The sequence below is a fragment of the Hemitrygon akajei genome, chromosome 3, assembly GCF_048418815.1.
Source record: "Hemitrygon akajei chromosome 3, sHemAka1.3, whole genome shotgun sequence".
Taxonomy (NCBI): Eukaryota; Metazoa; Chordata; class Chondrichthyes; order Myliobatiformes; family Dasyatidae; genus Hemitrygon; species Hemitrygon akajei.
Genome location: NC_133126.1, coordinates 20,229,686 through 21,383,118, shown reverse-complemented (window position 1 = coordinate 21,383,118; position 1,153,433 = coordinate 20,229,686). Strand labels below are relative to the sequence as shown.

At 43.1% G+C, this 1,153,433-nt stretch overlaps 4 protein-coding genes and 1 non-coding gene across 8 annotated transcripts; 3 read left to right on the top strand and 2 right to left on the bottom strand.

Annotated features, from left to right (window-relative positions):
• Positions 1–342,902: 342,902 nt before the first annotated feature.
• On the bottom strand, positions 342,903–1,024,675 carry adck1 (aarF domain containing kinase 1). 4 transcript variants are annotated; one of them, XM_073039303.1, is made up of 11 exons: positions 1,024,604–1,024,675; positions 1,002,215–1,002,376; positions 999,894–999,977; positions 833,235–833,438; positions 736,164–736,322; positions 673,109–673,267; positions 669,713–669,829; positions 556,183–556,332; positions 532,841–533,038; positions 350,482–350,675; positions 342,903–344,875 (listed from the first exon to the last, which is right to left on the bottom strand). In XM_073039303.1, exons 2-11 carry the CDS (start codon positions 1,002,341–1,002,343, stop codon positions 344,707–344,709), a joined length of 1,563 nt encoding a protein of 520 aa, XP_072895404.1. In that variant the 5' UTR covers positions 1,002,344–1,002,376; positions 1,024,604–1,024,675; the 3' UTR covers positions 342,903–344,706. The 4 variants fall into 4 exon arrangements, with proteins under 4 accessions (XP_072895404.1, XP_072895405.1, XP_072895406.1 ...); XM_073039304.1 differs by lacking the exon at positions 532,841–533,038; XM_073039305.1 differs by lacking the exon at positions 833,235–833,438.
• LOC140725821 (U6 spliceosomal RNA) lies at positions 920,911–921,019 on the top strand. The gene has a single exon (XR_012098473.1). It is a non-coding gene; the product is annotated as a U6 spliceosomal RNA (small nuclear RNA).
• Positions 1,024,676–1,025,103: 428 nt separating the features above from the next.
• snw1 (SNW domain containing 1) lies at positions 1,025,104–1,056,114 on the top strand. The gene is made up of 14 exons (XM_073039300.1): positions 1,025,104–1,025,195; positions 1,031,259–1,031,412; positions 1,033,761–1,033,922; positions 1,034,192–1,034,287; positions 1,036,501–1,036,607; positions 1,040,735–1,040,839; positions 1,042,440–1,042,509; positions 1,044,907–1,044,972; positions 1,046,744–1,046,860; positions 1,046,987–1,047,128; positions 1,049,773–1,049,869; positions 1,053,644–1,053,761; positions 1,054,676–1,054,839; positions 1,055,292–1,056,114. Exons 1-14 carry the CDS (start codon positions 1,025,182–1,025,184, stop codon positions 1,055,491–1,055,493), a joined length of 1,614 nt encoding a protein of 537 aa, XP_072895401.1. The 5' UTR covers positions 1,025,104–1,025,181; the 3' UTR covers positions 1,055,494–1,056,114.
• Positions 1,055,718–1,067,609, bottom strand: slirp (SRA stem-loop interacting RNA binding protein). The gene is made up of 4 exons (XM_073039302.1): positions 1,067,477–1,067,609; positions 1,066,162–1,066,220; positions 1,056,806–1,056,913; positions 1,055,718–1,055,862 (listed from the first exon to the last, which is right to left on the bottom strand). Exons 1-4 carry the CDS (start codon positions 1,067,544–1,067,546, stop codon positions 1,055,791–1,055,793), a joined length of 309 nt encoding a protein of 102 aa, XP_072895403.1. The 5' UTR covers positions 1,067,547–1,067,609; the 3' UTR covers positions 1,055,718–1,055,790.
• Positions 1,067,610–1,067,763: 154 nt separating this feature from the next.
• On the top strand, positions 1,067,764–1,118,907 carry alkbh1 (alkB homolog 1, histone H2A dioxygenase). The gene is made up of 6 exons (XM_073039301.1): positions 1,067,764–1,067,896; positions 1,092,175–1,092,283; positions 1,097,259–1,097,421; positions 1,111,290–1,111,380; positions 1,115,299–1,115,492; positions 1,118,103–1,118,907. The coding sequence occupies exons 1-6, from the start codon at positions 1,067,768–1,067,770 to the stop codon at positions 1,118,482–1,118,484; spliced, it is 1,068 nt and encodes a 355-aa protein (XP_072895402.1). The 5' UTR covers positions 1,067,764–1,067,767; the 3' UTR covers positions 1,118,485–1,118,907.
• Positions 1,118,908–1,153,433: the final 34,526 nt, after the last annotated feature.

The window sequence follows — 1,153,433 nt, the reverse complement described above, 5'->3', positions numbered from 1 at the left end:
GATTGGTCCTATTCTCTTACATCTTATCCCCTTACTCTTCACATAAGACACACACTCAATGTCTTAGGAATAGCTTCTTCCCTTCCACCATCAGATTTCTGAATAGTCCATGAACTATAAATACTACCTTATAATTTTGCTCTCTTTTTGCACTGTTGAAATATTTTTATATATTTCTTTTTGTAACTTATAGTAATTTATTTATGTTTTCACTGTACTGTGTCACGAACAACCAAGTTCCCAACATATTGAATTGAATTGACTTTATTACTTACATCCTTCATATATGGGGAGTAAAATCTTTACATTACGACTCCGTCTAAATGTGCAATTGCAATTTGTAGTCATTTATAATAAATTATATGTTTTATTTTATATTTATGTTATTTAAAGATACAGCACAGTAACAGGTTCTTCCAGCCCAATGAGCCCATGCTGCCCAATCGTACCCATGTGACTAGTTAACCTACCAACCCATACATCTTTGGAGTGTGGGAGGAAAACCAGCTACATGGTGGAAATCCACATGGCCACAGGGAGAAGGTACAGACTTCCTATCGACAGCGGAGGGAATTGTACTCGCTTCACTGGCACTGTCATAGCGCTTCCCCCTTCTTTCTCAGTACTGAGAGTACTAGAGGTCATAAGTTTAGGGTGAAAGGTGATCTACTTAAGAGTAACCTGAGGGGCATCTTCTTCACTCAGAGGGTGGTGTGAATTTCCAGCAGTGGATGCAGGTTCACTTGTAATATTTAAGAGAAGTTTGTGTTGGTACATGGAGGGGAAGTTGCTTGGAGGGATATGGTCTGGGTGCATGGAGATGGGACGAAGCAAGAAATCAGGCTGGTGTGGACGAGGTGACCCATGGGCCTGATTCGGTGCCACAGTGCTCTACAACTCTATGACTCTATGACCTTCTGAAGAGCTGAAAACAGGCCAGAACTGTGTGAGGTGATATATTTTAATGGTGAAGAACAAGGGAGAAGACCAATGGTGGCATTCTACGCTCTGTTCTAGTAATATATGCTTCTTGAAGTTTGTTTCTGAAACTCCGTGGACCTCAGCAGAATTAGATTTCTAAAGAAGAACTTCACGTGCCTACCTCACTGTGAGAAGCATTTACAGATACAACAGAATACAAGTGGTTACCTCACCACGTGCGAGACTGCACATCTTTGAAAAGGGTGCTTGAAAATAAAGAACTTGACATGCTTTTGCACAAAACTTCAAAGATTGTAGAGTACAACAACACAGAACCAGGTGTAGCGGACTGGGTTGATCAGACCCAAAAGACCCAAACAACTTGAGTGTCCAGGAAACATGGTAAATAAGTTCCCGGTGTGCTAAACGAGCGGTTTACCTGGAACCAGAAGCGACACTGGTGAACAGGTTATGCACACTCATACACGCTCTTGACGGGCTGAAGTTCCCAAGTAAACTGTGGTCGAGCTGAAGCCATTCTGTAAATCTGCAGATAATAGGATAGTTCTAGAGCCTTTACCCACACAAGGTTGTCTTTGTTAAAGAACAAACATAACAAAGTGCCCACGCACAACAAATTAACTTAAGCCTAATTTATTATCATAAAATAGAAAACACATGTAAACTACATAAAATACTAAATAATAGTTAGCTTCAAAGATTTCTGCAAAGATCTCAGGACTCGCAATTCTTAGTCTCCACGTGATTGTTGCTGGCTTTGGGGAGCTTGATTGCCACAATTGTTGCAAGAACTCCGAATTCCAACTCGTGAAATCACTTTGGGTTTCCTAGGCACTGATGATGATTCTCCCGGTCTAGGTGATGTCCCAAGAACCGAGTGAAAAGTACCCCAATAAATAGGGAGTTCCACAGGCATAGGGAGACACACGGAGACAGACAAACATTTTGATCTTTTGTTCTTATACCAGTTACTGAGCATAGTTTCTTTAGGAGTTCCATAAGCATTGACAGACATGCAGAAACAGATGAGCTCTTTAGTCTTTTGTTTTCATTCTACTGGTGCCTGAGGCCAAGGAAGACTCCAGCTGCTATCAACAAACATTAGACATTAACAAACCTACAGTACTTAACTTGTACAGACACCCTACATGCTGTGAGCTCACAAGGAGTTAAAGTGTCACTTGGAGTTGTTCAGGTTTTTGTCCAATTTTTACAAAATTTAATACACCACAACTCACCAGGCCTTCTGCCTCAGCACAACCATGCCAACACCTAAGTATATAAATCCAATTCCCATTAGTTTTCTATGCCTTGGATGAAGGATGAAAAGATTGATTTGGGGGCTAGGGTGGGAGACGGTGGTCAAACAATGAACAGGGAAGGTAACAACGAGTTTAAAAGCAGGATGAGTGAAGAAGGGTAAAGGAAGAAAGAATGATTTCAGTGTTTGAAGATCAGTAGCTGGAGGACACGAATTCCTTCCTATCACTTCAAAAAAATGCACTCTTAAATTTGACATTTCCATCCTACCTTCGCCTCTCGTAACTTTATGTCAGGTCTCCAGTCAGCTTTTGAAGCTCCAGACAAAACAATCGAATTGCGTCCAAACTCTCCTTATACATAGCACTCCCTAATCCAGGCAATTTCCTGTTCTACATCAGATTGCAGATGCTGGAATCTAGAGCAGAAAACAAACTGCAGAAATAACTCAGTGTTCAGGCAGCATCTGTGGAGAAATCCGATTAGAAATTGAGGCCTTTCATCCCGACTTCACACCTGTACAGATTAACCTCTAGCTGCCATTTTTCAGGCCGAAATCTCCAACTGATCTGCTGTATATCCTTCAAAGGTTCTTTGAAGACCTTCCTTGTTGCCCATGTATCAATCAATGTTCATGTCATAAGACCATAAGATATAGGGACGGAATTAGGCCATTTGGCCAATCAAGTCTGCTCTGCCACTTTATCACGGTTGATCCATATTCCCTCTCGGCTCCAATCTCCTGCCATTCTCCCGTTTCTCTTCATGCCCTAACTAATCAAGAATCTATCAACCTCTGCCAATGACTTGGCCTTCACAGCCAGCTGTGGGAACAAATTCCATAGATTCACCACTCTCTGGCTAATGAATGCCTCCTTACCTCTGTTCTAAAGGGATGTTCCTCCATTCTGAGGCTGTTTCCTCTGGTCTTATATTCCCCCACCACAGGTAATGTTCTCTCCACATCCACTCCATTGAGGCCTTTCAAAATTTGATAGGTTTCAATGAGATCACCCCTCATTATTCTGAATTCCAGTGAGTACAGGCCCAGTGCCATCAAACGCTCCTAAAATGACAATCCCAGAATCAGTTTTGTGAACGTCCTTTGAACCCTCTCCAGTTTCAGTACATCCTTTCTAAGATAAGGGGCCCGAACCTGTTCACAATACTCCAAGTGAGGCCTCCCCAGCACTTTATAAAGATTCAACATTGCATCCTACACTTTTAATTCTTCAACCGAAGTGCCTGACCATACACTTCCCGACACTGTATTCCATCTGCCATTTCTTTGCTCATCTACAAACTTACTAATCTGACCATCTATATTTTCATCCAGGTGGTTTATAATGATCACAAATTGTGTTGCCTGCAATGACCCTTGCAGACCACCAATCCAGCACCCCTCCAGCACTGCCCTCTGTTTCACAGCACTGAACTGCTGCTACAGAACTACAATTTCACAACATATATTTGTGATATTAAACATATTTCTGATTCTGTATCCACCATGGATCAATGTGATTTGGCCTACCTTAACTCATGGATGATAGAATATTGAAGGGGTAGGTATGAGGGAAGGGTTAGTTTGATCTTGGAGCAAGTTAAAAAGTTGCCACAACATTGTGGATGAAAGGGCCTGCACTGTACTGTGCTGTAATGTACTACATTTTATGTTATAAGACTTCAGAAATAAGCCTCATGTAATGTTTCCCCCAGTAGGGATGTTTAGAACCAGAGGTCAACATCTCAAATTAAGGGGTCTATCTTAAAGAATCTTGGCAAATGATTTACTGGTATCCACACAGACAACATCCACAACCCTATCTTCTTTATTTGTACAACTTCGTAAGAGTGACTCCCAGGAATGAAAGGGTTAATGTATGAGGGGCATTCAATAGCTCTGGGCCTGTACTCACTGGAGTTTAGAAGAATGAGAAGGGGAATCTCACTGAACCCTACCAAAAGTTGAAAAGCCTAGATCGACTGGACCTACAGAGGGAGGTTCCAGTTGTGGGAGAGTCAAGGACCTGATGTACCATCAATAACTCTCGGAGACATGAGTTAAGGTAGGCTTTTAATGGCTGGAAGAAAGCACCATCAGCAGCAAGCGACCACCACACAACAACCTGGAGACTGAGGGAGGAGCAGTGCCTCCAATTGCTTTTATACAGGGATCTGTGGGAGGAGCCATGTTCTGTGGGAGGAGCCACAGGAGCAGTCAGCGGTGGGGTGGGGGGGGGGGGCGTGTCCAGACAGGTATATGTAGTTCACCACAGGACCAGAGGGCACAGTCTCAAAAATAGAAAGATGTTTCTTTAGAACAGAGATGAGGGGGGACTTTCTTTAGCCAGGGGGTGGCAAATCTGTTGAAGTCACTGGCCCAAACAGCTGTGGAGGCCAAGACATTGGGTATTTTTACAGTGGAGTTTGATAGATTCCTGATTAGTAAGGATGTCAAAGATTACGGGGAGAAGGCAGGAGAATGGGGTTGAAAGGGAAAATAAATCAGCCATGATCAAATGGCGCAGCAAACTCCATGGGCCAAATGGCCTAATTCTGCTCCTTTGTCTTACGATCGTATGGACTCAATAATGGTGAGCATTAGATTACTGGATTGTCATAAAGAACATATACTTTGGGCCTATATGTGACTCCTGACCCATCAATGTAGCTGAATCTTTTCTACGCTCTAATGAGATGTTCAGTTCGAGGTGCAATTAATGATAGACAATAGCTGCCAACTCTGACCCTAATGTAAACATTCTGTGAATGGATATACAAAATACCAATAGTGTGTCCCCAACAATCACTTGCTTCTGAATGTACCACAGTCACTGTAGAGATACTATGGACAAAGGCTTTTTGCAACTAAACATCCCAAAACTCTGGTGACACATTAAGCTTATTAGATTTTGAAGTAAGTTGGATTTAATTTTCAAGGTAAATTGACAAGCGCAGTCCTATTCAAGGTCATATCGGTCCAAAATTAGACAGTGAGCTGTAAGCTCCTCACAAGTTTCTCATTTGGACAGCTATCAGAGACTAGTAATTGGGGTGTGCGATTAGTTGAGTTCTGTGCAGATAGCAAATTAGTTTAGGAGGCCACACAACCTGATCTCATCATTTTCATTAATGTCCTCAGACTGGATAAATAAGATAAACCTTCTATTGATTAATTGCAGATGGAGTAACGAAGAGACATTGGAGGACATTAGAGACCAAAAATTGAATGTCACTCACTATTTAACATTTAGGACCAACTTCATCAGTAGTCTGTCCAAAAATACGTCTCTTGAGCAGGTTAAAGAAACACTTAAGACTATTCTTGCTTCTCTACAGCAGGCTTATCAAAACTCATTATTTCATCCCATTAAAAGTGAAATGGATAATTTCATTGATAGCACATAGAATAATCATCCCCAGCTCTGCACTATGTGCAAATTGCTGGAGGAGCTCAGCAGGTCAGTCAGCTTCTGTGAGGAGAAATGAACAGTCGACGTTTTGGACTGAGACTCTTTATCAGGAAGGGTCCTTGCATTCCTGTTGGAGTCATGGCCCAAAATATTGACTGTTTATTTTCCTCCATAGATGCTAACTATTGCATGGATGTTGCTCAAGATTTCAAGCATCTCTGTATCCTGTCCATGTACTAATTGGCCATTAATTTCAACAGATGTACTGTAGTTTTGTAATTAACTGTGTGGAGACCATCCTTCTCTGCCTAAAAGTGTCCACCAACATAACCAGAGTAACTCTGTCTTACCTCCTATGGGCATAATGCCTGTCCTTAAGAGTGCACAGGGGAGCTTCTCAATGGCATTTTGCTTTCAATATTGTAGCAGTGACTTCACGACAGATGTACCACATTGGACATTAAACACTGTGGGATATCCTGAGGATGTGCAAGGTGCTAATGAGATGCAAATCTTTTCTTCTATAAAATAAAGATGAGGATCTCACAGCAAGATGCATAAAAAGACACAAAAATCATGGAGCACAACAGCACAGAAACAGGCCCTCTGGCCCATTTTGTTTCTGCGGACATGGTTTCCTGTCTAATCCTATCTACATGTGCCCTCCATACCCCTCTCATTCATGTACATATCTAAACTTCTCTTAAATGTTCAAACTGAACCAACTTCCACTGGGAGCTCATTCCACATTCACACCAGCCTCTGAATGAAGAACAACTTCCTCTTAAATAGTTCACCTTTCATCCTAACTCTATGACCTCTAGTTCTGGTCTCATCGAACCTGAGCTGTAAAATGCCTGCCTGTACTTATCACTATAAGATCACCTCTCAGTCTTCTGCACTCCAGGGAATTAGAAGGACTAAATATTTAGGGTGGTTGATAGTAGTTTTAACGGGAGGATGAGGATTAGAATTCCGCCCAGAGGATCAAGAAACCCATTAATTCATTGTATGAAAAGTTGTTAGAAACAGAGTCTGTCTACACAATTAAAAACCACTTGGACGTATTGTTATAAAGCTGAAAATACAGAGTTACAAATGCCAGGGGAGCTCAGCAAGTCGAGCAGCAGCTGAGGCCAGAGAAACATATAAGATTATTAAGGGATTGGACAAGATAGAGGCAGGAATTATGTTCCAGATGCTGGGAGAGTCCAGTACCAGAGGGCATGGTTTAAGAATAAGGGGTAGGACATTTAGGAGGGAGTTGAGGAAAAACTTCTTCTCCCAGAGAGTTGTGGGGGTGTGGAATGCACTGCCTCGGAAGGCAGTGGAGGCCAATTCTCTGGATGCTTTCAAGAAGGAGCTAGATAGGTATCTTATGGATAGGGGAATCAAGGGATATGGGGACAAGGCAGGAACCGGGTATTGTTAGTAGATGATCAGCCATGATCTCAGAATGGTGGTGCAGGCTCGAAGGGCCGAATGGTCTACTTCTGCACCTATTGTCTATTGAAACAAGTTGACGGTTTGCGTCAATGATCCTCAGAAGTGGGGTAAGAGTGTCAGCTTCTACAGCAGAGCTGGAAGAAGAAGCAAGGTCTATATGGATATAGGCTAAGAAAGCCTGGATTCAGATTCAGATTTATTTATCACGTGTATGTCGAACATACAGTGAAAAGCATCATTTGCATTCACAACTAACTCACCCGAGGATATGTCGGGAGCAGCCCACACGCGTAGCCTCACACTTCTGTGCCAACGTAACATATGCACAAGATTCTGCAGAACAACACCAGACTAGGGCTGAGGTATAGGGATGTGGGGGAGTTGGAGGTCAGGCCGGAGTCTTGGTCTCCGATCCGTATTTGAAGGCCGGTAATGTGGAGGTGGAATGAAGGACCTCGATGGTTGGATTTTGGGCTAGCAGACCAGTGAGGGCAAGGGCCGGTGGCCCCACCAGGTTAGTGAGTCAGCGATGGTTTCCAGGATCAGAGTTCCATGCGAGCAGGAGGCACGGTGACAGTGCCTCCCGAGGTACGTGAATCCAGGAGATCAGAGTTCAAGACCTAGTACAAGGCATTCTCATTCTGAGTCCTCATTCATTAGTATCAGGAGGCCTGAAGTCGATACCAAAGATCAAAGCCTGAAAAGTTATTCGGAAGTCCAGAAGTCGAGGTTCGATGGCTGTGCACACAATTTATTTATTTATTTAGAGATACAGTGTGGAACAGGCTCTTCCAGCCCACCAAATTGTGCCAATCAACCACCCATTGAGTCCCAGGACAAGGTAGTGCAGTGGAGATACACCTCTACCTAAGGAGGTGTAAGGCGCCTCTTCCCTCCTCTAGGCTGCGGGTCACTCTTGGGCAAGGTGTAGCACCTACTTAGCCCCCTGGTCAGAAGCACATGGAGCTAATGGTGGGTGGTCTTATGAGCAGCTGGTGCATATCACAAGTCCTGGTTATGTGATCACTGATGCCAGGCGGACAATCTCTGAAGAGTATTGATAATGACTGGGATCACCCATCTTGTACAGACACAGCCCAGAAGAAGGTAATGGCAAACCACTTCTGTAGAAAATTTTGCCAATAACAATCTTGGTCATGGGACCATGATCGTCCATGTCATATGACACGGCACATAATGATGATGAAGAAACACAGGACAATTTACAATGACCAATTAATCTACTAACTGGTACATCTTTGGACTGTGGGATGAATCCGGAGCACCCTGAGGAAACCCAAGCACACATGGGAAGAAAGTACGAAGTTTCTTATAGAGGGCGCTGGGACTGAACACTGAACCTGACGTCCTGAGCTGTAATAGCATTGCGCTAACTGCTACTTACCTTACCATGGCGATAGCATACCGGTTAGCGAATCCACGAGTCTGCTGGAGATTGGAGGGAGAAGGCTGAAGACAGCCCATCCTGGGGTTAGAGGATGGTGTATGTGTGTGGCTGTGTAAGCATTGGTAGGGAGGTTCAGGGCTTGTTTTGTTGTTTTCATTGTTGTTCTGCCAAGCATTACGGGCATTTTATGTTGGCACCGGAATGCTTGTAGGTTGCCACCAGCACATCCATAGGTGTGTTGGTTGTTAGTACAAATGAAAGCTTTCATTGTATGTTTCAATGTGCATATGATAAATACATAAATCTCAATCTGAATCTGAATGCAAAAGCAGGGAGGCAGAAGATATTGGAACTCTGGAATTATGCACAGAAAACTGGATATCTCATGGGGCAGGCAGCACCCGTGGAAGAAGATGGACGGTGAATATTCAGGGTTGAGACTTGAAACTCTTCATCTGGACTGGAAAGAAAGAAGAAGATAGTCAGTATAAAAAAGAAGGGGGTGGGGTATGGGGTTGTTGAAGCAAGAGCTGGTGGGAGGTAAGTGGATCCAGGTAAGGGTGAAGACAGGTAGATGAGGAGGAAGGAGCGTGGGAATGATGTAAGTAGCCTGAATGTGAGGTGATAGGTGGAAGTGACAAAGAGCTGGAGAAAATGGAATCTGACAGGAGAGGCCAGTGGAACATGGAATAAAGGGAATAGAGGACAGTAGACTGTGGAATAACAGTAAGGAGGTAAGAAGGGGAACTGGAAGGAAGAACATGTGGATTATGGATGGATGGAGAGGGCAGGGAAAGATGCAAAAAGCAGAGCAGGAAGAAATGCTTGGCAAGTCATTACCTGTCAAAGTATCTTCCCTGTAACTCAGGTCCTCAAGTCCCAAAGATATAAATCTTCCATGTTTTAAATTATTCTGCTCATTTGGGAGTGATGTTTAATTCATTAAAGAAAAGAACTGACAAAGCCAAAAGGTTTCCAGCTCAGCCTGTCTGCTCCATTGTACAGCAAATACTCTGGCCAATAGTTAATTTATTAAGGAAATCTGATTATTGCTGATGGATTTTTTGTCACTATGTGAGTGTGAGGTAAAATTGACCTTCATTATGCTGACTGACAGAAACTGTCTGATTTTATTGAATGATAGAAAAGGCTCTGAGGGAGATCAGGTGCATTCCTGCTCCTTTCCCATGTCTCCCTGTTGAAAGTATCTTTACTGGTTGTATCAATGTCTGGTATGACAATTCAAACGCACATGAGTTGGCTGACAATGTCATCTGCTCTGTTCTGAGTAACACTCCAGAATATTTAACATCCACTTAGTCTGGTGTCCCAGATAAATGATTTACATCCAACAGTGCAGCATTCCCAGCTCCCTGTTGGTGAAGGATCCATCAAGATTAACTCATGTTCTGTCTTGTTGTTTAAAAGTCATGATTTCTAGCCCATGGGAAATGAAGAGCCTGATGGCTCACCAGAACCATATAATCATAAAGTCATAGTCACAACAGCACATAAACAGGCCATTCAGCCCATCTATTGATGATCCAATGTTGGAGTAGGCTCAATGGTCTAATGCTACTCCTGTGCCTTATGGTTTTATAGTCTGGGCCAAACTGTTATTCTACCTAGTGCATTGACCTGTATCTGAACCATACCCACCCCCCCCCCATTGCCCTCTCATCCATTTATTTATCCAAATTTCTCCTGAGACTGAAATCGAACCCGCATCCACCACAAATCGCTCCACACTCTCACCACCCTCTAAGTGAAGAGGTTCCCACTCATTTTCCCTGCTTGCATTTACTTTGTCTATACCCCTCATAATTTTCTCTACCTCCATCAAATCTCTCCTCGTTCTCCTTTGCTGCAGGGAATAATGTCCTAACCTATTCAACCTTTCCCTAAAGGTCGGGTCCTCAAGACCTTGCAACATCCATGTACATTTTTTCTGCACTGTTTCAATCTTATTAACATCTTTCCTGTAGGGAGGTGACCAGAACTGCACACAATATTCCAAATGAAGTCTTACCAATGTCTTATATAACTTCTACACAGCATCCTAACTCCTGTACTCAGAAATTTGATTTATAAAAGCCAATGTGTATAAGCAAATTAATGGTCCTATTTGCCTGTGATGCCACTTTCAAGGAATTATGAAGAGATCACTGAGAATAAGATACCAAGCTTTTCTATTTCAGGTCAAGCAATTTTGATCATATAGTAGGGAGGTAGATACATGTTGCTCTGGGGAGGAAGATGGAGTAGAACATTCAGCCCTCGTGCCTGCTCTGCCATTCAGTAAGAAGAAAGACTCGTCCCCACACAAATCCCACATCTCTTGATCCTTTTAATATCTGAAAATCTACTTCTCTCTCTCTCTCTCTCTCTCTCTCTCTCTCAGCAGATGAGTCTCCTTGGGTAGAGAATGCCAAGCATTCACTACCACTTGGATGCAGACATTTTTTCTCATGCCCTGTATGGGTGACCCCTTATTTTTGAGATGCTGACCGCTGGTTCTAAACAACCTAGCTGAAACCTCATAGTACAGGCCCTATGGTCCATGATGTTGTGCTGTCCTTTAAACTTACTCTAAAAGCAACCTAACCCTGCCCTAACACATAGCCCTCCATTTTTCTATCATCCATGTGCCTAGAGTTTCTTAAAGTCCGTAATGTACCTGTCTTTTCTACTACCCTGGCAGAGCGTTGCACACATTCAACACTCTCTGTGTGAAAACCGTACCTCTGACATCCCCCTCTAAACCTTCCTCAAATCACCTTAAAATTATGTTCCCTTGCAGTAGCCCTGGTGTTCCTCAACTTTTTTATGCCATGGACTGCGTCCGTAGAAGCCAAGTTGGAAACCCCAGCGTTAGCCATATGACATCAAAACATTCTGTGATATTGCAACTTTCAGCATGAATGGAATCAGTGAACTGTCTCCCCTTCCTACATCCACACTGATATGCATTGACAGTGGTCAGACTCAGCAGGATGAAAGCAGTGTTCTGAAACAAGAGGGCCCACTGTCAGTAGACACGATGCTTGGAACTGTTACATTACTGGTGGCAGCTACCATCTCAAGCAAGGCCCTGGGCTAAATCTGCTTTGCGGTGGGGGGGGGGGGGGCGGGGGAGCGAGTTCCTTATGGGTTATAAGGTTGCGAGGAGTGGTGAGATTCCACAGGAAGATTTATCTTTGGGATGCAGCAGATTTCTCACTCCCCACCCCACACAGTGGCTCACCCATCTACTGCCTCACATTTCAGATTCAGAATCACAATCAGGTTTAATATCACCGGCATATGCCGTGAAATTTGTTGACTTTGTGGCACCAGTACAATGCAATACATGATAACAGAGAGAAAAGAACTGTGTATTACAGTAAGTGTATATATTGTGGTGAACTACATATACCTGTCTGGACACGCCCCCCCAATGACTGCTCCTGTGGCTCCTCCCACAGACCCCGGTATAAAGGCGATTGAGGTCTGAGCCCGACCTCTCAGTCTCCAGGATGTAGTATGGTGGTCAACTACTGCTTGTTCTTTCTTCCAGTCAATAAAAGCCTATATCTCGTCTTTACGTCTCAGAGAGAGTTATTGATGGTGCATCATATATATATATATTAAATAGTTAAATAAGAGTGCAACAGTAGAAATAAGAAAGTAGTGAGGTAGTGTTCAGGAGTTCAAAGTCCATTCAGAAATCTGATAGTAGACAGAAGGTCTGCCAAAGGGTTTCAGCCCGAAATGTCGACTGTACTCTTTTCCTAGATGCTGCCTGGCCTGTTGAGTTCCTCCAGCATTTTCTGTGTGTTGCTTGGATTTCCAGCATCTGCAGATTTTCTCTTGTTTGCAGAGGAGAAGAAGCTGTTGCTGAATTGTTGACCTAGGTTCAATCCTGACCTCAGGTGCTGTCTGCATGGAGTTTGCATGATCCCCATGAAATGATGGGTTTCCTCAGGGCGTTTCAGTTTCATACCAGGAATTCCCGGGTTGTCAGCATAACAAGCTGTTTTGAATTGCCCTAACAGCATAAATGGGTGATAGGATCCAGAGGGAACTGCCGGGAATATAAATGGGTGATAGGATCCAGAGGGAACTGCCGGGAATATAAATGGGTGATAGGATCCAGAGGGAACTGTGGGGAATATAAATGGGTGATAGGATCCGGAGGGAACTGTGGGGAATATAAATGGGTGATAGGATCCAGAGGGAACTGTGGGGAATATAAATGGGTGATAGGATCCAGAGGGAACTGCCGGGAATATAAATGGGTGATAGGATCCAGAGGGAACTGTGGGGAATATAAATGGGTGATAGGATCCGGAGGGAACTGTGGGGAATATAAATGGGTGATAGGATCCAGAGGGAACTGTGGGGAATATAAATGGGTGATAGGATCCAGAGGGAACTGCCGGGAATATAAATGGGTGATAGGATCCGGAGGGAACTGTGGGGAATATAAATGGGTGATAGGATCCAGAGGGAACTGTGGGGAATATAAATGGGTGATAGGATCCAGAGGGAACTGTGGGGAATATAAATGGGTGATAGGATCCAGAGGGAACTGTGGGGAATATAAATGGATGATAGGATCCAGAGGGAACTGCTGGGAATATATGTATTTAGTGAAGGATTAGTATAAAATAATGCTGTAACGTTCCTTGCTGAAGGGACTCAGCCCGAAACGTCGACTGTGCTCTTTTCCATAGATGCTGCTGGGCCTGGTGAGTTCCTCCAGCACTTTGCTTGGATTTCCTGCATCTGCAGATTTTCTCTTGATTGTGATGAGGTGAGTGGGTGTCCAGGAAGGGGTAGCACTGCTGGTGAAGGGGCAGGTCATGTCCATTCTGAGGTAGTTCACTCACCTTTGATCCCCACAGGACACTCACCTCCCACCTGTGGCTCCAAGTAGCTGTTTGCATGTGACATTAACCTCACCCTGGTACACTGCTTTGATAAGCAGGCTAAACCAGATAAGGTGAGGTGGCCCCATACCCCCATGAGATAGGGACACGCCTGTCCTAGCACATGAAGTCAGCTCTGGCGGACTGGGTGGATGAGATCTACAGTGAGATCCAACGGCCAGGAAGGCGTTACTGCAATGCTCCACGGAGAACGAAAGGCATAAGAAGGCATATAAGATGACACGATCATCCACTACAACCAAGGAAGGCCCCAGTTTGTGACACTTGCTCGTACTTCTGAGATCAACAGAGTGGAACTACCCCAGTGCAATGACCTTTCCACTTTACAAACTCTTTTACGCAGGTTTCCTGTCATTGTTGGACACAATGGACAACCACCACCATGACAGTCAGTACATACTCAGGGGAGACGAGGGCCTGTCCATGCTCTTTTAATCTCTTGAAGTCTATGACTCCATAGCCCTCCATCGGGTCCATGGGAACAGTTGTAAAGAAAGGCAAAGTTGAGTTTGTTGTCATATGCATAAGAAAATGCAGGGCCAATGAAAAAATACCTTGCAGCAGCTTCACAGATATGGAACATAAGATAAGCAACATATAAATACATAAATACATTAATTATACACAGTTAGAAAGAAAATAATTAGAACAAAAAAAAACATTAATGTTAGTGCAAAGTGTTTCACAGTGTTGCCAAACTGATGATTCAGATTTCAGTGGATGGTTCAAGTACCAAATGGTTGAAGAGAAGTAGTTAGTAGTTACTGTCTGTTACACTGTTGGCATTTAGGGCAGCAATGAAGGTCCTCCGTCTCTTGCAGTTTCTGTATTTTTGACCAGTCGGGGTTGCTAGCCCTGAGCTGAACCTCCGAACCTGGAGGACTGGAGGACCACATATAAGATTATTAAGGGATTGGACAAGAAGGAAATATGTTCCAGATGCTGGGAGAGTCCAGTACCAGAGGGCATGGTTTGAGAATAAGGGGTAGGTCATTTAGGACAGAGTTAAGGAAAAACTTCTTCTCCCAGAGAGTTGTGGGGGTGTGGAATGCACTGCCTCGGAAGGCAGTGGAGGCCAATTCTCTGGATGCTTTCAAGAAGGAGCTAGATAGGTATCTTATGGATAGGGGAATCAAGGGATATGGGGACAAGGCAGGAACCGGGTATTGATAGTAGATGATCAGCCATGATCTCAGAATGGCGGTGCAGGCTCGAAGGGCTGAATGGTCTACTTCTGCACCTATTGTCTATTGTCACTCTTCGTCTGGCCTCGACGCTTTGACCTGTTCAGAATGGGCGACCCTAACAAGAGTCAAAGCACAAGGCTCTGACTCTAGCCAACATAGCTCTCCAGGCCTTCGAGGCACACAAGCCTCCAAACCCTACGACAAGTTTCTGGTCCTCTTGGAGCCAAATGGAAGTAGCTGCTCTTGAACCTGGTGGTGTGGGACTTCTTAACCATATAACCATATAACAATTACATCACGGAAACAGGCCATCTCGGCCATCCTAGTCCGTGCCAAATGCTTACTCTCACCTAGTCCCACCGACCTGCACTCAGCCCATAACCCTCCATTCCTTTCCTGTCCATATACCTATCCAATTTTACTTTAAATGACAATATCGAACCTGCCTCTACCACTTCTACTGGAAGCTCGTTCCACACAGCTACCACTCTCTGAGTAAAGAAGTTCCCCCTCGTGTTACCCCTAAAATTTTGCCCCCTAACTCTCAACTCATGTCCTCCTGCCAATAGCTACTGTGAGAAGACGGCATGGACCAGATAGCTGGGGATCTTTGATGGTGGCTGCTGCTTTCTCGAAGTTACCACAGACGGAGGGGAGGTGATGTATTGGACAAAGTCCATTACTCTGTGCTACATCTTACATTCCTGCACATTGGAATTGCTGTACCGGACCATGACACAACCAGTCAGGGTATCTTCTACAGGGCATGACTGAAGAGAAGAAGGAAGACATCCCACTTCTCTCAGAGTCTGTGTTGTCACTCAATAAAATTAGACAATTTTATCAGTCATAAAACCATAGTCATAAGACATAGCAGCAGAATTAGGTCATTCGTCCCACTGAGTCTGCTCCACCCATTCATCAAAAATTATTTATTATCCTTCTCAGTCCCATTCACCTGCCTTCACCCCACAACTTTCATTGCCCTTACTCATCAAGAATATATCAACCTTCACTTTAAATACCCCTGCGACTTGTCCTCCACAGATATATATGGCAATAAATTCCAGATTCACCACCTTCTGGAGATGCCTCCTTATCCCTTATAAAGGGATCTTTGTATTCTGAGGCAGTGCCCTCTGGTCCTGGACTCTCCCACTATAGGAAACATCATCTCCACTTCCACTCTATTTAGGTCTTTCAATATTTGATAGGCTTCAATGAGATCCCCTCTCATTCTTCTATACTCCAGCAAGTGTAGACCCAGAGTCATCATACAGTCCTCTTGTGTTAACCCTTTCAATCCTGGGTCAGTCACCATAACGAAAGTCAATTTGATCTCACACTTAAATAGTGATGAAAAAAAGCAAAATTCCATCAGCAATTAACAAAATTCCTTAGTAAAGTGATCATTGGCCAGAGGATATAAAATGGAGTAGGCAGTCTGAAGTGGACATCTTCAATCTTTTTCAGTTCTTTTTCTCGAATAATATAAAACATAGCAGATATATATTAATGACTAACTTTATTTATATTTTGACAGATAATTAAATGAAGGTTTGAATGATATATAGTGATTGATAAATTGTCTCCCTCCAAAGTTCTAATTTGGTATCCTGAAAATTCAAATCAATAGCAACAAGAAATGATTATCAATAATTGCTTTTGTCTGTTGAAGTGACAAAGAAATAGAAATCAAATTCTGATAAAGCTAAATAGAATCATGGACAAAGTCCTGTCTTGTCCAATCTCTGTACTATTAGAATCCCAGAGCTATTGATTGGAGTCTTGAATATGCTCCATGATAGAGCACTCTATTTTCTCTTACTTTAAGGAGGTTGTGAATATATATGGTGTGTTGGCTTTTATTAGCCAGGTGATTGAGTACAAGAGCTGAGAATTAATGTTCCAGCTCTATAAAACTCTGGTCAGACCACACTTGGAGTATTCTCTTTAGTTCTGGTCACCACATTATAGGAATAGGTGCAGGACAGGGTGCAGAGGAGATTTACCAGGATGCTGCTTGGATTAAAGAGCATGTCTTATGAAAATAGAACGAGTGACCCAGTGCCATTTTGCCAAAGCAGAAATGGTTTATACAAGAGGGCATATACCTCAGGTGTTTTGAAGAGGTGTCAGAGGTACGTTTTTTACACAGAAAGTGGCAGGTCTGGTGAACACGCTGCTAGGGATGGAGGTAAAGGCAGATACATTCAGGACATTTGAGAGTCACCTAGATAGATACATGGATGATAAAAAAAATGGAGAGCTAAGTTGGACAGGAAATGTTAGGTTGATCCTAGAGTAGGTTAAAAGATCAGCATAAGATTGTGGGCTGAAGGACCTGTAATATTCTACATTCTATGTTCTTTGTGTGTTATCCCTAAGGATTGAGGGTGACTTGCATCTGCTCTGATCTTGTGGGTTCTGTGGTGGCTGAGGAGGTGGGTGTGCAGCCCCAGGTTTCTTCTACAGCTGGGACTGACGGAGCAGAGAGTGGGCAGTTCATAATAGGAGGGGGTGATGTGTTACTTCCAGAGGGCTTCTCTGTGCATCTGCTTCACCACCTCAGGATTCTCAATACTTTCCCAGATGCTCCCTCCATCGTAGGTGGTCATGGCTCAGGGATTTCCGATCTCAAGGAGGGACTAATAACAAGTATTAAGCTCCAGAGTTTTGTATCTGTTTGATTGTAACCAACAAATGAACAACAATGAGCGTACAATACCTTTGAAAAATTGACAGTGTGTACATTTAAACAACACTTTGATTATGAATTTTGTGCCAAGGTTGCTCTGCTAGAGTGAAGATATGGACATTTACAAGGATTTTAGTAAAGCCTTTGATGGGGTCCCATGTGGAAGATTGGTTCTAAAGGTTAGGGCTCATGAGATCCAGGGCAAGATGGCAAACTGGATCCAAATTAGTTTGGAATTAGGGGACGGTGGGTGATGGTAGGAAATTGTTTTTTGCAATTGGATGCCAAGAACCGGTGTTGTTTCTAAATAACTGGGATATGAACATGGGAGCCACAATCAGTAAATTTGTGAACGGAGCAAAGAGTTACGGTGGTGTGGAAGGTAGATGAAGGCTAAAGTGAGATAACAATGTGTTAGAAAATATCGATGTGGGCTGAGAAATCAATGTGTCAGAAAATATCAATGTGGGCTGTAGACCGCTGTGAGGTGATGCATTTTGGGATCACTAATGCAGCAGGGACATTCACCATGAATGGTAGAGTCTTGAGGAATGCTGAGGTACAGAGGAACATCTTCAAGCTCCTTGAAGATGGCAACACAAGTTGACAATGTGGTTTGGAAGGCATATGAGATATTGGCCTTCATTAGTTGGGCCATTGAATGCAAAAAGATTATTCTCCAACTTTATATAAATCAGACCTCAGCTGGAGTACTGGGTATAGTTCTGATCAGCGTGCTATAGGAAGGATGTGACATTGTTGGGGATGATACTGAAGAGATTCACCAGGATGTTGACTGGGATGGAGCGCCTCAGTTGTCAGCAGAGATTGGAGAATTTGGATTTGTTTTCCCCAGAGCAGAGGTGGTTAAGAGGGGACATAAGTAGGAGTATAGACAGATAAGCTACAAGAAACCTTTCACCTCTCGGAGGCAAATAAAACCAGAATATATCACAAGAGATTCTGCAGATACCGGAAATCCAGAGCGACACACACTATATCAATAGGCCAGGCAGCATCTATGGAAATGAATAAACAAAAACTAAATCTTTAGCCCAAAACATTGACTATTTATTCATTTCCATAGATGCAAATCACAACAGAGAAATGGAGGGCTATGTAGGAGGGAAGGATTAGATTAATTTTCAAGTAGGCTAAAAGACTATAAAACCATAAAATATAGGAGCAGAATTAGGCACTTGGCCCATCGAGTTTTCTCCACCATTTCATCATGGCTGATCTATTTCCCTCTTAGCCCCAGGCTCCTGCTTTCTCCCCGTATCCCTTCATGCCCCGACTGATCAAGAATCTATCAATCTCTGCCTTAAAAATACCCAATGTCTTGGCATCCACAGCCACCTGTGGCAACAAATTTCACAGATTCACCGCTTTCTGGCTAAAGAAATCCTTCCTCATCTCAGTAAAAGGTCACCATCGTGGATCGAAGGGCCCGTACTTTGCTGAGGTGTTCTGTGTTGGCTGTTGGGATTAGTATAGAGAGGTGCCCACTGACCGATGTGAAGGTGATGGGCCAAGGGGCCTGTTTTCATGCTGTAATGTACACGTGCTATGCTTTTATGATTTAGTAATTCACTCTTTTGAAATTATTAATTATCATTCATGTGCATTTGATCCTCTGAATTTCCTAAAAATACATGGCTTAAGAATTTTTAATGAAGATTATTTTGCAGTAAGACATTAGAAAGAAATGCTGTGCTGTTACAAATGTGAAGGCCATTCCCATAATCACTGCCTAGTGGAAAACTGGTGAACGAGTCAGAACCCAGAGCAACAATATTGCATTAGAAACAAATCAAAAATCATGATATAGCCTTTGCAAAATGATTACAGATCTCCATGGAGATGCAAGGGGAAATATCAGACTGCTGCCAAAGCTAATGACTGCAACAAGTCCATTGAGTAGATGAGATGAAAATGGAAAGAGACTTGTTCAAGAGGGAAGATTTTAAAGGGAGGTGAAGCAATTGGAGAAGGCTGGTTTGTAAACTCTGCACAAAGATTGACAGGTTCAACACTTACAATATATTGGTTTGGTGCCAAGCACTGCACTTGTGTTCATAAACACAGGAGATTCTGCAGATGCTGGAAATCATGAGTAACATGCACAAAATGCTGGAGGCAGTTAGCAGATCAGGCAGCATCTAGAGAGGGGAATGAGCAGTCGATATTTCAGGTCGAGACCCTTCATCAGGGCTGAAAGAAAGGAAGAACAGAAAGATCGGAGGGTGGGAGGGGAAGGAGATTACAAACTGGCAGGTGATAAGTGAGACCAGGTGACGGGGAAGGAGTGATTGGGTGTGAACTGAGAATCTGGGAGGTGATAGGTAGAAGAGATAAAGTGTTGTAGAAGAAGGAATCTGACAGGAGAGGACAATGTACTATTAGATTCCATTTTTATTTAGCCCTTTACTTCTTCCACTTATCACCTTTCCGCTTCACCCTCCCACCCACTACCCACCTTTCCCTCACCTGGTCTCACCTATCATCAGCAAGCTTGTACTACTTTTCCTCCCCCACCCCATCTTCTTACTCTGACTTCTGCCCCCCTTCCTTTCCTATCCTGGTAAAGAGTTTTGGCCTGAAATGCTGCTTATTCTCCTCCTTATATGCTGCCTGACCTTCTGAGTTCCTCCACCATTATCTGTGTAGTGTGTGAGTGTGTGAGAGTGTGTGTGTGTGTGTGTGAAAGAGTGTGTGTGTGTGTGTGTGTGTGTGAGAGTGTGTGTGTGAGTGAGTGTGTGTGCATGTGTGTGTGTGAGAGAGTGTGTGAGTGTGTATGTGTGTGTGTGAGTGTGTATGTGTATGTGTGAGTGTGTGTGTGTGGGTGTGAGAGAGTGTGTGAGTGTGTGTGTGTGTGGGTGTGAGTGTGTGTGTGTGTGAGTGAGAGTGTGTGTGTGTGTGAGAGTGTGTGTGTGTGGGTGTGAGTGTGTGTGTGAGTGAGAGTGTGTGTGTGTGAGTGAGTGTGTGTGCATGTGTGTGTGTGTGAGTGTGTGTGAGAGAGTGTGTGAGTGTGTATGTGTGTGTGTGAGTGAGTATGTGTGAGTGTGTGTGTGTGGGTGTGAGAGAGTGTGTGTGTGTGTGTGTGTGTGAGAGTGAGTATGTGTGAGTGTGTGTGTGTGGGTGTGAGAGAGTGTGTGTGTGTATGTGTGTGTGTGAGTGAGTATGTGTGAGTGTGTGTGTGTGGGTGTGAGAGAGTGTGTGTGTGTGTGTGTGTGTGTGTGTGTGTGTGTGTGTGTGTGTGTGTGTGTGTGTGTGTGTGTGTGTGTGTGTGTGTGAACACAGAAGCGCATACACAGAATCAGAATCAGGTTTATTATCACCGGCATGTGGCGTGAAATTTGTTAACTTAGCAGCAGCAGCAGTTCTATGCAATACGTAATCTAGCAGGGGGAAAAAATAATAAATAAAATAAAAATAACAATAATAAATTAACAAATAAATCAATTACATATATTGAATAGATTTAAAAAACATGGTAAAACAGAAATACTATATATTTTTTTAAAAAGTGAGGCAGTGTCCAAAGATTCAATGTCCATGTAGGAATCAGATGGCAGGGGGGAAGAAGCTGTTTCTGAATCGCTGAGTTTGTGCCTTCAGGCTTCTGTACCTCCTACCTGATGGTAACAGTGAGAAACGGGCATGCCCTGGGTCCTGGAGAACCTTAATAATGGACACTGCCTTTCTGGGAAACCACTCCCAAAAGGTGTCCTGGGTACTTTGTAGGCTGGTACCCAAGATGGAGCTGACTAGATTTACAACCTTCTGCAGCTTCTTTCGGTCCTGTGCAGTAGCCCCTCCATACCAGACAGTGATGTAGCCCGTCAGAATGCTCTCCACAGTACAAATATAGAAGTTTTTGAGTGCACTTTTTTGACGTGCCAAATCTCTTCAAACTCCTAATAAAGAATAGCTGCTAAACACAAAATACACTGCAGATGCCGTGGTCAAATAAACACGTACAAACAAGCTGGATGAACTCAGCAGGTCAGGCAGCATCCGTTGAAAGGAGCAGTCAATGTTTCAGGCCGAGACCCTTCGTCAGGACATTTCTTCGTCAGCAAATTTATAGATGATATTTGAGCTATGCCTAGCCATACAGTCATGTGTGTATACAGAGAGTAGAGCAGTGGGCTAAGCACACACTCCTGAGGTGTGCCAGTGTTGATTGTCAGCTGGGAGGATGTGTTATCACCAATCCCCACAGATCGTTGGCTTCTGGTTAGGAAGTCGAGGATCCAATTGCAGAGAGAGCTATAGAGGCCCAGGTTTTGCAACTTCTCAATCAGGATTGTGGGCATGCAAGTGTGTGAATCTGCAGGGTGAGTGTGTGTTTGTATGCATGAGTGCATCTATATATATTTGTGTCTGTGGTTGCAGCTGTGTGCATGTGACTGTATGCGGATTTGAGTGTGCAGTTGTCTGCATTCTGCCTGTTTTTGTGTGTATATTCACTGAAGTGTGGATGGCTGTGAAGATATATTTGCAGGTATGCTTCTGACTCTGTGTCTTTGCAAGTATGTGTAAATGTACATGCATGCGTTTCTATTTTAATCAGCATTTGCAGAAGGTAAATGTTTATGACAATACCTCTACTTCATTATATACTTTCATTATATGTCATTGTGAAAACTTACACTGTGGAACCCTGTTAAAATGTTTTGGAAAACATATTACCGGATGCTATTTCAATTCTAACAGGTGAGACCATATAAAAACACTTCTGCATTAAAACTTGATCTAGCCTTAGTTAATAGACATTCCAAGGTGTTTGAATGGAGTATTTTAGTCTATCACGCAGGAATGACATGGTCTGAAAGCCTGTAAGGAAGTTTATTGAGTTTCATGCTTCACAAAGCTCTCAAGCCAATAGAATCTGCATTAAACATCAGCCGCATGCCTTGGAAATGACCAGATTTTATTGATACTTCATTCTGCCAAAGTAGAGTCTGCAGATCATTGTGAGTCGGAACCCAATGTCTGAGGGCGTGAGTTCAAATCCACTTCATTCTGGGGGTGGGAGGCCTGTCCTGGGGTTAAAGGACTGTGTATGTGAGTGGGAGGGAGGGAGGGAGAGAGTGGGGCTTGTTGTACTGTTGTTGTTTTGTTGCTTGTTGTGTTCTGTGTTGTTGCGCTCGATGTGGTTCTGTGTGCACGTCATGTTGGCACTGGAATGTGTGTGGCGAGACTTGCAGGCTGCCCCTAGCACACACTGGATGTCTTGTCTGTTAACATAATGTCACACAAAACACTCTGGTTTCCTTCGCTGTCTAGGGAAGACACTCCCTGGTCCCTGAGATTGAGACGGCTCGTCTCACCCAAACCCCCATTTGTGTGGATGCTGTGCCATTTGCTACCCTGTTACAAATCAGTGCCACGAAATAACAGACAGTGCACTGCATACGATTAAAGGAATTCTATTTATGAATCTTAACTAAAGGGTTAGTAAAGAATAACAGAAAGAAAAGGGCCCATTCTAATTAAACAATCAAACCTGCACAAGTTGGAGCTCGCCTTGAACTTCCCTGTCACTTGGACACTGGGTCCTCGGAGCATGAACGCCCACACCACCTTCCGAATGTCGCTCGCAATCCATCTCGAACAAACGGGTCTCCCACTGGATTGTACGGTGTGACCGGTTCTCCCCAGCATCTTCTCTCTTCATCTCTTCTCGAACAAAAGCCCAAGACCAACCTTATTGTCCCTCACCAGGAAAAACTCATGCTAATTGGATGGCACACGTTCCACATCATCTTCAACAAGGCTGAAAACAGAGCTGCTAAATGACAGTATAGCAGTAAAGACGTGAACCAGGGCATTACACACATTTCATTGCATGTTTTCATGCACACATGACAAATAGACTTGAGTATTGAATCTTGAATGTTGACTTTAACCTTAAAATAGCCCGGGAGAAAATAACAGAAAACATTTTAGGAAGAGTCGAGGGCTCTGATAGTTGAGACCCCCGTGCGGAAATGTTTGCTTCCGTATTCAGTTGTTCACCAAACGACCGCTCACATTAACAGTTCTGCATCGAGGCTGTAAGTCACTCTGCACAGAAACAGGCTGTTTGAGTTCCACCCCTTCCCCATCATGACTTTAAATATCCTCCTACACACAGTAGTGTAGTGGTAAGCCCTGGGCTTTACAGTGCCTGTGACCTCTAATCTATTCCTGCCTCTGTCTGTGAAGAGACTATACGTTCTCCCCGTGACCCCATGCACTTCCTCTTGGTGCTCCGGTTTCCTCCCACATTTCAAAGACATATGGATTAGTATGTTGTGGGTATGATATATGTCGCCAAAAGCACGGAGATATTTGTGGGCTGTTCCCAGCCCAATCCTTGCTGGTTTTATTTGCTATAAATGACACGTTTCACTACATGTTTTGATGTGCATGTGAGATATAAAACTACTCTCTATTTTTTTCATCTTTTTCTTTATTTACTAGCTCTATTCTACACCTTGCTACCTCTGGACGATGTGCGTGCGCGTGCAGGCGTTTCTTAAATTGTCCCATCGCTTGGTCAATTTGGTGCATTGTTTCCACTTTCGATGAGTTGCCTTCTTCCACACAAGGCATTAATTTAAAATAAAACAAAACTATAGTGCAAACTCAGTCAGTGGAGGGAGAAACACAAGACCATGGGGAACAGATACAGGAGGAGTCCATTTGGCCCACTGTGCCTGCTCTCCCATTTAATCAGAATATGGCTGATCTTTTGCCTCAGTGCCACTTCTCTTCATTAACCCTATATCCCCCGAGTGCCATATTGTTTAAAAATCTATTCATTAAATACCTTTTATTGTAAGAATCCTTTGATGAAAGGTCATTAGTATGACACATTAACTCCAGTTTCTTCCTCTACAGATGCTGCCTGATCTGTTAAGTATTTATGCCATTTTCTATTTTTATCCCAGATTTCAAGTGGCTACACTGATTTAGTTTTCTGACAATTTTAAACCTTGGTCCCGATTTTCAGTAGCTTTACTTTAGTTCATCTCTGCAATCCACACTCCTTTTATTGCTCCAGCCCCAGACTCTTGTGTATTGGTGGGATAGCAAGCAGGCAGCTCAGTCTTTCTGAAGGAGTTCCCTTCCTATAACTCCTTTGCCCATCTGGCCAACATTACTGGCAAACTCTTCCATCTCTGGGTTATTCAGTTTCTATCTGCTTCCATCCATGAATTGCCATTGGATTTTTCCACATCAAATAATATATATAAATGCCAATTGTGAAAATATAGAACTTTGACACACACAGTTTGGTGAAAAGAATAAGGAAAACTAATGTGGACTAAATGATGGAGTGTGCTGGAACAGAGGACCTGTTCATACACGTGGATAAATCTGGAAAATGATGAGGCATGTTGAGAGATGGCTCATAAGAATCAGAATTGGATTTATTATCACTGACATGTCAGGAAATTTAAAAACACGAGGAAATCTGCAGATGCTGGAAATTCAAGCAACACACACAAAATGCTGGTGGTACGCAGCAGGCCAGGCAGCGTCTATAGGAAGAAGCACTGTCGACATTTTGGGCCGAGACCTTTTGTCAGGACTAACTGAAAGAGAAGATGGTAAGAGAATTGAAAGTAGGAGGGGGAGGGGGGAAATCCGAAATGATAGGAGAAGACAGGAGTGGGTGGGGTGAAGCTGAGAGTCAGAAAGGTGATTGGCAAAAGGGACACTCAGGTTGGAGGAACAACACCTTATATTCCGTCTGGGTAGCCTCCAACCTGATGGCATGAACATTGATTTCTCTAACTTCCGTTAATGTCCCTCCTCCCCTTCTTACCCCATCCCTGATTTTTTTATTTTCCCTCCCCTCCTTTTTTTACTCACTGCTCATCACTCTTTCCCTGTTCTCCATCTCCCTCTGGTGCTCTCCTCCCCCTTTCTTTCTCCCTAGGCCTCCCGTCCCATGATCCTTTCCCTTCTCTAGCTCTGTATCCCTTTTGCCAATCACCTTTCCAGCTCTTAACTTCACCCCACCCCCTCCTGACTTCTCCTATCATTTCGGATTTTCCCCTCCCCCTCCTACTTTCAAATCTCTTACTATCTTTTCTTTCAGTTAGTCCTGACGAAGGGTCTCAGCCCAAAACGTCAACAGCGCTTCTCCCTATAGATGCTGCCTGGCCTGCTGTATTCCACCAGCATTTTGTGTGTGTTGTCAGGAAATTTGTTGTTTTGCCACAGCAGTACAATACTTGCTTTAGCCTATTATCCCTACTGGGGCATAGTCCACCGACAGCAGCTCGCCAAGGTCCTCTGTCCTGGGCAAGTCGTTCTAGCCATCTCAGGTGTGGCCCATTTTCTCCTTCCTTTCCCAGGGATGAGGCATTTCAAGCTCCTGTTGGCATTTCTGTAGCTTCTCGGCTTTCCTGGATTGGGGTGGCTCCAGGCCAAGCCTTCCATTTGTAGCCAGGCTTGGGCCGGCCCATGGCAATATATAAGACATTAAAAAAAACTCAAAAACCAGTGGCATGGATCTAAGATGCAGGGCAAAATACACATGTAACGCCCTGGTTCACATCTTTACTTTTATGCCATTGGTATTTCATGTAGCCACTCTGTAAGAGATGCTGTTCTGTTTTCAGCCTGTTTGTGTTATTGTTGAAGATAAGGGATGATGTGGAATGTGTGTCATCCAATTAGTAGGAGGTTTTCTTGGTGAGGGACAATAAGGTTGGGCTTGAGGTTTTCTTTTGTTCGAGAGGAGATGAAGAGAGAAATTCAAGATGAGTTCCAACTTGTGCACATTTGACTGTTTAATTAGAATGGGCCTGTTTTTTTTTGTTATTCTTTACTAATCCTTCAGTTAAGATTCATAATTATAATTCCCTTTATCATATACAGTATACTGTCTGTTATTTCGTCAGCTCCATCTTGGGTAATAGCCTACAAAGTACCCAGGACATCTTCAAGGAGCAGTGTCTCAGAAAGGCAGCGTCCATTATTAAGGTCCTCCAGCACCCAGGACATGCCCTTTTCTCACTGTTACCATCAGGTAGGAGGTACAGAAGCCTGAAGGCACACACTCAGCAAGTCAGGAACAGCTTCTTCCCCTCTGCCATCCAATTTCTATGTGGTCATTGAAGCCTTGGGCACTACCTCACTTTTTAAAATATACAATATTTCTCTTTTTTTTGCACATTCTTAATCAATTCAATATACATATACTGTAATTGATGTACTTATTTATTTATTTTTTATTTTAGTTATTTATTTTTCTCTTCTGTGTTATGTATTGCATTGAACTGCTGCCGCTAAGTTAACAAATTTCACGTCACATGCCGGTGATAATAAACCTGATTCTGATTAATTTGTAACGGGAGCAAATGACACAGCATCCACACAAACCGGGGTTTGGGGTGGGATCGAGCTCACCTCAATCTCACAAGTCTGGCGGGGCCGGAGATTGTCTTCCCTAGACTAACGCAGTCAACGTAACCAGGGTGTTTCACACAAGAGGAAAAATGTTCCCCGTTACTCAGTGAGCAGATGTGATCTAGAATTCACTCCCTGCAGCGGAGGAGGAAACGTGATCAATTGGCGTCTGCACATTGGGAATTTGACAGGCAGATGTCAGAGGGTGCAGGTGCCCGAACCTGGAGCAACATACAAACTGCTGGAGGAACATAGTGAGTAGGCCATATCTGTGGAGGTGGGGGGAGGTAAGCGTTAATGATCAGAGTCGAAACCTTGCATCTGAGATGTCAGAGGATAGCTTACAGGAGATAAGCTGATGGGTTGACCTATCAGTGGTGTTTCTGAACTATAGGACCTCCTTCTCTGCATAACAAATTCTAGGGTTCGGTGGGCTCCTAACCAGTGCACTCCAGCTTAACTTGACGAAGCTGAAACCAAGGATTCCTCCATATGCACTCACTTACTGTATGATACCGCAATTTAGGGTGATTGAGTCTCCTTTGAAGAGCATTAGAAATGTTTATATTTAAGCCTGCAAATTATTTTGCTGGAACAGTGAGCAATTTATGTAAAGAGAGGGAAATTTATCCAACAGACTAAAAGGGTGAAGTTGATTTATGCTTACATTGAGGCAAGGATGTGAGAATCACTTTGTCTAAACATTGATGATCTAAGGAATTGTGTTGAAGCAATTTTTAAGTAGCCTATGAGAAGTCCTATCTTAATGTACAGCACAGATCTATGTTTTCAAAGACATTACTGAAAAATGCATCCTTTTAGTCAACATGAATTATAGAGTTAGGGACTGCAGTCCAAGATTGTGAAATGTATTTTATTTAACACACACAAAATGCTGGAGGAGATCAGCAGATCAGGCAGAATTTCTGGAGGGAATATTTTGGGCCGAAACCCTTCATCAAGACTGGGTAGGAAGAGGGTTGAGACAGCATAAGAAGTGGGTGGGAGGGGAAGAAGTACAAGTTGGTAGGTGATGGATGAGACTGGATGAGAAGGGTGTCTGTGGGTGGGGAGCTGGAGGGTGGTGGGCTTAAGAGGTAAAAGACTGAAGAAGGAACCTGACAGGAGAGGACAGTGGACCATGTAAGAAAGAGAAGGAGGCGAGGAACTGAAAGGAGGTGATGGACAGGTGAGGAGAAGAGAGGGGCTGAGAGGGTAACCAGCATGGGGAATGGGAAGGGGGGAGAGATTACTGGAAGATGGAGAAATCAATGTTCATGCCGGCATGTAGGAGGCTACCCATATAGAATATGAGGTCTTTTGGCCACGACATGGCAGTAGAGGACGCCATAGACAGACAGGTCAGAATGAGAATGGGAAGTCAAATTGAAATGGATCCTGCCTTTTGTGGTGGACAGAGCGAAGGTGGTCAACGAAGCAGTCCCAAAATGTGCGTCAGGTCTCACTGATGTAATGAGGCCACACCAGGAGCACCAGATACAATATATGACCCCCATAGACTTGCGGGTGAAGTTATGTAATGTTTACTGGAACAGCAGAACAAAAAAATACATTTTCACAAATAGACTGAGTATTGCAGTTTGAGATGACCAATTAGATGACAGAAATGGAAGTCTCAAATAAAACAGTCGGGCTTCTAGAGGAATCAGCCTTTGCTCATTGATTCTAAGCTGTCCACTTCCCACTGCCTCAAGAAAGCAGCCAATGTCATCGAAGACCTCTCTCTACCCAGTCACCCTCTCTTCTGCCCCCTCCAAAATACAAAGGCTTGAGAGAATGAACCACCAAGCTCAAGGATCAAGCTTCTACCTTGAATCTGAATCAGGTTTATGATCACTGATATGTGTTGTGAAATTTGTTGCTTTTTGACAGCAGTACAGTGCAAGATATAAGAATTTGCTGCCAGTTACAAAACTAAATAAACACTGTATTGCAAAAGAGGAATAGTGTTTAAATAGGTCTTTTAGACAGTTCTCTTTATGATAAAGATGAATTGTTGTTTGCCTGAAGAAGCTAAATATCTGCAGAACATCTAGCTGGAATAAGTCAAGGACAGTGGACGTATAAGCAAACATCTGTTCTCACCATGTTGTGGAAGAAATCAGAATCAGGTTTAGTATCAGTCTTATATGGCATGATATTTGTTGCTTTGCAGCACCAGTATGGTGCAAACACATAACATTATGATAAATTACAAAATAAATAGATAGTGCAAAAAAAGGCGCATGAACAAGTTAGCATTCATTTTTTCTAGACTATTTTCAGATCTAATGATGGAGAGGAAGGAGTTGTTGCTATCCACTGAGTGTGGGTCTTCAGGCTCCTGTACCTCCTCCACAATGGTAGTAATGAGGAGAGGGTATGTCCCAGATGGAGAGGATCCTTAGTGGTGGATGCAGCCTTCTCGAGGTATCATCTTTTGGAGGTATGCTAGATGGTGGAGAGTGCTGTGCTCATTATGGAACTGGCTGAGTCTAGAGTCCTCTACAGCATTTTGCCAGTTACCATGTACTATTTTCTGTGATGCTGTTCCAATGCTGGGTATGAGTATTTGGACAATGCTCCTGTGATGATTAAGAGTGGATAATGGATCAAATTTCTCTCCAATAAATCAATCATTTATTTTGAGATATAGCATGGTAACATGCCATTCCAGTCTAATAAGTCAGCGCTGCAAAATTATACCATCTTACCAAGTAACTTCCTAGCCCGTAAGACTTTGGAATGTATTTGGAAAGTGGAGCAGCCGGAGGAAATCTAAATGGTTACAGAGAGAATGTCCAAACTCTTTACAGACAGCACCAGAACTGAACCTGGGTTGCTGGCACTGTAACAGTGTTACACTAACCACTACGCTACCGGGCGACCCTTCAGATTAAATTTATCAAGTTAGTTGCACATCATTAGCTAACAGGTCTTTGAAGAGTAAGGATTTCAGATTGTACACTGTATACACTCTCTCATATTAGATGGAACCATTTGAACCATCAATAAATCCATGTTGGCTTTTGATCCATCAGAAGAATTGCATCAGTTCATGAAGGTGACGCCCACCTGCCACAGAATGAGGAGGATTGCGATGGAGATTCCTTCCCCAGTACTTGGCTGCCTTCGGCTCTGTCATTTGGCATAAGCATGCTCACTGAGATCGGTGCCCATTCTGAACTGCCAAGTGTAACAAGGGCAGTCACATGAAGCTATCAGCCGGTTGCACATTTTCCCCCAGCTTTTATCCAAACTGGCTGACAAAGCTGAAACATTGAATGTGATTCTCTGTAAAGCAACGCTGAAAGGAATTAAGCAGAATGAAAAAGTGGGCAACGTTTCTTAAAGGTGAATGTCAGTCTGAGCGATTGCTGTAAAATCTCGTACAGCACACCAGTGAAGTCACAGATTAATTTTTCCTATCTATCTGGAGTCACATTGCCTGGAGCTTGTCAAAGGATTGTCATTTGAGCTCTCCTGAGAAATAAAGGCTAAGAGCAATATGTCCACCAGTGTGTGGGTGACATTAAAGAGATTGGAGTTGGCACTCTTCCTGCTCCTGGACACTAATGCAAGGGCAATGTCCTACAATCATCATCTTATGAAGGCTGAGCAATATATTCCTAACACTATTCATTTGCCAACAATGTAGAAGGAGACCATTTGGCCCATTTATTCTATAATAGCTCTCAGGGTATTCCCACTCACCCTTTTATTTCCCTCTCAGTTCTTTCATAAGACCATCAGACATAGGAGCAGAATTAGGCTGCCTCACCCTTCAAGTCTGCTCTGCCATTCGATCATGGCTGATTTATTTACCCTCTGAACCCCATTCTCCTGCCTTCTCCCCGTAACCTTTGATGCCAATACTAATCAAGAGCCTATCAACCTCCACTTCAAATATACTCAATAAATTGGCCCCATAGGCCTCTGTGGCAATGAACTCCACAGATGCGCCGCCCTCTGGCTGAAGAAATTTCTCCTCTCCTTTCTCAGATTTGAGTGTGATAAGTTACATTTAAAAGAAGAGCAGTATCACTTTAACTGTCAGCGCACTGTTGATGTAAAGATTAATTATTCAGCCTCAGCACTGGGTGGTCATGTCCTCAAGGCTGTAAGCCACCATGAATGCTGTACTTCTGGGAACTTTTGACCCCAATGTTGTCAAAATTCTTCTTCTTTATAATAGCCCCCTTTTTCCTGCCTCTGGGCTCTCTTGACCCAATTCATTTCTGTATTCAGAACATCCCTGGCAAAGCAAGATTTTATTGTCCGTCTCTAACTGAGCATGAAATAGTGGCTGGTTTGCCCTTTGCAGAGGGCAGTCCCGAGCCAGCCATACCAGTGCATACAGAACCACAAAATACCAGAGTGGGTGAGGGTGGCAGGCTATGGATCTACACAAAACTAATCTGCAAGTGACATTCTAGATCTAATTGGGGGTGATCAGCACGGCTGGTCAACAGTACGATGGTGCCATTAAATGACGACTTCTTGTGTGCAGCTCTGATGGGAGTCATCTAAAATTCATGTTGAGGAGTACTACTGCTGAAATCCACAGTCAAAGTCAGGTGCTGTAATTCAGAAAGCAGCATCATTTAAAAACATCTATCGATACTCAAAATCAATGAACCTTGGACAGCAGATTCGGCTCGCAAGTGCAGTTCCCCTTTAAGAAAGTGGAAGTGGGGATGACGCGCTAGTCTACAGGTACGATTGAAATGCAGAGGCTTTAGAATTCCACTCCTGAGTATCATGCTGGCAAAGCTACAGTCTCTGGAAAATAAAATTGAAGACCGAGAGCAAGATTGCTGTACCAGAGGGACATCAGGGAATGCTGTGTATTGTGCTTTACGGAAACATGGCTCACACTGGCAATTTTGGGCAGAGCACTACAGCCTGATGGCTTCACCATTCTCTGCAAAGACAGGACAGCTCAGTCTTTTAAAGGCAGAGGAGGTGGAGTATGCTTTATGATTAACTCATTGTAGTGCACACACGTGGGGGTTCTGTATCAGTCCTGCTCACCCGACCTGGACCATCTAGAGGTCAAATGTCACCCACCTTACCTGCTGAGAAATTATTCCACCATCATCTTGGTAGCAGTGTACACTCCACCTCAGGCCAATGTCAAGCAGTTTTGGAGAAGCTGAGCAATGGAATCAGCAGTCAAGAAACTGCACACCCTGATTCCTTCTCTATCATCGCAGGCGATTTCAACCAGGGAAGCTTGAATAAGTCTCTGAATACCTACCACCAGCGTATCTGTGGAACCGGACGAGCAACACACTTGACCACTTACCAAGAACGCTTACCATGCCATCCCACACTTTGGAATGTCCAATCATCTGGCTGTACTTCTACATCCAGGGTTTATGCAGAGAATAAACACCACAGCGCCAGCGGTGAGGACCAAGAGGTAGTGGTCAAGGGAGGTAGAGGAGTGCTCACAGGACTGCTTTGAGCTGGTGGACTGGACAAAATTCAGGAATTCATCTTTGAGTTTGAATGAATATACCACAGCTGTCACTGACTTCATCAAGACCTGTGTGGATGTGTGGGTGTCTTTGAGAAAATACCAGACATCACCCAAGCCAAAAGCCATGGATGAACCAAGAGATCCGTAGTCTGCTGAGGGCTAGATCTGTGACATTCAAGACTGGTGATCCAGAATTATACAAGAAGTCTAGGTATGACCTACAGAAGTCTATTTTAAGGGCAAAAAGAATCAGTTCCACTTGAGGTTAGGGACGGAATCAGATGAGCATCAGCTCTGGCAGGGTTTGCAGTATATTACTTCCTACAAAGAGAAACCTAACACTATGAATGGTTGTGTTGCTTCACTCCCAGATGAGCTCAATGTCTTTTATGTTCACTTTAAAAGAGAGAGTAAAACACCATCTGTGCGAATCTCTGCAGCACCTGCTGTGTCTGTGATCTCCGTCTCAGAGGCCGACATCAGAACATCATTCAAGAGGCTGAACTATTGTAAGTCATCAGGCCATGTTGGTGTCTCTGGAAGGGCCCTGAAAACCTATGCCAACCAGCTGGTGAGAGTGTTCAAGGACATCGCCAATCTCTCACTGCTACAGTCGGAGGTTCCCACCTGCTTCAAAAGGGCGACAATCATACCAGTCCTGAAGAAGAGCAGGGTGACCTGCCTCAATGATTATCGCACAGTGGTGCTCACATCTACTGTGATGAAGTGCTTTGAGAGGTTAGTCATGGCTAGAATCAACTCCTGCCTAGGCAAGGTCCTGGATCCATTCCAATTCACCTATTGCCACAATAGATCTACAGCAGATGCAATCTCACTGGCTTCTCACTCAGATCACCTAGACAATAGTAATACCTACACCAGGCTACTGTTTATTGACTCCAGCTCAGCATTCAACACAATCATGCCCTCAGTTCTGATCAACAAGCTCTAAAACCTGGGCCTCTGTACCTCCCTCCGGAACTGGATCCTTGACTTCCTCACCGCGAGACCACAGTCTGTGGAGGTTGGAAATAACATCTGTTCCTTGCTGACAATCAACACTGGTGCACCTCAGGGATGTGTGCTTAGCCCACTGCTCTACTGTCTCTACTTCCATGATTGTGTGGCCAGGCAGAGCTCAAATGCTATCTATAAAGTTACTGGCAACAAACTATTGTTGGCAGAATTGCAGATGGTGATGAAGAGTGAGATAAATCATTTGGTTAATTGGTGTTGCAACAACAACTTTGCACTCAATGTCAGTAAGACCAAGGAATTGATTGTGGACTTCAGGAAGGGGAAGTCAAGGGAACACACACGTATCCTCGTTGAAGGATCAGAAGTGGAAAGGGTGTTAAGGTTCAAGTTCCTGGATGTCAACATCTCTGAGGATCTATCCTGGGCCCAACATATTGATGCAATTACAAAGAAGGCACAACAGTATGCTGAATTTCATTAGGAATTTGAGGAGAATTAGTGTGTCACCAAAGACACTCGCTATTTTCTACAGATGTACCATGGAGAGCATTCTAATTGTATTGCCATCTGGTATGGAGGGGCCACTGCACAGGATTGGAAAAAGCTGTAGAAAATTGTAAATGCATCCAGCTCCATCATCGGCACTAGCCTCCCCAACATCCAGACACCTTCGGAAGGGCAGGTGTCATCTATCATTAAGGACCCTCATCACTCATGACGTCCCCTGTTCGCATTTGCTACCATCAAGGAGGAGGTACAGGAGCTGGAAAGCACACACTCAACTTCTCAACTCTTTCCCTCCGCCATCAGATTTCTGAATGGACATAGAACCCATGAACACTACACACTATTTTCCCCTCTCTTTTTGTACTACTTATCATTATAATTTATAGTTTTATTCTTGTGTTTTGCACTGTACTGCTGCTGCAAAAACCACAAATTTCACAACATATACCTGTGATATCAAACCTGAATTCTGATTCTGATTCTCTGTTCATGGGAAATAGTGTCTCACTGAGCGTAACTGAGTTTTTTTTATAAGAGATGACCAAGAGGATTGAGCAATACACACACGAAGTGCTGGGGAAACTCAGCAGGTCTGGCACCTCCGAGGGTGAGGAATCAGCAGTTGGCATTTCAGGGCAAGACCCTTCATCGTGACTGGAAGGAAGAAGGCATTCTGACATTCCAGTCCATTCACTCCCCTATTGCCGTAATGAAGCATGAGCATAGATTTCTCTAATTTCAGTAATTACTTCCTTCTCCACCCCATTCCCTTTTTCCGTTCCCTGTTCTGGTTATCCTCTCATATTGTCTCTTTTCTTCACTTACCCATCATTTCCATCTGGTTATCCTCCTCCTTCTGTTTCTTCCACGGTCCACTCTTCTCTCCAAACAGATGCCTTCTTCTTCAGCCCTTTATCTCCTCCACCTATCCCTTCTCAGCTTCTTACTTCCTCCCCCACCCTCGCCATTCCCCTCGATGGTCTCACCTATCACCTGAGAAATTGTGCTCCTTCCCCTATCCCCTTCTTCTTAGGGTCATAATCAGGGAGTCATATAGCACTAAGCACAAAAAACAAGCTCTTTGGCCCATATAATCTGTGCCAAGCCTTTGATCTGCCTATTCCCATCGTCCTGCACCCAGACCATAGGCCTCACTAACCCTACCATCCACATACTTATCCAAATTTCTCTTAAATGTTGAAATCAACCCTGCATCCATCACTTCCACTGGTAGCTCATTCTACCCTCTCACCACCCTTTGAGTGGAGAAGTTCCTCCTCATGTTCCCCTTAAATATTTCACCTTTCACCCTTAACTCATGACCTCTAGCTGTGGTCCCAGCCAACCTCAGTGGAAAAAGTGTGGTGCTATTTATTTTATCTATACCCCTCATAATTTTGTAAACCGCTATCAAATCTCCCCTTAATCTTCTACATTCTAAGGAATAAAATCCTAACCTATTCAATCTTTCCCTATAATTCAGGTCCTCAAGTCCCGGCAATGTCCTTGTAAATTTTATCTACACTTTTTCAATCTTATTTTCATCTTTCCTGTCGGTAGATGACCAAAACTGGACACATATTCAACATCACTTATGCCTTGTACAATTTCAACATAATATCCCAACTCCTAAACTCAATACTTTGATTTATGAAGGCCAATATGCCAATAGCTTTCTACCTGCGACCCTATCTACTTGTGACACCACTTTCAAGGAATTATAGATCTGTATTTCCAGATCCTTCAGCTCTACTGCACTCTTCAGTGCCCTACTGGTCACCGTGTAAAACCTACCCTGGTTGGTCCTCCTAAAGCCCACCACCTATCATTTGGTTCCATCCACCATTTTTCAGCCCATTTCACCAGCTGGTCTAGATCCTTCTGCAAGCTTTGATAGTCTTCCTCGTTGTCTATTACTCCTTAATCCTGGTGTCATCTGAAAATTTGTTGATACAGTGTACTACATTATCATCTAGATCATTGAGATAGATGACAAATAACAAAGGACCCAGCACAGATCCTTGCAGCACACCACTAGACGCAGGCCTCCAGTCAGAGAGGTAAACATCTTTAACTTCTCTCTGGATTCTTTTGTGAAGCCTATGTTTAATACAATTTACTGCCTCATTTTGAATGCCAAGTGTCGTAAACTATGTATACCTGTCAGGACATGCCCCTCTGCTGACTGCTCCTGTGCCTCCTCCCACAGACCCCTGTATAAAGGCAATTGGGGCACTGCTCCTCCCTCAGTCTTCAAGATGTTGTGCTCCCTTTTGCTGTTAATAAAAGCCTATCGTTCACTTCCAGTCTTCGAGAGTTATTGATGGTGCATCACCAAGTGACTGAACTTTCTTGACTAACCTCCCATGCAGAACCTTGTCAAAGGCCTTGCTAAAGTCCATGGAGACAACATCCCTCCCACTCCCCCCCCCCCTTTAATCCTCCCTGCTCTATAAAGTCCAAAACAACGGAACACTGGGCTGACAGTCCTGCCTCTCCTGCACCAGGTCTCACTAATGGCTACAATGTCTTACCCTGACTTCTGCCGCTTTCTTCCCAGTGCAGATGAAGGGAACAGGCCCTTCAGCCTACTTTGTTGTGCTGACCTTTTAACCTGCTCTAAGGTCAATCTAATCCTATATATCCTATATCAATCCTATATAGTCCTCCATTTTTCTATCATCCACCAGCCTATCTAAGAGCCTTTCAAACATCTCAATCTGACTTGACTACCACCCCTGACGTGCCCCCTCCCCCACTCTCTGTGAAAGAAGGACCTCAGACATCTCACTTATATTTTCTTCCATTCTCCTCGTATTAGTTCCTCCTGCCTGGGAAAAGAACAGTCTCTAGCTATCCACTTGATCTATGCCTCTTATCGTTTTGTACACCCCTATAAAGTCACCTCTCATCCTCCTTTGGTCCAAAGCAAAAAAGCCCTAACATGCTCAACCTGCCCTCATTAGGCACGCTCTCTAATCCAGCCAGCATCCTGGTGAATCTCCTTTGCACCCTCTCAAAATTTTCCTCATCCTTCCTATAATGAGGCGACCAGAGCTGAACACAGTATTCCGAGTCACTAAACTCTGGTCCACAAGGAGATCTGAATTAGAGAGACACAGAAATGTCAAATGACCGTGAAGCTGGAGGCAATTACAGGGACTGCGATGGATGAGGCAAGCAGATGCTTTGAAAAGCATTATTTAAACATTGAGGCATTGATTAATTGGAGCCCGTGTAGAGTTAACACAGGGGTAATAGGTAAATGGAACAGAGATCCATAGATTTTTATATCAAGACAGAGATTTATAGACCTCAACAGAATGAAAGAGCTTGTGCAAGAAAGTGGGGCTGTAGTAATAGATCAGCTATGACCTTATTGAACAGAGGAACAGGCACTCAAATCATAGATTCATTGTCATTCAGTACAGAAGCAGACCCTTTGGCTCAACGTGACCTTGTCATTTACACTAATCCTACATCTTGTTTATCCTGTTTTATTCTTACCCTCCTTCCCATCAACCCCCTCCAGGTACCTCCACTCACCAGGCCAATGGGATTTGGCAGAATAGCAGATCGGCACTGACTGGATGGGCTGAAGGGCCTATTTCTGTGCTGTAGTGCTCTACGACCCTACAACGAGGAAGAATTCGTAATGGTCAATTAACCGAACAACCAGTTCAGCTTTGGGTTGTGGGAGGAAATTGGCACACATTTATGAAATCTGTGTGATCACAGATCTGTGTGAACATGCAAACACCACATAGACAGCAACCAAGGTCAGGACTGAACCAGCGCAGAGAGGCTGTGGCTCTATTGGCCGTGCTTATTAGCTTCCTGCAGCTTCTATGCCTTGTATTTTATTCTAATGTATGAAACAGCACACAAGCAGCAGAACTTTGGCTGAGCGCAGCAATACAGAGCAACCTGCCGTCATCCACCATTCTGTTTGTATGATATCCCCACAAAATTCCACAGCAAAGACAATGACAGCAAAAACTGGAAATTTAAAATAAAAAAAAAACAGAGGACTCTGTGGAGAAACACACAGAAAGTGCTGGAGGAACTCAGCAGGGCTGATAACATGTATAGAGAGGAATAAACAGTCAACATTTCAAGCGGAGACCCTTCATCAGGATTCTGCGGGGAGGAAAATAAAGGCAACATTTCAGGTCACCAACATTTGAACAGAGCTGATGACAGGTCATTAGCATGAAGCATTGAATTGGCTTCTTTCTCTCAGAGCCCTAAGTATTTCCATTTCAGAGTTCCTCCATCAGTTTTTGGACTAGTGTCTGAGAACTGGGAGGAATATGACAGCATAGCAGGAGTAGCCCACACTAAAGTAGGATCCAACACACGAGGAAACTTTTTCCCATCACAATCCTCGCTTTTAACTCCACGGTAGAGCAAACTTCCTTTTCTTCTCTCCTCGCCTGCCTATCGCCTCCTCCAGTACTCCTAACACTTTCCCCCATCTTCTTATTCTGGCTTTTTCCCACTGAGTGTAGTTGTTAGCATAACTCTATTACACAGCCAGCTGCCCAGGTTCAATTCCATCATTGTCTGCGAGGAGTTTGTACGTTTTCCTGTTTCCTCCAGCTGCTCCGTTTCCTCTCTCATTCCAAAGACATATGGGTTAGAAGGTTAACTGGGCAGCATGGGATTGTTGGGGTGGAAGGGTCTGTTACTATGCTGTATCTCTAAATAAAATTTAAAAATAATAAAGAATGTCTGTACTAATGATAGCGCCATAAAAACCCATCTGGCTCACTGATGTTCTTACCCATTCAGGCATGGGACTCCAAACATGCCAGTGGTTGACACATACCTGTCCTCTGAATGACCCAGAATGCCAGTTGGTTCAAAGGGTTATTAAGGATGTGCTGGCATTGCAAGCAGTATCAACATCCCACAAAAGAATAAATAAAGACAATTCGTGTTGCTGTGACTACTTTTCAACAGGTGGGTAGAGTTAAGATCATCGTTGGTGTTTCTAAAAGAAAATATGATTGGGGTAGTAACTAAAGGTAGTCTAAGATGAGGTGAGTTCTCTTACGGCTGGAAGCAAAGGCTTTCTTGGCAATGTAACAACATGCTGTAGATGAAGGGGGAAAGCAAACTCTGTAGAATTTTGGTTGAATGTAAACTGTGCTCTTTGCCTTGTTAAGTTCACTCACTTCAACTCTGAATTGATTCCACAACCTACAGAACAACTATCAAGGATTCAATAACTCATGTTCTCACTTTTATTTATTTATTAATTTATTTATAATTTTTTTAATAAAATGTCCTTTTCTGCACATTGGTTGCTTCTCTATCTTTGTTTATGTAGGGCTTTTCGTCAATTCAATTGTATGTATCTTTTAAGACAAGATTCAGCAGATGCTGAAAATCCAGAGTAACACACACAAAATGCTAGATGAACTCAGCAGATCAGACAGCATCTATGGAAAAGAATAAACAGTGAACGTTCCCTGATAAAACATCAGCTGTTTTTGGTAGGTGCTGCCTGGCCTGTTGAGTTCCACCAGCATTTTGTATGTGATATTTATTTCTTTATTTTCCTGTAAATGCTGGCAAGAAAATGAATTTCAAGGTAGTATATGGTGACATATGCAGTATGTAGTTTGATAATAAATTTACAATACATTGACATTCAATGGGAATCCCTTTTTAGAGGTGAAGTGAGTAATGTAGGTTGTCTGTGGGAGAAAGAATTAATAGGTGGAAGGTGGAAAGACTCAATGGCCATTTGCATTAGTCTTGGTTCCTATCAGGGATGTGGCTCAACCACTGTATATTATAGATAAGGAGCACACAACTTTCACAATACTCCGTGTGGTCTGATCAGTACCTTATAAAGCCTCAGCATTACATTCGTGCTTTTATATTCTAGTCCTCCTGAAATGAATGCTAACATTTGCCTTTCTTACAATCAACTCAGCCTGCAAGTTAACCTTTAGGGAGTCTTGCATAAGGACTCCCAAGACCCTTTGCATCTCTGATAGCTGAATTTTCTCCCCATTCAGAAAATAATCTATGCTGTTATTCCTTTTACCAAACTTTATACACTTACCTATACAATAATCCCCTGATCTGTCTAAGTTCTTCTGCAGACTCCCTGCTTCCTCAACATTCATTTGTCATGTGTACATCAAAACATACAATGAAAGGCTTCATCTTCATCAATGACAAAGTCCACTTGCCAGGGAACAGCCCCCAACTATTGTCATGCTCACAAAGCCAACATAGCATGCCAACTTATGAACCCTATCTCTATCCTGTACAACTTTGGAACGTGGGACGAAGCTGCAGCACCCAGAGGAAAGCCTCACAGACATGGGGAGAACGTACAAACTCCTTACAGGCAGCAGCTAATATCAAAACCCGACTTACAGCTAGTGCACTCTAAACCAGTTCCCTAATCGCTGTGTTAGCTTTTGTAAGTAGCTTGTTATAGCTTTTATAAACATTGGCTGTTAATTTCCATGGTTGCTGCCTAACCTGCTGAGTTCCTCCAGCATTTTATGTATGTTGCCTTGGATTTCCAGCAGCTACAGAATTTCTTGCGTTTATAAGTAGTTTTAAGGCATGTTTACACATCTTAATCGACATATTTTGAGACAAGACAGGCTTATTCTACATATGATTGTAGTAACTGGAACTGTGACTGGCCAAGCCTGGCAGATATCCAAGTGGGAATCTCCAGGAAATGTCAACTGTTTGTGTTTGAATAGGTGCCACCCATAGAGAAGGGAAAGTCGGAGAGAATGGAGAAGATGTGGTGAACAGCTGCTGCACCAGTTGGCTCATAGAGAAAATGGACTCTACTGGTGCCCCTCCAGAGTCCTGGTGAATGCACCATCTTGAGTCGCATCTGGAAAGTCACCTGATGATTGACTCTATCACTGTAATAGTAACAGGTAGCAGCAGCTGTCCCACCTGCCACTGCATCTTGCAACTATCTGTCTGCCCATTTACTAACTCTGACTATCTCCCTATGACCACATTTATCTCTCCTTCACATAGAAAACAGCATAGGAACAGGACCCTCAGCCCACAATGCCTGTGCTAAAAATGATGCTGAATGAGACTAAATTACTAAGTTCAAGGTTTAAAGTAAATTTCGTATCAAAGTAGGTATATGTCACCATATAAGGTGTCAAAATGGTTGTCGTGATGCATCTAGTGTGGTAGTGTTGTAGGTAGTGCTTGTTGCTCTCACTTTCAGCTTCCACCGCTGGCTGGCAGTCTTGCAAGAAGGAGAGCTGAATGTGTAAGTCTCTCTGCCAGTACACAGCCCCTCCAACAGTAAGCCTCATGTAGTGCCTCCTCACTGGCAACACATGGGCACTGAACTCCTTTCAGAGTCAGGCTGAACCACAGAGGACGGGGAGGTGGTCTAACCCCTGTACACGTAGCACACATATGGGCGTGCCTCCCTTAAACTTCAGAATCAGAATCAGGTTTATTATCGGATAAATGTCATGAAATTTATTGTTTCGGCAGCAGTACAGTGCAATACATAAAAAATTACTATAAACTACAATAAATAAATGAATATTGCAAAAGAGGAATAGTGAGGTGGTGTGCACGGGTTTAATGTCCATTCAGAAATCTGATGGTAGAGGGGAAAAAGACGGTTCTTAAATCTTTGAGTGTGGCTTTCCAGGCTCCCGTATCTTGTCCATGATGGTGGTAAGGAGAAGAGGCATAACCCGGCTGGTGAGCTTTTTGAAGATGACAGAAGGGGAATACACTCAGTGGTCTGTAAACGCAAATATTAATCACCCAATCATTTGGCAGAAACTCAGTGCATTAAAGCATGCAGACGTGGTCAAAAGGTTCAGTTGTTGTTCAGACCAAACACCAGAATGGGGAAGAAATGTGATCTAAGTGATTGATGGAGAACGACTGTTGGTGCCAGACGGGGTGGTTTGAGTATCTTCGAAGCTGCTGATCTCCTAGAATTTTCACACACAACACTCTCTAGAGCAGGGTCCCCAACTTGGGGTCTATGGACCGCTCGGTCAATGGTAAGGATCCACGCAATAAGAAAAAGTTGGGAACCCCTGCCTAAGAGTTTACAGGAAATGGTGTGGGAGTGAAAAAAAATCTAGCGAGCAGAAGTTCTGTGGGCAAAAATGCCTTGTCAATGGAGGAGAAAGGTCAGAGTGGTTACTCTGATAACCATGCATCGCAACAGTGATGTGCAAAAGAGCATCTTTCAATACACAAGATGTTGAACCTTGAAGTAGATGGAATCCAGCAGCAGAAGACCACACCAGACTCCAGTCCTGTCCTAACGAAGTGGCCACTGAGTGTATAATTCAACTATGTAGGCACAGCTCAGTTCCTTAAAGTTGTTGTAGCCGGGGGTTGGCAGTAAGCAGGGATAAGCTGCACTGATTTATTAAATGCTCCACATGGTGTGCATCGCAAATAACCTCTGACAACCAAGTCCAGCTCCTGGCCTTCAGCTGTGGCTTAGCTACTAAGTACTGCAGAACTATATCTATGACAAGAGAAAGGGCAGGAGAAGTGGGTTACCTTAAAACCAGTGACTTCTGCCTGATGGAGCTGGTGGTTGGCAGCTCACTTAGGAGAAGGAAAACTCTAATCTCAGACTTCCGCTGAGTTACGACTATACCCACTCATGGGGAAGGCGTCAGGAGTAAACCCGCAAAGAACAAGACAGCGCTGGAGTTCCTCAGGCAGTCTCCAATGTTGTGTTCAACACTGACTGGCAACTCCGACGCCACTGGTACTGAACTATGTCAGCCTCTGCCATTCCTTTGGATCCATCAGCTTCCAGGAGGTGGTGGGGGTGGGTGGGGGGTGGTTTGCAACATGGCAGCAGCTTGCTCTCCCTGTCATACTGCCCTTGTTTGCAAATCATGTAGACAGCTGGGATGCAACATTCATGGTCAACCCCGACCAACACAGGGACTCTATTGACACTGCTCAGCACATCAAGGTCTTGTGGGTCCTTGACTTACCCTTTTCATTTTAAATGCGTGTGTGTCCTCGGATTTGAAACTCTCCTATCTTCTCTACCTATCTGTCAGCTGCGTCTCTATCTTCTCTGCCCTGCCTGTCTCTTTACTAACCAGTTCTGCCCACTAGTCTGTTGATCCACCTACTTAAAGACTATTTATCTTTACAAATGTACAGATCAAACCTGCGGTGGGGAAAGGCCTGTTTGAAGAGGATTGATTACATTCTGGCAGTGCAGAAACCGGGCAATGCCTGTGTTGCTGCCCTTTATTTATTTATGTATTTAGTGAAAACATGAGTTACACTGTGACTGATCGATGTACTGGGCGAGAGCAGCAGTCGGGAGCCTTCAGCTGGGGCCTCTACAACATTGCCGGCAGTCTTCATACAGTGACGGCTGCTATCAACCAAGATGAATAATTTTATTTTTTCACCCAGAAGGAAAATTAATCAGCCCAGACTACACTTCAAACCTACCTCGGCGGCTTTTCGGATCTCTTGTGTCGAGGTATAGCCAAGAATTACACCAATCACAAAAATATTTTGGACTATACTATAGTTTAGGGACTAAGATAAAACTCTCCTCACCATGGTAAACATTTACAAGGAGCGCTGTCATAAGAAAGTGACATCCATCATCAAGGACCCCACCATCCAGGCCACTCTCTCTCTCGCTACTACCATAAGGCAGAAGGTACAGGAGCCTAAGGTCCCACACCACCAGGTTCAGGAACAATTATACCTGACAATCATCATGTTCCTGAAACAGCGTGGATAATTTTACTCATCTCAGAACTGAACTGATTCCACAACCTACAGACTCAATTTCAAGGACTCGTGTTCTGAATATTATTTCTTTTTATTTGCGCAATTTGTCTTCTTTTGCACATTGGTTTTCATCAGTCTTTACTTATATATAGTTTTTTCATAAATTCTATTGTATTTCAATATTTCCTTGTAAAAATAAATCTCAAGGCAATATATGGAGACATATACGTACATGGTTAATAAATTAACTTTGACATTGACTTTGAAGACGATAAAGGCAGCTTTAATGGTTTGCATCCTTTTAAGTGCCAACAATCACTGGGAAGATTTCCTACACTTTACTTACTTGACTGAAGGGAACAATATTCATGATTGTGTTAACCATATTTACTTTGTTTTCATTAGGCAAAATGAATTAGGAGTTCAAATGCGTATTGACATTGCTCATGATATAATTTGTCATTTCAAATATAATGAGCTTGCCTACTGTCCATTTGTTATTTTTCCAATAACTTCTCCAGACAATTAGATGGGCGCAGAGGAACAAAGAAAAAGGCAAATGAGCAGCAAGGTCTTGTACTGATATTCAAATTTAATTTAACAATATTCATACCCAGACGTTGATTAATTTGTCAAAGTTGAAAGTTAAGAAGCAGGAAAGATAAACAGTTCAAGGTTCAAGCTCTGACATTTATCGAGATTCCAGTCACAAGCTGAGGAGAGCATGGTGTGGAGAAGATAATGGATGTACAGCTAAGTCTCTGCCCCGTGTCTGCAGCTCAATGACACAGATGTCGGTATGTCGCCTGTCGGATGGGCAGAGAGTGGGCAAGAGCCTCCCAATCAATGAGTTGTCAGCGGGTTCTGGAGTTGGAGTTCTGTGCAGGCAGGAGGAGTCATAGAGTCACAGAACACTGCTGCGTAGAAACAGGCCCATCGGCCCATCTAGTCCATGCCGAACTCTTTATCTGCCTTGTCCCATCGGCAGTCACCTGGACCATAGCCCTACGTACGCCTCCCATCCATGTGCCGATCCAAATTTCTCTTAAATCTTGAAATGTAACCTACATACACGGCCTCCACTGGCAGCTCATTCCACTAGTTCTAGTCTCACACAACCTCATTGGAAAAAGCCTGTTTGCAGTTACCCTATCTATACCCTCATGATTTTGTGTACCTCTACCAAATCTCCCCTCATTCTTCTACGCGCTAGGGAATAAAGTCCTGACCTATTCAACCTTTCCTTGCAACTCACATCATCAGATCCTGGCAAGATCCTTGCAAATATTCTCTGCACTTTTTCACTTATTGATATTTTTTCTGTAGGTAGGTGACAAAACTGCATACAGTACTCCAAATTAGGCCTCAGCACATCTCGTATACAGCTTCAACATAAAATGTCTACTCCTTGATTCAGTACTTTGATCAATGAAGGAAATTGTGCAAAAATTTTCATTGCAACCTTATCTACATGCACCGCCACTTTCAAGGAAGTATGGATCTGAGGTCCCAGATCCATTTGTTCTACCACACTCCTCGGTGCCCTACTACTCACCGTGTAAGTCCTACCCTAGCTTGTCCTCCCAAAGTGCAACATCTCACACCTGTCTGCATTAAACTCCATTTGCCATTTTTACAGCTGATCCAGGCCCTGCTACAAGCTTTGATAGACTTCCTTATTGTCCAACTAAACACCCAAACTTGATGTCATCTGCAAATTTGCTGATCTAGTTAACCACATTATCATCCAGATCATTGATATAGATGATAGACAACAAACGGACCCAACACCGACCCCTGCAGCACACCACTCGTCACCGGCCTCCAGTCAGAGAGGCAACCATCTACTACCACACTCTGGCTTTTTCCACAAAGCCAATGTCTAATCCAGTTTTCTACCTCATCATGAATGCGAAGCAACTGAACCTTTCTGACCATCCTCCCATTTCAAAGGCCTTGCTAAAGTCCATGTAGTCTTGCCTTCATCACCTTTTCTGGAAATTTCCTTGAAAAACTCTATAAAATTGGTTAAGCAAGCATGAAGCTATGTTGACCGTCCCTAATCAGTCTGTCCAAGGACTTATATATCTGATCCCTTAGAATACCTTCCAACAACTTGCCACTACTGATGTCAGGCTTACAGCCTATAATTTCCTGACTTATTCTTAGAGCCTTTCTTGAAAAACGAAACATACATTAAGTATTGTCCAGTCTCCTGTCTCCTCACCCGTGGCTAAGGATGTTTTAAATAGCTCTGCTAGGGCCCCTACAATTTCCACATTAGCCTCCTATAGGATCTCGGGGAATATCTTGTCAAGCCCTAGGGATTTATCCACACTAATGTTCCTCAAGACAACAACATGTCCTCTGTAACCTGTATAGGGTCCATGTAGTTAATGCCATACTACTGCATGGCTTTACTTCTATAGATTCTGTTTCTGTCTCCCAAGTAAATACAGATGGAAAAATCCATGCAACATCTTCCCCATCTCTTCAGCTCCATGCACAGATGACCACTCTACTAATTTTGTCCTTTGCAATCCTTTTGCTCTTAATAAATATGTAGAACAGCTTAGGATTCTCCTTCACCTTGTCTGCTAGAGCAGCTTCATGATTATTTTAGCCTTCTAAATTTCTTTCTTAAGTGTCCTCTTGCATTTCTTATGCTCCTCAAGTACCTTATTTGCTCCATCCTGCCTGTACCAGCAATGCACCCCCTTTCTTTTTCTTAATCAGAGCCTCAATATATCTTGCAAACTAAGGTTCCCTAAACCTATTATCCTTGCTTTTTATTCTGACATGAACATACAAACTCGGCACCCTCAAAAATTTCATTTTTGAATGATCCCACTAACCAAATACACCTTTGCCAGAAAACAGCCTGTCACAAGCCACACTTGTCAGATCCTTTCTGAAACTACCTATATTGATCTTTCTCTAGTTTAGAATCTCAACCCAAGGACCAGACCAAACCTTCTCTTGAAACAAATAGCATTATGATCACTAGATGCAAAGTGTTCTTCTAAACAAACATTTGTCACCTTCCCTGTCTCATTCTTAATAGGAGATCGAGTATCACACTCTCTCTATGTATAGTTTAAGGAAATATTTCTGAATAATGTAGAAAACATAGAAAATCAACAACACAATACAGACTCTTCAGCCCACAAAACTGTGCCGAACATGTCCTTACCTTAGAAATTACCTAGGGTTACCCATAGCCCTCTATTTTTCTGAGCTCCATGTACCTGTCCAGGAGTCTCTTGAAAGACCCTATTGTATCTGCCTCCACCACCATCGCCAGCAGCCAATACCACGCACTCACCACTCTCTGCCCCTGACATATCCTCTGTACTTACTTCCAAGCACCTTAAAACTGTGCCCTCTCGTGCTAGCCATTTCAGCCCTGGGAAAAGCCTCTGACTGTCCACATGATCAATGCCTCTCATTATCTTATACACCTCTATCAGGTCACCTCTCATCCTCCGTCACTCCAAGGAGAAAAGGCCGAGGTCTCTCAACCTATTCTCATAAGGCATGCTCCCCAAACCAGGCAACATCCTTGTAAATCTCCTCTGCACCCTTTCTATGGCTTCCACATTCTTCCTGTAGTGAGGCGACCAGAATTGATCACAGTACTCCAAGTGGGGTCTGACCAGGGTCCGATATAACTGCAACATTACCTCAGCTCCTAAACTCAATCCACGATTGATAAAAGCCAATGCATCATAGCTTTCTTAACTACAGAGCCAACCTGCGCAGCAGCTTTGAGTGTCCTATGGACTCGGACCCCAAGATCCCTCTGATCCACATTGCCAAGTGTCTTACCATTAATAATCAATTAATTAATTGACAAATTATCTCATCCAGGCCCCTTACAGTGTGGGAATCCCAGTCAATATGTGGAACGTTAAAATCACCAACAATCACAACCTTATGTTTCCTACAACAGTCTGCAATCTCTACAAATTTACTCCTCTATATCCTGCAGAGTGATCTGTAATATAATCCCATTAATGTGGTCGTCCCTTTCTTATTCCTCAGTTCTACCCATAAAGCCTCACAGGATGCAGTCTGGCCTGATAAGCACTACCAAGACATTTTCCCTAACTAGTAAAGACACCTCTCCCTATTTAATCCCTCCTGCTCTATTGTGTCTAAAACAGTAGAGCCCCACAATGCTGAGCTGCCAATCCAGCCTCTCCTACAACCAAATCTCACTAATGGCTACAATGTCATAATCCCATGAGCCGATCCATGCCCTGAGCTCATTCGCCTTTCTTACAATACTCCTTGCATTGAAATATACACAGCTCAGATTGTTATCCCACCATGCTCAACATTTTGATTCCTGACTTTGTATGTAGGCTTAACAACATCTTTCCCCACAACTATTCCACTATCTGCTCTGGTGCTCTAGTTTAAAACTCCATCCTACCACTCATGCAGCACTAGCAAATTTCAGCAAGGATATTATCACCTTCCAGTTCAGTTGCAAACTGCCCCTTCTATACAGATCCCACTTTCTCTGAAAGAAAGCCCAATGATCCAAAATTCTGAAGCTTTCCCTCCTACATCATCCTCTTAAGCCCCACATTAAACTGTATAATCTTCCTATTTCTGGCTGCACTAGCACGTGGCACAGGTAGCAATCCAGAAATCACAACTTTGAAAGTCCTGTCCTTTCACATAGCACCTAACTCCCAGAATTCTCTTTGGAAGACTTCTATATCCTTCCTACCCATGTCATTGGTACCAATGTTGACCACACCTCTGGCTGATAACCCTTTCCACTTAAAAATGCTGTGGACTTGATCCAAGCTGTCCTTCAACCTGGCACACAGGAGGCAGCGTACCTTCTGGGAATCTTGTCCGTGGGACCTCCAGAACCAACGTTCCCCTAAACATTGAATCCCCTGTCAGCACAGCTCACCTCCTCCCCATTTTCCTTCTGAGCCACAGGGCTGGACTCAGTGTCAGAGACCCAACTGCAGTGGCTTTCATCTGCAAGGTCTTCCCCACACACCTCCTCCCCGCCCGGTCCCCAACAGAATCCAAAGCACAATGCCTGTTGTTGAAGGGAAGGGCCACAAGGGGACTCTGCACTGGCTGTCAATCCCCTTTCCCCCTCCTCATGATCATTCAGTTGCACGTGTACTTTTTAAAATAATATTCATTGATAGGATGTGGGCATTGCCAACTAAGCCAGCATTTATTGGTCATCCTTAGTTGCCCTTGAGAAGGTGGTGATGAGCTGCCTTCTTGAACTGCTGCAGTCCTGGAGGTCTAGGTACACCCACAGTGCTATTAGGGAGGGAATTTCATGATTTTGACTGAAGTTTGGGTGTAGCTACCTCCCCGTGCATCCTGTTGATCAACCCCTCAGTCATCTGAATGATCCAAAGTTCATACAGTTGCAATGAACCCCTGGGTTTGCAAATCGTGAGAATGGAGTTGCGACCTAGTGTTCAGGTTGTCACCATCAGCAATTCCGGGTTTCGAGACTTGGTGATCAGTGACCTTCATGTCTTTCGATTGATGCTGAGGATCGAGGTCCGAGGACAAAATGGAAGTCCAGAAGTCGAGGCTCATTGGCCAGAGCCAATCCTTTGACCCACTTCAACTCCACTGGGGAGGTTGAAGCTCTGTTTCTGTGGACCCAAGCCTGCTTCCTCTGGAGGCCTAACCTCAGGTTAAAGGTCTGCGTGAGTGCACAGGAGGAAGGCAGGAACAGGACTTGTTTTCACCGTTGTTTGTTCCTTGCTGTGTTCTGCGTTGTTCTGCCAAGCATTGTGGGCATAAGACTATAAGACGTAGGAGCAAAATTAGGCCATTTGGCCCATTGAGTCTGCTCTGCCATTCAATCATGGCTGATGCTTTTTTATTTCCTCCTCAGCCCCACATCCCAGCCTTCTTCCTGTAAACTTTGAGGCTGTGTGCAATCAAGAACCCACCAAGCTCTGCCATAAGTACACCCAATGACCTGGCCTGTGGTAATAAATTCCACAAATTCACCACCCTCTGGCTAAAGAAATTTCTGCGCACCTCTGTTTTAAACGGACTCTCCTGTCATCCTGAGGCTGTGCCCTCTTGTTCTAGACTCCCCCACCACGGGAAACATCTTTTCCACATCTACCCTGTTAAGGCCTTTCAACATTCAAAGGTTATCAATGAGATCACCTCCTCCTCCTTCTTCTCAACTCCAGCTACCTTCCTTTTGATTACTGCTAAAAAGGAGTCTGTGAGTGGCCTATTGCTGTGGCTGACGGGTAGGCCTTTGTGCTTGTATGGTGCCTCTCTCTTTGTTGACAAGGGAAGATGTTATTATGGCTCTGTGTTATGGATTGGACATCTGGACTTATGGACTGTGAACTTTCTCACACTTATGGTTTTTAATTTCTATGTTCTTTGCCTATTCCTTTCTCTTTTGTTGTGCGAGGGGAGGGGCTCAATATTTTTGTTCCACTTTGTGTGGAGGGAGGGGGGTTTGGAGATTAATGATCGGGATGACATTCTTCTTTGTGTGGGGGTGGGTTAGGTGTTTCTCGTTGAATGACTTTCATGTTCTTTCTTTATTTCATGGCTATCTGGAGAAGATCTCAGAGTTGATCATAAATGAACCTTTGAACCTTTGACATGTCTTCAAATCAGAATAAATGCGCCACGGTTGTCACTGACTTCATTAAGACCTGTGTGGATGATAGTTTGCCGTCGAGAACATAGTGGACGGACCCAAACCAAAAGCCTTTGATGAATCAGGAGATTCATACTCTGCTAAGGGCTAGACTTGTGGTGTTCAGGACCGATGATTCAGAACTACAGCATACAAGAAATCGAGGCCCAGCCTTCAGAAAGCTATTTTAGGAGCAAAAAAGCAACAAATCTGATTGAGGTTAGAGATGGAATTGGATGCACATCAGCTCTGGCAGGGTTCGCAGGCCATTAGTTCTTAGGAAATGAAAACTGACATTATGAATTTCTGTGATGCTTTACTAACAGATGAGTTCAATTCCTTTTATGCACCCTTTGCAAGGGAGAACAAAATGACACCTTTGCAAATCTCTGCAGTATCTGGTGACCCTGTGAGCTCTGTCTCGGAGGCTGACATCAGAACATCTTTTAAGATGGTGAACCCTAGCAAGAAATCAGGCCTTGATGATGTACCTGGTAGGGCTCTGAAGACCTGTGCTAACCAACTGGCGAGAGTGTTTGAGATCTTCATCCTCTCACTGCTGCAGTCAGAGGTTCCCACTTCACAATCATATCAGTGCCCAAGAGGGCAGAAAATAGGGAATGAGGTAAAAAGCTGAAAAACAAGACCCCAGGCTAGTAATCCCTGGATCGCTGCCTGTGCCATGCACCATTGTGGGAAAGAGCAAGATGGGTAAGAGCAGATGAATGCATTTCTGAGGAATTAGTGCAGAGGACAGGGTTTCAGATTTCTGGATCACTTGCATTATTCTTGTGAAATTATGACCTGCATAAAAAGGATGGATTACCTCTGAACTGGAGGGGGTAGGTTTGCTCGAGCTGTAGGGAGGGTTTAAACTAATTTGACAAGGGGGTGGGAACAAGAAGAGTAGAGCTGAGGATGAGGCAGATGGTGTAAAACAAATGCAGAGTATAGTGAGACTGTCAGGAAGGACAAATAGATGATAGGGCAAAATTCCAGTCAGTGGAATGAGATGAAGTGTAACATGGGGGCAATACAGGACTGAAGACGTTAGATTTGAATGCACGCAATATATGGAATAAGATAAATAATCTTGTAACACGTTTAGAGATTGTGGGCATCACTGGCTCATGGCTGAAAGAAAATCATAGTTGAAAAAGGTAGGCAAAGGGGGTGTTGTAGCTCTGTTGGTAAAAAAAAATTAAATCAAATCCTGAGAAAGAGGTTACATAGCATCAAAAGATGTAGAATCCTTCTGGGTGGAGTTAAGTAACTGCAAGGGTAAAAAGACCTTGATGGGAAATATATACACGCCTCCAAATAGTAGCCAGGAAGTGGGGTTCAAATTACAATGGGAGATAGGAAAGATGTAAGACGGGCAGATTTTCAGTAGTAATTGGGAATTTCATTATGTAGCTACATTAAGCAGATCAGGTCAGTGCTATCAATCCCAAAAGAGGGAATTTGCAGAATACCTACGAGATGGCTTTTTGTGTAGCTTGTGGTTGAACCCAGTAGGCAAAAGGCAATTCTGGAATGGTTGTTGAACAATGAACCAGATTTGATTAGGGGGCTTAAGGTAAAGGAACCCTTTGGATGCAGTGATCACAATATGATAGAATTCACCCGGCAGTTTCAGAGGGAGAAGATAAATTTCAGGTGTATCAGTATCACAGTGGAGTAAAGGGAGTTACAGAGGCATGAGAGAGGAGCTGGCCAAAGTTGATTGGAAGGGGACACTAACAGTGATGACCTCAGGACAACAATGGCTGAAGTTCTGGGGACAATTCCAAAGGCACAGGATAGATACATCCCAAAGGTGGCTTAACAATATAAGAACGTATGATATCACAGGAAAGATACTAGCATAAACAGAATATTGGCTGACTTGCAGAAGGCAAACGGTGGGAATAAAGAATCAAAGGACATCCATTTAGATCAGCGATGAAGAGGAATTTCTTTAACCAGAGAGTTGTGAACCCATGGAATTCATTGCCACTGGCGGCTGTGGAGGCCAAGTCATTGAGAATACTTAAAGTGGAGTATGTTCTTCGTTAGTAGGGGCATCAATGTCAATGATTACAGGGAAAAGTCCGAGAATGGGATTGAGAGGGACAATAAATAAGCCATGATTGAATGGCAGAGCAGACTCTATGGGCTGAAGGGCCTTATTTTGCTCTTATTTTTTATATGCTTATGGTCTTAAGAGCAGGGTGGGCTGCCTCAACAACTACCACCCATGGCACTCTCATCTACTGTGAAGAAGTGCTTTGAAAGTTTGGTCATGGATAGCATCAACTCCTGCCAAAACAAGACTGGACCCGTCATCGTCAGATTTGGCCTACAGCGATTGCAATCTCACTGGACAACCATAATACCTGCTGTACATCAGGCTGCAGTTTATTGACTGACTTAGCATTCAACACAACCAAACCTTCAGTTCTAATCTCTGACATATGCTGTGAAATGTATTGTTCAGATAAAATAGAATAATTGTGCGAAAGAGGAATCTTGAGGTAGTGCTCGTGGGTTCATGGACCACTCAAAAATCTGATGATGGAGGGGAAGAGGCTTTTCCTAAGTTGCTGCTGCCCTGCAAGATGGCGCCAGAGAGTGGTGTGCCGCTCCAAAGGAAATTATCAAATGCTCCCATTCGGAACTACTACAGCTGAAGTCCACAGTCACCAATGCACCAATGGTTCCTTAAGGTTGTTATAGCCAAGGGTGGTAACGGGGAGAAGCTCCCACTATCTATTAAATGCTCCCAGCGGCGTGTGACACAAAAAACCTCTGACAACCAAGTCCAGCTCCTGGCCTTCACGTGTGGTTTAGCTACTAAGCTTGGTGAACCAGCAGGAGAAGGGGCAAAAGGTGGGGGGGGGCGGCTACTGGTGCCGTGAAACCAGTCACTTCAGGCAGACAGGGATCGTCAGCAGTGGTTGACTGTTCATCTAGCAGAAGGAAAACTCTGATGTCCAACCACTCCTTTGCGGCTATACCCACTCATGTGGAAGGCTTCAGGAGTAAACCCCGAGGGAAAAATCCAGAGCAGTCCTATGTTGAGTTCAACACTGACTGGCAACACTGTGACACTGCTGGTGCCAAGCTCTGCCATTTCTTTGGGTTCATCAGATGCATGGAGAGGGGAGCTTGCCACATGGACTTGCACTCCATATTGTCCTGTCCTGGCTTCCATATCTAGACAGCTAGGACACAATATCGATGGTCGACCCTGACCGACGGTGACCTCTCAGAGTGGGGCCCAGTGGATACTGAAGAACAGAGGGACCTTGGTGTGTAAGTTAAATGTACCCAAAAGGTCGCACAAAAGATGTCAACTCAGGTGAAGAGGGCATATGGAATTCTTGCCTTCATTAGCCAGGGCAAAGAATATAATAGCAGGGAGGTCATGGTGCAACTTATTGGTTCAGCCACAGCCAATGAACTGGATTCTGACAGCTTGCACTCATTCATGAATCACACGTTATTTACTCATCAACAGATCAGCCCCTGCCACAGAATTGTTCTGAGGTTACAGTTCAAAATTGTCCATTTTATACAGTTATAGCTGTCATACTCAGAGGATTTATGATTTGTAAAAGATTATTGAATTACACAAGATTATAAACTACAGAGGTTTTCCAAGCACAGGTAAAATTCTCATGAACAGAAGAACACACCTACGCATTGCAGATGAACAAGATGTCCATCACAGAAACTGAATATTGAGGAATGAATTTTAGGTCTTCTTTCTGTCATTCTCCTTGTCATCCCTAGAAAACCCCAATGTTTTCTAACATTTATACTGCTTTGCCACTAGTTGACATTGTGATGGTTTCTTCAGATACCTTTACTGGGTCAAAGTAATTCACACAGATGGTCTGAAAGCTTCAGGCCACAGAGATCCCAGGCACCCAAAGCAAATCCTCTGAATGCTTAATCTCACAAATATCCCAGCTACTGATTTTGATATCCCACCATGTTTGATGTGCGAACTGACAAAGTCAGTCTGGTCTGCAAACTTATTTTCACTCAGTCACAATGGTTCAAGTAACATAACCCCATTGTATTACATTGAATGAACATGTCTTCATTGTTTACAAGAAGAAGCAGAGCAAGGAATATTGGTTAGAAGTTTACCTTCATCAAAAACAACTCTGACCCTTTTGAAAGGTCATGCTGCTTTGAAAGAAATATTACTAATAATTCTCTTGGGCCCTGGAAAGTGTATATCCATCACAGTGGAGGCAAGTTTTCTTGCAACCTTTAGTTAACTAAAGGAACACAAATCAGTAAGGCATAGAAGTGTTGGAAAATAGATGTGGGTTAGTATGGACATGATGGGCCAAATGGCCTGTTTCTATGATGCATGAGTTCAAGACTCTAAGCACATTTGAACAGAGACTAATGAAGAAGGGCTAATGGATTTCTTCCCAAGCAGCTGGCATGACTTAATGGGCAGAAAGGCCTTTTTCTCTGCATTAGTGAAGAAGTGAATCTCAAGAGTGGGATTAAGCCGTATAATCTTCCATTTACACACTTATACTTTGTCTCATTTATCTAGCCTGCTGTGTTCCCTTTATTAGCTGATGACAATGAACATAAACCATTGTGACCTAGTTGTTCAGAATAAGTGTCCTGTTTAAGGGTAAAAGAGAAGTACTTTACAATTTCCCCAAGGTATTCTGCAGGTAAATCAGTAAACAGAGATATATTAAAAGTAAGATGATGCCCCTGAGACGCAGAACTGTCAATTTGCAATTGATGATTGAACAATGGTAGAAGTATTTAATTATATCTAATTTCAGCATCTGCTGCACTTTGATGGCATTTAATTAGTGCTTTATCTTTCAGTTAAACAGTGGAGAACAGAATGCCTTGCATTTATATAACCTTTCATGGCCACAGCATCTTCCAAAGCATATTGTTATTTGTTTAGATTCTTAGATTGCCTTTATTTGTCATGTACATCGAAACATCGAAACATAAAGTGAAATGCATCGTTTTTGTGTCAGAATCAGGTTGAATATCATTGAGGTAATGTTTATGGGTTCAATATCCATTCAGAAATCTGATGGCACAGAGGAAGAAGCTGCTCCTGAGACACTGAGTAGCAACGAGAACAGAGCATTTCCTGGTTGATGGGGGTCCTGAACGATGGAGGCCGCCTTTTTCAGGCATTGCTCCTGGCTAGAGCCCATGATGGAGCTGTCCAAGTTCACAACTTTTTACAGCTTCTTTCGATCTTGTGCTGTAGTCCCCTTTCCCCCACCCTCCCATACTAGACAGTGATATAGCCAGTTAGAATGGTCTCAAGGGTAATCTGTAGAAATTATCAAGTGTCTTTGGTGTCGTACCAAATATCTCCAAACTCCTTATGAAATATAGTTGCTCTCGTGCCTTCTTTGTAATTGCATCAATATGTTGGGCTCAGAATAGATCCTCAGAGACATTGACACCCTGCAACTTGAAACTGCTCAGTCTTTCCGCTTCTGATCACTCTGTGAGGACTGGCATCATCTTACCTGTTCCACAGTCAGTTTTGGTCTTCTTGACGTTGAGTGCAAGTTTGTTGCTGTGTCATCACTCAACTAGCTGATATATCTCGCTCCTGTACGCCTTCTTGTCACCATCTGAAATCCTGCCAACAATAGTTGTGTCATCAGCAAATTTATAGATGGCATTTGAGCTGTACCAAGCCACACAGTCGTGGGTGCAGAAAGAGTAGAGACGTGGGCTAAGCACACATCAATGACTAACACTATCCGAGGATGTGCTGGGAGCACCTCACGAGTATCGCCATGTTTCTGGCACGAATATCGCATGCCCACAATGTACTAATCCTAACTCAAATATCTTCAGAATGGAGAAGAAAACCAGAGCGCTCCAAGGAAACACTCTCGGTCATGGTGAGAACGTACAAACTTCTTGTATCCAGTGGTAGGAATCGAAGCCTGATCGTTGATCGCTTGTGTTGTAAAGTGGTTGTGCTAACCGCCGGCTGTCTGAAGCACAGCTTCTGCTGTATTGTCTGAATAGCAGCAACCGAATCCCGCGCACCAAACACCATCAAGTCCACAACATCTCTCAGTGCCATCCCAGCTCCCGCCCCCCCCCCCTTTATTTCATGGGGAGGCGCGGTAGTGTAGTGGTTAATGCAAGTGCTTTACAGCATCACCAATCGGGTTTCATTCCCCGTAGCTGTCTGTGAGGATTTTGTACGCTCTTCACGTGACCACGTGGGTTTCCTCCCACTCCTCTGGTTTCCTCCCACATTCCAAAGACTTGCAGTTAGGAAAAGGAATAGTGAGTTGTGGGTATGATATGTTGGTGCTGGAAGCATGACTTTCCCCAGCACAATCCTTGCTGATTTGATTTGAGGCAATTGATGCATTTCACTGCATGTGACAAATAAAGCTAATCTCTATAAAAATATCCCCCCTTCCCGGGAGCCCACTCTCTCTCACATGCTCATCAACTTTGCCCTGATTCTACACTAGAAATGATTTACAGTGGCCAGTTTGTCCACTAGTGTGGTTTGTGGTGCAGAAGGGAAACAGAACACAAGACTCTATCACAGGCAAATCCCTCTCCAGCATCGACAAGGAGTGCTGCCACAAGAAAGCAGCATCCATCATCAAGAACCCTCACCATCCAGACCATGCTCTCTTCTCGCTGCTGCCGTTGGGAAGGAGGTACAAGAGTCTTAAGTCCCACACCACCAGGTTCAGGAACAGTTATTATCCTTAAATCATCAGGCTCCTGAACCAGCGTGGATAACTTCACTCACCTCAACAATGAATTGATTCCACAACCTTTCCACTTTCAAGGACTCTTCAACTCATGTTCTGGGTATTATTCATTTATTTTTTCAGCTTGTCTTCTTTTACACATTGGTAGTTTGTCCGTCTGTGTTTATTTATAGTGTTTTTCATCATTTTTTGGGGGCGGCATGGTAGTGAATGGTTAGCACAACGTTTTACATTACAGGTGACCCGGGGTTCCATTCCTGATGCTGCCTGTAAGGAGTTTGTATGTTCTACACCTGACCACATGGGTTTCCTCTGAGAGCTCCAGTTTCCTCCCACAGTCCAAAGACATACCAAATGGTAGTTTAACTGATGATTGTAAATTGTCCCGTGATTAGGCTGGGGTTAAATCAATGGATTGCTATCCAGTGTGACTCAAAGGGTCAGAAGGCATGCTTCACACTGTACCTTAATAAAAAATAAATAAATAAATTCTCATATATTTCTTTACTTCATGTAAACGCTTGCAAGAAAATGAATCTCAGGATAACATATGGTGACGTTTATGTACTTTCACAATAAATCTACTTTGACACTTTGGGGGAGCCTGTGGGTCATAGTAAGATATACAAACTTGACACAGTCATTGCCTGAGGTCAACATGGAATCTAAGCCTCTGGAGCAGTGAGAAAACACCTCTGTTAAGAGAGGATGTTTCCTATGGTGGGAGAGTCTGAGACCAGAAAACACAGACTCAGAATTGAGGAATGTCCTTTTAGATCAGAGATGAGGAGGAATGTCTTCAGCCAGAGAATGGTGAAGCTGTGGAATTCTTTGCCACGTGCAGCTGCGAAGGCCATGTCTTTATGTATATTTAAGGCAGAGGCTGATAGCTTCTTGATTGGTCAGGGCATGAAGGAATCTGGGGAGAAGGCAGATTGGAGCTGAGATAGAAAATGGATCAGTCATATAACCATATAACAATTACAGCACAGAAACAGGCCATCTCGGCTCTTCTAGTCCATGCTGAATGCTTACACTCACCTAGTCCCACTGACCTGCACTCAGCCCATAACCTTCCATTCCTTTCCTGTCCATATACCTATCCAATTTTTCTTTTTATGCTGAATGCTTTTATGTCATGATGAAAAGGTGGAGCGGACTCAGAATCAGAATCAGGCTTATTATCACCGACATGTGTCATGAAATTTGTTAACTACTCGATGGGCCAAATGGTCTAATTCTGCTCTCAAAGCTACAAACTTGGGATATCCCTTGGGATATGGGAGGAAACCTGAGCACCTCGAGAAAATCCACATGGTCACGGGGCAAACACTACACAGATAGCACCCGAGGTCAGGGTTGAGCCTGGGGTGCTGGAGTTGTAGAAAAGATTAGCTTTATCTGTCACGTGTACTTTGAAACACGCAGTGCGATGTGTCATTTGTGTCAAATCTAATCAGTGAAGGTTGTGGGGGTGGAGCGGCAGACCACAAGTGTCAACATAACAAACCCACAACTTAATAAACCTAAGCTTTTGGGACGTGGGAGGGAATTGTAACGGCCGGAGGAAACCCATGGGACAAACATACACGCTCCTCACAAACAGCAGCAGGGATCGAACCCTGATCACACAGCTGGCGCTGTAAAGTGCTGCGCCAACCGCTGCTCCACCATGACACCAGCGACTCTGCCAATAGTGCCTGTCAGCTCCCCAGGATGCCCATCACATGATGGAGCCTCAGCAATGACATGGGGCACCGTAGACAGCGAACACTGCCCTCACCTCAGCATCGGAAGGTGACAGGAAAGAGCCCAGAATGAATCATTAACGTAATACAGTCCAGGGTAAGTCTCTTGTTGATTGCATTGTGCTGAAATAAGCAGGGTCATGTATTTGAGTGACTGGGTCATTTTACCTTGAGATTCATTTTTGATTCAGAACAAGAAGGCAGTGGGAGAGCACCTAAGGATTTCCAGCAGGAAGACATTTTGAGTTCTCGGGGGAAGAGAGAGGCCAGACTGCGCAGGCGCATGACGTCAGCCAGTTGAGCGCGAATAGTTTAAAAAGAAGGCAGCCATATCCAGCGGGCAGCGGAGTGAGAGGCAGCAGAGTGAAAGGGCTTTGGCTCAACATGCTTCGGCGGTAACGAGACTAGGTGTGGTGAACGACATATACTTGTCTGGACACGTCCCCTGCTGACTGCTCCTGTGGCTCCTCCCACAGACCCCGGTATAAAGGCGATTGAGGCCTGAGCCCGGCCTCTCAGTCTCCAGGATGTAGTATGGTGGTCACTCACTGCTTGTTCCTTCTTCCAGTCAATAAAAGCCGATATCTCGCCTTTACGTCTCAGAGAGAGTTATTGATGGTGCATCACTAGGTGAGGCAGTTGTTGATTGCAAAAGGAGGTAGTATGTTTTCTGTGGTCGGTGTCAGATGTGGGAGGTCCTGGAGTCTCCCGGTGTCCCGGACGGCCACATCTGCACCCGGTGCATCGAGATGCAGCTCCTAAGGGACCGTGTTGGGGAACTGGAGCTGCAGCTCGATGACCTTCGTCTGGTCAGGGAGAGTGAGGAGGTGATAGAGAGGAGTTACAGGCAGGTGGTCACTCCGGGGCCATGGGGGACAGAGAAATGGGTCACAGTCAGGAGAGGGAAGGGGAAGAGTCAGGTTCTAGAGAGTACCCTTGTGGCTGTACCCCTTGACAATAAGTACTCCTGTTTGAGTACTGTTGGGGGGGACAGCCTACCTGGGGGAAGCGACAGTGGCTGTGCCTCTGGCACAGAGTCTGGCCCTGTGGCTCAGAAGGGTAGGGAAAGGAAGAGGAAGGCAGTAGTGATAGGAGACTCTATAGTTAGGGGGTCAGACTGGCGATTCTGTGGACGCAGGAAAGAAACTCGGATGGTAGTTTGCCTTCCAGGTGCCAGGGTCCGGGATGTTTCTGATCGCGACCAAGATATCCTGCGGTGGGAGGGAGAACAGCCAGAGGTCCTGGTACATATTGGTACCAATGACATAGGTAGGAAAAGGGAAGAGGTCCTGAAAGAAGACTACAGGGAGTTAGGAAGGAAGTTGAAAAGCAGGACCTCAAAGGTAGTAATCTCGGGATTACTGCCTGTACCACGCGACAGTGAGAATAGGAATAGAATGAGGTGGAGGATAAATGCGTGGCTGAGGGATTGGAGCAGGGGGCAGGAATTCAGATTTCTGGATCATTGGGACCTCTTCTGGGGCAGGTGTGACCTGTACAAAAAGGATGGGTTGCACTTGAATTCCAGGGGGACCAATATCCTGGCAGGCAGGTTTGATAGAGCTGTTGGGGAGGGTTTAAACTAGTTTGGCAGGGGGGGTGGGAATCAGAATGTGAGTGCAGGGATTAAGGTAGAAGGACAAGAGCATGATGCTAAGAGTTCTGAGTTGATGAGGAAGAACAGGCAGGGGACAGAACATAATTGTAGCCAGTTAAAGGGGTTGAAATTTGTCTATTTCAATGCTAGGAGTATTAGGAACAAGGAGGATGAACTTAGAGCATGGATTAGTACGTGGAACTATGATGTTGTGGCCGTTACTGAAACTTGGTTGGAGGAAGAGCAGGATTGGATGATGCAGGTCCCGGGATTCAGGTGTTTTAAAAGGAATAGGATGGGAGGTAGAAAGGGGGGGGGGGGAGTGGAGAGGGTGCAGAGGAGATTTACCAGGATGATGCCTGGTTTGTAGAGCAAGTCATATGAAGCAAGGTTAGCAGAGCTGGGACTTTTCTCTTTGGAGCGTAGAAGAATGAGAGGGGACTTGAAAGAGATCTACAAGATTTTGAGAGGCATAGATAGGGTGGATAGTCAGCACCTGTTTCCCAGGGCACCAATAGCAAACACCAGAGGGCATATGTACAAAATTAAGGGAGGGAAGTTTAGGGGAAACATCAGGGGTAAGTTTTTTTTTAAAACAGAGGGTTGTGAGTGCCTGGAATGACTTGCCAGGGATGGTAGTGGAAGCTAAAACATTAGGGGTATTTAAGAGCCTCTTGGACAGGCACATGGATGAAAGAGGCACATGGAGGGTTATGGGGTAGTGTGGGTTTAGTACTGTTTTTTAAGGATTATATGGGTCGGCACAACATGGAGGGCTGAAGGGCCTGTACTGTGCTGTAGTGTTCTATGGTGATCATAAGAACCAGCACCAGGGGTAGTCCATTCAGCCCCTTGTTTATTCAATCTGTGATGATATTGAGCATACCCATTTGAGAGGACTCAAAACTTTAAGCTCCAGATGATATAAAAATCTACAAGTATCCTCACCTTGGGGAGATTGTACTGTACCAATGCACACTTCGAGGATTAATTTACTTCACCAGTTTATTCTCTTCCTGGAGGGAGTCTAGCTGTAAACAGTCTCCATTTCAGTGGTGTGCCTCCCATTCCCAGCAACAAAGAGATAGTTCCAACTAATGAACCAAATTAAACACAGTTTATTTTTAAGTGAGATGTGTTTAATTCTGAGAAGTTATACAGTTATAAATTATAAAGTTATAAGATTTATAACTTACAAAGGATTTCAAAACACAAGTACAATTCTTACCAGCTGGAAAGACCTACCAATGGGCTGCAAACGTGCCATCACAGAAACTGAGGCTAAGGGACGGATTCTGTGTCTTCTCTCTGTCACGACCAACCCCAGCTGCCTTCTATCATTTATACTGTTTTTCTATTAATTGGCATCAACTGTGTGTGATGTTTCTTAACTATATTTATCAGGCCAGACTGATCAAATGTTTAACTAGGCCAATGAAGACCCAGTTGTTTCTCTTTATAAGTCACGAGAGTGAGCAAAGTGAACTGGCTTAAAGCTCAGAGGCTGGTGGGTAAACTGTCCTTGTAAGTACTCATCACTCCTCCCTCTAAGTGGATGTTGGATTTCTTGACAGAAAGATCCCAGTCAGTCCGAGTTGGCAGAAATACCTCGTGCTGAGCACTGGTGCTCCCTAGGGCTATGTGCTCAGCCCCTCTGCTATTCACACTGCTGACTCATGACTGCACCGCCAGATTCAGCTCAAACCACATCATCAAGTTCACTGGTGACGACAGCGGTCGGCTTCACCGGCAACAGTGATGAGTCAGCATACAGAGAGGCTTGCCAAGATGTGTGAGAACAACAACCTAACAAGACAAAAGACAAAAGAGATGATTAGACTTCAGGAAGGTGCAGCTCGACCACTCTCCACCGAACATCAGTGGCTCTGCCACAGTGAGAGTGAAGAGCACAAAGTTCTGTGGACAACCTAACCTGGACTCACAGCACCTCCTCATCAGCAACACACACTAAATGCTGGCAGAAATCAGCAGGTCAGGCAGCATTTCAGCCTGAGACCCTTCTTCAGGACTGAGAGGGAAGAGGGGAGATGCCTGAATTAGAAAATGGAGGGAGGGGAAAAGGCTAGCTAGAAGGTGATAGATGAAGCCAGGTGGGTGGCAAAGGTCAAGGACTGGAGACAAAATAATTTGATTGGAGAGGTGAGTGAAAAGAAGTAAAAGGTCAGAGTGGGGAATATGGGGGGTGGGGGAGGATTTTTTTTTACCAGAAGGAGATATCTATATTCATGCCATCAGGTTACTGCCCTCTGAAGTGGTCAAACTCATCACACTGCTGAAAAATAATCAAGGAAGAACATTACACACTGGTCCAGTCAAAAAACTCCATTGATTGACTGCACTAATAAAAAGAGCTTCATGGCCAAATATGTTCTCCACACGACTCCCTCCCACCTCATGTCTGTTCACTCAACCACCATAACCTTCTAACAATGGGACCACACCTTGAACATCATTAGTTTCTCTTTCCACAGATGCTGCCTGACCTTCTGAGGGTTTCTGTCCATGTTTTGGTTTAGTTCTGGGTTTTCATCATCTGCATAATTTTATTCTCAAACCCCTCCTCCTATCCTCCAGGCTGTTCCCAGTAGCTCCGGGTACCACGGTCCGCAGGGCCATGGTTGAGGAATAGGGTTTGGTGAACCAGTCTCTCCACTGAAACATCTTGTTCTGAACTTTGAGTGAACCACATAGATTAAACAAACTAATAAATATGTGAACATTGAGTAATTGAGTATTGTATTTGTCAGTGAACAGGAACTGCCTGTGCTGTTAAAACTGAAACATCCCCTCCACATCAACAGTGATCTCATCCATTCCTTTGACATTCTTGATGAGAAAACAACACTGATCATCATTTTCCTAACATAAGACTGTAAGATCATAAGATACAGGAACTGAATTAGGCCATTCGGCCCATTGAGTCTACTCTGCCATTTCATCAAGGCTAATCCATTTCCCTCTCCGCCCCAATCTCCTGCCTTCTCCCCATATCCCTTTGTGCCCTGACTAATGAAGAATCTATCAACTTCTACCTTAAGTATACCCAGTGACTTGACCTCCACAACCTCCTGTGGCAAAAATTCCACAAATTCGCCACTCTCTGCCTAAAGAAATTCCTCCTCATCTCCTTTCTTATCCTTTTATCCTGAGCTGTGTCCTCAGGTCTTAGATTTCCCCACCATGGGAAATTTCCTCTCCAAATCTACTCTATCGAGGCCTTTCAACATTCGATAGTTTTCAATGAGATCCCTCCTCATTCTTCTGAATTCCAATGAGTACAGGCCCAGAGCCATCAAACGCTCCTCATATGATAAGCTATTCAATCTTGGAATCATTTTCATGAACCTCTTTTGAACCCTCTCCTATGTAAACACATCTTTTCTTAGATAAAGGGCCCAAAACTGCTCCATGATACTCCAAATGACACATCACCAGTGCCTTATGAACCCTGACCATTATATCCTTGCTTCTATATTCTAATCCTCTCAAACATATGGTGTGCCATAGGAGAAGAAAGCAGTTGGGAAGCTCCTGAAGTCGTCAAAATAAAATTTATTATCAAAGTACATATATGTTACCATATACTACCTTGAGATTCATTTTCTTGCAGGCATTTATAAGAAAATAAAGAAATACAATAGAATTTACAAAAAGCTATACATAAACATAGGCTGACCATCTACCAATGTGCAAAAGAAGACAAACTGCAAATACAAAGTAATACTGAGCACATGAGTTGTAAAGAATTCTTGAAAGTGAGTTCATAGGTTGTAGAATCATTTCAGAGTTGAGGTGAATGAAGTAATCCACTCTGGTTCAGGAGCCTTATGGTTGAAGGGTAATAACTGTTTCTGAACTGCTATTACTCTGTAACCTTTTCTCTCCCAGGTAACCCTCTGCTTACCCAGCTCCCCACAATCTTGATACTTCCCCTAGTCCAACTATTTTACCTCTTTTCATCTATTCTGCAATCCCAATTCACACTCAGTGTTCCTGTTTTATTTCTTTTCATGTCTCACTTACCCCACATCCCTGTGGCCTCAGCAACCTGATGCCGTGCCACAGACTTGACTCTGACCGCCTGCCTACCCTACTCCATCATCCAGCCTTCACCCACCCAAGAGTACCACGGTAGCGTAGCAGTTAGCACGATGCAATTACATCTCGGGGCATCGGAGTTCGGAGTTCAATTTGATATCATCTGTAAGGAGTCTGTACGTCCTCTCCATGGAATGTGTGGGTTTTCTCCGGGTCTTCCCACAGTCCAAAGATGCACTGAGTAGTTGGTTAATTGGTCATTGTAAATTGCCCTGTGATTAGGCTCAGGTTAAAATGGGGGTTGCTGGGCAGTACAGCTGAAGAGCCAAAAGGGCTGTAAAGTAAATAAAAACTCAAGGTCTCTTTTCTCTCTGAATGCTCCCATGGTTCCAACTATCTTGAACCACACCACAACCCCATCTCTCCTTATCCAGCAATTTTGTGTTTCTTGCTTATAAGAAAGCAGCATCCACCATCAAGGACTCCCATCATCCAAGACACACTCTTTTCTCGCTACTACCATTGGGCAGGAGGTACAGGAGCCTTAAGTCCCACACCACCAAGTTCAGGAACATTTATTACCCAACAACAATCAGGCTCTTGAACTGGTGTGGATAACTTCACCCTCCTCAACACTGAACTGATTATATGACCTTCAGACTCAATTCCAAGGACTCTCTACAACTCATGATCTCAGTATTTTAAGTTTGTCTTTGCATATTGGTTGTTTGTCTTTGTCGGTTTATGCATAATTTTCATAATTTTTATTGAATTTCTTTTTCTTCCTGTTAATGTCTCTAAAGAAATGAATTTCAAGGTAGATCATATACAGTATATGAAATTGGATAATAAATTCACTTTGAACTTTGAACCTGGTGGTCTGGGGAGGACCTATACTTCCTCTCTGAAGGTAGTAGCGAGATCTACATTGGTCTTGGAAATTCTGAAGGTTGTGTAGGTTGTTCCTCTTCCTTTAAGGCTGGAAAGCAAGATCCTACCAATTCCCCAATAGACCTGGTTTCTCATTGTGCTTCCAATTCAGATTTTGTTGGAATATAGTAAAATCTTATTATATTACATAACCTGGGGTGCTACTTGTGTTGAGTTTTCATGTTCTTCCTGTAATGCCATGGGTTTCTTCCCAGTTCTTTGGTTTCCTCCCACATTCCAATGAAATACCAGCTAGTAGGTTAACTGGCTGTAGTTAAAGCACACTTGTAATATTGCATTTAGCTTTGGTCATGTCGCTACAGCAAGGTTGTGAAAGCTTTAGTGATGGAGCAGAGAGGATTTAACAGGATTCTGCCTGGATTAGAGAGCATTCTTGAGGTTGAGCGAGCGAGGGCATTTCTCTATTGAGTGAAGGAGGATGAGAGGTGACTGGATAGAGGTGAACAACATGATGGAGTGAGCGGATATCTGGAGACTTTTTACCAGGGCGGGAATGTCTAATACAAGTGGGCATAACTTTTGAGGTGACTGGAGGGAAGTACAGGGGCATATCAGAAGTGCTTTTTTCACTCAGAGTGCTGTGAGTGCTTGGAATATGCTGCCAGGGGTAATGGAGGAGGCAGATACAATAGGGGCATTTAAGAGACTCCTTGATAGGCACATGGATGATAGAATAAAAGTGGACTATGTGGGAGGGAAGGGTTAGATTGATGTTAGAGTAGGTTAAAAGGTCAGGACAACATTGTGAGCCTGCGCTGTGCGGTAATGTTCTATGTTCTGTATTCTATTTTCTTTAATCCATGCTCTATGATCTAAATTGCTTCTAGTGTGTAGGTGGGTGACTGAATCTGGGAGGGGGGGAGTTAGTGAAAATTTGTGATGAATAAATGGTAGCAGTGTAAATGTACTGTGTGTTTGAAGGCTGGCATGAATGTGATGGGCTGAACGACTGTGCTGAAGTCTAATTCCTTTACAGCAAAAGCTGGAGTTCAACTGTTATTACCAAAGCAGGCGTGAGTCTGAAAACGTGAGCCTGTCAGCTGAAAAGACTCCCCACTGTTTGCATCTGTCAGGCTTTTAGCCTCTACAGTGCATTTTAATTATACTGAAGTGCTGGAATGAGATTCTGGGAGCTGGAGGGAGGCTGATTGCCTCTTAATGTGGTGAGATCCACACATTGACCTATAACATGTCACCCAGGCCTGCTTTTTCCTGCACTGTGGGTGCCCTTGTGCCCTGTTTACACCAGGTGTTCTGAGAACGATGGGCAACCTTCCCACATGATTTGTTGGATTGTGTTAACATAAGATCTGGAATATGAACAATGGATGCAGACAGTGAAAGAGGTGAACTGTATGGAAAATATCACTGCAAGTTTACAACTGACTCTTACTTGAAAAGACAGAACTCTGTTATAGTGTACCTGGCACAGTGAAAGGCCCATACAGGGGCTTGGTAAAATGGAGGACTTGAGTTGGTTTACTGAGGACTGTGATTTTATTTAAAATAGATGTAAATCTACATTGAGGGGTGATGTAGAGTATGCAGATCATGTGTATGTTTGTATGTAATTGTATGTACGTGCGCTCTGTTTCTTCTTTCTCTTGCTCCTACTCTCTTCCACCTCTGGTATTGTTAAGATAGCTATTTACCATCGTGCAGTGAACTGTGGACTGATAGCCGATGCTTGTTTGCAGATATGTGTTTGTTCAATAAAGTTCAAAAAAAAAGATCTGGACTATTATAGCACAGTAGAGGCCCTTCGGCTCAATATTGTGGTGACCATTGAACCTAAACTGAGATCAATCTAACCCTTTCCTCCAACGTGACCCTCCATTTTTCATTCATCCATGTGTTAATCTAGCAGCATTTAAATGACTCTAATGTATCTGCTCCCAACACCGCCCAAGACATGGTGTTACACACACCCACCACCTTCTCTGTAAACAGCTTACCTCCGACATTCCCCCCATCCCTTCCTCCAATCACATTAAAATTATATCCCCTCATATTAGCCATTGACACCCTGGGAACAAGTCTCTGGCTATCCATTCGATCTATGCTTTTATCTTATACACATCTATCAAGTCACCTCTCATCCTCCTTCACTCCAAAGAGATAAGCCCGAGCTTGTTCAACCTATCTTCACACGCCATGCCCTCTAGTCCAGACAGCAACCCAGTATACCTCCTATAGACCTTTTCTAGAGCTTCCACAGCCATCACTAGAAAGAGGCCAGGTCACTCCTGGCTGTGGGAAGTTGCTGTGAACATAAATGGCTGCCATGTTCCAGCATCACTTCAGTGACTGAACTTTCCTGGCCGTGACATTCCTCGGCAAGGCTGAGAGAACTCCATGGGCTGCTTCCCAGTAGGGCCAAACATGAACCACCTTGAGCATGGATGTGACAGTCCCATCGTCGGCTAGACAGTGGGTCGATACTGAAAATCAGAGCCTGAAGACCAATGGAAGTCCGTAAGCTGAAGCCTGGAGTTGGGGGACAGTCCATGTGTGCGCGTGGGTGGGAGGGAGGAACAGGCTTGTTCTGCTGGTGTTGGCATGTTGCTTGTCGTGTTCTGTGGTCCCCTGCCAAGCATTGTTGGCATGCTGTGCTGCTGCCAGAATATGTGTTAATATTTGCTGCTGGCCCCAGCACACCTTTAGGTGTGTTGGTGCTTAACACAAATGATGTATGCTTCGATGTACATGTGATAAATAAATCCGAATCTGATCTCGAGACCATTCTGATGGAGATGGAAGGCGTTGACGAGCAGGAGCATGGGTAGTTAGATCTTTCATAGTATAGCAAGGTGGGCAGATGATGTTGTACGTTTCCATAGCTCGATGGGCTGAATAGCCTCAACTGTGCATCTACTTGTCTGCATTTTCTGCCTAACCTAGTGGATTATGCAGCGGACTGCTGACAAGCCTTTCTACCTCCACCACCGACTCAGGAAATGAACTCCACACCTCTCACACCCCCCTCTGCATTTCAGCTGAAACAATTCCCCCTCACCTGATCCTCAAGTCATCACATTAGTTGTCACATGCACAGTAGTCTTGCAGTTAGTGCAACGTTCAGAAGATTGGGGTTCAATTCCCGCCACTGACTGCAAGGAATTTGTGCATTCTCCCTGTGACCACTTGGGCTCCCTCTCGCATTCCAAGGACATACAAGTTAGTAAATTGTGGGCATGCTTTATTAGCACCAAATGTGTGGTGATGTTTGTGATCTGCCCCCAGCACACCTTGCTGATCTGATCTGAGTCCAAGTGACCTGTTTCACTCTATGTTTTGATGTACATGTGACAAATGAAGCTAATCTTTATCTTTGGCATTCAGGAAGTGAGCTGTGCCGTCTCTCACTACCCCCGCCACTCTGCACTTTGGCTGAAACAGCTTTCCCACAACTCACCCTCAAGTGGTTCTGTTTGTTGTCATGTGCGCAGGTATGGCCAGGTACAAATGCAGTGACAACTTTGCTTGCAGCAGCATCAACAGTGGAACTTATGTTCAGACCACACACAGAACCTAAATCATAGATAAATTAATCAAGACAGTCAGGTGTCACAGTAGCGTGGCAGTTAGCATGATGCTATTATAGCTCAGGATGTTCTGGTGTTCGGAGTTCGATTCCGGCCCTGACTGTGAAACAAGTGGGTTTTCCCCGGTTTCCTCCCACAGACATACTCGGTAGGTTAATTGGTCATTGTAGATCGTCACGTGATTAGGTTAGGGTTATCCAGGGTTGTGGGGTTGCTGGGCGACGTGGCTCAAAAGGCTCAGTGCTGTGTCACAAGGTGTGTGACCTGGAGACAGGGCGCGAGCCCGTGATCGACTCCATTTCTCACCCACCTCGCTGCGTAAAGCCTCGGGGAAGATTAAAGTCATCGAGGACGAGAGCAGAAGGTGAGCAGGCGTTCAGCGCCGTGTACCTGAGGGTGACCGATCTCGGTAGCTGCTGCCAGAGGAAGGTCCCTGGACGTGACAGTCTCTCTCTCTCTCTCTCCTTCTTGTCTTCTGATCCCAGAGGTCTCAGAGGTTCAATGGTCTCTCTGTCTCCCTCTTGCTTGATGCTGCCAGAGTCCTGGGTCTTGGGTAGGATTTAATCGGTGCAGTTTGTGGGTTGGATTCCGTAGTTCGCGTTATGATGTGCTTTTGGTTTCCGGTCTCTCCTTTTTTGTTGTTATTTTGTGCGACTTTGATCAGGGCAGACTGGCTCTATGGCCTGAAGTTGACGAACAACACAGAACTAGATTGAACTGAACTGAGCTGAACGGAATATGCCTGGATTAGTTTGATGATTTGTGGTTTGGTGTTTTATATTCTGTGGGGTTTCCTCTTTTTCTTGCTATTTGCATGATTTGTTCTTTGTTTTGCATGTTGTGGGGTTTGATATTTTTCCTTAAAAGGGTTCCATAGTTTTCTTTCTTTACTTCATGACTGTGGGAAGATGAATCTCGGGGTTGTATACTGCATGTAGGCTTTGATAATAAATGTACTTTGAATCTTGAAAGATATCCGTGTAAAAAAGAAAAACATGATCTGAAAGAAATCATCTTTCTACCACACATTAAATCCAAACACAAGAGATTCGGCAATGCTGGAAATCCAGAGCAACGCATACAAAATGTTAGAGGAACTCAGCAGGTCAGGCAGCATCTATGGAGAGGAATAAAGAGTGGTTGTTTCAGGCTGAGAACCTTCATCAGGACTGGAAATGAAAAGGGAAGACACCAGAATAAGAAAGGAAGGAGAAGGGGAATGAATACAATCTGGCAGGTGATAGGTGAGAGCAGGTGAGGGGAAAGGTGGTTGGGTAGGGGCAGGGGGGAGGAATACATTAGATCTAAATTCCTTGCTTATTCCTCCAAGAGGACCACAGCCTTGTGTGATTTGGAGGTTTGCTTGCCTCAATGACCCAGGGAGCTATGTTGGCTGGAGTCAGGGCTTTATGCTTTGGCTCTTGGTAGGGTCACCCATGCCAAATAGGTCAAAGGGTAGAGGTCAGACTAAGAGTGGTCCACCAGTCCTCCAGGTTGCTAGACCTGACTGGTAAAGCAAAATTGCTATGGAAATAGCAACAAAGAACCCTTCTACGTATGAGTGCAACAGTTTTCTTGAGTTACCAGCTGGTACTTGAATGACAGTAGTGAAAACCAAGAGGAAGCTATTGACATGACGAAGGAAGCCCTGAACATCCAAAAAATGGAGGATATTCATCACTGCCCTGAATTCCACCATAATGAACAGCAAGTAAGTGCCAGCCTATTGTCCTCTTTTCTAATACGTCTTTTTGATCCACTCTATCACACAATATCCCTCAGTCATGGAAATTAAAGATGTTGTAAGTGATTTCAACTCTGGGTTACAGTAAATAATATGAGGCAGAGACAGTCCAGCTCAAGGGTCTCCCCTCGAAGCACCGACTGTCATTTACCCTCCTCACACCTACTGAGTTCTTCCAGCACTTTTTTCGCTCAGTAATGAGTGTCTGTAACATGCTACTGAAATAAGTCTGTTCCTTCTCTTCACTTTCAACCCATAATTTCTTAGTACTATTGGTATTAGTAACGGTTTATGATTGTCACGTGCACCTAGGTACAATGGAAAGCTTGTCTTGCATTCTATTCATACAGATCAGACACTGGAAGATTCAGCAGGGTGTTGCCTAGATTGGAGGACATTGGAATCGGTTTATTCTTGTCACGTGTCCCAGGATACAGTGGAAATCTTGTCTTGCATACTGTTCATAAGGATCAGGATATTACATAGTAAACTGAGGTAGAACAAGGCAAAGTAAGAGTAACAAAAATAATAATGAGAGGAGGCATAGACTGAGTCGACAGCCAGAGACATTTTCCCAAGGTGGAAATAACTAACACAAGGGGACATTATTTTAAGGTGATTGGAGGAAAGTATAGGGGCGATCTTGAAGAAAAGTTTTCTTACCCAGAGGGTGGTAGGTGCATAGAATGACTGCCAGGAGTGGTAATAATGGCAGATACATTACAGACATTTAAGAAGCTCATTCAAAGACACATTGATCATAGAAAAGTGGAGGGCTATGTAGGAGCAAAGGGTTAGATTGATCTTAGAGTAGGTTAAAAGTTTGGCACAATATTGAGGGTCTAAGGCTCTAATGTACTCTAATGTTCTATTTTTTATATTCTATTAGCAATGAAGAATGAAGTGAAACAGCTACACAGAAGATATAGTGCAGGTAAACATTAAAGTGCAAGATTATAACAAGGTAGATTCCATCTCAAGAGTCTGATAACTGTGCGGCAGAAGCTGTCCTTGAGCCTGGTGGTACATCATTTCAGGCTTTTGTATCTTCTACTCAATGGGAGAAGGGAGAAGAGAGAATGTCCAGGGCATTATCTTTGATACTGCTTGCTTCTTTACTGAAGCAGCAAAAATTATCGACAGAGTCCATGGACTGGTGGTGCCAGTACCTCTGTATTTTTGTGTGTTTCCCCCCCAGCCGTCATTCTGTGTTTCTGTATTGCCATGTGCTCTTGTTTGTTTTCATGCCCCATGTGCTCCTGTTCCTGTCCCTGCTCCTGCTCTACTCCAGCCCCTGTATCACTGATTACTCCGCCCCTCACTTGTTTCCCATTATTACCTGTATTGCTGCCACCTGTGTCTCATTCTGTTTTTGCACATTTTTGAATAATCTATTCAATGTACGTAATTGATTTACTTGTTGTGTTTTATTTTATTTATTATTATTATCTTTTCTCTCTTTGCTAGATTATGTATGGAATTGAACTGCTGCTAAGCTAACACATTTCACATCACATGCCAGTGATAATAAACCTGATTCTGATTCTGATTGTGCTCCACCTATCATCTGCCTCTCTCTTTTTTGCTCAGTGTATTTTAGTCCTTTGTTTTCACCTGTGTTTTGCCAGATTGTGCCAGTGAATTTTCCTGAGCCTTTCCAGCATTCATACCTAAACTCTGTCCCTCTGAATATTGACCCCACCTGTTTATCTTGTTGTTCGGGTTTTTGACTCTGCAGGTTTCCTGATTCTGATTTTTGGATTTCTCTGGATTTTTTGACGTCCGCCTGACTTTTGCCGCTGACTTTGTTTGCACCTTGGGATTTGTTACTCAATAAATATCACAGTGTGCACTATACTGAGTCTGCGATTGGGTCCCTGCTCCAGCGGCCTGACAGGAGGATGGTTTCCACTGCGTGCTGAACTGCCTCCACAACCCTCTGTAGTTTCTTGTGGTCACATACAGAGCAGCTGCCATAACAAGCTGAAAAGCATCCAGATAGGATGCTTTCTATGGGGAGGTTTTGGATGTTGGAGAGGACATGATGTCTGAAGCTGTGATCCCAGCCGCCCATTGTTTGGACACACGTGTGAAGTATCACCACAGGGCCAGAGACCGTGGGTGGAGTTGCATACTTTGTTTTTATTTGCACTGTTTTCTTCTTTTGGCCACAGGTTGTTTGTCAGTCTTTTTATGTATAGTTTTCTGTTATCCTCTATCTATTTCTATTTCTCCTGTAAATACTTGCAAGGAAATGAATGTCAAGCTGGTATACGGCAGCATATGTTGTATGGACTTTGATAACAAATTTTACTTTGATTTTATCTCGGACAGTTTGGAGAGAGCCTCCAAGAGAGAAAAGGAAGAAATAAGGAAGTATAAAAGTGTCATAGGGGTTATCGCATCTAAACATATTGTGATGTTCTGCGTGGGGGTGTGGTCGACAGCCCGCCCCTGCATTTCTAATGAACAGTACTGTTTATTGTTCTTGAGTTAAAATGCTTTTGTGGGATTATATAACCATATAACAATCACAGCACAGAAACAGGCCATCTCGGCCCTTCTAGTCTGTGCCAAACGCTTACTCTCACTTAGTCCCACTGACCTGCACTCAGCCCATAACCCTCCATTTCTTTCCTGCCCGTATACCTATCCAATTTATCTTTAAATGACAATATCAAACCTGCCTCTACCACTTCTACTGGAAGCTCATTCCACACAGCTACCACTCTCTGAGTTAAGAAGTTCCCCCTTGTGTTACCCCTAAACTTTTGCCCCCTAACTCTCAACTCATGTCCTCTTGTTTGAATCTCCCCTACTCTCAATGGAAAAAGCCTATCAACATCAACTCTACCTATCCCCCTCATAATTTTAAATACCTCTATCAAGTCCCCCCTCAACCTTCTACACTCCAAAGAGTAAAGACCTAACTTGTTCAACCTTTCTCTGTAACTTAGGTGCTGAAACCCAGGTATGATTCTAGTAAATCACCTCTGTACTCTCTCTATTTTGTTGACATCAAAATCATTATGGTGGGAAGTTCCAGTTCATTTATTGTTACATTTTAGCTCGGGTTATATAGTTAATTGCCTGTGTTTCTGTGGGTCACCCTAACTGTAACCAGGGTATGTGATGGTCACCTCCCCCGTCGGTGTGGTTGGGTCGGTGTGACTGGTTGGGTTCACTGAATCAATGAAAGACCGCACCAACTTGGGCGCTCAACTAGTGTGCAAAAGACAGCAAACTGCTCAAGTTCAAACAGAAAGAAATAATAAATAAATAAATAAGCAATAAATCTCAAGAACATGAGATGAAGAGTCATTGAAAATGAGTCCATAACTTGTGGGAGCAGTTTAGTGACGAAGCAAGTGAAGTTGAGTGATGTTACCCCCTTTGGTTTAAGAGCCTGATGGTTGAGGGGTAATAACTTCCTGAACCTTGTATATGCATCATTGGTCTGAAGCAAACAAGATGCTTGAGGAATTTAATGGGTCAGGTAGCATCTACAGAAGAAAATGTATGGTTGAAAGTTTCAGATTAACCCTACACCTGCATCTCTTCAGGGCCCCTTTGTCTTAGACCCTTTACCCATTTCATTCCACAGGCACTTCCAGGACTGCAGAGTTCTTCCAGAATTTTGTATCTTGCTCCAGATACCAGAATCCGTGGTCCCCAGTGCCTACAATATTGGTCTCTGTATTTAAGGAAGGATATTAATGTGTTTGGGGCAGTACAGTAAAAGTGTGTATAACTAATATCTGTAATAGGTGTGTTGTGTTATGAAGGAAGTTGTACAGGCCACAGTTTTCACGGCATCTTGAAAAGAGTGGAACACAAGATCTTTCCTCATGTAAGAATACTAAGGGTTGCTGTTTAAAATAGAGGGTCACTTATTTAAGTCCGGTATGAGGGAAAATTTCTCACAAAGGATAGCAAGTCTTTGGAATTTTTTTTTTCCTTTAAGAATGTTCGAAGCAGGGACATCATGTCCAGTCTACACCTTGAGAAGATCCACTATTGAATCTTCAATTCGGACACGAAGTTCCAAAAGGTGTGGGGACCCTTTCTTGAATATTTTCAAAATTCCCAGCCAGACTAAAGATCTATTCTCTCTCCCTTTCCTTAGTACATAAATCCCTGACCTCCAGCATTTTCCGGTAAAACTCTTCGGAGTCAAATTTGTTAACATGAAATAGCCTATGTATTAGAAAAATACACCTTCTCTACATCAATGCAGGTCTGTAGGGGCAAAAGTTCTGTTTAACCCTTTTTGCCAATGCATTGATGGCTTGGAGTTGGGGACTGGGAGGAGTGGGGTGATAATCAAAGCATGATTGTACTACGGGTGCATCTCCTTCATAAATGTGATTCTCTTTATTAAAAAACAATAAAAACATTGTTTTAAAAAAAGAATGTTGGAAGCAGAGTCTCAATATCTTTAAGGCAGGGACCTACTTCAAAAGTTGGAGACAAAAATTGCTGCAGGCTAACTGAAATTGGGTTGATAATCAATCTATTTAATAGATCAACGATGATCTAATTTAATAGAAGAGCAGATTAAATGGGCAGAATGTACACTTGTGTGACTAAACGTTTTCAAAGATGGTGCTGAATCCATGAATCTCTCTTGAGGAATTGTAAAGCTGTGTGTTAAATTCAACAAACCGTGGTAGGCAGTTGTACAGATCAGTCCTCTGTGTATATCTGTGGTCTGCTTGCATGTCATATAGGTAAAGACTGACAAGAAAGTTGTGCTGCTGGCGTTGATATCAATGTAGTTGACCTTTTGTTTCAGCTTCAGTCTTTCAGCCCTGGATAAAAAATTACGTTTACATCCTCTCACATGCTTTGTAGTCAATTTATTGTTGAAAGAGGAAAAAAAACAAAAGAAAGTCAAAGTATTTCTTAAAGCACCAGGCAGAGTATCCCATGTCGACATTAATCTCAGCCAACAATGCACGCAAGGAAACCATGTGCAAGATTTATAATTTTAATGAAAAAATGAGAAATTGAAACAGGAGAGGCCATTTGGCCCCTCGGTGCTTGTTCTACAGTTCAGTAAGATCATAGCTAATCTTTAATCTTTGCCCCACTTTCCAGCACTAACACCAAACTTCATGGATATGGAAAAGTCTATCACTGTACTCGGGATCTGAATGTTTACAGCTCACTTGGGTAGAGACTCCCAAAGACTTGCTCCTCTCTGGGTGAAGAAATTTCTTCTTATTTCAGCACTGAATAGCTCAGCCCTTATTCTGAGACCCAGACTCCTGGTTTGTACATCATTGTATGCTGATAAGGTACAGGATTAAAAACTGTTTTGCATGCAATCTGTATAGATTTTTCAAATTTAAATACTTCAGTGTAATACAAAGGAAAAGGCAATAACAGAATAATTAAAAAATTTACAGTGTTTAGATTTAGAAAAGTAGAATAATTATTATAGACAGTGGCCACACTACTAGGTAGCTCCTGTGCCTCATAAAGTGGCCACAGAATATATGTTTATGGTCTTCTACTGCTGAAGCTCACCCTCTTCAAGGTTCAATGTGTTGTGTATTCAGAGATGCTCTTATGCACACCACTGTTGTAACACATGGTTACTTTAGTTACTGTCACCTACCGGTCAACTTAAATCAGTCTGGCCATTCTCCTCTGTCCTCTCCCATAACAAGGGATTTTTGCCAACAGAACTGCCACTCACTATTCACTGTAAACTCTAGACACTCTTGTGCTTGAAAATCCCAGGAGATCAGCAGTTTCTGAAATACTGAATCCACCTTCTGAAAATCCAAGTACACAACATTAACTCATTTTCCTTTGTCTATCCTGTTCGTTATTTCTTCAAAGTATTCCAACAGATGCATCAGGCAAGATTTTCCCTTGAGGAAACCATGCTGACTTTGGCCTATTTTATCATGTGCCTCCAAGTACCCTAAAACCTCATCCTTAATCATCAACTCCATTTTTTTCCCAGCCACTGAGGTCAGACTGACTGGCCTATAGTTTACTTTCTTCTGTCTTCTTGAAGAGTGGCATTACATTTGCAATTTTCCAGTCTTCCAAAATCATTCTAGAATTCTTGAATGATCATTACTAATGCCTCCACGACCTCTTCAGCCACCTCTTTCAGAATCCTGGGGTGTACACTAGGTACATCCAGGTGACATATCTACCCTTAGAACTTTGTTTCCCAAGAACCTTCTCCCGAGTAATGGTAACTTCATGCACTTCATGACCCCTGACACCTGGAACTTTCACCATACTGCTAGTGTCTTCCACAGCGAAGACTGATGCAAAATACTTATTAAGTTTGTCCACCATTTCCTTGTTCCCCATTACTACTTCTCCAGCGTTGTTTCCCAGTGGTCCAATATCTACTGTCATCTCTCTTTTTCACTTTATGTATTTGAAGAAACATTTCATATCCTCTTTAATATTATTGGCTAGCTTACTTCCATATTCCTTCTTTACCTTCTTCATGACCTTATTAGTTACCGTCTGTGGTATTTAAAAGTTTTTCAATTCCCGAACTTCCCACTAATCTTTGCTTTATTATATGCCCTCTCTTTGGCTTTTATGTTGGCTTTGACTTCCCCTGTTTAGCATGGTTGTGTCATCTTGTCTTTAGAATACTTCTTCTCCTTTGGGATGTAAATATCCTGCACCTTCTGAATTCCAAGAATTCCAGCAATTTCTGCTCTGTCATTGACCCTGCCAGTGCTCTATTCCAATCAATTGTGACCAACTCATCTCTCATGCTTCTGTAATTTGCTTTGCTCCACTGTAATACTGATACATCTGACTCTAGCATCTCAAATTCAAGGGCGAAATCACTTTCCCCTCCGGGTTCTTTTACCTTAAGCTGTCTAATCCATTCTGGTTCATTGCACAACACCCAATCCAGCATAGCTGATCCCCTAGTGGGCTCAACCATGAGCTGCTCTAAAAAGCCATCTCACAGGCACTCTAGAAATTCCCCCTCTTGGAATCCAGCACCAACCTGATTTTCCCAATCTACCTGCATATTGAAATCCTCCATGACTATTATAACATTGCCTTTTTGGCATGCATTTTCTATCTCCCATTGTATCTTGTAGACCACATCCTTACTGCTGCTTGGGATCTGTGTGTAATTCCCATCCAGATCTCGTTACCCTTGCCGTTCCTTAGCTCTATCCACAGCTATTCAACACCTTCCAATCCTAGAGGAATTATGTCAGGAGTGGGATTCAAATTCACACCTCCAGGTGAGGCTGTGACCAGCTCTTTAGACCACTTGGCCATCATAGACTACTGTATTGACTAAGTGGAGCAAGTTGTCTTGTATTAAAACCTTCTTGCAATAAAGGTCTCTGTATTTATACATTTAACCTCATGTACAAACCAAGAATCCAAATCCCTCTGAACAACACCAACTCCTTGCAAATAATCCACATTATATTCCATCTAACATATCTTCATCCATTCAGTTAACATTCTGACATCCTTTCACCCTTAACCTATGACCTCTAGTTCAACCTCTAGATCAGCCAGCTTGGATATATTATACTTGGTCCTCCCATTCACCTCGATCAATCGCAGCTGCACCATATTTTGTGCTGTCATGTGTTCCCTGTATTCTAGGGACCAGAATTGTGTTGAATACACTGGTAGTGGCCTAACTAGTGCTTTGTACAATTTCTTCATGGTCTCTGAGGCCACTTTTCCAGTTAGCCTCATCCCACCCCACTCCCTCAATCACTCACTACTTTTAAAACCACTTTTTACACAGTGAAAGGTAGGGCACTGAGGATTGTGGTGGAACAAAGGGTTCTGGAAATACAGGTCCATAATTCATTGAAAGTGGCATCACTGATAGCGTCATGAAGAAAACTTCTGTCATGCTGGCCTTCATAAATCAAAGTATTGAATACAGGAGATGAGATGTTATGTTAAAGTTGCATAAGATGTGTGTGAGGCATAATTTAGAGTATTGTGTGCAGTCTTAATCACCTACCTACAGGAAAGATGTAAACAAGGTTGAAAGACTGCAGAGAAAATTTACAAGGTTGTTTCTGGGTCTGAAGAACCTGAGTTAAAAGGAAAGATTAAATAGGGCAGGACTTTGTTCTCCAGAATGTAGAAGATTGAGAGGAGATTTGATGGAGGTATGCAATATTATGAGGGGTACAGACAAGGTAAATGCAAGCAGGCTTCTCCCACTGAGATTGGACAGGGCTACAACTAGAGGTCATGGGTTAAGGGTGAAAGGTGAAAAGTTTAAGGGGAACATGAGGGGAAACTTCTTCACTCAGAGGGTAGTGAGAATGTGGAATGAGCTGCCCACACAAGTGGTGTACGCAAGCTCGATTTCAACGTTTAAGAGAAGTTTGGATAGATACATGAACGGTAGGGGTAGGAAGGACTATAGTCGCGGTGCAGATCAATGGGAGTAGGCTGTTTAAATGGTTCAGCATGGACTAGATGGGCCAAAGGGCATGTTGTGGTACTGTACTCTTCTACTACTCTATGAATTTATAATGCTGTTTACATTATAAATACATGCTGGTATTCATGTATTTATGCACATTTTATTCCATGTCTATACTCTAACCTTTAACTTTATAGTTATGCTATATATAATTCATTATTCTTTATAATTGCTGAATGTTTATATTTTTGTTGCATGTCATGCCAACACATCAAAGCAAGCTCTTAATACAGGTAAATGCATATGGTGAATAAAGTTGATTCTTGATCACTGGGCAGGGTGCACTGTGACTATCTCAAAAGTATTGAAGGGTTTGGAGGTAAGATGGTATTTTGGACTTAGCCACTTTGATCGTGTCCGTTTTGGACAGATGGCACACAGCAGGTTAAGCAAGGCTTCCACAGTCAGTGTCCTCCTCAGGCTGGGAGGGAAGGAAAGGACAGGTCATGTTTATACCAGCTAATTGTCTCACACAACAGAGGGAGCCTCAGGTATCATCACATTTCATGGAACCTGGCCTGAATTTAACTTTTGAACGTTAAGGTCAGCAGCTTAACCAGTGGCCAACTTGGTTTGGGTAAGGTAGCGCAGAGGTAATATTACTCGATTTGCACTCTAATACTGCACTCAAATCCCAGCAAGCGGCCTTTATTTAAATTAGTCTGACTTCCTGGCACAGCAAAAGGCCATTGTCCCATTCTGCCTTGTAGAGCGATCCATAAGACACACGAACAGAATTAAGCCATTCAACCCACTGAGTCCACCATGGGTGATTAATTATCCCTCTCCGGCCTTTTCCCCATAACCTTTGACACCCTTACTAATCAAGAAACTGTCAACCTCTTCTTTAACTACCCAAATGACTTGGCCTCCACAGCTGTCTGTGGCAACGAATTCCAAAGATTCATCACCCTCTGGCTAAAGAAATTCCTCCTCACCTCTGTTCTAAAGAGGCATCCTTCTATCTGATACTGTGGCCACTGGTCCTTGACTCTCACACTATAAACATCCTCTACACATCTGTTCTACTGTATCTAGGTCTTTCAATATTTGATATATAATATCATTCTTCTAAACTCCAGCAACTACGGAACCATCAAATGTTCCTCATATGTTAACCCTTTCATTCCCGGAATCCTTCGCATGAACCTCCCTTGAACCCTCACTTCCACACTAAGGGGCCCAAAGCTCCTCACAATCCTCCAAATACCATCTGACCAATACCTTATAAAGCCTCAGCATTACATCCTTGCTTTTATTTTCTAGTCCTCTAGAAATGAATACTAACATTGCATTTGCCTTCCTTAACACTGACTTAACCTCCAAGTTAACCTTTAGGTAATCCTGCACCTCTGAATTTTCTCCCCATTTAGAAAATAATCTATGCCTTTATTCCAAAGTGCATGACCACATACTTTCCCACACTATATTCCATCTGTTAATTCATTAGCCATTCTCTCAACAGGGGGGATTTCCTGGTGGCCAGTCATTTAAATTCCAATTCTCATTCCCATTCTGACTTGTTCTTCCCTACTTCCACAACGAGGCTACCATCGGGTTGGAGGAGCAACCCCACATATTCCGTTTGGATAGCTTCCAAACTGACAACATGATCATCAATTTCTGCCATTTCTGGTCAGCTGTTCCCCTCCTCTCTTCCTTCTCTTTTTTTTTCTTTTCTTATTTTGGATCTCCTCTTACCCCTTCCCTTCTCCTCACCTGCCTATCACCTCCCTCTGGTGCCCCTCCTCCTCTTCATTCTCCCATGGTCCACTCTCCTTTCCTTTCTAGATTCCTTCTTAATCAGTCCTCTACCTTTTCCACCTACCACATCCCGAATTCTCACTTCATCACACCTCCCCCATTTGGCTTCACCTATCACCTGCCAGATTGTACTTCTTCCCCCTCCCCACCTTCTTATTCTTGCCTCTTCTGTCTTCCTTTCCGACCTGAAGCATGGACTCTTTATTCCTCTCCATAGATGCTGCCTGACCTGTTGAGTTCCTCCAGCATTTTGTGTGTGTGTTACATTTACCTTTGTCCTTTTTACCAAGCCCATCCATAATCTTAAAGGTAGATCACTTTTTATGCTTTCTCTTCTCAAGTGGAAGGAGGTCCCGTCTGTTTCTCCTTTCTTGACATCTAAATCCTCACACTTCTAAATCCTCACTCTCTCCAGCCTCTCTCTATATCCTTTTCATAATGTGAACAGCACATTATGTTCTTGCATTCACACCCACATAATGTAAATGAACCTTTGAAAAGAAATTATACTTTAAATTACCAAGACGGGATTCTGAATATGCCGGAAATCCAGAGTAACACACACAAGATGCCAGAGGAGCTCTTCTTCTTTCTTTTCCAGTACTGATGTAGGGTCTCGGCCCAAAATGTCGACAGTTTATTTCTCTCCATAGATGCACCCTGACTGTTGAGTTCCTCCAGCACTTTACGTGTATTACTCTTTAAATCTTTCAGTGCGTCATGAAGCACAGCAGATCCAATGAAGTATGAAGGCAACATAAATTAAAGTTTAAAAGATTATCTTCAGAGTCAAGATTCAAGACTGCTTAATGTCATTCCCAGTACACAAGTGTAATGGAGAACAAAATCATTGTTACTTCGCTTCTGATACAGCACAAAAAACACTATAAGATAAAGAACACAATAACTACAAATGCACAAAATAGTTTATATGCATAGATTGTATGTATGTCCATAATAGTGACACTCAGCACAGAAGTGTTTGTACATAAGGTGACTGACAGGAAATGATAAAGTAGTGGTGGTAGGGGAGTGGAGGGGTGGGTTAGTGGGTGGAGGTGTTGATCAGTCTTAATGTTTGGGGAAAGTAATTATTTTTGAGTCTGGTGGCGCTGGTTTGTGCTATGAAGCCTCCTCCCTGATGAAAGTTCAGCCTCATCAGAAAGTTCTTGCACCATGAGAGGTTGTAGGAGATGTGTGCTCAAAGGAATTGGTAACTGTTCACCTCTGGTCCAAGAGCCTGACGTTTGAAGGATAATAACTGTTCCTGAACTTGGTGGTGAGGGTCCTGAGGCTCCTGTACCTCCTTCCTGAAAGCTTGGCCTCGTTGCTGGGAGTCCGTGACAATAGATGCTGCTTTCTGTGTCAATGCTCCATGTAGATGCACCTACTTTAACTGTCAAAACATGGAAGAAACTTCACAAACTCCCACAGCCCACAGTGTAGACGGGCTTTACCCATGATGGACTAGGCTATATCCACTATATTTTGTAAGATTTTCCATTCAAAGGCATTGATGTTTTCACATCAGGTGTGATGCTATCAGTCAATAAACTCTCCACCACACAGATATAGAAGTTTGACGGAAGTTTTAGATGTCACACCAAACCTACACAAATTTCTAAGGAAGTAGAGGCACTACTGTGCTTTCTTCGCAATTGCACTTATATGCTGGGCCCAGGATAGATCCTCTGAAATTATAACATCAAGGAATTTAAAGTTCCTGATCCACTCCACCTCTGATCCCCTAATGAGGACTGCCTCATGGACCTCTAATTTCCCCCTCCTGGTCAATAATCATCTCCTTGGTCTTGATGAGATTGAATGAAAGGTTGTTGCTGTAGCTCCAATCAACCAGATTTTCAGTCCCCCTCCTTTATGCAGAATCATCACCACCTTTGATTCAGCCAACGGCAGTGGTGTCATCAGCAAACTTAAATATGGAATTGGAGCTGAGCTTAGCCTCACAGTCATAAATGTAAAGCAAATGGAGCAGGAGGCAAAACACATTGCCAGGTGGTGCCCCTGTGCTGATGAATCTTGTTATTGCCAATCCAAACTGATTGGGGTCTGCAAGTGAGGAAATTGAGAATCCAGTTGCAGAAGGAGGTATGGAGGCAAGTTCTTGAAGCTTATTAATTGAGGTGCAATAGTTTTGAATGCCAAGCCATACTTGATAAAGAACATATTGGTGTATGCATCTTTGCTGGCCAGATGTTTAAAGCAGGTGGATACCTCAGACTGCTGAAGTGAGAGGTTGAAGATATTGGTGAACACTCCAACTAGTTGATCAGCACAGGTCTTTATTACTTGGCCAAGTCCCCTGTATGGGCCAGATGCTTTCTATGGGTTCACCCTCCTGAAGGATTTCCCAACTTGCAGTCTAGGTATGGAACAGTAGCCATTCCTAAAAGTAGTATAACAGTGATCTAGCAAGATGGGACCCCTGATGCTGCAGATTAAATGCTGATGATAATTGTGCAGAGATTTCTTCAAAGAAGCCTGATTGAAGTCCCCAGCTATGATTTGAAATGCATCAGGCTGAGCTGTTTCCCGTTCAGTGATGGTAGTATTCAATACCTTGAGTGCCTGATTAACTTTGGCTTTTGGTGGTACGTAAACTGCAGTCAGGATCACAGATGAGAACTCTCTTGGTAAGTAGAATGGTTGGCACATAATCGTTAGATGTTCCTGGTTGTGGGAACAAGAGAGCAATAAGACCAAAGTCCGCTGTGTACGAGCACCCAGAAAGTTTATCACGAACCATAGATCCCACCTTTCGATTTATCCAAATCAGTAGTCCAGTCCATCCAGCTTATCGAGAAGCTCTCAGTTCTGATCACTGAATCCAGCATGTTTGGAAAGAGCCATGTCTCCGTGAAACACAGAATGCAGCAACTCTTCATTTCCCTCCAATACAATTTTGCCCTAAGGTGCTCAATCTTGTTCTCCAGCAACTGTACACTTGCTAGCAAGATGCTGAGTCGAGGAACTTTCTTTGCTTGGCATTTCAACCTGGCTTGGAGTCTTGCTGTCCTCTCTCTCTCTTACAGCACGATTATGTATGCACCATCTTCTGTTTAAAGGTGCCGTACCTATATGCTTGAGAATTAAGTTCACTGAGTCCTTCAGAAGATCATGAAATCGCTAGTTCATTAAGATAGTTCAAAATTATGTTTCTTCAAGGGAAATTATAGGTTGCAGATTGCAGTGAGTGTAATTCAGAAGAGGTATATTTAGAAGTTTTATAAGCAGCCCACAACAGATTGCCATGATTCACTGGCACCTTCTTGGCTTTATGACATAAGTGTTCTTGCTTTCTAGGTGTGTTAAGGCTTGGTGCATGACAGGTTCTGTCAGTAAACATATTGGTGAGTGTCCAATGTGTCAGGAATTGAGCTTTTGATATGTTCCATTACAAGCCATTCAAAGCACATCATGAGGATTGGTGTTAGTGCCACCAGGCGGCAGCTGATTAGTTCTAAATGTATAGAGTTCTTTGGTACAGGGATGAAGGGGGCTGACTTGAAGCATGTGGGATAGCAGCCTGGATGAGCAAAATGCTGAAGATGTCTGAGAAGATGTCAATGAGCTGGTGTGCACATTCCCTGAGTACTCATTCTGGGATGTCGTCTAACACGTGCTCGCTTGTATGTCATATACACATCGAAACATGCAGAAGCACTCACAAAATGCTGGAGGAACTCAGCAAGTTAGACAACATCTGTGGAGAGGACCGAGAAGTGTGTTGTTTCTGTCAATGTCCAACGCAGTCCGAGAATGTGCTGGGGGCAGTCCGCAAGAGTCACCATGCTTCTGGTGTCAACATGGCATGCCCACAACTCACTAAGCCTAACCCGTACATCTTTCTCGAATGCTGGAGGAAACTAGAGCACACAAGGGAAACCCACATGGTTACAGGGAGAGCATACAAATGCCTTGCAGACAATGGCAGGAATTGAAAACTGATCACTGGTGCTATGAAGCATTGTTCTAATTGGTTGGGTTGAGTTGTTCTCCGTTCTTGGTGATTTACTTGCAAACGTTTCGTCACCATACGAGGAGACATTATCAGTGCGCTGTTGACTTATGGTACGTCCTATGAATGCTTGGCCTTTATATAGTTATCAGTCAGCTGATTGCTCATGATGGAAACTCAATTGTGATGTAGGGAAGGGGGTCTTGTCGTTAATTGGTTGCGTGGCAAACTGTGTATGTTGTGGTCGGGAATTTTGCCCACATTGGCTTATAAATAGGATTAGGGTCTGCAAACAAGAAAAAATCTGCCGATACTGAAAATCCAAACAAAGCACACAAAATACTGGAGAAACTCAGCAGGCCAGGCAGCCTTTATAGGAAAGAGTACAGTTGACATTTCAGGCCAAGACTCTTCAGCAGAACACATGTCTACACATCGGCATCTACCCGTCCGTTTACAGAACTGTTTGTGGAAAACCGTGCTTCTAGGAATTTGCTTCCATGCCGCATGTTTGCTTGCGTCATGACTTTCATTGATGCCCGTCGAATTGGTTCCCCTCTCAATCTCCACGGGTAGAGACTAGGGAGAGTTGGTCATGCCACTTCACAGCCAGCTGATGCTCATGGCTCCTTTTGAAATAGCTTTCTCGCAGTCTGGCCGACGTAATGTTTGCTGCAGTCTCCACATTGGACTTTAGACCACATTGTGCTAATTGCTGTGCTACTGTGGCTCCCTGCTTCAAAAGAGCTTTAACAGAGGCTGGTAAAAATAATCAAATTGCCATTGGTAATGCTCAGCAATGCATTATTTTTATATGTTATGCAGCTGTTGATCTCTGTAGACGGTGGCTGACTGGTTTATTTAAATCAAATTAAATCTTTGTGTCCAAGGACAACAATGAAACCTTGCTATTTGGAAAAATCAATTACAATTTTGACCAAGCAAGTTGTTAATAATAAAGAAGTTTCAAATCCCAGAAGTTACACAATTGAGAGTGAAACGGGGCTGAGGAACAGGTTACCCACAACACTCACAGTACAGATGATGCTGACACGATTAAGGAACTCTGGTTTACTTGCTTACTTTTATTGCTTACATAATTTGTTCTTTTCTGCACATTGGGTGTTTGATGGCCTTCAATTGGGTTTCTTTGTTTTGTGACTGCCTGTAAGAAGATGAATTTCAAGGTTGTATATAGTATACATATTTTGAACTTTGAACTTCTAGGGAGAGAAAATTTTCAGGTAAAAGCAAGTGCCTGTGGCATAAATGCCAGACCACAATCTGTGTGGATTGGTAATAATATCTCCACCTCGCTGATGATCAGCACTGGTGCACCTCAGGGATGTGTGTTTAGCCCAATGCTCGATTCTCCCTATACCTATTACCGTGTGGCTAGGCACAGCTCAAAAGCCAACTATAAATTTGCTGATGATACAGCTACTGTTGGTAGAATCTCAGATGGTGATGAAAAGCCGTACAGGAGCGAGATATACCAGCTAGCTGAAAGGTGTCGCAAAAACAACCTTGCACTCGACGTCAATAAGAGCAAAGAACTGATTGTGGATTTCAGAAAGGATAAGATGAGGGAACACAAACCCATCCTCGTAGAGGGATCAGAAGTGGAGAGAGTGAGCATTTTCAATGTACTGGGTGTTAGTATCTGAGGATCTAACCTGGTCCCAACCCATCAATGCAGCTGTAAAGAAGGCATGCCAGCTGCTATATTTCTTTAGGAGTTTGAGGAGCTTCGGATTGTCACCTAAAACACTCGAAAGTATCTACAGATGTACCATGGAGAACAATCTGACTAGCTGCATGTCTGTCCAATATGGGTGGGGGTGGGAGGGAGGCTACTGCACAGGATCAAAAGAAGCTACAGAAAGTTGTAAAATCAGTCAGTTCCATCTTGTATACTGGCCTCCATTGTATCCAAGGATTGGTGTCTCAGAAAGGCAGCGTCCATTATGAAGGACCCCCATCACCGAGGATGTGCCCTCTTCTCACTGTTACCATCAAGAAGGAGGTACAGAAGCCTGAAAGCACACACTCACCAATTGAGGAACAGCTTCTTCCCCTCGGCCATCTGATTCCTAATTGGACATTGAACACATGAATACCTCATTTTTTTAATATTATTTCTGTTTTGGCACTATTCTTAATTTAACTGTTTAATATATATATATATATATATATACTTATTGTAATTGATCTACTTATTTTTTCTACAAACTTTGTATATTATCATGTATTTCATTGTACTGTTGCCTCTAATTTAACAAGTTTCACTACATCTGACAGTGATATTAAACCTGATTCTGATTCTGAAATGGGTATAAACCTAGTGAAACTTTTCAAATCTTGGTAACACTTTGGGATGAAAAACTGTATAACAACAATTAAAATTGATTGGAATGGAACAGTAGAAGGTAGGATAGGAACTGTTTGGGATAAAGATGGTGATAAATGCCTAGAGATGCAGGACAAGCCATGCATATTAATGGACCTTTGTATGGTTGTTTACTAAAGAAGAGGATGTCAATGAAAATAGTGATGGATATTGTTTTAGAAATTAGAATCAGGGATCTAGGTTTCAGAGGTTTGGGTTAATTAAGCTGAGTTGGAATGGATTTGCAAAATGTATACTATCAACGAGAAAGCAAAGTGAATTTTTTGATTGCACAACGGAGAAGTCCCTCCAGGCACTTATCCCTGCAAGCATCCTGTGTGCTCCACCAGCCCATACACCTCCTCCCTCGTCTCCATCTAGAGCCCCAAACAGTCCTGCCAGGCGAGGCAACATTTCACCTGCAAATTTGTTGGGGGCTGTCTTTCATGTTTGGTGCTCCTAATGTGGCCTGTTCTACATTGGCGAGATCCGTTGTAAATTTGGGAACCAGTTCGTCAAGCACCTTTGGCAACATCTGCCCCGAGAGGGACTTCTGGTGGCCAAACATTTTAATTACGATTCCAGTTCCCATTCTGATGAGTCGATCTATAGCCTCCTCTTGTCCCAAGATGAAGCCACCCTCAGGGTGGATGAACAACACTTAAGAGACTTTTAGATTGGTACTTAGATGAAAGAAAAATGGAGGGAAATGTTAGATTGATCTTGGATAAGTTAAAAGGTCAGCACAGCATCATGGGCCAAGGGACTGTCCTGTTCTGTACTGTTCTGCGTTCTATGGATCTCCTGCTACAGGTGCATGGTCTTGATGCAGGGGCTCAATTCAAAATATCATCAAATGGAAGGGTTTCTCTCAGCTTAGATAAGATAGGCTTCAGGAGAGAAAGCAGTGAGCTGTAGTAAATGGTTGATTCAAGAGTGATAGGAAAAGAGTGTTCCTCAAAGGTTTGATGCTGGAGTCGATGATGCTGTCATCTACCTGCTGAACAGAGCCTACTCCCATCTGGATAAGCAGGGCAGCACTGTGACGATCATGTTTCTTGATTTCTCAAGTGCCTTCAATACCATACAGCCCTCATTGCTGGGGGAAAAGCTCCATTCGATGCAGGTTGGCACTTCCATTGTATCCTGGATAATGGACTACCTGACTGGCAGACCACAGTTTGTGCGGTCTCAGAGCCGTGTGTCAGACATGCTACAGGCAGCACTGGGGCCCCACAGGGGACTGTATTGGCTCTCCTCCTGTTTACCCTGTATACCTCGGACTTTAGATACAACACTGAGTCATGTCATCTTCAGAAATTCTCTGTTGACTCAGCAATAGTTGGGTGTTTAAAGGGAGGAAAGGAGGATGAATGTCAAATGGTGCAAGCCGAATCATCTGCAGCTCAGCATCAGTAAGACAAAGGAGATGGTGATGGACTTTAGAAAGACTAAGTCTGCACTGCTCCCTGGTGAGGATGTGGATGTGGTGAGGACTTACAAGTACCAAGGAGTGCACTTGGATGACAGAATTTAGTGGAGTACCTCCTCACAGAATTGAGAGGCTGTGTACAAGAAGGGCCAGAGTCACCTTTACTTCCTGAGGAGAGTGATGTCCTTTGGAGTATGCAGGCCTCTCCATCACACGTTCTACCAGTCTGTTATCGCCAGTACTATCTTCCATGCGGTGGTGTGCTGGGGCAATGGCATCAACACGGGTGATGCCAACAGGCTCAATAAACTGATTAGAAAGGCTGGCCCTGTTATAGAAGTCAAACTGGACACAGTGGAGACTGTGGTAGAACAAAGGACCCTGAGGAAAATGCTGGCAATTCTTGGACAATGTTTCTCACCCTCTGCATGCCACCTTGGCTGAACAGAGGAACACTTTTAGTAATAGACTAAGACAACCGGGCTGCTATAGAGCGCTATATGAGGTCATTCTTACCCTTGACCATTAGGCTCTATAATGAGTCAACCTATAGCCAGGAAAGTGATGACCCCCTCCTGTTAGACTGTTAGAGGTAAATTATTTTTTATTCTTTCTTACTTCTAATATTTGTATATTTGTAAATCTGTGCACTTGTAATGCTACTCTGACACTCTAATTTCCTTTGGGATCAGTAAAATATCTACAACTATACAGTATCTATCTAGTTCTGCAGTCTCCGGAGAATGTAAAATCGGGGTCAGAGATACTGGGATTCAAGTGCCTCGACCCTTGAATGCAGCAAGACAGACTGAGAGAGTGGTTGATCCAAACCACTGCAGATGCTGGGGATCTGAGTCAAAAGTAATAAGTGGGAAAAGTGCTCAGTAGGACACACAGCATCTGTGGGGAGAAAAACAGAATCCTTCATCAAATCAGAAAAGTGAGCAAACAAGTGTATTTTAAATTACAGAGTGGGAGGGTCATAGATAGTCATTGGGAGAGCAGATGGGATCTTCACTTGCATTCATAGAGGAATGTCTACAAAAATAGAAAAGTTATCCTGAGCTTTTATATAACTGGTTGGGCCACAACTGAACTTTTGCATACAGCTCTGCTGACCATACTTCTGAACACAGATTATATTTTTTGGAGAAGGGATATAAGGACAATATGAGCAAGTATGTCTTTTATATAGAAAACAGTAATTCACTAACTATGATGGTGGTTATAGTGGAGGCAGCCAACAATTTCAATAAAAAATTAGGGATGAAAATGAACTTGAGGACTACAGTGATAGATTGGGGGAGTGCATCTGACTGGATTTTTCTACGTGAATTTGATGGGCCAAGTGATCTCCTTCTGTGCTGTAATGACTGTGTGATTTGTAAAAGCTTAGGGCACATAATTACATTTTGAAGGTTTGTATCCAGTGTTGCTTATTCACCTAAGGGAGATGCCCAACATGAATCCATCTTAACAAGGCTAATCGAGCAGTGCAATGTATCTCAAGGGCATTTAATTATAACTAAAACAAGTTATTCCAACTTTGTGTAGAAGTTTGGTGGAACTATATTTAGAACAGTCTGTGCAGAATGTAACTTACAGCAGGATGTTGATAAGATAGAGAATGTACAATTTGGAAATAGGCTATTCAGCCCATTTGGACCATACTAGTGATTAAGCTCCATTAAGTCTACTTGCCAATCATTCTCATCTCCACCAGCAATAACTGTTCAATTGGTTCTCCTATTCATGTTTCTCTCTTCCACTGAAATGTATTGGCCTCAGCCTAATCCCTGCTGTCTAATTAAGACATTTATCCCTGTCCAATTAGTTTGAGAGGACTTCAACTTTGCTCTTCCCCACAGTCGTGGGCATTACTCCATCAAACCTTTACTTTGCTTTAACAGCCAACACTAAGCAACCCTTTCAGCTCCCTTTTAGTTCAGGATAGTAAGCTCTTGGTAGGGAACAGTGAATTCTTGATTCTGTAGCACAGCGGAGAGAGATGGTGTGTTGAGCACGTAGCAGAGAGATGAGGGAGGCCTCTAGAGTGTTGGTACCAGGCTGCAAAGATGTGTAACAGGCTCAAACAGCCCAAGCCACAAACTGCAGGCTAAAGTGATCTATAGTGAACTCATGCCCAGTTACTAGACTAGCAACAGCTTTGTAAAACTCCAGGATGGAAACTTGCCATTGTATACTGTATTTATAAAGTAAAAGTGGAATTGCACACAACTCACTTAAAACATAGGTGCTGAAGCTTGACTCTACAGAAGGATTATCTTACTCCAGGATCCAGGATTCACCATTGGTTAATGTCATTTCCAGTGTTATTCCAGATCCAATGTAGCACAAAAAAAACACATAATCAGATAAAGAACACAATAAATATAAGTACATGATGGCATCTGTTAGTCTCACAAAACCATGGATCTGCGCCTGGAAAGCCATCTCCAGTGTGCAGGCCTGGGCAAGGTTGTATTGAAGACCAGCAGTTGCCCATGCAGCAAGTCTCCCCTCTCCACGCCACCGATGTTGTCCAAGGGAAGGGCAAGGGCTGATACAGCTTGGCACCGGTGTCATCGCAGGAGTTGCCAGAGCGAGATTGAAGGCAACGTCGGATTGCCTTAGGGACTCCAGCTCCGGATTTGTCCTTAAGGTTTACTCCCGAAGCCTTTCCCATAAGTGGGTATGGCCGCAAGGCAGCGGAGGTTTGAAATCAGAGTTTTCCCTCTCTTAGATGGACTGCCTTCCCAGGCTGATGAGCTCCATCTACCCGATGTATTTAAGTACATAAGATAGCTTATGTATACAGATTGATTCATTCATTCATTATGTGCCATGTTGTATGATGTGGGTGATGATGGTCCTTGACCATGACTGTTTTTGGCAAATTTTTCTACAGAAATGGTTTCTTCTGGACAAACAGGTGACCCCATCTATTATCAATTCTCTTCCGAGATTGCCTGCCTGGCGTCAGTGGTCACATAACCAGGACTTGTGATATGGACCGGTTGCTCATAGGACCAACCACCACCTGCTTCCCGGCTTCACGTGACCCTGATCAGGGGGCTGCACCTTGCTCAAGGGTGGCCTGCAGGCTGGCGGAGTGAATGTATGCCTCACACTTCCTTTGGTAGAGATGTACCTCCACCCCGTCACACACATGGATTGATGATATGGCCATAAAGTGACTCAAGGCACAGGAGTGATTCTGCAGCCTGTAAATAAGGTGACTGACATGAAATGACCAAGTAATGGTATGGAGGGTGTGTGGGGGGGGGGGGGGGGTGGGCTAATGGTGCTGATCACCATTACTGCTTGGGGAAAGTAACATGCAGGGCAGAGATAGTGGGGGAAGAAGTAGATAAGAAGTAATAAAAGAATTATGAAAACTTTGGATCGGGGAGCACACATTCGGCTTGTAATAAAGAGGTTTATACTTCTTCCCTGATGGTAGTAATGAGAAGCCATGCCCTGGATGGTAAGGGTGCTTAATAATGGATGTCCCTTTCCTGTGATGCCACGTTTTGGAGATGTCCTTGATGATGGGAAGGGCTGAGTCCACAGCCCTCTGTAGCCCGTCACAATCTTGTGCATTGGAGCCTCCAGACGAGGCGGAGATGCAACCAGTTAGAATGCTCTGCGCCGTGGATCTGTAGAAATTTGCTGGAGTCTTTGTTGACATATCAAATCTCCTCAAACTCCTAAGCAAGTGTAGCCACTGACAAGCCTTCCTCATGATTGCATTATACGTTGGGCCCAGGATAGATCCTCTGAGATGTGATGTTCAGGATCTATTTTGAGACTCAACACGTCATGGTTATAGCCATTTCTTTTAATAATTTGTGTACCTACATCATCAGCACTCACAACACTAATCTTGAGTATTTGGGGCCCCAGAAGCTTTGTGAATTATTTTTCTCAGCCAAGGTTTTGAACATTTAGAGGTGTTACAATGGTTATAAAGGTGTTACCCTTTGTAAATGTGTAATTCAGTGGAGCCTTGTGTTAGACTTAAAATTTCAAGAAAACAATGTCATTATAGCTATTGAAATTGTTTTTTTATGGTCTGCTGTTATTTTTGTTCTCAAAGATATGAAAACCTGATGTACTTTAAGTTCAGGGAGATTCTACTGAGAGGGTCTCCAAGAACGTGATGGACACTCACTATCCAGGGCCCAAGAGTCTCATTGTTAACCTCAGCTTTCTCACACAGCAGCATGACCTTTCCAAAGGGTCAGAGTTGTTTTTGACCAAGTTAAACTTATAACCAATGCTCCTTGCTCAGCTTCTTGTTGAAACCAAGTAAACAATGCAGTCTTGTGCAAAAGACAATGGGGTTATGTTAACTGGCTTGCATCGACCCCAGACAGCACTGGCAAAGTTACTTGCGCCATTTTGACTGAGTTCAAGGAAGGTTGAAGACAAGACTGATTTTGTCACTTAGCACATCAAACATCAATCAATAGTTGGGATATTTGTGTACTCAGAGAGTCAGCACTCACAGCGTTAATTCTGGGTGTCTGAGATCTCCATCCCCAGAAGCTTTTAGAACATCTGCGCAATTATTTTGACCCAGCAAAGGCACCAGAATAAAAGACATCACATGCAGATAATGTCAACTAGTAGCAAAGCAGTATAAATATTAGAAAACATTGGAGATTACTTAGAAAGACAAGGAGAATGACAGAAAGACTAGGAATGACAGAAAAAAGAAATGGAATTCATTCCTCAACTTTCAGTTCCTGCAATGGATGTCTTGTTCATCTGCAACTCATGGATATGTTCTTTTAGTTCATAATAATTTTATGTGTTTGAAAATCCTCTTTAGTTCATAAATCTTCTGTAATTCAGTTAATATTTCATACATCAGAAATCCTCCGTGTTAAAAACTATTCATCAAAATTTCAACATGTGTCATTAAAATAAAATAAACTGTGTTTAAATTACTTAATTAGCTGGAATCTCCTCCTTAATAGGGAAGGGGAACCTAACACTTCAATGGTAGGTATTGGCAGCTAGAGACTAGACAGGGAAGTAAGCTAGTCCTTGAAGAGCAGGATGATGCAGTACAACCTCCCTCTAGTGAGGCTATATGTAGAATACTCAACAATATTTTACCTGACATGCTAAATCTATGATCTCTAGTCCTAGTCTCATTCAACCTGCATGCATTCATCCTACTTTTACCCTTCATAATTTAGTATAGCTCCATAAGATCTCACAGGCATTTAGACAAGCATGTGAATGTGAGGGAAATGGAAGGATACGGACATTGTGTAGGCAGAAGGGGTTAGCTTTGTTGGCCATATGATTACTAATTTAATTCGTTCAGCTCAACATTGTGGGCTGCTGGGCTGTTCCTGTGCTGTACTGTTCTATGTTCAACCATTCCCTATAACTCAGATTCTTAAGTCTCAGCAATATCCTTGTACATTTTCCTTACACTCCTTCAACCTTTCTTGGAGGCTTGGATGACCAAAAGTCAACTACAAGCCTCCATTTGGAGTGACACATAAACCAGATCAGATTAGGACAGCAAACTTCTTTCCTTGAAAGACAGAATTAACTAGGCAAATCTTTATGTTCAGATGTATCTAATTACCTATATTTAATTTCCCCAGCTGCTGAAGAAGGGTACGAACTCCCTTTTCTTGATCAAGAGCCAGGACATACATGCCCATTATTCTACATGTGTGAGTATAAGAGGGTTCAGTCATTATCAAAAGGCACACAACACCAGAAGTCTTTCAATATGCTGAATTTCCACTCCTAACCCCAAATTAAGAGCAGTTCAGGATGAACAGATTATATAATTGCAGAGTTGCATTGCTAATTGAATTTTACATAAATAAGCTTAATTGAACTTTTTTACCATAGTGCTACTCCGTAAAAAAAAATCTACTATTCCACCCACACGCTGCTTTCTACACAGGGTTAAACCATTACACAAGTTACTCTAGGAAGATTCTAATTTTAATTTTTATTAGAAAGCTAGTCTTGGAACCATGTGCCTCCTGTGGTTAAAATTTCTGTAGTTAATTAATCACTACCCTTGGCCCAAAGGATGGTTTGGTAGCACAATACATTACAGTGCAAGATGTAAGATCGGGTTTCAATTGCCGCCACTGTCTGTAAGGAGTTTGTACTTTCTCCCTGGTTCCCTCCCACATTCCAAACATGCACAGGGTGGGTGATGCACCATCATTAACTCTCACTGAGACGTAAAGGCGAGGTATCGGCTTTTATTGACTGGAAGAAGGAACAAGCAGTGAGTGACCACCATACTACATCCTGGAGATTGAGAGGCCGGGCTCAGACCTCAATCGCCTTTATACCGGGGTCTGTGGGAGGAGCCACAGGAGCAGTCAGCAGGGGGCGTGTCCAGACAGGTATATGTAGTTCACCACATTCACCTCCCTTTGTTTTAAAAGAGAGTCCCCATGGGGCGAAGTTTCTTACAAGTATATTTACAGGTTAAGTCTATCAGGTGGTCGAATCTGTCGCTGCGATCTACGTAGCACCGGCTGTGATTGCACAGATGCCGGTGGTGATGATTGCACAGGTGCCGGTGGTGATTGCACAGGTGCAGGTGGTGATGATTGCACAGGTGCCGGTGGTTGTGATTGCACAGGTGCCGGTGGTGGTGATTGCACAGATGCCGGAGGTGGTGATTGCACAGGTGCCGGTGGTGGTGATTGCACAGATGCCGGAGGTGGTGATTGCACAGGTGCCGGTGGTGATTGCACAGGTGCTGGTGGTGATTGCACAGGTGCTGGTGGTGGTGATTGCACAGGTGCCGGTGGTGATTGCACAGGTGCTGGTGGTGATTGCACAGGTGCCGGTGGTGATTGCACAGGTGCCGGTGGTGGTGATTGCACAGGTGCCGGTGGTGATTGCACAGGTGCTGGTGGTGGTGATTGCACAGGTGCCGGTGGTGATTGCACAGGTGCTGGTGGTGATTGCACAGGTGCTGGTGGTGGTGATTGCACAGGTGCCGGTGGTGATTGCACAGGTGCCGGTGGTGGTGATTGCACAGGTGCTGGTGGTGGTGATTGCACAGATGCCGGAGGTGGTGATTGCACAGGTGCCGGTGGTGGTGATTGCACAGGTGCCGGTGGTGATTGCACAGGTGCCGGTGGTGGTGATTGCACAGGTGCCGGTGGTGATTGCACAGGTGCCGGTGGTGGTGATTGCACAGGTGCCGGTGGTAGTGATTGCACAGGTGCCGGTGGTGGTGATTGCACAGGTGCCGGTGGTGATTGCACCGGAGACGGAGGTTGTGCTGGTTCCGGCCTAACTGGAGGTGTCAGCCCACTAGGCGTCAGTGATCCCTCACGCATGTGCGAGGCGCCTGGTATATATGCGTACGAGACGCCCGGTATAGGAGTGTCGTGAGGTGTCTGTGTAGGGCTTGGTGTGCGCGGTGTCACCTCGGGTACAGGGTTCATAGTTACCGTGGAGTGTTCGGGGTAGTGGTCTGCTTCTCCTGCGGGCGCCAGGTTGCGGACAGAGACCGTGTCCTCCCGCCCATCAGGTAAGACCACGTAGGCATATTAGGGGTTCGCATGTAGAAGGTGAACCCTCTCGACCAGCGGGGAGTATTTATTACTCCTCACCTGTTTCCGGAGCAGCACTGGCCCTGGGAACATCAGCCAAACTGGCAGGGTGGTCCCAGTGGCAGACTTCCTGGGAAAAGAGAATAGGCGCTCGTGAGGGGTGGCATTGGTGGACGTACATGACAGGGAGCGGATAGAGTGGAGTGCCTCAGGGAGGACCTCCTGCCATCGAGAGACCGGCAACCCTTTTGACTTAAGGGCTAAAAGTGTGGCCTTCCACACTGTGGCATTCTCCCTCTCCACCTGTCCATTTCCCCGGGGATTGTAACTCGTGGTCCGACTAGTAGCAATGCCCCTAGCTAGCAGGTACCGGCGCAGCTCGTCACTCATAAAGGAGGACCCTCTATCACTGTGGATATAGCAGGGATATCCGAACAGAGTGAAGAGCTGGCGCAGGGCTTTTATGACGGACGTGGTAGTGGTGTCGGGGCAGGGAATGGCAAAGGGGAACCGTGAGTACTCGTCGATAATATTGAGAAAATAGACATTGCGGTCGGCGGAGGGAAGGGGGCCCTTAAAATCAACACTCAGTTGCTCAAAAGGGTGGGTGGCCTTGACAAGTTGCGCCTTTTCAGGATGGTAGAAGTGCGGTTTGCACTCAGCGCAGACTTGGCAGTCCCTGGTCATCGTCCTGATGTCCTCCAGGGAGTACAGCAGGTTCCGGGCTTTCACGAAATGGTAAAATCGGGTGACCCCCGGATGGCAAAGATGTGCATGGAGGGCGTATAGTTGGTCGAGCTGCGCGCTGGCACACGCTCCCCGGGATAGGCCATTGGGGGCTCATTGAGCCTTCCAGGCCGGTACAGGATATCATAGTTGTAGGTGGAGAGTTCTATTCTCCACCACAAATTTGGTTGCTGAACATGAACACAACTGAGCGCTGGTCGGTCAGCAAGGTGAACCTTTTGCCGGCGAGATAGTGCCTCCAGTGCCTAATAACTTCCACTATGGCCTGGGCTTCTTTCTCCACCATGGAGTGCCGAATTTCAGAGCCTTGAAGGGTATGAGAAAAGAATGCTACTGACCTGCCTGCCTGATTGAGGGTAGCGGCAAGCGCGAAATCGGAGGCGTCACCCTCTACTTGGAAGGGAATGGTCTCATCCACCGCATGCATCATTGCTTTGGCAATGTCCCCTTTAATGCAGCTGAAGGCCGCACAGGCCTCGGCACAGAGGGGAAAAGTGGTAGACTTGACCAGGGGGCGGGCCTTGTCTGCGTAATGGGGGACCCATTTGGCGTAATAGGAAAAGAAGCTCAGGCACCGTCTGAGGGCTTTGAGAGTGGTGGGAAGAGGGAGTTCTAACAGGGGGCGCATACGGTCGGGATCAGGGCCAATGACCCCGTTCTCCACGACATACCCAAGGATAGCGAGTCGGGTGGTTCCGAACACACACTTGTCCCTGTTATAAGTAAGGTTCAGGGCTTTGGCCACTTGGAAAAATCATTGGAGGTTGGCGTTGTGATCCGACCAGTCGTGACCACAGATAGTGATGTTATCCAGATAGGGAAATGTGGCCTTCAGTTGGCACTGGTCCACCATCCGGTCCATTTCCTTCTGGAAGACCGAGACACCATTTGTGACACTGAAGGGGACGCGCAGGAAGTGATAGAGCCTGCCGCCCGCCTCGAAGGCGGTGTAGGGACAGTCCTCTGGGCGGATGGGGAGCTGGTGATAAGCGGATTTCAGATCTATTGTCGAGTACACCTTGTACTGAGCTATCTGGTTGACCATATCCGCGATGCGGGGTAGGGAGTACGCGTCAAGCTGCGTGAACCTATTGATGGTCTGGCTATAGTCCACGACCATCCTATTTTTCTGCCCAGTCTGAACAACAACCACCTGGGCCCTACAAGGACTTGTGCTTGGCTCAATGATCCCCTCCCTGAGCAGCTGCTGCACCTCTGACTGAATGAAGGCCCTGTCTCCCGCGCTGTACCTCCTGCTTTTAGTTGCCACAGGTTTACAGTCGGGGGTCAGGTTGGCGAACAGCGGTGGGGGAGGGATCTTGAGGGTGGAGAAGCTGCAAGTGGTGTCAGTAACGCAGCTGTTGGCATGGTGCTGGGTGGGATGTGTGGTTCGGTGTGTGTGTGTGGTCAGTAGCGGGGTATATGGCAAAGTCCCACAAAACTGAGGATTCCTGACAGTGAGTGGTGGGAGGGGCCCGTCATATGCCATAGTCACACTTTCGAGGTGGCTCTGGAAGTCCAGCCCTAATAGCACAGGTGCGCACAGTTGAGGCATGACCAGTAGCGCAAAGTTCCGATATTCTGTGCCCTGCACCACCAATGTCGCTAAACAACCCACCCAGATGTCTGTGGAATACGACCCAGAAGCCAAGGTGACCCTCTGGCTTACCGGCTGTGTCACGAGTCCGCTGCGTTGCACTGTGTCCGGGTCAATAAAACTCTCAGTGCTGCCCGTGTCAAACAGGCAGCTAGTCCTGTGCCCCTCCACCAGGATGTCCATCATTGACCTTGCAAGCTGGTGTGGGGCGCTTTGGTCGAGGGTTACGGTGGCCAGAATTGAACTGCCGTCTTGGTGCCCGGTAAGAACCGGTGGGTAGGGGGCAGGGCATATTGGCGCCGACAAAGATGGCCGCCCCATCCGGGCATGCAAGATGGCGGCCCCCATTCCTCGCACAAGGTGGGCAGGCAAGATGGCGGCCCCCATGCCTCACACGCAGCGCTGCCCGACCCCGCTCGTGGTTTAGACTTACAGACCTTGGCGAAATGGCCCTTCTTCCCGCAGCTGGAGCAGGTCGCTTCTCGGGCTGGGCAGTGTTTTCAGGGGTGCTTTTCGAGTCCGCAGAAGTAACACTGTGTGGGCTTTCGACTGGCCACAGCTGTGGTTGGGTTCAAGGAGTTCGTGGAATCGCGACTGGCAGCAGTGTTGGTGAATTCGCTCGCGGGAACTGGCGGCGGCGGGGTCTGAGGTGTCCACGGAACCGGCGGGGAATCGCGCGGCTGGACAGCGTCAGCATTGTGCAGCGCAGCCTCTAGCGTGTCGGCCGTCTCGATCGCCGAGCGTAAGGTAAGATCGGCATTTTTCAGCAGCCGCTGACGCACATACACTGACCTGATTCCTGTAACAAAGGCGTCTTGTACCAAGAGTTCTGCATGCTGTTCCGCCGTGAGCGTTTTGCAGTCACAAGTTCGGACGAGTGTCTGTAGGGCTTGGAGAAACTGGGCACACGACTCTGCAGGCTGCTGCCGTCGCGTAGCTAAACGATGTCTTGCGTAGACGGTGTTCACCGGCCACAGGTACTGTCTTTTGAGGACGTCCAGTGCCCCTTCGTAGGTTGGCAGGCCCCTGATAAGTGAGTAAACTTTTGGGGTGACCCTCGAGAGGAGAATTCGGTGCATAACAGCGGGTTCAGTTGCACAAACCTCCTCCAGGTATGATTGGAAGCATGCAAGCCAGAGTTCAAAGGCAAGAGCTGCTTCAGGGTCTTGGGGGTCCAAATCCAATCTTTCCGGACGTAAAACGCTCTCCATGTTTTCAAACTTCCAGTCAATAAAATTGATGCACCAAATATAACTCTCTGAGACGTAAAGGCGAGATATCGGCTTTTATTGACTGGAAGAAGGAACAAGCTGTGGTTGACCACCATACTACATCCTGGAGATTGAGAGGCCGGGCTCAGACCTCAATCGCCTTTATACCGGGGTCTGTGGGAGGAGCCACAGGAGCAGTCAGCAGGGGGCGTGTCCAGACAGGTATATGTAGTTCACCACAGTGGGGTTAGTAAGTTGTGGGCATGTTATGTTGGCACTGGAAGCATGGTGACATTTGTGGGCTGCCCACAGCACGAAGCTTACCGATTTGATTTGACGCAATACAACGCATTACACTGTATGCTTAAGTGTTTATGTGACCAATAACGCTAATCAAATCTTTCATCTTTACAAGTAAGTCACTTAGAACTTCAAATTAATGGACCAAACGTGCTATTAATGGAATAACCTGAATATAGAATAAACGTCTCAAAATCATTTACTGGCTAATATTCCAAACACTGCATCAATTTCCCACCCAAGTCCACCAGCAGTAAATTTAAGAGCTGTCTCACCATGTTTAACGAGCAACTTTTCTGGATCACTTGAGAAGCATGGCAAACAGTTTACACTGTAAGCACAGTTACTGACCTTGCTTTAGCTTGGGACGGTGCAGTAATGTAGTGATTAGCGCCAGCATCAGGGTTCAATTCCTGCTGCTGTCAAGAGTTTGTACATTCTACCCATAACCCCGTGTGTTGCCTCTGTGTGCTCTGGTGTCCTCCCACATTACAAAGACGCATGGGTTAGGGCTGGTGAGTCATGGGCACGCTGTTTTGGTGATGGAAATGTGGCAACACTTGTAGGCTGCCACCAGCACATCCTCGCTGATTTGATTTGATGTAAATGACACACTTCACCCCTCCACAGCCCCCGACCACCATTACTTTATCAATTCCTATAAGTCACCTTACATACCGAAACTCCTATGCCTAGCCTGAGAAGATACCATGGGCATCCACTGCAACTAAGGAAGACCCTAGTTTGTGATGCTTGTACCACTGGACTCAGACTTCTGAGATCCAGAGATTCGAACTGCCTCAGTACAATTCCTTCTCCACTTCATAAAATCTTTCCCACATAGGTTCACTGTCATCATTGAACGTGATGGACAACCACCTGTGCCAAGCGTCACTTTACGGACATACAATCAATCTATGTATATAAGCTATCTTATGTATTTATATTTGATGTGATTTGTTTTCTTATTCTGTTCTTTGTCTTATTGTATTTCAGCAGAATGATAAGGGGGAAGAGGGGAAGGAATATAAGAGGGGTAGGTGATAGGTGAGACCAAGTGGGTGGGTGAGGAGGATGGATGGAATATTGCTGGCTGGTGTTAAGTGATCAGTTTTGGGGCCCTTATCTAAGAACAGGTGGCACAGTAGCATTGTGGTTAGCACAACGCTTTCCAGTACAGGTGACCTGGGTTCAATTCCCACTGCTGTCTGTATGGACTTCATATGTTCTCTGCGTGACTGCGTAAGATTTATCTGGGTGATCCAGTTTCCTCCCACAATCCAAAGACGTACCGGTTGGTAGGTTAATTGGTCATTGTAAATCGTCCAATGATTATGCTATGATTAAATTGGGGGATTGCTAAGTAGTGTGGCTCAAAGCCGGAAGGGCCTACCTCACACTGTATCTCAAATAATCAATCAATAAATAAATGTGTTGTCAATCGAGAGAGTCCAGAGGAGGTACTAGAATGATTTTGGAAATTAAAGGTCTAACTTATGAAGAGCATTTGATAGCTCTGGGCCTGTACTCGCTAGAGTTTAGAAGAATGAGGTAGGATCTCATTAAGATCTATCAAATATTGAAAGGCCTAGATAGAGTGGGTGTGGAGAGAATGTTTCCTGTAGTGGGGGGAGTCTGAGACCAGTGGGCATAGCCTCAGAATAGAATGACATCCATTTAGAACAGAGATGAGGAGAAATTTCTTCAGCCAGAGGGTGGTGAATCTGTGGAATCCATTGTCACGGATGGCTGTGGAGGCCAAGTCATTGAGTATATTTAAAGCGGAGGTTATTAGGTTATTGATTAGTTAGGAAATCAAAGGGTACGGGGAGAAGACTGGAGAATACATGACTCCACCGTAGAGAGAGAGTTAAGTGTACCAAATTCCTGGGAAGTTCACATCATGGATGACCTCACCTAGGCACTTCATATCACCTCCCTGAACAAAGAAGGCACAGCAGTTCCTAAGGAGATTGAGGCAAGCTCTCCCCACCCCATCCCCCATTTTTACTGCATTTTGCAGGAGCACCATTGGGAACAGCTGAGCACCAGCGAGGAAGTCCCTGCAAAGAACTGTGAGAACAGCTGAGAGGATCACAGGGCTCTCCCCACCATCCTTCAGGGACAGCTGCATCCACGTATTATCAAAGGTCACAGCCATCCATCCAGCATCCCCTTTGACTTTCTACCATCAGGTAGGACACTATGATGCACAAAAACAACAATGCTCAAGACGAGAAACGGTTTCTTCCCTCAGGTCATTCAGCTTCTGAAACTCCCTGCCACATCGTATTCAGTGTTACTGGTTAATCTGTTCTGTATCTGACAATATTTAATTTATGCACTTTACTTTGTTATTTATGTGTGTTTCATCTGTAGATTCTGAATCAGAAGCAGATTGAATATCTCCAGCTTTTGTCATGAAATGTGTTAATTTTGCAGTAGAAATACAATTCAAGTCATGATTAATATATAAAAAAGAATTACAGTACATAGATATTATACTAAGTGTTAAATTAAGATAAGTAGTGCAGAAACAGAAATGTTAAAAAAGTAGTGAGGTAGTGTTCTTGAATTCAATGTTCATTCAGAAATCAGATGGCAGAGGAGAAGACACTGTTCCTGAATCTCCGAGTGTATGCCTTTAAGCTTCTGTACTTCCTTCTTGATGGTAGCATTGAGAAGAGGGCAGGTACTGGGCCCTTGGTGATGGAAGCCAGTTTTCTGAGGTACTGCTCCTTGGATATTAAGGAGGCTAGTACTCATGATTGAGATGACTAATTTTACAACTCTCTGCATCTTACTACAATCCGAGGCAGTATCTCCCCCATACCAGGTGGTGATGCATCCAGTCAGAATGCTCTCCACGGTATATCTGTAGAAGTTTTTGAGTATTTTCAGGGACAACCCAAACCTCCTCAACTCCTGATGTAATACAGCTGCTGTCTTGCCTTCTTTATAACTGCATCGTTATGTTGGGACCAAGTTAGATCCTCAGAGATACTGACACCAGGAACTTGAAATTCCTCACTCTCTCCACTTCTGATCCCTCTATGAGGATTGGTTTCTGTTGCCTCATCTTACCCTTTCTTAGGTCCACAATCAACTCTTTGGTCTCACTGACGTTCAGTGGCAGGTGGTTGCCGTGACACCACTCAACTAGCTGGTATATCTTGCTCTTGCATGCTCTCTTGTCTCGATTTGAGATTCTGCCAACAATGACTGAATCAGAAGCAAATTTAGAGATGACATTAGATATGTGCCAAGGCACACAGCCATGGGTGTAGTGAGAGTAAAGCAGTGGGCTAAGCACACACCCCTGAGGTGCGCCAGTGTTGATCATCAGTGAAGAGAAGATGTTATTACAAATCTCCACTGATTGTGCTCTTCCAGTTAGGAAGTCAAGGATCCTATTGCAGAAGGAGGTACAGAAGGTTTGGTAGCTTTTTGATCAGGGCTGTAAGTGTTGTTTGACATCTTCAAGGAGCAGTGCCTCAGAAAAGCAGCTTCCATCATCAAGGACCCCCACCACCCAGGGCATTCCCTCTTCTCGTTGTTACCATCAGGAAGGAGGCATAGGAGCATGAAGACACGCCCTCAGTGATTCAAGAACAGCTTTGTCCTCTCTGCCATCTGATTTCTGATTGGACATTAAACCCATGAACACTACCTCACTATTTTTTAAAATGTCTGTTTCTGCACTATTTACCTTATTTTAACTACATCATGGTGGAGCTAAATAATGAGCTATAGTCAATGAATAGCATCCTTACCTTCATAAGTTGTCATGTGTGTTATATGTACTACTGCACTTTACATCTTGGTTTGGAGAATGGTCTCATTTCTATATACATTATATGGTTATATGCATTATATTCATGTATATAGATAAATGGCAATAAACTTGACTTGAATTTGTTTCAGAGGGAAAACAAACCAGCCATGATGGAACGGTGGAGCAGACTCAATGGGCCTAATGGCTTAATTCTGCTCCGATGTCTTATAGAGATCAGGTTAGAGGAGAGGAGGGTGGGCGGGGTGGGTGTTGAAGTAAGAAGCTCAGAAGTGATAGGTGGAAGAAGTAAAGGGTTGAAGAAGAAGGAATCTGACAGGTCAGATCTGTGGGCAATGGTTAAACAAAGAGGAGGAAGCCACCAGAGAGAGGTGCTGGGCAGGTGAGGAGAAGAAAAGGGATAAGAGGGGAACTAGAATGGGGAATAGAAAAAAAGAGAAAGGGATGGGGGAGAAATTATCAGAAATCAATGAAATTGATGTTCATGCTGTCAGGTTGGAGACTACCCAGACAGAATACGTGGAGTTGATCCTCCACCCTGAGTTTGGTCTCATCATGGACCAACATGTCAGAATGGGAATGGGAAGTCGAATTGAAATGGATGGCCACCGAGAAATTCCACCTTTTGTGGCGGATAGAACAAAGGTGCTCAACGGAGTGAAAGATAGAAAGAATTTTAAAACACATTGATTTTCTGTCACAGTTTTTGGAGCACACACATAAAAAAACTCAGATTGCTTGTGATAGTCCTGATGGCTTACAATAGCCTGGTCTTTGAAGGTAAACCAGAAATGTGGACATTAGAAGCTTGCATGTCCTGAAAGGGCTCTGTGTTCTTTGTGGTAGCTTTAGTCAGGAAGAAGCTACAGGTAGGGTGTCACAGGGTGAAAGAAGGCTTAATGAGTTAATAGAGGCCGAGGGCAAGTTGGAACACCACAGACAAAATTAAATTGCTATTGCTTTTATTTTTAGCGGTAACATAGCCCCTGTCATTCAGAAGAAGGGTCTTGGCCCGAAATACCATCTGTTTATTCATTTCCATAAATGCTGCCTAACCTATTGATTTCCTCCAGCATCTTGTGTGTGTTGCTTTGGATTTCCAGCATCTGCAGAATCTCTGGTGTTCAGAAGATGTTTCTTTCTGTGGCATTTGAATGAAGGTACTAATCTGTTAATTTTAGCTTTTGTTCGGGTGGTATCTTGAGAACCATTAAACGATGGTCTACTCATTATTACAAATGTCAGGGGAAGAGAGCCGTCAGCTTATTTTAGACTATCATTTTAAGGTAAGCTGTGCGTTGATGACAAATAAAACCAGTGCAGCTATTAGTTAAACAGGCGCTCAGGTGTCAGCATACAGCTCTGCTCAAAGACTTTCATTGAAATAGTGGCTTTCTGAAGAGCGCAAATCAAATACACATTTCAATGGAACATTTGGAGATTCACCTGTGAAAGAATGTAGCTATCAATGCTTACCTGAATGTCTGCTGTTTCCCATTGATATCAGGCAGGTCCCCCTGATAACAGATGGGACCCCTGTGGCAATGCACAGCATATTATCCTCGTTTAGGCTTTGCAGGATTAGACTTTCAATAATACGGATCAATAAGTATCACTTTCACAAGTCTCAAACAACCAGGTGTTTTTTTAATGCAGTTCAATAACTGTAACAAAAGGACATGAAAATGACTTAATCTTTTCAAAGTCTTTCCATGAGCACGTGACATGACTGCCAAATCATTAGGATCAGAATCAGATTCTGATTTATTATCACTGACAAATGATGTGAAATTTGCTTTTTTTTGTCACTGCTGTGCAATGTAAAGATTGAAAAACCTATAAATTACAAAGAAAAGTAACAAGGAACACAGTGCATTCAAGCTGATTTATAGATTTACACATATTTACATTTACATTTCCTATTGTGACAGGGGATTACAAGATTTGCTATTCATAATTTTTCTGCCCATGTACCATACTCCTAACTTTGTGCAATCATAAAATTCATATCAATAAAAGCTGAAATAAATGCCTAAAATATATATCAATTGAGAGAAAATAAAATCCAGATTCTGCCGAGTCTATCCACATTGAACACGGAAAGTTAAAACTGCATCAACAAACTCGGTTAATGTCCTCCAGTTGCCAATTTATCCGGGATTGCAACCTGAATGAATTCAGGCCAATATATAGTTTGATTTAATTGACACTGTTCTAAAAATAAATTTTAGGCCCTTCAGCAAACACTTTCTTCCCTATGATTGAGCAAGTGGCTTTTGAGGAGCAGTTTGGGATGTGATCTTCCTGACATGCTTGAAATATTTTGTACAGTCAGTTTTGCAGGATGGTAGAGGGTTAAGGCAGCAAAGGAAGAAATTCACCTTGCCGGGTAGGGGTGAGGAAAGAACGCCTCTTTATTTCACCGACTTTGCAATTGAGAGAAGGAATTGGTATTTGTGGGCAGCTTCATGCTACTGTTGTGTCAGAGGCTGGGGGATAGGAAAGATTGGCTCCACTTTATCCTCCTTGTGACCTCATTCCAAATTTCATTACCCATGAAGATGTTCACCCCACGAAAGCCCAGGTCTCTTATTATGGTAACAATACAGACCACTTATTCCTAAACTAAAGTTTCATCAAGGCACTTGAAGAGTGAGAAGCTCTTTCACACTACAGTCGTTTTCTTGTAGCTTGGCATGTTCTAATGCTGAAGAACGTAGGACACAGGAGCAGAAGTAAGTTCTGTATATTCTGTGGAGTGTAGAGAATGAGGGGTGGCCTTATTGAAGTGTTATTGTTAACTTGGCTTACAAGCTGTTGAGAAGACAGCTGTTTAATGTTTCATTGGAGGGACAGAGCAGGTACCCCCCATCCCCCCCCCACAACCACACTCGACCCTCTAGGACTGCGCCAGAAAATATCAACCAAGATTTCATTATCAGACATCTGGGAGACTCATCCTTAACCATCTCACTCAGAGGTGAGAACAGTCCTGTTGAGCCTAAGTTGGCATTGTTAACTTCCTTTGGAACATAGAAACGTCGATTATGTTATTGTTCGTGTAGCTTAACTCTCATATGCTGGCTTGCAATTTTACATAATGACCTATAGAAACTGCACTGTGGTGGACAGGAAGACTCTACAAAGCGTTGTCCAAATGCCCAAAGCAACAATGACACCAGCCTACGTGCCTTCAAGGGCACATAGAGAAAAAGGGCAGAATTGGAATCAGGTTTAACGTCACTGGCTTAGGTCATGACATTTGTTGTTATGAAGCAGTAGTACAAGACAATACATAATAATAAAAATCTGTAAAATGCAGTAAAAAGTGTATCTCAAATTAAATTAAATTAAATAAGTGGTAAAAACAGAGAAAAAATAGTAGTGAGGGAGTGTTCATGGGTTCAATGTCCATTTAGAAATCTGTTGGTAAAGGGGAAGAAACTATTCCTGAATTGTGTTATGTGTGCCTTCAGATTCCTGTACCACCTCCCTGAGGTAGCAATGTCAAAGTGATAGATGCCGCCTCGTTGAGGCATCGCTCCTTGAGGATGTCCTGGATACTGGGGAAGCTAGTGCCCATGATGGAGCTGACTGAGTTTTTATTTAACGAGATACAGCACGGCGTAGGCCCTTCTTGCCCTTCGAGTCTTGCCACCCAGCAACCCCCTGATTTAATTCTACCCTAATCACGGGTCAATTTAACAATGACCAATTAATCTACCAATGACCAAGTATGTCTTTGGACTGGGGAGAAAACCGGAGCACCCGGAGGAAACCCACGCAGTCACAGAGAGAACGTACAAATTCCTTACAGGCAGCAGTGGAAATTGAACCCAGGTCGCCCTTACTGTAGAACCACTATGTTAATGTACAACTTTCTGCAGATTATTCTGATCCTGGCCCCTCCATAACAGACGGTGATGCAAACAGTAAGAATGCTCTCCACGGTACATTTGTAGAAATTTGCAAGTGTCTTTGGTGACATATCAAATCTCCTCAAACTCCTAATGAAATATAGCTGCTGTCAGTCACCTAATGTACGGACACTGGCACTCCTGTGCCGAGGATCACTTTATGGACATAAATCAACCTATCTTTATAAATTATCTTGTGTATTTATAAACGACCATAAGACCATAAGATATAGGATCAGAAGTAGGCAATTTGGCTCATCGAGTCTGCTCCACCATTCAATCATGGGCTGATCCAATTCTTCCAGTCATCCCCACTCCCCTGTCTTCTCCCCATACCCTTTGATGCCCTGGCTAATCAAGAACCTGTCTATCTCTGCCTTAACTGCACCCAGTGACTTGGCCTCCACAGCCGCTCATGGCAGCAAATTCCACAGATTTACCACACTCTGACTAAAGTAATTTCACCGCATCTCTGTTCTAAATGGACATCCTTCAATCCTGAAGTCGTGCCCTCTTGTCCTAGACTCCCCTACCATGGGAAATAACTTTGCCATATCTAATCTGTTCAGGCCTTTTAACATTAGGAATGTTTCTATGAGATCCCCCCCCCCCCCCCATTCTCCTGAACTCCAGGGGATACAACCCAGGAGTTGCCAGACTTTCCTCATATGGTAACCCATTCATTTTTGGAATAATTCTCCTGAATCTTCTCTGAACCTTCTCCAATGTCAGTAAATCCTTTCTAAAATTGAGTCCAAAACTGTACACAATACTCCAAGTGTGGTCTCACAAGTGCCTTATAGAGCCTCAACATCACATCCCTGCTCTTATATTCTATACCTCTAGAAATGAATGCCAACATTGCATTCACCTTCTTCACCACCGACTCAACCTGGAGGTTAACCTTTAGGACCTGCATAAGGACATGCAAGTCCCTTTGCATATCTACATTTTGAATTCTCTCCCCATCTAAATAATAGTCTGCCCGTTTATTTCTTCCACCAAAGTTTCCAACATGGTATTTCATTTGCTACTTCTTTGCCCATTCCCCTAAACTATCTAAGTCTCTCTACAGGCTCTCTGTTTCCTCAACACTACCCGCTCCTTCACCTTTCTTTGTATCATTGGTAAATTTAGACACAAATCCATTAATCCCATCGTCCAAATCATTGACATACATCATAAAAAGCATCGGTCCCAACACTGATCCCTGTGGAAATCCACTGATAACTGGCTGCCAGCAGAATAGGATCCCTTTATTCTCACTCTCTGTTTTCTACTGACCAGCCAGTGCTCCACCCATGCTAGTAACTTCCCTGTAATACCATGGGCTCTTATCTTGCTAAGCAGCATCATGTGCGGTACCTTGTCAAAGGCCTTCTGAAGATCCAAGTACACCACATCTACTGCATCTCCTTTGTCTACCCTGCTTGTAATTTCCTCAAAAAATTGCAGTAGTTTAGTCAGGCGGGATTTTCCTTTCAGGAAACGATGCAGCTTTTGGCCTATCTTGTCATGTGCCTCAAGGAACTCCATAATCTCATCCCTAACAATCGATTCCAACAACTTCTCAACCAGTGATGTCAAGCTAACAGGTCTATGATTTCCTATCTGCTGCCTCCCACCCTTTTTAAATAGCGGAGTAACATTTGCAAATTTCCAGTCATCTGGTACAATTTGATTCTTGAAAGATCATTGTTAATTCCTCCACAATCTCTCCAGCTACTTCCTTCAGAACCCGAGGGTGCATTCCATCAGGTCCAGGAGATTTTTCAACCTCAGACCATTAAGCTTCCTGAGCACCTTCTCAGTCGTAATATTCACTGCACAAACTTCACTTCCCTGACAGGCTTGAATGTCCGATATACTGTAGATATCTTCCACTGTGAAGACTAATGCAAAATACGCTTTCAATTCCTCTGCCATCTCTGCATCTCTCATTACAATATCTCCAGCATCATTTTCTATTGGTCCTATATCTACCGTCAACTCTTTTTTACCCTTTGTATACTTAAAAAAGCTTTTAGTATCTTCTTTGATATGTCACCAGCTTCCTTTCATAATTCATCTTTTCCTTCTTAATGACCTTCTTAGTGTAATCCACGCTTCGCTTAGTGACTTAATATAGGGGCTAATAACTCCCTGCTCGGCCAAACTTAGGAAATCTCATTTGGATGGATGCTGCGCAATGTGTCCCCTGTTACAAATCAGTGCCCCAAAATAACAAACGGTACACAATATGCAATTAAATGATTAAGCTTTATAACTCTTACTTTGACTATATGGTTAGTAGAGAAACAAAATATGAAAGAAAAAGGGCCCAAATCTTATTAAACAGTCTGTGCACAAAGTTGGAGCTCACTCAGCAGTCCTTCTTCCACCATCGGTCTTCTCTGAGCGTCCCGACCTTCGGTCCCCATTCCAAGTCCACCCCGTCCGGCAAGCTACCAAATCTCTCCATTTGCATCTTCTCTCTTCATCTCTCTCTCTCCCTCTGGCAAAAGCCCGTGAAATCAACTGCTTCCAGAATCACAAGAGAGGGCAAAAAAATCCTGATTGGCTAACATGCATCCACAGTCCTGTTATCTCCAGCCATAACCCAAACATTCCTGCTACAGAGAAACCATTACTCCAGCAGTGAACATTACAAAAAAACCATTAAATTAGCAGTGAACCCTTACAGCGCATTACATTAGTTTCCTTCTGCAATTTTTTAAAAGCTTCTCAATCCTCTATCTTCCCACTAACCTTGGCTTCTTTTGCTTTTACTTTGGCTCTGACTTCACTTGTCAGCCATGGTAGTGTCTTTCTTCCATTTGAAATTTTTTTATTATTTGGAATAATTCTGTCTTGCACTTCCCTTGTTTTTCGCAGAAACTCCAGCCATTGCTGCTCTGCAGTTGTTCCTGCAAATGTCCCTTTCCAGTCAACCTTGACCAGTTCCCCTCTCATGCCATTGTAATTTCCTCTATTCCACTGAAATACCAACACATTGGAATTTAGTTTCTCCTTATCAAATTTCAAAATGAACTCGATCATATTGTGACCACTGTTCCCTAAGGGTTCCTTAACCTTAAGCTCTATTATCACCTCCGGATCATTGCACAACACCAAATCCAGCACAGCTGATCCCCTAGTTGACTCAACAACAAGCTGTTCTAAAAAGCCATCCCTTAGAGTAGACATTCTACAAATTCTCTCTCTTGAGGTCCAGTACTGGCCTGGTTTTCCCAATCCACTTTTATGTTAAAATCCCCAACGGTTATCGTGACATTGCCCTTCCAACACATATTTTCTATCTCCTGCTGAAGTTTGTAATCCACATCCCAGCTGCTGTTTGAAGGCCTGTATACAACTGCCATTAGGGTCTTTTACCCTTGCCATTTCTTAACTCAACCCATAGAGACTCTACACCTTCCAATCCTATGTCATCCCTTTCTAATGATTTAATATTATCTCTTATACACAGGGCCACACCACCCTCTGTGCCTACTAACTGACCTTTCTGATATACCATATATCCTTGAGTGTTCAGCTCCCAACGGCAGCCATCCTGCAGCCAAGTTTCAGAGATGGCCACAATGGCAAACTTGCCAATCTGTAGCTGAATTTCAAGATAGTCCATTTTATTTCTTATGCTACACACATTCAAATACAACACTCAGTCCAGTATTTGTTGCTTTATTTTGTTTTTTATTATTGTGTTCTTTATCTTATTGTGTGTTTATTTTCTGCTACACTGGATCCGGAGTAACAATTATTTCATTTTCCTTCAAACTTGTTTACTGGAAATGATAATAAATATTCTTCTTGAATCTATATATATATATGTATGTATGAAATTTTTGAGTGACTCTTTCAGGAATCACAGTACAGTTGCTTCTAAATTTTTCTAGAAGCCTCTTAGTTTTGTTAGCCTGTTGTATCTGGTTATTTTACAAGGTAAAAACTAAGCAAGGAATTTTTGTTTATTTCAAGTCTGTGTATGAAAGACCTTGACTAATTTTCTTTCCCTCCATTGTTCTCTCCGCTCCTCTTTCTCGTCCATTTTCTGCTCTTGTAACATTGAATAAAATGATCATATGGAATATTTTTAAGCATCACTCGTGACTTCCAAAGAACATTTGGATCACAAAAGCATCAGGAGCCAACAATTCCATTAAAATCAGGCCACAAAGCGAGTGCAGCTGGGTTGGCCAATTGGCACATTTTAATTCAAAGTTCAAAGTTCAAGGTTCAAAATAAATTATATAAAGTACATATACTGCATGTCACCATATACATCCCTGAGATTCATTTTCTTGCAGGCATTTACAGTAAATACAATAACACAATAATAAAAGCAAAATAATGATAAATAAATAAATAAATAGATAGATAGATAGATAGATAGATAGATAGATAGATAGATAGATAAATAAATAGATAGATAAATAGATGAATGAATGAATGAATGAATAAGCAATAAATATCGAGAACATGAGATGAAGGGTCTTGAAAGTGAGCCCATAGGTTGTGGGATCAGTTCAGTGATGAGGTGAGTGAAGAATGCCACTGGTTCAAGAGCCTGGTGGTTGACTGGTAATAACTGTTCCTGATCCTGGTGGTGTGAGGCTCCTGTACCTCTTTCCTAATGGCAGCAGCGAGAACAGAATACGGCCTGGATGGTGGGGGCCTCTTTCCTCAATAGTGCGACATGTAGATGTGTTCTATGTTACCCCTGAAAGACTAGGTCGTACCCACTACTTTTTGGATTTTCCATTCAAGGACATAGGTGTTGCCATACCAGGCCATGATGCAACCAGTCAATATACTCACTGCCACACATCTGTAGAAGTTTGTCAAAGTTTTAGATGATATGCCAAGACTTTGCAAACTTCTAAGAAAGTAGAGGCGCTGCTATGCTTTTTTCATAATAGCTTTTAAGAGATGCTTGATAGGCACATGCATCTAATAAAGATGGAGGGATCTGGACTTGGTGTAGGCAGGAAGGATTAGTGTTTGGGTGTTCTTGATTTGCTTATTAGCTGGTTCTGCACAACATTGTGGGCCAAATGGCCTGTTCTTGTGCTGTACTGTTCTATGTTCTATGCATGTGCTGGATCCGGGAAAGGTCCTCTGAAATGATAACACCAAGAAATTTAAAATTGCTAACCCTCTCCACCTCTGTTCACCTGATGAGGACTGGCTCATGGACCTCCGATTTCCTCATCCTGTAGTCTACAATCAGCTCCTTGGTCTTGCTGACATTGAGTGAGAGGTTGTTGTGGCACCACTCAGCCTGGTTTTCAATCTCACCTCCTGTATCCTGATTCATCACCACCTTTGATTCGGCCCTCAACAGTGGTGTCATCAGCAAACTTGAATGTGTGGCATTGGAATTGTGCTTTGCCTCACAGTCATAAGTGTAAAGCAAGTAGAGCAGGGGCTAAGCACATAACTTTGTGGTGCACCTGTGCTGAAAGAGATTGTGGAGGAGATGTTGCCAATCTCAACTGATGATGTCTGCATTTATTTCCCATCATTCATTGCCCCTTAGATGCTGACTCTGGGCCACTTCCTGGAACTTCTATATTTCCTTGTGGAGAAGGTACCACCCCATCTCCACCAGGTAAAACTGGTATGTGTTGTATTCATTCTGAATTACTGTCCCAGTTCAAAATTTGAGAATCAAATTTGACTTATGCACATCAGAAAATATAGTGAAATGTGTCCAACCAACAACCAGTCTGATGTGATTGGGTGGTGGGGGGGGTGGGGGGGGGTCACTGGACTATCTTGAGTCATGTGATCAAACAGAATGGAAACAATCCCTTTGTTGCACTTATCCACACTAATCCCTATTTATTCCAACCAGATTCCCATCAATTCCTCCCCACCCCCCAGACCTGCATTCCGGGGGCAACTTACAATAATCGGCCAATTCACGTATCTGTGTTTGGATATGAGAGGAAACCAGGCAGAGGAGTGCATACGAACTCCACATAGATGACACCCTAAGTCAGGATTGAACGTGTATCACTATGAGGGAGCAGGTGTAGAACCATAGAATTACAAAGCGTGGAAACAAGTCCATTGGCCCAACTCACCCATGGTGCCTAGTGGAGTTAGTCCCCTTTGCCTGTATTTGGCTGATTGCCCTCTAAGCCTTTCTTAATTGGGTGCCACAGTAGCATAACAGTTAGTGCAACCAGATTACAGCTCAGGGCATCAGAGTTTGGAGTTCAATTCTGATGTCATCTATAAGGAGGCTGTACGTCTTCCCTGTGGAATGTGTGGGTTTTCTCCGGGTTCTCCAGCATCCTCCTGTCTGGTGAAGGAAAGAATTCCACACACCATCTTTGCCACCCCGTCTACCTGTGTCAATATGCTCATCGAACTATGCATTAGTACTCCGAGATCTCTGTTGTATAGCACTCCCCAGAAATCTGTTCTACAAGCAGTGTCACTGTCCTGGTTCTAGGAGGCGGTAAGGAGTCAACACTTTGCAGTTGGTCATTTATCATCTGAACTAGGTAAGGACAAAAAGATTCCCTTCCCTAAATTTTGTTACTTACTGCAAAACATAGCACAGTTCAGGCCCTTTGATCCATGGTGTAATGCTGTCCCTTTAACCTACTCCAAGATCAATCTAACCCTTCCCCTCCACTACATAGCCCTCCATTTTTTCATCCAGGTGCCTACCTTAAATGTCCCTAATGTATCTGCCTCTTCTGCCATCTCAGCACTGTGTACCACATGCCTACCATTCTCTGTGTGAAAAACCTGCCTCTGACAAACCCCCTATACTTTCCTCCAAACACCTGGAAGTTAAGACCCCTCGTCTTATCTGGGAAAACGTCAGTGGATGCCCACTGCATTATCTTGTATCTTGTTCTCTAAATACCTTGAACACTTCTATCAACTCACCACTATTAATCAGCATGGGGAAGATTGCTGGAAATCCAAATCAACACACACAAAATGCTGGAGGAACTTAGCAGGCCAAAGAGTATTTATAGAAAAGAGTAAGCAGTGGACGTTTCAGGCAAAGACTTAGCAATATTCCTCCTTGATTCCAAAGAGAAAAACCCTTGTCTGCTCAACCTATTTTCATAAGACATGCTGTCTAGTCCAGGAAGCATCCTGGCAAATCTCCTCTGCACCCTCTCTAAAGCTTCTACATCCCTCCTAAATTATGTCCCCTTGTATTAGACATTAAGTTATGACAGTTTGGTTTGTTTCATGAGATTTATTTAATTAGCTAAATTTAAATCCTTCAGCAGCCACCATAGGGATTTGAGCTAATGCTTACAGTTCACAGTCAGCTTCAAGTTCAGTGATGTAATCAGCAACTGTATATGCAAAGAGGTGGGTGAACAGCAAGCTATTCAGAGCACCAGCCTGGGGGTTGAAACTTGTTTGAAACTCCAGCTCAAGTTATCACAGGCTGCAGTATTTCCAGCTTTTAATTCTTCATAGTGCTGTCCTTCGTGGTTTGATCTTTATCAAGTGGTTAGCTCTCCTCTCTGCTGATATTCATTCTGCATGTTTTAGCTTTGATATTCTTGGTTTACTTTGGTCCTTGTTTATAGTGTTGCAAAGCAAATTATACCCGGTCGATTTGATCTCAGAGGTCATGTTTAACTTTCATTGACGATCAAGGTGTCCAGAATTCTGCTCAGATACTTCTGTGGCTCTTCTGATGTTCTGAAAAATTAGACACAGACTGACATTTAAGCTTCTGTTCAGATGATAGAGTTGTTAGGAGCTCTGCTTATTTTGGATCTGTGCATAAAATCATGCAATCTGCTTGAGCTTGCTTTGTTGGCACCGATCAGGAAAGAGAAATACTGCAGCTGCAGGAAATCTGAAATAAAACAAGACTGCTTGAAGTACTCAGTGTCGGGGGGAAAAGTATTAATGTTTCATCTCAAAAAGTCAAAGTGAAATTTATTATCAATGTGAGCATATTAGCATATGCCGGCTTGAGATTATGTTTCTTACCGGCATTTCCAGGAAAATAAATATAATTCATAAAACTACACAGTACATAACAAAAATTGGCAAATAGGCAATATGCAAAAGACAAATTACACAAATAGAAAATAAATATTATAGAGAACATGGAAAGTATTTGAAGGTGATCTGTAGGTCATGGTGACTGTAGTTGTCCACGTTGGTTCAGGATCTCTAAGGGTTATCGTTAGAAAAAAAAAGTTCTCAGAAAAGGTTATTGAATATAAAACACTTGCTCTGTTTCTGTACACAACGCTGGAAGAACTCAGCAGGTCAGGCAGCATCCGTGAGAAAAGAGGAGCCAACATTTCGGGCTGAGACCCTTCATCAGGAAGGGTTTTTTGTGACTTGCTCTGTTTCTATTGTTGTTTGACCTGTTGTATACTTTTGGCACTAGAATTTGTTTAATATTATGCTAACGAAATGAGTAGCCAAATGTTCCAAATGCTAGGATGAAAGTAAATGAGCATCCAGCTGCAGTCCATCACATGCTGTAGGGACTAGCCATTCAAGAAACATCAGTACTTCCCACAGGATTGGAAGTTCAGTAGATTCCGGTTAACTGGGCCATCTGTTAACCAGGGCAGCCACTTATCTAGGGCAAGTCTAAAGAACAAAAACTAAATGAGAAAATAGTCAGGATTCACTTCATTTATTCAGGACACTTTGCCACCTAACTGGGAAACTTTATCCATGCTAGTATCTTTCCTATAATACAATGTGCTCTTAACTTCTTAAGCAGCCTTATGTGCGGCATCTTGTCAAAGGCCTTCTTAAAATCCAAGTACACAACATCCAGCTATCTTCCTTTGTCTATTCTGTTTGTTATTTCTTCAAAGAATTCCAACAGTTTTGCCAGCAAGATTTTCCCCTGAGGAAACTTACCGGATACCTTACCTCACTCAAGCCTGATCTTTCCTAAATCTGATGAGCCAAGCCACCCTAAACACTGGTACACTCTCAACAATGGCCATTCCACTTGCATTGTTCTAATTTGCTTTTTCTAATGAATCCCGCTCAGTGACTGGTTGCAGTCCAACTTCAAAAAACTGCGGCAAAGTTCTGCCTTTTTAATCCTGAGTGTGGTCCTCAGGAAAAGGCTGCTCTCTTCATGTGCTCCCACTGGATGATTGGTCACAGTCCAGCCTCCTACTTCAATACTACAATCAGTGAGAAACTATGAAGAATTTGAAGGTATTGGCAATCATCTTGAATGTTACAATGAAAATGAAGATTTGGAGATGCATTCTCCAAAAGCATTGTATGAAAACAGTCCATGGGGTGGCATGGTAGCGTAATGGTTAGCACAACACTTTACAGTACAGGAGGCCCAGGTTCTTTTCCTCCCGCTGCCTGTGAGGAGTTTGTACGTTCTCCCCATGATCGCATGGGTTTTCTCCAGGTGCTCCGGTTTCCTCCCACAGCCCAAAGACGTAACAGTTGGCAGGTTAACTGATCATTTTAAATTGTCCCATAATTAGGCTAGGGTTAAATCAGGGGATTGCTGGAAATAGTTAATCTTTTTATACCTTTTCTGCATGAAACTTCGGTTAATTGGGGCAGCCGCATAATTGGGCCAAAATGTACTGGTCCCAATGTCTCCTAAATAACTGGATCCCACTGTACTTGGATTTGAATGGTTGTCCTTACTACCATGTTAAAGGGTGATGAATCAGGCATGACTGTGCACAATCTACATCAGGGCATTGCACGTTTCTCCAGTGTCGGATGTCCACCTAACAGTGTCACTATTTGCATCACATTCCCTTTCAATGGAGATTTCCTTCGTGATCAGACTAGCCCAAGGAACACATTGTTCTGTTTTGCTGTGCTTATCATTATCAAAAGTATTAGTTCCCAAAGTGGGCAATACCGCCCCTTCTTAGGGGCAGTGTGAGTTTCTAATGGGGTAAAAAGATAAAGGGGGTGGAGGAGGGAGCACTTGGTAGCAACGAGGGCAGCTGTGGGTATACAGGCTTAATTTAAGAAATAATTTATTTATTAGAAGCATGTGATCCTCAGTGCCTCACAATTGATTACAATGTTCACATAATCACCTCATCTCTTGTTAACCCAGCGTTGTTGTGGACTTTGCTCAATGTGCATTATAGTTGTTGAATAGTAATTTGACACTTCTGTATTTGGCACATTGTTAGTAATCTGGACTGTTATTTCTGAACCCAGCCTGTGCATTATTGCTGTTCACTACCTTAGTACTGTGTTGGCCAGTGCAATTCCCATAGTCTAATAATCCAGTGACACAATTCCTGTGAACTAGGATATGGCATTCGATAGGGTAAAAGTCAGAATCTACCCTATTGTATGGTCTTGACCCACGTTTCTCTAGCCCGTGGCCCAACCGAGATATCACTGCCCCACTTTATGTACGATCAGTCAGAGTCAGGTTTTGCCTGAGCTATGATGATATCTTAACTTTCCCCTTTATTGATCGCAGTGCTTGAGGGTGGACTTAAACAATCGGTGTTTGACCATGGTTGTTAATCCATAACGAAAATGGCAGAAGCAGGCCACATGAAAAAGGAGCATAGACACTATAGTGTGGAATACCTGAAATATGGATTTATACCAGAACCAAGCAAACAACAACAGTGTCTGTTGTGTGAAAAAGTGTTTTTTTTTAAATGAGGCAATGAAACCATCCAGGATTCTTGAACATTTGAGGAGAATACACTCTGATAAAGCAAACAGGAACTTGTTTATTTTCAGTCACTTTGTGAAAACTTTCAAAAATGGAAAACACTTTAAAGCATATTTGCCAGCACTTCGCAACAAAACAGTGATGGTTTAAGTGCTTCACACAACATTTCATTGCTCATAACTAAATCTGGAAAGACCCATACAACTGGAGAAGATCTGATTCTGAAAGTTCTGAGTACAGTTTTGCATAAGTCCCCAGACCAAATAACTTAAAGCGATTCCACTCAGTGAAAGCTCTTTTTGAAGATGAATAGGTGAAATGTCTGAGAATGAAGAAGACACATTGTGCAATATAGTTAGGACAAATGAATTTCCTCTTCAATTGGATGAGTCAACTTTGCCAGGCAACAAATCTTTGCTTTTTGGTTATATTTGCTTCACAGAAGATGAAAACATAGTTCAAAGTCAAAGCAGTCATCTCCACCTTCCTGTCCAAGTTAACCCTATTTAAGTACAATATTGACCTTTTCCAATTTCTGATCCTCTCTGAGTTTGGAAAAGGAAGAAATAATACCAGATGTTGATCTTCAAGGATACTGTGCTGCTTAAAAACAAGTCAAAGAGATTTCTGGATCTTCTTTTGATCCGACTTCCACATTGGGTAATAAATCAATTCCTGAACACAAGGAATGAACAAGAAGGATGGACAAAGAGCTGATCTCGCTGCAAAATGATGTTGAAGTGAAGTTGAGGTATCCATCCTCTCCTTATAACCCAAACCTGCCAGTCCCCATAACATCCTTGTGAAACTTTTCTGCACCCTTTCAAATTTAATAAACTGCTCCCAATAGCTGGTCACCTAGAACTTTACACAGTACTCTAAGTGCGGTCTCACCAATGATCTGTACAGAGCAACAGGATGCCCCAGTTTAACACCTTAATTCTTGGAGAAACAAACCACTGTAGAGACTGAAGAAACAAACTACCTGCTGAAGGAATTCTGGGTTCAAGCAGCAGCTTTAATGCGTTTGACAGCTCTGGGCCTGTACTCACTGGAGTTTAGAAGAATGTGTGAAGGACCTCATTGAAACCAGCTGAATATTGAAAGGTCTAGGGAGAGCGGCCACAGAATGTTTCCATAAATGGTAGAGTCTAGGGCTGGAGGGCACAGCCTCACAATACAACAGAGATGAGGAGGTATTTCTTTAACCAGATGCCACAGTAGCATAATGGTCAGCACAGCATCCTAATTGGGGCGTTGGAGTTTGGAGTTCAATTCCAGTCCACTCTGCAAAGGGTTTGTACATTCTCCCTGTGATCACATGGGTTTTCTCCAGGTGCTCTGGTTTCCTCCCACGTCCAAAGATGCACCAGTTAGCAGATTAACTGGTCATTGTAAATTGTTCTGTGATTAGGCTAGGATTAAATATAGATGGGTTGCTGGGCAGTGCAGCTCGTTGTGCCAGAAGAGCCTGTTCTGTGCTGTATCTCTAAATGGAAATAGACAGCTGTGGAGGCCAAGTCATTGGATAAATTTAAAGTGGAGATTGATAGGTTCTTAATTAGTAAGGGCTTCAATGGTTATTGGGAATGGCCTCGGCAGGGAAAATAAATCAGCAATGATCAAATGGTGGAGCATGGTGATGGGCTGAATGGCCCATTTCTGCTCCATTGTTGTATGGTCTTATCTGTGAGAGGAAAAGAATTGTCTACATTTCAGGTTGAAAGACTGCACCAGGGCATTAATCCTTAACACCTGCAGACCTCATCACGAGTCAGCCAAGGGAGCTCAGATGGCTCATTACAACCCCTCATGTTCTCCTTTGTAGAACCACCTGCAACATTCATAACACAAAATGTACTGGAGGTCTGACAGATCCCTATAACTGTTTCTAGAGCTTTGCAGCTCTCCCTGAAGATATACTTATTTCTCATCTCCATTTGTATTTTCACCTTCTTCACTTAGCAGATTCCAGCAATGTGTGTTCCTGTTTATCACTCTCCCACAGCTGTCTCCACCCTCAACCATCCCCCTCCTCCCCCCCCATGTTACATCTGCCTTTCCTTTTCTCTCCCTCCCTCCATCCATCATCCCCCTGTCTCTGTCCCTTACGTCCGCCATTCCCCTCACTTATCTCATTGCATTTGCCTGTCTTCCTTCCCTTGGTCCACCAATCACCTTGAACTCTTGTCCCACCACTCCTCCTTCTCTTTGCACTGGCTATGTCCTTTATCTGCTTTCTGTCCAGATACAGGGTTTCAATCCATAACATTGACGATTCCTTTCCACCCTAACAGATGTTGCTTGACCTGCTGAGTCCCTCCAGCGTGTTGTCTGGATTCCAGATTCTGTGGTCTCTTGTGTCTTCAATTATCTTTACATTGGTTGAGTGACAAAGGATTCCCAACAACAGAAGATTTTTCCCAGTGATAGAGTCAAACAGCATGAAAATCAGGCTCTTCAACCTAACATATTGATGCCAACCAAGATGATCACCAAAGGTGGTCCCATTTGACTCCACTTGTCCCATATTACTCCAAACATTTCCTATCCATTGACCTGTCCTGCTGTCTTTTAAATGTTGTTATTGTACCTGCCTCGACTGCTTCAACTAGTAGCTCATTCCATATTACAGATAATACTTCAAGTTCAAAAGTTGCCCCTCAGGTTCTTACTAAATGGGCATAGATAACGTGGACAGCCAGAAACCTTTTCCCAGGGTGGAAATGGCTAATGTGAGGGGCAAAACTTAAAAGTGCTTGCAGGAAAGTATAGGGGTAGAGGGGTGACATATATGGTGTTTCACACAGAGTGTGGCATGAAACATACTGCCAGGGGTGGTTGTAGAGGCAGATATATTGGGAACATTTAATGAGACTTTCAGATGGGCGCATGGATGATCGGAAAATGGAGGGCTATGTTGGAGGGAAGGGTTAAATTAATCTTAGAGTAGGCTAAATTTTGGCACAGCATTGTGGGCTGAAGGGCTTGTCAACATCATCATTATGAGCCATATCGTATGATGTAGGCGATCATGGTCTTTCCATGAACATGATTGTTCTTGGCAAATTTTTCAATGTAACTGGTTTGCCATTGCCTTCTTCTGAGCAGTGACTTCAGAAGACAGGTGACCCCAGCCATTATCAATACTCTTCAGAGATAGTCTGCCTGGTGTCAATGGTCACATAACCAGGACTTGTGATATGCACCAGCTGCTCATACAACCATCCACCTCCTGCTCCCACTGCTTCACATGACCCTGATCAGAGGCGGCTAAGCAGGTGCTACACCTTGCCCAAGGATGACCTGCAGGCTAGAGGAGTAAAGAAGCACCTTACATCTCCTTTGGTAGAGATGCGTCTCCACCCCACCACCCATGAAGGGCCTGTGCTGCGTTGTGATGTTCTATGTCCTAAATCTCTCTCCTCTCACCTTAAACCTATGCCCTCTGGTTGTTCATCCTCCAAGCCTGGGAAAAAGATTACACCTCTTAAAGATCATCCCTCAGTCTCTTCTTACAACATATTTTATACATCACAACCTCCCCACCCCCAGTGTGAAGTACCTCACTTCTTACTGATACCTCTTTGGTAAGGACTTCCAGTTCCTTTTGAATGCACCTGGTAGCTTTCTGTCTCTCCCCTGGCAGCCACAGTGTGTGCGTTGCTGTCATCTGCCTATCATGACAATCTATTTTAAGGGGTGGCACCCTTCACAGACTGTTGCACAGCTATTTGTCAGAAGCTGCACTCAAGTAGAGGCGGGTTGCAATAGGAACTGCACAGGTCCTACTTTACTCTATAGTACGGGAGGTACCAATGCATGATGTTCTCCTAAGGGGCTGTCTATTGGTAGGTCCTTAGAGGCCAATCCAGAATCCACATATCTGGTATATTAGGGTAGATTCCCTTATTGGAGAATACCGGTGCATGACTTCGTTTAATTTGAGGAGACTGATGTGTGAGCAACCACCTTGACAGATCCAGTCCTAGACAGATCAGGGTCAAAATCTAGTGGCATGGATTGCAAGACAACTGGGCAGCATTCTTCACTGCAGCAGCCTTCCTCCGCCTTCACTGTCACCGTCATCAACTTCTGCGAGCTCCACCATTGAGGTCTCAGTTGGATTGCTCTTGACTGGAACCTTCCCCTCATCCTTACCACCACAGATGACCATACCTGAAGATGACTAAACTCCAAGCAGCATTGCTGTCGGGATCGCAGGAAGTCAAAGGTCTCTCCACTGTGAAAAGTTGATGATTCTTGAAGAAGCAAATGACACCGTTATGGTTTCTAATGTCATTTTTGGCATTTTCATATTTTGGGGAAGTGGCATACTATCATGGATGTTCTTCTTCTTCTTCTATTCCAGCACCAGCACCTGGGTTCATTTACGTGTTTTGAAAGGGGTTTGTATGTTCTCCCTGTGACTGCGTGGGTTTCCTCCGAGTGCTCCAGTTTCCTTCCCCATTCCAAAGTTTAGTAGGTTACATTGGTGAAATTAGGCAGCATAGGCTCGTGGGTCAGAAGGGCCTGTTACTATGCTGTATCTCCAAATAAAAATTTAAAAAATAAAACAATTCATTCAGATAGGTGGCCAATGAAATTACAACCATGAAAGCACCATCTATTCCAAATGGAATATATTTTTGAAGTTGGGCTTTTAGGGTATTACATCTCAATACTTGGTGGGATAACAGCACAATGGATTAATCGCTGGCTGAATGACTCAGCCCAGGATTATTGATCTCACTCAGTCATTTCACGTACTCACAAATGAAAAGCTAAAATCCAGCAAACAGAGTCATGGAGCATTACAGCATGAAGCAGTCCATATCGACCTGCTATTCCACTGAGCCCTGTCCAAAGTTCAAAGTAAATTTATTATCAATGTGTACCATACACAACCCTGAGAGTCATTTTCCTGCAGGCACCCAAAGGAAGGAAAAAGAAATACAATAGAATCCAGAAAAAAACAAAGACCGACAAATTGGATCAGCAAATCTGCTGACGATACAAAGACTGGAGGTGTAGTGCACAGTGAGGAAGGTTTTCAAAGCTTGCAGAGGGATTTGGACCAGCTGGGGAAAATGGGCTGAAAAATGGCAGATGGAGTTTAATACAGACAAGTGTGAGGTATTGCACTTTGGAAGGACAAACCAAGGTTGAACATGCAAGGTAAATGGTAGGGCACTGAGGAGTGCAGTAGAACAGAGCGATCTGGGGATACAGATACAAAATTCCCTAGAAGTGGCAACACAGGTAGATAGGATCATAAAGAGAGCTTTTGGTACATTGGCCTTTATAAATCAAAGTATTGAGTATAAGAGTTGGAATGTTATGGTGAGGCTGAATTTGGAGCATTGTATGCAGTTTTGGTCACCGAATTACAGGAAGGATATTATTAAGGTTGAAAGAGTGCAGGGAAGGTTTATAAGGATGTTGCCGGGACTTGAGAAACTGAGTTACAGAGAAAGGTTGAATAGGTTAGGACTTCATTCCATGGAGCATAGAAGAATGAGGGGAGATTTGATAGAAGTATATAAAATTATGATAGGTATAGACAGAGTGAATGCAAACAGGCTTTTTCCACTGAGGCCAGGGGGAGAAAAAATCCAGAGGATATGGGTTAAGGGTGAAGGGGGAAATGTTTAAAGGGAACATTAGTGGGGGCTTCTTCACAGAGAGTGGTGAGAGTGTGGAATGAGCTGCCAGATGAAGTGGTAAATGTGGGCACACTTTTAACATTTAAGAAAAACTTGGACAGGTACATGGATGAGAGGGGTTTGGAGGGATATGGTCCAGGTGCAGGTCAGTGGGACTAGGCAGAAAAATGGTTCAGCACAGCCAAGAAGGGCCAAAAGGCCTGTTTCTGTGCTGTAATGTTCTATGGTTCTATGGTTCTATTTGATGTGCAAAAGAGGACAGGTCTTGCAAATAATAAAACTTACTTACTGTTCATTATGCCACTGGCATTTAGGGCAGCAATGAAGTTCCTCCATCTCTAGCAGTGTTTAGGGCTTCTTCCATCATGTCAGTAGCTTCCTCTTGGTTGCACTACTGTCAGTCATGCAAGTCCCTGGTGAAGACTCAGGGATACCATCACACTCAGATGTAGAAGGAATTTTCATTGCTGTTTCCATAACAATTTTGTTTTACCAGTCAGGGTTGTTAGCCCTGAGCTGATCACCTGAACCTGGAGGACCAGTGGACCACTCTTAGTCTGGCCCCTACCCTTTGACCTGTTTGGCATGGGTGACCCCACCAAGAGCCAATTCTCAAAGCCCTGACTCCAGCCAACATAGCCCTCCGGATCATTGAGTTACGCAAGCCTCCAAACCATAGCAAGGTTGTGGTCCTCTTGGAGTGAAATAATAAAAAGTAAACAAGTAATACTGAGAACATGAGCTGCAGAGCCCCCAGAAGTGAGTCTTTTGCCTGCGAGTCAGTTCAGCGATGAGGTGAGGGAAGCTGGTCTAGGAGCACAATGGCTGCAAGTTAACAATTGCACCTGAAGATGTTTGTATGGGACCCAAGACTCCTACACCTTCTGCTCGATGTCAATAGCAAGAAAAGAGGGAGCTGGACCTGGACCAAAGCTCAGGTGGTGGGTCTCATCAGCAAGAACGACGAGTCAGCTTACAGAGAGGAGGTGCAGCGGCTAACGGACTGGTGCAGAGCCAACAACCTGTCTCTTAATGTGAACAAAACATAAGAGATGGTTGTTAACTTCAGGAGGGCACGGAGCGACCACTCCCCACTGAACATCGACGGCTCCTCAGTAGAGATCATTAAGAGCACCAAATTTCTTGGCGTTCACCTGGCAGAGAATCTCACCTGGTCCCTCAACACCAGCTCCATAGCTAAGAAAGCCCAGCAGCGTCTCTACTTTCTGCGAAGGCTGAGGAAAGTCCATCTCCCACCCCCATCTTCACCACATTCTACAGGGGTTGTATTAAGAGCATCCTGAGCAGCTGCATCACTGCCTGGTTCAGAAATTGCACCATCTTGGATCGCAAGACCCTGCAGTGGATAGTGAGGTCAGCTGAGAAGATCATCAGGGTCTCTCTTTCCACCATCACGGACATTTACACTACACGCTGCATCCGCAAAGGAAACAGCATTATGAAGGACCCCATGCACCCCTCATACAATCTCTTCTCCCTCCTGCCTTCTGGGAAAAGGCTCCGAAGCATTTGGGCTCTCATGACCAGACTATGTAACAGTTTCTACCCCCAAGCTATCAGACTCCTCAATACCCAGAGCCTGGACTGACACCTTGCCCTTTTGTCCTGTTTATTATTTATTGTAATGCCTGCACTGTTTTTGTGTATTTTATGCAGTCCTGTGTAGGTCTGTAGTCTAGTGTATCTTTGTGTTGTTTTTTTCACGTAGTTCAGTCTAGTTTTTGTACTGTGTCATGTCACACTATGGTCCTGAAAAACATTGTCTCATTTTTACTATGTACTGTACCAGCAGTTATGGTCGAAATGACAATAAAAGTGACTTGACTTGACTTGACCAGAGAGGTGGTGAAGAAGTATTTTGGCACTTTGACCTTCATCAGTCAGAGCACTGAATATAGAAGTGGGAGGTTATGATGGCGTAGCTGCTGAGCGGTGAAGCCAGTTCAATTTTGGTAACACTGCATAAAGAAGGGTGTTATTAAACTGAAAAGAGTGCAGGAGAGTGTTACAATAATGTTGCTAGGAATCGGGGGACTAAATTATAGGGAGGGGATGGACAGGTTAGGACATAACTTGAAATTGAGTGGTGATCCTCTCGAGCTATAAGGCAGGTCAAGAGAAATGGTGAGGGGGAATTCAGACTAATGCAGAGTATTATCAAAGTTCAAGGTCAAAGTAAATTTATTATCAAAGTATGTGTATAGTATGTCAGCATGTACTACCTCATTGTCTTACAGGCTTTCACAGTAGAACAAAGAAATACAATAAAATCAATGAAAAACTACACACAAAGACTGAATAACGAACAGCCAATGTGCAAGAGAAGACATTCTATGTTCAAATGCAAAATTAACAATAAGTAAATAATAGATAGACAAGTAAATAAATAAATACATACATACATACAGTGGATAGATAGATAAATATTGAGAACATGAGTTGAAGAGTCAAAATTGAACATTAATCAATATCGTTTCTTTAAACATTTGACGCTCACACAGGCTAAAGGTATGGTGATAGCACCTTGATGTCACAGTCCTAGATTGTGGTAGGAGGCTTTGGTTCTGAGAGATCAGGGTGGAGGTGTAAGGAATATAGGAAGTAACATGTGGAATCAGCAGGTTGCTTGGAAGGCAGATTAGCCTATGTTACAGAGGCAGAGCAAATTCAAGATGGTGCAAAACGGCGGTTCCTTTGCTTCCATCTTCGAAACAGTTCTATTTCTATCTCTGATATCTCTTTTTATCTTTTTCCAGGTTCTTTTGGAGACCCTGACCTGAAGTTACACTCAGATTTTGGTTCTCTGCAGGAATGGGACCCGCTCTCAGGGTCTCACGACCGGCCGCTTTTTGATATGCCAAGGACGTGGCCTGGAACACTAGCGCGTCTTCAGGGTGCTGGATTTTTCTGGCTCTGGAGACGGATTGGTTCAAGGCCGGTGCCCCTGACTGAGACGTTGTGGGAGAACACAGAACATCGGGAGTAGTGGGTTAGCTGCTGTGGTCTGTGTGTCCGGAGACCTGAATTGTTCTCTGGGAAAACTGATGAAAAAATAGAGTCTGCGTTTTGTACAGTTTGGAAGTTTGAGAGGTGATCTTGTTGAAGTAGAAAAGGATGTCTGTTTGTCTTTGTGAGGGATCTAGAACTGGGGAAGAAACCTTCAGCAGAATGAGCTCACCACTTACGACTGTCATGAGGACGAGTTCCTTCTCTCACTGACTGTAAATCTTTGGAATTCTCTTGCCTGGAGAGCTGATGAGAGGGAGATAGTAAGATAGACATTTTTTTCTACCTTTATGGGATGTAGGTATTGACTGATCAGGTAAGTGATCAGAAGGAGCACAGAACAAAGCTCACATCATGAATTTACTGAGTGGTGGAGCAGTTAGTGCAGCTGAATGGCCATTGTCCATTTTTAAATGCTCTAACTTAAGAGTTCAATGCACTTTTGAAATTTGTATCGGTCGGCTTTAGAAACAGTATTCAATGCATGTGTTAAGAAGAGGAAGAGAGACACAAATGCACACGCACACAGGCAGATGCATAAAGTCCTACAAGCACACATACACACACAGACATGTACACACTCTCACATATATACACATGCATACACATAGACACAAGTGCACATACACACCTATGCACATGCACAGAGACACGTGGACACCAAACACACATCTCAGACATTCACCTCACATACACTAGAGTAAATGAACATAGAAGTATGTGAGTACGCATGCATGCATATTATCAATCACACACATTCTTTCACATGAACACACATACACACTCCCACATTCGCACACAAATACTGTATGCATGCACATTGACTGATTTATACACTCCCCATCAGAAATGTATGACTGTTCAACAAAAGTGAATGGACATTTGTCCCTCCACCTCGTTTCACTCAACAGTAACCTGATGAGAACACTGCAGAGAAAGCACTATTGTGAATAGAACAGAGCACAGGAGTTCTTCCCCTGCCCCAACCCTTCCCAAAATGTTTCTCTTCACTAATACCCATTCTGTTATTAAAGAGAACTGCTGGAATATTTTGTTTTAAGAGAGATTAGCCTTTGGAGAGTTAATGGATTAGATAAATATTTGTGCAGATAATTCTGTTGCATGTACTGACATTCAGAATTACAGGAGATATTTGCAGAGCAATTTCTGCTCAAAGCTTGCTCAGCTGATGCTGGGAGAAAACAGAAGCATAAGAAGATAAGAACATAAGATTAAGAGGAGGCCATCTGCCTTTTTTGAGGCAGCTCCACCATTCGGCTGACCTTCTACCTCAGCTCAAGCTTCATTCCCTCTTCTGAATGAACCCAAGGACTGAGTCTGCACATCTGGAGACATCCAGAGGTGGGGGCCAGGCACCGTACACTGATTCACGGCCTGGTAACTGGAGAATGGCATATTTATTTCCACTCATTGCTCTTTGTCTGATAATCATCTTCATAGAACTTATCATAGAACATAAAACACACAAATTGGAACATACAACATAGACGTGAAAGAGAAGAAGAATGCAAGAGAAGATATCCAGTTGACTGGGACCCTGCAGAAACTAATGGCCAGTACGACATCCAACAAAAGAGTGTAGTATTGATGATAGAACTCTTGACAGTGAAGGGGATCGGAGGGATCTTGGGGTCTGTGTCCATGGGACACTCAGAGCTCAGGACACTCAGGTTGATTGTGTAGTTGAGAAGCCATATGGTGCATTGGCCTTCATCAGCCATGGGATTGAGTTCAAGAGCCGAGAGGTAATGTTACAGCTGTATATGACCCTGGTCAGACCCCACATGGAGTACTGTGTTCAGTTCTGGTCACCTCACTACAGGAATGGATGTGGAAACCATAGAAAGGGTGCAGAGGAGATATACAAGGATGTTGCCTGAATTGGAAGGCATACCTTACAAGAATAGGTTGAGTGAACTTGGCTTTTTCTCCTTGGAGTGACGGAGGATGAGAGGTAACCTGATAGAGGGGTATAAGATGATGAGAGGCATTGATAGTGTGGATAGTCAGAGGCTTTTTTCCAGTGCCAAAATAGCTAACATGAGAGGACACAGTTTTAAGGTACTTGGAATTAGGTACAGAGGGGATGTCAGGGGTAAGTTTTTTACGCAGAGATGGTGAGGGCGTGGAATGGGCTGCTGGCAGCGGTGGTGGAGGCGGATACGATAGGGTCTTTTAAGAGACTCCTGGATAGGTACATGCAGCTTAGAAAAATAGAGCGCTATGGGTAAACCGAGGTAATTTCTACAGTAAGTACATATTCAGCACACCATTGTGAGCTGAAGGGCCTGTATTGTGCTGTAAGTTTTCTATGTTTCTACGTTTCAATCAATCAGAGCAATATTAACGCGAGCACTCGGCAGAAACAACGCTCAATTGTGCATTGATGATATCATCTTGATTGGTGATGGAACATTTGCAACTGAACCTCCAGGCTCGGTGAATAACCCTACAAACACAGAACATAGAACACAGAGCAGTATAGTACAATGACTCAGGTCGTGTATGGTGTTCTCCTAAGGGGCTGTCCATTGATGGGTCCCCAGCTGGCTGATCCGGGATCTACACATTCTGGGGCAGTGTGGGCATGAGTAAGTAGAGGTTGAGTCCTTTGGTTCTCTACAGCACAGTGGATGTCATTCTCATGTAGGAAGCTCACTTTTGGACAGATGGTGCATCTATTGAGACCAATGTCTTCTCAGTTTTTAGAGCACAAAATATGCAACATAGAACATAAAGCAGTACAGTACCGTAACCATGCAAAGTTGTGCCAAATTAATTAAATGAATGACTCATTATTAATCTAATTCCTCTTCCCCACACATTGACTATATTCCTCCTTTTCTGCATATTCATGTGCCTTTCTAAGAATCCCTTAAATATTCCTATGTTATTTGCCAACAGCTCCACCCCAGCAATGCACTGATGGTTCCCACCACTCTCTATATGAAAAACTTACCTCGCACATCTCCTTTATACTTTCCACCCCTCACCTTAAATAAGTGCCCATTGGTCTTAGGCAGTTCAATCCTGAGAAAAAGATACTGGCTGTCTACGCCTTACATAATCATATAAACCTCTATGTACTGTGGGTTCACCAAGAAGGTGCGGAGGAGGATGGAAGGGACAGTGTCGAGGTTCATCCCCAGCAGCTGCGTAACAGAGGACTCTCTGATCTACGGGCTGTTCCCGGGGACGCACACCGAGACCAACATCCGGTGCTGCTGGCAGATCATCAACTCGGTGGAAGACGCTCTTTGGTCGGCCTGAAACTTGATGGTCTACCAGCACACGGAGATGTCCGTGGGGGAATGCTGCCGACTGGCACATTCTCGGCTGCAGGAGTACATGCTGAGGGACGCACTCAAACTCGGTGCAGCCACCGCAAGGGCCCGGTGGGGAAGGACCACAGTCTAGGGTTCTTCTCCCATGGGAGTTGAGGGGTAGGGGGTTGGGGTGTATACCCCGGAACAAGTGCATGTAAGTATGAAGTAACAGAGTGCCACCTGGGTGGCAAAAGTGTGGGAATGTAAAGACTGTAATGGAAACATTTGTAAAGGACTGAGAGTCATGGAATGGTTTATTGTACATAATTTTATTTTTGAATAAAGTATATTTTGTTTAATAAAAAAAATAAACCTCTATTTACTCTAACATTTCAGACTAACCTCCTGTGGTGGAATGTTATCAACAGCCTCTGAACACAAAATGAAGTCCACCCACTAGTTTCCCACATCGATTCTTCCAGTGCCATCCTTAAAAAGCTCTGAAGGATTAGTCAAGCATGACTTCCTTTTCATAAATCCATGGTGACTTTGTTCAATCCTACTCTGTTCTAGGTATTCTGTTATGACGTCCTTCATTCTAGCTTCCGGAACTAACATATTCAGGTTCAGATTTATTTATTAATGCACTCTTTACGTTAACAACCAACACACGCAAGGCTAGGAGCAGCCTACAAATGTTGCCACTGACTCTGACGCCAACATATCGTGCCCATAATGGTTAGCAGAACAACACCAGCAGCAGAACAAATCACGGTCCTTTCCTACCCTGCCACACGCCTCCCACTCAAACACATAGACAGGCCTCCAACCCATGACAGGCCACCGCCAGGCCTCCAGTCCTTGGCCCTGGGCTCTCATACTCGCAGATATCAGGCCTGCAGCCTCCAGTCCCTGGCCCAGACTTCCATCCTGGTCTCTGGCCACTGGACAAGCTGACCCACGAACTTCGACTGTTGGTCCTCCAACCCCAGACTCACTGAGCTCCAGATTTCGACTTACGGCTTTGCCTCCCTGTACTTCACTGACCTCTGGGTCACAGCTTTCTGCTTTTACCTCTCCCTCTGCACAGTCACGTTTGCTACCTTCCAATCTGTTGGAACCATTGCTGAATCGGTAGAATTTTACAATAACCAAAGCATTCAATCTCTGAAAAGGCACCTCTTTCAAACTTCTCAGATGAAGATCATTGGATCTATCAGCTTTCATCAACACCACATTCTCTTGTAGTATGTTTTCCACTCACTTCCTCCTGTTCTTCATCTTCTCTGGACATTTGCTTCTTTAATATGGCAGATATTCTTATATGCCTTCCGTAAAGACATATGTGTTTAATTTTCCTAGACAATTATGTCTTTGTGGAAAATATTTATTTAATATCTTACTCATTTTTCTACTGCTTGTTATAATTTCTCGTGCTTCTGTCTGTAAGGGACTCAAATATGGCCATGCTATTTTCCATTCCTTCAATAGAGCTCCTGCCTCACGGTGCCAGAGACTGGCATTGAGTGTCACTGGTATGGAGTGTGCACACTCTCCTTGTGACTCCGGGTACTCTTATTTTCTACCTCATCCCACGGTTAGTCAGTTAACATGGTCCAAGGTATAGCCTGGGTTTTTCAGGTCAGTTCAAAAACCTGATGACAGCATTGAACATGCTTTTGTATGAGGTAGGAACTCCTATACCTCCTGCTTGATGATAGCATCAAGGAGAAGGAGAGGTCACTGATACTGCCCTGAGGACGACCGGATTCCTCGCCAACGTTGCCGACTGACGCACTGCGGTGATCAAAACATTGAGACAGTGTCAGAGGCCTCTGCACTCAGGCAATCTTCCTCTCTCTCTCTCAACAGTCAGAGGCAGTCTTCTGATTGTTGAGGCAGAGGGACTCAAACAAGCCACCCTGCAGACTGTAACGTAGAAACACTGAGCTGTTGGCCTCCCCTCTTTCCGTGGCAGGAGCGATATCTCTCCCCCTTTCCTTAGTGAGAGAGAGGGCCTGCTGAGATGGTGAAGTGTTGGGATGGATGGTAGTTTCTGATGGTAATAGATTATGGTCTCTGAGGGCTTGCTACCGCTTGCATGGTGGGTGCTAGGGGAGCTGTTTCTCTTTACTGAAGCAAGGGGGGAGGAGGATTGGGAGGGTTGATGCTTTGCTGCTCCTTGTGCATGGGAGGGGGAGGAGGGTTTTGGGGTTCTAACGTTTTTCTGTCATTCCCTCTTTGGATTTTTTTTCTCTTTGTTTCGTGGATGTCTGTGAAGAGTAAGAATTTCAGGATATATACTGTATACATCTCTGACATTAAATTGAACCATTGAACCATTGATAGTTTACTGCTATGTTTTCTAACTCCGAAACTAATAGAAAGATAAATGCGGGAGCCAGGAAATGGGTCTGCTTAGTTTTGCTTTAGTGAGACATGACATGGTGGCGTGATGACTTATGCCATTCACATACTTCTTACACATAACCCTTAATTAATTATGAAAACAACAAAGAATACTTAGTGAAACAATATATTTACAATATTACTCAAATATTACTGAAATAATAAATAGACTACACTCCTCGCTGCTTAGCTATAAACTCCAATTCAATACAGAATGTATCACAACTTAAATATGTAACATATTTCTCTCTAGTCATCTTATATACCCAGTATACTATGTAATACAACTACTATATAAACGTTCACAGCAGAGTAAATTTCAAATTGTTCCATTCAGGCCCAAATATTTAATCGGTGTGGAGGATTTCTTACTCTTCTGGATTAAAGTCTTTCCTGACAAGCTTGGGTGACTCTGCTTGCTAGGTGAGACTTGTGGCTGTGAAACAATCTCAGGATATGAGGCCTCTGCGTGGTGGTTGTAGGAAATGACTGTGGGACTGCAGGAAGTGCCTCAGACACTCTGGACACCTTTCTTCTCTAACAATTGACTCTGCTCTCCACGTTGCAGCTACATCCACGACTACCAAGAAATTTGTGTCCATAAATGGCCTGTCAAAATCCACATGAATTTTCTGCCAAGGCAATGCAGGCTTTTCTCAGGGATGGAGAGGTCCTGCCCTTGGCATCCTCTAGACTTGTGAGCATCCCAAACAGTGCATGGCAAGCCGCTCGATCTGCTATTTAACCCAGGCTACCAAAGCTTTGAGCCAGTGATTTCATCTTAACCATGCCTAGATGATCAGCTTGTAGCTCCTCCAACACTTCAGCTCTCAGCTTAGATGGTAAAACAACTTTCAATTTCCATATAAGGTAACCCCTGTCAAGGGCAAATTCATTCCAGCTCTGGTAAAAGAATGGGGGAACTGCAATTTCTGTTGCTCATTCCAGCCATCGTGGGCGGCCATGTAGATCTGAAACAGTGTGGGTTCTTTTCTGCTTTCCCTTTGGATCATCTGCGCTGTGATAAGGAAACTTTCGACGTATTAGGAAGAATACGTCAAGAGGAGTGTCCGCTTTGTCAAAATTCTCAGGTATTTCCTTTTCCAACGTTAAATGGGATAATCCATCAGCATTTCCATGGTTAGTTATCCTCCTCAATTCAATCTTGTGTTCTCCAAAAACTGAGCCCACCTCTGCATTTATGTTGCTGCTGTTAGTGGAACACCCTTCTGTGGATTGAAAATGGACACCCGTGGTTGATCAGTAATGAGGGTAAACTCTCTCCCATAGAGATACTGTTGAAAAGTTTTACACCCCAAATTAAACTCAAGGCTTCACTGTCAATCTGTCTATAACTTTTCTCTGCAGCGGCAAGGAAATGTGATGCAAAAGCTATGGGGCATTTACTTCCATCATTCGTAAGATGTGACAAAAATGCAGCTAGACCGTAAGGTGCAGCATCACAAGAAAGCTTCACAGGACAATGTGGATCATAATGTGTGAGTACAGTGTCTGATGTCACCATTTCCATAAGGCCATAAGATATAGGAGCAGAATTAGGCCATTTGGCCCATCAAGTCTGCTCCACCATTTCATCATGGCTGATCCCTTTGTCCTCTCAACCCCAATCTCCTACCTTCTTCCCATATCTCTTCATGTCCTGACCAATCAAGAAGTTATCAACCTCTGCCTTAACCATACATAAAGACTTGCTTCCCATGACAAAAAATTCCACAGATTCACCACTCTCTGGCTAAATAACTTCCTCTTCTTCTACATTTTAAGAGGACACCCCTCTATTCTGAGGCTGAGCCCTGCAGTCTTAGACTCTCCCACCATATGAAACATTCTCTTTACATCCACTCTATCAAATCCTTTCACTATTCGATAAGTTCAATGAGGTCATCCTTCATTCTTCTGAATTGTAGTGAATACAGGCCCAGAGCCGTCAATTGCTATTCATATGACAAGCTATTCAATCCTGTGAATCTTCTTTCAACCCTCTCCAGTTTTAGCACATCTTTTCAAAGTTAAGGGGCTCAAAACTGCTCACAATACTCTAAGTGAGGCCTCCCCAGAGCTTTATAAAACCTCAACATTACATCCTTGCTTTGAAATTCTAGTCCCCTTGAAATGAATGCTAACATTGCATTTGCCTTCCTCACCACAGACTCAACCTGCAAACTTTGCAACAAAGCCACCAATTCCTTCATCCAAATCGTTGACATATGTAACACGCTGTGAGGTTTCACTGCTAATGAAATGGCTTCTCTGTAATGTTCCACTGCTGAGGTAATGGTTTCTCTGTAGCAACAATGTTTGGGTTATGACTGGAGATAACAGGGCATGCTAGCCAATGAGCAGGATGTTGTTCTTGTGTGCCTGGGAGCCGGGAATTTGCAGTCTTTTGCCAGGGAGAGATGAGAAGAGAAGACGCGAATGGAGAGAGTTGGTAGATCTCAGACGGAGTGGATTTGGAATGAAGGTCTGAGGTCAGCGACGATCGGAGGAGGTCAATGGTGGACGAACGGCCTCATCAGTGAGCTCCAACGTTTGCACATTAGACTGTTTCATGAGAATGGGCCCTTTTTCTTTTTTTGTGTTCTTTATTGACCATATAGTCAAATTAAGAATTAAAAAGCTCAATCATTTAATCGCATATTGTGTACTGTTTGTTATTTTGTGGTACTGATTTGTAACAGGGGACACATCGCACAGCATCCACCCAAACGAGATTTCTTAAGTTTGGCTGGACCAGGGGGCTATCATCCCTTATATTAAGCTACAACCCGAAGCAAGAGTTACACATATAGTGTAAACAGAATCAGTCCCAACACCGACCCCTGTGGAACACCACTTATCACCGGCAGCCAACCAGCAAAGGCTCCCTTTATTCCCACTCTTATCCTCCAGCCAAGCAGCCGCAGCTTTATTTCCTTTTTCTTTTGGAAAGCCACCTCACACTGCTTTGTCCATTGCAATTTCTTCCCGATCTGTAGTAATGCGTTCAAGGTGTGGAGCACAGTAGCCAGGTTTGGCAAGAACCTATCATAGGAATCAACAAATCCCAAAAAGGACCACAACTGTGATATGTTCATTAACCATGGGGCATCCACCACTGCTTGAAAGTGTAATCCTTGAGCATCAATGGTGTGACCACAGTAATTGATGCTTGGTTTAAAGTATTCACACTTGCTGTGTCGTGATTTGAAACCATAACCTTCTAATCTTTTTAGCACCGCATTGAGATTCTAGAGATGTTCCTTACCATTGTCACTGATGACCATCAAGTCAAGTCAAGTCAACTTTTATTGTCATTTCAACCATAACTGCTGGTACAGTGCATAGTAAAAATGAGACAATATTTTTCAGGACCATGGTTTACATGACACAGTACAAAAAACTAGATTGAACTATGTAATAAAAAAAAACAGAGAAAGCTATACTAGACTACAGACCTACACTGGACTGCATAAAATACACAAAAACAGTGCAGGCATTGCAATAAATAATAAACAGGACAGTAGGGCAAGGTGTCAGTCCAGGCTTCAGGTATTGAGGAGTCTGATAGCTTGGGGGAAGAAACTGTTACATAGTCTGGTCGTGAGAGCCTGAATGCTTCGGAGCCTTTTCCCAGAAGGCAGGAGGGAGAAGAGATTATATGAGGGGTGCATGGGGTCCTTCATAATGCTGTTTCCTTTGTGGATGCAGCGTGTAGTGTAAATGTCCGTGATGGCGGGAAGAGAGACCCCAATGATCTTCTCAGCTGACCTCACTATTCACTGCAGAGTCTTGCGATCCGAGTGGTGCAATTTCCGAACCAGGCAGTGATACAGCTGCTCAGGATGCTCTCAATACATCCTCTGTAGAATGTGGTGAGGATGGGGGGTGGGGGGGGTGGGAGATGGACTTTCCTCAGCCTTCGCAGAAAGTAGAGACACTGCTGGGCTTTCTTTGCTATGGAGCTGGTGTTGAGGGACCTGGTGAGATTCTCCATCAGGTGAACACCAAGAAATTTGGTGCTCTTTACGATCTCTACCGAGGAGCAGTCGATGTTCAGTGGGGAGTGGTCGCTCCGTGTCCTCCTGAAGTCAACAACCATCTCTTTAATTTTGTTCACATTAAGAGACAGGTTGTTGGCTCTGCACCAGTCCGTTAGCCGCTGCACCTCCTCTCTGTAAGCAGACTCGTCGTTCTTGCTGATGAGACCCACCACGGTCGTGTCATCGGCGAACTTGATGACATGGCTCGAGCTGTGTGTTGCAGCACAGTCATGGGCCAGCAGAGTGAACAGCAGTGGACTGAGCACGCAACCCTGGGGAGCCCCCGTGCTCGGTGTGATGGTGTTGGAGATGCTGCTCCTGATCCAGACTGACTGAGGTCTCCCAGTCAGGAAGTCTAGGATCCAGTTGCAGAGGGGGGTTTTCAGGCCCAATAGGCTCAACTTTCCAATCAGTTTCTGATTGGAAATGATGTCATCTCACTGAGTACCTGGGTAGCCTTGCAGCATTTGGCCCTTAGCTTTCTGCCAGAGTGCAGGTGCAGATGCTACTCAGAAATATGCCTATTAAAGTGATAAAGCTATTTGTGTGTGTTTACAGTGAGAAACACTTTGGACTCTTCTTCAATCTCCATCTGTAGGTAGGTCTCAGCTGAGTCCACTTGCTGAAATGTTTTCCTCCAGGAAGGTTTGCTAAGGTATCCTCTATCCTAGGCAGCGGGTTTTGACTTCACCACATCCTACAGGGGTTGTATTGAGAGCTTCCTGAGCAGCTGCATCACTGCCTGGTTCAGAAATTGCACCGTCTCGGATCGCAAGACCCTGCAGCGGATAGTGAGGTCAGCTGCGAAGATCATCCGGGTCTCTCTTCCCGCCATTACGAACATTTACACTACACACTGCATCCTCAAAGCAAACAGCATCATGAAGGACTCTATGCATCCCTCATTCGGGCTCTCACGACCAGTCTGTGTAACAGTTTCTTCCCCTAAGCTATCAGACTCCTCAATACCCAGAGCCTGGACTGACATCTTACTGTCCTATTGTCTTGTTTATTATTTATTGTAATGCCTGCACTGTTTTGTGCACTTTATGCAGTCCTGGGTAGGTCTGTAGTCTAGTGTAGTCTTTTTTCTGTGTTGTTTTTTATGTGGTTCAGTCTAGTTTTTGTACTGTTTCATGTAACACCATGGTCCTGAAAAAACGTTGTCTCATTTTTACTATGTACTGTATCAGTAGTTATGGTTGAAACAATAACAAAAGTGACTTGACTTGACCTACTCTGTACTGGGTTGAAGGTGACCTTAAAATCACTGCACATCTTGACAGACTCATCCTTCTTGGCTGCTGGGACCATTGGCATTGCCCAATCAACCCTAGAAAGAATTCCTTCAGCTTCCATGTGATTCAGCTCACTGGCTACTTTATCATGGATGGTGTAAGGAACTGCCTGCCTTTTACCAATGTCGCTGCTGCACATGGATATCTCATTCCCAAATTGTTGCAGGTTTTTCCCCTAATAATTTTGGACTTCAGGACATTGCAGGCTGACCACACCTCACTGTACATAAATGGCTCCTCCGCAGAGTGCACATAATAGGTGATGTCATCTGGTCCCTGAACACCAGCAAAGAGTGCACAGCAGCGTGTCCACTTCTGAGGAGATTGAGGTGAGTGAGGCTCCCATCCACCCCCATTCTAACCAATTATTACAGAAGCACCATTGGGGGTGTCCTGACCAGTTCCATCTCCATCAGCGAATTGCGAAGCAACAGACCGCAAGACCCTGCAATGGATTGTGAGGACTGCTGAAAGAATCATTGGGATCTGTACTCCATCTACCATGATATTTATCAGGACCACTGCGTATGCAGAGCTTTAACATGGTCAGTGATCTTACTCCCATCCGTCCAAACATCTCTCTGAACCCGCCCCCCCCCCCCCACCACCACCATCAGGCAGGAGGTACCATAGCATTAGGACAAGGACTGTTAGGATAAAAAACTGCTCTCACCCCCCTCGCCCCCCCAGGCCATGAGACTACTGAGCTCCCTACCACCTCACAGGTCTCAGCACCTATGGAGTGCCAGTAGCACGATACTGTTTACAATTTGAGTTGTGTTGTAAATGCATCTCATTATTTATTAATTTATATGTGGTAATATTACTTCATGTGTTGTGTGTGCACCTTGGTGAAGAGGAACATTGCTTTGTGAGACGGTATACATATATTGAGTTGAATGATAATAAAACTGAAACTGTCTATTTCCATCAGTTTCTCCACTCCCGTTAGCCTCTCATTCTCTCGTCTCTCACTGTCTGTAGTTGCCTAGGTTCACTGCCTCTGCACTCACTGATGTCCCCCTCTTCAGGCTTACTCTCTGGTCTCCCGTTTGCTGCTGTTGACCCGGTCAGCAACAGATCCAAAAGCTATTTATTTAAAATCCTGAGGTTCTGCTTAAATAGACTCCAGTTAATAGATATGTGTTACAAAAGGTTTGACTTTCTGTCCCATGATACCAGCTGGAAAACATTCTGTGTGTATGTTTGTGTGATTATGTCTGCAGTAGAAGAGAATAATCCAACTGAGAATATCTCTTCAATACCCATTGGCACAGAATGACCCATGGCTTGCACCACTATAAATCCTGCAGATAATGCTAAATAGCCTTTGAACTAACTCCCTGCTTGAATTTGGTGGTGTATTAGCTAGCAGCATGTCGAGGTTGGTGAAGATGAGAGTTCACCAGACAACACCTACTGGACGAGAGTGTCCAGCTGGGTACTGTTATGACCCCAGCCCCCTCCTTTGTGAGAATCGCAAGAGAGAGAGAGAAGCCTTAAGGTTTGGAATGTGGTCTGGCCTCTCAGCCAGACAAAAGCCATGGACATAGCCATTGTCTCTTGGAGACACCTTTGTGAAATGGGGACTGGACTACGTGCAAACCATCAGGGCAACGTGGGCTGGGTGATGGGGAAAGATTGCCACACCCCACCCTGATTGACAGCTACAACCCTGCAAGTCCCGATAAAAAGGTGGGCTGCCGAGGCGGCCCCTCAGTCGCACCAAGGAGACACACGAAGAAGACACGATAGCGCTTCCCGTCGGAGCGGGAAGCCATTTTGAAGGAAGCCACGTGCGTTAGACTCCGGATCGGGAGTCTGTGGCTGAAACCAAAGGAAAACCGTTTTAACTAACAACCGGGATTTGCTTCGCAAAGACGACGGGCAAGTGTTCCTTTCTCTCACCAATCCTCTCTCTCCAACACGTGAAATGCCAGCGGTTCCCAAATGGAAAAGCCCTGCAGATTTCTGAGTGACTTTTATATTCCATTGGACTCAGTATTATCCCCTAGACAACGATAGAGCTTATTTCTGATTGATTATTACTATACCTGTGCTTTAGATTGAGTATTGACGACGTATATGATCTGAATGTTTTGTATTAACCATACGTTTGTGCCCCTTTATAAATAAAAAACATTTGAAAATAGTACCATCAGACTTCAGCGGACCTCTCTATCTTTGCTGGTAAGTCACCCGGTTACTGGGAACGTAACAGTACCGAGCCAGTTTGGGGAATGGAGTTCTCACCCCTTATCCTGAGTGAGACTGTAGCCTTCGATTTTCCAATGTGCTGTGGGTAACATAGAGGAATGTTGTGGGTTATAACAGAACATTGATAGGATGCAGAGCTGGGAAGAAGCAAGGGAGTTCAATATGGAAAAGTGTGGTGATTCACTTTGGAAGGTTGATTTTGAAGGCATAATACAGGGAATGAAAGGGTTAACGTATAAAGAGCGTTTGATAGTCCTGGGTTTGTGCATGCCGATGTTTAGAAGAATAAGGGGGATCTCATCAAAACCTATTGAACATTAAAAGGCCTAGATGGAGTGGATGTGGAGTGGGGAGCTAGGGCCAGAGGGCACAGCCTCAGAATAGAAGGACCTCAATCTAGAACAGAGATGAGGAGGAATGTCTTTAGCCAGATGGTGATGAATCTGTAGAACTCATTGCCATAGATGGCTCCTGAGGCCAAGTCATTGGATATATTTAAAGCAAAGGTTGATAAGTTCTTATCAATTGGAATGATGAAATGGTGGAGTGGACATGATGGCCTAATTCTGCTCCTATGTCTTATGGTCCTATGTTCTTATTCCCCCCTCGCATACTATTCTCCAATCACCTTAAAATTATACCCCCTGGTATTGGCCATTTCCTCCCTGGGAAAAAGTCTCTGCCTATCCACTCGATCTATGCCTCTTCACCTCGTCACCTCGCATCCTCATTCAATAGGTCAATAAGTACATTTAATGTCAGTGAAATGTATACAATATACATCCTGATATTATTTTTCTTCACAAACATCCACGAAAACAGAGGAGCGCCCCAAAGAATGAATGACAAATAAAATGTTAGAACCCCAAAGCCCCCCAGCTCCTCCCTCCCACACACAAGCAGTAGCAAGGCAACGAGTACCCTCACCACCCCCACCAGCAAGAAAGCATCAGCACCCTCCACCAACCATGCTACAAAAACACAGACTTGCAGTACCCCAAAAACTATTCATTCTCCCAGTAATTCAACATACCACAGGCTCTCTCTCTCTCTCGCCCTAATAAGGGAAAAAAGGTGACCCGGTTCACAGCGAGAGGGGAGACATATCAAACAAACCGCTGATTTACAATGTTAAAAATCTGTTGCATTGCCAAACAGTCGTAGCTCTCCAGACGCGCAACCCCCCGGCAGCTAACACACTGCTCCCGATGTTCCACGTTCTCCCGTGATGCTTCAGTCAGGGGCACTGGCCGAGAACCAGCACGTCCCCAGAGCCACGAAATTCCAGATCCCTGAAGGCACGCTAGTCTTCCAGGTCGTTTCCTTGGGATATCAAAAAGTGGCCTGTCACGAGGCCCTGACAGCATGTCTCAATCCCACAAAGAACTAAATCCAGAGTGTCACTCCAGGTCAGGGTCTTCAAATGAACCTTGAAGAGGGAAGAAAAGAGATATCAAAGAAAGAAATAGAGCTGTTTCCAAAGATGCAAGCAAAGGAGTCGCCGTTAGGCGCCATCTTGACTTCGCTCTGCCTCCAGCATTCTTGTAGCGCATCTATTAGGACAAAGAACTTAGAATTTTTTGGGGGGGGGCTCCACAAATAAAATTAAATTATTTTCATGCTAAAAAGCTGTCATTTAAAAGTGTTCACTTTGTGTCATGTTGTTGATATTACCTGCAAAAAAAATGTAGGTGTCGATTCCTGATCTCAGATTCGCAGATTCTACTATTTGCCTGTCTCATTTTGTTTTTTCAGTCGTGCACGAGGATTTGCAAATGAGCGGTAGGCATGACACAGATAACAAAAGCAGATGGAGGCAAAAAAATAGTGAAGGTTTAATTATAGTAATTATCAATAGCAGCAGGAGGACAGACTATGCAAAGCTAAGGACGCCTCAGAGAAAGGAAAATAAAACGAGACCAAAGTAAAAGCAAATTTTACCTCCTCGACAGTAATTTTGCAGTCTGGAAATCTAACACCTTCAGCTTTCAGGAAGATGGATTAGACAGTGTCGTGTAGTCTGAACATGGTTTTTTCTGCTTTTCTTTCCATTTCGTTTATGTGTTTTGACAGTATTTTATTGCATTGATTTAGCAAATGCAAATAATAGATTGAAGTATAACCCCATTGTTAGAAAACAGCTTATCCTCTGTCTTGCTGTTCAAAAAACCTGGTCATTAGCCTGTTGCCTGAGATACACAAGCAGTTCCAGTTGACTTACCTCAGTAGATTCTAGGCAGGTATAATTACCTCTCTTTGCCTACTTGAAATGCTGCTCTTAAAGAGACAGTCCACGTAAACCATTGCTGCTGTACACCAGATCCCAAACAGCCCTCAAGAAACACTTCCAGGCTAATTTTAAATTAAAAGCTCCATTGTTAAAACCAGACGTTGATTAGAACCAGTTGAGGTATGCTAATGGAACGACACAAGCAAATCCAATATAGGTTTACACTGTATAATGTGGTGACAAACAAACCTCATACCACTGTGTGCTACATTCTAAGCCTTCTTCTCTTTGGGCAGCACTGTGGCTATTAGATAAAATAGAAGAGGAGGAATTTCTTTAGCCAGAAGAAATTTGTGGAATTCATTGCCACAGACAGTTGTAGAGGCTTGGTCATTGAGTATATTAAAAACAGAGATTGATAGGCTCCTGATTAGTAAGGGCATCAAAGGGTATGGGGAGAAAGCAAGAGAATGGGGTTGAGTGGGATAGTAAAGCAGACATGGTTGAATAGCAGAGCAGACTCAATGGGCAAAATGGCCTAATTCTGCTCCTATTTCTTGTGGTCTTATGGTTTTCAGTCCCCCTGCTGGAGCCACCAACTCCATCCCTCTATGTTTGCAACAATCTGAGGTTGAAACATTATTTATCAACTCCTAGCTGACCTTCTGACCACAAGTTCAGCTCATCGTGCCCATTACCTGCTTCTACACCTGACCCGCTGACCACCCCAACCTCAGCACAGCTGCTGTTGGTGCTCTGTAAACCTGACCTATTCTGTTGTTTGACCTGCCTTAGAGTCAGAGAGTCAAAGAACATTACTGCACAGAAGCAGGCCCTTTGGCCCATCCAGCCCATGCCGTACTTCATTCCGCCTAATCTCATCACCCTATACCCAGGACACAGCCCTCCATCCTCCTCCTACCCATGTACTTATGCAAACTTTTCTTAAAAGTTGCAAACAAACCCAGGTTCAAAACTTCTGCAGGCAGCTCGTTCTACACTTGCACTACCATCTAAGTGAAAAACTTCCCTCCTGTTTCCCCTTAAACATTTCACCTTTCACCCTCAAACCACGACCTTTAAATCTAGTCTCATCCAACCTCAGTGGAGAAAGCCTTCTTGTATTTACCCTAGCTATACTCCTCATAACTTTGTCAAATTTTGTCAAATTTCCTCAAATCTTTTTTTCACCTGAGTTTCTTTTTGACCCTGCTGCTTATTTTCTACTTGACCCTGGTCTTACTGGCCTCTATATGCTCACAGTTAAGCAATGCCTTGATTTAAATTTTTATCACTTCTTTTCATATCCATCCATCTCCAGGACTGTCTCTATCACTGGAAGCTCCGCTAGTCCTCTGACATGCCAGGAAACTGCACTTCACCTCCCCCCGTCGGCCCTCAGGATCACCCCTGGTTTCATGTTCAGGTTTGTGTATCACATGAACATGGAATCAAACAGTGAAATATATTGTTTACGTTAACAACCAACACGCACAAAGATATGCTGGGGGCAGCCAGCAAGTGATGCCACACAGTCTGGCACCAACATAACACGTCCATGGTGCTCGACAGAGCAACACAGAACACAACAAACAACAAATCAATAATAGTACTACAAGCCGCTTTGCTCACTCCCACTCGGCCTCCCATCCACCCACTCACACGGACAGTCCTCCAAACCCAAGACAAGCCTCCATTCTCCAGGCTTCAGCCTTCAGGCTTCAACTTCCAGACTTCCGATCAACCTCTGGGCTGCGATCTTCAGTATCGACCCCTGAGGAGCTGGTTACAGGATCCTGAACTCCAGCCTCACTGACTGACCGACCCCCGAGCCTCCTTCTGCTTCCTTCACACATGGACACCTGACCTCGGGACCCCTCGATCTGGGGCAGTCCGACATCCACAGATGTCCTCTGTCACCCATCAATGCCGCTGGCCTTCACATGCAGAGCACAGAACAGAGGCCTGACCTCTTACTACCCACATCTCTGTCCCTAAGCCCTGACCTGACCTCTAATTCCTTCAAATCCCTGTCCCTAAACCCTAACCTGACCTCTACCTCTGCACATCTCTGTCCCTAAGCCCTGAACTGACCTCTAATTCCTTCAAATCCCAGTCCCTAAATCCTAACATGACCTCTAACTCCCCCACTTCCCCATCCCCAAACCCAAAGCTGATCTCTAATTCTCACATATCTCTGTTCCTAAGCCCTGACATGACCCTCACATACCTCTCTATCCCCACAAACTTAAAAAGCAACTGAGTCTGAGCCATAGTCCCAATTGGAGACCGCAGCGTGGTGTCACCTTGACTAAATTCTGAGACTTTCCTTCATGTGCTGGACTTTGAACACTGGACTCTCCTTTTAGCTCTCCCCATCTCCCTTTCGTCCTTTAAAACCCATCTCCCTGACCGTGGCTTCTCCTCATGTTCCTGATCCTGTGATATGAACACTGCTCCGGGGAAGCATTGTGCTTCACTTTACCACATTAACGTGGACCACAAAGCAGTATTGATAACAGAGGCTGGGAACGTAACCTAAATTCAAGTGGGTGTGGCTTGGGCCGGCGTTTTACCTTAGGGTGGGTGTCTGCGGAACTCGTGACAACTTCTTATACCGTTGGACCTGGACTTATGAGGAATAAGTCATAAGTCATAACCCAGTGGAATGGGTTTTCCACTTTAAAAGGTCTCCCTCATCGGTTTCTACTGTCATTGCTGGATATGACAGAAAACCAATCAATATTGGCTTAGCAGGAGGCTCCAATCCTACACAGAAGCATGGACCGGGATTCAGTTCAGCGCCCCATCTGTAGACTGACACCTTTGAAAGGAGGACACTCCCGTAATACTGCGCTGGCAATTGGCAATCTCCCAAAGGTTTACTTAACCTGCAAACATCTTAGCACATCTGCTTGCTGTAGGTTTTATCCGCCAGAAAAGTCGCCAACTAGTACTTGGCCAAGCAGCACGCTTCACATACACAGCCCTGGATGTTAGCTTAATTCTTGAAAATAACAGTGCATTGCAGGGGGGTTAAAACACAAGCCACCCTGATGGCTTGAATGCAGCTTTTACAGTTATTAATCACACACAACGTTCGCAAATTGTCCCACGCAATAACGCTGGCTGGGGTTCAGCCAACTGCGACAAGTACAGGAGCTTTAGAGGTCACTCAGAATCCCTCAGCCCAATGGCCTGATTATTCTGTCGAGAAGGAGCAATGACTTCTCCCGGATTGATGGAAGGGACACGGTTGACTGGTGCTGCAGAGGCCAAAGGGGTTTCAGATTCTGAGCAATGCCTTCAGTAATTCAGTTGAAACGGGATATGTTTTACTTATTGATTTATTGATCTATCTATCAATGAACAATGAACCATTCCATGTACACTATTTCACTATTTTTGATCTTTTTTTGCACTACTTATTTAATTTAATTTGTACATATACTGTATTGTGGCACTGGGGGTGGGGGCATGGTTGACAGCCCGCCCCAGCATTCCTAGTGACCAGCGCTATTTATTGTTCTTGTGTTAAAATGCTTTTGTGGGTTTATGGTGGGATCGTCAGGTAATTTATTATTACATTTTAGCTTGGATTTTAGTTATTTACTTGTGTATTTGTGGGCCACCCTGTTTGTAACTGGAGTATTTTTTAATTACCTCCCCCCCGTCTGTATGTGACTGAGCTGTTCTCTCCCCGGGTCATAGCGCCCGGTCTGTTTCTGTGCTTATCACAATAAAAGCAGTTGTTGAGTTAAACGAGCTTCCTCATCCATCATCATGGAGCAAATGCTCGCCAAATTGGTGTCAGGAGTGGGATTATAAACTGACAACAAGATTAGATAGATAGATAGATAGATAGATAGATAGATAGATAGATAGATACTTTATTCATCCCCATGGGGAAATTCAACTTTTTTCCAATGTCCCATACACTTGTTGTAGCAAAACTAATTACATACAATACTTAACTCAGTAAAAAAAAAATGTGATATGCATCTAAATCACCATCTCAAAAAGCATTACTAATAGCTTTAAAAAGTTCTTAAGTCCTGGCGGTAGAATTGTAAAGCCTAATGGCATTGGGGAGTATTGACCTCTTCATCCTGTCTGAGGAGCATTGCATCGATAGTAACCTGTCGCTGAAACTGCTTCTCTGTCTCAGGATGGTGCTATGTAGAGGATGTTCAGAGTTATCCATAATTGACCGTAGCCTACTCAGCGCCCTTCGCTCAGCTACCGATGTTAAACTCTCCAGTACTTTGCCCACGACAGAGCCCGCCTTCCTTACCAGCTTATTAAGACATGAGGCGTCCCTCTTCTTAATGCTTCCTCCCCAACACGCCACCACAAAGAAGAGGGCGCTCTCCACAACTGACCTATAGAACATCTTCAGCATCTCACTACAGACATTGAATGACGCCAACCTTCTTAGGAAGTACATTCGACTCTGTGCCTTCCTGCACAAGGCATCTGTGTTGGCAGTCCAGTCTAGCTTCTCGTCTAACTGTACTCCCAGATACTTGTAGGTCTTAACCTGCTCCACACATTCTTCATTAATGATCACTGGCTCCATATGAGGCCTAGATCTCCTAAAGTCCACTACCATCTCCTTGGTCTTGGTGATATTGAGACGCAGGTAGTTTGAGTTGCACCATATCACAAAGTCCTGTATCAGTTTCCTATACTCCTCCTCCTGTCCATTCCTGACACACCCCACTATGGCCGTGTCATCAGTGAACTTCTGCACATGGCAGGACTCTGAGTTATATTGGAAGTCTGATGTGTACAGGGTGAACAGGACCGGAGAGAGTACAGTTCCCTGCGGCGCCCCTGTGCTGCTGACCACCGTGTCAGACCTACAGTCTCCCAACCGCACATACTGAGGTCTATCTGTCAAGTAGTCCACTATCCAATCCACCATGTGAGAGTCTACTCCCATCTCCGTTAGTTTGTGCCTTAAGATCTTGGGCTGGATGGTGTTAAAGGCACTAGAGAAGTCAAGGAATGTAATCCTCACAGCACAACTGACCCCCTCTAGGTGAGAGAGTGATTTGTGCAGCAAATACGTGATAGCATCCTCCACTCCCACCTTCTCCTTATACGCAAACTGAAGAGATTGAAGAGCTATGACATCGTTTGGAGCATCTTAAGATGAGGGACTGAACAGCTTGCCTTGCCCCGCATCCCTGGCCGGGCTCCCAAAGACGGGGCGCTGACCCAGAGGGAGAACCCGGGAACCGAGTATCGTGCCTTCACAGGGAATCCCGACGGGGTGGGCGTACCCAGTCTCCCCAACCCGGGAGAAGCAGTGGGGCATATCACCCACCCCCCTCATGACCCTCACAGTGGAGTCCAAGAAGGCGTAGTCATGCGCGGATGGGCAAGATGGCAGGCACGACCGATGCCACTAGAGCAAGAGGAAGACCGGTGGGCCTCAGCAAATCACTCCGTAAGGTCCACCCTGAAGCTTCCAGATACAACGGTACCGGCCGCCTGCAGCCTTACCTGGCACAGGTAAAACTAGCCGCACCGAGACGGTAGTGCACTTTGCCCTGGCACTGGAAGGAGATGCCCTGCAGGACCCTCCTCAACCTAACACTGGGCCCTTGTAGCTGTGCATTATGGACCGGGCAGCAGACAACACCATGCAGGAGAAACCCTGGGGCCGCTTGCAGCGGATCTCTGCCACTGTGCTCAACAAGGCCACCCCAGTTCCCTCCAGCGGCTCAGGGAGAGCTTGCCCGCCACGCCTTTGTAAAGGCACTGACTCCGGAACGCCTTCAGTGGCATGTTCGCCTGACATCACTAGCCGAGGTGCTGGCGGAGGCAAGGAGGGCATCAGATGCTGTGCATTGGTGGACACGGAGTCAACCATCACCATCATCTGTCTGGATGTCCTTCCCAACACGGACCAGCCACCCCTGCCTGGGTGGGCAACGATGGCAGTCCAGCTCGTTGCGGTCTCCGGCGACTGTGCAGCGATGAGAGGAAAGAGGTGGGTGTGCACTGAAGTGGGGAGGACGAGGTGTTGCCATCTGTCATCCGGTTCTCCTATATCACTGGCCTGGACCTGCTGTCCCGCTGGGGAGCCGTGTGGGCAACACTCTATGTGGCTCTCCAGCAGGGCAGTTCCGGGAAGCGGAGCATCAACCACCACTGGTCTCACAGTGGTCCGCCATAGTGCAGCCCACCCTGCAGTGGCCTAACGCAACACAGAGCACGTGCCGTAACCTGTGACGGAGCGATGCACACCATCACCAGTCACCCCAGTGCAGCTCACCGTGCCCGTCATCAGCAACTGCATCGATGCAGCATGACGACATCAGCAGCGTTACCGTGCCACCCTCCAGCAAGACCGTCAATAGACAATAGGTCCAGGAGTAGGCCATTCGGCCCTTCAAGCCAGCACTGCCATTCAATGTGATCATGGCTGATCATCCACAATCAGTACCCCGTTCCTGCCTTCTCCCCATATCCCTTGACTCTGCTATCTTTAAGAGCTCTATCTAACTCTTTCTTGAAAGCATCCAGAGAATTGGCCTCCACTGCCTTCTGGGGCAGAGCATTCCATAGATCCACAACTCTCTGGGTGAAAATTTTTTTCCTCAACTCCATTCCAAATGGCCTACCCCTTATTCTTAAACTGTGGCCTGTGGTTCTGGACTCCCCCAATATCAGGAACATGTTTCCTGCCTCTAGCGTGTCCAATCCCTTAATAATCTTATATGTTTCAATCAGATCCCCTCTCATCCTTCTAAATTCCAGTGTATACAAGCCCAGTCGCTCCAATCTTTCCACATATGACAGTCACGCCATCCTGGGAATTAACCTTGTGAACCTTCGCTGCACTCCCTCAATAGCAAGAATGTCCTTCCTCAAATTTGGAGACCAAAACTGAACACAATACTCCAGGTGGGGTCTCACCAGAGCCCTGTACAACTGCAGAAGGACCTCTTTACTCCTATACTCAACTCCAGGCAGTGAGAGGGCTGTGACAATGGAGCAGCAAGGGCTTGGATCAGGACCAGTGGCAGCAGCTGAAAGACTTCCTAGGCCAGCATCTCGATGTCTTCGCAACCAGGGACGAGGACTCCAGGTGCACGGGGCTTGCCCAACACTACATTAACACCGGGAATGCCCGGTCCATCCACCTGCAGCCCCATCGCTGGCCTTTGCCAAATGCCAGGCAGCAGAGCGGCGGATCAAAGAAATGGCAGAGGCTGTCATCATCGAGCCCTCCAACAACCCATGGGCAGTCCCACCGATGTTCGTCAGGAAGAAAGATGAGTCATGCCGGTTCTGGGTAGACTACTGCCATCTCAACGCCGCGACCCTGAAATGATGATGCCCGGAACTGTATCACAGGTTTGACCTCACTGGCAGGTCGAACTGGCCCCAGAGGCCCGGCCCAGGACTGCCTTCACCATTGGTCAAGGGCTGTGGTGTTTCCGGGTAATGCCGTTAGGCCTGTGTGACACCCCAGCGTCATTCGAGAGGCTGATGGAGAGGGTGCTGGCTCACGTTCCATGGAGTCACCTCTTTGGACGATCTCCTGGCACATGCCGCCGATTATGATGATGCTCCGTGGAACCTGGAAGAGGTCTTCGCCGCCATCCGCCAGGCGAATCTGTGCCTCAACCCCACAAAAGGCAGCCTGCCGTGCCACCAGACAAAGTTCCTGGGGCATTTGGTGAGTGCAGAAGGAGCGGTGATGGACCCTGAGACGGTTGCAATGGTCAGGGAATGACCCACCCACCCCGTGATGCCTCCGAGCTCTGCACCTTCCTGGGGTTGGCATCATACCAGCGCCAGTTCATTGACTTCGCCACCATTGCCAGTCCCCTGCACCAGCTCACAGAGGAGGGGAGGCCCTTCACCCGGATGGACCCCTGCACTGCCACCTTCGACCAGTTATGAGCTGTGCTTACCCAGGCCCCATTGTTGGCGCACCATGATCCATCACACACCTTCATTGTTGACACAGACCCCAGCAACAGGAAGCTCAGCAGAGGAGGGGACCAAGGAGAACCCATTGTGGTGTATTTCACCTGTACTGAACAGAACGATTGTGTCACCCACTGGGAGCTCTTGGCCGTGGTCCAGGCCCCTTGCCATGTCAGCTCTTACCCCTTCCGCCGAAGGTTCCTGCTTCACGCGGACCACACATCTCTGTTGAACTTCCACAGACCCGAGGGGCAGCTGGTATGGTGGCTGGAGGCTCTTGATTTCGAGGTACAGCGACGCACTGTGGGCGCAACAGCAACGCTGACGCCCTCTCTCGCTGCCCTTGTGAGGCTTCCGAGTGTAGCTACTGCCGCCACCTCAGGGAGCAGAGCCGAGGGCGAGCGGTGGAGATGGTGCTCCGAGTGACAGCTGGCAGCGACCTCCCCACCCTGGGCCACCAGCAGCTGGCAGCGAGCAGGTGAGCGATCCCGCACTGGCCCGGGTGATGGGATGGCAAAGCGTGGCAAGGCGGGAGGTCTCCACATGGATCCAGAGGCCGAAGCACTACATTCTCGGCGAGCCATGCTGGAAGTGCACGACGGGTTTTTGTTCCAACGGTAGCAGCTGCCCGACGGCGACAGACATCTCCTGCAGCCATAGTCCTGTGGCCGGTGCACGGGCTGATGGGGGCCGGCCATTTTGGGGTTGCAAAAATGTTGGGCAGGCTGTGCAAAGCCTTCTACGGGTCTGGGCGCAGGCAGGGTGTGGAGCTGTTCCTGCACTGCTGTGACGCTTGCACATCCCAGAAGGGGCCAGACCGCCAGTCTAGCGTGCAAATGTGGCACTACATGGTGGCCACCCCAGTGGTGGGCGTAGCGGTGGACATCATGGGCCCCTTCCCCCACACTGACACCGAGAACTGCTACGTCCTCGTGCCTCGTGCAGGAAGGCACAGAGTCGACTGTACTTCCTTAGAAGGTTGGCGTCATTCAATGTCTGTAGTGAGATGCTGAAGATGTTCTATAGGTCAGTTGTGGAGAGCGCCCTCTTCTTTGTGGTGGCGTGTTGGGGAGGAAGCATTAAGAAGAGGGACGCCTCACGTCTTAATAAGCTGGTAAGGAAGGCGGGCTCTGTCGTGGGCAAAGTGCTGGAGAGTTTAACATCGGTAGCTGAGCGAAGGGCGCTGAGTAGGCTACGGTCAATTATGGAAAACTCTGAACATCCTCTACATAGCACCATCCAGAGACAGAGAAGCAGTTTCAGCGACAGGTTACTATCGATGCAATGCTCCTCAGACAGGATGAAGAGGTCAATACTCCCCAATGCCATTAGGCTTTACAATTCAACCGCCAGGACTTAAGAACTTTTTAAAAGCTATTATTAATGCTTTTTGAGATAGTGATTTAGATGCATATCATATTTTTTACTGAGTTAAGTATTGTATGTAATTAGTTTTGCTACAACAAGTGTATGGGACATTGGAAAAAAGTTGAATTTCCCCATGGGGATGAATAAAGTATCTATCTATCTATCTGTGGATTATTTCAAGAAGTGGCCAGAGGCGTATGCAGGCCCAGACCACTGCACCCCCATCACTGCTGTGGGACTCACGGAGGAGCTTTGCTGCCACTTCAGCACCCCTGAGTGACTCCACAGCAACCGGGGTTCTCCAAACGTGGACCGCCCGCCTCACCCGCAAAGTGATTGGCTGGTGGAGCACTTTGACCTCACGCTGGCTACGCAGCCTGCCATACTCGCCAGCCAACACCAGTGAGACTGGGATCGCTACCCACCCCTAGTATTGTGAGCGTACCGGACTGCAGTTCAGGAGAGCACCACACGTACGCAGGCTGTGCTCGTGTTCGGTGGGAGCTGCACGCACTGGTGAACCAGGTGTCTGGATCCCTCCCAAGCCAGCGACACCTGTAGGCTGTTCACAATGTGGCTCGGCAGAACCAAAGCACAACCAGCAGCTCTCAAAAATGAGCTTATGGTGCCCGCAGCCGGGGACACGACTTTACTGGGGTGACCAGTACAGGTCTACTGCCCATCTGGAAGATGAGACTATCCCCCAGACTGGGAAGTCACTGGACGGGGCTGGGAGTGTCACAACCACGGATTCGGCAGTGCATCAGATTCAGCAAAGGCGCTCAAGAATATGCACGTGTCAGCTAATTATTATTTCATTGTGATAGTATTTAACTCCATTCATTCTGTCGCAGTACTTGTCGAGACTTGGACACAGCAGCACTTTGCTGTCTGCCTGCATTCGGCCTTGCCTGAGAAACTGGACTGTCGAGTCAACTGATCCTGAAGACTAGGGGTATTTGTTTTATTCTTAGTTGTTCTTTTCAGCCGCACTGTAGGCTCCGTTTTCCATTTTAGTGTTTTAGTTAATGGCCCTCTTTGGCCTAGCATTTATTGTTTTGTTTTCCCTTTAACGCTGTTCACATTAAAGTCTGTGAACTATCGACCCGCTTCAGTGTCTCACTCCGCACTTGGGCCATGTCCGAGCCTGGTGACAGTAAGTCTCGCCCACGCAAAGATGGACCCAGCTGAGAGAGATCAGCTGACCTTGGCCATGAAATTCATTGGTCAGAGTGATTCGTTGAGGCAACAATGTTCTGTTGAATTCTTATGTATGAACTCTTGTTTCTATCTCCAGCTTGACAGAAGGACCTTGCCAAGTAATGGACCCAGCAAAGTTTGAACAGTGATGTTTTGACATTGGTGGCTTGAGGAGAGGGTGCCTTTATTCTGAGTGCATGTCCTGACTCTGCATTCCGAGAGTCCTGAGTCTACATACCGAGCTTCTCTATTAAGAGTATTTTTAACCCCTTGTTGAAAGTCATAGTACAGACTGGGAAATATGAAATTTCATGTAGCAAATTAAACAGATCTACAGAGAACCAGCTAGCTAGCTACAGAAACCTGACTATGCTGTCTTGATCTGTAAAATTGAGAGTATATCCTAATTCCCTCTGGAAAAGTTGTGAAAACTAAAACACAGTGAACAAGATTTGAAAAGGTTCCTTCTCTAGGTTTCAAGGTTTCCCAAGGACCTTTCTCTATGTTCCCAAGGGTTTTATTTTTCCAATTGTTCCTAAGGCTTATTCAATGTTTTGAGGATTTTTCAATGTCCTCCCCATCTTGAGGGCTCCCAAGTCTCCCTCTTGGCCTTGCCAGAGGATCCTTGATCTCACTCGAGGATCCCTGGTCTCTCAGTCTGTTGGGGTTTCCAGGTCTCAGTCTCTCTGGATCCCCAAGTCTCCCTGCCTCCCAAGTTCCCTATGTCTGTCCCTCAAATTCCTTAGGTCTCTTGAGTCATCCTTAGATCTCCAGTTTTCAGGTTTTCCTGGGTGGTCAGGTGCCAGCTATTGGGACAACACTATGGGTGTTGTCATGTAGTGACCACTGCAGGCCTCTGCAGGGCATCAGAGAGCTTTTGGGCTCCAAGGGTTTTAGAGCACCTGAACTGGTTAATTGTTGCTTAACAGTTAATAATGGTTTTAGAGTTTCTTATGTTTTTCTCGAGCGACTCGCTCTTTGCAATGTGGTTTCCTGGTCTTTCTGTTTAAGTTTATTTTGGTAAGTCCAGATTCCGTGTCAGTTTTATCCTTGAAGTAGATGCCGGATTAGCTCCAATCAGAGGGTCTTATTTTGGGAATGATTTGTCTCACGGTGTCACTTGGTCGAGCTACCTCTGTCTAAGCTCTTGCTTCTGTCTCTACATGGAAGACTTTGGCACTGATATTGGCAGTGCACACCATGGCACGTATCTACCAGCGTCACTGGGGGACATCTTGGACGAGTCCCTCATTTGGGACTTCCAGCAGACACAGGTCTGTGGTGCCTCGGGAGCTGAGCCTAGAGAGGGGGCCCCTGTCACAACCACAGATTGGGCAGCACATCAGATTCAGCAATTGTGCTCATGAATATGCCCGTGTCAGCTAATTATTATTTCATTGTGATAGTATTTAACTCTATTCATTCTGTCGCAGTATTTGTTGAGACTCGGATGTAGCTACGCTTCGTTATCTCCATTCCAGCTTGCCTGAGAAATAGGACTGTCCAGTCAACTGATTCTGAAGACCAGCGGTATTCGTTTTATTTTTACTTATTCTTTTCAGCCACAGTGTAGGCTTCGTTTTCCATTTGAGAATTCTAGTTAATGGCCCTCTTTGGCCTAGTGTTTATTGTTTTGTTTTCCCTTTAACGCTGTTGCATTAAAGTCTGTGAACCCGCTTCAGTGTCTTGCACCCTGCACTTGGGCCATGTCCGAGCCTGGTGACAGGGAAAGGTTCTCAACCACGTCTCTGATGTGATATATCAGGTGTGGTTGCCTGAGCAGCGCCAAAACCGGCTGGCACCAGGTTTCCCCTTGGCCGGCACCGACCCAGAAGGGTTGAAGGAAGGAAGCGATACGCTTGGTGCTCTGTCTCTTGCCTCACTGAACAGTGCGTCCCCTAGGAGGGAGCTACACACACCTCCCAGCGCCATAGGTGGCAGCATCCATCACAACCAGGACTCTCGGACTTTGTCGTGGACTCTGGGGATGGCAGACCCCTTTGGTGGGGGCGTTGTGGCGCTCAGGGGTGGGGGGCGTGGTCAAAAGCCCACCCAGCATTCCTAATGGCCACCACTGTTTATTGTTCTCCTGTTAAAATGCTTTTGTGGGATTATGGTGGGATGTTCAAGTTTATTCATTGTTACGTTTTAGCTTGGGTGATACATTTATTTCCTTCTGTGTTTGTGGGTTACCCTGACTGTAACCAGGGGGTGCAATCATCACCTCCCCCGTCTGTATGTGACGGAGTGAGTTCTCACCCCGGGTCATCACGCCCAAGCTGTTTTTGTGTTTATCACAATAAAAACAGTTGTTGAGTTAGATGAACTTCCTCGTCTGTCATCATAAACTGTATTTTTATGTATTGCAATGCGCTACTACCGCAAAGCAACGAAATTCACAACATTCCAACAGTGACACATCCCCATCTCTTTTGCCTCCCTCCCTGTCCTTTCTGAAACATCTAAAGCCTGGCACTCTAAGTAACCATTCCTGCCCCTGAATCATCCAAGTCTCTGTAATGGCCACAATATCATAGCTCCAAGTACTGATCCACACTCCAAGCTCAGCTGCTTTGTTCATGATGCTTCTTGCATTAAAATAGACACATCTCAAACCATCGATCTAAGCTTATCCCTTCTTTATCACCTGCCTATCCTCCCTTTTGCTGTTCACCTTCCCACTTCATGATACTGTGGACATCCCGGACCCTGGCACCTGGGAGACAAACTACCATCCGTGTTTCTTTCCTGCATCCACGGAATCACCTGTCTGACCCGCTAACTATAGAGTCCCCTATTACTGCTGCCTCCTTCCTTTCCCTACCCTTCTGAGCCACAGGGCCGGACTCCGTTGTTTTCCCCAGGTACGCTAACCACTACACTCCCATTCCCCCCCGCCCCCCAGAAGGGATCAATGAACACAGGAAATATTAAAAGAGAATATCCATCAAACCTCTCTGGCTTTAACTGTCAGTCCTCTGTCGACCATTTCTCTCATGGGAGACTCCCTGGCCAAACCTGGTCCCACTCTTTCCTTATGTAGTCAGCTTGTTCTCAGGACCATTCAGTCGCAGTAGTGCACCATTCTGGTCAGTGAATGGTCAATTCACTTTTGCAACACAAACACGCACAAAATGCTGGAGGAACTCGGCATGTCAGGCAACATCTTTGGAGCTGTTGACATTTCAGGCTAAGACCCTTCTTCAGGAAGGGGTAGATGCCAAAATAAGATAGTGGGGGAGGGGAAGGTGAACAAGCTAGAAGGTGATAGGTGAAGACAGGTGGCTGGGGCAGGGAGTATAAAGAAACTGGGAAGTGATAGGTTGGAGTATTGGTTAATGTGGGGATTTCATGCTTTCAGTTTGTTGAATGTTGTCTACTTATGCATGAAGAATAACTTCCGTTTCTTTGTTTTAAAGGCTTAGAATAACACATTAATGTCGTCAATTTGTATCTCAATATTGTGACAACAGGAACAAGAGATTTTCTGAAATGGTTTAAAGAGTAAATTGCTTGCCTGTTTCGAGTGTGTATACATAGTGAGAGAGCGAGAGATTGGATCAATGTGTTAATGAGTCGGGGGCCCCTGCCCAGCAGTTTTTTCACTTTTCCTTCACTCTTTGAAAAACATTTGGAATTTTTTCATGGAGGTAGTTAACTGTTTATTTTAAGTTTTGCAGGTAGATAGCACTTGCAGCAGGTTATAAAGGAAGAACAGTACAAGTAAGGATTTTAGTTTGTCCTGTCTGTGTTTTGATTTGTGTTTCTTTATTTGTTTTCCATGGAATTGAATTTAGGGAAACTCGGATTCCATACTGGCCAGCAGTAACCCAGGTTGAGAATGAAGTTTGTGCATTTCTATTCCCAAGATGAGATGCCCACGTTTCTGAGAGAAATGGACATTCAGGAAAATCACTCACTAGTGGACAGTTAAATTTGGAATTATGAATTTGACATTTTATGAAGATTGGAACATTTGGGGAGCTATCCTAAGAGTTGCTTTTACTAACAAGACTTTTTTTATAGAACATGTTTACCTCACCACTGCTGGATGTTTGAATTAAAAGGACTTGGTTAGTCAGCCCTGACACTGAAAGTTTGAGATGTAGCTGTAAAGGGTACCAAAGTTTCTACCTCCCTTGCAGATAATCTTTGTATTACTGGAGAACTGCATGGGCATCAGAAAATGATAGCAAATTATCACAAAGGACCATTTGTATCAAATAATAATGGAGGAGGTAGAATGATATCAGAAAGCAGTATCTAAGAACAAAGATACAAAGGAAAAAGAAAAACCCTATTTTAATTTTTTTGTAAATGGGTCTTCATCAGTACAGGATGGTGAGAGGAAAGCCAACTGTGGGATATATTCAAGGGTAAAAGAATATAGTCACAAAGGCGAAAACTCATATCAAGTATCCCAAAGGTAATAATAGTCAGTTTTTAGTTCCAGATGGTGCACAGCCCTTTGGTAAAAACTACAGTTCTGTGGGATAACACTCATGTGAATGTAAGTGAGGCAGATTCACTCGAGATATCTATTGGGGAGATTACAGTCAAGTATTTTTCAAAGGATGCTTCGATCATTACTGTATACAGGAGAACATTGTACGGGGAAAGTAGGGTGCAAAGGTTTCACAATATTTGTAAATATCATTAAGTAACCAACCAATACATGCTGCTGTTGTGATTGGTACTGCGAAAGGAATAGATTTATCAAGATGTCATCAAAGGAGACTACTGGTCTTGCCTGGAAGAAATGACAAAGCAAAAACTTACAAAATATGGTTTCAGTACTTATGAAAGTTATTCATTGTCTATTTGGTCTGTGAATAATCAGTCTTTCTTACAATATACATTCGTGGGACAGACATACTATAGAGTAACAATGGCTACGAGTTATACAAGGGATGGAAACAATGTCCTTGGAAAATAACCGTGTTGCCATAGGGAATGTAACTTTACATCTGGCCATTGGAGGACGAACTTTGTCCCAACCAGCAGGAAACACAGTAATGAAGGAGAACTTCAAGATCCAACGCATTGATGCAGATCGATATCTGTGGGATTATGTTGTTACTGAGTTGCCACCAATTCCGCACTTGACTGCAGACTGGACACGTGTTGTAGAGGAAGCAAGAGTGACAATCCAGAAATGGACTAAACACACTAAAGTATTTAAAACACATGCTGGTAAGGCAAATGAAATAAGGGGTGACTCAAGCTTTTGGAGTATGTTTTGGAATTGGGGAACAAATATTCAAAGGTGTCCGTGGGTGAGAACAGTATCACATGCTGCTGTAATACTAATTTTATGTACCCTGATAATTATATTGCTTATTGTGTATCAAATGAGAAGGTGGAAGGTTGAAATAATTCAGAAATTAGAGGATAACAATTTCATGAAACAGCAGAGATGATTGTCAGTATAGAGTAAATCTTAATATTATTTATATAATGTAAGTTTGCACACCTACTGAAATTCCAAGGCAGTCCTATGGGCAGTCAACTGAATGAGAGATGAAAGGAGGATAATGATCCTAAGAGGTTGGGGGGGAACAGAAACCATAGAACAATCTGGTAATGCCCCACCCCTCTCCTTCACCACTCCCTATTCCCATTTCCCCCTCACAATATTACCCCGATTTTCAATCTCCCTCATATATCCTGATTCATCACCACCTTTGAGTCGGCCTAAGGCTTTGCTGTCATCAGCAAATTTAAATATGGCATTGGAGCTGTGATTAGCCCTTCAGTCATAAGCGAGTAGAGCAGGGGGCTAAGCACACCGCCTGTTGATAGAGATGTTGTTGCCAATCTGAACTGACGAGGTCTGCAAGTGAGGAAATCAAGGATCCAATTGCACAAGGAGGTATTGAGGCCAAGGTCTTGAAGCTTATTGATTAGTTTTGTGGGTATGATGGGGTTGAATGCTGAGCTATAGTCAATAAATCGCATTCTGATGTAAGCACCTTTGCTGTCCAGATGCTTCAGGGTTGAGTGAAGAGCCAATGAAGTGGCAACTGCTGTGGATCTGTTATGATTGTTGGCAAATTGGAGTGGATCCAATTTGCTTCTCAGGCAGGAGTTGATATGTTTCATCACCAAACTCTTAAGGCACTTCATCACAGTAGATGTAAGTGCTCCTGGGCGATAGTCATTGAAGCAGGATACCACGTCCCTCTCAGGCACCAGTATAATTGAAGCCTGCTTGAAGCACGTGGGTACCTCAGACTGCAAAAGCAAGATATGGCTGAGCACTCCCAGCCATTTGTTCACACATCCCTGTCTTTTCCCGACCTAGAACTTAATGATATTCAGGAATATTGGAACTATAACCTGCATTGAACATACTGATGAATTGTTGAATCTAAGAGGAAGTAAAGAGAGAGTAGTTGAATGTTGGATTAGTGTAAATGGGAGTTTATTACTTTGGTGGGCTGAAGGGTCAGTTTTGGTGTTCTATCTCTCTGTGACTCTAATAACAGCTTCCATTTATATTGTACCTGTACAATAGCAAAGCTGTCCTAAAACAGAAATAAACCACAAAGGAATTATTAGGGCAGATAAGCAATAACCTATTGAAAGGAGCATGTATTAAGGAACATTTTAGAGATAAAGAAAAAGATTAGCTTTATTTGTCACATGTACAGTACATCAACACATTGAAACATACCATGAAATGCATCCTTTGCGTCAATGACCAACACAGTCTGGGAGTGCGCTGGGGACAGCTTGCAAGTGTCACAATGATTCTGCCAACATAGCATGCCCACAATTTACTAACCTTAACCGTATGTCTGTAAGATAATGAATGAAGCCAGAGCACCCAGAGGAAACCCACGTGATCATGGGGAGAACGTACAAACAGCGACAGGAATCGAACCCCAATCACTGATCGCTGGCACTGTAAAGGCATTACGCTAACCACTGCCGATTTAAGAGAATAAAGAGAGGCAGAGATCTGGAGAGCTAGAGAGCTGTTCCTGAACTTATGCCATGACCCCCTTGACTGTCACACTAAAAACAAACTGCCTTAATTCAAGATGCGAGAAATGGAAGAGAGCCTGTATCCCTGGAGCTTGAATGGATGGAGGAGGTTACAGAAAGAGGAAGGAATGAAATCACAGAAAGACATGAAAACAAATTTTAAATGAATGTGTTACTCAGCCAGTGTAGGTCATAAGTCATGGAGAACTACAGCACAGAAATAGGCCCTTCGACCCATTTAGTTCATACTAAACTATTAATCTTGTTATGTTTTGTAACTTCAAAACATTAAATGAATTCAAAGACACGTGAGTCCAAAATGTGAACCTAACCATGGGTTTCCTTTAGCGAGGCATGCATGTATCAAGTAGTAGCATGATAACTTATTTTTACATATAACCCATAATGAAATAGAGCCGTAGAGAAGTACATTACAGAAACAGGCCCTTCAGCCCATCTAGTCTATGCCAAAACCACTTAAACTGCCTACTCCCAGCGATCTGCACCGGGACCATAGCCCTCCATAGTCCCTACCGTCCATGTACCTATCTGAACTTCTCTTAAATACAGGTAGTCCCCAAGTTACGAACGTCCGACTTATGGACAACTCATGCTTACAAACCAAGGAAGGAGAACGCCGTCCGCCATTTTAAGTCGTTGCCGTTGACACTATGTTGAGTGTTTAACTTTGTATTTGCCTTAAATTCTTCTTAGTAAGATTCACCCTGACACCCCCCCCCCCCCCCCCCACTGTTGCGGTCGGCTGGTGGCGCAGTGAGATCAGCGCCGGCCTTGAGAACGGAGGTTCCCGAGTTCGATCCAGTGACAGACCACTCCCATGCCGGGTTGATGTTGATCCAGTGACTCCCATTCCATCCGTGCCAGGTTGATGTCGAGCGCGCAACTCGACCTCGTAAAAATAACACTGCCACCTCCAGTTTAAATTCCCACAGGGAATGTTGTGGAGGGTCAAATACAGTACCCAAACCCAGCACAGCCCCACTTGTCCCATTTAACCTGTCTCAGTGCGGTGGCCCTTAGGACCAAGCGGAGCTCGGGACCCGGCGCAGCTCAGGACCCGCCACCCACAGTGTTCCTGTTCCATTGACGGGAAGCGATCGCGAGTAAAGATAAAGTGGAAATAATAAAGCATTTGGAGAGAGGTGAAATGCCATCGGTCATTGGAAAAGCATTAGGCTACAGTCGTTCAACGATCTGAACAATCTTAAAGGATAACAGATGAAGTGAGAATAATGGAGCGTGTGAAAGGCCCTGCCCCGATGAAAGCTACAATTATTACTAAACAACGCAGTGGTTCAATTATTGGAATACATACATTTCTTAAGTGTTTTATATGCATAGAAAGGTAAAATATGTACTATATACTAAGACAAATGTTTGACTAACTGACACTAAAAAATAATTATAATAATAATGATGTACTTGTTCCTACTTACGTACAAATCCGACTTAAAGGTGGACTCAGGAATGGAACTTGTACGTAACCCAGGGTCTGCCTGTATTGAAATCAAGCTCACATGTACCACTTGTACTGGGAGCTAATTCCACACTCCCACAACTCTCTGAGTGAAGTTTCCCCTTACTTTCCCCTTAAACTTTTCATCTTTCACCCTTAACCCATGACCTCTGGTTGTGGTCCCAGACAACCTCACTGGAAAATGCCTGCTTGCATTTACCCTATTTATATCCCTCATTATTTGTATACACAGTATCTGTCAGATCTCCTCTCAACCTTCTACATTCTAAGGAGTAAAGTCCTAAATTATTCACTTTCCTTATAACTCAGGTACTCCAGACTCAGCAACATCCTTGTAAATTTTCTCTGCACTCTTTCACCTTGTTTATATCTTTCCTGTAGGTAGTGACCAAAACTGCACACAGTACTCTAAATCAGGCCTTGCCAATATCTTATACAACTTCAACATAACATTCCAACTTCTGTCCTCAATACATTGATTTATGAAGGCCAATGAGCCAAAGGCTTTCTTTACAACCCTATCTACCTGTGACACCACTTTCAATGAATTATGGACCCGTATTCCCAGATCCCTTTGTTCTACCACACTCCTCAGTGCCCTACCGTTCACTGTGTAAGACCCTAAACTGGTCGGGCCCTACCAAAGTGCAACACCTCACTCGTGTCTGCATTAAATTCCATCTGTCATTTTGCAGACCATTTTCCAGCTGGTCCAGATCCCTCTGCAAGTAATGATAGCCATCCTCACTGTCCACCACACCCCCAGTCTTGGTGTCATCTGCAAATTTGCTGATCCAGTTAACCAGATTATCATCCAGATCATTGATATAGATGCCAAACAACAAAAGACCAACACTGATCCCTGTGGCACTCCAGTAGTCAAAGGCCTCCAGTTAGAGAGACAACCCTCCACTACCACTCACTGGCTTCTCCCACAAAGCCAATATCTAATCCAATTTACCACCTCATCTTGAATGCAGAGTAATTTAAATTATTTAAACAAATAAGAATACTTAATCAACTTACTTATACACAAATTTACTGAAATGTTATTGAAATCTTAAATACACAGCAAACCTGCCTAGTCTCATTCACCTGCTCCCAGACCATTGCTGTCCATCCCACTCATGTGCCTACCCAAATTCCTCTTAAATATTGAAATCGATGCTGCACCCACCACTGACGTTGGGAGCTTATTCCGTTCTCTTACCTCCCTCTGAGTAAAAAGGCACCCTGGGTACATCCCTTAAACACTCTCAACCTATGACTTCTAGTTCTAGACTCCCCCAGCCTCAGTGGAAAAAGCCTATTTGCATTTACCATATCTATACCCCACATAATTTTGTATACCCCTAACAAATCTCCCCTTAATCTACTATGTTCTAGGGAATAAAGTCCTAAACTATTCAACATTTTCATATAACTCATGTCCTCAAGTCTCAGCAACATTCTTGTAAATTTTCTCTACACTCTCTCGACCTTATTTACATCCTTACTGTAGGTACGTAAACTGTTATAATATTCCAAACTAAGTCTTTTATATAATTACAACATAGCATCCCAATTCCTGTCCTCAATACATTGATTTATGAAGGCCAATGTGCCAAAAGGTTTCTTTACCATCCTATCTATCTTTGATGCCACTTTCAAGAAATTATAGATCTGTATTCCCAGATCCCTCTGTTCTACTACACTGTTCAGTACCCTATAGCTCAGTATGTAAGACTACTCAAACCAAAAGCCATGGATGAACCAGGAGGTACATCATCTACTGAAGGCTAGGTCTGTGGCATTCAAGTCTGGTGACCCAGGTCTGTACCAGAAAACCCGCTATGATCTGTAAAGAGCAGATCAAGGGCAAAGAGACCATTTTGAATGAGGTTGGATGCACCACAACTCTGACAGGGTTTGCAAGACATTACCTCCTACAAAGTGAAACCTAATAGCATGAACAGCAGCGATGCTTCAATACCAGATGAACTCAATGTCTTCTATGCCCACTTTGAAAGGGAGAATATAACTACAGCTGTGAAGATCCCTGCTGCACCTGATTACACTGTGATCTCTGTCTCAGAGGCTGATGTTAGGCTGTCTTTAAAGAGAGTGAACCCTCGCAAGGCGGAAGGTCCCAATGGAGTACCTGGTAAGGCTCTGAAAACCTGTGCCACCCAACTAGTGGGAATACTCAAGGACATTTTCAACCTCTCACTGCTGAGAGTGGAAGTTCCCACTTGCTTCAAGAAGGCAACAATTATACCAGTGCCTATGAAGAATAATGTGAGCTGCCTTAATGACTATCACCCGGTAGCACTCACATCGAGAGTGATGAAATGCTTTGAGAGGTTGGTCATGTTTGACTAAACTCCTGCCTCGGCAAGGAGCTGGACCCATTGCAATTTGCCTATCACCATAATAGGTCAACGGCAGATGCAATCTCAATGGCTCTTCACACGGCCTTAGACCACCTGGACAACACAAACACCTACGTCAGGATGCTGTTCATCGACTATAGCTCAGCATTTAACACCATCATCCCCACAATCCTGATTGAGAAGTTACAGAACCTGGGCCTCTGTACCTCCCTCTGCAATTAGATCTTCGACTTCCTAACCAGAAGACTACAATCTCTGTGGATTTGTGATAATATTTCTTCCTCGCTGATGATCAACACTAGTACACCTCAGGAGTGTGTGCTTAACCCACTGCTCTACTCTCTCTATGCCCATGACTGTGTGGCTAGGCCTAGCTCAAATACCATCTATAAATTTACTGATGATACAACCACTGTTGGTAGAATCTCAGACAGAGATGGGAGGGTGTACGGGAGTGAGATATGTCAGCCAGTGAAGTAGTATCACAGCAACAACCTGGCACTCAATGTCAGTAAAACGAAAGAGCTGATTGTGGACTTCAGGAAGGGTAAGACGAAGGAAGACATACCAATCCTCACAGAGGGAACAGAAGTGGAGAGTGTGAGTAGTTTCACATTCCAGGGTGTCAAGATCTCTGAGGATCTAATTTACTCCCAACATATTGTTGCAGTTATAAAAAAGGCAAGACAGCGATTATACTTCATTTGGAGTTTGAAGAGATTTGTCATGTCAACAAATACACTCAAAAATTTCTATAGATGTACCATGAGGAGCATTCTGACAGACTGCAACACTGTCTGGTATGGAGGGGCTTCTGCACAGGGCCAAAACAAGCTGCAGAAGTTTGTGAATCTAGTCAGCTCCATCTTGGGTACTAGCCTACCAAGTACCCAGGACATCTTCAGGGAGCGGTGTCTCAGAAAGGCAGCATCCATTATTATGGACCTCCAGCACCCAGGGTATGCCCTTTTCTCACTGTTACCAGAAAACAACCTGTCCCAATCCACAACTTGGCAGATCTTTTCTGATACCATCATAATTGTTTTTTCTCCAACTTAGAATCTCAACCTGAACACCAGACCTATCCTTTTCTATAATTGCCTTGATACTAATAGCTTAATGATCACGAGATGTATGGCCAAGTGGTTAAGGCGTTGGTCTAGTGATCTGAAGGTCGCTAGTTTGAGCCTCAGCTGAGGCAGCATGTTGTGTCCTTGAGCAAGGCACTTAACCACACATTGCTCTGCGATGACACCGGTGCCAAGCTGTATCAGCCCTTGCCCTTCCCTTGAACAACATCGGTGGCATGGAGAGGGGAGACTTGCTGCATGGGCAACTGCCGGTCTCCCATACAACCTTGCCCAGGCCTGCTCCCTGGAAACTTTCCAAGGTGCAAATCCATGGTTTCCTGAGACTAACAGATGCCTATAATGATCACGAGATGCAAAGTGTTCTCTACAAACTTGTCACTTGCCCTGACTCAGTCCCTAATAGGAGATCTAGTATTGCACTGTTTTTACTTGGGACTTCTATGTACTGATTAAGGAAACTTTCCTGAACACATTTAACAAACTTTTTACCATCCAGCCCTTTTACAGTATGAGACTCCAGTCAGTATGTGGAAAGTTAAAATCAACTACTATAACAATCTTATATTTCTTGCAACAGTCTGAGATCTCTTTCCAAATTTGCTCCTCTAAGTCACGCAGACTGTTGGATGGTCTATATAATCCCATTAATGTAGTCATACCTTTCTTATTCCTCAGTACTACCCATTAAATCTCACTAGACGGGTTCTCTGATCTGTCCTGACTGACTACTGTCATGACATTTTCCCTGACTAGTAATACCACCCTGCCCGTTTAATCCCTCCCACTCTATCACATGTAAAACAGCAGAATTCTGGAACATTGAGCTGCCAGGCCTGACCTTCCCGCAACCAAGTCTCACCAATGGCTACCATGTTATAATTCCAGGTGCTGATCCATTCTCCACTTCCATCTGCCTTTCCTACAATACTTTTTGCACTGAAATACAAACAGTTCAAAGCATTAGTCCCACCGCGCTTGACCTTTCCGTTTCTGACTTTGTTTGTAGGCTTTACAACATCTTTAGGACAAAGTACACAGTCAACGTTTCACACCAAGACCCTTCACCAGTCCTAATGAAGGGTCTCAGCCCAAAGCATCAACTGTTTACTCTTTTCCGTAGATGCAGCCTGGCCTGCTGAGTTCCTCCAGCATTTTGTGCGTGTTGTTCTGGATTTCCAGTATCTGCAGATTTTCTCGGATTTACATTATTATCCGCAACACCTCCACCGTCTGTTCTGGCACTTTGGTTCCGATTCCCCTGCAACTTTATTTTAACCAACCCATCCCCACCCCGTTCAGGGTTAGAAAACCTTCCCACGAGGATATTAGTCCTCCTCCAGTTCAGGTGCAAACCATCCCTCCTGTACAGTCCCACCTTCCCTGGAGAGTCCAGTGATCCAAAAATCTGAAGTCCTTCCTCCTGCACCATCTCCTTGGCCACATGTTAAACTGGGTGATCTTCCTATTTCAGGCCTCACTAACACAGGTAGCAGGTAGCGATCCTGAGCTGAGGCACCTAACTCCCCGAACTCATTTTGCTGGACCTCATCACCCCACCAACACAATCATTGGTACCTACAAAGACCACAACCTTTGGTTGCTCAGCCTCCCACCTAAGAATGCTGTGGGCTCGATTCAAAATGTCCCTGACCCTGGCACCAGGGAGGCAACAAACCATCAGAGAATCTTATCCTCATCCACTGAGATCAAGTCAGAAGCCACATTGCATAATGACCCACAGCTGACTGTCTCAAAGATCTGTTCACAGCAGGTCAGGCAGCATCCATGGAGAGGAATAAACAGTCGATATTTCAGGCTGAGGCCCTTCATCAGGACTGGAAAGAAAGGGGGAAGAAGCCAATGTATTTTCCCTCTCAGATGCTGCCTGATCAGCTGAGGTTTTGCAGCATTGTGTTTGTGTGTGTTTCACTCCGTATTTCCAGCATCTGCAGAATGTCTTGTGTTTATGAACGTCTGATGCCTGTTACATCTGTGGAGCCTAATTTAACAACAGATACTGTGGTAAGTGGCTGGTAAACTCGGATGCATGAGAAGGTCTCGGCTGCTTGGCAGAAGCTGCAATTTCAGGCACAGAGGCAGAGCAAAGAGGCGGCTTAAGGTAGGAGACTTAAAAAAAACGTAAACAAAGAGATGGACAGGATTGATTTTTAAAGGTTTCCTGGTCTCTGACTGGAGGTGGCTTCTGTGATTATAGAGAAGATGTGTCCCTGGAGTTAGGAATCTCTGCCAAGATTCACACAGCAGCTTTTTGGACTCCTAAATGATCTTTTCCCACTGCATCAGACTGTCTGTTTCACAAACGCACTTAGAGTGAATTTCAAATGGCTGGCAGTCCTACACTCTGTAATTACATCATCACACTGACACCGAGAAACAACTTGTCACTTTTAACATCTCTCTGAGCTATCAGACAAGTGCTTTTGACCTTTAATGGCAGAAAACAATGTCACAGAGTCATAAAGAGCTGTAGCACAGAAACAGGCCCTTTGGCCCATCTAGTCCATGCCGAACTATTATTCTGACTTGTCCTATCAACTCACATGTGGACCAAAGCCCTCCATACCCCTCCAATCCATGTACTTACCCAAACTTCTATTAAACGCTACAATCGAACCTACATCGACCATTTCTACTGGCAGCTCATTCCACACTCTGAATGAAATTCCCCCTCATGTTCCCCCTAAGCATTTCACCTTTCACCCTTAACCCATGACCTCTATTTCTACTCTCACTCAAACTCAGTGGAAAAAGCCTGCTTGCATTTAACTTATCTATACCCCTCATAATTCTGCATACCTCTACCAAATCTCCCCTCTTTCTCCTGCACTCTAGGAAATAAAGTCTTAACCTATTCAACCTTTCCCTCTAGCTAAGCTCATGACTCAGCAACATCCTTGTAATGTGAATTTAGTGTCTTAACACATCGATCCCCCTACAGAGCCACCTAGATCCCCGGAGCCCTCCAAAGACATTCCGTACGTTTGATGCGTGAACACTCTAAATTCACATTACAAGGACGTTGCCAAGTCCAGTAGACTTTAGCTATAGGGAGAGTTTGAATAGATTAAGATTTATTGCATAGAATGGGGGAGGGGGAGACTGGGAGTAAAGGTTTTGGGTTAAGGGTGAAAGGTGAAATATTTCACACCTGATACTTACCTTCTTTGAGGGCTGTGGGGTCAGGGTGGCTCTGTAGGGGGAGCAATACGGCATTTCTGCAGCTGAAACTGTAAGGCTGTGAGTTCAAGCCCCACTCCACAGATGAAAACTTCATTGACGGTGATACTACGTCTTGGAAATGATGCCTGGGACTTGCAGTTGGACAAATAAGATCTCCTGGCATTACTTTGTCTCGAGTAACCCGGCATATATTTACCGAGCAGCATAACAAACACTAGTAATGATAGCATTCTGACTGACAGAACCATGGCTTGGTATTAAAACTCCAGTGCCCTGGAACACAGGTTCAGAGATTAGTGGGCTCAGCCAGGTTCACCACAAGTACAGCTCTCTTCACCACTGAGGGCATCTACAAGAGGTGATCTCTCAGGAGGGCAACGTCCATCATTTGTGATCGCCACCATCTTGGTCATGCTGTTGTCGGACATAATGTACAGGAGCCTGAAGACCCAGGCCTCAAGGTCAAACAGCTTCTTCCCCACTGCCAGCAGGTTCCAGACCTGAGTTGAGAAAACATAATTCTACCTCCAACTATATTTCCCTCAATGTCACTCGTGTCATCATAAAACATCAAAGATAGAACAGTACAGCACAGGGCAGGCATTTTGGCCCGTATGTTATGCTGACCTTTTAACCTCTCCAAAATCAATCTTATACTTTCCTTTCACATAGTCCTCCATATTTTCTTTCTTCCATGTACCCAGTCCCTTAAGTCTCTTAAATGCCCTTAATATATCAGTCTCTCCCATCAACCCTAGCAACACATTCCATGCATCTACCACTCTGTGTAAAAAATCTATATATATATATATCATGCTTAGCTTTGTGTACACTGTTGTGTAAATTATATATAATTTATAGTAATTTAAGCTTTTTCAATTTATGTTTGTAATATTTTGTGCTGCTGCTGCAAGTTTTATTAAATTATTTACCGTAGATTCCGGACTACAAAGCGCACCTGATTAATAGCCGCTGGCTCTAATTTTAGAAATAAAATCTATTTTATAAATGTACAGGCCGCACCGGATTTTAGGCCGCACCGAATTTCCGGCGGAACGGATTTTCGGCGCACTGGATTTCCGGCGGACCGGATTTTCGGCGCACTGGATTTTCGGCGGACCGGATTTTCGGCCGCTTGTAATATGAGATATTTACACAGAAAGATATTACACGTGTTGGGCTTCAAATTCTGCCCTGTGTTCGTTTTGGAAGAGAGACAACCAACACCGGATTACAGTGCAGCGTTGCTTTATTGCAGAACGCGTTTTGCCTTCCCCTTACATTCTGCTCTTATTTATACTCCTTTTTCCCCCAAACCAAACCCTCGCTACACATATTTGGTAAGGCTAAACTTTGTTATACCTACCGGTATTTGGTAACATCGGACACTTGTGTCCTTATTGGCCCGATACCATTCACACACGAGTTTTACTGTTTTTTTGTTTACTGAATCGCTAGCAGTTTCGGTGCAGCGGAATCCTCAGTTTCGCTCCCTCCCTCCCTTGTACTGCTGTCTAATATCACGTGAGCCATTCCTGACCTGAAGCGGCAGTCCCAAATTAAATCTCCACCGTCTCACCATCGATTCATGTATGCCAAGATTACGCGCAGCAGCTCGATTTCCTTGTTCAACCGCCAGATTGATTGCCTTTAACTTAAAAGCTGCATCATACGCTTTTCTTCGAGTGTTTTCCATGTTGATGAGGGTGAGTACAAATGGCTGATTTACAATAATTTGTGAAGTGCGCTTGATTTATCGTACAATTTCATTGGACCTCTGTGAACTACTCATCAATTTTATTGGTCTACTGTTACGAGGCAAAATGTTTTGGCGGCATGGGAAAAAACCTTATATTAGCCGCACCTTATTATAAGCCGCTATGTTCAATGCTGTTCAAAGCATGGGAAAAAAGTAGCGGCTTATAATCCGACATCTACGGTATATCCTTGCCATGTACTGTATGTAAAGCACAATTAACGTAAACTTTTTATTTGTCATTTTTGGGAGCTTACTACGCAGATTGAGTAAGGATTCTGGAAATGGACCATAGGCTGTAAAGTATTTGAAGTAGCCTGGATATAGTTTGAAGGTAAAGGTTCAGCTTTCTTTGTCAAGTGTACTTTGAAATATACAGTTACCCTCCCCTCCACAACACCCCCCAACCCCATAGCCACTACTTTATCATTTCCTGTCAGAGTCACCTTATGTACAAACACTCGTGCCTAGCGTCACTTTATGGACATACTGTTGTAACGTGAGCAAAGTCACCAGAGAGTCTTTGAAGTTGGTGTTTTATTAAACAAAATGAGACATTCTCAGAGAGAGAGGCCTGCTTGACCTAATATTACATGACATTTTATTTGCTTAGCAGCAGGACAACTCTATAGTTACAATGTCTCTACAATGCTTCATAAGAAATAGGAGCAGGAGTCGGCCATCTGGCCCATCGAGCCTGCTCCACCATTCAATAAGGCCATGGCTGATCTGCCCATGGACTCATCTCAACGTACCTGCCTTTTCTCCATAACCATTAATGCCTTTGAATTACATATAATTTTCACACTTCCTTTTTCACACCCACACTCTAGACTCCCTAAATGAATATTAATCAGCATTGTCTGGTTTTCAATTAACTGGTGTCCATAGCTCTAGGAAACTATTGCCTGGGGCTCCATTTTAAACTTAATCTGCAGTTCCCCTTCAGCTCTAAAGATTGATTGCTGAAGTTAATATTTGGTATAGACCCTAACTCCAGAATATGCCCTATCACATACAATTAATCTATGTATGCTGTCGATCTCTCTTATGTATTTACATTTGTGTCTTTTAATTATTGTGCTTTTTTATTATTGTGTTCTTTATCATACTGTGTTTTTTGTAGTGCATCAGTTCCACAGGAACAATTATTTTGTTTTTCTTTTCATTTTTGTACTGGAAATGACATTAAACAATCTTGAGTCTTGAAATGAATTGTTGGCATCAAATCAAATCAATTAGCGTGGTGTTGAGCAGCCCATGAGTGTTGTCACACGGCTGGTGTTAACACAATACACTCAATTCACTAACTCCAACTGTGTGTCTTTGAAATGTGGGAGGAACCCAGAGCATCCGGAGAAAATCCACCTGGTCACCGGGAGACTGTACAAATTCTTTACAGACAGCAATGAAGATGGAACCCTGATCTCAGAGCTGGCACTGTAAGGTGTTGTGCTAACCGCCACACTACTGTAATGCGCAGGAAGAGATGTGGCAGCTGCTGCTTGATGCACCATCAATAACTCTCGGAGACGGGAGGCGAGATATCGGCTTTTATTGGCTGGAAGAAAGAACAAGTAGCAATTGACCACCATACTACATCCTGGAGACTGAGAGGTCGGGCTCAGGCCTCAATCGCCTTTATACCGGGGTCCGTGGGAGGAGCCACAGGAGCAGTCAGCAGGGGTGGGGGGCGCGTCCAGACAGGTATATGTAGTTCACCACACTGTTACACGTGCCTCTTGGACTGGAAAGTGGAACAGGAGCCCCAGCAAACTTTGTTGCAATCCTGAGACTGAAACATAGGGGGCTTGGTGTAAACAAGAGTTTTGCTGCCTGGATTTTGGAAGCAAAATGCCGTTGCTTGGTTCATGCAAGCGAAGGCCCAGTTCGCTCTGCGAGAAATCTCCGCCGACAACACTAAATATTTCTCTGTGATAGCGTCACTCAGCAACTCCATGGCTGTGAGAGTGGTGAGTCTACTAGAACACCCGCTTGAACACGATAAATGCCGATCGCTGAAAACTCACCTTTTACAGATTTTGGTCTGAGCATGCCAAACAGTTGCTCTCCTTGCCCGTTTTCAGTAATACCATATACCATATAACAATTACAACACTGAAACAGGCCATCTCGGCCCTTCTCGTCCATGCCGAAAACTTACTCTCAAAGTAATGGTTAGCCTTCAGAGCTAACGGGCCACGTGCTGTCTCTCCTGGGAAATCACCATCCTTGTTTTATTTTTAAAGATCTCCTCATGCAGCAAATGCCTGATCAAGTTCTTATAGCATTTGCTAATGCACCTGTGATGGGCTATAGGGAGCTTGCTAAAATGGCTGATAGGCTACACTACCATTCCTCTTCCTTTCTCTACCTCAATAAACCCGGTCAGCATTGACCTCATGGCTGCGAAACAGACGACGCCAGGCCTGTACTTTTACCACACTTGCTTTGATAGGAACTCTAGCAAGTGCTGACCGCCTTGCAGCTTCAACAATGCCAGCGCATTGGGACATCAGAGATCGTGAACACCGTGGGTTCCAGCTGCCAGGGTTGTTTACTGTTTATTACAGGCACCCTTTCAGTCTACACACATGGGCATGGCCTGGCAGGCTAGCTGTGGGAATATGGTGCTCGACCCCATGTTTTGTGACTGTAGTGGAGAATGTGGGCTTGGTGAACAAAACAAAGAACATAGAATAGTACAACACAGTACAGGCCCTTCAGCCCACAATATTGTGCCGACCCTTAAACGCTGCCTCCCATATAACCCTCCACCTTAAATTCCTCCATATGCCTGTCTAGTAGTCTCTTAAATTTCACTAGTGTATCTGCCTCCACCACTGACTCAGGCAGTGAATTCCACACACTAACCACTCTGAGTGAAAAACCTTCCTCGAATATCCCCCTTGAACTTTCCACTCCTTACCTTAAAGCAGGGGTGTCAAACTCATTTTAGGTCACGGGCCGGATTGAGCAAAATGCAGCTTCATGCGGGCCGGATCAGTCAGACGCTTGCGAACGCAGCTTTCGTTGCCTCTGTTTTTTCAGCCTGCTCTCATGTGTCTCAGTCTCTGCTATAACTACAAAGTGTTTCACTTTACAAATTCCGTTTCTTATGAAGAAGACTGCCGAGCAAGACTGCCGAATAAACACTAAAAACCCTGCAAACCTGGTACCTGAATAAACTCAGCATTAGCCATATCATACGCCATAGGCGCTTCGATTACTGGGGCCAGCTTTAATAGTAATTAGATATTATCTCGCGGGCCAAAGATAATTCCACCGCGGGCCGGATTTGGCCCGCGGGCCTTGAGTTTGACATATATGCCTTAAAGCCATGTCCTTTTGTATTGAGCAGTGGTGCCCTGGGGAAGAGGCGCTGGCTGTCTACTCTATCTATTCCTCTTAATATCTTGTACACCTCTATCATATCTCCTCTCATCCTCCTTCGCTCTAGAGATTAAAGTCCTAACTCCCTTAATCTCTGATCATAATGCATACTCTCTAAACCAGGCAGCGTCCTGGTAAATCTCCTCTGTACCCTTTCCAATGCTTCCACATCCTTCCTATAGTGAGACGACCAGAAGACTGGGAATTCACCCAGCAGTCGAGTAACCTGACATGCAGTGGTGCATGGACTTGACACAGTGCTCACTGGAGGAGCAGAGAAATGGCATCCACAAGACACAGTTCTTAAGATTGACTAATGCTCCTTGGGCACACAAAAAAATCTGCACCAAGCAGAGGTCTAGCCACTTTAACCAGGACGAAGTCCCATGTGTAACGTCCCCCGCAGAAGCAGAAGTTCATCCTCCATGTCCCGTAAGTCTGGACCTTGCTGCTGTTAGCGGCCTCCAACGAGGTTTTGTCTAACTTTGCCTTCTCATCATTAGGCAATGCTGGCAGCACACTCACTCGAGCGCCCGTGTCACACCAGAAAGGTCGCCCAGAAAAGGCTGAGTTTACCAACGTGGAAAGTCTCGGAATTGTAAACCGGTTGAGTAGCCCTTGTTATGATCCCAGCCCCCTCCTTCTTGAGAATCGCAAGATCGCTATTAATTCGGGTCTTGGACCCAGGAAATGAGAGAGAATCCTCAGCAAAGACAAAGCAACGGATTTGGCCATTGTTTCTTGGAGACACCTTTGTGGATTGCGATCCTATACTACGTGCCAGCTCTCAGGGCTACGTGCACACCCTCGGGCAATGTGGGTGGGGATTGCATCACCCCACCCTGATTGACATCTACAACCCTGCAAGTCAAGATAAAAGAGGGGCTGCAGGGGGCAGTCCCCTAGCGACACACCAGAAGGAGACACCATCGCTCATCGCTCCCGTGATAACGGGAAGCTATTCGGAAGCCACGTGTGGTCCGTTTCCCCTGGCCTGGGGAACGGGTGGCTGATAACACCGAAAAGGACTTCGAACTAACAATGGGGAACCCACGTTCCCGATTCAACGGTTTGCGTCCTAAAAGACTGGGCAAGTTTCTTTTCTCACCGAAAATCTCTCTCTCTCTCTCTCTCCAACACGTGAAACCCAGCGGTCCCCAAAAGGCTAAAAGCCTGCATGAACTGGAGAGACTTTTATATTTCCATCGGACAATATTTTTACCCCTAGACAGACGACAGAGCTATTTCTTATTGATGATTATTACTATACCCGCGCTTTAGATTGAGTATTGACGACGTATATTATCTGAATGTTTGTATTAACCTTACTTTTGTGCCCCTTTATAAATAAAAACGTTTAAAAATAGTACCATCAGACTTCAACGGACCTCTCTATCTTTGCTGGTAAGTGACCCAGTTACGGGGTTCGTAACACCCCTCTATATGGTCACTCCATATGGACCCTAAGTCCGATGGTGACTGTAGCCCATGTGGTGATTACCGTGCCTTAAAGAGGCTACCACCCCCAAGCATTATGCAGTCCAGCAAATTCAAGACTTTTTGGCACATTTAGCTGGAAAGTTAATTTTTTCGAAAGTCGGTCTAGTTAAGGGCTACCATGAGATGCCTGTGTGCTGGAGGACATTCCCAAAATAGGTGTGATAACACCGTTTGGCATTTTTGCGTTTCTGTGCATGCTGTTTGGACTGAAAAATGCAGCACAGGCTTTCCAACAACTAACGGACTCTGTTTTAAAAGACAGATATTCTCTTTGTTTACCTGGATGACATACTTGTTGCCAATGCATCCAAATCTGAACGCGTATTCATCTCCGCACACTTTTCAAGCACATAAGCCAACACGGGTTGATAATTAATGCTGCTAAATGCCATTTTGGGTTGTCAACCATCGACTTTCCTGGTCATCACATCTCCGCAGAAGATGTGAAACCCCTCCCATCAAAGGTAGCTGCTATTATCGATTTCCAACTGTCCCACACTACCAAAAGGAGAACTACAGGAGTTGTTAGGCAGAAGGAATTTCTATCACCGCTTTATTGCACAGATTGCTGAAATTACACTCCCCCTATATAGGGCACTTAAAGGCGATACCCCTAACCACGTGCTCGACTGGTCAGCAGACATGACCAGGGCATTTAATGATCCCAAACAAGTTCTTTCCAACGGGACCCTACTGGCACACCCGCTCCCCTGTGCACCTATAGCCATCACTACTGACCCGTCAGACTCTGCTGTGGGCGCTGTGCACGAGCACTTGGTCGGAGGCGTGTGGCAGCCACTCGCCTTCTTCAGCCGGCAGCTCCATCCCCCCGAAAGGAAGTTCAGCACATTTGACCTTGAGCTTCTCGGTCTCTATCTGGCTGTCTGCCATTTTCACTTTCTTCTTCCAGAGAGTCACTTTTACAGAGCGTTCATTGACCACAATCCTTTCATGCACACAATGGCCTAAATATCAGACCTTCGGTCTGCACAGCAGCAATGCCACTCAGAGTTCACCGTCAATATACAAGATATCAAGGGGAAAAGTAATGCCATGGCTGATTGCCCCTCATGGCCATCCACTGAGGCCATACACATAGGGGTTGTCTATGCCGGCATGGCAGCCAACCAAGCTACTGACCCAGAGGTCCAGACATAATGAACAGCAGTCATGGGTCTGTGGTTGGCTCTTACTAATTTTCAGGGAATGGGGTTTCTCTCCAGTGCGATCTCAACCGGTCACTCATTACCCCATCATGCCCGTAAACTGGAGACGGCCGGTTTTCAACTCAAAACGATGCTCCTCACATTCAGGCCTCACAGAATCTGGTTGTACTAAAGTTTGTTTGGCACGGCCTCAGAAAGGAGGTGTGTGATTGGGCTGGAGCCGGTGTCGAGTGCCAGCAGACTAAAATGAACGGTCATGTTCAGGCGCTATTGGCACTTTGAGGTCCCTGAGCGACAGTTTGACCATGTCAACGTGGACCTTGATGGTCCTCATCTCCCCTCCCATGATTTCCTGCACCTTCTTACCATGGTGGAACATACCACCAGATGGCTGGAGGTCATCCCACAATAGTCAACAGCAGCCGCAGACATGGCTTGGGTGTTCATCAGCACCCGGGCTGCTTTGCTCGACACCTCATCTGATACTTCCTCTGACCGTAGCCCCCAGATCAGACCTCTGGGCTGTGATGGCCCAGAACCTAAGCGTTAAGATACATCACACCACGGTATATCACCCGTAGTCCAATGGCCTATGCGAGCAGTTTTACCGCTCCCCAAGCGCTTCCCTGACGGACGAGTGTTGGCATGTTTGGCTCCTATGGGTGCTGCTGGGGTTCAGAACAGCTCCAAAGGAGGACCTGCAGTCATCCAGGGCTGAGTTGGTACATGGGTAGCTCTTTTGAGTGCCAGGGGATTTCATTCTTGCCACCACGACTGCCTGGTTGGCTCTCAACAGCATTCCACCCTCCTCAGTAAATTCAATTCTTTTTCACCTATTCCTACCTCCCATCATACCATACAGTATTCCTGGGTTCCTGTTGACGGACATTCTGTCTCGTCTGTTTTCTTCCAGCATTATGCACGCCAACATCCCCTTCGGCACCCTTACAATGGCCTATTGCTCATTTTGGAATGGGGAGTAAGACTTATATCATAGATAGGTGGGGTAAACCTGAAAGTCATTTTGGCAGATCACTTTAAACCGGCCCACCAGTATTTGAAGTATTCTGCGGCCATGCCCCTGGTGTCGCAGCATGACCATGAGCGTGTCAACGCACTTCCGGATGAGGAGCCAGAGGCACCTGTGGTTCCTCCATCCATGGAACACAGGCCCCGAGTCGGGCAACTCATCCAAGCTCCAGACAGGCTCAACATGCCAATTTTGGTGAATTCTTGGGGGGGCGGGGGGCCTGTGTAAGGTAACCTAATTGGGAGAAATGTACCTAATTCACAACCACCAACATTGAGTTGGGGTTTCGCTTTAAGAAGCTGGTCTGATGATGCGATTACTTAAAAGGTTTTTTAGAGGGCGTGTGCTTTTGTTTCTCTTGATGTGGGGAGGGGTTGACATTTTTTCTTTTAATTACCTCTATTTATTTTCTCAATTTCATGGCTATTTGAAGAAGATGAATCTCAGAGTTGTATTCTGCATGCATACTTTGATCATAAAACAAACCTTTGACCTTTTGAACCATTAGGGGATGTGGTTGCTAGCACCGTGCCCAACCCTGCTCCTTTCACTTGAGACTTTCCATGGCAGGGTGAATACTGGAGTAGCAAACACAAAATGCTGGAGGAACTCAGCAGGTCAGACGGCATCTATGGAGAGAAATACATACAGTAGTTGACATTTCAAGCCAAAACCTTTTACCAGGACTGGTCATCATAATCATATGAACAGTAGGCCATTTAGCCCATCATGCCTGTTGTTCTGGGACTCAGGAGTTACTGGAAGGCCAGTATTTATTGCCCATGTATAACTACCCAAGAGGGGGAAATCACATTCTTCTGGTGAAGTTATCACAAAGTTGTTGGGTTGGTAATTCTAGAGTTTGCACCGTTGAAGTCTTCTTTAGATTTGTTAAACATAGTACACAGAATACTACAGCACAGTACAGGTCCTTCAACCCATGATGTGCCAATCTTTTAACCTACCCTAAAATCAATCTGAACCTTCCCTCCAACATAGCTCTCTATTTTTCTATCATCTGTGTGCCTATCTAAAACTTTCTTAAATATTCCTGATGTATGTGCCTAACAGGTTGTTCCATATACACACCACTCTATGTAAAGAACCTACTGCTCACACGAGACAACAAGACATGGGAGCTGAACTAGGTCATTCGAACCTCAAGTTCACTCCACCGTTCCATCTTTGCTGATTTATCTCCTCCATACTTTCCTCCAATCACTTCAAAATTATGACCTATAGCATTAGCCATTTCTGCCCTAGGAAAAATCACTGGCTGTCCACTCTAACTATGCCTCTTATCATCTTGTACACCCCTATCGTCACCTTGCATTCTCTTTCACTCGAAAGAGGAAAGCCCTATCTCACTCAATCTATCCTCAGAAGACATGCCCTCTAACCCAGGCAGCATCCTGGTAAATCTTTTACCACAGGACCATAGGACAAAGGAGCAGAAGTCGGCCATTCGGCCCATCGAGTCTGCTCCACCTTTTCATCATGAGTTGATTCAATCTCCCCTTTAGTCCCATTCCCCCACCTTCTCACCATAACCTTTGATGCCCTGACTACTCAGATACCTATCAATCTCTGCCTTAAATACACCCAATGACTTGGCCTCCACTGCTGCCCGTGGCAACAAATTCCACAGATTCACCATGCTCTGGCTAAAAAAATTTCTTTGCATTTCTGTTCTGAAAGGGCGCCCTGCAATCCTCAAGTCATGTCCTCTCATAATAGACTCTCCCACCATGGGAAACAACTTTGCCACATCCACACTGTCCATGCCTTTCAACATTCAAAATGTTTCTATGAGGTTCCCCCTCATTCTTCCAAACTCCAAGGAGTACAGTCCAAGAGCAGTCAAACATTCCTCATATGTTAACCCTCTCATTCCTGGAATCATTCCAGTGAATCTTCTCTGAACCCTCTCCAATGTCAGTGATGCACCATCAATAACTCACTCTGAGACGTAAAGGCGAGATATCGGCTTTTATTGACTGGAAGAAGGAACAAGCAGTGGTTGACCACCATACTACATCCTGGAGACTGAGAGGCCGGGCTCAGGCCTCAATCGCCTTTATACTGGGGTCTGTGGGAGGAGCCACAGGAGCAGTCATCAGGGGGGGCGTGTCCAGACAGGTATATGTAGTTCACCACAGTCAGCACATCCTTTCTTAAATAAGGAGCCCAAAACTGCACACAGTATTCCAAGTGAGGCCTTACCAGTGCCTTATAGAGCCTCAGCATCACATCCCTGCTCCTATACTCTATTCTTCTAGAAATGAATGTCAACATTGCATTCACCTTCTTCACCACCGACTCAACCTTAAGGGTATCCTGCATGAGGACTCCCAAGTCCCGTTGCATCTCAGATCTTTGAATTCTCTCTCTATTTAAATAATAGTCTGCCCGTTTATTTCTTCTACCAAAGTACATGACCATACACTTTCCGACATTGTAATTCATTTGCCACTTCTTTGCCCATTCCCCCAATCTATCCAAGTCTCTCTGCAGAGTCTCTGTTTCCTCAGCACTACCGGCCCCTCCACCTATCTTTGTATCATCAGCAGACTTAGCCACAAAGCCATCTATTCTATAATCCAAATCGTTGATCTACAACGTAAAAAGAAGCAGCCCCAACACGGACCCCTGTGGAACACCACTGGTAACCGGCAGCCAACCAGAATGGGATCCCTTTATTCCCACTCTCTGTTTCCTGCCAATCAACCAAAGCTCTATCCACGTATGTAACTTTCCCGTAATTCCATGGGCTCTTATCTTGTTTAGCAGCCTCATGTGCAGCACCTTATCAGAGGCCTTCTGAAAATCCAAATACACAACATCCGCTGCATCTCTCTTGTCTAGCCTACTTGTAATTTCCTCAAAAAATTGCACTAGGTTTGTCAGGTAGGATTTTCCTTTAAGGAAACCATGCAGAGTTCTGCCCATCTTGTCATACGCCTCCAGGTACTCCGTAACCTCATCCTTGACAATCGACTCCAACAACTTCCCAACCACCAATATCAAGCTAACAGGTCTATAATTTCCCTTTTGCTTCCTTGCCCCCTTCTTAAATAGCGGAGTGACATTTGCAATCTTCCAGTCCTCCGGAACCAGGCCAGAATCTATCGACTTTTGAAAGATCATTGCTAATGCCTCCGCAATCTCCACTGCTACTTCCTTCAGAACACGAGGGTGCATTCCATCTGGTCCAGGAGATTTATCTACCCTTAGAGTATTCAGCTTCCTGAGTACTTTCTCTGTCGTAATTGTGACTGTGCATATTTCTCTTCCCTGACACCCTTGAATGTCTGGTATATTGCTGATGTCTTCCTCAGTGAAGACTGATGCAAAATATTCGTTCAGTTCCTCCACCAACTTCTTATGTCCCATTACAATTTCTCCAGCATCATTTTCTATCGGTCCTATATCTACTCTCACCTGTCTTTTACTCTTTATATACTTGAAAAAGCTTTTAGTATCCTCTGATATTATTTGCTAGCTTCCTTTCATAGTTCATCTTTTCCCTCTTAATGACCTTCTTAGTTTCCTTTTGTAAGCTTTTAAAAACTTCCCAATCCTCTGTCTTCCCACTAATTTTTGCTTCCTTGTATGCCCTCTGCTTTGCTTTTATTTTGGCTTTGATTTCTCGTCAGCCACAGTTGCATCCTTTTTCCATTCGAAAATTTCTTCTTCTTTGGAATATATCTGCTTGCACCTTCCTCATTTCTCGCATAAACTCCAGCCACTGCTGCTCTGCTGTCCTTCCCGCTAGTGTCCCTTTCCAGTCAGCCTTGGCCAGTTCCTCTCTCATGCCACTGTAATTTCCTTTACTCCACTGAAATACCAACCCATCAGATTTCAGCTTCTCTTTCTCAAATTTCACAATGCACTCAATCATGTTGTGATCACTGCCTCCTAAGGGTTCCTTCACTTCCATCTCTTTAATCACCTCTGGTTCATTGCACAATACCAAATCCAGTTGCAGCCGATCCCCTAGTGGGCTCAACAACAAGCTGTTCTAAGAAGCCATCTTGTAGACATTCTACAGATTCTCTCTCTTGAGATCCAGTGCCGACCTGATTTTCCCAATCCACTCACATGTTAAAATCCCCTACAATTATCATAACACTGCCCTTTCGGCAAGCCTTTTCTATTTCTCCACCCTGAAGTGTTAACTTCCTTTCAGATCTCAATATTTATTTGACCTCTTCGTTGCACTTGTGGACTTTCTCTTGTATTTACCCTTTTCATTCTCAATATTTTACTGACTGGACTTTGGCCACTGTTTAAATTCTATGAAAGCTCTTGATAGTTCATCCTTCTCCCAGGGATCCTTCAGATTCGACAAGCCCAGGCTGTCCTGGGCTAGCTTAGAATTTACTTTGTACATCTGGACAATATCTGCTCATTATTAGCATTGCTAATAGCTTGTGCTGATAATTCAAAAAGGCAAAACATTATCTTGGGGTTGTCTATGTGATTCACTTGCCTAATCCGCCCTAGATTAAAGGAGCAGACATTCAAATCCATTCAAAACTTTTGCAAAGACACTGCAATAAGAAGATCAAGCATGTCATCAGAAATACTCCTCAGTGTTGACAGGCATTACAGAAGTTTTAGGACAATTTGGAGAAGGACGTCTTAGAATCGGAGCAGGAGTGAGGCGGGAGCCATTTTGATTTTTTCTTCTTCTCATCGGAGTTGAGAGGCGGGACTGCGCAGGCATGTGACGTCGAGCAGTGAAGCGGGGAAGATTTAAAAGGAACACAGCCTTATACAGCAGGCAGCGTAGTTTGCGGGCAGCGGAGTGAGCTGGGAGCAGAGTGAAGGCTTAAGGGCTTTGGCTCAACGGGCTTAGGTGGAAACGGGCAAGGCAAGATAGGTTTAGGTTTCAGTTTTTCCTGTTATTTGAGAAAAGGGGAAGTATGAGTGTGAGGGTAGCTTGTTGTTCTCGTTGTCGGATGTGGGAGGTCCTGGAGTCTCCTAGCCTCCCGGACGTCCATATCTGCGCCAGATTAGCTGAGCTGCAGCTCCTAAGGGACCGTGTTAGGGAACTGGAGCTGCAGCTCGATGACCTTCGTCTGGTCAGGGAGAGTGAGGAGTTGATAGAGAGGAGTTACAGGCAGGTGGTCACATCAGGGCCACAGGAGGCAGACAGGTGGGTCACGGTTAGGAGAGGGAAGGGGAAGAGTCAGGTACTCGAGAGTACCCCAGTGGCTGTACCCCTTGACAATAAGTACTCCTGTTTAAGTACTGTTGGGGGGGGGGGGGGAACAACCTACCTGGGGGAAGCAACAGGGCCGTGCCGTCCAGTGGAAGGAAGAGGAAGGAATTAGTAATAGGGGACTCGATAGTTAGGGGGTCAGACAGGCAATTCTGTGGATGCAGTCAGAAGACCCGGATGGTAGTTTGCCTCCCTGGTGCTAGGGTCCGGGATGTTTCTGATTGCCTCCAAGATAACCTGAAGTGGGAGGGTGAGGAGCCAGAGGTTGTGGTACATATAGGTACCAATGACATAGGTAGGAAAAGGGAAGAGGTCCTGAAAGGAGAATATAGGGAGTTAGGAAGGGAGTTGAGGAGAAGGACCGCAAAGGTAGTAATCTTGGGATTACTGCCTGTGCCACGCAACAGTGAGAGTAGGAATGGAATGAGGTCGAGGATAAATGCATGGCTGAGGGATTGGAGCAGGGGGCAGGGATTCAAGTTTCTGGATCATTGGGATCTCTGTTGGGGCAGGTGTGATCTGTACAAAAAGGACAGGTTGCACTTGAATCCTCGGGGGACCAATATCCTGGTGGGGAGATTCGCTAAGGCTACTGGGGAGAGTTTAAACTAGAATGGTTGGGGGCTGGGAATCAAATTGAAGAGACTAGGAGAGAGGTTAGTTTACAAATAGAGAAAGCTAGTAGACAGTGTGTGAGGGAGGATAGGCAGGTGATAGAGAAGGAGAGCGCTCAGACCGAAGATGTAGGGGAGAAGGAAGAAAAAAATAAAGTTGTTTGCACCATTAGGGATAAACAGAGTAAGAGGTGGAGAATTTCTTAAATGCATCTATTTTAGTGCTAGGAGCATTGTAAGAAAGGTGGATGAGCTTAAAGCATGGATTGATACCTGGAAATATGATGTTGTAGCTATTAGTGAAACATGGTTGCAGGAGGGGTGTGATTCGCGACTAAATATTCCTGGATTTCATTGCTTCAGGTGTGATAGAATCAGAGGGGCAAGAGGGGGAGGTTTTGCATTGCTTGTCAGAGAAAATATTACGGCAGTGCTTTGGCAGGATAGATTAGCGGGCTCGTCTAGGGAGGATATTTGGATGGAATTGAGGAATGGGAAAGGTGTAGTAACACTTATAGGGGTGTATTATAGACCACCTAATGGGGAACGAGAATTGGAGGAGCAAATTTATAAGGAGTTAGCAGATATTTGTAGTAAGGTTGTGATTGTTGGAGATTTTAATTTTCCACACATAGACAGGGAAGCCCATTCTGTAAAAGGGCTGGATGGTTTGGAGTGGATAGTTTTTTGCAGCAATACATAGAAGTACCAACTAGAAAAGGGGCAGTGTTGGATCTCCTGTTAGGGAATGAGGTAGGTCAGGTGACAGAAGTATGTGTTGGGGAGCACTTCGGGTCCAGTGATCACAATGCCATTAGTTTCAATATAATTATGGAGAAGGATAGGACTGGACCCAGGGTTGAGATTTTTGATTGGAGAAAGGCTAACTTTGAGGAGATGCAAAAGGATTTAGAAGGAGTAGATTGGGACAATTTGTTTTATGGGAAGGATGTAATAGAGAAATGGAGATCATTTAAAGGTGAAATTTTGAGGGTACAGAATCTTTATGTTCCTGTTAGGTTGAAAGGAAAGGTTAAAAGTTTGAGAGAGCCATGGTTTTCAAGGTATATTGGAAACTTGGTTCAGAAAAAGAGAGAGATCTACAATAAATATAGGCAGCATGGAGTAAATGAGGTGCTCGAGGAATATAAAGAATGTAAAAAGAATCTTAAGAAAGAAATTAGAAAAGCTAAAAGAAGATGAGGTTGCTTTTGCAAGTAAGGTGAAAATAAATCCAAAGGGTTTCTACAGTTATATTAGATAGTGAGGGATAAAATTTGTCCCTTAGAGAATCAGAGTGGACAGCTAAGTGTGGAGCCAAAAGAGATGGGGGAGATTTTGAATGATTTCTTTTCTTTGGTATTCACTAAGGAGAAGGATATTGAATTGTATAAGGCAAGGGAAACAAGTAGGGAAGTTAGGGAAACTATGATGATTAAAGAAGAGGAAGTACTGGCGCTTTTAAAGAATATAAAAGTGGATAAGTCTCCAGGTCCTGACAGGATATTCCCTAGGACCTTAAGGGAAGTTAGTGTAGAAATAGCAGGGGCTCTGACAGAAATATTTCAAATGTCATTAGAAACGGGGATGGTGCCAGAGGACTGGCGTATTGCTCATGTGGTTCCATTGTTTAAAAAGGGTTCTAAGAGTAAACCTAGCAATTATAGGCCTGTCAGTTTGACGTCAGTGGTGGGTAAATTAATGGAAAGTATTCTTCGAGATAGTATATATAATTATCTGGATAGACAGGGTCTGATTAGGACCAGTCAACATGGATTTGTGCATGGAAGGTCATGTTTGACAAATCTTATTGAATTTTTTGAAGAGGTTACTAGGAAAGTTGACAAAGGTAAAGCAGTGGATGTTGTCTATATGGACTTCAGTAAGGCCTTTGACAAGGTTCCACATGGAAGGTTAGTTAGGAAGTTTCAATCGTTAGGTATGAATATTGTAGTAAAATGGATTCAACAGTGGCTGGATGGGAAATGCCAGAGAGTTGTGGTGGATAACTTTGTCAGGTTGGAGGCCGATGACTAGTGGTGTGCCTTGGATCTGTACTGGGTCCAATATCATTTCTCATTTATATTAATGATCTGGATGATTGGTGGTAAATTGGATTAGTAAGAATGCAGATGATAGCAAGATAAGTGGCATTGTAGATAATGAAGTAGGTTTAGGAACGTAGGTGTGAAGAAGATATACCTTTAATAACAACTGGATATGTCGTGGAATTTGTAAACTTTGCAGCAGCAGTTCAATGTATTACATGATAAACAAAGAAAGAAAACTGAATATGTATGTGTATTTTAAATAGTTATATATAAAAAAGTAGTGAGGTAGTGTTCATGGGTTCAATATCCATTTAGAAATTGGATGGTAAATGCTAAGTGGTAGGGCATTGAGGAATGCAGTAGAACAGAGTGATCTAGGAATAATGGTGCATAGTTCCCTGAAGGTGGAATCTCATGTGGATAGGGTGAAGAAAGCTTTTGGTATGTTGGCCTTTATAAATCAGAGCATTGAGTATAAGAGTTGGGATGTAATGTTAAAATTGTACAAGGCATTGGTAAGGCCAAATTTGGAGTATTGTGTACAGTTCTGGTCAACGAATTATAGGAAAGATGTCAGAGAGAGTACAGAGGAGATTTACAAGAATGTTACCTGGGTTTCAGCACCTAAGTTACAGAGAAAGGTTGAACAAGTCAGGTCTTTATTTTTTTGGAGCATAGAAGGTTGAGGGGGGACTTGATAGAGGTATTTAAAATTATGAGGGAGATAGAGTTGACGTGGATAGGCTTTTTCCATTGAGAGTAGGGGAGATTCAAACAAGAGGACATGAGTTGAGAGTTAGGGGGCAAATGTTTAGGGGTAACACGAGGGGGAACTTCTTTACTCAGAGTGGTAGTTGTGTGGAACAAGCTTCCAGTAGAAGTGGTAGAGGCAGGTTCGGTATTGTCATTTAAAGTAAAATTGGATAAGGATATGGATAGGAAAGGAATGGAGGGTTATGGGCTGAGTGCAGGTCGGTGGGACTAGATGAGAGTAAGCGTTCGGCATGGACTAGAAGGGCTGAGATGGCCTGTTTCCGTGCTGTAATTGTTATATGGTTATATGGACATACTATGGAACATAGAACATTACAGCCCAGTGAAAGACCTTCAGCCCACAATGTCATGCTGACCTTTTAACCGACTCTAACATCAATCTAACCTTTTCCTCTCACATAGTCTTCCATTTTGATCATGTACCTATTTAAGAATCTCTGTGGGGAGTGACCACACTCGAGTCCAGTCACCACCGGACACTGAGGGACTGGTCCTGGATCCTCAAACTTTTGTAGGTGTATTGTTTAATGGGAGAACCACACTTACTGTGTGACATCGCGCTTACATCACTAGCGATCAGCAAGAGCTCGAGAAAAGCAGCTATGATCTGCGCAAAGCTATCAAGACTGTGAAGCAACAATGTAGGGATAAAATTGAGTCAAGATTCACTCTGAACAGCACACGAGACTAGTGGCAAGGGTTGCATACCATTGCAGACTTCAAAGCCAAACATTGTGGTGCAGCCAACATCACGGCCTCTCTCCCGGATGAGCTCAATCGCTTTTACACTCCGTTCGATGTCGCTAACTGTGAGCCTCCGAGGAAAGCCACCTCTACAGCCTGCAACCTGGTCATCTCTGAGGCTGAGGTACGCAGGTGTTTCCAACGAGTGGACAGTCACAAGGCTGCGGAACCGGACGGCATCCCAGGGTGAGTATTCAAGTGCGCAGCACAACTGGCAGGTGGTGTGTTTACTCATATTTTTAATCTCTCCCTCTCCCAGTGTAGAGTGCCCTCCTGCTTCAAATTATCCACCATTGTCCCTGTACCAAAAAAGACCAAGGTAACATGCCTGAACGACTGGCGTTCTGTCGCACTCACCTCAATAATAAGCAAGTGCTTTGAGAGGCTGGTCAAGGATTACATCTGCAACTTGCTACCACCCAAACTGGACCCCCTACAATTCGCCTACTGACACAACTGAGCGACAGATGACACAATAGCCAATGCTCTACATACACATCTAAAGAAGGATGCTTATGTGAGAATGCTGTTTTTGGACTACAGTTCAGCATTCAACACCATAATTCCATCCAGGCTCAACAAGAAGCACAGAGACCTCGGCCTTCACCCTGCCTTGTGCATCTGGATCCTGGACTTCCTGTCAGATTGCCAGCAGGTGGTAAGAGCGGGCTCCTTCATCTCCACCCCTCTGACTCTCAACACAGGAGCCCCTCAGGGCTGCATACTCCTTTACTCCCATGACTGTTTCGCCACCTACAGCTCCAATCTGCTAATTAAATTTGCCGACAACACTACATTAATTGGCCTTATCTCAAACGATAATGAGGTGGAGTACAGGGAAGAGGTCATTTCTCTAACACAGTGTCAAGTAAACAACCTCTCCCTCGATGTCGCAGAAACAAAGGAGCTTGTTGTGGATTACAGGAGGAATGGAAACAGGCTAACCCTTATTGATATCAATGGATCTGGGGTTGAGAGGGTAAACAGCTTCAAGTTCCTCGGCATCCACATCACCAAGGGCCTCATGTGGTCTGAACACACCAGCTGTGTGGTGAAAAAGGCACAACAGTGCCCCTTTCACCTCAGATGGTTGAGGAAGTTTGGTATGGACCCTCAAATCCAAAGAAATTTCGACAGGGGCACAATTGAGAGCATCCTGACTGCCTGCATCACTGCCTGGTATGGGAACTGTACCTCCTTTATCGCAGGACTCTGCAGAGAGTGGTGCGGACAGCCCAGCACATCTGTAGTTGTGAACTTCCCATGACTCAGGACATTTACAAGGACAGGTGTGTAAAAAGGGCCCGTAGGATCACTGGCGACCCAAGTCATCCCAACCACAATCTATTCCAGCTGCTTCCATCTGTCTCCGAAACAGCTTCTTCCACCAGGCCATCAGATTGATGAACTCACACTGATTTGAGTGCATCTCTATGTTACATTGACTGTTCTATTCATTATAAGTTTAAATTACTATGCTTGCACATGGCGCATTTAGATGGAGATGTAACAAAAAGATTTTTACTCCTCATACATGTAAGAAATAAAGTCAATTCAATACAAATTTTTGGCTCAATGGCACAATCACTATAAGGAAAGACATAATATGGAACAGTACAGTACAATCCATGCCCTTTGGCCTACAATCTTGTGCCAATCTTTAAACCTACTTTAAGATCAATATAAGCCTTCCTTCCTACATATCCCTCAATTTCTCTATCAACCATTTGCCTAAGAATTCTTAAATGTACCCAAGTATCTGCCTCAACCACCACCCTCTAGTCGGCGACCCATGCTTCTGACATCCCTCCTATATTTTCCCCAGTCACCTTAAAATTATACCGCCTCATATCAGCCAGTTCCACACTAAAAAAAAGTATTTGGCTGTCCACTCTATCTATGCCTCTATCATGCACTGCTTGTTATGTGTTTCCTGAACCTTCTCCAAGGATCATCCCTTGTTATGGTGGAGAGGCTGCCGAGTTCCTGAGATCCTGATAGCAGTGCTTTCTGGAGTTTGTGCCGTCTGGCACGTGGCTCCTGGTAGGGTCACCAATGGCAGTGAGGTCAAGGCTGAGGTTCTGGACAACGAGTGATTCAACCAAGACCTCAACAGTGGAGCTGGTAGAAGATGATGGCACATCACAATGGAGTGAAGGTGGAGGAAGTCTGCAGGAGTGAATGGTCCCCAGTAGACCAACGCCACTGGACCCGGACCATCTAGTGGCTGCCTGTGCATCAGCCTTTGCACCTTAAACAAGTCACGCACAGATGCTCTCCATTAAGTGAATCCACCCTAATTGTGGTTCCTAGATTTTCTCTTGTATTGGAACAGTCTCAAAGGATTGGTTTGAGGAAGAGCAAGTTAAATGTCCCATACATATTTTCCCCAAAGTCTCGCTTTAGGCCACATCTGGAATTTCTAGTTGGTGGACGATTTCCCTCCACACCTTTCCAACATACTGGGAAATCATGTCCTCAGCAGGTTACAGCAGTGGTTTGCTTTTGCCTTCTGCCGGGTGAGTTTATGGAGATCACCACCTCTTGCAGTGGATGACCAGGACATCAAAGTGTCTTGCCGCGCTCTTAGCGCTCCACCAACACCTGCTGGGCCTGCCTTCTTGACCGTTGGACCCTGAAAAGGGCACAGCAGGACCCCCCCAACAGAGGTGCTACCCCTCCTAGACACCCCATACACCCCTTTCCCCAAAGTAGGGGAGAGTAAAACAGGGCACTGCGGTAGCATTTGGCTATCGTGACACTACTGTAGCTTGGGGCAGCAGAGTTTGGAGCTCAATTCTGACACCATCGTAAGTATGAACGTTCTCCCCATCATCACATGGGTTTCCATTAGGCATTCCAGATTTCCTCCACAGCCCAAAGATGCGTCCATCAGTAGGTTAACTAGTTATTATAAATTGCCCTGTGATTAAACTGGGGTTAAATGGGTTGGTTGCTGAGCGGTGTGGCTCGTTGAGCAGAAGGGCCTGTTCCGCACTGTGTCTCTAAATAAATTAGGTCTGTAGGTTTAAAGTGAGTGGAGAATTGGTGCCAGAATGTGGGGCAACATTCTCACCGGCACAGCCCTGGGTGTGTTGGTTGTTAACATGAACAGTGCATTTCACTGTTTTGATGTGCATTTGATAGATATATCTGAATTGGAATCTGAAAGGTCTTAAAAGGAAGAGAGTGGCAAATTTTTCACATGGAGGGAGGCGAGTATATGAAATAAGCTATCTGAGGAAGCATTAAAGACAGGTATAATCATAGGATCTTCATAGATATTTGGACAGGTGCAATTACGGAAAAGCTACAGAGGAATATTGGCCAAGCTTTAACAAGTTAAACAAGTTTAACATCGGTAGCTGAGCGAAGGGCGCTGAGTAGGCTACGGTCAATTATGGATAACTCTGAACATCCTCTACATAGCACCATCCAGAGACAGAGAAGCAGTTTCAGCGACAGGTTACTATCGATGCAATGCTCCTCAGACAGGATGAAGAGGTCAATACTCCCCAATGCCATTAGGCTTTACAATTCTACCGCCAGGACTTAAGAACTTTTTAAAAGCTATTAGTAATGCTTTTTGAGATAGTGATTTAGATGCATATCATATTTTTTACTGAGTTAAGTATTGTATGTAATTAGTTTTGCTACAACAAGTGTATGGGACATTGGAAAAAAAGTTGAATTTCCCCATGGGGATGAATAAAGTATCTATCTATCTATCTATCTAAGCTCAAGCAGATGGGACAATTCAGATTGACAACTTGGTTGATTTGGATATGTTTTGCTGAAAGTCCTGTTTCCACACGCTGTAACTCTATGACCAACAAACATTACCATCAGAATAGATTATCCAGTTGTCACAGGGAGAGATAATTACTCAGATTCTGGCCTACTAGCTCACCCCACCCAATTGCATTCACATGACCAACACGTCTGTGGAATGTGGGAAGAAACCAGGGACCCTGGAAGAATCCCATGCAGTCATGGGGAAGTGTACATACAGCGGCAAGAATTGAACCTGGGCTGCTGATGCTTTAGTAGTGTTACGCTAACCGCTACACTACCCTGATGCTCCATCTGGGATTGTGCTGTGGAAATGTGACTCCCGTGTTTCCAACGCGACACCCTGACTGTATTGGGAATACAGTGCTTTGTGGTGTGAAAGGACATGAACTGTCCAGCACTCTTCCCTTTCCTTTGCTCTGCAGACAACTCCTGGTTAAATCACTCCTTTGAAACTCTGCATATGCAATCAGCCTAGAAAAACGTCCAGGGTTTATAATTCCTAGATTGTAAAACTGTCCTTTCTTAAGTGGCTTTTGGTTGAATAATTCATCAAGAAAATCTTAAGCTCTGTTCCATTTTTCCACATCCACATTAATTCTGTCCTAAACTGACTTTTGGTTCAAGTAAATGTTTACCCTTCAGGGATTTAAATCAAACTTGTCCCAAGATAGAATTGACTCTCTAGGGTGGGGTGGGGGAGAGAAGAGAATGAAATCCCAATTTCATATCCTGCAACCTGTTTTAACCAGATAACAAAAGGAAAACACATGCCATCAGGCATCACCATGGCAGCCGACAGCCTCAGTACTTCAGGGAAAACTTGCATGCATTTTGTATTAAGAGCTATGGTAGGAATGGCAGGTATAATGTCATATGTCATGAGGATTCGATTCCCACCACTGTCAATAAAGAGTCTGTACGTCTGCCTGATGACCACATGCGTTTCCTCACATTCCAATGGCACACGGGTCAAGGTTAGTAAGTTGTGGGCATTCTATGTTGGCACCCGAAGCATGGCGATACTCGTGGACACAACCTTGGACTGAGTTGGTCGTTGATGCAAATGTTGCATTTCATTGTTTGTTTTGATGTTTCGACGTACATGTGACAAATAAAGCTCACCTTTTAATCTGTTCAACAATCGGGATGGTGAGAGGGTTCCCCGGTGGGTGAACTGAGGGAGCAGGATGAACTCTGGCTAGGGAAGCATTTGAGGAGTGCATTTGGAATAGGTTAGCCATTCCCCACTCTGGCTTCTGACCTTTTCCCACCTGCCCATCACTTCCACTTGGGTCCCCACCTCCACCCCTTTCGGCCCACTCCTCTCTCCTATCAACGTTCTTCCTCTGCAGCACTTTATCTTCCAGCTATCCTCCTTCCCCTGCCTTTTTATTGTGGCATCTTCTCCCTTCCTCTCCAGTCCTGAAGGGCTTCGGCCCAAAAGTCAACTGTTTATTCATTTCCATAGATGGTGCCTGACCTGCTGAGTTCCTGCAGTGCTGTGCATGTGTTGTGTAGGATAGGGAAGCTGTAAGTGTAATGTACTGTAGGGTTTCACTGCTAATGTAATGGCTTCTTTGTAATGTTCACTGCTGAGGTTTCTCTGTAGCAGCAACATTTGGGTTATGGCTAGGGATAACAGGATGCAAAGATGTTTTTTCACGGTATTTTGTCGAGGAAAGATGAGGGAAGGCATGCGTGGGGAGAGCTGGTAGACCACTGGACAGACGGTCCGAAGGTGGGCAATGCTCGGAGGAGACCGATGGTGGAAGAATGACTACTGAATGAGCTCCAATGTGAACTTGAGACTTGAATTGGGCCCTTTGTTTTATTTTCATTACTAACCCTATATTCAGATTAAGATTCATAAAGTTCAATCATTTAAATGCATATGGTATACTGTGATATTTTGCATTGCGGGTTCGTAACTGGGGGTACATTACACAGCATCCACACAAACGTGATTGCCCAGTTTGGCAGGGCCGAAGGCCGATTCCCCTAGACGAACATGAGCTGGGCGAGCCTGAGGGTTACATAAGATTGAGGCTCAATTCCTGTTGCTATCTGTAAGGACCATCAATAACTCACTCTGAGACGTAAAAAGCGAGGTATCGGCTTTTATTGACTGGAAGAATGAACAACACTACATCCTGGGGAATGAGGCCGGGCATCAGGCCTCAATCGCCTTTATACAGGGGTCTGTGGGAGGAGCCACAGGAGCAGTCCAGACAGGTATATGTAGTTCACCACAGAATTCATACAAGTGAACATGTGGGTTTCCTCTGGGTGCTCTGGTTTTCTCCCACAGTCCAAAGTAGTATGGGTTCAGATGTGCAAGTTGTCAGCTGCTATAGGACATTTGCACCAGAAGCATGCTGATACTTGCAGGCTGGCCCCGGCCCAACCCTTGAACTGTGCTGGTGGTTGGCACAAATAATGCATTTCACTGCATCACAAACACAAGTTTGCAGATGCCAGTTTTCTCTTGTGTTTATTATAAAAAGATAGATTTCCCCTACCCATGATCCATAAACCTGCCTGTCCAGATAGACCCATTATTTCTGCTTGTTCCTGCCCCACTGAAATTATCTCCGTGAAACCCTGCTGCTTTTCCTTGGCTGCGCAAGTCTAGGGAATACACACTTCACTCAGACCAGAGGCATGAGGTTGAAAAAGCTCTCCCACCCCAAACTCCAGTTTCTGTGGATGCTGTGTAATTTGCTACCCTGTGACAACTCAGTGCCAAGAAACACACAGTACACTGCATACTATTAAAGGAATTATACTTATGAAACTTAAAGGGTTAATAAAGAGAAGAAAGAAAAACACAAAAAGTCCATTATAATTAAACAGTCAAATGTGCACAAGTTGGAGCTCAACTCTTCCCAAAATTCATATTCACCGATCCTCAGTTGATCTTGGCACCTGGCTCCATCAAATCCCGGTCCCCCACCAGGTCAAATCCCATGACCAGTTCTCTCCAAAATCTTCTCTTCATCTCCCACTAAACCAAAACAAAGCCTACCTTAGTGTCCCTCACTAAACCTCTCCCCGCAGTGTTCTCTTTTTTTTTTAGTATTGAAAAACATTTTACTTTTGTTGACAATATTAAAATTTACAGAATCAAGGCAGTTAGATGTAGATCAGTTATAGCATGTCTGAGTTCTAGGACCCACACATACATTCCCACAGCACACCATGACTCATTCACCAAGGTACCAATTGTCTGCATTGGTCCTTGGAACGTTACCTAGCCATTTTGACTCAGCTACAATTCTTTTTAATAATCAATAATATGTCTTGAATTAGTTTAACATTCATAATGGACATTAATTCTTCAACACCAACTCTCTCCTTGTTTTCGCTTGCAGCAGTGTTTTGTTGTTCTACTCCACGCCTTGTGGAACATCGGGTGGCAAGTTTGCCATTTCTTTAGCATTTGTTTTTTTTTTAAATCAGGCTGAGTTGCTAGCTCGACGCCCAACCCAGCACCGATGGAAAGCGTGAAGGCACCGGTCGGATTCGAACCTGGGACTATTTGCCTCGAAGTCCAGTGCTGATGCCACTACACCACCGGCCAGCAAGCAGCAATGTTTTGGGGTTCATATTTCAAAGAACTCTAGCACCGTTCAGGAGAATTGACAAGCTTGGCCACAAATCTACTCTATTCTGCCAAGAACTATCACATTCTCTTGAACCTTCTCCCAGTTCCACCATCCTAACTGGATGACACATTCCTCAGCATCCCTGCTCTTCACCAGTAACCCAAACAGGCTGGAAGTAGAACAGACTGTTCTTACAGAACTGCTAAAATGAAATACCTACAGCATAACAGTAAAAATGTGAACCAGGGTGTTACATCTGCATACCTTGACTGTTTTAAACCCTCTGGTTCAGTCAATTCCTACCTACATCTGTGACACTTCACACACTCTGGATCTTTTCAATGACTAAGTTCGCTGGCCCCGATTCTCTTTGTCTGGCAGAACTGATCCTCACCTGCAAAAATATCCTTTGGTTCCTCCCATTTCCTTCAAACCACAAATGTAGCCATGGGCACTCACATGGGTCCCAGCTATGCCTCCCTTTTCATCATCTATGTAGAACGATCTATCTTCCAAGTCTACATCAGCATTGCTCCCCAACTTTTTCTACCCGACATCAACTGCATTGGTGCTGCTTCCTGCACCCATGAGCTCATCGACATCATCTTTGCCAAATTCCACCTTGCCTTCATTTATCTGGTCCATTTCTGACACCTCCCTCTCCTTTCTCAATCTCTGTATTCATCTCTGGAGGCAGTCTATCTATTGATATATTTTACAAACCTTGACTCCCACAGCTATCTGGACTATACCTCTTCCTACCCTGACACTCGTAAAAATGCCATCTCCTTTCCTCTGATCCACTGCATCTGCTCTTGGGATAATGCTTTTCATTCCAGAAATATTGACATGTCCTCCTTCTCCAAAGAAAGGGGCTTCCCTTCCTCCACCATCAATGCGTCCTCACCCACATCTCTTCCATTTCATGCACATCCTGCCTCACCCCATCCTCCCACTGCCACATCAGTGAAAGGGTTCCTCATGCCCTCACCTACCACTCCACTATCTTCCGTGTCCAGCACATAATTTCCCTCAACTTCCATCATCTCCAATGGGATCCCACCTTCAAACATATCTTTCCCTGCCAATTTCTACTTTCCACAGGGATCGCTCCTATGCAACTTTTGCCCACTCATCCCTCCCCACTGATTTCCATTCTGGGATTTATCCTTGCAAGTGAAACAAGTGCCACACCATAAGACCCTAAGTTATAGGAGCAGAATTAGTCCATTTGGCCAATTGAGTCTGCTCCACCATTTCATGATGGCTGATCCAAATTTCCTGTCATCTCCCTGTATCCCTTCATGCCAAACTGCACCAACAGTTACAGAATGAAACAGTGAGAGTTAAACAGTATGAAGGCCATCAATGACACAAAGGAATGTGTGAGTAACTGCTTGCTTAGTACACAGTGAGAGACAGAACTAGCAAAGTTAAAATGAAGATAATGTGGCAATGGCTTCAGTCAGGAAAGTTGATGAATTTAATAGTGCTAATAAAGACTGGGAGTCATATATTGAGGGTGGAATTGTATTGAAACATGAACAACATGAACAAAAGAAAGCCCCCACTCTTAACTTAGTGTACTAGGACATACAGTCTCTTAAGCAACTAGTAACTCCTGAAAAGCCAGCAAGCAAGACGTTCAATGAAATTGTTACAATTTTACAAAATCACTTGCAATAGCTGAGAGATTTAGATTTTACAAAAGGAACTAGTCAAAGGATGAACACTTCTGAATATATTGCAGAACTGCGAAAACTTTCCCAGTACTGGAACTTTAGAGATGAACTTTCTGGTGCATTAAGGGACAGGTTTGCATGTGGCCTGCAAAGTCAAAGGACTCAGAAGAGGTTACTGTCAGAAAGAGACCCAACCTTAGAACGGGCATTGACCATTGCAATATCATTAGAGATTTCAGCCAAGGATGCAGCAGAACTACAGAAAAAGGTTAGAATATGGAATGCACAAAATGTCTCTCAATGGTGTAAATAGCCAAAGATGTGGCAAATTCTCCACAATGTAAATGACTGTTGGTTCAAAGAGGCTGCAGAAAGTGTCACAGACAAGGTCACAGTGAGTGTGTGCAAGGCAGACAAAAAGTACGACCAAAGAGAAAAACCACAGCAAGTGAAAAGTTTCAAACACAAAACTAAGCAAATATATAAAGCGATTGAATGTGAAACAGACAACATGGAGTCTGACAAAGGTGAGCTGTTACTGAAGTAGATAAAAAATCATATGGACCACAATAGATGTGTCTGGTGTAACAATGAAAATAGAACAGGACATAGGTCAGAGGCTGACTGAAACAGACTGTTTTCTAAGATACTATTAGAGAGACCTTAGTGATGCTAAAGACCTACACAGGTGAAAAAGTATCTCCCAAAGGCAAACTGAAAGTGAATTGATGTATGGAGGCCAAACACAGCAGAGCTTGTATCAAAAAGTGGAGGAGGGCCAGCACTTTTCAGACTTGAATGGTTAAAAAAATCCAACCAGACTGGCACACAATCAAAGCTGTCAATTGGCATCACTAGGCAACAGCAGCCCAAATGATGGCATTAACCAAAGACTGGTACAGCTGCTCAATGCTAATGAGCAAGTTTGAGAAATTGATTGGTAAACTCAAAGGCATGAAGATAAGATTTGAACTGGATGAAGCAGCAACACCAAATATTTATAAAGCACATCTAGTGGATATCCTAGAGTGGAGGCTGAACTTCAGTTCTTAGAGTGAAGGCATCTGGAACTGTCTCGAGGGTTGAGTGGAGCCATTGGGCCACACCCATTGTTCCAGTGATCAAGAAAGGGAAGGCCAGAACTGTTCGCATATGTAGTGATTTCAAAGTGAGCATCAACCTGAATCTGCATAATGTGTAGTATTCCCTGCCGCGAATAGAAGACATTGTTACATCTTTGGCAGGCAGGGAGAGGTTCTCTAATATCGACTTGTCAAAGGTTATGTGCAAATGGAGATTGAGGAAGCAAGCAGGAAGTTCCTCACAATCAATGCTAGAGCACTGTTCCAGTAAAATCATCTCGGCTTTGGCATCGCATCGGCTCTAACAATTTGGCAAGGAGCAATGGAACAAGCACTCCAAGACATCCCAGGAACACCATGTTACCTTGATAACATCATGACTGGCAAAAATGATTGAGAACCTCCAGAACTCTGGTAAAGTGCTTACCAGGCTGAGTGAGTATGGTCTGCACACAAAGAGACAAATGGGAGTTTTCCCAAGAAGGAAATCTCATTGTGGACATATTGTCATTGACAAGCATAGCTTACATAAGACTGAAGCAGTGCTACAGGCACCCAAACCAGAAAATATGTCACAACTCAGGTCATACTTGGGTCTTGTAGACTACCACCACTGGTTTCTCCCCAGCATTGCTACAATGCTGCATCCATTGAATGCACTGCTGCAGACAGGAGCAAAGGGAGAATGGTTGAAAGAATGTGAAAGAGTATTGAAGGAAACAAAGAGACTAATAAAATCGATGAGCTGCTCACCCTTTATTACCTTTCCTGCCCATCAGACTGGTGTGTGATGTGTCCCCTTATGGCATTGGAGCTGTTTTGTAACACACTATGAAGGATCGATCCAAATGCCCGATTGAGCTTGCTTCAAGATCACTGATGATCACAGAACACAACCATGCACAGATTGACCAAGAGGTCCTTAGTCTAGTAGGGGGAATAAAGAAGTTCCACAACTACCACTATGGTCAAACATTTATGCTAGTGATAGATCACCAGCCACTTGTGTTCATTTTCAATCCTAGATCACCTGTGCTACACGGTAACAGGTATAATTACACCCATGGGAGTGGCTGATCTCACCATGGCAAAGAGTACATTTTGACATTGCTGGGCCATTCATGGACTCCATGTTTCTGATTGCTGTGGATGCTCATTTGAAGTGGCTGGAGGTTTATACCAATGAAGTCAACGACCTCAGCAAAGACTGTCTCTGCTCTGAGGACTACCTTCACCAGAAATGCCTTAACAGAACAAATTGAGAGTGACAATGGACCACAGCACATGACAGAAGAATTCCGACTGTTCATGAAGAAAATTGCAGACATTTCAAGTCAGTTCCTCACCACCCAGCAACAAATGGGTTAGCTGAAAGGTTTATCCAAACATTCAAAAGTCCATTAAAGTGATGGACAAGGAGGTCATTTCTCCACTGCACAAGGTACACAACTTTCTTTTTGTATAGTTAAACTCTGTTCATGCAATGACAAATCAAACACCTGCAATGCCGCTCATGAAACCAGACCTACGGAGGGAAGTGCCAAATAAACAGTTTAGCCATTTGTCAAGTAAATCAGCAGGGAGCTTCAATGCTGGATGGGACGTCCTAGCACACAATTATTGAGAAGACAAGTGGAGACCCCATAGGATAGCTACAGGAACTGCGCCACAGATGTACACAGACATGGAGACGTCATGTGGACCAGATACTGGATGCTCAAATGAAGAACACACCGGAGTTGATTGTATCCAATAAAATAGACACTTTATAGCCACTGGACTTGCCTCTCAGATCATGTCACTAACAGCAAAGTGACACTGAAAATTGAGTACATTATCATAGACAAGATACCTACCAAAGCTGATACCACTCCAAGTCCAAAGGTGCTATCTTGGAAGAAACAAAGTGTCACCCAAAAGACAATCTTTAGAACAGTGAAGTTAGTTATGGAGCATTATTGTGAAAGCATGTTTATTTGGAATATGGGTTTATGAAAAGGAAATTGAATGTCTTGTACATATACAGTTTAATGTTGCATTAATCTAAATGAGCAGGAAGTGTGAAGTATGGATCTGTTTCTTTTAGAGCAAAAACTGCTCTTAGCACTATTTATTGATCTGCTGTCTACACAAGTGCATTGTCTATCTGTCTCTTGCTGCAATGTGAATACACCAGTTAAAGCCATCTCCTGCATGTGCTTTTATGTTAATTGTTATTTAGTTGCAAAGACATAACGCTAACCTTTAGGGAATCCTGCACAAGGACTCCCAATTCCTTTCAACCCTTTTCTTCTACCAAAGTGCATTACCATACACATGACACTGTATTCTATTGACCACTTCTTTGCCCATTCTCCTATCTGTCTAGGTCCTTCTGTAGACTCTCTACTTCCACAAAACTACCCGCCCCCTATTATCTGCAAACCTTGCAGAAAAGCCATCAATTCCATCATCCATATCATTGACATATATTTTAAAAATGGGCCCCAACACAGACCCCTACGGAACTAGACACTGGCAGCCAGTCAGAAAAGGCTCCCTTTATTCCCACTGTATCATGCCATTCAACCATTGATGCACTAGCTGCACGAATAGATTATCTCATGCAGTTCCTTCTTCACAAAAGTGACAAAACTTCAAGAATACTTTATTTCCCATAAGTGTAGGTGTAGTGTGGTTATTCAAGTTAAGTAAGACGTTCTCCTTAGGGGTTGTCTATTGGTGGCAGTGAAGGCAAATCCAGGATCCACACATACAAGTAAGTGGTTGCTGTAATTAGTGGTCGAGTCTTTTGGTTGCCCAGTCTCTATTGAAGCCGATGCTTGTTGGGTGGGGTGTGGAACGGAACCTTTAAAAGTTTTCACCGAATTGTATCAATTGGAATCACAAAATGTTGAGATAAAAAGATTCTTCATCACAAATAACTCTCCCAAAATTGAATTCGGAAGAACAGAAGGAATTTGATATGCCTTTTACATTAAAAGAGGTTGAAGCTTTAGGATCACTTCAGAGTAATAAATCTCCAGGAGCAGATGCTTTTCCACCTGAATTTTAAAAGTTTAAAAATTTACTAATTTCTCCTTTTATAGAGTTAATATGTCAAGTGGAAAGGACACAAACTCCCAGTGTCTTTTTCAACAGCGATTTTAACAGTATTGCCAAAGAGAGATCCTTTAAAACCATTATATAGGCCTATTTCTTTGTTGAACCTGGACTATAAAATAGCAAAAATTTTATCTAATAGATTATCTAAATATTTACCAAAAGTAATACATATGGATCAAGCAGGATTTATTAAAAATAGACAATCAGCAGATAATGTAACTCAGTTACTTTGTATAATTCATTTGGGACAAAAGAGGGAGGAAATGTGTGGCAGTAGCTTTGGATGCAGAAAAAGCAGTTGATAGATTGGAATGGGATTTTTTATTTAAGGTATTGGAAAAATATGGGTTAGGAGTACTTTTTAAAAAGTGGATTAAAACCTTAAATACTAATCCCAATACTAAAGTAGTGACAAATGGCCAAGTTAACACTATTCCAGTTAACAAGGTCAACTATACAAGGATGTCCATTATCACCTGCTTTATTTGTATTGGCGATAGAACCATTAGCTGAATTAATTAGAACTGATTCAGATATTAAGGGTTTTAGAGTTAATCAGGAGGAATACAAGATTAATTTGCTGATGTTTTGATCTATTTAACAAACCCACTGCATTTGTTGAGTAAATTATCTTCTAGTTTGGAAGAATATGGGGAAGTATCAGGGTATAAAATAAACAGGGATAAAAGTGAAATTTTACCCCTTACTAAAGGAGACTATAGTCAATGTTGATTAGCAACTCAATTTAGTTGGCTGATAAATGGTATAAAGTATTTAGGTATAAGAGTTGATAATGATATAAAGAATTTATATGAATTAAATTTATCACTATTGAAAAAAATTCAAGATCTTGATAAATGATGTTACCAATAATACTAATGGGTAGAGTTAATGCTGTAAAAATGAATATATTTCCTAGATTACAGTATCTATTTGAAACACTACCAATACAATTGCCGCAGAAGTTTTTTTTCCCCCAAGAGTTAAATAAATGAGGAAATTTCTTTGGAAAGGTAAAATGTCAAGAATATCGTTGGAAAAGTAAACATGGAAATTTGACTTGGGAGTGTTACAGCTTCCAAATTTTAAGTATTATAAAGCAAATTAACTTAGATTTATTGCATTTTTTTTGACAAAGAAAAACCAGCATGGATTAGAATAGAATTAAATAAGATAGGAGAAAATACATCAGAAGACTTTATATATAAATGGGAACCTAAATGGATATGGGAAAAGAAAGAATCTCCTATATTAAAACATTTGATTGATTTATGGAAGATAAATGTTGATGATGAAATAAAGAAATCTTTTATTAGCAAGGAGACCCCCCAATTCAAAATAGACATTCCTTTTGCAATGGATAATCAACTTTATGAAGGTGGTATATTGATGTCAAATATAAAATATCAAATAACACTTTGTTATTTTCAATTAAGGGCTTACTTGAGATAAACTGGGTCAAACAATGTTATTGCTGAAACCTAATGAAATTGAAACTTTAATTCAGAAAGGAAAAATTTAAAAATTTACTTATGTATAATCTGATTCAAAAACAGACATTTAAACAAGGAATCCACAAGTCAAGACAATAATGGGAAACAGATTTGATTATTTGTATTGAAGAGATCGCAGCTCTTGACCGGAAAAACTTAAGTGGTTAACTGGCTAAGAGTTGACCTCATGGCTAGGTGTTAGATTTTTTTCCTTTTAAAAACAATCATTGTTACTGATTCAAGTGTTTACCCTACAATGATCTCATTGACCAAGTCCGTATTCCCCTGTTGCCTTGGTTAGGGCTTGAGCTCTTGTCGCTGGATCATTAGTCCAGGTTTCTCAGTTACTCATCCAGCAAAATGACTGCAGAGCTGCTGAACCCCAAATATGTGTCACACTTCTTTCAATTAATTATCTGAAACCAGGTTGGCAAGCATCAGAGAGTTGTTGAGTCAGGAACAGCTGCAGCTGCAAATTCCCCATTTGCTGATAATGTGCTGTTCCAAGGTCAGTCCCAGAGTGCAGAACTGACAGAATTTATATGGAACCTTCGAATGTGCAGGGATGACGGAAGCTGTCAGTCTCACAGCCTGCGTCCATGGAAGCTCTACAAAGAGGATCAAGGATCAACTTTATTCACAATGCACACTTACACATTTTAGAAATTTGCTCTGATGTTGGCAATAAAAAACAACTTCAACAATTATGAAGAATTATATAAAAAATAAAATTAGAGGTTAGTGTACAGACATGGAATAAATGTGCATAAATACACAAATTCAGTATGTATTAGCAATGAGAATTATAGAAGGTTGTTTAAAGTGTTTACAATGTAGTGCAGTGACGGGGTAATATACAGTGGTTGGAAGGGCTAACTAGAATGGTTAGTCAGATAACTGCCTGGAAGAAGATACTTTTAAGTTGGCCTATAGTAGTTTCAAGGGAACTTTTGGAAAAGACAGGTTGCAGGGTAGGCTGTGTCGGCAATAATTTTTTCTGCCTGCTTCTTTGTCCCGGATACATTGAAGTCCGGCAGCCAATGGCCTTTTCTACCAACTTGACAGCTTACTTTTATTGTGAAAGGATGCTGCTCCAAACTAAACAGTGATGGCTGATATAATTCAAGCTGTGGACATTTCATATAACAATTACAGCATGGAACCAGGCCACCTTAGCCCTTCTAGTCTGTGCCGAATGCTTACTCACCTAATCCCACTGACCCGCACTCAGCCCATAACCCTCCATTCCTTTCCTGTCCATATACCTATCCAATTTTACTTTAAATGACAATACCAAACTTGCCTCTACCACTTCTACTGGAAGCTCGTTCCACACAGCTACCACTCTCTGAGTAAAGAAATTCCCCCTGGTGTTACCCTTAAACTTTTGCCCCCAACTCTCAAATCATGTCCTTTTGTTTGAATCTCCCCTACTCAATGGAAAAAGCCTATCCACGTCAACTCTATTCATCCCCTTCAATTTTAAATACCTCTATCAAGTCCCCCCTCAAGCTTCTATGCTCCAAAGAATAAAGACCTGACTTGTTCAACCTTTCTCTGTAACTTAGGTGCTGAAATCCAGGTAACATTCTTGTAAATCTCCTCTGTACTCTCTGACATCTGTCCTATAATTTGGTGACCAGAACTGTACACAATACTCCAAATTTGGTGTCACCAATGCCTTGTACAATTTTAACATGACATCCCAACTCCTATACTCAATGCTCTGATTTATAAAGGCCAGCATACCAAAAGCTTTCTTCACCACCCTATCCACATGAGATTCCACCTTCAGGGAATTATGCACCGTTATTCCTAGATCACTCTGTTCTACTGCATTCTTTAATGCCCTACCATTTACCTTGTCTGTCCTATTTTGATTAGTCCTACCACATGTAGCACCTCACTTATCAGCATTAAACTCCATCTGCCATCGTTCAGCCCACTCTTCTAACTGGCCTAAATCTCTCTGCAAACTTTGAAAACCTACTTCATTATCCACAACTTCATTATCCACTAATCCAATTTACCACCTCATCATCCAGATCATTAATGTATATGACCAACATTGGACCCAGTACAGATCCCTGAGGCACACCACTAGTCATCGGCCTCCAACCTGATAAACGGTTATCCACCACTACTCTGGCATCTCCCATCCAGCCACTGTTGAATCCATTTTACTACTTCAATATTAATACCTAACGATTGATAGATAGATAGATAGATAGATAGATACTTTATTCATCCCCATGGGGAAATTCAACATTTTTTCCAATGTCCCATACACTTGTTGTAGCAAAAACTCCTTACATACAATACTTAACTCAGTAATAATATGATATGCATCTAAATCACTAACTCAAAAAGCATTAATAATAGCTTTAAAAAAAAAAAAAAAAAGTTCTTAAGTCCTGGCAGTTGAATTGTAAAGCCTAATGGCATTGGGGAGTATTGACCTCTTCATCCTGTCTGAGGAGCATTGCATCGACAGTAACCTGTCGCTGAAACTGCTTCTCTGTCTCTGGATGGTGCTATGTAGAGGATGTTCAGGGTTTTCCATAATTGACCGTAGCCTACTCAGCGCCCTTCGCTCAGCTACCGATGTTAAACTCTCCAGTACTTTGCCCACGACAGAGCCCGCCTTCCTTATCAGCTTATTAAGACGTGAGGCGTCCTTCTTCTTAATGCTTCCTCCCCAACACGCCACCACAAAGAAGAGGGCGCTCTCAACAACTGACCTATAGAACATCATCAGCATCTCACTGCAGACATTGAATGACGCCAACCTTCTAAGGAAGTACAGTCGACTCTGTGCCTTCCTGCACAAGGCATCTGTGTTGGCAGTCCAGTCTAGCTTCTCGTCCAACTGTACTCCCAGATACTTGTAGGTCTTAACCTGCTCCACACATTCTCCATTAATGATCACTGGCTCCATATGAGGCCTAGATCTCCTAAAGTCCACCACCATCTCCTTGGTCTTGGTGACATTGAGACGCAGGTAGTTTGAGTTGCACCATATCACAAAGTCCTGTATCAGTTTCCTATACTCCTCCTCCTGTCCATTCCTGACACACCCCACTATGGCCGTGTCATCAGCGAACTTCTGCACATGGCAGGACTCCGAGTTATATTGGAAGTCAGATGTGTACAGGGTGAACAGGACCGGAGAGAGTACGGTTCCCTGTGGCGCTCCTGTGCTGCTGACCACTGTGTCAGACCTACAGTCTCCCAACCGCACATACTGAGGTCTATCTGTCAAGTAGTCCACTATCCAATCCACCATGTGAGAGTCTACTCCCATCTCCGTTAGTTTGTGCTTTAAGATCTTGGGCTGGATGGTGTTAAAGGCACTAGAGAAGTCAAGGAATGTAATCCTCACAGCACAACTGACCCCATCTAGGTGAGAGAGTGATTTGTGCAGCAAATACGTGATAGCATCCTCCACTCCCACCTTCTCCTTATACGCAAACTGAAGCGGATCCCGGGCGTGCCTGGTTTGTGGCCTCAGATTCTGTATTATCAGCCGCTCCATGGTCTTCATCACGTGCGACGTCAAGGCAACAGGTCTGAAGTCATTCAACTCCTTTGGTTGTGGTTTCTTCGGTACCGGGACAATACAAGATGTTTTCCACTGTCTGGGTACTCTTCTCTGATCTAGACTCATGTTGAAGATGCGCTGTAGTGGTTCTCCCAGTTCAGTTGCACAGGCCCTCAGTAATCGTGGGGAAACTCCATCCGGTCCAGCCGCCTTGCTGGTACAGATCTTCCTCAGTTGACCTTCCACCTGTGCAGCCGTAAACCTGGGCGTGGGCCAGGTCTCCTGTGAGTGGATATTTTCCTGTGAGGGAAGTAAGCCTGGTGTGGAGTTCTGCAGTGAGGGTGAGATTGTGCTGTCGAACCTATTGAAGAAGTTGTTCAGCTGGTTCGCTTTCTCCACATCTCCACTTATGTTTGCCCCCCGCTTTGCACCACATCCGGTGATGATCTTCATCCCATCCCACACCTCCTTCATGCTTTTTTCCTGCAGCTTTTGTTCTAACTTTCTCCTATACTGCTCCTTTGCCCCCCTTATCTGTACTCTGAGTTCCTTCTGAACTCTTTTAAGCTCCAACCGATCACCATCTTTAAAGGCCCTCTTCTTCTGGTTTAGGAGGCCTTTGATGTGACTAGTGATCCAGGGCTTATTATTGGGATAGCAGCGAACAGTTCTAACAGGAACAACCGCATCCACACAAAAATTAATATAGTCCGTTGTGCATTCAGTGACCTCCTCAACGCCCCCACAGAGCCCCCCTTGCAGTACATCCCAGTTAGTAGTACCGAAGCAATCTCTCAGGGCCTGTTCAGCTTCAGGAGTCCACTTTCTAAAAGAGCGTGTGGTAGTGGGATGCCTCATCACAATTGATTTATATCTTGACTGTAACAAAACCAGGTTGTGATCAGCTTTCCCCAGTGCAGGCAGCGGGGATGCACTATATGCATCCTGTACGTTTGCATACAGCAGGTCAATAGTCCTGTTACCCCTGGTGTAACAATCCACGTACTGGGAGAAAGCAGGTAGTGTCTTGTCCAAAGTCACATGGTTGAAGTCCCCTGTAATTAACACCAGTGCCTCAGGGTGTTGTGTCTGAAGCTTAGCAACGGCGGAGCTGATGACGTCACACGCTACCGTTGCGTCGGCACGCGGCGGGACATACACAATCACCGCAATGACGCTGGCGAATTCTCGAGGCAGGTAATATGGCCTCATACTCACAGCGATCAGCTCAATATCCTTTTCACAAACGGAGATCTTTGTACTCACATGCCCGGGGTTACACCATCTTACCTTCCTAACTAACCTTCCATGCAGAACCTTGTCAAAGGCCTTACTGAAGTTCATATAGACAACATCCACTGCTTTACCCTTGTCAACTTTCCTAGTAACCTCTTCAAAAAATTCAATAAGATTTGTCAAACATGACCTTCCATGCACAAATCCATGTTGACTGGTCCTAATCAGACCCCATCTATCCAGATAATTATATATACTATCTCTAAGAATACTTTCCATTAATTTACCCACCACTGACATCAAACTGACAGGCCTATAATTGCTAGGTTTACTCTTAGAACCCTTTTTAAACAATGGAACCACATCAGCAATACACCAATCCTCTGGCACCATCCCTGTTTCTAATGACATTTGAAATATTTCTGTCAGAGCCCCTGCTATTTCTACACTAACCTCCCTCAATGTCCTAGGGAATATCCTGTCAGGATCTGGAGATTTATCCACTTTTATATTCCTTAAAAGCACCAGTACTTTTTCTTTAATCGTCATAGTTTCCATAACTTCCCTACTTGTTTCCCTTACAATTCAATATCCTTCTCCTTAGTGAATACCAAAGAAAAGAATTTGTTCAAAATCCCCCCATCTCTTTCAGCACCACACATAGTTGTCCACTCTAATTCTCTAAGGGACCGATTTAATCCCTCACTATCCTTTTGCTATTAATATAACTGTTGAAACCCTTCTGATTTATTTTCACCTTACTTGCCAAAGCATCTTCTCACATCTTTTAGCTTTTCTAATTTCTTTCTTAATATTCTCACATTCTTTATATTCCTTGAGCACCTCATTTACTCCATGCTTCCTATATTTATTGTAGATCTTTTTTTCCTGTTTCCAATATCCCTTGAAAACCATGGCTCTCTCAAGCTTTTAACCTTTCCTTTCAACCTAACAGTAACAAAGATTCTGTACCCTCAAAATTTCACCTTTAAATAACCACCATTTCTTTATTACATCCTTCCCATAAAACAAATTGTCCCAATCCACTCCTAAATCCTTTCACATCTCCTCAAAGTTAGCATTTCTGCAACCAAAAATCTCAACCCTAGGTCCAGTCCCATCCTTCTCCATAATTATATATTGAAACTAATGGCATTGTGATCCCTGGACCCGAAGTACTCTCCAACACATACCTCTGTCACTTGACCTATTTTATTCCCTAACAGAAGATCCACCACTGCCCCTTCTCTAGTTGGTACCTCTATGTATTGCTGCAAAAAAACTATCCTGCACACATTTTACAAACTCCAAACCATCCATCCCTTTTACAGTATGGGTTTCTCAGTCTATGTGTGGAAAATTAAAATCTCCCACAATCAGAACCCTATACTTACTACAAATATCTGCCATCTCTTTGCAAATTTGCTCCTCCAATTCTTGCTCCCCATTAGGTGGTCTATAATACACCCCTATAAGTGTTACTATACCTTTCCCATTCCAAGATATCGTGGACCCCGGCACCGGGGAGGCAACAGACCATCTGGGATTCTCAATCTTCCACAGAACCTCCTGTCCCCCTAACTATTGAATCCCCTATCACTACTGCTCTCCTCTTTTCCCTCCTTCCCTTCTGAGCTGAGGGTCCAGTCTCGGTGCCAGAGACGCAACCACTGCAACTTGTCCCTGGTAGGTCATCCCCACCAACAGTATCCAAAACGGTATACTTATTGTTGATGGGAACAGCCACAGGGGTGCTCTGTTCTTCCTGTATTCCCCTTCCCTCTCCTGAGGGAAACCCAATTACCCATCTCCTGACTCCTAGGGAGGACCATCTCCCAGAATCTCCTGTCTATTTCTGCCTCCCGAATGATCCAAAGTTCATCCAGCTCCAGTTCCCCAACACTTTGTCAGGAGCTGCAGCTGGATGCACCTTTTGCAGGTTTAGTCATCAGGGAGAACTGTGCTCATCTTGACTTCCCACATGCTGCAAACAGAGCACTCAACTGTCCCAACTGCTGCCTCCATTACCTGCTGCTAAGCCAATTAGATTAAAGGAGCTTACCCAGCCTTACCTCACCTGGAGTGAAGCCTGTACTCCATTCAAAGCTCATCAAATTCCAGCTGCATTCACCTTCACTGTTTACATTTCCCTTTTCAAGTAACCAACTCTTTATTAATGTATACCTTTTAGGAGCACATCACAATTATCTCCATTTTTCCCCATGGATCACTTCCATCTCATTTCAAGGGTCTCAAGAGTTGAGAAGCCAAGGCCTGCCTGTGGTGGGACAGTTGATGAATAGTGGAAGACTGAAGAGATTTTTCACAGTGCTAGTTAAAAGCAAACAGTGCAAGTTAAAAACAGTAAGGGTGGGGAAGAGCCAACCTTGGATAACTGTGGAAATAAAAGGCATTAAACTAAAACCTTGTACTTACAAAGTTGTCAAGAGTAGTGGGAAACTGGAAGATTGCTGCTTTTTAAAGTTTTCCTAAAGTACCAGTAAGCGAGCAATAAAGGAAATAATTATGAAAATAAACTAGAGCATAAAAACAGATAGTGAAAGATTTTACAATTATATAAAGTGGAAAAAGGTGACTAAAGTGAACATAGGTCCCTTGGAGGACAAAGGGAATTGATATTGGGTAATGAGGAAGTGGCCGAGGCTTTGAATGACTATTTTGTGTCAGTTTTCATGGTGGAGGACACATCTAACATGTCAAAGATGTTGTGAAATGGATGGGAGGTGAGGACCTCGATACAATAGCTATCACTAAAGAGGTAGTGCTGCCTATTGTCTTGTTTGTTAATTATTGTACTGTCTTGTACTGTTTTGTGCACTTTATGTAGTCCTGTGTAGGTCTGAAGTCCAATGTAGTTTTGTGTTGTTTCACATAGCACCATGGTCTTGGAGGAGCATTGTTTTGTGTTTACTGTGCCAGCAGTTATGGTTGAAATGACAATAAAAGCAATTTGTCTTGACTTGACTGAGCAAACTTGTGGGCCTGCAGATAGACAAGTCTCCTGGTCCTGATGGAATGCATCCCAGGGTACTGAAAGAAATGGCATAAGTTATAGTGGAGGATTTGGTGATAATTTACCAAAATTCTCTGGTCTCTGGAAAGGTCCCAGTGGATTGGAAGATGGCAAATGTCATGCCACTGTTCAAAAAAGGATGTAGGCAAAAGGCAGGCAACTATAGGCCAGTTAGTTGGGAAAATGCTTGAAGCTATCATTAAAGAAATAGCAAGGCATCTGGAAAGAAATGGATCCATCAGGTAGATGCAGCATGGATTCAGCAAAGGGCAGTCCTGTTTGACAAACTTACTGGATTTCTTGGAGGATATAATGAGCGCAGTGGATAGAGATGAACAGATAGACATTATTTTCTTGGATTTCCAGAAGGCATTTGATAAGGTGCTGCATAAAAGACATCCATAAGGCTACATAGAGTTAGGGTGATGTATTGGCATAGATAGAGGATTGGTTAATCAATAGACAACATTTGGGATACGTGGGTGTCACTCTGGTTGGCAATCAGTGGTGAGTGGTGTGCCACAGGGTTAAGTGCTGGGCATGCAACTTTACACAATATATATTAATGGGAAGAGGGGACCGAGTATAGTGTATCTAAGTTTGCTGATGCTAAGTTGAGTGGAAAAGCAATTTGTGCAGAAGATAGAGAGATTTAGATGGGTTAAGTGAGTGGGTGAGGGTCTGGCAGATGGAGTACAATGTTGGTAAATGTGAGGTCATCCACTTTGGAAGGGAAGATGCAAGAACAGATTATTATTTAAATGGTAAAAAATTGCAGCATGCAGCTGTGAAGAGGGACTTGGGAATGTTTGTGTATGAATCACAAAATATTGGTTCTCAGGTGCAGCACGCTATCAAGGAGGCAAATGGAATGTTGACCTTCATTGCTAGAGGAAAAGGGAGGTTATGCTGCAACTGCACAGGATACTGGTAAGGCCACACCTGGAGTACTGCATGCAGTTCTGGTCTCCTTACTCAAGGATATACTGGCTTTGGAAGTGGTGCTTAGGAGGTTCACCAGGTTGATTCCAGAGATGAAGGGATTAGACCATGAGGAGAGATTGAGTCACCTGGGACTGTACTCATTGGAATTAAGGATAAGAGGAGATCTTACAGAAACATTATCTTATCCCTTTCATAATTTTAAGGCAGGAAATTTGTTTCTACTGGTAGATGAGACTAGAACTAGGAGACATAGCCTCAAGATTTGGGGGAGTAGACTTAGGACAGATGAGGAGGAACTGCTTTTCCCCCATAGAGTGGTGAATCTGGAATTCTCTGCTCAAGCAGTGGAGGCTACCTCAGTATATATATTTTTCAGACAAGGTTGGATAGGTTTTTGCATAGCAGGGGAATTAAGGGTTTATGGGGAAACAGCAGGTAGGTGGAGATGGCCAGATCAGCCATGGTTTTATTGAATGGCACAGCAGGCTTGACAGGCCAATAGCCTACTCCTGCTCGTATGTCTTATGTTCGTGAGTCCAAGCCCAAGTCTACTGGAAGCTCAAGTCAAGTTGGAGGATTATGTGCAGAGATGGGAGCGAAATATGGAACTTGTTTTGCCGTTATTGTTTTGTTGTGTTCTGTGAGGCTCTGCTGAGCATTGAGGGCATGCTATGTTGGCACTGGAATGTGTGGCGACACTTGTGGGCTGCCCCAGCACGTCCCATGTGGTAAATAAATTTGAGTCTTTAATCTCCTAATTCTGGTCTATGTAGTGCCTCATTGTGACTCACCTGTTTCCATGGTTATGCTGTCACATGGCATTACCTCACTGTCACTTCCCTTGGTTCCTCAACCATCTCTATATTGTCAGACTCCATTGCTGGATGAACAGAAAGTTCTTCCTTCTGAGTATTGGCAAGTGTTGTGCCCTTCACCATTGCCCAATCCCTGGTCCCCGCCTCCATCCTTCTCACTGTTTCACTGCCTGAACCCAAACCAGATACTCAAACCTTAGTAACTTAATTAACCCCATGACAAACACCAAACCAAAACAGAAAATGCACAAAAGTGCAAGGGGTTGGTCAGCATCTATGGAAACAGAAACAGACAATCTTTTAGTTAAAGAATCTGACTCTGATCTGAAATAGTAACTCAGTTTCTCTTTCCATAGAGGTGCAGGACCAGGTGATAGCCAACAACATTCTATTTTTGTTTCAGATTTCCTGTTTGTTTTTCTTGAGATTTCTGTGACTAATACAATTTATTCCCTTCTCCCTAAATTCCCTTGAATTTATCTATCTTTTGACACAAATACAAGAGATCTGTGGATGCTGGAAATCCAGAACAATACCGGTGCAGCTGCCTCTACAATGCTGAAATCCAATGTAGACTATCTGCCACAATCTCCCAGTGGTCAACCATTTCAATTTGACTCTCCATTCCCATTCAAATATGTTGGCCCATAGCCTCCCTCACTGCCATGATGAAAAATTCAGGCTGGACGAGCAACACCACATTTCCACCTGGGTAGCCTCCAACCTGATGGCCTGAACATTGATTTCCCGGTAATTTCTCCCCCGCCCCACCTTCTCTGTCCATTCCCCATTCTGGCTCTTACCCCTTCTCTTCTCCTAACCTGCCCATCACAATCCTCTGGTGCCTCTACTCCTTCCCTTTTTTAAAAAAATGGTCCTGTCATATCAGGTTCCTTCTTCAGCTCTTTACCTCCTCCACCTATCACCACCCAGCAACTTCCTTCATCCCCCTGCCCAACCTACCTTCACCTGGTCTCACCCATCACCTGCTAGTCATTCCCCTTCTCCAGCTTATTCTGGCTTCTTCCATCTTCCTGTGCAGTCCCAAAAGGTTGTCTGTTTATTCCCCTCCTTAAATGAGGCCTGATGTACTACTTCACAGCTCTTCAGCTACAGAAATCTTCATCTACATTTTTGTAACCATTTAGCTATCCTAATGAATCTATACCTCCCACCTTCTTAAACACGAGTTGCCCAATCTCTGTCCACATCCCAAACCACACTATCCCTCACACCCATCGGCCCTCTGCTTACATTATGGTGATGGAAATGAAGGGACACAACTTTGTTAATTGAAATGCTTCATCCTGCTAATTACCAATGATAACAGTTGAGAAAGTAGTGAGATTAAATTTCATTGCACTTAGCATTTTCTTTCCATCTAGCTTGCATCTTCAAATTTTCCAAAAATTGCATTTGTGAAATTTGGGTTTTATTAAAATTCACACCTTGTGACTTACTATTTTTAAAGATTAAATACTCAAAGTCCTGTTTCTTTCATCTAAGCATTCTCATTGCCATTGTCTTGCCTACTCAAAGTTCATGTGTGCAGAGAGCCAACAAAAAACTTACTTGCAGCAGAATCACAGGAACACACAATTGTGTAATTTTTACGAGAACGAACATAAAGTTAAAAAATTGTCCACCATGATGCAAAGTGGGCAAGCTAGCTGTAGTGTTGCTATGGGCAACAGTGGCATAGTGGTTAGTACGCACTTTACAGTAACAGCAACCCAGGTTCAATTCCCACCACTGTCTGTAAGCAGACTGTCCATTCTCCCTGTGATGAGCTGATGAATTTCTGCCTCTGGTCTCACCAAGCTCTGGACTATGACTTTAGGTTTTGTCAGATTAGAACAATCAATCAATATTATTATTATTCAATGCTGGATCTACTCTGTACACTCAAGATTGCATGGCCAAATCCTGCTTTAAATGTGCAGTTGTTATCACCGTAGTGGGCCAACATCTCAATTGATGTGTTGGAGTGCAGGATGGAGGTAGAAAGCTTAGTAATATTGTTCCGTGACAACAACTTTTCCCACAATGTCAACATAAAAGAGTCAGTCACTGACCTCTAGAAGGGGTCATTGCACATGCCCTGATCTACATCAAAAGTAGAGATGTAGAGAGGGTTCAAATTCCTAGGAGTGAGCATCACCAGCAACCTGTGCTGGTCCAACCACTCACGGCCAAGAAATCTCACCAACTTATCTACTTCCTGATGAGGCTAAAGAATTTCAGCATATCCCTGACAACTTGCACGTGCTTTATCAACACTATAGAAAGCATTCTGCATGAATGCATAACAGCTTGGTATGGCAAATGCTCTGCAGATGAATGCAAGGATCTGCAGAAAAGTGACAAATGGAATATAGTCTAGGGAAGTGTATGGTTAGGATCTTGGTAGAAGGAATAAAGGCTTAGACCACTTTTTAAATGGGGAAAACTAAAAAAGTAGGTGCAACAACACACACAAAATGCTGGTGGAATGCAGCAGGCCAGGCAGCATCTATAGGGAGAAGCGCTGTCGACGTTTCGGGCCGAGACCCTTCGTCAGGACTAACCAAAAGGAAAGATACTAAGATTTGAAAGTAGTGGGGGGAGGGGGAAATGCGAAATGATAGGAGAAGACCGGAGGGGGTGGGATGAAGCTAAGAGCTGGAAAGGTGATTGGCAAAAGTGATACAGAGCTGGAGAAGGGAAAGGATCATGGGACGGGAGGCCTCAGGAGAAAGAAAGGGGGGGGGGAAGCACCAGAGGGAAATGGAGAACAGGCAAACTAAATATGTCAGAGTTGGGGTAAGAAGGGGAGGAGGGGCATTAATGGAAGTTAGAGAAGTCAGTGTTCATGCCATCAGGTTGGAGGCTACCCAACCGGTATATAAGGTGTTGTTCCTCCAACTTGAGTGTGGCTTCATCTTGACAGTAGAGGAGGCCATGGATAGACATATCAGAATGGGAATGGGACGTGGAATTAAAATGTGTGGCCACTGGGAGACCCTGCTTTTTCTGGCGGACCGAGCGTAGGTGTTCTACGAAACGGTCTCCCAGTCTGCATCGGGTCTCACCAATATATAAAAGACCACATCGGGAGCACCGGATGCAGTATACCACACAAGCCGACTCACAGGTGAAGTGTCGCCTCACCTGGAAGAACCATCTGGGGCCCTGAATGGTGGTGAGGAAGTGTAAGGGCAGGTGTAGCACTTTTTCCGTTTACAAGGATAAGTGCCAGGAGGGAGATCGGTGGGAAGGGATGGGGGGGACAAGTGGACAAGGGAGTCGCGTAGGGAGCGATCTCTGTGAAAAGCAGAAAAGGGGGAGGGAAAGATGTGCTTGGTAGTGGGATCCCATTGGAGGTGGCGGAAGTTACGGAGAATCATACGTTGGACCTGGAGGCTGGTGGGGTAGTAGGTAAGGACAAGGGGAACCCTATCCCGAGTGGGGTGGCGGGTGGATGGGGTGAGGGCAGATGTGTGGGAAATGGGAGAGATGCGTTTGAGAGTCCTTGTGCAGGATTCCCTGTTACGTATTCAGGCAACAATAAATATATGTGAGTTAGGCAAGGGTTTTTATAACAAATGACATGTTTATTAAACACTGAAAACAAACCCCCCCCCCAAAAGTAAACAAATCACTAACGTAACCGGAAATCAGCTGCTGTGCGGCAGCTTAAACAGTTCTTAAAGGGATGCAGCTCAAACAGTTCTTAAAACGATGTTGCAAAAACAGTTCTTTAAAGTGGTATTGCCAAAAGTTCAAAATGCTCACAGTCCATTTAAGGAGAGACTTTTTAAGACGATTTAAATTCTCTTTCACGTCGTTTTTCTTCGGTCCCCTGAAGTCGAACTTTTCCCACGAAGAATTTTATGAAACAAAATGGCTCAAAAGCACTGACCTTTACTTTACCGCACTATTCTCAATCCTTTCTGGAATCCCAGGGATTAACACAAGAATAGTCAACGAAATCCTTCCGAATAAGGATCAAACAAGGTCGAACCTGTTTCACCATCGAAATTCAATTCTCCTTGATCTTTAACTCCCGAACTCCGATCTTCACTCTCCACTGATTCTTAACCAACAGTATTGTAAAGAAACTGCTGGCAATGACCTTTTAAACTTTAGGCATTAGATAAAACTTCATCTTTCAACTAAACTGCGTCATCACATTAAATCACGCAGTGGCATGAAATCAACATGGCAAATCCAGCCACGAACAGCCCCACCTCACAGGGAGGGGTCCTCCTCTTATACCCTGTAAAAAAAAACTGTCACATGATCTCTACTGGCGGGGAAATGACATCACTCCACCATCACAAGACCATTACCTCAAGTCCAGTATAGCTTCAACCCCAGTCACGTGACAAGGGTACCACTGTCACGTGTCACGAGTACATAACACCCTAAAGGTTAACTTGCAGGTTGAGTTGATGATAGGGAGCACAAATGAAATGTTAGCATTCATTTTTGGAAGACTAGAATATAAAAGCAAGGATGTAATACCGAGGCTTACAATGCCTTGGTTGTTACTGCACTTGGGGTATTGTGAACAGCTTTGAGCCCTTTATCTAAAAACAAAAAATACTGACATTGGAGAAGGTCCAGTGGAGGTTCAGGAGAATGATTCCAGGTATAAAAGGGTTAATATACAAAGAGCATTTGATGGCTCTGGTCCTATACTTGGAGTTGAGAGGTGGGGGGGGGGGATCTCATTGAAACTTATCAACTATTGAAAAGCCTAGATAGTGTATGTGAAGAGGATGTTTCCTGTGGTGGGTGAGTTTAGGAATGAAAGGCAGCCTCAGAACAGAGACACATCTATTCAGAACAGATATGAGGAATTCCTTTATCCAGAGGATGGTGAATCTGTGGAATTCATTGCCACAGGTGGCTGGGGAGGATAAAACATTGAGTACATTTTAAAGGTCACAGGGAAACATGGGAGCCCAGAAGGTATCTTGGCTCTTGCTGATTGGTCTCTCCTCAACTCAAAAACTGCTGTGAAACTCTGCCCTCAAAATTTTGAGCACTGCCCATGTGACATGACTGCACCTACACCATAAAGTGAGGTGTCACAGGCAAGCCTCCCTGGACGATGAGGATTATCATGTGCGAGTGTGGTGTTTGACGTCACCCTTTATCTTCTTGAAAGCCACCTCACACTGCATTGACCATTGCCATTTCTTGATCTGTAGTAATGAGTTCAAGGGGTCAAGCATAGTAGCCAGGTTTGACAGGAGCCTGCTATTGTAATTGACAAATCCTAAAAAGGACCACAACTACGACCCATGTTTTGGTCTTGGGGCATCCATTACTACTTGAATTTTCTTTGCACCCCTGTATAATCATTGTGTCCACTGTAAATGATGCTTGGTTTAAGGAATTTACTCTTGTTACTCTGTGTTCTGAACCCATAATCTTCTAATCTTTTATAACACCATCTTGAGATTTAGGAGATATTCCTTGTGTCCTTGTAGCAATGTTGTCATCCAGGTAACAGAGTGCCTGGGCAGCCTTGCAGCATCTAGTCCATAGCTTTCTGACAGTGCAGGTGTAGATGTTACTCCAAAAAGTCATTGTAATGATTAAACCCTTTGTGGACATTTATGGTGAGAAACACTTTGGACTCTTCCTCCATCTCCATCTGTAGGTGGGCCTCAGCTAAGTCCACTTTATTGAGTGCTTCTCTCCACCCCCCTGAGAGGTTTGCAAAGGTATCCTCTATCCTGGGCAGAGGGTATTGATATACTTTCAGTACCAGATTGATGGAGACCTTAAATCACTTCCAATGTTGACAGACCTATTGTTTTGGCCTCTTGGACCACTGGAGTTTCCCCATGAGCTCCAGTCAACCTTGGAAGGAATTCCAAGAGCCTCCATGTGATCCAGCTCACTGGCTACTTAAAGATGGTATAAAGAGCCAGATGGGCTTTGTAAGTCTTGGGTGTGGCATTTTCATTTAATACTATTTTACCCTTGATATGTTTGAGTTTTCCAATGCCATCTTTGAACAATGCTGTGGCATCATCCAGTACTTAATTCACTTTCAATTGGCTCCTTTGCTGGGGATGTGGCATGCAAATGGAGGCTGGATCGCTAATCAAGTTGTAGATGTTACAGCCAATAATGACCCCTGAATGCTGGCCCTTTTGTTTTTAACCACATACAAGCCCATTGTGGCTTGTTGGTTGTTTTATTTCTCCCTTATGAATGTCATTCCACAGGGAGTTATCTTATCTCCAGTACAAGTTCTCAGTTGGATATCTGCAAGCTTCAGTTCAGTTTCTTTGAAATGCCATTCAAGCTTATTTTGTGGAATGACTGAAACAGCCAAGCCAGCATCCGATTCCAATTCGTTTGCTGTTCACCAAACCAGCTGAAGCTAGCTTTGCTAATATTGTGAAAGTAATGCAATATAACAACCTTAAGGCTTTTATAGACGGGATGGTAATAGGGACAAGCTCCCTCTATCTATTAAATGCTCCCAATAGCATACTCCTCAATTAGCTTCTAACAACCAAGTCCAGCTCTTGGCCTTCACATGTGGTTTAGTTACTAAGCCCAGCAGAACCTTTTCTACTGACTGGACAAGGGGCAAAAGTGTGTTGCTGTTGCCTTGAAGCCACTTCTGTTGCAAGCCATATTGCATGTTTATTGTTAGTTTTCACATTTTACATCTGAAGATCTACTTAGTCCAGTGTCATTTTCATTAACACATTGCAGATTAGTTCTCTTCTTGAAACTGCAGCTTGGCTTTTAATCTTTTTCTCATCCCTGTGCAGTCCATTTATTTTTGTCTGCCTGACATGCTCTTTGAATATGTCCTACTTGGTTGCATTTTCCACATGTTTCACTTTTCAGCCTGAATTGCTCTCATATTTATCAGCCTCTGGCACAATGGTAACAATTTGTTCAGTCAGGCATGTCTGTCTAGATGCTGCAATTTAGTTCATGTTTACCTTCATTCTTGACTGCAACTCAATTGCCTGTGTCTGCTGTTCCTATTGATTCAGTGACTTCAACTGCTCTTTTCAATGTGTTGTTTTAGTTAAGAGCTGTTTTTCAGGACTTGTAAGATTCCACAAAGTAATTGATCTCTCAGTACGTCATTAAGCCCTTCACTGAACTGATAATGCTCAGACAATCTCCAATTCATCCACATATGTTGAAATGGACTACTTCCTTTTTAAAATTTATTTATTTATTTTTTTTTTACATAAATGAAACATGAATACAGAGTTTGAGTACATAATAGATTATGTATCCATTCAAATAGATAATCCATACATATATAAGTAATAACCCCCCAAACTCATAGTAATTACAAAAAGGAGAAAATAAAAAAAAATCCCCCAAAAAAGGAAAACTAACCAACATGGGCCAATGCATTATGTCAAATATACACAGTAGCATCAATAACTCTGTACCTCCATCCAAATAATTAAGGATAATGAAAGTAAGGTTTAGGAAAAGTCGGTTTAGTTCATATGAAAATGTTGAATAAATGGTCTCCAAGTTCCTTCAAATTTAACTGAAGGATCAAAGAACACACTTCTAATTTTTTCTAAGCTCAAACAAGAGATAGTTTGAGAAAACCACTGAAATATAGTTGGAGGATTAATTTCTTTCCAGTTCAATAGGATAAATCTTCTAGCCATTAATGTAACAAATGCAATCATCCGCCAGGCTGAGGGGGATAAACAACTATTATCCACCATTGGTAAACTGAAAATTGCAGTAATAGGATGAGGTTGCAATTTGATATTCAGAACTGTTGAAATAATACTGAAAATATATTTCCAGTAATTTTGCAAACAAGGGCAAGACCAAAACATGTGGGTCAATGAAGCTACTTCAGAATGACATCTGTCACAGGTTGGATTAACATGAGAATAAAATCGAGCAAGTTTATCCTTGGACATGTGAGCCCCATGTACAACCTTAAATTGTATTAGGGCATGTTTAGCACAAATAGAGGAATTGACTAATTGTAAAATTTTCTCCCACTGCTCAGTGGGTATAAGACAATGAAGTTTTTTCCCCATTCCTTAATTTTTTCTGATACTTCTGGCTGTATTTTCATGATCATATTATAAATGGAGGCTACTAAACAATTCTGGCAAGGATTCAGCTAAAAAAATTTGTAATGTCCGTTGGACATAATTTCAGAAAAGACTAACATATTATTCAAGAAATTTCTAACTTGCAAATATCTTTAAAAAATGAGTTTTAGGTAAATTATATTTATTAGATGGCTGTTCAAAGGACATAACTTATCTAAAAAATAGATCATGAAAACATGTTATACCTTTTGCTTTCCATAAAAAAAGGCTTGATCCATACAAGAGGGCCAAAAAAAGTTAAATGTAATAGGGCTTGATAGGATAAACTTATACAAGCCAAAAAAATTATGAAATTGAAACCATATTTGCAATGTATGTTTAACTATAGGATTAGTTATTTGTTTATTCAATTTAGATAAAGAAAAAGTAAAAATCCTAAAATTGAAAACAATGAAAAGTCTTGTACAGATTTATATTCCAAATTTTCCCATTGTGGGCAAGATGCTATAATCGATTCTTGTGTCCAAAATATTAAATACCAAATATTGACTGCCCAATAGTAAAATCTCAGTTTTGGCAAAGCCAAACCACCCTCCTTCTTAGGCTTCTGTAAATATTTTTTGCTTAGTCTAGGATTTTTATTCTGCCACACATACGAGGATATTTTGGAGTCAATAATATCAAAAAGATTTAGGAATAAAAATTGGTAATGCTTGAAATAGATACAAAAAATTTGGGTAATACTATCATCTTAATAGCGTTAATTCGACCAACCAATGACAAAGATAATGGGACCACCTAGTAACAAGTTGCTTAATTAAAGGTAAAAAATTAACTAAGTAAATCCTTATGTTTCTCAGTAATTTTAATACCCAAGTAAAATGATCTGTGACAACTTTAAATGGTAAATGTTTATAAATTGGAACTTGCATATTTAATGGAAATAATTCACTTTTATTAAAATTCAGTTTGTAACCAGAAAAGCTACTAAACTGAGCAAGCAAGGACGAAATAGCCGGAATGGATCTCTCAGGGTCAGATATGCATAGTAACAAATCAGCATATAATGATAACTTATAAGTCCCTTCCCCACGGGTAATACCCAAAATATTAGGCGATTCACGAATGGCAATAGCTAAAGGTTCCAAAACAATGTCAAATAGTAAAGGACTTAAAGGACAGCCTTGCCTTGTACCACAGAATAACTGAAAAAAGGAGATCTTTGATTATTGGCTTCGGTTTTTACCAAAGGTTTATAATATATTAATTTAATCCATGATATAAATTTCAAACTAAAATTAAAATGCTGCAATGTATTAAATAAATATGGCCATTCAACTCTATCAAACACTTTTTCAGCATCTAAGGAAATAACACATTCTGGTATTTTGGATGGAGTATAAATAATATTAATTTTCTGATGTTAAAAGATGAATAACAGCTTTTAATAAATCCAGTCTGATCTTCAGAGATAATTCGAGGTAATATATTTTCTAATCTAGTGGCCAAAATTTTGCTAAAAATCTTAGTCCGTATTCAGCAAGGATATGGGCCGATAGGATGCACATTCAGTGGGGTCTTTATCTTTTAAGAAGAAATAGAGGCATCATGAAAAGATTGTGGCAATTTATCTACAATTAACACATCTTTAAAAAATTTTACAAAGCCAAGGAGTATAGAGGAAAAGGATTTTTTTTAAAATTCTGCAGTATAACCATCCGGACCAGTGGCTTTACTTGAATTCATTGAAAAAAATAGCCTCTTTTATTTCGGTTTCTGTAAAAGGTGCATCTGGAAATACATTATCTTCTGTTGTTAATTTTGGGATATTCAATTTTCTTAAAAATTCATCCATTATAGAAGAATCCTCAACAAATTCTGATTGATATAAATTATAAAAATCTTGAAAGGCTTTATTTATCTCTTTATGATCAATCGTCAAAGTGCCATCTCGTTTACAAATCTTAGTAATTTGTTGTTTAACTGAAGCAGTTTTCAATTGATTAGCCAATAATTTGCCAGATTTATCTCCATGTACATAGAACTGGGTTCTAGAATTAATTAACTGATTTTCAATCGAAGAGGATAATAAACTATGCTCCATTTGAAGTTCAACTCTTTCTTTATAAAGTTCTTTGCTGGGGGGGTCACTGAATAAACCTCATCAATTGCTTGAATTTTATCAACCAATGTTGATATTTCAGAATTAGTTTGTTTCCTAACTCCAGCGGAGTATGAAATGATCTGTCCACAAATAAATGCTTTAAAAAGTGTCCCATAAAGTTCCACTAGAGATCTCGGCTGTAGAATTTGTTGAAAAAACAAATCAATTTGTTGTTTAATAAAATTAAGGAAGTCTGAGTCCTGCAATAGAGTTGAACCTCCAAGATTTAGCATCAGATGATGAATCCATTGTCTTAATAGATAGCTTCAAAGGTGCATGGTCAGAAATGGTAATGGAATCATTTACAATCAATAATATTTGTAAGTAAACAATGATCAAGTAGTCAATTCTTTTTTTATATTAGTTTTTCAAAACGTTTTACAAATTAAAAACCCCAAATCCCAATGAGGAGCATTAATACAGTGCAAAATTAAGCATACAATAACAATATGCTACAAAGGAAGAGAATTTAACAAAAAAGCACCTAAATTAAAGACAAGTAAGCTTAGTGTCCTCCCCAAGCCCCACAACACAAAAAACAACTCCAGACCGACCACAACACAATATAAAGAATATTAGTCAGGACAGTCAAACTCCCAGACTGTGAATACACTTAGCAACAGAGGATAATAATGCCTACTACCAGAAAAAAAAAGGGAGCTGAAAGCAAGGGACCGAAAAGAAGAAAAAAAAAGAAAAACCCTAGTCAAGAGGAAGGTTATGAAAGTACTCGATAAAAGGTCCCCAGACCTTATGGAACTTTAGATCTGAATTGAGAACTGAATAATGAATTTTTTCAAGGTCCAAGCAGGCCATAATGTTGTTAAGCCATTGCGCATGAGTGGGCGGGGCAACATCTCTCCATCTAAGGAGGATCAAGCGTCTAGCCAGGAGAGAGGCAAAGGATAGTATTCGGCATTTGGTCGGACCCAGACATAAATCTGTCTCGCCCCAAAAACCGAACAGAGCAATTAAGGGGTTTGGTTCTAGGTGCTGATTCAGAATACCCGATAATGTAGTGAAGACATCTTTCCAGAATTTCTCCAAGCTAGGACAGAACCAGTACATATGGATGAGAGAGGCCACACCCCTCTTGCATTTATCACAGAGCGGACTAATGCCAGGGTAGAATCGAGATAGTTTAGATTTAGACATATGGGCTCTATGAACAATCTTAAACTGTAAAAGGCAATGGCGAGCACAAAGAGAGGTTGAGTTAACCGATTTGAGAACCGAGTCCCAGCTCTCCTCGGATAAGGAGATATTTAAATCCTGCTCCCAGGCCATTTTAATATTATCCACAGGGGCCCGTCATAAGGCTGCTAGTTTATCTCGGATAATTGATATTAAACCTTTACCTAGTGGATTAATGGAAAGAAATAGGTCCATAGTATTTTTCGCAGGCATTTCAGGAAAGTTAGGAATTAAAGGAGCAATAAAGTGTCGGATTTGGAGATATCTGAAAAAATGAGCGTTAGGCAGGTTGAACTTAACAGAGAGCTGCTGAAAAGAAGCGAAGCGATTATCAATGAAAAGATCTTCAAAATGTCTAATGCCCTCCCTATACCAAACATGGAATGCTGAATCGTACGTAGTAGGTAAAAAAAAAAAGGTGATTATGTGCGACAGGGCTAGAAACAGAAAATCCCTGGAAACCATAGCATTTCCTGAACTGAGCCCATATACGCAAAGTGTGTCTAACAAGAGGATTAGCTATTGATCTGGGCAGACTGCTAGGGAGTGCAGAGCCAAGAAGTGCAGAGATAGATAATTCTTTAGTGGAGCTCAACTCCATTGCCACCCAGTTAGGGCACTCGGGTTGGCCGTGGAAGAAAGACCAGAAGGTAGCACAACGTATATTAGCTGCCCAATAGTATAAGCGAAAGTTAGGTAAAACCATACCACCCTCTTTTTTTAGATTTTTGGAGGTGGATTTTATTAATTCTAGAGTGCTTATTCTGCCACAGATATGACAAAATAATAGAGTCTAAGGAATCAAAAAAAGATTTAGGAATAAAAATTGGGATAGATTGAAATAAGTATAAAAATTTGGGGAGAACATACATTTTAACAACATTAATACGACCTACCAAAGACATAGATAGAGGTGACCATTGTACCAGACTCTGTTTTATAGCATATGAAAGATTGACAGTTTTCATGAAAGAGATCTTTAAACTTCCTTGTGACTGTAATTCCAAGATAAGTAAATTGATTATGGACTACTTTAAAAGGGAGATCACAAAATATTAGTTCTTGTGCTTCTTTATTAATTGGGAAAAGTTCACTCTTATGTAAATTAAGTTTATAGCCAGAGATCTGGCTAAACTGGTCAAGAAGTGAAAACATTAGAGGTAAGGATGTAGACGGATTTGAGAGAAAGAGTAATAAGTCATCAGCATAGAGAGAAACTTTATGCTCAACACCCCCTCTCCAAATCCCAGTCAATTCAGGACAGTTTCGAAATGCTATCACCAGAGGTTCTATAGCCAAATCAAAGAGAAAGGGACTTAAGGGGCATCCCTGACCAGTGCCACGTTTGAGATTAAATACTTGGGATTTCTGAAAATTAGTTAAAACAGAAGCAGTAGGACACAGGTACAGCAATTGGATCCAAGAGATGAAACTTTGGCCGAGGTCAATTTTTTCTAAGACTGCGTAAAGGTGGTTCCACTCTATACGATCAAATGCTTTCTCCGCATCGAGGGAAATAACACATTCTGGAGTCCCAGTTGGAGCTGAGTATAAGATATTAAATAGACGCCGAATGTTAAAAAAAGGGAGATGGTTTTTAATAAAGCCTGTTTGGTCATCAGAGATAATGGAGGGAATAACGGTTTCTAATCTATGAGCCAACACTTTAGCTAAGATCTTTACATCAACATTGAGCAGAGATCGGCCTGTACGAGGTACACTGTTGGGTCTTTGCCCTTTTTTAAAAGAATAATAGATGCCTCATTGAAAGAGGGTGGCAATTTGCCATAATTAAACGAGTCAGATAATACTGAAAGTAACTGAGGAGAAAGAAGTGAAGAGAATGATTTATAAAATTCTACAGGGAACCCATCAGATCCAGGAGATTTCCCCGAGGACAGTGCAGAAATTGCAAAAGATATTTCTTCTGATGATATAGGCGTATTGAGTTTGGCTTTGAAATCAGATGAAAGTGAGAGGATATTCAGATTCTGTAAAAATTGATCAACAGAGATTGTCATTCAGAGATTCAGAGGAATAAAGCCGAGAATAAAAAATTTTTAAATGCGTCATTAATTTCTAAATGATCCGATGTAAAGTCTCCGTTCTCCTTCCGGATCTTTGTAATATGTTGTTTGGCTTTGGAACGCCTCAGCTGATTGGCTAGGAATTTACCAGACTTATCCCCATGAATGTAAAAGCGACTCTTGCTTTCGAGAAGTTGGCGTTCGACAGGTTGAGTGGACAGAAGGTTAAATTTAGTTTGGAGTTCAACGCGCTTCATGTATAATTTAGGGTTCTTAGTTTGGGCATATATTTGATCCAAATCTTTAATCTGGTTAATGAGGTCTGATCGATCTGCACAGGATCTTCTGTTGAGATTTGCTGTGTAAGAGATTATTTGACCCCTCAGATATGTTTTCATGGCATCCCAGACAATCTGGGATAGCACTTCAGGTGATGTATTAGTGTTAAAATAAAAGGTTATCTGATCCTTAATAAATTTTACAAAATCATCATCCGATAATAAAGTTGAATCAAACCGCCATTGTTTATTCCTCTGAGGGAGACCAGGAAAGTTCAGAGAGAGGGTAATTGGGGCATGGCCAGAAATCAGTATACTCATAATCACAAAAGTGGGCAAATGGGATAAGTTGGTTATCGAGTAAGAAATAGTCAATTCTGGTGAAGGTATGGTGAACATGTGAGAAAAAATAATCTCTCTCCATAGGATGGAGGAAACGCCATATATCAGAGATACCAAAATTAGAGAGAAACAATTGGATAGCTAAGGCAGATTTAGTAGGTGATCTGGTAACAGGACGATCGACCCAGATTAGGATCCAACCAACAGTTGAAGTCACCACCCAGTATAAGAGTATGAGTTTAAGTCTGGTAGTGATGAAAAAAACCGTTCAAAAAAGTTATCAAAGTTGGGGGCATACAGGTTTGCTAGTGCAACTTTAGTGTTATATAGTTTACCAGAAACAATAATAAAACAGCCATTTGTATCAGATATTTTATTATGGAGTTCAAAAGGAATATTTGAGTTAATAAGAATGGAGACTCCCCTAGCTTTAGCGGCAAAGAATGAATGAAAATGCTGACCCACCCACTTTGACAGAAGCCGGGAGTTATCAAAACAACAAATGAGTTTCTTGAAGGAAAGCAATGTCAGCTTTGAGTTGTTTGATATGTGAGAATACCTTCCTCCTTTTAACAGGGTGATTCAATCCCTTTACATTCCAGCTCACGAATTTAAGTGCACTAGCCATTATCAATTACTAATGCATAAAAGGCAGCAGGCATATAAAAAGTCAAGCAGTACAATAGCAGTCTGGGAGCAGAGATGTAAACATAGATTCATAAAATCAAAACATATACGTGTCCTGAGCAATAAAGAAAAACAATAAATACAGTGAGTGATGTTGGAACTGGAAAACTCACCCCATCCACACAACCCAAAACTAGACGGCTACCAAAACAAGTACCGTAGATTCCGGATTTTAAGCCACTACTTTTTTCCCACATTTTGAACAGCTTTGAACTTTGCGGCCTTTAAAACGGAGCGGCTAATACATGATTTTTTTCATGCCGTCTCGTAAACATTTTGCCTCATAACAGTAGACCAATAAAATTGATGAGTAGTTCACAGAGGTCCAATGAAATTGTACGATAAATCAAGCGCACTTTCACAATTAAATTATTGTAAATCAGTCATTTGTACTCACCCTCATCAACATGGAAAACACTTGAAGAAAAGCATTGTGCTGCCTTTATGGCAGTTATTTAGTTTATAATATTTTCGCTTAGTAATTCATTTTCTAGTTAAAGTTAGAAGAGTTTTAACTATATTTGTTTTCTGTACTACATCGCAGGATGCTATGATGTCACACCCGGTTTCGCCGCGTCTTGTGGGAAAAATACCGTTTGCAATAAACGGAAAGGGGGGGAGCGGCATTACGCGAGCGGCATTGGATCTGAGCGAACGCTGCTTTTAAGTTAAAGGCGATCAATAACTTTTCCTGGTAGGCTGCAGTATATATATTTTTTACCAGTCGTTAGGAGATATTGGAATGTTGTTCAGTAAAGTATACGCAACGTATATTTAAAAGTAGCCGCGTTACGGGCACGGTTTGAAAAAAAGCATTTGCAATATGTATTTGTTTTTGTTACCATATGGATTTAATTAAAAGTTAAAAAATCCTCACGTGTAATATCTTTCTGTGTAAATATCTCATATTACAACGTGGGACACCTGCGGCCTAAAATCTGGTGCGGCCTATACAAGTAAAAAAATCGATTTTATTTCTAAAATTAGAGCCAGCGGCTTTTAATCAGGTGCGCTCTGTAGTCCGGAATCTACGGTAGCTAGCTCTACCAAAAAAATTTAACCCAAGTACAACTTCCAGATCTGTGTCATTAACAACAGTTCCGTATAAATACTATAGCAAATAATAACTAGTTTATGCACTAGAAAACATAACTACAGATTAGAACACCTTCTGCAGAAATATAACTTAATACAGAGAAAATCAGAAGAAAACCAAAACTAACCTACAAGCGAAAAATTATAAGAATAAAGAGAAAGGGAAAAGGTAAAAAAAAGGGGAAAATTATAAATTCAAGATGAGTATTTATCAACCATTTACAGAGAGGAGAGAAAAATATTCAGAGATTAGAAAAAAGGGGTGAAGAAAAAATAAATAAATATTTTTTAAAAAGGGAAAAATAAATCAGCAATTAAACTGTGAACCAACAAACAGGGAGTCCTTCACTAAAGACTTCGAACCTCCAAAACAAGTTAGAGTCAGTTGTAGAACTCTGTAGATAAAGTTATACAAGAATAAAAATAGATTACACACACACCAAATCCCGGGAGAGATTATCAACAGCCCTAAGAGTTTCAATGAATAATGTCTGAGTGATTCAAGTGAAGTCTGAGTCCAGAAGAAGTAATTTTACTACGAGGAGTACTTATCCAGCATTTTAGGAGGTCCGATCAGATTCCGAAGATGACTGGATAGCCGGAAGACTTGCCACAAATGCTTCAGCTTCCTTCACTGATTTGAACCACTTGTATTTTCCAGTATTAAGCTTGATTCGTAGATCAGCAGGATTGCGGAGAGGGTTTAAAACCACGATCAAAAAGCACTTTCATTGCACCTTTAAACTCAGCGCGCATCTTTAAGGTCTGGGGTGCAAAATCTTCCACAAAGTGAATGGTTGTATCCTGGAAAGGAAAAGACCCCCTGCGACGTGCCTCTACAATCAGACTGTGTTTTACCTGGTATTGATGGAAGCACAAGATTACTGGTCGCGGACGGGAGCCCAGAATTCCAGGGGGAACGTAAACTCTGTGTGCCCGTTCGAGCTCGGGCAGGTTCGGAAGCAAATCTTTCCTGAATATCTCAGAGAAACTTGGCAAAAAACTTCATGGTTGGACCATGTTCGGTCGCCTCTGGCAATCCAAGAATTCTGAGATTGCAGCGTCTGCTGCAATTTTCGAGATCCACCATTTTGGAAAGGAGTTTGTTACATTTTTTCCTCTAAGCTGGAACAGAGAGTCTCTAAGTATCGAACACAACTTTCTAAATCTTCAGAAGTCGAATCGATGCGAGATAGGTGTTCGGCATGCTTGTCCACTTTATCGTTGATCCGATCCAGTTTGTCTTCCAACTGTTTGAAAGCGGTTTTAAATTCCTTTAAGATTTCATCTCGGAGCTTTCCGAGCGCAGCCAGGGTCTCGTCTGAGGGAGCCATAGCTTCCTTTCTCCCGGATTTAGAACTCTTGCTAGACATTGTAAGTTAGATATGTTCACAGGCAAGTAAGAGATACCAAAAAAATTCCTAAGGTTTAAAAAATGGAGACATTTAGTGCAAAGATAGCGATAGTATCGGAACAAAAATTCGGAGCAGCTAAACAATTGCCATCTTACCGGAAGTCCCAATTCTTGAATAATTATGATAAACATGAGAAAAGTATGAAAATTCTTTGTCATTGGGTATAAAAAACACCAAATTTCAGAAATTCCAGCATCAACCATAAAGGAATTAATGAGAGGCCGATTTATTCGGAAGAGCTTGGGTAGGCACCTTTCAATTCTGCTTATAATGTGTAAAGCATTGTCATCAAAAATTGGTTCTGGTTCTAAATGTTCTTACATTTTTGGTCTCTGCCAGTCAGTTGATCATGGATATTATATCCTTGCTGTCTAGATACACAAACCTGGGCAGACTAAGGAGACTAAGCTGTTGCCCATGAGCAAGCTCCCACTCTCCATGCATCTGATGAAGCCAAAGGAATGGTAAAGACTGATACAGTTTGGTATCAGAAGCATTGCAGGAGTTGCTTGTCAGCATTGAAGTTAATGTGAGACTGCCTTAGGGACTCCAGCTCCAGAATTTTCCCCTCAGGGTTTACTCCTGAAGCCTTTCCCATGAGTAGGTATAGCCACAAAGCACGGAGATTTGAAATCAAAGGATCCGTTTTCCTAGATGAGCTGCAAACCATGGCTGACGAACCCCATCTACCCGAAGCAATTGGTTTTAAGGCAACAGCAACTCGCCTTTGCCCCTTGTCCAGTCAGTAGAAAAGGTTCTGCTGGGCTTAGTAACTAAACCACATGTGAAGGCCAAGAGCTGGACTTGGTTGTTAGAAGCTAATTGAGGAGTATGCTATTGGGAGCATTTAATAGATAGAGGGAGCTTGTCCCTATTACCATCCCGTCTATAATAGCCTTAAGGTTGTTATATTGCATTACTTTCACAATATTAGCAAAGCTAGCTTCAGCTGGTTTGGTGAACAGCAAATGAATTGGAATCGGATGCTGGCTTGGCTGTTTCAGTCATTCCACAAAATAAACTTGAATGGCATTCCAAAGAAACTGAACTGAAGCTTGCAGATATCCAACTGAGAACTTGTACTGGAGATAAGATAACTCCCTGTGGAATGACATTCATAAGGGAGAAATAAAACAACCAACAAGCCACAATGGGCTTGTATGTGGTTAAAAACAAAAGGGCCAGCATTCAGGGGTCATTATTGGCTGTAACATCTACAACTTGATTAGCGATCCAGCCTCCATTTGCATGCCACATCCCCAGCAAAGGAGCCAATTGAAAGTGAATTAAGTACTGGATGATGCCACAGCATTGTACAAGGATGGCATTGGAAAACACAAACATATCAAGGGTAAAATAGTATTAAATGAAAATGCCACACCCAAGACTTACAAAGCCCATCTGGCTCTTTATACCATCTTTAAGTAGCCAGTGAGCTGGATCACATGGAGGCTCTTGGAATTCCTTCCAAGGTTGACTGGAGCTCATGGGGAAACTCCAGTGGTCCAAGAGGCCAAAACAATAGGTCTGTCAACATTGGAAGTGATTTAAGGTCTCCATCAACCTGGTACTGAAAGTATATCAATACCCTCTGCCCAGGATAGAGGATACCTTTGCAAACCTCTCAGGAGGGTGGAGAGAAACACTCAATAAAGTGGACTTAGCTGAGGCCCACTTACAGACAGATGGAGGAAGAGTTCAAAGTGTTTCTCACCATAAATGTCCACAAAGGGTTTAATCATTACAATAGCCTTTTTTTGGAGTAACATCTACACCTGCACTGTCAGAAAGCTATGGACTAGATGCTGCAAGGCTGCCCAGGCACTCTGTTACCTGGATGACAACATTGCTACAAGGTCACAAGGAATATCTCCTAAATCTCAAGATGGTGTTATAAAAGATTAGAAGATTGTGGGTTCAGAACACAGAGTAACAAGAGTAAATTCCTTAAACCAAGCATCATTTACAGTGGACACAATGATTATACAGGGATGCAAAGAAAATTCAAGTAGTGATGGTTGCCCCAAGACCAAAACATGGGTCGTAGTTGTGGTCCTTTTTAGGATTTGTCAATTACAATAGCAGGCTCCTGTCAAACCTGGCTACTATGCTTGACCCCTTGAACTCATTACTACAGATCAAGAAATGGCAATGGTCAATGCAGTGTGAGGTGGCTTTCAAGAAGATAAAGGGTGACGTCAAACACCACACTCGCACATGATAATCCTCATCGTCCAGGGAGGCTTGCCTGTGGCACCTCACTTTATGGTGTAGGTGCAGTCATGTCACATGGGCAGTGCTCAAAATTTTGAGGGCAGAGTTTCGCAGCAGTTTTTCCGAGTTGAGGAGAGACCAATAAAGAGGAATTTATTCAAAAGGGCCAATAAGAATAATTCAAGTGCATATGGAGCAGCCATTCATTTGGAGTGTACCAGTATTAGAGTGGCTTTGGCTAGTCAGGTTTGGGTGAGATACAATGTCTTGTAAGTTATTCTTTCTCTGTCCTTATTTGTTCATTTCTCATCCATTAGGGCAGAGTAAATGACTGAGAATGGCTCTGGGGCAGTGCTTTGTACTGTGTGGGATGTGGGAAGACAGGGAGACCTCCAGTTTTCCAAATAAACACATCTGCACCAGGTATTAAGGAACTGGAGCTGCAGCTTAATGACTCTTGACCCATCAGGAGGTGATAGACTGGAACTACAGGGAAGTAGTCAGGAGAAAGAAAGCAAATGCACAACCAATATTTTGGCCATTCCCCTCAACAATAAGTATATAAATTAAGATATTGGGGGGGACAAACTACCAGGGGGAAGCCACAGTGACCAGGTCTCTGGCACCGAGTCTGGTGCTGTGTCTCAGAAGAGCAGAGAGGTGATGAGGACTATAGTGTTGCTAGGAGATTCCTTAGTCAGAGGAACAGATGAGGTTCTGTGGGCACGGAGATGGTATGTTGACCCCAGATAGTATGTTGCCTCCCAAGTGCTAGGATCAGGGATGTCTTGGATCATGTCCATGGCATTCTCAAGGTAGATTAACTTGTAGCACAGCTACAGATTGTCAGCCATAATGTTGCAGGCATCACAGAATCATAGCTGAAAGACGACTATAGCTGGGAGCTTAATGTCCAAGGATACACATTGTATCGAAAGACAAGGGAAGCAAAAAGGAGTGGCCTGGCTCTGCTGGTTAAAAAAAAATAAAATTAAATCATTAGAAAGAGACATAGGGTCAGAAGGTGTTGAATCTTTGTGGATAGAGCTAAGGAACTGCAAGAGTAAAAAGACTCTAGGGGTCCATGTACAAATCACATTGAACAGTCACAAGGACCTGGTCTACAAGTTACAATGGGAGATAGAAAATGTATGCCAAAAGGGCAATTGTCTTGGGGGATTTTGATGCAGGTAAATTGAGAAAATTAGTTTGGTGCAGGATTCCAAAGGGGTGAATCCCAAGGAAATGGCTTTTTAGAGCAGCTTGTGGTTGAGCCCACTAGGGGATCAGCTATTCTGGATTGGGTGTTGTGCAATGAACCAGAATTGATTAGAGTTTAAGGTAGAAGAACCCTTCAGGGAAAGTGATCATAATATGATCAAATTCACCCTGAAATTTCAGAAAGAGAAGCTAAAGTCAGAAATATCAGTAAATTACAGAGGCATGAGAGAGGTGACCTGAATTGACTGGAAAAGAGCTCAGGCAGGGATAATGGAAGAGCAGCTATAGCTGGAATTTCTGAAGGTTATTCTGAAAGGAAAGAGGATATATACATCCCAGAGGATGAAGTATTCTAAAGGAACAATGACAACTGTGGCAAACAAGTCAAAGCCAACATAAAAGCAAAAGAGAGGGCATATGATACAGTAAACATCAGGTGGAAGCCATGGGATTAGGAAACTTAAATACCAACAGAAGGCAAATAAAAAAGTCAGTATGGTAAAGATGGAATATGAACGTGAGCTAGCCAAATATTAAAGAGGATACCAAAATTTTCTTCAGATACATAAAGTGTTAAAGAGAGGCAAGAATGCATATCAAACAGCTGGAAAATGATAATGGAGAGTTAGTAATTACACAAAGTGTAATATGAATTGAATAAGTATTTTGCAGCAGTCTTCACTGCAGAAGATACTAGCAGTATGGTAGATGTTCCAGGTGTCAGGGGTCATGAAGTATGTGAAGTTACCATTACTAGAGAAGATTCTTGGGAACTTGACAGGTCTGAAGGTAGGTAGGTCACCTGGACCAGATGTACACCCCCAGGTTTCTGAAAGTGGCTGAAGAGATTATTGAGGCATTAGTAACAATCTTTCAAGAATCACTAGATATTGGAATGGTTCTGCAAATATCACTCTACTCTTTGAGAGAGGCAGAAGACAGGAAACTATAGGCCAGTTAGTCTGACCTCAGTGGTCAGGAAGATGTTGGAGTCAATTGCCATGGGTGAGGTCTCAGAGTACTTGGAGGCAATAAAATAGGCTGTAATCAGCATGGCTTTCTCAAGGGAAAATCTTGCCTGAAAAATCTGATGGCATTCTTTGAATAAATAACAGGGTACACAAAGGAGAATCCATTATTGTTTTGTACTTGAATTAACAGAACGCCATTGACAGGGTGCCACACATCAGGCTGCTTAGCAGCCTAGAAGCCATGATATTACAGGAAAGATTCTAGCATGGATAAAGCAGTGATAGGAGGCAAAGACTGGGACTAAGGAGAGCCTTTTCTAGTTGGTTGCCAGTGACTAGTGGTGTTCCACAGGGTACTGTGTGGGGCTGATTCTTTGTATGTTACATGTCAATGATGTGGATGATGGAATTGATGACTTTGTTGCAAACTTTGCAACAATATGAAGATAGGTGGAGTGGCAAGTAGTTCTGAGGAAGTAGAAAGGTTACAGAGGGACTTAGATTAGGAGAATGGTCAAAGACAGATTAAATAAAGTGTCCGGAAGTGTATGGTCACGCACTTTGGTAGAAGAAATGAAAGGGTACACTATCTCCTGAATGGACAGAAAATACAAAAAAGGTGCAAAGGGACTTGGGAATCCTTGTGCAGGATTCCCTAAAGGTTAATTTGCAGGTTTAGACTGGTGAGGAAGGCAAATTTGATGTTAGCATTCATTTTGAGAGGACAAGCATATAAAAACAAGAATGTAATGTTGAGACTTTATGGAGCTCTAGAGGGGCCTCACTTGGATTATTGTGATCAGTTTTGGGCCTCTTATCTTAGAAAGCATGTGCTAAAACTGGAAAGGCTTCAAAGCAGGTTCACAAAAATGATTCCAGGATTGAATGGCTTGTAACAAAGAACATTTGATGGCTCTGGGCCTGCATTCACAAATCAGAAGAATGATGGGTGACCTCATTGAAACCTATTGAATGGTGAAAGGTTTTGATGGAGTGGATGAGGAGAGGATATTTCCTATGATGGGAGAGTCAAATACCAGAGGATACAGCCTCAGAATAGAGGGGCATCCTTTTAGAACAGATGATGTGGAATTTCTTTAGCCAGAGTGTTGAATCTGTGGACTGGCAGCTGTGGAGGCCAAGTATTTATGTATATTTAAGATAGGGGTCAATAGGTTCTTCATTGGTCAGGGTATTTAGGGATATGGGGAGAAGGCAGGAGAGAGGGAAATTTGATCAGCCACGAAATGTCAGAGCAGACTCCATGGGCCAGCTGACCTAATTCTGTTCCTATGTCTTTATGGTCTTGTGTTGAGAGTGATAGGAGTGAGCGTCCCACAACATTTGCATCACATTCCATTACTGCTGCAGAGAAAATTTACACATATTGACAGTGTCCTTGAGTCCAGTTTGGGAAGTGCAATGTTTCAACCAGTATGGGACACAGGTTACCCTCATCACTGACCATCAATCATTAGTGTTCATTTTCAATCCACATACATGTTCCACCAACAGCAGCAGCATGAATGCAAAGATGGGCTCGGTTTCTCAGAGGACACAATTACTGGAGGATAACCAATCATGGAACTGCCATCGGAATATCCTACTTACCCTTAGAAAAGGAAATACCTGAAAAATTTACAAAAGAGTGCACTCTTCTTGATGTATTCTTCCCCCCCCCCAAAAAAAAACAAATTGAATGTCTTCCTATTAGGGCAGAGATGATCCATTTGATGAGCAGAAAAGGAACTCACACTGTCTACCTAACCACTCAAAATGCCTGGAATGTGCAGCAAAAATTCCAGTTTCCCCCATTTTTTCCCCAGTGCCAGGATATGCTTGCCCTCGACAGGAGCTGCCTTCTATGGGGATTGAGAGTTGTTGCACCATCAAAACGGAGAACAAAAGCATTGAAGGAGCAACATGGTGGCCATCTAGGTGTGGTCAAAATGAAAGCATTGGCTCAAAGCTTCATTTGGTGGCCAGGGATATATCAGCAGATCAATCAGCTTGCCATGCACTGTTTGGGATGCCAACATGTTCACAAGATGTGTACAAAAGGTAGTGAGTAAAGCCTTCTCCACCATCAAACACATCTACATGGAGTGCAGTCACAGGAAAGCAGCATCATCAGTATCTCCCACCACCCAAATTATGCTCTCTTCTTGCTGCTACCATCAGGGAGAAGGCACAGAACCCTCAGGACACACTACCAATTTCAGAAACAGTTATTACCCCTCAACCATCAGACTCTTGTATCAGTGAGCATAACTTCACTGAACATCACTTACCCCATCATTGAACTGTTCCCACAACCTACAGACTTCCTTTCAAGATCTCTTCTCACATTTTTGCTATTTATTGCTTATTTATTTATTATTAGAAGTATTATTTTCTCTTTTGTACTTAGTTTGTCATCTTTTACACATTGATTCTTTGTCCACCCATTGTTATCTTTCATTGATCCTAATATGGTTCTTGGATTTACAGAGTATACCCACAAGAAACTGAATCTCAGTGTTGTAAATGGTGATATTTATCTACTTGGATAATAAATTCACTTTGAAATTTGAACCTTGAAGAGCAGCACCTCTCCATTCCTGGGAGAAACCTGCATTCCCCTGGAAGGGGATTCCTGCTGATTTTGCCAGGCCATTCAATGAGCACCAATTTCTTGGTGGTAGTAGATGCAGCTACAGAGTGACCACAGGTTCCCAATAGCCTCCACTACAGCCACACACACAGTGTGTAGAGAAGCCTCTTCTCAAGGACTGGTGTTCTAGAACACTTAGTCACTGACAATGGACAGTTTGTTCTAGAACAGTTTCCGTCATTCCTGAAAATAAACAGAATACAACATATTGCATTTGCACCAGTCCACCCACCTACAGATAGTAGGATGGAAAGGTTTGTCCAGTTTCCAATACACTGCAAGCAATGTCAGCAGAACACATTACACTGAATCAGGAGCTTTACAACTTCCTTTTTGCATATCACAATGGAGCACACTCCACAACCAGCAGCTCACCAGTTCCACTGCTCCTGGGTCAGGACTTTCACTCACAGTTGTACCTCCTCATGTTGCACAAGCACAGCAGTGGACAAACCCCAGTGCAGAACACCAGCATGGAGGCAGAGTCAGGAGGCATTATTAACATAGCAAGCATGGAGTCAGCATCCAGGAGCAATGCTAGCCTTAGAACTGGCAGCCCTAAAACCAAGAAACAAGGCCACTCACAGCAGAATCAGCCAACAAACCAGGAGCTCCTAGCTGTGGTCACAGGGTTTTTATACTGCATTTACTGATGGAAAGCAGGTGTTTGTAGTTAGTGGAACCCGAGAATGATTGGAAACTAAACGAGGTGATTGAGGCCCAATAGCCAGGTGGGCAATTGCCAGAAGAGACCATGACACCTCAAACCTCATCTTAAAGGGAGTGTTCAGGACAAACAGCTGAGGTAAATTCAGGGCTCCTCAAACAAGGAATTTTGACGTTTCACTCCTGGACAAGCAATCCCATCGAGGGACGACAGCAGACCCTATAAAACAGACAAAACTGGACCACTCTCCTACGCAGTGGAGATGGCATCTGATGCCCTCTGGAGATGACATATCAATCAGTTGAGGAGAGTAAATTATTAGAGAAGAAAGGTGTCCAGAGTTGTCAGGACCTCTTCCTGCAGTCACAGAGCCAACTCTAGAGCTGAACAGTCAGAACCACTTCCTCCGACCACCACAGGGGAGGCCCCAGAATCTGAGATTCTTTCACAGCCACAAGTCTCACCTGAGAAGCAGAGTGAACGCCCTGTCAAGAAAGAAGTTATCCCACAAAAGTAAGAAATCTTCCACAGCAATTAAATCTTTAGGCCTGAATGGGACAACTTAAAATTTGCTATGCTGTCTATATAGTTGTTGAATTATATTTTATACTTTATATACAGTACTGGGTGATGCACCATCAATAACTCTCGGAGACGTGAGTCAAGGTAGGCTTTTATTGGCTGGAAGAAAGCACCATCAGCAGCAAGAGACCACCACACAACATCCTGGAGACTGAGGGAGGAGCAGTGCCTCCAATCGCCTTTATACAGGGGTCTGTGGGAGGAGCCACAGGAGCAGTCAGCAGGGGGGGCGTGTCCAGACAGGTATATGTAGTTCACCACATTGGGCAAAAGTCTTAGGCATATTCTTAGTCTTAGGTAATAGTTAGGGTGTCTGAACAGTTTTGCATAGGACTGTGTTTGTTAAGGTGGAGCAGAGAGTGAGCTTGTAAATCTGACAAGAGACAAAAGATGCTGGGTATAGCGAGGGTGGAGCGCTATGGAAGGGTTGAGGGACAGGTGGTAGAGAAGGAATACCAGGAGTGGTGATGTTGTTTAAACCCTTTGATGGATAGATCCAAGCCCACCCAAACTCTTCCGAATAAATCGGCTTCTCTCATTAACTCTTTTATGATTGATCCAGCTATTTGTGAAATTTGGCATTTGTTACACCCTAATGACAAAGAGTTTTCATACTTTTCCCATGTTTACCATAATTACTCAAGAATTGATTACTTTTTCATTGATCACCATTTACTTACAGATGTTATGGATTGTAAATATGACTCTATTACCATATCTGATCATGCACCTTTGAAGTTATCTATTAAGATGACGGATTCATATATTAATACTAAAGGTTGGAGGTTTAATCCTGTTTTATTGCAGGATCCTGACTTTGTCAACTTTATTAAACAGCAAATTGATTTGTTTTTCTCAACAAATTTTACAGCAGAGATCTCTAGTGGAACTTTGTGGGATACTTTTAAGGCATATATTCATGGACAGATTATTTCATATTCTGCTGGAGTTAGGAAACGAACTAATTCTAAAATATTAATACTAGTTGATAAAATCAAAGCAATTGACAAGATTTATTCAATGACCCCTAGCAAAGAACTTTATAAAGAAAGAGTGGAACTTCAAATGGAGCATAGCTTACTATTATCCTCCTCGATTGAAAGTCAGTTAATTAAATCAAAAGCCCAATTCTATATATATGGAGGTAAGTCTGGTAAATTACTAGCTAACCAATTGAAAATTGTTTCGGATAATCGACAGATTACTAGGATTCGTAAACAAGATGGTACTTTGACGATCAATCACAAAGAGATAAATAAAGCCTTTCAAGATTTTTATAATTCTTTATATCAATCAGAATGTACTAAGGACTCTTCTATAATAAATGAATTTTTAAGGAAATTGAATATTCCAAAAGTAACTGTTGAGGATAGTGTATTTTTGGATACACCTATTATGGAGTCTGAAATAGAAAAGGCTATTTTTTCAATGAATTCGGGTAAAGCTTCTGGTCCAGATGGTTTTTCTACAGAATTTTTTAAATCTTTTTCTTCCATACTTTCTCTTTGGCTTTGTAAAATTTTTAAAGATGCATTAAGTATAGGTAAACTACCACAATCTTTTTATGAAGCTTCTATTTCTTTAATTCTTAAAAAAGATAAAGACCCTACTGAATGCGCATCCTATCGGCCTATATCCTTGTTGAATACGGATTTTAAGATTTTTAGTAAAATTTTGGCTGTTAGATTAGAAAATATATTACCTCGAATTATTTCTGAAGATCAGACTGGATTTATTAAAAATCGCTATTCATCTTTTAACATTAGAAAATTAATTAATATTATTTATACCTCTTCATCTAAAATACCAGAATGTGCCATTTCTTTAGATGCCGAAAAAGCATTTGATAGAGTCGAATGGCCATATTTATTTAATACAATGGAACATTTTAATTTTAGTTCAAAATTTATATCATGGATTAAATTAATATACCATAAACCCTTAGCTTCGGTTTTTACCAATAATCAAAGATCCCCTTTTTTTCAGCTATTTCGTGGTACAAGGCAAGGTTGTCCTTTAAGTCCTTTATTATTTGACATTGCTTTAGAACCCTTGGCTATAGCTATTCATGAATCACCCAATATTTTCGGTATTACCCATGGGGAGACGACGTATAAGGAATCATTATATGCGGATGACTTGTTATTATATATATCTGATCCTGAAAGATCTATTCCTGCTATTTCTTCTTTGCTCGCTCAATTTAGTAACTTTTCTGGTTATAAATTGAATTTTAATAAGAGTGAACTATTCCATTAAATATGCAAGTTCCAATTTATAATCATGTACCATATAGAATTGTTACAGATTATTTTACTTATTTAGGTATTAAAATTACTAAAAAAAACATAAAGATTTATTTAAAATTAATTTTCTACCTTTAATCGATCAAATTAAGCAACTTGCTAATAGGTGGTCTCCATTATCATTGTCTTTGGTAGGCAGAGTTAATGCCATTAAGATGATGATACTACCTAAATTTTTATATTTATTTCAAGCATTACCAATTTTTATTCCTAAATCTTTTTTTGATATGGTTGACTCTAAAATATCTTCTTATTTGTGGCAGAACAAAAATCCTAGACTAGGCAAAAAATATTTACAGAAGCCTAAGAAGGAGGCGGCTTGGCTCTACCAAACTTAAGATTTTACTATTGGGCAGTTAATATACGGTATTTAATATTCTGGACACAAGAATCGACTACAGCTGCTTGCCCACAATGGGTAAATTTGGAATGTAAATCTGTGCCAGATTTTTCACTGATCTCAATCTTAGGATCTTCACTTCCTTTTTCATTATTCAAAATGAATAAACAGATAACTAATCCCATAGTCAAGTATACATTACGAATTTGGTTTCAATTTCATAAATTTTTTGGCTTGAATAAGTTTATGCTGTCATGTCCTATAATATCTAACTACTTCTTTCGGCCTTCATCTATAGATCAAGCTTTTCTTTTATGGAAAACAAAAGGTATAACATGTTTTCGTGATCTGTTTTTGGATGATAACATTATGTCCTTTGAACAGCTATCTAATAAATATAATTTACCTAAAACCCATTTTTTTAGATATTTGCAAGTCAGAAATTTTCTGTATAATGAATTAAAGTCTTTTTCGAAAGAATGTCCATTGGACATTACAGAAAGAATTTTAGCCCTCAATCCTTGTCAAAAGTGTTTAGTAGCTATCATTTATAATATGATTATGAGTGTACAGCCAGATGTATCAGAAAAAATTAAGAAGGAATGGCAAGAAGAATTGCATTGTCCTATATCTACTGAGCAATGGGAAAAATTTTTATCATTGGTAAATTCGTCCTCTATTTGTGCTAAACATGCCCTAATTCAATTTAAGGTTGTACATAGAGCTCACATGTCTAAAGATAAACTTGCTCGATTTTATTCTTATGTTAATTCAACCTGTGACAGATGTCATTCTGATGTTGCTTCATTGACTCATATGTTTTGGTCTTGTCCTTGTTTACAAAATTATTGGAAAGATATTTTTAATATTATTTCAAGAGTTTTAAATATCAATTTCCAACCGCATCCTTTTACTGCAATTTTTGGTTTACCAATGATAGATAATAATCGTCTATCTGCTTCATCTCAACGAATGATTGCATTTGTTACATTAATGGCTAGAAGATCTATTTTACTGAATTGGAAAGAAATTAACCCTCCAACTGTATTTCAGTGGTTTTCTCAAACTATTTCTTGTCTGAGTTTAGAAAAAATTAGAAGTGTGGTTTTTGATTCTTCAGTTAAATTTGAGGAAACTTGGAGACCATTTATTCAACATTTTCATATGAGTTAAATGGTCTGATCCTAAACCTTACTGTTATTATCCTTAAGTATTTGGATGGAGGTTCGGAGTTATCGGCACTACTGTATGTATTTAACATTATGCAATTGCCCATGTTGGTTAGTTTTTTTTTAAGTTTTCTTTTAGTTTTTTTTTGTTGGGGTTTTTTTTCTCTTTTTCGATTCTTTTACATTAATACTATGAGTTTGGGAGGCTTTATATATTGATTATTACATATCTGATTGTCTATTTAAACTATTAATTATGTACTCTCAAACGTTTTGTATTCATATTTCACTTAAGTTTTTCTTAAAATTAATAAAAAGATTTAAAAAGAAAAGAAAAGGAGTGTTGGGGGGGGGTTGGTGTGTGTGTGCAGACACATCCAGCCCTGGGACTCCAGGCAAGGTCATTTGATTCCAAACAATTGGTTTATTAATCATTACAGAATATCTCTCTGGTGCTTCCCGCTCCCACTCCTCCCTCTTTCCCCAATCATGATTTATTTCTCCCTGTTCCCTTCCCACTCAGTCCACAAGAGAGACCCCTATGAGAATCAGGTATATCATCACTCACATACTGTATGCCATGTCATTTGCTTTTTTGAAGCAGCTGCGGTACAGTGCAATACATAAAATTACTATACATATATCTGCCTAAGTCTTTTGCACAGTGCTGTATATATGTTGGGATGCATTCGAGATTGAGTTGGAGTTTATAGTTAAGCAAGGAGGAGTGTCGCATATTTAATATTTGAGTAATATTGTAAATATAATGTTTGATTAAGCATTCCTTGTTTGTTTAAATAACTCATTATGGGTTATATGCAAAAGTACGTGAATGGCATATGTCATTACACCACCAAGTCACATGTGCACGCCTCCCTAAAGTAAAAACGAAACTAAGTCATGTTCTCCTGGGCTCCCATATTTTTTTAAAAAATTAGTTTTATATTCTGAAGTTAAAAAACGTAACAGTTGATATCTGGAATATTCTGCGAGTGGAAGTGAATGAATCGGATACAATCACAGAACCATAGAACATTACAGCACAGAAACAGGCCCTTCTTGGCTGCGCTGAACCATTTTTCTGCCTAGTCCCACTGATCTGCACCTGGACCATATCCCTCCATACACCTCTCATCCATATACCTGTCCAAGTTTTTCTTAAATGTTAAAAGTGAGCCCGCATTTACCACTTCATCTGACCTTATGTTTAAGAGGCACATAAAAAAGCAAAGAGTAGGATGCGAACCTACAAATGGGATTAAAGTAGATGGGCAAAGGGATAGAAATGGAGATGATGGGCTGAAGGGCTGTTTCAGTGCTGCAAAACTCCATGACTCTATGGTTCTATTTCCAACACCAACATCTTGTTTTGGTCTCATATTGCTCCTATTTCTGTTCTGAGTGCCCAGAATATTTTATTACTTTGTTTTTCGTTCCCTGATAATTTAATTTCCTCACCCTTCTTTAAGATCATCATGACTGCTCATGACAAAAGGTCATCGATCTGAAAGGTTAATGCTTTTCCTCTCCACCTCGCAGTCCTGTGAGCTCCATGTCAGATGACTTACTCTGCGTGCTAAGTATTAGTCAGTAACACGGACCTGACTGTCGAGAACATGATTAAGGAGCTCTCAGACACAAAAATTGACAAGAGTTGCTGCTAATGAAGAAGAATGTCTTCAACTGCAGGAAGAAATCCATCCAGTGTTTGGGTGGGTGGAACTCTGGTAAATGGAATTTGATCCGGGGATGGGTGAGGTCATACATTGGGAGGGGGAAAGGAGCTCAAAGATTGAAAGATTCAACGATTCAAAGTACATTTATTATCAAAGTATGCATGCAGTATACAACCCTAGGAATCATCTTCCCCACAGACAGCCACAAAACAAAGAAAAACATGGAACCCCAACCCGTTCAAAAAAACATCAAACCCCTCCCCCTGTGCAGAAAAAAAATCACATACATAGCAACAAAATAAAAGGGTGAAAGACTCAAAATATAAAACACAAAATCAAGAGTCCAGGCCTGTTTCAGTCCAGCTCAGTAGGCCGCCTGATTCAAAAGTCACTCTTAACAGCAACAAAAGAGGAGCAACCAGAAAGTAGAAACACATCGTAATGTGAATTACAGAGTCCAATCCGCAAAGCTCATTAAACCTTGCCCCGACATCATCTTCTGCAATAGCATTGAGGGAGAACGGGAGAATCTAAACAGAGGCCTTCCTTTGGGAGCAGCGAGCGAGAGGGAGAGAGAGGGACCATCACGTGCAGACACTATCCTCTGGCAGCAGCGAGCGAGAGGCTGGTAGTTGGAACACAAAGCAAACAATGGGATACTAAGATACACACAGGGGCAGTGAGGTTGTGTGATCAGGGTGCCCTGAGTATACTAGGACTAGGTCAAGAAGGCATGCAGGAAGTTCCAACTGTATTGGGCAAGGCCTAAAGTATAATGCAGGGAAGGCATCTTAGAAATGTATCAAATATTAGCTGCACCACTCTAATCTGATCACTACAGCACAGAGAAAGGAGTTGCAGAGAGTCACTTTGCCCATTGTGGCTGTTGGAAATTGGTACCGAGTTTATTAATGTCACGTGTACTGGGGTACAGTGAAAAACAAATACAGAAAATTCCAAAGCATAGGTCCTGCTCGGCCATTCAGGGAGATGGTAATGGATATTTCACTTCAGCATTGCTGTCCTCCACTAACCCCATGTCCCTTGATGTCATGAGAGAGGCTCTGAGGTTCATGATAGTGTTGCCAGGTCAGGTGAATGTCCATTCTGAGGTGAGACAACCCAGCCAGCAAGTAAGCTGAGGGGGAGTGAATTGTGAGGAATCTAGAAAGGGATGAAGGGACACATTATATTTCCTTGAATAAAGATGATACTAAAGGGGAAATAAGTTTCAAATTGATTGGTAGAAGGATCAGATGTGTTAGTGTACCCCCTTGAAATACACCCTGGAGCACATAGGAATTCCAGACATTGTCATTACTGTGTTCATTAAATTAAACCACATTGAATACAAGTGATGAAAACAAAGAGTTTAACAATTCCCATGATCCCAAATGAGAAACAAGAGCTAGGACAAAGACAAACAATTGGATGTGAAAGGAAAACAAACCAAGGACAATGCAGACCCCTGAGGTGAAATCAAGTAAAGACGGTCCACATACTAACTGACAAAAAAAAATTCTTTTACATACGATCCCTGGTTATGACATCAGGAGTGATTTGGGAACATAGAATGGTACAGGATTTGAACAGTCCTTCACACCACATATTGCCATGTTTGTTCTTGGTAAATTTTTCTACAAAAGTGGTTTGCCATTGCCGCCTTCTGAGCAGTGTCTTTATAAGTCAGGTAACCCCAGCAATTATAAATTCTCCTCAGAGATTGTCTGCCTGGCACCGATGTTCGCATTACCAAGACGTGATATGCACCAGCTTCTCATACAGCCATTCATCACCTGCTCCCATGGCTTTATGTAACCCTGATCCAGTGGTGGGGGGATAGGCAGGTGCTACACTTTGTCCAAGGGTGACCTGCAGGCTCGCAGAGGGAAGGAGCTCCTTACTCCTCCATTGGTAGAGACGTATCTCCACCCCACCACCCAACAGGTGGATAAGTTGTGGAAAAAAGTTATTCGTACACTTGCTTTCATGGGCTGCAGCATTGAGTGTGGCAAGAAGTTGCCATTGTACAAAAATTAGCAATGTGTACAACTCTGGTCACCACACTACACCAATGATGTGGTGGATATAAAGAGTATTCACCAGGATGTAGCCAGGTATGGAGGGTTGTAGCTATAAGGTGAGATTACTTTGGCTGTGTACATTCTAACTGGAATGTAGGAGGCTGGGTTAGAGATGTTACAGGGGAAAATATGAGTGGTTGATTATCAGAATCTTTTCCACAGAATTTAAGATAAAGAGATGACATCCTTAACAGGAGATGGGTCGGGAGCAGGTGCAGTCAAAGTAATTGTGGGAGCCCGTGGGTTTACAGTAGATAGCGGTGTCAAGTTTGTCTTCTGAGATGGAGACAGTGAGATCCAGAAGAATGTCAGATGAATCTTCATGTTGAAAATCCTCAAAGACTCAGCCTCTACAACTCTCTGGGGAAAGGAAATCCAATGTTGGTATTGATTTTACATCCACACTCTGATGATCATTTCCCTGTAACTGTTGATGACAACCACAGAAACTAATGTCCCAAACTTGATCAACATCTACATCGTCCTTACAAAGCTAAGGAAAACAACTGCATAGAAAAATACAAATTTAGATTATGTTAATTTAGTGTCCCTTATCAATGAGTCTAAATGATAATTTAAATTCTCTTCCATTTCTCCAGCTCCTATTATGATTCTCCTGTCTCATCAGTTAAGAGTACCAACTTTACTTGAGTTTTCTCTTCATTTTTACATAGAACAGAGAACACTACAGCACAGGAAAGGCCCACCAGCACCCAATGTTGTACCAACATTTTAACTTACTCTAAGGTTGATCTAGCCCTTCCCTCATACATAACCCTTTGTTTTTTTTCTATCATTCATGCGCCAGTAGAAGTAGGAGATCCTTCTGTCTTGTCTCGTATTTTACATATTTATTTTAAGGTAGCCTTTGTCATTATCTAAAAATGTTCCAATCCCTGGACTTGTCACAAATCTTCACAACAATGTGCATCTTTCCTTTCAATTTAATACCATCCTTAACTTTTTTAGTCAGCATTCTTCCTGTGGAGTCTCTCTACCTCACAGGGATATAGCCTGACTCAGATTTCTGAAATAACTCTAAAATATTTGCTGCAGCTCGTATTGTTTTATTCTTCAGACAGCCTTAGTCAATTCTGTTCTCATTGCAATGTTCATTCCTTTATTTAGCTCTGAACCTAAGTTTCTCCCTCGCAAACTGAATTTGAAATTCTTCCTCAGTGGACCACTGACACAGCTCATCTCATCACAGAAACCAGCCTCCTCTCCATTCCCTACATATCTAATGAAAACATTGAACATAATGGAGATCCTTTAGAGCTATACAAAATGATGAGGGGGATAGTTGGGGTGAATGCTGGCAGGACTTACTCCTCAGGTTGGATGAGACTAGAACAAGAACTAAGGGTCATAGGTTAAGGGTGAAAAAGGAATCAGAGAGGGAACTTCTTCACTCAGAGCGCGAGTGTGGAATGAACTGCAAGTGGAAGTGGGGGATTCAATTGTTATGTTTAAGGGAAGTTCAAATAGGTACATGGACAGGTGGCGTGGTAGCGTGGCAGTTAGTGCAATGGTTATGGGGCTGGGACTCTTCATTAAGATTGGAAGGGAAGGAGGCAGAAGCCAGAATAAGATGGCGAGATCAGGTACGGATTCCTTCTTTTCGGATTCCTTCTCCTTCAGACCTTGTTGTTCGGCCACTGTGGTTGGTCAAGTCAAATATTGATTCTCTTGTGTTTATGATCTCACCTATCACCTGCCAGCCTGCACTCCTTCCATTCCACCCACCTCCTTATCCTGGTTCCTTCCCCCTTCCTTTCCAGTCCTGACATAGGGCCATGACCCAAAATATCGGCTGTTCACTTCCTTCCAAAGATGTTGCCTGGCCTGCCGTTACAAAAAACTCATCTTCTTCAAACAGTGGTAAATTGAAATGGACAGTCTCAGGAGGAGGGGAGAAACTGAATGTGCCAAAGTGATGCTATAATAGGACACAAACTTTCAGAAGTCGCTGAGCACCATCCACTATGTCAGCAGTGACTCTCACAATGAGACAAGAAGGCTAAGAGTCAGACTGGTTCTTTTACTTGTCATGGAATGGAAAATTTGATGTTTCATGATTGTCACACGATGTTTTTTCATAGGTTCTTGGGAACACATTCTGCACCTCCTCTTCAAGAAATACAGTGAATAGATCTGATGTTGTGTATAGATCTGAGTCCATGCCCAATATCTTGGCATTGCCAATATAGGAAGCAGACAATATTTACATCCTGTTCAGACTGAGGCTACATAATTCATCGCAAATATAAGAGCCAAACATATGGCCTGAATATGTTTGAGTGGGTATTCACAAAACATGCATGAATCCATCACCATTCTCTACACATTGAAATTGGGCTAAATGTAAATCTTTCATTCTAAGAACCATTATTGAAAATTAGCAAAGGGAGGAAAAGGGATTGTTTTTGCCTTTGTTGTTGTGTTCTGTGTTGTTTTGCTGAGCGTTGAGAGCATGCAATGTTAGCATCAGAATGTATGGCGGCCCTTGGCGGGCTGCCCCAGGACACCTTTTGTTGTGTTGCTTGTTAATGCAAATGACGCATTTGACTGTATGTCTCAATATACACATAAGTACTCTTGAATCTTGAATTTCACTTGTGTTTGGTGCATTACATATTAATGATAAATCGAAGCTTGGTTCTTTGGATGGCTTAATAGAAACAGTTCTTGTTGCATTTGTGCATTCAAGATGCTCATTAGGATCAGAGGGAGTTCTAGCAGATTCAGATTTGTTTATCACATGTACATTGAAACATTAAGTGACCATGCATTAACAATCAACACACCCAAGGGTTCATCTCCCTCCCCTAGATGCTACTTGACTTGCTGAGTTCCTTCAGCATTTCCAGCACGTGCAGAATCACTTGTGCCTGGTCCTCTGCTCCACATTCAAAGGCCAGTGATGTGGAAAGACGTCCACGGATGTCAGGCTGGCAAGCGCTGTGGATGAGGACACACGAGGTCACAGGTCATGGGCCCTGGGATCAGAGGTCCACATGAGCATAAGGTCAATCAGAAGACCAGACGTAGAAACCAGATAGATGAAGCCCTGGGTCTACGGGTCTGACATCTACAGGGGAAGTCTGGGATAAATGCAAGTCAGACGGCAGCCTGGGGCCTTATCCTGGAGTTGGGAGGACTGTGTGGGTGGGTGGGTGGGTGGGGGGAGGGAGAGGGCTTGCTTTGATGTAGTTTCATTGCTTTGATTGATTTTCTATACACAAATACACTTACTGTGATTTAGTTTTTATTGCCATGTATTGCAATGTACTGCTGCCTTACAACAACAAATTTCTCGAAATACGCTGGTGATATTAAACCTGATGCTTGTGGGCTGCCCCCAACACATCATTAAGGTGTGTTGCCTGTAAACACAAAAGACGCATTTCACTGCACAAGTGATAAACAAATCTGAATCTGAACAGTGAAGTATTTCTTCAAGACACACATTGAAAGAAGATGCACCAGTGAACAACACTGACACGGACAACATTTGTCAGATAGTTCATGACCACAACCAACATCAGGTTCTGGGAAAAGTGTATTGTAAGCTTGTGGCTGTGAAATAATGATAGAGCGTTGTCTGTCATTGTTCTGGGTGAGTCTGCCTCTCCACTCACTGCTTTGACATGAAGTACCCTTGTCTTTGCAAAACCCATTGAAGCTGATACATTATCCAATTGATTCAACTGAACACCTTCGCTACAATAGCAAGTGTGAAGTGTGAAGAACCAAGTTAAAGAGTAAAATAATGACGATTCTCACTAAAACAAGGCAAAAATGATTTTGCTTCAGCTATTTTGTTTTTAATTTATTTATTTTATTTAGAGATTCAGCACAGGAAAAAGCTTTTCTGGCCCAACGAGCCTGCACAGCCCAGTTATACCCACAGAGTCATAGAGAACCATGACATAACAGTCCATACCTCTCCCATCCATGTAGTTATCCAAACTTCTCTTAAATGTTGCAATCAAACCCACACCCATCACTTTTTTTGGCAGCTCGTTCCACACTCCTACCACCCTCTACGTGAAGAAGATTCCCTTCCCCCCTCAGGCTTCCCTTAAATATTTCAACTTTCAGTCTTTACCTATGACCTCTAGTTCTAGTGTCATTTGACCGATTAACCTGGCAACTGATATACCTTTGGACTCTGGGGGTAGCTGGGAACCAGAGCACTCGGAGGAAACCCAGGTGTTCACAGGGAGGACATACATTCTCCCTTCAGACAGCAGCAAAATTGAAACTGGCGTTGTAACAGCATTACACTAACCTCCACACTCCCACACTGCCCTAAGGATTGGGTTCTGCAATATTGCGAGGTTTCCTACTAACTTTTCACTGCACAGGAACAGGACAAGGCCATTCTGCCTGGCAAACTGTTCTATCATCTATGTCATGGCAGCACCTACCCTCAGTTACTCCATTGTCCCTCAGTAATCTTGTCTGAGTAAAACCCATCTCTTTTAGTTTTGAAAGGTATAACTGACCACTAACCTCACAGTCATTTTAAGGTTGTTTCAGGACTATCCAATAACACAAGAAAGTCAAAGCAGGATTCAACTACTTGGACCCTCAAGCTTGCCTCACTATTCAACATGATCATGGCTGATCTACCACAAGCCTCATCTCCTCCTCTGTGCCAGTTCCCTATAGATCCTAATAATCTGTCCAGTACAATTATCTACCTTCAGTTTATGTCATCATCATCATAATTACATGCCATGTCATATGACATGGGTGATCATGGTCACATGACCATGATAGTTCTCTGCAAATCTACAGAAGAGGCCTGCCGTTGCCTTCCTCTGGTCAGTGTCTCTGCAAGACCAGTGACCACAGCCATTATCAATGCTCTTCAGGGATTGTTTGCCTGGCATCAGTGATCACATAACCAGGATTTGTGATATGCACCGTCTGCTCATTCGACCTCCGCCCCCTCCTGCCATGGCTTCCCGTGGCCCCATTGCAGCACTAGTTAATCAGGTGCTACACCTTGTCCCAGGGTGACCTGCAGGCTAGCAGAGGCATGGAGCCTTACATCTCCTTTGGTGGAGACGTATCTCCACCCCACCACCCTAAGTTTAAATCCTACTAATAATTTAACCTTCATAGTGGTAAAAAGTTCCAGAGATCCACCAAAAAAAATCCAAGCACTTCTCCTTGTAGTGACTAGCCCCATACCTTGTAACTCTGACGACCATTTGAAAGACCTCCAAAGCCAGCAATCAGCAACCTGGGTTCAATTCCCATCACAGTCTGTAAGAAGTTTGTATGTTCTCCCCACGGATTTCCTTCCACAAACAAGAGAGAATCTGCTGGAAATCCGAGCAACACACGCAAAATGCTGGAAGAACTCAGCAGGCCAGGTCACATCTAGGAAATGAGTACTGTCGACGTTTCAGGACGAAATCAGATTTCCTCCCAATGCTTCAGCTTCCTCCCACATTTCAAAGACATACAGGTTATGGTTAGCAAGTTGTGGCCATGCTAAGTTGGTGTCGGAGCAGGATGACAGTCACAGGTGCCCACTGCACATCCTCAGACTGTGCTGGTCATTGCCACAAGCATTCCAGTGTATGCTTGATGTTGCAATATACCTGCGACAAATAAATCTAATCCAAGATCATATCTTTCTTCCTTATACCTCATCTTATTTTGAGAGCCTCTGCTGACATAGTGGATGGTGCTCAGTGCCTTCAGGAAGTGAGAGTATTGCTATTGCATCACCGGGGCATGCATTCTGGGTGTTGCATTTTCGTCATGATACTTACTTACTTTCCCTAGGAATCAGTATATAATAACATATCAGGTCCATGAAACGATGCAGAAGGATCAAGTATGATCTCAGTCTTCTCACCTGTGCCCACCACACCATTGTCCGGAAATTCCTCTTGTGATCTTATCGGAGCAGCACGCTAGCACAGTGGTTAGCATGGTGCTATTTCAGCGCCAGTGTCATGGGCTCAGTTCTGCTGCTATCAGTAAGCAGCTTGCACGCTCCCTCTGTGACTGCTCAGGTTTCCTTCCACATCCCAAAGAGTTACAGGTTAGTTGGTTAATTGGTCACATGAGAACTAGAGGTCAGGGTTAAGGGTCAAAGGTGAAATATTTAAGGGGAGCATGAGAGGGAACTTCTTCCCTCAGAGGGTAATGTAAGTGTGGAAAGAGGCTAGTAGGTAAATTGGGTGGAATTGGAAGGCATGGGCTCATTAGGCCTGAACAGGCTGTTACGGATCTTTATCTAAATAAAAATAAATCATAATCTGTAAGCAGCATGCTAACTATGTATCACTATCTATGTGTTGTAGTCTGCTGTCAAACTTTGTTTCCATGTACTTCATCGAAGTGGATTTCAGCGACAGACTCCAATGTGCTAAATTTACAAACTCCTGCCGTTAGCATTGCCAATCTGAATATGAATTTTTAATATCTCCTATTATAAATTTGACCTAGCTCCAGTCTCCATTGAAGTGTGTGGTACTTTAATTAATCACAGGTTGACATAATGATGAAATTAGCATTAAGGAGTGATGAATCATCAGAGGTTGAGCCACACTTGCTTCATGTCTTGTACCTCACAGGATAGTTCCAGGACTATTGGTGTTTGCATAACCTCCCTGTTAACACTGCTGCCCTCATACCCTTGTCCAAACAGACCCAGCCCAAACCAAACACTCGTTATTTTGTAAACCCTTGAAATTGAGCGAAACCCCCATCTTTTATGATTGCTGGTCTGCCATCCATTTGTTAGTCCCACTCCTCCTCCCCCCACAAGCCAAATTTAACTATCCTGAAGCGACCCTGGAAAGATTCGAAAACTTCTACTGATGTACTGTAGAGAGCATTCTGACAGGCTGCATCACCGTCTGGTATGGGGGAGGAGGCTACTTCACCGGATCAAAATAAGCTGCAGAAAGTTGTAAAATTTGTCAGCTCCATCATGGGTACTAGCCTCCATAGTATCCAGGACATCTTCAAGGAGTGGCACCTCAGAAAGGCGGCTTCCATTATTAAGGACCCCTACCACCCAGGGCGTGCCCTCTTCTCATTGTTACCACAGGAAGGAGGTACAGGAGCCTGAAGGCACACACTCAACAATTCAGGAACAGCGTCTTCCCCTCTACCATCCAATTTCTAAATGGATATTGAACCCATGAACACTACCTCGCTACTTTTTTTATATATAACTATTTAAAATACATATACATGCATATATATTCAGTTGTCTTTCTTTGTTTATCATGTAATACATTGTACTGCTGCCGCAAAGTTTACAAATTCCACGACATATACAGGTGTTATTAAAGGTAGATGTGTCTTCTTCACACCTACGTTCCTAAGGCTCTGCAACATTTTGAACTATTTTACTTGGTCAGCCCCCAAAAAGAGGTTATTTCCAAAAGGACAAACATGGGAATAAATAAAAAGTGGGAGATGGGGATGTGGGGTTGGAACTTGGGAGATGTTCAGCCTTACCAAGCTTTGGCTATAAGTAATTCTGCAATAAATAAGCTAGAATTTTATTCACAAAGTGATGCACCATCAATAACTCTCCAAGACGTGAGGCAAGATATAGGCTTTTATTGGCTGGAAGAAAGAACAAGCAGCAATTGACCACCATACTACATCCTGGAGACTGAGGGCAGGGCCCAGGCTCCAATCGCCTTTATACCGGGGTCTGTGGGAGGAGCCACAGTCAGTGGGAGGAGCCACAGGAGCAGTCAGCGGGGGGACATGTCCAGACAGGTATATGTAGTTCACCACACAAAGTACAGTGAAAGGACAGCATTTAGAACACAGAACATAAAAGATCAAATGCTACAGCATAGTACAGGCCATTCCACTCATTATGTTGTGCCGACCTTTTAATCTACTCCAAGATTAATCTAATACTTACCTCCCACATAGTCCTCCATTTTTCTTTCATCCTTGTGCCTATTTAAGAGTCCCTTAAATGTCCCTATGTGCCAGTCACATCACCACTCCCGGCAGTACGTTCCACATACCTGCCACTGTGTAAAAAAAAGTATTTCTGACATCACAGCTATACTTTCCTCCGATCACTAAAATTATGACTTCTCATATTAGCCAGTTACACCCTGGGAAAATGTTTCTTGCTATCCAGTCAATCTATGCCTCTTATAATCTTGTACACCTCTATCAAGACACCTCTCATCCTCCTTCACTCCAAAGAAAAAAGCCCTAGTTCACTAAAACTTTCCTCACAAATCATGGTCTCTAATACAGGCAGCATCTAGGTAAATCTCCTTTCATATCCTTCCCATAATGAAGTGACCAAAATCAAACATAATACTCCAAGTGTTCTCTAATCAGAGTTTCACAGAGCTGCAACATAACTTAATGCTCTTGAACTCAGTCCCCCAACAAATGAAGGCCAGCACACTATATGCGTTCTTGAACCAGAATGGGGAAAGGAGAAAAATAAAAGAAGGAAGAAATTATTGGAAGTTGGAGAATTGGATATTCATACCATCAGTTAGGAGGCTATCAAGATGGGATATGAGGTGTTGATTCTGCAGCCTGAATTTCGCCTTATTGTGGCAGTGGAGTAGATGTGATTTAATTTTCTCTTTCTCGATCTCTTAATGCGTTGTACTTATGGACAATTGCCAGTACTTCCCTGGCCTGTATTTGATTAATTTCATCCCTAAACAGAAAAGGAGTTTGGAATTGTGGGGGTCACAGTGAGAAATTAGACTCATCCGGCAGTGAACAGTCCTCATGAGAAAACTGAGATCATAAACAGTTAATTTTTAAGAGGAGTGAATAGGTGGATCTTGAGGAGTATATAACCATATAACAATTACAGCACAGAAACAGGGCATCTTGGCCCTTCTAGTCCATGCCGAACACTTACTCTCACCTAGTCCCACCAACCTGCACTCAGGCCATAACGCTCTATTCCTTTCATGTCCATATACCTATCCAATTTTTTTTTAAATGACAATATCATTTGGACAGAATCTCTCGTTTGAAAGAATCCATCAGGTAAACTATGAAAATTATACAAAATTAATATCTAACATGTAGGAGGGAATGAGGGGTGACATTATTGAAACCTATTGAATATAGAAAGGCCTAGACAGAGTGGACATGGAGAGGGCATTCCCTATAGTGGAGGAGTCTAGGACTAGAGGGCATGGCCTCAGAATAGAAGGACATACTTTTAGAGAAGAAGATTTTCTTTAGCAAGAGAATCTATAGAATTCATTGCTAGAGACAACTGCAGAGGCCAAGTCATTGAGTCTATTTAAAGCTAGTGTTGATAGGTTCTTGATTAGTAAGGGTATCAAAGGTTATGGGGAGAAGGCAGAAGAATGGGGGTGAGAGGGATAATAAATCAGCCATGATGTAATGGCAAAACAGACTCGGTGGACCAAATGGCCTAATTCTGCCCCTGCCTTATGGTTGTATGGGCTTATGGAAGGGTTAGATTGATCTTGGAGTAGGTTAAAAGGTTAGTACAACATTGTGGGCTGAAGAGCCTGTACTGTACTGTTCTATGTTCTATGCTAACAGATTTTAAACAATGTTTGCAAGCTGCTGTGAGTCAGAGCAGATTAAACTGTGGCAGAGAGAAGGGTGGTGGTCAGATGAGTTAGGCGATCAGGTTCTGAATTTTCATAAGTTGAAGCTTAAATGGATTTTATTCAAGGAATATTTTTTCTGAAATGAAATGATCCAAGATCCTGAAGATTACAGATTGCATTTTGTAAATTTAAATAGAAATCTGACTACCATTATCTGAATTTCATAGCACTCTGAATGTAAACGTATGGGAAATTGTCCCCTTACTAAAATCCCGTTGAGCAGATAATGTTTGTTGGGGGCAGTATTTACTGCCTGACCTTGACTTGCTTCTTTGAGCCATATATAAAACAGTGGAGTTATAAAGTGCATTATCCAGATAAATATCGGCTCTGGTGCAGGCTTTAACAAGATTTACATGTCTCAGTGTCAGAAGAGGTCACGATCAGAAATTATTTCCTGTTGATCACCACCATCTCCAAAGACCAGTTGCAATCCTTCTTGATATAAGAGCCCATAGAGAATATTCATGGTTTTGGATAGGTGGGCTTGTACCCAGAGGTGACACTCGAGAACTTCACTGGATGGGAATGTGACATTCAATAGACATTATTTATGCCACAGCTTCATTTCAGATCTCTCCATAATCAAACAACACCCCCCAGTTTATGAGATCTAGACTGAGAGTGGATGAAATCTTCTTCCTCTTAGGCAGTCCTGGGCTGGTGGGGGGGGGTGCGGGGAGTGTGTGTGTGTGTGTGTGTGTGTGTGTGTGTGTGTGTGTGTGTGTGTGTGTGTGTGTGTGTGTGTGTGTGTGTGTGTGTGTGTGTGTGTGTGTGTGTGTGTGTGTGTGTGTGTGTATTATAGAACTATATAATTGTATGTAGCTTCTTCCACTCCATCAACAGATTTCAGGACTGTCCATGATTTGTGAAAGCAGCAATACATAAAATTACTGGAAGTTATGATTTAAAAATATAAAAAATAAATAAATAGTGTAAAAAAAAGATCAAAATAGTGAGGTAGTATTCATGGGATCATGGACTGTCTAGAAATCTGATGATAGAGGGAAAGGAGCTGTCCCTAAACTGTTGAGTGTGGATCCTCAGACTGCTGTACTTCCTCAGTGTGGTAGCAATGAGAAGAGAGAATGTCCTGGATGGTGAGGGTCCATCATGATGGATACTGCCTTCTAGAGGCATTGCTTTATGAAAATGTCCTTGATGGAGGGGAGGCTAGTGCACATGTTGATACTAGTGGAGTCTACAAACCCTCTACATCTCCTCACAATCCTGTGCATTGAAGCCTCCATGACAAATTGTGAAGGGACCTGTCGAGCTCCTCTCCATGGCAAACTTCGAATGAAGAACAGCCACTGGTGTGCCTTCTTCATGACTGCATCACTATGGTGGACATAGGATAGATCTTCTGATATGTTGACGCCCAGGATCTTGAAGCTGTTCACTGCGGACACTGCTATGTGTTCTCCTGATTTCCCCTTCCTGAAGTCCACAATCAATTCCTTGGTGTTACTGACATGTGAGCATGTCTGCATATGTGTTTAGACAGCCATTGTGTCCTTTAATGTAATTTGTATGTGTTTGCATGTATACATGTGCTTGAGTACGTGTGTAATCATATGAATGATTGTGACTGTGTGAGAGTAAGCATGAGTCTTAAGTTCCTGAGCGTCAACATCTCTGAAGATGAATGCTGGGCCCAACATATTGATGCAATTACAAAGGAGGCACACCAGTGGCTATATTTCATTACAAATCTGTGGAGTCACCAAAGACTCTAGCAAATTTCTACAGATGTACCATGGAGAACATTCTAAATTGCATCAGCATCTGGTACGGAGGGACTACTGCACAGGATCGGGAAAAGCTGAAGAGGGTTGTAAACTCAGCCAGCTCCATCATGGGTGTTAGCCTCCCCAACGTTGACATCATTTTCAAAAGGTGATGCCTCAAAAGGCGCCAGTGGTATCATCATTACGAACCTCCATCACCTAGGACATGCACCTGGATGACAGACTTGAGTGGAGCACCAACACAGAGGCTGTGTACAAGAAAGGCCAGAATCGCCTCTACTTCCCAAGGAGACTGAGGTCCTTTGGAGTATGTAGGCTTCTCCTTCACATGTTCTGCCAGTCTGTAGCTGCCAGTACAATCTTGTACGTGGTGCTGTGCTCAGGCAATGGCATCAACACAGGTGATGCCAGCTGGCTCAATAAACTGATTAGAAAGGCTGGCTCTGTTATATGAATCAAACTGGACACCTCGGAGACTGTGGTAGAACAAAATTCCCTATGGAAAATCCTGCAATTCTGTACAATATTTCTCACCATCTGCATGCCACCTTGGCTGAACAGAGGAGCAGTTTTAGTAATAGACTAAGACAACTGTCCTGCTACTAAAGAGCGCTATCTCAGGTCTTTCTTACCCTCGGCCATCAGGCTTTGTAATGAATCAACCTCTAGCCGGGGAAGTGATGATTCCCCCCCCCCCACCCCGCCACCTCTCCTGTTAGACTGTGTGAGGTAACTTATTTTTTATTTTTTCTTACTTCTCTTCTAATATATGTATATTTGTATATCAGTGCACTTGCAATGTGACAGTGACACTGTAATTTCCTTTGGGATCAACAAAGTATCTATCTGTCTCTCGAAACAGTCAATGTTTTGGGCCAAGACCCTTCATCATGGCTGGAGAAAGGAGATGGCCTGATCTTCCAGCATTTTGTCTGATTTCCAATATCTGCAGATTTTCTCTTGTTTGTGATGTTTCTGATTCTGGGCATACACAAGCGCAGAAGTGTACATGCTTGTGTGCGTGTGAGTGCCTGTGCATATATATGCGTGCATGTGTTTATAAGCGTATGCATACATGTATGTGTATGTGAAAGAGTGCATGGACTCCTGTGCTTGCCTATGTAAACATCCATATAGCAGATTCGGCCTTCAGTCACCTTAGCCCTTTGCCACATTATTCCTCCTGAATTAGATGTGATCTGGCTGAGTGACAGGATTAGTGTCCGCAACTGATTATGGGCTAATTTGTGCTCTGTTTTAAATGTGCCTACAAGCACAAGCCATTCAGGGATCTTAAATACATCTGAAGCAAGTCTCAGAGCATCTGTTATTCAATGTAATATTTAGCTCCACTGATGGAAAATCCTGCCTTGGTCTAATTGGAATAATGAGGGAATTAAACATAGTGGCCATATAGTTCCCAGTTACAAGTACCACAGTGGGTGTTTGACACCAGGAGAAAGCCACAAAGTATGGGGAAAATTGAGCCACACATACAAAATACTAGAGATCCTCCGGCACTCTGTGTGCAGTGCTCAAGACTTCCAGCATCGGGAAAAGAAGGGGCCAGTTAGAAGATCAGGACCCCATAACCTATATGGGCCGAATGATTCTGTGCTGTCGTACACTGTGATTTTACAAAAACAGGCATAGACACATTTCAAATCAGAAGGAACTGTGGGGAAGAATTTCTTTCCCCAGTCTGCCGGACCAAACATCGTTTGGTGAGCGTCACCAAAATGAATGTTGGCACAGCTGCACTCCTCAAGTTGGAGCAGTTGTAAAACAGGCTGAAGAATGTAACTTGAAGGAGAGATCGGCAGAGCTCCATCTCCAGCTATGCCTCTGGTCAAAGGGGTTTCAGGGTCAGTGCATTACACACCCCAAGACAGCTTCAGACGCTTCAACAGATCTCTCAAGTAGTGCTGGATTAACTTGTGCTCTCCCAAACCACCTCACTGGGACCTTTGCACATTAGTTACCTATCTGCAAAGCAACACCCCATTCTGCATTCTCTTTTCTTTCTTATTCCCTTGGTGTGCTTATGTATGGGAAGGTACACAAACAGAAGCTCACCACTGTAGCTCGGTGCGCAGAACATAAAACACAGGGCATAGAAGAATACAGCATAGTACAGTCCCTTTGATGTTGTTCTGACCTGTTAACCTATTCCAACATCCATCTAACCCTTCTCTCCCACATAGCCCTCCATTTTCCTTTTATCCTTGTCTCTATCAAAGTCTCTTAAATCTGTCTAGTGTATCTGTCGCTATGATCGCCACTGGCAGTGTATTCCATGGTCTAATCACTCTCAATGTAAAGAACTGACCTCTGACATCCCCCTGTAATTTCCTCCAATCACCTTAAAATTATGCCCTACTATACTAGTCATTTCTGTTTGGGGAAGAGGTGCTGACTGTCCAATCTGTCATCTTTACACCTCTGTCAATTCACGTCTTATCTTCCTTTGCTCCAGACAGAAAATCGCTAGCTCACTTGACCTATCCTCATACGACATGCTCTCTAATCCAGGCAGCATCCTGGTAAATCTCCTCTGCACCCTCTCTAAAGCTTCCACATCCTTTTGTAATTTATTTTTATTGAAGTTCATCATCAAACAAACATTTCCATAAGATGTATTTCAGACATTGTACATATATATCATATATATCATACATATCACAAATCTCCACAAAGTATTTATCTGAGGTATACACTAATAGAAAAGAGTGGAGAGAAAAAAACAAGCAAAATGAAAAAACTATGTACAAGTAGGGAGTGATCTTTTTTTTTACAACATATTCTTTGATTTGTGAGAATAAAATCAGGCCTATGAGGCATTATGTAGTTAAACCATTTTTCCCAGTATGAATCAAATTGTTCCAGCTTATGATTAACAGATGCTGTTATCTTCTCCATTTTGTAAATGTCCATTGTAATTTCCATCCATGTATTTAAAGTTGGGCTCTCCTGTGATAACCATTTCCTAGTAAGAGTCTTTTTACCAGCCACCAACAGTATATTCGTTAAATATTTATCTCTTTTCAACCATTCTTGAGGTATATATCCAAAATATATGGTCTTACTCTCTAAGGGTATTTCACATTTAAAGATGTCTTGTAGGGCATTGTGTATCCCCCTCAAATAGTATTTGATAACAGAGCAGTCCCAAAAAATACGTGTGACAATAATGAACCATACCAATATCATAGAGACACATAAGACTGCTGGAATCTGGAACAACACACAAAGAGCTGGAGGAACTGAACACACAGGCAGCATGTTCAGAGGGAAATGGATAGTTGACATTTGGAGTCAAAGCCCTTCATGTGGACTTAGAGAAGGATCATAACCTAGCTGCCATTCACATATCCCCTCCCAAACCTGACAGCACAGAGATTCTCGCACTCCTCTCAGAACTGGAGAGAGGGAGGGGGAAAGGAGGAAGCCAGAATAAGAACATGTGAAGGAAGGGAAGGTAAAAAGTGAAATCAGAACCAATGAAGGTTCGACTCTTCATTCCTCTCTATAAGACCATAACATATAGGAGCAGAATCAAGTCATGTGGCCCATCGAGTCTAGTCCTCCATTTCATTATGGCTGATCCATTTTCCTCTCATCCCCAGTCTCCTACCTTCTCCCCGTATCCCTTCATGCCCTGACCAATCAACCTCGGCCTCAGATATACCCAATGACTTGACCTCCATGGAAACCTGCTGAGTTCCTCCAGCATTTTGTGTGTGTTACTCTGGATTTCCAGTATCTGCAGAATCTCATCCCATTCTTGCCAATAACACCTAGATGACGAAAAATATAACTGAGCATATTCCGTGCTGGCAGTTTAGCAGAGAGCATCCAGTCTTCAGGAAGGGCAAATCACAGGGCAAAGGAGTGGGTACTTTCTTAAGAAGTGCCACAACCCAATGTGTGCCACCCTCTCCCCCTTACCAACTCTATGCCATTAACCTTCTGGAAAATTCCATCACATCGCCACATTAAATCGGTATAGAGTACATACTCTTTGATCGACTGATAGTGACAATTAACTTGACTGCATTCCAAATTACATTAGAGAAAAACACTCAGAGTGCAATGAAATTACAACTCACTTACAGTAATGGTCTGGAGTGATTATATTGCATTGAATAATAAAGTATATCCCACAAATCAATAGGAACCACTGCTATGTGTGGCAAAGCATTTAATCTTTGTGAGTTTACAGACTCCATCCTTTATTTGCAATTTATAAGAGATTAATTCACATTCAGGCTGGGGGAGCACAGGCAGGCCTCTGCACAGGCCAGCTGAAAAGTTCGTGGGCAGTTTAAGAGCAAGGTGATACCAGCAAACCCAGAACTGTTTTTGGTTAATCTTGCTCTGAAACAAAAATACCTGATACCTGATGTTTGAAAGCCGGCGAATCGGAGGCCAGCAACTGGAGGTTGGAGGTCTGGAGGCAGCCTGCCTGTCTGTGTGTGGGTGGGAGGGGGGAAAGAGCTTGTTTCGCCATTGTTACTCTGTTTTGTTGCTCTTGCTGCATTGTTGCTGTTGTTGCTTGACTTGTTCTGCTGAATATTATGAGCATGCTGTAAGACCAAAGGACATGGGGGGTGGGGGGGGGGGGGCGCAGAACTAGGCCGTTCGGCCCATCAAGTCTGTTCCACCATCCCATGATGGCTGATTTATTATCCCACTTAAGCCCATTTTCCTGGTTATCCCCATGACCATTGATGCCTTGATAATCTCTGTTTTAAGTATACTCAATGATTTAGCCTCCACAGCACTCCACAGCTATAAACTCTACAGTTTCTCTACCTTTAAGTTAAAAAAAAACTTATTCTCATCTCTGTTCTAAATAAATGCCCCTCTAGTCTAAGGCAATGCTCTTTGGTCATAGACTCTCCCTATAGGAAACATCCTCTCCACATCCAGGACTTACAGTATTCAACGGGTTTCAGTGATATCATCCCTCATTCTTCTAAAATCCAATGAGTACAAGCTCAGAGCTTCTCACACGTGACCCCTTCCATTACCGGAATCATTCTCGTGAACCTCATCTGAACCCTCTCCAATGCCAGCACGTAGATAAGGTACCTAATCGGTACTGTATTACAGTAGAGTAAAGGGAACTACAGAAGTATGAGAGAGGTGCTGGCCAAAAGTGATTGGAAAAGAACACTGGCAAGGATGACGGTAGAGCAGCAATGGCTGGAATTTCTGGGAGCAATTTGGAAGGCGCAGGATGTATACATCCCAATGGGGAAGAAGGCAAGATGACACAACTATGGCTAACAAGAGAAGTCAAAGCCAACATAAAAGCCAAAGAGAGGCCATAGAGCAAAAATTAGTGGAAATTGGAAAGCTTTTAAAAAGCAAATAAAAGCAACTAAAAAGTCATAATGAAGGAATACTAAGGTAATCTGACCAATAATATTAAAGAGAATACCGAAAGTTTCTTCACATACATTAAGTGTAAAAGAGAGGTGAGGGTGGCTATCAGACTGCTGGAAAATTATGTTGGAGAGGTAATAATGGAGTAGAAGGAAATGGTAGATGAACTGAATATTGTATCAGTCTTCACTGTGGAAGACACTAGCAGTATGCTGCAAGTTCAAGAGTGTCAGGGGCAGAGGTGTGTGAAGTTGCCATTACTAGAGAGAAGGTTCTTGGGAAATGGAGAGGTCTGAAGGTGGATAAGTCACCTAGACCAGATGGTGGATTGTGGAGGCATTAGTAATGATCTTTCAAGAGTCAATTAATTCTGGCATGTTACCAGAGGAGTAGAAAATCAAATGTCACTCCACTCTTCAAGAAGAAAGGAAACTAGGCCAATTAGTCTGACCTCAGTGGCTGGGAAAATGTTGGAATCAAATGTTTTGGAGTACTTGGAGGCACATGATAAAATAGGCAGTTGTCAACATGGTTTCCTTAAGGGAAAACCTTGCCTGACAAATCAGTTGGAATTCTTTGAAGAAATAATTAGTAGGATAGACAAAGGAGAATCAGTTGATGTTGTGTACTTGGGTTTTCAGAAGACCTTTGACAAGGTACAACATGTACCATTGGCTGCTTAACAAGTTAGGAGCCAATGGTATTACAGGACAGATACTAGCATGAATAAAGCAAAGGCTGATTGGCAGGAGGCAAAAAGTGGGAATAAAGGGAGCCTTCCCTGGTTGGTGGTCGGTGACTAGTAATGTTCCACAGTGGTCTGTGTTGGGACCGATTCTTTATAAGTTATATGTCAAAGATTTGGATGATGGAATTTATGGTTTTGTGACCAAGTCTGTGGATGATACAAAAATAGGTGGAGGGGCAGGTAGTTTTGAAGAAGTAGAGAGGCTACAGAAGGACTTAAACAGACTAGGAGAATGGGCAAAGAAGTGGCAGATGGAGTACAGTGTTGGGAAGAGTATGGTCATGCATCTTGGTAGAAGAAATAAAAGCATAAGCTATTTTCTAAATGGAGAGAAGATTCAAAAATCTGAGTTGCAAAGGGACTTGGGAGTCCTCGTGCAGGATTCTCTAAAGGTTGAATTGCAGGTTGAGTCTGTGGTGAGGAAGGCAAATGAGATGTTAGCATTCATTTCAGGAGGACTAGAATATAAGAGCAAGGATATAATGTTGAGACTTTATAAAGCACTGGTTAGGCCTCACTTGGAGTATTGGGAGCAGCTCTGGGCCCTTTATCAAAGAAAGGATGTGCTGACATTACAGAAGGTTCAAAGGAGGTTCACGAAAATGATTGAAAGGCTTGTCATACGAGGAGATGTTGATTGCTCTGGTCCACTTGAATTCAGACGAATGAGAGGACACCTTATTGAAATCTATTGAATGTTGAAAGGCCTTGATAGAGTGGATATTGAGAGAATATTTCCTATGGTGGGGGTGTCTAAGACCACGGGACACAGCCTCAGAATAGAGGGGGGTCCTTTTAGAACAGAGATGAGGAGGAATTTCTTTATCTAGGGAGCAGTGAATCTGTGAAATTCGTAGGCACAGGTGGCTAAATTTAAGGCAGAGGTTCATAGGTTTTTGATTCATCAGGGCATGAAGGGATACAGGGAGAAGGCTGGAGATTGGGGCTGAGAACAAAAATGGATCAGCTATGATGAATTCGCAGAGCAATCCTGATGGGCCAAATGATCTAATCCTGCTTCTATATTTTATGATGTTTTAGTCCAGAACTGCTCCCAATACTTCAGGTGCAGCCTTACAGTATAAAACACCAGCATCACATATTTGCTCTTGCATTCTACTGCTCTCGAAATGAATGCTAACATTACATTTACCTTCCTTACCACTGACTAAACCTACAAGTTAACCTTTAGGGAAACCTGCACAAGAACTCCAAAGTCCCTTTTCAATTCCGAATCTGTATTGGTATGTTGGCAGCAGAATTTGTGGCAATACTTGCAGTCTGCCCATAGCACGTCCTGAGGCTGTGTAGGTTGTTAAAGCAAACGATGCATTTCATTGCATGTACGTGTGATAAATGAATGATTCCAAATCTCAATCTGAAATCCAGGTTTCCTCCTAAACATTCAGCAGGTGAGGCTTTTGCCTGTCACTTTATTCTTTAGTGTTATTGTTTTGATGATAATCATCTGATCTTTATGAACAGTATACAAGCAAGCTTTTCACTGTATCTTGGTACATGTGAAAATAATAAACCAATATTAATACAAATTTATCCCTTTCCCATCCTCAAACACTGAACACGTCACATCCCCCTGGTGATTTGGGACTTTCCAGGCAGCATTTAGGATCACTGAGTGTCTTGTTTGAACGGGTTTCTGGAGATGCTGAGGAATTTCTTTAGCCAGAGAGTGATGAATCTCTGGAATTCATTGTCACAGATGGCTCTGAAGGCCAAGTCATTGGGTACATTCAAGGCATTGATTGGTAAGGGCATGAAGGGATATAGAGAGAAGGCAGGAGACTGGGGCTGAGAGGGAAAATGGATCAGCCATGATGAAATTGCATAGCAGAATCAATGGGCCAGATGTCCTAAGTCTGCTCCTATATCTTAAGGTCTTATGGTCTTATCACTCACATTATTTCCACAGGACTCTGTGTTGGGACTGATTCTTTTTATGTTACATGTCAATAATTTGGATGATGGAATTGATGGCTTTGTGGCAAAGTTTGCAGACTATATGAAGGTAAGTAGAGAGGCAGGTAGTTTTGAGGAGGTAGAATTAGAATTTATTTAAATCTTACATCCATCCCAGAACGTGAGGGAGTAAAAATCTTTGTGTTATGAAAAATCTCTGTGCAATGTACAGACATGTGGATTTAAAAGTCTAATGGCTTGTAGAAAGAAGCTGTCCAGTACCCTGTTGGTCCTGGCTTTAATGCTGTGGTAGCATTTGCCAGACAGAAGCAGCTAAATCAGTTTATGGTCGGGGTGACTGGTGTCCCCGATGATCTTCCAGGCCTTCTTTCTGCACCTGCTGCTATAAATGACCTCAATGGAGGGACGTTCACATTCACAGATTCACTGCGCTGTCCGTACCACTCTCTGCAGTGCCCAGCGATCAAGGTTGGTGCAGTTCCCATATCAGTTGCTAATACAGCCAATCAGTATGTCCTTAATGGTGCCACTGCAGAAGGATCTGGGGGCCCTGCTGAACTTCTTCAGTCACTTGAGATGGAAGAGACGCTGTTGTGCTTTTTTTACCACACAGCCAGTGTGTACGGTCCAGGTGAGGGGCTACAGAAGGACTTAGATTGGGAGAATGTCAAAAAAATGGCAGATGGAATACAGGGTCATAAAGTGTATGGTCATGCACTTTGGTAGAAGAAATGAAAGGGTTAACTATTTTCTAAATGGAGAGAAAATACATAAAACGGAGGCACAAAAGGACTTGGAATGCTTGTGCAGGATTCCCTAAAGGTTAATTTGCAGGTTGAGTCTGTGATGAGGAAGGCAAATACAATGTTAGCATTCATTTCAAGAGGACTAGAATAACAAAGCAACGATGTAATGTTGAAACTTTAAAAAGCACTGGTGAGGCCTCACTTGGAGTATCATAAGCAGGTTTGGGCCCTTAATCTTAGAAAAGATGTGCTGAAACTGGAGAGGGTTCAAAGGAGGTTCACGAAAATGATTCCAGGATTGAATGGCTTGTCATATGAAGAGCATCTGATGGCTCTGGGCCTATATTCATGAGAATTCAGAAGAATGAGGGGTTACTGCATTGAAACCTATTGAATGGTGAAAGGCTTTGATAGAGTGGATGCAGAGAGAATGTTTCCTATGGTGAGAGAGTCTAAGACCAGAGGATACAGACTCAGAATTGAGGGGCATTCCTTAGTAACAGAGATAAGGAGGAATTTCTTTACCCAGAGAGTGATGAACCTGGGGAATCCTTTGGCACAGGCAGCTGTGGAGGCCAAGTCTTTATGTATATTTAAGGCAGAGATTGATAGACTCTTGATTGATCGGGGTATGAAGGGATATGGGGAGAAGGCAGGAAATTGAAGCTGAAAGGAAAATAGGATCTGGTGGCCCAGTCAGTGGCAGAAGCAGGCTACAGCAACAACGTTTTTCACAGGTCAGCAATGCCTGTTAAAAAGTACTAAAGGGACAAGTGGGGCACCCATTGTTGAAAGTAGATTAATGGTGAAAGGAGAGGAGTGTCAAGCTTTGTCTCAAAGGAGGCTTTGGCTCGAAGGTGGTGTTGGTTCTGGGTAAGTTTCTGTCAAGGTGTTTGGTGATAAAGAAAGGCCAACTTACCCAGAAGTTCGCCTTGAAGATCCAGGATGAAGAAACCCCGTCTGTCATAGGAAACCCCATTAAGTGGCTAGGGAAATGGTATGATGACAGCCTGAAGGATATCAACAACAACAGACGCCTGGAGCAACAAACAACAGGAAGGCTGGTAAAGATCGACAAATCAGGTTTACCAGGAAAGTTCAAGGCATGGATCTTCCAGCATGGGCTCCTACCCAGACTAATATGGCCAATGATGCTATATGACATCACCCTGTCAACAACTGAGGGCATGGAGAGGAAGATTAACGGGTATCTGAGAAGGTGGTTAGGCATACCGCAGTGCTTCTCTTCAACAGGGCTATACAGCAAGTCAGCCAAGCTCCAGTTGCCCTTCTCCTCGGTTATAGAGGAATATAAGGCAGGGAAAGCATGCCTCATCATGACCCTCAAAGACTCCGAGGACGACAAGGTCAGTGAAGCAGGAGTCAAGATTCAGACAGGGGGCAAACAGAAGGCGGCAGAGGCAGTAGAAGAAGTAGAGACCCGACTTCGCCACAGAGACGTTGTCGGAAGAGTGCGTAAGGGCAGACAAGGCCTGGCACGTGAGTCAACAACCAGGTGGAGGGAGGCCAACCCCAAGGACAGATGCCACTTGGTCCAGCAGGTGATAAGGAAGAAAGAGGAGGAGGCCAGATATGTGCGAGCAGTAGAGATGGGGAGTCAAGGGACCTGAACAAAGTGGGAAACAGAACAGAGTGTTGCCATGGGATGACATATGGAAATATACATCCTTCCAACTCCAGTTCTTACTGACGGCTGTGTCCAACAAACCTGAGGAACTGGGGAATAACAGAAGACCCAACGTGCCATCTGGGCCAGAAACCAGCCAACTTGGAGCATATTCTTTCTTCATGCCAGGTTGCCCTTTCCCAGGGACGGTACAGACGGAGACAGGTTTTGAGTGCACTCGCCCACACTTTGGAGACAGAGAGGAAGAAGGACCACAAAAAGGACAGCCAACCAAACGTCATCAACTTCATCAGGACCGGGGAACCTGCTGCAGCAACAAACAAGTGCAGAGACGGTATCCTGAGCATGGCAAAGGACTGGGAGATGAAGGTCGATCTTGAAAAGAAGCTGGTGTTGCCACCAATAGCAGAGACCACACTTTGACCAGACATTCTACTATTGTCAGAGGGAGCAAAGAAGTTCGTGGTGATAGAGCTGACAGTACTGTAGGGTATGAAGACCTGGTGGCGGACTGCAGACAGCAAGGCTGGCAGACGTGGAACTTCCCTGTCGAAGTGGGGGCAAGAGGATTTCCCGCCATGTCATGCTGGAAGATGATGGCAGCTTTAGGGATACAAGGGGGAACCAGAAGAGAGCCGTTAACACTAACGAGCAAGCAGCAGAGAGAGCGTCCTGTTGGCTTTGGCTGCGAATGGACGATAGTAGCTGGAAGTCTGATCGTCAGGGGTAGAAGATTGATCACTTTCTGCTGTCCCACCATCCCGAAGCTGTTCCGGGTTAGGGGATGAAACGTCTGGAGACGGATGGACCCGGCTGATGACTCAACGGTCCAGCAGCAGAAACATCAGAACTGTTTAAGGTAATGCTTACTGTATCCAGTGTAGTGAATGGCAGTGTAGTGGACTGAATGGCTGTTATATATTTTTTTATAGACCGCCCAATAGTAACAGGGATATCGAGGAGCAGATAGGGAAACAGATCCTGGAAAGGTGTAATAATAACAGAGTTGTCATGGTGGGAAATTTTAATTTCCCAAATATCGATCGGCATCGATTGAGCAAGGGGTTTAGATGGGGTAGAGTTTGTTAGGTGTGTTCAGAAATGTTTCTTGAACAATATGTATATAAGCCTACAAGAGGAGAGGCTGTACTTGATCTGGTATTGGGAAATGAACCTGGTCAGGTGTCAGATCTCTCAGTGGAAGAGCATTTTGGAGATAGTGAGCACAATTCTATCTCCTTTACAATAGCATTGGAGAGAGATAGGAACAGACAAGTTAGAAAAGCGTTTAATTGGAGTAAGGGGAATCATAAGGCTATCAGGCAGGAACTTGGAAGCTTAAATTGGGAACAGATGTTCTCAGGGAAAGGTATGGAAGAAATGCAGTAAATGCTCAGGGGATATTTGTGTGGAGTTCTGCACAGGTATGTCCCAATAAGACAGGGAAGTTATGGCAGGGTACAGGAATTGTGGTGTACAAAGGCTGTAGTAAATCTAGTCAAGAAGAAAAGAAAAGCTTACAAAAAGTTCAGAGAGCTCGGTAATGTTAGAGATCTAGAAGAATATAAGGCTAACAGGAAGGAGCTTAAGAAGGAAATTAGGAGAGCCAGAAGGGGCCATGAGAAGGCCTTGGCAGGCAGGATTAAGGAAAACCCCACGGCATTCTACAAGTATGTGAAGAGCAAGAGGATAAGCTGTGAGAGAATAGGACCAATCAAGTGTGACAGTGGGAAAGTGTGTATGGAACCAGAGGAAATAGCAGAGGTACTTAATGAATACTTTACTTCAGTATTCACTACGGAAAAGGATCTTGGTGATTGTAGTGATGATTTGCAATTGACTGAAAAGCTTGAGCATGTAGATATTAAGAAAGAGGACGTGCTTGAGCTTTTGGAAAGCATCAAATTGGGTAAGTCGCCGGGACCCAGGCTACTGTGGGAGGCGAGGGAAGAGATTGCTGAGCCTCTGGCAATGATCTTTGCATCATCAATGGGGACGGGAGAGGTTCTGGAGGATTGGAGGGTTGCAGGTGTTGTTCCCTTATTCAAGAAAGGGAGTAGAAATAGCCCAGGAAATTATAGACCAGTGAGTCTTACTTCAGTGGTTGGTAAGTTGATGGAGAAGATCCTGAGAGGCAGGATTTATGAACATTTGGAGAGGTATAATATGATTAGGAATAGTCAGCATAGCTTTGTCAAGGCAGGTCGTGCCTTATGAGCCTGATTGAATTTATTGAGGATGTGACTAAACACATTGATGAAGGAAGAGCAGTAGATGTAGTGTATATGGATTTCAGCAAGGCTTTTGATAAGGTACCCCATGCAAGGCTTATTGAGAAAGTAAGGGGGCATGGGATCCAAGGGGACATTGCTTTGTGGATCCAGAACTGGCTTGCCCACAGAAGGCAAAGAGTGGTTGTAGACGGGTCATATTCTGCATGGAGGTCGGTGACCAGTGGTGTGCCTCAGGGATCTGTTCTGAAACCCTTACTCTTCATGATTTTTATAAATGACCTGGATGAGGAAGTGGAGGGATGGGTTAGTAAGCTTGCTGATGACACAAAGGTTGGGGGTGGTGTGGATAGTGTGGAGGGCTGTCAGAGGTTACAACGGGACATAGATATGATGCAAAACTGGGCTGAGAAGTGGCAGATGGAGTTCAACCCAGAAAGGTGTGAAGTGGTTCATTTTGGTAGGTCAAATTTGATGGCAGAATATAGTATTAATGGTAAGACTCTTGGCAGTGTGGAGAATCAGAGGGTTCTTGGGGTCCAAGTCCATAGGACGCTCAAAACAGCTGCGGAGATTGACTCTGTGGTTAAGAAGGCGTATGGTGTATTGGCCTTCATCAATCGTGGGAATGAGTTTAGGAGCCAAGAGGTAATGTTGCAGCTATATAGGACCCTGGTCAGATCCCACCTGGAGTACTGTGCTCAGTTCTAGTCACCTCACTACAGGAAGGATGTGAAAACCATAGAAAAGGTGCAGAGGAGATTTACAAGGGTGTTGCCTGGATTGGGGAGCATGCCTTATGAAAACAGGTTGAGTGAACTCTGCCTTTTTACCTTGGAGCGACGGAGGATGAGAGGTGACCTGATAGAGGTGTATAAGATAATGAGAGGCATTGATCGCGTGGATAGTCAGAGGCTTTTTCCCAGGGCTGAAATGTCTAACATGAGAGGCCTGTATTGTGCTGTAGGTTTTCTATGTTTCTATGTTCTTCATGCCGGATGTTGGAGTCCTGAGAGACCCAGAGTCTCCCAGGGAACTACATCTGCGATCTGCGTGAAGTGCAACCAGCTGCAGCTCCTTGAAGACCTTGTTAGGGACTGGACCAGCAGCTGGATGACCTTCGGCTTGTATGGGAGAGTGAGGGAATCATCAATCAGAAATGCACGGAAGTAGACACCCTTACTTCCAGGAGGCGAGTAGCTGGGTGACTGTCAGGAAAAATGGGAATAGGCAGTTAGCACCGAGTACCCTTGCTCAATAATAAGTATACCGCTTTGGATACCGTTGTGGGGGATGATCTCCCACGGGAATGCCACAGAGACCAGGTTACTGGCACTGAGCGTGGGTCTGCTGGTAAAGAATGGCATCAAATCAGTAGAAGGATGATGTTGAATCCTTGTGGGCTGAGTTAAGAAACTGCAAGGGTACAAAGACCCTAATGGCAGTTATAGACAGCCCTCCTGGCAGTAGCTGGGATGTGGGCCACAGATTACAACAGGAAATAGAAAAGGCATGTCAAAAGGGCAATGGTTTGAGTGTCATGGGAGATTTCAATGTGCAGGTCAATTGGAAAATCAGGTTGATAATGGACTTCTTTTTAGAGCAGCTTGTCATTGAGCCTATTAGAGGATCAGCTATACTGGATTGGGTGTTACGTAATGAACTGGAAGTGATTAGGGAGCTGACCCTGAGGAGCCAGTGATTGAGTTCAACTTGAAATTTGATAGGGAGAAAGTGAGGTCTGGAATCGGATACAGTCACTACTTAAGGAAGCACCTGGACAGATACTTCAGGCAAGGCAGAGAAGAGCATCATCCTAATGCGGGCAAATAAGATTAGTGTAGATGGACAAAGGGATCAGCAAGGACATAATTGACAGAAGGGCCTGTTTTTGTAGTGTATGTATCGAAAGGTTAGCTTTGTTCATCACATGCCCCTCAAAACACTGGAACATACAGTGAAATGCATTGTTTTGCATCAACGACCAGCACTGTCCAAGGATTGTGCTAGAGGCAGCCCAAGGGTGTCACCATGGTTCCAGTGTCAACATAGCTGGCCAACCCTAACCCTAACCATACGTCTTCACAATGTGGGATGAAACCAGTATTCAAAGATCAAAATCAGATTAAATTTAGTATCAAAGTATGTATATGTCACGATGTAGTACCTTGATTTTCATTTTCTTTCAGGCATTCACAATAAGACAAACAAATACAATAGAATAAATGAAAACATAAAGACTAACAAACAACTATTGTGCAAATCAAGTGTCACCCCTCTTGATACGGGGTTAAAAAGATCATATAGAGGGAACAGAACAGTTCCAGTGAGGAGAGGTTTGAGGCATAATGTGTGACATGGGGAAGTTGTGATCACTTTCTGAGAGACTGTAAGGGTCAGAGATGAACAGGATTTAGAGAGAAGCAGTTCCAATGAGCAGATGGTTTACAAGCAAGATGGTGCCACAGATTTTAAGCAATGCAAATTTAAGGTGCAGTGAAATTTCCCAGGACAATTGTAAAGATAGGCTTTTGGTTAGTCAGGGCATCAAAGGTTATGGGGGAAAGGCAGGAGAATGGGATTGAGAAGGGTGATAGATCAGACATGTATTACATGTATGAATGGGACAAGTTGCCTAATTTTGCTCCTACGTCTTATAGTTTTATGGTCTAAAATGACTGACTCAAACTGCAGAGGTGACATGAAGAGAAGTTATGTCATGGTGAGAGTGGTTCTCCTGTGGAATTCATGGTCTGAAAGGGAGGTAGGGAAGATGCACTTCTTTCTAAAGAATATTGGATGAATATAATTAGATATAAAATTTGCTGCATCATGGCTGGCCGGAGCAGCCTACAAAGGGATGACACAGACTCAACAGGTTGCTTGGCCTCCTTCTGTGCTGGAACTCTGAGATTAGAGTGGGATGAGTACTCACCACTCCCTGCATCATTAGTCCACTCCTTTTACGGTCAGACTGAATGACACAAGCACTGAACTAACGCACCATCCCTTCCCTCGTTCTCGTCTCTGGCGTTTCATCAGAAGGGCTTGTGTTGGGAACACTACATTTTTGGAAGTGAAGAATGTAAATATCTTCAATGTTAAGTTCAGGAGGGTAATGGACACCAATAATTTCAGTTCAAAGTTCAAACTAAATTTATTATCAAAATAGATAAATATCACCATGTGCAACCTTTAGGGTAATTTTCTTGCAGTCATTCACAGTAGAACAAAAGCAACAATAGATTCTGTGAAAAACTACACACAAAGACTGACAACTAACATGCAAAAGAAGACAAACTGTGCAAATACAAAAAGACTAATAACAATAATCATAATAACTTGTCTCAAACTATATGTAAAATTGTAACATTATGTGTCTCACAACTTATCACCACTCACTTAGATAACCACAACATACTGACAGAAGAAGAGAAAGGATGCCATAAGGGTATGAAAGGATGTAAAAAACAACTGATACTAGTTTCCATAATTCTAAATCAAGCCCAACAACCAAAAGACATTTGACTCCATCCCACACTCACGGTTAATAGAAGTTCTTTATTGTATATATAGATATAGATTCACACGCACACACACACACACACACACACACACACACACACACACACACACACACACACACACACACACACACACACACACACACACACACACACACACACACACACACACACACACAATGATTGATAAGTTTGTGGCCTAAGGTAGAAGGAGATGAGTTATACAGCTCTCATTACATGCACATGCAGTTCAACTCTTTGAGTGATTATGCAGAAAGTTTGAAGTTAATAACTCATCTCCTTCTACCTTCGGCCACGAACTTAACAATCACCCCTCATAAACCACAACAATACTTGTGAAACTCATGTAACATCTGATGAAGCTTTGTCACACTGTAATCGCCCTATCTATTAACAACCAAAAAAGAACAACCACCATTATCAAAATAAACTGAGGCATTTTCCAAGGTCACTCTCTAAGCCCACTACAATTCTGTCTAGGTTTAGTCCTGTTCTCTGATTTACTGAATTGGACGGAAATTGGGTATCAAATTAGAAACAGCGAAATAAGCTATACTTTAACACACCTATACATGAATGATTTGAAATTATGCTCTCCTTCATCAGTAAAGTTAAAGCAATTAATTCAAACAGTAGAACTATTTTCTAAAGATATAAAAATGAACTTTGGACTGGATGAGTGCAAAACATAAAACAAAGAAAGGTGCAATAGAGCTAGTAGAATACAAACCAGAGCAACAGGATACAGTACAACTGGTGGTTGACTATGAAACATATACCGGTAAGTATCTGGGATATCAACAAGCAAAGAAAATAGATCATAGTGTGATAAAGGAAAACTTTTGCCAGAATTTACTTTCAGGCATAAGAATATCTGCCAAAAAGAGCTTAACAGTAAAAGTATAATAAGGGCAATAAACAATTTTGGTATCTCTATATTAATGTATTCTTTTGCCATAATATCTTGGTCCAAAATCAATGCGCAAAATTATACAAAGAAAAAAGAAAAATTGAAATGACAAATTTCGGAAAACATCATGTACATTCGAATGTGCTTAGATTAACACTACCTAGGACAGAAGGGGGAAGAGGAATAACAGGCATTAAAAGTCTACACAACAGTCAGATAAAACTTGTTAACGATATACGTTTATCAATGAAAACTCCATGTAAGCATATGCAGTTCTGATAAGAAGTACACACAACTAAATTTAAATGAGACCACAACTCAGAAAAAGGAAGACATCCCCAGGATCTGAGCAGAATAGATGTTGACAAGGAAGTGTCGAACGCCCGGCTCAGAGATGGAGACCTCTTCCCAGAAACAGAGGGGTTCCTGTGGCAATACAGAACCAGGTGGTTAACACAAAAATAGCAAAAATACATAATAAAAGACCAACAATTTCAAGATGATAAATGTAAAAAAAAATGCCTAGAAAAATCAGAAATCACCCAACACATTACAGGATCCTGTGGCAGTTTGACTCAATCTGATTACATACACAGGCACAATCAAGTGGCAAACATCATTCATCAAAATCTTGCTTTAAAATACAAATTCATAAATTAAATCACACCTTACTATAAATACAAGCCTGGTCCAGTTTTAGAGTCAGAACACCACAAATTATATTATGACCAATCAGTTATTACAGATAGGACAATCCATAATAACTGTCCAGATATAATAGTACAGGATAAACAAGCAAGAACAGCTTATTTAATAGATATAGCCATTCCAAACACACATAACTTACAGAAATCAATAAATAAAAAGGACCAGAAATATGCTGAATTAAAAGAGGAAATTGAAAGACTCTGGAACATGAAGAGGGTATACCTTATCCCAATAATAATATCTACAACTGGTATCATCCCAAAGTCACTACAAAATGGTGTTAAACAATTAGGGCTACACAGTAATATCCATGTAAATCTTCAGAAAGTCACAATACCAAACACCATAAGAAGAGTCTGAAGGTTCCTTGAAATTGACAAATGACTATGCTTGGCTATGCCTGTACCTCAGGTTTCACCAGATTCAGCTGAGAAAAAATATTATAATAATTGATATAATTAATAATAATAAGTAGTAGTATTATTAATAATAATAATAATAATAATAATAATAATAATAATAATAATAATACAAATACATAAATAACATTGAGGACATGAGTTGTAAAATCTTGAAAGTGAGTCCACAGGCTTGGAATGATAAATGCTGCTTTCTTGTGGCAGTGTTCCTTGTTGATGTGTTCAATGGTGGGAAGGGCTTTTCCTTTGACGGACTGGGCTATATCCAAAGCAACACACACAGTACAAAATGCCGGAGGAACTAAACAGGTCAGGCAGCATCTACAGAAAAGAGTAAACAGTTGACGTTTTGGGCCGAGACCCTTCTTCAGGACTGAGAGGGAAGGGGTGAAATGCTTGAATAAAAAGGTGGGGGGAGGGGAAAGAGGCTAGCTGGAAGGTGATAGGTGAAGTCAGATGGGTGGGAAAGGTCAAGGGCTGGAGAAGGAAAAAAACTAATAGGAGAGGAAAGTGGACAATAGGAGAAAGGGAAGGAAGAGGGGACCCGGGGGGAAGTAAAAGGCAGGTGAGGAGTGAAAGGTCAGGGTAGGGAATGCAAGAAGGGGAGAGGAGATTTGCTCAGTGGAAGGATAATTCAATATTCATTACTTTTTGTTGGCTTATCCATTGTTGGCCATTGGAGTATCATTGTAGGCCATAATAAACCAGCCAAGATACACTCCACTATGCATCCATAGGCATTTGTTGAGGCTTTAGATGACATACCAGATCTGCAGAAACAGTGAGCCAGTATGGGCTGGCTGGGCACAATGGCCTGCTGCACGTAAATAAACCTGAAACTGAGGGCAAGAAGGTGACCTGGAAACACCTCGCTCTCCAGAATGTTCCCTGCCTTTGCTTTAAACCGTCAAGTCATATTGACTAATTAACCTGGCAATCCGCTCACTTTCGGTAACTGACCACTATCACATGGCTGAGTGTAATCTGACCACGACCTGACAGTAGTTCACAAGCACTTCACTGGCTGGAGAAGCTGAGCTTATGAAAGCTGACATTGAACTTCCCCGCTGTAAAAAGAGGAAACATTAGAAACAGAAAGAATATGGCTCACCATTGGGGCATTGCTAATGTGTTGAGAATGTGAAGAGAGAAGAAAGCCAGAGGATGAATTAATACCACTGATAAACAGAATTAAATGGTGCTGGAGTCTATGTAATGCTAATTCACTGATCAGCTTATGTGCCACCTGCCTCTTATTATAATGGAGGAGTGAAAAAGCAGCTTGTGAGTTAAAATCAAGCACAACATCACACACCATCATGCGTTTATCATCAGCCTTGGGGCAGCCCATTTATGTCAGGGTAATTCCACAGTAATATTTAATGTGACGGCAGGGGCACTGTTGCAGTAAGGGTATCCGATAAAGAGGAATTATTTACATACTAAATAACAAAAATAAATTGACAGGGCAATGGGAAACAACGGGGGAGGAGATGGGAACAGAGGGGTGGGCTTGGAGCAGCGTGGGCGGGGCTTGGTGCAGTGTGGATGGGGCTTGGAGCAGAGTGGGCGGGGCTTGGAGCAGAGTGGGCATAACATTGTGGGCCGAGGAGCCTGTAATGTGCTGAGATATTCTATGTTTCTATGTTTTTCTATAAGAAGCAGGAGCTAGAGGTGGCCATTAGAATCATCAAGCCTACTCCAAAACTCTTTAGAATCATGCCTGGGTCTTTTAATGGTAGTGTAATTTATATTTCTAAACTGATTTATAATCTCAATTTACTATAGCGTGATCTGAAATATTATTTTTTTTTAAATTATTGATCTGGTGACTTGATTCTGGGCTAATTGCTTCAGATGTCTACAGGACTATGACTTTGAAGTCCTCTTCAATTTATTATGTAATCTGCGGATATCAGTAGTAATGATCATGACTGAAACAATGGGGTTTTCTAAAACCTCGCCGCTGGAAGATACCCTTCAGAGAAGAAAACCTAAACTATATGTTACTCTAGACTTAGAGTAATACAAGGAATGGCAGCAGAAATCGTAAAATTATCAAAACCCCTCCAATGCTAGTCAATCTCTCTTCTTTCCCACCCCTCTTCCATTAGACAGAATATACAACTGTTTGATAACATGTCTTTGAGGTGCACCAGGCTCAAGATCAGACTCTTGAAGGGATGTCTTGTACAATAAACTCGATCTCTCAATCTATCTCATTGTGGTCTTCACACTTTATTTGTATTCCTGCACTACTCTTCCTCTTTAACTATAATACCATTGTGTTTCTGCTTTTCCTATTTGTACTACCTCCATATACTTATGTTTGGAATGATCTGTCTGGATGGCAGGTAAAGAAAGGTCATGACAGTAGTAACCCCAATAACAATTCCAATTCCAGTTCATTTGTACCAAAGGGTCAGTAGTACTCTCCATCACCTTTACATGCCAGGGAGCACTTTCAGCCTTGCTGTGCAGCCAATGTTCAATGAATACAGTCGGAAAAAATCTGAAATGAAATTAAATGGAAGCTGTTTGGACAGCCCTCACAAATGGGAGGGTAATCAGTTTGACTCACAAGGAGGGAGAAGGACAAAGAACTTATGTATGTAAGACACTTGAAAATCAGTCCATAAGACCATAAGCCATAGGAGTGGAATTAGTCATTCAGCACATCCAGTCTGTTCCACCATTTCATCATGGCTGATTCCAGATTCCATTCAACCCCTACACCCCCTTTCACCATATCCCCTGATGCCTCGACCAAACAGGAATCTATCAACTTCCATTTTAAATATACTCACGGACTTGGCCTCCACCGCAGTCTGTGGCAGAGCATTCCACAGTTTCACCACTCTTTGGCTAAAAAAATTCCTTCTTACTACTGTTCTAAAAGGTTGCCCCTCAATTTTGAGGCTGTGTCCTCCAGTTCTGGATACCCCCAGCGGAGGGAACATCCTCTCCACATCCGCCTTATCTAGTCCTTTCAACATTTGGTAGTTTTCAATGAGATCCCCACGCATTCTTCTGAATTCCAGTGAGTTCAGGCCCAAAGCTGACAGACGATCCTCATATATTAACCCCTTTATTCCCGGAATCATCATCGTGAATCTCCTCTGGACTCTCTCCAATGACAATACATCCCTTCTCAGATAAGGGGCCCTAAACTGTTACCAATACTCAAAGTGCAGTCTGACTCATGTCTTATAAAGCTTCAGCATTATCCTCTTGTTTTTATTTTCTATTCCCCTTGAAATAAATGCCAATATTGCATTTGCCTTCTTTACCACAGATTCAACCTGTGAATTAACCTTCTGGGAATCCTGCATGAGAATTTCGAAGTCCCTTTGCATCTCTGATGTTTGAATTTTCTCCTCACATAGATTATAGTCCGCACTATTGTTCTTTTTACCAAAGTGCATTGTCATATATCTCCCAACACTGTACTCCATCTGCCACATTTCTGTCCATTCTTCCAATTTGACTAAGTCCTGCTGCAATTGCATTATTTCCTCAGCACTACCTACCCCTCCACCTATCTTCTTATCATCCGCAAAGTTTCCCACAAAGCCATCAATTCTACTATCTAAATTATTGATAAACAATGCGAAAAGTAGCAGTTTCAATACCCCTAAGGAACACCACTAGACACTGGTAACCAACCAGAAAAGGCCCCCTTTATTCCCACTCACTGCCTCCTGACTGTCAGCCATTTCTCTATCCATGCCAGTATATTTCCTGTAACACATAGGATTGTATCTTGTTAAGCAGCCTCATGTGAGGCACCTTATCAAATGCCTTCGGAAAATCTAAGTAACTGACATCCACTGCTTGTTACTCCCTCGAAGAATTCTAACAGATTTGTCAGGCAAGATTCCCATTGACAGAAACCATGCTGACTTTGACTTATTTTATCATTAGTCTCCAAGTACCCCAAAAACGCATCCTTAATAATAGACCCCAACCCTTTCCCAGCCACTGTGGTTCAGCTAACTAGCCTATAATTTCTTTTCTTTTGTCTTCCTCCTTCTTAAAGAGCGGTGTGACCGTTGCAATTTTCCAGTCCTCTGGGACCATGCTAGAATCAAGTGATTCTTGAAAAATCATGACCAATGCATCCATTATCTCTTCAGAGTCTTTGGCTTTGACTGGGAAAAAAGGCTCAGACTGTCTGCCTTATCTACATCCTTTCCAGTTTCTATATTTTTTATACTATTCCTCTCATCCCTTATTTCAGGCAGATGGGGCTCATCAGCCATGGTTGGTATCTCATGTAGGAGAAGGAAAACGCTGATCTCAAACTTCTGCTGCCTTGCGGCTATACCCACTCATGGGGAAGGCTTTGGGAGTAAACCCTGAGGGAAAAGTCTGGAGCTGGCATCCCTAAGGCAGTCCTACATTGAGTTCAATGCTGACTGGTAACTCCTGCAACGTTCTGGTACCAAACTGTATCGGTCTGTACCGTTGCTTTGGGTTCATCAGATGTGTGGAGAGGGGGAGCTTGCTACATGGGCAACAGCTTGCTCTCCATATCGTACTGCCCTGGCTTGTGCACCTGAGGTCTAGGACACAACCCATGGTCAACAGAGGCCTCACTCTCATAACCTACATACTTCACTCAGAGGGTGATGTGAATGTGGAATGTACTGTTACATGCAGGGTCAATTGTCGAATTTAAGAGAAGTTTGGATAAGTACATGGATGAGAGAGGTATAGAGGGCCATGGTCTGGGTACAGGTAGATGGGACTCTGCAGAAGACCAGTCCGGCACAGACTAGATGGGCCAAAGACCCTGTTATTGTGCTGCTGTACTCTATGGCTTATAGAAAGTGAACAAGGGAAAGGAAGGAAGGAAGTTATCTTCATGTTCTGTGTTTCTTGCCCACTGATCTTCACTGCCCTAAACTTCCAGCAGCAAAGGAACAGTGTCAGCAATTTTGTAGGTGAATGGCTATGTTATGAGGCCTTTGACATCCACCTGAGCAATCCTTGGCATCCCTCAGAGTGCTCTCCTTCATCAAAGTCAAGTTTATTGTCATGTGGACAAGTTCGCGTATGCACAGGTGAAATGAAAAATTTGCAACAGCATCTCAGGCGCACAGCATCATGTACACAACTTTCACAAGAAAAACTAAAATTGTTTGAAATAATACAAAGCAGAAGTACAAAATCCATTCTGGTGCAAAGAGATTATCGTGTTACTATACTAAGGTAGTGACAAGGGCTGTGGTCTGCTGCAGCGCTTGGAAAAGTGAGAAGCCACGGCCTGAGAACTATAGACTGCGGTCTCAAGCTCTCGCCAGACAGCTCACATGGCCTGATGTTCTACTAGTGATATTTTCAGTGAGCTGGCCATCGTGATACTTTTTCTGTAACCGTAACTTCTATATCCTGCATTTTGTTTCCATTCCTTTGGTGCTAATTAGATGCACTTATGTACGGAATGATCTGCCTGGATGCCATGCAAACAGAGGCTCTTCACTGTGATAGTAATAAACCAAGTACCAATTACCAACTGAACTGCTGGGAATGAGTCATCTTCCTCTGCCTTCCCTTCCAATAGGAGAGTGCATCAAGAGCTGAATAGAGCCTCCCACTATGTCCTGGGGTCACAGAGATAGGACTGCCTTTGCCATACCTTCCAAAGTACAAAGTAAATTTGTTATCAAAGTACATATACATCACCATATACAACCCTGAGATTTGCTTTCTTGCGAGCATACTCAGTAAGTCCGGTATAGAATAATAACCATAACAGAATTAGTGAAAGACTGTACCAACTGGGACATTCAACAAGTGTGCAAAAGACGACAAACTGTGCAGAAACGTGCAATGTTGTTACTGGAAGCATGATGTCACTTGCAGTCTGTCCCCAGCACATCACAAACGGTGCGCAAATGACGCTGCATATCTCGATGTACGTGCGACAAACAAAGCTAATCTTTCATCTCTATCTTTATTAGGCTTGGGTAACCTGATTTTATATTTCCCAAGTAAAGTTCAAATCCATAACTCTATGTTGGTTGTATGTCAATCTTCTCCTGTGGGTCTCCCAAGAGAGGTTGCATATGGATCCACAAGAGACTGCAGAAGTGAGAATCTGGAGCATAAAGAACAAAATGCTGGAGGAACTCAGCAGGTCAGGCAGCATCTGTGGAGGGAAATGGACAGAAGACATTTGTCATTAGACTGTATAAACTGACATACCACACCAATTTTGACTAGGTTCAATGTTTAAAATTCCAAATTAAATTTATTATCTATATACTGTGTGTGTATATATATATATAGGCCTCCATTAGTCTCGATGGACCATGGATTTGTGCCTTGGAAAGTTTCCAGGGCGTAAGCCTGGGCAAGGTTTTTTTATGGAAGACTGGCAGTTGCCCAAGCAGCAAGTCTCCCCTCTCCACGCCACCGATGTTGTCCAAGGGAAGGGCATTGGGACCCATACAGCTTGGCACCGGTGTCGTCGCAGAGCAATGTGTGGTTAAGTGCCTTGCTCAAGGACACACACGCAAGCCTCAGCCAAGGCTCGAACTAGCGACCTTCAGATAACTAGACGAACGCCTTAACCACTTGGCCATATATATACTGTAAACACACACAATGACTGACAAGCAATCAACGTGCAAAAGAAGAAGACAAATTGTGCAAGTAAAAAATAACCAAATAATAATTTAAATAAATAAATACCGCAAACTTAAGTTGTAGAGTCTCTGAAGGTTGTGGTCAGTGATCATTTCAGTGTTGTGTTAAGCGAAAATGTCTACAATGGTTGAAGGGTAATAGCTAGCCTCGAACCTCATGGTATAGGAGCTCAGGCACCTGAACCTCCCTCCTGACTGGCAGCAGTGAGAAGTGAGCATGGCCCGGATGGTGTGCGTCCTAGATGATGGATGTTGCTTTCTTGTGGCAGTGCTCTTTGTAGATGTACTCAATGGTGAGAAGGGTTTTTACTGGCTGTATCCATCACTTTTTGTATCTTTGCACATTGGCTATCTCTAATACCACGTCCCCATCTATCTGAATGAAGGGGAAAGGGTTAATTTTCCTTCTGGGTTGTAGCGTACACAGGCTGTTTTTAATTCAGCTACTCATCGCATGATTTTCACTTCAATTAGAATCACTGGAGATGAAAATGAGGAGGGTGGTGTAAGTAGAGACTTGCCTGTCTGTGCCACTGCACAAAGTTGAAAATAACTCTTATGAGGAAAGAAATGACCCATGCTGTATTGATTTCGTTGGTGTACAGAATACCATTATGAATGGTGTTACAACAGTAGCTTCCTGTGACAGCGTAGATGCGACAAGTATTAGTTTCACTGCCCTTTCCAGCACAAGTTCCACTTCCCCAAAGAGAGATGCTTACTCACAGATATCCTGGTGCTGTCATCTTAGATATCATAGCCAAAGCATTGAGATCTGACCTTGCTGAAGAAGTGTAAGAGAATAAATATATTGTTTCCCACTATCATGCCTTTATCTCAGCCCATTTCTATAAAATTCACCATTAATGGTCAGTAATCATGGTCCTTATCACTTGATCTGTGGAACCTCCATGGAAGCATACGGCATGCTCGTATTTGCCTGAGCGCCCATCGCTAATCCTCTCCAGTGGGGCTACTCTATACTCTATGCCCCATGGTATGCTTGCCCTTAACACTAGGGGCATAGAGTATGTCTAAGGGATAAGTCATCAATAGGGACTTTTAAGAGATGTTTAGATAGGTGCATGAACGAGAGGAGAATCAAAGGATATGGACATTGTGTAGCTGAAGAAATTAGTTTAGTTAGCCATTTGATTACTAATTTAATTGGTTTGCCACAACATTGTAGGCCGAAAGGCCTGTTCCTGTACTGTACTGTTCTGTGTTCTATGTTCTAGGTCAGGAAGTCAAAATACAGTTGTATAAAACTTCGGCTGGGCTGTATCTGGAGTTCTGTGTGCTGTTCCGGTCTCCCCATTGCAGGGAAGATATGCAGGGTTTAGGAGAGAATGATGAAAAGGTCCGTAGAATGTCGCCTGGACAAGAGGGTATGAGCTATAGGGAGAGATTGGACATACTTGGATTGGCTTCTATGGAGCATCGGATGCTAAGGGGAGACCTGATGGTAGAACATATATTTTTAAGCGATATAAACTTTATTCATAATAAAAATAATTTACAAGATTAAACCATGCATCACTCTTACATTTATGCATTAAGTAGTGTTGAGCAGTACAGTAATATTATGAGGGGCACAAACAAGGCACACAGCCGTTACCTTTTCCCAGGATAGAAAGGTCTAATATTAGAGAGCAGAGGGGGAAATGTGAGAGGGGTAAGTTTAAAGGCAATGTGCAAGGCAAGTATTGTTTTACACACAGAGCAGTAGGTGCCTGGAGGTCACTGTCAGGGGCAGTTGCAGAAGAAGAGACAATCATGATATTCAAGAGGCTGTTAGGCTCACTGATGTGCAGGGAATAGAGGGATATAGATCACACGCAGGCGCAAGGGATTAGTTTAATAAGGCATTGTGCTGGGCATAGATAAAACCTTCCTGCGTAATGCTGTTCTATGTTCTGTGTTCCATACAATCTTTCATCTTACACCTCACTCCCCCGCACCCCAGCTCTGCTCTAGAACCAAATACCCCTCCACTCTTCCCCCAACTCTGATCCAAGACACTGAAATGTTCCCACAACCTATGGACTCAATTTCAAGGACTCTTCATCTCACGTGCTCGATGTTTATTGCTTATTTATTTATTTATTTATTTATTTACTGTTATTTCTTTCTTTTTGTATTTGCACGATTTGTTCTTTTACATACTGTTGATCACCCAAGTCAGTGCAGACTTCCATTGATTCTATAATGATTATTATTCTATTATGGATTTACTAAGTATGCCCACAAGAAAAAAAAATCTCAGGGTTGTACATGTTGTATATGTACTTTAATAATAAATTTACTTTGAACTTTAAATGCAGGCAGCACAGTAGAGCAGCAGTTAGCACCGAATGCAAGATTAATGCTCAATTGCTGACCTGCTGTAAGGCATTGGTACATTCTCCCCGAAACTGAGTGTGTTTTTTCCAGGTGCACTGGTTTTGTCCTACATTCCAAACTAAACATGGTTAGAGTTAGTGAGCTGTGGGCATGCTATGTTGGCACTGGAAACATAGTGACACTTATGGGTTGCCTCGCACAAAACTCGCTGATTTGATTTGACACAAATGGGGCATTTCACTTTATGTATGTTTCAATGTACATCATACAAACCTCTTCTTTAAACTAACTAGTTTCTCTTTCCATAGATACTGCTTGATTGGCTGAGTCCTTCCAGCATTTCTGTTCTTGTTTAAGAGAGAAAACTGATGTGTTTTAAGTCAGAGAGTTGGGGAAGGGTGGAAAGAACAGAACAAATGCTGAGCAGTGTTGTCAAGGTCCTGATGTAGGGTTTTGGCCTGAAACTTGACAATTACTTTTTCTCCCCACAGAAGCTGATTGACCCTCTGAGTTGGACGGCAGAGTAGCAGAGCAGTTAGCAAATGCTTTACAGCGCAAGCGATCGAAAGATCGGGGTTTGATTTCTGCCACTGTCTCTAAGGAGTTTTCACGTTCTCCATGTGACAGGGTGGATTTCCTATGAGTGGTCTAGCATCCTCCTACATTCTAAAGATGTGCATTATGGTTAGGGAGTTGAGTCCTATGATGGAACCAGAAGAATGGCGACCCTTGTGGACTGCCTTCAGATAGTACTGGTTGTTGATGCAAATGACACATTTCATTGACTGTATCGATGTACCACTGACAAATAAAGCTAATCTTTATCTCTATTAATTTAGAAAACAGTAGTTACAGACAAAAAGGAACTATAAGAAGAAACACTGGAGGAACTCAGTCTGTATCTGCAACTTTTCTTTCAGTTATGCCTACCTTGAAGAAGTTTTCTTCCTCTCTCCGATGGGATTTCCATCAGTTCCCTGAATTCTTCCAGCATTTTCCACCTTTGTTTTGGATTCCTGCATCCACAGATATATTATCCAAAAAAAAGAAACTAATTTGAAACAAAGAATGGAGGTGCTGGCATTAAAGAGGGTCCAGAGGTGGTTCACAAGAATGATCCTAGGAATGAAAAGGTTAATATATGAGGAGCATTTGCTGGCTCTGGGCCTGAACTTGTTGGAGTTTCTCATTTAAACCTAACGAATATTGAAATGATGAGTTGGAATGAATATGGAGATGATATTTCCTATAGTGGTGGAGCCTCAGATACAAAGACCCCTCTTTAGAATAAAGATGACGAGGAATTTCGTTAGCAAGGCATTGGTGAATCTATGGAATTTATTGCCACATACAGCTTTGGAGGCTAGGTCGTTGAGTATATTTAAAGTGGAGGTTAATAGGTTCTTGATTGGTAAGTGTGGCAAAGGTTATAGGGAGAAGGTAGGAGAACAAGGTAAAGTGGGATAATAAGTCAGCAATGATAGAATTGTGGAGTGGACTTGATGGGCCAAATGGCCTAATTCTGCTCCTATGTCTTATAGTCTTATGGTTGCCTTTATGGGATGAATGGGGAGTTCTGTAATGCAATCACCCAGATGTATTGGTACTTTGGTTTCATTTTTAAATTTTTTTTATTTCTTCTTTTGCTGGATTTTAAAGTATTAGAGTTATAGAAAAGTACGGTGCAGAAACAGACTATTCAGCCCATCTAGTCCATGCTGAACCATTTAAACTGCCTACTCCCATCAACCTGCACCGGGACCAGAGTGCTTCATACCCTACCATTTATGTAACTATCAAACTACTCTTAAGCAATTAAATCAATCTCACATGCACCATTCGTGTTGACAGCTTGTTCCACACTCTCGCCACCATCTGAGTGAAGAAGTTTTCTCTCATGTTCCCCTTAAACTTTTCATCTTTCACCCTTGACCTCTGGTTGTAGTCCCACTCAACCTCAATGGAAAAAGTCTGCTTGTGTTTACCCTATCTATACCCCTCATAATTTTGTATACTATCAAATCTCCCCTCAATCTTCTATGTTCTAAAAATACAGGACTAACCTATTCAATCTTTCCTTAATATCTCAAGTTCCCCAATCCCGGAAACATCCTTGTAAATTTTCTCTGTATTCTTTCAATTTTATTTACATCTTTCCTGTAGGTAGGTGACCAAAACTGCACACAATACTCCAAATTAGGCTTCACTAATGTCTTATATATTAACGTAACATCCGATCTCCTATACTCAGTACTTTGATTAATGAAGGCCAACATGCCAAAAGTTATCTTTACCAGCCTATCTACCTGTAACACCACTTTCAACTGATTATAGACCTGCATTCCCAGATCACAAGGACTCCTCAGTGTCCTACCATTCACTGTGTAGGACCTACTATGCTTGGTCCTACCGAAGTGCAACACCTCATACTTGTCTGCACTAATTCCCATCTCCAACTTTTCAGCCCATTTTTCCAGCAGGTCCAGATCCCACTGTAAGCTCGGATAGTCTTCCTCTCTGTCCTCTACACTCCCAGCCTTGGAGTTATCTGCAAATTTACTGATAAAGTTAACCACTTGATCTAGTCACAGGCCTCCAGAGGCATTCATCTGCTACCATCCTCTCGCTTCACCTACATACTGTAGGTAATGACTAATACAGTTTACTACATCTTCTTGAATGCCGAGTGTCTGAAGTTTCTTAACCAACCTCCCATGTTGGACCTGGTCAAATGCCCTTCATTTAAGTCCATGTAGACAACATCCACTACCTTGCTTTCATCAATTTTCCTAGTAACTTCCTTAAAAAACTCTATACCACACACAAAGTCATACTGACTATCCCTAATCAGTGTGTCTATCCAAATACTCATATATCCGGTCCCTTAGAATACCTTCCAATAGCTTTCCCAATACTGATGTCAGACTTACTGGCCTGTAATTTCCTGGTTTATTTTAAGAGCCTTTCTTAAACAGTGGAACAACATTGGCTATCCTCCAATTCTCCGGTACCTCACATGTCGCTAAGGATGATTTGAATATCTCTGCTAGGGCCTCTGCAATTTCTGCACTTAGCTTGCACAGGGTCTGAGGGAACAACTTGTCAGGCCCTGGGATTTATCCACCCCCTTTTGCCTCCAGACAACAAAATCTGAATAATGTCCATAAAGTTTGTACTGTCCTTGCTGAGGTGTTGTAACTACCGGTAGTCAAATTCTCTGAGCTTATCTTCCTTTCCTACAATACTTTTGCATTAAAATATATGCAGCTCAGGACATTAATCACACCATGCTCAACCTTTTTATTCCTGACTTTGTCTGAAGTCTTAACAACATCTGTCACCACGACCCCTCCACTATCCGTTCTAGCACTCTAGTTCCCATTCCCCTACAACTCTAGTTTAAACCAACACTCTTTGTCCATCTAGGCCTAGTGACTTATCTACCTTCAGATCTTTCAGCTTCTCAAGCACCTTCTCCTTAGTAATAGCAACTATACTCATTTCTGCCCCTTGACACTCTCAAAATTCTACTGGTGTCTTCTACAGTGAAGACTGACACAAAAGATTGATTAAGTTCCTCCGTAATTTCTTTGTCCCCCATAGCTACTTGTCCAGCATCGTTTTCCAATGGTCCAAAATCCGCTCTCATCTCTCTTTTACTTTTTATACATTTGAAAAACCTTCTTGTATCCTTATTATATTATTGGCTAGTTTAAATGTATATTTAATCTTTTCTCCACATATGGATTTTTAAAGTTGCCTTCTGTTGGTTTTTAAAAGCTTCCCAATGCTCTAGTTTCCCATTCTCTTTATTTTTTGCTTTTGTGCTGCCTTTGACTTCCTTTGTCAGCCAGGATCATGTCATCCTCCCTTTAGAATACTTCTTCTTTGAGATGTACCTGTCCGGCATCTTCTGAATTGCTCCCAGAAACTCTAGTCATTGCTGTTCTGCCAACAACTGTACTAGTGTCCCCTTCCAGTCAACTTTGGCCAACGCTCTTCTCATGCCTCTGTAATTCTCTTTACTCCACTGTTAGAGTGATATATCTGACCTTAGCTTCTTACTATCAAACTGCAGTGAGAACACTATCATATTGTGATCACTGTCTCCTAAGGGCTCCTTTACCTTAATCTCCCTAGTTGGATACACAACACTCAATCTAGAATTGTCTTTCCCCTAGTGGGCTCAGCATGCTGCTCTAAGAAACCATCTCATAGACATTCTACAAATTCCCTCTCTTGGAATCCAGCATCAACATGATTTTCCCAATCTACTTGCATATTGAAATCCCCCATGACAATCATAACATTGCCCTTTCGACGTGTCTTTTCTATCTCCCATTGTAATTTGTACCCCCACAGCCTGGCTATTGTTCGGTGGCCTGTATATAATTCCCATCAGGGTATTTTTACCCTTGATGTTTCTTAGCTCTACCTACAAGGGTTCTACATCTTTCAATCCTATGTCATCTCTTCTAGGGGTTTGGTTTCATTTTTACCGACAAAGGCATGCCATCCCCTCTACAGACCAGCCTGTCCTTTCAGTATAATGTGTATCCTTGGATGTTAAGCTCCCAGCTATGATCTTCTTTCAGCCATGACTCAATGATGCCTACGTCATACCTGCCAATCTCTAACAGCACTACAATATCAACTGCCTTATTCCTTATACTGCGTGCATTCAAATATAACACCTTCAGTCCTGCTTTCATCAGCCCTTTGATATTGCCTCCTAGAATAGACAAAGAAAGAGGAAAAAAGTCTTACTTAGAACCTTCGCCTGTTCTTGCCAAAGACTGTTTCTGGTCCTTGGCTGGTAACATTGAATTTGTTTCTCTCCCCACGGACACTGCTTGACCACCTGAACACTTCTTACACTTTACTGTTTTTGTTCCGGATTTTCAGTTCCTGCATTTTTTTTTTGCTCCAGGCTCAACTACTTTGGCATAGAGAAAAATACACTAGAGAAAAAGATCTTTTGTGTTTAGAGAACTTCTCAGAAACTCAGAACTCTGAAAATGAAACTGTTCAGTCAAGCTTTTAGAAGCTGTTTAGACACACTTTCAAGGACTCAAAAATCTCATGTTCTCAATATTTATTTATTTATTATTATTTGATTTATTTAAATTTACAGTTTGTCTTCTCTTGCACATTGGTCGTTTGTGAGTCTTTGTGTGTGTAGTTTTTCATTGATTCTATTGTATTTCTTTGTTCTACTACGAATGAATATGCACAAAAAATGAATAAGTAGAACATGGTAACATATATGTATTTTGATAATAAATTTACATTGAACTTTGAAGCAGTCTGTTGTTACACAGGGGAAAATCAGTAGGTAAGGTATGGGCAGCAAGCTGTCACAAGGAATAATGAGATGTTGAATGGTTAACCTGCTTGTGTATATCTATCATACGCTCATCACTTCCATCCATTCAGCCCATCTTCGAGGTGTGGTGCATCAGGATATCTGCCACCTTGGCCATCCCCTTTTCTCTCTTCTAATTTCTGGGAGAAGATACCGGTGCATGAAAGACCAGACAGCTAGACTCAAGAACAGCCCCTTCTCCACTGTGACTAGACTCCTGAAGCAATCTCCTCTGTCAAATCCCTTCCCAATTGATCCCCAGCCACTTTTATTTTATTATCCTGAGATACAGCACAGTAACATGTCTTTCCAGTTTAATGAGCCCCTGCCGCCCAATTCCAACTATGTGACTAATTAACCCACTAAGTCATACGTCTTTGGAATGTGGTCCCGATGCAGATCGATGGGAGTAGGCAGCTTAAATGGCTCGGCAGGGACTAGATGGACTGAAGGGCCTGTTTCTGTGCTGTAAGACTCTATGACTTCATGTGGGGGGAATCCAGAGCAGTGGAGGAGACCAACACAGGCATGGGAAGAATGTGCAAACTCCTTGCAGATAGCAGTGAGAGTTTAACCCTTACAGCTGGCGTAGTAAAGCATTACACTAACCGTTATGCTAACATGCCGGCTTTGGGCTTTGGACTAAGCGTCGGTAAATGAGATCAGTAATGATGGTTGGCGCGGGCATAATGGGCCACAAAGCCTAAACCATGCCATGTGCCTTTATGACTCAAGTCTCCTGGATGCCAACAAAAGCACGCCCACACTTAACCCTAACCCTAACCCTTTGGAATGTAGGAGGAAACCGGAGCACCTGAATGAGACCCTCATGGTCCCGGGAATTTATATACCCAACCGTAGCTTGGAGAGTAAAGAGTTAACTGTTTTTGTTCAGTACTAACCAGTTCACAAGTGTTATAAGGATAAAATCATCAATAACCAGTGATGCTGTAGGTAGTGCAGCTGAAACTACTCTCTAGAGACCCGGAGACACAGGTTCAATTCTGACCTCCGGTGTTATATGTGTCAGTTTGTTCCACATCCTAAACACTGGCTGCCTGTTAGGTATTTGACCACTATAATTTACCCCCGCAGTGGTAGAATTGTCTGCGTGTGGATGGAGGGGGGAGATGGTATGCCCTGTCTTTAATAGAAGTGCAAGATCGAAACAATTGGGGGTCATGGAATTACGCTGAGAGTTGGCACAGATTTCATGGGCCAATTGGCCTATTTTTGTGATGAAATATGAAATGATGCCTGATCATGGAAGACAAAGGAGGGGACTGAGAGGGGAAAGGAGAACAAGAGAGAAATCACTTGAACTTTGCACCATGTTGATCTTCTGCACTCATTGCTGTATGGATTTTTGCATTTATCACTAAAGTCTACAGTACATCATCTGAGAGATTCACACAACCAAGGAATTTCTTTGCATCCTGTTGTATAGGATGTCAGTCAGCATTGAACTCAACGTGGGACTGCCTTAGAGACTGCAGCTCTACTTTTCCCCCCTTGGGATTTACTCCCTAAGCCTTCAGCATGAGTGGGTATAGCCACAAGGCAGTGAAAGTTTGAGATCAGAGTTTTCCTTCTCGTAGATGAGCTGTCAACCTCAGCTGACGAGCCCCACCCGTCCGAAGCAACTGATTTTGGCACCAGTACCCCCCTTTACCCCTTCTCCTGTCAATAAAAACAGTTCTCCTGGGTTTCATAGCTAAGCCAAGCCTGAAGGCCGGGAGCTTGACTTGGTTGTCAGAGGCTATTTGGGAGAACAACTTTGGCTGGACGTTAGGGAAAGCTCCTATCCTTTAATTCAGTGCCACATGTCCTTTTGTATCCGTGAGGATGTGTAAGGGCTCAGATTAACATCTCAACTGGCTTAAGTTCTGTACACCCACAGCCTTGTTCAGTTCTGGTCGCCTCACTACAGGGAGAATGTGGAATCTTTAGAGAGGGTGCAGGGGAGATTTACCAAAATGCTGTTTGTATGAGAGAGCATGTCTTATGAGGAAAGACTAAAGGAGCTTGGGCTTTTCTCTTAGGGTGATTGGAGGGAGGTATAGGAGGGATGACAGAGGTAAGATTTTTTACACAGAGAGTGGTAGGTGCATGGAACACCCTGCCAGGGGTGGTGATAGAGGCAGATACATTAGGGACATTTAAGAGACTCTTAGATAGGCACATTGATGATAGAGAAATTGAGAGCTGTGTGTGAAGACGGTAGTGTTAGATTGATTTTAGAGTAGGTTAAAAGTTTGACACATCGTGGGCAGAAGGACTTATACTATACCGTAGTGTTCGATATTCATGTTCTATGTTCTGGTATCTGAGCCCTGCTGACATTCATGGGATGAATTAATCAGAGCCTGTGTTCATGCAGACCCTGGAGGAGATGCAGGATGCTAAATCTGCCATTCAACATCACTTGGAGAAGAAACATTTCCGGCCTAGATAAGACTGGTTATGGAAACTGACATATAGTCAGACACCTCAGTCACAAGGAAGCATTAAGTACACCATCTAAAATGTTGAGTATATTTCCCCACAGTTCCATTTGAGTATTAAATGTTATTGATCACTGAACAGTACAGCACAGGAACAGGCCCTTCAGCCCACAATGTCTGTGCTGAACATGATGTCAAATTAAACTAAACTCCTTCTGCCTGCACATGATCCACATCCCTCCATTCACTGCCTGTTCATGGGTATATCTAAAACCTCTTAAACGCCACTATCGTATACCTGCTGCCACTACCATCGCCCGGCATCCGTTCCAAGCACCTACCGCTTTCTGTGTAAAAGCTTGCCCCCACCCCACAACTTCTCATTTAAAAGGTGGTATAGCAGTTAGAGAAATCGCTCTACAAGTGCCAGTGATTACTGATCGGGGGTTCAATACCAGCTCTGTCTGTAAGGAGTTTGTACTTTCTCCCCTTGAATGTGTGGATGATCCAGTTCCCTTCCACATTCCAAAGATGTAGTTAGGGTTAGAGCTAGTAAATTACAGGAAAGCTACGTTGGTGACACCCGTGGGCTGCCCCCAGCACAAAGATTGTTGATTTGATTTGAAGCAAAAAGCACATTTTACTGTACGTTTTGATGTTTTGATGTACATGTGACAAATACAGGTAATCTTTTTATTAAACTTGCCCTCTCTCACCTTAAGTGCATGTCCTCCAGCATTTGATATTTCTGTGCTGCGGAAAAAAAAACTTCTGACTCCTTAGTTTCAAAGTTCAAGGATCAACTTTATTCATTATATACATGTACATGTATTTGGAATTTGCTGTGGTGTGTGTCATGACATGCAACAGAAAACCACAACAGTAAGTAATTATAAAGAATGCTGAATTATATAAATAATAAAGTTTGAGGTTACATGGAATAAAATCTGCATAAATGCATAAATACATTCTACCCCGGGGGAAATGAGTTCTGTCTGCTGTAGTTAGCAAAGGAAATTTTAACCAAACCCATCCTGAGCAGATTTTAAAGCTCAGGCTACGTTCAGGTGTCATCTAATTTCATTCTCAGTGGAGATATATATTAGTGGGAGAAACACTTGTGGAACACCAAAGGGGTTCCCTTCCAACCGTTGGGTTAAAACTGAAGGCTGTCTCTCCATCTGAATGGAATTGGTAAAGTACAGATTTTACAGAGCGTGGTGGTACATGGAACACCCTGCCAGGGATGGAGTTAGATGCAGATACTCAAGAGTCATTTAAGAGACTCTTATATCAGCACATGGATGACAGGAAAACTGAGAGCTATTGTAGGGTTAGATTGATCTTAGCGCAGGTTAAAAGTCTGACATAACATTGCGGGCAGAAGGATCTGTATACTGTACTGTAGAGTTCTGGTATCTGATCCCTGCTGACATCCGTGTGGTGAATTAGTCGGAGCCTGTGTTCTAATGATAGAAGTATAAATATGGAATAAAATGTGCATAAATACATACATACCAGCATGTATTTACAATATAAACAGCATTATAAAATGTAGTTTAACACGTTTACAGTGCAGTGCAGGGATGGGGGTAATAGATAGAGGGGGTGGGGGAGTGAACTAAAATAGTTGATCAGATTCACTGCCTGTGGGAAGGAACTTTTAAGATGGCATGAAGTTTCTTTGTTTTTGCTTTAATAGCCCTACAGTGCTTTCCAGAAGGGAAAAAATGTAGGTCACTGGGCAGATAGTATCCACAATAATTTTCTTGCTCACTTTTTTGTCCTGCAATGACAGTACTCGTGGTAGTGATGGTTCCAGTTACAACTCAAGGGCTCAGGACACAGAGTGGCTGAGAGTTTGCAGCATCAAATTTTTGGAGGTTTTGAAGCACAGAGGCATAAATTGTTTCTAGCCTGCTGGAGAAGAACGGAATGTTGATAAGTCCCAATTGGGCCCTGATTAGGTCAAAAGCCGAAGTACATTTAATATCAAATTAAGTACATTTTATACAATGTCAAGATTCATCTCCTTGCAGGCAGCTACGAAACAAAGAAACTCAGCAGAACCCATTAAAACAAAAAGAGACCGTCCAACATGCAGAGAGAAAAAAAAGGGGGAAAAAAAGTACAAACAATGAAAGTAAGCAAATAGCATTCAGAAATGAAGTTAGCAAAAGAGAGTTCACACTGTGATAGTTGCAGGCCACAGTTCGGTGCAGAGATGAGTAAACTCGCGGAGTAATGAGTTGAAGTTCAGCGCGAAGCTGAGTAAAGCTCACAGAGCAGCTATTTCAACTGGGACGTGCCTCGCCTCTGCCTCCCACACCCCGTCTTTTTTGATCTGGCCGAGCACTTAAATCATCCAGCCCTTGCTCTCAGACCCAGATCCTGCTGTTGCGATACGCTCTCGGACCAGTGTCCCACCATCCCAATTCAGCCCGTACCAACCTTTCCAATTCGGCTCAGCGCCTAAATCAATCAAACCACGGGTCTTCCCTTCGCTCTCAGGCCTGGGTTCAGGCCCTGCCTCCTCAACTCTGCATCGCCTCACCTCGGTTCTGCTGAATCCAGTTGACACCAAACTCACTCCAAGAATGGCCAAACATTGACTCATTCCCCGCCGCCTTGATTCACCTCATACACACCATGCCACAGCCATCCTGCACCTTCGAGACTTCGGTTCCCACTGCAAAAATGCCAGGTCAGACAGCGGTTCAAAACCCAACACTGACCGGGAAGTTACAGTCTATTGTTTGCAGAGATCATTTACCAGAAAAAGTGCAATTAATGAGGTATTTAGTTGTTTTCTTTGTTTCATTTGCCACCATCAGAGCCATCTTACACCACTGGGGTAACAGAAAAGAACCAAGAGCAGTGGAGATGTTAAATCAATATGAAATTGAGGCACATAGCTTCTTCTTTATGTCGACATTTTGCATCTAGTAGGGTGGTCTTACATTAATAATGTTAGTAGAAACAAGGCAATGAGAGACAAGAGAGCACAGATGCTGGAATCTGACAGCTGTTAGAGGAACTCAGCGCCAGGTAAACCTGATTCTGAGCAGCTTCTGTGGAAGGAAGGGAATCGCCAACGTTTTAGTTTGAAGCCCTGCATCAGGAAGAGGCTTGTGTAGAGCTGGGAACAGCATTGTCCAGATGGGCCAGCTGGCCTGATTCCATATTATAATTTCAGTCCCGATCTAAAAATGATTAAAGAAACTCATCAGATAGTGTTCAGTAGCAGTTTGAAAATGTCACACAGAGGTCATGATTGAAAGAGATAGAATAGAGAGTGGTACTCTGTATGGCGCCAGATAGATTACCATTTGGAGAAGTCTCCTGGTAAATTATTTTTCTGTTGACCAGCAGGTACTGAATCTTTCTAATCATTCTGCGGACAGCTGCAGGGCTGGGACTGTTGTACAGTGTGGAAATGGTGCAGCAATTTCATTCTTTCTTGCAGTATCTGGCTGTGTGAAAAGTGGCCACTGTTTTATCTTACATTACAACAATGACTACACTTCAAAAGGACGGAAATGGCTGTAAAACACTTTGGAACGTCCTGGGGCCATAGAAGGTGCTTAACGAAAACACTTTCTTTCCACCATTTAAATGCTAATTTGCTCCATTTGTTTGTTTCCCACTCCTGTCTCTCTGCTGAGATCAATCTCCCTGAGGTGGTCATGCCTTTGAGACATTTGTGAAAGCAGATTGCCCTCCAGCTGCACCCCGCTGGCCCCCATCCCAAACCGTCCTCTCTAGACAAGCTGCACCCCGCTGGCCCCCATCCCAAACCGTCCTCTCTAGACAAGCTGCACCCTGCTGGCCCCCATCCCAAATCGTCCTCTCTAGACAAGCTGCACCCCGCTGGCCCCCATCCCAAACCGTCCTCTCTAGGCAAGCTGCACCCCGCTGGCCCCCATCCCAAACCGTCCTCTCTAGACAAGCTGCACCCTGCTGGCCCCCATCCCAAATCGTCCTCTCTAGACAAGCTGCACCCCGCTGGCCCCCATCCCAAACCGTCCTCTCTAGACAAGCTGCACCCCGCTGGCCCCCATCCCAAACCGTCCTCTCTAGACAAGCTGCACCCCGCTGGCCCCCATCCCAAACCGTCCTCTCTAGACAAGCTGCACCCCGCTGGCCCCCATCCCAAACCGTCCTCTCTAGACAAGCTGCACCCCGCTGGCCCCCATCCCAAACCGTCCTCTCTAGACAAGCTGCACCCCGCTGGCCCCCATCCCAAACCGTCCTCTCTAGACAAGCTGCACCCCACTGGCCCCCATCCCAAACCGTCCTCTCTAGGCAAGCAACCCAGCTGCATCACAGCCTGGTGTAGCAACTGCTCTGCCTGGGACCAGGAGAAAGTGAAGAGAGTTGTTAACAATTGCCCAGTCTATCACGAAAACCAGCCTCCCCTCCGACAACTTCACAGACACTTCCCACTGCCTTCAGAAGCACTTCTTGATTGCCATAGACAAGTAGACTGAGCAGCATCTACACTTTCAGGGGAGATTGAGGCCTCCACCATGCTATCAACGTTTGACAGGAGCCCCATCAAAAGTGTCCTGCTTGACTGCATCGATTTGGGGTATGGAGACTGCCAAGTTTCAGACTTCAAGATGCTACAGAAGATAGTAAAAACCACTGAGAGGAGCACTCTCCTCTCCACCCCCCCCCCCCCCTCCATTTGTGACATTTACCAACCCAAAGTGCCCGGAGCATTATGAAAGATCCCTACCACCCATCTCACAATCGCTTTGACCCAATACCATCAGGAAGGAGGTACAGGCTATCAGGACTGGGACTGCCAGATGGGGTAACAGCTTCTTGCCCCAGGCTTTGAGAAAATGGATACCCTGCCATCACTAAGGTCTTGTTACTGGGACCGTACTGTTTACTGAGCTGCACACTTCACATGCATTATGAATTATAGCTCATTAAGGTATTTGTGGTAATATTTTGTTTCATGTGCCGTGTGTGAAATATGTCTTGTGGGTGCATCATGATCCAGACAAACGTTGCTTCATTTGGCTGTATATATGTACAGCCAGATGACAATAAACTTGAACTTGAAAGCAACCAAAATGATCAAAAACCCCTCTCACCCAAGTCATCCGTTGTTGATACAAAAGCTCGAGAACATGTACCACCAGTGTCAAAGTTCAAAGTTAAGTTCAATATCAAATACACATACGTCACCATACAGGAACTGGAGATTCGTTTGCTTGCAGTCATTTACAGTAGAAAAGAGAAATACAATTGAAGCAGTGGGAAATTCACACAGACTGACAATTAACAAATGTGCAAAAGAGGACAAACTTTTAAAAATGCTACTGAGAGCATGAGATGTAAAGAGTCGTTGAAAGTGAATCTGTAGGTTGTGGAATCAGTTCAGAGTTGAGGTGAGTGCAGTTATCCACGCTGGTTCAGGAGCTTCAAGGACAGCTTCTAACCCACTCTAATAAGATTCCTCAAACGGACCTCATGTCCTATATAGGTGATCCTTTGAACTCCCAACCTACCTTGCTGTGGCCCTTGCTGCTTACAGCTGCTCTGTACTTTCACTGTAACATTCCTTCAGTCTGTGCCATGTCGTATGACCTGTGCGATCATGGTCTCTCCATGACCATGATTGCTCCTGGGAAATTTTTCTGCAGAAGTGGTTTGGCATTGCCTTCCAATCCCTGTAACAGCAATAATATATTCTGCATTTTGCTGTTGTATTCCTTTTGCTGTAGCACATGTACTTATGTAAAGAACGATCTGCCTGAATGGTGTGGAAAACAAAGTTTTTCACTGTAAATGTGACAATAGGAAGCCAATTACCAGCTACCAACTACAGCAACACCTCTTGAGCTCAATACTGCTTTGGTAAAAGAAGTGAAAGGGTTGACTGTTTTCAAAATGGAGAAAAAATACACAAAAAAAACTGAGGTGCAAATGGACTTGGGAATCCTTGTGCAGGATACCCTAAAGGTTAATTTGCAGATTGAGTCTGTGGTAAGGAAGGCAAATGCAATGTTAGCATTTATTTCAAGAGGACTAAAATATACACTGCCTATAAAAAGCATTCACCCTCCTTGAAAGTTCTCGTGTTTTATTGTCTTGCAACATTGAATCACAGTGAAAACAATTCAGCTTTTTTGACACTGATCAACAGAAAAAGACTCCTTCGTGTCAAAGTGAAAACAGATCCCTGAAAAGTTATCTACCGTAGATTTCGCACTACAGAGCGCACCTGATTAAAAGCCGCTGGCTCTAATTTTAGAAATAAAATCAATTTTGTACTTGTACAAGCCGCACCGGATTTTAGGCCGCACCAGATTTTAGGCCGCACCGGATTTTCGGCCGCACCGGATTTTCGGCCGCAGGTGTCCCACGTTGTAATATGAGATATTTACACGGAAAGATATTACACGTGAGGATTTTTTAACTTTTAATTAAATCCATATGGTAACATAAACAAATACATATTGCAAATGCTTTTTTTCGAACCGTGCCTGTAACGTGGCTACTTTTAAATATACGTTGCGTATACTTTTTTACTGAACAACATTCCAATATCTCCTAACGACTGGTAAAAAATATATATACTGCAGCCTACCAGGAAAAGTTATTGATCGCCTTTAACTTAAAAGCAGCGTTTTGGCTCCGCCGCTCGGCCGCTCGCCCCCCGCCTTCCCGTTTATCGCAAACCGGTATTTCCCACAAGACGCGGCGAAACCGGGTGTGACGTCATAGCATCCCGGGATGTAGTACAGAAAACAAATATAGTTAAAACACTTCTAACTTTAACTAACAAATGAATTACTAAGCGAAAATATTATAAACTAAATAACTGCCATAAAGGCAGCACAATACTTTTCTTCGAGTGTTTTCCATGTTGATGAGGGTGAGTACAAATGACTGATTTACAATAATTTAATTGTGAAAGTGCGCTTGATTTATCGTACAATTTCATTGGACCTCTGTGAACTACTCATCAATTTTATTGGTCTACTGTTACGAGGCAAAATGTTTTTGGCGGCATGAAAAAAAATCATGTATTAGCCGCACCGTAGTAAAGGCCGCAGTGTTCAAAGCTGTTCAAAATGTGGGAAAAAAGTAGCGGCTTATAATCCGACATCTACGGTAATTAATTACAAATATAAAACACTAAATAATTGATTGCATAAGAATTCACCCATTCCCCTTTAATATGATACACCAAATCATCACCGAGGCAGCCAATTGGTTTTATAAGTCACATTATTAGTTAAATGGTAATCTATATTTGGAGACCTGTGTGCAGTGAAGATGTTTCAATTGATTGTAATAAAAATACTCCTGTATCTGGAAGGTCCAACTTCTGGTGAGACAGTATCCTGGCAAAAAATACACCACGAAGACAAAGGAACACTCCACGCAACTCCACGAAAAGTTTATTGGAAAGTTCAAGCAGGGAGATGGATCAAAAAAAATTTCCAAGTCACTGAATACCCCTGGGATACAGTTAAGTTAATCATCAAGAAAGGGAAAGAATATGGCACAACTGTAAATCTGCTTAGAGCAGGCTGTCATCAAAAACTGAGTGACCACGCAAGAAGGGGACTAGCAAGGGAGGCCATCAAGAGATCTATGACAACTCTGGAGGATCTACAAGCTTCAGTGGTTGAGATGGGAGAGACTGCACATATAACAACTGTTGCCTGGGTGCTTCACCAGTCACAGCTTTATGGAGCAATGGCAAAGAGAAAGCCATTGTTAAAAAAAATTCACGTAAAATCTCAACTAGAGTTTACCAGAAGGCATGAAGGAGACTCTGAAGTCAGCTGAAAGAAGATTCTATACTCTGATGGAATTAAAATTGAGCTTTTTGGTCATCAGACTACATGCAATGTTTGCCATACGCCATACACGGCACATCATCAAACACACATCATCCTTACCATGAAGCATGGTAGTAGCTGCTTTATGCTGTGGGGATGCCTCATTGCAGCAGGGCCTGGAAGGATTGTGAAGGCGGAGGGTAAAATGAATGGAGCAAAACGCAGGGAAATCTTGGAGGAAAACCAGTTTTCAAAAGAACAACAAAGTTAATGTCCCGGAGTTGCCAAGTCAGAGTCCAGTCCTCAATCTAATTGAGAATTTGTGGCTGGTCTGGGAAAGGGCTGTTCACTCACGATCCCCGTGCAATCTGACTGAGCTTGAGTAGTTTGTAAAGAAGAATGGGGATAAATTGCAGTGTCCAGATGTGTAAAACTGATCGAGACCTATCCACACAGACTCAAAGCTGTAATTGCTGCCAAAGGTGCATCTACTAAATACTGACTTGAAGGGGGTGAATAATTATGCAATTAATTATTTTGAGTTCTATATTTGTAATTAATTTAGAACACTTTGTAACTGGTGTTTTTTTCTTATATCTTTTCTGACCTCTTATATACACTTTCTTGTACTCTGTATTCCTCTATGTAGAAACTAATAAAAATATTGGAAAGAAGAATACTTTGCAGAGACTTGTTTACACTTTGACACAAAACTCTTTTATTGTTGATCAGTGTCAAAAAAAGCCAAATTAAATGCACTGTGATTCAATGTTTTAAAACAATAAAACATGAAAACTTCCAAGGGAGGATGAATACTTTTTATAGGCATCATAAAAGCAAAAATGTAATGTTGAGACTTTATGAAACGCTGGTAAAGCCTCACTTGGAGTATTGTGAGCAGGCTCGGGCCCCCATCTTAGAAAAGATGTGCTGACACTGAAGAGGGTTCAAAGGAGACAAACTGCACTGGGGTGTGGTTCAGAAACTGAAGAGGTTTGTAGAACATGGGACACTACAGCACAGTTCAGGCCCTTTGACCCCATGATGGCACTTTTAATCTACTCTAATATCATTCTAACCCTTCACCCTTCATAGCCCTCCATCTATTCTATTGTCAATGTACCTAATAGATCTGCCTCTACCATCAGCCCAAAAGGGTGTTCCTTGCATATATCACCCTCTGGATATAAAAAAAACTACTGATGTTCCCACTATACTTTTCCCTAATCACCTTAAAATTACATCCAAAGTGGGGGAATTTAGCTCTTTCATCTCAAGAAACAAATAGCCCTCTAACCATATCCCCTTCCTTCAAAGTTCCAAGTTCAAAGTACATTTACAACTTTGTACTATCAATGTATACCATATACATCTTCTTGTAGGCAACCAGAAAACAGATTAATATAATCGAATCCATGAAAAAAAACACCCAACAAAGACCGTCAAACATCCAGTTTGTAAAGAAAAAGAACAAATTGTGCAAGCAATAAAAAATTAATCTAATAATCCACTGAGCACAGAATCCTCGATAGTGAGCCTACAGCCATGGAGGCAGTTCAGCAGTGAGATGAGTGCGGCCGGGCCAGGAGCCCGATGGCTGCAGGCCACATGTGCAGAGTCAGTTTAGTGCTGAGTCGAGTAAGACACAGAGTAATGAGCTAAACAGTGGTTCAGCCTCCAGCCTCGGCTGGACTCCCTAAATTTTTTAATCTGGCTCGAAGTTTCAATCTGGTTCCTTTCCCTCAAGACACATGTTGACTTTCTCAACAAGTGGCAATCAGCATGGTAGGTTGTTTGTTGGTGATGCGGTGCGACATTTAAAAAGAGCTCAGGTGCTCCCGGTTTTTATTCAGGAAGTGTATGCAGAGCGGCCATTGTTGGAGTGGGGCATTGTTAGAGTGGTCTGGTTTCGGCTCAATGAGCTTGAGTGAGAACAGGCTTGAGCCAGCACACGCAGACTTTATGAGTAAGTTTCTAGTATTTTTTTTCTGTTGGTACACAGCTAGTTCACTGAGAATGACAATAGACAATAGATGCAGAAGTAGACCATTCGGCCCTTCGAGCCTGCACCGCCATTTTGAGATCATGGCTGATCAATTACTATCAATACCCAGTTCCTGCCTTGTCCCCATATCCCTTGATTCCCCTATCCATAAGATACCTATCTAGCTCCTTCTTGAAAGCATCCAGAGAATTGGCCTCCACTACCTTCCGAGGCAGTGCATTCCAGACCCCCACAACTCTCTGGGAGAAGAAGTTTTTCCTTAACTCTGTCCTAAATGACCTACCCCTTATTCTCAAACCATGCCCTCTGGTACTGGACTCTCCCAGCATCTGGAACATATTTCCTGCCTCTATCTTGTCCAATCCCTTAATAATCTTATATGTTTCAATCAGATCCCCTCTCAATCTCCTTAATTCCAACGTGTACAAGCCCAGTCTCTCTAACCTCTCTGCGTAAGACAGTCCAGACATCCCAGGAATTAACCTCGTGAATCTACACTGCACTTCCTCTACAGCCAGGATGTCCTTCCTTAACCCTGGAGACCAAAACTGTACACAATACTCCAGGTGTGGTCTCACCAGGGCTCTGTACAAATGCAAGAGGATTTCCTTGCTCTTGTACTCAATTCCCTTTGTAATAAAGGCCAACATTCCATTAGCCTTCTTCACTGCCTGCTGCACTTGCTCATTCACCTTCAGTGACTGATGAACAAGGACTCCGAGATCTCTTTGTATTTCTCCCTTACCCAACTCTACACCGTTCAGATAATAATCTGCCTTCCTGTTCTTACTCCCAAAGTGGATAACCTCACACTTATTCACATTAAATGCCATCTACCAAGTATCTGCCCACTCACCCAGCCTATCCAATTCATCCTGAATTCTCCTAACATCCTCATCACATGTCACACTGCCACCCGGCTTAGTATCATCAGCAAATTTGCTGATGTTATTTTCTATGCCTTCATCCAAATCGTTAACGTAAATGGTAAGCAGCTGTGGTCCCAATACCGAGCCCTGTGGCACCCCACTAGTCACCACCTGCCATTCCGAGAAACACCCATTCACCGCTACCCTTTGCTTTCTATCTGCCAACCAGTTTTCTATCCATGTCAATGCCTTCCCCCCGATGCCCTGAGCTTTGATTTTACCCACCAATCTCCTATGTGAGACCTTATCAAATGCCTTCTGAAAATCGAAGTACACTACATCCACCGGATCTCTCCCGTCTAACTTCCTGGTTACATCCTCAAAAAACTCCAACAGATTAGTCAAGCATGATTTACCCTTGGTAAATCCATGCTGGCTTGGCCCAATCCTATCACTGCTATCTAGATATGCCACTATTTCATCCTTAATAATGGACTCTAGCATCTTTCCCACCACCGATGTCAGGCTGACAGGTCGATAGTTCTCTGTTTTCTCCCTCCCTCCTTTCTTAAAAAGTGGGATAACATTAGCCATTCTCCAAACCTCAGGAACTGATCCTGAATCTAAGGAACATTGGAAAATGATTACCAATGCATCCGCAATTTCCAGGGCCACCTCCTTTAGTACCCTAGGGTGCAGACCATCTGGACCTGGGGATTTGTCAGCCTTCAGTCCCATCAGTCCTCTCATCACCATTTCCTTCCGAATGTCAATCTGTTTCATTTCCTCTGTTACCCTATGTCCTTGGCCCATCCATACATCTGGGAGATTGCTTGTGTCTTCCTTAGTGAAAACAGATCTAAAGTACTCATTAAATTCTTCTGCCATTTCTCTGTTTCCCTTAACAATTTCACCCAATTCATTCTTCAAGGGCCCAACATTGTTCATAACTATCTTCTTTCTCTTCACATACCTAAAAAAGCTTTTGCTATCTTCCTTTATATTCCTGGCTAGCTTGCGTTCATACCTCATTTTTTCTCCCCGTATTGTCTTTTTAGTTAAGTTCTGTTGTTCCTTAAAAACTTCCCAATCATCTGTCCTCCCACTCACCTTAGCTCTGTCATATTTCCTTTTTTTTTAATACTATGCAATCTCTGTCTTCCTTTGTCAACCACTGTGGCCCCTTTCCCCCCTTTGAATCCTTCCTTCTCTGGGGGATGAACTGATTTTGCACCTTGTGCATTATTCCCAAGAATACCTGCCATTGCTGTTCCACTGTCTTTTCTGCTAGGCTATCCGTCCAGTCAACTTTGGCCAGCTCCTCCCTCATGGCTCCATAGTTTCCCCTGTTCATCTGCAACACTGACACCTCCGATCTGCCCTTATCCTTCTCAAATTGCAGATAAAAGCTTATCATATTATGATCACTACCTCCTAATGGCTCCTTTACTGCAAGATCACTTATTAAATCCTGTTCATTACATTACACTAAATCCAGAATAGTCTTGTCCCTGGTCGGCTCTCGTACAAGCTGTTCCAAGAATGCATCCCATAGGCACTCTACAAACTCCCTATCCTGTGGTCCAGCATCAACCTGATTCTCCCAGTTCACCTGCATGTTGAAATCCCCCATAACTACTGCGACGTTACCTTTGCCACATGCCAATGTTAACTCCCTATTCAACTTGCACCCAATATCCATGCTACTGTTTGGTGGCCTGTAGACAACACCCATTTGGGTCCTTTTGCCCTTACTGTTCCTCAGTTCTATCCACACATACTCTACTTCTCCTGACCCTATGTCCCCCCTTGCAAAGGACTGAATCTCATTCCTCACCAACAGGGCCACCCCACCCCCTCTGCCCACATTTCTGTCCCTACGATAGCACGTATACCCTTGTACATTCATTTCCCAGGTCTGATCTCCCTGCAGCCATGTCTCCGTTATCCCAACAACATCATAGTTACCCATTCGCACCTGGGCTTCAAGCTCATCCGCCTTATTCCTGACACTTCGTGCATTCAGATATAGAATTTTTAACCCATTTTTCCTCTCTCTCTTTGAATCGCTGCCTATTGTGCTTAACCCAGCTCCCTGAACTCCCATCGGGCTATACGCCCCTAGAATTTTGTTGTCCTTCCTAAATTTACTTATTCTTTCAACCCATTTAACTCCATGTTCCGTCAGACCATCCCTCTGTACATGAGTCCTCCTTATCACTTGTTCCGCCCCACCTTCCTCAACTACACACTTAATATTCTGGAACCGTGTAGTCCCCACCTGTCCTTTATTCTTCCTCTTGCTATCCTCTCTCACATTCTGGATCCCCGCCCCCTGCAAATTTAGTTTAAACCCCCCCAAGAAGCACTAGCAAACTTCCCTGCATGGATCCAGAGGTGGTGATATGTTCTTTGTCTGAGATGTGGGAACACTGAGAGACCTCCAGTTTCCCTGACAACCACACCTGCATGAAATGAATCAAGCTACCATTCCTTGGAGACTGTGTTAAGGAACTGGAGCTACAGCTCGATGACCTTTGGCTCACATGGAAGAATGAGGAGGTGATTGATAGGAGCTACAGGGAGGTAATCACCGCCAAGTTGCAGGAGACTGGCCCCTGGGTAACTTTCACGAGAGTGAAAGGGAATAAGAGCCAGTACAGAGTAGCCCTGTGGGATTCCCCTCAACAGCAAGTATACTGCTTTGGATACTGTTGTGGAGAGGAGTGGGGAGGGAGACAACCTACCAGGAGGAAGCCACAGTGACCAGGTCTCTGGCTCTGTGGCTCAAAAGATAAGGGATACTAGAGGACTGCAGTGATGATAGGGAATTCCATAATTAAAGGAGGAGAAAGCAGATGCTGTGGACGTGAAAAAAGACACCCAGATGGCATGTTGTCCCCAGGTACAAGGGTCAGAGATGCTTCAGATTGGGCCCATGGCATCCTAAAGGGAAAGGGTGCCTTTAGGTACATATTGGCACCAACTATGTAGTTTGGAAAATGGAGGAGGTCCTGAAGAGAGAATATAGGAAGTTATGCATTAATCTGAAAAGCAGGATCTCCAGGATAGTTGGCTGCCTGTGTCACATGCCAGTGAGGGCAAGAGCAAGGTGGATTTGGCAAGTTAATGCATGGCTGAAGAATTGGTGCAGGGGGCAGGGATTCAGATTTCTGGATCATTTGGATCTCTTCTGGGGAACGTACAACCTGTACAAAAAGCATGGGTTACACCTAAACCTGAGGGGGACCTATATCCTTGCAGGCAGATTAGCTAGAGTTGTTGGGGTGTGTTTAAACTAATTTGAAAGGGGGATAGAAACTGGAGTGATAGCACTGAGAATGGGGCAATTGGTATTTCAATATACAGGTAGCTGGGCAAAGCTGATTGGAAGAAGACACTATCAGGGATGATGATAGAGCAGCAATGGATGGTGCTCCTGGGGGAAATTTGAAAGATACATCCCAAAGATGAAGAAGTATTCTAAAGGGATGATGAGGCAACTACGGCTGACAAGAGAAGTCAAAGACAGTATAACAGCAAAAGAGAGAGCATATAATTAGTGGGAAGGTAGAAGATGGTGGAGATTTTAAAAACCAACAGAAGTCAATTAAAAAGCCATAAGGCACTAGCAGTATTCTAGAAATGAGAGAGTGTCAGGGGGCAGAAGTGAGCATACGGCTATTACTAAGGAGCAGGACCTCAGGAAGCTGAAAAGGCTAAAGATAGACAAGTCACCTGGACCAGATGGATGACAGCCCAAGGTTCTGAAAGAGGTAGCTGTAGAGACTGTGGAGGCATTCGTAATTATCTTTCAAGAATCAATAGGTTCTGGAATGCTTCAGCAGGAAAGGAAAATTGCAAATGCCACTCCACTCTTTAGGATGGGTGGGAGGCAGAAGAAAGGACATTATAGGCTATTTAGCCTGACTTCAGTGGTACTAAAAATGTTGGGGTCTATTATTAAGTAAGAGGTTTCAGGGTACTTGGTGGCAATGATAAAATAGGCCAAAGTCAGCATGGTTTTCTGAAGGGGAAATCTTGCCTGAATTCTTTGAGGAGACAACTGGCAGGATAGATAAAGGAGAGTCAGTGGATGTTGTTTATTTGGATTTTCAGTAGGCCTTTGACAAAGAGCCACACAACAAAATAAGAGCCAATGGTATTATGGGAAAGTTACTGACATGGATAGAAGATTGGCTAACTGGCAGGAGACAAAGACTGGGAATAAAGGGGCTTTTTCTGATTTGCTGTTGTTGACTAGTGATGTTCTGCAGGGGTAAGTGTTGGGACTGATCCTTACCTATTATTTGTAAATAATTTGGATGATGGAATTGATCACTTTGTGGATGGTAGAAGATAGGTAGGGGGGTCGTGGTGGCTGAGGAAACAGGGAGCTTGCAGAAGTACTTAGACAGATTGGGAGAATGGGCAATGAAGTGGTGGATGGAATATTGTGTAATGAAGTATATGGCCGTGTATTTTGGTAGTAAGAATAAAGACAGATTATTTTATAAATGGGGAGAAAATACAAGTATATGAGGTGCAGAACTTGGGAGTTCTTGTGCAGAATTCCCTAAAGGTTAACTTACAGGTGGTAAGGAAGGCAAATGTGAAGTTAGCATTCATTTCGAAAGAATTGGAATATAAGAGCAAGAATGTAAGGCTGAGTCTTTATTGGGCATTGGTCAGATCACATGAGTATTGTGAGCCCCTTATCTAAGAAAAGATGTGCTGGCATTGGAGAGAATCCAGAGGAGGTTCACGAGAATGATTCCGGAATGAAGAGGTTAACGTATGAGGAACATTTGATGGCTTTGGGCCTGTACTCAGTGGAGTTTAGAAGAATGAGTGGGGGGGGGCGGGGATCTCATTGAAATCCAGTGAATATTGATAGGTCTAGATAGAATGGATGTAGGGAGGATGTGGCTGAGTCTAGGACCAGAGGCTATGGCCTCAGACTAGAGGGATGTTCATTTAGAATAGGATTGCCACAGGTCATTGAGTTGTTGATATGTTCTTGATTAGTCAGAGTGTCAAAGGTTATGGGGAGAAGGTAGGAGAATGAGGTTAAGAAGGATAATAAATCAGCCTTGATAGAATGGTGGAGCAGACTTGAAGGGCCAAATAACCTGATTCTGCTCCTATATTTTCTAGTCTTATAAAGGTTAGTGCAGTGCTTTACAGAGCAAGACACACAAAATGCTGGAGGAGCTCAGCAGGTCAGGCAGCATCCATGGAGAGGAGTAAATAGTCAATGTTTCAGGCCAAGTCCCTTCACCAGGACTGCTGTTTTAAATTCGGGTTTAATTCCTGCCATTTTCTATAAGGAGTGTGTCCATTCTCCCTGTGACTGCGTGGGTTTCCTCTGGGTGCTCTGGTTTTCTCCCACATTCCAAAGGAGTTGTTAAGTTGCGGGCGTGTAATGTTGGTGCCAGATGCGTGGTGATGTGATGGACTTCCCAGCTGAATGCTTGCTGATTTGATGTGACACAAATGACACACTTCACAGTATGTTTCAATGTACGTGTGACAGCTAAAGCTAATCTTACCTTTATATTTTAACATTTTCCATGATGTGTACACCATTCAATTATGTTGACAAACTGCACAGCAAGTTGAAGAAAAGGTGGAGATTTCTTTTGCCATTTGTCAGGAAGCTAATGTCATTAAAATAAATGGTATGTCTTGTGTTGTCATGTCACCTACCATCCTTGATGTTGATCGTCAACAAGTGGTTGCTCAGCATTACTTAACATCCGTAGGCTTCTGACTGTGTCTTGGTGACATTCAATGAGACAGTGCATTCACCTCCCAGCATCAGACAAGTCTGATCCTGCTCTCGAGATGCAGTTTAATGCTCTCTGTATTAATCCACTAGAAGTGCATCTCACTTGGCTGAAGCTGAAGTAGAGGATCCCTCCGGAGATTCCGGTGAAGAGCGCGTCTTTCACTCAATTCCTGTATTAACATATCACTGTCTAGAGGGCATGTCAGCACCTGGCTTGGCAGAGATTTCTCCAAGGGACAGGGCTGAACCAACTCGGCACCACTCTGCTGTGACATCTTCACCGTTTGAAGCCTTTTCAGTGCTGTGCAAATGAGTTATAATTATTTTCTCTTGTGGTTGTGAGCTCAGTTGGATGCCTTGCAGGGACTGGGATTAGTGCTAAGTGTTTGTTTTCAGAATGCGGCTCTGTGATTCACAGCGTGACTCACGCTCCATACCCCGAGAGCTATGCTGCCGTGAAGTCACCGAGTCTTAGAGTACTCCAGCATAGAAACAGGCCCTTCAGCCCATCTAGTTCATTCCAAACTAGTCCCACCAACCCACACCTGGACCATAGACCTCCATACCCCTTCCATCCATGTACTTATACAAATCTCATAAATGTTGAAATCAAACTCACAACCATCACTTCCGTTAGCAGCTCATTCCACACTTGCACCACTCTCTGAGTGAAGAAATTCACCTTAAACATTTCAGCTTTCACTCTTAACCAATGATCTCTAGTTCTAGTCTCACCCAGCCTCAGTGGGAAAAGTCTGCTTGCATTTATCCTCTCCATACCCCTTATACCTCTATCAAAGCTCCCCTCATTCTCCTGTGCTCCAGGGAATTAAGTCCTAATCTACTCAGCCTTCCCCAATAACTCAGGTCGTCATGTCCCAGCAACATTCTTGCAAATCTCCTCTGCACTCTTTCAATCTTATTGACATCTTTACTGTAGATAGCTGGTGGAGATGAAATTGAGCATCACTTTCTGTGCTCCAGCACAGAATGTGCCCACCTGAGGTAAAGAGTGTCTGACGGTCAACAAAACTTTGATGGAAGCACATTAGGTGTATGGGGTGCAATTCTCATTGCTGAATTACAGATAGGATGTGGAGGCTCTGGAGAGGATGCAAAAGAGGTTTACCAGGATGCTTCCTGGAGTAGAGAGTATTAGTTACAAGGTGTAGTTGTTCTGCATTGTTATTGCTTCCAGTTGAATATGAATCATAATCAGGATTATTATCATTCACATATGTTGCGAAGTCCGTCATTTTGAGGCAGCAGTACAGTACAAGTCATAAAAATATATTATTAAGTAATTAAATAAAATATAGTCTCTTGGCCTCACTAACTAATTCGTTATGATCTTGTACTTTAGTGTTCACCCGCACAGCACGTTTTTGATATCTTATACACTTTATTCTGCATTATTATTGTTCTGCCTTATTCTAGCTCAATGTTCTGTGTGCATTGAGATCTGTATTTGATTGTATAAACAATATGCAAAACAAGCTTTTCACGCTGTCTTGGTACATTCAAGATTCAAGAATTTCACTGCCTGTACACAAGTGTAAAGGAGACCAAAGTAATTGTTGCTCTAGATCTGATGCAACACAAAAATACACAACAGATAAAGAATACAATAATAATAAAAATAAACAATAAATATAAATACATAAGATAGCTTATATACATACAGTAAATTGATAGTATGTCTGTAGAGTGATGCATAAGGTGACTGATAGGAAATAGTCTCAGTCGGAAATGTCGACTGTTTACTCTTTCAGATGCAGCTTGGGCTGTTGAGTTCATCCAGCATTTTGTGTGTGGTAAAGTAGTGACTGAGTTGGTGGGTGGAGGTATTGATCAGCCTTACTCCTTGGGGTAAGGAACCATTTTTGAGTCTGGTGGTCCTGGTGTGGATGCTACATAACCTCCTCCCTGATGGGAGTGGGGCCAACAGTCCATGAGCAGGGTGGATGGGATCATTCGTGCTGTTACTGGCCCTTTTCTGGCACCTTTCAGTGCTGGCAGGTAGGCTGGTGCCAGTGATGCTTTGAGTAGTTGTAGATGCTCCCTGTTCACCGCAGTGCAGTCCCTGGACCAGGCAGCCATGCAGCCTGTTAGGATGCTCTCTACTGTGCATCTGTAGAATGATGTGAGTAAGGCCGTGCGAAGTTCAGCTCTCTTCAACCTCCTCAGAAAGTAGAGGGTTGGTGAGCTTTTATGACTGTTTAGGAAATGTTCTTGGACCAAGGGAGGTTGTGTGTGATGTGCACTCCCAGGAATTTGAAGCTGCTTGCAGTTTCCACTGCTGTGCCGCCAGTGTAAAGAGGGTTGTGAGTGGTGCAAGTTCTCTTGTAGTCGATAACCATCTCCTTTGACTTGTTGACATTATGGAAGAGGTTATTTGCCTGGCACCCGGCCTCAAGCTTTTCTGCCTCCTTTCTGTGGGTCATCTCACCATTGTTGGTGATGAGCCCCACCACTGTCGTGCCATCGGCAAACTTGACAATGTGATTCCTCAGGTGTGTGGCCGTGCAATCATCTGTGAGCAGCACACAGCCCTGGGGTGGGGGGGGAAGGGGGGCTCCTGTGTTGCGGAAAATGGGGAGAGAGGGGAATGTAGCAATAATAAAACAAAACCAATATTATATGTGATGATAAATAAATAAATAAATAAATAAATGAGATATGCAAAATAGGGTAAGTGAGGTAGCCCTGAAGAAGGGTCTTGGCCTAAAAGATCGACAGTTCATTCTTTTCCATAGATGCTGCCTGACCTGCTGAGTTCCTCCAGTGTTTTGTGTGTGTTGTGTTGAATCTTCAGTATCTGCAGACTTCTTCATGTTTTTGATAGTGTTGTTGGACCATTCAGAAACCTGATAGCAGATGGGAAGCAGCTGTTCTTAAAACACTAAACTACCTCAATGTACTTAAGTACAGAATTCAGTCTGGAGGGCATATAAACAAAAGTATTTCACTTTATCTCGGTACATGTGACAATACTAACCATTTACAAACTTGGATTGTTTTCTCTGGAGTGTCGGAGGCTGAGGGGATGATCTGGTAAACATATATAAAAGTATGAAAGGCAAAGGATGGGTGGACAGTCAGAAGCTTTTTTTCCCTCAAAGTCCCATTGTCAAATACTGGAGCATATAGACTTAAGGTGGGTGTTTTAAAACTTTAAAGGAGTTTTACAACAGAAGATTTATTTTTATCAAGAACGGTAGGTTCCTGGAGCATGCTGGTAGGAGGTGTGGTAGAAGTAATGTTGAAAAGGTAAAGATGCATAAGCTAGAGGACATCGATTTGAGAGTAACAGGAAGAGATTTAGGAAGGATCTGAGGAGAAATGTTTCCACCCAGAGAGCGGTGAGCACCTGGACTATACTGGCAGAGAGGGTAATGGAGGCAGGGTCACTTCCTGGTGAACACTTTAATCACCTTGGCATTGAAGGTTACAGGCTAAGTGTTGGAAGATGGGATAATTACAGATCAGTGCCCACTGGCAGGTATGAACATAGTGAGCTGACTGGCCTCTTCATGCTGTATGATTCTATAACTATTAAGACCATAAGGCCAAAAGTCATTTGGCTCATTAAGTCTGCTTCACCATTGGATCATGGCTGATTTATTATCCCTTTCAACCTCATTCTCCTGTCTTCTTCCCATAACCTTTAATGACTTTACTAATCAAGAACCTAACAACATCCACCTTAAATAGATCCAATGAATCAGTCTCCACAGCTGTCTGTGGCAATGAATTCCACACATACACCACCCTATGGCTAAAGAAATTCCTTCTCATCTCTGTTCTAAAGGGACATCCATTTATTCTGAGGCTGTGACTTCTGGCCCTATATCTCACACTATTGGAAACATCCTCTCACAGTTCACTCTATCCAGGTCTAAGCCTAAAACTTTATAATAGATAGATAGATAGATAGATAGATAGATAGATAGATACTTTATTCATCCCCATGGGGAAATTCAACATTTTTTCCAATGTCCCATACACTTGTTGTAGCAAAAACTCATTACATACAATACTTAACTCAGTAATAATATGATATGCATCTAAATCACTAACTCAAAAAGCATTAATAATAGCTTTAAAAAAGTTCTTAAGTCCTGGCAGTTGAATTGTAAAGCCTAATGGCATTGGGGAGTATTGACCTCTTCATCCTGTCTGAGGAGCATTGCATCGACAGTAACCTGTCGCTGAAACTGCTTCTCTGTCTCTGGATGGTGCTATGTAGAGGATGTTCAGGGTTTTCCATAATTGACCGTAGCCTACTCAGCGCCCTTCGCTCAGCTACCGATGTTAAACTCTCCAGTACTTTGCCCACGACAGAGCCCGCCTTCCTTATCAGCTTATTAAGACATGAGGCGTCCTTCTTCTTAATGCTTCCTCCCCAACACGCCACCACAAAGAAGAGGGCGCTCTCAACAACTGACCTATAGAACATCTTCAGCATCTCACTGCAGACATTGAATGACGCCAACCTTCTAAGGAAGTACAGTCGACTCTGTGCCTTCCTGCACAAGGCATCTGTGTTGGCAGTCCAGTCTAGCTTCTCGTCCAACTGTACTCCCAGATACTTGTAGGTCTTAACCTGCTCCACACATTCTCCATTAATGATCACTGGCTCCATATGAGGCCTAGATCTCCTAAAGTCCACCACCATCTCCTTGGTCTTGGTGACATTGAGACGCAGGTAGTTTGAGTTGCACACAGTCCCGTGGGTGGAAGTGATTCCTGCTCTCCTGTACTCTTAGGAGACATGGAATCTCAAGGATGGGCACCTCAAGGCACTAGGGAAGTACCATCTCCATAAAGTCCTCCAGATCTACTGGCAAACCAATGTCAGTGCCAACAGTGTGGTTTTAATTACATTCTCCTGCCTCTGATGTGATGGGGATGCCATATTGTTGAAATGCCCATCACCAGGTTCCCACAAGACGCCCTCCACTCTAAGCTCCATCAGTACAGACGCTTCAAGGTTCTTCCCAAAGTTCCATTGAAAAAATATACAACATCCTCGTCAGCTGATGGGAGCCTCTGGCCTGAAGCCCTCTCAAAATAGAGAGGGGTGTCTGGGAAAGTGCTGTGTACCTTGAATTCTCCTTGTTGGGAGAATACTCAAGGAAAATGGTGGAAGGAGTACGCCTTTGCACTGGATCAGAAAAAGCTACAGAGGGTTCTAAACTCAGCCAGCTCCATCATGGACACTAGCCTCCCTGCCATCAAAGGCATTTTCAAAAGGCAATGCTTCAAGAAGCATCATTAAAGACCCCCATCAACCAGGACATGCCCTCTTCTCATTTCTACCATCAGGGAGGAAGTATAGGAGCCTCAATGTTTTAGGATCAGCTTCTTTTCCTCCACCTTTAGATTTCTGAATGGTCCAATACCCATGAACACAACTCATTATTTTGCACTATTTATTTATTATACATTTCTTATAGTGATTTTTTAATGTTTTGCACTGTACTGCCTCCACAAACAATAAATTCCATGACATATGTCAGTGATAATAACTTGATTCTGATTCACCTCCCAAACTATGAGGAGAAATTGAGCAGATTTGGCTTGTACTCATTTAGCACTGTAAGAGGAATTTTAATCAAGTATATAAGTGGTGTGACAGGGAAGTGAAGTTCATGCTTGCTCTGTCTGGGATAACTTTGTGGAATAACTGTTGGTGCCAGACAGGGTGATTTGAGTATCTCAGAAACTGCTGATCTCCTGGGATTTTCACACACAACAATCTCTAGAGTTTACAGAGAATTGCGTGAAAAACAACAAGTGAGCAGCAGTTCTGGATCACATTCTCAAAATGAGAGCCCAGTCTGTGGCCACCACAGTAGCATAGTGGTTAGTGCCATGCTACTACAGCTTGGAGTGTCAGAGTTCGGAGTGCAATTCTCTTGCCATCTGTAAGGAGTTTGTACATTTCCCCATGACTGCATGAGATTCCTCTGGGTGCTCCAGCTTCCTCCCACAGTCCAAAGATGTATTGGTCTTTGGACAGTGGAAGGAAATTAACTAAAGGTTAATTGGTCATTGTAAATTGCGCTGTGATTAGGCTAGGATTAAACAGGTGGGTTGTCAGGCAGCAAAGCTCATTGGGTCAGAAGAACCTGTCGGCACTGTACCTCTAAATAAAACAAAAATAAAAATTCAGTACGCAGTCCTAGAGCATGGAAGCAGTCCATTCAGCCCAATTCATCCATGGCCACCACAATGCCCTTCTAAGCAAGTCCCAATTGTCTGTGTTTGGCCCAGATCCCTCTAAACCTTTCCTAACCACCCACCCAGTCCAGGAGTCTTTTAAATGCTCTCATTGTACCTGCCTCACAATTCAAAGGATCACTTTTCCCATATATGCACCACGCCCTGCATGAAGAAGCTGCCCTTATATTCCTTTTAAATCTAGGCGCCTCAAATCTATGGTCTCTAGTTTTTGATTTTATGCATTGAAAATTATGCCTTCATATTTTATTTGTTTTTGTAACATTCTCTGTCAACTCCAGAGACAGTTGTGCGTGAAAATTCCAGGAGATCAGTCGTTTCCGAGATACTCAAACCACCCTGTCTGGCACCAACAATTATTCCACGGCCAAAGTCATCCCAGAGAGAGCAAGCATGAACTTGTTACCGATTCAGCAACAATAAATATATAAGTGAGGCAGGGTTTTTTATAACAAATAAAACATTTATTAAACACTGAAAAACAAACCCCCAAAAGTAAATAAACGACTAACGCAACCGGAAATCAGCTGCTGTGCGGCAGCTTAAACAGTTCTTAAAGGAATAAAGTGAAAACAGTTCTTAAAGCGATGTTGCAAAAACAGTTCTTCAAAGTAGTACTGCAAAAGTTCAAAATGTTTACAGTCCATTAAAGGAGAGACTTTTTAGACAATTTAAATTCTCTTTCACGTCGTGTTGCTGCAGTTCCCAGTCGAACTATACTTTTCCCGGAGAATTTACGAAGATGAAAATGAAACGGCTTAAAGGCACTGACCTTTCCTTGACGAATCTGTGCACCCAGCCCTTTCTGCTCTTATCGCAGGGGCTAACACGGGCACAGCCAACGATTCCTTCCGAATGAGGATCAAACAAGGTCGAACCTGTTTCACCATCGAAATCGACTTTCCTCAATCTTTTAGCTTCCGAACTCCGATCTTCACTCTCCACTGATTTTTAACTGGCAGTATTATAAAGAAACTGCCGGCAATGACCTTTTAAACTTTAGGCATTAAATAAAACTCCACCTTTCAACGGAACTGCATCATAATATTGGACCACGCAGTAGCATGGAGTCAAAATGGCAAATCCAGCCACAAACTGCCCCTCCTCACAGGGAGGGGTCCTCCTTTTATACCCTGTTGAAAAAACTGTCACATGACCTCCACTAGTGGGAAAATGACGTCACTCCACCAGCACAAGACCTTAGGTTCAGTATAGCTTCAACACCACTGTCACGTGACAAGTACAAGTTACCCACCGGTACATAACAGAACTCCACTTCAACTTTGTCCAGCCTGTTAAGAATTTTACAAACTTGATTAAAATCAAAATGAGTGGATTAAAATTCCACTCATTCTGCTAAACCTGCCCTCTAGTTTTTGATTCCCTTTCCCTGGGAAGTAGACAGCATGCATTTATGGTGTCACAGTCGCGCAATGGTTAGCCCGACGATATTACAGCTCAGGGGAATTCCAGATTTCACAGTTCAATTCCAGTGCCGTTCTGTAAGGAGTCTCTGTACAACCTCCCCATCCGATGCATGGATTTTCTCATTTCCTCCCACAAACCAAAGATGTACCAGGTCGGTACATCTTGTCATTGTAGACTGTCCCATGATTAGGTTAAGGTCAATCGGGCTTGCCAGGGGTTTGCTGGGCCGTAAAGGCAGAAAGGCATACTCCACAAAGTATTACTAAACAAATAAGTTATTCCCCACATGATTTTCTGCATATCTGTTAGGTCACCCCTCAGTATCCTGGGTTCCAATGTCTAGAGTTCTAGCCTGCTCAACCTCTCCCTTTGACACAAGTCCCTGAACTTAGGACATTGTACACTACAGCACAGTCCAGGCTCTTTGGCCCTCAACGTTGTGCTGGCCATTTAACCTATTTTAAGACCAATCTAACCCTTCACTCCCTCATAAATCCATTTTTCTATCATCCATGTGCCTATCAGAGTCACTTAAATGTCCCTAATGTAACTGCCTCTACCATCACTGCTGGCAGTACATTCCATGCACTCACCACTCTCTGTGTAAAAAAAAGGAACTCTGGCATTCCCTCCCTACTTTCCTCCAGTCGCCTTAATACTATGCCCCCTGGTATTAGATATTTCTGCCCTGGGAAAAGGTCTCTAGCAGTCCTCTTTTAACTAGTACACCTCTATTAAGTCACTTCTCATTCACCTTCTCTCCAAAGAGAAAAAGCCTAGGTTGCTCAAGCTATCCTCAGAAGACACGCTCTCCAATCCAAGCAGCATCCTGGCAAATCTCCCCCGCACCCTCTCTAAAGCTTCCACATCCTTCTTACATGAGGCAACCAGAACCGAACGCTATGTTGAAAATCAGCATCAGGTTTAATACCACTGGCAATATGGCGTGAGATTTATTGTTTTGAGGCAGCAGTACAGTGCACACATTTTAACTAAAAATATACAATGCAATAAGTCAGACATAAAAAAGAAAATTAAATTAAATAAGTAGTGCAAAACAGAGGGATAAAAATTACTCAGGTGGTGTTCATTGTCTATTCAGAAATCTGATGGCGAAGGGAAAGAAGATTCTCCTAAAATGTTGAGTGTGTGTCTTCAGGCTCCTGTATCTCCTCTTTGGTTGCTGCAATGAAAAGAGAGCGTGTCCTGAATGATGGGGGTCCTTAATGATGTATGCCACTCAGCAGACTAGTGCCCTTGATGGAGCTTGCAGAGTTTAAAACCTTCTGCAGCTTTTTGCTCTGGCAACGTTCATGTAAATATTCTTTGCACACTTTTCATCTTAATGATATCTTTCCTATAACAAGGTAACCAAGATTGTACATAATACTCCCGACGTGACCTTGCCAACAGGTTGTATAATTGAACTATGATGTTCCGACTCCTGTTTCCAGTGCCCTAACTGATGAAGGCCAACATGCCAGGTACAGAGTCTATAAAAAGTATTCACCGCCCCCCACCCCGGAAGATTTCCTGTTTTATTGTTTTACAACATTGAATCACAGTGGAGCTAATTTAACTTTTCTCTGACACTGATGAACAGAAAAGGACTTTCATGTCAAAGTGAAAACATATCTCTACAAAGTGATCTAAATTAATTACAAATATAAAACCCAAAATAATTGACTTTATAAGTATTCACCCCCTTTAATATGACATGCCAAATCATCATTGGTGCAGCCAATTGGTTTTATTAGTCACATAATTAGTTAAATGGATATCACTGCATGCAGTCAAGGGGGTTTCAATTGATTATAGTAAAACTACACCTGTATCTGGAAGGTTCAGCTGCTGGTGAGTCAGTATCCTGGCATAAACTACACCACGAAGACAAAACGAACAATCCAAGCAACTCTGTAAAAAGGTTATTGAAAAGCACAAGTCAGGAGATAGATACAAGAAAGTTTCCAAGACACTGAATATCTTGTGGAGTACAGTTAAGTCAATCGTCAAAAAATGGAAAAAATATGGCACAGCTTTAAATCTGCCTGGAGTAGGCCATCCTCAAAAACTGAGTAACCGTACAAGAAGAGGACCAGTGAGGGAGGCCACCAAGAGACCTATGACAACTCTGGAGGAGTTACAAGCTTCAGTGGCTGAGATGGGAGAGACCGCGCATACAACAATTGTTGCCCAGGTGTTTCACCAGCCACAGCTTTATGTGAGAGTGGCAAAGAGAAAGCCACAGTTCAGAAAAACTAACATGAAATCTCGGCTAGAGTTCGCCAGAAAGCATGTGGGAGACTCTGAAGTCAGCTGGAAGAAGGTGTTGTGGTCTGATAAAACTAAATTTGAGCTTTTTGGCCATCAGACTAAATGCTATGTCTGGTTTAAGCCAAACACCACACATCATCAAAAACCCACCATCACTACCGTGAAGCATTGTGGTGCTCTGGGGATGCTTCACTGCAGCAGACCCTGGAAGGTTTGTGAAGGTAGAGGGTAAAATGAATGTTGCAAAATACAGGGACATCATGAGGAAAACCAGATGCAGTCTGCAAGAGCATTGCGACTTGGGAGAAGATTTGTTTTCCAGCAAGACAATGACCCCAAGCATAAAGACAAGGTTACACAGGAATGGCTTAAAAACGACAAAGTTAATGTCCTGGAGTGGGCAAGTCAGAGTCCAGACCTCAATCCAACTGAAAATTTGTGGCTGGACTTGAAAAGGGCTGTTCACTCACAATCCCCACGCAATCTGACAGAGCTTGAGCAGTTTTGTGAAGAAGAATGGGGAAAAGTTGCACTGTCCAAATGTACAAAGCTGATAGAGACCCATCCACACAGGCTCAAGGCTGTAATTTCTGCCAAAGGTGCATCTGACTTGAAGGGATGAATACTTAGGCAATCAGTTCTTTGTGTTTTATATCTGTAATTAATTTAGATCACTTTGTCGAGATCTGTTTTCACTTTGGCATGAAAAGTCTTTTTCTGTTGATCAGTGCCTAAACAGCCTAATTAAATCCACAGTGATTCAATGTTGTAAAACAATAAAACATGAAAACTTCCAGGGGTGGGGAGAGAATACTTTTATTCGGCTCTGTACATTCTTCACCATCCCATCGCAGCTGAGAAAAAATGTCTTCACCTGGGAGTAGTGAATCTTTGTAAGTCTCTTTGCAAGAGGACTACTGGGAGCTCTGTCTCTGAGTATATGGAAGACAGAGATCGATAGATTTGGAGATATTCAGGCAATTAAGATAATTAAAGGTAAGAAACATCAGGTGTGGGGGAGGAGTGCTCAAAGCACCCACAGAACCTAATTCTTTCATTTTATATTTTTATTGATTACCAAGGATTAAGGATCAACTTTATTCATCATATATATTTGCATGCATTAGGTTTTACCCAATTTCCCTCGGGATCAATAAAGTACGTCTGTCTGTCTGTTTTGCTGTGGTGTGCAGGTCATGGCATGACATGCAACAAAAACCAACAATATTCAACAAATATTTAGAATAAAGAATTAAATAAAAAAGATAGAGGTTAAAGTACAGATATGGAATAAAATGTGCATTAATACATAGATATCAGCATGTATTTACAATACAAATAGCATTATAAAAGTGGTTTTAAGTGCTCAAGTTGCAGTGCAGTGGCTGAGGTAATAGATGGAGGGGAGCAAACTAAAATGGTTGATCAGATAAACTGCCCAAGTGGGTGGAGGGGAAAGAATTTTTTAAGATGGTGTGAAGTTTTTGTTTGAATAGCCCTAAAGCAATTTCCAGAAGGAAGCTTTTGGAAAAGGCAGTTTGCTGGGTTGGCAGTGCATAATAATTTATTAGTAATCAATAAGAAATTAGTTCTTGACCAAATATAATCTCTGCTTTAGTGCACTGACGACAAATTTTCAATCAGATGTCCACAGTTTGCCTGAAGGTTCAGTAAAACCTTCCCAAAAATCCATTACTGTTACAAGAAAAGGATGGGACATCTAATTTCAAGCCTGTTCTGTAATCTCAGCATTCACATTATGGATTTAAACTACTTAATCCTCTCCTCAGGGCTCTGATATCTGCTGAATCCTTGAATGAATTACTATTTTGCTGTCATACCTTGGTAAACACTTTCATTTGCCTGAAGGCCTCGGATTCGAGCCAGTAACTTACTCCCAGGTATTTATTAATCCCCATATTAAGCCACCAGAGCCCCTTGATTAGGTTCCATCCAGGAACACCCTCCAGCTATACATTAATCGTTACATTAAACCACCTGAATCCATTGATTAGATGCCAGCCAATAACTCTCTCTCACGTATCCATTATTCTACGTATAAACCACTTGAATCCCTTAATTAGATACCAGCCTGTAACCCACTCTTAGATGAACATTATTGTTTATATTAAACCACCTGAACACCTTGATAGCATCCAGCCTGTAACTCACTCCCAAGCACCCATTGTTCTATATATAAAACAGCAAATGTTTGATTTGAAAAATAAATCCACTATGATCGAGTGGTGGAGCAAATTCGATGGGTCGATTGGACTAATTCTACCCCAGTGTCTTGGGTCTAAACTGTTATGGAAATACAGTGTAATGATTTGATCTGTATGCAAGACAAGCTTTTCACGATATCTCAGAACATATGACAATTATAAACCAGTCAGTCATTCTGAATGGCTGCATCACTGCTTTCTATGGAATTAATGCACAGGAACTCAAGAGGCTTCAGAATGTAATGGGCTCAGCCTGTTCCATTGTAAGACACACAAGTCGCAGGGGCAACTCAGCAGGTCAGGCAGCATCAATGGAAATGAATAAACAATTGATGTTTTGGGCTGGGACCCTTCTGGACTGGAAAGGAAGGGGAAGACACCTAAATAAAAAGAGGAGGAGGGGAAGCCAGGTGACAGGTGAACCCAGGTGGGTGCGAAAGCTAAAGGACTGGAGAGGAAGGAATCTGATAGGGGAGAAGAATTGACGATAGGAGAAAGGGGAGGAGGAGGGGACCCTGTGGGAGGTGATAGGCAGGTGAGAATAGGTAAGAAGCCAGAGTGCGGAGTAGAAAAAGAGAGAAGGGCGAGGGAAAAAAATTACCTGAAGGAGAAATCGATGTTCAGGCCATCAGGTTGGAGGCTGCCAGGACAGAGTATGAGGTGTTACTCCTTCACTCTGAGAGAGGCTTCATCACAGAAAAAGAGGCCAAGGACTGACACGTCAGAATGGGAAAATGGATAGGAATTAAAACTGCTGGCCACCGGGAAATTCTGCTTTTGGCTGATGGGATGGAGTTGCTCAACAAACCAGTCCCCCATCTTATGCTGGGTCTCACCAGTGTAGAGGAGGCTGCATCAGGAGCATTGAATACAATAGATGACCCCCCCCCAAAAAAAGATTAGCAGGTGAAGAGTTGACTCACCTGGAAGGACTGTTTGAGGCCCAGAATGGAAGTGAGGGAGGAGGCAAAGGAGCAGGTGTAGCTCTTCTGTGGCTTGCAGTGATATGTGCCAGGAGGGAAATTAATGGGGAGGGACGAATGGACAAGGGAATCACGGAGGGACAGATCCCTGCAGAAAGCAGAGAGCTGGGGGGTGGAGATGTGTTTCATGGTAGGATCCCTTTGAAGGTGGTGCAGGATGAGGAGAAGTGTCGAATGTAGAGGCTCATAGGGTGGTAGGTGAGGACAAGAGGAACTCTATCTCTGTTAAGGCATCAGCAAGATGCGATGAGCATGGATGTCTAGGAAATGGAAGAGTTGCAGAACAGAGCAGCATCAATGATGAATGAAGGGAAACTTTGTTCTTTCAAGGAGGACATCTCTAATGTCCTAGAAAGGAAATCTTCATTCTGGGAACAGATGTGGCGGAGATGGAGGAACTGAGAAAATGGAATAGAATTTTACAGGAGACAAGATGGGAAAAGGTCTAGTCAAGATAGTTGTGGGATTTGGTAGGTTTATAAAAGATGTCGATATTCAGTTTGTCTGAAGAGGTGGAGACAGAGAGATCAAGAAGGGGAAAGAAGTGTCAGAAATGAACCAAGTTGATGAAATTGACGAGCTCAGCAGGAAGAGTTGGGGAACATTACCAGGGAAGGCTTTGAACATGGATGATTCTACATTGCCAATGAAAAGGCAGGCTCAGCTGTGGCCCTTTGAGTATGAAGAAAGTGGGAGGAGCGAAGGGGAAGGGTTGTGGTGGAGGGGAACAGGTAGGATCTTCTCAACACACACAAAATGCTGGAGGAACTCAGCGGGCCAGGGAATATCTATGGAAAAATGTACAGTCAAGGTTTTGAGCAGGACTGGAGTAAAAAGCTGAGGAGTAGATTTGAAAGGTGGGGGGAGGGGAGAGAGAAATGTCAGGCATTAGGTGAAACATGGAGTGGGAGGGATGAAGCAGAGAGCTAGGAAGCTGATTGATGAAAGAGTCAGAAGGCCATGGAAGAAAGAGAAAAATGGCATGGGGGGAGGAGCACCAGAGGGTGGAGATGGGCAGGCAAGGAGATAACATAAGAGAGGGACAAGGGGATGGGAAATGGTGACGGGTTGGGGGGAGGTATAACTGGAAGTTTGAGAAATCGCTGTTCATGCCATCAGGTTGGAGGCTACCCTTGAGAAAAGGATCTTCTGTTTAGTTAGAAGCGAAGAAAGAAGCAGCCAGTTCCATCGTGGGTACAGTTCTCCCCACAATTATGGACTTTACAAGATGCAGTGTCTCAGGAAGGTGACATCCATCATCAGGGATCACCTCCATCCAGGCCATGCCCTCTTCTCATTGCTGCCAAAAGGTAGGAGGTAAAGTAACTTGCAGTCCCACACTCCAAAGTTCAAAAAGAGCTTCTTCCCCAATACTATTAGGTCCTCGAGCCAACTTAAAATATCCTAATTCCACCTCTGACTATACTGTACTTCTGATTCTCTCTCTTAGATTGCTGACTAATGTTCCTCTGTAAATTTTGTCATGAAGTTGGGTTCATTTAAGTTCATGTTCATATATGTTTGCTATGCTAATAACATACAATGCTGCTGCTGCAACAAGCTAATTTTCACGCCATTCCTACCTGGTCCCTATGACAATTAACTTGAACTTTATTCAATTTGCCACCAGTATTGGCTCAGAAAACCATTTAGTTCTCGCTAGACCATGATACATTGAACATAGAACATAGAAGAGTATACAGGCCAATGTTGTACCCAACCAGCTAAAAAGCAAATCAAAAAACACCGAAACACTAGTCCCTCCTACCTACACCATCTCCATATCCCTCCATCCTCCTTACATCCATGTGCCCACCCAAACGCCTCTTAAAAGCCTCTAATGTATTTGCCTCTATCACCCTACCAGGCAGTACATTCCAGGCATCCACGACTCTTGAGTAAAAAAATTGCCCCTCACATCCCCTTTGAACTTACCACTCTCACCTTCAATGGATGCCCTCTGGAATTTGACATTTCAACCCAGGGAAACAGATACTCTCTTTCCACTCTATCTATGTCTCTCATAATCTTGACAACCTCCATCAGATCTCATCCCAGCCTCTGGCGCTCCAGAGAAAACAATCCCCAGGAGTCTTTGTGCAGAACACCCCAAAGGTTAACTTGCAGACCGAGTCAGTGTTGAGGAAAGTAAATGCAATGTTAGCATTTATTTCAAGAGTTCTAGAATACATGAGCAGGGATGTGATGTTGAGACTTTATAAGGCACTGGTGAGGCCTCACCTTGAGTATTGTGAACAGTCCTGGGCTCCTTATCTAAGAAAAGATGTGCTGGCATTGGAGAGGGTTCAGAGGAGTTTCATAAGGAAGCTACTGGGAATGAAAGGATTATCATATGAGAAACATTTGATGGCTTTGTGTCTCTACTCACCGGAATTTAGGATGAGGGGGGATCTCATTGAAACTTTTCAAATTTTGAAAGTCCTAGACAGAGTAGATAAGACCATAAAACAAAGGAGCAGAAGTCAGCCATTCGGCCCATCGAGTCTTCTCTGCCATTTCATCATGAGCTGATGCAATCTCCCCTTTAGTCCCATTCCCCCGCCTTCTCACCATAACCTTTGATGCCCTGACTACTCAGATACCTATCAATCTCTGCCTTAAATATACCCAATGACTTGGCATCCACTGCCGCCCATGGCAACGAATTCCATAGATTCACCACCCTCTGGCTACAAAAATTATTTTCGCATCTCTGTTCTGAAAGGGCGCACTGCAATCCTCAAGTCATGCCCTCTTGTACTAGACTCCCCCCACCATGGGAAACAACTTTGCCACATCCACTCTGTCCATGCCTTTCAACATTCGAAATGTTTCTATGAGGTCCCCCCTCATTCTTATAAACTCTAGAGCCTAAGGAGCGGTCAAACGTTCCTCATATGTTAACCCTCTCATTCCCGGAATCATTCTAGTAAATCTTCTCTGAACCCTCTCCAATGTCAGCACATCCTTTCTTAAATAAGGAGCCCAAAACTGCACACAGTATTCCAAGTGAGGTCTTACCAGTGCCTTATAGAGCCTCAACATCACATCCCTGCTCCTATACTCTGTTCCTCTAGAAATGAATGCCAACATTGCATTTGCCTACTACACCACTGACTCAACCTGGAGGTTAACCTTAAGGGTATCCTGCACGAGGACTCCCAAGTCCCGTTGCATCTAAGAACTTTGAATTCTCTCCCATTTCAATAATAGTCTGCCCATTTATTTCTTCTACCAAAGTGCATGACTGCACACTTTCCGACATTGTAATTCATTTGCCACTTCTTTGCCCATTCCCCCAATCTATCCAAGTCTCTCTGCAGACTCTCTGTTTCCTCAGCACTACTGGCCCCTCCACCTATCTTTGTGTCATCAGCAAACTTAGCCACAAAGCCATTATTCCATAATCCAAATCGTTGATTTACAACGTAAAAAGAAGCGGCCCCAACACAGACCCCTGTGGAACACCACTGGTAACCGGCAGCCAACCAGAATGAGATCCCTATATTCCAACTCTGTTTCCTGCCAATCAACCAACGCTCTATCCACGTATGTAACTTTCCCATAATTCCACGGACACACATCTTGTTTAGCAGCCTCATGTGCGGCACCTTGTCAAAGGCCTTCTGAAAATCCAAATACACAACATCCACTGCATCTCCCTTGTCTAGCCTACTTGTAATTTCCTCAAAAAATTGCAACAGGTTTGTCAGGCAGGATTTTCCTTTAAGGAATCCATGCTGAGTTCTGCCTATCTTGTCATATGCCTTCAGGTACTCCGTAACCTCATCCTTAACAATCGACTCCAACAACTTCCCAACCACCGATGTCAAGCTAACAGGTCTATAATTTCCTTTTTGCTTCCTTGCCCTCTTCTTAAATAGCGGAGTGACATTTGCAATCTTCCAGTCCTCTGGAACCAGGCCAGAATCTTTCGACTTTTGAAAGATCATTGCTAATGCCTCCGCAATCTCCACTGCTACTTCCTTCAGAACACGAGGGTGCATTCCATCTGGTCCCGGAGATTTATCTATCCTTAGAATATTCAGCTTCCTGAGTACTTTCTCTGTCGTAATTGTGACTGCACATATTTCTCTTCCCTGACACCCTTGAATGTCCGGTATATTGCTGATGTCTTCCTCAGTGAAGACTGATGCAAAATACTCATTCAGTTCCTCCACCATCTCCTTATCTCCCATTACAATTTCTCCAGCATCATTTTCTATCGGTCCTATATCTACTCTCACCTGTCTTTTACTCTTTATATACTTGAGAAAGCTTTTAGTATCCTCTTTGATATTATTTGCTAGCTTCCTTTCATAGTTCATCTTTTCCCTCTTAATGACTTTTTTAGTTTCCTTTTGTAAGCTTTTAAAAACTTCCCAATCCTCTGTCTTCCCACTAATTTTTGCTTCCTTGTATGCCCTCTGCTTTGCTTTTACTTTGGCTTTGACTTCTCTTGTTAGCCACGGTCGCATCCTTTATCCATTCGAAAATTTCTTCTTCTTTGGAATATATCTGCCTTGCACCTTCCTCACTTCTCACGTAAACTCCAGCCACTGCTGTTCTGCCATCCTTCCCGCTAGTGTCCCTTTCCAATCAACCTTGCCAGTTCCTCTCTCATGCCACTGTAATTTCCTTTACTCCACTCAAATACCAACACATCAGATTTCGGCTTCTCTTTCTCAAATTTCACAGTGAACTCAATCATGTTGTGATCACTGCCTCCTAAGGGTTCCTTCACTTCCACCTCTCTAATCACCTCTGGTTCATTACACAATACCCAATCCAGTACAGCCGATCCCCTAGTGGGCTCAACAACAAGCTGTTCTAAAAAGCCATCTCATAGACATTCTACAAATTCTCTCTCTTGAGATCCAGTGCCGACCTGATTTTCCCAATCCACTCGCATGTTAAAATCCCCCACAATTATCATAACACTGCCCTTCTGGCAAGCCTTTTCTATTTCCTGTTGTAATCTGTAGTCCACATCACTGCAGCTGTTTCGAGGCCTGTAGATAACTGCCATCAGGGTCCTTTTACCCCTGCGATTTCTTAGCTCAACCCATAAAGATTCTGCACCTTCCAATCCTATGTAAACTCTTTCTAATGATTTAATATCATTTCTTACCATTAAAGCCACGCCACCCCATCTACCTACCTGCCTATCCTTCCGATACACCGTGTATCCTTGGACGTTCAGCTCCCAGAGACATGCATCCTTTAGCCACGTCTCAGTGATGGCCACAATATCATACCTGCCAATCTGTAACTGTACAACAAGATCATCCACCTTATTCCTTATGCTGCGGATGTGGAAAGGATGTTTTCCATGGTGGGAACAAGAGGGCACAGACTCAGGAAAGAGGGGCATCCATTTAAAACAGAGATGTGGAGAAATTTCTTTAGTCAGATGGTGGTGAATTTGTGGAATTTGTTACCACAGGCAGCTGTGGAGGCCAGGTCATTGGGTGCATTTAAGGCAGAGCTTGATAGGTTCTTGATTGACCACAGCCTCAAAGGTCACAGGGAAAAGGCCGGGGTGTGGGGCTGAGGAGAGGAAAAAAGGATCAGCCATGATTAAATGGCAGAGCAGACTTGATGGGCCAAATGGCCTAGTTCTACTCCTATGTCTTATGGTCTTATGATTCATCCAGTCTCTCATGGTAGCAGATGCCCTCTAAACCAGGCAGCATAAACCTGTGTACGTTCAAAATATCTCATTGTCACCTTGTCATGGTCAGTGAGGAATGGCAAGATGTCACTTGTGTTCTGTGAATGCACAAAATAAAAAATCTGTGCTTCTGATGCTAAGACGGACACCTTAAGGAACAATTGCTCAGAGAACTAAGATCAATAAAGCAGTTGTAATTCTTATATTACGTTATTTACATTTGAGAAATAGATACTTCATTGATCAGAATCTTCCCATAAGTGAAACAAACAGCAATTACTTGCCAGAGCTCTTGGAGGTGACGTTAACACACAAAGTTCAGTGACTGGTGAATTGGTTTAATGAAACTATAGCCCTAAGGTTAACCTATCTCACTCAGTAGGTTAGCAGGACCATGATCTGATGTGGTCGGGTGTTAATTGTTAATGAGGTTTGAAGAATCTTGGCCGAAACCTACCTTCCACTCTGCAGCTAGAGACCTAGGCTAGGAGCACAGTGTGGTAGTAGAGTGATAGTCTTGAGACTCAAATCAGCGATCTGGCGGCGTTGGTCATGGCTAGAGTGGGTAGGCATGGATAATAACAAGTTGCAGTAACTGCAAATTTAAAAAAACTGGAATCATTCAGCAGGTCAGGCAGACCTGAAGCAATAACTCAGTTTCTCTCTCCTCAGATGCTGACTGACCATCTGTTGAGAGGTTTACCAAGATGCTGCCTCATTTAGACGGCACATGCTGTCATGAGAGGCTGAACAAACTTGGGCTATTTTCTCTGGAGGGGCAGAGGCTGAGGGGAGATCCAATAGACATTTTTGAGATTATGAGAGGCAGAGATAGAATGGACGGGCTAGAGGTGTCTAATATCAGAGGGCGTACATTGAAGGTGAAAGGGGATAAGTTCAAAGGATGTAAGAGGTAAGGTTTTTCACTCAGAGATTGGCGGATGCCTGGAATGCACTGCCTGGCACGGTGGTAGAGGCAAATACATTTGAGGTCTTTAAGAGACATTTGGATAGGCACATGAATATGAGGAAGTGGAGAAATACAAACATTATGTAGTTCGGAGGGATTAGTTTGATTTTTTTTAACTTTTTCGCTGGTTCAGCACATCATAGTGGTTGAAGGGCCTGTTCTTGTGTTGTACTGTTCTATTTCCTGTTTCCCATACTTACCCCTTTTACATAATCAAGGACCCCTCCTACCCTGGTCATTCTTTCTTCTTCACTCGGGCAGAAGAGAAACTTGAGAACAGATCCCAACAGGCTCAAGGACAGCTTCTATCCTGCTATTAGAAGACTTTTGAATGGACCTCTTATCTGATAAAGATGAAGTCTTGATATCTCCATCTGCCTCATCATGGCACTTGTATCACCTGCACTGCACCTTCTCTGTAACACTATTTTTGGCATTTTGGATATTTCCCTTTTTTGTACTACCTCAATATAATTATCTGTGGAACGATCTATCTGAATTCAGGATCAGAGTCAGAAACATACCAGAATTGATTGTGGTTCAGTGCCAAGCATAAAACACAGGACAATACCATAACAGACAACACAACAGCAGCCAGCAATTTACAAGACAATTGTAAATAGCAAATAGCCATGAGCAACTAATCAACAATTAGCACAAACATCAATAATGAAGCTTGAACAAATGTAAACGTTTGAACGGAATAATATCAGCTGAACAAGGAGAGCAGGAAGGACCATTTAACGGATGTTGTGTAGGGACTGCTAGGGTGGGGTTTTGTTGAGAAGCTGGATAGCTACAGGAAAGAATCTCAGAGATGATGTGTACTCCTGGTGATGATGGACCTGTAGCATCTCCCCGATGGCAATTTGGTGAATAGGTGACTGCTAGGGGTTGGAATTGTACACAGACAAAGGCTGTTCACTGTATCTTGGTACCAGTGACAATAATAAACCAATTAGCAATTACCTTTTACCTTAAATCTGGATAATGAAAGCTAACCCAGGATTGGTTAAACTATGTGCAAGAATTTTGAGACTGGGGAGCCAATTTATCTTTACACAAGGTCTCAGCATTTCAGATATTCATGTCATTGCTGTAAATGTTTTTGACAATAACCTTTCACTTGCCATCTAGATCTATTTGAGCCTTTCGAGCCTTTGTAAATGACACAAGGCTGACCTCTGAGTTCCACCTTCCTCTAATCCTACACACAACAATACTTTCAGCCGGCTCAGGGAGTCCCATTCTGTTGTTCTCCGGAACATCGAGTGTGACTTACCTATTGTAAGCTCTCAGAGAAGAACAATGCCCAGTGTCACAGCCTTGAGATTTTCTCTATATATTTGTATAAATACACACTGCAGAGTGGGCCCTTCTGTCCCAACAAGTTTCATCGCCCAGCAACCCACCTACTTAACAGTAGCCTAATCGGAGGACAATTTACAATGAGCAATTAACCTACAAACTGTTGTTTGTTAACCTATGCCTTTGGACCGTTGGAGAAAACTGGAGCACCCAGATGAAACCCATGCGTTCACGGGCAGAATGTACAATCTCTTTACAGAGGACACCGGATTTGAACTCTGAATTCTGGCATGCCCCGAGATGTAGTAGTGTCATGCCAATTGCTGTGCTACTGTGGTGTACCCTTGACTGCATTAACTGAAAGAAATCCCCTCCCAACATCTCAATGTGGTTGACTCTCAAATCAGCGACAACTATGGAAGGGTAATAAATGCTGGTATCACCAGCGATGCCCACATCCCATGAGGAAATAAATTTAGAAATTCTGAAAGCCCTCAAATACTGTACATATCTGACTTCTTGAAACACAGGCAGGTCAGTAGCTGAAGGCACTATTTTTTCACAATTGTCCTGTTATGAAAAATTGAAATCAATTGGAGGGAAGTATCAGGGGGGAGGGAAAGATATCAGAGATAGTAACATAACCACCTTATCAATGTGCATGGCAACTTTGAAGGATCTATGGATGCCTAAAAGAGTTTACACAATTCTCCTAAAAGCTTCCAAGCTGGGAAATGGCTCTGCTTTTAATCACTTGGCTTCAGTCAGGTCTCAACTCTTTTCTCTCCGTTGTCCTTGGTGGACCATTTCCATATATATCTATTCATTTATTTAAAGGATGTGAGCTTCACAGGCTGAGCTTGTATCTGCAGTATTTTCCCATCCCTTATTACTTGTGAGCGGCGGACTGTCTTCTTGAACCGCTGCAGTACTTGAGGGGCGGGTGCAACCACAATGCTTTTAGGGAGGGGAGTTCCAGAGTTCTGACCCTGCAACAGTGAAGGGACAGTGATATATTTACAAGTCAGGATGGTGTGTGGCTTGCAGGGCAACTTCTAAATGGTGGTGTTGCCATGTTTTTGGTGTCCTTGTCCTTCTAACTGGTAGAGTTTGTGGGTTTGGAAAGTGCTCTCTACAAAGAGAAAAAAGATAAAGAATTGTTTTATAAAAAGTAGCTTTATTTTTCTCAAGAATATTGAAACATGCAGTGAAACATGCTATTTTGCATCAAATCAAATCAATGAGGATTGTGCTGGGCAAACCAGAAATGTCACTATGCTTCCAGTGCCAACATAACATGTCCACAACTCACTAACCCTCACCTGCATGTGGAGGAAACCCAAGCACCCAGAGGAAACCCACGCTGTGATGGAGAGAGCGTGTAACCTCCTTACAGACTGAGCGGGAATTGAACCCCAATCTTCCAGCTGTCGATATGAAGGAACAATGATATTTTTACAAGTCAGGATGGCATGGGGCTTGGAGGGCAACTTCCAGGTAGTGATGTTCCCATGCTTTTGGTGTCCTTGTCCCAACTAGTAGAGGTTGTAAGGTGCTGTCTACAGAAGTTTGGTGAGCTGGCTATTGTGTATCCTATAAGTGGTACATGCTGCCGCTACTGTGCGTTGATGGTGAATTGGTGAATGGATAAGCTGCCCATTAATTGAGCTGTTATGCCCTTATTATGTCAAGCTTCTTGAGTATTGTTGAAGCTGCCTTCATTCAGACTAGTGGAGAATATTCATCCCTCAGAGGGGTGTGTAGAATTAAAAGTAACTGGTGGAAGGATTGGAGGGGAGATGAGGAATCATTTTTCCCTCAGAGGGCAGTAGGCATGTTGAAGAGCAGCAGAGCCAGAGACCTGTCATCGCATTTTAACAGTACTTGGATGCATACTGCAAGAGTGTGACTTCAAGGCTATGGACTGAGTGCTGGAAGCTGTCATAATGAATATATTTACATGGAGCACTGCTACAAGAAAGCAACATCCATCACCAAGGATCCCCACCACACATGCCATCCTCTCTACTCACATCTGTCATCAGGTAGGAGGTGCAGGAGCCTGAGCTCCCACACCACCGGCTTCAGCAACGGTTATTACCATCCAACCACCAGGCTCCTGAACCAGCGTGGATATCTTCATTCACAACAACTTTGAACTGATTCACAATCTACAGGCTCACTTTCAAGGACTCTACAACTTACGTTTTCACCATTAATGTTTTTTATTTGCTCAATTTGTCTTCTTTGACACGTTAATTGTTTGTCATTCTATACCGTTTTCTCATAAATTCTAATGAATTTCTTTATTTTCCTGAAATACCTACAAAAAAATAAATCTCAAGGTAGTATATGGAAACAATCATACTTTGATAATAAATGTGTTTACTTATTTATTTATTCAGATACAGCACAGAATAGTCCCTTCCTGCCCTTGCAGCCATGCCACCCAACAACGCTAGCCTAATCATGGGGCAATTTACAAAGCCCAATTAACCTACCAATTTGAATGTCTTTGGACTGTGGGAGGAAACCAGAGTGGTCATGGGGAGAACATACAAACGCCTTACAGGCAGTGGCAGGAATTGAACCAGGGTCAAATTAGTTTGACTATGATTGTTTTTACTCCTCTAGTATCAACACAATGGTCCAAATCGCTTCTGCATGGTGAACCGCTCTGAGTGATGTTAAAAATCGCACGGGACAAAAGGTTGTTCCTGGGAGATTTGCCTTCTCTGTCCCTATCAGTATCTCCGTATTACATCAATCAGTCCTCAGCATGAGATAGAATGTGTTTAGACAAGTAGCTAAGAGCTGCTAAGCCGGTGGCAGTTCTCCTGTACACAGGGAGTTTAGTACTGGATCAGTATATGCATTCGAGATAGATGAACAGGGTGGGTAAAGTCTGCACATCCCATGAAAATGGGAAACTCTTAAGTTTCACATCTCCACGAGGACCACAACCTTGTTGTAGGGTTTGGAGGCTTGTCTCAATGACCCAGAGAGCTATGTTGGCTGTAGTCAGGGCCTAGTGCTTTGGCTTTTGGTAGGGTCACCCATGCCAAACAAGTGAAAGGGTAGCGATCAGACTAGGAGTAGTCCACCGGTCCTCCAGGTTTGCGGGTTCAGTTCAGGGCTAACAACCTTAACTGGTCAGAAAAAAGTTGTTATGGAAACAGCAATGAAGAATCCTTCTTTATATGTGAGCGACAGTGTGGACAGAGAGAGATGGAGGACCTTTTTTGCTGCCCTAAATACCAGCGGCATAACATAGCCAAAGCAGAGTGTCTGTAAACACACAGCACCTCAAAGTACGTGGAATGGGCTGCCGGCAACGGTGGTGGAGGTGCTTACAATGGGGTCTTTTAAGAGACTTTCGGATAGGTACATGGAGCTTAGAAAAATAGAGGGCTATGGGTAAGCCTAGTAAATTCTAAGGTAGGGACATGTTCGGCACAACTTTGTAGGCCGAAGGGCCTGCATTGTGCTGTAGGTTTTCTATGTTTCTATATCCATTTGCCAGTTGGCCACATTTAATCTGGAACACAAGGGCCCACTAAGGGATTAAAATCAAGCAGTTCATTGTGCCAAGGCTGAATCATAACATTACTTAACACCACCTCATGCAGGATAATTCATTAAGAAACTCAGTGAGTTGTATCTGAGGAAACAATGGAACTGAAGTGAAACCACATGTGTTCTCACCTCCCCAGGATTCATGTTACGGATTCAGCTTTGTTTTTGCAACGTTACAAGAGAGCTGAAAGTGATACGTTAGACTTTGTGGCTAGTCTCGGAAGGCTTTAGCTCTGTGCAGTCTGCATCAACCATCTGAGCAGTGATATCAGATTGCAGCCTTGAAATCAATCTCCAGTGTTGGTTATTAAATATGAGTATCACATCTCTGTTATTCCAAATGTTGCTGTTCATCTATTGTGTTTATTCACAAATTTTTGCCAAGAAAGGTTATTGTGGAGGCAAGCACTTTTCAGTTTCTGCCTATTGAGAGATGGAGTTGAAGCAACCATGTCCAGTGGTCAAGAGTAGCTCACACAAAATGCTGGAGGATCTCAGCAAAGCAGGCGGCATCCATGGAGAGGAGTAAAGAGCCGATATCTCATCAGGACAGGAATAGAAGGGGAAGAAAGCTGGAATAAGAAGGTGGGGGAAGGTGGAAGGAGTACAAGCTGGCAAGTGAGAGGTGAAGCCCGCTGAGGAGAGAGGTGGGTGGGTTGGGGAGTGGGGGATAGAGAAAGAAGCTGGGAGGTAATAGGTGGAAAAGGTAAAAGGCAGAAGAAGAAGAAGAAGAAGAAGAAGAAGGAATCTGATACGAGAGGACAGTGGGCCATGGGAGAAAGGGAAGGAGGAAAGGCACCAGAGGGAAGTGATAGGCAGATGAGGAGAAAAGAAGGTTTGGGAGGGGAGTCTGAATGAGGAACGGACTGAGAGAGAATGGGGGATAGATTACCAGAAGTTGGAGAAATCAGTGTTCATGCTGTCAGGTTGGAGACTACCCAGATGAACTATGAAGTTTTGCTGTTCCCAAGTGAGAGTTGCCTCGTCATGGCAGTAGAAGAACCCATGGACCAACATGTTGGAATGGGAATGGGAAGCAGAATTAAAATGGGAGGCACCAGGAAATCCTGCTTGTTGCAGTTGAACTGAGGGGGCTCCGTGAACTGAAACTAATCCCCAAGAGTTCAAAAGGGTCAATAAATCAAAGAGAATTGGGGAAGGGAGCTCATAAATATTGGAATGATTGCTAAAAAGTTGACAATGCAGTTCAATTCAGCATATCACTACTGTCACTGCAGACCCTCGCAAGAAAGGCTGTGAAATTAAAAAAGAAAGCTTTTTCATAAAGTTATTGAGCACTATAACACAGAAACAGACCCTTCAGCCCATCTAGTCTGTGTTTTACCTCCCATCCATGATTCTCAGATGTATTTGTCTTTAGATGTTCAGATTAAATTCACATCCACCAATGCAGAGAATGGAGGGATATGGGCATTTTAACCCCACAGTTCTTCACCTCATCCTCCAATAAGCTTCCTGCTGGAGAGGAGCTAATCTTTGTGAAAATTGTTCAACCAATATTGTCTCAACTTCAGATCCAAGTTCATATCAACCTCAGTCATTAAAGTGCAGTACATCAATGCTTTCAAATGTTTTCATTCAAAGGTCAGGCTCCGAGTTTTGTTGACTGGCTCAGTGAAGCATGCAAGTGAATGTGTCTTACACTGAACATTCACAAAGCAATGGTCTTCGACTTAACTGTGTTCACTGTATCATTCCTGCGGGATGGTGTAGAGCAAGAGAGCATAGCCTCAGACTACAAGAAGCTTTTTCCCCCATGGGTGTCAAAGGTTATGGAGAAAAGGCAGGTGAAAGGGTTTGAGAAGGATAATAAATCAGCCTTGACAAAATGGCATGCTGGAAGGGCTGAATGGACCAATTATGTTTTACATCCTTATTTCGCTCTCTAATATTAAAGCTCCATGACGAGACCCTGCAGAACATGGACCATTCCCCCATATCTCAGGAGCCATCTCTTCGGCAAAGGCAGACACAGAAATGACAACATTCATCATCCCACTAGCACAGCCTTTGCCCAGCTACGGTTGAAGGTTTGAAGGTTAAGATTGGCTTAATAGCGAAAACCTGTCTGTTTTTTTAAGCCTTCAAGTAAACCTCAATATAGTTGACACCAATTTGTCCTTTGAAGTCATCTGGCAAGCCTCAGTTTAAGAGCAGTATCTAAATCCTGGAAAAAGAATGCATTTAAAAAAGTATTGATATACATTGGTAGGTATCAGTATGATCATTCATGTTGAGTATGATGGTCTCCTATGGGGTTGTCTATTGGTGAGTCCTCAGGTGGCTATAGATGCCTATCTGGGCTCCACAGAACTCCAGAATATTTAGGTGGATTCTCTTAATAAAGAATGATTGAGGGTGACTTTATTTAACATGGGGAAGCTGATGTGTGGACATCCACCCATAGTCCATGGGAGCTCCAGGTCAGGATCCAGTGACATAGAGTGCAAGACAACTGGGGCCCCTTCATTGCTGGAGCCTTCCTCTGTCTTCACCACTGTTGTGACGTGTCATCATCTTCCATCAGCTCTACCGCTAAAGTCTTGGTTGGATTGCTCTTTGTCAGGAACCTTCCCCTTGACCTTACCACCACGGGCAACCCAACCAGGAACTAAGCACCAGATGGTTAAACTTCACACCGTATCACTCTGGGGATCTCAGGAACTCCCATGCCTCTCCACCATGACAAGGCTGCGACCCTTGCAGAGGACTGGTAGATTTATTCTTACTGTGTACTATATCTACAAGCATATGTGTTTCAATAAACCATTATATAGGGGGTTGTACATTGCTGTCTTGCATATAAGAATGGTTAATTAGGGAGTGTTCGAGAGTGTCTTCATGGCCTGTGATGTTCTTAAGTCCTTAGCCTAGCCAGAAGGTGGCCTTCTAGATGTCAGCAGACCATGCCAATGTATGTTGTCTGCTCAAGTGCTTTGGAGTTAAAGATAAAGATTAGCTTTATTTTTCACATGTACATTAAAACATAAAGCAAAATGTGTCATTTGCATCAAGGCTGTGCTGGGGGCAGCCTGCAAGTGTCCCCATAATTCCGGCGCCAACAAAGCCAGTTGTGGGCAGTAGCTTCTCAAATCAAGGGTCGAAGTTCAGGTGGAAGAGTTGTGGGTTGGTCAGTGGCTGGAGGATCACATGACCTCCAGTTACATTATCTTAGATCGTGTCTGACCTAACCACATGCTGCAGGTTGTCAGCGTTATTGTATTTACTTTTGAAATTTTGAGCACTTTATATAGCTACAAAAGCATTCTCCTAATTGTTCCATCTGAGAGAAACCCCTTACAGTCTAATTCCCCATGACTGGAGCTTATAAAATATGCTAATATATCCAACAAAGCATTAAACTTCTGAAAGCTTATGTCTAAACAGTCATGTTAATTGAAGAAACATAGCCATTAAAATAAATTTTCATGGAGCTGACAGCCATATCATTAGCATTTCTGAATTTCACAATATAGGCTGCATTAAATATTTATTTTCCCATAACATTTGTTAACAGCTGTGTTAAAAGAGCTTTCTTGTTTAAACCAGCTCTCTTTGTGCCTGAACTGTGTAACTATTTCCTTGATTGCAGGGTGAGAGGAACTTAATTCACTTCCAAGCACCTTGATGAAGCGCCGACACTTTTAACCTATTCTAACATCAATCTAATCCTTCCCTCCCACATAGCCCTCCATCTTTCTTTCATTCATGTGTATATCTAAGAGTCTCTTAAATCTTTCTAATGTATCTGCTCTACCACACCCCTGGGGGATAAAGATTTCCATAGATGCCCTCTAAATCTTTTTCTTGTTACCCCCAAAACCTATGTTCTCTAGTTTATCTACCTCTGGGGAAACTTTTCCTGCAGATTATCCTGTCTATACCCCTCATAATTTTATATACTCCAGTCATAGAACATAGAACATTACAGCACAGTACAATCCCTTAGACCCGTGATGTTGTGCCGATCTTTTAATCTACTCTAAGATCAATCTAACCCATCCCTCCTACATAGCCCTCCATGTTTTCTATCATCTGCATGCCTATCTGAAAGTTTCTTTTATGCCCCTAATGTATCTGCCTCTATCACCACTCCAGGGAGAGCATTCCATGCACCCACCACTCTCAGAATAAAAAAACTTACTTCTGACAGCTCCTCCTCTTGGTACTTTCCTCCTGTCACCTTAAAATTATAACCTTATATTAGCCATTTCCAGCCTGAGAAAACCACCAGGAGGACCACAACCTTGACATAGGGTTTGGAGGCTTGCGTGCCTCAATGACCCAGAGAGCTACGTTGGCTGGAGTCAGCGCCTTGTGCTTTTGCTCCTGGTAGGGTCACCCAAACAGGTCAAGGGGTAGAGGCCAGACCAAGAGTGGTCCACCGGTGCTCCAGGTTTTGGGGTTCAGCTCAGGGCTAACAAACTTGACTGGTCAAAAAAAAAATTGTTACAGAAACAGCAATGAAGAATCCTATATCTGTGTGCAATGGTATACCTGAGTCTCCACCTGGGACTTGCATGGCTGACAAAAATGACCATGTATTTATCACAAACACACCAGAACATGCAAGAGCAAACTCAGCGCCTGTGTTCCTTTGGCAGATAGGTTGGACTCAGAGACAGCTGGAGAAAGCAGAAATGAGGACCCGAAACCACACAATAGAAAAGATAGCCAAGACAAACAGAGATGGAGGATCTTCATTGCTGCCCCATACGCCAGTGGCATACAAGCAAGCCATCAGCACACCACTCAACCTATTGCTTGTATCATCTTGAACACCTCTATGCAGTCAGTCCTTCGCACCCCCCCCCAAAAAAAAAACCTAGCCTGGGCAACCTATTCTCATAAGACATGCTCTCTAATCCAGGCAACATTCTGGTAAATCTCTGCACCCTCTCTAACATCTCCACATCGTGGTGATCAGAACTGAACGCAATATTTCAAGTGTGGTCTTACCAGGGTTTAGTAGAGCTGCAAGATTACCTCATGGCTCCAGGAAACAGCAGATCTAACAAATCTCTCTGAGCCAGATTTGTTCCAAGTTAACAAGTTATTGAGCTATTTTCTGACAGGGAGCTGGAAACAAATTCATTAAAACCGTTAACAAGAGAACTGTTCCTAATTAAAGGAGAACTCCTTTATCCATTTGCTTCATTGGACTTAGGTATCACTGCAAGGCCAACATATATTGCCTCCCCATACTCACTCCTGGGGAGATGTGTGTAAGCCTCGTCCTCAGGGGGAAGGTACTTTCACAGCACGGCTGGAGAATTCCATGTTCTAGGCCTGGCAATGATGAAGCAACTCCATTATATTTCCATATCAGGATGGCGTGCAATGGGAGGAAGCTGCAGGGTGATGTGCTCCTGTGCACCTGCTGCCCAGATGATACACTCTGTAGCCGTGTTGGCCTTATGCTAGGCCGGGGATTTTTAAGAGAGTTGGATGGGGAAGCCAACTGGGCTACTTTGTCCTGAATGACACTGCAAATCTTTAAGTGACACTGAAGTATGCATTTTATTCAACAAGTTAATGAGCTATGGTAAAAAATAAAAGGGAATGGGACTAATTGGATGTTTCCTCAAATGATCCAGGATAGTTATGATGGGTCAAGTGGCCTCTTTCCCCATTGAAGCATCATTCTTCAATATCATGAAATATAGAAAAGCAGGGGAAATCCTGATAAAACTGTTTTAACACAATTTGAAAGTTATTTAAAATCCCATTGAATGTATTTTTTGAATGAGGGGGAGGTATGTGACTCAGTGGACACTTGATTCATTAAAGTTTATTTCCTTCTGTAATTTACTGATGCTAGGCCTTTTATTGATGAAGGAATCTTTGATTACTCATCATAAAAAGTAAAGTTAGTTGAGCAAGAACATCGTAAGACCATAGGACACAGGAGCAGAATTAGGCCATTTGGCCCATCAAGTCTGCTCCACCATTTCATCATGGCTGATCCAATTTTCCTCTCAGCCCCAACCTCCTGCCTTCCCCCTGTATCCCTTCATGCCCTGACCAATCAGGAATCTATCAACCTCTGTCTTAAGTTCACATAAAGACTTGGCCTCCACAGCTGCCTGTGGCAAAGAATTTCACAGATTCACCACCCTCTGGTTAAAGTAGTAATAGGAAGTAAATTTAAAGTTCTATTGGTTGGTCTTTATGCTTCAATTCAAATTGTTACATTGGCATGATATGAAAAAGCTGGCATCCTATCAAGGAACCCCACTACACAGGACACGTCCTCTTCTCATGACCACCATCAGGTGGGCGACACAGGAACCTGAAGATCCACACTCAACACTTTAGAAACAGATACTTCCCCCCCGCCATCAAATTTTTAAATGGTCCTTGAACCTATGAACACTAACTTACAATTTTGACTGTTCTTGCACTAATTCAGCTCTGGTCACCTCACTACAGGAAGGATGTGGATACTATAGAGAGAGTGCAAAGACTTTCATTTAGTTGTCTGGATTGGAGGGAAAACCTTATGAACATGGATTGAGTGAATTTGGCCTTTTCTCCTTGGAGTGACGGAGAATGAGGGGTGACTTGATAGAGCTGAATAAAATGATGAAGAGCATCGATCGTATGGATAGTCAAAGGCTTTTTTCCAGGGCTGAAATGGCTAGCATGAGGGGGCATAGTTTTAAGGAGCTTGGAATTAGGTACCGAGGGGACGTCAGGGGTAAGTTTTTCACACAGAGAGTGGCGGGTGCATGAAATACACTGTCAGCAACAGTGATGGAAGTGGATACAATAGGGTCTTTAAAGAGCCTCTTAGATAGGCACAAGGAGCTTAGAAAAATAGAGGACTATGCACTAGGGAAATTCTAGGCAGTTTCTAGAGTAGGTTACATGGTCGACACAACATTATGGGCCGAAGGGCCTGTAATGTACTGTAGATTTCTATGGTTCTATGTTAACTCGTTTTTACATTTCTTATTGTAACTTGTAGTAATTTTTTATGTGTTGCACTATACCGCTGCTGCAAAGCAAGACATTTCATGTCATATGTCAATGATAATCAACCTCATTCTGATTCTAACTCAGTGTTTTAGAGGGCAGTGAAAGAGACAACCTACAAGTCTCATGTAGGTCTGGAACATTTGATATGTTGGACTATAAGACATAAGAACAGAATTAGATAATTCTGCCTAACAAGTTAGCTCTGCCATTCCATTATGGCTGATTTATTATCCCTCTCAATCCATTCTCCTGTCTTCTCCCTTTACCCATTGACACACTTACTAATCGAGAACCCATCAGCCTGCTTTAGATAATAATTCCACAGAATCACCGCCATCTGGCTAAAGAAATTCTTCCTTGTCTCTGTTCTAAAGGGATGTCCTTGGATCTGAAGCTGAGTCCCTTGGTCCTAGATTCCTCCACTATAGGATACATCCTCTTCACATCCATGCTATCTAGTTCTTTCAATATTCGATAGGTTTCATGGGTTCCTCCCTCATTCTTCTAAACTCCAGTGAGTACATGCCCAGAGACATCAAAAGCTCCTCACTCATTAACCCTTTTATTCCTGGGATCATTCTCCTGAACCTCCTCTGGACTCTCTCCAATAGCAGCTCATCATTGTGGACATAACTGTAATAAACCAATTGCCAATTTTTCCAATTATTTTATAGATGTGGGCATCACCTCAAGGATATAGGAAATACCGAAGAGGAAAGAATACCAATGTATAGTTTTTTTTATCTGTGGAGGGAGCTTATCAAACTCAGCCTTCATCTCATATTCCATTTGGGTAGCTTCCAACTTGATGGCATGAACATCAACTTCTCCAGCTCCTCCACCTCTCTTCTCTCCTTTCCATTCCCCATTCTGGCTCCCTCTTACCCTTTCTTTCATCATCACTTGCCCATCACCTCCCTCTGGTGCCCCTCCTCCATCCCTTTCTCCGATGCTCCACTCTCCTCTCCTATCAAAGATTTCTTCTTTAGCACTTCACCTTTTCCACCTGTCTTCCTCTCAGCTTCTCACTTCATCCCCTCTCATGCACAAACCTACATTCACCCTCACCTGACTTATCGGTCACCTTCTAGCTTGTCTGCCTTCCGTACCCTGCCCCACTACAGTTTTATTCTGGCTTCCTCTCCAGTCCTGATGAAGGGTCTTGACTCTTTATTCCTCTCCACTGATGCTGGTCTGACCTGCCGAGTTCCTCCAGCATTTTGTGTGTGTTACACTGAATGCATGTAACTCCCACAGCTAAGAGCTTTTACCTGTCCCCAGCGGAGGGGGTGTATCAGTGATTAGTGAGAGGGTGCAGGGATAAATCAGTTCTTCAGCAGAGAGGGATTTGCAGTGCTGCAGAAGGAATTCTCTAACAGTCATACGACTAGGAGGGGGCATCAGGGCCCCAGCTGAAAAGGTTTAACAGTCCTTTGGCTGAGAGAGTTCATGCATGTAACTGGAGATGTAAGGAAGAGCATATGGTGCAATCTGGATGAACAAGGAAAGAAGTGGTTCCAGTGGAGATTCAGAAGACTGAAATCAGGTAGGAGAGTGGGGAAAGCGAGGGGATTCTGACAGAAATTTGGACCTGATGCGGCAATTTGGCCACAAACTTTGTTAATTCATTCCACCTCCCCTTTGCCCCTCAACCTCCTGAGTTCCTCTAATAGACTGTTTATCCAAACAACTGATATTCCAAGAATAATAGAGAGATACAGCACAGAAACAGGTTGTTACATCAAGTCTGTACTAACCATTCAGCTCCCACTTATACTAATCCTTTACCACTCACGTTATTCCCCCTCATTCCCATTCTCTCACCATTTTCCATCACAAACTGACATTACGGGGTATATAACCTACCGACCTGCATGCCTTAGGGAATCAGAAATGTCATCTATCTCCTTCAGACAGGCTTTAGCAGTCCCTAGCTCAGATGAGGTTTATCTGTTGCCCCTGAGATAGGGGGTCAGTCCCCAGCTGAGAGTTTTACGTCCCACATTTAAAACAGTACGTTAGACACCATCCATCCCACTACCCACCTTCCACCCTCAGCTGACTCTAATTAGTCCCACCACCTAGCGATTTCATCAATTTTCCAGTTGGGTGAGTGCGTCAGTGCCACGGCTGAGTAGAGTCCTGGAGAGAGGATTAACTGTTCCCCACAGTCGAGAGTACTTCCCTTGAGCTGGGTTGTTATATCAGTCAGTACTATCTGTCCCCAGCAGAGAATTATTACCTTTCACGCAATGATAGGGTTTATCAGAGGCCAAATTAAGAAAGTAAGTCAGTCAGTCACACCATTGGGAGGGTTTGTCTATCCTTGAGAGGGATTAACACCTCAAATGGGAGTTGACAAAAGAGGAGTTGATCTACATAAGTAATTGCCGTAGGAAAGCAGCATCCATCATCAAAGATCCTCACCACCCAGGCCATGCTCTTTTCTCACTGCTGCCATCAGGTAGAAGGTACAAGTGCCTCCGGACCCGCACCACTGTTCAAGAACAGTTACTACCCCTCAACCATCAGGCTCTTGAACAAAAGGAGATAGCTCCACTCATTTTATTTCCGGTGTTCTCACAACTGATGGTCTCACTTTAAAGTCTCTTTATCTTGATATTTCATGCTCTTATTATATATTGCGAATTATTTATATTTACATTTGCTCTGTTTGTTGTTCATTGATCCTGTTTACAGTTACTGTCCTGTAGATTTTCTAAGTATACCCGCAGGAAAAAGAATCTCAGGGTTGTAGGTGGTGACATATATATATACTCTAATAATATATTTTACTTGGAATTTTGAATTTTAATCAGCAAATCATGTGGCAGCAAATCAAGGCAGACATGGTTAAGAGGTTCAGTTGACGAAACAGTGGAATGGGGAAGAAATGTGATCAGAGTGACTTGACTGTGGAATAATTATTGGTGTCAGACTGTGAGGTTTGAATATCTCAGGGACTGCTGATCTCCTGGAATTTTCATGCACAAGGCTCCAGAGTTTATAGAGAATGGTGTGAAAAACACACACAAAAAAAACATCCAGTGAACAGCAGCTCCGGGGGCAAAACGGCCTTGTTAATGAGGGAGGTCGGAGGAGAATGGCCAGACTGGTTCAAGCTGACAGGAAGGCTACGGTAACTCAGATAACTATGCGTTACAATAGTTGTACGCAAAAGAGAATCTCAGAATGCATGACTCATTGAACCTTGAAGCAGTTAGGCTACATGTGCAGAAGACCACGAACAGGAGGTCCCTAATAATGTGGCCCCTGACTGTACTTTGAGATGTCCTGAAAGGAATGTGCAAGATGTAAGTCAGCTCAAGCCTGTCCCATTTTAAATGGCTGGATCCTTGTGCATTTGTACATCTCCAACCAGCTGGTAATCTCCATCCCATCCATGATCCCACCCCCAGCGCCAACAATCAACAAATGCTTCCATTAAACATTCTTGTCCATGCATTCAGTGCACAGCAGTTTTCCAAGCAGCCTTGGTGTACAGACAGATGTCTGTCAACAAGCCGAGAAGGTTTGGGCCATTTCAGGATTTTCAGCTAATTGTCCATTTAAAGATGCAAATTGGTGTTATGTGTCTGTCCTGCACGAACTGAGCTGTCAATAGTAATTCAATTACACCTACAAGCTGCCTTCACAAACTGTTGCTTTAATAGTTCAGATCTTTTATTCCTTCCCAAGTAACCCCTGGCAAAATCAGTGCTGAGCCGAAGAAAAAGATTTAAAAGCAAATTATCTTAACTCTCTGCAACTCAACTCCTCCGGGGAAATACCAATCTTCTCCTTCATATTTTGTGTTTGTTGATTTGCTTTGTTGCTAAGTGGCTTTGTACTTCGTCAATGCAGGACTGATGGAGAGAAAGCCTGATTTAGGAACAAGATGGAATATTTTGCGACAATTTTACTACAGCTGTTGTCCGCAGTAGTTCTGCAAACAAATCTCACCTTGCTTACATTCAATGCCCTTATCTTATCTGTCAGACCATTTCCTGACCACTCATTGATAGGGTTGTCATCAATTCAGTGCATTTTCCTTCTTCTTCCTAACAAACTCCTACTTTGCCAATTCCACCAGCACTCACCCCATCAACCCTACCTCCACCTGCTTTCAGGCCCTGATCACAATACGTTCTTCCTGAAAGCTCTGTAGGGTCGATAAAACAAAATTCATACCAACTTTAAAGTTTCTTCCCCCATGTCTGACCAACCACTCCTCCCACACCCCTCTATCTGTTACCCTTGTCACTGCACTGTAAACACTTTTTATAATGCTATTTGCATTGTAAATACATGTGGTATTTATGTACTTATGCACATTTTATTCCATATTTGTATTTTAATCTCTAAATTCATTTTTATCCAATTCTTTATTCTTTGTCATTGTTGAATGTTGTTTTGTTGTTACATGTCATACCCTGACTAACACACCACAGTAAATTCCTTATACCTGTAAACGTATATGGTGAATAAAGTTGACCTTTGATCCTTGATGCACAAGTTGCCTGATCAGTTTCCTTTGTGATGGACATTTGCTTCCTGGGCCAGGGGATCTCTTCTTTGCCAGGCTTGGCTTTATGAACACAGCAGCTGCCATTTGTAGGATTAAACAGTTGTTTAGCTTCGCAAGGTAAACGGGGGCCAGTCTAGTTCTTAAAATGTAAATTGTAAGCAGTAATCAGTTTGCAGTTAAAACAAGCAGAGTCTATAGAGTATCCTTGCAAACAAGCTCTATGGAGCAGACTGCTAGCCCACTACACCTGCTTTATTGCTGCTCAAGAGGTGCAGTTTAAGACAATGGGCTATTTAATTTGGCTTGTTTCAAAACAGACAAGCTGACTAGGTTGTTTAAATCAAGGAAGCTTTCAGACCAAATAGATAATATTGTTTAGCATATCAAATGACTGATATGTTTATATTTGGAAGGTTTATGTACTCAGTAAAGTTAGCTTTACAGCATTAACTATGGGAAGCTTGGTTCTGTGTCTTCAAATAGCTCTTAGGTTAATTGTGTAAAAAGGGTATCTGAGGAAATATCATATGCATGTGAAGTCATACATGTGGCAGAAAAAGCAGTATAAATGTAGAGGGCAGTACAGGCTTATTAGGAATGGGGTAAGGAAAACAAGAAAAGTGAATGAAATGGGGTGAACTAGAATACATTCCTCTAGCTTCAATTTCTGCAAAGGATGATTCATTCATCCATATTGTTGGTTATGTTTTTTCAGTTTTTATAAGGATTGTAGCTGTGTTTTGGAAATTGTTTTTTAGAAATCATTTGTATTTGGATATTTTACAATAGAAATGCTCTGTGAGTTTTAAATGTGTTTTAAGAATGTTGTTGCAATTTAAATGTGTACCACTGAAAATAAATAAACTGTTTTAAACTACTTTGTTAGCTGGAAGTATCTTCTCCTTGGTAGGGAGAGGGACCCAACACTTAAATGGTGGATACTCGTAGCTAAACTCACTGCAGGGAATTAACAGGGAAGTGAACTAGTCTTTGAAGATTAGATAGTTACAGTATAACTCACTTTAGTGAGAGTACTCATGGCTATCTATATTTGTTAGGGCTTAAGGTTTTCACTTGTGTTTAGAACTTTGCAGTGAGCATCACACCTTCATACAACTCTAATCATTGTGAACACTGAAATTAGATCACATCTCAATCTTAATACTCAAAGGTCATGGTAATGTTTGGATGTGGATAGGCAGTTCAGCACTTTCATTAGCTGTAATAGACAATAGACAATAGGTGCAGAAGTAGACCATTCGGCCCTTCCGGCCTGCACCGCCATTCTGAGATTATGGCTGATCATCTACTATCAATACCCGGTTCCTGCCTTGTCCCCATATCCCTTGATATAATGTAACCACAGGACAGATTTCTCATTGGGACTTGAGTTTGGAGCACTTTGGGTGGTGTTGTGGTGTGTTTAGCTCTGTTTTGAAAACCCAAATAAACAGCTGGAAAAATGATGACTTTAACGAGACAGAGGAGAATTCTATTGAGACCGGAAATCCATGAGGCCCTGGCCCATTTGAACAACACAGCTGACCACAAGGCTACAGATGGGCAGAATGGTCCATACAAAAAGAGGAGATCCAGTCCTTTCTTTGGCCGAGAGAGTTCCTTCACTGTAGAGGGTGATCGCGTGTATCGATGCCACTGATCCAGCTGCCCAGTGATGAAGACTTAACCCAGAGCAGGATCTCGTACAGGCTGATCTGCCAAAGGACGAGAGCTTCGGTTAAGGAGATCTTCAGCTTTCTGTACCAAGAGGTTGAAGCATCCTTCTCGTACCTGCCAGATCAAACAGGATAGCCAAGTTGAATTGCTGAGAGTTGAGGGAATGCAGGCATCATGAGGCTTGATCTGACAGCTTAATATGAGTCTATGTTGGGGGTGGTACCTTTTGCTCAATATCCTAAAGTGCTGGGTTCTTTAAAAGGACATAAATCAGCAATGCCTCAAAATGACGGCATCCATCATTAAGGAACCCCATCACCCAGTACATACCCTTTTCTCATTGCTACCATCAAGGAGGAGATAAGGGAGCCTGAAGACACACACTCAACATTTCAGGAATAGCTTCTTTCCCTTTGCCATCAGGTTTCTAAATGGACATTGAACCAACCCATGAACACTAGCTCACTTTTATGTTGATCTTATTGAACTACTTAATTAAGTTAAAGAATACACTTTTTTTGTTTGTAATTTATAGCTACCACGAAACAACGCATTTCATGAAATATGCCAGTGATACTAAACCTGATTCTGATTCAAGTCCTTCTCAAGACTTAAATTCGACAGAGCCTGATACTTTCCCACAGTACAGAGTGGTTTCACCATCGGAGTTGCTGCCCTTCACATGAGATGTGAGACTAAAGTCCTTTCTTTAAAGTCAAGTGGGTGGGAAAGATCCCATAGAGCTGCCTGCAGAGTCTGGTCCAATATTTATCATCCAACTAACATTATTAAAAAGTAATCCTTATTATCAGTTAGCTATTTGTTTAGAAAATGCTAAGTATAGGGAGCTTAATGTAAAGGAACCCTTAGGAAACAGTGAGCATAATATGATAGAATTTCCTCTGCAATTTGAGAGGGAGAAGCAAAAATCAGATGTATCAGTATGACAGCAGAGTAAAGGGAATTACAGAGCATGAGAGAGGAGCTAGCCAAAGTTGGTTGGAAGGGGACTCTAGCAAAGATGACAGCAGAGCAGTAATGAATGGCTAGAAATTTTGGGATCAATTCAGAGGGCTCAGGATAGATACATCCAAAGATGAGGAAGTATTTTAAAGGCAGGATGACACGACCATGTTTGAGAAGGGAAGTCAAAGCCAACATAAAAGCAAAAGAGAGGGTATATAATGCGGCAAAAATTAGTGGAAAGTTAGAGGAGTGTGAAATTTTTTAAACCAACAGAAGGAAACTGAAAAAAAAACACAAGGGGGGGAGAGATGAAATATGAAGGTAAGCTGGTCAATAATATCAAAAATGATACCAAAAGTTTTTTCAAATATATAAAGAGCAAAAGAGAGGTCAGGGTAGATATTGGATTGCTGGAAAATGGGGGACAAGGAAATGGAGGATGAACCAAAAAAGTATTTTACACCACTCTTCATTGTGGCATACATTAGTAATATGCCAGACGTTTGAGAGTGTCATGGGGCAGTAGTGAGTGCAGTTGTTATTACTTGGGAGATGGTGTTTGGGAAACTGAAAGGTCTGAAAGTAGATAGGTCACATGGACCTGATGGACTACACCCCAGGGTTCTAAAAGAAATAGCTGAAGTGATTGTGGTACTAGTAATGATCTTTCAAGAATCAATAGTTTCGGGCTTGGTTTGGGAGAACTGGAAATTTGTAAATGTCACTCCACTCTTCCAAAAGGAAAGGAGGCATAAGAAAATAAAATGTAGGCCAATTAGCCTGACCTCAGTGGTTGGGAAGATGTTAGAGTCGATTGTTAAGGATGTGGTTTCTGGCCACTCAGAGGCACATGATAAAATAGGCTGTAGTCAGCATTGTTTTCTTAAGGATAAACACGCCTGACATATCTGGTGGAACTCTGAAGAAATAACAAGCAGGATAGACAAAAGAGAATCAGTGGATGTTGTGTACTTGGATTTTCAGAAGGCCTTTGACAAGGTGCCACACATGAGGCTGCTTAACAAGTTAAGAACCCATGGTTTGCAGAAAATATACTAACATGGATAAATTAATGGCTGATTGGCAGGAGGCAAAGTGTGAGAATAAAGGGAGCGATTTTTGGTGGCCGCTGCTGACGAGTGGTGTTCCGCAAGGGTCTATGGTGGAACTGCTTCTTTTTACGTTACGTGTCAATGACTTGGATGACGGAATTGATAGCTTTGTGACCAAGTTTGTGGATGATACAAAGATGGGTGGAGGGATAGGTAGTTTTGAGGAATTAGAGAGCCTGCAGAAGGACTACGACAGATTAGGAGAATGGGCAAAGAAGTGGCAGATGGAACACAGTGTCGGGAAGTGTATGATCATGCACTTTGTAGAAGAAATAAAAGGGACCACTATTTTCTAAATGGAGAGAAATTTCAAAAATCCTAGATGCAAAGGACTTTGGGAGCCCTCATAATGGATTTCCTAAAGGTTAATTTCCATGTTGAAACAGTGGTGAGGAAAGTAAATGCAATGTTAGCATTCATTTCAAGAGGACTAGAATATGAAAGCCAGAATGTAATGCTGAGGCTGTAAAAGACTTTGGTGAGGCCTCACTGAGTATTATGAGCAGTTTTAGGCCCCTTATTTAAGAAAGCATGTGCTGGCATTGGAGAGGGTTCAAATGAGGTTCACGAGAATGATTCTGGGGATGAAAGGGTTATCATATGAGCAGCGATCGAAGTCTCTGGGCCTGAACTCGCTGGAATTTAGAAGAATGAGGTGGGGAATCTCGTTGAAGCCAATCAGATGTTGAAAGCTTAGATAGAGTGGACGTGAAGAGGATGTTTCCTTTCATGGAGGTGTCTAGGACCAGAAAGCACAGCCTCAAAATAGAGGAACACCCATTTAGAACAGAGATGAGGAAGCATTTCTTTAGCTAGAATCTGTTGAACGTGTTGCCACAGGCAGCCATGGAGGCCAGGTCACTGGGTGTATTTAAGGAAGAGGCTGATAGGGCTTGATTAGTCAGGGTGTGAAAGGTTATGGGGTGAAGTCAGGATAATGGGGCTGAGAGGGAAATGGATCAGCCATCATGATGAAATCGTGGAGAATGCACAATGGGCCAAATGTCCTAATTCTGCTCCTTTGTCTTATTGTCTTATAAATTGGCTAATTTGATTCATACAATACATAGTCAAAGAGTCATGCAGCACAGAAATATAACTGGTCCATGCCAACTAATATCTGAGCCAGACTAATTTGCTTATGTTTGGCTCTCATCTGTCTGAACCTTTCCTATCCAAGTACCGACCAAAGCACAGTTTAATGTTTCAAACAGTATTTCATTGGCTTTAGAAACCTTGGAGACACGATGAAAGAGGGAACATACACAAAATGATGAAGGAATTCAGTAAATTAGGGATATTCTAAGGAGGGGAAGAAATGGGCAATGTTTCAGGTTATGGGTTAAGGGTTAAAGGTGAACCTGTTTAAGGGGAACTTCTTCACTCAGAGTGAGAAACAAGCTGCCAGAAGTGGTCAATACAGGTTCATTTCAACACTTCAGATAAGTTTGGATAAGTACATGGATGGTAGGGGTATGGAGGGATATGGCCTAGGTGCAGGTCAATGGGACTAGGCAGAATAATAATTCATCATGAACCAGATGGGCTGAAAGGCATGTAGTGTAGTGCCCTATGAGTCTATCAGTGATTTGCACAATGGACTTTACGTGACTGGGCATGGATGGGAAATACAAGCAGAAGCAAACTGTTTCTAACAGTTGTGGAGCCAAAAATGAAATTTTTGAAATGAGAGGAGTGATATCCGCACATTCAAAGAGCAGCATTGCTAACAATACAGCAGTGCCAAAATACCTTCCCAGATCAGGCACGTTCCCGCGGTTGGATTGAGCCCACAACTCAGATTCAGGGCATTACAACTGAGTCGCGGCACCTTCCACTTTAAACTGGGGAATAAACCTAGCAGATTCATTTGCTCATGCATCACTTAACCTGTCTGATTTACAAGCAAGGAACAAGGCTACACAGGGTTCAGTCCTGATGAAGGGTCTCAGCCTGAAATGTCAACTATTTATTCTCCTCCATAAATGCTGCCTGACCTGCTGAGTTCATCGAACATTTCATGTGTGTTGTTGGAGGTCACTTTTACTCACAGTTTGTGAACAAAGAATTAAACAGAACAGGCAGCAACAAACTCAGGGAAGTATCAACTAAATAAATGAAACTAGGAACATATACACGTGTGCGCACACACACACACACACACAGACACACACACATACATGCACACACACACACACATGCACACACACACACACACACACACACACACACAGACACACCCGCACACACACACACACACACACACACACACAGACACACACGCACGCACACACACACACACACAGACACACACACACACACAGACAAACACACACACATACATACATGCACACACTCTTGCAAACATGCATACACACAAGCTCGTGCACACACACGCACACATACATACACGGCATGCACACGCACGCACATGCACGCACAATTGCTTAACAGGGGCTGTGGAGTTGACTTCCCTGATTACTGACTGAGCCAGAAACATTTAAGATTGCCTCGGATATACTGAGGAAAAAAGATTGAAGGTGTATGGGAACAAAAGAACCAATTTGAGCTATTTGTTCATTTGGTAGGTAAATGCCAACAGGGCTCAAAGAGGCTGAAAGGCCTCCTTCAGCGCTCTACTTATTGATGTTATGGTAATGAATGTGACAATAGTCAGATCCATTACCGGTTCTCACCTTATAACTCAGGAGAAGTTACCGGGCAGCTATCAGATGTGACACCATTAGCAAATACACCATCAATAACAGTGGAACCTGTCAGACAGCAACATCAGCAGTGATAACTGACTCAGCAGAGATCAGGGAATGAACTTGGAAACTTCTTGGGGTGGGGGGGGGGGGTCTAGCAATGCACAATGTGGTTACAAACCAACAACAAAAGGGTATTCCTGGCCTGTATCATAGTCATAGAGTCACACAGCCCTTCGGCCTAACTCATCCAGGCCAACAGTGCTGTGCAGTGAGCTAGACACATCTGCTTGCGTTTGACCTCTAAACGCACGGAGAAAACTAGGCTGGGGGAGAAACTTCATGGTAACGTGACCTAATTTTCATAGATTCACAGCAGTGGTTGACAAGAGAAGTGGAACACTTGGTTAAGAGGAAGACAGTAAAGTTTAGGAAACTAAGATCAGGCAGGCCCTTGAGAATTATAAGGTAGCTAGTAAGGAGAATAAACACACAAAGAAAACTGGGCTGGGGACGAACTTCATGGCAACTTGACCTGATTTTTTATAGATTCACAGTAACGCACCATTTGAGGGGGCCATTTTACCCATCAAGGAAGTTCTAACTCCTTTCAAGCTCTGCTGATTCCCCATTTCGCGGCTTTGTTCCTTCAATCGTTACCTATTGCATTGTAGTGCTGCCGCAGAGACAAGAAATTTCGTGACATACGCCAGTGATGTTAAACCTGATTCTGACTGTATTTATGCAGCTTCCTTTCAGACGCACTCAGTGGATCTCTTCCTAACATGGAGGAGCATTCCCAATTCTAACCACATGCACCAATAGGTCGCTCCTCTTGCTCAATGCTCAGGTGATCTAAACACTTGGATGCAGGAAATATCCTCCCCTTCTGCCCTGAGCTGATGAATGACGACATTCAGGTGCTTTAACCTACCTAGACACAGCTCTGATGCAGCAGCGAGACATGGTGATGAAGGAACTGGCGTTGGCTCGGGTCTGCAGCGACGTCTCAATCCCTCGGAGCAAGTCGTTAGTCTTTAGGAGCAGCAGCATTTGGCGAGGGACTTTGTTGAGCAGTTCATTGATGCGAGGTAGGTACTTAGCTGCATTTAGTCTAATCTCCACATCCTGCAAAACAACTGGGACACTTGATTACCATTGAAACAAATGGCACGTTTGCAGAGCGACATCAGATAAAATTGGACACAGAAAATCAATTGCAAAGTATTCCACTTTAAAAGTTCTAAGTAAATTTATTATTGAAGCACATATATATTACCATATAGTACCTTGAGATTTGTTTCTTTGCAGGCATTTAAAGGAATAAAAAGAAATGCAGTCAAATTGTATGAAAAAATATATATAGACCATAAGGGCATAAGACATAGGAACAGAACTGGGCCATTCGGTCCATCGAGTATGCTCCACCTTTCCATCATGGCTGATTTATTACCTCTCTCCCCCACTATAGGAAACATCCTCCCTACATCCACTCTGTCGAGGCCTTTCAATATTCAATAGGTTTCAATGAGATCCCCCCCAATTCTTCTAAACTTCATCAAGAACAGACTCAGAGCCCTCAAACGCTCCTGATATATAAACACACAAAGACTGACAAACAACTAATGTGCAAAAGAAGACACTGTGCCAGTGAGATATGATACTAAGAACGAGTCTGATGAGAGTATAAGGGCAGTTGCACCAACTAGTAAAGTGAAAGCAGAGAAGATTTAAGTGCAGATGTAAAAGGGGACAAGTTTTGCCACAGTCACACATCATCAGCAGCCAGAACCCTAATCATGGTCTAATAACACCATGTAAATTTTGATCACTTTGCACTAAAATTAACATCTTTTTGTTCTAATCACATTCTTTATTTAAAATATGCATTTAGTTTAAGTTTAATTGATATTTTTGTTGTTAAAGCTGCACATACACAGAGCCACGTTATTAGGCACACCTGTATACCAGCTCATTAATGTTAATATCTAATCAGCCAATCATGTGGCAACAACTCAATGTACTAAAGCATACAGACATGGTCAAGAGGTTCAGTTGTTGTTCAGAGCAAACATCAGAAAGGGGAAGAAATGTGATCTAAGTGACTTTGACCGTGGAATGATCGTTGTTGCAGGACAGGTGGTTTGAGTAGCTCAGGAACTGCTGACTTAATGGTTCAGCATGAACTAGGTGGGCTGAGGTGCCTGTTTTTTTTTGCTGTACTTTTCTCTGACTCCATACTTTCTGCAAATGGAAGACATTTTCTCCAGAAGAAACTGAGTGAGTGGAAGATAGTTAGATAAAATTCATCCCTGGTCACTTCCAGCAACACAGGAACCCCAGCTTGGTTACTAGAGAAATTATCCAATCACTACTATCCATTTTAGATGGCTATTATGTTCCCTTACAATGCAGCCTACCTACAAACATATACTATGAGCCAGCACAGAAACTGGCCATTCAGCCCACAATGCCCATGCCAACCCAAGTGGGTCCAACTCAGTAGGAACCTTGTTCAGCATGGATGAGGTGAGCAGAAGGACCTGTTTCTGTGCTGTAACTGTGACTGCATGACCTCCACTCTGGCCTTGTGGGTTATGAATAGCTTATTATGTCAATGTACAACAGTTCCACATAAGGGACAGAAATTGCTCATGAAACCCCCATGTACTTTCCTTCAATCACCTTAAAATTAAGTCCCCCTCAGTTATTTCTGCCCTGGGAAAGTATCTATGGCAGTCCACTTGATCTATGCCTCTTACCATCTTGTACAACTCAATGAAGTCTCCTGTCATCCTCCTTTGCTTTAAAGAGGAAAGCTCGCTCAACCTTTCTTCTTAAGAAATGCTGTCTAGTTTGAGCAGCATCCTGGCAAATCTCCTCTGCACCCTCTCTAAGGCTTCCTCATCTTTCCTATAATGAGAGGACAACAAAGAATTGAGATGGTGAATTCTTTCTGCTCTTTACAAAGCCATGAGTGTGTCTGGTACTTGGACTTAAGGTGTGCAGTACTATTGCAAATGGCTCTTCCTGCGCTCTATCATATAACTGCACTGCAGCCTTTCGGTAGCTTTTCCACTTTATTCTGCATTGTCATTGTTTTACCACCTTCTAGCTCAATGCATGGTGTAATTTACCTTATTTAGAAATACAGCATAGAATAGGCCCTTCCAACCCAATGACATGCTCCTCCTTGCCACCCACCGATTTAACCCCAGGCTATTCACAGGACAGTTTACAATGACCACAAACCTACTAACCGGAATGTGTTTGGACTCTGGGAGGAAACCAAGCTCCTTGCAGACTGCAACAGAAATTGAACTCCAAAATTCTGAATACTCCGAGCTGTAAGAGCATTGACCCTCCATGGTAACAATTTGATCTTTATAGGCAGTGTACAAGACAAGCTTTTCATTATATCTTGGTAATAAACCAATAAACCAATCTCAATATCAGCCAGTAAAAGGCTATTTAACTGTTCCCATCTTCTATTGGTTACATCAGAGCTGGAGCAACAAACATTCTGCTGGAAGAACTCAGCGGGTCAAGCAGCGTCTATAGGAGGAAAAGAATTATTGACATAATTCTTAACAGGGGTTAACATGGCTGATCCCGGATCCCACTCAACCCCATATACCTGCCTTCTCTCCATATCTTTTGATACCCTGACCGGTCAGGAAACTATCAACTTTGCCTTAAATATGCCCATGGATCTGGCCTCCACTGCAGTTTGGCTACTCTCTGTCTAATAAAATTCCTCCTTACCTCTGTTCTAAAGGGTCACCCCTCAGTTTTGAGGCTGCGCCCTCTAGTTCTGGCTACCCCCACCATAGGAAACATCTCTCCACATCCATCCTATCTAGTCCTTTCAAAATTCAGTAGGTTTCAATGAGATCCCCCCACAGTCTTCTAAATTCCAGTGAATTCAGGCCGAAAACTGCCAACCCCACCCCCCACATGTTAACCCCTTCATACCCAGAATTATTTTCATGAATCTCCTCTGGACTCTCTCCAATGACACACATCCTTTCTGAGATATAGTGCCCCAAACTGTTGGCAATCCTCCAAGTGCAGCCTGACTTATGAAGGCTTAGCATCCTCTCTTTGCTTTCATAAGAACATAAGAAATAGGAGCAGGAGCAGGAATTGGCCATCTGGCCCGTTGAGCCTGCTCCGCCATTCAATAAGATCATGGCTGATCTGGCCATGGACTCATCTCCACTTACCCGCCTTTTCCCTGTAAATCTTAATTCCCCTTCCATGCAAAAGTCTATCCAACCTTGTCTCAAATATATTTACTGAGGTAGCCTCCACTGCTTCATTGGGCAGACAATTCCACAGGTTCACCACCTTCTGGGAGAAGCAATTCCTTCTCAACTCTGTCCTAAATCTACTCTGCTGAATCTTGAGGCTATATCCCCTAGTTCTAGTCTCACCTACTAGTGGAAACAACTTTCCTACCTCTATCTTATCTATCCCTTTCATAATATTCTATTCCCCTTGAAATAAATGCCAACATTGCTCTTGCTTTTTTTTCTACCACAGACTCTAACTGCAAATTGACTTTCTGGGAGTCTTTCGAGGACTCCTTAGTCCCTCTGCACCTCTGATATTTAAACTTCCTCCCCATTTAAATAATAGTCCACATTAATGTTCCTTTTACCAAAATGCATTATCATATATTTCCCAACAATATATTCCATCTGCCACCTTTTTGCTCATTCTTCCAATTTGTCTAAGCCTTGCTGCAATCACATTTCTTCCTCACTACCTATCCCTCCAACTGTCTTTGTATCATCCACAAACTTTGCCACAAAGCCATCAATTCCATTATTCAAATCATTGACAAACAATGTGAAAAGTAGCAGTCCCAGTACTGACCCCTGAAGAACACCACTAGTCATTGGCAGCCAACCAGAAAAGTCCCCTTTTAATCCCACTCGCTGCCTCCTGCCTGTCAGCCATTCCGCTATCCATGCCAATATCTTTCCTGTAACGCCATTGGATTTTATCTTGTTCAGCAGCCTCATGTGTGGCACCTTATTAAACGCGTTCTGAAAATCCAAGTAAATGACATCCACTGCCTTTCCTTTGTCCACCCTGCTTGTTACTTTCTTGAAGAATTCTAACAGACTTGTCAAGCAAGATTCCTCTTGACAGAAACCATGCTGACTTGACTTCGATTTATTTTATCATTAGTCTCTAAGTACCTTGAAACCTCATCCTTATTAGTAAACTCTAACACTTTCCTAACCACTGAGGTTAGGCTACTGGCATATAATTTCCTTTCTTTTGCCTTCCTCCCTTCTTAAAGAGTGGAGTGGCATTTGCAATCGTCCAGACCTCCGGGACCATGCCAGAATCAAGTGATTCTTGAAAGATCATGTCCAATGCATCCGTTGTCTCTTCAGCAACCTCTCTCAGGACTCTGGGAGAGAGACGAGATGGCCAATGTGACGAAGCAAGGGGGAGAGGTCCGTGGGGACTGGTTCATCGAGGTGCTCGTCCTGGTAACTTTTAGATGTATTCTTATCCCATCACCATTTCAACAGTGCATCCCACTCTCCCACTACTCTGTTTCTATTACTATTTTTTGTGGATTTTAGATAAAGAAGCAGAAACTGATTTATTATCACTGACTTGCAACTTGTTGTTTTGTGGCACCAGTACAGTGCAAAGACATAAAAATTATTAGAGGTTGTAAAAAATAAAAAAAGTGCAATAAAAAATGGAATAATGAGGTAGTGATGATGGGCTCATGGTCCATTCAAAAATCTTACGGCAGAGCGCAAAAAGTTGTTTCTGAATCACTGAGAGTGGGTCTTCAGGCTCCTGTACATCCTCCTTACTGGTAGAAATGAGAAGATTTATTTTATTTTATTTAGAGATACAGAACAGTAACAGGCCTTTCTGGCTTAACATGTCCATGCTACCTAATTCCACCCATGTGACCAATTAGCTTACCAACTTGAATGTGGTAGGAATTTCTGGTATGGGGGAAGGAAGTTACTGCACAGGATCGAAATAAGCTGCAGAGAGTTGTGATCTTCATCAGCTCCATCGTGAGTACTAATCTCCATAGTACCCAGGACATTGTCAAGGGGCAATGACTCAAAAAGGTGGCATCCATCATTAAGGACCCCCATCACCCAGGTCATGCTTTGTTCTCACTGCTAGGTGCAGGTAGGAAGTACAGAAGCCTGAAGGCAAACACACAATGATTCAGGAACAGCTTCTTCCCACCTGACATCAGACTTCTGAATAGACATTGAACCCATGAACATACATATACTTACTGTAGTTCATGTTTTTTCTATGGTTATGTATTGCATTGTACTGCAAATTTCACAATATATGCAGGTGATAATGATACTAAAGCTGATTCTGATTCTGAAAACAGAGCACCCAAAGGAAACGCACATGGCCATGGTGAGAACGTACAAACTCCTCAAAGACAGTGGTGGGAATTGAACCTGGGTCACTGGCGCTGTAACAATGTTAGACAAATCTTTATGCTACCGTGTCAACCCAGATGTCCCAAATGGTGAGGGTCCTCGGTGATGGTGATGCACTGCCTTTGAAGATGTCCTCAATGGTGTGAAGGTAGGCTAGTGCCCATGATGGCAGTGACTGAGTCTACAACCTTCTGCAGAATCTTGCAATCCTGTGCATTGGAGCTCCATCCAGACTACGATATAACCCTCTCCATTTTACATCTATAGAAAGTTTGTCAGATACTTTGGTGAAATACTGAATATCCTCAAACTGCCATCAACAAATCTGCCCTTGGGAGATGCAATGTGTGGGATAGATGTCCTCACATTCCAGTGTTTTTTTTTAATCTGCTTAGGGATACAACATTGTAACAGGCCCCTTCAGACAAGTGAGTCCGCTCTGCCCAATTACACCCATGTGGCCAATGAACTTACTGACTTGTACGTCTTTAGAATGTGGAAAGAAACTGGAACATCCGGAGGAAACCCACACGGTCACAGGGAGAACGAGCAAACTCCTTTCAGGCAGTGGCAGGAATCGAACCAGCATCTCTGGCCCTGCCATAACCTTACACTAACCACTACGCTACCGTGCTGCCTTAGTTGTCCCAGATGGTGATGGCCCTTAGTGACGGATGCCACCTTCTTGAGGAACCACCTTTTGAAGATGTCCTCAGTGGTGGAGAGGCTTGTGTCCGTGAGTGAGCTGCCTGAGTAGGTGCGGAAGAAAATTTTGTACATAGGACTAAAAGAGCTTTGTGCCCTTGTGGACATCCTGTGTTTTCCAATTAAGCTGCAAATCTACATAACCAAGATTATTGTGCTAGGCAATTCCTTACAGTGATAACGCAGCTGGATAACAAAGATAAGCATAGACAAAGGTGCCACAAATGATGAGAAAAGACACTATGGCCTGTCAGCTCTTTGACATCTCAGGGAGGAGGTGCTGGTACTGATCTTGCTCACTTGTCTGCTACGTGATATAAACACAAGCTGCTTTCCTTGTAACTCAACAGTTCCACACATGCGGACTCTCCATGACACCATGCAAAAATAAAATATTCACCACTTGAAGTCTGGTATCGAGCTTTCATTTTCAAATTCTCTGACACTTTACACCACGCTGCAGTTTCTTGCAATCCTGTGCTCTGGAGCCTCCACACCAGGCTACTCTCAACTTTACATCTGCAGCATGCCACCACCCACACTGGACCCCCTACAATTCGCCTATCAACGGAGCTGGTCTACCAATGACACCATAGTCACAGCACTGCACACCGTCCTCACTCACCTGGAGAAGAGGGGGGCATACATTAGAATACTGTTCCTGGACTACAGTTCAGCATTCAACACCATAATTCCCTCCAGACTTGACAGGAAGCTCAGAGACCTCGGCCTGTACCCCACCTTATGCAGCTGGATCCAAGACTTCCTATTGGATTGCCGACAGGTGGTAACGATGAGCCTCAACAAAGGTGCCCCCCAGGGTTATGTTCTGAGTCCCTTCTCTACTTCTTTTACACCCATGACTGTACTGCCACACACAGCTCCAATCTGCTGATCAAATTTACAGATGACTCAACTTTGATCAGCATTATTTCTAGTGGTAATGAGACAGCCGACAGAGGAGAGGTTGACACCTGACGCAGTGGTGCTAGGATAACAACCTCTCCCACAATGTCCAAAGAACAAAGGAGCTGATTGTGGATTACAGGAGGAATGGAGACATGCTTGGCCTGATCAGCATAAATGGCTCTGCAGTTGAGAGGGTGAGTAGTTTCAAGTTCCTCAGTATACACATCACCAATGATCTCACCTGGACGGTACACACTGGCTTTGTGACAGAAAAAGCACAACAGCGTCCTTTCCACGTCAGGCAACTGAAGAAGTTTAGTATGGGCCCCCAGATCCTCTAGACCTTGGCGGTACACAGAATCACCTTGAACTCCTGCCCTTGGGCATCCAATGATGCGATGGATACCCTCACATCCCAGTAAAATGAAACCATTTAGCCTGTTGCATATAGTCTGCTGTGATTAGATACCCAGATCCTTAATTTTGCACCACTGAGAGCATACTAACTGACTGAATCACCGCCTGGCACGGGAACTGCACCAACCTTAATCGCTGGGCACTTCAGAGAGTGGTACAGACAGCCCAGCGCATCTGTGGATGTGAACTTCCCTCCATTGAGTGCATTTATAGCAGCAGGTGCAGAAAGAAGGTCTGGAAGATCATCGGGGACACCAGTCACCCAACAATAAACTGTTTCAGCTGCTTCCGTCTGGCAAACAGACCGCAGCATTAAAGCCAGGATCAACGGGCAACGGGACAGCTTCTTTCTACAAGCCATTAGACTTTTAAATTCACATGTCTGTACATTGCAACAGAGTCATAACATAAAGACTTTTCCTCCCTCACATTGCGGGATGGATGTAAGATTTAAATAAATTCTAATTCTACCTGTAGAAAATTTCCAAGTGTCTTTAGTGAAATACAGAATCACCTTGACCGCCCATCAAAGGACCTGCCCTTGGGCATCCAATGGTGCGATGGATGCCCTCACATTCCAGTAAAATGAAACCATCTAGCCTGTTGCATGTGGTCTGCTGTGATTAGTTACCTGGATTCTTAATGTTGCTGTTCATAAATCTCTGGAAAATGTAGCCTGGACTTTCCATGTGCATTCCCGATGGGCTGGGTCTCCACCTGAGCAGCACAACACTGGAAAATTTCTCCCTCCTTTGGAGAAGCAAAGAAAGGCATTTCACGGTCTCAGGGCTCTGCAGTCATTGGCAGCTATGAGGTACACATGTAGTGAGTCACTGCTGGAAAGCAGGGAGCACGACAGCCAGTCAGAGCACAGCTACATCCCGCAAATGGCAACAGCATCAATGAGCAGACAATTATGTTGCTGGCAGTCAGGGAACATATTAGTCAAGTCACAGGGAAGCTATGTCATGTTTAACATCCACCCGAAGGGTCAGGAAGGACACAGCTTAATGTCTTAAGGCTGAGGTCAAAGTCGAGCTAAGTTTGCGTTTACTGTCATATACACAAGTCTGTGTGTGCACAGGTGCAATGTAAATCTTCCTTGGGGCAGCATCACAGAGCATCATAAAGTAGCATTTACAAGAGAGACTAATAAACGAAACACAAATTTTGCAAGAAAGAACACAATTAGAAGAAAAGTCAAATCAAAGTCCATTGCAGTGCAAAGTGGACAAAGTGGTGTTGCTGTATTGAGGTAGTCTCTTCCAAAGAAGGGAGTCTCTGTTGAACACATTCAGTGAAGTTACAGCCTCTGTCCTGTGTTCAGCTCTCTAGAGATAGATTGAAACCCACACGCACGTGACTAAAGGCATGAGAAGATTTTTAAAATTAATTTATGAGATGATAGTGTCATGGGCCAGGTCTGGTATTTCAATTCCCCTGAGGAATTAGGTGGTGGATGGCGTTCTTGAGCTGTGGTCCATGTGGTATGCTCCACATGCTGCTCACTGAAGCACAAATGATTAACAAAGCCAGCTGTACTGCTAGCTTCCACAGTTTGCACTATTTGCTTTGATGAAACATAAGCCTTTATGCAAAATAACAAATACTTCATAAGTAAAAATGCAAAAAAAATCTTATTCAAATTGCAACCTAATGTTGAAGGCACATAACGTTTGTAAGGGGTTTACAGTGGGAAATCAGCAACCCAGATAATGTACGGATCTGTGATTATTACAGATACAGGTACCAGTTCAGTCAAATCCACTTAAAGGACAGCTCTGTTGCAACCGATAAGCTGCGTAGTCACCTACCATTATCATTTGTTTTTGTCTATGCTGAACCAAGCAGTATTTCAGCTTCACAGCAGCATGTACGTAACTCTCCAAAGATATATGGAGATTAAAGTGAGCTGGTTCGTCTTCCTTCACTGGGCTCTGATATCAAGATGAAGGCTGGGTAATTGGTGACAAACTCTGCACTGAATCACCTTGAACTTTAAGAGCATGTGGGGGTGGGGATTTGCCGCACCCGCTCCATGTTCTGCTGTTAATTAGACGACTGTTAATCTGTATCTCAGATCCCTCAGTTGCATCATCTGTAAGTCCTGAGCCTCACAAAACTCAAACACCCTCAGATATGGAATTTACAACTGACCCATAGTTTCAGTGGATGTATGAGAGGGAGTTTACTTAAAGATTCAGATTCATCTATTTGCCACATGAATGTCAAAACACACAGTGAAATGCATCAATTGCACTAACAATCAACACAACCTGAGGGTGAGCTGGGGGCATTTCACAAGTGTTGCCACACATTTTGGTGCCAACATAACATGTCCACCATGTTCAGCAGAGCATCACAAGCCAACAACACCAAAACCAGCCCCTGTCCACCCTCCCATCCACTCACACTCACACACACACTCCTCCAATTCTAGGATAGGCCAACTCCGGGCTACCAGCCTCCATTGGGCTCGTCAATGCAGATATCGGGCCTTCAATTTCCCCAGTAGACTCTCAGACCCAGGCCAGAGAGACTGAATGAAGTAACTTTGAATGGAGTGTTGGTCATCTTCTTATTTCCTCAACAACGTTGTTCCTTCACAGTCAGTGTGTAGTTGCCAGGACTACCCCCTTTCCCTTCTTGAATAATGGTGCTGTTTTAAAGATTCAGATTCATTTATTTGTCACATGAACGTCAGTCCTCACCAGTCGTCCGGGATCGCATGAATAAGAATAACTGCAATGAAGTTGGGAACTCCTTCCATCGTCGTAGTCTGGGTTTGAATCCAGCAAAGTGATACTGATTATTTTATTTATTGTAACACAGTGGTTATAGTTCAGAGTCGTAAGTTTTGCCCTCCTGTCCAGGAAGCCAGTGGATGAAGAGCAGTGTAGCACAGCAACAGGCTCTGTGGCCCATGATGTCTGTGCCAAACACAATAGAAATTTAAACTAACTTTCTTTTGCCTGCACATATCCACATCCGTCCATTCTCTGTGTAGTCCAGACCCAAGGGGTAGCCATAACTAACCACATAGGCCCCAGCTATATCTGATGTTTCACTGGCTACTTGGAACTATCCATGTTCCAAGCCTTCAGTAACGCTCCGTAACTCATTCTGTGCTACATTGCCAACTGTATTGGTGTTGCTTCATGTACCCATGCTGAGCTTAAGAATTTCATCAATTTTGCTTATAGCCTCCACCTTGCCCTTAAATTCACTTGATGAATTTCCGACACCTCTCGCCCCTTTTTTGATCTCCGTCTCCGTGTCAGAGGACAAATTGTCTACAAATCATTTATAAATCTACTGCCTCTCACAGCTATCTAACTACTTCCCACCCTGCTGCCTGAAAAAATGCCATTCCCTTTTCTCAGTTCCTTTGTCTCCACAGCATCTGTTCCCAGGATGTGGCTTTCCTTTCTAGAACATCAGAAATGCCCTCCTTCTTCAAAGAATGAGGTTGTCCTTCCCACACCATTGATGCTACCCTCACCTGCATCTCCTCCAGTTCCTGGATATCCACGCTAACCCCATCTTCCTAATGCGTTAACAGGGATAGAGTTCCTCTTACCACCCCATGAGCCACCAAATCCAGCAAACATTCTTATTAACCTCTGCTATCTTCAACAGGATCCTACTACCAAACATGTCGTTACCCCTCCCCACCCTTCGCTTACTGCCGGGTTCACTCTGTCTGTGTTATCTTTGTCCATTCATCCCTCCCCATGTGGCCTCCTCTACTGCCACGATGAAGCCACTCTCAGGTTGGAGGAGCAACAGCTCATATTCTGTCTGGGTAGCCTCCAACTTGATGGTATGAACATAGATTTCTCTAACTTCTGATAATTTCTCCCTCCCCCTTCTTCCATTCCCCACTCTGGCTCCCTCTTACCTCTTCTTTTCTCCTCACCTGCCTATCACTTCCCACTGGTGCCTTTCCTCTTTCCCTTTCTCCTATGATCTACTCTCCTCTTCTGTGAGATTCCTTCTTCTTCAGCCCTTTACCTTTTACACCTATCACTTCCCAGCTTCTCACTTCATTCACCTTCCCCCACCCACCTTTCTTGACCTATCACCTTGTGTCTTTTTACCTTCCCCTACCCACCTTCTTATTCTGGCTTCTCTCCCCTTCAGTTCCAGTCCTGATGAAAGGTCTCAGCCCAAAGCCTTGACTGTTTATTCCTTTCCATAGATGCTGCTTGACCTGCTGAGTTCCTCCAACATTTTGAGTTACTCTGATTATTCATGAGTTTTTCTCACAACCTCTAAACACCACTGTTGAATCTACTTCCACCATTATCCCTACATTCCAGGCACCTACCATTTGGTGCAAGAAACTTGTTCTGCACATCTTGTTTAAAATTTCCCCCTTTCACCTTGATTGCACGTCTTCTATTATTTAACATTTCTACTCAGGGGGAAAGATTCTGACAGACTACCTTATCTGCCCCTCTCATGATTTTATAAAAACCTATCAGGTAACCCCTCAGGAAGGTGAAGTTAGGAGAACACACCAGTCCTCACTGAGGGCTCAGCAATAGAAAGCATTGGCGTCATTCAATGTCTGTAGTGAGATGCTGAAGATGTTCTATAGGTCAGTTGTGGAGAGCGCCTTCTTCTTCGTGGTGGCGTGTTGGGGAGGAAGCATTAAGAAGAGGGATGCCTCACGTCTTAATAAGCTGGTAAGGAAGGTGGGCTCTGTCGTGGGCAAAGTACTGGAGAGTTTAACATCGGTAGCTGAGCGAAGGGCGCTGAGTAGGCTACGGTCAATTATGGAAAACTCTGAACATCCTCTACATAGCACCATCCAGAGACAGAGAAGCAGTTTCAGCGATAGGTTACTATCGATGCAATGCTCCTCAGACAGGATGAAGAGGTCAATACTCCCCAATGCCATTAGGCTTTACAACTCAACCGCCAGGACTTAAGAACTTTTTAAAAGCTATTATTAATGCTTTTTGAGATAGTGATTTAGATGCATATCATATTTTTTACTGAGTTAAGTATTGTATGTAATTAGTTTTGCTACAACAAGTGTATGGGACATTGGAAAAAAGTTGAATTTCCCCATGGGGATGAATAAAGTATCTATCTATCTATCTATCTTTAAGCTCCTGGCCATCAACATCTCCAAGGGTACTGTATGTCCTGGACCTAACACATTGATGTAATCACAATGAAGGTATATCAGCAGCTCTACTTCACTGGAAGATGGAGAAGTTTTAGAAGATTTGCAAATGTCTGTAGCTGTTTAGTGGAGAGCATTCTGACTGCTAGTACCACAGTCTGGTACAGAGCCTCCAATGTAAAGGATCACAGGAAGCTACAGAGAGTTAGAAGTTTAGCCAGCTCCATCATGGGCTCAACTCTCCTCACCACTGAGAAATCATCAAGAGATGGTGCCTCAAGAAAATTGCACTCATTATTAAAGGACCTCACTGTTTGGGACATACCTTTTTCTCACTACTATCATTAGGGAGGAGATACAGCAGCCTGAAGACTCACATTCAATGATTCAATAATCTTCCGACTGTGTGGCGAATCTGGTGCGTTGAGCAAACTTCCAGACCACAAAGCATGAAGATCGCCACACAACCAATCAGCGATGACATTTCCTCCCCACATCACAACTGAGTCTCCGAAGTGATGTCAATTCAGCCGGTTGGTAAGTTTATAACGGCCGAGCATTCGGAGGACACACCAGAATCAAAAGTGCACTGAAGATGTCTCAGCATAAACATTTGCAGTAAATTGCTAAGATCGGAGAACAACTCAACCCAACCAATCATGAACCTCGTTATTCCTTTCCCTTTTTGCACTACTTATTTATGTTGTAATCTATAGTAATTTTAATGATCTTGCACAGTACTTCAGGTGCAAAACAGCAGATTTCACGTCATATAAAATAGTGATAATAAACACGATTCTGATTTTGACTTTTCACTGTACCTCAGCACGTGTGACAATACTAAACCAGTTTATCAACGGTACACAAATGCTCCTGAACAACATCCCCATAAGGTCATAGATAAGGTGAATGGTCACAGTCTGGTTCTCATGTTCATTATGTGCCATGTTGTTTGTTGGAGGCGATTGTGGTCTCTCCATGACAATGATTGTTCTTTGCAAATTTTTCTACAGAAGTGGTTGGCCATTGCCTTCTTCTGGGCAGTGTCTTTACAAGATAGGTGACCCCAGCCATTATCAATACTCTTCAGAGATTGTCTGCCTGGAGTCAGTGTTTCCATACCAAGACTTGTGATATGCACCAGCTGCTCATACAACCATCCACCACCTGCTCCCATGGTTTCATGCGACTCTGTTTGGGAGTGGGGGGGGGGGGGGGGATGCTTAACTACACCTTGCCCAAAGGTGCAGAGGGAAGAAAGGCGCTACACTTCCTTAGGTAGAGACGTATCCATAAGACCATAAGACATAGGAACAGAATTAGGCCATCTGGCCCATTGAGTCTGCTTCACCATTCGATCATAGCTGATCCTTTTTTTTCCTCCTCCTCAACCCTAGTCCTCAGCCTTCTCCCCGTAACCTTTGATGCCATGTTCAATCAAGAAACTATCAATCTCTGCCTTAAATACACCCAACAACCTGGACTCCACAGCTGCATGTGCCAATAAATTCCACAAATCCACCACCCTTTGGCTAAAGAAATTTCTCCACATCTCTGTTTTGAAAGGGCTCCCCTCTATCCTGAGGCTGTGCCCTCTTGTCCTAGATTCTCCCACCATGGGAAACATCCTTTCCACATCTACTCTGTCTAGGCCTTTCAGCATTCGGAAGGCTTCAATGAGATCTCCCCTCGTCCAGCGAGTACAGACCCAGAGCCGACAAATGTTCCTCATATGATAACCTTTTCATTCCTGGAATCATCCTTGTGAACCTCCTCTGGACAGTCTCCAATGCCAGCACATCTTTTCTAAGAAGAGGGGCCCAAAACTGTTCCCAATACTCAAGGTGAGGCCTCACCAGTGCCTTCTAAAGCCTCAGCATCACAACCTTGCTCTTGTATTCTAGACCTCTTAAAATGAATGCTAACATTGCATTTGTCTTCCTCACCACTGACTCGGTCTGCATGTTAATCTTTAGGGTGTTCTGCACAGGGACACCCAAGTCCCTTTGCATCTCAGATTTTTGGATTTCCACCCTGCCAGCCATTTCTCACATGGGGGGAGTCTAAACGTTGAGGGCATAGGTTTATGTCTGGGGGAATATTTAAAGGAGACCTGCTGCTCTTACTTAGAGGGTGGTAGGTTACATGGAATGAGTGCCAGAGGCAAGGGCATTTACAATGTTTAAAAGATATTTGGACAGATTCATGGGTAAGAATATGGCGCTAAATGGTAACTCCTTTGCTTGCATCTTTGGAAACAGCTCTATTTCTGTCTTTGATATCTCTTTTTTACCTTTTCAAGGTTTGTTTGAAGACCCTGACCTGGAGTTACACTCTGACTTGGTTTTTTGTGGGAATGGGACCTGCTCTCAGGGCCTCACGGCCGGTGGCTTTTTGATATCCCAAGGACGCGGCCTGGAAGACTAGTGTGCCATCAGGATTCTAGATTTTCATCTCTCTGGAGATGAGCTGATTCAAGGCCGGTACCCCCAACTGAGGCATCGTGGGAGAACACGGAACATCGGGAGCAGCGGGTTAGCTGCCGGGGGCTGTGTGTCCAGAGACCTGAGCTCTCTGGGCCCAGAGCTTGGAAAAAGCAACGCCACAGACTCTTAACATCATAAATCAGTGAGTTGTTTGTTATGTCTCCCCTATCACTGCAAAATGTGGATACCTCTTTCTCCGTTATTAGGGAGAGAGAGCCTGTGGTATGTCGAATTACCAGGTGAACAAGTAGTCTTTGGGGTACTGCAAGTCAGTGTCTTTACTGATGCCTTGCTGTACACTTGAGTGCTCAGTGGAGGCCACTGGTGCTTTTTTGCTGGTGTGGGGAGGGGGGTCGCTGCCTTGCTGCTACTTGTGCGTGGGAGGGGGGAGCTGGGGGTGGGTCACTCTGGGGTTCTAACATTTAACTATCATTCATTCTTTGGGGCACTCCTCTGTTTTTGTGGATGTTTGCAAAGAAAACGAATTTCAGGACGTACATTGTATACATTTCTCCGACCTTAAATATACCTATTGAAACCTACTGAAAGGTTTAAGGATATACGGACCAAACATGGGAAAATGCTTCAAGCCCAGGAAGGCACCTTGTTTAGCATGACAAATTGAGCCAAAGTCAAAATCAAAATGCTTTTATGTAAGGGTGCAATAACAAACCGACTTGCAGCAGAATCATAGGCACGTTTCATCATCTAAGCAGCATTCCCAAAAGAAACATAAATTATATACAATTATACAGGATTCTTTTACCCAAGCTGCAAGTCTTTAAAACGGATGGATCCCAATAACCTTTCACTAAGGTAAGGACGAATGTCAGCCACATTCCAATAGGACACGTGTGAATTCAGACATCTCGATTGGACATGGGTTGTGTTGTCACATTGTGTGAGAGATGGATCTAGCCACCTCTGCCTGTGAGGACAGTGTTTGAATCTAACAAGGGATCAGATGCCCTCACTGTAATTAATTTAGATTGAGAAATCTCTGAGACAAAGTGTCCTTCCAAAAAGGCTGCAGAGCAAAATAATAAACTTCAAACTCTGTTGTTTTTTTAATGTTGCTCTCACCTTATGCAAGGGCAATAAGAAGCTGGGTGGGAGTTATAAAACATTACAGCATAGTGCAGGTCCATCTGCCCACGATGTTGTGCCAGCATTTTAATCTACTTTAAGATCAATCTAACCCTTCCCTCATACATATCCTTCCATTTTTCTATCATCCATATGCTTATCTAGGAGTATCTTAAACATACAGTATCTGCCTCTAGCCTCACCCCTTGCAAGGGCATTCCACGCTCTCACCACTCTCTGACATTCACCCCACCCCCATAATTTCCTCCAATCATCTTAAATTATGCTCCCCTGTATTGGCCATTTTTACCCTGGCTATCCACTTTATCAATGCCTTTTATCATCTTGTACACACCTACCATGTCATGAGAAAGTCTGCAGATGCTGGAGGTCCCAAACAACACGCACAAAATAGTGGAGGATCTCAGCAGGCCAGGCAAAGAGTAAACAGTCGACATTTCTGGCCAACACCCTTCCTCCTTCACTCCAAAGGAAAAAGCCCTAGATCACGCAACCTGTCTTCATAAGGCATGCCCTCTGGTTCAGGAAGCATCCTGGTAAATCTCTTTTACACTCTCTCTAATGCTTCCTACATCCTTCCTATAATGAAGTGACCAGAACTAAACACAATATTCCAAGTGTGATTTGACCAGAGTTTTATAGAGCTGCAATATTACCTCGAAGCTCTTGAACTCATTCCCCTGACTAATAAAGTCCAATACACCACATAACTTCTTAACCACCTTATCAACTTGTGTGGTAAAGTTGAGGGATTTTGAAGTCCAGACTTTATGAGATCGGGGTACTGTACAGTGCAGACCATCTGATTCAGATGCTACATCACTTGATTTTTCCCAGTATCTCGTTTTGTCAATTTAAACACCTAGGCTTGATCACCTTTTATCCTTCAATACCCAAGGGAACATATCTACTTCATATCTCCATATTTTAACCCTTTTATTTCTGGTCGGCTTTTGAATACCTACTATCATTCTAACTGAGAGCATCTATTGATTTATTGACCCACTTAGCTGAGTGGCAAGATGCAGAGGGATAATGGCAAGTACTCAAATTAGCAGCATGTGACTACTGGGGCCATAAAGGTCCATTATATTTATAAATGGCTGGTCAGAAAGCCACGTTTGCTTATAGAGGGAAAGGCAGCATTGTACGTAGTATTGCATTACAAAGAGATATCAAGAATGATCTTCTGGATAAGACTGAGAGAAATCAATTCCAATGTTTGCAAATGTTCACATTGGACATAGTAAACTGGAAGGAACAGGAGCAGCTGTAGGCTAACAGGCCTCTCGAGTCTGCTTCACCATTCAACAAGATCATGGCTAATCTTCATTCTCAACACCATTTTCCTCTCCCATTCCTAATCTCTGATAATACTGAGCGCTCTGTCCTCAGTAAGGGCCTCAGCTTTGTCCCCCTTCGCCCACACCTCAGCGAGTTCTGCGTACGCCATGACGCTGAACTCTTCTTCCGCCGTCTCCGTCTCCGAGCTTACTTCTTTGACAAGGACTCTCCTACCCCCACCGATGACCCCTTCTCCCATCTTCAACCCTCCTCCTCTTCATGGACACCCCGCTCTGGTCTTCTGCCTGCTCTGGATCTCTTTATTGCTAATTGCCGACGGGACATCAACCGTCTCTACTTCACTGCACCCTGTTCCAATTCCAACCTAACTCCTTCCGAACGCTCTGCTCTCCGCTCCCTCTGCACCAATCCCAACCTCACTATAAAACCTGCTGATAAGGGGGGAGCTGTTGTTGTCTGGCGTACTGACCTCTACCTGGCCGAGGCACAACGACAACTCTCTGATACCTCCTCTTATTTACCCCTTGATTATGACCCCACTAAGGAGCACCAGGCCACTGTCTCCTATTCCATCACCAACCTTATCAGCTCTGGGGATCTCCCATCCACTGCCACCAACCTCATAGTTCCCACACCCTGCACTTCCCGTTTCTACCTCCTACCCAAGATCCACAAACCTGCCTGTCCAGGTAGACCTATTGTCTCAGCTTGCTCCTGCCCCACTGAACTCATTTCTGCATACCTTGATGCTGTCTTATCCTCCCCTTGTTCAATCTCTTCCCACCTATGTTCATGACACTTCTCATGCTTTGAATTTTTTCAATGATTTAAAGTTCCCTGGCCCCCACCGCCTTATTTTCACCATGGACATCCAGTCCTTATATACCTCCATCCCCCACCGAGATGGTCTCGAAGCTCTTCGCTTCTTTTTGGATTCCAGACCTAACTAATTCCCCTCTACCACCACTCTCCTCCGTCTAGCCAAATTAGTTCTTACTCTCAATAATTTCTCCTTTGGCTCCTCCCACTTCCTCCAAACCAAGGGTGTAGCCATGGGCACCCGCATGGGTCCCAGTTATGCCTGCTTTTTTGTTGGCTTTGTGGAACAGTCCATGTTCCAAGTCTATACGGGTATCCATCCCCCTCTTTTCCTTCGCTACATCGACGACTGCATTGGCGCTGCCTCCTGCACACATGCTGAGCTCGTCGACTTCGTTAACTTTGCCTCCAACTTTCACCCTGCCCTCAAATTTACCTGGTCCATTTCTGACACCTCCCTCCTCTTTCTTGATCTTTCTGTCTCCATCTCTGGAGACGGCTTATCTACTGATATCTACTATAAGCCTACAGACTCTCACAGCTACCTGGACTACTCCTCTTCCCACCCTGTCTCTTGCAAAAATGCTATCCCCTTCTCAGAATTCCTCCTTCTCTGCCGCATCTGCTCTCAGGATGAGGCTTTCATTCCAGGACGAAGGAGATGTCTTCCTTTTTTAAACAAAGGGGCTTCCCTTCTTCCACCATCAACTCTGCTCTCAAACGCATCTCTCCCATTTCCCGCACATCTGCCCTCACCCCATCTGCCCGCCACCCCACTCGGGATAGGGTTCCCCTTGTCCTCACCTACCACCCCACCAGCCTCCAGGTCCAACGTATAATTCTCCGTAACTTCCGCCACCTCCAACGGGATCCCACTACCAAGCACATCTTTCCCTCCCCCCCACTGCTTTCCGCAGGGATCGCTTCCTACGCGACTCCCTTGTCCACTCGTCCCCCCCATCTCTTCCCACCGATCTCCCTCCTGGCACTTATCCTTGTAAGCGGAACAAGTGCTACACCTGCCCTTACACTTCCTCCCTCACCACCATTCAGGGCCCCAGACAGTCCTTCCAGGTGAGGCGACACTTCACCTGTGAGTCGGCTGGTGTGATATACTACGTCTGGTGCTCCCAGTGTGGCCTTTTATATATTGGTGAGACCCGACGCAGACTGGGAGACCATTTCGCGGAACACCTACGCTCGGTCCGCCAGAAATAGCAGGATCTCCCAGTGGCCACACATTTTAATTCCACGTCCCATTCCCATTCTGATATGTCTATCCATGGCCTCCTCTATTGTCAAAATGAATCCAAACTCAGGTTGGAGGAACAACACCTTATATACCGGCTGGGTAGCCTCCAACCTGATGGCATGAACATTGACTTCTCTAACTTCCGTTAATGCCCCTCCTCCCCTTCTTACCCCATCCCTGACATATTTAGTTGTTTGCCTGTTCTCCATCTCCCTCTGGTGCTTCCCCCCCACTCCTTTCTTTCTCCCGAGGCCTCCCGTTCCATGATCCTTTCCCTTCTCCAGCTCTGTATCACTTTCACCAATCACCTTTCCAGCTCTTAGCTTCATCCCACCCCCTCCGGTCTTCTCCTATCATTTCGCATTTCTCCCTCCCCCCACTACTTTCAAATCTCTTACTATCTTTCCTTTTGGTTAGTCCTGACGAAGGGTCTCGGCCAGAAACGTCAACAGTGCTTGATGCTGCCTGGCCTGCTGTGTTCCACCAGTATTTTGTGTGTGTTGTTGTTTGAATTTCCAGCATCTGCAGATTTCCTCATGTTTGCCCTAATATTTTTGATTCCCCTATGTTCCAGAAACCTATTAATGTCTGGAATGAATGCAGTCAGTGACTTAACCTCTATAGTCTTCTGGGGATCAGAGACTCACCTTTGAGTGAAGACACTTCTCCTCATCAGGTCCTAAAAGTTGATGCCTTATTTTGTGTTATGACCCAAGTTCTAGCCCCCTCATCCCCCCCAATCTATGCTGTTGACCATCTAAAGTTGTATGTCTCAATAAGGCTGATTTTCTTTTTATTAAACTCTAGAGAATAGAAGCCTTAATCTACTCAGCTCTCCAGCCATCTTGCTACTCTCCATCTACGACAGAGGGGGAAATTTTAAACTAACGGGCAAAGAGAGTATTGAGTCCAGGAGATGGGATGTTATGTTGAAGTTATATAAGACATTGTTGAGGAGTATTTTGAAGTACCGTGTGCAGATTTTGACACCTTCCTGCAGGAAAGATGTAAATAAGGTTGAAAGAGTACAGAGAAATTTTACAAGGGTATTGCTAGGTCTGGTGGACCAGAGCTATAAGGAAAGATTGAATAGGTTAGGACATTATTCCTTGGACCATAGAAGATTGAGAGGAGATTTAATAAGAGGTATATAAAATTATGAGGGGTATAGATAGGGTAAATGAAAGCAGGCTTTTTCCACTGAGGTTGGGTGGGACTACAACTAGAGGTTATGGGTTAAGAGTGAAAGGTGAAAAGTTTACAGGGAACGTGAGGGGTCACTTTTTCACTCAGAGGGTTGTGAGAGTGTGGAACAAGCTGCCAGCAGAAGTGGTGCATGCAAGCTCGGTTTCAATGTTTAAGAGAAGTTTGGATGGGTACGTGGATGGGAAGGATAAGGAGGGCTAAGGTCCCAGTGCAGGTCAATGGGAATAGGCAGTTGGAATGGTTTGACATGGACTAGAGGGGCTGAAGGACCTGATTCTGTGCTGTACTTTTCTATGAATCTATATGTTCGAAGTGAGAAGGCAGAGAGTAAATGGAATGAACTGCCGTAACAAGTGGTAGAGGTGAGTATAGTTACAACATTTAGAAACATAGAAAACCTACAGCAATATACAGTCCTTTTGGCCCACAAAGCTGTGCTGAACAAACCTTAGAACAACCTAGGCTTACCTACAGCCCTCTATTTCTCTAAGCTCCGTGTACCTATCCAGGAGTCTCTTAAAAGACCCTATAGTATCCGCCTCCACTGCCTCCGCCAGCAGCCCATTCCGTGCACTCACCCGAAACGGCAACCGTTTATTCATTTCCACAGATGCAGCTTGACCTGCTGAGCTCCTCCAGTATTTTGTGTGTGGTACTCTGGATTTCCTGTATCTGCAGAAGCTCTTGTGTTTCTCATCTTTATGCTGTCTATGACAGATATTGATCTCCATTAAAATATTACTTGGGTAACTTGTGGGTTGTGCAGGAATTTCAACAGCAGATTGTTGTTAGAACCAGTAGCTTTGTTCTTTTATTGAACAGACACGGTATCTTTTAATATTACCAGACTCTTTGCTCTCCTACACTTACAGTTGCGGCATGAGAAAATTAGATCTTTTGCATGAGAACTACATTTAATTACATTTTCCCACCGTGCTGCTTGCTATTTTTAGCATCTATTTGCATTGAATAGCTAGTAATGCCCTGTTGCTCCAAAGGTTATCCATTATCAAGCAATTTAATCAGTCAAATCACATCAATGGAAACCAGGTCCCAGTTGGATTTTGAACAGGAAACCCATCTACGATGACTCTACACTGAAATCACAGTACGTTCAAAAGGTGTATTAGACAGTCTTGGTTTGCAGTGGTCTTATATGCTCCAAACTGAGGCATTGCAGGAGACTGGTTGCATTGACCAGGTCCTTTTCCAGGCCTGGAAGATCAGCAGGAAGGGTACAAGTGAAAAGGGAGTATATTAAAGGGAATATATTGGGGTGGCACAATAGCATAGCGGTTAGCGTAACATTTTACTGTGCCAGCGACTCGTGTTCAATTGCATCGCTGTAAGGAGTTTGTATATTCTCCCTGTGACCAGGTGGGCTTCCTCCAAGTGCTCCAGTTTTCTCCCACATTCCATAGAAGCATGGGTTAGCATTGGTTAACTGGTCACATGGCTGTAATTGGGCTTATTGACTCAGAAGGGCCTGTTATCGTGCTGTATCTCAAAAATAAATAAATAAACACTAAATAAATAGAAATTAGATATATAGCTAAATTAATAACATATAAAATATAGGTAGATAAATAATAGATAGACCATAAGATATAGGAGCAGAATTAGGCCATTTGGTCCATTGGGTCAGCTCCACCATTATATCATGACTGATCCAATTTTCCTCTCAGCTTTCTCCCCATATCCTTTCATGACCAATCAAGTATCTATCAACCTCTGCTTTAAATATACATAAAGTCTTGACATCCACAGCTGCCTGTGGCAATTAATTCTACAGATTCACCACTCTATGGTTGAAGGAATTTCTCCTTATCTTTGTTCTAAAAGGATGCCCCTCTATTCTGAGGCTGTGTCCAGATAGATAGATAGATAGATATTTTATACACAGGAGGATTTGAGATGAAAGAATGAATTCCACCCATTCTGCCACTCCACTGTGACTGCAGAGTATATGTTCATTACTGCCCTCAGGAAGGAAATACAGGAGCCTAGACACATTCAGTGAATCAGGAACAACTTCTTCCCCTCTGTCATCAGGTGTTGAATGGTTCATGATCCCATGAAAATTGCCTCATTATTTCACTTTTTTCTACATTTTGTAATTTATATCAATTTTACATCTTTGCTGCAAAACAAGTTTTACACCATATAAAATGGTGTTAATAAAGCTGATTCCGATTCTGACTGTGTACAAGATACACTATGTCAACTTTACAGGATTTCTGGAGCGTCTCCCAAAACTACCGTTCTGACGGACGAGGAGCAGGTTTATCTGAGGTTCTGCTGAGGAGGGTAAGTTACTGGGGCTCAGGGAGGTCCAGAACAAACCTCAGGTCCCAGAAAACCAATGGGCCTCTCCATCGCATCTGCACCCAGTGCTGGGCCCGTGCACACGCGTCATTCAAGCATGCTCAGCCGTGGGCCTGTGCGTGTAAAATCAGGCTCAGGTCTTCGTGTAAACTCAGCCTCAGTCATCAAACAGTCAGCCTGTGTCTGTGCTCCCAGGCTTGGGCTCAAATGTACACAATTCATGTGTACTGCAGATCTGGGCCTGTGTGTGTACTGCCTGCCTCAAGCCTGCATATGTGCCCCTTTGCTTGGGCATAGTGATCCAGCCTTGAGCACAGAAACAGAAGGGATTCTGCAGGCGCTGGAACTCTTAATCAACACACACACACACACACACACACACACACACACACACACACACACACACACACACACACACACACACACACACACACACACACACACACACACACACACACACACACACACACACACACACACACACACACACACACACACACAATGCTGGAGGAACTCAGCAGGTCAGCGAGCATCTATGGTGAGGGCCGAGACTTTCAACAGGACTCAAGAGGATTCAGCCTTGGGTACGGAAGTTTGAAGACCCACGCTACCCGGTTCAAGAAAAGCTACCTTCCTTCAACTATACAGTTCTTGAACCAACCTGTATAATCTTAATCACTACTTTAATATAGCAACATTCTTACTACTTCGATCTCTTCACATTACAAAGCATCTTGGGGTTTTTGTTCTAATTATGTTCTTTCTTGTAAAAAAAAAGGCATCCAATTTAGGTCCAAGTAATGTTTTTCTTTCTGCTGATTGCTGATCCTGATTCTGTTGTGGTGATTTTTTAACTTACTTTAAGATCAATCTAACTTCCCCTCCCAAGTAACCCTGCATTCCATCTTTGTGCCTATCTTGCTCATGTATCTGCCTCGACCACCACCCATAGCAGGGCATTCTATGTACTTTCATGCTCTGCGTAAAAAACCTACCTCAGACATCTCCTTATAATGTTCTCCACTTGAAAATTATGTCATCTCATATCAGCCATTCCCACTCTGGGAAAAAAAAGGTGCTGGCTTCCACTCTCTCTATGTCCCTTATCATCTCACACCTTTATCAAGTCATCTCTCATCCTCCTTCACTTCAAAGAGAAAAGCCATAGCTTGCTTAACTTCCCCTCATAAAACATGCTCTCTAACCCACGCAGTGTCCTGGTAAATCTCTTCTGCACCCTCTCTAAAGCTTCCAATCCTTCCAATAATGAGCTGACCAGAACTGACACAATATTCCAAGTTTGGTCTAACCAGAGTTTTATAGAGCTGCAACATTAGAGCGGCTCTTGGACTCAGTCCCCTGTCTGATGAAGGCCACACCTTCTTAACAACCCTAACAACTTGTGTTGCAGCTTTGAGGGATTTATGGACGTGGACTCCACACTGTTAAGAATCCTGTCATTAACCCTACAATCTGCCTTCAAGCCTGACCTTCCAAAGTGAATCACTTCACACTTTTCCAGACTGAACTCCATCAGCCATTTCTCAGCCCAGCCCTACAGCCTATCAGTGTCCCGTTGTAACCCACAACAACCTTTTACACTTCCACCACACCACCAACCTTTCTGTGATCTGCAAACTCACTAACCCACACTACCACTTCCTCACATAAGTCATTTATAAAAATCACAAACTGCTGGGGTCCCAGAACAGATCCTCATGGATCACTGACCTCCAGAAAGACTACAGTCCATCTACTACGATACAATAGGGGCTTTTGAGAAGCTCCTGGATGGGTACGTGGAGCTTAGAAAAATGGAGGGCTATGGGTAACCCTGGGTAATTTCTAAAGCAAGTACATGTTCAGCACAGCATTGTGGGCCGAAGGGCCTATTTTGAGCTGTAGGTTGTCTATGTTTCTGTGTTTACTACCCTCTGCTTTCTGTGGACAAGCCAATTCTGTTGGAGGCTGAGCCTCTATCAGTGGGAGGCAGAGGAGATGGTTGCGGACTCATTGGAGGGAGTGGCTCACGGAGAAAATATCCGCCTGCTGTAAGGTTGACACTGTTGTCTACTTTGAGGATAACAAATCAAAGCTTCTTGTAAGTCAGATTCCTTAAACTAGAGATCAGCCTTACAGATCTCAGCAGCCTGGGAGATTTCCTTCAAGACTCTTTGAACAAGAGAGTGCCAACACAAAATCCACTGCTGTCTCCAGCACGTCATGCCAGAAACAGGGTCTGTGGGTTTTGATTATTTCTCCTTCGATTCATCAGCTAATGGTCAGTGAGTGCACATCTACAATGCTCCACCTTTTCGGAGTTTGCTGCCAGATGCTGGTAACCAAGGCAACACAACAGTCAGAAATCAGCGACGCCTTAGTTGTCACTGACTTAATTATCACTTAGGTGTTAGAAGTGGCTGCTTTAGGACTGATGACCCAATGAGAAAATTACATTGCCACCACACAATTGCCCAGGGTCAGCACGAGAAACTGCTCTCCAATCTGCTGCATTCTGTAAACTGAAAGAAGTGATAATTCTGCAAAGCCTGATCAGATTCTGCATTCAACTCAACAGCGGGCAAAGAAAACAGAATGTAGAATCTGATTAGGAGCTTTACAAATTTTGGCTTATCTAATCAGCTTTGGTGTAGGATGAGTTACTTTTCATATGCTAAACATTGGATGACTAGAGCAAGATACATGCTGGAATGTCATTGCGTTGTCAGGGGGGTTTACAGTCATAAGAATTGAGAGCTGAGAAAAAGCTACGGGCTGTTTAGCTACAGTGATGTTTAGATGGTTTATTATAAATGCCTGGGAGTGGGTTACAGACTAGAATCTAATCCAGGGTTGAGTTGTTTTATATGGAATAATGGGTACCTAGAAGGGAGCTATAGGCTGGAATCTAATTGAGGAGTTTGAATGATTTACACTTGGAATAATGTGTGCCTGGAAGTAAATCACAGCCTGGAATCTGACCCAAGGTTAAGTTGTTTTATATGGAATAATGGTTACCTGGAAGGGAGCTGCAGGCTGGAATCTAAATGAAGTTTGTAAGATCATACATTGGATAATAGGTGCCTGGGAGTAAACTACAGGCTGGAAATCTAATCCTCAGATAAGATCTTTTATATGGGATAAGGCATGTTTGGGAGTGAAATATAATCGAGGAGTTTGGAGGTTTTTACAAAGAATAATATAGACACTAGAAAAACAATAATCCACAACTCAACCATTCAGAAACCCCAATGGTTCAGCGTCATCTCACTGGGCAATGCTTGCCATACAGCTTTTCTGTCCACCAGAACTGAATTCCTGTACCCTTCTTCTACTCACTGGGCCCCCAGTTCCCATGCACACTTTAAACTGCTCCCATAGTTCCTTTAAACTTACCAGATTGTGAAAATATGTTGTACCTCATCTTATAAGACTATTAGAATGAGGCCATTCAGCCCATTGAGTCTGCTCTACCATTCCATCATGGCTGATTATCATCCCCCTTAACTCAATTTCTTCTGCCTTCTCTATGTAACCCATGCAAATCAAGAACCTAGCAATCTCTACTTTAAATCTATCCAATGACTTGGCCTCCACAGCCTCCATGACAATGAAGATTCACCAACCCCTGGCTAAAGAAATTCCTCCTCATCTCTGTCCTAGAGGGACATCCTTCTACTCTAAGGCTGTAGCCTCTAGTTCTAGACTCCCCCACCATAGGAAACATCCTCTGCATGTCCACTCTATCAATATTTGATAGGTTACGATGAGATTCCCCTTCATTCTTCTAAACTCATGCGAGTACAGGCCCAGATCCATCAAATGACTATGGGACTATGATGAATGTGAACACACCATTGTGTGTTCTGTTGATACATTGATGCTGAAGTATTGATAGCAGATTTGTGGCAGTATACTATATATCATGTTGATTTATTTACTTATTCGGTGATATAGCACAGAGTAGGCCCTTCTGGTCCTTCGAACCATGCTGCCTGAGCAACCCCCAACAAACCCGATTAATTCCAACCTAACCACAGGACAACTTACAATGACCAATTAACCTACCGGGTACATCATTGGACTGTGGGAGGGAATCAGAGCACCCGGGGGAAACCCACGCATTCAATGGGGAGGACACACAGACTCTTTACAGACAGTGCTGGAACTGAACTCCAGACTACAGAACATCCCAAGCTGTAATAGAGTCGCGCTAACTACTACCGTAACTTCCCAGCAACTTACCTTAGGAAAATTAAGTGATAATGAAATTCAATCGCTTTGTAGCTCTTTAAATTGTTTTACACAGAAACGAGGGATACATGTTAGGGGATCCTTTTAGCTGCTGCTGGATATCCATTCCAGTTCGATATTGCTGTGTCTTTATTTAATAAAGACCACTTATTAAGTCCTGAAGAAGGGTCTCAACCCAGAACATCGACTATTTACTCTTTTCCATAGCTGCTGCCTGACCCACCGACCATTTATTAATCTTAATCAACAGATTATTCCAGTGTTCGGTACAAGCAAATCTTGTGATATATTTCAATCCTAATATTGTCATAGATATCAGTCTCAAGAAGGAGATTAATGCTTCTTTGAAAGACGGGATTGACAGTATGCACTAATAGACAAAGTGTTTCAACTTCAAATATCCTGAATTAAAAGTATGCTACTTTTAGAAAATAATATCCTTTCTCTCTACTTCAGGACAAATGTTCCTCTGGTTTCTGTGGAGATGCCACCTCTACAGAAAGAAGGTGATTGGTGTGTTGGCCTTCATTAGTTCGGGGACTGAGTTCAAGAGCTGCAAGGTAATATTGCAGTACTGTAAAATTCTAGTTAGACAACACCTAGAGAATTTCCGGTCATCTCATTATATGAAGGATCAGGAAGTTTTAGAGAAGCTGCAGATGAGATTTACCAGGATGCTGCCTGGAATAGAGAGCAACTCTTATGAAGATTGTTTGAATGAGCTAGGCTTTTACTCTTTGGAGCGAAGGAAGATGGGAGATAATTTGATAGAACTGTACAAAATGCTAAGAGGCATAGGCAGAGTGGACAGCCAGAGACTTTGTCCCAGGATGGAAATAATTAATACAAGGGGGCATAAATTTAAGGTGATTGGAGGGAAGGGACCATAAACCATAAGACATAGGAGCAAAATTAAGCCATTTGGCCCATTGAGTCAATTCAGATTTGGCTCTGCCATTCAATCATGGCTGATCATTTTGCCCCTCCTCAGCCCCACACCCCGGCCTTCTCCCCATAACTTTTGATGCCTTGCCAGTCAAGAACCTATCAATCTCTGCCTGAAATACATCCAACAACCTGGCCTCCACAATTGCCTGTGATAACAAACTTCACAAATCACCACCCTCTACCAAAGAAATTTCTCCGCACCTCTGTTTTAAATGGATGCCCCTCTATCCTGAGGCTGTGCTTTCTTGTCCTAGATTCCTCCACCATGGGAAACACCCTGTCCACACTTACTCTGTCTAGGCCTTTCAACATTTGAAAGGTTTTGATGAGATTGAACCTCATCCTTCTAAATTCCAGCAAGTAAAGACCCAGAGCCATCAAACGTTCCTCATATGATAACCCTTTCATTCCTGACATCATCCTTGTGAACCTCCTCTGAACCCTCTCCAATGCCAGCACATCTTTTCTTAGATAAGGAGCCCAAACCTGTTCACAATACTCAAGGTGAGGCCTCACCAGCACCTTATAAAGCCTCAGCATCACATCCTTGCTCTTGTATTCTAGACTGTTTGAAATGAATGCTAACATGGCATTTGCCTTCCTCACCTCCGACTCAACTTACAAGTTAATCTTCAGGGTCTTCTGCACAAGGACTGCAAAGTCTCTTTGCATCTCAGATTTTTGGATTTTCTCCCCGCTTAGAAAATAGTCTGTACATTCATTTCTTCTACCAATGTGCATGACCATGTATTTTCCAACATCGTATTTCATTTGCTACTTTCTTGCCCATTATCCTAATCTGTCTAAGTCTTTCTGCATCCCACCTGTTTCCTCAACACTACCTGCCTCTCCACCAATCTTCATATCAGCTGAAAACTTGGCAACAAAGCCATCAATTCCATCATCTAAATTATTGAAATACAGCATAAAAAAGTGGTCCTAATGCCAACCCCTGCAGAACACCACTAGACACTGGCAGCCAACCAGAAAAGGATCCTTTTATTCCCACTCACTGCTTCCTACCAATCAGCCAATGCTCTTACCATGTTAGTAATTTTCCTGTAATACAATGGGCTCTTAACTTGGTAAACAGCCTCATGTGTGGCACCTTGTCAAGGGCCTTCTGAAAATCCAATATACACCATCCACTACATCCCCTTCATCTATCCTATTTGTAATCTCCTCAATGAATTCCAACTGGTTCATCAAGCAAGATTTTCCCTTAAGGAAAACATCCTGAGTTTGTCCTATCTTGTCCTGTGTCACCAAGTACTCAATAACCTCATCCTTAACAATTGACTCCAACATCTTCCCAACCACTGAGGTCAGGCTAACTGGTCTATAATTTCCTTTCTGCTGACATCCTTCTTTCTTAAAGGGTGGTGTGACATTTGCAATTTCCCAGTCCTCCAGAACCATGACAGAGTCCAATAATTATCGAAAGATCATTACTAATGCCTCCACAATCTCTACCGCTACCTCTTTCAGAACCCTTGGATGCAGTTCATCTGGTCTGGGTGACCAATGCACCTTAATGTCTTACAGCTTTTTGAGCACCTTCTCCCATCTAACAGTAACTGCACTCACTTCTCTTCCCTCACACCCTTCAACACCTGGCACAATGCTAGTATCTTTCACAGAGAAGACTGATGCAAAATATCCGGCCTCATTTTCTAGCGGTCCTATATCCATAATCACCTCTCCTCTATTTTTTATATACTTGAAAAAGCTTTTTTTTTATCCACCTTCATATTGTTTGCTAACTTACTTTCATACTTCATCTTTTCCCTCCTAATGATTCTTTTAGTTGCTTTCTGTAGGTTCTTAAAAGTTGCCCAACCCTCTATCTTCCCACTATTCTTTGACTTTGTTGTATGCCCTCTCTTTCACATTCACATTAACTTTGACTTCCCTTGTCAAACACAGTTGTAATATTTTACCATTTATTTCTTCATTTTTGGAATTTATCTATCCTGCACATTCCTCATTTTTCCCAGAAACTCAAGCCTTTGCTACTCTGCTGTCATCCCTGCCAGCAGCCCTTTCCAATTTACTTTGGCCAAGTCCTCTCTCATAGCACTGTAATTTCCTTTACTCCACTGAAATACTGCTACGTCAAATTTCAAGTTGAACTCTTATCAAATTGTGATCACTGTCTCCAAAGGGTTCCTTAACTCAAGCTCCCTAAGGGCCTCCGATTCATTACATAACACCCAATCCAGTATAGCTGATCCCCAAGTAGGCTCAATGATAAACTGCTCTAAAAGGTCATCTCATAGGCATTCAAAAAATTCACTCTCTTGAGATCCATGACCAATCTGATTTTCCCAATTGACCTGCATATTGACATCTCTCATGACAATCATAACGTTGCCCTTCTGATACGCCTATCCTTTTTCCCATTGTAATCTGTAGTCCACATCCCAGCTATTGTTTGGAGGCCTGTATATAACTGCCATCAGCTTCTTAACTCAATCAACAAATATTCAAATCTTCCAATCCTATGTCACATCTTTTTAATGATTTGATGCCATTCTTTTCTAGCAGAGCCACGCCACCCCCTCTGCCTACCTTCCTATCCCTCTGATATTATGTGTAATCTTGGACATTCAGCTCCCAATTGCAATCATCTTTCAGCCATGATTCAGTGATGGCCACAATATCATACCTGACAATTTGTAAATGCGCAACAAGATCATCCACCTAATTTCTTATACTTCACTCTGCACAATGAGATAAAACACTTTGATGACTGTATTTGTTACCCTTTTTGATTCTGCGTCCCTAGTGCACTGATACCTTGCTGGCTGCAATTTTGCCCTATCATCTGCTTGCACTTTCTGACAGTCTGACTGTATGCTATCTTTGCCTTTTTACCATTCCTATCCTTAGTCCCTTCACTCCGGTTCCCACCCTCCTGCCAAATTAGTTTAAACCCTCCCCACCAGTTTTAACAAACCTGCCCTCAAGAATATTCGTCCTCCTCAGGTTCAGGTGTAACCCACCCCTTTAGTACCCCTCATGCTTCCCCAGAAGAGATCCCAGTGATCCAAGAACCTGAAGCCCTATCCCCTGCACCAACTTCTCAACTTATCCGCCAAATCATCTTGGTTCTACCCTCAGGTGTGTGGCATACGTAGCAATCCAGAAACTATTACCCTAGAAGTCCTGCTTCTCAGCTTTCAGCCTAGCTCTCCAAATTCTCTGTTCAGGACATCTTTACTTTTCCATCCTATGTCATTGGTACCAACATGTACCAAGACATCTGGCTGCTCTCCCTCCCCCTCCAAAATGCTGTGGACGTGATCTGAGATGTCCCTGACCCTGGCACCTGGGAGGCAACATACCATCTGGGCATCCCATTCACATCCACAGAATCTCCTGTCTGTTCCACTGACTATTGAGTCTCCTATCACTACTGCTCCCCTCTTCTCCCTCTTCATCTTCTGCACCACGGACCCATGCTCAGTGCCAGTAATCTGGTCTCCAGTGCAAGGAATGCACTGCCAGGGGTGATGTTCGAGCCAAATACATGAGGGACATTTATGAGGCTCTTAGATGAAAGAAAGATGGAAGACTATATGAGAGGGAAGGGCTAGATTGATCTTAGAATCGAGGTGCTGTGTTGTAATGTTCTATGTTCTACTTTCTCTGAATGCTCCTGAGAAATCTGGCATGTTTTTGATCACTCTATTAAATCAAACTCTTCTTCTTCTATGAGAACAATACTTTCCTCCCCCACCAAATAGAACAATCCTATTGCCACCGCTTGACAGACTTGAGAAAGCTGTGGTATGTCTGCACCTTTGCCCATTGCCAGCCTCTTGGCTGGTGACACCGGAGACAGGGAGACCTCACTCTTTCAAGGATCAGCCCTCCTGAGGCAGAAGCATCTGCCTTTTGCTTCTTGAGTGGCATTTAACAGCTGTCATTTTGAGGTAAGACAGATGTTCTGCTGAGTGAATTGATTAACTGACTCTGTAACCAAGTTAAAACTGGAAATGTGCGGTAATAAGTGATGCTGCAATGATATGTCATCTATAAAACTGAGAAAAAAAGAACATGTTGGATTTCCCAGAACTGTGGAAGGTCTCAAAATGTCAATAAAACAAGTGTCAGAGATCTGGGATGAGACCACACATTTTTACAGGTGAGCGCATTTGTGGTCGGCACTGTAACGTAACACTTTACGGTACCAATGACCTGGGGTTCAATTCCTGCCAGCTGCTTGTGAAGAATTTGTACGTCCTACCTGTGACTACATGGGTTTCCTCCAGTTCCTCTGGTTTCCTCCCACAGTCCAAAGATGTACCAGTCGGTAGGTTACTTGGTCATTGAAAGTTGTCCTGTGGTTAGGGCTAGGATTAAATTTGGGGGGGGGGGGGGGCTAACATAACTCAAAGGGCCAGAAGGGCCTATTCCGCACTGTATTTCAATAAAATAAAATTTAAAAATAAACAGATCCTTCCTTGATGGCTTTTATCAGCATCTGTCAAATATAGTTCCAGAAATCTCAGTGTTCCAGTGCATGGAGACATAGAGTTATACAGAATGGAAAAAGGCCCCTCAGCCCAACTTGTCCATGGCAACTGAGTTGCCTAAATGAGCCAGTCCCATTTCCCTGGTTTTGGTCCATATCCTTCGAAACCTTTTCTGTCCATATTACTGTTCAAATATCTTTTAAGTGTCATCACTGTACCAGCCTCTGACAGTTCATAGACTGACCAACCTCTGTGCAAAAAAAAAATTGCCCCTCGAGTGCCTTTTAAATTCCCCCCCTCTCATCTTCAACCTATCTCTTCCAGAACAATCCACACAAAATGCTGGGGGGGGGGGGGGGCGGGGGGTGCTCAGCAGGTCAGGCAGAACTTACAGAAATGAATAAATACTTGACATTTTGAGCCGGGAACCATCGTCAGGGTCAGTAAGGAAAGGAATAAGAAGGTGGGGGGGAGGGGAGAGAGGGAAAGCTGGGATGTGGTGACAGGTAAAGCCAGGTGGGTGGGGGTTTGGGGGATGAAGTAAGAAGCTGGGATGTGGTGACAGGTAAAGCCAGGTGGGTGGGGGTTTGGGGGATGAAGTAAGAAGCTGGGATGTGGTGATAGGTAAAGCCAGGTGGGTGGGGGTTTGGGGGATGAAGTAAGAAGCTGGGATGTGGTGATAGGTAAAGCCAGGTGGGTGGGGGTTTGGGGGCTGAAGTAAGAAGCTGGGATGTGGTGATAGGTAAAGCCAGGTGGGTGGGGGTTTGGGGGATGAAGTAAGAAGCTGGGATGTGGTGATAGGTGAAGCCAGGTGGGTGGGGGTTTGGGGGATGAAGTAAGAAGCTGGGATGTGGTGATAGGTGAAAAAGGCAAAGGCTGGAGAAGAGGGAATCTGATAAGAGAGGAGAGTACACCATAGGAGAAAGGGAGGGAAGAGGGGCACCAGGGAGAGGTGATAGGCAGGTGAGGAGAAAGGTAAGAGGCCAGAGTGGGAAATTGAAGAGCAGGGAAGGGGAGGGGAAAATTACCAGAAGTTGGAGAAATTAGTGTTCATGCCACCAGGTTGGAGGCTACCTGGACGGAACATGAGGTGTTGCTCTTCCATCCTGACAGTGGCAGATGAGGAGGCAATGGACTGACATGTCAGAACAGGAAAGGGGATAGGAATAAGAATGGTTGTCCAGGGCAAATACCACTTTTTGTGGATGAAGTGGAGGTGCTCAGCGAAGTCATCCATCACCTGTAGGTGAGACCCTACAGGTCTCACCAATGTAGAGGAGGTCACATTGGGAGCACTGGATGACTCCTAACTGGTTCACAGGTGAAGTGTTGCCTCTTCTGGAAGGACAAGCTTGGGACCCAGAAAGGAGGTGAATGGGCTGGTGTAGCACTTTGGCCACCTGTATGGATAAGTGCCAGGAGGGTGATAGGTGGGGAGGGACGAGTGGCCGAGGGAGTCACTGGGGGAGTGACCCTGTGAAAAGTGAAGAGTGGGGGGGGGAAGTAAAGGTGTTTTGGTGGTAGAGTCCCGTTGAAGATGGTGGAAGATGCGGGGAATGATGTGTTGGATGCAGTGGTTGATGGGGTGGTACGTGAGGACAAGAGAAACTCAATTTGTGTTAAGGCAGCAGGATAATGGAGTGAGTGCAGATGTCTGGGAAACGGAGGAGTGCAGATGAGGGCAGCATCAATGGTGGAGAAAGGGAAACTCTGTACTTTGAAAGAAGGAGGATATTCTGATGTCTGTGAAATGAAAGTTTCATTCTGTGAACAGATACAGCAGAGACGAAGGAACTGAGAAAAGGGGATAGCATTTTTATAGGAGTCAGGACAGGAAGAGGTATCATCAAGATAGCTGTGAGAATCCATAGGATTAAAGAAGATTACACTACCTCACCTTTTTGCTTTCTTTTTGCACTACTGATTTAGATTTTCTTCTTGTAATTTATAGTATTTAAAATTATGCATTATACTGTATTGTTGCTGCAAAACAACAAATTTTGTATTTTATGCCAATGATGTTAAACCTGATCCTGATTCTGAAGTTACCTCAGGCTTGGATTAAAGGTGTGGAGAACTGAGTTCAAACACTACCACAGCAGTTGTGGAAATTAAATCTGGTCAATAATCTGAAATCTTAAAATGGAAGAACTGGTTAGGAATCTTCTCCTCAGTATCAGGGATTACCTTCTTCCACTCTGGTTTGGTGGGTTCTGAGGTGACTTATGAGGCCCTATGGGGAATAATGTCTCTTCCACAGATGGGGCAGGAACTGGCTGACAGGATGAGTGGAGGGGGTGGATAGTTTGTAACGTGCTGCAATCCTTCCATCTCTTATACAGGACTTCTGTGTGTTCCCAATTCATGACCATGAACAATTTCTAATGCACCTTCTCCATCAAGGAGCAGTCATGCACAAAAGTTCCCAAGAGACAATGGTGTAGCTCCACTTTCTCAAGTAAGCTTGGATAGTGCATACCTGAACTTTTTGTCATGGAGACCCACTGATGGCCTTAGTAGTGTTGGGCCAGCTCAAACTAGCCACTGAAAGTGACAAGGGCATCAGTGTAGGAGTCTCAGAGAGGACACTGGTGTTGCTCTGCTTATCTGTCTATTAAACTTGGAGGATCTTGTGGAACATCGGTGATTTTTTTCCCAAAACCTTAAGAAAACTAAACCTAGGGCAAGAATCACCATGGCTCAATAATGGCAACAAAACTGCTAGATTATTGTCTCAGGCTGGAGGAGTGACAACTCATATTCAGTCTGGGTAGTCTCCAACCTGACAGAGTGAACAGTGATTTCTCTATCTTCCAGAAATTTCTTCCCCCTCCCCTTCTCTCTTTTTCCATTCCCCGTTCTAGCCCCCCCTTACCCTTTCTCTTCTCCTCACCTGCCCATCACCTCTCACTGGTGCCCTCCTCCTTCCCTTTCTTCCATGGTCCTCTCTCCTCTCCTATCATATTCCTCCTCAATCCCTGTCTCCTCGAGGTTCCCACTTCACTCCCACCTCCTCCACCCACCCATATTCCCCCTCATCTCATCTCACCTATCACCTGCCAGCTTGTACTCCACCTCCTCCCACACCCATTCTTCTTCTGGCTTCTGCCCCCTCCCTTTCCAGTCCTGATGAAGGATCTCGACCCGAAATGTCGACTGTTTATTTCCCCCTATAGAGGCTGCCAGACTTGCTGAGTCCCTTCAGCATTTTGTGTGTTGCTCTGGATTTTCAATAACTGCAGAAACTCTTGTGCTTAGGATTATTATTAAAATCCGGCTGGCTGACGCCCATCAGGAAAGAATTTGTGCCAAGGCGACTGGCTCTGAAATGACACACCAGCTGCTGGAGGAACGCAGGAGGTCAAACAGTATGGAGGGAAATGGACAGATGGAGAGAGGGTCTCGACCTGAAACTTCGGCTGAGTTCAAAGGAGATGTGAGAGGCAAGTATTTTACACAGAGAGTGGTGGGTGCCTGGGATGGTCTGCCTGGGATGCTGGTGGAGGCAGAAACATAAAGGACTTTTAATTGAAGCTTAGATAGGCCTACGAATATGAGTAAAACGGAAGGACGTGGACATTTTGTAGGCTGAAGAGGTTCATTTAGTTAACCTTTTGTTACTAATTTAGTTGGATCAGCACGATATTGTGAGCTGAAGAGCCTGTTCTTGTGTTGTACTCTTCTCTGGTTTATGTTTTATATTCTATGAAACAAGCCCTTCGATCCATCTTGTTTGTGCTGGCCTGGTCTTCTGCCTAGTCCCATTTATCTTCACCTAGACCTCCAAACCGCTTCCATCCTTGAACCTACAGTGTCCAAACTTCTCTTTAAATGTTACAATCTACCAATTCCGTTGGCAGCTCATTCCTCACTCACACTACCCTCTGAGTGAAGAAGTTCTCCCCTCTCCTCAGGTTCCCCTTAAATATTTCACTTTTCACCCTAAACCTATGACCTCTAGCTCTAATCTCACCACACCTGCATGCATTCACCCTCTGATGATTTTGTACCTCAAAGAGATCTTGCCTCATTCCCCTGTGCTCCAGGGAGGAGTTCCTTATTCAACCTTTGCATGTGTGAAACCTGTAACTGGGGCGAAGTTATCTGCAGGTTATAATTGAGCACTGAAGTTCCTGATTACAGAGCTTTAAATGTTTGCAATTGATCCAGCTGCTGCTGATGGCAATTTCTTATCAATAGTTATTCCCAGAGACATTCAACTGACTTATTGCAAAGGATGGGAATAAATTCAATCCTCAAAGGGTCAACTTCCGATCTACCTTTGAGCAGGATATCATCAAAGGTTGAACCACTGTTTGGGAATGAACCTGTGGAATATAAGCTGAAGCCTGGTTATAAAGGAAAACAAAGGGAGGGTACCACAAAGTGGCCCAAGGACGGGTATTATTGCACAAGAAAAATTACTCCTAAATCATTGATGGGAAGACTAAAACCCAGAAATAATAGGAAAAGGTAAAAAAATACCCTCTTCACCATCCATAAATTGAACATTTTGCAACACACACAAAATGCTGGTGGAACACAGCAGGCCAGGCAGCATCTACAGGGAGAAGCGCTGTCGACATTTCGGGCCGAGACCCTTCATCAGGACCACATTTTGCAGCTGTGTCCACTTCCTGATGACTCTCCCATTGGGAATTAGTACCAAACATCTTTTATAATTCACCTTGTTGACATACCGTAATCTGTGCCAGCCAAGCGTGCAATTGGCTAATCGGCTCATTGTGATACAGGCTTATGGGGGTGGGTACGAAACAGACTGTACATCACAGTATAGGTACAACTACAGACTGAATTCACAGTAAGGGGCCAATAATGGGAAAGGTGGACTAATGCCAATGTCGATCACAGAAGGAGCCTATTGTGATATGGGGCAGGTCAAGATACAGGGTAGATTGTTGTACATGGCAGATTATGCTCTGGGATAGATCCTAGTGTGGGGCACATATGCTGTGGGGATGGTCGTTGATGGGGTAGATTGGGGATGGGGTAGATCATGGTGTGGGGTATTTCACAATGTAGGGTAGATCATGGATGGTGTAGATTGCGGATGGGGTAGCTCGTGGATGAGGATAAATACATAGATAGGTTAAATGAGTGGGCAAGGGTCTGGCAGATGGAGTACAATGATGGCAAATGCAAGGTCATCCACTTTGAAAGGAAAAATTAAAAAGTGAAAGAGCAGATTATAATTTAAATGGTTAAAAAAATGCAGCATGCTGCTGTGCAGAGGGACTTGGGAGTGCTTGTGCATGAATCACAAAAGGTTGGTTTGCAGGTGCAGCAGGCTATCAAGAAGGCAAATGGAATGTTGGCCTTCATTGCTAGAGGGATTGAATTTACGAGCAGGGAGGTCATGCTGCAACTATACAGGGTACTGGTGAGGCTGCACCTGGAGTACTGTGTGCATTTCTGGTCTCCTTACTTGAGGAAGGATGTACTGGCTTTGGAGGCAGTGCAGAGGAGTTTCACCTGGTTGATTCCAGAGATGAGAGGGTTAGACTATGAGGAGAGATTGAGTTGCCTGGGACTGCACTTGTTGGAATACAGAAGAATGAGCAGAGATCTTACAGAGATCACTGACGATCAACACTGGAGAACTTCAGGGGTGTGTGCTTAGCCCACTGCTCTAATCTCTGTACACGCATGACTGTGGCTACGCATGGCTCAAATACCATCTACAAATTGTTGGTAGAATCTCAGGTGGTGACGAGAGGGCACATAGGAGTGAGATGTGGCAACTAGTGGAAGGGTGCCACAGCAACAACCTGGCACTCAACGTCAATAAGACAAAAGAGCTGATTGTGGACTTCAGGAAGGGTAAGACAAAGGAACACCAATCCTCATAGAGGGATCAGAAGGGGAGAGAGTGAGCAGCTTCAAGTTCCTGTGCATCAAGATCTCTGAGGATCTAACTTGGTCCCGACATATTGATGTAGCCATAAAGAAGGCAAGACAGCAGCTATACTTTATTAGGATGAAGAGATTTAGCATGTCAACAAATACACTCAAAAACTTCTATAGTTGTACCGTGGAGAGCATTCTGACAGGCTGCATCACTGTCTGGTATGGAGGGGCTACTGCACAGGACTGAAAGAAGCTGCAGAAGGTTGTAAATCTAGTCAGCTCCATCTTGGGCACTAGCCTACAAAGTACCCAGGACATCTTCAGGGAGCAGTGTCTCATAAAGGAAGCTTCCATTATTAAGGACCTCCAGCACCCAGGGCATGCCCTTTTCTCACTGTTACCATCAGGTAGGAGATACTGAAGCCTGAAGGCACACACTCAGCAAGTCAGAAACAGCTTCTTCCCTAAATGGACATTGAAGCTTTGGATGCTGCCTCACTTTTTTTAAACATACAGTATTTCTGCTTTTGCACATTTTTAAAAAATCTATTCAATATATGTAATTGATTTACTTGTTTATTTATTATGTTTTATTTTATTTATTATTATTATTATTATTATTATTATTATTATTATTATTATTTTCTCTCTCTGCTAGATCATGTACTGCATTGAACTGCTGCTGCTAAGTTAACAAATTTCACGTCACATGCCGGTGATAATAAACCTGATTCTGATTCTCCAGAAGCATATAAAATTATGAAAGGGACAGATAGAGGCAGGAATGTTGTTTCCACTGGTAGATGAGACTAGAACTAGGGGACATAACATCAGGATTTGGGGGTATAGATTTAGGATGGAGATGAGGAGGAACTGCTTTTCCCAAAGAGTGGTGAATCTGTGGAATTCTCGGCCCAATGAAGCAGTGGAGGTAAATATATTTAAGACAAAGTCAGATAGATTTTTGTGTAGTCGGGGAATTAAAGGTTATGGAGAAAAGGCAGGTGGGTGGAGATGAGCCAGATCAGCTATGATCTTATTGAATGGCGGTGCAGGCTTGATAGGCCAGATGGTCTACTCCTGCTCCTATTTCTTACGTTCTTATTATGGAAGGTGTAGATTGTGCTGTGGAGTAGATTGTGGATGGGGTCGATCGTGCTATGGGGTAGATTGAGGATGGGGTTAGATGGTGCTATTGGGTAGATCATGGATGGGGTCAATTGTGCTGTGAGATAGATCATGGATGGGGTAGATTGTGGATAGGGTAGATCGTGGATGGGAAAGATCATGGATGTGTTAAGTCGTGCTGTGGGGTAGATAGTGAATGGGGTAGACTGGGGGTATCACGATACCTGATTTGCTCTCCCCTCCCCTCACCTTTCAAATCTACTCCTCAGCTTTTTTTTCCCAGTCCTGCCAAAGGGTTTCAGTCCAAAGCATCAACTGCACTAGATGCTGCGTGGCCTGCTGAGTTCCTCCAGCATTTTGTGTGAGTTGCTCGAATTTCTGGCACCTGCAGATTTTCTCTTTTTTGTGACCCCGATTGGGATGCTTGTTTTCCTGTCCATAACATTTCCTTCATTTTCATGACTCTCCTTGTGCTGTGAATTCACTTCAATTGCACTAACCCATTTCCAAGCTGCTGTGGGTAAATAGGTCAGCCACTGTGAGCCTGGCCCATTCCACCACCTCCAACACTCAGGTCAGCTTCCAAATGACGGAGGGGCACCAAAAACAATTGGCTTAGGTGATAATACCCCAATTTTTCAACTCTGGATTGACATCAGGTATAAGGTTGCAACCCTTTAGTACTTCAAAACTAGGGAAAATCCACTCTCTAGACTTGCATGATGCCTAAATGGATCCACTTGAATCTACCTCAATAATGACTTCATTCATTTGTTCAGCTGCAGCATAACAGTCCAGTCATTGTTTACGGGAGCTTACTGTGAGCTATTATAGAGCTCTAGTGAATGGAGCAGGCCCCACAGCTATCAATTTACTCATCTATGTACACACTGATAATGCAGTAATCTCTCAGTAGAGTATCTCCAAAAGTGGCGCACTCCCTCAATACAACATAGTACAACCAGCTGAGAGATGAACCTCATACAAAATTATAATGGACCTAGAGACACTGGAGATTCTACAGATGCTGGAAATCTTGAACGATGCATACAACATGATGGAAGAACTCAGGCAGCATCTGTGGAGGGAAGTGAACAGTCAACAATTCAGGACATCAGAACATTGGCCATCCATTTCCCTCCACAGATCCTGCCTGATTTGCTGACTTCCTCCAACATTTTGTGTGTTGCTCCAGTTTCCAGAATCCGTAGTGCCTTGCATCTCCATAGTACCGGCTCCTTCAGACTGTGACCTTCTCCTTTGCAGGACCAGCAATAAGACGGCATGCACCCACTATCACACAGGACGGCCACTCTCACTTGGAACAACATCTCTGATAGTGCAGCACACTCTCAGTATGGCAACCCTGGCAATACAGCATACCTTCAATATAACTCGATCAGTGCTGCCTTCCGTCAGTACAATACCTCCTTTACTATCATGGAGTTAATTGTACAATGTAGAACATAGAGCAGTTCAGCACTTGGGCCCAGAATGTTTATTCTTGATGCCAGTGATTAGCACAGAATACCACTATCAGTCTATAGTTGAGCATTTCTACCTTTGAGCATGTGGTGTGGAAAATTGTTAAAAAGTAAAACTGACACCAAAGCTCATCATTTTCTTCTGAGGACAGGTTTGGTGAGCTGATGATATTGGTTTATTATTGTCAACTGTAGCAAGACAGACAACACAGAACACTAGAGCACAGTACAGGCCCTTCAGCCCATGATGTTGTGCGGACATTTCAACCCACTCTAAGATCAATCCAGGGGTTCCCAACTTTTTTTATGCCATGGACCCCTAACTAAGAGTCTCTTCAATCTCCCTAATGTATCCAGCTCAACCCACCACCCTTGGCAGGGCATTCCATGCACCTGCCTATCTCTAAGTAAAAAAACTGCTTTTGACATCCCCCTTTCTTCCAATCACCTTCAAATTATGCCTCCTCATATTAGCTATTGCCACCCTGGGATAAAGTCTTTGGCTGGTTGCTCTATCTGTGCGTCTTATGACAAGACCATAAGACCACAAGACATAGGAGCAAAATTAGGTCATATGACCCATTGAGTCTGCTCTACTATTCCACCATATTTATTATCTCTCTCAACCCCATTCTTCTGCATTCTCCCTGTAACCTTTGACACCCTTACTAATCAAGAACTTCTCATAGTTCAAGTTTCAAGTTTAAGTTCAATCATACATGAATATCCATGAATTTATCCAAAAGAAACAGCGTTATTCATGGGTATTCGTGTATACCTCCACTTTAAATATATCCAATGACTTGGCCTCCAGAGTTGTCTGTGCCAATGAATTCCACAGATTCACCACCCTCTGGCTAAAGAAATTCCTCCTCATCTCTGTTCTAATGGGCGTCCTTCTGTTCTGAGGCCTCTGGTCCAGAACTCACCCACAACAGGAAACATCCTCTCCACATCTACTCCACCTAGGCCTTTCAGTATTTGATAGGTTTCAGTGAGATCTCCCTCATTCTTCTAAACTCATGTGTATAGAGCCAGACACCCATTACATGTTAACCCTTTCACTCCTGGAATCATTCTCATGAACTCCTGTGGACTCTCTCCAATGTCAGCACGTCTTTTCTTAGATAAGGAGCCCAAAACTGCTGGCAACACTCAGAGTGCGGTCTGACCAATGCCTTATAAAGCCTCAGCATCACACTTGTTCTTATATTCGAGTCCTGTCAAAATGAATGCAAACTTTGCCTTTGCTTCCTCATCACTGACTCAACCTCCTTTATGGAATCTTGCACAAGGACTCTCAAATCCCTTTGCACCACTGATTTTTTTAATGTTCTCTTCATTTACAAAATAGCTGATGCCTCTATTCCTGCTACCAAACTGTGTGACCATACGCTTCCCTACACTATATTCTTTTTTTGCCCATACTCCTAATCTACCTAAATCCTTCTCCAGCTTCCTCAACATTACCTGCCCCTCACACGTAATACATCCACCATCCAAATCATTGGCGTATAATGTGAAAAGAAGCGGTCTCAATACTGGCCCCTGCGGAACACCACTAAGTCACTGGCAGCCAAACAGAAAAGACCCCCTTTATTCCCACTCTTTTCCTCCTACCAGTCAGCCAATCTTCTATCCATGCTCATATCTTTCCTGTAATATTATGGACTCTTATCTTGTTAAGCAGCCTCATGTGTGGCACCTTGTCAGAGGCCTTCTGAGAGTTCAAGTAAACAACAGCCACTGACTCATCCCTGATACTTTGGCCAGCTCCTATCTCTTGCCTCTGTAATTCCCTTTACTCAGCGGACCAGGCAGCACCTATGGAGCGGAACAAATAGTCAATGTTTCAGGCCGAGTCCCCTCGTCAGGACTGGAAAGGAAAGGGGAAGAAGCCAGAATAAGAAGGTGGGTGGGGGGGGGGGGGAAGGGGAATCTGCTGAATTCCTCCAGCATTTTGTGTGTGTTTCTTGAGAAGAAATTAAGATGCCCCAGCAGATACTTTTGCTTCTCTCTGGCCACAAGCTGGTAGGTGATAGGTGAGGCCAGGTGAGGGGGAAGGTAGGTGGGTAGCTGAATGGGGATGAAGTGAGATGTTCAGAGGTAAGATTTTGAAGTGGTAAAATGCTGAAGAAGAAGGAATCTGTTAGGAGAGGGGAGTGGATTATTGGAGAAAAGGAAGGAGGAGAGGCAACAGAAGGAACTGATAGGCAGGTGAGGAGAAGAAAAGGGGTAAGAGAGAAGATAGGATGGGGAATGGGGAAAAGAGAGAATAGGAGGTGGGGAGCAATTACTGGAAGTTAGATAAATTGCTATTCATGCCATCAGGTTGGAAGCTATGCTCGATTGGGAACCAACATTTAAAGGTATGACAATAAACAAGGGCTATCATTTAAAGATTTTACTGCAGTTTGCAGCAAATGGATATCCCTTTAAGGCACAATAAAAGTGAACAGAAAACGTGGCCCAGCCATGGCTAACAAGAGAAGTTAGACATAGTATTAGATCAAAGGCAAAGGCTTATAATGTTGATAAAAATAACAGCGAGCCTGAGGATCGGGAAAACTTCACAATTCACCAGAGCAGCACCAAGAAACTGATAAGGAAATTGAAAATATAATAGGAAACTAATTTTTGGGCAAAAAAAGGCTACTGATATGTAGGAAGAAAAATATTAGCAATATTTAATGTGTGTCCTTTACTGACTAATAGAGCAGAATTTATATTGTACAATAAGGAAATGTCAGAAAAAACATTTTGTGTTTGTCTTTGGAAGAAGGCACAAAAAACCTGCTGGAAGTAGTGGAGAACAGAAGCTCTAAAATTAAATAAAGGCAGGGATACTCAGATTGGGACAGAGAGGAAAACTGCATTAACCATGATGAAATGGCGGAGCAGACTCGATGGGCCAAATGGCCTAATTCTGCTCCTACATCTTATGGAACTTTTCAGTCATGGGGCGTCAAGTTGAGTGAAGTTATCTCCTTTGGTTCAAGAGCCTGATGGTTGAGGGGTAATAATTGTTCCTGAACCTGGTGGTGTGCGTCCTCAGTCTCCTGTACATTCTTCCTGATGGCAGCATCAAGAAGAGAGTATGACCTGAGTGGTGGGGGTCCCTGATGATGGATGCTGTTTTCCTGTGACAACACTCCATGAAGACATGTTCAATGGTAAGGAGAGCTTTACCTGTGATGGACTGGTCCACATCCACTACTTATTGCAGGTTTGCTAAAGAAATGATAGTTGACTTAATGAAGGGAGAAAAAGGACGAACATGGGCTGGTCTGCATATGGGGATCAGGAGTGGAGAGAATCGCAGCTTTATACTCCTGGCATTAACATCCACCCTGCACCCAGTTGAAAGGATTTATCTTTACATTGAAGAAGATATGCCTGCAGCTCTTCACTAGGAATTAAATTAGATTTGCTATGTCAGAAAAGAGTATAACAAATTGCTCCAGACATCCTATGGAGAGCATTCTGACTGGATGGACCTGGTATGCAGGCTCCAATGCACAGGATTGGAAAAGCCTGCCGAGGGTTGTAAGCTCAACCAGCTTCACCTTGGGCACAAGGCTCCCCATCACTGAGGACAGCTTCAAAAGGTGGCATCCCCCATTAAAGATCCTGATCATGCCCTCTTCTCATTATTACCATCAGGGAGGAAACACAGGAGCCTGAGGATGCACACTCACCATTTCAAGAACAGCTTCTTTCCTCCATCATCAGATTTCAGAACAGTGCCATGAACAATACTTTCCTTTTCCTTTTTTGCACTCTTTTTTTGTAACAAGGCATATGCAATATTAGCATTCATTTCAAGAGGACTAGAATATAAGAGCAGGGATGTGATGCTGAGGCTTTATAAGGAATCAGTCAGACCACACATAAATATTACGAGCAGTTTTGGGCCCCTAATCTGAGAAAAGATGTGCTTGCATTGGAAAGATTCCAGAGGAGGTTCACAGGAATGATTCTGGGAATGGAAGTGTTAACATACAGTATGAAGAGCATCTGATGACTCTGGGCCTGTACATGAAGTAGTTTAGAAGAATGAAGGGGGATCTCATTGAAACCTATCACATATTGAAAGGAATGGATAGGATGGATTTGAGGAGGATGCTTCCTATAGTGGGTAAGTCTAGCACCAGAAGGCACAGCCACAGAATGGAAGGGCATCCCTTTAGAATAGAGACGAGGAGGAATTTCTTGAGCCAGGGGTAATGAATCTGTGGAAATCATTGTCACAGGCATCTGTAGAGGCCAAGTCATTGAGTATCTTTAAACTGGAGGGTGATAATTTCTTGATTAGTCAGTGCATCAAAGGTTACGGGAAGAAACCAGGAGAATGGGGTTGGGAAGGATATTAAGTCAGCCATGAAGGAATGGCAGAGCAGACAATAAAGGACAAAAGTCCGAGTCCATGTACACCACCTCATTGTTCCTCTTTGTATTGTTTATGTAGTTTCATATTTTAGAAATATAGAAACATAGAAACTAGGTGCAGGAGTAGGCCCTTCGGCCCTTCGAGCCTGCACCGCCATTCAGTATGATCATGGCTGATCATCCAATTCAGAACCCTGTACCTGCTTTCTCTCCATACCCCCTGATCCCTTTAGCCACAAGGGCCATATCTAAATTCCTCTTAAATATAGCCAATGAACCGGCCTCAACTATTTCCTGTGGCAGAGAATTCCACACAGATTCACCACTCTCTGTGTGAAGAAGTTTTTCCTCATCTCAGTCCTAAAAGGCTTCCCCTTTATCCTTAAACTGTGACCCCTCGTTCTGGACTTCCCCAACATCGGAAACAATCTTCCTGCATCTAGCCTGTCCAATCCCTTTAGAATTTTATACGTTTCAATAAGATCCCCCCTCAATCTTCTAAATTCCAGTGAGTATAAGCCTAGTCGATCCAGTCTTTCTTCATATGAAAGTCCTGCCATCCCAGGAATCAATCTGGTGAACCTTCTCTATACTCCTTCTATGGCAAGAATGTCTTTCCTCAGATTAGGGGACCACAACTGCACACAATATTCTAGGTGCGGTCTCACCAAGGCCTTGTATAACTGCAGTAGAACCTCCCTGCTCCTGTACACAAATCCTTTTGCTATGAATGCCAACATACCATTCGCCTTTTTCACCGCCTGCTGTACCTGCATGCCCACCTTCAATGACTGGTGTACAATGACACCCAGGTCTCGTTGCATCTCCCCTTTTCCTAATCGGCCACCGTTCAGATAATAATCTGTTTTCCTGTTCTTGCAACCAAAGTGGATAACCTCACATTTATCTACATTAAATTGCATCTGCCATGAATTTGCCCATTCACCTAACCTATCCAAGTCACCCTGCATCCTCTTAGCATCCTCCTCACAGCTAACACTGCCGCCCAGCTTCGTGTCATCCACAACTTGGAGATGCTGCATTTAATTCCATCGTCTAAATCATTAATATATATCGTAAACAACTGGGGTCCCAGCACTGAGCCTTGTGGTACCCCACTTGTCACTGCCTGCCATTCTGAAAAGGTCCCGTTTACTCCCACTCTTTGCTTCCTGTCTGCCAACCAATTCTCTATCCACATCAATACCATATCCCCAATACCGTGTGCTTTAAGTTTGCACACTAATCTCCTGTGTGGGACCTTGTCAAAAGCCTTTTGAAAATCTAAATATACCACATCCACTGACTCTCCCCTATCCACTCTACTAGTTACATCTTCAAAAAATTCTATAAGAGTCGTCAGACATGATTTTCCTTTCACAAATCCATGCTGACTTTGTCCGATGATTTCACCTCTTTCCAAATGTGCTGTTATCACATCTTTGAAAACGGATTCTAGCATTTTCCCCACCACCAATGTCAGACTAACCAGTCTATAATTCCCCGGTTTCTCTCTCCCTCCTTTTTTAAAAAGTGGGGTTACATTAGCCACCCTCCAATCCTCAGGAACTAATCCAGAATCTAAGGAGTTTTGAAAAATTATCACTAATGCATCCACTATTTCTTGGGCTATTTCCTTTAGCACTCTGGGATGCAGACCATCTGGCCCTGGGGATTTATCTGCCTTTAATCCCTTCAATTTACCTAACACCACTTCCCTACTAACATGTATTTCCCTCAGTTCCTCCATCTCACTAGACCCTCAGTCCCTTACTATTTCCAGAAGATTATTTATGTCCTCCTTAGTGAAGACAGAACCAAAGTAGTTATTCAATTGGTCTGCCATGTCTTTGTTCCCTATGATCAATTCACCTGTTTCTGATTGTAAAGGACCTACATTTGTCTTGACCAATCTTTTTCTTTTCACGTATCTATAAAAGCTTTTACAGTCAGTTTTTATGTTCCCTGCCAGCTTTCTCTCATAATCTTTTTTCCCTTTCCTAATTAAGCCCTTTGTCCTCCTCTGCTGGTCTCTGAATTTCTCCCAGTCCTCAGGTGTGCCGCTTTTTTTTGCTAATTTATATGTTTCTTCTTTGGACTTGATACTATCCCTAATTTCCCTTGTCAGCCACGGGTGCACTACCTTCCCTGGTTTATTCTTTTCCCAAACTGGGATGAACAATTGTTGTAGTTCATCCATGCGATCTTTAAATGCTTGCCATTGCATATCCACCGTCAACCCTTTAAGTTTCATTTGCCAGTCTATCTTAACTAATTCACGTCTCATACCTTCAAAGTTACCCTTCAGAACCTTTGTTTCTAAATTAACTATGTCACTCTCCATCTTAATGAAGAATTCCACCATATTATGGTCACTCTTACCCAAGGGGCCTCGCACGACAAGATTGCTAACTAACCCTTCCTCATTGCTCAATACCCAATCTAGAATGGCCTGCTCTCTAGTTGGTTCCTTGACACGTTGGTTCAGAAAACCATCTCGCATACATTCCAAGAAATCCTCTTCCTCAACACCCTTACCAATTTGGTTCACCCAATCTATATGTAGATTGAAGTCTCCCATTATAACCACTGTTCCTTTATTGCACGCATTTCTAATTTCCTGTTTAATGCCATCCCCAACCTCACTACTACTGTTAGGTGGCCTGTACACAACTCCCACCAGCGTTTTCTGCCCGTTAGTGTTATGCAGCTCTACCCATATCGATTCCACATCTTCCAGGCTAATGTCCTTCCTTTCTATTGCGTTAATCTCCTCTCTAACCAGCAATGCCACCCCACCTCCTTTTCTTTCCTGTCTATCCCTCCTGAATATTGAATATCCCTGGATGTTGAGCTCCCATCCTTGGTCACCCTGGAGCCATGTCTCTGTGATCCCAACTATATCATATTCATTAATAACTATCTGCACATTCAATTCATCCACCTTGTTAGGAATGCTCCTCGCATTGACACACAAAGCCCTCAGGCTTGTTTTTACAACACTCTTAGCCCTTTTACAATTATATTGAAAAGTGGCTCTTTTTGCTTTTTGCCCTGGATTTGCCTGCCTGCCACTTTTACTTTTCACCTTACTACTTTTTGCTTCTACTCTCATTTTACACCCCTCTGTCTCTCTGCACTTGTTCCCATCCCCCTGCCACATTAGTTTAAAGCCTCCTGAACAGCAGTAGCAAACGCTCCCCCTAGGACATTGGTTCCAGTCCAGCCCAGGTGCAGACCGTCCTGTTTATACCGGTCCCACCTCCCCCAGAACTGGTTCCAATGCCCCAGAAATTTGAATCCCTCCCCCTTGCACCATTTTTCAAGCCACGTATTCATCTGAAATATCCTCCTATTTCTACTCTGACTAGCATGTGGCACTGGTAGTAATCCAGAGATTATTACCTTTGTGGTCCTACTTTTTAGTTTATCTCCTAACTCCCTAAATTCACTTTGTAGGACCTCATCCCATTTTTTACCTATATCATTGGTACCTATGTGCACCATGACCACTGACTGTTCACCCTCCCATTCCAGAATGTCCTGCAGCCACTCAGAGACATCCTTGACCCTTGCACCAGGGAGGCAACATACCATCCTGGAGTCTTGATTGCGGCCGCAGAAACGCCTATCTATTCCCCTTACAATCGAATCCCCTATCACTATAGCTCTCCCACTCCTTTTCCTTCCCTCCTATGCCGCAGAGCCACCCATGGTGCAATGAACTCGGCTGCTGCTGCCTTCCCCTGATGAGACATCTCCCCCAACAGTATATCTGTTTAGGAGGGAGATGACCTCAGGGGACTCCTGCACTACCTGCCTACTGCTACGCTGTCTAGTGGCCACCCCTTCCCTTTCTGCCTGTGTAGCCTTTACCTGAGGTGTGGCCAACTCACTGAACGTGCTATTCATGACTTTCTCAGCATCGCGGATGCTCCAGTATGAATCCAATCGCAGCTCCAGACACTCAATGCGGTCTGCCAAAAGCTGCAGTTGGACACACTTCCTGCACACATAGTTGTCAGGGACATTGGAAGTATCCCTGATTTCCCACATGCTGTAGGATGAACAAACCACGGGGCCGATCTCAGCTGCCATGACCTACCCAATACTTGCCTCAACTTTTGAAACTTTCTCCTTTTAAAGGAGCTTACAGACTGCTCCGCTTGAGGTAACCCTCTATTTATTTGTTTGAGCTTTTCAAACTGCTTGGTCACCTGACCTCGATTGCCCAATCAGCTGCTTTCTGCTGAGTCTGAGCTATTCAAATCTTGATTGTCTAATCAACGGCTTTCTGCTGAGCTATTCAAATCTTGATTGACTTGATTGCACAGTCCAACTGCCAAAACTGCCAGAATCTCTTGAGTCAAAGCCTCAAATCTCCACTCCTTCACTGGCCCACTCACTCACTGGCCGCTTTTCAGTCATTTATTGTCATTTCATGTCTGTTCTGTTATGCTGCCACTAAAGAACAATGCCATGAGTTATTCATTTAACTTACGGTATTTTTTCTGCCTTGAACTGTGCAGCCGCCATGAAGCAGCAGATTTCATGACAAACACTGAGATATTAGGCGCGTACCCCCTGTATCTAACGAAGTAGCGACTGAGTGTATGCTCGTGGTCTGCTGCTGCTGTAGCCCATCCTTCAACGAGTTATGCATTCAGATATGTTCCTGCACAATACTGTTATGGCGCATGGTGATCTGAGTTACTGACACCTTCTTGTCAGCTTAAACTACTCTGGTCATTCTCCTCTGACCTCTCTCATTAACAAGGCATTCTCACCCACAGAATCTGCTTTCTGTTTCTCGCACCATTTTCTATTAACTCCAGAGAACATTATGTGTGAAAATCCCAGAGATCAGCAGCTTCTGAAATACCCAAACTACTCCATCTGGCACCAACAATCATTCCACATTCAAAGTCACTTAGATCGGATTTCTTCCCCATTCTGAACAACAACTGAACCTCTTCACCATGTCTGCATGCTTTTCTGCATTGAGTTACTGCCACATGATCGGCTGATTAGATATTTGCATTAATGAGCAGGTGTACAGGTTTGCCTAATAAAGTGGCCGTGAAGTGCATGCCAGTGATAATAAACTGATTTTGATTCTGTGTAAAGCAGGCCTTGGAGAATTTGCCAGAGGTCAAAAACTCTCCAGGAGCTGGGATACGATACCATGGATGAACTTCTTAGTTCCACACACACACAGGAAACATGCAGCATAATATTTGCAAGGTGAGATTTACATTGAGTGGAACCTAATTTATTTCTAACTGATCTATCAAAACTATTGATTGGAAGCAGTTGGCTGCCTGATACTAGATGATTTTGCATCTGGGAACTGTATTCCTGTCTCTGGGTTTGTTTCATGCTATTATCTCAAGTGTGCAGTACTAAAATGGCTTCTATTCATTAATATTTATGAGGCTCCAAACAGAGCGAGTAGCGTTAGGTAAATTACTTTCTATATTAATCAAAGGTAACTGGGTATTCCAGAGGTTATTCTTTTTGTTCAAACTTTATAGTATTTGGCATCGTGTCTCAAATTACGACTATAACAATAAATTTGGAGATTGCACTACAGGTTTACCTTATTGGATTATTGCTGTATCAACTAATTATATTTCTCTTCAGACATATGGTTGCTGCTTAACCTGCTCAAATAATTTACAAGAAAATCAATCATTCTACATCGATATTTCTGTTGTATTAGAGTATTAGAACGGTGCCATCAGAATGCCATTCGATCTCTGCACAAACTCATTCCACGCCTCCTGTACATCTCCGACCTTTGCTCTCCACCACCAGTTGCTGAGTTTCTGAGCTACCAAAATCCAGGGCTCAGAAAATTTCATCCCCAAAACTCTCCACCTTCTCTCCCTCTCTTTCCTCTAAGACGCTCGGTACAACCTGCCTCCCTCACCAAGAGTATGATCATTTGCATTAACATATCCTTTTGTTTGTGCTATGGACTTATCTTTGACAACACACCTGTGAAACACATTGATATGCTGCAAATGAAATGGGACTTCTGACAGGGATCACTCTTAATAAGAATCAAAGTTCCGTGTACATTTATTATCAAAGTATGTATATAGTGCACAACTTTGAGACATGCACAAATTGCTGGAGGGACTCAGCAGGCCAGGCAGCGTCAATAGAAAAGAGTACAGTCAACATTTTGGGCCAAGACCCTTCGGCAGGACTGGAGAAAAAAACACGAGGAGGCACAGCTAGAAGGTGGGGGGAGGGGAGGCAGAAACACAAGGTGATAGGTGAAACTGGGAGGGGGGAGAGAGGGGAAGCAAAGAGCTGATCGCTGAAAGAGACACGGGGGCATCTGATAGGAGAGGTCAGAAGGCCATGGAAGAAAGCAGAAGGGGACGAGCATCAGAGGGAGGTGATGGGCAGGTAAGGAGATGAGGTGAGAGAGGGAAAAGGGGATGGGGAACAGTGAAGTGGGAGTGGCATTACTGGAAATTTGAGAAATCGATGTTCATGCCATCAGGTTGGAGGCTACCCAGATGGAAAATAAGGTTTTGCTCCTCCAACCTGAGTGTGGCCTCATCGTGATGGTAGAGGAGGCCATGGACTGACATGCTGGAATGGGAATGGGAAGTGGAATTAAAATGGGTGGCCACTGGGAGATCCCGCTTTTTCTGGCTGATGGAGCGCAGGTGCATCGGGTCCGATATACAGGAGGCCATGCCGGGAGCACAGGATACAGTCGATGACCCCAACAGACTCACAGGTGAAGTGTCACCTCAGCTGGAAGGACTGTTTGGGGCCCTGGATGGTAGAGAGGGAGGAGGTGTTGGGGCAGGTGAGATTTCTCTTTTTGCAGGCAGCCACAAAACAAAGGAACACACACAAAATGCTGGAGAAACTCAGCAGGCCAGGCAGCATCTGTGAAAAAGAGTACAATGGACATTTCAGGCCGAGACCCGCAGGGTATAATTCCCATAATTGCCAGTTGGTACTCTCTCCCCATGACTGTGTGGGTTTCTTCCAGGTGCTCTGGTTTCCTCTCACAGTCCGGAAACATTGTAAATTGTCTCACGCTTAGGCTGGGATTAAATCAGGAACTGGTGGGTAGCGCGGCTCGAAGGGACAAAAGTCCCTACTCTATACTGTATCTCAATAAAATAAAAAAAAGAAAAACCTCACACAACAAATCCATCAAACATGTAAAAAAAAAGAACAAATCACACAAACAACAAAAAGTGAACAAATTACACGCAGAACGTTAACCGTCAAACTGTTGAACCTCCAAATCAAAATCAGAAGCAGGTTCACTATCACTGAGATTGCAGTGAAATTTGTTGTTTTTGTGCCAGTGTACACAAACTTGTCCGTGCACCATCTGATGTCAACAGAGCACAACAACAAAGAATACAACAAGCAATTTACAATGACCAATTAACCGATGAGACTATACATCTTTGAGATGTAGGAGCAGGCTGGAGTAGCCAAAGGAAACCCCTGAAGTTAGAGATTAAAAGAGTAGCTTTATTTGTCACATGTAAATTGAAGCATTGAAACACACTGTGAAATGCAGAAACAAACAGAGGGATACACTCAGAAAGATGGAGGCACCTTGTTAACCGTTCAATCAATCTGTGCGGCAACTCTGAGAGATCAATGGATGCGGACCCCAAGACCTGGGTCAGATCCAGGTGGAACATACCGATTATGGTGCAACATGACCTCAAGCCCGGCTGTGAAAGGAGGAGGGTTCGGCATGGTGCTAGCTACCCCATCCCGTAAAAACCCACAGCTCCAGGAATGCCAGTGGAAGCTCCAATGACCTCACCCCTGGCAAAAGGAAAATACTCCAACAAGGTGGGCTACAGCCGGGGACAACTTTAGAGACTGACCCAGGACAGACGACTCCGGTGAGCTGTTGTTGGCGGCCTATGCCCCGGTATAGACTTAAGCAAGTCATGAACACAGTATACCTCCTTCTGAAAGGGCCATGGTGGAGGACGTCAGGGCAGTTCCCTTGCACTTGGGCAGCCAATTGCCTATTTCATTATTTGAGGTGCCCAGCACAAACAGTACTTTCCACCTGCAGATCCTCCCTGGGTTACAACAGGCTCTCGCTCCCAATGAACGGTTCACAATACGAACAGTTTGCACGTCGGCGATGGGTCCACAAACAAGATCCCATATGGCACAGGATGCCAGCGGCTCCTCAGCAGCTGGTAACCCTATAACTACCCCCACTCTGCCAGTCTCCCACATATTCCTACATAGAGATGTATATAAGTCAGGCGTCCGTAAGCTGGTGAGGACCTGTATTAGGGTCATACAATCCTACAGCACAGGAACAGGCGCTTTGGTCCAACTGGCACATGCCGAATAAGATACCATCTCATTTGCTTGCATTTAGCCTGCAACTCTGGGTGATGCTCCTCCCCCACAAAGGTACAAAGGTTCATTTTAGTATCAGAGTATGTAGGCAGAATGCATCTCTGAGATTTGTCTTCTCCAGATAGCCACAGAATACAGTAAACCCTATCAGTAGTTGAAAGAAAGACGTCAATCCCTTCAGAGGCACAAAAAGAAAAAGAAACAAAAAACTCACAAACCCCAAACAGCCCCAACCCCCCCCCCCCGCACAGAAACTAACAGATCACCCAAACCCCAGCCTGCTGGTCCGCAACAAGGAAGAGTGGGCAACAGCACAGTAATACATAGAACTGAAAGAGGCCAATATGAACTAGTTAGTTTGAAGTATAGTTCAATTTCAGAATTTCAATAACATCTCCAAGAGCATCAGGACCCAGTGACTCCTCTGACGGCAGCAACTCAAATCAGCGGCCACAGCAAACACTGTGATACTCCTCCATCAGCACTGGCCCCCCTCCTCCGTCAGAACTGGTCCTACTCCCTTCAGCTCTTCCCCTCCCTCCATCAACTTCACCTCGTCCCCCAGCACCACCCCTCTCTCCATCAACACTGCCCCCTCTCCCTCAGTACTGCCCCTGCCTTAACACTGCCTCCTCCTTCCCTCAGCATAGCCCCTCCCTCAGCAGTGCAGCGTGTTGGCATTGACCCTTTCTCAGCACTGCCTCTTCCCTAAAGCCATGGCCCTCCATCAGCACTGCCCCTCCCCCTTCAGAACTGCTCCTACCTCCCTCAATGCTTCCCTACCTCCTTCAATACCACCCACTCCCTTAACACCAACCCCTCCCTCAGCACTTTCCTTTCCTCATACAGTACTGCCCCTCTGTCACCAATGCTCCTCACTCGTTCGGTACTGCCCCACCCTCAACACTGCCTCCTTTTTATCTCTCTCCCGCAGCACTGTTCCCTCCCTCCCTCTCCCTGGATACTGCCACTCCCTCAGCAATGCTGCCTCTTAGCTCAGCCCCTCTCTCACACTGCCTCCTTCCTCCCTCAGCACTGCCCATCCCTCAACTGCCCCGCTTCCCTCAGCACTACCCCCTCCTTCCCAATGTACTCCCCTTCCTCCTCAGCACTGCCCCCCTTCATCACTGCCTCCTCCCTCAGTACTGCTCCCTCCTTCCCAATGTAGTACCCCTTCCTCCCTCAGCACTGATCCCTACCTCAGCATTGCCCCTCTCTCAGCACCGTCCCTCAGTCACACTGCCCTTCCCTCCCAGGGTACTACCACCCCCCCCCCAGAGCTATCCCTTAACACTGCCCCTCCCTCAGCACTGATCCTACCTCAGTATTGCCCCTCTCTCAGTCAACACTGCCCTTCCCCCCCAGAGCTATCCCTTAACACTGCCCCTCCCTCAGCACTGATCCTACCTCAGTATTGCCCCTCTCTCAGTCAACACTGCCCTTCCCCCCCAGAGCTATCCCTTAACACTGCCCCTCCCTCAGCACTGATCCTACCTCAGTATTGCCCCTCTCTCAGTCAACACTGCCCTTCCCCCCCCCAGAGCTATCCCTTACACTGCCCCTCCCTCAGCACTGATCCCTACCTCAGCATTGCCCCTCTCTCAGCACCGTCCCTCAGTCAACACTGCCCTTCCTCCCAGGGTACTACCACACCCCCCCCCAGAGCTATCCCTTAACACTGCCCCTCCCTCAGCACTGATCCTACCTCAGCATTGCCCCTCTCTCAGTCAACACTGCCCTTCCCCCCCAGAGCTATCCCTTAACACTGCCCCTCCCACAGCACTGATCCTACCTCAGTATTGCCCCTCTCTCAGTCAACACTGCCCTTCCCCCCCAGAGCTATCCCTTAACACTGCCCCTCCCTCAGCACTGATCCTACCTCAGCATTGCCCCTCTCTCAGTCAACACTGCCCTTCCCCCCCAGAGCTATCCCTTAACACTGCCCCTCCCTCAGCACTGATCCTACCTCAGTATTGCCCCTCTCTCAGTCAACACTGCCCTTCCCCCCCAGAGCTATCCCTTAACACTGCCCCTCCCACAGCACTGATCCTACCTCAGCATTGCCCCTCTCTCAGCACCGTCCCTCAGTCAACACTGCCCTTCCTCCCAGGGTACTACCCCCCCCCCCCCAGAGCTATCCCTTAACACTGCCCCTCCCTCAGCACTGATCCTACCTCAGCATTGCCCCTCTCTCAGTCAACACTGCCCTTCCCCCCCGAGCTATCCCTTACACTGCCCCTCCCTCAGCACTGATCCTACCTCAGTATTGCCCCTCTCTCAGTCAACACTGCCCTTCCCCCCCCGAGCTATCCCTTACACTGCCCCTCCCTCAGCACTGATCCTACCTCAGCATTGCCCCTCTCTCAGTCAACACTGCCCTTCCCCCCCCGAGCTATCCCTTACACTGCCCCTCCCACAGCACTGCCTCACTGCCTTGTTTCAGATTTCCAGCGTGTGTGGTTTCTTTGACCTTCAAGGACTGTAACTGACAGATCCTAAAGATGAAGTTGATAATTTTACGCCATGAGCATCTTGCGCGCACCACAGACCAATGTTTTGCAATATATACGAGGCTGGACCGTTCTGGTTACACACTGGATTAAGGTACTCATGGGGATTTCTAGTCAGTGTTGAGACTACGATCTGATACTCACTGCGCCTGTTGCATTGTTCTCTAAGCACACAAAATACGTGTGCATGTGTTCAAATATACAGACAACTACTGATATATGTGCACACAAGCACACATATTCGCTTTAGTCAAAATCCACATATTATATGCAAACCCACCCACACAGACATCATGGAGATATCCCGAGGTCAAAATGAACTGATGAGAGAAATGCTGTCAGATTCTGCCATCCCCCTGTGATTACTACGAATGAAAGGGTTTTTTTTTATCTCCGCCACTGAGCACAACAAAGCAGTAGGAAGGAATAAAAAAACCTTTTGCCGGTTGAAATGAAATGTGGCGAGTTTCCTTACATTAAAGCACTCCGAGACAAGGGAGTGCAGGTAAACCTGCCTAGCCAGCAGATCAAATCAAATCATCAAAGATTCTCATCACCAGGGGGATCCCAACCTTTTTTTAATGCCATCGACCAATACCATTAAGCAAAGGGTCCGTGGACCCCAGGTTGGGAACACCTGCTCACCATCCAAGCCATGCCCTCCTCATTATTACCAGCAGCAAGGAGGTTCAATAGCCTTAGGACCCACACCATTAGGTTCAGGAACAGTTATTACCCGACAACCATCAGGCTCCTGAACCAAGATAACTCCAATCAGCACTACTTTGAACTGTATCTACAACCTGCAGGCTCACTTTCAAGGACTCTTTATAACTCACAATCTCAGTAATACCTTTATTTGCACAGCTTCTCTTGTTTTGCTCATTGGTGTATGCCAGCCTTGGTTTATGGAAAGTTTTTGTTCAATTCTATTGTAATTCTTTTTTCCCTTCCGTGCTACTCCACTGAGGTAGTGATTTAGGTTGTGCAGGTCGGGTCAGGAACTGAATGGTTGAAGGGAAGGGGTTGCTCTTGAACAAGAGGAAATCTGCAGATGCTGGAAATCTGAGTAACACACACAAAATGCTGGAGGAACTCAGCGGGCCAGGCAGCATCTATGGAAAGAGGAAACAGTCGGCGTTTCCGGCTGAGACCCTTCATCAGGATTGGAGATAAAAGATGAGAAGTCAGAGTAAGAAGGTGGGGGAAGGGGAGGGAGCATGTGATAGGTGAAATGGGAGGGAGGAGGGGGGGAAGTAAAACGCTGGGATGTCAATTGGTGAAAGAAATGAAGGACTGGAGAAGGTGGAGTCTGATAGGAGAGGACAGAAGGCCATGGAAGAAAGGAAAGGGGTAAGAGCACCAGGGGAAGGTGAGAGAGGAGAATGGGAATGGGGAATGACGAAGGAGAGGGGGTTTTGAGCAATTGATGTTCATGCCATCAGCTTGAAGGCTACCCAGACAGAATACAAGGAGTCAGTCCTCCAGCTTGAGTGTGGCAGTACAGGAGGCCAAGGACTGACATGTCGGAATGGGAATAGGAAGTGGAATAAAAATGGGTGGCCACTGGGAGATCTGGCTTTTTCAGGTGAATGGAGCGTGGGTGCTCAGCAAAGCGGTGTTCCAATCCCCCTCAGATCTCACCGATATACAGGAGCCCACACCAGGAGCACTGGATACAGTAGATGATAAATATTAGCTTTATTTGTCAAATAATCATTGAAACATCGATACAGTGAAACGTGTTGTCTGTGTCAACAACCAACACAGTCCGTGGCTGTGCTGGGGGCAGCCTGAAAGTGTAGCAGTGCTTCAGACACCAACATAACATGTCCTCAACCTAACCCGTACATCTTTGGAATGTGGGTGGAAACCAGAGCACTCGGAGCAAACCCACATGTTCACAGGGAGAACACAGAAACCGCTTACACACTGCGGTGGAATTGTGTTAATCGTTATGCTACCATGCCGCACCCTATTGGCTTGTTTTATCTGCGGTGCAAAAAATGTTAAGTGACTTGGGTTGGATCTACAGCCTGGCTCGTGAAGAGGAGCCTGAGTACAAAATTACAGGCTGTCATTGCAGTCTAGAATAGAGGAAGAAGGGTGCGTCTGAATCGCCCACCTTCAGGTGGGATGTTGAGAGCCCATCTCTCATCTCAGCTGAGTATAGATGCCACCATTTTGAATGAGAACCAGGGAGTTCATCCTAGTGTCCCAAAATTATTTAAACCTCAATCGACATCACAGGAACACATTAGTTGGTCATGACGCTGGTGGGAGATGTTATGCACAAATTGGCTGTTGTCTTTCTTATATTAAAAGCTGTTACTATGCATCATAACCAGGCCTGGGGAAGGGGGACAGTTGGGACAGAATAAGAGGTGACCTTGTATTGGCTTTCTTGCATTGAGATACAATGAAAAGATTTTGTTTTGCATGCCATCTAGACAAATATCAAGGTCATTAAAAACAGAATACAGAATGCAGTGCAGCACACAATACACAATGCTGGAGGAACTCAGCAGGCCAGGCAGCATCTGTGGAAAAGAGTGAACAGTCGATGTTCCAGGCCGAGATCGTTCTTTGGGACTGAGGAGGAAGGGGGAAGATGCTAGATTTAAAAGGTGGGAGAGGGAAAAGATGCTAGCTGGAAGGTGAGAGGTGAAACCAGGTGAGTGGGAAAGGTCAAGGGCTGGAAAAGAAGGAATCTGATAGGAGAGGAGAATGGACACAGGAGAAAGGAAAGGAGGAGGGGACCCGGGGGAAGTAATGGGCAGAATGCAGTGTTGCAATACAGAGAAAGTGCAGTGCAGACGATCAGTTAAAGTGTGAGGGCCATGACAAGGTGCTCAAGAGTCCATCTTTAGCCTATAAGAAACCCAATCAAGAGTCTGGTAAAGGTGGGATAGAAGCTGACCTTGAGCCTGGTGGCACATGATGTTGAATCTTCTGTCCGACGGGAGAAGAAAGAATGAGTTGGAACTCTTCATTATGTTGGCTGCTTTCTGAAGCCAAAGAGACGAAAACCTGAGAGCATGAACCATCAGACTTGAGGACAGCTTCTCCTTCACTTTACAAGACTCTTGATTTGACATCTCATACACTAAAAGATAAACTGTTGACCTCTCAATCTACCTATGGCTCTCGCACCTTGTTTGTCTGCCTGCAATACACTTTCTCTGTAACTGCAATACCACATTCTGCACTCTATTTTTTTCTTCCGTACTATCTCGATGTACTTATGAAGAGTCTTAGCGTCGTAGAGCTCTACAACACAGAAACAGGCCATTCGGCCCATCCAGATGTGCCAAGCACTTAGTCTGCACAGTCGCAATGATCCACACCTAGACCATAGCTCTTCATAACCCTCTTGTCCATATAGATATCCTAACTTCTCTTAAGAATTGAAATTGAACCTGCATCCACAACTTCCTCAGGCAGCTCGTCTCATGTTCTCACTGTGTTCTGAATGGAGATGCTTGTCCTCAGTTTTCCCTTAAATATTTCACCTTTCACCTCTTGTTCTAGTTTCATCCATCTTCATTGTATTAACCCTATCTATACCCTTTATAATTCTGTATAACTCCCCTCATTCTTCAGGGAATAAAGTCCTAACAGATACAACCTATCCATATAACTCAGCTCTTCAAGTCCCGGTAGCATCCTTGTAAATTTTCAATCTGCACTGTTCTGTACTCTTTCAATCTTGTTTGAAGTTCCAAGTTAATTTATTAATCAAGGTATATATATGTCACCATATACAACCCTGAGATTCATTTTCTTGCGGGCATACTCAATAGATCCATAATAACATAATAACCTTAACAGAATCAAATAAAGATTGCACCAACTTGGGTTTTCAACCAGTGTGCAAAAGACAACAAATTGTGCAAATACAAAAAGAAAGAAATAATAGTAATAAATAAAGAAGCAATAAGTATTGAGTGGGCAATCCACGGCAGGGAATGTGTTAGAGAGCTACCTTTTAATCAGGATGGCGATTGAGATTTTAAAGGCAGAGTTTCATGGCAGTTTCTCTGACTTGAAGAGCGACCAATCAGCAAGAGGTAGTGCATAAAAAGTGTTACCTTTCAGACTAGTCCACATTCAAAATTTAAAGCAGAGCTTCGCAGCAGTTTTATCCAAGTTGGACAATCCACGGCAGGGAGTGCGTTGGAGAGCTAACTTTTAATCAAGATGGTGATCAAGATTTTAAAAGCAGAGTTTAAAGTTTCGTGGCAATTTATGAAAAAGAGCTTTGACCAGCAACCAATCGGATTAATCAGCAAAAGCAAATGAAAGGAAGGCTGTGGCAAGCACAATGGCCATCATCTGAGTGGACAGAGTCAGAGTGGTCATCTTGAGGATCCAGCTCTTCAAGGCTTCAGCACAGAGAGGCTTCAGTCAGAGAAAGCAAAAGAAAGGCTCTAAGTTTTGTTTCCTTCCTTTTTTAATATCTATTCAGCTAGGAGAGTAGAGATGCCAGGCAGGATAGATGAATGCTCCACTTGCAGGATGTGAGAAAGTAGGGAGACCTCCAGTATATCCAGCTGCAGCTTCTAACAATCTGTGATAGATTTGACATATAGAGAGGTAGTTACACACAAGGTGCAGGACACAGGAAACCGAGTGACAGTCAATTAGGGGAAACTGGTTAAGGAGCCAGTGTAAAGTAACCCTGTGGCCATCCCCCCCCCCCCCCCCAAACAACAGGCATATCACTTTGGATACTGTCGGGAGGGGGGAAATGATCTAACAGAGAGAAGTCACAATGATTGGGTCTCTGGCACTGAGTCTGCTTCTGTGACTCAGATGGGAAGGGGGAAGGAGAGGCAGGCTGTGGTGATAGGGGATTCATTAGTTAGGGGAATGGCCAGGAGGTTCTGTCGGTGAGAATGAGATTTCCGGATGATATGGTACCTCCCGGGTGCCAAGGTCCGGAATATCTTGTATCGAGTCCTTCTTAAGTGGGAAGGCGAACAGCCAGAAGTTATCGTCCATGTAGGTACCAATGATATGGTAGGATGAGGTTCTGCATCGAGAGTTCAGGGAGTTAGGTGCGAAGATAAGATTGGGATCTCAGGATTGTTATCCATGTCACATGGTAGTGAGGCCAGAAATAAAAATATTATACAGTTCAATACATGATGAAGAAGTTCTGGATCATTGGACTCTCTTCCAAGGAAGGTGGGACCTGTACAGTAGAGACAGATGCAGTTGAACTAGAGGGGGACTAATATCCTAGCAGGAACGTTTGCTCGTGCTGCGTAGTGGGGTTTAAACTAGAGTTGCAGGGGAATGGGAGCCAGAACAGTTAGTGGAAAGGGTTATGGAGACAGAAGCTGGTAAGACCTCAGACAAATCAAGAGGTTGAGTATGCTGCGACTAGTGTCCTGAGCTGTGTATATTTCAATGCAAGAAGTATCATAGGAAAAGCAGATGATAGTACTTAAGATACCAGTTGATCAGCAGAGGCAATGTGTAGTGAAGAGAGGCTGTTAATAGACAAAACTGCAGTCAACAGGATGAGCTGCAACGTAAAAGGCGGACAAAACCGAAGGGTGAATACAGGACTGAAGGTGTTGTATCTGAATACGTGCAGCATACGCGATCAGGTAGATGAACTTGTAGCACAGTTGCAGATTGGGAGGTATGATGTTGTAGGCATCACAGAATCATGTCTGAAAGAGGATTATAACCGGGAGGTTAATGTCCAAAGATGCACATGGTATCAAAAAGTCAGGCAGGAAGACAGAGCGGGTGGTGTTGCTCTGTTGGTGCACAATGAAATCATTAGAAAGAGGTAGCATAGGGTCAGAAGGTGTTGAATTTCTGTGGATAGAGCTAAGGAACTGCAAGGGTAAGAAGATCCTGATGGGAGTTGTATACAGATCCCCAAACAGTAGATCTGGTCTACAAGTTACATGGGAGATAGAAAATATATGCCAAAAGGGCAATATTACAATAGTCAAAGGGGAGTTCAATATGTAGGTAATTGGGAAAATCAAGTTGGTGCTGGATTCCAAGAGGGGGAATTTCTAGAGTGCCTATGAGTTAGCTCGTGGTTGAGCCCAGTAGGGGATCAGCTATTCTGAATTGGGTGTTGTGCAATGGACCAGAATTGATTAGAGAGCTTAAGTTAAAAGAACCCTTAGGGGAAAATGATTATAATTTGATCAAATTCAACCTGAAATTTGAGAAGAAGCTGAAGTCAGATGTATCAGTGTAATACAGTGAAGTAAAGGGAATTACAGAGGCATGGGAGAGAGGTTGACCAGTATTGAGTGGAAAAGAACACTGGCAGAGATAGTGGCAGAGCAGCAATGGCTGGAATTTCTGCAAGCAATTTGGAAGGCACAGGATATATAGGTCCCAAAGAGTTAGAAGTATTCTAAAGGTAAAATGATACAAATGTGGTTAACAAGAGAAGTCAAAGCCAGCATAAAAGCCAAAGAGAGAGCAAATAATAGATCAAAAATTAGTGGGAAGTTAGAGGATTAGGTAGCTTTTTAAAACCAGCAGAAGGCAACTAAAAATGTCATTAAGAAGATAAGGATGAAATAAACAAGCAGCCAATAATATTAAAGAGGATAGCAAAAGTTTCTTCAGCTACGTAAACTGTAAAAGAGAGGTGAGAGTGGATTTGGACCACTGGAAAACAATGCTGGAGAGGAAGTAATAGGGGACAAAGAAATGGCAGGTGAACTGAAAAAGTATTTTGCATCAGTCTTCACTATGGAAGACACTAACAGTATGGTGGAAGTTCTTGGTGTCTGGAGTCATGAAGTGTGTGAAGGTACCATTACTGGAGAGAAGGTTCTCGGAAACTGAAAGGACTGAATGTAGGTAGGTCATCTGGACCAGGTGGTATACACCCCAGGCTTCTGAAAGAGGAGTCTGAAGAGATTGTGGAGGCATTAGTAATGACCTTTGAAGAATCACTCATTCTGGAATGGTTCTGGAAGATTGGAAAATTACAAACTCCACTTCTCAAGAATGTAGAGAGGCAGGAGAAAGGAAACTATAGGCCAGATAGTCTGACTTTAGTGGTTGGGAAGATGCTGGTTTTGATTATTATGAATAAAGTCTCAGGGTACTTGGAGGCACATGATAAAATAGGCTGCAGTCAGCATTGTTTCCTCAAAGGAAAATCTTGCCTGACAAATCTGTTGGAATTCTTGAAGAAACAACAGCAGGATAGACAAAGGAGAATCATTTGATGCTGTGTAGTTGGATTTTCAGAAGGCCTTTGACAAGGTGCCACACATGAGGCTGCTCAACAAGCAATGAGCCCATGGTATCACAGGAAGGATACTAGCATGGATAAAGCAGTGGCTGATTGGCAGCAGGCAAAGAGTGGAAATAAACAGAACCTTTTTTGGTTGTCTGCCATAGACTAGTGGTGTTCCACTGCAGTCTGATTTAGGACCAATTCTTTTTGCATTACATGTCAATAATTTGGATGACGGAATTGATGGCTTTGTTGCAAAGTTTGCAGATGATATGAAGATAGGTGGAAGGGCAGGTAGTTTAGAGGAAGTAGAGAGGCTATGGAAAATGAGCAAAGAAATGGCAGATGGAATATGTGTATGGTCATGCACTTTGGTAGAAGAAATGAAAAGGCTGACTATTTTCTAAATAGAGATTTTTTTTTAAACTGAGATGCGAAGGGACTCAAGAGTCCTTGTGCAGGATTCCCTAAAGGTTAATTTGCAGGTTGAGTTTGTGGTGAGCAATGTTAGCATTCATTTCAAGAGGACTAGAATATAAAAGTAAGGATGTAAAGTTGAGTCTTTATCAAGCACTGGTGAGGCTCACTTGGAGTATTGTGAGCAGTTTTGAGCCCCTTATCTTAGCAAGGATGTGCTGAAACTGAAGAAGTCTTTATGCATATTTAAGGCAATGGTTGATAAATTCTTGATTACTCAAGACATGAAGGGATATGGGGAGAAGGCAGGAGACTGGGGCTGAGGAAAATTAGATCAGCCATGATGAGATGGCGGAGAAGACTTGAACGGCCAACTGACCTAATTCTGCTCTGATATCTTATGGTCTTATGGTTTAACATCAGATGGCGAGTCCACAGTTGTGGGAATATTTTCAATGATGAGGCAAGTGAAATTGAGTGAAATTATCTACTTTGGTTCAAGAGTCTGATGGTTGAGGAGTAATAACTGTTCCAATTCCTGGTGGTGTGAGTCCTGAGGTTCCTGTACTTTCTTCTTGATAACAGCCGTGAGGATCGAGCATGTCATGGATGATGGGGGTCCCTGATGATGGATGTAGTTTTCCTGTGACAATGCTTTGTACAGATATGCTCAATGGTAGGGAGGGCTTTCCTGTAGGTAGGTGACCAGATCTGCACACAATTCTCCAAATCTGGTCACACCATTGTCTTATGCAACTTCATGTATGGCTTGATGTGTCTGCATGGCATGCAGACAAAAGCTTTATATTGCATATCGCGATACATGCCAATAACAAACTAATTACCAATACCAAGTAGTCAGTTTGTACATACACCTGTACTCCCAGGCTCAGGGTCTGTGTTTCAACATGGTGTTCCCTATCTAGACAGGTAGGGAATGGGAGGGTCTCAAACTCCCTGTTAACTTTTGAATTCAAGACTCTGGAGGCAAACTGGCAGCATTTTGAGATTCCATTGAGACCTGCCAGCTGCAGACTACCTCTCCTCCAGTGTTCAGAGGACTGAGCAATATTTCCTTGAATCAATTCCAGATTCCCACTTCCATTCTGATGGTGCAAGCCACTAATCTAGCAGGTACTTCAATGGACTTGAAAGGTTGACACCAATTGTAAACTACATGCTGAGCCCTAGATGTCTTCACCTGTAATCCATCAGAGCACGAATGTAGCCTCTCCTAGTTACCCTATCCTTCGTTCTCCAGAGAGCTTTAGTGAATCCTCCACCACCTAGAGCTCTCAAGTTCAAATTCAAGTTCAAGTTTAGTTATCATTCAACCATACATAAATATAGCCAAATGAAACAGCATTGCTGACACACCCTCCAAACTATGTAGGTTAGCGGTCTCTGAGACAGCGATGGAAAGAGTGTTTGTGTGTATGTGTGTGTGTGGGGGGGGAAGGGTCAAGTATATATTCTGTAGAAATTCCATGGTTGTTTAAAAAGCAAGCATGGGACCTGTGAAAGGTGAATTGTGAAATTAATGATGGAATATATAGTAATTGTAGAGAATTAAAATGAGTACTTTACATCAGTTTTCATAGAACATGAAACATAGGACATTACAGCACACTACAGGCCCTTCGGCCCACTATGTTGTACCAACCTTTTAATATATTCCATGATCAATTCAACCGTTCCCTCCTACACTGCCCATACCCTTTCATTTTTTGTTCATCAAATGGAGAAAGATTATTTTTTTTTAAATGGGGGAATTGAAGTTCCGATGTTACTGGTGTAGAAGATCTGGGAGTAATCTGGAGCACCCCGATGAAGTCCCTGCAGTGGAGACAGAAGAGGTGGCAGATGCTGGAATCTAGAGTGACAAATAATCTAGTGGAGGAGCACAGCAGCTTGAACAGCAACTGATGGAGGAAGAGGATTTGGGTTGAGACTCTGCATTGGTACTGAGAAGATGGGACAGGAAATATGTGCAAATGTTATAGAGGCAGTGGTGGAGTTCGGGATTGATCTGGGATTCTGGAGCTGTGAGACAGCAGCTCCACTAACTGCACCAATCTGCTACCCCTTGTGCATTCCGTGGCACGGCCTGCCTCAACGTCACCTACAACTTCATGAGACTCGATGGGCCAAATGGCCTAATACTGCTCCTATATCTTATGACCCAATGATCTTTAGTTACTGGAGATTAAAAAGAGCTTTGCTACAAGGAAGTATTTAGTGACCATAAGATATAGGAGCAGAATTAGGCCTTTCGGACCATCGTCAGCTATGCCATTCCATCACAGCTGATTTACTATCCATCTCAACCCCACTCTCCTGCCTTCTCCCTGTAACCTTTGATACCCTTACTAATCATGAACCTATCAACCTCCATTGTTAATATACCCAGTGACTTGGCCTCCACAGCTGTCTGTAGTAATGAATTCCACAAATTCACCACCCTCTAGCTAAAGAAATTAATTCTTACCTCTGTTGTAAATGGACATCTTTCTCTTCTGAGGCTGTGCACTCTGGTCCTAGACTCCCCCACTATGGGAAACATCTTCTCCACATCCACTCTGTCTGTGTCCTCTGGTCCTAGACTCCCCCACTATAGGAAACATCCTCTCCACATCCACTCTGTCTGTGTCCTCTGGTCCTAGACTCCCCCACTATGGGAAACATATTCTCCATGCCCATTCTATCTAGGCTTTTCAATATTTGATAGGCTTCAATGAGATCCTCCTTCATTATTTTAAATTCCAACAATTACAGGCCCAAAGCCATCAAACACAGCTCATACGTTAGTTTTGTATGGGGATTGCTGTTGTAATGTGGGAAACATCACACCCAATCTTGAGACACTTCAAAGGTCACACAAAATGAACTATGATTAAGATCATAAAAATTGTTCTGCTGGTGTGGATTGGGGATAAATATTGTCAAGGCATCAGGGACAACGCTACGGGTGGGAGGGAGGAGCGGGGCTTGTTGCATTCTGTGTGATTGTGCAGAGCCTATGTTGGCACTGGAAGGTGAGGCAACACTTGCAGGCTGCTCCGAGTACACTCTAGGGCAGGGGTTCCCAACCTTTTATACGCTACGGACTAAAACCATTAAGCAAGGGGCCCATGGACCCCAGGTTGAGAACCCTTGAACTAGGGTGTTAATGCAACCCCTGATCTAGGTAGGTCAAATGACACATTTCACTGTATGCTTCAATGTATGTGTGATAAATAAATCTGAACCTCTTCTTCTTTGAAGGAGTGCACTGGGATCTGTGCTGCTCACCTGAGAAAGCAGATGACACCACAAAAACTGAGAGAAACTTGAGGTTTCATGTTGTATATGTGCTTGCCAGCTTGTATGTGCAAGGTCTAGGTGTCAAGCCATGGGGTCACCTGTTTACAGCTGCCGGGGGCGGTGGGCGAGGTGTCCAGGCTGGAATCCGTACTGCCCCCTAGTGTTCATTTGGCAGAAGACAAGCTCTATTGTGGCTCGAGTTCAGACTTTTTAATTGTATCTTACTGAATCTTTATGTACTTGCTATTTTGTGCGTGCTTTGTGTGCTCTGTGCTGTGTGACTCTGCACTGGGTTTTGCTGTCTCATTCAGCTGTATTCATGGGTACTCGTGTATGGTTGAATGACAATTAAACCTGAATTGAATTGAACAGTTCAGTACTCACCACCTATTCTTCCAACAAATTAAGACGTCACTATTTATTCACGATTTGGCTACTGCCAGCAAACTTGAAGTGGAATAAGATTTGCACATTCTCTAGAGACGTGTAGAATAATTTTATAAGGTAGCACTGTCTAATAGGTTTGGTTGTGAATTTTCAATGACACAAAAATATCTCTCCAACCTTTGCTAACTATATGTAACTAATGGGGTCCAATCACATTGTGGCTTTCAGAAACATCTGAATACATTGCCTTGAGGGGCAATGCACCTTTAAAGAGTCACATTGCAGACCACTGCATGTAAAAGTGTCAACGAGTTGCTGTGTGAGGAATTAACTGTTTGGTAATCCTTACTGATCAGAGATTGGAATGACTAAATCTGAAACATTGTATCATTGTACCCGAATTGTGAGACTGGGATTTGAGCCTTAGTGTTCGGGATCCCACCATTGGTGAGTCTGGAGTTCAACACCTGGATTTCAGGTCCTCATTCATTACCATCAATAAATCCTGGGTTGATTGGAAGTCCAGACAGAAACCAGAAGCTTAATCTGAGTCCATAAATCAAGGTCCAATGGCCATAGCTCTAGTCTGGATAATCATTTTAATTCCAAACCCTATTCCCATTCTATGGCCTCCTCTACTGCCTCTATGAAGCCACTTTCAGGTTGGATGAGCAACACCTCATATTCTGTCTGGGTAGCCTCAAACCAGATGGCACGTGCATTGATTTCTCTAACTTCCAAGCAACTTTCTCATCCCCATGCCTTCTTCTTCAGTTCCCCATTCTGGCTCCCCTCTTACCTCTTCTCTTCTCATCTGCCTATCATCTCCCCCGATGCCCCTCCTCCATCCCTTTCTCCCATGGTTGACTCTTCTCTCCTATCAGATTCCTTCTTCTCCAGCCCTTTATCTTTTCTACCTATAACCTCCCAATTTCGTACTTCATCCTTCCTGGCTTCACCTATTACTTTCTAACTCGTACTCCTTCCCTTTTCCCCACCTTCCTACTTCCTTTCCTTTCTTGATGAAGGGTCTCAGCCCGAATCGTTGACTGTTTATTCACTTCCATAGATGCTCCCTGAATTGCTGAGTTCTTCAAGCATTTTGTGTGTGCTGCTCTGGACTTCCAGCATCTGCAGAAGCTCTTGATGTTTATCTGGTGACATACACATGCTTTGATAACAAATTTGCTTTGAATTTTGAACTTTGAGATGTAGACAGGAGTCGATGGAGGGGAGGCTGGTTCCTGGGATGTACCAATCTGTGTCCAAGGCTCTTTGCCATTTCTTCAGTCACATTGAAGTGCATAGGTATTTCTGTAGGCTCTCCAGTTTCACACCCTTCTATATGCCTCAAAGCCAAATCATTGTGTTAATCCTAGTGTTGCTACTGGAAAGAAAATTAGCCCAGACAAAACCTTTCTATGTACCCAAACTGTGAAGTTTCAGCAGGCTCACTAAAATTGAGGCCAAAGCTTACTTCTATGAGGACAGTTATTTAATTTGGTATGCACAGGAAGTGAAATGATCAAAACAATGGTATTTCTCTAAAAGGTAATGTAAAATATTCCTTTTCCAGGATCTGATCAAAGCTACTTTTCATAAACGCTCAGCCAAAGTCCTGCTGAACGTGTGAAGGCCTCGATGGAAGCTAGAGCAACATCTTTTAAAATCCAAGATTTGATTCCAAGAGAAAATTATGATTTTTTGTGTTTATTTGTGATTATTTGTGATTAGTTGTGATTATTCCAATCTTTCTTTGTATACTTCAGCCAGCTACTTTACACTGCACCTAGGAAGAAATGCTTAGTTTTTTATCACACATTTCCAGACCTCAGTCCATTCCACATTATTTTACAGCTAATGAAACATACAGTGGCAACTTTATTAAGTATCAAAAACAGGAGAAAAACTGCAGACTGCTGGGGTCATTTACTGTATCCGGGGCTCCCGGTGCAACACAGATTGGGAGACCGCTTCTCCATGCACCTACGCTCTGTTCACCAGAAAAATGGAGATATCTCACTTAATTCCACTTCCCAATTCCATTCCAACATGTCAGTCCATGGCCTCCTCTACTGCCACGATGAGGGTACACTCAGGGTGGAGGAGCAACACCTCATATTCTGTCTGGGTAGCCTCCAACCTGATGGCATGACATCAATTTCTCAAAATTCCGGTAATGCCCCCCCCCCCCATCTCCTTCTACATTCCCCATTCCCATTTCCCTCTCACACCTATCTTCTTACCTGCCCATCACCTCCGTCTGGTGTTCCTTTCCCTTTCTCCCATAGCCTTTTGTCCTCTCTTATCAGATTCTCCCTTCTCCCACCCTTCATCTCTTTCACCAATTGGCTTCCCAGCATTTTATTTCACCGCACCCCCCGCCCCCCCCCCCCGGTTTTTCCTATAATTCTGTATTTCTTCTCCCAACCCCCCACCTTCCTACACTGACTTCTCACCTCTTTTTGCCAGTCCTGATGAAGGGTCTCGGCCTGAAACATTGACTGTTTACTCTTCTCCCCGATGCTGCCTGGCCTGCTGAGTTCCTCCAGCAGTTTTTGTGTGTTTTGCTATCAAAGTACTAATGTTGTTGTCGACTGCCTCAAGATTCACTGACAGGAAATGAAAGAAACACAAAATAACTTTGGTAGGAATGGTAGCGGAGTGGTAAGCATATTGCTTTACAGAGCCAGTGATGACCAATTATGGTTTGATTCCTGCTGCTGGATGTAGGGAGTTTGGATGTTTTCCCTGTGACTGTGAATTTCCCCCGGATGCTCCGGTTTCCTCCCACATTCTAAACATGTACTGGTTAGGGTCAGTAAAGTTGTGGGTATGCAATGTTTGCACAGGAAGCATGCAGACACTTGTGGGCTGCCCAGCACAATCCTCACTGATTTGATTTGAGGCATATGGCACACTTCACTGCATGCTTTGATGTACTGTACCTGTGACAAATAACCCTAATGTCTGTATCTTTCTGAATTTTACAAAGAGCTATACATAAACAGATAAACTCCAATGTGAAAATGGAGATGAGCTGTGCAAACAAAGATAATACTGAGAACATGAGTCACAAAGAGTCCTTGGAGGTGTGTCAGCAGATTGTAGGATCATGATGAATGAGGTTACCTGTGCCAGTTCAGGTGCCCGGTTGTTGAAGGGTCAGAATGGTTGCTGAACCTGATGGTGTGGGACCTAAGACTTCTCTGCCTCCTGCTTATTGGTAGCAGAGAGAAGAGGGCATGACCTGGACGGTGAGGGGGTCTTTGGCAGCACTCTATGTAAATGTGACATGCTAGCTCATGCAGCTTTGGAACTGAAGATACTTCTATGGCAGGACTGATCGAGGATGACGAGTTCCCTTCCCTGCAGTACAGACCATTTTACACTAAATTCAAGCTGTCAAATTGACACAGAGGGATTTGAATTCACCTTTTTAGGATGATTAGTCACGGTCTTGGGATGACATCTCCAGTACACCATGGCAGCTCGGTCCCAGCACATCGGGATTAAGCTCTGTCTCTGACAGCATAACCAAATGGCTGTTTAAAGTTTAATCGACACAAGAAAACCACTTAACTCAACAGCTGAACACAATTTATGCATATGCTCATGCCGAGGGTTTCTAAGAGTCTCCAGAAATAAGGCAGAAATGGAGATCATGAGGGTAGGGGGCAGCACAGTAGCTTAGCTGTTGTCGCAATGCTTCACAGCAGCCAGCTGTAAGATCAGGGTTCAACTCCCTTCGCTGTATATAAGGAGTTAGTACGCTCTCCCTGTTTCCTTCGGCTGCTTCAGTTTTCTCCAGATTCGAAATCCGTATGGTTAGGTTTGTAAGTGTGAGCAGGCGATGTTGGCGCTAGGAGTGTGGCCACACTTGTGGGGTACTCCCAATACAATCCTGCTGATTTGAATTGACACCACTGTATGTTCTGATGTTTGACAAATAAAGCTAATCTTCTATGCTCTTTTAGAGCATCAGAGCTGTGTATTTCCACCATGTCCATCACAGGGGCAGTGATTTATATAGCATTAGAGGGCCATAAAAGTGCAGAAGCCAGCCCTTCAGCCCATCTCGGCCATCCCAGCCAAGTTGTGCAACTGAAATGATTCCCACTTGCATGCATTTAGCCCATGTTCCTCTAACCAGGCGTTCTGAATCTGGGGTCCACTGACCCCTTGCATAATGGCATTGATTCATGGCATAAAAAGATTGGGAGTCCCTGCTCTAAACCTTTCCTGTCCACATAACTGTCTAACGTGATTTAAGTGTTGTAACTGCATCTGCCTCCACTCCTTTCTCTGGCAGCTCCCTCTGTGCCTCCATGGTCCCTTTCAAATCTTTCTCCTCTCACTTTTGACTGGTGCCCTCCAGTTATGGACTCCCCTAACCCCAGGAAAAGACTTTGGTTAGTCACCCTGTCCATGAGTTCTTTGAGGATATAATGAGCGCAGTGGACAGAGAGGAACAGATGGACGTTATTTACTTGGATTTCCAGAAGGCATTTGATAAGCTACTGCATAAATGACATCCATCAAATAAGAAAGTATGGGTGTGGGGGGGGGGGTGATGTATTAGCATGGATAGAGGATTGTTTAACCAATAGAAAGCAGAGAGTTGGGATACATGGGTGTTACTCTGGTTGGCAACCAGTGGAGAGCAGTATGCCGCAGGGGTCAGTGCTGGACCAGCACTGTTCACCATATGCATTATCGATCTGGAAGAGGGGACCATGTGTAGTGTATCTAAGTTTGCTGATGATACTAAATTGAGTGGAAAAGCAATTTGTGCAGAAGATATGGAGAGTCTGAAGAGGGATATAGGTAGGTTAAGTGAGTGGGCAAAGGTCTGGCACATGGAGTACAACATTGGCAAATGTGAGGTCATGCTCTTTGGAAGGAAAAATGGAAGAGCAGATAATTATTTAAATGGGAAAAAAATTGCAGCATGCTGCTGTGCAGAGGGACTTGGGAGTGCTTGTGCATGAATCACAAAAGGTTGGTTTGCAGGTGCAGCAGGCTATCAAGAAGGCAAAAGGAATGTTGGCCTTCATTGCTAGAGGGATTGAATTTAAAGGCAGGGAGGTTATGCTGCAACTGTACAGGGTACTGGTGAAGCCACACCTGGAGTACTGCGTGCAGTTCTGGTCTCCTTACCCAAGAAAGGATATACTGGCTTCAGGGGCAGTGCAGAAGAGTTTCACCAGGTTGATTCCAGAGATGAAGGGGTTAGACTATGAGGAGAGATTGAGCCGCCTGGAACTGTACTTGCTGGAACTCATAAGAATGAGAGGAGATCTTACAGAAACATATAACATTATGAAAGGGCTGGGTAGTATAGAGGCAGGAAAGTTGTTTCCGTTGGTAGCTGAGATAAAACTAGGGGACACAGCCTCAAGATTCCGGGGAGTAGATTTAGAACAGAGATGAGGAGGAACTGCTTTTCCCAAAGAGTGGGAATATTTCTTATGTTCTTCTTATGCCATCATGATTTTATAAACCTGGATAGGGTCTCCCCTCAGCCTCCTGTGTAGCAGGGAAGATAGTCCCAAACTGTCAGCCTCTCCTGGATACTCAAGCATTCCAGTACAGTACTGTCAACACTCTTGTAAATCTCTATTGCACCCTGTTTAGTGACATCCACTGAGGAAGTTGAAGCCCAGTGTCTGTGAATCCCTGAGTCCACTGGATGCTGAAGGCCGGAGGCCAGAGATGGCCTGTCTTGGGGTTGGAGGGCTATGTTTGTGCATGGGTGAGTGGGGTGGGGGGAGGTCTGGAGCTCCCTCTGAGGCTGTTGCTGGTTAAAGCAGACAATACATTTCAATTCATGTTTCAATGTACACGTGATAAATAAAATGAATCTGAATTTGAATCTGTTTCTACTTCCACTATGCTTTTAGTCAGAACCTTCCAGATCAAAGCAATTTCTACATGCAGTGCATTTTGATTGATTTGCCCCTGGTTTTAAATCTTCCTGTCAGCAGAAAAACAGAATCTCCCTTGCTTTTCTCCACACACCTCATAAATTTAATCCCTGCTAGATCCACAGTTTGAGGTCTTTGAGGATGTGGCAAGCAAGGTAGATAAAAGGGAATTATAGATGTGAACACAAGAGATCCTGTGACTGCTGGAAATCCAGAGCAACACAAACAAAATGCTGGAGGAACTCAGCAGGTCAGGCAGCATCAATGGAAATGAATAAACAGTCGATGTTTCGGGCCGAGATCCTTCTTCAGGACTATGTTGGTGTGTGAGTGAACGGGGCTCCCTCTGAGGCTGTAGGTTGTTAACTTGAGGGCTGGAGAATGGTCTCGGCCTGAACCCTTGACCGTTTATTCATGTTCATGGATGCTGTCTGACCTGCTGAGTTCTTCCAGCATTTTGTGTGTGTTACTATAGGAGTGACATATTTAGGTTTTCAGAAACCATTGGATAAGGGGCCACATAAAAACTTGCTGTACAAGAGTCACTGAGCTATGGAGCACAGGTCATTGGTCCATTCTGAACATGCCAACCATCAGGTGTCCATCCATAGTGGTCCAATTTACTGGTCTTCTAAGTTCTGACAATTGTCTAAAAATTTATGACCTTACTAAATAATAATATGAATATAATGACTATTTACAGGAACAATTATGATATTTCAAAAGACACTTGATAGGTATATAGATGCCAAAGGTATAGAGGGTTTTAGACCAAACTCAGGCAAATAGGATGAACTCAGTTGAGCAACGATGTCAGCAGGGATGAGGACTGGGTAGGCTGAGGGCCATTAGTCTTTGGAATGCTCTAACTCAGACGTTTCACTGAATATATTCAGGTATTTAGTCCATACTAGACTCAAGATTAAGGGGAACGGGGAGGAAAGTGGATTTAAGACTTAAGTCAGGTCATCTATCATCCTGTAGAATGGCACAGGCTCCAGGGGCTAATTGCACCACTCCTCCTCCATTAGTTAGTGACCACTTTATTAAGTACACCTGTATGCCTGCAAATATCTCATCAGCCAATCATGTAGCAGCAACTTAATCTATAAAAGCATGAAGACATGGTCAAGAAGGTCAGTTGTTGTTCAGATCAAACATCAGAATAGGGAAAAATGTGACCTAATTGACTTTGACTGTGGAATGATTGTTGGTGCCAGACGGGGTGGTTTGATTATCTCAGAAACTGCTGATCTCCTGGGATTTTCACAAAGAGTTTACAGAGAATGGGGCTGGAAAACAAAAAACGGCCAGTGATTTGGCAGTTCTGTGGGTAAAAATGCCATGCTAATGAGTGAGGTCAGAGGAGAATGGCCAGGCTGGTTCAAGCTGACAGTAACTCAGATAACACACACACACAATGCTGGTGGAACACAGCAGGCCAGGCAGCATCTATAGGAAGAAGCAATGTTGACATTTCGGGCCGAGACCCTTCGTCAGGATGGTAACTCAAATAACCTCATGTTGCAACAGGGGTGTGCAGAAGAACATCTTTGAATGCACAACAGATCCAACCTTGAAGTGGATGGACTACAGCAGCAGAAGACCATGAACGTACAGTCAGTGGCTACCTTATTAGGTACAAGAGATACTTAATAAAGTGGCCACTTAGTGTATTATAATGCTATGTTCATATGATCCTCCTTAACCTTCCCGTTTGAAGTGAATCCCCAACTTCTCAATGTTACTCACCCTAATTTTAGTGACATCAAATCAAAATAATTGTTCTAAATCTAAAAAGTAAAGCTGTATATATCCAATTCCAGATTAATCAGAGGTTTGGATATTGCAGCCAACATACCGTGAGGCCAATAATTTTGCATAAATGCTGCAGCAGCTTTAATCAAGGGGCAGATACTTCATAAGATAGAGGAGCAGAATTAGGCCATTTGGGCCATCCAGTCTACTCTGCCATTTCATCATGGCTGATCCAATTTTCCTCTCAGCCCCAATCTCCTGCCTTCTCCTGGTATCCCTTCATGCCTGACCAATCAAGAATCTATCAACCTCTGCTTTAAATATACATACAGACTTGGTCTCCACCACTGTCCATAGCAAAGAATTCCACAGATTCATCGCTTTCTGGCTAAAGGAATTCCACGTTATCTCCATTCTAAAAGGACACTCCTCTATTCTGAGACTGTGTCCTCTGGTCTTAGACTCTCCCACCATAGGAGACATCCTCTCCACGTCTATTCTAATGTTGAGGCCTCTCAACATTCGATAGTTTTCAATGAGGTTACTCCTCATTCTTCTGAATTCCAGTGGATACAGGCCCAAAGCCATCAAATGTTCTTCATATGACAAGCAATTCATTCCTAGATTCATTTTTGTGAATCTCCTTTGAACCCTCTCCAGTTTCAGCACATCCTTTCTAAGATAAGGGGCTCAAAATTGCTCACAATACTCCAATGAGGCCTTACCAGTGCTTTATAAAGTCTCAACATTACATCCTTGCTTTTATATTCTAGTCCTCTTGAAATGAATGCTAACATTGCATTTGCCTTCCTCACCACCAACTCAACCTGCAAATTAACCTTCAGGGAATCCTGCACAAGGACTCCCAAGTCCCTTCGTGTTTTAGCTTTTCGTGTTTTCTCTCCATTTAGAAAATAGTCAACCTTTTCAATTTTTCTACCAAAGTGCATGAGCATACATTTCCTGACACTGTATTCTATCTGCCATTTCTTTGCCCATTCTCCTAATGTCTAAGTCCTTCTGAGTCCTCTCTACTTCTTTAAAACTATCTGACTCTCCACCTATCTGCAAACTTTGCAACAAAGTCATCAATTCCATCATCCAAATCATTGACTTATAATGTGAAAGAATCACTCCCAAACTACTAGTCAATGGCAGCCAACCAGAAAAGTCTCCCTTTATTCCCATTCTTTGCCTCCTGCCAATAAACCACTGCTTTATCCAAGTACTTAAGATCAACCAATTCTCCTTTGTCTATCCTGCTTGTTATTTCTTTGAAGAGTTCCATCAGATTTGTCAGGCAAGATTTTCCCTTTAGGAAACCTTGCTGACTACGGCCTGTTTTGAAGAGGAACTGCTTAAAAGCTGCTTTCCTGGATGTGCAGACTTGAGTGTAGTTTCATAGAAATATACCTGCCTCACCTTTGATTTCTGCAATTGCTGTGTTGGTGCAGTGGGTACGAATTAATTCTCCAAAGTTAAGTTAATATTGTTTAGAGATACAGTGTGGTGATATATGAATCCGTGCCACCCCATTTTACCCATGTGACAATTAACCTAGTAACCTGTACATCTTTGGAATGTGGGTGGAAACTGGAGCACTTGGAGGAAACCTGTGCAGTCACAGGAAGAACATGCAAACTTCTTACAAGCTGCAGCAGGACTGAACCCCAATCAATGGTGCTGTAATAGCATAACACTAACAGCTACGCTACTGCGCCACCCTTTATTTAAATTTGTCATTTCAAACATGTCTTTTAAAGATCATTTTACAGTAAGTCAACCTCTCTGGCACTTAAAAAATAACATCTACAAAGATATAGTCTCATTCATCCAGCTTTTGGAATGTCGACTCCAGAAGTGTGGTGACATTTTTAAACACGTTCTTGGATTGTGTTGGTCATTTTCTCAAATAATGCATTTCACTCTATGCTTCAATGTTTCAATGTACATGTGACAACTAACGCTAATCTACCTCTTTCATTAAAGCATATTTTTCACTTTCAATTTTAGATCTCTTCTTTCTCTCCATCATTTCCTTCCTTGTGTTTATCTTTCTGTATCTCGTCCCTGCTGAACTCACTTCGAGGAGATGTACAGGAGTGAGATGGATTGGCTGGTTCAGTGGGGTCGCAACAGCAACCTTGTACTCAACGTCAGGAAAACCAAGGAACTGATTGTGGACACCGAGAAGGGAAAGTCGGAAGAACACACACTGGTGCCCATTGAGGGATCAGCAGTGGAAAGGGTGAAAAGTTTCACGTTCCTCAGTGTCAACATCTCTGAAGATCTATCCTGGGCCCAACATATTGATTCAATTACAAAGAAGGCACTACAGTGGCTATATTTCATTAAGAGCTTGAGGAAATTTTGTACGTCACCAAAGACTATAACTAATTTCTACAGAGGTACCAAGGAGAACATGCTGAAAGTTGTATCTCCATCATGTGTGGAGGCTCCAATGTGAAGGATTGGAAAAACTGCAGAGGGTTGTAAACTCAGCCATCTCTATCATAAGCACTCACCTCCCCACCATCAAGGACAGCTTTAATAGGTAATGTCTCAAGAAGGCGGCATCCATCAATAACAACCCTAACCATCCAGAACATGCCCTCTTCTCATTACTACCATTAGGGAGAATATACAGGATACAGGAACCTTAAGAGACACATTCAACATTTTTGGAGAAGCTACTGTCCTTCCACCATCAGAAATCTGAATGGAGCATGAGCCAGTAGTGAGTATTTTATATACATAGATATATAGATAGATAGATATATTGTATGTAGATATGAATATTTAATATTGTAACATATTGCATATTTTATGTTTTGCACTGTACTACTACTGCAGAACAAATTTCACAACATATGTCAGTGATAATAAATCTAATTCTAATTCTTCCTTCTGTGCAATGATACTCTCTTTCTCAAATTGATTAATTAAAGAGGTACTCTGCTAATTTTCCGGTTCAGAAAACGCTCCAATGCCCATTTTTACCCTGTTGGACCATTTCCAGCACCTTATCAGACCCCTGCGTTGTGTTGAAGGATACAAGAACAAGAGTAATAGTTGATAGTTGTTGTTAGATACCACAATATTGCAAAAACTACTCCATGCTTTAAAAAAAAGTGAAATATATATATTCCGTCTCCTTCCATTCCCCACCCAAGCTTCCCTCTTATCTCTTCCCCTCTCCTAACCTGCATGTTAACTCTCCCTGACGCCCCTCCTCCTTCTCTTTCTCCCATGGATCACTCTCCTCTCCTATCAGATTCCTTCTTCTTCAGCCCATTATCTTTTCCACCAATCAACTCCCCTCCACCAACTTGGATTCACCTGTCACCTTCCAGCTTGTACTCCTTCCCCTCCCCTCACCTTCTCCCTTCCTTTAGTTTAGTTTATTCTCCCTCCCACAGTTTATTCCTCTTTATAGTTGCTGCCAGACCTGCTGAGATCCCCTAGCATTTTATATTTGTTACTCTAAATTTCCAGTATCTGCAGAACCTCTTGTATTAATAAATTACTCTTGAATTTGAATTAAGAAACAAATAAAAGAGGATTAAATGGGGGGGGGGGGGGTACTGGGTGGCATGGCTCGAAAGGCTGGAAGGGCCTATTTCCCGATGTATCTCAATAAATAAAAATATTCTCTCTTGTAAAAAGTTTAGTTGGATTGGAGGTGAAGTTGAATTATGCAACTTTAGCAGAATCGTTTGCATCGACAATAAGATTGATTAATGCACAATGAAATTTGTGGGCTTATAAATATCATAGAGCATAAGGTATCCACTCACTCATCACTAATACATGTGCTTGCTTCCAGACTGCAACCCAATAAAGATTTTTCCAAATTAAATTTGTCAACATCTTTGGATTTTTATCTAAAAGAACAATACAGTTGCTCATACACATCCAATGCTGCAGTCTGTCTCTGCTGTTAAAGATTAGCTTTATTTGGCACATATACGAGGGGTGATTGATATGTTCATGGCCTTGGGTAGAAGGAGTCAATTTTAGACAACCTAGTACATTTATTTTTCAACATAGTCCCATCCTACATTTATACACTTAGTCCAGCGGTCGTGGAGCATATGGATCTTGGATCTCCAGGAAGTGTCCACAGCAGGGGTGATTGGCAAGTTCGTGGCCTGAGGCAGAAGATGAGTTATACAGCTCTCTTTACATGCACATGCAGTTCAACTCTTTGAGTGATTATGCAGAAAGTTTGAAGTTCATAACTCATCAGTTAATAACTCATCAGGGGTGATTGATAAGTTTGTGGCCTAAGATAGAAGGAGATGAGCTATTAACTTTCTGGAGGGTCCAAGATCCGTATGCTCCACGACTGCTGGACTAAGTGTGTAAATGTAGGAGGGGACTATGTTGAAAAATAAATGTGCTAGGATTTCCAAAATTGACTCCTTCAACCTTAGTCCATGAACATATCAATCACCCCTCGTATATTGAAACATACAGTGAAATGCGTTGCTTGCATCACTGGCCAACACAATCTAAGGATATGCAATGGGAAAGCCCACAAGTGTTACCATGCCTCCGGTTACAACATCGCACAGTTACTGCCCATTACGCCACTGGCATTTGGGGCAGCAATGATGGACCTCCATCTCTGGTGGTGTTCAGGCCTTCCTTCACCCATGTTAGAGATCCACAACCCTGTGGCAGTGTTTGGAGGCTTGCGTGCCTCAATGACTCAGAGAGCTTTGCTGGCTGGAGTCAGGGCTTTATGCTTTGGCTCTTGGTAGGGTCACCCATGCCAAACAGGTCAAAGGGCAGATGCCAGATAATGGTGGTCCACTGGTTCTCCAGGTCTGGGGACTCAACTCAGGGCTAACAACCCTGACTGGTAAAGCAAAACTGTTATGGAGACAGCAATGAAGAATCCATCTACCAAAGTAGCATGCCTACAGCTTACTAACCTGTACTTCTTTGGAATGTGAGAGGAAACCAGAGCACCAAGAGGAAACCCACGAGGTCACGGGGAGAATGTACAACCTCCTTAAAGATAGCAGAGGAATTGAACTCAGATCCTCTGACTACTTGTGTTGTAAAGCGTTATGCCAACTGCTGCATTACTACAAGGCTCTCATTTCTTACACTTCCACAGGAAGTTGAATTCAAACAGAACTTTTAATAGTATATGTCCCAGAATGGATTAGGAAAGTACAGAGTTAGTACAAATAAGAACACAAAGTACAAAGTAAATTTATTATCAGAGTACATACATGTCACCACATACAATCCTGAGATTCTTTTTCCTGTGGGCATATTCAGCAAATCTAACAGGATCAATGAACAACAAACTGTGCAAATGTAAATACAAATAAATAGCAATAAATAACTAGAACATGAAATAACAAGATAAGGAGTCTTTAACGTGAGACCATTGGTTGTGAGACACCAGAAATAGAATGAGTGTAGTTATCTCCTTTTGTTCAAGAGCCTGATGGTTGAGGGGTAGCAACTCTTCTTGGTGGTGCAAGTCCTGAGGCTCCTGTATCTTCTTCCTGATGGCAGCAGTGAGAAAAGGGCATGGTCTTGGTGGTGAGGATTTTTGATGACGTTCGCCACTTTTCCACTGCAACGTTTCATGTAGATGTGCTCAATGGTTGGATGGGCTTTACCCATCCACTACCACTACCACTATAGTGGGCTAAATCCACTACCTTTTGCAGGATTTTCCACTCAAAAGGCACTGGTGTTCCTATACCAGGCCATAGTGCAGCCAGTCAGCACACATCTATGGAAATTTGCCAAGGTTTTCGATGAGATGCCAAACCTTCATGGATTCCTGAGGAAGTGGAGGCGCCATTGTACTTTCTTTGCAATAATACTTATATGATTGGTTCAGGGCAGGTCCGCAGAGTTAGTGACACGCAGGAATTTAAAGTTACTGGCCCTCTTCACCTCTAATCCTCTGATGATTACAGGCTCATGGACCTCTGGCTTCCCTCTCCTAAAATCTACAATCAGTTCCTTGGTCTTATTCACACTGAGTGAGAGGTTGTTGTTATTACACCATTCTGCGAAACTTTCAATTTCCTGCCTATATGCTGATTCATCTTCACCTTTGGTACAGCCCACAATAGTGCTGTCATCAGCGAACTTGTAATTGGTGTTGGAGCTGTACTTAGCCACACAGTCATAGGTGTAAAGTGAGTAGAGCAGGGGGCTAAGCACACAGCCCTGTGGTGCAACTGTGCTGACGGAGATTGTGGAGGAGATGTTTTTGCCGATCCAAACTGACTGGGGTCTGCAAGTGAGGAAATCCAGGATCTAATTACACAAGGGGGTATTGAGACCCAGATCATGGAGTCTACTGATTAGTTTTGAGGGGATGATGGAATTAAATGCTGAGCTGTCATCGATAAAGAGCATCCTGATGTATGCATCTTTGCTGTCCAGATGTTCTAGGGTTGTGTGAAGAGCCAATGAGATGACATCAGGTGTGGACATAATTGAAATGGATCCAAATAGCCACTCAGACAACATTTGATATGCTTTAACACAAGCCTCTGAAAACACTTCATCACTGTGGATGTAAGTGCCACTGGCCAGGTCACCACACTCTTCCTGGGCACCAGTACGATTGAAGTCTGTTTGAGGTAGGTGGGTACCACACACTGCCCGAGTGAGAGGTTGAAGATATCCATGAACACACCAGGTACTTATTCAGTACAAGTTAGGAGAATGGGCAAGAAAGTGGCAAATGAAATACAATGTTGGAAAATGCATGGTCATGCACTTTGGTAGAAGAAATAAATGCGCAGACTATTGTTTAAATGGGGAGAGAATCCAAAAATCTGAGATGCAAAGGGACTTTGGAGCCCTTGTTTAGAACAGCCCAAAAGTTAACCATCCGGAGAGCAGAACCAAGTCAAGAAGGCGCTAAATGACGACTCCTTTGCTTGCATCTTCAGAAACAGCTCTATTTCTAACTTTGATATCTCTTTCTTTCCTTTTCAAGGTTCCTTTGAAGACCCTGACCTGGAGTTACACTCTGACTTTGGTTCTTTGCGGGAATGGGACCCACTCTCAGGGCCTCAAGATCGACCGCTTTTTGATATCCCTAGGATGCGGCCTGGAAGGGAAGCGGGCCTTCAGGGATCCAGATTTTCTGGCTCTGGAGACATGCTGACTCTAAGCCGGTGCTCCTGACTGAAGCGTCGCGGGAGAACATGGAACTTCAGGAGCAGTGGGCTAGCTGCTGGGGGCTGTGTGCCCGGAGAGCGGCAACTCTCAGGGGCACTCTCTGGGCGCAGAGCTCAGAAAAAAGTGATGCAACAGACTTCTAACATCGTAAATCAGCAAGAAAAGAGAGGTCCTACCAAAGGGTCTCAGCCTGAAACGTCGACTGTACTTTTTTCCATAGATGCTGCCTGGCCTGCTGAGTTCCTCCAGCATTTTGTGTGTGTTGCACGGATTTCCAGCATCTGCAGACTTCCTCTTGTTTGTGAGTTGTTTGTTATGCCTCCCCTCTCACTGTGAAATGGGGACACCTCCTTTTCCCTTATTAGGGAGAGAGAGAGAAAGAGCCTGTGGTATTTCCATTACCGGGTGAACGAGTAATCTTCGGGGTACTGCAAGTCTGTGTCTTTATCGATGCTTTGCTGCATGCTTGAGTGCTCGGTGGGGGGCACTGATGGTTTTTTGCTGGTGGGGGCGGGTGGGTCATTGCCTTGCTATTGCTAGTGTGTGGGAGGGGTAAGCTGGGGATGGGGCTTTGGGGTTCTAACATTTTAACTGTCATTCATTCTTCGGGGCACCCCCCTGTTTTTGTGGATGCTAGCAAAGAATTTCAGGATGTATACAGTCGACCCTCCTTATCCGCGAGTTCCGCATGCGTGAATTCAACCAACCGCGAATCGAGAAAACCCGGAAGTGTCTTCCAGCACTTGTTGTTCGAGCATGTACAGACTTTTTTTCTTGTCATTATTCCCTAAACAATGCAGTATAACAACTATTTACATAACATTTACATTGTATTAGGTATTATAAGTAATGCAGAGATGATTTAAAGTATACAGGAGGATGTGTGTAGGTTATCGTGGATTGGGATCGAAAGAAATCAGAAGTTCTCTTACTATGTCAGTCAGAACAGGTACATCCAGTATTATTTAGCATCACTTAGTCAAACGTTTGTCTTAGAAAATAGCATATATTTTACCTTTCTATGCATATAAGGCACTTAAGAAAACACATGTATTTCAATAATTAAACCAATGTGTTGCTTAGTGATAATTGTAGCTTTCATCAGGGCAGGGCCTTTCTTACTTTATCCTCTAAAATTATTCCAATCGTTGACCAACTGTAGCCTAACACTTTTCCAACAACCGATGGCGTTTCACCTCTTTCCGATTGCTTTATTATTTCCACTTCATTTTCAATCGTGATCATGATTATTTTCGTGAACAGAAACACTGCAGATTCAGAGCTCTGCCGGGTCCTAAAGACCACCACACTGAGACAGGTTAAATAAGGTCCGGGGTTCCGCTGGGTCCTAAAGTCCACCACACTTAACCAGTTTAAATAAGAGACTTGAGCATCCACATTTTTTGGTATCCGCGAGGGGTCCCGGAACCAATCCCTCGTGGATACATTTCTCTGACATTAAATGTACTTATTAAAACCTATTGGACATGGGGGGATGTACAGACAGGACCAGAATTGATCTCCAAACTCCATCGCCTCCAGTTGTAATAGCATCGCGCTAACCGCGATGCCCACGGTAATAAACAAATTTATGAAAATCTATGAATAACAAAGACTGATGAACAACCAATGTGCACATGAAAGCAAATTGTGCAAATGATATAATAATACTGAGAACATAAGTTGCAGACTGCCTGTACGGTAAACCCAAATGCATGGTACATGGATGGTAAGGGTATGGAGGGCTATGGTCCCAGTGCAGGTCGATGGCAGTAGACAGTTTAAATGGTCCGGCACAGACTAGATGGGCCGAAGGGCCTGTTTCTGTGCTGTGCTTTTCTATGACTCTAGAGTTCTCAAAAGGGAGTCAGTTCAGCCAGAGGGTGGTGAATCTGTGAAATTCTTTGCCACAGGCAGCTGTGGAGGCCGAGTCTTTATGTGTACTTAAGGCAGAGGTTGATAGATTTTTGATTGGTCAGGGCATGAAGGGATACAGGGAGACAGCAGGAGATTGGGGCTGAGAAGAAAGCTGGATCAGCCATGATGAAATGGTGGAGAAGACTCGATGGGCCAAATGGCCTAATTCTGTTCCTGAATCTTATGGTCTTCTGGTGTTGAGGTGTGTGAGGTTAAGCACCCTCGCTCAGGAGCCTGATGGTTGCAGCAGCCCCTATGCTATCATGCCGCCCAGTCAAAACAACCAGGAGGGAGTTGATGGGCATTTGAGAGAAAGTAAAGGAAATGGAGAGGAAGTAGGGAACAGAACGGATGGAATTGCTGGGCTGGGAAGTACCTGATGCACTGAATGGCCTTATAATAAATGAGACAGCTATGTTTCATGGAGAGGTTCAGGGTTAACACTTCCTGCACATCCTCACTTTCAAACTAGCTCAGCCCCAGATAGAGCACAGCTGCGCTCACAATTGGAAAATAATTATCAACCTCGCCAAACCTCCCGAGGCAAAACATTTATGAAAAAGAAATTTATTTTTCTCCCCCCAGTTTCAGCGCTCACTTCAAAAGAAAGCCCTCTCCAATCATCAGGCCGAACAATAAGAACACAAACCTGCAGGGAAGCTGCACGGTAAACCAGCTTCACGTCCTGACTTTTTAAATCATACAATTTTTAAAAATCACTTAAAACCTTACTGTTCTGCACAAATTTAATCTTCTTTATTTAAGTTAAGCTCTTTATGGTCTTCTGGAAATGACATTGAATTGAAATATTTCCAGAGACAAAGGAACATGTGTGATTTGGCGGCATAAGAACTAATTTAAAACAATCTGGGAGCTTTGGTCATGCTGATGGGAGTGGGATAAGTGTACACTATTCCCATCCATCTGCTCTGTGGCCTCTCAAACATCTTGACCTACATGCCCAGGCAATTGGTACCTCAGCTCTCTGTGTGTCTGTATTTCTCATTTTGGGCTTTGTTCGGTTCACATCCTGTAGTTCTGAAGGCTGGAATTAATCCGATGTCAGTGCAACGATATATTGGCAAGGGGATCGGGAAGATCAATGAGCTAGAGCACAGAAAAATGAATGGCAGCTGTCTGTCCACTATTTTACTGTTCCATACGAGCCTCTGTCCAACCAAACCATCAACTACATTTCCATCTCATTCTCCCTCATGGGTTCACCTGGTATTGCCTTGAATACGTTCCAAAATTATACAACTGTAGCTGACAAGGGAAGTCAAAAGCAAAAGAGAGAGCATGCAAGCAAGCAAAAATTAGTGGGAAGATAGAGGACTGGGAAGCTTTTAAAAACCTCCAGAGAGCAACTAAAAGAATCATCAGGAGGGAAAAGATGAAATATGAAAACAAGCTAGCAAACAATATCAAGGTGGATATAAAAAGCTTTTTCAAGAAAATAAAAAATAAAAGAGAGATGAGAGTGAATATAGGACCGCTAGAAAAGGAGGCTGGAGAAATAATAATGGTATTAGACATCCTAAGCGATTTAACTGTGATCCTACTGTGTGACATAATCTATCTTAGAACACAGAACATTAAACTCTATAGTACAATACAGGCCATTCAGCCCACAAAATTATGGTAACTTTATAACCTACTCCAAGATCAATCTAACTCTACCCTCCCACATAGCCCTGCATTTTTCTTTCATCCATGTGCCTATTTAAGAGTCCCTTAAATGTCCGTAATATATCTACCTCTGCCCAGAAGAAGGCAATGGCAAACTGAAGACACTTCTATAGAAAAATTTGCCAAGAACAATCATGGTCATGGATAGAAAAAAGACCATGATCCCACATGTTATATGGCACAGCACATTATGATTTGGATAGTGTGGAGGGCTGTCAGAGGTTGCAGCGGGACATTGATAGGATGCAAAACTGGGCTGAGAAGTGGCAGATGGAGTTCAACCCAGATAAGTGTGAGGTGGTTCATTTTAGTAGGTCAAATATGATGGCAGAATATAGCATTAATGGTAAGATTCTTGGCAGTGTGGAGGATCAGAGGGATCTTGGGGTCTGAGTCCCTAGGACACTCAAAGCTGCTACACAGGCTGACTCTGTGGTTAAGAAGGCATACGGTGCATTGGCCTTCATCAATTGTAGGATTGAGTTTAAGAGCTGAGAGGTAATATTGCAGCAATATAGGACCCTGGTCAGACCCCATTTGGAGTACTGTGCTCAATTCTGGTCACCTCACTACAGGAAGGACGTGGAAACCATAGAAAGGGTGCAGAGGAGGTTTACAAAGATGTTGCCTGGATTGGGGAGCATGCCTTATGAGAATAGGTTGAGTGAACTCAGCCTTTTCTCCTTGGAGCAATGGAGGATGAGAGGTGACCTGATAGATGTGTACAAGATAATGAGAGGCATTAATCGTGTGGATAGTCAGAGGCTTTTCCCAGGGCTGAAATGGCTAGCACGAGAGGGTATAGTTTTAAGGTGCTTGGAAGTAGGTACAGAGGAGATGTCAGGGGTAAGTTTTTTACGCAGAGAGTGGTGAGTGTGTGGAATGGGCTGCCGGCGGCGGTGGTGGAGGTGGAAATGATAGAGTCTTTTAAGGTGTGCCTGGATGGATACATGGAGCTTAGAAAAATAGAGGGCTATGGGTAAGGCTAGGCAGTTCTAAGGTAGGGGCATGTTCGGCACAGCTTTGTGGGCTGAAGGGCCTGTATTGTGCTGTAGATTTTTCTTACTATGTTTCTATGACATCTACCTCTACCACCATCCCTGGCAGGGTGTTCCATGTACCCACCACAGCCTGTGTATAAATCCTACCTCTGACATCCCCCTATACTGCCCTCCAATCACCTTAAAACTGTGTCACTTGTATTGGCTATTTCCACCCATGAAAATAAATTGGGAAGTGTATGGTCATGCACTTTGGTAGAAAAAATAAAAGTGTAGACTGTTTTCTAAATGGAGAGAAATTTCAAAGATCTGAGATGCAAAGGGACTTGAGAGTCCTCGTGTAGGATTCCCTTTAAGTTAGTTTGCAGGCTGAGTCCAAGGTGAGGAAGGCAAATGCAATGTTAGCATTCATTTCGAGAGGACTAGAGTGAAAAAGTGAGGATATAATGCCGAGGAGGAGCTGATATCAGAGAGCGTTCAAAGAAAGTTCATAAAAATGGTTCTGCGATCAAAGGAGAGTTTGTTGGTTCTGGGCCTGAACTCACTGGAATTCAGCAGAATGAGAGGTGACTTCATTAAAACCTATCAAATGTTGACAGCCTCAGAACAGAGGAGCATCCTTTTAGAATAGAGAAGAGGAGGAATTTTGTTAGCCAGAGTGCGATGAATCTGTGGAGTCCAAGTCATGGGGTTTATTTAAGTCAGAGAATGATAGATTCTTGATTAGTCAGGGCATGAAGAGATGGGGGGTGATGGCAGGAGATTGGGGCTGAGAGGGAAATCAAGCCATGATCAGCCATGATGAAATGCTGGAGCAGACTCAACGGGCCAAATAGCCTAATTCTGTTCCTATATCTTATGGCCTTATACCCTTAAATAAGAATTTGGCTAAGTACTCAATCTTGTCATAAGACCTGTGGTCCTATCATTTCTGGAAGGTTGTTTGTGTCCTCCTTTGGAAAGAAGAATCAAATCATGCAATTAAAAACCCTGCTGTTTCCTGATTCTTCCTTATAAATTTTCCCTGATCTTGACTGTAAGGACGCTGTATTTGCTTTCACTATTTTATTTCTCTTCTCATATCCAGGATTCCACAGGCAGTTGTTAGGTTTGCTGCAATCTTTCTCTCGTACTCTATTTTCCACTTCTTCATCAATCTCTTTGCCCTCTTCTGGTGAATTCCAAACTGCTCTCATCTCGGACTGTAATCTTGCAATCCACCCTGCTATGGGGGTGTTTCCACAGGACTGGAGGGGTTCTAATGTTGCACCTTTTGGAATGGAAGGATAGGATAAAGCAGAATAATTGTATCCAATTTGATAGTAGGCAAATTACTGAAATCCTTTCTGAGCCATTGACTAAAATTTTATTAAGAAAGCTCCACTCAGTGGCCAGTTTATTTGGTACCTCCTGTACCTAATAGTGACCACTGAGTGTATGTCTGTGGTCTTCTGATGCTCCAGCTCATCCATTTCAAAGTTCAATGTGTTGAGCATTCTGAGATGCTCTTCTGCACACCATTGTTGTAACATGTGGCTATTTGACTTACTGTCGTGTCCCTGTTGGCTTGAGCTAGTCTGGCCGGTCTCCTCTGACCTCTCTCATTAGCAAGGCGTTTTCACCCAGGAAACTACTGCTCACTGGATGTTTTTTGTTTCTCGCACCATTCTCCGTGCTGTGCGTTAAAATCCCAGGAGATCATTCGTTTCTGAGATACACAAACCATCTTGTCTGACACCAACAATCGTTCTATGTTCAAGGTCACTTAGATCACATTTCATCCCCATTCTGATGTTTGGTCTGAACAACAACTGAACCTCTTGACCATGTCTGCATGCTTTTATGCATTCAGTTGCTGCCACATGATTGGCTGATTAGATATTTGCATTAATAAGCAGGTATACAGGTGGTCCTATAAAGTAGCCACTGAATGTGTACTTAAAGCTGAGGTTGATCGACTGTTGATTAATAAGGCTGTCAAAGGTTGTTGGAGAAGCCTGAAGAACGAAGTTGAAAGGGATAATAAATCAGCCATGATGGGAGCAGTCTCGATTGGTCAAATGGTCTAATTCTGCTCCTAGGTCTTGAGGTTATGAAATAGTCAGGTCTGTTAAAGGAAAGTCATGCCTGATGAACAGGACTCAACGTTTTGAGGATTTCATCATGAGGCAATATTTTTGACGAAGTTCATGTGGATTTTAGCAAGGCTTTTGAGAAGATCTTAATGCACAGTAGTTAAAAAAAAATTAAAAACAAGCTATCCAAAAGAAAGCAGCAAATTGGATCCAAAATTGGCTCAGTACAAGAAAGCAAATGAAAAAGGCTGTTGGATTTTTTATACATAACCAGAAGTTTGTTACTGAAGGAATTCCAAAGAGCCTAGTTATCAGTCCTTTATAATTGGCAATATATTAATGATTCAGACTAAATTATGGGAGTACAGTAAGAACAGTGTGCAGATGAGGAGAGGTTGAGCAAGCTAGGGTGTTTCTCTTTGAAGAGAAGGAAGATGAGAAGTGACTTGATAGGAACTGTAGATGATAAGAGGCATAGATTTGGTGGACAACCAGAGACTTTTTCCTCAAACAAAAATGACTAATACAAGGAGTCATAATTTTAAGATGTTGGGAGGAAAGTACGGGGGGGATACCAAAGGAATATTTTTTATACAGAAAGTGGTGGATGTATGGAAAGCAATGCCAAGAGTGATTGCAGGGACATTTAAGAACCTCTTTAGACAGGCACGTGGATAAAGGGAGAATGGAGAGGTTATGTGGGAGGGAAGGGTTAGATTGATCGTAGAGGAGGTTAAAGGGCCAGAACAACATCATGCCCGTACTGAACTGTTCTGTTCTATGTTCAATGATATAAATAAGGCAAGGTAGTGCCTCAACTTTGTTAGCAGCTTGTGCAAATTCCGCATGTCATCTAAAACTTTGACATACTTTTATATACAGTGCCTATGAAAAGTATTCACCCCCTTGGAAGTTTTCATGTTTTATTGTTTTACAACACTGAATCACAGTGGATTTAATTTGGCTTTTTTTGACACTGATCAACAGAAAAGGACTCTTTTGTGTCAAAGTGAAAACAGATCTCTACAAAGTGATCTAAATTAATTACAAATATAAAACACAAAATAATTGATTGTATAAGTGTTCATCCCTTTAATATGACACATCATTACTATTGTTTTCTTCTGTCCTTGTCCAGTATTACTGTGTCTGGTTGGTTATCAGTCTGTATTTGGGAGTCCCACCGGATCTTAGCTCTGTCACTCTCCACTACCTTCTCGGGCGTTTCCCATTTGGACTTGGGAGTGTCTAATCCATACTCAGCATAGATATTCCAATACACAGTTCCTGCAACTTGGTTGTGGTGTTCAGTGTATCCTGTCCCTGCCTGCATCTTGCACCCTGCTACTATGTGCTGGATGGTTTCAGTGGATTCCCTGCACAGTCTGCATCTTGGGTCTTGTCTGGTGTGATAGACCCCTGCTTCTACTACCCTTGTGTTCAGCACCTGTCCTTGTGCAGCCATGAGCAGCACCTCTGTGCTGTCCCTCAGCCCTGCCATTTCCAGCCATTGGTAGGGCTTTCTTATGTCAGTCATCTCTGATACCTGGTGATGGTACATCCCGTGCAGTGGCTTGTCCTGCCATGGCCTCTGGTCCTCTGGCTCTGCTTCACCCACTTCCATTTCCCCTGCCTGCTGTCTGAGGTATTCTCCTAGGAAGACATCCTTAATGGACATCTTCCTGACATCCTCATGGATGTTTCACATTTCTTACAGGGCTGTGGCCTTACACTTCCAGGTCCCCATCCTCCTTTATTCCAGTGAGTCTGCTCGACGTTGGACCTTGGATAGACATCAAGGGGCAGGGCGTTGAGAGGAGTTAAGGAATTGAATCAGGTTTATTATTACTGACACTTGCTGTGAATTTTTGCAATACATAAAAATTCATATAAACTACAAAAATAAATAAAAAGTGCAACAGCAAATAACAAGCTGGTGTTCACAGGCCATTCAGAAATCTGATGGCGGTGGGGTTGAAGTTGTTCTTAAAACACTGAGTGTGAGTCTTCAGACTCCTGTACCTCCTCCCGAGGGTGATAATGCAAAGAGAGCATGTCCTGGACGATGATGGACTTAATGATGGATGCTGCTGCCTTGAGGAACTACCTGTTGAAGATGTCCTTGATGGAGGTTGTGCCCTTGAATGAACAGGCTGAGTCTTCATCCCTCTGTAGTCTCTGTGCATTGGAGACTACACACCAGACTGTGATGCCGGTGGCACAGCAGCGTAGTGGTTAGCACAATGCTTTACTGTACAGGTGACCCAGGTTCAATTTCCATCGCTGCCTGTAAGGTGTTTGTATGCTTTCCCCGTGACCGTGTGGGTTTCTCTGGGTGCTTCGGTTTCCTCCCACAGTCCAAAGACGTACTGGTTAGTAGGTCATTGTAACTTGTCCTTTGATTAGGCTCAGATTAAATTGGGGGATTACTGGGCAGTGCAGCCGAAAGGGGCAGTAGGGTCTATTCTGTACTGTAACTCAATAAATAAATAAAAAGATGCAACCAGTCAGAGTGGAACCTTGGAAAGTATGTTTAGGATCCTTAAAGATACCCAGACAGGCTGATAAAATAGTTCACAGAGCAATTGATAGGCTTTCTTTTATTTGCTAATACATAGGAATTAAGATCAGGCTATGCCTGAACTCCATGCAACCCTAGTTAAATCATAGACACAAGAGATCCTGTAAATGCTGGAAGTTTTGAGCAGCACCTGGAGAATGCTGGAGGAACTGAACAGGTCAGGCAGCATCTGCAGAGGGAAATGAACAGTTGATGTTTCAGGCTGAGACCCTTCATCAGAATTCATATCACAGTCTTTGTACAGTACACAGACAGCTCTGGTGACTGCCACATGTAAGAGATGTGATGATATCTGAGAGGCAGCATGGGAGATTTATGAGGATGTTGCCAAGATGACAAAACTGTAGCCATGAAGAGTGCTTGGATATATTAGGGTTATTTATTTTAGCAACAGGGAGGCTAAGGGACCTTGGTAAGGTCAAAGATCAAAGATCAAGAATTAACTTTTATTTGCCAGATACATTTACATGTACTTGGAATTTGCTGTGGTGTGTGACACCAACAAAAACAGCACAATCAACAATTCGAAAGAGTTATATAAAAGTAAGTTGGAGGTTAAAGTACGGATATGGAGTAAAATATACAGAAATGCATAATAACCAGCATGTGTTCACAATGTTAGCAGCTTTATAAAAAGTGGTTTAACGTGTTTACAGTGCAGTGGTGAGGTAATAGTTAGAGGGGGTGGGATAGGGGTAACTAAATTGATTGATTAGATTAACCACCTGGGAGAATAAGCTTCTAAGCTGGCATGAAGTTTTTGTTTTAATAACCCTAAAAGGCTATTAGAAAGAATTTTTGGAAAAGAAAAATTTCAGAGTCCCCAATGACTTTTTTTCTGCCCACTTCTTTGTCTTGAGGCACAGAATGATTCTATCAAAGCAGTACGATTGTACAGTTAGTGAAGCAGATGCCTCCACTGTTACAGTCAACCCTGCTCGCTCCTGATCTGCCCTGCGGAGAACTCCAGTAAAAGAAAATCTGCAGATGCTGGAAATCTGAGAGACACACACAAAATGCTGGAGGGACTCAGCAGGCCAGGCAGCATCTATGGAAAAGAGTACAGTCGACGTATCGGGCTGAGACCTTTCAGCAGGACCCCTGATCCATACATCCATAGATGCTGCCTGGCCTGCAGGGCTCCTCCAGCATTTTATGTGTGTTTCTATTATCCCTTAGTTCAATGTGATTGTGAGACAGCTGTGGATTTTCCGGTAACAACTTGATGGGGACATCCCAAATTTCTTCAACCTCCTGAGGGAGTAGAAGCATTGATGTGCTTTCTTGGTCATGGCATCAATGTTGTTGGACCAGGACAGGCTATTGGTGATGTTCACTCCTACAAACTTGAAGATCTGTATGGCAGAGGTTGATAGATTCTTGATTGGTCAGGTCATGACGGGGTACGGGGAGAAGGCAGGAGACTGGGGCTGAGAGGAAAATTGGATCAGCCATTATGAAATGGTGGAGCAGACTCGATGGACCAAATGGCCTAATTCTGCTCCTATATCTTATGGTCTTATACAGAGGTGTGTGTGTGTGTGCCCCCTTCCTGAACTCAATGACCACCTCTTTTATTTTACAGTTAATATACTCCCAACATCACCTTCACCCAGCCAAGAAGGTCTTTCAGAGAGCCTACATCACCGGTCCTGACGAGGAAGGATATGCAGAGGCCCCGCCTTTGCCAAGTGAGAGCAGTGTGACTAATTGCTCTGTAGGAGTTGGAGAATAAAACATTTCAGGGAGACATTTACTTGGCCTCTTATGTGCACCTCAGTCTATCGCGCCTCTGCTGGAACCTGGCAAGTGCCAAAACAATGTCACAAGGAAGCAGAAAACTTGTCAACTCTTCTGGGAGCCTAGACACATCAGTAAAAGGTGTTTTTGCATTAGCCATACGATGTGCTGCAAACAAACTGTCCCTTGCTGTGACACATTCTGAAAAATGATGGAATACTAGACTCCAGTGGACTTCCTTAGTCACAACTTGATGGGTTAACACCAGGGTCATCAAACACATCAGTTCCACCCAGAAACGAAGCCATGAAGCAAATGGTCTGCCGAGAAAGAAAGGCTTGCTTTTCCACAGCGCCTGACTCACCTGTCAGGCTGTCATAAAGCAGGTTACAGGCAATGAGGTATCGTGATCTTTGTAGCATGGAGCACACAAAGGCACGACAAGCTCCCGCAAAACAGCAATGTGAAAACAACTGGGTTAACAGGAGAAGTGGTGGAGGTGGGATCGTTTGCACCATTGAAGAAAAGTTTGGATAGGGACATGGATAGGAGTTATGAGATGAGATGAGGGCTATGGTCCAAGTGTAGGTAGATGGGACTAGGCAGAAAACCAGGCTGGCATGGACTAGATGGGCCAAAGAGCCTGTGATTGTGCTGCAGTGTTCCATGACTCTTTAAAAGTGATAGAAAGAAAGATTAACTTTATTTGTCACATGTACATTGAAACATACAGTGAAATGCATCTCTCGCGTCAAATCAAATTATCAAGGATTGAGATGGGCAGCCCTAAGTGTTGCTGACCAAGCACGCCCACAATTCACTATCCCTAACCCATATGTCTTTGAATGTGGGAGGAAACTAGAGCATTAAGAGTGTCAGCTGAGGATTAGATTTTCAAATTGTGCCAAGTTATCTTTTATCCTCATCTGAAAGGGCCATCAGAGCCTTGGCTGTATTTTTAATTCCAAGAACATCAACGTCAACAGTATAATACACCTTCAGTACCATACCGCAATGCCACCCATGAATTGTGTGCTCAAGCCTTTGGACGGGAACACACACCTTGTGAAGGTGGCAGGAGTGCTAACCTTGGGTAGGGGCATTTAGCTCTGCCACAGGGGTCCTTGGTATCTCGGGTAACAAAGTGGTTGTAGCTAGTCAGCGATCACTCACCAAATACTCACACAGACAAAGTCAAAGTGTCCTGCTATACATGGAAAACATCAAAAACATCTTCCCACAGGCCTAATGTCATTTTCCAGTGGCTGCAGTTCAAGTTTCCTTCACAGAAAATCAAATTATAAAGCTGTGTATAGTAGTCCAAGACAGAACGTGAGTAATTCCACCAACAAACTTGGTTTCCATGTTCCTGGGAACGGCTGAGATTCATTAAGTGGTAAATAGGTTCTTCAGCACAACTCATCCATGCCAACTATAATGCCTTTCTATGCGAATCCCCATTGCCTGCACTAGGCCCGTATCCCTCGTACACCTCCCCCATCCCATAATCCATCACTGCCTGATATGGCAACTGCTCTGCACATGACCATAAGAAACTGCAAGTTGTGGTCACGGCTCAGCACATCACAGGGAACAACCTCCCCTCCTTAGACTCTGTCTATGCTTTTCACTGCCTCAGTAAAGCAGCCTCTCCTATCCGGCAGAAGCTATGAAAGCCTGAAAGCACGTACCACCAGGCTCAAGGACAGCTTCTATCCTGTGTTATAAGACTATTGATCGGTTTTCCTAGTGGGCTCTTGACTTCATTATGGCCTTGCACCTTACTGTGTACCAGCACTGAATTTTCTCTGTTACACTTTACTCTGTATTCTGTTATTGTTTTCTTTTGTACTACCTTAATATACTGATGCTATGAAATGACAGAGAGATAAGATTAGCTTTATTGTCACATATACAATGGAATATAAAGTGAAATGCATTGCTTTGCATCAAATCAAATCAGCGAAAATTGTACTGGGGCAGTTCACAAGTGTCGCCATGCTTCCAGCGCCAACATAGCATGCCCACGACTTACTAAACCTTACCGTGCATCTTTGGAATGTGGGAGAGCACCCAGAGGAAAGCCATGCGGTCAAGGGGAAAATGTATAAACTCCCTACAGACAGCAGCAGGAATCAAACCCCAGTCGGTGATTGCTGGTTCTGCAAAGCGATTGCACTAAGCTATGCTACGCTACTACGCAATCGGTAGGGGTGATGTACAAAAAGAAGTTCTACACTGTGGCTTGACAACAATAAACCAATTCACCAATCTTCATCGCTGTCTATGACTCCACTAATCTGTGAGCCACCAAATTTCAAAGTAAATTTATTGTCAAAGTACATAAACATACACTGAGGTTGGGTATGCACGCTCACCATATACAGCATGAAGTTAATTTCCTTGCAGGCATTTGTAGTAGAACAAAGAAATACAATAGAATCAATTAAAAACCATACAAACAAATACTCATGAAACTTATTAATCAGACTTCCTATCCTCTCTCCACATCATGTATATCGATGACAAATAACGAAGGTCCTTGTCATACTCTTCTTGTTACACTCTTACAGTCAGAAAGCCAACCAATGTCTTGTGAGGAGTTCAATCAGCCAAGATCAAGCAACTGAAGAATGTTTACATTGTCAGCTTTTCTTCTCTGTAACTCGCCCAGGCTTAAAAATGCCCCCACTTCACCAGTTTCATTGCTCTTATATTCTGTGTATCTCCACCTCCCTATGCCCACCACTATTCCTTCATTCCTCTGGTCTTCATCTTCTGGAATACTTTAAATCTTGTACTTCCTGACAGCATAGTCGCAGAGTAGCTTGCCGCAGAGTACCACAGCACAGAAACAGACCCTTTGGCCCATCCAGTCTATGCCAGACTAATAATCTGCCTAGTCCTATTGACATACACCCTGACCATAGCCCTCCATACCCCCCCCCATCCACGTACCTATCTAAATTTCCCTTAAATATTGAAATCAACCCCACGCCCACCACTTCTGCTGGCAGCTCGTACCACACTCTCACCACCCTCTGAGTGAATCAGAATCAGATTTATTATCACCGGCATGTGACGTGAAATTTGTTAACTTAGCAGCAGCAGTTCAATGCAGTACATGATCTAGCAGAATGAGGAAAAAGAAAATAAAACATAATAATAAATAAGCAAGTAAATCAATTACGTATATTGAATCGATTATTAAAAATGTACAAAAACAGAAATATTGTATATTAAAATAGTGAGGTAGTGTCCAAAGCTTCAAAGTCCATTCAGGAATCAGATGGCAGAGGGGAAGCTGTTCCTGAATCGCTAAGTGTGTTCCCCCTCATGTTCCATTTAAACATTTCACCTTTCACCCTTAACCCATGGGCTCTAGTTGTTTTCCCACCCAAACTCAGTGTGGATAAAAGTCTGCTTGCATCTATCCTCTCTATACTTCTCATAATGTTGTATACTTCTATTAAATCTCCCCACACTCTCCGATGTTCTTGGGAATAAAGCCCCAATTTATTCAATCTTTCCTTATAACTAAGGTCTTCAGATCCCAGCAACATCCTTGTAAATTTTCTCTGTACCCTTTCAATATTATTTACATCTTTCCTGTAAGTAGGTGACTGGAACTGCACACTATATTCCAAATTAGGCCTTGCCAATTTCTCATGCAACTTTGACATACATCCCAACTCCTGTGCTCAGTATTTTAACTTACGTAGGTTAATGCATCAAAAGCTCTCTTTATGACGGTGGTGAACTACATATACCTGTCTGGACACGCCCCCCCCCCCCCCCGCTGACTGCTCCTGTGGCTCCTCCCACAGACCCCTGTATAAAGGCGATTGGAGGCACAGCCCCGGCCTCAGTCTCCAGGATGTTGTGTGGTGGACACTTGCCGCTTGTTCTTTCTTCCAGCCAATAAAAGCCTATATCTCGCCTCACGTCTCCGAGAGTTATTGATGGTGCATCAATGACCCTATCTACCTGTGACACCACTTTCAAAGAGTTTGTATTCCCAGATCCCTCTGTTCTACCGCACACTGTAGTGCCCTACTGCTCATCGTGTAAGTCCTACCCCGATTTGCCAAAAGTACAATAGCTCATACTTGTCTGCATTAAATTCCATCTGCCATTTCTCAGCCCATTTTTCCACTGGTCCAGATCCCACTGCAAGCTCTGATAGTTTTCCTTGCTGCCCACTACGCCCCCAACCTTGGTGTCATCTGCAAATTTGCTGATCCAGTTAACCACATTATCATCCAGGTCGCTGATCTAGAGCACAAACAACAAAGGAGCCAGCACTGATCCCTGCCAAACTCAACTAGTCACAGGCCTCCAGTCAGAGAGGTGACCACCTACCACCATTCTCCAGCTGCTCCCATGAAAACAATGTCTAATCCAATTTACTACCTGGCTGGTGTAACGCTTCACAACACCAGTTCCCGCCGCTGTCTATCAGGGGCTTATACGCCCTCCCCGTGAGGTAATGTTTATGGGATCAATGGCCATTCAGAAAGTGGATGGCAGAGGGGAAGAAGCTGTTCCTGAATCGTTGAGTGTGTGCTTTCAGGCTTCTGTACCTCCTACCTGATGGTAGCAATGAGAACAAGGCATGACCTGAGTGATGGGGGTCTTTAATGATGGACACCACCTATTTGAGGCATCGCTCCTTGAAGATGTTCTGGTTACCATGGAGACTAGTGCCCATGATGGAGCTGACTAAGTTTACGACTCTGCAGTCTATTTCGATCCTGTGCAATAGACCCCACCCCCATACTGTATGATGATGCAGCCAATTAGATTAGGCTCCATGGTACATCTGTAGAAATTTGTGAGTGTCTTTGGTGACATACCAACTCTCCTCAAACTCCTAATGAAATATATCCGCCGTTGTGCCTTCTTTGTAGCTGCATCGCTATGTTGGGCTCCAGGATAGATCCTGGGAGATGCTGACACCCAAGAACTTGAAATTGCTCACTCCTTCCACTTCTGATTCTTGTGAGGACTGGTGTGTATTCCCTGGTCTTACTCTTTTTAAAGTCCACAATCACATTTTTGGTCTTACTGACATTGAGTGCAAGGTTGTTGCTGGGTGGTGAATCTGTGAAATTCATTGCCAACGATGTCTGTGGAGACCAAGTTATTAGGTATATTTAAAGCGGAGGTTAATAGATTCTTGAATAGTGAGTGTGTCGTAGATTATGGGGGAAGGCAGGAGAATGGGGTTGAGAGGGATAATATATCAGCCGTGATGGATTGGTAGAGCAACGCTAGACCGGATGGCTTAATTCTGCTCCTATAATTCACACATGGGTTGATGAGGGGCTTTTAAAAATTCATGTCACATAAGTGGCAGAAAATGTTGATCTTAAGCAAGTCCAATTACCTTGCATATTCAATGATTAGAAGCCCAATAGGATCAATGACATTAATGCTGGAATGACAAAAGAATTGGAATTGGTTTATTATTGTCACATGTACAGTACAGATACAGTGAAAAGCTTGTCTCGCATTCTGTTCATACAGATCCATTCATTTTGCTGTGTGTTAAGATAGTACAAAGGAAAACAATACTATAAGACAGAATAAAGTACAGCAGCTACAGAGAAAGAGCAGTGCAGGTTGACAATAAGGTGAGAGGTAGTTAGTGAACTTGGGTATCCTGCAAAGATTGCCTCTTCTGTCATCCTAAAGTTCTTCATCTACTTGGTACTTCCGGTGCACAGCACATCAGCTGCAGGATCCCCTCCAAGTCACACACCATCGTGACTTGAAATATATCACCAGTCCTCCACTAGCCCTGAGGAGTACACTCAAAATCTTAGGAGTGTGAGAACACAACAAGCATAAACTAGAGTACAGCATTAGCCCTTGGAGACCCTTCTGGCATTCAATGACATTCAAAGCTGTTCTGCCTTAACACCATTTTCCTTATCTATATGCCTTGATACCTTCGATATCCAGAAATGAATGCATCTAATGTCGGAGGTGTCAGAGAGCTGACACAGGTTTTAACCCAAAACATCGATAATTCTTTCCTCCCACTGCTCAACCTGCTGAGTTCCTCCAGCAGACTGTTTGTGCCTCCTTAGCTCTCTAAGGTAGAGAATTTCAAAGCTTCACTATTCTCTGATTGAAGGAATATCCCCTAATCTCAGTCCGAAAATGTTTATTTTGACATATGACCCTTACTTCTAGAATCCCCAGATGATAGCTGTATCTAATCAGTCGAACCATCAAAAAAAATTTCTATGTTTCCATGAGGTCATAAAGTCAGAGAATCATCCAACCCTAGAGTAGACTGTTCGGTTCAACTGGTCCATACCAACTGAGATACCCTTCTAAGCTAGTTCTATTTGCTTGCTTTGATCCATATTACAATGTACCTGTCCAAGTACCTTTTTAAATGTCACTAATGCACCTGACTCAACCACTTCCTCTGGTAGTTCATTCTAACTACCGACCACTCTCTGGGTGAGAAAGTTGCCATTCAGGTTCCTACTAAATCTTTTCCCCCTTAGTTCTTAATTCCACAACCCCAGAGTATCAAATACTATAAAATTTACTCCATCTAGATTATTACATAAATTATTTTCTAAATAGAGAGAAAATTTAAAATTCGGAGGTGCAAATAGACTCGGGAGTCCTTGTGCAGGATTCCTTAAAGGTAAATTTGCAGGTTGAGGAAGGCAAATGCAAATTCATTTTGAGAAGACTAGAATAAGGACAATGACCTGGTCCTTGACACTTCTAAAACAAAAGAGATGATCATTCACTTCACATCAAAGGGCAGAGTACACCCCCCCCCCACCCCATATACATGGAGAGGTAGTGGAAAGTGTGGAAAACCTAAAGATCCTTGGAGTTATGTAGTCAAAACAGCTGACACGGACCACCAACACCTCGCTGCTTGTAAAAAAGGCACAACAAAGACTCTTCTTCCTCAGAAAGCTGAAACAGGCCAAACTCCCAGAAAAGCTGTTGCTTAACTTCTACAGAAGCACAACTGAAACCATCCTGACCAACAACGCCACAGTGTGGTATGCCAGCTGCACAGCCGCTGAGCGACAAGACCTGCATCGCGTGGTGAAGGCGGCCCAACGAATTATCAGGATGGAGCTCCCAGGACTGGACACCATCTATTCCAGCAGACTCAGGAGGAAAGCAATCAGCATAACCAGAGACACCAGACACCCCGGCCACTCCCTGTTTGTCCTGCTTCCGTCCAACAAAAGGTTCAGGGCACTAAAAGCCAGAACAAATAGACTGAGGAACAGCTTCTACCCCAGAGCTGTGGCCTCCATCACACCACTCCCACAGAACAATGACTGAAACTGTGAGCACACACAAGGATTCAAATACTTGCACTAACGGCACTTTGTGCATTACTGTGATATTCTGGTGCTGCTGCAACTTATTTTCTGCTACTTATTTATTTAATACTGTTTTCTATTACTGTCTTGTTTTTATCTACTGCTTTATTTAATTGCCTGAGAGGAAGCCAAACAGAGTTTCATTGTATCTATGTATAATGACAATGAAGATCATTCATTCATATAAAAGTAAGGATGTAATTTTGTGTCTTTATAAGGCACTGGTGAAGCCTCATTTGCAGTATTGTGAGCAGTTTTGGGCTCCTTATCTAAGGAAGGATGTGCTGAAACTGGAGAGGGTTTCAAGGAAGTTCATGAAAATGATTCCAGGATTGAAAGGCTTATCATATGAGGAGCATTTGATGGCTCTGGGCCTGTAGTCTCTGGAATTCTGAAGAATGAGGGGAGATCTCATTGAAACCTTTTGAACGTTGAAAGGCCGCGATAGAGTGGATGTGGAGAGGATGTTTCCTATGGTGAGGGAGTCTAAGACGAGAGAACATAGCTTTAGAGTACAGCAACATCCATTTAGAACAGAGACAAGGAGGAATTTCTTTAGCCAGACAGTGGTAAATTTGTGAAATCTGCTGTCACAGGCAGTTGTGGAGGTTAAGTCATTGGTTCTATTAAATGCAGAAGCTGATAGATTCTTGATTGGTCAGGGTATGAAGGGATATGGGGAGAAGGCAGGAGATTGGGGCTGAGAGGGAAATGGATCAGCCATGATGAAATGGCAGAGCAGACTTGAAGGGCCGAATGGCCTAATTCTGCTGCTATATCTAATGGTCCATGCCTCTCATAAATTAATACACTTCTAAGATCACCATTCATTCTCCTATGCTCCAGTGAAAAAAGGCCCAACCTGCTCAGACTCTTTCCATAACTCAAATCCTTGAATCCTGACATCCCTATAAATCAGCTCTATTCTTCTAAACTCTGGAGAACCAAAGCCTGCCTTTGAGTGACAGCAGTACTGTCACCCTTTGAAACAGTCCAGATAAACTCTACTGTATTGCTCCTGTGGCAGGTTAAGACCTCCTTAGTAGAACAGACCAAAATTTCTCCCAGAGGCTGCATCGGGAAGTTTTGCCACGTTGGAGGTTTCTTCCTTCTGCCATCTGCGTGAGATGATGGGCTATCTGGGACTTTGAGACTTTTTTTTACCGTGCCCATGGTCTGCTCTTATCAAATTATGGTATTGCTTTGCACTGTTGTAACTGTATGTTATAATTATGTGGTTTTTTTGGTCAGTTAGTCTTGGTCTGTCTTGTGTTTATGTGATATCATACTGGAGGAACATTGAATTTCCCCTTGGGGATGAATAAAGTATCTATCTATCTATCTATCTATCTATCTATCTAAAATGCTGGAAGAACTCAGCAGGTCAGTCAAGAATGAACAGTCAACATTTCAGGCTGAGACCCTTCATCGGGACAAAACTTTGTCTCATCTTTAGCCTTGCCTTGCAACACTCTCACAAGAAAGGCCAGCATACCATTCCATTCAGCTTCCTAAATGGACCTGCACATTAGCTTTTAGTGATTTATGTAAAAATAAATCCAAGTCCCCTGAACATTATCATTTGCTGATCTCTTACCACTTAAAACGTAGTCAGCATTTCTATTTCTTCTATCAAAGTGGATCGCATCTTACCACACTGAACTCCATCTGCTGTTATTGCTCACTCAATTAGCTTTTTTACACAGTATCCTCTTGAATCCTTTGTTTTTGCATCCTCATCATTACTCACATTTCTACTTGGTTTCCTGCCATCAACAAACTTGGACAAGTTTTACTGCATCCTCTCATAAATTCCAGCAGCACAGTAACAGGCCATGGGTATGCAGGCCATCAACTGTGAGATCTCTGCTCCACACTTGCTAATCACATTTAGTCAACACATAAAGATCTTCAATCGGGGTGGCCTACAGGTATCGAATACTGACCCAAACTGAAAATACCCGGACTCTTTTGATTTTGCATTTTATATTCTGCGTTTTCCGCTTTTTTTTTGTTGCTATTTGTGCGATTTTTGTTTTGCGTGTAGGGGGAGGTTGATGTTTTTCTTTGAATGGGTTCCAAGGTTTACTTTGTTTTGTGGGTGGCTGTGGGGAAGACAACCTCAGGATTACATACCACATATGTGCATTAATAATAAATGTCATTTCAATCTTCGAATTCATCCGTTCTTACTATTTTTTTCTCTCTGCTAAGAAACTCCCAATCCATACCAATAATTTACTCCCACTTCCATGATTCCTAACACAGCCTCATCACTTCCTTCAGTTCGTCTGTCACAATGTGTTGTATCAGGAAGACTAACCCGTCTCACCAAGGGTGCCTGCCACCCTGGCCGTTCCCCTTTCTCTCTTCTATTGTCTGGGAGAAGATACAGGAGCATGACTACAGGAACCTGACACAAGAACCGCTTCTTCCCCGTTGTTCTGAACCAATCACATCCTTAACACTCACTTCCCAGTGGTCCTGGCACGTTCTCGAACTCTTAATTCAACTTTTTCTGTTATCAGCACTTCAGCATTTCTTTGGCAATATTTCATGATTCATTCCATGATGCATGATGCAGGAAGTCCGTGTAATCTCTCACTGGGCATCGGGTTGAGAAAATCTGATAGTGAAATTCAGAAAAATTCACTTACGAGGTTCGAAGGTGAAACTTGGTTCCACAAGAGGTGGTGAGGTGACAGCAGAGATTCACTGCAGAGAAGAGCAGAGAACATCATCTCTGCTCACCCCATCTTCCTGCTGCCTTAACAGTGAGAGAGTTCCTCATGTCCTTAGCTACCACTCCATGAGCGTCTGGATCCAACACACTATCCTCTGCAACTTCCTCCATCTCCAAAGGCACCCTACCACTAAATACATCTTTACCTCTCACTCCTCCGCTTTCCGCAGGGATTTGTGATTCCCATGTCCATTTGTCCGTCCCCTCTAATCTCCTTCCCTGAAAATGGCCAAAGTGCTACACCTGCCCACTCACCTCCATTCAGGGCCCCTAACAGTCTGTCCAGGTGAGGCAACGCTTCACCTGCAAATCTGCTGGGGTTGTCTATTGTGTCTGATGCTCCCGATGCGGTCTCCTCTACATTGGTGAAATCCTGCGTAAATTGGGGGCTGCCTTGTTGAGCACCTCCACTCCGTCAGCCAAAGGTTGGGGGTGTTGTGGATAGTGTGGAGGGCTGTCAGAGTTTACAGCAGGACATCGATAGGATGCAAGACTGCGATGAGAAGTGGCAGATGGAGTTCACACAGATAAGTGTGAGGTGGTTCATTTTGGTAGGTCAAATATGATGGCAGAATATAGTATTAATGGTGAGACTTTTGGCAATGTGGAGGATCAGAGGGATCTTGGGGTCCGAGTCCATAGGACGCTCAAAGCAGCTGTGCAGGTTGACTCTGTGGTTAAGAAGGCATACAGTGCATAGGCCTTCATCAATTTTGGGATTGAGTTTAAGAGCCAAGGGGTAATGTTGCAGATATATAGGACCCTGATCAATCTCTGTACCTTACTCTTCCTCTCCGTTTGGCTCTATGGATTACTGTGCTCAATTCTGGTTGCCTCGCTACAGGAAGGACGTGGAAACCATAGAAAGGGTGCAGAGGAGATTTACAAGGATGTTGCCTGGATTGGGGAGCATGTCTTATGAGAATAGGTTGAGTGAACTCAGCCTTTTCTCCTTGGAGCGACAGAGGATGAGAGGTGACCTGATAGATGTGTACAAGATGATGAGAGGCATTGATCGTGTGGATAGTCAGAGGCTTTTCCCCAGGGCTGAAATGGCTAGCATGAGAGGGCATAGTTTTAAGGTGTTTGGAAGTAGGTACAGAGGAGATGTCAGGGGTAAGTTTTTTTACACAGAGAGTGGTGAGTGCGTGGAATGGGCTGCTGGTGGCGGTTGTGGAAATGGAAACGATCAGGTCTTTTAAGAGACTCCCGGATGGCTACATGGAGCTTAGCAAAATAGAGGGCTATTGGTAAAGCCCAGGTAGTTCTAAGGTAGGGGCATGTTCGGCACAGCTTTGTGGGCCAAAGGGCCTGTATGTTTTCTATGTTTCAAAGCGTGCATAAAAGGCATTGAGCTCAATTGAGCATCACAGTCATTCACAATGTTAGGTTTTGCTTTGTAGGAAGTAATGGCCTGCAAACCCTGATGCGCATTCGATTTCATCTCTAGCCTCAACTGGAATTGTTTTTCCCTTAAAATATCCTTCAGTCGGTCATTCCTGGAGCTCTTATTTAAATTCTGGATCACAGATCTTGAGTGCCACAGATCTAGCCCTCAACAGATGACTTCTTCCTGGTTCATTCACAACTTTTGGTTTGGATATGTGCAGCATGTTCTCAAAATACACTGCACAGTTCCTTAAAGGATCTGCTCCTAAAATGTAGACCTCATCTTTTGTCTTCACTTATAGAACATAGAACGTTACCGCCTAGTACAGGCCCTTCGACTCACAATGTTGTGCTGACCTTTTAACCTATTTTAAAATCAATCTAACCCTTCCTCCCAACACAGTTCTGTTTTTCTATTATCTTTTCCATAGCCTATCTTAAAGGCCCCAAATATATCCACCTCTTCCACCACTCTTGGCAGTGCATTCCATACACTCACCACTCTCTGACATACTTCTTCCCAATCACTTTAAAATGATGCTCCCTTGTCTCTGGCTGTCCACTTAATCTATGACCCTTATCATCTTGATAATGCCAGATTTGCAGCAGTTTGTATTTTATATGATCCACGTGACTCTTCTGGTACTCTTCCAAGTTTATGGAAGGGAGAATCTCTGTCCCTTACTCTTCCTCTCTGTTTAGCTCAGTTACCCTTGGATGTTGTGGGTCTTGCTGTTGTAAACAAGGCGAGGGCACCCTGTATAGTGCAGTACAGAGATCCAGGTAACCCCCTGCCAAACAAAGGAGCAACACATGTCTCCATATTGCCGTGATTTGGACAGCAACTTTCTATAACCTTTGTATAACCTACTCTGTAGATACTTTTTGCTTCTCACAGAGTCATCGAGTTTTACAGCACAGAAGTGGGTCTTTGGGCTCTGTAGCAAAGGAAATAAGATTAAGATTAGCTTTATTTGTACATTAGAAGATGGAAACATGCAGAGAAATGCATTGTTTGTGTCAAATCATTGTAAAGCATTGTGCTAACCATTATGCTACCGTGCCGCCTGAGAAAAGTTGGGCTGGTTCTGGAGAAGGTCCAGAGGAGGCTCCTAACTATGACCACAGGAACAAAAGGCTTAACATGTGAGGTGAATTTGGCATCTCTGTACCCATACTCGGTGTTCAGAATGATCGGGGAGAAGCAGGCGTGAGAAATCGCATTGAAACCTACCAGATACTAAAAGGCCTAAATAGAATGGATGTGGAGAGTCTAGGATCTGAGGGCATAGCCTCAGAATAAACGGACTCTTTGATATTGAAATGAGGATGAATTTCTTCAGTAAAAGGGTGGAGAATGTGTGGAATTTGTTTCCACAGAAGGCTGTGGAGGCAAATCATGGGGTATATTTAAGACAGAGATTGATAGGTTCTTTCTTCGTAAATAGGTTAAGGGATACAAAGAGAACGTAGGAAAATATGGTTTTAAAAAAACCAGCCACAACTGAATGACAGAGCAGATTTGATAGGCCGAATAGCCTAATTCTGCTTCTGTACTTTATGGTCTTATGGCCCGCTACATCTGTACCAACTCTTCTGCTCATCTACATTAATCCCATTTGTTTGCAATAAGACTATATCCTTCTGTGCCTTACCTACTTCCGTGCAGTCTTTCCCAGATGCTGCAGATTTTGCAATTCATTGTGTGTAATACTTGTGTATAATATCTCTCATCTATCGAGTCCCTCGCTGTGTGGTGCCTCTCACTGAATTCCAACCCAGTATAATCCCTCACAGGTATCACCCTCCTGGTTACACCATCTCTTTTAGATCCATCCCAGGTAGTTCCTGTTCACATTAAGGTGTGTGTATTGTCCTTTGGTACACGGGCTGGCTGCTTCGTGCTGTGCTACGCCACCTTGCCTGAGATGTCCTCAGCCCTTCGGGTGAATGCAATAAAACAAACCCACAAAGCTGTTTAACTTGGAAAACAGAAGCTGGCTGAGACAGAGGAGAGCAAAACAATAGTTCAGCTTCCCTTCGAGCTACATTCCGATCAGAGGACTGCATGTTAATTCTGCCTTTGATTCTCTGCAGTAGTGATGGGTTCACCGTACTTATTTGGGGATTCAGCTTCAGATCAGATCACCAGGCAATTGTTTTATGTTAACTTCTCAATAAATGCCTGAGCCTTTGTCTTGGCAAGATGATTTTTGCTTTCTTATATACGTTTGCGCACATGATACTGTATACATGTGTCCTTATGCACATAAGACCATAAGGTATAGGTGCAGAATTAGGCCATTTGGCCCATTGAGTCTGCTACACCATTTCATCATTTTCCCTCTCAGCGCCACTCTCCTGCCTTTTCCCTGTATCCCTTCAAACCCTAACTAATCAAGAATCTATCAACCTCGGCCTTAAAAATACCCAATTATTTGACCTCCACAGTCACCTGTGGCAATGAATTCCACAGATTCACCACTCACTGGCTAAAGAAATTTCCCCTCATCTCTGTTCTAAAAAGACATCCCTCTATTCTGAGACTGTGTCCTCTGGTCTTAGACACCCCCCACCATAGGAAACATCCTCTCCACATCCACTCTATCTGGGTCTTTCAACATTTGATAGGTTTCAACAAGGTCACCCCTCATCCTTCTGAATTTCAGTGAGTACAGGCCCAGAGCCATCAAATGCTCCTCATATGACAAGCCTTTCAATCATGGAATGATTTTTGTAAACCTCATTTGAACCCTCTCCAATGTTGGCACATCCTTTCTAAGATAAGGGGCACAAAATTGCCCACATTACCCCAAGTGAGGCCTCACTAGTGCTTTATAAAACCTCAACATTACATCCTTCCTTTTATATTCTAGTCTTCTCAAAATGAATGCTAGCATTGCATTTGCCTTCATACACAAAATGCTGGTGGAACACAGCAGGCCAGGCAACATCTATAAGGAGAAGCACTGTCGACGTTTCGAGCCGAGACCTTTCGTCGACAGTGCTTCTCCTTATAGATGTTGCCTGGCCTGCTGTGTTCCACCAGCATTTTGTGTGTGTTGCTTGAATTTCCAGCATCTGCAGATTTCCTCATGATTGCATTTGCCTTCCTCACCACCACGCCTATGTACATGTTCACAGATAAACAACAATCCTGATGAAGTTTCTCGATCTGAAACATCAATGGTTTATTCCCTTCCACAGATGCTGCCCGTCCTTGCAGGCATTTGATGTGTGTTCTCTACGTAATGTACACATGTGCACATTTGCGAGTGCATACTTGCATGTAGTGTATGTACATGCGTGTTGGGCCTGTGCATATATGCAAATATGAGTGCGCTGTGTGCATGTAACTAGTGTATTTATTTGTATGAGTAGGCATTTTTGTATGTGTTTGGGAATGCATGAGTGCTTGTATATCTGTGCACATGTTTCTGCACTTTTGGTGAGACTCATATGGGTATGTGTTTGTGCGAAAGAGTTTTTGAGTGACTTTGCTGTACAAAGCTGTGGGTGAGCAGCAACTCCCCCTTCCAGCAGGGTACATCAGCTGAAGCACTCACTGAACTGGAACGAGAAACCATCTGACAACAGATGGCTCTGGATTTTTTTTGAAGCAGGCAGTCTGTCATCACAGAGCTCAATTCAAAGTCCAAGAGGATAAAGGGATGTGCAGACTGCCATTAAAACGAGTCTGAATCAGCAATTTACTTCACAGGTCAGTTTCTATGCTGCATTAGTAAAGTCCAAGAATAACAATAACAGTCACAGCTACAATTTATGTATGTATCACCTTCAATGCCGCAAAAATATTCCTAGGCATTTCACAGGGAGGTTACTAAACAAATTATTGGTGCTGAGCCAAAGAACAGTATAGCACAGCACAGATTTGAATTGAATTGACTTTATTTCTTACATCCTTCACATCATGAGCAAAAATATTTACGTTACATCTCTGTCTAAATGTGCAATGTGCAATTTATAGTAATTTGTAAATAGGCCTTTTGGTCTACAATGTTATGCCAACCTTTTAGCCTTTTCCAAGATCTATCTATCCCTTCCCTCCCACGTAGACCTCCAGTTTTCCTTCTTTTATGTGCATATCTAAGAGTCCTTTGGTATCTAATGTCACATACACAAAATGTTTCAGGAACTCCTCAGATCAGGCAGGATCCAGGGAAATGAAGAAACAGTCAATGTTTCGGGCTGAGACCCTTCTTCAGATACCTAATGGATCTGCCTCTACCACCTTCCCTGGCACACACCTTCCACTCTCTATGAGAAAAAATCTCAGAGTGACAGTATGTCCTGTGGTATTTCCCATTTCTGATACTGGCTGTCAAATTAGCAGAAATGAGGAGAAATCAGAAAGTAAAATTGGTAGGCTTTATGGAATAAAGATTGGTCCAGAAAGGGTGGAGCTCAGCCATGGACGGTCCCGAGCCCAGCTGTGAAAGGAGGATGGTTGGGCATGGGGCTAGCAAACCCATCCCAGAGGTACAGAAACGCCAAGGGAAGCTCCAAAGACTTCCTGGGAGAGGAAGGACCTTCGCTTAGAAGACATGTGGTGAAAGCGGAAGCCACAGGGCTGATCACCTTTTGGCTCAGGACAGTGTACTGGTGAGCTGCTACCAGCGGCCTAGTTGGGGTGATGGGCTTAAGAAGAAGAAGAAAGGGAGGGTTAGTGATGGAATTTCAGAGCTTAGTCACTTGGCATTCAGCAGCTGAGGGTTTGGAAGGAGTAAGAAGCCTAGATTCATGGAGTGCAGAGATCCCTCCAAGTACTTTGATGGCTCTGGGCCTGTACTCACTGCAGTTTACAAGAATGAGTGGATGTGGGGCTCTCATTGAAATCTATCAAATATTGAAAGGCCTACATAGAGTGGATATAGAGAGGATGTTTCCTATAGTGACGGAGTCTCGGACCAGAGAGCAAAGCCTCAGAATAAAAAGATGTCCCTTTAGAACAGAGATAAGGAGAAGTTTCTTCAGCCAGAATGTGGTGACTCTGCAAAATTCATTGCCACAGACGGCTGTGGAGTTCAAGACATTCGGTATATATAAAGCAGAGGCTGATAGGTTCTTGATTGGATAGGGCCTCAAAGGTTACAGGGAGAAATCAGGAGAATAGGGTTGAGAGATATAATCACTCAGCCATGATGGAACGGTGGAGCAGATCCGATGGGCTGAATGGCCTAATTCTGCTCCTTGGGTGTCTGGCCTAATGGTCTATTTTGGGAGGAGGGCAGAGACAGGACAAGTTACGTGGGGATGAGAGCTCCAACATTAAGGCATTGCAACACCAGGCAGTAGTGTGGATTTGTGAGCGATAGGGTAAGGTGTAGACAGAACTCAGTCCGAGTCGGGACATGGGCATCGGGGTTTCAATGAGCTCAGTGTTGTGGGGAACAGTATAAGGGAGGCTGCTCAGAGGGAATTGAGAATCGTCAGGATGAGGTGGGGCAGGCCCATGTAGTTAATTTTGGCAGCAGATGAGAAGTGTGTGAAGTTGGTGGCAGGGGGGAGGTGGAAATATGGTGGGTATGGTTATGAGGTTCAAAGTTTAAATCAAATTACATTAAAATTGGGACTAGTCTGTAATAAAATTGAAATGCATAGAATCTGCAGAAGGGAAACATCATTCCAGTTTATGCCATCCAGTGACTGCCCCCACCTCCGACTACTCATTCATCTAACCTACCATCTAATCTTCATGCAGTACGCACAAAATGCTGGAGGAACTCAGCAGGTCAGGCAGCTTCTAGGGAAAGAATAAACAGTCAATGTCTTGGGCTGAGACCCTTCTTCGTGACTGGGAAAGAAGGGGAAAGACACTGGAATAAAATTGTTGGTGGGGGGGGAAGAAGGATAGCTAGAAGGTGATAGGTGAAGCCAGGTGAGTAGGAAAGATAAAGGGAAGGAGGAGGGACCCAGGGTGAGGTGATAGGCAGGTGAGAAGAGTTAAGAGGCTAGACAGGGGAATAGAAGAAAAGGTGAGGAGGAGGGAAAACTTTTGTAACCAGAAGGAGAAATCAATATTCAAGCCAGCAGGTTGGAAGCTACTCAAACGGAATATAAACTATTGCTCCTCCATCCTGAAGGTGACCTCCTCTTGGTACAAAAGGAAGCCTTAGACTCATGTCAGAATGGGAATGGGAATGGGGATTGGAATTAAAATGTTTAGCAACTGGGAAGAGCAAACACGAGGAAAACTGCAGATGCTGGAAATTCAAACAACACACACAAAATCCTGACGAAGGGTCTCGGCCCGAAACGTTGACGGTGCTTCTCCTTATAGATGCTGCCTGGCCTGCTGTGTTCCACCAGCATTTTGTGTGTGTTGTAGCAACTGGGAAGTTCTGCTTTTAGAAACATAGAAACATAGAAAACCTACAGCACAGTACAGGCTCCTTGGCCCACAAAGTTATGCCGAACATATCTCAACCTTAGAAATTACTAGGCTTACCCATAGCCCTCTATTTTTCTAAGCTCCATGTACCTATCCAAAAGTCTCTTAAAAGACCCTATCGTATCCGCCTCCACCACTGCTGCCAGCAGCCCATTCCACACACTCACCTCTCTCTGAGTAAAAAACTTACCCCTGACATCTCCTCTGTACCTACTCCCCAGACCTTAAACCTGTGCCTTCTTGTGGCAACCATTTCAGCCCTGGGAAAAAGCCTCTGACTATCCACACGATCAATGCCTCTCATCATCTTATACACCTTTATCAGGTCACCCCTCATCCTCCTTCGCTCCAAGGAGAAAAGGCTGAGTTCACTCAACCTATTCTCATAAGGCATGCTCCCCAATCCAGGCAACATCCTTGTAAATCTCCTCTACACCCTTTCTATGGTTTCCACATCCTTCCTGTAGTGAGGTGACCAGAACTGAGCACAGTACTCCAAGTGGGGTCTGATCAGGGTCCTATATAGCTGCAACATTACCTCTTGGCTCCTAAATTCAATTCCGCGATTGATGAAGGCCAATACACCGTACACCTTCATATACGCCCTGCACCATATACCATGTCCTGCTGTAACCTCTGACAGCCCTACACACTATCCACAACATCCCAACCTTGAGAAAGGGAGAATAAAACGACACCTGTGTGAGGTGACTTTGTGATCTCTGTCTTGGAGGACAATGTCAGAACATCTTTCAAGAAGGTTGAACACTCACAAGGCAAAAGGCTCTGAAAAACTGTGTCGTCTTTAATCTCTTGCTGCAGTAATCAGAGCTTCCCACCTGCTTCAACAGGGTGACACAGACCAGTGCCCAGGAAGAGCAGGGTGAACTGCTTCACTCACTATTACCTATTGGCACTCACATCTACTGTGATGAAGTGCTTTGAGAGGTTGGTCATGACCAGAATCAACTGCTGCCTAAGCAAGGAACTGGACCCGTTGCTATTTGCCTATCACCACAATAAGTCTACAGTGGATGCAATCTCACTAGTTCTCCACTTGGCCTTGGATCACCTGAACAATAGTAATACCCATGTCAGACTGTTACTTATTGACTACAGTTCAGCGTTAAACACAATCATACCCTCAGCTGTAATCAACAACTTCCAAAACCCGGGACTCTGTACCTCCCTCTGCCACTGGATTCTTGACTTCCTCACCGGGAGACCATTGTTTGTGCAGATCAGAAATAACATCTCCTTGATGACAGTCAACACTGGCGCACCTCAAGGATACATACTTAGCCCACTCCACTCTCTCTACACTCACGATTGTGTGGCTCGGTACAGCTCAAGCGCCATTGATAAATTTGCCGACAGCAGAATTTCAGATGGTGACAAGGAGGCGTACAGGAGCAAGGTAGATCAACTGGTTGACTGGTGTCGCAGCAACAACATTGATGCAATTACAAAGAAGGCGAGACAGCAGCTATATTTCATGAGGAAGTTGAGGAGAACTGGTATGTCACCAAAGACTCTCACAAGTTTCTACAGATGAACCGTGGAATGCGGCCTAACTGGTAGCATCACCGTCAGGTGTGGAAGGGCCAGTGAACAGGACTGGAAAAGCTGCAGAGAGTTGCAAACTCAGGCAGCTCCATCATAGGCACTGGCCTCGCCAGCATCGAGGACACCTTCAAAAGGCAATGCCTCAAAAAGGTGGCTTCTGTCTGTAAGGACCCCCATCACCCAGGACAGGCCCTCTTCTCATTGTTACCCTCAGGGAGGAGGTACAAGGGCATGAAGACACACAATCAGCATTTCAGGAACAGCTTTTTCCCCTCTACTGTCAGAATTCTGAATGGACATTGAACCCATGTACACTACTTCACTATTTTTTCCTCACCCTTTGCACGACCATTTATAAATTTTATATATGCTGTATACTTATTATTGTAATTTATAGATTTTATTGTTGCATATTGCACTGTGCAGCTGCAACAAAACAACAAATTTCATGACACGCCAGTGATATGAAACCTAATTCTGATTCTGATTCGCTCATTTGTGTCTGAAGCAACCTTGAAGTGTTTCCTTCGGTGTGGCTCTCTGCTTCCCTGGAAAGGGACGTGTTATTTCCATCTTCCTTCTGGGGATGAAGATTTTGGGTGGAAAGTGAATTCTAATGTAAGCCGCGGTGGAATGGAAAGGCTGCTTACTCTGAGCCTGATGGTGCTGTGCTACTGTAGACGATGCCGCGTGCTGGTTGCCCTTGACAATAGCAATGCGCAGAATAGCCCCTCAGGCTGCGACAAGCATTTGTCCAAACAACAGAAAAAAATTAATCTGTTCCAATAAAATTAGCTCATGCAAAATATCTCTCCGACAGGGGAGAAGCAGAAACAAGAAAAAGGCCTCATTCCTGCCTGTAACAGCAGCTCCACGACTGCCCAAAGGAACCTCAATACAGGAGTAGTGGTGATGTCAGGTGTGAGTTTAATCATCATCTCTCCAGGCCCCTGAAAAGAGACACCTGAGTTAAATAGGACAATTCAGCTGTTAACCCATCATGTCCTTCTGGGGATTAACTTACATCTATGATCTTTTTTTAACCAGCGAACAGGATTTTAATTTTGCTTGCACTGGCAGCCAAAACGTCTTGCTTCGGTATACAGTAGCTGTTTCTGAAGGACAAACTGTCGGAGGTTACCTCATTCCAAAGGTCGTAGTCAAGGCCGGGTATTCAGCCTGCCAGTGACAGGATCGAGCCTCAGTCAGTGCTACAATCCAGGCCTCATTCAGTGTCAGGATCCAAACCTCAGTAAGTGCCAAGGTCCAGGCCTCATTAACTCATTTATGTTTTGTTATTATTTAGAGGTCCCAGCACGGTAAATCCTGTGCCAACCAACTGGCTGGAGTGTACAAGGACATTTTTTTTGTTTAGAGATATAGCATAGCAGCAGGATCTTCTGGCCCAATGAGCTCGAGCCATCCAATTACACCCATGTGGCCAATTAACCAACTAACTGGCAGCCAGAGGAAAACCAGGTGTTCATAGGTACAAACTCCTTACAGGCAGCCCGGGTTTTAGGTTCACTCTGTGTTAGGACCTAAAAAAGGCAATGTCAGGTTCAAGATCACTGTTGACATCAGGTGCACAGCATGTAAGGACAATTGTGAAGAAAGCACAGAGTGCCTCAACTTAGGAGCCTGCAGAGATTCGGCATGACATCTAAAACTTTGACAAACTTCTATAGAAGTGTAGTGGAGAATATTGACTGCTGCGTCACGGCCTGGTAAGGAAACATCAATGCTTTTGAACAGAAAATCCTACAAAAGGTAGGTGGATTTGGCCCAGTACATCACAGATAATGCCCTCCCAACCACTGAGCACATCTACATGAAATGCTGTCACAGCAAAGCAGCATCCATCATCACAGATCCCCACTGCCCAGGCCATGCTCTCTTCTCGTTGCTACCATCAGGTAGAAGGTACAAGAGCCTCAGGACTCACACCATCAGGTTCAAGAACAGTTACTACCCCTCAGCCATCAGGCTTGTAAACAAAAAGCAGATAACCACAATCATTTGCCCATCTATTGAGATGTTCCCACAACCAATGGTCTCACTTTATCTCATCATCTCATGTTCTCGTTATTTATTGCTATTTATTTATATTTGCACTTGCACAGTTTGTTGTCTTCTCGTCGATCTTTCATTGATCCTGTTACAGTTACTATTCTATAGATTTGCTGAGTATGCTCACAAGAAAATGAATCTCAGGGTTGTACATGGTAACATATATGTACTTTGATAACAAAATTTACTTTGAACTTTGAGAATAGGCTCTTCTGGCCCTTCGAGCTATGCTGCCCAGCAACCCCTCTGATTTAATAAAAGCCTAATCGGGGATCATTTATACGTAATGACAAAATAACCTACCGACCGGTATGTCTTTGGACTGCAGCAAAAAACCAGAGCATCTGGAGTAAACCCACATAGTCACAGGGAGAATGTACAAACTCCCTACAGGCAACGGTGGGAATTGAACCTGTGTTGTCTGTGCTGTAAAGCATTGTTCCAACCACTATGCCTCAGTCAATGCCACAGTCTGGGCTTCATTCAAGTCCAGAGATTAAAAATAATCAAAACTAGAATGTAAACCTCAGTCAACTTCGTGTTTGATGAAGATCTGCATTGGACATTATCACAGTGTGTGATTGGCGATGACCCTTACAGACCAGGAGAGGTTCAAAGCTTTTCTGTGGTTATGGATGGGCAGTGGTATACCACACCTGTGACTGGTGTCCCCAAATCAGGCGAGTGAAGTAACACCAGCCAGGAGCAGCATTACCATTAAGAATACAAGAAGATAACCAAATAGGAGCAAGAGTAGCTCATGCAGCCCCCTCAAACCTGCCCTGTCTTTCAATGCGATCATGGCAAATTGAATTGAATTGACTTTATTTCTTACATCCTTCACATACATGAGGAGTAAAAATCTTTACGTTATGTCTCTGTCTGAATGTGCAATGTACAAATTATAGCAATTTGTAATAAATAGTATGTGCAGGATGATATACAGCAGAACACTCAATACAGCTTAGAAATACGATTGTGGCAGTGTGAGTTAATCAGTCTGATGGCCCGGTGGAAGAAGCTGTCCTGGACCCTGTTGGTCCTGGCTTTAATGCTGCAGTACCATTTCCCAGATGGTAGCAGCCGGAACCTGCCCCAAGTCTCATCTCTTCCATGTGTCAGATCACCACAACCCTCAATTCTTCAAACATTCCAATGTTTATATACTTTATGTACCAACTTTCACTTTAAATATTTCCATGATCTAGTGTTCACAAACTTTTGGGGTAGAGAATTCCAGAGAGTCACCAATTTCGGTAAGACATTCCTAGGCACCTCCATTATAAATTAAAACCACCTAATTTTGTGACTATGTCCCCTCCTCTGAGGTTCTCCTATGAGTGGAAAAGCATCTCAACATCGATTCTATCATGCCCCTTTACCTGTTGCAACAAGATCATCCCTCAGTCTTCCAAACTCAAAAGAAGTTCTTCTGTAGTTGCAAGTGGGATTTGATCTGGATTACCATATAACCTGATAACTGAGGTGAGTGAGACTCACCACCTCTCCCCCAGTCCTAACCCATTTTTTACTGGAGCTCCATCGAGAGCAGGCCTGACCAGCCGCGTTACTGTCCAGTACAGGAATTGCATGGTATATGACCGCAAGATCCTACAAGGAACTGCGAGGACTGCTGAGAGGACCTCTCTTCCACCCATCAGAGACATTTATCAAGAGCAGGTCCCTTTGAATTGTCAATAATCCCTCCCATCCATCCAGCAGTCTCTTTGACGCTCTACCACGAGGCAGGGGTTATGGTAGTATTCAAAACGGATTAAGAGGATGGGAAACAGCTTCTTCCTCCCCACGCCAAGAAACTATTGAACTCCCTGCCTCCACCCAGGTCTCATCGTGTATTGAATTGAATTGACTTTATTTCTTACATCCTTTGCATACATGAGGAGTTACGTCTCCGTCTAAATGTGCAATGTGCAATTGTAGTAATTTATAACAACTTGTAATAAATAGAACAGTCAATGTAACATAGAAATATGCTCAAATCAGCATGAGTTAATCAGTCTGATGGCCTGGTGGAAGAAGCTGTCCCAGAGCTTGTTGGTCCTGGCTTTAGTGCTGCAGTACCATTTCCCAGATGGAAGCAGCTGGAATAGATTGTGCTTGGGGTGACTTGGGTCTCCAATGATTCTTCGGGCCCTTTTGTCATACCTGTCTTTGTAAATGTCCTGAATCATGGGTAGTTTATAATTGCTGTCCGCATCACTCTCTGCAAAATCCTGCGATTAAGGGAAGTACAGTTCCCACACCAGGCAGTGATGCAGCCAGTCAGGATGCTCTCAATAGTGCCCCTGTAGAAAATCCTTCAGATGTGGGGGCCCATACCAAGCTTCCTCAACTGTCTGAGGTGAAAGAGGTGCTATTGTGTCTTTTTCACCACACGTGGTACAGACCACGTGAGGTCCTCAGTGATGTGGATGCCGAGGAACTTAAAGCTGTTCACCCTCTCAGCCCCAGATCCATTGATGTCAATAGGGGTTAGGCCATCTCCATTCCTCCTGTAATCCACAATCAGCTCCTTTGTTTTTGAGACATTGACGGAGAGGTTGTTTTCTTGACACCACTGTATCAGAGAGACTACTTCTTCCCTGCATGTCACCTCATTATTGTTTTAGATAAGGCCAATCAATGTAGTATCGTTGGCAAATTTCGTTAGCAGATTGGAGCTGTGGGTGGTGAAACAGTCATGGGTATATCGAGAGTAAAGGAAGGGACCCTGAGGGGCTCCTGTGCTGAGAGTCAGAGGGGTGGAGGTGAGGGAGCCCATTCTTACCAACTGCTGGTGATCTGACAGGGAGTCCAGGATCCAGCTGCACAAGGCAGGGTCAAGGCCGGGGTCTCTGAGCCTCCTGTCGAGCCCGGATGGAACTATGGTGTTGAATACTGAACTGTAGTCCAAGAACAGCATTCTCACATAAGCATCCCTCTTCTCCAGATGTGTAAGAACAATATGTACAGCAGTGGCTATTGCATCATCTGTCCATCGGTTATGTCGGTAAGTGAATTGTAGGGGGTCCATTTTGGGTGGTAGCAAGCTGCAGGTGTAATCCTATTAAACACCATTAGCATTATGCTGTTCATTTTTTAACTTGGATTGTAAATACACCTTATTACTTATTTGTGATAATATTACTTTTTGTGCTTTGTGTGTGAGTTACATGTACAATCTTGTTCACCCTGGTCCAGAGGAACATTGTTTTGTTTGGCAGTATACATGTGTATTGTTCAATGCCAAGAATCTTGATCTTGAAGTTTAATAGTGACGGGGAAGGAGCTGGGCCTTGGTGGGGAGTAATAATATAGAAATAGATGACAAAAACTAGAAAATAGGATCATCTGCCACTGGTAGTTCCACCTGGCTGGAATGTGGACTAACAATAGGAGAACAATTTATTCCTGCCTCAGTGCTAACTTTATTATTATTCTTTCATTATCACCCAACAAATGAAAGTCACAAAATGACAACTCTAAATGGTGGCTTTCAGGCTTGACTAATGATGTTAACTTCCCTGTGTGAAGCAGATTAATGACTGCCCCCACAGAGTGCAACTTCTGGGGGAGGAACAGCCCTGGTGATCCAGTCCACTGGCTCTGATTCCATCCTGTCAAAGGAGAGGTAATGGGATCTTGCCCTCTGTGTTCTCCACATGCCCTCTGTCACGGTTCAAGTTGCTGATGGAGTCCTGGTCACTAATTAGAAGACAGAAACTCCTCATGAGGCCTCGCAAATGGAAGGTTTGCACCTTTTCAAGAAAATGTTCCAAAAATCTCACTAAACTTTAATTAGTAAAAAACCGTGAGCAACCCTGTTCTTCCAATTGAAAGTGATAATTAAAATTATCCACATCTCAGGTCCACCTAAGCTTGATAAAAATGGCAGTTAGTGCAACACCATTACAGTGCCAATGACCTGGGTTCAATTCCCACCATTGTCTGTCAGGAGTTTGTACGTTCTCCATGTTGACTGCATGCTCTGGGCGCTTCCAGTTTTCTCCCACATTCCAAAGATGTACGGGTTGGAGAGTTAATTAGTCATATGGTGTATTTGGGCACTGGAGTTTACTGGACCAGAAGGGCCTATTATTGTGATAGAGTGGACAACCAGCACCTTTTTTCTAGGCTGGAAATGACTAATACAAGAAGGCACAACTTTAAGGGATTGGAGGAAAGTATAGGGCAGATATTATAACAGCATGCACAAAATGCTGCTGGAACGCAGCAGGCCAGGCAGCATCAATAGGAAGAAATTAGGGTGAAGAGTCTCAGCCCGAAACGTCGACTGTACTTCTTCCTATAGATGCTGCCTGGCCTTCTGCGTTCCACCAGTACTTTGTGTGTGTTGTTTGAATTTCCAGCATCTGCAGATTTCCTCATGTTTGGGGAGATAGTAGAGGCAGGTTTTTACACAGAGAATGGTGGGTGCATGGAACACACTGTCAGGAGTGGTAGCAGAGTTAGAGACAATAGGGCTGTTTAAGAGATTTTTGACAAGCACATAGATGAAAAAAAAAACAGAGGGCTATGTGGGAGGGAAATGAATGCTCTGTGCTCTAAGTTATATATCTCATTCATTCATTCATTATTTGCCTTGCCGTATCACATGGGCGATCATGGTCTTTCTATGACCATGATTGTTCTTGGCTAATTTTTCAATATAAGTAGCTTACCAGTGCCTTTGCAAGACGGGTGACCCTTGTCAATACCCTTCAGAGATTGTCTGCCTGGCGTCAGTGGTCGCACAACCAGGACTTGTGATCTGCACCAGCTGCTCATATGACCATCCACCACCTGCTCCCATGGTGTCACGTGATCCTGATCGGGATGGGGGGGGGGGGTGGGGTGCTAAGCAGGTGCCACACCTTGCCCAAGGGTGACCTGCAGGCTAGCAGAAGGAAGGAGCGCCTTATACCTCCTTTGATACAGACGTATCTCCACCCCACCATCCTGTATCTCACTACATATAACATTAATAAACCAATAACATCAGCTCACCAGACCTGTCCTTGGAAGTGAATGTTGAGCTTCAGTGCAGGTTTTACATTTTAACTATTTTCTACATCACATGTTCAAAAGTAGAAATGGTCAAATCTAGACTGACAATGGCACTCTGTGCTATTCCACTGGCATAGAGCATAAACTCCATTCAATGAGTCAATGCCTGAAGAGTAGAAGAGCGGTCTAGGAGAAGAATTAACAAAGCACATCCAGCAATACCAAGTAAAGTTACAGCTAGTGAGCGGTGGACATGCTTCGCTCGTGCTGGAAGTGTGGCGACACACAAAACAATGCATTTCACTATATGAACACACGAGATTCTGCAAATGCTGGGAATCCAGAGAAACACATGCAAAATGCTGGAGGAACTCAGCAGATCGGGCAGACTCTGTGGAGAGGAATAAAGATTCGATGTTTCGGGCCGAGACTCTTCATCAGGACTGGAAAGGAAGTGGGGAAGAAGCATTTCACTGCCTGTTTCGATGTTTCGATTTACATGTGCTAATCTTATCTTAATTATCTGTGGCAATTGTGCTCTGAGACGGGTGTGAGGACAACCACACACCAGGGAAGGTTTGTTACACACGTGCAGCAGCTTAGCACACAGCAGGCAAACTGCGAGATCAGGAACAGGGGAAGGCAGTAATTAAAACTGTCAGTTTCTCTTATCAGTATTCATCAGGAGTAGGGAGGTGCATGACTGAGCCATCAGAGTGAGTGACAGCCTGTTATCCAATGGGCTGTTGCAGTCCTTCCTGTAGTGAAGTCCTTTGCTAATTTTCAGCTCTGTGCTGAGAAAGGGCCTTCATCAGGATGGAGCTATTACCCATTTTGCACTTTTAATCCTTAGGAATTACACAACAGCTCAGTATTCCTCGCAAGAGAAGATGTCATATTGAAAATATTTGCAGCTGCTGGATATCTGAAATATAAATCAAATGCTGGAAATACTCAGCAAGCCAGGCAGTATCTGTGGAAAGAGTTAATCTTTTAGATCCAAGTCCATAAGACACAGAACCAGCATTAGGCCATTCAGCCCATCAAGTCTGCTCTGCCATTCATCATGGTTGATTTATTATTCCTCTTAACCCCTTCTCCCCATAACCTAATAAAGAACATACCAGCCTCTGCTTTAAATATATGCAATGACTTGGCCTCCGTGGCCATCTGAGACAATGAATTACACAGATTTATCACCCTCTAGCACATCCTCACACAAGGCTCAGATCACGATTGCCACAGATAATTCCTCCTCACCTCTGTCCTAAATGGACATCCTTCTATTCTGAGACTGTGCCCTCTCGTCTTAGATTCCCCCACTACAGGGACCATCCTCTGCACATCCACTCTATCTAGGCCCTTCAATTGATAAGGCTCAATGAGATTCCTCACCTCATTCTTCTAAACTTCAGCAAGTACAGACCCAAGGCCATCGAACACTCCTCATATGTTAACCCTTTCATTTCTGGAAGTAAAGTCAGAACTGACTTTGATCCCATTTTGCTTTCTCACTTGTTTGATGCCTACTTTTGATCATTAATATGCCTTACTACTGGATTCTAGCAAAGGGTCTCAGATATAAAAAGTTAACTCTGTTTCTCTTACCTCAGTGGCTGCCCGACCTGCTGAGTAATTCCAACATTTTCTGTTTTTAGCTGAGTATTTGTCGCTCTCTGGGTTTACGATTTGATTTAATCAACTCTGGATCCAGTGCTTCCAAAACGATGCTTCTCAGCACAGTTATACTCCTCATTGCTCCCGTTCTCAGCTACTGCAGTGGAAGAGCAGTACACTGGAGGCCATCTCTCTCCGTTTTCCCAGTTCACCATCATATCTGTCTCCCTCACTTTTAATATTCTTAATCATTTACAATTCATTCCCTGTGGCCTTATCTCCCACTTCTTTGCTCTGTAATTTCCTCCAGTTGTTTTATAATGCTTCTAATTCTGGTTTCTCGATCCACTCTAAACCGAGTCACTCCAGTAATGGTAGCCATGTCTTCAAACACCCAAGGCCCCAAACCTCTGCACCTTTTAATACATTCCTTATAGCCAATCACTTTGATCAAGCTTCTGCTAATGTGCCTTCATAAATCCTTATAAGGTTCAGTGCCAATCTATATTTGATAAGTGGTAGATGCAGGTTTAATTGACATATTTAATAGGTGGAAGGTCAGGTAGTGTTGAGGAAGCAGGGAGTTTGCAGAAGAGTCTGGCCAGCTTAGAAAAATGGACAAAGAAGAGGCAGTTGGAATACAGTGTTGGAAAGTGCAGAATCATAATTTATTTATTTATTGCGATACCATAAGACCATAAGACATAGGAACAAAATTAGGCCATCTGGCCCATCAAGTCTGCTCCTCCATTCAATCATGGCTGATACTTTTTTTTAATCTCCTCCTCAACCCCAGTTTCTGGCCTTCTCCCCATAACCTTTGATGCCGTGTCCAATCAAGAACTTATCAATTTCTGTCTTAAGTACACCCAACAACCTGGCCTCCACAGCTGCATGTGTCAACAAATTCCACAAATTCCCCACTCTCTGTTTTGAAAGGGCACCCCTCTATCTGCCCTCTTGTCCTAGACTCTCCCACCGTGGGTAACATCCTTTCCACATCTACTCTGTCTAGGCCTTTCACCATTTGAAAGGTTTCAATGAGATCCCCCCTCATCCTTCTGAATTCCAGAGAGTACAGACCCAGAGCCATGAAATGTTCCTTGCACGGTAACCCTTTCATTCCTGGAATCATCCTTGTGAACCTTACAAGGATACAATGTGGAGTATGTCCTTCCGGCCCTTCAAGCTACACCACACAGCAATCCTCCAATTTAACCCTAGCCTAATCACAGGACAATTTATAATGACCAGTTAACCTACCAACCGGGACATCTTTGAACTGTGGGAGGAAAGTGGAGCAGCTGGAGGAAACCCATGTGGTCATGGGGAGAATATATGAACTCCTTACAGGCAGTGGTGGGAATTGAACCCAAGTCACTGGTACTGTAAAGTGTTGTGCTAACCACTGCACTACCGCACCATGCACTTTGGTAGAAGGAATAAAGGTATATACTATTTTCCAAACAGGGAGGAAATTCAGAAAATGGAAGTGGAGAGGGACTTGGGAGTCCTTGTGCAGGATTGCCTATAGGTTAGGTTGAGTCAGTAAAAGGAAGGCAAATACAATGTAGCATGAAATTCGAGAGGACAAGAATATAAAAGTAAGGATATAATGTTGAGACTTCATAAGGTATCAGTCAGACCGCATTTGGAGTATTGTCACAGATTTTGTGCCCCTTATCTAAGAAAGGTTGTGCTGGCAATGGAGGGAACCCAAAGGTTTACAAAAATGATCCTAGGAATGAAACCGTTAATGTATGAGGAGCATTCGATGGCTCTGGGCCTGTACTCCCTGGAGTTTGGAAGAACAGAGGGAGCTTCAGTGAAACCTGCTGAAGATTAAAGTCTTAGATAGAGTGGACATGCAGAGGATGCTTCCAATATTGGGAAACTAGGACTAGAAGGCACAGCCTCAGATTAGAAGGAAGTTCCTTTAGAACAGAGATGAGGAGGAATTTCTTTAGCCAGAGGGTGGTGAATCGGTGGATTTATTGCCACAGACAATGGTTACAGGAAGAAGGCAGGAGAATGGGGATGAGAGTGATAATAATTCAGCCATGATTGAATGGTGCAGCAGACACAAAGGGCTGAATGGCCTAATTCTACTACTATGTTTTATGTTCTTTAAGAGAACTTTGGATTGGTACATGGATGAAAGAGATATGGAGGGGTATGGTCCGCGTTCAGCTCAATGGGACTAGGCAGAATAACAGTTCTGCATGGACTAGATGGACCAAAGGAGCTGTTTCTGTACTGTACTACTCTATGACTCCTGTGAAACTATTTGAAACCATTTAGATTAAAGTCACCACATAAGTGTAAGTAGTGGTTGTCTGAAACTGTATTATCAATCTGATAAGGTGTCAGAGTGGACTCTCAGTGTGACAATTTGGCTCCCTGCACCGAAGCCAGCAAAGAATTATCCATGATCCATTAACTTTTCATCGCAGGTCGCAGTTTGGAGGGGGGGGGGGGTAACTGCTGAGGACCAGTCTTGTTGGAGGAGCAACAAAAGGAGAAAGGGGTAATCCGGCTATGCAAACAACTGCCCACACTCTCAGAGTCCATGTTTGATTGTACTACTGCCAGTCTGGGCTACTGTCAAGTGAACTAAGGTTCTACCCAATCAATGAAATAATTACCAAATGTATTGAGTACAATAAGCAGCCTTTTCTCTTGAATCCACATAGTGCCAGAGGTTAGGATTGAACCCACACCTCTGGCGCTCTGAGGCATTAGTTCTGTTTGCTGCATCACTGTGCCACTCACTGAGCAGGTCAGTCACCCAAGAATTATCCCTTTGCAGATCATCGCATGACACTTGTGTGCAACGGAATTTCATAGCGGTAAATCCTTGATATGTCCTGATGCAGCCTGTCCTGGTGTTGGAGGACTATGTATATGTGTGTGTGTGTGGTGGGTGAGTTATAAAGTTCAAAGTACAAAGTACATTTATCATCAGTGTATGTACAGCATATCATGTACAACCTTGTGATGCATCTTCTTGCAGATATACACCAAAGAAACACAATAGAATCTACAAAAAAAATCACACACAGCAAAGAACGACAAACGTCCAATGTGCGAAAAAAGAGCAAATCATGCAAATAATAAAAATGTAAACAAATAATACTCAGAACATGAAGTGCAGAAAGGAACAGGGAGGAATGTGGCTATTTTGTTGTCTAGTGTCTTGTCTTCTGTGTTGTTCTGTTGAACACTGTGGGTATTTCCATGCTGATGCCATAATGTGTGTCAATACTTGCGGGCAGCCCCCAGTGAATCCTTGGCTGTGTTGGTTGTTAATGCAAACAACACATTTCACTGTATGTTCCAGTGTACACCTGATAGATAAATCGGAATCTGATTTAAACATGGCTCCTCTACACAATGCTCAGAGGCCACAGTGTTTCAGAGGCTCGAAAAATCTTATTCCAGAAGTGTCAATGCGACCCCAAAATCCCCTGCTCCATTTCACATAACGATGCCAAACATTACTGCATGCTCAGCACACAGACATTCCTACTTGTTGATGTTAGACCAGTATCACACAGAGCAAATTGAAACATCAATCTTTGTAAAAAGGGATATTTTAGCAGAGCCACTGGCACATAAATTATTGAATTTGAATTAATATTAAAATGAAGAAGCAATCACACAAAAGGATAATGTATTTTTAATTCTTTCAACGCATCTCTGGAGCAGATTGCTGGGGGCTAGCAAAGATGATGTTTGTAAAAATAAAAGAGGTTAACCCTTTGGCAAGCATTGGGGAATGAGCTTGTCCCTCCCTTTCCATCAGGCTCTTGAACCAAAGGGGATAACTTTACTCAACTTCACTTGCCCAATCATTGAAATATTCCCAATGGACTCAATTTGCAGGACTCTGCATCTTATGTTCTCAATGTTTATTGCTTATTATTATTATTATTATTATTGTTATTATTATTATTATTTATTTTTCTATTTACACAGTTTGTTGTTTTCTGCACTCTGGTTGAACGCCCAAGTTGGATGGTCTTTCATTGATTCTGTTATGGTTATTGTTCTATAGATTTCTTGAATATGCCCAAAAGAAAATTAATCTCATGGCTGTATATGGTGATATATATGTAAGTTGATCATAAATTTACTTTTAACTTTGGTATGCCTGCAGATCAGGCCATCCTCACCCCAGTCCAATTAACTTGGGACCGAGTCTTCAAGAGCAGGGACTCTGGCTCTTTTTGGTTGTGTGTGCCAGTAATAGATCTTCCCTCAGTACATTCTCAATCATCTGATGAAGAGGAAGTTAGTCATCTTCTCTCTGAATTACTGCAGCTACCTGGCTTGCTGGGTACTCAGGCAGAAAGAGTTAGATCCAGAACAGAAGTGGTAGATGGAATACAATATAAGGAAGTGTTAGTTATGCACTTTGGTAGAAGGAATAAGGGTGCAGACTCTTTTCTAAACAGGGAGCCAATTTAGAAATCAGAGGTACAATGGGATTTGGGAGTCCTCGTGCAGGGTTTCCTAAGGGTTAACTTGCAGGTTGAGGTGGTGGTAAGGAAGGCAAGTCCGATGTCAGCATTTAGTTTGAGAGGATCAATATATAAAAGCAAGGGTGTAAGAGGTTAAGTGAGGGGGATCTCATTGAAGCCTAATGAATATCAAAAGGCACAGATGGAGTGGACATGGAGAGGATGTTTCCTATAATGAGGGAGTCAGGGACCAAATGGCACAGCATCAGAATTGTAGGAAGTCCCTTTAGAACAGAGAAAAGGAGAAATTTCTTTAGTCAGAGGGTGATGAATCTGTGGAATTCATTGTGGGGACAAGTCATTGGGTACATTTAAATCAGAGGTTGGTAGGTTCTAGTGTTGGCACGTGGCCTAGTGGATAAGTGATCTAGTGATCTGAAGGTCACTGGCTCGAGCCTCAGCTGAGGCAGCGTGTTGTGTCCTTGAGCAAGGCACTTAACAACACATTGCTCTGCGATGACACCGGTACCAAGCTGCTTGGGTCCTAGTGCCCTTCCCTTGGACAACATCGCTGGCGTGGAGAGGGGAAGGTTTGCAGCTTGGGCAACTGCCGGTCTCCCACACAACCCTGCCCAGGCCTGTGCACTGGAATCCTTCCAAGGCGCAAATCCATGGTCTCACGAGACTAATGGATGCCTATGGTAGGTTCCTGATTAGTCAGGTCATCAAAGATAATGGAATGAAAGCAGGAAATGGGGATGAGAGGTATAATAAATCAGCCAAGATGAAATGGTGGAGCAGATTCAATGAGGCAAATGGGCTAATTCTGCTGCTATGAATTATGGGTATTTAAAGGAACATTAGGCTTGTCTGTCTAGAACTGGAGTCACATACAGAAAAGGGTGGCAATAATAAATCTGTTCAGCTTTAAAATCACCTTTTACTGCACTTTATTTCCATATTTTTTAAAAAAACAGATTCATATCCTCAAAGTGCCATGGATCTCAAATAGTCCTGGTAATTGTCTGCCTGCTGTAAGAAACTAATGTGAACATTGAAATTATGGAAATTGACAGCTCAGGTGCTCTACAGTCCATCATAAGTTGCTGGTCAGAAACATACTTTTGGTGGAGAACAACTTGCTGGTAGAGCAGCATCTGTGGAAGGAAAGGAACTGTTAATGTTTTGGGTCAAAACCATGCACCAGGACCCGAAACATTGACAATTCCTCCCCCCCCCGCCCCCACTGAGTTGCTTCAGCAGATTGTTTAATACTCCAAATTCCAATGTCTGCACGCTCAATCGATATTTGCACTTCCCAGCCATTGATCCTAAAGCCCTCTGAGTATTGGTCCCTTCAGTACTCAGTCAGGTTAAGAAGATTTGTGCCTCTGCCACCCTCTTAATGCACACAGCATAAGAAATAAAACGGATGATCTTGAAATTCAGCTACAGATTGGCAAGTATGATGTTGTGGCCATCTCTGAAACTTGGCTCAAGGATGGTTGCCATTGGGAGCTGAACATCCAAGGATGTATGGTATATCAAAAAGATAGGTTTACTGGTTCTGTCCTAGCTTGGAGAAATTCTGGAAAGATGTCTTCACTACATTATCGGGTATTCTGAATCAGCACCTAGAACCAAACCCCTTAATTGCTCTGTTCGGTTTTTGGGGCGAGACAGATTTATGTCTGGGTCCGACCAAATGCCGAATACTATCCTTTGCCTCTCTCCTGGCGAGACGCTTGATCCTCCTCAGATGGAGAGATGTTGCCCCGCCCACTCATGCGCAATGGCTTAACGACATTATGGCCTGCTTGGACCTCGAAAAAATTCATTATTCAGTTCTTAATTCGGATCTAAAGTTCCATAAGGTCTGGGGACCTTTTATCGAGTACTTTCATAACCTTCCTCTTGACTAGGGTTTTTTTTTTTTTCTTTTTTTTTTCCTTCTTTTCGGTCCCTTGCTTTCAGCTCCCTTTTTCTTTTTTTTCTGGTAGTAGGCATTATTATCCTTAGTAACAGTGTATTCACAGTCTGGGAGTTTGACTGTCCTGACTTATACTCTCTATATTGTGTGGTGGTTGGTCTGGAGTTGTTGTTGTTTTTTTCTTGTGTTGTGGGGATTGGGGAGGACACTAAGCTCACTTGTCTTTAATTTAGGTGCTTTTTTGTTAAATTCTCTTCGTTTGTAGCATATTGTTATTGTATGCTTAATCTTGCACTGTATTAATGCTCCCCACTGGGATTTGGGGTTTTTAATTTTGTAAAATGTTTTGAAAAACTAATTTAAAAAATAAAAAAAAAGATAGGTTAGTAGGCTGAAGGGGTGATGTGGCCATGTGTATAAGAAATAACATTAAATCATTAGAAAGGAATGACAAAGGATAGGAAGGTGTAGAGTCTCTATGGGTTGAGTTAAGATTGGCAAGGGTAAAAGGACCCTAATGGCAGGTGTATACAGGCCTCCAAACAGTATCTGGGATGTGGATTACAAATTACAGTAGGAAATAGAAAAGGTATGTCAGAAGGGCAATGTCACGATAATCATTGGGGATTTTAACATGAAAGTGGATTGGGAAAACCAGGTCAGTACTGGACCTCAAGAGAGAGAATGTGTAGAAAGTCTAAGGGATAGCTTTTTAGAACAGCTTGTTGTTGAGCCCACTAGGGGATTGGCTGTGCTGAACTGGGTGTTGTGCAATGATCCGGAGGTGATAAGAGAGCTTAAGGTTAAGGAACCCTTGGGAACAGTGATCACAATATGATCGAGTTCACTTTGAAATTTGAGAAGGAGAAACTACATTCGAATGAGAGGGTAACTGGCCAAGGTTGACGGTGAAGGGGACATTAGCAAGAAGGATAGCACAGCAGCAATGGCTGCAGTTTCTGCAAAAAATAAGGGAAGTGCAAGACAGATATATTCCAAATAAGAAGAAATTTTCGAATGGAAGAAGGACACTACCGTGGCTGACAAGTGAAGTCAGAGCCAAAGTAAAAGCAAAAGAGAGGCATACAAGGAAGCCAAAGCCAGTGGGAAGATAGAGGATTGGGAAGCTTATAAAAACTTGCAGAAGAAACTAAGAAGGTCATTAGGAAGGAAAAGATGAATTATAAAAGGAAACTGGCGATTAATATCAAAGAAGATACTGGAAGTATATAAAGGGTAAAAGAGAGTTGAGGGTAGATATAAAACCAATAGAAAATGACACTGGAGATATTGTAATGAGAGACACAGAGATGGCAGAGGAACTGAATGTGTATTTTGCATCAGTCTTCACAGTGGAAGACATCTGCAATATACTGGACATTCAAGAGTGTCAGGGAAGTGAGGTATGTGCAGTGAAAATTACGACTGAGAAGGTGCTCAGGAAGCGAAATGGTCTGAGGGTGGATAAATCTCCTGGAGCTGATGGAATGCACCCTCAGGTCCTGAAGGAAGTACCTGGAGAGATTCCAGAGGCATTAACATTGATCGATTGATTCTGGCATTTTACCGGATGACTGGAAAATTGCAAATGTTACTCTGCTATTTAAGAAGGGTGGGAGGCAGTAAAAGGAAATTACAGACCTTTTAGTCTGACATCAGTGGTTGGGAAGTTGTTGGAATTGATTGTTAGGGATGAGATTACTAAATACCTGGAGACACATGACAAGATAGGCCAAAGCCAGCATGGATTTCTGAAAGGAAAATCCTGCCTGCCTAACCTACTGCAATTTTTTGAGGAAATTACAAGCAGGATAGACAAAGGAGATGCAATAGATGTGGTGTAATTAGATTTTCAGAAGGCCTTTGACAAGGTACCGCACATGAGGCTGCTTAGCAAGATAAGAGCCCATGGAATTATCGGGAAGTTACGAGCTTTGGTGGAGCATTGGCTAGTTGGCAGAAAACAGAGAGTGGGAATAAAGGGATCCTATTCTGGCTGACTGCCGGTTGCCAGTGAAGTTCCACAGGGGTCAGTGTTGGGACCACTGATTTTTAGGATGTATGTCAATGCTTTGGACTATGGGATTAATGGGTTTGTGGCTGAATTTGCCGATGGTACAAAGATAAGTGGAGAAGTGGGTAGTGTTGAGGAAACAGAGAGCCTCCAGAGAGACTTAGATAGTTTGGGGAATGGGCAAAGAAATAGCAAATGAAATACAATGTTGGAAAGTGTATGGTCATGCACTTTGGTGGAATAAATAAATGGACAGACTATTATTTAGATGGGGAGAGAATGCAAAATACAGAGATGCAAAGGGACTTGGGAGTCCTTGTGCAGAATACCCTAAAGGTTAACCTCCAGGTTGATTCAGTGGCGAAGAAGGCAAAAGCAATGTTGACATTCATTTCTAGAGGTATAGAATATAAGAGGAGGATGTGATGTTGAGGCTCTGTAAGGCACTTGTGAGACCACACTTGGAGTATTGTGTGCAGTTTTGGGCTCCTTATTTTAGAAAGGATATACTAACATTGGACAAGGTTCAGAGAAGATTCATGAGAATGATTCCAGGAATGAAAGGGTTACCGTATGAGGAACGTCTGGCAGCTCTTGGGCTGTATTCCCTGGAGTTCAGGAGAATGAGGGAGGAGCTCATTGAAACATTTCGAATGTTAAAAGGCCTGAACAGATTAGGTAAGGCAAAGTTATTTCCCATGGTAGGGGAGTCCAGGACAAGAGGGCATGACTTCAGGATTGAAGGACATCCATTTCAAACAGAGATGCAGAGAAATTACTTTAGTCAGAGGGTGGTAAATCTGTGGAATTTGTTGCCATGAGCGGTTGTGGAGGCCAAGTCACTGGGTGCATTTAAGGCAGAGATAGGTTCTTGATTAGCCGGGACATCAAAGGGTATGGGGAGAAGACAGGGGAGTGGGGATGACTGGAAGAATCGAATCAGCCCATGATTGAATGATGGAGCAGACTTGATGGGCAGAATGGCCCACTTTTGCCCCTATATTTTATGGTCTTAAGCACAGGATCGAAAGAGGTTGCAGAGGGTTGTAGATTCAGCCAGCTCCATTAAAGCACAAGCCTCTCCACCATCAAAAGGCAGTGCCTGACAAAGGCAGCACCCATCATTAAGGACCCTCATCATCTAGAACGTCCTCTTCTCATTGATACCACCAGGGATGAGGTACGGGTGCGTGAAGACCTACACTCAACGTTTTAGAAACAGCTTCATCCCCTCTGGTTATCACTTCCCATTTTCTTAGTTCATCCTCTCTCTCCTATCCACCCACCTTCCCTTCTTCACATCTTCTGATTCTAGCTTCTGGGCACTTCCTTTCCAATCCCAATGAAGGGTCTCGGGCTGAAATGTCGACTGCTTATTCCTCTCCATTGATGCTACCTGACCTGCTAATTTGCTCCAGCATTTCGTGTGTGTTACCCTAGATTTCCAACATCCTTTGTATCTATAGTAACGTTTTATATCTTGCCCTATATTGCTGCTACAATGCAAAATATTTCATGGCATTCATTCATTCATTATGTGCCATGTTAATAGGCGCATAATGAATGAATAGGCGATCATAGTCTTGACCATGATTGTTTTTGGCAATTTTTCTCCAGAAGTGGTTAGCCACTAGTTTCTTCTGGGCAGTGTTTTCACAAGATGGGTCATTATCCATACTCTTCAGAGATTTTCTGCCTTGTGTCAGTGGTCACATAACCGGGACTTGTGAAATGTACCAGCTGCTCATACGACCATCCACCACACGTGGTGCATTTTGGGGGGGAGAGTGCTAAGCAGGGTTCTACACCTTGCCCAAGAGTGACTTGCAGGTGCGCGGAGGGAAGGACATCAGATGTATGACAAACTCTGGCAGGGTTTGCAAGACGTTACTTCCTACAAAGCGAAACCCAATAGCATGAATGGCAGCAATGCTTCACTACCAAATGAACTCAATGCCTTCCATGCCCGCTTTGAAAGGGAGAATATAACTACAGCTGTGAAGATCCCTGCTGCACCTGATGACCCTGTGATCTTTGTCTCGGAGGCCGATGTTAATAGGTTGTCTTTAAAGAGCGTGAACCCTCGGAAAGCGGAAGGTCCTGATGGAGAACCTGGTGAGGTTCTGAAAACCAACTGGCTGGAATATTCAAGGACATTTTCAACCTCTTACTGCTATGGGTGGAAGTTCCCACTTGCTTCAAAAAGGCAACAATTATACCCGTGCCTAAGAAAAATAATGTGGGCTGCCTTAATGACTATCACCCGATAGTACTCATATCTACAGTGATGAAATGCTTTGAGAGGTTGGTCACAACTAGACTGAACTCCTACCGCAGCAAGGACCTGGACCCATTGCAATTTGTATGTTGCCACAATAGGTCAATGGCAGGTGCAATCTCAATGGCTCTGGCCTTAGACCACCTGGACAACACAAACACCTATGTCAGGATGCTGTTCATCAACTACAGCTCAGCATTTAATACCATCATTCCTACAACTCTGATTCAGAAGTTACAGAACCTGGGTCTCTGTACCTCCCTCTGCAATTGGATCCTCGACTTCCTAACTGGAAGACCACAATCTTTGCGGATTGGTGATACCATCTCTTCGCTGACGATCAACACTGGTGGACCTCAATGGTGTGTGCTTAGTCCACTGCTCTACTCTCTCTATACCCATGATTGTGTGGCTAGACATACCTCAAATATCATCTATAGATTTGCTGACGATACAACCATGGTTGGTAGAATCTCGGATGGTGACGAGAGGGTGTACAGGAGTGAGATATGCCAACTAGTGGAGTGGTGTCGCAGCAACAACCTGGCACTCAACATCAGTAGACGAAAGAGCCGATTGTCGAATCAGAAAGGGTACGACAAAGGATCACATACCAATGCTCATACAGGGATCAGAAGTGGAGAGAGTGAGCAATTTCAAGTTCCTGGTGTCAAGATCTATGAGGATCTAACCTGGTCACAACATATCGATGCAGTTATTAAAAAGGCAAAACAGCGACTATACTTTATTAGGAGTTTGAAGAGATTTGGTATGTCAACAAATACACTCAAAAACTTCTATAGATGTACAGTGGAGAGCCTTCTGACAGGCTGCATCACTGTCTGTATGGAGGGGCTACTGCACAGGACTGAAAGAAGCTGCAGAGATACAGAAGCCTGAAGGCACATACTTCCCTTCTTTCCCTCTGCCATCTGATTCCTAAATGGACATTGAACCTGTGACCAATAGCTCACTTTTTTAGTATACAATTATTTCTGTTTTTGGCACGATTTGAATCTATTCAATATATGCATACTGTAAATTTATTTATTTATTTCTCTTCTTCTATATTATGTTTTGCATTGAACTGCTGCTGCTAAGTTAACAAATTTAATGACACATGCCAGTGATAATAAACCCAATTCTGATTCTGATGATAGAGACGGATCGCCACCCCAACACCCAGGGCGTTTATCAGTACCTGTAATAATAAACCTGACTCTGATTCCTACTCTGAAACAGTGGCATTCCAGACCCCACTAACATGCCCATCTAATCCTTGCCAGAAAAGAGGAGATGTGCACACTCTGATTACAGCTCACCTCTCTTAACACACACTCCTGGCGTGGAATAGAAGCTCTCTTAAACTCACTTTGGTGATAAAATACAGGATACTGCAGTTAAAAGTATAGCGTGTTATTTCATCTGTATTGTTCCCATTGTCCGGTCAGAATAAAAACGGCACAGGACTGGAAGCTCAGCCCACCCGCCCCATCACAGACATCCCTATTCACTTTTCATCTGCATTACATCATCCTTGTTGCATTCATTATACTGGGACCGGATCAGGAGTGCCAGCTGTGCTTTGAGTGTCGGAGTCCGGAACATGATGCGGGTCTACGCCCAAGGCAGTAATTCAACACCGAGGATCAGACAAAGTCAGCCACATGCAAGAGCAAAGTTCACACATTTTAGATACATTATTTAAAAGCATGATTAAATTACTCTTGTAAATTTACTGAATAGCGTTAGGTCTCCCCGAGCAAAATATATGTCTGCTCAGCACATAGGTAGAACAACAAATTTCCAAAGACAGTGAGAGGCATGACATCGCGATTTACATTGTTGTATTGGGCAAGGACATGGGTCAAGATTTGATCCGTCTGACCTAGTGGGGATTTTTATGCGATTTGGCATTCGAACCGACGTCGGCACAGTATGTCAGTGAAAAAGGGTAGGGCAGAGCGTAACGGCTGCTGTAATGCTTCACATTGCCAGTGAGCTGGGTTCAATTCCCACTGCTATCTGGAAGGAGTTTGTACGTTTGTATGACAGTGTGAGTTTCCTCCAGTTGCTCTAGTTCCCTCCCACATTCCAAGACATACCGTTTAGGGTTAGTAAGCTGTGAACAGGCTATGTTGACACCAGAAGATTCAAGATGCAAGATTTTTAATTAATTTATTATCAAAGAAACATATAAGTCATACAACCTTGAGATTCACTTGTTCACAGGTAGCCACAAAGCAAGAAACCAGAAAGAACCCAATTTTAAATGAAAAAAAAAGAATAAAAATAAAGGATCAACAGTTGATGCGCAAGAGAAAGAAAAAAAAAATCATACAAACAATTGAAGCAAACAACAGCATTCGGAACCAAAAAATTGAGTCCTCAGATCCTCAGAAGAATAACAATGTGGCTGCCTCCCCAGCACATCCACAGACTGTGTTGGTTATTGATGCAAGCAATGCTTTTCACTGCATGTTCTGATGTACATGTGACAAATATACCTAATCTTTGAAAATCTTTACCTTTAAATAAGCATAGTTCCCAATCCCATCAGTTTCCTAACCTGTGGCCAATGCATTCGTCAGTTAAACTGGGGAGGCGGTATGTCCCTTTAAGACTACAAAGCCTGCTGGCTACGGTTACACCTCATTACCCTCGACAATCTTCTGAAATATTAAATCTGAGCAAATCATGGCATGCAATCCCAGAGCAGAACACAAGAAAGGTGATGCTTGAAGTGAGGCAGAAATTGTAGCAGATGTAACATAAGAATGCAAGTGATTGTCAAGTAATAGAGTAATATAGATGGAAACAGGCCATTTGGCCCACCTCATCTATGCTGACCACGGTGTCCATGAAGCTAATCCCGTTTGCCTGCATACAGCCCATATTCAATTAAAACCCTCCAATCCAAGATGAAGATTCAAGTTTATTTGCCACGTGTCCATCGAAACACAGTGAAATCTGTTATTTACATTAACAACCAACACACGCAAGGATGTGCTAAGGGCTGCCCCGCATGTGTCAGCAAACATTCCAGCACCAACATAGCATGCTCACAATGCTTGGTAGAACAATAAGCAACAAAACAACATCAAAAACAAGCCCCATTCCTCACTCCCACCCACGCACATACACACTCATTTAACCCCAGGACTAGCACCTCGTATCCAAACTCCAGCAAACACGAGTCAGGCCTGCAGACACTGGGCTTCAGTCTGCCACCTGGACTTGGAGACACTCACAGACTCAACTCTGGCAAATGAGCCTCAATTCTCAGACTTCCAACTCATCCCTGGGGCCTCAAACCTCGGCATCAACCCCAGAACATGCCGATCAGCAAACAATGGGTCTCAAACCCTTGATTTTCCAGTGACAGGATCCTGAAAACCAGGCCTCAAACTCTAATTGAAGCAGCATCCTAGTAAATTTCCTCTGTATCCTCTCCAAATATTCCACACCCTTCCTGGGGTTCAGATGCCAGGCCTGGAGTGGGAAGCAGAAGCAGCGGATGAGCGGGGAGTGCAAACAGCCGCAAAGAGAGCAGGACTGGGAACATGGGTGATGATTGTTAACAAAGCCCAGTGAGGTCGCCAGCCAGGCATCCAACCTGTGTCCCTGACACATGATGAGAACTGAAGATCGGGACCAGAGTATCACTCAAATCTTCCTCCTCCCTTTCTTCCATGGCCCATTGCCTTCTCCCATTAGAACCCTTCTTCTTCATCCCTTAATATCTTCCACCTATCCCCTCCCAGTTTCCTACTTCATCCACCCTTCCCCACCTACCAACCATCCCCCTCACCTGGTCTCACCTATCACGTCACCTTGCACTGCTTCCCCTTCCTCACCTTCTTTTCTGGCATCCGCATTTCCCCCACTTCCTTTCCAGTCCTGATGAAGAGTACTGATCCCTGCCTAACATCACTCGTCACAGACTTCATATAAAAAAATCTTTCCACCATTAACCCCCTCTCCTTTATTCTAATGCTTATTTGAAATCATTTAGCTAGCTCAGCCCAGATCTCAAATGCCTTAACGTTTTGTGTGAGCCTACTAAACAGGCGCTTGCCAAATGCACGGTGTTAGTTGAGGAGCTGGTATGTCCCTGACAGAGCCACTAAGTTATGCACAGTTCCATTTCAAAGAAGAGCAGGTGAGTGGAAGACAGAATATCGACCAGTACAGCTCAGTACAGGACCTCCTGCCCACAATGTTGACCTCAACCGAGATCAATCTAACCCTTCCTCTTCTACATAGCCCATAACTCTCCATTTTACTTTCCTTTACATCCCTACCTGGCAGTCTCTCTTAAACATTCCTAATATCTCTGTCATCACCTCTGGCTGTGCACACCTGGCACTTACCACTCTAAGAAATCCACTTTTGACATCTCCCCAAAATATTCCTCCACTCATGTTAAAGTAATGCCCTCTCGCTTCGGACGTTGCCACCCTGGGAAAAAAAAGTTTCTGACTGTTCACTTTATCTACGCCACTTATACACATCTATCAAGTCACCTTTCATCCTCCTCCTTCACTCCAAAGGGAAAAGTCCTAGTTCACTAACCTTTTCCCAGAAGACATGTTCTCTCAACCAAGCAGGACTTGAACTCCAAGCAAAAGCATTAGAACCGATCACCTAACTATTATGACAGAGACAGTTTTGGGGCCTTGATATGGGCAAAATGGGCAGGGCACATTCCCTGTATAACTGCCCAGTCCATCGTACACTACAGCGCAACACCTTCCAATGAGTGTAAACAGGAGTTCCAGTGGAGAGGATCCACAGGATTGATTCGTTGTCTATTGAGAGAAATAGTTCTTCATTCATTAGGTATAAAGGTTAATTATAGAGGGGAACTTCAATCACATTATTCTTCCTCGTTGTTTGTGTAGCTAAGGCTGGATTCTAACCTGACAGTAGCGTCAATATTTATACAGCTCTGTAAACATCAAAATGTATGAAGGGATTGTATTTACATAATCAGCCTGGAGACACAAAACTCTTGGCTTCAAAACTACTGCTTTGTACACTAGATTTCCATTTATTCATCATGATGCTGTTGTCGCTGATTAACTGGACTCTGAAACCTCACACTTGCTCTTCAGTCACACTTCATTTACTTGTGCACAAGGAGAACAGTGTGGCCCCTGCCGCCATACTGTTCAAAATCTGAACAAAGAAATGCCATGTTACACAGAAACTGACCAGTAGTTACAGAAATTGACCAATTGGTAGCCTTGTGTATGTTCAAATTTCTTATTCACATGATCAATCACCCATCACACTATGATAAAAAAGGTACCAATAGCCAAAAATACTTCAGAATTGGTACAGTAATTGTCCAATAGTAAGTGTCACCCAAGAACAGCCATCTTGGAAACGGGTGGTGGGAGGATCTGCCCGGGCAGACTGCCTGGCAATGTTTAGAGGGTATGTTCATGCTTGGGTAAATATTGAAAAGGAACACGCTCAGTCCACGGCGACCTTAATGGCGTTCTGGGACCATTGGGCTCCGCAGGGTGCAAATGCCATCATGATAGAGATGGGAACATTTTGGTTTAATGTGTATTGTCTATTTGTACTGAAGTAATTGTGCTAGTCACTGTTTTGTATATATTGTATAAGACCGACATTTGTAATAAAGGAATTTTGTTAAAAAAAGAATCCTTTGTTTGCATCCTTATCAATTCAATTCAATTCAAGTTCAATTGTCATGAAACTCATGAATACAGCCATATAAAACAGTGTTACTCCGGGATCAAGGTGCAAAACGCAGTACCAACAGTCACATACAGCACTAGGTACATATAGCACATACAAGGTAGCAAGCACAAATAAGATATTCAGTAAACTACAGCCAGGCAAAAAAACAGTCCAGACCCCGAGTCCATGAATGCCACAGAAATCTGCAGTCAACCACAATACGACTTGTTTTATCTTGGTATGCCAAATAGCTCCGGTGGCCTGCTGTATAAAGGGAAGCTGAGCTCTTCAAACCCTTCACCTCAAAGGCCTCACTTGCCTGGGCTGACTGCACACTATCCCTGCCTGGATGTTATCTTAACCCTTGTCCTGCTGTAACTTTCACAATACTACCACTGAGCTAAAGGCAAACAGAGCTTGCATAGCACCTTCAATATAGTGAAAAAAATTCTGAGGGGAAGAAAATATGCTGAACCCCAAAATCAAGGTGACGTTGAAGCGGGTGTCTACAGGCTTAGATGGGGTGGGAGTACAGTATAAGCTTTCAGGAGCGATCTAACTAAAGGAAAGATAGAGAGATACAGAACTTAGGGGGAGAGGGAGACATCGAGAGTTATTAGGCTAAGGGAATTGAACAATGAAAACAGTGGTGTGCAAGTGGCTGGAATTGGGGGAAAGCAGAGATCTTGGGGGATACAGGGCTGGAGTGAGTTAATCGGGTAAATTGGAAATGGTTTATTGTTGTCATGTGTACTGGGGTGCAGTGAGAAAATTTGCTTTGCATGTTATTGATACAGAAACTTTCATTACAGTAGCAGGACAGGCTATTTGTGATGTTCATTCTGAGGGACCTGAAGCTCTCAATCCTCTTGACTTCAGCCCCATTGAAGTAAACAGGAGCATGTGCACCACCACTCTCTTCCTGAAGTCAATGGTCAGCTGCTTTGTTTTTCTGACATCAAGGGAAAGGTTGGAAACCAGGCTCTGTACCTCCTTCATATGCTCTGAATCATCATTGTTGAGATATAGCCCACAATGGTGGTATCATCTGCAAACTTGGAGATGGAATTAGCAGAGAATCTGGCTGTGCAGTTGTGAGTATGTTGGGACTGAAGAAGAGGGCTGAGGACAAAACAATTTTAGGGAAACTGGTGACAATGATTGTGGTGGAGATGTTGCTGCATATCAATATTGCTTGCAGTCTGCTGGTCAGGAAGTCAAGGATCCAAATATAAAGGAAGGCATTGAGCCCCAGTTGCTGAGTTCGGTGATGAGCTTACTCAGAATTATAGTATTATAGACAGAGCTGTGGTTAATAAACTATAATCTTACATAGCTACCTTTACTGTCTAGATGCACCAGAGATGAGCAAGTGACAGAAAACACCATGGAGGGATCTTAAAAAGACATGATTTGTTTTAAATCAAGTTGACTAGGGGATTGATGGATTATTTCACTGGACTGATGGGTGATCTGAGGGGATTGATGGATGATCTCACAGGATTTGACCTCCATTAAGATACAGAAGAGTTCTGGATGAGCCAGACTTTAGTAGGATGTGAGGTGGAAGCACAGTGCGAGAATGTGCTAGAGGTAGCACAGACATGTTGAGACTTCCAACAGCAATCCAGTACCATCGTTCATGAAGCCTTCATGATAAGGCTCCCTGTATGAATGATGATTCAATATGGTGTGGCAGCACCATATAAGGAGTAGGGAGGCAACACCTTGACATTCCCCATTCTAGGTCCCTCAGTGAGGTCAATGGATAATGCCAAGAACCTGTGTGATTTTTCTAGAAGGAACATTACAGGCTACCAACCCTGATAGCAGAATCCTTGTTCTCTTGATCTTGACTATATGACAGAGATGTATGCAGGAAATTTATTCTCAGTGACCATTTTATTAAGTTTACCTGTCCACTGCTCATTAATGCAAATATCTCATCAGCCAATCATGTGGCAGCAACTCAATACATAAAAACATGCAGATATGGTCAAGAGGTTCCAAACATCAGAGTGGGGAGGAAAGGTGATCGAAGAGATGCTGACTGTAGAATGATTATTGGTGCCAGACAGGGTCTTCTGAGTACCTCAGAAACGGCTGATCTGGGATTTTCACACACAGCAGTCTTTAGGGTTTACAGAGAACAGTGCAAAAACAGAAATCATCCAGTGCATGGCAGTTCCATGGGTGAAAATGCCTTGTTACTGAGAGAGGTCAGAGGAGAATGGCCAGACTGGTTCAAGCTGACAGGAAGGTGAGAGTAACTCAAATAACCACGCATTACAACAGTGGCGGCAGAAGAGCATCTCCGAATGCATAACATGCCTGGCCTTGATGTGGATGGGCTACAGCAGCAGATGTCAGTGAACATACAGAAATACCCTGAGTGGCCCATTTATCAGGTACCTTCTGTACCTAATAAAGTGGCCACTGAGTGTAATTCCGAGTGTACAGTAATGACACCTTTTTGTAAGGTCAGTGACACACTGAACAGCGTTTCCAGACATGAGTCATCCTGTGTCTGTGATTCATCATGCTTCCTCAGAAATTCCCACTGATCTTGTTAGAGGTTTCATCAGACAGATTAAATCTGTGCACTATGATTTCTAAAGCTTAGGTTTTCACAGTACCTTTCATAATGTCCCCGAGCACCTTATAGCACTGAAATGTGAAATGGGAAATGGTGCAGTAAAACGGTGTACAGAAAGCTCCCATGAACAGATACGTTACAACGAGAGACCATTGATATTCGCTGAAGATATACTTGAAGGGCAGCAAGGTAGTGTAACAGTAAGCATAATGCCATTACAGATATTAGTGACCAGGGTTCAATTCCACTGCTGTCTGTAAGGAGTTTGATATTCCCCGTGTCTGTTTGGGTTTCCTACAGGTTCCTCCCACATTCCAGACGTATGGGTAAGTAGGCGAATTGGTCACATGGGTGTAATTGGGTGGTGCGTGCTCATTGGGTTAGAAGGGTCTGTTACCGTGCAGTATCTCTAAATAAAAGAAATAGACACATAATTATTTACTCAGTGATGCAATGCAGAGTAGACCTTTCCGGCCCTTTGAGCCACGCTGCCCCGACAACCCCTATTAACCCTATCCCAATTACAGGACGAATTGCAGTGACGAATTATCCTACCACGGGAGGAACCCACAGCTCCTGGGGAAAACCCATGAATTCCATGGGAAAGACATACAGAGACTCCTTACAGAACAGCTCTGGAACTAAACTCCAAATTCCAGAACGCCCTGAGCTGTAAAGCATTACTCTAACCACTACGCTACTGTAATGCGGCCTGAACACAATGGCTAACTCCACAAATCTGCATTCTCCTGCAGAATCCTGCAGTCACGGGCAGATCTTGAAAAGCCCATCCAAACAGCAATAAGCCCAGGCCAGTGTGATAACTACTGGCCTAGAGTACCTCACTTTCTCATTACCTCTCTCAATGGAGTACAGGGAACCTCACAGACAAGAGAGTGACGCTGGCCAAAGTTGATTGGAAGGGGACACTAGCATGAATGATGGCAGAACAGCAAAGGCTGGAACTTCTTGAAGCAATATACAAGGCACAAGATGGATTCAACCCACAGAAGAAGAAGTATTTCAAAGGGAGGATGAGGCGACTGTGGCTGACCAGGGAAGTCAAAAACAGCATAAAAGCAGAAGAGAGGGCATACAATATAAAAACGTATAGTGGGAAGCTAGGGAACTGTGAAGCTTCAAAAAACCAACAAAAGGCAACTAAAAAGAAATATGAAGAGAAAAGATGAAATATGAAGCCAAAAATATAAAAGAGAATACCAAAAGATTTTTCAGATATATAGTAAGTAAAAGAGAGGTGAAATTGGATATTGGTCTATTAGAAAAAGATGCTGGAGAGGTAAAAATGGGGGACAAAGAAATGGCAGAGGAACTTAAACAAGTATTTTGTTTCAGTCTTCACCACGGACGACACCTGCAGAATGCCACAAATCCAAGAGTGACAGGGGGCAGAAGTGAGTGTGGTTGGTATTACTAAGGAAAAGGTGCTTGGGAAGCTGGAAGGTGTGAAGGTAAGTAAGTCACCTGGACCAAATGGACTACATCATAGGGTTCTGAAATAAGTGGCTGAAAAGATTGCGAAGGCATTAGAAATGATCTTTCAAGAATCAACTGATTCTGGCATGGTTCTGGGGGACTGAAGAATTGCAAGTGTCATTCAACTCTTTAAGAGGCAAAAGACTGGAAATTATATAACAGACTCCCCCCCCCGCCCCGTTGGCTGACCTCATTGCCTGAAAAAATGATAAGTCCATTATTATGGATGAGGTTTTGAGGCACATCATAAAATAAGGCTAAGTCAGCATGGTTTCCTTGAGGTGAAATCTTGCCTGACAAATATGTTAGACTTCTTTGAGGAAATAACAAACAGAATCGAGCAAAGAGATTGAGTGGATATTGTGGATATCATTTACTTGGATTTTCAGAAGGCCTTTAACAAGGTGTTGCACATGAGGCTGATAATCAAGATATGAACTCATGGTATTACCGAAAAGATATTAGTTTGGACAGAAATTTGCTGACTGACAGGAGGCAAAGAGTGAGAAAAAAGAGTCCTTATCTGGTTGCCTTATCAGTTTTGGGACTGCTGCTTTTCATGTTACATGTCAATGATTTAGAATTGATGGCTTTGTAGCTCCTCATTCATTAACCTTTTCATTCCCATAAATCTTTTCTGGACCCTCTCCGACGTCAGCACATCCGTTCTCAGAAGTGGAGTCAAAAGCTGCTCACCATACAACATAGATCAGATCAGAGGTCCCAACCTGGTGCTGATGGGCCCCTTGTTTAAGTCCATGGCATAAAAAAGGTTGGGAACCCTTGGATTAGATGGAGTAAGGCTGTTCCCATTACTAGAAGAGACTAAGACAATAGGTCACAGTCGATGGATAAGGAGTAAGCCATTTAAAAAGAAATAGAGATATTTCTTCTATCAGAGAGCAGTGAACCTTGGGGATTTTTCTACTCCAGAAAGCAGTTAAGCCTGAAGTAAATGGCAGACTGGTTTATTATTGTCCCATGTACTGACATACAGCAAAAAACTTCATCTTGCATGGCATGCCCCCAGCTCATTTCAAACATAAGTATATTGAGGTAGTACAAGGGGGAAAGTAATTTCAGAATGCAGGCACAGTTTTATAAGTATTTCCTGTGGCCAGCTATTTTAATTCCACTCTCCATTCCCTTTCTGGCACGTGGAACCAGGGCCTCCTCTACTACTCAGCTCAGAGGAGCAACATCTCTTATTCCATCTTGACAGCATAAACATCAATTCCTCAAACTGCAGCTAATTTCTCCCCCTCTCCCTCTCTCTTTTTCCATCCCCCATTCTGGTTCCTCTCTTACCCCTTCTCTTCTCCTCACTGGCCTATCTGATGTCTTCCTTCTTCCCTTTCTCCCATGGTCCACTCTTCTCTCCTGTCAGATTCTTTCTTCTTCAGCCTTTTACCTTTTCCACCTACCACCTCCCAGCTTCTCCCTTCATCCCCCCCTTCCCCTCCCAAATATCTTCCCCCTCACTTATCATCGCCTTCCAACCTGTACTCCTTCCTCTACCCCCACCTTATTCTGATTTCTTCCTCCTTCCTTTCCAGTCCTGATGAAAGGTCTCAGCCCAAAATGTCAACTGTTTATTCCTCTCCATAGCTGCTGCCTGACCTGCTGAGCTCCTACAGCATTATGTATGTAGTGTTATAGTTAATTACAAAGGAAGTACAGTGCAGGTAGATGATCAGGTGCAAAGACCTCAATGAGGGAGATTGGGACATCAAGAATTCATCTTTATTGTACAACAGATCCATTCAGGAATCTTGTAACAGTGGGGAAGAAACTGTCCTTGAGGCTGTTGGTGGAAGTCCCATCCAGTGGAAAGGGGGAGAAGAGAGAATGACTGGGGTAAGACTTAATTATGCTGGTTACTTTCCAAGAGGAAACTGGATATTGGCAAAGCCTGGATGTGTGAATCCCTGCAGATCTGCTAGGGGAGCTGAAGACCCAATGTTTGTGAGTCTGAGTCCACTGAAGACAGCCTGTCCTGGTGTTGGAGGACCGCCAGTGCGTAGGCATGGTAGGGTGGAAGGAAGGTAAGGTTTTGCTGTTTTGCTGTTTCAGATTTGTTGCTGTTGTACCTGAGCATTCTGCAAATACGGTGTTAGGGATCTGGTGCAGCAGTGGGATGACCTTTGGCTTGTACGGGAGAGTGAGGAGATCATCGATTGGAGATACAGTGAAGTAGTCACCCCTAAATTGCAGGAGGCGGGTAGCTGAGTGATTGTCAGAAGAAGGAATGGGAAGGTGAACAGGCAGATAGCGCAGAGCATCCCTGTGGCCATTCCCCACAATAATAAGTATACTGTTTTCGATACTGTTCTAGGGGAAAACTTCCCAGGGGGATGACACAGAGACCAGGTTAGTGGCGCTAAGCATGGGTCTATGGTGCAGAGGAGAAGAGGGAGAAGAGGGGAGTGGTAGTGACAGGGGTCTCAATAGTCAGAGGAACAGGCAGGAGATTCTGTGGACTTGAATGAGACACCTGGATGGTACGTTGCCTCCCAGGTGCCAGGGTCAGGAACGTCTTGGATTGTGTCCACAAAATTATGGAGGAGGAATTAGAGCAGCCACATTTCTTAGGACACATTGGTACTAATGACATAGGAAGGAAAAGCAAAGAGGTCCTGAATAGTGAATTTAGAGAGCTAGACAGAAAGCTGAGAAGCAGGACCTCCAGGGTAGTAATTTCTGGATTGCTACCTATGCCATGCACCAGTGAGGGTAGAAACAGGGTGATCTCACAGAAAAATGCATGGCTGAGAAGCTGGTTCAGGGGTCAGGGCTTCAACTTCTTGGATCACTGGGATCTTTTCTGGGGAAAATATGAACTGCACAAAACTGTCGGGTTGCACCTGAACCTGAGGGGGACCAATATTCTCATGGGCAGGTTTGTTAGACCTGTTGGGGAGGGTTTAAACTAATTTGGCAGGGGGATGGGAACCAGAGTGAAGGGACTCGGGATGGGATGGTTGGTTAAAAAAACAAAGGTAGTGTGCAGGGTGAGTATCGGTGCATTAGGGATGCAGAGTCAAAAAGGGTAACAAATACAGTACTCAAAGTGTTATGTCTCAATGCATGAATGTATAAGAATTAAGGTGGATGATCTTGTGCACTTTTACAGATTGTTTGGTATGATGTTGTGGCCATCACTGAATCCTGGCTGAAGGTTAGTTGTAGTTGACAGCTACACATTGTATCAAAGGGATAGGAAGGCTCTGTTCATAAAGAATTGCACCAAATCAATAGAAAGGTGTGACACAGGATTGGAAGATGTTGAATCCTTGTGAGTTGAGTTAAGAAACTGCAAGGGTAAAAGGACCCTGATGGCAGCTATATACAGGCCTCCAAACAGTAGCTGAGATGAGGACTACAGATTACAATGGGAAATTGAAAATACATGTCAAAAGGCCAATGTTATGATAGTCATGAAAGATTTTAACATAAGAACATAAGAAATAGGAGCAGGAGTAGGCCATCCGGCCCATCAAGCCTGCCCCACCATTCAATAAGATCATGGCTCATCTGTCCGTAAACTCAGTTCCATCTACCTGCCTTTTCGCCATAACTCTTAATTCTCCTACTATGTAAAAATCTATCTAACTGTATCTTAAATATATTTAGTAAAGAAGCCTCAACTGCTTCCCTGGGCAGAGAATTCCACAGCTTCACCACTCCCTGAGAAAAACAGTTTCTCCTCATCTCCATCCTAAATCTTCTCCCCTGAATCCTGAGGCAATGTCCTCTTGTTCTAGTCTCACCTACCAATGGAAACAATTTTCCTACTTCTATCTTATCTATCCCTTTCAAAATTTGTACATTTCTATAAGATCCCCTCTCATTCTTCTGAATTCCAGAGAGTATAGTCCCAGGCAACTCAATCTCTCCTTATAGGTTAACTCCTTCATCTCTGGAATCAACCTGGTGAACCTCCTCTGCACTGCCTCCAAAGCCAGTATATCCTTCCTCAAGCATGGAGATCAGAACTGCACACAGTACTCCAGGTGCAGCCTCACCAGTACCCTGTACAGTTACAGCATGACTTCCCTGCTCTTGAATTCAATCCCCCTAGCAATGAAGGTCAACATTCTGTTTGCCTTCTTTATAACCTGTTGTACCTGCAGGCCAACTTTTTGCAATTCATGAACAAGCACTCCCTAATCCCTCTGCATGCTGCAATCTTTCACCATTTAAATAATAATCTGCTCTTCTATTATTCCTCTCAAAGTGGATGATCTCGCATTTACCAACATTGTATTCCATCTGCCAGACCTTGGTCCACTCACTTAACCTATCTATATCCCTCTGCAGACTCTCCACATCCTCTGTACAAGCAACACACACAAAATGCTGGTGGAAAGCAACAGACCAGGCAGCATCTATGGGGTGAAGCACTGTTGATGTTTCGGGCTGAGAACCTTCGTCAGGACTAACTGAAAGGAAAGATAGTAAGAGATTTGAAAGTAGGAGGGGGAGGGGGAAATGTGAAATGATAAGAGAAGACCGGAGCGGGTGGGGGTGAAGCTGAGAGCCAGAAAGATGATTGGCAAAAGGGATACAGAGCTGAAGAAGGGAAAGGATCATGGGACGGGAGGCCTAGGGAGAAAGAAAGGGGGAGGGGGGAGCACCAGAGGGAGATGGAGAAGAGGCAGCGTGATGGGCAGAGAGAGAGAAAAAAAAGAGGAGGGGGAAAGAAACTAAATATATCAGGAATGGGTTAAGAAGGGGAGGAGAGGCATTAACGGAAGTTAGAGAAGTCAATGTTCATGCCATCAGGTTGGAGGCTACCCAGCCAGTATATAAGGTGTTGTTCCTCCAACCTGAGTGTGGCTTCATCTTGACAGTAGAGGAGGCCATGGATTGTCATATCAGAATGGGAATGGGATGTGGAATTAAAATGTGTGGCCACTGGGAGATCCTGCTTTCTCTGGCAGACAGAGAGTAGGTGTTCAGCGAAACGGTCTCCCACTCTGCGTCGGGTCTCACCAATATATAAAAGGCCACACCGGGAGCACCGGACACAGTATATCACACCAGCCGACTCACAGGTGAAGTGTCGCCTCACCTGGAGGGACTGTCTGGGGCCCTGAATGGTGGTGAGGGAGGAAGTGTAAGGGCAAGTGTAGCACTTGTTCCGCTTACAAGGATAAGTGCCAGGAGGGAGATCGGTGGGAAGGGATGGGGGAGATGAATGGACAAGGCAGTCACGTAGGGAGTGATCCCTGAGGAAAGCAGAAACGGGGGGGAGAGAAAGATATGCTTGGTAGTGGGATCCCGTTGGAGGTGGCAGAAGTTACGGAGAATTATACGTTGGACCCGGAGGCTGGTGGGGTGGTAGCTGAGGACAAGGGGAACTCTATCCCGAGTGGGGTGGTGGGCTGATGGGATGAGGGCAGATTTCCCACATTTCCCATTTCCCGCACATCTGCCCTACATTGACTTTAGCCACCCTCTTCGGCTTTATATATTTATAAAAATTTTTGCTATCTGTTTTTATATTTTGTGCTAATTTACTTTCATACTCTATCTTCCCTTTCCTTATTTGTTGCTTAGTTGTTCTTTGGTGTTTTTAAAAAGTTTTCCCAATCCTCCAGTCTCCCACTACACTTTGCGACTTTGAGCTTTCAATTTGATATTATCTTTTTTCTCCTTAATTATCCAAGGCTGGCTCTCCGCACACTTACTGTACTTACTTTTGACTGGAATATACTTTTGTTGAGCACTATGAAAAATCTCTTTGAAAGTATTCCACTGTTCCTCAACTGTCCTACCAAATAGCCCGTGCTCCCAATCCACAATAGCGAACTCCTCCTTCATCCCATTGTAGTCTCCCTTGTTCAAGCATAATACACTAGTTTTAGATCTAACTATTTCATCCTCCATCTGAATGCCAAATTCAATCATACTATGATCACCCTTTCCAAGAGGATCCCTGACTACAAGATCTTTAATCTTACCTGTCTCATTGCACAGGACTAGATAGTATTTTCCCTTGTGGGTTCACTAACATGCTGCCCAAGAAAGCCATCACAGATGCATCCTATGAAGTCCTCCTCAAGACTTCCTTGACCAACCTGATTCACCCAATCTATGTGGAAGTTAAAATCCCCCATGACAACTGTCGTTCCGTTCTTACAAGCCTCAGTTATTTCTTGGTTAATCGCCTCAGTCACTGCAATATTTTTATTAGGTGGCCTATAGACAACACCCACCAATGATTTTTTCCCTTTACTATTCTTAATTTCTGCCCAGATGGACTCAACATTCTGCTCCGTAGATCTTAAATCTTCCATCACTATCACCCTGATCACATCCTTAATTAAGAGCGCCACCCCACCTCCTCTGCCTTCCTGCCTATCTTTCCGTATTACCCGATACCCTTGGATATTTAATTCCCAGTCATCTCCACCTTGCAACCAGGTTTCTGTAATGGCCACTAAATCACATGTCTTGGTACTGATCTGTGCCACAAGTTCACTAGCCTTGTTTCTAATACTATGGGCATTTAGATAAAGTGCCCTTATATTCATTGTCCTTTTAGAATCTAGTGACCTATGGGATTTTGCTTTTTACTTTTATGCACTCTACTCTTACTTTTTTCTTCACTAACTCTAGCTTTGGTCTCTGCATCACTTTCCTCTTCTTTTCTGTGTGGGTTCCCATCCCCCTGCCATATTAGTTTAAAGCCTCCCCAACAACACTAGGAAACAATCTCCCTAGGATATTGATCCCAGCCCTGACCAAATGTAGACCATCCGGACGGTACTGGTCCCACCTCCCCCAGCAGTGGTTCCAGTGCCCCAAGAATCTGAAACCCTCCCTCCTGCAATAGCGCTCAAGCCACATGTTCATTCTAGCTATCCTGCTATTCCAACTCTGGCTAGCACGTGGCACCGGTAATAATCCTGAGATTATTGCCTTTGAGGTCCTACTCTTTAATTTATCTCCTAGCTCCCTAAATTCAGCTTGCAGGACCTCATCCTGCTTTCTTCCTGTATCGTTAGTACTTACCTGCACCACGGCAGCTGGCTGCTCACCCTCCCCTTTCAGAATGCCCTGCAGCCACTCTGAGACATCTCTGACCCTTACACCCGGGAGGCAACACACCATACGGGAGTCCCGTTTGCGGCCACAGAAACTCCTTTCTATTCCCCTTACCATGGAATCCCCTACCACAACAGCTCCGCCACTCTTTTTCTTGCCCTCATGCGCAGCAGAGCCTCCCACGGTGCCATGATCCTGGCTACTGCTGCCTTCACCTGATGACCCATCTCCCCCAACAGACTCCAAAGCGGTATACTGTATCTGTTTTGGAGGGAGATGACCAGGGGAGACTCCTGTACTACTTTCCTGCTGCTACTCTTCCTGTTGGTCACCCATTCCCTATCTTCCCTTAGATCCTCAATCTGCGGTGTGACCAACTCACTAAATGTGGTATCCACAACATTCTCGGCATCTCGGATGCTCCAAAGTGAGTCTGTGTGCAGCTCCAGTGCTGCCATGCGGTCTATCAGGAGCTGCTGCTGGACTCACTTCCTGCACACATAGTCTTCAGGGACACTGTCAGCCTCCCTGGGTTCCCACACGTCACAGGAGGAGCATGGCATGGGTCTGAGCTCACCTCCCATGACAGAGCAACGAATGTTAGTGGAAGAGGACCACAGGAAAAATGGAACAGTCCACTGGGGAAGTCAAAGGCTGTTATCTGTGAATCTCTGCAAATCAGTTCTTCACCTTGACCCTTCTTCACTGAAGGCCCATTTGAGTCAAAGCCCTACCTCTCACTCTGCTGCCCACTCCGAACACTGCCCGTTGTATATGGCGGTCTCCTTTTTAAACTCTTCCCGCTCTACTGGCTGATGGCACACACCTGTGCAGTCTTGCCTCTTTTTACCCCGAGTAGTAAAATGCCTTCTCTACAAAACTGCCTTCAGACGTTCCAGCCTTCTTGCTTCGAATCGATTGGGAAAATCAAGTTGGTAATGGATCTCAAGAGAGTGAGTTTGTGGAATGCCTACAAGATGGCTTTTTAGAGCAGTTTGTCATTGAGCCTATGAGGGGATCAGCTGCACTGGGTTGGGTGTTACGTAATGAACCAGGGGCAACTGGGGGGCTAGAGGAACCCTTAAGAACCAGTGATCATAAAATGATTGAGTTCAACTTGAAAATTGATAGGGAGAAAATGAAGTCTGACGTAGCAGTATTTCAGTGGAGTAAAGGAATGAGAGAGGAGTTGGCCAAAGTACATTGGGAGGAGATGCTGGCAGGGATGACAGCAGAGCAGCAATCGCATGAGTTTCTGGGGAAAATGAGGAAGGTGCAAGATAGATGTGTTCCAAAAACAAAGAAATAGGTATTCAAATGGCAAAATAGTACAACTGTGGCTGACAAGGGAAGTCAAAGCTAATGTAAAAGCAGAGAGGGCCCACAATAAAACAAAAATTATTGGGAAGATGGAGAATCGGGAAGCTTTTAAGAACCTACAGAAAGCAACTAAAAGAATCATTGGGGAGAAAGATGAAATACAAAAGCAAGCTAGCAAACAATATCAAGGTGGATATAAAAAGATTTTCCAAGGAAATAAAAGAGAGATGAGAGTGGATATAGGACCACCGGAAAATGAAGCTGGAGAAATAATACAGGGGACAAAGAGATGGCTGATGAACTAAATGAGTATTTTGCATCACGCTTCACTGTGGAAGACACTAGCAGTGTGCCAGCTGTTGAAGGGTGAGAGGAAAGAGAAGTGAGTGCAGCTACTATTGCAAGGAAAAATGTCCTTAAAAAGCTGAAAGATCTAAGGACATAAGTCAACCAGATTGTGGAGGCATTAGTAATGATCTTTCAAGAATCATTGGACTCTGACATGGTTCCGGAGGACTGGAAAATTGCAAATGTCACTCCACTGTTTAAGAAAGGAGGAAGGCAGCAGAAAGGAAATTATAGACCAGTTAGTCTGACTTCAGAGGTTGGGAAGATGTTGGAGTCAATTGTTAAGGATGAGGTGATGGAGTACTTGCTGACAAAGTCAGCATGGTTTCTTTAAGGGAAAATCGTCTGACAAACCTGGTCGAATTCTTTGAGGAGATTACAAATAAGATAAATAAGTGGATGCAGTGGATGTTGTATATTTGGACTTTCAGAAGGCCTTTGACAAGCTACCACACACAAGGCTGCTTAGCAAGTTAAGAGCCAACTATATTGCAGGAAAGTTATTAACATGGCTAGAGCATTGGTTGATTGGTAGGAGGCAGCAAGTGGGAATAAAAGGATCCTTTTCTGGTTGGCTGCCAGTGATTAGTGATGTTTCACAGGGTTGGTGTTGGGACCCCTTCATTTTATGCTGTATATAAATGATTTAGATGATGAAATAGATGGCTTTGTTGCCAAGATTGCAGATGATTTGAAGATTGGTGGATTGGTGGATTGGTGGAAGGGCAGGTAGTGCTGAGGAAACAGGTAGGATACTGAAGGACTTAGAATGATTAGGAGAATGGGCATGAAAGTGGCAAATTAAATACAATGTTGGAATGCGTGGTCATGCACTTTGGTAGAAGAAATAAATGTGCAGACTATTTTCTAAATGGAGAGAAAATCTTAAAATCTGAGAAGTAAAGGGACTTGGGAATCCTTGTGCAGAATGCCCTAAAGGTTAACGTACAGGTTGAGTGGGTGATGAAAAAGGCAAATGTGATGTTAGCATTCATTTTAAGAGGTCTAGAATATAAGAGCAAGGATGTGATGCTGAGGCTTTATAAGGCACTGGTGAGGCCTCACCTTAAGTATTGTGAATAATTTTGGACTCCTTATCCAAGAAAGGATGTGCTGGCATTGGAGGGAGTTCAGAGGAGGTTCACAAGGATGAAAAGGTTATCATATGAGGAATGTTTGATGGCTCTGGGTCTGTACTCGCTGGAATTTAGAAGGATGAGGGGGATCTCACAGAAACCTTTCAAATGTTGAAAGGCCTGAAAAGAGTAGATGTGGAAAGGATGTTTCCCATGGTGGGGGAATCTAGGACAAGAGGACACAGCTTCGGGATAGAGAACATCCATTTAAAACATGCAGAAAAACTTCTTTATCCGGGGGTGGTGAATTTGTGGAATTTGTTACCACAGGGAGTTGTGGAGTTCAGGTCATTGGGTGCATTTAAGTCGGAGATTGATACGTTCCTGATTGGCCACAACATCACAGGTGACCGGGAGAAGGCCGGGGAATGGGGCTGAGGAGGGATAAAGAAAGGATCAGCCATGAGTGAATGGTAGAGCAGACTTGATGGGCCCTGTGGTCTAATGCTGCTTCTATGTCTTATGGTCTTAACACAAAAGACATATTTCACTGTGTGTTTCAATGTATATGTGATATATAAATGAATCTGTATCTGAACTAAAGGTATGGGGAGAAAGCTGGAGTAGGGAACTGAATTTGCATGATCAGCAATAATCACATTCATTGATGATCAAATAATGAAGACATTTCCAGGACTGGTGCTGGGTTATAGTTGTGGGCAGAGATTGGTTAGGTTGCAACCGTTTTCTTTGAAACAGATTGAGGTGAGGATCATGGAACACAGAACATAAACCACCACAGCAGAGGAACAGGCCCTTCGGCCCGTCATGCCTGTGTTGACCATGATGCTAATTTAAACTGCACATCTGTCTGCGGGTGGTCCACTGCCTTCTATTCTCTGAATGTTCATGTCTCTGCCTAAATGCCTCTTAAATGTTGCTGTAGTATCTGCCTCCATCATATCCCCTGGTAGCATGTTCCAGGAACATGTCACTTTCTGTGTAAGAAGCTTCTATATAAGCCTCCTTTAAACTTTTTCCCCTCTCACCTGAAAGCAATGCCCTCTAGTATTTGACATTTTCGCCTTGGGAAAAGGATTTTATTTGACTGTCCTAATGAAGTGTTTCTAACCAAAATATCACCAGGACGTTGTCAAGTCTAGAGGATCTGAGTCATAAGGAAAGATTGAATAGGTTAGGATTTTATTCTTTGGAATGTAGAAAATTGAGGGGAGATTTGATAGAGATATACATAATTACGAGGGGTATAGATTAGGTAAATGCAAAAAGGCATTGATGTTGGGTGGGACTACAAACAGGGGTTATGGGTTTAGGGTGGAAGGTGAAAAGTTTAAGGGAATATCAGGGGAAACGTCTTTACTCAGAGGGTCTTGAGAGTGTAGATGCATGCAAGCCTGATTTCAACATTTAAGAGAAGTTTGGATAGGAACATGGATGGTAAGGGGTATGGAGGGCTATGGTTCCAGTGCAGGTCGATGGGAATACACAGTTTCAATGGTTCAGTACTGACTAGATAGGCTGAAGGGCCTGTTTCTGTGCTGTACTTTTCTATGACTCTCAATTTCCGTCTACAGATGTTGTCTGATTCACTGAGTTCGAGCATATGCTCTTTAGTCCAAATTCCAACATCTGCAATCTCCTGTGTCTCACTCCCTCTGATTACCTTCTCCGACTATGCCTCTCAAAATTCTGCATACTTCTATCAGGTCACCCCCTCAGTATTTGATGCTCCAAATAACACACTTCAAGTTTATCCAACTGCTCCTTATACCTAATACTCTCTAACTCGAGCAACATCTTGGTGAACCTCTTCTGCACTCTCTCCAATGCCTCCACTCCTTGTGGAATGCAGCCACCATAGAGGGGTAGATAGTTACAAGAACTCCTCTTGGAGTGAGCACAAGGGACTTCCTTCTCTTGGCAAGAAGATTTAGATTTAAACTATTCTGTTTGGACTGGAGCATGTCTTATGAGGATAGGTTGAGCAAGCTAGGGCTATGTTCTACCAGACTGTTTTTCACCAGTACAGTCTTCCATGCGGTGGTGTGCTGGGGCAATGGCATCAACACGGGCGATGCCAACAGGCTCAATAAACTGATTATAACGACTGGTTCTGTTATAGGGGTCAAACTGGACACACTGAAGGATGTGGTAGAACAAAGGACCCTCTGGAAACTCCTGGCTATTTTGGACAATGTTTCTCACCCCCTTGGCTGAATAGAGGAGCACTTTCAGTAAAAGACTAAGACAACTGCACTGCTCCAAAGAGCACTATATAAGGTCATTCTTACCTTTGGCAATCAGGCTCTATAATGAGTCAACCTATAGCCGGGAATGTGATCTTGTAACCTTTCACTTGTAAATCTTGTACATCTTATTTTTAAAGTGTCTTATGTTTAGATCAAGAGGACAGTCAGAGTCTTCTCCCCATGGCGGAAATGGCTAATACAAGGAGACATAATTTTAAGGTGACTGGAAGAAAGTATGGGGGGATGTCAGAGTTAAGTTTTTCACATAGTATGATGGGTGTGTGGAATGCCTGCCAGGGGTGGTGGTAAAGGCAGATACTTTAGGGACATTTAAGAGACTCTTAGATGGGCATATGGATAATAGAAAAATGGAGGCCTATGTAGGAGGGAAGGGTTACATTGATCTTAGAGTCGGTTAAAAGGTTGTCACAACATCATGAGCCAAAGGAGCTATACTGTGCTGTAATGCTCTCTGTTCTATGTCAACTAATTTGTAGAAGGATTAGAGGGAAGATGAGGAAAAATATTTTCAATGGGCATCTGGAAATCATTGTCTGAAAGAGTGGTGGAGGCAGAAGCCTGTAAAAACTGTCTTGTGGTGACCCACTTCCCAGCGCATTCGAACCGGCTCACAAAGTGGCGCGCGCTGGCATTGAGGCAGGTCCCAAAGAGGGCGCCAAGCCTGCTTCACCAGCAAAGGGAAAAGCCCGCGCGCGGGACGGGACTGTGAATACGCGCCCCCTACAGCATTCCCACCCGGGGAGGGCGGGATCCGGAAGGCTTTAAAGCGAGGCCGCGGTTTGAATAAACCTCTTTTTGTAACTGCAGCTAACCGACTCCGTGTCGTTATTGCAGCGCTGCGTGTAGCACACCGCTACAGTCTTAACCTACAAGGCTGGGATATCATATTGGTATAAATGTATCATTCACTGGGCCACATGTCCTTTTTCCTGTACCATAAACTGCCCAAGATGGTATGGCAAACCCAAGGAGTCGAGTTGATTGTCAAGGATGAAGGTACGCACAGTGGAAACATTACAAGAGATTAACCAAAGGAAAAAATCACAGCCTGGATAGAATCCAAGACTTGGTTGTCTCAAGAGCCACATCAGACTCATGGATGAAAGCCTTACAAAAATCAATGACAGTAAATATAAGTGGATTTCCCTCGAGCTGTACGTCCCTCAATTTTGTGTAAAGTCGCACTTGTCTCAGGAACAGAATCCAATCTTTTCTTCTACATTACTCTGAAGGCCCCCAAAGCAATTGATATACAGTACATGCCGTGGCCAACTTCAGAGTAACTTTATTGCAACTGAAGTAGACAAGATCCTTTGGTAGATTCAGGCTCCTTTGATCTTCTTCCTTCCACAAAGTAATAGAGTGAATTTAAGTCCATCTTCTTTTTCAAGTTATGCAGAGTTTAAACCTATTTAATTTCAATACCTACTGTACATCTCTGCTAAAACAGTCAACAAATATTACTAAAAATAATAAAGACAAGGGATTCTACAGGTGTTGGAAATCTAGAGTAACTCACACAAAATGTTGGAGAAACTCGGCAGGTCAGGCAGCATCTATGGAGAGCAACTCCGGAGATGAAGGGTCTCGGCTCAAAACGTTGACTCTTTATTCTTCTCCACAAGTGTTTCCTGACCTGCTGAGTTCCACCAGCAATTGTTGGTGTGTATTACAAAGAAGGATCAGTGCTATGAGAAACCTTTAAGAGAATTATTTCTCAGGGCCCTGTACCTCTTCATGGCCATCAAATCATACAGAATGAAACAGACCATTTGGCCCATGCTGACCGGCAGGCACCCATCCATATTGGCATTTTGAGGTGCTGACATTTTGGCATACATTCGTATGGCCATTTCAGATGATGATGAAGTCAAATCTTGAGAAGCGATGATATAAAACACAAAGCTGCTTTATTTCACAAGTATGTGAAAAGACATCACAACATTTATAATCAATTTGACTTAATTCAGTCAGTTAACTTTTTATAGAATGATATAATGATACACAGTGACATCTGACTCCATGTCATTAAGTTGCACTAAGTTCAGATTTCAAAGTTCAAAGTAAATTTATCATCAAGATACAAGTATATACTGTATCACCATATACTACCCTGAGATTAATTTTCTCACAAGCATACAGTATATAGAATCTAAAGCCAGATAACTCCCATTTCAAAGTTCAGTGTAAATTTATTATCGAAGTACATATACGTCACCATATACAACCCTGAGGTTCATTATCTTGTATGCATTCACAGCAGAACAAAGACAATAGAATCGATGAAAAACTGTACACTAAGCCTGACAAACAACCAATGTGCGAAAGATGACAAACTATGAAAATAACACAAAATGTAATAAATAAACAAATAAGTAAATAAACAATATTGAGAACATGAGATGCAGAGTCCTTTCTTATAAAAAATAAAATACTATGGCACAGACTGATTGCAGATCAGCAGGCCCATCAAAAATACAAAAACATACAGGGTTTGATAGGACAAACACAGTGATAATGCTGCTCTTGGCTGGGAGGTTTAAGACCATGGATTACAGTCACAAAATCAATATCGAGCATTCAGGACAGTGAAAAGAAAACATTTCTTCATATGGTGAATCTTTGGAAATCTTTGTCCAGGAAAGCTGTGGAGCTGAATTGCTGAGTCTCTTCAAGACAGGGATTGGTTTTTGAGGGGTTAGGAAAGAAGGGCGCGTTGAGGCAAAAGATCAATTTCTTAATCAATTTCAAACAAGGCATGAGAAGCTCCTATTTCTTCCATTTCTTATGACCTTACTCGGGTATCTGTTGGTGTTTAAGCGTTCTCCATCTACTCTCGAGATGGCAACATGGTCGGGTGTAGTGGCCTCTCTGGGTATAGGCAAAGGTATAATTGTTCTCCCTTTACATCTTTTTCACAAACGCAGGACACTACTGGCTATCAAGAACATCAAGAACTGGAAATCTACCCCACTAGCAATTTGTGAGAGCTGGGCTTGAGCACCATGTTGCCTTATTGCAGCCTGCTTCAGATACCCAGGGGAGAAGGCATCGGAGGCGGTGTGTGGTCCAATAGATGGTGTGGTTGATTGCCTTGGACATTTTTGTTGTGATCATAAGATCTGTTTGGACAATTGGATTGTAGAATACTGGTTCACCGTTGGAAACAACAGCTGGTGAGCTGCATGGCCACAGTCGTGGCGTGGTCCTGGTCCTCATGCCTTGGGGTTGCCGACTGCAGCTGCCAGAGCTGGCTGAGTGCCGCTGGGTTCCAGACCGGGTTGGGGGCTGGCCCTCCTGTCTGGGCTGCTCTCCAGTATCACTCGAAGCAGACAAGCTGGTTTGTAGCTGCACTATGTGACGTGAGGAACTGCTGTGGGTCCTGCTCATGCAGAAACATGGCTTCAGGACAACATCAATGCGACATCAACCTACCAGGCATGACATCCAGGTACTTGGGCTATATTATTATTTTTTATTTCTTTCTGTAACTGTTCGCTTTTCTACTACCATTATTATTTGGCTATATGTGCTGTGTGTTGTGTGTGACTGTTGATACTGTGTTTTCCACCTTGGTCCCAGAGGTGACCTTTTTCATTTGCCTGCATTCAAATGCATGGTTGAATGACAATTCAACTTGAACTTGAACTAGATGAACTTCTATAGATGCACTGTGGAGTGCATCTGAACTGGAAAGCTTCATGGTCTGGTATGGGTTCACCAATACCAAGAAAATAAATGTGTACAGAAAATGGGGGCCACAGCTCAGTCTGTCACAGGGAAAGCCATCTTCACCATTTACATAGAGAGCTGCCGAGCCAGAAGAACATCCAACATCAAGGACCCCCGTCATCCAGGCCATCCCTTCTTCTCATTGGGCAGGAGGTACAGAAACCTTATGCCCCAAAGCACCAGGTTTGGGAACAGTAATTCCCCACAACCATCAAGCACCTGAACCGGCATGGATAACTTCACTCACCACAACTTGACACAGCTCAGCACAAATCCATCTACAGACTCAATCTCAGGAAGTTTTACAACACATGTAATCAGTAAATATTTTTTTATTTGCGCAGTTTGTCTTCTTTTCCACATTGGTTATTTGTCAGTCTTTGTTTATGTGCAGTTTTGCACAAGTTCTCTGTTCTTTATTTTCCCATAATTGCCTACAAGAAAATGAATCTCAAGGTAACATATAGGTATTTTGATAATATATTTCACTTTTTATCCTAGCAACAAACAAAAACATTATATCTAAAGATCAAAGTTCAAAGTTTAAAATAAATCTTTTGTCAAAGTACAAACATGTCACGATATACAACCGTGAGATTCATTTTTAGTGGGTAGTCACAGTAAATACAAAAAAACACCATAGAAACAGTGAAAACCACACACAAGATGAACAAACAACCTTTGTGCAAAAGACAACAAACTGTGCAAATAAAAAAAGAGAACATTAATAATAAACAAATAAGTAAACTATAAATATCCAAAACACAAAATGAAGTCCTGGAAAGTCATTCCATAGGTTATGGGAATAGTTCGGTATAAGGGATGAGTAAAGTTAGACCATGAGACATAGGAAAAGACTTAAGCCATTTGGCCCATTAAGTCTGCTCTGCCATTCCAACCTGGCTGACTTATTATTCCTCAACCTCATTCTCCTTCTTCTCTCCATAACATTTGACCCTGATTAATTAAGAAACTATCAACCTCCACTTTAAAGATACTCAATGACCTAGCTCCACGGCTGTCTGGGCCAATGAATTCCACAGATTCACTACCATCTGGCTAAAGAAATTCCTCATCTCTAAATGGACACCCCTCTGGTCTTAGGTTATACCCTCTGGTCCTAGACTCACCCACTATAGAAAACATGCATCTTACACCCAGTCGATGCAGACAGTTCAATATTTGATAGGCTTCAAAGAGATCCTCCCTCATTCTTCTAAACTCCAGCAAGTACAGGCCCTGAGCCATCAAACGCTACTCAGAGGTTAATCCTTTCAATCCTGGAATCAGTCACATGAGCCTCCTTTGAACCTTCTCCAGTGCCTCCACATATTTTCTTAGATAAGGGCCCAAGACTGCTCACAACACTCCAAAACTAGTCTGACCAATGCCTTATAAAGCCTCAGCATTACATCCTTGCTTTCTTATACTCTAGTCCTCTCAAAATGAATACTAACATTGCATCTGTCTTCCTTATCACCAATTCAACCTACAAATCCTGCACAGGACCTCCCAAGTCTCTTTGCAATCTGATTTTTTAATTTAGTCTAAGCCTTTATTCTTTCTACCAAAGTGCATGACCACACACTTCCCTACACTATATTCCATCTGCCACTTCTTTGCCCATTTGTCCCAACCTGAGTAAGTCCTTCTGCAGATTCCCTGCCTCCTCAACTCTACCTGCCCCTCCATCTATTTTCATATTGTCTATAAACACGACTACAAAACCATCAATTGCATCATCCAAATTATTCAAGTATACCATGAAGAGAAGTGGTCCCAACACCGACCACTGTGGAACAGCACTAGTCAGCAGAGGCCAAGCAGAAAAAGCCTCCTTTATTCCCGCTCTTTGCCTCCTGCCATTCAGCCAATCTTCCAATCCATGATAGTACTTTTCCAGTATAGGATCTTACCTTGTTCAGCAGCTTCATGTGTAGTGCCTTCTGAAAATACAGGTAAACAACATCCACTGACTTTCCTTTGTCTACCTTAGCTGTTATTTCCTCAAAAAATTCCAACAGATGTGTCAAATAAGATATTCCCTTGCAGACTTTGGCCTATTTTAACACGTGTCTCCAAGTACCCGGAAACCTCGTCTTTAATAATGAACTCTAGCATCTTCACAACCACAGAGGTCAAGCTAACTGGCCTATAATTTCCTTTCTTCTGCCTCCCTTCCTTCTTAAATAGTGGAGTGATATTAGCAATTTCTAGTTCTCTGGAATCATTCCAGAATCAAGTGAATCTTGAAAGATTATTACTAATGCCTCCACAATCTCTTCAGCTCCCTCTTTCAGAACTCTGATGCAAAATACTTTTGCCATTTCTTTGTCCCCCATTACTAATTCTCCATCATCATATTCCAGCAGCCCAATATCTTTACATACTTCTCTTTTACTCTTTATATATTTGAAAAAAAAAACTTTTGGTACCTGATTGTATGTTACTGGCTAGCTTCCCTTCATAGCTCATTTCTTCTCTCCTAAAGGCTTTTTGAGTTGCCTTCTGTTGGTTTTTAAAAGCTTGTCAATCCTCTAATTTTCCACTAATTTTTGCTACACAGTATTGTATTTCCTCTCTTTTGCTTTTCTGCTGTCTTTGACTTCCCTCATCAGCCACAGTTGTGTTATCTTTCCTTTTAGAATACTTTTTCAACTTTGGGATATATCTATCCTGCGCCCTCCAAACTGTCCCCAGAAATTTCAGCCATTGTTGTTCTGTTGTCATCCCTGCTAGAGTCCCCTTCCAATCAACTTTAGCCAGCACCTCGCTCATCCCTCTGTACTTCACTTAATTCCTCTGTAACACTGACCTATCTGACTTCATCTTCTCCCTCTCAAACTGCAGGGTGAATTCTATCACATTATGATCACTGCCTCTTAAAAGTTACTTTACTTGCTTCATTATAAATCACCCAATCCAGAATTGCCTTTTCCCTCTTGGATTCAAACAAAAGCTGCTCTAAAAAAAAATCCATAGATTCCTTCTCTTGGGTTCTAGCACCAACCCTATTTTCCCAATCTACTTACATTTTGAAATCCCCCATTAGGGTCATAACAGTGCCCTTTTTACATGCCTTTTCTATCTCCCATTATAATTTGTACCCCACATCCAGGCTACTGTTCGGAGGCCTGTACAAAACTCCCATCTGAGTCTTTTCAACTTTGCAGTTTCTTAACTCTACCCACGAGGATTCTACATTTTCTGATGCTTTGTCATGCCTTTCCAAGGGTTTGATTTCATTTTTCACAAACAGAGCCACCCCACCACCTCTACCTACTTGCCTGTCCTTTTGATACAAGGTGTACCCTCGGACGTTAAACTCCCAACTATGATCTTCTTTCAGCCATGACTTAGTGCTGCCCACAACATCATTACTGACAATCTCTACAGGGACTGACTGGTCTTTCTGTCAACAAGTCCAACATCCAATTATAGGTAGAGGTGTTGAGACCTAATGAGGACAGTTTACCCATACAATCTGAGGGATGATTGTATTAAACGCCAAGCTGAAGTTAATAAACAGCATCCTATATGACACCATTTTCCAGGTGGAGCAGTAAGGAGTGGAATGCAGAAGTTATGGCATCATCAGTAGACCGATTTGAACAATAAGCAAACTGGAAAGGGTCCAATGTAGCAGTAAGATGGGATTTAATGTGATCCATAACCAGCTGCTCAAAACACTTCATTATCGTCAAGTTCAGTGCTACTGGACAGTAGTCATTGAGGCAGGTTATTGATGCCCTCTCAGGTACTGGGATGATGGTGGCTGCCTTGAGGCCTGAGTGAACACTTACTTGACAGTTCCAGAGAGATGTGAAAGATGTATATTAGAACCTCAGTTAACTGGGCTGCACAGACTCTCGGCACCCAACCAGGTATATTATCAGGCTCTGCAGCTTTATGTGGGTAGACCCTGGCTAGAATGTCCCTCACATCAGCTGCAGCCAGAATGCCTGCTCCTAGCGGGGAAGGGGGCCTTCCTCACCAGCACATCATTCTATGTATCAAACTGAGTGTAAAAGACATTCAGCCTATCAGGAAGACAGGCGGCACTGCTGGGTGGACTTGTAATCGGTTATGGTCTGAATGCCCTGCCGCATGTACCTCATGTCTCTGATGTCACTAAAATGGCTGTAAATTCTCTATGAATAATCCTGTTTTGCCTTTCTGATGGTGCAGGAAAGCGTAACTTACTGACTTAAGAACTGTCATATTTCCAGAACTGAAGGTGGCATCCCAGTCTCTCAGCTGTGCCTGGTCAACCATGGCCTCTGATGAGATTTCACAAAGATGAGTTTAACAGAATCAGAATCAGAATCAGATTTATTATCACCAGCATGTAACATGAAATTTTTTAACTTGGCAGCTGCAGTTCAACGCAATACATAATCTAGCAGAAAGAAAAAAAATCATAATAATAAATAAAATAAAACATCATAATAATAATAAATAAACAAGTAAATCAATTACGTATATTGAATAGATTTTTTAAAATGTGCAAAAATAGAAATACTGTATATTTTTTTAAAAAGTGAGGTCGTGTCCAAAGCTTCAATGTCCATTTAGGAATTGGATGGCAGAGGGGAAGAAACTGTTCCTGAATCGCTGAGTGTGTGCTTTCAGGCTTCTGTACCTGCTACCTGATGGTAACTGTGAGAAAAGGGCATGCTCTGGGTGCTGGAGGTCCTTACTAATGGACGCTGCCTTTCTGAGACACCACTCCTTAAAGATGTCCTGGGTACTTTGTAGGCTAGTACCCAAGATGGAGCTGACTAGATTTACAACCTTCTGCAGCTTCTTTCGGTCCTGTGCAGTAGCCCCTCCATACCAGACAGTGATGCAGCCTGTCAGAATGCTCTCCACGGTACAACTATATAAGTTTTTGAATGTACTTGTTGACATGCCAAATCGCTTCAAACTCCTAATGAATTATAGCCGCTGTCTTGCCTTCTTTATAACTACATCGATATGTTGGGACCAGGTTAGATCCTCAGAGATCTTGACACCCAGGAACTTGAAGCTGCTCACTCTCTCCTCTTCTGATCCCTCTATGAGGATTGGTATGTGTTCCTTCGTCTTACCCTTCCTGAAGTCCACAATTAGTTCTTTCGTCTTACTGACGTTGAGTGCCAGGTTGTTGCTGCAGCACCACTCCACTAGTTGGCACCTGAGATTCTACCAACAATGGTTGTATTGTCAGCAAATTTATAGATGGTATTTGAGCTATGCCTAGCCACACAGTCATGTGTATATAGAGAGTAAAGCAGTGGGTTAAGCACACACCCAAGATGCACCAGTGTTGACCGTCAGAGAGGAGATGTTATCACCAATCCGCACAAACTCTGGTCTTCTGGTTAGGAAGTTGTGGATCCAATTGCAGAGGGAGGTACAGAGGCCCAGGTTCTGCAACTTCTCAGTCAGGATTGTGGGAATGATGGTATTAAATGCTGACGTTCTCAAACAAGGGTGACGTTCTCAATGAACTTCTCGACATAGCCAGTTACAGGTTCCGCATATTCATTGATGTTAATGTGATGGTCACAGGTAGCTGCCTCCCAGAACATGTTTTCAAAGTAGTCCTGTGATGCTGAGATTCCTCCATCCAATTATCTCCTTTTGAACTGGTCTGTATGCAGGAATTTGCATAATAAATAATTGGTCTGAGAATTCAAAGAGGGTAGCCTTGAAAGCATTATGTATGTTGGTATCAATGAACTCTAATGTGTTCTCACTGCTGGTAGCAAAGTCAACATGCTGATAGAATTTAGGCAGAACTGCTTTTAAGATAGCATGGTTAAAATTGCCAGCAACAATAAAGAAACCCTCGGGGTATGTGTGATATGGAGGTTCACTGATGGTGCAGTAGAGACGTAGAGATCTTGCAGTACTTCCCTATCATGAGGGGGTTGGGGGGGGGGATGTACACAGCCACAGTCACAAGGGCAGTGAACTCCCTTGGTAAATAGAAGGGTCTGCACTTAACCGTTAAAACTCTACCAGATTTGAACCAGTTCACCAATGGTGGCCATCTGGATGGACTGGATGGATGAAACTCGTACAGTCACAGGGGAACAGTATTGGAGGACAAGATCTAACCTGGTTTACTGGAGATGTGAGGTAGCACCTCTATTAGCTGTGTCTTTGTGGCTTAGTAAATTGGTTCCTTAGAAAATATTATCTGTTACTGTTCTCAGGTCCAACCTATAAGTGACTTCAGACAAAGTAATACAGTTGACTCTACCCTGGCTCAGTTCAGGGGGTGATGTAGAATGGATAATTATGCTGATATTAACAGCAACATTTCCATAATTTAAAAAAAACCATCTGAAATATTCATTCTGCTTTCTCTTAGAAGTTTTTAAAGTTGTTCATTCTAAATCTTCCATGCACTGCCAAAATACATATTCCAAACATTCTCTGATTAAATAACTCTCTTGAATTAATGGATATTTTAGTGCCTATTTTATGATCTCCAGTTTGGAACTAAATAGAGACATTATTACAGAATCAGAATCAGGTTTATTATCACTGACATATGTTGTGAAATTTATTGCTTTGTGGCAGCAGTACAGTTCAATACATAAAAATCATTACAAGTTACAATGAAAAATATAAAAAATAAACTGCGCAAAATAGTGAGGCAACGTTTGTGGGTGGTTGAGAAAAGTTATGGCGAGGGAAAGAAGCTGTTGCAAAAACATTGAAGTTGTCTCCTAAGGCTCCTGTACCTCTTTCCTGATGGTCATAATGAGAAGAGGGGATGTCCTGGATGTGAAGATCCTGAGTATGGATGCTGCCTGCTTGAAGCAACGCCTTTTAAAAATGTCCTAAAAGCATCTTCATTAATAACCTTTTTTCAAAACTGATGTCATTCCTATGCCTTCCCCTGCCTTGAGAAAACAATTCCACTTTTTTCTCATAGTTTTAACTCCTCATTTCTGCTCTGGTCTTTTCAAATCCTTGATTACATAAGCCTTCCTGCCTTCCCAAGGTGGCAGGATGTGTAGACAGAGTCAATGAGGTGAGTATCGCTTCGAGTTATGGACTAGGCTGCGTTCACAACTCTACACTTTATTGTGGCCTTGGGTAGAGCAGTTGCCATACCAAGACATGATGTATCTGGTGGGGGAGAGGATGGAGGAGTCCTTTCAACCTTAGGACTTCCAGAGACTAAATTCAGATAGTGGTGTCTGTCTTTGGTGGGGGTTTGTTTGAAAGGCTAGTTCTACTGTCAGTACTGCCCTCAGCTGAACTGAATCCAATTATTGCTGCGGAACTATGGAAATGTCATACCGTCAGTGGTTAAGATGTTATTCTAAGGACCCCTCAGCTCTCTCAAACCAAAGTGGAGAACAATCAAGCTGGGCCAGGGGCCTTCTCCCCAGAGGACTGGCCAATATTGATCTGTCAATCAACACCACCAGAGAAATGGTTATCACTTTGGTCTACCTAGCAACTTGCTGTGGACTAACCAACTGTCACACTTCCGCATTACAACTGCGGCCATGCTTAAAAGCACCCTAGGACATTCTGAGGTTAAGTAGAAAATGTGAGTTTATCTTAAAGAAAACAGATTCTGCAGACACTGGCAATCCAGAGCAACACACAAGGTGCTGGAGGAACTTAGCAGATCAAGCAGCATCTAAGGAGGAAAATAACCAGTTGACGTTTTGGGCTGAGACCCTTCAACAGGACTGGAAAATAAGTGGGAAAAGGCCTGAATAAGAAGGTGGGGGGGGGGGGGGGGAGGGAGGGAAGGAATACAAGCTGGCAGATGATAGATGAGATCTGGTGAGGCATAAGATGTTTGGCTGGAGGAGGGTGAAACTTAGGAAGCTGGGAGGTGGATGAGGTAAAGGACTGAAGATGAAGGAAACTATTGGAGAGGAGAGTGGACCATGGAAGAAAGGGATGCTGGAGCGGAACCGGAGGAAGCTGGTTGTGATTGCTGAGGGTCAAACAATCTAGGCTGAGGACAATGCTGCTGGAGCTGTTGCCGACCCTCACTATCTTCAGCTGCTTCATCAATGACCTGAGGTCAGAAGGGAGAACACAAAGAAACTGGAGCAGCTACTAGGCCCTTCAGAACTGAATAAACATTCATATCTGATTTACACTGGCCTCTTCGGTGCAAATTCTCCATCACCTTCAAATCCTCAGTCTTTCAAATGTCTATTTATCTCCATCTTAAAAATGTTTTAGACTGTAAGACCATAAGACATAGGAACATTCAACCCATCAAGCCTACTCTACCATTTCATCATTTATGACTGATTTATTATCCCTCTCAACCCCATTCTTCTGCCTTCTATCTGTAATCTTCTGATCCAAGACTCTTCCACTAATGAAACATCCTCTCCACACCCACTCTTTCTAGGCCTTTCAATATTCAACAGATTTCAATGAGATCCCCCCCTTATTCCTCTAAACTCCAATAAGTACAGGCACAGAGCCATCAAACACTCCTCTTATGTTAGCCCTTACATTCACAGGTTCACTCTTGTAAACCTCCTCAGTACCCTCTCCAATGCCAGCATATTCTTTCTTAGTTATAGGACATATATTTTTGAAAATTTTAATTCCTTTCATTACTCATCTGCAGATGAAGCAGAGCATGCAGCAAGACTTTGATAACATTCAAGCACGGTCTGTCATCATTTCAAAGGACCTGCCCTGGGCCCAGCATGTAAGTGTAAGTCCAAAGAAAGCACAGTAATGCCTCAACTTCCTTAGAAGTTTACAAAGATTCAGCATGACTTCTAAAACTTTGGAAAAACTTCTATAGATATGTGGTGGTGAGAATATTGACTGGTTGCATCATGGCCTGATATGGAAACACCAATACCCTTGAACAGAAAATCCTACAAAAAGTAGTGGACTGGCCCTGTCCATCACAGGTAAAGCCCTCCCCACTACTGAGCACATCTACTTGAAGCGTTGTCGCATGAAAGCAGTATCCATCATCAGGGACCTCATCACCTAGGTCATGGTCTCCTCTCACTGCTGCCATCAAGAAGAAGGAGCAGAAGCCTCAGGATTCACACCAGCAGGTTCAGGAACAGTTATTACCCTCAACCATCAGGCTCTTGTGCCCGTGGGATAACTTCACTCAACTTCACTTGCCCCATCACCGAACTGTTCCCACAATCTCACTTTCAAGGACACTTCATGTCATGTTCTCGATATTTATTGTTGAGATATTCACACAGGTTGTTATCTTTTGCACATTGGTCGCTTGTCTGTCTTACTGGGTGCAGTCCTTCATTAATTCTATTATGGTTCTTGGATTTACTGAGTATGCCCACAAGGAAATGAATCCCAGCGCTCTGTATGGTGACATATATGTACTTCGATAATAAATTTACTTTGTACTTTAATCAGTGGCAAATTATAGTCATACCACACCACTCATACTCATATCAAACCATCTACCTTTCACGTTCTATGGCATTAACATTATTGAGTTCCTCACCTGAGGGTCACCAGTGACGACAAACTGATCTGGGCCAACCCCATAAATAGCTACAAGAGCAGGTCAGAGGCTGGGTCTCCTGCAACACTGACATACAAGAGCCATTCCACCATCTCCAAGGCACAAATCAGATGCAAGATTGAACTCCCTCATCACGTGGAAGGAGAGCAACTCCTGTGCCATTTAAATAAGTTGGCTCACAATCATCTTCTCAAGTGCCATTTGCGATGAGCAATAAATGCTGGCTGTCCTGGGTACAGCCAGATCACAAAAAAGGAACGTAAGAAAAATTATAAGGTGGTATCAAACAAAATTTGGTAGCAAGCTGTAAGGGAGATAGAACATAGAACAGGAGCAGAGTACAGGCTTTTCAGCCCACAATGCTGTGCTAGCCTCTTAAACCACTGTAAGATCAATCCAACCCTTCCTTCCCTCCTAGGCTCCGTTTTTCTTTAACTGAGTCCCCTAACTAATGAAAGCCAACACATAACCACAGATAACTACCGTATCAACTTGCGCGGCAACTTTGAAGGATATATGAACATGGACTCGAGGTTCCTCTATTTCCCCACACTGCTAAGAATCCTGCCACTAACCCTTCAACATTGAGCTTACAGTGTAAAATAATAAAACTTGAAAGAAAAAGCTTTATCTAATAAGTGAATTTTAAAAGCTTTATCTAATATATGCGAGGCACAGCGGGGGTGGGGGTTAGAGGCTAGATTTGATTATAGTAGCTGCTTGCCAACACACTCCCTCCTTTTGAATATCAAAGTGCCTCACCAGCCTAAGCTGCTGGTATCTGAGCACTTACCCAATGTTCACGATAATGAAACCAATCGAAAAATTGTCTCATAAAAGCTGCCTTTTTTCTGTTTAGTGTATGGAACACTGCACAGTGCATAAAAGAGACTGGTAGTTCTACAGAGGTATGTGCAAGACAAAAGAAATCTTTCATGCATTTTCCACTTTGAAATGGCTCCTGATTCTTACTGAGGTGCTTGTTCTGTCTTTTTTGAAGAGGATTTTATTGCCATTTCAAGATCATCTTCAATAAGTGAAAGGCATCAGTGAGCTGATGAAAGGCATTGCTTCTGTATTAATACCACTTCCATTGTTGGAGTGGATGGGCCCTACTTCAGACATCCCCTGTTTATCAGCAAGGAGGTACACTCCACATCCTTAGACAGCAGTAAAAGTTCTAATCGCATCCTCTACACTTGAAAAATGCCTAAAGCCTTCTTAACTTAAAATTCAGAAATCAGCCCAGGCATTTCATACTGCTGTCACATTAAGGACTGCAGCCTACACCAGGCAGAGTGAAACATCTCTCACCAGTTGCAGTGAAAATCTATTTGACCTCAGGCGGATTTTATGCACTGCAATTTCACCTGTTGGCAGACCAGCATAGCTGCAGTGATATACTTTCAGTGATCACTTTATTAGGAACCTCCTGTACCTAATAAGAAACATAGAAACATAGAAAACCTACAGCACAATACAGGCCCTTTGGCCCACAAAGTTGTGCCAAACATCTCCCTATCTTAGAAATTACTAGGCTTACCCATAGCCCTCTATTTTTCTAAGCTCCATGTACCCATCCAAGAGTCTCTTAAAAGACCCTATCATACCCGCCTCCACCACCGTTGCCGGCAGCCCATTCCACAAACTCACCACTCTCTGAGTAAAAAACTTACCCCTGACATCTCCTCTGTACCTGCTCCCCAGCACCTTAAACCTGTGTCCTCTCGTGCTAGCCATTTCAGCCCTGGGAAAAAGCCTCTGACTATCCACACGATCAATGCCTCTCATCATCTTATACACCCCTATCAGGTCACATCTCATCCTCCGTCGCTCCAAGGAGAATAGGCCGAGTTCACTCAACCTATTCTCATAAGGCATGCTCCCCAATCCAGACAGCATCCTTGTAAATCTCCTCTGCACCCTTTCTATGGCTTCCACATCCTTCCTGTAGTGAGGCGGCCAGAACTGAGCACAGTAAGGTGAACAATGAGTGTATGTTCATGGTAACTCACACAAAATGCTGGAGGAACTCAGCAGGCCAGGCAGCATCTATGGAAAAAAGTAAACAATCGGCACTTTGGGCCGAGATCCTCCTTTAGGCCTCAAACGTTCATGGCCTTCTGCTGCTGTAGTCCATCCACATCAAGCTTTGATGTGTTGTGCATTCAGAGATGCTCTTCTGCCCACCACTGTTGTAACACGTGGTTATCTGAGTTACCGTTGTCTTCCTGGCAGCTTTAATGAGTCTGGCTTTTCTCGTCTAACCTCACTCACTAACAAAGCACTTTCACCCACAGAACTGCCCCTCACTCGCTGTTTTTTGTTTATCACATCATTCTCTGCAAATTCTAGAGACTGTTGTGCATAAAAATCCCGGGAGATGAGCAGCTTCTGAGATACCCAATCTATCTGGCACTAACAATCATTCCTGAAGTGAGTCCTCATGAAGGGTCTCAGCCTTTTACTCTTTCCTCCGTCTGACCCTGCTGAATTCCTCCAGCATTTTGTGTGTGTTGCTTTGGATTTTCAGAATCTGCAGCTTTTCTTATACTTTGCGGGTCAAAGTCACTTAGATCCTATTTCTTCCCCTCTCTGATGTTTGGTCTGAACAAAAACAGAGTCACTTGACCATATCTGCATGCTTTTGTGATTGGCTGTTTATATGCTGGCATTAACGAGCAAATGTTCAGGTGTACCTAATAAAGTGGCCACTGAATGAATAAGCACAATGATGTGTTGAGCTCCAAAATAAAACAGTACACTGGCAAGTCACTGGAGGCTCATTTTCTTAAACTCTGTGGCCTAGCCTGCATTCCAAGGAGCTCTTCCCAGATTAAACCCCCATGTTTAGAGGTATTGCTAACTTGGATTGCTTTCTCTGGAGCATTAATGACTCAGGGGAAACCAGACAGAAAATTCTGGCATGCAAGGTAGGTAGTCAAAATCTTTCTCCCAGCTTTGAAATGTCAAATATTAGAGGACATGTACTTTAGGTGCCGGGGGGGTGGAGGAGTTTTTTTTTACAGAGTGGTAGGCTTCTGGGGTGAATGTGTTAGCAGATGCAACAGTGGTATTTGAGAGACTTTTGGACAGATAAACAAATGTTCAGGAATGCAGAGATAGGGATTATGTTCAAGTAGAAAATATTTTGTTTAATTCGGCATTATGTTTGTCATAGACATTGTGGGCCAAAAGGCCTGTTCCTGTGGTCTACGTATTGTCACTTTGAAATAAACTCCTCAGGCACACTAACTATGTGACACTGAGTTCACGCTGATTGTTCCAGCAAAACTTCCGATCCATTCACCTGACAGGAGACTAATCCCAGCTGATGAGCCCCTGCGCTCTGCCGTTCCAACTGCGCACTCAGCTCCAGACAGAAACATTAACCGCCACAGTCCATGCTCAGGTTAAATTCCCAGTGTTTTCCATTTGATTTTAATGCACATTCACTTAACTTATTTTGTTAGTAAAATATACAGTTCATGGGTCATACCCAGTTTATGACCACCAAATAATGAAAAACCGAGATAGACTGGACATGTAGAGGGTGTTTCCTATGGTGGAGGAGTCCAGGACTCAGACAGAAGGAAATACCTTTAGAACAGAGGAGAAGGAATTTCTTTAGCTAGAGGGTGGTGAATCTGTGGAATTCCTTGCCATAGATGGCCATGGAGGCCAAGTCATTGGGTATATTTAAAGCAGAGCTTGATAGGTTCTTGCTTAGTAAAATTTGTAAGGGCGTCAAATGTTATGTGGAGAAAGTTGGAGGTTGAGAAAGAAAATATATCAGTCATGATGAATGGTGGAGTGATGTGGGATAATTGTAAGGTGATGGGGGGGGTAAGTATAGGGGTGATGTCTGAGGTGATTTTTTTTTTAAAGAGAATAGCAAGTGTGTGGAATGCCTTGCCAGGAGTGTTGTGGGGGCATTAGGGACATTTTTAAAAAAAACTCTAGGATGATAGAAAAATGGAGGGTTATGTGAGAGGGAAGGATTATATTCTTCATGGAGTAGTTTAAAATGTTGGCACAAAATTGTGGGCTGAAAGGCCCTTAATGTGCTGTAATGTTCTATGTTTTATGTTCTTTGTATAACCCGATGAGCTGTAATGTGCACTCTGATGGTTGGTCTCATAAACAGTCTTCTGTCTACACACACAATGCTGCAGAAACTCAAAAGATCAGACAGCATCTATGGAGGGAAATAAACTGTTAATGTTTTGAGCCAAAACCCTGAATAGTTTCGGCCTGAAACATCTATTTCTCTCCACAGATGCTCCCCGACCTGCTGATTTCCTCCAGCGTTCTGTGTGTGTTGTTCATTTCCAGCATCTGCAGAATCTCCTGTGTCAACAGTTATTTGTCTTTATGTTTCAGTGACCATCGTGATCACTGAAACTTGAAGGCACATGTGGAAGTTAGTTACACAGAAATTATGTCCATAAAATCAATCTTAGCCACTTATAGCAGTGTGGTTGCCAGAGATGACAGACAGGGGAAATGACTCAATCATTGCTTCATCATTATGTGCTGCCAGTTTTTAAAAGGACTGATAAAACACAAAAGAAAACAGCAGTCCTTTCTCTTTTTTTTGCGCCTATTTTTACTAGCTAATCAATCCCAATAAAGAGGATCAGGGTTGCATTGACCTTGTAGAATCACAGAATAATGCAGCACAGAAAGAGGCCATTTAGCCCAATAGCCTGTTGCTGGTTCTCTGAAATCTTAGTCCTATTGCCCTTTACTTCCCTCATTACCCAGCAACTTCCCCCTCTCTGGCATATACCCAAAACCCTTCAGAAGGTTACAATTAAATACTACAGAACCTGGATAGGGATTTTCATTTACACTTCCCTTAAGCTAACCTATTTGTTCCTTTACACCACATTATGGGGTGCAGAAGAGGTTCATAAAAATTATTCTGGGAATTAAAGGGTTAACAAATGGGGACCACTTGATGGCTCTGGGCCTGCACTTGCTGGAGTTTAGAAAAATGAGTGGGGATCTCATTGAAACCTATTGAATACTGAAAGGCCTAGATAGAATGGAGAGGATGTTTACTAAAGTGGGGGAGTCTACAACCAGAGGCCTTAGACTAGAAGGACATCCCTTTAAAACAGATGTGAGGAGAAATTTCCTTAGCAAGAGGTTGGTGAATCTGAGGAATTCATTGCCACAGACAGCTGTGGAAGCCAAATGATTGGGTATACTAAAGCGGATATCAATAGCTTCTTGATTAGTAAGGGATCAGATGTTATGGGGAGAAAGCAAGAGAATGGGGTTGAGATAATAAATCAGCTATGATGGACTGGTGGAGCAGACTCGATGGGCCAAGTGGCCTAATTCTGCTCCTATGTTTGTGATGTATAGATTTTTAGATATCAAGGAACATGGAGCCAGTCCAACAAAGTGACACTGAGGTAAAAGACCCATCAGGATCTCACTGAACAGCAAACTGAATATCATGTCGCAGCTTCCATCCTTTTATAACTGGTCTATTATTGTCCTATGTACTAAGTTACAGTGAAAAGCATTTGTTAGTCTGCCATTCATATGGATTATTCCATATCTAAGTACATTGCAGAAGTATAAAATGGAAAAACAGGATGCCAGAGTATAGTGTTGCAGTTACAGAGAAAGTGCAGTGCAGGCAGCTTCAAGGGCCACAACGTGGCTTTGTAAGGCATTGGTCAGACCGCATGGTATATTGTGAACAGTTTTGGGCCCTAATCTGAGAAAGGATGTGTTGGCATTGGGAAGGGTTCAGAGGACATTCACAAGAACAATCCTTGGAAAGAAAGGATTAACGTCTGGGGAGCATTTGATGGTCCTGGGCCTGTACTTGTGGGAGTTTAGAAGAATGATGGGGCGATCTCATTGAAACCTACCAAATATTGAAAGGCCTACATAGAGTGGACATGAAGTCATGTTTCTAATAATGGGAGAGGTCACAGCCTCAGAATAGAAGGATGTTCCTTTAGAACAGAGATGAGAAGGAATTTTTCTCAGGCAGAGGGTGGTGAATCTGTGGAATTCTTTGTCACAGACAGCTCCGGAGGCCAAGTCATTGGGTATATTTGAAGACGAGGTTGATAAGTACTTAATTATTAAGGCCATCAAAAGTTTTTGTGGAGAAAGCAGGAGTATGGGGTTGAGAATAAAAATAAATTGGCCATGAATGAATGGCCTAATTCTGCTCCAATGTCTGACGGGCTAAGAGATAGACTAAGAGACAAAGTGTTCATCTTTAGGATATAAAAGGAGCGGGATAGAAGTTGTCCTTCAGAATCAGAATCCAAATCAGATTTATTATCACTGACCTATCTGATGTAAAGTTTGCTGATCAAGTACAGCGTAAAAGCATAAAATTATTGTAAATTACATAAATTAATAAAAGGAATAATGAGGTACTGTTCATGGTTCATGGACCCTTGAGGCTGAGGGGGTAGGTATTCTCAGACATTTCTATCTTCTGTCTGATTCACCTCATCTACTGTTTGGGTAGCCTCCAGCCTGGTGGTATGAACATTGAATTCTCCAATTTCCGGTAATTCCCTCCCCCTCCCCCTTCCCCTTCTCTGCCTCTCTCCCCTTTCAACTTTCTGCTTCTTTATCTCTACAGTTCTTACATGCTTATCCCCTACCCCTCCCCACTTTATCTTTCCTCTGATTGGTTTTCCACCTGGCACCTCTAAGCCCTACCCCCTCCCCTATCTCTATTAATGGGCTTCGGCCCTCTCTTCCCCCCCCATTCCTGATGAAAGGTCTCAGCGTGAAACGTTGGCTACTCTTTTCTCACGGATGCTGCCTGACCTGCTGAGTTCTTCCAGCGTTGTGTACGTATTCTTTATCTGCATCTGTCTCCACGGATGCTGCCTGAATTGCAAGTTATTTCCATCACCTTTCTGGTTAATTTTCAGATTTCCTGCATTTGTGGTAGTGTGCTTTTATTTAACAGCTCTGTCTGTACTGGCTCTACCTCTTTTATCCCTAGGTCTATAGATGCTGAGCTTCTGACTTCAGCACACTCTGCAGCCCACCTTCCTTCCTCTGCCAAGAAAGGGTTACTTCTTTTATTGCTATTGATGCTTTAATGAACTCACAATGCGCTGCTTTGCTGCAGATAACTCTGTCCAAAGCAAAATCAATTTATGAGGAAGAAAACGAGCCAGTCACCACAATGCTCGCTGCAGACTCCTGAAGTGGTCAGAAAGTCAATGAAGAGCTAAAACTCTCATCCAGTCGCAGTGTGCCTGTCTGTCTGGGGCAGGCACACTGCATACTGATTTATTGAGAAAACCCATTCTTGCAGAAAAGGTCCCTGAAGGAGGTTGTGTTCCCAACGTTTCAGGACACGATGTTTCTTAAGCAATGCTTATCAATCAGAAAGAAACACCACAGACCAAGAGATACACATGCTCTCATTGTTTAATAACCTCCAGCTTGCCACAGCAAAAATCCATCAAGATCCGTGGGGCAATGCTCTTGGAAGAGCGATTTTACCGATTCATTTTTTGGGAAGGTTGCAGCCTTTCCAACTGCCATTCAGGAGATGGTGGCGAGTCGCTTCCTTAGATCACTGCAGTCCCCTGGTGAAGGGAGGCACGTTATTCCACTGGGGAGGGAGATCCACAACCCAGTGATATTGAAGGAACGGTGATGGATTTCCAAGTCAGCATCAAAGTTCAAAGTAAATTTATCATCATAGTATTTGGATGTCACCATATACTACCTTGAGATTCATTTTCTTACAGGCATTCACTGTATGACAATACAATAGAATCAATGAAAAGCTCCATATAAAGACTCAATAATCAATGTGTGAAAGAGAACGAACTGTGCAAATACAATCACTCGCTCAATCAATCAATAAATACTGTAGATAAATAATAGGACAGATAAATATAGATAAAGAAATAGGGTTGGGCTGATTCCACTTGCTCTCCCATGAATGTTCATTCTTCCTTTGTGGTTCTGTGAACCGCTCTGGCTGCTGTGCATTTTTGCTCCGCTGGTGTGACGAATTGGGGCTGAGGATTGGGCCGACTCCAGCTGCTCCAGGAGCGGACCTGGGGCGTCTGGTTCAGAGTGCTACTGGTTTGCATGTTGCATGATTTGTGTTTTTTTTTCTCTTTCTCTGAGCAGTGGTTTTTGGTCTTTTTTTAAAATTGGATTATTCGGGTCCCTTGATTTGGTGGCTGCCTGTAAGCAGACAAATTTCAAGCTGTATAATTTTATATATTCTTTGATAATAAATGTGCTCTGAATTTTTGAATCTTAAAAATATATAAATAAACAGATAAATAGGTAGTTAGATAAAAACTGAGAACATGAGTTGTAGAGTCCTTGAAAGTAATTTGAAATATTATGGAATCAATTCATTGTTGAGGTGAGTGAAGTTATTGATGGTTGTTCAGAAGCATATATGGTATATAACCTGCAGAGGAACATGTTAGTGCTCACATTTGCCAGCTGGCCCCTGTGTGTTGTGATGTCAGAGGTCATAGGTCTGTTAGATGCTAAACCAAGCCCAAGCAAGTAACTGCAGTGCATGTTGTAGATGGTATCCACAGTTCTCTGGTGTGTAGGGAATGGTGGTGGATGGAGTTCCAAACAAGTCGGATGTGTTGCCCTGTGTTGGTGGAGGTGCATTCATCCAGGCCAGTGGGAAGTATTCCATCACACACTGAACTCCTGTCAATGGATGCCAGGATCAGAATCGGGATACCTACTGTATCTTTGGAAGTTGCAACAAAGCAAGGATTAACATGGTACACTGGCAGGAACAATGTACAGACCTTAGACAATCACTGGCAGGTAAGGGGGCAGAAGCCAGAACAAAAAGGTGGGGGAGCGGAAGGAATACCAGCCGGAAGGTGGGAAGGGAGATGAAGTAAGAAGCTTTGTATTATGGCTTTTGCCTCCTTCCTTTCCAGTCGTGGTGAAGGGTCTCGGCCCAAAACATCAAGTGTTCATTTCCCCTATAGAAGATGCCTAACCTGCTGAGTTCCTCAGGCATTTTGTATGTTTCTTGTTTTCCTTTGCACATGGGTTGACTCCAACCATTGGGTATCCATTGACTTCAGTTTTACCAGGATTCCTTAGAGTCACAGAGCAATACAGCAAGGGTACTCGTCCATGCTGGCTACGATGCCCTCAAAACTAATTCCAATTTCCTGTGTTCATCCTATATTCTGCCATCACCTGCCCTTTCAGTGTTCCTTTCTACTTGATGCCACACTTGGACAAATGTTGCCCTGATGTCAATGGTGGTTCCTTTCACCTCCCCTCCGGAATTCAGCACTTTGGTTCATGTCTGGACCAAGGCTGTGATGAAGTCTAGAGCCAAGTAGTCCTGGTGAAAACTGGGTACTGATGTGTCGGTTATATGGCAGGTGGGCAATGGGTTCCATCACTTTACTGATGAATGAGACTAGCAGCAATGAGCTGGGTTGGATTGGGCTTGCTTTATGTTTGATCAGCTCACATACACTCAATGGCCACTTTCAGAATCAGGTTTATTATCACCAGCACATGCCGTGAAATTTGTTATTTTGCGGTAGCAGAACATTGCAATACATAATGATAAAAATTATAAATTATTATAAGAAATGTATATATAAAATAATTTAAGTAATTCAAAAAGAGATCAAAAGCAGAAAAAAATAGTAAAGTTAGTGTACATGGATTCACTGTCCATTCAGAAATCTGATGGTGAAATGGAAGAAGATATTCTTGAAATGTTGAGTCTGTCTTCAGGCTTCTGTACCTCCTCCTTGATGGTAGCAACGAGAAGAGGGAATGTCCTGGGTAATGGGGGTCCTTCATGATGCTGCCTTCTTGAGGCATCACCTTTTAACAGTGACTTCAAATCTGGGGACGCTATGCCCATGATGGGCTGGCTGAGTTTGCAAAATTTCTGCAGCATTTTCTGATCCTGTGCAGTGATGCCTCTATATCAGGCGGTGATGCAACCAATTACGATGCTCTCCATGCTACATCTGTAGAAATTTTCTAATGTCTTTGGTGACATACCAATCTTATCACACTTCTAATGAAATATAGCTGCTGTCATATCTTTGTAATTGCATCAATATGTTGGGCTCAGGATAGCTACTCAGGTGTTGACACCCAGGAACTTGAAACTGCTCACCCTTTCCACTGCTCATCCCTTGATGAGATTGGTGTATTCCCTCAACTTCTCCTTCCTGAAGTTCACAATCAATTCCTTGGACTTGCAGACGTTGAGTCCAAGGATGTTGCAGCAACACCATTCAAACAGCTGATCTATCTCACTCCTGTACGCCTCCTTGTCACCACCTGAAATTCTGCCAGCAATAATTACGTCAGCATCACATTTATACATGGTGTTTGAGATGTGCCTAGACACACATTTGTGGGTGCAGAGAGAATGGAGTACTGGGCTAAGCGCCCATCCTTGAGGTGCATCAGTGTTGATTGTCAGTGAGGAGGAGATGGTATTTCTGATACACTCTGATTATGGTCTCCTGGTGAGGAAGTCAAGGATCCAGTTTCGGAGGGGGGGCCCAGGTTTAGGAGCTTGTTGAGTAAAACTGAGGGAGTGATTGTGTTGAACACTGAACTGTGGTCAATAAACAGAGCTTTGCATAAATATTATTATTGCCCTTGTGATCAAAGGCTGAGTGGCGAGCCAGTGAAATTGTATCCGCGGTATACCTATTGTAGCAATAGGCAAATTGCAAAGGGTCCAGGTCCTTGCTTAGGCAGGAGTTGATTCGGGCCATGACCAACTTCTGAATGCACTTCATCACAGTAGATGTGAGCGCAGCTGGGCGATGGTCACTGAGGCAGTTCACGCTACTTTTCTTGGGCACTGGTATGAAGGTCACCCTTTTGAAGCATGTGGGAATCTCCAACTCCAACAGTAGAGATGATTAGGTCCACCTGTACACCTCATTAATAGAAATATCAAATCAGCCTATCATGTGGCAGCAACTTCATGCATAAAAGCATGCAGACATGGTCAAAAGGTTCAGTTTTGCATACTAAACAAGAGAATGCAGAAGAAACGTGATCGAAATGACATCGACTGTGGAGTGATAGCTTTGCGATAGATGGGATGGTTTGAGTATCTCAGAAACCGCTGATCTCCTGGGACTTTCACACACAATAGTCTCCAGAGTTTACAGAGAATGGTGTGGGGAAAAACAAAAGAAACACCAGTGAGCAGCAGTTCTGTGGGTAAAAATATCTTCTTACTAAGAGACGTCAGAGGAAAATGGCCAGACAGGAAGGTGACAGAAGAGCATCTCTGAATGCACAACACATCGAACCTTGAAGTGGGTAGGCAACAGCAGCAGAAGACCACAAGCATACAGAAGGCAGAAGCTTTGTTAGTTACAGGAGATAGCTGATAAAGTGGCCACTGAGTGTCGATGAAAGGAAAATGGAGGGCTATGAAGTAGGGAAGGATTAGATTGACTTTAGTGTAGGTTAAATGGTTGGCACAACATCATGGGCCTAACGCCCTATAAGTATGCTACATTGGTCTAAGCTCTATGTTTAATGAGCCATATTCTACATTGCTGGGTAAATGTCAGTATTGTAAAGCAACAGTATGGCTGGAGTCACAGCACAATCTCCACTGCAGGTCTTCAGTATTCCCATAACCTTGCTGCTACTGGTGTTCTTTGTTTCTCCATCTCGGGTGGAGTGAATGGAACTGGCCCCTGGCTGACTTCTGTGTTGCTGGGGATCCACAGAAGCAAAGGTGGATCATCCAGTTGGCACTTCTGGCTAAATGTGGTTGCAAATGTTGCAGCCTTGCCTTTAACGATTTACATGAACCATCGAAGCGTACAGTGAAATGCGTCGTTTGTGACAAAGGCCAACGCAGTCCAAGGATGTGCTGGATGAAACCCGCAAGTGTCGTCATGTTTCCAGCGCTAGCCATCGTAGTGCTAATCTGTATGTCTTTTGGAATGTGGGAGGAAACCAGAGCACCCAGTGGAAACTCCCACGGTCATTGCAGACAGCGGTGCAAATTGAACCCCAATCGCTGGGCACATTCGTATCCTGTGTTCCATGGTCAATTGCAATAGGAAAATTCTTGGTGTAGTATAAATGGTTGTCATTGACACAGTGGGTGAAAGGCTATTTAGAACAGATGAGGAGGAATTTCTTTAGCCAGAAGGTGGAGAATCTGTGGAATTCATTACCACAGGTGGCTGTGGAGGTCAAGTCATTGAGATAATTTAACACAGCGGCTGATAGGTGCTTGATAGTCAGAACATTGAAAGTTACATGTAGAAGACAGGGGAATGGGGTTGAGAAGGAAATGATGGGGTGGCGGAGCAGACTCAATAGGCGGAATGGCCATTTTGGCTTCTATATTGTATGGTGTTATTTGTGTACTATGTGACTCTATGCCTCAGTGTATCATACTCACTGAAACTCAGTCCACTGATTCCCTTTTCATTAGTAGAGTATGATGCTTAGCCATTACTGCAGTAAGTAACACAAACACAAGGCAATTCTATGCCTCTCAGCACAGCCACCAGTGACTCTGAGATACCAGGGACAAGCTCTGTGATAATTGATAACGTTACGAACAATGATATTTTCTTAGACCTGGTCAATTTTCACAGTCATGGACCTGGATGCTCTAGTCAGCAGCAAACCTACGGATTTGACTCGTGATTGAGAAGAAGGAAGCCCACAAAGTTGACTTTCTGATGTGATTGGAATGTGCCAGAACCTGAAGAGTCTCGACTGGGTGGATGTAGAGAGGATGTTCAGTCTTCTAAGAGAATCTAAACCAAGGAGGGCTGATTTGAGGATAAGGGGTTGCCTATTTAAGACAACAATAAAGCAAAATATTTTTCTCAAGGGTTATGAGTCTTTGGAACTCTCTCCCTTATGGTCCAGTGAAAGAATCTATTGAAAAGTTTTGACCCAGAGGTAGAAAGACAGCTTCACGCCCTCTGCCATCAGATTGCTGAAAGGTCCATGAATCCATTGACATTAGCTCTCTATTTTGCTCTCTTTTTACACTATTATTGTGTGTATTTCTTATTGTAACCTAGAGTATATTTTATGTGTGGCACTGTACTGCTGCTACAAAACAACAAGTTTCACGACATATGCCAGTGATAATAAATTTGATTCTGATAAATAAGGGTTACCATATTTCAATGAGGATCCAGAGTGGAAGTTAAAGACCAGGCTTGAGGGGCTGAGTGGTCTTCAATTCATACATACGTATTTCATTTGTTGCAAGGTGTCAGTCAAGGAAATCTTGGGCCTTTACACAATGGTGCCTGATCAATGGTCTGTGAGAAATTCTTACAGGAAGATCCATTTGCCCCTTTTATATTCTAATATAGTACAGAAACTGGATAATATGGCTATTGCTATTTTTTGACTAATCTCACTTCATCCATAAATCTCATTCATTTCACCCTAAAATAACACACGCAGATGTGTGGCTTTCTTTATCTTAATGCTTCAGTTGGTGGTAATATGTGGATCAGACTAGGAGAAGGAAAACAAAAAGCTTGTTCAATCTGCCTCAGAGTCAGAATCTCACACCCAGAACAAAGCTGAAAGCCACTGCAATTGGTCAGATAGTATTGCACAGCTCTGCATCCACAACTCTACAGTCAATGTCAGCTACCCAAGAGGCAGAGGTAAAAGGATAATGAGTTTGTACAACATCAGTGACATCGCCGTGACAACCACAGTGAATGCAGGAAGTATCTGTAGCACTACATTATAAAGGCAGCTTCACTGTGGAGGCCTGTTAGCTAGTAGGCTGGGTTTCGAGGAGTGTGTAAGATTCACAGTTGGGTCTGACATACAGCCTCGAATAGAAAGGCACTTTGTCATTGCTCCCCGTTCCAAATCATAATTCTGCCAAGAAAGCACCACTGCTGGATTAAGACAAAGACTTGGCATTTCGACCATACTCTTCATGATCCTTATATGAAGTCCTTTTGAAGTCTAGCAAGCAGGGCAGCCAAATTGTGCAAAGCAAGGGCCCCAACATCAGCAGTAGCCCAAGGCCCTACTTAAAAAATCTTAGGGATACACAATAAATGCTGGCCTTGCTAGCCAGAAATCCTCAAAAATATGAATTTAAAACCATGACAGACAACTTAGTAGACAGAATGGCTGAGGGAGAAATGCTACCAGACCAGGGTTAATGTCTTTCTGCACATTTTTGAAAGAGTTTCATTCAATTGGCAGACAAGAGCCTGAGTTTACTATCTCATCCAATCAGCAGTCCCGCCACCAACACAACACTCACTCTGTACAGCAATGGGGCAATGTGAACCGTCAGTTAATTGTTTTCAATTCACCTTTAAGCTTAGATGTCTGTGCTCCATTGCGGCTGTAGGTTTTAATACACATAACAACAAATCAGGATTTCAATGTGAGTATAGCAAAGGTTTTACTTACAGTTGAGGAGATCTGGATCATTGAAGCATCTTGCCAATGCCATGTTAAAGGCCAATCATAAATTTTCTAATTATTGCTCACCTCGTTTTCGCTGACTGGTACTTGGTCAATTCCTTTGCTTATGGATGCCCAGGATCTGGCCGTTATCATGCAGGCAAAGAGTGGATACAAATCGCCAGCCCCCAGCCGTCGGCTGTACGTCTCAATGCCCTTCATGTCGGTCTTGATTAGAGAGCGCCATAGACGGCAATAATCCAGACGGAACTCGTCTGTCAGGGTCTGAACAAAACCAAGAATTAAAAAGAAGTCCAGGTAACAATTGCAACTGGACATCAACCCATCTAAAAAAGCATCCAAAACATTGACTTTGCTTTATACTTGAAATCTAGATATACAATTTACACCAGAAAACTCCTATTTCAAAGTTCAATGTAAATTTATTACCTAAGTATGTCTATGCCAGCTTATTGCCAAGAACAATCATGGTCATGGAAAGACAATGATCACCCAAAACATATGACATGCACATGATGATGATGATGATGCCAATATTACCATATACAACCCTGAGGTTCATTTCTGTACAAAATGAATGCATACATATATACCTACCATAAGATATTAGAGCAGAATTAGGCCATTTGGCCTGTTGAGTCTGTTCCACCATTTCATCAGGGTTTATCCATCTTCCCTCTCAGCCCCAATTTCCTGCCTTCTCATCGTATCCCTTCATGCCCTGATTAATCAAGAATGTATCAACCTCTGCCTTAAATGACTTGGCCTCCACAGCCACCTGTGGCAAAGAATTCCACAGATTCACCATTCTCTGGCTAAAGAAATTCCTCCTCATCTCCATACTAAAAGGATGCCCCTCTATTCTGAGGCTGTGTCCTCTGGTCTTAGACTCCCACACCATAGGAAACATCCTCCCCACATCCACTCTATCGAGGCCTTTCAACATTCGATAGATTTCTATGAGGTCACCCCTTGTTTTTCTGAATTCCAGTGAGTACAGGTCTAGAGCCATCAATTGCTTCTCATATGACAAGCCTTTCAATACTGGAACCATTTTCGTGAACTTCTTTTGAGCCCTCTCCATTTTCAGCACATCCTTTCTTGGCAACACACACAAAATGCAGGAGGAACCCAGCCGGTCAGGCAGCAGCTACAAAAAAGAGTAAAAGTTGACATTTCAGGCCAAGACCCTTCTTCAGCATCTTTCATAAATAAGGGCCCTAAAACTGCTCACAATACTCCAAGTGTGGCCTCAACAGTACTTTATGAAGCCTCAACATAACATCCTTGCTAACATCACATTTGCCTTCCTCACCTCTGACTCAACCTGCAAATTAATCTTCAGGGAATCCTGCACGAGGACTCCCAAGTCCCTTTGCACCTTGGATTTTTGAACTTTCCCTCCATTTAGAAAATAGTCTTTACTACTTCTACCAAAATGCATGACTGACACTGTATTCCATCTGCCACTTCTTCAAATGCATACTGAGAACAGTTGTAGAGTTGTTGAAAGTGAGTCTGTAAGTTGTGGATTAGTTCAGTGTTAAAGTGAATGTAGCTATCCACACTGGTTCAGGAGCCTGATGGGGAAATAAATATCCTTGAACCTGGAGAATGTGGCCTGGATGGTGAGGGGTCCTCGATGATGAATACTGCTTTCTTGTGGCAGCAGTCCTTGTAGGTGTGCTCAGTAGAGAGGAGGGCTTTGTTTGTGATGGAGTGGGGTCTATCCACCACTTTTTGTAGGCTTTCCTGTTCCTGGGCATTGGTGCTTCCATGCCAGACCATGATGCAACCACTTAAGATAGGCTCTGCTGTGCATCGACAGAAGGCAGAACTAATCCACTCCAGTGCTCACAATTCCTCTCACTTCTGTATCTAATCAGAGCTCCTTCATCGGTACCATTTTGTCTTCCTCTTTACCCATGGAGGAAGTTGTTCGCTCAAGTGCTTCTATGCTATTTTCCCATCATATCTGTTCTAACCTCTGCTGGACAAAGAATGTGCTGCTCAACTCACTGTCAGGTCCACGAGTAATAAGGGGAACATTGATAGCCCCTATTTTAGGATATCTAGCCAGATGAAAACATTCTCACTCTGGCAATGAACCTTAAAAATTCATGTATAACTTCAATTAAATCTGTTCAGCAGCATTGATTTCAAAGACACATGCTATTCTAAATTGGTCCCCAACTCATGGCTGCCAACATTGTGAAGGACCCCACGCACCCCTCATACAAACTGTTCTCCCTCCTGCCATCTGGCAAAAGGTACCGAAGCATTTGGGCTCTCACGACCAGACTGTGCAACAGTTTCTTCCCCCAAGCCATCAGACTCCTCAATACCCAGAGTCTAGACTGACATCTACATCATTTATTATCATATTGAAATTTGTCCTCTACTGTGCCTATTGTCTTGTTTCTGAATTATTTATGTATTAATTATTGTACTGCCCTACACTGTTTTGTGCACTTTATGTAGTCTAGTGTAGTTTTTATGTTTTGTGTAGTCTAGTGTAGCCTTGAGTTGTCTCACATAGTCTGGTGTACTTTTGTGTTGTTTCATGTAGCACTGTGGTCCTGGAGGAACATTGTTTCGTTTTTACTGTGTACTGTACCAGCAGTTTCTGGTCGAACTGACAATAAAAAGCGACTTGACTTGAAGGAGTTGCTGCCTACACAAATGATGACATCATCACCATTTTGCCATGACACCCAGTGGCCCCTTTATCAGTTACAGGAGTGTACCTAATAAAATGGCCACAGGAGCAGAACCCTGCGGGCTCTCCTGCTGCTGTAGCCCATGCAATTCATGTTTCGGTGCGCTGTGTGTCTGAGGTGCTGTAACACATGGTTACTTGTGTTACTGTCACCTCTCTGTCAGCATGAACCAGTCTGGCCATTCTCCTCTATCAAAGGCATTTTCACCCGCAGAACTGCTGCTCACTAGATTTGTTCTTTGTCTTTTTTTCGCACCATTCTCTGTAAACTCTAGAGACTGTTGTGTGTGAAAATCCCAGGAGATCAGCAGTTTCTGGTATACTCAGACCACACCATCTGGCACCAACAGTCATTCCAAGGTCAAAGTCACCTCAATCACATTTCTTCCACATTTTGATGTTTGGACTGAACAAAAACTGAACCTCTTGACCATGTCTGCATGCTTTAATGCACTGACTTGCTCCCACACGTTTGGCTGATCAGACATTTGCGTTAATGACCAGGTATACAGGTGTTTCTAATAAAGCAGCCACTAACTGTGTGTTAGTTTCTTTGCGAATGTCTGAGGAGTTCCTGATTGTCTGAAAGATACTGTATATTTCAATCTATGTAAAAGGTTCCAAGTCTGTCACAGTATATCCATCAACCGCTAAGTGCTTGGATATTGATGCAAGATTAAAATCGGCTACAATTTAATTATGTTTGTTCAGAATTGGAACCCAGATCTTATAAGCACCATTTTGCTATTACACTCAGTGGCTACTTTAATAGGTACCTCTTATACCTAATAAAGTGGCCACTGAGTTTATATAATGACAGCAGGAATCCAAGAACAGTTTCATAACAATTTCACTTAACTTCAAGATAAATCTCTTTACAATGGCTGCCTTAGTCTTTCCTGAAACAATGCAAGTGAACAGCTCCTTGGTGCTCGATGCCAACCTTGTCTCAGTGGGTGTCTGGATCAGAAGGTCATGGGTTCAGGTCCCATGATCTCTCCAAACACGGTCTTTAGAAAGGGGTGTTAAGCCAGGAGCCTGTTCTTCTGAACTCAAAATATCCTGCAGCATCACTTGAAAATCACCTCCTACATTGTGGCTGGCTGATAGCCAAGATTCATTCGTCGGCTAGTAAAATAAAACTAGTGTATGTAAGGCAATATTAGCATATAGTCAGTTCAAACCTTATGGGGAACATACAAGGGTCTAGACAGAGATGTTAACGAACATTAGCTTCTTTCTAGTTACTTTGATTATCTGGTGCCAGGTTTCTATCTTTATCTTTAGAACATAGAACATTACAGCACAGTACAAGTTCTGCATTTCACAATGCTGTGCTGACCTTTTAACCCACTCTTTGATCAATCTAACCATTCCCTCCTACGTAGCCCTCCATTTTAAAATATTTTTTTTTATTGAAGTTCATCATCAAACAAACATTTCCATAAGATGTTCAGACATTGTACATATATATCATATAATCATATGTCACAAATCTCCACGTAGTATATATCTGAGGTATACACTTACAGAAAAGAGTAGAAAGAAAAAACTATGTACAAGTAGGGAGTGATTTTTTTTTTACAACATTGATTTGTGAGAATAAAATCAGGCCTATGAGGCATTATGTAGTTAAACCATTTTTCCCAGTTTGAATCAAATTGTTCCAGCTTATGATTAACAGATGTTGTGATCTTCTCCATTTTGTAAATGTCCATTGTAATTTCCATCCATGCATTTAAAGTTGGGCTCTCCTGTGATAACCATTTCCTAGTAAGAGTCTTTTTACCAGCCACCAACTGTATATTCATTAAATATCTATCTCTTCAACCATTCTTGAGGTATATACCCAAAATATATGGTTTTACTCTCTAAGGGTATTTCACATTTAAAGATGGTTTGTTGGACATTGTGTATCCCCCTCCTATAGTTTTTGATAACAGGGCAGTCCCAAAAAATATGATAATGATTTGCATTTTGATTTCCACAATTTCTCCAGCAAACAGGGAGGTTACTATCATAATGGGATTTCTGAGAGGATGTAATAAAATATCTTATCAAGTTTTTCCATCCAAACTCCCTCCATTTCTGTGAACTGGTACACTTCCATTGATATCTCCACATTGTTGTCCATTCTTCCTCAGATATAATTATCCCTCCTTCTCCCATTTTGTTTTAATGTATGAAGTCGAATTTTAAGATTTGACATTCTTGAAATGATTCTACAGCCCTCCATTTTTCTATCATCAATGTGCCTCTTACATGTTACTAATGTAGCTTCCTCGACCACCACCCCGGCAATGCATTACACACACTCACCACTGTGTGTGTGAAAACCTACCACTCACATCCCTTCAATATTTTCCTCCAATCACCTTAAACTTAAAGTCTCTCATATTAGCCATTTCCACCCTGGGAAAAAATTTCTAGCTATCCACTTGATTTATAGCTCTTGTCATCCTGTATACGTCTGCCAAGTCACCTCTCATCCGCCTTCGCTCTGGACAGAAAAGTCCTAGCTCCCTCATAAGACATGCTCTTTAATTCAGGCAGCATCCAGGTAAATCTCCTCTGTACTCTCTCTAAAGCTTCCATATCCTTCCTATGAGGTAACCAGAACTAAACACAGTATTCGAAATGTGGTTTAACCAGTGTTTTATAGAGCTGCAGCATTACTTTTTAGCTCTTGACCTCAATCCCCCACCTAATGAAGGTCCACTCACCATTTGGCTTCTTAACAAACCTATGCGGTAACTTTGAAGGATCTATGGACATGGACCCCAAGAACTCTTCGAACCTCCACACTGTTAAGAATCTTACCATTAGCCTTTTTTTTTTTGCATTCAAATTCCAAGGTGAATCAATTCACACTTTTCCAGGCTGAACTGCATCTGCCACTTCTCAGCCCAGCTCTGCATCTTGTCAACTTCTTACACTATTGACAACTCCACTAACCTTCATGTCATCTGCCACCCTTCCACTTCCTCATCCAAGTCATTTATAAAAATTAGAAAGAGCAGGGTTATCAGAATATATCCCTGTGGAACATTACTAGTTACTGACCTTCAGGCAGAATACACTCCATCGACAACCACCCTCTTCCTTCTGTGGGCAAGCCAATTCTGAATCCACACAATCAGATCACATGCCTCCTGACTTTCTGAATAACCCTCTCTTATTAAATGCCTACTAAATATAGTACAATACTGTGCAAATGTCTTAGGCACATATAGTTAAGGTGTCTAAGACTTGCACAATACTATAGCTGTCAACGTGAAGTGGAAAGCCAGTTTATTACTTTGGCAGGAATAAACTCGGCCTTGGTTGAGTGAACTCGGCCTATTCTCCTTGAAGCGATGGAGGATGAGAGGTGACCTGATAGAGGTGTACAAGATAATGAGAGGCACTGATCGTGTGGATAGTCAGAGGCTTTTTCCCAGGGTTGAAATGGCTAGCACAGGAGGGCATAATCTTAAGGTGCTTGCAAGTAGGTACAGAGGAGATGTCAGGGGTAGGTTTTTTATGCAGAGAGCGGTGAGTGTGTGGAATGGGCTGCCGGTGGTGATGGTGGAAGTGGAAACGATTGGGTCTTTTAAGAGCCTCCTGGAGAGGTACATGGAGCTTAAAAAAAAAATAGAGGGCTATGGGTGAGCCTAGGTAATTTCTCAGGTAAAGACATGTTCAGCACAGCTTTGTGGGCCGAAGGGCCTGTATTGTGCTGTAGGTTTTCTATGTTTCTAAAGAATGTTGGGAATGGTGAGGATGGAGTGCCACAGGAAGGGTGTGAGACAGGTGGCAGAGAAGTAGTGCCAGGAGTGGTGAGTGGCACAGGTACAGACACACCCAGCCCTGAGACACCAGGCAAGGTCATTTGATTCCAAACAATTAGTTTACTGATCATTATAAAATGTTTCTCTGGTGCTTCCTGCTTTCTCCCCTTTCCCTACCACTGCATCTCTCTCCTTGTCCTCAGAAACAGGTTTATCATCACTCACATCTGCCATGAAATTTGTTTTTTATTGTGGCAGCGGTACAGAGGATATATGTGCCTAAGACTTTTGCACAGTTCTGTACATTTTTTAAGTGGTAGCCAGTGCACACATAGTTAACTCCCGCAATGAGAATGTGGAATGTCAGGGGGAACAAAGGGGACTTGGTAACAACTAGATAACCTGTATGTTCATGATAACTGCTTAAGATAGAGGCCAGGTCTCTATCAACAACAGATTAGTCGAATAAAATGTTGTATACATGCCATTTTTTTTTAAAAGTTACCAAACACAATTTGGCACAGCTACATTACAAAAGGCTTAGTTTCAGGAATGCTTTAAGGAAATGCGTGCAGTGCAGCTCACTGCATCAGGAGCCTCAGCAGCTGAGTTTGTGAGACGACTTCCCTGCATCGGAGGTTGCTGTCCTCAGTGGGATGGTACTGCCTCAGCTGCGAGATTCACGCTGAATGCGGCGGAATTCACAGACCAGCATTCGGGCACAGGGGAAAACGTGCTCCTGCTCCCTCTGAGTCTCATCAGGTCAGCAGCAGTCAAGAACACCTTCCAAAGACAAACTGCGCATCTGTACACGCACAAGTCCCCATGGTCACTGACTATGGTCGAGTGATCACCTCAACAGCATGCAAATAATGAGAGGACCATCTGCATGTTTTTAAACACGGGCGAGTGCAGCTGGCAATTCAGCCAGGACACTTGATTAGGTCAACAGGCGCCTGTTTCCCAGTGAAAGCCACAGAAACAGGCAGGTCAGAGAGCTTCACCCAACTGTCAGATACATTTCCAGACAGAGCACATGGAGTAGATGGGCCAAAGGGCCTGTTTCTGTGCTGTATTGCTCTATGACTCTAGAAAGGAAAGAGAAATGCTGAGAAGCTGAGGAAAAGGGAGTTAATCTCTGTTGTCTTTCCACTTTCTGTTCTCAGCAGCTCTCCGGGCTGTTTTTTTTTCTCGCCACTGCATCCGTCAGGAAACATGGGAGGAGGTCAAGCTTTATACTGAAATCCATGTTTTCAAATCCTGGCACCGCCTCACCTCTTGTGCCTCTGGAACCTGCTACAGTTATGCAAACTTCTAAGGTTTCTGCCCACTTCCCTCACCCTGCCTCAGTGGCCATGTCTTCAGCTGTGTGGAAACCAACCTCTGGAAGTCCTTCCCTTGGTGTTTCTTGATATTCGCATTGGTGTTGATATACTATTGTCACATGCATTGAAATACAGGCAGTTCATTCCATACATAAGCACATTGAGGTAGTATTTAGAAAACACAATGCAGAATAACATCATTGGACATAGGAGGAGAATTAGGCCATTCGGCCCATTGAGTCTGCTGCACTTTTCATCATGGCTGCTCCACTTCCCTCTCAGCCCCATTGTCCTTCCTCTCCCCATAACCTTTCATGCCCTGACTAACCAAGAATCTATCAACCTCTGCCTCAATTACACCCAATGACCTGGCCTCCACAGCTGCCGGTGGCAAAATTCCCACAGTTTCACCATCCTCTGGTTGAAGAAATTCCTCTTTATCTCCATTCTTAATGGAGGTCTCTATTCTAAAGCTGTGCTCCCTGGTCCCAGACTGCCCCACCATAGGAAACATCCACTCTATCTAGGCCTTTCAATATACAATAGATTTCAATGAGATTCCACCCCTCCACCCACAATTCTTCTAAATTCCAGCGACTAAAGGCCCAGAGCCATCAATCGCCCCTCATACAATAAGCCTTTCATTCGTGGAATCATTCTTGTGAACCTCCTCTGAACCGTCTCCAATGTCAGCACATACTTTCTTAGAAAAGGGGTCCAAAACTGCTCACAATACTCCAAGTGAGGCCTCACAGGTGCCTTATAAACCCTCAGCATTACATCCGATATTACTACATAATACAGTGTTACAGTTCCCCAGAAAGTGCAGTGCAGGGAGGGAAATGAAATACAAGGAGCATGGTGAAGAAGTTTGGTTTATTATTGCCACATGTACCATGGTACAACAAAAACCTTGCCTTGCATACCGTTCATACTGATTAATTCATTACAATTAGAAACATAGAAAACCTACAGCACGATACAGGCCCTTCCGCACAAAGCTCTGGCAAATATGTCCCTACCTTAGAACTACCTAGGCTTTACCAATAGCCATCTATTTTTCCAAGCTCCATGTAGCTATCCAGGAGTCTCTTAGAAGACCCTATCGTATCCGCTTCCGCCGCCAGCAGCCAATTCCACGCACTCACCACTCTCTGCGTGTATATATACAAAAAAAAAACTTGCCCCTGACATCTCCTCTATACCTACTTCCAAGAACCAGTTGAGGTAGTACTAGTTAAAGCAATAACAGAATGCATAATAAAAAGTTACAGTTACAAAGAAAGAGAGCAGGCAGAGAATAAGGCGCAAGTTCATAATAAGGTACTTTATGAGGTCAAGAGTCCATCTTATTGTACTAAGGAACTGTTGAACAATCTTATAGTAGTGGGGTAGAAGCTGTCTGTGACCCTGGTGGTACGTGCCTTCAGGCTTTTGTATCTTCTGCCCAATGGAAGGAGGGAGAAAAGAGAGAATGACTGGGGTAGGTGGGCTCTTTTATTCTGCTGGCTACTTCATTAAGGCAGTCTATGGAGAGGAGGCTGGTATTTGTACCGCATCCTCTGGCAACTCGTTCCGTATACTCACCACACTCTATGTGGAAAAGCTGCCTCTCATGCCCCTTTTAAATCTTTACACTCACATTAAGCCTATGCCCTCTTGTTTTAGAAATTCAAGTACTTTCATTATCAAAGAACGTATAAATTCTACACCTTGAGATTTGTCTGCATACAGGCAGCCACAATGCAAGAAACTCAAAAAACCCAATTTTAAAAAAGGAAGACCAAAACCACTGGGTTGAGAAAGAAGGAGTAAAAACATACACACATCATGCAAACAACAGAATTCTAAACCAGATTGTGTCCTTAGATCTGGAGCTGCCATAGTAGGCACACCTACCCTGGAGAAAAGACCTTCGCTATTCACCTTATATGCACCTCTCATGACTTCATTGATTTCTTGATGGGCACTTGATGGTTGGTACTGACTTAATGGGCTGGAGGACCTGTTTCCATTCTGTATGCTTCTGTAAGATCTCATTTGGTTCTTGGTCATATATATTCAGTTCAAAGGTAATGTTATAGCTCTATAAAGCCCTGCTTAGACTACACTTGGAGTATTATGTTCAGTTCTGGTCATCTCATTAAAGAAAGGATGTAGAAGTTTTTAGAGAGGATGCAGAAGATATTTACCAGGATACTACCTAGATCATAGGACATAGCTTGTGAAAATAGGTTAAGCAAGCTAGGATTTTTCTCTGTGGAGCAAGGGAGGATGAGAGGTGAATTGATAGAGATGTACAGGTTGTAAAAGGCATAGACCATGAGCAGAGGCTTTTTTCCTGGGTGGAAATGCTGGTTAACATATGAGGAGTGTTTGTTGGCTCTTGGACTGTATTCATTAGAGTATAGAAGAATGAGAGGGGATCTCATAGAAACATTTCAAATGTTGAAAGGGTTGGACAGAGTAGGTGTGGAAAGGCTGTTTCCCTTGGTGGTTGAGTCCAGAACAAAAGGCCATAGTCTTAGAATTAGAGGGTACCCATTTAAAACAGATGAGGAGAATTTTTTTCAGCCAGAGGGTCATGGATTTATGGAATTCATTGCCACATACAGCTGTGGAGGCCCAATCATTGAGGGTGTTTGAGGAGGAGATTGATAGGTATCTAATTAGTCAGGGTATCAAGGGATAGGGGGAAAAGCCAGAAATTGGAACTAGATGGGAGAATAGCTTGGCTCATGGTGGAGTGGTGGAGCAGACACAATGGGCCAAATGGCCTACTTCTCCTTTGTCCTGTGATCTTGTAAAATGGCTAATATCGAGGGAATAATTTTAAAGTAATTTGAGGAAAGCAGAGGGGAGATGTCAGTGGCAAGTTTTTTTAGACAGAAAGTGGTGAGTGTATGGAACGCACTGCCAGGGGTGGTGGTAGAGGCAGATACATTAGGGATATTGAAGAAACTCTTAGATAGGCACACAGATGATCAAAAATGAGGACTAGGTGTGAGGGAAGGGTTAGATTGATCTTAGAGTAGGTTAAAAGGTCAGCACAATATTGGAGCCAAAGGGCCTGTACTGTGCTATGTTCTATGTTCTATCTAGTAGGATAGAGGATAGGTAAATGGAATAGGTAAGAATGGGCCACTTGTCAATTGACAATGTTTCAAGTGTTGAGTTTCAGATCTTTGGGTTCACACCTGCTGGATTTGTTGATGTCAACCATCCCCCGAGAACACAAGGAGGAACAAATGGAAGAATGAACCTGAACTGAACACGGACGCCCAGTCAGTCTGTCAGCAGAAACAATGACCTGTAATTATATAGCACGGTTCTCAGGAGTATCAGCAAACCGAATCTCTCAGCACCACAAACTGCACTCTTTACCATTAATCACATCTACACAGAGCGTTGTCATAGGAAAGCAGCACACATTTCAGTTAACCTCACCACCCATCTCATGCTCTCTTCTCACTGCTGGCATCAGGAAGAAGGTACAGGAGCCTCAGGACTCACACCACCATGTTCAGGAACTGTTACTACCATCAGGTTCTTGAACCCAAGGGGATAACTTCACTCAACTTCACTTGCCCCATCATTGACATATCCTCACAGGCTATGGACTCTTCATCTAATGTTCTTGATATTTATTGCTTATTTATTTATTATTATTTTGCTCCATTTTGTCTTTACACAGTTTGTTGTCTCTGGCACATTGGTTGAACACCCAAGTTGGTGTGGTCTTTAATTGATTCTATTATGGTTATTATCCTATTATGGATTTAATGAGCATGCCCACAAGATAATAAACATGTATATGGTGACGTATATGTACTTTAATAATAAATTTACTTAAAAGTTTGAAACTCAGGTGGAATATCGTATCGAAAGAGAGAGACAGATTCCTTTCTGAATGGGGTCCCCTCAAGGATCAGTTTTGAATCAGTGTTTTACTTGTGAAGGTTCCTCAACTCACCCATTTGCCCCCTTACCTAACTTCACCTGCCAGATTGTACTCCTTCCTCTTCCTCCCCTCACCACCTTTTTATTCTCACTTCTTTCCTCTTCCTTTAGTACCCTGATGAAGGGTCTTGGACCAAAAGTTCGACTGTTCATTCCTCTCCATAGATGCTTCCTGACCTGCTGAGCTCCTCCAGCATTTTGTGCATGTAACTCTAGATTTCCAGCATCTGCAGCATCTTTCATGTTTATGTTTTTCTCTCGTGAAGGCTAGACAACCTAGATTTGGAAATAACCCAAATAGGAAGTTTGCTAACGATACAAAACTGAGCCAGGGAGGCAATATAGAGGCAGCTAATATACAGGAGAACGTGGCAAACACAAGGAAATTTCTGCTTGAGGGAGTTCATAATGAAGTGGTGCACTTTAGAAAACATTAAAAGATTGTCACAGGTACATCGAAATATTCAATGAAATTTAAGGCATTGTTTGCGATATGCTGGGGGCAGGCAACGTGTTGCCACACTTTCAGTGCCAACATGGCATGCCCACAACTCATTAACTCTAACCCTCTTTTGGTACGTGGGAGGAAACCAAGGAGGAGAATGTACAAACAGGGGCAGGAATTGAACCTTCGATTGTCCGATAACTGATGCTCACTATGCCGCCCCTTACGGAGGTACAATGTAGAGAGAAGGTACAAATTAATGGGTCCAAGAGCAAGGACCAATGCAAGGTTTGGATGTTTTCAGCACTGAGCCAAATTGAAAAGGTTGGGGTGTGTCAGGACTCGAGGTGAGAAAATGACTGGATCAGCTTGCTGCCTCTGTGATCTGAGGCTGTGGTCTACAACTACGGGCTCTTGAATGAGCTGCAGAGATGCCTGGCTTCGTGTCTGTGACTCACTTTCGTGAACTTCAGTTCTGAATGAGATTTGCTTACTGTCGTTGTCTGCACGATTTTTTTTAAGTCTCTGCACATTGAACTTTTGACTTTTTTTCAATGGGTTCCACTGGGTTTCTTTGTTTTGTAGCTGCCTACAAGGAGACAGACCTCAAGGTTGCATTAAGTACACATACTTTGATAATAAATGTATACTTTGAACTTTATCAAAGTAACAGTAATTCGCACTATCTCTCCACATTGTGCAGAGTGACCTGGGTGCACATTCGCAAATCTTTGACAGTACAAGTAAAACCATATATATAAAAAAAAGTCTGTAAATAAGCACACCAAATATATATTTTTTAAAAAAGCATGAACTCCCATTAAACCTTTATGAATCACTGGTTGTGACTCAGCAGGAACACTGCACATTTCTCGGAACTACACTTGGGCGTTGGAGGCTGTACAAGAGGAGGAAGTGCAAAGGAAGTACCTGGGATGTAAGAGAGTAGTGATAAAAGCATAGATTCCTAGCACATACAGAATCTCACACAAAATGCTGGAGGAACTCAGCAGGCCAGGCAGCATCTATAGAAAAGAACTAGAAAGGCAGGGGGTAGAAGCCAGAATAAGGAGGTGGTGGGAGAGGGGAAGGAGTACAAGCTAGAAGGTGATAGGTATAGCCAGGTGGGTGGGGGAGGAGGTAAGAGGCAGGGAGGTGATAGGTAGTGTTACGAATGTGCCACAACTCTGAGGGGCCGAAGGGTACAAAGTAGCCCCCTCCTTTGTGAGAATCGCAAGATCGCTATTAATTCGGGTCTGGGACCCAGGAAATGAGAGAGAGAGAGGTCCAGAATACATAAGGCTTGGAATGTGCCCTGGCCTCAGCAAGATGGAACCATTGATAACGGCTATTGTCTCTTGGAGACGGAATTGTGTATTGAGTACTGTACTATTCATTGAAGCCCTCAGGGAATGACCAGAGTGGGCTGGTTGAGGGATTGCATCATCCCAACCTGATTGACATCTGAGACCCCGTGAGTAAGGATAAAAGAGGGGTCTGGGGAACAACCCCTTTAGACGCACCAGGAGAAACGCTAGAAATCCCGTGACAGCATTTAATAGCGACAGCCGGTGGGGGGGCTCACGTGCGTCCTTTCCCGTTGCCTGGGATTGGGGCCTCGCCACAGAAGAACGGCTTAGCTAAAGAAGAGGCCACACCAACGAAATTCTGAAGGATCGAAATCATAAAAAGGAAAGCCGGCAAGTTTTCTAAAAATCTCTCTTGTCTCCAACCAAAGGCTGCAGCCTGAATGAACTGAGTGACTTTTATATTTTCCATCGGACAATACATTATCCCCTAGACAACGATAGAGCTTATTTCTTATTGATTATTATTATATCCGCACTTTTAGATTTAGTATTGATGACGTATATTATCTGTATGTTTGCATTGATATTATTTTTGTGTATTTTTACTGATGAATACTGTTAAAAATAGTACCATCAGACTTCAACGGACCTCTCTATCTTTGCTGGTAAGTGACCCAGTTACGGGGTTCGTAACAGTAGGAAAGGCAAAGGGTTGGAGAAGGAATCTGACAGGAGAGGAGAACGGACCATGGGAGAAAGGGAAGAAGGGGCACCAGGGGGTGAAGAGGAGAGGTAAGAGAGGAGCCCAGAGTGGGGAATAGAAGAAGAGGGAATGGGAGGGGGAAATTATCTCTCTTATGTTTATGATAGCTTCCTACTGTGGTTTTTAGATTCTGCAACTCTGGGTGGAATCTTTAGCCTCTCCCTGAAATATGAACTCACCCCTTCATGTTCCAGATGGAGCCAGGTTCACAGAAAATTTGACAATAATTCCCTGATCCCATCAAATACCCTCAGGGAATGCATGGCAGGTGTCAGATTCAGGCAGGCATCGAGATCCATTCAAATAAACCTTGTCATTCCAAAAGTCAGGAAGACAGCAGATATTTGTTGGGGAATTCCTGAAAGTCCTAAGGCTTTTAGATCCCTCCGTGGAGACTGGAGATGATCCCTTAACACCAGACAGATAACAAGCACCTTAAAATAAATCCATGCTTTTTTTTGTCAGGAAGCCAGTCAAGTTAAAAGCAACGAAAGGAGAAGCTCAGATCAGGCTATGTTCACAAGCAGGGATGTCAATTTAACACACGGTGTTGTATGTCACTCAACCTTACTGTAACGCAGTGGCTGAGTCAAAGACTTCAATGTGCAGTGACAGCTGAGCAGTAAACAATTCCACCGGCCAGAGGAGCTGAGCTGAAATGCTGAAGAATTATTGAGGGAAACATTTCATAAATTGCACTCCCACTCAGACGAGTACAATATCCGGAACACTGAGGAACCACAGCAACCTTTTCTGCTGAAATAAAGTTGTGCCGAGGTAATTGGCTTTTCAGAACAGTATTTTGTTTTCGGGGGACAGCAGGGTAACACGCCTTTCTGGCACAATGAGTCCGAGCCACCCAATTTCAACCATGTGACCAATTGACCTACTAACCTGTACATCTTTGGACTGTGCGAGGAAACTGAAGCACCCAGAGGAAACCCATGCAGTTATAGGAAGAACATACAAATTCCTTATAGACAGTGGCAGAAGTTGACCCTGGCCTGTTTGTGCTGAAGTAACATTCTGCTAACCACTAGGCCATGGTCCTGTCTGTTTCATGTTTGGTAGCAGGCATGAAGGAGCTATGTATAAGTATGTTGGTTTCGTTGGCCAGTACTTGTGGTTCAAAGTTATTAGACAACAAGACCATTAGACATACGAGCACAATTAGGTCTATAGGCCTATCAAGTCTGCTCTGCTATTTGATCAGGCTAATTCATTTCCCACTCAACCCCATTCTCCCATCTTCTCCCCATAACCTTTCATGCCCTGACGTATCAAGAATCTATCAACCTTCACCTTAAGTACACTCAATGACACGGTCTCCACAGCCGCTTGTGGCAATGAATTCCACAGATTCACCACCTCTGGCTAAAGAAATTTCTCCTCATTTCCATTCTAAAATGATGCCCCTCTATCCTGAGGTTGTGCCCTCTGGACCTAGACTCCCCTGCTATAGGAAACATCCGCTCCACATCCACTCTATCTAGGCCTTTCAACATTTGATAGGTTTCAGTGATATCCTAACCCCTCCCCATTCTTCTAAATTCCAGTGAGCAGAGGCCCAGAACCATCAGGCACTCCTCATATGATAATCCTTTGATTCCTGAAATCATTTTCATGAAATATGATCTGTGGCTTACCTCTAGAAAGAGGCCACAGCCCACTGTTCCTCCAATGGCATTATCACTGCAAAAAAACCAATCCCCTACAACATAGACATAGATATAGCAGACTCATACAGCTTAGAAATGGGCCCATCAGATCACCAGTCCAGATGAAGGGTCTTGAAAAGAAACATCAACTGATCATTTCTCTTCACGTGTGCCATCTGACCTGCTAAGTTCTTCCAGCTTTGTGTGTGTTCCATCAGGTCACCAGGCCCATTAAATACCCATTAGACTAAACCCAATTTACTCACGTTTCCCATCAGCAAAACCACTACTGGCAATTCACATGATCAATTCAGCTGCAGACCTGCATGTTGTTTGAGATGTAGGAAGCAACTGAGCACTTGGGGGAAACTCATGTGGTCACAGGGAGAAGGTGGAAGCTCCACAGAGACGGCACCCAAGGTCAGGATCGAACTTTAGTCTCTGAGGCTGTGAGACAATAGTTCTAACAGGTGTGTTCTGTGTTAACAGGACAGAGCGACCACTCCCCGCTGAACATCAACGGCTCCTCGGTAGAGGTCGTTAAGAGCACCAAATTTCTTGGTGTTCACATGGTGGAGAATCTCACCTGGTCCCTCAACACCAGCTCCATAGCAAAGAAAGCCCAGCAGCATCTCTACTTTCTGCGAAGGCTGAGGAAAGTCCATCTCCCAACCCCCCCCACCCCCCATCCTCACCACATTCTACAGAGGATGTATTGAGAGCATCCTGAGCAGCTGCATCACTGCCTGGTTCGGAAATCGCACCATCTCGGATCGCAAGACTCTACAGCGGATAGTGAGGTCAGCTGAGAAGATCATCGGGGTCTCTCTTCCCGCCATCACGGACATTTACACTACACGCTGCATCCGCAAAGCAAACAGCATTATGAAGGACCCCATGCACCCTTCATACAATCTCTTCTCTCTCCTGCCATCTGGGAAAAGGCACCAAAGCATTCGGGCTCTCACGACCAGACTACGTAACAGTTTCTTCCCCCAAGCTATCAGACTCCTCAATACCCAGAGCCTGAACTGACACCAACTTACTGCCCTCTACTGTGCCTATTGTCTTGCTAATTATTTATTGTAATGCCTGCACTGTTTTGTGCACTTTATGCAGTCCTGGGTAGGTCTGTAGTCTAGTGTAGTTTTTTTTTCTGTGTTTTTTACGTAGTTCAGTCTAGCTTTTGTACTGTGTCATGTAACACCATAGTCCTGAAAAAACGTTTTCTCATTTTTACTATGTACTGTACCAGCAGTTATGGTCGAAATGACAATAAAAGTGACTTGACTTGACTTAAACTACGTGAAAAGTAGTCCAGGTTTTACACGAGTCAGCAAGGTATGGTGACGGTTAGTGTAATGCTTTACTGCACCAGCTGTGAGATCAAAGTTCAATTCCTACTGCTGTCTGTAAGGAGGTTGTACATTCTCATAAGACATAGAAGCAGAATTAGGCCATTCAGCCCATCAAGTCTGCTCTGCCATTTCATCATGGCTGATCCATTTCCCTCTCAACCCTGCCTTCTCTTCAGAAACTTTTGCACCCTGACTAATCAAGAACCTATTAACCTCTACCTTAAATGCACCTAGTGATCTGGACTCCACCACCACCTGTTGCAAGAACTCCATAGATTCACCACCCTCAGGCTAAATAAATTCCTCCTCATTTCTGTTCTAAATGGATGTCTCTCTGTTTTGAGGCTGTGCTCTCTGGTCCCAGAGTTGCGTGGGTTAGAGATAGTAAATTGTATCATGCTATGTTGACACGAAAAGCATGGCAACACTTGAAAGCTGCCCCAGCACATCCTTGGACTGTGTTGGTTACTGACATAAAGTGACGTCTTTCACTATGTTCCAATGCGACAAAAGGAGCTAATCTTCCCTTCACATTTCTGAGGGCAACGATTCCCTGGGCTCTGTTGGACAATGTATCTTTTCTCTCTGTGACACAGGTTGCTTCCTAGCTGATGCCAAGGCTGCATCTTCGAAAGAACAGGATCGAAGCTGGATCCCGGAGGTACAAGACAGCAGTTTTATTGGCTGCATTGCTTTGCTCCCTGCAATCTGTTGCATTTGTGCTGGTATGTAATTCAGTCTTCGCCCTCAAGGAACATCATAGTCATACAGTACAGATCAGGCCCCTCGGCCCATCTAGTTCATGCCACACCATTATTCCATCTTGTGCCATTGACCTGCAGCTCAACCAAAACATTCAATACCCCACCCATCCATGTACAAAGTTCTCTTAAAAGTTGCAGCTGAACCCCCATCTACCACTTCTAATGGCAGCTCATTCCGCACTCACAGCACGTTCTGAGTGAGTAAGATTTCCTTCAGGTTTCCCTGAAATATTTCACCTTTGAACCTTAACCTATGGCCTCTACTTCCAGGCTCATCCAACTTCAGTGCTGAAAACCTGTTTGCATTTCTTTTATCTATATCTCTCATAACTTTGTATACCACTATCAAATCTCCCCCCCATTCTCCTACGCTTCAGGAAATAAAGTCCTAACCTATTCAACCTTTCCATATATTTCCCTATAATTCATGTAGGAGAGAAAAGGTTCTGTTTGTGTGGCGTTCGCATGTTCTTCCTGTGACTGCATGGATTTACCCTAGGTGCTCCAATTTCCTCCTATGTGCTGGCTGGTGGGTAAATTTGCTAGATTACCCCAAGTATTGGTGGGTGACGTGGAAAGTAGTGGGGCAATAATGGGAAGGTCAGACAGAACAAGTTGCCTGCAAATAAGTGGGGGGATTATTTCTTAATCTGGAGATATAGGCCAACAAAACAGTGCCACCCAATTATGCCCATGTGAACAATAAACCCGTATGTCCTTGGACTGTGAGAAGAAACCAGAGCACACAGTCACAGAGAGAACATCCAAGCTCCTTACAGACAGCGGTGGAATTAAATGTGAATCGCTGGTACTGTAATGGGTCAGATGGGATTAGTCCAAGAGCCAGAGTTGACTCAATGTTCTGAATGGCTTCAACTAATGTTCATTGTAAGGAAGGTTTATAAAATTGCGAGGCACACAGATAAATAGCCGATATGTTTTCTCAGCCCCAAAATGTCTAATAATTAATTTGTATTTTTCTGAAGATACAGCTTGGTAACTGGCCATTCCAGCCCTATGAGCCCGCGCCACTCAATTGAACACAAGTGACCAATTAACTTAGTAACCCATTCGCCTTCAGAATGTGGGGAAAATCTGGAGCACCCAGAGGAAACCCATGTGGGCATGCAGAGAATGTACAAAGTCACTCAGAGGCAGCATTATGCTAATCGCTACACTACCATTCAGTCCCAATACCAGATAGAGGGCATGCATTTCAAGTCTGAAGAAGATCCGTGGGGCAAATTGAAAATCATGCATGCATGGAGTACACCATTAGTCCTAATGAAGGGTCCCAGCCCAAAATGTTGACTGATCACTCCTGTCTATAGACGCTGACTGACTTATTGAGTGCCTCCAGCATTTTGCGTGTGTGACAATCAAGCGTCTGTCACACCAATGGCTAAAGCGGAGCAATGGAATAAAGTAGGTATACAATTGATACCATGTTGGACTGTGGGCTCTGTATCACATTGGGTAGTGTGTTGGAGTGTGGACTCTGTGACACATTGGATAGTGTGTTGGGCTTGTACTGATGTTTGATGATGTAATTGAAAGGTGACCAGATTTCAGGTTGAGCTGAGATTTATGGGGGAGATTCCTGGTAAGGAAGCACTAAAATATGCCAAACGGTAGTGGGGTTGTGAGCTGGCCATTTATCCGCACCTCAGAGCACGGGCCTCAGCAGAGATAACTACAGTCCAAAAGAGCCTAGAACACAATAAATAAACGTTACAAAAACAGAATCATTCAAACCTACTGTCTTTTCAATGTCCATAAATAGCTTGTCACAGTGGGCCTGTCAGAAACTGAAAAGCTGATGAAAGCCCAACAACCAAGTGTTGATGGATCTACCGTGTTTCTCTTGTCACAGGACTAAAATGGTACTTTTTATATCTGTGGGAGAAGCATCAGCCCCCACAGTCAGTGGAAACCTAAAGAGTTGCCAGATCTTTGACCCACGACATAAACTGTTTCTCTCTCCACAGGTACCACCTGACCTGCAGAGTGTTCCTAGCATTTCCTGTTTTAATTAAAGATCTGTAGCTGCTGGAAATCTGAAATACAAACAGAAATTGGAGGTAGGTTAATTTTGCTACAATAAGAAGCCGCAAGCACCTCAAATTTGAAGGTGAGTTGTGGAATCAGTGGGAGTTGTAGGTTCAAAAAATGGCTAAAAGCCCTTACCCTACCTCAGGCTGCATTTTGTTTCTGTGTCTCAGTATCCACTTGTATCGTTATCACAAACACAAGTGATTCTTCAGGTGCTGGAAACTGAGCAATGCACATAAAGTGCTGAAGGAACCAGCATAATAGACAGCACCTATGGTGCAGAATAAGCAGTCGACATGATGAAGGATCTCAGGCTGAAACATCGACAGTTTATTCCCCTCCATAGATGCTGCCTGAACTGATGAGTTCCTCCATCATTTTGTGTGTGTGTTGCGCTCGCATCATTATGTTTATCTTTGCACAGGTGTATGATTTGCGTAATTTAAGTATATATAACTTGTCATGTTTGTAATGTGCTGTACTGCTGATGTACAAAGCAAAATTTCATGGCATTTATACCCTATTTATACATGGCTATAAACTTTAATTTGACCCTGAAACATGGGGAGAAAAAAATCAGCTTGGTATAGGACTGGTGTAAGCAGATTATTGATTCTCAGCTTGGAAACAGTGAACTAAAGGGTCTCTGTCTGTCTTCAGTGTTTCTGAGATGCTGAAAACACTCAGCAGGTCAGGCAGCATCCATGCAGAGAGACACAGCATTTATGTTTATCACAGAAAGGAAGTTGCTGAGAAGATCTTCACTCAGACATCATCCTCAGCAAACAATCTGTTCCTTTGAATTCCCTGTAAACCTTTCCAAGTTATCAAATTTTAGTTACAGTTGTCAAAACCTATTGAATATTTAAGGTCCTCGATAGAGTGGACATAGTGAGGATGTTTCCTATAGTGGGGGTGGAATCTAGGACCAGCGGGCACAACCTCAGAATAGAGAGGTGTCCATTTAAACCCTCCCTAACAGCTCTACAAAACCTGCTTGCAAGGATATTGATACCCATCCTTTTTGTCCAGAGCATACCTTCCCCGAAGAGATACCACTGATCGAGAATCTGAAACCCCGGGAGGCAGCATACCATCTGTGTGTCTCTTTTACATCCAGAGAATGTCCTGTCTGTTCCCCTAACAATGGAATGGAATCCCCAATCACTACTGCACTCCTCCTCTCCGCCTGTCACTTCTGAAACAGAGAGCCAGACTCGGTGACAGAGACCTGACTGCTGTGGCTTTCCTCTGCTATTTCATCCACCCACCCCCACCACAAATGTATCCAAAGCAGTATACTGTACTCGTTTCGAGGAGAACGGCCATAGTGGCTCCCTTTCCCCCTCCAGGCAGTCACCCAGTTACCGGTGTCCTGCATTTTGGGTGTAACAAACCCTCAGTATGTCCGTCAATCAACCCTCCCCTCCTCCCCAGTCTCCCGAATGATCGGCAGTTCTTCCAGTTCCAGCTCCAATTCCTTAATACGGTTTGAAAGAAGCTGAATCTGGACTCAGTTACAAGTCAACTGCATTGGAGTGCAGAATTGCATGTTGGGTGGCAATAGCAAGCGTCCCGTCCTGACCGATGCTAAATAGACGTTTACCTTTATGTTCCTTATGGTATGGTTCCAGGTAAAGTGAACTCTTCCAGATCTGTGCTCCCAGCACGTAATTAATTAATTGGTTAATTAGGGAGGCATGGTAATGTAGTGGCTGGTGTAACGCTTTAACATCTGTAAAATCAGGGTTCAAATCCCACCAATGTCTCTAAGGAGTCTGTACATCTCCAGGTGCTCTGGTTTCCTTCCACATCACAAAGACAGAAGGGTTAGGGTTGTGGGCATGCTCTGTTGGAGCAAGAATCGTGGCAACACCTCCAGCCTGCCCCCTTGGACTGTGTTAGTCGTTGAGAGAAAATACGATGATACTCTGCATGTTTCGATGTTTCTTATCCTTTATCATATAATTCAGACCTTACAGGCACTGCTCCTGTTTGCCATGTCCTTCATAATACCGCAATATATCCCCTGAGAGGCATGTGCTTAGAGCTGTGGGCCCACACCTTGAGGATGATAGTTGGCTCTGTAATTCATTTTGATCAGCACAGCCAAGACAGGCCCAACAGCCTCTTCAGTGTTGCGACTTTCTCTAATTCTGTAAAGCTGTGCGAAATAAACTTGATGCCCGAAAGCTTGGTCATATTGATGGAAAAGAGAATTAGAGTGGCGAGATTAAGAGGGGAATTGATGGGTTTAGGAATTAGTAAATTGATTGCGTGGCCTCAAATGAGCAGGACCAGAGATGCATGAATTCTGTGGTTCTACACTCAAATACAGAACACAGAACAGTGAACATTACAGCAAGTAGGCCCTTTGGTACATGGTGTAGTGCCACCCTTTTAAGCTTCTCTAAGATCAATCTAACTTCCCTCCTGCAGAACCCTCCCTATTTCTATCATCCACATGCCTGTTTAACTAAGGGTTTCTTAAGTGCCCCTACCGTATCTGACTTCACCACCACCCCTGGCAGAGCATTCCACGCACCCATCACTCTCTCTGTAAAGAACTTACCTCTGACATATGCTGGAGTGCCAAGGTAGCATAGTGGTTAGCTCAATCTTATTACAGCACAGGACATTCTGAAGTTCGGAGTCCACTTCCAGTGCTCTCTCTAAGTAGTCTGTATGTCCTCCCTGTGAAATGCATGGGTTTTCTCCGGGTGTATCGATTTCCTCCCACGGTCCAAAGACATACCAGGTAGGTTAATTGGTCATTGTAGATTGTACCATGATCAGATTAGAGCTAATAGGGGTTACTGGGACAGCATGGCTCGAAGGGCCAGTAGAGTCTACTCCGCGGTATACCGCTATTATAAAAAAACTAATTAAAACAACCCCACCCCCCCCCACGTACTTTCAACCAAACACCTTAAAATTACACCCCTTGCATTAGCCATTTCCGCCCTGGGAAAACGGTCTCTGGCTACTCACTCTTACAATGTCTCTTATCATCTTGTACAGCTCTATCACGTCTCCTTCGCTCCAAAGAGTAAAGACCAAGCTCACTCAGCCCATCTTCATAAGACATGCTCTTTAGTCCAGGCAGCATCCTGGTAAATCTCCTCTGCTCCCTCTCTGAAACTTCCACATCCTTTCCACAATGAAGCAATCAGAACTGAATATTCCAAATAATATTGCAGGATTTGAGCCTGTGTGTGGCCTTCCAACTCTTAACTCATCTGTCTTGCTGCCATGGTTTTCAACAAAGTGATTTGAGAGTTTACCTGATAGAGTCCGTGGTCCAGCAACACAATTTCAGCCTTGTTGGTTTGAGGGGATTTTCTCACTAACACGTTGCCTGGGTGTGGATCACAATGCACAAATCCATTTACAAAGATCATCTCACTGTAGAGCTTCCCAAGATATTGAGTGATCTGGAATAAAGAGTGAAATATTATTATTTTTGTTACTGTTTTTTTAATATTTATGTCCTGTCACAGCTCCTCCCTTATTTGATCATTGTGTTGACAAGTATTTATCAGAATACATGAAAATGGAAAATGCTGGAAACACAAACACGAGAAAATCTGCAGGTGCTGGAAATTCAAGCAACACACGCAAAATGCTGGTGGAACACAGCAGGCCAGGCAGCATCTATAGGAAGAAGTACAGACGCCGTTTTGGGTCGAGACCCTTCGTCAGGACTAATGGAAAAAATAAATAGTAAGGGATTTGGAAGTGGGAGGGGGTGGGGGGGACCCAAAATGATAGGAGAAGACAGGAGGGGGAGGGATGAAGCCAAGAGCTGGGACGTTGATTGGCAAAAGGGATACAAGGCTAGAGAAGGGGGGAGTACATTAGGATGGAAGGGCTTGGAAGAAAGAAAGGGGGAGGGGAGCACCAGAGGAAGATGGAGAACAGGCAAGGAGTTATTATGAGAGGGAAAGCGAGGAAAAAAATATTAAAAATTAAAAATCAGGGATGGGGTAAGAAGGGGAGGAGGGGCATTAACGGAAGTTAGAGAAATCAATGTTCATGCCATCAGGTTGGAGGCTACCCAGATGGAATATAAGGTGTTGTTCCTTCAACCTGAGTGTGGCTTCATCTTGACAGTAGAGGAGGCCATGGATAGACATATCAGAATGGGAATGGGATGTGGAATTAAAATGTGTGGCCACTGGGAGATCCTACTTCCTCTGGTAGACAGAGCGTAGGTGTTCAGCAAAACGGTCTCCCAGTCTGCGTCGGGTCTCACCAATATATAAAAGGCCACACCAGGAGCACCAGACGCAGTATACCACACCAGCCGACTCACAGGTGAAGTGTCACCTCACCTGGAAGGACTGTCTGGGCCCCTGAATGGTGGTGAGGGAGGAAGTGTAAGGGCAGGTGTAGCACTTGTTCCGCTTACAAGGATAAGTGCCAGGAGAGAGATCGGTGGGAAGGGATGGGGGGATGAATGGACAAGGCAGTCACATAGGGAGCGATCCCTGTGGAAAGCAGAAAGTGGGGGGAGGAGGGAAAGATGTGCTTGGTAGTTGGGATCCTGTTGAAGATGGCAGAAGTTACGGAGAATTATATGTTGGACATGGAGGCTGGTGGGGTGGTAGGTGAGGACAAGGGGAACCCTGTCCCGAGTGGTGTGGCGGGCTGATGGGGTGAGAGCAGATGTGCGTGAAATGGGAGAGATGCGTTTGGGGGTAGAGTTGATGGTGGAGGAAGGGAAGCCCCTTTCTTTAAAAAAGGAAGACACCTCCTTCGTCCTGGAATAAAAAGCCTCATCCTGAGAGCAGATGTGGCGGAGATGGAGGGATTGAGAAAAGGGAATGGCATTTTTACAAGTAACAGGGTTGCTGTTAAATGCTGGAAACACTTAGTGTAGCGCACAAAATGCTGGAGGAATTCAGCAGGTCAGGTAACATATATGGAGAGGACTAACAGTTGACGCTTTGGGCCAAGACCAATGACCCCTCTAAGGTGTGCGTGTGCGCACGCGCACACACACACACAACTTTTGCTACTAGTGCACAAAATGTTGTCACCCTCTACATTGTTGGCATGTTAAGTATACTTCACGATCATACACAATCACATTTCCTTTTCCAGTTTCTGATGCAGACGTTGTTGACAATGTGAGTTTGCGAAGATTTGTCTGCAGGTTTTAGAACTGACTTATTTATACTGTTTTTATTGAAGAAATTATTGATTCACTACGTCGAATTCCAAAGAAGCAAAGGGCGTGAAGCACAAAAAAGCTGCCAGTTCATTTGAAGCGGAATGGCTTAGAACAGCTTCAGGTTTACTTCCACTTAAAAATTCAGTGAGTACATCTTGTTGTATAGCACAAGATTTTTGTGCACACTAGTCATTACAAATTGGAGGGTACATTGGCCAAGGCCCTTCATCAGGAATTGAATGCACAATTTCAGAAGGCCATGGGTTCAAATCCTGCAAGCACCTATGAGTGTAGAAACATGGATCGCAGGCATCTCTAATCCTGTTCATTAGTGGCTGTGCACTCAATTTCCTGTCATTGAAGGGCCAACACTCTTTATCATGAGTTATGATGAAGGGTCTCAGCCTGAAACATCCACTGTCTATTCCTCTCCAGAGATGTTGCCTGACCTGCTGAGTTCCTCCAGCATCTTGTGCTGGAAATCTCTGAATTTTCAACATCTGAGGAATCATTCAGTTGGCCAGCTAACAACTGTGGAGAACAACTGTCATCAATAACACTTCTGACATCACTTCCAAATTAGCCTCTTTCCCCTTCCCCCGTCTTTTTATTCAGGCATTTTCCTCCTTCCTTCTCTGTCCTGATGAAGGGTCTTGGCCCCTAACATCAACTGTTTATTCATTTTCATAGATGCTGCCTGACCTGCTGAGTTCCTCAAAGCATTTTGTGTGTGTTGCATCAAATTCTCAAATTTGTCAGACAGGTTCTCTCAAGGCCGTGCTGACAATCTTTGATTAACCAACGACTCTTCTCTCTCCCCACCCCCCCCCCCCACCTCACCCCGCCATATTTTAAGTGCAGATTAATAAGGTAACAAGTTTCCCATGAAGTGTAACTTTTCAACTCTAAACCCCATTGACAATCAGAATCAGTTTATTATCACTGACGTAGGCGTAATATTTGTTGTGTTGTGGGAGCAGTACACTGCAATACATAAAAATTACCATCATTTATAATAGGAAATGTTTTTAAATAAATTAAAAAGAGAGTAAAATAGTAGTGTTGAAGGGTCCATAGACCATTCAGAAATCTGATGGCAGAGGGGAAGAGCTGCTCCATAAAATGTTGAGGTTGTATCTTCAGGCTCCTGTACCTGTTCTCTGATGGTAGTAATGAGAAAAGGGCATGTCCTGGATGGTGGGTGTCTCTTATGTCCCTTTGTGAGGCATCGCCCTCTGAAGATGCCCTCGATGGTTGAGAGGCTAATGCCCATGATGGAGCTGGCCGTCTTTACAACCTCTGCAGCTTTTTCCTGATCCTGGGCATTGGTACCCCCATACCAGACAATAATGTAGCCAGTTAGAATGCTCACCTTCAAACACCCCCTTCTCCCTACCACTAATATTATTATAACCAAAACCATTAACATAAGAAGGTTTAAGGATGCTGGGGGAAATAAATCCTATCAATTTCTGTTTTAGCCCCTGTGATCTTTTTCTTCAGGTCGATGCCTATATTTCTGAAGTCTCTCGGACAATTCCACAGGGATTTGAAAATAATAATGAGTTTGCAAAGTGAGCCTCTTTGGAACAACAGCATTTTGTTGACTTTGCCATTATCACCGCTATCACCACAAAGCACAATGTCAGCAGAAACAATAATTAAAAGGCAGCACTCCAATCACACGGCCCCTGAACTCCAGGCAACATCATAGCAGAGGCTCACGGATTGCACGCATTCACAATCAGCATTCTCCACTCTTCAGGAGAGCAGAAGAATGAGGGGCAATCCTGCTGAAGCTTATGAATATTGGAAGGCCTAAATAGAGTGGATGTGGAGAGGGTGTTTTCTGTAGTGGGGGAGTTTAGGGCCAGAGGGCACTGCTTCAGAATAGAAGGACATAATGAGGAGGAATTTCTTCAGCCGGAGGGTGGTGAATTTGTGGAATTCATTGCCCCATATGGCTGTGGAGGCCAAATCATTGGGTATATTTAAACAACAACACACACAAAATGCTGGTAGAACACAGCAGGTCAGGCAGCATCTAAGAGAGACGCGCTGTCAACGTTTCGGGCTGAGACCCTTCGTCAGGGTATATTTAAAGCAGAGATTGTTAGGTGCTAGATTAGTAATGGCGTCAAAGGTTATAGGGGAGTAGGATTGAGAGGGACATTATATCAGCCATGTTTGAATGGTGAAGCAGACTCAATGAGTTGAATGGCTTAATTCTGCTCCTATGTCATATGGTGGCAATGCGAAGGATCCTCGGACTGACCTCAGATGTGCCTTTGAAGTTTTGGAAGGAAGCAGAGCAGGGAGAAGGTGAGGCTCACAGAGATTCCATTGTTATCAAAGCTTACTGCATCCTCCTGGGGTTATCTAAATAGCAGATCTTGCATTAAGACCATAAGATATAGGAGCAGAATTCGGCCATTTGGCCCACTGAGTCTGCTCTGCCATTTCATCATGCATGGCCCAATTTTCCTCTCAGCCCCAATCTCCCCCCTTCTCCCCATAGGCCTTCATACCCTGAGCAATCAAGAATCTATCAACTTCTGCCTTAAATATGCATAAAGACATAATCTTCACAACTGCCTATCTCAAAGAATTCCACAGATTCACCACTTTTTGGCTAAAGAAATTCCTCATCATCTCCTTTCTAACAGGATGTCCTTCTGTTCTGAGGCTGTGTCCTCTGTCTTAGACTCTGCCACCATAGGAAGCACTCTCTCCACACCCAGTCTATCAAGGCCTTTCACCATTTAATAGCTTTCAATGAGGTCAGTTGAACCAATCATGCTCACCCGCTGGGGTACTGGTGAGGCCTGAACTGCGAAGGAGGTCAGCTATACACGTAAACTGGATGACAGTCATTGTCTGGAACACCTCAGAGAGAGGGGTCACCCCCAGGAGGGGGATGCTGATGGCACAGCTTTTTCCAGTGACTGTAATGTCTAGTTTCCCTGTGAGAAAACCAGGAGAGAGACAATCTCCTGGATCAGGAAAGTTTGATGTGGGTTGTTCCAAGGGTAACCGCCACACCATCGAGTGACAGAGGATACCCCTTTCAGAGGGACATCTCGCCGATTAGCACCTGCAGAGCTGCAGGACGTTCAGCAGCATCTGCTGAAGCTGAAGGAAGCAGGGATTATCACTGAGTCGAGAAGTCCCTATGTGCCACCCATAGTGGTGATGAGGAAGAAGAATGGGAAGGTACAAATGTGTGTTGACTATTGGACTCTGAAGATTTGGATTCTGAACAGTTCCCGAGCAATATACTGTTCTGCAGATCGAGGACGCACTGGCCTGTCTGAGTGGAGTGAAGTGGTTCAGTGTGCTGGACCCAAGGAGAGGGTATTATCAGATACCTGTGAGTGAAGCTACAAGGAGAAGACGGCATTCATCCGACCATTTGGATTCTTTCAGTTTGAAAGAATGCCCCAGGGTGTATCAGGAACACCAGCTACTTTCCAACGTGTCATGGAGAAGACTATTGGGGACATGAACTTGCTTGAGGTGCTGGTGTACCTGGATGACCTTATAGCACTCGGGTCCAGGCTACTGAAGGTGTTAGGCCGTCTGAAAACTGAAGGGTTGAAACTGTCGCTGGACAAGTGCCAGTTTTACAAGACGTCTGTCAACTACGTCGGATCATAGTCTCACAGGATGGAGTAGCTACAGAACTGTCCAAGAATGTGAGTGAGCTATGGTCTTTCCTTGGATTCTGTAGGTACTACCAGATATTTGTGAAGGACTACTCTAAAGTAAGCCACCCTTTGAATCAGCTTCTGTACAGTTACCCTCCCTGAGGGAAGAAAAGGAGAAGATGGTAAAGTTCAGCTTAGTCCTTTGGAGCCTTTCGGAGCAAAATGTGAAGAGGCCTTCCAGTTGCTGAAGGAGCTACTGACTGGCCTTTGCAAACCCCCAGCTGCCATATGTGCTGCACACAGACACCAGCCGAGAGGGCTTAGGGGGCATTCCCAAGTCAAGTCAACTTTTATTGTTGTTTCGACCATAACTGCTGGTACAGTGCATAGTAAAAATGAGACAACGTTTTTCAGGACCATGGTTTACATGACACAGTACAAAAACTAGACTGAACTACGTAATTTAAAAAAAACACAGAGAAAGCTATTCTAGACTACAGACCTACATTGGACTGCATAAAGTGCACAAAAACAGTGCAGGCATTACAATAAATAATAAACAGGACAGTAGGGCAAGGTGTCAGTCCAGGCTCTGGGTATTGAGGAGTCTGATAGCTTGGGGGAAGAAACTGTTACATAGTCTGGTCGTAAGAGCCCGAATGCTTCAGAGCCTTTTCCCAGACAGCAGGAGGGAGAAGAGATTGTATGACGGGTGCATGGGGTCCTTCATAATGCTGTTTCCTTTGCGGATGCAGCGTGTAGTGTAAATGTCCGTGATGGCGGGAAGAAAGACTTCGATGATCTTCTCAGCTGTCCTCACTATCCGCTGCAGGGTCTTGTGATCCGACATGGTGCAATTTCCGAACCAGGCAGTGATGCGGCTGCTCAGGATGCTCTCAATACAACCACTGTAGAATGTGATGAGGTTGTGGGGTGGGAGATGGACTTTCCTCAGCCTTCGCAGAAAGTAGAGATGCTACTGGGCTTTCTTTGCTATGGAGCTGGTGTTGAGGGACCAGGTGAGATTCTCCGTCAGGTGAACACCAAGAAATTTGGTGCTCTTAACGAGCCGATGATGTTCAGCGGGGAGTTGTCGCTCTGTGCCCTCCTGAAGTCAACAACCATCTCTTTTGTTTTGTTCACATTAAGAGACAGGTTGTTGGCTCTGCACCAGTCCGTTAGCCGCTGCACCTCCTCTCTGTAAGCTGACTCATCATTCTTGCTGATGAGACCCACCACGGTCGTGTCATTGGTGAACTTGATGATGTGGTTCGAGCTGTGTGTTGCAGCACAGTCGTGAGTCAGCAGAGTGAACAGCAGTGGACTGAGCACGCAACCCTGGGGGGCCCCCGTGCTCAGTGTGATGGTGTTGGAGATGCTGCTCCCGATCCAGACTGACTGAGATCTCCCAGTCAGGAAGTCTAGGATCCAGTTGCAGAGGGAGGTGTTCAGGCCCAGTAGGCTCAGCTTTCCAATCAGTTGCTGAGGGATGATTGTGTTGAATGCTGAACTAAAGTCTATGAACAGCATCCGAACGTATGTGTCTTTTTTGTCCAGGTGGGTTAGGGCCAGGTGGAGGGTGGTGGCAATGGCGTCATCTGTTGAGCAGTTGGGACGGTACACAAACTGCAGGGGGTCCAGTGAGGGGGGCAGCAGGGTCTTGATATGCCTCATGACGAGCCTCTCAAAACACTTCATGATGATGGATGTAAGTGCAACAGGACGGTAGTCATTTAGGCAGGACACTGAAGACTTCTTCGGCACGGGGACGATGGTGGTGGCCTTGAAGCACGTTGGAATGGTGGCGCTGCTCAGGGAGATGTTGAAGATGTCAGTGAGAACATCTGCTAGCTGGTCTGCACATCCTCCGAGCACTCTACCAGGGATGTTGTCTGGTCCAGCAGCCTTCCGTGGGTTGACCCTGCACAGGGTTCTTCTCACGTCTGTATCAGGATCAGGGCACAGGGTTGGGACCTGTTGCTTTTGTCACCCTCCGAGCAAAACTGCCTCATGCACAAATTGGAGTTTCTGGCATTGAAATGGGCTGTGCCGGATAAGTTAAGTGCCTGTCTATATGGTGACAAGTTTAAGGTGAGGACTGAAAAAAATCCATTGACTTGTATCCTGACCTCAGCAAAACTGGATGCCACAGGCCATTGTTGGTTGGCCACGTTGTCTGCCCATGATCTCAGCCTGAAGTATCGGCTAGGGAGCCAGGACATTGATGTAGATGCATTGTCCCAATGTTCACATGAAGGGCAGGAAATGGATGGAGTGTGTAAGAGTGCTCCTCCCTCTGCAATTAAAGCAATGTGCCAGTTCTCTGCCACGAGGAAATCAGAGGCAAGACTATGGCAGGATACAGCTGGGGATAATTTGGGAGCTTCTGATTGCCATTCCACAAGCTTATTGCAACTTGACTGCTCTGAATGCGAAGCAGTTGCGTGCATTGGTCCTGGGGAAGTGGCGGCAGCTTAGCGAGATGTCCCTCATCTGGTCAGCTGTTGCAGAAGGGGGATGTAGCCAAGGATAAAAAGACCATACTCCTGCTGTGGGAGAATGGAACAAAGTGGAGTTAGGGAACCAGGTTCTGTACTGGGTCACATCTCCTCCAGGCGGGCCTCAGCGTTCCCAGTTGGTTTTGCCTGAAAAGCATCCGAGGATTGTTTTGATGATTCAGGTTATTTGAAGTTTGACAAGACTTATTGATCAGTTCAACCGGCCCAGAATGAAGCCTGAGGTAAATCGTGCATTCGACGTATTCGGAGGGAGACGCTGCCTACAAGGGTCACTCCCTTATTCCATTCACAGAGTGCGGAGCCACTTGATTTAGTAGGTATGGATTTCCTCTCCATGGAGACTGATTCCAGCAACACTGCAAATGTCTTGGTTACTACTGATTTCCCCACACCAGATATGCTCAAGCTTTCCCTATAAAGGATCAGAGGGAGTCCACCATGGTCAAAGTGGTATGGAAAACGTATTTTGTTCATTCTGACCTTCAAGACAGATACACAGTGATTGGGGAAGGGATTTTGAGAGTAGGCTTATACATGAGTTACTGGGCATGCTTGGAGTTGAGAAGTTGAGGACCACTCCCTATCATCCACAGGGTAATCCCCAGCCTGAGAGGTTCAACTGGACATTGCTAGACATGCTTGGAACCCTGGATATCAGCAAGGAGAGCAAGAGGAGTCAGCAAATTGGGCATCTGGTTTACAGCTACAACTGTACACGGAATGAAACTACTGGATACTCGCCATACTATTTGATGTTTGGGCATGAAGCAAGATTGCCTGTAGATCTGTTTTGGTACGGACAAGGAAGACTTACCACAAAAGACCTATCTTAATTATGTGTCTGACAGGAGGATGGAACTGCAAAAGGCTTATGAACTAGCAGAGGTCTCTACCATCAAGCAGAATCAAGGAAATGAGGAGGTATGAGCAAAACAGTAGGTTTTCCCAACTGATGCCTGGAGACTGAGTATTCATGAGCAATTTGGAGTTACTAGGAAAACAACAAGTTGGCTATGCCTTGTGTAGTGGAGAGTCCGATGCCAAATGTGCCAGTTTTCTGTGTGAAGCCAGAAGAGGGGAATGGGCCTGTCAAAATTCTGTCAGAATTACTATTTACCTCTAGGGCAGGAGGTACGTGTGACCCAGAGCCTGACATGGACCCTACATCTAGTGGGAAGACTCTACACCGAAGGGAGAGAACAGAAAGGCAATCATTGGGAGACCTGAAACGGACCTAACCACTGAATGCTGTATGGACTCAGCAGATGAGGAACAGGGAGTGTGGTATACTTCATGCAAACTCCCTAATAATTTATGATGATATTCCTGAACCTCCCCACACTGATGCAGTGGAGAGGGATCCAGGCAGTGAACAGGTAGACTCGATGTTAGACAATGAAGGGAAGCTGGGATCCAAAGTTCTTGGGGATGAAGCTGAGCTCAGTCAAGTGACAGGGGATGCGAATTGCCGGAGTAATAGACGGCGTAGGCATCCCCAAGAAGACCAGAAAGATCACCAGGAGTGCTTAGGGCTGAAGGTGGGATAAGAAGATCTCAAAGAGTCAGGAAACCCCCAGATAGGCAGGCTTATGATGCACCAGGGGAACAGAGTATTGTCTATCCCCCTAGTGAGATATGTCACTATCATTCACAAAAGGGTTGGAGGTCCTGACATCACAAAATTTATTTGAAAACTGTTATTAATAATGGTTTGATAAGTTTCAAACTTATGAGGACATGGTTTTTGGTGGGGGGAAGTGTGTAACGCCTTGGTTAAGATTTTGCTGCTAATGTTGTAGGGTATTTCATTTAATGGTTTTCTGCAGAAGCAGTGTTTTCTGCTGACAGTGTTTGGGTTACCATTAAAGATAAGGAGCTGTGATGTTCATGCTTAGGAATGTTGGGTCCAGCCAATCAGGATGGTGGAATTGGGAGAAGGTTCTAGAGAAAGCCGGGTGAAGAAGTTTTGTGATGGACTCTGTGGTGCTCCGAGGTCTTTTCAGCGGGAGATGGAGAGAGGAGATCGAGAGAAGTGGTGGTAGGATTTGATCCAACCAGAATGTGAGACTCAGTGGAGTCCAAGGTGTGAAGTTCTACCTGTGATTGGTGAATAGGAGTTGGTGCCGTGAGTACAAGGACACATCCAGCTTTTGGAAGACGTGCTCCAACCTTGTGCACATTTGTTTAATTATAATGGGCCTTTTTATTTTTTTCTTTCTTCTTCTTCCTTCTTTAATAAATATTTGATTAAATTGACATTCACAAATACACCTTTATAATCGCATGAGGTGTACAGTCTGTTATTTCTTGCTGACGGATAATTGCACGTGGGCAATGTTTACACAGTATTCACTCAGATTGGGGTTTGGGTGGTCGAGACATTCCATCTTCCCAGTCTGGTGGGACCCAAGTAATGGTGACCCTAGACGTACAGAGTTCGAGAAAGGTGGTTTTCTCCTCGCTGAGGCCAGGGGCTGTTAGCGAGGGGTTAATGAGCTGTGTTTCTAGAGACATCTGGTAAAAAGGGGCTTCAATTTTATATTCCAGTCCTCTTGACAATATCCTATGCACCATCAATCTACAGGCCATGCTACTCGGGGACTTAAGCTAAATTTTTTTGTGACTATGTTTTGCTGCTGTTGTAAACATATGTGCTATGTGCTATTGGTAATGTTTGCCTATATTCTTATACGGTGGAATGATAATTAAACTTGAACTTAAACTTGAAATTATCAAGTTTTTGTGAATGTACAACAAAAGACAGTACAGCACAGGAACAGGCCCCTCAGCCCATGATGTTGAGCTGACTTAATTAAGCTAATGACGCTTAATGACCCTAATCCTGTCCATCCTCTACTTCTTGGCCTGGAATGCAGGGTCCCGTCATTGGCAAGTCTGGAGTTTGAGGCCTGGCGTTTGGGGTCTTATCATTGGTTAGTCCTGAGGTCAGTACGGAAAATCGAAGCCCAAAGGTCAATTGGAAGTCAAGGCCCAATGGCCAAAGTATTGAGTCTACATGTCTGAGAGTCCAGTGGGAAAGTCAGAAGCTCGTTGTTTGTGAGTACACTGGAGTCCTGGGGGCCAATCCTAGGATTGCAGGCCAGTCAGGGTGTGTGGGAGAGTGGGAGGGAGGATCTTGCTGTTATTGTTTTGTTGCTTCTTGTGTTCTGTTTTGTTTTGCCAAGCGTTATGGGCATGCAAGAGAGTGTGTCGATACTCCCAACACATCCTTAAATTGCGTTGCTTGTGTTCACTGCATGATTCCACATGCATACGACAAATAGATGAATCTGTATCTCTCCATTCTCTGTGGACCTTATTGTCTCCCTGCACTGCACCCTCTCCATAACTGTAGCACTTTGTTCTCCTTTGTACACCTCCCACCATCCACCATCCCTGGCAATGCATTGTGTGTGTGTGTGTGTGTGTGTGTGTGTGTGTGGTGGTGTGTGTGTGTGTGTGGTGGTGTGTGTGTGGTTGTTTGTTTGTGTGTGTGTGTATTTTTAAAAAAACACTTCCTTCCCACATCTCCCTTTAACCTCCTCCCTCCACCCACAGACGATGTAGTATTAGACTATCGACTCTGGGACAGAGATGCTGGCTGTCAATTCTGTCCATGCCACATATCATTTTATAAACTTCTATTAAGTCTCCCCTCAGCCTCTGCCACTGCAGAGAAACTGGTGTAGTTTGTCCAATCTCCTTATAGCATCTACTCTCTAAACCAAATGGATTTGAGGGCAGGTGTTCTCAGTGAATCTTTTCCAGAATCTAGAGTCACAAAGGAGCGCATAATGGGAACGATAACATGACTGCATTTATAATGGACACAGTGGCGACCAGATCAGCGCTGGCACGGTAGTATGGTGGTTAGCATAACACTATTACCGAGCCAGCAACCTGTGTTCAACCCCTCTGCTGTGTGTAAAGAGTATGAATGCTCACCTGTGCCCGTATGGGGTTTCCTCCGGGTGCTCCGGCTTCCTCCCACATTCCAAAGACGTACGGGTCAGAAGGTTAATCGGTTACATTGGTGCAACTGGGTGGTGAGGACCAAAAAGGGCTTGTTGCTATGCTGTATCTTTAAATTAGCTTTTTGAATAGATAGATAGATAAATATGCAAACAAGTCCATATCTAAATTGTCTTCATCACCATGTCTGCAGTAACATGCCCTTCCATGCCAATGAGTCCATGCCTCACAATTACCCCCATGTGACCAATTAACCCCCTAACTCGTACATCTTTGCATTGTGGAAGTAAATCACAGCACCCAAGGGAGCGCACATGGTCATGGAGAGAATGTATAAACTCCTTACAGACAGCAGTGGAATTCAAGTGAGGCCATTGGCCAATTTCTATATGGCTACCCAAAGGATATTGATCAAAGACTCCAGTTTCTGTTCTTGATAGTGGTTATTAAATCTAAGTGCATTGGCCAGAGCTTCAGTGACTGGTAATTCCAACTCTTCAGGGGCCTGGTTAATGGTCATTAGAGGCAACCACCCCATCACACCCTTCCAGCAGGAGGCAGTACAGTCCAGCCGCCACCACCCCCTGCCCACTCACGCTCCAACCCAACCCAGCCAACTGAGCATCTCTCAAAGCTGAGAGGCACCTCAAGAGTCAATCACATTGCTGTGGATCAAGAATCATATACGGTGCAGGTCATCGCAGGTAACTGGCACAGCTGGGGTCTTCCCTGTTCGAAATAAATAACCAGGACTTCTTCTGTGCCTCATTATGTCCTCAGTGGTAGGGAGAGTTGTGCCCATGATGCAGCTGGCTGCGTCTACGACCCTCCATAGCTCTACTGATACTGTGCATCAGCGCCTTTATACCAGACGGTGTTGCAACAAGGCAGAATACTCTCTATTGTATGGCAGTAGAAACTTGCTAGTGGATGTTTGCTGGGGAGCCATTATTGAAATGAAGAAGCTTTACTCACAGGGTTGGAAACCTTTGGAATTACCCTCCCTGCAAGGCCATTAGTTCTCTTTCATCAAGAATGTTAAGCTGAAATCACAGGGATTGCTCAATAGGTGAGGGATTAACTTTATTTTTTCACATGTATGTTGAAACATCGAAACATACATTCAGTGGCCATGTTATTATGTACATCCACAGATGCTTCAAATCTTGAACAACACACAAATTGTCTGACTTGCTGAGTTCCTCCAGCATTTTGTGAGTTTAGTCCATTGTCCCCCTCCATAACTATTCACTCATTCCACCTCTGACATACATTAGCAGCAGTTGCACCGCCTACTGGACGACTACAGCAACTCACCAACAATTCTCAGCACTTTCCAAATCCACAGCCCTCACCGACTAGAAGGACGAGGGTAGCAATGACATGGGAACATAACCACAAGGAAGATGCCCTCCAAGTCACACACTATCCTGATTTGGAAATACATCATCATTTCTTCACAGTAGTTGGATCAAAATGCTGGAACATGGCCTGGTATGAAAACACCAGTACTAGGACTGGAAAACTTCTACAGAAAGTACCAGATACAGTTCAGTTCATCACAAGCAAAGCTCTCCCCATCACTGAGCACATTTACATGGAGTGTCGCCACAACAAAGCAGTGTCCATTATCAAGGACCCTCCCAATTCCCCACCCCCAGCATCCAGACTCTCTTCTTATTACTATTGGCAGGACTGGCAGAAGCCTTGGGTCCCACACCACCAGATTCAGGATTAGCTATTACCCTACAACCATCAGGCTCCTGAACTGACGTGGATAACTTCACTCACTGCAACAATCTGCAGACTCACTTTCATGGACTCTACGACTCATACTCTTAGTACTACTTGTTTTTTAGTTCAATAGTCCCATGCACTATCAGAGAAATGTATGCAATATACATCCTGAAATTCTTGTTCTTCACAGACATCCACGGAAACAGAAAATGCTCCAAAGAAAGAGCGGCAGTTAAAATGTTAGAACCCTAAAGCTCCCCACTCCCCCTCCCATGGCCAAGCAACATCAAAGCAATAACCCTTCCCAACCCACTTCTACAAAAAGCATCAGCACCCTCCACCACCCAAGCAAGCAATAGAAAGCCTCCAAGAGAGATCATGATCTGCAGTCCAACACAAACTAATTTACCTGTCAATTTGACATGCCACAGGCTCTTTCTTCCCCTAATAAAGGGAAAAGGAAGTGTCACCTTTCATAGTGAGGGGAGACTAACAAAACAACTCACTGATCTGCGGCAACAAAGTCTGTCGCATTGTTTTTCTTTCCCCAAGTTCTCCAACCCGAGAATCGGCAACAAACTCTCCACCAACGAGAGAGAGAGAGAGAGAGAGTGTGATTCGTTGGGTACAGAGCCTCCGAGATTTGCAATTTATCTTCTTTTGCAAATTGATTGTATTCAGTCTTCGATTATGTATTAATTTTTCATGAATTCTATTTTATTTATTTTCCTGAAAATGACAGCAAGAAAATGAATCTCAAGGTGGTATGTGGTAACATATATAGTACTTACTCTGATAATAAATGTACTATGAGTTCCACTCTCCCTGTCAGCATGAGGCACATAACTACACCTCAACCCACATCTCATGTACTGCAGTGGTTCCAGGAGAGAGCCCATCAAGGACAACTGGGGATGGACAGTTTGAGTCCTGAAGGAGGGTCTTGGCCTCAAATGCCTACTGTTTACTCTTTTCCATAGATGCTGCCTGTCCTGCTGAATTCCTCCAGCATTTTGTGTGTGTTTTGCTATGCACAGTTAAACACCGGCTCGACTGGCAAAGCCCACACCCCTTTGAATGGATCTCATTGATTGGTGGAGCCGGCAAAAAGGGCCAAAAGTTCCTCCACTTTCTGTAATGCTGCTACCTAGCTACTATCCATGTGAGATCTTGTTGTGCACAAGTCTGGGTGTTGTTTTTGTTTGAAGTGTTAATTAAAAGCTAGTTCACTTCAGAAGCTACTAAATGTTCTGGAGCACCTGGAGGAGATGATAACACAAGTGGTTGTTAAGTGCCACAATGGAAATCAATTCTCAGCATCTTGAGCATGTTGATGCAGAGCAGAAATATATATCAGTTGCTGCCCCCAAGCCGTCAGGCTGATCAACACCTCCAATCATTAACCCACCCACCACCAGTACATCAACATCAGCCACTGCTCAGCACCCTTCACCTCCCCCCATGCACCGCCACTCGACACTTAGACTCCACATCTGATACTCACGCTGACAGTCACTGTCCTACTGCGTTTTCATCTGCCCTGCTGCACTGAGAAGAGTTCCGCTCGCCAAGAATCACTTTGTCACTTGATCATTTCAAGTCCAAGTTCATTGTCATTCAACCATGCACATGCATATGGCTAAATGAACCATCATTATATATAATAAGGCGAGCAGCAGTATAAACAAGAGAGGATCTGCAGGTGCTGGAAATCCAAGCTTCACACACAAAATGCCGGAGGAACTCAGCAGGCCAGGTAGCAGTGACAAGTGCAGGATGAGAGTGTGTCTGTGAGTTGGGGAGTGGGTGGTGGAGGGAGAGGAACAGGATATTTAGACAGGTTGTACGTGCGTGCTGGGTGGCAGCAGGATGTTAAGAGGTCTAACAACCTGGGGAAAGAAGCTGCTACCTAGCCTGACAGTTCTGTTCCTTATGCTGTTATGCCTTCTGCACCCAGCGTCATATTATGTACTGTACATACAATCAATCTACGCACAGTATATAAGGGAATATTATTTCTGTACATCCACACTCAGCAGTTACTGTGTATTATGTTTTACTGGATTGCTTCTATCTTTATATTCATTGTGTTTTTTATGATTATTGTGGTTTTTTTATGTTGCGTTGAATCCAGAGAAACAATCATTTTATTCTCCTTTGCACTTGTGTATTGACATATTACAATAAACAATCTTGAATCTTGATCACTTCAATGGGCACGTTATGGGGCAGTCCATCACAAGCAAAGCTCTCGCCACCATTGAGTATATTTACATGTAGCTCTGCCACAGGAAAGCAGCATTCAGCATTAAAGGCCCCCACCATCCAGGCCATGCTCTCTTCTCACTACTACCATTGGGCAGGACGTACAGAAGCCTCCTGGAAAAAATAAGAAACCACAGTCACGCTGCCTAGGTCAGGCTGCCCCTCTAAACTTCCTTGCCAGAGAAGAAAGGCACTTGTAAATGATGCCAACGGTATCTCTGGGTGAGCTGTAAAAGCCAGTAGCTGCAACTGGAGATGAAGCTCATGGCTCCACAATCTCAAAGGCCTTGCATAAAAAATGGTATTTATTGAAGAGTGGCAAGGAAGAAGACCTGGCTAAAAATCAAAGCATATCCTTGCCTGTAAAGACTTTGCAAAGCGTAACTAAGAAGATACTGTAAAGATATGGAAGAAGCTCTTGTGGTTGAAAGAGACTAAAGTGGAACGTTTTGGCTTTGACACTAAGTGGTATATGTGGCATAAGTCTAGTACTGTGCATCAGCCATGTTATACAATCCCTTCTGTACAATATGGTAGAGATAGCATCATACTATGGGGATGTGTTTCAGCGGCAGGGACTGGAAATCTGGTTAAGATTGATGGGAACACCCACAAAATTCTGGAAAAATTCAGCAGCTCAGGCAGCATCCATGGAAAAGAGCAAACAGTTGACATTTCAGGCCGACGCCCTCCAACAAGACTGGAAAGACAGAGGAGAGGTCAGAGTAAGAATGGGGGAGGGGTGAAGTAAAGAGCTGGGAAGTTGATTGGTGAAAGATATAAAGAGCTGAAGAAGGGCGGGATCTGATAATCTGATAGGACAGTATAGAAGACCAGGGAAGGGGGGAGCACCAGAAGGAGGTGATGGGCAGGCAAGGAGACGGGGAAATGGGAATGGGAAATGGTGAAGGGTGGGGGGGTGGTGGAACAGGCATCACTGGAAGTTTAAGAAATCGATGTTCATGCCATCAGGTTGGAGGCTACCCAGATGGAATATAAGTTGTTATTCCACCAATCGCAGCAGCAGATGAGGCCATGGATTGACATTCATAGAAATATAGAAAGCCTACAGCACAATACAGGCCCTTCGGCCCACAAAGCTGTGCCAAACCTGTCCTTACCTTAGAACTACCTAGGCTTTCCCATACCCTCTATTTTTCTATTGTTCATTCTATCAGGCTGGATTGATGGGCAGATGAATGGTGCTAAACACAGAGAGATCCTGGATAAAAACCTGCTAGCCTCTGTCAGAAAGCTTAAACTGGGGAGGAAGTTTATTGTTAAGCAGGACAATAACCTAAAGCACACTACCAGAGCAACAATGGAGTGGCTTCAAATGAAGAAAATTGATGTCCTTGAGAGGCCCAGTCAGAATCCTGACCTTAACCCGATCAAATGTCTCTGGCGAGACCTCAAGATTGCTGTCCACCACAGCTCCCCAACTAACCCTGCACAGCTTCAGCAATTCTGCAAGGAGGAATGGGCAAAGCTTGCCCCATCACATTCTGCAGTTGATAAGAGATTTATCCAAAAAGACTTCTGACTGTAATAGCTGCAAGACATGGTCCAACTAAGCAAGGTAGAATGAATACTTTTGAACCGCTGACATTGCAGTTTTTGAAATTTTAGTTTTTCATGCTTTACAAGTTTCTCTGTTTGGGAGCTCTACTGTGAAAAAAGGAGCATGTGATTCGCAAATTAAAAAATCTCAGTTAAATTAATCAAAATCCTTAGTTGTAATATTCATTAATGTGAACGAAGGGTTGGGGGCTGAATACTTTTACAAGGCACTATACTTTGATAATAAATTTACTTTGAACTTTGGAAGGGAGAAACCAGAAGGGTTTTGGGAGCAAAATAGCCAGGGCTCACACAGATATGAGCGATTCACTGCAATCAGAAACAGCAAGATGTCCCACACACAGGAGGAAAACCTATGCACTTATAGTGCTGGATTCACACTGTACAGCACTTAAATTCATTCTTAGGAGTCAGGTTTTGCTGGCCAGGACACAAAGATGTCAGAATAGGAGTTGTGGCCACCAGGCCCTTCAAAGCTGATCTACCCCAAACTTTAACTCCACTTATCCGCCCAGAATGCTCAATTTCTCCATCTTTCAAATATTTTTCAGTCTCAGCTGAGATTGGATGGAACCACAACTTGAGGTCATGGGTGAAACATAAAAGGTGAAATGTTCAAAGGGAACATGAGGGAAAACGTCTTCACTCAGAGGGTTGTTAAAGTGTGGAACAAGCTGCCAGCACAAGTGGTGCAAGCAAGCTCGATTTCAACGCATAAGATAAGTTTAACGATTATTCCAGTGCCAAAGAAGAATAACGTGGGCTGCCTTAACGACTATCACCCAGTAGCACTCACATCAACAGTGATGAAATGCTTTGAGAGGTTGGTCATGACTAGACTGAACTCCTGCCTCAGCAATGACCTGGACCCATTGCATTTTGCCTATCCCCATGATAGGTCAACGGCAGATGCAATCTCCATGGTTCTTCACATGGCTTTAGACCACCTAGACAACACAAACACCTACGTCAGGATGCTGTTCATCGACTATAGCTCAGCATTTAATACCATCATTCCCACAGTCCTGATTGAGAAGTTGCAGAACCTAGGCCTTTGTATCTCTCTCTTTAATTGGATCCTCAGCTTCCTAACTGGAAGACCACAGTCTGTGCGGATTGGTAATAACATATCCTCCTCGCTGACGATCAACACTGGTGCACTTCAGGGGTGTGTGCTTAGCCCACTGCTCTACTCTTTGTATACACATGACTGTGTGGCTAGGCATAGCTCAAATACCATCTACAAATTTGCTGACGATATAACCATTGTTGGTAGAATCTCAGGAGGTGACAAGAGGGCGTACAGGAGTGAGATATGCCAACTAGTGGAATGGTGCCGCAGCAACAATCTGGCACTCAACGTCAGTAGGATGAAAGAGCTGATTGTGGACTTCAGGAAGAGTAAGATGAAGGAACACATACCAATCCTCCTAGAGGGATCAGAAGTGGAGAGAGTGAGCAGCTTCAAGTTCCTGGGCGTCAAGAACTCTGAGGATCTAACCTGGTCCCAACATATTGATGCAGGTATAAAGAAGGCAAGACAGCAGAGGATTAGGAGTTTGAAGCGATTTTGTATGTCAACAAATACACTCAAAAACTTCTATAGTTGTACCGTGGAGGCTGCATCACTGTCTGGTATGGAGGGGCGACTGCACAGGACAGAAAGAAGCTGCAGAAGGTTGTAAATCCAGTCAGCTCCATCTTGGGCACCAGCCTACAAAGTACCCAGGATGTCTTTAGGGAGCGGTGTCTCAGAAAGGCAGCGTCCATTATTAAGGACCTCCAGCACCATCAGGTAGGAGATACAGAAGCCTGAAGGCACACATTCAGCGATTCAGGAACAGCTTCTTCCCCTCTGCCAACTGATTCCTAAATGGACTTTGAAGCTTTGGACACTACCTCACTTTTTTTAATATACAGTATTTCTGTTTTTGCACATTTTTGAATAATCTATTCAAAATACGTAATTGATTTACTTGTTTATTTATTATTACATTTTTTTTTTTCTCTCTGCTAGATTATGCATTGCATTGAACTGCTGCTGCTAAGTTAACAAATTTCACGTCACATGCCGGCAATAATAAACCTGATTCTGATGCTGATAGGTACATGGATGGTAGGGGTACGGAGAGCTATGGTCCTGTTGCAGGTCGATGGGTGTAGGCAATTTAAATGTTTCCACATGCACTAGATGGGACGAAGGACCTGTTTCTATGCTATACTTTTCTATGACTCTATGATTCCACTTTATACATAATAATTCAGTTTCTACTACCACCCCCAGAGGCAGAGAATTCCAAAGATTGACTACCTTCTAACTGAAGAAAATTCTAGTAACTATGTCTACTAGAAAATTCTAGTAACTAGGTCTACTAGAAAATTCTAGTAACTAGGTATACCTCCTTGCTCTTGATTCTTCACTAGCAAAATCACCTCAACATTTCCCCTTAGAATTTTATATATAGTGCCTATAATATGTATTCATGCTTCCTTGGAAGTTTTCATGTTTTATTGTTTTACAACATTGAATCACTGTGGAGTTAATTTGGCTTTTTTGACACTGATCAACAGAAAAAGACTCTTTCATGTCAAAGTGAAAACAGATCCCTGAAAAGTGATCCAATTACAAATATAAGGCACAAAATAACTGATTGCATTATTATTCACCCCCCTTTAATATGATGCACCAAATCATCACTGACGCAACCAATTAGTTTCAGAAGTTCCATAATTAGTTAAATGGAGATCACCTGTGTGCAGACAAGGTGCTTCAATAGATTGTAGTAATAATACAACTGTACCTGGAAGGTCCAACTGCTGGTGAGTCAGTGTCCTGGTAAAAACTACACCATGAAGGCAAAAGAGCATTCCAACCAACTCTGTGAAAGGGTTATTGAAAAGCACAAGTAGGGAGATGGATACAAGAAAATTTCCAGGTCACTGAATATCCCTTGGATTACAGTTAAGTCAATCATCAAGAAATGGAAAGAATATGGCACAGCAGTAAATCTGCCTGGAGAAGGCCGTCCTCAAAAGCTGAGTGACTGTGCAAGAAGGGGACTAGTGAGGGAGGCCAAACCTAGAATATTGTGTACAGTTTTGGTTCCCTTACCTGAATAAAGATATAGTAGCATATAGTATTGGTCTGTACTAGGTCAGTGGGTTCAGGGATTGGGCATGAGGGCACACCTGGAGTTCAAGGTCCCATCATCGGCTAGTCTGGGGGTCGATACTAAAGATCGAAGCCCAAAGGTTGACTACAAGTCTGAAAGCCAAAACATGATGGTTGAAGCCTGAAGAGTGAAGGCCCAAAGGCCTCTCCTTGTTGAAGAACTGTCCTTGTGTGTGGAAGGGAAGGGGCATATTTTGCTGTTGCTGTTGTTTCATAGCTTGTTATGCTCTGTGCTGTTTTGCAGAGCATCGTGGGCTGGAATGTGTGGTGACACCGGCAGGCTGCCCCCAGCTCATCTTTAGATGGTTGTTGACAGAAACAACATATTTCACTGACTATTTCCATATACATGTGACAAATGAAAATGAATCCGATTTGATAGATATGAAGAAGGGTCTCAGCCAGAAACGGCGACTGTCTACTCTTTTGCATAGATGCTGTTTGACCTGCTGAGATCCTCCAGCACTTTGTGTGTGTTGCTTTGGATCTCCAGCATCTGCAGACTTTCTCTTGTTTATAAACCTCTATTCTCCAGAGTTCAGAAGAATGAAGGGTGACCTCAATGAAGTTTCCAACAGTGTAGATACAGTGCAAAATGTTGAGTAGTCTAGAAGACTCAAAATAAGGTGATCTTGCTGAACAGAAGAGCATGCAACAAAAGTAAAACTCCCAGTTGTACTTCTAACATTACTATGCTCCCTGATCTCAGCTATGTGGAGGTGAGTGACACTGCTATGCATACACCAGGTTATACAGCCTTGGTAAGCATTTGTAAATATAAAATATATGCCCACATATTAAAGATTGATTCTGTTATAGTTGCAATGACAAGGTCGGGCACAAGTAATACCAAGAACTAATGAGCACTCGTGTCAAATGTCCAGACGGCAATAAATAATCAAAGACATCAGAGGCATGTATAACAAATGGCCACAGCTAAAGTCACCATTTTTTTGTCAATGTAAAACATACAAAATGTGATGTGATATGGGACCCATGTATCTCTACAAAATAAATCTATAAAATGCACAACACACTTATGCTGAAAAACTCCAATCTTATCTCTGAGAACAAAGTAAGCTATTAAGATGGGACGGTAAAAGGTTCACACTCAACATTGAATGTGAAGGTACACATTCAATGTTTTATCAGCAGCTTTTCCCCCATCCAACATTAAATTTCTGAATGATCCAAGAACACGACCTCACTATTTTTGCATTACTTATTTTTGCATTAAATTTATATTTCTTATTTTAATTTATAGTATACACTCACTGGCTACTATATTAGGTACATCCTGTCCCTAACAAGGTGACCACAGTATGTACAGTATGTTTGTGGTCTTTTGTACCCCATTGAATGTAGGATACTCAAAAATATATTTGAGTTTGACTGTATATTTTTTGTTTGACTGTATATTATTGCTGTCTTATTTGTGTTTTACATCCCTTGTGCTGTGAATGACTGTTGGTACTGGGTTTTACACTTTGGCCCTGGAGTAATGCTGTTTCATTTGGCTGTATTCAAGGGTATTCATGTACAGCTAAATGACAATTAAACTTGAACTTGAAGATGCACTTCTGCACACTGTTGTAGCATGGAGTTATTTGAGGTACTATTGCCTTCCTCTCAGCTTGAAACAGTCTGGCCATTCTCCTCTGACCTCTCTCATTAACAAGCATGAGAAAATCTGAAAATGCTGGAAATCCAAGCAACACACACAAAATGCTGGAGGAATTCAGCAGGCCAGGCAGCATCTATGGAAAGAGTGTTGTCGATGTTTTGGGCCAAAACACTTCAGCAGGACAAGGTGCTTTTCCCACTTTTCTCGTCAACAAGTTTTTCCAACAGAACTGCTGTTCACTGGATTTTTTTTCTTGTTTTTTGCACCATTCTCTGTAAATTCTAAAGACTGTTGTGTATGAAAATCCCAGGAGATCAGCAGTTTCTAGATACTCAAACCACCCTGACTGGCACCAACAATCATTCCAAGGTCAAAGTCACTTAGATCACATTTCTTCCCCATTCTGATGTTTGGTCTGAACAATAACTGAACCTTTTGACCATGTCTGCATGTTTTTATGCTTTGAGTCACTGCCCCATGATTGACGGATTAGATATTTGTGTTAACGAGCAGGTGTACAGGGGTACCTAATAAAGTGGCCACAGAATGTATTTTATGTATTACACTCTACTGCTGCAGCAACACCACACATTTCATCACATTTGTCAGTGAGAATAAACCTGATTCTGTTTCTGATAATGAGCTTTGGTGTGTGCATAGAGATATCTATGTCAGATTTACAAGAATGTTTTCAAGAAAAAGTAATTTCATCCATAGCATTGGACTGTAGAAGCCAGGGTGTGTATAAGAATGTTGTCATGTGCAAGGTGTAGCCCAGACAAGAAAGGTCTTTGAAAAACATAGCTTTACTTTGCATAGCAGGATATCAGAGTAATTTCGCATATGAAGACAGGATAGGATGGTGCACAGTTCCCTGAAGGTGGAATCTAATATGGGTAGGGTGGTGAAGAAAGCTTTTGGTATGCTGGCCTTTATAAATCAGAGCATTGACTATAGGAATTGGGATGTAATGTTAAAATTGTACAAGGCATTGCTGATGCCAAATTTGGAGTATTGTGTACAGTTCTGGTCACCGAATTATAGGAAAGATGTCAACAAAATAGAGAGAGTACAGAGAAAATTTACTAGAATGTTACCTGGGTTTCAGCACCTAAGTTACAGAGAAAGGTTGAACAAGTTAGGTCTTTATTCTTTGGAGCGTAGAAGGTTGAGGGGGGACTTGATAGAGGTATTTAAAATTATGAGGGAGATAGATAGAGTTGACGTGGATAGGCTTTTTCCATTAAGAAGAGGGGAGATTCAAACAAGAGGACATGAGTTGAGTGTTAAGGGGCAAAAGTTTAGGGGTAACACGAGGGGGATCTTCTTTACTCAGAGAGTGGTAGCTGTGTGGAACGAGCTTCCAGTAGAAGTGATAGAGGCAGGTTCGGTATTGTCATTTAAAGTAAAATTGGATAGGTATATGGACAGGAAAGAAATGGGGGGGTTATGGGCTGAGTGCGGGTCAGTGGGACTAGATGAGAGTAAGCATTTGGCACAGACTAGAAGGGCCGAGATGGCCTGTTTCCGTGCTGTAATTGTTATATGGTTATAGGAAGAATTCAAAAGATGCATGAGCCCACACAAACTGACTAAGGGACAACTACTTTACTAACTTCAAAGTATCATCAGTTGTTAGCTTGTAGTTTCTTTTAAATTTTATCACCTGTATTATGAATGGCGATGGAGCTTTCACATAAGGAATCTGAACATATACCAGGTTACTAGTTAGTCAATATCTGTAACTGCTAGTCAATCCTGTATAAAAATACTATTTCTCTGTTCAAACTTCAGAACAGTGTGGTGACAGGAGCCATGCCGTACTCCTTGTGCACAAGTAAATAAAGTATGTTTGGGGAATGAGTGTGAGTGCCAGTTAATCGGCAATGATGGGTACTGCATACATTTAAGACCTGGTGGGTGTGCACCGTTGTATCAGACAGTGCTTTTTCAAAGGAGTTTCTGCCTTTAATAAAGGATGTTCTGTTGTTAGCTCTGCCTGTTACCCTCTTCTGCAAGCACCAGCACAAAAGAGCCTACTGGGTATTTTTTGTTTGTGCACTATTCTCTGCAAATTCTGTGTGTGAAAATCCCAGGAGATCAGCAGTGTCTGAAATACTCAAACCACCCCATCTGGCACCAACAATCATTCCAAGGTCAAAATCACTTAGATCACATTTCTTCCCCATTCTGGTGATTTGCTCTGAACAACCGGTCCACATGACCAAGTCTGCATGTGTTTATATAGTGAGCTGCTGCCGCGTGATTAGCTGATTAGATATTGGCATTGATGAGTAGGCGTACAGGTGTACCTAATAAAGTGGCCTTTGAGTGTATTTTATGTATTGAGCTTGGGAATGTTGTTGCTCAAAGGAGCAGCAAGACAGTGATCCATCATGATGAAGAACAAGTAGTTAGAACAATGGGTGTAAAAGAGCAATGCACAGAAGCTGTACATTACAAGAATCTGCAGATAAGGTGAAAAGTAAAAGCCTGTGGCAAGTGATTATTGATTCTGTCTGGAGAAAGTTATACAAAAAAAGGCTAATAGCCTTTCACTAAAATATCAACCTGAAACATTAACTCTGTTTCTGCCTCCACAGATTCTGCCTGACCTGATATATATCTGCAGCATTCTCTGTTTCTGTTTCAGATATCCAGCATCTGCAGTCTTTCTCATTTTGATAGCTAGCCTCTCTTTATTTACAGAATTGCTGACAGGCTCGAATCAAGCACAAGTTAACCTGCATGCCTTACAGGAGGATTATGATGTATTGTGAAGACAATTCTGTGCAAATATCAGAGTAGGCCTTTTAATGTTTGCCAAATACAGCGTTTGGCAAGACAGACTGACGGCAGTCATGGCAGGGTTAAAAGCCTTGAAGGTGAGCCAGGGAGATAGATTCAGAAGAACACACAAAATGCTGGAGGAACTCAGCACATCAGGTGGCATCTGTGAGAGTTCCTCCAGCATTTTGTGTGTGTTGCCTTAAAAATGGAGCCTGCTTGTAGTTCAGAAACGGCCTTTATGATGAAGCATGAAAAAAGAAGCAACAAACGTGCATGTTCCTTATCTGGAATTATCAACATCTGAAAGGCAAATTTTGGAGATATCAAAAATTCAGCTTACAGTGCAGAGTGCAGTGTACAAGGGGGCCAAGAGATTCAGTGAATTTTGAAGTTCATTTCCATTTACCACAGTACACTGCTGTCAGTAGTTAACTGACAAAGATAGAGATTAGCTTTATTTATCACATGGACATTGAGGTATACACTGAAATGCGTCATTAGCATCAAACCAGCAAGAATTATGCTGGCCAGCCCACAAATGTCACTTCACCACAACTCACTAACCCTAATCATACGTCGGAATGTGGGAGGAAACCAGAGCACCCAGAGGAAACCCAAGTGGTCACAGGGAGGACGTACGAACTCCTTAGAGACAGTGGCAGGAATCAAACTTACAGGTGAGCATTGTACAGCAATTGAGCTAGCCACTACACTACGCAAACAGGTTATATAATTTAATAGATGCAAACTGTGACTGACTTATATGGGCTTACTGTTCTTTTCACAGAGGAAGTAACTCATAACAGTGTAAGTATACCTTTAGGAACTGAGATACTTTTTTAATGGAGTGCGAACCAGTTAGTTTACAGTTATTGCTTTTAAATCAGGACGTTCAGTTGACAGGTCTACCTGTGTTAAATACTAATAGAAGCAACGACACAAATAGTCTGAACACTTTACATCGGTAATGCACTCCTTGGAGAAAAGATGATTTAAGGAGAGATATTATTGAATCGTGAAGGATTTGAACAGGTAAATAAAAGGAAGATGCCTCCTTAAGTAGAGTGCTTAAGGATCGGGGAATTAAATTTAAAGTGTTTGGGAGGGGGGACGGGGTTTGTTTTGCTGTTGTTGTTTTGTTGCTTACTGCGTTCTGTGTCGTTTTGCCGAGCGCCGTGGCATTGGAATGAGTGGCAATACTTGTGGGCTGCACACAGGACATCCCAAGTTTCATTGGTTGCTAACGCAAATGATGCATTTTAGTGTATGTTTTAATGTACACATGATAAATAAATCAGAAATCTGAATTTAAAAGATAGGGGAGATGTGTGATAATATTTTTCATGAAGCTTGCTTATGATTTATAACCAACTGCCTCTGGGGTTGGAAGCAGAATCAACCAGGGCTTTCAATGGGGAGTGGAAGCAGAGAATGCTGGGAAAACTGGGCAGATCTAGCAGCATCTGTGGAGAAAGAAATGCTTCCATCGATACTGCCAGACCTGCCATGTGTTTCCTGCACTTTCTGTTTTTATTTCAGATTTCCAATATTTCCAGCTTTTCTTTCACTTTCAACGGGGAATTGGAAAAACAGTAGGCCAGACTTATGCCAGGGGTGGAGGAACTGCCACATGAGGGAAAATTAGACCAATCCTGAAGTTGGAAGTTGCCCATGTGTGGGGGTGGGAGGAAAGAAAGAGGCTCATTTTGTTGCTCATAGACATAAGAAGCTTTGGGCCTACTCCAGGCTATTCCGAGGTTTGGATCTAAGGACTCAATTTTGGTTTGGAATGCTGCTGTTGTTCGCTCCAATTGTTTGCATGATTTTAATTTTTTTTTTCTTTCTCTTGTGCATCGAGTATTGCTCTTTTATTTTTCATTTTTATGCTATTTTTCTTTAATTGGGTTATTTCCAGTTTCTTGCTTTGTGGCCACCTGTGAGTAAACAAATGTCAAGATTGTATAATTTTATACATTCTTTGATAATAAATTAATCTTTCATCTTGAATCTAAGAGGTTCTGCAGATGCTGTAAATCCAGAGAAAAACATACAAAATGCTGGAGGTCAGCAGGTCAGGCAGCATCTATGGAAATGAACAGTCGATGTTTCGAGCAGAGACTCATCTTGATTTGCTGTTGCTGCTTTGGTGCTTATTGTGTTCTGCATTGTTGTGTTCTGTACTGTTCTGCTGAAGATTGTGGGCAAGCTATGTTGGCGCTGGAATGTGCAGCGACTCTTACAGGCAGCCCCTGGCACATCTACAATAACATCTACAGTACGACTGAATGTTTTGAATAACATGTGATACATAAATCAATTGAATCTAAATCTGAATTAAGTCGATTAGATTTGTATTGAGTAGAGTTTAGAAGAATGGGAGGAAATTTACTTGAAACCTAAAATACATCCAAAACATTAGACGAACAGGATAGAATGCTTCCTCCGGCTGGGGTGTCCAGAACCAGGACACACAGTCTCAGGATATGGGGTAAGGCATTTGGGACTGCGAAGAAGAGATGCCAATGAACCTGAAGAACTTGTTAGCATGGATGGAGGTGGAGGCTATGTCATAGAATACATTAAAGATGGAGATATATCGATTTTTAGGTACAAAAGGCATCATGGGGTTTGGGGAAAGAGCAGGAATATGGTACTCGGGTAGACCATCGTAATGAATGGTGAAGCAGCCTCAAAGCATTAAAATATGACGTAACGCTGAGACTTTGTAAGCCATTGATCAGACCACACTTGAAGTATTGTGAACAATTTTGGGCCCCCATATACATGAAAGGATTTGCTGACACTAGAGATGGTCCAGAGGAGGTTTATGAGAATGATCCTGAGAATGAAAGAATTAACATATGAAGAGCGTTTATGGCTTTGGGCCTGTTCTTGCTGGAGTTTGGAAGAATGGGAAGGGGGGTGGAATCCCACTGAAAACTCCTGAATATTGAAATGATCAGGTAGAGTGGATGTGGAGTCAATGTTTCCTAGAGTGGGGGAGCCTAGGAGCAGAGGGTACAGCCTCAGAATAGAAGGATACCCCTTTAGAAAGAGATGAGGAGAAATGTCTTTATCCAGAGGATGGTGAATCTGTGGAATTCATTGCCAACCAGTTAGCTGTGGAGGCCAAGTCGTTAAAGCAGAGTTGATAGTTTCCTGATTCGTAAGGAGTTCAAAGGTTATGGAGAGAAGGCAAGAGAACGGGGTTGAGAGGGAAAATATATCAGCAGGGCAGGGCAGACTCGATGAAACAAATATCTTAATTCTGCTCCTACGTCCTATGGTCTAAAGAGATGAATGATTTTCTAGATTTTGATGTTTTTTTAAGGGAAACTTACAGGATTGTGGAGAAAGAGCATAGAAACAGCAGTAAATGGATTAGTCTGTAGGGAGTCTTATGTAGCCAGTGGGCCAAATAGCCTCCTTTGCAAAGATTCTGTGACTCTGTCATACACACAGCCAGTGAGGGATTGTCTTGTCATTCTGAAATAACTATGAATATTAACTGTTCCCGGTCCACCGATCTGAATTCAAGATAAAGGTTGTATAAACCTTTACCAACAGATAATAACATTAGGATCATGTGACAAAATCGTATGTGAAGAAAAGCTGAGAGCTTTTAATGGAGGAGGCACTTTCAGCTCCTGAAGCAGAATGATTGACAATCTTCTCAATGTTTTAGACAGGCTTGGGCACAAGGAACCACGAGAACCATGCAAAAATCACTCTGCATTATCAATTACAGACCTTCCTCTAATGAAGCTCTACACACCACACCATTGGACAGTGAGCACTGTAATGCCAACAGAGATTACAAACACGAGAGATTGTGCAGATGTAGGAAATCTTGAGCAGCACAAAATGCCGGAGGAACTCAGCAAGTCAGGCAGTATTTATGAAGAGGTATTAAACAGTTGACGTTTTGGGCCAAGACCCGCTGTCAGGGCAGGGAAGGAAGGGGGAAGAAGCCTGAATAAGGACACGGAGTAGGGGTAAGGGGAGCAATACAAGCTGACAGGTGACAGGTGAAACAAGGTGAGGGGGTAAGGTGGGAGGGTTGGGGGAATGTGGATGAAGGGAGAAGGTGATAATCGAAGAGATAAAGGGCTGAAGAAAAAGGAATCTGATAGGACAGGAGAGTGTACCATGCAGAGACGGGGAAAGAGGAGGGGCACCAGAGGTAGGTATTGGGCAGACGAGGAGATGCCAGCAGAGATATCTTCCAGACAAACTTAGTTTAAAGGCTCACTTGTCTCCTCCAAGCCCTGGGTAAGGCAACACAAGTAAAATGTCAATCATTCAAAGTTCAAAGTAAATTCATTATCGAGGTGTGAACATGTCACCATATGCTACCCATATTCATTTTCCTGCAGGCATTCACAGAAGATACAAAGAACACAATAGAATCAATGAAGAACTATACACAAAGAAGGCTGGACAAATAACCAAGTGCAAAAGATGACGAACAAATTCAAAAAGAAAAACAAACAACAATAACAATAAATACGTAAATAAATAACACTTCGAGAGTTTGAAAATGAGTTTTGGGTTGAGGTTGAGAATGAGTGCTGAGCTGAGTGAAGTGAACCACTCATCCAGTCTGTGGGTCACTGATTATAAAACTGTGACACTTCACTGAATTCAAATTACTCTGGGTTTCATTGAATAAAATCAAACCTTCATCTTCAATCCATCCCCAAAAATCTAACTCTTTATTATTCTACACCTTGTTGCACATACTTAAGGTTTATGCTAGCATTAAACAAAAGTTCAACATTCAAAGTAAATGTATTATCAAAGTATGTACAATATATATCACCATATACTACCTTGAGATTCAATTTCTTGGCAGGCGTTCAGAGTGGAACAGAGAAATACAATAGAATCATTGATGAACTGCACTCAAAGACTGACGAACAACCAATGTGCAAAATAAGGCAAAATGTGCAAACAAAAAGTACACAGATAAATAAATAAATAATACTGAGAACATGAGCTGTAGAGTCAGTTCAGAGTTGAGTTAACAAAGGAGTAAACCAGTTCAGTGAGGAATTCTTCTTGACAAATAGCAAAATAATGTATGGCTCGTACATGTAGTTCCATTTGATTGGCAAAGAAGCTGATGTTAGCATCCTGGTTACCGCTGACACAGTATAGCTGACACAATGACACCTGACACTATTGCGACTGACACAAATATAGCTGTTTCTTTTAACACTTACTATAACAGCTGCCACCTAATACACGAATTGTGCTGTTACAACTGCCGCATCTATAGCTTGAGCGACGGTTGACACCTTTGCAGCTGAAACTACTAGCGTTCTGAGAACATAGAACATTACAACACAGTACAGGCCATTCGGCCCACAATGTTGTGCCAACTTTTTGACCAACTCTAAGATCAATATAATATAATCCTTTTCTCCTACATAGCACTCCACTTTCCATTGGCTTCTGTCAGAGTTTTCTGTATGCCCCGAGTGTATCTGCCTCTACCACCACTCCTGACAGGGTATTCCACACATCAGTCTCTGAGTAAAATTCTTACCTCTGATATCCCCCCTATACTTTCCTCAATCACCTTAAAATTATGCTCCGTTTTATTAACCATCTCCTCTCTGTGAAAAAGTCTCTAGCTACCCACTCGATCTATGCCTCTTATCATAGAACCATAGAACATTACAGCACAGAAACAGGCCTTTTGGCCCTTCTTGGCTGTGCCGAACCATTTTTCTGCCTAGTCCCACTGACCTACACCTGGACCATATCCCTCCATACACCTCTCATCCATGTACCTGTCCAAGTTTTTCTTAAATGTTAAAAGTGAGCCCACATTTACCACTTCATCTGGCAGCTCATTCCACACTCCCACCACTCTCTGTGTGAAGAAGCCTCCCCTAATGTTCCATTTAAATTTTTCCCCCTTCACCCTTAACCCATGTCCTCTGGTCTTTTTCTCCTTTAGCCTCAGTGGAAAAAGCCTGCTTGCATTCACTCTATCTATACCCATCATAATTTTATATATCTCTATCAAGTCTCCCTTCATTCTTCTACGCTCCAGGGAATAAAGTCCTAACCTATTCAACCTTTCTCTGTAACTCAGTTTCTCAAGTCCCGGTAACTTCCTTGTAAACCTTCTCTGCACTCTTTCAACCTTATTAATATCCTTCCTGTAATTCAGTGACCAAAACTGCACACAATAGCATCATGTATATCACTATCAAATCACCTCTTCCCTTCCTTCACTCCAAAGACAAAATCCCTAGCTTGCTCAACCTTCATATGACATGCTCTCTAGTCCAGGCAGCATCCTGGTAAATCTCCTATGTGCCCTCTCCAAAAGCCCTATCCTTCCTATGCAGTGACCAGAAATGAACACAATACTCCAAGTGTGGTTTAACTAGAGTTTTATAACATGGCAACGTTACCTTACAGCTCTTCATTCAGGAGACGTGGATACCACTGGCAAAATTAGAATTCACTGTCCAACTCTGCAAACCTTTGAACTGAGTGGCTGCTGATCTCATGCAGAGTGCGACTGAGTCGAAGTAAATAACATCAGTAAACTAGATGGATTTTATAATAACCTGGACTTTTAATAATCACCACTACCAAAACCATGCTCTTACAGTTCCAAATTTATTTAATTCCTGAATTTCAATTACCCAAAACCTGTAGGATTTAATAACCCCACGCAGAACAGTAGTGTAGTGGTTTGCGCATTCGTTCTGCAGTGGCAGCTGTAAGATCCGGGTTCAATTGCCACCACTGTCAGGAACGGTAGTACAGTGGCTAGCACAACGCTCTAGCGACCCGGGTTCAATTCTTGCCACTGCCTGTAAGGTTTGTTCATTCTCTCCGTGACCATGTGGGTTCCCTCCCACAGTCCGCAGGTGTACAGGTTAGGGTTAGTGAGTCGTGGGCAGAAGAAGCATGTAGATATTGCAGGCTACCCCCAGCGCAATTCTCACCTTAATTTGACGTATTTCACTGCATGTTTCAATAAAGCTATCTTCTTAATCTTCATAACCAATCCTCCAGCAGACATTGCAGTTCACGCTTTTACAGTTAATGCAATAGCTAACATTACGAAAGCAGACCGAGCACCTGAAGCTACCACAGCCGAGAAAAGCCGATTCATTCGAGCTGAGGGAACAGTCGATCCTGTGTAGCTGAGATTATTACAGTTGATATCAGTACAGTCGCTACATTTGAGAGCATTACAGCTAACACCACTGAGGCGGATGTGCAGTTCACACCATTACAGCTGGGGGCAACAACATCAAAGTCAAAGTCACAGTAAGTTTATTATTAATGTATATATATGTCACCAGATACTACCCTGAGATTCATTTTCTTGCAGGCATTTACAGAGAAATAAATAAATACAACAGAATTTATGAAAAACATAAACAAAGACTAACCAACAATTATTATGCAAAAGAAGACAAATTGTTCAAATAAATGAAAATAAATAATACTGAGAATGAGTTGTAATGAGTCCTTGAAGGTTGTAGAATCAGTTCAGATTTGAGGTGCGTGAAGTTATCCACGCCGGTTCAGGAGCCCGATAGTTACAGCTCCTGAACCTGACAGCGTGGGACCCAAGGCTCCTGATGGTAAGAGCAAGAAGAGAGCATGGCCTGCATGGCCTGCATGGTCTTTGATGGTGGATGCTGCTTTCTTGTGGCAGCTCTTGTTGTAAATGTGCTTAGTGGTGGGAAAGGCTTTTCCTGTGACTGACTGGATTTTAATTTTAATTTTAATTCCATTTCCAGTCCCATTCTGACATGTCGGTCCATGACCTCCTCTACTGCCAAGATGAGGCCACTCTCAGGTTGGAAGAGCAACACCTCATATTCTGTCTGGATAGCCCCCAACCTGATGGCATGAACAGTGAGATGTGTTTTTTGCGTCAAAGACTAACGTAGTCCGGGAATGTGCTGGGAGATGTCCACAAGTGCTTCCGGTGCTAACGTAGCACGCCCGCAACTTACTAACCCTTACTAAGCGGTACATCTTTGGAATATGAGAGAAAACCAGAGCAGCACCTGGAAAAACCCACACAGTCATGGAGAGAAACTCTTCACATACAGTGGCAGGAATTGAAAACTGATCTTCCAGTAGTTAGCGCTGTAAAGGGCTATGCCAACAGCTACCCTATATTATGACAAAGCTGGCATAGTTCTCATTCTATACCGGGGTACCAACACACACATGATGCTGGTGGAACGCAGCAGGCCAGGCAGCATCTATAGGAAAAAGCATTGTCGACAGTCCTGACAAAGGGTCTCGGCCTGAAACGTCGACAGTGCTTTTTCCTATAGATGCTGCCTGGCCTGCTGCGTTCCACCAGCATCTTGTGTGTGTTGCTTGAATTTCCAGCATCTGAAGATTTCCTCGTCTATACCGGGGTAGTCAGCTTATATTGAAGAAACCAACAAGTCACATCATTGGATGTTAAGATGCAACACTCTGCTTTCATCGACATCGTGTTGCCAACCAGAAGTACACTCTAGAAAATATTCAGCCACTGGGTTGTTGGAGTTTTACTGTCCTGAACTGCGGAACTTTCACAGTGATGTCCAACAGCTCCAGAGACAGCTGACAAAACAAGAATTTCTTTAGTCAGAGGCGAATCTATGGAAGGCGGTACACACTCAGCGATTCAGGAACAGCTCCTTCCTCTCTGCCATCCGATTCCTAAATAGACCTTGAACCCACAAACACTACCTCACTTTATTTTATATACTATTTCTGTTTTTGCACTATTTTGAATTTAACTATTTAATATACATATATATACTTACTGTGATCGATTTACTTATTTTTTCTGTATTATCACGTATTGCATTGTACTGCTGCCACTAAGTTAACAAATTTCACAACATATGCCGGTGATATTAAACCTGATTCGGAATTCATTGCCACAGACTGCTGTGGAGGCCAAAACATCCAACATATTTAAAGCAGATGTTGATAGGTTCTAGATTAGTCAGGTTGTCAGAGGTTACAGGGAGAAGCAGGGGAATGGGGTTGAGAGGGATAATAAATCAGCCATGATGGAATGACTGAGCAGACTCGATGGGCTGCGTGGCTGATGGGCCTAATTCAGCTCCTCTATCTTATGGTCTATGGTCTTGTGGTGTTAATACTACTGTAAGATCTTCAAGGCTTCAGCTGGAAGATGCATGGACAATAATTCAGAACACTCAAAACAACGGCAGAGACAGTGTGGCAACAAGGCGAGAAATGTTCGGTCTAGTCAGTGTGAATCAAAGTGGAGGATTTAAACCTCTCTTAGAAAATGAGGGTGGAGTATGTTCTCACTTGTATCATTTTGTGACAGTGAAAAATATGAGAAAAATGAAGAGATAAATATTACTTTGATACTAGTTGAATCTAGGATTATTGACCCCGAAATGAATTGTGATATCTACTTCCTCGTATTACTGTTGATCACTTTCAGCTCCTGACAGAGGTCGCAGTGGGAGTTTTGCAGCCTGCTGATAAATCATGTCTTGCCCTCTTTTATTTCACCAATATGATGGGATGCTCAGTGTAGGAGCTGGTTAGAATGAAAGAAGATGAAGTGGCAAGATGGTGACAGGTTCATGCCTGTGGAATACAGAAGATGATCAAGGGCATCTCTAACTGCCAGAACAGATTGTACAATTATTCCCACAGATCAAATATGTGCCCAGAATGTCTGTGAAAATAAAACAGCCAGAGGGTGCTTCATGCCTTGATGGATTGACTGATTGCTGTCAGGTCTGAGAGGAAAGTTGGCGACAGTGGAGCGGCAACCTGCAGATGACAGGGAATTGGCACAACACAGGTCCCCTGAGGGTGGGTTAATAGAACGAAGATGGGTTTATACAATGCCCCTCATTACCTCAGGATGTCCTAGAGTGCATTAGAGCCAATGAAGTATCTCTTGATTTCAGGTATTGTTGGAAAAACACTCACACTGCACTCTGTCCCTCAGCCTTATACTATTGTTATGTTTATTTTTATGCAAAGTTGTGTATAATTTATGTTAGTTTAAGTTGATGTTAATTGAGTCCTGATGAAGGGTCTTGGCCCGAAACATCAACTGTTAACTCTTTTCCATAAACGCTGCCTGGCCTGCTGAGGTTCCTCCAGCATTTAAAGTCAGCGGCGAGCGCGGGCTTTAAAAAGCGACCCACTTTCAGGAGCGGGCAGTGTCGGTGCGAGCAGCGGAGCGGGAGTAAGGAGTGCTCGTGATCGACATACGACTGGAGGTCAGAGGATCAGCCGTTGTAGGTAGGCCGAGACCCTCGGACCTACCTGGAGAGTACCTGAGGAGGAAGGTAAAGCTGCGCAAGCGCGGGTGACGTCAGTGGCGAGCACGGGCTTTAAAAAGCGGCCCACTTTCAGGAGCGGGCAATGGAGTGCGCAGGAGCAGAGTGCTGGGCTTTGGCTCAGCGGGCTTCGGCGCAAGAGGACTTCGGCAAGAAGCCTGTTTTTCATTTATTCTGACTAATCTGGGATCAGGTAATGGGGGAGACAGTTAGAGCAGTGGTGTGCTCCGTATGCAGTATGTGGGAGGTCAGGGTCAACACAGTTGTTCCTGATGACCACACCTGCAATAGGTGCATCCAGCTGCAGCTCCTATCAGACCGAGTTAGGGAATTGGAGCAGGAGCTGGATGAACTACAGATCATTCAGGAGGCAGAGGCAGAGATAGATAAGAGTTATCGGGAGGCAGTCACACCGAAAAGACAGGAGGTAGGTAAATGGGTGACAGTCAAGAGAGGCAGGGGGAGAAGAGCACCCCTGTGGCCGTTCCCATCAAAAATAAGTATACCGTTTTGGATACTGTTGGTGGGAATGACCTACCAGGAACAAGCTGCAGTGGTCCTGTCTCTGGCACTGAGGTTGGACCCGTGACTAGGAAGGGGAGGAGGGAAGAGAAGAGAGCGGTAGTGATAGGGGATTCTATAGTCAGGGGGGCGGATAGGAGATTTTGTGGGGAAGATCGGGAGTCTCGGATGGTATGTTGCTTCCCTGGTGCCGGGGTCCAAGACATCTCAGATCGGGTGCAGGTTATTCTCGAGAGGGAGGGCAAGAATCCAGATGTTGTGGTCCACGTAGGGACCAATGACGTGGGTAGGATGAGTGAGGGGGTCCTGCGTAGGGAGTTCAGGGAGTTAGGTGCGAAGCTGAAGAGCAGGACCTCCAGGGTAACAATCTCAGGATTGCTACCTGTGCCATGTGCGAGTGAGGCAAGGAACAGAAAGATTATACAGATTAATACGTGGCTGAGAGGATGGTGCAGGAGGGAGGGCTTCAGGTTTGTGGATAATTGGGCCTTGTTCCAGGGAAGGTGGGATCTGTTCCGAAAGGACAGTTTACACCTGAACTGGAGCGGTACTAACATTCTTGCAGGGAAGTTTGCTAGAGCTTCTTGGGGGGGTTTAAACTAAATTTGCAGGGGGCGGGGATCCAGAATGTGAGAGAGGATGAATAAAGGACAGGTGGGGACTACACAGTTCTGGAATATTAAGTGTGTAGTAGAGGAAGGTGGGGCGGAACAAGTGATAAGGAGGACTCGTGTACAGAGGGATGGTCTGACGGAACATGGAGTTAAATGTGTTGCAAGAATAAGTAAATGTAGGAAGGACAACAAAATTCTAGGGGCGTATAGCCCGATGGGAGTTCGGGGAGCTGGGTTAAGCACAATAGGCAGCGATTCAAACAGAGAGAGGAAAAATGGGTTAAAAATTCTATATCTGAATGCACGAAGTGTCAGGAATAAGGCGGATGAGCTTGAAGCCCAGGTGCGAATGGGTAACTATGATGTTGTTGGGATAACGGAGACATGGCTGCAGGGAGATCAGACCTGGGAAATGAATGTACAAGGGTATACGTGCTATTGTAGGGACAGAAATGTGGGCGGAGGGGGTGGGGTGGCCCTGTTGGTGAGGAATGAGATTCAGTCCTTTGCAAGGGGGGACATAGGGTCAGGAGAAGTAGAGTCTGTGTGGATAGAACTGAGGAACAGTAAGGGCAAAAGGACCCAAATGGGTGTTGTCTACAGGCCACCAAACAGTAGCATGGATATTGAGTGCAAGTTGAATAGGGAGTTAACATTGGCATGTGGCAAAGGTAATGTCGCAGTAGTTATGGGGGATTTCAACATGCAGGTGAACTGGGAGAATCAGGTTGATGCTGGACCACAGGATAGGGAGTTTGTAGAGTGTCTACGGGATGCATTCTTGGAACAGCTTGTACGAGAGCCGATCAGGGACAAGACTATTCTGGACTATTCTGGATTTAACGTTATGTAATGAACAGGATTTGATAAGCGATCTCGCAGTAAAGGAGCCATTAGGAGGTAGTGATCACAATATGATAAGCTTTTATCTGCAATTTGAGAAGGATAAGGGCAGCTCGGAGGTGTCAGTGTTGCAGATGAACAGGGGAAACTATGGAGCCATGAGGGAGGAGCTGGCCAAAGTTGACTGGACGGATAGCCTAGCAGAAAAGACAGTGGAACAGGAATGGCAGGTATTCTTGGGAATAATGCACAAGGTGCAAAATCAGTTCATCCCCCAGAGAAGGAAGAATTCAAAGGGGGGGAAAGGGGCCACAGTGGTTGACAAAGGAAGTCAGAGACTGCATAGCATTAAAAAAAAGGAAATATGACAGAGCTAAGGTGAGTGGGAGGACAGATGATTGGGAAGTTTTTAAGGAACAACAGAACTTAACTAAAAAGACAATACGGGGAGAAAAAATGAGGTACGAACGCAAGCTAGCCAGGAATATAAAGGAAGATAGCAAAAGCTTTTTTAGGTATGTGAAGAGAAAGAAGATAGTTAAGAACAATGTTGGTCCCTTGAAGAATGAATTGGGTGAAATTGTTATGGGAAACAGAGAAATGGCAGAAGAATTTAATGAGTACTTTAGATCTGTTTTCACTAAGGAAGACACAAGCAATCTCCCAGATGTATGGATGGGCCAAGGACATAGGGTAACAGAGGAAATGAAACAGATTGACATTCGGAAGGAAACGGTGATGAGAAGACTGATGGGACTGAAGGCTGACAAATCCCCAGGTCCAGATGGTCTGCACCCTAGGGTACTAAAGGAGGTGGCCCTGGAAATTGTGGATGCATTGGTAATCATTTTCCAATGTTCCTTAGATTCAGGATCAGTTCCTGAGGATTGGAGAATGGCTAATGTTATCCCACTTTTTAAGACAGGAGGGAGGGAGAAAACAGAGAACTATCGACCTGTCAGCCTGACATCGGTGGTGAGAAAGATGCTAGAGTCCATTATTAAGGATGAAATAGTGGCATATCTAGATAGCAGTGATAGGATTGGGCCGAGCCAGCATGGAATTACCAAGGGTAAATTATGCTTGACTAATCTGTTGGAGTTTTTCGAGGATGTAACCAGGAAGTTAGACGGGGGAGATCCAGTGGATGTAGTGTACCTCGATTTTCAGAAGGCATTTGATAAGGTCCCACATAGAAGATTGGTGGGTAAAATCAAAGCTCAGGGCATCGGGGGGAAGGCATTGACATGGATAGAAAACTGGTTGGCAGATAGAAAGCAAAGGGTAGCGGTGAATGGGTGTTTCTCGGAATGGCAGGTGGTGACTAGTGGGGTGCCACAGGGCTCGGTATTGGGACCACAGCTGTTTACCATTTACGTTAACGATTTGGATGAAGGCATAGAAAATAACATCAGCAAATTTGCTGATGATACTAAGCTGGGTGGCAGTGTGACATGTGATGAGGATGTTAGGAGAATTCAGGGTGACTTGGATAGGCTGGGTGAGTGGGCAGATACTTGGCAGATGGCGTTTAATGTGAATAAGTGTGAGGTTATCCACTTTGGGAGTAAGAACAGGAAGGCAGATTATTATCTGAACGGTATAGAGTTGGGTAAGGGAGTAATGCAAAGAGATCTCGGAGTCCTTGTTCATCAGTCACTGAAGGTGAATGAGCAAGTGCAGCAGGCAGTGAAGAAGGCTAATGGAATGTTGGCCTTTATTACAAAGGGAATTGAGTACAAGAGCAAGGAAATCCTCTTGCATTTGTATAGAGCCCTGGTGAGACCACACCTGGAGTATTGTGTACAGTTTTGGTCTCCAGGGTTAAGGAAGGACATCCTGGCTGTACAGCAAGTGCAGCGTAGATTCACGAGGTTAATTCCTGGGATGTCTGGACTGTCTTACGCAGAGAGGTTACAGAGACTGGGCTTGTACCCGCTGGAATTAAGGAGATTGAGAGGGGATCTGATTGAAACATATAAGATTATTAAGGGATTGGACAAGATAGAGGCAGGAAATATGTTCCAGATGCTGGGAGAGTCCAGTACCAGAGGGCATGGTTTGAGAATAAGGGGTAGGTCATTTAGGACAGAGTTGAGGAAAAACTTCTTCTCCCAGAGAGTTGTGGGGGTCTGGAATGCACTGCCTCGGAAGGTAGTGGAGGCCAATTCTCTGGATGCTTTCAAGAAGGAGCTAGATAGGTATCTTATGGATAGGGGAATCAAGGGATATGGGGACAAGGCAGGAACTGGGTATTGATAAGGAATTGATCAGCCATGATCTCAAAATGGCGGTGCAGGCTCGAAAGGCTGAATGGTCTACTTCTGCACCTATTGTCTATTGTCTATTGTCTATTTTCTGTGTGTGTGTGTTGCCTTGGACTTCCAGCATCTGCAGGCTTTCTCGTGATGCTAATTTGTGTCTGTCAGTCTGTAATGTACTGTGCTGCTACAACAAGCTAATTTTTATGACATCTACATCCTGTGAAATATGCCTATGAAGATAATATACTTGAACTTTAACTTGAAATACAGAAGCCAATCTGTGTTCAGTATGGACTACCATTAGCAGTCAGATAAAGGACAAATAACCCATTTGGGATAATATTCACCTCGAAAAGCTCACGATGATCAGGGCTTAATTGTAAATATTCCATGAACTGGTGCCCAATTTACTTCATGCAGTCGTCCATGTGGAATCTTTTGGACTGTCCCCCAGCCCCTTTCACTCTCATACTACCCGAAAAACCTTCATTTCTGAGAATTAATAAGTTACAGATGTTGTGAACACCCAGCAGGTCGGGCAGCATCTACAACAAGAGAGACAGAGTCAATACTTTGGGTCAAGGATCCCTTGTCTGAGAGAGGGTCTTTGACCAAAAATATTGTTTTGCTTTGTTCAGATCTTGCCTGACTCTCGGTCCTAGGCCAGCACTCCAAGGATGTCTTTAAGGTTAGACTTCAGACCAAACCTCCATCTTGTCCCCTATGCAAATATAAAAAATCCCATGGAATTATCTTGAGGAAAACCAGTGGAGGAGTTTTCTTCAGTGTCACGGCCGACTTTTAGCCATTAATCAGAGATAAAACTAGATAGATCATAACTTTCGGACAAGGCAAAGGTACTCACGGTCCAGTTGACTTCGCAAACTCTTTCCTCACAAACACTTGGGGACTGGTGTCTAAACTTGGATGTTATTCCACCAATTTTTCAATAAGCAGCTGTACACTGTTAAACTCATTATAATTAAATCTTGCAATGTTCCAGATGCCTCCAAAATATTGCTGGGTAAGTCCAGGTAGTCTTCAACATTGCCTATAGGGCATCAACACCCCTGGCCTACCATCTAGCATCCTCCCTCAACTGATGAATCAGTGCTCCTCTACAAAAGCTGGATGAAGCACAGATTATGCAAAGGCACAAGATGTACTCTGAGTTGGCTGAGTACAGAACGTGGGAAGATACAATGGACAGGAGTATTAATGAACAATGAAGTAGTACAATTACAAGAAGTGCTTAAAATGATGTTCAGCAGAATGGAAGGAAGATATATTCCACTAAAAAAGAACAAGCCGGAATTATAATACTCCAAGGAAATAAAGAACCACATAAGAAGGCAATTGAGGGTAAGGAAAGGGATATTAAGGACAAAATGGGTGGCACAATAGCATGGCGGTTTAGTGTTGTGCTATTACAGTGCCAGACGTCCGCCGTCTGTAAGGAGTTTGTACTTTCTCCCTGTAACCACATGGGTTTCTTCTAGCTGCTCCAGTTTCATCGCACATTCCAAAGACCATAAGATATAGGAACAGAATTAGGCCATTTGGCCCATTGAGTCTCTCTCCATCATTTCATCGTGGCTAATCCATTCTTTCCTCTCAGCCCCAATCTCCTACCTTCTCCCCATATCCCTTCATGCCCTGACTAATCAAGAATCTATCAACCTCTGCCTTACATATATACCCAATGACTTGACCTCCACAGCCACCAGAGGCAAAAAATTCCACAGATTCACCACACCTCCAGGTGAGAGGTTAATTGGTCACATGGGTGTAGTTGGGCAGTGCAGGCTCGTTGAGCAGGAGGGCCAGATACCATGCAACATATCTAAATAAATAAATAGATACATACACAAATAAATAACATATATAAAAGAATTAGAAGAAATATTAAAAATTATGATGCCGAGAAAGAACAATGATATTAAATTATCAAAACAAATCAGAATAATAAAACATTTTACAGATGCTGAAAGTGGGAAGGGGTTGGGGTAAGAATAGGGTGTTTAGGGATAGACAGGATGACATCAGAGGTAATAACATAAAGAAGTTGCTGAAACAATAAATTATTATTTTGAATCAGGGAGATCGGTCTGAATGACATAACATTGGACGATGAGAGACGAGATACGTAAGTGTATTTAAAAGAGGCATAGAAGATATGTTAAGTAAACCAATTAAATTCAAAGAAGATTAAACCCACAATTCCTATCTTTTTTTAAAATAATCTGATGAGAAATTACAGAGGCATTATAACCACCTTCTAAAGTTTTTTTTTATATGAGGTGGTGCCAGAGAACAAGTAGATATCTAGTGTTATACTTCTATATAAAAAGTATGTGCATCCTGGGAATTATAGACTAATCAGTTTAACCTAGGAGCAGGGTTCTTACTAGAAGAGAGAAAAAAAACATCTAGAAATGAAAAATATAATAATGAATAATCAGTATGGATTTGAAAAGAAGTCTTGCTTAACCAAGCTTACTGAATTTTTTGAAGGCACCACAGAGAGAGTAGACAATGATAGTGCAGAAACTGAAATCTATCTGGAGTTTCAAAAGCCTTTGATAAAGCACCAAATAATAGGGAAATGAATAATATGACAAATGGTAGAGTCAGGGAATAGCTGAATGGATTGCTAATTGGATTCAAGGCAGAAAGCAGAGTGGGAACAACACGTATCTGTTCAATGTGGAAGAAGTTGAGTAGTGGTATTCTACAAGATCATTGCTGGGATCAATTACGATATAATCAATCAAAATGGGAAAGTATTGATTGGGGGGAAGAGCAAATTATGAAGCTGTTAGGCATAAACTTGGGATCATAAAACATGAACTGATGTTCTCAGGGAAATATACAATGGAAATGTGGAGGTTATTTAGGGACCACTTCCATGGGGTTCTGGATAGGTCTGTCCCATTGAGGCACAGAAAGAATGGCAGCATGCAGGAATGATGGTTGGCAAGAGAGGCTCAACATCTAGTCAAGAGGATGAAGGAAACATACTTAAGATTTAACAATGAGAGATCATATTGGGCTTTTAAAAGTTATAAGGTGGCCAGGAAAGAACTTAAGATGGGACTTAGGAGAGCTAGAAGGGGACATGAAATGCCTATGCAAGTAAGATTAAGCAGTCTACATGTCCTCCCCATCAGACAGGGGAGGTTGAGTCAGGCCATCGGGCCGGGAGGTCAAGTCGGGTCATTGGGCCGGGGACGTCAAGATGGGCCGTCGGATCTGGGGATTTGAGTCCGGTTGTCAGGCCCGGAGATTCATGCCAGGCCATTGGGCTGCAGGAGAAGCCAGATTGGGTTTGTAAGAGCTGACTTGGGTGCAGACCATGATGCTGCATGCTACTTGGTGGCAATGGAGATAGCGCCTTCAAGATGGCATGAAGACAGTACACAGTGAAACTGTGAGTGACTGCCTTGGATGTTTCTTTTGCAAATGTAAGACCCTGTTGGGCAATGATTGCCGCAGGCCTGCTTTCCCATGTGGTGGTGAGTCAGGCGGCGAGGCAGCAGTGTCACCTCAGTTGTAGCGAGGATTAGGCCTCAATCCTTAGGCTTGCATTGTAGTTTGGCATCTGGGCTCAGTTGAGGATGGCCTCTCCTGGTGGTGCTGCCTTCTAGTGTTGGATCAGTGGAATTATAGGCTGGACTGCTGGGAACCATCAATTTGTGGGACTTGTCACTCAGTGACTCGGACGAAAAATGTGTTTTCTTACGTGAGTATATTCTTTTTTACTCCTTTCTCGTTATTTAGAATGCGTGTGTAAGTTTCTGCACCTTGGCCCCAGAGGAATGCTGTCTCACTCGGCTGTATCCATGTATGGTTTGAATGACAATTATACTTGATTTGATTTGATGTATGCGAAGAAAAGGAGGATGACTAGAATGAGTGCAGGACTGATCAGGAATAAAGGAGGAAATATGTACCTGGAGTAGGAGGAGGTAAGGGAATTGTTAATAAATACTCTGCCTCAGTCTTCACCAGTGAAAGGAACCTTGTCAAATATGAGGACAGCCTCAAACAGATTGATATGCTAGAGTACGTTGACCTTAAGAAAGAGGATACGTTGGAACCTTTGAAAAACTTTAGGACCGATAAGTCCCCGGTCTGAACAGGATGTATCCCAGGTTATTTTGGGAAACAACAGAAAAGATTGCTGCACCTTTGGCGATTATTTTCATCATCATTGGCCACAGCAGTAGCACCAAAAAGTTGGAGGATGGCTAATGTTATTCCTTAGTTCAAAAAAAGAGTGATTAGGGATAATCCTGGGAATTAAAGACCAGCAAGCCTTGCATCAGTGATGAGCAAACTATTGGAGATGGTTCTTAGAGACAGGGCTTACAGGCATTTGAGAAAGCACAGAATGATCAGGGATAGTCAGCATGGCTTTGTGAGGGGCAGCTTGTGCCGAACAGGCCTGATTGTCTTGATCAAGAAAGTAATGAAACAAATTGATGAAGGTATAGTGGTGGATGTAGTGTAAATGGATTTCAGTAAGGTGATTGACAAGGATACTCATGGATAGGCTCATTCAGTCAGGAGGCATGTGATTCTGGGGAATTTGGCTGCACGGACTCAGAATTGGCTTGCCCACTGAAGGAAGAGGGTAGTGGTAGCTGGAGCGTCTTCTGTCTGGAGGTCAGAGGTCTGGTGTTCTGGAGGGATCTGTTCTGGGACCCCTGCCCTTTGTGATTTTTATAAATGACACAGCAGATGGGGATGTGGAAGGGTAGGTTAGTAAGATCACAGACAACACAAAGCTTGGTGGTGTTGGTGTTGTGGATCCTGTAGCAGATTGTCGAAGGTGACAATGGGGCATTGACTGAACGCCGAGCTGGGCTGAGAAGTGGCAGATGAAGTTCAATTGGGAAAAGTGCAAAGTGATAGACTTTGGAGGGGCAGACTTGAAGGCACAGTACAAGGTTAATGGCAGGATCCTTAGAATAGTATTTAGAAAAAAAAACACTACAGCACAATACAGACCCTTTGGCCCACAAAGCTGTGCCGAACATGTCCCTACCTTAGAACTACCTAGGCTTTACCCATAGTCCTCTATTTTTCTAAGCTCCATGTAGCTATCCAGGAATCTCTTAAAAGACCCTATCGTTTCCACCTCCACCACTGCCATCGGCAGTCCATTCCACACACTCACCATTCTCTGCATAAAAAAACTTACCCCTGACATCTCCTCTGTACCTACTTCCAAACACCTTAAAACTATGCCCTCTCGTGTTAGCCATTTCAGCCCTGGGAAAAAGCCTCTGAGTATCCACATGATCAATGTCTCTCATCATCTTGTACACCTCTAGCAGGTCACCTCTCATCCTCCATTGCACCAAGGAGAAAAGGCCAAATTCACTCAACCTATTCTCATAGAGCATCCTCCCCAGTGCAGGCGACATCCTTGTAAATCTCCTCTGCACCCTTTCTACGGTTTCCACATGTAGTGAGGTGACCAGAACTGAGCACAGTACTCTAAGTGGGGTCTGACCAGGGTCCTATATAGCTGCAACATTAACTCTCGGCTCCTAGGTTCAATCCCACGATTGATGAAGGCCAATGTACCGTATGCCTTCTTAACCACAATGGTGTCCAAGTCCACAGATTTCTCAATGCTGCGGCACGAGTTAATAAAGTGTTAAGAAGGCATATAGTGTGTTGGCCTTCATTAGTCCGGGAACTGAGTTCAAGGGCCATGACGTAATGTTGCAGCTCGATGAAGCTCAGGTTAGACCACACGTAGAGTTCTGGTTGCCTCATTACAGGAAGGATGTGTAAACGTTACCCGAATGTATAGAGGAAATTTAGCAGATTAGAGAGCATGTCTTAAAATGATGGGTTGAGCAAGCTAGGGGTTTTCTCTTCAGAGCAAAGGAGGATGAAAGGTGACCTGATAGAGGTGTATCAGATGATAAGAGGGATAGATAGAGAGGACAGCCAGTGCATTTTTTTCAGGGCAGAAATGGCTAATGCAAGAGGACACACTTTTAAGGTGGTTGGAGAAAAGTATAGGGGGGATGTCAGAGCTAGGTTTTTCAGACAGAGCAGTAAGTGAGTGAAACATGGTGTGGTGATAGAGGCAGATACAATAGAGACAATTATGCGACCCTTAGATAGGTACATGGATGAAAGAAAAATATTGGGCTACAGACGGCCCCCCGTTTTTCGAACGTTCACTTTACGACAGCACACTGTTACGAAAGATCTACATTAGTACCTGTTCTCGCTAACCAAAGAGGATTTTCGCTTTTACGAAAAAAAGACACCCGCTCTATACGTGTGTTTACCCTGAGAAAAATTTGAAGCCTTGTGCAGGCAGTTGTGTGCGCATGCGTGTACGTGCGTAGGCATGTATGTGCCGATTTTTTTTCTGCAAATCGATTTTGGCTCGCTGTCTTCCCAATTTTGATAAGTGAAACTACAGCTTTCACAGGTAACCCTAATTTGTGATGGGGTCCAGATTAGACCCTATGAACTGTGCTCCTATTAAGAGCGAGAGGGAGGCGTCCAACGCAGTGAGAGAGAGAGAGAGAGAGACAGAAACTGCTCAAAAGATTGATGTTATGGTTTCTCTACCAGCTTGTTTACCTTTCCACAAGGACACTTGCCTGCTTGTAAAAGTTCCTGCAGAGAGAGGAGGGCAGAGCAGGTTGATGGACAGCTGGTGTCCAACATGTGGAGATAAAAACCAGGTCTGCTGTTACACAGACAGACACATAGTTTCAGACACTGGGTGAGCTTTGTTGCACCCACAGGAAGATGGGGTTTTTGGAGGATCGATTCGGGGAAATCAATCAGTTGCTCTCACAGTGTGAAAAGGTGCGACCGGTGGGGAATTATTTGTGTATCCACCCTTGCCTGGATGATAATTCCATCACTGAAGAACAGTCATATGTGCTATGGTCATAGTCGGTGACCACAACAGGATTTCGGAAGACCAGGGAAGACAACAGGAAGATTGACAGCATCACCTCTCACCTCTCTCCCTCTCTCTCCAACGCTACTCAACTAAATACCATAAACTGAACTGAACTCTCTTCATCATCGTAAGACTCTATCCATTCACCCCTAGGTTTGAAAGAGCCTAGTTTTGTTTCTAATTCTATATATCTATCATTGCTAATCTGTTCCAATATATTTGCATTTATATTACTGTATTGCGTAGTTACTAATAAACACTATTAGTTTATAGCAATACCAGACTCCAATGTGTTTTCCATTTCTGCTGGTTCTTTAACCCATCACGGGGTACGTGACACACCGTACGTACAATATTTCTACTTTATTTCTATTTATCATATCATTCCTGCTTTTGCTATATGTTAGTATTATTTTGGGTTTTATGCGTTATTTGGTTTGATTTGGTAGGTTAATCTTTTGGGTCTGGGAATGCTCAAGAATTTTTCCCATATAAATTAATGGTAATTGCTTCTTCGCTTTACGACATTTCGGCTTACAAACGGTTTCATAGGAGCCCTCTGCCTTCGGATAGTGGGGGAAACCTGTATATGGGAGAGAAGGGTTAGATTGAAGCTGGGCGCAACATCGTGGGCCTGTGCTACACTGTCCCATGTTCTAATCTAGACAGAATAAAGAACTTTTACTAATGATACCAAACTGTCAATACTGAGGAGGGCTCCAACAATTTATAGGAAGTCATTAAGAAACTTGCAGAGCAGATAATTAATCAGCGCAGAAATTCAACACAGTAAATACGAGATTCAAGATATTGTTAGGAATAAACAGAAGGTCACATGATACTTAGAAGATGTGAATCTAAGTGGAGTAAATGAACAATACCCCAATAACTAAAGGATGCACTATAGGTTACCAAGCTAATTAAGAAAGCAAGCCAATCTTAAATGTGTATTTATAACAGAGGAAAAATGGAAACTTGTGCTCAACTTGTACTGAACATTGGTTAGACCACACTTGAGTACTGAATACAATTCTGCTTGTCATGTTTTAAAAAGGATAAAGAGTGTGTGCAGAGAAGATAATACCAGAAATGAGGTTTATATGTATCAGGAAATGATGAAGAGACTGGTTCTCTCTCCCTTGAGAAAAGATGCTGAAAGTGGATAGTGAGAGAATAATTGCATTTGTGGGGAACAGCATAACTAAAGAGCATCAGCTTTAGCATTGTAAACATGAGAAACTCTGCAGATGCTGCAAATCCAGAGCAACACACACAAAATGCCGAAGGAACTCAGCAGGTCAGGCAGCATCCATAGAAATGAACAAACAGTTGACATTTCGGGCCCAAGCCCTTCCTCAAGACTGGAAAAGAAGGGCAAAGACACCAGAATAAAAAGGTGGGGGAAAGGTAAGGAGGAAAGCTAGAAGGTGATAGGTGAAGTCCGGTGGATAAGAAAGTTAAGTAACTGGAGAAGAAGAAATCTGATAGAAGAGTGTAGGAGAGAGGGAAGGAGGAGGGTGATAGGCAGGTGAAAAAGGATGATAGGCAGGTTAGAGACATAAGAGGCCTGAGTAGGGAATAGAAGAAGGAGGGGAGCGAAAAATTTCTTTACTGGAAGGAAAAATCAATTTTCATGCCATCAGGTTGGAGGCTGCCCAGATGGTATATAAGAAAAGTTTATAAAAGTTTTGGGAAAACGAGTTAATGATAGAGATCTAGAAAGTTATAAGGCTAGCAGGAAGGAGTTTAAGAATGGAATTAGCAGAGCCAGAAGGGGCCATGAGAAGGCCTTGGTGAGTAGGATTAATGAAAACCCCAAGGCATTCTACAAGTATGTGAAGAACAAGAGGATAAGAGGTGAGAGAATAGGACCAATCAAGTGTGAGAGTGGATAAGTGTGTATGGAACCAGAGGAGATATTTAATGAATACTTTGCTTCAGTATTCACTACGGAAAAGGATCTTGGCAATTATATGGATGACTTACAGTGAATTGAAAAGCTTGAGCAGGTAGACATTATGAAAGCATCAAATTGGTTAAGTCTCCGGGACTGGGCGAGATATACCCCAGGCTACTGTGGGAGACAAGAGACAAGGGAGACAATGGGTACAGGAGAGGTTCCAGAGGATTGGAGGGTTACAGATGTTGTTCCCTTATTCAAGAAAGGGAGTAGAGATAGCCCAGGAAATTATAGACCAGTGAGTCTTACTTCAGTGATTGGTAAGTTAATGGAGAAGATCCTGAGAGGCAGGAGTTATGAACATTTGGAGAGGAATATGAACATATGAACATATGATTAGGAATAGTCAGCATGGCTTTGTCAAAGGCAGGTCATGCCTTATGAGCCTGATTGAATTTTTTTGTGGATGTGACTAAACACATTGATGAAGGTATAGCAGTAGATGTAGTGTATATGGATTTCAGCAAGGCATTTGATAAGGTACCCCATGAAAGACTTATTGAAAAAGTAAGGAGACATGGTATCCAAAGAGACATTGCTTTATGGATCCAGAATTGGCTTGCTCACAGAAGGCAAACAGTGGTTGTAGACAGGTCATATTCTGCATGGAGGTCAGTGACCAGTGGTGTGCCTCAGGGATCTGTTCTGGGACCCCTTCTCTTCATGATTTTTATAAATGACCTGGATGAGGAAGTGGAGGGATGGGTTAGCAAATTTGCTGATGACACTAAGGTTGGGGGTGTTGTGGATAGTGTGGGGGTCTGACAGAGGTTACAGCAGGACATTGATAGGTTGCAAAACTGGGCTGAGAAGTGGCAGATAGAGTTCAACCCAGATCCGTGTGAGGTGGTTCATTCTGGTAGGTCAAATATGATGGCAGAATATAGTATTAATGGTAAGACTCTTGGCAGTGTGGAGGATCAGAGGGATCTTAGGGTCTGAGTCCATAGGACACTCAAAGCTGCTGCACAGGTTGACTCTGTGGTTAAGAAGGCATACGGTGTATTGGCCTTCATCAACCATGGGATTGAGTTCAAGAGCTGAGAGATAATGTTACAGCTATATAGGACCGTGGTCAGACCCCACTTGGAATATTGTGCTCAGTTCTGGTCACCTCACTACAGGAAGGATGTGGAAACTATGCAGAGGAAATTTACAAGGATGTTGGCTGAATTGGGGAGCATGCCTTATGAGAATAGGTTGAGTGAACTTGGCCTTTTCTCCTTGGAGCAATGGAGGATGAGAGGTGACGTGATAGAGGTGTAAAAGATATGAGAGACATTGATTGTGTGGATAATCAGAGGCTTTTTCCCAGGGCTGAAATGGCTAACACAAGAGGACATAGTTTTAAGGAGCTTGGAATTAGGTACAGAGGGAATATCAGGGGTTAGTTTTTAAGGCAGAGTGGTGAGTGCGTGGAATGCACTGCCAGCAATGGTAGCATAGATTAATAGAATAGGGTCTTTTAAGAGACTCTTAGATAGGTACATGGAGCTTAGAAAAATAGAGGGCTATGCGGTAGGGAAACTCTAGGCAGTTTCTAGAGTAGGTTACATGGTCGGCACAACATTGTGGGCCGAAGGGCCTGTAATGTGCGGTAGATTTCTGTATTTTATGTTCCATGTTCTATGAAGCAGAGGGTGCTTGATGACAGGTCTCACCATTGGGGGGGGGGGGGGCTACATCGGGAGCACCTAACTCAATAGGCAACACCCACAGGTTCACAGGTGGAGTGTGCCTCACCTGGAAAGACAGTTTGGTGCCCCGAATGGAGGTGAGGGAGAGGTGAATGGGCAGGTGTAGCTCTTTGGCTGCTTGCAGGGATAAGTGCTGGGAGGGAGATTAGTGGGGAATGTCAAATGGACAGAGGGAGTGATCCCTGTGGAAATCAGCGAGGGGAAGGTGAAGACATGTTTGGTGGTAGGATTCCTTTGGAGATGGTGGAAGTTGCAGGGAATGATATGAAGGATATCCTGGAAAGAAAAGCCTCACCTGGGAACAGAAAACTAGATTCAGAATGTCACCAAGCACTTAGAGAAACTTCTATAAATGCAAGACGGAGGATTTTCTAACGGGCTGCATCTCAGCCTGCTATGGAAACACCAATGTCCAGGAATGGAAAGGTCTGCAGAAAGTGATGGATACAGTACAGACCATCACAAACAAAGCCCTCCCCACCATTGAGCACATCTACAAAGTGTACTGCTGCAAGAAGGCCGCATCCTCATCAAGGACCCCCACCATATCGTCCCTGCTCTCTTTTTGCTACTAGGTACAGGAACCCTAGGTTCAGGAACAGTTAACAATCAGGCTCCTGAACCGGTATGAATAACATCACTCACCTCAACACTGAACAGATTCTACAACCTACTGACTCACTTTTGAGGGCTCTTTACAACTCATCTTTTCGATATTTTTATTGCACTATTTGTCTTCTTTTGCACACTGGTTGCTTGTCAGTCTTTGTTTATGTACAGTTTTTCATAAATTCTATTGCATTTGTTTACTTTTCTGCAATGCCCATAAGAAAATGAATCTCAAGGTAGTATATGGTAACATACTGTATATGTACTTTGATAATAAATTTTACTTTGACTGGTACTATTTTTACAGATGTCCTTAAGTGAGAAAATGCACAAAATCACTCTATATTTCAAAATACCTCCACAGTAATGAAACGAATAGCATCAAAAGCATTTCAAGATCATGAAAAAGAACAATTTGTAAAAGAGTTAAGAGTGAGGATTCTAACATTTATAGAACTGAACATATGTACACATACTCAGTGAGATTTTATTAGGTACATCTGTACAGCTGCTCGTTCTAATCAGCCAACCGTGCGGCAGCAACTCAATGCCTAAGAGCATACAACATGGTTAAGAGGTTTGGACCAACATCAAAATGAAGCAGAAAGGTGATCTAAGTGACTTTGACCATGGAATAATTGTTGGTGCCAGATAGGGTGGTTTAACTACCTCAGAAACTGCTGATCTCCTTCGGTTTTCATGAATAGCAGTCTCTAGCATTCACATTACAGAGAACGGTGAGCAAAACAAAAAACATCCAGTGAGCAACAGTTCTCTGAGCAAAAAATGACTTGTTAATGAGAGAGGTCGGGGGGAGTGACCAGACCCCCTCAAGCTGACAAGAAGGCAACAGTAACTCAAATAATCACGTTACGACAGTGGTGTGCAGAAGAGAATTTCTGAATACACAACACATCAAACCTTGAAGTGGATAGACTACAGCAGCAGAAGACCTGATAAGACAGGATCAGAAACAGGCCATTCAGCCCATCAAGTCTGCTCTGCCATTTCATCAGGGCTAATCTAATTTTCGTCTCAGCCCCAGTCTCCTGCCTTCTCCCCACATCCCTAATAAAGTAGCCATTGAGTGTACATAGGGATGTTCATAACCCAAAAAGGTTCGAGTCCCTTTCTGTCTTTGTTCTTGTGCAGAGGGAGATCTTTAAGGTGGAGCTGCTTCAGCTCCTGTCCATGAGAAGGATATGGAAATTCAAATCATAGGATGATGTAGAAAATTAAGAAAAGTGCGTAACAGAAGCCCAAGTATAAACGAGAACCAGGCTAAAAGGACATCTTATATCAGCCCACCAAGGAGGAGTTAACCTTCAACAAATGAAGGTAGGTTGAGATTCTGGAAAGGCCAAATTGGGGAAAGAGGTGTTAGGGTAGGTAGCTGTATTTAAAGTGGATAAGTCACATGGAGCAGGTGGGCTACATCCTTGGTTACTGAGGAGAGGTAAGAGAAAATATCAAAGGTGCTGGCCATAACCTCCACAGCTGGTGACTATGTTCTGGAAAACAGTGGAAAAGGTTGTCAAGATAAACTTAGTACCTGAAGACCAATGAGTTTAATATCCTCTGTGGGGAAAGTGTCTAAAACAATAACCAGGGAAGGAATTAGCAGTCAATTGGACAAATGTGGTTTAATTAGAGTAAACGAGCATGGATTTGTGAAAGTCAATAGTGTTTTCTGATTAAATAACAGAGAATGTTGATGAGGGAAATGTGGTTAATGTGGTAATACGAACCTTTGGCAACTGGTAAATTGTTATATTATCAGCTTTTGATGAAGATCGAAGACCATAGAATCAAAGGGGCTGAAGGAGCATGGATAGAAATATGGCTAAGAAACAGAAAAGTGGGAGAGATTTATATTACAGGTAGTCCCCGAGTTACGAACGGCCGACTTATGGACAACTCGTACTTACGAACTGAGGAAGGAGAACGCTGTCCACCATTTTAAGTCAGATCATGACGCCATCCGCCATTTTAAGTCGTTGCTGTTGACACTGTGTTGAGTGTGTAACTTTGTATTTGGCTTAAATTTTTCTTAGCAAGATTCACCCTGACCCCGCCCCCCCCCCCCCCCCCCCACCGTTCTGGTCTGCTGGTGGCGCAGTGAGAACAGCGCCGGGCTTGAGAACGGAGGTTCCCGAGTTCGATCCAGTGACAGACTGCTCCCGTGCCAGGTTGATGTTGATCCAGTGACTCCCGTACCATCTGTGTCAGGTTGATGTCGAGCTCGCAACTCGACCTCGTAAAAAAAACACTGCCACCTCCAGTTTAAATTCCCACGCTCGGAGGGGGAGGATCAAATACCCAAACCCGGCACAGCCCCCACTTGTCCCATTTAACCTGTCTCAGTGCAGTGGACTTTCGGACTCAGGGAATTCAGTGCGGTGTTCCTCAGGACCCAGCGGACCTCGGGAGCTGGCGCAGCTCGGGACCCGCCACCCGCAGTGTTTCTGTTCCGTTGATGGGAAGCAATCACAATTGAAAATAAAGTGGAAATAATAAAGCGATTGGAAAGAGGTGAAACGCCATTAGAAAAGTGTTAGGCTACAGTTGGTCAACGATTGGAACAATTTTAAAGGATAAAGTGAGAATAATGGAGCATGTGAAAGGCCCTGCCCCGATGAAAGCTACAATTATTACTAAGCAACGCAGTGGTTTAATTATTGGAATACATACATTTCTTAAGTGTTTTATATGCATAGAAAGGTAAAATATATACTATATACTAAGACAAACGTTTGACTAACTGATGCTAAATAATACCGGATGTACTCGTTCCGACTTACGTACAGATCCAACTTAAAGACAGACTCAGGAACAGGACTCGCTCGTAGTCCAGGGACTTCCTGGATTTATTGAAATAAGCCCTTCCAGCCCTTTGAGCTACACTGCCTAGCAATCCCCTGATTTAATCCTAGCCTAATCACTGGACAATTTACAATGTCTTTGGATTGAGGGAGGAATCTGGACAACATGGAGGAAACCCATGTGGTCACAGGGAGAATGTACAAACTCCTTACAGACAGCGGCGGAAATTGAATCCGGGTTGCCTGTACTCTAAAGTGTTGTGCAAACCACTATGCTACCATACAAGCTTGTTTATGCAACCTTATGCAAGGTTGTTTAGAACATGTTAACAGCACAGTATAGGACCTTTGGCCCACAATGTTGTACCAAGCTTTTAACCTACTCTAAGATCAATCTAACCTTTCCCTCCCATATAGTCCTCCATTATTCCATCATCCATGTATCTATCTAAGAGTTTCTTAAATGCCCTTAATGTATCTGCTTCTTCCACCACTACTGGGAGGGCATTCTAGGTACTCACCACTCTGGGTAAAAATATTTAATTCTGACATCACCCCTATATTTCCTCAAATCCCTTTAATATTGTGCCTCTTCATATTAGCCATCTCTGCCTAGGGAAATAAAGTATTTGGCTATCCACTCGAACTATGCCTGTATTCATCTCATACATCTCTATCAAGTCACCTCTCATCCTTCTTCACTCCAAAAAATTTAGGACCACTCCTTTCCTTTTCCATGTTAAAGCCTGGACTTGGATATAAAGGGAATGATTTACAAATATTCAGATGACACAAAATTCAGAGATACAGTGAGGTGTGAGGAAGGTGGTAAGTGGCTTTAAGGAGGTATATTTAGACTGGTGGAATGGGCAATTAGGAGGCAGACGAATCTTAATGCTGAGAAATGTAAGGTGTCATATTTTAGTGAGAGGAATGAAAAGAGGCAATATAAATGAGAAGACACAATTGTAAACTGGGCAGGAGAACAGGGAGATAAAGTCATAAATCTGCACAGTTTATTAAAGGTCACATGGCAGGTTGAGAAAGTGATTTAAATAAAAGCCAACAGAATACAGTGCTTTATAAATATAGTCATATTTATCATATAGAAATCTTACGCTTTCTCTTGTTGGCTCTAATTTTAATAGCTCCAAGGATAAAATACTGAGGCTTTTTAGGCATTGTTCAGGCTACATTTAGAGTATTGTGAGCAGTTTTGGGCTCCAAATCTCTGAAAGGATGTGTTGGCATTGGGAAGGGCTGACAAGAATGAATCCGGGATTGAAAGGTGAATGTGTGGGAAGCAGTTTTGATGCCTCTGGGTTTATACTCACTGGAGATTAGAAGACTGACAGGGATCTCATTGAAACCTATTGAATATTGAAAGGCTTAGAAACTCTCCTAGAATGGAGAGTATTTTTCCAAAAGAGGGAGAGTCTAGGACTAGAGAGCAAAGCCTCAGAATGGAAGGACATCCCTTTTGAACAGAGATGAGAAGGAATGTCTTTAGCCAGAGTGTGGTGAATCTGTGAAATTCATCTATGGAGGCCAAGTCCCTGGGCATATTTAAAGCGGAGGTTGATCAGTTCTTGATTAGCAGAGGCATCAAAGATTACAGGGAGAAGGCAGGAGAATGGGGTTGAGAGGGAGAATTAATCAGACTCAATGGCGTAATTCTGAACCTATGTCATGTTCTTTTGGTCTTATGTGGTCTCATCCAAACTATCACCTTCACAAATCTTAAGGACTTTCAGGTAGGAATAGAAGAGCTTTGGGGAGTGTTGTAGAGCAGAGGTACCCAGAAGTACAAGTACATAGTTTATTGAAAGTAGTATTACCATTAGACAGGTTAGTTAGTTAGTTAGTTAGTTAAAGTCTGTCCCGAGCCTTATAGGCTCATCAGGCCATTGCTTATGCTGGGTTCCGTGACTTGAAGCAACTGAGAGTACGAGACTCCCTCCTCAGATAGGACGCTAGTCTATTGCGAGGTTAACCCCCAGCATTTTGTCAGTACCCATTTTCAGCTGGGTGGACTGGAGCAATGTGTGGTTAAGTGCCTTGCTCAAGGACACACCACGCTGTCTCGCCTGGGGCTCGAACTCACGACCTTCAGAACGCTAGTCCAACGCCTTAACCACTTGGGCACATGCCACATCAGACAGGATGATGAACAAAATATTTGGCACACTGAGCTTTACTAGTAAGGGTATTGGATTTAGGAGCTGGGACATTATGTTGTAGCTGTACAATGTTGTGTATAGTTTTGGATATCCTGATGCAGGAAAGCTGAAAAGAATGGAAAGATTAGATTTACGGGAATGTTATCAGGACTCAATTGACTGAGTTATGGAAGAGCTTGGGTACGCTAGGACTTTATTCTTTGGAGCAGAGGAGACTGAGGGGTGACTTTATATAGAAGATGTGTGTGAAATCACGAGCAGCTTAGATACAGTGAATGCACACAGTCTTTTTCCCAGGGAAAGAGACTCAAAAACTTGCCAGACAATGCGGTTGAAACAGGAAAGGAAAGATAGGAAAGGTTCAGATAGCCTGGAAAATGTGCAAAAATGGGACTATCTTAAATGGGTGTCTTGATTAGCATAGAAGAGTTGGGCCAAAGGGCCTGCTTCTATGCTTGTTACTCTATGATCGGATTTTGAATGATAAGCAGTACTAGTCCACTGGGTATATATGGCACAGTGCACAGATCTCTGTCATCTGTGGATCTGGGGCCATGTGCAAAACTGGGCAGTTTAGGGAAAGGCAAAATTTAATGCCCGCCCCTTAACAAAGTAGTGGTGAGCCACCAGTTTGAACCAGGTAAGGACACCAACCAACCAAGTTAAAATATTAAAGCATCTATCACATTGCTGGTCAAACATAAAGTCAACTAAACTAAGGACAGCAAATATTTATAATATATATTATAGTTTGACAATCCTATGGTCATCATCGCAGTGGTTAGCCTCTTCATTCCAGATTATTTAATTAACTGGATTTAAATTCCTCTGCAGTCTCCCAGTCCATGATTCTAGGAACTAGTCTGGTAATTTACCATTGCATTACCATTCCTTAGGTATCAGTTACATGTAGACTGCAGTGGACAATTGCTCAGACAACAAGTTATCTGACATCATGTGATCAAACCTTTCAGGAACTAATATTGGCAGGAATAAGACTTCCAAAATTTTAAGAGGACAGTCAGGTAGATCTTGGAAAATTGTTCTCTATCATAATCAGGGACAGAAAATCCTTTATTTAGACCATTAGACATAAGAGCAGAATTAGGCCATTCAGCCCTTAGAGACTGCTCAACCATTTGATCATGGTTGATTTATTTTCCTTCTCAACCCCATTCTTTTGCTTTCTCCCCTATAAACTTTGACACCCCTACTAACCAAGAACCTACTAACCTGACTTTAAGTATATCAAAAAAATTCACAAATTCACAACTCTCTGCTGAAAGAAATTCCTCCTCGCCTCTATTTTAAAGGAATTTTGCTGTAATCTTAGGCTGTGCCATCTGTTCCTAGACTCCCTCACTATAGGATGCATCCTCTCCACGTCCACTCTATCCAGGTCTTTCAATATTCAACAGGTTTCAATGAGATCCCCCTCATTCTTCTAAACTCCAATAACTACTGGCGTAGAGCCATTGAATGCTCTCCATACATTAACCCTTTAATTCCTGAGATCATTCTCATGAACTTCCTCTGGACTCTCGTTAATGCCAGAACATTTTTTTCTTAGATCTTTAATGCTGCACACACACTCCAAATGTGGTCTGACAAATGCCTTATAAACCCTCAACATTACTCAGTCATGGAATGTGCACAAGTTTAATGTTAACGATTTACAAGGCAGTTGCCAGGACTCAGGAGATTGAACTGTAGGGAAAGTTTGGACAGCATAGAGCATTTTTTTTAAAACAAAAAAATCTGCAGATGCTGAAAATCCAGAGCAACACACACAAAATGCTGGAGGAACTCAACAGGTCAGGCACCATCTATGGAAATGGATAACAGTCGACGTTTTGGGCCGAGACCTTTCTTCAGGACTGGAATGGAAGGGGGAAGATGCTAGAATAAAAAAGTGGGCGGAGGAGGATAACTAGAAGGTGGCAGGTGAATCCAGGTGGGAAGGAAAGAAAAAGGGCTGGAGAGGATGGAATCTGTTAGGAGAGGAGAGTGGACCATAGGAGACAGGGAAGGAATATGGGACCCAGGGGACAGTGATAGACAGATGAGAAAAGGTACGAGGCCATAGTGCGGAACAGAAGAAGGGGGAGGGGAAAATTTTTATAGCATGGAGAAATCAATATTCATGCCTTCAGGTTGGACGCTACTGAGACAGAATATAAGGTGTTGCTCCTCCACCCTGAGGGTGGCCTCATCTTGGCACAAGTGGAGGCTATGGATTGACATGTCAGAACAGAAATGGGAATTGGAATTAAAATGATTGGCCACTGGAAAGCTTTGCTTTCACTGGATGGAGCAGGTGTGCTCAACAAAGCCTTCCCCTACTTTATGACGAGTCTCACCAACATAGAGTAGGATGCATTGGGAGCACCAAGCACGATAGACGACTCCAGCAGGTGAAATGTGGCCTCACCTGTCGGGACCCTGAATGAACATGAGGGAGGAGGTGAATGAGTGGCGTAACACTTTAGCTGCTTGTAGGGTTAAGTGCCAGGAGGGATGAATGGACAAGGGTATCACAGAGGAAGAGACCCCAGCGGAGAGCAGAAGAGGGGGTATGTAAGGGTATGTTTGATGGTAGGATTCCTTTGGAGATGGCAGAAGTTGAAGAGGGTGATTTGTTGGATGCAAATGCTCATGGGGTGGTAAGTAAGGACAAGAGGAATTCTATCACTGTTAAGACTTTTTTGGAGTATAGGAGCAGTAACTCTACAGATGTGCATAAAAAATCATGAGGGGCATAGATAATGTAGATGGTCAAAGTATTATTCACAGGGTTAGGAAAGGAAAAGCTAGAGAGCACAGGCTTATAGTGAGAGGGAAAAGATTCTGAGGCTGTACCCTCTGGTACTGGAATCACCCTATAGGAAACATGCTCTCCACATCCATTGTAATCGGGCCTTTCAAAATTCAACAGGTTTCAGAGAGATTCCCCCCCCCCCCCCCCGCCACCATTCTTCTAAACTCCAGCGGGTACAGGCCCAGAGACATCAAATGCTCCTCATACATTAACCCCGTCATTCCCGGAATCAATCTCGTGAACCTCCTCTGGACCCTCTCCAATGCCATCACAGCCTTTCTTACATAAGGGGCTTAAAGCTGCTCACAATACTCCACATGCAGTCTGCCTAATGCCTTATAAACCTGCAGCATTACATCATTGCTTTTATATACTAGTCCACTCGAAATGAATGCTAACATTGCATTTACCTTCCTCACCACTGACTCAATCTGCAAGTTAACCTTTCAGGAATCCCGCACGAAGACTCCCAGAGACCTTTGCACCTCTGATTTTTGAATCCTCTCCCCACTTACAAAATATTCTGCACCTTTATTCCCTCTACCAAAGTACATGAGACCATACACTTCCCCACACTATATCCATCTGTCACTTCTTTGCCCATTCTCCTAATCTGACTAAGTCCTTCTGCAGACTGCTTGCTTTCTCAACGCTATCTACTCCTCCACCTATTTTCATATCGTCTGCAAACTTGGCCACAAAGCCATCATCTGAATCATTGACATAAAATTGGCACAGACATCTGTGGAGACCAAGTCATTGGGTATATTTAAAGTAGAGAGCCATAGGTTCGTTATTAGTAAGGGCATCAAAGGTTACGGAGAAAATAGGCTTGAGATGGATAATAAATGCTGCTTCGCTGCTTCTATATGGTCTTTGAATTGATTTGAACTCCCGAAATCACAACAGCACATCAGACCTCAAAATACTAGTCCTAAGCTTAACCACAGTGCTATGCATCAACAGCATCAAGGTAAACTGGTTGTTAGACACCTCAGCCAAACTTTAAATATAGTCACTGAAAGAAGATGAAAGGGCCAGATGAAGCGGTGGGGAGGGGGGTGGGGTGGAGAGTTTGGAAAGGTGAACAGGACACAAGAGAGCTGAGATAGAGATCGTTTGAGAGGAGACAGTACCGGAGAAGATGCACTAGCACGGTCCAGTTGGGCTGAATGAACTGTTTCGGTTCTTCATTTTGAACGGGGATGAGAGAAGTAGAAATTAGGCAGGTTCAAATATGACTGGTCCTGTTTTTGCAGCCCATATTCAAAAGAGGTGTGACATTTAAAGACAATGATTTTGCAAAAAGGAAAGGGTACAGAATGAGTCAGCAGAATTGCATTTTGCGGCAGGATCCAGAGATACAATCTGTCTGTGAAACAGGCGCGTGGTGTTTGTCATTCCTCTGATGCTAGGAAACTCTCTGCTCCAGTAATTGGATGTCATGCCCTTGAAATGATCTCCCGTTTTATTTGCATGTGGCATTAAAGCCTGTAAAAATCTAATTAGGCTATAACTACCAAAGCATCATTAAATCTGAAGCATTGTTCTGATAGCAGACGATCTCCTTCCGCTCTGGTATAAATACTGTGGAAATACTGCACCAATTTTTACTTTCACTCGCACAAAAATAGGTCTGTCATATAGTGACTACCTAATGAACTGAGGGGCTGCGAGGGTAAAGGACAGTCTCTTCAAATTGGATGATCAAGCAGCTGATAATTAAAATCAAATTGAATCCATTTTTGCATCAGTTTCGAGATCCAAATATTTACTTTGTGTCCAGCCCTGTGAATAACAACAATAACTCTCACCTAGGGCAATACACTCACACACAAAATGCTGTAGCAATACAGCAGGTCGGGCAGCATCTATGGAGAGTCTGTTTCGGGACTGATACAGAAGGAGGCAGAGGCCAGAATAAGAAGGCAAGGGAGGAGAATGAATAGGAGGTGGCAGGGAATAGGTGAGACCGGGTGACGGGGTGTTGGGTGGGTGATGGAAAGGGGGTATAAAGTGAAAGCTGGGAGGTGAATATGAGCCATCTATGCAACAACTTGAAAGTTGCAAAATCATCTCAGACTTCATAGGCAAATAAAAAATTAAAGCTGAGCACAAATAGAGTGTAGAGGCAGGTATTAACTGAGATCAATGTGGTCTAGAGATTGAGACATTTGGACATACACCATGGTAACAGGCAGTCCTGGTTCACAAGCACACACTGCCCAATTACACCCATGTAGCCAATTAGCCTGGCCACCCATGCATCTTCGGAGTGTGGGAAAAAGCCCACAAACTCCTTACAGACAGCAGTGGAACTGAACCTGGGTCATCGTAGCATTACACTAAACCATACGCTACCATGCCGTGGTAGGTTTTAAAGAGAGTCTTAAAGGAGGAAAGAGAGGCAGAGAGAGTGCTGTCTCAGTGGCAGAGGTGCTGTCTCACAGCTCTGTCAAAGCAGGTTCAATCCTGATCTCCAGTGAAGTTTGCATATTGCCTCTGTGAAGGTGTGGTCTTCTGTAGGAGAATCTTCTCTGCTGTCCCTCCACATCCTACCTATAGTATGGTGGCCAGAACTGCCAAGAGTACTCCAGCTAAGGTCTAACCAATGCTTTATGAGACCATAAGATATAGGCTCAGGGTAAGGCCATTATGCCATTCAGCCCATTGTGTCTGCTCTGGCATTCCATTGTGGCTGATTTATTATCTTTCTCAACTCCATTCTTCTCCCCATAACCTTTGACATCCTTACTGATCAAGAACCAATGAACCTCTGCTTTAAATATACTCAAAGACTTGGCCTCCACAGCCATCTGTGGCAATGACTTCCACAGATTCATTACCATCCGGCTAAAGAAATTCCTCTTCATCTCTGTTCATAACCTCTCCACTCTTGTACTTAATGCTCTGACTAATGAAGACCAGCATCACCTCCCAAATTGAACTCCAACCCCTCATCCTACCGTATTATTCTGGTTCCATCCCCCCTTCCTTCCCAGTGCTGATGAAGGGTTTCACCCTGAATCATTTAATGTTTATTCCTGTCCATAGATGCTGTCTGACTTGCTGAGTTCCTCCAGTGCTTTATGTGTTGAAACATCCCATATGTCTTCTCAAGCACAACATCTACCTGCGATGCCACTTTCAAGGATCATTGGACTTGCAATCCAGGATCTTCTGTTTCTCAATGCCCTACCATTCACTATATTAGTCCTAGTCTCGTTAGTACTTCCAAAATGCATCACCTCACTTTTCTGAGGAGTTCACTCCAGCTGCCATTTCTCAGCCCATTTCACCAACACATCAACATCACCCTGTGGTCTAAGACAGGGGTTGCCAGATATTTTTATGCCATGGACCCTATCATTAACTAATAGGTCTGTGGATCCCAGGCTGGAAACCCCTGATCTAAGACTACTCTCCTCAATGTCAATAACACCATTGATCTTTGTATCAATTTCATCAATCTGTAATCTTTCTGATCAATGCATCAATATTTAAACACAGTAAGAGTCCCAGCACCTATTCTTGTGGTCACAGGCATCCAATCATGAAAACAGCTCTTTAATGTCACTCTCTGTCTCCTATTGCCAAGCCAATTTTAGATCCAATTTACCAAATTAACTTGGATCCCATGGGCCGTCAGGCTTGAGTAAGACTTTCGGCAAGGTCTATGACAATGTATATTGATAAGGGCAGTGCAGTAGATGTGTCTGTTTGGGAGCTTGTCAGAGCCTTTACTGAAGCTCTCATCAACATACCTTGTTACCTCCTCAAAAAATTCCAACTGGTCAGCGTTACTGGTTAACTCTCCCCAGTGCATGCGATCGCTCCCCAAGCGATCATGAATCCTGTCCTTCATTTTTCCAGTAACTTCCAGTACTGATGTGAGGCTCATGGGTTATTATTTAACATGTTCCAAGAACAGTCAAACTCCATCATCAACAGGCCGTTTCTCATCACTAAAGATTTAGGAGCAATCTCCTCACCAATAAATTCAAAAAGGAGAACCAAGTGCAATTTGACTATGAAGTTTGTGGTTGACAACTGTAAAACCACTTCCTCACAGCTCCCATGCTCAGGACCAATTCTGACCTTGGCTCCTGCCTATATGGAGTTTGCAGACTCTTGCTGTGGCAGGGTGGGCTTGCTCCGGGTACTCTGGTTTCCTCCAAAACCCCAACGATCTGCAGATGGGTGGGGTAATTGGTCACTAAGTAAGGTTCGATGAATACAGAGAAAATTTACAAGGATGTTGCCGGGACTGGAGGACCTGAGTTATAAGTAAAGATTTAATAGGTTTGGGCTGTAGAAGAGTGAGGGGAGATTTGATAGAGGTATACAAAATTATGAGGGTGCATAGATAGGGTAAATGGCTTTTTCCATGAGGTTGGGTGGGGCTACAACTGGCTGTCATGGATTAATGGTGAAAGGTGAAAAGTTTAAGGGGAACATGAAGGGGAAATTTCTTTACTCAGAGGGTTGTGAGAGTGTGGAATGAGCTGCCAGCACAAGCAGAGCATGCAAGCTCAATTTCGATATGTATGAGAGGTTTTGATAGGTACATGGATGGTAGGGGAATGGAGGACTATGCTCCCAGTGCAGGTCAATGGGAGTAGGCAGTTTATATGGTTCAGCATGGACTAGATGGGCTGAAGGGCCTGTTTCTGTGCTGTACTTTTCTATACACTACGACTATATAAATTTTCCCCAACTGTGTGATACAATCTCGGAGAGTTGAAGGAAGTGTTGGGAAATGAAATTCAGGTTAGTGCTGGGTGGAGTAAGTGGTGTTTAATGGTTGGCACAGACTTGGTGAGATGAAGTGAATGTTTCTGTCCTGCATGACTCCACATTAAGGCAAGGAATTTCAGAGCTTAGAATATTGGTACCTGAAAGATGGAGCAATCAGAACAGGCAGCATTGACAATCAGAGCAGTCCATAGACCCCAGAGAGCTGCAGAACTCGAAGAGGCTGGAGAGAAATCAGGAGAGGCAACACTAAGGTTAGAACTATCCGAATCTAGCTGCTGTTTCTCAACAGATGCTAGAAAACCCACTGAGTGCTTCTGACATCTACTGCTACCGTACTGTGTGTGGTGGTGGAAGAGCAGGGATAATGGGGCTCAAGTTAAGATAGCAATGGGCCATTCTATAATTGCGTGGCTGCCTCAGCCTCAGCTGTGTATGCTCTTCGTAGTCTGCACACTGACTGCTACAGCACAAGAAGTTTCACCATCACTTCTGATGCATCCTGTGAGAGAATAACAGAAGATTTTGGCCAACTTTGAATCATTTATAACAACATATAAATCATTTACAAATGGGCGATCCCCAACTCGTGATTTTCCATAGCTGTTGGGCAGCAGATTACTTGTAGTGATGGAAATCTAGGGGGTTGGACAGGTGATCATAGAGGCATAGTCGTGTACAGCACAGAAACAGGCTTTTCGGTCCACACTGTTCATGCCAACATTTTTGCCCATCTACACTAAACTAACTTGCACACATCAGGGACTTTCCTATTTAAGTGTTTGTCCACATGACCCTTAAACATAATGATTGTTTCTCATCTCCTCTGGCAACAGGTGCTACATAAAAAGCATTCCTTTCTGATTCCTTTAAAACTCTTTCCTCTCGCCTTCAGCCCATGTCCTCTTGACATGGGAGAAAGATTCTCTCTACCCTATCTACGCCTCTCGTAATCTTATGTACACTTCAGCTCCTTTGCTCTGGGAAATTGAAACCCAACCTATCTAATCTTTCCCTGCAACTAAGGCCCTCCAGTCCAGGTGGCGTTCTGGTGAATCTGCTTTACACTCTCAACAACGAACTCATGTCCTTCATAAAGTGTGGGACCAATACTCCATAAACGTGAGAGATTCTACAGATGGTGGAAATCTTGAAGAACACACAAGAAGTTTCTAAGAGGAACTCAGCAGATGAACGCAGCATCCATGGAGAGGAATAAACAGTCAATGTTTCAGGCTGAGGCCCTTCATCAGGATCCCAAGGTCTCTCTGTGCAACCACACTCCTCAGAGACCTCTGACTGGTCCAAGTTGAATTCCAGCTGCCTTTCCTTGGCCTATTTTCCCAGTTGATCTATGTGTGTCCTTCCGTAACCTGAGATGAACTTTATAGAATGTAAAGTACAGCACATTATAAGCCTACAGGTCCTTCTGCTCACAATTTTGTGCCAACCTTTTAAACTGTTGCAAGACAGTCTAACCCTTCCCTTGCACACAGGCCTCCATTTTTCCTTCATCCACATGCCTATCTAAGAGTCTCATAAATGCCCCTAATGAACATTTACCACTGCTCCTCCCAGTGTGTTCCCTGCATCTACCTCTCTCTCTGTAAAAAAACACTACCTCTGATATCCCATATACTGTCAACACTGAAAGACAGAAACAGACAACCCCAGAGGATAGGGAAAACATTTGTAATTCAACAGCAGATTTCAAACCAGGAAATTTCAAAGCACTTTATAGCCTATGTCTGCTGTGATATGTGAAGCCAACAGTTAGTCGGTTCACAGCAAACTCCCTCAAACATCAATGAGATTTGACCAATGACTCTGTTAAGATTCACTCCATGATGTTATTTGACAGATAAGAAGTGCCCAGAATACTGGGATGAAAATACCTCCTCACGGGTCCTCCACCAACAACGGCACAGGAACTTGCAAGAACTGAGGTCAAATGGATCCATAAAACAATTGTCAAAAATGAGAAGCAAACACTTTGCGAAACACAAATTGATGGAGGAATGCAGCAATGTTTGAAGTGTGTCTAAGCAAGTCAGCTGGTGCCTCAGCTTGGCCTTCTGGTCAAAGACCCACAAATAACCTTTCATACTCCCCTAACCAATCAGTCATCAGTGACTGTAAAAGATCAACCTGCCAGACAAATTTGTGTTCACTGGTGTTTACTAAATTAAGCAGTGCGGAAACTGGAAGGGGTCTCTCAATGTGCCCTCCTCCTCGCCAACCCTATCTCAGCACCAAGTGCTGCAATTCTCTAATTTCAGGTAACATACTCCCCCTCTCTCCCTCTTTGCTCTCCTCCTGACTTACCAGCTTCTCCAAAACCCACCTCACCTCTCACTCAACCTCCCACTGGCAGAGCAGTCGCTGTCTGCCTAAAAAAAATCTTATATCTGACACTCCCCCCCCCCATATACTTTCCCCCAATTATCTTAAAATTAAGATTGAATAAGGGTCCTGGAAAAGGGTCTGAAACATTGACTGCTTATTCATTTCCATAGATGCTGCCTGACCTGCTAAATTCCTCTAGCGTTTTGTGTGTGTTGCTTGTCTTAAAATTATGCCCTCTTGTATTAGCCGTTTCCGCCCTCAGGAGAAATTCTCTAGCTGTCCACTCGATCTATGCTTCTTATCATCTTGTACATCTTTATCAAGTCACCTCTCATCCTCCTGTCCTCCAAAGAGAAAAGCCATAGTTCATTCAACCCTTCCTTATAAGACATGCCCTCCAGTCCAGGGGCATCCTGGTAAATCTCCTCCACGCCCTATTGAAAGCTTCCACATCCTTTCTATAATGAGGCAACCAGAACTGAGCATAATATTCCAACTGTGGTCTAACCAGAGTTTTACAGAGTTGCAACATTACGTACTTCATGGCTCTTCAACTCAGTCCCACAACTAATGTAAGTCAACACAACATACGCCTTCTCAACTACCCAATCAGCTTGTGCGACAACTTGGAGGAAGATGTTATCTATTTTAAATTGTATTTTGAACAGACAAAAGTGATGACTTCACAGTTCACAACAGTAAACTGCTATTAACCTGTCTCCGACACACAAGCGCTTGATGCGGGACCGACCTGATTATGCTCTCCTTTCTCATTGGCTGAGCCCCTGCCACTGTTGATGCTTCCTGACACAATGCGCAGAAAGCTGGCTGTGAGTGATTTGATATGGTCAGCTTATTTGCATAACCATATGCTCCCTGGGCGGTGTGTGTCAGCCTGCTGTCTAATCCTAGGGATAGGCTATCTGGTGCATCCAAAGGCTCCTAGAAGGCTGCAGCCCTCAGCCACTGGACTGTGACAAGCTTCAAGCTGTTCAGAAGCGAAAGAAGGGAGCCAGACAGGGCTGCTTCTTATGAGGATTCTGCAGAAGTTTCACTCCATGAAATTTAATAGAGGTGCTGAAACTGAGAGGCTTCACATCATGGCCAGTGATTGAAGTGCTAGAGTGAACAGATTTTCTGAAACTTTAATGTTAGTTTTTGTAGAAGCAATTAGTGTGCAATTAATCTGTAGCTAACCAGTTAAGCAGAACCTTGATTTCAAAATTTGTTTTCAATTCCACACTGTGTCTCGCCCCTCTTTTTTCCTGTAATCTCAAAATTTAAAAATATTCACAAAAGAGAAAATCTGCAGATGCTGGAATTCTAAGCAACACACGCAAACTGCTGAAGAGTTTCGGCCCGAAACATCGACTGTACTCTTTTCCATTGACGCTGCCTGGCCTGCTGAGTTCCTCCAGCATTCTGTGTGTGTTGCTAAAAATATTCAGACTAATTATGCTCCTCCAATTCTGGCTACTTGCTCGTTTCCATGTACTTAAACACTCTTTCTTCTCCCCCCCCCCCCACCCCCATCATCATCAGTATTGTCATGTCATATGACGTGAGTGATCGTGGTCTATGACCATGATTGTTCTTGGCAAGAAGTGGTTTGCCATTGCCTTCTTCTGGGCAGTGCCTTTACAAGACGGGTGACCCCGGCCATTATCAGTACTCTTCAGAGACTGTCTGCCTGGTGTCAGTGGTCACATAAACAGGACTTGTGATATGCACCAGCTGCTCACACAACCACCCTTGGTGTTACACCTTGTCCAAGGGTGACCTGCAGGCTAGCAGAGGGAAGGAGCACCTTACACCTCCTTTGGTAGAGTCATATTAGGCAGAAGATACAAAAGCTTCAAAGCACCTACCACAAGGCTCAACAATACCTTCTACCTCTCAGTTAAATGGTCCCCTAATACAATAAGATGCTCTCAACCTCACGGTCTAACTTGTTTTGACCTTGCTTCTTATTTCCTGACTGCACTGCATTTTCTCTGCTGGAACACTTTATCCTGCGCTCTGGTGTTGTGGTCCTCAATACACGGATGTGTAGGAATAGTGTGTAAAACCAAAGATTTTCATTCTCCCTCAGTACGAGTTGGCGCACGGCCAAGTGGCTAAGTCGTTGGTCTAATGATCTGAAGGTCGCTAGTTCAAGCCTCAGCTGAGGCAGTGTGTTGTCTCCTTGAGCAAGGCACTTAACCACACATTGCTCTGTGACGACACCGGTGCCAAGCTGTATCGGCCTAGTGTCCTTCCCTTGGACAACATCAGTGGTGTGGAGAGGGGAGACTTGCAGCATGGGCAACTGCCGATCTCCCATACAACCTTGCCCAGGCCTCAGTCAACATCGAAATCGATGGACAGCCTAAGAAGAAGAAGATGTGAACCAATTTACCTTTGGTGGCCAGGCCGTCAGCTTTGGAGTTCCCTTTATGAACCTCCCTATCTCTCCAGCTCTCTACCTACTTCTTTAATACACTCTTTTAATCCTACCTCTTGACCCAATCTTTGGTTACCTGCCCTATCTTTTTAAGTAATTCAGCACCAACATTTTGTTTGTTAATGCTCCTATGAAGAACCTGATGATGTTCAATGGTTCTACAAAAGAGGTAAACAAAATGATGAGGGGTCTAGACAGGGTAAATGCAAGCAACCTTTCTCCACTGAGGTTGGGTGAGACTACAACTAGAGGTCATGGGCTAAGGGCTAAAGATGAAATATTTAAGGGGAACATGAGAAAAAACTTCGTCACTCAGAGGGTGGTGAGAGTATGGAGCGAGCTGCCAGCACGAGTGGAGGACAAGGGTTCAATTTAAACATTTAAGAGAGGTTTGGATAGGTACATGGATGGGAAGGTAGAGAGGGCTACAGTCCAGGTGCAAGTTGATGGAACTAGGCTGAATAATAATTCAGCATGGACTGTATGGGTCAAAGGGCCTGTTTCTATGCTGTAGTATTCTATGGCTCTATAAATGCAAACCACTGTTATAACCATTAAAAATAAACGTTTGCAGATGGAAATAATCTTTTTTTAAAGTATTTATATATGGGATGTTGCCAGCCTATGATATAGTGGCATCAGCACCGGACTTCAAGGCAAATAGTCCCCAGTTCAAATCTGACCAGGTCCTTGCATGCTTTCCGTCTGTACTGGTTTGAATGTCAAACTAGCAACTCAACCTCATAAAATATACTTAAATGCTATGGAAACACCAAAAGTGCCACATGATGTGCCACGAGGCGCAAAAAGAAACAGCAACTTATGGGATGTTGGTGAGACAAGTTCAATTGCTAACTGCCCTTGAGATGGTGGTGGTGAATGACATTTGTGAACTGCCGCTGGCTTTCTGGACACTCTCTCTTCCGACACAGTGCTTTTGGAACAGAGTTCCAGGATTTAGAGCTAGCAACGATGCAGGAGCTGCAATATGTTTCCAAATCAGGGTGTTACAGGGAACCTGTGGAGGGTGATACTGGTCCTATCAGAGTAGCCCAGGCAGGTAACTACAGTGCATGTTGTAGACGTTACGTACTGTGATTAGAGTGTGTCGGTGATAAAGTGAATGAATGTATCGGGTGGTGGGTTCGATGTCAATCAAGCAAGCTGCAAGCTGCTTTACCCTGGACAGAGTTGAGCAGTGTAGAGCAGCATTATCAGAGCTGTGGATTGTTATCCATCACACTCCCGACTCCTAGAACATGGAATGGTTTGTATAGTAGGAAGCAAGTCAGCCATGGTGGTACACCCAACTTCTGAGCTGCTCTTATAAACACAGTATTAGTGTGCCTGGTCCAGTTGAATTTTACATGCGAAAGAGGAGCAAGATAGACCACATAGACACTCAAGCCTGTTCATAAATTCAGTAACATCTATGGTGACCTCATCCTCCTTTAATTCATATACCCTCTTTCCCCACCAACCCTTGATTCCCCAACACTCTACGTTTCTATTTTGCTTTGAATAATTTATGTCCCACAACTCTCTTTGGTGTAATGGCCTTCTAAGAGAAGGAACTTCTCATCTTAAATGGGACATCGCTAATTCTGAAACCACAGGTTTTAGATTCTGTCATGAGGGAAAAATCTTCTGCAGAGGAGGTTCACGAGGTTGATTCCAGAGATGAGGGGGTTAGAGTACGAGGAGAGATTGAGTTGGCTGGGACTGTACTCGCTGGAATTCAGAAAAAAGAGAGGAAATCTTATGGAAACATAAAATTATGAAAGGGATAGATAAAATAGAGGCAGAAAAGTTGTTTCTACTGGTAGGTGAGACTAGAACTAGAGGACATAGACTCAAGATTCGGGGAAGTAGATTTAGGACAGATACGAGAAGGAATTGCTTTTTCCAGAGAATGGTGAATCTGTGGAATTCTCTGCCATTGAAGCAGTGGAGGCTACCTCAGTAAATATAATTAAGATAAGGTTGGATAGATTTTTGCACAGTAGGGGAATTAAGGGTTATGGGGGAAAGTCAGATAAGTGGAGATCAGCCAAGGTCTTATTGAATGGCGGAGTAGGCTCGACGGCCAGATGGCCTACTCCTGCTCCTACTTCTTATGTTATGTGGATGAAGGCAAGGCAGTGCATGTTTTCTACATGTACTTTAGCAAGGCAGTTGACAAGGTCCTGCATGGGAGGCTGGTCAAGAAGGTTCAGTCGCTTGATATTTAAGATGAGGTAGTAAACTGGATTAGACATTGGTTTTGTGGAAGGAACGGGAGAGTGGTAGTGGATGCTTGCTTCTCTAACTGGAGGCCTGTAATTAGTGGTGTGCCACAGGGATTGGTGTTGGGTCCTTTGTTGTTTGTCATCTCTATCAATGATCTGGATGATAATGTGGTTAACTAGATAAACAAATTTGCGGGTTACACCAAGGTTTGGGGGGCAGTGGACAGTGACAAAGGCTATCAATGCTTGCAGAGGGATCTGCTTCAGCTGGAAAAATGGCAGATGGAATTTGATGCAGACAAGTGCGAAGTTTGCACTTTAGTAGAACCAACCAGGGTAGGTCTTACACAGTGAACGGTAGGGCACTGAGGAGTGTGGTAGAACAAAGGGATCTGGGAATACAGGTCCATAATTTGTTGAAAGTGACATCACAGGTAGATAGAGTCTTAAAGAAAGTTTTCGGCACATTGACCTTCATAAATCAATGTGTTGAGTACAGGAGATGGAATGTTATGTTGAAGTTGTAAAAGGCATTGGTGAGGCCTAACTTAGAGTATTGTGTGCAGTTTTGGTCACCTACCCACAGGAAAGATGTAAACAAGGTTGAAAGAGTACCGAGAAAATCTACAGGGATGTTGCCGGGTCCGGAGAACCTGAGATATTAGGAAAGATTGAATAGGTTGGGACTGTATTCCTTAGAACGTAGAAGATTGTGAGGAGATTTGATAGAAATATTCAAAATTATAAGGGGTATAGATAGGGTAAATGCAAGCAACCTTTCTCCACTGAGGTTGGGTGAGACTACAACTAGAGGTCATGGGCTAAGGGCTAAAGATGAAATATTTAAGGGGAACATGAGAAAAAACTTCGTCACTCAGAGGGTGGTGAGAGTATGGAGCGAGCTGCCAGCACGAGTGGAGGACAAGGGTTCAATTTAAACATTTAAGAGAGGTTTGGATAGGTACATGGATGGGAAGGTAGAGAGGGCTACAGTCCAGGTGCAAGTTGATGGAACTAGGCTGAATAATAATTCAGCATGGACTGTATGGGTCAAAGGGCCTGTTTCTATGCTGTAGTATTCTATGGCTCTATAAATGCAAACCACTGTTATAACCATTAAAAATAAACGTTTGCAGATGGAAATAATCTTTTTTTAAAGTATTTATATATGGGATGTTGCCAGCCTATGATATAGTGGCATCAGCACCGGACTTCAAGGCAAATAGTCCCCAGTTCAAATCTGACCAGGTCCTTGCATGCTTTCCGTCTGTACTGGTTTGAATGTCAAACTAGCAACTCAACCTCATAAAATATACTTAAATGCTATGGAAACACCAAAAGTGCCACATGATGTGCCACGAGGCGCAAAAAGAAACAGCAACTTATGGGATGTTGGTGAGACAAGTTCAATTGCTAACTGCCCTTGAGATGGTGGTGGTGAATGACATTTGTGAACTGCCGCTGGCTTTCTGGACACTCTCTCTTCCGACACAGTGCTTTTGGAACAGAGTTCCAGGATTTAGAGCTAGCAACGATGCAGGAGCTGCAATATGTTTCCAAATCAGGGTGTTACAGGGAACCTGTGGAGGGTGATACTGGTCCTATCAGAGTAGCCCAGGCAGGTAACTACAGTGCATGTTGTAGACGTTACGTACTGTGATTAGAGTGTGTCGGTGATAAAGTGAATGAATGTATCGGGTGGTGGGTTCGATGTCAATCAAGCAAGCTGCAAGCTGCTTTACCCTGGACAGAGTTGAGCAGTGTAGAGCAGCATTATCAGAGCTGTGGATTGTTATCCATCACACTCCCGACTCCTAGAACATGGAATGGTTTGTATAGTAGGAAGCAAGTCAGCCATGGTGGTACACCCAACTTCTGAGCTGCTCTTATAAACACAGTATTAGTGTGCCTGGTCCAGTTGAATTTTACATGCGAAAGAGGAGCAAGATAGACCACATAGACACTCAAGCCTGTTCATAAATTCAGTAACATCTATGGTGACCTCATCCTCCTTTAATTCAATTACCCTCTTTCCCCACCAACCCTTGATTCCCCAACACTCTACGTTTCTATTTTGCTTTGAATAATTTATGTCCCACAACTCTCTTTGGTGTAATGGCCTTCTAAGAGAAGGAACTTCTCATCTTAAATGGGACATCGCTAATTCTGAAACCACAGGTTTTAGATTCTGTCATGAGGGAAAAATCTTCTGCAGAGGAGGTTCACGAGGTTGATTCCAGAGATGAGGGGGTTAGAGTACGAGGAGAGATTGAGTTGGCTGGGACTGTACTCGCTGGAATTCAGAAAAAAGAGAGGAAATCTTATGGAAACATAAAATTATGAAAGGGATAGATAAAATAGAGGCAGAAAAGTTGTTTCTACTGGTAGGTGAGACTAGAACTAGAGGACATAGACTCAAGATTCGGGGAAGTAGATTTAGGACAGATACGAGAAGGAATTGCTTTTTCCAGAGAATGGTGAATCTGTGGAATTCTCTGCCATTGAAGCAGTGGAGGCTACCTCAGTAAATATAATTAAGATAAGGTTGGATAGATTTTTGCACAGTAGGGGAATTAAGGGTTATGGGGGAAAGTCAGATAAGTGGAGATCAGCCAAGGTCTTATTGAATGGCGGAGTAGGCTCGACGGCCAGATGGCCTACTCCTGCTCCTACTTCTTATGTTATGTGGATGAAGGCAAGGCAGTGCATGTTTTCTACATGTACTTTAGCAAGGCAGTTGACAAGGTCCTGCATGGGAGGCTGGTCAAGAAGGTTCAGTCGCTTGATATTTAAGATGAGGTAGTAAACTGGATTAGACATTGGTTTTGTGGAAGGAACGGGAGAGTGGTAGTGGATGCTTGCTTCTCTAACTGGAGGCCTGTAATTAGTGGTGTGCCACAGGGATTGGTGTTGGGTCCTTTGTTGTTTGTCATCTCTATCAATGATCTGGATGATAATGTGGTTAACTAGATAAACAAATTTGCGGGTTACACCAAGGTTTGGGGGGCAGTGGACAGTGACAAAGGCTATCAATGCTTGCAGAGGGATCTGCTTCAGCTGGAAAAATGGCAGATGGAATTTGATGCAGACAAGTGCGAAGTTTGCACTTTAGTAGAACCAACCAGGGTAGGTCTTACACAGTGAACGGTAGGGCACTGAGGAGTGTGGTAGAACAAAGGGATCTGGGAATACAGGTCCATAATTTGTTGAAAGTGACATCACAGGTAGATAGAGTCTTAAAGAAAGTTTTCGGCACATTGACCTTCATAAATCAATGTGTTGAGTACAGGAGATGGAATGTTATGTTGAAGTTGTAAAAGGCATTGGTGAGGCCTAACTTAGAGTATTGTGTGCAGTTTTGGTCACCTACCCACAGGAAAGATGTAAACAAGGTTGAAAGAGTACCGAGAAAATCTACAGGGATGTTGCCGGGTCCGGAGAACCTGAGATATTAGGAAAGATTGAATAGGTTGGGACTGTATTCCTTAGAACGTAGAAGATTGTGAGGAGATTTGATAGAAATATTCAAAATTATAAGGGGTATAGATAGGGTAAATACAAGCAGGCTTTTTCCATTGAGGTTGGATGGGACTACAACCAGAGAATCAGAATCAGGTTTATTATCACTGACACGTCGTGAATCTTGTTAACTTAGCAGCAGCAGATCAATGCAATACATAATATAGAAGAAAATATAGTAAACCATGGGTTAAGATCATAAGGCCATAAGATATAGGAGCAGAAGTAGGCCATTCAGCCCATCAAGTCTGCTCTGCCATTCAATCATGGGCTGATCCAATTCTTCCAGTCATCCCCACTCCCCTGCTTTCACCACATACTTTGATGCCCTGGCTAATCAAAAACCTATCTATCTCTGCCTTAACTGCACCCAGTGACTTGGCCTCCACAGCCGCTCGTGGCAACAAATTCCACAGATTTACCACCCTCTGACTAAAGTAATTTCTCCGCATCTCAGTTCTAAAAGGACGCCCTTCAATCCTGAAATCGTGCCTTCTTGTCCTAGAATACCCTACCATGGGAAATAACTTTGCCATATCTAATCTATTCAGGCCTTTTAACATTTGAAATGTTTCTATGAGATCACCCCCTCATTCTCCTGAACTACAGGGAATACAGCCCAAGAGTTGCCAGACATTCCTCATACGGTAATCCTTTCATTCCTGGAATCATTCTTGTGAATCCTCTCTGAGCCCTCTCTAATGTCAGTATATCCTTTCTAAAATAAGGAGCCCAAAACTGCACACAATACTCCAAAGTGTGGTCTCACGAGTGATTTATAGAGCCTCAACATCACATCCCTGCCCTTGTATTCTATATCTCTAGAAATGAATGCCAACATTGCATTCGCCTTCTTCACAACCGACTCAACATGAAGGTTAACCTTTAGTGCACTTGCACAAGGATTCCCAGGTCTCTTTGCATCTCTGCATTTTGAATTCTTTCCCAATCTAAATAATAGTCTGCCTGTTTATTTTTTCCACCAAAGTGCATGACCATACACTTACCAACATTGTACTTCATTTGCCACTCCTTTGCCCATTTCTCTAAACTATCTAAGTCTCTCTGCAGGCTCTCTGTTTCCTCAACACTACCCGCTCCTCCACCTACTTTTGTAGGGTGAAAAGTGAAAAGTTTGAGAGAACATGAGGGGGAAACTTCTTCACTCAGAGGGTGGTGAGAGTGCGGAATGAGCTGCCAGCACAAGTGGTGCATGTGAGCCTGATTTCAACGCTTAGAGGAGTTTGGATAGGTACATGGATGGTAGGGGCATGGAGGGCTATGGTCCCAGTGCAGGTCGATGGAAGTAGGCAGTTTAAATGGTTTCAGCAAGGACTGGATGGACTGAAGGGTGTATTTCAGTGCTGTACTCCCTGTGCTATATTAAGAGACACAAGGGACAGCAGATGCTGGAACCTCAAGCCAGACAAAGCACTGTAGGAACTCAGCAGATCAGGCAGCATCTATGCAGGGAAATGAACAATCAACAGTTCAGGTCAAGATCTTTCATCTAAAATGTCCATCTCAAACATAAGAATCTGCAGAAGATAGTAAACTCAGACTGATACGCCATAGGCATGCCCTTGCTCACCATCAGTGGTACCTGCAGGGGGCGCTACCTTATGAAGGCAACATCCATCACCGAAGACCCCCACCATCTGAACCATGCCATCTTCTCATAGCTACCATCAGGCAGGAGGTACAGAAGCCTAAGGTCCTACCACCAGAGCAGCTACTTCCCTTCAACCATTTGGTTCTTGCACCAACCAGTACAATCCCAAAATTGAGCAACCATTTGACCGCTTTGGTCAGTTTTTTATAAAATGGACTTTGTGTTTTTATTTGTTCTAATCGTAATTTTTCTTGTAGAAATTGAATGTAAGTTAGGATTAACTTATTTTTGCTTGTATACTGCAAAATGCCCGTGATTCTGCTGCAAGTCAGTTTTTCATTGCACATGCGCTCTTCCATGTGACAATAAACTCGATTGTATCTGTTATAATTTATTTATATTTATTGATACAGCTTGGGGTGGGCCCTTTTACGACCCTCTGCAGCTCCTTTTGGTCCTGTGCAATAGTCCCCCCCACCCCCAAACCAGACAGTGATGCAGCCTGTCAGATGCTCTCCATGGTACATCTATCAAAGTTTTTGAGTGTATTTGTTGACATACCAAATCCCTTCAAACTCTTAATGAAGTATAGTCGCTGTCTTGCCTTCTTTAGAGCTGCATTGATATGCTTTTATAAAACAACAGAAGGTGAATAAAAAAGCAAAAGGGAGAGAAAAGCCTAAATATGAAAGGAAGATATCCAATAATATAAAAGATATAAAAAGTTTTTTTTTCAAATTTATAAAGAATAAAAATGAGGTGAGAGTGGATATTGGGCTGCTGGAAAATAAAGCTGGAGAGGTAATAATGGAGGACAAAAAATGGCAGATGAACTTAAAAAGGATTTTTCATCAGTCTTCACTGTGGAAGACACTGGCATGTATGCCAGAAATTTGAGAGAGTCGGGGGCAGAAGTAAGTGTAATTGTTATTACTAAGGAGAAGGTGCTCAGGAAGTTGAAAGTTCTGAAGGTAGATAAGTCATCTGGACAAGATAGTGTACATCCCAGGGTTCTGAAAGAGGCAGTTAAAGAGATTGTGGAGGTATTAGCAATGTTACTTCAAGAATCATTGGATTCTGGATTGGTTCTGGAGGACTCCACTCCACTCTTTAAGAGGGAGGGAGGCAGCAGAAAAGAAATCAGGCCAGTTAGCCTGATGTCAGTGGTTGGGAAGATGTTGGAGTTCATTAAGGATGAGATTTCAGGGTGCTTTGAGGCACATGGATCAAACAGGCCTTCAGAGGCAAGATTCTGCAATGCCTGTGCAGTTGTTCACATTGTAGAGCAGAACCCGGCTTTGTAAACTGTACTGGAACATCTTGGCTTGAGAGAAGTCTAATTCTGAAGTGCTGGTCTTCAGTACTACACCTGGAAAGCTGTCTGATGCCATTGCATTTCCAGTGCTTTCAGCCATTTCTTCATGTCACATGTAATGAATCAAGTCGGCTGTGATAGTGAGAGCTCAGGAAGAAGGCAAATGGATTATTCACTCAGAACTTATGGCTGAACAAGGTAACTAATGCTTCTGCCTTGTATTCAGCATGCACAGGCAGAGTCCCACTATTGCTGAGGATGATGATGTTCTTGCAAACTGTTTAAATGTCCACCATTGTTCATGACTCGGAGTTTATTTAATTTAGAGATTTAATTTAATGTAGAGATACACAACGAGCCTGCGCCACCTAAGTACATTCTTGTGACCTATTAACCCCACTTAACCATACATTTTTGGAATGTAGGAGAAAGCTGGACCAACAGAGGGAAACCCATGCGGTCACAGGGAGAACATACAGCAGCAGGAACTGAACCCAAATCAAGGGCACTATAACATTACGCTAACGGCTACGTGCTGTGCTGCTCTCAAGTGCCCTGTTGTGCCCTGATTTGTTACAACTACAGAGCCTTAATCTGAGGCTTAGCCTATTCATAGCATCCTGTTTCATGCAGTTCAGCACAGAAAGGAAAATGATTAATCTGTGGAAGTTTATACGACAGGAACGACATTGCTTATTGACGTGGTGAGCCTTAGAATCAAGCTACACAGCAGTGGCACCACACACAGCATCTTGCAACTTCTGTTTGGAGCAGTGTAGAGGCACAGCAGGTAGTTTCTGCTGCCTCACACCTCCAGTGACCTGGGTTTCACTCTAGGTTGAAAGTAAAGTTCAACGTTCAAAGTCAATTTATAATTAAAGTTCAAAGTACAATTTATTATCAAAGACACCATATATAACCCAGAGATTCATTTTCTTGTGGGCATACTCAATAAATCTATAAAATAACAATGATAACAGAATCAAAGAAAGACTGCACCAACTTGATCGTTCAACCAGTGTGGAAAAGACAACAAATTGTGCAAATACTAAAAAAAGAAAAGAAAGAAAGAAAATAATAATAATAAATAAGCAAGAAAGAACACAAGATGAAGAGTCCTTGAAAGTGAGTCCTATGGTTGTGGGAACTGAGTGATGTGACAAGTGAAGCTATCCCCTTTGGTACAAGAACCTGATAGTTGAGGGGTAATAAATATTCCAGGTGGTATGAGTCCTGAGACTCCTGTATCTTTTTCCTAATGGCAACAGTGAGAACAAAACATGTCCTGGGTGGTGGGGGTTCTGGATAATTTGTTGATAATTTGGTGGGGGACCAGTTCTGGTCACTGAATTATAAGAAAGATGTCAACAAAATAGAGAGAGTACAGATGATTTACTAGAACGTTACCTGGGTTACAGCACCTAAGTTACAGAGAAAGGTTGAACAAGTTAGGTCTTTATTCTTTGGATCGTAGAAGGTTGAGGGGGGACTTGATAGAGGTATTTAAAATTATGAGGGGGATAGATAGAGTTGACGTTGATAGGCTTTTTCCATTGAGAGTAGGGGAGATTCAATCAAGAGGACATGAGTTGAGAGTTAAGGGGCAAAAGTTTAGGGGTAACATGAGGGAGAACTTTACTCAGAGAGTGGTAGCTGTATGGAACAAGCTTCCAGTAGAAGTGGTAGAGGCAGGTTCGATATTGTCATTTAAAGTAAAATTGGATAGGTATATGGATAGGAAAGGAATGGAGGGTTATGGGCTGAGTGCAGGTCAGTGGGACTAAGTGAGAGTAAGCATTCAGCACAGACTAAAAGGGCCGAGATGGCCTGTTTTCCGTGCTGTAATTGTTATATGGTTATATAATGGTTATATAATGGATGCTGCTTCCCTGCGACAGCATTTCAACCAGATGTGTTCAATGATGGGTAGGGTTTTACCCACGATAGACTAGGTTGTACCTACTAAATTTTGTCGGATTTTCTGTTCAAGGGCATTGGTGTTTCCATACCAGTTTGTATGTTCCCATTGCGACTGCATGTTTTCTCCCCTCCCACATGCTGGCCGGTGAACTGATTGCTGAAAATGCCCCTGCTGTAGAGGGAGGTTAGGAGGAGATCGACCAGGGGAAGGAGTGAGATTAACGTGTAGCGTTGCGGTTAGTGTGAACTCATTACAGCACCAGTGATTACCCATCAGGATTCGTCACCTGCCGCTGTCTGTAAATGTGGATTTCCGCTAGGTGCTCTGGTTTGCTCCCACGTTCCAAAGACATACGGTTCGGGTTAAGGTTAGTGAGTTGGCACCAGAAGCGTGGCAACACTGGAGGGCTGCCCCCAGCACAGTCCTCGGATTGTGTTCGTCATTGACGCAAAACAATGGCGCATTTCACCGTGTTTCAATGTACATGTGACAAATAAAGCTAATCTTTAGGTTACAAAGAAACGAATGGGGGAACAGGGCTAATGTTATTTCTCTGAGAGCAGCACAGCCTCAGTGGGAAGAATGGCCTCCCTCTATATCATAAAGAAATAGTGTAACAGGATATTTGAACCATCGAATCCACAGCAACCATCAAACACACATTTACATTAGTCCCACATACTATAAATCCCATTTTTATTTTCCATTAACTATCACCAGCTCCTGAAGATTCTACCACCCACCTGCAGATCAATAATTTATAGTGGCCGATTAACTTAACAACCCACATGCCTTTAGGTTGTGGGAGGGGACTGCTGTCTGTAAGGAGTTTATAAGTTTTCCCCATGACCACATGGGTTACCTCCGGGTGTTCCGGTTTCCTCCCTCGTCCTCTCGAAATGAATGCCAACATTGCATTTGCCCCCCTCACAAGCAACTCAACCTGCAAATTAACCTTTAGGGAATCATGAGCAAGGACTCCCAATTGACCCACGCTGACCAAGATTCCATTTAAGCTACTCCCACTTGCTCGTGTTTGGTCCTTATCCCTTTCAGCTTTTCCTATCTGTCCAAATGCACCACAGAAAGCTTTCTGTCTGGATGCACAATAGATGGGTATAGCAATTGCTAGAGTGCATGACCACGAGAAACTGCAGAAAGTTGTGGACACAGCTCAGCGCATCACAAGAAGCAGCCTTCCCTTTATGGACTCTATCCATACTTTTCTCTGCCTCAGTAACATAGTAAATTCCATGGCATGTCAGTGACTATAAGCTGAATCTGGGTCAAATCAATCCTTCTTTTTTCCTCCCTCCCTCCCTCCCTTCCTCCTTTCCTTTCTTTCTTTCTTTCATTGAGAGGCCCTTTTGGGCCTTCAAGCCGTGCCACCTAGTAACCCCTGATTTAACCCCAGCCGAATCACGGGACAATGTACAAAGACCAATTAACCTACCTACAAGTATGTCTCTGAATCCCACGTGGTCACGGGGAGAGCGCACGAACTCCTCACAGGCAGTGGTGGGAATTGAACTTGGATCGCTAGTTCTGTAAAGCGTTGTGCTAACCTCTACACTATGTGCGAGTGAAGGGAAGAACTTGCGTATCTGTAATCTCTTTCATGACCTCAGGATGCCCCAATCCACATCATGGGCATTTCTCTATTTAGAGAGCACAAGTCAGTATTGCAGGAAACACTGCAGTCAAGGTGTACACAGCAACATCCCAGAAGTATTGGTAAATAATCAGCATCTCTCCTTCAACCACTGTCCCCAGACTGCAGAATTACCCATTTCAGAGCAATACATCACTGATGGATCTAGCAGAGTAGAGGATGGTATTGTCAAGTGTACTGTACACTGACAGCAGATGTCAAAGGAGCCCTGTTTCGTACTGTCTGCATGTTATTCTTTAGAGCAACACTTAAAAGTAGTCCACGCAGAGACTGCAATTATTGAATGGTGTTTTAAGCTGTATATAAAAAAAGATCAGCGCTTCAGTATTGAATGCATTACAAAACCAATCTTCGTTTTAGTCAAAGGTTAATCTAATCTTTTCATCCTTATGTTGGGAGACAGTAGGTGGGGAGTGTTAGCTGTTCTAACACACTATGTTCTATCCCACAGGACTACGAAGGACTAAGCACATCAGTAGAGCACAATCTGTGTTGTATTTCTTATTCATAAGAGGCAGAAAAGAAAGATGGGATGGAGATTCCCACTAAATGGAACTCATAAATCACTGAAGGCAAGGATTTAGCATTAAGGCTGGGCAATACTCTTGGCCAATACCAATAAGATTCAGAGAAAACAGCATACAATTCACTGAACAACACACACACACAAAACAGTGAAAGAACTCAGCAGGTCAGACAGCATTTAAGGAAGGGTCTAAAAAGTCGACATTTCGGGCTGAGACCCATCATCATACACTGGAATTTACAAGGATGAGAGAGGATCTGATTGAAACATATAAGATTATTAAGGGATTGGACACGCTGGAGGCAGGAAGATTGTTCCCGCTGATGGGTGAGTCCAGAACTAGAGGCCACAGTTTAAGAATAAGGGGTAGGCCATTTAGAACAGAGATGCGGAAAAACTTTTTCACCCAGAGAGTGGTGGATATGTGGAATGCTCTGCCCCAGAAGGCAGTGGAGGCCAAGTCTCTGGATGCATTCAAGAGAGAGTTAGATAGAGCTCTTATAGATAGCGGGGTCAAGGGATATGGGGAGAAGGCAGGAACGGGGTACTGATTGTGAATGATCAGCCATGATCACAGTGAATAGCGGTGCTGGCTAGAAGGGCTGAATGGCCTACTCCTGCACCTACTGTCTATTGTCTATTGTCTATTATCAGGACTGGAAAGGAAGGGGGCAGAAGCCAGAATAAGAAGGTGGGGAGGAGTACAAGCTGGCAGGTGATAGGTTTATTACATTGTATTTCATTTTTCATTTTATTATCAAAGCATGTATACAGAATGCAACTCTGAAATTTGTCTTCTCCAGAAAGCCACAGAATACAGAACACCCTATAAGTAGTTGAAAGAAAGACATCAATCCCCTCCCATGCACAAAAAGAAAAAGAAACAAAAATTCACAAACCCCAAACACCTCCAACCCCCCCCCCCCCCCGCACAGAAACTAACAGATCACCCAAACCCCAACCCACCAGTCCGCACAAGGAAGAGTGGTTGGTAAGTTGATGGAGAAGATCCTGAGGGGCAGGATTTATGAACATTTGGAGAGGTATAATATGACTAGGAGTAGTCAGCATGGCTTTGTCAAGGGCAAAAATGTACGGCAGAAATGTGGCAAATGTTCAGGGGATATTTGTGTGGCATTCTGCATAGGTACGTTCCAATGAGACAGGGAAAGGATAGTAGGGTACAGGAACTGTGGTGTACAAAGTCTATTGAAAATCTGTCAAGAAGAAAAGAAAAGCTTACAAAAGGTTCAAAACACTAGGTAATGATAGACATCTAGAAGATTATAAGCCTAGCAGGAAGAAGTTTAAGAATGAAATTAGGAGAGCCAAAAAGGGCCATGAGAAGGTCTTGGCAAGCAGGATTAAGGAAAACCCCAAGGCATTCTACAAGTACTTGAAGAGCAAAAGGATAAGACATGCGAGAATAGGACCAATCAAGTGTGACAGTGGGAAAGTGTGTAAGGAACCGAAGGAGATAGCGGAGGTACTTAATGAATACTTTGCTTCAGTATTCACTACTGAAAAGGATCTTGGCAATTGTCAGGATGACTTACAGCAGACTGAAAAGCTTGGGCATACAGACATTAAGAAAGAGGATGTGCTGGAGCTTTTGGAAAGCATCAAGTCGGATAAGTCACTGGGACCGGATGAGATGTACCCCAGGCTACTGTGGGAGGCGAGGCAGGAGATTGCTGAGCCTCTGGCAATGATCTTTGGATCATCACTGGGGACGGGAGAGGTTCTGGAGGATTGGAGGTTTCCAGATGTTGATCCCTTATTCAAGAAAGGGAGTAGAGATATCCAAGGAAATTATAGGCCAGTGAGTCTTACTTCAGTGGCTGGTAAGTTGATGGAAAAGATCCTGAGAGGCAGAATTTATGAACATTTGGAGAGGCATAACATGATTAGGAATAGTCATCGTGGCTTTGTCAAAGGCAGGTCGTGCCTTAGGAGCCTGATTGAATTTTTTGAGGATGTGACTAAACACATTGATGAAGGAAGAGCAGCAGATGTAGTGTATATGGATTTCAGCAAGGCATTTGATAAGGTACTCCATGCAAGGCTTATTGATAAAGTAAAGAGGCATGGGATCCAAGGGGACATTGCTTTGTGGATCCAGAACTGGCTTGCCCACAGAAGGCGAAGAGTGGTTATAGACAGGTCATATTCTGCATGGAGGTCAGTCACCAGTGGGGTGCCTCAGGGATCTGTTCTGGGACCCTTATTCTTCGTGATTTTTATAAATGACCTGGATGAAGAAGTGGAGGGATAGGTTGGTAAGTTTGCTGATGACACTAAGGTTCGGGGTGTTGTGGATAGTGTGGAGGGCTGTCAGAGATTACAGCAGGACATTGATAGGATGCAAAACTGGGCTGAGAAGTGGCAGATGGAGTTCAACCCTGATAACTGTGAAGTGGTTCATTTTGGTAGGTCAAATATGATGGCAGAATATAGTATTAATGGTAAGACTCTTGGCAGTGTGGAGGATCAGTGGGATCTTGGGGTCCGAGTCCATTGGACGCTCAAAGCAGCTGCACAGGTTGACTCTGTGGTTAAGAAAGCGTACGGTGCATTGGCCTTCATCAATCGTGGAATTGAGTTTAAGAGCTGAGAGGTAATGTTACAGCTATATAGGACCCTGGTCAGACCCCAATTGGAGTACTGTGCTCAGTTCTGGTTGCCTCACTACAGGAAGGATGTGGAAGCCATAGAAAGGGTGCAGAGAAGATTTACAAGGATGTTGCCTGGATTGGGGAGCATGCCTTATGAGAATAGGTTGAGCGAACTCGGCCTTTTCTCCTTGGAGCAACAGAGGATGAGAGATGACCTGATAGAGGTGTATAAGATGATGAGAGGCATTGATTGTGTGGATGGTCAGAGGTTTTTTTCCAGGGCTGAAATCATTGCCACAAGAGGACACAGGTTTAAGGTGCTGGGAAGTAGGTACAGAGGAGATGTCAGGGGTAAGTTTTTACTCAGAGAGTGGTGAGTGAGTGGAATGGTCTGCCGGCAACGGTGGTGGAAGCGGAAATGATAGGTTCTTGTAAGAGACTTTTAGGTAGGTACATGGAGCTTAGTAAAATAGAGGGCTATAGGTAAGCTTAGTAATTTCTAAGGTAGGGACATGTTTGGCACAACTTTGTAGGCTGAAGGGCCTGTATTCTGCTGTAGATTTTCTATGTTTCTAGTGGGCAACAACACGATAAGACATAGAACTGAAAGAGGCCAATATGAACTACAGTCCAATCGATAAATCTCAGAATTTCGATAGCATCTCCAAGAGTCATTGGGACCCCAAAGGGCAGTAACTTGAACCAGTGGTCCCTCCAATGCCAGCGACTGAAATGAGTGGCCTCTCCGATGGCAGCATCTCGAACAAGCAGTCCTCTGATAGCAACATCTTGAACTAGTGGCCTCTCCGACGGCAGTGACTTGAACCAGCAGCCCCTCTGACTGCAGCAACTCAAACCAGTGGCTTCTCTGATGGCGGCAACCTGAACCAGCGGCTACTCCAAGAACCGCCCGCACTCCTCCACATTTGCCTTGATGTCTAAATCTTCCTTGACGCTATGATCAATGAGAAATGTAGTCACGTAAGGCTCCTCGCCTCATTCCTGAGCTTCTCCTCGTGGTAGCTCGTGCTAGCATTTCTCTCCTGGAGTTCTCTCAGGGACAGCAGAGCGCTAGCTCACTCGATCAAACTACAGACTGTAAGTCAAAGGCTCCAACGGTTTCAAAAACAAAATTAAGGCAAAAAGAATAGTAGAAGCTTTAAGTGCAGATTCAGGATGGCAGGAGAAACAACACCCATTCTACACCACAATTCCATAAGCACTCATAAAGGTGAGCGACTCTTCAAGCAACATTGTCTGGGGTTGGATGAAGGATGTTTTTTGCCAGAACACCATGAGGCCACAATGGACCTTGTAAAGTAGTGGTCGAATTATGATCAGTTTGATCCAATGCAATAGATTGGTGGGTAAATGTGATGCTGCTAGACATTCAAGGTTCAGACAGAAATGATGGGCTTAGATTGACAGAACATGGAACATACAGCAGAACAGCATAGGAGAGGACCTTTGACACAGGATGTTGTGCCAAACTTCGATAACTCCTAATTGGAAGAATTGGCAAAAAAAAAAGTGGCAGATGGAATACAGTATTGGGAAATGTACAGTAATGCATTTTGGTAAAAGGAACAATAGTGCTGACTATTGACTAAATAGGGAGAAGATTCAAACATCAGCGGTAGAAGGGGACTTAGGAGTCCTTGTGCCAGACTCCCAGAAGGTTAATTTACAGGTTGAGTCTGTGGTAAAGAAGGCAAATGCAATGTTGGCATTTATTTCAAGGGGAATAGAGCAAGGAGATAATGCTGAGCCTTTATAAGGCACTAGTTCGGCTGTACTTAAGAGTATTGTCTACAGTTTTGGGCCCCGTATCACATATCTCAAAAAGGATGTGTTGTCATTGGAGAGAAAAACTAATTGAGAAATAGCTAAAATTCCCCTTGTTTATTTGGGATACCATGCCATTTAATTGGGACAGGAGACTGTTGCCAAACAGTTTCTAACTAGCGTCAGTCGCGTGCACTTGTGTGACTGTTAGACACTACACTGTGCATTGGTCGCAATGTGTCCCAGTTAATGGATCCACTGTATATGGTGAATAAAATTGATCTTTGATGCCTCCAACATTGATATCAAAGGTGTTAATATGTATCACAAACAACGTCCCAGGGCACCATGGGTCTTCCAATCCAAAAAGCATCCTTCCACAACTAGCATCCATCTCCAATAACGGAGCCAATATTATCCAACTTAATTTGGATCCAATGTCCCTTTGCTAGTTGGACCAGCCTACCATGTGGGACCTTGTCAAATAATCTACAGAAGTCCAGGTAACATTTACCACTCTGCATTCATCAATCTTCTTAGTTCCCTCAATCAAATTAGTGAGGCAAAACTTCACTCACACAAAGCTATGCTGATTACCCTTGTATAGACCCTGCCTTTCCCAATGTATATAAACCTAATCCATATAGGTGTACATTCACTAGCTCACGGGGCCATTAGACCATGAGACATAAGAGCAGAATTAGGCTAATCAGCCCATCAATTCTGCTTCACCATTCCAACATGGCTGATTTATTACCCCTCTCAACCCCATTCTCCTGCCTTCTTCTTCTCCTCTTTGATACCTTCACTAATCAAGAACATAACAACTTCCACTTTAAATATATACAATGAGTTGGCCTTCATACATTTGTGGCAATGAATTCCACAGATTCATCACCCTTCTGGCTAAAAAAATTCCTCCTCATCTCTGTACAAAAATGACATCTTTTTATTCTGAGGCTATGCCCTCTGATCCAAGACTCTCCCACGATAGCAACCTCTCAACATCCTTTCTAAGTCCTTTCAATATTTGATAGGTTTCAATGAGATTCCCCCTTCATTCCTCTTAAATGCAGCTAGTATAGGCTACAGCCTTCAAATGCTCCTCAATTGTTATCCCTATCATTTCTGGGATTATTATCATAAACCTCCTCCGGATCCTCTCCAATGCCAGCACATACAGGAGAGTGCTGATGCACTGAACTAGTTTTAATCTGCTTTGGGGTGCCCTGGGGGTGTGGAACACATGCGTTGAGATTATGTTTCTTGGTTTACTCTACCAGGGGTCTTTCAGGAAAGAGAACCAGCCATTATATGTGAACACAGAACATAAAACAGGCCCTTCAGTCTATGGTGTTGATCCAAACTTTTAACCAACTCTATGATAAATCACACCCATATAGCTCTACTTGTGCCTATCTAAGAGTTTCTTAAATGTCCCGAACATGTAAGTGACACCCCCCTGTACTTCCCTCCAATTATGCCCCTTTTAGACCATAAGACATAGGGGCAGAATTAAGCCATCTGGCCCATTGAGTCTGCTCCATCATTCAATCATGGCTGATCCCTTTTTTTTCCTCCTCCTCAACCCCAGTTCCCAGCCTTCTTCCTGTAACTCCTGATGAAGGGTTTCAGCCCGAAATGTCGTCACTACCTCCTCCCATAGATGCTGTCTGGCCTGCTGAGTTCTGCCAGCATTTTGTGTTTTTATTTATTTCCAGCATCTGCAGATTCACTCGTGTTGCCTTCTTCCTGTAATCTTTGATGCCATGTCCAATCAAGAACCTATAAATCTCTGACTTAAATACACCTAATGACCTAGCCTCCACAGCTGCATGTGGCAACAAATTCCACAAATTCACCACCCTTTGGCTAAAGAAACTTCTCCGCATCTCTGTTTTGAAGAGGCGCACCTCTATCCTGAGGCTGTGTCCTCTTGTCCTAGACACTCCCACCATGGGAAACATTCTTTCCACATCTACTCTGTCTAGGCCTTTCAACATTCAAAAGGTTTCAATGAGATCCCCCCCCCACCCCCCATCCATCTGAATTCCAGCGAATACAGACCTAGAGCCATCAAATGTTCTTCATTTGATAACCCTTTCATTTCTGGAATCATCCTTATGAACCTCCTCTGGACCCTCTCCAATGCCAGCACATCTTTTCTAAGAAGAGAGACCCAAAACTGTTCACAATACTCAAGGTAAGGCCTCGCCAATGCCTTATAAAGCCTCAGCATCACATCCTTGTTCTTGTATTCTGGACCTCTTGAAATGAATGCTAAAAAGGTATTTGCCTTCCTCAGCATCGACTCAACGGGCAAGTTAACCATCTGGGTGTTCAGCACAAGGACTCTCAAGTCCCTCTGCATCTCAGATTTGTGGATTTTCTCCCCATTTATATAACATATATAACAATCACAGATGTTAATTCTGAATCATTAAATGTGCTGAGCTCAGCACATGTGGCATTACAAAGAAAGCACAACAGGGCCTCGACTTTCTCAGCAGATCACAAAGATTCAGCATGTCAACTAAAACTCTGAAACAGTTGTATAAACAAGTGAGTATATTGACTGCTTGCATCCCAGCCTGGTATGGAAACACCAATGCCTTTGTATGGAAAAGCCTACACGAAGTAGTGAATATGGCCCTGTCCATCACGGGTAAAGCCCTCTCCACCATTGAGCACATCTACACGGAGCGGTGTCGCAGGAAAGCAGCATCCATCATCGGGGACCCCTACCAAACAGGCCATGCTCTCTTCTCGCTGCTGTCATCAGGAAGGAGTTACAGCGGTCTCAGGACCCACATCACCATGTTAAGGACCCACAACAGCATGTTATTACCCTCAACCATCAGGCTCTTGAACCAGTAAGGATATCTTCACTTGCTCCAATATTGAACTGTTCCCACAACATATGGAATCATTTTCAAGGACTCTTCATTTCATGGTATTAACCATATAACCATATAACAATCACAGCACGGAAACAGGCCATTCCGGCCCTCCTAGTCCGTGCCGAACTCTTAATCTCACCTAGTCCCACCTACCCGCACTCAGCCCATAACCCTCCACTCCTTTCCTGTCCATATATCTATCCAATTTTACCTTAAATGACACAACTGAACTGGCCTCTACTACTTCTACAGGAAGCTCATTCCACACAGCTATCACTCTCTGAGTAAAGAAATACCCCCTCGTGTTTCCCTTAAACTTTTGCCCCCTAACTCTCAAATCATGTCCTCTCGTTTGAATCTCCCCTACTGTCAATGGAAACAGCCTATTCACGTCAACTCTATCTATCCCTCTCAACATTTTAAATACCTCGATCAAATCCCCCCTCAACCTTCTACGCTCTAATGAATAGAGACCTAACTTGTTCAACCTTTCTCTGTAACTTAAGTGCTGAAACCCAGGTAACATCCTAGTAAATCGTCTCTGCACTCTCTCTAATTTATTGATATCTTTCCTATAATTCGGTGACCAGAACTGTACACAATATTCCAAATTTGGCCTTACCAATGCCTTGTACAATATTAACATTACATCCCAACTTCTGGAGTCAATGCTCTGATTTATAAAGGCCAGCGTTCCAAAAGCCTTCTTCACCACCCTATCTACATGAGACTCCACCTTCAGGGAACTATGCACTGTTATTCCTAGATCTCTCTGTTCCACTGCATTCCTCAATGCCCTACCATTTACCCTGTATGTTCTATTTGGATTATTCCTGCCAAAATGTAGAACCTCAACTTCTCAGCATTAAACTCCATCTGCCAACGTTCAGCCCATTCTTCTAACTGGCATAAATCTCCCTGCAAGCTTTGAAAACCCACCTCATTATCCACAACACCTCCTACCTTAGTATCATCGGCATACTTACTAATCCAATTTACCACCCCATCATCCAGATCATTTATGTATATTACAAACAACATTGGGCCCAAAACAGATCCCTGAGGCACCCCGCTAGTCACCAGCCTCCATCCCGATAAACAATTATCCACCACTACTCTCTGGCATCTCCCATCTAGCCACTGTTGAATCCATTTTATTACTCCAGCATTAATACCTAACGACTGAACCTTCTTAACTAACCTTCCATGTGGAACTTTGTCAAAGGCCTTGCTGAAGTCCATATAGACTACATCCACTGCCTTACCCTCATCAACATTCCTCGTAACTTCTTCAAAAAATTCAATAAGGTTTGTCAAACATGACCTTCCACGCACAAATCCATGCTGGCTACTCCTAATCAGATCCTGTCTATCCAGATAATTATAAATACTATCTCTAAGAATACTTTCCATTAATTTACCCACCACTGATGTCAAACTGACAGGTCTATAATTGCTAGGCTTACTTCTAGAACCCTTTTTAAACAATGGAACCACATGAGCAATACGCCAATCCTCCGGCACAATCCCCGTTTCTAATGACATCTGAAAGATCTCCGTCAGCGCTCCTGCTATCTCTATACAAACTTCCCTCAAGGTCCTGGGGAATATCCTGTCAGGACCCGGAGATTTATCCACTTTTAAATTTCTTAAAAGCGCCAGTACTTCCACCTCTTTAATTGTCATAGGTTCCATAACTTCCTTACTTGTTTCCCACACCTTACACAATTCAATATCATTCTCCTTAGTGAATACCGAAGAGAAGAAATCGTTCAAAATCCCTCCCATCTCCCTCGGCTCCACACATAGCTGACCACCCTGATTTTCTAAGGGACCAATTTTATCCCTCACTATCCTCTTGCTTTTAATATAACTGTAGAAACCTTTCGGATTTACTTCCACCTTATTTGCCAAACCAAACTCATATCTTCTTTTAGCTTTTCTAATCTCTTTCTTAAGATTCCTTTTACATTCTTTATATTCCTCGAGCAATTCCTTTACTCCATGCTGCCTATATCTATTGTAGACATCCCTCTTTTTCCGAACCAAGTTTCTAATATCCCTTGAAAACCATGGCGCTTTCAAACCTTTAACCTTTTCTTTCAACCTAACAGGAACATAAAGATTCTGTACCCTCATAATTTCACCCTTAAATGACCTCCATTTCTCTATTACATCCTTCCCATAAAACAACTTGACCCAATCCACTCTCTCTAAATCCCTTCGCATCTCCTCAAAGTTAGCCTTTCTCCAATCAAAAATCTCAACTCTAGGTCCAGTCCTGTCCTTCTCCATAATTATATTGAAGCTAATGCTATTGTGATCACTGGACCCGAAGTGCTCCCCAACACATACATCTGTCAGCTGACCTATCGCATTCCCTAACAGGAGATCCAACACTGCCCCATCTCTAGTCGGTACTTCTATGTATTGTTGCAAAAAACTATCCTGCACACATTTCACAAACTCTAAACCATCCAGCCCTTTTACAGAATGAGCTTCCCAATCTATGTGTGGAAAATTAAAATCTCCCACAATCACCACCTTGTGTTTACTACAAATATCTGCTATCTCCTTACACATTTGCTCTTCCAACTCACGCTCCCCATTAGGTGGCCTATAATACACTCCTATCAGTGTTACTACACCTTTCCCATTCCTCAATTCCATCCAAATAGCCTCCCTAGAGGAGCTCTCTAATCTATCCTTCCAAAGCACCGCCATAAGATTTTCTCGGACAAGCAATGCAACACCTCCTCCTCTGGCCCCTCCTACTCTATCACACCTGAAGCAACTAAATCCAGGAATATTTAGTTGCCAATCACACCCTTCCTGCAACCATGTTTCACTAATAGCTACAACATCATAATTCCAGGTATCAATCCACGTTTTAAGCTCATCCACCTTTCTTACAATGCTCTTAGCATTAAAATAGATACATTTAAGATACTCTCCACTTCCTCCTCTCTTTTCATCCCTAACAATGCATTCAAATTTATTATCCTTTTCTTTCTTCTCCCCTACATCTTCGGGCTGAGCGCATCCCTTCTCCATCACCTGCCTTTCCTCCCTCACACACTGTCTACTTACTTGCTCTACTGGTGAACTAACCTCCTCTCCCATAGTTTCCTCAAATTGATTCCTGCCCCCCCATCTTACTAGTTTAAAGTCTGCTCTGTAGCCCTAGCAAACCTCCCTGCTAGGATATTGGTCCCCCCAGGATTCTAGTGTAACCCGTCCTTCTTGAACAGGTCACTCCTGCCCCAGAAGAGGTCCCAATGATCCAGAAACTTGAATCCCTGCCCCCTGCTCCAATCCCTCAGCCACGCATTCATCCTCCACCTAATTCCATTCCTACTCTCACTGTCGCGTGGCACAGGCGGTAATCCTGAGATTACTACCTTTGCGGTCCTTCTTCTTAACTGCCTTCCTAACTCCCTATACTCTCGTTTCAGGACCTCTTCCCCTTTCCTACCTATGTCATTGGTACCTACATGTACCACGACCTCTGGCTCCTCACCCTCCCACTTCAGGATATCTTGGACGCGATCAGAAACTTCCCGAATCCTGGCACCAGGGAGGCAAACTACCATCCGGGACTCCCGATCACCTCCACAGAACCGCCTGTCTGAACCCCTGACTATTGAGTCCCCTATTACTATGGTCCTCTTTCTTCTATCCCTACCCTTCTGAGCTACAGGGCCATCCTCTGTGCCGGAGGCCCGGCCACTGTCACTTCCTCCAGGTAGGCTGTCCCCCCCAACAGTACTCAAACATGAGTACTTATTGTCAAGGGGTACAGCCACTGGGGTACTCTCTAGTACCTGCCTCTTCCCCTTCCTGACCGTGACCCACCTATCTGCCTCCCGTGGCCCCGGAGTGACCACCTGCCTGTAACTCCTCTCTATCACCTCCTCACTCTCCCTGACCAGGCGAAGGTCATCGAGCTGCAGCTCCAGTTCCCTAACTCGAGCTGCAGTTCGGCGCACCCGGCGCAGATGTGGACGTCCGGGAGGCTCGGAGACTCCAGGATCTCCCACATCCCACACCGAGAACAACAAGCTGCCCTCACACTCATACTTCCCGAATAACTGAAAAAAAACAAGGAGAACTAAAAGATAAGCCTACTGTGCCCTCTTCCGCCTAAGCCCTCTGAGCCCAAGCCCTACACTCTCCTCCCGGCTCACTCCGCTGCCCGCAAACGAAGCTGCCCGCTGCTCAAGGCTGCGTTCTTTTTATATCTTCCCTCCTTCCCAGGCCTCCTTCACGCGCCTGCGCAGTCCCGCCTCTCAGAACTCCGATCTGAGAAGCAATTTGAAAATGGCCGCCACCGCACTTCCTCTCAAAGCCTCGCTGTCTTCTTCCAAAAGAGTCTTAAAAAATAGTCTGCACATTCATTTCTATTATCAAAGTGCATTTTCCAAAATTGTATTTCATTTGTCACTTTCTTGCCCATTCTCCTAATCTGTCTAAGTCCTTCTGCATCCTACCTGTTTCCTCAACACTTCCTGCCCCTCCACCAATCTTCGTATCATCTGTAAACTTGGCAACAAAGCCAATTATTCCATCATCTAGATCATTTATATACAGCATAAAAAGAAGTGGTCCCAACACCATCTCCTGTGGAGCTCCACTAGTCACTGGCAGCCAACCAGAAAAGGATTCTTTTATTCCCACTCACTGCCTCCTACCAACCAGTCAATGCTCTAACTATGTTAGTAACTTTCCTGTAATACCACAGGCTCTTAACTTGGTAAGCAGCCTCATGTGTGGCATCTTGTCAAAGGCCTTCTGAAAGTCATTAACCATTTTTGTATTAGCCATTTTTGTCTTGGGAGAAGATCTCTAGTTATCCATTTGATCTTTGCCTCTTATCATCTTGTATGCCTCTATGACCCCTCCTCAATGGCCTCATCCTCCTTTATCCCAGAGAAAAATGCCCTATGTGACCAAACCATCAGCAGCCTGGTTGACCCTTATCTACCTGTTGATATAGCTCAAACAACAAGGTCAAGGGTATTTAATTGGTTTTCTTTCTAATTATTTGGATTTAAAAATTAAATTTAATGATTATCTTTATTTGTCACATATACACCGAAACAGCTAAACATACAGTGAAACGTGCCATTTGTGTCAAATCAATTCAGCGACGATTGTGGTGGAGAGAGCTCACAATTGTTGACATGCTTCCAGTTCCAAAACGGCATGCCCACAACTTACAAATCTTGACCATACGACTTTGAAGTGTCAGAGGAAACTGTAGCACCCAGAGGAAACTCACGCAGTCACAGGAAGGAAGAACAAACTCTTTATAGATGGTGACAGGAACTGAACCTAATCGGCAATTGTTGGTGATTGCAGACCCAATGGGCTAAATCGACTAATTCTGCTCCTATATCATATGGTCTAAATACAATGCTATTGCACTGCCAACAAGGTTACGTGGCCCTTGAGGGGGGATTTTATTGAAACCTACCAATACTGAAAGGCTTAAATAAAGTGGATGTGGAGAGAATAATTACCAACAGTGGGAGAGTCTAAAACCAAAGCTACAGCCTCCGAATAGAACCATATCCTTGCAGAACAGAGATGAGAAGGAATGTCATCAGTCAGAGGATGATGACTCTGTGGAATTCATTGGTACAGATAGTTGTGGAGTCCAAGTCATTAAGTATACTTAAAGCAGAAGTCGAAAAGTTCTTGATTAGTAAGGATAATAATAATATTTTACCAGCTTGAGCTGAGAAAAAGAATAATTATACTATAAATACAAGCTTGATTCAGTTTTAAAATTGGAATACCACAAATTATATTATGACTGATCAGTTATTACAGATGGGACAATCTTTGGAACCTGAACAAGCTATACACTATCCTGATAGTAATATCTACCGCTGTCACCATCCCAAAGGCACTATGCAATAGCATTAAACAATTAGGCAACATCCTCGTAAATCTTCAGAAAGCCACAATACTATAACACCACTAGAATATTCCGAAAGTTCTGAGCAATTGACAAATGACTGTGCTTGACTATGCCTGAACTGCCCGAACTGAGAGAAAAAAAATTAATAATTATTATTGTTAATATTGCTGTTGTTCTGCACTTTTCATACAGACGATGCAATTCAATGTGTTTTACAATGGGATAAAGTCTGTAACACCCTGGGAAAGGTTTCACTGCTAACATAATGATCTTTCTGTAGAGACAGTGTTTGGGTAATGGTTAGAGATAACTGGGGCTTTGGAATGTGAGCTGTCCAATGGAAGGAGTGTGTTTTTCATGTTGTGTGTCTGACACTGGTGTGAGCTGGATTTTTTTTTTGGTTCAGCGGGAGATGAAGGGAGAAGACACTGGAGAGAAGAGGGCGTAGGACTCGACCCGGAGCAGGACCATTATTCAATGAAGCCCAGGGAGATGGAAGGAGGATCGGCGAAGAGGAAACCGTGAGCTCCAACTTGTCCACGTTAGACAGTTTCATTAAATGTGCCCTTCTCTTTTTTTGCATTTTCTTTACTAACCCTTTAGTCAAATTAAGAATTATAAAGCTAAATAGTTTAATAGTATGCGGTGTACTGTCCGTTATTTCAGGGTACTTATTTGTAACAGGGTAACAAATCACACATACAGGGGGATTTGGTGAGCTTGTGCTTCAATCTCCCACATTTGGCAGGGTCGGAGATTGTCTTCCCTAGACTTTCACAGCTGACGGAACCAGTGTTTCAAGTGCAAACATGAAAATAAAAGACAAGAAGATGTTAGTTAAAACCAAGATTTTAAAAAAAAATAGGTTTTCAGCTGGTGTTTAAAAATGTCAACTGAGTTTGCACTCCAATAGCCTTAGATATTGAATTCTACAGTTTAGTAGCATAGTTCAAAAAAACTGACCTTTCAATTATCTTTTAAGGGAGATTATTAAAATTTAAGAGACTGGCAGAAGAAGACCTGGGGGTTCAAGCAGGATTACAAAAGGACATCAAAATTACAGGGAGAAGGCAGAAGAACAATGTTGAAATGGAAGATAAAACAGCCCCATCACTATAAGTTACCTGATGAAAGTTGTATTGAATTACAACTCACAAAAGCATCCACTCCTGTCAGCTGGATTCAATATTCTAGTTGAGATGAAATGAAGAATACAGGAAATGTGAAACAGAGAAGAAATGCTTGAAATGCACAGCAGAGCTGTGGTGATGGGTGTCCACTTGAAACATTAACATGTCTTTTCCCTTTCTTGGGATCTGTCAGTCTTATCAGACATTTCCAGTCTTTTAGTTAACTGTTTCCCTGCGAACCCAGGAACCAGCAGAAATTGCTGAGAATCTTAACTAAGGGAAGGTTACAATCCTGGATGCACGTCATTGCCTTCTGGAATGCTTACCACTTGAGTGTTGAACTGCAAGTGCAATAGCACAGCAGCTGGGGTTATTCAGCCTTTTAGATAGCCTGAATGCTGGTCGTAACTGAGAAGTTCAATAATTCATATAGTAATGAAGGAATTTATTTTATTATTTATATAACATAGAACATTACATTACAGTAACGACCCTTCAGTCCACGATGTTGTGTCAACCTTTTAATCTACTCTAACCCTTCCATCCTACCTGGCCTTCCATGTTTCTCTCATTCTTGTGCCTATCCAAGAGTTTCTTAAATGTCCCAAATCTACTGTATCTGCCTCTATAACTCTCAGGGTTTGTCCCCACTCCCTTTTTTTGAACAAAAGAATCACATTTGCCACCCTCCAATCGTCTAGTACTACTCCTGTGGCCATATTTTATTTATTTCATTCAGAGATACACCACGGTAATAGATCCCTCTAGCCCAATGGGTCTGCACCGCCCAATCACACCAACTCATGTGGCCAATTAACCTGCTCATGTGGAAAGAATGTGGCAGGAAACTGGAGCAACTGGAGGAAACCAGGCAGTCATGGGAAGAATATATAAATTGAGGCAATTAAATAAATTTGGAACAGAATGCTAGTTACAGTGTTGGTAACCATTTATAATGACTTCACAATACATAGGTATGGTACTGTATACAAGGCTGAACATTTAATCTAGATAAATATTGAGTCTGCAAGCTACTGACTAACTATTCCAGACAGTGTCATTGTTACAAGCAGGCACACCACATTACCAGTCTGGCTGAGTTCACAAAATGTTTATGCAAAAAAAAATACAGTACGTTCACAGTCTAGGCTTTGTAGCTGCTAGCAATATGTTACATCATTTGCAATATTTTCATTATGAACAGTATTACTTAGACAATAAACTTTTTAAAAGCTCTGAGTTGGAATTTTCTGAGACTTGGAGACTTCAGGGCTGAAGGGAATTAATAGGTGTCAAGGACAACTACCAGATTGCACTATTTCTGGTTAAAACCCATTCAGTTCACTAAAGTCTTCTTAGGAAGAAAATCAACCTTCCTCTATCTGCTGCAGTATATACATAAGTGATACCAATGTAATTTGCTCTTTACTGCCACAGAGTCAGGATAGAAGGGTGCCCCTTTGGAATAAAGCTGGAGAAGAATTTCTTTAGCCAGAGAGCGGTAAATCTGTGGAATTCATCCCCAGCCAGTTGGCTGTGGAGACCAAATTATTGGGCATATTTAAAGTGGAGGGGTTGATTGGTTCTTGATTAAAAGGCCAACAAAGGTTCTGGGGAGATGGTAGGAGAATAGGGTTGAGAGGGTTAATAAATCAGCCATGATGGAATGGCAGAGCAGACTCAATGGGCCAAATGACCTATTTCAGCTCATATGCCTAATGGACTTCAGGAATGGGCAGGCAAGCAACTCAACTATGGGGTAATTAGTGACAGAACCATGGAAACTTATAGCAGAGGAAGAAGCACATCATGTACACAACAGGCAAAAGTGGACTTTGGGTCATCCAATGCCCCAGCTCTCAGTCTGGTCCGTAGCACATTCGGCTCCGTTTATGTATACCATTTTAAATGTGTTCATGATTTTTGCCTGCAACAACTTTCCAGGCAGTGTGTGGACGATTTTCACCATTCATTGAACCAAAAACCTTTTTTATTTGTCTTAACCCCCTGCTAAACATTCGACCAATTAGTTTAAATCTTTGCTTCTAATTATTGACTTTGCTGCTAAGCGAAATCTTCTGTCGAATTCCTTGTCAGAACATCAACCCAGACCGAGTTACCACATTACTATAATACCTCATAACTATCATTTTTAGCCCTCCACACTCATACTGATAATATTCCAGCCTACGTTAGAGAGGTGACAGGAAGTGTACACTGTATTCTAGCTGTGATCTAACCAGCGCTTTACACATTTCTAGTACAACATCCCTGTCCATACCTTGGTCAATAATTTCCCTTGCCATCTCCTTATCTAATTTCTTCAGATGTACTACTGAAAGTGACAGTTGAATCATGGACTAGTACAAGAATTGAAATGTGCATGAACAATAGAAGCTGCAGAGAGCAGTGGACTTTGCTCAATACATTTCAGGCACATCACTCCCCATAATTGGTGGTAACTTCAGTAAATGCTGCCTCAGGAAGTCAACATCCATCATCAAAGATCCCCACCATCCAGGCCATGCCATCTTCTGTCAGCTAACACTGACCAGGAAGTACAGAAGCCTTAAGTTCCATATCACCAGGTTCAAGAACAGCTACTTCTCTTCAACTACTTAGTTCTTGAACCAACCAGCAAAACCCTAATCACTACAGCTTAGCAACACCATCAAAATGCTGGAGGAACACAGCAGGTCAGGCAATATCAATGGAGAGGAATGAACAGTTGGCATTTCAGATCAAGACCCTTTATCAGGATTGGTAAGGAAGGAAGAAGATGGGAGATGTGGGAGGGGAAGGAATATAAGTCTTAGCAGGGTAGGCAGTGTTTCTCCACCATTTTGTGTGCGTTACTCTGGATTTCCAGCATCTGAAGTTTCTCTTGTGCTTAGCAACACTATGGCCACTTTGATCTCTATGCATTAAAATGGACCGGTACTTTTTGTTCTAATTGTGTTTTTTCTTGTAAAAACTGTGTATAATTTATGGTTAATTAATGCTTTTTGTGCGAATGTTACTTCTATGATGTTACGTTCCTGTGATGCTACTGCAAGTTTATCTTTGTACCTGTACACATCTGTACAGGTGCTTATGACAACAAAGTTGACTTCACTGCAGGGATAGGTGGGCATACATTAAACGCCAGGCTGGCAAATAACATCCTGATCCCATAAATGATTAAAGAAACTGAGTAGCAAAGGCATTATATGCTCATATTCATGTTAATGACAGAAGTGGGTGATGTCAATACTGTTCAGCAGGTAAAACAAACATGCAATGATAAAATGATCGGACATTCAAACAATGAGATAAATCTCTGCAGGTTAATAAACTTCTGTCAAGGTTCAATGATAATCCTTAAAACTCCACATAAACCAGTGTCAACAGAATCTTTTTGGTAAGTAAATGACCTTAGATGATCTTCTATTTAAGAACACAATCACTGATTTTAAAGGAGAATCGAACTGAAAACTTTAGCATACCATATTAGTCTTTTCTTTTTAAGAATTGTGAGCTATTCTCCACCATCTGAGCCCCAACTATCCAGACTATTGCCTCTTCCAATGTCGACATATTTTGTTACAAAACTACAAGTTTATTCACTCACAAATGTCAATACAATAACCAGGTATTCACAAAACTATTAATAATTTCAAATTAAAATATGATTACTATTATCTGCAAAACACACAATTCCCTAGGGGGTGCACCAACATTCTCAGAAATCCCCCACTGTGCACATAGGAACCTCATGCTTCCTATGAGCGTGGTGGCAGACAAGTAAAAGAACTCTACCTTGGTAGAGGTTTGTGACGATTTTGTCATCTAAAGCTTTGACAAAGTTCTATAGATGTGTGGTGGAAAGTATATTTACTGGTATGGAACGCCAATGCCATTGTACGTAAAAGTCTACAAAAAGTGGTGGATACGGCCCAGTCCATCATGGGTAAAACACTCCATACCATTGAGCACATCTACATGGAGCACTGTTGCAGGCAAGCAGCATCCATCATCAGTGACTCCCACCATATAAGACATGCTCTCTTCTCGCTGCTATCATCAGGAACAAGGTACTGGAGCCTCAGGACTCACACCACCAGGTTCAGGAACAGTTATTACCCCGCAATCATCAGGCTCTTGAAGCAAAGGGGTAACTTCACTCAGCTGCACTTGCCTCAACAGTGAAATGTTCCCACTAAACTGAACTCACTTTCCAGGACTCTTCATTTGTTGCTTAATTTTATTATTATTATTATTATTATTATTATTATTATTATTATTATTATTATTATTATTATTATTATCATCATCATCATCATCATTATATCTTTCTTCTCGTTTTTGCACAGTTTGTTGTTTTTGTTTTGCACATTGCTTGCTCTCTGTCCTGATGTGCGCAGTCTTTTATTGATTCTATTGCATTTCTTGTATTTAGTGAGATTTCCCACAAGAAAAGGAATCTCAAGGTTGTATATGGTGACACACTGTATATGCACTTGGATAAAAAAAATTTCCTTGAACTTGGGAATGAGTCATAATGTGAAGTAGCGGATGAGAGAGGGATGTCGTTCCAAGGCGGCAGCCATTTGAAAAGGTCTACTCTTGTCAGGAGTGAGTTTTATTTGAGCCAATATAAAGAGGTGGGGTGTAAGCTGAGTGGCCATTGTTGGAGTGTCTCGTGTTGGAGCGGGAGGCTTTGGCTTAAAAGGCTTCGGCAAGAACAGGCTTCAGCAAGTATGGGAGGTTGTCAGTAGGCTTCCGGTAAGCTTTTATTTTCTCTTTCTTTGCCTATTTTACACAGCTAGTGTGCTGAGAATGGGTCCAGAAGTCCTTTGTGTGAGATTTGGGAACTCTGGGAGACCTCCAGTCTCCCTGATAACTACATCTGGACGAAATGCATCGAGCTGCAGCTCCTTAGAAACCCTGTTAAAGAACTGGAGCTGCAGCTCGATGACCTTTGATGGTATGCCCAGATGGTACTCTGCCTGTCGGGTGCCAGGGTCAGGAATATCTCAGATCAGGTCCACAGCATTCTAAAGGTGATGGCTGAGCAGCCAGAAGTCATGGTACATATTGGTACAATGACCTAGGTCAAAAAGTGAGGAGGTCCTGAAGAGAGAATATAGGGAATGAGGTAGAAAGCTGAAAAGCAGGACCTCCAGGGTAGTAATCCCCGGATTGCTGCCTGTACCATGAGCCAGTGAGGATAAGAATAGGATGATTTGGTAGATGAATGTGTTGCTGAAGAATTGTTGCAGGGAGCAAGGTTTCATATTTCTGAATCATAGGGATCAATCATGGCGAAGGTGTGACATGTACATAAAGAATGGGTTACCCAAAGGGGACCAATGCCCCTGAGAGCAGTTGCTAGAACTCTTGGTAAGGATTTAAACTAATTTGGCGGGGACAAGGGATCCAAAGTGACAGGCTGAGGATGGGGTAATTGGTATACAAGGCAATGCACTGTGTAGTGAGACCATGTGGAAGAACAGACAGATGACGGGGCAGAATTTCAGTCATTAACCGTAATGTGGGGTAAAAATCAAAAAGGTTGATGAATACAGACTGAAGGTGTTATACTTGCATGCTATATACGGAATAAGGTAGATGGTCTTGAGGCACAGTTGGAGATTGGCAGGCATGGCATTATAGGCATCACTGGGTTGTGGCTGAAAGAAGATCATAGTTTTAACATCCAAGGATTCACCTTGTATCGAAAGGGCAGGAAGATAGGCAGAAGGGTGGGGCGGCTCTGTTGGTAAAAGATAAAGGCAATGTTACAAGAGTCGTGAGGGACTTCAATATGCAGTTAGATTGGGAAAATTAGGCTGGTGCTGGATCCCAAAAGAGGGAATTTGTAGAATGCCTGAGATGGCTCTTTAGAGCAGCTTGTGGTTGCACCCACTAGGGGAAAGGCAATTCTGGACTAGGTATTGTGTAATAAAGCAGATTTGATTAGGGAGCTTAAGGTAAAGGAACAGTTGGGAAACTGTGATAACAATATGATAGAGTTCACCCTGCAGTTTGAGAGGGAGAAGATAAAGCCAGATATATCAGTATTACAGTGGAGTAAAGGGAATTACAGAGGCATGAGAGAGGAGCAGCCCAAAGTTGATTGGAAAGAGACGTTATCAGTGATGGTGGCAGAAAAGCAATCGCTGGAGTTTCTGACAGCAATTCAGAAGGCACGGATAGAACATCCCCAAGATGAGAAAGTATTCTAATAGGAAGAGGAAGTTACCACGGCTGACAAGGGAAGTCAAAACAGCCTAAAAGGAAATGAGAGGACATAACTACAGCAAAATTTAGAGGGAAGTTAGAGGATTGGGAAGCTTTTAAAAAACAACAAAAGGCAACTAAAAAAAAAATAAAGAGAGAAAGGATGAAATTTGATGGTAAACTAGCAAATAATATTAAACAGGATACCAAAGTTTTTTCAGATATATAAAGAGTAAAAGACAGTTAAGAGTTGACATTAGATCACTGGAAAATGATGCAGGAGAGGTAGTAATGGGGGACAAGAAATAGCAGATGAAGTTAATAAGTATTTTCCATCTGCCTTCCCTGTGGAAGACACTAGCAGTACGTCAGAATTTCGAGGGTGTCAGATGGCTGAAGTGAGCGTAGTTGCCATTAGTAAGGAGCAGGTGCTCGAGAAGCTGAAAGGCCTTAAGTTAGATAAGTCTTCTGAACCAGATAGTCTACACACCAGGGTTCTGAAAAAGGTAGCTGAAGAGATCAGGGAGGCATTAGTAATGAACTTTCAAGAATTCTGGAATGGTTCAAGAGGACTGGAACATTGCAAATGTCACTCCACTCTTCAAGAAGAAAGGGAGACAAACGAAAAGAAATTACAGGCCAAATAGCCTGACTTCTGTGGTTGGGAAGATGTTGGAGTCCTTTATTAAGGATGAGGCTTCACGGTACATGGGGGCACATGATTAAACAGGTCAAAATCAACATAGTTTCCATTAACGAGAACGCTTGCCTGAAAATCTTTTGGAATTCTTTGAGGAAGTAACAGGCAGAATGGACAAAGGAGAGTCAATTAAAGTCTACTTGTATTTCAGAAGGCCTTTGACAAGGTGCTGCACATGAGGCTGCTTAACAAGCTATGAGCCCATAGTATCACAAGAAGTATGCTAGCATGGATAGAACATTGGCCGACTGGCAGGAGGCAAACAGCGGGTATAAAGCGAACACGAGGAAATCTGCAGATGCTGGAAATTCAGGAAACACACATAAAATGCTGGTGGAACGCAGCAGGCCAGGCAGCATCTATAGGAAGAAGCACTGTCGACATTTCGGGCCGAGATTTTGATTGGCTGCTATTGGCTACTGGTTTTCTCAGGGGATAGTACTGGGACTGTTTCTTTTCATGTTATAAATGAATGATTTGGTTGACAGAATTAATGGCTTTGTGGCAAAGTTTGCAGATGATACAAAGATAGGTGGTGCTGAGGAAGCAGAGAGTCTGCAGAAGGATTTAAGCAAATTAGGAGAATGGCAATGAAGGGAAATGTATGGTCATGCACTTTGGGAGAAGGAATAAAGGCATAGGCTATTTTCTAAACGGGGAGGAAATTACAAAATCAGAGGTGCAAATGGACTTAGGAGCCCTTGTACAGGATTCCCTAAAGCTTAACTTGCTGGTTGAGTTGGTGGTAAGGAAGGAAAATACAATGTTAGCATTCATTTTGAGAGGACTAAAATATAAAAGCAAGGATATAATGTTAAGGCTTTATAAGGCATTGGTCAGATCACACTTTGAGTATTGTGAGCCATTTTAGGACCCTTATTTAAAAAATGTGCTGGCATTGGAGAGTGTCCAGAGGAGGTTCATGAGAGTTTCCAGAATAAATAAAGTTAACATATGAGAAGCGTTTGATGTCTTTGGGCCTGTACTCAGTAGAGTATAGAAGAGTGAGAGGGGATCTCATTGAAACCCATTGAATATTGAAAGGTCTGGATAGAGTGGATGTGGGGAGGATGTTTCCTATAGTGGGTGATTTTAGGACAAGAGGACACAGCCTTGGAATAGAGAGACATCCATTTAAAACTGAAATGAGGAGAAATTTCTTTAACTAGAGGGTAGTTCTGGAATTCGTTGCCACAGATTCCGTGAAGGCCAAGTCACTGAGTATATTTAAAGCTTTGGTTGATAGGGATAATAAATCAGCCATGATGGAATAGCAGAGCTATTCTGCTCCTATGTCTTATGGTCTTGTGCTCCTTCTACAGGGGCAAGTGGCACAGACATATCCTGGAAGAGAGGCAGGCAGTTGGCCTGGGCAGAGCCTCGAGTACCCGTTGCCTGGCCCGTGAATGGCCATTTTGGCTAGGACCAGAAGCAAGCCCACCAGGAGATTCTCCCAAGCAACCCACCCCCTAGGCAGGTCGTACAGGAACCCATAGCTCAAGGTTCAATAACAGCTTCTCCCCCACAGCCTTCGGGTCGAGAGCTGAGTTGAAAACCTCTAATTTGACCTCAGACTATACATGTTTCCCTCTCTCTGTTTGCACTATTCCCCTTATATTTACTTAGTCATGTAAGTTATATATAATTTATGTTCAGTTAATGTTAGCTTATGTTTGTCGAGTTCGTAATGCAAAAAGATTATGATCTTAAAGATCAGCTTTATTTTTCATGTGTATATTAAAACAGAGCGAAATTTGTCGCTTGTATCAAATCAAATCAGTGAGGATTTTGCTGAGCAGCCTGCAAGTGTCAGCACCAACATGGATGCCCGCAATTCACTAACCCTAACTAATAGTCCTTGAAACATGGCAGGAAACCAGAGGAAGCTTGCATGATCACGGGGAGAACAGACAGCAGAGGATATTGAAACCCTATCTTAGAGCTGGCACTATAGAGCATTGTGCTAACTGCTAGGCTACCAAGCCAACCCTAAGTAACGAAGAAACTAATTTTCATGACATTTATACAGGCATCACCCACTTTACGAATGTTCGCTTTACGCCACTTCGCTTTTACAAAAGACCTACATTAGTAACCCGTTTTCTCATTACAAAGAGGATTTTCATTTTTACGATAATTTTTCCCATATGAATTAATGGTCCTTCGCTTTATGCCATTTCGGCTTAAGAAAGGTTTCATAGGAACACTCTACCTTTGTAAAGGGGGGGCACCCGTATACTACATATGCCTACGAGAATAAACATGAACTTGAGATTGTTATAAATTCAAGATTGTCTTCGGAGATGTTCAAAGTGGTGTGGCTCTATTATCAATCACTTAGCATTCTATCTGCCTTCTTGAGAGCTCTACTTAAATAAAACCCTCTGTCTTTGCAGCCTGTGAGATATGTTTTAAATGCAGGAATCCAAGCACAGCGATTTTCACACAAAGTAATGACCAAGTAATGGGTGTCATTAGCGCAGGATCAAGAAGATGCCATGGCCTGGATGGTTGGGGTCCTTGATGATGGAAGATGCTTTCTTGTAGATGTGCTCAATGGTGGAGAGTAAGCACATTACACTGTTGTGTACCAGTGCTGATGGTGATTGCGGAGGAGGTGTTGTTGACCATTCCATTGATGCTACCTGTCCAACTATTTGTGTCCAGCAATTTCCAGTTTTGTTTTGGATTTCAGCATCAACATTGTTTTGGATTCCTGCTCCAGCTGCTCCCTGAAATGGTCAACTCTGGTCCTCTTGTTGACTTAACAGTGCTAATAAGACAGGAGTCAAATTAAACTATTCAGATTATCATGTCTGCTTCGGCTTTCAATCAATACAGTAGGGTTGGTGAGTTTTCTTGATTGTTTGGGATATGTTCTCCGATAGTGAAAGGTTGTGTGTGATGTCACTCCCAGGAGTTTGACACTGACTGCAGTTTCCTTTGCTGTGTTCTGCTGTAACGAGGGGTGTGAGTGGCACGAGTTCTCCTGAAGTCAATAACCATCTCCTTTGTCTTGTTGACATTGAGGAAGAGGTTATTTGCTTGGCATCGTGTCTTGAGCTCTTTCACCTCCTCTCTGCAGGCCATCTCATCGTTGTTGGTGAGGAGCCCCACCACTGTCGTGTCATTGGCAAACTTGATGATGTAACTTCTCAGGAGTTTGGCCATGTGAGCAGAGTGTACAGCAGTGGGCTCAGCACACAGCCCTGTGGGGGGGGGCACAAATGTTGAGGATGAATGGGAGGGAGGAGCAGTTGTGCTTCCTGACTGTCTGAGGTCTGTTCGTTAGGAAGTCCAACACACAGTTGCACGGTCGAGATGAAGAATCCATTAAAAACTATTCAAGCTGGGCGAGATGAGAATGAGAGGCCATAGGTTAAGATTGAAAGGTGAAATGCTTAAGGGGAAACTTCTTCACTCGGAGGGTGTTGCAAGTGTGAAACGGGTTTCCAGTGGAAGTGATGGATGCAGGTTCGACTGCACCATTTAAAAGAAATTTGGATAAGTACATGGATGGGAGGGGTATGGCGGGCTATGGTCCAGGTGCTGGTCAATGGGACTAGGCAGAGTAACAGTTCAGCACAGACTAGATGGGCCAAGGTGCCTGTTTCTGTGCTGTAGCATTCTATGAGTCTATAAGACTTGTGTTTTAAAGACATGAGAGATTTCACAGGTGCAGGAAATTCTCAGCAACACACACATCCTCAGCAGGTCAAGCAGCATCTATAGAAGGGAATAAACTGTTGATGTTTAAGGCCAAGCTCCTTCATCAGGATAATTGGATTCTTGGCACTCTACTGTTCAACAGCTATTCTTAAAATAAAGTTGACGTAAAGATTGGACGAAAGAAACCATGGCAGCTGTTTCTTCTTCCAATAAAAGCCGGGTGACGTACCCAGTAAAATGCATCAAATCGAGGATAATGACAAAAATTATAATGTGAATGAGATCAATCACAGTGTAGTTACCAAGTGTGAGTGACAAAGAAATTAGTTAATCATCGTCACACTGTCACTTTGTGCAGCACGTCACCACTTCAGATTGGAATAGTTGCATCCTGAAGCACTGAGTCATGTGGCCAGTAACGATCTTCAAGCCTTTTTATGTAAAACTGAACACAAATCCAGTCAAATTTACAAAGGTAACCTCTAAACGAATTGGAGAGACAAGTCACTGCAGATGCTGGAACGTGATCGAAAGATAACCTCAAGTGATGAAGACCCTTCAGCCCAAATAATACTCTTCTATCATCCCAATGCAGCTTTAAATGTCTGGGCATTATCATATCGGAGGGTCTGTCCTGACGCCAGCACGTAAGTGCCATCATAAAGAAGGCACAACAGTTGTTCTACTTTCTTATAAGTTTGCATAGATTTAGCACGTCATCTAAAACTTTGACAAACTTCTATAGATGCACTGTGAGAGTACCCTGACTGGTTGCAGCATGGCTTGATATAGAACCACCAACGACCAGGAAAGGTAAAGTCTACTAAAAGTGGTGATTACAGCCCAGTCCATCACAGGCAAGGCCCTCCCCACCACTGAGCACACTTACAAGATGTGCTACCACAAGAAAGCAGCATCCACCATTAAGGACCCTCATCGTACAAGCCATGCTCCCTTCTCGCTACGTCAGGCTGGAGGCACAGAAGCCATACCACCAGATTTGAGAACAACTATTACTCTACAACTATCAGGCTACTGAAGCGATATGGACAACTTCACTCACCTCGACACTGAACTGACTCCAAAACCTATCAACTCACTTTCAAAGACTCTGTGACTCAGTATCATTTATTTATTTTTTAGTGTTTGCATTACTTGTCTTCTTTTCTGCATTACTTGTTCGTCTATCTTTTTTAATCATAGCTTTACATACATCCTACAGCAGGGATGGCCAACCCATGGCGCATGCGCCAAAGGTGCACATTAGATGATTAGATGTGGCGCAGTGCACCCCAGTGATAATAATAAAAAAAGTAAGCCTACTCATGCAAAAAGTATTAACCAAAAACTGATTTGTAGAAAAAAATCTATAACAGGAATTCAAGTGGCTTAGAGCTAGAAATGGGTTTTACTGAGAATAAATCTAAAACTTAGCAATTATTTTTAGTGATTTTATTATTTCGTGCACATCTTTTGGTGAATGTTATCTTCTTTCACATTAATCAGTTTTCAATTTTAAAAAACGTTCAATGAGTCAAACTAGGAAAGAAGGACTTTTGTTCTGCAGTCGTTCCGTAACTGTTCAATACACGTTTGATGCTTGTTTGATCCTGAGCCGCCGGGCGTCTGCACTAGTGGTGCGTCGCAGGTTTTTGCTAATCAGTTTACAATTGACGCTCGTGTGCTATGGAGTTGTGTTTTGTTCGTCCTTTGTGAACATTTGCAGTTCTGTACTTTTTTGAAAATTAAGCCTTGTTTTCACATTCAGTTACCCATCAAATTGCAAAAGAAAATGAGCAAAAGAAAAGCAGGAAGTGATAGTAAGCATGAATTCAATGAACAGTGGGAAAATGAGTTCTTATTTACAGCGGGTCCATCAGGAAAACCATTGTGCATTGTTTGTGAAAACACTTTCTCACATAATAGAAGACAGGATCTTAACAAACACTACAAAACACAACATCAGACTGAAATAGAAGGAAAACTGAAGCTCGTGCTTGGGTCTGAGTTACGGAAAGAATATGTGATTAAGAAAAAGGAAGAAATCAAAATTAGACAAAATATATTTGTTAGAAGTCTCATTAGGGTAAGCAATGTTTATCTTGTTTTATATTAAATCCAATATATCATGTAAAAATGCTAAATATGTCTATATTAACATATTTTTACAAGAATTGAATGGGAGTACAAGAGTTGTATGGAGCATCTGAACTCGTGCGTGAAAAAATTGACGCATGGAATGTAAAAGGTTGGTCACCCCTGTTCTACTGCATTTCTTTATTTTCCTATAAATACTTGCGAGAAAATGAATCTCAAGGTAGTATATGGTGATATATTCGCTCTTTGATAATAAAATTACTGTACTCTTATCTCTCCCATTTCCCGCACATCTGCCCTCACCCGATCCGCCCGCCACCCCACTCGGGATAGAGTTCCCGTTCTCCTCACCTACCACCCCACCAGCCTCCAGGTCCAACGTATAATTCTCCGTAACTTCCGCCACCTCCAACGGGATCCCACTACCAAGCACATCTTTCCCTCCCCCCTCTTTCTGCTTTCGTAGGGATCGCTCCCTATGCAACTTCCTTGTCCACTCGTCCCCCCCCCCCCCATCCCTTCCCACCGATCTCCCTCCTGGCACTTATCCTTGTAAGCGGAACAAGTGCTACACCTGCCCTTACACTTCCTCCCTCACCACCATTCAGGGCCCCAGACAGTCTTTCCAGGTGAGGCGACACTTCACCTGTGAGTCGGCTGGTGTGGTATACTGCGTCTGGTGCTCCCGGTGTGGCCTTTTATATATTGGTGAGTCCCGACGCAGACTGAGAGACCGTTTCGCTGAACACCTACGCTTGGTCCGCAGAGAAAGCAGGATCTCCCAGTGGCCACACATTTTAATTCCACGTCCCATTCCCATTCTGATATGTCTATCCATGGCCTCCTCTACTGTCAAGATGAATCCACACTCAGGTTGGAGGAACAACACCTTGTATACCAGCTGAGTAGCTCCAACCTGATGGCATGAACATTGACTTCTCTAACTTCCGTTAATACCCCTCCTCCCCTTCTTACCCCATCCCTGACATATTTAGTTGTTTGTTTTTTTTCCTCTCTCTCTACCCATCACCCTGCCTGTTCTCCATCTCCCTCTGGTGCTCCCCCCTCCCCCTTTCTTTCTCCCGAGGCCTCCCGTCCCATGATCCTTTCCCTTCTCCAGCTGTGTATCACTTTCACCAATCACCATTCCAGCTCTTAGCTTCATCCCACCCCCTCCAGTCTTCTCCTATCATTTCGCATTTCCCCCTCCCCCCCCCCACTGTTTTCAAATCTCTTACTATCTTTCCTTTCAGTTAGTCCTGACGAAGGGTCTCGGCCTGAAAAGTCGACAGTGCTTCTCCTTATAGATGCTGCCTGGCCTGCTGCGTTCCACCAGCATTTTGTGTGTGTTGTTTGAATTTCCAGCATCTGCAGATTTCCTCGTGTTTACTGTACTCTTAACTTTGAATTTCAACTGAAGACACATCTAAGTTAATTAAGGCTAGTGAAAATGGAAAAATCCTCACCAAAGTTTCCAAACCACTACTTCTTATTCAAAAGATTATTATTAAATAGGGAAAGAAATCTTTCCAATCCTTACTTGAGCCTCTTTGGTTAATAATATATTAACACGATACTTGAAGGTGCCATCGGATTATTTCTGTATCGAATAACTTCCTCAAGCTCTCATTCAGCCTTGATAGCTGGATCCTACTCTGCTTGTCAGCTGTCTGACACCTTGCAGAAAATCTTTGTAAGAAGCTACCTACTTTCCTTGAATATACAATGTTCCCAGCTCTTCTTCAATAGAATTCTGTTTGTACAGCTTTATAATCCGCATGCTGAAAAATGCACACTTCACATTAAGCAAACATTTGAATTTACAACTGATATAAAATTTATTGCATGCAAAGTCAAATGTTTTGCATTTACGAAAAAGGAAGTGTCGCCTTTTCAATAGGATTTGGAAGACTTTTGGGCAGTGATTCAGCTCTTGTAGATAAAATTTACCTCAACATAACTCTAGCCTTCAACACAGTGAATTGATTAAGAATTAGGTAGTAAAAAATAAACCTTGATACTGAAACATAAAGCAATGAATGGGTAAACACTAAATTTAGTTTTGCTCAATTGTTGTCCTGTCTAAATGATGCCAAGCTTTTCTCTTAAATGGTTTGGTACGATTGAGTGGCTTGCTGGAGACACAAGAGCTTCCATAGATGCTGGAGGAACTCAACAGGTCAGGCAGTATCTATGGACGGATTCCCATTCCCATCCTGATGAGTTGTTCAATGGCCTCCTCTTGTACTGCCATGAGGCCGCCCTCAGGTGGAGAGGCAACACCATATATTCCGTCTGACGACATGAATATTGATTTCTCCTTCTAGAATACAAATTCCCCACTCTGACCTGTGACTTCCCACTGGGTCCCCGCCTCCTTCCCTTTCTCCTATTGTCCACTCTCCTCTCCTATCAGGTTCTCTCTTCCCCAGCCCTTGGCCTTTTCCAGCTGCCTGGCTTCACCCCTCACCTTTTTATTCTTGCATCTTTCCCTTTCCTTCTCAGTCCTGAAGAAGGGTCTTGACCCAAAACACTGACTGTTTATTCTTTTCCACAGATTCTGTCTGACCTGCTGAGTCTCTACAGTATTTTGTGTGTGTTGCTGTGGAGGGAACGGTCCTAATGAAGGGTCCCAGCCCGAAACATCAACTGTTCATTTTGCTCCGTAGGTGCTGAGTTTGTCCTGCATTTGTGTGCGTTAAGTGCCTTGCTAGGCTACTTTCCATGGGGTTAGAAGTCAACTGCAGCTGTAGCCACAAAAAGGTCAAACCAGTGGAGCACCTCAGTTATGTTTCTTGTGGGGGCAATCAGAAACCATTTTGGTGTTTACAGAAATCTGACAACCCCACAGATAGGCTCATGATGGATTTCCCAGAGTGGAGGAGTTTAAAACTAGAAGATATAGGTTTAAGATTAGAGGGCATAGATTTAAAAGGGGCCATGATATTTCTTCCCTGGAAAACCTTGTAGGGTGAAGATCTCATCGAGTGCCCTGGGACACTTTACTTTATTGAAGTTGCTATAAAAATGCATTAAAGAGAAACTGCACAGAAGGACTCCTGCAGCATCTTGCAGGAACCAGACACTGACCAGAAACCTGGTGGATCCCAGCCCTTCATGCATTAGCCACAATGTCCAAACGCCTCTCCACACTGCCAATGCACACATATTCCTCCCGGAATCACTCGATCTCATTTATGTTCACCTGTGTAATAGCAAGGGATATCATGGGACAAGTATAGAGTGCCCACTACTAAATGTGCATTATGTACCCTATATCACAATTATTGGCGTAAAGGATACTGGTTATATTGGCAAACCGGTAACCATAAGACCATAAGATATAGGAGTAGAGTGAGGCCATTCAGCCCATCAAATCTGCTCCACCATTCCATCTCGGCTGATTTATTATCCCTCTCAATCCCTTTTTCCTGTTTTCTCCCCATAACCTTTGATAGATAGATAGATAGATAATTTATTCATCACCATGGGGAAATTCAACATTTTTTCCAATGTCCCATACACTTGTTGTAGCAAAACTAATTACATACAATACTTAACTCAGTAAAAATATGATATGCATCTAAATCACTCTCTCAAAAAGCATTAATAATAGCTTTTAAAAAGTTCTTAAGTAGTTTACTTAAATACATTAAATACAATCAACCCCGGCACTTTAACATATCTTACTCCTGGCGGTTGAATTGTAAAGCCTAATGGCATTGGGGAGTATTGACCTCTTCATCCTGTCTGAGGAGCATTGCATCGATAGCAACCTGTCGCTGAAACTGCTTCTCTGTCTCTGGATGGTGCTATGTAGAGGATGTTCAGGGTTTTCCATAATTGACCGTAGCCTACTCAGCGCCCTTCGCTCAGCTACTGATGTTATACTCTCCAGTACTTTGCCCACGACAGAGCCCGCCTTCCTTACCAGCTTATTAAGACGTGAGGCGTCCCTCTTCTTAATGCTGCCTCCCCAACACGCCACCACAAAGAAGAGGGCGCTCTCCACAACTGACCTATAGAACATCTTCAGCATCTCACTACAGACATTGAATGACGCCAACCTTCTAAGGAAGTACAGTCGACTCTGTGCCTTCCTGCACAAGGCATCTGTGTTGGCAGTCCAGTCTAGCTTCTCGTCTAACTGTACTCCCAGGTACTTGTAGGTCTTAACCTGCTCCACACATTCTCCATTAATGATCACTGGCTCCATATGAGGCCTAGACCACCATCTCCTTGGTCTTGGTGATATTGAGACGCAGGTAGTTTGAGTTGCACCATATCACAAAGTCCTGTATCAGTTTCCTATACTCCTCCTCCTGTCCATTCCTGACACACCCCACTATGGCCGTGTCGTCAGCGAACTTCTGCACATGGCAGGACTCCGAGTTATATTGGAAGTCTGATGTGTACAGGGTGAACAGGGTGACACCCTTAATAATCAAGAACTTATCAACCTACGCTTTACATATACCCAATGGCATGACCTCCATAGTCATCTGTGGCAATGAGTTCCACAGATTCACCACCCTCTGGCTAAATAAAATTCCTTCTCATCTGTTATAAACGGATGTCATTGTTTTCTGAAGCTGTGCCCTCCGGTCCTAGATGCCCTCAGCATATGAAACATCCTCTCCACGTCCACTCCTATCAAGTTCTTTCCTCTCCAGCCCTTGACCTTTTAGACCAACCTGGCTTCACCCATCACCTTCCAGCCAGCTTCAATCCCCTCCCCCTATCTTTTTTATTCTGGCATCTTGCCTCTTACAATATTCAATAGGTTTCGATTAAATCTACCCCTCTGCGATTCTTCTGAACTCCAGAAAATACAGGCCCAGAGTCATCAAATGCTTCTATAATTAACCCTTCCATTCCTGGTATCACTCTCGTGAACCTCCTCTGGACCCTCCCCGATGCCAGATTGATTAATTGAGACCAGGACTAATGATCCAAAGACATGCGGGTACTTTAAATACAGTTAATTAAGTATGCAAACCTGGAGTTTTGAAATAAAATCTGGTACGAATAATAAAACCATGAATTTCAGACTGTCATAAAACTATGAAACCTCATACAGTCATAAAATCAAGTTCATAAATGCTTATTGGAAAAACAATCTTTATATTTTTATGAACTTTAACTGCCTGATTACCCCATGAAACAGCTCAGCTTGGCAAGGGTAGTTCGAGTTGGACAATAAGTACTTCGACCTCTGAATGAGTATCTAAATATGAGTTGAGGAGAGGTCAGTAACTATATTCAAAATCGATGGGATGTTAACTCACACCAGCTCCTTCGGTTTGAAAGCTGACACATCTTCCTCAATGAGCAAGAGCCTCACCTCATTCACGTTGATGCCATTTTCCTTCATGAACTCCCTGTCATTGACTTGACCTCCTTCCATAAACTCCATGGCTAGAACACGACTGGTTGACAGCTCCCAGTGAATTTTAGGCACCTTCAGGATGAGGACAAAAGGCAGATCTGTGTTAATTCATCTCTCTTGGAACCATGGGGCAAAATAAAGACCACTATCATAGGTACTAACTGAAATCTTGGCTTCTGACTTTAATAGTGCAAATATTAGGCATACAAGATCGTCACAGGCGGAGATCAGTTGGATAGCCAGAGACTTTTGCCAGGGCAGAAATGGTGAATGTGAGGGGGCATAATTTAATGTGATTGGAGGAAAATATGGGAGGGAAGGTATGAGGTAGGTTTTTAACACAGACAGCAGTGGGTTGCCCTGCCAGGGTGAGATGGGGTAGAGAAAGAAACATTAGGAACATTTAAGCGACACATAGATAGGCACATAGGAGGACAGAAAAATAGAGGGCTGTGAGTGAGGGCTGTGTTAGATCCATTTTGAAGTAGGTTAAAAAGTCGGCATAATATGGCGGGCTGAAGAGCTTGTACAGTGCTATAATGTTCCCTGTTCTATTTTCTGAGACAAAGCAACACACAATCTGCTGGAACACCTCAGGTGAATCAGCTTCTGTGGCAAGAAAGGAACTGTTGACATATTGGATTGAAATGCTGCATCAGGACTGACACAAGTGATGCAAGGGAATCCTGATGCAGGGCTTTGAACAAAAGCGTCGACAGCTCCTTTCCTCCCACACATGCTGCTTCACCTGAGTTCTTCCAGCAGATTGTCTGCAGCTCCACGTTCCAGTATCTGCAGTTTTTTGTATCTGCATAACAGAGACTGAAACACCCCCAAGATGAAAACCCTCCATGTGTGCAATGGTTCCTGGTTCACAATTTTACTGTCATTTTTTTTTTGTGTGCCATACTCTGCCAGAGCCTTGGCGACCACTTTTTTTTAAAAGTGGTTGCCTTGGAGGAAAGATTCTGTGAGTGGTCACCCACGTCCTTCTCACAGCGCAGTTGTTTTTATTACGAGGCCCAGTTGCGAGCTCGACACTCAACCCGGCATGGATGGAAAGCATGCCTGGGAGCGGCCCGACTGGATTTGAACTCGGGAACCTTCGCTCCGGAGTCTGGCACTGATGTCACTCCGCCACCAGCCGGCCTTTTACCACATTGCTGTAGGTATTTCATTTTAGCAATTCTGTAAGAGCAGTCTGTTCTGCTTCCAGCCTGTTTTGGTTACCGGTGAAGATAAGGGATACTTAGGAATATGTGTCATCCAATGAGGATGACAGAACTGGGAGAAGGTTCCAGAGAATGCTGGGTGGGGGGGAGTGGGGAGGAGGTTTCATAAGGGGCACAAAGATTGGTCTTGGTCTTTGCTCAGTGGGAGATGAAGAGAGAAGACACTGGAGAGAGCTGGTCACAAAATTCGATCCGATGGGACATGTGATTTGATGGAGCCAAGGCGTGAGAGTCTGCCGAGAATCAGTAAATATGGCTTTTGGAAGATTTGAGCTCCAAGCTGTGCACATTTGACTGTCTCATTATAATGGACCTTTTTTGTTTTTTTCTTTCTTTTCTTTACCAACCCTTTCAGTTAAGTTAACATTCAAGAACATACTTCTTTATAATTGTATGCAGCGTGCAGTCTATTATTTCTGGCAATGGGCAGTAAATTACACAGCTTTCACACAAACCAGGGCTTGGGTGAACAAGGCACCCCAATCCCACGGATATTGCGGGGCTGGAGTTGTATATACCCTAGATGTACGAAGCCAGAGAAAGGTAGGTTTTCTTGGCGCTGATGTCCAGTGGCTGTTGCAAGGGGCTAACAAGCCGGTTCTAGAGACACCCCGCAAACGGGGGTTTCATATGAAAAATCAGTCCTGACAACTCCTCCAGTTCTGTTGGACAACACTCCCTTGGACTCCAGTTTAAATAGCATCATTTTAACCATAAAGTTGCCTAATTTATTCAGTAATCCACAGGGATAGAGGAGTCCTCTAGGGATAGGTTGGGACTATTTTACAAGATTTAAATTAATATGTCAAAGAAAGGTTTTACTCAGCACGAAGAAACACCATCCAATGCCATTTTCTCCACAGCCAGTATGTAGTGTAGTGAGAAGGATTTTTGCAGATTTACAAACAATCTTTTTTTCTGTATTAACACTTTAAGAATAAAGAACTAATGGCCAAAGACTGCAGTGTGAGGTTTGAAGTTCAAAGTTCAAAATAAATTTATTACCAAAGTACATACATATCACAATATACAACTCTGAGGTTCATTTTCCTGCAGGCATTCACATTAGAACACAGACATACAGTAGTATTAATGAACACTACACACAAGCAAAGACTAACAAACATATATGTGTAATATGTATTTTATACATATTAAATCTTTGTTGATGATGAAGGTATTTCCAAATTAATACCACTTGCTTTAGTATTGAGGGAGTAACATTTTTGGCCCAAAGAGCTCTAACATTTATACCAGCAACAATAAATATATAAGTGAGGCAGGGTTTTTATAACAAATAAAACATTTATTAAACACTGAAAAACAAACCCCAAAAGTAAACAAACAACTAACGTAACCGGAAATCAGCTGCTGTGCGGCAGCTTAAACAGTTCTTAAAGCGATAAAGCGAAAACAGTTCTTAAAGCGATGTTACAAAAACAGTTCTTCAAAGTAGTACTGCAAAAGTTCAAAATGCTTACAGTCCATTAAAGGAGAGACTTTTAAGACGATTTAAATTCTCTTTCACGTCGTGTTGTTGCAGTTCCCAGTCGAACTATACTTTTCCCGGAGAATTTACGAAGATGAAAATGAAACGGCTTAAAGGCACTGACCTTTCCTTTACAAAACTGTACCCAACCCTTTCTGCTATATTTCGCAGGGGTTACCATGGAGACAGCCAACGAATTCCTTCCGAATGAGGATCAAACAAGGTCGAACCTGTTTCACCGTCGAAATCGACTTTCCTCGATCTTTTAGCTCCCGAACTCCGATCTTCACTCTCCACTGATTTTTAACTGGCAGTATTATAAAGAAACTGCCGGCAATGACCTTTTAAACTTTAGGCATTAAATGAAACTCCATCTTTCAACCAAACTGCGTCATAATATTGGACCACGCAGTGGCATGGAGTCGAAATGGCAAATCCAGCCACAAACTGCCCCTCCTCACAGGGAGGGGTCCTCCTTTTATACCCTGTAAAAAAAAAACATCACATGACCTCTACTGGTGGGGAAAATGACGTCACTCCACCATCACAAGACCACTACCTTAAGTCCAGTATAGCTTCAACACCACTGTCACGTGACAAGTACAAGATATCCACGGGTACGTAACATACCTTAAGAAAGCGGAAGTGTTTGAGCATCTTCGCCATCTTCTCGGTGTTGTGACCTTCTTTCAGGAAGTCAAGCTCCAGTGGCATATTCTTCTTGGTTTCATCGACCAGCCAGGCGAAGCTGAAATCGGGAAACAGCCAGGACACACTTTGGACCAGGATCTGTAAAGGATAGGCTGCATTATAACCAGAACCAAGCTTGGGCACTCTACAATATCCTGGGGCCTCTACAATTTATCCAATACCCCTGATGACATCAGTCACCTTCACCTTTCATGGCACCATTATGTTCTAGAAATTGAGAGCATGTCTTTAGGAGAATAGGTTAAGTAAGCTAAGGCTTTTCTCTTTGGAGTGAAGGAGGATGAGAGCTGACTTGATAGAGCTGTACAAAATGATAAAGAGGCATTGATAGAAAGGACAGCCAGTGCTTTTTTACCCAGGATGGAAATGGCTAATATGAGGGGACATAACTTTAAGGTATTTGGAAAAAAATATAGGGGAATGGTCAAGGCTGTGAGCTTTCTCTGACTGCTCTAGACTTCATGTCTATGGATTCACTTTAGTTCTGAATTCTATCGCTTGCTTTTATTGTTTGCATGATTTAGTGTTTTTTCTCTCTCTCTGCGCATTGGGTGTTTTTGAGTCTTTTTTTAATAGGGTCTTTTGTGTTTCTTTGATTTGTTTCTGCAAAGGCTGAGGAAAGTCCATCTCCCACCACCCCCCCCCCCCCCCCACCGCCACCATCCTCACCGCACTCTACAGAGGATGTATTGAGAGCATCCTGAGCAGCTGCATCACTGCCTGGTTCGGGAATTGCACCATCTCGGATCGCAAGACCTTGCAGCAGATAGTGAGGTCAACTGAGAAGATCATTGGGGTCTCTCTTCCCACTATTACAGACATTTACGCCACACACTGCACCTGAAAAGCTAACAGCATTGTGAAGGACCCCACACACCCCTCACACAAACTCTTCTCCCTCCTGCCATCTGACAAAAGGTACCAAAGCATTCAGGCTCTCACAACCAGACTGTGCAACAGTTTCTTCCCCCAAGCCATCAGACTCCTCAATACTCAGAGTCTAGACTGACATCTACATCATTTATTATTATATTGAAATTTGTCCTCTACTGTGCCTATTGTCCTGTTTATTAATTATTGTACTGCCCTGCACTGTTTTGTGCAGGTCTGTAGTCTAGTGCAGTTTTCATGCTGTTTTACGTAGTCTAGTGTAGCCTTGTGCTGTCTCACATTGTCTAGTGTAGTTTTGTGTTGTTTCATGTAGCACCAGGGTCCTAGAGGAATGTTGTTTCGTTTTTACTGTGTATTGTACCAGCAGTCTATGGTCGAAATGACAATAAACTTGACTTGGCTTGGCCTGTAAGGAGATGAATCTCAAGGCTGCATAATTTATACATACTTTTATGATTAATGTTCTTTGGACATTGAACATTTTCCACAGAGAGTGGTGGGTGTGTGGAACACACTCCCTGAGGTGGTGATACAGGAAGGTACATTAGGGCCATTTAAGAGACTCGCAGACAGGCGCAGGAACGAAGGAAGAATGGAGGGCTATGTGGGAAGCAAACCGTAGGTTGAAGTAGCAACACAACACTGTAGACCAAAAGTCCTGCACTATGTTCTATATTCATTCTGGTGTTGCTAGGAGAATGTCTTCTGGCCATTAGTTGTACATGAGAAGGATTTTAAGAATAAATTATCAAGGTTCCAGCCCTATTCCAATCTTCTTCCAAGGTTCCTCTCCTGAGATGAAAAAAGAAGGCTGGAAGGAGAATGGGTAGATGCCATCTCAAAGTACTTCTGCTTGGCACGATCTGCCTGAATGACATGCAAACTTTTTTTTTACGGTATCTTGGTACAAATGACAATAACAAGCCAATATCAAAACCACTTATTCTTGAAGTCCCTCATCGTGAGAAAATGCCTCCTAGTTCCTGATTCTCTAGCCAAATAACATGACAGTCCCTGTGAGAGCTTTGCCAGTTTCAGTAAGATACCATGTCATTCCTCTAACTGCCAGAGAGCATGGTCCCATTCACCTCAATACCTCCTCCCCTTTCATCCCAGGAATCAAACTGCAATCAACAGCATTATTCCATATTTCACTGTTTGTGCAGATTCTATGCTAGAGTGAATATTCCAATCAGAAGGAAGGTTAGTGATTAGCGCAATGCTGTACAGCATTGGCTGTAAGATCAGGATCTGTTTTCCAGTGCTGCCTGAAATGAGTTTGGATGTTCTCCCCATAATTGTGTGGCTTTCTTCCGGGTACCCCAATCTCCTCCCACATTCCAAAAATGTTCAGGTTAGGGTTAGTAAAATGGGGCGTGCTATGCTGGTACCTATGTTGGCGACACTTGCAGGCTGCCCAGCACAATCCTTACTGATTAGACTTGACAGAAACAATGTTCTTCACTGTATGTTTCGAATTTCATGTGACAAATAAAGCTAATCTTTTCTTTAATCTTTCACAAAGTATGTCTACGAAATTATTTGTGGTAAAGGAAAATAAGATCAGTTAATTCAGCCTCCAAGGACTAATGTTTAACAATGTTTAGCAGAGAGTGCTTGTATTGCATTTTCAAAAGTATTTATTGATTTACATGATATGCTGACAAGATGCAGCACAAAGAATGAATTCTAGACACGATAGAAATGTGTTGGATTAAAATGTGTGAGGTAATCTGAGACTGGCTTCTAAACACTGATCCAATGTTGGTTATCACTATAGTTCTTTGTCCCACTATAAGCACTCTGCTTTTAAGCACCTTCTTTATTCCATTCTTAAATGGCCAATTCCATTCTCCTGAGAGAATGCTACAAAATTACTTGAATATCAATTTCTCTAACCCCTCCCCTCTCTCTTTTTCCATTCCCCATTCTAGCTCACCTCTTACTCCTTCTCTTCTCTTCTCCTCACCTGCCTCTCATCTCCCTCTGAAGCCCCTTCTCCTACCCTTTCTTCCATACTCCTCCAACTTCTCCCATCAGATTCCTTCTTCGTCAACACTTTACCTCATCCACCTATCACCTTCCAGCTTCTTAACTCATCCCTCTTCCCCCACCTAACTACTTTCCCTCTCACCTGGCCACCTATCACCTGCCACTTTGTACTTCTGCCCTTCTTATTCTGACATCCTTTCCAGTCCTAATGAAGGGTCTTGGCCTGAAACATCGACTGCTTATTCTGCTCCATAGATGCTGCCTGACTCGCCGAGTTCCTCCAGTACTTCCTGTCTTTTGCAACTGTGCTCTGATTGAAAGGTAAAGAAGAAAGTGGGGCTGAATGGCCTACTCCTTTCCATTGCAAAGTTCAAAGTAAAGTTATGAATTTGTAGCGTACACAGTAGTATAGTGGTTAGCGCAACCAATACACAAAAGCAAATTAGCTGATTATTTTTCCCTCAGTGCTTGTTGGAGCTTGTTATGTCATAGAGTCATACACTTCTCCAAGAATCATCAACTTGTTGCGGTGGAGAGGCTTGTGAATTCCTGAGATCCCAAGAGCAACGTCATCTGGAGTTTAGCCATCTAGCCCCTATTTCCTGGTAGATTCTCCCACGGAGGTAAGGCCAAGGGGAAGGTTCCAGATAAAGAGCAACCCAACCAAGACTTCAATAGCAGTGAAGGGTCCCCAGTCACCTTGTATTCCATGCCACAGGACCACTGCCCATGGATTAGCCAGGGGTGGATGCTTTCTATAGGCACTGTATATCACCATATACAACCCTGAGATTTGTCTTTCAGGCATACTCAATAAATCCACAGAATAATAATCATAGCAGAACCAATGAAAGACCGTACCAATGTGGGCATTCAACCAGTGGGCAAAACATAACAAACTGTGTAAATACAAAAAGAAAGAAATAATAATAGTAAATAAATAAGCAATAAATATTGAGGACATGAGATGAAGAGTCCTTGAAAGTGAATCCATAGGTTGTGGGAACATTTCAATGATGGGGCAGGTGAAGTTATCCCCTTTGGTTCAAGAGCCTGATGGCTGAGGGGTAATAACTGTTCCTGAAGCTGGTGATGTGAGTCCTGGGGCTCCTGTACATCCTTCCTGATGGCAGCAGCATGAAGAGAGCATGTCCAGGGTGGTGTGGGTCCCTGATGATGGATACTGCTTTCCTGCAACAGCATTTCATGTAGATGTATTCAGTAGTGGATGGGTTTATCGGTGTTGGACAGGGCTGTATCCACTACTTTCTGTAGGATTTTCCATTCAAGGGCATTAGTGTTTTTACACCACGCTGTGATGCATCTAGTCAATATATTCTCAGTAGGTCAGGCAGCAGATGTGGGGGAAGAGGAATGGCTGGTCCTGATCCAAAGCTTCAGCTAAAAAACTGACAATCCCTTTGCTTCTACAGATGCTGCCTGACATGCTGAGTTCTTAGAGCAGTCTGTCATTTCCTCGTGGAGTCAAGAGGTCACAGACCATGCCTCATTTACCTGTCTACACCCATGACTGGGTAGCTGGGCACAGATCAAATGGCATCTATAAATTTGCTGGTGATACAACTATTATTGGCAGAATTTCAGATGATGACGAGAAAGCATACAGGACTGAGATATATCAACTAGTTGGGTGGGTGTCACAGCAACAACCTTTCCCTCAACATCAGCAAGACCAAAGAACTGATTGGGAACTTCAGGAAGAGTAAGATTCCAGTCCTCATAGGGGGATCAGAAGTGGAAAGGGTGAACAATTTCAAGTTCCTGGGTGTCATTATCTCTGAGGATCTATCCTCGACCCAACATATCGATGCAGCTACAAAGAAGACATCACGCCGTCTAGTTTGCAGAGTGGGTGGCTACTGCACGGGATCAAAGTAAGCTACAGAGTTGTAGGTGTAGTCAACTCCATCATTGGCTAATAGAGTATCCTCATATTAATCTCCATAGTATCCAGGACATCTTTAAGGAGAAATGCCTCAAAATTGCAACATCCATTATTAAGGACCCCCTTTCACCCCGGTCAAGGCTTGTTCTCATTGTGACCATCAGTAAGGAGGTACAGGAGCCTGAAGGCACACACCCAACCATTCAGGAGCAGCTTCTGCCATCTGATTTCTGAATGAACTTTGAATCCCTGAACTACTTTTTTTCTCTATTTTTGCACTACTTATTTAACTATTTTATATATATACACACTGTAATTCACATTTTCCTTCTATTATTATATATTGCATTGCTGTTGCAAAGACAACAAATTTAACAACATATGCTGACATATGGGGTGAGGGGGGTTGTGGGGGGAAGGCAGGAGATTGGGGCTGAAAGGAAAATTGGATCAGCCATGATGAAATGGCAAGCAGACTCGATGGGCTCAACCTGTAATTTGTCTGTTCCCTAAATAACGAATCCTTACTACTGTTTGGGGGTCTTTATACAACTCCCATCAGCATCTTTTACTCTTACAGTTCCTTATCTCCATTCACAATGATTTCAACCCTACTGACCCTATGTCACTTCTTTCTAATAAACTGATTTTTTTTACCAAAAGAGCAACGCCGCCACCTCTGTCTTCCTGCCTATCCTTACGTTACAATGTGTATCCTTGGACATTATGCTCCCAGCAACAATATTTCAGCCATGGCTCAGTGATGCCTACAATATCATACCTGTCAATCTGCAACTGTGCTGCAGGACCTTCTATTAGGAAACGAGTTAGGACAGGTGACGGAAGTGTGTGCAGGGGAACACTTTGGTTCCAGTGATCATAACACCATTAGTTTCAACTTGATCATGGATAAAGATAGATCTGGTCCTCGGGTTGAGGTTCTAAACTGGAAAAAGGCCAACTTTGAAGAAATGAGAAAGGATCTAAAAAGCGTGGATTGGGACAGATTGTTCTCTGGCAAGGATGGTGTTGGTAAGTGGGAGGCCTTCAAAGGAGAAATTTTGAGACTGCAGAGTTTGTATGTTCCTGTCAGGATTAAAGGCAAAGTGAATAAGAATAAGGAACCTTGGTTCTCTAGGGATATTGGAATCTGATAAAGAAGAAGAGAGAGATGTATGACATGTATAGGAAACAGGGAGCAAATAAGGTACTTGAGGAGTATAAAAAATGCAAAAAAATACTTAAGAAAGAAATCAGGAGGGCTAAAAAAAGACATGAGGTAGCTTTGGCAGTCAAGCTGAAGAATAATCCAAAGAGCTTCTATAGGTATATTAAGAGCAAAAGGATAGTAAGGGATAAAATTGGTCCTCTTGAAGATCAGAGTGGTCGGCTATGTATGGAACCAAAAGAAATGGGGAGATCTTAAATGGTTTTTTTGCGTCTGTATTTACTAAGGAAACTGGCATGGAGTCGTCAATGGAAATGAGGCAAACAAGCAAGTAGTGAGGTCATGGAACCTATACAGATTGAAGAAGAGGAGGTGCTTGCTATCTTGAGGCAAATCAGAGTAGATAAACCCCCAGGACCTGACAGGGTATTCCCTCGGACCTTGAAGGAGACTAGTGTTGAAATTGCAGGGGCCCAGGCAAATATATTTAAAATGTCGGTATCTACGGGTGAGGTGGCCGGAGGATTGGAGGATAGCTCTGTTGCTTAAAAAAGACTCTAAAAGTAATCCGGGAAATTATACGCTAGTAAATTTGACGCTGGCGAATTATTGGAAGGAGTACTAAGAGATAGGATCTACAAATATTTAGATAGACAGCGATTTATTAGGGAGAGTCAACATGGCTTTGTGCGTGGTAGGTCATGTTTAACAAATCTATTAGAGTTTTTCGAGAAGGTTACCAGGAAAGTGGATGAAAGGAAGGCAGTGGATATTGTCTACATGGACTTCAGTAAGGCCTTTGACAAGGTTCCACATGGGAGGTTAGTTAGGAAGATTCAGTCGCTAGGTATACATGGTGAGGTAGTAAATTGGATTAGACATTGGCTCAATGGGGAAGTCAGAGAGTGGTAGTGGAGGATTGCTTCTCTGAGTTGAGGCCTGTGACTACTGGTGTGCCACAGAGATCAGTGCTGGGTCCATTGTTATTTCCCATCTACATCAATGATCTGGATGATAATGTGGTAAATTGAATCAGCAAATTTGCTGATGATACAAAGACTGGAGGTGTAGTGGACAGTGAGGAAGGTTTTCAAAGCTTGCAGAGGGATTTGGACCAGCTGGAAAAATGGGCTGAAAAATGGCAGATGGAGTTTAATACAGACAAGTGTGAGGTATTGCACTTTGGAAGGACAAACCAAGGTAGAACATACAAGGTAAATGGTAGGACACTGAGGAGCGCAGCAGAACAGAGAGATCTAGGAATACAGATACAAAATTCCCTAAAAGTGGCATCACAGGTAGATAGGGTAGTAAAGAGAGCTTTTGGTACATTGGCCTTTATAAATCAAAGTATTGAGTATAAGAGTTGGAATGTTATGGTGAGGTTGTATAAGGCATTGATGAGGCTGAATTTGGAGTATTGTGTACAGTTTTGGTCACCGAATTACAGGAAAGATATTAATAAGGCTGAAAGAGTGCAGAGAAGGTTTACAAGGATGTTGCTGGCACTTGAGAAACTGAGTTACAGAGAAAGGTTGAATAGGTTAAGACTTTATTCCCTGGAGCGTAGAAGAATGAGGGGAGACTTGATAGAGGTATATAAAATTATGATGGGTATAGATAGAGTGAATGCAAGCAGGCTTTTTCCACTGAGGCTAGGGGAGAAAAAAATCAGAGGACATGGGTTAAGGGCGAAGGGGGAAAAGTTTAACGTGTGTTGCTTGTAGCACTCCTGGGAATGAAAGACTTGTATTTCTGTACAGCCTTTTACATTTCTTTCAGGCCATTTGAAGTGTTTGTGAAGTTCAAAAAAGTTCAATGTAAATTTATTATCAAAGTACCTTGCTACCTTGCTGCCTTGGGACTCATTTTCTTGCAGGCATTCACTGTTGAACAGAGAAACACTATAGAACCAAAGAAAAACTACACACAAAGACTGACAAACAACCAACGTTAAAAAGACATTGGCAAATCAGAATCAGGTTTATTATCACTGACAAGTGATGTGAAATTTGTTAACTTAGCAGCAGCAGTTCAATGCAATACATAATCTAGTAGAGAGAAAAAAACAAATAAAATAATAAAAATAAAAATAATAATACTAAATCAAATAATAATAATAAATTAAATAAACATAATATAAACAAGTAAATCAATCACATATATTGAATGATTTTAAAAAGTGCAAAAACAGAAACATTGTATTTTTTTTAAAAATGAGGTAGTGTCCAAGGGTTCATTGTCCATTTAGGAATTGGATGGCAGAGGGGAAGAAGCTGTTCCTGAAATGCTGAGTGTGTGCCTTCAGGCTTCTGCACCTCCTTCCTGATGGTAACAGTGAGAAAAGGACATGTGCTGGGTGATAGGGGTCCTTAATGATGGACGCTGCCTTTCTGAGGCACCGCTCCTTGAAGGTGTCTTGAATACGATGGAGCTGATCAATTTTACAACTTTCTGCAACTTCGATGCTGTGCAGTAGCACCCCCCACCCCATCCCAGACAATGATGCAGCCAGTCAGAATGCCCTCCATGATACATCTGTCTAAGTTTTTGAGTGTTTTAGGTAATAGATAAAATCTCTTCAGACTCCTAATGATTAATTCCAACAAACTAAATCAGAATCAGAATCAGGTTTAATATCACCAGCATATGTTATGAAATGTGTTGTTTTGAGGCAGCAGTACAATGCAAGACATAAGAAGCTGTAAATTAGAGTAATACATGAATCTAATATATATAATTAAATAAATAGTGCAAAAAGAGAACAAAACAATAGTGAGGCAGTGCTCAAGGGTTGGTTCATTGTCCATCCAGAAATCTGAAAGTAGAGGGGGGAAAACTGTTCCTAACATGTTGAGCGTGTGTCTTCAGGCTCCCGTACCTCCTCCCTGATGGTCGTAATGAGGAAGAGAATGTGTCCTGGGTGACGGGGGTCCTCAGTGACGGATGCCACCCTTTTGAGGCATTGGCCTTTTGAAGATGTCCTTGATGCTGTGCAGACTGACACCCAAGATGGAGCTGGCTGCGTTTACAATGAACTGGTGGCTAACTGTAATTATTTACTATTGTTTGCAACGATGGTAACAGTTACTTTAACAAAATTTTGGCACCCAATGGATCCAGGCAAGGTTGTTAACGTCACAGCTTTGATTCCATAGCAATTATTATTTCATTACTACCTTTGATGTCAATCAATACAATTCATATTTATTTCATTTCAGTCATTAACTGTGCATTACATCACACAAGCAGATGTTGCTGTTAAGGCCACAGTGATGAATTGTTGCCATAAAGGTTATGGAAGAGTATGCCAGCACATTGATTTGGGGCAATATCTTTTCCTCTTAAAGGTCGTGGTTTGATCAATCATTCCTGACAGTTAGGAAATCCAAGTACGCCAAGATTCACAATGCATTTCATTGCATGGTGTAATTGTCGAATACTCTACACATGACTGAATGAGGGGATTCCCATGTGAAGCACTGGGTTGTCTGACAATGATTTGACTTTAGGTAATATTTCACCCAGTTGGGAGACTCCCAGTGCAGTATTTAAAGAGCAGTAAGACAGTACTCCCCAGAATCCTGGCCAAGAAGTATTCTGATCAGTGGTATTTCAAAGGCTGTTAGATCGATGTATGAATATGCAGGAAATGGAAGGCTATGGATCATGTACAGACGGAAAAAAAAATTAGCTTAATTTGGCATCTTGTTTCATGCAGACATTATGGCCAAAGGACAGTGCTGTAAAGTAGCGTAGCATTCAGCGGAATGTTTCACAATGCCCGCTGCAAGATCAAGGTTTAACTCCCATTGTGGTCTGTAAGAAGTTTGCATGTTCTCCCCACATGGGTTTCTTCCCACATTTTCAACACGTATGGGTTAAGGTTAGTAAGTTCTGGACATGCTACATTGACACCAGAAGCATGGAGAGTTTCGGCAATCCCTCAGCACATCTCGGACCGTGTCAGCCATTGACGCAAAACAACATTTTTCACTGTATGTTTTGATGTACATGTGACAAATAAAGCTCATCTTTTATTCCATGTTATATGAAATCAAACTCCACTCTGATCATAATGCATTATGGGCAACCTGAGGAACAGCTTTGTGGGCCGAAGGGCCTGTATTGTGCTGTATGTTTTCTATGTTTCTATGTAACTACTACTGCTTTCCTGTCAGAAGGTTAAGTGGATGTACTTTCCGCAGTATGATAAGGAATGCAGAGTGCCATTTAAAAAAGAGTTCTCCCTAGTGACGTGACCAAAATTTTCCCTGCAATGCTACATCAAGGAAAAACAGGATTGAGAACGAACCATTCACTTCCTGGACCTGCTCCACCAATCTGATGCGTTCACAAGCGATGTGTATAAAAGGGTTGATTCAATGGAATGTTGGCTGAGATTAATAAAAGCAAAACTTTCTTCACTGACTGATTCCAGCAATTACTGATTTGATTTTAGATTTCCACTTTTTGTTTTTGATTTTCATAACACACAGAACATAGAGCAGTACAGCACAGGCCCTTTGGCCCACAATGTTGTACTGAACCAATTAAATAATAATCAAATGGCCAGCCAAACTAATCTCTTCCTCCTACACATCTGGACAGTATGGATGCATACAACAGGATGCTCTTCATTGATTACAGCTCAGCATTCAATACCATCATCCAGTCAGAACTAATCAATAAGCTCCAAGACCTTGGCCTCAATACCTCCTTGAGCAGCTGGATCTTCAATTTCTTCACTTATAAACCCCAGTCAGTTCAGATTGGCAACAACATCTCCTCCACAATCTCCATCAGCACAGGTGCACCACAGGGCTGTGTGCTTGGCCCCCTGCTCTACTCACTTTATACTTATGACTGTGTGGCTAAACACAGCTCCGGTGCCATCTTTCAGTTTGCTGATGATACCACTATCATTGGCTAAATCAAAAGTGGTGACGAATCAACATATGGGAGGGAGATTGAAAACCTAGCTGGCAACAACTCTGCATTCAATGTCAGTCAAACCAAGGTGCTGATTATTGACTACATGAGGAGGAAACCAGAGGTCCATGAGCAAGTTCTCATCAGAGGATCAGAGGTGGGGAGGCTCAGGAATTTTAAATTCCTCTACATCTGTCCTGGATCCAGCACATAACTGCCTTTACAAAGAAGTCATGGCAGAGCCTCTTATTTTTGCAGAGATTCAGCATGTCATCTAATTCTTTGACAAACTTGTGTAGGTGTGGGGTGGAGAGTATACTGACTGGTTGCAACACTGCCTGGTAGAGAAACACCAAAGCCCTTTAATGGAAAAAACTACAAAAAGTAGTAGATACATCCCAGTCCATCACAGGTAAAGCCCTCACCACCATTGTGCACATTTACAAGAGGTGGAGTCACAGGATAGCAGCATCCATCATCAAGGACCCCCACCATCCAGGCCATGCTCTCTTCTCACTGCTGCCTCAGGAAGGAAGTAGAGGAACCTCAAGCCCCACACCACAAGGTTCAGGAACAGTTATTACCCCTCAGCCAACAGATTCTTGAACCAGAGGGGATAACTTCAATCACCACTAAACTGAACAGATTCCACATTTCACTTTTAAGGACTCTGCAGCTCATGTTCTTGATATTTAATGTTTATTTATGTATTATTATTATTATTATTATTATTATTATTATTTATTTTCTTTTTATATTTGCACAATTTGTTGTCTTTTGCACATTGGTTGTTTGTCATATGCAGTTTATCATTGATTCTTTTTTTCTTTCTATTTTCGGTGAATGCCTGCAAAAAAATTAATGTTAAGGTAGTGTATGTACTTCGATAATAAATCTACTTTGAACTTTGAACCATATCCATATCCTGCCATTCTCCTCACATTCATGCACCTATCTAAACGTTTCTTAAAAGCCTCTAATGTTTCTGCCTCTTTCACCATCCCAGACAACCACCACTCTTACTTCCTCTCACCTTAAAAGCATGCTCACTGTATTAGACATCTCAACCCTGGAAAAAGATACTGTCTACCTACTCTATCTATGCCTCTCATAATCTTACAAACCTCTATCAAATCCCCCCTCAGCCACCATCGCTCCAGAGAAAACAACTCAAGTTTGTCCAACCTTTCGTCATAGCACATGCCTTCTCATCCAGGCAACATCCTGGTAAACTTCTCCTGTACCCTCTCCAAAGCCTCAACATCCTTCCTATAATGGGGAGGTGGGGTGCACGACCAACACTGAGTGCAATATTCCAGACGCAGCCTAACTGGAGTTTTATAAAGCTGCAACATGACTTCCTAACTTTTGAACTCAGTGCCTTGACTAATAACATCAAGCATGCCATATCCCTCCTTAAACACCCTATCATGCTATGTAGCCACTTTCAGGGAGCCAAAAACTTGGAGTCCAAGGTCCCTTTGCTCATCAACACTGTTAAGGATCTTGTTTTTCAGTTTAAGGACAGACCGGAAGGAAATCTTGTTGGGCTGGCAGAGTAAATGAATAGTGAAAGAAGTATGGTTGAGAGAGAGGCTCAGAAGATGCTGAACAAAAACCAGAATGCCGGAAGAATCCAGTGGGCTTGGCAGCATCCAAGACGCACAGTAAGTCAACTTTTCCGGTTGAGTGCCTGCATCAAGGCAGAGAGAGAAAATGCAAGACTGCCAGAATGTTAGCAACATATAAGAAAAGGAGTGTTATAGAGCCTGGCAGCTGATGGGGAGGGAATAGAACATAGAAGAGTACAACACAGTACTGACCCTTCAGCCCAGGGTGTTGTAGCAACCTTTTAACCTACTCCAACACCAACCTAACCTTTCCCTCCCACATAGCCCTCCATTTTTCTTTCAACCATGTGATGTGGAGTTCGTGCAGGAAAGTGGCGGTGAGGAAGAATATCAGGAAGAGCAAGGACAACAGGCCGAATGGCCTGCTCTTGCTTCAATCTCTTGGGTTTTAAACAAGCTACGAGATAGAAGTTGCTGCCACGATTAAATATCCACCTTTATTCTCTTTGCCTTGCTGAATTACACAGGGGACTTGGAGGTTTGCCTTGGAAGTGTGATCATCAAGGGAGGAATTAAAACACCACAGCACAGCCTTTGAATCATGCAAGCTGTGTAAACTGCCGGAGTACAAAGAAATAATCCACTGAGCGACTGTCTGAAGATTGCATTGATTTTTCTCTGTCCCCTACACACCATTTTATAAATTTAGCATTTTAAACATATGTTTTAATAGAAATTCAAATTCTTGACATCCCAGGGCTTTTTCATATCCTTTTGCAATCAAACTGGTTTGGAGACACTTTTTTTACATTGTTGAAATAGTATCTCTGTTAAAAGAGAAAAAAGGAAACAGATCTATTTTGCCATCACAAAGACACAGCAGTTTGTATGAAACAGTTCCTGGAGGTGATAAATGATTACAAAGTGACTGTCATAAACAAGCAACAGTGATTCCCGGGCCAAAGAGGGTGGGAGGGCAGGATGTGTTAAATGGTAATTGTACACTTGATTATAATGTGTACTCCGTGTCTACAGAAGTGAATAAATGCACAGAATGCTGTATTATTTATTTATTTAGCAATTCACCACAGAGTAGGCCCATCCGGGACTTCTTACCACGCCATCCCAGTAACCCCCGGCAAACCCGATTAACCCTCACCTCATATAACCATACAACAATTACAGCACAGAAACAGGCCATCTCAGCCCTTCTATTCTGTGCCGAATGCTTACTATCACCTAGACCCACCGACCTGCACTCAGCCCATAACCCTCCATTCCTTTCCTGTCCATATACCTATCCAATTTTACTTTAAATGACAATACAGAACCTGCCTCTACCACTTCTACTTCTACTGGAAGCTCGTTCCACACAGCTACCACTCTCTGAGTAAAGAAATTTCCCCTTGTGTTACCCCTAAACTTTTGCTCCCTAACTCTCAACTCATGTCCTCTTGTTTGAATCTCCCCTACTCTCAATGGAAAAAGCCTATCCACGTCAACTCTATCTATCCCCCTCATAATTTTAAATACCTCTATCAAGTCCTCCCTCAACCTTCTACGCTCCAAAGAATAAAGACCTAACTTGTTCAATCTTTCTCTGTAACTTAGGTGCTGAAACCCAGGTAACATTCTAGTAAATCTCCTCTGTACTCTCTCTATTTTGTTGACATCTTTCCTATAATTCGGTGACCAGAACTGTACACAATAACCCCATCACAACCTAATTTACAATGGCTGTTTAACCTACCTAGTCCATCTTCAGACTGTGGGAGGAAACTGGAGGACCCGGAAAAAAACACGAATTCCATGGGAAGGACGTACAGAGACTCCTTACAGAATGCAACTAGAGTTGAATTCCAAACGCCCCAAGCTGTAATAGCATCATGCTAACCGCTACGCTACTGTGGGGCCCAGGACAACAAAAGAACAGAACGCTTGTATGTACAAAGGACCTACGGTGGACTCAGCGCTTTTCCCAGGGTTCGCAAATCAAAAACTAGATGTCTTAGGTTTAGGGTGGGAGCAGGAAGATTTGATAGCAATTGAAGGGCAACTTTTTCACCCAGAGAGTGATCAGTACTGAATATGTAATGAAAGTAGTTGAGGCCAGTACATTAACACAGGTACGTTAGGGTGCTGCGGTAGTATAGCTGTTAGCATGGCACTATTACAGCCCCGGGGCGTTCCAGAATTCAATTCCGGCATTGTCTGAAAGGAGTTTGTACATTCTCCCTGTGATTTCATGGATTTCATCTGGGTGCTCCAGTTTCCTCCCAAAGATATAACTGTTAGTAGGTTAATAGGTCATTGTATATTGCCTTGTGATTAAGCTAGTGTTAAAAAGGTGGGTGATGTGGCTCATTGGGCCGGGGGTGGGGGGGGGGGGGGTCTGCCTGATTCACACTGTATCTCTAAATTAATTAATTAAGTAGATAAGGGCATAGTCTTTTTTCCCCAGGATAGGGGAGTCTAAATCTTAGGAGATGTAGGTTTAAATTGAGAGAGGGAAGATTTAAAGGGGACTTGAGAGGGAACGTTTTCACATGAAGGGTGATGTAAATGTGGACTAAGTGCTAGAGGACAGTGTGTGTACAATTTCAGCATTTAAAAGACATATGGATAGGTACGTGGATCGGAGAGCTCAGGCAGGTGACTTGTTCACCATGGACAGGTTAATTTTATATCTCTTAGTCCCACAAACATCAATTTGTTTTGGAGATGTTTGAGAGAGTAATGTGGGCCAGGTACTTCTTCAAGGGCACGGGATCTCTTGACCAGGTAGGCAGGACTTTGATTTAATCTCCCTCTACAAGAGAACAGCTTCAATTGTGTTTCACGATTGCTTTGGAGCGTGAGCCTGGAGTAGGACTTGATTCATCTGGGCAGCACGATAGCATAGCGGTTGGTTCAATCGCTTTGCAGTCACCAATCCATCCCACCGCTGTCTTAAGGAGCTCTTACCCTCTCCCCGCGACTGCGCAGGTTTTCTCCACGTGCTCTGGTTCCCTCCTGCATTCCAAAGACCTACAGTTAGGCTAAGTGAGTCCTGGGCACACGACGTTGATGCCAGATGCATGGCGGCCCCCAGCAGAATCCTTGCTGATCTGACTTGCTACAAATGGCACATTTCGCTGTATGCTTTGATATACATGTGACAAATCACAATGACTTTACTGAATGCTGGGCAGGCTGGAAGAGTCAAGTAGCATCCTCCTGCTCTTATTCTATTATGTTTCGGAGAGTTCCAAATTTCCAGTCCCTAGCATGTGACAAAATGCTCCCTGACTTCACCCGAAAACATCCTGACTGAAATGCTCTTTGTTCCATGTACATATCCAAACTTCTTCAGTTACGAATGTTGAAATTGAACCTGCAACCACCATTTCCTCTTGATTATTGGCATGGATTGGGTGGATCAATACTGGAAGTCTTGATGAGACAGGGGCCCCCAAGGGGCACAGAAACTAGCAGTGAACAAATGAGCTAAATAACTTACTTCTGGGCTTTTTCCATGTGACAGCAAGGAGGACTGAATAAGACGAGGCGGAAAACAATTATTCTGCCAACACTCGATCTGATTTGATAATAATTACATTTTCAATTTGAACTCAAGTGTGGTTACAAGGCACAGAAGCTGCTGTCTAGAGTTACTGCACAGCCCCATCAGTAAATTCTCTGCTGAAATAATGCAGGACAATTAGCGAGCTCTTCGCTAAAGCTGTCTTTTTTCAAACGATGACAAAATTATCACAATAAATTGCTCTTTCACAGAGGGCAAATTCAAATTATTACACGAATAAATGGAACAGAATTTAATTAAAAACCACCAATGTATAAAGCTGTGGAAAAATAGACCACACAATACTTCACATGTAATCAGTATCTTAATAGTATTTACTAAACGATAAAAGGTTTGGATTGTAACTGGAGAATTGTAAAGATACTAGATCATGCTGCTTAAAGGCAGTATCAACTAACTTGCCTGATTCAGGAGATGTGGGTTCAAGGCTAGCGACAGAAATCTCATCTGATGCGCTGATGCAGTACAGAGGGAGTGCCATATTGTTGCACTGCCTTTCTTTTGTAGCTGATGTCCTATGTGGTTCCTAATTGCCTTTTCCAAGTGATTCATACACATGTAGGAGTCAGTAGTGGGCAAACCCGTTGCAGTACTATTCAATAATGACTGCACTTCATTGGGTGGTCAGGCCTTGAGAATGTCCCGTCGAAATCCAAATCATCCCCTAATTCACCAGGTTCAGGAACAGTCATTACCCTACAACCTTCAGGCTTCTGAACCACCTCAACACTGAACCGACTACAGAACCTAAAGACCCACTTCCAAGGATTCTACACCTCATGTTCTCAGTATTATTTATTTACTTCTTTTTTACTCTTTGCACGTTTTGTCTTCTTTTGCACATTGGTTATGCGCGGTCTTGGTTTATGTACAGATTTACGTAAATTCTACAGCATTTCTCGATTTTTCTGCAATAACATGAATCTCAAGGTAGTAAAAGGTGACATATACAGTACATACTTTGACTTCGACTGATCCTGTTTTTACGGACATCCATAAGTAGATTTTGTCCTTACTTGGAAAATGCACAAAATCACCTTAAATAGTTCCACAGTGTTGTAATGAATGATATCAAAAGCACTTCAAGATTATGAGAAAGAACAATTTGTAAAGAGGTAAGAGTAAGAAATCTGCCATTCGTAGGAACAAGCATATGTCCCATACATATGCTGTTCCTTTTGAATGTAATAATATTATGAAAGCTGGTTCATATATAGAAATTTCCATAAGACAACTGCTTATAGCCCAGAGAGCGGCTTTCTCCTGCCTTTCCTCTTGAGCAGAGGAATGAATCTCAGGGTTGTATATGGTGACATATGTGTACTTTCATAATAAATTTCCTTTGACTTTGACTTCAAGCACAGTCACGTTGGCCATTTTACAACCAGAGGAAGACTTTGACTGTTTAGTTTGACCATCTACTGTTTAATTTAACTGAACAGTAATGATTTTGCTTCCTGAATATTGTTGGGTGCCTCTTACGGATCACGATGAAATTTCCCCATCATGCACCATTTTTTTGAAATGGCCGATATTGGTTATTTCAATTCATAATTCAAGTCTGAATAACTAATCTCAAGATTGTTGGTCCATAAATTAAACAGTCCATCGATGGCAGGCAATTTGAAGAACTTCGAGTGGACCAGAGAAAATCACATGGAAGGCATTCAAGGACTTTAATAAAAAATTTCTTGGCAACTACAGAGCACCGGACTGCATGCAGCTGGTTGACAACATGCTTCAAGCATATAAAACCATAAAGTGCATCATGTCACTAAAGATTCATTTTCTGCGTCCCCTGTAAGTCTTGGCACTGTCAGTGACATTGTTGTCATGGAGAAACGGTACCAAGACAACAGGAATCTATCAACGCTGGCTGATTATTGTTGGACACTTAAGTGAGAAATCGCAGACACTGAGTACAAATGAAAATGATTGACAGAACATTTTTTACCTTGGTTTAAACTATTGCAAAGTGTCAGCACGATTATGCAATTAAACATATTATATTCAATAAAAGTTAATTTCTTGTTTCTCCAGATTCCTATGTGATATAATTAGTCAAAAATTATATTTATATTCATCTCCAAGCAGGCTATCACAAACAAAAAGAAATTGAGGAAGCAACATTTATGAAAAAAATTGTTGTCCAGTGTTTGTATTTCAGGCAGTGGACTGTCACACAGTGAACAAAGTTGGCCAAAGCAAGGTCAGGGGAAGGAGGGAAGGAGGCAAGAGGGACTTTAGATGCCGGAATCTGGAGCAAAAAATATACTGCTGGCAAAACTCAGCACGTCAGAGGCGGAGGGATGGTCAAAGTCTCAGGTCGACACCTTGCTTCAGAAATACAGGAGATTCTGCAGATGTTGGAAATCTGGATCAACACAAACAAAAGGCTGGAGGATCTCAGCAGGTCAGGCAGCATTACAGAGGAAAAGAAACAATCAATGCTTTGTGCTGAGAACCTTCGTCAGACCGGCCAGTCTGAAGGGTCTTGGCCCGAAACATCCTCTGCTTAGTGCCTTCCACAAATGCTGCCTGACTTGCTGTTATCCTGCATCAGGACTGGGTTAGTCCATCAGACCATAAAACAGACGAGCAGAGTTAAGCCATTTGGCCCATTGAGTCTGCTCCCCAATTCCATCAGCTGATTTATTATCCCTTTCAACCCCATTCTCTTCCTAACTTTTAACGCCCTTAATAATCAAGAACCTAACTTAAAGGGGGGTGGAAGCAGAATGCTTTTAACAAAGCTGGAGGTGGATTCTTGATAAACGAGAGGATGGAATGTTACTGAGGGCATAGAATGGAGTTGAGGAGCTGCCAGATCAGCCATGGCTTCCCCTGCACCTAATTCATGTGCACTGTACATCACGCTGCCTGAGCTGAAAACAAACTTGGAAAAATACATTTGAACCAATGCAATAAACACAAGAGATTCTGCAGATGCTAGAAATCCAGAGCAATACACACAAAACGCTGGAGGAACTCAGCAGGTCAGAGAGCATCTATGGAGATGAATAAACAGTCGATATTCTGGGCCACAGTTTCATCACAAGCAATGTCTTCCCATTACAGGAAGGACGTGGAAGCTATGCAAAGGGTGCAGGACAGGTTTCTGAGGATGCTGCCTAGATTATAGGATATGAGTTAAAAGGAGATGTTAGGCAAACTTCGAGCTGCTTTCTCTGGAAAATCTGAAGCTGAGGGGAGAAGTGGTAGAAGTTTATAAGTATGAGAGACATAGATAGGGTAGACAACGTTTTCTCAGGACAGAAATGACAAGAGAACATTCACTTGGGGGGAGGGGGGGTAGGTTCAAAGGAGATGTGTGACACGTTTTTTTCACACAGAGTGGTGAGTTCCAGGAATGTGCTGCCAGCGGTGGGGTGGGGTGGGGGGAGGGGGTTAGTGGATCCAGGTGCAATAGAGGCATTTAAGAGGTTGTTGGGCACATGATTATACAGCGAACGGAGGGATATGGAGCCAGTGCCTGCAGAGGAGATTTAGTTTAAATCAGACTTGCAGTCAGCATAAGCATTATGGGCTGAAGGACCTGTTCAAGCGCTGTATTGCTCTGCATTCAATGTAAAGCTATCTATCAGAGGAGATGTGGCATTCTGAAACAGGCTCTGAAGACCCAGTTAAATGGACTCCCAGGGACCCAAGCTGTGAAACACAAACAAATCATGGAGAAAAGTGAATCTGGCTCTAGAGCCAGGTCCTTACTGTCAGAGATTAGCACACACCAGGACCACACGGTGTCAAAATTAATTAGCTTGTCAAAATGCGGCAGCTGGATGAACAGTAAAATATGTCTTGGAAAATAATTATCCACTGAAGCAAAATGAGAACAAGACTATATATATTTTACCATCTAAGCACAGTTGTAAAGATTGTCTCAATGCTCTGATCTTCTTTAGAGCGAGAGGGAGCGAGAGGAAGGGAGGGGGAAGAGAGAGAGAGGAGGAGAAAGCAGGGAAGAGAGGGAGGAAGAGAGGAAAGGAAGAAGGGAGTGAGAAAGTGAGAGGGAAAGACAGAAGGGAAGACAGAGAGGGAGGGAGAGAGAGAGAAGAGGGGAGGTGAAGGGAGAGAGAAAGAAAGAAAAACCTTTAGGAATCCCTTGAAAGAGGCGATGCAAACTGCACAGACCATTTCAGATGTAAGGGTAACATTCTCCAGTCTTCTGTGATATGATTTAATTGATCTATGCTGAATGACAGGTTGCTATTTTATAACGCTCTAATACACCACCGAATGTGCCTCACCAGATGCAGAGCCAGTCCATGGAATCCTGAAGGTTGGTGCAGTTAAGAGGCGATGATAGGAATGTGGTGAGAATAAAATGGGGTAGGGTAGGATTGGTGTCAATTGGTGGATTGAGCGATCGGGCGATTTTCCTCAGGAGTCCATGGAGATTCGGCATGTCATAGAAAACCTTGGCAAATTTCTGTAAATGTGTGGTGCAAAGTGTGCCTACTGGCTGCACTACAGCCTGGTGTGGGAACACCAGTACCTTTGAGCAGAAAATCCTACAAAAGGTAGTGGATTCAGCCCAGTATGTCATGGATAAAATCCTCCCAACTGTTGAGCACATCTGCATGAAATGTTGCTGTAGAAAAACAACATCCATCATCAAAGATCCTCACCATGCTCTTTTCTCACTGCTGCCATCAGGTAGAAGGTACAAGAGCCTCAGGACTCGCACCACCAATTTCAAGAACAGTTACTACTTCTCACAGGCTCTTGAGCAACAGGGGATAGCTACACTCATTTAAGGACTCTATTAGATTGTTATTTCATGCTCATTGTTTATTGCTATTTATTTATATCTGCATTTCTACAGTTTGTTTACAGTTAACAGTTCTTGATGGTTATAGTTTATAGTATTGTTCTGTAGATTTGCTAAGTATGCCTGCAGTAAAAGGGCCTCAGGGTTGCATGTGGTGACATGTATGTACTCTGATAATAAACTTTACTTTGAACTTGCCATCTTCTAGTGAGCACGGTGTGATTTCAAGTGAAGCGTGCGGCCCGGAGACATGGCGAGAGCCCATGATCGAAGCTCTTTCTCACCGATCCTGCTGATTAAAGCACTGAGCAAGACTGAAATCAACAAGGATGAGAGAAGAAGGCGAGCAGGTGTTCTGCACTCTCTGCCTGTGCTTGACTGGTCTCTCTCTCTCCCTCCCTCTCACTTGCTACTGCCAGGGAAAGGTGCCTGCATTGCACCTCTCTGCACTCTCTCTCCCCTCCCACTCACTTGAGTTTTGGGTCTTGGGCAACACATTTTGTGGATTGGACCATGCTATGATGTGTCTATCGTTTCTAGTTGCTCCTTTTTCTATTGTCAGTTTGACTGGGGCCGACTGGCTCTGCAGACCGCAGTTAATGAACGACACAGCGCTAAGCTGAACTGAACTAAACTAAACTGAACATTCTTAGATTGTTTCAATGACTCTCTGGTCTGATGTTCTATATTCTGTATTTTATTGCTTGTTTTTTGCTGTTTGCATGATTTGTTCTTTTTTTTAATATCTTCTTTGAATGGGTTCCATGGTGTAACTTGGTTTTGTGGCTGTCTGTGGGAAGACATACCTCAGGGTTGGATACTGCATACATGCTTTGATAATAAATGTACTTTGAATCTTTGATTAGTGTAAAAGGGTGGATGTAGATTGGCACAGACTCTGAATGTGGGTCAAAGGGCCTGTTTGTATGCTGTACCGTACTATGACTCCATGACTCCAATGACTCCATGAACAGTGTACCGTACTATGACTCCATGACTCCATGACTCCATGAACAGCGTGCTGGGTGCAGTCACATTATGGGAACAGAAAGAAAGGGCTGGAGAGCAGAAACTGCAGCAATATGTGACTGAGATTGCTATTGCCTCAAAGAGCTGCTCTAGATGCCGAGATAGGGGTAAGGTCAAGAGGAAGGAACCTGCTTTGTCTGTGAGAGACTGAATAATTACCGGCAGCAGGAACAACATACACACAACCAATTCAGAAGGTGCTTAAAGAGAGCAAGAGGCATGTTCATGAAGCTTCGATTGACCAGGTTTATTAAACACCTCAGCTGTTCATTTTTCATTCTACTTGTATTGGTTCAGCATTTTCACACCTACTGAGATACAGTGAAAAGCTTTTGTTTTGCAAGCCATCCAGACAGATCGTGCCATGCATAATTACATTAAAGGAGTAAAAGGAAACTAGAATACAGAATATAGTATTGCAGCTGGCTATCACAAGCAAGTTATTGTCCATCCCCACCCATACACTGTTTTGGGCTGACTCAAAGGTGATGGTGAATTGGAATATGGGGGGGGGGGGGGCGCGATTGAAAATCTTGTTGAATGGTGCCACAGCAACAACCTCCCACTCAACATCAGCAAAATCAACTACGGGAACTCCTGTATTGACTACAGGAGGAAGAAACTGGTGGTCCATGAGCCAGTCCTCTTTAGGGAATCAGAAGTGGAGAGGGTCAGTAACTGTAAATTCCTTGGTGTTATCATATGAGAGGATCTGTCCTGGGACCAGCGTGTAGGTGCCATTTCAAAGAAGGCACAGCAGCACCTCTACTCTCCTAGACGTGTACTCAGATTCGGCATGACCTCTAAAACTTTGACCAACTTCTTTAGATACACAGTGGAGAATATCCTGACTGGTTGCATCATGGAAACACCAAAGCCCAGGAATGGAAAAGCCTACAAAAAGTGATGGCTACAACCCAGTCCATCACAGGAAAAGCCCTCTCCAACACTGAGCACATCTACAAGGAGCATTGCCACAAGAAAGCAGCATCCATCATCAAGAATCTGCACTATCCAGGCCATGCTCTATTCTCGCTGATGCCATCAGGAAGAAGGTACAGGAGCCTGAAAAATCACATTGTTAAGTGTGCCAATGGTGTGACAGTGGTGGGACTCATCACCAACAATGATAAGATGGCCTACAGAGAGGATGTGGAAGAGCTCAAGGCTTGGTGTCAGGCAAATCACCTCTTCCTTAAATGTCAACAAGACAAACGAGAAGGTCATTGACTTCAGGAGAATGCGCATCATTCACACTCTTCTTTACATCAGCACCACAGCAGTGGAAACCACAAGCTGTTTCCAATCACATCTCACACAACCTCTCATGATTACAGAGCACATCCTACACGGTCAGGGAAGATCATCAATGCTTCTACTTTCTGAGGAGGCTGAAGAGAACTGGACTTTGCACATCTATACTCACATACTTCTACAGATGCAAAGTAGAGAGCAACCTAACAAACTGCGTGGTACCAGAATTGCAGTACAGTGGACAGGAATGCTCCAAAACAGGTGGCCAAAACTGTGCAACATGTCACTGGTACCAGCCTACCGACCATCAAAGACACCGATAAAGAAAGGTGCCAAAAAAAAACGGCCAGTAATATCATGAAGGATCCCAGAACACTGTTTATGGACTGCTTGTCCACTCCCATCAGGGAGGACGCGACACATTATCCAACCCTAAGACCATTCAAAAACAGTTACTGTCCCCAAGCAGTAAGGCTCATCAACAACTGCATACCCCCAAAACCATTACTTCATCATTTCCTGTCAGAGTCACCTTATGTACAGACACCACTGTGCCTAGCATCACTTTATGGATATACAATCAACTTATGTATATAAATACATAAGTTGTCTTATGCATTTTTATTAACAGGGTCTTCTTTATTATTGTGCCTTTGTGTATTTATTTTGTGCTGCATTGCATCTGGAGTAACGATTATTTCAGTCTGCTTTACACTTATTGCAGGAAATAGCATTAAACAATCTTCAATCTTGAGGACACACACTCAATATTTTAGCTTATCTCTTCCACCATGAGAGTTTTGAACATTCAACGAACCGATGAAGACCACCTCACTAATTTGCTCTCTTTTTGCACTACTGTACTTTTTAAAAATCTATTTCTTGTTGTAACTTATAGTAATTTTTATGGATTACACCGTACTACTGCCAGTAAACCTGATTCTGATTCTGAATCATTAAATGTGCTGAGCTCAGCACATGTGGCATTACAAAGAAAGCACAACAGGGCCTCGACTTTCTCAGCAGATCACAAAGATTCAGCATGTCAACTAAAACTCTGAAACAGTTGTATAAACAAGTGAGTATATTGACTGCTTGCATCCCAGCCTGGTATGGAAACACCAATGCCTTTGTATGGAAAAGCCTACACGAAGTAGTGAATATGGCCCTGTCCATCACGGGTAAAGCCCTCTCCACCATTGAGCACATCTACACGGAGCGGTGTCGCAGGAAAGCAGCATCCATCATCGGGGACCCCCACCAAACAGGCCATGCTCTCTTCTCGCTGCTGTCATCAGGAAGGAGTTACAGTGGTCTCAGGACCCACATCACCATGTTAAGGACCCACAACAGCATGTTATTACCCTCAACCATCAGGCTCTTGAACCAGTAAGGATATCTTCACTTGCTCCAATATTGAACTGTTCCCACAACATATGGAATCATTTTCAAGGACTCTTCATTTCATGGTATTGATATTTATTGCTTATTTATTTATTATTATTATTATTATTATTATTATTATTTCTTTTTGTATTTGCACCATTGTCTTATGCATATGGGTTGTTTATCCATCTTGTGTGCATTTTTACATTGATTCTATGGTGTTTCCTTGTATATACTGTGAGCTGTATGAATGTCGGGGTTGGATATGGTAACATATATGTACTTTCATAAACTTACTTCAAACTTTGAAGGCTGAATAGGAGAATGTGTCTGGCACAAGGAAAGGTTATACTTGCTGAAAGAGGGTGGTAAATGTTAGTGAGGAAGGAAAGGTTGAGGAATAAACAAGTGGAGATAAAGCAAGTTTTAAAAAAAAGAGAAGGAGATATAAGAACTGAATGTTGGGTACTGTAAGAGCTGATTATATGGAACTGTTCAGTTCAATACTGAGCCCAGAGAAGGCTGAAATGTGCCAAGCCAGCCAGCTCCATCTTGAGTACTCGTTTCCCCAACATCAAGGACATCTTCAAAACTGATGCCTCAAAAACACAGCATTCATCATTAAAGACCCCCCATTACCCAGGACATGCCCTCTTCTTACTGAAACCAGCAAGGAGGAGGTACAGGAACATAAAGACACACACCCAATGGTTTAATAACAGCTTCTTCCACTCCACCGTTAGATCTGTGAAAGCACTATGAACTCTGTGTGTGTGTGTGTGTGTGTGTGTGTGTGTGCGCGTGCGTGCGTGCGTGCGTGCGTGTGTGTGTGTGTACCACTGAACAACAAATTTCACAACCTATGTCAGTGATAAACCTGATTCTGATTCTGATACTACTCCACAAGCTTGCACCTGGGACACAAGCAGGCAAAACCATGCCTCACCTGTAAGGAGCTTCAAGGTGATATTGAACGCTCTGCAGCAACATGGCATGCAAAAGCTGAGAGACAGAATAGAAGTCTTACAGGAATATAGTGAGAGAAGTGCTTTTAAGTGCTTGCTGTGATCACTGGACACTAATCTGACTCCTGAGGTGAAAATAGAAAGGTTCATAAGACATAGGAGCAGAATTAGGCCATTGGGCCCATCGAGTCTGCTTGAGTCACACCTCATTTATTATCCCTCTCAACACCATTCTCATGCTTCCTCCCCATAACTTTTGATGCCCTTTCTAAACAAGAACCTAACAAACCTTGCTTTAAATATACTCAATGACTTGGCCTCTGCAGCCTTCTGTGACACTGAATTCCAGATTCACCACCCTCCGGCTATATAAATTCCTCTCCATCTCTGTTCTAAAGGGGCAACCTTCTACTCTGAGGCCATGTCCTCTGGACCTAGATTCTCCTGCTATAGGAAACATTCTCTCAATGTTCACTCTATCTGGGTTTTTCAAGTCAAGGGCAAGAAATCAGTCATGGATGATGTGAAAGGTCAACCAGGGTAAAACTCAGCAGTAAAGTCAATGAAACGTTATGGTCCATAAGAGAACAAGAAGCAATACCATTCTCAAAAACAACTATACACTCATGATTCATGCCTTATGAGGATAGGCTGAGCAAACTAGGGTTTTTCTCTCTGGAGTGAAGGAGGATAAGAGCTGATCTGATTGAAGTGTACATGGCTGGTGCACTTTTCCAGTTAAGAAATGGCTAATACCAGGGGACATAATTTTAATGTTATTGGAGGGAAAGTGTGGTGTGGATGTCAGATGTAAGTTTTTTTACACAGAGTCTGATGTGGAGAGTGCATGGAACACCCTGCCGGGGGTGGAGGAGGAGGAGGAAGATACATGGGAACATTTAAGAAACTTAGAAAGGCACATGCATGATAGAAGATAGGGGCTATGTAGCAGGGAAGGAATAGATTGATCTTAAGAGTAGGTTAAAAGATAGGCACAACATTGAGGGCCAAAGGGCCTGTACGTTACTGTACTGTTCTGGGTTCTATGTTCTCTCAGATATAGCTTGAACTCCATCTACAAGTTTGCAGATGGCATCATCGTATTTCAAATAATGATGATTCTGAGTACAGGACTGAGATAGAGAGCTTAGAACATGTTGCCATGGTGACAGCAGGCTGTCCCTCAATGGCAGCAAAACAAAAGAGCTGGTCATTGACTTCAGGAAGTTGGGAGGGGGTGCGAAGCACATACTTCAATCTATATCAAAGGTGCTGAGGTCCAGAGGGTAGGAAGCTTCATGTTCCTAGGAGTGAATAAATAACCTGTCCTGGTCCAACCATGTAGACGCCACAACCAAGGAAGTTACCAAGCTTCTACTTCCTCAGGAGGCTAAAGAATTTTGGCAAGTGCCCTTTGACCTTCATCAATTTTCATCGACGCACCACAGTAAGTATCCTATCCCGTGTTTCATGGGTTGGTATGGCAAATGCTCTGCCCGAGTCAACAAGAAAATGTAGAGAGTTGGAGACAAAGCTGAACTCATCATGGAAATCAGCTTCCCTTCCATGGACTCTATCTACACTTCTTGCTACCTCAGTAAAGAAGCCGTCACAATCAAAGACAGTGATCAAATTCAAATTCACCCAGGTTCTTTTCTTCCCCCTCCCTGTTGGACAGTAGATGCCAAATCCTGAAAGCACGTATCACTGGGCTGAAGGACAGTTTCTATCTTGCGGTTAGAAGATTATTGAATGGTTCTTTATGATGATAAGATGGAATCTTGACCTCACATTCTACTCATTATGGCCTTGCAACTTATCGTCAGCCTGCACTGCTCCTTCTCTGTAGCTGCAACACTTTACTCTGCATTCTGTTATTCTATTCTGCCGGGCAAACTCAGTGTTGCAATGAAATGATCTGCATAGATGGCATGCGGATGCTTTGGGGAAGTTTTTCCGAAGTATCTCAGCACATGTGGCAATAATAAACTAATCTACCAAAAAAAAGAGGCAAAAGACGGAGCTTCATTAGGACTGAAACAAGAAGTGTTCTTCAACTTTAATGAAGAGAAAGGCTCACGCTCTGAAAAGCTCCCTGAGCTACTCTTATTTATTTTGAGAAGTGGAATTGAAGGAGATATTATGCAGTGTGAGAACAAATCCAGTCAGGTGAAGAACTGATGAAGAAGGCTCTATCCAAGGAAGTAACAATGGGGTCTCAGCCTAGACTGAAGAGACATAGAACATAGATCAGTACAGGTCCTTTGGCTTGCAATCTTTTAATCTACTCCAAGATTATTATAAGCCTTTCCTCCCACATAGCCCTCCATTTTTCTTTCGTCCATGTGCCTATCTACAAGTCTCTTAAATGTCACTAACGTATCTACTTCTACCACCATCCGCAGCAGTGCATTCCATATAGCCACCACTCTCTGTATAAAAAAACTTACCACAGGCAAACCCCCTATACTTCCCTCCGATCATCTTAAAATTATGCCCCCTTTTATTAGCCACTGCCATTCTGGGAAAAAGGCACTGGTTGTCCACTCTATCAATGCCTCTTATCATCATGTACACCTCTGTCAAGTCACCTCTCATCCTCCTCCACTCCAAAGTGAAAAACCCTGGCTCACTCAACCTTTCCTAATCAGACATGCTCACGAATCCTGGTAAATCTCCTTTGCACCCTCTCCAAAGCTTTCTATAACAAGGCAAACAGAACTGAATACGATACTTCAAGAGCGGTTTAACCAGAGTTTTATAGGCAGTGGGATTGCATATTCACATTGAAGAGGAGACAGCCCGTGACTGGAAATGGAAGGACAGACTGCATTGCAAGTATTGTAGAAGCAGGCGAGAAGAGAATGGACAAGAAAAGACAGTCGAAGTGGAAAGACATGAGTTGGCTGGCAATTCTGCTGGTTCTGTACATCTATTATGGCTGTGGTTACAGGTTAATCTCTGCCTCCTCAGTTGTTGTTATGAAACTGTTAAAACTACCCAGCAGGCCAAGTGGGAACCTCCTAATGTTCCTGTTCGGCTCGGCTGATGCATCTGGAGATTGTTGCTGGGGCAACACAGCGGCTGTTGGCAGCAGCACTTTTGCAGAATTTACACCTGCCCTGTGGGTACTGATTGCATATCGCTCGAACATTAGGATCATTTTAAAGGGCGCTAATCCCCGTTACAGCAACGTCCTTGCAAAGGAACCGTTTTCATTTCCAGCCTGTGCTCGGTGACATGGAGGGGTGCAGAGCTAAACAAACAGTGAGAGCCACAGAGCTCACTTGCCATTCCAGGCACGTTCACAAAGAAACGGCATCCTCTCTCTAATGGGGTCAAACGCAAAACATGGCTTCATTTACACCTCAGTGTCGCCACCTGAATCACTGCGGCTTTTTCCTGTCACTCTCCCCCTGCACAGTGGTCAGATTTTCCATCTGCCCAGTCCTGGTCCATGATGGCTGCTGCCTTCCCCACCACAGAGAGTATATGGAGGAGTCACACCCGTCAGCAAGGATCGCCACCAGTCGGGCCATTCCATCCTCTTGCTGCTACTATCAGGCAGGAGAGACAGAAGGTGAAGCTCCACACCACCAGATTCAGGAACAGATATTATCTTACAACTATCAGGCCCTTGAAGTGATCTACACAACTACAGCCCTACCTCAGCAAGAGAACATTATGGATCACCCCCTGCACTACCAAGGACTTGCCTCGGATTGTATTTTATTTTGCACCGTCTGGTCTTGGCACAGTTTTCTCTACGTTATGTTTACGCACTGTGAGCTGTCTGAATCTACTGAATGTGACTGTGGTAACACTGCTGGAAGCAAGCTTTATCTGTAGCCCACGGCACCAGTGCACAAGAGCCTCAACTCATCCTGACTCTCGCTCAACATTTCCACTGTGACCTTCAGCCTCTGCTTCTATGTCATTTTCCTAGATAGTCCCTTTAGCTCGAGGAGGACTCATTTCCACCAAAGAGCGGAGCACAGGATGGGTTTTATGATGATCAGCTACCAGCACAAGAACATGATCCAGTGTGTGACAGCTGGAGACCATGCTTTGTGCACAAATGGACATGACTGCACTGGGGAGTGGGCTGAAGAGATTCACCAGCGGTTGACTGGGATGAAGCAAAGCATTTCAGTTACAGAGAGACAGCGGATAGGCTGGGTTCATTTTCCTTGAAAAGGAGGAGGCTGAGAGGAGGTACACAAAATTATAAGGGACATTGAGAGGGTGGATAACTTTTCTCCATAGATTAGTTACTGAAAACTAGAAGGCATGAGTTTTGGATAATAGGTAAGTGTTTTAGAAGGGACCAGAGGATTTGGAGATAGTTACCCTCACAATATTTAACAATTATCCAGACAAACGCCTGAATCACCAGAGCAGTTCAAGATGGTGCTGATGTTCAAGATGGACGCTAAAGGACTGTGTATTCTGTGGGCGAGAAGGAGGAACGGGGCTTGTTTTGCCGCTGCTATTTTGTTGCTTGCTGTCTTCCGTGTTATTCTACCGAGCTCTATGGGAGTTCCACACTGGCACTGGAATGTGAAGTGACACCAGCAGGCTGCCCCCAAAATATTCTTGGGTGCATTGGTTGTTAACGCAAATGACACATTTCAAAGTCAAAGTAAACTTAATATCAAAATACACATATGTCACCATATACCATCATATACTACCATATACCACCAAATACTACCATTTACTACCGCATACCACCATATACTGCTCTGAGATTCAGTTACTTGCAGGCATTCACAGTAGAACAAAAAGTAGAATCAATGAAAATCTGTACAGAGACGAAGACTAACAGGTGTGCAAAAGAAGACAAAATGTGTAAATACAAAAATAAATCTAATAATAATAAATAATTAAGTGAATAAATTATACCAAGACCATGGTACTTGGAAATCAGTCCACCTAACTTTCAAGGACTTTACAACTCATGGTCTCAGTATTATTTATTATAAATACAATATGTACCCTAAAACTGTATGTATCAATATGTGGTGAACTACATATACCTGTCTGGACACGCCCCCTGATGACTGCTCCTGTGGCTCCTCCCACTGACCCCGGTATAAAGGTGATGGAGGTCTGAGCCCGGCCTCTCAGTCTCCAGGATGTAGTATGGTGGTCACTCACTGCTCGTTCCTTCTTCCAGTCAATAAAAGCCGATACCTCGCTTTTACGTCTCAGAGTGAGTTATTGATGGTGCATCAATTTTATTGACTGGAAGTTTTAAAACATGGAAAGCGTTTTACGTCCGGAAAGATTGAATTTGGACCCCCAAGACCCTGAAGCAGCTCTTGCCTTTGAACTCTGGCTTGCATGCTTCCAATCATACCTGGAGGAGGTTAGTGCAACTGAACCCGCTGTTATGCATCGAATTCTCCTCTTGGGGGGTCACCCGATTTTACCATTTCGTAAAAGCCCGGAACCTGCCGTACTCCCTGGAGGACATCAGGATGATGACCAGGGACTGCCAAATCTGCGCTGAGTGCAAACCACACTTCTACCGTCCTGACACGGCACAACTTGTCAAGGCCACCCGCCCTTTTGAGCGACTGAGTGTTGACTCTAAGGGCCCCCTTCCCTCCACTGACCACAATGTCTATTTTCTCAATATTATCAACGAGTACTCGCGGTTCCCCTTTGCCATTCCCTGCCCCGACACCACTACCACGTCCGTCATAAAAGCCCTGCGCCAGCTCTTCACTCTGTTCGGATATCCCTGCTATGTCCACAGTGATAGAGGGTCCTCCTTTATGAGTGACGAGCTGCGCCGGTACCTGCTAGCTAGGGGCATTGCTACTAGTCGGACCACGAGTTACAATCCCCGGGGAAATGGACAGGTGGAGAGAGAGAATGCCACAGTGTGGAAGGCCACACTTTTAGCCCTTAAGTCAAAAGGGTTGCCGGTCTCTCAATGGCAGGAGGTCCTCCCTGAGGCACTCCACTCTATCCGCTCCCTGTTATGTACGTCCACCAATGTCACCCCTCACAAACGCCTATTCTCTTTTCCCAGGAAGTCTGTCACTGGGACCACCCTACCAATTTGGCTGACATCCCCAAGGCCAGTGCTGCTCCGGAAACATGTGAGGAGCAATAAATACTCCCCGCTGGTCGAGAGGGTTCACCTTCTACATGCGAACCCTCAGTATGCCTATGTGGTCTTACCTGATGGGCAGGAGGATACGGTCTCCGTCCACGACCTGGCGCCTGCAGGAGCAGCAGACCACTACCCCGAACACTCCACGGTAACTATGAACCCTGTACCCGAGGTGACACCGCGCACACCAAGCCCTACACTGACCCCTCACGACACTCATATACCGGGAGTCTCATACGCGTATATTCCAGGCGCCTCGCACACGCGTGAGGGATCACTGACGCCTAGTGGGCTGACACCTCCAGTTAGGCCGGAACCAGCACAACCTCCGTCTCCGGTGCAATCACCACCGGCACCTGTGCAATCACCACCACCACCACCTGTGCAATCACCACCACCGGCACCTGTGCAATCACCACCACCGACACCTGTGCAATCACCACCGGCACCTGTGCAATCACCACCACCGGCACCTGTGCAATCACCACCACCGGCACCTGTGCAATCACCACCATCGGCATCTGTGCAATCACCACCACCAACACCTGTGCAATCACCACCACCGGCACCTGTGCAATCACCACCACCGGCATCTGTGCAATCACCACCGGCACCTGTGCAATCACCACCACCGGCACCTGTGCAATCACCACCAACACCTGTGCAATCACCACCACCGGCATCTGTGCAATCACCACCATCGGCATCTGTGCAATCACCACCACCGGCACCTGTGCAATCACCACCATCGGCATCTGTGCAATCACCACCACCAACACCTGTGCAATCACCACCACCGGCACCTGTGCAATCACCACCACCGGCATCTGTGCAATCACCACCGGCACCTGTGCAATCACCACCACCGGCACCTGTGCAATCACCACCAACATCTGTGCAATCACCACCACCGGCATCTGTGCAATCACCACCACCGGCATCTGTGCAATCACCACCATCGGCATCTGTGCAATCACCACCACCGGCACCTGTGCAATCACCACCAACATCTGTGCAATCACCACCACCGGCACCTGTGCAATCACCACCACCGGCATCTGTGCAATCACAGCCGGTGCTACGTAGATCGCAGCGACAGATTCGACTGATAGACTTAACCTGTAAATATACTTGTAAGAAACTTCGCCACATGGGGACTCTTTTTAAAACAAAGGGGGTTGAATGTGGTGAACTACATATACCTGTCTGGACACGCCCCCTGCTGACTGCTCCTGTAGCTCCTCCCACAGACCCCTGTATAAAGGTGATGGAGGTCTAAGCCCGGCCTCTCAGTCTCCAGGATGTAGTATGGTGGTCACTCACTGCTCGTTCCTTCTTCCAGTCAATAAAAGCCGATACCTCGCTTTTACGTCTCAGAGTGAGTTATTGATGGTGCATCAGTACATGTGATAAATAAACTTGAATCTGACTCTTGTGTAAAAAAGGCTACAGACCAATTGCTGGTAAATGGGACTGGCACAGAGGAGCACATGGCCATATTGGGCTGAAGGGCCGGCTTCAATGTTGGATGAATCTAACTTGGGTGGCGGGATGGTGGTACATCTCTACCAAAGGAAGTGTAAGGCGCTCCTTCCCTCTCCCTGCCTGCAGGACACCCTTGGGCAAGGTGTAGCACCTGCTTTGCCCCCGATCAGGATCACATGGAGCCATGGGAGCAGTTGGTGCATATCACAAGTCCTGGTTATGCGACCACTGATGCCAGGTGACAATCTCTGAAGAGTATTGATAATGGCTGGGGTCACTGCCTTGTGAAGACACTGTCCAGAAGAAGGCAATGGCAAACCACTTCAGTGGAAAAATTTGCCAAGAACAATTATGATCATGGATAGACCATAATCACCCATGTCATACAAGACAGGGTACATAATAATGATGATTCTAGCATACCAACAATACAAACACTGTTGCCTCCTGATTGGGAAGGTGGGAGGAGGAGGCTTTGTTTGCATCTTGCTTCCACTACTATGTCCTTTAGCCTCTGAACACGAGCATCCAGTCACTCCTATCACAATTCAGTCCCTGTGTTGAAATTGCTTGTGCAGAGCAGTTGACAGTGAGATCCAAGATTTTGTCTCATGACCGCTGCGTCTGCCATCTACAAATGCACTGCTCGGACTCTCCAAAGCCTCTTCGACAGCATCTTGTAAACTCCCAGTCTTTACCACCTATCACAGCCCCAGAATAGAATGACGTCCCTTTAGAATAGAGATGAGGAGCGAATACTTTTGCCAGAGCTGAATCTGGGGAATTCACAACCACAGATGACCATGGAGGCCAAGCCACTGTGTATATTTAAAGCACAGGTTGATAGGTTTGTGATTAGTTAGGGCAAAAAAGGTTACAGGGAGAAAGCAAGAGAATGGGATCAAGAGAAGAAAAAATCAGTCAGGATCAAATGGCGGAGCAGACGCAATGGGCTGAATTTCGCTCCTATGTCTTATGTTCTTAAGATCTTAAAATCAATGTTTTATACAGCTGCAATGTAAATTTCCAACTCACTTTCCCAGCGCCCTGACCAATCAAGCCAAGCATACTGTATGTCTTCTTAACCATCTGCTGCATTTCTGCTACTATTTTCTTGGCATTCAAGTCTCTCTAACACAAATTGTTGCCCATCTCGCAAAACCGCCCTAAGAACATTATCTCTGCACCTGCTGACATTGACAATGAGAGATGATGGACAAGAGGACAGTAGCTGAGTCTACTGCTGCGTCAGTGACGCTGAAGGGAATAAGTGCCCATTGTTTAATTTTAAGACCCTTTTTGAAAAACAGAGATTGCATCTATTCATAGATGCCCTATTGTATGAGACCTGCTACAATTAGCCTGCACCCTTGTGACGGTGGAGGAAAAACAGAATGACTTTGATTGTCTTGTACCAAGCCAAAGACAAAAAAGGATGTGTTGAGAATTTGGGCTGAGACCCTTCATCAGGACTGGAAAGGAAGTGGGAAGATGCCAAAACGACTTCCCCCTTCCTTTTCAGTCCTGGCGATGGGTTTTGATATGAAACGTTGACTGTTTATTCATTTCCCCAGATGCTGAGTTCTTCCAGCATTTTGTGTGTGTTGCTCTGCATTTCCAGCATCTGCAGAATCTCTTGTATCTGTGCTGAGAATTTTGTGGTTTCACCACCCATTTCAGGAGTAACTACCCTACAGGTATCAGGCTCCTGAACTGGTGTGGATACCGCCAATCACCACTACGCGGAGCTGATTCTCCCATGTACAGACTCACTTTCACAGACTCTTTACAACTTGTGTTCTCAGACTGTGTATTTGTACAATTTACCTTCTTTTACACAAGGGTTGCTTATCAGTTTTTGTCTGTGTATGAATTGTTTTAGGGTTCTGTACCTCCTGTGCAATGGTAGAAATGAGAAGAGAATGTGGTATGGATGGTGGGGGTCTTTGGTGATGGACGCTGCTTTTTTGTGGAAGCGTTCTATGTAAATGTATTTGAGGGCTTTGAATGTGATGAACTGGGCTGTGTCTACTACCTTCTGATAACCTTTTCCATTCCTGGGCATTGGTGTTTCCATACCAGTCTGTAATTCAACCAGTCAGGATACTCTTGTCAAGGTTTTTGGTACCATGCCAATTCTCAAGGTAGCATATGGTAACATATATATACTTAGTTAATAAATTAACTTAGAACTTTAGTTAACACATACTGAGAAAGTTCAGAGTCACTTGATCCAGACACTGAAATGCAAATACTAAACCAGCTTGGCACGCTGAAAGCATGTCATAAATGCAAGACATTATCACTGTTGGAACATAGAGATCTATAGGGAGAAGCGCTGTCCTGACAAAGGGTGTCGCCCCGAAACGTCGACAGCGCTTCTCCCTATAGATACTGCCTAGCCTGCTGTGTTCTACCAGCATTTTGTGTGTGCTTTTATTTATACAACTGTTTTCACAGCCTCAACAGTTATTATCCTACAACCATCAGGTTCCTGAACCAACTTCGATACTTCACTCACCTCAACACCGATCTGACTCCACAAATTGTAGCTGACTTCTTGATCTAGGGATATGATTCTTGCTTAGGCTGTGGGTTTAACTGCTCAGTGAGCCCAATTCTGCGGTGACACTGTAGCATAGTATTACTACAGTGCCAGCGACCCAGGTTCAATTCCTGCCGCTGCCTGTAAAGTCATACATATGGTTACTATTCTCCCCGTGACCACATGGGTTTCCTCCAGATTCTCTGATTTCTTCCCACGTTACAAAAATGTACGAGTTAGTAGATTAATTGGTTACGAGGGTGTAATTAAGCAGCGTATAGATCAGAAGGTCCTGATATTGTGCTGTAAACCTATTGACTTACTTTCAAGGAATCTACACCTCATGTTCTCAATATTATTTATTTTAATTTATTAATGTCTTCTTTTGCACTTTGGATCTTTGTTAGGCTTTGTTCTGCATGATTTTTATAAACTCTATTGTAGTACTTTGTCCTACTGTGAATGGCTACAGGAAAAAGAAACTCAAGGTAGCATATGCTAATATATACATACTTTAATAATAAATGTACATTGAACTTTGAACTACTTTCTGCAACAGCTCCACAGATTCAACGTACTAAAAATGCTGGAGGAACTCTGCAGGTCAGGCAGCACTTTTGGACAGAAATGAACAGTCGACATTTCAGGCTGAAACCCTTCATCGGGACTCTTTGATAACTAACCTGCCAACTACAGCGCCTTTGGGATGTTCGAAGAAATCCACGTGGTCACAGGGAGAAGTTGCAAACTTCCACATGAGCTGTGTCAGAGGTCAGGACTGAAACTTCGTCCCTGGAGGCCCGTCGACGCTGCCCTCCGGTGTTGACTCGGTGATGTCTCTGGTGTTGACTCGGTGATGTCTCTGGTGTTGACTCGGTGATGTCTCCGGTGTTGGCTCAGTGATGTCTCCGGTGTTGGCTCAGTGATGTCTCCGGTGTTGACTCGGTGATGTCTCCAGTGTTGACTCGGTGATGTCTCCAGTGTTGACTCGGTGATGTCTCCGGTGTTGACTCGGTGATGTCTCCGGTGTTGGCTCAGTGATGTCTCCGGTGTTGGCTCAGTGATGACTCCGGTGTTGACTCGGTGATGTCTCCGGTGTTGGCTCAGTGATGTCTCCGGTGTTGGCTCGGTGAGGATGAGACTCAGTGATGTCTCCGGTGTTGACTCGGTGACGTCTCCGGTGTTGACTCGGTGACGTCTCTGGTGTTGATTTGGTGATGTCTCTGGTGTTGACTTGGTGATGTCTCCGGTGTTGGCTCGGTGATATCTCCGGTGTTGGCTCGGTGATATCTCCGGTGTTGGCTCGGTGATATCTCCGGTGATGGCTCCGGTGTTGGCTCGGTGAGGATGAGACTCGGTGATGTCTCCGGTGTTGGCTCGGTGATGTCTCCAGTGTTGACTCAGTGATGTCTCTGGTGTTGGCTCGGTGATGTCTCCAGTGTTGACTCGGTGATGTCTCTGGTGTTGGCTCGGTGATGTCTCTGGTGTTGACTCGGTGATGTCTCTGGTGTTGGCTCGGTGAGGATGAGACTCGGTGATGTCTCCGGTGTTGGCTCGGTGATGTCTCCGGTGTTGACTCGGTGATGTCTCTGGTGTTGGCTCGGTGAGGATGAGACTCGGTGATGTCTCCGGTGTTGGCTCGGTGATGTCTCTGGTGTTGGCTCGGTGATGTCTCCAGTGTTGACTCAGTGATGTCTCTGGTGTTGGCTCGATGATGTCTCCAGTGTTGACTCAGTGATGTCTCTGGTGTTGGCTCGGTGATGTCTCCGGTGTTGGCTCGGTGAGGATGAGATTCGGTGATGTCTCCAGTGTTGACTCCATGATGTCTCCAGTGTTGACTTGGTGATGTCTCTGGTGTTGACTCAGTGATGTCTCTGGTGTTGACTTGGTGACGTCTCCAGTGTTGACTTGGTGATGTCTCTGGTGTTGACTCAGTGATGTCTCTGGTGTTGACTTGGTGACGTCTCCGGTGTTGACTCGGTGATGTCTCTGGTGTTGGCTCGGTGACGTCTCCGGTGTTGGCTCGGTGACGTCTCTGGTGTTGGCTCGGTGATGTCTCCGGTGTTGACTTGGTGATGTTTCCGGTGTTGACTTGGTGACGTCTCTGGTGTTGGCTCGGTGATGTCTCCGGTGTTGACTTGGTGATGTTTCCGGTGTTGACTCGGTGATGTCTCTGGTGTTGACTCGGTGATGTCTCTGGTGTTGGCTCGGTGACGTCTCCGGTGTTGGCTCGGTGACGTCTCCGGTGTTGGCTCGGTGATGTCTCCGGTGTTGGCTCGGTGATGTCTCCGGTGTTTGCTCGGTGATGTCTCTGGTGTTTGCTCGGTGGATGAACAACCTGGACACGACAACTTACCATCAATTTACAGTCATGCCACTCAAGGACCTTGGGGTATTTTTTTCTCTCCTTTGCGACTGTATGTTTTCAGTAATCATAACCATATGTGCTATTTGTGCTGTGTGTTATGTGCAGAATGCTGGGTGTTGTTGGTAATGTGTTTTGCACCTTGGCCCCAGAAGAACGCTGCTGCATTTGGCTATATTCATGTATTGTTGAACAATCATTGAACTTGAACTTGAAGTTGAACTAATAAAGTATCCCTGCTCAAAATGCTGAGTACTCATTTTCCTCCATTGCTGCTGCCTGGCCTGCTGAGTTATTCTGGGATTTAGTGTGTGTTGCTCAACATTTTCCAGCAACTGCAGAATCTTTTGGGGCTTTATAGATACTCTTTGATCTGCTGAAAGAGAAGTGGCATCAGTATTTTACGTCAGTGAGCTTTCATCAGAACTGGGAAAGAGAGAAAATGATCAGTATAAGTTATAGAGAAGTTGGGGAAGAGAGGGCAAGGGGGAGATCTGTAATAGGGCTAGGCTAGCATTCCTGTGGCAATCTGCAAGCAGGGCCATCTGGTCAAAAGGAACAGTCAGCAAGAGAGAAACTGAGTAAAAGAACATAAAAAATCTACAACAATTCTAACACTCAGGCTTGTGGACATGCCCAGCAGGTCAGGCCGTGTTAACTTTACACCTTTATATAAGTACATTGAAGGCATGTAAGACACTGTTATTGTTGGAAACACGTCTTCAGTGTATTTCTACAATGGTTAACTTATTTGACTGGAATTCTAAGGTCTGGAGTGTTTTGAGTCCTGATTAAGGTTCTCAGCCCAAAATGTCGACTCTTTATTCCTCTTCATTGATGCTAACTGACCTGCTGAGTTCCTCCAGCATCTTGTGTGTGTGTGTGTGTGTATGTTATCTTTTCAATTCCTTTGTTTGTGTTCTCCCTCTCTCTAATTTCCCTCTTCTTACAGCTTTTATGTTCCTTTGCTCCTCTCTTACTGCCACCAATTATCTATTACTCAGATGACCATCTTATCTCCATGGCAACCTTGGGCTCACTTCATCACATACATTCCCTTGGCCCGCCCTCTTTGCAACCTACAGCCTATGCGGTTTCCCTCTTCTCCAGTTCCGACAACTGACTTTCATCTATTTACTTTTTTTTCCCACATCTCAGTAACAGGCCCTTCTGCCCCAATGAGCCCACGCAAACAAATTATACCTTTGTGACTATTTAACCTACTAACCTGTATGTCTTTGGAAAGTGGGAAGAAACAGGAGCACCTTCTATCTATGTATATAAACTACCTTATTTTGTTTTTTATTATTATTATTGTGTTTCTTTTCATGCTGCATTAGATCTGGGTTAACAATTATTTCATCTTCTTTAAACGTGCATACTGGAAATGGCATTAAACTATCTTAAACAAACCTACACAGTCATGGGGAGAACATACAAATTCCTTACAGAGAGCAGCAGGAACACCTGTAATGTTAACTCTGTTCTGTCTTCACAGATGCAGCCTGACTTATTGAGCATTTCTGGTATTTTCTGCATATACTTCAGATTTCCTGCATTTGCATCATTTTGAATTTCAGACAAGTCCTTTTGAAGTTGTCTTGTTGCCACTTTGCAAGGAAACTGATTGTTTGCTATAGACACAAGAGACTGTAGAGCTATAAACTGGCGCAACAACCAAAATGCTGGGTGAACTCAACGAGTCAGACAGCATCTGTGGAGGCAGAGGAGTGGGCAATGTCTCAGGGCAAGAGTCTGCATCAGGACCGAGAGTGTAGAGGGGAGATAATCAGTTTAAAGTGTGAAGAGGGAAGGATAAGGCAGGGTCTGGTAGGTGATAGGTAGAACCAGTTGATGGGTAGATGAGACCAGGAAGGGGCAGGGGATGCAGAGTAGGGACACAGTGGCTGGTGGGTGATAGCTGGGACAGATTAATAAAAACAAACAGCAGATGGGGGAGGGAAAGGTGGAAGAAGGTATTACCGTAGATTTCGCACTACAGAGCGCACCTGATTAAAAGCCGCTGGCTCTAATTTTAGAAAGAAAATCAATTTTGTACTTGTACAAGCCGCACCGGATTTTAGGCCGCACCGGATTTTCGTCCGCAGGTGTCCCACGTTGTAATATGAGATATTTACACAGAAAGATATTACACGTGAGGATTTTTTAACTTTTAATTAAATCCATATGGTAACATAAACAAATACATATTGCAAATGCTTTTTTTCGAACCGTGCCTGTAACGCGGCTACTTTTAAATATACATACGTATCGGTAACACAAATTACGTTGCGTATACTTTTTTACTGAACAACATTCCAATATCTCCTAACGACTGGTAAAAAATATATATACTGCAGCCTACCAGGAAAAGTTATTGATCGCCTTTAACTTAAAAGCAGCGTTCGCTCAGATCTAATGCCGCTCGCCCCCACCTTCCCGTTTATCGCAAACCGGTATTTCCCAAAAGACGCGGCAAAACCGGGTGTGACGTCATAGCATCCCGGGATGTAGTACAGAAAACAAATATAGTTAAAACACTTCTAACTTTAACTAGAAATTACTAACAAATGAATTACTAAGCGAAAATATTATAAACTAAATAACTGCCATAAAGGCAGCACAATGCTTTTCTTCGAGTGTTTTCCATGTTGATGAGGGTGAGTACAAATGACTGATTTACAATAATTTAATTGTGAAAGTGCGCTTGATTTATCGTACAATTTCATTGGACCTCTGTGAACTACTCATCAATTTTATTGGTCTACTGTTACGAGGCAAAATGTTTTTGGCGGCATGAAAAAAAATCATGCATTAGCCGCACCGTAGTAAAGGCCACAGTGTTCAAAGCTGTTCAAAATGTGGGAAAAAAGTAGCGGCTTATAATCCGACATCTACGGTAAGTGGAGACACAAGAGTCTGCCAATCTTGTACTCCGATAAATACGAAAGGTAATCATCGTCATGGTGATGTGTTGCATGACATGGTCTATCCATGACCATGATTGTTCATGGCAAATTTTTCTACAGAAGTGGTTTGCCATTGCCTTCTTCTGGGCAGTGTCTTTACAAGGCAGGAGACCTATTACCAATACTCTTCAGAGATTGTCTGCCTGGTGTCAGTGGTCGCATAACCAGGGCTTGTGATATGCACCGGCTGCTCATAAGGCCATCCACCACTTGTTCCTGTGGCTTCACGTGACCCTGATCGGGGGGCTAAACAAATACTACACTTTGCCCAAGGGCGATCTACAGGCTAGCGGAGGGAAGGGTATCTTTACAGCACCTTTTGTAGAGACATACCTTCACCCACCGCTGAATGGAGGATGATATGAGGAACCAAATAAAGGAGGGATGAGATGTAGCTGAAGCCAGCTGGGGTAGTGAATACGAGATGCAGTAAGTCGCATGTGGGAATGAAAGGCACCAAGAGGGGAAATGGGACTAAACTGGATGACAGGAGACCGGGGATGGTTGGAAACAGTGAGGCCAACAAATGTCAACAACCATATGTTATGACAAATACAACAGAAGAGTTTTAAATAAACTCCTGATGAAGGGTTTCGGCCCGAAACGTCGTCACTACCTCCTCCTATAGATGCTGTCTGGCCTGCTGAGTTCTGCCAGCATTTTGTGTTTTTAAATAAACTCCAGTTTTTTTTTTGGTGGGGGGGGGGGGATGCATGGAGGGAGCTCCAGCCTGGAGTTATAAATGAACTCTGCATTTTTTTTTGTGACAGGTGCATGATGGGATCTCCAGGCAACAGAGGATGGATGAAGGGATGGAGCCACTGATGAGCTGAGGCAAGGACAGTGTTAGTCAATGCTTACAGTGGAAATGAATGGACTCAAAGCCAGAGAGTATCATCTGCCTGTGTTCCCAAATTCAAAATCACGAACTTTGGTAGGACTTGAAGCTCTATTCACAAGATGACTAGTACAGGCCCCTGGATTGCTAACCCAATAACAAAGCCATAACATTTCAATAAATGCAGAAAGAAAGATTCTGCAGATGCTGGAAATCCAGAGTAGCACACAAAAAGTGCTGGAGGAACTCAGCAAGTCAGGCAGCATCAATGGATACATTTTGGAATAAGACACTTCATCAGAGAAAAATAATAGACAAGCAAGGGGTATTCACACAGATGTCCCGCACACACAGACAACACTACTTGACCCTTTACAGTAGTGGCCTCTACATCTGCAAAATAATGCAGAAGTTCAAGTTAATCATGAATGTTGATTGCTGGCATAACAACAAGGTTTTGAATATATATGAGCAAGCAAACCACTTGTGTAACAAAATGCAACTCTTTATTTAACAGAGATCAAAAAGGTAAGTGATTATGCTTCTAACAATATATTAATTAAATCAGAATAGCCAGTATTAAATCCCAATTACCTTAGCTGTTGCTATCCAAGGACACAGTTCAATGACTATGAATTTAATTTGGCCTTCCAATTGATGCCTGTCAGGCTTTTATGATCTAATCATACGCACCACTCTCAGACTATTAACCATAGCAGAAGATAAGCAACCCACGGAAATTAGCAGAATACAGGAATCACAGCTCCGCTCTACTTTGTTTCAAACAGTTGCAACCAGTCCCAGTGAGTGGTGGGGTAGAAGGTAGTGCTCACAGCTGGATTTGATCTTATCCCTTGGGTGCTGTCTGCATGGAATTTACATTAAGAGCAGGATTAGGCCATTCAGCTCATTGAGTCTGCTCCACCATTATATCATGGCTGATTTGTTATCTCTTTCAACCATGGGGCAGCACGGTAGCGTAGTGGTTAGCACAATACTTTGTACAGGCGACCCGGGTTCGATTCCTGTCACTGCCTGTAAGGTGTATGTATGTTCTCCCCGTGACTGTACGGGTTCCTTCCGGTTCCCTCCCATAGTCCAAAGATGTATCGGTTGGTAGGTTAATGGGCCATTGTAAATAGTCCCAAGATTAGGCTAGCAATTAATTGAGGGATTGCTCAAAAGGCCAGAAGGGCCTACTCCATACTGTATCTGAATAAATAAATACATTCCCCTGCCTTATCCCTGTGACACCATTACTTATCAAAAACCTATTAAACTCCACTTCAAATATAGTCAATGAGCTTGGCCTCCACAGCTGTCTGTGCTAATGAATTCCACAAATTCACCACCTAAATACATTCCTCCTCATCCCTGTTCTAAAGGGACATCCTTGTATTCTGAGGCTGCGTCCTCTGGTCCTGGACTCCTCCGCTGTAGGAAGCATCATCTCCAAGTCTACTCTGTCTAGGCCCTTCAATGTCCAATGAGACTCCCTTGACTCTGTGAGGTTCCATCGCCAGATGTTTCATATTTCCCCCACATCCATTTCCATAGGATATGTCAATCGATTAATTGGGTCCACCATACACAGAGTCTAGCCTGACATTTACATCATTTATTATTATACTGTAATTTGTCCTCTACTGTGCCTATTGTCTTGTTTATTAATTACTGTACTGCCCTGCACTGTTTTGTGCACTTTATGTAGTCCTGTGCAGGTCTGTAGTCTAGTGCAGTTTTTATGTTGTTTTACGTAGTCTAGTGTAGCCTTGTGCTGACTCACATAGTCTAGTGTAGTTTTGTGTTGTTTCATGTAGCACCAGGGTCCTGGAGGAACGTTGTTTCGTTTTTACTGTGTATTGTACCAGCAGTCTATGGTTGAAATGACAATAAACTTGACTTGGCTTGACTTGACTTGACTTGAAATTTCCCCAGTACAAGTGGGAGACAGGAATGGGAGTTGTGAGGAAGAACAAGTTACAGAAAGACAAGTGAGGAATGGAAACAATGGCAATGTTCTGAGAGCTGGATCAGAATCGATGGGCTGAATAGTCCTTTTCTGCACTGTAAGGAAAAACAAGATTAAATGTGGAAATGATGAAGTTTAGAATTGGGTCTTCTTGTTCGGTTAAGGGATGCGAAGAGCTACATAAGTAAAGAAAGGAGATAAAATTGATATATAGATCAGAAGTGATCAAGCCGAATGTTAGTTTTGTTTGCAGTCTCTTAACTTCACCTTCCTCACATCACACATTGCAGTAGGCCATGTTTCTCCTTCACAGAATCTCAGCGGGGTACAGAACAGAAATGGGTCCTTAAATCCACTGAATCTGTGCCAACCATCAGCCACCCATCTTTACACTCATCCTCCCCTAGACACACTACCAAAGATCCCCACCATCCAGGCCATACCATCTCTTCACAGGCAGGAGGTACAGAATCCTGAAAGTCCCAGCTTCAAGAACAGCTATTCCATTTCAAACCATTTGGTTCTAGAACCTGCACTGCCCTTTACAGTTGAGTAACACAATGAGCATTTTCATCACTTTCCATTAAAATGGACACCGTGTTTGTTATAATTGTGTCCTTTTGTAAAAATTGCATTTGATTAATAATCAAGAGAAAATCTGCAGATGCTGGAAATCAAAGCAATGCACACAAACTGCTGGAGGAGCTCAGCAGGCCAGGTAGTCCATGGTTAGGGTGAGATGCATCCTTGATAATGCTTTTCGCCCTACCCAAGCAGTGTTTATGGCAGATGTTCTCAATGGTGGGCAATTGGGTGCCGATAATCCGCTGGGCAGTTTTCACCACACGCTGGAGTGCTTTGCAGTCCGATACGGGACAATTGCTGTACCACACTGAGATGCAGTTGGTGAGTATGCTCTTAATGGTACAGCGGTAAAAGTCCGTCAGTATCCTGGGACAGAGGTGAGCTTTCTTGATGCTCCGCAGGAAATAAAGGTGCTGTTGCGCCTTTTTGATCAGGATGGAGGAGTTCAAGAACCAGGTGAGATCTGATACTCTGTGACTGTGATGTTGCTGCAAGTAAGTTTTTCATTGCCCCTGTGCATACATGAACTTGTGTATACGACAATAAACTCGACTTTGACTTTTACTTCAACCTCCACTCAATTCCAGCATCTCAGAATCAGAATCAGGTTTAATATCACCGGCATATGTTGTGAAATCTGTTGTTTTCAGCAGTGGTACATTGCAATACATAATAAAAACTGTAAATTACAGCACAAAGTACACAGTATATATATTTTTTAAAGTTAAATGAAATAAGTAGTGCAAATAGAGAAAAAAGAAGTACTGAGGTAGTAGTGTTCATGGGTTCAAGGTCCGTTCAGAGAACTGATTGCAGAGGGAAAGAAGTTGTTGCTAAATCATGGAGTGTGTGCCTTCAGGCTCTGTATCTTATCGCTGATGGTGGCCATGAGAAAAGGGCATGTCCTGTGTGATGGGGCTCCTTAATGACAGATGCCACCTTTCTGAGGCATCGCTCCTTGGAGATGTCCTGGGTACTGGGAAGGCAAATTTATAGATGGCATTTGACCTGTGCCTAGCTACACAGTCATGGCTGCAGAGAGAGTATAGCAGTGGACTATTGCCCGGTAGCACACACATCTACAGTGATGAAATGCTTTGAGAGGTTGGTCATGATTGAACTCCTGCCTCAGCAAGGACCCGGACCCATTGTAATTTGCCTATCACCACAATAGGTCAATAGCAGATGCAATCTCAATAGCTCTTCACACGACCTTAGACCACCTGGACAATACGAACACATACATCAGGATGCTGTTCATTGACTATAGTTCGGCATTCAACACCATTGTTCCCACAGTCCTGATAAAGAAGTTACAGAACTTCTGTACCTCCCTCTGCAATTGGACTCTCGACTTCCTAACTGGAAGACCACGATCTGTGCAGATTGGCGATAACCTATCCTCCTCACTGACGATCAACACTGGTGCACCTCAGGGGTGTGTGCTTAGCCCACTACTCTACTCTCTCTATACCCATGACAGTGTGGCTAGGCATAGCTCAAATATCATCTATTAATTTTCTGATGATACAACCATTGTTGGTAGAATGTCAGGTGGTGACGTGAGGGTGTACAGGAGCGAGATGTGTCAACTAGTGGAGTGGTGTCACAGCAACAACCCTGCATTCAATGTCAGAAAGATGAAAGAGCTGATTGTGAACCTGAGGAAAGGTAAGACGAAGGAACACACATTAATCCTCATAGAGGGATCAGAAGTGGAGAGAGTGAGCAGCTTCAAGCTCCTGGGTGTTAAGATCTCTGAGGATCTAACCTGGTCCCAACATATTGATGCAGTTATAAAGAAAACTAGACAGTGACTATACTTCATTAGAAGTTTGAAGAGATTTGGTATGTCAACAAATACACTCAAAAACTTCTATAGATATTCTGTGGAGAACATTCTGACAGGCTGCATCACTGTCTGGTATGCGGGGGGAGTGGGGTGCGGGGTGCTACTGCACAGGACCAAAAGAAGCTGCAGAGGGTTATACATTTAGTCGCTCCATGTTGGGTACAAGCCTACAAATCTTCAGGGAGCGGTGTCTCAGAAAGGCAGCGTCCATTGTTAAGGACCTCCAGCACCCAGGGCATGCCCTTTTCTCACTGTTACCATCAGATAGGAGATACAGAAGCCTGAAGGCACACACTTCCCTTCTTCCCCTCTGCCATCCAATTCCTAAATGGACATTGAATCTGTGAACACTACCACACTTTTCAATATACAATCATTTCTGTTTTTTGCACGATTTTAATCTAGTCAATATATGCATACTGTAAAATTATGTATTTATTTACTATATTTTTCTTCTACTTCTATATTGTGTATTGCATTGCACTGCCGCTGCGAAGTTAACAAATTGCACCACACATGCCGGTGGTAATAAAGCTGATTCTGATTCCGACATATCATTGAGATCTGCCAGTGTTGATTATCGATGAGGTGGAGATGCTATTTGCGATCCGCACAGACTGGCGTCTCCTGGTAAAGGATCCAGATGCAGAGGGAAGTGCAGAGGCCCCTGTTTTGGAGCTTTTCGATCAGAAAAACTCACACCAGATTCTAGCACTTGTCTACACACTAGGAACGATATATAATGGCCAAGTATCAACCCACGTGCTTTTGGAATGTGCGAGGAAACAGGAGCATCTGAAGGAAATCCAAAGGAACACGGAGAGAACATGCAACCTCCACACAGACAGCATCAGAGGAAGACAAAAAAAAAATAAAACAGCAGATGCTGGAACCAGAAACAAAAGCAGAAATGCTGAAAGAGCTCAGCCAGTCTGTGGAAAGAGAAACCAGTAAACCAGAACTGAGAAAGAGGGGAAGCAAGCTGTTCACAAGAGCAGAGACGGGGGTGGAGAGCAATAGGCGAAGCAAAGGGAACGTCTGCTGGAGGATGAGGTGAAAGAGCCATCGAATAGGTTGTTAGGTTCCTTGTTCTGTGAACGGCAGCAATGGTCAGGGACTGCTAGGAGGCAGCGGCGCCGCTAATTACACCATTCCTTTTAAAGTAAAATACTGAAAATCTGAATAAAATTCAGAAAACGCTGGGATTCCTCATTGTCAGGCAGTGTCTGTGGAGAGAGAAGCAGAACCAACCGGACCAGCTTATGTCCTCTCATCAGAAATGTAGAATGGAAACAAGTCATAAACCTAACAGAAAGGGAGGGGGTAACAAGAAAAAGAACAGTCTGTGGGAGGGTGAGACAATGAGATTGAATATGAAGATGCAAGCAGAAAGAGACAAATCAGAGATAATTTTTAAAATTATTATTCAAGGATCAGCTACATTTGTCATATACATTTACATTTTATTGCGTGCAGTTTTGGGCTCCTTATTTTAGAAAGGATATATTGACATTGGAGAGGGTACAGAGAAAATTTACAAGAATGATTCCAGGAATGAAATGGTTACCGTATGAGGAATGTCTGGCAGCTGCTGGGCTGTATTCCCCCGAGTTCAGGAGAATGGGGAGGCGGGGGGATCTCATAAAAAACATTATGAATGTTAAAAGGTTCTGAACAGATTAGGTATGGCAAAGCTATTTCCCATGGTAGGAGAGTCTAGGACAAGAGGGCACAACTTCAGAATTGAAGGACGTCCATTTAGAACAGAGAAGCGGAGAAATTACTTTAGTCAGAGGGTGGTAAATCTGTGGAATTTGTTGTCAGGAGCAGCTGTGGAGGCCAAGTCATTGGGTGCATTTGAGGCAAAGATAGATAGTTTCTTGATTTGCCAGGGTATCGAAGAGTACGGGGAGAAGGCAGGGGAGTGGGGATGACTGGAAGAATTGGATCAGCCCATGACTGAATGGCAGAGCAGACTCGATGGGCCGAATGACCTACTTCTGCTCCTATGTCTTATGGTCTTATAGGTATTGGTCTAACACGCAACAAAAAAACAGCATTCAGCAATTAAAGTCATAGAGTCATACAGCACAGAGCAGGCCCTTTGGCCCATCTAGTCTGTGCTGAACCATTTAACCTGCCTACTCCCATCAACCTGCACGCAGACCACAGTTCTCCATACCCCCACCATCCATGTACCTATCTAAACTTCTCTTAAATGTTGAAATCGAGCTCGCATACACCGGCAGCTCGTTCCACACTCTCACCACCTTCTGAGTGAAGGTTCCCCCATGTTCCCCTTAAACATTTCACCTTTCACCCTTATCACATGACTTCTAGTTGTAGTCTCACCCAGCCTCAGCGGGAAAAGCTTGCTTGCACCTTGTCTATGCCTCTCATAGTTAAAAAGTATAAAGAAATATATGAAAATTAAAGGTAGAGGTTAAAGTATGGATCTGGAATAAAATGTGCATAAGTACCAACAGGTATTTATAATGTAAGCAGCATTATAACAAAGTGGTTTAAAGTGTTTACAGTGCAGTGATTGGGGTAATATGGGAGAGTGGGAGAAGCTAACCAGAATTGTTAATCAGACTAACTGCCTGGGGATATAAACTTTTAAGATGATGTTATATTTTTGTTTTAATAGCCCTATAGCACTTTCCAGAGGGAGCTTTTGGAAAGGGCAGCTTACGGGGTGGTTAGTGTCCACAATGACTTTTCCTGCCCGCTTCTTTATTCTGGACACAGACAAGTCCTGCAGAGATGGTAGACTGTAGCCAATGACCTTGCCTGCTGACATGACAATTCGCTGTAGTTTTCATACGTCCTGAGAGGATGCTGCACTAAACCACACAGTCACAGCTGATATGAGGATGCTCTCCATGTTGACAGTGTAGAATTGCACCAATATGTTAGGGGGAAGATGGAATTTTACCAACTACCGCAAGAAATACATAGTTGGCCGAGCCGTTTTGTTAATGATATGATTCTCCCACATGAGGTCCTCAGGAACCAGATTGTTGAAATGGTGCTACGTGTAGAGTTGTTGTTGTTCATTCACGGGATTTGGATGACACTGGTGGTGCCAACATTTATCACCTATTCCTAAATGCCCCTGACCCTGAACCAAAAGTCAAGTTAAGAATTACATTGGTGCATCTGGGGTGTCAGATGAGCCAAACCTGGTAAGGTTGGCAGATTTCCTTCCCTGGAGGACATCAGCAAACCAAACAGTCCGGTCATTTCATGGTTACCATACTAGGAGGTATTTTTCATTACAGATTTATTGAACAACTTGAATTTAAATTCCCTAGTTGCCATGGTGGGATTCAAAATCATGTCTCCAGATCAATACTTCCGACCTCTGGCTGCTAATCTAGTAATTTAACAACGATGTAACCGTACCCTTCAAGAAGAGCAGAGGGAAAATAAACTAAACACGGGAAATGTGAGACTGCACTGGAATTACTGATTATCTGAAGACAACATCTCACTCTCTCTCTCTTTCTCTTTTTCTCTCTCTCTTTCGCTCTGTGCAATTTAATTTCTCTACTTCACTCTTCCCCGACCCCCCATTATAATGAAAAATAATTAACATGAAATGCTAAAACACTCTCTTCATTGAAGAGTACTACTTATAATGGTAGATGGACTAAGCTGAACTGCTTTCTCTAAAGCATTGTAAGTTGATGGGCAACCTGGTGGATACATATAAAATTATGAAAGGCAAAAAAAAGGCAGATAATCAGATTTCTTTTCCCCAGAGTGGAAAAACTAGAGAACATAGACTTAAGATAAGAGGGGAAAAGTTTAAAAGAGATCAGAAAATATTCATATTCAGGGAATATTCATATCCAGATCATCTTCGGTTCTGAATGAACAGAGTTTGAGAATATAGGGTATGTCATCAAAGACTAGCAAACTTCTACAGATGTATCATGGAGAATATTCTGAATGGTTACATTGCCAGCTGGTATGGAGGTTGTAGATTCAGCCAACTCCATCAAGGGCACTAGCCTCGCCACCATCGAAGACACCTTCAAAAGGTGATGCCTCAAGAAGATGGCATCTATCATAAAGCTCCCTCACTCTCCAGTTCAGGCCCTTTTCACGATACGGAAGTCTGAAACTTAATGTTTTAGGAACAATTTCTTTTCCTCAACCATCGGGTTTTTGAAAGGTCCGAGAACCAAAGGATACTCTCTCATGATTTTTTTCTCTTTTGCACTATTTATTTTTGATTTATTGTTATTGTAATGTACAGTAATTTTTATGTATTGCACTGTACCTCTGCCACTAAACAACAAATTTCACGATGTATGTCAGTGAAAATAAGATTCTTTTTACTGCCAGGGAGGTGGCAGAACAAATACGATAGCAATGTTTTTAGAGGCACTTAGACAGACAGATGTGTGAGCAAATCGGAGTAGTTAGCTTGGCATTATGGTCGGTGCAGACATAATGGGCTGAAGTGTACTGTACTGTTCTATGCTCTGCAACAGAACAAATGCAATCGTACAAGGAGCAGATTTACAAGGAAGTCTACAAGCAATAGAGAAGTTTGGCAATGAGAATTACAAGATGGCAAGTGTTATTTTCTTTAGAACAGAGGCTCTGATGAAATTTAATCAACATGCATAAAATTATGAAATACCAAGGATTTAAAACTAATTGTACTTCAACAAGAGAAGTTTAAATAGGTACATGGACTGAGGGATATGAAGGGCTACGGATTCGAGGGGGCTGTGGGAAGATTGCAACTCCAAGGAGAAATATCTATCCTGAACTCAGTGCCTGAAAGACTAATGAAGACACAAGCTCTCATCACATTTAAAAAGTAACTGATGAGCCATTAAAAAGTCATAACCCCTAGGGCCCTGGCCAACTCCTGAGAAGCTGCATTGGTCTCCATGGTTCTTTTTTGGCAGCACAGAAACAATTGGCCAAAAGGTTTCCTTCTATGTTGTACCTTCCTATAATTCTAATAATGGCCAAGTTTGTGAGAGACACAGATAAATCTCAGGAAGGCAGGGGAGGAGGAAAGATTTGCAATTTCACATTTTCATTATTCAGACATGACCTCATCACAACCTTGAGCATTTGGATTATGTTCAAGATGTAATGACCTTACACTGAAAATTCAAACCATAGAAGATAAGATACTCCCATCAACATATGGCTGCTGTTAAAATCAAAACATCATTATCAGCTTGATGCCTTGTTCATTCTCCACACCAAGGTCCCTTAAACCTTGTCTTACCAGGTGCCTTTTAGATATTTTTTATAATTTCAATCTGCACGAAAGCAGGCAGCTTGACAGGCACAGAACTACAAACCCAGTGTTCACCTCCCACTGCTAGCACTCTATGACATCAGTTCAATTACTTGGAATTGAACAAATTTAAATTTGTTCACTTTAGTTTGAATACATTGAAATCTATTCAATTTTGTAGATTGAGTCAACAGTGTATGTTTTTGATTCAGACTACAAAATCCATGGCAACAATTTGTCAAGATTTCTTCAGCAAAAATATACACACAAAGGAAGCAGGAACATGGGAACAACATGGGTTCCCCTCCAAATCTCACACCACAATAGATTACTGCTCCTTCATTGTAACTGCATCTGAATCCAACCCAAAATGGAGAAACCTTCTCCAGGAAGCCCAAGGTACACCACCTTCCAAAGGACAATTTGGGATGGACAATGAATGTTGACCTTCCCAACAATAACCATATCATGTGACCAAAACTGTCTCTGGCTCTTGAACTCACAATATCTAAGATTCGAGCCCTGTAATACATTCTCTGAGACCCACTGCTTATTCAGTCCTCACATCTCCCAACTAAATCTGGGAAGGGGTTCTGTAAATATAAGGTGGTATGATAGATCATGTACGTTAAGACAAACCCTTGACCTCAAAATCTGCTCCTTCCTTATGATTTTGCACTGCACTTTCTCTGTAGCTCCTAGACTTTAGAAGCATTGTTAATGTTTCCCCCTTCTCTACGGGTGAGACAGTAGCACAGAGGTTAAGGTAATGGTTTGCAGCTCCAGCAACCACCAATTGGAGTTTAATTCGCACTAAGGGGGGTCTAAAAGGAGTTTGTGCATTCTCCCTGTCACTTCATGGGTTTTCTCCCACTTTCTAAAGACCTATAGGTTAGTAAGTTGTAGGTGAAGAAGCATGGTGATACATGTGTGCTGCCCCCAGCACATATAACAATTACAGCACGAAAACAGGCCATCTCAGCCCTTCTAGTCCGTGCTGAACGCTTACTCTCACATCCTTGAACTATATTAATCATTCCCACAAATGACACATTTTTTGATGTACTAATCTCTCTTTAATTTTTACCTCAGAAAACTGATGGAACACTACGCAAGACAAGCTTTTCGCTGTATCTTGGTACACTTTGACAATAATAACACAATATCAATACCAATGGTCATAAGGCCAAAAAAATCCACTGCCCATTTGAAAGAAGATAGAATTCGTAATCACAAGGCACTTGGGAGATGAATATTTATCTCTCTCATTTCAAGAGCAGCTGAATAAGCACATGAAGCACACCAAATGTCCATTGGGTTAGATGAACAGTGTGGGAGAAAATGTGTGGATATTTTCACTGCTGCTGTGGAGTGAAGTGGCCTGGTAGTGGAGTAGTGGTAAGGGAGCATTTTGGCAATAGGGACCAGAACTCAGCTAATTTTACTGGTGGTTCCTTTGGTTATTATAGCTGGGGGTGGTAATGTGGACAAGCTCCCACTACCTATTAAATATTCCAATAGTGTGTGCCTCAGATAGCCTCTGACAACCAAGTTCAACATCTGCCCTTCACATGTGGCTTAGCTACTAAGCCCAGCAGAACCATTTCTATTGACAGGAGAAGGGTTACTGGCACCTTAAAACCAGTCACTTCGGGCAGATGGGGCTCATCAGCCATGGTTGGCAACCTATCTAGGAGAAGGAAAACTCTAATCTCAGACGTCCGCTGCTTTGCAGCTATACCCACTCATGGGGAACGCTTCAAGAGTAAACCCCGAGAGAAGTATCTGGATCTGGAGTCCCTAAGGCAGTCTGACATTGACTGGCAACTCCTACGACATTCCTGGTGCCAATCCATATCAGTCTCTACCATTCCTTTGCAGAGAGAGGAAGCTTGTTACATGGATGACACATTGCCCTCCATATTGTACAGCCCAACCCGGACACAACATTGATGATCAACCCTGATCAACCGAGCCGATCAACTCAGAGTAGATTTAATGTTGTTCAGCAAAAGTTCTTAAATAGACTCAGCCAAATATACCATTTTGAGATACAATTTGGCAATAACCAGTGCACCAATCGTGAGTTGGAGAGCTATGAGTGAGGAGGTGGCGCACAGGTCTGGGAGCAAAGTGGCAAAGAAGCGGCAAATGAAATACAATGTTGGAAAGTGTACGGTCATGCACTTTGGTGGAAGAAATAAATGGGCAGAGTATTATTTAGATGGGGAGAGAATGCAAAATGCAGAGATGGAAAGGGATTTGGGAGTCCTTGTGCAAGATACCCTAAAGGTTAACCTCCAGGTTGCATTAGTGGTGAAGAAGGCAAATGCAATGTTGGTATTCATTTCTAGAAGTATAGAATATAAGAGGAGGATGTGATGTTGAGGCTCTATAAGGCACTTGTGACACCACACTTGGAGTATTGTGTACAGTTTTGGGCTCCTTATTTTAGAAAGGATATACTGGCATTGGAGAAGGTTCAGAGAAGATTCATGAGAATGATTCCAGGAATGAAACGGTTACCGTATGAGGAACTTGTGGCAGCTCTTGGGCTGTATTCCTTGGAGTTCAGGAGAACAAGGGGGGATCTCATTGAAACATTCTGAATGTTAAGAGGCCTGAACAGATTAGATATGACAAAGTTATTTCCCATGGTAGGGGAGTCTAGGACAAGAGGGTGTGACTTCAGGATTGAAGGACGTCCATTTAGAACAGAGAAGTGGAGAAATTACAGAGGGTGGTAAATCTGTGGAATTTGTTGCCATGAGTGGTTGTGGAGGCCAAGTCACTGGGTGCATTTAAGGCAGAGATAGTTTGGTTCTTGATTAGCCAGGGAGTCAAAGAGTATGGGGAGAAAGCAGGGGAGTGGGAATGATGGGAAGAATTGGATCAGCCCACGATTGAATGGTGGAGCAGACTCGATGGGCCAAATGGCCTACTTCTGCTCCTATATCTTATTGTCTAAAACTGGACTAGGGACAGATCCTCGAATGCGTCAACATCACCACCACAGTAGGTATTTTAATAGCAAGGGTTCAAAGAAAATAGATTTCCAAATGAATTCAAAATGGTACCAGGGATCAAATCTACAGATGCAGAGATGTCAAGGGAGATATAGGATAAAATTCAGCATACATGAAAGCATGATGAATTGAATACCGGGGCTTTGGGCCTACTCCAGGCTGCTCTGGGGGATTTGGATCAAGAACTGAGTTTGGTTCGGAATGCCGATGTTGCTCCTCACTTCTATTCTCTGCACAGTTTGTGTTTTTTTCTCTCTTTCTCTGCGCACATTGGGGGTTGGTCCTTATTTTTTTAAATTGGGTTCTTTTTGGGTTTTTTGCTTTGCGGCTGCCTGGAAACAAACAAATCTCAAGGTTGTATAATTTATGCATTCTTTGATAATAAATGCACTTTGAACTTTAAAGCATGTTCTATATACCAAGGTCAATTCTGTATTCAGAAGTATAGATAATGCAGGTGCGAAAAGCTGAAGAAATTCAGGAACTCAAACAGAGGCATATAAAATCAAAGGGAACTAAAATAAGTATTACAAACATAAAGAACAAAAGGAAAGAGTAGGAGCTATGAAAGAATGAAAGGCAATCTGCATATGCAGACGGGAATATGGGTTCTTAACGAGCACTTTGCATTTGTCTGTTCAAGTGGAAAATGTAGTATATGATGTAGTTAATGAAGAGATAGTGAAACATTAGATAAGACAGGCAAGGCAAGCAAGAAAAATATTAAAGGGGTTTCGCAGATTTTAATTGCCAATCCCCAATAAAAGGCGGCCTTTTAAGAGAAGCGAGGGAAAAGGGAGCAGGGCTCCAAACATAATTTTCCAGCCCTTTTTGGCTGCAGGCTTCTTGGCCCAGGATCAGAAGACAGCAAATACAGCACCTTTCAGAAATGCAGATTAGAGTAAATCAAGTCATTTTGGGCCACTGAATTCAATGTCAATAGTGGACAATTTTTTTGGAAAACTTCCAAGGAAGAGTATTTATCAGCAATTAGAAGGGCAAGGACATTCAGTAAGGATTTGTGATGGCAAAGTCACATCAAACTAAATTGAATGAATTTTTTCAGATGATAACAAAAAGCAGATTTAGGAGGATAACACTTTTATGTAGTTTACATGGGTTTTAGGAAGGTACTTGACAATGCCCTACATGAAAGATTCATGATTCAATCAGAAGCTCAAAGTTCAAATTATACTTATTATCAAAGTACGTATAGGACTGTGCACATCTGGGGTGTGCATGGCTAGGGTGCATGAGACTTTTGTACAGAACTGTATTTGTCAATGTGAAGCAAAGAGCAAGTTTGCAAACCTGGTGGGAGCAAAGCATGTCAGGAATGGTGAGGGTGGAGCACCGTGGGAGGGGCATGGGACAGGTGGCAGAGAAGGAGTGCCAGGGGAGGGGGTGGCATGGGTGCAGACACACCCAGCCCTGAGACACCAGGCAAGGTTATTTGATTCCAAACAACTGACTTATTGATCATACAGAATGTCTCTCTAGTGCTTTCCTTCTTAAATATACTTTTTAAAATAATCGTATGCAGTGTACGATCTGTTACTTCTTGCCGACAGGCAATTGCCAGGGGTAGTAAATCAAACAGCATTCACACAAATCAGGGTTTGGGTGGCGAGACATCTCAACCTCATGAATTTGGCGGGTCAGAATCATATACACTCTAGACGTACGAAGCCCGAAAAAGGTGGGCTTCTCGCGGCGGAGTCCAGCGGCTGTTAGCGAGGGGCCAACGAGTCGCGTTTCCAGAGACGCCCAGCAAAAAAGGGTTCCACAAATATACAAAGCCATTAAAAAAAAAAAAAATAAATAATATTGAGAACATTTGTTGTGGAGTCCTTGAAGTTGGATCCATACATCTTTGAAAGTGATTCCTCAATGCCAGGAAACAACTGTTAATGGCCAACAGGACCCTCAGTGATCAGAAAGCCAGAAGAAGAGAGATTCCACAGGGCTCACTGTCCGAAATGTACCAAAAATTGCCAGGAGCTAACAATGACTTAGGCTGAAGTATGGGATGTTAGTCATCTGGTTGTTGGTGAATAGGAAACCAGAATATTGCAGGAAAATGCCAAATGGCGAGCAGTAAGAAGGCAAATAGATTCCATCTGGGGAATTGTAAAATCGTGCATCTGTTGAGTCTGAAGAAGGAGAAAGAACATAAAATGAACAGTAGGATACTGAGAAGTGTCGAGGGACAGAGAGACCTTGGAGGTGGCAAGGAAAGTAGACAAGGCAGGTCAGAAAGGGCTGAGACTGAGATGCAGAGTAGAAGGACAGGAAAATCATGCCAAAACTGTATAAGCCACCATTTGGACCACAGCTGGAATGTCACATACATTCTTCAGGTGCATGTGACCTGAAGGTTGGAACAGTACTAACGACATAGGTAGGAAAAGGGAGGAGGTCCTGAAAACTGACTACAGGGAGTTAGGAAAGAAGCTGAGAAGCAGAAGCTCAAAGGTAGTAATCTCAGGATTACTGCCTGTGCCACGCGACAGTGAGTATAGGAATAGAGTGAGGTGGAGGATCAGGGATGAGGGATTGGAGCAGGGGCAGGGATTCAGATTTCTGGATCATTGCGACCACTTTTGGGGCAGGCGTGACCTGTACAAAAAGGACAGGTTGCACTTCAATCCGAGGGGGACCAATATCATGCCAGGGAGGTTTGTTAAGGCTATTGAGGTGAGTTTAAACTAGAATTGCTGGGGGGTGGGAACCAAACTGAAGAGACGGAGGAAGGGGTGATTGGCTCACAAATAGAGAAAGCTTATAGACAGTGTGAGAGGGAGGATAAGCAGGTGATAGAGAAGGGGTGCGCTCAGACTGATGGTTTGAGATGTGTCTATTTTAATGCAAGAAGCATCATGAACAAAGCTGATGAGCATAGAGCATGGATCAGTAATTGGAGCTATGATGCTGTAGCTATTACAGAGACTTGGATGACTCAGGGACAGGAATGGTTACTTCAAGTGTCAGGTTTTAGATGTTTCAGAAAGGACAGGGAGGGAGGCAAAAGAGGTGGGGGCATGGCACTGTTGATCAGAGATACGTAATGTCACGGCTGCAGAAAAGGTGGATGTCATGGAGGGGTTGTCTACGGAGTCTCTGTGGGTGGGAACAGAAAGGAGTCAATAACTCTACTGGGTGTTTTTTATCAGCCGCCCAATAGTAACATCGAGATATTGAGGAGCAGATAGAGAAACAGATTCTGGAAAGGTGTAATAATAACAGAGTTGTCACGATGGGAGATCTTAATTTCCCAAATATCAATTGGCATCTCCCTAGAGCGAGGGGTTTAGATGGGGTGGAGTTTGTTAGGTCTGTTCAGGAAGGTTTCCTGGCACAATATATAGATAAGGCTACAAGAAGAGAGGTTGTACTTGATCTGGTATTGGAAAATAAACCTGGTCAGATATTAGGTCTCTCAGTGAGAGAGAATTTTGGAGATAGTGATCACAATTCTATCTCCTTTACCATAGCATTGGAGATAGGAACAGACAAGTTAGTAAAGTGTTTAATTGGAGTAAGGGGAAATATGAAGCTATCAGGCAAGAATTTGGAAGCATAAATTGGGAACAGATGTTCTCAGGGAAATGTACGGCAGAAATGTGGCAAATGTTCAGGGGATATTTGTGTGGCATTCTGCATAGGTACATTCCAATGAGACAGGGAAAGGATAGTAGGGTACAGGAACTGTGGTGTACAAAGTCTATTGAAAATCTGTCAAGAAGAAAAGAAAAGCTTACAAAAGGTTCAAAACACTAGGTAATGATAGACATCTAGAAGATTATAAGCCTAGCAGGAAGAAGTTTAAGAATGAAATTAGGAGAGCCAAAAAGGGCCATGAGAAGGCCTTGGCAAGCAGGATTAAGGAAAACCCCAAGGCATTCTACAAGTACATGAAGAGCAAAAGGATAAGACATGCGAGAATAGGACCAATCAAGTGTGACAGTGGAAAAGTGTGTATGGAACCGAAGGAGATAGCAGAGGTACTTAATGAATACTTTGCTTCAGTATTCACTACTGAAAAGGATCTTGGCAATTGTCAGGATGACTTACAGCAGTCTGAAAAGCTTGGGCATACAGACATTAAGAAAGAGGATGTGCTGGAGCTTTTGGAAAGCATCAGGTTGGATAAGTCACTGGGACCGGATGAGATGTACCCCAGGCTACTGTGGGAGGTGAGGCAGGAGATTGCTGAGCCTCTGGCAATGATCTTTGGATCATCACTGGGGACGGGAGAGGTTCTGGAGGATTGGAGGTTTCCAGATGTTGATCCCTTATTCAAGAAAGGGAGTAGAGATATCCAAGGAAATTATAGGCCAGTGAGTCTTACTTCAGTGGCTGGTAAGTTGATGGAAAAGATCCTGAGAGGCAGAATTTATGAACATTTGGAGAGGCATAATATGATTAGGAATAGTCATTGTGGCTTTGTCAAAGGCAGGTCGTGCCTTAGGAGCCTGATTGAATTTTTTGAGGATGTGACTAAACACATTGATGAAGGTAAAGCAGTAGATGTAGTACATATGGATTTCAGCAAGGCATTTGATAAGGTACCCCATACAAGGCTTATTGAGACATTAAGGAGGCATGTGGATTCAGAATTGGCTTGCCCACAGAAGGCAAAGAGTGGTTGTAGACAGGTCATATATATGGCATGGAGGTCAGTGACCAGTGGTGTGTCTCAGGGATCTGTTCTGGGACTCCATCTCTTCATGATTTTTATAAATGACCTGGATGAGGAAGTGGAGGGATGGGTTAGTAAATTTTGATGACACAAAGGTTGGGGGTGTTGTGGATAGTGTGGAGGGCTGTCAGAGGTTACAGTGGGGCATTGATAGAATGCAAAACTGGGCTGAGAAGTGGCAGATGGAGATCAACCCAGATAAGTGTGAAGTGATTCATTGTGGTAGGTCAAATATGACAGCAGAATACAGTATTAATAGTAAGACTCTTGACAGTGTGGAGGATCAGAGGGATCTTGGGGTCACAGGAACATGAGGAGAAATTTTGTAGAGGTACATAAAATTGTGAGGATTATATATAGGGCAAATACAAGAAGCCTTTCCCCCTCGCAGGTTGGGTGAGACTAGAACTAGGTTTAGGGTGAAAGGCAATATTTGTAAGGGGATTCTGAGGGGGATCTTCTTCACTCAGAGGGTGGTGCAAGGGTAGAACGAGCTGCCAGTGGAAGTGGGAGCTGTGGGTTCAATGGTAACTGTTCAGAGAAGTTTGGATAAGTATGTGGATCAGAGAGGTATGTGCCCGGTTGCAGGGAGATGGGACGACAGAAAACCAAGCCAGCACAGATTAGATGGGCCAAAAAGCCTTTTTCTGTGCTCCAGAGCTCCATCATTCCAAAGACTGGGAACTTCGGCAATGAGGTTAGAGCGGGCAGGGTAGTTTTCCTTGGGGCAGAAGAGGACAAGAGAAGATTTATTGAGGTGTACAATCCAAGAGACCTAGAAGAGTGGCTTGGAAAGTTCTATCAATGAAAAAACGACTGAGTAACCAGTGAGCAAAGATTTACAAATAATAGAAAGTTCAAAGGGGATTTGAGGAAAATCTGTTTACAAAGAGGGCAGTGGTGGTCCAGAACTTACTGTTGAAAGGCAGAACCCCTTGCATACTTAAGGAGTAGCTGGCCAAGGACTTAAAGTTCAAGGCCATGGACCAAGAAATGGAAAACAGAATTACTGCAAACAAATCTTCTCTGGCCAGGATGGATATAACAGGTGAAATTGTCTTCAGCTAATATCGACGACTGCATTGGGGCTGCTTCCTTCATCCATGTGGGGCTTGTCTACTTCATCAACTTTGCTTCCAACTGCCACCCTGCCCTCAAATTTACCTGGTCCATTTCCGACATCCCCCTCCCCTTTCTCGATCTTTCTGTCTCCTTCTCTGGGGACATATCTACTGATGTCTATTATAAACCCACTGACTCTCACAGATACCTGAACTATACCTCTTCCCACCCTGTTACTTATAAAAATCCCAACCTCTTCCCTTAATTCCTCTGTCTCCTCCACATCTGCTCTCAGGATGAGGCATCTCATTCTAGAACTAAGGAGATGTTCTCCTTCTTCAAAGAAAGGACCTTCCCTTCCTCCACCATCAAAGCTCGCCTCAACAGCATCTCTTCCATTTCGCGCACATCTGCCCTCACCACTTCACCCGCCACCCCACCAGGGATAGGGTTCCTCTTGTCCTCACCTACCACCCCACCAGCCTCCACGTTCAGCACATACTTCTCTGTAACTTCCACCATCTCCAGCTGGAATCCACCACCAAGCACATCTTCCCCTCCTGCCCACTTTCTGCTTTCTGCAGGGATAGCACCCTACGCAATTCCTTTATCCATTCATTCCCTCCCCACTGATCTCCCTCCTGTTACTTATCCTTGCAAGTGGAACAAGTGCTACACCTGCTCCTACACCTCTTCCCTCAGTACCATTCAGGACCCCAAATAAACCTTCCAGGTGAGGTGACACTTCACCTGTGAGTCTACTGGGGTCATCTACTGTATCCGGTGCTCCTGGTGTGGCCCCCTGTATATCACCGAGACCCAACATAGATTGAGAGATCGCTTCACCATGCACCTATACTCTGTCCGCTAGAAAAAGTGGGATCATCCAGTGTCACACATTTTAATTCCACTTCCCATTCCCAATCCGATATGTCACTCTATGGTCTCCTCTGCTGCCTTGATGAGGCCACACTCAGGTTGGAGGAGCAATTCTTTATATTCCGTCTGAGTAGCCTCCAATCCGATGGCATGAACATCGATTTCTCAAACTTCTGGTAATGCCCCCCCCCCCACTTCACCATTCTCCGTTCCCATTTCCCTCTCTCACCATATCTCCTTACCCGCCCATCACCTCCCTCTGGTGCTCCTCCCCCTTTTTCTGTCTTCCATGGCCTTCTGTCCTCTCCTGTCAGATTCCTCATTCTCCATCCCTGTATCTCTTTCACCAATCAACTTCCCAGCTCCTTACTTCTCCTCCCCCCCCCCCCCCAACCAGGTTTCATCTCTCACCTCATCTCTCCCTCCCCTCCCCCACTCTCCGACTCTGACTCCTCATCTTTTTTCCAGTCTTGCCCGAAACGTCGACTGAACTCATTTCCACAGAGGCTGCCTGGACACTGAGTTCCTCCAGTGTTTAGTGTGTGTTGCTCTGATAGTGTTGAGGAAGCAGAGAGTCTGCAGAAGGACTTGGACATCTCAGGAGAATGGACCAAGAAGCGGCAGACTGAATACAGTGGATGATCAGGCACTCTGATAGAAGGAATAAAGGCACAGACTATTTTCCGTAAGTTCAGAAATCAGAGGTCTAAAAGGACTTGAGAGTCCTTGTGCAGGATTCCATAAAGGTTATCGTGCAGGGTGAGTCAGTGGTAAGGAAGGCAAAGGCAATGTTAGCATTCATTTTGAGAGGGGCAACACAGTAGTGTCATAGTTAGCACAGTGCTTTCCAGCACAGGCAGTCTGGGTTCATTTCCCACCACTGTCTGTAAGGAGTTTCTACGTTCTCCCCATGACCGTGTGGGTTTCCTCCCACAGTCTAAAGACGTACCGGTTAGTAGGTTAATTGGTCACTGTAAGCTGTCCCATGATTAGGCTAAGATTAAATTAGAGGATTGCTGGGAGGCATTGTTCGAAGGGCCGGAAGGCTGCACATGGATGGATGGATAAATAAATAAATAAGATTATTTTTAAAAACTGACACCAACCTACATTCTAAAAGGACAAGAATATAAAAGGAGGGATGCAATGCTAAGGCTTTAAAAGGCTTTGGTCAGCCCGCATTGGAGTATTGTGGTCAGTCTTCTGCCCCTTACCTAAGAAAGCATGTGCTGCATTAGAGATGGTCTACAGGAGATTCATGAGAATGGTCCCAGGAATTAAAGGGTTAACTGATGAGGCGCATTTGATGGCTCAGGGCCTGTACTTACTGGAGTTTAGATGAATGGGGTAGGGGGGGAATCTCATTGAAACCTATTAAATGTTGAATATTTGGAGAACATGTCGACCTAGAGTGAGGGAGTCTAGAACCAGCTTCAGAATAGAGGGATGTCCCATTAGAACAGAGATCAGGAAGAACTTCTTTAGCCAGAGGGCTGTGAATCTGCAGAATTCATTGCCACAGATGGCTGTGGAGACCAATTCATTGGGTATGTTTAAAGCAGAGGTTCTTGATTAGTAAAGGTGTTTATATTCCTTTGTCTCAAGGTCTGTAGCTTGTATGTAACTCTATGCGACCCTTATGTGACTCTTACTACATAGTTACTTCACATGAGGAAGTACTGCTGTGTGAGGTGCAGAAAACAGAGCTTGAATTTCTTACAATTACTCTGCAAAAACAAGGCAAGTAGTGATTATCCTAATCATCAGCTACCCAATTCTCTAAGTGTCATGCCCTTTACTTCTAAAGACTTAATCAAATTTACCTCCATCAGAACGACGTCCTTGGCACACTGGCTTTGCACTTTAGGATGCTGGACTTTAAGCGCCACCGTCCTTCCATCATGTAGAACTGCCTTATGGACCTGGGCCCAGGACGCAGCACCAAGGGGAGTTTCATCAAAGCTGGCAAACAGCTGGGTGATCTGTCAAGATCAGAATCAGGTTTATTATCACTGACACATGTCGTAAAAATTGTTGCTTTGCAGCAGCAGTACATAAAATGTATAATATATGCAATTAATTATAATAATCAATATAATAGTAAATTTAATAAGAAATTATAAATGAAATGTCAAGACACAAGCAGGCTCTGTTGGTTTGCTGTTGCTCAAGAGGACAACGTAGCCGAGTATAAGGGTGTGTAAAAAGATACTGGTCTTGTGAGGGTGAAGGTTTCTGTAGACCTTGCATTGATATACAAACAACAACTACTAATTTCCACCACATTCTGGGCTACTGAAAAGGATATGCCATATACCATCCCCAATCCCACACCAAGTCCCCTCAAACTTTCTCAAAACAATGTTCAAATTTCAAAGTAAATTTATTATCAAAGTATATATTGCTCTCAGGAACTCACAAGCCTCTCCACCATGACAAGGAGACAATCCTCAGAGATGACACGAGGTAATTTATGGTGGCCAATCCGTCTGACCACAGGATATACAGGATGTTGTTATGTTACAGGAGGAACTGGGGAACCCAAGGGAAACTCATTTATGTAGTCATATATATAAACTCCACACAGCAGAATCATAGAACATAGAACAGTTCATGATCTTATTGAATGGCGGAGCAGGCTCGATGGGCCAGATGGCCTACTCCTGTTCCTATTTCTTATGTTCTTATGTACAGCACTGTACAAGTCCTTCAGCTCACAGTGTGTGCCAAACTTTTAACCTACTTCAAAATCTATCTGACTTTCCCTCCCATTCAGCCCTCCATTTCTCTTTCATCCATGTGCCTATCAAAGAGTTTCTTTAATGTCCCTAATAAACCTGCCTCTCCCACCACCCCTGGCAGCACGTTCCCATGCACTTCCCAGTCTGTTTGAAACCCTACCTCTAACATCCACCCACTGATCTTGATGAAATATCTCGTCCTCAAATGGCAAATCTCAATAGATGCTTCCTGATCGGCTGAGTTCCTCCAATATTCAGTCTGTGTTGCTTTGTGTTTCCAGCATCTGCAGAATCTCTTGTATATAAAATCACCCCCCCCCCCATACTTGCCTCTAATCAGCACGTAAAAATGTCCTCTTGTATTAGCCACTGCCACCCTGGAAAAATGGCACCAGTTGTACATTCTGTCCATCTCTCTTATCACATGTGTTTGTTCCGGTGCTCCGGTTTTCCCCCACCATCTAAGTAGGAATGGTTAATGAGCTGTGGATATACCAAGTTGCCGCAGGAAGCATGGACTGCTCTGCACAAAACTCACTGATTGGATTTGATGCAAATAACACATTTCCCTGTACGTTTTCATGTCTCTGTGACAAATAAAACTCATCTTTAAATCTTTAATCTTCAATTTGTAATTCTCAGATAGAGTTTGGTACAGCGAGTATGAGGAGAGTGTGCCTTAGGGACACACAAACCATAAACAACGGCTTCTTAAGAATACATTGAATATGTGTGATACTAATTGTTTAAATCATAGCTTTAATGATGTACTCTGCAGTAATTAAATATTGTAACTTGACCACAAGGCATGATAGGATAGCGCCCTAGAAAAGTACAGCACTGAAACAGGCCCTTGGGCCCATCTAGTCCATGTCAAACCATTCCAACTGCCTATTCCCATTGATCTGAACTGGGAAAATAGACCTACATACTCCTACCATGCATGTACCTATTCAAACATCTCTAAAACGTTGAAATCGAGCTCGCATGCACCACTTGTGCTGACAGCTCATTCCACACTCTCACGACTTTCTGAGTGAAGAAGTTTCCCCTTAAACTTTTCACCTTTCACCCTTAATCTATGCCCTCTGGTTGTAGTCCCACTCAACCTCAGTGGAAAAAGCCTGCTTGCATTTACCCCATCTATACCAGGCATAATTTTGTATACAACCATCAAATATCCCCTCAGTCTTCTATATTCCAAGGAATAAAGTCCCAACCTATTCAATCTCTCCTTATAATTGAGGTCCCCAGACCCGACAACATCTTTGTAGATTTTCTCTGTACTCTTTTAACCTTACCTATATTTTTTCTGTAGGTAGTTAACCAAAACTGGACACAATGCTCCAAACTAGGCCTCACCAATGTCTTATACAACTTCAACATAACATCCCATCTCCTGTACTCAAAACTTTGATTTATGAAGGCCAATGTGCCAAAAGCTTTCTGAACAACTCTACCTGTGACGCCACTTTCTATGAATTATGGACCTGTATTCCCAGGTTCCTTTGTTCTACCACATTCCTCAGTGCAAAAGGAAGAGTTTCGGGAATACAAAATTATCAGTAGTTGTGTTGGCAGCTTGTGATGCATCAGTTACCACAGGCACATCTGGATTAGAACATCTTCTGCAGAAATATTAATCATTGAGGAAACAGAGAATCTGCAGAGAGACTTAGATAGTTTAGGGGAATGGGCAAAGAAGTGGCAAATGAAATACAATGTTGAAAAGGGTATGGTCATGCACTTTGGTGGAAGAAATAAATGGGCAGACTATTATTTAGATGGGGACAGAATGCAAAATGCAGAGATGGAAAGAGATTTGGGAGTCCTTGTGCAAGATACCCTAAAGGTTAACCTCCAGGTTGAGTCAGTGGTGAATGCAATGTTGGCAATGTTGGCATTCATTTCTAGTGGTATAGAATATAAGAGCAGGGATGTGATGTTGAGGCTCTATAACACACTTGTGAGACCACAGAGTATTGTGTGCAGTTTTGGGCTCCTTATTTTAGAAAGGATATACTGACATTGGAGAGGGTTCAGAGAAGATTCACGAGAAGGATTCCTGGAATGAAAGGGTTACCATATGAGTAATGCCTGGCAGCTCTTGGGCTGTATTCCCTGGAGTTCAGGAGAATGAGGGGGGGATCTCATAGAAATATTCCGAATGTTAAAAAGCTTGAACAGATTAGATATGGCAAAGTTATTTCCTATGGTAGGGGATTCTAAGACAAGAGGGCATGACTTCAGGATTGAAGGATGTCTTTTTAGAACTGAGATGGGGAGAAATTACTTTAGTCAGAGGGTGGTAAATCTGTGGAATTTGTTGTCACGAGTGTCTGTGGAAGCCAAGTCATTAGGTGTATTTAAGGCAGAGGTAGATAGGTTCTTGATTAGCCAGGGCATCAGAGGGTATGAGGTGAAAGCAGGGGAGTGGGGATGACTGGAAGAATTGGATCAGCCCATGACTGAATAGCAGAGCAGACTCAATGGGCCGAATGGCCCACTTTTGCTCCTATATCTTATGGACTTATGGTTTATTGCCTTGAAAACTGAGGTAGTAGAATAAAGCTGGGTTGAATTGTAAGATATGAAATGTTGAAACCTGGGGGACGATAAGGAACTAACGACTCTTCACAAGATTGTTTGTAGCAGCAATACAGGTGCATCGGAATAAACAACATACCAAATACGAAAAATATATTGTACATCAAATCATACAGTGGAAAAAGAGACTGCAAGAGCAAGGCCTTCAGCGTAGAAAAAGCAAAGTGATAATAGAAACCAAACCATGGCAGTGCAAGAGCTGGTTGTAGACTTGCGACCACCTCTGAGGTAGGGTTCTCTCCAAATTACAACTCATCCTGATTTGGGCATCTAACTATGCTTCTTCCTACTCACTGTGCAGATGCCAGTAGTTCCTGCCATTTCATCTTTGCATGATTCAGAGATAAGGGGAAAACTGGTCAGTCAGGACAATTTGGAAGGTGTAATAAATACAATCTAGAACATAGAACACTAGAGCACAGTACCAGCCCTTCCACCTACAATGTTATCTTGACCTTTTAACCTATTCTAAAAGATCAATCTAACTTTCTTCCCATGTAGCCCTCCATTTTTCTATTATCCATGTGCCTATCTAAGAGTCTCTTAAATGTCACTAATGTATCTACCACCAGTACTCTCATTGTAAAAAGCTACCTCTGAGATCCTCCCCTCCCACCCACACTTCCTCCCAATCCCTTAAAATCAACCTTCACTCAGAAGGTGGTGAGAGTGCGGAACGAGCTGCCAGCACAAGTGGTGGATGCGAACTTGATTTCAACTGAAGTTTGGATAAGTACATGGATGGTAGGGGTATGTAGGTCTATCTTCCCAGTGCAGGTCGATGGGAGTAGGTAGTTGGAATGGTTTGACATGGACTAGATGGGCCGAAGGCTTGTTTCAGTGCTGTACTTTTCTAGGACTCTATCCTATCATGACTTGTGGTCAAGTTACAATATTTGATTACTGCAGAGTACATCCTTAAAACAATGCCATTTCTGCCCTGGGAAAATGTCTCTGGCTATCCTATCGATCTATGCCTCTTATCATCCTGTTTACCTCTATCAAGTCATCTCTCATCCTGCTTTGCTCCAAAGAGAAAAGGCCTAGCTCGCTTAATTTATCCTCATAGGACATGCTCCCTAATCCAGGCAGCATCCTGATAAATCTCCTCTGCACCCTCTCTAAAGCTTCTATATCCTTCCTATAATGAGGTGACCAGAAATGAACACAATACTCCAAGTGTGTTCTGACCAGAGTTTATAGAGCTGTAAAATTACCTTGCGGCTCCTGAATTCACTCTCCCGACCAATGAAGGCCCACACACCATACGCTTCTTGAGCACCCTATCAACAAGCACGAGAACTCTGAGGGACCATTAACCCTGCGTGCTGCCCCCCCCCCCTTTCTACAACAAGGGGAAAAAGCTGCATTCCTTTATTGCCTGTGGATGTTCACGTGCCCTGTGCAAGTGCCGAGTGATCATTGAGCAGGAAAAATCTTGAGAGAAGCCCAGCAACAGATGGAAGCACGGAGATATGAATATGTTGTGCGGGCTTGATGCTCCAGAGGTATGAGTAAAGTTCCGCCTGTCTAATTCCAACGCATGTACTGATCGAGCTGTGTGGACTGGGTAACCAGGCAGAGGAATTTCAGGTGAATAGGACATGGATTATTGAGTTCAGCTTAACAAAATATTGAATCCATGTTGCCTGGTGGTTTGACTCCAATTAGAATTATTAGGATTATAGAAAAGGCCATAAAATATGCCCTTGTATGAAGAATATAAAGCCATTTTATTAAAATAAAGACTTCTAGTTAAATATTATATTCATGATATTGCAATATAAAAAAGGAAATGAAAACTGAAAGTCATTCCCAGAAAAAATGTTCTCCTCAACTCTTATCAATTCTGGGCAATGAATATGAATGTGACGTTTGAAATTCATCCCTCACAGGCGGGAGTGGGTCATTGCTCAGTTGTGAATATCCTTTTTTTTTTCTCATTTTAGTGGGGAAAATGAATTTTCCAAAGTTCTTGTAACTGCGTTCTGCTAAGCCCTGAGGGTACTGAACATACTCGCACAGCTTGTGACACAGAGCTTTCTCTGTCACAAGCGCAGCACATGAAAAAGATAAGCTCAGGAAAGTGGGAGCCATGCCGCAATAACCGAGAATCATATTTCATGTGTCAAAAAACAAACCAGGTCCATTAGCATTAAATCACCCGAAGCAACAAAGGCAGAGCACTATCCATCGTTAACTGTTTGATTTAAAATGGGGTTGCTGAATTCTATCTAAGTTGGGAATTTGAAATAGTTTCAGGTAAGCAAATACAACGTGAATAAAAGGTGGGATTATACGTCCAGCGGCCACTTCATTAGGTACCTCCTGTACACTGCTCTTTAATGCAAATATCTCATCAGCCAATCATGAGGCAGCAAATCAATGCATAAAACCACACAGACATAGTGACGAACTTCAATTGCTCAGACTGACCAAACATCAGAATGGAGAAGAGATGTGATCGTGGAAAGACTGTTGGTGCCAGACGGGGTGGTTTGTGCATCTCATAAACTGCTGATCTCCTCAGATTTCCATGCACAAAAGTCTCTAGAGTTTACAGAGAATGGTGTGTAAAACAAGAAAAAATCCAGTGTGCAGCAGTTCTTTGGACAAAAACACCTTGTTACTGAGAGAGGTCAGAGGAGAATGGCCAGACTGGTTCAAGCTGACAGGAAGGTGACAGTAACTCAAATAACCATGCATTACAACAGTGGTGTGCAGAAGAGCATCTCTGAACACAAAACCTTTCGAACCTTGAGTGGATGGGCTAGAAGCCCACAGACATATACTCATGTACATAATAAAGTGGTATCCTGTACCTCATAAAGTGGACACTGAGTATAATTTAATTTAGAAACTTGAAGTAGCTTGTGTGTTTGATGGCTCTGGGCCTGTACTCACTGGAATTTTGAAGAATTGTGGGGGGGTGGGAAATCTCAAATATTGAAAGGCCTTGATAGAGTGGGCATGGAGAGGATGTTTCCTATAGTGGTGGCATCTAGGTTCAGAGGGCACAGCCTCGAAATACAAGGTCGTCCCTTTAGAACAGAGATGAGGAGGAATTTCTTCAGACAGAAGATGGTGAATCTATGGAATTCATTGCCACAGACAGTTGTGGAGACCAAGTTAATGGATTTATCTGAAGTGGAGGTTGATAGATTCTTGATTAGCATGGGCATCAAAGGTTACGGGGAAAAGGCAGGAGAACAGGGATGATAGGGAGAGGATCAGCCATGATAGAATGGCAGAACAGACTGGATGTTTTCAAATGGTCTAATTTTGTTCCTACGTCTTATGGTCTTTTCTACCATCCCGATGTATGGAATCATCTCTGTCTGGATGGCATGCAAGCAAAAGATTTTCCTAACATCTCAGTACATGTGGCAATAGCAAACCACCATTACACAACTTCCTGCCTTCAACCACCTATCCCTGCCACTAGACACTGGGATCACCAATCTATCAATAGCAATGGTTACAAAACCCAAATCCCCAATGAAACCACTCTATGTATAACTGTAACCAACAAGATCAGGGTTGTCTGAAAGCAAACTTCTTCAGATACCGGAAATCCCGTGTTGTGGATAGTGGTGGTGCTGTGGATAATGTAGAAGGTTGTCGAAGGTAACAACATGCCATTGATAGGATACAGAGATGGGCTGAGAAATGGCAGATGGAGTTCAATATGGGAAAGTATGGTGATACACTTTGGAAGATCAAACTTAAAGGCAGAGTACAGGGATAATGGCAGGATTCTTAGAAATGTGGAGGAACAAAGGGATCTTAAGGTTCATATCAATAGACCTCTTAAAGTTGCCACACAAGTTGTTAGGCCAGATAAGAAGGCATATGGTGTACTGGGCTTCATTAGTCAGGGAATTTGGATCAAGAGCCACAAGCTGATGTTCCAGCTCCATAAAACACTGATTAGACCACTCTTGAGAGTATTGTGTTCATTTCCAGTCACCTCATTATAGGAAGAATGTGGAAGCTTTAGAGAAGGTACAGAGAAGATTTACCAGGATGCTGCCTGGATTAGAGAGTGTGTCTTATAAAGAAAGGTGGAGAAAACTAGGGCTTTAGACTTTGGAGTGAAGGAGGATAAGAGATGACTTGATAGAGGTGTACAAGATGACAATAGAGTGGACCACCAGAGACTTTTTCTCAGGATAGCAATGGTCAATACAAGAGGACATAATTTAAAGATGATTGGAGGAAAGTATAGGAGGGATGTCAGGGGTAGGTTTTTTTTACAAAGAGAGTGGTAAATGAACGAAACGCACTGCTGAGGATGGTGGTTGAGGCAGCTGTTAGCAACATTTAAGAGACTCTCAGATAAACATATGGATGAAAGAAAAAATGGAGTGCTATGAGGGAGGCAAACTCAAAAAAATCTGTGTTTAGCACGCTTTTGTGTGTAGATTTTGGAGTTCAACAAAATGTGCTATGGATTTCATTAAACATAAAATTCCTTACTTCATTTCATTTGCAAAATCCTACATTGGTGATCCCGATGCCCTAGGCCGATCCAGAGTTATTGAACATGTCGGCCAACACAGTCACTTCGAAACTACTGGAGTTCTGGAAGCAAAATGCCGCTGTTTGGTTCATACAAGCTGAGGCCCCAGTTCACTCCACGAGAAATCTCCACTGACAACATCAAATTTTAATGGATCGCATGCTGTCTGTCCTGGAAAATTACTATCCTTGTTTTATTGATAGAGAACTTTTCCTACAGCAAATGCCTGATCCTGATCAAGTTCGTGTAACCCTCGCTAACAGACAGACAGACAGACATACATAACGCACCCATGATGGACTATACGGACCTTGTTAAAATGGCTGATAGTCTCTACTCAGGCAGGCAGTGCTGCATCATTCCTCCTCCTTTTTCTATCTCAATAAGCCTAGTCAGCAAGGTACCCAACATAAGGATTCCTTCAGCTGCAAAAAAGACGAAGCTGGGACTGTGCTTTTACCATGCTCGCTTTGGTACAAACTCTAGGAAGTGCCAACTGCCTTGCAGCTCCAACAATGCCAGCACATTGGGATATCAGAGATCTCTGAACACCGTGGGTTCCAGTTTCCAGGGTTATTTACTGTTCGTTACACGCATCCTGTGTGACACGGGCGCTCGAGTGAGTGTGCTGCCGGCCTTGCCTATTGATGAGAAGGCAAAGTGTGACGAAACCCCACTGGAGGCTGCTAACAGCAGCAGGATCCAGACTTACGGGACACGAGGGGTGACACTCTGCTTCAGTGAACGACGTTACACATGGGACTTGGTTCTGGCTAAAGTGGCCAGACCTCTGCTCAGTGCAGATTTCTTGTGGACCCAAGGAATTTTAGTTGATCTTAAGAACTGCCAGCTTGTGGATGTCAAGAACTTTGGGTCGTTACTCTGCTCCCCCAGGAAGTTCCCTACAATGAATCTATCAAGTGTGTGGACTACCACGTGCGAGTTTACTCGACTGCTGGGTGAATTCCCAAACCTCACCAAGCCCACATTCCCCATTACAGTCACAAAACATGGAGTCGAGCACCACATTCCCACAACTGGCCCACCAGGCTATGCCCACGTGCATTGACTGGATTCAGAAAATCTGACAACCACAAAGGCTGAGTTTGCCATTGTGGAAAGACTCGGCATTGTACACCAGTCAAATGGACCCTGGGCTTCACCCTCCCATAGGATCCCTAAGTCCGATGGTGTAAGCCACCACCCCCCGATTGTCATCAGCACTCACACATCCAAGACTGTTCAGCACGTTTATCCAGGAAGTTAATTTTTTCCAAAGTCAATCTAGTTCGGCGCTATGGTCAGGTGCCTGTGTACTTGAAGGCCATTCCTAAAACAGCTGTGATAACACCATTTGGCCTTTTAGAGGCTCTGCGCGTGCTGCTTGGACTGAAAAATGTAGCACAGACTTTCCAGCAGCTCTGTTAAAACACTTAGACTTTCTCTTTGTTTACCCGATGACATACTTGTCCCCAGTGCATCCAAACCTGAACATGTATCCAACTATTAACCCTGCTAAATGGCAGTTTGGGTTGTCAACCATTGACTTTCTTGGTCATCGCATCTCCGCTAAAGGTGCGAAACCCCTCCCATCAAAGGTAGCCGCTATTATGGATTTCACTACTAAAAAACTACAGGATAAGTTTTGGCATGATAAGTTTCTACCACCGCTTCATTCCGTGAGCTGCTGACCGTATGCTCCTTCTGTATAGGAAACACCCCTAATCAAGGACTTGACTGGTCAGCAGACAGGACCAGAGCATTTGATGATACCAAACAAGCTCTTTCGAACGCAACCCTGCTGGCGCACCAGCTCCCCAAAGCATCGATAACCATTACTGCTGACGCTGTAGATGATGCTGTGGGTGCTGACCCCCAAAAGGAAGTACTGCACGTTTGACCGTGAGCTTCTTGGTCTCTATCTGGCTGTCGGCCATTTTCATTTTCTTCTAGAGGGTCGCCATCTTACAGTGTTCCTTGACCACAAACCCCTCATGCATACGATTGCCAAAATATCAGACCATTGGTCTGCACGGCAGCAACGCCAACTGGTGTACATATCTGAGATCACAACGGATATACAACATATCAAGGCCAGCCATTGAGGCCGTACACATAGGGGTCGACTATGCTGCCATGGCAACCAACCAAGTTACTGACCCAGAGGTCCAGGCTTACTGGACAACAGTCATGGGCCTGTGATTGGTTGACATTAAGTTCCAGGAAGCTGGTGGCTTGCACCTGTGCAACATCTCAACCGGTCACCCTCGCCTCAACGTGCCCGCAAACTGAAGATGAACTGTTTTTGACTCCATACATGGCCTCTTGCATCCGGGCTGCAAGGCCTCACAGAAACTGGCTGCACTGAAGTTTGTTTGCTATGGCCTCAGAAAGGACGTGCATGATTGGACTGCAGCCTGTGTGGAGTGCCAGCAGGCAAAAATTTACCGTCATGTCCAGGCACCACTGGCACATTTTGAGGTCCCTGAAAGACGGTTTGACCGTGTTAATGAAGACATAAAACAAATAGCATACAGCATAGAATATCTACAGCACATTACAGACCCTTCAGCCCACAATGTTATACTGACCATGTAACCTACTCTAGAAGCTACCTAGAATTTCCCTACCACATGGCCCTCTATTTTTCTAAATTCAATGTACCTATCTAAAACTCTCTTAAAAGACCCTATTGTCTCTGCCTCTACCACCTTTGCTGGCAGTGCATTCCATGCACTCACCACTCTCTGTGTAAAAAACTTACCTCTGATATCCGCCTTGTACCTACTTCCAAGCACCTTAAAACTGTGTCCCTCGTGTTAGGCATTTCAGCCTTGGGAAAAAGCCTCTGGCTATCCGCACAATCAATGCCTCTCATCATCTTATACACCTCTATCAGGTCACCTCTCATCCTCCGTCACTCCAAGGAGAAAAAGCCGGGTTAACTCAACCTATTCTCATCACGTATGCCCTCCAATCCAGGCAACATCCTTGTAAATCTCCTCTGCACTCTCTCTATAGTATCCACATCCTTCCTGTAGTGAGGTGACCAGAACTGAACACAGTACTCCAAGTGGGGTCTAACCAAAGTCTTATATGGCTGTAACATTACCTCATAGCTCTTGAACTCAATCCCATGGATAACGAATGCCAACACACCATACGCCATCTTAACAGCACTGTCAACCTGCACAGCAGCTTTGAGTGTCCTATGGACATGGACCCCAAGATCTCGCTGATCCTCCATACTGCCAAGAGTCTTACCATTAATATTATATTCAGTCTCCAAATTTGACCAACAGAAATGAACCACTTCACACTTATCTGGACTGAACTCCATCTGTCACTTCTCAGTCCAGTTCTGCATCCTATCGACATCACGCTGTAACCTCTGACAACCCTCCAGACTATCCACAATACCCTCCAACTTTTGCGTCAACAGCCAACTTACTAATCCACCCTTCTACTTCTTCATCCAGGGTCATTTATAAAAATCACAAAGAGCAGGGGTTCCAGAACAGATCCCTGCAGAGCACCACTAGTCACCGACCTCCATGCAGAATATGAACCATCTACAACCACCCTTTGCCTTCTGTGGGCAAGTCATTTCTGGATCCACAAAGCAATGTCCCCTTGGATCTCATGCCTCATTAGTTTCTGAATGAGCCTTACATGGGAAACCTTCTCAAATACCTCACTGAAATCTATGTACACCACATCCACTACTCTATCTTCATCAGTGTGCTTTGTCACATCCCCAATGAATTCAATCAGGTTTGTAAGGCATGACCTGCCCTTGACAAAACCATGCTGACTATCCCTAATCAGATTATGTCTCTCCAATTGCACATAAATTCTGCCTCTCAGGATCTTCTCCAACAACTTGCCCACCACTGAAGTATGACTCACTGGTCTATAATTTCCTGGGTTATCTCTACTCCTTTGTTAGTCCTCTCCCCCCACCTCATCCCCTGTGGTTTCACATACCTTCTTACCATGGTGCACGGTACCACCACATGGCCAGGGGTCACCCCTCTAGCATCGGCAAGGGCCGCAGACGTGGTTCGGGCGTTCATCAGCAACTGGGTTGCTTGGCTTGGCACTCCATCTTATATTTCCTCTAACTGCATCCCCAAGTCATTGCAGATCTCCGGGCTGCAACAGCCCAGAACCTCAACTCGACCGCCTGGTCGGCCTCAACGGCATTCCACCCTCCGCAATTCCTTTTCACCTATTCCTACCTCCCAACATGGAATACAGCACTCTTGATTTCCTGTTAACCTGCATTCTGCATCATCTGTTCTCATCCACTATGATGCACACCAACATCCCTTAGACCCCCTAACCCATTCTGCGTTTTGGGACGGGACGTGACAGTCACTTTTAGAGACTTGTCAGACATGTTGACATTTTTACATAAAGAGTTTTAGCGCACTTTTGTGTGTAGGTTTTGGAATTTAATAAAGTGTGTTATGGATTGCATTAAACATGAAAAGCCTTACTTCATTTTATTCGCAAAAACTTACATTATCATCACTCACATATGTCAAGATACTTGTGGCTACAGTACAGTGCAATACATAAAATTACTACAGTACTATGCAAAAGTCTTAGGCACCCTAGCTATATATATACGCCTAAGACTTTTGCACAATACTGTAAGCTATCTTATGTATTTATATTTATTGTGTTTTTTTTATAATTTTTGTGTTCTTTATCTTACTGTGTTTTTTTGTGCTGCATCAGATCTGGAGTAACAATTGTTTTGTTCTCCTTCACTGGAAATGACATTAAGATCTTGAATCTTAAAGAGTAGCTGTATTTCTCACATCTGCATCAACACATACAGTAACACGTGGCATTTGCATCGAAGACCAACACAGTCCGAGAATGTGCCGGGGGCAGCCCGCAAGAGTCGGCACTAACAAAGCATACCCACCACTTACTAACTCGCCTGTCTTTTGGAACGTGGGGGGAGCTGGAGCACACAAAGGAAACCGACATGGTCACAGGGAGAACATACAGACTCTGTACGGGTAGCGACAGGAGTTGAACCCTGATCACTGCAACTGTCAAGTGTTTTGCTAACTGCTACATTACCGTGACGTGCGATTATGGAACCCCATCAAGCCTTTTCCGCCTTACACCAATTGTATGTAAAATGCAAGTTGCTTTATCAATTCAATTTTCATTGGATAGCTCTGCATAAAACACAAACTCTAATTTTGGGAGAGAAATGAAGAGAAGAGCTTTAGGGAGGGAATATTTTCTTAATCCTAAAATCTCCACTATTCTATCCGAGAGGATTACACTTGAAGAGCACCAATATTTTCTCTTTGGTCTCAGTGACTGGGAAGCACTGTGTTCCCTGAAGCATTTGACTTATCTGTCCTAAACCTGCAACCTTCATTCCTGCTTCAAAACAGATAAAAGGGGAAGATTTGCATTTATATTGTGGCACACTGTGTATCTGCGAGAATCTCAGAAAGCTCCATGTATAATGAATTAATCTGATGTACAGTATCTATTATGCAGGCAAACAGATCTCCAAGCTGCATTTTTCTGAGGATTAATCAGCACTGCTATCAATTTATCTGTAGCTAACCCAACTCAGTTCAAATGCATGCTGTCCCAGCATCTGCTCTCTTTCAAATTTTGAGTCACATTTTCTGCTAAAAAATATCATTTCTAAAAACTGAAAATACTTCCATTCTAATTTACAAAATTACATTTTTTCTTTTAACTTCAATTTTCTTTCTTTCTTGCCAATTTTCTCCACTTGCTCAAGGCGCCTCTTCATACAAGTGGTTCCAGCCAAGTACACTCCTCCCTCATGTGCAAGGTTTCTCAGGACCATTCCTCCTCTCCACTAGGTGGCACAAGAGGAGTTGTTGAGAAAGGGGGTTCACTGATTAGCCTTCAATGGCAAAAGACTTTAATTTGCTTTCCCAATTAAAAGCCATTGGTCAGACCACAATCTAAGGAAGGATGTGCTGATATTGGAGATATTTCAAAGGAGGTCAAACGATCCCAAGAATGAAAGGGTAGTGTTTGATGGCTCTGGGCCTGTACTTGCTGGAGTTTAGAAAAACGAGATGAGATCTCATTGCAACCTATTCAATATTGAAAGGCCTAGACAGAGAGGACGTGGAGAAGATGTTTCCTGTTGTGGGGAGTCTAGGACCAGAGCACACAGCCTTAGGAAGGATGTCCCTATAGAACAGAGATGAAGAAAAATTGTAACCACAAGGTGGAATTAATTGTCACAGATGTTTGTGGAGGCCAGTCATTGGGTATATTTAAAGTGGAGGTTGATAATTAATTAGTAGGGGTGTCAAAGGTTATAGAGAGTTTAGTGACATGGCATGACAACAACCTTTTTGCCAGCAAAGCACGAGAGCTGGTCACTGAGTTCAGGAGAGGGGTGGTGTTCATGCTCCTATTGATATCAATGGTGCTAAGGTTAAGATGGATGAGAGTTTCAAGTTCCCAGGAGTAATCATCAGTACAGTAGTGTAGTGGTTTACCACACTTTACAATACCAGTGTTGGGTTCAATTCCAGCTTCTGCTTGTTTGTACATTCTCCCTGTGACTGCGTGGGTTTCCTCCCACAGTCCAAAGATGTACTGGTTGGTAGGTTAATTGATCTTTGTAAACAGTCCTGTGACAATTAGGCTGGAAGGACCTATTCTGCACTGTATCTCAATAAATAAATAACCTGTCCTGGATCTAACCACGTAGACACAATGGTCGAGAAAGTGCACCAGTGCCTCTCCTTCCTCAGGAAAGAAATCTGATATATGGCTGTTACCCTATACCAATTTTTATAAATCCACCATAGAAAACACTCACTCCGGATGTACATATCATGGCCTAGTATGACAACTGCTTGGCCTGAGAGCACAAGAAACCGCAGGGAGCTGTGGACACAGTTCACACATCACGGAAACCAGCTTCCTGTCCATGGACTGCATCTTTACTTCTCACTGATTCAGTAAAGCAGCCAGCCTAATGCAAAGACCTCCATCCCATCCGATCCCCCACCAGATATGCTCTCTTCTCACCCCTCCCATCGGGCAGAAGATACAAAATCCTGAAAGCATGCACCACCAGGTTCAAGGGCAACTTCTATTCTGCTGTTACAAGACCACTGGCACGATAAGGTGGAGTCTCTTCCTCACGATCTTCCTTACTGTGATCGTGCACCTTATTTATGTATCAGTCTATCTATCTATGTACTTATTATTTGGAGCAGTGGCTCCCAACCTTTTTTTTGCCATGGACCCCTACCGGTAACCAAGGGATTCATGGACCCCAGGTTAGGAACACCTAATTAGAGACACAGCGTGGAACAGGCCCTTCTGACCCAATGAGCCACACTGGCCAGCAACCCACCCATTTAACCCTCGCCTCATCACAGGGCAACTTCCAATGACCAATTAACCTACCATCTTTGGAATGTGAGAGGAAACGGGGGCTCCTGAACGAAACCCACTTCACTGCATTTTCTCTATAACTGTAACACCTTTTTCTGCATTCTATTATTGTTTTACCTGGCGCTGCCTCAGTCTACTGTTGTAATGAAATTTTCCATATATATGATATGCAAGACAAGATTTTCACTGTAGCTCGGTACATGTGACAATAGTAAACCAATTTACCAATTTAGTAGTGGTGTTTCACAGGAGCGGAACCAAATAAAATTTGATACTGAGAAAAATATTAAAAGAAATTAGGATGATTGACAATCATCTTTTTCAATTGAGCAGTCTGTAACAAGTGTCTTTCAGGAAAAGTAGAGAATGAGAAGGAGATTAGGAACTCTGATTCAGGATATTACCCCATTGGGAATTGTTTATTTGCTAAAATGCAGAAGAGAAATTTTGGTGGAGGCAAAGTGATGTGAGAACAGCCCCTGTGTCTAAAGCAGGTGCTGCTGCTGATCTTTCGACTTATAAGAGTGTTGCTAGGACTCAAGGGACTGAATTGTGATTTACTTATTTAAAGATATTGTGCAGAACAGGCCCTTCTGGCCCAACGAGCCACACTGGCCAGCAACCCACTTATTTAACCCTCGCCTCATCACAGTACAATTTACAATGACCAATTAACCTACTAACTGCTGCGTTTTTGGACTGTGGGAGGAAACCAGAGTACCCGGAGGAAGCCCAAGTACTCCCAGGAGAGAGGGTACTGTACAAACTTACAGACGGCGCCGGAATTGAACTCCAAACTCCCGCGTTCTGAGCAGCAATAGCGTTGCGCTAACTGCTACGCTACCATGGCATTCTAGAGGGAGGCTGAACAGGTTGGGACTGCTCCGCTGGAATGTAGAAGAATGAGGGCTGAGGTGCATAAAATCATGAGGGGCAGAGGTAGGGTCAACGAGCATTGCCTTTTTCCCAGCATTGGGGAATCAAGAGCTAGAGGGCAAAGGTTGAGGGTTCCCAGCCTCCTTCCCGGCCAAGATTTAACAGCACATCCAAAAACTCTCAGCAATTGCTTGCTTGCAGATCTCGTCTGCCAGATAGGCTGGGCTTGTTTCCTCTGGAGCGAAGCAGGATGAGGGGTGAGCTGATAGAGCTGGCAGGCGATATTTTTATCTATCGGAAGCATTACACTGGGGAAGAAAGAGTGTAATCAAACAATGCCACCAATCTAATTGCTCCACATTACCACTGACAACTATTGGCCACAGCACCCCCTCCCCACCCCCACATATCTTCATCTTGTTTCACATCATTTTAATTGAATCCATTTTGATTCATTAAGATTCGGTGTAAATTAATTCCGGCCACTAGCCTGTAAATGCTTTTACACTGTTACAACTTGCATGTATATGCCATTAATACAACCAAGGGACTACATGGGAGTGTAATCAGAGGAAATTAAACAGTAACCACAGGAAGAAACATAATGGTGGATCACATTTTGTTGAGAGCAACACCCCTGTCTGCCCTCCGATTTGTTTCTGCGGGTGCTGCAGTGCACTGGAGGAGAAGTGTCAGTCCACCGGCCTCAAGTGACAGTGGTAAAACCAAAGGAGGTATCAAATGCAGCCCCTTGGCATTACACCAGGCCCCGGAGAGCAACTCCATTGCTTAGTTTTTGATATTGCTTTCGCTTATTTCTACCACTGTTGTTGGCAGGGTCTCTGGTGGTGATGAGGAGGCACACGGAAGCGAGGTAAATCAGTTGGCTGAGTGGCGTCATGACAACAACCTTACACTCAGTGTTGACAAGACCAGGGAACTGACAATGGACTTTAGGAAGCTGAGGGAACACTCCTCAATCTGTGAGGGGCCAGCAGTAGAAAGGGTGAGCAGGTTCAAGTTCCTGAGTGTGAACATCTGAGAAGATCTTTCCTGGGCCCAACACATTGAAGTAATAAGGAAGATGGCAGGCAGCTGCTATACTTCATCAGGCTAAGCACAGCTCCAATGCCATATTCAAGTTTGCTGATTACTCTACTGTCACAGGCCAAATAAAAAGGTGGTGATAAATCAGCATATAGGAGGGAGACTGAAAATCTGGTGACATAACAGAAATTTTTACTCAATGTCAGCAAAACAAAACACCTGATTATTGAGTTCAGGAGGAGGGAACTAGAGGTCCATGAGCCAGTCCTCATCAGAGGAGCAGAGATGGAGAGGGTCAGCAACTTTAAATTCCTCAGCGTTATCATTTCAGAGCACCTGTCCTGGGCCTAGCAAATTACGTGCAACTACAAAGAAAGCATGTCAGCACCTCTGCTTCCTTGGGAATTTGCAAAGATTTGCCATGACATCTAAAACTTCTATAGATATGTGTTGGGGAGTATATTGACTGGCACCGAAACACCAATGCGCTTGAATGGAACATTCTACAAAAAGTAGTGAATACGGCCCAGTCCATCACAGGTAAAGTCCCCCCCACCACCACCGAGCACATCTACACGAGGCGTGGTCAGGGGAAAGCAGCATCCGTCATCAGAGACCCCCACCATCCAGGCACCCAGGCCGTGGTCCCTTCTCACTGTTGCCATCAGAAAGAAGGCACAAGACCACCAGGGTCAGGAACAGTTATTACCCCTCAGCCATCAGACTCTTTAACCAAAGGGGGAAACTTCATCAACTTCACTTGCCCCATCACTGAACTGTTCCCACAACCTATGGACTCACTTTCAAGGATCCTTCATCTCATGTTCTCAATAGTTATTGCTTACTTATTTATTATTATTCTTTTTCATTTTGTATTTGCACAGTCTGTATTTTGTATGCTGGTTGAACACCCAAGTTGGTGCAGTCTTTCATAGATTCTGTTATGGTTATTATTCTATTATGGATTTATTGAGTATCCCCACAAGAAAATGAATCTCAGGGTTGTATATGGTGAGATACTGTCACGGTGACTACTGGCAAAGGCTGAACCCAAGTGAAGAGGAAAGACAGAATATCATGAGGGGTTGGTAACCAGGGTTTACTCATTATAGCTCCAACAAAACATCGGTGAAACGACACCACAAGGCATAACATTCTCAAAGCTCGAACCCAGCAATAAGTGCAAATCAGGAGTCCACTTAAACAATCACAGAATGCAGAAAACTCATGCCAGTCAAAATAATCTTATCAAGACTAAACATAAAGCACCAGGGATTAATGACTCTCATTAAAACAACAATTAAGAAATCCAGGTGCTCCAGAAACATTGGAGCCCAAACTCTCTCCGGCTCCCCGCACAGACCCAAAGAGCACATTACACATGTATGCACTTCGATAATAAATTTACTTTGTACTCTGGACATGATTGGCTGATTAGATATTTGTACTAACAGGCATGTGTATACCTGTACCTAATAAATTAGCCACTATCTACATATATATTTGATTTTAATAAGGCTAATTTGTTTTCTAAAATTATTTTAATTATATTTTAAATATTTAAATCCACTTTAACTGCTTTTAAATATCTTTGAACATGAGAGATGTTTCATGGTGTGTAAATGCCTTTTTACAGCAGGGAGCTGTCAAAAGTTATTAGGGCAGTGCTGAGGGCAAGGCTTCAGGTTCCACTGCCTGAGGTTTAATTACCACTTGCAGCCGGTTCCACCTCGCAGAGGGCCACAAAGCTGACATTTTAGGAAGAGCCTATTCTGCAGTAGGAAAAATTTGTCAGGGGATTAACGTGAGAGGAAGATGCTGGGTAAGTAAATTTTAGGGATGACACCAAGATCAGGGGTGTAGTGGTCAGCGAGGAAGGCTATCAAAGCTTGCAGCGGGATCTGGACCGGATGGGAAAACGGCAGACAAGTGTGAGGTGCTGCACTCTGGGAGGACCAACCAAAGTAGGTCCCCCCCAGTCAGCATTCGGGCATTATGGAGCGCGGTAGAGCAAAGGGATCTGGGAATACAGGTCCATGATTAATTGAAAGTGGTGTCACAGGTAGACAGGGTCATAAAGAAAGCTTTTGGAACATTGGCCTTCATAGATCAAGGTACTGAGTACACGAGTTGGGATGTTATGTTGAAGTTGTATAACACTTTGCTTAGGCCTAATTTGGAGTATTGTGTGCAGTTTTGGTCACCTACCTACAGGAAAAAATGTAAATAAGATTGAAAGAATACAGAGAAAATTTACAAGGATGTTGCCAGGACTGGAGGACCTGAGTTATAAGGGAAGATTGAATAGGTGAGAACATTCTTGAATTGAATTGACTTTATTTCTTACATCCTTCACATACATGAGGAGTAAAAGTCTTTATGTTATGTCTCTGTCTAATTGTGCAATGTGCAAGCATAGTAATTTATAATAAATACAATAGTCAATGTAACATATCATATCAGTGTGAGTTAATCAGTCTGATGGCCTGGCTGAAGAAGCTGTCTCGGAGCTTGCTGGTCCTGGCTTTTATGCTGCAGTACCATTTCCTGGATGGTAGCAGCTGGAATAGATTGTGGTTGGATAGAAGACTGATGGGAGATTTGATGAAGGGTTACAAAATTATGAGCGGTCTAGATAGAATAAATGCAAGCAGGCTTTTTCCACTGAGGTTGAGTGAGACTGGAGGTCATGGGTTAAGGGTAAAAGGTGAAAAGTTTAAAGGGAATATGAGGGGAAACTTCTTCACTCAGAGGGTGGTGAGAGTGGAACGAACTGCCAGCACACGTGGTGCATGCAATTTCAATTTCAAAGTTTAAAATAAGTTTGGATAGGTTATAGATGGGAGGGGTATGGAGAACTATGGTCCCATTACAGGTCTAGGTAGTTTCAGTGGTTCAGCATGCACTAGATGGGCCAAGGGACCTGTTTCTGTGTTGTACTCTTCCATGACTCTACAACTGTATTCTCTGGGATCCAGCAGGTCAGGCAGCTCATGGAAAGTCGACCTTTCGGGTCTCAACCCTACACCCAGGACTGACAACGCAAGGACGTCACCCAAATTATTGACCAGCTTCTTGCCTCTACAGATGCTGCCCAATCCACTGAGTTCTTTCTGCAGCTTGTCTCTTACTTCATACAGTTTCCCTAGGAAGTCTCCTTGCAGAATCAGCGACAATATTGACCCCAATGGATTACTGAATATACTGCAGAACTCTACAGAACAGTACAGGCCCCTTTAGCCTACGTTGTTGAACTTACGCTAAGATCAATCTAAGCTTTAACTCCTACATACTCCTCCATTTCTTATCATCCATGTGTCTATCTAAGACGTCTCTAATTATATTCACAGAGAATGCCTGGCTGGAAATATTGAGCAAATTAGAAAAATCCATTGACCACAGGAGGGCGGCCAAAGAGGAACAAAAGGAACCTTGTTCAAAAGAAGTCTTTCACAAAGAATTCAAACCAAGATTGGAGTCTTGTTCAGGCCCTCACAACTTTGTATCTGAAACTGAAGAGCTTAGGTGTCAGGAAGGGGTAAGAAGGTTAGAGGGAGTCTGAGGAGGAATTATTTCACTCAGACGGGGTAGTGGAGACAGGTACTGAAACAACTTTTAAGTATCTAATGAGCACTTGAATCACCAAGGTTATAGCCAGTTTCTGGTAAGTACTATTATTGTAGATGGGTACTTGATGGTTGACATGGAGATAGTGGATTGAAGGACCTGTTTCTGGCTGTATAATAAATGAGTCAAAGAAACACGAGCCAATAGGATTTGATAGTCAACCGGAGGGGTAGCCAATCAGGACTGAGGCAAGTGAATGGGGGCCTATATAAACACGAGCAATCCCAGAGAGAAACACCAACCACTGCGCACTGAGGATGTCACCTTGGTTGGTGATGAAACATCTGCAAGCTAATTGCCAAGCTCAATGAACATCACAACATCAAACAATGATAACCTTTCACTAATCATTTACTGGTGTAAAGTACTGATCGTTTCTGGTTCTTAAAACTTCAAAACGAATCTAACAAACATTTTAAAGCATTTACACACTTCAGAAGCTTACAGCCATTTAGAAAGTCAATGTTTTAAATTTTGCTTGTGTTTAGGCTGGCTTTGAGAGAGTCAATTTTTGGAAGTCCATGCATGATCATTCACATTCATAGTGGGGTCCTCCACAGCTCAAACCTTATAACATAGTAATCAGAATATAGAACAGTACAGCAAAAGAATGAGCCCTTCAGCCAACAATGTCCATGCTGACCATGACACCAATTTTAAACTAATCCTATCTGCCTGCACAACATCCCTAACACTTAATTTCCTGCCTTTTTGTGTTAGTGCAAATATTTCTTAAATGTTGTTGTCGTACCTTGTCAAATGATTCCAGTGCTAATTTTGTAAGTTGGATCTCCAGATAAAAGCAAGACATCAACAGGAAAATGGAATGACATCAGATGCTGAGCCTGAGTTGGAAAGACCCATCTTCTAACCAATCCCTTCAAAGACTGCACCTATCATAATGTGATAAGGACTATGTCTCTGATTGTGAGGATAAAGAGACTACATTTGAATCCGGGACCCCTTATAATATCAAGGTCTTATATTCATAAGACCATAAGACTTAGGAGTAGAATGAGGGCATTCAGCCCATCGAATCTGCTCTACCATTCAATCATGGCTGATTTATTTTACCTCTCAAACCCATTCTCCCCGTAACCTTTGACAGCCTCACTAAGTACCTATTAACCTCTGCTTTAAATATACTATACCTAACAACTTGGCCTCCACAGCCATCTGTGGCAATTAATTCCACAGATTCACTACCTTCTGGCTAAAAAAATTCCTTCTTATCTATGTTCTAAAGGGATGTTCTTCTATTATGCGGTTGTGCTCCCCGTCCCTAGATCTCCCACTACCTATGCAACTGACTTTCATCAGAGGACGGGGCACAATAAATATCAGGTGAAAATGTGCAGCAAATCACACAGAGATAAGTGTTCCGACTTGCAGCACTTCTTTGAGCTGCAATGTCAACCTGTCACCTTGCAGAATGTAAGCATGAAGGTACTGAATAATACTGCGCACTGTTACATCTCAGTCTGACCCAGGATAATTTACCTGAGTATTATTAAGGTGAGGGGTCCGTTATCAAGGGAATGATTTATATGCTTTCTCTATTCCGCAGGCCCAATCAGCGGCGGGAGCAGAGCACTGCGAATTAAGTAAAAGTACAGAAGGGATAAGCAGGGCGGCCATTGTTGGGAATAGTCTAATGGTAAGAGTAGGAGGGTCAGGCTTTGGCTCAAAAGACGCTTCTGCTCAGAAGAGCTACATTTCTGTTAAGGTTCCCTTTTCTCTCTCTCTCTTTCTGTACTTAGTGCAGTAAATGGCCGTTGTGTGTTCTTCATGCCAGATGTTGGAGTCCTGCATGAAGTGCATCCTGCTACAGCTCCTTGAAGACTGTGTTAGGGATCTGGAGCAGCAGCTGGATGACCTTCGGCTTGTACGGGAGAGTGAGGAGATAATCAGTCAGAGTTACAGTGAAGTAGTCACCCTGAAGTTGCAGGAGGCAAGCAGCTGGACGACCGTCAAGAGAAATGGAAATGTGGATAAGCAGTTAGCACAGAGCATCCCTGTGGCCATTCCACTCAAAAATACAGTTTTAGATTCTTGTGTGGGGGCTGACCTCCCAGGGAATGCCATGGAGACCAGTTACTGGCACTAAGCATGGGGCCATGGCGCAGAAGGGAAAGAGGGAGAAAAGGGGAGCGGTAGTGAAAGGGGACTCAATAGTCTGGGGAACAGACAGGAGATTCTTTGGACGTGAACGGGACACCCTGATGGTATGTTGCCTCCCAGTTGTCAGGGGCATCTTGGATCGCACCCACAGCATTTTAGAGAGAAAGAGAGAGCAGCCAGATGTCTTGGTACATATTGGTACCAGTGACATAGGAAGGAAAAGCAATGAAGTCCTGAAAAGAGAATTTAGAGAGCTAGGCAAAAAGCTGAGAAGCAGGACCTCCAGGATAGAAATTTCTGGATTGCCCCCTGTGCCATGTGCTAGTAAGGGTAGAAACACGATGATTTGGCAGAAAGTTGTGTGGCTGAGAAGCTGATGCAGAGAACATGGCCTCAGGTTTTTGGATCACTGGGATCTCTTCTGGGGAAGCTACCACCTGTACAGAAGCGATGGGTTGCGCCCAAACCAGAGGGGGGATAATATTCTCTCGGGCAGGTTTGTTAGAGCTATGGGGGAGGGTTTAAGCTAATTTGGCAGTGGGGTGGGAACCAGAATGAAGGGACTCGGGATAGGATGGATGGTAAAAAAAGCAAAGATAGCATGCAGTCAGACCGTCAGAAAGCACGGGCAGATAATCGGACAAAACTGCAGCCAGCAGGGTGAATCATGGCTGAAAGATAGTTGTAGTTGGGAGCTGAATGTCTAAGGTTACACATTGTATCGGAGGAATAGGAAAGTAGGCAGAGGGGGTGGTGTGGATCTGCTGGTAAAGAATGGCATCAAATCAGTGGAAAGGTGTAACATAGGACCGGAATTGTTGAATCCTTGTGGGTTGAGTTAAGAAACGCAAGGGTAAAAGAATCCTGTTGGCAGTTATATACAGGCTGGGAGGTGGACCACAGATTACAACAGGAAATAGAAAAGGCATGTCAAAAGGGCAATGTCACGATAGTCATGGGAGATTTTAATATGCACGTTGATTGGGAAAGTCAGGTTGGTAATGGATCTCAAATGAGTGAGTTTGTCGAATGCCTACGAGATGGCTTTTTAGAACAGTTTGTCGTTGAGTTTACTAGGGGATCAGCTATACTGAATTGGGTATTATGTAATGAACTGGAGGCGATTAGGGAGCTTCAGGTAAAAAAGCCAGTGATCACAATATGATTGAGTTCGACTTGAAATTTGATAGGGAGAAAGTAAAGTCTGATTTCGCAGTATTTCAGTGGAGTAAAGGAAATTATAGTGCTATGAGGAGGAGTTGGCCAAAGTAAGTTGGAAGGAGCTGCTGGCAGGGATGACAGCAGAGCAGCAATGGTGTACGTTTCTGGGCAAAATGAGGAAGGTGCAGGATAGATGTATTCCAAAAAAAAAGAAATACTCAAATGGCAAAATAGTACAACTGTGGCTGACAAGGGAAGTCAAAGCTAACGTAACAACAAAAGCAAAGATTAGTGGAAAGATAGAGGATTTGGGATCTTTTAAAAACCTTCAGGGAGCAACTAAAAGAATCATTAGAAGGGAAAAGATGAAATATGAAAGCAAGCTAGCAAACAATATCAAAGTGGATAGTGAAAGCCTTATTAAATACAGAGCTGAAGGTATTACAGGAAGGTTACTATCACTTAGAGCATTGGCTGATAGGTAGGAGGCAGCGAGAGGAAATAAAGGGATCTTTTTCTGTTTGGCTGCCAGTGACTAGTGGTGTTTCACAGGGGTTGGTGTTGGGACCACTTCTTATTATGCTGTATATCAATGATTTAGATGATGGAATAGATGGCTTTGTTGCACGTTTGCAGATGATAACAAAGACTGGGGCAGGTAGTGTTGAGGAAACAGGTAGGATACAGAAGGGCATAGACAGATTAGGAGAATAGGCAAGAAAGCGGCAAATAAAATACAATGCTGGAAAATGAATGGCCATGCACTTTGGTAGTAGAAATAAATGTGCAGATTATTTTCTAAACAGGGAGAAAATACAAAAATCTGTGATGCAAAGGGATATGGGAGTCCTTGTGCAGAACACCCTAAAAGTTAACTTGCAGGTTGAGTCGGTGATGAGGAAGGCAAATGCAATATTGGCATTCATCTCAAGAGGTCTAGAATACAAGAGCAAGGATGTGATGTTGAGGCTTTATAAGGCACTGGTGAGGCCTCACCATGAATATTGTGAACAATTTTGGGCCCCTTGTCTTAGAAAAGATGTGCCGGCATTGGAGAAGAACCACAGGCGATTCACAAGGATGATTCCAGGAATGAAAGGGTTATCATACGAGGAACATTTGATGGCTCTAGGTCAGTACTCACTGGAATTTAGAAGGACGAGGGGGATTCAACCTTTTGAATGTTGAAAGGCCAAGACAGAGTAGATGTGGAAAGGATGTTTCTCATGGTGGGGAGTCTAGGACAAAAGGGCACAGATTCAGGATAGAGGGGCGTCCATTTAAAACAGAGATGCTGAGAAATTTATTTTGCCTTTGGGTGGTGAACTTGTGGAATTTCTTACCACAGGCAGCTGTGGAGGCCAGGTTGTTGGGTGTATTTAAGACAAAGATTGATAGGTTCTTGATTCGACACGACATCAAAGGTTACAGGGAGAAGGCCGGGAAATGGGGTTGAAGAGTGGAAAATTGATTGAATGGTGGAGCAGACGCGAAAGGCCAAATGTTCTAATTCTGCTCCTATGTCTATGGTCTTATTAGTGAAGGAACCATAAACAATATTTCAAAGGATGTAGTAACAGAGTTAAAGGGATCCCTGGGAATTTGTCAAGGATTGAAAGGATCATTGGGAATATGTCAGGGTTAATGGGATCTCTGGGAGTGTATCAGTATTTACAGGGATCTCTGGAAGTGTGTCAGGTTTAATGAGGTCTCTGGGATTACGTCAGCGTTAATGAGGTCTCTGGGAGTGTGTAAGGACTAAAGGGGTCCCTAGGAGTGTTTCAGGGTTAGAGGGGTCTCTGGGAGTGTGTCAGGCTTAATGACATCTCTTGGAGTGTGTCAGGGTGAAAGGGCTGTCTGAGAGTGTGTCAGTGCTTACAGGGGTCTCTGGGAGTGTGTTTTAAGAGTTAAAGATATCCCTGGGAGTGTGTCTTAGTGACATCTCTAGGAATGTGTCAGGGTGAAAGGAATGTGTCTGGGAGTATGTCAAGGTTAAATGAGTCCCTGAGAGTGTGTCAGGATTTAAAGGGTTCCCTAGGGGCATATCAGTGTTTACAGGAGTTCCTGCGAAATATCCAGGATATCACCACAGGAGTTTCTCAGGGCAAAGCTTAACCTTGAAACTTCCTACCCAACAGCAATTGGAGCAGATTCATGACAAGAACTGCAGCAGTTCACAAAGAAAGCTTAACACCATTTTCACAACGAAAATTGAGGACAGGTTATAAATACTGTTTCTACCAGTACCAACCAGGCCATGATAGATACATACATACATACATACATACATATATGACTGGATAAATCGATAGATGGTAGATAAATGGATGAATAGGTGAAGAGGTGAATAAATAAAGGGGTTTCCATGATCATGTCAAAGTTTCAGGGTGACCAAAGAGAAGCTCCAATATCTGCAAGAGTATATACATATTTGCTGGTAGTCCTTAAGAACGCAACTGTGTTTAGCGAGCTTTCCAAGAGAGTTGGATCTGCTGTTTCCTTGGAAACATGTCAGGTATACTTACATTGGCAGTGATGATGGAGGTGGGGGTTGTGGTGGGGAGGCAAAGAAGGAGAATTTTGCCGTACCACATGTACAGCAAAAACAGCTCTGTAAGGCATTTGTGACTCACGACTACAGAGAATGAGATTCAATCCTGACCCCGAACAATATGTCTGTGCAGAGTTTGCACGCTCATCCTGTGGCTCGTGGATTTTCTCCAGGTGTTCTAGTTTCTTCCCACATCCCAAAGATGAGTGGGTTAGTAAGATAATATAATTACCCTCAGCATGTGGTGTGTGGCACAATCTTGGTAGTGGGAGGGGGTGTTCTTGAGAATATAGGGAGATTAAAATGAGTTTAGTGCAAAATGGATACCTGATAGTCAGCAAGGACTTGACAGGCCAAAAGGTCCAAAAATGCTCTAACTCCAAAGTTCAAAGTAAATTTTATTATCAAGGTATATATATGTCACCATATACCTCCCTGAGATTCATTTCCTTCCAAGCATTCACAGTAAAACAAAGAAATACAGTAGAATCAATGAAAAACTACACACAAATACTGACAATCAATGTGCAAAAGACAAATTACGTAAATACAACAAAACAAATAATAAATAAAGATAAATAAATAAAAAGATAGATAGATAGATAGATAGATCAATAAATTATGCTGAGAACATGAGTTGTCGAGTTCTTGAAAGGCAGTCCAAGGGTTGTGGAATCAGTTCAGCGTTGGGCTGAGTGAGGTTATCCACGCTGGTTCAGGAGCCTGATGGTTGAAGCATTATAACTGTTCCTGAACCTGGTGGTGTGGAACGGAAGCTCCTGTATCTTCTCTCCGATGGCAGCAGTGAGAAGAGAGCATGGCCTGCATGGTGGGGGTCCTTGATGATAGATTCTGCTTCACTGTGGCAGCACTCCTTGTAAATATGCTCCAGGACATTAGCATTACAAGCTCGCAGACAGGCAATCTCAGACGCCCTGTTCGCGCCTCACGATACCATCCCATGGACCTGTGCCTCAGACTGGTGGACTCCCTTAACTTGACCCTCTGACAAGCCTAACAGATGTCACAGTCCAATGCTCACCGGACAGAAGTGAAGTCGCTGGTAAATGCTCCTGTATACTGAGTGAGGGGAACTGGGTCGGGGCTAATGACAGCTGGTTTAGCACAGCGTCCCTGAAGCAATGGCTGAAGTCTCAGAAGCCACAGAAATGGCCCAGCCAGCCACGCTGTTCAAGGACAAAGAGCGCCAGGCAAAATATCCATCCCTTGAATGAACAAGAAGCAAAAGATTAATGACCATCAGTGGATATTAATTCAGTTCCTTTCATGTGGTTGGTTCAGAGAGTCCTTCTAGCCATTTCCAGTCAGCACTTAAACAAAGACTATTTTTAAAAAGTTAATGGAAAGCTAAATTGCACACAGGAATGCTAAAAGTGGGTTATGATATTTATCAGTCCAGGCCAACAGTGATTCCACAAATGGTTTAAAACGCACATTAATTATGTTTTGACAACCACCTGTTTCAGAAGGACTAAGTTGTGTCTTTCATGCCTGCTGAGAGAATTGAACAAGGAGAGGATGTTTCCTATAGTGAGGAATTTGGGACCAGAAGGCACAGTCTCAGAATAGAAGGACATCCCTTTAGAACAGAGATGAGGAGGAATTTCATTAGCCAAAGGGTGGTGAGTCTGTGGAATTCATTGCCACAGGTGGCTGTGGAGGCTAGGTCACTGGGTATATTTAAAGCAGAGGTTGATAGGTTCTTGATTAGTAAGGGTGTCAAAGGTTCTGAGGAGAAGGCAAGAGAGTATGGTTGAGAGGGATAATAATCAGCCATGATAGAATAGTGGAGCAGACTCAGTGGGTTGAAAAGTCTAATTCTGCTCCCATGTCTTATAGTCTTATGATTCGGTGAATAGCCAGGGGACTGAACATGCACTGCTGGCTCTGCACTCACTCTCCAGAGAGTCTGCTGATCTTAAAGTATGGCGGAGGAATGACTGGCATCTCCTGGCAACAGTAGATGGTGCCGGATAGAGTTTAGAGCAACGTGCCAGGGGAACTGAGGAAACAGTTTTTGGAAAAAAGTAGCTTTCCTACCAATTCGCAGGAATCCCCAGGCTACAACAACTCCAAGTGGAAAAGGAACATTTGCTCTGGCACTCATAATTCAAGTCCAAGAGGAGCTACAGAAACAACAAACAATTTGTTGGAGGAACTTAGAGGGTCAAGCAGCTAGACTATTTTCAACTAGAAAACAGAAAAAAATATGGCATAGTACAGCCCTTCTGCACACTATGTGGTGCTGACCAATATAAACCCACTCCATGATCAATCTAACCCTTCACTCCTACATAACATTTAACCCTCAAATTTTCGATCCTCCATGTACCTCTCGGGGAGTCTCTTAAATGTCCCCAATGTATCAGCCTCTAGCACCATCCGCAACAGTGCATTGAGGCTCTTACCACCTTCTGTACCTCTGACAACTCCAATAAATGTTCTTCCACTCATCTTAGAAGAGTGTTGTCTGGTATTGGCCATTGCCGCCCTGGGAAAATGGTGCAGGCTGTCCACTCTATCTATACCTCTGACAACCTTAATATGAATCGTTGATATTTGGGATTGAACCCAAAGTACCCTCTAATTTTTAATGACCAGTGTGTGCAAGATTCTTGTGCTGTGCAGTGTTTTGTCCAACAACAACAACATGTGCCCACTGAATAATTTCTTTAATAAAAACATTATAGATAAATAAGCCAGTTCTAAAATCTGCAGGCAAACCATCGCAAACTCCACATTGTCAACACCGTCCGCGTCACAAAACAGGAAAGGAAATGTGATTGTGCACGATCATGAAATATACTTAACAAACCAACAAGGAAGAGGGTGACAACCTTTTGCGCACAGTTTAAATTCCTTTGTGTCCTTGTAACAAAAGATGTGTGCGCATGTATACGCGCACGCCTTAAAGGGAAAATTGGTGAAACTGAGAGAGGGGAAGAGAGATGAAGAGGCTGTGGAAGGAGTGCACCACACTGCAAGCTACCTTCCTGCCTCTGCCCCATCAGCCATCTCCCTCTCCACTGGTAGCAGAGTCCTCAGATTTAACACTGACTTCGTCAAACCCCACAGAACTGTACTGGAAGCGCAACATTCTTGATCCAGAGGGAGTGCTTAAGAAGAATTCCACTGCTCAACATTAGCCACACATTACACAGACAGAGGAGTCTAATTGAAGACAATGTCATTTCATCCTATTACAAACATTACCCTACCTTGCCTTCTCTGCCACTGAGACTAACCTGCTTTCTAACTTGCTCAGTCTCCATAAGGCTCTGAAAGAAGGAGGGTTTCCAGATCAAAACACCAGATCAGTATCAGTATCACTGACATATGTCGTGAAATTTGTTGTACAGTACAATATATTAAAATTACTATAAATTACAACAAGAATATATAAGAAAGAAGAGGAGGTGGAGGTGGAGGGGTGGGAGGGAAGGGAAGCAAGGAAGGAAGGAAGGAAGGAAGGGAAGGAAGGAAAGAGGAAAGAAAGAAGGAAAGATGGGAAGGGAGGAAGAAAAGAGGAAGGAAGAAAGGAAGGAATGAAGGGAAGGGAGGGAGGGGAGGGAGGAAAGGAAGGGATGGAAGAAGAAAGAAAGAAGGAAGGAAAGAAGAATAAAAAAGTTAATAAAAAACTAAATGACTTTTCCATGTTTCTGTTTTCTTTATTTCAGATTTGAAGCAGCTGCAGATTTTGATTTGATTTGCATCGCTGTAGCTGCGCTTTATTCCAGCTTAAAAATGTGTCGGTAATGCAGCCAGTAGGCCGATGCAGGTGGAAGGAAGATGCACTGCATTACTGCAGAGCTCTCCACTGCACCTTGTTTGTCTATGTCAGAAACTGGAGTGGAGCCATCAGTCAGTCAGTTGTAGCTGATATGCAGAAACATTATTTTCTCACTGAATCTATGCGTTCTACACCAGTAAATGCACTTGGGAGAATACATTCAGAGCACTGAAACTTAGTAAAGCTACTTCATTGGACCAGTATTCTACTGAGTCCAGACAGAATACGTTGAATAGGCCACTTGGTTACTCTCTGTGCATCGACAGCATTGAGCTGTGGTGAAAGAGTAAATCAATTGATCATGGGCAAATAACAGCACATGCTTGGACTTCTTTCTAAAAGATAACCTGTACAATCACGTGGAGTAAGGAATTTCAGCAGAGGAAAAAGCCATCGGTCCCAGCAAGCCTGATTTGGAGGATCCTCCAGATCTTCCCCTTTCTGTCCCCACATCATCAAGCACAACCTCTACTCCTTCCTCTCTCATAGAATTCTACAATTTCTCATCACTATTTGCCTCAATAACTCCATGTTACACATGACTTCATTAGGAATTTGAGGAGATTTGTTTATTTCTTTATTATTTATTGAGATACAATGTGGAATAGACCCCTCCAGCTCTTCACGCCATGCCGCCCAGCAATCTCCCCAACTTAACCCTAGCCCACGCATGGTACAGTTTCCAATGACCAATTAACCTACCAACCGGTACGTCTTTGGACAGTGGGCAGAAACTGGTGTACCCAGAGGGAACCCACTCAGTCACAGGGAGAATGTACAAACTCCTTACAGGCAGTGGCGGGAAATGAACCTGGGTCACTTGTACCGTAAAGCATAGTTAACCACTACTCTGCCGTGACGTCACCAAAGTCGCTTACACACTTTAACAGATGTACAGTGGAGAGCAGAGCATTCTGACTGATTGTGTCACCGTCTGGTGTGAAGGCTCCAACGCACAGGATTGAAAGAGGTTTCTGGTGTAGACTTACTTCTTTTATTTATGCACAACTCATCTGTAGATTTAATCCTTACTTTCCTAAGTTATTGTGTATTAAATGTGGGTTAAGTGTACTCCTATGCTTTACACCCTGGTCTGAATAAAAGTTGTCTTGTTTGACAGAATACATGTATGTAGTTAAACGACAATGAACTTGACTTGACTTGAATTGCCGACTCCTTGAAGGTGAGTTCACAGGTTGTGGAATCAGTTCAGAGTTGAGGTGAGTGAAGTTATCCACACCGGTCAGGAGTCTGTTCCTGAATCTGGTGCTGTGTGATTTAAGGCTCGTGTACTTCATTCCCGATGGCAGCAGTGAGACAGGAGCGTGGCTTGGATGGTGGGACTCCACGGTGATGGATGCTGCTTTGTTGTGGAAGTGCTCCATGTCGGTGTGCTCAGTGGTGGGGAGGGCTTTTCCTCTGATGGACTGGCTGTGTCCATGACTTTTTCCACTCATGGGCATTGGTGTTTCCATACTGAACCATGTTGAAATGTAGAAATGTGTAGCCAATTGTGCACAGCATGCACACAAAATAACAGATAATATTTTCCTCTAGTACCCACCGACTGACGGAAATATATTGACCAGGACATTGGAAAGCCCTCCCCTACACTTCTTTGAATTATTTTGGGGATATTTAACATCCACCTTCTGTTAATGTCCCAGTATTTCCTCAGTCTTTGTTTTTCTACTGAACTTGTTATTAATTGATCCGAGGCAAGAGTGGTTCTGACTGACCTACATTTAAATCTTGAAGGAACAGCAAGATGTGCTCCTTCCCACCCTCCCACCTGCAGCCTCTAGTCTCCAGGCTTTAGTCGCTGGGCTCTGATTCTGAACTTCTGATCGACCTTCAGGGTCCGACCTTTGGTTTTAACTCCCCACCAAGCCGATGATGGTTCGCTGAACACTAGTCACGGCAACTGACTAATCCTGCCTGATATATGGACCTCTGGTTGCTGGCCTTCAAGTGCAGATTGGAGGCCCGAACAATGGATGTCCTTCATCACCATTCACGCTGCTGGCCCTCGAACACAGAGTAGGGGCGAGACTGCGGGTGTCCTTTGTCTCCCGACCACATCGTTGGATTTCAAATGTGGAACACAGAGTGGAGGGCTGACCTTTAATTCCGACACATCCCTGTCCATAAACCCTAATCTGACATCTAACTCCTTCACATCACCATCCCTAAACCTTAACCTGACTTTTAACTCCCCTTTCTGTCACCAATATCAACCCAATGATCTTAAAATAACAGCTCTCTCTAAGACATGATCTCAATGGAAACCACAGCTTGGCGCCATTTTTAAAATTTTGAGTCTATAACAGAGGCCTGAGGGAAGAAACTGTTCCCCATCCTGACCGCTTTTGTTTTCATGCATCTGTCTCCTACCTGATGGTAGAAAGTCAAAGAGGAGGCTGGATGGATGGGTGGGAACAACTCAATTCTCAGTATTATTTATTGATTTATTTTGAGAAGTTCTTTATTTATAACACCACTAGTGGAGTGGTGCCACAACAACAACCTGGCACTCAACGTCAGTAGGATGAAAGAGCTGATTGTGGACTTCATGAAGGGTAAGACGAAGGATCACATTACCAATCCTCATAAAGGTATTAGATGTGGAGAGAGTGAGCAGTTTCAAGTTCCTGGCTGTCAAGATCTCTGAGGATCTAACCTGGTCCCAACATATCAATGTAGTTATAAAGAAGGCAAGACAGCAGCTATACTTTATTAGGAGTTTGAAGAGATTTGGTATGTCAACAAATACATTCAAAAACTTCTATAGTCGTACAGTGGAGAGCATTCTGACAGGCTGCATCACTGTCCATTATGGGGGGGCTACTGGACAGGACCAAAAGAAGCTGTAGAAGGTTGTAAATCTAGTCAGCTACATCTTGGATACTAGCCTACAAAGTACCCAGGACATCTTTGGGGAGCAGTGTCTCAGAAAGGCAGCATCCATTATTAAGGACCTCCAGCACCCAGGGCATGCCCTTTTCTCTCTGTTACCATCAGGTAGGAAGTACAGAAGCCTGAAGGCACACACTCAGCAAGTCAGGAACAGCTTCTTCCCCTCTGCCATCCGATTCCTAAATGGACAATGAATCTTTGGACACTACCTCACTTTTTTTTAATATACAGTATTTCTGTTTTTGCACTTTTTTAAATCATTCAATGTACGTGATTGATTTACTTGTTTATGTTTATTTAATTTATTATTATTATTTGATTTAGTATTATTATTTTTATTATTTTATTTCTTTTTTCTCTGCTAGATTATGTATTGCATTGAACTGCTGCTGCTAAGTTAACAAATTTCACATCACACATCAGTGATAATAAACCTGATTCTGATTTGCCAATGTCTTTTCAACGTTGGTTGTTTGTCAGTCTTTGTGTGTAGTTTTTCTTTGATTTTATAGTGTTTCTCTGTTCAACAGTGAATGCCTGCAAGAAAATGAGTCCCAAGGCAGCAAGGTAGCAAGGTACTTTGATAATAAATTTACATTGAACTTTTTTGAACTTCACAAACACTTCAAATGGCCTGAAAGAAATGTAAAAGGCTGTACAGAAATACAAGCCTTTCATTCCCAGGAGTGCTACAAGCAACACACGTTATGTCTCAAATTACTCACAATACTGTATCACAAAATGCTATTTTCTGAAAGAAGTCTATCTAATTTGCATTTAAATGAATCAACACTATCTGCTTCCACTGCCTCCCTGGGGAGGCTGTTCCACAGATACATTCACTGACTGAAATAATATTTCCAATGATCAGTTCTGATTTTTTCCCTTCCAGAAGCAGAGTTGCTGTAGTTGTGCTGTTCTGGACAAGGTGAAACGCCATGTTTCACATTACTTAATCATTTGAGCTCGCCACTCAGATTACCCCCAACCTTGCCCTATTTATGTAATCACCCTTCATAATCCAATCCCTGCATCCCCCTCATCACCCTGGTCACCAAGTCATCTGATTCATAACATACATCACGACAGGCATACAATGCTAATGACGCACAATGCATCTCGCCCACTAGGAACTCATTCATGTCCCTTCAGTGAGTCAGGGAATTTATCCAACAACATCACTGCACTTTTTAAGCCACAAAAACAATAAAGTCTCAAAGGCGCTCCAAAACCACTTGACAAGGTATTGGTCAGCGTCTCTTCCATTGTAACACTTACAAAGCAGCTCAAATCCACCAGCCTGACTAATAAGGCCATAAGACAAAGGAGCAGAATTAGGCCACTCAGCCCACTGAGTCTGCTCCATGGCTAATTTATTATCCCTCTCAATCCCACTCTCATGTCTTCTCCCTGTAACCTTTGACGTCCTGACTAATAAACCTATAAGATATGGGAGCAGAATTAGGCCTTTCACCATTTAACAAGTATTGATATTGGTTTACTACTGTCGCGAATACTGAAATACAATGAAAAGCTTGTCCTGCATACTGTTCATACATATCAAATCATCACACAGTGATTGAGCTAGAATAAAGTAAAATAATAACAATGCAGAATAAAGTGTAAAAGCTCCCAAAAAAAGTGCAGTTCAGGGAAACGTTAGTGTGCTAGATCATAATGAGGCAGATTGTGAGGCCAGGACTCCTGAGTGTAAGGACAACACCAACAGTATTGTATCCGGTGCTCCCAATGTGGCCATTTATACATTGGGGAGACCCGCCACAGATTGGGAGACCGTTTCGCCGAACACCGGCGCTCGGTCCTCCAGCAGTGGCGGGATCTCCCTGTGGCCACACACTTCAATTCCACAGACCACTCCCACTCCGACATGTCTGTCCATGGCCTCCTCTACCGTCAAGATGAGGCCACACGCAGGTCGATGGAGCAATACCTTATCTACCACCTAGGTAGCCTCCTTCCTGCCGGCATGAACATCCAACTCACTGACCTCCATTGATACCCCTGCCCCCACCCTTACCCCCATCCCTATCTATTATTTTAGTCTGGTTCTCTTTCTCTCTCTTTTTCCCCCCTCTCTATAATCTCTCCCCCTAGCCCTACCTTTCTTTCTCTTTTATTTCCCATAATTCTCCACGTTCCCCCTAGCCCATTTCCCTCCAGCCTATCACTTCCCAGCTCTCTACTTTATCCCTCCCCCCTCAACCATCCCATGTTACTTCACTCCTGATGAAGGGTTTCCGCCCAAAACGTCGTCACTACCTCCTCCCATAGATGTTGTCTGGCCTGCTGAGTTCTGCCAGCATTTTGTATTTTTTATTCTTTTGCACATTGATTGTTTGTCAGTTTATGCATGGTTTTTTGTAAATTCTATTGTATTTCTTTTTTTTTTCCCCTGTAAAGGCCTGCAGCAAAACGAATCCCAAGGTAGGATATGGTAATCCATACATACTTTGATAATGAATTTATTTTGAATTTCGAACTTTGACCAGACTGCTGAGAATGAGTAGAAATTCAGATGCTGGGTGCCTGGATCAACACACACAAAATGTTGGAGTAACTTAGTGATCCAGGCTGCATCTGTGGAGGGAAATAGAAAGTTTCAGGACCTAAAACATCAATGGTCCACTTCCCTCTACGGTTGCTGACTGACCCACTGACCTCTTCTAGCTTCTTGTGTGTTGCTCCAGGTTCCAGCATCTGCAGCTCCTTGAGCCTCCACACGTACTCAACAGTCGGGTCAAAGTTCAGTGTTTGAACTGATCCATGTTTTTGATCCAGAAACATCAACTGTCCATTTCCCTCCACAGATGCCGCCTGACCCACCGATCCGCTCCGGGTTGTTTGTAGTTGAGCTGATAATCAACTCGTTTTACGCTGAATAAAGCACTAAGGCCGTTCACTGGATTAGGCAGAAAATCCAACTTCAAAAGGCTCATTGTACACTGGCTGTATCCAGAAGGTCTCCCTGAACGATGGGAACTTGATCTCTTGCTCACTAGCTTGCTATCGCTCCTGGCACTCGTCTGTATTCCCAGACTGTACTTGTGCGACTGAACACTCCACATTGATGAATGAGAAAGCCTCATTAAGCATTGATCTGCTAATCTTCCGCCAACAGTGTGCGGCCGGATTGTGAGTTACATCTGTCTCTGGTCCTATGGGATGGGCAAGTCTCGTTTGTTACACAGCGAGCTCACTAATACAATCCCTTCCCAGCGTCTGCACATTCAGCTTGGGATCATCGAAAAATAAAACCCTTCACTTTTATCCTCATTACAAATCATCTCCCCTGTCAAAGATTATTTGTCTGCATTTACTATCTTAATCTGCAGCTTATTTAATAAGCGAAGAGATGCCTTTGGGCAAATGGATGATTAGATTTCAAAGACTTTGATAAGAGCACTTAATTAGTACGGGTAAATAGCAGTGTGTCGCACAAAGGTAGAAGTTTCAAATGTGAACACAAGAGATTCTGCAGATACTGGAAATCCAGAGTAACACACACAAATTGCTGGAGGAACTCAATAGGTCAGGCAGCATCTATGGAGGGGAATAACAGCTGACGTTTCGGGCCGAGACCTTTCATCCCGATGAGTAACTTCTGCAATACTTCAAACTGTTGTCCAAGGAGTAACTTCCCTGTTGTAAGGCAAAAGCTGGTTAAAAATAAATATTATATGCTTTTCTAGAACATATCATGCTGTCTGGATTAGAAAGCACATTGCCTAGATTAGAGTGCGTGTCTTATGAGGATAGGTTGAGCAAGCTGGGGCTTTTATCTTTGGAGCGACGGAAGATGAGAGACTAATCGGGGGCATATGATTGGAGAAAAATACAGAGGGAATGGCAGAGATAACATCTTTACCTAGAGGGTAAAGGGTGCATGAAACACCTTCCTAAGGGTAGTGGGAGAGGCAGATGTTTTAGGGACATTTAAAAAACTCTTAGACAGGCACATGGGTGGTAGAAAATTAGAGGGCTATGTAGGAGGGAAGGGTTAGATTGATTTTGCAGTAGGTTAAAAGGTTGGCACACCATCATGGGCTGAAGGGCTTGTACTGTGCTGTAGTGCTCTTTGTTCTATTTGTATAGCAACAGAGCAGCAGGTAGTGTGCCACTGACCCAGACGTGATCTTGTTCACCAACACTGTCTGCATGGAGTTTATACATTCTTTTCTGTGGCTGCGTGGGTTTCCTCTAGTTATGCTGGTTGCTTCCCCCATCCCACAGGTATGTGGGTTGTTAGGTTAGCTGGCCATTGTAAATTGTTCCTTGTGTAGGTAGGTAGTGGGTGGTGGTTGTTAGCCAAGTCGCAGAATAGTACTTAGAGAATTAAATGGAGTGGAAGTGATGGAATTCTCTGAGAGCCTGTCTAGGGTCAATAAAATGAAGGGCTTCTGTGTGACACAGAAATAAATATTAGTTTGGAAATGGATTCAGAATCAGAATCAAGTTTATTATCACTGACATACACCACGAAATTTGTCGTTTTGTGGAAATACAGTGCAAGACATAAAATTATTATGTGACAATAAAAAAGAGGAATAATGAGGTAGTGTTCATGGACTATCCAGAAATCTGATGGTGGAAGGAGAAGAAGCTGTTCCTAAAATGTTGAGTGTTGGTCTTCAGGCTCCTGCACCTCCTCCCTGATGGTAGTAGTGAGGACAGGGAAACATTGTAGATGGTGAAGGGCCATAATGACAGATGCCACTATTTTGAAGGTGGGCAGGACTGTGCTGGTGAGGGAGTTGGCTGAGTCCCTCAGATTGTTTTCTCAGAAGAACGGGCATGAGTCTGGTTGCTCTCTGATGGGCCTTGGTAAGGATTTGTGGAAGGACCAATGGAGAGTGGGGAGAATGGTTAGAAGTGGGAAACTAATTGGGTAGGGAGTTGGCAAACTGAGCTTGAACCCTGACACTGACCAGCACCCTGACCCTCCAAGGTCAGCTTGTGGGAAGCGGTTTCTTCTGCCTTTGGCTGTCCGGCTTCCACCGTGGTAAGATGAACTCAGCCTGATCTTCCAGTCTCCCTCGGTGTGGCCCTCGCACTTTATTGATCTACCAGCACTGCACTTTCCCTCTGACAGAAATTTTCTTTTTACTACCTCGATGTATGGTATCATCTGTCTAATTGAAAAATGAAACAAGACCTGTTCATTATATCAATAACAAACTAATATCAAGTATACCAGCCATGATGTGACAGTGTGACTGCAATGACTCCCCCACAGGCCCCAGTGATGCCCTAGAAAACATTTAACCTATTTAGCTGCTGACCATCGGAGGCCCTCTGAAACCATCCAAAGAAATTTCTTCCACCAACCAGCTCCACCCTCCTGAGGTCCCGAACTTCAAACCAACAGTGCCCAAAGCCCTTCCAACTCACTGACCTTCAAACAGCCTAGGGTTGTTAAGAAAGCATACGGTGTGCAGCCCATCATTAGTTAGGGTTTGAGTTCAAGTGCCACAAGGTAATGTTGCTGCTCTATAAGACCCTGGTTAGACCACACTTGGAATACTGTGTTCAGTTCTGGTCACCTCATTACAGGAAGGATGTGGAAGCTTTAAAAACAGTGCAGTGGAGATTTATCAGGATGATGTCATGATCAGAGAGGATGTCTTATAAAGATAAGTTGAGTGAGCTAGGGCTTTTCTCTTTGGTGCGAAGGAGGTGACTTGATATAGGTGAACAAGATGCTAAGAGGAATAGATCAAGTTGACAGCTGGAGACTTTGTTTTCTCAGGACAGAACTGACTAATACAAGACGGCAACATTTTAAGGTGATTGGAGAAAATTGGGGGTGGTGGGTTGACAGAGCTTTTTACACAAAGAGTGGTGAGTATGAGATACACGCTGTCAGTGGTGGTGATAGAGACAGATACATTAGCAACATTTAAGAAACCGTTAGGAAGGGACATGGATAATTTTTAAATGTTGGGCTATGTGGGATTCAATGCATGGATTGATCTTTGAGAAGGTTAAAAGGTCAGCACATTGTGGGCTGATGGGCCTGTACAGTGCTGTAGTATTCTAAGTTCTATGTTCAATCGGCTTGCTAACTTGAAGTTCAAAGTAAATTTGTCATCAAAGTGCTTTCACAGAAACATAACAGAATCACTGAAAAACTGCACACAAGACAAACAACCAATGTGCAAAAACAAAACGTAAAACTATAAATAGAAAAAGGAAACCAACAAAATAATAATAATAATAAATAAATAAGAAATAAATATCAAGAACATGAGATTAAGAGTCTTTGAAAGTTAATTTGTAGGTTGTAGGAACAGTTCAGCATTGGGGTGAGTGAAGTTCTCCACTTTGGCTCAAGAGCCTGATGGTTGAGGGGTGATAACTGTCACTGAATCTGGTTCTGTGGGTCCCCCAGCTCCTGCACCTCCTTCCCAATGACATCAACAAGAAAAGAGCATGGTCTGATAGTGGGGTGTCCTTGATGATGGATGCTGCTTTCCTGCAACAGTGCTCCGTGTAGATGTGCTAAATGGTGGGGTGGGCTTTACCCATGATGGACTGGGCAGTATCCACTATTTTCTGTTCAAATGGCATTGGTGTTCCTGATGCAACCAGTCAGTATACTCTCCATCACACATCTATAGAAGCTTGTCAAAGTTTTAGATGACATCCCAAATCCTTGTAAACTTCTAAGGAAGTTAGAGATACCACCATGCTTTCTTCGTAATGGCACCAATGGGCTAGGCCAAGGACAGATCCTCTGAGGAATTTAATGTTGCTGACCCTCTCCACCTCTGATCCCACAATGACGACTGGCTCATGGACCTCTGGTTTCCTCCTCCTGAAGTCAATAACCAGCTTCTGGGTCTTGCTGACAATGAGTAAGAGGTGGTTGTTGTGGCACCACTCGGTCAGATTTTCAATCCCCTTCCTATAAGCTGCTTTCTCACCATCTTTGATTCAGCCAGTGACACTGGTGGTGTCAGCAAACTTAAATATGGCATTAGAGATGTGCTTGGCCTCACACTCATAAGTATAAAGCGGGTAGAACAGGGAAAGGGCTCTTAGTTCAGATACAACCACCCAAAAGAAAGGCCCAGGACATTTGAACCCTTTCCCCCTTTTAATAACTTGTGGCCCTTTAATGCTGTCAATTTGCCTGTAGCTGATCTCCCTCCCTCTTTGCCTAACTGCCTCTTCCCCTACCTTCAGACTCTCCCCTTGATCCCAGCCGCAGGCTTTGCGTGTGCTGTGCTGACGGAGAGGCTCTGGTATGTCAGCATTTAATCCCACAACCGAAGCAGTGGTTGCCACGGTACACAAGGAGCAATTAAAACATACCCACAGCTGAAGATGAAAGCAACGAGCATCAGTTCATGAGAGTTGAGCATCATCCGTATTTACCGAGAGACATGCTTGGAAACACAGAAGGCAGTGAATCTGCTGTCACAGGCAGCCAAGACCAGGTAAAGATTGCAGTAACTCTTCCCCTGTTGAGTTCTTAATGACAATCCTGTAGTTTCAAGGTCACCAATACACTTTATTCTAGCTTGTTTAATGAACAATTTAAATTCCCCAGCTGATGTGGTGGGATTCAAAGTCATATCATCCAACCATCTGGTTTTCTAACCGAGGAATTTAACCATTACACTACCAAACAACAACTATGAGAGTTAGAATAATAGGGATGGATATAAAACAGAATTAGAATCAATGACAAACATGAGATCCTGTAGATTATGGATATTTTGAGTAACACACACAAAATGCTGGAAAACTCAGCAGTTCAGATAGCATCTACAAAAGGGAATAAACAGTTGACATTTTGGGCCCTTAACAAACTACTGGGGTTTAAGTGGGGCAGCCATTGTGTGAGTGGGCCAGTATTAGAGTGGAGAGCGTGAGACTTGGGCTCAAGCAGCTCCAGTGAGAAGAGGCAAAGACTAAGGTGTGTTTCTGGTAAGTTTGTTTCTTCCATTGTCTATTAGCACACAGCTGGACAGGTGAGAATGGATCAGGGTCAGTGGAAAGTTCTTCATGCCAGATGTGGGAGATCTGGGAAACCTCCTTTCTCCCTAATAACTACATCTGCATGGCGCACCCAGCTACATCGGGCTGTTCACTGTTTATTTACCTCCATTTTGTGTGTGTTACAATAAGAATGAATGAGCAGGTTTATGTGTGCTGGCACAGGTTGAATCACCTTCTTAATCTATTCCTACCTTGTGTAAAAGCAGGATAAAATACAACTCACCGCGAAGTTCTGTAATTTCCCACAGATATGTACACAGCAAGAATAAGGAAAAAAAATTAAGTAAAATTTAATTAAATAAGTAACACAAAAAGACAAGTAATGAACTAAAAAAAATAGTGAGGCAGTGTTCATGGGTTTATTGTCTATTCAGAAATCTGATGGTGAAGGGGAAGAAGCTCATCCTAAAACGTTGAGTGTGTGTCCGACTCAAGCTCCTGTACCTGCTCCTTGATGGTAGCAAGGAGAAGAGGGCACATCCTGGGTGATGGAGGTCCTTAATGGTGGATGCTGTCTTTCTGAGGCATCACCTTTTGAAGATGTTTTTGATGGTGGGGAGGCTAATACCCGTGATGGAACTGGCTATGTTTGAACTTTCTGCAGCTTTTTCCAATCCTATGCAGTGGCCTCTCCATACCAGACAGTGATGCACCCAGTTAGGATGCTCACCAGGGTATATCTGTAGAACTTTGCGAGCACCTTTGGTGAAATACCAAATCTTCTCAAACTCCTAGCAAAATACAGCCTCTGTCATGCCTTCTTTGTAACTGCATCAATATGCTGAGCCCAGGATAGATCTTCAGAGATGTTGACATCCAGAACTTGAAACTACTCACCCTTTCCATTGCTGATCCCCATGGGGGGTGGTGTGTGTGACAGTTCCTGTAAGGGATGGTGCAAAGGGAGGTATGTGCGATAATTCCTGAAAGTGATGGTGTAGAGGGAGGTGTGAGTGACAGTTCCTGTAAGTGACAGTGTAAAGGGAGTTGTGTGTGACAGCTTCTATTACAGGTGTGGACTGATGCGTGTATGAATATTATATATCAGTGTTGGTTTAGATGGAGCTGTGTGTCAGTTTTCTATCACCAGTGATATAGAGGGAGCCCTGTGACAGCTTCAATCCATATTCTGTCAGCGGTGATTTATAGGAGGCCTTGTGTAAAGTTGCAATCAATGATGGTGGAGCTGAATCTAAGCATGACTGTTACCTTCCATACTGCTGTGTGTGTCTGTCACTGTCCATTACAGTATGGTGTGAGTTATGTGTGACTCTTTCCCTCATTGATGGTATGGATGGAAATATTTGTGACTGTAACGGCAGTGCTTGTGAGCTTAAGGCGATTTGGTACGCCACCAAAGACTCCAGCAAATTGTTATAGATATATCATGGAGAGCATTCTAACTGGTTGCATCGCTGCCCAATATGGAGGCCCCACTGCACCATCATGGGCATAAGCCTCCCGACTATCGAGTCCGTCTTCAATAGGCGATTCAAGAAGGTGGCAAACATCAATAAGGACATGCCTTCTTCTCATTACTGCCAGCAGAAAGGAGGGACAACAGCCTGAATCCACACTCAACACTCTAGAACCAGCTTCTCTCCTCTGCCAACAGACCTCTGCGTATACTTAATGCAGAGGCTGATGGTTTCTTGATTAGTAAGGGTGTCAAAGGTTATGGGGAGAAGGCAGGAGAATGGGATTGAGAGGGAACGTAAATTAGCCCTGATTGAAAGGTGGATCAGATTCAATGAACAAAATACCCACTGTAACCTCTTGCAGCCTGAAGACACACACTCAACATTTTACGAATAGCTTATTCCCCTCCTCCATGTTGGCGCATGGCCTAGTGGATAAGGCATCGGTCTAGTGATCTGAAGGTCACTAGTTCGAGCCTCAGCTGGGGCAGCGTTTTGTGTCCTTCAGCAAGGCACTTAACAACACATTGCTCTGCGACTACACCGGTGCCAACCTGCTTGGGTCCTAGTGCCCTTCCCTTGGACAACATCGGTGAAGAGGGGAAGGCCTGCAGCTTGGGCAACTGCCGGTAACCCTGCCCAGGCCTGCACCCTGGAAACCTTCCAAGGCACAAATCCATGGTCTCACAAGACTAACAGATGCCTATTCTGTTATTCCCCTCCACAATCAGCTTTCTGAACTGGCAATGAATCCATGTACATTACCTCACCTTTTTTTTTCTTTTTTTTCTCTTTATTTGCTTTTTTGCACTCCTTATTTAAGTTATTTTTAATTTAATTTATAACATTTTATATAATATTTTTCTTATTGTGATTTAGGGTTTTGTACGGTATTTAAAGCTGCCCAGTGGTATAGTGACATCCACACCAGACTCTGAGGCCAGTGGTCCTGGGTTCAAATTCCACCGGCTCCTTGCACGCTTTCCATCCGAGGTGGATTGAGCATTGAGCTAGCAACTCAGCCTTATAAAAAACAGAAAAAAGCTAAAGAAATGGCAAGGTTGCCGCCTGATGCACCACAAGTCACAAAAAGGAACAACAATTATGTATTGTAATGTACTGCTGCAAAGCAACACATTTTATGGCATATGCCAGTGATATTCAACCTGATTCTGATTCTCTGCACTATCACTTACAGGAACAGTCACACACAGCTCCCTCTCCTCCACAATCTCCATCAGCACAGGTGGACCACAAGGCTGCGTGCTCAGCCCCCTTTTCATTCACTTTATGCTTATGTCTGTGAGGCTAGGTACAGCTCCATTGCCACAATTAAGTCTGCTGACAATCCGACTACTGTAGGCCAGATCAAAGGTGGTGATGACTTGGCATACAGGAGGGAGATTGAAAATCTGTTTGAATGTTGCCACCACAATAACCTTTCACTAAACGTCAACAAAACCAAAGAGCAGCTTACTGATGACCGAAGGAAGAGACTGGGGTCCGTGAGCCAGTCCTCATTAGGGGATCAGAGTGGGGAGGATTTGTAACTTTGAATTCCTTAGCGTAATCATATCAGAGGATCAGTCCTGGGACCAGCACTTAAGCACCATCACAAAGAAAGCACAATAGCGCCTCTACTTTCTGAGAATTCTGCGCAGATTTGGCAATGTCATCTAAATCCAGGGGTTCACAACCTTTTTTATGCCATGGACCAATACCAATAAGCAAGGGGTAAGGTTGGGAATTCCTACCCACGTACTTGTCCAAATGTCATTTAAATGTACTGCCTGTACCACTTCCTCTGGCAGTTCTTTCCACGTACCCACCAACTCTTATGGTATACATCCAACCAAGTCAGCTTCCGCGGTTTGGATGCTACGATTCTCCAAAGTACGGATAGCTGGTGCGGCCCCTTTAATGATTCAGGACCACTCCGCTAATCGGTAGCCATGATTTGGAGCCAGGATTTTAATATTTAAAGAGTACCCGCACTCAGGTTCAGAGCTCCATTGTCAGCTCAAGTTAGTTCAGTCAGCGATTGCATTTTTTGATTTCTGTCTCAGTAGGATTCTCGTGTAGCATCCAGTTACGAACGCTGCTCTCGTCTCAATCTCAAAATCGTGTCTCAATTCTTGTTTCGGATACTCCAGCACTTGGGTCCTTACCATCCTTGCCTAGGCCTCTCGTCACACCACGTTCTATATGAAAACATTTCCCCTCAGGTCCCTTCAAAATCTTTCTCCTTTCATTTGAATTTACCCTCTAGTTCTGTGGCCATTCACCTTATCTACAAACATCTTGATATTATTTATCTCTATGAATTTTACAAGGCTGTTGCTGGGACTTGAAGACCTGAACTACCAGCATAGGCTTGGAGCGCAGGAGAATGAGGGAAGATCTAATGGAGGTATAAAGAATTATGAAGGGTATAGACAGCGTGAATGCAGGCAAGCTTCTTCCCCTCAGCTTGAGAGGTCACAGGTTGAGGGTGAAAGGTGAAATATTTAAAGGGAAGCTGAAGAGGAGCTAATTCACTCATAGGGAAAGTGCAAATGTGAACCAAGCTGCCAGAGGAAGTGATAGGATACAAGCTCAATTGTAACATTTAAAAGAAGTTTGGACAGGTACATGGATGAGAGTGGAACGGAGGACTATGGTCCAGGTGCAGGTAAATGGGACTAGGCAGAAAACCAGGTTAATATCGACTAGATGGCATTTTGATCGCTAGTGGGATCGCTCTGCTACTGCAGAGGGGGGACTGCCAGTTGATTGCTGGTGGGATCGCTCTGCAAGAGAGGAAACTGTCTTTTGATCACTGGGGTATCGCTTTGCTATGGAGAGGGAAAGGCCTACTACTGTGCCCAAAGAATGTTATCCAGGTTTTATGCGTTGTGGATATGGACTTGGACTATAGACTTTTTTTCAGACTTACAGTTTTTTTTATATTCTGTGTTACTCGCCCATTTTTTGTGTACGCAGGAGGGGTATATGAGAGTCGACGTGTCTGTTCCATTTCTGTTCATCTTTTTGTGTAGGAAGGAGGGATTTCGGGGTTCGTGACTGTGCTGGTATTCTTTTCTTTCTTGGTTTTGTGGCTAGCTGGAGAAGAAGAATTTCGGAGTTGTATACTTTGATAATAAATGAACTGTTGAACCTTTAAACCTTTAGACGGGCTGAAAGATAGATAGATAGGTAGATACTTTATTCATCCCCATGGGGAAATTCAACATTTTTTCCAATGTCCCATACACTTGTTGTAGCAAAACTAATTACATACAATACTTAACTCAGTAAAAATATGATATGCATCTAAATCACTCTCTCAAAAAGCATTAATAATAGCTTTTAAAAAGTTCTTAAGTAGTTTACTTAAATACATTAAATACAATCAACCCCGGCACTTTAACATATCTTACTCCTGGCGGTTGAATTGTAAAGCCTAATGGCATTGGGGAGTATTGACCTCTTCATCCTGTCTGAGGAGCATTGCATCAATAGCAACCTGTCGCTGAAACTGCTTCTCTGTCTCTGGATGGTGCTATGTAGAGGATGTTCAGGGTTTTCCATAATTGACCGTAGCCTACTCAGCGCCCTTCGCTCAGCTACCGATGTTATACTCTCCAGTACTTTGCCCACGACAGAGCCCGCCTTCCTTACCAGCTTATTAAGACGTGAGGCGTCCCTCTTCTTAATGCTGCCTCCCCAACACGCCACCACAAAGAAGAGTGCGCTCTCCACAACTGACCTATAGAACATCTTCAGCATCTCACTGCAGACATTGAATGACGCCAACCTTCTAAGGAAGTACAGTCGACTCTGTGCCTTCCTGCACAAGGCATCTGTGTTGGCAGTCCAGTCTAGCTTCTCGTCTAACTGTACTCCCAGATACTTGAAAGGCCTGTTTCCATGCTGTAATGCTCTATGGCTCTATAAGGTTGCCTTCTCAGCCTCCTGCACACTAAGCTAAAAAGTATTAACCTATCCAGCCTCTCCTTATGTAACTCAAACCCTCCAGTCTCGGTAACACCCTCATGGCACCAGTGAACAACACTATCATGAGTGACATTCTCCAGATGGTCCATGAATCTGCTTGTTTCAGCTCTTTCATGTTTCGTTCCTTTTAAATCTGACTCTGATACTGTTGGAGCCTGTGATCTACAGTTTGATGGTGTGCCTACCGGCCGATCTTGCGCTTTGCAGTCTCCCAGAAGGTTCCAGGAGTTGAGCGGCCTCAAACCCAAGAAGCTCAGAGATGGGGCATGAGGCCACAATCGACTCCATTTCTCACCATCTCGCAGATCAAAATGTCGAGGAGGTTTGAAAACACCGTGGAGAGTGCAGAAGGCGAGCGGGTGTTCAGCGCTGTCTACCAGCCTCTCACTCGCTGCTGCCAGAGGAGGTGTCTGCCTTGTGAGGGTTTCTCACCCCTCTCACTCGCTGCTGCCAGAGGAGGTGTCTGTACTGTGAGGGTTTCTCACCCCCTCTCACTCGCTGCTGCCGGAGGAGGTGTCTGCACTGTGAGGGTTTCTCACCCCCTCTCACTCGCTGCTGCCGGAGGAGGTGTCTGCCTTGTGAGGGTTTCTCACCCCCTCTCACTCGCTGCTGCCAGAGGAGGTGTCTGCCTTGTGAGGGTTTCTCACCCCCTCTCACTCGCTGCTGCCAGAGGAGGTGTCTGCCTTGTGAGGGTTTCTCACCCCCTCTCACTCGCTGCTGCCAGAGGAGGTGTCTGCCTTGTGAGGGTTTCTCACCCCCTCTCACTCGCTGCTGCCAGAGGAGGTGTCTGCGTGTGAGTACTTTTCGCTCCCTCTCACTCACTGCTCCTGAGAGAAGGCCCCTGCATTCAAATTCTCTCTCTCTCTCTCTCCCCCATCGATGCTGTCGGAGGATGGTACTCCAGTTCTGGGTCTGCGCTTTGTGGACTGGACTGTAGTTTCTGGTCACTCCTTTTTCTGTTGCTGTTTTGATATTGTGGGCGACTTTAAATCAGGGCACCCTGTGGGTAAGGAATATTGAAATCAATATAGACTCTTCACTTTTGTGGTTTGTTTTCTGCATTTTCGCTCATTCCTTCTTGTTGCCATTTGAGTAATTTTTCTTGTGCATGGGGGGGGGGCGTTGTTGATAGAGTCATAGAAAAGTACAGCACAGAAACAGGCCCTTCAGCCCATCTAGTCCATACTGAAACCATTTAAATTGTCTGCTCCCATCAACCTGCAATGGGACCATAGCCCTCCATACCCCTACTATCCATGTGCCTATCCAAGTTTCTCTTAAGTGTTGAAATTGAGCTGGCATGAACCACTTGCGCTGGCAGCTTGTTCCACACTCTCATGACCCTCTGAGTAAAGACGTTTCCCTTCATGTTCCCCTTAAAATTTTCATCTTTCACCCTTAACTCATGACCTCTGATAGTAGTCCCATCCAACCTCAGTGAAAAAACCCTGCTGGCATTTACCCTATTTATACACCTCATAATTTTGTATACCTCTTTCAAAATTCCTCTCAGTCTTTAGTTCTAAGGAATACAGTCCTAATCTATTCAATCTTCCCTCCTAACTCAGGCCCTCCAGACCCAGCAACCTCCTTGTAAATTTTTTCTATACTCTTTCAAACTTATTTACATCTTTCCTGTAGGTAGGTGTCCAAAACTGCACACAATACTCCAAATTAGGCTGTTTTTTCTTTGAATGATTCCATAGTTTTCTTTGCTTTGGGGCCGTCTGTTGAGAAGACAAATCTCAGGGTTGTATTTATTTATTTACGGGATGTGGGCGTCACCAGCTAAACTGCATTTATTCCCCATCCCTAGTTGCTCTTGAGTAGTTGGTGTTGTGGTGGTACAGCATAAACAAACGTACTTTGAATCTGGTCTGAGATTCAGCTTATCTCTACCCCCTCCCCATGATTTTACACACACTGATAAAGGAAGACAAAGAGGCTTCAATGACAACTTATAGAGCTAAGGCAGCTGAAGGAACACAGCCATTGGTGGAGTCATTAAACTCTGGTATGCTTGAAAGATCTTAACTAGTGGAGTGCAGAGAGGGTGATTAGAAAGAAAAGGAAGAGTGAGGCATGGGAGACCTGGCATGTGTGAATTTTAGCAGTGAGTCTGGGACAGCGAGCACACAGAATTCCTGGACATCAGCATCTCAGAGCATCTATCCTGGGCTCAACATATTGATCAACTAAAATGAAGACATGCCAGTGGCTGTACTTCATTGGGAATTTCAGGGGAGCTGGTTTGTCACACGCGATTCCAACAAATTTCTACAAATGTAAGGTGGAGAGCATTCTAACTGGCTGCATCAGGGCCTGGTGTGGAGGCTTCAGATGGTCGTACACTCAGCCAGCTCCATCATGGGCATAACCCTCTCAACAACGAGGACAACTTCAAAAGGTGGTGGCAGAGGCAGGGGCAGATACATCTAAGGGACTCTTACATAGGCATGTGGATGAAAGAAAAATGAAGGATTATGTGGGAGGGAAGGGTTAGATTGATCTTGGAGTAGGTTAAAGGGTCAGCATGATAACTTGGGCTGAAGGGCCTGTACTGTGCTGTACTGTTCTATATTCTATGCTCTATAAGCTTCTCTGTGGCAACACTAACGGCTGACACATCTCAAGGTTACGGCTGTGGTTTGAATGTTACTTTTGGGCAGATTTTCATTTTCAATTAATTTTGCGGCTTAAACTGGGACGAAAAGAAAGGATAAATGCTTTTTTCATTTTCAGTAAACGAGCAAACCTCTAGAGGAGCAGTGCCCCCTTGTGATGGCTGCTGCGCTCCCTGTCCCCCCCTTCTTGGTTTCGGTTGACTGCAAACATTCCCTGCAGTACAGTGCTTGCTTTAGTGGCAGCTGAGTACAACCTCTATAACAGCCAGCAACAACCCTTCAGTCCCTCATCTTAGAAACACACTCACATAAAATACCCTGAAGACGGTATCAACCTAATTTTAGGTTACAGCTCCTGCTCCCTTCCTTCCACCATCAGTCACTCAGCGTACCTGCAGGGTTGGAGCCATTGTTTTAAATGCACAGGACTGTCCTTCTCACTCATGCGATTCTGCACTAACCCCGACTCGGCTGCTAAGCGATGCAGGAACAGGGCTCCCTTTATCAGTGCAGTGGTTTACAAAGATCAGAGATTAGCTATATTTGTCACAGGTGCATCAGAAGCATACAGTGAAAAGCGATGTTTGTGTTAATGACCAACGCTGTCCAAGGATTGCGCTGGGGGCAGCCTGCAAGTGTCGGTACATTTTCAGCACCAAAATAGCATGCCCACAACTCACTAATTCAACCTGTACATCCTTGTAATGTGGGAGGAAACCCATGCCATCACAGGAAGAACGTACAAACTCCTTACAGTGGGGATTGAACCCTGATCGTACTTGCTGGCACTGTGAAGTGTTACATTAACCTCTATACTACCATGCTTTCCCATGCCTCCAAGGTGAAAATCATCATGGGAATGCAGAATTCAATGCAGACAGAGATAGAAACAAGTCGCCATCAATCCACAGAGACAGCCCAATCAGGAGTCCAGCCTTCCCCTTGTAAAATTAGTCAGCTCCATCATGGATACCAGCCTCTGTAGTATCCAAGATACCTTCAGGGAGCAGTGCCTTAGGAAGGCAGCGTCCATCATTAAGGATTCCCACCACCCAGGACATGCCCTCTTCACACTGTTACCATTGGGAAGGAGGTACAGAAGCCTGAAGGTTCACACTCAGCGATTCAGGAACAGCTTCTTCCCTTCTGCAATCCAATTTCTAAATGGACACTGAACCCACGAACACTACCTTACTATTTTTTATTTCTTTTTCTTATGCATGACTTATTTTAACTATTTAATTGACATATATATACTTAATATAACTCAGTATTTTTTCTCCATATTTATTTGTAATGTACTTCAATGTACTGCTGCCGTAAAGTTAACAAATTTCACAACATATGCCCGTGATATTAAATCTGATTTTGGTTTTGATTCTCTCAGCACAGATGCTGGTATTTATTTATGACTACACTATGTTTTTATCCACCAACGCTATATTCTTCCAGTATTTAAGCTTGAAGTGTTGCACTTGTCTCGTTCGCTGCAGCAGTAGAGGGAAATTAGCTAACATCTATTCTTGTCAAGTTTGCTGATGACACGACAGTGGTGGGGCTCATCACCTACAGAGAGGAGGTGGAAGAGCTCGAGGCCGGGCGCCAGGCAAATAACCTCTTCCTCAATGTCAACAAGACACAGGAGATGGTTATCAACTTTAAAAGAACTCGCACCACTACCACCCCTCTCTACATCGGTGGCACAGCTTCACGGCTGTGAGCAGTTTCAAACTGCCGGGAGTGCACATTCACACAACCTCTCATGGTCCCAGAACGCATCACACACAATCAGGAAAGCTCACCAGTGCCTCTGCTTTCCGACGAGGCTGAAGAGAGCTGGACTCTGCACATCCATACTCACGTCTTTCTACAGAGGCTCAGCAGAGAGCATCCGAACAAGCTGTATGACTGCATGGTACAGGGACGGCACTGCAGCGGTCAGGAAAGCACCACAACGGGTAGTCAAAACTGCCCGAAGCATCACTGGCATCAGCTACCCGTCGTCAAGGATGTATGTACAGAAAGGTGCCAGAAATGAGCCAGTAACATCATGGAGGATCCTATCCACCCTGCTCACGGATTGTTTGTCCCACTCCCATCAGGGAGGAGGCTGTACGGCATCCACACCAGGACCACCACACTCAAAAACAGGTACTTTCCCCAAGCAGTAAGGCTGATCAACCCCTCCACCCGTTAACCCACCCCTATACAGTCCCAACCACCACTACTTTATCATTCACATTATGACCAGACACTCCTGTGCCTAGGGTCACAGCCAATCTGTGTATACAAGCTATCTTACGCATTTATATTTATTTTGACTATTTTATTATTATTGTGTTAATTATCTTATTGTGTTTTTCTGTGCTGCATCAAATCCGGTGTAACAATTGTTTTGTTTACCTTTATACTAGTGTATTGGAAATGACATTAAACAATCTTGAATCTATGCCCATAAAATCTAACTCAATTCCCTGAAAAATCACTTATTTTCCAATTTCCCTTTGCTACTGGCCCTGTGACGTACGGATCACATGGGTTCAGTGGCAACACCAAATTCAATCCAAAATAATGCAGACGCTGGAAATCTGAAATAAAAACTGAAGACACTGGGACTGCTCAGTAGCAGACATTAGATTCCTGAAGATGGGCCACTAATTAGAAACATTAGCAGCAGATGCTACCGGCCCTGCTGAATGTTTCCAGCATCTTCTGCTTGTAACATTAAGCTTGTTAGATGTCCCAAGGCAGACAGATGAGGAACCTTGAAAAGCAGGTCACTATTAGTATCAACACGATTGAATCCCTCACCCAGAGGCTTGGCTAACAGTGCTTCCAATATTCCCAAAACCCAGTGGCTATTCCCTGATCTTTAAACTCACTGCCATCTGCTCTACCTAGCTCTCCCCATCCTCAAAGACAATCCGGTTCACAATGAAACTGCTTTGGTATAGAAACAATGTTAGTTTCTGAAAAGAGCAACGCACACAAAATGCTGGAAAAAAATCAACAGGTCAGGCAGCATCTATGGAGAGGAATAAATCCAGTCCTGATAAAAGGTTTTGGGCAAACATCCTACAGTCCTGATGAAGGCTCTCAGCCCAAAATGTCCAACAATCCTGAAAAAGGTTCTTGGCACGAAACTTCCAACAGTCCTGATGAAGTGCCTCGGTCCAAAATGTCTGACTGTCCTGATGAAGAGACTCAGAACAAAACTTCTGACCGTTCTGATGAAGGGTCTCAGCCTGAAACATCCAACAGTCCTGATAAAAGGTCTCAGCCTGAAACATCCGGCAGTCTGATGAAAGGTCTCAGCTCGAAACATCAGACAGTCCTGATGAAGAGTCTCAGCTCGAAACATCCGACAGTCTGATGAAGGGTCTCAACCCAAAATGTCCGACAGTCCTCTATCTATCTACCTTTGCTTGTTGCTCTCCATAGTTACTGACCTGCTAAGTCTCTCCATCATTTTGCTCTGGATTTGCAGTATCTGCAGAACCTCTTGTGTTAAAGCTTTTGAAAAACACAGTTGTGTCACAGAAATCCCAGGCAATCCATCCCAGTTAATAACATTTCCTTGTAACGTGTTTAGGGGAAGGTGACACATAATAGAAATGATTATTGTCACCGCAGTGCTCCCGTTATTAAGTGCTCCTGCTGCAGCTGCAGAATCAGATTTTGCAAAGAGTTCATTCCTGTGTGATTTACAGGGCTCCAAAATCTATTTAAAGAGGTTTTCACCATAAGTGTGTCGTCTGGCACTTAATAGAATGCCACAAGTTAGCCGATAAATGGGGGGTTACATAAAAGGGCACTTGCATGTGTTTGCTGATGTGCCAAAAGTCATCAGCTCCTACACACAGTGCTAACCTCCCAGCTACAGTACTGCATAAAAGTCTTATGTTTGTCAGGTTGGAGGCCGGTGACTAGTGGTGTGCCTCAGGGATCTGTATTGGGTCCAATGTTGTTTGTCATTTACATTAATGATCTGGATGATAGGGTGGTAAATTGGATTAGTAAGTATGCAGATGGTACTAAGGTAGGTGGCGTTGTGGATAATGAAGTAGGTTTTCAAAGCTTGCAGAGAGATTTAGGCCAGTTAGAAGAGTGGGCTGAACGATGGCAGATGGAGTTTAATGCTGATAAGTGTGAGGTGCTACACTTTGGTAGGAATAATCCAAATAGGACATACATGGTAAATGGTAGAGCATTGAAGAATGCAATAGAACAGAGTGATCTAGAAATAATGGTGCATAGTTCCCTGAAGGTGGAATCTCATGTGGATAGGGTGGTGAAGAAAGCTTTTGGTATGCTGGCCTTCATAAATCAGAGCATTGAGTATAGGAGTTGGGATGTAATGTTAAAATTGTACAAGGCATTGGTAAGGCCGAATTTGGAGTATTGTGTACAGTTCTGGTCACCAAATTATAGGAAAGATATCAACAAAATAGAGAGAGTACAGAGAAGATTTACTAGAATGTTACCTGGGTTTCAGCACCTAAGTTACAGGGAAAGGTTGAACAAGTTAGGTCTTTATTCTTTGGAGCGTAGAAGGTCGAGGGGGGACTTGATAGAGGTATTTAAAATTATGAGGGGGATAGATAGAGTTGACGTGGATAGGCTTTTTCCATTGAGAGTAGGGGAGATTCAAACAAGAGGACATGAGTTGAGAGTTAGGGGGCAAAAGTTTAGGGGTAACATGAGGGGGAATTTCTTTACTCAGAGAGTGGTAGCTGTGTGGAACGAGCTTCCAGTAGAAGTGGTAGAGGCAGGTTCGGTATTGTCATTTAAAGTAAAATTGGATAGGTATATGGACAGGAAAGGAATGGAGGGTTATGGGCTGAGTGCGGGCCAGGGGGACTAGGTGAGAGTAAGCGTTCGGCACAGACTAGAAGGGCCAAGATGGCCTGTTTCCGTGCTGTAATTGTTCTATTGTTATATGGTTATATCTATATAGCTATGATGTCTAAGACTTTTGCACAGTACTGTATTTGTCAACATGGAGCAGAGAGCGAGTTTGTAAATCTGGTGGGAGTAAAGAATGTTGGTAATGGTGAGGATGGAGTGCCGCAGGAGGGGTGTGGGACAGGTGGCAGAGAAAGAGTGCCAGGGGCAGGGGTGGCACAGGTGCAATCACACCCAGCCCTGAGACACCAGGCAAGGTCATTTGATTCCAAACAATTGGCTTATTCATCATCACAGAATGTCTTTCTGGTGGTTCCTGATCACTCCCCTTTCCCTTCTCCTTTTCCCAGCCATGATTCCCCTCGCCCTGATGCCTTCCCACTCTGTCCACAACAGAGACCCATTTGAGAATCAGGTTTATCATCACTCATATATGCCATGGAATTTGTTTTTTTGCAGCAGCAGCAGTACAGTGCAATGCTTAAAATTACTACAGTACTGTGCAAAAGTCTTAGGCACCCTTGCTACATAAAATGTGTGTGTGTGTGTGTGTGTGTGTGTGTGTGTGTATGTGTGAGTGTGAGTGTGTGTGAGAGTGTGTGTGTGAGTGTGAGTGTGTGTGTGTCTGTGTATGAGAGAGTGTGAGTGTGCATGTGAGAGAGAGTGTGAGTGTGTGTGTGTGTGTGAGAGAGAGTGTGAGTGTGTGTGAGAGTGTGTGTGTGAGAGTGTGTGTGTGTGAGTGTGAGTGTGTGTGTGTGTGTGAGAGAGTGTGAGTGTGTGTGTGTGTGTGTGTGTGAGAGTGTGAGTGCGTGAGTGTGAGTGTGTGTGATAGATAGATAGATAGATAGATACTTTATTCATCCCCATGGGGAAATTCAACTTTTTTCCAATGTCCCATACACTTGTTGTAGCAAAACTAATTACATACAATACTTAACTCAGTAAAAAATATGATATGCATCTAAATCACTATCTCAAAAAGCATTAATAATAGCTTTTAAAAAGTTCTTAAGTCCTGGCGGTAGAATTGTAAAGCCTAATGGCATTGGGGAGTATTGACCTCTTCATCCTGTCTGAGGAGCATTGCATCGATAGTAACCTGTCGCTGAAACTGCTTCTCTGTCTCTGGATGGTGCTATGTAGAGGATGTTCAGAGTTATCCATAATTGACCGTAGCCTACTCAGCGCCCTTCGCTCAGCTACCGATGTTAAACTCTCCAGTACTTTGCCCACGACAGAGCCCGCCTTCCTTACCAGCTTATTAAGACGTGAGGCATCCCTCTTCTTAATGCTTCCTCCCCAACACGCCACCACAAAGAAGAGGGCACTCTCCACAACTGACCTATAGAACATCTTCAGCATCTCACTACAGACATTGAATGACGCCAACCTTCTTAGGAAGTACAGTCGACTCTGTGCCTTCCTGCACAAGGCATCTGTGTTGGCAGTCCAGTCTAGCTTCTCGTCTAACTGTACTCCCAGATACTTGTAGGTCTTAACCTGCTCCACACATTCTCCATTAATGATCACTGGCTCCATATGAGGCCTAGATCTCCTAAAGTCCACCACCATCTCCTTGGTCTTGGTGATATTGAGACGAAGGTAGTTTGAGTTGCACCATATCACAAAGTCCTGTATCAGTTTCCTATACTCCTCCTCCTGTCCATTCCTGACACACCCCACTATGGCCGTGTCATCAGCGAACTTCTGCACATGGCAGGACTCCGAGTTATATTGGAAGTCTGATGTGTACAGGGTGAACAGGACCGGAGAGAGTACGGTTCCCTGCGGCGCCCCTGTGCTGCTGACCACCGTGTCAGACCTACAGTCTCCCAACCGCACATACTGAGGTCTATCTGTCAAGTAGTCCACTATCCAATCCACCATGTGAGAGTCTACTCCCATCTCCGTTAGTTTGTGCCTTAAGATCTTGGGCTGGATGGTGTTAAAGGCACTAGAGAAGTCAAGGAATGTAATCCTCACAGCACAACTGACCCCTTCTAGGTGAGAGAGTGATTTGTGCAGCAAATACGTGATAGCATCCTATCAGGATAGCATCCTGTGAGAGAGAGTGTGAGTGTGTGTGTGAGTGTGTGAGTGTGTGAGAGTGTGTGTGAGTGTGAGTGTGTGAGAGTGTGTGTGTGAGAGTGTGAGTGTGTGTGTGTGTGTGAGTGTGAGTGTGTGTGTGTGTGTGAGTGTGAGTGTGTGTCTGTGTGAGAGAGAATGTGAGTGTGTGTGTGTCTGCCTATGATTTTTGCACAGTACTGTAAGTCCACAATGAACTGCTGCAAAACAAGCCTGATGTTTGTGAAGAGTAAGAGTTTCAGGTTGTATACTGTATATATTCTCTGACATTAAATTGAGCCATTGAACTATTATAACCATTATAACTGGCCGGTGGTGTAGTAGCATCCGCACCGGACTACAAGTCGAGTGTTCCTTGCACGCTTCCCATCCGTGCTGGGTTGAGCGTCGAGCTAATAACTCGGTCTCGTAAAAAAACATAACAATGCTGAAGAAAGAGCAAGGTTGCTGCCTGATATGCCACGAGGTGTGGAAAGGAACAACAACATCAACGAAATTGGACCTCACTCTACATCCACCCCCAGAAGAGGGCATCACCAGCAACACCAGTGTTTAATGCCCATCCATAATTGCCCTCTAGTTGTGTGCCTTAATAGACTGTGTTACAAAGCAACTAATCAGAATCAGACTGATTATCACTGACATATGTCGTGAAATTTGATGTTTTGTGGCAGCACTACAATGCGTAAGAACATCAAACCATAAGACATAGGAGAAGAATTGGGTCATTTGGTCCATTGGGTCTTCTCCGCCATTCCATCGTAGCTGATTTATTACCCCTCTCAACCCCATTCTCCCACCTTCTCCCTGTAACCTTTAACAGCATTACTCATCAAGAATCTATCAACCTTTGCTTTAAATATCCCCAGCGACTTGGCCTCCACAGGCATTTGTGGTAATGAAGTCCACAGTATCACCACCCTCCAGCTAAAGAAATTCCTCCTCATCTCAAAAGGACATCTTTCTATTTTGAGGCTGTGCCCTCTATCCAGACTCACTGCCAGAGGTGTTGTTGAAATTAAATATAATCACTATTTCTGAGAGACTTTTAGACACACATTTAAATGGACAAAGTGTAGAATAAAAATCAGAATCGGGTTTAATTTCACCGGCATATGTCGTGAAATTTGTTAACTTTGCAACAGCTGTACAATGCGATACAGGATAAATAGACAAAAATCTGAATTACTGTAATTATATATATGTATCTTAAATAGTTCAGTTAAAATAAGTAGTGCAAAAACATAAATAAAAAAAAATATTGAAGTGGTGTTCATAGGTTTAATATCCACTTAGGAATCGGATGGCAGAGGGGACGAAGCTGTTTCTGAATCGCTGAGTGTGTGCCTTCAGGCTTCTGTACCTTCTTCCCGAAGGTAATAATGAGAAGAGGGCATGTGCTGGGTGGTGGGGATGCTTAATGATGGACTGCTCCTTGAAGACATCTTGGATACTCCCAAGGCCAGTACTCATGGTGGAGCTGACTGATTTTGCTACTCCCTTGCAGCTTTCTTCGATCCTGTGCAGCAGCCTCCTCACCCACCGCCACCCCATACCAGATGGTGACGCAGCCCGTCAGAATGCTCACAATGGTGAATGATACAGCCCTAATACAGGCAAATGGGAATAGTGTAGGTGGGCAAGGATTAGCACGGCCATGATGGGATGATGGGCCTGTGTCCGTGCGGTACCAACCATGACCAAATGGCAAGAAAATTACTTCCATTTATTCCTGACAAATGCAGCACTGGAACAGGGATGCAGTTACAAAAATAAATTGCTTTATCCACTGTTGTCCAGCATTTCAATCTCCTCAGTGCTCCTTCATGTTACCAATATAGGCACAGCCCAGATTGAAGATACTGTCATACAGTCTACAGTGACCATGTATTACACTCCAGGCTGTTTATCTTAATCAGTGTTCCTGTTAGAATCAAAATGCAGGTTTGGCAGACACCAGTATATCCAGCAGGTTACAGTCACGTTCCTCTTCTCCCCTCCCTTCTCACAACACAACCCTTGCCCAGCTCCGAAGGGTTTCAGTCCACTGAGTTTGCTCCGTATTTCATGACATCCTGAGTGGAAGAGACATTCCTAACATCCACACAGCCCCACCAGGCATTCACATCACTTTGAGAATAAGAGGTGCTGGCACTGTCTGGCTGAGTGGCTGAAGAGGGCCGTGGACATAGATTCCTGCAGACATGAATTGTCAAACACTGTTCGCCACCCAGCCAAGTGTGTCAAACGAGTACAATCACTTTCAAACGCGGTAATCTGTACGGTCCAGCTTTACAATGCGGCCCCAGTCGGCACAACAAAATCTGATCAAGTGAGATCTGCATTACAGAACTTTTCCCATGCAAGAGGCCATTCAACCATCGGTCTCTGCTAGCTCACTGAAAGGCCATCTTTGACTCACACGCTCCTTCTTGTCTCCCATCAACTTCGCTAATATTTGCGCTTCAGGCATTTATTCAGCTTCTCTTTAGTAGCTGTTTTTTATTATCAAAATAAACATTATTCATAACAAAAATTATTTTCAAGAGTAAACCATACAATGCCTTAATAGCCTCACATTCTAAGTCAATGCTCTCAGTAGTTTTCTATTTCATTCCTCTAAACCAATAGGATGGTTGCCACTCAGGGTGGTACTCCTCTATAATAAATTGAGGGGCTTCCTCATTCAACCCAGCCCCTCCCTCTCCAGTAGTGGAAGAACCCTATACTGTGGTCCTCTCCACTGAGGCCTTGTGGAGGCTGCGCTGAGCTTTAGTATGCCCCTCAGCACATACCCCTGCAGCTTGGAATGTGCCTGTCCCTTGGTAGCTGGTAGCTGGCCACCCTTTCAGACAGAGCTGCAGTCCAGACCATAGCTACTCCAGTAAAATTCTTCCGCATTCTGTGAGAACTTTCGAAATCTTTATTTAATCTTTGCCCCCTTTGCAAGTAAGAGAATAATGCCAGCTTCACCATTCCCCCACAGAGGTGGAAGCTTTTGACAAACATGCTTTTGTTGTTTAATTTACAGCAAACACTTGCAAATGGGACTAGCCTGGATGGGCACCTTGGATCACTTGGGCCAAACTGCCTGTTTCTGTGCTGTATGGCCCTATAAATCTGTGCTAGAAATAGAACATATAACATAGGGCATTACAGCACACTACAGGATGTTGTGCCAACATTTTAACCTACTCCAACATCAATCTAACACTTCCCTCCTTCATAGCTCCTTCCTTTTCTCCATGTGCCTATCTAAGGGTCTCTTCAATCTTCCAAATTTATCTGCCTCTACTACTACCCCTGGCACTTTTACACAGAGAGTAGTAATTTGTTAATACATTTACCACTTTCTGTGTAACAAAACCTGCCTCCAACATTCACCCCCCCCCCCATACTTTCCTCCAAACACCTTAAAATTATGCCTGTTCATGTTGGGTGGTGGGGTGGGGAGATGTACCAAAGGAGGTGTAAGGCACTCCTTCCCTCCGCTAGCCTGCAGGTCACCCTTGGGCAAGGTGTAGCAACTGCTTAGACCCCCCCGCCCCGATCAGTGTCACATGAAGCCATGACAGCAGATGGTGGATTGTTGTATGAGCAGCTGGAGCACATCACAAGTCCTGGTTATGTGACCACTGATGCCAGGCAGACAATCTCTGAAGAGTATTGATAAAGGCTGGGGTGACCTGTCTTGTAATGACACTGCCCAGAAGAAGGCAATGGCAAACCAACTCTGTAGAAAAATTTGCAAAGAGCAACCACGGTCTTGGAAAGATCATGATCGGCCACATCATATGACGTGGCAGCTAACGAACAAGCAAACACATTAGCCATTTCCACCTAGGGGAAACGATGCTGGCTGTCTACTTTATCAATGCTGCCTATCATCTTATACACCTCTGTCAAGTCACCTCTCATTCTTCTTTGCTCCAAAGAGAAGAGCCCTGGCTCACTCAACCTTTCAGTCTAAAACAAAATGCTGGAAGTACTCAGCAGTAGCAGTGGAGACAGAGATCAGAGTGAGTGCTTCAGGCCAGTGACTTCTGTGTTGAGTTTCACCAGAATTTTCTGCTTTAACGTCAGTTTTTTTTACATTTTATATCCAAAGTACAACCTTGACATTCATTTCCTTGTTTTTGATGCACCATCAATAATTCACTCTGAGACGTAAAAGCGAGGTATCGGCTTTTATTGACTGGAAGAAGGAACAAGCAGTGAGTGACCACCATACTACATCCTGGAGACTGAGGCCGGGCTCAGACCTCAATCGCCTTTATACCGGGGTCTGTGGGAGGAGCCACAGGAGCAGTCAGCAGGGGGCGTGTCCAGACAGGTATATGTAGTTCACCACAGTTTTGTTGCTGCCTGTAAAGAGATGAATCTCGAGGTTGTATATAGTATACATACTTTGAAAATAAATATACTTTCAACTTTGAACTTTGGTTTAAAATGTAAAAAAAACTTCTGATGTTGAAAACATGAAAACAGAAGACCTTCATTGGAAATACTCCTTGGTATGTCCCGAACGTTAAAGGTTCAAGGCAGAGCGACACAATGAAATCAAACTGGAACTCTGTGACAATGGTCCTGATGTGTATCTAGCATGAGCACAGCTCAGGCATCCACTAAACTCCATGAATAGGTAAACAGACACAGCTGGGCTTTGCAACAGTAACATAAAAGATAGATTAGTCTTTGCACAATGGAGATTACCATCCTTCAGCTCACTATCAATCAAACAGGTTTTGAAATATCAAATGGATTACAAGGCCAAGGAGTCACCTTATCTGCCTCGGCTCAGGTTCCAAATCTTATTTTTAAACTGGGCCAATGAGGTTGTTAATCAGGGCAGCAGGTGAGAGGCCGGCAGGGAATTCATGGCGAGAGCCTCTTGCCAACGTTTGCCCCCAGTGGCCAATTCCACAGACAGCTTGCCCTGCTGGCCGAGGTCCAAACCTGAAGTGATTCTGTTCCACACGGCGGTCCCCACAGAGGTTAAACAGCTGGAGCCAGAATCAGGTTTATTATCACTGACACGTGTCATGAAATTTGCTGCTTTCCGGCAGCAGTACAGTGCAATCCATAAAAATCACCATAAGTTACAAAAATAAATAAGTAATGCAGAAGCTGAATTATGAAGTGTTGCTCATGGTTTCATGCACTGTACAGAAATTTGATGGCGGGGACAAGAAGCTGGTACTAAAATATTGAGTGTGGGTCCTCAGGCTCCCCTACATCCTCCCTGAAGGTAAGAATGAAAGAGGGGCAGGTCCAGTAGATCAGAAGACACAGGAGCAGAATTAGGCCATTCAGCCCATTGAGCCTGCACTGCCATTCCATCATGGCTGATCCCACTCAACCCCATGCGCCTGCCTTCTCGCCATCTGTCCTGGATGATGAGGGCCCTTAATGAGGAATGTGGCCCTCTTGAGGTATCCTTTTGAAGATGATCTCGATGGTGAGGAGGGCTGAAGCTCAGGCTGCAGCTAGAAACCCTCCAAGTACACTTAAGGTTCTGCTCTTTGGAGCCTCCATACCAGACACTGAGCAACTGGTCAGAATACTTCCCACTGTACATCTGAAGAAATCTGCCAACCCTCCCCACGTGTGGCAGGGTAAAACAAAAGGAATTCCAAAAGAACTGCCCTCATAGGCAACATTACACATACCCTGATCCCTTTCTTCAACCACATTCCTGAGTGCCCTACTGCTCTCTGTGTAAAACCAACCCTTGCACTTGTCTGCACGAACTTCCATCTGCCATCTTTCAGCCTGTTTTTCCAGCTTGTTCAGATCCCACTGTAAGCCATGATAGGCTTCCTTGTTATTCACTACACCCCCAATCTTGGTGTCATCCACAAATTTGCTGATCACATTATCATCCAGATCATTGACATATCTGACAAACAACGCTGGAGCCAGCACCAATGCTGCAGCACACCACTAGTCACAGGCCTCCAGTCAGACAGGCAACCATCGATTACCACACTTTGCAGCTCAGTTTACAACCTCATCTCGAACGCTGACTGACTGAACCTTCTTCACCAATGTCCCATGCAGGACTTTGTTAAAGGTCTTGTCAAAGTCCATGTAGCAACATACACTGCCTTGCCTTCATCAACTTTCCTGGTAACTTCTCCTAAGAACTCTATAAGATGGGTTAGACAAGACCTACCACACACAAAGCCATGTTGACTATCCCTAATAAGTCCCTGCCCATCCAAATACTCTACTTATATACCTGGTCCTTTAGAATACCTTGCAATACCTTTCCCATTACTGATGTCAAGCTCCTGGCTTTTTCTTAGAACCTTTCTTAAACAAAACATTATCTATCCTCCAATCCCCCGGCACTTTGCCTATAGCTAAGGATGTTTTAAATATCTCTGCAGTTTCTGCACTAGTCTCCCAGAAAGTCTGAGGGTATACTATGTCAGGCCCTGGCATCATGATCACTATATGCAAAGCAGTCCCCTTCACAAACTCCTGTTATGTGCCCTGCCTCTTTCCCTAATGGGAGATCCAGTATCACACTCTGTCTAGTTGGGATTCTTATATACTGATTAAGGAAACTTTTCTGAACACATTTAAAAAACTTTTTCCCATCCAGCACTTTTGTAGTATGGGAGCCCCAGCCAATGCGTATGTGTAATGTTAAAATCTTCTGGCCTCACTAGTACGTGGTTTGGGTAGCAATTGTGAGATCACAACGCTGGAGATCCTGCCCTTTAACTTAGCACCTAACTCCCTACAACTTTTCTTCCTTGAAGAAGGAAGACATCTCTGCTAACAAACAAGAAATAAATCTGCAGATTCTGGAAGTCCAAGCAACACACACCAAATGCTGGAAAAATTCAGCAGGCCAGAGAGCATCTAGGGAAAGAGTACAGTCGATGTTTCGGGTCAAAACCTTTCAGTAGGACTGGAGAAAAAAGCTGAGGAGTAGATTAAAAGGAGGCAGGGAGGGGAGAGAGAAACACAAGGTGATAGGTGAAAGAAACCTGGAGGGGGAGGGATGAAGTAAAGAGCTGGGAAGCTGACTGGTGAAAGAAGCGGAAAGCAATGGAAGAAAGAGAAAGGGGGTTGAGCACCCGATGGAGGCAAATGGCAGACAAAGAGATAAGGTGAGAGAGAGAAAAGGGGACGGGAAATGGTGAACCGGGGGAGGGGGATGGTGGGCATTACCGGAAGTGTAAGCAATCAATATTTATGCCATCAGTTTAGAGGCTACCCACAGAATATAAGGTGTTGTTCCCCCAACCTTACAAGTGAGGCGATACTTCACCTCTGAGTCTGTTGGGGTTATATACTGTGTTCGGTGCTCCTGGTGTGGCCTCTTGTCTATCGGTGAGACCAACGTCAACTGGGAGACTGTTTCGCCAAGCACCTACTCTACATCTGCCAGAAAGAGTGGGATCTCCCAGTGGCCACCCATTTTAATTCCACTTCCCATTCTCATTCCGATATGTCCATCCATGCCCTCCTCCACTGGCATAATGAGGCCACACTTAGGTTGGGGGGAAAAACACCTTATAGTCCATTTGGGTAGCCTTCAACCTGATGGCATGAACATCGATTTCTCAAACTTCTGGTAAGCTCCCCCCAACCCCACTCCTTGACCATTTCCCATCCCTTTTTCCCTCTCTCACCTTATCTCCTTGCCTGCCCATTGCACCCCCCCCCCCCCGGTGCTCCTCCCCCTTTTCTTTCTTCCATGGCTTTCTGTCCCTTTCACCAGTTAGCTTCCCAGCTTTTCATCCTTTCCTCTCCAGGTTTCACCTATCACCTTGAGTTTCTCACTCCCCCCCCCCCCCCCCACCTTTTAAATCTACTGCAGCATTTTTTACTGCAGGGTTTTGGCCCGAAACATTGACTGTACTCTTCTCCATAGACGCAGCCTGGCCTGCTGAGATCCAGACAGCATTTTGTGTGTGTTGCTCGGACAGTGGTTGATAAGTTGTTGGAGAAGATCCTGAAGATCCTGAGAGGCAGGATTTATGAACATTTGGAGAGGAATAATATGTTTAGGAATAGTCAGCATGGCTTTGTGAAAGGTAGGTCATACCTTACGAGCCTGATTGAATTTTTGAGGATGTGACTAAACACATTGATGAAGGAAGAGCAGTAGATGTAGTGTATATGGATTTCAGCAAAGCATTTGACAAGGTACCCCATGCAAGGCTTATTGAGAAAGTAAGGAGGCATGCAATCCAAGGGGACACTGCTTTGTGGATCAAGAACTAGCTTGTCCACAGAAGGCAAAGACTGGTTGTAGACAGGTCATATTCTGCATGGAGGTTAGTCACCAGTGGTGTGCCTCAGGGATCTGTTCTGGGACCCCTTCTCTTCGTGATTTTTATAAATGACCTGGATGAGGAAGAGGAAGGATGGGTTAGTAAGTTCACTGATGATACAAAGGTTGGAGGTGTTGTGGATAGTGTGGAGGGCTGTCAGAGGTTACAGCGGGACATCGATAGGATGCAAAACTGGGCTGAGAAGTAGCAGATGGAGTTCAACCGAGATAGCTGTGAGGTGGTTCATTTTGGTAGGTCAAATATGATGGCAGAATATAGTATTAATGGTAAGACTCTTGGCAGTGTGGTGGATCAGAGGGATCTTGAGGTCCAAGTCCATAGGACACTCAAAGCAGCTGCGCAGGTTCACTCTGTGGTTAAGAAGACATATGGTGCATTGGCCTTCATCAATTGTGGGATTCAGTTTAGGAGTCAAAAGGTAATGTTGCAGCTATATAGGACCCTGGTCAGACCCCATTTGGAGTACTGTGCTCAGTTCTGGTCACCTCACTATTGGAAGGATGTGGAAACCATAGAAAGGGTGCAGAGGAGATTTACAAAGATGTTACCTGGATTGGGATGCATGCCTTAAGAGAATAGGTTGAGTGAACTCAGCCTTTTCTCCTTGGAGCAACAGAGAATGAGAGGTGACCTGATAGAGGTGTATAAGATGATGCAAGGCATTGATCATGAGGATAGTCAGAAGTTTTTTTCCAGGGCTGAAATGGCTAGCACGAGAGGGAACAGTTTTAAGGTGCCTGGAAGTAGGTACAGAGGGGATGTCAGTTTTTTTACACAGAGAGTGGTGAGTGTGTGAAACGGGCCGGCACCGGTGGTGGAGGCAGATATGATAGAGTCTTTTAAGAGACTCCTGGACAGGTACATGGAGCACAGAAAAATAGAGGGCTATGGGTAACCCTGGGTAATTTCTAAGGTAAGGACATGTTCAGCACAGCTTTGTGGGCCGAAGGGCCTGTATTGTGCAGTAGGTTTTCTATATTTCTATGCTTCTATCTCTGATATCCTGGAAAGGAAAGCCTCATCCCGGGAACAGAGGTGGTGGAGATGGTGGTCATGATGATAATAAACCAATACCATATCAATGAATGGCTAAACACCTGGCCATAAAAGCAGCTAGCACTACTCTTCCTGCTGTCTTGCCTTCTCTCTTCAGCTCACTGTGACCAATTCTGACAAAGATTGCCTTGTATGTCCGTCACAGCAGAGGAAGGTAAGAGTAAGTAGAAGTTGCAGTTTATGGGATGGGCCCAATCAGGTCCAGTGTAGGCCTACCTCCCATTAATAAAAACATATTCTCCCATTTACCCAGTAATCAGGACACACCCTCCCTAGTAATCAGGACACACACTACCCAGACACACTTTCCCCCCCTCGTAATCAGGACATAACCCATCAGTAATTATATACCCTACCAGTAATCAGGACACACCCCACACAGGAATCAGATACCCTGTGGCGACCCACTTTCTGCGCAGGCAAACCGGCTCACAAATAGCCAGCGCGCAGGGAGAGACTTTGGTAATGCACCTCTGATGTCATTTCCGCCCGGAGAGGGCGGGCGCTAGGGATTAAATGCCAGCGCAGCGAAGTTTGAATAAACTAGTCTCGAAATGACTTACCGACTGCATGTCGTCGCTAGCTCTGTATGTAGTACATTGCTACATTGGTGATCCCGACGGTCCAAACGGGATTCGGACCAAAGATGACGGACTCTTCATCTGTTCACGCAGTTTCGCTACAACTGCCGACTTTCTGGACGCTGCGACCACGCGTGTGGTTTAGCCAAGCAAAAGCCCAGTTTCAGATTCGGCAGATATCCTCTGATTCCACGCGTTACTACCACGTGGTGAGCGCCCTTGACCAGGAGACGGCTGCCCAGGTTGCGGATTTCATACAGTCACCCCTGGAAGAAGGCAAATATGAAGCATTCAAAGAGCTGCTCATTGGGACCTTTGGCCTCTCACGCTGTGAGCGGGGTACCCGCCTGCTTCACCTGGACGGTTTGGGAGACAGGCTGCCATCAACATTGATGAATGAGATGCTGTCCCTGGCTGACGGACACAAGCCCTGCCTCATGTTTGAGCAGGCGTTCCTAGAGCAGCTGCCCGAGGACATACATCTGCTGCTGGCCGACGCAGATTTCAGCGACCCCCGGAAGGTGGCGGCCCGGGCAGACATGCTGTGGAAAGCCAAGAGGGAGAGCGTGGCGTCCGTTGGTCAGATTACCAGGCCACGCGCCCAACAGCAGACCAGACCAGGCCCGGCAGGGGGGCACACACAACACAGAGGCAGGAGTGAGGAGGACAGTGAACAGTGGTGTTTCTACCACCAGCGGTGGGGCACAGGAGCCCGCCGTTGTTGCCCGCCCTACAAGGGCCAGGGCCAGCAGCCGCTAATGACTATGGCGGCTGGCCACCAGGACAGCCTCTTGTACGTCTGGGACAAACAGTCGGGACGCCACTTCTTGGTCGACACCGGAGCGGAAATCAGCGTCTTGTCCCCGACGGGGTACGATACCCGCAACAGGAAGCCAGGACCCACCCTGAGGGCTGCAAACGGCAGCACAATACGGACCTACGGCACCCGCACAGTGTAGCTGCAGTTCGGTGCCAGCCGGCTCACGTGGGACTTCACACTGGCCGCGGTGGCCCAACCACTCCTGGAGGCGGACTTCTTGCGAGCTCACAGCCTGCTGGTCGACTTGCAAGGGAAAAGACTGGTACATGCCGAGACTTTCCAGACATTCTCCCTGGGTGAAGCCAAGCTGCCGGCCCCACACCTGGACTCCATCACGCTGTCGGACAACAAATTCACCAGACTCCTGGCGGGCTTCCCATCGATTCTGACACCGCAGTTCACGGCAGCCATGCCCAGACACGGGGTACAGCACCACATTCCGACCCAGGGATCACCCCTCCACCCCCGCGCACGAAGGCTCCCCCCGGAAAAGCTCCGCCTGGCGAAGGAGGAGTTCAAGAGGATGGAGGAATTTGGGATCGTACGGAGGTCCGACAGCCCATGGGCCTCCCTCCTGCACATGGTGCCCAAAGCAGCCGGGGGTTGGAGACCATGCGGCGACTACCGCAGACTGAACGAGGCTACAACTCCAGACCGCTACCCCGTGCCGCAAATACAGGACTTTGCAGCAAACCTGCACGGGGCAAGAATCTTTTCCAAAGTAGACCTCGTCCAGGGATACCATCAAATCCCGGTGCACCCTGAAGACATCCCCAAAACAGCACTTATCACCCCGTTTGGCCTGTTCGAGTTCCTCCGAATGCCGTTCGGCCTGAAGAATGCCGCATAGACGTTCCAGCGGCTAATGGACACGGTGGGATGCGACCTGGACTTTGCGTTCATCTATTTGGATGACATCCTTATAGCCAGAGGTAGTCGGCAGGAGTATTTGTCCCACCTCCGCCAGCTCTACTCCCACCTGAGTGATTTTGGCCTCATGATCAACCCGGCCAAATGCCAGTTCGGTCTCGATACCATTGACTTCCTGGGCCACAGGATTACCAAAGACGGGGCAACACCTCTGCCTGCCAAGGTAGACGCGATCCGCCACTTTGCCCGGCCCAACGTGGTCAAAGGCCTGCAGGAGTTTGTTGGTATGGTGAACTTCTACCACCGTTTCCTCCCCTCAGCAGCCCGTATCATGCGCCCTTTGTACACCCTGATGTCGGGTAAAGGCAAGGACATTACTTGGGACGAGGAGGCCGCAGCTGCTTTCGTTAAAGCCAAGGAAGCCTTGGCAGATGCCGCGATGCTGGTGCACCCCAGAATGGACGTTCTGACCGCCCACACGGTGGACGCATCCAACACAGCAGTCGGTGGGGTGCTGGAGCAGGTCATTGAGGGGTGCTGGCAACCCCTGGCGTTCTTCTGCAAGCACCTACGACCACCCAAACTCAAGTACAGTGCTTTCGACCGGGAGCTGTTGGCACTGTATCTGGCAATCCGGCATTTCAGGTACTTCTTAGAAGGCAGGCCATTCACCGCGTTCACGGACCACAAACCGTTGACCTTCGCGTTCACGAAGGTGTCCAATCCCTGGTTGGCTCGCCAGCAGCGATATCTTTCCTACATCTCGGAGTACACGACAGACATCCAGCATGTCTCAGGAAAGGACAACGTCGTGGCGGACGCACTCTCCAGACCAGCTGTCCAGGCCCTGTCCCTGGGGGTGGACTATGCAGCACTGGCGGAGGCGCAGCAGGCATACGACGAGATGCCCAGCTACAGGACCACAGTCTCTGGTTTGCAGCTGCAGGACTTTCTCGTAGGCCCAGGTGAGAAAACTACCGGCCAACCTCGCCCCATCGTCCCGGCAGCCTGGAGGCGGCGATTTTTCGACTCCATACACGGTTTGGCGCACCCATCTATCAGGACAACCGTCCGGCTGGTCTCCAGCAAGTTCGCGTGGCACGGACTTCACAAGCAGGTCACTGAATGGGCCAGAACGTGCGCGCAGTGCCAAACAGCCAAGGTGCAGTGGCAAACTAAAGCCCTGCCGCAGCAGTTCGAACCCACCCACCAGAGGTTCGACCACATTCATGTGGATATCGTGGGCCCCCTACTAGTGTCCCGAGGAGCGCGGTACCTCCTAACTACGGTAGACCGGTTCACGAAGTGGCCAGAGGCAGTCCCGCTCACCGACACATCTGCCGATTCCTGCGCCCGAGCACTGATCGCAACCTGGGTAGCACGCTTCGGGATACCAGCCCACATTACCTCCGACAGAGGCGCCCAGTTCACCTCCAGCCTGTGGTCGGCTGTGGCCAGCCTGTTGGGAACGCAGCTACACCACACTACTGCCTACCACCCACAGTCGAACGGACTAGTGGAACGCTTCCACCGTCACGAAGTCGGCTCTCGTGGCCCGCCTGAGAGGACCTAACTGGGTGGACGAGCTTCCTTGGGTCCTGGTTGGAATTCGCACAGCGCCCAAAGAGGATCTGCACGCCTCGTCGGCCGAGTTGGTGTACGGCGCACCCCTGGCCGTCCCAGGAGAGTTCATACCAGCCCCAAGGGGGCAAGAGGAAGAACCCACAGCAGTCCTGGACAGACTACGCAAAAGGCTCGGCAACCTGGCCCCCATACCGACTTCACAGCACGGACGGACCCCGACCCATGTACCCAAAGACCTGCAGGACTGTAAGTTTGTGTTTGTACGGACACCGGGCACCGCTACAGCAGCCGTACGAGGGGCCGTTCAAGGTGATCAACAACAACGGTTCCACGTACGTTCTGGACATTGGGGGGAAAGAGGAGGGTTTCACAGTGGACCAACTCAAACCAGCCCATGTGGACTTGGCGCAGCCGGTCGAGGTTCAGGCACCGTGGTGCAGAGGCAGACCTCCCAAACAGAGGCTGATCCAGACTGTGGACATTGGGGGGTGTATCGCCGGTTGTGGGGGCGGGGTTATGTGGCGCCCCACTTTCTGTGCAGGCGAACCGGCTCACAAATAGCCAGCGCGCGGGGAGAGACTTTGGTAATGCACCTCTGACGTCATTTCCGCCCGGAGAGGGCGGGCGCTAGGGATTAAATGCCAGTGCCGCGAAGTTTGAATAAACTAGTCTCAAAACGACTTACCGACTGCGTGTCATCTCTAGCTCTGTATGTAGTACATCGCTACAACCCTCCCATTAATCAGGACACACCATTCACAATAATTAGGACATTCCCCCCTCTCCCTGAAATCAGGCCTACGCTCCAATTAATCATAACATAGCCTCCCCCTTTACCCAGTAATCTGGACACACCCTCTCCAGTCGATGGCCTGTTCTTGAGCTGTATTCAATACAACACACGCAGTGATGGCAGGCAATCCCCTCCCCCCCTACAGATACCACACATGGATCTCTGACTACAATGACTGTGAGGTTCTTGCATGTACTCTCTTTGCAGAGTATTGGCGAGTGTGGATTTAATCTTTTGTCAAGTTCTAAGACTTCTGCTGTCATGTACTTTTTCCTTAGGTTCCTGATTTTGTCAACCTCATGTTGGTCTGGGGATTTGATGATCTGATGCCTGAGGTCAGGATATGGGGATTCCCTGATCTTGTCAATCTCATTTTGTCACTACTGTCACACCTGTGTTCTTTGTTTCTCCTTCAACCTGCCAGCTCCTACCCATCTGCCTGTTTATGTTCACGCCTCCCCAACTTCACAACCTCATTGCCCCATGAGCATGCGTTGAAACCCTGGCTTGATTGTAACAATAGTGGGTTTTTTTCAAATTAATAAATACAAGAGATTGTGCGGATGCTGGAAATCCAAATGCTGGAGTAACTCAACAGGTCAGGCAGCACTTGTGCAGAGGAATGAACGATCAACCTTTCAGGCCGAGACTGGGAAGGAAGGAGGCAGAAGTCAGAGTAAGAAGGTAAGGGGAGGAGGGGAAGGAGTACAAGCTGGCAGGTGATAGGTGAGACCAGGTAAGGGGGGTGGTGGGTGAGTGGAAAAGGGTGTGATGAAGTGAGAAGCTAGGAGGTGATAGGTAGAAGAGGTAAAGGGCTGAAAGCAGGAAGAATCTGTAAGGAAAAGAGTGGGCGATGGGAGAAAAGGAACGATGAGGGTCACCAGAGGGGAGTGATAGGCAGGTGAGGAGAAGGGAAGGGGCACGAGGGAAGCTAGAATGGGGAAAGGAAAAAGAGAGCAGGGGGAGGGGGAGAAATTACCGGAAGTTAGAGAAATAGATGTTTGTACCAGCAAAAATTTTACATAATACCTCGAGACTAACCGTGCAGGTCTTGCTGTCTTCAGCTCTGCCTTTCAGACCATTACTTGATTCACTTTCCTCCATAGATGCCGCCTGACATAGCGAGCTGCAGGCTTCCAGCAACTGCAGGATCTTTTGTGTCTTTGCTTTATAAAATATCAGTTTGCTTGTATGCCATCAAATTCCCCCACTCACCAACTATCTTGTAGAGGATTGCTCATTCTGTGCCATTTTACTATTTTAATTTCTAAAACAAGATTTGAAATATATTTGAAAACTAGATTTGAAAGATTATCATTGTCCATCATTTTAAAGATTAAAAGAATATTGGACACCTGATTGGTTGTGACAGCTCTCAGAGTCGCCCTGAAGTGATTGGTTGTGAAAATTCTCTGTCCAATTTCCAGCTGACATGGTGTAATTGGCTGTGATAGCCACCAGTCCATACTGTAATTTGATGTGATTGGTTGCAATAACTTTTCCTCCACTCCACCTGAGCTGATTGGTTACTACTGACAATTTCCAAAGGCAGATATGGAGCAAAAGGGAGATTTTCTCTTGTGAAATACCAACAAATTGACACAATATTAAACACTGACGATATATTTGTCAGAGCATTCCAAGGAGCTTCATGGGAGAGTTATGAGACTAAATTTGACTTTAAGACACAGAAGGAGCTCTGAAAGCAAGTATAACTGGAGAGGAGATTTCACTGAGCCTTTTGAAGGAGAAAGAAAAGAAGAGGTACAGTAGGGACTCGGGAACTTGGCAGTTTGAAGGCATGGCCAATGAGGTGACTGAATTCATGGGAGTGAGACCGAAACTCTTCAGGGACCACATGACAGAACTTTTTTGAGACTGTATGACATGGAGATTACAGAGCAGAGAGGAGCAAGGCCCCTGGGGGATTTGAAGTCAGCAGTGATATCTCAAATCCAAGGCATGGTTTACTGAAAGCCAAGATAGGGCAGTGCACACAGAAGGGGAAGTGTTTGACTTGTTCCATAGATAGCAGAGTTTTAGATCATGTCCACCTTAAAGCAAAGAAGTTCAATGAGTCAGGCATAATCAAGTCCAGATTTATCATAGGGATTGGCAGCAGAGGCAAAGATGGAGTCAAGCAATGTTACTGTGGTGAACGGAGGCAATGCAGCTCCTGATATTGTTATGGATTTCCTACAGCAGGAAGCTCAAGGCACCAGAGAGATACTTGTCATGTTATTTCCACTAGGTCCTCTGGAACAATAAGTGAACCAATGTTAGTGTTCTCTCCCGGACCAATGCTCCCAACATCAAGACCCTCATTACACTCAGCTGGCTTGGGTTGTATACTGCTCTGCTAACCTAGCACTGGACATAGTCCAGGCCAGAGCAAAGTATTTAGTTTTACCATGTATACTTTCAATTCTAGATTAGTATTTGACATTTACTCCTCTTGGTTGGCAGGGTGGATATACATCTCTAGCAAAGGAGGTGTAAGGCACTCTTCCCTTTGCTAGCCTGCAGGTCACCCTTGGGCAATCACAGCAGCTAAGTTGTGCAGCCTAAACACAAGAAACAGTAAGGTGATAACTAGTCAGATAGCCTAGTTTAGAAGTGTTTAAGCAACAAGTATCAGCCAAAAGATCGGAAAGGGCTCCTATGCCCTTTCTCAAAAAGGTGGAGAACTTCAGAAAAGAAATTGCACTGTTTAGAGTCTTGACAACTAATGGAAGTAGATAAAGTGATTGAGGAGGATATAGGATCCAACTTAAAGGAGCATTAAGACCTCAGAAGGGCTGCAGAGCTGAAGGAGGTTACAGATGTGGGGAGGGGTGGGGCCATGGAGGACTTTGAAAATAAAGATGAAAATTTTTAAAGTTCTGAGTTGATATGAGTCAGGAGAAAGGGGAGCTATTTAAATGGTAAAAAAATGCAGTATGCTGTTGTGCAGAGAGACTTGGGAGCCCTTGTGCATGAATCACAAAAGGTTGGTTTGCAGCAGGCTATCAAGAAGGCAAATGGAACGTTGGTCTTCATTGCTAGAGGGTTTGAATTTAAGAGCAGAGAGGTTATGCTGTAACTGTACAGGGAACTAGTGGAGCCGCACCTGTACTGCGTGCAGTTCTGGTCTCCTTACTTAAGGAAGGATATACTGGCCTTGGAGGCGGTGCAGAGGAGTTTCACCAGGTTGATTCCAGAGATGAAGGAGTTAGACTTTGAGGAGACACTGAGTCGCCTGGGAGTGTACTCACTGGAATTTCAGAAGAATTAGAGCTCTTATAGAAACATATAAAATTATGAAAGGGATAGATAAGATAGAGGCAGGAAAGTTGTTTCCACCGATAGGTGAGACTAGAACTAGAGGACATAGCCTCAAGATTCGGGGGAGTAAATTTAGGACTGAAATGAGGAGGAACTGCTTTTCCCAGAGAGTGGTGAATCTGTGGAATTCTCTGTCTAATGAAGCAGTGGAGGCTACCTCAGTAAATATATTTAGCACAAGGTTGGTTAGATGTTTGCATAGTAGGGGAATTAAGGGTTATGGGGAAAAGGCAGGTAGGTGGGGATATGTCCATGGCCAGATCAGCCGAGATCTTATTGAACGGCGGAGCAGGCTCGATGGGCCAGATGGCCGACTCCTGCTCCTATTTCTTATGCTCTTCTGTTCTTACATGATGGGTGAATGGCTCACTGCAGATTAGGAAAGGGCCTGCAAAGGTTTGGCTAGATGAAGATATATGGAGGTTCAAATTTAGGAGAGTGGTCTGAAGAGCCAACTCTGGAGTTTACAAGAGCACGAATCAGGGCTTCAGCAGTGATTGGCTGAGTGGCATGGCAAGGGTGCTGAAGAAAGAGAAGAAAACTGAAACAATACTACAGATGCAGAAAATCTGAAACAAACAGAAAATGCGGGAAATGTGGCAAAAGAAACAGAGTTATCAAACAGGGTTGAAGACAATCGGTTTGGTCAATATATTTTGGGCAAGTTTGTGGACAAAACGAAGATAGGTGGATAGGCTGGTAGTGTTGAGGAAGCAAGACGGCTGCAGAAGGACTTAGACAGATTATGATAATGGGTAAAGAAGTGATAGATGGAATACAGTGTAGGGAATTGTATTGCAATGCACTTTTGTAGACTATTATTTAAAATGGGAACAAATTCAGAAACCAGAGGTGGAAAGTACTTAGAAATCCTTATGCAAGATTCCCTAAAGGTCAGCTTGGAGGTTGAGACAGTCGCAAGGAAGGAAAATACAATGCTATTCGTTTTGAGATATTTAGAGTGTAAAAGTAAGGATGTAATGCTGAAACTTTATAAGGCATTAGTCAGACCGCACTTGGAGTATTGCGTGCAGACTTGGGCAGGAGGTTAACAAGAATGGTTCTGGTAATGAAAGGGTTAAGTTGTGTGAAGCATTTGATGGCTCTGGGCTGTACTGGCTTGAGTTTAGCAGGGGCAGGACATTGAACTCTGTAGAATATTGAAAGACCTGTCCAGAGTGTATGTGGAGAAGATGTTTCCAATATTGAAGGAGTCTAGGACCAGAGGGCACAGCCTTAGAATAGAGGGACATGCCTTTAGAACAGAGATTAGGAGGAATTTCTTTAGCCAGAGGGTGGTGAATTTGTGAAATTCATTGCCACAGACAGCTGTGGAGGCCAATTCATTGGGTACATTTAAAGCCAGAGATTGGTAGGTTCTTGATTAGTCAGGGCATCAAATGTTTCAGGGAGAAAGCAGGATAATGGAGTTGAGAGGGATAATGAATCAGCCATAGTAGACTGGCCAAGCAGACTCAATGGACCAAATGGCCTAATTCTATTCCCTGTGGCTAATGGTCTCACCTGCTGAGTTGGAAGTAATTTCAGCCCAGTGGGTTACTGGAGATCAGTCAAGAGTGTGGCAAGGCAGAGGTAGTGAAAGGGCAATAATAAAGGATGCTCTTTGACAAGAACCGACTAGTTGAAGTACTTTAAGACCAGAAGAACTGAAATGTTACCAAATAAATCTCAGTCTTCCTTGTCAAATGTCCTTCCAACTGCATGTAAAATTCTCTAGTATACTCTTGTAATAACTATTCGTGACAAAACTGTTCCATATTCAAATTTTGCTGTTAAAAAAATCCAATTTCCTCCTTAATCCTTGCCCTTTGTTCGTGGTGGAAAATAGACCTACATTATTCATTAACCTTCTCAAAGCATCTCCTCACATTGATAATACCAATTAAATCCCCAGATACACTATATTCACCCCTCAGCCAACAGCAGTCTGAGTATTGTGTGGTAACTTTTAAAATGGCAGGGCATGTTCAGAGGAATAAAGCTTGTTGAAGCTATTTTCTGCTACTTTTTATAGACACATGGAAGCTGGATGCAATGCTGTAAATGTACAGGGCTGATGTAATGGGCTGACACAGTAACGTTACTTGGACTGTACTACATTTATAGAAGAGAAGCTGTATTCTTTGAAAATGTTAGCTTTATTTGTCGTATGTACGTCAAACATTCAGTGAAATGTGTCATTTGTGTCAAATCAAATCAGCAAGGATTACGCAAGTGTCGCCAAGCTTCCAACGCCAACATGGCATGCCCAGTACTCACTAACCCTATCCATACACCTTTGGAACATGGGAGGAAACTGGAGCTTCTGGAGGAAACTCATGGAGAGAACATACAAAGTTCGTACAGACAGCAGCAAGAATGGAGCCACGATCAGCGAAAGCTGGCAGTGTAAAGCAAAGCACCAAAGACTACACTACTATGTCTTCTTTCATTGTATTTGGTTTATTTCAGATTTGTTATCCTTGTTATTTCCTTTGTTCATTTCTCCTTATCGCCCTCTCTCAGTCTCCCAGACATCTGCCTACACGCAGAGGTAGTGGAGAGGTTAAAAAATTGAGTCACCGTCAGATTAAGAAGTGGTCTCTCAGCCAGCAATTATCTCTCAACTAGCACACCAGAAACACATGCTTACATCCCTGGACTTGTAATCAAGAGGCCTTCACTAACGATCAGGAGATCAGCTGGGGACTTGGTTAATTATATAGATCTAGAATAAAAAACTATCATCAGTAATGATGTCCATGAAACTAATGGGTTGTTGTAAAAACCCACTGGGATTCTATAATGGCCTCCTAATATTGACTCCTAATATTGAAGGTGTATAAGACACTGGTGAGGCCTAATTCGGAGTATTGTGTGTATTTAAGCTCACCTACCTACAGGAAAGATATCAATAAGTTTGAAATAATTCAGAGAAATTTTACAAGGATGTTTCTGGGGCTTGATTACCTGAGGTATTGGAAAGGGTTGAATAGGTTAGGACAATTTGGAGAATGTAGGAGGAGGAGGGGAGATTTTATAGAGATATACAAAAATATGAGGGGTACAGATAAGGTAAATGCTAGCTAGGCCTTTTCCACTGAGTTCGGATGAGGCTAGAACTGGAGGACATGGGTTGGGGTGAAAGGTGAGATGTTTAAGGAGAACATGAGGGGACACTTGACTCAGAGGTTAGTGAGAGTGTGGAAAGAGCTGCCAGCGGAAGTGATGGCTGCAGGTTAGAATTCAACATTTAAGAGAAATTTGGATAGGTACATGAATGGAGGGGTATGAAGTGCCACGGGCTGGGTGCAGGTTGATGGGACGAGGCAGATTAATATTTCAGCACAGATTAAACAGGACAAAGAGCCTGTTTCTCTGCTGTAGTGTTCCATGACTCTAAATTTGGGTAAGTACATAGCTGGAAGGGTTAAAGAGGACCACAGTCCAGTGCAGGTTGATAGTTCCTCATGGACTAAAAGGGCCCAAGAGCCTGTTTCTGTGTGCAGTGTTCTATGACTCTATAATCTATAACCCACAGAACATTAAGCCCACTGAGAACTTAAAATCAAAACTCCTACAGATGCTGCAAATCTGAAGCAATCACAGAAAATGCTGGAGAGAATCAGCAGGACAGGCAGCTTCTGCGGAAGAGAAGCAGGGTTAATATTTCAGGCTGAAGACCTATCCACTGTGAAATGGCCAGGGGAGCCAATTTGATTTGATTAGCCACTGTTAGCAAGACCACACAGGTGAAGGCAGCAACTTGCGCCTGTACTTTTTGTGGAATCCCTATTAGCCAATCAGTGGTGATATGCTGTGAATGGATAAAGAAAAAGAGTTCTCATATATCTTGCCTTCTGTCCTATGTCCTAAGGAGCTGGTGGTGGACCTGCGGAGGGCTAAGGCACCGGTGACCCCTGTTCCCATCCAAGGGGTCAGTGTGGACATGGTGGAGGATTACAAATACATGAGGATATGAATGGACAATAAACTGGACTGGTCAAAGAACACTGAGGCTGTCTACAAGAAGGGTCAGAGCCGTTTCTATTTCCTGAGGAGGCTGAGGTCCTTTAACATCTGCTGGACGATGCTGAGGATGTTCTACGAGGCTGTGGTGGCCAGTGCTATCATGTTTGCTGTTGTGTGCTGGGGCAGCAGGCTGAGGGTAGCAGACACCAACAGAATCAACAAACTCATTCGTAAGGCCAGTGATGTTGTGGGGGTGGAACTGGACTCTCTGACGGTGGTGTCTGAAAAAAGGATGCTGTCCAAGTTGCATGCCATCTTGGACAATGTCTCCCATCCACTCCATAATGTACTGGTTAGGCACAGGAGTACATTCAGCCAGAGCCTCATTCCACCGAGATGTAACACTGAGTGTCATAGGAAGTCATTCCTACCTGTGACCATCAAACTTCAGAACTCCTCCCTCGGAGTGTCAGACACCCTGAGTCAATAGGCTAATCCTGGACTTATTTCCACAGGGCATGATTAACTTATTATTATTTAATTATTTATGGATTTATATTGCTATATTTCTTCACTATTCTTGGTTGCTGCGGCTGTAACGAAACCCAATTTCCCTTGGGATCAATAAAGTATGTCTGTCTGTCTGTGATTCTATGGTAAATAATACTTCTGTTGGTTACACTAGAAGGGCCAACAGGCCTGTTTCCATGATGCAGTGCTCTATGACCCCAGAATCCTTTCTACTGTCACCCCCTTGCCTATTGGTGATATCCTTCCTCTGTTTTTAACATTGTCCTATGTTTACAGTGTTGTGAGAATGGAGTAGATAGGGAGAAGGCTTCAACTACAGAGAACTGAAGAGAAGACAGAAGGGCAGAAGGTGTTTAACCATCCTGACGTACACTGAGGCATCAGATACATCCTGTAGCTAATAAAGTGGCCAATGATTGTATATTCATGGTTTTCTGCTGTAGCCCATCCACTTCAAGCTTCAATGTGTTGTGCATTCAGAGATGCTCCTCTGCTCCTCTTTACACCACTGTTGTAACACGTGGTTATTTAAGTTACTGTTAGCTTCCTTTCAGCTTGGTCCACTCCAGCCTTTCTCCTTTGATCTCTCTCATTAACAAAGCATTTTTGCCCGAAGTGACACTCACTGGGTGTTTTTTCTTGTTTTTCACATCATTCTCTGTAAACTATAGAGACTGTTGTGAGCTGCTGGTGGGGGGATCTTCTAGATCTTTCTAGATCTTTCTGTTTCTATCTCTGGAGACAGCCTATCCACCAACGTCTACTACAAACCTACTAACTCCCACAGCTACCTAGACTATTCCTCCTCCCACCCTGACTCCTGCAAAAATGCTGTCCCTTTCTCTCAGTTCCTCCGCCTCCGCCGCATCTGCTCTCAGGATGAGGCCTTTCATTCTAGGACAAAGGCGATGTCTTCCTTTTTTAAAGAAAGGGGCTTCCCTTCCTCCACTATCAACTCTGCCCTCCATCGCATCTCCTGTATTTCACACACCTCTGCCCTCACCCCATCCCCCCACCAGCCCACCAGGGATAGAGTCCCCCTGGTCCTCACCTATCACCCTACCAGCCTACAGATCCAACATATAATCCTCCATAACTTCCGCCACCTCCTACATGATCCCACCACCAGCCACATCCTCTCCTCCCGCCCACTCTCGGCTTTCCGCAGGGATCGCTCCCTACGCGACTCCCTTGTCCATTCATCCCCCCCATCCTTCCCCACGGACCTCCCTCCGGGCACTCATCCCTGCAAATGGAAGAAGTGCTACACCTGCCCCCACACTTCTTCCCTCACCACCATCCCAGGCCCCCGACAGTCCTTTCTGGTGAGGCACCACTTCACCTGCAAGTCAACTGGGGTGATATACTGTATCCGGTGCTCCCGATGTGGCCATTTATACGTTGGGGAGACCCGCCGCAGACTGGGAGACCGTTTTGCCGAACACCGGCGCTCAGTCCTCCAGCAGTGGCGGGATCTCCCTGTGGCCACACACTTCAATTCCACAGACCACTCCCACTCCGACATGTCTGTCCATGGCCTCCTCTACCGTCAAGATGAGGCCACACGCAGGTCGATGGAGCAATACCTTATCTACCACCTAGGTAGCCTCCTTCCTGCCGGCATGAACATCCAACTCACTGACCTCCGTTGATACCCCTGCCCCCCCCTTACCCCCATCCCTATCTATTATTTTAGTCTGGTTCTCTTTCTCTCTCTTTTTCCCCCCTCACTATTATCTCCCCCCAGCCCTACCTTTCTTTCTCTTTTATTCCCCATAATTCTCCACCTTCCCCCTAGCCCATTTCCCTCCAACCTATCACTTCCTAGCTGTCTACTTTATCCCTCCCCCCACTTCTTATCCCCCCTTGACCATCCCATGTTACTTCACTCCTGATGAAGGGTTTCGGCCCGAAACGTCATCACTACCTCCTCCCATAGATGCTGTCTGGCCTTCTGAGTTCTGCCAGCATTTTGTGTTTTTATTAGATTTACAAGGATGTTGCCTGGATTGGAGAGTGTGCTTAATGAGAATAGGTTGAGTGAACTTAGCCTGTTCTCCTTGGAGCGACGGAGGATGAGAGGGGACCTGATAGAGGGGTATAGGATGATGAAAGGCATTGATTGTGTGGATAGTCAGAGGCTTTTTCCCAGGGCTGAAATAGCTAAAACGAGGGGGCATAGTTTTAAGGTGCTTGGAAGTAGATGTTTTTTTTATACAGTGGTGAGTGTGTGGAATGCACTGCCAGAGAAGGTGGTGGAGGCGGATACAATAGGGTCTTTTAAGAGACTCTTAGATAGGGACGCGAAGCTTAGAAAAATAGAGGGCTATGCAGTAGGGAAATTCTAGGCAGTTTCTAGAGTAGGTTACATGGGTTGGCACAACATTGTGGGCCGAAGGGCCTGTAATGTGCTGTAGATTTTCTGTATTACTATCATATTTCTTTCCCATTCCAATGTTTGCTCTAAACAACAGCTGACCCTCTTGATCATGTCTGCATGCTTTTACACTTTGAGTTGCTGCCAAGATTGGCTGATTAGATATTTGCACTAACAGGCAGGTGTATAGGTGTGCCTAATAAAGCAGCCACTGACTATCGGTCTAAAGTGGAACAGAGTTGACGTGGAAGTGTCAGCTCGGGTTGAATGATTAATAAATTTATTAATTGGCTCATTATTGTACAGAAGTACAGTGAAAAACTTATTTTGCATAACATCTGTACAGATCATTTCATTACCAAAGTGCACTGAGGTAACAAAAGGTAAAACGTCACACAGTGCAGTATAAAGTGGTACAGTTACAGAGTAAGTACAGTGCAGGCAGACAATAAGGTGCAAGGCCGTAACGAGGTGGATCATGGGGTCAAGAGGTTTAAAGATGAACTTCATTTGTCACATGTACATTGAAATCTCGAAACATCATGAAATGCATTGTTTGTATCTAACTTATCACACTAGTAGACCATTCAATAACAGTGGGTTAGAAGTTGCTTGAGACCGTGGTGGCACAGACTTGTGTATCTTTAGCCCGTTGGAGAGGGGAGAGAGAGAATATCCAGTCTTTCACTATATTAGCTGCTTAACTGGGGCAGGCTATAGTGTAGACAGAGTCCACAGTGGGGAGGTTCATTTCAATGCCTTTAACCACACTGACCCCAGCTCCTGCCATGTATTTATTTTATTTAGAGATTCAACACGAAACAGGCACTTCCAGCTCACCAAGCCATGCTGCCCATCAAGTTAACCCTACCCTAATAACAGGACAATTTACAATGATCAATTAACCTACTAACCGCTACATCTTTGGAGTCTGGGACGAAACTGAAGCTCCCGGAGGAAATCCACAGGCACATGGGAGGACCATACAAACTTTCTCACAGAGGACTTTCCTACGCTTGGACTCCAAACTCCGACACGACACCCTGAGCAGTAAACACATTGCACTAACTGCTGCGGTATATCCGACATATCCATTCTGGCAAAGTACAGCCTTCTTATACCAGCCCAAAGTCCTGACTACTCAGCTGACTGATGCTCCAGATGATGCAAATATTCACGCCACCCATCCTTAATTAACGTTGCAATTGGTAGACAGGAGTGCTCAAAGAACTAATTCTATTGCTGATGCCCCATGGGTTTCTATTCTCTGGAGGTGCGCACACTAGGGCTCCAGAGACGAAACTTCAACTCCCACAGACTCTGCGCTAATCCAGGACACAAGATCCATCTGAATGAATTAAGAAAAAAGTTAGTGTTGGGAGCTGACTGCTTCGTTCATGGGAATTTATGGCCATCATTTGGGAGTGGGGAAAGGGGAGATGTTCAGGGTGAGGAGAAAAGTTTTCGAGCCATTCAAGGTAGTCAGGAGAAATTAAGGTTGTTTGCAACAGATCTGTTAGTGAATCCACAGCCTTGAAAATGTTTTACTTGTAACAATGATACTTCCCTCTCTTTCTATCCCTGTGACCGTTACAGGTCAAAATTCCCCATGTGCTTTGCAGAGCACTGACGGTTCATGCTGTGAACGTGAGATTAAAGGAATCTCCTCCACTCTCTTTCAGATAAATTGTTCATTTCAATAAAAGTCATTTAACTCCCCTTATCATTTTTTTTTACTGACTTTTACCCCTCAAGGGCTTAAACAGTCTGGGAGCCAGGGAGTGTGTGATTAAATGCTGTCTAAAAATATTAGACACCTGTTTCAATACAGGTTGCAAAACACATCAAAATAATTAGTGCAAGAAGTAGATCGAGTGGGAATAGATTGGAATTCGAATGCAGAATAAGAGGCTGCAGAGAGTAGTGGGAGGGACGTGCCAGTACGTCACCTAGCATGCCCACAAATCACTAACCCTAACCTATAAGTCTTTGCAAAGCGAGAAGAAACCAAAGCACCCAGACGACAGCCACATGGTCACGGGGAGAACGTACAAACCCCTAACAGTCAGCAGCAGGAATAGAATCCCAATCGGTGAAATCTGACACTGCAAAGTGATTGCACTGACCACAACTCTACTGGATCATTTCATTTATTTCAGATTTGTTATCCTCATTATTTCCATCAATCATTTCCCCTCAGTCTCCCAGACATCATCCTGTGTCTGACACACACAGGTAGCGGGGTGATTAAAAATTGAGTCACTGTCTGAATAAGAAGTAGCGTCCCAGCCAGCAATTACCTCTCAACTAGCAAATCCTGCCCCACCATTGGTAGTATAAATAGGAGGTGCTGCCTTGGAAAGGCAACATGCATCACCATTCCAGGGTCACCAGAAGACATAGGAGCAGAACGAGGCCATTCAGTCCATTGTCTGCTTCCCGTTCCATCATGGCTGATTTATTAGAAACATAGAAATCTACAGTGCATCACAGGCCCTTCGGCCCACAATGCTGTGCCGACCATGTAACCTACTTGAGAAACTGCCTAGAATTTCCCTACCACAGAGCCCTCTATTTTTCTAAGCTCCATGTACAAACCGTTTGTACCTATTTAAGTCTCTCAAAAGACCCTATCGTATCCGCCTCCACTACCTTCACTGGCAGTGCATTCTACGTGCCCACCACTTTGCATGAAAAACTTGTCCCTGACATCCCCCCTTGTACCTACTTTCAAGCACATTAAAACCATGACCCTTGTGTTAGCCATGGGAAAAAGCCCCTGGCTATCCACACAATCAATGCCTGTCACCACCTTACACATTCTCAACCCTATTTTCCTGCCTTCTCTCTGTAATCTTTGATGCCCTTACTAGTCAAGTATGTATCATAAGGCCCTCTGTTGGGTTGAGTTATTTGCATCCTAGCTGTCTACGTGATACACAAGGCAGGACAGCACGATATGGAGAGCGAGTTGTTGCCTCCCCCTCTCCACGCAGCTGATGAATCCAAAGCAACGGCAGAGACTGATACAGTTTGACACCGGTGGCATTGCAGGAGTTGCCAATCAACTCAACATAGGACTTCCATCGGGACTCCAGTTTCAGAATTCTTCTCGGGGTTTGCTCCCGAAGCCTTCTCCATGACTGTGTGTAGTCGCAAAGCAGTGGAGGTTTGAGATCAGAGTTTTCCTTCTCCTAAATGAGACTCATCTGCCCGAAGCGACTGGTTTGAGGCGCCAGTAACCCGCCTTTGCCCCTTCTCCTGTCAGTAGAAACAGTTCTACTGGGCTTAGCAGCTAAACCACACATGAAGGCCAGGAGCTGGAGTGGGTTTTCAGCAGTTATTTCGGATGCAAACCACTAGAAGCATTTAATAGGTAATGGGAGCTTATCCTAACTACCTCCCCTGGCAACGTTAAAGAACCTATCTAAATATACCCAATGACCTGGCCTCAATGGCTATCTGTGAATGGATTGCAGCTGCCACTGAGCAGGAGATACTGAACCTTGGACCCACACCACCAGGTTCCGAACCACTACTTCCCTTCAACCGTTCTGTTCAGTCAGGGCATCAAAGGATACAGCAAGAAGCCAGGTGTATGGGGTGAAGTGGGATCCGGGATCAGCCATGATGGAATGGCGGAGCAGACTCGATGGGCTGAATGGCCTAATCTGCTCCTATGTCTTATGGTCTAACCCTAATCACAATAACACTATGACCACTCTGATCACTTTGCACTAAAATGGACTTATGTCATTTGAGTTCTAATCATATTGGTTCTTGTAAAAATATCTATAATTTATGTTTTTCTCTGTACATGTGCTGCTGCTGCAAGTTTTCAATTGCACCTTTGTATGCATGTACTCTTTGGAGAGAAGGAGGATGAGAGGAGACATGATAGAGGTGTACAAGATATTAAGAGGAATAGATAGAGTGGACAGCCAGCACCTCTTCCCAGGGCACCACTGCTTTAAGGACATGGCTTTAAGGTAAGGGTGTGGGAAGTTCAAGGGGGATATTAGAGGAAGGTTTTTTACTCAGAGAGTGGTTGGTGCGTGGAATGCACTGCCTGAGTCAGTGGTGGAGGCAGATACACTAGTGAAATTTAAGAGACTACCAGACAGGTATATGGAGGAATTTAAAATGGTGGGGGTGTTATATGGTCGGCACAACATTGTGGGCCGAAGGGCCTGTACCATGCTGTATTGTTCTATGTTCTATATTGTGCACATGACAATAAATTCAACCTTGAATATAAAGTTGTCAATGAGGAAAAAGTAATTAACCAAAAATTAAGCAAGTGGAAGAGGATTTTCTAATGGTGAAGACCCAGTATAAACTCTCAGTTTAAGACATCCTCAAACTGTCAACATATGGCCTTGCTCTGGACACTTATAAACTTATAAGGGGCTCCAGGCACTGGCAACTATCAACCAAGTTGACTCAAGGAGAGAGGAGTCAACCTCACAATGAGCTTCTCTAAGAGAAAAAGGAACAGCCTTCAATGGGAACATACAGAATATCATAGAATTGTTATAACATGGGAGGCCATTCTGCCCATCAGGTCAAAGTTAGATCCTCACTCATCAAGCCCATTAGTCCCATTCCCCTGTTCGCAAAGAAAGGCCTGACTCATTATTTTGAGTCAGATACAGCTCTAAGTGCCATTTCAAAGCCAGAACCAGGGGTAGAAAGTGTGAAAATGTAAAGAGTGGCAGGTTCGATCCCTGAGCTCTACTGAATGAGTTGGATGGTGGGATAGGACATACACCTCTCCATTCCTATCCTGATTACTCAGTCCTGGTACAGGATCTTGGCCCGAAAATGCAACACTTTATAGATGCTGCCTGACGTGCTGAGTTCTTCTAGCACCTTGTTTATTTTGCTCTGCATTCCTAAACTAGGGCTGGTCCCTCCTGATAGCAATGTAGCAACCCCTGCTGGTAACTGTGCTGAGTGCAGGCCCTGGACTCTGCTTCTCTGTGGACTCAGATCCCACCGTTGCACAGTTGATGCTGGACAGCGTTCTTACATGGAGAACAAAGGCAGGAGGTAAAATGGAAGGAGAGCCAATGAACACATTTTGAAAAGTGGGTCTCTGTTTTCAGTGTGGTAGCCAATCAGGAATGGTGGTTTGGCACCGGAATATGTGGCGACATTTGCAGGCTGTCCCAACACACCTTTAGGTTGTACTGATTGTTAATGCAAACAATGCATTTCACCGTATGTTTCAATGTACAGCATATGTGATAAATAAATGAATCTGGATCAGAAACAGAGCTCAATGTGATCCCATGAAAAGCAGCGTGATAGTGACCAGAACATTTAGTATTTTTCCTTACTGAGATTAGTAACAGGATAAGCAATGGGAAAACCATTGGGAAGGTCTGAGATCTGGAGCAAGAGCCAGAACAGGGGTTCTCAACCGGGAGTCCACAGACCCCTCGGTTAATGGTAGGGGTCCGTGGCATAAAAAACATTGCAAACCCCTGTGATCGAGCAACTTACAGAGTCAAAGTAAATTCATTATCAAAGTAGACACATATCACCATATACTACCTTGAGATTAATTTTCTTGCAGGCATTTACAAGAAAGTCAATAAATATAAAAGAATGAAAAATTATACATAAACAAAGACAAATGTGCAAAAGACAAATAGTGCAATTTTTTAAAAAATGGGTGTAAAGTCCTTGAAAGTGAGCCTGTAGGTTGTGGAATCAGTTCAGAGTTGAGGTGAGTGAAGTTATCAGGGAGCACTGAGAACATAGAACATAGAACAGTACAGTGCAGGAACAGACTATTCAGACCACAATACCATGCCAAATTAATGTAGATATTGACACCTAATCCTTTTTGTCCACACACGTGGATGCAACATTTCGGGTTGTGACCCTGCATCAGAAAGGTCCAGCCTGAACCTCTTCAGAACCACTCAGTGAGATCTGCTGCATTCAATTGTGAGAGTAGACAGGGCTTTAATGTAACCTGTCTTCAAAAGTTCAACTCTCACAGCATAACCTAAATACTTGTACTCAAGATTCAAGATGTTTATTGTTGTTCTTCAGTACTCAAGTGTATCCCTCTCTAATCCACCTGGATAAGCTCCTCTCTCAAGCCTCTGTAATTCCCTTTATTCCATTGTGATACTGATACATGTGATTTATGCTTCTCCCTCCCAAATTGCAATATGAATTCAATCATATTATGATCCCTGCCTCCTAAGGGTTCCTTTGCGTTCAACTCCCTAATAAGATCTGGGTTATTACACCGCCTAAGATAGCCTTTCCACGAGCAGGCTCGAGCACAAGCTGCTCTAAAAAGCCATCTCGTAGCCATTCAACAAATTTCCTCTCTTGTGACCCAACACCAACCTACTTTTCCCAATCCCCTTGCATATTGAAGTCCCCCATCACAATTGTGACATTACTTTTATTACATGCCCTTTCCAGCTCCCTTTGCAATCTCAACTTCACATCTTGGCTACTATTTGGAGGCCTGTATATGATTTCTATAATAGTTTTTTTTACCCTTGCAGTTTTCTTAACTCCATCCACAAGGATTCAACATTCTCTGACCCGATGTCACCTTGTTCTAAAGATGTAATTCCATCTCCTACCAATAAAGCCACAGCATCACCGAGGCCTTCCTGCCAGTCCTTTCAATACAAAGTATATTCTTTGATGTTAAACTCCCAACTATGACCTTCTTTCAGCCACGACTCAGTGATGCCCACATACTGACGAATCTCTAATTGCACCACGAGTTCGTCCACGTGATTCCGAATGCCACGTGCATTTAAATACAGCACCTTCAGTCCTGCATTCTACACCCTTTTAAATTTTACCTCCGTGGTATAACATAGCTCTTTGCTCTGTCTGTGGTTACATCTAATCATACATTCATGTTACATATTACATTATCTACTTGTAAACCTGCAGGCTCATCCTCGGCTCTATCATACTGCTTCCTTGCCAAGTCAGCTTAAACCACTCCCAACAGCTCTAGTAAATGGGCCCACAAGGATATTGGTCCCCCTCAGATTCAAGTGCAACCCGTCCCTTTTGTACAGGTCACACCTGCCCCAGAAGAGGCCCCAATGATCCAGAAAACAGAATCGCTGCCCCTGCTCCAATTCTTCAGACATGCATTTATCTGCCACCTCACTATTCCTATACTCACTGTTGCGTAGCACAGGCAGCAATCCCGATATTGCTGCCCTTGAGGTCCTGCTTCTCAACTTCCTTCCTAACTCCCTGTATTCTGTTTTCAGGACCTCCTCTCTTTTTCTACCTATGTCGTTGGTACCAACATGTACCATAACTTCTAGCTGCTCACCCTCAGGATATTGTGGATGTGTTCAGAAACATCGCAGACCCTGGCACTTGGGAGGCAAACTACTGTCCATGTTTGCTTTTCATGTCCACAGAATCGCCCATCTGCCCCCCTAACTACAGAGTCCCCTATTACTGCTGTCATCCTCTACATATTCTTACCCTTCTGAGCCACGTGGTCAGACTCGGTGCCATAGGCACAGCCCCTATTGCTTCCCCCAAGTAGGTTGACCCCTTCAAAAGTACTCAAAATGAAGTACTTATTGTTGAGGGGGCCGCCCACAAGGGTGCTTTCCACTATCTGATGGTCTCCCTTCCCTTACCTGACAGTCACCCATTTATCTGTCTCCTGTAGCCTTGGGGTGACCACCTCCCTGCAGCTCCTGCCTATCACCTCCTGACTTTCCCTAAACACCAAAGGGCATCAAGCTGCAGCTCCAGTTCCCTAACACAGTCTCTAAGCAGATGCACTTTGATGCACCTGGTGCAGATGTGGCCATCGGAGAGGCTGGGAGTCTCCTGGAAATCCACATCTGACACCCAGAACAGAACATTGGCCCTATAGACATACACACTATTCTCGAAAAATTTAAATCAGAAAAAATAAGAAATAAGGCATCAGCTTGCCTACTTAACCTTGCCAATTCTTGCCGAAGCCCTGTTGAGCCAAAGCCCTTGAGCCAATGCCGCCTGTGGCAAAGAGTTCCACAGATTCACCACTCTCTGGCTGAAGAGATTCCTCCTCACCTCTGCTCTAAAAGGACGTTCCTCTATTCTGAGGCTGTGTCCTCTGGTCTTTGATTCCCCCACTACAGGAAACATCCTCTCCACATCTACTCTATCAAAGCCTTTCAACATTCGATAGGTTTCAATGAGGTCACCCCCATTCTTCTGAATTCCAGTGAGTAGAGGCCCCAAGCCAACAAATGCTCTTCATGTGACAAGCCTTTCAATCCGGGAATCATTTTCATGAACCCCCTCCAATGTCGGCACATTCTTTTTTTAGATAAGGGGCCAAAACTGCTCAAAGCACTCCAAATGAGGCCTCACCAGCGCCGTATAAAGACTCAGCATTATATCCTTGCTTTTGTATTCTCAAAATGGTTGCTTAATATTCAGCACAGGCACAGTGGGCCAAAGGGCTTGTGTCTATGCAGTATCTCCCAATGACTCTATGACACTTGGGCATTCATGAACCTCTTGCACATAGAGTCATAGAGCTACAGAGTAACACAGCATTGAAAAAAGCCCCTCAGCCCAACTTGATCATGCTGGCCAAGATTTCCATCTAAGCTAGACCCATTTGCCTGCATATGGCCTATATCCCTCTAAACCGATCCTATCTATGTACTTATTAAGAAGGGCTGTTAAGTGTTACTAATCTATGCTGGATCCCACAATAAGCCCAACATATCGAGGCAATCATGAATGAGGCACGACAGCAGCTACACTTTGTGAGGAGTTTGAAGGAGATTTGGTATGTCACCAAAGACTCAAGCAAATTTCTACAGATGTACCACAGAGCACATTCTGACTGAATTACATCACCATCTGCACCAAAGGCTCCAATACACAGGATAGAGAGGCTGCAAAGGGTTGTACGCTCACAGCCAGCTCCATCATGTTGAAAGCTCAATGTTCAAAGTAAATATGTATATGTCTCCAAATACTACCCTGAGATTCATTTTCTTGCAGGCGTTCACAGTAAAGCAAATAAGTGCAATGAAATCAATGAAAAATACACTCAAAGACGGAGAAATCATGCATTTACAAAAAAGAAACATTAGATAGACAGATAGATTGATGAATAAATAGATCAACTGAATGAATAACACTGAGGACATGACTTGTAGAGTTCTTGACATTGAGTGTATTTAATGATCAGTTCAGTGTTAGGGTGAATGAAGTTATCCACTCTGGTCCAGGAGCCTGATGGCTGAAGGGTATTAACTGTTCTTGAACCTGGTGATACGGGATCTAAGCCTCCTGTACCTCCCCCGATCATAGACACAAGCCTCCCCACCATTAAGGACATTTTCAAAAGTTGGAATCATCATGAAGGGGCCTCACCATCCAGGACATGCTCTCCTCTCATTCCTGTTATCAGGGAGAAAGTACAAGAGATTGAAGATGCACAATCAACTCTTTAGGAAGAGCTTCTTTCCCTTCACCATGAGATTACTGAATGGTCCATGAACACAATCTCACTATTTTGCTCTTTTTGCACTATTTATTTACTTTATTATTGCAACCTATAATAATATTTTGTGTATTACATTGTTCTCCTGCCACAAAACAAGTTTCATGACATATGTAAGTGATAATACACATGATTCTGATTCTCAACCACTTCCTCTTGCTCCATACGTGCATCACCCTATGCCTGAAGAAGATACCTCTCAGGTCCATTTTAATTCTTTTCCCTCATGCTTCAAACCTGCTCCTTCTAGTTCATGATTCCCTTTCCCTGGGGAAATGATAGATATGTCCCTCATAGTTTTCTATAAATTCTTCCCTCAGTCTCCTACATTCCCAGAAATAAAGTGCTAGTCTGTCTAAACTCTTCCTAGTAATGTTCTCAGAGATTATTTTCACAAGTTTGAAGTAAATTTGTTATTAAAGTTCATATATGTCTCCATATACAACTCTGAGATTCATTTTCTTACCGACATACTCAATAAATCCAATAACCGAAACAAAAATCATTGAAGGACCGTGCTCATTGGGCATGCAACTGTGCAAAAGACAACATACTGTGCAAATGCAAAGAGAAAGAAATAATAATGATAATAATAATAAAAGAATAACTTATTTGACAGACATAGCCAACTTACAGAAATCAGTAAGTGAAAAACACCAGAAATATGCCGAATTAAAAGAGGAAATTGAAAGACTTTGGAACATGAACAAGGAATGCATTGTCCTGATTGTCATATCTACAATTGGTATCATCCCAAAGGCACTACACAATAGCATTAAACAATTAGGGCAACACAGTAATATTTATGTAAATCTCTAGAAAGCCACAAAACTAAACACCACTAGAATAGTCTATAAGTTCCTAGCAATTGACAAATGAGTGTGCTTGGCTGCATGCATACCTCAGGTGTTACCAGCTTAAGCTGAGAAAAAACTTTTTACAATAATAATAATAATAAACAGAGAGTTTCCTTGTGGCAATACAGGGCCAGCTGTTTAACACAAAAAATTATCAACAATACATAATAAAAGACCAATAAGTTCAAGCAGAAAATGCCAAGAGAAACCAGAAACAATCCAACACATCACAGGATCCTGCAGCAGTTTAACTGAATCTGATTACTTACACAGGCACAACCAAGTGGCAAACATCATTCACCAAAATTTGCTTTGAAATACAAACTCATAAAAGTCACCATACCTTACTGTAAATACAAGCCTGATCCAGTTTTAGAGACAGAGTACCACAGATTATATTACGACCAATCTGTTATTATGGGTAGGACAATCCATAATAACCGTCCAGATATATTAATACAGGGCAAACAAACAAGAACAACTTATTTAATTGATATAGCCATTCCAAACATTCATAACTTACAGAAATCAATAAGTGAAAAACACCAGAAATATGCTGAAATAAAAGAGGAAAATGAAAGACTTTTGGACATGTACAGTCCCAATAGTAATTAGTATCATCCCAAAGTCACTACACAATAGCATTAAACAAATAGGCCTACACAGTAATAGCTACATAAATCTCTAAAAGCCACAGTACTAAACACCACTACAGTAAGTATGTTTAGTTCCTAACAATTGAGAAATGAGTGGCTTGGGTTTGCCTGTACCTCAGGTTTTACCAGTTTGAGCTGCAAACAAATAACAATACAACAATAATAATAAATAAGCAATAAATATCAAGAACACAAGATGAAGAGTCATTGAAAGTGAGTCTAGAAGTTGTGGGAACATTTTAGTGATGGGGCAAGTAAAATTGAGTAAAGTTATCCCCTATGGTTCAGGAGCCTGATGGCTGGGGAGTTGTAGGTGTTCCTGAACCAGGTGGTGTGAGTCCTGAGGCTCCTGTACCTTCTTCCTGATGGTAGCAGCGAGAAGAGAGCATGGCCTGGGTAGTGGAGGGTCCATGATGATGGATGCTGATGACAATGTTCCATGTAGATGTGCTCAGTGGTGGGAGGGCTAGCACAGGTGTAGCCAATGGTGGCAACAGGTATTCTCTAATCAAATTGTTCCACGGGGCTGGGGGTGGAGGGGAAGAAGCCGTTTCTGACGCCGCTGAAGGCACTATCCTTGGACACTGTAGGCACAGATACACTGAACTGCAGATGTGCACAGTGGAGAACCAGACACACACACACACTGTTCCTTGGTACTTCTTATTTATTTACTGAGTTACAGTGTAGAATAGGCCCTTCCGGCCCTCCACGCCATGCCACCCAGCAACCCCCGATTTAACCCTAGCCTAATCACAGGGTAATTTGCAATGAACAATTAATCTACTAACTGGTAAGTCTTTGTTTTGTGGGAGGAAACCAGAGCATCTGAGGGAAGCCCACTCAGTCACGAGAAGAACGTTCAAAATCCTTACAGATGGTGGTGGAATTGAACCCAGGTTGCCAGTACTGTAATATCATTATGCTAACCACCATTCTACTCTCCACCACACATCTAGAGGAGTTTGTCAAAGTTTTAGATGTCATGGCGAATCTTCGCAAACTTCTGAGGAAGTAGAGGTGTTGCCGTGCTTTCTTCACAATTGCACTTGCACGCTGGTTCCAGGACAGGTCATCTGAAGTGATAGCGCCGAGGAATTTAAAGCGGCTGATTCTCCAATGAGGACTGGCTCGTGGATCTAGTTCCCTCCATCTGAAGTCAATAATCAGCTCCTTGCTCTGGCTGACATTGAGCGAGAGGTTGTTGTTGTGGCACCACTCAGCCAGATTTTCACTCTCCTTCCTACATGCTGATTCATCACCACCTTTGATTCAGTCGACAGCAAACTTGAATATGTCATAGGAACTGTGCTCAGCCACATGGTCATAAATATAAAGCCAGCAGAGCCCTGTGGTGCACCTGTGCTGATGCAGATTGTGGAGGAGATGTTGTTGTCAATCTGAACTGACTGGGGTCGGTAAGTGAGCAAATCGAGGATCTAGTTGCACAAGGAGGTATTGCGGCCAAGGTCTTGAAGCTTTTTCATTAGTTTTGAGAGGATGATAGTATTGAATGTCAAGCTGCAGTCGGTGAAGAGCATCCTGATGTATCCGTCTCTGCTGTTCAAATGTTCCAGGGTTGAGTGAAGAGCCAAACAGAAAGCACCTGCTGTGGATCTGTTGTGCCAGTAGGCATATCGGAGTGAATCTAAGTCGCTTCTCAGTCAGGAGTTAATTTGTTTTATCACCAACCTCTCAAAACACTTTATTACAGTGGATGATAGTCTCTGAAGCAGATTACCACAGGCGGATATTTCAGACTGCCAAAGCAAGAAGTTAAAGATATTGGTGAACACTCCAGCCAGTTGATCAGCACAGATCTTTAGTACTCCACCTGGGCTGGATGCTTTCCTTCACCCTCCCGAAGGATGTTCTCACGTCAGCCTGAAACGGAGATCACAGGGTCAGCGGGGGTCGTGGGAGTTTGTGAAGAATTCTCCTTGTTTTGACAGTCAAAGTGAGCGTACAACGCACTGAGCTCATCTGGAAGCTCATCCCTGTTGTCACCTATCTCACTTGATTTCACATTCAAACACTGCCACAGCTGTTGAGCACCCTTCATTGATTCGTTTAGTTTGCAATTGCCACTTCGCCCGTGAGATGGCTTTCCGGAGATTGTATTGGGCCTCTTATATCTTACTTGGTCTCCAGACTTGTATGCCTCTGATCCGGCCCTCAAAAGACTACAGATCTGATGGTTCATCCAGGACTTCTGGCTGGGGAAGACGCTGAATGATTTTGTGGGGACACATTCATCTATGACTATTGTTAAAAGTCCACGACAATCATGACCCACAGATGAGCCCTTGAATTGGCCCGGTCCACTGACTTGAAGCAATCCCACAGATGCTCCTCTGCTTTGCACAACCACCTCTTTGTTGTCCTTATCTCTAGCGCCTTGTTCTTCAGTCTCTGCCTGTATGCAGGTAGGAGAAGGGCAGCCAAGTGATCCGATTTCCTGAAATTACAGCTAGGCATGGAACAGTAGGCATTCCTAATCACAGTAAAGCAGTGCTTGAATATGTTGGGACCTCTAGTGCTGCAGGTTATATGTGGATGGTAACTGGGCAGGGTTTTCTTCAAACAAGCCTGACTGAAGTCCACGACTATGATTTGAAATGCATCAAGATGGATTATTTCTTGTTTGGTGGAAGTGTCATGCAGACTGTATGTGTGTATGGTGTAGTGTGTGTCTGTGTGTAGTGTGTGTGTGTTGTGTGTGTGTGTGTGTGTGTGTGTGGTGTGTGTATATGTGTAGTGTGTGTCTGTGTGTGTGTGTCCATGTGCATCTCACTCTCTACACACATCTGTGCAAACTGTCATGCGCACCAGCCAATCTTTGTGTAAAACCCACTCTCTCTTCTGCCTCTCTATTATTTCCTCCTGCTTCCTTTCATCATTCCCTTCTCCCTCCCTTTGTCACTCGTGCTGCCCATTTGTCTTTCATCTGTCCCTCGTTCTCCTCCCATCCTGCAGAGGATCTTTCTGCCTCTGTAAACATGAGGAAGTTGTGCCCTCTTTCCCTGCTGCTTATTCCCGGTGATTCAACAGCTAATTATCACCATGACTGCTCAAGAGGCAGCTTCACAGCCAATTCTACAACAGCATCACATTACTTAACCCACTCGTGACATTCAAAAACAATTATAAGATAAATATTCAGAGCTGTATTCAATGCACTGAAATTAATAATACCAGCCCTGATATTAAAAAATAATTACAATGAATATTTAAAATTGTTTTAATTTAGCACAAGGATTAACAATAGCAGGATTTATATATTATGCTTGCATATTTTATATAGAAATGACATGTAACAAATTGAAAATGCTGGAGGATCTCAGCTAGTCAGGCAGCATCTATGATGGAGGGGAATAAACAGTTGATGTTTTGGGCCGAGATCGTTCATCAACGTCCCCTCTAAATTTTATACAGCTGCAGGGACCAACTATTGCTCTCAGCAGGAAGTTTTTAGAGGGCCTGAAAACTGCCTGGCACATTATATTTGGGTTTTTTTTGTAATATGCGTACTATGAATATTTAGAATGAAAAAATTGAAAAATCACATACTTTTGACTTTATTTACTAATTGAAGGATATAATGGAATATAGTACAATAGAGAAAATCTTTCACATTGTGTTCAGCAGGCCGGCAGTTCATTAGCAATCACCCACCGGCTTCCACTCCAATTTGTAACAGTGTTGTAACTTGAAACACTGACAATGTAAAAATGTTGAAGCTCTAAAATGTTTCAGAGTAAAGGTATGTTTATTATTTAGAAAATTTATGGATTATATTCATTAATGCATAATTAGTTACACGATATCTCACAATTATATTAACATAGATTTCAAAATTATATTAGTACAATGTCAAACTTGTATTAACATAATTGTAGAATTATATTAACGTTATATAAAAGAAAATTCCTGCTGCACAGCAACAAAAGCTATGTGCATGGGAGCATTTTAGTTACTGCACGGCCATGCACCCATACAGCTGAGAGGGAACAGTGCCCTTTGTCAGGACTGGAAAGGAAGGGGGCAGATTCTAGCATAGTTTTCTCCTGAGATTACCCTCCCTCCACCCGCGCCTCACACATACATCTTCCCCTAATTAGGTTTCACCTATCACCTGCTAGCTTGTACTCCTTCCCTTCCCCACACCTTCCTATTCTGGCCTCTGCCCCCTTTGTTTACAGACTTGATGAATGGTCTTGGCCCAGAAAGTGACCACTTGACTTGCTGAGCTGCTCTAGCATTTTCTGTGTGTTTCATAGAACAGTAACAGCACAGTACAGGCCCTTGGGCCCATAATGTTGTGCCGACTTTTTAACTTACTCTAAGTTAAATTTAACCCTTTCCTCCCACATAGCCCTCTATTTTTCTGTCATCCTTGTGCCTGTCTAAGAGTTTCGTAAATGCCCCTAATATATTCCCTCTACCACCACCCTTGGCAGGGCATTCTATGCACCCACCATTCTATGTAAAGAACTTACCTCTGACATCCCCCTTATACTATTCCTTTAAAAACTTTTAAAAAACCCTTGTATTAGCCATTTCTGCTCTGGGAAAAGCTTCTGGCTGTCCATTCTATCTGTGCCCCTTATCATCTTGTACTCCTCTATCAGGGCACCTCTAGTCCTCCTTCAGTCCAAGGAGAAAAGCCCTGGACTTGCTCAACTTATCTTCATAACACATCCCCTCCAGTCCAGGCAGCACCCTGGTAAACCTCCTCTGCACCCTCTGTCCAGGCAGCACCCTGGTAAACCTCCTCTGCACCCTCTCTAAAGCTTCCACATCCTTCCTATAATGAGGCAAACAGAACTGAACACAATACTCCAAGTGTGGTCTGCCCAGAGTTTTATAAAACTGCAACATTACTTTGTGGCTCCTGAACTCAATCCCCGACTAATGAAGGACAACACACCATTCGCTCCTCAACCACCCTATCAATCTTGCTGCTCGAGATTTCCAGCATCTGCAGAATCCCTTGTGCTTATAGACATGATATGTTTGATTAAACATGATTACATGATCCCATAGATGTGAAGTGTATTTTAATCGTGTGTATTTATAACATATATACACATCCTCCTCAATTAGATTAATATTGTAAGTACATCACAACATTGAACTTGAAGTTCCCTTGTTACCTCTTTGCCGAGTTCTTCCTGGATAACCTGCTTGATCTCCTGCAGACTGCTCTGTGGGGCTTGGCTGTGCAGAATCTTCAGAGTGCTGGTGTACTCCTCAGGCAACAGGTAGTCCAAGCCCCCCAGGTGCTGGCCCACTTTGATGAAGGTGCCCCTGTTGGCACGGCAGAGTTTCAGCAGGTGATGAGCAGAGCGACGGTGAACCTTTGCAGGGCGAGAAACACAAAGGTGGTTTTACTCGTCTGACGTCTGAGTGGTGAACTGGCCTCTTCTAAAGAAAAGTTCCACAAGAATGGAAAACTTCAAACACTGAAGAACAATCCAGAGATGAGGAGAGACAGTCACCTAGGAATATACTCACTGCAATTTAGAAGCATGAGAAGGGCTCTTATAGAAACATATAAAATTGGGAAAGGGACAAATAAGATAGGAGGAGGGAAGTTGCATGCGTTGGTAAGTGAGACTGGAACTAGTGAACATAGCCTCAAAATTCAAGGAAATAGATCTAGGATGGAAATGAGGAGAACCTGCTTTTCCCAGAGAGTAGGGAATCTGCGGAATTCTCAGCCACCTCATTAAGTACTGTACATTTAAGACACAGTTAGACAGATTTTTGTGTTGCAGCAGAATTAGACATTGGCTTTGTGAGAGAAACCAGGGAGCGGTAGTAGATGGGTGCCTCTCTGACTGGAGGCCTGTGACTAGTGGAGTGCCGCAGGGATCGGTGCTGGGTCACGATAATGTGGTTAACTGGATTAGCAAATTTGTGGATGACACCAAGATCGGGGGTGTACTACTCAGCGAGGCAAAGCATCAAAGCTTACAGCGAGATCTGAACCAGTCAGTGAAACGGACCGAAAAATGGCAGATGGAATTCAACGTGTGAAGTGATAAGTGTGATGAGTTGCACTCAGTAGGACCAACGAAGGTAAGTGAACGGTAGGGCACTGAGGAGTGCTGTGGAACAAAGGGATCTGGGAATGCAGGTCCATAATTCATTGAAAGTGGCGTCACAGGTCGACAGGTTCATAAAGAAAGCTTTTGGCACACTGGCCTTCATAAATCAAAGTACTGAGTACAGGAGATGGGATGTTATGTTGTTGTATAAGACATTGGTGAGGTTTAATTTGGAGTATTGTTTGCAGTTTTGGTCACCTACATACAGGACAGATGTAAGTAAGTTTCACCAAGGTGGATATTGTCTCTGTCTTAAAAGGAAGCAGGAGATGATCTCTAATTAAAATGTATTTAAGACAGAGTAAGATAGATTTTTACACAGCATGGAATTAAGGGCTGTTGAGAAAAGACAGGTAAGTGGAGCTGAGTCCATGGCCAGATCAGCCATGATCTTATCTTGATCTTATCTTACCTTATCTTGATCTTATCTTATCATGATCTTATTTTGGTGGAATAGGCTCAACAGGCCAGATGGTCTACTCCTGTTCCTCTTTCCTACGTTACTATGCTTTTATGATAATGCAGAAGGCACAGCTAGTAGGTCTGCAGATGATGCTGAAAATAGCTAGTGTCCTCGCCAGTGATGGTCTTCAGAAACTGCAGAGGGAACTTGATCAGTTCAGCAAGTGGGCCAAGGAATGGCAAATGGAGTTTAATTCAGATAAAACTATAAGACCATAGGCATAGGAGCAGAATTAGGCTGTTCAGCCCATTGTTTCAACATGGCTGAACCATTTCCCTCTCAACCCCATTCTCCTGCCTTCTCCCCATAACCTTCACTCCCTGGCTAATTGGGAACCTATTAGCCTGCACCTTAATGCACCCAGTGAGGTGGCCTCCACAGCCACCAAGGTAATTGTAAGGTGGTGCCGTTTCGTACAACAGATCAGAGTAGGACTTTCACAGTGCATAGTCGGGCTCTGGAGAGTGTTGTGGATCAGAAGGACCTGCATGTACAAGCTCATGATTCTATGAAACCAGAATTCAAAGTCGACAGGGACACTGGCCTTCATCAGTCAGGGCAATGGGCAATGAGTATGAGGGATGATGGGAATGGATGTTTTGTTTTATTTAGTTATTTATTTATTTATCTGTTTATTGGGGTACAAAGCAGAACAGACCATTCTGGCCCTTCAAACTTCACCTCCCAGTAACCTCCAATTTAACCCTAGCCTAATCAGGGGACAATTTACAATGGCCATTAACTTACTATCTGGTACATCTTTGGGATGTGGGAGGAAACCCACGTGGTGACAGGGAGAACGTACAAACTCCTTACAGACAACAGTGGGAATTGAACCCAGGTTGCTGGTACTGTAATGTGTTGTGCTAACCACTATACTGCCTTGTTGTAGTTGTGCAAGGCATTGGTGAGGCTACATTGGAATACTTCGATCACTTTTGGTCACCCCGCCAAAGGAAAGATGCCATAAAGCTAGAAAAATTGCAGAGGAGATTTACAAGGATGTTAAGGAACTGAGTTATGGAGAGAGGTTGAGCAGGTTATAGAGGTGTAGAAATCATGAAGGGCAATGCACACAGTTTTTCTCCTAGTATTGGGGAATCAAAACTTTAAAGAGCATAGATTTAAAGTGAGAGGAAAGAGATTTAACAAGACCCTGAGGGACAATGTTGTCACCCAGTGTACGATTGGTAAGCCCTGCTTGAGAAAGTGATTGAGGTAGGTACATTAACATTTAAAAGGCACTTTTTAAAGGTTTAGAGATATGGGCGAATCTTGAGACTAGTTTAGATGGAAATCCTGATCGGCATGGACCAGATGGGCCGAAGGGCTTGCTTCTGCATTGCATGACTATGAAGTCACTGTTATTATTTCACCGAAACAATATCTCTGAATCAGAATCATATTTGTTATATGCACCTCAGTCTATCCAATTATACATGTGGGGTTCAGAAGGCAAGGTGACTCAGGCCGATTTCAGGAACTCTCTCTCTGCACTTCAGGGGATCACCCTGGTCCAAGAAGGTAGGTGGTCCCCGCATCTGGAGTTCAAATTTCAAAGTAAAATTCATCATCACAGTACATTGATCTCACTGTATCCTACCCTGAGATTTGTTTGCTTGCGGGCATTCACAGTAGAACAAAGAAATACAATGGAATCAATTAAAAAAACTACACACTAAGACTGACAAGCAAAGTGCAAAAGAAGCCAAATACAAAGCTAACAAATAATAAATAAATACATAAATAATACTAAGAACATGAGTTCATTGGTGAGACTGACAGCGAGGGAGCTGCATGGCCTCAGTTGTTGCTGGACCAGGCCCTCATGGCATGGCACTGCTTCTTATAGCCACCCAGGAGACGAGGCGCTGGAGGCAGTGTGGGAGAGACAGAGGCACAGCCGGCACACTGGTTCAGGCACTTGTGCCGCAGCGTCTCCTGTTACAGTCACCCAAGAGGGGAGGCACGGAGGTAGTGTGGGAAAGGACAGAGGCATGGCGGGCCACTGGAATCAGTGCTGGATTGGGGATCAGCCCCTACACTCCGGCTCTCCCAGCAGTGCTGCCCTCTAGTGTCCTCTCCCTAGAAGACAAACTGGATTGCCTTTGTCTGTGGCTGTGGGAGATGAGAATCTTCTGCTTACCTGTTTTGCAGGAATGTAACTCCAGTACAACACCCCCTGCACCAGCAATCTTCAGACCATACCACAAAGGGACATGCTAATATTATTTTATGACTGTATGTGTTTTCGTAGTTGTACGTGCTGTGTTTTGCACACAGATGTACAAACTGTGTTTTGTACCTTGGTCCCATTGGAATGCTGTTTCATTTAACTATATACACATGTATGGTTCAATGACAATTAAACTTGAACTTAAACTCGAGTTGTAGAGTCCTTGAAAGTGAGTCTATAGGTGGCGAAATCAGTTCAGTGTTGAGGTGTGTGACATTATCCACACCGTTCAGGAACCTGATGGGTGAAGGTCAATAACTGTTCCTGAACCTGGTGGTGTAGGACCTAAGGCTCCTGTACCTCCTGCCTGATACTAGTCACGAGAAGAGAGCATGGCCTGGATGATGCAGTCACTGAACAACTTTGCAAACTCCTGCCTGAACATGCACACAGCGAAAAGACCAACGGATACCCACCAAACTGGTCCAGGTGTCAGCAAATGGCCGTCAAAGCTCAATGTACAGCTTTCTGGCCACTGCTTGTTGTAACCATAAGGAGAACACTAACAAATCGCAAAGCAATGACCAGTCATCTAATCTGACCTTAGCTGCTCTGTGTTAAAAAGAGCAGACATTGGCCAGCACAGTAGTATAATTCCTAGCTTCAAAAAACTTGATAGTTAAGGGCCAACTCTGCTCTATGGGAGAAGATAATACACTCTCCAATAAAACTGTGATTTAAGTAACATTTCATACCAGTCACACCTAAAGAGCTGAGCCACACTTTTGTCCGTTGTGTAAAGTCATTCTCATAAGGACCTCCATCTTTCTGATGGTAACATGTCCTTGTTATGTGAAAGAAATCCTTGCTACCATCATGACAGTATTATTTAGAATTATAAAATAAACTTACCACCTTTTCCAAAAAAAGCCTATGCACTTTAAAGAGAAAACTTCAGGAATGGGACATACAGGCTAAAATAGCGGTTATATTTAAAGATATTCTTCATTTGTCACGTGTACTGAAACATTGAAACACACAGTGACATGCATCGTTTTGCGTCAACAACCAACACGGTACAAGGATTGTACCGGGGGCAGGCTGCACGTACTGCCATGCTTCCAACGCCAACATAGCATGCCCAAAACTCACCAACTCTACCATCTTAGGAATATGAGAGGACACCAGAGCAGCCGGAGGAAAGTAATGCACTCATGGGGAGAACGTACAAATTCCTTAGAGAGAGCGTATGGAATTGAACTCGGATTGATGATAGCTGGGGCTGAAAAGCAATTGCACTAACCGCTATGCTACTGGGCTGCCCACGTATTGTACTGCTGCCGCAAAAACAACAAATTTCACGACATATGATGGTGATACTAAACTTGATACTAATTCCGATTCAAAAGACAAATAATTAGGTAGAATCAGAGCTTTAGAGAAATATTAGGTAACATGTTAAATGCTTCAAAACAATAGAAGTTTCTATGACTTAGGCAGATCTTTTCAAGAACTTTCTGATTGTCTATGGGACTGAATTATTAAGGGTGAAGACCCTTACTAAATGCCATCCGGACTTGTTGCTTGAACCTCATTTAAGCAGAGAGCATGAATGCAAAAAAAAAATCAAAGGACTGCTGTTTTGATAAAAGTCTCTACTTCCTTCCATTTGCAAGGCAATCTCATTTGAAGAACAAATGGATTTTTTTTCTCAATGTCAAGCAATCAGGATATTAATAATTTTGAGCACTTAAGTACATAAAGCGTGAACGACAGTCTCTTGGCTGCCCGTTGACTCATTTGCTCTTAACTCTTCACCATAGCAAAGTCGTTATAAATGCCTGAGATGATTCTGAAAATCCAACTGCATTAGCATTTCAAAGGCACAAGGTAATATCTGGTACAATTAACCTTTTCATTTTAAATACAAATTAGCCTGCGTTTTTTTAAATCTGTTTCCTTGTGTTTCTAGGGAGATCAATGTTTCTAGGCGGGGAGGAGGGTGATGTTCAGGCAATGACATTTGCATTGATCAAGGTGGATGGAGCAAAGGATCCTTCCTTGTCCATCACTGTATTTGCCTTTCACAGCAGAAATCCCGTCTGTTTGGCATAAGCTTCCCCACAAAATCACAAACTCCAGCAGTCCCTTCTCCAATGTTTTGCTTTCTCAAAGTGTGCAATCAGAAGCTTTGGGACCAATACCACAACCCCATCACCCTAGAGACCTATGGACCAAGGGATCAGAAGCCTCGAGACCAATACCAGAACCCCATCACCCTAGAGACCTATGGACCAAGTGATCAGAAACCTTGGGACCAATACCACAACCCCATTACCCTAGAGACCTATGGACCAAGGGATCAGAAGCCTCGAGACCAATACCAGAACCCCATCACCCTAGAGACCTAGGGACTAAGGGATCAGAAGCCTTGATACCAATACCAGAACCCCATCACCCTAGAGACCTAAGAACCAAGGGTTCGGAAGCTTTGGGACCAATAACACAACCCCATCACCCTAGAGATGCAAAGTGGAGAATATCCTGACTGCTTGAATCACAGCCTGGCATAGAAACACCAATGCCCAAGAACAGAAAAGCCTACAAAGAGTGGTGGATACATCCCTCTCCATCAGAGGCAAAGCCTTCCCCTTTGTTGATCATATCTACAAGGAGAACTGCCACAAGGAAGCAGTACCCTTCAGCAAGGACCCCCCCCCCCCCCTCCATCCATGCCATACTCTCTTCTTGCTGCTGCTAGGTACAGGAGCCATTGGTCCCACACCACCAGGTTCAGGAACAATTAATGCCCTTCAACCCTGAGACTTCTGAACCATCATGGATAACTGGGGTACCACAGTAGCATAGTGGCTTTTACAGATCGGGGTTCAATTCCAGCACCATCTATAAGGAGTTTGTACCTTCTCCCCATGAGTGCATAGGGACCCTCCAGGTGCTCTGGTTTCCTCCCACAGTCCAAAGACGTACTAGGTTAATTGGTCAGATTAATCATCCTGTGAATAGGCTATGGTTAAATAGAAGGGTTGCAAGGTGGCACAGCTCATTCGGCTAGAAAGGTCTGTATCTCTAAAAAAATAAATTAAAATAAAACTTCACTCACCTCAACACTGAACTGATCACCAAACACAACCGATGGACTCATGGTCTCAGTATTTTTTATTTATTGTTATTACATTTTTGTATTTGCACAGTTTGCCTACTTGTGCAGGTCAGTTGCTCGTCGGTCTTTGAGAAGAAATTTACTTTGAACTTACTTACTGGGGCATAAATTTACTTTATGCCCCAGGTGTATGTTCAATGCCTTCCTGGAGATAAGGAGAATGCAATCAGCCAGTATGTGAGCAAAAACTGATCTGCCTTCCCCCTCCTCCTTCCCCTATCCCAGGTCCCACTCTGCCTCTCTCCCCTTTCAACTTTCTGCTTCTTTATCTCTACAGTTCTTTCATGCTTATCCCCTCCCCCTCCCCCCTTTATCTTTCCTCTGATTGGTTTTCCACCTGGCACCTCTAAGCCCTACCCCCTCCCCTATCCCTATTACTGGGCTCGGCCCTCTCTTCCCCCCCCCTCCATTCCTGATGAAGGGTCTCAGCGTGAAATGTTGGCTACTCTTTTCTCACGGATGCTGCCTGACCTGCTGAGTTCTTCCAGCGTCATGTACGTATTCAACTGATCCGTTTGTTTCCTGTTGTTTAACTGGATTTTGGATGAGTGCAGACAAGGCTCCCAATGCTTGGGGGTGGTGCAGATGACGCTGCACCCAAGTTAAATATCTGGTGCGAGTCCCGGAATGGAATGATGACTACACTGATTTGCTTTAACCACCTTATAAGCTACGGCCGTGTTGGGGGCAGCCCGCAAGTGTCACCACACATTCCAGCGGCAAAACAGAATGTCCACAATGTTGAACAGAACAAGTAAAAACAACAACAGGACAACAGCAACAAAACAACGGCAAAGCAAGCGGCAATATCAAATCAGTCCCCAATTCTGCAGTCCATAGCCGGTGTGCAGCCTCGGAGTCACAGCACTGACTGCGCTAAAGAGCATTGAGTGACGACGACGTGCAAATATTGCAGCCTTCATGAGGTGCTGAGATGGGTGCAACCTGGGTGGAGGGTAAGAGGCAGCAGCATTTCAGACAAAGGCTCTTCAAGCAGAGGCTCTCACTGATACTAAACGTATAACTCTGTCAAAAATGAAGATTGAGCTCTCGCGTGCTGCCTCACAGGACAGCTCTGGGCCAGAAAGCCCATGCAGCTGGGCACTCCAGCTTTGCTATTAGGATTCTGCTGCTCCACCAGATCCCATTATACTGATATCATGTGATTATTCCAGTGCAACGGGCAGGCGCCTGACACTGCCTATTGTGGCTCAGTTAGCTTATCTGTGCTGCACACTGAATTGAGATGAAGCTTGAATCCGTCGAGTGGGGACTCTTTTCTGCTGCTTAAACGGTTCCAGTTGGCTGCAGCACATCACTCAATAACTGAACATGCACTCAGATTCACCCACCGCTGTCTCAGCTAGAAATCTTTCCTGTTTCCTGGAAACATAGGTCCCACACCGCCAGGTTCTGGAACAGTTATTAGCCTCAGTCGTCAAGCTATTGAACTTCACTCACCTCAACACTGAACTGATTCCACAACCCTATGGATGCTGTGGTGCCCTGCAATAACTTCTTTAGCTTGTACACGGATCTCCCACTCGCATGTCATTTCTGTGGGCTGGAGGAGACTGTGTACCACATGTACCTGGAGTGTGCGAGGCTACAGCCCCTTTTTGTGTATTTGCGTGGGCTGCTCCTCGCCTTCTGGTTGCAATTTTCCCCACCCTATTTATATATGGTCATCCAGTAAGGAGGGGGGCATGGAGGGATGAGGATGTCCTTGTTAACTTGCTCCTGGGACTGGCGAAAACAACCATCCGAGGGTCTTGGGTGGCAGGAGGATCTGCCCAGGCAGATCGCCTGGCAATGTTTAGGGGATATGTTTGTGCTCGGGTAAATATTGAAAAGGAACGCGCTCAGTCCACAGCGACCTTAGAGGCGATCCGGGACCATTGGGCACCGCGGGGTGTAAATGTCATCATGAACAGAGATGGGGACATTTTGGTTTAATGTGTATTGTCTATTTGTAGTGAAGTAATTGTGCTAGTCACTGTTTTGTATGTATTGTATAGCACCGATATTTTCAACGACTCTACAACTCATGTTCTCAGCATTACTTATTTACTACTTATTATTATTATTAGTTTTTTTGTATTTGCACAGCTTGTCTTCTTTTGCACACTGGATGCTTCTCAGTCTTAGTCTGGAGCTTTCCATTGATTCCATTGTATTTCTTTGTTCTACTGTGAACGCCCACAAGAAAATGAATCTCAGGGTAGCATATAGTGACACACTGTACACCTTATTAGGGTAAAGAAGTGGAACCCAATGTTGGCTTCTACTGCTGTAGCCCATCCATTTCAAGGTTCGATATGTTGTGCAATCAGAGAGGCTCTTCTGCACATCACTGTGGTAACAAGTACAAGTTTAATTATCATTCAACCATACACGTGTATACAGCCAAATGAAACAGTGCTCCCAAGGTGCAAAACACAGTACTAACTGCACACTGCACGCAGCACACGTCACATATAGCAATTATGGTTTAAATAGCAGAAAAACATACAGTCACAAACAAATAATATAGCCCAAGTCCCTGAGCGGCAAGGCCTGTAGATTGATGGCTTCCTGGTAAAGCTGGTCATCCACTGAGTGAATACTGGAGGGCAGCACCAATGGGAGGGGCCAGACCCTAACCCAGTATGGAAGCCAGTGCGACCACAGAGGCCACTGCTCCCTCCATAGCACCTCTAGCATCTGCTCTGCTGGGTGGCTGCAACAGGCAACAACACCTTGGCATGAGGGCCTGGTCTGTGAAACAACCGAGGCAACACAGCTTCCCCGCCATCGGTCTCTCCACTGACCCTGTGAAGTGGACTTGCAATAATCTTTATTGCCAGTTTCCAAAAGGATCTTGTGATCACGATATAAATGTTCAAAAGAATCATTTGCATCATTTATTGGACCACGCACAGTCTCTGCATAACAACAGTACGTAACAAGTTCATGTAAACACAGTCCTCAGTAAATTCAGCTCCATCACTGTTGAGCATCTCGCTGATGGGGTAGATCTGCATGACTTGATGTTCTTAATATCCAACAGTGTCTTGTGATTGAAAAAAAGAGGTAGAGCACAAACAATTACTCCTTTGGTTTGACCTGGAGAGGCCACTGCAACCATGCATGCTGCCAAACTACCACATGGTTATTTTACTGTCAGCTTGAGCCAATCTAGTCATTTTCCTTGATCTCTTCATTAACAAGCCTTTTTTATCCACAAATCTGCCACCCACTGGAAGTAATTTTTTTTTTGTTTCTTTCACCATTCTCTAGAAACTGTTGTGCATAAAAATCCCAGATCAGCAGATACTCAAACCATCCCATCTGGCGCCAACAATCATTCTAAAGTCAAAGTCAGTTAGATTTCATCCCATTCCAGTGTTTGCTCTGAACAAAGCTGAATTTTAGACCATGTCTACGTTCTTCTATACATTGAGTTGCTGCCATGTGATTGGTCGATTTTATATGTGCATTAACGAGCAGATGTACAGGTGTACCTAATAAAGTGGCTACTGAGTGTATGTTCAGGGTCTGCTGCTGTAGCTCATCCACTTCAAGTTTCAATGTGTTGTGCATTCAGAGATGCTATTCTGCACACTACTGTTGTAACACATGGTCACTTAAGTTATTCTCAGCTTCCTTTCAGCTTGAACCACTCTGGCCTTTCTCCTCTGATCTCTCTCATTAACAAGGCATTTTCACCTAAAGTACCATTCACAGGGTGTTCCTTTGGTTTTTTTACATCTAGAGACTGTTGTGTGTGAAAATCTCGGGAGATCAGTAGTTTCTGAGATACTCAAACCACCCCATCTGGCACCAACTGTAATTCTACAGTCAATATCAGTTAGAACATATTTGGTTCCCATTGTGATGTTTGGTCTGAACAACAACTGAACCTCTTGACTATGTCTGTATACTTTTATGCTTTGAGTTACTGCCACATGATTGGTTGATTAGATATTGCATTGACGAACAGATATACAGGTGTACCTAATAAAGTTTACTGAGTGTAAACCTACTTTGATAATAAAGTTACTCAGATTTTTGAACTTGAATTCTGATTCTCAACAGCTCTGCAGAGATCTTCCACTCCAGTTGGCACAGAAATGGAGCACAGCAGGAGATATAGCCAGGAACCCTGTTCAATTTCTGACCTTGGGTGGATTTTGCATACTGCCTCTGTTACAGCGTGTGTGTCCCCAGATGCTCTGGTTTATACTCACATCACATGCTGGGATTGGGTAATTGGTAAAGAGATAACTGGCATGTATGTGAGAGAATTAGTTACCGGGAACAAAGATGGAAAAGGGACTAATCTACAAGTGGTGATATCTCAGGAAGACCATAAGATATAAGAGCACAATTAGGCCAGTCAGCCCATCGAGTCTTCTCCGCCATTTGATCATGGCTAATTTATCTTCCCTCTCAACTCCATTCTCCTACTTTCTCCCCTGTAACTTTTGATACCCTTACCAAGGCAGCACAGGAAGGCAAAATCTATCATGAGGGATCCCCAACATCCTGGCCATACTGTCTTTTCAATGCTGGCAGCAGGTAGGAGACACAGAAATCTGAAGACCCACACCTCAAGGTTCAACAATATTTATTTATTTATTGCAATACAGCATAGAATGGGCCCTTCCAGTCCTTTAAACCTCGCCACCCAGCAATTCCCTCATTTAAACCAAGCCTAATCACGGGACAATTTACAATCACCAATTAATCTACCAACCAGTAAGTCTTTGGACTGTGGGAGGAAATCCACATGGTCATAGTGTGAACCTGCAAACTCCTTACAGACAGTGGCAGGAATTGAACCCAGGTCACCTACACTGTAAAGCACTGTCCTAACCAATTTGAAACCATGCTTCTTCCCTACTGCTATCATGTTCTTCAACAGACCTGAAGGACTTTAATTCTATATCAGACTATATTTCTTTACCTTCATCTCAACTTGCACTCATGTTATCTTGTTTATTTTGTGTACGTTAAGTATAATTTATGTTAAATTTATGGTAACTTATGTTCGTCATTTTTGTAATTTACTGTGTTGCTTCTGCAAAAGCTAATTTTCATGGTATTTACATGCTGGAGTGCATGGCCATAACTACAAACTTGAATGTGACAGTACACCTAATGGGCCGAAAGGCCTGATTCAATCCCATTATTTAAAAAACCTGACTGTTTCTGTTCTTAATATTCACTGCTTAAGGAAATACGTCACAAGCATATTCAGGATTCCAGAGTCCCAGATATTAGGAAATCCTCCAGGGCGCATCAGAATTTCCAGGGAATCCCAGAGAATGTGCCAGTATGTAGAAAGAAAAAACCCTCAGGAGAGCCTGTGCAATTCATATAAAATACATACAGAAAATGCCAGGAGTGTTCATCGGATAGAGCACCATCTGTGGAAATCACCAGCACACAAGGAAGAAAAGCAGGACTAGCCACATGGTGCGTAGAACTAGTCTGTTGACAATAAGATCACAATCCTGGCTTCATGTCTGCTTTCTTCCTTGATCCCCAAAAACTTTGGTTGCCATCTTGGCCATCAATGCATTCAATGACTCATCCACCACAGATCACTGGAGAAGTTAATTCAGAAGGGTCACCTTCCTTTGTGAGGAAAAATTGCCCCTTGCCTGTCCTTGGTGGCCAACAGCATACTCTGAAAGTCTGCCCCACTTCTTCTAAACTCCACCAGATATACAGCTTCATGTGGAATAATTTTCACCAGAATGAAAACATGAACTCTATTTCTCTCTCCTCAGATGCAGCCTGAATCATTGAGTGTTTCTAGCATATTTCTGCTTTTATTTTAGGTGTCCAAGATCAGTAATATTTTGCTTTTAACATGGAACAAAGAACAGTACAACACAGAAACAGGCTCTTCAGCTTTCAATGTCATAACGCCAAATTTTACCATAAGGGATAGGAGCATTTGGCCATTCAGCCCATCAAGTATGCTCCACCATTCGATCATAGTATCAGGCTACGTCCACACTAGACCGAATAATTTTGAAAATACCAGTTTCGCGTAAAAACGATAGGCGCCCACACTATGCGTTTTTAAAAATATCTCTGTCCACATTGAAACGATGATTTCAGCGAATCTCCTCCTACTGCACATGCGCAGGATACATCTACCAAAAACAAGTGACATGTTTGTTGTCAAATCTCGCTGTGAAAGTGCACGTTTGTATAGTTACAGACTAGAAAAACTTAAAACGACAGACAGCTGTTGGCGCTTGCACAGTAGAACTTATAAGTAAAAAAAAACAAATACTGGAGCGTACGGAGGCAACCGACAGGGAGTTCACGGACAGATTGACCCGGCTGACGATGAACATTGAAAAACTGTCTAACTCTGTTGCATTAATAAAGCACCTTGTTAAATGTATAAAACATGTCTGCATCAGTGTTATCTTGTATTTCCATACAACGTTACATTAGGCTGTTACACATCTATTGTAACAGATGTACTTGCATAAATAGATAAACCACCTTCATACGAGCAAGGACAGAAAACAGGGCAAAGTGAGTATACTTATTTATTCAGTAAGTTATGGGTCAAAGTATTTGGTGAGTACATTTCTAACTCTTCTGATGTCAGTCTCGTTGCCGTCTGTTCTGAAATTGTTAGGATGCGTTCAAGAAAACAATGAAATAGCGCGCAGCCATCTGACAGCGTTTTCAGATCTCTCCAGTTACCCCATCCACACTGCTCCAGCCAATCCGGCGTTTTCAAAACTACATACTTCGGAGAGCGTTTCTGAAAAGCTCTGGTTTTGGGGAACAAAAACACCGTTTTAGTGTGGATGAAGGGTAAAAACAAAGAGAAAAAGCTTCAGTTATGGATTTATCCGGTGTAGTTGTACGTAGTCTCATTCTCCTGCCTCCTCCCCAAACCTTTGACACCTTTACCCATCAAATACCTATCTACTTTAAATATGTACACCCAAAGACATAGCCTCTGGCTATGAATTCCTCAGACTTACCACACACTAGCTAAAGAAATTCCTCCTCATCTCTGTTCTAAAGGGAGACCCTTCTCTTCTGAGGCTGTGGCCTCTGGTGCTAGGGACTCTTCCACTATTGGAAACATCTCTCCACGTCCACTCAACCTAGGCCTTTCAATATTCAGCAAGCTTCAATGAGATACTCCCTCATTCTTCTAATATATCAATGTATACAGAGGTGGTGGTGTGTGGAACATTCTTTCAAGGTTGCTACTAGAGGCAGATACACATTTAAGAGATTCACAGGCGGGAGGGTGCAGTTGTGGAGCATATTTACAGTGAGTCCTTGAATAGATCGATATTTGTAACTAAGGGTTTAAAAATTAAAGCTTCTTCCCCTCTGCCATCAGATTTTCTAACCAGACATTGAACCCATAAACACCACCTCACTTTTTCCCCTCTTTTTTACACAACTTTTATTTTAACATATTAAAACATTGGGACAACACTGTGGGCCGAAGGGTCTGTAGTGTGCTGTAATGTTTGAAGTTCATAACTCATCAGTTAATAACTCATCAGGGGTGACTGATAAGTTTGTGGCCTAAGATAGAAGGAGATGAGTTATTAACTTCAAACTCTCTGCATAATCACTCAAAGAGTTGACCTGCACGTGCATGTAACGAGAGCTGTATAACTCATCTCCTTCTACATTAGGCCACAAATTTATTAATCACCCATCTGTGGGCACTTTCTGGAGGTCCAAGATCCGTATGCTCCACAACCGCTGGACTAAGTGGGTAAATGTAGGAGGGGACTATGTTGAAAAATAAATGTGCTATGTTTTCTAAAATTGACTCCTTCTCCCTTAGGTCACGAACTTATCAATCACCCCTCGTATGTCCTATAAAAGATCAGCATAATACTGTGGGCCAAAAGGCCTGTACCACGTTGTACTGCTCTGTGTTCTATGTTGTAAAAGGTCTCCCCACGAGGGTATCAGTGTATACAGACTGTCACGGGAATCCGTCGGTCTAAACTGGAATGTCCTCAGGTTGTGTGTCAGTCGGTGTCATAGAAGGTCCCTGGACTCTGTTGCTGTTTACAGATGTTCCCAGTGACTGTGTTGTCATCTACAAAGGATCCCCAAGAGAGATCACAGTCTATGCACAGCGTAATGGGAGCTACTCAACAGTTACAGAGGATCCCAAGTTTGCCGTCAGCAATTGCAGAGGTCCCCTGCTGTAAATAAGAGGTTTACAGGATGGTTCCACATGTGGAGCAATACTTACAGGGTGTCCTGGAATGGGTCAATATTTGTAACTAAGGGCTTAAAGACTAAAAATTAAAAATTAGCTTTATTTGTTACATTTATTGAAATATCAGAATACACAGTGAAATGAGTGGCTTTCATCAACGACCAACGCAGCCAGAATACGTGCAAGGGGCAGCCTGCAAGTGTCGCCATTCTTCCAGCACCAACACAGCATGCCACAAGACCAAAAGACACGTGCCCACAGCTTACTAATACTAACCCACAAGTGGAGTGTGGGAGGAAACCGGAGCACCCAGAAGAAATCCACGCAGTCGCATGGAGTACGTACGAGCTCCTTACAGGCACCTGCGGGAACAGAACTGCAATCATCCGATCACTAGGAATGGAAAGCAATTGCAGTAACTGCTAGCTATCGTGCCGCCCAAAACTGAAATGTTTGGAGTTTCTGATTTAGGTTGGTGATCTGCAGTAGACAGTTAATCTGATTCTATTTAGCCAGTCACTTCACTGCACCGTAAACAATTAAAACCACTTATTATAATACAGTTTGCATTGTAAATACATGCTGGTATCAATGCATTTATGCATGTTTTATTCCATATCCGCTCCTTAACCTGTTAACATTATTTTTATATAATTCTTTTGTTATATAATTATTGAATATTGTTTTTTGTTGCCGTCGAGCCCTGATCAACACACCACAGCAAATTCCTAACACAAGTTAGCATATACGGTGAATAAAGTTGTTCCTTGATCCTCAGTGTTTGCAGTATACTCAGCTCGCTGCCTGGTCTGTAGCTGTGATGTGCCCCAGGGAATTGTGATCAAAGGCTGCGAGGCTCAGCGAGCATGTGAAGAGTTAAGATTAGTGACAGGAATTAAAGCCTAAGAGCCATGAATATTTCCCCAAGTCACATTCTGCAGCTCAATGTCATGACCTCAATCATGGAGGGGAGCTGTGGGCTTGCTGCATTTGCCGGGAAGGTGGAGGCGGAGGAGGGAAGAGGTGGTGGGGTGGGGGGGGGGGGGGGGTTCGAAGTTATATTGACAGCTATCTTAATATGTAATGATTTATCCTCACTACGAGGATGAAATGATGAGTATTTTTATTCAAGCTCAAAGAGCCCTGGTTACCAAGCAGGCCTGCCCCACAGGCTGCATCTGGATGGTGTATCTGCAGGTTTACGGGCATTGGAGACTGAGGGAATGCAGCTCCAACTGCCGCAAGGTTAATTAAGGTCTTGCAAAGCAATTTGTAAAGAAAATTTTGCAGTAAATCAAGCCGCCTACAATTACAAATGATGCTGGGTCTAGAATACCCAGGGGCTGGTGTTCAACATGCCCCAGGGACTGTTGTCTGGCACGGAGAATGATAGTTCTGGAGATCGCTGAAAATGCTCAGCTTCAACAAGCAGCTTCTTGTTAGAGGTCTGCTGAAGTGTAAAGTTAAAACTTGTACTGATCCGAGACCAGCCCCAGCCCAATATATACATTCTTCTTTATTGGATAGCGCAATAAGTAGAGCATTCGAATTTTAATCAGAGGGTCAAGGGTTCAAGTCCCTGTTCGGGCGCTAATTTTGAATTCATGTCAGTTATTTGCTCAAGCTCATCAGTCAGTGCCCATGAACCGTGAAGATGAAGTCAAAGTCTAGTTTGTCTTAGTTTGTATATATGACAAGATTATCTGTCCTGGGCCCAACACGTAGATGCAATCAAGTGCAAAGCACGCCAGCATCTTTACTTTAGGCGGCACAGCAGCATAGTGGCCTAACCAGTTGCAACATAACCTCCTGACTTTTGAACTCAGTGCCTCAACTAATAAAAGCAATCATTCCATAAGCCTTCTTAACCACCTTATCGACCTGTGCAGCCACTTTCAAGGAGCCATGAACTTGGATTCCAAGATCTCTCTGCTCAGCAGCACTGTTACAGATCTCGCCCTTAGCAGCGTACTGGCTCCTCGCAGTTGCCCTACCAAGGTGCAACACCTCACATTTATCTGGGTTAAACTCCATCTGCCATTTCCCAGCCCATATCTGCAGCAGATTTAAAATGAATTGGAGTAATGTAAATAAATGATTATTTGGAATTTGATTTTGTGTTAAAAGTTTATGAATTTTTTTGTTTTTGATATGATGATTGATGCCAAATATGTTTTTGTATAAGTAAGAGGGGTAGGCGTAATAAGCTGTAGCTTCAGCCTACACCCTTTCGGTCTGTTTTTAAAAATATCTATGTTTTTGGTTGTAATTTTGTCCTATGAAATCATCGTTATGAAATCATCATTGTAAATGATGCTTTTTGTTATGTTTGTACTGACCAAAATAATTTCATTCATTCAGTCATTCATTCATTCATTCATTCAAAAAAGATGCCTATCATGCTGTATTCTTCACCAGTCTTCTACACAGTCCACAACTCCACCAATCTTGGTATCATCCACAAACTTACTAACCCACCTATCTAGGTGGGTTTTCATCTAGGTTAGGTACATACATGACAAACAGTGGAGGCCCCAGCATACTCCCTGCAGAATTCCAGTAATTACAGACCTCTAGCTTGAATAAGTCCTTTCAACCACCACCCTCTGTCTTCTACGCACAAGCCGATTCCGAATACAAACAGCCAATTCACTGCAGATCCCAATCATCTTACCTTCTGGATTAGCCTCCTAACAGGGACTTCATCAAACGCCTTACTAAAACCCAAGTAGACAACATCCACTCCCCTACCCTCATCAATCTCTCTTGTCACCTTCTCAAAGAACTCAACCAAGTTGGTAAGGCACGACCTGCCCCATACAGAGCCATGCTGGCTCTCCCTAATTAGGCCATGGGCTTCCAAATGCTCATGTATCCGATCCCTAAGAAGTTTTTCCAGCAATTTCCCTACAACTGTAAGACTCGCCTGTTTATAGTTCCCAGGATTTTCCCTTGTTCCCTTCTTAAATTGAGGTACAACATTATCCACTCAACCGTCCTCTGGGACCTCATCTGTGGCTAGAGAGGACATGAAGATACAGGTCAAGGCCCAGCAATCTCGTCTCTTGCCTCCTTCAATAATCTGAGGTAAATCCCATCAGGCCCTGGAGACTATCCACCTTAATACTCATTAGGAGGTGCAGCACTTCCTCTTCCTTGACCTCTAAGTGCCCTAATATTTTTAAACACTCAGCACTAAACTCCATATCTTTTTCTTTGGTAAATCCTGAAGCAAAGTACTCAGTAAGTCCCTCACCCACATTCTCAGTATCCATGCAAGTGATTCCACCTTCTCCCCAGTTAACCTCTTCCGCTTGATGTATGTATAGAATGCCTTGGGATTCACCTTAATCCTACTTGCCATGGCTCCTCCTGGCTTTCCTAATTCTCCTCTTCAGTTCTTTTTTGGCCTCTCGTTTGGTTCACTTGATCCTAACTTCCGAAGCTTTATGTATCCTTCCTTTTTCTTCTTGACTAAATTCACCAGCTCTCCAGACATCTAAGGTTCTCTTATCTTTCCATCCCCATCCTTCCTTCTAACAGGAACATACCTTTCCTGAGCTCTGTGCAATTGATCTTTAAACACCCTCCATATGTCCGATGTGGACTTGCCAAAGAAAATGTGTTCCAAATTAAAACTTCTTAGTTCCTGCCTAATGCCCCCGTAAGTTCATCACCCTTACCTATAATACTCCTAGCATTGAAATATACACACTTCAAATGATCCAACCGAACATACCCGTTAGTTTGATTTTGCCTTCCGTACTTTCTTTGACATCTACCTTCTGGTCTGGTCCTTCCCTTACTGACCTGGGGCTCCAATTCCCAAACCGCTAATTTAAACTCACCCAAGGTGCATCAGCAAATCCCCCAGCCAGGATATTAGTTCCCCTCCAGTTCAGGTGCAACCTGTCCCCCTTGTACAGGTCACCCCTTCCCCAAAAAAAGGTTCCAATGCTCCAAGAACTTGAAACCCTGTACCCTGCACCATCTCCTCAGCCACTCATTCATCCATGCTGTCATCCCATTCCTACCTGCACTAGCTCATGGCACAGAGAGTAATCTGGAAATTACTACTTTGGAGGTTCTTCTCTTCAGCCTCTTCCCTATACTCACTGCATAGGACCTCTTCCCCTTTTCTCCCTATATCATTGGTGCCAATATGCACCATGACTTCTGACTGTTTCCCAGAGGTTTTCAAAGCCACTTAGATCTCATTTCTTCCCATTGTGATGTTTGGTCTGAACAACAACTGAACTTCTTGACCATATCTGCATGCTTTTATGCATTGAGTTGCAGCCACATGATAGGGCTGATTAGATATTTGCATTGACAAAGTGTTCAAGTGTATATATAAAGTTATGCAAGGCCTAGATAGGAAAATAACTGGTGAATATTCCCCATGACAGGAATATGTAAGACATTTAGGGCATAGGGTTTAGGTGAGAAGGAGGAGGTTTAAAGGAGATCCGAGGAATATGTTTTTCACAGAAATTGTTTCGGTCTGTAATGAGCTACCAGAGGACATTGAAGAGGCATCTGAAGAGATACTTGAATGAGCAGGGCATAGAGGGATATGAAACTAATGAAGGCAAGTGAGATTAGTATAGATGGTATAATTGCCAGCATTGACATGATGAACTGAAGGGTCTGCACAACTCTATGGCACAATGAATTACATCTTTAAATGATGGTGTTGGGTATGCAAGTATTGGCAAGGGAGTGAAAGGTTATACAGTCAAACTCTGATACCCTTGCACTCTGGAGGTTTTGGTGATGGTGAACAGACATTTGGATGCCACTTCTACCAGCATCACAACACATTTTTAATCACTTCCATTTTTACAATGTCACACCAATTATAAAAAATTTCCTAGTGGACCCAGTAAGTTTAAACGGAGCACAGGAAATGGGTCCCCAGTCACTTTGAAGGCAGTGTGGGACATGGGGCCCCGGACATTTTGAAGGCAGTGTGAGACATGGGGCCCCGGACATTTTGAAGGCTGTGTGGGACATGGGGCCCCGTCACTTTGAAGACAGTGTGGGACATGGGTCCCCGGACATTTTGAAGGCTGTGTGGGACATGGGGCCCCGGTCAATTTGAAGGCAGTGTGGGACATGGGGCCCCATCACTTTGAAGGCAGTGTGGGACATGGGTCCTGGTCACTTTGAAGGCAGTGTGGGACATGGGGCCCCGTCACTTTGAAGGCAGTGTGGGACATGGGGCCCCGGACATTTTGAAGGCTGTGTGGGACATGGGGCCCCGGTCAATTTGAAGGCAGTGTGGGAAATGGGGCCCCAGTCACTTTGAAGACAGTGTGGGGCATGAGGCCCAGTTGATGAGGAAAGGACTGCAAGTGAGTGAAAGGCAGCTTTGAAACCAAGGTCCTGGCGAGTCAGAGGGGTTCGTGGGACACAGGGCCCCACTGATTCAGAAAGGAGTGTCCAAATCAATCAAAAAAGATCACAGTGAGCTGAATGTCAAACCATCAGGATGCCCAAATACTTGGATGGTGTATTATCAGAGCTTTACTGTAAATGAGGACAAGTTACACAAACTATTATTGGAAGAAGAATAAAACCCTAGAATAGGTCACATGGAAAATTTAAGGTAAACTCAACATAGATCTGTCAAGTAGAAATCATATTTGGCCAATATCATTTAGTGCTTTGAAGAAGTTTTAAGATTCAGGTTCAGATTCATTTATTTATCACATGTACATCGAAACAAGCAGTGAAATGCCTCATTTGCATTAACAACCAATACAACCTAAGGATGAGCTGGGTGCAGCCCACAAGTGTCACCACACATTTTGGTGCCAATAGAGCATGCCCACAGTGCTCACAGAACAACACAAATAAAACACTACTGCCCTCACTGTGTGTGTGAACACAGCTACGCAGTGAGCTAAACAACTTTGGAAAAATCACCCAAGATGAGCTTTCTTCAGGGGTTTTATTGCGATCACTTTTCTCTTGTGAAAAGATATTCCTATCTCAAGGGCAAATAAAGAGCGGATGAAGATGTCTTTCCACCATGTGCTTCAAATAGAATAAAAACTAATCCATCCCTGAAATGATATATAAAAAAGCTTACATACAGGAAGTGATGGCTATCTGATGAAGACAAATATCAGAGTTGCATGGTACACGCATACTTCAAGAATAAAGTAAACCTTTGAATTTTTCATAGAAAATGAACTGTGCCTCTAGAGGCCAGAACACTTCCTGCCTGGCACCCATCGGATGTCAAACTTAATTACTGGAACTAAAGTCAAGTGCGCACTTCACCATGTCTTTGGCAAAAGAAGGATAGTCCAGTTTAATCGTTCTCACTTCAAAAGTGCCAGCCTTGATAACATACATGCTCATGGTAATGGCAAATGAGCAGAGAGGTGACATAATGCTTACTTGGAATGACGATTGGGGGAGTTACCTCCGGAGTGAGTTGTTCCTTATAAATACACACTCCAACTTGCAATAGCCCCTCAGAGTCAAGAAAGGGACAGAGTTTACTAAGGGGACTTTGTTTTGTTTCAGGAGAGATTACTGTGTGGTGATGCACTGCACTTGCTCTATATAAACCTGCCTTTTAACAAGGAGAAGGATCTAACCTTTGCCTGAGTCAGTTGCTCTGCACTGAGAGGTTGCTTACAAATGTGCTAAATATCGCAAATGCTGTCCCTGGCTACTCCTGTGAAGGAATGAGCAATACGGGAGAACCGAGCAATTGCTCTGGTAAGCACCTTCCAGGGAAAAATGCTCAACGTGTGCCTTGCCAAGTTGAAGCAGTGATAAATGACTGGTGTTGGTTGACACTTGAGGTCACATTTCTACATCTGCCTCAGGGTCAGCTAAATCAAAAGTTTCCTGCTGACTATGCTCTTGCTGAGGATCAGCAAGAAATGCTGGGCCAGTTAACCATGAAGGAAGGGGAAACTGATTAGATTTCAGCCCTTTTGTGGTATGATCAGCCAGCTTAAGATCAGTGGGAACATAGTTCCATTGGCTCTTTAGAGTTAATTGCCTGATAGGTTGGATCCTATTACATACGTAAACGTAGAATCTCTTGATGCATTAAATTATATAAGCAAGCACAACATTACTGTTGGTAAAGAACTTGATATCATCTAGTTCTGTGTCCGGCTCTTTGGTTACCATCTCTGCCACCTCAACTGCTAGAAGAGCAGCACCAAGTTTAAGCCTCTTCTCTGGTGGGATCTGGTTTGGGAGCAAGCTTTCACTTGCCAGGATGAATCCAACTTCACTATATCCAACGGCATCTGTGACATTCATGTATGCCTCAACAGCAATAGCTTCAGTTGATGTATCACAGAAGGTGCAGACCTCTTCCTTTTGGACAACAGATAGTGGAACTGTTGTTTAGGTGCCTGGAATTTTCAAGCCTATAAGATCCTGAAGGGAAGAACATCACTGCTGCCACTGCTCATGATTTTCTTTAGGGACTGGGACATCCCAGCACAAATGTCCATGGCCAAGTCTCTTAATGTTAAGAATCCTTGGATACTGACTGGAGCAGCAAATCCAAGAGAGTCAGATAAGAACACAAGAACACAGGAAGTAGGCCATCTGGCCCATCAAGCCTGCTCTGTTATTCAGTAAGATCATGGCTGATCTAGCCATATACTCATCTCCACCTACCTGCCTTTTCCCCATAACCCTCAATTCCCCTTCTATGCTAAAATATATCCAACCCTGTCTTAAATATATTTACTGAGGTAGCCCCCACTGCTTCACTGGGCAGAGAATCCCAAAGATTCACCACTCTCTGGGAAAAGCAGTTCCCTCTCACCTACCAATGGGAGCAACTTTCCTGCCTCTATCTTATCTATCCATTTCATAATTTTATATGTTTCTATAAGATTTCCTCTCATTCTTCTGAATTCCAGTAAGTACAGTCCCAGGCAACTCAATCTCTCCTCAAAGTCTAACCCCCTCATCTCTGGATTCGACCTGGTGAACCTCATCTGCACCACCTCTAAAGCTAGTTTATCCTCTTCAAGTAAGGAGACCAGAATTGCCCACAGTACTCCAGGTGCAGCCTCACCAGTTCCCTGTACAGTTGCAGCATGACCTCCCTGCTCTTAAATGCAATCCCTCTAGCAATGAAGGCCAACATTCCATTTGCCTTCTTGATAGCCTGCTGAACCTGCAAACCAACCGTCTGTGATTCATGCACAAACACTCCCAAGTCCCTCCACACAGCAGCATGTTGCAATCTTTTACCATTTAAATAATAATTTGCTCTTTTATTTTTCCTTCTAAACTGGATGATCTCGCATTGTACTTCATCTGCCAGACCTTTGTCTACTTAATTAATCTCTCTGCTACCTAACTGTTAGACTCATCATTGCGAAACTCTTTGTTCATGATTTGAAGGAAGACCTAAACTTTGGTGGAAGGTGCCAGCTTATAATCATCTTCCAAGTGACAGAAGACCAGCTTGCCTAAATCTGGTTGAGCAGAGGCAAGTATGCCAGGGTGCTTGGTTGGCTTACATACTCTCACAAGTGATTTGGGTGCCCGTTCTCTAGGACATCAGTCATAAAGGTGCTGAAGGTGGGCTGATGAGCACCATCAAGGCAGAATTCACCTGCTATGACCCAAACCTGGTCCAGGCATTGTGCTGTTCACGTACTTTATGTGTATAGATGGTGTCTTTGCCAAGCAACAGGATAACCTCAGCAGAAGATTCAAGTGGGTGAATCTTGTCTGATATGGCCTTAAGATGTGAATGACCACACGCAGCTTCAGGGGTTGAAATTTCATCCTTGTTGTTGAGAACATGGTCGTACTCAGTGAGGGTTGACAAGGGTAAGCAGAACCTCCCTGCTACTGACTCCAGGACAAATCCACCGGGCTTTTCCTCTGGCAATTTCTCATGTTCCAGAACCTGTCTTTAGACTGTATAGGGAAACAGAACTTTGAATACTTAATATGTGATATGTCAAAGAATGTTGATTTTGCCAAGGACACATTACTCTGATCATCTAATATAAAATATGCCTTTATTTTTTGCTCAGGATTTTGTTTTGGGTAGATGTTGGCAGGATATATGAGATCAGGATTTTAGAGCAGATTTTCCTTGGAAGCCTTTCCTGTATAGCTCAGTGCATGAGGGAGTAGCTACACCTGATAAATGCTCAGCTGTGCACTGCCACAGGTGTGTTGGAACCAGCAATAGTGCAAGAATGAACTGCCAATATGTGCTGCTCACTGTTACATTCAGTGCAGTGTTAAAGATATTTGCTTGGTGTGCTGTTGAAGCACAACAGTTGAAACATACTGAGTGCTCTTTTAGAAAGTGCAAGTGGTCTGCAAGTGTTTTTATTTTCCCTGAATCCTCCGCATTTTCTTAAGGAGTGAGGTTTCTCATGGACATGGGATTGTCTACTGATGTTCATAACAGAGTTTTATACTTCAGTTTTGCTGACCGTGACATGTGTTCTGGTATTCCATGCTTTTGCTGGAGATCTTTCTTTGAAAGAGTTGTTACCACAAGTTGAGAGCATAAAATTAGGGTTATTTCGCATTTCTGCGTGGCAGCAGATGAAGTCCACAGAGTCTAAAAATGGTGGTTCATTTTATACTTGAAACCTTCAGCTATCCACTGTTCTTGGATATTGTTCAGTAATTTCTCCACTGTTAGGGTTGATTCCTCTTGCTGTGTCCTAGCCCTACTCGGAAATCCTCAATTTTTTGTGGTTTGAAGTTCCAACAACAGAACTGAAAGCTTCTGTAGCTTTGGTGGTTCCTTGTGTGAGAGCTTTGGAAAATTATCAAATCCACTGAAGAGAGATTCTTCGATTGCCTCTGGAGAGTCATAGCGTATGATCAGCCTCTGCCACAATATTTATAAACACATAGCTGCATTATTATTGTGAACTGTCCGATCCTAACTATTTTTGTATGTTGCAGCGACTCCCCACCAAGCAACATACAGAGAAGATCCAGCTCTTCACTAGGTTGGAGACTTAGTCCTTCCATGGCATTATGAAAGTTTGACTTCCAGGACTGGTTGTTGGACACTTTTAATCCCATTGTGTCGAGGTCTCGATGAGCCAGAAATGCCAAGCCAAATCCAATGCAACTGCAGCTCCTGATTGAGACTGGTTTACCGAATGTGTTTACAGGGTTTGATGGAAGTTCAGCCTGTCCATGTCTGTACAGATGGTACTGACATCTGTAGCAAATCTTGACTGAGGTCAAACTGTGGAAAGGGACGTTGTGATTCTTTGCTGCCATAGACTTAACTGTCAATAACTGGTCTATGTGAAAGATATGTTGGATGAGTGGTAGGGACAGCTTCTCCTTGTACAGCTTATTTTATAGCCAGAATGCATTTGGACATGTTCTTTAGTAAGTTATATTGGCTGTTGTGATGGCAAAGCATGAGTGGTTCTAGTTATGTGCTCACAACCATTGATTCATACATATTTGCCTTTGCTGAGGCATTCTCAACTTGACACTCTTCCTTGACCAGAGTTAATGTAGGGAGGGGCACGACAAATTAAAGTGGGAGGTAAGTCAGAGCTCAGGCAGACTGAAAGCAGGTGCTTTGCAAAGTGATCATGCAATATGCATTTGGTTACTCCAATGTAGAGGAGACCACATTGTGAACAATGATTGCAGTATCTTCCAGTCCTGATGAAGGCTCACGGCCCTTCCTACCCGGCCTGTTGAGTTCCTCCAGCATTTTGTGAGTGTTGAATGCAGTATTGTAGACGGTCACCAATATCTTGTATAACAGATGGGTAAACTCCCTGTGTTTTTCCAGAATATCCCCAGTTCCCCATTCCTCCCTATGCACCTGCTTTCAGTCTGCCTAAGCTATGAGTTAGCTCCCACTTTAATTCGTCTTATCCCTCCCAATCTGACCTGTCACTCTGCTGCCTAACACAAGCTTGAGGAACAATGCCTTACCTTCCGTCTGGGCACACTGCTGTATTCCAGACTCAATATCAAATTCTACAACTTTAGCAAAGTCACTCTTTCCTTCCGTCTGTATCAGAATCGCCCATTTCTGTCTGACGTTATTTTGTTAATGTCGCAGGCCAATGACCTTTCATCGGAAATGTGAGAAGTTACATGTGATGGATATTCACCTTCCAGGCCCAAAAGACATATTGGTAACCTCAGCTATTTAGCACAGCAGTATAAACAGACCAAGGGTCAAGATGTTGGTACTGCTATCGGTTTATTATTGTCATATGTACCAAGATACAGTGAAAAGCTTGTCTTGCATACTGTTCATACAGATCAAATCGTATTTGCTGCACAAATCACTCTCTCACCTAGATGGGGTCAGTTGTGCTGTGAGGATTACATTCCTTGACTTCTCTAGTGCCTTTGACACCATCCAGCCCAAGATCTTAAAGCACAAACTAACGGAGATGGGAGTAGACTCTCACATGATTGATTGGATAGTGGACTACTTGACAGATAGACCTCAGTATGTGCGGTTGGGAGACTGTAGGTCTGACACGGTGGTCAGCAGCACAGGAGCGCCACAGGGAACCGTACTCTCTCCGGTCCTGTTCACCCTGTACACATCAGACTTCCAATATAACTCGGAGTCCTGCCATGTGCAGAAGTTCGCTGATGACACGGCCATAGTGGGGTGTGTCAGGAATGGACAGGAGGAGGAGTATAGGAAACTGATACAGGACTTTGTGATATGGTGCAACTCAAACTACCTGCGTCTCAATGTCACCAAGACCAAGGAGATGGTGGTGGACTTTAGGAGATCTAGGCCTCATATGGAGCCAGTGATCATTAATGGAGAATGTGTGGAGCAGGTTAAGACCTACAAGTATCTGGGAGTACAGTTAGACGAGAAGCTAGACTGGACTGCCAACACAGATGCCTTGTGCAGGAAGGCACAGAGTCGACTGTACTTCCTTAGAAGGTTGGCGTCATTCAATGTCTGCAGTGAGATGCTGAAGATGTTCTATAGGTCAGTTGTTGAGAGCGCCCTCTTCTTTGTGGTGGCGTGTTGGGGAGGAAGCATTAAGAAGAAGGACGCCTCACGTCTTAATAAGCTGGTAAGGAAGGCGGGCTCTGTCGTGGGCAAAGTACTGGAGAGTTTAACATCGGTAGCTGAGCGAAGGGCGCTGAGTAGGCTACGGTCAATTATGGAAAACCCTGAACATCCTCTACATAGCACCATCCAGAGACAGAGAAGCAGTTTCAGCGACAGGTTACTGTCGATGCAATGCTCCTCAGACAGGATGAAGAGGTCAATACTCCCCAATGCCATTAGGCTTTACAATTCAACTGCCAGGACTTAAGAACTTTTTTTAAAGCTATTATTAATGCTTTTTGAGTTAGTGATTTAGATGCATATCATATTATTACTGAGTTAAGTATTGTATGTAATGAGTTTTTGCTACAACAAGTGTATGGGACATTGGAAAAAAAAATGTTGAATTTCCCCATGGGGATGAATAAAGTATCTATCTATCTATCTATCTATCTATCTATCTATTACACAGTGCATTGAATAAGGTAAAACAATAAAAATGCAGAATTGAGTGTAAAAGCTACCAAAAAATTTCAGTGCAGATAAATGATAAAGTGCAGGATCATAACAAGGCAGATTGTGAAGCCAAAGGTCCATTTTATCATACGAGAGGCCCATTCAACAGTCTGATAACAATAGGATAGAATAAACATGACAAAATCTGCAAATATTGGAAATCCAACACACCCAAAATGCTGAAAGAGCTCAGCAGGTCGGGCAGCATCCATGGAAATGAATAAACTGTCGACATTCCGGGCCAAGAGCCTTCTTCAGGACATGGAAGGGGAAGACGCCAGAATAAAATGGTGGGGAGGGGGGTGGAGGGGAAGGAGGTTAACTGGAGGGTGACAGGTGAAGCCAGATGGGTGGGAAAGGTCAAAGGCTAGAGAAGAAGGAATCTGATGAGAGAGAAGAATGGAGAACGGAAAGGAGGAGGGGACTCGGGGAAAATGATTTATAAGTGAGAAGAGGTGAAAGGTCAGAATGGGGAATAGAGGAGATGGCGATGGACTTTACGAAGACTAAGCCTGCTTTACTCCCTGTTACTATTAATGGTGAGAACATGGATGTGGTGAGAACCTACAAGTACCTGGGGTTGCACCTGGATGACAGACTTGAGTGGAACACCAATACAGAGGCTGTGTTCAAGAAGGGTCAGAGTTGCCTCTACTTCCTGAGAAGGCTGAGGTCCTTTGGAGTGTGCAGGCCTCTCCTTCACATGTTCTACCAGTCTGCTGTTGCCAGTACAATCTTCTATGTGGTGGTGTGCTCAGGCAATGGTATCAACACGGGTGATGCCAACAGGCTCAGTAAACTGATTAGAAAGGCTGGCTCTATTATAGGAGTCAAACTAGACACACTGGAGGCTGCAGTAGAACAAAGGACCCTACGGAAAATCCTGGCAATTCTGGACAATGCTTCGCACCCGCTGCATGCCACCTTGGCTGAACAGAGGAGAACGTTTAGTAATAGTCGAAGACAACTGTGATGCTCCAAAGAATGCTATACGAGGTCACTCTTACCCTCAGCCATTAGGCCCTATAATGAGTCAACCTACAGCCGGGGAAGTGATGACCCCCCTCCTGTCAGACTTTTTGAGGTAACTTATTTTTTATTCTTTCTACTTCTCTTCTAACATTTATATCTGTGCACCTGTAATGCTACTGTGACACTGTAATTTCCTTGAGGATCAATAATCTATCCAGCTAGAGGATGTGGGGGGAGGGGTGGTTGAACTTTTTTGAGTGGGAAGGAGAAATCGATATTTATGTCATCGTTGGTGGGAACCCAGAGAGAATACAAGGCGTTACTCATCCACCCTGAGGGTGGCCTCATCTTGGTACAAGAGGAGGCCATGGACCAATGTGTCAGAACAAGAATGGGAATCGCAATTAAGATGTTTGGATGCCGGGAAGTTCTGCTTGTGGCAGGAAATTTCCAGCATCCAAACATTTTAACTGCGATAACTTACTTTTTATTCTTCCTACTTCTCTTCTAATATTTATATCTGTGCACCTGTGATGCTGCTGTGACACTGTAATTTCCTTGGGATTAATAAAGTATCTATCTAGAGGAAGTTGGGGGGGGGGGTGGAATTTCAAGCTGGCAGGTGATAGGTGAGACCAGGTGAAGGGGAAGATAGCTGGGTGAGGAAGGTGGGGATAAAGTGAGAAGATGGGAGGGGAGAGATGGAGGTGCAATAGCACAATAGGATTGAAGCTGTTCTTGAGCTGTCCTTAAGATGATTAACCTTCTAACCAGGACATTTTGCTCACCTTCTTCTTGACTTAATCAAGAAAAACAATAGGGTCCATGCAGAACTAATTAAACACTCCACCCTCCGGGCCCGAGAAATGTAGTTGAGAAATATCACACACCGATGATGCCAACTATAAAAACAGTATCAATGGCAAAAGCCAGGCAAGGTTGGCAGTGACAGAGAGAAGATACAAAATGAATTCCTCAGCCTCGGCTTCTGTGACAGATGACTCATTCGACTGCAACCTACCAGTAGGTATTACTGGTTTGTAAGAATCGTTCTTGTGTTTGGAAATCCTTTGTTAAATCTCTGTCAAGAATTACTCCTCAGAATTAAACATACTTCGCTTAAAAATAAACTGTGTTTAATCTGCAAACACGAGGAAATCTGCAGATGCTGGAAATTCAAACAACAACACACACAAAATGCTGGTGGAACACAACAGGCCAGGCAGCACCTATAGGGAGAAGCGCTGTCGGCGTTTCAGGCCAAGACCCTTCGTCAGGACGGCAGCGCTTCTCCCTGTAGATGCTGCCTGGCCTGCTGTGTTCCACCAGCATTTTGTGTGTGTTGTTGTGTTTAATCTGCTTCATTTTAACTAGAATTATCTCCTCATTGTTTGGTGGGGTGGGGAGACATACCACTTGATATGGTGATTGTTTACAGCTAGACCCCCTTCAGGAGCAGACTAAAGCAGTGAAGTACATTAATCCTTGAAGTGTACGTTGGTACAGTACTATCTCCCTAAGGTGAGGGTACTTGTAGATGCTTATATCAGGTGCAGCTTAAAGTCCTGATTGAAGTTTAGGTCTCTCAAACAAGTACACTCAATATCGTCACATATCAACCAAATGTAATTTAAGTGGCAGAGAGAGGAGTGAGTGCTTCTGATGGGATGAAAACACAAATGAAGAGAGCAGCTGAGAGAGGGTAGCATAGGCTTGTGAATCACAAAAGAAACTGTCTGGGGAATTGGAATTGGTTTATTATTGTCATATGTTCTGAGATACAATAAAAAGCTTGTCTTGCGTACTGCTCAAACAGATCAACAAACACAAAACGCTGCCTGTAAGGATTTTGTATGTTCTCCCTGTGACTGCGTGTGTTTCCTCCGAATGCTCCAGTTTCCTCCCACAATCCGAAGACGTACCGGTTGGTAGGTTAATTAGTCATTGTAAATTGTGCCCCATGCGCTGTATCTCAATAAAAATAATTTTTTTTTAAATGCTGGACGAACTTAGCGGGTCAGTCTGCAACTCTGGAGAGGAATATACAGTCGATGTTCCAGGTCAAGATACTTCATTGGGACAGATTCATTCAGATTAAATCATTACACAAAGGTAGAACAAGGTAAAACAGTAACTAAATAACATACACAGAGTGCTGGTGGAACACAGCAAGTCAGGCAGCATCTATGGAGGAGGATAAACAATCGACATTTTGGTCTGTGACCCTTTATCTAGACAGGAAAGGGAGTCAAAATAAGAAGGTAAGGATGGGGCTAGGAATACAAGTTGTCTCAGCCCGAAACGTCGACTATACTCTGTTCCATAGGTCTGCCTGACCTGCTGAGTTCCTCTGGCATTTTGTGTTTGTTGCCACAAGTTGGAAGGTGATAGGTGAGACTAGGTGAGGGGGAAGATAGCTGGGTGAGAACGGTGGGGATAAAATGAGAAGCTGGAAGGGGAGAGGTGAGACTCGGTGAGGGGGAAGATAGCTGGGTGAGAATGGTGGGGATAAAGTGAGAAGCTGGAAGGGGAGAGGTGAGACTCGGTGAGGGGGAAGATAGCTGGGTGAGAACGGTGGGGATAAAGTGAGAAGCTGGAAGGGGAGAGGTGGAAGAGCTAAAGGGGCTGAAGAAGGAATCTTTGAGATGTGGACAGTGGACCAAGGGAGAAAGGGAAGGAGGAAAGGGAGAGAGGAGAAGCACCAGGGGAAGGTGATCGGCAGGAAAGGAGAAGAGAAAGAGTGAGAGGGGTGCCAGATTGAGGAATGGAAAAAGAGAAGGGGGAGGGGGAGAAATTCGCAAAATTAGTAATGCTCATGCCATCAGTTTGGAGGCTACCCAGATGGAATATGAAGTGTTGTTCCCCCTACCCGAGAGTGGCCTCATCATGGCAGTAGAGGAGATTATGGATTGACAAGTTGGAATGGAAATGAAGATCGGCATTAAAATGGTTGGCTACTGGGAAATCCAGCTTGTTGCGGTTGGAGCGAAGGTGCTCGACAAAGTGGCCCCCAGTCAGAGGCCGCATCTGATACAATAGGTGACACGAAAGCTGAGTTCATGTTGGAGGAGCATTAAAGAACCAGACCTTTGGAACGACACAGCAATCTATGAATTTACCATTGTAAATGGAAAGCCTGCATTTCACACAGTACCCAGTTCCACACAGAGCAGACGGGTTACCCTAGCATGTAAGAACAGTGGAACAAGTCATCTGCCCTGAATTTCACAATCACATTGGTTCCACCATATGATTTTTAATGATCATTAAAGGCGTGCACAACGACCATCTTACAAAGAACGTGATGGGAGAACGAGTGATGTGATTAGTGGTGACAAACGCACAGACACCATTCAATATTTCAGTCTGAGAGCTGTCAGCAGCCTCCAGCTACTCCTTGGGTCAACACTGCAATCTTGCTATTGAACCAGTTGGACAAGGTCATGGTACCACGGCTGCGCCAGGCACAGATAAAAATACACAGACATGCACACGGAGCATGTATTCGAGTCGGTGCACACTCAACTTTATGTCTGGATTACTCACAACCCAGCCAAGAGGAGAAGAAAGGGAAGAATATATTCTTCTATTCAGAAGCTACACTGGAGTAACTCAGTATGGTAAGCAGCATCTGTAAAGGCAAAAGGAGAAAGCTGGTGTTTTGGGATAAAGTGAGAGGTGGAGCCCGATGGGGAAAGGTTTACAAGGATGTTGCCGGGACTTGAGAAACTGAGATACAGAGAAAGGTTGAATAGGTTAAGACTTTATTCCCTGGAGCGTTGAAGAATGAGGGGAGACTTGATAGAGGTGTATAAAATTATGATGGGTATAGATAGAGTGAATGCAAGCAGGCTTTTTCCACTGAGGTTAGGGGAGAAAAAAACCAGAGGACATGGGTTAAGGGTGAAGGGGGGAAAGTTTAAAGTGAACACTGGGGGGGGGGCTTCTTCACACAGAGAGTGGTGAGAGTGTGGAATGAGCTGCCAGATGAAGTGATAAATGCGGGCTCACTTTTAACATTTAAGAAAAACTTGGACAGGTACATTGATGAGAGGTGTATGGAGGGATATGGGCCAGTTGCAGGTCAGTGGGACTAGGCAGAAAAATGGTTCGACGCAGCCAAGAAGGGCCAAAAGGCCTGTTTCTGTGCTGTAATGTTCTATAGTTCTATGGTTCTGAGAAGGTGACGTCCACATCCCCATTGCCCCACCACCATTTCCACACCACACTGACCCCAAAACTGTGGAAGTTCAGTGTCCAGCACCATCATGGAGCCACCATTCCCAGGACTGGTGAGAAGGGAAAGATTTAAAAAGGACTTGAGGAGAAACCTCTTTCACACAGGAGATGGTGGGTATATGGAATGAACTGAAGAATAAGCTATTGAAGTGGATACAATTACAGTGCCTCAAAGACACGAGTCTTTGGATAGCAAAGATCCAGATGGATCGAAGAAACATACATCATCAAAGATCCCCGCCATCCAGGCCACACCATCTTCATGTACCATCCTACAGGAGGTACAGAAGCCTGAAGTCCCATATCACCAAGTTCGAGAACAGCTACTTTCCCTCAACCATTCAGTTCACAAACCAACCTGCACTACCCTAATCACTACCTCCATATAGCCACACTATCACCATTTTGACCACTTTGTACTATACTGAGAGGCATTGATCCTGTGGATAGTCAGAGGCTTTTCCCCAGGGCTGAAACGGCTAGCACAAGAGGGCATAGTTTTAAGGTTCTTGGAAGTAGGTACAGAGATGTCAGGGGTAAGTTTTTACACAGAGAATGGTGAGTGTGTGGAATGGGCTGCCGTGGCAGTGGTGGAGGTGGAAATGATAGGGTCTTTTAAGAGACTCTTGTATAGGTACATGGCACTTAGAAAAATAGAGGGCTATGGGTAAGCCTAGGTAGTTCTAAGGTAAGGACATGTTCGGCACAGCTTTGTGGGCCAAAGGGCTGTAAGTTTTTCTGTGTTTCTATAATTTTTTGATTTTAATTGTTTTCTTTATAAAATCATGTATAATTTATCTTCACTTTATGTTTTTCTTGTGAATGCTGCCTATGTGCTTGTGATCCTTCAGCAAGCAAGTTTTCCACTGCACCTGTGCATACATATCCTTGTGCATACATATCCTTGTGCATACATGTCCTTGTGCATATGACAATAAACTTGACCTTGGCTTTAGATATGGGCTGAACTCAGGAAAATAGGACCAGATTTAATGGAAATCTTATTAGCATGGATGAAGGATCTGTTTCCATGCTGTACAACTGAAATTACTGTCATGATGAGGCCAGACTAGATGAGAGGAACCTTATCTTTTCTCATTGTATCTCAAACCTGAAGGTGTGAACATTGATCGCTCTAACTCGTGGCAACCACTTCCCTCTGCCCACCCCTGGCTTTTCCTTCACTCTGATGGCCCTCCTTCCCATTGCTTCCCCTTCCCTGCACTAGTGACCTCACATCACCTCCCTATGATACCCCGCTTCCTTCGCCTTATTCCATCGTCTTCCACCCTCTCCTATCAAATCCCTTCTTCTCCAGCCCTTACACCAATCACCTCCTAGGTTCTCACATCATTCCCTTTCACTCCCCTCCCCCCCCCCAAACCCACCCACCTTCCCTCTCAGATGAACTCGCCTATTTCCTGGCAGCTTGTACTCCTTCCCTTCCCCTTACCTTTTTCATTCTGGCTTTTGCCCCTTTTCTTTCCAGTCCTGATGAGGGGTTCTTGGCCCAAAACGTGGACTGTTTATTTCCCTCCATAAATGCTGCCTGACTTGCTGGGTTCCTCCAGAATTTTATGCATTTTACTCACGATTTCCAGCAACTGCAGAATCCCTTGTATCTCTGTTGTAGTACTACAGATTCTATTTTCCCATCTCCTTCCACCTCTTATCAATAAATATACAGTATATCTTTCTTCTTGTGAATCACAGATATTAAGGGATTTGGGGCCGAGATCACCTATAAAGAAAAGGCGAATGATTTGCATCTACACATCAATTCTAATATCCCTTTCTGTACATCACACAGTACTTTGCAGTCTATGTGCTACTCTCAAAGTGGATGCACTGTTGAGATGTAGGAAAAGAAGCAAGCAATTTGTGCCCAGAAATCTCCCACAAATAGATAACATTTCCTTTTTTTTTACAATAAACACTGATCGATGGATATCTATTTGCAGAACACTTGGGGTATTCTCTCTTACTTTTTGTAACAAATGCAAAAGAATCCTTTATCCTTGGAAAGGAATGAATGCATTGAGATGTGTGAACAGTATCTTTATACCACAAGAAATACTTTGTGGCAAAACTAATCCGTTAGACTACAAAGTAAATTTATTATCAAAGTACATACGAGTTTGCTATGTGTATGACATGGGTGATCATATTCTTTTCATGACCATGATTGTTTTGACAAATTTTTCTACACAAGTAGTTTGCTGTTGCCTTCTTCTTTACCGGCCAGGTGACCCCAGCCATTATCAGAGACTGTCTGCCTGGTGTCGGTGGTCGCATAACCAGGACTTGTGATATGCACCAGCTGCTCGTACGACCATCCACCACCTGCTCTCCTGGTTTCACGTGATCCTGATTGGGGGGCTAAGCAGGTGCTGCACCACGCCCAAGGGTGACCTGCAGGCTAGCAGAGGGCAGGAGCGCTTTACACCTCCTTTGATAGGTACATATTTCCACTCTGCCATCTAAAGAACATTTACAGGGCCTTTAAAAAGTATTCATCTCCATTGGAAGTTTTCATGTTTTATTGTTTAACATTGAATCACAGAGGATGTAATTTGGCTTTTTTGACACTGATCAACAGAAGAGACTCTTTCATGCCAAAGTGAAAATAAATTACTACAAATTGGTCTAAATTTATTACAATTATCAAACACAAAATAATTGATTGCATAATTACTCGCCCCCTTCAAGTCAGTATTAATTGCCACCTTTGGCAGCAATTACAGCCTTCAGTCTGTGTGGATAGGTCTCTATCAGCTTTGCACATCTGGACACTGCAAGTTTTCCCCATTCTTCTTTACAAAACTGCTCAAGCTCTGTCAGGTTGCATGGGGATCGTTGAGTGAACATCCCTTTTCAAGTCCAGCCAATTCTCAATCGGATTGAGGTCTAGACCCTGACTTGGCCACTCCAGGACATTAACTTTGTTGTTTTTAAGCCATTCCTGTGTAGCTTTGGCATTGTGCTTTGTCTCAGAAAGGCAGCGTCCATTATTAAGGACCTCCAGTACCCAGGGCATGCCCTTTTCTCACTGTTACCATCAGGTAGGAGATACAGAGGCACACACTCAGCTTCTTCCCCTCTGCCATCCGATTCCTAAGTGGACATTGAACCCTTGGACGTTACCTCACTTTTTTTTAATACACAGTATTTCTGTTTTTGCATGTTTTTAAACCTATTCAATATACATATATTGCAATTGATTAACTTATTTATTTATTATTTTATTTTATTTATTTTTCTCTTCTATATTATATATTGCATTGAACTGCTGCTGCTAAGTTAACAAATTTCATGTCACATGCTGGTGGTAATAAAGCTGATTCTGATTTGGCCCATCAAGTCTGCTCCACCATTCAATCATGGGCTGATCCATTTCATCCAGTCATCCCCACTCCCCTGCTTTCACCCCATACCCTTTGATACCCTGGCTAATCAAGAACCTACCCAGACAGAAACCTGAAACCTGACACAGACTGGGAGACCGTTTCGCTGAACACCTACGCTCTGTCTGCCAGAGAAAGCAGGATCTCCCAGTGGCCACACATTTTAATTCCAAGTCCCATTCCCATTCTGATACGTCAATCCATGGCCTCCTCTACTGTCAAGATGAAGCCACACTCAAGTTGGAGGAACAACACCTTATATTCCATCTGGGTAGCCTCCAACCTGATGGCATGAACATTGATTTCTCTAACTTCTGTTAATGCTCCCTCCCCTTCTTAACCCATCCCTTATTTATTTATTTATTTCCCCCCCTTTTTTTTCTCTTTCTCTCTTTTTTCTCTCTCTCTCCCTCTCACAATCACTCCTTGCCTGTTCTCCATCTTCCTCTGGTGCTCCCCTCCCCCTTTCTTTCTCCCTAGGCCTCCCATCCTATGATCCTTTCCCTTCTCCAGCTGTGTATCCCTTTTGCCAATCAACTTTCCAGCTCTTAGCTTCATCCCTCCCCCTCCTGTCTTCTCCTATCATTTCAGATCTCCCACTCCCCCTCCACTTTCAAATCTCTTACTATCTCTTCTTTCAGTTAGTCCTGATGAAGGGTCTCAGCCCGAAACATCAACTGTACTTTTTCCTATAGATACTGCCTGGCCTGCTGCGTTCCACCAGCATTTTGTGTGTGATGCTTTAATCAAGAATCTACCTTAAATACACCCAGTGACTTGGCCTCCACAGCCGCTTGTGGCAACAAATTCCACAGATTTACCACCCTCTGACTAAAGTAATTTCTCCGCATCTCAGTTCTAAAAGGACGTCTTTCAAACCTGGAGTTGTGCCCTCAGTCGAATCCTAGAAGGACACTGAAAATGCCAGAAATACCCAGCAGTTCAGGTACCATCTTAGCAAAGCATGCTTTGTTGAAAGATTTTTTATTTATTGAGATACAGTGCAGAATAAGTCATTCTGGCCCTTCAAACCATGCCACCCAGCAATCCCCCGACTTAATCCTAGCCTAATCATGGAACAATTTACCACGATCTAACCTCCCAGCCGGTACATCATTGGACTGTGGGAGGAAACCGCTGCACACAGACAATACCCACATGGTCATGAGGGAGAAGCTACAAACTTCTTATGCAGACATAACGCAGATCACCTGTACTGTAAAGTGTTGTGCTCACTATTATGCTACTGAGATGATCAACCTAAAACATAAACGATTTCTCTCTCTCCAAGGGTGCTGCCTGACCTGCTGAATATTTCTTGCATATTCTGTTCCTATCAGTTTTTTTTTGCATTCAAGACCCTTGAGAACCCACAACTATCGAACTCAGAAGCAAACTGAGGCATAAGCTGAGTATTTCTATAAGAGCATAGGCCATAACAGAGGAGCAGAATTAGGCAATTTGGCCCATTGAGTCTGCTCCACCATTTCATCATGGCTGATTTATTATCTCTCTGAACCCATTTCTCCTACATTCTCCCCATTACCTTTTTTGACACTCTTACTAATCAAGAACCTATCAACTTCTGTTTTAAGTACACCCAGTGATGTAGCCTCCACAGCTGCCTGTGGCAATGAATTCCAGATTCACCATGACACCAATGAGGCATATAAATTGGATATAAACCAAGAAAAAAAAGGTAGAATAGACTCGAGGAGCAACACAGCCTACGCTTTTCTAGATTTCCTATTTTTCTACATGATGAATGTCAAGCTGCTGCTTAATTTCACCATTTCTCTGTTGCGACTGAAGAGCTGGAAGATTCCCGGCCGCAGACACAGGGGCACTGGGGACAGTGGAGTTCACAAGGGTCTCTCCCGATGTTGACTTTGATGGAATGGGTCAGCTCACTTCAAACCACACCGAGCTGCTCATCCTCGACAGTTCATTCATCCCTGAAGTGCAGCCCATTAGTTTCACATATGGTGCTTCAAGTGTCTAAAGAACATCTGTCAAGTTCAAACTTCAACCGTCGTCTCTGATTTCCTCTGTCAAAATGACCTAAAGTGGATTCATCATCAAATGCAATATGAAACCCTGGGGAACAGGGAAAACAACATTTCAATGTACTACCTTCTGTCTCAGAGGGAAAAAAACAAAGACTTAAAAAGGAAGTCTTGTATTTGTATTGAAACCTGAAATATCCAGGCATGCACTGGCACAGCCAGAAAGTAAACAAGTCATAGAGCACTACAGCACAGAAACAAAACAGACCCTTCAGCCCATCTAGTCCATGCTGAACTACTATTTTGCCTAGTCCCATTGACCCATACCTGGACCATAGCCCTTTATAACCCTCCTATCCATGTACTTTACCAAATCTCTTAAATGTTGCAATTGAACCTGCATCCACCACTTCTGGAGGCAGCTCATTCCACACTTGCAGTGAAGGAGTTCCCCTTCAGGTTCCTATAAATATTGTATCTTTCTTCCTTAACCTATGACCTCTAGTTCTAGCCTCACCAGACCTCAGTGGAAAAAGCCTATTTGCATTAACCCTATCTATACCCCACTTATGGTTTTGTATACCTCCATCAAGTATCCCCTCATCCTCCTACACTCTAGGGAATAAAGTCCTAAACCTTTCTGCATAACTCAAATCCTCAAGTACTGGTAATATCCATGTATAGAGAGATGCACTCTCGAGCAAAGTCTCTTTGGGGAGCCTCTGCTATTGCTTGCATGGTGGGGGGGGGGGTTAGCGGTCGGCATTTCTGCTGGCGCAAGTGGGTAAGGGGGTGGGTCAATGCTTCGGCTGTCCCTTGTGCATCAGGAGGGGGAAGAGGGGCTTAGGTGTTCTAATGTTTCTAGCATTCATTCTACGGGGTTCCTTGTTTTGTGGGTCTGTGAAGAGTAAGAATTTCAGGTTGTATACTGCATACATGTTCTGACATTAAATTGAGCCATTCGAACCATTTGAATTTTCTCTCTACTCTTTCAGTGTTATTGATATCTTTCCCGGAGGCAGGTGACCAGAGCCGCACACAATAAGGTCTTGGATTGACTAGAAAGCTTAAATATCCACACTGGCACAGCTGGTGGCTCACAGCTCCTCTGATCCAGGTTCAATCCTAAATTCTAATAACACCTACATGGAGTTTGCACAATTTCCCTCTGACCACATATGTGGGTTCCATCCAGGTCATCAGGTTTCCTCCCATGTCCCAAGGGTATATAATTTGGTATGTTAACCAGCCTCTGCAAATTACTCCTTGTGTAATCTGGGGAGAATTGTTGAGAATGGGGGGGGGGGGAGAGTGGGAATAAAGATTGGGGTGCGAGGTTAAATAGGATTGCTCAGTAAGCCAATATAGACCCAATGGGCAGAAATGACTTTGTACATTGTAAGGAGATATGGAAACATAGTCCGGGAGATGCTCACTAGGTTAAATGGCATCTGTGAAGAGAAACAATTAATGTTTCACATCAGTGATCCTTCATAAGATTAACTTTTGACTTACCCTGAAATCCTAGGAAGAAAGTTCATCCTTGGCCACACTGTCATCTAAATATTCATCCTAAATATCAGCTGTGCATTTCCCTCTACAGTTACCGCTCACCCCTTCTCATTGAGTTTGCTTGTAAAAGAGCAGGGGTTCCCAATCAGGGGTGCATGGACCCCCTCTTGCTTAACAGTATTGGTCCATAGTATAAAAAGGGTTGGGAACCCCTGCTATAGAGTCATACAGCATAGAAAATCCCAACCATGACAGCCAATATACCTATCCATGCTAGTTCCACTTAGAGCATAAGAAATGGAAGCAGAATTCGACCATTCAACCCATCAAGTCTACTCCACCATTCGATCATGCCTCATTTACTTTCCCTCTCAAATTCTCCTGCCTTCTCCCCATTACCTTAAACTCCTCATAAATTAAGTACCGATCAACTCCACTTTAAATATACCCAATGACTTGACCTCATCACCCACCTGTGGCAATGAAAACAAGTTTTTGCTTGCATTTAGAAAACCTACAGCACAATCAAGGCCCTTTGGCCCACGAAGTTGTGCCGAACATGTCCCTACCTTAGAAATTACTAGGCTTACCCATAGCCCTCTATTTTTCTAAGCTCCATGTACCTATCCAAAAGTCTCTTAAAAGACCCTATCATATCCACCTCCACCACTGTTGCCGGCAGCTCATTCTACACACTTACCACTCTCTGCGTAAAAAACTTACCCTGGCATTTCCTCTGTACCTACACCCAAGCACCTTAAACCTGTGCCCTCTTGTGGCAACCATTTCAGCCCTGGGAAAAAGCCTCTGACTATCCACACAATTAATGCCTCTCAACATCTTATACACCTCTATCAGGTCACCTCTCATCCTCCGTTGCTCCAAAGAGAAAAGGTCACGTTCTCTCAACCTGTTTTCATAAGGCATGCTCCCCAATCCAGGCAACATCCTTGTAAATCTCCTCTGCACCCTTTCTATGGTTTCCACATCCTTCCTGTAGTGAGGCAACCAGAACTGAGCACAGTACTCCAAGTGGGGTCTGACCAGGGTCCTATATAGCTGCAACAATACCTCTCGGCTCCTAAATTCAATTCCATGATTGATGAAGGTCAATACACCGTACGCCTTCTTAACCACAGAGTCAACCCGCGCAGCTATTTTGAGAGTCCTATGGACTCGGACCTCAAGATCCTTCTGATCCTCCACACTGCCAAGAATTTTACCATTAATACCATATTCTGCCCAGATTTGGCCCAGATTGTGCCGAACCTTGGTTCATCACAGGCATAATGCTCCCAACCTTCAACGACATCAAAACTCAGTGCTTCAAGAAGACAGCATCCATCATTAAGAACTCACAACATCAGGGAGGATTCCGCCACCAGATTTATGAAAGGTCCGTGAACACTACCTTGCTATTCATCTTTCGCACTTTTTATTTATTTACTCATATTGTAACATCATAGCTTTATGTATCTTATAATAATTTTCATATTAATTAATATTTTTAACAATTTTTTTTACTGTACTGCTGCCATAGAACAACAAATCCCACAATTTATATTAGTTATAATAAATCTGATTCTGTTTTTGATTTTGACCTTTTTGATCTGTGTATCTATCCAGGTGGCTTTAAACATCACAATTACTTCCTCAGGCAGCTCTCCTTACACACCCTCACTGTGTGGAAAAAGTTGCCCCTCGTGTCCTTTTAAACCTTTTCCTTCTCATTCTAAATCTAGGTCCTCTCCTCCAAATTTACTTTCATCTATCTGCTCCTGTAACTTATGGTCCTATGATCCTACCATGGAAAAAGACTGTGACTATCCTTCCGGCCTCTCCTTAAAACTCTAACCCTCCAAAGTTCAAAGTACGATATGTCTCCAGCGACAATGAATGTAGAATTGACACAGGTTTTTTTAATAAACAAATAAACATTTATTTAACTCTGTTCAACAAAAATGAAAAGAAAGCGAACGACTAGCTTAACCGGAAGTTAACTGCTATACGGCAACTCAAACAGTTCTTAAAGTGATAAATGCGAACACAGTTCTTAAAGTGGTAAATGCGAAAGTCCAACTGATTTATACAGTCAATCAGGAGAGACTTTCCTGAAGGAATGAATTCTTCGACAACGTGACGTTACTGCTGATCCTAGCCGAAATATGCTTTACCCGAAAGACTCATGATGAAGGAAATAAAAACAGCTTAAAGGAACTGACCTTCTCCTTGGCGAATAACACTGCCCCAACCCTTTCTTCTCTTACAGGCAGGGGTTATCTCGGATGCAGGTTACTATTTCCTGAATGAAGTCTCATTAAGGTCGATCCTGTATTAAACCACTGAACTTTACTCGATCCTTTGGGTTTCCATACTTCGGTAAATGTTTCACTCTCCAACTGAATTGCAAAGGTAGGGCAAACCAAAACTGGCAGCATTTGGCAAAACTGCCGGCAATAACCTTTGAGACTTAAGATAGAAAGTAAAACTCCACTTTAAAACAAAACTGCGTCATGAGATGAACACGCAGCATAACGGAGTAACTGACGAATTAAACAACAAACTAACCTGCGTCACAGCAGGGCATTCCCGTTTTATACCTGTTGGAACAGGCCATCACATGACCTCACACTGGTGGGAAAATTACAGCATGTGACCTCACACTGGCGGGAAATTACATCACTCCACCATCACAAGGCCATTACATCATGCTCACCAGATACTCAATTACTTCATGGTCATAAGACAGTCACAAGATACCCACAGGGTATGTAACAATATATCACCACATACAACCTGGAGATTTATTCTCTTGCAAGCATTTACAAGGGAAAAAAGAAATACAATAGATTATAATGAAGAAAACTCTACATAAACAAAGATGGACAAAGTTCAATAGAAGAATAACTGTACAAATAAAAATAACACCAAGAACATGGGTTGTAAAGAGTCATTGAAGTGAGTTGTGTAAATCGTAGAATCAGTTCAGACTAGACTTAAGTTATCCATACCGGTTCAAGAGCCTGACTGTCACTGAAGCTGGTGGTGTGGAACCTGAGGTTTCTGCATCTCCTGCCTGATGGTAGAGAGAGGTGAGAAGAGGACATGGCAAAGACGATGAGGGTTCTTGATGATGGATGCTGCTTTCTTGTGGCAGTGCTTCATGTAAATGTACACATCTGTAATCCACTCCCAGTAACATCCTCGTGAATCTCCTCTGCACCTTCTCCACCTTAACGAAATCCTTCCTATGGCCAGGTGACCAAAACTGCGTAGAATATTCCGAGTTTGGTCCAATGTAGCAGATACAAAGTAGAGTATTCCATTAAAATCAATGGAAATCAGGACAGAGATGCCAACCCAGGTGAACTAAGCATTTATAAGTGAGGACAAACTTCACATTGATGAGTTCTAAAAACAAAGGTTATCAACCTGCAGTCTCTCTGCCTGAAGCAGGGAGGGTTAGCGAAGCAGAGAGATTTGTCGGGTGGGAGCTGGGCAGAGGTGAGAGAGGGTATGAATGTGGGTCTATCACAGGGAAAGCCCTCCCCACACTTGAGCACATTTGTAAGCAGTTCCGCCACACCACCAGGTTCAGGAAGTTACTACCCCTCAACCATCAAGCTCCTGAATCAGACTGGATAACTTCACTCCCTTCAAACCTGAACATCTTCTCTTTAATTACTTAATTATGCTTTTTTTTGTATTTGCACAGATTGCCTTCTTTTGCAATTTAGTTGATTGTCAGTCTTTGTATGTGTGCAGTTTTTCATTGATTATATTTTATACCTTTGTTCTACTGTGAATGCCTGCACAAAAAATAATCTCAGGGTAGTATATGGTAACATATATGTTCTTTGAGACTAAATTTACTTTAAACTGCAAATTTTACTCACACCTGTGTAAGATATGGCCCATCCCTACCCTCCCCCCAACCCCAAGGACGTGAACCACCTGCTCCAGCCTCCGTCAGTCACTAGGACACAGCCAGAGTCCGCAATTCCTTGGAAAGGTATAATCCAACAGAAGCAGCAAGCCAACAGCAGGTGAGCTAATGCTCCCACTGGGATGTTTGTTCCCTGAAACCTAGGCGAAACAACCCCCTCAATGTCGAATAGATTATGATTAAAATGCAGAGAGAATATCCTGACCCCCAACTCAACTCTCAAGGGTCAAGCTGTAATACAATGTAATGGCTTAATTAGAACTGACTGTTAATTACAGGTAAAGCGCTTGAAACACTGCTAAACCACCCACCCTTGGTACAGCTGAGATTTAATATTAATGTAATGATTGGACCCTTGCCCTGTGCATTTTTAAAGCCTATCCATTTTGCAGCAGTAATGAGCAAGGTCAGGCTTGAAGTGAAACTCACTGAGCATATTCTCCTGTTAACAATGATGAATACCAATGTCTATCCCGCCCTCCACTCCCCCCTCCCTTATTTGCGACCCAGTAGTGAAGTTCAATGGTCACAGGTCAAGAGTCACAGTGCAGCATTCCACCCACATGTTCTTTCCTTTGCGGGCTGGAACAAGGCCATATCACAACTCACATGCAAAAGTCCTTGCCTGTATCTAATAAAATGGGCTCCGAGTGTATGATCGTGGTCTTCTGCTGTTGTAGCCCATCCACTTCAAGGTTCGACCTGTTGTGCATTCAGGGATGCTCGTCTGCACATCACTGTTGTAACACACAGTTATTTCAGTTACAGTCACCTCCTGTTAGCTTGACACAGTCTGGCTATTCTCCTCTGACTTCTCTCATTCGCATGGCGTTTTTGCTCACAGAATTGCAACTCACTGTAAACTGTAGAGACTGTTATGTGTGAAAATCCCAGGGCATCAATAGTTTTTGAGGCTACATCCACACTAGACCGGATAATTATAAAAACGCCAGTTTCGTGTAAAAACGACAGGCGTCCACACTATGCGATTTTGAAAATATCTCTGTCCACACTGAAACGGAGATTTTGGCGAATCTCCTCCTCCTGCGCATACGCAGGACACATCTACCAAAAACAAGCGACATGTTTGGTGTCGAATCTCACCGTAAAAGTGCGCGTTTGTGTAGTTACAGGCTAGAAAAACTTAAAACGACAGACAGCTGTTGGCTCTCGCGCAGGAGAACTTAAAACTGAAAAAAACAAATACTGGAGCGTACGGCGGCAACCAACAGGGAGTTCACAGACAGATTGACCCGGCTGACGACGAACATTGAAAAACTGACTAACTCTGTTGCAATAATAAAGCACCTTGTTAAATGTATAAAACATGTCTGCATCAGTGTTATCTTGTATTTCCATACAATGTTACATTAGGCTGTTACACATCTATTGTCAGAGAAGTACTTGCATAAATAGATAAACCACCTTCATACCAGCAAGGACAGAAAACAGGGCAAAGTGAGTATACTTATTTATTAGTAAGTTATGGGTCAAACTATTTGGTGAGTGCATTTCTAACTCTTCTGGTTTCAGTCTCTGCCGTCTGTCTGAAATTGTTAGGTTGCATTCAAGAAAACAATGAAATAGATCGTTGCTGTCTGACAGCGTTTTCAAAAGTCTCCGGTTACCCCGTCCACCCTGATCTACCCAAGCAGTGTTTTCAAAAATACCCATCCTGGAAAGCGTTTCTGAAAAGCTCCGGTTTCGATTGACGAAAACGCCGTTTTAGTGTGGACGGAGGGTAAAAACGAAGAGAAAAAGCTTCGGTTACGGATTTATCCGGCGTAGTGTGGATGTAGCCTGAGAGAAACACCTCGTCTGACACCAACAATCACTTCACGGTCAAAGTCACTTAGATCACATTTCTTCTCCACCCTGACTTGGTCTGAACAACAACTAAACCTCTTGACCATGTCTGCATGCTTTTATGCACGAAGTTGCTGCCAAATGATTGGCTGATTAGATTAATGAGCAGGTGTACCTATAAAGTGGCCCCTGAGTGCATTTCACAATGAGGGATGTGGAACAGGGTGGGAGTCATGGGCAGCAGAGAGTCTAGCTTTACGGAAGTTTTCACTTTTCCTCCCCCACTGAACTGTTAAATGTTTCAAGCCACCTTCTTGACATGACCAATACCCAAGGGGATTCAATTTTATTTTCTTTGTTCAGAAAGACAGCTTTGGCAAACTGAACTCAGTTAAAATACCATGTAATTATTCTCCAGATTCCAGGTTGCACAGTAGAGCTACCAGCCAGCCCAAGGGACACAGGAGAACAGTAATGGATTCACAGTACTGGCTCATTCACATAACAAAGCAGAAATATTAAACAGCTAACCATAGGAAATACAATAGTGCATAGGAGGGACGTACAGGTCAGAGAAAACGGGAAGCCAGCAAAAAGCAAAGGTCTGCCAAACTAAAAATACAATTTTCAGCACTTTTCCTTTGATTGCCTGTTCAATATACTCCTTTCTGTTTTTACAATGGCCTGTGAAAGGGTTCCGTTATCTCCACACACACTGCCCACCTTTCCAGCCTGTGATCAATACGCATCACAGAGAAATTAAGCAGATGATTGAATCATTATCACGATATGGGAGATTCCTGCATTCAAATAGCAGACATCATTACCATGGCCTTATAAGGCACTTAACATTTTTGGATTACAAATCATTTCATAAGACATAGGAAAAGAATAAGGCCATTTGTCCCATTGAGTCTGCTCTGTCATTCCATCGTGGCTGATTTATTATCCCTCTCAACACCATTCTTCTGCCTTCTTCCTATAACCTTTGACATTCTTACTAATCAAGAACCTATCAACCTCCGTTTTAAATATACCCATCAGCTTGGACTCCACAGCCATCTGTGGCAATAAATTCTACAGATTCACCATCCTCTAGCTAAAGAAATTCCTCCTTATCTCTGTTCTAAAGGAATGTCCTTCTGTGAGCCTATTTCAATAAGAAATGCTGGGCTTCTAATTTAATAACTCACTTAAATTTATTCTAGTTTTGGGCCTTCTGTGTGGCAGACTTCAACTCATTAATTATGCATGGTGCTCACACAAAAGGATTAATGATTACTGGCAGTCTATAAAGAAAGAATGGGCAGTTGATTACGGAGAAAATCTATAATCAACATCAATCTTGTTGCAGAAGAAAATGGACCTAAAGAAAGTTCTAATTCAGAAACACCAACAGGTTGAAATTTGTATGGTTGCCACATTAAAAAAAGGCTGTACAAGAAAGAAAGCATCACTCAGAGCAAGAGAGCCAATGAACCAATTGATGCAATGATCCACAAGTAACTTTAAATTCTTTGCTGTCATCATATCAGAGGATCTGTCCTGATGCCCTTCTATCCTGAAACCATATTTTGTATGATTGGTGTTATCCAGGTCATTAGGGAGAACAGCTGATCTTCCATCCAGAGCTGTGGGATGTTTTACATCCATTTGTGGGAGTGCGGCATTTGAGATTTCATTCCAAAGACATTACCTCTAATGATGCAACACTCCTATAGTACTCACCACTCCCTGCCTGAAACAATTCCTCCTCATACAACACACTCAAAATGCTGGAGGGATCAGCAGCCAGGCAGCGTCTATGGACAAAAGTACAGTTGATGTTTTGGGCCGAATGACTTTGACTTTGTAACCTCTATTGCTTAAGTTTCTATTGTCCTGATTCTTTTCCGCAGATAAAATTCAGATAAATCGCTGTGAATCAGTCTGAGATTAAGGGTAAGACACGTTAAATGTTGGAGGAACTCAGCAGTTGGTGTTTTGAGCTGTTTATTCCCCTCTACAGATGCTGCCTGACCGGCTGAGTTCTTTCGGCATTTTGTGTGCATTACTCTGGACTTCCAGCAACTGCAAAACTTCTTGTTACTATGAGATTAGCGATGGTGGTTGCGCATCCAGTATAGACACTACCTCCCAGCATCAGCGAGTCATGTTCGAATCTGACCTCGGCTGCCCTCTGCCTTGAGTCCACATATTCTCCTTGTGACCATGTAGATTTCCTCCATGTGCTCTGGTTTCCTCCCTCATCCCAAAGATGTGTATGCTGGTACAGCAATTAGCCACTGTGAACTACCCGTGCTGTGTAGACGAGTACTAATCAAAAAGCTTCAAAGCCTGGACCTTTGTACTTCTGGCTCCTTAACTTCCTTATGAGAAGAATGCAGTCTGTGAATAAATAATAACATCTGCCCAGCATTGAGGACATCTTCAAAAAGCACTGTCTCAAGAAGATGACATCCATTACTAAGAATGCTCATCCTCTGGACTAGGGGTTCCCAACCTCTCTTATACCAGGAGCGTTACCATTAACCAAGGGGTCCGTGGACCCCAGGTTGGGACCCCTGCCCTAGAACATGCCCTCGTCTCATGGCTACCATCATGGAGGAGGTAAAAGAACCTGGGGATCCTCACCCAACGATTCAGAAACAGCATCTTCCTCTTCACCATCGGATTTCAGAACGCTGCACAAACCCATGAACACTACCACATTTGCAGTATTTATTCTTTCTATAATTAGATGGAAATGTTTATGTCTGCTGCAGCAAAACAACAAACGTCACAATGTATGTCAGTAATAATAAACCCAACTCTGATGATAAAGGAAGAATTAACATAGGATGAGTGTAAAATGGGAGGGGGTTGTTCATCGTCATGGACTCAGTGGGCCAAAAAGCCTATTTCTCTGAACTACACACTATCCTCGTTATATGCGTCTTCAGACAATGTGGATTCGCAGTTATGCGTCGAACCTATTTCTACCAACTTCTCCTTATAGGCATCCAAAACTCACAGTTATGCGAGGCTGTTGGGACGAGAAGTACCGCTTTCCCACCAATACAAGTCACGTGCACACGCCTCACAGTCTCACTCCCGCCAGTCTCGCATTGGTTTTGGCAGCGTGTGGATGTGCAATCCTGCGCTCTCAAACTCTTGTAGTTATTACCTACGGTGCACTGATTTTGTGCTTGAAATATTTAACTGCGCCTAAGCGTCCGATGTCAAGTCCTGGGTCATCAGCCAAGCGGCAGAGAACCGCTTTAACACTTGAAAAAAAGTTGGAAATTATAAACAGGGGTGCGTCAGGTGAAGGTAACACAGCTCTGAGACGCTACTTCAGCCTGGGTGAGTCCACGATCAGAAACATAAGGAAAAATTAGTCTGACTCTAGACTAATGGGTGGGTGGGGAGGGAGGGGTGGTATTAGAGGGGAGAAAAAGGAGGCCAATTTGATGACCTGGTTTGAAAGAGGCGGGTAGAACATGCCACATTTAGTACAAAAGGGCAAGGGTTTAATTGGAACTCACTGTGTTGAAGAACAGTAGAGCTATGCTGATCACCAAAGGAAGGGTGACGGACAGTTGGATTCCATCAATCGGAGATCGAGTGGGCCAGGATAGAGTTCAGGAGGATGGAGAAGAAAGACTAAAGCAGTGATTTCTTGAGTTATGGTTAACATCAGTACTGTTTTCAAAGCCTGATCAACGTGTTGGAGTCTAGTACATAATTGGGCCCATCTTTTCTGGGATGGTGCAGTAGCATAGTGGCTGGCAGTGATCATGATGGGGTTCAATTCCCGCCACTGTCGGTACGGAGTTTGTACATTCTCCCCGTGTCCACCTGGGTTTCTTCCAGGTGCTCCAGTTTCCTCCCACATTCCAAAGGTGTACAGGTTAGAGTTAGTAAACTGTAGGCATACTACATTGCCGCAGAAGTAAGCTTCACCAGCACAATCCTCAGACTGTGTTGATGGTTGATGCAAATAGCATATTGTCACTGTATGTTTCAATATACATTTGAGAAATTAAGCTAATTTTAAAATCTTGGTAACATCATCAACCGGGTCACAGACAGAGTGAGCGCCATACAGCATAAAAGCTGGCCATTCAGTCCATCACATTCATGCTGGTGAGTGGACACCCAACCACCTTAATACCACCTACCAGCACTGCACAGTTGTCTATGTCCAGTCTATTCAGGTGTTCAAGTGGACATTTCTTAAGTGCTGTCAGCAACTCCACTTCCACCACTCTCTCCAGTAGCGTATTCAAGGTACTGACCGCCTTCTGGGTGAGAAAAGTCTTTCTCAGATGCCCAAATACACTACATGCCCTGGATCACCAGTGACCTGAAAGAACTTTTGAATTTGAAGAAGAAAGCCTTCAAGTCTGGATATAGAAAAGTACTGAGGGTAAAGCTGAGGGAGTGCAAAGAATCCTACAAGAGGAAGCTGGAGTACAAGCTCCAGCACAAGGGACATGTGCTCAGGCATGAAGCAGATCACTGGCTTCAAGGTTAAGAAAGCAAGATCTTGGATAGGGCTAACAAATTGAACTTGCTTTTCCAACAGGTTCAGCATGGGACCTCCCGCTATCTCCTCTCCCACTTGCCCAAACCACACACCCTCCCTCCCTCCGAAGCCTTTTCCCTCCCCTCTGTTAAATGCTTGTGTCCTAAACTCCCCCCCACAACTCTGGAATATCCTGCTACCATGAGGGTGACCACCCTCCCCTCCCCTGCCTGACTGTAACTGCAGGTCAGGTTAAGAGACATCTGGAAAGATTACATAAAGGCAAGGCTGCTGGCCCGGATGGTATCAGCTCCAGGCTACTGACGGCCTGTGCGAGCCAGCTGTCTGGCATTTTGCAGCAGCTTTACACTCTGAATCTGAGTCAGGAAAAGACACCAATGCTATGGAAGACTTCCTGCTTGGTTCCTGTACCAAGAAGGTGACTCCATCTGAACTTAATGACTACAGACCAATTGCTCACACATCTCATGTGATGAAGGTGCAGGAGAGGCTGGTCCTGATTTACCTTGGGCCGCAGGTGAGATCTTCATTGGACCCTCTACAGCATATATGTCAAACTCAAGGCCCGCGGGCCAAATCCGGCCCGCGGTGGAATTATCTTTGGCCCGCGAGTTAATATCTAATTACTATTAAAGCTGGCCCGAGTAATCGAAGCGCCTATGGCGTATGATATGGCTAATGTTGAGTTTATTCAGGTACCTGGTTTTCAGGGTTTTTAGTGTTTATTCGGCAGTCTTCTTCATAAGAAACGGAATTTGTAAAGTGAAACACTTTGTAGTTATAGCAGAGACTGAGACACATGAGAGCAGGCTGAAAAAACGGAGGCAACGAAAGCTGCGTTCGCACGCGTCCGACTGATCCGGCCCGCATGAAGCTGCATTTTGCTCAATCCGGCTCGTGACCTAAAATGAGTTTGACACCCCTGCTCTACAGTTTGCCTACCAACCTCATGTGGCTGATTTCATCATCTACCCGTTGCAGAGAGCTCACTCCTACCTGCTTGATGCTGGTGACCTTATTGATTTCTCCAATGCCTTCAATACAATCCAGCCACTTCTTCTGAGCCAGAAGCTGTAAAGGATGGGTGTAGACAAATCCACTATCTCCTGGATTACTACCTGACAGATAGACCCCAGTTTGTACAGCTGGGTGATTCTCTGTCTGAGATGGTGGAGAGCGGCACTGGAGCACCACAAGAAACTGTCCTGTCTCCACTTCTGTTCACACTGTACACCTCAGCCTTTCAGTACAACTCTGAGTCTTGCCACTTGCCAAAGTTTTCTGGTGACTCTGCGGTGGTTGAGTGTATCAGAGATGGACAGGAGTCAGAGTACAGGGGACTGTTGAACCAGTTTATGGAGTGCTGCATGAGGAATCACCTACTCCTAAATGTGGCCAAAAACAGGATGGTGATTGATTTTAGGAGGAAGAGGACTGTGACAAGTCCTGTATACATTCTGGGAGAAGAAACTGTGGTGGTGGAGGAGTACAAATACTACAGTGCTCACCTTGACAACAGGCTTGACTGGAAAGCTAACTCCAAGGCTGTTTACAAGAAAGGGATGAGCAGACTCTACTTTCTAAGGAAGCTGAGATCCTTCGATGTGTGCAGCAGGATGTTGGAGATCTTTTGCCAGTCTGTTGTAGCGAGTCCAGTCTTCTTTGCTGCTTTATGTTGGGGAGCAGCATCGGTGCTGGTGATACAAAAAGACTAAATAAACTCATCAAAAAGGCTGGATCCGTCCTTGGTTATAACCCAGACTCTTTTGAGTTAGCGGCAGAGAGGAGGTCACTAAACAAACATTTATCTACTATGGACAATCAGGCACATACATCCTCTCCATGACCTACTGAATAAGCAGCAGAGCACCTTTTTGAACAGATTCATTCAGCTCCGCTGTCACAAGGGTTATTACAGAAAACCTTTCCTACCAAATGCAATAAGCATATATGACAGTTCATCTCTGCGTGACAGGAGAACACACACCATAGTACAATAGTCTCTGTTTTATTACTTCATACATTATTATTGCACAGTATTGCATATTATTGCACATTGGTATATTATTATTTGTAACTTATTATTAGTTAATGTTATTATTGCCAAATTTGTTTTTAAATGTTGCTGCTATAACAAAATAACTTCCCACTCACAATCAATAAAGTACTTATTATTACTATTATACTGCAATGAGAACCCAGATAATACTGCAGACGCTGGAGATCTGCGCAAAAGCAGAAAATGCTAGAAACGCTCGGCCGGCTGAGCATGATCTATAAACTGCTGAGAGCTTCCAGCATTTTCCATTTCAGTCACAAATAATCTTTATCAAGCTCAACTGATTTGCTACACACTCGGAGTTTTGAGCAACAGTAATACTGAGAGCCAAACAGCATTATATATCAGCAGATTTCACTCTGGATATAGAACGCAACCTTTGTCAAGTCATTTCAGCTTATCTCCAAGGATCTTGAAGGATTGCAGAAGATCTTGATAGGCAGACACAACTATCTGTTGAAAGGAGTTGCTTTTCAATTTCACAACAGATTTATTTGTGATTAGACTGACTCTTATTGAATGATGGCAAGCCCCTATTCAATGTTCCTTGGTAACAGAAAGCATTTCTGAAGATAAAGTTTTCTCTCTCTAAATATGATACACAAAGAATCCTGGGAATAAGCAATTTGCCCATTTCATTATTCCCAGCTATGGTGCAAATTTTTCGAGCTATCTTTGTGAATAGAAAATCAAAGCGCTGATCTAAGAATAAATCAAATCCTGGAAATAATTTGGAAGGTGTGTAGCTCAGGTAGTTCAGTTGCTCTCAGATCTTGGCAGTTTACTTGCAAAACATTTCGTCCCCACGTGAGGAGACATCGTCAGTGTGCCGTTGATTGTGGTGTGTCCTCTGTATTCTTGCCCTTAATACAGTTTTTAATCAGCTGATTGGACATAACATTGCAGAAAATACTACGGCAGCCAAACTGGGAGAAAACTATCCACAAGGATCTATGAACATCAACTGGCTGTGAAGCAACATGACCAACTCTCCCTAGTCTCTACCCTTGAAGATTGAGAGGGGCACAAATTCGACTGGGCAGCAGGCAAGAAAACTTGTGACATACAGGAGAATTCCTACAACCGTGGTCTTCCACCAGCAATTCTGTTAGAGCTTAATCCTATCTATGGGCAAAAATCCTGACCACAACGCACGAGGTTTGCCATACAACCGATCAGCAACGAAATTTCTTCGCCACATCACAACTGAGTTTCCAAAATGACATCCAGTCAGATGATTGAAAAGTTAATAAAATCAAAGGCACTCTGACAATGTCTCCTCACATGATGACAAAATGCTTGCAAGTCAGCTGCCAAGATCAGAGTACAACTCAACCCAAAAGTCCAATCCAACGAAAGGGCACAGTTGAGGGGAAGAAGTTAGGGCAGTACTTAAAATGGGGCTTGAATCTTAGCTCTGGGTGGAACAAGAAACTGTAGAGCTTTGAAGTGTTCCAAGGTGAGGAGAGGAGGCTTAGAACAGTCAGGTAGTATGTGGTCATACTGAGAGGGAGAGATCGGAAAGGTTGGGTCTGTTCTCCTTGAAGCAGAAGAGATTAAGACTGGCCGTGATTGAAATATATAGAACAATGAGGGGCGTAATTAAGGTGGAATGCAGATCCCCAGATCAAAGCTGGATAAAATAAAAGGACACAAGGAAGTGACATAGAAAGGATCTGATGGGGTCCTTTTTCACCCCGGGAGAGTGCGCTCCTGGAATACACTGGCAGAGGGAGAGGTAGAAGCTGAGTGGCTGACAGGTTTGAGAAGTGTCCAGACCAGCACTTGAACCCTCTGGCTATCAGTGTCTAAGGGTCAAGTGCTGGCAGATGGCTTACTATACTGTAGACACGAAGGCCAAATAACCAGTTACATGCTGTATAATTCTATGACCCCAAAACCTAATGCTGGCACAAACCCTAATGGTGTGGTTGAGATTGTTTCAGTGATCTCATGGACCTCACATGCTCAACAGAGTTTTACGCAGCCAAACACAGCACTTCTTTTCATCCAGGGGTTCCCAACCTTTTTTATACCACGGTCCAATACCAATAAGCAAGGGGTCCATGGTACCCAGGTTGGGAACCCCTGCTTTAATCACACTGCAAATGGTCAGCAGCCGGTATTCTCTGGCTCATCACACGTGCATGAGTGTCTGAACAACCGAACTGCTGTGACCTGAAAATAGCCCTTCAAGCCCAAAATAGACAGCATGTTGTATTTAAGTAAATTAATTTTAAAAGTAGATAGGAATGATAGGAACAGAAATGAAGATCCACATGGTAGACCCAAGGAATAACACATTAAGCAAAGCGTCTCAGAAACAGCAGCTTTAGGCTGAATTTACACAACGGTTTATCCATGCTTCGTCGGAGGCCCGACATCTGGAATGATGGACATGTGGAATGAGCTTCCTGTAGAAGTAGTAGAGGCCAGTTCAGTTGTGTCATTTAAGGTAAAATTGGATAGGTAAATGGACAGGAAAGGAGTGGAGGGTTATGGGCTGAGTGCGGGTAGGTGGGACTAGGTGAGATTAAGAGTTCGGCATGGACTAGGAGGGCCGGAATGGCCTGTTTCCGTGCTGTGATTGTTATATGTTATATGGTTATATCTGCGAGTCCCCAAATCTACTGGAGGCCCAGAAGCAGTCTGTCCTGGGGTTGGAAGACTGTGAGCCCGAGTAGGAGGGAGCAAAGGGGCTTGTTCTGCTGCTGTTGTTTTGTTGCTGCTATTCTGGTTGTTTTTGTTGTTGTTTGTATTTTTCTGTTGAACATTGTGGTATTGCTATGTTGGTACTGGAATATATCGTAACACTTGCAGGCTACTTCCAGCACACCCTTGGGGTATGCTAAAGCAAACAACAAGTTTTAATCATGCAACGTACATGTGATAAATAAAAGAACTGGAATCTGAATACATAAGGAAAGAACTTCAAACACCATTAAAAAGCACTTGGAAGTATTTTTCAAATATTCCATGTCAATGATGCAGGAAATACAATAGTGAATATGTGCAATAGAAACTTCCCTCAATTAACAAATTTCACGTCACATGCTGGTGATATTAAACCTGATTCTGATTCTGAATTAGCAATGGAATTAATGATAATTGGTGATGGGTTCGTTGAGAAAAAACGACCCTTTGTTTTCTTCAAGATAGTATTTTCAGTCCTGATACATCTATTTGTATGAACAGACATTACCCACACAGCAAACTGCCTTTTCCAACACTCCCTTCTGGAAAGCACTAGAGGGTCATTAAAACAAAAACTTCACACCATTTTAAAAGATTTTCCCCCCTAGGCAGCTGATCTGGTCAATCATTCCAGTTCGTCACCGCACCATCCTCTATTACCTCAATCACTGCACTGCATTGTAAACACTTTCAACCACTTTCTGTAATACTGTCTACATTGTAAATGCTTGCTGGTATTAATGCCTTTATGCACATTCTATTCCATATCTGTACTTCTAACTTTATATTTATTTAATCCTTTATTCTTTATAATTGCTGAATGTTGTTTTTGGTGCATGCCATGCCAACACACCACAGCAAATTCCTGACACATCTCAATGCATATGGTGAATAAAGCTGATCCTTCATCATCCCCATGTTCCAGACATTTCACTTAAATACAGGTTTAGAACAAAAGGTTCAGGATGTTGCTGCAGCTTTTAGTAAGAATACGGACATGAGGTTAATATTTAACTGTTAGTGTCTATGAGCATGAATGCAGAGGAACTGCAGAGTCCGAATGCTGCGCTCCTTTTCATACTGAAGGCAAGCTCTGTCAACAATCATTGCTATCCCAAGAAGAGTAAAGAACATCACCACACATTTCAAACTACATGTGAATGTAGGGAAGGGGAGGAATATATGCCCCCAGGAAAGTAACATGTCTGTGAGCTGCCATGACTTGCACCTCCCCTCAGGATAAAATATCCCAAAGCATTTTACATAAATGTTTTAATGCAAAACCTGATGTGGAAATGGTATAAGGACATGGCCAAACAATCAGTAAAGAGTCAAGCTTTAGATACGCCTTAAGGGAGGAGGGTAAAGTGGATTGGTTTCAGAAGTGAATTCCAGGACTGTAAAGCGGGAGATGGTAAAGGCAGGAAGTCAGAGATGTTCGAGAAGCTGGAACTGGAAGAGGTCAAGGATTACAGTGTACAGGAGGAATTTACAACGAGACAGGGTGGGATGAAGCCAAGGAAGGATAGGAAGGCTAGGATGGGAATCTGTGCCTGCAACAGAACATGAACTGTACCCAGTTCACTGACGGGCAGCAGGGACAGAAGCAATTAATATTGTGCAGCTTGCTGTTCGGTACTCCTGAATTCTTAAAAGTTAACCATGATTACTGGATGACAAAAATTAAAAGTGTTGGGAGCAGTCAGTTGATCAGGCAACACCAGTGGGAAGAAGAACAGAGTCAATGTTTTAGGTCAAAAACCTTTCAAATGAACTAGTAAAATGAGAAAGCAGGTGTTATTTAAGTTCCAGAGAGAGAGGAGCTGGTAAAGAGAACAGAGGGAATGTCTGTGATAGAGTTCAGATCAAGGTTGGGACAGAAAATGAAACATAAATTAATGGAACTTCAAAGCTACAGCCACATGTGCTGAGAGAAAACAAAGAGGTCACTGGAATTCTTTGAGGATATAATGAGTACAGTGTATTGAGAGGAATACGTGGGTGTTATATACTTGGATTTCCAGAGCGCGTTTGATAAGATGCCACATAAAAGACTTATCAGAGTTGAGGGCAATGTATTAACTTGGACAGAGGACCTGTTGACCAAAGAAGCTAAAAAGGATAAATGTGTACTTCTCAAGTTGGTGGTCAGTGCCATGCAGTGCCATGGGGGTTAGAGCTAGGCCTGCAGCTGTTCACAATATATATTCATGATTTGGAGAAGGGGCCCAAGTTTAGTGCATCTAAGTTTACTTATGATCCACTGAGTGGAAAGGCAAATCGTACAGAAGATCAGAGAGTGGCAAAGATCTGGTAGATGGAGTACTACGTTGACAAATGCGAGGTCATCCACTTTGGAAAGAGAACTAAATGATCAAAATTATTATTTAAATGGTAAAAGAGGAATGAATGTGCATGAATCACAAAAGGTTGGTTTGCAGGTGCAACAGGTTATCAAGAAGGCAAATGGAATGCTGGCCTTCATTGCCAGAGGGTCTGAATTTCAGAGCAGGGAGGTTAGGCTGCAACTGCAACATGGTCGAGGGGAAGTAGAGTGAGGTCGAGGCACTTCAAGACGGAGTTAGAGACAGAGTTGGAGGGAGTGGAGTGGAGAACAGGCAGAGCGGAAGAGTTTCAGAGACCGTTCATCTAAGCCAAGATTGAGGTTAAATTGATCTAAGTGCCAGGCCGATTCTGACAGTTTGGGTACAGGCCAGAACATGGCAGCGGGGTCCATGCCCAGAGCGTATCAATGTGCTGAGCCCGGATCCTACTGCGGGGAATGACCCAGTATTTGGACAATTTAAACACCAGGCTAGATGGACTTAGAAGGCAGGGTGTCAGGACCGGACTGGAGGTGAGGGTCGGGCTGGTTCTGTTTGCTGCTCTGTGACTGAGGCCAAGGCTGTGGTTGTGTCCTCCTCCGGCTGCTCCAGGCTTGGTGTCTGTGAGCTTCGCAACGATTTGCCCTGCTGTTGCTGAACTCAGGCTGAGGCTATGGGCCTGCTGGGGCTCCTCTAGGCTTTGTACCTATAGATTCCCTCTTGTTCTGAACACTGTTGCACACTTTTTTGTTTGCATGATCTATGGGTATTTTTTCTCTCTCTGTGCATTGGGTATTGGTCTTATTTTTAATTCAGTTCTTTTGGGTTTCTTGTTCTGTGGCTGCCTTAAGCAGACAAATCTCAAGATTGTATGATTTATACATACTTTGATAATAAATATGCTTTGAACTTTGAACTCTACAGGGTACTGATAAGGCCGCACGTCAAGTTCCGCATGCAGTTCTGCCTTTCATACTTGAAGAACGATGTACTGGATTTGGAAATGATGTAGAGGAGGTTCTCCAGGTCAATTCCAGAGATGAGGGGTGAGCCAATGAGGAGAGATTGATTACCTGGGACTATATTCACTGGATACAGAAGAGTGAGAGGGGTTCATATTGGTGGCCCTTGACTCACATTTGGACCAGGCTGATCAAAATAAGAGACTTTCTTGCCTCAGCAACAGTGATTGACCAGATCAGCTTATACAAGAGCCTGGTAGCTTCATGGTCACCCTTACTGATACCAGCACTTTTTCCAGCATTTTTAATTAGTTGTGTTTGAAATTGAACTCATGTTTCAGAGTTCATACATAGGGTGAACGTCTTTTTCCCAGGGCAGAGGAATCAAGATCAGACACCATAATTATGAGATGAGAGGGGGGAAATTTAATAGGAACCTGAGGGCCAACTTTGTCACTCAGAGAGTGGCCAGTATATGAAACGACCTGTCAGAGGAAATGGGTGAGGCAGGTATATTAACAACATTTAAAAGGCACTTGCACAAGAAGTACATGGATAGGAAGGTAGAGACGGATATGGGCCAATTGCGTAACCATCTTTGGAGAAGATTATCTTGTTTTGGGCCCAGCACATAGCTGCAATTATGCAGAAAGTGGGCCAGCATCTTTACTCAGGGTCGGCACGGTAGCTTAGCAGTTAACGCAATGCTTCACACCGCCAGCGATCAGGGCTCCATTCCACCGCTGTCCGTAAGGAGTCTGTACATTCCTCCATGAACAGATGGGTTTCCTTCAGGTGCTCTAGTTTCCTTCCACGTTCCAAAGCTGCACGGGTTAGTGTTAGTACGTTGTGGGCGTGCTATGTTGACACCGGAAGCATGGTGACATTTGCAGGCTGTCCAAGACTGTATTGGTCATTGATACTGATGGATTAGGATTGTTAAGTTAGACTGTTTAATTGTTTTGTTTGCATCTGAACAATTAACCACTTGCTTGTATTTTCTATAACTACTTATATACATGTAACTGCTTAGTAAGTTTCCTAGAGGCCACAGTATATATATATACATTTGTTCAGTGTGTGGCTTGGTGGTTACAGTTCTTTGCAAGTTCTAGAAAGTTCTTTTGATATTTGAATAGGGGCTCTCTGACTGGTTAACTCTTATCTGCAAATTTAAATTGAACATTTCTTATCTATAAAAAGAGCTGAACACGAGACCTCTATCACTGTCTCTAATAACTCTTAATAAAACGATTGTGAAACAAGTTTTTTGCCTCTTTCTTGAAGAACCTTGGATTAAAAACCTCAGAATCCAACAAGATGGCATGTTGTCAGTGAAAATGTTTGCAAAGATTTAAGGACTTGCAAAGAATCCCTAACAAAACTGACTCTTTTTAAAATAAAAGAGGTACAAGCTTCCTTTGATCGCAGTTATGTCTGAGAGAGAACCTAGTTCTGGCTTCAATACATCATCAGATGGAAGTAGGAGTGAGGAACTACTACACTGCTATTTAAAAAAAACAGATCTGTAAAAATCAAGCCGAGCACTGAAATTAATATTGGGCTCAGTCATACAAGCCAGTAAGGAATAGGAGCATTTTTCAGTTGCAGGACAATCTACTGAGATTTTGGTTGCACGTGAATCTACTCAGTTGCAGCCAATCTATTGCATAGAAACCTAGTGAAACTTCAGTTGCACTCTATTGGTTGCAATCCATTAGTCCATCAGCTGCGGGGCAACCCATCAGTTGCAATCTATTAATGTTTCGAGATTGTAGTCAAATTAATAAAAAGTAGAAACAATTAAAACAATGGCCAAAGTCGTGAAACATACTACAAACTCTTACCTGCATAAAACACCTCAATTTGATAAGATTAATAAAAAAATCCGAATGAAAAATACCAACAATATTAAGTTTATTAAGAATAAGAAGGCATGAGATAAGATCCAGAGAATGCCTGAAGGAAAGGAAAAGTCCAGAATGTGTGAATTAAAGATAAGCCAAGCAGCTTGATTGAATGTACAAGCAAATGCGAAAGTTAATGGGGTAAGTAAAGACTTTTACTGATCGATTATGGAAAGAGAAAGAAATGTGTGATAAACTACAAAAACAGCATGACAGTAAAAAGCCCAATGAGCAAATTTCTGCATTAACAGAATGAGTGAAAAAAACATTAGAATTAGAATCAAATTGAAGTGCAATGTATGGAGCTCAGATGCAAACTAAAGCAACATGAAAAAACTGAGCAGGGACCTCAAGTGGGAGGTTCTGCCAAACCAGTACGCAGTTGTGTTAGTAACGCTACCAGTGATGTTACTTCTGAGACTCCCCCAAAGGAAACACCCCCTATATCAGACTGTCCTCCAAGACAGCGGCATGATTTGTCCTCTGAAGAACTAAATCCTACATCGGACAGTCTTCCGAGACAGCGGCAACATCTGAACTCTGTGAAATTACAGGATGGACAGGACGTGGACTCTGCAGCGGCCTCTAGTGACTCAGCTGAGGATGATAGTGATCATCAAAATTGACAGCTACGTCACAGCTTTCTCCAATAAAGACCAAAGCAGTGAAGACAGACAGGAGTGAAGATGAAACATACAAAAGTAAACTGACAATGCATTACCAGTGCATTAATTAAATTATTAACCAGCTAACCTCTAATCCACCAACAACTGCTCAAACACTCAACAATCTGCTGAAGGGCAGTAAATGCTCAGAGGACGCTATGACCCTTAATGAAATCAACTAAGAGTGTTTCAAGCTTTAAAAGTGCACTGTGTATTGCACCTGCATTAGGAATAAGACCATGAGACACAGGCCATTAAGCCATTCAGCCCATCAAGTCTGCACCTCTATTCTGCAATGGTTGTTTTATTGTCCCTCTCAACCTTATTCTCCTGCCTTCGCCCCTTAACCTTTGATGCCCCTACTAATCAAGAACTTATCAACCTCTGCTTCAAAATATCCTATGACTTGGCCTCTATAGCTGCCTGTGGCAAAGAATTCCACAGATTCGCTACCCTCTGGATAAAGAAATTCCTCTTCATCCCTGTTCTATATGGAGGTCCCTATATTCTGGGGTTGTACCCTCTGGTCCTAGTCTACCCTACTATACGAACATCCTCTCCATATCCACTCTATCGAGGTCTTTCCATATTAGATACATTCCAACAAAAATCCCCCTCAGTCAACTAAACTCTAGTGAGCACCATCAAGTGCTCCTCAAACATTAACCCTTTCATTCCCAGAATAACTCTGGTGAAGCTCCTCTGGACTCTCTCCAATGTCAGCACATCTTTTCGTAGACAAGGGGCCCAAAACTACCCAAAAATGCTCCCAGTGTAGTCTTATAAATCCTCAGCATTACATCCTTGCTTTTATATTCTAGTCTTCTCAAAATGAATGCTAACATTGCATTTCCCTTCTTTATCACTGACTCAACCTGTAAGTTAACCTTCTCCCTGGTAATACCAACTTCACACATTTCTGCCCACTGACACTCAAACTTCCGGCATACTGCTAGTGTCTTCCATAGTGAATACTGATGCAAATTACTTATTCAGTTCATCCACCATTTCCTTGTCCCCCATTACTATCTCTCCAGCATAATTTTCCAGCAGTCCGATATCCACTTTTGCCTCTCTTTTACAGTTTATGTATCTGAAGAAATTTTTGGCATCCTCTTTAACATTATTGGCCAGCTTACTTTCATATTCCATCTTTACCTTCTTAATGACTTTTATAGTTGCCCTCTGTTGGTTTTTCAAAGCTTCTCACTCTCTTAATTTCCACTCCAACAATAGCCCACCAATATGTCCCAAAAAATCCTGATATCTTTTCAAACCTCACACTGCCTGAGCCAAACGGTGACTGCTTGCGATGATTGCAGCCCGCTGAAAAATCCTGAAGGGGCCCAAGGTCTTTTAAAACCTCATGCTGCCTCAACCAAACACGCACCGCCTCAGTCAAAAAAGTGATTCCTCACAATGTAGCCTGCCGAAAAGTCCCAAAAGTTTGTGAGACACCATTATCCAACAAGCGAGTCTGGTGAATCCTTCTACAGGCAGAACAGGCAGAACAAAAAGCTCTGATTGAAGCCTGTAAACTGGCAGAAGGAAGATCATCTAATATCTAACACTGATTCTCAATATGCTTTTGCAGTAGTTCATGATTTTGGAAACCTATGGAGATAAAGGAGGTTTCTTACAGCTGTACTAAAAAACAATCAACAATGGCCAACCGGTAAAAGAACTCATGAATGACATACAACTGCCATCAAGAGTTTTTGCATTAAAATGTATAAGCCACTCCAAAGTGACAATGAAAAGCCGTGAAAATGTGTTCATGGATGAAATTGCTAAAAGGGCAACACGGGAAGGGGTAAAAAAAATAAAAGAAATAAAAGTAAGAGAAACACAGAGAACATATTCAATGAACCCAACAACTGGAATTACAGAAACAAAAATGAACTCTCTATCACAGACAACCAAAGATAATTGAGCAATGCAAGCTCAGTGGTCTAACTGGAAAAATGTTTCTGGATGGAGAATGGTGGGAAGTTAAACAGTGATGGATTATGGAGATATGGCATTAGTCATAGACTAGCAGCTCCAACTACACTACTTCCTTATCTGGTAGGGCAGAAACCCTCCTTAGGATACAATGGAGTGCAAAAGATGATTGACAGATTCTCCCAATGGTGTATCAATACCACCTTTGATATTTCTTAACATAAGTAATTTTTGATTATTTTATACTTAACATTGATTACACGAGTTTTTCTGTCTTTGCAATTTCATACTTAATGATTCTAAAGGTGTGATTTAGAATCAAATGGGTGAATTATTGGATTAGATTGTTGGATTGGACTGTTTAATTGTCATTTTCTTTGTAGTTTTTACAGTTAATTACCTGCTTGTATTTTTATTACTACTTATATACATGTAACTGTTTCCTAGTGGCCACAATATGTATAGGCACTTGTTCAGTGTGTTGCCTAGTAGTTACAATTTCTTGCAAGTTCTGGATAGTTCTCTTTGTATTGCATTATTTGAATTGGAGCTGTCAGATTGCTTGACTCTTATCTGCGAAATTAAATGAACGTTTCTTGTTTCTGTGGTTGCACCACAAGGCTCCACCACTCATTGCCTCCTCTCCCCATTCAATTTCTAGACCTCTATCACTGTCCAGCTTTGAAATTTCTTTGTTCTATTATTGCTTAACAAAATGATCATGAAGCAACAAATTTTGTGCCTAATTCCTGATTTCCAAAAGAACCTTAGAATCTAACAACGCAAATGATGCATTTCAGTGTGTGTTTCAATGTACATCTGACAAGTAAAGCACATCTTTAATTTTATCTTTATCAAGATGAAAAGTTGGGCCAATCAGCCTGTTTCGATGTTGTATGACAATGATGCTATTTGCTTGTGACTGGCCCATATCATTCTAAACTCTTCCTTCCACCTCAGCATCGAGGTATTAAGCATTCCAATGACTCAAGATTGTCAATGCAGTTTTCTTAATTACTGGCCCAGTAGCAACCACTGCACTGTACAGTATATCACACACATTTGAGCCGTAGCAAGTGGTCAGATTCAGATTTAATTATCAAACGTCCATCAAAACATGTCATTTGTCATTTGTGTTGACAACCAACACGTCTTAGGGACACGCAGGGGCAGCCCGCATTTGCTGTCACGTACTCTTGCACCAACATACCATGCCCACAAGGCGTGGCAGAACAACGCAGAACACAACTGTGGTAGTAGTTAATAGTGTTATTCCTATGCCTCTCAGCTAGTCACTCTCACATGGGAGGAGTTCACACACTGTACAGTCTGGGTTGTCAACAAAGTTCATTTGAATATCCTGCATGCTGGTGTCTTGGTGTGCTCTGCTCTAGCCCTCAATATTGAACACAACATGGTGTTAAAAGTGGTTGCTCGTCAATGAATTAGTACCACAGACCAAGTGGGATCCCCAACAAAAAAGAATTTATAGTGACACTGTTCTAGAAGGAAAAGGAATTGGGGGGAAAAAAGAAGGTAAACAAAGTGAGAGGGAGACCATTAAAAACAAAGAGAAAGACAGTTATAATGTTGGCAATTCTTTTTTATGTTTATGTAAGGAGCATAAGTTACATACTATGGGTTAAGTGAACTGAATCGCTCAATTTCAGTGACTATAATTTCAATGCGGTTCTGTGGACAAGAAGTACATTCCTATGTCTTTTTTTCCAAGAATGAGAAATATAGTGGTAGTTAATATTGTTACTCCTATGCCACTCAGTTAACCACTTCCATAAGGGAGGAGTTCATGTGCTGTACAAGCAGGGTTGTCAATATAGTTCAGTTGACTATCCTGATGTGCCCTGCACTATTCCTCAGTAAAGAACACAACAGCAACAAACAACAAATCCATAACAGCAAAACAATGCCTTTCCTCCCTCCTACCCACCTGGACACATGAACAGTCCTCCAACTCAAGACAAGCCTCCATTCTCCAGCTTCCCATCTCCATTCTCCAGCCTCCTGTCTCCATTCTCCGGCCTCCCGTCTCCATTCTCCAGTCTCCGGCCTCCCGTCTCCCGTCTCCATTCTCCAGTCACTAGGCTTCAACTTCTGGACTTCCATTCAAACTTTGGGTTTCAATCTATGGTATCAGCCCCCAAACTAGTTGAAGATGGGACCCTGAATTCCAGGTTAAAGTGTTGTAATGTGGGTTGCAATGCTAAAAATGGGCCATTGGCTGCAGATCCAGATGTAAATCTCCTTCTCGGTCTACACCCAGACTAATTAGAAATGCCCCTTCTCTATGCGGTGAGCTTCCAAATTCATTGCTAAAGATACTGACAGAGGAAGATACATTTTCACATGCTTAGGACCACTAATATATTCAGGGTCTCTGGTTCTCCAGCCATGGATCAAACGTGTAGATTACACGACAAAAGACTCAGAGATAAAATCACACTTATCACTGTGACACATCGCCACTTCTCCTTGATAAGCTAGAGGAAGCCTGCTCACATCAGATGGTGAAATAAATAATAATTTGTGTACTTAAATCAAAGCAGAATCTTAGACAAAAGCCCTCTATGTCAGGCCTGTTGTAAAGATATGTACTTTCACAGAAAGTGGTTGTTTCACGGGTATTGTGTCATTAAACACAAAGTCATTTTAACTGAAATACCAAATAACCAGAAAAGTCATTTGGACACAAGTCATCCTGCAGATGCTGGGAATCTTGAGCAACACACACAAAACTCAGCAAGAATGTAGCATCTATAGAAATGAAATGAATAACCAGTCAACGTTTCCGGCCGAAACCCTTCATCAGGACTGGAACGTGGGGTGATGCCAGAACAAAAATTGAGTGGAGGGGAAGGAGGACAAGTTAGAAGGTGATAGTTGGGTGGGAAAGGTAAAGGGCTGGAGAAATCTGAGAGAAAAGGAAGAAGGAGGGGTACTGGGGGGGGTGGATTGACAGGTAAGGAGAAGAGGTAAGAGGCCAAAGTGGGGAATAGAAGAAGAGGAAAGAAGGAATAAGGAAAAAATTACTGGAAGGAGCAATTGATGTTCATGCCATTAGTTGGAGGCTACATGACGGAATATGAGGATTTGCTGCTCCACCCTGAGAGTGACCTCAGGAACAGGGATAGGGATTAAAATGGTTGGTCACTGGGATACTCAGCTTTTGGCGGATAGAGCAGAGGTGCTTGTCAAAGTGGTCCCCCAATTCCAAAATTGCAGATGCTGGAAATCTGAAATAAAAGCAAAAAGTGTGGGAGATACTTATCAGGTCAGGCAGTAGCTGTGGAGGGAACACAAGAAAACAGGAGGAGGAGGCGGCCACCTCAAGCCTGCTCGGGCATTCATGCGAGCTTAACTTCTCCTCTGTGTACGATCCCCACAGCCTGAAACATTAACTGTTTATTCCCCTCCAAAGATGTTTCTTGACCTTCAGCATTTTCTGTGTGTTACTTTGTCATTAAACTAGTAGTTACCCGCTAACTAAACTAATCCCCATGTCTGCACAATTTCATATTCCTCCATTCTATGCATATTCATGTGTCCTTTGGAATGCTTCGATAGTAATTGCCTCCACCACCACTCCTGGAAGAGCACCCCAGGCACTGAAAAGACTTGGTCTGCACATCTCCTTTGAATTTACCCTCTCTAACCTTAAACGCATTAGATACTTCAGCCCTAGGGAAAAGAAAACAGCTGTCTACTCCATCTATGCCTCTGAAAATCTTATGAACTTCTATCAAATATCCTCTCAGCCTCTGCCAGTCTAAGGAAAACAACCCACGACTGTCCAATCTCTCGTTGTGGCACACGTCCTCTAATCCAGGTAAACCTTTTCTGCACGTTCTCCAAAGATTTCACATCCTTTGCAGCATTCCAGATGCAGCCTAACCAGAGTTTTATAAACCTGCAACATAATTTCCTGACTCTTGAACTTGATGCCTCGATTCAAACAGGCCAACATACCATATGCCTTCTCTATACCAGATACCCCATCAATCTGTGCAGCCACTCTCAGGAAACTATGGACATAGACATAGAGATAGGAATCAGAAACAGGTGTACCATTGACATATGTTTTGAAATTTGTTGTTTTGTGGCAGCAGTACAGTACAACACATACAAATTCACTATAAGTTACAACAATAAATCCTGTGCATTGGCACCTTCATACAAGGCAGTGATGCAATTAATCAGAATATTCTCCACTGATCCCTTGGACAAATATACAGGGGTGTCCATAATTCAGGTATTTGAAAACCAGGGGCAGAATGTAATAGGGTGGGCGTGTAAAATGTTCCCACAGCCCATGAGAGTGAAAAATCCTCCCAGAATTTATACCACATCTACCGACCATGAGTGATCGAAAATAGAGGAGCAGGAAGATTTTAAAGGACGGGTGGTAACTGAGACAGAGGGATTTGAAAATGGGGAGGAAAGCGTTAAATTCAAAGAGCTCTCAAAGCAGCAGTCAATGTAGGTCAGCAAGCACAGGAGTGTTCAGCGAACAGATGTTGAGAGTTACAATCTAGGCATCAGATGTTAGCTGATCACTGTTAAACCGAGGGTGGGAGAGAGGCAGACCAGCTGCACATTGTAAGAGTCAAGTGCTGAAGCAACCAAGCAGGAATGAAGGCTTCAGCACAGCAGGGCAGAGGTGGTGCATGGTCCCATGGAGATGGAAGAATGGGCTTATGGTGACAGAATAGATTAGTGGTCAAAAACTCCATTACAGGGTCAAACTGAAAGTCAGGGCTTCAAAGTCTAGGTTGGACACAGAAAGGAGGCAGGAGAGATCCGACATAGCTTGGAAGACCAATTCATCGAGTACCTTCGCTCCATCTGAACATTGATTTTTCTAACTTCCGGGAATTCCACCCCCTTCCCTGCTCTCTTCTTCAATTCCCCGTTTTTACTCACTTCTTGCCCCTTCTCATCACCTCACCTGCACATCATCTCACCCTGGTGCCTCTCCTTCTTCCCTTCCTCCTGTGGTCCACTCTCCTGTCCTATCAGATTCCTTCTTCTTCAGTCCTTTTACCTTTTCCACCTATCACCTTCTAGCTTCCTACTTCACCCCCCCCCCCATATACTCATCTTCCATCACCTGGCTTCACCTGCCAGCTTGTATTCCTTTTCCTCCCCCACCTTCTTATTCTGGCTTCTTCCCTCCCCTTCATTTTCAGTCCAGATTGAGGGTCTTGGCCCAAAAAGTCAACTATTTATTCCCCTCCATAGATACCACCTGACCTGCTGTGCTCCTCCAGCATTCTGCCTGTTGACAAGAGGAGGGAGCATGGAAGGGAATGGGAGGAAGGGAAAAAAGTGACAGATACCAACAATAATTGCTTTGGACATTGTTAGAAGCCCAAACACTAAATATCCCTAAATATATTAGGGACACTTAAAAAGATTTATAGGCATATGGATGAAAGAAAGATGAAAAAATAAGTGGGGGAGGGGGCTATGTGGGCGGGAAGGGTTAGATTGATCTTGGTATAGGTTAACAGGTCAGCATATCATGGGCCAAAGGGCTCATACTCTGTACTGTACTATTCTCCATTCCATGTTCCCGATATCTCGTCCAAGGCACTTCTGCTCAATTACGTATCTTTTTAGGTTTTATATTTGTATATTTTGCTGTTGGGATTCTTGTTATTAATTGATATTCTTTGCTATTTGGGATTCTTTCCTTTTTAGTCAATAGTTTGCATAAGTGAAATATTCACAGTAGTTTGGCAGATGTCTGGCACATTCAGGTGTGATCTCTCGGAAGTGACACTTTTGAGCAAACAGTCTTTGACAGGCATAGCAGAGAAGTTTCAAGGATTTTAGTTTTATAGATACTCCAGGCTGGAAGCTGAAATGCAACCTTTGGTCACAGAGAAACTGAGAACAATGCTTGTCAGAACAGAGAGAAGACTAGAAAGTTTTCAAGGTTAAGGCTGCTTACATGCATACATGGAAAAATTGCTCAAAGCTGGGTAACGAGAGGATTAGCATTTAATGCTTTCAATGTAGTCAAATGTCTCAAGATATAAACATAAGAAAGCCTGCAGATGCTGGAAACCTAAAGTCACAGACACTAAATGCTGGGGGCTCTCAAGCAGGTCAGGCAGCATCTATGGAAATGATTAAATAGTCAGTATTTCAGGCCAAGACCCTTCTTCAGGACTGGAAAGAAAGGAGGGAAGATGCCAGAATAATAAGAAGGGGAAAAAGGCCAGCTGGAAGGTGATGGGTGAAACCGGGTGAGTGGGAAAGGTCAAGGACTGGAGAAGAAGGAATCTGATAGGAGAGGAAAATGGACCATAGAAGGGAAAGGAGGAGGGGACTCAGGGAGAAGTGATAAGCAGGAGAGAAGAGAAGAGGTAAAAGGCCAAGCTGGAGTATAGAGGAAGAGGGAAGGGGAAAGAATTATTTCTACCATAAGGAGAAATCAATATTCATGCCATCAGGTTGAAGGCTACCAACCTGATGTCTCAAGATGTTTCATGGGAATGTTTCAAATAATATTTAGCACCAAGTTTCATGTAGCTGCAGGAGCCAGAAGTTCCACACCACCAGGTTCAAGAACAGCTACTTTTTGCCTTTCAACCATTTCGTTTTTGAACAATTCTGCACATGCCTCCGCAACACTAAGACCACCTTGCACTCCAAAGGACTGTTTATTTTTGTTCTAATTGTGTCCTTTCTTGTATAATTTTGTATAATTTATGTTTGGAAGATAGAACCATGCAGCACAGGAACAGGCCCTTCACCCCACGGTATCTGTGTCCAACACAATGCCAAATTAAATTAAATCTCTTCTGCCTGTGTATGATTTTCTTGTGAATGTTGTGTTTAAGATCAAGATTAGCTTTATTTGTCACATATACAGCAAAACATTGAAACACACAGTGAAATGTGTCATTTGCATCAAATCAAATCAGCAAGGTTGTGCTGAACAGCCCGTAAGTGCTGGCATGCTTCCGGCACTAATATATCATGGCTACAACTCACTGATCCTAACCTTAACCATATGGCTTTGTAATTTGGGAGTAAACAGGAGCACCTGGAGGAAACCCACATGATCACCGGGAGAATATGCAAACACTTTACAGACGGCAGTGAGAATTGAACCTTGATCAGTAATCGCCGGGGTTATAACAGCGTTATGCTAGCCACTACTCTACCATGCTGTTATGCGCCTCTGTTGCTGCTGCAGGTCAGGTTTTCATTGTACCTGTGCAGGTATATGGCAATGAATTCAACTCTGCCTTTGACACGAGCAATGAGAGAGACAATGGATAAAAGGCCACTGGCACATCCCAACTATTCTATCATTTAATAAAATTGTGGCTCATCTGATTCTGAGCTAGGTCCCTCTTTGTTCTTCATTCTTCAATAGACATTCATTCTGACAAAATCCCTCATAGTTCTAAACTACTGTCTTTTCACTTTCCAGACTGTCAGTCACCTCAGAATGTTACACATTTCAACAGAATAACCTCTCATTCTTCTAATCCATATTTGATGCACTCTCTACTTGGATGAAGGCACCATACTGTAGCCAGAATTTCTGGTAATACAAAATAGGTGGGCTCAGATGTTGTGAGGATGATACAAAGAGTCCGCAAGTATATACAGAATGGTTAAGCGAAAGGGTAAGAAAGCAGCAAAGATGGTATAACATGGAAAAATTGAAGTTAGCCATTTTGGAAGGGAAAAAGAAAACTACATTATTACTTAAACTGAGTGAGATGAAAAAGGTGTTGTGGTACGAGAAGATTTGGAAGCCCTAGTGCACAAGAAACAATTCGTTAGGAACATGGATACAGTAAGCAATTGGGAAGACAAGCTTTTCAAATTAAAATGCAGCTTCCCAAATAAAACTTTTTATTTCAAGGGGTATAGAGCATATAAAATTGAAAGTTTTGATACAACTTTTACAGTGTGAGATTGCATTCAACTACTGTGTACAGTTTTGTTCTCCATATTTAAGGAAGGATGTGCCTGGATTGGAGACAAGACCAATTTAGTTCAACAAGTTGTTTCCTGGAATAAATGAGTTGACTAAGCCCAAGTTCTACAGGGCTAGAGAATTCAAGGACTGATGGGATTTCCTTCAAAGAAACGGTAAATGTAATCAATGTCAAATTAACAAATAGTCGATCCCCCTCTTATTCTGACTTATTAGTACAAACACTCAGTGACCGCTTTATTAGTTACCGCCTGTACCTGAGTGTATGTTTGTGTTCTGCTGCTGTAGCCCATCCACTTCAAGATCCAATGTGCTGAGTGTTTGGAGATGCTCTTCTGCTCTCCACTGTTGTAATGCGTGGTTATTTGAGTTACTGTCATTTTCCAGTTTGGCCATTCTCCTCTGACCTCTCTCATTAACAGGGTGTTTTCACCCACAGCGCTGCAACTTACTGGATGTTTTTGTTTTTTGCACTGTTCACTGTAAACACTAGAGACTATTGTGCATGAAAATCTCAGGAGATCAGCAGTTTCTGAGATACACGAACCACCTGTCTTACACCAACAATCAATCCATGGTCAAAATCATTTAAATCACATTTCTTCCCCAGGAAAGCAGGAAGCAAGAGGCTGGTCGATGGCACAGAATACCCACTCATCTTCCGTGCTCACCTCGATGATTTCAATCTTACTCGACACTTTAATTGGTGAGATCGGCAAGAAATGGAGTCGATCATGGGCTCACAGTCTGTCTCCACATTTCTTGACCTCAAGGCCACATGCTTCACTCAAAACCTCACCGAACACCCTCAGAGACAGCAAAGCGCCAGATCACTAAATCAGCCTGAAAACACGCTATCAAAATGTAGATCACAAGCTCTAACAGCAGCAGAACCACATTTGAAGGAACAAGATGTAAAGGAAGTGAAAGTAGTAGTTTTGTGAACCATTGGGAGGATGTCACCCTTGGTCGCATTGATTGCTGGTGCTATCTTCTACTGGAACAGCAGAGCATTCAGAGTAGAACAAAGAAATACAATAGGATACTGATAAACTAGGCAAAAACAAAAACTTACAAACAACCAATGTGTAAGAGAAGAAAAACTGTGCAAATATGAGATAGATAGATCGATAATAAATACTGGAGAACATGAATTGAAGAGTCCTTGAAAGTAAGTCCATATGTTTTGGAATCAGTTCAGAGTTGAGATGAGTGAAGTTATCCACACTGGTTCAGGAGCCTGACGGATGAAGAGTAATAATTGTTCCTAAACCTAGTGGTGTGAAACCTAAGGTCCTGTACCTCCTGCCCGATGGCAGCAGTGAAAAGACAGCATAGCCTGGAGAGTGAGGGTCCTTGAGGATGGATGCTTTCTTGTGGCAACGCTCGACATTTGCATTCTCATAATATCTTTCATGACGTCGATGGACCAAATGTCTCTGCAGCTGCAGAACTCATTGCAAGGTGCAGTCATTGCTGCTATGAAGACAACAGTACATAGCAAGATCTGATAAATAGCTCTTCTACTTAGTCGGGAGTGGGGAGATGTCAGGTAACCAGCAGCCCATAAAATGATAAAGCACGGTGTTTTTCCTTCAAGTCAAGTTCAAGTTCATTGCCAAAGGCTTACAAACCCAGGATAAAATGACATGAAAATCAGCTTTCTGCAGCAGCAGTACATAAGTTAAAATAAACTTAAATTAAAATAAATTATATATAATTTGTACAACAAAATAAGCAAAGTGACATTAGTGCAAGTTGAGAGAGATGAATGGAGAAGAAATGTGGTCCAGGATAAAATCTTTTGCAGACATTTCACTCTCAGGCTGGTTGAGGTGCTGATAGTGCATTCTAATTCCTACACCAACTGTTAGAGAAAGGACTCACTGGATGAGGACAGCAGTAAATCTAATGGTACATTTCAAATGTGGGATGTTCTGCCGTGGTTTCTCATGGGAAAAGACCAGAATATTGAATTAAATTGACTTTATTTCCTACCTCCTTCATATATATGGAGTAGAAATCTTTACGTTACATCTCCGTTTGAATGTGTAATGTACAAATTATAGTAATTTGTAATAAATAGTATGTGCAGTAAGATATAGAACAGAACAGTCAATACAGCTTAGAAATACAATTGTGGCAGCGTGAATTAATCAGTCTGATGGCCTGATGGAAGAAGCTGTCCTGGCTTTAATGCTGAGGTTCCATTTCCCGGATGGTAACAGCTGGAACAGTTTGTGGTTGGGGGTGACTCGGGTCCCCAGCGATCTATTGGGCCCTTTTCTGCACCTGTCGCTGTAAATGTAAATATATGAAGAAGCAAAAGATAACAGGCTGTGGGAAGGGGACACAAGGAGAGGGCAAACACTGTCACAACAGGCCAAATGGCCTTGCCTTATGCTATAAACCTCTCAGCTTCTATACAGCAGTAATGATCAGGAAGCACTTTACAAGATCCATACTCAAATCATTATTGCTTAATACATAGGTCATAAAAGGTTAATCCAAGTTTTAAACAGCAATCAAGTTTGTTTTAATGGAAAAGATTCATCTTTGAACGTTTTGTGCTTGGAGTGGTTTGAAAATGAACATTATCAAATAATTTCTGGCTAAAGCCAATGTCAGTTGTACAAAGTGCCTCCCATCAAATAACACCCTGCAGTAAACGGAAACAGCAGGGAAGCCAGAAATCTAAAATAACAACAGCAGATGCTGGAAATGCAAAGTAGGTCTGACAAGCTCTGGAAAAAAGAAGGGTTGAAATTCACTCCCCCAAAAAATCTGTAGATCCAACATCATCACCGGCACCAGCCTACCCACCATCAAGGACGTATACTGTATACAGAAAGGTGCCAGCAATATCATGAAGGATAATACCCACCCTGTTTATTGAGATGTCCCACACCCATCAGGGAAGAGGTTACGTAACATCTACACCAGGACCATCAGGTTCATGAACAATTACTTTCCCCAAGCAGCAAGACTGATCAACATTTCCTCCCACTACCACTACACACACATCACCTAGCATCACTTTATGGAGTTACTTGTACGTTGTGTTTTATAGGACTGCTTTTGCATATGTATTGTGTTTTATTAGGCTCTTTATGCTTACTGAGTTTTTTTTAATGCTGGATTGGATTCAGAGTAACAATCGTTTTGCTCTCCATTACACTTGTGTACAGAACAATGACAATAACACGTGCCAGTGAGTGCTAGAATAGAATAATTTGGCAGATGAAAGCGTGGCTGAAGAACTCGTACGGGGCGGGGGGGGCGAGGGGCAGGGGTTGGGGACAGACCTATACAAAAGAGATGGGCTACACCTAAACCCAAGGGGGACCAATATCCTTGCCAGCACTGATGGGGAAGATCTTTTAACTAAATTGGCAGTGTGATGGGAACCAGAGTGATAGGGCTGAGAATGGAGCAGTAAATATGCAACTAGATGCAGTGTCAGGAAGGACAGGCAGAGGATCGGGGAAAACAGCAGTCAGTGGGATGAGTTGCGGAGTAAAGTGGATTTAAAATTGAAAAGGGTGACGAAAACAGGATTGAAGGTGTTATATTTGAATGCACACAGTATATGGAATAAGGCAAATGATCTTGTAGCTCAGTTAGAGATTGGCAGATGGTAATGTGATGGGCATTGCTAAGTCATGGCGGAAAGAAGATCATAATTGTGAGCTTAACATCCAAAGGTAAACATTATATCGAAAGGACTGGCAGGTAGGCAGAAGGGGTGGGGTGTCTCTGGTGGTAAAATGAGATCAAATCATTAGAAAGAAGTGACATGGGATTGTAAGATGTAGAATCCTTGTGGGTAGAGTTAAGAAACTGCAAGAATAAAAAGACCTGATGGAGTTATATACATGTCTCCAAACAGTAACCAGGATGTGGGGTACAAATTACAATAGGAGATAGAAAGCGCATATCAAAAGGGTAAAATTATGATTTCAGTATGTAGATAGATAGGGAAAATCAAGCTGGTGCTGAATCACAGGAGAAAAAAATTTGTAGAATGCCTACAAAATGTTTTTCTAGAACAGTGTGTGGTTGATGGTTGAGCCCACTAGGAGAAAGGCTATTCTAGATCGGGTGTTGTGTAATAAACCGGATTTGATTAGGGAGCTTAAGGTAAAGCCATTGACCTTCGGAGGCCGTGATCTTAATATGATAGGATTCACCCTGCTGTTTGAGAGGAAGAAGCTAAAGTCAGATGTATTGGTATTACAGTGGAGTAAAAGTAATTACAGAGACATGAGTGAGGAGCTGGCCAAAGTTGATTGGAAGGGAACACTAGCAGGGGTGACGGCAGGACAGGAACGGCTGGAGTTTCTGGAAGAAATTCGAAAGGCGTAGGATAAATTCATCCCAAAGAAGAAGGATTCTAAAGGCAGGATGAGGCACCATAAATGACAAGGGAAATCAAAAACAACATAAAAGCAAAAGAAAGGGCATATAATAGAGCAAAATTTAATGGGAAGTTAGAGGACTAGGAAGCTTTTAAAAATCAACAAAAGTCAACTAAAGAAACTATAGGGATGGAAAAGATGAAATATGAATGTAAGTTAGCCAATGATATTAAAGAGGATACCAAAAGCTTTTTCAAACCTATAAAGAGTAAAACAGAGGCGAGTGTACATATCAAACCACTGGAAAATGACACTGTAGAAGTAGCAATGGGGGACAAGGAAATAGTGGATGAACTAAATAAGTATTTTGTATCTGTCTTCACTGTGGAAGTCACTAGCAATATACAAGAAATTCAGGAGTTTCAGGGGCAGAAGTGAATGCAATTGCTATTACTAGGGAGATGGTACTTGGGAAACTGAAAGGTCTGAAAGACGATAAGTCACCTGGACCAGATGGACAATATCACAGGGTTCTGAAAGAGATAGCTGAAGAGATTGTGGAGATATAACTAATGATCTTTCAAGAATCACAAGATTCCGATATGGTTACAGAGGACTGGAAAATCCCTTATGGACTTGTAGTCTAAACAATCTGAAAAACTGAAATAAGTGGATTTTTATTAGGTCAAGGGATCTGGAACACAAGCAGGTAGATAGAACTGGAGGTACAGATTAAAATTCAGTTTTGTCCTCAATTAAACAAACGTAAGGGGAAGTTTATATTCCCTATTCACACCTCAACTTTGTTTACATGCAATGTCGAACTAATGGAGTTATGCTTCATTCGCACCTCTTCCCATCCCTCTTTACCTCACCCATCAACATATTCTTCTCAACATATATTCAGCTGGCAAGTTAGGCAGAACAATGGCAGATGGAATTTCATTCCATTGAGTCTGAAGCATGTATTTTGAGGGTGGGGGTGGGTCAAATAAGGATGTACAGAATGAATGGTAGGGCCTTAGGGACTATTGAGGAAGGAAGGAACCTTTGTCTACAAGTCCAAAGATCCCTGAAGGTAGCAGCATAGGTAAAGAAAATGAAGATAAAGATTAGCTTTATTTGTCACATGTACATTGAAACATCAAACAATACGGCAAAATATGTTTTTGCATCAATGACCAGCACAATCCAAGGATGTGTTGCCACGCTTCCAGCACCATTATAGCATACCCCTAATTTACTCATCTAAACATTTATTCCAGCAGATTATTTATCTCAGGAATAGAAGTCTTACACATTAGCATGACTGGGTACCACTAATGCAGATAAAGGAAAGAAGCTGGTTCTCTACAGCATTGGAATTCCCTTGAACAGCATTGCGGGACCAGTGTTTGCCAACCCTTGGCTAGCATCTCACCCAAAAGAGGGCAGTCCCTCACAGCTAGGCACTGAATTGACCTACATTCTGCAATCGAGCAACATCTTCGGGTGAATGCTGGGCTTCAGCAATTCCTTCTCCATCAGCCTCCCTCACACACACAGATGCTGTTTGACTTGCTGATCTCCTCCAGTAGATTGGTCATTGCTCCATATTCCAGCATCTGCATTCTCCTACAATTTCACTTGTTGCTGGCTAAAGCAAATCAGCTGGGGGACCAGCAAGCTCCGGCTTATCCACACTTACTGCTCAAAGGGAAAAATACATGTCCACTGCACTTGAACCCAATGTGAACAGCTGAAAAATTAATCAACATTACAACCTGCTCAGGGCACACACCTAAGTAGGCAATTCACCTAATTAGGTACTATTCTCCTTCCAGCATAATACGCATGAGAGTACTTCCATAGAGGCCCATTGGCAGGCTCGATCTTTGCAAGGATAAGATTGCTGACAACATTCACCAGCTTAGTTAAAATCAAAGACAGTTACAGTAATGTAAGATGCAAGTGCCAAAAACTAATGTTGAACTGTATTGCAGTGTTCTATATGTTGAACTGGGAGAAACACAATCAAGCTACATGCAGGCTTGAGGTTAAAATCTAAGCACACAGTGCGACACATAGAAAATTCAAGAGGAACTCAGCAGATCAGGCAGCATCTACGGAGAGGAATAAACAGTCAACGTTTCTGGCCAAAACTTTTCACACACTGTTTATTCCTCTCTATGGATGTTGCCTGACCCACAAAGTCCTCTGGCATTCTGTGTGTGTTGCTTGGGATTTCCAGCCTCCACAGAATCTCAAGTTTTTCTTATTTAAGTGCACCACAACTTTGTATTCTTCACACAAACTGCAGTGGAGGAACTATTTTTCTCAGTTCAACTCTTATGTATGCTACTCAGTACAATATCACCAGAATCTGTCGCATGGTGCAACTGAGGAATTAACTCCTATTCGCTTGTCTTTAAATAACCTTTAAAACTGAGACATATATCAACAGTGATATCTCTGGTTTTCACTGACACCTTCATACATGCTTTACTATGAACTAAAGAGGACCTATCAAAGCAAGTACTAGCCCTTGGAGGCTGGTGCCAAGAGTCAACACTGGACAAGAACACCTGAAAGAATTAAATGTGTAGCCCTTATCCCCCAGAACCCACTATGTTGCCCTAATTGCAATCACCAGGAAGCAGATGATTGTTGTGTGATTCTTCATATTCCACAGCAACAACTGGGAGTCAGGTCAAGCTGCGCGGAGTTGGGAGCTCTGAGCAGGCTCATTCATGGGTGCTGACGGCTACTTTTCTCACACCTGTTTGCTCTCCAGGCACAGTGATCTTCTCCCCGTTTTCCTTCATTTCAGACATACAGCCAAAAATATAAATCGGTTTATGAGTTCTCAGGAACAAAACACTGTCATAATCCGGAGATAGACCGTACCAGATCATTTGTCTCAGAGCTGTGTGTGGTTATTTTATCCTCCCACAAATAGAACTTACAAAAAATATATACATAAACAAAGACTGACAAACAACCAATGTGCAAAAGAAGACAAACTCAGCATAAAAGAAATAATACTGAGACCATGAGTTGTAAAGATTCCTTAGGTCATAGAATCAGTTCAGGCTAGTGCTGTGTGAAGTTAGTCACTGCAGTTCAGAAGCCTGATAGTTGTAGGGTAATAGCTCTTCTCAAACCTAATGGTTTTGGACCTAAGGCTTCTGTGCCTCCTGCCTGATGGTAGTAGCAAGAAGAGAGCATGGCCTGGATGATGGGGGTCCTGGGTTAGGGGTGCTATCTTCTTCAGGCAGCAATCTTTGTAAATGTGCTTAACGGTGGGGAGGCCTTGTCCTTGATGGACTGGGCTGCATCCACCACTCTGGGTAGTCTTTTCCATTCCTGGGCAATGTTGTTTCCATACCAGACTGTGATGATACCAGTAAAGATACTCTAAACTGTGCATCTATTGAACTTTGTCAAAATTTTTGGTGACATGCCAGATCAGTGCTGGATCCTTTGTTGTTTATCATCTATATCAATGATCTGGATGATAATGTGGTTAACTGGATCAGCAAATTTGCAGGTGATGCCAAGATTGGGGGTGTAGAAGGCTACCAAGGCTTGCACAGAGGGATCTGCATCAGCTGGAAAAATGGGCTGAAAAATGGCTGATGGAATTTAATGTAGACAAGTATGAGGTTTTGTACTTTGGTAAGACCAACCAGGGTAGGTCTTACACAGTGAATGGTAGGACACTGAGGAGTGTGGTAGAACACAGGGATAGGGGAATACAGGTCTATAATTAGTTGAAGGTGGTGTCAAAGGTAGATAGGGTAATTAAGAAAGCTTTTAGTACCTTGGCCTTCATAAATCAGTGTACTGAGTACAGGAATTGGGAAGTTATTTTGAAGCTGTATAAGATGTTGGTCAGGCCTAATTTGGAGTATTCTGTGCAGTTTTGGTCACCTACCTATTGGAAGGATGTAAACAAGGTGGAAAGAGTACAGAGAAAATTTACAAGGATGTTGCCAGGTTTGAAGGACCTGAGTAAAAAGAAAAGATTGAGTAGGTTTGTACTGTATTCTTTAGAGATTCTACAGAATCTCTGTGGGTGGAACTTAGGAACAGGAAGGGGTCAATAACTCTACTGGGTTTTTTTTTTATAGACCACTCAGTACACAGGGACATCGAGGAACAGATAGGGAGACAGATTCTGGAAAGGTGTAATAATAATAGAGTTGTCGTGGTGGAAGATTTTAATTTCCCAAATATTGATTAGCATGCCCCTAGAACGAAAGGTTTAGATGGAGTGGAGTTTGTTAGGTGTGCTCAGGAAGGTTTCTTGACACAATATGTAGATAAGTGTACAAGAGGAGAGGCTGTACTTGATCTGGTATTGGGAAATGAACCTGGTTAGGTGTCATATCTCTCAGTGGGAGAGCATTTTGGAGATAGTGAGCACAATTCTATCTTCTTTACCAAAGCATTGGAGAGGGATAGGAATAGACAAGTTAGGAAGACATTTAATTGGAGTAAGGGGAAATATGAGGCTATCAGGCAGGAACTTGGAAGCATTAATTGGGAACAGACGTTCTCAGGAAAATGTACAGAGGAAATGTGGCAAATGTTCAGGGGATATTTGCGTGGAGTTCTACTTAGGTATGTTCCAATGAGACAGGGATAGTAGGGTACAGGAACCGTGGTGTACAAAGGCTGTTGTAAATCTAGTCAAGAAGAAGAGAAGAGCTTACGAAAGGTTCAAAAAACTAGGTAACGATAGAGATCTAGAAGATTATAAGTCTAGCAGGAAGGAGCTTAAGAACAAAATTAGGAGAGCCAGAAGGGGCCATGAGAAGGCCTTGGCAGGCATGATTAAGGAAAACCCCAAGGCATTCTACAAGTATGTGAAGAGCAAGAGGATAAGACGTGAGAGAATAGGACCAATCAAGTGTGATAGTGGAAAAGTGGAACCGGAGGAGACAGAGGAGGTACTTTGCCTCAGTATTCACTATGGAAAAGGATCTTGGCAATTGTAGGGATGACTTACAGTGGACTGAAATGCTTGAGCATGTAGGTATTAAGAAAGAGGGTGTGCTGGAGCTTTTGGAAAGCATCAAGTTGGATAAGTCACTGGGACCAGACAAGATGTACTCCAGGCTACTGTGGGAGGTGAGGGAGGAGATTGCTGAGCCTTTGGCGATGATCTTTGCATCATCAATGGGGACAGGAGAGGTTCCGGAGGATTGGAGGGTTGAGGATGTTGTTCCATTATTCAAGAAAGGGAGTAGAGATGGAGTTTCACCCAGATAAGTGTGAGGTGGTTCATCTTGGTGGGTCAAATATGATGGAGTGGTGGTGCACTGTTCTACTGTGCAGTGACACCTGCACAAATATGACCTTCATGGAAGAGTCATCAGAAGAAAACCTTTCCTGCATCCTCACCACAAAATTCAGCATCAGAAGTTTGCAAAGGAACATCTAAACAAGCCTGATGCATTTTGGGAACAAATCCTGTGGACTAATGAAGTTAAAATAGAACTTTTCATCCGCAATGAGCAAAGGTATGTTTGGAGAAAAAAGGGTGCAGAATTTCATGAAAAGAACACCTCTCCAACTGTTAAGCACGGGGGTGGATTGATCATGCTTTGGGCTTGTTTTGCAGCTAGTGGCACGGGAAACATTTTACTGATAGAGGGAAGAAATTCCTCCTCATCTCAGTTTGAAAGGAAAATCCCTTTATTCTTAGGCTGTGCCCTTAGATCCTAGACCCTCCTAACTAATGGAAATATCCTCTCTACTTCCACTCAATCCAAACTATTCAACTTCTAAGAGGTTTCAGTGAGATTCCTCCTCACCTCATCTGACTGAATTCTGTCAAGTACGGTCCCAGAGGTAGCAAACACCCTTCACACGTTAACCCTTTCATTCTTGGGATCATTGTTGCGGACTTCTGGACCCTCAGAAGTACATCCTTGCTTTTAGATTCTAGCAATTGCAAATTTCTGAAAGTAATTGTCCGTTAACTGAAAATAACCGAAAAAGGAATTAACCAAAGCAACAAAGTGTCAGATTAAGGAATAACTACTGAAAGAATACCTCTGTTCTTCTTTAAGTGGGATCTCGCAGTTACATTTGAGAAAGAAAGTGAGATATTAAATTAATATCTCATCAAAAAGTGAGTACTTTCTCAGAAAAGTACTGAGGTGTCAGCCTGCATTATGTGTTTAAATTCACAAGTGGGAGTAGAACCCACTAACTTATGACTCAGCAGCAGGACTGCCAACATCTGAGAAAAGTGTATTCACCAATGCAGTCGAGGAAACCACCTATACTCTTTGATTTTTTTCCTTTTAAATGGTCCAGACTTTTAAAGATTTTCTTCAAATTCCCTATGAAAGCCTAAGTGTTTAACAATAATTATTTTTTCTTGTTACTGAGGAGGTGTTGAAGCTGCTTGATGAGGATAGGGCATGGACTCTAAAAAGCTTCCAACATGGTCCCTCATGTTAGGCTGATCAAAAAGATTCAAGACACGTGAGATCGATGAAGACTTGACAAATTAGATTTAAAATTGACTTGGCTATAGAAGACAGAGGGTAGTGGTAAAGAGGTGTCATTCTGACTCAAGGTCTGAGACCAGTGCTGTTTTGCCAAGATTATTGCTGGTACCTTTGTTAGTCTTATATATACAGTGGCATGCAAAAGTTTGGGCACCCTTGGTCAAAATCTCTATTACTGTGAATAGCTAAGCGAGTAAAAGATGACCGATTTCCAAAAGGCATAAAGTTAAAGATGACACATTTCTTTAATACTTTAAGCAAGATTACTTTTTTATTTTCATCTTTTACAGTTTCAAAATAACAAAAAAAGGAAAGAGCCCGAAGCAAAAGTTTGGGCACTCTGCATGGTCAGTACTTAGTAACTCCCCCTTTGGCAAGTATCTGTAGCCAGCTAAGAGTCTTTCAATTCTTGTTTGGGGGATTTTTGCCAATTCTTCTTTGCAAAAGGCTTCCAGTTCTGTGAGATTCTTGGGCCGTCTTGCATGCACTGCTCTTTTGAGGTCTATTCACAGATTTTCTATGAGGTGTAGGTCGGGGGACTGTGAGGGCCATGGCAAAACCTTCAGCTTGCGCCTCTTGAGGTAGTCCATTCTGGATTTTGAAGTGTGTTTAAGATCATTATCCTGTTGTAGAAGCCATCCTCTTTTCACCTTCAGCTTTTTTACAGACAATGTGATGCTTGCTTCCAGAATTTGCTGGTATTTAATTGAATTAATTCATCCCTCTACCAGTGAAATTTTACCCCTGCCACTGGCTGCAACACAAGCCCAAAGCATGATCGATCCATCCCCATGCTTAACAGTTGGAGAGGTGTTCCTTTCACGAAATCCTGCACCCTTTTTTTCTCCAAACATACCTTTGCTCATTGTGGCCAAAAAGTTCTATTTTAACTTCATCAGTCCATAGGACTTGTTTCCAAAATGCATCAGGCTTGTTTAGATGTTCCTTTGCAAACTTCTGACGCTGAATTTTGTGATGAGGACGCAGGAAAGGTTTTCTTCTGATGACTCTTCCATGAAGGTCATATTTGTGCAGGTGTTGCTGCACAGTAGAACAGTGCACCATCACTCCAGAGTCTGCCAAATCTTCCTGAAGGTGTTTTGCAGTTAATCAGGTGTTTTGATTTGCCTTTCTAGCAATCCTACGAGCAGTTCTCTCCGAAAGTTTTCTTGGTCTTCCAGACCTCAACTTGACCTCCACCATTCCTGTTAACTGCCATTTCTTAATTACATTACGAACTGAGGAACCGGCTACCTGAAAACGCTTTGCTATCTTCTTATAGCCTTCTCCTGCTTTGTAGGCCTCATTTATTTTAATTTTCAGAGTGCTAGGCAGCTGCTTAGAGGAGCCCATGGCTGCTGATTGTTGGGACAAGGTTTGAGGAGTCAGGGTATTTATAAAGCTTTGAAATTTGCATCACCAGGCCTTTCCTAACAATGACTGTGAACAAGCCATAGCCCTAACAAGCTCATTAAGGTCTGAGACTTTTGTAAAAGTTATCTGAGAGCTCAAATCTCTTGGGGTGCCCAAACGTTTGCATGGTGCTCCTTCCCTTTTCTCACTCTAAAATTGTACAAAACAAAAATAATACACTATTCTTGCTTAAAATGTTGAAAAGAATGTTTCATCTTTAACTTTATGACTTTTGGAAATCAGTTCATCTTCTACTCACTTAACTATTCACAGTAACAGAAATTTTGACCAGGGGTGCCCAAACTTTTGTATGCCACTGTATAGGACCAATATGTAGGTGGAATGATTAGTAAGTCATGTGAAATGGAGACACCTCTTTTTCCCTGTGGTATGTCGATTTACCGGTTAAATGAGTAGTCTTTGGGGTACTGCAAGTCTGTGTCTTTATTGATGCTTTGCTGCATGCTTGAGTGCTCGGTGGTGGGGGGGGGTAGTGCTGATGCTTTTTTACTGGTTGGGGGGGGTGGTTGCCTTGCTGTTGCTTACGTGTGGGGGGGAAGTTGGGGGGTGCTTTGGGGGTTCCAACATTGAACTATCATTCATTCTTTGGGGCACTCCTCTGTTTTACTGGATGGTTGTGAAGAAAAAGCATTTCAGGATGTATATTGTATACATGTCTCTGACATTAAGTGTACCTTTGAAACCTTTGAAGTCTGCAGATGACACAAACACAAGATATTCTTCTGATGCTGGTAATCTCTAGCAACACACACAAAATGCCGGAGAGACTCAGCAGGTCAGGCAACATCTATGGAGGGGAATAAAGTTGATTTTTCAGGGAGAGACCCTTCATCCTCAAAACCTGGAATGTGCTGCCAGGGGAAATGGTGGAAATAGAAATGACAGAACAATGAAAAGGCATTCATTCAGACAGGCAAATGAACAGCAGCAAATGGAGATTTATAGGCCATGTGCAGTTTAAATCAGCGTCATGATCAGCGCAGACATTGTGGGGTGAAGGGCCTGTTCTACGTTGTGCTGTTCAAGCTCATTGTCATTCAACTATAAGCATGTATACAGCTAAATGACACATTGCTCCTCTGGGGTCAAGGTACAAAATACAGTACTTATACAGTCAGCCCTCCTTATCCGCGGGGGATTGGTTCCGAGACCCCTGCGGATACCAAAAAACGCGGATGCTCAAGTCCCTTATTTAACCTGTCCCAGTGCGGTGGTCTATGGGACCCAGCGGAACCCCGGACTTTATTTAACATGCTCAGTGCGGTGGATATTTGGACCTGGCGGCGCAGCTCTGAATCTGCAGTGTTTCTGTTCTCGAAAACAATCACAATCATGATTGAAAATAAGGTGGAAGTAATAAAGCGATCGGAAAGGGGTGAAACGCCATCGGTCATTGGAAAAGCGTTAGGCTACAGTCGGTCAACGATCGGAACAACTTTCATGGAGCACGTGAAAGGCCCTGTCCTGATGAAAGCTACAATTATTACTAAGCAACGTAGTGGTTTAATTATTGAAATACATATGTTTCTTAAGTGTTTTATATGCATAGAAAGGTAAAATATGTACTATATACTAAGAAAAATGTTTGACCAACTGACGCTAAATAATACCGGATGTACCTGTTCCGACTTCAAATCCGACTTAAAGACGGACTCAGGAATGGAATTCATTCATAACCCGGGGACTGCCTGTACTTTTAAGTCATTTCTAGATTACCTATAATACCTAATACAATGTAAATGCTATGTAAATAGTTGTTATACTGTATTGTTTAGGGAATAATGACAAGAAAAAATAGTCTGTACATGCTCAAACAACGAATGCTGGAGAAAGAACTTCCGGGTTTTCCCGATCCGCGGTTGGTCGAGTCCACGCACGCGGAATCCGCGGATAAGGAGGGCAACTGTATTGGAAATAATTCGGAAGGCATGTAGCTCGTGCGATTGATGGCTGGGTTGAGTGTCAAGCATTCAAATGCGCTCGCCATCAGAACTTTGCCTGTAAGCAAGCCTCCACACGAAAGCAACTATTCTTCCTCCACAAATGCTTTAGGTGAAATATACTTCCACAAAGCATCAGGTAGAGACATCTGACGGCATGTTCCATCACCAGGCAGAAAAGGAAATGTATGATCCAAATGCTTACCACCGATGCGCATAATCGCCTTAGAAAATACTATCAGATTGGAAAAGAAGAATGAGATGAATGCCTGCGGATAGTTGGTCAAGAACTGTCAGAGAAATTTGAAGAAGTGATACAGTGCAGGGTTACCAACACCAGGGATAAGAAGCAGAAAGCACTGTAGAAGAAACTGCAGGAAATTGACAAAACAGATAGGACAGAAAAATGGAATTAAAAAAAAAAAATTTATATATATATATAAAATTCCTAATGTATACTCTTTATAAATTTTCAGTATTAGTAATCATTACCGGAGTACTATATACACGTATGTTACTCAGTCCTATACAGTTCAATTTTTCTATTGTCTGTATTCTGTTAATAATTTTTTTTAATATATATGTACTCTGTATTTGTTATATATTCTTGTATACATTAATAAAAATATTGAAAGAGAAAATAACGATAAATGGATCAGAAACTTGTTCAGTTGACCACTGTCAAGTACAGAACAAGAAGTCCTTGTGAGAGGTCTCGATTTTAATGTGAAAGATGTGAAAAATTTGAAAGATTATATTGCCAATTTAGAATATGTGCTTAAGTCAAATGGGTTACCAGAAGAACAGCAAAAGCAGGTAAGACAAACAATTGTATTGACTATGACGTGCAACACATCCTTCATTGTCACACACAGCACATAGAGTTAAAATCCAACATATACAAGATAATGCTGGCACCAGTCCGAGTGGCATGGCATGAAGTGCGAGGTACACGTTTATGGAAGACAGTGTAATGTTACTGGCATGATTATAATAAAACAAGCAGTCGTATCAATCTGTGAAACAGCAGCAATAAAAGATGAAAAGTGTTCTCTGTGTTTTATCCAATAGGGAGTAACCTGCGAATAAATAAAAGAAAATGCTGGAATACTCTAGTAGTCAGGCAGCTTCTGTGGAGAAAGAAACAACGTTTCAGTATAGGAATACCTCAGCACTTGTATTTCAGATTTTCAGCAGAGTGCCGTGTCGTTTCTGCAATAACACTGGGAATAGAAATTTAAGGTCCTTTGGCTGTTGAAGCTGACAGTGTTTATTTCTTTCCTGTAAGAACACTGATAATGTGGAATTGAACTGTCAAGGGTGTTGTGGAATCGCTCTCTCGGGTAATTATATTGCCTGGACATCCGCATTACATTCCCAACAACACTACAGAAACCACACTTCAAAAAAAGAACTGAATTGGCTCCGAAGAGAATTGAGCTAACCAAAGGTGCTACATCAATGCAGGTCTTCATTTCAGTTTCATGAGGATAATCTGTCCACACTGGAGCCAAATTCATTTAATATGATGGGTTGAGGGGTGGATCAGAGATGCATTAACCAACCATATTTGAGTCCTCTTTGCTGGATCTATTCCTTGTTTGATTGTGAGTTACATCATTATAGATCCCATGTGCCTTAATCTTCTGGATTAGCATACCATGGGAGACCTTATCAATAGTTTTATTAAAGTCTGTGCCTACAGCATCCACCGCCCTACCCTCATCGATATCTTCATCACCTTCCCAAACAAGGAATGTAAATATTGTAGGTTTTCATGTAGAATTCTAAGAATATTTTTAAATATTAAGACCTTTTGATTTAGTACCTGACATGAAATAGAATGGATGTGGAGAATATGTTTCCTATGGTGGTGGGGTGGTGCAGGACGAGAGGACACAGCATCAAAATACAAGGATGTCCCTTTAGAATGCAAATGAAAAGAAATTTCTTTAGCTGGAGCAGGAGTTCCCAACTTTTTTTATGCCATGCACCCCTACCATTAACCAAAGGAATCCATGGACCCCAGGTTGGGGACCCCTGAGCCAGAGGGTGGTGAATCTGTGGAATTCATTGCCACTGATGACTGTGGAGGCCAAATCACTTGGTAAATTTAAAGCAGAGGTTGTTAGGTTCTTGATTAATAAGGGTGCCAAAGGTTATGAGGAGAAGGAGCAGGAAAATCGGGTTGAGAGGGATATTAAATCAGCCATGATGGAATAGGGGAGCAGTCTTGATGGGCCGAATGGCCTAATTCTGCTCTTATGGGCACACAAACATCATCACTTGAAGTAAATATTTTAGGCAAATGAATTCTGTCCATGGAATGACCACCAAAGGTGCCTGGTCTGAATTCCTCATGGGCAGGAATGGATAGAAGCATTTAAAAATGGACAAGTTTTGGTCAATTTACACATAAAACAAGACACGGATGGCTACATGTCTGATGCAACAACTTCTCTGTTCCCACTGTCTTTATAAAATTGACCCATTTAATTCACACTGTTTCACCTCATTCCTCCTAAGAATACAGTGCATTTGGTATGAATAAGTGTCCGCAAGCCAGTAAACAGCTTAGATTCTACCTCCGTTGTTACGAAAAAGCGGTAGTGAGGTGAAGAGAGGGTTGGTTGGACAAGGTAGTTGGCTCCAGTAGGAGGTTGTGCAGAAATGCTGAGATGGGATTAGAGACTTCTCCCGTTGCACAAGGCTGGGGACTCAGCCGGCTCTGTCACAGGCATAGCGATCCCCCAGCCCCGTCACCACCATCAAGGAAATCTGCAAGTGCAGACACCTTAAGAAGGTGGCATTCATCATTAAGAACCCTTTTCTCATTGCTACGATCAAGGATATGGTACAGGATCTTGAATCAGAATCCAGTTTAACATCACCGGCACATGTCGTGAAATTTGTTAAATTAACGGCAGCAGTGCTCGCTTCGGCAGCACATATACTAAAAAATTGGAACGATACAGAGAAGATTAGCATGGCCCCTGCGCAAGGATGACACGCAAATTCGTAAAGCGTTCCATATTTTTTTTTTTAAATTTTTTAAAAATTAACGGCAGCAGTACAATGCAATACATGATAATATACAAAATAAACTGTGAACTACAAACAAGTAGTGCAAAAACAGAAATAAAAACGTAGTGAGGTGGTGTTCATGGATTCAATGTCCATTTAGAAATCGGATGGCAGAGGGGAAGAAGCTGTTCCTGAATCGCTGAGTGTGTGCCTTCAGGATTCTGTACCTCCTTCCCGACGGTAACAAAGGAGAAAAGGGAATGTCCTAGGTGGTGGGGGTCCTTAATGATGGACGTCGCTCTTCTGAGGCACTGTTCCTTGAAGATGTCTTGGATACTACGGAGGCTAATGCCCATGATGGAGCCATGAAGCTGGCTAGTTTTACAACTCTCTATAGCTTACTTCGATCCCATGCAATGGCCCCTCACCCCGCCATACCAGACAGTGATGCAGCCAGTTAGAATGCTTCCATAGTACATCTGTAGAAATTTGTGAGAGTTTTAGGTGACATACAAAATCTTCTCAAACTCCTAATGAAATACAGCCACTGCCTTGCCTTTTATATTGGCAGAGTATAGCATTAATGTTAAGACTCTTGGCAGTGTAGCAGATCAGAGGGACCTTGGGGTCCGAGTCCATAGGAAACTCAAGGCTGCTATGCAGGTTGACTCTGTGGTTAAGAAGGCATACGGTGCATTGGCCTTCACCAACCGTGGGATTGAGTTTAAAAGCCGATAGATAATGTTGCAGCTATATAGGACCCTGGTCAGACCCCACTTCAAGTACTGTGCTCAATTCTGGTCACCTCACTATAGGAAGGACGTGGAAACCATAAAAAGGGGGCAGAGGAGATTTACAAGGATGCTGCCTGGATTGGGGAATAGTTGGAGTGAATTCGGCTTTTTCTCCTTGGAGCGACAGAGGATGAGAGATGACTTGATAGAGGTGTACAAGAGAATGAGAGGCATTGATCGCGTGGATAGTCAGAGGCTTTTTGCCAGGATTGAATTGGCTAGCATGAGAGGGCATAGTTTTAAGGTGCTTGGAAGTAGGTACAGAGGAGATGTCAGGGGTAAGTTTTTTACGCAGAGAGTGGTGAGTGTGTGGAATGGGCTGCCAGCAGCAGTGGTAGAGGCAGAAACGATAGGGTATTTTAAGAGACTCCTGGATAGGTACATGGAACTTAGAAAAATAAAGGGCTATGGGTAAGCCTAAGACAGGGGCATGTTCGGCACAGCTTTGTGGGCCGAAGGGCCTGTATCATGCTGTATGTTTTCTATGTTTCTACGTTTATAGTTGCATTGATATGTTGGAACCAAGTTAAGTCCTCAGAGATATTAACGCCAGAAACTTGAAACTGCTTACTCTGTCATGTTCTGATCCCTCTATTTTCCTTCTATTCATTCTGAAGTCCACAATCAGCTCTTTCGTCTTACTGACACTGAGTGTCAAGTTGTTACTGTAACACCACTCAACTAGTTGGTATATCTCACTCCTGTACACCCCCTCGTCACCATCTGAGGTTCAACCAACAATGATTGTATCATCAGCAAGTTTATAGATGGCATTTGAGCTGTGCCAAGGCACACAGTAGAGAGAGTAGCACACATCCCTGCGGTGTGCCAGTGTTGATCATCAGCGAGGAGAGATATTATTACCAATCCACATGGATTGTGGTCTTCCGGTTAAGAAGTCGAGGATCCAGTTGCAGAGGGAGGTACAGAGGGCCAGGTTCTGTAACTTTTCAATCAGGACTGTAGGAATGAAGACCCACACTTCACATTTTATGAACAGATTCTTCCCCCTCATTAAAATCATTAATTCTGATTGGTCCATGAATGGTTCATTATTCTTCTTTTGGACTATGGTATTTATTTCCGTAATTCACAGATAACTATATCAAAAATACAAATAACAAAATAACAACACCACAAAATAACAAATTTCATGTTATATTCCAGTGATAATAAACCTGTTTCTAATCATGAGCCATTTCATTCGAGTGCAACCAGGGAGCACATAATGAACTAAACTACCCCATAAACTCTTTCTACATTACCAACACACTCTGAGCCTTTGTCAGGTCAATATAACAACAGAAATCTGAATCCTCATTACACATCAAGGAGCCACGGACATGTTTGCAAAGCAAACATTTTAAAGTTGTACCGCACATCAATAGGGCAAGAGAATAGAAAAAAACACACATTCTAGATCCCTAAGACAATATGTTAATGAGCATTCACTTGCTTTGATGTACAGTGCAAGAAAGCTATAATGAGGTTTAGTATTGCATTGAGATCAATTAGTTTTACTCATCTACTTAATTAACTTTACCTAATTTCTCTCATCAGACTAAATCCTTTACACTTTGCATAAACAGAAGTTATTATTAATACCAACAGGATATCATTTATATCACACATGCCACCAACTCACTTCTGAATTTACATCTTGTAAGTTATCAAGTCAAGCCCAGTGTAAGATGTGCACCAAATCCCCTGAGCCTATAATAATGAATATATTTCTAGTTAGTTTTTGTTCATTTTTTGCATATGGTTAAAACCAAAATTGTTCCAATTAAATCTTAATGTAATCCGAAGATACTGCTGTACATTAAAAATAATTGGCCCTTCCAGTAAAACTTGGATTATGCTTGTTTCATTTAATTTAACTACACTAACTCACATGGAATGAGGGCATGGACTTGATTTGTGTTACAACAAATATACATATACTCAATGGCCACTTTATTCGGTACCACTAGTACCTAATAAAGTGACAAGAGTGTACATTCATGGTCCTCAGTTAATGCAGCTCATCCACTTCAAGATTTGACGTGTTGTGCATTTTGAGATGCTCTTCTGCACACCACTGTTGTAACATGTTATTTGAGTTACTGTCAACTTACTGTCAGCTGGAATCAGTCTCCATCCTCCTCCAACCTCTCTCATTAACCAGGTGTTTTTGCCTACAGAACCACCACTTACTGGATTTTTAAAAAAACTTTCATAATATTCACTGTAAACTGTTATGTGTGAAAACCCCAGGAGATCAATAGTTTCTGAGATACAGGTGGCCCCGGTTTTTCGAATGTTCACTTTATGACAGCTCGCTGTTATGAAAGATCTACATTAGTACCTGCTTTTGGTAACCAAAGAGGATTTTTGCTTTTACGAAAAAGAGATGCCCACTTTATACGTGTGTTTACCCTGAGAAAGACTACCATGACTGTGAAGCCTTGTGCGGGCAGTTGTGCGTGTTTGCATGTACGTGCCAATTTTTTTTCTTCAAATCAATTTTGGCAGCTGTCTTCCCGATTTTGATAAGTGAAACTACACCGTACATACAATATTTCTACTGTATATAGGCTGTGTATCATATCATTCCTGCTTTTACTATATGTTTGTATTATTTTAGGTTTTATGTGTTATTTGGTATGATTTGGTAGGTAATTTTTTGGTTCTGGGAATGCTCAAAAATTTTTCCCATATAAATTAATGGTAATTGCTTCTTCGCTTTACGACATTTCGGCTTACAAATGGTTTCATAGGAACGCTCTACCTTCGGATAGTGGGGGAAACCTGTACTCAAATTATCCCTTCTGGCATCAACAATCATTCCACAGCTGAAGTCACTTGATCACATTACTTCCCCATTGTGATGTTTGGTCTGAACAATAACTGAACCTCTTGACCATGTCTGCATGTTTTTATGCATTGAGTCACTGCCACATGATTGGCTGATTAGATACTTCAGTCAGCGAGGTGTACAGGTGTACGTAATAAAGTGGCCACTGAGTGTATATCATGATATCTGCTAGCAATGCTACGTCCATGGATTAAACAATGACCGTGTGGTCTATAGACTCAAGTCTGCAGAGTGGAGAAAGGGAAGGAGGAGGGGACTCAGGTGGAAGTGACAGACAGGTGAGAAGAGATAAGAGACCAGTGTGGAGAATAGAAAAAAAGGAGGGAGAGAGAAATATGTTTTCATCGGAAGGAGAAATCCATATTCATGCCATCAGGTTGGAGGTTACCCAGAAGGAATATATGTTGTTACTTCTTCACCCTGATGCTGGCCTCATCTCGGCACAAAACAAAGACATGGACCGACATACTGGAACAGGAAAGAGAATTAGAATTAAAAGGTTTGGCCACCAGGAAGTTCCGCTTTTCTGCTTTTGGCAGATGGAGCATAGATGCTCGACGAAGCGGTCTCGCAATTTACAACGGGTCTCACCAATGTAGAGAAGACTGTGTTGGGAGCATCAGAAGCAATAGATGATCCCAGCAGATTCAAAGGTGAAGTGGAGCCTCACCTGGAATGGCTGTTTGGACCCCTGAATGGAGGTGAGGGAGGAGGTAAATGTGCAGGTGTAGCACTGTGTGGTCCAGCTTCAATTTTATGTTGCAGACTTTCTGAACAAGCACTCTAATCGATCAACTCTGCCACACTGCGAGTGCCTGCTACAGCCTCATCCACCAGAGTGACAGAGTCCTCAATAATCTGAACTGATTCCTCGGGCTGAGCCTGGCAGGCTGTGGATTCATGAATGGTAAATCAGTGGATAAAATGGGCATGGTGTACTGGAGTCCCAAAGGTATTCAGCATACTCCTGATCTACTCCTACTATAGGTTCCATTGTGAACATATCAAAGCTGTGGCCATACATTTCTACTGGAAGAAAGTGCCTGCACATTTTCCTGGAATGGTTCCATTTTCTACTGATGTATCATTGGGGTGGATACGTACACTCCAATTGACCACAGCCAACTGCTCTGGATGTGGCCTGAGGGAACAAATCTAGTTGTTAACATCCATTTAATGCAATATATCTTGCTTTAACTGCTTTAAAGAGACATTACAAAGCAGTCTGGGTGCCATGTACCATCAGGCATAAAATTTAATGGATGTGAGAGATCAAGCTCCCACTTTTCCAATAAGAAGTGCGTTCTTCATGACAGCCACATTAATTCACTAATTTTTGAATGCGCATCAAGAAACCACTTCCCATCTCCTTTCTAATCTTCTCATTAGACTAACCTGTGAACCGAGTTGGCTCAGAACTCTATCTATTGTTTGATGCTATCATATTCAGAATGGTGAGAGGGGAAAAAAAAGTTGGCTAATTTCAGTTTTGATTTTGCATGTTTACTCTCAATCATGTTTAATAAAGAAGAAGTGACATGCACTATTGGCACAAGGAATTTCTTAGTGATAGAATTTACAGAACCAGCAAAATCCATTTGGTGCCTACTCTGCCTGGTCTTAAGGTTAAAGCTATTGCTGAACTTCATCATGGTGAAAACCTTGGACTTGGTGCATGAAAGAAGCACTCAACAACTGCAGGGATGAGGGATTCAATTTGTCGGGAAAGGCAGGGAATGCTTTCATTGGAACAGAGATTTGGTAGAGATGTTCAAAATAAGGAGGGGTCTAAATTAAATCAAGAGAAACCGTTCTCACTGGTTAAGGAGTTCAAAATCACCGAGTACATAACTGGGAGAGGAACCAAATGTACATAGAAATATATATGCATAAGACTAAGAGCAGGAATGGACAATCTGGCCCATTGAGCCTGCTCTGCCATTCAACAAAAGCATGACTGATGGTGGACTCGGCTCTAACTACCTGCCATTTCCCCATAAACCCCTACTATGTAAATATCTATCTGGGTCTTAAATATACAGTGTTTATTCAGATGGCCTCTAAGACTTCCTTGGGCATATTCCACAGATTCACTACTCTCTGGAAAAAGCTGTTCCTCCTCATCTTCATCCTAAATCTTCTCTCCCTAATCTTGAGGCTTTGTCTGCTAGTTCTAGTCTCCCCTACCAGTGGAAACAACTTTTCCAGCTCTATCTTTTTTATAAACATGGATTTCTATAAGATCTCCTCTCATTCTTTTGAATTCTAATGAGAATAGTCCCAGGTGACTCAATCTTCTCCTCACAAGCTCACCCCCTCATCTCCAGAATCAATCTGGTGAAACTCCTCTGCATCACCTCCAAAAACAGTACATCTTTCAACAAGTAAAATGTCTCAGTACTTCATCTTTAATGATAACTTCAAGTATTTTCCAGACCATACATGTTAAGCTAACAGCCCCATAGTTACCTTCCATCTTCCCATGTCCTTTTTCAAACAGTGGCACAGCATTTGCCATCTTTCAATCTGACAGAACCGGCCCAAAGTCCAGAAAATTTTGGTAAATTACCTCAAACGTCCCTAGTATCACCCTCGCCATTCTTATAGTACTCAGGGATGCATTCCATCAGGACCAGGGACTTGTCTATCTTAGCTGCATCAGTTTGCTGAGCACCTTCACGCTATCAGGCAGATCCAGCATGAATTCAGGAAGAGCCTGTCTTGTTTGACAAAGTTTGTTTATGGCACTAAAAGTGGAAAAGCAAATTATGCAGATTAGCATCTCCTCCTTGCGCATTGGCATAGCCCACTTCTGAACTGAGTCTACACCCATGACTGTGTGGCTAGGCACAGCTCACATGCCATAAATAAATTTGCTGATGACACAACTATTGTCAGCAGAATTTCAGATGGTGACGAGAAGGCGTACAGGAGCGAGATATATCAGCTATTTGAGTGGTGTCACAGCTATAACCTTGCACTCAATGCGAGTAAGACCAAAGAACTGATTGAGGATTTCAGAAAGATAAGGAAACACATACCAGTCCTCATCAGAAGTAGAAAGAGTGAGCAATTTTATGTTAACACACGCAAAATGTTGGAGGAACTCAGCAGACCAGGCTGAGTTCCTCCAGCATTTTGTGTGTGTTGCTTGGATTTCCAGCATCTGCAGATTTTCTCGTGTTAGCAATTTCAAGTTCCTGGGTATCAACATCTCTGAGGGTTCAACATATCAATGTAGTTACAAAGAAGGCATGACAGCGACTATATTTCATTAGGAGCTTGAGTAGATTTGGTATGTCATCAAAGACACACGCAAATTTCTTCAAATGTACCATGGAGAGCATTATATCTGGCTACATCATCCTCTGGTATGGGTGGGGGGGGGCACTGCACAGGACTGAAAAACGATGCAGAAAGTTGTGAACTCAATCAGCTCCATCATGGGCACTAACCTCCACAGCTTCTAGGACACCTTCAAGAAGAGATGCCTCAAAAAGGCAGCAATTGACATTACAGACCCCTACCATTGTCCTCACATGCTACCATCAGGAAGGAGGTACAGGAACCTGAAGGCATACACTGAATGATTCAGGAACAGCTTCTTCCCCTCTGCCATCTGATTTCTGAATGGACATTAAACCCATGCTCACTACCTCACTACTTTTAATGTACTACTTGTTTAATTTAACTCATTTAACTATATGCACTATTTAACATATATATACACGCACACACTCACACACTTACTGTAATTCAGAGTTTTTATTATGCATTTCACTGTACTGCCGTATAACAAAAAAAATTCACAACACACACCAGTGATGCTAAACCCGATTCTAATTCTGGATGCGGAATCTAAACTCAATGCTTGGCCTGGGAAAAGGCTGCTTGAAAGGCTCTAGTGATCACAATGAGTTTTATACTTTCAGAATATGAACATGTTTCAGAAATTAATTTTCAGCACATAATTTCAACAGAAGTGTTGGTCACTGCTTTTTCCCCAAGTGGGGTACAGCAGCTTCCGATTGCTGTGCCTTTTAAATAGATTCTGCATCCTGAGTAAGCTGATTTTGTTTGTCCACTTACTTTATTCCCATCCTTACACATCACAGCTCCCTGAGTTCACTGGCTGGCATCCTGAAAAATAAATTCATTTCTACTCACGGGCAAAGAGCCAGAACATTGTTGTCATTTGTTTACCAGTGTGCAGGGCGACCACCAACAACTGACTGAAACAACGAGATGGGGCTCAGATGGCTGGAGGACAGAATCAAAACATCATAGAGAGATGCAGCAGGTGAACAGGCTCTTCAAATCCATATTGCCATTTACACTAATCTTAATATAATCCCATTCTCATGACTCTTACGGTAACAGCACAACACCATTACAGCTCAGGACGCTGGAGTTCGGAGTTCAATTCCAGCATCCATTTTCAGAAAGTTTGTGTGTTCTTCCCTTGAGCGTGTGAGGATCCGGTTTCCTCACACATTCCACAGATTTACTGGTTAGTAGGTTAATTTTGTCATTGTAATCCCATGCTCAGGCTAGGGTTAAGTAGGTGGGTATGTTCGTCGAGCTAGAAGAGCTTGTTCCGTGCTTTATCTCTAAATCAGGCATTTCCAACCTTTTTCATATCATGGACCCCAGGGTGGGAACTCCTGCTCTACATAAAGTAAAAATAATATAACATAAAATAAACCACAAATCACATGAACTTGAACTTAGTCCCAAATGCCTTTTCTGATCACTGACCTTGGTCCCCACCCCAAAACTCTCTCTCCCATGAGCCCCCCTACACCCTTCCACAGGATATAAAGAAATTACCTTATCTTATGCTGGACAGTATTGTAACTCCAAGCAGCAGACTCACAATCAAAAGTGTCCATGAGACATAGGAGTGAACTTAGGCCATTCAGCCCATCGAATCTGCTTTGCCACTCGATTATGGCTGATTTGCCCTCAAGATAATTTGTAGTACGGATGACTGCCAATGCCAAATAAATTATAGACAGGTCTGTTTCATGGATGCTGTTTGACGGATAAACATTGATCGAAGCGCTATGAAAACCCCCCCCCCCCAGCTTATTTTTGAACGCTGCATCAAACCTTGGATGAATTTGCAATCTTTTGCATCACAGCTAAACAGATGGGAAGCTGACTATTTATCGCTGTATCCAACAGCACACCCTCAACACCTCTACAGAATATTGCTTTAGATTCGGGGTTCCCAACCTTTTTTATGCCATGGACCTCTACTACTGAGGGGCTCATGGGCTCCAGATTGGGAAATCCTGCTTTGTCCTGACGAAGGGTTTCGGCCCGAAACGTCGACAGCGCTTCTCCCTATAGATGCTGCCTGGCCTGCTGCATTCCACCAGCATTTTGTGTGTGTTGCTTAGATCATAATCTATTGTTTTCCAGTTCTGAATTTAGGAACTTCTCTGCTTCTGAAAAGTAATTTAGCACAAGCATTTGACTCTCAATGCTAGCCTCAAAGTCCTGAAAATAAGTTTAAGAACTTAAGACATTAAGGAAAACAGATAGAGAAAAACTATTTTACATTTTAAATTGTCCGATGATTAGGCTAGAGTTAAATAAGTGGGTTGCTAGGCTTGTTGGGGCAGTAGGTCCTGTTCTGTGTTCTATCTCTAAGTAAATAAACAAATGACAGCACAAAGAGGTAGGTAGACATTTGGAAAGTTTTTCCTCAAGTTGAAACTGTTGCTGGCTTAGTTATTAACTTTAAAATCTGAGTTTTATATTTTTGTCAGTAAAGGTTTGAAATGATATGGGGAGAGGAAGCTATATGAACAAAGGTCACCAATCGGCTGATTTCCGTGAGCGAACAGGCCTGAGAGGCTGAGTGGCCAAACATTATCTCTTTGACCCACTGTAAATTCCTCCCGCATTCCTACGGAACAGTTTTCCTACTTAACTTCCTTTACTACTGATTTTTATTTTAAAAGACATGCTTTTAAAATTGACAAATATGTCACTGGGAGCAATACCAATTTGCGAAAAACATTATCATTTAATCTTAGAACTGCAGGGCCCCAGGAGATGAATCATTCACGGTGTCAAACTGAATCTCTTAAATGTATTACCGGTTGCCAATCAAAGTACAGCAGACTACCACCTTAGCACAGAAATACAAGACTATCATTTGAGCCCACCTTACCCCCATAAAGCTGATTAAAGTCTAAACTCCACTTTGGAGGCTGTTCCCTGGGTTTGAGAATAACCTGTTTCAACTCCAGTTCTGTGGGTTCTGAAGTGATTGATGAGATGGTTTCATAGGGAAGGTGGGCAAGAGGATAGTAAGAGAGGCTGAGTACTCCCTGGTACCACTAATGCTGGGCATCTGTATGCTTCCAACAAGTGGATTGAAGCCTATCCTTCCTCACCTCAACCCCAAGTAGTTAATTAAAGACTTTAATCTCCACTTTGGAGACTGTCCCCAAAACCACTGTGTATGTAGACACTACAGTCTGCTGGAGGGACCTCAGCAGTTTGAGCAGGATCTCTGGGAGGAAAGGAACTGTAGACATTTCAGGTGGTTGTTTTACTGTTGTCTTGTTTCGTTTTGTTGCTGCTGCTTGTGTTATTCTGCTGAACACCGTGGGCATGCTGTGTTGGCACCTGAATAAGTGGTGACACTTGCGGGCTGCCCCAGCACATCCTTGGGTGTGTTTGTTGTTGAGACAGACGACATATTTCACTGTGTGTTTCGATGCACACGTGACAAGCAAATCTGAATCTGAACCCTGCATCAGGACCATCTGCCAGCCAGCATCTGCTATCTCTAGTATAAACACCTCATATACTCTTTTGCTACTTTGAGAAGTCATGAGCCCGGGATTGCCATAAGTCACTGAGGATGTATCTGCTTATGAAAGAGACTTTGAGAACATCTTTGTAGTGTTTCCTACATCCACCTGGTGATTCTTGTCAAGGTCAGTACAGTGTCTATTTTGGGAGAGAAGTGTGTGTGGCAAGGGAATGACAAGGCCTATGCAGACTGCAGCTGACCCAGTGTAACTTGTGCTTCAATGCTGGTGGTGTTCAGAGAACACAGTAGCGTAGCGCTTAACAAATGCTTTACAGTGTCAGCTGCAAGGTAGGGGTTCAATTCCCCCCACTCTCTGTAAGGAGTTTGTATACCCCCCCCCCCCCCACCCCGGTGACCGTGTGGATTTCCTCCGGGTGCCCCAGTTTCCTCCCATATTCAAAAAAGACATAGGGGACGTTGTAGGCATGCTATGTTGACATCGGAAGCATGGTGACACCTGCAGGCAGTCCCCAGCACATCCTTGGACTGTGTTGGTCCTTGATACAAACAAGACATTTCACTGCACGGTTTGTTATTACATGTGTCAAAGCTAACCTTGAAATTTAACACTCAAGGTGGCTCACATGTTCTCCCAATAGATTTGGAGGATTATGCAGAGATAACAAGAAAGGTATTACAGTACCGCTAATACTTTAAAGTTCCTGCTATATGTAGTCCATGCCTCAGAAGTATAAGAGAGGGCTCCAAAGGGGAACATCTCTATTCAAGGAGCATCATTCTGCATGCAAATGTCTAACCGCACCACATACAGAACCGTCCAAAAGTCTTCAGCACATGTAAAAAACTCTATACAGTAAAGATGTGTTCATAAATAATGAAATGAAACATTTCTAAACATCATAAAATTTACTATAAAGTGCAGTAAATAGTAAAAAAAAAACTGAATCGAATCAATATTTGATGTGACCACCCTTTGCCTTTATAAAGCATCAATTCTCTTAGGTACACTGAAGTGCAGTTTTATAAGAAAATCAGCTGGTAGGTTGTCCCAACCACCTTAGAGAACTTATCACAGTTCTTCTGCAGACTTTAGCTGTCCCGCTTGGCTCTGTCTCTCCAGGTATCCCAGACAACCTTGATTATGCTGAGATCAGGGCTCCGTGGAGGCCATACTATGTGAAACTTTATAATAAAAAAATCTAGCATGCACAGTGCTGTATCTTCAAGAGATAACTGGAAAGCAAGCTTTCTGTTGCCCTGTTGGTTCTATTAGTCTGTCAGACTTAGTTCCCATTCTTTGATATGTTTAGGAATAATAAGTAGAGGAACACAAATACAACGCTGTTCCAGGACCCCTACCGTGCTTATTCACATCATTGCCATGGAGTTCAACCATTAATTTTCAGGGAGGCTCCAGGATAACGTTGGGAACACTGTGTAGCAGTGCTGAGACAGTCATGTCAAAAGAAGACAGCCTAAAGAAACACTGCCATTGTAGACTCAATATCACACTGTGATCACCATGAGCACTCCCTCAGCTGTTTTCTGTATCACTAGTCTGCAGGATGCTCCATATAGCAGCTCACCAAACTTCCTGCAGTGGTCTATGCCAGCTTGACAACCTTTGCCACTGAAAAGAACAGAAGCATTGATGTCTTAGAAAGCCATCAGCTTTATGTAAACACAAAAGTTTGTGCAAATGCTGGAAATCCAAAGCAACACACACAAAATGCTGAGGGAGCTCAGCAGGTCAGGAAGCATCCATGGAGAGGCATAATAAGAGGGTTTAGGCCCAAAATGTCAACTCTTTATTCCTCTCCATGGATGCTGCCTGACCTGCTGAGTTCCTCCAGCATTTTGTGTGTGTTGCATCAGCTTTATAACTTGTCACACACCATTCTTGACTTGACCTGACAACAACGACTTGGCCTGAAGTCTACTGATTGTAGACTTCATCAGAGGACCAGACGTAGAGAGGATTAGCAATTTTAAATTCCTGGGTGCTACTATTACAGAGGACCCAGCATGTAATTGCAATTGTGAAGAAATCATGGCAGCACCTCTACTTCCTTTGGAGTTGGCAGAGATTTGGCACATCATGAAAACTTTGACAAACATCTATAGATGTGTATGGAGAATGTACTGACTGGAGGCATCACAGCCTGGTATGGAAACACCAGTACCTTTGAATGGAAAATCCAACAGCAGGTAGTGGATTTGGCCCAGTACACCACAGGTAAAGCCCTCACAACTACTGAATGCATCTACACGAAGCACAATCATAGAAAGGCAGTATCCATCATCAAAGATCCTCACCACCCAGGCCGTTCTCTTTTCTCGCTGCTGCCGTCAGGTAGAAGGTACAAGAGCCTCAGGGCTCACACCACCAGGTTCAGGAACAGTTACTACCCATCAGTCATCAGGCTTAAACAAAAGGGGGTAACTACACTCTTGCCCATCCATTGAGATTTTCCCATAACCAATGATCTCACTTTAAGGACACTTTATCTTGTTATTTCGTGTTCGCGTTATTTATTGCTATTTATTTATATTTGCATTTGAACAGTTTGTTGTCTTCTTGTCGATCTTTTATTGATCCTGTTATAGTTACTACCCTATAGATTTGCTGCCCACAGAAGAATGAACCTCAGAGTTGTATGCAGTGACATATATGTAGTCTAATCATAAAATTTACTTTGAACATCGTCACCAAGTGTAAATTTTGTCATTCCCCTTCAGCCCTGCTACCTTCAACAGCCACATAGTCTTCAGCAACAAGAAGAGACAACCCATTGCTGTCCTCTCAGTGAGAGCAGACAAGTTGAGGAGAGAATCTTCAATCTCTTGTCATTGCTTCTTCCCTCATCCCCTCACCTCCCCACACACATATCAAGAACGGCAAGCAGATTTTATGCTGCGTTTTCCCCATGCTTCTAGCAACACACCACTATTGGAAACTATACTTGCCCAACCTTGTAATCGCCATGCCAACCAACACCTCCCCCCCCCCCCCACCCCACCTAATCAGGAAAGACGGGCTGTACTCGGGTCTGTAGCACAGAAACAGGCCCTTTGGCCCATTGAGTCCATGCCAAACTATTATTCTGCCTAGTCCAATCGATGTGCACTCAGACCAGAGCCCTCCATACCTCTTCGACCTACGTACAGTACTGTGCAAAAGTCTTAGGCACATGTCAAAAAAATCTGTAAAGCGAAGATTCTTTGAAAAATAATGAAGTAAAAAGTTTCTAAATATTAAAAAAACTATAAACAGCAGTAAACAGTTAAAAAGACTAAATCATATCAATGGCACACGAGTGAATCTGCAGATGCTGGAAATAAATAAAAACACAAAATGCTGGCAGAACTCAGCAGGCCAGACAGCATCTATGGGAAGAGGTAGTGACGACGTTTCGGGCCAAAACCCTTCATCAGGAGTGAAGTAACATGGGATGGTGGAGAGGGGATAAGAAGTGGGGGGAGGGATGAAGTAGAGAGCTGGGAAGTGATAGGCTAGAGGGAAATGGGCTAGGGGGAAGGTGAGCAGTGGCGGGATCTCCCTGTGGCCACACACTTCAATTCCACAGACCACTCCCACTCCGACATGTCTGTCCACGGCCTCCTCTACCGTCAAGATGAGGCCACACGCAGGTCGATGGAGCAATACCTTATCTCCCGCCTAGGTAGCCTCCTTCCTGCCGGCATGAACATCCAACTCACAGACCTCCGTTGTTACCCCTACCCCCCCCCCCCCTTACCCCCATCCCTATCTATTATTTTAGTCTGGTTCTCTTTCTCTCTCTTTTTCCCCCCTCACTATAATCTCCCCCCAGCCCTACCTTTCTCTTTTATTTCCTATAATTCTCCACCTTCCCCCTAGCCCATTTCCCTCCAACCTATCACTTCCCAGCTCTCTATTTCATCCCTCCCCCCATTTCTTATCCCCTCTCCACCATCCCATGTTACTTCACTCCCGATGAAGGGTTTCGGCCCGAAACGTCATCACTACCTCCTCCCATAGATGCTGTCTGGCCTGCTGAGTTCTGCCAGCATTTTGTGTTTTTAAATCATATCAATATTTGTTGTAACCACCCTTTGCCTTTAAAACTGCATTAATTCTCTTAGGTACACTGTCATGCCGTTTTATAAGAAAATTGGCTGAAATCAAACCCACATCCACCAATTCCACTGCCAGCTCATTCCATATTCTCACCACCATCTGAGTGAAGAAGTTCTCCTGTGGGTTCTCCTAAACCATTTTACCTTTCACCTTGAACCCATAACTCAAGTGTCACCCAACTGCATTGGAAAAAGCCTTCTTCCGTTTATCTTATCTATACCCCTCATTAATTTTGTGTACTTCAACCAAATCTCCCCTCATTCTCCTACATTCTAGGGAATAAAGTCCTAACCTATTCAACCTTTCCCTGTAACACAAGTCCTCAAGTCCTGGCAACATCCTTGTAAATTTTCTTAACACTCTTTCAATCTTATTGATACCTTTCCTGTAGGTTGGTGACTAGAAGTGTACACAACACTCCAAATTAGGCCTCATCAATGTCTTATATAATTTCAACATAACATCCCACCTCCAGTACTCAGTACTTTGATTTATAAAGGCCAATGTGCCAAAGGCTATCTACCTGTAATGCCACTTTCAAGGAATTATGGATCCATATTCCCAGATCCCTCTGTTCACCTGCACTCTGCAGTGCCTTATCATTCAGTGTGTAAACCCTACCCTGGTTTGCCCTCCCAAAGTGCAACACCACACACTTGTCTGCATAAAAGTTCCTTAAGATAATGGAAGAGTTCGATTTGGGAGCTTAGGAAAACACAGGGGTGCTAGTTACTGATAAGTCCACATCGCCTGTGGCTCAGTAACCAACACCCGTGGCAAAGTCAGAAAGTTATGAGTTTCAATTCCCCTCCAGAAATTTGAGCTCAACCCTGGCACATCATTTCTGTGATAGCAAGAGAATGCAATACTCTCTAAAGGCATTGTCTTTAAGATTAGATGGTCTTTTGAGATTTAGTTGAAGATAAAGTATCCCTGAGCAGGGTTTCAATGGAGAGCAGAGAGTATTTTCCAGTGTACTGGCCAGTATTTATCTCTTAATGAAAGTTCTGAAGAAGAGAAGATATGGTCATTTTAAAATTACAAATTGCTAGGTGCAATTTGTCTGTTGCATTGTCTACATTACAATAGTAGCTGCACTCTACTCACTGTAGAAAGCTTGGAAATTATCGGAAAGGAACGTAGAAAATACAACCCTCTTTTCTCCCCCCATTCTAAGCCTTTCATTTTGTAAACCTGAGTGTTAAGGTAAAAAGGGTTTTTCATTGCTAACAGAACTATAAAAAGCCACTAAGCCAGACTGATGCAGTGAGACTTTACTAGATGAGCATTATGGAGCAAAATGACAGACAAGGTCATTTTGAATCTAAATCCTGTGAATGTCCTCTGCCATCCAATTACTTAAAAAAAACTTTGTTGCTGGGGTTTCTATTTTGGTTTAGAAGAAGACGTTGCCATTAGGCCGGTGACACTAGAGTAACTCATCACCATCGTCCAACAACACTGAGAAGTATGCTGACACATAGTTGCATTGAGGGAATGGCAGAAAAACTATTTCGGAGTATTGGATGATGGCGACGACTTGCATAAATTAGAAGGGGATTGAGGGACACTTCCATGATTAAACCCTCTACAAACCAACAGACATCAAGCAATGGATAATCAAGGAGTTCCAATGGATACCCCAAAAGCACATTCCAGTCTTGAATCTAACTACCGGTACTGTAAATGGTCCACATGTAGAACATTAGGTGACACATTAATTAGAAACTGGACTAGGCCATTTAGTCCCTCCAGTTTTGTGACCTTTCATTCTCCTGCTGGAATTTCTGAGATGTTCAGATGACGTATAAAATGAAATTGAGTCGTACAGCACAAAAATAGCCCCTTCAGTTCACCACATCAATACTGACCTTTTTTGCCTATCAACAATAATCCCATTTGGCTAATTAAGACCATATCCTTCTAAGCTTCGACTATTTAAATGTTGGTCTAAATGTCTTTTAAACATAGTAATTGTATCTGAATGGAATAAAGAGTACATGGGAATGAATTAGCATCTAGTCTCCAATTAAAGACTTCAGATAGTTTATAAATGGACTAACAAGTCAGAGAGCAAGTTACACAATGTGATCCACCCAAGTGGTGCAGATTGTTTGTGAATAGTAAGTACCAAGAGGTGAGTTACAGGCGACACTGATGGGTTCAGATACTATAAGTCTAGAAGTGGAAAGTTGAGGGGGAATTACAGGCTCGGAGTTATTCAATAAGATTGGATAGCACATGGGTGGTGGGGTGGAGATACATCTCTACCAAAGTAGGTGTAAGGTGCTCCTTCCCTCCACTAGCCTGCAGGTCACCCTTGGACAAGGTGTAGCACCTGCTTAGCCCCCCCCAATCAGGGTCATGTGAAGCCATGGGTGCAGGTGGTAGATGGTCGTATAAGCAACTGGTGCATATCACATCCTGGTTATGTGCCCAATGAAGCCAGACAATCTCTGAAGAATGTTGATAATGACAGGGGTCACCCATCTTGTACAAACACTGACCAGAAGAAGGCAAAGGCAAACCATTTCTGTAGAAGAATTTGCCAAGAACAATCATGGGTCAAGACCATGATCGACACGTGATGACAATGATGAGTATGTGGATAGAAAGTAAATGGATAGCAAAGGTTATAGGCAAATGCAGGTAAATAAACTAGCTCAGATAGACATTTTTATGGGAGTGGATGAGACGGGCCAAAGAGCCAATTTCTGTGTTGTATAACTCTATGTTTTTTGTACAATAATGAGAGGCTGGGAGCGAGTAACAGGCTAGGTTTTTATTTATGGGCTTCAAATAGATTCAGTAGAGAATGACAAGTACCTGAGAGTGAGTTACAGGCATTCAAGATTTTGTTTTGTTTATTATAAATCGTGAGCCAGTGATGCTGAAACTCAGGATTAGGTTACTGCTCTACAAGATTCAGTCTCTACGGACAGGCCTTTTGATTGATGCACATTGCAGTTCACTAGATAACATACAGCAGTTTGCACTGTGGTTTCATATTGGCAGTAGATATGCTGACTTGTATTAACCAAAGGGCAATCATCATTGATTGGTAACTGTTTATCAATGGTGGTGATGTGAAAGCAATCCTCTAGAATTTCATGATCAGTGTACAATAAAGTATTTAAAAGAAAATGACTCAAGGCATGGGAGAATTTCTGTGGGTGGTACTGACACTATTTGTTAATATACATGAGCAGTATTTTAACTGATTTCACATGAAACTGGAGTACACTTTGTAGAAGAGTTACAAACTTGGTTATGAAAAGGTCTGACAGAGTAGATGTCATGAACATGTCCTAAAGTGTGAATAAACTAAAGCCACACAAAATTCCAAGAAGAGATTGAGAAAATTAAGAGGGGGATGAATAGGGTAAATGCAAGCTTTTTCCACTGAGCCTGGGTGAAACCAGAAAAAGAGGTCATAGGTTAAGGGGGAAAGGGGAAATATTTAAAAGGAACATGATGGGGAACCTCCTCACTCAGAGCATGTGAGTGTGGAATGAGCTGCTAGAGGAAGTGGTGGTTGTGAGTTCAATTGCAACATTTAAGAGAAGTTCGGATAAGTACGTGGACCCAAAGGACACACTTCAGGATGGACTAGATGGGCCTAAGGGCCTTTCTCAGTACTGTAGTCCTCCATGACCCCAAACTGAATTATCCACTAAGTGGTTAGAATGTGAAACTCAATGCCATGGGAAGCAGTTGAGGAAAGATACTTTGAAACATTGAAGGAAAAGATTAGATTGATTGTTAGATTGGGTTTGGAATAGATTAAAAGGTTGACAAAACATTGTGGGCTAAAGGCACTGTACAGTGCAGTATTGTTCGATGAAAACTTTGATAAACAGAAGTATGAGAAAGCTTTAAATGGAAGTCTTGCCTGAAATAGATTAAAATAGATGGGGGCGGTCCGCATGGAACTTAAATTCTGACATGGACTTATTGATATCCAATGTGATTAGTACAAAGCTAATCTATTTCTGCCACAGTTCATCTCCCACTGAAATGCTCATCCACACCTTTTCTAACTACAGTCTTAACCAGGTCTTCTCCCTTGTTCTATTGCCTAAAGACTTGGTCGTACAAAATTCTGCAGCCCATGACCAAACAAGCACCATTCTGTTCATCTGCAACTCCTACACTAGGTCCATTTTGAAGCTATATCTTGATTTTAAAGCCATCATCAGATTTTTAAATACCTCAAAGACCTCAGCCTCCATAGCACTGACCTCTTCCAGCCTTCTAAGACCTCTGCTTCCACCAACTCTTACACATCCCCAAATGTCATTATCAGCCGCCATGCCATCAGCTGCCAATGCCGTATACTCTGGTATTCCTTCTCTGAACCTCTCTTCCTCTCCATGACTCCTTACTCCTTTAAGATAGGCTGCAAAACCTACCTTGTGGGCCAAAGGGCCTGTACTGTGCTGAGGTTTTTTCATTGGTCATGACATTTGGTCAACTGCCCTCCAAGCTCTTTGTGAAGCTGAACATCAATTTTCCTACAATACAATTTTCAAAGACCTTATAGACATTTTGACACATTAAGGAAGCTGGATAACTGAAGTTTGTTGCTGTTTGTGGTCTATACTCACTGGGATGTCACCGTATGCCTATCTTCACCATTGTTCCAGCAGCCAATTGCTGCTCCCACTCTATGCACATGCTTTCCAAAGCATACCATCATTGTGCATTATGCAGTTGAATCACAGAAATCAGAATGACACACTATGGATCTGGCCTGACTGGTCTGGCACTAGATTCTATACTGAGCAACTCGCCAAGGTTCTTACGATCCACACAGGTGACACAACTTATCTTCAGTTATTTTATTTAGAGCATAGGAACAGAACCTTTCAGACCAACTACACCAATGTGACCGATTAACCTACTCACCTATAGAACATTGGAATGTGGGAGGAAACTGGAGCAACCGGAGGAAACCCAAGCAGCCATTTGGAGAACACACAAACTCCTTACAGCCAGCAGCAGGAATTTAACCCAGGTCACTGGTGCTGGAATAGTGTTATAGTAACCAATAAGGTACCACCTGGTTATTTTGCTTTAGAGGGGGCAGATCACTGTCAAACTAAAATGTTGCGGATTGAGCAGCAGATGATTCATATCGAGGAAGGTTGACAATTGATGAGGACATGGATGGAAGAAGACTCCAATCACATCTCTCTGGGAAAGATTTCAGGGCTCCTATTAGGCCAAGGAAGAGAAAGACAGCACCTTACTTCTTCTGTGCTTCCTCCTGGAAAGGCACCCAGCAAAAGCAATTGGGTGTAACACTTCAAAGCTCAAAGTACATTTATTATCAAAGTATGTACCTGTACACTATATACAAACATAAGATTCATCTCCTTAAGGCAGCCACAAAACAAAGAAGAACCCATTAAAAAAGAAGAAACATCAATATGCAGGAAAAAAAAAGCAAATTGTGCATATAATAAAAGTAAGCAAATAACATTCAGAACTGGAGTTCAGAATGTTATTCCATTGCCACAAAACCAGTCATCACTGCAGCGGGTCCAGGAGCCCATTAGTTGCAGGTTATGGCCTCAGTTCAGTGCAGGGATGAGCATACCTCATGAAGCAGTGAGCTGAGCACTGGCCCATCCATCTGCTCAGGTCCAATCACCCCAAACTTTTCAGGCCCGGCCTTGGATTTTTCCTAGCTCTCAGACCCCCAGGCCCTGCCACTTCGATAGGCTCTCAGGCCTGGGCTCTGCTGCCTCAATTCGGCCTGTACCCAACCTTTCCAACCTGGCCCCGCACTTAAATCAACCAAACAGTGGGTTGCTCCTCACTCTCGAGCCCAGGCCTGGGCCCTGCCACCTCAACTGCGTCTTGCCTCACCTCAGTCCTGCCACATCGAATCGCCTCCAAGTCTGCTCTAGTAATATCCAAACATTGGCTCATTTCCCACAAAAATGTCAGGTCGTACAGGCAGTTCAAAAGCTCAACTCCGAAAGAGAAGTTGCAGGCGATTGATTTCAGTGACGGTATCCCAGATAAAGTCTGATTAATACAGTAATTTATCATTTTGTTTATTTTTTTTGCTACCAGCAAGTCGTCACTCTGCCTCACCAGTGCCAACTAAAACCAGAACACTTGCCTTGACGCTGTGGATATCGGCTTGAGAGAGGCCACTGACATTACTTCATCTGTCCAAAGTTCAAAGTAAATTTATTATTAAAGTTCATATATGTCATCCTATACAACCTGGAGATCCATTTTCTTGTGAGAAGTAAAAATACAATAGAATCAATGAAAATCTGCACACAAAGAATGACAAACAACCAGAAGACAAACTGCGCAAATACAAAAAAAAAGATAAATAAATAGTAAATAAATAATACTGAGAACATGAGTTGTAGAGTCTGTGAAAGTGAATTCATAGGTTGTGGAATCAGTTCAGCCTTCCAATAGATTTGGGGAGATTTTCAGAGATAACATTGGTGTTTTGAGGTCCCTACTACAAGTTATTTCTGACCCACAGTGGAGAGTGGAGATCACTGGTGCGCATTCAACTGTGAGCTTGGTCCCAGGGTTGAGGTCTCAGTCTTCAAATACTTTCTTCCTCAGGTCATCTTAGTAGTGCACCAATGGTGAAATCCATCACAGCCTTTGAAGTCTGCCCTCAGTGAAAGGTAGGGTATAAAGAGCACAAAAAAGCACAAGAAATTCTGCAGATGCTGGAAATCCAGCGCAACACACACAAAACGCTGGAGGAACTCAGCAGGTCAGGCAGCATCTATGGAAGTGAATAAACAGTCAACGTTTTGGGCCAAAACTTTTCTTCAGGGCTGCACCACATGTTTTAAGGTATTATCCTGGATTTTGATTGATGGGGTTGGAACTTTGGCAGGACTAGCTTAGTGAATGATCTCCATTTTACAGATGCTTTACACCCTCTTATACACTTCACTGAAGATATCCACCACAGTCGGGTGATTAATCTTCAAGTGTGCACACACATTATTGTAGTGTAATTTATTGATTTAGGTCATTAATCTCCCCTGGAGTGGGAGGTGATAAAAATTGAATGGCAAAATGTTGATCATTTATTGCTCTCCACAGACGCTGCCTGAACTGCTGAGTTCATTTTGTGTGTGTTGCTCTGGATTTCCAACATCTGAAAATGATTTAATGATTTAGTCTCATCGACCACTACCCTCTGTTTTCTTGGAAAACAAGTTCTGAATCCAAATGGCCAAACAAAAATGGTGGGGATCCATATGATCACATCAAGCTGCCACAAATAGCAATGACCAGTTGATCTGTTGAAATATTAAGTGGGGGATGAGTATTGGCTGGCATACCAGAGCTAACTCCCTCACTAATCAAAACAATGCATTTATATCCAATGGAAAGAACAAACAGGATTTAGCATTTAATCTAAAAGATGTAACCCTGACAGTGCAACACTCCCTCGGCAATGCACAGAAGTGTCAGCCTAGTCTCAGTAATGGTGACCAAGTACTGGATTGTTGCAAAATCCAACCTGGTTCACTAATGTCCTTAAGAGATGGAAATCTGTTCTCGTCTCTGAATATGTGATATTGGCTGGAAAGACATTATTAAAGCTGGAAAGAGTGCCAACATTTATGAGAATTTTGGCAGGACTGAGGGGTCTGAGTTATATAGGGAGATTGAACAGACTAGGGCTTCATTCTTTGGAGTATAGGAGACTGAGAGGTGCCTTCATAGAGATATAGAACATCATGAGAGTCATAGTTAGGGTGAACACACACTGTCTTTTTCCCCAGGGAAAGGGAGTCTGAAATGAGACAGCATAGGTTTAAGGGATGTGAGGGGCAGAGGGTGTTGGGTAGTGGAATGAGCTGCCTAAGGAGGTGTTGGAGACAGGCATAGAAAAAGATTTTGGGCAGGTACATGGAGAGGAAAGGGTTAGAGGGAAATGGGCAAACCCAGGCAAATGGAATAGCTCAGATGGGTTTCCTGTTTAATATGAACAAGTTGGGTTGAAGGGCCTGTATCTATGCTGTGTTACTCTATGACTCTGACATGGGGTGACTAAGAGGCCACTCAGCCCCTTGGGCCTGTTCCATGATGCCATTCTCCTAACTGACTCACCATTGTCATCAAGGACAGTGGCCCCAACAAGATATATTGGGCCTGTGGTTCTTATATACAGCAGCAAGTTGCAATCATTTCATTTTTGCCTGGCATGTATCGATAATATAATTATAGGAAAGCAATCACTCAGCAGGTCTGGCAATTTCTTCAATGGCTGTGTCACATTACAAACCAAACTGATGGCTTGTGAAAAGAATCAAAGTTTGTGCACTGAAAGCTCAGATGAGAATGTGCCACCTAAGGAGACAAATGCAACTATGCAATGAGCTGTCAGAGTGCTCGAGTGATTAGGCCATAATCATGTGACCATCAAGCGCCTCCAAAAATAACTACACCCACACTACACCGAGGGAATGCTCCATCACGAGAACATTTAACTCACACAAATCACTTCAGTGATGATGAGGCACATCAGAAATGAGAGCTACAATTAACTGTTGAGACCTGTGATATTTTTTCATTTTCTCAATGGGATGCAGGCATTAAAGGCAGGGGCAGAATTTATTGCTCGTTCTTTTATTAGCTTTGAGAAGATTCTGATGATAACCGAGTGGCTTTCTCAGCCATATTAAAGTGCAGCTAAAAGTCAACCACATACTCAAAGATGGAAATAGATTTCCATCTATTAAGGGCATTAGTGAACCAGGTTGGATTTTACAACAATCCAGTACATGGTCACCATTATCGAGACTAGGCCGACACTTCTGTGCATTGCTGAGGGAGTGTTGCACTGTCAGGGATACATCTTTTAGATTAAATGCTAAACTCTGTTAGTTCTTTCCAGAGGATATAATTGCATCATTTTGATTAGCGAGGGAGTTAGCCCTGGTGCGCCAGCCAATACACATCTTTCGCCTAATATTTCAACAGATCAATTGGTGATTGCCATTTGTGGCAGCTTGCTGTGCTCATATGGGTCCCCACCATTCCTGTTTGGCCATTTAGATCCAGTATTTGCTTCTCAAATCATGCCGAGGATAGTGGTGGATGAGACATTCTGGCTGGAGGTCTGCGGCTCGTGGTGTTCTGTAAGGATCTGTACCGGAAACCCCATGTGGTCTTCTGCTGCTGTAGCCCATCCACTTCAAGGTCTGACATATTCTGCACTCAGTGATGTTCTTCTGCACACCACCTTTGTAATTTGTGGTTAGTTGAGTTACTGACACCTTCCTGTCAGCTTGAAACAGTCTGGTTATTCTCCTCTCATTGTTCTCATTATAACAAGTCATTTCTGCTCACAGAACTACCATTCACCGTATGATTTTAGTTTTCACACCATTCTCTGTAAACTCTAGAGACTGTTGTGTGTGGAAATCCCAGATCAGGAGTGTTTCAGCTACTCAAACCACCCATATGGAACCAACAATCATTCCACAGTCAAAGTCACTTAGATCATATTCTTCCCTATACTGATGTTTGGTCTGAACAACAACTGAACCTCTTGACCATGTCTGTATGCTCTTATGAAATGACCTGCTGCCCCCATGATTGGCTATTTAGATATTTGTGTTACTGAGTGGTGTAAAGATACGGCTAATGAAGTGGCCACTGAGTATACATAAATATCCTGGATTAAAATGTAGATGGTGGGTTAGTAAGTTTGCAGTTAACACAAAGATTGGTATTATTGTGGACAGCATAGAAGACTGGCAAAGGATACAGTGGGATTTAGATCAGTAGCAGGTATGGGCAGAGAAATGGTAGATGGCATTTAACTCAGCCAAATGTGAAGTTCTGCACTATGGAAGATCAATGTAAAGAAACAATACATTGTTAATGACAAAGACTAAATGTTACAGAGGGATCTTGGGGTCCATAGCTCCCTAAAAGTGGTTGCACAGTTTAATAACAGGGTATTGATGAAGGTACTGGCATGTTTGCCTTTATTAGTTAAGGCATTGAGATTGAAAGTCAGGAAGTTATGTTGCAACTGTACAAAGTTCTAATTAGGCTGTCTGACCTGCGGAGTTCCTCCAGCATTTTGTGTGTTGCCTGGAATGATGAATTCAGTTCTGCTGTATTATAAAGAGGATGAAAAGGCTTTAGACCATATGACCATAAAATATAGGAGCAGAATCAGGCCATCTGGCCCATCGAGTCTGCTCCGTCACTCAATCATGGCTGATCCCTTTTTTCTCTCCTCCTCAACTCCAGTTCCCAGCCTTTCTTCCATAGCCTTTGATGCCATGTCCAATCAAGAACCTATCAACCTCTGCCTTAAATACTTCCAATGACCTGGCCTCCACAACTGCATGTAGCAACAAATTCACCACCCTCTGGCTGAAAAATTTCTCAGCATTTCTGTTTTAAAAAGGGTGCCCCTCTATCCTGAGGCTGTGCCCTCTTGTCCTATACTCTCCCATCATGGGAAACATCCTTTCCACATCTACTCTGCCTAGGCCTTTCAACATTCAAAAGGTTTCAATGAGAAACCCCCTCATCCTTCTGAATTCCAACGAGTACAGACCAAGAGCCATCAAACTTTCCTCGTATGATAACCCTTTCTTTCCTGGAATCATCCTTGTGAACCTCCTCAGGACCTTCTCCAATGCCAGCACATCTCTTCTAAGATGAGGGGCCCAAAACTGTTCCCAATACTCAAGGTGAGGCCTCACCAGCGCCTTATAAAGCCTCAGCATCACATCCTTGCTCTTGTATTCCAGACCTTTTGAAATGAATGCTAACATGGCATTTGCCTTCCTCACCACCAAATCAACCAGCAAGTTCACCTTCAGGGTGTTCTGCACAAGGACTCTCAAGTCCCTCTGCATCTCAGATTCTTGGATTTTCTCCCCCTTTTGGAAAATAGTCTGCACATCTATTTCTACTATCAAAGTGCATGAACATGCATTTTCCAACATTGTATTTCATTTGCCACTTTCTTGTCCATTCTCCTAATCTGTCTAAGTCCTTCTACAGCCTACCTGTTTCCTCAAAAATACCTGCCCCTCCACCAATCATCGTGTCATCTGCAAACTTGGCAACAAATCCATCTATTCCATTATCTAAATCATTTATATACAGCATAAAAAGAAGTGGTCCCAACACTGACCCCTGCAGAACACCACTAGTCACTGGCAGCCAACCAGAAAAGGATCGTTTATTCCAACTCACTGCCTCCTACCAATTAGCCAATGCTCTAACCATGCCAGTAACTTTCCTGTAATACCATGGGCTCTTAACTTGGTAAGCAGCCTCATGTGTGGCACATTGTTAAAGGTCTTCTGAAAGTCCAAACATACAAGATCCACTACATCCCCTTTATCTATCCTACTTGTAATCTCATCAAAGAATTCCAAAAGGTTCATCAGGCAGAATTTTACCATGCTGACTTTGTACTATCTTGTCCTGTTTTACCAAGTGCTCCATCACCTCAACCTTAACAATTGACTCCAACAGTTTCCCAACCACTGAGGTTAGGTTAACTGGTTTATAATTTCCTTTCTGCTACCTTCCTCCTTTCTTAAAGAGTGGAGTGATATTTGCAGTTTTCCAGTCCTCTGGCACCATGCCAGCGTCCAATGGCTTCTGAAAGATAATTTCTAATGCCACCACAATCTTTAGTGCTCCCTCTTTCAGAATCCTAGGGTGCAGTTTATTTGGTCTGGGTGACTTCTGTACCTTTAGGTCTTTCAGCTTTTTGAACATCTCCTCTCTGGTAATAGTAACTGCACCTACTTCTCTTCCTTCACACACTTCAACATCAGACATACTGCTAGTGTCCTCCACAGTGAAGACTGATGGAAAATACTCATTTAGTTCATCAGCCATCTCCTTGTCCCCCATTATTATTTCTCCTGTCTCAATTTCTAGTTGTCCTATATCCACTCTCATTTCTCTTTTATTATTAACATACTTGAAAAAACTTTTACTATCTACTTTGATATTATTTGCTAGCTTGCTTTCATATTTCATCTTTTCCCTTCTTTTATTGTAATTTATTTTTTATTGAAGTTTATCATCAAATAAACATTTCCATAAGATGTAATTCAGATACTGTACATATATGTCATATAATCATATTTGTCACAAATCTCCACATAATAATTATCTTACAGAAAGGAGAGGAGAGAAAGAACACTCGAAATAAGAAAACTATGTACAAAGTAGGGAGTGATCTTTTTTTTACAACATATTCATTGACTTGTGAGAATAAAATCAGGCCTATGAAGTGTTATGTAGTTAAACTATTTTTCCCAGTATGAATCAAATTGTTCTAACTTATGATTAACAGATGCTGTTATCTTCTCCATTTTGTAAATGTCCATTGTAATTTGATTTTTTTAGTTGCTCTCTATAGATCTTTAAAAACTTCCTAATCCTCTGTCTTCCCACTAATTTTTGCTTTGTTGTATGTCCTTTCTTTTGCTTTTACAATGGCTTTGACTTCCCTTGTCAGCCATGGTTGTACAACTTTACCATTTGAGTATTTCTTTATTTTTGAATCCTCATTTTCCCCAGAAACTCACACCATTGCTGCTCTGCTGACATCCCTGCCAGCAGCTCCTTCCAATTTACTTTGGCCAACTCCTCTCTCAAACCACTGTAATTTCCTTTACTTCACTGAAATACTACTACATTAGACTTTACTTGCTCCATATCAAATTTCAAGTTGAATTCAATCATATTGTGATCGCTGGTTCCTAAGGGTTCTTTTACCTTAAGCTCCCTAATCACCTCCAGTTCATTACATAACACCCAATCCAGTATAGCTGATCCCCTAGTAGGCTCAACGACAAACTGCTCTAAAAAGCTATCTCTTAGACATTCAATAAACTCACTCTCTTGAGATCCATTACCAACCTGATTTTCAATTGACCTGCATGTTAAAATCTCCCATAATTACCATAACATTGCCCTTTTGACTCGCCTTTTCCATTTCCTGTTGTAACCCGTGATCCACCACCCAGCCACTGTTGGGAGGTCTGTATCTAACTGCCATCAATGTCGTTTTACCCCTGCAGTTTCTGAACTCAACCCACAAGGATTCAACATCTTCCAATCTTATGTCACAACTTTCTACTGATTTGATGCCATTCTTTACCAGTAGAGCCACACCACTGTCTACCTTCCTATCCCTATTTAGAGAGGGTGCAGGAGAGGTTTACCAAGATGGTGCCAGGATGGGCATATGCTATAAGGAGAGGCTGGGCAGGCTTGGATTGTTTTCTGAAGGGCTTGTTCATGTGCTATGCTGCTATATGTTCTATATTGCAACAGTTTATTCATTATAAAGAGCTGTGGGACATTAAGTTCAGAATCAGAATCAGGTTTAATATCACAGACAATACATAATATATACATAATATAGAAGAAAAAGTAAATAAATCAATTACAGTATATGGATATTGGATAAATTAAGTTTATTTACTTCATCGACATTAAGTTTATCAGGTGCTTTAGAAGTCCAAGCCTTTCATTACAAACAGCAAGCAAAGAATATAGCACAGAATCATTAATGAAAGCAACAAAGAGGCCATTCAGTCCTTTGATCCAGTGCTGGCTCTATATAAGAGAAATCCAGCCAACCCCATTTGCCTGTCCTCTGCTCACAACCGTGCATTTTTCCCCTTCAGACAGGGATTAATAGGTTTTGAAATCCAGTTAATCGTCTTAAACTTTGAGCAAGATTGGCTATAGATTGAAATAGACAGAGATCCATAAGCCTTGGGGCTCAGGCCTTTCTTTGTCTTCAATGCCAAGTAAGTAACTGAGAGACAATGAAAGGGATTTTCACAACTAACCGGAATAATGTGCCGCTTCTGCACCTACTGAGTACATGCTTCAATGAATATAATCAGCTAGCAGCAAAGACAAAATTGACTGAAGAAAAAATCCATTCGTTCACAGGGACACTTTGCCAGTGAAGTAGGATGAAGAGCAAGGAATAATTTAAAACTGAAAACAATGCAGAGGTTTGGATCTCCACAGACCACTCAGGGGCCCTTAATATAGTGTTAATAAAAGCAGAGCACTTGTAGTAGCTTCCCCATTATCATGTATTTCCATCTTCATACACCTGCCTGGTTGAAAATACAACAGAATCCAGGACAGAGTCAGCACATTCAATCCTAACTCTGAAAGCACCTGTCCGGCGGGCTGCAATCAGCGCGAGAGGTCACTTGCTGCTGAGGCAGTGTGAGGTTGAAAAAGAGCTCGGGTGCTTTCGGGAATTTTCGGCGGGCTACAATCAAAATGATTTATTAGAAACTCAGCAAGGACCAATAAAATGCAAGGTGGAAGCAGAGTGGCCATTGTTGGGAACGGCCATTGTGTGAGTGAACAGTGTCACTGGTCAGGCTTTGGCTCAACAGGATTAGGCAGAAGTTCTAAGTAAGATTCCAGGAGTTTTTTTTTCCTCTGTTAGGGAGCCGAAAATGAGATGGTGGTATGTTACTTGTGTGAGATGTGGGAACTTTGGGAGACATTCAGTCTCTCTGATAGCCACACCTACACAAAGTACACCGAGCTGCAGCTTCTTACAGACCAGGTTAAGAAACTGGAGCTGCAGCTCTATGACCTTTGGCTCATATGGAAAAATGATGAGGTGATAGAGAATAGCTACAGGGAGGTAGTCAGAAGGCTGCAGGAGGCAGCTACCTGAATGGTTCTCCTCAATAATACATATACTGCATTGGATACCATTGGGGCAAGAGTACGACTTTATCTCTGGCACTGCCTCTGTGGCCCGGAATGGAAAGCAGATGAAAAGGAATACAGTAGTGAAAGGGAATTCCATAATTAGAGGAGCAGATAGCAGATTCTGTGAACGTGAAAGTATACCTGGGTGGTATGTTTCGTCCCAGGTGTCAGGGATTCAGATGGGGTCCGCAGCGTTCTAAAGGAGGAGGTTGAACAATCGAAAATCATGATACATATTGGTGCTAATGACATAGGTAGGAAAAGGAAGGAAGTTCTGAAGACAGAATATAAAGAATTAGGTAGAAAACTAACGCAGGAACTCCAGGGTAGTAATCTTTGGATTGCTGCCTGAGCCATGGGGAAGGTATGACCTGTACAAAAAGGTTGAGTTACACCTGAACTCAAGGAGGATCAATATCCTTGCGGGCAAGTTTACTAGAGCTGTTGGGGAGAGTTTAAACTAAGTAAGCAGGGGGTTGGAAACTGAAGTTGATAGGGCTTAGAAGGGGAAGTTCATATACAAGACAATGCAGTGTGTCATGAAACTGTGAGGACAGACAGGCAGATGATGGGCCAAAATTGTAGTCAGTGCGATGAGTTGAAGTGTAACATGTGGGGCAAAATTGAGAAGGGTGATGAATGCAGGACTGAAGGTGTTATATTTGAATGCACACAGTATACGGAATAAGGTAGATGATCTTGTAGTGCAGTTAGAGATTGGCGGGGGGACATTGTGGTCATTGCTAAGTCATGACTGAAAGAAGATGATAGTTGGGAGCTTAATATCCAAGATACACATTGTATCAAAAGGACAGGCGGGTATGTAGAGAGAATGGGGTGGCTCTGTTTTTTTTTTAAAAAACGCACGTAAAAAAGGGCAATGTTACAATAGTCATGGGGAATTTCAATATGCAGGTAGATGTGGATCCCAAGAGAGAGAATTTGTTTAAAAGTTGTTTTTTTTTTAGAGCAGTGATTGAGCCCACTATGGGAACGGCAATTCAAGGATGGGTGCTATATAATGACCTAAATTTGATTAGGGAGTTTAAGATAAAGGAACGCTTAGGAGACCGTGATTATGATAGAATTCACCCTGCAGGTTGAGAAGAAGCTGCTAAAATCAGATATATCAGTATGACAGTGGAGTGACAGGAAATGATAAGGTCTTTTAAGAGGCTTTTGGATAGGTACATGGAGCTTTGAAAAATAGAAGGCTATGGGTAAGCCTAGTAATTTCTAAGGTAAGGACATGTTCAGCACAACTTTGTGGGGCAAAGGACCTGTATGGTGCTGTAGGTTTTCTATGTTTCTATGAAATACAGAGGCATGAGAGAGGAGCTGGCCAACATTGTTTGGAAGGGGATACTAATGGGGATGACAGCAGAACAGCAATGGCTGGAGTTTCTGGGAGCAGTTCAAATGCATGGGAAAGTTACATCCCAGAGCTGAAGTAGTATTCTAAAGGGAGAATGAGGCAATCTTGGCTGACAAGAAAATCAAAGACAACATAAAAGCTATATAATATAGCAAAAAATTTGTTGGAAGGCAGATGATTGGGAAGGTTTTAAAAAACAACTGATATACAATATAAAGAGTAACAGAGTGGTGACAGAAGATATTTAAAAATCAGCAGAAGGCAACTAAAAAAAATGAAGAGAAAAAAGATGAGAGATGAAGGTAAGCTAGCCAAAAAATATCAAGAGGACACCAAAAATTTGGTTTCAGATATATAAAAAGGACGGATGAGAATGGATAATGCACTACTGGAAAATAACCCTGGAGAAGTACCAATGGGGAACAAAGAAATTGCAAATGAACTTAATAAGTATTTTGCGATACTAGCCATATGCCAGAAACTTGAGAGTGTTAGGACAGAAGTGAGTGTAGTTGTTATTACTAAGAAGGAGGTGCTTAGGAAGCTGAAAGTCTTAAAGTAGATAATTCACCTGGACCAGATGGACTACACCCCAGGGTTCTGAAAGAGTGAAAGGGGTAGCTGAAGAGATTGTGGAGGCATTAATATTAATTAAGATTGTGGAGTGTTGAAGAATCACTAGATTCGGGAATGGTTCTGGAGGACTGCAGTGGTTGGGAAGATGTTGAGTCCATTATTATGGAAGATGTTTTGGGGTACTTGAAGGTACATGATAAAGTAGGCCAAAGTCAGCATGGTTTCCTTAAGGGGAAATCTGGCCTGACAAAATTGTTGTAATTCCTTGAGAAAATAACAAGCAGGATAGAAAAAGGTTAGCTGATTGGCACTAAGCAAAGAATTGGAATAAATGAGGCCCATTTCGTTGGCTGCCAGTGACAAGTGGTGCTCCACAGGGGTCGGTATTGGAATCACTTCTTTTCACATTATATGTCAACGTTTTGGATGACAGAGCTTCACAGCTAAGTTTGCAGAAAATACAAAGATAGGTGTGGGCAGGCAGTTTTGAGGAAGAAAGGACTCTGCAGAAGGACTTGGACAGATTGGGAGAATGGGCAAAGATGTGGCAGAATTAATATAGTTCATGTTCATGCGCTTTGATTATTTTCTAAACAGGAAGAAAATTCAAAACTCAGAGGTGTGAAGGGACTTGGAAATCCTCTTGCAGGATTCCTTAAAGGTTAACTTGTAGGTTGAGCTAATAGTATGAAAGGGAAATGGAATGCTGAAGGTCTAGAATATAAGAGCAAGGATGTGATGCTGACTCTTTATAAGGCATTGTTCAGACTGCACTTGGGGTACTGAGAGCAATTTTGGGCCCTCCATCTAAGGAAAGATGTACTGGCGTTGAAAAGGATCCTGAGGAGGTTCATAACAATGATTTTGGGAATCAAAATATTAACTACATGAGGAGTGTTTGATAGCTCTGGGTCTGTACTTGTTGGAATGAGGGGGCATCTCATTGAAATGTAATAAATATTGAAAGGCCTAGACAAGGGAGTCACATAGGGAGTGATCCCAGCAGAAAGCAGAAAGTGGGGGAGAAGAAAAGATAAGCTTGGTGATGGGACCCTGTTGGAAATGGCTGAAGTTCCAGAGAACTATGTGCTGGACGCAGAGGCTGGTGGGGTGGTAGGTGAGGACAAGAGGAACTCTATCCCTGGTAGGGTGAAAGGAGGATGGGGTAAGAGCTGACGTGCATGAAATGGAAGAGATGCGGTTGAGGGCAACATTGATGGTAGAGAAAGGGAAGCCCCTTTCTTTGAAAAAGTAGTATATTTCCTTCATTCTAGAATGAAAAGCCTCATCCTGAGAGCAGATGCGGCGGAGGAATTGAGAAAAGGGGTGGTGTTTTTACAAGTAACAGGGTGGGAAGAGGCATAATCCAGGTAGCTGTGAGAGTCCGTGGGTTTATAATAAACATCAGTAGATAAGATGTCTCCAGAGCTAGAGACAGAAAGATCGAGAAAGGGGAGGGAGGTTTCGGAAATGGAACAGGTAAATTGAATTGAGTTTATTTCTTACATCCTTCACATATGTGAGGAGTAAAAATCTTTACGTTCCGTCTCTGAATGTGCAATGTGCAAATTATAGCAATTTGTAATAAATAATACGTAGAGTGAGATATACGACAGAACAGTCAATAGCTTAGAAAGACGACTGCGACAGCGTGAATTAATCAGTCTTTTGGCCTGGTGGAAGAAGCTGTCCCAGAGCCAGTTGGTCCTGGCTTTCATGCTGTGGTACTGTTTCCCGGATGGTAGCAGCTGAACACTTTGCAGTTGGGGTGACTCAGGTCCCCAATAATCCTTTGCGTCCTTTTTATGCACCTGTCGCTGTAAATGACCTGAATAGTGGGAAGTTCACATCCACAGATACACCGGGGTGTCCGTAACACTCTCTACGAGGGCCTGCGATTGAGGGAAGTACAGTTCCCATACCAGGCAATGAAGACAGGGTGGAAATTGGAGGCAAAGTTAATGATGTCGACGAGCTCTGCATGTGTGCAGGAAGTAGCACCGATGCAGTCGATGTAGCATAGGAAAAGTTGGGGACGGACACCGGTGTAGGCTTAGAACACAAACTGTTCCACGTAGACGACAAAAAGGCAAGCATAGCTGGGACCCATGCGGGTTCCCATGGCTACACCTTTTGTTTGAAGGAAGTGGGAGGAGCCAAAGGAGAAATTATTAAGAGTGGGGTCAAGATCTGCTAGATGCAGGAGTGTGGTGGTGGAGGGGAACTGGTTGGGTCTGGTGTCTTGGAGAGCTTTGAGGCCTTTCTGGTGGGGAATGGAGGTGTATAGAAACTGGACATCCATAGTAAAAATAAGATAATGGGGGCCAGGGAACTTGAAATCATTGAAAAAGATCCAGAGCGTGTGAAGTGTCACAGAAGTAGGTGGGGAGGGACTGAAATAGGAGGGATAAAACAGAGTAATCCAGGCAGTGGAGGAGCAAGTTGCCTCCTGGAATTAATGGTCTTTTCTAAAGTAGGTGTAAATGTAAATGTAAATCTAATACTTTTGACCCTGAAGACTGAGAGATTATTTAGTGATCATCGCAGTGCATAGCTGTCCTTGACACACAGGCGTGTAGTTACTTCAAATCACGGAAAACCATGTGCTGTAACCTGCCTGAAGTAATCACATCAATAATTTATTATCATCGTCTTATTCAGGCAGAAGGTAATATTAACAATGGGGTCAACAGTAAAACAGGTCCCTTGGAGGGTCAGGACAGGGGAGGAAGTCAAATTTACCAGCTGAATAAGGTCAATCTAATTCAGATTTCATTATCTTGACACCCGAGGCAGAGGAACCAGCATTAAGCAGGAATAGGCTAAGATGAAAGGAAGGATTAGATGGGAACGGCCACTGGTCTAAGCCTGGAGGTTGTGCATGGACAGAAAGCATCAAAGTAATCATTCCAGGATCCCCAGACCTTTGGCTCCCATCAATCTAAACTGCTTTCAACTCTCCAATTAATTCCTGCCCTAAGAGAGGCCACAACCAAGAACATAAATGCAATAAAATTAACTTTTGTAGGTCTTTTAAGACTGAATTTAATTACAAACTAGAACTTTCAAACCATCCAATAGCTGATAAACAGATCCATACTACAAAACAGAAAATGGTAATGAGCAGGAAGCCAGTCAAAGCACTTTGCAATCTATAAAGGATGTCCTGAAAGGTTGATAATGTACATGTCACATAAAGGTTAAGTTAATGGACCAAAAGCAAGAGTTCAGGATATGAGCTTGTAATCTACCTCAGCAGCTAGGGATATTAAATTTAAGTAATTGAATAAATCTAGAATTGAAAATAAAGTCGTCATTGATGGTAAGCACAATAGCGGATAGGATTACTGTAAAACATATCTGGTTTGCTAATAAACTTCAGCAAATGAAACTTGCTGTTCTTGACTGTATGTGACTCCATATTCACAAATATGTTTGATTCTTAACAGGTTCTTCACTTAATGTCCAGGTAGGGATTGAAGATAAATGTCACCTTGTCAGTAGCATGTGTACTTCAGGAACAACGACACTTTAAATAAATTTAAAACAGTTTTTCAAAGGATATTAAATACTTGACATGATTAAGCGAAGTTTGGATAAGTACATGGATGGGAGGGATATGGTGAGCTACGGTCCAGGTGCACATCAATGGGACTAAGCATGGATTAGATGGGCTGAAAGACTTGTATACAGTATGTGCTCCATGACTATGATAAAATAGAAGTGGAGATGATAAAAGGGTGTTTATAAAGGCATGAAGGCAGAGGTAGCTAAAGTGAACTGATAGGTGGAGAGACAAAAGTAGACATTGAGGAGGGTCTTTCAGAATGTCCAAAATAAGACATTCCAATGAAAAAGAACACTTTCCCAAGTAGAGGACCTTTGGGGATGGTTAACTACGAGTAAGAAAAATTGGACAGAATATAAAACATAAAACAAATAATTAAAAGATTAACAAGGTAGAGGAAATACAGGATGACTCAAAGCTAATCACAAATCAAAAAAGTGCAAGTAAGAGTTTCTATAGATATTAAAAAAAGAAAATAAGAGTACACACATGTGAGCATTTATGTCACTGGCTCTAGGGAATTAATAAATGGGAAATAGGAATATGGAGTTACAAGTATGTTTACTTGTGTTCTCTAGGATACAAGTAGAATCCCAATTAGAAATTGTAAAGGAAGGAGGGACTCGAAGAAAGTACAAATACCAGGTAAAAATTAGAGCAGTGTGCTGAAAAAAATCCCTGGTTCCTGATGCACTACATCCTAGATTCTTAAAAACAAATGACCAGTGAGATAGTTAACATGTTGGTTTTAATTTTCCAAAGTTTCCTAGATTTGAGAAAAGTTCCATAATATTGGGCATGTAAATTTAAAAGGGAAGCAGAAAGCAGGAGACCTCAGCCAGTTAGATTAGCACTTGTCATTGCGACAGTTAGAAACTAATATCAAACATGTACATCATGACACTTAAAATCTTCAAGTTAATGTATTTTAGTGAAAAATAAATAATCTTATTGGAGGTTTTTGAAACAGCGACATGCTGTGTATAAAGGGGAACTGGTGAACAGACAAACTACATTATTCTATTGTTTCGTACTTGTCACTGTAACTAATGTTGTATACTGGTTACTCTGTAAGTTCTGCAAGAGCAGGGGATTTCATTGCAACCCGGTGTATATGATTATAAACCAATCTGAATCTGAACTTGAATACTTCCAGAAGGCATTTGATAAGGTGCTGTGTCAAGAGTTGTACAGAAAACAAAATGCAATATTTTAGTATAGATATAAGATTAGCTGCTGAATGAGAAACAGTGACTATGCAGAAAGTGGTCTTTTCATGGTTGGCAAGATGCACAAGTGGTGTGATACAGGGACTGGTACTGGGGCCTCAGCTCCCTACAATCATTAAATGGCTTGGATTTGCTGATGACACAAAGATAAATTGGAAAGTAAGTTGTGAAGAGAACACAAGAAGGTTACCATTAGATATAGGAGCAGAGTTAGGCCATTCAGCCCATTGAGTCTACTTACGATTCAATCATGGCTGATTTCTTGTTTCAACCCTATTCTTCAGTCTTCTACCCATACCAATAAAGAACATATCAATCTCTTGCCTTAAATACAACTAATGACTTGGTTTCACATGGCAACGGATTACACAGACTTACCAACCTCTCTGGCTGTAGAAATTTCTCCTTAGCTCGGTAATAAAGGAACATCCCTTTATTCTGAGCCTGTGCCCTCAGATCCTAGACCCTCCTATGAAGAGAAGCATCCTCTCAACATCCACTCTATCTAGGCCTGTTGGTATCTATTACAAAGGGACATTGATAGGTTGAATGAGCAGGGAGAGATCTGTTAAGTATAGTATCAATGTGGGAAAAGATAAAATTATCTTCTTTGGCAGGAAAAATAAATCAGTAGATAATCTAAATGGTGACTGATTTCAGAGCTTTGCATTGCAGAGATTTCTGGTGCACGATTAGAAAAAGGTTAATACAACAACTAATAAGGAAAGCAAACATAATGTAATCATTTATCGCTAAGGGACCTGCATACAGGAGGAGGGAGGTTAGGTTTCAGTTATCTGGTTGAAATTGCATCTGGTGTATTCTACACAGTATCGGTTTCCTTATTTAAGAGAAGCTGTAAACGTTGTTACATCCTGATCCAGAGGTTCTTCGGGAGTCAAGAATGAGGCATAAAACTTACTGATAACAATTTTGTTAACTGTTACATGAACAAAGAAAGATAAAGGAAAAGTTGCTGTCTTCCCATACTCAGACCTGCAATAACCCAACATTCCAGTGATAACACTTAAACCAAGAAATAGCCAGGTTCAAAGGGCGTGACACCTGCTACTGAAAACTAAGAAGCTTCTAGATAAATACAGAAGCAACTGTACTGAAAAATGCACTAAACAATTACATGTACATCATTGATTATATAGAAATACAAGCAAGCATAAACTACAAAAAAAAATTCTACACCTCAATCCAACAATGAGTTGAACGTACTGTAGTTCAGATCAAGAATTACCAGACTAATATCTAGTTTTGACAGGGGGTGTATTAAGAGGAAAATTAGGCATGCGATGCTTGTATCTGTTGGACTTTAGAAAAATAATGTTTCCTTATCTTCTCCCAGTTCTGATGGAGAGTCATCAACCTGAAACAAGAACTCTGTATCCTCCTCCACAGATGCCTCCTGTCCCATGGAGTATTTCAGTTTAATAAGAATGCCCATAATCCCATGAACAAGTAAATAACAAGAATGTTGGAATGTATAAAACCCAGAACAGTCTTACTAGGATGGATTTGCACAACTTTCCCATTGTGAGAAAATCTGGAACTAGTGTTTCAAACAAGTTCATTCATTGGATAGGGATGATTTTTCCCTTTTGAGGGTCACAAGTCTTTTAAATTTTCTTCTTCCAAGTCCAGAGGATACAAAAATCTGTTAATATTTAAGGCAATGGGGGGGGGTCGATAAATTCTTGACAAATGGGAAGAGGAGGGGTGAAGTTTACCTGAAGAATGGTGGGAATATTGAGATCAAACCAACCATGATCTTACAGAACGCTGAAGTAAGCTCAAGGGGCCTGCTTCTAATTTAAAATTTTCTGAAAGATTTCAGTGAGTATTTGTATACAATGAAATAAAAATTAAATAATTCAGATAGTTCTTTATCATCCCCAAAAACAAAAGGTTTATACTTTAGTTCTGCAAATACCATTTTTAAATAATCAAGGAAATGGGGCAACAAAATGGAATAGGTTTCCATCTGTTGGTCTTTGAATGGGTTGACTGCTGTGATCTTTGATTTTACTCTATGATTTCCTGTCAAGATTATTTACTCAAATAAAAAAAAAGCAAACCCATGGAATTTGTTTTGCAAATATTTGCAGAATTACAGTGTAAAATGATTTCAGGATGAAGAAATATTAGAGCCATACATACAAAATGCTGGAGGAACTCAACAGGTCAGGCAGTATCTATGGAAATGAATAAACAGTTGCAGTTTCAGGCCAAGACGCTTCATCAGGTTTGGAAAGGAAGGGGGTTAGACAAAGAAAGAAAAAGGTGGTGGTGGGGGGGGGGGGGAGGACAAGCTAAAAGGATGAAGCCAGGTGGGTGGGAAAGTAAAGGGCTGGCAAAGAAGGACTCTGATAGGAGAGTGGATCATGTGAGAAAGGGAAGACGGAGGGGCACTAGGCAGGTGAGAGGCCAAAGTGGGGAATGGAAGACGACTGAAGGGGGAGGAAAATAAGGAAAAAAAAGGGGGGAAAATTACCCGAAGGAGAAATCGATATCCATGCCATCAGGTTGGAGGCTACCTAAATGGTATATTAGGTATTGCTCTCCAATCCTGAGAGTGGCCTCATAGTGGCAGAAAAGGAGGCCATGAAGTTCCTTAAGCACGTTGTGTCCGTTGCTCAAGATTTCCAGCATCTGCAGAATCTCTTGTGTTTATATTTTGCAGTACAGGCTGGCAAAAGAAGCACATAAAACAATGAAAGCCACACACCTCTGCCATTCACGCAAAGGGATACTCAGCTTTAGTTCACACAGGTTGCCATGGAAACAAATTGCATTCCCTGTAATTTGAATTGTTAAAATACAGCTGCTGGATTAAATTCAGATTACATTTCAGAGATAAAAAAAAGTCTACTGATTCAGAGTGCAATTTATTGGGGGGTCACCACTGGACTAGAAGCCTCTGGTAGCAGTTTATACTGTCCCATTCCTCAAAGAAGTGAAAAGAACAATTAAAATGACCCTCTATTGTCAATTCAAAAGAGATGAGAGCTGGGAATGTAAGACGGACAGTTAAATTGTGCATGAAATCTCTCAAGCTGTTTTGAGCATTTTTGTAGCATCAAAGATAAAGGCTAGGCCACATTATCCTTTGTGGAGAGAGGTAAATTATTCTCTCCCCATTTCAAAAATTTACCTAGGTGCTCTGTACAGAAATATGCATAACTCATATGGATATTAAATAACAACGTGCACAATTTCTAAGAATTTATTTTGGTTCCTTGCTAACTGAGGACATACTGCACATTACCACAGTACATGGATGCTTCAGCTGGTGGCATTGCATGAAATGCTGGAGTGTAAGAGGATACAAGCAGCAGCCTCTGGAGGTTAAAATAATTTTTATGTATGTTACTAAATTAGTGGATATTTACAGATGATGGGGATGGGTGTGGAGGAGGAAAATCAAGGAGTGTAGTGGCCACTCGAACAAACCAACGCCGCTGCTGGAGATCTCGCAGGAGTTGTTATCCTACATCATGCCTTCTCCGATCAATCTAATAATAATGTTCCAAAAGTCGAAGAAATGCATTGGATCCTTTATTAGCAACTAGCAAAACATACAATCTTGAAGTGATGAAACTTACGAAACTAAAACTAGCAAAATTGAACATGCTTAAGCAGACTTAAGAAAAGTTATTAAAGTTAGGCAATTTCAAATGTAATTAGTCTGTCAACTAAAGATAGGCCACCCGACAGTTCCCAGCTCTGCACTGCTGAGAACAAAGCACAAATACATAACTAAACTCTTCACTTTTGCTACACCCACACCCACAGGAGTAGATACCATAATAAACACGCCACACAGAATACAGTGCAGATAGATGCACAACTCCTTCAATGAAGACAGGTGACCACTTGGGAGAGATAAGAAGATAACAGAAGGAATGCAAGGGGAGGAGAGAATGGTTAGCTCACAGCAACTAGGGGAGGGTGCGAGAGAGGAGGCCAATGACCAAATAAAAAGACAAATTAAATAAACATTCTCATGGGTCTAAAATATACAAGCTCAATGAGAGTACAGTTGACAGCACCCTGTGTTACCTTGACAACATCACACCAACAATCGACGCATTGAATTGCCAAGCTTCCTGAACATAGAATAGTGCCAAACAAGGGACAGGCCCTTCAACCCATGATGTTGTGCCAAACTAATTAAATTAATGACGGAAAAGACGAACTAATCTATTCTGCCTGCATGATGTCCATATCTCTCTATTCTTTGCAAATTCACTTACCTATCTAATTACGAAATAATTTCCCACTCAGGGTCAATAAAGTACTTATTATTATAGCCTATCTAAGGGCCTCATGGTGGAGAGGCTTGTGAGTTCCTAAGGGCAATGCCGTCTGGAGTTCAGTCATCTGGTGCTTGGTCCTCATAGGGCCACCCATGGTGATAAGGTCAAGGGGGAGGGTCCAGACAAAGAGCAAACCAACCAATACCTCAACAGTGGTATTGGTCTATGTCACTGACCCCTAAATGTCAGGGACTATGTGGTGGCTGCCCATGCATTAGCCTCCCCACATTACACAAAGCCATGCATAGGCATTCCCCATTAAGGGAATCCACCCAAACATCCTAGTATGCAGATCCCAAATCAGCCTCTACATCCACCTGAGGATCCACCAAATGACAACCTCTTTGAAGAACATCACACTCAAATCGAGTTATAGCACCACTATTACTAATACCATCTCTGGCAGTCCATTCTAAGCACCTACCACTATGGGAAAAAAACATCTCCTTTGAATTTACTCCCTCTCACATTCAATGCATATCCTCTAGCATTGGACATTTTGACACTGGGTCAAAGATACTACCTGTTTATCTATGCCTCTCTTGATCTTCAAAACTTCAGTCAGATCTCCCCTTAGCCTCTACAGTCCAGAGAAAGCAATCCAAGTTTTTCCAACTTGAATATCAGCCACACATTCTCATCGGTGACTGATCTAAAGGAAAGTATTTCTAATAAAGTCACCTTTCATTGATGTGCTCTCCTTTCCATGTTCACTAAGTGCTAATTCTCATCCTCACTCACTTTTGCTCTCATTAAAATCCACGTCTGAAGCTATCAATAAATAACACAGGCTACTCGTGTGGCTTAGTCCAGGCAGGTAAGCCACTGTAAGCAGACGACTGTGGCATTTCCTAAGGTTTAGCTTCCAGCAAGTAGAATTTTGCAACATTTTGGTCTTGATCTCCAGATCAGAATCAGAATCAGGTTTATTATCACCGGCATGTGACATGAAATTTGTTAACTTAGTAGCAGTAGTATGCAATACATAATACAGAAGAAAAAAACAATATAAAATATAAAAAAACAAAATAATAATAAATAGTAAATCTTATTCAGTATACTTTATACAGTACACATGTATTGCGTAGATTAAAAATTGTGCAAAAACAGAAATACTATATATGTAAAAAAAAGTGAGGTAGTGTCCAGGGTTCAATGTCCATTTAGGAATCGGATAGCAGTGGGGAAGAAGCTGTTCCTGAATCACTGAGTGTGTACCTTCAGGTTTCTGTACCTCCTACCTGATGGTAACAGTGAGAAAAGGGCATGCCCTGGGTGCTGGAGGTCCTTAATAATGGACACTGCCTTTCTGAGACACCACACCGTGAAGATGTCCTGGTTACTTTATAGACCAGTACCTAAGATGAAGCTGACTAAATTTACAACCCTCTGCAGCTTCTTTCGGTCCTGTACAGAAGCCCCCTGCCCCCATACCAAACAGTGATGCAGCCAGTCAGAATGCACTCCACAGTACATCTACAGATGTTTTAAGTGTATTTGTTGACATACAAAATCTCTTCAAACTTCTAATGAAGTATAACCACTGACTTGCCTTCTTTATACCTGCATCAATATGTTGGGACCAGGTTAGATCCTTTGAGATCTTGACACCCAGCAACTTGAAGCTGCTCACTCTCTCCACTTCTGATCTCTCTATGAGGATTAGTATATGTTCCTACATCTTACCCTTCCTGAAGTCCACAATCAGCTCTTTCATCTTACTGACGTTGAGTGCCAGGTTTTTGCTGTGGCACCACCCCACTAGTTGGCATATCTCACTCCTGTACGCCCTCTCGTCGCCACCTGAGATTCTACCAACAATGGTTGTATCATCAGCAAATTTATAGATGGTATTTGAGCTATGCCGAGCCACACAGTCATGTGTATTCAGAGAGTAGAGCAATGGGCTAAGCACACACCCCTGAGGTGCGCCGGTATTGATCGTCAGCGAGGAGGAAATGTTATCACCAATCCACACAGGTTGTGGTCTTCCAGTTAGGAAGTTGAGGATCCAATTGCAGAGGGAGGTACAGAGGCTCAGGTTCTGCAACTTCTCAATTGCAATGGCTGCAGGTCCTTGCTGAGGCAGGAGTTCAGTCTAGCCATAACCAACCTCTCAAAGCATTTCATCACTGTAGATATGAGTGCTACCAGGTGATAGTCATTAAGGCAGCTCACATTATTCTTCTTAGGCACTGGTATAATTGTTCTTTTTGAAGCAAGCGGGAACTTGCGCCCCTAGCCGTTAGAGGTTGAAAATGTCCTTGAATACAACCGCCAGTTAGTTGGGACAGGTTTTTAGAGCCTTACCAGGTACTCCATTGGGACCTTCCACCTTGCAAGGGTTCACTCTCTTTGAAGACAGCCTAACATCAGCCTCTGAGACAGAGATCACAGGGTCATCAGGTGCAGCAGGGATCTTCACAGCTGTGGTTGTGTTCTCCCTTTCAAAGCAGGCATAGAAGGCGTTGAGTTCATCTGATAGTGAAGCACCACTGCCATTCATGCTATTGGGTTTCACCTTGTAGGAAGTAACGTCTTGCAACCCCTGCCAGAGTTGTTGTGCATCTGATGTTGCCTCCAACCTAGTTTCTCTTTGGTATTGAAATAGCCCTCCACAGATCATACCTGGTTCTCTGGTACAGGTCTGGATCACCAGACTTGAATGCCACAGATCTAGCCTTCAACAGACGACATACCTCCTGGTTCATCCACGGCTTTTGGTTTGGGAATGTGCAGTAAGTCTTTGTAGGCACACACTCATCCACACAGGTTTTAGTGAAGTCAGTAACAACTGCAGCATACTCATCTCTGTTCAAAGATGAATCCCTGAATACAGTCCAGTCCACCAATTCAAAGCAGTCCTGTAGGCACTCCTCTGCTTCACTTGTCCAAACCTTCTTGGTCCTCACTACTGGTGCTGCAGTCTTCAGTCTCTGCCTATACTCAAGGAGTAGGAGGACAGCCAGGTGATCAGACTTCCCGAAGTGAGGGCGTGGAATAGCACGGTAGGCATTCTTGATGGTGTGTAGTAACGGGCCAGTGTGTTGTTTCCTCTGGTATTGCAAGTCATCTGTCTTGGAACCACAAGAAGAAAAGACACTATGTTGGAGTCACTTGGAGTACTGTGTTTAGTTCTGGTCACCTCATTACAGGAAGAATGTGGATGCTATGGAGAGAGTGCAGAGGAGATTTACAAGGATGTTGCCTGGATTGGAGAGCATACCTTATGAGAATAGGTTGAGTGAACTTGGCCTTTTCTCCTTGGAGCAACGGAGGATGAGAGGTGACCTGATAGAGGTGTATAAGATGATGAGAGGCTTTGCGTGGATAAGCAGAGGCTTTTTCGCAGGGATGAAATGGCTAACATGAGGGGGAATCGTTTTAAGGTGCTTGGAAGTAGCTACAAGAGGAATGTCAGAAGCAGGATTTCCCACACAGAGTGTGGTGGGTGTGTGGAATGCACTTCCAGCAAAGGTGGTAGAGGCAGAGGCAATAGGGTCGTTGAAGAGACGCCTAGATAGGTACGTGGAGCTTAGAAAAATAGAGGGCTATGCAGAAGGGAAATTCTAGGCAGCTTCTAGAATAAGATACATGGTCGGCACAACATTGTGGGCCGAATGGCCTGTAATGCACTGTAGACTTTTTATGTTCTATGTACATACTAATAAAATGCTAAGTGATGAATAGGTGCAAATACCCAAGATCCTGGCCTGGACCAACCTGGGCAAGTTTGGAAATGGAGCTGGAAACCACATGGGACAAGATGGCCAGCAAAGACAAGTACGGCGAAAGAACATGTCAGTGAGTCTGCGTGAGAATGTAGTTCAAGGCTGCATTAGTTGCATCCCTTTGTTGGTCTCCACCTATCACCTCCCAGCTTGTTGCCATTTCCACTCCTTCCTCCATCAGCCTATCACCCACCTCACCTGGACCATTCACCAGCACTTGTTCCACCCCTTCTCCCTCACTATTCTATGCCTGCAATTTCCCTCTAACTTTCAGTCCATACAATGGGCTGCAACCCCAATTGTTCGCTATTTCCCTCCGTTGATTCTGCCTGGCACCATAATAATCCAGGTAACATACATGTCTGCTTGTTAACCAGCCCATGATTCAGAGTGTTTTCCACCTCACCAGTTAGCCTCAAAGGGAGAAGATGATTCCTAGTAATAATGACTATCTTCCAAGCTTCACATTTACAGTCATCAGCAGGAAAGTAACGAGGGAAGCAACTGAGATGAGTCTGGCTGCCGGAACCTCACCAATATCAATACAACAACATTTCACTCAGAATAAAAGATGTTGTCATTGACTTCAGGAAGTGGGGCAGAATATAAACTCCTGCCTACATCAATGGTGCTGAGATTGAGAGAGTAAAGAGCTTCAGTTTCCTTGGAATGAACAACACCAATAGCCTGTCCTGGTCCAATGACGTAGAAACCACAGCAAGAAAGTTCACCAAAGCCTCTACTTCCTAAAGAAATTTAACATGTTCCTTTTATTCTTTACCAATATTTAATCAATACACCATGGAAAACATCCTATCTGGATGCGTAACAGCAAGTAAGGCAACTTCTGTGTGTGATCTCAAGAAACTGCAGAGAGCTGTAGACACAGCTTAGCACATCACAGAAACCAAACTCTCCATTGACTCTGTCTATACCTCTCGCTGGCCCAATAAAGTAGCCAACATAATCAAAAACCCCACCTACATGGTCTCTTGTCCCCTCCCCATCAGGCAGAAGATACTATAAATCTCATTACATTGAGAAAGCCTTGATAGAGTAGATATGGAGAGGATGTTTCTAGTAGTTGGAGATTCAAGGAATAGAGGGCATAGACTCTGAAAAGAAGGATGTCCCTTCAGAACAAAGATGAGGAGGAATTTCTTTAGCCAGAGGGAGGTGAATCTGTGGAATTCATTGCCACAAACAGCTGTGGCGGCCACATCATTGGATATATTTAAGGCAGAGGTTGATGCTTAAAGCACCCTGGTTGAATACCCAAGTTGGTGTGGTCTTCTATTGATTCTGTTATCATTATTATTCTATGGATTTGTTGAGTATACCCACAAGAAAATTAATCTCAGGATTATAATGTTGACATATATGTACTTCAATAATAAATTTACTTTGAATTTGAACTTTGACAGGTTCTTGATTAGTAAGGGTGTCAAATGTTACAGGGAGAAGGCAAGAGGATGGGGTTGAGAGGGATAATAAATTAGCCATAATGGAATGGCAAAGCAGAGTCAATGGGCTGAATGGCCTAATTCTGCTCCTATGTCTTATGGTCCTGTACAGAAGCCTGAGAGCAAGTATCATCAGGCTCAAGGACAGCTTCTATCCTACTGTTATTAGATTATTCACTGCTATCCTAGTTCAATAATATGGATTCTTGACTTCACAATTCATCTTGTTATGATCTTGTATCACATTGTTTATCTGCACTGTACTTTCTCTGCAGTTGAAACAAACTTTATTCTGCACTGTTATTGTTTTGCCTTGTTCTACCTCGATGCACTGTATAATGATCTGTATGAAGAATGTGCAAGACAATTTTTTCACTTTACCTCAGTACATGTAACAAAAATAAACCAAATTCAGTGCTTGGACATCTCAAAATGTTCCCCAATTAGCTGGGCCCAACACGCACAAGTCCAGTAATGCAAAAGAGGGATGCGGCACCTTCCAATGACATGCCACAAGTTTTAATGCAGTGACTGAGGAGGGTGAAGCCTAGCAGCCAAACCTTCAGTCACCTAGCGGACACTCAATCCTTGGGGACCCTTGGACGTTGTTATGTCTAGACCAGCCACTCACCTCATAGGATCACAGCTCAAGGTGGGAGAAAGACAAAGCTTACACTGCAATGAAGCCACCAGACCAAAAGACCAAAACAAGGCCCATGATATCCACATTAATCAGATTCAAACATATTCTATCTGTCCTACACGCAGCAACAGCAGAGTAATTAATTTTCCACACACGTACAAGCTGCCTTCACCAAAAGTAACATTGAACAGTAGAGCTGAAATAAAAACAAGCAGGATTTAACCTTTAGTGTCATTTAATTATAAATTAACACTGAGTGAACTCTATCCATCACTCCCAAACTAAATATGACAGCGTTCTGCAGCTGTAACTTGCCAACAGTAGGTGTAACTACAGTAAACACGAGAAAATCTGTAGATGCTGGAAAATTCAAAGCAACAAACACAAAATGCTGGAGGAACTTGGAAGGCCAGCCAAAAGGATGGAAAAGAGTAAACAGGTGACTTTGAGGTGAGACCCTTCTCCTCTTCCTTTCCAGTCCTAATGAAGGGTCTCAGCCTGAAATGTCAACTGTTTACTCTTTTCCTTAGATGCTGCCTGGCCTGCTGAAGTGTAAATATAGAATTGGCATAGGCTTCAGCAGAAGGAATGAGTGACAATTGACCTGGTTCAGAGGGATCGCTGCCATTACAGTTTCCTCTGCTTGTGCCTTGGTCTTTTAACAAAAGAGAGGTCACAATGATTACTCATTGACTACATTGTGTGATGAATAGGGAGAAAACATAATTGTACCATGGTCTGGTACAGTAAATCAAGGCACAGGAATGTAAGGAACAGTAGAGACATGTACAACCCATCATAGGCACATCCCACCCCATCATCAGTATTATCGACAAGAGGAGCTGACTCAAGAAGGTATCATCAAAGGTCCCTACCATCTTCACGCTGCTACCATTGGGCAGGAGATACCCAAAGTCCTACACAACCCGAACAGCTATTTCCCTTCAACATAATGGTTTTTCAACAACCCTATGACTACTTCAACCATTTTTCACTGAAACAGCTTTTAGAAACATAGAAACATAGAAAACCTACAGCACAATACAGGCCCTTCGGCCCACAAAGTTGTGCCGAACATATCCCTACCTTAGAAATTACGAGGCTTACCTATAGCCCTCTATTTTACTAAGCTCCATATACCTATCTAAAAGCCTCTTAAAAGACCCTATTGTATCTGCCTCCACCACCGTTGCCGGCAGCCCATTCCACGCACTCACCACTTTGAGTGCTTTTGCTGTAAATATGTTCATTCTTGTAAAAATCGTATTTACGTTTAATGTATGGTCTTCCTGTGGATGCAGCATTTTTACGATGCTGTGAAGCTGCTGCAAGTAAGGTTTTCATTGTACCAATGTATACATGAACTTGAGCACGTGACGATAAACCCAACTTTGACTTTTTAGAAAGTGAACCATACTTCAAAAAGTTCCTCTGCATGTTTGGGGTAGAAAAGGAGATATAAACTGTATTTTAGTCTTTATTTTAGATTAACTTTTCCTCAGGGACAATGAATATGTTACAGAGCAAGAGAGGAATTTTGACAATGGGATGAAACAAAGGAAGGAGACTACTGTAGGTCAGAAAGACTGGCATTGACCGGTTGGGCTGTCTCAGGAGGATCTACTAAGGAATACAAGCACCTCAGTTCCAAATTGAAAAGCAGAAACATAAAGTAGCAGCAATCTCTGAATTCCTTCTCAGCCAATCATAAACCAGCATTTGGTCAACAAGATCATTGAAGTGAGAGAGGGGCTCGGTGTTTGATGTTGCCAGGGAGAGGGGACTGTTTCGTTGGGGCAGCATCACCTGAACTAAGACCAATTCAGTCTTGTTAACAAGACCTTAAACTAAAATGACTGGGTGGGAAGTGGAGGAGTCAGTTGAAGCGAAAATTCAAAAGTAAAAGAAAAGGAAATGGAGCAGAGTAATGAAATGGGCAACAACAACTAGAATGCTTCAGAAAGAGAAAACGTGTTTGAGTAGCAAATAAAGGTGAAACTGAAAATTGAAGAGGCTGTACTGAAATAAACCATAAGACACAGGAGCAGAATTTGACAATTTGGCCCATCGAGTCCACTCTGCCATTCATCATGTCTAGTTTATTATCCCCTCCCCCTCAACTCTATTCTCCTTCCTTCTCCCCATAACATTTGACACCCTTACTAATCAAGAACTTATCTACCATGGACTTGGCCCCACAACCATCCATGGCAATGAACTCCACAGATTCACGACCCCCTTGCCGAAGAAATTCCGCCTCAACTCTTTTCTAAACATACGTCTTTCTATTCTGAGGACGTGCCTTCTGGTCTGAGACAGACCCAACTTATGAAATATGTCCACTCTATCTAGGCCTTTCAATATTCGATAGGTTTCAATGAGATCGCCCTCCCCCATTCTTTTAAACTGCAGTGAATACAGGCCCACAGCCATCAAACACACCTTACATTCCTGAGAATATTATCGTGAACCTCTTCTGGACTCTTTCCAATGCCAGTACTTCCTTTCCTAGATAAGGGGCCCAAATTGCTCCCAATACTCCAAGTAAGGTCTGACCAATGCTTTATAAAGCATCCTTGGAATGACAAGATTTATGAATTAGTTAACACAGCACAAAATAACTGGCTATGATCTAACAGTTATTATAGAATGAGATTGCAAAGAGGCCAAGGATGTGTCATAAATATTCTAGGAAGCTTAGAAGAGAAGTCCGACCACTATAGCTCCTGAGACAGTGAACCATCCTGACTGGGGAAGTAGCCGGGAGCTCAGGACTTTTACTGTTGCCAATAGAATCACGATGACGTGGGGTTGAGATAGGCTACAGAATCAGAGAATAGGCAAGTGAGCAAATGCTTCATAAGCTCGAGGAGAAAACAGCTTGAAAGAAAACCATCACCAAGAACTGGTAAAGAAATGCAGCCTAACTGGTGGGGTTAAAAGAAAAAGTTCTCATTTCTAAAAGGCCAGTTACAGTTTGAGCCCCCAAAGCACTTAACAGGCAATGTCTTTGAGAGTGATATAGTAAACGTGGTACATAGCAAGACATCATAAACAAAATTTAGATTTGACCAGGACAGTGGGCAAGACCAATACTTCACTATCTGAAACAAGGTTGTTATTTACAGCCCAATAGCGTGTAGAGGGGTGGCTCAATCTGAAAGGCAAAATTGCATAACACACTGGTGAGACCTAAATTTGGAGTATTGTATGCAGCTCTGGTCACCTACCTACAAAAAAAAAATCAATAAAATTCAAAGAGTACAGAAAATAATTACTTGAGGACCTGAGTTATAGGGAGAGTTTTTATAAGTTGGGACTTACTGCTCCTGAAGCATAGGAGAATCGAGTGTGATTTGATAGAGTTACACAAAGTTCTGAGGGGTATTGATAGGATAAATGTAAGCAGGTTTTTTTCACTGAGATTGAGCAAGACCAGAACTAGAGGTCATAGGTTAAGGGTGAAAGGTGAAATATTTAAGGGGAACCTGTGGTGGAACTTCTTCACTCAGAGAATAGTGAGAATGTGTAACGAGCTGAGCGTGGAAATGGTGAATGTGGATTCAACTGCAACATTAAAGAGAAGTTTGGATAAGTACATGTAAGGGAGGGGTATGGAGGGCTATGGTCCCGGCTATTGATCAGATGGGCCAAATGCTGGATTCTGTGCTCTAGTGCTCCATGACTCCATGAAAGACAATACCTCTGACACTGCAGCACTCCTTCAGCATCAGCCTAAACTTCATCTTTGTCTTAGGTCTCTGAAGCCTTCAGGCTCCACGGCTGTTTGAAAGATGGGTATCAGTTTATCTTTTTAAAGATATCACAAGGCATTGATACTGAAAGTTCAAAGTTAAAGGTAAATTTATTATCAAATATTTATTTGTCACCAAATACTACTCTGACATTAATTTTCTTGCAGGCATTCATGGTAGAACAAGTAATTACAATAGAATCAATGAAATACTACACACAAACAAATTCTGACAGGCAAACAACGTGCAGACGAAGACAAAATGTGCAAATACAAAAAAGAAACAAATAATAACAGTAAGAAATAAATAAATAACACTGAGAACATGAGTAGTAGAGTTGTTGAAAGGGAGTCCATAGATTATTGGGTCAATTCAGTGCTGAGGTGAGTGAAGTTATCCACTCTGATTCAGGAGCCTGACGGTTGAAGTTTAATCATTGTTCCTGAATCTGGTGGCGTGGGACCTAAGGATCCCATACCTCCTTTCTGATGATAGCAGAGAGAAGACAGCATGACCTGGATGGTGGGGGTCCTTGATAATCAAGGTGTGCATGCTTTATTAGAACAAACCTTTCAGACACTGATACTGCTGATGCACTGCACAGTTGTCCTGCTGTCCTTCACAATAGCAGTCAACACACAGAACAGACCCATGTGCCTCTTTGTGAAAGACCCTGGAACAATTCCTGTCTGTCACAGGCTGAGAAAAACAGCAGGCCTCGTCCTGTCTGCTCTTGAAGTGCACGTCGATGATTTCCCTGACACATTGTTATTAAATTATCATAAAACACACCTAATTAATGTGCTGCAGACTGGGCCAGTGTCTACCATACTTATGCCAGCCAGCAGCCTCACTGTACTCAAGCACATATGTTCCTCATTCAGATGCTCGATTACAATGCGTCACCATGCAAAGAAAAAATTTGCAAGTCAGCACATTAGCACAACAATATGTTTAGCATTCATTACAATAATGAACTACATAGGAATAAAATTAATTCAGTGACTGGTTTCTTGCATCATTTACAGAAACTTGCATAAATTTTAACCATCAAGTAAGGAAAACATTTATTTAAACATAAGATATAGGGGAGAAACTCATGCAATTAGAGGATGAACCAAAGTTAACAGCATTGTTCAGAAGGCGTATGGTGTTGCAAGTTGACAGGGTTAAGAAAGCATATAGTGCGTTGGCCTTTATTAGTAAGGGGATTGAGTTCAAAGTAAATTTATTACCGAAGTACATATATGTCACCATATACAATCCTGAGATTCATTTTCATGCTGGCATACTCAATAAATCTATAATAGAATAATAATCATATTAGAATCAATGAAAGACTGCACCAACTTGGGCATTCAACCAGTGTGCAAAAGACAACAAACTGTACAAATACAAAAGGAGAGAAATAATTATAATAAATAGATAAGCAATAAACATGAAGAAGATTAGATGAGGAGTCCGTGGAAGTTCAAGAGTGGCAAGGTAATGTTACAGCTCTATAAAGCTCTGGTCTGTACTAGGAATATTGTGCTCAGTTCTGGTCACCTCATTATGAGAAAGATGTAGAAGCTCTGGAGAGGGTTTACCAGGATGTTACCTGGACTAGAGGGCATGTCTTATGAGGATAGGTTGATCAAGCTAGAGCTTTTCTCTTTGGAACAAAAAGGAGAATGAGAAGAGATTTAATAGAAGTACAGAAGATGAGGCATAAATAGAGAAGAAAGCCAGAGACATTTTTACATAAGACAGAAAAGGCTAATACGAGGAGGTGTCTTACAAAGGTGTTTTCCAAAGGCTCAGCATTATCTCCTTGCTTTTATATTCTATTCCCCTTGAAATAAATGCCAACATTGCATTTGCTTTCTTTACCACAGATTCAACCTGTGAATTAACCTTCTGGGAGTCTTGCATGAGGACTCCCAAGTCCCTCTGCACCTCTAATGTTTGAACCTTCTCCCCATTTAGATAATAGCCTGCATTAATGTGCCTTTTACCAAAATGCATTATCATACATTTCCCAACACTGTATTCCATCTGCCACATTTTGCCCATTCTTCTAATTAGTCAATCACATTGCTTCTTCAGCACTACCTACCCCTCCACCTATCTTCGTATCATTCGCAAACTTTGCTACAAAGCCATCAAATCCATTATCCAAATCATGACAAACAATGTGAAAAGTAGCAGTCCCAATATTGACCCCTGAGGAACACCACCTGTCACCAGCAGCCAACCAGAAAAGGTCCCCTTTATTCCCGCTCACTTCCTCCTGCCTGTCAGCCATTTCCGCTATCCATGCCAGTATCTTTCCTGTAACACCATTGGATTTTATCTTGTTAAGCAACCTCATGAGTGGCACTTTATTAAATGCCTTCAGAAAATCCAAGTACATGACATTCACTGCTTCTCCTTTGTCCACTCTCCTTGTTTCTTCCTCAAAGAACTCTTAACAGATTTGTCAGGCAAGATTTCCCTTGACACAAACCATGCTGACTTTTACTTATTTTATCATTAGTCTTTTAAGTACTTCATCTTTAGTAATAGACTCCAACACTTTCCCAACCACTGAGGTGAGGCTAACTGGCCTATAATTTCTTTTCGTTGGCTTTCCTCCCTTTTTAGAGTGGAGTGACATTTACAATCTTCCAGCCCTCCAGGACAATACCAGAATCAGGTGATTCTTGAAAGATCGTGACCAATGCATTTGTTACTTCTTCAGCAACCTGTCACAGAACTCTGGGATGTCGTCCATTTGGTCCAGCTGAATTATCCACCTTAAGACCTTTGAGCTTTCCTAGCACTTTTTCCTTTCTAATAGCAACGGCACTCATTCCTGCTCCCTGACACTCACAAACCTCTGGCACACAACTAGTGCCTTCCACAGTGAAGACAGATGCAAAGTACCCTCTGCCATTTCTTTGTTCCCCATTACTACCTCACCAGCATCATATTCCAGTGATCCAATATCAACACTCACCTCTCTTTTACTCTTTTATACAAGTGAAAAAACTTTTGGTATCCTGCTTTATACTATTGACCGGCCTGCCCTGATACTACATCTTTTACCTTCTTATAGCTTTTTTTTAAATGCCTTTTGCTGGAATTTAAAAGCTTCCCAATCACCCAACTTCCCACTCACTTTTGCTACCTTATATGCCTTTTCCTTGGCTTTTATGGAATCCTTAACTTCCCTTGTCAGCTTCAGTTGCCTACCCCTGCCATTTGAGAGCAATTTCTGTGGAGCATATCTATCCTGCACCTAGTAAACTATTCCCAGAAACTTCAGCCATCTCTGCTGTCACCTCCATCAGTATCCCTCTCCAGTCCATCTGAGCAAGCTCCTGTCTTACACCACTGTAATTCCCTTTTTCAGGGTTCCTTTACATTAAGCTCCCTAAGAAGATCTGGGTTATTACACAACACCCAGTCTAAGACAGCCTTCCCCTGAGTAGGCTCAAGCACAAGCTTCTCTAAAATGTAGTCTCGTGGGCATTCAACAAACTCCCTCTCTTGCGATCCAACACCAACCAAGGTGATTGGAGAGTGATGCATGGAACACACAACCAAGGTAGTGGTAGAGGTAGATACATTAGGAAGCTCCAATAGGCACTTATATAGACACAGAGAGGGCTATACGGGAGGGAAGGGTTAGACTGATCTTAGAATAAGTTAAAAGGTTGCCCCAACATCATGAGCCGAAAGGGCCTGTACTGTGCTGTAATCTTCTGTGAATATGAAAACTCCACATAGACAGCAGCATAGATCAGAATGAAACGGGGTTATTGGACCCGTGAAGCAGCAACTCTAGTAGCTGCAACACAGTGCCAACCTTCTTTCTCCATTGGATGGGGGGAGGGGAAAGAGGGAAAATAATCTGCTGACTTTTGACACTGACTCTCCCCCACCACAGATAATGAAAAATAAACAGAACCTCCCTAACAAAAGCAGACATTTCCTACCCACAAATATTCACCAAAGATAGTTGTTTCTGAACACAACTGGGAATGTGTTCTCAATTTGACACTCTAAATATATGCTTACACGTATTTCGGGTCACAATGTCCATTCACACAGCTTGAGAATTACTCCCTCAAGCTGGGAGCCTCAAACTTCAAGAGTTCCTCATCACTATGATCCAGATTATTCAGACACTGCCATGAGTACATGGAGGACAAAGTTCAAAGTAAGTTTATCAAAGTATATATATGACACTTGAGATTTGTTTTCTTGCGTTCATTCACAGTAAGTACAAGAAAAAACTATAGAATTAATGAAAGATAACACCAAACAGGATGGACAAACAACCAGTATGCAAAAGAAAACAAACTGTGCAAATACAAAAAGAGAGAAAAAAATATTTTTGTTATTTCTTTACACAGAGAGTGGTGAGTGCATGGAACGGGCTGCCAGCGACGGTGGTGAAGGTGAATACGATAGGGTCTTTTAAGAGACTCCTGGACAGGTACATGGAGCTTAGAAAAATAGAAGGCTATGGGTAACCCTCAGTAATTTCTCAGGTAAGGACATGTTTGGCACAGCTTTGTGGGCCAAAGGGCCTGTATTGTGCTGTACGTTTTCTATGTTTCTAAATAATAAATAAATAATAAGCATCAAGAACATGAGATGAAGTGTCTGTGAAAGTGTGTCCACAGGTGTGGGAACAGTTCAATGATGGGGTAAGTGAAGCTGAGTGAAAGTTATCACCTTTGGTTCAAACCCTGATGGTTGAGGGGTAATAACTGTTCCTGAAGCTGGTGGTGTGGGTCCTGTGGTTCTTGTCCCTTTTTCCTGACAGCAGCAGCAAGAAGACAGCATGCCCTGGATGATATGAGTCTTTGATGGTGGATGCTGCTTTCCTGCAACACTGCTCCATGTAGATGTGCTCAAAGATGGGGAGGGCTTTACCCACGATGGACTGGGCCATATCCAGAACTATTTGTGGGCTTTTCCGTTCAAGGGCATTGGTGTTTCTATACCAGGCCATGATGCAAACAGTCAATATACTCTCCACCACACATCTATAGAAGTTTGTCAAAGTTCTAAACATGCCAAATCTTCACAAACTTCTGAGAAAGTAGAGGCACTGCTGTACTTTCTTTGTCATGGCACTTACATGCTGGACCCAGGACCGATCCTCTGAAATAACACCGAGGAATTTAAAAGTTGCTGAACCTCTCCACCACTGATCCACCGATGACTAATCATAGGCCTTCGGTTTCTTCCTCCTGAAGTCAATAAATAGCTCTTTAGTCTTGCTGACATTGAGTGAGATGGCCCCATTCAGCCAGATTTTCAATCTTCCTCCTATATGCTGATTCATCATCACTTTTGGTTTTGATTCGGCCAACAGCAGTGGAGTTATCAACAAACTTAAGTATGTCATTGGAGCTGTGCTTAGCCTCACAGTCCATAAGACCATAAGACATAGGAGCAGAATTAGGCCATTTGGGCCATCGTGTCTGCTCCACCATTTAATCATGGCTGAACCCTTTTTTTTCTCTTCCTCAACCCCAGTTCCTGGCTTTCTCCCCGTAACCTTTGATGCCAGGTCCAATCAAGAACCTATCAATCTCTGCCTTAAATGCACGAATGACCTGGCCTCCACAGCTGCATGTGGCAACAAATTCCAGAAATTCACCCCCCTCTGGCTAAAGAAATTTCTCAGCAACTCTGTTTTGAATGGACGCCCCTCTATCCTGAGGCTGTGTCCTCTTGTCCTAGACTCTCCCACAATGGGAAACATCCTTTCCACATCTACTCTGTCTAGGCCTTTCAACATTCGAAAGGTTTCAATGAGATACCCCCTCATCCTTCTAAATTCCAGCAAGTACAGACCCAGAGCCATCAAACACTCCTCGTATTATAACCCTTTCATTCCTGGAATCACCCTTGTGAACCTCCTCTGAACCCTCTCCAATGCCAACACATCTCTTCTAAGATAAGGAGCCTAAAACTGTTCACAATACTCACGGTGAAGCCTCACGTGCCTTATAAAGCCTCAGCATCACAGCCCTGCTCTTGCATTCAAGACCTCTTGAAATGAATGCTAACATTGCATTTGCCTTCCTCACCACTGACTCAACTTGCAAGTTAACCTTTATGGTGTTCTGCACATGGACTCCCAAGACCCTTTGCATCTCAGATTTTTGGATTTTCTCCCTGTTTAGAATATAGTCCGCACATTTATTTCTACTACCAAACTGCAAAGCATTGTGATGGAGATTGTAGAGGAAATGTTGTTGCCAATCCAAAATGACTGGACAAGTGAGGAAATCAAGGACCCAACTGCACAAGGAGGTATTGAGACTAAGTTGTTGAAGTTTATTGATTAGATATCAGTGGACACAAGCTTAGAATGTTGAATAGTACAGCACCAGAACAGGACCTTCAGCCCACAATGTCTTTGCCAAATTAAATATGTCTTTGCTTGCATATCCCTCTACTTCCACCCCCCACCATTTCAGATTCCTGCAAATTGCTAATATTTACCATGACCACCTGTAAAGTGAGATGGAGCACAAGTTCAGGGACTTCATTTATTTCAATAGATCCTTCACGCCCAAGTTGGTGTGGTCTTCCATTGATTCTATTATGGAATTATTGACTATGCTTGCAAGAAAATGAATCCCAGTGTTGTTACATTGACATATATGTTGCTGTTCCCTTTTGCACCTTGAGCTACATCGGGCACCATTTTTGCTGTTTTTTTAAACAAGGCTGAGTTGCTAGCTTGACGCTCAACCCAGCACGGATGGAAAGCGTGCAAGAATGCCAGCCGGATTCGAACGCGAGACCATTCACCTCAAAGGCCGGTGCTGATGCCACTACACCACCACCTGGCTAAACATATCTGTACTTCAATAATAAAGTTACTTTGAACTTAGACTCCAAGAAAGATAATGTCAGGTAATTTACAATCTTTGAATTAATCAAATTTAAAGTTATTTGTTAAAGTTTTTAAAGCATTGTTGTGTTGAAGTATTTTATTACTTTTAAATTGCACTATTAAATATAAACCATTAAAAATTAGCAATAAAACTGATCCTCCCCAGGGCCCTACCATTCACAGAGTATCCCTATATTATCTTATCTCACCAAGACATGTAGGAGAACATAGCTAAACATAGGTCATCTTATTTTAGATCTGACATCACCAAGGCCAATCGCTGGTTGCTGCTCCCTGCTTGTGATGTCAATACCTTTGTTTCCTCTTAACACCACAAGATTTTTTTGGCCATTGGCAAGCTTGGAGTGAAGAGATTGCTTGCAAACACAGGAATCTGGCAACCAAACTCAGTGCCTGGTTAAGCAAGTTGGTGCTGAAATCAATGAACATGCAACCGTAAGACATAGGAGCAGAATTAGGCCATTCAGTCCATTGAGTCCATGTCACCATTCTATTTATAAACTACCTACCGTGCTATTCCACGCCCTCACTTTGGTAAGTCTGATCACTTCTGATCACTACTCCCTGAGTATAGGCAGAGGCTGAAGACTGCAGCACCAGTAGTGAGGACCAAGAAGGTTTGGAAAAGGAAAGCACAGGAGCAACTACAGGACTGCTTTGAATCAGTGGACTAGTCTGTATTCAGGATTCATCTTCGAACCCGGATGAGTATGCTGCAGTTGTTTCTGACTTCATTAAAACCTGTGTGGATGAGAGTGTGCCCACAAAGACTTACTGCACATTCCCAAACCAAAAGCCATGGATGAACCAGGAGGTACGTCATCTGCTGAAGGCTAGATCTGTGGCATTCAAGTCTGGTGACCCAGACCTGTACCAGAGAACCAGGTATGATTTGCGGAGGACTATTTCAAAGGTGAAGAGACAATTTCAAATGAGGTTGGAGGCGACATCAGATGCACGGCAACTCTGGCAGGGTCTGCAAGACATTTATCCTACAATGTGAAACCCAATAGCATGAATGGTAGCAATGCTTCACTACCAGATGAACTCAACGCCTTCAATGCACGCTCTGAAAGGGAGAACACAACTACAGCTGTGAAGATCCCTGCTGCACCTGATGACCCTGTCATCTCTGTCTCAGAGGCCGATGTTAGACTGTCTTCAAAGAGAGTGAACTCTCACAAGGCAGAAGGTCTCAATGGAGTACCTGGTAAGGTTCTGAAAACCTGTGCCAACCAACTGGCGGGAGTACGTAAGAACATTTTCAACCTCTTACTGCTACGGGCAGAAGTTCCCACTTGCTTCAAAAAGGCAACAATAATACCAGTGCCTAAGAAGAATAATGTGGGCTACCTTAATGACTATCACCCGGTAGCTCTCACATCGACAGTGATGAAATGCTTTGGGAGGTTGGTCATGACTAGACTGAACTCCTGCCTCAGCAAGGACCTGGACCCATTGCAATTTGCCTATCACCACAATAGGTCAATGGCAGACGCAATCTCAATGGCTCTCCACATGGCTTTAGACCGCCTGGACAACACAAACACCTACGGCAGGATGTTGTTCATCAACTATAGCTCAGCGTTTAATACCATCATTCCCACAATCCTGATTGAGAAGTTGCAGAACCTGGGCCTCTGTACCTCCCTCTGCAACTGGATCCTTGACTTCCTAACCAGAAGACCACAATCTGTGCGGATTAGTGATAACATAGCCTCCTCACTGATGATCAACACTGGCACACCTCAGGGGTGTGTGCTTAGCCCACTGTTCTACTCACTGTATGCACATGACTATATAGCCGGGCATAGCTCAAATACCATCTATAAATTTGCTGACGAAACAACCATTGGTGGTAGGATCTCAGGTGGTGACGAGAGGGCATACAGGAATGAGATATGCCAACCACAACAACAACAACAGCCACAACAACAACCTGGCACTCAATGTCAGTAAGTCGAAAGAGCCGATTGTGGACTTCAGGAAGGGAAAGACAAAGGAACACATACCAATCCTCATAGAGGGATCAGAAGTGGAGAGAGTGAGCAGTTTCAAGTTCCTGGGTGTCAAGATCTCTGAGGATCTAACCTGGTCCCAATGTAGTTATAAAGAAGGCAAGACAGCAGCTATACTTTATCAGGAGTTTGAGGAGATTTGGCATGTCAACAAATACACTCAAAAACCTCTATAGCTGTACCGTGGACAGTATTCTGACAGGCTGCATCACTGTCTGGTATGGAGGGGCTACTGCACAGGACTGAAAGAAGCTGCAGAAGGTTGTAAATCTAGTCAGCTCCATCAGGGATCGATGTCTCAGAAAGGCAGCTTCTATTATTAAGGACCTCCAGCACCCAGGGCATGCCCTTCTCTCACGTCAGGTAGGAGGTATGAAGCCTGAAGCCACACAATCAGTGATTCAGGAACAACTTCTTCCCCTCTGCAATTCGATTCCTAAATGGACATTGGATCTTTGGACACTACCTCACTTTTTTTTGAACATACAGTATTTCTGTTTTTGCACATATTTTTAATCTATTCAATATACATATACTGTAATTGATTTACTTAATTATTATTATTATTTATTTTATGTGTTCTTTTTCTCTCTGCTAGATTATGTATAGCACTGAACTGCTGCTGCTGCTCAGTTAACAAATTTCACATGACATGCCGGTGATAATAAACCCAATTCTGATTCATTTATTATCCTCCCTCAATCCATTCTGCTGCCTTCTCCCCAAAAACACTGATGCTGCCACTCACCATGAACCTATCAGCCTCCACTTTAAATATACCCAATGACCTGACTTCCACAATGAATTCCACAGATTTACCACCCTCTGGCTAAAGAAATTCTTCCTCATCTCTGTTCTAAAGAGACATCCTATTTTGAGGCTGTTCCCTCTGGCCCTATAGGAAACATCCTCTCCATGTCCTCCCTTTCTACGTCTTTCAATATTTGATATAAGCAGAGGTTGGTAAGTTCTTGATTAGTCAGGGTGTCAAAAGTTACAGGGAGAAGGCAGGAGAACGCTTGAGAGGTATGATAACTCAGCCTTAATGGAATAGTGGAGCAGACTCAATGGGCCGAATGGACTAATTCTGATCCTATGTCTTATGGTCTAAAATGCATGGAATCCAAGGTGGCAAATCATTCCAGCTGATTTGGAGAGTGGGAACTAGACTGGCTTATCACTGTAAACAAAATACCCTTTGTTTGGTTATTCCATTATTTCAACAACTTCATGATTTCAGTTAACTAACTATCAGAAGAAATGCTTTCTAAAATGTTCAGCATTTGTACAGCGGAAGTTCCGATGTGCCACCTATAGATCTGATCTTACAGCCTATACTTCCACTGTTACCATAACATAAATTGTGTCTCTATGACCAAAAACAAATGTTGTTACTTTAAAGACAAAGATGAGCTTTATTTGTCACATGTACATCAAATCATACAGTGAAATGCGTCATTTGTGCCAAATCAAATCAGTGAGAACTGTGCTGTGTATACAAAAGTGTTGCTACACTTCTGGCGCCATTATAGCCAGTCCACAACTCACTGTACGCTTGGGAATATGGGAGGAAACCAGATCACCCAGAGGAAACCCAAGCAGTAACTGGGAGAATGTACAAACTCCTTATAGTCAGCAGCAAGGATTGAAGTCCCACCTTGCAGCTGATGCTATAAGACGATGCACTAACCACTACACTACCATACCACCCGCTTATTTTCTAAACATCAACTCAACATTAAAAATTACACAGGTTAATAATGATTAATACCAGCTGATTCATGTGTCAAAGAGCTTATACTGTTAGAAAACTGTGAATATCACAATTCTCCATAACAAAGAAATAAGATATCTTCTGTCAATGATAATAGCTACAAGTTCATGGTGAGAACCACTTAAGCGATTTGGCTTGGAAACTGACAAGGCAATCTCTTACATGGCAAGCAAGTACATTGGGGGACACAAGGAACAGTTGATGGTGTAATCTACAGCAAAAAAACTAACTGTAAAGAGGCAGGTATTGACAAGGAAAGAGGGAAAAGGGCAGAGGGCACTGGTAGGGGAAGGGAGGACGAAGGCAGGTGCCACCTTTTGTGTCCAATCACCTCTTTTTGTCAACCCTGGTTCCTTCACCTTACTATCTCTTCCTAAGTTCAATGGGATGAAGCTTCTTTCCCTTTGCCATCAGATTTCTGAATGGACAATGACCCCATGAACACTTCCTCTGTATTTTCCCTCTTTATTTATTTAATTCATTTTGATATATTGTGTAATTATTGTATTGTATAATACTACACAGCTGGTGGCTTAGTGGCATCAGCGCTGGACTTTGGGGCAAGAGGTCCCAAGTTCAAATCCGGCCGGCTCCCTTGCATGCTCTCTATCTGTGCCTGGGTTGAGTGTCAAGCTAGCAACTCGGCCGCATAAGCTAACACTCCATCTCTGGAGAGGGGTGGGCTCCGCCAGGTTTCAGACGCCCAAGACATGCCGTACGATGAGCAATCACCAAAAAGATCGGTGCAAAAAGCTTGTCATGACGGCGCCCCGACGACTCCACCAGGAGTTGAGCAATGTTGAGCAGAGCAGCAGCAACAAAACAAAACGCCAACAGCAAAACAAGGCCCTTACCTTCCTCTCAACCACCCCCTCCAACACACACACACACACACACACACACACACACACACACACACACACACACACACACACACACACACACACACACACACACACACACACACACACACACACACACACACACACACACACACACACACACACACACACACACACACACACACACACACACACAGTACAGGTTTCCCCCACTTTCCGAAGGTAGGCGTTCCTATGAAACCATTTGTAAGCCAAAATGTCGTAAAATGAATTTATATGGGGAACATTTTTGAGCATTCCCAGACCCAAAAAATAACCTACCAAATCATACCAAATAGCACATAAAACCTAAAATAACACGAACATATCATAAAAGCAGGAATTATATGATAAATATGCAGCCTATATAAAGCAGAAATATTGTATGTATGGTGTAGTTTCACTTATCAGAATCGGGAAGACAGTGAGCCAAAATCGATTTGGAGAGAGAAAAAAAATCGGCATGTACACGCATGCGTACACAACTGCCCACACAAGGCTTCACAGTCATGGTAGACTCTCTCGGAGTAAACACACGTATAAAGTGGGGGTCTTTTTATCGTAAAAGCAAAAATCCTCTTTGGTTAGCAAAAAAAGGTACTAATGTAGGTCTTTCGTAACAGCGAGCTGTCGTAAAGTGAACATTCGAAAAACGGGGGCCACCTGTATTGCAATGTACTGCTGTCTGAAAACAAGAATTTTTACAACATATGCTAGTGATATTAAACTTGATTCTGAATCTGAGCCCCGAAATTCACACCTTGCTGCAAGCCATCCATTCTTTTCTCCACGTCTTTTCAAGGACTCCACGTCTTTTCTCCTGTTCCCCGGAGCACTTCGCTAAAACTTGAAATGTCTAATTTCCTGCAGGAACACCTGCCCAGATGTTCTGAAAATGCCTCACTACATTGCTTCATGTTGAAACTATTTCCAGCTGCTTCACTTGTGGATTCTTGTAATGCCCAGCTACCAACCTGAAATTCCTGTGAACTCCCATTCTGTTCCAACAGATTACAGACTCATCCTCAACTACATATGGTTGATAATTGCTGATATTTTTAAAGCTCTGAAAATGTTAAAGTGCAATTCAAAAGAAGCTACTGACACCAAATGCTTATAATCTCACCCTGGTCTTTTCCTTGATTGATTATTTTCAAACCCTTGTCGTGACCCCCATCGACATTTCAGTAATAGACACATTCGTCCCTATGCATGATGATTACTTTATTTCCAACCCCCACCACGCCCCCCCACTTCTGCAGTTAAGTAGGCACATATCCAGCCCTTGCTGACAAACACCTAAAGGGCCAATACAACAAACTACTGACTTTCAAAGAATTCTCTGCAGCAGGGAAGATACATTATATAGAAATTAGAGCACACATCAGCAGAGAACAGTACTGACCTGTCAATGTTAACACCTCACACTGAGAACATGGAACACTATAGAACAGTACAGGCCTTTCAGCCCATGATGTTGTGCCATCTTGTAGATCAATCTAACCTTCCCTCCCATGTAGCTCTCCATTTTTCTATCATGTCTAAGAATCTCTGAAATTTCTCTAATTTATCTAACCCTACCATCATATTCCACACATCCACCACTCTGTGAAAACCCTACCTCTATCAACCCCCCCATACTTACCTCCAATAAAATTATGCCCTCTTTGTGTTAGCCATTTCCACCCCAGGAAATAGATGGTGGCTGTCCATGCTTTCTATGCCTCTTATCATCCTATACACCTCAATCATATCATCCCTCATCCTCCATCGCTCCAAAGAGAAAAGCCCGAGGTTCACTCGTGCTTTCCTCATAAAACATGCTCTCTAATCCAGGCAGCGTCCTGGTAAATCTCCTCTGTGCCTTCTCAAAAGCTTCCACATCTGTCCTATAATTAGCTGACCAGAACTGAACACAATATGCCAAGTGTGGTCTAAAAGTTTTAAAGAGCTACAACATTACCTCACAACTCTTGAGATCAATCCCTCAACTAACAAAGGCCAACACACTCTCTTGACAACCCCACCAATATTCTTTGTTAACATATAGACCCACGCTGTGTCCCCTTCTCCAGTGAGTTTTCACATTGACCTTTGCTTCTCCAATTGCTGTATCTTTTAGACTCCTTCTATCAACCTTTGCACACATTGACTCAATTTGTGGCTTCCAAGAAGGCTTTGCATTTGCCGAATTAGCTCGACTTTTAGCTCAGCCTACACGTTCCTGCTCAGATGGACTACCATAAAATTTCACCTGCAATGATGACTGCTCTCCCTCTCACTGGAAGAGCCACATATCCCCTCAGGCACACAGTTACTCAGGACTCAGATCACAGCAACACACTCCCAGACAATAATTACAATTGGCAACTGGACTTTGTCTCAGCTCAGTAGGTTACCTCCTCTGTAAGCCCAAACCAAATTTCTAGGACACAAAATGCAGTACAGGTACTCCCAACACACATCCCAGTCTATGACAGTCAATGCAATATCCATTCCGGTTACTGCATTCTCAAAGTGTTGCAGGAAAGCAGCATCTATCATCAGGGACACCCAACACCCAGGTATTGCTCTCTCATCGCTGCTGTCACCAGGAAGACAGGAACCTCAGCACCAACACCACCAGATTCAGGAACAGTTACTACCCCTCAACCATCAGGCTCTTGAACCAAAGGGGGTAATTTTACTCTGTTTCAATTGCCACATCACTGAAATGTTCCCACTAACCAAAGACTCACTTTCAAGAACTCCCATCTGCGGATCTTGATATTTTTATTTATTATTATTATTATTATTATTTCTTCTTCCTTTTTGTATTTGCAGAGTTTGTTGTGTTTTGCACACCAATTGTCTGCCCTGTTGGTGCAGTCTTTCATTGATTCTATTATGACTATTAGATTTATTGGGTATGTCCGCAAGAAAATATATCTTAGTATATACCTACACTGTTAATAAATTTACTTTGAACTTTTTGAATGCTCTTAAATACCTGGTCTCTATCATCTTCTTAGATCAAACTCCATTTAATATTTTCAATTCCACATTTTTACCTGCTTCTAAGAAGAGCATAAATGAAGCTATTCCATTTCATCGAAAACAAGAGAAAATGCTACCAAAGCTCAATGGGTCAGGCAACAGCTAAAACAGAGAAATAGTTAAATAGCCTGAAATCTTTCAAGAACACAGAGGCAGAGAGAAACAAGCCAGCCTGGGAAAATGGGGGAGGGTGATGGGTGGAACAAAGTGGCACTCATCTTGCCTACCTACATTCTTCAGGACTTGCTTCCTCTCCCCCATCCCCATGTAATTTGCCCTCCCCATAGGTAAGTGAAGCATCGAGTAAGGGTAATGAAACTAGCTGAGTACCATAATACCACCTTTTGCACCCACAACCGAGAGACTTCATCCATCATTAAGGATGCTCATTTTCCTTTTCTCCTCATTACTACCATCAGGGCAGAGAGGAAGTACAAGGGCCTGAAGAAGCGCACTCAACATTTAAGGAACAGCTTTTTCACCTCTACCATCAGATTCTGAACAATCTATGAACACTACTTCACAAACAAGAGAAAATCTGCAGATGCTAGAAATCCAAGCAACATACACAAAATGCTGGAGGAACTCAACAGTCCAGACAGCTTGTATGGGGGAAGAAACAGTCGACGTTTCGGGCTGAAAACCTTCGACAGGATTAGAGAAATAAAAGCTGAGGAATAGATTTGAAAGGTGGGGAGAGGGCAATAGGTGAAACTTGGAAGGGGTGGGATGTAGCAAAGAACCGGGAAGTTGATTGGTGAAAGAGACAGAAGGCCATGGAAGAAAGAAAAAGGCGGGGGGGTGTAGGAGCACCAAGGAAGGTGATGGTTGGGCAAGGAGATAACATGAGAGAGGGAAAAGGGGATAGGAAATGGTGAAGGGTGGGAGGGGTCCTATTCAAGGGGCAAGTAAGAGGAGGAACACTACTTTAATATTTTGCTTTCATTTTCAATTTATATATATATATATTCCCATTGTACTTACTTACTTAAACTCACACTAGGGGATAGGCCACCGACAGCAGCTTACCTTGAGGACTTTGGAGCTTCTGTTGCCGTTTCTGTAGCACTGAGTTTTTATGAGATGGAGTTGCTAGTCCCATGCTCAACCCTCCTCCTTTCACAGCCAGGCTTGGGATCATCCATGGCAGTGTTATATTACTATTGTAATTTACACTAATTTTTATGCATTGCACTGCTCTGCTACCATAAAACAACAAATCTGACAACGTGTCAGCAATAATAAACCTGATTCTGATTTGCTGCCTTTTTCCACTCAGCTGAACCACTGGCTTACCACTGAATCCACCGAGTGCCCTACTGCAAAAACAATGGTCAAGCTGCCATAATCATGGCTCTCTTCAGACACGGAAAATACGTTGTTAAGACCCGAGGGCTTCTCAATACACAGGATGGACCAGACTACAGAGAAGGCAAAAGGTGGGCTCTATATTCAATGATAAATTCTTTGTGGTGTTCAGATGTAGCGGTCTTCCCACAACCTGGAATGTCTAATGATTAAGTGCCGTCTGTTCTACTTACCAGGAGAGTTGTCCTCTGTGATCCCGATTACTGTTTACATACCACCAAAGGCCAATGTTAATCAGGTACTCGAGGTACTGAGTGCCACCATCACCAAACAAGAAATAACTGACACCGACACCTTTCAAATCATTGACATGAGTCCAATTAGGCTTGTTTGAAGAAATCTCTACCTAATTATAATCAACATATAACCTGCTGCAGGCTCCGGGACAGCTTCTTCCACCAGGCCATCAGACTGATGATCTCACGCTGACTTGAGTGTACTCTATATCACATTGACTGTTCTACTTATTATAAGTTACTATGATTGCACATTGCACATTTAAGATGGAGATGTAACGTAAAGATTTTTACGCCTCATGTATGTGAAGGATGTCAATTCAATTCAATACAGATGTGGGGTGGAGAGTTTACTGACTGGTTGCATCACAGCCTGGTATAGAAACACCAATGCCCTGGAATGGAAAAGCCTACAAAAAGTAGTGGATATGGCCCAGTCCATCACAGATAAAGCCCTCTCCACCATGCAGCACATCTACACAAAGTGCTGTCACAGGAAAGCAGCATCTATCATCAAGGACCCCCACCATCCAGGCCATGCTCTCTTTTTGCTGCTGCCATCAGTAAGGTGGTACAGGAGCCTTCAAACCCACAGCAACAGGTTCAGGAACACTTATTATCCCTTAACCATCAGGCTCTCGAACCAGAGTGGATAACTTCATGCAACTTCACTCGCCCCATCACTGAATCGTTCCCACAACCTATGGACTCACTTTCAAGAATTCTACAAGTCATTTTCTCAATATTTCTTGTTTGTTTGTTTATTTATTTATTGCTTATTTATTTATTTATTATTATTATTTAGGGTGTTTTTCTCTTTTTGTATTTGCATAGCTTGCTGTCTTTTGCACATTGATGGTGCTATTTAACAATGATAACTCATTTCTGGTTAACTCATTATAGGAAGGTTGTGGAAGCCTTAGAGAAGGTGCAGAGGAGATTTATCAGGATCATGCCTGGATTGGAGAGCATGCCTTATAAGGATGGGTTGAATGAGCTAGGTCTTTTCTCTTCAGAGTTGTTGTGTGCATACATCTACTGATGCTTCTGGACACATCATCATTGATGTTCCTGGAATCATCGGGTGTTTTGGGTCTTTCAACATCATACACCCTTCTCCGGGTGACCCAGCCGGGGCTGATCAGACCCCAGCTTGTGTCCAGTTGGCTAGCTGCACATGACTCCATGGCTCCCCTCTGGAAAGCCATGGTGAAAGAGGATGAGAGGCGACTTTACAGAGGGAGTGGTGGTATAGTCAGATAAATTAGGGACATTTAAGAAATTCTTATATAAAAATATGGGTAATAGAGAGAGAGCTATTCTGGAGAGGAAGGTTAGATTAATCCCAGAGAAGGTTAAAAGGTTGGCACAATATGGTGGGCCCAACAGCCAGGGCCATGCTGTATGTTCGATAAACTGCAGTAATTTTGGAAGCTCCTGATTGTTCCTTTCCCCATGCACTTTTCAAATGTATATTATGTTTATAGATGTTTAAAATAATTATTTCTGTAATGAAAGTGGAGAAGAAAGAAAACAATCCAAAATGAGTCAGAAGTGGTTTGATGATGTATCTGTCAAGTCCCTATGATGTCAAACAGTTCACATAACGCTTTACAGTGCCGGCAATTGGAAGATTGCAGTTTAATTCCTCCACCATCTGTAAGGAGTTTGCACATTCTCCCCATGACCAGGGTTTCATCTGGGTTCTCTGATTTCCTCCCACATTCCAAATGTTGTACAGGTTCAGGTTACAGACAGACAGACATACTTTATTGATCCCGAGGGAAATTGGGTTTTGTTACAGCTGCACCAACCAAGAATAGTGAAGAAATATAGCAATATAAAACCATAAATAATTAAATAATAATAAGTTAATCATGCCAAGTGGAAATAAGTCCAGGACCAGCCTATTGGCTCAGGGTGTCTGACATTCCAGGGAGGAGTTGAAAAGTTTGATGGCCACAGGTAGGAATGACTTCCTATGACACTCAGTGTTACATCTCGGTGGAATGAGTCTCTGGCTGAATGTACTCCTGTGCCTAACCAGTACATTATGGCGTGGATGGGAATCATTGTCAAAGATGGCATGCCACTTGGACAGCATCCTCTTTTCAGACACCACCATCAGAGAGTCCAGTTCCACCCCCACAACATCACTGGCCTTACAAATGAGTTTGTTGATTCTGTTGGTGTCTGCTACCCTCAGCCTGCTGCCCCAGCACACAACAGCAAACATGATAGCACTGGCCACCACAGCCTCGTAGAACATCCTCAGCATCGTCCGGCAGATGTTAAAGGACCTCAGTCTCCTCAGGAAATAGAGACGGCTCTGACCCTTCTTGTAGACAGCCTCAGTGTTCTTTGACCAGTCCAGTTTATTGTCCATTCGTATCCCCAGGTATTTGTAATCCTCCACCATGTCCACACTGACCCCTTGGATGGAAACAGGGGTCACCAGTGCCTTAGCCCTCCTCAGGTCCACCACCAGCTCCTTAGTCTTTTTCACATTAAGGTTAGTGATTTATGGGCATTCTACGTTGACACTGGAAGCATGGCAACACTTGCGGGCTGCCCTCAGCACATCTTCAGGTTGCATTGGTCATTGGCACACAGCACTGCATTTCACTGTTTTTTTTCAATGTTTCAACATACAAACAACAAATAAAGCTAATCTTTCGTCTTTAAACATTCTCAATTTCTAACCAACCTGCAGCGCCATCATCAGGCTATTGGAGAAAGTACAGTCTCTCAGATCATGACCAGATACAAGCTCTCACTTTATAAGCAAGCATTCACTGAAGGAATTTTTACTCCAACAAAAGCTTTTATTTAATTTTAGTTCTCAGTTAACCAGAGGTTAACTCACTGAAGCAATGACTAGCAAAAACATTTGGAGAAAACAGGGTGGCAAAGAACTGTAACTTTCAACTGGAGGCAAAAGAGACCGAAGACAGCAGAATCTGAAACAACACACAAAACACTGGAGGAACTCAACAGGTCAGGCAGCAGGGAGTGAACAGTCAGCGATATGAGTTGAGCTCCTTCATCTGGACTAGTTTCTCTGAATCGCTCCAGATCTTGTAACATTTAACTTCCTTTAATTGCAATTAAAATAATTATTTCTGTAATGAAAGTGGAGAAGAAAGAAAACAATCCAAATGGGGAGGACTCTGTGAAATGAACAAGCTACGTACAACTCTTGAGCACCCTTCTACAGTTACTATGAGAAGATTGACTTGTAAGTTACAGCATGTCAAAAGAAGCATGGTCTGCTTCTGATTTATTGTATGCTTAACAGAAAGTTCCTTAAGGTTGTTATAGCCAGATGTGGTAGTGGAGTCAAGCTCCCACTACCTATTAAATGCTCCCAATGGCATGCATCTCAAGTAGTCTCTGACAACCAAGTCCAGTTCCTGGCCTTCACGTGTGGCTTGGCTACTAAGCCCGGCGGAACAGGAGAAGGGGTAAAGGAGGGTTACTGGCACTTTAAAACTAGTCACTTTGGGCAGATGGGGCTCATCAACCATGGTTGGTAGCTCATCTAGGAGAAGGAAAACTCTGATCTAAACCTTCCACTGCCTTGCGGCTATACCCACTCATGGGGAAGGCTTTGGGAGTAAACCATGAGGGAAAAATCCAGAGCTGGAGTCCCTAAGGCTGTCCTACATTGAATTCAACACTGACTGGCAACTCCTGCGATGCTGCTGGTACCAAACTGTATCAGTCTCTGCCGTTCCTTTGGGTTCATCAGATGCGTGGAGAGAAGGAGCTTGCTACATCAGCAACAGCTTGCTCTCCATAACATACTGCCCAGGCTTGTGTATCTAGACAGCTCAGACCATGATCGACCCTGACCGAGGCCTCACTCACTGACTAGAATACTTCTGTTTCCCTCTTGTTTCCTCACCATTCATGGGAACTGGTATACCTTGCAAAAGGCAAAGGCCTCCTGTAGCTCCCATTATACAGTGCCCATAAAAAGTATTCATCCCCCTTGGAAGTTTTCATGTTTCATTGTTTTACAACACTGAATCACAGTGGATTTAATTTGACTTTTTTGAACACAGATCAACAGAAAAAGACTTCACGTCAAAGTGAAAACTGATCTCTACAAAGTTATCGAAATTAATTACAAATATAAAACACAAAATAATTGATTGCATAAGGATTCACCCCCCCCCCCCCTAATATGACTCAACAAATCACCAATGGTACAACCAACTGGTTCTAGAAGTCACAGTATTAGTTAAGTGGAGATCTGGTTTTTGGAGATCTGTGTGCGGTCAACATGTTTCAATTGATTGTAGTGAAAATACACCTGTGGCTGGAGGTCCAACTGCTGGTGAGTCAGTGTCCTGGCAAAAACTACACCATGAAGACAAAAAAAACACTCCAACCAACTCTGCAAAAAAGATTATTGAAAAGCAGAAGCCAAGGGATGGATACAAGGAAATTTCCAAGTAACTGAATATCCCTTGGAGTACAGTTAAGTCAATCATCAAGAAATGAATATGGTAACAGCTGTAAATCTGCCTACAGCAGGCCATCCTCAAAAACTGAGTGACTGTGCAAGAAGGGAGAGAGGGAGGCAGGCAGGCCACCAAGCGACCTATGACAACTTTGGAGGAGTTACAAGCTTCAGAGGCTGAGATGGGAGAGACTGCTCATACAGCAACTGTTGACTGTGCATACAGCAACTGCATTTTTATGGGAGAGTGGCAAAGAGAAAGCCACTGTTGATAAAAACTCACATAAAATCTCAGCTAGAGTTTGCCAGAAGGTACGTGGGAGACTCTGAAATTAGCTGGAAAAAGGAGGCTACTCTAAAGCATGGTGGTGGCTGCATCATGCCATGGGGATGCTTCACTGCAAGGCTTCTGAAGGTAGAGAGTAAAATGAATGCAGCAAAATACAGGGAAATCCTGGAGGAAAACTTGATGCAGTCTGCAAGAGAACTGTGACTTGGGAGATTTGTTTTCCAGCAAGCAAATGACCCCAAGCATAAAGCCAAGACTACACAGGAATGGCTTAAAAACAACAAAGTTAATGTCCTGGAGTGGCCAAGTCAGAGTCCAGACCTCAATCCAACTGTGAATTTGTGGCTGGACTTGAAAAGGGCTGTTCACTCACAATCCCCACGCAATCTGACAGAGCTTGAGCAGTTTTGTAAAAGAGAATGGGGGGAAAAAATTGCAGTGTTCAGATATGCAAAGCTGATAGAGACTTATACATATAGACATGAGGCTGTAATTGCTGCCAAAGGTGCATCAACAAAGTAATGACTTGAAGGGGGTGAATCCTTATGCAATCAATTATTTTGTGTTTTATATTTGTAATTAATTAGATCACTTTGTAGAGATCTGTTTTCACTTTGACACAAAAGAGTCTTTTTATGTTGATCAGTGTCTAAAAAGCCAAATTAAGTCCACTGCAATTCAACGTTGTAAAACAATAAAACATGAGAACTTCCAAGGGGGTGAATACTTTTTATAGGCACTGTATTTATACAACAGAGGTTTTTTTTAGGAAACCAACTCCTTTCACTATCAGGGGAAAACCTGCAACCTGTTTCAATGGTGTTGGATGCCTTGTCCTTTCAAACTGCAAACACCTTCTGCAGAAAGTACAATCCTCAAAGTTGTACAATGGACCAACAATAACAATTTTTAATTTATTTTAATCTCCCTTCATCCATGTTACACACTGCATCCTCCTCAGGGCTAACAACTCCGACTGGTAAAACAAAATTGTTCCAGAAAGAATTCTTCTACATCTGAGTATGACAGCATTCCTGAGACTCCACCTGGGACTTGCATGACTGACAGCAGTGAAAAATCAAGAGGAAGCTACTGACATGATGAAGGATGATGGGGGACCTTTAATGCTGCCCTAAATGCCGGTAGTGTAACAGGTTGTAATTATATAGAAGTTTATGGTTGCAATGCATATCTCTCACAACTCCAATCTGCCTCTGTAAAGCCTCCCACTCTAGTTCCTGTACACTCATAACTGTGTGGCCAGATTCGGCTCTAACTCCGTTTACAAATTTGCAGATCATACCACCGTCAGTGGGATACAACAAGCTGGAGTACAAGAAGGAGATAGAGAGCTTAGTAAGATAGTGTCATGTACACAACTTTTCCCTCAATGTCAACAAAATGAAAAAGCTGGTCACTGACCAGAAGGGGTGGGGGTGTGAGAGAAGGGTGCACATGCTCCTGTCTGCAACAACAGTGATTGGGGTGAGAGAGCTGAGAGCTTCAAGTTTATAGGATTGAACATCACTAATTCAACATCAATCCCAGTAGCTGGGAATCGCTTGCTCTGGACCGCCCAACCTGGTGGAGCAGGACCACCAAAGGAGCGTATGCAGCAGAAATCAGACGCACAGCAGAGGCTCAGAGGAAACGTGCCGCACGCAAGGCTCGAGCTACCTCCACTTCCACTGCAGCACCTACCCTCATGTGTCCCACATGTGGGCAAGTTTTCAGGTCCTGGATTGGCCTCACCAGTCACCTCCGGACCCACAGTCACAAACCCTCCACCTGACAGAAGTCGTGGTCGTCTTCAACTCCGAAGGACGAACAACAACAACCAAAGCTTCTACTTCCTCAGGAGGCTAAAGAAATTCGGTTTTCCCTGTTGACTTTTACAATTTTTAACGATGCACCTGGGATGTCTGGTGCATTATGTCTGGATGCATAACAGCTTGGTAATGGCAAGTGCTAGGCACGTGACCACAAGTAACTAGAGAGTTTTGGACACAGCTCAGCACATCATAGGAACCAGTTTTCCCTTAATGGACTCTGTCTGTACTTCTTATTGCCTTGGTAAAGCAGCCAGCATAATCAAAGATCCCACCCACCCCTAACATTCTTTCTTCTCCCCTCTATCCAACCATCAGGATCAAAGACAGCTTCTATCCCACTGTCACAAGACCCTTGAATATCAGATAAGATGGATCGCTTGGCTTCACAATCTTCCTCATTATGACCTTGCAATTAATTGTTTACCTGCACTGCATTTTTCAAGTAGTTCTTACACTTTATTCTGCACTATTATTGTTTTACCTTATTCTAGCTCAATGCTCTAAGTAATGATCTGATCTGTATGAACAGCAAGACAAACTTTTCACTGTATCTTGGTACACGTGACAATGATAGACTAATACCAATACAGTGCAGAGATAGTCATTCAGGCTTGGCAGCTACAATGCAGTTTAATACCTTCAACTGTTTTTATGAGGTGTAAGCAGTACAACAAAAAAGTTTTGTCATAAGAACTAAGTGGTCAAGTAGGGCTTTCACCACAGAGTTTCAATCCCTTCCCTTTGTGATTACTCCTATTGGTATATTATGTCACAAGGAAGAGAAAAACTTTACTTTGCATACCACCCATACAGATCATTTCATCACATCAGTACATTGAGGTAATACAAGGGAAAACAATGAGAGAATGCAGAATAAGATGTTACAGTTCCAGCCAACAAGGAACAAAGTCATAATGAGATCAGGAGACCATAAAATATAGGAGCAGAATTAGGCCATTTAGCCCATCAAGTCTGCTCTGCTATTTCATTGTGGTTGATCCAATGTTCCTCTCAGCCCCACTCTCCTGCCTCCTCCTTGTATCCCTTCATGCCCCGACCAATCAAGAATCTATCAACCTCTGCTTAAATATACCTAAAGACTTGGCCTCCACAGCTGCCTATAGCAAAGAATTCCACAGATTCAACAGTCTCTGCCTAAAGAAAGTCCTCTTCATCTCAGATCTAAAAGAATGCCCCTCGACTCTGAGGCTGTCCCCTCTGGTCTTAGACTCTCTCACCATAGGAAATATCCCCTCCGTATGCACTGTATCAAGGCATTTCACCATTCAATAGGCTTCAATGAGGTCACCCTTTATTCTTCTGAATTCTAATGAATACAAGCCCAGGGGCCATCAAACACTCTTCATACTACAAGCCATTCAGGTATATTGTGAGGTCAAGAGTCCATCTTAACATGTTAGTGAACTATCTAATAGTTTTATAACAGCAGGATAGAAGCTGTCCTTGAGCCTGGCGGTGCTTCTGGCTGATGGGGAGGGGGGAGGGGGGTAGAAGTGAGGACGTCTGAGGTGAGTGGGGTTTTTGATTATGCTGGCTGCTTTACCAAGCAGTAAGAAGTGTAGACAGTGGAGAACGTGGAGGGGAGGCTGTTTTCCATAACATGCTGAGTGCTGTCCACAATTCTCTGCAGGTGTTTGAGGTTTTGAACAGAGCAGTTACCCTACCAAGCCGTGATTCATCCGGACATGCCCAAGAGGTATGCTTTCACCACAACTGGGCTGGTGCGTAGGCCCAAAGTCTAGGCCTAGCCTTTAAAAGTCTATCACAGTTCCTGCACTGACAAGCCAGCAAGACATGATAACATGACAAAGATTCTACTTGCCATGCAGTACATGGTGACATAGCACGAACAATGACTGTCAATGAGGATTGGGAAATGGCAGCTCAAGTTTACAGTGGCAGAAAAGCAGAATTTTTTTTCAGATTATTTCTACTGCCACAACTATCTCGCGGTGTTATGGAACTCCATAATAGGATGGTTGGGATTTAATTGTCTCTCCCCTCAAGTGTGTAATTAATAAGCTTTAAAAATGCCAAAATAAGCCATTGAGTCACTTTATTAATAATTAATCTTAATTAACATTAGTAAATATTTAGATTGAAACCTTGCTACAAGGGAAGGTTTATTCCAAATAATGACCCACAGAAGATTTTCACGAACTATTCATTCTTCTTCAGTCTGACAACAAAAGAGTCACAAGAACACTTCATCTGATGAAGAATCTGTCTTTTCATTCAACTTAAAGTTTCAGTCACTGTTCTTCATCACAGTACTGCTACTTTATAGACAAGGGCCACTTCTAAGCTCTCACAGGAAAGGACTTTAGCTATAATATAAAATTTATAATAACTTATTGAAAGAGAGGCATTTGCCTTGGGCTGGTTGTTAGGAAAGGGTATGTCTGACTCTTCACTGGGGATCTTTTCAATAAAGTAATAGTGCTGGATTATACCTCCAATCAGACAGCCATTAATTATATAATTTCCAACCACCACCACCCACCAACCCCACACATTCAATATCCTTGCAACTAGTAAATAAATTCAAAGCAAAACTGTTCCAATTGTTACTTGGACTATTGATTAATTCTTTTAAGAATCCTGCAATATTGGAACAGCTCTCTCCCTTGTTTTTTTTTAACATCATACCTGCGTCATTGAACATGTAACACATTTTGGCCCCAAGGAATTAGAATCACATTTAATGTCACTGACTTATATGATGTAAAACTTGTTGTTTTGCAGCAGCAGTTCAATAGGAAGACAAAAATTACTACAAATCACTAAATAAATAAATAGAAAGATAGATAGATAGATAAAAAAATAAATAAATAAATAGTGCCGCAAGTGGAAATAATGAAGTAATGTTTATGGATTCAAAGACAGCTCAAAAATTTGATGGCAGAGAGAAAGTAGCTGTTTCTGAATCATTGAGCGTGGGTCTTCAAGCTCCTGTACCTCGTCTCTGAAGATAGTAATGAGAAGAGGGCGTGTTCTGGATGGCAAGAGTCCTTATTAATGGATACTGCCTTCTTGAAACACCATCTCTTCAAGATGTCCTCAACGGTGGGGAGGATTTTGTCCTGTTTTGAAGACAGCAACTGCAAACTTGTCAAGTTGCCACCTCCCTCCCAAACTTTAATTCCCTTTCTTGCCTCTGGAACTCACAAGAGTGGCCACTTGGAAATATTTCTTAACATTTCATAACCATCATATCTAGGGATCTCTTCCACCTCACTTTTTCATTGAGATAATCTTATCTGATCACCTGTATTTCCTTACGTGACTAGGTATCAAGGTGATCTTTCTTACTTTTCAAAGTTTGCTTGACAAGTTGCTTCCATAAGGAACGTGAACATGTTTCAAGGTATCAAAGCAACAAGAGAAAATCCTGATTAATGAATTTTATACTTGAAGGTTCAACAACCACCTGGTAACATCAGAGCCAGCTCAGTGGGCACTTCAGCCCCTCCATGACAAGCAAGTTCAGAGCAAAATCTTACAATGTTCATTATTGACTTTGCCTCTCTACTTATGTCATGTCAAACCCTTGCTGGCCCATATAATCAATATCGGTGCCCCATGCATTTCATTGTGGTTCAATATTTACATTGCAGATAAAAACCTGCAAAGTTGGATATTAGGGCCTAATTATTTATTTATTTTGAGATACAGCACAGTAACAGACCCTTCTGGGCCAATGAGCCCATGCCGCCCAAATACACCGAAGTAACCAATTAACCTACTAACTGTGCATCTTTGGGAGGAAGGAGGAAACTGGAGCACCTGAAAGGAACCCACGCGGTCACGGAGAATGTACAAACTCCTTACAGACAGCAGTGTTGGGAACTGAACCCGGGTCACTGCATTGTAATACTGACCACTACACTACCATGCCACCCAGTTCCAAGTTCTATGAGTCTAAGTGCTCAGAAAGCGAAACAGATTTGGCATGTCTTCATTGACTCAAGGACAGCTTCTATCCCAGACTTGAATCAAATGCTTGTACGATAAGTTGGACTCTTAGTTCACAATCTACCTCATTATGACCTTTCACTTATTATTTACCCGCACTGCACTTTCCTGATAGTTTTCACACTTTATTCTATTTTCTTATTATTTTATCTTATTCCAACTCAATGTACTCTGTAATGATTTGATCTGTACGAACAGGAATCAAGACAGGCTTTTCACTGGATTTTTGTAAATATGACAATTAAAAAGACCAACACTAATAATTTCCGTCCTCTCTGGTGATTGTAAAGATTCCATAGTAACATTTGAAGAGCAACAGAATTCAATTGCACTTTTCCATAAGGAACAGAAGCTGGAGTAGGCCATTACCTTGAGCCAACTCCAACTTTCAGTAAGTACTTTGGTGTACTTTACCACACTAACCCTATATCACTTGATTCCCTTTTGGTCAGTCAACATAATGAAACTGATTATCTGGTCATCGTCACATTGCTGTGCACAGATTAGCTCATTCAGTCTAGCCAATTAGCAAATCAAGGAAGCAATCACTTCAATGAGAGAAGCAAAGCATGTGATTCATTGTCACAGGCTTTCAGCCAAGCTGTGAGTCCCTCTACCATGGCCATATATTCTTCAGGCTTAACAGCAGTGCCAGTGGGCAAGAGGTTTGCATCTTTCCTCACAGTGAGCCTCCTGCTTTTTGCAAATTTCACTCAAACGCCTCCTCTGTATACCTCTGCATGCATTAGCACCAGCGTTCAACCCACTTTACCCTGTCACTATGTCATTCACCCAGTCTCCACACCATCACAAAACCTCCCCTTTTACACCACCCCTCCCCATTCCCCCATTTTTTCTGCAACTTAGAGCTTGGGGTGCATTTCACACCCTCTCAGCACTGATGAAACGGCATTGACCTCAAATGTTAACACCGTCCCCCTCTCTACAGAGCTGCCTTAGCTGGTCAGCACTGACAACATGGTGTTTTATTTCAGCTTTTTCCAACACAATTGCACACTTTTGCTTTTGGATTTTAACAGTAAGATCTGGTTTTGTGATTGGAACCCAGATAGTGAATTACCAAAACCATTACTGGCATGTTCCCAATATTCGCATATAGTTAATACAGTATATATTGATGACTGGATCACTTCCCTGGAACTCCAATGTAGAAGAATCTTCACCACACATATTGTAGCTCTCCAACAACTGGTCACAGGCTCCAAAGGTAATTAGTAATGAATAACAAATGCTGGCCAGGGCTGTTTTCATCACAGATACAAACCAAATTGATTATGCAACCTAACATTGTTCACTGCACTAGATTTTAGCCTCAAAGTACATCCACATCAGAAATAAGCAGAGGTGGCATTCAAAAAGAAAATTTAATGTGAAAAACCTGGACTGCCCTCTCCCATTGACCTTTGACTGATATCAGGCAGTTGGACACATTCTTGTAAGTTTCATTGCATGAAATATCACGGACAATCATTTCTTTCCCAAAATCTTCAACCCCTCTTACCCATTTCAATTTTTTTATGTTGTATTGTAAACAAAAAAATGATTAAAGAACAAAAAGAAGGAAATATCATGAAGCTGTTTCTCCTGAATCGCAAGATGTGATTGGGGTTGGAGCGAAGGTTCCTCCAGTTGATTAGACATTGTCATTCCTAAGCATCTACTCAAAGCGATCCAAACTACTCCACAGCAAGTGAAGTGCGTTGTGGCACGGTGACTCGCCACCGAGTAAAAATGGAGCCAATGAAAGCAAAGTAAAAGCTGCAAAGAAAGCAAATCCTGGATTGTGGGGCTCAGAGTTTACAAGGGATGAAAATGGAGGGCACATCATTTGGAGAATATGTAATTTGAGGCTCAAAGCTCACAAAACATGCACAAGAACAACTAGAAGTACCTGGAATCCCTATTGGTTTACCTACCGTGGAGATCAAGTGAGATCTTGATTTAACACAGATAGTCTATCTATCAATCTAGGGTAATTCTGCCTCTCCCTCACCATTTTCAAACCAAAAATTACAGGAACTTACAGAGCAGTAGAAGCTCACCCACACAAGGATTAAGGCTTACCTGTGACTTGACTGATTCATATTCTTCTGTACCATACTCCAGACCCCTGAGTGAGGCAAGGTAGTCATAACTGATAACTGCAGTCTGAAATGGACAGAATAGAAAGGGTGAAGTCACAAAAATCTGTGCATGCTGAGATCTGGAGCAAAACAATGCTCATATGAAGAGTGTTTGATGGCTCTAGGCTTGTATTCACTGGAATTCAGAAGAATGAGGAGTAACCTCATTGAAACCTATCGAATGCTGAAAGGTCTTGATGGAGTGGATGTGGAGATGACGTTTCCTATAGTGGGAGAGTCTAGGACCAGAGGACACAGCCTCAGAATAGAGGGCATCCTTTTAGAATGGATATGAGGAGGAATTTCTTTAGCCAAAGAGTGGTTAATGTGTGGAATTCCTTGCCACAGGTAGCTGTGGAGGCCAAGTCTTTACAGATATTTAAGGCAGAGATTCTTGATTGGTCAAGACATGAAGGAATACGGGTAGAAGGCAGGAGATTGGGGCTGAAAGGAATAATAGATCAGCCATGATGAAATGGTGGAACAGACTCAATAGGCCAAAGGACCTAAATCTGCTCCTATATCTTATGATTTTATGAACTCAGTGTGTCAGGTATGATCTATGAATGGAAATGGATGGTCAACTTTTCCAGTCAAAACCTTTCATCTGAACTGAACAGTTCTTCAACTGGCCACCTATTTTTCCCCATTACATGTACTTCTCCACTGATCAGTACTGGTAGGTAACGTCATTGAGTTGCCATACTCCTGCTCACAGGACAATACATGTCCTTTTCACTTTGTCTGCTAGAAGGCAATTTCCTAGCCACTGGATGCTTCCTAGCTCCATTTCAGTGATTGAACCAGCTCCTTTATCCATTTCCCTCCCTCGCTCCCTCATGCTCAAGGTATGGAAGGGTGACCTCATCCCATGTTTGCAAACATTTGCCACCTCACATGGGGAGAGGTCAGGTATCAAGTTGGAAGAAAGTCACCAATGAATTTGCCTCTTTATTGATATTGTACTTCAACTCGTGACATCTGAAGGCAGAAAATGCCCTGGACACAACAGCTAAATGCTTCCAAAATGGAATGATCCCTGTTGGATTATCTGACAGAGGATGAAATAGGGATAAGAGGTTTCTATGCAAATTGTAAGAAAGGTTAGTGATGTCCAGCAAGTACCACTGCTGGAGCCAGCTAATGCAATGGGGAACGCAAAACTAAATTTGGCCACCTCACAAACAACAGCAGCCTATTTGATCACGCAAATGGAGCATCATACTAAAAGGGGGCATCAATAGATAGAGTTGAGTTAGATGTTCAAGATTGTTTAATGTCATTTCCAGAACACAAATTTAAAGGAGAACAAAATAATTATTACTCTGGATCTGATACAGCACCAAAATAAACACAATAAGATAAATAATAAAGAACACACTCAATATAAATACACAAGATAACTTGTATATGCAGATTGATTGTATATCCATAAAGTGACACTAGGCACAAGAGTGTCTGTACATAAGATGATTCTGACATGAAATGATAAAACAGTGGCGGTTGAGGGTGTGGAGGGATGGGTTAATGGGTGGAGGAGATGATCAGCCTTACTGCTTGCAGAAAGTAACTGTTTTTGAGAATCAGAGTGATACACAGCATGGAAGCAGGTTCTTCAGCCCATCTTGTTTATGCCGACCACAGCTCCCACCAAACTAGCCCCATTTGCCTGTGTTTGACACAAACCCCTCCTACCGTGTACTTATCAAAATATCTTGTAAATATTATTAAATATTTGAAGCAGAGCACACAAAGGATATGCAAAATAGACAAAAGTAGGAACGAAGTAAATAGAGGAGTAGCAAAAAGTCAAGGTGATTTATTTTAAAGAAAGCCTTACAAGGGCTTCCACAGAAAATGAAAGCAGGAGGCAGTTCAGACCCTTGAGTTACCTTTACCATTCAATATAATCACGGCTGATTCTTATCTCACTACTAAAAGTCTTGCTCTATTCCCAAAACCTTTTGATGTTTTTCGAGTTTATCTACCTCTGTCTTAAATAGATTCAGTGACCTCATCTGAGCCTTCTGTGGTAGAGTTCACCATCTTCATTCAGAGTGAAGAGGTGGAGAGTTCCTACAGAGAAACAGTGGGATTAGTGTACACAGGTCCCACTATTTGGGCACTAAGATGAGCAATACCCAAAGGATATGCTTCACTACGATGTAACTGTATCTCTACTGTTTAAATGGGGGGGGGTTAAAGACCCCAAATAAATTCCTAGCGCAAACGTGATTTTTCTGATTTACTAGCACAACTTACTGTGGCAACAGCTCGTCCAATTCTAATGAATCCGACGTCATTAGGATCCACCCGGGTGGCAGCGTATAAACCCGATACCGTTAAGCCTGCCGTGGCCGCTGCTCCAAACCTCAGGAGCCACCTCGCCATTCCAGGACCATGGGAACAGAGAGCCTTTCAGTGCTAGAGGACAGAAAGTTATCAGAATTCAGGGCACAATCAGGCTGCCAATGGATGAACCTGCACCTCCTCCCGCTTCGACTATCGGCCCCCTTTCCAACATGCATCCACCAAAATAGACGCAGCTATTATAGCACACTTCCACTAATAATCAAAACAGAAGTGGTCTGGATGCTGATGGACCCCATACCCATGTTATGATTCTTGCAGCTTGACCATAAAACATTACAGCACAGTTCAGGCCTTTTGGCCCTCAATGTTTTACCAACTTTTTAAACCAGCTCCAACCCTTCCCTCCCCATAACCTTCCATATTTCTTTCACTTTCTTGAAAGTGATGACCTTCAAAGACACTAATGACAGCAACTCAGAGAGAAAAAGCATAGTATTGCAGGTAAAATTGGGTGTGTTTCTTTTTACTGGGTTTAAGATTGATTTAACGTTGTTTATCGTGTGTACACAGAAATATACAGTGAAATGTTTTGATTGTGTCAACAACGAACACATTCCAAGATGTGCTGAGAGGCAGCCCCCACGTGTTGCCATGTTTCTGCCACAAAAATAGCATGCCTGCAACTTACTAACCCTAACTCGTACGATTTCGGAACGTGAGGAAACCAAAGCACTCGGAGAAGCCTTACACACTCACGAGCAGAAAGTGCAAACTCCTTACAGACTGTGGCGGGAATTGGACCCCAAACTCATAGCTGCCACTGTAAAGCTTTGCTACGAAGCCGATCGTGCTTTGAAATTTAATGCTGGAGACAGAGGAATAACACATAAAGAAACCTCCGGGGGAGTTTCCAACCAGAAGTGCCAATCCCAAGCATTCAGGCCTTTATGTTCAAGTGGAGAAGATCAGGATGTTGATATCTAGTTAGCTTTGGATGTCATCAACACTTCATTGCTGACTGGATTCAAACCTGTGTGACATTGCCAATTAATGGGATTCTGAAAATTCACTTTATTTACTTGTGCACAACAGCATGGCCCCTATCACCACATTGTCCTGAAGTCTGAACAAAGAAATGCCATTTTTATACAGAAAATGACTAGTGGACACAGATATTAACGGATTGATAACCTCATGCATGTTCAGATTCCTTATTTGTATAATTAATCGCCAATCACACTACAATAATACAGGTACCTATAGCCAAAAGAATCTCCACATTAAAGGCCAATAATACTTCAGAATTAATAAAGCAACTGACCAAGAAATGTCACTCTAGAAGCTTCTTTTGCATCCTATCTTGTCGTGGTATGCCAAATGGCTCCAGTCCCCTGCTGTGCAAAGGGAAACTATGCTCTTCAAAGGCTTCACTTCCCTGAACTGACTGCACACTATATATTAACTATCCTTGCCTGGGCATTATCATAACCCTTACCTTGCTGCAACTTCCCCAACTGGACTCGGAAGCATCTCTGGAGGCCTTTCAATGGCTTACATATGGAAAAAATATTCATTTGCACTTTGCCAATCATCAGGAGGACCCAGTGAAGAGGTCTGGAAACACAGTTCCTGTTTTCGCGAGCAAAGCCCCAGGAAAAGCAACAAGTGACCAACTTGCGCTGACGTTGGACAAGGAGAAGAATTCTCCTGCTCTCCTCTGAGTAAAGCCAAGGAGATCTTTTCTGTCTGGCTGAGACAGCAATTTAACATCTCATTCAAAGGCAGCACCTCTGACATCCCAACACAATTCAAAAGCAGAGCGCTGGCTGGGCTAATCGTAGCGCCACCAACGCCTCCAACTGGGGAAATGTGATGGATGATCACGTCTGAAGTAGGGAAAATTGATAAAACCAGTAATTACAGAAACAGCGCTATTTCTGTCCATTGCTATAGAAACATCCTCCCAACTGACTCTGATGACAAAAATGTGAGCAACCGGATCAGAAAGTAACAGAAGCTGTGTACTGAAGGCAGACTGTTTATTTTACTTATCCCTCTTCATCTCTTCCAAAATCTCAGTCAAGGGTTTCTCGTGTGGCTTTCAATTCCCACAAACCAATCAACCTGCAGATGGAGTTTCAGAAGGAAACGTTTCCCTTACGGACAGCAAACTACATCTAATTGCTTGAATTGCATGGTACGTAGGAACACTAAAATACTGCACCATCCTTAGGATGTGGAAGCTTTAGAGAGGGTGCAGAGGAGACTTGCCTGGATGCTGTCTGAATTAGAAAGCATGTCTTATGAGCACAGGTTGAGCAAATTAGGGCTTCTCTCTTCGTAACTTATAGTACATTTCAATGTATATTTTATAGTATACTTTGTGTATTGTCCAAAGCAGCAAATTTTATGACAAGCCAGTGATAAGAAATCAGATTCTGATTTGGAGGAAAGGACAGTGAACAATGTCTTGACAGAGGTGTACAAGATGATAAGAGGTACTGATCAAGTGGACAGCCAGAGGATTTTTTCCCCAGAGCAGAAATGGCTCATACAAGAGGGCATCATTTTAAGGGAAATGGAGAAAAAGTACAGGGAGGGTGTCAGAGGCAAGTTGTGTTTTTTTTAAAAAACACAGAGAATGACAGATGCATGGAACATGCTGCCATAAGTAGTAGTAGAGGCAGATACATAAGGGACATTTAAGACAGACAGATAGATGAAAGAAATAAGGAGGACTGTTTGGCGGGAAAGTGTCAGATCGATCTTAGGGAGGGTTAAAAGATCAACATAACATCGTCGGCCAAAGGGCATGTATTGTTTTATTTCTCTGAACATTGTCTAACATCTTTATGAACACGGAAGAACAGGTGAAGGGTAGCCAAGCCAGAATCAATGAAATGCAAACAAGACTTATCAGCAGGAAACATTCGCAACATGAAGGACAAACTCTTTGAAAGGCTGTAAGATGTATGCAAATATTATGATGCCACAGCCTCTGAAACTTCACTCCATCCTATCCAACCTGGAAAATAGTGCCTCACACACTAGGACACTGTTTATTGACTTCAGCTCCATGTTTAATACAACCATCCCTCAGAACTTGGTGGGTAAACTGTCCTCATCAGGTTTCATCTGAAACTGGATCTTGGACTTGACAGAAAGACCACAGTCAGTCCATGTTAGCAGCAACATCTCTAGCTCCATTGTGCTGAGCACTGGTGCCCCTCAAGGCTGCGTGCTTAACCCTCCTGCTGTTCGCACTGCTGACACATAACTGCACAGCTAGATCCAGTTCAAACTGAATCATCAAATTCACTGATGACAAAACAGTAGTTGGCCTCATCAATAACGATGATGAGATGGTGTACAGAGAGGAGGTAGGGCAGCTGGTAGAATGGTGTGAACATAACAACTTGAGACTCAATGTGGACAAGATGAAAGAGATGATTGTGGACTTTAGGAAGATGCAGGCTGATCACTCCTCACAGTGTGCAAACAGCTACTCAATGGAGTGTGTTAGGAGCACCAAGTTTCTGGGTGTACACATAACGGATGATCTCATCTAGTACCTCAACACCACTTCTTTGGCCAAGAAAGCACAGCAGCATCTCCAGCTCCTGAGCAAATTGAGACAAGCGAGGCTTCCACCACCCTCCCCCAATCCCCACAAATGTTTACAGGGGCACCATTGAGAGTGTCCTGACCAGCTGCATCTGGCATGGCTCCCAGATAGGTCTGCCTGTTTGTCTGCTAAGTGGAATAGTCCATGTTCCAAGCCTACACTGGTGACTGTCCCACACTTTTCCTATGCTACATCGACGACTGCATTGGTGCTGCTTCCTGCACCTATGCTGAACTCGTCAACTTCATCCACTTTGCCTCCAACTTCCACCATGCCGTCAAATTTACCTGGTCCTTTTCCAACATCACCCTCAACTTTCTCAATCTCACTGTCTGTATCTCCAGAGACAGCTTATCCACTGATCCACAGACTGCCGCAGCTACCTGGACTATACCTCTTCCCACTGTGTTAATTATAAAAATGCTATCCCTTTCTCTCAATTCCTCTGCCTCCACCCCACCAGCTCTCAGGTTGAGGCTTTTCATTCTAGAACAGAGGAGATATCCTCCTTTTTCAAAAAAAAGAGGCTTCCCTTCCTCCACCATCAACACTGCCCTGAATGCATTTCAGGCATGTCTGCTCTTAACCCATCCTCCCACCACTCTACCAGGGATAGGGTTCCTCTTGTCCTCACCTACGACCCTACCAGGTTCCGTGTCCAGCACATAATTCTCTGGAACTTCCGCCATCTCCAACGGGATCCTGCCACCAAACACATCTTTCCTCCCCCCCCCACCCCCCCGCCCAACTTTCTGCTTTCTGCAGGGATCGCTCCCTATGCGACTCCCTTGTCTATTCATCCCTCCCTACTTATCTCCCTCCTGGCACTTATCCTTGCCCCTACACCTCCTCCCTCACTACCATTCAGGGCCCTAAACAGTCCTTCCAGTTGAGGCAACACTTCACCTGTGAACCTGTTGGGGTCACACACTGAATCTGGTGCTCCCGGTGTGGCATCCTGTATATCGGTGAGACCCGACGTAGATTGGGAGAATGCTTCGCTGAGCATCTAAGCTCTGTCCACCTGGAAATGCAGGATCTCCCAGTGGCCACCCATTTTAATTCCACTTCCTATTCCCATTCCAATATGTCTATCTATGGTCTCCTCCACTGTCATGATGTGGCCACACTTAGGTTGGAGGAACAACACTTTATATTCCAACCTGATGGCATGAACATCGATTTCTCAAACTTCCGGTAATGCCCCCTCCCCACCCCCTTCATCATTTCCCATCCCCTTTTACCTCTCTCACTTTATCTTCTTGCCCATCCATCACCTCCCTCTGGTGCTCCTCCCCCCCCCCTTCTTTCTTCCATGGCCTTCTGTCTCTTTTACCAATCAACTTCCTAGCTCTTTACTTCATCCCCTCTAGCTTCAGGTTTCACCAATCACCTTGAGTTTTTCTCTCCTCCCCCCACCTTTTAAATCTACTCCTCAGCTTTTTCTCTCCAGTCCTGCCAAAGGGTTATGGCCCAAAATGTTGACTCTGTGCTCTTTTCCATAGATGCTGCCTGGCCTGCTGAGTTCCCCCAGCATTTTGTGTGTGTTGTATCACTGTCTGGAATGGAAATTGCAACACCACAAGTCCTAACAAAGGATTGTGAGCACTGCTGGCGATCATCAGGGTCTCTCGTCCACCCATCAGATATCTATAAGGAGCACTGTGTACATTGCCAATGATCCCTTCCATCCGGCCAACAATCTCTTTGATCCCCTCCCATCAGGCAGGAGGTACCGTAGCATTAGGACAAGCATTGTTAGGATGAGAAACAGCTTCCCTCAACAGGATATGAGACTACACTCAACTGCCTGCCACCACCCAGGTCTCACCACGTATGAAGAGCCAGTGGTGTTAAACTTTACTTTTTAAACTTATGTCGCTAATCTAACTTACTTCTTATTAATTAATTTGTGGTACTATTACTTACTGTACTGCGCAAAAGTCTTAGGCACATATATAGTTATGGTGTATCAGATATTTGCACGATACTGTAGTAATTTTATATAATGCACTGTACTGCTGCCACAAGGAAAAGCAAATGCCATGACGTACATAGGTGATGATAAAGCTGATTCTGATATGGGTCTCTATTGGGGACTGAGTGTGGGAAGAGGACAGGGAGAGGGGAATCATGGTTGGGAAAAGGGGAAGGGAGAGGGGAGGGAAAGTGAAGCACCAGAGAGACATTCTGTAATGATCAATAAAACAAATGTTTGGAATCAAATGACCTTTCCTGGTGTCTCAGGACTGGGTGTGTCTGCACCCACGCCACCCCACCCTTGGCACTCCTTCTCTGCTACCTGTCCCATACCATCTCACAGCGCTCCACCCTCACCGTTCCCAATACCCTTTGCTCCCACCAAATTTACAAACGCACTCTCCACGCCACATTGACAAATACAGTACTGTGCAAAAGGCCTAGGCACCCTAGCTATATATATGTGTGCCTGAAACATTTGCACAGTACTGCATGTGGTGTGTGCGTGAATTATATGTACTGTGTTGTGCACCTTGGTCTGGAGGAACATTGAATGACAATAAGGTTGAAATTGAACAAATGGGTACCAGCTAGCAAATGTCCATTTAACAAATTCTACTACACATGCCAGTGATAATAACCCTGATTCTGATTCCATGAGAGGAATAAAGGAATTATACAGCTTTGAAGTGCAAGGAACAAGATGGATTTCAAACTGACACAACAAGCCTCAAGAAGAAGCATAATGAATGGATGGTAGCAGCAAGGAAACCTTATCAAGTCAGGGATGGGTTAAGGTTACTAAAGGAGACCGAAAGAAACTGTTTGCTCTGACAGGAAGGATTAGCCCAGAACGATTTTAAAACTAGACTGGGCTTTTTTTTTAAATGGCATCAGGAAGTACTTGTATGCACAAAATAATCTGGAACTCCCTTCTCTCCATCCTACCCCCAAACAAAAAAAACTTTGTGAGTCTGAAATATAGATTGATAGGTTGAGAGTTATGGAACCAGCTATGCACCTGCTTTTATCTAACCAAATGACCATAAGATACAGGAGCAGACAGAATTAGGCAATTCAGCCAATCAAGGATGCTCTGCTATTCCATCGTGGCTAATTTATTATCCCTCTCAACCACATTCTCCCACCTTCTCCCCATTAACTTTTAACACCCTTATTAATCAAGAACTCACCAACTTCCACTTAAAATATACCCAATCACCTTCACAGCCATCTGTGGCAATGAATTCCGCAGATTCACCACCCTCTGGCTAAAGAAAATCCTCCTTATCTTTGTTCTAAAGGGGCATCTTTCTATTCTGAGTCTGTCCCCTCTAGTCGTAGACCAGTAATGGAACTAATTCAGGAGGGTGAATGGCTAAACTTTGTACATACATTCCTAATCTATTACCCCAGTTCCCACTGATGTCTGTAAGAAGTTTATACATTCTCATGACCACTTGAATATCGTGCAGATTCACCGGTTTCCTCCCACATTCTTAAAAAAAACATATGGTTTAGGGTTAGTAAGTCGTGGGCATTCCACGTTAGCACTGGCGACACTTGCGGACCGCCCCCAGCACTTCCTTGAACCGTTGGTCATTGACGCAAATGACGCATTTCATTGTATGCTTCAATCTTCTGATGCACATATGACAAATAAAGCTAATTTTTAGATTTTTAAATATTTTGAAACCTACAACAGCCCCCAAGTTGAACTGCAAAATAGGAGGATCGCTTATCTGTAAAACGTCAGTATGGTGGAAAGGAGAGCCCAATGCTTGGATTTGTCAAGAGTGACATTGAACACAGAATTGGATCAGTAAATGAGACTTCATTTGAACATCACTTCCTATAGGAACTATTCACCGCCCGGTACTTATCAATCATTGAGGCCCCATTCTTAATGATAAATCATAAGGGCAGGAGGAATAGCTCTAAGGCCAGAATTCTCTTTACTGTCACTTGGAAATAATTCAGGAAATAATTACATTCAACGCCAGTGTCACGCTGCATTGAGTAATATTAATTCAGCGCAGTCTCACATGCACACACACAGATACAGTAGATGGTGCTGAGATAAATGGCTTCTGAACTGGCTTATATGCAGTGGGTGTTTAACACGATGCAGAACGCCCTCTGTGTGACCTGCAGGTCACGAGCTGCTGTTCTTGACAGACTATGGTCCTGGAATATGCCTTAATGTGTGCAGAAACGGCATTTTGCACTTGCCTTCAGCACCTCCCACAAGGACCAGCTGTTTTCAGCTAAAGAAAAACCTAATGATATTGCTATTTCAAGGCACCTGCATATTCCCAGGATATACCAAAAATTCAAGATCGCCCCTCCCCATGCAAAAAAGCACTGTGGAGACAGTTTATGCACTGCATTCGTAGCAAAGCAAGACCACACCACACCAATGTTGTAACTGAATGGCTTTAAGTTATCCCGTGCACAATTGTTTCCCCCCCATCAGTAAACACGGCTGAAAATCTGCATTGATCATTATTTAGAAATACGAGGGGTGATTGATAAGTTTGTGGCCTACAGTAGAAGGAGTCAATTTTAGAAAACATAGAACATTTATTTTTCAACATAGTCCCCTCCTACATTTACACACTTAGTCCAGCGGTTGTGCAGCATACGGATCTTGGACCTCCAGAGAGTGCCCACAGCAGGGGTGATTGATAAGTTTGCGGCCTAAGGTAAAAGGAAGCAAATCTTTCCCGAATATCTCACAGAGAAACTTGGCGAAAAACTTCACGGTTGGACCATGTTCGGTCGCCTCTGGCAATCCAAGAATTCTAAGATTGCAGCGTCTGCTCCGATTTTCGAGATCCACCATTTTGGAAAGGAGTTTGTTATATTTTTCCTCTAAGCTGGAACAGAGAGTCTCCAAGTATCGAACACGACTTTCTAAATCTTCAGAAGTCGAATCGATGCGAAATAGGTGTTCGGCATGTTTGTCCACTTTATCGTTGATCCGATCCAGTTTGTCTTCCAACTGTTTGAAAGCGGTTTTGAATTCCTTTAAAATTTCATCTCGGAGCTTTCCGAGCGCAGCCAGAGTCTCGTCTGAGGGAGCCGTAGCTTCCTTTCTCTCAGATTTAGAACTCTTGCTTGACATTGTAAGTTAGATATGTTCACAGGCAAGTAAGGGATACCGAAAAAATTCCTAACTAAGGTTTAAAACATGGAGACATTTAGTGCAAAGATAGCGACAATAACGGAACAAAAGTTCGGAGCAGCTAAACAATCGCCATCTTACCGGAAGTCCCCCTAAGGTAGAAGGAGACGAGTTATACAGCTCTCGTTCCATGCACATGCAGGTCAACTCTTTGAGTGATTATGCAGAGAGTTAAGTTAATAACTCATCTCCTTCTACCTTAGGCTACAAACTTATCAATCACCCCGATGAGTTATTAACTTCAAACTCTCTGCATAATCACTCAAGGAGTTGACCTTCATGTACATGTAACGAGAGCTGTATGACTCATCTCCTTCTACCTTAGGCCACAAACTTATCAAGCACCCCTGCTGTGGACACTTTCTGGAGGTCCAAGATCCGTATGCTGCACGACCGCTGGACTAAGTGTGTAAATGTAGGAGGGGACTATGTTGAAAAATAAATGTGCTATGTTTTCTAAAATTGACTCCTTCTACCTTAAGCCGCGAACTTATCAATCAACCCTCATACAGCGTGGAACAAGCCGCTCTGGCCCAACAAGCCACACAGCCCAGCAACTCCCCTATTTCACCCTAGCCTGATCGCAGGACAGCTTACAACAATGACCAACTAACCTACCGACCAGTTACGTCTTTGGAACGCGAGAGCACCAAAGCAAACCCAGGCATTCACAGGGAGGGCGTACGGACAACGGCAGAATTGAACTCCAAAGCCCCGAACTGTAATAGTGTCATGCTAACTACTACGCTGTCATGGCACCCACAGGGAGTGCTGGGTGTCTGCAATGTGATGCCTAGTGTGTGGTGATGGAGGCAAATACACCAGGGGCATTCAGGAAGCTTTCAGACAGGCACATAAATGGACAGGAATTGGAAAGGTGCGTGAACCAAAGAGATTAGTTGGACATCTGATTACTGATTTATTTGGTTCATAACAGAGTGAGCTGCAGTTCCAAGTTCTATGATTTGTGAACATTAGATTATCCTCATCTGACCACTCCACTAGTTCTGACATACAGTGAAGACTAAACAAAACCAAGAAACTCATCATCTGTTGCTCACACATCATTTGTCACACAGCACTAATGGCATGATTTTGCCATTTAGATTCATTTTATGACTTCAATGGAACTAACTACAGAAGCAAAGTACGATGCACTGTGCGACTATTTAGCATTGCACTGGGAATGAATTTCTAGTCAAAAGTACTTCCGAAATTTGGAATGAAAGTACGGTATTTGTAAAGTGGCCACAAAACTACTAGGTTGTAAAGTTTCCATCTGTTGCAGTAATATCCTTTAGAATAGGAAATCAGGTTTCCTTCTCCACTGACTTATAGCGTTGGCTCTTAAACTCCTCTCGTAGCCATCAGGTCACACAATTCAAACAGCAGTTAGCAACACCCACATCCTTAAGCTGAATAACTGAAACGATGGAAAGCTAGAAGTGGTGGCGGTCCAATGATGTTTAGGAGGCTTGATATGTCACCAAAGACTAACAAATTTATACAGATGCAGTGTGGAGAGCATTATAACTGGTTGCATCATCATCTGGCATGGAGGGGCCTCTGCCCAGGGTTTAAAAAAACCTGGACAGGGTTGCAAACTCGGCCAGCTCCATCATGGGCGACAGCCTCTCCAGCACTGAGGACACCTTCAAAAGGCAATGCTTCAAAAAGGTGTCTTCCATCAGTAAGGACCCCAATCAACTAGAACGTGCTCTCTTCTTATTTCTATCAGAGAGGAGGTACAGGACCCTGAAGACACACACACTTTTTTTTCCCTCCGGTAAGATGGCGGCGCAATCGGTCGCTACGGTTTCCACAGGGTCAACAAAAGGTGCTACAGTTGTATTTAAACATAATTCCAATGACCACAAAATCCTGCTGAATATTAAAAACATAAAGGACTCCAAGTCTGCGCCATCAATGTGTTGCTCACTGGCAGGGAAAATGAAGGAGTTGCACAACGGGCTGCTGTCTGAGTCGAAGGAGACATACATTGTAAGAGCAAATAACTGTCTTGGTCATAGAAACACAGGAAACCTACAGCACAATACATGCCCTTCAGCCCACAAAGCTGTGCCAAACATTTCCTTACCTTAGAAATTGCCCAGGGTTACCCATAGCCCTCTATTTCTCTAAGCTCCATGTACTTATCCAGGAGTCTCTTAAAAGACCCTATCGTATCCGCCTCCACCACCGCTGCCAGCATCCCATTCCACGCACTCACCACTCTCCGATTAAAAAACTTACCCTTGACATCTCCTCTGTACCTACTTCCAAGCACCTTAAAACTGTTCCCTCTCATGCTAGCCATTTTAAAACTATGCCCTCTGGTGCTAGCCATCTTAAAACTGTTCCCTCTCATGCTAGCCATTTTAAAACTGATGCACCATCAATAACTCTCAGAGACGTGAGGCGAGATATAGGCTTTTATTGGCTGGAAGAAAGAACAAGCAGCGATTGACCACCATACTACATCCTGGAGACTGAGGCCGGGGTTGTCTCCAATCGCCTTTATACCGGGGTCAGTGGGAGGAGCCACAGGAGCAGTCAGCAGAGGGGGCATGTCCAGACAGGTATATGTAGTTCACCACAAAAACTATGCCCTCCTGTGCTAGCCATAGGTTGTTTTTCTTGTGATCGCAAGAACCTTTTGGACGGTATTAACGTGGTGTGCCTCAAGTTCGATTCACTGATTTATTGTCAGAGAGCAAGGGCAGATGTGGGAGAGCTGCATGGCCTCAGTCGAAGCAAGGACTAAGCATCAAGTCACCATGTCGCCTGTTTACAGCCGCCAGGAGACATTGGGATTGGTACGCTCCACCAGAGATGGTGTGGCATGATGTCCAGGCTGCGGTTGGTGCTGACCCCCTCCCCCCCACCACAAGATTTTACACACAAGCAGTATTGTGGTCGATTTCAGATTTCAGCAGCATTCAGTTTGACTTGGCCTTAAACCACAGTATTGCCTGTTTACAGCTCCTCCAAAGCTTCAATGTCCATTTAGGAATCGGATCGCAAAGGGGAAGAAGCTGTTCCTGAATCACTCAGTGTGTGGCTTTAGGCTTCTATACCTCCTACCTGACGTGAGAAAAGGGCATGCCCTGGGTGCTGGAGGTCCTTAATAATGGACGCTGTCTTTTTGAGACACCGCTCCCTGAAGATGTCCTGGGTACTTCGTAGGCTGGTACCCAAGACAGAGCTGACTAGATTTACAACCTTCTGCAGCTTCCTTGGGTCCTGTGCAGTAGCCCCTCCGTACCAGACAGTGATACAGCCTGTCAGAATACTCCCAATGGTATAACTATAGAAGTTCTGAGTGTATTTGTTGACATGCCAAATCTCTTCAAACTCCTAATAAAGTATAGCCACTGTCTTGTCTTCTTTATAACCACATTGATATGTTGGGACCAGGTTAGATCCTCAGAGATCTTGACATCCAGGAACTTGAAACTGCTCACTCTCTTCACTTCTGATCCTTCTATGAGGATTGGTATGTGTTCCTTCGTCTTACCCTTCCTGAAGTCCACAATCAGCTCTTTCGTCTTACTGATGTTGAGTGCCAGGTTGTTGCTGCAGCACCATTACACTAGTTGGCATATCTTACTTCTGTATGCTCTCACATCACCACCTGAGATTCTACCAAGAATGGTTGTATCGTCAGGAATTTTATAGATGGTATTTGAGCTATGCCTAGCCACACAGTCATGTGTATACAGAGAGTAGAGCAGTGGGCTAAGCACACACCCCTGAGGAGCGCCAGTGTTGATCATCAGCGAGGAGGATATGTTATCGCCAATCCGCACAGACCGCGGTCTTCCAGTTAGGAAGTTGAGGATCCAATTGCAGAGGGAGGTACAGAGGCCCAGGTTCTGCAACTTCTCAATCAGGATTGTGGGAATGATGATATTAAATGCTGAGCTACAGTCGATGAACAGCATCCTGACGTAGGTGTTTGTGTTGTCCAGGTGGTCTAAAGCCGTGTGGAGAGCCATTGAAATTGCGTCTGCCATTGACCTATTGTGGCAATAGGCAAATTGCAATGGGTCCAGGTCCTTGCTGAGGAAGGAGTTCAGTCCAGTCAAAACCAATCTCTCCAAGCATTTCATCACTGTCGATGCGAGTGCCACCGGGTGATAGTCATTAAGACAGCCCACATTATTTTTCTTAGGCACTGGTATAATTGTTGCCTTTTTGAAACAAGTGGTAACTTCTGCTCGTAGCAATGAGAGGTTGAATATGTCCTTGAATACTCCCAATAGTTCGTTGGCACAGGTTTTCAGAACCTTACCAGGTACTCCATTGGGACCTTCTGTCTTTCGAGGGTTCACTCTCTTTAAAGACAGTCTAACATTGGTCTCTGAGATGGAAATCACAGGGTCCTCAAGTGCAGCAAGGATCTTCACAGCTGTAGTTGTGTTCTCCCTTTCAAAGTGTACATGGAAGGTCCCAGGATACATCCTATGCAGTCAAGAAAGCTCACCAACTCCTCTACTTTCTGAGGAGGCTGAAGAGAACTGCAGATTGCACTACTACAGATGCACAGTAAAGTGTACCCTAAGTTGTATCATTGCTATGGAAACTGCACTACAGTAGATTCTACAATGGGTAGTCAAAACTTCATAGTGCATCACTGGCACCAACCTACCAACCATTGAGTACATATATACAGAAAGGTGCCAGAAAAGGGCTAGGAACATAGTGAAAGATTCCTACACACCCTGATCATGGACTGTTGGCCCCACTCCCATCAGAGAGGAGGCTACATAGCATCCATGCCATGACAACCAGACTCAAAAACATTTACTTTCCCCAAGCAATAAGGCTGATTAACACTTCCATCCACTAACTCCGCCATTAATTTATTATTTCCCATCAGTCATCCTATATACAGCATAGTGTCACTCTATGGACATAAAATTAACTTATATAAGCTATCATGTGTATTTATATTTTTGTGTGTTTTTTCATTTTTATTGTTTTTCTTCTATTGTGGGTTTTTTTCTGTGTTACATCAGATCCATGAGACATCAGAGCAGAATTGGGCCATTTAGCCCATCGAGTACGTTCCGCCATTCAATCATGGCTGATCCTTTCTTCCCCCACCCCCCAGCCGGAGTAACAATTCTTTTGTTCTCATAGAAAACCTACAGCACAATACAGGCCCTTTGGCCCACAATGCTCTGCCGTACATGTCCTTGCTTTAGAATTTACCTCGGGTTACCCATAGCTCTCTAGTTTTCTAAGCTCCTCTCACTCATCTCAGTCACCCTTCAAACCCACCAGGATCCATTTCTCGCTTCTTTCAAACCCACTGGAATATTTCCCATTCCCTTCAAACCCACCAGGACCCAGTCTCCTGCTCCTTTTAAACCCCCGATAAGAACAAGATGACAAGAATGTCAGGGTTAAGGAGATAGGGAGGGGCAAGGGAGGGGTTTGAACAGGAAGTGACATTGAATCTGAAGGACTGCGAGCAGTTTGAGGCGTCACATTTTAAGAAAGCTATATTGATGTTGAAGGAAATTGTCTATTTCTCAGAATGATACCTTGACTATAAAGGTAATCTACTTACTCACATAATACTAGGGGTGCAGGGGAAAACAGAAGCAGCAGGAACAGGAGTAAACCTGCTCTACCATACATTGAGATAATGGCTGTTAGACAATGGTTTAGAATTGTTATTTTTCTTGTAGCTTAACTTCTCTATGCTTGCTTGAATTATTATTTACAGTACATTCTGGTTAATGGGGCCATTGGTTAATTGGGGCAGCCGCTTATTTAGGACAACTCTTAAAGAACAAAAACCAATTCAGAAAATAGCAGGCTTCCTTTCATTTATTTGGGACACTGTGCTGCTTAATTGGAAAAGGAGATTGTTGGCTGATTTATTTTCCCCCTCATCACTATTCTCCTGCCTTCTTCCCAGAACCTTTGACCTTTAATTAGAACCTATCAACACTGCTTTAAATATATCCAAAGATTTGGCATCCACAACTGTCAGTGCAATGAATTCTACAGATTTACCACACTTTGGAATGGGAATATTCAGAGAATAAAATGGGACATGTTTGGCTTACTGTAAGAATGGTCAGCACAGATTTAGTGGGCAGAAGTAACTGCCTCTCTCTGTGACTTTGAGACTAGATCCTTGTGCCTGCCTGTAAGAATGGGGAGAACTACAATTTTACACTTGTTCTCATCAGTGCAAACATAGTCAGAGTCTAGTGACTCTTTGGGGAAAAATTGGGTGCTTAACTAATACAGTGTTCTGTAAAAGTCATAAGCACATAGATATAGCTGGATTGCCTAAGAACTTTCCACAGTACTGTAGTCATTTTGTCTATTGCACTGTACTGCTGCTGCAAAACAAAACAAATTACATGACATATGTGAGTGATGATAAACCTGATTCTGATGTGGGTCTCTACTGTGGACAAAGATTGGGAAGGGGGCAGGGAGAGGAGAATCATGGTTGGAAAAGGGGAAGGGAGAGGGGAGGGAGTGGGAAGCACCAGAGAGACATTCTGTAATGATCAATAAACCAGTTCATTGGAATCAAATGACCTTGCCTGGAGTCTCAGGGTTGGGTGTGCCTGCACCCCCACAACCCAACTCTCCGGGCACTCCTTCTCTGCCACCTGTCCCACACCCCTCCCGCAGTGCTCCACCCTGCCGTTCCCAAGATCCTTTGTGCTTAAGACTTTTGCACAGTACCATAATTATATCTCATTTAACACAGAGAAGTCTACAAAGTTGACTAAAGTTGTAATCCTACGTTTCAATATCCAACAACATCAATTCATTCTCTTGATTAGGTTATTCCTGAATAATCACTTCAGCCTATTATACTCGTCGGAGGGATTAACATATGTATTCTCAATGCCCTTTGAAATACTTCTCTCTCCAAACCACACAGATGACATGCCGTTAAACCATACACACAAACTAATCTAAGATCAACTCTATTTCATTTGCCTACTCATTCCACCCACAGTAACGCTGCTGTGAATTTATACACACCAAGGGCTTCAACTTTCCAACTTGCCATACAACTGTGGTTGACTCTTAACAGCCTCATTTCAGAGTGGGACTTGAACACAAAATGTCAGCACTGGCAGTAACATCTACAACTACACAAAGCAAAAATGCTGCTATAGAGAAAGTATGATCAAGATCAAGTTGTTAAGTCGAAGGACAACTCCAACGTAACATCCCAACTCCTATACTCAGTATTCTGATTCATGAAAGCCAATATCCCCTTAGCTCTCTTTAAAGCCATATCTATTTGTGATGCCACTTTCAAGGAGGTCATGGGGTATATTTAAAGTAGAGGTTGATAGATTGTTCATTAGTAAGGGTGCAAAAGGTTATTGGGAGAGGCAGGAGAATGGGGTTGAGAAGGATAATTAAATCTGCTTAGAAAGAAGGGCAGAGCCAACTCGATGGGCCCAATAGGCCAAATTCTGCTCCTATGACCTTATATACAAGCTATTGATCCAAGCAACCTCATCTGTGGAAAATGAGCAACATGCAGAGAAGTGAGAGGTGTTGCACTTTGGGAGGACAAACCGGGGTAGACTTACACAGTGAACAGTAGAGCACTGAAGAGAACTGGGAAAGAGATCTGGGAATACAGATTCATAACTCCTTCGAAGCAACATAATGGGTAGGTAGGATCATAACAAGAGCTTTTAGCACATTGGTCTTCAACATGTAATGGTCTGGGTTAATCAGGCCCAAAAGAACCAAAACCAATCTGAGATGTGGTAATAACTGTACAAGCACAACAAAGTAATTTAAGCCTAATTTATTACCATAAAATAAAAAGCACAAATCAACCACACAATATAATACATAGTAAGTTACAAAGATTCTACAAAGTTTTCAAGGCACATGATTTGTAGTCTCCACTTGATTGTTGCTGTCATCGGGGGCTTGATTATCACTGTTATTGGGGGAACTTCGAATTCCAACTCATAAAGTTACCCCGAGTCCCAGTCTAGGTGAAGTCCCAAGCATAGAGCCACACATGGGGACAGACAAACTTATTGATCTTCTGTTCTCATGCCACCATCTCAGCATGGTTTCTTTGGGAGTTCCACAAGCATTGAGAGACGCACAGAGACAGATATACTCATTGGTCTTTTGTTCTCATGCCACTGGTGCCTGAGGCCGAGGAAGACTCCAGACTCAATCAGTAAACATCAAACAAACCTACAGTGTTTAACTTGTACAGACACCCTGACACCTTTACATGCCACCAGCTCACGAAGAGTTAATGTGTCATTTGGAGCTGTTCAGACTTTCATCCAATATTTTACAAAATTTAGTACACGACAACACATCTTCATAAATCAGAGTACAGGAGTTGGGATCCGGAAGAAAAATGCTGGCTTACAAGTTCCAAAGAAGAGTTTACAAGTTTTAATAAGAAATCAGTTAATTTTTTTTAAGCTATATAATGATTTCAGTTAAAGGTACAAGAGCAGAAAATACTGCTATTACTCAGCAGATCAGGCAGAATCTGTGGAGAGAGAAAAATAGAGATAACATTTCAACTTGATGTCCATTTGGAAAGATAATTCACCTGAAATGTTATCGTTATTTCTCTTTTCATGGGTGCTACCTGACCTACTGAGAATTTGCACTATTCTCAGTTTCATTTCAGACTTCTAGCATGTAGAGGGTTTCGATATTAATTAGCCATATGATACACCTTCCAAGGCCCTTTGCATTGCAGCCTCTTGCTAACCAAACACACATATTGAACAAAGATTAAATAATAAGACCACAAGTCATAGGAGCAGAATTAAGCCATTTGGCTAACGGAGTCCGCTCTGCCATTCGATCATGGCTGATTTATTATCCCACTCAACCCCATTCTCCTGACTCCTCCTGTAACCTTTGACACCATTACTAATCAAGGACCTATCAACCTCTACTTTAAATATTTCCAATGACTTGCACTCCGCAACCGTCTGTGGCAATGTTAGAAGTTGAAGCCTCTTAATAGAAGGATGTCTCTTTAGAAAAATGATGGGGAGGAATTTCTTTAGCCAGAGAGTGGTGAATCTGAGGAATTCATTGCCTCAGATGGTTGTGGAGGCCAAGTCATTGGATATATTTAAAGCAGAGGTTGATAGGTTCTTGATTGGTAAGGGTGTCGAAGGTTATGGGGAGAAGGCAGGACAACAGGGTTAAAGGAAACAATAAATGCAAGGCAAGGTTCGCCAGTGGCCAACAGCAAAATCCTGTTGACATCTTAGGAGACTACTAGATACACTCATTCTTTTAAAAATACATCTTCTCCTGAACTGCAATCGATTGCAGCCTGAACTTCTACTGTAAGTTCAGTTCAAGTTCAGTTCACTGTCATTTAGAAACCACAAATGCAATGCAGCTAAAAAATGAGACAACGTTCTCCAGAATGATATCACAAAAGCACACGACAAAACAGACTACACCAGAAAATCCACATAACGTTTGGTAATCCCCAAATCCAGAGTCCAGAGAGGCTGCTGCGTATTAATATCATGCTACCATCTTAGCACATTCCCCAGAAAGGAGCTCCAAATCCACCAAACAAGACTACCCAGACACACCAAGTCAGGAGACCAACGCTACCACCCAACAACCCAAAAACTAAAGCTACAAAACCTACATAAAACCACATAGTTACATATAGTTATAGTTAACATATAGTTACAACAGTGCAGACAATACCATAATTGATAAAAAAAAACAGACCATGGGCACAGTAAAAATAGTCCAAAGATGTTAAAAGACTATAAGTTCGAAAGAAACCACCACACAGTTTCCACAAGTCCTCAGGATCACGATAGACTCGTCATCCCAAGCTGGCGGCAGAAGGGAATACCCCCGCTATGGACTTTCACGGCGCCGTCGGACCCAGCCTCACAGGCGCAGCACACAGTGAAAGCGCCCCGACCACAGCGGACTCCAAGTCCGTTGAACCTCCGAGCCTCCAACCATCCCTTCCAGTACAGCCTCTCTGAGCACCATCCTCTACCAAGCGCACTACCAAGCCCCTGCCAACGGCCACCGGCAACACGACCCCGAGGACTGGGGGCTTGTTCTTCTCAGCAGAGACCCGGACCTCACAACAGCAGCAGCAACGAAGAAGCTTTTCCTGGAGATTTCCAGATGTTCCTCTATGCTCCCACATCTGTTTTTCATCAGATTAGGATTGTGCACGGCACCCCGCTTAACAAATAACAGATATCAGCTCCGCAGTGGCCACTGCAAACTGCATCGCACCGCCATCTTGGTCATCATTAAGGATGTATTTCTAAATGATCTGGTGCTTTTGTGATCTCCTAGGGGATTCAGCGATATTGAGAGTGGAGTGTGCAGGGGCAGACGTCGATCCGTAATGGCGGAACGCAAACCCGTGGTCAGACTCCATGCCAATTAAAGCATCGAACAAGAGTAAAATCAACAAGGTCAGGGACAGAAAACGAGTGGATGTTCCACAGCATCTACTTGCATTTGACTGGTTTCCCTGTAATGGCTGCCAGCAGATATGCAAAAGTCTTAGGTCCCATGCTGCAAGGTTCAATCGCCTAGGTGACTCATGGATGTGAACTCAAGAGTGGGGAACTATGCCATTTGATATTTAATGTCCTCAGTGCCGAATGCACCCCACATTCTGTCCTGTCTCCCTTTCTCTTCACCATCTACACCTCAGACTTCAACTACTGCACAGAGTCTTGCCATCTTCGAAGTTTTCTGATGACTCTGCCACAGCTGGATGCATCAGTAAGGGAGATGAGGCTGAGTACAGGGCTACGGTGGGTAACTTTGTCACATGGTGTGAGCAGAATCATCTGCAGCTTAATGTGAAGAAGACTAAGGAGCTGGTGGTGGACCTGAGGAGAGCTAAGGCACTGGTGACCCCTGTTTCCATCCAAGGGGTCAGTGTGGACATGGTGGAGGATTACAAATACCTGAGGATACGAACTGACAATAAACTGGACTGGTCAAAGAACACTGAGGCTGTCTACAAGAAGGGTCAGAGCCGTCTCTACTTCCTGCGGAGACTGAGGTCCTTTAACATCCGCTGGACGATACTGATGTTCTACGGGTCTGTGGTGGCCAGTGCTATCATGTTTGCTGTTGTGTGCTGGGGCAGCAGGCTGATGGTAGTAGACACCAACAGAATCAACAAACTCATTTGTAAGGCCAGTGATGTTGTGGGGATGAAACTGGACTCTCTGACGGTGGTGTCTGAAAAGAGGATGCTGTCCAAGTTGCATGCCATCTTGGACAATGTCTCCCATCCACTTCATAATGTACTGGTTAGTCACAGGAGTACTTTCAGCCAGAGACTCATTCCACCGAGATGCAACACTGAGCATCATAAGAAGTCATTCCTGCCTGTGGCCATCAAACTTCACAACTCCTCCCTCGGAGTGTCAGACACCCTGAGCTAATAGGCTGGTCCTGGACTAATTTCCACTTGGCATTATTTACTTATTATTATTTAATTATTTATGGTTTTATATTGCTATATTTCTACACTATTCTTGGTTGGTGCGACTGTAACGAAACCCAATTTCCCTCGGGATCAATAAAGTATGTCTGTCTGTCTGTCATTCTGGGGCCAAGGTGCATGACATATATTCAAAATATCGAGAGAAAAAAAAAGACATCGTTACTCAAGAAAGCACATGTACAGTCCAAGTCTCTGACCGACATTCAAATGGTTGGTACAGCCCCCCGGCAATCCAGCCTGTCATTCCACTGGAGGGCAGCACTGAACTGAGCACAGCCATGCTACACCGCCTCTGGTGCCTTCTTTCCTGGACTGCAGCAGCAGGCAAGCCCGCAGCTTCTGGCCTAATCCTAACATTTCTACATATTGCGTAAGAAAATTATCCTGGACACATTTATCAAATTTCACTGCATCCAAGCCCTAAGCACTATGGCAGGCCCCGTCAATTAAAGTTTATTTTTATTGATCCATACAGTATGTATACAGCCAAGCGAAACAATGTTCCTCTGGACCAAGGTGAACAAAGCAGTACACATGACTACACACAACACAGAGGGTAATATTCCCACAAATAAATAACCAAAAGTAAAATTAAAATATGGAATTTGGTAAAGAATTATATTAAGGAAGTTAAAAATCATCTATTACAATCCCATTGTACTTGCCGGCATTTAGAAGATGGTGGTGGGAGGAATCTTATTTGAAACATTAGGCTCTTGAACAAAAGGGGACATCTGCACTCATTCTATTTCAGATGTTCCCACAACTGATGGTCTCACTTTAAAGGCTCTTCACCTTGTTATTTCATACTCATTATTTATTGCTATTTATTGATATTTGCACATGCACAGTTTGTTGTTCATTGATCCTGTTTACAGTTACTGGTCTATAGACTTGCTATGTATGCCCGCAGGAAAAAGAATCTCCAGGTTGTACATGGTGACAGGTATGTACTCTGGTAATAAATTTTACTTTGATTTTGAAAATTGGAAGGCCTAGAGAGTGAATGTGGATAGGATGTTTCCAAAAGTGGGTGAGTCCAGAGGGCATAACCACAGAATACAAGGATGTCCTTGTAGAACAGAGAGAGAAGCCATAGGATGGTGAATCTGGGGAATTTTATTGCCACAGACATCTGTGGAGGCCAAGTCAAAGAAGATGTTGATAGGTTACAGGGAGGTTATGCAAGGGTGTCAAAGGAAAAGGCAGGAAGACAGGGTTGAGAGGGATAATAGATCGTCCATGATGAAGCAGCAAAACACACTCAAAGGGATGAATGGCCTAATTAGGCTCTTGTGTCTTTTTCTTACAGATATCTGCAGTGTCCCTGCATACTTGCTCCTTGAATTCCCATTGACTATTTGGAGTCTATAGTACATCCATCAAAGTGAAACACCTGCTTCTTATTTCTTAGTTCCCATTATAGGCTCACTGGAAAATCCCTCGGGAATATCCTCTCCAAAAGGTTAAACTTGACAAATACTTCTGCAAAACACAAAAGTTTGTCAGAAAGACTATGGTCATTGCTGAGGGAATTGAGCTTGTAACAATGATCAAAAGAAAAGCATTCCATTCTCCTTACACGAGCAGTTCAAGGCAAAGATTCCACCTGTTAATATTATGCCGGGTGTTTGAAAAGTAAGTTATTTGTAAACCTACCATGTAACTCTGGAGCAGTACTTATGCAACCAACACCGCATGTTTATGCAACCTGTTTGATTATGCAACTTGCAGTAAACCCATTCTCATGGTGTTACTCAGCTCACCTTAAGGTACATTTTCCCATCCGTATAGTTTTTAATATTAAGTAACATTTTCTATCCTAGCTTCTTTGAATTGATATGTTCGCTTGACATTGACATTCCCTCCTTCACGTTATCGAAACTTGTCATTCAGATACCTTCCAACAGTATGCACTTTTGGTTAGGGACATCTCTCAGTCAACGGATAAGCACGAGCAGTACGATACCATTGTGAACGGGTGCTGAACCCTGCACTAACGGTATCTTTCATCCCAACTCTTACCGGCTACTGACAACAGACAGCTTCACCCTCCGACAACCGGGAAGCCCTGACCCGTGACCTCCTGCCTATCGCGCAAAGTCAAATGGGAATTGTAGTCAATAACTCCTTCCGCCAAGTCTTTTTAAGCAGGAAACAGTTGGAAGGAAACTACAACATTTTAAAAACACCACTGTTTTCTCATTTGACTTAATAAACTGAATGCGCATTACTCAATGCAGAAGGTAGGTCTTTCTATGGGAAAGAAACGCCGATTACTTCGTATATTAAAAGAAAAGTAATTTGGAGAACTACAACTCCCATGAGGCTTTAATCTATTGACGTATTTCAGCATTCAAGGGACAACCAAGGGGCGGGTCGAACCTGCTGTCAGTCATGTATACGTCAACTGAGCTATCTGGTCACTGTCCAATGCAGGGCCGCTGCGAAGGGCGCCAAAGCAAATTGCATGTCGATACACCTTACTACGCAGGCATGATCAAAGTTGTCGCACCGCGGTGACGCCCCGTTTGGTTTACATCTCAGCCCCTGCGGCGTGACGTCAGACGTAAATCGTCAGCGGCAGCAACAACCAGGAGAAAATGGCGCTGACAAGGTTGGTTGTGCTTTATATTCCTGCAATAATCGGCTGCCTGGTTATAGTTCCTGCTACCTGCGAGCTCCGAGTTCCCACTGGCGTAAATAAACGCGAGTTGGTGCGAACTGTATGTCATCCCTGGAATTGTTCGGTTTTGTTGGCACCTCCTTTCCTGGGAGGCCTGTCGGAGCCTGGCCTTTGCTGATGGTGCTCCAACTGAACTGTGGGCTGAGGAACGGGAGCAACACCGCTGGCGGATGGGTTTTAGACCCCATGCATGTTCCATTATTGGGAAAAGTTCCTACGCCAGTTTGTATTAAAATATAGTAGGGACTGAAGGTTTAGGTATTAATCTCAGTTAGTGTTTCTTTCTGCTTATTTTTAATATTGTCCAAGTTACTTGAGTTTTGTTTTCGTTGGTTCTCTAACTCTGATCTATATCCGACCATTTTAATACTTAGTTGCACATAAAATTTATTGGTAATGTGCTAATGGTGAAGGTGTGTAGCATCTGTGTCACCACGTAATCATTGCCATGGTTTCATCCAGTACCTGAAATAGGAAATGTTATTCTCTTTAAAAATAAAGTAATGGATAAAATCGTAGTACTCTGAGCAACACTGAGGAGGCCTAATTTCAAGAAGTTGGCAGAGGAATGATGAACCTAATCCCTCGTTCTGAGTTGTTTGAATCAAATTGGTTTATTATTGTTACATTTACAGACGTGCAGTGTAGTACTTGTGTACCACCCATATAGATAAATTTACAACTTTGCAATGAAGTAGTACGGGGTACAATAACAATGTCAAATAAAGTGCTAGTGATAGAGAATGCAGTGCAGGTAGACAATAAGGTGCAAGGCCATAAATATAGGAGGTCGACTTGTACATGCTTCTAGGCCTTCTTTTAATTATTATTTGGGAGGAGGAAGAAGAGATAATATTCAGGGAGGGTGGGCACTTTGATTATGCTGGCAGATTTAAGGAGGAGGTAAAATGTGTAGACCTAATCTCTGAAGGGGAAGCTGATTTTTTTTAGTGATATGCAAGCAGAACCAGGTCATTTGGTCTATCTAGTCTGCACTGCCATTTCATCATGGCTGATTTATTACACTCTCTGCCCCAATCTCCCACTTTCTCCCTGTATCCCTTCATGCCCTAATTAATCAAGAATCTATCAACCTCTGCCTTAAATATACCCAATGACTTGGCCTCCACAGCCATCCGTGGCAATGAATTACAGATCCACCACTCTCTGGCTAAAGAAATTCCTCCTCATCTCCATTATGAAGGATGACCCACCCACAGTACAAGTGAGGTCTCACCAGTGCCTTAGAAAGCCTGAACATTACATCCTTGGATATGCTTAGCTTTGTTGCAATGTAGAAATGAATTAATATGTAGAAATAAATTGTTGTGTAGCATGAAGGAATGTTGTGTAAAGTGCATCTCAAATGAATATTCTTTGAGTGAAACACGACTAAAACAAGGATGCAGTGGTTGTGTTACTGCATTTTAGCTGGTCTTTGTATCATGTTATGTTTCTGTAAGTACTTGTTGGAGTTTTATGAATTAAGGACTAACTAGATGGAAAGATTTTCTGTGGAGTCACTTAGGATAAAGCAATAATGATGTTGATCTTTGAGATGTTAGTGTAGTTATAGCTCCTCTGCCAATGCTATTACAACAATCTTAAAGACTTGGCATATACCTTTTAATTTATTCAATCTAATCTATATTTTAATATGTTTATATTAATCTAAGACAAAAGTATCATGGAGCCTGTCCATCAAGAACCTATTTCTTCCAACCCTAGACCAATTCCACTTTACAATCCCCACACTCCCATCAGTTCATTCCCATCATCTGCATGCGGAGGCATTGTACAATGGCTAATTAACCTACCAACTTGTACCCCCTTGCACATCCACTCTATGTCTTTCAATATTCGATAGCTTCACTCAGAAAGGAACAGATTTGGTCTTAAACTTCAGTTGTTCCTTGGCATCTACATTAGGAAATATTTCACATTTCTTCTGTTCTGATATGAGTGGTGCTTCTTGATTTGGTTTCTGAATGACTTTGGTTCAAATTTTATGATTATAGCTCACATTAAGATGACAAGGTTGTCAGAGGCCCTCAGAACTCAAAGTGGAGGGATGTCAGTTTTCAAAGTAAGACCCAAACTGTCACATGGTCTCCTTTTCAACAGATGCTATTGACTGTGTGAGTTCTCACAACACTTCTGTTTTGCTTTTAGATTGTGATGTGCATTAATTCAGAAAACTGCCTTGAATGCACTCTGGATGTTAACTTACTATCTTTCAATTTGAAATACTCAGCAGGTCTGGCAGTATCAGAGGAGTGAAATGTTTCAGATTGTTCTGAGCAATGGTCATCAATTGGACACTTAATGTTTCTCTAATCTGTATGTTTCCAGCAGTTTTCATTTCCTTGATGTTTTTTGCAGGTATCAATCTATTAAACTATTGTTGTATTTTGTTAAGTCTCTCTATCTTTGACTTCTGTGGTTGCTGTGTTTGTTTAAAACTTCTTTCATAGGGTGTTGGCATAGCATTTCTTATTCAAGCTCACCTGCACCTGAGTGAAATGATGGGCTTTTTTAAGAGTGTGGGTTGAGTTACTTAAAGGCCAACGTGCAAAAAGATCACAATTTATCTTCCTTATAGGATGGAATCAGAGACTATTACTAACACTTCATTCCATTTTTATTTAATTACATAATTACATTCCCAGTTGCCATCATGCAATTCAGACTTATTATAATATCTGTAACTCAGGCCTCTGGTTTACTAGTTAGCCATTGTGCTACTGTTGCCATGGGCATCAATTCCACATCTTGGCACTTTTCTTCACCCTCCCACCCCCCCCTTCCCAAGTTTCCTCACTAAAGGATGTACCCGTTGTATTTCAGTCACCCAGCTCTGTTCTCTATTTGAGCCTTGTGCATCAACCAAAACTCTGTAGCCCACGGTCATCAGAGGACAAATGTCCTCAACAGAAAAAACTGGGATGCAGCATACACGAAATGCTGGAGGAACTCAGCAGGTCAGGTAAAATTCTATAGAAATGAATAAACAGTCAACGTTTTGGACCAAGACCTTTCTTCAAGCCTTAGAAAAGAACTTAAGACTCAAAGGAACTAGATGGTTATGATTTCCACATTTTCTGTTATGTCAATGCAAAGTTACATCACTAACTTTGAGGATAATAGGTTAGACATGATACTCGATGTTCTTTTTACAAAATCTTAAGTGTTATTTTTTTTTGTCCTCACAAGTCAGCTATAGCAGGTCAGCATGTCTCTGTCAACGCTTATCAATTTTTATTGATGCACCATAGAAAGCATTCTGTCTGAATGCATAACAGGTTGGTATGGCAACTGCTCTGCACGTGACTGCAAAGAACTGCGGTTATGGACACAGCTCAGTGCTTCACAGGAACTAGCCTTCCTTCTCTGGACTCTCTGTATACATAGTTCTCATCTCAGTAAATCAAAGACCCCATCCACCTCAGTCATTCTCTCTTCTCTGCTCTCCCATAGGCAGAAAATACAAAAGGCTGAAAGTATGTGCAGGTTCCCCCGCTATTCGAAGGTAGAGCATTCCTATGAAATGGTTCGTAAGCCAGAATGTCGTAAAGTGAAGAAGCAATTGCCATTTATTTACATGAGAAAAATTTGTGAGCATTCGCAGACCCAAAAAAATAACCTACCAAATCATGCCAAATAACACATGAAACCTAAAATAACAGTAACATACAGTAAAAGCAGGAATGATCTGATAAATACACAGCCTATATAAAGTAGGAATACTTCTCTGCAATTAATGCAACTCTGTCCACCGCAGCGAAAATCTCACGCAAGCGCTCTCGGCAGAAAGTCTCGGCGCAAGCGCTCTTGGCAGAAACACACGGTGCAAACACTCTCAGCAGAAGCACTCTTTCTAGTAGCCTTTAAGTTATGAAGCTGCCAAATCATACCAAATACCACATAAAAATACACAGCCTATATAAAGTAGAAATAATGTACGTCCAGTGTAGTTTCACTTACCGGAATCAGGAAGACAGCGAGCACACTGATGATGGTGTGTTAGTCTGAGTCGTCGGAGGTTGGGGCAGTGGGAGGTAGAGGAGACTAGAGTGTCATCTTATCACCGTCTGTTTCCATCAGGGCAGGCAGGTCACCTTTTATGTCTGCCTGCCTCAATGTCAAAGGTCGAGTTTCGTCATCTGATGTGGAAGGCTTGACTAACAACAGTATGCTTGACTGTTTAGACTTGCGCATTTTTCTATCATATAGTTCTTTGTAAGCACTCAAACCATCCTGCAAATATGCCCTAACCCTACGTACCCTTGCAAAACTAAAGTCATACGTTTCTGCAATCAATGCAGTGTTGTCAGTCGCAGCGAAATCTCATGCAATTGCTTCACGTTCAGTTTCTGAACGACTTTACTTTCGTGCCATTCGCTATTGCGTTTGGCTTCAATTGTTATGCTTTCCTCTTCATCAGCTCTTCATCTGTCAGTTCTTGGTCATGGGATGCCAAAACCTCTTCAACATCATCTTCATCAACTTTCACAAACCCTTAGCCAAACTCCCTATATCCTTACTTCGTTCACCACGATCGACGCGTGCTGCCTTTTTTCGTAACAGTGAAAACACCTTCTGTTAGCGAAAACAGGTAACTAATGTAGGTCTTTCGTAACAGCGAGCTGTTGTAAAGCGAACGCTTAAAAAGCGGGGGACACCTGTACTAGCAGGCTCAAGGACAGCTTCTATCCCATTGTTATCAGACACCTTGAGCAGTTTCTATCCCATAGTTATCAGACATCTTGAGCATAATAAGATGGACTCTTGGCTTCATAATCTATCTTATCATGACCTTGCACTTTATTGTTTACTGCACTTTTTTGGTAGCTTTTACGCTTTACTTATTTATGTCTGTCTGTTGAGATACAGTTTGCAATAGGCCATCCCAGCCCTTCAAGCCGGTGTCACCCAGCAGCCCCTGATTTAACCCTAGCCTAATCACGTGCAATTTACAATGACCAATTAACCTACCAACTGGTACATTTTTGGGCTGTGGGAGGAAACTAGCACTAAGAGGAAACCCATGTAGTTACTGGGAGAACATACAAAACTCCGTACAGACAATGGCAAGAAACTGTCTACAGCCATCGAGCTGCACTGCGACCATAGCCCTCCATACCTCTACCATCCACATACCTATCCAAACTCATCTTGAATGTTGAAAATTGAGCTCACATGCACCACTTGTGCTGTCAGCTCATTCCACACTCTCATTGCCCTCTGAGTGAAGAAGTTCCCCTCACGTTCCCCTTGCACTTTTCAACTTTCACCCTTTACCCATGGCCTCTAGTTGTAGTCCCACCCAATCTAGTGGTAAAAGTGCTTGCATTTACCCCGCATAATTCTGATCTGTATGAACAGTAAGCAAGACAAGCTTTTCACTATCTTGGTATACGTGACAATAATGAGTCAATACCTGCTGCCTATCTTCATGCCATCAGCAAAATTAGATGCTTAATACTCTTTCCCCCACCCCCCCCCCAAGTCAATAATATCAATGGGAAATAATTGAGTTCCAAGGACTGATCCACTGGTTACATTGTTCTGGTCTGAAAAGGACCTTTTATTCTGACTCTTACTTGCATTCTTTAATCCATGTTAATATATTTTCCCCAAATGCTCTAATCTCCTATGTTGTGCTCTAGCCTATTTGAAGTGGGACATCCCCAATCAGATGTTTCTTAGTTATATGTAGTATGGTAAAATATGTCTCACAGGTGTAAGTTACAGAGTAGTGTAAGTGCTCACAATGGTGTGGCCAGCCTTAATACTCCCAAATTTCAAATGAAAATATCAATCTTTCGAGGGATTTCCAAAATTTAAAAAAAATCTGATGACAATGTGATAAATTATGGTTCTGAACAACTTGCTCCACAGTCCAGGTGTTCACAGGGCTGGAACTTTTCCACTGTTGTTTGCCTTGCCATATCTATTAGAAATATTAAAAACATTTTTATTTTCATTTTCAAGTTTTCTTCCTGCGCCAACACAGCTGTCCCAGGACCAGCTGGAAGCTGACGAAAAGGCCCGTGCTCAACGAGCCAGACAAACAGCCTTGGTAGCATCCCGCAGAGAACCTCCGCCATATGGGCATCGCAAAGGATGGGTTCCTCGTTCCTTGGAGGTACATCTGCAATCTTGTCATGAATACCTATTTTGCTGAACACAACATTGACATATCGTGCTTGAACTAAACATTTAGCTGCAGCAGTTAGTAATGTTAATACACGTAAGAATTTCTATCTTTATTGACATCTGTACTTCCAGCATTATTATCCATTGCATAGAGACTGACGGTCTGTCAGTGAATTTCAGGTGCTCAGATTCTCTCTGCCACAACTCATCAGGTGCTGTGTAAGCAAGAACACTAGCTTTATTGTAAATTTTTAATGGACACATTTCCCATTCATATTTTGAGGTTTGTTTCTGCATTAGTGTTACTGATACATAAAGTATTGGAAATTAACTTGATTGTCAGTGAAGATGTTGAGAGACTTGTGAGCTGCTTTTATTTTAGTTGTGGCTTCTACTACCTGCTACTCTGTTTCTACCTTTTATCGAAAGGTGTATTCAGCAGCCAGCGTGGTAAACGGGAAAAACTTAAAACTAGGGGTTACTTAATATGTGGAATCAACACAACCATTTGCATTCATCCTGCCTTCAGTTCTGCTATTCAAGTAAGTTTCTGCCCATTCACAGCGCTTTGCCTGTCAAAACATTTGGGCATGGACTAATTAGGGCGCTTAACAACATTGCAGTTGGTTTGGCTTTGCCACTGAGAATTAATGTTGTTGATAAAAACACTTTTCCAGTCTTATGGGAGCAATTATAAGTCAATGATTGGTGAACACTAACTCTAAGCAAAAACTTGCTGCTCTTCTTCATAATTGTAGTTTCTGTGCATCTGACAGCTCAGCCAAATGTTTGTTATTTTGCATTATTCCATAGCAAGGATACCAGGATTAGTGATTTGCAGTTTCACTTGGACTTCTCTGTTTCACTGAAGTTCGGCTTGAGTATCTTGTCATTCTTCACTCTCATAGAATGTGAGCAGAAGTAGATAATTTGATTCTTCCAGCTGTCTCCAACTTTCAACAAAATTATGGTTGGTCCAGTATTAGTCTACCTTGCAATTCGTTCCCCCTTGTAGTTCAAATATCTGTTTGATTTTTTTGTCTTTTTGCCTTTGGAAGTCTAGGCTAGTGAATTCCAAAGCTGTAGACAGCCCCAGTAGGGGTAAATATTAAATATTCACCCTGTGAATAGTGTTTCAGTAAGATCAACTCCCATTCTTCTGAATTTCAGGAGCAAAGTTTGATCCTGTTTGACCTTTCTCCTTTTATAGGTCAAATCTTACATTCCATAAATCAGCCTATTGAACCTTCCCTATATTGCCTGAAAATCCTTCCTTAAATATCGAGACCAAAGCTTCCTTGCAATTGCATTCTGTACCTTTTGTAATAAAGGTCAACTTTCCATTAACTTTCCTAAATACTCACTGTACCTCCATACCAGTTTTTGCTTTATGCAACATGAGTCCATATTCCATTGAATGCAATATTTTGTAGTCTTACTCTATTTAAATAATAATTTACTTTTCTATTCTTCCTTCAACCTCATATTTTTCCTACTCTATTTTTTTTCTGCCAAATTCTTCCTTCCTTTCAGCACAAAATAGTATCAAGAAGCCTGCTGTCACTAGTTTGAAATTTTTTTTCAATATTTCTTAAGTGTTGTATTCAAAAATGTATGTACAAAAGGCAACATGTTCTCTGAGTGGACCCTTTCAAAGTTTTGTTCTCAGAAGTATATTTTCATTTTCCAAATCTTCACAGCCAACCTGCAGGAGTCAGTAGAAAAAGATCAGTAAAGTGATGTATAGAGGCTGCATTAGAGGAGCTATCTAAATAAAAACATTCAATTTTAAAATAGCAACTTAAAATGTATAATGGATGGCTGTCTTGTTTAAGATGTTGAATGTGTTTCAAGGCTATGCAAATATCACAGCTGCAGAAAGGGTGAATGTTGTGGAGTGAATGCATATTTAGCGTGGGTGGAAGTCAGAAATTGGAAGAAACCAATCAGTCTTAATTGGGAGTGTTCCCCCTCCCCCAGTAGCAACAGAGACACTGAGAAGCAGATTGGGAGACAGATTTTGGAGAAGTGCAAAGATAACAGTGTTGTCATGGGTAACTTCAACTTCCCTAATATTGATTGACACCTCCTTAATCAGGTTTAATTGAGACAGAATTTGGTAGGTGTGTCCATCAAGGATGGCAGGATTCTTAGCAGTGTGGAGCAACAAAAAGACTTTGGGGTCCAAGTCCATTGTTCCCTCAAAGTTATCACACGTAGTTAAGAAGTCCTTCAATAGTCAGTGAATTGAGTTCAAGAGCTGCAAGATAATGTTGCAGCTCCATAAAACTGTAACTCTTCAGAGTACTGATTCAGTCTTTCTATTTCTACCTCCAGGATTTTGGCGATGGAGGCGCATTTCCAGAGATCCATATGGCACAGTTCCCATTGGACATGGGCCGCAAGAAGAAATCATCCAATGCCCTGTCGGTACAGGTGGACGCAGAGGGGAAGATCAAATTTGATGCCATTGCCAGACAAGGACAGTCGAAGGAGAAGGTACAATAATTCCCATCTGATTCTTATCTGCAGATGCGCTATGTTACTTTGTTATCTACTTCCATCATCACATGGGCTGAGTGAGGAATACCTTCCTTGTGCCAGTTTTTGTGAATTACTGGTCCAGAATTCTAATTTGTATTTTGAGTAGAAACCTTTTTATTAAATTATACAATAGTTGTCAAGATGGTGATAGTGTAATGTGTAATTCAGAAAATTTGGCTTTACATACTTAAAATGTTCATCAACGTTTGTTTCTCTTTCTGCAGGTTATATACAGCAAGTTTACAGATCTTATTCCTAAAGAAATTATAAATGAAGATGATCCAGATCTGCAGAGGCCTGATGAGGACAGTATAAAGGAGGTAAATTACTTAAAATTGTACAAATGTGTAGCTATGACATAGGGAGTGTTTCTGATTTGATGATACTATTGAATCTTTTGGATTCAAGGAGACACTGGAGATTTGAAAAGAAGAGTAAGCTTTGTGCTGACATTGGAGAGAGTCCAGAGGAGGCTCATGAGAATGATCTTGGTGATGAAAGGGTTAATGCATGTGAAGTGTTTGATGGCTCTGGGCCTGTACTGGCAGGAGTTTAGAAGAATGAGCAGGGATCTCATTGAAACCTATTGAATAATGAAAGACCTAGATAGAATGGATGTGGGAGGATGTTTCCTATAGTGGGTGAGTATAGGACCAGAGGGCACAGTCTCAAAATAGAAGTATGTCCCTTTATAACAGAGATGAGGAATTTTTTTAGCCAGAGAGTGGTGAATCTGTGGAATTTATTGTCACATGCAGCTGTGGGGCTAAATCATTGGGTATATTTAAGCAGGAATTTATAGCTTCTTAATTAGTAGGGGTGTCAAAGGTAATGAAGAGAAGACAGGAGAATGAAGTTGAGAGGGATATTAAATCAGCCATAATTGAATGGCGGAGCAGACTCAATGGCCTAAATCTGCTACTATGTCTTATCGCCTTGTAGAACATAAGGACAGTGCAACATATGGACAGATCCTCCAGACCATGATGCCAATTTAAACTGCACATCTGCCTGCACATGGTCTATATCCCTCAATTCCTTGCCTGCTTGTGTGCCGTTTCAAATGACTCTTAAATATTGCTTTCACCACTTTCTCTGGCAGTGCGGGACTAACCATTTCTCTGACTTTATACAAAAGCTGTTGAAAAATACTAGAATTTGCATAACATTTTCTGTACTCTGTATTTTCTGTACTAGAAGATGCAGCTGAATTGACTGCAGTGGTCCCAAAAGTCAGTTAATGAACAAGCTGTTTTCGCATACAAGATGATTTATGGGAGAAATAAGTCTTCAAAGAGTTGGACTACAGGCCAAACCCTTTAAATGTATCTTGCATGTTTTGTTGGGGGAATGGATATTTTCTTCCCTGGACAAGTCCATCAGACAGATTAATTGATTGTTTCCTTTGTTTTTCATAAAGAAATTAGTGTACAGATGTTCTGCTGTGTTTCTGAATAACAATTTGTACTACGCAGAAATTTAAAAAAACATTTTGAAGACATTTTACAGACATTCAGGCAATTTGGAAGTTTCATGCTTTTAGACATAACAGAAATGTGGGGATGACAAAGTAGATTTCATGGTGTCTTACTCCCTCTGGAGAACTTCATGCCAAAGGATTTAAAATTGCTAAATAAAAGGAGGTTCTTTTATTCATGTGCATTAACTCTGGTTCTGTTTGTGTGATGAATTCTATACAATATTTTGGAGGGTTTTATGATACGTGGACTTATAAAGTATACACATGGTAAAATATGTAAAGTTCTTTGGGATGTTTCAGCATTATAAATCATGCATACTTTAGTCACATAGAAGGGAAGATCATGTACTATGATAAAGTTGACTGTGTTGTCTTATGTTCCACACATGTACTTTGTGAGAGGTTGAGTCTGGGTTGATGGATTCAGAGAGACAACAGCAGGTAGATGTGCAAGTTAGCCTTGTAGATTGAATGTTCTATTTATTTAATGGAAATATTGGTAAATACATAAGTATTTATGTGGGTTTAATTTCAGTCAAAGTTCCAAATTCAATCTCCAATGGTTTGGCTTGTTTAGCATGTCATCACATTGTTATAATTGGTTACAATAGTAACCAATAATAATGATGTAGAGGTATAAATCATTATGTATTACATGCATTCCAGTTTGCCATCCTTTGATTCCCACTGTGAAATAATGTTAGATTGCAGGGTTTGTGATGTCTCTTGAAGTTAAATAGCTGATTGGTATTCACAGCAAGTTTTCACATGTGGATGTTTGGTGGTGTTTAAGAATGACAAAGAACTGTGTGCTGGGTAAAATGGTGGGAAAGGCTTTTCAATGCAGAGTGATGTTAAAATGTGCCTCAGTATTACTGCAACACCTTTGTTTAAATACTAATACATTTTGACATTTGACTTTGCTTTCGGTAAGATGGTCTGTGAATCCTTGAAAGTTACGATCAGAAGTAGAAATTGTTTGGTATGTTGACCATAGGCAGTCCAGAGGTAATATATTTTAATTTAATGAATTGACTAATTGTTTCATTACAGTTGACTGAAAAGACACGTTCAGCTCTGGAGAAACAAGTCTCACAGAAGGTTGCAGCAGCCATGCCTGTTCGAGCAGCTGAGAAACTAGCCCCTGCACAGTACATCAGGTTAGAAGAGTCACACAAGCAGTGGTGATATTTTGATGTCTAATTTGTTTTTCTAATGCATGTAGTATCTTAATGAGGTTCAGCATGTAGTGCTTTGGATACATCGTTTTGATTACACTATTCCTTCATATTGTAATCCTAGCTTGTCTGTCAAGAGCAACACACAAAAATTGCTGGAGGATCTCATTAGGTCAGGCAACATCTGTGGAGGGAATAAACAGTCAGTGTTTTGGGCTGAGATCCTTTCAGGACTGGAAAGGAAGAAAGAAGCCATAGCAAGAAGGTTGGGAGAGGGGAAGGGGTGCCAGCTGGCAGGTGATAAGTGAGGGGGAAGGTAGGTGAGTAGGGAAGAGGGAGAATTAAGTGAGAAGCTGGGTGGTGATAAGTGAAAGAGGTAAAGGACTGAAGGAGGAATCTGATAGGAGAGGATAGTGGACCATCAGGGAAATGGAATGAAGGAGGTGATGAGCAGGTGAGGAAAAGAGGGCGTCCAGAATGGGGAATGGAAAAAGAGTGAAGGGAGAGTGGGAGTAGTTACCGGAAGGAAGAAAAATAGATGTTCATGGCATCAAGTTGGAGGCTTCTCAGATGGAATATGAGGTGTTGCTCCTCCAACCTGAAGGTGGCCTCATCGTGACCATAGAAGAAGCCAGAAGGAGAATGGGAAGTAGAGTTAAAATGGGTAACCACTGGGAAATCCTGCCTTTTGTGACTGTGGAAACTTGAATTTTCAGAAAAGGGGACTATGGAAAAGCAGCGGAAAGGTTCCTCCTGCAAAGCTGTTAGACTGATTAAGGCATACACTCTTACTCAAGAGCGTTCCTGCAAGTGGCAGCATGCTTCCTGCACCAACAGATAAGGAATGCTGGTGCTGTTGGAGTAAGTTACAGAGAGTTAGAGGAGGCAGAGAAAGGAATGAATTTGAAAACAACAATAAGATTTTAAAATTGAGCAATTGATAAGACCAAGATCCCTGTATCAGTCAGTGATCTCAAAGATGATAGGTGGTTAGAATATTGTGTGAACCTGAATACCAGGCAGAGCTTTTTTTTCAATTAAGTTTTTTTCCATAGGGTGCAAATTGGGATTTTCAGATATATGGGTTCTGAGTTCAAGGGTATAAGTGTTGTGCTCTAGTTTGCTATGCCTTGATAAGACTGAATTTGGAATATTATGTCCAAGTCTGTTATCCATACATACGGAAAGATATTCTTTCAGTGAAGGTACACTATACTTAATCCTGGAGTGATGTAGTAAGGAATGATTAAGGTAGATTAGGCAACGTTACTCTTGGGTTTATTAGAATGAGAAACTATTTCTTTGGATAAACACAAAATATACCTAAAATTTCACAGTATAGATGGGGTCCCCTGGCCAAGGCAACCAGAATCCCAAACCACAATATCATTAGGAAGTTGGTCATAGAGCTTAGAGATAAAATTCATCACCCATAGTGAATTTTTCATGTTCTTTTTACAACTGAGCTGAGCTATTGATAGATATTAAGGGAATCAAGGTTTATGGACTTGATACGAAAAAATGGCACTGAAGCAACAGATCAGCCTTGATCTTGTTGATTCGAAGACCAGGTCATCATCATCATTATGTGCCGTGTTGTATGTCATAGGCAATCATGGTCTATGATCATGATTGTCCTTGGCGATGTTTTCTACAGAAGTGGTTTACCATTGCCTGTTTTTAGGCAGTGTCTTTATAAGATGGGTGACCTCAGCCATTATAGATACTCTTCAGAGATTATCTTGCGTCAGTGGTTGCATAACCAGGACTTGTGATATGTATCAGCTGCTCATGCAACCATCCACCACATGCTCCCATGGCTTCACGTGACCCTAATCAGGGGGCTAAGCAGGTGCTACACCTTGCCCAAGGGTGACCTACGGGCTAGTGGAGGGAAAAAGTGCCTTGCACCTCTTCGAGTAGAGACATACTATATTGCCATCCTGTAGCAGTGTGCTACACGCAGCGCTAAAATAACCACACGGAGTCAGTAAACTGCAATCAAAGAATATTTTATTCGAACTTCACAGCCTTGCTTTAAAGCCTCCCTCATCCCGCCCTCCCCGGGCGCGGATGGTCCAAGAGACACGTACTCACAAACCCCCGCAGGCTTTTTCCCTTTGTTGCGGACCAGGCCTTTGTGCCTGCACGCTGGCTAATTGTGAGCCGGTTCGAGTGTGCTAGTAAGTGGGTCGCCACATAACCCCCCCCCCCAGAACCAGCGATACACCCCCCCCAATGTCCACAGTCTGGGCCGGACCCTGTTTGGGAGGTCGGCCTCTGCGCCGCGGTGCCGGAAACTCGAGGGCTTTGAATTCTGTGTACTTGCCGTCCACCGGGGGAGACTGTACGAACTCCGCAACCTGGGCTGCTGTGTCCTGGTCGAGGGAGCTCACCACGTAGTAGTAACGGGTGTCCTCTGAGGTTATCTGCCAAACGTGGAATTGGGCTTCTGCTTGCTGGAACCATAGGTGAGGTCGTAGCGTCCAGAAGCTTGGCAGTTTCAACGAAACCGCATGAACAAATGCGGCGTGGGTCATCTCTGGTCCAAAAATCGTTTGGACCGTCAGGGTCACCAATTGTAGCGGTGTGCTACACGCAGCGCTAAAATAACCACACGGAGTCAGTAAACTGCAATCAAAGAATATTTTATTCGAACTTCACAGCCTTGCTTTAAAGCCTCCCTCATCCCGCCCTCCCCGGGCGCGAATGGTCCAAGAGACACGTACTCACAAACCCCCGCAGGCTTTTTTCCTTTGTTGCGGACCTGGCCTTTGTGCCTGCACGCTGGCTAATTGTGAGCCGGTTCGAGTGTGCTAGTAAGTGGGTCGCCACAATCCCACCACCCAATAGCAGGTGCGGGGGATAAAATAACCAATTCTTATTTCTTACTTTTCTTATTCAGTACATAAACGAACACGTATATGGGTAAGTGTTTCATTTGGCAGGAAGGTTGATGCATAAATGAAGTAAGATAATGCAACTAAAACATGTTTACCTTGATGATCAGAAACTTAGTCTTGAGTCAAAAATGACCAAGATAGAGAAAAACGTGATTCAGTTTCAGCTTGCCAGGTGAATGGATGGAAGGGTCTTGAGGGAACAGGCTTTGTTATAGCATCCAAAGGGCTGAGTTGGATCTTTGTTTTCTAGCTTGAAGGATTTGTAACCAAGGCTAAGTTTCAATAAACATTAAGGGTGTCACAATAGCGTAGCAGTTAGCGCAAAGCTACTATAGCTCCTGGTGTTCTGGAGTTCAACGTTCAACTCCAGCACTCTCTGTAAGGAGTTTGTACGTTCTTCCTGTGAACCACATGGGATTCCTTCACCCAGGCCAGTTGGTAGGTTAATTGATCATTGTAAATTGTTCTGTGATTAGGCTAGTGTGAAATAGTTAAGTTGCTGGGTAGTATGGCTTGTTAGGCCAAAAGGGCCTGTTCCATGCTGTATATGTAAATAAAAACAATAAAATATTGGAGCAGAATTAAGCCATTCTCCCCATCAAGTCTGCTCCACCATTCCATCATGGCTGATCCTGGATCCCACACAGCCCCATACACCTGCCTTCTCAGCATATCCTTTGATGCCCTGACCGATCAGGAAACAATCAACTTCCAGCTTAAATATATGCATGGACTTGGCCTCGTCCACAGTCAGTGGCAGAACATTCCACGGATTTGCAGCTCTGGCTAAAAAATGTTTCTCCTTACCTCTATTCTAAAGGATTGCTCAATTTTGAGACTGTGCCCTCTAGTTCTGGATACTCCACCACAGGAAACATCCTCTCCACATCCACCCTGTCTAGTCCTTTAAACATTTGGTAGGTTTCAGTGAGATATCCCTGCATTCTTTCAAGTTCCAGATAAATAAATAAAATTATATCAAATTAAAGGGGCAAAGAATTAGTGTTGTCAATGTATATATGTATTCTACTATCTATGCTGTTGGTGGAGATCCCTGAGCTAACAGAGAAGTTGTGACTGACTGTGACTCCTGATTTGCGTGATGCTAGGATCTCGTGCATTTTCTTGGAACTGAATACTTGTTTGTGTATGCATATGTCCGAATAAATGACCATGTCAGTAAACTAAATTTATTTTTCAATGCAGGTACACTCCTTCTCAGCAAGGTGTTGCTTTCAACTCAGGAGCTAAACAAAGAGTTATCAGGATGGTGGAAATGCAGAAGGACCCCATGGAACCGCCTCGATTCAAGTAAGTGGATAGCAATAAAATAGTAAATTATTTTAGCGACCTATGATTTTGTCTTCAGAAGATGATTTGTATAAGATTTATATTCAAGTTTAGTTATCAAATGTATGTTGAAACATACAATGAGATCAATTGTGTTAACAACCAACCTGCCCAAGGATGTACTGGGGACAACCCAAGTATTACTACACAGTCCAGTGCTCACTATGTTTAGCAGAAACATGCAATTTCAAAAAAAACTTAAATTCAAACACAAGAAAATCTGCAGATGCTGGAAATTCAAGCAACACACACAAAGTACTGGTGGAACGCAGCAGGCCAGGCAGCATCTATAAGAAGTACAGTCGATGTTTCGGGTAGAGACCCTTCGTCAGGACTAACGGAAAAAAGAGATGGTAAGAGATTTGAAAGGGGGAGGGGGAGACCTGAAATTAATAATTTATAATTATTATATTGAAGAAGACAGGAGGGGAGGGATTAAGCTAAGAGCTGGGAAGTTGATTGGCAAAGGGGATACAAGGCTGGAGAAGGGGGAGTATCATAGGACGGAAGGCCCTGGAAGAAAGAAAGGGGGAGGGGATCACCAGAGGAAGATGGAGAACAGGCAAGGAGTTATTGTGAGAGGGAAAAACAGGAAAAAAAAATATTAAAAATAAAAAATTAGGGATGGGGTAAGAAGGGGAGGAGGGGCATTAATGGAATAGGGAAATCAATGTTAAACTCATTCATTATTGTCATGAAATCTGTGTGTATGTACAACATCAAAGAACTGCAGACAATACAGTGTGGATAGTCAGGCTTTTTCCCAGGGCTGAAATGGCTATTACGAGAGGGCAGAGTTTTAAGGTGCTTGGAAGTAGATACAGAGGAGATGTCAGGGGTAGGTATTTTACTGGGAGAGTGGTGAGTGCATGGAATGGGCTGCTGGCGACGGTGGTGGAGGCGGATACGATAGGGTCTTTTAAGAGACTCCTGGAAAAATAGAGGGCTCTGGGTAACCCTACTTAATTTCTAAAGTAAGTACATGTCCAACACAGCATTGTGGGCCGAAGGGCCTATATAGTGCTGTAAGTTTCCATTTCTACAATATTCTGATTATGTCATCAGACATTTGATAATTTTCTGGGGCTCAAGAATGTTCCATTAAATATTAAATTGACTAATCTGTTTCTATTAATTATGGTAAGTTCCGTTCTAGTACTGTGTATGGGAGAGTGAATCAGAAATTTTATTTTTTCTATTTTTATTTATTTAGCGATACACCGCAGAGTAGGTCCTTTGGGCCCTTTGAGCCATACCCTCAGCAACCCTCGTGAAAGACGATGAACTCTAACCAAATCGCAGTCTTATTTCCAACGACTAATTAACCTACCCGGTTGGTCTTTGGACTGAGAGGATATCAGAGCACCCAGTGAAAACCCACGCATTCCACGGGGAGGGCATACAGAACGGTGCTGGAATTGAACTCTGAACTCCGGACCTACCCCAGCTGTAATAGCATCATGCCAACTACTTTGCTACGGTGGTGCCCATTAACATGAATTCTACTGTTTCTTCTTTAAGATTTCATTCTGCTTAATTGGCTTCTGTCTCTTGTGTTTAGGATTAATAAGAAAATTCCTCGAGGTCCCCCATCACCTCCTGCACCGGTCATGCATTCACCAAGCAGAAAGGTAGGAGCATGATCAACTAATGCAAGAGAGAAGTACTCACTAATATTTCATTGAGATTTTTTTGAGTAAACCTTTTGTTTTAAACTTCCAGATAAAAGCTTTATTTTTAAATCAGCTGCCACACAAGTCCTTTGTCTAGCTGTATTGTAATTTATTTTTCATAAGCTGATTGACTCATAACTTCAGATGACTCCATAGTTCCTGCAGTGATGAATTAAATCCCCACACCAGAATCCTGGGTTTGGTGCCATTTAAAGTCAATTACTGCAGATGGATTAAAACTTGTTATTGTTTAGTGGCAGGGTGAAGAATGGCAGGAAATGAAGTGACTGAGAGCAGCAGTAACGATCACTGACAGCTCATCCTTTCTCGTGGGTTTCAGTGGAGAAATGGAGTATGGAATAATGACTCTGCAGCAAAGTAAAATGTGGCATTGCTATTAAAAATACTTGATTTTATCAGGCAGCCTGCTGTCTAGTAAAGTTCACTGTGACATCCATCATTGAGAGAATTGCACATTACCAGCCCTCTTCCCCTACAAAACAGTTGCAGAAGATCATGCAGAACATGTATTTCCGTTCTATAGGGAGTTGAACGATCATGGTGGTGAAGCCAACTGAACCACTAAGGATTTCCTACCTGCAAGCGACTTCTTTGGATTTTTTTTGAACATGTGTGCTTTTGCTGCCAGTCTTTCCCCTCTCATTAAAAGTGCACTCCATTGCAGTTCCACGAGTTCCTTGATTTGCTGTTTTCATTGTCTGAAGGGTCTGGCCAGACCATCTGCTCTATGATTGTATCCACAGGTACGCGTGTAGTGTGGATTGCTTAATAACAGTCAACATGATAGTACTTTGTAATACCATCAAAAGGACTGGTTTGTATATTTTTTTGGTGGGGAGGGGTCGAGGAAGAGCTATCACTAGGAAATGGAAAACATAATACCAGTCTCTTCCAATTATTTGGAATCTCAAACATCCAAAATATACAAGCTGATTTTCAGATTTAGACTTATTTATCGCATGTACATCAAATCATAGTCAATGTGTCATTTTTGTTAACAACCAACATACCCAAAGATGTGCTGGGGGCAGCCCACATGTGTACCAGAAGATATCAAACAACAACAGCGAAATAAGACTGAGACCTCCCTCCTTCCACCCATCCACATACACAGTTCTCTGATCCTAGAATAAGTGGTCTTCTTCCGTCTCCAATAAATTTGTGGTATTGTGGACAACTCTGACTTCCCCATTGGGCTTGCTCTGGCCAACCGGCTTCAACTTTTGTACTTCTCATTGGCCTTCAAGCTTCAATTCCGATTTTATCAAAGAAATCTGTACCATCCATATGGGGAATTAGTAGTGAAGATGTCCATTAACTTGCTTAGAGAGAAAAGCTTTGATTGATGACTTGATGGAAGGAAAGAGAAGCAGAGAGATTTCCAGAGCTCTTAGTTTTAGAAGCTAAAGACATAGCCAACATTAGAGGACTGATTAAATTACACAATGGTCAGAAGGTTAGAATTTGCAGCAGACCCCATTATAGGTCTAGAAGGAGATAGAAGAAATGCTAAAGAAAATTGGATTTATAAATCATTTTAAAGAGAAAGTGGATCATTTTTTAAAAATCTTATGCTTAAAGGATAGGATAGGTGGGACCTCCCTCTTTCTAGTAAGTTAAGTGGCCACTTTGCAAAACTCTGAACACAGCACAAAACTGTGTGGGTTAATTTTGTTGCCTCATTCTTAAAATACTAAGGCTTTTTCAGCTGCATCCACTCCCCAGTATGAGTTAAACCTGGATGCTTCTTGTATAAAGATCCTTTATGAAGATAAAGATTAGCTTTACTCGTCGCATGTTCATTGAAATATTCTGTGAAATATGTCCTTTGCATCAAATCAGATCAGCAAAGATCATACTGGTATAGCCTGTAAGGGTCACCGCAGGCACCAACATAACATGCCCACATTTCACTAACATAAGCTCTACATCTTTGGAACATGGAAGGAAATTCACAGAGAATGTAAACGCAATGTAGATGGGAGTGGGAATTGAACCCCCATCTTGCATCTGGCACTGTAAATTGTTGTGCTAATTAGTACACTACCATGCTGCCCCATTCAAATTCATAGACTCTTTTACTAATCTCTATTTGTTGGATCTAGCTTTCCAAAGTTAGTTGCCACATTTGTTTGTCTAGATTTCAACTCATTACATATTAGGTCAATTTCTGTGCAATATTCTAAGGAAGTGATACAGAAGGGTGTTATTGTGTCTCCACGTGAATTCTGAATGTTGCTACAGTGGTGCATTTGTTTTAAGCTTGGCCTTTCTGAGAGGTGTCCTCTTAGAGTATGTGAGATTCTTCTCATAAAATATTTTTGTTTGTTTCAGATGACTGTGAAAGAACAGCAAGAATGGAAAATTCCTCCATGCATATCTAATTGGAAGAACGCCAAGGTAAAGAGACTTGGAGTGATTTTGTTTTGGAATCTACAAAATAGAATGGTATTTAGAAGAAAATGTACTATAACCATTCAGTTTAATTAAAATCAAATAACAATGTTACCAGTACTGGAGACTACTGGTTTAAAGGATACATTGTTGTTTATTTTTAAAAAGAGACTAGCAAAACAGTGTATTTTTTTCCAATTGATGGTCATGTCATAGCATGAGAGTAGGGTAAACAAGTTGGGGTAGAAGAATAGTTAAAATGTACCAGTAAGGCACTTCACATACAAGAGAAGTAGATCACTCAAGGATCAACTTTTATTCACCATGTTCATGACCAGCGCATGGATGGCACTTAGAATATCTCTTGCAACTGACCTCCAATTTGCAGTAGAATTATACAAATTGAATTGTTGGTAAATCTCCAGCCTAAGCATGCTGAGAGTCAAAATCTGATTTGATTTTGAATGGTGGGACAATCATGAGGGATGTTAATGGTTTATCAGGAGACCAAGATGCATTAGAAAGGGTACTAAAGTGTGGCACTTGGTGGAGGTCACAGCCTCTTCTCAATTTCCCTCCTTGACTTGCCTCTGAATTGATCCATATCATTTATGAACCTGACCGTTGTCTTGAGTTTAGCCTGATCTCAGCATCCATGCATGTGCATGAAGGCATGAGACTAGTGCATAGTTGGATAGGTTGTCTCGAATGGCAGGATGTGAAGCTCCAGCTCTGGTCGCGGAAATGTGAACCTTGGCATATCTTCTTACTTGAGGAAATTCATTGGACCTGGGAGTGATCTGTTAGAATTTCAGTGTAAATTGAATTTATTTCTTAACTGTATATGGCCCTGGGGAGAATGTTTTTGTCGTTTATATTCAACAGCACTGTATCAGTGTTCCTGAATCTGCTGAAACCTCATCTTCAGGCTCGTATAAAGAAAGATGAGATTTGCAATAAATATTTTCGCCATAGTTTTCCTAACGTGTGCAGTATGTATGAACTTTATACATTCAGTGGCCACTTTATTAGGTACTCCTGTATACCTCATTAATGCAGTCAATCATGTGGCAACAACAATGCATTAAAGCAGGCAGACGTGATCAAGAGGTTCAGTTATTGTTCAGACCAAACATCATGATGGGGAAGAAATGTGATTTAAGTGACTTTGACTGTGATTGTTTGTACCAGACAGGGTGGTTTGAGTATCCCAGAAATTGCTGATTTCTTGAGGTTTTCCTGCACAACAGTTTCGAGAGTGTACAGAGAGTGGTGCGACAAATAAAATAACAGCAATGAGTGGCACCTCAATGTGTGAAAACGCTTTGTTAATGAGAGAGGGCAAAAGAGAATGGCCAGGCTGGTTCAGACTGATGGGAAAGTGACAGTAATTCAAATAACCAATCATTACCAGTGGTGTGAATTCACAACACATCGAACGCTGTAAGTGGGTGGGCAACAGCAGTGAACCATAATCATACTCTCAGTGGCCACTTTGTTAGGTACAGGGGGTACCAAATAAAGTGGCCACTGTGTGTATTTGTACTGGACTTGGTTCTCTAATTGTTGGTTTTATTTTGGCAATGATTTCAACAAGCAGCTAATAACCAAAGCTTTAGTTATTGTTAAGTTTTGATCTTGACCCGATTAACAATATCAGTAAAAATGTAAAGATCTGGATCAACTGCCCTGGTTTGTTCAGAGTGAGAATTAAATTGGTCTCATTATTGCCATATCATTTTATCAATTATGTTTATCATGTTGTTCTGTGTTCCAGGGCTACACCATTCCATTGGATAAGCGTTTGGCAGCTGATGGACGAGGACTTCAAACAGTTCACATTAATGAGAACTTTGCTAAACTTGCAGAGGCTCTTTACATTGCTGACAGAAAGGTATCTATCAGCTTTTGAAAAATTGCAATATGCAGCCCTGTTAGTGAATTCCTCTATTCACTATTGCTCATCTGCAACTTTGCTGAGGCAGTCCTACTCCTTAACTAGCATGTGCTGTGTCCTTAGGCTCGTGAAGCTGTGGAGATGCGAGCACAGGTTGAAAGGAAAATGGCTCAGAAAGAGAAAGAGAAGAAAGAAGAGAAGCTTCGAGAATTGGCTCAGATTGCTAGGGAAAGAAGAGCTGGTATCAAGACTCACATAGAGAAAGGTAGGAAGGGTTTGTGGGGGCATCATGTGCAGAATATTTGGAAATCCTGATGGTTTGACATCTGGCTCACCAAGTAATGGTACCTACACTCCCTTCATACTTGCCAGTGCACAAGTTTCCATGGTCCCTTCACATTCTCATCATTGTCTCTCTTAACCTCAGCACTTCAAATATATGAGTGAATGAATTCCTTTTAAATTTCTAACTGAGCACATTGTTAAACATCTTAAGAGGAGCACCTTAACGTAATAAACTTTTAATTTCTGTATTTTTGAAAGTAAAAGTAACCCTGCAATTTGGTTTAGATTACAGTGTCTCCTAACCTGGGGTCTGGAGACCCCTCGGTTAATGATAAGGGTCCATGACATAAAAAAGGTTGGGAACTCCTCATTTAGAAGTATTTGTGTTTTCGGGCAGTTGAATGCAATACATTTGTTTCTATTCCATCCTTGGGGGGGGGGGGGGAGTGGGACGAACTGCTCCTTAGCTATTACTAAAATTGTAAAAAGAATGTGTAGAAAGCGATTGAAATTTTTTTTTTGCCTCCTTCACAAAAGTATCTGACCTCTTTTGGCTGTGGCCCATACTGAAGCTGCTGACATCATGTTTGCATGGAGGTGACTTGACATTACACTGCTGTAGTGACATTGCAATACACATGTACGACCTTTAACACCCTATCAACTTCAGTAGTTGTTTTCAGGGAGCAATGGAATTACACCCTAAGATCCCTCTATACTCCTTAAGAGTCCAGACTTTACTGTAAAGATTCCTCTTGCATTTGACCTCCTGAAACACAACACATCATACTTGTCCAAATTAAGCTCCACCTGTCATTTCTCTGCCCATGGTTCTAACTGACCTATCTACCGATGTAAATCATAAACAAGATTTTGCAGATGCTGAAAATCTCGAGCAACACATCCAAACTCCTGGAGGAACTCAGCAAGTCAAGTACCATCTATGGAGGGGAATCAACAGTCAATATTTTGGGCCTAAGTCCCTTCAGGACTGGAAAGGAAAGGGGCAGAAGCCAGAATAATAAGGTGGAGGGAGGAAAAATGGTATAAACCAGCAGGTGATAGGTGATAGCTCATATTCTATCTATGTAGCCTCCAACCTGATGGGATTAATATTGATTTCTCCAACTTCTGGTAATTCGTCCCCTCCATCCTACTTTCTTTTCCAATTCCTCATTCTGGTTGCCCCCTTCTCACCTGCCCATCACCTCCCCCTGGTTCCCCTCCTCCCCTTTATTCCATGGTCCACTCTCCTCTCATTTTAAATTCCTTCTCCTTCACCTCTTCCACCTTCCCCCTCATCTGGTCCCACCTATCACCAGACAGCTTGTACTCCTTCCCTTCCCCTACTTTATTTTGGCTTCTGTCCCCTTACTTTCCAGTCGTGATGAATGGTCTCTGCCCAAAATGCAATGTTTTATTCCCTTCTATAGAAGCTGTCTGACTTGTTGAGTTCCTCTGGCACTTTGTGTGGATTGCTATATATTGCTGTATCCTTTGACAACCTTCCTCATTATCTACAGCTCCACCAAGTTTTATGTCATCTGCAAACTTTAATTATCAACACACCTACATTTTTGTCAAAATCATTTGTGCAGTGGTCCTAGCACTTACCCTTAAAGAATACCACTAGGACTTCCCTTTTGAACAGAGATGAGGAAGAATTTCTTTAGCCAGAGGGTGATAAATATATGGAATTTATTGCCACAGACAGCTATGAAGGCCAAGTCATTGGATATATTTAAAGCGGCAGTTGTTAGGTTCTTGATCAGTAAGATCATCTAAGGTTTCAGGGAGTAAGCAGGAGAATGGGGTTGAAAGAGATAATAAATCAGCTATGATGAAATAGCACAGCAAATGGCCTAATTCTGCCCCTATGTCTTGTGCTCTTATGGACCACAGATCTCCAAAGTAACTCCACCACTCAGTCATCTTTATCATTTTTAAAAAAAACTTACTTAAGCTTTTAAGATGTGAACTTCCCTGCCAGTAAGTCTAAGTGTGCAAATGTACCTATGATTTGTCTCCAGTAATATCCTTACCATTGATGTAAGACTCAGTGGCACATAATTTTCTTTATCTCTGTTTTCCTTATAGAAAGGAAGTTATTTTCCAGTCCTCTAGAATCTTGTCTTTGGTTAAAGTAGATGTATAGATGTCTGCAAAGGTGCCAGTAATCTCAGGTCTCAATAATTAGAGATGGATCCTGTCAGACCTTGGAACTTAGCTACCTTGGTTTTTTCAAGAGCTCCAACACCACTTACTTGTTATTGACGTGTCGTAGAATATCAGCATACTCCTCTCGGATCTTGTTATCTTTCATACCTTCTCTGCCTCCAGGTAACAGCAGAATTTCCTTTGTTAATTATAAATGAAACTCGTTAGTTTCCTTAAGGAAGGACCACACGATACAACAAATGCAGGGCACGTTCATTATTTTGGTTTCGGTTGTAGGAACTTTTTTTAAATGCTAATTGGCACCTCCAGTATGAAAGAGTAACTGTATCCGAATTAATGCTATTCAGCTTAAAAGTCTGATTTTCAGTAATTTCAGACAATACATTAATAATAAAAAGCTTTGTATGGTGTAGAAATTGTATAATGTGGTGTTCTTTCTCCCCCAGAGGAAAATGAAACAAGAGAAAGGGATGAAATTCGACACGAAAGACGAAAAGACCGACAGCATGACCGTAATCTTGCCCGTGCAGCTCCAGATAGGAGGTATGTTACGACATGAACCTATGAGAAAATCACATTTATAGTGGCTTAGTGCTTTGGTCTGTGCTGTATAGAGTAGCATGCAAAAATCCTCATCTCAAAATTCCTTTGGCTTACGGCCTAGAATTAATCAGCTTTTCTTGGGGCGGGGGGGGGAGAAAAGTTTACTGTTACTTTTCATGGTGATGATACAGTCGTAAAGTTATTGGACTGGCAATCCAAAGGCCCAAATAAAACATCGCCCTGATAGCAATGGTATGTAAAATCAGTTAATAATTATTGATCGCTATGAATGTACTGGATAGTTGTTAAAAACTTACCTCTTTTAGGAGAGGAAATCTACTATTCCTGTCTGATCTGGCCTCATTGTTACTCAGCTTCGCATTTACTTGCCCTCTGAAAAGGCCCAACAAATCAGTTGGTGGTGCCATTACCAGAGGTAGAGGCAGAATAAATCCAGACACACCTGCTATCAGTGCTAGTATCAAATTCAGATGCAGTAAAGTAGCTTGACTTCACAAACATTTGGGGACTGGAGTCTAAATTGCCAAGCAGTCCTACAGACTGATCGTGCATTGGTTGTAAACATTGAATCATGCCCTAAGGCAAATGCCAGGCTCTACTATCACAATCCCTTGGTACATCCTACCCAGACAGCAGTGACAGCAGTGATATTCAGGCAGGGAGGAGTAGCTGTGGTGATCCCCACTATTAGCCTCAGAGCCCATGAGGTTCCGTGGCATTAAGTCAAATATGGTCAAGGAAACCCAATGATCACTTACTATCTATCCTTGGCTGATGAGTTGGTGCTTCACCATTTGGAAGAATGTGTGGAAATAGCAGGAGAACCAAATGTACTCTGGCTAAAGTACTTCAGTGATCATCCCAAAGGTGGCTTAGTATCCATGCTGGCTGAGTTGGCTGAACTCTGAAGCATTTATCTGCTACAGTCAGTCTGTGGCAGGTAGTGAGTGAATTCACTGAAGGTATAAACCTTGATGACCTTGTTTGTGTTCCCAGACGATTCTGTGGCAAATGTTTCTGTCCATAATAGCTTTCAGTAGAAGTAATGACTACGTAGTAATCTTCATTGCATTGCATCGTTCATTGCATCATAATTGTACTATGTAGAGTAGATTTGGAAACTATTTACCAGCTCAGCAGCATCTGTGGGGCATTTTGGGCCATCAGCAGTAGTAGAAACATACACCAACAAAATCTGTAATAATTGTGTTACTTAACCTTTCCCTCCATCTAACACTACCATCAAGCCAGGATATCAATACAGTTTCACTGAGGTGCAGTTGGACAAGTCTTAACTAGTTTTAACTAACAATTAGGTGCTAAGCAAGTTGTCTTCAACACTGAAGCCACAAATCAGGACAACATGCATGCTAAATAACAAAAATACCATGCCAACAGAAATGGATAACCAACTGATGGATCAGATCAATCCTCTGCAGCCCTATCACATATAATGATTGCTGGTGGAAAATTTAAAATGGCTAACAGGAATAGGAAGCTTCAACAATATTCTTCAGTGAGTGCTGAAGAAGACACAACATTTATCTGGAAGCTCCAAATAGTCAAACAGGAAAGGCACTTCAGACCACTGTGTTGGTGCTGACAACTGCCCATTTGCACTAATCCTATATTAATCTTATAAACTCCCTCAGATTCTATCACTCAGCTACACATTAGTCAATTGACTACCAATCAACACATCTAGAGAAAATTCTCATGGTCCCAAGAATATTGTGCAAACTCCACATAGCACCCAAGGTCAGGATTAAACCCAGATCACAATCACTGAGGTAGCCCCTCTTAGTTCTGCTACTGTGCTGCCCAAAATAAATGGTCAGTCTTGCCTTCTGCGCTGGGTCTGCAATAATGGAAGCCAGTCTGTAGCCAATCTGATTGCTTCTACATTGTATCAAAAAGCAACAGAGAACACTGGGTACAACAAATGCCATGGAACCAGGCACATCCTAGTAATAGTAGAGGAGACTTGCACTGAGGAACTAACTCTAGCTAAGCTGTTCTAGTACAGAAACGACACTGGCATCTATCTGAAATAGCTTGTGGTTGTTGAAAGCTGATCAGTCCAGTTCCAGCACATCTCTGCAAAAAGTTCCCCATGGCTGTGACTTGGACCTAATTATCTCCAACTTAAATCAAAAACGTTCTTTCATCGTGAGGTCACTAGGAGAGTAATTTGATTCTATTTGTAAAGGAGCAGTCTGTGTCCTAAAAAACTCAAAAAGAAGTATTAAATTGGTCCTGATGAAGGGTCCAACACAAAATGTTGGTTTTTTATCCCTCTGTAGATGCTGCCTGAACTGCTGAGTTCCTCCTGCATTTTGCATTTTCCTGATTTCTAGCATTGCAGAAGCTCTTGTGTAAAGAATGATGTTGGTAGTTAAGAAACAATACAGAACATACATTTCATTTACAGCTTCAGTACAGTCTAAAATGTTCTAGAACCATGAAGTAAATCAGCTTTGAAATGCAGAAAATGCGATGTCCAAGTGCATAAACACCCACAAATAGCACTGTGACAAGAAAATCGAGTTTAGCAATTTTGATTAAAGGATGAATATTGCTCAAAGTGTATTGTTGCAAGTGTGAGCCTACTGAGGGTATATTAACAAGATCTCATGGCACTTTGTAACACATGCCAAGCAGCAAGGGCTGAAGGTCATCAGCCTAATGGAACTCACTAAAACAATTTATCACTTCGCTATATGTGGAAGCTTCCTTTAAAATTACTTAGTTACAGAACAAATGGACCCTCAGCCACGCCCACATCAACCCACCAATTTAACCAAGCCTAATCACAGGACAATTTACAATGACTAATTAGCCTACTAATCTTTGGACTGTGGGAGGAACAATACCCAGAGGAAACCCACATGATCATGGGAAGGACATGCAAACTCCTTACAGATGAGGTCAGAATTGAATTCCAATCTCTTGATGTCACAAGCTGTAATAGTGTCGTTCTAACCACTATGTTATAGTGTTGCCCACCTTCATTTCATTTCATCTTCAGGATGGCACTTGCAACAATGCAGCATTCTGAATAGGCCTGGAATACCAGCCAAAATTTTTGTGCTTGTCTCCAGAATCCCCAACCTTCTGGTTTGGAGATAATGCTGAGCCACAGATACCTGCACAAGGAAATAATGGCCAATAAACCAGAGCCCTGGATAAAGATGTGAGATGTTTTACTTGTTGAGAGGCACATAATCTCTATTGAGATGAAATATTAAATAATATTCCCTCAAAATAAATGTTTTTTTTGCCAATCTCTTGTTTGGCTTTGAACAAATAAACATTTAACTCTAAGGGGTAGTGCTGTCTCTAAGCTACTGTATGTCATCAGTAAAATCTGAGAGGTGAACATGTTTCTTTTAAGCCAACTGATAATGTTACATTTTAATTTTAAGTATTTTTCAGAATTTTTAAATCAGGAACTTTGCTATAGGAAGAATTAGATGGGCAAGTGAGAGTTTGCAAGCCTGAGGAAAATTAGGGGAATTACACTTTTATCAAGAGCTGGCAGGGGCTTGATGAGTGAAATGGCCACCACCTATTCTATAACATTTCAATATCATACACATCTTCAGTATATCCCAAAGTTCTTTCCACCTAGTGAAATAGTTTTGAATTGTGAACAGTACTTGTTTAAATAGACTCTGGTCAATAACTTGAATTTCTGCACATGGTGCCTGGTGAATTCAACATATAAGTAATTAAAATTTGCTTGAATACCAGGTTCAAACAGCAGAAGGATCAGGATCGAGATATCAGTGAGCTGATTGCATTGAGTCTACCAAATCAGCATGTATCAACTGAACTACAGTACGACCAAAGACTCTTCAACCAGAGAAAGGTAAAATAATGTGGCCAATACAAAGGAGTTGCATAGCTTGATTTATGCAATAGCTTTCCTCATTCTTAAAAAAAATAAAACTAGCTGTCACTGGTATTTGCCTTCCCAAATCTTACTTAACATTATTAAACCACTATAATGTACTATGTGTACAATCCAGGTATTCCATCTGGCAAATATAGATCACAATTCAACAAATCTGCTGAAAAGGCATTCTCTAATGAACAGGGAAAGCAAAAACCAAATAATATTGACACCCAGCCTAATGGGAGCAACATAGTCACACTTTATACAGTGTGGCAAGATATTAATCTTGATTTGCCATCTCAAATTAGTAATTAACCCCAGCAAGGGGACCTCACATACTTGTGATTTGAACCAGATTATGAAAGTTTTTTCTCATTAGAAAAATACTAAGCAAAATATTTCAGAAGCCTAATATCACAGATGAGTCTACATAGAGCTTTCAGTAATAAAATTGTTTTCTGTTAAGGGCTAAGTGACCCATTTATAAACCTGTTAAGTTTTTATTTTTTTGGGGGGCTGCAGTATGGGACTGGATCTCAAAATTAAGATGCTTAAAGCAGTTCCTATCTGAATCCTGTGGAAAATAAATTGAGTGAACCTTGTATTTTTAATTTTAAAAGAAACTTGAAAATTGAGTCATAACCCCGAAACAGGCCATTCAGCCCATGTAGTCCAAATCAAGCTATTAACCTTCCCAGTGTCATTAACCTGCACCCAATTCATAGTACTCCATGTACCTATCCAGACCTCACATAAATTTTGAAATTGAATATGCTTCTGCTGGCAGCTCGTTCAACACTCACCACCCTCTGAGAAAACTAGAAGCAACTGGATTTTCTGGTTTAAACCATTGATGAGCAGCAATGATGCAACTAATGTTTTTGCAGGGCATGGACAGTGGCTTTGCAGGTGGAGAGGATGAACTTTACAATGTTTATGACCAGCCGTGGAGAGCTGGCAAAGACATGGCACAAAGTGTGTACAGACCTACCAAGAATGCTGATAAAGACACCTATGGTGATGATTTGGACACATTTATGAAAAATAACCGGTAAGTAATCTACAGTAGCATTCTTTTCTGCTTTACCTCAAATTAATAGCTGTCCAAAGAAAGTTAATGTTTCAAATCATCGATCTTTGATGAGAATAACTACTAAGGTTTTGACTATCTCCCCTGCATCTCTTTTGAGAGGATGGGTGTCACTGCTCTTGTGCAACGTAATTTGTTGCTTTGGAAATGTGCCTTAAGAACAATTAAGGTTTGGACAGTAAACAAAATTCTAAAACATTTGTATAAATAACAACTCATTTTACTGTAGATCTTGGTATGAGTAAGCTTGGCAGAAGCCTCTTGTGTAGATGTAGCTTCTCTTAATGGGAATGAAGTTTCAACTCCAATGTTTTCTTCAATACCATTTGCTTACATTGATTGAATCACTTGTACACAACTAGTTTTGAGAATTATGCCACAAAATATAAATGAAATGTCATTTTCTTTTTTAGGTTTGTCCCTGACAGGGAATTTTCTGGTACAGACCGCAAACAGCGTCGTGAAGGCCCTGTTCAGTTTGAGAGGGATGAAGAAGATCCCTTTGGGCTGGACAAGTTCTTGGAGGAAGCCAAGCAACATGGTGGGTCAAAGAGACCTGAAAGTGGCCGTTCAAAGGAATATGAACATGAGGGAAAGAAGCGAAGAAAGGAATAGATGGACTTTTATAATACCATATGTTTTAACAAAATTTAGTTCAAACCAACATCCCTAGCATTTGTTTCTGCATGGACTTGCTGTATATCATGGTTACAACACAATTTGGAAACAATTTCCTTGTGTGAATTTCCTTTACAGTGGTGTTCCTGTAAAGTAAAATTCAATCTATTTTTCTAATTTAAAAAGCTAGTGTAAGCACCCAAGAAAATGCAAAAGAGAGATTTTAAACATTACAACTGTTTATTCATCGACTTTAAGACAAAAACAAATTGAACTACACCCTCCATATCAGTATCAACTTGCTGATTCTGTAATTTTCTTGGCTTTTCGTCCTAGGAATAATTTTCTGTTCCTCTGAACTTGAAGCTGTGAAGAGAATAAATTTTTAATGAGTTATTCAATTTCTACTTTTGCTTTAATGTAATACCAACATTATCCCCATGGAACAGTGTTGCTGTAAACTGTAATATTAAAACAGAAGAGTAGCCAGGTAATTGGCTAATGGCAGCAAATGGCATTGCGGATCTTGGCTAAACTTTGCCTTTGTAATATAGGTTTGGTGGTGTTACTATTGGTAACCCATTTCTGTTTTTTAAAATAAAACACATTTTCTTTTGCCTTTTGTGGATTTATTTTCTGAGGTTATTTTGGAAAATTTAATAACAGATGGCACTTCTATGCCCATGATTTTAAAGAGGTAAACCAATTCCTCTTGAACCTATTCTGCCACCATACAATGAGTCTCCAACACCAGTTCCTCCTCCTCTCTCGTAGTTCAAAGATGTTGGCCTTCGACGATATCAGTCTCATCAAGAAGTTTAAGCCTAGTTCCAAAAACTCAGTTTTCCCTTCTTAATACAATCTGTTTAAAATGCAATTACAGCCAAACAGATTATCTAATTTTTCAGGAAATCCTGATGATTCACCAGAGTCTTAGTCTACATGTTCCCATAAACAGTTCAATAGAAAATCCCAACTAACTTTTTTAATTAACTTAATTTGATATTAGTCATTTGAATAGTCCAGAAAATCTCCCAGTCCTACAACACCCAAGAAGCTTTACTCTATATCCCTCCTTAAAAATATCAAGACTGCTTAGTTCTTCATTCCTACATACCCCATGGTTTCTTAATGCTAGCTTTACTGCAAATTATCCCCCACACCACAGATGATGCACACAGCAGCTGCAAACTTGGAAGACATTTCTGTTTTGAAGTGGTTCTCTTCTTTATGAGAGTTTCAAGAACATCAAATTATTTTTTCATACTCCCCTATATTTGAATAAAAGAAAACAGCATTTTAAAATTACCTTTGCACCTTCAATATTATGTACTTCTGTCTGCAGCACATTCTGAAGTCCTTCTTCTGTACTGAAGCTGACCCAACAAAATCCTTTGTGAAATCCAGTCTCCTTGTCCTGTAATATGAATTTGGTCAATGAGCATTACAAATCAATTTACTGACATTTCTGCAAATCTTTCAATTCATGTCTGTCACTACCTCTGGAACTGTAACAAACATTTTTCTCTCAGATGGCACCTGATGTGAGTTCTTTCAGCATTTTCTGTTTTTAAATTCAAATGCAATACAGCACAGCTGTTGGAAATGCGGAATAACAAATCAGTGGAAATACTCGACAGGTCGGGCAGCATTTATGGAGAGAGATTAAAAATAACATCCCAGGACGATTACCTTTATCAACAAAAATGGGAAATATACAAATGAAGTTAGCTTAAAGTTTTAAGCTTGTGGAGACCTGCAGGAGGTGAATGACAATGCTGGTGGTGATGCCAGTTGGAGGAAAAAGCATGCAACGCTAGTGAATAACATTGGATAGTTGGTTCAATTGTGAATGAAGAAATGACAAATTTGAAATTATAAGAAAATAGGCTTTGATAGATTCTAAGGGGTCTAATCCCTTTAATTTACTTTTCAAATTTCTTCACACGGAAGGTGGGATGAGGCATGAAGCCAGGAGGGGATAGGTAAATGGCTGAAGGAGGGAACTAATAGACAACATCTTCCTCTATCAGCTTGTACTCATTCCCCACTCCCCACTTTCTCATTCTGGGCACTGCCCCCTTCCTTTCCTGTTTCTGATGAAGAATCTTGGTCCGAAAAGTTGACTGTTTATTCCCCTCCATTTTTGCCTAATTTGTTTACAAGCTGATCTTCTATTAATGTCTATATTTTACTTCCTCTACTACGAGGTTCTAGTTTGTACGACAAACTGAGAAGTCACTTTAGCAAAATTGAAGTACAATCCATCCATTAATTTTGAAAGAAAAAATAAAGATTTGCTTTATTTGCCACATGTACGTTGAAACACAATGTATTGTTTGCATCAAATCAAATTAGTGAGAATGTGCTGGGGCAGCACGCAAATGTCACCATGCTTCTGGTGCTAACATACTATGCCCATAACTTGCTAATGTTAAGCATACATCTTTGGAATTTGAGAATAAACTGGAGCAAATCCACAATGTCACAGAGAGAAGACTGAAACTCCTCACAAGCAGCAGTAGGAATCAAACCCTAACCAGTGATTACTGGCGCTGTAAAGGGATTACACTAACCACCATGCTACCCCACAATTTCTCTTTATCTGCCATACTTTTCTACTTCCAAAAAACTGAAATAAACAGGTCAACATGATTTCCTACATTGTTTCCCAATTACCTTTATATTTCAGATTCAGTTTATTGTCATTTAGTAACCACAAATGCAATGCAGTTAAAAAATGAGACAATGTTCCTCCAGAATGATATCACAAAAGCACATGACAAAACAGACTACACCAGAAAATCCACATAATGTTTGGCAATCCCCAATCCAGAGTCCAGAGAGGCTGCTGCGTATTAATATCGCGCTACCATCTTAGCGTGTTCCCCGGAAAGGAGCTCCAAACCCACCAGACAAGACCAAAAACTAAAGCTACAAGACCTGCACAAAACCACATAGTTACAACAATGCAAACAATAGCATAATTGATAAAAATACAGACCATGGGCACAGTAAAAATAGTCCAAAGATGTTAAAAGAATATAAGTTCAAAAGAAACCACCACACAGTTTCCACAAGTCCTCAGGGTCCCAATAGACTCGTCATCCCACGCAGGCGGCAGAAGGAAATACCCCTGCTACTTCCACGGCGCTGCCCGACTCAGCCTCGCAGACGCAGCACACAATGAAAGCTCCGTTGAACCCTGCCTCGCAAACACAAGCACACAGTGAAAGCGCCCCGACCACAGCGGACTCCGAGTCCGTCGAACCTCCAAGCCTCCAACCATCCCCTCCAGCACAGTTTCTCCAAGCACCATCCTCTGCCTAGCGTATTAAGACGCCCCCACCAATGGCCACCAGCAACGCAACCCTGAGGACTGGGGGCCTGTTCTTCTCAGCAGAGACCTGGACCTCATAGCAGCAGCCGCAACAAAGAGGGCCTTCCTGGAGATTTCCAGAAGTTCCTCTGTGCTCCCACGTCCATTTTTCATCAGATTAGGATTGCGCACGGCACCCAGTTTAACAAATAACATATCAGCTCCGGTGTGGCTGCTGCAAGCTACATCGCGCCACCATCTTGGCTCCTCATTACACATTATAAGTGCACTCATTTTTTACGCATCCTTAATAATGTGTACAAGAAGGGCCAGAATCGCCTCTACTTCCTGAGGAGACAGAGGCCCTTTGAAGTATGCAGGCCCCTCCACATGTTCTACCAGTCTGTTACCACCAGTACAATCTTTCATGCAGTGGTGTGTTGTTCAACACACGTGATGCCAACAAGCTGACTTGTTAACAGGCTAGCTCTGTTATAGGAGTCCAATCAAACACACTGGAGGCTTTGGTAGAACAAAGGATCCTATGGAAAATCTTGGCAATTCTAGACAATGTTTCTCACTCTTTGCATGCCACCTTGGCTGAACAAAGGAGCACTTTTAGTAATAGACTAAGACAAATGTGCTGCTCCAAAGAGCACTACATTAGGCCATTCTTACCCTCGGCCACTAGTCAACCTGTAGCTGGGGGAGATGATGACCCCCTCCTGTTAGACTGTCTGAGGTAAATGTTTTTTTTTAATTCTTTCTTACTTTTCTTCTAATATTTGTATATCTGTGTACTTATAATGCTACTGTGACACCGTAATTTCTATGTATCAGCTTTTTAATATTTTTCTAATGACATAATTAGGCTAAGAGGCCTATAGTTTCCAGTTCCCCAACTCATTCCTTGTTTGAATGAAGGAGCAAAATATTTGTTTTTTCCAATCTAATCAATTCAATAAGTTGTTAACTCAGCCAGCTCCATCATGGGGACTAGCCTCCCCAATATTCAAGACATCTTCAAGGAGCAATGCCTGAAAAAGGTGGGATCCTTCATCAAGGACTCCCATCGCCCAGGTCATGCCCTCTTCTCACTGTTAACATCAGAGAGGAGGTAGAGAAGTCTGAAGGCACACACTCAACGATTCATGAATAGCTTCTTCGCCTCTGCCATTAGATTTCTGAATGGACATCGAATCCATTAACATTACTTCTACAGTTTTTCCTTTTTTTTGCACCACTTATTTAACTTTAATATAAGTGGCCCGTTTTTCGAATGTTCACTTTACAGCAGCTCACTGTTACGAAAGACCTACATTAGTACCAGTTTACGCTAACCAAAGAGGATTTTCGCTTTTACTGTTCGAAGGATGAACAGCTTTGATGGGAAGAAGGGTGCAGAGTTGCCCATGTTCCCCCCCCCCACCCCGGGAGAATCACAAACTGTTACTGTTGCTATGCTGCTAATGAGAGAGAGAGATGTAAGGGAAAACATGCAGGAATTGGAACATCTGCTACAGATAAGAGAGAGATAAAGCAGGGGGAGAGAGACTTGTTGATTCACCATATTATGACTTCTGAAAGACTTATGGCTTCTGAGAGGGTTATTTATCTTAAACCATTCTGTTCATTAAAATTCCTCAGTGGACAGCCGGAGTGGGCTGGTTTGATGGACAAAGCCATTCAAAATTGATTGACACCTGAGACCCCGTGAGTAGGGATAAAAGTGAGGTCTGGGGAGACACCCCTCAGACACACCAGGAGACACACTACTGAGCACTGCTTGAGTGTTGGAACCCACGTGAAGGTGGGGGCTTGTGTGTGTGTCCACTCATGCCAGAGTGACAAATCCACCACAGAAGAACGGTCTAGCTGAAGGACAGAGGGGTCATACCTGAATGGCCACAACACATCCACGGATCAAGAACGTAAATGAAGGTTTGCCTGCCTGTAGCTGTTACAACTCGCTCTCTCTCTCTCTCTCTCTCTCTCTCTCTAACAATTACAACACAACAACCAACATCTACCTCAGTACGTATGAACTGAACCGAACTTTATATTCACATATGACAATTCATTATCCCCTAGACATCGATAGAGCTTGTTTATTATTATTATTACACCCACATTTTTAGGTTTAGTATTGCTAATGTGTATTATCTATATATTTGCACTATTGATATTGATTTGTGTATTTTACTAATAAACACTGTTTGAAAATAGTACCACCAGACTCCAACAGATACTTCTATCTTTGCTGGTTAGACACCCAGTTACGGGGTACGTAACATTACAAAAAAAAAGACCCCCATTTTATACATGTGTTTACCCCGAGAGAGACTACTATGACCGTGAAGCCTTGTGCGGGCAGTTGTGTACGCATGCGTGTATGTGTGTAGGCGTCTACGTGCGCATGCATGTACGTGCCAATTTTTTTTTCTCCAAATCGATTTTGCCTCGCTGTCTTCCCCATTCTGTAGAGTGAATTTAATTTAAATCCAAGATGGTGGTGCGACGCAGCTTGCAGCGGCCACTCCGGAGCTGATTATCTGTTATTTGTGAAGTGGGGTGCTGTGTGCAATCATAATCGATTGAAAACGGACGTGGGAGCACGGAGGAACATCGGGAAATCTCCAGGAAGACCTTCTTCATTGCTGCTGCTGCTGTGAGGTCCGGGACTCTGCTGGGAAGAACAGGCCCCCAGTCCTCGGGGTCACATTGCCGATGGCCATTGGCGAGGCCGTCTTAATACGCTTGGCAGTGGATGGTGCTCGGAGAAGCTGTGCCGGAGGAGATGGTCGTCGGCTCGGAGGTTCGATGGACTCGAAGTCCGCTGCCGTCAGGTCGCTTTTGGTGTGTGCTGCGTCTGCGAGGCTGAGCCAGGCGGCGCTGTTTAAGTCCATAGCGGGGGTATTCCCTTCTGCCGCCGGCGTGGGATGGTGAGTCTGTTGGGACCCCTGGGGACTTGTGGAAACTGTGTGGTGATTTCTTTTGAACTTATAGTCCTTTAACATCTTTGGACTATTTTTACTGTGCCCATGGTCTGTTTTTTATCAATTATGCTATTGTTTGCACTGTTGTAACTATATGTTGTAACTATGTGGTTTTGTGCAGGTCTTGTAGCTTTAAGTTTTTGGTCTTGTTTGTCTGGTGGATTTGGAGCTCCTTTCCGGGAAACGCGCTAAGACGGTAGCGTGATATTAATACACAGTAGCCTCTCCCGACTCTGGATTGGGGATTGCCAAACATTATGTGGATTTTCTGGTGTAGTCTGTCTTGTCATATGCTTTTGTGATATCATTCTGGAGGAACGTTGCCTCACTTTTTAACTGCATTGCATTTGTGGTTTCTAAATGAAAATAAACTGAATCTGAATCTGAAACTACACTGTATATACAATACTTCTACTTTATATAGGCTGTACATTTATCATATTATTCCTGCTTTTACTATATGTTCATGTTATTTTAGGTTTCATGTGTTATTTGGCATGATTTGGTAGGTTTTTTTTGGGTCTGGGAACACTCAAAAATTTTTCCCATATAAATTAATGGTAATTGCTTCTTCACTTTACGACATTTCGGCTTACGAAAGGTTTCATAGGAACGCTCTACCTTCGGATAGCAGGGGAAACCTGTATATTTCTTACTGTAATTTACAATTTTTATGTATTGCAATGTAGTGCTGCTGTGGAACAACAAATTTCATAACATATGTTAGTGATATTAAACCTGATTCTGATTCTAACAGAATTTCGCCTGAATCTAGGAAATTTTGGTTAAGTACACCAAGTGCATCTATTATCTCACTACTTCTTTTAAGGCTCCAGGATAAAGTACACCAGAACCACTTGGAGCTCCAACTCAGCAACATATTTCTAAGAATGTAATTTTTTCACTTTCTTCCAATTCCTGACTTATTTTAACTTTTGGGAATCCTATATGTAAGACCATTGCAAAATATCTTTTTACTTCATCTGCTACGTCATTTCCGCATTATTAATTCCCAGACTCACTAGAGGACCAACCTTCACTTTGTTAACTCCTTTCCCTTTCAAATATCTATCAAAATTATTTTTTTTTACATTTAACACTTGTTTCAACTCATTCTATGTTTTCATTTTTCCTTTTAGTCATCCTTTGCAATGTTACGCTCTGTCATATGTCTGTGCAATTATACATTTTTCTTCAAATATGATACAATTTAATTTGGTTAACTTAAGCTAGCTTTTGTATCCACATAAATGTTTAAAATTGTAGTTTTGGATAAGAACATGGGAAATAGGAGCAGGAATAGGCCCGTCGAGCCTGCTCCACCCCATTCAATAAAATCGTAGCTGATCTAACCACGGACTCGTCACCATCTACCTGCCTTTTCCCCATAACCCTTAATTCCCCTATTATGCAAAAATCTAACCAACCTTGCCTTACTGAGGTAGCCGCCACTGCTTCATTGGGCAGAGAATTCCACAGATTCACCACTCTTTGGGAAAAAGGAGTTCCTCCTCATCTTCATCCTAAATTTACTCCCCCAAATCTTGAGGCTATGTCTTCTAGTTGTAGTCTCACCTACCAGTGGAAACAACTTTCCTGCTTCTATCTTATCTATTCCTTTCATAATTTTACATATTTCTTTAAGATCTTCTCTCAACCTTCTGAATCCAACGAGTACAGTCCCAGGCAACTCAATCTCTCCTTGTAGTCTAAACCCCTCATCTCTGGAATCAACCTGGTAAACCTCATCTGCACCGCCTCCAAAGCCAGTACATCCTTCCTCAAGTAAGGAGACCAGAACTGCATGCAATACTCCAGACGCGGCCTCACCAGTACCCTATACAGTTTCAGCATAACTTCCCTGCTCTTAAATTGAATCCCTCTAGCAATGAAAGCCAACATTCCATTTGCCTTCTTGATTGCCTGCTGCACTTGCAAACCAACCTTTTGTGATTCATGCAGAAGCGCTCCCAAGTCCCACTGCATAGCAACATATTGCAATCTTTTACCCTTTAAATAATAATCTGATCTTCCATTTTTCCTTCCAAAGTGGATGACCTCACATTTACCAACATTATACTCCATCTAACAGAACCTTGCCCACTCACTTTATGTCTCTGTAGTTTCTCCATATCTTAGATACACAACACTCAGTCTCTTCTTTAAGATCATTAATGCATATCATGAACAGTCATGGGCCCAGCGCCGACTCCTGCGGCACACTGCTCACCATTGATTGTCAACTAGAGTAACACCCATGTATCCCAATTCTCTGCTTTCTATTAGCTAATCAATCCTCTATCCATTCTAATACATCACCCCAACTCTATTTATCCTTAGCTTATGGATAAGTATTTTATGCAGCACCTTATTGAACACTTTCTGGAGATCCAAGTAAATAACATCCACCTGTTCCCATCTATCCACTGCGCTTATTATATCCTCAAAGAACTCTAGTAAGTTTGTCAAACAGGACCTGCCTTTGCAGAATCCATGCTGCATCTACCTGATGGATCCATTTCATTCCAAATGCCTTTCTATTTCTTCTTTAATGATAGCTTCAAGCATTTTCCCAACTACAGATGTCAAACTAACTAGCCTATAGTTACCTGCCTTTTGCCTACATCCTTTTTTGAACAGTGGTGTGACATTCACCATCTTCTAATCTGACAGGAGATGCCCAGGGTCCAGAGAATTTTAGCAAATTAGCACCAAAACCTCTACTGGAACTTCTGCCATTTCTTTCAGTACCCTGGGATGCATTCCATCAGCACCAGGGGACTTACCCATCTTCAGGCCCACAAGTTTGCTCAGCACCACCTCTTTAGTGATAGCTATTGTATTGAGGTCCTCGCCTCCCATTGCATCCATAACATCTCTCTTTGGCATGTTAGACGTGTCCTCCACCATGATGACCAACACAAAATAGTCATTCAAAGCCTCTGACATTTCCTCATTACCCAATATCAATTCCCCCTTCTCGTCCTCCAAGGGACCTACGTTAACTTTTGCCACCCTTTTCCACATTATATAATTATAAAAACCTTTACTATCTGTTTTTATATTTTGTGCTAGTTTATTTTCATCATCTAGCTTCCCTTTCTTTATTGCCCACTTAGTGGTTCTTTGTTACTTCTTAAAGTTTTCTCAATCTTCCAGTTTCCCACTACTCTTAGTGACTTTGTACCCAGAAGCTTTTAGTTTGATGCCTTCCTTTATTTTCTTAGTTATCCAAGGCTGGCTCTCCCTTACTGTCCTTGTTTTTAACTGGAATATACTTTTGTTGAGCACCATGAAAAATCTCTTCCAAAGTCTTTCACTGTTCCTCAACCATCCCATCATAGCCTGTGTTCCCAGTCTACAATAGCCAAATCCTCCCTTATCCCATTGTAGTTTCCATTGTTTAGGCTTAATACACTGATTTTCGATCAAACTAATGCACCCTCCATTTGTGATCATACTGTGATCACTCTTTCCAAGAGGATCCCTAACTACAAGATCACTAATTTTACATGTCTCATTGCACAGGACTAGATCTAAGATAGCACGTTCCCCCTTGTAGGTTCAGTAATATGCTATTCAAGAAAGCCATCACAGATGCATTCTATGAATTCCTCCTCAAGACTACCTCAACCAACTTGATTCACCCAATCTATGTGCAAGCTAAAGTCCCCTATGATAACTGCTGTTTCAGTCTTACATGCCTCAGATATTACTGTGCCACTGTAACGTTATTATTCGGTGGCTGACTCTCACCAGTGACTTTTTTCCCTTTACTATTTCTAATCTCTACCCAGATGGATTCAACATCTGCTCCTTAGGTCTTATTTCCTCTCTCACTTTCGCCCTGATCCCATCCTTAATTAAGAGCACTACCCCATCTCCTTCACCTTGTTGCCTATCCTTCCGTATTACCTGATATCCTTGGATATTTAATTCCCAAACCTCTCTGCTCTGTATCATTTGAAATTTCACAACTGTGGGCACATGCTATTGTACATCCTTATTTCAAAACTTTATTTTTCATAATCCCTGCTAACAGGTTGCCTCTCTGTCTGTTTTAAGTACTTATGGAATTTCTTAAAATCTGTTGTAGTTTGCCATTTCCTGATATTTCCTCACACAATAAGACAGATTAAATAAAAGCAGACCTCTGTGGAATACTGATTAGCATTCTCCTCATTCTGGACTTTACCAGGCACAATGGATTTCAATGCTGCATCTTGAAAATGAAGATACCATTTAATTTTAAAATCTAAAACATATAGTTGATCCATTGAAGGTAGGAAAGAAAAGATTCAGCTTATATTTATTAACACAGAGTATGATTAAAGTTAATTAAATACTTACAAATGGAAGAAGACATTTCTTCAATGATCCAAACTGTCCAAAATAATCCTTGATTTCTTCTGCAAAAACACAGATTCATTAATTCAATAACACTTTTTTTAAAATGTTCAATTACTTCTATCAAATTATTCCTGCAGGAACGCTGCAAATATTTTTCAGCCACCTACTTTTCTGTTTCCCAAGGATATCATACAACTTTCCCAGCTTAGAAGCCTCTTTCCAAGAGCAATATTGACTAAAAATATGTAAAGTAATGCCTCAGAAACTATCCATTCTCAGTTTTGTACATTCTACTTTATGGAATCGGGAGTCAGGGAGCAGATGTAATTTAATATAGGGAGTTACAGATTTTGAAAGGCAAAAACAGGAACTGCAAGAGAATGCAAAAAGAAGATATTGAAGGGAAGATTCAGTGTCCGAAAAGGCATTATTTGCCTGCGCTGCAATTGCTCTGTAACAGTCTATATACACTCTGGATTCTGTTTTTTTACTCCATTGATAACTTTGGTATGGCTTAGTATCATACAACTTAGATTTATAACTTAGGTATGGCTGATCTGTCTGGCTGATGTGCAAAGGGTTTTTACTGTAACTCAGTACATGTGAATGCCATCTTGGACAATGACTCCCATCCACTGGACTAATTTCCACTTGGCATGATTAACTTATTATTATTTAATTATTTATGGTTTTATATTGCTATATTTCTTCACTATTCTTGGTTGGTGCGGCTGTAACGAAACCCAATTTCCCTCGGGATCAATAAAGTATGTCTGTCTGTCTGTGAATGATAAACGAGCAATAATACGAAATATTCCACTTAAATTCTCAATGGAAGGTTTTCAACTTAAAACCGAAGTTTTGTTTCTCTTTCCACTGACGCTCCATGTAGAAGTTCGGTGTTTTAATTTTAAAATACAAAACGCAGGGTTATATATTCATAAATATGAGAGATTCTGCAGATGCTAGAAATTCACAGCAACACACACAAAATGCAGGAGGAACTGAGCAGGTCAGGCACATCTGTGATGGGGAATAAACAGTCAGCATTTTGGGACGAGGTCCTTCACAAGTCCCGATGAAGGGTCTCAGCCTGAAACGTTAATTGTTTATTCCTCTCCACAGATGCTGTCTGACCTGCTGAGCTACACCAGCATTTTATGGGTTATATATTCAGTTCGGGCGCATGATCAAGATTGCTATTGCCCAGGGTCGGGGCCCATTCCTTCATCGCTCACTAGCTTCATTTTAAAAAATCACTTGCACGCAAAGGCATTCCCCCCGAGCAGCAGAAAGCGAAGTCGGCGTCACTCACTGCTTGCCAGGGTCCAGGGAACGCGAGAGACGAAGACCTCGAAAACCTTTCTGGACGGTGGTGCCGCCATGCCGACTCCCCGATGATGACTCCTGACCTCCGACCCGCGAGGCTGACGATCAAAAGACAACACGCGTCCCCCGTCAAAATAAAACTTCGATGAATTAACATATATATGTTATGATTCCTAGTTGTTTTTGAGGCGGCTGGTGGTGATTACAATGGAACTAAGGCGGCGAGCCGTTTGGTGGACGCCGGCGGGGCGGGCCCAGACCGGGCTGACGGAAGATAATGGCCGCCGGGCTGCGGGAACAGGGGGAGGACGCTTTCAGGAGGCTCTTCAAGTACTACAAGAGGCGCGTACCCCCGCCGGACTTTTCTGGGGTCCTCGACTTTTCCGGACCTGAGAAGAATCTTAAAGTAGGTCCCGGCCGCTCTCGGTGAATCGATAGAAACCCGCCGCGGTCTGTTGCCCGTACTGCACAAACATGGTTGTGATAGTAACTGGCCTGGTTCTAGGGCATTAGAGTGGACTGTAAAAGGCTAGATTGGTAAACAGCATATGTATCATATAAGTAAAAACTTCATCACTAGAAAAAAACATCAAAGCACGTATTAAGACCTTTCCCAAGTCTTAACCTATAATAACCCCATAGGTTATTGAATTTCAAGTGCTCGCCCAGGACGTATTCTCCTATTAATGTTTCTGTCTGTCATTTTTGGAAAACGAGTTCCAGTTCTTACAGTATTCTCTGGTGATAAAAGTAAACCCCTCTACGAAATGAGGCAGGCCCTTCTTATTCACCTTGACATGGCATTTTAATGTACCATAACCTTGAGAATATATTTCCTTCTTATAACAAGAATTGAATTGACTTTATTACTTACATCCTTCATATACATGAGGAGTAAAAATATTTATGTTATGTCTCAGTCTAAATGTGCTATTTATAGTCATTTGTAAGAAAATAGTATGTACAACAGGACAGTCAATATTACATAGAAATATAATTGTATCAGCGTGAATTAATCAGTCTGATGGCCTGGTGGAAGAAGCCGTCCTGGAGCCTGTTGGTCCTGGCTTTAATGCTTCAGTACCATTTCCCAGATGGTACCAGCTGGAACAGTTTGGGGTTGGGGTAACTTGATCCGCAATGATCTGCCCTTTTTACACACCTGTCTCTGTATATGTCCTGAATAGTGGGAAGTTCACATCTATAGATGCGCTGGGCTGTCCACAGCACTCTCTGCAGTGTCCTGTGATTGAGGGAAGTACAGTTCCCATACCAGACGCTGATGCAGCCAGTCAGGATGCTGTCAATTGTGCCCCTGTAGAAAGTCCTTAGGATTTGGGGACCCATACCAAAATTCTTCAACTGCCTAAGGTGAAAGAGGTGTTTTTTTCACCACACAGCCTGTATGTACAGACCACATGAGATCCTCGGTGATGTGTATGCCGAGGAACTTAAAGCTATTCACCCTCTCAACCCCAGATCTATTGATGCCTGCTTCCATTCCTCCTGTAGTCTACAACCAGCTCCTTTGTTCTTGCAACATTGACGGAGAGGTTGTATTCTTGACCCCACTGAGTCAGGGTAATGACTTCTTCCCTGTAGGCTGCCCCATTATTATTTGAAATTAGTCCAATCAATGTAGTGTTGTCAACAAATTTAATTAGCAGATTGGAGCTGTAGGTGGTGACACAGTCATGGGTATACAGAGAGTAAAGGTGAGTACTTAGGACACAGCCCTGAGGAGCGCCTGTGTTGAGGGTCAGAGGGACAGAAGTGAGGGAGCACACTCTTACCACCTGCTGGCGATCTGACAGGAAGTTCAGGATCCAGCTACATGAGGCAGAGTGAAGTCCGAAGTCTCTGAGCTTCTTGTCAAGCCTGGAGGGATTTATGGTGTTGAATGAGTCCAAGAACAGCATTCTCACCTGAACATCCTTCTTCTCCAGATGTGTAAAGATGGTGTGTAGAGTTGCACAGCACGCGGTACTCCACCAGAAGTATGACAAAAGTTTTATAAAGTTGGAGCATAACCATAAGACTTTACGACACAGGAGCAGAATTAAGCCATTTGGTCCATCAAGAAGAATAAGAGGAGATCTTATAGAAACATAAAATTATGAAAGGTATAATATAGAGAAAAGAAAGTTGTCTCCACTGGTAGATGAGATTAGATCTAGGGGACACAGCATCAAGATTTGGGGGAGTAGATTTAGGACAGAGATGAGGAGGAACTGTTTTCCCAGAGAGTGGTGTATCTGTGGAATTCTTTGCTCAATGAAGCAATAAAGGCTACCTCATAAATATATTTAAGACAAGGTTGGATAAATTTTTGCATCGTAAGGGAATTAAGGGAAGGCAGGTGGGCGGAGATGAGTCCATGGCCAGATCAGCCATGATCTTACTGAATGGCAGAGCAGGATTGACAGGCCAGTGGCCTACTCCTGCTCCTATTTCTTATGTTCTTAAGTCTACTCCATAGCTGCTGAGAAGTTGGTCAATGCTTTGAAAGGTTGATCATGACTAGACTGAACTCCTGCCTCAGCAAGGACCTGGACCCATTGTAATTTGCCTATTGCCACAATAGGTCAACGGCAGACGCAATCTCAATGGCTCTCCACACAGCTTTAGACCACCTGGACAATATAAGCACCTATGTTAGGGTGCTGTTCATTGACTATAGTTCAGCATTTAATACCATCAGTCCCACAATCCTGATTGAGAAATTGCAGAACCTGGGTCTCTGTACTTCCCTCTGCAATTGGATCCTCAACTTCCTAACCAGAAGACCACAATCTGTGCGGATTGGTGATAACATATCCTCTTCGCTGACGATCAACACTGGTGCACATCAGGAGTGTGTGCTTAGCACACTGCTCTACTCTCCAGAAACACATGACAGTGTGGCTGGACATAGCTCAAATGCCATCTATAAATTTACTGACAATACAACCATTGTAGGTAGAATCTTAGGTGATGAGAGGGCGTACAGGAGGAAGATAGGCCAACTAGTGAATTGGTGCCTGGCACTCAATGGCAGTAAGACAAAAGAGCTGATTGTAGACTTCAGGAAAGGTAAGACAAAGGAACACATACCAGTCTTCATAGAGGGATCAGAAGTGGAGAGAGTGAGCAGCTTCAAGTTCCTGGATATCAAGATCTCCGAGGATCTATCCTGGTCCCAACATATCAATGTAGTTATAAAGAAGGCAAGACAACAGCTATACTTCATTAGGAGTTTGAAGAGATTTGGCATGTCAACAGATACACTCAAAAACTTCTGCTGATGTACTGTGGAGAGCATTCTGACCAGGCTGCATCATTCTCTGGTATGGGGGTGGGGGGGACTACTGCACAGGACGTAAAAGAAGCTGCAGAGGGTTGTAAATCTGCTCAGCTCCATCTTGGATTCTAGCCTAGAAATTACACAGAATATCTTCAGGGAGCAGTGTCTCAGAAAGGCAGTGTCCATTATTAAGGTCCTCCAGCTCCCAGGGCATGCCCTTTTCTCACTGTTACCATCAGGTGGAAGGTACAGAAGCCTAAAGGCACACACTCAGTGATTCAGGAACATCTTCTTCCCCTCTGCCATCCAATTCCTAAATGGACATTGAACCTTTGGACACTACCTCACTTTGTTTAAATATACAGTATTTCTGTTTTTTGCTCGATTTTCAATTTATTCAATATACGTATACTGTAATTGATTTACTTATTATTTTTTCTTCTATATTATGTATTGCATTGAGCTGCTGCTGCAAAGTTAGCAAATTTTACGTCACATGCCAGTGACAATAAACCTGATTCTGATTCTAATTCACTAGCCCTCTCAACCCCATTCCTCCTGTTTTCTCCCTGTAATCTTTGACACCCTGATTAGTCAAAAACCTATCAACCTCCACCTTAAATATACCCAAAGGCTTGGCCCACACAGCCGTATGTGTCAATAAATTCCACAGATTCATTACCCTTGGACCAAAGAAAATTTTCCTCATCTTTGTTTTTAATGGATGTCCCTATGTCCCTCTATTCTAAGGCAATGTTGTCTGATCCTAGACTCCCCCACTACAGGAAACATCCTTTCCATATCCACTATATCAGGTTTCAGTGAGCGCCCCTGCGCGCCCCCCCCCCCCCCCCATTCTTCTAAACTCCATCAAGTGCAGTCTTAGAGTCATCAAATGCACTTCATATTCTTAACACTTTCATTCCTGGGTTCATTTTCATGAATGTCCTCTGGACCCTCTCCAATGCCAGTCCAAACTGCTCACAATACTCCATGTGGTCTGACCAATGTCTTATAAAGCCTCAGCATTTCATCCTAGCTTTTATATTCTAGTCCTCTCAAAATGAATGCAAACAAAATCATTTGTCTTCCTTGCCACTTTCTCAGCCTGCAAGTTAACCATTAGCAAATCCTGCAAGAGAACTCCCGAGTCCCTCTGCACCCCTGATTTTTGAATCTTCCCCCATTTAGAAAATAGTCCATGCTTAAGGCATGGATCAACACCTGGAATTATGATATTGTAGCCATTAGTGAGACTTGTTTGCAGGAGGGGCTGGACTGGCAGCTCAATGTTCCGGGGTTCTGATGTTTTAGATGTAACAGAGCAGAAGGGATTAAAGGGGGAGGAGTGGCATTACTAGTCAAGGAAAATGGCACAGCAATGCTCAGTCAGGACAGACTGGAGAACTTGTGAGGTGTTATGGATGGAGCAGAGTCACATATTATAGACCACTCAACAGTCTGAGGAATTTAGAGGACCAAATTTGTAGAGAGATTGCAGACTGCTACAAGAAACATGAGGCTATTATAGAGTAGAGTAGGTGATTTTAACTTTCCATATATTGACAGGGATTCCCATACTGTAAAAGGATTAGATGGGATATGGTTTGTCAAAAGTGTTCAGGAAAGTTTTCTTAATCTGCACATAGAAGTCCCAATGTGCGATACTTGATCTGCAATTAGTGGATGAGACAGAGCAGAAGTTTGTGTAGGGGAACGCTTTACATCTAGTGATTACAATGCCATTAGTTCCAAAGAAAATATGAACGAAGATAGGTCTGCTCTGTGGGTGAAGATTCTAAATTGGAGAAATGGTCAATTTTGTTGGTATGAGAAAGGATCTGGCAAGTGTGGATTGGGACAGGCTACTTAATGACAAAAGTGTAATTTTGAGAGTAGAAAGCTTGTATGTGCCTGGATCAGAACAAAAGGTAAAGATAACAAGTCTAGGGAACTTTGGTTTTCAAAAGATATTAAGGCCTCGGTTAAGAAAAAAAGCCTTATTTGTTCTACTGCAATAGACAGAGAGGAGCAAATAAAGTGCTTATAGGGTACAAGTAAAGCAAGAGAACACTAAAGAAATAGATCAGAAGGGCTAAAAGAAGGCATGAGGTTGCCTTAGCAGATACGGTGAAGGAGAATCCTAAGGGATTCTACAAATATGTTAATAGCAAAAGGATTGCAAGGGACAAAATTGGTCCTTTGGGAGATCAGAATAGTAGTTCATGTGTGGAGCCAAAAAAGATGGGGGAGATCTTAAATGCATTTTTGCATTTGTACTTACTAGGAGATGGACACAGAGTCTATAGAAGTAAGGCAAAATGGCATCAACTTCATGGACTCTAAACAGATTACAGAGGAGGAGGTGTTTGCTGTCTTGAGGCAAATTGTAAAAGAGTGGCAAGAGTGGATTTCAGTCCGCCGAAAAATGATGCTGGAGAGGTAGAAATAGTGGACAAGGAAATGACAGATGAACTGATTAAGTATTTTGCATCAGTCTTCACTGTTGAAGACATGAGCAGTATGGTGGAAGTTCCACTGTCAGAGGTCGGAAGTGTGTGAAGTTGCCATTACTAGGGAGAAGTAATGGAAACTGAAAGGTCTGAAGGTAGCTAAGTCACCTAGACCAGATGGTGTACACTCCAGGGTTCTGAAAGAGGTGGCTGAAGAGTAATGATCTTTCAAGAATCACTAGATTCTGGAATGGTTCTGGAGGACTGAAAAATTGCAAATGTCACTCCACTCTTCAAGAAAGGAGAAAGGCTTAAGAAAGGAAATTATAGCCCAGTTAGTCTGACCTCAGTGGTTGGGAAGATTTTAGAGTCAGTGGTTAAGAATATGGTTTTTAGGTACAGTACTTGGAGGCACATGATAAAATAGGCCATAGTCAGCATCGTTTCCTCAAAGGAAAATCTTGCCTGACAAATCTGCTGGAATTCTTTGAAAGAATAAAAAACAAGATAGACAAAAGAGGATTGGTTGATGTTGTGTACTTTGATTTTCGGAAGGGTTTTAACTTAGTGGCAGCAGTTCAATGCAATGCATAATACAGAAGCAAAAAATGGTAATAGTAATAATAAATAAATCTTATTCAGTATACTTTATACTGTATATGTATATTGAATAGGTTAAAACTTGTGCAAAAAACAGAAATACTATATATTTTTTAAAAAGTGAGATAGTGTCCAAAGGTTCAGTGCCCATTTAGAAATCGGATGGCAGAGGGGAAGAAGTTGTTCCTGAATCGCTGGGTGTGTGCCTTCAGGCTTCTGTACTTCCTACCTGATGGTAACAGTGAGAAAAGGGCATGTCCTGGGTGCTCGAGGTCCTTATTAATGGACGCTGCCTTTCTGAGGCATTGCACCTTGAAGATGTCCTGGGTACTTTGTAGGCTACTACCAAACATAGAGCTGACTAAACTTACAACCCTCTGCAGCTTCTTTGGGTCTTATGCAGTAGCCCCCCCCCGCCGCCCCATACCAGACAGTGATGCAGCCAGTCAGAATGCTCTCCATGGTACATCTACAGAAGTTTTTGAGTGTATTTGTTGACATACCAAATCTCTTTAAACTTCTAATGAAGTATAGCCGCTGTCTTGCCTTCTTTGTAACTGCATCAATATGTTGGGACCAGATTAGGTCCTCAGAGATCTTGACAACCAGAAATTTGAATCTGCTCACTCTCTCCACTTCTGATCCCTCTACGAGGATTGGTATGTGTTCCTTCGTCTTACCCTTCTGGAAGTCCACAATCAGCTCTTTCATCTTACTAACATTGAGTGCCAGGTTGTTGCTTTATTCAACATAGGCTTTATGCAACATAGAACCTTACAGCACAGTACAGGCCCTTTGGTCCACAATGTTGTGCCAACCTTTTAGCTTATTCGAAGATTAACCTAATCCTTATCTCCTCTTTAGCCCTTCATTTTTCTAATATCCATGTGCCTATCTAAGAGGTCCATAAATGCGCCTAATGTATCTGCCTTTACCACTACCCCTGGCAGGGCATTTCATGCCTGTGTAAAAATACTTGCTTCTGACATTCTCCTGTCTTTTCTCCAATCATTTTAAAATTATGTTGTTTCTTCCCTGGGAAAATGTCCCTGACTATCCACTCTATGCCTCTCATCAATTTGTACTCCTCTATCAAGTCAGCTTTCTTCCTTCATTCCAGAAAGAAAAGCCCTGTCTCACTCAATCTTATCCTCATGGGGGACGTCACGTGATGACGTAGGATCGAGACATGGAAATCCAGCTCTCCCGTAAAAAAACTAGTAAAATAACGTTTAAGTGAAGAAAAGTTAGTAAATACTTTATAAAAATTACTTACAAACCCCATTTCCAGAAAAGTTGTGATATTTTCCAAAATGCAATAAAAACAAAAATCTGTGATATGTTAATTCACGTGAACCTTTATTTAACTGACAAAAGTACAAAGAAAAGATTTTCAATAGTTTTACTGACCAACTTAATTGTATTTTGTAAATATACACAAATTTAGAATTTGATGGCTGTAACACACTCAACAAAAGTTGGGACAGAGGCATGTTTACCATTGTGTTACTTCACCTTTCCTTTTAATAACACTTTTTAATCATTTTGGAACTGAGGATACTAATTGTAGTAGATTTGCAATTGGAAATTTTGTCCATTCTTGCTTGATATAAGACTTCAGCTGCTCAACAGTCTGTGGTCTCCGTTGTCTGATTCTCCTCTTCATGATGCGCCATACATTTTCAATAGGAGATAGATCTGGACTGGCAGCAGGCCAGTCAAGCACACGCACTCTGTGTCTACAAAGCCTCGCTGTTGTAGCCCGTGCAGAATGTGGTCTGGCATTGTCCTGCTGAAATAAGCATGGACGTCCCGGGAAGAGATGTCACCCTGATGGCAACATATGTCCCTCTAAAATCCTAATATACGCCTCAGAGTCAATGGTACCTTCACATACATGCAACTCACCCATGCCGTGGGCACTGATGCACCCCCATACCATCACAGATGCTGGCTTTTGCACCTTTCACTGATAGCAATCAGGATGGTCGTTTTCATCTTTGGCACGGAGAACTCGACGCCTGTTTTTTCCAAAAACTAGCTGAAATATGGACTCATCTGACCACAGCACACGGTTCCACAGTCTTTCGGTCCATCTGAGATGAGCTCGGGCCCAGAGAACTCGCCGGCATTTCTGCATGGAGTTGATGTATGGCTTCCTCCTTGCGTAATACAGTTTCAAGTTGCATTTCTGGATGCAGTGACGGACTGTGTTAAGTGACAATGGTTTTCCGAAGTACTCCCGAGCCCAGGTGGCTATAATTGTCACAGTAGCATGACGGTTTCTTAGGCAGTGCCGCCTGAGGGCATGAAGATCACGCACATTCAACAGTGGTTTCCGACCTTGCCCTTTACGCACTGAGATGTCTCTGAATTCTCTGAATCTTTTCAAAATATTATGTGCTGTAGATGTTGAAAGACCTAAATTCTCTGCAATCTTGCATTGGGAAATGTTCCTTTTGAACTGACTAACAATTCTCTCATGAATTTTGGCACAAAGGGGTGAGCTATGACCCATCCTTGCTTGCAAAGACTGAGCCTTTGATGGATGCTACTTTTATACCAGTCATGCCTGCTTAATGTGGAGTATTCCAAACCGGTGTTACTTGAATATTCTGTGCACTTTTCAATCTTATTTTAACTCTGTCCCAACTTTTGTTGAGTGTGTTGCAGCCATCAAATTCTAAATTTGTGTATATTTACAAAATACAATTAAGTTGGTCAGTAAAACTTTTGAAAATCTTTTCTTTGTACTTTTGTCAGTTAAATAAAGGTTCATGTAAATTAACATATAACAGATTTTTGTTTTTATTGCATTTTGGAAAATATCCCAACTTTTCTGGAAATGAGGTTTGTATAAACTACTCAGGATTATCTTTAGATATGTCTCCTAAACAGAAACAGAAGAGAACTACTACTTTGAAGACAGCATGAGTTGGGAAAGAAAAAGGGCCGACCACTATGACGGAACCTCATACTCGGGTTGGACCTCTTCTCGGCGAAGTACATTTCACCTCCGGCGGTGCAGAACAGGAAACTGCGGCAACATCAACAGTCTCCAATAAGAAGCAGCAGGAACTGCACATGCGTGAAGAAGTGGGCATGCGCAAACAGGTGCAAACCAAACTACAAGTTCCAGCTGCGATTGAAAGTGAATCGGAAGTAGAATCAGATTCCCTGGAAAACACAGATGAGGGAAAAGAGGAAGAAGAAGAACAGGAAGAAATTAAAAGTGGAGGACTTTCTGGAGACATAAGAGAAGTCCTGATACGAATAATGTATGAATTAAAAGTAATAAAAACAGATATTAAAAGTATGAAGATTACGCTTGATGAGGTTGTGAAAAAACAGGAGAAAACGGATAAGAAAGTTAAAAAGCTGGAAGAAATAACGGGAGACACCATTGATAGAGTGGACAAGATGGAAAAGAAGAGGAGGAAGGAATTTAACCCAGTGAAAAAAGTCTTATGGGAAAAGGGTTATAAATTTATACTGCGTTACCCGGCAACACTGATAATTTTTTTGGATGACGAAAAAAGATTTTTTACTGATCATCGGAAAGCGGAAGAGTTTGCGCAAGAACTTTCAAATATTCGCTAGACACAACAAAGAATTTATGGAAGCGAAATGGATTAAAGATGAAGACTGAGATAGGGAATGGATTTGATGGATATTTAAGGGTAGAAGAATATACAAATATATTCTAATTATATGATAGAAGGGGAGAAAGGTAAAAATTTGAGGAATATTAATCGAGAGTAGTGATATTAATTTTTTTTCTTCTCTTAGATATTTTTCTCGTTACAGGGGAGCTGGGGGTGCTTCTAATCGATTGCTACGGGATTCACGTGTGTAATCATGGCGATTGCCATGACCCGTAAAACAGAGGGGGGTAATGTTGTGATTTTTTTCATTCACAACATTAGTAGGGGGGTATTTTGTTATCTTTTTCTTTACAATCTATCTTTCTTCTATCTTTCTTTCTTTGCCTGGATGATTGGCGGGGGGAAGACACATAGCAACATGGAGAATTTTAAAGAGATTCCCCAAGGTACTATGAGAGCTGAGATATTATGTTATTGTTATAGATTGGAGTAACCTTGTTAAAAACAATGACTAATTTACTGAATTTTTTAAGTTTTAATGTTAATTGGCTTGATGGACTGGTGAAAAGAAAAAGAATTTTAACATACATTAAGAAAATGAAAGTAGATATAGCCTTTTTGTAGGAAACACATTTAACAGAGATAGAACATCAGAAATTGAGAGAGTGGGTCGGAAATGTTATTTCAGCTTCATTTAATTCAAAGGCAAGGGGAGTTGCAATTTTGGTTAATAAAACCTTACCAATTAAAATACTAAATGTATTAATTGATTCTGCGGGGATATACGTGATTATACATTGTCAAATCTTTTCGGAATTATGGACTCTTATGAATATTTATGAACCAAATGAAAATGATGCAAAATTTATACAAGAAGCTTTTTTGAATTTGGCCGATGCATATGATAAAATATTAATAGGTGGAGACTTTAACTTTTGTTTAGACCCAGTTCTAGATAGGTCAACTAAGGCTGTTACAACATCAAAAGTAGTAAAACTAACTTTATCATTGATGAAAGATTTAAATTGGATTGATATATGGAGAAGAATTAACCCAAGAGAAAGAGATTATTCATTTTATTTATATAGACATAAAACTTATTCAAGGATAGATTTTTTTTATTATCAACGAATATTCAGGATAGAGTGAAAAGTATGGAATATAAAGCGAGAATACTGTCAGATCATTCACTTTGATAATGATAATGATGGATAAGGAGGAACTGATTTACAGATGGAGATTTAATTCAATATTATTAAAACGACAAGATTTTTGTGATTTTATGGAAAAACAGATTCAATTTTTTTTATACAAACTCATATTCAGTTGATGATAAATTTATATTATGGGAAGCGATGAAAGCATATTTGAGGGGCCAGATAATAAGTTATACTTCTAAAATTAAGAAGGAATATATGGTAGAAACAGATCAATTGGAAAAAGAGATTACAAAATTAGAAAAAGAATCTCAAAGATATATGACAGAAGAAAAACGAAGACAACTTATTAATAAGAAACTACAATATAATACGCTCCAGACATACCGAACAGAAAAAGCAATTATGAGAACTAAACAGAGATATTACGAATTAGGTGAAAGATCACACAAGATTCTTGCTTGGCAGTTGAAAACAGAGCAGGCTTCCAAAACGATAAATGCAATTAGAACAAGTGCAAATAAAATTACCGTAGATGTCGGATTATAAGCCGCTACTTTTTTCCCACATTTTGAACAGCTTTGAACACTGCGGCCTTTACTACGGTGCGGCTAATGCATGATTTTTTTTCATGCCGCCAAAAACATTTTGCCTCGTAACAGTAGACCAATAAAATTGATGAGTAGTTCACAGAGGTCCAATGAAATTGTACGATAAATCAAGCGCACTTTCACAATTAAATTATTGTAAATCAGTCATTTGTACTCACCCTCATCAACATGGAAAACACTCGAAGAAAAGCATTGTGCTGCCTTTATGGCAGTTATTTAGTTTATAATATTTTCGCTTAGTAATTCATTTTCTAGTTAAAGTTAGAAGTGTTTTAACTATATTTGTTTTCTGTACTACATCGCGGGATGCTATGACGTCACACCCGGTTTCGCCGCGTCTTGTGGGAAATACCGGTTTGCGATAAACGGGAAGGAGGGGGGCGAGCGGCATTAGATCTGAGCGAACGCTGCTTTTAAGTTAAAGGCGATCAATAACTTTTCCTGGTAGGCTGCAGTGTATATATTTTTTACCAGTCGTTAGGAGATATTGGAATGTTGTTCAGTAAAAAAGTATACGCAACGTATATTTAAAAGTAGCCGCGTTACAGGCACGGTTCGAAAAAAAGCATTTGCAATATGTATTTGTTTATGTTACCATATGGATTTAATTAAAAGTTAAAAAATCCTCACCTGTAATATCTTTCTGTGTAAATATCTCATATTACAACGTGGGACACCTGCGGCCGAAAATCCGGTGCGGCTTGTACAAGTACAAAATTGATTTTCTTTCTAAAATTAGAGCCAGCGGCTTTTAATCAGGTGCGCTCTGTAGTGCGAAATCTACGGTACTTATAAACCTTTAGAAATTAATGAAACCTTTAAAAATTTTTATTCCGAATTATATCAATCGGAATCACAAAATGATGTTGTTGAGATAGAAAGGTTTTTATCACAAATAACTCTTCCAAAATTGAATTTGGAAGAACAGAAGGGATTAGATATGCCTTTTACATTAAAAGAGGTGGAAGAAGCTCCAGGATCACACCAGAGTAATAAATCTCCAAGAGAAGGTGGTTTTTCACCTGAATTTTATAAAAAGTTTAAAGATTTATTAACCCCTCCTTTTATGGAGTTAAGATATCAAGCAGAAAGAACACATAAACTTCCAGAATCTTTTTTGACAGCGACTTTAACAGTATTGCCAAAAAAAGTTAGAGATCCTTTAAAGCCAACATCATATAGGCCTATTTCTTTGTTGAACACGGACTATAAAATAATAGCAAAAATTTTATCTAATAGATTATCTAAATATTTACCAAAATTAATACATATGGATCAAACAGGATTTGTTAAAAATAGACAATCGGCAGATATTGTAACTTGGTTACGTAGCATAATTCATTTGGCACAAAAGAGGGAGGAAATGAGTGTGGCAGTTGCTTTGGATGCAGAAAAAGCATTTGATAGATTGGAATGGGATTTTTAATTTAAGGTATTGGAAAAATACGGGTTAGGAGAATCTTTTATAAACTGGATTAAAACCTTAAATACTAGTCCCAAAGCTTAAAGTAGTGACAAATGGCCAAATTTCAACATCATTTCAGTTAACAAGGTCAGCTCGACAAGGATGTCCATTATCACCTGCTTTATTTGTATTGGCAATAGAACCATTAACTGAATTAATTAGAACCGACTCAGATATTATGGGCTTCAGAGTTAACCGGGAGGAATATAAGATTAATCTATTTGCTGATGATGATCTGATTTATCTAACAAACCCATTGCATTTGTTGCGTAAATTATCTTTTAGATTGGAAGAATATGGAAAATATCAGGGTATAAAATAAACTGGGATAAAAGTGAAATTTTACTCCTTACTAAAGGAGATTATAGTCAATGTCGACTAGTAACTCAATTTAGATGGCCAATAAATGGTATAAAGTATTTAGGTATAAGAGTTGATATAAATTAAATAATTTGCCATTATTGAAAAAAATTCAAGAAGATCTTGATAAATGGATGATGTTACCAATAACATTAGTAGGTAGAGTCAATAATGTAAAAATGAATATATTTCCTAGATTACAGTATTTATTCCAAACACTACCAATACAACTGCTGCAGAAGTTTTTTTAGGAGTTGAATAAATGTGTGAGGAAATTTCTTTGGAAAGGTAAGATGTCAAGAATATCGTTGGAAAAATTGACATGTAAATTTGACCTAGGAGGGTTACAACTCCCAAACTTTAAGAATTATTATAAAGCAAATCAACTTAGATTTATTGCATCTTTTTTTGATGAAGATAAACCGGCATGGATTAGAATAGAGTTAGATAAGATAGGAGAAAATATACCAGAAGATTTTATATATAAATGGGAATCTAAATGGATACGGGAAAAGAAAGAATCCCTTATATTAAAACATTTAATTGATTTATGGAACAAGACAAATGTTGATGATGAGATAAAGAAATCTTTATTAGCAAAAAGACCTCTAATTCAAAATAGACTCATTCCTTTTACAATGGATAACCAACTTTTATATAACTGGTTTCAAAAAGGGATTAAATATATAGGAGATTGTTTTGAAGGAGGTATATTGATGTCGTTTGATCAATTAAAGAATAAATATAAAATATCAAATAACACTATTTTCTGTTATTTCCAATTAAGGGCTTATTTAAGAGATAAACTGGGTCAAACAATGTTAGTGCCGAAACCTAATGAAATAGAAACTTTCATTCAAAAGGGAAAAAATTTAAAAATTACTTATTGTATGTATAATTTGATTCAAAAACAATTAAACAAGGAATTCATAAGGCAAGACAAAAATGGGAAACTGATTTGAATATTAAAATTGATGAAACAAGTTGGTCAAGACTATGTCTTGACAGTATGACAAATACAACAAATGTCCAACTTAGATTAGTACAATACAATTTTACATCAATTATATATTACACCACAAAAAATAAATAGATTAAACCCAAATTTATCTGATCAATGTTTTCGATGTAATCAAGAAATTGGTACTTTTTTACACTGTACCTGGTCTTGTTTTAAAATTCAACCTTTTTGGATAAATTTAAGAGTTTTATTGGAACACAACTTCCACATAACCCAATATTATTTTTACTAGGTGATATTGAAGGGATAAAACCGAAACCTAAATTGAACAAATATCAGAAAGAATTCATAAAAATTGCATTGGCAGTAGCCAAAAAGACTATTGCAGTTACTTGGAAATCGGATTCATACTTAAGTATGGATCGTTGGAATAATGAAATTTTTAGCTGCATTCCACTTGAAAAAATTACTTATAATTTAAGAAATAAATATGACATATTTCTGAAAATTTGGCGCCCTTACTTACAAAAGATAGGATTAAATATATAGCTGCTCCGAAGATAAAGTTATTAGTCATCTGGGGAAAGAAAGAAATAAATACATATATTAAAGCTATTTTGAATTCCATGGAGCATGTGGGGATCTTCCGATATCCAGGCAGTCTTTCTTTCTTTCTTTTTTTTAGACTGGGATGTTAATGGGGGGAAGGGTTAAGGGGAGGGGGGAGGACTTATATCATATTATTCTATTATCCTATTCATTCTATGTAACTATCTTAAAAAATTGAATTAAAAAATCTTATCCTCATAATTTTCACGGGATCCATAATATATAAGAGCCGAATTAGGCCATTTGGCCCATCAACTCTGCACCAGTATTTCATCATGGAAGATCCATTTTCCCTCTCAGACCCAATCTCCTGCAATGTTCATGAACCATTCAGAAATCTGATGATATCAACAGGAAGTGGACACGTTTGGTGAAAGATCAAGTGGCTGCTTAGGAGTCATCAGCATCATATGGAAATTACCAGAATGATGATACGTTTCCTGTCTGTTCAAGATGGCAATGGATCCAACCAACTTTAAATATATCTACTGACTTGGCCTCCATAGCCATCTTGGAAATGCCACAGCAGTAGGGCGGCACAGTCCAGTAGCGGTTTGTATAACACTATTGCAGCATAAGAATCAACGATTGGGGTTTCATTCCTGCAGCTGTCTGTAAGGAGTTTGTAATACTTCCCATGACCTTGTGGGTTTCCTCTGGTTGCTCTGGTTTCCTCCCACATTCCAAAGCTGTACCGATGAGTTGTGGACATGACATGTTGGCCCCAGAAGCGTGGTGACACTTCCGAGTTGCCCATAAGCACATACTTATTTGGACTGTCATTGACACAAATGATGCATTTCACTGTATGTTTTGTTGTACATGTGACAAATTTAGCCTACCTTTAACTATCCTGATGTGAATATACTCTTTTCATAAATCCTCCTTTATGAAAATTTATATACTTTTAAGCAAGATGCTGAGGTTGCTTGAAGAGCAAGATGTATATTTCCATTCATTTATTTGGCTGCTGAATATTGTTCTTATCAAAGGAGGAAATTATGCATCAGCTGGAGTCACCATCTTTTTTTATTTGGAAGACTATAGCCCACAGCTTTAAAAATCCCCACAATTATAAGACCTTAAGACATAGGAGCAGAATTATACCTTTCAGCCATTTCATCAAGGCTGATTATCATCCCTCTTAACACCATTCTCTTGCCTTCTCCCCGTAATCTTTGGCATGCTGGCTAATCTAGAACCTATCAACCTCCACTTTAAATATACCCAGTGACATGGCCTCCAAAATGAATTCCCACAGATTTACCACCCTCTGGCTAAAGAAATTCCTTCTCTTTTCTGTTCAAAAGGGATGTCTCTCTATTTCAAGGTTGTGCTCTCTGGTCCTAGACTCCCCCACTATAGGAAACATCCTCTCCACGCCCCCTCTATCCAGGCATTTCAATATTCAATAAGTCATAATGAGATCACCCCTCATTCTTCTGAACTCCAGTGAGTACAGAACCAGAGCCATCAAACAGTCCTCATACATTAGCCATTTCATTCCTGGAATCATTCTCATGAACCTTCTCTGGATGCTCTCCAATACCAACACATCTTTTCTTAGAGAAGGTGCCCAAAACTGCTCACTATACTCCCAAGTATGCTCTGACTTATAATGCCTTATTACATCCTTGCTTTTATATTCTAGTCCTCTTGAAATGAAAGCTAACATTGCATTTGCCCTCTTCACCACAGACTCAACCTATAAGTCCTGCAAGTTAACCTTTAGGAAATCCTGCACAAGGACTCCCAAATCCTTGTGTATCTCAGATTTTTAAACGTTCTCCCCATTTAGAAAATAGTCAGTGTCTTTATTCCTTCTACCAAACTGCATGACCATACACTTCCCAACACCATATTCCACCTGCCACTTTTTTTCCCATTCACCCAATCTGTCTAAGTGCTTGCTGACTCCCTGCTTGCTCAACACTACCTGCCCATCCACCTATGCTCGTATCATCCACAAACTTGGCCAGAAAGCCATCAATTCCATCATCCAATTCATTGGCATATAAAATGAAAAGACATGGTCACAACACAGCTAATCACTGACAGCCAACTAGAAGAGGCCCTCTTTATTCCCATTCTTTGCCTCCTGCCAGTCAGCTAGTCTTTTTTTCCATGCTAGTATCTTTCCTTTAATACCATGGGCTCTTGTTAAATAGCCTCATGACCAGCAACCTGTCAAAGAGCTTCAGAAAATCCTAAGAAACACAGCCATTGCTCCCCGTTTTTCAATCCTGCTTGTTATTTCCTCAAAAAAGTCTAACAGATTTGTCAGGCAAGATTTCCCCTTAAGGAAACCCTGCTGACTTTTGGCCTATTTTATCATGTATCCCAAGTATCCTAAAATCCTCATCATTGATAATGGACTCAACCACTGAGGTCAGACTAACATGCCTATAATTTTCTTTCTTCTGCCTCCCTCTCTTCTTAAATTGTGGAGTGATTTTTGCAAATTTCCAGTCCTCCAGAACAATTTCAATTTCCTTGTGATTCTTGAAAGGTCATTACATCTTCAACCTCTTTCAGAACCCTGGGGTGTAGTCCATTATCTCAATTACCTCCTTAGCAACTACACTCATCTCTGCCCCCTGACACTCTCAAATTTCTGGCATAGTTCTCCTGTATTTCACAATGAAAGCTGATGCAAAATACTTTTTAAGTTTGTTTGCCATTTCTTTGTCCCCTAATACTACCTCTCCAACGTCATTTTGCAGTGATCCAATAATCCTTTTTGCCTCACTTTTATTCTTTATATATCTAAAAAAATACTTTAGGTATCCTCCTTTATACTATTGGTTAGCTAACTTTCATGTTTCATCTTTTCTCTCCTTGTGACTTTTTAGTTGCCTTCTGGTGTTTTTTAAAAGCTTCCCAATCCTCTAATTTTTGCTATATTATATGCCCTCTCTTTTGCTTTTACACTGTCTTTGACTTCCCTCGTCAGCCATGATTTCAGTATCCTTCCTTTAGAATACTTTTTCTTTGGGATGTATCTATCCTGCGCTTTCTAAATTGCTCCCAGAAACTCCAGCTACTACCGCTCTGCTGTCATCATGCTAGTCTTCTCATTGCTACCATCAGGCACATACTCAATAATTCAGGAATAGCTTCAGGTTTATTATCACTGGTATAGGTTGTGAAACTTGTCATAATGCAACAGCAATGCATTGCAATACATAATAATAAAAACTGTAAATTACAATAAGAAATAAATATAAATATTTAAATAGGAAGGGGGGAAGACTTCCCCCCCCCCCCCCCTTCCCCTCTTCCATCAATTTTGGCCAGCTCCTATCTCGTGTCTCTATAATTCCCTTTACTCTACTGTGGTACTGATACATTGGACTTTAGCTTCTTCCACTTAAACCGCAGGGTGAATTATTTTATATTTTGATCACTGTCTCCTAAGGGTTCCCTTACCTTAATCCCACAAATCAAATCTGGTTCATTACACAGCACCCAATCTAGAATTGCCTTTCCCCTAGTGAGCTCAACCACAAGCTGCTCTAAAAAGCCATCTCATGGGCATTCTACAAACTCCCTTTCATGGGATCTAGCACCAACCTGATCTTCCCAATCTATCTGCATATTGAAATTCCCCCATGCCTATCGTAACATTGCGCTTTTGACATGTGCTTTGTATCTCCCATTGTAATTTGCATCCCGCATCCTAGATACTGCTTGGCTGCCTGTATTTAACTCCCATCAGGGTATTTTTGCCCTTGCATTTTCATAACTCCACCCATAAGGATTCTGTATCTTCCGATCCTATGTCATCTCTTTATTGGCCAAGTAAGAGATGAGATTGATCTGGTGCAGCTCTTACCATTTTCTGTATTTAATTTCTTTATCTTGTATTCTTCCTTTTACTATCAGCTTCTGCTTTGCATTTGAATCACACACCACTGAAGTTTGTCTAATATCAGTGAATAAACATGACTAGCCCTAGGATTTGGATATATATCTGTTTCATGTAATGAAAATCAATTGGTTTATACTTCAGTTTTTCAGGAGTGAATTGAGAAACTATTTGAATAAAAAAGGAACCTTTGTATGACTGTAATATATTCTTAAAGTCCTTTTTTATTTTTATTGATGTTATTGTTCATCCAGTTAAAATAAAGTTATATTTCTTGTGCCCATGATATACATTGATTATGCCTGGGGTCAGCCTGTAAATATCGGTACACTTCCGGTGGCCACAGCTTACTAACCCTTACTAATCCATACGTCATTGCAATGTAGGAGGAAAACAGAGTATGCAGAGGAAAGCAACATGGTCACAGGGAGAATGAACAAACTCCTTATTGCCAAGGAGGAAATCAAACTCTGATTAGTGATCATTGATACTATAAAGTGATTGCACTAATCTCGATGCTATGGTAGAAGCATCAAAACTTGATAGCACAGAAAGATCATACCAACTATTAAAAAGATCTTCTTCAAAACAATTCCATTTTCCAACTCTCTTTCCATATACTTGAATATTATGGAGTTTCAGATCTGCACCCATGTACTATCATCAATATTTTCTTCCTCCTTTGGGCAGAAAGTTCCAAATTTACACCCCCAGTTGAAAAATATATATTCAATTCCCATCTCTAATCTGTCCATAAGTTGTCTTAAATCTGCCCCCTAGTTATGAAATACAATTAAAAGGAAGTGATTCTCCATTATGGTTCATTCAAGGACTTATATAATTATATACATCTTAAATCTCCTTTCAGTCATCTTTGTTCTAAAGAAAAGGGTTCAGGAAAAGCTACTTTCCCCTCAGCAGTAGAATTCAGCACGCCTAACAGCACCCTCACAAAGTCATAAAAGCAAATACAAAGACCATTTTAATGACTAGCGTCATTTGATTTTTACATTAGCACTGTTTCTAACTACATAGACATTGCCTGGCCTACTGAGTACTTCCAGTCTTCAGTACTTTTCTCAGAATCAGAATCAGGTTTATTATCACTAGTATAGGTTGTGAAACTTGTCATAATGCAGCAGCATAATAATAATAATAATAAAAACTATAAATTACAATAAGAAATATATATAAATAGTTAATAGGTAATGCAAAAAGAGAGAAAAAAGTAGTGAGGTAGTGTTCATGAGTTCAATATCCATTCAGAAATATGATGGCAGAGGGGAAGAAGCTATTCCTGAATTATTGAGTTTGTGCCCGATGGTAGCAATGAGAAGAGGGCATGTCCTAGGTGACATCCTCATAATCTATGTATGCTTGAGTTTTAGAACTCTTCAATCTCCCTCATACTTAAGGTCTTTGTTTTCACACACTCTCCTTCTCTCCCACTTTTGCTAAATTATATTTAAGTGTAGTGTAACAGTTGTTCCCCAAGTTTAGAATGTTTACTCACTTTGTACTTTGTTCCTTTTCATTATTGTGCTAAACCTCAAAAAAACTGTTATTACTGCCTTCAGAATGTTCTTCTCCTGCTACCACTTCCACAGCCCAGGTTCAAATCTAGATTTGTTCTGTCCTGTTGTGCTGATTTTAAAAATGTTCTGCTGAATATACTTTGAGAACTCTGCAACTTCTACACCTTTGAGTCCAGGTTAATATTAGGGTAATTGAAATTTTCTACCCTTCTATTTTCACTTTCTGAAATTTGTTACATACTTAAATGTTTTGCCCTGCTCTGACTATTTGTTAGCCAAATATGCACATCCAGCATGATGGATTTTCTGTGCTCTATTTTTAACCGTTATTACCTCATCTTGGTTCTTTCAAGTTATATTCCCCATCATCACAACTGTTTTCTTACACAAAGTTGCTGCCTCTCCCAGCTCTTTTTAAAGTCCACAATCAAAAATGTTGTGCATTTCTGCCCTCCTTTAAGCCATGTTTCTATAATAGTCACAATATATTCTCCTGTGCCTATCAGCCTTCCTAGTTTCTTTGCATTAAGGTGTCATACAAGTGCAATACAATTTCTCTTCCACCATAACAGATTTCTGCTTTTATAGGAACATGGAGGGTTTTCATATTGAGGACACTGAAATCGATGATTTAAATATATAAGGTGTATGAACACATAGGGGAAACTTGACCTTCACCCACACTTCCTCAACTCTTAGTGCAGCTGTTTAGATATTGTTCCTTGATGCCATGTTATTCTTGTAGCTGGCAGATTAGATATGACAGAGGGGTAGGATCCGTTACTGATGTGCCGTCAACATTATAGTATTGAGAGCTCAGGTAGCCTGCATGCATTGATTGAGACATCATCTGAGGGTAAAGAATGAAACCTTCCACCGTTCATCAACACTTTAATTTTTACACCATTAGAATCCACACTCTCACTGTCAACATGTAGAAATGCTGAGAATAGCTCAGAAAAAATAATCAATAGTAAGAGGAAATATTGTCACTTGACCTTCTTGGCATCAAATGGTAAAATACCAAAGTAATATTGAAACAGTTTTCACAAACACTTTGATTTTCCTATTATCCAATATCAATTCTGCATCAATTTATGAAATCAGAATCAGATTTATTATCACCGATGTGAAATTTGTTGTTTTGCCAGAGCAGTGCAGTGCAGATATGTAAAATGATAACAGATTACAAAAATAAGTAAACAGTGTAATAAGAAAAGGAATCATGAGATTCTTTTCAACACAAATTGGTGGTGGTAATATGGATATTGAGGAGGGTCATATTAGACTACAGAATGATACTGATTGAACACTAGAGATTTTGCAGATGCTGAAAATCCAGAGCAACACACAAAATGCGGGAGGAATAAACAGTTAACATTTCAGGCCAAGACCCTTCATCGGGACTACTCTATCAAGATTAATGGTAAAAATCAATGGTATTGATTGAGCTCTTAAGTTAGGCATGGAAATGACAGATAGAATTAATCCTGATAGGTGTGATGTGATGCATTTTGGGCGAGGGAGGTCTAGTAAGAATTAGGCATATACTATGAATGGAAAGGCCTTTGAGAATATTATGAAACTTAAGATGCGCAAGTCCAAATATCCCTGAAGAACGCTGCCTTGGTAGTTGGTGTGATGAAGAAGGCATTTGGGATTCTCACTTTCATTAGCTATGGCTTAAAAAATAAGAATAGCAGTCTCAGCCTGAAACAATTGACCATTTGTTCCCCTCCATAGATGCTGTCTGACTTGCTGAGTTCCTCCAGCATTTCATGTATGTTGCTCATGGTTTCCAGCATCTGCAAAATTTCTTGTGTTTAACAATAGGGAGTTTTCATACAACTGTATGAAACATTGATTAACCCAAAGCTGGAGTGGTTTGTACAGTTTTGGTCAAGAGGATGTAAACACAGAAGAGCTTCCTGAAGATATTGCTAGGGATAGAATGATTCAGTTGTAAGCAAAAGGTAGATAAGCAGTTATTATCCTTGCAGCAGAGAAGCCTGAGGGTTAGATGTGATATGGGTACACAAAACCATGCATGGATAGGTACAAAGAACCATTTTTGCACAGAGAAACATAGAAAACCTACAGCACAATACAGGCCCTTCAGCCCAAGATGCCGCTCCTATCCAGGAGACTCTTAAAAGACTCTATCGTATCTGCCTCCACCACCGTCGCTGGCAGCCCATTCCACACACTCACCACCCTCTGTGTAGAAAAAAAGCTTGCCCCTGACATCTCTGTACCTACTTCCAAGCACCTTAAAACTGTGCCCTCTCGTGTTAGCCACTTCAGCCCTAGGAAAATGCCTCTGACTACCCACACGATCGATGCCTCTCATCCTCCATTGCTCCAAGGACAAAAGGCCAAGTTCACTTAACCTATTCTCATAGGGCATGCTTCCCAATTCAGGCAACATCCTTGTAAATCTCCTCTGCAGCCTTTCTATAGTTTCCACAATCCTTCCTGTAGTAAGGTGACCAGAATTGAGCACAGTACTCCAAGTGAGGTCTGACGAGGGTCCTAGGAAGCTGTAACATTACTTCTCAGCTCTTAAACTCAGTCCCATGGTTGATGAAGACCAATGCACTGTATGCCTTCTTAACCACACAGTCAACCTGCGCAACAGGTGAGTGTCCTATGGACTTAGACCCCAAGGTCCCTCTGATCCTCCACACTGCCAGGCGTCTTACCACATGACAGAGGTATCTAAGACTAGATAACATAGGTTTAAATTGACAAGCAAACAATAAGAGGTTTAAGGGGATCTGAAGATTTTTTTTTACTCAAAGGGTGATTGGAATCTAGGAGACACTACCTGAGGAAGCATTCATGCAAATACTCCCAGAAAATTATTGAAATATCTGAAAGAGCACTTGATTTGCCAAGTGCCCATGGGCTCTTAACCTAGTTCTGGTAAATGGAATTAGTATAGATACGTACTTGGTGATCAGCCTGGGCAAAGAAGGTGGAAGGAAGGACTTGATGCTTTGCTGCAATGGCATGGGAGGCCATTTGGCTCATCTTGTACATACCAGTCAGAAAAGAGTTACCAAAGCTAATCTCATGATTCATCACCAGGTGCACAAATCTCCCAAAACATGCAAATATTTTTTAAACACATTAAAGTTTCCTGCAGCTGTTATGGCTAGTGGGTTCCAGAGTCCTACTACCCTCAGAGCACATTTTCCTTCTGATCCTTTGCCAATTACTTTAAATGGAAGTACATTTAAAAATATTTTTAGCACAAATTTTCTAATTTTAATTCAGATCAAGATGTTGTATCATTTCAAGTTACCCAGTCATTTAACCCTATAAACGTAGAACAGTAGAGATACTTGTACAAACATTAATGTTATACAATGTGAAGTAAGATGATTTAAGAAGAGAGGACAGGAGTCCAGTATTTGGTCCTTCAGTCCTTTCCACCAGTCAATTCTATCATAGATCATCTGCATCTTTACTCCACGTGCCCACTTGGCTCTAACTCCACCAGTATTCAAGTAAAATGCAATCAAGATCAATTCTGACATTTTCAATTGTCTCATCTAGTTCCAGATTTGCTCTCTTCAAAGTGTTTCCTGATTTCTTTTATGAATAGCATAGCACTGTTATTAAAAGATTGGATTTATTTGTCACATGCACTTGGAAGCCCTCGGTGAAATTTATCTTTTCCATCATATCAAATTAGCGAGGATTGTGCTGGGCAGCCCACAAGTGTCATCATATTTCCGGTGCCAACATTGTATGCCCACAACTCACTAACCCTTTGGGGTGTGGGAGGAAGCCAGAGCAGCTAGAGGAAACCCACACAGCCACAGGGAGAACACACGGACTCCTTATAGGCAGCTCCAGGATTTGAATGCTGATCAGTGATGGCCGGCACTGTAAGGGGATGTGCTAACTGCTACGCTGCTGTGCCACCCACAGATTATGTTAAAACAACATAAGATTATGCTGTTTTGCTCTTAGCTCCCAGTGGAAATATTTCCCTCTATGTCCACATTTCAAAACGTTTAATTACCTTAAGCACCTCAGCTTGACAACCATTTTCTCTATTTATGAGAATACAATATTAAATAATTCTGCAATTGCTTCAATTATTTGCCATCTGCCCGATTGCGTTAATAATTTGAGATCATAGTGTAACTTTTCTTTTCCTCTTCAGGTTCTGATTGCTCCCCTTAATGCAGCCTCTGTCAGCGCTAAAGATGTCTGTAAAGTGGGACTGCAGCCAGTTAGCAAGTGGAAAGCATATACTTTAGCTGGGTATCCAGGTAATGTACATCATGCAACCTGAGGAGATTACAACTCTATCATTTTCAATGAAATATGAATAGAACCACTGTGAGTATTGCTTAGAATGGTGACCAGCGTCTTAATCTGTCAGTGGAGAGCCGTCTGTTTGCAGATTGAAAATATTCTTGGTATTGTACTGCACAGAAGGAGACCATTTGGCCTATTGTGCCTGAAGTGGTTCTTTGAAAGCTGGGAACTACATTTTACAATAATGCACCGAGCACTTGAACGAAGCTGGTTAGGGTCAAGCACCACTGCTCTGGGAATAGCAAGCGGTTGAGTTGGTTGTCTGCAGGTAGAATAAGCTACAATCAGTTAAGCTGATCTGACAGTAAATTAAGTGCAGATACTTTTTTTTCTGCATCTACTATGGAGAATGGCTATCTTCGACTAATCCTTTTTTTAGTCTCTCATTTTATATCATGTTAATGCTCCATCAGAGATTTAATTTTGTACTTTCCAGGTGGCTGAGCCTGTCTTGTCATTTATGATGTCACCATAGAATCTGGGGCATTCACACTTTTATTTCCTTATTATTCAGGATCTTAGCTGAAAATTTATTACTACTGAGTTTTACTTTCTAATCTCAAAATATTAATATGTTTTTATGAACTAAAGGGTTGATTATTCCAACACTATTGCAGATGATTTCCCATATCTACTCTCTATAAACCCAGTCTTCCAAATAGCAAAATGTATGTAACATTTATTTTCCAAGAAGACAAAACTATTGACTGGATTTGTAATTTTAGTCATTTATAAAGTATTAATAGTGTTGTTGTGGTTTGTAAGTCTGCTTGAGCTTTGTATGTTTTCCCTCATTTTAAAATTCTGCTTTACAAATACTGAATCAAAGGCCTCTTATCTCTAGCAGATACTTTATAGAGAGTGCAGCAGCATCTGCCTAGAAGCAGTAAATAGCTTCTGATCCCCTAGAACCTTGAAAAACTCCAATGAATGCTTTTAAATGTGAAAGATTTCTCATGCAAGAATGGATGATGATGAAAATCAAAATTTGTAATGTCAGGAGAGAAGTATGTATCTGAACTTGTACAGTAGGGTATGAGCTGATATTTATTAATAACAGGGTAACAAAATGTGTAATGGCTGCACTGGGTCAAAGCAGAAATAAAATACCTTTCCCTAGTATAGATTGCCTTTGTCTTAATATAGATTTTTTTTTGCCATTGTTTATTTGGCAAGGCAGATATTTTTCAGCACTACACTTTCTCCAGTAAACTTTCCAGTACACTTTCTCTAGGATGTTCTGTGATGTAACCTGGGGTCTTCAGGTACTTTGGGTCTTTCAACATCAGGCACCCTCACCCCAGCGACACAGCCAAGGTTGACCAGGCCCCATTTTATGTCGCAACAGCATTGGTCCACAGGACACACCTCTTGATCCATAGCTATCTGGAGGCACAGTCAGCAGCCTCTGTGATGGTTCTGATGGCTCTTCTCTTTGCAGCTCCCTTAATGCCAAAGGGAGTAGGGTCTGCAGAGCAAGCAACCAGCAAAACCTGTACACCCTCCTCAGTAGGCTTGCAATGTGCCTTCCACCCCTGTCTCTGGCATTGCTATACTAGCTCCTGATATTTGGCCTTCATACACTCAAACGCCTCCTCAATCCAGTCTTCCCAAAGAACTGTTGGTTCTATCATGACCACTTGCTTCAAGGTTTCTGACAGAATGATCATGTCAGGCCTCAGTGATGATGATGATAGTAAGGGAACTTTAATTGCTTGCCAAGATCGACTTTCAGTTGCCAGTCAGACACTGTGGCGAGCAAGCCTGCTGGTGATCTGGACTGAAGCTGTGGTTGGTCTCCAACTTTGACAAAGGCTTTCTGGGTTGGTGAAGGTGCTTACTGTTGTTAATAACAGAGGAGATATTTTCTGCCACTGCCTTCAGTACCTGGTCATGGCACCAGCGGTAGTGGCCTTCTCCCAGAGCCTTTGCCCAGCTGCTGAGTATGTGTTCAGGACCCCTCTGCCAGGGCAGAGAGGACATAATGATGCCTCACTTTTGCCCCAACATAAAGCTTCACTGGATCAGGCAGGACAGTGTACACAGAATTTGATGCACTGGTGTTTTACCTGCCAGATGCTGGACCAGGAGATCTCCCTCTTCAGTGCATCGTCCCATCTTGTCCAAGCTCCCTGCTGCCTCATTCCTACCTTATTGGTGGTACACACTTCCTCATCAGCTGCTCACACCTCTTCCTGGACTATTTTGCATCTATCCTGGCGCCTATCAAAGTGGTTTGAAGAGAAGCTGCCCAGCCCCACTTGACCAGTAGATACAGTAAAAACATCTCTTGCTGTGCCTGAAACTGGACAAATTTAAAAATGCATTGTCATTCAAAAGAAAGCTTTTCCTACCATGTACTTAAAAAAAATTATTTGGAGATACAGCACAGATTTGGCTCTTGCATCCCAACAAATCGCACTGTGCAGCAACCCACCCGTTTAACACCACCCTAATCTCAGGACAATTTACATTGACCAATTAACCTACTAACCTGTATTGTGTGGGGAAACTGGAGCTCCTAGAAGAAACCCACTTGTTCACGGGAAGGGTATTGAAACTTCTCACAGAGGACACCAAAATTGATCTCTGAACTCCAGAACACCCCCCATTTGTAATAATATCACACTAACCACTATGCTGCTGTGGCACCCCATGAAGCCCACCTGTTGTGCATGAATTTTGATGTCTTGTGAAGTCGTGCATACCCATTTTCTTACAAGATAGGAATGTTAGGGGGGAGGGGTTAAGGGGAGGGGGGATGGGTAACACATATTTTCTTTTTCACACACTTTTATTCTGTAACTATTTGAAAACACAATAAAAAAAAGTTTTTAAAAAAAGATAGATCAGAGCTTTATAACTATTATACTGTTTCATAACAAAGTAATGCCAGAAAACTTTTGAGCACTCATTGTCTTGAAAAAAAGTCATCAATTGCCAGGCCAGAGGAAGTACAGTTGCAAGAGTTTGTGAATCCTTTGCAATTCCCTGGTTTTCTGCATTAATTATTCATTAAATTTGGCAATTATAGACAAACACAATCTGCCTAAACTAATAAAACACAAATACGTGTACTTTTCATGTCTTTATTGAACACTTTTATTACTGGTGAGATTGCTCTGCTACAGAGAGGGAAACTGCCTTTTTGTCGCTGGTGAAATTGTTCTGCTACAAAAAGGAAGAATGTTGCCTGGGTTTTCTGCATTTTGGATGTGGACTTGAACTGTGGACTTTTTTTCAGCTGATTTTTTTTTTGTATTCTGTGCTTTTCGCCCGATCTTTCTCTTTTTGTGTGCGTGGGAGGGGGATTTGGAGGGGGTGGGGTCGATGTGCCTGTTCCATTTTTTTATGTTTTTGTGCAGGGAGGAGGGACTTGGAGTTGATGATCATTCTGTCTTTCTTTTCTTCCTTGGTTTCATGACTATCTGGAAAAAAAGAATTTCAGAGTTGTATAGTTTGATAATAACTGAACCATTGATCTTTGAAATTGTTTAATCATTCACCGTACAGGCTGGAAAAAGTATGTGAACCCTGTATTTAATAACTGGTAGAACCTCCTTTAGTAGCAACGGCCTCCACCAAACACTTCCTGTGCTGCTCAACAGCAAGGAGGAATTTTGGACCATTCCTCCGTACCAAACTGTTTCGGTTCATCAATATTTCTGGGATACCAGGAATGAACAGCCCTCTTCAGGTAATGCCACAGCACCTCAATCAGGTTAAAGTCTGAACTCTGAGTTGTCAATTCCAAGCACATATCATTGTCGTGTTGCATAATCCAAATTCTATTAAGTTTCGGGTGACGGTCCACTACCCTGACATACTCCTGTAAAATGTCTTCATATGATTTTGAATTCATTGTTCCCTCAACAATTACAAGCTGTCCAGGTCCTGAGGCAGCAAAGCAGCCCTAAACCATGATGCTCCTTCCACCATGCTTCACAGTTTAGATGAGGTTTTGGTGTTGATGTACAGTGCCCTTTTCCCTTCACAAACATAGCAGAGTGTATTTCTGCAAATAAGTTCAACTTTTGTCTCATCTGTCCACATTGCCCCAGAGGTAATGTGGAACATCCAGGTGGTGTTTTACAAACTTGAGACAAGCAACAATGGTTTTTGGAGAGCAGTGGTTTCCTCCGTGGTGTACTTCCATGAGCACCATTCTTTTTCAGTAATTTTCTTATAGTGGACACAGGAACACAGATTTTAACAAGTTCTAAAGATTTCTGCAGGTCTTCTGCTGTTACCCTTGTGTTCCTTTTCACCTCCTTCAGCATTGCAAATTGTGCTCTCTGTGTGATCATTGCAGGATACCCACTCCTCAGGAGAGTAGCAACGGTACTGAGCTTCCTCCATTTGTAGACAATTTCTCTTACTGTGAATCTTTGCCAGCTTCATGCACCTCCACAGTTCTTCTTCTAAGGTTCTCTGAAGGTTGTTTTGATTCAAGCATGGTACACATAACTGACCTTTCTTGAGAAGAGCAAGCTCTGTCAGTAACCTGATTTTGTGCATCTTTCTTATAGGGCAGGGCACCTCAACAACCCAGACCTCCAATCTCATCTCATTAATTGGAACACCTGGCTCCAAATAGGTTTTGTAGAAGGCACTACCTTAGAGGTTCATATACTTTTCTTGAACCTAGACTGTGATTGTTTAAATGGTGTACTCAGTATTGACGAGAAGAAATACAATTGTGTGTTATTAGTTTAGGCAGATTTTATTTGCCTATTATTGTGACTGATTAATGCTGAAAAACAGGTAATTGCAAGTGGTTCACAGACTTTTTCTTGCAAATGTGCTAGCTCCTTGGGCTTTGGTTAACTCTTCTTGTGTTTGATTTACAGATACAAAATACTCTTGATATAGATGTGTTATCTGAAAGTATTTTGCTGCAAGTTATTTGACTGATCCTTTGCTTAGGATTCATGTTCATTACGGATCCCTTTCTTCCTGGATGGCAGCGTTACTGGGCCAAGCAGTGTTTGAAAACCTACCCTCAGAAACCAAATGTTTGCAACTTAGACCTGCACATGTCACCAGAGGAAACTAAGGACATATGGGAGCGGAGCAGAGAACAGCTAAGGTAAATGCACCGGATGTTAATTGATAAGCCTTGTTTCCCACCTGCCAGCTTCACCTTATCCCAAATCTATACCATTGTAGCTGGCCTCCACAAAACATCAAATTTCCTGACATATTTCAGTGATAATACACCTGATTGTGATTCTTATTCAACTCTCTAGAAACATGAGTCTTCCAACCACTGACCTGGCCAATTTTTTACCATGTTGTAAACACTTGTCATCTAAGTTCACTGGCTCCTAATGCCTTTACATTAAAATTAGTTTTATTCTTCTTTCATGGCCTCAATATCTATATTCTCCTCCAGTACTGCAGCCCATCATGCTGTGCTAATTCTGCCTCTTGATCGTCCCCAAATTTAACCTTTCTTCCATTCATGGCTAGGCGTTTAGCTGCTTGGACCACTTAACAATGGAATTGTTTTTCTCTGTAAGCATCTCGTGTTGTCTGTCTTTTTCCTCTTATAAAGACACAATTTTCATGACACTTTTAGTCGCCTTCCCCATCATCTCCTTGGTGCAACTTGTTATAGAAACATAGAAAACGTACAGCATAATGCAGGTCCTTCAGCCCACAATCCTATGCCCAACATGTACTTACTTAGAAATTACCTAAGGTTACCCATAGCCCTGTATTTTTCTAAGCTCCTTGTACCTATCCAGGAGTCTTTTAAAAGACCCTATCGTATCCACCTCCACCACCTTCACCGGCAGCCCATTCCACTCACTCACCATTCTCTGCGTAAAAAATTTACCCCTGACATCTCTATACCTACTTCCAAGCACCTTAAAACAGAGCCGCCTCGTGCTTGTCATTTCAGCCCCGGGAAAAAGCCTCTGACTATCCACACGATAAATGCCTCTAATTATCTTGTACATCTCTATCAGGTCACCTCTCCTCTGTCGCTCCAAGGAAAAAAGGCCAAGTTCACTCAACCTATTCTCATAAGGCATGCTCCCCAATCCAGGCAACATCCTTGTAAATCTCCTCTGCACCCTCTCTAAAGTTTCCACTTCCTTCCTGTAGTGAAGTGACCAGTACTGAGCGCAGTACTCCCAAGTGGGGTCTGACCGGGGTCCTATATAGCTGTAACATTAGCTCTCGGCTCTTAAACTCAATCCCACGGTTGATGGAGGCCAATGCCTCGTATACCTTCTTAACCACAGAGTCAACCTGCGCAATACCTTTATGTGTCCTATGGACTCGGATCCCAAGATCCCTCTGATCCTCCATGCTGCCAAGAGTCTTACAATTAATACTATATTCTGCCATCATATTTGACCTACCAAAATGAACCACCTCACACTTATCTGGGTTGAACTCCATCTGCCACTTCTCAGCCCAGTTTTGCATCCTATCAATGTCCCGTTGTAACCTCTGACAGCGCTCCACACTATCCACAACACCTCCAACGTTTGTGTCATCAGCAGATTTATTAATCCATCCCTCCACTTCCTCATCCAGGTCATTTATAAAAATCACGAAGAGAAGGGGTCCCAGAACAGATGCCTGAGGCACACCACTGGTCACTGGCCTCCATGCAGAATATGACCCGTCTACAGCCACGCTTTCAACACGTACAAAAGCTGGATGAACTCAGCAGGTCAGGCAGCATCCGTTGAAATGAGCAGTCAGCGTTTCAGGCTGAGACCCTTTGTCAGGACTTAGGACAAAAGGTCTTGGCCCGAAACGTTGACTGCTCATTTCAATGGATGCTGCCCAACCTGCTGAGTTCATCCAGCTTTTGTACATGTTGACTTGACCACAGCATCTGCAGTGTACTTTGTGTTTACAGCCACTCTTTGCCTTCTGTGAACAGGCCAGTTCTGGATCCACAAAGCAAGGTCCCCTTGGATCCTATGCCTCCTTACTTTCTCAATAAGCCGTACATGGGGTACATTATCAAATGCCTTGTTAAAATCCATATACACTACATTTACTGCTCTACCTTCATCAATGTGTTTAGTCACATCCTCAAAAAATTCAATCAGTCTCATAAGGCATGACCTGCCTTTGACAAAGCCATGCTGACTACGCCTAATCATATTATGCCTCTCCAAATGTTCATAAATCCTGCCTCTCAGGATCTTTTCCATCACTTTACCAACCACTGAAGTAAGACTCACTGGTCTATAATTTCCTGGGCTATCTCTACTCCCTTTCTTGAATAAGGGAACAACATCTGCAACCCTCCAATCCTCCAGAACCTCTCCCGTCCCCATTGATGATGCAAAGATCATTACCAGAGGCTCCCAGTCATCCGGTCCCAGAGACTTATCCAACTTGATGGTTTCCAAAAGCTCCAGCACATCCTCTTTCTTAATGTCTATATGCTCAATCTCTTCAATCCGCTGAAAGTCATCCCTACAATCACCAAGATCCTTTTACGTAGAGAATATTGAAGCAAAGTATTCATTAAGTATCTCTGCTATCTCCTCCACTTCCATAAACACTTTTCCACTGTCACACTTGATTGGTCCTATTCTCTCACAGCTTATCCTCTTGCTCTTCACATACTTGTAGAATGCCGTGGGGTTTTCCTTAATCCTGTCCACCAAGGCCTTCTCATGGCCCCTTCTGGCTCTGCTAATTTCATTCATAAGCTCCTTCCTGCTAGCCTAATAATCTTCTAGATCTCTATCATTACCTAGTTTTTGAACCTCTCATAAGCATTTTGTTTCTTCTTGACTCGGTTTTCAACAGCCTTTGTACACCACGGTTCCTGTACCCTACCAGCCTTTCTCTGTCTCATTGGAATGTACCTATGCAGAACGCCATGCAAAATCCCCTGAACATTTTCCACATTTCTGCCAAACATTTCCCTGAGAACATCTGTTCCCAATTTATGCATCCAGGTTCCTGCCTGATAGCTTCATATTTCCCCTTACTCCAATTAAACACTTTCCTAATTATCTGTTCTTATCCCTCTCCAATGCTATGGTAAAGGATATAGAATTGTGATCACTATCTCCAAAATGCTGTCCCACTGAGAGACCTGACACCTGACCAGGTTCATTTCCCAATACCAGACCAAGTACAGCCTCTCCTCGTGTAAGCTTATTTACATGTTGTGTCAGGAAACTTTCCTGAACGCACCTAACAAACTCCACCCCATCTAAACCCCTTGCTCCAGGGATATGCCAATCATTATTTGGGAAATTAAAATCTCCCACCAGGACAACTCTTATTATTACACCTTTCCAGAACCTGTCTCCCTGTTTGCTCCTCGATGTCCCTGTTACTATTGTGTGGTCTATAAAAAACACCCAATAGAGTTATTGACCCTTTCCTGTTTCTAACTTCCCCACCTAAAGAGACTCAGTAGACAATCTCTCCATGACTTCCTCCTTTTTTATAGCCGTGACACTATCTCTGATCAGCAGGGCCACGTGCCCACCTCTTTTGCCTCCCTCCCTGTCCTTCCTGAAACATCTAAAGCCTGGCACTCTAAGTAACCATTCCTGCCCCTGAACCATCCAAGTCTCTGCAATGGCCACAACATCATAGCTCCAAGTACTGATCCATACTCTAAGCTCATCCACTTTGTTCATGATGCTTCTTACATTAAAGTAGACTCTCTCAATAGCCTTAGCAAACCTCCCTGGCAGGATATTGGTCCCCCTCAGATTCAACCCATCTTTTTTGTATAGGTCACGCCTGCCCCAAAAGAGGTCCCAATGATCTGGAAATCTGAATCCCTGCCCCCCTGCTCAAATCCCTCAGCCACGCATTCATCCTCCACCTCACTGTATTCCTATACTCACTGTCGAGTGGCACAGACCCTAATCCCAAAATTACTACCTTTGAGGTTCTGCTTCTCAACTTCCTTCATAACTCCCTGTAGTCTGTTTTCAGGACCTCCTCCCTTTTCCTACCTATGCATTGGTACCAATATGTACCACGACCTCTTGCTGGTCACCTTCATGATATCGTGAACGCGATCAGAAACATCCCGACCCTGGCACCTGGGAGGCAAACTACCATCCACGTTTCTTTCCTGCGTCCACAGAATCACCTGTCTGACCCCTTAACTATAGAGTCCCCTATTACTGCTGCATTCTTCCTTTCCCTACCCTTCTGAGCCACAGGATCAGCCTCTGTGCCAGAGGCATAGCCACTGTTGCTTCCCTCAGGTAGGCCATCCCAGCCCCCCCCCCCCCCCCCAACAGTACTCAAACAGGAGTACTTATTGTTGAGGGGAACAGCCACCAGAATACTCTCCAGTATCTGCCTCTTGTCTTTCCTGACTGTAACCCACTTACCTGTCTCCCAAGGTCCCGGTGTGACTACTTACCTATAGCTCCTCTCGATATCACCTCCTCATTTTCCCTGACTAGACGAAGGTTATCGAGCTGCAGCTCCAGGACCCTAACCAGGTCCTTAAAGGAGCTGCAGTTCGACACACCTGGCGCAGATAAGGCCTTCTGGGAGGCTGGGAGTCTCCCAGACTTCCCACATCTGACACCCTGTACCGGCCTTAAAAGGCCTTCCTGTTTCTATTCTTCACAGGTAAACTACCTTGCCTCAACCCATTATCGCCAAAGCCCTCGTACTCTGTCTCGCTCTACTCTGGCGCCCATTCTGTAAAGCTTTCTCCTTTTAAGCTTCACGCCGGTCTAACTCGCTGATTTCCATACAGTTGCGCAGTTGCCTTTGCTGAATAGTTATCAATTACTGTTTGACAGTTCTCTTGCAGAATGCTTTTGAGAAGTTTCCCTTTCAATGGCATTGTCATGTAAATAGAAATAGCTTTTTGACCATACCAATCAAAAGATTCAGAAGAGTTCCTTAAGGTTATTATAATCAGGGATGGAAGTGGGAATAAGCTTCCACTACCTATTAGAATCAGAATCAGGTTTATTATCACTGGCATGTGAGGTGAAATTTGTTAACTTAGCAGCCACAGTTCAATGCAATACATAATATAGAAGAGAAAAAAATAAAATAAAAATAATAATAAATTAATAAGTATATCAATTACAGTATACATATATTGAATATTTTTAAAAGTGCAAAAAGCAGAAATACTGTATATTAAAAAAGTGAGGTAGTGTCCAAGGGTTCAATGTCCATTTAAGAATCAGATGGCAGAGGGGAAGAAGCTATTCCTGAAATGCTGAGTGTGTGCCTTCAGGCTTCTGTACTTCCTACCTGATGGTAACGGTGGAAAAAGGGCATGCGCTGGGTGCTGGAAGTCCTTAATAATAGAAGCTGCCTTTCTGAGACATTGCTCCCTGAAATTGTCCTGAGTACTTTGTCAGCTGATACCCAAGATGGAGCTGACTAGATTTACAACCCTCTGCAGCTTCTTTTGGTCCTGTGCAGTGGCCCACCCCCCATACCAGACAGTGATGCAGCCTGTCAGGATGCTTTCCATGGTACATCTATAGACGTTTTTGAATGTATTTGTTGACATGCCAAATCTCTTCAAACTCCTAGTGAAGTATAGCCGCTGTCCTGCCTTTTTTATAACTACATCAATATGTTGGGACCAGGTTAGATCCTCAGAGATCTTGACAACCAGGAACTTGAAACTGCTCACTCTCTCCACTGTGAGGATTGGTATGTGTTCACGCGAGGAAATCCGCAGATGCTGGAAATTCAAGCAACAGACACAAAATGCTGGTCAAACGCAGCAGGCCAGGCAGCATCTATAGGAAGGAGTACAGTCGACGTTTTGGGCTGAGTCCTGACGAAGGGTCTCGGCCCGAAACATCGACTGTACTTCCTCCTATAGATGCTGCCTGGCCTGCTGCATTCCACCAGCATTTTGTGTCTGTTGCTTGGTATGTGTTCCTTCGTCTTACCCTTCCTGAAGTCCACAGTCAGCTCTTTCGTCTTACTGATATCATTTGCCAGGTTGTTGCTGCAGCACCACTCCACTAGTTGGCATATCTCACTCCTGTACACCCTCTCGTCACCACCTGAGATTCTACCAACAATGGTGCATCATCAGTACATTTATAAATGGTATTTGAGCTATGCCTATATAGAGCCATATAGTGTATATAGAGAGTAGAGCAGTGGGCTAAGCACACACCCTTGAGGTGCGCCAGTGTTGATCATCAGCAAGGAGGATATATTATCACCAATCCACACAGATGGTGGTCTTCCAGTTAGGAAGCTGAGGATTCAATTGCAGAGGGAGTTACAGAGGTCCAGGTTCTGCAAATTCTCAATCAGGATTGTGGGAATGATGGTATTAAATGCTGAGCTATAGTTGATGAACAGCATCCTGATGTAGGTATTTGTGTTGTCCAGGTGGTCTAAAGCTGCATGGAGAGCCATTGAGATTGCATCTGCTGTTGACCTATCGCGACAATAGGCAAATTGCATTGTGTCCAGGCCCTTGCTGGGGCAGGCGTTCAGTCTAGTCACAGGCAATAGTCATTAAGGCAGCTCACTTTATTCTTCTTAGGCATTGGTATAATTGTTGTCTTTTTGAAGTAAGTGGAAACTTCTGCCCATAGCAGTTAGAGGCTGAAAATGTCCTTGAATGTTTGCGCTAGTTGGTCAGCACAGGTTTTCAGAACCTTACCAAGTACTCCATCAGGACCTTCTGCCCTGCGAGGGTTCACTCTCTTTAAAGACAGTGTAACACCAGCCTCTGGGACAGAGATCACAAGGTCATCAGGTGCAGCAGAGATCTTCACAACTGTAATTTTGTTCTCCCTTTCAAATTGTGCATAGAAAGCGTTGAGTTCATCTGGTAGTGAAGCATTGCTGCAATTCATGCTATTGGGTTTCACTTTGTAGGAAGTAATGTCTTGCAATCTCTGCCAGAGTTGCTGTGCATCTGATGCCACCTCCAACCTCATTCAAAATTGTCTCTTCACCCTTAAAATAACCCTCCACAAATCATACCTGGATTTCTGGTACAGGCCTGGATCACCAGACATAAATGCCGCAGATCTAGCCTTCAGCAGATGACATACCTCCCAGTTCATCCACGGCTTTTGGTTTGGGAATGTGCAGTAAGTCTTTGTGGGCACACACTCATCCACACAGGTTTTAATAAAGTCAGTAACAACTGCAGCATACTCAGCTAGTTTCGAAGATGAATCCCTGAATATAGTCCAGTCTACCAATTCAAAGCAGTCCTGTAGGCACTCCTGTGCTTTCCTTGTCCAAACCTTCTTGGTCCTCACTACTGCTGCTGCAGTCTTCAGTCTCTGCCTATACTCAGGGAGTAGGAGTACAGCCAGGTGATCAGACTTCCCAAAGTGAGGGTGTGGAATAGCACGGTAGCCATTTTTGATGGTGGTGTAGCAATGTTCCAGTGTGTTGTTTCCTCTGGTATTGCAAATGATCTGTTGATGGTAATTGCTTAGTGATTTTTTTCAAGACTGGCCTGGTTAAAATCTCTCCAAACAATGGTGAAGGCGTTAGAGTGCGCTGTTTTGTGCTTGATATTAGCCTGAGGTGGAATGTGCACTGCTACCAAAATGATCCTGGAGAATTCCTGTGGTAAGTAAAAAGGACAGCACTTAGATGATAGATATTCCAGGTCTGGTGAGCAGAATTGGGACAGCACTGATATATTTGTGCACCAAGAAGAGTTGATCATGAGGCATACTCCTCCACCTCTGCTTTGGAAAAAATCTATAGATATATCCTGACGATGTATAGTAAACCCATCTATCTGAATTGCTGCATCCAGTACGGAAGGAATTAACCAGGATTCCGTGAAACAAAGGACACACGCGGTCCTAATGTCCCTCTGATTCAGCACTCTAGCACTGAGATCATCAATTTTATTCACCAGAGACTGTACATTTGCCAGCAAGATGGTCAGTATAGGGAGTTTAAAACACCGTTTCCTTAAACACACTTGTAACCCCGTTCTGCACCCATGTTTCCTCCGAGTTATCCTACATGGATGCTTCCAACCACAATCAGTGTTGTTTCCATCAATTTTAAGCAGCGATAGTTTGTTTAAACGCATTAAGACATCTTTGTTGACTGTACTGACCTTGGAAGCAGTTGTGCTTTTTAGCTGCATCAGGCTGAAACTAGAATATTTAATCATTTCCATTGAGAGTACTGCTGCTACTCGAGTCGCGCTAAGGAGCTCTGGTGTGAACCTCAACTGGCCTCTGACAACTAAGTCCAGTGGAACCATTTCTACTAAAAGGAGAAGGGGCAAAGGCAGGTTACTAAAGCCTTTGCCCCAGTCACTGCAGGCAAATGGTGCCCATCAGCTATGGTTGGCAGCTCATCTAGGAGAAGAAAATTTCTGATCTCAAACCTCCACTGCCCTGCAGCTATACCCCCTCATGGAGAAGGCTTCGGGAGTAAACCCCCAGGGAAAATCGCTAAGGCAGTCCTGTGTTGAGTTCAATGCTGACTGGCAACTTCTGCGACACTGCTGGTACCAAACTATGTCTCTGCTGTTTCTTAGGGTTAATCAGATGCGTGGAGAAGGAGAGCTTGCTACATGGGCAACAGCTTACGTATCTAGGCAGCTAGACTGCAACATCTGTGGTCAACTCTGATCAACTGAGGCTTCTGAGTCAAAACATTCAGAAGGGTACTAAATGCTTAGGGAACTAGCTGTACAATGGAACAGAAAACCCTAATAAAGATATTCGCAACAAACTGAAAAGATGTTTACTATATTATCTTATTGCATCACTGTAAGATTGGGGTTTGATTCCCACCACTGTCTGTAGAAGGTTGTACATTCTCCCTGTGGCCACATGGGTTTCCACCCACATTCCATTGACATTAGGCTTAGTGAGTTATGGGCATGCTGTGTTGGCGTCAGAAGTGCGGAGACATTTGTGGGCTATGCCAACGCAATCCTCACTGATTTAATTTCACGCCCACAGTACCTTTCACTGAATGTTTTGATGTATATGTGACAAATAAGGCTAATCTTTGAAACTTTTCTTTTTCCCTAGTACCCATACATTGGTTATCTGCAAACAGGCAACTTTAGTGCTCCCTGTTTTTATATCAGAACAGTTAATTTCCCAAGACCCTTTGTTCTAACAGCAAGTGAACGCTAGAAAACAAAAAAAAACTTAGCTCATAAGGATTGAGAAATAGCAATAGAAAGAGATCATCCATCAAACCAGTAAAGGGGAAGAGGTTGAAAGTGGGCATTATGTAGAGTAAGCTCTGCCAAAGAACACATGCTGTTTTCAATCCACCAGGCAGTTATTTGTCTGTGCCTTAATCTGTTGTTAACATTGTGTTCTTGTAAAGTTCTTTAGTTAGAATCTATAACACACATTCTATATGAATTGAAATCAGGCCAAATGAATTATTCCTGGGGAATGGAAGTGGCAGACATTGGAAAATTGGAGCCCGAGTTTGAAAAACTGCAAAATGAGGAGCAACGAGAATAATGCTAAAAAGGTTTAGGACATATGCACATATTTCCCACAACACACATTGAGAGACAAGCACATCTCTTAAAAATAAATCCTCTACATAGATTAAAGCACTTCCATTAAATTATTCAACAATTTTAGTGCTTTTTCATGGCTTATAAGCCCAGCTGACTCCAAATAAAGCCACAGCCTGACTGCTCAGCATTCGGTGAAGCACATCAGAGCTCTGAAAAACTCATCACAGGCTGATTCTGTTTGTTGAGTCTATGTTCAATGACTGGGAAATAAAAATAATATATTGAAATAATACAACTGGTCCACTGGTACTAGTATTTATTTTATTATTGCTTCTCCAAATCTACCTATTTCTAAAAAAAACATTTAGCACTTTAGTTGTTTCTATGGCTGGTTGAGTGTCTGGAGTAAATTACTGTAATATGGTATATGCATCTGAAGAGATATTCAGTTTTCAAAGCTCCAAGTAAATTTATTATCAAATTATGTATATGTCACCACATACTCCTGAGATTATTTTTCTTGCAGGCATTCACAGTCAAACAAAGAATTGCAGTAGAATTATTGACAAAACTACACACAAAGTCTGTCAGACACCCAAAAGAAGATAAGTTTTGCAAATTGAAAAAGAGATAATAAATAAATAAGTAAATCCTACCCAGAACACGAGTTGTAAAGTCCTTGCGAGTGAGTCCATTGGTTGTGGAATCAGTTCAGTGTTTAGGTGAGTGAAGTTGTCCAAATAGTTCGGAAGCCTGACAATTGAAGGGTAATAACTGTTCCTGAACCTGGTGGTATAGGAGCTAAGGATCCTGTAAAAAAAAAATATAATAATAATAATTCTGCATGTCATCGAAAACCTTGGCAACTTCTATAGATGTGTGATGGAAAATGTGCTAACTGGCTCCATTGCACAATGATATGGGAACACCAATCACTCTGAGCAGAAACTCCTGCAAAAGGTAGTGGATTCGGCCCAGTACCTCACGGGTAAAACCCTCCCAACCATGAAATGCATCTATATGAAACGTTGCTGTAGAAAAGCAGCATCAGTCAACAAAGATCCTCTCCACCCAGGCCGTACTCTCTTCTCGCTGCTGCCATCAGGTAGAAGGTACAAGTGCCTCAGGATTCACACCACCGGGTTCAAGAGCAGTTACTGCCCCTTAACCATCAGGTTCTTGAACAAAAAGGGATAGCTACACTCATTTAAGGACTCTGTTATATTGTTATTTCATACTTGTTATTTATTGCTATTTATTTATATCTGCATTTGCCCAGTTTGTTTACAGTTAGTTAACAGTTCCTGATGTTTACAATTACTGTTCTAAAGATTTGCTAAATATGCCCAAAGAAAAAGAATCTCAAAGATGTATGGTGACATATATGTACTTTGATAATAAATTTTTACTTTGAAGTAATACTAAGAACGTGAGTTGTGGAGTCCCTAAGACCATAAGATATAAAAGTCCTTGAAAGTGAGTCCATAGGTTGTGTTCAGTGATCATTTGAGGTGAGTGAATCAGCATCAGATTTAATATCACCAGCATATGTCGTGAAATTTTGTTATCTACACTGTTCAGGAGCCTGATGATTGAAGAGCAATAACTATTCAGCACTTAAAAATGGAATGATCAAATTCCTGTTGCTTAATGGAGAAGGCATTATTCATGTAGAACGATGATGAGGATATTTTTGCGTTGACTTTTCAGTGTGGCATATAACTGCACAACTGCAGTGCTTACTTGCAGTTAATAATGTTTGTCCTCCTATTCCCTGAGTTGCCATATTATTACGCCTGGAGCTAAAAAGCTTATGAAAACTGATGAGAAGAAATGGGTTTTTATTCTCTCAAGTACATTATATCCTAATGTAACTTATGTTACTTCTCAGATTTCCCTTTTTAGTAAGGATCATTATTGCATGTCAAATTTGAAACTTGCTATGTTTACACTTGGAAGCCACACAGTAGTGTTTAGGTACTAATTTATTGCACTACATCCTGTATAAGCATCCCAGATCCTCATCATAATTTTCCTTTTATTCTATAAAAACATTCTGTCCATATCCTCTAAAATGAGCTTTGGTAAATGTAAATTCAGCTAGTTAATCTCCTATTGGAAGAAAACAAATGCAGGTATAAAAGAGGCTTGTTTTGAAAATAAGACTGCCCTACCATCCACATCAAATATCTTAAGATATCAGAAAGAGCTGACATGTCCTAAAGTCTGCATTGCTAAAACGTAGCTCAGTCGTGTTCTAGATGATACGATAAAACATTTTTATTGTTAGACTATGTTGCTACATTCCAAAGGTGTACAGGTTAGATTGATGTGGTTACATCACTGGTCCTGAAGAAGGGTCTTGGCCTGAAACATGACTGTTTACTCTTTTCTGTCCTGATGAAGGGCTTTGACCGAAAAGTCAACTGTTTACTCTTTTCCATAGATGCTGCCTGGCCTGCTGAGTTCCTCCAGCATTTTGTGTGTGTGTTGCTCTCAGCCTCCTACATCTGCAGATTTTATTTGTTTGTGATATCACTGGGCTTTATATTGCTGGATAACAGCTTAATTTCAATGCTGGAAGTCTACTATATAAATTGCTGAAAATAAACAGGTGGTCAGGCAGCTTCTGTGGATATATTCATAGAATATTCATAGCTATGCTCTTTGGCGTTGACAGCCTTTAAGTTCAATCTAAACCTTTCCTTCCTACATAGCCCTCTATTTCTCTATCATCCATATGCCTATTTAAGAGTTTCTTAAATGCCCTTAATGTATCTGCCATTACCCGCACCCATTTCACTCACCTACACTCTGTAAAAACTTAACTCTGATATTCCCCCCCCACCTCTACTTTCCTCCTATCATCTTAAAATTATGCCAATAATGTTAATGTTTTGGTTTGATGATATTTGATTACAACTCTGTTCCTGTCTTCACAGATACTGAATCCAACCTAATGAGTATTCTGGGTTTTTTTCAATGTTAGTATTCCCATTCATCATTCAGTAAGCATTTATAAAATTGACGTGATCTAAATGGATGCAATGCACTTTGTTTTAAAAGCCACAAATGAGTTAACACATCTGACTAGAACTATTTAATGGTAGTTTAAATTACATCAGCTGCTAATTAACATTGAAGGAATGTATAGAAAATGAAGCTCTAATTTTAAAATGTGTCCCATGAATGCACCAGTAGCTATAAAAGACAGTGATACTGATTATCACATAGGTAATCATTCCTTGGTGATCTGAATGTAATGTGAGAACCAAATGTTCTTTTTTTTTCAGAACTTGCTACCCATATGTAAATTCATTTTAAATATTCAGAGCAAGTCCATAAAATGAAATTTAAAAGGTGGATGTGGCATAGTTATTCGTATAGTCTTGTAGGCTGGGCAGAAAGTCAAGAACTTTATAAATGCTAGCACCTCCTAAAGTTGGATTCTTAAAGTTGTATAGGGTTTGTCATTTTCTATTTGGTTACCTCAAGACATGCTATGATGTCAGGTGCTATATAAATATAAATAGTTATTGAAGTGGAGGACTGTAATGATCTGTTTAAGTTACATTTCCTAATCAATAAAGCTAAATACATTCTGACTTAATATACAAAGAACATCATGTAACCCTTTGTTTGTATCTCCCTTCTCCCCACCTCCACAAACTCCATCATCCCTTCCCCAAATACAAGCTTCATGGATGCAAAAATTGAAAGAAAATCCAGTGTTTTCTCTCTTTCATGACATAACCTTTCCTTCTGCCAATCAGGAATTGTGTCAGAATCTTGTATCAGCGTGAAGAGAATTGTTATTTTTTTCTTTAGTTGATTTCAATGGAAAGGCATCAAATCTTTCTTCGAAGAATTGCAGACCCTTTGTCTTTCCTTATTCCTGTCACTTGCTGTCTTCCCCACTCCCACCCTGTCACTGTTCATACTCTATTCTTTTGTTTTGTAAAGGATTATGATTAAGTTATTAATCTTCATTGCAAGGCCACCTTAATATGTTTTATAGAGCTAAAGGGCACCTCATAAATTTTGGTTTTCTTTTCTTTGAATCAAGAACAAAACTTGTGTGTTTTAGGCCTACCCTAACATCAGAGACAGTCAACATTGATAAAGTACTGTATGACTCCTGAAAACTAAAAAACTTCAGTTTCAAGGTGTCTGACTGCAAGGAACACGAAGCTTATACTCTAACTAATGTGCAGTTCAAATCCCTTAGCTGCCAATCACGACCCACATGTTTTATGTGCTTGGGTGAGTTTCTAGTCCACACTGCTAGGAGCAGTACTGATAGATATGAGCCACCTTTTCGCATCAACAATGAAGGGGTGGAAGAATGTCAGGACCTACTTCAGTGATATACTATCCTGAATTGATATCATTAGAGCAGAAATTCCCCGGATGAAGTTTGCTATATCGAAGTGCTGTGTAACCCAAAGGAATGCAAGGCGAATAAATGAAAGTCCAGCTTTTAATGGAATTTCATTTCTCTTTTTTTTTGGTAGGCTAAAATGCCCTGGTAAACGAGAGGCTAAAAGCTTGCTAGAGAAGCTGCGATGGGTTACCTTAGGATACCATTACAACTGGGAAACAAAGGTAATTTTTCTCTATGACTGAAAAAGCATTTTAAGAAAACATCTATTAAGTATATTATCAAGCAAAAGTCCTTTTTATCAAGTTCCATTTTTTTTTGTGATTTCCTCCCTATCCAGCTCCTAGTCTCTTGTCAGCTTCGCACTTAGTTGAAAGCAAAGTTAACCAAAGTCATGGAACACTTCAGTACAGAAACAGGCTCTAAGGCCCATCTAATCAATGCAAACTATTATTCTGCCCATCAATCTACAACTGACCATGGCCCTCCATACCCTTCCCATCCATGTACCTATTCAAATTTCTCTTAAATGTTGAAATGAAACACACGCTTCTGCAGGAAGCTTGTTCTAAACTCGCACCACTCTCTGAGTGAAGAAGTTTCACTTCATGTTTCCCCTAAACGTTTTACTTTTCACTCTTATCCCATGACCTCTAGTTTTAATCTCACCCAACCGCTGGAAAAAGCCTGCTTACATTAACGCAATATCCCCCCTCGTAATTTTGTAGGCCTCTGTCAGATCTCCCCTCATTTTCCTATGCTCCAGGGAATAAAGTCCTCACCTATTCAAGCTTTCCCTATAAATCTGGTCCTCAAGACATAGCAACATCTTTGTATATTTCCTCTGCACTCTTTCAATCTTATTGATATTATTCCTGTAGGTAGGTGACCAGAGCTGCACACAATGCTCCAAATTAAGCATCACCAACATCCTATACAATTTCAACCTAACATCCCAACTCCTCTACTAAATATTTTGATTTATGAAGGCTAATATGCTAAAAGCTCTCTTTACGACCCTATCTATCTGTGATGTCACTTTTGTATTGTCAGATCCCTCTGTTCTCCTGTACTCAGTGCCTACTGTTTGCCATGTAAATCCTACTCTAGTTTGTCCCCCTCACATTTGTCTGCATTAAATTTCATCTGCCATTTCTCAGCAAAATTGCTGATCCAATTTACTGCATTATCATCCAGATTGTTGATATAGATGACAAACAACAACAGACCCATCACCAATCCCTGCAGCACACTACTAATCACAGGCATCCAGTCCGAGAAGTAGCCATCTACTACCGCTCTCTAGCTTCTCCCGCAAAGCCAATATTGAATCCATTTTACTACCTCATCCTGAACGCCAAGCAGCTGAACCTTCTTGACCAGCCTCTTGGAATCCACTTCGTTCACTGAGGAGAAGCCTTTGCTCAGTAACCTCTCCAACTCTCACAAATTCATCCCAACAATCTTAGTCGTCCAAGTAATTTCTTTTCCTCTGCAAACACAAGGAAATCTGCAGATGCTGGAAATTCAAGCAACACACACAAAATGCAGGTGGAACGCAGCAGGCCAGGCCGCATCTATAGGAAGAAGTACAGTCAACGTTTCAGGCCGAGACCCTTCGTCAGGACTAACCCTCGGCCCGAAACATCGACTGCACTTCTTCCTATAGATGCTGCCTGGCCTGCTGCGTTCCACCAGCATTTTGTGTCTTTGCTTCTGCAAATGTTTTTGTACTACCGTCTACTGCTACTATCCAGGATGTTCGGAGTCTTCCTGTGTCTTAGCCTACTAAGGGTCTGGGCAGGAAAAAGAAGGAGACATATGTTAGGTACAGGTGGCTGGGTTCAAGCCAGTCCCTTGAGAACTGTAAGGGATGTAGGAACTTCATCATCGTCATTACATGTCGTGTCATATGATGTAGGCAATCATGGACTGTGACCATGATTGTTCTATAGAAGTGGTTTTCCGTTGTCTTCTTCTGGGCAGTGTCTTTACAAGACGGGTGATCCTAGCCATTATCAATACTCTTCAAGGATTTGTCTGCCTGGCATCTGGTCGCACAACCAAGACTTGTGATAGGCACCAGTTGCTCATACAACCATCCACCACCTGCTCCCATAGTTTCACATGATCATAATCTCCGGGGGGGGGGGGGGGGGGGGTGGTGGCTAAGTGGATGCTACACCTTTCCCAAGGGTGACCTGCAGGCTAGCGGAGTGAAAGAGCACCTTACACCTCCTTTGGTAGAGACATATCTCCACCACACCACCCAAAAACAAAATTAGGAAGGCAAAAATGGACCATGAGACATACCTGGAAAACAAGATAAAGGAGAGCATTCTGCAGATGCTGGAAACTTTGAGCAACGCACGCAAAGTTCTGGAGGGGCTCAGCACATCAGGCCGCATCTCTGGGTGGCCATTCTTTTCAAGCCAAGGCCCTTCATCAAAACGGTCTAAGCCCAATAAAGCTGGCCATTTATTCCCCTCCAGAGATGCTGACTGACTCTCAGCTGAACTGTTTATTCCTCTCCAGGGAATAAAGGAGAATCCTAAAATAATCTATAAGCATACACACTCAGTGTTTTAGGAACAGCTTTTTCCCCATCACCATCAGATTTCTGAATGGTCAATGAACCCATGAACACCACCTTGCTATTTGTCTTTAACACTAGTTATTTACTTTTATTGGAATTTACAGTAACTTGTTGTACCTGCACTGTACTGCTGCCACAAAGCGTCAAATTTCACAACTTATGTCAGTAGCAATAAACCTGATTCTGTTTCTGAAGCAAATTAGGAGCAAAAAGTAACTAGGGAAGAGAGTACTGTAGGTCCCTTTAAGGATCAGTGTGGTTGTCTATATTTAGAGCCTCATGCAATCGATGATGTTTTCAGTTATAATGTCATCAGTATTTTCTGGAGGACGTGGAAGCTCCTGACAGATGAGGTGGATGTTCATGATCTTTTTCCCAGAGGGGAGCCCATAACAAAAGGACATAGGTTTAAGCTGAGCAAGGAAAGATTTAAGAGGGACCTGAGGGGCAGTGTTTTTCACTCAGAGTGTGGTGGGTATATGGAACAAGCAGCCAATGAAAGAGAGAAAACCAAGTTCAATTAAAATCAGGATCCGGTTTAATATCACCAGCATATGTCATGAAATTTGTTGTCTTTGCAGCAACAGTATAATGCTATACATAACAATAGAAAAAATATATATAATGTATATATAATAGTTAAATAAGTAGTGCAAAATAAAAACTAAAAAAGTAGTGAGGTAGTGTTCATGGGTTCAATGTCCATTCAGAAATTGGATGGTAGAGGGGAATTAGCTGTTCTTGATCATTGAGTAGGTGCCTTCAGGCTTTTGTACCTTCTCCTGGGTGCTGGGGGTCCTCAACAATGGATGCTGCCTTGTTGAGGCATCACTCGTTGAAGATGTCCTGGATACTACAGAGGCTAGTGCCCACAATTGAGCTAACTTTACAACTCTCTGCAGCTTATTTCAATCCTGGGCAGTAGCTCCCCTCACTCCCCCCCACCCCCCATACCAGACAGTGATACAGTGATACAGCCAGTTAGAATGCTCTCCGTCACACATCTGTAGAAATTTGCGAGTATTATTGGTGACATACCAAATCTCCTCAAACTCCTAATGAAGTATAGTTGATGTTGTGCCTTCTTTGTAGCTGAATTGATATGTTGGACCCAGGATAGATCCTCAGAGATATTGACACCCAGGAACTTGAAATGGCTCACTCTTTCCAGCTCTGGTCCCTCTATGAGGACTGGTGTGTGTTCCCTTGTCTTACCCTTTCTGAAGTCCACAATCAGTTCTTTGTTGTTCCTGACAATGAGTGCAAGCTTGCAACACTTAAATGACATTTAGGCAGATATACAAATAATAACTAACCCTAACAGTATGTCTTTGGAATGTGGAAGGAAACCAGAGCACCTGGAGGAAAACTATGCAGTCTTGGGGAGAACGTACAAACTTCTTACAGGCGGCTGCAGGTATTGAACTCCGATTGGAGATTGCTGGCACTACTCTACCGTCCCACCCCCTGCAGCCAGTGATAATGCTCCTTAAAGGGTTCTTTGCCATGGGTGCAATTGACTATCCTTTGGTCTTTCCATTTGCAGAGGTATTCAGCTGAACATTATACAACATTTCCTGTAGACCTCGCATACCTGTCAGAACAGGTTGCAGCAGCTTGCGGTTTCCACCAGTTTAAGGCAGAAGCAGGAATATTGAACTATTATCATCTTGACTCTTCACTGGGTATTCATGTTGATGAATCTGAGATGGACTACTCCAAACCCCTCTTGTCATTCAGGTAAAGAAAAGTGAATAAAATACCACCTTTTTACCTCTTTTTGAAAGCCTCTGCTGATCTTCATGGTCTGTGTCAGGTAATGTTTTTAGTGGCAAAGTGCTAGTAATTAGAGGATAGTGGTTTAATATGACTGCCAAAAGAATCAGGGAAGAAATACAGAAGAATTTATTGCATATTTGTTTATGATCAGTAATATATTACATGGAAGAATAATGTTATAATATTTTGAAAAATAATTGATAAATACATGAAGATTGAAAATTTACTGGATTTTTGGGGGGAAATGAGGGGATGCAATGAATTGGAATGGGATGTAAATTCAGTTACGCCCATTGCATTAAAAATCAAAAGGCTGCAAATGCTGGTAAGCTAGAATAAAATAGAAAATGCTGGAAACACTTAACAAATCAGGCACTATCTGTGGAAAGAAATAAAGAGTAAATGATTTATGTTCAAAATACGAGGGGGCATAATTTTAATGTGTTTGGAGAGAAAGTTTAGGGGGAATGGAACCAGGGGTGGTGGTACAGGCAAATACATTAGGGGTGTTTAAGAGACTCTTAATCAAGCACATTGGTAGAAAAATGGAAGAAATGTGGTAGGGAAAGGTTAGGTTGATCTTAGATCAATCTTAAGTTAAAAGACCGGCATAGCATCATGGGCCAACCTTTCATTGGAGTTGGGTCTCCAACTAAAGTATTAACTTGGTTCCTCTTTCCACAGATACTGTCTGACTTGCTGCAATTTCTCAGCATTGTCTGCTTTTAGTTCTTTTAAAGAGCTGGTATGATGAGGGAGTTTCAGTCTTTGATTCTAGTAGTTTTGCTTAAATGCTTTAAGCTGAAGGTTACTATTATTAGTACTGACTTTTGTTCCTCTGTTTCTAGTGCATCAAGCCAGTAGCTTTAAGAACAATTTATTTCAACTTTTAGGCTTGATTTCCATCTCTCCAGGAGTGTTCACAGCATGGAAAAGGATTTTTCAATCCTTTCACCATTTTACCATGCACCAACCTCTATCTCTAAACCCCCACTTCTCCCTCTTCTCCTCCACCTATCCCCCCCCACAACCCTGTACCACCCTCACATCCTTTCCCATCTCACCAGGTTCCACATCACCTACTAGCCCATCTCAGCCCTACCTCTCACCTTCTTGTATTGACTATCTTCCGTCTGAACACTCAATCTGATGCTTCAGAGTCTCGACCTGAAACAGTGACAATCCCTTTGCCTCTACAGATGCTGCTAGACCAGATGAGTTTCCTCAGCAGTTTGCTATTTTCACCAGATTCTAGCATCTCCAGTCTCTTGTGTCCCCAACGAAAAGAACCTCTTGTTTCTGGTCTAAATGCCCTTTATTTATGCTAAGGTTTAGCCTCCACATCGTAATATACACAGACTTGAAAGGAGAACAGTTTGCAAACACTAAATTCAATTGAACAAAGACTGTAAAATTCTTCCTCAGCAGCATTTGCAAAATATTTCATGACTTTGTGGACTGCAGGGAATTGCTAAGTGGAAGGAGGGAGCAATAAAAAAACAGCATGTGAAAGTAATTCTACCATTTTGCAAAACACTGACCATTTCTAAACTTAAATTGCATTCTCTTCCACTGTTGCACAATTTCTATCTGTCAGTGCTTGATAATCTTGGTTTTCTAGCAGCCCCTCTCTGAAGGCAGTAGGTGTCACACACATCATAACAGGAGAACCATTGCCATAACTGTTGTCTGAAGGGGGAAAGATCATGGGTGCATGCTCAAATTCCATCAAAATGTTCTTTTCAAAGTTTTGTACAATCAACCTTCCAGATTCCAATTCAACTACTGTATAAAAAATGCTTCAGGCTAAAGAAGAATTTTGATGCTTCATCAGAAGCAAACATTCTCAGTATAGTCACACTGCCATGATATTGCTATTCTGAAAGTAGAATGAAAATCCAGAGTCTTGGGCCAGATTTTCAGTGCAACATGATAATAAGTACAAAAGAGTAATGATATATCATGTTTATTTTAAGACATTAATATTTGGATTTCTGTTGATTCCTCACAAATTATAATCTATGTGATGATGTCTGTTCTGAATGCATTGTATGGCATTTGTCAGTTCTGTTTATTAGGTCCTTTTTTATGCTAACTTCTGTACTCTCTCCTTTCACCACAAGGTTATTCACTTTCACCTCTGCAACATTCCTCATGGCTATTACCATCATGTCCCTTCTACCTATTTGGTTGCCTCATTTTCTGTCTCTCTTGGCAGTTCTCCATCATTCACTCTGCTTAACCACATCTACACTGTGAAGTCTTGTTCTAGTCTTTGGTTGAAGCTTATTTTATTGACAGTTGGATTTTGCAGTGCACCCCTTATTCCTGTAATCCCTTTTGAGCCTCAGACATGACATCATTGTCCTACCTCCACTGACTGTTAAGTGGAGAAAATTGGCAGGTTAAATATACTGAAATTGTTAAATTCTCTCCCTCTCCCTCTCCCCCTTTCCCCCTCCCTCTACCCCCCTCTATTTCTCTATCCCCATCTATCTTTCTATCTCCATCTGTCTATCTCTCACTCTATCTATTTATTTATCTATCTCTCTCTCCATCTTCATCCTCCAGTTTTGGCCAGTCTGCTGTGTTTCTTCTCGGAGGCCGAAAGAGACAGGATCCTCCCCAGCCTTTGTTTATGCACAGCGGAGACATCATGATCATGTCAGGCAGCAGCCGTCTTCTGTACCATGCAGTACCCCGGATTATCCCCAATTTGGAAGGAGGGCCACTCCCCAGCTGTTTGGAAGGTACAAGCACTAGCAACAACCAGCAAAGCAACGAAGGTGACTGGGAAATCTGTTCAAAGTACCTGGAGACCTCCAGGGTGAACATGACTGTAAGACAAGTGCTAGGAGTTGGACAAAGTTTCCCAGTTGAGTCAGACAGAGAAACAAGAGAAGGCATCCAGCTATCCTCTTATCCTCAAGGCTACTTCATGGAGACGAATTAACAAAAAGTGCTCAGCACGGATATGGCAGAGACTCCTTAATTCTTTTGACTATCCTTGGAGATTTTGTAAATGCAAAGCTGCCTCAGCTCTCTAGTTTACAAAATTCCTTTTCACATTTAAGGCCTTAAAATCTGATGGGAAAATGCCAAAGGGTTTTTTCATACGTTCTCCATCCACGCATGTTTTCTGCAATTGCAACCTTGGCTAAATTTATGGGTTTTCCAGCCATATTTCTCCAAAATGGCTGGAAAATTGTTGTACTGGTTACACATTTATTTACAAAGAGGAATTGTGCTGTAACTGATGGCGACTTTGATAAAGAGACATGTATTTAAAAAAGCCCAATAGCTATTACATGATCAAATCTGATGAGAGCTTCAATTTTATACCATCTGAATAATAAAAAGTATTAATATATGGTTATTGACTTCTCGGTTGCCTGAAATGCTTTAATTAAATGCATAATATAATGTCAGATTTGATAAATGGGTCTTTAAGTTCCTTATTCTGTAGTTCAGGAAGCCTTGCAAGCATACAAAAACTGCATAAAAGAGGGCTATAAAACAAAGTTATAATGATGAAATGGCTGGTATTATCCTCACAATATTTTGCCACTAGCCTAGGTGTAGTGTGGGGAAAATACAAAGTAATCCACTTTGGAATTAAGAATAGGTCTAAATCCATTAAATATGGGTGTTCTGAAATATCGGGGACTATTAATATGAGAAACACAGAATAACAGCTTGCATGCTCACAAAAATAATTTGGGAAACAAGTAGAATATTGATCAAAATACTGCAGCTACTGGAACTTTGAAATAAAAATGCTAGGATTGGAATTGGAGGAATGGGGTTGGTTGGAATTGGCTTATATTGTCACATGTACCAAGGTACAGTGAAAAGCTTGCCTTGCATACTGTACATGCAGATCAAATCATTATACTGTACATTGAAGTTAAACAAGGGAAAAACAAGAGAATGCAGAATAAATTGCAGTGCAGATAAACAATGAGGTGCAAAATCATAACAAGGTAACAAATCATAAACAAGAGAAAGTCTGAAGATGTTGGAATCCAAAGCAACACACAAAAAATGCTGGAGGAACTCAGCAGGTCACACAGCATCTATGGAAAAGAATAGATAATCGATGTTTCGTGCCGAGACCCTCCTTCAGGACTAAGAAGGCACAGGGAAGATGCCAGAATAAAAAGGTGGGGGCAGAGGAAGGAGGTCAAGGACTGGAGAAGGAGGAATCTGATAGGAGAGAAGAGTGGACCATAGGGGAAAGGGAAGGAGGAGGGGACCCAGGTGGAAGTAATGGGAAGGTGAGAAGAAATAAAAAGGTCAAAGTCAGGAATAGAGGAAGGGAGTGAGGGAATTTATTGGAGGCTACCCAGATGGAATATAAGATGTTGCTCCTCCAACCTAAGGGTGGCCCCATCTTGGCACAAGAGGAGGCCATAGACCAACGTGTTGGAATGGGAATCGGAATTAAAATGTTCAGCCACCAGGAAGTCCAGCTTGTGGGGGTGGATGGTGCAGAGGTGCTCGAAGAAGCAGTCCTCAATTTACGAAGGGTCTCACCAATGTAGAGGAGGCTGCATCGGGAGTACTGGACAAAATGACGACCCCAGCAGATTCGCAGGTGAAATGTTACCTCACCTGGACCACTAAATGAAGGTGAGGGGGAAGGTGTATGGGCTGCTGTAGCATTTAGGCCACTTGCAGGAATAAGTGCCGGGAGGGACAAATGGACAAGGGAATCATGTAGGGAGCGATCCATGTAGAAATCAGAGAGGGGAAGGTAAAGGTATGTTAAGTGGAAGGATCCCTTTGGAGATGGCGGAAGTTGTAGAGGATAATGTGTTGGATGCAGAGGCTAATAGAGTGGTAGGTGAGGACAAGAGGGACTGTCTCTTTTGAGATGCCGGGAAGATGGGGTGAGCACAGATAGACAGGAAATAGAGGAGATGCGGGTCAGGGCAGAGTCAATAGTGAAGGAAGGGAAACCCCATTCTTTAAAGAAGGACCTCTCTTATATGGAAAGCCCCAACCTGGGAACAGATACGGTGGAGGCATAGGAACTGAGTAAAGGGAATAGAATTTTTACAGGAGATAGAGTGGGAAGAGGTATAGTCAAGATAACTAGGAATCAGTAGAGTTAGGGTTACCTAACCACTGTTGGAAACAAAGAGAATCAAGAAAGGGAGGGAGGTGTCAGAGATGGATCAAGTGAATTTAAGGGCAGGGTGGAAGTTGGAGGTAAAGCTGGAAACTTGACAAGCTCCGCATGGGTGCATGAAACAGCACCAGTGCTGTCATCAGTGTAGCGAAGGAAGAAAGGGAGTATAACCAAGGAAGGCTTTGAACATGGACTGTTCTACATAGCCAATTAAGAGGCAGGCATTGCTGGGACCCATACATGTGCCCATGGTTACCCCCCAAGTCTGGAGAAATTGGGTAGTTTGTGAAATCTAGAGTCCACTTAATTCCACTAGGGAACTGTTAAATCAACTGTTTTAACAGTAGGATAAAAGCTGTCCCTGAGCCTGGTGGTACATGCTTTCAGGCTTTTGTATCTTCTGTCTGATGGGTGAAGAGAAAATCAGCAAGAAGAAGAGTTAACATTTCAGATCCAGGTCCTTTCCGCTAAAATAGAGTATTGACTAGTACATACAGTAAGAGGTAAGGAGTACAAAATCTCTTGATTATTAGCAAGAAACAGACAAGATGTATTTGATGCATTATCATTAAGAATGTAGATGCTAAGAATCATATTACTTGTTCAATTTTGTGGAATAGAGTGCCTGCTTGTAAAGGTGCTGTTACCGTGGCCCTGACACACATTAGCTTTTTGTTGCAATGGTCCTATTGGAGATCTTGATGTTTTACTGTTATGGGTGTTGGCCCTCACCCTGCTACATCTTCTAGTATGATAGCTTAAGCTATTAATATTGGCATAGCAATCTAAACACTCTGTGTGCATTTATCATAGACTGGTCCCACAAGACCACCTTTGGCCATTGATAGGAATCAAGTTGATTGAACGACATTCTTTGGCCGAATCAAAGGTGGTAATGAATCAGCACATCGGAAGAAGACTGAAAACCTGGCTGAATGGTGCCACAACAACAACCTCTCACTCCATGTTAGCAAACCAAAGTGCTGATTGTTGACCACAGGAGGAAGAAACCGGATGTCCATAAGCCAGTCCTGATCGGGGATCGGAGGTAGAGAGGGTCAGCAACTTTAAATTCCTCTGTGTTATCTATTTCAGAGGATCTGTCCTGGGCCCAGCACATAAATGCCATTATACAGCAGTGCCTCTACTTTCTGGGAAGTTTGCATAGGTTTGCCATGTCACTTTAAACTTTGACAAATTTCAATAGATATGCGGTGAATAGTGTACTGACTGGTTGCATCACAGCCTGATATGGAACACCAATGCCCTCGAATCCCAGGAGCTCCAGAGGAAATCCACTCTCCCCTTCTCTTTCCTTCACCATTCCCTATCCCCTTTTCCCTCTCTCACCTTATCTCCATGCCTACCCATTGCCTTCCTCTGGTGCTTCCCACCTCCCCTTTTTTTCTTTCTTACATGGCCTTCTGTCCTCTCCTATTAGATTCTCCCTTTTCCAACCCAATATCTCTTCCACAAGTCAACTTCCCAGCACTTTATTTCACCCTTCCCCCTCCTGGTTTCACCTTTTACCTTGTGTTTCTCTTTTCCCTCCCGGTCTTTTAACTCTACTCCTCATCTCTTTTTCACCAGTTCTGCTGAAGGGTCTCAGTCGAAATGTCAACTGTAATATTTTCCATAGATGCTGCCTGGCCTGCTGAGTTCCTCCAGTTTTTTTTTGTGTGTGTATATCATGGTTTGGGACTTCTTTACTGCCTCAGGGCCTGGACAGCTTGCAATCGTTGCGGGAACAAGGAATTCAAAATTTTATCAAGATACTTTACAGGAGAATGGCAGGGCAGCACTCCTTCATATGAAGCTTAATAGAAGTTGGATAGTGCAACAAGATAATGATCCAAAAGATAAGAGCATATAACAACTGTTGACCTGGTGCTTCAGCAGTTGCAGCTTTATGGGTAAGTGGCAAAAAGAAAGCTACTGTTGTAAAAAAACACACGTGAAATCTCGGCTAGAGTTTGCCAGAAGGCTTATGGGAGACTGAGTTCAGCTGGAAGAAGGTTCTATGGTCTGATGAAACCAAAATTGAGCTTTTTAGCCATCAGACTAAATGCTATGCTTGGCGTATACCGCACATCATCAAAAACACATCATCACTGCCGTGAAGCATGGTGGTGACTGCATCATGCTGTGGGGATGCTTCACTGCAGCAGGCCCTGGAGGGCTTGTAAAGGTAGGGGGTAAAATGAATGCAGTAAAATACAGGAAATCCTGGAGGAAAACCTGATGCAGTTTGCAAGAGTACGATTTGGGAGATTTGTTTTCCATCAAGACAATGACCTCCAGGCATAAAGCTAAAGCTTAAATGGCTTAAAAACAGTTAAAAAGTTAGTGTCCTGGAGTGGCCAAGTCACAGTCCAGAACTTGTGGCTGGACTTGAAAAGGGCTGTTCACTCACAATCCCCATGCAATCCGACAGAGTTTGAGCAGTTTTGTAAAGAAAAATTGTAGTGTCCAGATGTGCAGAGCTGGTAGAGACCTATGCACACTTTCTCGAGGCTGTAAATGCTGCCAATGGAGCAGCTACTAAATACTGACCTGAAGGAAGTGAGTAATTATGCAATCATTTATTTTATGTTTAATAATTGTAATAAATTTTGACCAATTTGTGGAAATTTTTCACTTTGACACGAAGACACTATTGATTAGTGTCAAAAAAGCCAAATTAAATCCACTGTGATTCAATGCTGTAAACCAATAAAGCATGAGAACTTTCAAAGGGGGAGTACTTCTATAGGCACTGTAGGAGCTGTATTAGGCCATTTGGCCCATCAAGTCTTTCACCATTTCATCATAGCTGCTCCAATTCTCCTCTCAACCCCAATTTCTTGCCTTCTCCCCATATCCCTTCATACTTTGCCCAATCAAGAATCTATCAACCCCTGCTTTAAAAATACATAAAGACTTGGCCTCCACAGCTGCCTGTGGCAAAGAATTCCACAGATTCACCACTCTCTGGTTAAAGAAATTCCTCCTCATCTCCATACTAAAAGGATGCCCCTCTATTCTGAGGCTGTGTCCTCTGGTCTTAGACCCTCCCACCATAGGAAACATCCTCTCCACATCCACTCTGTCAAGGCCTTTCAGTATTTGATAGGTTTCAATGAGGGTACCTTTCATTCTTCTGAATTCCAGTGAATACAGGCCCTAGCATCAAACGCCCTTTATATGACAAGTCATTCAATCCTGGAATTAGTTTTCTGCATATCCTTTCAACCCTATCCAGTTTCAACACATTCTTTCTAAGATGAAAAGCCCAAGCCTGCTTATAATACTCCCAAGTGAGGCCTCACTAGTACTTTATAAAGTTTCAACATTACGTCCTTGTTTTTGTAGTTTAGTCCTCTTGAAATGAAGGCTAACATTGCAATTGCCTACCTCACCACTGACTCAACCTGCAAATTAAACTTTAGGGAATCCTGCACAAGGACTCCCAAACCACTTTGCACCTCAGTCTTTTGTATTTTCTCTCCTTTTAAAAAATAGTCACCCCCTTTCATTTCTTTTACCATACACTTCCCAATACTGTATTCCTTCTGCCATTTCTTTGCCCATTCTAATCTGTCTAAATCCACCTGTGGTCTTTCTACTTCCTCATAACTACCTGTCTTCATACTGTCTGTAAACTTTGCAACAAAGCCATCATTTCCATCATCCAAATCATTGACATATAACATGAAAAATATTGGAATGCCATAGTCACCAGCAGCCAACCAGAAAACATAGAAACAGAAAATAGGTGCAGGAGTAGGCCATTTGGCCCTTCGAGCCTGCACCGCCATTCAGTATGATCATGGCTGATCATCCAATTCAGAACCCTGTACCTGCTTACTCTCTATCTAACTTCCTCTTAAATATAGCCAATGAACCGGCCTCAACTGTGTCCTGTGGCAGAGAATTCCACAGATTCACCACTCTCTGTGTGAAGAAGTTTTTCCTCATCTCGGTCCTAAAAAGCTTCCCCTTTATCCTTAAACTGTGACCCCTCATTCTGGACTTCCCCAACATCGGAAACAATCTTCCTGCATCTAGCCTGTCCAATCCCTTTAGAATTTTAAACGTTTCAATAAGATCCCCCCTCAATCTTCTAAATTCCAGCGGGTAAAAGCCTAGTCAATCTTTCTTCATATGCAAGTCCTGCCATCCCAGAAATCAATCTGGTGAACCTCCTTTGTACTCCCTCTATGGCAAGAATGGCTTTCCTCAGATTAGGGGACCAAAACTGCACGCAATACTCTAGGTGCGGTCTCACCAAGGCCTTGTACAACTGCAGTAGAACCTCCCTGCTCCTATACTCGAATCCTTTTGCTATGAATGCCAACATACCATTTGCCTTTTTCACCGCCTGCTGTACCTGCATGCCCACTTTCAATAACTGGTGTACAATGATACCCAGGTCTCTTTGCGCCTCCCCTTTTCCTAATCGGCCACCATTCAGATAATAATCTGTTTTCCTGTTCTTGCAACCAAGTGGATAACCTCACATTTATCCACATTAAATTGCATCTGCCATGAATTTGCCCACTCACCTAACCTATCCAAGTCACCCTGCATCCTCTTAGCATCCTCCTCACAGCTAACACCGCCGCCCAGCTTCGTGTCATCCGCAAACTTGGAGATGCTGCATTTAATTCCTTCGTCTAAATCACTAATATATATTGTAAACAACTGGGGTCCCAGCACTGAGCCTTGCGGTACCCCACTAGTCACTGCCTGCCATTCTGAAAAGGTCCCGTTTACTCCCACTCTTTGCTTCCTGTCTGCCAACCAATTCTCTATCCACATCAATACCATACCCCCAATACTGTGTGCTTTAAGTTTGCACACTAATCTCCTATGTAGGACCTTGTCAAAAGCCTTTTGAAAATCCAAATATACCACATCCACTGGCGCTTCCCTATCCACTCTACTAGTTACATCTTCAAAAAATTCTATAAGATTCGTCAGACATGATTTTCCTTTCACAGATCCATGCTGACTTTGTCCGATGATTTCACCGCTTTCCAAATGTGCTGTTATCAGATCTTTGATAACTGACTCTAGCATTTTCCCCACCACCGATGTCAGGCTAACCAGTCTATAATTCCCCGGTTTTTCTCTCCCTCCTTTTTTAAAAAGTGGGGTTACATTAGCCACACTCCAATCCTCAGGAACTAATCCAGAATCTAAGGAGTTTTGAAAAATTATCACTAATGCATCCACTATTTCTTGGGCTACTTCCTTCAGCACTCTGGGATGCAGATCATCTGGCCCTGGGGATTTATCTGCCTTTAATCCCTTCAATTTACCTAACACCACTTCCCTACTCACATATATTTCTCTCAGTTCCTCCATCTCACTGGACCCTCAGTCCCCTACTATTTCCAGAAGATTATTTATGTCCTTCTTAGTGAAGACAGAACCAAAGTAGTTATTCAATTGGTCTGCCATGTCCTTGTTCCCCATGATCAATTCAACTGTTTCTGACTGTAAGGGACCTACATTTGTCTTAACCAATCTTTTGCTTTTCACATATCTATAAAAGCTTTTACAGTCCGTTTTTATTTTCCCTGCCAGCTTTCTCTCATAATCTTTTTTCCCTTTCCTAATTAAGCCCTTTGTTCTCCTCTGCTGGACTCTGAATTTCTCCCAGTCCTCAAGTGTGCCGCTTTTTCTGGCTAATTTGTATGTTTCTTCTTTGGAATTGATACTATCCCTATCCATGCGATCTTTAAATGCTTGCCATTGCATATCCACCATCAACCCTTTAAGTATCATTTGCCAGTCTATCTTAGCTAATTCATGTCTCATACCTTCAAAGTTGCCCTTTAAGTTCAGAACCTTTGTTTCTGAATTAACTCTGTCACTCTCCATCTTAATGAAGAATTCCACCATATTATGGTCACTCTTACCCAAGGGGCCTCGCACGACAAAATTGCTAACTAACCCTTCCTCATTGCTCAATACCCAATCTAGAATGGCCTGCTCTCTATTTGATTTTTACCTATTGATGCACCATCAATAACTCTCCGAGACGTGAAGTGACATATTGGCTTTTATTGACTGGAAGAAAGAACAAGCAGTAATTGACCACCATACTACATCCTGGAGACTGAGGGCCAGGCTCAGGCCTCAATCGCCTTTATACCAGGGTCTGTGGGAGGAGCCACAGGAGCAGTCAGCAGGAGGCGTGTCCAGACAGGTATACGTAGTTCACCACACCTATATCATTGGTACCTATGTGCACCACGACCACTGGCTGTTCACCCTCCCACTCCAGAATTTTCTGCAGCCACTCAGAGATATCCTTGACCTTTGCACCAGGGAGGCAACATACCATCCTGGAGTCTCGTTTGCGGCCACAGAAACGCCTATCTATTCCCCTTACAATCGAATCCCCTATCACTATAGCTCTCCCACTCCTTTTCCTTCCCTCCTATGCCGCAGAGCCACACATGGTGCCATGAACTCGGCTGCTGCTGCCTTCCCCTAATGAGACATCTCCCCCAACAGTATCCAAAACAGTATATCTGTTTAGGAGGGAGATGACCTCAGGGGACTCCTGCACTACCTGCCTACTGCTACGCTGTCTAGTGGCCACCCCTTCCCTTTCTGCCTGTGTAGCCTTTACCTGCGGTGTGGCCAACTCACTGAACGTGCTATTCACGACTTTCTCAGCATCACGGATGCTCCAGTATGAATCCAATCGCAGCTCCAGCTGCTCAATACGGTCTGCCAGAAGCTGCAGCTGGACTCACTTCCTGCACACGTAATCGTCAGGGACACTGGAAGTATCCCTGATTTCCCACATGCTGCAGAATGAACAAACCACGGCTGCCTGTGCTACCCAATACGTTGCCTCAACTTTTGAAAAGTTCTCCTTTTAAAGGAACTTACCCGGCCTTACCGCACTTGGAGTGAAGCTCGTCCTCAGCCTCTGCTCGTCAAAGCCTCTCGAGACAAAGCCTTCCTACTCTGTCTTCCTCTACTCCTTCACCCGCTCCGTCTAACTGCTCTCTTTAAATCCTCCGGCTGCCTCACGGTCCGACTTACACGCGCTTGCGCTGTCGTGCCTCCGTTAAACTGCCAAAGAAAATGACTATAAACCATAAGATATTGGAGCAGAATTAGACCATTTGGCCTATCGGGTGTGCTCTGCCATTCAGTCATGGCTGATCCTTTCTCCCCCTCCTCAGCCCCATTCCCTGGCCTACTCTCCGTAACCTTTGATGCCACGTCCGATCAAGAACCTATCAATCTCTGCCTTAAATACACCCAATGACCTGGCCTCCACAACTACCTGTACTAACAAATCCCACAAATTCACCACCTTTTGGCTAAACAACACACACAAAATGCTGGTGGAACACAGCAGGCCAGGCAGCATCTATAAGGAGAAGCACTGTCGACGTTTCTCTAGAGAGATCTCTTAGTATCTCTCCTTTCAGTTAGTCCTAACAAAGGGTCTTGGCCCGAAACGTCGACAGTGCTTCTCCTTATAGATGCTGCCTGGCCTACTGTGTTCCACCAGCATTTTGTGTGTGTTGTTTGAATTTCCAGCATCTGCAGATTTCCTTGTGTTTACCCTTTGGCTAAAGTAATTTCTCCACATTTCTGTTTTAAATGGACACCCCTCTATCCTGAGGATGTGCTGTCTTGTCATTGCATCCCCCACCAGGGGAAACATCCTTTCCACATCTGCTATGTCTGGACCTTTCTACATTCGAAAGGTTTCAATGAGATCCTACCTTATCCTTCTAACTTCAAGCGAATACAAATCCAGAGCCATCAAACGTTCCTCATATGATAACCCTTTTATTCCCAGAATCATCCTTTTGAACCTCCTCTGAACCCTCTCCGATGACAGTAAATATTTTCTCAGATGAGGAGCCCAAAATTGTTTACGATACTCAAGGTGAGGCCTCACCAGTGCCTTATAAAGCCTCAGCATCACATCCCTGCTCTTGTACTCAAGACCTGTTGAAATGAATGCTAACATTGCATTTGCCTTCCTCATCACCAACTCAACCTGCAAGTCAACCTTTACTCTGCAAAAGGGCTCTCAAGTCACTTTGCATCTCAGATTTTTGGATTTTCTCCCCCTTGAGAAAATAGTCTGCTCATTTATTTCTATGACCAAAGTGCATCACCAAGCATTTTCCAACATGGTGTTTCATTTGCTACTTTCTTGCCCATTCCCGTAATCTCTCTATAAGTCCATCTGCAGCCTACCTGTTTCCTCAACACTACCTGCCCCTCCACCAATCTTGGCATCAGCTGAAAACTTGGCAACAAAGCCATCTATTCCATCATCTAAATCATTGATATACAGTATAGAAAGAAGCAGACCCAACACCAACCCACTAGTCATGGGCAGCCAACTAGAAAAGGATCCTTTGGAGAGAAAATATAAATATCTCAACTCAAAGGGACTTGGAATCTTTGTGCAGGATTCCCTAAAGGTTAACTGGCAGATTGAGTCTGTGGTGAGGAAGTCAAATGCAACGTTAGCATTTATTTCACAAGGACTAGAATATAAAAGCAAGGGTGTAATGTTGAGACTTTATAAAGCACTGGTGAGGCCTCACTTGGAGTATTGTGAGCAGTTTTGGGCCTTAGAAAGGATGTGCTGACACTTTCTAAGTGTCAGTTTTGGGCCTTAGAAAGGATGTGATGACACTGGAGAGAGTTTAAAGAAGGTTCACGAAAATGATTTCAGGATTGAATGGCTTGTCATACGAAGAGTGTTTATGGCTCTGGGCCTATATTCACCAGACTTCAGAAGAATGAGGGTTGGGCTCATTGACACCTATCAAATGGTGAAAAAGAGGATGTGGAGAGGATGTTTCCTATGGTGAGTGAATTGAATTGAATTTAAACGATTTTTACTCCTTATGTACATCCTTCACATACATGAGTAAAAATCTTTACGTTACATCTCCAACTAAATGTGCAATGTACATTTTATAGTACGTGCTATTTATTACAATTTACAACAGGGCAGTCAGTATAGCATAGAAATACATTTATGTTAGCATGAATTAATCAGTCTGATGGCCTGGTGGAAGAAAGAAGCTGTCCCAGAGCCTGTTGGGTCCTCTCTTTAATGCTGCAGTACCATTTCCTGGAATGGTAGCAGCTGGAGCAGTTTGTGGTTGGGGTGACTAGGGTCCCCAATGATCTTTCGGGCCCTTTTTATACACCTGTCTCTGTAAGTGTCCTGAATAGTGGGAAGTTCACATCTACAGATGTGTCTAGGACCAGAGACACAGTCTCAGAATAGTGAGGCATCCTTTTAGGAACAGCAATGAAAAGGAATTTCTTTAGCCAAAGAGTGATGAATCTGTGAATCAAGGAATTATGGACCTGTATTCCCATATCCTTCTGTTCTACCCCACTCCTCAGTGCCCTACCGCTCACCATGGAAATCCTACCCTGGTTTGTCCTCCAAGTGTACAACATCTCACGCTTGTCTGCATTGAATTCCTTCTGCCATTTTTCCAGCTTGTCCAGATCTCACTACAAGCTTTGATAGCTTTCCTCGCAGTCCACTGTATCCTCAGTCTTGGTGTCATCCACAAATTTGCTGATCCAGTGTATCATATTATCATCCAGATTGTTGATATAGATGACAAACAACAACAGACCTTGCAGCAATCCCTGCACCACATTACTAGTCACAGCCTTCCAGTCAAAGAAGTAACCATCTACTCCCACTCCCTGGCTTTCCCATTAAGCCAATGTCTAATCCATTTTACTGCCTTATTTGCCAAGCAACTGAACCTTCTTGGCATCCCATGCTGGACCTTGTCAAAGGCATTGCTATAGTCCACGTAGACAACCTTCATTGCTTTGATTTCATTAACTTTCCTGGAAGCTTCCACGAAAAACTGTATAAGATAGGCTAGACACAAGCTACCACACGCAAAGCCATGCTGACCATCCCTAATCAGTCCCTGCCTTATAGAGCCAGTCGATTAGAACTTCTTCCAATAACCTACCCACTACTGATGTCAGGCTCATCGGCCTGTAACTTCCTCATTTATTCTTAGAGCATATAATTTCTCTTTTAAGAATGTACTTTTGAGCTGACTAAACAATCCGGTGCTTTAGCGATCTCCTGGGTGTTTCAATTATCTAGACTCTCGTGAGTGCAGGTAAGGCCAGGACGACCAACGCTGGGGGTAATGCCAGCAGGCGAAACACAAGCTTGTGGTCCACTCCATTACTCTGCACTGATTAAATTATGGAGCAAGATTAAAATCATTGAGGATGAGAGTGGCAAATGAACAAGTGCTCAGCGCTGTCTGCCTGCATCTGACTGGGCTCCCTCTCCTCTCGCTCCTACCATCGGGCAGGAGGTGCAGGGCTCTGGAGTCCCACGCCGCCAGGTTTGGGAGCAGTAGTTGCTCTGCAGCCATCGGGCTCCTGGATAAGGCTTCAATCGCCTCAGTGCTGAACGTCTCTGCAGCTGTGGACTCACGTTCGGGGACTCTGCCGTTCCTGTTGCACGTGTTCTTGCTACTTTTGTTACTGTGCACAATTTGATCACAGCATTTCAGCACTGGACTGACTCTGCAGATGTTGCCTGCAGCCATCAGCCTCATGGACCAGCTTCACTCGCCTCAGCGCAGAACCGGCCCCCTGGCTGTGGGCTCACTTTCGGGACATCCACAATTCATTTTCTGTGTCTTTTTTGCTTACTTTTTTATTGTTTCCATGACTTATTCTTTTTTTAAAAAAATTGGATCTTTCTCAGTCTTTGCTATGTGGGTATTTTTTATGGGTTGTACTGGGTTCCTCCCTTTTGTGGCTGCCTGCAAAATGAATCTCAAGGTTGTATACTGTGACGTTCTGTGTGGGGGCATGGTCGACAGTCTGGCCCTGCATTTCTAATGGCCAGTACTGTTTATTGTTCTTGTGTTAAAAGGCTTTTTTGGGATTGTGGTGGGAAGTTCCAGTTCGTTTATTGTTACATTTTAGTTTGGGTTACACAGTTATTTGCTTGTGTATTTGTGGGTCACCCTAACTGTAACCGGGGTGTGTGATGGTCACCTCCCCTGTTGGTGTGAGACTGTTTGGGTTTACTCTTCGGGTCATGTTGCCTGGTCTGTTTGTGTCTATCACAATAAATGTGCTGGCACCTATGCACAGGCGACCGGGCAGGTGCTGGTAGTGACAGGGCCCCGGCAGGTTTGGATATACCTGCCACCTCTGCAGAGGTGGCACCTGACACAGTGGTTAATGCCACCAGGGAGGAAGGCACAACCACCCTGAGGCACCCCACCTTCTCACAGAACCCCCACCGCAAGACATGGAGGAGGGGAGAGCTGAGGGGGAAGAAGGCTGGAGCATTGTGGGCAAACACTAAATGCCCCAAAAGGCTCTGGCCAAATGACAGAGGGCGAGGCAACAGGAGAACCCAAAGAAAAGGGCAGGGGACCACACAGCCTCCGGTAACCTGTCCACTTCGGAGGGGGAGGCCGGCAGCCCCGGCGGAGGAAGTGGCAGGCAAAGAGAGCAGAGAATGTCTGCTGGCCACCCCCCCCCCCCAAGTACAGGAGGCAGAGAGCAGCAGAGACCCCCAGCTCTGGGAATCCAGGAGCAGAGCCACATCTGGCACCTCACAGCCAGAAGGGGAAGCAGGCCTGGGAGACAGCAAGCCCCCAGGCTCAGAACCACACCCAGGGGAGGATTACCCCCAGTACCTGAGCCCACAGAAGGTGAAAGATTCACAAAGGCAGTGGGCATGAGGCTCAGGACTGCGAAGGTAAGGATGGCGAGCAGCTGAAATAAAAAACTTTAAAGGACGGCGGACCTTAAACTGGCGTGCTTACATGTGCACAGTTTGAAGAGTACTGGGTGATGTGTCAGCACGCTCCAGTACTTGGACACTATAAAGGCTGACATGACCTTCCTTCAGGAGTGCGGACTACCACACCTCTGCAGCTACCAGAGGTGGTCACGGTGGTGGACCCAGGGTTTGTCGGTGTGGTCGGGGGGCAATGATTGTCGCGCTTCCGGCCTAGGGATTCTGCTACGGGGAGGCAACTTCGCAATCACCCAAGTCAAAGAGCACCCACTGCTGCTGGTGACATCCCGGCCGGTCGTTCTGGCTGGAGACTTCAACTGCACCATTGATACTGCTAGACAATCCAGCAATGCTGACGGCAGGCTGGACAGTACCTCCAGACTCCTGATGGAAACGATAAAGACAGCAAAGCTGCGCGATGCCTTTGGCACCCCCATGGGTGGAGCACAGTCGCAAGCCACCTGGACACGAACGGACGGCTCAGACCGCTATCAGATCGATTTCCTCTTCCTCTCAGAGTCCCTCACGGACTCAGAGCACATCACGCCGGTGTTCTTCTCTGACCACTGCCTTCTGCAAGCCACCTATCACCTACAGGAGGACCGGAAGGCAGGTAGGGGGACGTGGAAGCTGAATGTCAAACTGCTGACCCCAGAGAACATCGAGGAACTAAAGAAGGAGTACGCAGGTTGGAGAACCTTGAAAGCCCTCTTTGATTCCCCGGTTCACTGGTAGGAAGCCGCCAGGGAGAACATCAAGAGGTTCTTCATCTGTAAGGGTATCCAGAAACCAAGGCGGGGCAGAGGGAACTGCGTAAATTCCAAGCAGAGTTGCAGCAACTCCTCCTTCTGCAGTCGAGGGGGTGGATGTCAGGGAGGAATTACGGGAAGTGAAGGGCTGGTAAGCCCAACACTTCACCGCCAAAACCTCCAAGATCATCTTCCGATCAAGGGTCCGAACCGTGGAGCAGGACGAGACGTGCTTACATTTCTTCTTCCAAAAGGTGTACAGGGGGAGCTCTGTGATCCACACCCTTAAGGGAGAGGACGGCTCAGTCGCATCCTTGCAGACAGACATACTGAGGATCTGCAGGTCCTTCTATGCCGGTCTGTACGGAGAAAAGGCCACTGACTCCACAGCCTCCCGCAACTTCCTGTCGTCTATCACGCAGGTCTTAGGTGACAGCAAGCTGGAGAGTCTGTGCAGCCACTGACCCTGGATGAGCTGACAGGCTCCACCCATTCCTTTGGATCGAGTAAGATTCCCGGAAGCAACAGCTTACCAGTTGAGTTGTATAAGCTCTGTGGAACCGGATGGGCCCCGACCTGCTGGAAGTGTACAACGCTACGCTTCTGGCTGGCTGCATGTCAGAATCCATGAGGAAGGGTATCATCACCCTCATCTACAAGCAGAAGGGGGAGAGAGAGGACATTAAGAATTGGAGGCCCATATTGAAGGAATTTGAAAGATTGGAGTGATTGGGTTGTATACACTGGAATTCAGAAGGATGAAAGGGAATCTGATTGAAACATATAAGATTATTAAAGGATTGGACACGCTAGAGGCAGGAAACATGTTCCCGATGCTGGGGGAGTCCAGAACCAGAGGCCACAGTTTAAGAATAAGGGGTAGGCCATTTAGAACGGAGTTGAGGAAAAACTTTTTCACCCAGAGAGTTGTGGATCTATGGAATGCTCTGCCTCAGAAGGTAGTGGAGGCCAATTCTCTAGATGCTTTCAAGAAAAAGTTAAAAAGAGCTCTTAAAGATAACAGAGTCGAGGAATATAGGGAGAAGGCAGGAACGGGGTACTGATTGTGGATGATCAGCCATGATCACATTGAATGGCGGTGATGGCTCGAAGGGCCAAATGGCCTACTCCTGCACCTATTGTCTATTGTCTATCACTCCTGAATGTGGACTACAAGATCCTGTCCAAGGCTATTGCCAGCCGGGTCAAGTCTGCTCTGTAACAGGTGATCCACCCAGACCAAACCTGTGCTGTACTGGGCAGGAAGATCTCGGACAGTCTCGTGCTGCTGAGGGACACCATCGCCTACGTGCAGAACAGGGGAGTGGATGCCTGCCTGGTCAGCTTGGACCAGGAGAAAGCCTTCGACAGGATATCGCACACATACATGGCAGATGTATTCTCCAATATGGGATTTGGGGAGGGAATCCAGAACTAGATTAAACTGCTTTACACAGACATCTGTAGTGCAGTCCAGGTCAACAGGTGGGAAACAGACGGCTCCCTCATCAGGTCTGGAGTCAGGCAGGGCTGCCCTCTGTCCCCTGTCTTGTTTGTGTGCTGCATAGAACCCTTTGCCGAAGCCATCAGGAAGGATGAGGGCATAAGAGGGGTGACACTGCCAGGCAGTGGAGAGACCCGAGTCAAAACCTCCCTGTACATGGATGACGTCACCATCTTCTGCTCTGATCTGAGGTCAGTTCGCAGGCTTATTAGCATCTGCGACCTGTTTGAGCTGGCGTCGGGGGCCAGGGTCAACCTGCACAAAGAGCGAAGCCATGCTCTTCGGCAACTGGCCCGACCAATCCAGGGTCTCCTTCATCATCAGGTCTGATCACTTGAAGGTGTTGGGGATCTGGTTCGTAGGGGCCAAGGCATGCAATAAGAACTGGCTGGTGCGGACTGCCAAGGTAAAACAGAAACTGGGACTGTGAGGAGGGCGCTCCCTGTTGATAACAGGCAAGAACCTGGTCATCAGGTGTGAGGTGCTCTCAGGGCTACTGTACTTGACACAAGTGTGGCCCGTCCCCCGCTCCTGCAGTTCAGAAATCACCCGAGCCGTCTTCAGATTCATCTGGGGATCCAAGATGGAGCGGGTCAGAAGGGCCACCATGCACAAACCCCTGGACAATGGGGGCAAAAACGTTCCCAATGTCACCCTCATCTTGATGGCCGGCTTCGTGTGTGGCTGCACCAGGTTGTGTGTGGATCCCAGGTATGTGGGCACCAATTACCACTATGGCCCAGGTTCTACCTGTCGCCTTGGCTACGAAGGATGGGTCTGGCCCCATTCCCGCTCAATGCCCCAGTCAGCTGGCCGTTGCCACACTACCTGTCCTTCGTGGAGAAGTTCTTCCAGGACAGTGCCTTTGACCATCAGGTAGTGGTCGATACAGAACATCCTGCAGGCACTGAAAGAGAAGGACGTGATGGACACAGTGGGTTGGTTCCCCGAGCAGACCGTCCAGTTCATCTGGCAAAATGTCTCATCACCAGACCTCACCAACAGGCACCAAGAGCTCGCCTGTCTGGCGGTGAGAGGGGCCCTCCCAGACCGTTCCCTCCTGTACGCCCGGAACGTCGTATCCACACCCCTCTGCCCACGGGAGGACTGCAGTGAGGAGGAGTCGGTGACCCACCTCTTTGTACACTGTGGGTTCGCGGAGAAGGTGTGGAGGAGGATGGAAGGGACAGTGTCGCGCTTCATCCCCAGCAGCTGCGTAACAGAGGACTCTCTAATCTACGTGCTGTTCCCGGGGACGCACACGGAGACCGACATCCGGTGCTGCTGGCAGATCATCAACTCTGTGAAAGACGCTCTTTGGTCGGCCCGAAACTTGATGGTCTACCAGCACACGGAGATGTCCGTGGGGGAATGCTGCCGACTGGCACATTCTCAGCTGCAGGAGTACGTGCTGAGGGACGCACTCAAACTCGGTGCAGTCACCGCAAGGGCCCAGTGGGGAAGGACCACAGTTTAGAGCTCTTCTCCCGTGGGAGTGGGAGGGGTCGGGTGGCGGGGAGTTTACCCCTCAACAATGGTGGGTGAAGATGGAACAACAGAGTGCCACGTGAGTGGTGGAAAGTGTGGAAATGTATAACATAGTGGAAACGTCTGTAGAGGATTGAGAGTCATTGAATGGTTCATTATAAATAATTTTATTTTAGAATAAAGTATATTTTGTTAATTAAAAAAAATAAAATAAACGGTTGTTGAGTTGAAGAGCTTCTTCGTCTGTCATTATGGATCAAATGCTCGCCACAATACATTACAGATACTCTGATAATAAATGTACTTTGAACTTTGAAACAATGGAACATTAGCTATCCTTCAATCTTCAGGCACCTCACTTGTGCCCAAGGATGTTTTAAAAATCTCTGCTAGAGCCCTTGCAATTTCTGCATAAGCCTCCCACAGGGTTCAAGGGAACACCTTGTCAGGCCCTGGAGACTTATCCACACTAATTTTCTTCAAGACAGCAAACACCTCCTCCTCTGTAATCTGTTGACAACCTATTAATCTCATGACTGCTTTGCCTCCCTTCCTTGGACTCTGTGTCCATCCCCCAAGTAAATACAGATGCATAAAATCCATTTAAGATCACTCCCATCTCTTTCAGCTCCATCCATAGATGACCACTCTAATTGTCCCTTACTATCCTTTTGCTCTTAATGTATCAGTAGAAGCCCTCAGGATTCTCCATCACCTTGTCTGTTGGAGCAACCTTGTGCTTTCATTTAGCCCTCCCTGATTTCCTTCTTAAGTGTTCTCTTGCATTTCTTATATTGTTGAAGTACCTTATTTGCTCCTTCCTGCCTATGCCTGCTATGCACCTCCTTTTTCTTAACCAGGACCTCAATATCTCTTGTGCCATTATTAGTGAGGTCAGAAATAGGAAGATCATACAGTTTAACATGTGGCTAAGGAGATGGTGCAGGAGGGAGGGCTTCAGGTATCTGGATCATTGACTGGCTTCCAGGAAGGGAGGGACCTGTACAGGAGGGACGGTTTGCGCCTGAGCTGGAGGGTGACCAGTATCCTTGCGGGAAGGTTTGCTAGTGTGGCATGGGGGTTTAAACTAGAACTGCAGGGTGTGGGAGCCAGAGTGTCAGAGCAGATAGCAGAATGGTATGGGGAAAGATGTTGTTAAGCCTACCTACAAATCATTCTCGTGAATCTTCTCTAAACCCTCTCCAATGTCAGTATATCCTTTCTAAAATAAGGAGCCCAAAACTGCACACAATACTCCAAGTGTGGTCTCACAAGTGCCTTATAGAGCCTCAACATCACATCCCTGTTCTTATATTCTATTCCTCTAGAAATGAATGCAAACATTACATTCACCTTCTTCACAACCAACTCAACCTAGAGGTTAACCTTTAGGGTATCTTGCACAAGTCCCTTTGCACCTGTGCATTTTGAATTCTCTCCCCATCTAAATAATAGTCTGCCCGTTTATTTCTTCCACCAAAGTGCATGACCATACACTTTCCATTTGCCACTTCTTTGCCCATTCCTCTAAACTAAGTCTCTCTGCAGGCTCTCTGTTTCCTCAACACTACCCACTCCTCCACCTATCATTGTATCATTGGTAAATTTAGACACAAATCCATTAATACTGTAGTCCAAATCATTGTCACAGAAACATAGAAAACAGCGGTCCCAACACTGACCCCTGTGGAACTCCACTGGTAACCGGCAGCCGGCCAGAATAGGATCCCTTTATTCCCACTCTCTGTTTTCTGCCGACCAGCCAATGCTCCACCCACACTAGTAACTTCCCTGTAATTCCATGGGCTCTTATCTTGCTAAGCAGCCTCATGTGCGGCACCTTGTCATGTGCTACTCAGGACAAGTGTACAATGATGGTACAGATGAGTGAGTGAGTGAGGAATTGGTACAGGGGGCAGGGTTCTGATTTTTTGGATCATTGGAATCACTTCTGAGGAAGGTATAGCCTGTATAAAAAGGATGGGTTAATGTCTGAGACCAAGGAGGACTAATTTCCTTCCAGGCAGGTTTGCTAGAGCTGTTGAGGAGATTTTACACTAAGTTAGCAGGGGATGGGGCAGTTGGTATACAAGTCAATGCAGTGTGTAGTGAGACTGTACAGAAGGACAGGCAGATGATAGGGCAAAATTTCACTGTGCAATGAGGTGAAGTGTAGCATGGGTGCAAAATCGAAAAGTTGTGATGAATACAGGACTGAAGGTGTTAAATTTGAATGCACACAGAAAGAGAATAAGGTGGATGATCTTTTAGCACAATTAGAGATTGGGAGGTATGGCATTGTGGGCATCACTGATTTGTGGCTGGATGAAGATCATAATCCCAAGCTTAACATCCAAGGATTCTCCGCTTATCAAAAGGAGAGTCGGAGGCAGAGAGATGGGGTGGCTCTGTTGGTAAAATATGAAATCAAATCCTTAGAGGTGACATAGAATAAGTTGGTGTAGGATCCTTGTGGGTAGAGTTAAGAAACTGCAAGGGTAAAAAGATACTGGTGGGAGTTATACATGGGCAGACAAACAGTAGCCAGGATGCGTTATATAAATTTCAACAAGAAATAGAAAAGGCATGTAATGAAGGCCATGTTATAATCATGGGGGATTTCAATATGCAGGGAGATTGGGAAAATCAGGTTGGTGCTGGATCCCAAGAGATGAAATTTGTAGAATACCTGCCAGGTGGCTTTTAGAGCAACTTGTGGTTGATCCCACATGGGGAAAGGCAATTCTGGATTGCTGTTGTGCAATGAACTAGATTTGATCAGGAAGCTTAAAGTAAAGGAATCTTTGGGAGATAGTGATCATCATATGATCAATTATGATCATATAATATATATATAATATAATATAATATAATATATTGAAGAGGTAGTAATGGGAGACAAAGAAACGGTGGATGATCATCATACGGTCAATTATGGAAAACCCTGAACATCCTCTACATAGCACCATCCAGAGACAGAGAAGCAGTTTCAGCGACAGGTTACTGTCGATGCAATGCTCCTCAGACAGGATGAAGAGGTCAATACTCCCCAATGCCATTAGGCTTTACAATTCAACTGCCAGGACTTAAGAACTTTTTTTTTTTTTTTTTTTTTAAAGCTATTATTAATGCTTTTTGAGTTAGTGATTTAGATGCATATCATATTATTACTGAGTTAAGTATTGTATGTAAGGAGTTTTTGCTACAACAAGTGTATGGGACATTGGAAAAAATGTTGAATTTCCCCATGGGGATGAATAAAGTATCTATCTATCTATCTATCTATCTATCTATGATAGAATTCACCCTGCAGTTTATGAGGGAGAAGACAAAGTCAGATATATCAGTGTAAAGGGAATCACAGATGCATGAGAGAGGACCTGGCAAAAGTTGATTGGAAGGGAACACTAGCAGGGATGACAACAGAAGAGCAATGGCTGGAATTTTTGGAAGGGTTTAGGAAGACACAGGATAAATACATTCCAAAGAAGAAGAGGTATTCTAAAGGGAAGGTGAGGCAACCATGACTAACAAGGGAGGTCAAAGACAGCATAAAAGAGGGGGCATACTGTATAATAGAGCAAAAATTAGTGGGAAATTAGAGGATTGGGAAGCTTTTAAAAACCAACAGAAGGCAACTAAAAAGCCAAAAGGAGAGAAAAGATTAAATACAAAGGTAATCTAGACAGTAATATCAAAGCGAATGCCAAAAGTTTTTTGAGATCTATAAAGTGTAAAAGACAAGTAAGAGTGGATATTGAAGAGGTAGTAATGGGAGACAAAGAAACGGTGGATGAACTTAGTAAGTATTTTGCGCCAGTCTTAGCTGTGGAAGACACTAGCAATATGCCAGAAATTTGAGAGTGTAGTTGCTATTACTAAGGAGAAGGTGCTTGGGGAGCTGAAAGATCTGAAGGTAGATAAGTCACCTCAACCAAATGGACTATACCTCAAGGTTCTGAAAGAGATAGCTGAAAAGATTTGGAGACATTCTGGAGGACTGTTAAATTGCAAATATCACTCCACTCTTTAAGAAGGAAGGGAAGCAGAAGAAAGAACATTACAAGCCAATTAGCCTGACATCAGTGGTTGGGAAGATGTTGGAGTCCATTATTACAGATAAGGATTTGAGGCACATGATAAAATAAGCCAATGTGAGGATGGTTTCCTTAAGAGGAAATCTTACCTGACAAATCTTAGAATTCTTTAAGGAAATAACTGGCGGGATTGACAAAGGAGAGTCAGTGGATGTTGTTTACTTGGATTTTCAGAAGGCCTTTGACAAGGTGCCACACGTGAGGCTGCTTAACAAGATAAGATCCCATGGTATTACAGTAAAAATTTCAACATGGATAGAAGATTGGTAGGAGACAAAGAGTCAGAATAAAAGAAATTTAATCTGCTTGGCTGCTGGTGACAAGTGGTGTTCTGCTGGGGTCGGTACTGGGACTGATTCTTTTCACATTATATGTCAATGATTTGGATGACAGAATTGACAGCTTTGTGGCTAAGTTTCAGATGATACAAAGATAGATGGTAGTGTTGAGGAAGCAGGGAGTCTGCAGAAGGACTTGGACAGATTGGGAGAATGTACAAAGAGGTGGCAGATAGAATATAGTGTAGGAAAGTGTGTGGTCATGCACTTTGGTAGGAGAAATAAAGGCATGTTCTATTTTCTATGCGGGGAGAAAATTTAAAAAGTACAAGGCATACAGGGACTTGGGAGCTTTTGTAGGATTCCCTGAAGGTTAACTTTCAGGTTGCATTGGTGGTAAGGAAGGCAAATGCAATGTTAACATTTATTTCCAAAGGACTAAAATAAATGAGCAAGGATGTGATGCTGAGACATCGGTCAGACTGCACTTGTATTGTGAGCAGTTTTGGTCCCTTTATCTAAGAAAAGATGTGGTGGTACTGGAGGGGTTCCAAACGAGGTTCAGGAGAATCATTTTGGGAATGAAAGGGTTAACGTATGAGGAGCATCTAATGGCTCTGTGCCTATAGGAGTTGAGAAGAATGAAGGGGGGATCTGATTGAAATTTATCGTATATTAAAAGAACTAGATAGAGTGGATGTGGAGAGGATATTTCCTGTAGTGGGTGAGACGGCTGGAGTTGGAGTGAGCAGAATGGAGGAAAGTCAGAGCCCGTCCACCTAAACCCAGAGCAAGATCTGATCAACCTAAGTGCCTTGCCAATTTAGAAAGGTCAGCTCGGGCGAGGTCCAGGCCCAGATCATATCGATGCAACAGGGCCCAGATCTTAGAGCAAGATGGTTGGATGATTTAAACACCAGGCTGGATGGATTGAAAAGGCAGGGTGTTAGGACCGGTTCTAGTTGTTGCTCCGCAATGTTTGGTCTGCTCTCCGCTGCACTGAGGCTTTGGGCCTGCCCCAGCTGCTCTGGGCTTTGTGCCTCTGGGCTCACTTTTGTGTTGAATGCTGTTTGCTTGTTCTTATTGTTTACATGATCTCCCTCTCTCCCCCCCCCCCCCCCCCCCCCCACCATTGGGTGTTAATTGGATTTTTTTAATGGGTTCTTTTGGATTTCTTGTTTTGTGGCTGCCTGTAAGGATTGGATTGAATTAACTTTATGACTTACATCCTTCACATACATGAAAAGTAAAAATCTTTACATTACATCTCTGTCTAAATGTGCAATGTGCAATTTATAGTAATTGATAATAAATAGTATGTACAACAGGACAGTCAATATTACATAGAAATATAATTGTATCAGCGTGAATTAATCAGTCTGATGACCTGGTGGAAGAAGCTGTCCCGGAGCCTATTGGTCCTGGCTTTAATGCTGCAGTACCGTTTCCCAGATGGTAACAGCTGGAACAGTTTGTGGTTGGGGTGACTCGAGTCCCCAATAATCCCTTGGGCCCTTTTTATACACCTGTCTCTGTATATGTCCTGAATACTGGGAAGTTCACAACTACAGATGTGTTGGGCTGTCCGCACCGCACTCTACAGAGTCCTGTGATTGAGGGAGGTACAGTTCCCATACCAGGCAGTGATGCAGCCAGTCAGGATGCTCTCAATTGTACCCCTGTAGAAAGTTATGCATATTTTGATAATAAATGTACTTTGAATTTTGATAGGTTCTTTGTTAGTCTGGGCGTCAAAGCTTATGGGAAGAAGGCAGGAGAATGTGGTTGAGATTTATTATAAATCAGCCATGATAGAATGGCAGCAGAGACTCAATGGGCCGAGTGGCATTATTTTGTTCCTTTGTCATGGCAAAATTCAGAATATCCTTTTTGTGCAAAGGCTTTATTCATGAAGGTGGGAAACAGAGGGTGTTCCTTTTCCCCTCCCATTAGGTCAAACCAAAGGAAAATACATTTCCCTTTATGAATTTAAAACAAAACTTGACATTTCAAATCCCATTTTAATTTCCTTTTCTATCGAACATCAAGACTGGAGGATAGTCCCGTTAGAATATATCTCTGATAACAAGGCACAGACGTGAATCTGTTTAAACTGTTGATGGCTCTCATTTAAGATGACAAAGCTTTGATGAATTTTATTGCTGCCATCATCTCCCTTGTTATGCTCCATCAGCTCATTCTCGGTTATGGAGCCAAATGAAATATAGTTTTACTATAGTATTTCTGGTTTTAAGTATAGAATGTAGGGATTGGCATAATTCACATTTTATTGCTCTTTACAATTTGCGGTTTATGGGCTGCATCTTCGCTGTAGTTAATGTTTATTGGATTTGCAGCTGAGGTATTTCCAGTTTTGTTCCTTTGAACACTTGTCGACATAGTGTTGCTGCTGGAAATTGGAGAGGAGATGGTCTGTGAGCGGTGAGGTGGCATGGTGTTCGAGCGAGTAAAGCCATTGTCTCATTGCACCATAGAACCCGGTTCAATCCCGAACGCGGGGACTGTCTGTGTGGAGCATAAACGTCCTTCCTGAGACTGTGCTCATTTCCTCCAAAATTTCGACCAGCTTTCCGAGGATGTACATGTTGATAGATTAATCACCCACAATAAATTGTTTCTGTTGTAGGGAGGGAGTTAATGGGAATATGGGAGCCATCCAGAGCATGCCCTCCTCTCAAAGTACATTTATTTATTAAGGTATGTTAGCGGTGCACGACCCTGAAGTTCGTCTTCCCCCACAGACAGTCACGGAACAAGAAGAACCATGGAACCAACTGATCAAAGGAAAACATCAAACTTCAAACACCCCACACCATGCAGGGAAAATGCAAACAGCAGCAAAAGAATGAGGGAAAACACTGAATATAAAAACACAAAATCAAAAGGCATTTTCCAGTAGAAGTTGACTCGGTGTTCATTGTCTGCAGGCCGTCCTGATTCAAAAATCGCCTAAAAGTAGAAACAAAGAAGAGTGACTAGAACCTGAGAATCCAAATCGACAATCTGCGTTGAATAAACCTCGCTACGGCACCAGCCACTGACAGCATCGAGGGGGAGAGAGATCACTCGAACGCTGGATCTCATTACTCGCAACAATGGAGATCCTAAAGACGCACACACAGCTCTGTGAGAACTGCTTCTTCCTCTCCTTCATCAGATTCACGAACACTATTTTGCTTTCATTGTGCAATATATATTTATTCTTGTACTTTCTTATTGTAATTTACAGCAATTTTTATTTCTTGCATTGTACTGCTTCCACAAAATAAAGCATTTCACAGCATATGTTTGTGCTAATAAACCTGATTCTGATAGGGGATTAATGTAAGTGGGAGTTTGATGGTTGACTAAAAGGCCAGCTTCCATGGTATTTGTCTCTATCTAAGTCAATTCTTCATGTTACATCTCCTGCATCTCTCTTGTTTGAAGTGTCTTACTAAAATTTAGAAGTGGTAGACAAGACTTTCTACAAGTATGTAAATAGGATTTCCTTTCAATAGTTGTGTCTTTGAAATCTGTAGGAGCCATGTATCTGTTCTCTATTTGCATTATATTCTGTGTTGCGCATTTATTATGGTAGCTAGTCACAAGTGGGGATGTGGTAAAAGTGAAGGGAATAAGTTACATATTCGTACTTAGACTGCAAGAGCATAAGATATGGGAGTAGAATTAGGCCATTTGGCCCATTGAGTCAGCTCTGCCATTTCATCATGGCTGAACCAATTTTCCTCTCAGCCCCAATTCTCCTGCCTTCTCCCTGTATCCCTTCATGCCCTGACCAATCAAGAATTTATCAACCTCGGCCTTAACTATACATAAAGACTTGGCCTCCACGGCTGCCTGGGGCAAAGAATTCCACAGATTTACCACTCTCTGGCAGAAGAAATTCCTCCTCATCTCCATTCTAAAAGGGTGCCCCTCTATTCTGAGGCTGTGTCCTCTGGTCCTAGAGTCTCCCACCATAGGAAACTTCCTCTTCCCATCCACTCTATCGAGGCCTTTCACCATTTGATAGGTTTCAATCAAGTCCCTCTCATTCTGAATTCCGGCAAATACAGGCCCAGAGCCATCAAACACTCTTCATATGATAAGCCATTCAATCCTGGAATCATTTTCGTTAACTTCCTTTGAACCATCTCAAGTTTCAGCACATCCTTTCTAAGATAAGGGGCTCAAAACTGCTCACAATATTCCAAGTGAAACCTCAACGGTGCTTTATAAAGTCTCAACATTACATCCTTGCATTTATATTCTAGTCCCCTTGAAGTGAATGCTAACATTGCATTTGCCTTCCTTTTTAAAAAAAAATTTTATTGAATTTTCAAATAGGTTACAGAAAGAAAAAAAATTATCAACCCTACCCCCCTCTCCTTAACCCCTCCCCCCTAACATATCCCTATAGAAAAAAAAAGAGAAGAAAAAAGAAAGAAAGAAAGAATGCCTGGATAGCGGAAGATCCCCACATGCTCCATGGAGTTCATAATACCTTTAATATGTATATTTATTTATTTCCCCAGATAACCAATAATTTTATCTTCGGAGCTCCTATATATTTAATCCTATTTTTTGTAAATAAGGGCACCAAATTTTCAGAAATATTTCATATTTATCTCTTAAATTATAAGTAATTTTTTCAAGTGGAATGCAGCTAAAAATTTCATTCTTCCAACGATCTATACTTAAGTATGAATCCAATTTCCAAGTAACTGCAATAGCCTTTTTGGCTACTGCCAATGCAATTTTTATGAATTCTTTCTGATATTTATTCAATTTGGATTTCGATTTTATCCCTTCAATATCGCCTAGTAAAAATAATGTTGGATTACGTGGAAGTTGTATTCCAATAATTTGTTCCAGTAAAACTCTTAAATTTGTCCAAAAAGGTTGAATTTTAAAACAAGACCAAGTAGAGTGTAAAACAGTACCAATTTCTTGATTACATCGAAAACATTGATCAGATAAATTTGAGTTTAATCTATTTATTTTTTGTGGTGTAATATATATTTGATGTAAAAAGTTATATTGTACTAATCTTAGTCGAACATTTATTGTATTTGTCATACTGTCAAGACATAATCTTGACCAACTTGTTTCATCAATTTTAATATTCAAATCAGTTTCCCATTTTTGTCTTGACTTATGAATTCCTTGTTTAATTGCCTGTTTTTGAATCAAATTATACATACCAGAAATAAATTTTTTAGTTTTTCCTTTATGAATTAAAATTTCTATTTCATTAGGTTTCGGCAATAACATTGTTTGACCCAGTTTATCTCTTAAATAAGCCCTTAATTGGAAATAACAGAAAAGAGTGTTATTTGATATTTTATATTTATTCTTTAATTGGTCAAATGACATTAATATACCTCCTTCAAAACAGTCTCCTATATATCTAATCCCTTTGTGAAACCAGTTATATAAAAGTTGATTATCCATTGTAAAAGGGATAAGTTTATTTTGAATTAAAGGTCTCTTTGCTAATAAAGATTTCTTTATCTCATCATCAACATTTATCTTATTCCATAAATCAATCAAATGTTTTAGTATAGGAGATTCTTTCTTTTCCCGTATCCATTTAGATTCCCATTTATATATAAAATCTTCTGGTATATTTTCTCCTATTTTGTCTAATTCTATTCTAATCCATGCCGGTTTATCTTCATCAAAAAATGATGCAATAAATCTAAGTTGATTTGCTTTGTAATAATTCTTAATGCATTTGCCTTCCTCACCACTAACTGCAAGTTAACCCTTAAGGAATCCTATAAGGAGATAAGGTGAGAGTGGGAATGGGGAATTGTGAAAGGTAAGGGGGGGGAGAGAGAGGGAGGCATTACTGGAAGTTTGATAAATCAATGTTCATGCCATCAGGTTGGAGGCTACCAAGAGAAGTCAATGCCAACATAGAAGCCAAAGGCAGAGCATATAATCCAGCTAACATTAGTAAGAAGTTAGAGAATTGGAAAGCATTTAAAAAGAAGGCAACTAAAGAAGTCCTAAAAATGGTAAAGATGGAATATGAAAGTAAGCTAGCCAATAATTTAAAGAGGATACCAAGTTTCTTCAGATACATAAAGTGTAAAAGAGAGACAAGAATGGATATCAGACCGCAGGAAGACAGTGCTGGAGAGGTAGTAGTGGGGGACAATGAAACAGCAGACTGAGTAGGTAAAAACAAGAGAAAACCTGAAGATGCTGGAAACCCAAGCAACACACACAGAATGGTGGAGGAACTCAGCAGGCCAGGCAGTACTCTTTTCCATAGATGCTGCCTGGCCAGCTGGGGACCGACGGATGTCATATCTTTTGCTGACTGCTCAATTACGCTTAACTTACACTCGGGTATGCTTAAGTTTCATCGCTTCAAGATTGTAAGTTTGCTAATTGTTAATAAAGGATCGAATAAATGTCTTCGAGTTTGGAACCACCATTGTTGGAGTGAGGGCACGTCATGCAAGTATTACAAATCCGTGGGTTTTAGCAGTAATTGGTTTGGTTGGAACTGGCTGCGAGAAAGAGCATCCCTTTAAGTTTAACTTTTAATCTTGTGTTCTCAAATGACTGCTGAGATAGAATTTTATGCTGTGGAAGAAGTAAAGATAAATGGTGCAAATGTAAAATAAGTACAGAATTCTGATAAGACACAGCAAGACTGAAGATGGAGAAACAGAGGTAATGTGTCAGGTTGCTGAGGATGGGCTTTTTAAAGAAGAGTTTTAACACATTTTAATGTACACTTAAAGACTTCAACTCCAGAAACTCCCTCCCCTCTGCTCTTTCCTCTTTAACAGTGCATCTTAAAGGTTAACTGACCGGTACTGACATAGATTTCTGCAGCTCAATGTTTGTGGGAGGCTTTCTGTTCTAAAAGTGCCATATAAAGGCAAGAGCATCCCTAGCATGGTAAATGTTATAGTGATCATAAATTAGACAGTGATATTAAACCTGAGCTCTCTATACATCCTCTTGTCATCCACACTGTCTGTTATCTCATAGTTCATTTGTTCTGGTTTGTGTGGAATTGAATGGCTAAGACTCCGACAGGGTGGGTGATTAAGTAGATATTCATAGAGTCATACAGAAATACAACACAGAAACAAGCTCTTCAGCTCATCTAGTCCATGCTGGACCATTTAAACTGCCTACTCCCACTGGCCTGTGCTGGGACCATAGCCCTCCATACCCCTACTATCCAAGTACCTATCCAAACTTCACTTCAATGTTGAAATCGAGCTCGCATGCACCACTTGTGCTGGAAGCTCATTCCACACTCTCACGACCCTCTGAGTGGAGTTCTCGTTAAACTATTCACCTTTCACCCTTAATCCATGACCTCTGGTTGTAGTCCCACCCAAACTCAGTGGAAAAAACCTGCTTGCATTTACATTATCTATACCCCTCATAATTTTTAATACCTGTCAAATCTCCTCTCAATCTTCTACACACTAAGGAATAAAGTCCATAAGACATAGGAGTGGAATTAAGCCATTTGGACCATCGAATCTGCTCCGCCATTCAATCATAGCTGATCCTTTTTTTCTCCTCCTCAACCCTATTTCCTAGCCTTCTCCCCGTAACCTTTGATGCCATATCCAATCAAGAACCTATTAATCTGTGCCTTAAATACACCCAACAACCTGGCCTCCACAGCTGCACGTGGCAACAAATTCCACAAATTCACCACCCTCTGGCTAGAGAAATTTCTCCGTATCTCTGTTTTAAATGGAATCCCCTCTATCCTGAGGCTGTGCCCTCTTGTCCCAGACTCTCCCACCATGGGAAACATCCTTTCCACATCTACTCTGTCTTGGCCTTTCAACATTCAAAAGGTTTCAATGAGATACCTGCTCATCCTTCTAAATTCTAGCGAGGACAGACCCAGAGCCATCAAACGTTCCTCGTATGACAACCCTTTCATTCCTGGAATCATCCTTGTGACCCTCATCTGGACCCTCTCCAATGCCAGCACATCTCTTCTAAGGTGAGAAGCCCAAAAATATACACAATACTCAAAGTGAGCCCTAACCAGTGCCTTATAAAGCCTCAGAATCACATCCCTGCTCTTGTATTCTAGACCTCTTGAAATGAATGCTAACATTGCATTTGCCTTCCTCACCAGCAACTCAACCTTAGGGTGTTCTGCACAAGGTCTCCCAAGTCCCTTTGCATCTCAGATTTTTGAATTTTCTCCCCACTTAGACTATACTTTGCACATTTATTTCTACTACCAAAGTGCATGACCATGCATTTTCCAACATTATATTTCATTTGTCACTTTCTTGACCATTCTCCTAATCTGTCTAAGTCCTTCTGCATCCTACCTGTTTCCTCAACACTACCTGCCCCTCCACCAATCTTGGTATCATCTGCAAACTTGGCAACAAAACCATCTATTCCATCATCTAAATCATATATACAGCATAAAAAGAAGTGATCCCAACACCAACCCCTGTGGACCACTAGACACTGGCAGCCAACCAGACAAGGATCCTTTTATTTCAACTCGCTGCCTTCTTCCAATGAGCCAATGTTCTGATCATGTTAATAACTTTCCTGTAATACCATGGGCTCTTAACTTGGTAAACAGCCTAATTATGTGGCACTAGTCAAGGGCCTTCTGAAAGTCCAAATATACAACATCTACTGCATCCCCTTTATCTATCCTACTTCTAATCTCCTCAAAGAATTCCAACAGTTCATCAGGCAGGATTTTCCCTGAAGGAAACCATGCTGACTTTGTACTATCTTGTCCTGTGTCACTAAGTACTCCATCACTTCATCCTTAACAATTGACTCTAACATCTTACCAACCATTGAGGTCAGGCTAACTGGTCTATAATTTCCTTTCCATCCTCCTTTCTTAAGGAGTGGAGTGACCTATGCAGTCTTTCCTTAGGTCCTCAGGCCCTCCAGACCCGGCAACATCCTTGAAAAATTTCTCCGTACTCTTTCAATCTTATTCACATCTTCCCTGTAGGTAGGTGTCCAAAACTGCACACAGATTAGGCCTCCAAATTTCACTCCAAATTATCCCTCACCAACATTTTGTACAACTTCAACATAATATTCCATTTCCCGCCCTCAATGTATTGATTCAATTGCTGACTTGCTCGTAACTAACTTGTGATAATTAAGATGATGACAAGAAGCCAGGGTGTCTGATTATCTCATCCTGGGTGAAATGCAGGAAGCATTAAATATGTGATACGGGAAAACATACTTGCTTTTCCTCACTCACAGGATGTGGGTATCGCAGACTAGCATTGAATGTCCATCTTACAGTGCCCTTACACTGACCAGCATGCCAGACCATTTTACTAGAGGCACGTAAGAATCAATTCCATTGCTCTGCGGGTTGAGAGTAAAAGTTAGTCCAGAATGCGCTAGTTTTCCTTTGAGGTTGATGAAGGCACAGTGGTCAAAATGCCTTACTAAAGTCCATATAGACAAGACTTTTCAGTGTAGGCTGGTCCAAAGGTACATGGGATTCAAGGCAAACTGGCCTTTTGGACCCAGAATCAGAATCAGAATCAGGTTTGAATCAGAATCACCAGTGTGTCGTGAGATTTGTTAACTTCGCAGCAGCAGTAAAATGCAATACATAGAAATAAATTAATTAATTAATTACAGAGAGTATATGTATATTAAATAGTTAATTTAAAAATAGTTGTGCAAAAACAGAAACAATCTTTTTAAAAAGCAAGGTCATGTCCAGGGGTTCAATGTCCATTTAGGAATCAGATGGCAGAGAGGAAGAAGCTGTTCCTGAATCGCTGAGTGTGTGCCTTCAGGCTTCTGTACCTCCTACCTGATGGTAACAGTGAGAAAAGGGCATCTTCTAGGTGGTTGGGGCCCTAAATGATGAATGCTGCCTTTCTGAGGCATCGCTCCTTAAAGATGTCTTGGAGACTAGTACCCAAGATGAGCTGACTAATTTCACAGCTCTCTGGAGCTTCTTTTAATCCTGCGCAGTAGCATCCCTATACCCGATGGTGATGCAGCCTATCAGAATGCTCTCCACTGTACAACTGTAGAAATGTTTGACTTGGCTTGGGAGGAGACTGAGGGTAACGGTGAAGCGTGCATTTCTGCTTGGAAATCTGCAAGCAGTGGAGTGCCGCACAGATCGGTGCTGAGTCATTAGTTGTGAATGTTGGACAGAAGATGAGTATGTATGTGGATGACATGAAATCTGGGGGTGTTGTGGAGAGCGAGGAAAGTTGTCTAAGGCTGCAGGAGGATAGATACTTTGGCTGCCGCAACAATGACGGCACTAAAAATACTAATGTTAACACTCTGGTATTTCCTGAGAGGATGAAAGATGCTGCAGAAGTGGAAGTCCTTTGTGCAGTTTAAAACTCCTTTGGGGCGTGTGTTGGATCTCCTTTACAAGCCTTTTATTTGATAACATTTCTTCTGCGTATGTTTCTGATTGATGTTTTCACTGTTGACTTCTGTGTGCTGTATTCTCTTGCTCCATTTCCTCATTCCCCAGGTCATGATTCCCACGGTGTAAACCTTCCCCAGCACCTCTCCTTCGTACACCATCTATTCCATGCATTACAGAGAAGATCACAGCCAAGCCTGAACTTCTCCCTTACCTGTTGATACCCATCCCACAACTCATGTTCTCAGTATTGTTTCCACTTATTTATTATTATTACTATTATTATTATTTGTTTTTTTTTTATTTTCACATCTTGCCTTCTTTTGCACAGTGGTTGTTCATTGGTCTTTGCTTGCGTGTAGTTTTTCATTGATTCTATTGTGTTTCCTTGCATCTACTGTGAGTGCTTATAAGAAAAGGGCAGTATATGGTGATGCATACGTACTTTGATAATAAGTTTTACTTTAAGGTTTGAACTCTGAACACATCTGAGGCTTCCAGTGAACGACTTGATACCAGACAGAGTGAGTCCGAGCTGAGTGTTCTGCAGTTCCCTCACTGAAGCCACATGCAGTGCCTTAGGCACTGCCACTACCTCAGCCGAGACCTTGTCTGAACATTGGATTCTCGAGACTGTGTCATACAGCCGCTGAACAACTGGTTCCCTTGTTTTTAAAAAGCACTGGACTTGGAGTGATAACTGTACAGATGTTGTCCTGTTCCCACAGGATTCAAAGTTTGTCTTTATAGTGTCAAAGATCTTACAGAACCTGGCGAAGCAAGAGATTTCTTTAGTCTGAAATGCATTGATGTACAGACTGTCTGCAACACAGATCAATAGCAATATACTGTTCAGGCTGGATTGGATTACGGCCAGAACAGCACTTCACTGCTGATATATTTTCAGAATTGATTCTAATTCTTTGGGGCTGAACAGGCATTTATTTTTACTTGGATGTAAAGTTTACAGTATTACCTAAAAATAATTTTAATCACCATCAAGAATCTTAGAATTTTAAAAATATATGACAGAAACATAGAACATTATAGTTCAGTCGAGGTACTTCGGCCCATAATGTTGTGCCGACCTTTTAACCTATTCTAAGATCAATCTTACCCTTCTCCCTTACATAGCACTCCAGTTTTTGATCATCCATGTGCCTTTCTAAATGTTTCTTAAATGCCCCTAATGTATCTGCCTTCAGCACCACTCAGAAAGGGCAATTCACAAACCCAACTTACCTCTGACATCCCCACCCCCATCTTACCTCCAGTCACCTTAAAATTATGCCCCTTGTATTAGCCATATAGATCAATAAAACTGTGAGTTCACAGTACATTTTTACTCATCAACATATACTCCATGTCCATTTTATTAGGTATATCTGTACAATTGCTTATTAATGCTATTATGTAGTCAGCCAATCATATGGCAGCAACTGAATGCATAAAAGCACACAGACATGGTCAAGAGGTTCAGTTGTTGTTCAGACCAAACATCAGAATGGGAAAGGAATGTGATCTAAGTGACTTTGACCAAGGAATAATTGTTGGTGTCAGACTGGGAGGTTTGAGTATTTCAGAAACTGCTGAACTCTTGGGATTTTCATTCACAACTGTCTTCGGAGTATACAAAGAATGGTGTGAAAAACAAAACAAAAAATAAACAGTGAGCGGCAGTTCCGTGGGCAAAAACACTGTGAGAGGTTGGAGGACGATGGCCAGATTGGTTCATGCTGACAGGAAGGTGACAGTAACTCAGATAAGCACGTGTTATGACGGTGGTGTGTAGAAGAGCATCTCTGAATGCACTACATGTCAAACCTTGAAGTGGAAGGGCCATATCAGCAGAAGACCGTGAACATACAGAGATACTCTCAGTGCCTACTTTGTTAGGTACGGGGGGGTGGTCTAGGACTACGTTTTGCTGTAAGGGTTCGGCTTTCAAAATACCTGTATACAGTAGGTTACTGAACAACTAGATCCAACTACCAAACACATCTTTACCTCCCTCCTACTCTCCATTTTATACAGGGATCGCTCCCTCTGTGAATCTCTTGTCCATTCATCCCTCCCCGCTAATCTCCCTGTCACATATTTCTACAAATAACAGAAATGCTACACCTGCCATTACACCTCCTCTCTCACCTCCATTCTGGACCAAAAACAGTCTTTCCAGGTGGGTGAACACTTAGTGTGCAAATCTGTTGGAGTCGTCAATTGTATTTAGTAATCTTTTTTCGTTTTTTTTTCCCTTTTCCCCTCCCCCTTCTCTCTTATTTCCCTCTCTGACCTCTTTACTCTTCTCCTCACCTGCCTATTACCTCACCCGGGTTTCCCTCCTCCTCCCATGGTCCTCTCTCCTCTCCTGACTTCTCCTATTATCTTTGTGTTTGTCCTCCTTCCTCTCCTCCCACCTTTTTATTCTGGCATTTTCC

What these genes read in the sequence shown, in the direction of transcription:
- adck1 (XM_073039303.1), bottom strand. Translation starts at nt 1,002,343, where the DNA reads ATGGCGAGGTGGCTCCTGAGGTTTGGAGCAGCGGCCACGGCAGGCTTA. An exon ending in AGGAAGAACTCGGCAAAGAG is followed by an intron (nt 736,323 to 833,234) that starts GTAACAAGGGAA and finishes TGATCTTGACAG; the next exon opens with ATCACCCAGCTGTTTGCCAG. An exon ending in ATGGCATCAACGTGAATGAG is followed by an intron (nt 556,333 to 669,712) that starts GTGAGGCTCTTG and finishes TCTTTATTCCAG; the next exon opens with ATCACTCAATATCTTGGGAA.
- snw1 (XM_073039300.1), top strand. An exon ending in GGGTTCCTCGTTCCTTGGAG is followed by an intron (nt 1,031,413 to 1,033,760) that starts GTACATCTGCAA and finishes TTCTACCTCCAG; the next exon opens with GATTTTGGCGATGGAGGCGC. An exon ending in ATGGAACCGCCTCGATTCAA is followed by an intron (nt 1,040,840 to 1,042,439) that starts GTAAGTGGATAG and finishes TCTTGTGTTTAG; the next exon opens with GATTAATAAGAAAATTCCTC.
- slirp (XM_073039302.1), bottom strand. Translation starts at nt 1,067,546, where the DNA reads ATGGCGGCACCACCGTCCAGAAAGGTTTTCGAGGTCTTCGTCTCTCGC. An exon ending in AGAAATGTCTTCTTCCATTT is followed by an intron (nt 1,056,914 to 1,066,161) that starts GTAAGTATTTAA and finishes TTCATATTACAG; the next exon opens with GACAAGGAGACTGGATTTCA. An exon ending in ATAATATTGAAGGTGCAAAG is followed by an intron (nt 1,055,863 to 1,056,805) that starts GTAATTTTAAAA and finishes TTCTCTTCACAG; the next exon opens with CTTCAAGTTCAGAGGAACAG.
- alkbh1 (XM_073039301.1), top strand. Translation starts at nt 1,067,768, where the DNA reads ATGGCCGCCGGGCTGCGGGAACAGGGGGAGGACGCTTTCAGGAGGCTC. An exon ending in TACTTTAGCTGGGTATCCAG is followed by an intron (nt 1,092,284 to 1,097,258) that starts GTAATGTACATC and finishes TCCTTTGCTTAG; the next exon opens with GATTCATGTTCATTACGGAT. An exon ending in CGGAGCAGAGAACAGCTAAG is followed by an intron (nt 1,097,422 to 1,111,289) that starts GTAAATGCACCG and finishes TTTTTTTGGTAG; the next exon opens with GCTAAAATGCCCTGGTAAAC.